At 37.5% G+C, this 1,153,433-nt stretch overlaps 6 protein-coding genes, 2 long non-coding RNA genes, 5 other non-coding genes and 2 pseudogenes across 27 annotated transcripts; 5 read left to right on the top strand and 10 right to left on the bottom strand.

Moving 5' to 3' along the window:
- The first annotated feature begins 97,663 nt into the window (after positions 1 to 97,663).
- Positions 97,664 to 110,024, top strand: ASB17 (ankyrin repeat and SOCS box containing 17). The gene is made up of 3 exons (XM_007978254.3): positions 97,664 to 98,177; positions 107,420 to 107,699; positions 109,739 to 110,024. Exons 1-3 carry the CDS (start codon positions 97,777 to 97,779, stop codon positions 109,943 to 109,945), a joined length of 888 nt encoding a protein of 295 aa, XP_007976445.1. The 5' UTR covers positions 97,664 to 97,776; the 3' UTR covers positions 109,946 to 110,024.
- Positions 110,025 to 115,960: 5,936 nt separating this feature from the next.
- MSH4 (mutS homolog 4) lies at positions 115,961 to 232,039 on the bottom strand. Its single transcript, XM_007978253.3, has 20 exons — positions 230,030 to 232,039; positions 223,272 to 223,454; positions 217,061 to 217,221; positions 213,372 to 213,482; positions 208,844 to 208,959; positions 207,456 to 207,629; positions 203,007 to 203,179; positions 179,439 to 179,506; positions 159,978 to 160,052; positions 150,517 to 150,581; positions 149,199 to 149,368; positions 148,379 to 148,515; positions 147,344 to 147,447; positions 146,136 to 146,260; positions 143,383 to 143,583; positions 139,744 to 139,862; positions 138,301 to 138,429; positions 131,089 to 131,263; positions 129,460 to 129,548; positions 115,961 to 116,504 (listed from the first exon to the last, which is right to left on the bottom strand). Exons 1-20 carry the CDS (start codon positions 230,268 to 230,270, stop codon positions 116,313 to 116,315), a joined length of 2,808 nt encoding a protein of 935 aa, XP_007976444.3. The 5' UTR covers positions 230,271 to 232,039; the 3' UTR covers positions 115,961 to 116,312.
- Positions 232,040 to 232,140: 101 nt separating this feature from the next.
- RABGGTB (Rab geranylgeranyltransferase subunit beta) lies at positions 232,141 to 241,244 on the bottom strand. 2 transcript variants are annotated; one of them, XM_007978256.3, is made up of 9 exons: positions 241,156 to 241,240; positions 239,821 to 239,928; positions 238,036 to 238,233; positions 237,355 to 237,460; positions 235,940 to 235,992; positions 235,673 to 235,783; positions 234,950 to 235,075; positions 232,997 to 233,146; positions 232,141 to 232,721 (listed from the first exon to the last, which is right to left on the bottom strand). In XM_007978256.3, exons 1-9 carry the CDS (start codon positions 241,156 to 241,158, stop codon positions 232,581 to 232,583), a joined length of 996 nt encoding a protein of 331 aa, XP_007976447.1. In that variant the 5' UTR covers positions 241,159 to 241,240; the 3' UTR covers positions 232,141 to 232,580. The 2 variants fall into 2 exon arrangements, with proteins under 2 accessions (XP_007976447.1, XP_007976448.1); XM_007978257.3 differs by lacking the exon at positions 232,997 to 233,146 and having other exon boundaries at positions 241,156 to 241,244.
- On the bottom strand, positions 237,849 to 237,921 carry LOC119626452 (small nucleolar RNA SNORD45). The gene has a single exon (XR_005242619.1). It is a non-coding gene; the product is annotated as a small nucleolar RNA SNORD45 (small nucleolar RNA).
- On the bottom strand, positions 239,449 to 239,532 carry LOC119626450 (small nucleolar RNA SNORD45). The gene has a single exon (XR_005242615.2). It is a non-coding gene; the product is annotated as a small nucleolar RNA SNORD45 (small nucleolar RNA).
- LOC119626451 (small nucleolar RNA SNORD45) lies at positions 240,264 to 240,342 on the bottom strand. Its single transcript, XR_005242617.1, has one exon. It is a non-coding gene; the product is annotated as a small nucleolar RNA SNORD45 (small nucleolar RNA).
- A 21,121-nt stretch (positions 241,245 to 262,365) lies between the features above and the next one.
- Positions 262,366 to 303,790, bottom strand: ACADM (acyl-CoA dehydrogenase medium chain). 2 transcript variants are annotated; one of them, XM_007978258.3, is made up of 12 exons: positions 303,382 to 303,790; positions 299,703 to 299,790; positions 295,694 to 295,791; positions 295,507 to 295,576; positions 294,799 to 294,899; positions 288,580 to 288,660; positions 282,944 to 283,074; positions 279,774 to 279,882; positions 276,094 to 276,234; positions 275,132 to 275,227; positions 264,494 to 264,742; positions 262,366 to 263,176 (listed from the first exon to the last, which is right to left on the bottom strand). In XM_007978258.3, the coding sequence occupies exons 1-12, from the start codon at positions 303,409 to 303,411 to the stop codon at positions 263,105 to 263,107; spliced, it is 1,266 nt and encodes a 421-aa protein (XP_007976449.1). In that variant the 5' UTR covers positions 303,412 to 303,790; the 3' UTR covers positions 262,366 to 263,104. The 2 variants fall into 2 exon arrangements, with proteins under 2 accessions (XP_007976449.1, XP_037857788.1); XM_038001860.2 differs by having other exon boundaries at positions 303,359 to 303,504.
- On the top strand, positions 303,547 to 854,403 carry SLC44A5 (solute carrier family 44 member 5). Of its 12 annotated transcripts, none has more exons than XM_038001850.2 (24): positions 303,547 to 303,589; positions 386,262 to 386,359; positions 656,861 to 656,899; positions 707,842 to 707,890; positions 756,901 to 756,974; positions 781,165 to 781,249; positions 799,730 to 799,814; positions 810,016 to 810,141; positions 810,955 to 811,015; positions 814,405 to 814,528; positions 816,008 to 816,091; positions 819,030 to 819,142; positions 825,192 to 825,323; positions 830,585 to 830,684; positions 833,123 to 833,215; positions 833,679 to 833,766; positions 834,269 to 834,531; positions 835,057 to 835,151; positions 837,191 to 837,294; positions 838,364 to 838,437; positions 839,057 to 839,127; positions 839,252 to 839,340; positions 844,929 to 845,013; positions 849,789 to 852,790. In XM_038001850.2, the coding sequence occupies exons 5-24, from the start codon at positions 756,926 to 756,928 to the stop codon at positions 849,899 to 849,901; spliced, it is 2,034 nt and encodes a 677-aa protein (XP_037857778.2). In that variant the 5' UTR covers positions 303,547 to 303,589; positions 386,262 to 386,359; positions 656,861 to 656,899; positions 707,842 to 707,890; positions 756,901 to 756,925; the 3' UTR covers positions 849,902 to 852,790. The 12 variants fall into 12 exon arrangements, with proteins under 12 accessions (XP_037857778.2, XP_072863302.1, XP_037857783.2 ...); XM_038001855.2 differs by lacking the exon at positions 303,547 to 303,589 and adding an exon at positions 357,172 to 357,432; XM_073007203.1 differs by lacking the exon at positions 303,547 to 303,589 and adding an exon at positions 359,217 to 359,305.
- Positions 357,586 to 358,741, bottom strand: LOC103225908 (eukaryotic translation initiation factor 2 subunit 2 pseudogene; annotated as a pseudogene).
- On the bottom strand, positions 473,246 to 477,345 carry LOC140709366 (large ribosomal subunit protein eL29 pseudogene; annotated as a pseudogene).
- On the top strand, positions 512,634 to 512,737 carry LOC119626328 (U6 spliceosomal RNA). The gene has a single exon (XR_005242511.1). It is a non-coding gene; the product is annotated as a U6 spliceosomal RNA (small nuclear RNA).
- Positions 854,404 to 873,480: 19,077 nt separating the features above from the next.
- LOC119626558 (U6 spliceosomal RNA) lies at positions 873,481 to 873,587 on the bottom strand. The gene has a single exon (XR_005242715.2). It is a non-coding gene; the product is annotated as a U6 spliceosomal RNA (small nuclear RNA).
- An 18,846-nt stretch (positions 873,588 to 892,433) lies between these two features.
- On the bottom strand, positions 892,434 to 925,303 carry LHX8 (LIM homeobox 8). 2 transcript variants are annotated; one of them, XM_073008117.1, is made up of 10 exons: positions 925,129 to 925,303; positions 922,946 to 923,450; positions 917,040 to 917,126; positions 916,468 to 916,629; positions 912,619 to 912,740; positions 910,366 to 910,586; positions 909,757 to 909,860; positions 904,974 to 905,069; positions 896,894 to 897,077; positions 892,434 to 893,148 (listed from the first exon to the last, which is right to left on the bottom strand). In XM_073008117.1, the coding sequence occupies exons 2-10, from the start codon at positions 922,961 to 922,963 to the stop codon at positions 893,072 to 893,074; spliced, it is 1,071 nt and encodes a 356-aa protein (XP_072864218.1). In that variant the 5' UTR covers positions 922,964 to 923,450; positions 925,129 to 925,303; the 3' UTR covers positions 892,434 to 893,071. The 2 variants fall into 2 exon arrangements, with proteins under 2 accessions (XP_072864218.1, XP_007976461.1); XM_007978270.3 differs by lacking the exons at positions 922,946 to 923,450; positions 925,129 to 925,303 and adding an exon at positions 918,776 to 919,403.
- Positions 920,597 to 925,906, top strand: LOC140709367 (uncharacterized). The gene is made up of 3 exons (XR_012089877.1): positions 920,597 to 921,330; positions 921,730 to 923,761; positions 923,813 to 925,906. It is a non-coding gene; the product is annotated as an uncharacterized lncRNA (long non-coding RNA).
- A 2,583-nt stretch (positions 925,907 to 928,489) lies between these two features.
- LOC140709368 (uncharacterized) lies at positions 928,490 to 1,002,807 on the top strand. The gene is made up of 4 exons (XR_012089878.1): positions 928,490 to 928,965; positions 987,243 to 987,344; positions 989,032 to 989,110; positions 1,002,416 to 1,002,807. It is a non-coding gene; the product is annotated as an uncharacterized lncRNA (long non-coding RNA).
- The last annotated feature ends 150,626 nt before the right edge of the window (positions 1,002,808 to 1,153,433 follow it).

Genomic DNA, 1,153,433 nt, shown 5'->3' on the forward strand with positions numbered 1-1,153,433 from the left:
CCAGTGATACTAAAGAAAACATTTGAATAGGATAGGTTATGGAAAGTTTACAAAAGAATAAGTTATAATCTTGTGTTCTAAGTTGGCAGTCATGACCACCACTGTATTTCCAGCCCTATCTCTCTTACAGCTGTTAACATTTGCAGGTGTCACCTGAAGCTTGTGTGTGCAAATTTAAGCATAAATACCTTATCTAAGAAGTGTCAGATCTATTAGAGTCATATTTCTTTACATTATTACAGAGGGATGCTTCAAGGGATAATCCCAGTTATATTTATACTCACTGCTATCCATTCACAGGGGCTGCTATCATATGCACCATGTGGATACAGGGCACATCATGCAGACCCTATGCAGAAGTAAAAAAGCAAAGTATCCAAGACTTTAAAAACAACAGACAGGCATCTGAATTTTAAAAAGGCATTTCAACTCTCTTCATTTTGTAATAATTAAAATATTTTGACTGTGCAAATATATGAAGTCCTTTATCTGTTGAGCCAGAGTTGAATCTTCTGGATGAACATTAAAAACATACAAAGGCAGTCTTCAGTGAATAATCAGTTCCAGACAGCTCTATGCACAGAATATTTTTAATACAAGTCAAAAACACAACAAAACAAAACACTCAGCGTTCCCTCCCAGGAGAAAATTCTTTTAGGGGGCTATATGACATGAATTCTGCTTCTGGTGAGATTTTGTACATTCGCATGAATGCACTTCAGACAAAAGAAAGACCAATGTATAGAAGAGTTCATGACTTTACTACAAATGTTATTTCAACATGGGTGTTTTATAAGCAAGCTGAAGGTGATCTTTTGCCATTTTGGTGGAAGAGACAGCAAGGGCTTCAGCAAGGTTATATCCCCATCTTGATTACACTACCATACTGAAAATCCAAGGAAGGCTTGAGACTTGACAGCCTTGAAAATAATCCATCTCATCATGGTTCCCCAAAACATTGGAAGACTGGCTGGCACTGCATCTCTCCTTCTGGAACGCTCTTTAGTTCAAAGATGACATACCCTAACTCTTCTCCTTTCCCCAAACCGTTTTTCATCTGTTAACATAAGCTTCAAGGTAAAACAATGTACTTAATATGAGCTGATTTCTTTAAGAAAAGGAAAGATTGGCACAAACAGCCTTAAGGACATATATAATAAAATGTAATTTAAAAGTTGCTTAAAGGAAGTTGTACATTTTGATATAAATATACCAATATTTCTTATAGATGTGGCCCTGGCGAAAATCTTCTAGAGATCCCTGCCTCCATGCCCCCAAAATGGGAATTTCAAAGACCAGTAAGTACATTACCATCTGTGCTAAAGCCACGATAAGTCAAATTCACTGACTATAAGATCCTAACTGATAATTAATAAAAGTGAATTTACAGAGGTCCCTGAATATACAGTTCCCTTTGTTCCAATCAGAGACATAGTTTTGAAAGTAACCAATAACAGAAAATTAATAAAATCAGTCTAGTGAGTGCGTCAGGTCAAGTTACATTAATAGAGATATAAACGATTACATTGTTACATAAATAGGACAAACAGGAGGGTAGAGTGGTCCTCCCATTTTTCTTCGTTCAACTTTAAATCCAATTCCTAACGCCTAAGCAGATGCAGACCACACTTGCTGTCTTGCATTGTTTTACCTCTCTCTCAGTATCTCTCAATTCCTCTGTCTCTGTGTCTCTTGCTCTCTCTGCGTATGTGTCTCTGTTGTTCACTCCCTCTCTCCATTCTCAATCTCTCTCCCTGTTTTCAGAAATACAGTCTGAATTAGACAGAATTAACTTGTCCAGCATCCTTGGAAAGCAGTTATCAGATACAGATTTCAGTAAGGAAATCAGCTGTAAATCCAAGATTCAAGCAGAGGGGATTCAACATTATCAGGACCACTAATTCTGAGGCAGTATGATTTTTCAAGTGGAGAGCACCTAGGGATTCCCCTATGAGAAGTTAAAGTTTTGTATCAAATTTCCCACTCCCTTATATATAGCCCTTCCTCCAACTAAAATAAGGAATTGGTTTCTTGCCAAGTCATAGCCTGGTGTGGTATGTGAATATAAGAAGTGCGATCATAAAATATCAGAATGAACTTTTTATCAAAAACATTAGTCTTGTGTATGCTAGATAGTTTCCAGAGAGTATTTCTTCCCAATCACGTTAGGAGGCTGTGCAATTGTGCCACTGCTCTGGACATTTTAAAACCTCTATTACAATTATCTTTTGTGATTGCAGCATATCAATATATTTTATTTTTATTGCTTAAAGACAGGATCTCATTCCATCACCCAGGCTGGAGTGAAGTGGTATGATCATAGCTTATGCAACCTTGAACTCCTGAGCTAAAGTAATCCTCCTGCCTCAGCCTCCCAAAATGCTGGAATTACAGGAATGAGCCACCATGCCTGGCCCAATATCTTTAGTTTGAATTGCATCTTCAAACATTGAGGGCATATTTTATAAACTTTTTCAAAGTAATTTAAAGTTAAATCTAGTGATTGAAATCAGGTAAACATTATTTGAGGTCAAAACAAAATATAATTATAAAGTTCAAGCTACAGTATGTAACTCATCTTTTACCCCATCCATGTCTTTCATTTTACCTAGCACATACTCAAAAAATGCTAATAGAAATGGATAACAGATTTTCATTGCATGGTTCATAAACTAGTTTTAAAGACCATTCTGAGAGTTTTAAAATAACCATTGAATTTCTCTAGGTGTCTACTTTGGGTAGAATAGCACGAATTTTATAATTTTAATTTTATATGTGGAAATCTAGTGTTTTCAAAAATCTTGTTACTTAATAGCCACATTTCTATTATGCATCTATTGATTGGATCTGGCCATTTACAGCAAGCTGATTTACTCAGCCTGACTTAATGTTCAGGTATCTTGACACTCTTATTGATGATTGAAACAGACTAACCTATAATTTCCATTTTGCTCTCGAGTAAGGGTCTGTGAACTTTCTCTGTAAAGGGCTAGGCAGTAAATATTTTACGCTTTTCAGCCCAAGTGGCAATGTTGATGACATTATGTAACTACTTATGTAACAAGAGGTAAAATAAATTTCCACAAATGTATTATTGGCAAAATTCAAATAATAATAATAATAATAATTGAGTATAATTTCTTATAATATAAGTCTACTAATGACAAGATTAAATACTTTTAGAAGGCATAACATTTCTCTTAATCGGAGTCATAGTTAATGCTCCCTATTATCAAATTAATTGCAAATGTTCATCTGTGAAAACCATTCTTAACTTCTGCAGTGTATAAAAACAGGTGTTGGGGCAGATTTGGCCCAAGGACCATAGTTGGCCAACCCTTGTTCTAGTGGCTGCAGTGAGTCATCATTGACTACAGGGGTTCATTTAGCTCTCTAAGGAGAAGTGGAAGGAAGCAGTCTGTATTTACTCTCAGTAAGAACAAGAACCATTCTCCTGGAAGTCCTGTAAACTTGGTTGTTTTCAAGCCATCTCTTAGGTGCTCCAGGGTAGAGATAGGTTGAGGGGGAGGCTAAGTGACAACTAGAAGGCAACTGACTGAATACTTTCCTTAGAGTTACTGTATTTATTAATACAAAGACAGAAAGTTTTTTCCCCATTTAAATATCTCTGAAATCAGATTGGGCCTTACAATCAACGATTCAATTTACTTGGCAGGACTATTTTCTTCCTTACCGCAAATGAAACAGCAGGGAGACTTAAAATCAATGACATTTTAGCATTTATGAAGTATGGTAATATTTCTCATTCCAGGCTGCAATTCAGTTCCCCCTGGAGTCTCTTTATCCCTGTCTGAGTAACTACCTTTCTTATTAGAGCTTATGTTCTGCCTCCTTTCTCTGTTGCTACGAAAATGGAAAAGTCATTCTCAGGGAAGGCTTTGCATGAGCATTAAGAAACTATCAATTTTGGATTATTTCGTAGCAGGGTGTGGTAGAGCTTTGTTTAGAGGTGGACTTTCTTGTAAAAATTTGAGTTTGACTTATTTTCTAAAAATTAACAATTTCTTTCCTTTCTAAATGACGAGAGAGAGAAGAGACTTCTTGAAGGTTAGTGTGTCCAGCATGCAATCTTTCCCTCCTGGATGAGCATCCCTGGAGTAGGAGAGCCAGCCTGCCTCCTGCGCTGGCACAGAGCCCGGTTCCCTAGACAACTGCCTCTCCAAATCTGATGTCCAGCGCCACCTGGTGTCCACATCAAGCAGACACAACTAATAGTCAACCTGCTAAGGAAAACTGTGAGGGAAAAAAAGAAAGAGAATTTATGAAGGGAAAAGAAAGTTTAGAGGATATGCCATGATTGGAATGTAATGAGTAGAACCAGGAAGGCAATCTCTAACCAATAAGGTGTTACAACACATGTATCTGCTTTGCCACGTGGGATATGAAGGCAATATATGAGTAAGCATTATGTAACATAACATAAAAAAAAAAAAAAAAAAAAAAAGGTAATGTAAAAGGGGGTACCAGAATAGAAGTCAGGCATTCTGGGTATTATTTCTGGTTTTCCAACTAATAGGCAAATTGTCTGTTATGCAGCAGGCCGTTTAGTAGGTATTTGAGCCAAGCAAACATGGGAGGAGCTGCGGAAGTGCCAAATGCTCTACATAGATTATTTCATCCACATCTCAACTAGCCTATCAGGGAGACAATAAAATTCCAGGGAGCATGAAGGCAGAAGACAGAGAACAGTGAGCACTGGAAAGCCTCATCAAAGGCCTCATCAAAGCTAACAATGTTGTGATTGATAGTGAAAGTGTTTACTCATAGCTAAGGCTATCCCAAAGTTGTTATAAAAGTTTGCTATCAATCTTCTTTTCTGTGATGTCCTGGCCTCACCTAAAATCAGGTTATTTCAGTAAAAGTCAGGGTTCCCAGAGCTACTTCCACCACCCTGTGACTGTCTGAACACTTCATATTTGTGCAAATGCCAAGAATTGCATCACATCACTGCAGTAACCGTCCACACCATTTCTGCAGACCTCCCGGCCATCAATCCCCCGGCACCACACATCTCTTGAGCCACAGATGAATCACAAACATAAGGAAAGAAAAATGTACAAACATATGGAGGAAATAAAACTCTCCAGTAAACTCATAGAATTTATTTTCATCTCCAGGAGCTGTCCTCCAGACTTGCAAACCTCTACCTTCTTGCAAAAGCATCTGGAAGTTCAGAATTGCTTTCCTTTGGCGAATGCATGAACTGTGACTCCTATATTTTGTATCTATTATCTCACTTAAGACTTGAGGGCACTACAGGAAGAGCATTTCTCTCTTCTTTTACCATCTTCACTCTTGAGAGGCTTAGGGTTTTTTCAAGGAGACTCATAAAGAAAAAATAATAATAATAATTTGAATCTCAGAAAAGCTTTGGAATAAATGAGATCATGTCTATGAAAGTTATATCTGAGCTGGAAAGTACTGTGAGTGTGTCAGGGTTCAGTTAGGAAAGCAGAGCCATGTATTAGGGGATTAAAGGATTTAGTACGGGAATTAGACTTTACAGCAAACATGGGAGGATCTGGAGAAGTGAATGTCTAGAAAAGGAAATAAGAGAATCAGAGACAGGGTCATTAACAAATGCCCCTGAAGTTCTGCACAGATGGGTTAGTTTTTCTACTTCTCCAAGCATCAGTTTCCTCCCACATAATGGTAAGGTATGGAGATTCTAGAACTTTACTACTTGCATTCAAATCCTGGATCTGCAACTTCCTGGCTGTATAGTCCTGTGAAAGCTACTTCACCTCTCTATATCTCATCTCCTCCTTTGAAAACTAAGGATAATAACAGCACCTGTCTGTGGAGTTGTTGTGAGAATTAAGTGAAATAATACCTAGAACAGTGCCTGGAGCATGTAAGCACGCAGTCGATGCAGCAATCTTTACCATCACAGGACCATGGTGATCACTGAAAAGGATATAGGTTAGGCAGCTGGCTCACTACCTGGAGTATCATCCGTGCTCAATAAACACTAGCTATGAGCTATGATAGCTTAAGATTTTGAGTCAGAGACATTGTAAGGTCAATGTAGGAGAAGTTTACATGATGAAAATGCTAGGACATATTGAGGAACAACCACTTGTATGGCTGGAAAATAGGTTCTGAAGGAGACTGATGGAAACTGTGATTGGAGATACATGTGAAGCAGGAAGCACTTAATTATTACATAAACAACTAAGAGCCACAGCATGCTCTTGAAACTGACATGATGAAAGAGACACTTTTTAAAGATTACCTGGCAGAATCTGTAGATTAGAATGGGAGAATGGGGGTAAGAATCAAATCTGCAGTGAGAAAGACTAGTTAGATAGTTCTTGTAATAATCTAGGGAAATAGTCATGAGGACTTGGATTATGATAGTAAGGATGGAAATGAAAAGAGAGAAAGTAAAGATATGTCACATAGCAGAACTAACAGACCATGGAAATTAATCAGATATGAAATATAGCAAAGAGGAGAGATCAAAGGTAATTTTTAGGTTAAAATAATTCAGAGAAAAGAGCAGCCATTGGTGGAAGACAATTTTTTGAGCATGTGCAAATGAAGTACTGAGGTAAAAACGTGTGACCCAGAGCTCAGGAGAAATGTCAGGCTGGAGATAATGAGCTGAGATTCATCTGATGAGAACTATGGGAGTGGAAGACAAAATGCCTTAACTACCAGTCTCAATTTGGAATATGGAAAAAAGAAAAAGAAAGACAGAGAGATAGATCGAGAAAACCCTAAATATAACACAGTATATCCTCACTAAATGTTGTCAGTAGGTTCTTTGAAACTGCAACTTTAAGTAATGGTTCCAGTCTGAGTGAATGTGAAGGTGTGTGTGAGGGCACCTTGTGATGGAAGGTTGTCTTGTCCAAGACTGATTTTATTTATAATGAAAACAATTTATAATTGCTTTCATTATAATGAACAATTGTTTCAATAATTGTTTTCATTATTATCTTATTTCATTCACTTTTTTCTTAGGCTAACTGGTATAAACAAGAGAGTTCCTATGGCATATTTCTGGTAACAAAAACTTACCAGACTTCTAAATAAAGACCCAAAACACTTCTAATATTAAACAATGAAATAAAAGGGAGCTATATTTACAATTAAGAAAGATAAATAAAAAACAAGTAAGATCACTATTTACCCAAATTTGGTGAATCAGTGAGTGTTAGCAGTTCTCATGGTGATGGGTTAAGTCAAGGATAAAAGTTTGCAAAGCAAAAATTGTAAGGAGCACCTCCTATTACCATGCAGTTTAAAAAATATGGCAAATAGGGCAGGCTTGCTGAGTGTTTTTATACCACATTGCTTATTGTCATTTATCTATATGATTTTGGTCTGATTTATGAATTTTTATTTGACAATAGATTATATTTATTTATTCATTTATTTTCCCACCTGCTTATTCCAGTTCAGCATCATGGGTAGCTGAATCCTCTTCTGGGAACCAGTCCTGGACAAGACAACCTTCCATCACAAGGTGCCCTCACACACACCTCCACATTCATTCAGACTGGAACCATTCAGACACGTCAATTCATTTAGGGCACCTACAAAATCTGTGCACAGCTTTGGGATGTAGGAGAAAATCTGTACAGGCATGGGGAGAACACGAAAACTCCACATAGAGAGTGGCTCCAGCCAGACAACTTTTTTGTCTTCTCATCAATGTTATAAAGAAATGACACTGAACGAAACAACATTATTTGAGGACCTACTGTATAAGCAAATCTTATTTAATAATGTATCTGTGTGTATGAAAAGATAAATAAATAGGCTATTGTGATCAATTAAGATTTATGCCCTGAGTTCAAGAATGGCTTAACAATAAAAAAAAAGTCTATTCATGATTTTACCAATTAAAATGATTTTTTAAAATAACCATCTCAATGGATGCAGAAGAAAACATTTGAAAGAATTCAACATTCATTAGTTACATTTTAAAAAACTTAGCAAACTAGGAATAGAAGAAAGATTTCTTAAAACAATAAGGAAAGTATACCAAAATCTATGGCAAGCTTTATACTCACTGATATACATTATACATTAGGAGTCTTTCCTTTAAAATCAGGAACTAGAAAAAAAAATCCTCTATCATATTTCTATTCAACTTTGCAATGGATGTTCAAACCAATACAGGAAGACAAAGAGAAATAAAAGGATAGTAAGATTTTAAAATCAGATACATTATTATCAGATGATGTGGTCTAAAGAGAAATTACTTAAAATTAATAAATTACTCAGTTAATAAATCATTAATAATTTATAATAATTTCCCCTGAAAATTTGGTGAATAGAAGATGAATATATAAAACTTAACTGCATTTCTAAACCTCAACAGAAAAATGTATTTTTAAAAGATACCAGTTATAATAGTAGCAAATATATATATATAAGGTAACCAGAAATAAATTAAACCAAAGACACAGAAGACCTTTATGGAGAAAACTTTGTAAATATTAAAAGATACTATAGATATCTCAAACAAATGGAAAGATACACAATGTTTATGAATAAAAAGACTCAATATCATAAAAAATGTCAATTTTTCTAAAATTCATTCATTAATCCAATGTAATTTCAACTGAGAATCCAGAAGTTTTCATGGATTTAATAATATGATTTTTGGCCAGGCATGGTGGCTCAAGCCTGTAATCCCAGCACTTTGGGAGGCCGAGGGGGGAGGTCAGGAGATCAAGACCATCCTGGCTAACACGGTGAAACTCCGTCTCTACTAAAAATACAAAAAATTAGCCAGGCATGGTGGTGGGTGCCTGTAGTCCCAGCTACTTGGGAGGCTGAGACAGGAGAATGGTGTGAACCCAGGAGGCGGAGCTTGCAATGAGCAGAGATCACACCACTGCACTCTAGCCTGGGTGACACAGCAAGACTCTGTCTCAAAAAATATCTATATATATATATGATTTTTAAATGTATATGGGAGAACAAAAGACCAATAACAAATATTAAAATTTTAAAGGAGGAAAACTATTAATAAACCCAAGGTATTAACATTTGCACTTTCAGTTCATTACATATCATAAGGATTGAGGGATTTGTCCTACTTAACATCAGTATTATTTTCCTATTTGTCCTATTTAACATAAGTATTATTTTCTGTCTGTAGTAATTAAGACAGTGTGAGATTGGCCAGAGGTAGACAAAAGACCAGTGGAACAATAGGGATCCCAGAAACTGACCCATGCATATCTAGAATCCTAATACAGGACACATGCAGCATCAAAGGTCATTGGGTAGAGGATAAAGTATTCAAAAAATCATTCTAATTCCATCACAACTTGGTGAAATGAAAAAAAAAATCATACTAAAATAATTAATTTTTTCAATGTGGAAAAAATAAAAATATACTCCTATTTCACACTATAAACAAAATAAATCCCAGGTGATTAAAAACTTAAATGTAAACACCCAAGATTTTAAAAATTGGAGTATATTGACCACAGGTATTTGTGATTCTCACACAAAACACAAAAATCAAAAACCATGAGGAAAAATATTAATAAATCCAAGGTATTAAAATTTGCACTTTCAGTTTATTACATACCATAAAAATGAAAAGATAAACTGGACAAATGTTTTGCTCATATATATCTACAAAACTGTAGTGCCCATAATATCATGACATTAAAAGACTCGAACAAATTGATAAAGAAAAAGATAAACAACTCAAATGAAAACTAAGCAAACAATACTAACAGACAATACTAGAAAAGAACACCCAATAACCAATAACAGTAGCTCACATAACAGATATTGAGCAACTGGACCGCGAATGCACCGTGAGTGGGTCTGTAAGTCAGCAGGGTCACTTGGAGAGTCACTGCTATTTCTAACAAAGTTGAAAGTGAGCTCATGCTTCAACCCATCAATTTCACATCTAGGTATGGACCTCAGAGGGCACAGTATTGTCCCGTAGGGGATTGTGGAAATTTGTCAGCCCTCACCTGATTCCAAATTGCAAAGTATACTTCCACTCAAAAAGATACTAGAATGTTAGCAATTTTATCTTGAAAACATGAATGTAATGGGTTGTATCTATTTAGCTTTATAAAAGGGTGAGATTCCTTTCTGTCTTTGCAAGCTCTTAGTGGATTGCTTGTGATATGCATCCCATTCTGGTTTAATATTTATTTAATAATAAAACTGTTTTCTTTCTCAAAAAAAAAAAAAAAAAAAGAAAGAAAGAAAAAAAGGAAGTTTGGCCTAGCACCAATACTTGCTTCTAGCCCCAGGTGGCTCCAGAGGAAAAAGTGAGTTAAACAGGTATGGAGTGGCCCAGTCTTGCTATAGACCTCCAGAATCTTAGCTTCAGGAGACTCCACCACTCCCATGGACATTTGAGATGTCAAGGAGTGCTGCTTGGAGATTTATCAGGGACGTAACTGCAGCTAGTGTGAAGCCCAGAGGGTTTTGCATGGGAACGGCTACAGTGGAGCACAGTCAAGGACACTTATCCCCAAGGGTTTCCACACTCCTCTAGATGGCTCTGGCCTTCTTTGACTGTTGGACTTGGACAGAAAAGAGTTATCTTGCTCTTGGGATGCGGTCAGTCTGATCTGAGCATCCTCCTGTCTGCCAGCATTTCCCTGGGTCCCTGCCTGGCCATACCTGCTTACAACACAGTCTCAAATGTCCAACCAGGACACTTCCCAGCAGCCACTAACGTAACTTCTTCACTGGTAGACTTCACAAACCATCAGAGAGCTCCTGCAGACAGTGCCCCCCCAACCCCTGGAATGCACCTATTTGCAACCTCCCCGCATTGCCTTAGCAGTGCATGCACATGAGCAGACCTTGCCATCCCAATCAAGTGCTTTGCCAGCACACCCCCGCTCCCACCCATTGGACTGTTGTTGGCAGTGAACCAGGAATATCTCAGCCCCTCAGGCCGAGCAGGTGCTTAACTTCAAGTGGCCAGAGAACAAAGCCATGGGCCTGGTCTCAACTTCCCAAAGTTAGAGCATGCAGCACAGGAGTGCTGAGCTGAGTCTTGGCCTCCTGAAAATGTCCAGAAATAAAGCCAGTCAACTGAATCCAACTTATACCATAGTCAAATCCTCAAGAGCACCAGAGAATACAAAGAATTCTGGTGACTCTAAAAGCCAGAATGTCTTCTTACCTCCAAATGACCATGCTAGCTCCCCAGGAATGGCTCTTAACCAGGTTGAAATGGCTGAAATGACAGACATAGAATTCCAGATAGAATGACAGTGAAGATCATGAGATTCAGGAGAAAGGTGAAAACCAATCCAAGAAATCTAAGGAATCTAGTAAAACATTACAAGAGCTAAAAGATGAAAGAGCCATTTTAAAGAAAGTACCAAAATGATATGATAGAACTGAAAAAAATTACTATAAGAATTTCATAATACAATCAGAAGTATTAATGGCAGAATAAACCAAGCTGAAGAAAGAATTTGAGAGCTCGAAGATCAGTTTTCACATCAACTCAGTCAGACAAAAGTAAAGAAAAAAGAATAATGAATAAACAAAACCTCTGAGAAATATGGGATTATTTAAAGAGAACAAATCTACAAATTGGTATCCTTAAAAGAGAGGAAGAGTGAACAAGCAACTTGGAAAGTGTATTTGAAGATATTGTCCATGAAAATTTCCCCAACCTCACTAGAGAGATTGACATGCAAATCTAAGAAACTCAGAGAATCCATGTGACATACTAAACAAGATGTCCATTCACAAGACACATAGTCATCAGAGTCTCCCAGGTGGAAATGAAAGAAAAAAATGTTAAAGGCACCTAAAGAGAAGGAGCAGGTCACCTGCTCCATCAGGCTGACAGCTGACTATTCAGAATAAACTCCACAAGCCAGAAGAGATTGGAAGCCTATATTCAGCATCTTTCTCTTTTTTTTTTTTTTTTTTTTTGAGACAGAGTCTCAGTTTGTCACCCAGGCTGGAGTGCAGTGGCGTGATCTTAGCTCACTGCAAGCTTTGCCTCCTGGGTTCATGCCATTCTCCTGCCTCAGCCTCCTGAGTAGCTGGGACTACAGGTGCCTGCCACCATGTCTGGCTAATTTTTTGTATTTTTAGTAGTGACAGGGTTTCACCATGTTAGCCAGGATGGTCTTGATCTCCTGACCTCATGATCTGCCTGCGTCGGCCTCCCAAAGTGTTGGGATTATGGCATGAGCCACCATGCCTGGCCTATATTCAGCATCTTTAAAGAAAATAAATTCCAACCAAGAATTTCATATCCAGCCAAATTAAACTTCATAAGTGAAGGAGAAATAAAATCCTTTTAAGGAAAAGAAATGCTAAGGAAATTCATTACCACCACACCCGCCTGACAAGAGGTCCTTAAGGGAGTGCTAAATAAGGAAATGAAAGACTATTTATTATCAACCACCACAAAAACACACTTAAGTACATAGGCCATTGTCACTGTAAAGCAACTACACAATCAAGTCTACATAACAACCACATATCATATCAATATTAACCTTGAATGTAAATGGGCTAAATGCCCCACTTAAAAGGCTCAGAGTGGCAAGTTGTATAAAGAAGCAAGACCCAATTGTATGGGTCTTGCTAAACAAAACAACTAAGGACCCTCACAGAGTCCACTTCACTCCCCTGCTGCCTCTACCAGAGCAGGTGCTGGTATCCACAGCTAAGAGACCTGGAGATAGATCACATCACATGGCTGTTTGCAGATACTCCCCATTACCAGCCTGGATCCCAGTAGCTCTGCTGGGTGGAAGACCAATAGACCCAGAAGAGCAATAATAATCACTGCAGTCCAGCTCTCAGGAATCTTCATCATCTGGGGTAAGGGGGAGAGTACCACATCTTTTGACCCTGTGGGACAAAAGAATTGAAACAGTAGCCCTTGAGCCCCAGATTTTTCCTCTGACATAGTCTAACCAAATGAGAAGAAATCAGAAAAAAAATTCTGGTAATATGACAAAGCAACATTGTTTAACACCGGCAAAAGACCACACTAGCTCACCAGCAATGGACCCAAACCAAGAAGAAATCTCTGAATTGCCAGGAAAATAATTCAGAAGGTCGATTATTAAGCTACTCAAGGAGGCATCAGAGAAAGATGAAAAACAACTTTAGAAAATTTAAAAAATAATACAGAATATGGACCAAAAAATCTCCAGAGAAATAGACAGTATAAATAAAATAGTCACAACTTCTGGAAATGAAAGACACAAAATACTCTGGAAAGTTACAACAGTAGAATCAAACAAGTAGAAAAAAGAACTCCAGACCTCAAAAACAAGGCCTTTGAATTAACCCAATCTGGCAAAGACAATGAAAAAATAATTTAAAATATGAGCAAAACCTCCAAAAAGTTTGAGATTATGTTAAATGACCAAACCTAAGAATAATTTATGTTCCTGGGGAAGAAGAGAAATCTATATGTTTGGAAAACTTATTTGGGGGAATAGTCAATGAAAACTTCCCTGGTCCTGCTAGAGATCTAGACATCCAAACACAAGAAGCTCAAAGAACACCTGGTAAATTCATCATAAAAAGATCATCACCGACTAGGTGCGGTGGCTCACGCCTGTAATCTCAGCACTTTGGGAAGCCAAGGAGGATGGATCACGAGGTCAGGAGAGTGAGACCATCCTGGCTAACACAGTAAAACTCCATCCCTAATAAAAATACAAAAAACAAATTAGCTTGGCATACTAGCACACACCTGTAGTCCCAACTACTTGGGAGACTGAGGCAGGAAAATTGCTTGAACCCGTGAGGCAGAGGTTGCAGTGAGCCAGCATCATACCACTGCACTCCAGTCGCAGTGACAGAGCGAGATTCGATCTCAAAATATATATATATATATATATAATTTTAAAAAATAAAAAAAATCACCAAGGCATATAGTCATGAGGTTATCTAAAGTCAAGATGAAGAAAAGAAGCTTAAGAGCTGTGAAGAAATTTTTAAAAAGGAGTTTTAAATAGGATATAATGTTCAATAACACTGCAAGGAAGCTAAGAATAAGAACTGATTTGTGGATTTGCCAATTAGATCAACTGAAAGATCAAAGAGCAGTTTCGCCAGATCAGTGAGAGTGAAATCATAATGCAAGAGACTGAGAAGGGAGTAGGAAGTAATGAATTGGAAACCATGCATGTCGATGCCACTATCTGGATATTCAGCAGTATAAGAAAGGAGGTGGAACAGGAGCTGCAGCTGCAAAAAATGTCATGATTGAAGTTAAGTGTCTTTTCTTTGGCTTGTTTTGTTCTTATGAAGGAAGGACTTCTAAGCTGATGGTAGGATGGGAAATAATAAATATTGGAAATAAATATAATTTTCTTGTCATTCTTTGAAAATAATTACCCTCTTTTCTCATGTACATCCTGAGAAGAAGGTATAGTCAGTGCAAATGATTTGAAGTTTCCTTAGTGACATTAGCAAGAAACAGAATAGGAGGTCTTAGACTCCATTGCTTCCCCACCCAATGTTTAACTAGCAACTACCCACAGACCAGAATACTTTTTTGAAAGCCCCAATACTTGAATACAAGCCTCAGATTCCCGCATGTTTCACATAACTGCATGAAAACTGAAATCGAAGTTTAAAAAGAATGGCCTCAAATTGAGCATAATATCCCTTTCCCTCCTCCAACACAACACCAGACTAAGAGGATGACCTGGGCCCACAATGTATACAGGGAGAAAAGAGGACTAGAGGCAGTCATCCAGCTTTCCTAACATTCTGAGATGCATTCCAGGAAATCCATTCTGGTCTCACCTTATGGGATACACTGTTGGTAGCAATAATGGCTAGACCACCCAGGATCAAGTAGAAACAAAGAAAGGGAGTAGAGGTCATAGTGACTAGCATGCAGATCTTGGTAATACCTCTGTGTTCCTTCCAACTGGGGTGCCCAATCAGAGATATCAATCAACTTCATAGCCTATCTGCAAGCTGAATTGGTCACCTTCAGAAGCATAACAAGAAGTTAATCTAGCTTGAGTGACAGCTAGTCTCCATACCCAGCCTCAGAGACCTCCCCAGTGAACCTGCCCAGGCACAATGATACTCACTTCTGTCCATTTTGGAGAAGTGTAGTGACAAGGCCTACTTGACCATGGAAGTAAGCAGTGACTCCATTCATCCAAAAAGCCTGCCCAATGTTCTTGCCCAAGCAGGGAGATTCTCATTGTATTAGTCAGGGTTCTCCAGAGGGGCAAAACTAATAAAATATATGTATATGTGAAAAGGAGTTTATTAGAGAGAATTAGCTCACATAATCACAAGGTGAAGTCCCACAATAGGCTATCTGCAAGCTGGGGAAGAGAAGCCAGTAGTGGCTCAGTCCAAGTCAGAAAACCTCAAAACTAGGGAAGTTGATAGTGCAGCCTTCACTGCATGGCCAGAGGCCCAAGAGCCCCCAGCAAGCCACTGGTGCAAGTCCCAGAGTCGAAAGGCTGAAGAATGTGGAGTCTGAGGTCCAAGGGGAAGAGGAGTTGGGGGAAGCATCTAGCATGGGGAAAAGAAGGAAAACTATAACATCCAGCAAGGAAGCTTATCCCACCTTCTTCTGCCTGCTTTGCTGTAGCTGCACTGGCAGCCAATTGGATGGTCCCCACTCATACGAAGGTTGGGTCTTTCTCTCCGAGTTCACCAACTCAAATGTCAATCTCCTCTGGCAACACCCTCACAGACACACCCAGAAACAATACTTTACCAGCCACCTAGGCATCCTTCAATCTAATCAAGTTGACACCTAATATTAATTATCATATTCATCTTCATACATTTTGAAAAAGCATAGAGGCCATACCTGCTTAGCCCAGGAAGTCAAACTGCTGCTCAACTCAGTCAAAAGCCCATCCCACAAGTCCACCCTGACAAGGAGGCAATCCTCAACCAGGCATTTTTTTTTTTTTTTTTTTAGGTGGCATCTCGCTCTGTCACCCAGGTTGGAGTGCAGTGGCATGATCTCAGCTCACTGCAACCTCTGCCTCCCAGTCAACCAGGGATTTCTAAAGAGCATAACCTCTGGTCCCACCTGTTCCAAGCAGCAACTCTGCCTAATATCAGAACCCTGACTGCAGCACTGCTCAACTGCATATTCCAAATATTAGAGTTGCCCAGCCAGGAATACATCTGGTGACCAACTTGGCCAGAAGCCACCCAAGTATCCAGCCAGCAGCTCCACCTGATAACAGAGCCCAGTCAGTGATCTTGCCAGACAGCAGAATCCAGCCAGCAGCCCCACCCAACATCAGAGTAAAGGTAGCAACCCAGCTGAGAACCTGCAAGAAACTGAGTTGTTGAGAAGTTACAACAAGCTCTGCCTGCTTGGAATTATTACCACTTGTCCTTTTCAGAATCACAGGCTAGAATGAATAGTGAAGGTCTATTCCTGCCAAAGAACACCTTTAAAGGCCATAAGAAAGGCTATCTCCTCAAATGCACAGACAACAATGTAAGGATGCAACGATTATGAAGAATCAAAAAATAATGATACCTCTAAAATAAACTAATAAAGCTCTACAAAATGACTGACAAATAATTCTGAATAATCTTCTTAAAGAATTTCAGTGAACTACAAGAATATGGATAGAAAATTAAACACAATTTGAAAAATAACACATGAACAAAGTGAAAAGTTTGACAAAAAACAGAATCAATAAAAAAGAACCATATAGAAATCCCAGAGATAAAGAATATAACCAATGAATTGAAAAATTCAACAGAAAGCTTCAATAGCAGATGAAGCAGAAGAAATAATCAGTGAGCTAAAAGAGAACACTTGAAATCATTCCTCTTAGAGGAACAAAAAGACAAAAATATGAAAAAGAATAAAGAAAGTCAATGGGAATCATAAGACACCACTAAGAGACCAACCTTTCCCATAATAAGAGTTGCAGATGAAGAAAGAGAAGAAGGGTCAGAAAGCACATTTAAAGAAATAATGGCACAAAATGTACCTAATATGGGGATAGATGCCAAGATCTAGGTTAGGAAACACAAAGGTATCTAACTGAATTCAACCCAAAGTATAATTTATTGAGACAGATAATAATCAAGATATCAAAACAAAGAGAAAGAAAGAATTCTTAGTGCAGCAAGAGATAAGAAATACATCAATTACAAAGGAGTGCCAAATGACCATCAGTGGATTTCTTAGAAGAAACCCAGCAAGAAAAAGTGGAATGATACATTCAAAGCGCTAAAGGAGAAAAAAAACTGTCAACTCAGGATATTTTACCCAGCAAAACTGTCTTTCAGAAAAGGAAAAATAAAAACTTTCCCAAGCAAACAAAACCTAAGGAAGTTCATTACCACTGAACACGCCTTATAGGAATTACTTAAGGGAGTGCTTTAAGCTAAAGCAAAAAGCTACTAATTAATAACATGAAATACATGAAAACACAAAGCGTAATGATATAAGTAAAACAGAGCCATATTCAGTGTACCCTAGAACTGTAATGGTGGTGAGTAAAGCAATTTTAACCTTAGCAGGAAGATTAAAAGACAAAGCTATTAATAACAACTACAGCTGAAACCAATTGTCAAGGAATGCTCCTACAAGATAATGTAAATTCTGATATCAAAAACACAAAATGTGGGGAAAGGGGAACAAAAGTATAGAGTTATTGTATTCAGTCAAATGTAAGTTGTTATCAGCTTGAAATAGGATATTTTAAGTATACGATGTTCTATAGAAGCCTCACCCACAAAGCTAACATCTTTAGTAGAAGAACAAAATAAAAATAGAAAGGATTCAAAGCATACCACTGTAGAAAACCATTAAACCACAGAGGAAGACAGCGAGAGAGGAAAAAAGAAACAAAGTAGCTACAAAATAACCAGCAAACAATGAACAAGATGGCAATCATATGTCCTTACCTATTGATAATTATCTTGAATATACATGAATTACATTCTCCAGTAAAAAGATATAGAGTGACTGAATGGACCAAAAGAAGAAGGAGAAGAAGGAGAAGGAGAAGGAGAAGGAGAAGGAGAAGGAGAAGGAGAAGGAGAAGGAGAAGGAGAAGGAGAAGGAGAAGGAGAAGGAGAAGGAGAAGGAGAAGGAGAAGGAGAAGGAGAAGGAGAAGAAGAAGAAGAAGAAGAAGAAGAAGAAGAAGAAGAAGAAGAAGAAGAAGAAGAAGAAGAAGCAGCAGCAGCAGCAGCAGCAGCAGGAGGAGGAGGAGGAGAAGCAAGAGAAGGAGGGGGAGAAGGAGGGAGACAGGAGGGGGGAAGGATGGGGAAGGGAAGGGGGAAGGGGAGAGGGAATGGAGGAGGGGAGAATGGTGAGGGGAGGGGGAAGGGGAGGAGGAGGAGGAGGAGGCACACCTATATGCTGCCTACAAGAGACTCCTCATTTTTAGGGAAACACGTAAACGGAAAGTGACTGGGTAAAAAATATTTGACACAAATGGAAACAAAAAGAGAGCAGGGATATCTATATTTATATCAGACAAAGTAAACACGAAGTACTTTAAGTCAAAAACTGTAAAAGGAGGCAGATAAGGATGACAAAGGGCTCAATTATTCAAGAGAATATAACACCTTTAAATATATAACATCAAAGCACTTAAATGTATAAAACAAATATTAAGGAATATGAGGGAGAGATAGATTGTAATCTAATAATAATAGGAGGACTTCTATACTTCACTTTCAATAATGGACAGATCATCCAAACAGGAAATCAACAATAAAACATTAAATATGAACAGTTTAGGTTAAATGAACCTAACAGACATATACAGAACGTTCCATCCAAAAGCAACAGAATACACATTTTTCTCAAGCATACATGGAACATTCTCCAGGATAGATCCTATGTTAGGGCACAAAGCAAGACTTAGCAAATTTAAGAAGATTGAAATTATATCAATGATTTTTTCCCAACTATAATGCTATGAAAATAGAAATTAGTAACAGGAGAAATTTTGGAAAATATACAAATACAAGGAAACTAAGCCACAAGATCTTGAACAACTAATGGGTCAATGAAGAAATCAAAAGGAAAAAATTTAAATACCTTGAGACAAACAAAAATGGAAAGACAACATACCCAAACTTATGGGAAACTACAAAAGCAGTTTTATGAGGAAAATTTACAGCAATAAATGCGTATATTGAAAAGGAAGATCTCAAATAAACAGTTTAACATTACTCCTCAAGAAACTAGGAAAAGAAGAACAAACTAAGCCTGAAGTTAGCAGAAGGAAATAAATAATAAGATCAGAGTAGAAATAAATAAAATAGAAACTAGAGAAACAATACAAAAGATCAACAAAACTAACAGTAAGTGTTTTGAAAAAATAAAATTAAAAAATATTTAGCTAGACAAAATAATAGAGAAGCCTCAGATAAATAAAATCAAAAATGAAAAAGGAGACTACAGTTTATATCACAGAACTAAAATGGATCATAAGATAACATGATGAACTACCTGATTTCAAATTATTACTACTAAGCTATAGTAATTAAAACAGCATGGTCCTGGCGAAAAAAAAAAAAAAAAAAAAAAGACACATTGACCAATGGAAACGAATAGAGAGCCCAGAAATGCACTTACATGTACAGTCATTTGATTTTCAACAAAGGTACCAAAAATACTGATATGGTTAGTCTTTGCATCCCCTCCCAAATCTCATCTTGAATTGTAATCCCCAAAAACCCCATAATCCCTACAACCACCACGTGTCAAGGGAGAGACCAGTTGGAGGTAATTGAATCATGGGGGCAGTTTCCCCCATGCTAAGTCTCATGATAGTGAGTTCTTACTAGATCTGATGATTTTATAAGGGGTTCTTCTCCCTTCACTCAGCACTTCTCCTTCTTGTCACCTTGTGAAGAAGGAGGTGCCTTGCTTCCCTTTTGCCTTCTGCCACGATTGTAAATTTCCTGAGGCTTCTCCAGCTAAGCTTAACTGTGAGTCAATTAAACCTCTTTCTGTTATAAATTACCCAGTCTCAGGCAATTCTTTTAGTAGTGTGAAAACCAACTAATATAGTAAATTGATACCAAAGCAGTGAGACATTGCTGTAAGATACCTTAGAATGTGGAAGGAACTTTGGAGTTGGGTAATGGGCAGAGGCTGGAACAGTTTGGAAGGTTCAGAAGACAGGAAAATATGGAAAAGCTTGGAATTCCTAAAGACTCGTTGAATGGCTTTGACCAAAATGCTAATAATGATATGGACAATATCAGGCTGAGGTGGTCTCAGATGGAGATGAGGAACTTTGGGAACTGGAATAAAGGTGACACTTGCTATGTTTTAGCAAAGAAACTGTCAGCATTTGCCCCTTCCTTAGAGATCTGTGGAATTTTGAACTTGAGAAAGATGATTAAGGATATCTGGCAGAAGAAATTTCTAAGCAGCAAAGTGTTCAACAACTGACTTGAGCGCTCTTGAAAGCATTTGGTTTTATGCATTCACAAAGAGATGGTTTGGAATGGAACTTGTGTTTAAAAAGGAAGTGGAACATAAAAGTTTGGAAAATTTTCAACCTGAGGATGTGATGGAAAAGAAAAACTGATTTTCTGAGGAGAAATTCAAGTTGACTGCAGAAAATTGCATAAGTAATGAGGAGCCAGATGTTAATCCCAAGAAATGGGAAAAATGTCTCCAGGGCATGTCAGAGGTCTTCACGGCAGCCCCTCCCATCACAGGACTGGAGGCCTAGGAGTAAAAGATGGCTTCCTGGGCCAGGGCCAGGGCTTTGCTGCTTTGTGCAGTTTTGGGACTTGGTGCCCTGCATCCCAACCATGGCTAAAAGGGGCCAATGTAAAGCTTAGGCCATTGTTTCAGAGGGTGCCAGCTCCAAACCTTGGCAGCTTGCACATAGTGTAGGGCCTGTAGGTGCACAGATGTCAAGAATTGAGGCTTGGGAACCTCTGCCTAGATTTCAGAGCATGTATGGAAATGCCTAGATGTCTAGGCTGAAATTTGCTGCTGGAGGGGGAGGTGGGGCCCAGGGGGAGGGGGTCTCATCGAGAACCTCTGCTAAGGCAGTGTGAAAGGAAAATATCGGGTCAGTGTCCCCACACAGAATCCCTACTGGGGCACTGCCTAGTGGAACTGTGAGAAGAGGGCCACCATCCCCCAGACCCTAGAATGGTAGCTCCACTGACAGCTTGCACCATGTGCCTGGAAAAGCCACAGACTCTCAAAGCCAGCCCATGAAAGCAGCTGGGAGGGGTACTGTACCCTGCAAAGTCACAGGGGCAGAGCAGCCCAAGGCTGTGGGAGCCCACCTCTTACATCAGCATGACCTGGATGTGAGACATGGAGTCAAAGGAGAGCATTTCAGAGCTTTAAGATTTTATGGCTCTGCTGGATTTTGGACTTGTATGGGGCCTGTTGCCCTTTCATTTTGGCCAATTTCTCCCATTTAGAATGGGTGCATTTACCCAATGCCTGTACCCCCATTGTATCTATGAAGTAACTAACTTGCTTTTGATATTACAGGCTCATAGGTGGAAGGGACTTGCCTTGTCTTAGATAAGATTTTGGAATTGAACTTTTGGGTTAATGTTGGAATGAGTTAAGACTTTGGGGGACTGTTGGGAAGGCATGATTGGTTTTTAAATGTGAACGGGATATGAAATTTGGGAAGGGCCAGAGTGGAATGATATAGTTTGGCTGTGTCCCCACCCAAATCTCATCTTAAACTGTAATCGCCATAATGCCCACGTGGTCAAGGGAGAGACCAGGTGAAGGTAATTGAATCATGGGGTGGTTCCTCCATGCTATTCTCACGATAGTGGGTTCCCACAAGATCTGATGGTTTTATAAAAGGCTCTTCCCCCTTTGCTCAGCACTTCTACATCCTGTAGCCTTGTAAAGAAAGTGCCTTGCTTCCCCTTCACCTTCACCTTACATATGGTAAGTTTCCAAGGGCCTCTCCAGCCATGCTGAACTGTGAGTCAATTAAACCTGTTTCCCTCATAAATTACCCAGTCTCAGGCAGTTCTTTATAGCAGTGTGAAAATGGACTAACACAAAACACACAATGCAAAAAATAACCTCACCAATAAATAGTGTTGGGAAAACTGGATATCCACATGCAAAAAAAAAGAAAAAAGAAAAAAAAAGAAATTAGATTCTTATCTCACATCATATACAAAAAACCTCAAAATTGATTAAATACTCAAATGTAAGATAAGAAATTATAAACTTACAAGAAGAAAACACAGAGGAAACACTATACAGCATTGGCCTAGACAATGAGTTTTTGGATTTGACCCCAAAAGTGCAGACAACAAAAGCAAAAATAGACAAATGAATTTATATCAAACTAAAAAGCTTTTGCACAGCAAATAAAACAATTAACAAGGTGAAGCAACAACCTACAGATTAGGAGAAATACATGCAAGAAATAAATATTTACATTCAGTAAAGGGTTAATATTCAAACTATATAGAGAGAAACACCTCAATAGCAATAAAACAAAAAAAACTAATTAATTAAAAATGGGCAAGAGACATGAATAGAAATTTATAAAAATAAGACATATAAATAGACAATAGATATATTTAAAAATACTCAACATTGTTAATCATTAGGGAAATGCAAATTAAAACCACAATAAGATATCATCTCACACCTCTCAGAATGGCTATAATCAAAAGACAAAAAATAACAAGTGCTGGCAAGGATGTGGAGAAAAGAAAACTCTTTTACATTGTTGGTGGGAATATAAAGTAGTAAAGTCTATGAAAAATTGTGTGAAAATTCCTTAAAAAACTAAAAACAGAGTCATCATGTAAACCAGCAATCCTGAAATGAATTCATTGAAGAAATGTCTGCACTTCCATGTTTATCATTGCACTATTTGTCATAGACAAGTTATGGAATCAACCTAAGTGTCCATCAACAGATAAATGGATAAAGAATATGTGGTATGTACACACAGTGGAATTCTATTCAGCCTTAAAAAAGGAGAAAATTCTGTCATTTGCAACAACATAGATGGAGTTATAGGACATTGTGCTAAATGAAATAAGCCAGGCATAGAAATGTGAAAAACGAATTTTAAAACCATCTGCAATTCTAGTGCTTGAGTAAAAGTGGGATAAAGCGGTAGAGACAAGTAGATTGAAATTTTGGGGATGAATATTTTGAAGGGGCCTCAAGTTGTCCTTTGAGGTTGTTAAGTAGGATGGTCACTGACCCTTTTGATCAAGACCAGTCCTGAGATAAAATCTGGATATATTTGGGTAGCCCTCCAAGTTTATGTTTGTCCACACTGATTTCTGTAGAGACTGAGAGTCTTTGTGAAAAATGCTTGAACCTTGTTCACAGCATGGCAAATATAGCATGCACATGACTGGGGCAGAGGAGGTGGGGGGAAGTGCAAGGACCCTCAGTGGGAATTTCTCCTATGGTGAGGAATTTGGCTTGGCCTGAAATGAAGCAATAAGAGGGTCTTAAAGCAGCATAGCCCTGGCAGGCCCACTTCCCAGGTGGAGAATTTGCTGGAGCATAAGCTGAAAGAGTACTTTCACAAAATCTTGTAACATTCTTGGATCCAAACAACTCTGCTTTGTGAGTGCCCCAACACACACACGAACACACAATATCAATCACATCACAGAGGATAGGAGTTGTTTCCCCCCTTACCTCACTGAAGATGGAACATAAGCAGCACCAAGATAAAACACCTGGATCTACCCACCATGTCAACGCTGACCCAGCTCCAAGAGAGATAGTGGCTCACAAATACATCACTTATAAGTGGGCAGTTACACTCAGTGGCAACCTGTAAGTGGCTAAGTTGTCAAGGCCAACAGTTAGTAGCTGCCTTGGTCCTGGTTCCATGTAAGACATGAGGACACCCTTATATGTCTGGGGGACACGAGAGGTGGAGAGAGATGATCATGCACAGTGGGGGCAAGTGTGGAACCAGTGAGATTTGGGAATCAATATTAATACAACCTCATTCAACACACAGGCAGCTAAGGCTTGAGCTTATTTGAGCCACACGTTTGCACTTGGAACATTTACAGCTTCTCTTTAATTTCTGTGAATAAGGAGCTGTTCCTATCAACTGTTATTAAGGTCACTTCTAGTTCACAACTGGAAGGAACATGTGAGCAGCTTCTGCTCAGATGGCCACAAAATATGTTCAAAGTAAAATTCCTTTCTCTTTCTGTATAGATTCTTGCTATAGTAACTTCACAGTTCTTCCCAGTCTTTCTCAAGCTATTTTTGTCTCGTTTGTTTATTCTTAAACAAACTATGTGTCTCATTGGCCCAGCTGGGTGGAATAATTCTCAGACACCTACACTCTGGTCTCTTACTGACTCCATGGCTTCACCTGTTGACAGGGCATTGGGGCTGATTCATACATAAGAATGATGAGCCAAAATGACTCAAAACATAACTAATTTGGTAGCTGTACCTAATTCTCCAAACTTCCAGCCAAAGGCCACCAAAACCGTAGGAAAGAGGGAGATCCTTATCCCCAACAAAAGACAAAGGAAGAGGTAAGCTGTCCTCAGGCTGAAGTGAGAGCTCTAACCTCTATAGCTCCAACTCCTTGGAGACTTAAGGGTCTGCTTTTCTCATCAAAGAAATAAAAACAGAGAGAGACACACACAGGATGTGAAGGAACTCTAAAGTTCAGCAAGCAAATAGAAACTAGTTATCTGTCAATCAGAGAAACAGGAAAACAACAAGAAGAGAAATGCAAGAAAAGTAAGAGAGGCAGACAAGGTGGATGTTGGCAGAAGGAGAAAGCAGGGCAGGCAAGTGAAAGAGATCAAGAGGGAAGGGAAGAAGAGACGGAGAAGGAGACTGAGATTGATCATTGTGACCATTGTTATACAAGGAGCATTCAAAAATCTCATACAAAAGACAAGATATGTGAGTCATGTACCTAAAAAGTGACTTAAAACTCCTCCTGCTTGTGAAAGGTATGGAGCTGTGCAGAAGGAGAAAAAGAGCAGCAAGTTTCCTGGGGAGTCCAATAACGCTATGCAATATCTATTGGGAGAGGGCTGATTTGATCCATTATCTTACCTGGAGCTGGTCTACAGCGGTGACCCAACAACATATATTACCTGATTTTAAATTTTAATTTTTCCTGTGCTTATACTGTTTACATAAATAATACATTACTTTGGTCATTAACAGTCGGTATATTAGTATTTTGGACTGGAATGGAACAGAATACTACCTGAAACAAATATATTTGTTTTCAGTCAAGTGTTTTTCTGTTTATCAGCTGTATGAGTCCCTCAAGGTGCAAGAGTCTGAGTCCATGTACCCTTAGAAACCACAGGTAGAGTCTGATACACAAAGGAGGCAAGACCAATGTCGGGGAACCCTTGGCCACCATAGGCAAGTGGGTATCTTTCCAGTTTCACTCCTTCCTCTTATTCTAGGTTCCTGGAACCCATTTTTTGACTCATCCCCTGAACTCTCTGACCCATATTTTTCAGTAGCTGCATGTTATTAACCTATTTCTGACTATGGGTCTTTACTGCTAAGTTTCATTGGAGGGTTCCCCTACCTCACCATTTCCACAGCCATTCCTCATCAGCAGCTGCTGCTTGGCTTTCTTCTCTGCTGGATACCACCTATAGGCTCCCATGACCTTGGCCACACTTCAAGCCTGATGAATCAAAGTCATACCAATCGATTACAATACCTATTTTGTCCCCAAAACTAATGTTCATCATTTTCTATAATGCCTATTAGAAGTCTCACGAGGCCTCCCCAAACTTATACAAACCAAACATCAAACTCTTATAGGGTTCAGCAAATAACATAAATGATTGAAGCAATTGGGTAGGGAGAGACTAGGACATGGTGGAGACTGAGACAAACCCGAGTCCAAATCCCATCTCAAGAAGGTGTACTCAGCTGGGCACGGTGGCTCACACCTGTAATCCTAGCACTTTGGGAGGCCAAGGCAGGTGGATCACCTGAGGTCAGGAGTTCGAGACCAGCCTGGTCAACATGGTGAAACCCCATTTCTATTAAAAATGCAAAAATTAGCCAGGCATGATGGCACACGCCTGTAATCCCAGCTACACGGGAGACTGAGGCAGGAGAATTGCTTGAACCCAGGAGGAGGAGGTTGTGGTGAGCTGAGATCATGCTACTGCATTCCAGCTTGGGCAACAGAGCAAGATTCCCTCTAAAACTCTAAAAAAAAAAAAAAAAGAAGGTCAAATCACAGCCTAGCCTTTCCAGATCGTTTGAGTGTTTCATAAATCTCTCAATTTCTTTTTAAGTTGGAAACTAACATTTAAAAAATATATACTGTATGAACTAACACTATGAGGGCTCATATGCTTAGGATATTTGTTTCCTCCAAATCTCATGTTGAAATGTAATCTCCAGTGTTGGAGGTGGGGCCTGGTAGGAGATGTTTGGATCATGGGAGTGGATCCTTCATGAATGACTAGTGTCAACCCCATGGTGATGGGTGAGTTCATGCAAGATCTGATTTTTTTTTCTTTTGTATTATACTTTAAGTTCTAGGGTACATGTGCACAACGTGCAGGTTTGTTACATATGTATACTTGTACCATGTAAGATCTGATTGTTTAAAAGTATGTAGTGCCTCTCTTCTCCCTTGCTTCCAGTCTTGTCATGTGACATGCTTGATCCCATTTCACTATCTGCCATGATTGTAAGGTTCCTGAGGCCCTCACTTGAAGCCAAGCAGATGTTGGCACCATGCTTATATAGCCTGCAGAACTACAAGCCAGTTAAGCCTGTTTTCTTTATAAATTACCCAGCCACAAGTATTTCTTTATAGCAACACAAAATTGGCCTAATACAAGGGCCAAACAAAACACATTTTCAACCCTAGGCTGTAATGTGTGACATGTTACTTAATAACAGAATTGTCAACAGGGCATTGGCTTGCATATGTGTGATGGACAACAGCAGTCAGACAGAGACCACAAGCCATAGCACATAGCACATAGCACAGCTCTCCACTGTTCATCATTTTGTAATGAGCAGCACAGATGGAAAAAAAAGAGAAAAGAAATCAATAATGTATTTTAGGGGCACCTCAATTAGGCTACATAATAACGAACTGAATTCTGGGTTCCAAAGTAATTGGCAGCCCCAGAGAAACTAAATCCATGTCTCTGGACCTAGGGAGGTTTCATGGGTCTCAAACCTTTTGTTAGGGTGAAGAGATTCAAAGTGAAGACATCATCAGTCGGAGCCTAGCCTTTGATTTTGTAAAAATTAAGGTACTCAAAGAGTGAACCTTACTCAAATGTGACAGGAGGAATTATGTTTACTTATTATACACTAGTGACCACACGCCTTTCCCAAAAGATTCCTATCATCTTTGCACACACCAAAACCTGTCCTTAAGACCTTAATTCACCACCTCCCAAGCAGTGTGCATAGGCTCAGGTTATTTAAATGAGTTTGCTGAAACCTTGATCCCCTCAGTCCTCAGGGCTGTCTGGTTGCCATGTGGCAGGCAGCTGAAGTCTCTGAGCCTGTTGCCTCTGAACACAAGCAGCCTAATTTTTTTAACCCAGTGTACCATATACATATTATTATTTTTGATATGCCACAATGAGGATAAGATTAGGAAGCACTGCTAACCCATCTGTCTGCAGGGTTCTTTGTGGATGGGTTTGCCCTGGAGGTGGACTTCACCTTTGTATAGTTGCTCTGCTCAGCTCTTTCCCTCCAAGGTTGCAGCACTTGTTTCCCAGCTGCTGGGTGTGTTGGCAGCTGGCAGCTCTCAGCTGAGTCCCTCAATGGGATGTGCCTTCCTCTGAAGTGAGCCACTTCATTCAAGGTCACTCTCCTCAAGGACACCCTACATGCACTAACAGTTCAGTGATGACAGATGAGAATAAAAGCCTGGCCCCCTCTTTCCAATTCTGGCTAGGTCTGAAGAGCCACCAACTTCAGAGCTCCTATAAGTTCAGGTGAGGCCTCTTTCAATACATCACAGTTTAATTTCCCCTTCTGCCCAATCCTGCTTTCCTTGCTTCCTACAGTTGTTGAACCTAGTAGCACATTCAACAATCCTCCTGCATGCAAATCCCTGTCTCAGAGTTGGCCTCCTGGAGCTGACCTATGACAGCCTCCTAATTGAATCTCTCTTTCCTATCAAACTCATGCCCTCTGGAAACACGTAGAAACATAACTAAGCATGGCCTTGCCATCTCAGATGAATCTCATTTCAACCCCCATTTCCATGGAGATTATTAGGGTCTTAATTTCTTAAAGTCTTTTTTTCTCACATAGGTCATGAGGTCTGTCCTGTTTTCACTATCCTAGACTTCTTCAGTGAGGTTTAGAGAACAAGTTTTACACAGAAGTAAAGTAAAACTTCCAGTTCTAACACCCTCCCTCCATTTCAGGGCAGCCTCGGTTAGCAGATGTTGCTGTCCAGGAGTAGATTCAGAATTGGATTGTCCGTGCTATTATCCTCACTTAGACAATAATTACAACAGTAACTATTACCACCATCAATTTTATACTTTCTGTGTCATAAGCTCCACATGAAAAGGGTTTTTCCAGAATCTTATCTTTAACTTTTCCAACAATCCCAATGAGGAAAGTATTATTAACCTTTCTGTAGAGAAATAGTCTAAGAGTCAAATTGCCCAAGGCCATGACATTCTGGAACTGGGATTAAATGCAGAATCTTTTTGTCCTAAAAGCCTGATCATGGTCCTCTGCACCACTCTTTCCCTGTCCTCTGTTATTCCTACTCCTCAGTTCAAAGTTCACTTTGGAGGGAAAGATTTCTAAGGGCAGGAAGTTTTGTCTGTTTTCTTCTCCCTTGTGTCCAAGTGCCCACAACAGTGGCTGGCATGCGGCAGATGTTCAAGTAGTTGTTTGCCAAATGAATGAATGAGCTTTGGTGACACGATCCTGTCAGAATGGACTCAAACACCAAAAAATGCTGACGAATGTCTGAGCTCATTATTTTTGAGCAGGAGTCAGGGTGCTGCTACTCCATACACTGCTCTGTGCAAATTAGAAAAGGAGTCCCCTCCTTGAGACACCTGTGAGCACATTGTTCTAGCATATGGATTTATTATTAGAGCAAGACACTTTACTGCCATCTGCCCCCAAATAATAAATGCACAGATCTGCAATGGTGGATAACATTCCCTTCAGTGGAGTGCTGCTGTGCACCTGACAACCTGCACAGCGCTGTGTGGCTGCTCTGCCTAGGCTAGCCGGGCTAGTTTATGCATTTGTCTAACTAGATACTGGTGTCAGATTTGTCTTACTTTTTGACAGCTGGACTCTAGCCCACATTTGTGTTTAATTCCTTATTTAACAATCTTTTCTCAATTTTGAGATAATGACCAAACTCTCAGAAAGTTTGTTAGATGACCGTCTAGGTATTACCTAGGCTCCCCACTCCATAAGGTTCATGCTTTCAGAAAGCTCTCTCATCACTCTTTGATGGAGAGCTATTTCCAAGAGCTACACAATTTCCTGACATTCTTCTTTACTTGTTGAAGATAGTTTCTCTTGAGAGAGTACAGTATCTTAAGTACTTCAAAAACACTGTGAATGCCACTACTGCCCTTCTGAATCAAGCTTTCTTTCTCATCGGCAATCTTCCCCTCTGACCTGCTTTTACTGACTGTTTTACTCCCTTTGTCCCAGGCAGATAAAATACTGGTGTGGAAAAGGTCAAATTCAGCATGCCAAAATAATATATATTTCCACATTTCCAATGAAAAGAAAGGCAAATTGATAGATCATATTCACCAATCTATCTCTGAGTTTCCTGAGGAAGAGATACTAGAAAGGTGAAGTTATGAATTTCGATTAGGGATGGCCAGATGCCAATGTGTCAATCAATGGAGTGTTTTATTTTATATACAGTTCTTTACAAACAAGGCCAGGAGAAAAATAAACAAACAAAATGAGTGTAACAGGTTATCCGGCTGTTATAAAATGTAATAAGGTCAAGGGAGATCTCATAGGATCCAAAACTCTGGTTTATTATCCCAAGATAATAAAGTGAACATGATTTAGTGGTCTAGATATGTCACAGTACAAAATTACCAACTGCATTTTGATGATCAATTCAGCCCACATGCCATGGCAACTAAACTAAATCTTAACACTGCAGGTAGACCTAAGTTAGGTAGACCTCAGTTGTTTTTTGTTTGAGAATCCATTTCATGTTGTTTAATCTTCGGTTGGAGTATTTAACACATTGTATGGAATTTTCAGCTCACCTATCCATATTCTTCCCACTGGATTGGAAATTCCTTGAGGGCAAGAAGCAATCTCCCATATTTTCATCTTCCAGGTGATAATTATAATTCCCGATACATCATGAGTTTCCAAAATGCTTTGTGGGAGTCAGCTGGGCATTTTTCCATTGGTGCAGAGGAATTAGACAACATCCTTTATGAATCTTGCTTCAAGATGGTGAAAAAAAGAGATGTCATTAGCAGTACCCAGAAGGCTCAAAGGACATGTTCTTAAGAGAGTACTTTTTAACCTCACAGTATTATCATTCATTGATTTCCTGTAATTTATCCTGAATTTGCTGAAATTCAGCTTTTTCTCAGAAATCTTTGTATATTGTCCTATTGTGTTCAATGACTCCAGCAATGAAACAGATGGTCTTAGAGGGAGTCTTTGGCCCTCCCCATGCTGGGCATGAAGTGAATAAATAAAATTTCCCTAACTACTGTGCCAGAAAGATGATTAACGATGCTGTGCAGCAAGTGTCATGGTGCTACAAAAATGGGGGCTCTCAGAAAGAAGCCCTGCCCAACAAAAGACTCATAAAATCCCTCTTCAACATGCCTGTAATCCCAGCACTTTGGGAGGTTGAGGCTGGCAGATCAATTGAGGTTAGGAGCTCGAGACCAGCCTGAACAACATGGTGAAACCCCATCTCTACTAAAAATACAAAAATTAGCTGGGTGTAGTGTTGGGCACCTGTAATCCCAGCTTCTCGGGAAGCTGAGGCAGGAGAATTGCTTGAACCAACGAGGTGGAGGTTGTACTGAGCCCAGATCATGCCACTGCACTTCAGCCTGGTCTACAAAGTGAGACTCTGTCTTAGAAAAACAAATAAACAAACAATAACAACAACAAAAATCCCTCTTCATTATTCCATTGCATTCAACAATAATCCAGTGGGAGCAGGGGGTGGATTATAAACCCCACAGCTGAGAAGACCTATTCTGTGAAAATAATGTAGTCTCCAGAATTTTCCAGCACAGAATGCTGTGATCAGGAGGATAGTAAACACCAGAGCTAACATTTGAGTGAATTTACTTTACCACACACTTTGCTGCTATATACTTGACATGCATTTATCCTTGGAGCTACCCATAGAGGAAGGTACTCTTAATAATCTCTGTTTTATAGATAAGGAAACTGAGGTTTATTTAACAGGTTAGTAATTTATTTAAATTCTCAGGGAAAGTAAATAGCAAAGCCAGCCCTGAGCCCTAGTCTGTCTGCTGGAACTCTGCTCTTTAAGCAAGTAAGCTCATAAATAGAAACTAAGTGTGGTAAACAATACCAAGGCTTACCACTGTATTTGAGTTCTTCTCTCCTGAGCACATGGGAAGATTACATGACCCTATCCATTTCAGTTAGTTTTCATCTGTTTTGGCCAACAAAATGACACAATGCACTTCATTGCAGAAGCATTTAAAATTCGGAGTATGATTCTTCACTTCTGACACAGCTAAGCCTGAAGACCCATGTTGAGATGGCAGCATCACCCAATGCACACTTCATGGCCAAGAATGATAATAGAGAAGAAAGTACCTCCTAGAAGGCCAAGCCAAGGGCTGTAGGGATTAACGGACTGGGAGACTCTCCTAGAGATCTGAATGGAGTTAAATCAAGGAATGTTCTCTACCTCCAATGTAGGAAATCAACACATGCCTAGTGAGTTTTCAGAATTGCTCCAGACCAGTTACTATTATATGTCTACCATTCTTCCTCTCACAGAATGTGAACGTTTATTGACATTATCCTGTCCTATTCTATAGGAAAGGTAGGGAGGGAGGGAGGGGTCCCTCTTTTTAGTTCATAGTGTTTCATGGGGATTTGGAGTTCTCTCTCTTGCAGGGAGCAAGGGTAAGGAGTGTATTCTGGATGTGGGGGAAAGGTGAATAATCTAGTATTTAGTTATTAGATTATAGTAGGAATTACAAATATTCCCCAATATTTCTCTTCTCTCCTTTTGGGAATACTGAAGATTATACCTCTCTGTTCTCTTGGAGTTAGGCGTAGCCAGTGGCTTGCTTTGGCCAATGGAATGAGAACAGAAATGATGTGCCACTACTGAACAGGTGCGTTTAAGATCTAGTACATTATCCTCCACGCTTATTTTCACTGTCACAGCAAACCTGAACCCTCGTGTTGAAATAGAAATGTTGTAAAATTATAATTATTCCATCATCCTGGGTGCCTGAATGAGCATTAGTGGGCACTGTCCCTGCCACCACAAGTTAAGCATGTAGTATTAGAAAAAAATAAACTTTCATCCTTCAAACTCAGAGAATTTGGGGTTGCTTGCTAACACAGTGTAACCTAGCCTATCCTGATGCTACCCTAAAACTTAGCCTTAAGAGAGCACCCAAATTTGAAGCTAATATCCCAGCTCAGAGTGGACTGCATGGGCCAAGAGCAGTGAAAGACACTAAAAGACATTGTAGAATTAAGCTCAACTCTTAGTCAAACTGATCACCACTTGCTCCTTAGTGAAAAAGAGGTAAAATAGACCCAGTAGAGTTTTTGTAAATGCACACAGATGGTAAAATATTTAAAATTTATGGCATCACAAAAATGCTTTAGTTCTCTGAAAAATTACCAGAGTTAAAGATTCCTTTGGGTATCCCCAGAGAAGACAACTAAGTAAGGAACACCTGATAGCACTGTTTCTCATGGTGTTTTGTTAACATCTTACATATGAAGGGTCATTGTTAAAGATACAAATTCCTAGGCCCTACCATTGAAACCCACTGCTGTAGCAAATCTGTTTTAAGTGGCCTCTGTCTGTCTGTGTATACTAGATAATGTCTTGAATTTTCCTAGAGTTACTTAACTCCCAACTCAGTAATGCCACAATCCCTTTAAATCAATAAATGTTTAAGACCATTAACAATTTTTTAAGAGCTTATGCCCAAGCTAATATTTAAAAGGGACTTGTAATTACCTGGCCTTTAAGTAGGTATTCTTGGTAGACTGGCATAAGGAAGAACCTGTAATGGCCAATGAAATCAGTATTTGAAATATCCCTTGGTATTATTGTCAAGAATATTAAGCACCAACCGTGTGCTTATATTAACCATAATGCTAGTGTTAGGTATACAAAGGTGATGGTTTCATTTCTCAAGGAATTTTATAGGTACATAAATATATGAATATAGTTGTTTCTCATTATTCATGAGAATCATATTCTATAAAGTCATTCCAAATGCTAAATTATCAAATATTGAACCATTACTCCAAGGGGAAACATGGGGTTAAGTTCCTGTGAACCTCTGGTCACAAAATTTTTTTTGTCCACTCATCAATATGTAACCTTGTTTTATGCGGCATTCTGTTTAAAGATACCTTCTTTAATAAATATTGTTGATTCATTGGCATTGAATACAATGCTAGCCGACAGCATTATACTTCATGCCTAAGTGAAGCCTACCTAACACACGTATTTTCTTTTTAAGACACATCAGAGACTTCTTGTGGTTAGGCACACTAGCCAGTCCTTCAGCACTATCTTTGGGGGCCATTCTAGATGGGGAAATCACCAATGAAAAGCACAAAAATGAGACAACATGGCACCAAACAGACTGCAAAATGGATGCATGTTCACAGTATGAGAGGTAAAGGAAGAAAGCAGAGTGTCCTTTAACTTGGTCTCAGATGGAAATGTGTGTCAGGTGACACAATATTTTTGCCATTATGCATGCATGTGTCCACAATGACTAGGAAAGTGATGCAAATATCGATTTAGGGGTTACAAATAAATTTTAGCATTAGGAAAATTCACAAATATGGAATCTGTGAAAAATGAAGATGAACTGTATGTGCATTCATAATGTACTGTAATGGAAGCATAACAGGGTACAATAGAAATGCAGGGAAAAAGAACTTAATGTAGTGGGTGGGGAAGCACAGAAGATGGAAAAACTGTCAGAGAGGAAGTCATGCTTAAGCAAAAACTTGAGAAGTAAACAGGAATTTGACCAATAGGCAAACAAGAAAAGGATAGTCCAGGAAGGGGGAAACATGTGAGGGAAGAATACAAGGCAGAACAGCCTGGTGAAGACCCTGAAAGGCTTCGTATGCCATGCTAAGGAGGTTAGATTTTATTTTCTGTAAGTAGCAGAGGATGATATCCTGCTTAATTGAGTAGACTCTCTCAATTTGCATTTCTCTTCTATTCGCCACATTGCTTCTCCAACACCAAGTCGTAGGAGAGTATAAATGATTATTTTCAGAACTGTAATTGTTTGCCCTATCCCTTTTGTAATTTCTCCTACTTAAATTTCATTTCCTAAATATGGCTTGCCTGAAAGCTTCCCGTTATGATTTATTCACAGAGTAATTTCACATTTAGGAGATGATGTTTTTGCAATGTTTTGATTAGATGAGAATCTAATACATGAAACATGACATGAATCAGTATCTAATTCTCAGACAACTACAACTCTTATCACATAAAACCAGTCAGAGTGGCTGTGATGTCTACTACGTGTCAGTTGCATGCTTTTGACTAAGTAGGCAAAAACTATCATCAAGGGAGAAGTTTCTGTGTATCTGGAGAAGATAAACTATAAACCAATTCAAAGATTTGGCAAATTAACTGGGCAGCCAGCTGAGTGAAATTTACATTACTGGGGGCTCTATGGTTGTTGTTGGGGTAGTTTAGGAACCTGGAGTCCTTTCTTCACATTGCTAGCTTTAGACAGTGCTCAGGCAGTTCTGCCTTTTGTTCACCAAATGAAATTGCCACAGATACTTGGGTGATGAGATGTAGTCACCAGGCATCAGTACAGGCCACTGTCATCCATCACCTCTTTTATTACTATAATCTCCTATCTGCCCTCCCTTACTCTAGTCTCACTTCATCTCCCATTCATTCCAAACTCATGCCAGAGTAGCCTTCTTCAGGTAGTGCTATAACACTGGATTTTGATCCCTACAATTCATTTTGTTAAAGCCCTAACCCCCAATGTGACTGTATTTAGAATAGGGCCTTCATGATTAAATGAGAACATAACGTTAAATGAGAACATAAGGCTGGATCCATAAACAGATAAGACTGGGGTTCTTATAAGAAAAGGAAGAGCTCTCAAAGATCTCTCTTTTTGTGCACACACACAGAAAAAAGATCATGTGAGGATAGTGAGACAGTGGCAATATACATGCTAGGAAGAGATGCAACACCAGATCCCAACCCTGCTGGCACTTTGATCTTAGATTTCTAGCCTCCAGAACTGTAAGAAAATAAACTTCTGTTGTTTAAGTCACTCAGCCTATGGTATTTTGTCATGGTAGCCTGAACAGACTAATACAAGTTAGTATAGCCAACACATTATTCTCCACCTAGGAGATTTGCAAGGGCTTTCCTTAACATCGTCTCAAGGCCCAGCTTGCTCAGCTTTCCCTTGACTGTCTTATGACTCTCATCCCCACTTAGTATTTGAGTCATGCTGGCCTATTAAGCACTTCCCTTCCAAAGCAAGATTTGTCCTGCCTCAGGGCCTTTGCACATGCTGCTCAATCAGCCCAGAATATTCTTCTCTGTTTCATACGACAAATTCTTATTTACTGTCTCATCTTAAACATCACCTCTTCCAGAAAGCTTTTGCTGACCACTCCATCATTCCCTCTGCGCCACTGTGTTAGGTGCCTCTCTACGGCTCCTGTTATTCCCTGTAGTTTACCTAACAAAGCATGGACATTTCTGTGTTATCACTTCCTGTTTACCTGACTGTCTTCCCCCATTTGACTACAAGCTTCATCAAAGCAGGGATTGTGTCCTATTGTTTCCTGTGTTTTAAGAGCCAACTCAGTGCCAACACTGTTTTTGTTACATTTGTTAAACATTTGAGTAAATAAACAGTGAATGAATCAATACTGCTGCTTCTAAGGAGGAGACAAGATATAGGACTTAGAATGTGAAAAAAAATGGGCATGAGTTCTACTTCCACCAGTTATTGGTGTATGACTTGGGCAAGTCACTTATTCTTCCTGTAACCCAACTCTTATTTGCAAAATAGGGAGGACAGTAATTCCAACTTCACATAATTGGCACGAGGGTTGATTAAAATATGCATTGAGAGGCATTGCAAACTATAATTTGTTAATTACATGTTAGTTATATATATATATATATAAAATATACATGTTTATTATTCACAGGGTTAATTTTTTTAACCACTGATTTAATTTAAAAAGTTTAATTTGATGCTGTGGGTGCCATTTTATCCTATAAATGAAAATCATTGTAGTGTGACTAGGATATTAGAACTCTCATGAAATGCAGCAAGAAATTGGAAATGTTAAAAAAAAAAAAAAAAAAGAAAGAAAGGCTAAACAGAGGGAGGCTGTTGCAATTCTAAGCTTCCAGCACTCACTGGAAAAAAAAAAAAAACTAAGAAACACACTATGAAAAGATCTTTTCAAAAGTGAAACTCTATCCGGTATAAAAGGAAATACGACCCATGATAACTTTATTTGCTGACACTAAGACAATAATTTATAAGCAACCCATTTTCTGTGTGGCCAACTGGAAACCCAGACGTTGCAGATGATCCTGGAACACGTAGCCAACGGGCATTCTGCTCTTCAGTTCATTCAACCATATAGAGCTTTCAGTTCACTTCGCCATAGACACTGCACAGGAAGTTTCATAGGCAATAGCTCAGCTTCCCTAAATGACCAGAGAGCTCATGGACAGTCACGCTTATCTGAAAGCTGACACAGAGTATTTTTCACCAATGACTTTCAGAGCATTTCCAAATCTACTTCTTTTCTAATCTAGATCAGCAATCATTTTTAAAGTCTGGAAAATGGTTTATCAGCATATGACCTACCAGTGAACTCCAATATGAAATAACCAAGTTGTTCAAATAAAACAGAAACCTATTCAAACCAGTTCTTGCTTCCCGACTTCAACTGTGAATGAAAGTCATGTCAGGAAGTAGATTTTTCAGTTGTTGTTTTATTAAACTGCTAAGAAGAAGTCTGACATTCTAAAAATATTTCTTCAACTGTTTACTCTGCACCCCGATAATGAGGTAGGCAGTCCACAGCTCCCTATCTTTTTAAACAAGAGTAATTTATTAAAAGGGATAGATAACTTTCACCCAAATTTAACAGGGATGGCGGGAAAAGGGCAACACAAAATACTGACGGGAATATAAGTTGGCACAACCTTTAAGGTGGGCACTTAGGCAACCATGAGCATGCACACAAGGTAGCTGTTTAAATACAGTGGCATTTCTAAAGAATGTCCCTTGGGTTCAGAAAAGTTATTTGAATGCAGTTGACATTTTCCTGTTTACCTATAGCTTGCTTAAGAGATGATGTGGCAAACTGCTAGCCCACTGGTTTCTAATTCCTAGTTCATCCACTTACTTCTTTAATTCCTACCTAGCTCAGACTATGCCAACTGGGCAAATACAAGTTAAAAGAGGCTTAACTCTCCCTATTGAAAATAAGAGACTCCCCTCCTCAAGACATGATACAATGTACATAAAAAATAAAAATACAAGCTAACAAGCTGAATAATAAGTACTGTTTTTCAGAAAACATACGTAAAATCCGTGTATCTCTTTGAGTGTATAAGTTCATATGTGAACAGACATTGGTGAGGAAAAAGACAAACCAGGAGGTTAATAAGTGACCTCAGAGGGGTGTGGGTAACAGGGAAGATGACTAGATTTGTCTTTATGTACATTTGGATTGTGTTGTTTCAACTGATGAAATAAAATCATTATTTTAATTTTTAAATATCAAATAAAAAAGGATTGTAAAAATATCATTCAGTCTCCAATGTGGAGAACAGATCATTAGTTGCTGAGGTTGGAAAGGAAAAGACTAGGTAGGATATTTCGGCAACAAGGCAAGAGTTGATGGTTGCTTGGACGGGGGTTGGAAATAGTGGTGATGGAGGGCAGTGGGTAGGTTTGGGTTAGATTTTGGAGGTGGAACTAATGCAATGAAGGTAAGGGGGTGGGGGGGAGTAGTGAAGACAAGAGTGGAATAAAAAACTATTCCAAGGTTTTTGGTTTGAGCATTTGGCCAGGCGATGGTATTGTATGAGAGCTGAGACTGGAGAAGAAATAGGTTTGGACAGGGGTGCCAATAGAGCAAGTGCTCTATTTTATAAATGTCAGGTTTGAAATGCCTTTTTGACATCCATGTGGAGATGGATTGCCCTCTGGACTATGCTATTTAGGATGTGAGTTGGGAGGTAACCTTTTTATGAGCATTGGCATGTTAAAGGAACAACATGGAAGGAAACATGGAAGGAAAGCCATTCTTCAACACTGCCTACTTTAATGTACTTCTTTTCTGCAGACAGGGAGTTGCTTTTGTCCCAGGAAACATGGAACAGAGGTAGCTAGTTTTGGATCTCAATATCTGATCTCTCCCACTTCCTATGTCACAGAAGCTCTGATTTGTAATGGTGCCTATGGCCAAGGTGATTAAAAAAAAACAAACGAACACACACTCCCAGCATTCTTTGCAACTAAATGTGGCAAATAGACTAAATTCTTACCAGCAAGCTACAAACAGCAGTGCTGACTGGCAATTTCAGGTAACCCACATTAAAATATAATTAGTATATGCCTTTTGTAACTTTTTCCTGTATCCCTTTCTCTATCCTGCTGTTACAGATGTGTGTGAGTGTTGGAGCTCTGGCAGCCACCTTGGACTAGGGGAGTGAAGTCTAGCGATGACAAAAGACAATGCCTGGGTTCCTGATAACTTTGAAGAGTCAGTATGTCAGTCATGGACAACTTGGCTCTTGACTTTTTTTATGAATTGGAAAGTTAAATTTGTCACATTTAAGCCACTGTAATTTTGGCTATTCTGTCATATATCAATATCAAATCTAGTTCTGATTGATGAAGGGCAGAAAGAAACTATTTTCAGGATTCGATACTCTCAAAGTTCCTTATCCTTCTCTTCCTGACCCTCATATTGGCAACCTCTATATTCATAATTGGAGTTGGCTATAATTTCCTTTTTTCACTATTTGTCAACCTTCCATATTAATGCTGAACTCATAAAATGAATTGGGTTTATAAAATGAATCTTGTTACTTCTCATCTTTTTCTATATATGAAATAGTTTTAAAAAACACGAGAATTAACTGTTCTTTTAAAAGTTAGATAGCATTCAGCTGAGAAACTTTCTGATTCTGCTGTCTTTCTTAAATAGTGATCTTTTTTATACTTTCAATGTCTTCTACATGAATTGGCCTATCAAGTTTTCTATTTCTTCTTATGCCAAATTTCATCATTTGCATTTTACTAGGAAAACATCTATTTCCTCTAGGTCTTCAAATTTATTGTTAAAAAGTTACACTTAGTATTCTCTATATTGTATCTATGGCTTCTTTTATATCTTCAGTTAAGCCTCCTTTCTTATTTCTAAACATGTTTTCCTCTCTTCTTCATCTTCCCTTACATTTAAGTCTCTGTTCCAACTTCTTTGTTTGGTGTCCTTTCTCATGTATTTTCCTTAGGTAGAGCACAGAGCCCAAAACATCTTTCCTTTTGCATGACCTATGAATTACATATTGCCTCTGTATTGGATCATTCGGTTTTAGTCCTTTTCTCTAAGTCATCTGTGGATGTTATTCTACCACTTCAAGTATTGCTGAAATTCAAAGACAGTCTGATTGTTTTGTCTAATTAACCACTTTTTCTTTCTGCCTGGAATTTTGTGAGGTTTTCTCTTTATACTGGAATTTAGGAATTTTACCAGGATATGCCTAGTTAAGTCTTTTCCTTTCAGTCTTTCCTAAAATGTGGTATGCACTTTCAAACAGTAGTCAGGTCTTTTTTTAGCTCTCTCATCCATCTATTGCTTTTTTTTACATTGGAATTTCTATTTTTTCCATTTTAGGCTCCATAGATCTTTTCTCTAAGTCTGTTCTCTTTTCCATCATGATTTCATTTTTTGAATGTAAATATTTGCTCTGTGTCTTCAGAAATCTGATGTCTCAAATCAGCACATAGCTCTAGACAGGAACTATGTTCTTCTTTCTTCATCTACTAATGTTTCATTTGTAAATTATGTTTTCAATTCTGGACAATCTATTTTGTGCTTTCCTTGTATATCCTTAAGTCTGCCTTTTGTTTTTTTAATCCAGGTTATCCTTTGCCTTCTCTAAGCAGCTGCATTTCAATAAGAGTCCATTCCAAGAGGCATGCTCCTTTCTTTAGTCTCTACCTGGACCCATGATGTGCTTGTTATTTTCCTTTGTCTGCTTATTGGAGTTCGGATGCAGCTTCTAGGGCAGCTTGAATGACCAAAGGCAAGTGGAAGAAGGCACACCTGGTCTCTGTTTTTTGGGGAAGAAGCACTATAGTAGCAATGAGGCTGTTGGGCCCCATCCATCACCTCTGTACCCAATTTCATGCCATTTGCTCATTCTCTGGGTAAGAAAGGACTCAGCCTGCCTGTTAAGCTACTCCAAAGCTCCTTGAAGTTCAGGGAAACCATGCATTCTGATATCAACTCTCTCCCGGAGTGACCCAGAAAAAAGTTGTTCCTGTACCCACTCCCTCGAACAACCTCATTCCCACCCTTAAAGACTTCTTCTGGAAGCCCCATCTGCTCTTAGAATCAGAAATGGATAAGGTGGAGTGGGGGATGAAGAAAAGTAAGGCCATGTTTAAGTCTCTATCTTCCCAAAATCCCCTCTATGTGAGTGGGTGAACTTATGCTTTGGTTTTTTTATGTGGTGAAACAAGTGAATGTGTTTTAACTAATAGTTATTCCATGACTATTAGATGTACTGAGCTGAATAGTGTCCCTCAAAATTCATGTTCACTTGGAACCTGTGAATGTGACTTCTTTTGGAAATAAGGTCTTTGCAGTTGTAATTAATTAAATTAAGATGAGACCATACTGGATAGAAGTGGGCCCTAAATCCAAAGGCTGGTGACTTTAAAAAAGACCCCATGAAGTCACTGACAGACACAAGGAAAGCCACATAATGGCAGAGACAGAAGTTGGAGAGATGTGTCCACAAATGTAGGAATGCCAAGGATTGCCAGCAACCACCAGATGCTGACAGAGTCAAGGAAAGACTCTTCACTACAGCCTTCAGAGGAAGCATGGCCCTGCTGACACACTGATTTCTGAATTCTAGCCTCTAGAACTGTGAAACAATGAATTTCTGTTTATTATTATTATTATTATTATTTATTTGAGATGGATTCTTTTTAAATTTTTTTATTTTTAACTTATAAACAACAGGAATTTATTGCTTATAGTTCTGGAGGCTGGGAAGTCTAAGATCAAGGTGCCAGCAGATAGTGGCTGTTGAGGGCCCATCTTCACAGATGGCCACTTCTTGTTGGGTCCTCACATGGTAGAAGGGGCGAACATGTTCCCTCCAGCCTCTTTTTTTTCATACATTTGTTATATCATTTAATTTATTTATTTTATTATACTTTAAGTTCTAGGGTACACGTGCACAACATGCAGGTTTGTTACATATATATACATGTGCCATGTCTGTGTGCTGCACCAATTAACACAACATTTACATTAGGTATATCTCCTAATGCTATCCCTCCCCGCTCCCCCCACCCCACGACAGGCCCCGGTGTGTCATGTTCCCCTTCCTGTGTCCAAGTGTTCTAATTGTTCAATTCCCACCTACGAGTGAGAACATGAGGTGTTTGGTTTTTTGTCCTTGTGATAGTTTGCTGAGAATGATGGTTTCCAGCTGCATCCATGTCCCCCCAAAGGACATGAACTCATCCTTTTTAATGGCTGCATAGTATTTCATGGTGTCTATGTGCTACATTTTCTTAATCCAGTCTATCATTGATGAACATTTGGGTTGGTTCCAAGTCTTTGCTATTGTGAATAGTGACACAATAAACATACGTGTGCATGTGTCTTTATAGCAGCATGATTTATAATCCTTTGGGTATATTGCCAGTAGTGGGATGGCTGGGTCAAATGGTATTTCTAGTTCTAGATCTTTGAGGAATCGCCACACTGTCTTCCACAGTGCTTGAACTAGTTTACAGTCCCACCAACAGTGTAAAAGTGTTCCTATTTCTCCACATCCTCTCCAGCACCTGTTGTCTCCTGACTTTTTAATGATCACCATTCTAACTGGTGTGAGATGGTATCTCATTGTGGTTTTGATTTGTATTTCTCTGATGCCCAGCGATGATGAGCATTTTTTTCAGTGTCTGTTGGCTGCATAAATATCTCTTTTGAGAAGTGTCTGTTCATATCCTTTGCCCACTTTTGGATGGGTTTTTTTTTCCCTTGTAAATTTAAGTTCTTTGTAGATTCTAGATATTAGCCCTTTGTCAGATGAGTAGATTGCAAAAATTTTCTCCCATTCTGTAGGTTGCCTGTTCACTCTGATGGTAGTTTCTTTTGCTGTGCAGAAGTTCTTTAGTTTAATTAGATCCCATTTGCCAATTTTGGTTTTTGTTGCCATTGCTTTTGGTGTTTTAGACATGAAGTCTTTGCCTATACCTATGTCCTGAAAGGTATTGCCTAAGTTTTCTTCTAGTGTTTTTATGGTTTTAAGTCTAACATTTAAGTCTTTAATCCATCTTGAATTAATTGTTGTATAAGATGTAAGGAAGGGATCCAGTTTCAGCTTACTACATATGGCTAACCAGTTTTCCCAGCACCATTTATTAAATAGGGAATCCTTTTCCCATTTCTTGTTTTTGTCAGGTTTATCAAAGATTGTATGGTTGTAGATGTGTGGTATTATTTCTGAGGGCTCTGTTCTGTTCCATTGGTCTATATCTCTGTTTTGGTACCAGTATCATGCTGTTTTGGTTACTGTAGCCTTGTAGTATAGTTTGAAATCAGGTAGCAAGATGCCTCCAACTTTGTTCTTTTGGCTTAGGATTGTCTTGGCAATGTGGGCTCTTTTTTGGTTCCATATGAACTTTAAAGCAGTTTTTTCCAATTCTTTGAAGAAAGTCGTTGGTAGCTTAATGGGGATGACATTGAATCTATAAATTACCTTGGACAGTATGACCATTTTCACGATATTGATTCTTCCTATCCTGAGCATGGAATGTTCTTCCATTTGTTTGTGTCCTCTTTTATTTCACTGAGCAGTGATTTGTAGTTCTCCTTGAAGAGGTCCTTCACGTCCCTTGTAAGTTGGATTCCTAGGCATTTTATTCTCTTTGAAGCAATTGTGAATGGGAGTTTGCTCATGATTTGGCTGTTTGTCTGTTATTGGTGTATAAGAATGCTAGTGACTTTTGCACATTGATTTTGTATCCTGAGACTTTGCTGAAGTTGTTTATCAGCTTAAGGAGATTTTGGGCTGGGACGATGGGGTTTTCTAAATATACAATCATGTCATCTGTAAACAAGGACAATTTGACTTTCTCTTTTCCTAATTCAATAGCCTTTATTTCTTTCTCCTGCCTGATTGCCCTGGCCAGAATTTCCAACACTATGTTGAATAGGAGTGGTGAGAGACGGAGATGGAGTCTTTTCTGTCACCCAGGCTGGAGTGCAGTGGTGTAATCTCAGCTCACTGTAACCTCTGCTTCTTGGGTTCAAGCGATCCTCTCTCCTCAGCCTCCCAAGTAGCTGGGATTACATATGTGCACCATCACACCTGGCTAATTTTTGTACTCTTAGTAGAGACAGGGTTCTACCATGTTGGCCAGGCTGTTCTAGAATTCCTGACCTCAAGTAATCCACCCACATTGGCCTCCCAAAGTGCTGGGATTATAGGCATGAGTCACCATGCCCAGCAAATTTCTGTTGTTTTAAACTACTTAGTTGTGCTGATTTTATACAGCAGGCTTAGGAAACTAATATGCTAAGTCAGGTGCAGTGTGAAGAACTTTATCTCATTTCCTTCTCATATCAATCCTATGAGGTAGTACTATTACTCCATTTTATAGATAAGAAAATCAAGCCATGAAGAGTTTAATCCTCTTTCCCATGTCAAATTGTTGGTAAGTGATAAACTCAAATCTATGCAGGCCAATTTTTTTTTTTTTTTTTTTTTTTTTTTTTTTTTTTTTGTGGAGTCTCATTCTTATTGCTCAGGCTGGAGTGCAATGGCACAATCTCGGCTCACTGCAACCTCTGCCTCCCAGTTCAAGCGATTCTCCTGCCTCAGCCTCCTGAGTGGCTGGGATTACGGGCATGAACCACCACACCTGGCTAATTTTGTATTTTTATTAGAAATGGCATTTCTCCATGTTGGTCAGGCTGGGATTACAGACGTGAGCCACTGTGCTGGTAAGCAAGCCAATCATTGCTCTCTATAATCTCCTAGTGCCTTAGAAATGGAAGAATCAATATTGTGAAAATGGCCATACTGCCCAAGGTAATCTATAGAATCAATGTCATCCCCATTAAGCTACCAATGACTTTCTTCACAAAATTGGAAAAAACTGCTTTAAAGTTCATATGGAACCAAAAAAGAGTCCGCATTTCCAAAACAATCCTAAGTCAAAAGAAAAAAGCTGGAGGCATCACGCTACCTGACTTCAAACTGTACTACAAGGCTACAGTAACCAAAACAACATGGTACTGGTACCAAAACAGAGATATAGACCAATGGAACAGAACAGAGCCCTCAGAAATAATATCACACATCTACAGCCATCTGATCTTTGACAAACCTGACAAAAACAAGAAATGGGGAAAGGATTCCCTATTTAATAAATGGTGCTGGGAAAATTGGCTAGCCATAAGTAGAAAGCTGAAACTGGATCCTTTCCTTACTCCTTATATGAAAATTAATTCAAGATGGATTAGAGACTTAAATGTTAGACCTAATACCATAAAAACCCTAGAAGAAAACCTGGGTAATACCATTCAGGACATAGGCATGGGTAGGGACTTCATGTCTAAAACACCAAAAGCAACGGCAACAAAAGCCATAATTGACAATTGGGATCTAATTAAACTAAAGAGCTTCTGCACAGCAAAAGAAACTACTATCAGAGTGAACAAGCAACCTACAGAATGGGAAAAAATTTTTGCAATCTACTCATCTGACAAAGGGCTAATATCCAGAATCTACAAAGAACCCAAACAAATTTACAAGAAAAAAGCAAACCACCCCATCAAAAAGTGGGCAAAGGATATGAGCAGACACTTCTCAAAAGAAGACATTTATACAGCCAACAGACACACGAAAAAATGCTCATCATCACTCACCATCAGAGAAATGCAAATCAAAACCACAGTGAAATACCATCTCACAGCAGTTAGAATGGCAATCATTAAAAAGTCAGGAAACAACAGGTGCTGGAGAGGATGTGGAGAAATAGGAACACTTTTACACTGTTGGTGGGACTGTAAACCAGTTCAACCAGTGTGGAAAACAGTGTGGCAATTCCTCAAGGATCTAGAACTAGAAATACCATTTGACTCAGCCATCCCATTACTGGGTATATACCCAAAGGATTATAAATCATGCTGCTATAAAGACACATGCACACGTATGTTTATTGTGGCACAATTCACAATGGCAAAGACTTGGAATCAACCCAAATATCCATCAGTGACAGACTGGATTAAGAAAATGTGGCACACGTACACCATGGAATACTATGCAGCCATAAAAAAGGATGAGTTTGTGTCCTTTGTAGGGACATGGATGCAGCTGGAAACCATCATTTTCAGCAAACTACCGCAAGAACAGTAAGAAAAGTACCACATTTTCTCACTCACAGGCGGGAATTGAACAATGAGATCACTTGGACTCTGGAAGGGGAACATCACACACCAGGGCCTATTATGGGGAGGGGGGAGGGAGGAGGGGGGAGGGATTACATTGGGAGTTATGCCTGATGTAAAGGATGAGTTGATGGGTGCTGACGAGTTGATGGGTGCAGCACACCAACATGGCACAAATATACATAAGTAACAAACCTGCACATTGTGCACATGTACCCTAGAACTTAAAGTATAATAAAAAAAAAAAAAGGAAAAAAAAAAAGAAATTTAAATACCTTTCATCTGGCTGTTTCTGCAGGCAACCGCATGTCAAACACTGCTTGTTGGTATGGCTGTGAGGACTTCACTTCAGTGAGCACCTTTCCACACCAGGGAGAGGGAAACTGGGTTGCATATGAACCAGCAGTCTCTTTGTGGTTAAGCGTGAGATGCTGAGAGTAAGAGATAACAAGATCTAATGGAGCTCATGGATCTCACTACTACTGCCTTTGCAGGAAAGATTGTTTATGATATATATTTTAATTGGTCCTATTAGAATAAAATAATATATTTTATAGCTATAATGCATTGGCTACTTAGCAAAGTTAGAGAAACAAGATGATGCAGTTTCTAAGGGCTAGCCAACCAACAACAATGCACCCTTACACATGGGTATCCCTCCTCTATGTTCCTATTATACCCTGGGCCATTTGCTCCTGTTGAATCCTCCTCATTATGTTATTTTTTCTGTATATCTCTCTGTGTCCCTTACAAGAAGATAAGCTCGTTAGGGGTTGGGACAATGAATCTATCACCAGCCCATGCACAAATGGCTACTGTTGTATTTATTACATTATACTCTGATATAGTTGTTTCTTTGGAGGATGGTTCATTTCTCGATTAAACTGTTTGTGCTAGAGAGAGGAGAATTTGGATTAAGTTGTACTCAGATGAAGTAAGGGGCATGGATTGCCCAAGAGAGGAGTGGAAGACATTTTGAGTGAAGACAATAGTGAAGACAATAGTATTGATTCTTTGCTTCTTCAGTACTAGTGGTTTCTAGATAAAGAAAGCCCTAATATAAATCAGGTAAGGGTGATTAGTACTGTGATCCACGTGGCTGAATGGAGAGACTGTGTTAGATAGAAAATGAGAAACAAGCAGGCTGGCCTTAATGTCTAGGAAAAGCAGAGAATTAGCCTGTTTTCTATACGTTGTGATTTCAGCAACTCAAGGAAGTTTTCTCTAATTTAGCAAATGCCTCCTCAATCCCATTGATGCCTAAAATTAAGGCTTTTTAAATTACAAAGTTGTTCAATTATAAAGGAGATATGTAGAAAGAGTACAAAAATTCTTATGTCATGGTATCTCAAAGGTGATACCACATCCTTTGCTGAGAACACAAAATGTGAAGATGAAAGAACATGAAGATTTTGGTCCCTGAGGGTGACGGAATATAGGAGACTCAATAGCAGAGGAAGAATACACACACACACACACACACACACACACACACACAACTAATTTTACAATTTTGCCTGAAGTATTGCTCTAAAAAGGAGGCTGAAGGTCTGAAAACACCATTTATTCCCTAAAAGTCTGTATTTTATTTACGCAGTAGAATGAACACATGACTTATTAATTTATCAGAACTTCCTTTACCAACATTCTTTTACTCTTTAGGAAAAAAGAATGCAAATATCCCAGTGCCCAGGTCATTGACAGTGAATAAGTATTTTATTTCTATCACATAGAATAGAGTAAGGAAGTGTACATAAGTGATTTTTACTTTTTCCCAACTGCTTTTGATCTTACAATAGATTTCCTAGGAGGCCTTTAGAAAAAGACACTTCAAGGACAAACAAGTTCAAATCTGATTATTATTTCTTTTGACAATACTTATTAAAAACTGGAAAGAGAGGAATGCTGTCAATTTCTCATTTTGGTTGACCTTGTCATTTTCTAATGACATCAGCAAGAATGAGGTATATCTCTGCCAAAGGTAATATTATCTTTACAAGAAGATATGTTGGAGGAATTAATTGTCTGGTGACTCACAATTTTTTATCTCTATATCACAAAAGCAAGAAAAGGAATAGAGATTGATAATGATCAAACAAAATATTGGTCACATATATTTTCATTTAACGTCCATTTTGGCATTCTCACTATCAACTATTCTAAGGATAGAAAGGTTTATATAATATTAACAAATTAATAATAATGCTTTTAATGCTAATAATAATATTAGCTATAATGAGCTTGTGTGCCAATCACAGTGATACATTCTTTTGTGGTTCATTTTTTAAAAAATGTAATTCTCACAAAAACCCCAGTTCTGTCTAAATTCCAAATGCTGATCTCTTTTTAAACACTGTGCTTTGGTCAGTCAGACCTGGGTTGGAGCAAAGTTTCTGCCATTTACCAGTTGTATGTGACAAGCAATTATAGCACCTCTCACTGTTTCTCCTTTAAAAAGCAGGGATAGTATAGTCGTGGAACTTATACTAAGGTGTGATGATGATTGATTTTATATGGTAACTTGACTGGGCCTTGGGTGCCCAGATATTTAGTCAAACATTATTCTGGGTGTTTCTTGGAGGATGTATTTGGATGAAATTAAAATTGGTAGACTGAGTAAAGGAGATTTCCCACCCTAATGTGGGTGGACCTCATTCAATCAGTTGAAGGTCTGAATAGAACAAAAAGGATGACCATTCCCCAAGTAAGACAGAATTTCTCTTGCCTGACTGCCTTTGACATGCACATTGGCTTTTTCCCTGCTTTGGACTTGAACTGAAACATTAGTATTCCTGGGTCTCAAGCTGGTCAGCCTTTAGACTGGAACTATACCATTGGTTGTCTTGAGTCTATGGCCTACTGACCACCTGCATACTTGAGACTTGCCAGCCTCCATAATCATATAGATCAGTTCCTTTTAGTAAATCTCTTCATATATGTGTATATGCGTGTGTATGTATATGTATGTATGTATAATAAGATATGTAGATAGATAAATCTTATTGCTCCCTTTTCCCTGGAGAAGGCTGATTCATACAATAGTGTAGTAAGGTCTAAATGAAGTAATAAAATATTTACCAAGTATAGCACCTAGCACACAGTAGCACAAACTACTATGCAATTGCTTTTCTCATAATAGTCAAAATACATAAATTGTTTTGGCCTCTTTATAGAATGAAACTATCCCAGCATTATTCTCTTGGACTCAAGACATGGAATAAATATCATAGTATTGATGATCCTTGCTTATCATTCATTTCACGTGTCTTTGTTGGCTGAATTATTTGCTTTAAAGAAACTATAGATTGAGTGATTTCAAGATCTATGTTGGGTTAGTTATTAAATCAATGTTATTAAAGTTGGCTTATTACAGTGTCAGGGATTTAGAGGCCAAGTATATCTTTTCTTTTTTCTTATATATAGATATTCCAGGTCCTTTATCTGTCAAAGCTGTATTTTTCTAAAAGAAAAAGAGTCTATGAGAAAAACAGCAGCTCAATAAATAAGCTATTCATTCAATACAATGATATTAACCTACATCTTAAGAGTGACAGAAGTACTGTCTACAAAATATTCTTACAAAAGGCATGCAATCAGAGAATGCAGAGAAAACATAATGTAAGTTGTTTTCAATGACCTGTTCCCAAAATGCATCTTCCAAGTAAAAATAGAAGAGTAGATATAGAGATCCTTACAGAGTGATGAACAAATTGGATACAGGAAATTCCATTCAGAACCTCAATTCAGATCACTTTGTATTGCACACTTATTTTTGCCAGGCACTGTGCTTGGTACTAGACACAGAAAGGTCAGTGAGACTCAGAGGTACTCTGTGCTCTCAATGAGATCACAATCTAGGTACTGTTCAATGTGGAGTCCAGAATTTAATGAGGATGCGAGGAAGAAGTGGTCTGCTCAATCTGGAAGTTAAGGATGGAGTAAACAACAACCATGATCATTATGATGGGGAAAAAGAGAGGGAAGGAAGAGCAATCCTAGGGAGCAGGAAAGCATATAAAAACAAACCAGAGCATAGAAACAACAGTAGGTGTGGGGAAAAGACAGTGGTTTCCCATGACCCAAGCAGTGGACAGGTCAGGGGAGCAACACAGAAGTGGTAGATGGGGCTTGTATTAAAGAGGACCTTCAGTGACATGAACAGGAATCTAGATGGGTCACATAAATCATTTGTATTAATCCAACAGGATTGTGTCAATACTATGATAACGCTTCATTGCTAAGAACAAGGTATTTCCTTCACCTCTCAGAGTTAATGAGTCTATCAGTGCTAGATTCTCCACCACATGCTTTGCTACATTGTGGTCTTCCAGCAGAATCTGTTTGATAACAACCCTTCCTTTACCTGTTTAGAATGAGCTAGAAAAGAAAAGAAGTAAAAAAAGAGGGTTAGTGAAGGAGAGACAGTTTGACACTTCGTCTTTTATCCAATTTTACCAATTTCCTGATGGTGGAAGACAGTGTAGGAAAGGCGTGATTTTCCACCTGCCTCCCTCTGTCACCCTAGAAAGAGCTGGAAGTCCTAGGAGAACCATCACTCAGAGTTTGAGAATCACTCTGGAATGTGGGAATAGTAATTGATTACGAGAAGAGATTTCTAAAATTTAATATGGTGACAAAAAATTTGGAGCCTTTTTATGATATGTAACTGTGTTTTGGGCTTTGCTTTAGAATCACATTCACTTTAATTACCCCGTTTTATTGGCCAATGCAGTTGAACATCATTTAGGTGGCAGGAATTAAAAAAAGGCTTCCTTGAAGAATGAAGTGAGCATAGTGCAAATGGTGATCATGGGATAAACTTGGTCTCCAGGCTTAATCTATTCCAGAAACTTCTAGAGGCAACATCAAGGGACATACATAAAGGGACTCAAGGCCTGGACTGCCCATATATTAGGTCTCAATTGCTGTAGTAGGAAAGATTTCTGAAGGAGTCCCACATGTGGAATCAATGGGACTTATTCAATGTGCTGCTGATATTTTCCCCACAAGAGCCACAATCACACTTAGATTGACCATTATTTTTATGGTTAAGCCAACTAGATTAACAGGATAAAAATGAAAAACTGGGGAAATTTGAATCCTAGTCCCCAGGTTATTGTGCTTTGAAATAGGAGATGTCTGCTGCTATGAACTGGTAAGTTTTCAGGACATGATACTGACCACTATGCTACTGAGTAGAGTCTCTTTTTTAATCAAACATTACAGAATGCATATGTTGGGCCACTCCTCTTCTCTTTTCATTCATAGGCCTGGAATGGTAAGAACACTACAGCTGCCCTAAGAAAATTCCATCATCTATGTTACCCCTTTTCCAGACTTTTTTTTCCCCAACACAAAAGAAGCCCTGGAGTTACTACCCTATTTGGAGAAACCTGAGGCAAGAAACTCTAGGCATTAAAGAAAATGTGCTCTGCATGTCTGCTTTCTTGGCTTTCCTACCTTCTCTCACAGGTGCTCCTTCTACTTTTCCCTTCCTGGCATGGTTAGCTTTGGAGGAGAAGAACACATAAGAGCCTTTTGGACTGCTTTTATGTTGTTCACACCCATCTAGCTTCAGTAAAAAAATTCTCTGTAGACCTGGAATTATATATGTTGCTGGAGTTTGGGGTCAAATTGCAGCTTTGCCTTGCTTCCTCGTGTGTGTGTGTGTGTGTGTGTGTGTGTGTGTGTGTTTATGCACATTCTCTTCGAGATCTTTTTGGAGGGATTACTGGATAAGAGCAGGATCTAGATTGTGTGGTTTTAAAATGTGTCTGGAAATTCTCTGACACTTCTTATTTCAAAAGGAGAAGCCAATTTCCCCTCCCTTTGATTGTGCATTCGACTTAATTATTTTCTTTTTTTTTATTATTATACTTTAAGTTCTAGGGTACATGTGCACAATGTACAGATTTGTTACATATGTATACATGTGCCACGTTGGTGTGCTGCACCCATTAACACAACATTTACATTAGGTATATCTCTTAATGCTATCCCTCCCCACTCCCCCCACCCCACGACAGGCCCCGGTGTGTCATGTTCCCCTTCCTGTGTCCAAGTGTTCTAATTGTTCAATTCCCACCTGCGAGTGAGAACATGCAGTGTTTGGTTTTCTGTTCTTGTGATAGTTTGCTGAGAATAATGGTTTCCAGCTGCATCCATGTCCCCCCAAAGGACATGAACTCATCTTTTTAATGGCTGCATAGTATTCCACGGTGTCTATGTGCTACATTTTCTTAATCCAGTCTATCACTGATGGACATTTGGGTTGATTCCAAGTCTTTGCTATTGTGAATAGTGTCACAATAAATATACATGTACATGTGTCTTCATAGCAGCATGATTCATAATCCTTTGGGTATATACCCAGTAATGGGATGGCTGGGTCAAATAGTATTTCTAGTTCTAGATCCCTGAGGACTCACCACACTGTCTTCCACAATGGTTGAACTAGTTTACAGTCCCACCAACAGTGTAAAAGTGTTCCTATTTCTCCACATCCTCTCTAGCACCTGTTGTATCCTGACTTTTTAATGATCGCCATTCTAACTGGTGTGAGATGGTATCTCATTGTGGTTTTGTTATGCATTTCTCTGATGACCAGTGATCATGAGCATTTTTTCATGTGTCTGTTGGCTGCATAAATGTCTTCTTTTGAGAAGTGTCTGTTTATATCCTTTGCCCACTTTTTGATGGGGTTGTTTGCTTTTTTCTTGTAAATTTGTTTGAGTTCTTTGTAGGTTCTGGATATTAGCCCTTTGTCAGATGAGTAGCTTGCAAAAATTTTCACCCATTCTGTAGGTTGCCTGTTCACTCTGATCGTAGTTTCTTTTGCTGTGCAGAAGCTCTTTAGTTTAATTAGATCCCATTTGTCAATTTTGGCTTTTGTTGCCATTGTTTTTGGTGTTTTAGACATGAAGTCCATTCAACAGCTTTTGATACTAAAAACTCTCAATAAATTCGGTATTGATGGAACGTATCTCAAAATAATAAAAGCTATTTATGACAAACCCACAGCCAATATCATATTGAATGGGCAAAAACTGGAAGCAGTCCCTTTGAAAACTGGCACAAGGCAGGGATGCCCTCTCTCACCACTCCTATTCAACATAGTGTTGGAAGTTCTGGCCAGGGCAATCAGGCAGGAGAAAGAAATAAAGGGTACTCAATTAGGAAAAGAGGAAGTCAAATTGACCCTGTTTGCAGATGACATGATTGTATATTTTAAAAACCCCATCGTCTCAGCCCAAAATCTCCTTAAGCTGATAAGCAACTTCAGCAAAGTCTCAGGATACAAAATCAATGTGCAAAAATCACAAGCATTCTTATACACCAATAACAGATAAACAGAGAGTCAAATCATGAGTGAACTCCCATTCACAATTACTTCAAATAGAATAAAATACCTACGAATCGAACTTACAAGGGATGCAAAGGACCTCTTCAAGTAGAACTACAAACCACCACTCAACAAAATAAAAGAGGACACAAACAAATGGAAGAACATTCCATGCTCATGGATAGGAAGAATCGATATGAAAATGGCCATACTGTCCAAGGTAATTTATAGATTCAATGCCATCCCCATTAAGCTAGCAATGACTTTCTTCACAGAATTGGAAAAAACTACTTTAAAGTTCATATGGAACCAAAAAGAGCCCACATTGCCAAGACAATCCTAAGCCAAAAGAACAAAGTTGGAGGCATCATGCTACCTGACTTCAAACTACACTACAATGCTACAGTAACCAAAACAGCATGGTACTGGTACCAAAACAGATATATAGACCAATGGAACATAATAGAACCCTCAGAAATAATACCTCACATCTGCAACCATCTGATCTTTGACAAACCTGACAGAAACAAGAAATGGGAAAAGGATTCCCTATTTAATAAATGATGCTGGGAAAACTGGCTAGCCATATGTAGAAAGCTGAAACTGGATCCCTTCCTTACACTTTATACAAAAATGAATTCAAGATGGATTAGAGACTTAAATGTTAGACTTAAAACCATAAAACCCTAGAAGAAAACCTAGGTAATACCATTCAGGATGTAGGACTTAATTACTTTCTCCTAATGAATAGAATATGGCAGAAGTGATGGTTTGTAACTTCTAATACTAGGTCATAAAAGACATTGTCACTTCCACCTTGCTTTCTTGGATTGGCTGCTCTAGAGGAGATCAGCCATAATGTTATGAGGACATTCAAGTAGCCACATTGGAAGAAACTGAAGCCTCCCACCAATACTCAGCAGCCCTGAGAGTGAGAAACCTTGGAAACAGATTATCCCACCTCCATCAAGCCTTCATATGAGTGTAAGTTTGGCCAACATCTTCACTGCAACCTCAAGAGGGAGGCTGAGGCAGAAATGCCTAGCTAAGCCACTCTTGCATTCCTAACCCACAGAAATTGTGAAGATAAAAAATGTTTGTTATTGTTTTAACCTACTACATTTTGGGCAATTTGTTTTACAGCAGTAGATAATCAATGAAGATTTTAGCACAGAAAATGGTACTATGCTGTAATAAAAACCTAAAGTGTGGGAGAAGTTTCAGAACCAAGAACTGAGAGGAAGCTGAAAGGACTTTGAGGAGAATGTAAACAGAATCCTAATGGCCTTTGGGGAGGCTACTGGTGAGGACTTAAAGAAAAATAAGAAAAACATTATTGGAAACTGGAGGAGAGGGGCTCCTCATTATGTTGAGGCAGAAAGCTTAGTGACAATGTTGCATGGAAAGTATAAAATGTACTAATGAACTGGATCATTTAATTCTCTTTTCTTTGTATATGGGCTGAACTTAGTGACTTCTAATCAATAAAATGTGGTAGGAGAGAGAGAGTGTGACCTCTACTACATATTAAGGTAATTTGTTACACACCAATAGATCATGAATCCCTTTCCAAATAGTCTCACAATACGATTCCTAAATATTCTCTAAATAAAAATCAGCACGTGGTATAATTGAAAGTTACCACATTTTACAATGAATAGGTTCTCCATTTGGAACAACTTATAAATGATTTGTTCTCTATAAATTTTTCTTTATTTCTCATTTCCATACCAATAACTTTATTGTTAAGATCTTTCTATGTTTGTCTGTCAGACTCACATGAAGTCTTCTTGAGAATAGAAGCTGTTTTTATATAACCACGAATATAGTAGGTGATCAGTGTAGTTTATTATCCAAATAAATGGAATCTAGGAAAGGTATTATGAATTTTTAAATTTTTCCATTAATAAGAGAATGACTTTTTTATGATAAGTAGGCCATAAATATTGATCACGTAATTAACTGATTGAACATGATTTACAGCAAAAATGTCAGAAAAAAAGGATGCGAAGGGTAGAGAAGTTTGTTCAACAGGGTAAAGCTAGCCCTAAAACTAGGAGGTGGATCAGTATTTTTAAAAAATTAGCAAGATGTTATTGTACAACTTTCAAAACCAAAACAAAACAGAAAACAAAACAAAAACACACAATGTTATAATGTAGAAGGAATAAAGATAGCAGAGAAAATGAGTGACATATATGGCAAAAGGGAATTCAGATAAAAATGAATTACCTTCTTCCTCTTTATTTTCAACCATATTGCTTTTTTAAAATCCCAATTAAATCTATCTTTCCCATTTTACAAAAATAAATATTTTATTATTTTGAACTAGAAATTTTTCCCAAAAAGAAGCTATTAATCTCCTTATTGAGTTGAAAAACACAAATAATCACCCTGTGTATTTTGATGGCACTTTATAAATCACATGGGATTTTTCACAATACCTAATTTGTGTTTTGCAACAACATAATGAAGTAGTCATGGTAAGATATTATTTTTTGTTTTGCAGTGAGGCAAATAAAATTCATAGGTTAAAGAATTTTCTCAAGGTCACACATAAGGTAAATAGCAGAGACTGTACTTAAACCCCTGTCCTGACTCCAAATCCAGTTTTCTCTCACTACATCACACTGAAAAACTGACTTAAGTACATGGGAAAGTCAATTCAGTTTATCAGTGAATGAATGATCTGCAAGCCCAGCAGTATTTCCTAGCAAACCATAGTCATAAAAGTTCCATCTGGAACAAACTGCCCAATTCCAGAAATATAGGCCACATAAAAATCACACCTAACCTGAAATTAGAAAGGAAAATTCACAACACTGCTGAATAATAGCCTAGTCTCACAAGGTGGCTTCCTTGACTTTATAAAGAACAGTATTTTCATTCATCATCATTATGCTGACTCATATTCTTATGTAAGAGATGGTGGCTATGGATATAAAAACAAAAAAGTTATTCTTTAAACAGTTTTATCACATGTTTTAATCTTATTTCAACTTTTTCAATTACTGTAGCTTTGAATAAATGTAATCCTTATATTGAAAACTTATTATTTCCAGTTGAAAGAAACACTGTATTGAAAATTATAAAAGTATATGCCATAAATTGAATATGTGACCACTGGGAAAAGCTGAATATTGAGAATGATTTTAGTGGGATAAATCATAAAGGAGGTGATAAACAAGCCAGGGCAGTCACAGGGGGGATTACAGAGGGAGCAATCAGATATTGAAGGCAGAGGTGAGAATGAAAAGACCATGTGTAGAAGATAAAAAGCAAATTAATTTAGCTGGAATAGAAAGGGGCTTGGTAAGAGACCACAAAATATAAGGTGTTGTGGGACTACCACAACCGGGTAAGGATTTTAGATACTAATAGGCAACTGGGAATACCTGCTCCAAGGAGATAATGAAAATGATTAGAAGACTTAGCCGGCAGCTATTGATAGGATGAATGTATGTTTAGGAAATCCAAGAGTATAGTAATAAAATGTCCTGAAATGACATTGAAAATCAAGGAAGTATAAAATATATGAATTGGATGGAAAAAAAAATGGAGTGATCTGGTAGTCACCACCTTAATCAAGGATCAAACTTTGTTTCACTAATGCTGGGACAGTATGATGTCATGTAACTTCTGGTATGATGCAAAATATACTTCAATATAACCTATGAAGTAATCTTGTAAAAAATGCTACACTGAATTTAATGAAGTTAGATTACAAAAAATATAACAGGCATGGTGGCACACGCCTACAATCCCAGCACTTTGGGAGGCCAAGGTGGGCAGATCACTTCACGCCAGAAGTTGAAGACCAGCCTGGCCAACATGGTGAAACCCCATCTCTACTAAAAATACAAACATCAGCCAGGAGTGGTGGCATGTGCCTGTAGTCCCAGCTACTTGGGAGGCTGAGGAGGGAGTGTGGCAGGCCAGTTCTCATTAATTCAGGCCTCCATTACAACTGTCCCAGCACTGACTGAGTAGCTAGGTTAAACATTAAAAGGTGATTGAGCCAGTGCCCTTATACAAAGGCTGGAATGTAACAAAGAGCCCACCAAGAGTTTTGCCTAGGTTTTTCCTGGGCGTTGAAGCATGCCAAGATAACAGAAGAATTCTTAACAGAACCCTTTTAGGATTAAACAAGTTTTATTGGGAGTCTGAAGAAACTCCCCAGGCCTCCACAGGGTCTAAAGGAATGTCCCAAACCTTTATGATTTAGCAGGCGACAAGATAAAGGTAATCACCCCAGCACCTAGACCCATTTAGATTAAGTAAACTTATTGAGGCTCCAGAAGAAGGTCTTCAGGACTCAGACCTTAGTTATAGGTTAAAAGAAGTTAACCACTTATGTCTTTAGATTTAATGCACACTTACATGTAGACATATAGCTTATAAGGTATATAAGTTCTGGAAAACTTTGTAATTTTGAGTTGGTCTGGTGATAATTTCCAGGCCTTCTCCCTGTAGCCGGTTACAGAAATAAAAACTTTCTTCCTCCCCAGTTCATCTGCATCTTGTTTCTGGGCCATAAGAAATAGCAGCCCGACCCTCAGTTTGGTCCGTGAGCAGGAGGATCACTTGAACCTGAGAGGTAGAGGTTGTAGTGAGCCGTAATTGCTGCCACTGCACTACAGCCTGGGTGACAGCAGCCTGGGCGACAGAGTGAGACTCCGTCTCAAAAAAACAAAATAAAAAAAGAAAAAAGAAAGAAAATATAGCAGATAAAGGAAGAAGTTAAATCTCAGTATGAGGAAACAATCAAATTCAGAATGTAGGATATTCCATAATCATCACCGAGTCAATATTATGAGAGGAGTTTGAAAACAGTTTCAAACTCCAAAAAGACAAAAAATTGAATGCAATTTGTGAATTTCTAATGGTTTTATATTTTTACAAAAACTCTAAAAACACATCTTAGGACATTTGGGGAAAGTTGAATCTGGACTACATATTAGATAATTTAGTGAAGAGCTGGAGAATTTAGAAATTATGTGCTAAAATATATTCACTTTACAAAAGAGAAAACTGAAGACCCACAGAGTTTAAATGTGGAATTTTGGATACAATTATGCATTTAATTAACAGTAGTGTCATGTTTAAATCCAGTTCTTCTCATTCTCTATGCAATGCTCATTTCACTATTAGAGACAAGTGCTATTTACATAAATCATGCCCATTATATAGGAAAATAAAAATAACTAACCATATAGTAAAGAAGGAAAGAAATGTCACTTTTCATTTATCTTTTACCAGTGGAGTTCATTAACTTGCTTACTGGGTGTGTGAAGGCTGACTAGTTTTCCTAAGAGCTCCAGCCTCTATCTTCTGCATACATATATTGCTCAAGTCTTCTTAATCCTTTAGAATTAAAGCCATCTATTTCCCTGCTGGTGCAACAATTAAAACCACAACTGAGCAACCACAGCAGAAGGCACAAAAGATTCTATCTTGTTCCTCTTGATTATAAAATTGTATGCCACTTCCCAGAGAAATACAAATGTAATGAAATTCTGGAACAAGAAAAAAGATGTACAGTATTTACAAACTTAAAACTTTCATGGCTTGGGTCCATTGTTGTCTTTCTATCTCCCTCCACAGCTGATATTCAGTCCTTTTAATTATCAAGAGAATGATCATTTGTCCATGAATACATACCCATAGTATGATTACATACCCATAGTATGACTTACCCAAACATAAGTAGACAAAACAAAACAAAACAAACAAACATAAACAAATCTCTCACTACTTTTCATCTTATCAGGAAGCTAACGGGAGTTGCAGATATGCATGTCTGTTAGTTATTGGCTTGTGGTTTTGTTTGCTTACTCGCTGTTTTGCAAGAGAGAGTAAGCTTTTGTTCCTCCATTTGTTTACAAGAAAATTGTTAGAAATTCACATACATGATCAATACCCATTTAAGCACTGAAATGACAACTGACAAAATTCAGTGATATCCCACAACAAAATAATCTTTTCATTTGACAAAATACTTTATTTTTAAACTAAAATTAGCTTTAAGAAAGTATACCACACATTGATTTCACTTTATGTCTTCTGCAAGACACTGCCTAGATAGTCAATAAATATTGGTATGGCAGGCCTTTGAATAATGGTTCATTCAACATCATTTTGTTATAACATTGATGAGAAAAAAAATCAATTCCAAGCTGGGGCCACTGTCTGTGTGAAGTTTGCACATTCTCCCCATGTTTGCATAGGTTTTCTTTGGGTACTCTAGTTTCCTCCCATATCCGAAAGCTGTGCATGTGTGTGGAATTTGTGCATTTAAATGGTGTCAGTCTGAATGAGCATGGGGGTAAGTGCGCCCTGTGATGGAGAGACATCCTGTCAGGATTGGCTCCCACCTTGTGCCCTGAGCTGCCAGGATAGGCTCTGGCCACCCAAGACCCTGAACTCTAATAAGCAAGTTGAAAAATGAATGAATGAATACAAATTATTGTCAAATAAAAATTCATAAAGTAGGTGGTAATCATACAGACACATGACAATAAATGATGAGCTACGAAAGTGCACAGAGCACCCACCCTGTTTGTCAGTTAGTTTTTGAACTGCATAATAATAGGAGATGTTCCTTGATTTAACAACCATGACTGCCATCACTTACTGATTCACCAAAATTGGGCAAATAATTATCGTGCTTATATTTATTAATCCTAAATGTATGAATAGTTCACATGTATTTCAATGCTTAATATTAAAAGTGTTTTATGTCCTTATTTAAAAGTTTAGTGGCTCGATATGCTGGCTCATGCCTGTAATCCCAGGACTTTGGGAGGCCAGGAGTTTGAGATTAGCCTGGAAAACATAGAGAGACCCCATCTCTACAAAAGATAAAAAATAAAATAAAAATTAGCTGGGCGTGGTGGTGCACAATTGTAATCTTAGTTACTTAGGAGGCTGAGTTGGGAGGATCACTTGAGCTCAGGAGATCAAAATGACAGTGAGCTATGATCACACCACTGCACTCTGGCCCTGACAACTGAGGAAGCCCCTGTCTCAAAAATAAAAATTAAAAATTAAAAAATTTAAAGTTTAGTGATGTTTTTGTGATCAGAAATACGTCTTAGAAACTTAACTCTTTATCTATATATATATCTCTATATCTATCTATCATCTATCTATCTATCTATCTATCTATCTATCTATCTATCTATCTATCTATATGTCTATGGTAACATTAGTTTTGTTATAAGTAGTTTCTTCTAAAGTTGCATAGGTTTCCAAGAGCCTTATCAAGGACATGAAATGAAGACTTACCGTATTTGGTTTCCAGCATCTATTCACATAGTTATGCTAGCCAACAGAGTGATGCACAAGACCAAATGATCAAGAATCACTTCTTTTTCCTCATGGCCTGAAAAACAGGAAGGGGTTGTTCATAATGTGATTTGGGCATCATGTAACTGGTATTCTCAGATACTGAGAGTGATTAAAAATTCTGTTCCAGTGAATAGTTTAATCTCCCCAATGAATTCTTACTGATTTCCATTGCAAAGCATTTTGTCCAATGGCTTTCATTACCTCTGTCTAGATGATCAGATTTTCCAAAATAACAGTTCACATTAATAATGTTTTACTCTAGTCCTTCACCAATATCTTTTAGTCAGTTGCTCCTTTTTCCCTTAAATGATTTGTAATGCAAATGAAAGAATCTGAGAAGTCACAAGTTGGATTCTGACCTCTTAAATTAACTTCATTAAAATAGCTCTAACTACAGAAAAGAGCAGACCTTCTTGCTTTTGGGGTGAAAAGAATCACAATCTGAAATGTCAGTTGCCTCAGGCAGGCACATCACATTGAGTTGCATTTAAAGATAGCTTCAAGCTAGCTTCACACTGAATTATAAAAGAAAAGTCACTGAAGTCATCTCTTTTCATCTAAAAGAAAGTAATTTGAGTATTATTTAACATTGAGAATAATGGCTCATGGATACATAACAGCCTACTAATTTTACCCTTATGTAACACCAACTTTTCTCTGAAAAATTAAAAACGTATAAAGCTACCTAATAAGTGATATAATTTGATATAATATCAATGTATATTGAATTGATGTGATAAAAATGTAGAGACAATTCAGTAATTGTTTTAGTTGGCAACAATGAAAATTTGTAGTTAATGATTATCTGATGAGGACAAGAAAACAGTTTTTTAAAGTCTAGAAGTATAAAACTGTAAAAACAAGTAACGCCATCTCATAAAAAAAGTTTTAAAAGAAGGAGTTCTCTGATAAAAGGAATTTGAGGAGATTAAGTGTTTTAAATGCTTGTTCCCTGGTGCCATAAAGAAATAGCACTTGAACATAAACTTAATTTACTCAGCAAGGCCATTTTCACTTCCTGCAGAAAGGGTATACTCCCCAGCAGTTTTGCCAAGAGAGTACATCGAACAAAGGAGACAGGGTCACTTACAACCTGATGTGTCCAATCTACTGCTGTGTCCAGTTTCCATTGGCTGGAAATGGACCTCACATTCTGTACCTGTCCCAATTGGCTAGCAACTTAGAACTTTTTAAAAGAGGCAAAGGTAGAGGAGAACAAAGGAAGGAGGAAGTAACTTGTGGAATGCTGAAAAAGGTAAAAACACCTTCAAATAAGGAAGAAGAACAGGCTATGACCTAATGTTTGCTTGGACCATAAAAAGCAAGCCAGGGCAAATATTTAGGCTAAATTGTGGGAGCTAAGAACATAAAGTACATCAATTTATTTATCATGGCTAGCAGATATTTAAGAATGTTAGCACAAGTCTTTGAATAAACTTTGCTTCTAAGAGAAGTTACTATTTATTCCTAATTAACTGGGGAGGAAAGTCTTTGCAGAGGAACCTCTATTTTACTTTTTACATTAAGAAAAACATATATTGGGTTGAAGTTAAAGATCCACTATTACTGGTTAGGCCAGTAATACCTTTTTACCATAAATTTTTCTAGCACTGATAGTGTTCCCAAAATATAACACTTAGGCATTTGAGAAAACAGCAGAAGCAGGAAGACTACTCTCAACTTTCCCATTCCCTTCTTCCCTGAAACAGGCCATGAAAGCTGGGAGGGTCACTCTCTGGCCTTCTCCTTCCCTTCTCCCATGAATATCATTATGTGATCAGTGTCTCGTCCTATACCCAGAGGGAAGGAATGTCACAGGGACACCAAGAAGAATCTGAACAAACAGCCTTGCCAAGTTCGTCCTAATTTATCACCATTATAACATAACTTTTTGTCCTTCAATCATACTTCTACATTACTGCCCATAAAAATACAGATTTTCTTGTTCCTTTAGGTCTTTCTTTTTCAAAAGATTTCTTAAATTGATACATAAAATTTTACATATATATGGGGTACATGTGAATATCTGTTACATGCATGGAATGTGAAATGATCAAGTAAATGTATTTGGGGTATCCATCACCTTGAGTATTTATCATGTCTATGTGCTGAGAACATTTCAAATCCTCTTTTCTAACTGTTGATACATTGTTGCTAACTATAGTCACCCTACTCTGCAATTGAACATTAGAATTTATATCTTCTATTAACTGTGTTTGTACTGACTGAACCTCTCTTCGTCTCCTCTCCACTCCACCCCTACACCCTTCCCACCTTTGGTATCCATCATTCTATTCTCTGCCTCTATAAGATGAACTTTTTTAGCTTCTATATATGATGGATAACATATGATATTTGTCTTTTTGTGTCTGGCTAATTTCACTTGACCTAATGACCTTGAGTTCCATATAAATTGCTGCAAATGATATAATTTCATTATTTTTTATGGTCAAATAGTATTCAAGTATGTATATATGCCACATTTTCTTTAACCATTCATCCTTTGGTGGACACTTAGTCTGATTAAATCTTTCCTATTATGAATAGTGCTGCAATAAACATGGGAGTGCAGGTATCACTTTGACATACTGATTTATTTTCCTTTGGATAAATATCCAATAGTGGGATTGCTAATCCATGGGGGTTTTATTTTTAGACTTTTTAAAAAAATTTCCATAATGTTTTTCATAGTGGCTGTACCAATTTACATACCACCAACAGTATGTGAGAGTTCCCTTTTCTCTCCATCTTTGCCAGTATCTGCTATGTTTTATCTTTTTAATAGTAGCCATTCTATAACTAGAATAACATGTGGTTTTGATTTGCATTTCCCTGATGGTTAGTGATGGTAAAAATTTCCACATACAACTGTTGGCCATTTGTATATCTTCTTTTGGGAAATGTCTATTTGCATCCTTTTCCCACTTTTTAATTGAATTCATTTTTTTAATTGCTGCTTTGAGTTTCTTGTGTATTCGGATACAATTTCATTGTCAAATGAATGGTTTAAAAATGTTTTCTCCCATTCAACAGGTTATCCCTTTACTCTGTTTATTGTCTTTGCTGTGCAGAAGATTTTTAGCTTAATATCTTAATACAGTTCTATCAGTTTTTCTTGTTTTGGTTTTTGTTTGTTTGTTTCATCTGTGCTTTTGATATTTTAGCCATGAGATCTTTGCCTATACTAATGTTCTGAAGTGATTATGCTATGTTTTCTTCTAGTAGTTTTGTAGCTTCAGGTCTTATGTTTCAGTCTTTCATCTATCTTGAGTTTATTTTTGTATACAACAGAAGATAGGAGTACAGTTTCATTTTTCTGCATATGGATATCCAATTTCCCCAGCATCATTTATTGAAGAAGGAGTCCTTTCCCTGTTGTATGTTCTTACAGCTTTAATTTAAAATCAGTTGATTGGGAGGCCAAGACAGGCAGATCACTTGAGGCTTGAAGTTCAAGACCAGCCTGGCCAACATGGCAAAACCCCATCTCTACTAAAAATACTAAAACATTAGCCAGCCATGGTGGCTCACGCCTGTAATTCCAGCTACTTGGGAGGCTAAGCTGGGAGAATCACTTGAACCCAGGAGGCAGAAGTTGCAGTGAGCCAAGATCACACCACTGCACTGCAGCCTGGGTGACAGAGTAAGACCCTGTGGAAGGAAGGAAGGAAGGAAGGAAGGAAGGAAGGAAGGAAGGAAGGAAGGGAGGGAGGGAGGGAGGGAGGGAGGGAGGGAGGGAGGGAGGGAGGGAGGGAGGGAAGGAAGGAAGGAAGGATGGAAGGAAGGAAGGAAGGGAGGGAAGGAAGGAAGGAAAAGAAATCAATCAGCTGGATGGCCAGGAGCAGTGGCTCATGCCTGTAATCTCAGCACTTTGGGAGGCTGAGGCGGGCAGATCAAGAGGTCAAGAGATCGAGACCATTCTGGGCAACATGGTGAAACCCCGTCTCTACTAGAAAAGTACAAAAATAGCTGGATGTGGTGGCACTCACTCGTAGTCCCACCTACTTGAGAGGCTGAGGCAGGAGAATTGCTTGAACCTGGGAGGAGAGTTGCAGTGAGCTGAGATCACGCCACTGCACTCAGCCTGGCAACAGAGCAAGACTGCATTAAAAAAAAAAGAAATCAGCTGGGTATAAATATGTGGATGTATTTCTAGATTATTCTGTTCCATTAGTCTATGTGTCTGTTTTTATACCAGTACCATGCTGTTTTGGTTACTGTACCCTTATAATATATTTTGAAGTCAGATATTATGATGCCTCCAGCTTTGTTCTTTTTACTCAGAATTGCTTTGGCTTTTTGGGCTTTTTTGTTGTTGTTCCATATACATTTTAAGATTTTTTTTTAATTCTGTGAAAATGAAATTGGTGTTTTGATAGGGATTGCATTGAATTTTTAGATTGTTTTGAGTAGTATGGTCATTTTAATGATATTAGTTCTTTTGATCCATGAGCATGGGATGTCTTTCCATTTGGGGATACCAGGTGGGCCAGTCTTCAGGTCCCAGTGATGGCAGCAGTGGGTTGAGCATGTCTGCCTTTGGTGCCCCAGTGTGGTGTATACTGGCACCAGTAATAGCAGGTCCAGCCAGGCTGATTCTTAGGCCTATAGCCATCTTGCTCAGATACCAGTGGCGGCAGCAGTGAGCCAAACAAATGGATAGGTTCTCAGGCCTCTGGGTAGCAGGCATGGCATGAGCAATGGTGGCAGCGGTGGCAGGAAAATCCTCTGCATCCCAAGTGATACTGGTCTTAATGGTGACTGCAATGAGCGGGGCAGGCTAGTTTCCAGGTCCGCAAATGACACATGAAGATAAGTTCCAGCTGTGATGGTAGCAGCAGGGTGGGTGGGTCCAACCTCAACAGCTCTAGAGAAGTACTCAGGTACCAACAGTGGTGACCCCGGCTGTATAATTCCCCAGGTCTCAGGACTGTGTGCTCTAGCACTGAGGGGTGGGGTATGAAGCTATGCAAGGCAGACTTGTCTTCAGGCCTCTCAATGGTGTGTACAGACACTGACTGTGGTGGGCAGGGGCAGGGTGATTCCCCAGGCCCCTGGCAGAGTACTCAGGGATGCACTACAGCCTTGAAACTGAGGCGGCCAGGGTTGCTTTCAGTGGCATCAGCTGTACACAGGGGAGTGAGAAACGTGCTTCACTCACACTTCAGCCCTAACAGCATCAGCCCGTGCTTGGCTTGCACTTTATCTCCAGTAGTGGCAGCTTGTGTTCCACACAAGCTTTAATCCACACGCAGCAGTCCACAGCAGTAACAGCCATGGGCAGGAAACTATCTAGGCATGTGCAAGTGCACAGTGGCTTCACTGCTGAAGGCAGTTGCAGCCTGTGGCTTGCACTTTGGCCCTAGCATCAGAGCTAGCTCCAGCAGTGGTTGCATGCAAAGGAGGTCAGTGAGGCTCCAGGGATATGTAAATGCAGGTGCTGCTGAGCCCCAGGGTGACGTGCAGTCTCTTTGCATTGGGCTCTCATAATGGCACCTTGCTGTAGCTGCTTAGGTCTCTGAGAGTGTGTGGGACCCAGGAGCAGTGCCATTGTGTGGTCTCCAGGCAGCTCTCTATGTTAGTTTCAAGTCCTGTAAGAGTTGAGGCCCTCTCCCATGGCTAAGATTGCAGGACTACATGGTGGAAATCGGGCCCACTGGGGGTCTCTCACCTTTCCTTGCATTGGGGAGTCTCTCCTGGCTCCCAGCTGATCCTGGTCAAGCAGGTTGCCTCTCTTTCTTATTCTTCCTTGCTTTAGGTGTTTCCTGTCACTTCTCCATTGAATTCCAGTGCTCTCTCCTGGATGATCTATTCAAAGTGTGATTATCTACTCACTATTTAGGTTCTCCTTTGTGGAGGAGGTGAGTAGGAGATGTCTCTGGTCAGTTGTCTTGAAGCCCCTCAGCAGCTGAGTTCAATAGTTGCTCTAAATAGAGGTAGGCATCAGTGGCCTTTTACATGTAAAGATTATTTATTTAGCCATTTTTAAAAAGTCTTGAACTCCAAAGGTTTAAGACCACTTCCAATCTAGGTATCTAAAGAAAAAACAAGTCAAGACAGAAGGCAAATAAGAAAGGAAAATAATCCCAACTGCTAGGTGATACTATTGTTCTGAAAGTATTTGAGTTATTTTTTAGCATTAACAGCAGCCTAAGTCATCTCTGAATCTTTATTTCTGAAGGCTGTCATGTCACATAAAACTTACATTAAATAACCAGAATCTACAAGGAACTTAAACAAATTTACAAGAAAAAAGCAAACAACCCCTTTAAAAAGTGGGCAAAGGACATAAACAGACACTTCTCAAAAGTAGACATACATGCGACCAACAAACATGAGAAAAGTTCAACATCACAGATCATTAGAGAAATGCAAATCAAAACCACGATGAGATATCACCTCACGCCAATCAGAATGGCAATTATTAAAAAGTCAAAAAGCAAAAGATGCTGGCAAGGTTGTGGAGAAAAAAGACACTTTTACACTGTTGGTAGGAGTGTAAATTAGTTCAACCATTGTGGAAGACAGTGTGGCGATTCCTCAGAGACCCAGAGGCGGAAATACCATTTGACCCAGAAATCTCGTTACTGGGTATATACCCAAAGGAATATAAATCATTCTATTATAAAGATACATGCACGTGTATGTTCATTGCAGCACTATTCACTATAGCAAAGTCATGGAATCAACCTAAATGCCCATCAATGATAGGCTGGATAAAGAAAATGTGGTACATAAACACCATGGAATACTACACAGCCATAAAAAGGAACAAGATCCTGTCCTTTGTAGGGACATGGATGGAGTTGGAAGCCATCATCCTCAGCAAACTAACACAGGAACAGAAAACCAAAACCATATGTTCTCACTTATAAGCGGGAGCTGAATGATATCACATGAACACATGATGGGGAACAACACATGCTGGGCACCTGTCAGGGTGGAGGGAGGAGGAAGAGCATCAAGAAGAATAGCTAATGGATGCTGGGCTTAATACCTGGGTGATGGGATGATCTGTGCAGTAATCCATCATGGCACATGTTTACCTATGTAACAAACCTGCACATCCTGCACCTGTACCCCTGAACTTAAAAGTTGGAAAAAATAATAATAATAACATTAAGTAAATTTCTATGCTTTTCTCTTGTTAATCTCTCTCTCTCTCTTTTTTTTTTTTGTTCTGAGACAGAGTCTCGCTCTGTCGCCCAGGCTAGAGTGCAGTGGCGCGATCTTGGCTCACTGCAAGCTCCGCCTCCCAGATTCACGCCATTCTCCTGCCTCAGCCTCCCTAGTAGCTGGGACTACAGGCACCTGCCACCACGTCCAGCTAGTTTTTTGTATTTTTAGTGAAAATGGGGTTTCACTGTTTTAGCCAGGATGGCCTCTGTCTCCTCACCTCGTGATCCACCCTCCTCAGCTTCCCAAAGTGCTGGGATTACAGGCGTGGGCCACCACGCCCAGTCGCTAAGCTCATACTTAACAGTAAAACAGAGCAAGAGAAGACGGCATAGAAGCCCCTCTATGCATGCCGTTTTCAGCTGGCTGATAGTGGGTACCCAAAGTACTCTGTGAAGAATTCTTAAGCTTACTGTATGCTCAGCAGGAAATAGTGCCTCACAATCAACATCTGTCATGGAAAAGGAAGATCCTTTGGTACACTGCAGACATTTCCTTCAAAGGCAATAGCAAGGCAAAGAAGCCCCCTGGCAACAATTATTTAACACCAACTTGAAATTTTTAGACAATATAATAAGGCAGGAAACAAAATGTGAACTGTAACTATTGTACACAGCGTCAAAATTATTTGTATTTTTAGATGATACTCCTTACTAACTAAAAATGAAATAGAAAAAAATGAAATTAAAAAGATTAATAAGAGAGCCCAGTAAGATTTCTGATAACAAAATAAGTATTCAAAATTCAAGAGTTTTCCTATATTTCTGTAATAACCAGTTAGAAAACATAATGGAAAAATCCCACTCAGAATACAAACAAAAAATACAAAATACATAGGAATAAGTGTATTATGAAATGTATTGAGGTCCTATATGAAGAAAACAATGAAACTTTGAGTGACCTAAAAAGGGACTTAAATAAATGAATGACCATCTCAAGTTTCTAGATGAAAAGCTTCAATATTAAAAAGAATTTATTCTCCTCATATTAATTCATAAAACAAGTACAGTTCCTATCAAATATAGGAGAACTCAACCATAATATAAACACAACTTAAAAATCTAAATCATCGAGGAGGATAAACTTGAACTGGCAATTATTAAAAGATAACAGAAAACTAGAAAATTGTTTTGTGAAGTATTGACCCAAAAAGACATAAATAGATAAATGTAATGATTAGAAAGCCCAGAAACATTCATTTTTGAGATTGATATATATGGTATATACTAAAGGAAGTGTTTTTGTGATCAAAGGATGACACAGGTTATTTTGTTGGATATAAAGTTGGATCTCTTCTTCATGGAAAACCAAAAATTAATTGCAAAATCATTGAAAATAACTAAATATGTAAAATGAAAAAATATCAAATCTAGGTATTAATATAGATTAATTTTATACAATCTTGAGAGATGGTGAGAATTGATTTTCTAAGCATTAAAAAAATGACAATGAGAAACAACAATGGACTAAACTTCAGAACACTTTAACAAGTATATAAACACACATATGTATCTCTTTTTTCTTTCTTTCTTTTTTTGAGATGGAGTCTTGTTCTGTCACCCAGGCTGGAGTGCAGTGGTGCAATCTCAACTCACTGCAACCTCCACCTCCCAGTTTCAAGTGATTCTCCTGCCTCAGCCTCCCGAGTCGCTGGGACTACAGGCACCTGCCACCATGCCCGACTAATAGTTTTTGTATTTTTCATAGAAATGGGGTTTTACCATGTTGGCTGGCTGGTCTTGAACTCTTGGGCTCAGATGATTCACTCGCCTCAGCCTCCCAAAGTGCTGGGATTACAGACATGAGTCACCTTGCCCAGTCCACATATATATCTCAAAATAATTTTTTAAATTAAACTAAATTTTACAATACATGTGACTAACAAAGAATGGACATCCTGACAAATTGATTTAAAAAATGATAAGACAAATACTTTAATAAAAAAAGAAAGAGTAATAGTAGGTGTTACTTATTCACAAAACAATAAATTTATATTTCTTTATTTTTATTTTTATTTCAATAAGTTTTGAGGGAACAGGTGGTGTTTGGTTACATAAATAAGTTCTTTAGTGGTAATTTCTGAGATTTTGGTGCACTCATCACCCAAGCAGTGTACACTGTACCCAAGGTGTAGTCTTTTATCCCTCACCCCCCTCCCACACTTTCCCCTGAGTCCCCAAAGTCCATTGTACCATTCTTATGTCTTTGAATCCTCATAGCAGAGGTCCCATACAATGAGAACATACAATGTTTAGTTTTCCATTCCTAAGCTACTCCACTTAGAATAACGGTCTCCAGTTCCATCTAGGTTGCTGTGAATGCCACTATTTCATTCCTTTTTATGGCTGAGTAGTATTCCATGGTATATATACCAAAATTTCTTTATCCACTAGTTGATTGATGGGCTTTTGGACTGATTACATATCTTTGCAATTGTGAATTATGCTGCTATAAACATGTGTGTGGAAGTATCTTTTTTGTATAATGACTTCTTTTCCTCTGGGTAGATACCTAGTAATGGGATTGCTGGATCAAATGGTAGTTCTACTTTTAGTTCTTTAAGGAATCTCCACACTATTTTCATAGTGGTTGTGCTAGTTTACATTCCCACCATCGAGTGTAAAAGTGTTCCCTTTTTACCACATGCACACCAACATCTATTAATTTTTATTTTTTGATTATGGCCATTCTTGCAGGAGAAAGGTGGTGTCTCATTGTGGTTTTGATTTGCAACAAAACAATACATTTAAATTGTCAACAAACATATGAACAATATTGCTTCACTAGTACTCAAATTAACACTGAAGGAAATTCACCATTTTCCCTATCACATTAGTTAAGTTTTAAGAAAATTTTACTGCCCAGAGTTGGTTAGGTTTTAGCATAAAGATACCCTCATAAATTGCTAATAGGATTATATATGGGTAAAAATCTTTTTGGATGGTTCACTAGACAGGATAATGTTTCTCCAAAATATCCACATCTTAATCTCCAGACCCTATGAATATATTGATCACTTGACAAACGGGATTTTGCTGATGTGATTAAGACTCGTGAGATGGGGGGATTATCCTGGATTAGCCATATCGATGCGGGCTCAATGTAATCACAAGGATCTTTACAAAGGAAAGATGGAGGCAGGAAAGTAAGAGTTAGACAGGGAGATGAAATGATGGAGGAAGCAGAGGTGAGAAAGAGAGAAAGGAAAGAGATTTGAAGATGCTACACGATTGTCTTTAAAGATGGAGGAAGGGACTATAAACCAAGAAACGCAGGCCGCCACTAGAACCTAAAAACCAAAAGGAGAATAATGATGCAAGAATGAAAATGTATTCCACAGGCCTTTTATCAACCATTTATCCCCTAGGGCCTCCAGTAGTAATGCAGCCCTGCTAATCTACAGAACTGTTAATAACGTAAATTTCTCTGCCCAGCCCTACCTCTGTCTGGGAAGTGAGGAGCGGCTCTGCCCGGCCGCCCCACCATCTGGGAAGTGAGGAGCGCCTCTGCCCTGCACCCGGCCACCTACCTTCTGGGAAGTGAGGAGCACCTCTGCTCGGCCGCTGTGCAACCAACCCTCCACGTGTGAAGTGGCAGCCTTGTGCGTGATCTTTCTGCCCTCCCCAAGTTTGCATTTTTGACATTAAAGTTTACTTTTAAATTAAAAGCTTTAAATTGCAGAATATAAAAAAGAACATAAATTTATATTGTTTAAAATCACTAAGTTTGTGGTAATTTTTGTTTTGTTTGAGACAGTGCCTCACTCTGTCGCCTAGGCTGAGTGCAATGGCGCAATCTTGGCTCACTGCAACCTCCACCTCCCCTGTTGAAGCGATTCTGATGCCTCTGCCTCCAGAGTAGCTGAAATTACAGGCCTGGCCCACCACACCCGCCTAATTGTTGTATTCTTAGTAGAGACAGGGTTTCTCCATGTTGGACAGGTTAGCCTTAAACTCCCGGCCTCAAGTGATCCACCTGCCTCAGCCTCACGAAGTGCTGGGATTACAGGCGTGAGCAATTTGTTATAGCAGCAATAGAAAACTCACACAGAAAGCAATTAGGCAATTTTCAGATTATACCTGTTCTATGATGCAGCAACTTTATTTCTAGGAATCGATCTTCAAGATGTTATCAGAGAGAATACAAATAGCTAAGTAAAAGTAGGTTCACTGCAACATTGTATAGTACTTAACAATTTAAAGTTACCTAAATTTGAAATAGGGGATTTACTAAAAAAATTTGTTGGATATATAAAATATATTTATTAAATACATTATAAAAATACAACAGCAGTAAAAAAGCTGCCCGAAAATATTTAGAGAAATGGGGAAATGGCCATGACAAGCTTTCTTTTTAAAGGTAGTTTACAAAACAGTACTATATGTAGTATAATACCAGTTTTTAAAAAGATATATATCTGACCATATTCAAAATGTTTACAGTAATCTGTATGTAGTGAGATTATTTGTAGGTGATTTTTCTTTATACCTTAGTGAAGACTAATTTTACAATCAACAAGAGTTATAAATGTATAAAATAATTATATACATACTTGCTAAAAAGAGCCTATGTAGTATAAATGTTTATAAATAGCAATATCAGTTATTACAGGTGCAAAATAGCCTCAGAATATAATTGTATTTTCTGCCACAATAAATAATCCTAGATTCTCTAATATTTGGAGATTTGTTTACATCAGCTCTACCTGTGTAAGCAGAACCTTCCAGTGGTGCTTGCCTGGTCTCACCTACTATCCTTTAAATCAAATTCCAATTTTGGGAACCCTGTCAATCATGAAAGTTATACCTGTTCTATGATGAAAATAACAAATGACTAAGTTTGTCAAGTCACTAGCCTGAACATTGTGTACCACATTAAGATATCTGACTTTCTACTATTTTAAAGTACATTGGCTTTGCAAATTGTTGAGTTGGTTCTTTGTTTGTTTGCTTTTGTTTTTGATACTTAAAGACCATTTTAATTTTATATTTGGGCCTGGTGCAGTGGCTCACACCTGTAAACCTCGTACTTTGGGAGGCCAAGGCAAGAGAATAGCCTGAGCCCAAGAGTTCAAGGCCAGCCTGTGCAACATAGTGAGACTCTGTCTCTAAAAAGAAAAAAAAAGTTTATATTTGTGTTCCGGATAAATCAGAATACCACCAGTTAAAAGAAAATTGTTACACACAGACACACACACACACACACACAGTCATGCACTGAACAACAATGTTTTAGTCAAAAGTAGACTATATATATGATGGTAGTCACGTAAGATAATAATAGGGCTTAAAACTTCCTATTGTGACATTGTAGCCATCATAACATCACAGTGCGATGCATTACTCACATGTTTGTGGTGATGTTGGTGTAAACAAACCTACTATGTTGCCAGTCTTATAAAAGTGTAGTTCATACAATTCTGTACAGTATATAATAGTTGATAATGATAATAAATGACTACATTACCAGTTTAGGTATTTACTATACTATACTTTTTATCATTTAGAGTGTACTCCTTCTACTTTTCTTAAAAAGGCAACTGTAAGCAGTCTCAAGCAGGTCCTTCAGAAGGTATTCTAGAAGAAGGTACTGTTATCATAGATCATGGCTTCATTTGTTACTACTCCTGAATACTCTCTGATAGGACAAGATATGGAGGTATAGATTGTCCTACCCAATATGAGTGGGTGTCATCCAATCCTCTGGAGCCCTAAATAGAACAAAAAGAAGAAGTAAGGGAGAATATGCTTTCTCTGCTTGTTTTTGAGCTGGAATGTCAGTCTTCTGCATTCAGTCTGGAACTATACCACCAGCCACTCTTCTGGGTCTCCAGTTTGCCGACAGAAGATCATGGGATTTCTCAGTCTTCAAATCGCATGAGCTGATGTCTTGTAAATCTCTTTTTGTGTGTGTGTATATATATATACACATACATATATGTATATGTGTATGTACATCCTATTGATCCTGTTTCTTGGGAGAATCCTAACACAATATCTAAGAAATGATGTATCATACATATAAAATTGAAAACAATAGGCAGAAAATACAATATTAAAATGCCATATTTTAGATGTCTGGAGGTTAATTTTATTTCATTTGGTGACTTGAAATGTAGTCTTATATGGTTGTTCCTTTCTCAACAAAGCCTTAACTGACATCTTTCCCCTAGGGTGAATGGGAAGACTACACTTTTGCAATTCCACTATATCTTACATTGACTTAAAATATATGATTGCACTTAATAGCCTTGAATTGAAATGAACTAGTAAGACATTACTTCCTATCTTTGATAGAATCAATGTCCTTGAAGGCAGGGATCATATCATACTTATCTATGTACCCAAGGGCCTAGCACAATGCTTGCAAACAGTCAGTAAAATGCTTAGTGAATGCTAAACTTCATGGGAAAGTCTAGAGGTCGATACAGTCATCTGTCTTTCAACTCTTTCATTAAAGCTGTGGTTCTCAAAGTGCAGGGCTGGGGCAAGCTTGTGCCCCCTAGAAGACATTTGGCTATGTCAGGAGACATTTTTGTATGTCACAACTGAAGAGGGTCCTAAAACCATCTAGTGAATGAAGGTCAGGTATGCCGCTAAACATTCTACAATGCCCAGGACACCCACCGACAACAAAATGTCCAGCCCAAAATGTCAAAAGTGCCTGGGTTGGGAAACTCAGCATTAGAGGAATGCAACTGAGCTAATTAAGCAAGGGTCCTAACCCTTCTCCCATCACCCTCCTAAACAAAAGTTTGGCCTTAAGCAAAAGAAAGAATATCAATAGCAGCAACTTTAAATGTGTATAACAATTTTAGAGAGCATTTTGCAACCTGAGGGCTCAAGGTCGAAAGGGCTCAAATTAGTGGCAAATTAGGAGGAAAAATTTATTTTTATTCTGAGCCAAACACTCCTGAACACTTTCTTTTTTTCTTTTTTGATTATACCTTAAGTTCCAGGGTACATGTGCAGAATGTGCAGGTTTGTTACATAGGTGTACATATGCCATGTTGGTTTGCTGCACCCATCAACTTGTCGTTGACATTAGGTATTTCTCCTAATGCTATCCCTCCCCCAGTCCCCTACCCCATGACAGGCCCAGTGTGTGAGGTTCCCCGCCCTGTGTCCAGGTGTTCTCATTGTTCAATTCCCACCTATGAGTGAGAACTTGCGGCGTTTGGTTTTCTGTCCTTGTGATAGTTTGACGAGAATGATGGTTTCCAGTTTAATCTGTGTACTTGCAAAGGACATGAACTCATCCTTTTTTATGGCTGCATAGTATTCCATGGTGTATATGTTCCACCTTTTCTTAATCCAGTCTATCATTGATGGGCATTTGGGTTGGTTCCAAGTCCTTGCAATTGTGAATAGTGCCACAGTAAACATATATGTGCATGTGTCCTTATAGTAGCATGATTTATAATCCTTTGGGTATATACCCAGGAATGGGATGGTTGGGTCAAATGGTATTTCTAGTTCTAGATCCTTGAGGAATCACCACACTGTCTTCCACAATGGTTGAACTAATTTACACTCCCACTACCAGTGTAAAAGTGTTCCTGTTTCTCCACATCCTCTCCAGCATCTGTTGTTTCTTGACTTTTTAATGATTGTCATTTTAACTGGTGTGGGATGCTATCTCATTGTGGTTTTGATTTGCATTTCTCTGATGACCAGTGATGATGAGCATTTTGTCATGTGTCTGTTGGCTGCATAAGTGTCTTCTTTTGAGAAGTGTCTGTTCATATTCTTTGCCCACTTTTTGATGGGGTTTTTTGTTTTTTTTTTCTTGTAAATTTGTTTAAGTTCTTTGTAGATTCTGGATATTAGCCCTTTGTCAGATGAGTAGATTGCAAAAATTTTCTCCCATTCTGTAGGCTGCCTGTTCACTTTGATGGTAGTTTCTTTTGCTGTGCAGAAGCTCTTTAGTTTAATTAGATCCTATTTGTCAATTTTGGTTTTTGTTGTCATTGCTTTTGGTGTTTTAGCCATGAAGTCCTTGCCCATGCCTATGTCCTGAATGGTATTACCTCGGTTTACTTCTAGGGTTTTTATGGTGTTAGGTCTAACATTTAAGTCTTTAATCCATCTTGAATTAATTTTTGTATAAAGTGTAAGGAAGGGATCCAGTTTCAGCTTTCTACATATGACTAGCCAGTTTTCCCAGCACCATTTATTAAATAGGCAATCCTTTCCCCATTTCACGTTTTACTCAGGTTTATCAAAGATCAGATGGTTGTAGATGTGTGGTGTTATTTCCAAGGTCTCTGTTCTGATTCATTGGTCTATATCTCTGTTTTGGTACCAGTACCATGCTGTTTTGGTTACTGTAGCCTTGTAGTATAGGTTGAAGTCAGGTAGCGTGATGCCTCCAGCTTTGTTCTTTTGGTTTAGGATTGTCTTGGCGATGCAGGCTCTTTTTTGGTTCCATATGAACTGTAAAGTAGTTTTTTCCAATTCTGTGAAGAAAGTCATTGGTAGCTTGATGGGAATGGCATTGAATCTATAGATTACCTTGGACATTATGGCCATTTTCATGGTATTGATTATTCCTGTCCATGAACATGGTATGTTCTTCCATTTGTTTGTGTCCTCTTTTATTTTCTTGAGCAGTGGTTTGTAGTTCTCCTTGAAGAGGTTCTTCACAACATTTGTAAGTTGGATTCCTAGGTATTTTATTCTCTTTGTACCAGTTGTGAATAGGAGTTCACTCGTGATTTGACTCTCTGTATGTCTGTTATTGGTGTATAGGAATGCTTGTGATTTTTGCACAATGACTTTGTATCCTGAGACTTTGTTGAAATTGCTTATCAGCTTAAGGAGATTTGGGGCTGAGATGATGGGGTTTTCTAAATATACAATCATGTCATCTGCAAACAGAGATAATGTGACTTCTTCTTTTCCAAATTGAATACCCTTTATTTCTTTCTCTTGCCTGATTGCCGTGGCCAGAACTTCCAACACTATATTGAATAGGACACTCCTGAACACCTTCTTCTGAACTCCTGGCCAGTTCATTCATCGTTTACTTTGAACCTCATCAGTAGCTGCCTCATCACTGCTTTCTCATTTTACCTCAATTTCTGAACCTAGACAAGATCATCTGTGTCAAGAGATCCCTTTCTTCCAGTTATTGTTTTGGTAATAATTTTATTTTTATGATTTTCTTTTCTTTAATTTAGTTCAAGAATGCAGTTTAGCTCAGCTCTTCTTTTTCACATTAGACCTCTTAAAAATATTAATTCTAATATTGGCTAAAAACATTTTACAATAAAGCCTGATTGAAAAATAATGAAATGGCAACCTTAACAATCAAGAGCAAGAAAAACAAACAGCTGTGGCCTTCCCCTTTTCCTTCTCAGTTGGGCCTTAAATGGCATTCCAAAGATGCTGCTTCTGGAACAACCTTCTGCAATCAATACAACCTCTTGGAGTTTTTACTGTCTCTGACACTGGCAGGTTCCCCTGTTCTCACTCTCTCTCTCTTACTGTTACCTTGCTATAGAATGCCTATTGACCACCAGGTATATGGCAGAATAACTGGATTTCTGCGAGCCAGTGGGGAAGACTAGAAGGCAAACCTGGTTAAAACGGAGTGTAGAAAAACAGAGGCTGTCCTAGAGGCAAGCTGAGGCTGAAGGTAATTTACTGAGTAGAGCACCTTTGCTGTAAGAAAAAGTCAGCTTTGACTATGCTGCATTTCTTTCATTTCCAAAAAAGCAGAGGTAGGAGACAGAAAGAAGGAAGGAAGGAAGGAAGGAAGGAAGGAAGGAAGGAAGGAAGGAAGGAAGGAAGGAAGGAAGGAAGGAAGGAAGGAAAGAAGGAAGGAAGGAAGGAAGGAAAGAAGGAAGGAAAGAAGGAAGGAAAGAAGGAAGGAAGGAAAGAAAAGAAATCAGGAGAAAGGAAGGAATGGAGTTAAGGAGAAGAGGGAAATGGAATGAGCATTTATTGAATACCTGCTACATACAACATACTATACTTTTCTATTTGTTGTGTCATTTAATCCTCACCAATAGTCCTGTAAGGTAGATAATATTGTCTCCATTTTTCAAATAAGAAGAGTGAAGTTCACAGAGGTTAAGTAACTTGCCCAAAATCACATAGTTGGGATTTGAACACATAACTGTCTGATCCCAAAGTCTGAAAAAAAAAAAATAATAAAGTAAGGGGTAGGCTCCGGAAAGATGTTTGTTAAAATGTATTAAGAAAAATCATTTTAGGAACATGGTACCAGGCCTAATGGGAAGCTGAAGTGAGATATGGGATTGTTCTTGCTGAAATAAGATATCTGGTCCCCATACCTATTCCATAATGCTTTATTTTAAAAACAGATAATATTTATTCATTTATTTCCTGCATAAATAATTGTAGAACACTAAGTGAAAGGCACTGTGCTAGTTGCCAATGAAGGTACAAGTGTGAACAAGGCATGAAATTTAGCCTAGCAGAGAAAGAAAGTAAACATGAAATTACAAGGCAGTTTGATAAATATTATAACAAGTGATACCCCAATGATGTACGGGAGCAAGTGATTATTGACAAAGAGAAATGTCAGTTTCAGGTTGAGGCTTAAGGCATGAGTAAGCAAAACTGAAAAATCTTTCTTCCACAAAAGTCGACATTAAGTTTGAAGGAACTGCACACACATACACAGAAACAATACTCTCATTCCAAATGATAAAAGAAAGACCTCTGTCACTTCATCTGCCATGTCATTTATCACAACAGAGCTAATTTCAGAGCATATGGTGAAAAGCAGCATTGGACTAAAAGCCAGATCTGAATTTTCATCTAGGCTTGCCTGAGTGCTGGCTATGTGACTATGGGAAAGTAATTTTACCTTCTCCGAGCCTAAGTTTTTTCATCTGCTAAGGGAGTTAAGCTAAAGCATTTCTAAAGTCTCTCCCACTTTTAACACTCTCTGTAGTTCTAACTCTAATGACTGCTCAACTACATATCATAACTTGCTAATCAGAAATTTGATTGGTAACTGTCTTAGAATATTAGACTTTTGAATATTTATGGAGAAGTGGAGTCAGGTGGAGGAATAGAAAGTTCTACCCATTGTTCCCCCCAGCAAGGACACCAAGTTAACAACTAACTACTCAGAAAAAAAAATCACCTTCATAATAACCAAAAATCAGGTGAGATTTTAACTTCATATTACTGAAAGAGGCACTGAAGAGACAGAATAAACAATCCTGAATCACCAGTGCCACCCCTCTGCCTCCCTGGGTAGCAGTAATGTGATGCTGATAGCATCTCTGGGAACTAAGGGAGAGAGAACACAGCAATTGTGAGACATTGAAGTCAGTGCTATTCTGTTAAAGAAGAAAGACCAAACTCAACTGATACCTGCCCACAAAGAGAGCATTTAAACCAGCCCTAGCCAGAGGGAAAGCACCTATCTCAGAGGTCCAAATTTGAGTGCCTACGAAGCTCACCACCAGGGCTATAGCACTCTGTCTGTAAGTAAACTTGAAAGGCAATCTGGGACGTAAAAACTGCAACTCTGTAGGCAAGTCCTAGTGCTGAATTAGGGCAAGAGACAACAGACTGGGTAGTCACATGGCATACCGAGACACCAGCTTGGGCAGCAAGGGAGTGACAGCATCACTCTTCCCCTAACCCAAGGCTACACAGCTCTCGGCTCCAGAAGAGACCTCTTCCTTCTGCTTGAGGAGAGGAGAGGAGAGGGAAGAGTGAGGAAGACTGTATTACACCTAAGACACTAGCCCAGCCACAGCAGGATAGGGCACCAGTCAGAGTTATGAGGCCCCTGTTCCAGGTCCTTGCTCCCAGACAACATTGCTACACACACCCTGGGCAGGAAGGAAACCCACTGCTTTAAAGGACCCAGTCCTACCAGCATTCATTACCTGCTAACTGAAGAGCCCCTGAGCCTTGAATAACTAGCAGCAATACCCAGGTACTACATTGAGGGTCTTGGGTGAGCCTCTGAGACTTGCTGGCTTCAGGTGAGACTCAGTACATAACCAGCTATGGTGGCTATGGGGCAAAACTCCTTTTGCTTGAGAAAAGCAGAGGAAAAGGTAAAGGAGACTTTGTCTTCCACCTTAGACGCCAGTACAGTCACAGGGGAGTAGAGCACCAAGTGGGTTATTGGGATTCCCGACTCCAGAACTTTACTCTTGGATGGCATTTCTGGACTTGCCCTGGGCCAGAGGGGAACTTACATCACTAAGGATGAGTCCCAGGCCAGGGAGCATTCACACAGCTGACTTAAGATACCTTGAGCCTTAGGGAACATCAGTGGTAGTCTGGTAGTATTCCTCAAGGCCTGTGGTAGCAGTGTCTATAGCGTGAGGCTCCTCTCCCTTTGGAAAGGGTAAGGAAGAGTGGGAAGGACAGTGTCATGTGGGTTGAGTGCCAGCTCAGCCACAATATAATAGAATACCAGGTAGACTTCTAAGGTTTTTGACTCTAGTCCCTGACTCTCGGACAACACTTCTGAACCCACCTGGGGCTTGGGGAACCTCACTACCCTAAAGGGAAGGACATAGGATTGCCTGGCTTTTTTACCTGCTGATTGTAGAGCCCCAGGGCCTTGAGTGAACATAGGCAATAGACAGGGAAGGCCCTGGACAAGAACTAGCTCTGTGCTAGCTTCAGGTCTTCCCCAGTGCAATCACAGAGGTAGTGACAGCAGGGTGTTTATGCCATTCCATCCCTAGCTTTAGGTGGCTCAGAACAGAGAGAGAAAGAGACTGTATGTTGGAGAGAAAGTAAACGAAGGGAAGAAGAGTATCTGCCTGGTAATCCAGAGAATTATCCTAGATATTGCCCAAGACCATCAAGGCAGTAACTTTATGGGGAAAAGTTGAAAGCCTTTCCTCTAAGATCTCGAACATGACAGGAATGCCCACTGTCACCACTGTTACTTAACATAGTACTGGAAGTCCTAGTTAGAGCAATCAGACAAGAGAAAAATATAAAGGGCATCCAAATTGGATAGGAAGAAGTCAAATTATCCTTGTTTGCTGATGATATAATCTTATATTTAGAAAACTCTACACTCCACAGGAAAATTACTAGAATTGATAAATACAAAATCCACATAAAAAAATCAGTAGCATTTCTATATGCCAACAGCAAAGAATATGGAAAAGTAATTTGAAAAGTAATCCCATTTGCAATAACCACACATAAAATTTAAAACCTAGGAATTACCTTGACCAAAGAAAAGACCTCTATAATGAGAACTATAAAACATTGATGAAGGAAATTGAAGGGGACATCAAAAATGAAAAAAAAAAAAAAACAAAAACAAAAAACTATTCCATGTTCATGGATTGGAAGAATCAATATTGTTAAAATGTCTTAACTGCCCAAAGCAATCTACAGATTCAGTGCAATCTCTAACAAAATACCAGTGACATTCTTCAGAGATATAAAAAGCAATCCTAAAATTTATATGGAAACACAAAATACCCACAATAGCCAAAGCTATCTTAAGCAAAAAGAACAAAACTGGAGGAATCACATTGCCTGACTTCAAATTATACTACAGAGCTATAGTAACCAAAACAGCATGGTACTGGCAAAAACTAAAACAAAAAACAGACACATAGGCCAATAGAACAGAATAGAGAACCCAGAAACAAACCCAGAAAAAATTATGGAAATTCTCCAGGATATTGATCTGGGCAACCAAAGCAAACAGGAACAAATGATATCACATCAAGTGAAAAAGCTTCTGCACAGCAAAGGATACAACCAACAAAGTGAAGAGACCATTCACAGAATGGGAGAAAATATTTGCAAACTACCCCTCTGACAAGGGATTAATAACAAGAATATATCAGGAGCTCAAACAACTCTAGAGAAAAAAAATCTAATAATCCAATCAAAACATGGGCAAAAGATTTGAATAGACATTTCTCAAAAGAAGACATACAAAAGGCAAACAGGCAAATGAAAACATGTGCAACATCACTGACCATCACAGAAACGCAAATCAAAACTACAGTGAGATATCATCTCACCCCTATTAAAATGGCTTGTATCCAAAAGACAGGCAATAACAAATGCTGGCCAAGGATGTGGAGAAAGGGCAACCCTTTTACACTGTGGTGGGAATGTAAATTAGTACAACCACTATGGAGAACAGATTGGAGATTCTTCAAAAAACTAAAAGTTGAGCTACTATATGTTCCAGCAATCCTACTGCTGGGTATATACCCAAAAGAAAGGAAATCAGGGCCGGGCGCAGTGGCTCAAGCCTGTAATCCCAGCACTTTGGGAGGCCGAGATGGGCAGATCACGAGGTCAGGAGATCAAGACCATCCTGGCTAATACGGTGAAACCCCATCTCTACTAAAAAAATACAAAAAACTAGCCAGGCGAGGTGGCGGGCACCTGTAGTCCCAGCTACTCGGGAGGCTGAGGCAGGAGAATGGTGTAAACTCGGAGGCGGAGCTTGCAGTGAGCTGAGATCTGGCCACTGTACTCCAGCCTGGGTGACAAAGCGAGACTCCGTCTCAAAAAAAAAAAAAAAAAGAAAGGAAATCAGTATACTGAAGAGATATCTGCACTCCCAGGTTTATTGCACCACTGTTTACAATAGCTAAGATTTCGAAGCGCCTAAGTGTCCATTAACAGGTGAATGGATAAAGAAAATGTTGTACATATACACAATGGAGTACTATTCAGCCATAAAATAAATGAGATCCAGTCATTTGTAACACGTATGGAACTGGAGATCATGTTATATGAAATAAACTAGGCAAAGAAAGACAAACATCACATGTTCTCACTTACTTGTGGAAACTAAAAAATCAAATGAATTGAACTCATGGACACAGAGAGTAGAAGGATGGTTACCAGAAGCTGGGAATAGCAGTGGGGTGGTTGGTGGGGAGGTGGGTATGGTTAATGGGTACAAAAACATAGAAAGAATTAATAAGATCTACTATTTGATAGCACAATAAAGTGACTATAGTCAATAATAATTGTATATTTTAAAATAACTTTAAAATGTAGTTGGATTGTTTGTAACTCAAAAGATTAATGCTTGAGGAAATGAATACTCCATGATGTGTTTATTTCACATGGGGCATCATTTTCTATGATGTGCTTATTTCACACTGCATGCCTGTATCAAAACATATTATGTACCCCACAAATATGTACACCTACTGTGTATCCACAAATTTTTTTATCTTTTAAAGTTATATTAAGATGAATTTATTATTGAAGAAGAGAAAATTTTAAATAAATTTAGTGTAGTTGATTTGTACAGTGTTTATAAAGTCTACAATAGTGTACAATTTTGTCCTAGGCCTTCATACTCACTCACAACTCACTGATTGACCCCCTCAAAGCAATTTTCAGTCCTGCAAGCTCCATTGATGGTAAGTGCCTTAACAGGTATACCGTTTTTTAAAAATCTTTTATTTTTTATTTCTTTATTTTTTTTTGAGACAGAGTCTCTCTCTGTGGCACAGGCTGGAGTACAGTGGCACTATCTTGGCTCACTGCAGCCTCTGCCTCCCGGGTTCATGCCATTCTCCTGCCTCAGCGTCCTGAGTAGCTGGGACTACAGGTGCCCAACACCACACCTGGAAAATTTTTTGTATTTTTAGTAGAGACAGGGTTTCACTGTGTTAGTCAGAATGGTCTTGATCTCATGACCTCGTGATCCAACCACCTTGGCCTCCCAAAGTGCTGGGATTACAGATGTGAGCCACTGCCCCCAGCCCTTTTATACTGTTTTTACTGTGTCTTTTCTATGTTTAGATACAAAAACATTTACCTTTGTGTTACACTTGCCCGCACTATTTAGCATGCTGCACAGGTTTGTAGCCTTGGATCAATAAGCTATACCATATAGCTTAGGTGTATAGTAGGCTAAACCATTGAGGTGTTTTTTGGGTTTGTTTTGTTTTGTTTGTTTTTGTTTTTCCTCTTTTTAAAATTATACTTTAAATTCTAGGGTACATGTGCAAAACGTGCAGGTTTGTTACATATGTATACATGTGCCATGTTGGTGTGCATTAGGTCATTTGCATTAGGTTTATCTGCTAATGCTATCCTCCCCTCCCCACAATAGGCCCCGGTGTGTGATGTTGTCCTTCCTGTGTCCAAGTGTTCTCACTGTTCAATTCCCACCTATGAGTGAGAACATGCGGTGTTTGGTTTTCTGTTCTTGCAATAGTTTGCTGAGAATGATGGTTTCCAGCTGCATCCTTGTCCCTACAAAGGACACGAACTCATCATTTTTTATGGCTGCATAGTATTCCATGGTGTATATATGCCACATTTTCTTAATCCAGTCTGTCACTGATGGACATCTGGGTTGATTCCAAGTCTTTGCCATTGTGAATTGTGCCGCAATAAACATACGTGTGCATGTGTCTTTATAGCAGCATGATTTATAATCCTTTGGGTATAGACCCAGTAATGGGATGGCTGAGTCAAATGGTATTTCTAGTTCTAGATCCTTGAGGAATTGCCACACTGTTTTCCACACTGGTTGAACTAGTTTACAGTCCCACCAACAGTGTAAAAGTGTTCCTATTCCTTCACATCCTCTCCAGCACCTGTTGTTTCCTGACTTTTGAATGATTGCCATTCTAACTGCTGTGAGATGGTATCTCCTTGTGGTTTTGATTTGCATTTATCTGATGGCGAGTGATGATGAGCATTTTTTCGTGTGTCTGTTGGCTGTATAAATGTCTTCTTTTGAGAAGTGTCTGCTCATATCCTTTGCCCACTTTTTGATGGGGTTCTTTGTTTTTTTTTTTTTTGTTTGTTTGTTTGTTTTTTTTTGTAAATTTGTTTGAGTTCTTTGTAGGTTCTGGATATTAGCCCTTTGTCAGATGAGTAGATTGCAAAAATTTTCTCCCAATCTGTAGGTTTCCTGATCACTCTGATGGTAGTTTATTTTGCTGTGCAGAAGTTCTTTAGTCTAATTAGATCCCATTTGTCAATTTTGCCTTTGTTTTCATTGCTTTTGGTGTTTTAGCCATGAAGTCCTTGCCCATGCCTATGTCCTAAATGGTATTACCTAGGTTTTCTTCTAGGGTTTTTATGGTTTTAGGTCTAACGTTTAAGTCTCTAATCCATCTTAAATTAATTTTTGTATAAGGAGTAAGGAAAGGATCCAGTTTCAGCTTTCTACTTATGGCTAGCCAATTTTCCCAGCACCATTTATTAAATAGGGAATCCTTTCCCTATTTCTTGTTTTTCTCAGGTTTGTCAAAGATCAGATGACTGTAGATGTGTGGTATTATTTCTGAGGGCTCTGTTCTGTTCCATTGGTCTATATCTCTGTTTTGGTACCAGTACTATGCTCTTTTGGTTACTGTAGCCTTGTAGTATAGTTTGAAGTCAGGTAGCGTGATGCCTCCAGCTTTGTTCTTTTGGCTTAGGATTGTCTTGGCGATGCAGGCTCTTTTTTGGTTCCATATGAGCTTTAAAGTAGTTTTTTTTCCCAATTCTTTGAAGAAAGTCATTGTTAGCTTAATGGGAATGGCATTGAATCTATAGATTACCTTGGGCAGTATGGCCATTTTCAAGACATTGATTCTTCCTATCCATGAGCATGGTATGTTCTTCCATTTGTTTGTGTCTTCTTTTATTTCACTGAGCAGTGATTTGTAGTTCTCCTTGAAGAGGTTCTTCACATCTTTTATAACTTGGATTCCTAGGTATTTTATTCTCTCTGAAGCAATTGTGAATGGCAGTTCATTCATGATTTGGCTCTCTGTTTGTCTGTTATTGGTGTATAAGAATGCTTGTGATTTTTGCACATTGATTTTGTATCCTGAGACTTTGCTGAAGTTGCTTATCAGCTTTAGGAGATTTTGGTCTGAGATGATGGGGTTTTCTAAATATACAATCATGTCATATGCAAACAGGGAAAATTTGACTTCTTCTTTTCCTAATTGAATACCCTTTATTTCTTTCTCTTGCCTGATTGCCCTGGCCAGAACTTCCAACACTGTGTTGAATAGGAGTGGTGAGAGAGGGCATCCCTATCTCATGACAGTTTTCAAAGGGAATGCTTCCAGTTTTTGCCCATTCATTATGATATTGGCTGTGGGTTTGTCATAAATAGTTCTTATTATTTTGAGATATGTTCCATCAATACCGAACTTATTGAGAGTTTTTAGCATGAAGGGCTGTTGAATTTTGTCAAAGGACTTTTTTGCATCTAATTAGATAATCATGTGGTTTTTGTCTTTGGTTCTGTTTATATGCTGGATTACGTTTATTGATTTGTATATGTTGAACCAGCCTTGCATCCCAGGGATGAAGCCCACTTGATCATGGTGGATAAGCTGCTGGATTTGGTTTGCCAGTATTTTATTGAGGATTTTTGCATTGATGTTCATCAGGGATATTGTTCTAAAATTCTCTTTTTGTTGTGTCTCTGCCAGGCTTTGGTATCAGGATGATGTTGGCCTCCTAAAATGAGTTAGGAAGGACTCCCTCTTTTTCTATTGATTGGAATAGTTTCAGAAGAAATGGTACCAGCTCCTCCTTGTACCTCTGGTAGAATTTGACAGTGAATCTGTCTGGTCCTGGACTTTTTTTGGTTGGTAGACTATTAATTATTGCCTCAATTTCAGAGCCTGCTATTGGTCTATTCAGGGATTCAACTCCTTCCTGGTTGAATCTTGGGAGAGTGTATGTGTCCAGGAATTTGTCCATTTCTTCTAGGTTTTCTAATTTATTTGCGTAGAGGTGTTTATAGTATTCTCTGATGGTAGTTTGTATTTCTGTGGGGTCAGTGGTGCTACCCCCTTTATCATTTTTTATTGCATCTATTTGATTCTTCTCTCTTTTCTTCTTTATTAGTCTTGCTAGCAGTCTGTCAATTTTGTTGCTCTTTTCAAAAAACCAGGTCCTGGATTCATTGATTTTTTGAAGGTTTTCTTTTTTTTTTTTTTTTAAGTTTTTTTTTTTTTAAATTTATTTATTATTATTATTATACTTTAAGTTGTAGGGTACATGTGCACAACGTGCAGGTTTGTTACATATGTATACTTGTGCCATGTTGGTGTGCTGCACCCATCAACTCGTCATTTACATCAGGTATAACTCCCAATGCAATCCCTCCCCATGATAGGCCCCAGTGTGTGATGTTCCCCTTCCCGAGTCCAAGTGATCTCATTGTTCAGTTCCCACCTATGAGTGAGAACATGCGGTGTTTGGTTTTCTGTTCTTGTGATAGTTTGCTAAGAATGATGGTTTCCAGCTGCATCCATGTCCCTACAAAGGACACAAACTCATCCTTTTTTATGGCTGCATAGTATTCCATGGTGTATATGTTTTTTTGTGTTTCTATCTCCTTCAGTTCTGCTCTGATCTTAGTTACTTCTTGCCTTCTGCTAGCATTTGAATGTGTTTGCTCTTGCTTCTCTAGTTCTTTTAATTGTGATGTTAGGGTGTCAATTTTAGATCTTCCCTGCTTTCTCTTGTGGGCATTTAGTGCTATAAATTTCCCTCTACACACTGCTTTAAACGTGTCCCAGAGATTCTGGTATGTTGTATCTTTGTTCTCACTGGTTTCAAAGAACATCTTTTTTTCTGCCTTCATTTTGTTATGTACCCAGTAGTCATTTAGGAGCACGTTGTTCAGTTTCCATGTAGTTGAGCGGTTTTGATTGAGTTTCTTAGTCCTGAGTTCTAGTTTGATTGTACTGTTTTCTGAGAGACTGTTTGTTATAGTATCTGTTCTTTTACCTTTGCTGAGGAGTGCTTTACTTCCAACTATGTAGTCAATTTTCGAATAAGTGTGATGTGGTGCTGAGAAGAATGTATATTCTGTTGATTTGGGGTGGAGAGTTCTGTAGATGTCTATTAGGTCCGTTTGGTGCAGAGTTGAGTTCAATTCCTGGATATCCTTGTTAACTTTCTGTCTTGTTGATCTGTCTAATGTTGACATTGGGGTGTTGAAGTCTCCCATTATTATTGTATGGGAGTCTAAGTCTCTTTGTAAGTCTCTAAGGACTTGCTTTATGAATCTGGGTGCTCCTGTATTGGGTGCACATATATTTAGGATAGTTAGCTCTTCTTGTTGAATTGATCCCTTTACCATTATGTAATGGCCTTCTGTGTCTGTTTTGATCTTTGTTGGTTTAAAGTCTGTTTTATCAGAGACTAGGATTGCAACCCTTGCCTTTTTTGTTCTCCATTTGCTTGGTAGATCTTCCTCCATCCCTTTATTTTCAGCCTATGTATGTCTCTGCTTGTGAGATGGGTCTCCTGAATACAGCAAACTGATGGGTCTTGACTCTTTATCCAATTTGCCAGTCTGTGTCTTTTAATTGGACCATTGAGTCCATTTACATTTAAGGTTAATATTGTTATGCGTGAACTTGATCCTGTCTTTATGATATTAGCTGGTTATTTTGCTCGTTAGTTGATGCAGTTTCTTCCTAGCATCGATGGTCTTTACGTTTTGGCATGTTTTTGTAATGGCTGGTACCCGTTGTTCCTTTCCATGTTGAGTTCTTCCTTCAGGATCTCTTGTAGGGCAGACCTGGTGTTGATAAAATCTCTAAGCATTTGTTTCTCTGTAAAGGATTTTATGTCTCCTTCACTTATGAAACTTAGTTTGGCTGGATATGAAATTCTGGGTTGAAAATTCTTTTCTTTAAGAATGTTGAATATTGGTCCCCACTTTCTTCTGCTTTGTAGAGTTTCTGCTGAGAGATCTGCTGTTAGTCTGATGGGCTTCCCTTTGTGGGTAACCCGACCTTTCTCTCTGGTTGCCCTTAACATTTTTTCCTTCATTACAACTTTGGTGAATCTGACTATTATGTGTCTTGGAGTTGCTCCTCTTGAGGCGTATCTTTGTGGCATTCTCTGTATTTCCTGAATTTGAATGTTGGCCTGCCTTGCTAGGTTGGTGAAGTTCTCCTGTAAAATATCCTGCAGAGTGCTTTCCAACTTGGTTCCATTCTCCCCATCACTTTCTGGGACACCAGTCAACATAGATTTGGTCTTTTCACATAATCCCATATTTCTTGGAGGCTTTATTAATTTCTTTTTACTCTTTTTTCTCTACACTTCTCTTCTCGCTTCATTTCATTCATTTGATCTTCAATCACTGATACTCTTTCTTCCAGTTGATTGAGTCAGTTACTGAAGCTTGTGCATTTGTCACGTAGTTCTCATGTCATGGCTTTCATCTCTATCAGTTCGTTTATGGACTTCTCTGCGTTGATTATTCTAGTTATCCATTCTTCCATTCTTTTTTCAAGGTTTTTAGTTTCTTTGTGCCGGGTACATAGTTCCTCCTTTAGCTCTGAGAAGCTTGATTGACTGAAACCTTCCTCTCTCAACTTGTCAAAGTCATGCTCCATCCAGCTTTGTTCTGTTGCTGGTGATGAGCTGCATTCCTTTGGAGGGGGAGATCTGCTCTGATTTTTTGAATTTCCAGCTTTTCTGCACTGCTTTTTCCCTATCTTTGTGGTTTTATCTACCTTTGGTCTTTGATGATGGTGCTGTGCTGATGGGGTTTTGGTGTGGCTGTCCTTTCTGTTTGTTAGTTTTCCTTCTAACAGCTGCAGGTCTGTTGGAGTTTGCTTGAGGTCCACTCCAGACCGTGTTTGCCTGGGTATCAGCAGCAGAGGCTACAGAAGATAAAATATTGCTGAACAATAAGTGTTGCTGTCTGATTCTTGCTTTGGAAGCTTCGTCTCAGAGATGTACCCAGCTGTGTGAGGTGTGAGGAATCAGTCTGCACCTACTTAAGCCTCAGCAATGGCGGGTGCCCTTTCCCCAGCCTCGCTGATGCCCTGCAGTTAGATCTCAGACTGCTGTGCTAGCAATGAGGGAGGCTCCATGGGCGTGGGACTCTCCAGACCAGGTGTGGGATATAATCTTCTGGTGTGCCGTTTGCTAAGACCCTTGGTGAAGCATAGTATTAGGGTGGGAGTTACCCAATTTTCCAGGTGTTGTGTGTCTCAGTTTCCCTTGGCTAGGAAAAGGAATTCCCTTCCCCCTTGCGCTTCCCAGGTGAGGCGATGCCTTGCCCTGCTTCAGCTCTCGCTGGTCGGGCTGCAGCAGCTGACCAGCACCGATTGTCCGGCACTCCCTTGTGAGATGAATCCAGTACCTCTGTTGAAAATGCAGAAATCACCCGTCTTCTGTGTCGCTTGTGCTGGGAGCTGAAGACTGGAGCTGTACCTATTCGGCCATCTTGGGCATGCCCCCCACCCCCATTGAGGTTTTTGCAAGTACACTGTATGATAGTCATACAACAATGAAATAGCCTAACAATGCATTTCTCAGAATCTGTCCCCATTGTTAAGTGATGCATGACTGTATATCTATACACACACACGTATATGTAAACTGATTGTAAAACAAATTTACAAAGTTTAAAACCTAAAGGAGAATGATGATGGATGAAATAAATAAAATTTATATCACAAACTTCCTTTGACTGAATAGATTCTAAATCTCTACCTATATGATGCAGTGCTCAAACTGAAGATTCATATATTAAAATAGAACACGATGGTAAAATGATTATTCAAATAAAGGAGGAATTTTAACACTTAAAATCAATTGTGTTATTGACACAGGAGCATAGAGGCTATAAAAAATGTTCTGAGTCCCAAAGTAATTCTTGACAACTGCCAATATTTTCAAGTTACTCAGTTTTATTGCAAAAATATGTACTTGGGTAATGTTGTCTAAGCTTATTACAGAAATGCCTTCATTGAATTATTAATAAATATCAAACCCTTTTTTTCTAGGAGATGGAAGGGAATCAAATTATAGAAGACACGTTAATTTAAAAGTCTGGAGAATTTGGGCTGGACGCGATGGCTCACACTTGTAATCTCAGCCGAGGTAGGTGGATCACCTGAGGTCAGGAGTTGGAGACCAGTCTGGCCAACATGGTGCAAAAATTCACTGGGCATGGTGGCACACACCTGTAGTCTCAGCTACTTGGGAGGCTGAGACAGGAGAATCTCTTGAACCCGGGAGGTGAAGGTTGCAGTGAGCCAAGGTCATGCCACTGCACTCCAGTCTGGGTGACAGAGCGAGACTGTATCTCAAAAGAAAACAAAAAAATTTGGAGCTTTTTAAATAAAACTCTGGTTAAAAACTTTGCTCATTACACTTTAAAAGAGTGAATTTTATAGCATGTAAATTATATCTCATTTAAAAATTGATTATACTAGGTAGTGTCCATTATTAAAAGGAGCCACACGACAGTGGCTTAACAAAATATCTGGAAACTAATTTGTGATAATCTAAGAGTGCAGAAATGTTAGGATAAGCTATAGAATGCGTAATTATTTTGTCCCTTAGATTTTTCTGTCTCTCAAATGTCAGCTGTCAATTGACCACTGGTTGAGTGCTAGATTCTAATAATTTTATGCTTGAATTCCCTAAAATGCTGTTTACTATGTTATGTGCTTCATCTTTGTTAGATATCCAGAAACCAGTTAAGAGGCTCAAAACCACAATGAGCTATCACCTCATACCTGTTATGATGGGCCATTATTTAAAAAAAAACAAAACAAAACACAAAAAACAAACAGAACAACAAACATTGCTGAGGATGTAAAGAAACTGGAGCCTTTGTGCACTATTGGTAGAAATATAAAATTGTGCAGCCATCATAGAAAACAGTAAGGAGGGCTGGGGGAGATGACTGATGAAAGAATTAAAATTTATATCACAAGCTTCCTTTGACTGAATATATTCTAAATCTCTCTCTATATGATGCAATGCTCAAACTGAAGATTCACATATTAAAATAGAACAGGATGGTAAAATGATTATTCATCTAGAGGGGTAATTTTAACACTTAAAATCATTGATTGATTTTAAATGATTGATTCAAAAAATTAAAAAGAGTAGTACCATATGATCCAGCAGCAGTTCCACTTCTGGATATTTATATAAAAGAATTGAAAAGAGGTTCTCAATGAGATATTTCCACTCCCATGTTTGTGGCAGCATTATCTACAATAGTCAAGAGGTAGAAACAGCCTAAATATCCACCTACAGATGAATGGATAAAGAAAATGTGCCACATATATACAACAGAATATTACTCAGCTTTAAAAAAGAAGTAAATCCTGCCATATGCCACAACATAAATGAACCTTAAGGACATTATGCTAAGTGATATAAGCCAGAGAAGAAGAAATACTGCATGATTCCACTTATGGGAGGTAGCTAAAGTAGTCAAACTCAACAAAGCAGAAAGTAAAATGATGATTTCCAGGGGCTGGGGAGGGAGGAATGGGAAGTTTCTAATCAATGAGCATACAGTTTTTGTCATGCAAAATGAAAAAGTCCTAGATATTTGCTTACACTTAAAAGTTTGGAAGAGGGGAGATCTTATGTTATTTGTTTCTTTGACCACAATGCAAGATAAGGGGAAAAATGACACCTAAGTGGCAGAGGTGACATTCTCCTGAGGAAGAGAGAAGGTAAGAACCTTCCATTCTTACTTGGGTAAAATACCACATGATTTCCACACATAAAGTGAAGTCTGGATTTTAATGTATTTCTGATGGTATTTTCTACCTTAAATGTGTTTATCTCAAAGAAATTTGCATAGCTCAATAGAAGAGTGACAAACAATAAAAGAATCTGTTAATAGCTTTTAGAAATTCATAATCCTAGGATATCTAGCATGGTGAGACTTTTAAGTATAAATTAAAAAGATTAGACCTTTGATTTTGTTTTTAAAGGGTCAAAATTTCACATATGTTCTTATGATTTTCTGCAAGTAATCATATTTCCAATATGCTCAATATGAGTCACCTGTGTGTTTATTTTTAAAATTTAACTGTAATACTAGATATTTTGTGGTTTCTGCCTTTTTTAGCCACAACTGACTAACCTGAGGGGTAGACATAGTCCCAAGGAAAACTCACATAAAAGTTGGCCAAGGCTATGTCTTAAAACACCCTAACTCAAAAATTGAGTTAAAATTAAGTTTAAAGATTGTGTTACAAATTTGAGTAGATACTGTGAGGTGGAGACAAGTCTACCCATTGTAGCTCTGTGCAAGCCAAAGTTCTGAGGGAACCAAAATTATGAGTCTAAGTGTTTCCTGAGGGTTGTCTCAATTCATGAATAGAACAGTAAAAATCCAGGTTGCCATGTATCTTAATTTATTTTGTAAAGCTGACATTGAGGTATTAAAATATATTCAAGGCATCATATAATATGTACATGGACATGGATACTCTGCCTTTGGAAATTCACACTGATCTTACCCATACTTCAAAAATCAGGAAATTCCTCTTCTCTCAAATATATTTTTGCTTTGTATTTTCTTTTAAATACATGAATCAATACTAGACATGAATGGTATTGAGAATGGCCAAGCCTGGTAAAAGGGCTAATACAAGCTGAGTATCCCAATCCAAAATGCTTGTGATCAGAGTGTTTCAGATTTTGAATTTGTTTCAAATTTTGGAATTTTTACATACATATACATAATGAGATATCTTGGGAATGAGATCCAAGTTTAAACATGAAAATCATTTATGTTCCATATACATTTTATATATATAGCCTAAGTTAAATTTATACAATATTAAAATAATTTTATGCATGAAACGAAGTTTGTGTACATTGAATCATCAGAAAGCAAACATGTCAGGTGTGGAATTTTCCACTTTTGATGTCATATCAGAGCCACAAAAGTTTCAAATCTTGGAGCATTTTGGATTTTGGATTTTCAGATTAGGGATGCTCAATCTGTGTAAACTTTATAGAGTAGATAGAATAGAACTTCTACAAGCTTAATTTTATATAATTATGTAACAACTGTACTACCGAATCCATCAAAGTCATTCTTAACTGACATTTGTTTTGTAGTTTGCTGAGACTATACAAACCTGTCACTCATCTATGACTTACCTATAAATCCCATTTCTGGAGAAAGTGCTTAACTGGTCAACTTTGTCCTTGGCATCTCTCCTTAGGTAGGTGACTACTTCAGTTGTCTAGTGCTGTTGTGCTACACCTTTTATGCTTTCCTAATTTGTAAATCAATGCACTCAGATTTTCCTGATATGCTTCCCTCTTATTAACAAAATGTAGCTGCACCGAGCCAGGGTATAGGCTTAGGAATACAATCAAAACAAATTACTTCAAGCATTAGTAATAATGATTTCAAGTATAACAACTAGGTCTGAAATGCCCTAACATAAAAGAATAAGTGAATAGAAATTTCAGGCAGCATTTGGGACCTATATAGCTTTTGGCCTACTTACAACACATAAAGGCCAACATTCCATCTATGTTTAGGTTATGCAATCTTAAGTACTGAAAAGCCCAGGTAAGATATTTAGTTGAAACTCATTCTTTCTCAATCATTAGCATATAATGTATGAAATATGTATGTAACATTTTTCTTTCTTTAAGTCAGGACATTTATTAAAGCATGGAATATATTTCAGTGCCATTAGACTTCTAATTATTTTACTGAGGGCTTTCTACAAATATGAAATGTATAAGATATACTCTAGTATAGATGTTATAGCTATACCAAAGTTTGAAGGCAGCTGAACGCAAAGAACATGAACTGTGGATACAACTTTGGTTCACATCACTGCCACTCACTAGCGGCATGACCTTGGGCAAGTGGCTTAACCAATCTAAACTTCAGATTCCTCAACCATAAAATGGGTAAAATAAAACAAATTATGATGATTAAATGAGAAAAAAGCATATAAAGCACCCACGTAGTACAATGTAAGTACTCAAGAACTCAGTACATGTTAGCTAGTGTTATTAATTAGTAGGTTGTCTACTGCATATATTTTTGATGTTTATATTAGCAGTGAAAATAACTTTAAAAATACATATTTTTTTTGAGGCAGAGTCTCACTCACTCTGTCACCTGGGCTGGCATGCAATGGCACGATCTTGGCTCACTGCAACCTCCGCATCCCAGGTTCAAGTCATTCTCCTGCCTCAGCCTCCCAAGTAGCTGGGATTACAGGTGCACACCACCACAGCCAGCTAATTTGTGTGTGTGTGTGTGTTTTTTTTTTTTTTTTTTTTTTTGAGACAGAGTCTTGCTCTGTAGCCCGGGCTGGACTGCAGTGGCCGGATCTCAGCTCACTGCAAGCTCCGCCTCCCGGGTTTACACCATTCTCCTGCCTCAGCCTCCCAAGTAGCTGGGACTACAGGCGCCCACCACCTCGCCCGGCTAGTTTTTTGTATTTTTAGTAGAGACGGGGTTTCACCGTGTTAGCCAGGATGGTCTCGATCTCCTGACCTCGTGATCCGCCCGTCTCGGCCTCCCAAAGTGCTGGGATTAGAGACAGGGTTTCATCATGTTAGCCAGCCTGTTCTCAAACTCTTGACCTCAAGTGATCTGCCTGTCTTGGCCTCCCAAAATGCTAGGATTGCAGGTGTGAGCCACTGTGCCCGGCCAACTTTTTAAGAATTTAAAAGAACTAATGCAGTAACAGCTTTGACTTACTATGTTATAGTTATTATTTTCAAAGTGAGCATGACTTGTTTCTTGTAATTAAAAAAAACACACTGATATTCAAATTATCAAGAAAGTATAAAGAAAAAACAGAAAAAAAATCACTCAAGTTTTCATATCCACAGATTTACATTAATATTACTTTAATGTATATTCTGAATACTTTTTTTCCAAAAGCAGGATTAACCTACTATCTATCTTCTGCTTTTTGACATACAATTGTAGAGCTCTTGTTTCATGACTGCACTTCATAAACTAGCCATAAAAATGGAAAGTAGCTCACTTTGGAGAACCAGGGGAGAGTAGAGAGAAAGTCTCTAGCCCTATTTTCTTTGGGTTCAAATTCCAGCTTTATCACTTACTAGACAAATGATCTTGGGAAAGACACTTAAGCTGTATATCTCAGCTTCCTTATCTGTGAAGTAAAAATTAAAGGAGTTAATATATAAAGCACTTAAAACAGTACCTGATATGTAACAAGTAGGACACAGAGTTAGCATGTATGACCATATATGGTCATAGAAAGGTAATAATACTACATTGTTATAGAAATAAAAAGTAACTCATAGAGCAAGACATGTGTAATGTTATCCTATTTGTATAAGAATGACAAATTTTTTTCAGATTAGGTATCTGTATTCTTTTTTTAAAAAAGACAAAATTTTATACACACATAAGCAAAAACATTTGAAAGGCTATACACAAAACTGCTAGCATGATTATCTCGGGGAGGAATTGTTGCTGGCTCTATAATGTTTCAACTTTTTATAAGTTTTATGTATCATATTAAAAATCAGTAAAACAGTTTAATTAAAAAAAAAAAAACAGAAAAAGTGAAAGAAAACAATGAAACTTGGTTTTTAGAAAGATGACAATATGTAGTTAGTTTAATTAGGTTGTCCAGCTGGGAAAAGACAGTTTAGAGTTTACAAAATAAAATGCAATATTAGTAGACGCATATTATAGTAAATCTAAAGGCATAATATTTTCTTACTAAAGAGACATTATTCACTATTTAAAGAAAAACATGCAAAAGGAAAAAGAATATATTTAATTACCTTTAAAAACGCTAATACATACACCCAAGGTTAAGACTGATCACTCTGTGAATGGTATAAAAAGGTGGCTGAAACATTAACTACAAAATAACGATAAAAACAACCAGAACATCTTTCCCCTTTATTGTAGTGGGGCAAGGACACCACATCAAACTTGAGGTACCTTTAATGCCTAAATTGTATACATTCTGCCTGGTTTATAGGGAACAATTTCTGTAAAATTTAAAATTCTAAAAGAAGACCTGATGCAGTGGCTCACGTCTGTAAAAGCAACACTTTGAGAGGCCAAGGCAGGCGGATCACGAGGTCAGGAGTTCGAGGCCAGCCTGGCCAACATGGTGAATCCCCGTCTCTACTAAAATACAAAAATCATCTGGGTGTGGTGGTGCGCACCTGTAATCCAAGCTGCTCAGGAGGCTGAGGCAGGAGAATTGCTTGAACCCAAGAGACAAAGGTTGTAGTAAGCCGAGATCACACCATTGCACTCCAGCTGAGGCAATAGAGTGAGACACTGTCTCAACAACAACAATAAAAATCTAAAACAAAGTCTTTAAATTTTGGTTAATATTGCATGACATTCTTTCTCTTTGGGAATGAATATATTGGCAAGTTACTTAACCTACGTAAGCCTTAGTTAGGCACAGTGCCTCAAGTCTGTAATCCTAGCACTTTGGGAGGCTGAGGCAGGGGGATAACTTAGGCTCGGGAATTCAAGACCAGCCTGGCCAACATGGCATAACTCTGTTTCTACAAAAAATACAAAAATTAGCTGGGCATGGCGGTGCATGCCTGTAGTCCCAGTTGTTTGGGAAGCTGAGGTGAGAGAAAGCTTGAGCCCAGGAGGTCAAGGCCGCAGTGAACCATGATCATACCACTGCACTCCAGCCTGGGTGACAGGGTGAGACCCTGTCTCAAAAAACAAAAAACAACAAAAAAATTATCTGTGTAAGCCTCAATTTCCTCAACTATAAGATAGGGGAAATAACTGGTGAGGATTAAGTGAGAGCATACAGTATTCACACAGAACATGAGAACAACACTTGAATTTATTCACTCTAGCAATCATTGTCTGCTTACATAATAGCCTACAAAGGATAATCAATCTGTTTATTACTATTATGTAGTCTACTGAAGAAACATGCAGAACTTGAGAAACAATGCAGACTACCCTGAACTGAATTCTTAGAAAATTAAATATATTGTATCTTAGCTTTCAAGTTTGCCATTTCTGTCCAATATGTCTCTTTCAAATGTTACCAGTTACATATAATATCCCCTCTGACTTATGCTGGTGACCTCTACCTATTGTGGAGGAATCTCCACCTATTGTGATGTCATCCAGTACTTTGTGGTAATATTTATTTTTTCTGGTTACAGTTTAAAGGGCACTTCTGTTTGTGGAGTCAAGCCTACCACATTATCAAAATATGTAACTGGAGGATTACAGTATGCTTACCTCTGATTTTATTTCTATACTGCTGCTATAAGTAACAATGAGTAAATCTACTAAATTATGTCGTAAGACTTCTTGTCCAAGGAGCAATATATTCTGCAATCTCCTTGACAAAATTGTTAAAAGACCCTCCCTACAGTTTTTGGGTCAGTGGGGATATCACTGTTATGAACCAAGGATTTACAGATCACTGGCCAAAATTCTGAGATATGTGGATTTGGATGGTTTTGACGCACTACTCACAGATTACATTGTATTTGTGGAAAAATCAGGATACCGTTTTGAAGTAAGTTTTAACCTCGACTTTACTGAAATATGTGTGAATACAATTCTGTACTGGGTTTTTGCCAGAAAAGGTAATCCTGACTTTGTGGAATTGCTTCTCAAGAAGACAAAAGACTATGTTCAAGACAGAAGTTGTAACCTGGCACTGATATGGAGGTAATAATCTCATACGTTTTCACTATAGAACAAGAAAATTTATCTTTAGGAGAGTAGAATGTTTCTTTTTTCTAAAATTAATATGTATAGTGGCTATATGTGAAGTAAGGAATTCTCACCTAATTGCTTGACTAGTTGTTCACTCCTTCACTCTTTCATTATGTATTGCATTTTAATTTATATGTAAATTATTATGTACCAATAAATCATTAGTGAGTCTGCTCTACACAGCTTACATGTTAGTGCTAAACAACATGTTTCTCTAACTAAACAGAGACACTATATTGTGTAATACTATGATCTCCTATTTCTGAGAATCCTGAGGTTTTATATTTGTATATGTTTATAAGCTGACTTTCAAAGTACAATTGGCAATATGCACAAATATTCACATAGTAATACTTATTAAACACAATAGTTCCCTATTTGTGTGTTAAACATTGATAAATTGGACTCCAAATTCTCCAAATTTGAGCACAATGAAGGTCAAGTACCTGATGCTATCGATAATAGAACCAAATTTTTATTGTCTTCACATGTCAATCTACCTAATGCATACTACTGAGGATCTTATGAAAATAAAATCTCCAGTGTATCCTCTTTGTAGTGCCTGTAATATCGATTTTAAAGTTACCTAGTTTGCACTAACTTTAATTTATTCTTTGGTTTTAGATATTCATCTGAATAAAACATTCATGTGTTCATTCATTCAGCAAAATATTTATTAATCATATTATGTATGCAGCTCTGTACTAGGTGCAATGATAAATGCATGTATGCAATGAAAAACAAAATTGACAAGATCAGTTAAAGACTAAACCAATTTAGGTTCTGCCTAAAGCAGAGTTTTTCCTTGATTGTGTATCCTATGGTACTGGAGAACCACTAGATTTCATTACTTAATGATTACTAAAGTACATGAACTGATAGCTGTGGTTTGGAAACAACAATAAACAAAACTACCACATAGTACTTTGTGTTTTAAGTAACCATTATATTTGTAATTACAGTAGAAATCAGCAAATCTTCTAAAGCTAACTGTCACTAGCTGGGCTAAAAAGTGCCTGTCTATAGCCCTGGAAGGCCCATGGGAAAGAAAAATTGAGTCAAACAGGGAGAGAGAATAAATTTTTTAAAATTAAAAATGGAAGCAGAGAGGAGAAAGCTGTAAGGAAAATGAAACAGAGAAACACAGTGGAACATGATAGAGTGCTATTAACAACTGTCTTAAGACAGGTTTAAAATTAATAAATTTCAACTTAGATGCATCCATTGTATCTATGTAAAACCCATTACAGGTCAATTCTATGAATCGCAACATCATTTGCATAAATGTAAAATCCATTACAGGCCAATTCTATGGATTGCAACATCATTTGAACTTTTCAGAATCATAGAATTTTAAATTTGGATACAGCCTAAGAATTCATTAGCAGACCTTTACCCTGGACAGCAACCCTCTGTAGGGCATCACTGGTTGATGCTCACTGGTCTCTTCTTAAACAATTCTAGTAGTAGTGAGTTAACTATTTCCTAAGGTAAACCATTCCTTTGCCTTGGGGTCCTTGTTTTTCCTAGTGTTATATATATAGTTATATATATAGTTATACATACATATATATACATGTTATACATAGTTATATATGTTTTATATATATAACTAAAACTAATATAAATATAACTAGTCATAATAGTTATATAACTATATAAGTAGTTGTATATACAACTGTTTGAATATATATATTATAGTCACATGACTTTAAATATGATGTATATGCCAATGACTCTCAAATCTTTATTCCCAGTGTTGACTTTGCCTCTGATCTCTGAACTCCTTCTATATTTATTAATTGACATTGCCACATGGCATCTCAAACTGAATAGAAACGAAGCAGAATACTGATCTAATGCACCCCCCTTTCTGCCAACCTTTTCCTTCCCCAGAATTCCCCCCCAACCCCCGATTAACAGCACCTGTTTCTCTACCTCGTGGCTCAAGGCAGAAATCTAGGATTCATTCTTGATTCTTTCCTTTGTTTCAACACATCAGTAAGTCCTTTTATCTCCAAAACATATCCCAATCATTTCTATTTCTTTTCGTCTCCTTTCATCTCTTCCATTTCCTTTCATCTCTTCTATTTCAAATCTAGGTGAACCCACCATCACCTCTTGCATAGAAAACTGGAATAGACTTTTAAAGAGTCATCCAGCTTCCACTCTTCCCTGTCAACTCCTGTAATCTGTTATTGACTCAGAAGCCTGAGTGACCTTTTAAAAACACAAAATGGCTCATATCAACCATAGTTAAAATCCTCCAGTTTTTCCACTACAATGATTTTATACAAGGGGTATAGAATTCAAACAATATCCCCTTTTAAAAAAACCCTATATGAAAGATCACTCTGTATTTCTCCGAAACCCAATCTCATATTACTCCCCCTTTTGAACACTATATTCCAGCCACACAAACCTTTCTGTTTCTTGAACATCTTCAAGTTCATTCCTGCCATAAGGCCTCATAATACTGTTCCCTCTGTCCGAAAATCTATTCACTTGGGTCTTCCTCCTCATCAGCTAGGTCACAGTATAAATATCATCTTCTCAAAGAGGCCTTTTCTACTCACACAATCTAAAGAAGCCACTCAGTCATTATATTATTTTACTTTAATGTTCTGCACCTGCTGATCACTGACCTGTTTATCTACTGTTGTTCCTTTTTTCATTGGTTTGCTCATGATCTATCCTCATGGATAGAGTGTTTAGAACTATGTCAGATACATAGCAACTGCTCAATCAGGATTTTGTTGAGTGAATAAGTGAATTTTGAAACAGTTTTATTTGATTCTTCTTTCCTGTACTGCACTGAAGTCTTGCATTTCTCCATCCCTGCCCCTGTAGCTATAAAGATCAGTCTGCTAACTCTTTTCTACACGAAAACTTCTCAAATATTTGAACACACCTATTATGTCCTCATAATGAATACCCCATATTTCCTATTATCTGTTGTTCTTTACTTCGACAACATCATTCTTTGGTCATTCTCCCTTGTTTACACTCTAATTTGATAATTTCCCTATTATATCTCCCTGGAGGAGAGGAGATAGAATTAACAAGGGAAAGAAACTTAAGTTTGTTGATTTTCACCACAAACCTGCAAAAATCATCTAAATGCCACAGTGTGACAGATTGTAGGTGGCTAAAGGGAGAAGATATCATTCCATTCAAATAACAATAATAAATATTAAGCATTTTCTAAGTGCCAGACACTATGTTATTTATTAGGGATACAAAAACAAAGTAGACATATTTCCTGATTTTAGAGAGCTCATATACTAGTAAGTGAGGCATAAATGTAAACAGCAATTATAAACACACTCTAGGTACAAAAATAGAAGCATGTACAGGTAGAGAGAGCAGAGAAGGAAATTGTTAACACCATTAGGGAGGAGTAGGTATCTGAGAAGGCTCAATAGAATAGATGATGTCTTAAACTGATTTTTAAAAGATAGCAAAGAGTTTTTTCTTTCTTTCTCTTCAAGACACATAGTCTATATAGAAGGAGGATGACTGAAACTAAGGGAGATACAAACAATATTGTTGTATCCTATGACTAAAAGCAGTTTAGTAATAGCTAGAGAGTGAGATAGGAATCAGGTAGTAAGAGAAATGAAGACTGGAATTGAAAGAAGAAAGGATTTTGTAGGCCAGAAAGAAGAACATGAAATTTACACCATGAATAATGCCTGGCCAGTGAAAGTCAACTTGTGGAATTAAAAAGATTCATCAGCCCCATTTGAAGACTGGATTTTGGGAAAATAGGCTGCAGCTATGGCCGGGAAACCAGTTAGTAGACTACTCAAGCACTCCAAGTATAATGTTCTTTGCAGGAAGAGTTGGGGGAAAGTGATCTAATTTTTTTAAAAGGAAGTGGTTAGAGAAGATCCCTGAGGCTGAATTTGCATAACATGCAAAGTGTATGTACTTAGTTTGCATGTGTATTTATAATAGTTTTGAGGGGAGAACTAATTCTGCTCGGCCAACATCCCTCCCAACTTCTGGTCGCCCTTTGATACTACAACTGTTCAGGTAAATTATAATGAGAACTTAAACTAAAACAGTAGCAGTGGGAGAAAGGAGAGAGATTTTTAGGTAGAATAACAAGACACGGTAAGTGATCAGAATTGGAAGATCTAAGAGAAGAAAGAGTTAAACTTCAAATTTCTAAATTTTGAGAGTGGTTGAAAGTTGTATTAGTTTCCTGTTGCTGCTGCAACAAATTGCCACAAACTTAGTGTCTTAAAACAACACAAATTTATAGTTTAGTTCTTATAGTTCCAGAGTTCAAAAGTCCAAAATAAGTCTTATAGAGCTAAATCAAATTGTTAGTAGGCCCAGTCCCTTATGGAGGTTTTAGGGAAGAATCTGTTTCCTTGCCTTTGCCAGCTTTCAGAGGCCATCTACATTCCTTGACTGATGGCCTCTTCATCTTCAAAGCTAACACTGTAATGTCATAATATCTTATTCATTGACTCTGCTTCCAGCATTCTCTGTACTTATAAGGACTCTTGCAATTACATTGGGCACACCTAGTTAATTTCCCACCTCAAGATCTTCATCATATCTGCAAAATCCTATTTGCCATACTGAGAGGACATTATTCAGCCCACCAAAATGGTCATACCACAAACTTATCAAGGTAAAATATTTTTTAAAAACCTATAAAATCAGCTTTGGACACATGAGTTTGCACTGCCTAATGGATATCGAGGTAGAGATGTGCAGTACATGGCTAGATATACAGTGCCATCCTTAATCTTCTCTTACATCTCACATCTATGTTAGGATATCTGTTGATTCTACCTGCAAATAATATACAGCATCTGGCTGTCTCCACTACTATGTTCCAAGCTAAGTGATTCCCTTCCTTCTTTAACAAATTATCAACAAAGGGCAGATCACATTACCCTTCTATTCAAAACCTCCAATGACTTGTCATTTTGGTTTAGAGTAAAAGGTGAGGTTCTTACAGTGATCCTTAAGGCTCTAAATAATGTGGCATCCCATTACCTCTGTCCTCTTTCAGCCACACTGGTTCCCTTATTCTTTCTTCATCATTCCAGGCACACTCTCCTGCCATAGGGCCCTGAAATATCCAAATGCTTAACTTCCTCACCTCCTTCTGGTCTTTGTTCAAATGCCACTTTTCAATGATGTACTCTTCCATCATCTTATTTAATATTTAAAGATGCCCTGACTGTACCCGCCCACAGCATATCCACATTTCTTATTCTGCTCGACTTATTCTTTTTTCCAAGCACTCATCACCTTCTAACATAAAATGTGCTTGTTTACTATGTTCATGCTATATTGTTGTTAATCATCACTGTAACATAAGCAAGAGAGTAGGGATCTTCATTTTGTTTCCTGATATATCCCAAGCACCTAAAACAGTTCCTGGCATATAGTATGCATTCAATATTTGTTGAAATAAATAAATGGACAGGGACTAAAGTTATGATCATAAATAAAATTGCCTGGGAATAGTCAAATAAAATTGGTCTAAAGGCCATGCATATTTACTTAGATGTCGAGGGCAGAGGAAGAGGAGCCAGCGAAAGATAGTTGAGGAGAAATAGCCAAAGAGATAAATGGGTAACTTGGAGAGACTAGCTCAACTGAGTAAAAGGAAAACATAGTTTTAAGAAAGACAACTGTGTGAAATATCATACACAAAAAATTATTCTGGAGAAGCACCTATCAAATTTTTCAGTTAGAAACTGAAGGAGAATGAGAAGGGAAAAAATTAGAAATAATTATAGCTAAAAACTGAATCATTCTCTGCATGTCTATATGGAAATATTATGTCCCATTTCATAAGCATTATGACAGGTTTTCAGATACCAAAGGTTCAGTTCATTAACCTCACATTTAAAAACTAATTCTTGCTTTGCTTGCTGCACTTCATCCATATAAGTACTGCTATAATTAACTGTCAGTACAGATTAAGCAAATTCTGGTTTACAGTAATATACTCTTTAAACATGAGGATTAATCATATGTCATTTGGGTACAGATTAGACTTTTAAATCTCATTTTAAACCTATTTGAGTTTTAGTCATGTTTTCAACATTTTTCAGTATTCATTCAGTATCTTCTAAAGGTAATGCCAATCTTAATATCTTAGAATCAACTAATATCTCAAAATCTTAATAATGACCACTTATGGTATATTTTGCCTCTGAGTCTCCAGAATTCCCATACTTATAAGGTTCTTAAGTCAAATATTTTCTTAAGAACAAGCAAGATGAATACATTAAATTGCCTTTGAAAAGTTTAAGTGATTACACATCAACAAAAATCTTGTTAGGCCTGAAAGCTACAGGATAAATTCAAGGAATTTTTTACTATCACATATATAGTCAAAATTTTCAGTAAAAAAAGTTCAATGAACAAATATCTGAGTGCCTAATATGGGCCAAGCATTGTTCTAGGCACTTAAATATGTAGTAGTCAACTAAGATGAAATTATTGTCTTTTAGGAGCTTACAATTTTGTAAATTGTTCTGCTTATCCATTTATTTTGAAGATGAGAAAATGAAAGTTTAGAGGTGTTAAATAAGTTTTCCAAAAGATCAAATTTAATGTAGGTAGGTACAAAGTGCCCTGCGGAGTGTGAGATATATCTGGGTAATCAAAGAAGACTTCACGAAAGAGTTTATTAGACAAGGTCTCATAAAGATGAGTTAGACTTATCGCAGAATTGGAGGAAAAAAAAAAAAAAAAAAAAGGCGGGAGAGAAGAACATATACAAAGCAAAGAAATGGGAAAGACCTGGATGCAGTGGCAGTTTGGGAAACTGCTTACCAATGATAGGTAATATAGAAAGATACGTAGTTTAGAAGTTCTCCATGTGTTGGAAGTATTTGTAAAAAAGATGAGATGCCCAGGACATTATTGGTCTGGAGATGATTCCACGAGAGAGAGAGGAAATAATACATATCCACATTCATACATATGTACATACATAAATATCCTCTCTCTCTTTCTATATGTGTGTGCATATGTGTGTATATATATGTATATGTATGTATAGTGCCAGTGACAGAGTTATGACAAAAACCTGCATCTTGATTTCTAAAATGCTACTTTGCACTACACTTCACTATTTTTTAAATTACAAAATCCTGGCATTTCAGAGTTTGGTGAAGCTTTGGAGATAAACTAGTTGGTCCAGTGACTTTCCAACTACACTTTTGGGAGACCTGAATGAAGAACTAGTAGGGGTAAGGGCTCTAGGACTTACACCAGAAAAACTCTTTTTTCTTAGTTTTGTCAGATTCTTCAAAAACAACTTGAAAAAAGCTCATCTATTACAAAACATTTATCTTCTATAGCTAGTTCTGGTATAGCAATCCTCCAATGCTGGTTTATGTTTGTGCCTAAAACATTCCTTTGAATCTTTTTATTGGAAAACACCTACTAATCTTTCAAATCTTAGTTTCTGGATAACCTATAGGAAATGACTATTTCAGATAGAGTTAAGTACCCCTCCTCAGTGCTTCTATAGTACCCTGAGCATGCTTCTATCATTGTGATTATCACCTTGTATTGTATTAATACAATTTCTTGTGTTTTCCTTACTAGATGGTAATAGTCAAGAACTATATCTCATCTCTGTGTATCTACTCCTTAGTATACTCTAGGCAAGCAAGTGTTAAATAAATTAGGTAATGAAGGAATGAGCAAATGAGTACATAAATGCTTGTGGAAATGGATGTAAAGAGGCCAACTTGCCCAACAATCACACAGCCAATTCAGAGTCAAACTTTGGAACCTAGAACACTTGTCTCTACTGTTTATACCATTATACCATGCTGCCTCCCATTTTACCTAAGTACTATATATGTAGTCTTAAAGTTCCCCTTTTTGCATAAGACTTTCCTTGCTCTGAGTAGTTGCCTAAAACCAGTATTTATGCTTCATGTACTGCCCTGCAGTATTTTATTAGGCCAGTCAAGAGAATTCTACAGACAAAAATCATTAATAAAATTTCCCTTTCATTAGCCTAAAAACCATATTACTTGGCAAAATTATGGCTTGCTAAGATAAAATCCCCTGTGGTCAACGACACCACAATAATATTTACTCTGACCAAAATAACAGCATAAAAGTCTATTAAATCAAACAACTGCAAGAAGTATATACCATTTTAAAAAATGAAGTTTTCATTTCCATCATAAGGGAAGAGAAATTTTTAAGTCTAGCCATCATGTGACACTCTAGGGAAAACAAGATTTCAGAGCAGACTCAAAATTTTACTCAAGAAGAAAAATTCTGCCCTTGAGGGACCTGATATGGTTTTCATTATCATTTACATTTCCTAAGCCCAGCCAACTCTAATTTTATTAGAATGAAAAATATAGAATTAAGATAGTTGTATTTATTCCTTTCCTAATCTCCAAACTCAATTCAAGCTCATGTCTGGTACATGATCAAGAAGAACAAAAACAAAAAGATATGCAAATGATCACATAATTCTTTCTATTAATAAAGTTAAATCAAAAAGTTCTGTCCTTCTTTTCCATTTTATTTTTTCCAGAGCTACATCAGTTTTGTAATACTGTCTTAAGCTGTATAGATTTCTCAACTAGAATTGCTATGACTAAAAGTAAACACTTTACATATATTATAAATTGATTTTGTTTATTTTTACAGCATAAATGGGGTTTAAGTGTTTGGTAGGAGTTTTCTTTTAACCTTCAGTTTGGTCTAGATTCATAGAGTGGAAAACTCCTTTTAAGAAATATATAGGCTGGGGACAGAGGCTCACGCCTGTAATCCCAACACTTTGGGAGGCTGAGGCAGGCAGATCACCTGAGGTTGGGAGTTTGAGACCAGACTGACCGACATGGAGAAACACTGTCTCTACGAAAAATACAAAATGAGCTGGGCATGGTTGCATATGCCTGTAATCCCAGCTACTCAAGAGGCTGAGGCAGGAGAATCGCTTGAACCCAGGAGGCAGAGGTTGAGATGAGCGGAGATCATGCCATTGCACTCCAGCCTGAGCAACAAGAGGGAAACTCTATCTCGAAAAAAAAAAAAAAGAAACATATAAAGTTACATTTAAGACATTTAACACTTAAGATAATACTATTATTTTCCCATTACTAGCAAGATAAAGTGTTTGTCACATTTCTTAATTCTATATCCAATGAGTTTTTGTTTTGTTTAATTCACAGAACTTTCACACCAGTATACTGTCCAAGTCCATTAAGTGGCATCACACCTCTCTTTTATGTAGCTCAGACAAGACAGTCTAATATCTTCAAAATACTACTGCAATATGGAATCTTAGAAAGAGAAAAAAACCCTATCAACATTGTCTTAACGATAGTACTCTACCCTTCAAGAGTAAGAGTAATGGTTGATCGTGAATTGGCTGACATCCATGAAGATGCCAAAACATGTTTGGTACTATGTTCCAGAGTGCTTTCTGTCATTTCAGTCAAGGAAATAAAGGTAAGAAAACTACTTTAAAAAAAAAAAAAAGGGCTCAAATATTAGTGAATCTTAAGATTAAACTGTAAAGGAAAGAATACAGTTAATTTTTAATTTACAGAATATGTCCAGTGACAGATCATTGAGTATATATTAATAAAAATAATAGGGAAAATCTCAGTCTTTTACTTCTTACGTTTTTAGAAATATGAAAGAAAATTAAGTTGTATGTATAGTTCATTTTAGTATTAAGTAGATATATATTATATCCTAATTATATTTTTAAAACTGTTTAAGATGTCTCTGTCCTTTAAAAACTAAATAAAAAAATTTAACAGACCTCCCTTCCAACAGAATATTTCAAAATAAGGGTTACATTTCTCCCCACAAGTACAATCATATGTAAAAAAACAGATTTCTTCCATTCAAGTTCTCAAAGCAACATCAAGTATTATAAAAATATAAATAAAGGTTTAAAATATTTGTTCAAGTGAAAATATCTATCCCTCAGAAATGTGGAGACCTTCTTAATAATAAGGTTTCTGGAATAAATCAAATTTAGAGAAAACAATTAACAGCATATAGGGTACCCTGTCAAAATGAACTGCAAGCGTCAGCATCAAATTGAATTATGCCCATTAGTAGCAAGAAATAAGTCTGTTTAATAGAGAGAAAGCTACCCCTATAAATTTAAACCAATAAAATCAACAAGGAATCCAGTAGTTCCCCTAATCTTTAATGGTGTGACATCAGAAATAAACTCGTAAGAGATATAACTCTACTATTTTTTTTCTTTAATGCCTCAGCAGTGAATATGAATGCCTGAGCCAACTGTAAGCAAAGCAAATTTATCAAATTATTTTGGCAGCCCATTTTTAAAACAAATTTTTTTTTTTTTGCATTTTCAGAAACTTGCTTGTCCTTGGTCCAGTATTAATTCTGCATAATTGTTACAGAACATATCAATTCTCAACCAGTTCCATGAATGCTATTCCTGAGATACAACCCTAGTAGAAAAGCACTAGGATAGAGTGAGTTTACCAAAATCATCTGCCTAAGTGGTGAAAAATTTATAGCTGGGTTCCAATCAATTGCAGTTTAATAAAGTAGCATTGAGCAAGAAGATAAAGAATAGCATTAAAACTGCTTAAAGAACACTTTAAATGCCTCTGTTCTGCATTTCCACACTTCTCAGTAGTTTTTCCTATCATAGCACATATATTTTATTGTAAATATATGTTTAGATATTTTTACCTCTACACCAGGAGTCTTGTAAGCACAGAGGCTGTGTCTGTTTTACCTACATTAGCAATTATCCCAAGCACCTATCACAATGCTAAGCATATATTCTTTAATAGTTAAATAATTGAATAATGGATACATTATATATGTAATAGATAAACAATAGTATCATGTAGCCTGTGGAGTATATGTTCTAGTGGAGAATATTTCTGTAATACAGCAATGTTTTTTCCTCCTAAGTCAATCTATTAACATTTGACCCCTAATATTAAATATTGTAAAAGACGCCTTTCTAAACCTTTAAAAGACATCTTTTCATTTGGCAGGCCTCCTGTCAGACTTTCTTGTGTAGGAAGCATTACTCTACAATAGTTGATATCACCTTGGAAACTTTTAGGACTTCATTGTCTGTGTCCAACCCCAGACTAGTTGAATCAGAATTTGTGGAGTAGGACCTGAGCACTGGTATTTTTTACAGTCTCCCAGATAATTCTATATAGCAAAGTTGACCATAACCACTCTTCAGGAATAAGTTGATAAAATATAAGTACAATCCAACTAAAATTAAAAACTTGATCGGATTCATAGTTGTAAAAAAAATTTGCCTTGTGTCCTTAGACATATAGATTATTTAAAGTTTATCCTTGTGAAAAAAATGGGAATAAAATACTTGCCTCAAGTAAAAATTCTTTGGAAAAAAGTTATAAGGGTTTTATAAGTTTATGGTCTATTTTCTAAATTTAAAAACAAGTGTTAATAATTTGGACCAATCCAAATTACAAAACATTACAAAAGTAAAATATTTTGCTTTTCTTCAGACACAGCTGAGTTTAGGAAGACGTCCAATTATTTCAAATTGGTTTGATTACATTCCTTCAACAAGATACAAAGATCCATGTGAACTATTACATCTTTGCAGACTAACCATCAGGAATCAACTATTAACCAACAATATGCTCCCAGATGGAATATTTTCACTTCTAATTCCTGCTCGTCTACAAAACTATCTGAATTTAGAAATCTAACATACGTCAATGTCCTAAGTTCCTTAACAATGCTTACCAATGTATGGCTTAGAAGTTAATAAAAATTAACTTCATGTAAGTTTTTATTGCATTGAACATTCATTTAGAAAATATATTTTCACACAACATCTTAACTGGATCACTTTTTACTCATTATGTGACTCTGCCCATTACCGTCTATAAATGTGATAAATTATATGCATTTTACACAAAGAAAAATGAACTATTTTGATCCAAATTACACAAAAATGAAAATATCAGTTCAATCTGTATGTTCTTTCATCACGAAGAAACTTATCTAAAAAAAATAGAGTTTCCTCAGACAATTTTTTGGCTACTTTCTAAGTATTAGATTTTTTTCTCTACAACTATGTGCAAACATGAAACTTGGAAGACAGTTCTCTATGGATCTCTCTCATGTTTTTCCTGTCAGGAGAAGAAGCACTAATTTCCATTATGGGCTAGCTTTTCAAGAATGTTTGTATAGTAAGCAGTTTGGGAGATAGAGATAGCGTCTTCCTCTGGAGCAGAGAGCAGGTTTGTTTATTGTCTACTATACAAAAGTAATGTCTTCCTCTGAGGCAAAGGTTGAACAAGTTTGCTTGAAATTCATTATAAAAGATTGGAATTTCCCAAGCTCAGAGCTCCTCTGCTGTGACACAAATTTACTGTGTCCACATCTACTTGGCCCACTCCGTATCTTGGAGGGTGGATCTAAGTGAAATCGACACAAGCATGAATCTTATGCTACTTGCTAATGCCATTAGTAATAAAGTCCTTTGTTTCTAACCCAAGAATCTCTTGTCTTCTGACAGCAAGCATGAAGCTATGGCAGGCTAAACTGCTTGTTTGCAATTAGGGTAAAAATGTCAGACTCTTCACAGTTCTTGACAATAAGCATCTGTTCCCACCTTATTACTATATATTTTAGGACCTGTCTTAGTAAATTATGGCGGACAGTAGCAGATTCCACTGTCCACTCATAGTCTGGGTACTATCAAAGTGTGACAATTCACAGAAAGAGTGTTCACTCTGGTCCTGTACTAACATAAACTGTGTAAATATTATTATTACAGTGTCTAAAGAACAGAATATAAATAGTGAAGTAGCAAAGACATGGAGCAATATAACCAGATTACTTGCTTTTTCTTTCCCTCTACTTCCATTTAGCTGAAGTAAAAATACATTATAGGATTGAATTACAGAAATGCTTACTTATATACTTTATTAAAATGTTTATAACAGCATATTTTAAGCTCATAAATATAGAAGTACATATTATAGACAGGCTATTCACATGAATATTTCCTTTACTAGGAACATGTAAAATAGTTATATATTTTGGTAATAAGTTAATATAAAGAAAGCCTAAAAGCTACCTTTAGTCTAGCACATAAAGAAACACTAGATTGGTGATCCAGATGAAGCAATTTATCTGGCCAAATACCTCAGCAAATCTTTTGACATTTATTCTCTAATTTTCATCCTTTTCTTCCATCCTTCTCTTCGTATGTCTTCAACTCTAAGAAAGATTAATAAATTTGGTCTAGTCTTCACTTTTATTGACTATGTCTCATGCGTATTCTAAAGGGTGGGCAATAAGCAGCAACTAAGTTTCAGGAACTTCTTCCTACTGGAATTCTGATTACTTCCATATTTCTCAACATGATAAATCCAACACCACCCAGAATCTTACTGAACTCTTCCCTTCTGTAATAGTTTCCTAGAGTTGCCGTAACAAAGTGCCACACACTGGGTACTTTATTTCTCATCTCACAGTTGTGAATCCTACAAGTCCAAAATCAAGGTCACCAGGGCCCTCGTCCCTCTAAAGCTTTTACAAGAATTCTTCCTTACCTCATTCTAGCTTCTGGTGGTTTCCCTTCCTTGGCTTGTAGCTGCATCACTTCAATCCTTTGTCTTCATATGGTGTTCCCCTCTGTCTTCATGTGGTCTTATAAGGACAGCTGTCATGTCTTATCTGATCACATTCACAATAATCCCATTTCCAAACATCACATTCTGAGGTATTGAGGGTTAGCACTCGAACCTATCTTTTTTATTGTTTTCACATTTAAAACATTTTTGTCTTTTTTTTTTAAGTTCAGGGGTACATGTGCAGGATGTGCAGGTTTGTTACACAGGTAAATGTGTGCCATGGTGGTTTGCTGCACAGGTCATCCCATCACCTAGGTATTAAGACCAGCATCCATTAGCTGTTCTTCCTGATGCCCTCCCTCTTCCGTCTCCACCCTCTGCCAGGCCCTGGTGTGTGTTGTTCCCCTCCATGTGTCCATGTGCTGTCATCATTTAGATCCCACTTATAAGTGAGAACATGCGGTGTTTGGTTTTCTGTTCCTGCATTAATTTGCTGAGGATAATGACCTCCAGCTCCAACCATATTCCCTCAAAAGACATGATATCTTTCAAATCAATGTCTTCTCTCCCTCATCAGCCACGCTGCCCACTCAACTCTTCTCTCCTCCCACACGCATCTGTCCCATTCCCATCATTTCTACCTTTAACCCTCATCAACTCTACTAAAACAGTCTCTTAAACTGTTTGGTCTCCTTGACTCTGGTTTCAACTGCCCATTTCAAAATCATTCATGCTAACACCCAGATGATCTTATTAAGATGGAAATCTAATCATGTTATACTACCATCACTACTACCACCATCCCTTGCCAATCCCCCAAGGGCAAACATGCCTTAAAACTCTACAGTGGTTTATAGGAGAAACTGATAGAAAGCACCTAGCTTCACTCTCTCACATATGCACTGTATCCTCTAGCTAAACTAAGCTGCTTACTGCTTCACATATCTTTACTTACACATATGCTGATCTATCTAAAATGCCTTTTCCTTCCTAAAAACCCAATATATTTTATCCTTTAAATTCCCTTTGACCAACAAACATTACATACTCTTGGTTCCAGTACTTTAACCATTCCTCTATTATGGCACTTATCACATGGTGCTCCAATCCTAATATATGTGTTTTTTTCTCTTTATTACACCCAAGGTTCTCAAAGTGAAACACCCTATCTCTTGTACCTCTAACACCTAATATGTTGCCTGGTTCATAGAAAATATTTATTGAATTAGATTTGTTTTATAGATTTCTAAAAGTAATACTCTAAAACTTTTGCTTGAAGGAACAGATCTTAAAATGTGCTTTCAGAGAGGCTAAAAGTAGTTAAAAAACAGAAAAAAGAGAAATAAAACATCACTGCTGGCTAAAAAAATTCTCAGAATAGCTTTAAAAATTTTTTGAAAAGCATTACTCACTGCACACCTATTAAAATGGCTCAATTAAAAAAATAAAAGAAAACTGACAATACCAAGTACTAGTCAACATAAGGAGCAACTGGAACTCACACATACCTGATGAGAATGAAAAGTGGTATAGTCACTCTGGAAAAGACTGGCAGCTTCTTATGAAATAAAACAAACACTTAACATATGACACAGCTATTTTACTCCTATTTAATCTAGATAAATGAAAACTTATGCTCCCAAAAAAACCCTGTATAGGAAGGTTTATGGTAGCTTTATTCATAATTACTGAGAACTAAAAACCCAAATGTCCCTCAATGAATGAAAGAATGACAAACTCTGGCACATATAAACAATGAAATACTTGTCAGCAATAAAAAGGCACAGCAACACATATACATTTCAAATGCATTATGCAAAATAAGCCAGTCTCAAAAGGTTACATGCTATGTGGATTTCATTTGTTGGACATTCTGGGAAAAAAAAAAAAACTACAGGGAAAGAAAACAGGCCTGTGATTGCTGGGTTAAAGTTAAGGGTCAGGGAAAGATTTAACTACAAAGGAACAGCACCAAGGAAGTCTTTTGGGGTGATGGAACTGTTCTGGTGGTTTTTGCTGGTGGTTACGTGAATCCATAAATGTACTAAAATTCATAGGACCATACACCAAAAAATTTAATTTTATTGAATGTAAATGTAAAAATAAATGCATTACTTCCTAGGCATGAGAATAAGCTATGTTTCCTCTCCACCCCCCACATATTTTACCCCTAAACTTGAAAAAGACTATCTTATGTAGGATTTTATCCTGTGAGGAGAAAAGTGGAACAGGCTAAAATAATGGCTTTACGGTGGAAATTAAAGGAGTTTGCTAACACATTATGGGCATTTACCTTGAAAGACTGGATTATGAGATAATGATCTACAATATTAGAAAAAGGCAAAGGCAAAGAGGAATGAAAGAGTAGAACAAATCGATCTTAAAATTAAGAAATGGATTGTCTCCCTAGTATTCACCTTCATTTTATAGTATCATGACATAATAATTATATCTTTATTTGATTTGGTTTTCTGTATGTTTCTGCTACACACAAAATGGTTTAAGAAGAAGTAATTTAATTTTAAGAAGATATAAACCTGTTTTTATTTCAGTTATCTCAATTCTAGAATAAAAGACATTAATCATTTGGCTGCAGTTTTTGCATCAAAAGCTTTAATTGATGAAAAATGTCTTAAAACTTTGGTGGAATTTCACATTGAGGTTAAATCTAAAAAGAAGCGAATGTATTTGAGGAAATGATATTCAGCATATTTGATGTTGCACTCGTCTCTGCTTGCCTGTTTTTTTTCCTCACTGCCTACTCCCTTTCCACCTTTTATTGCTTTCCTCTCTTTCTTTCCTGCCACCCCAATCTGCCATGACTTTTCCTCCTCAGTGTCTTCTTGAAATTTGCCACAAACCTGAATTACCTAACTGCCTTTAGAAATGACCACATAGGCCTGGCACTGTGGCTCAAGCTGTAATCCCAGTACTCTGGGAGGCCGAGACGGGCGGATCACGAGGTCAGGAGATCAAGACCATCCTGGTTAACACGGTGAAACCCCGTCTCTACTAAAAAAATACAAAAAAACTAGCCGGGCGAGGTGGCGGGCGCCTGTAGTCCCAGCTATTCGGGAGGCTGAGGCAGGAGAACGGCGTGAACCCGGCAGGTGGAGCTTGCAGTGAGCCAAGATCCGGCCGCTGCACTCCAGCCTGGGCGACAGAGCAAGACTCCGTCTCAAAAAAAAAAAAAAAAAAAAAAAGAAATGAACACATAAGGCCAGGCGCAGTGGCTCACATCTGTAATCCCAGTACTTTAGGAGGCCGAGGCAGGTGGATCACCTGAGGTCAGGAGTTCGAGACTAGCCTGGCCAACATTATGAAACCTCGTATCTACCAAAAAATACAAAAATAAGCCAGTCATGGTGGTCAGTGCCTGTAGTCCCAGCTACTCAGGAGACTAATGCAATAGAATTGCTTGAAGCAGGGAAGTGGAGGTTGCAGTGAGTTGAGATTGCACCATTGCACTCCAGTCTGGGGGACAAGAGTGAGACTCTGTCTCAAAAAGAAAAAAATAAAAATAAACAAAAAGAAATGACCAAACAAAATAGAATTCATTTCAGAGGCTGTGAATTAAAACATAGCTAATAGTCAAATATATTGTGATAGTTTTTCTAAAACATGACAATAGGGAATATAAGTAATCTAACAAGACATTTAATATATATTGAATTGAATGTAAAACAAACAATAATTTACATTTACTTTTCCAAAATAATATGTGTATCATTTAAATTATAACTTTTTTGATATACTTGACTACTAATAGTTACTTAGAATGCTGAGAGTTTAATAAAGTCAACAAACATTAATATTAATTGTTATAGAATAAAATATGGCCCTAAGTGGTCTGTGAATAATATTGGGGGGTCAAATTACTATGAATACTGTAGCTTACTAAATAAATAATTCAAATGTATACCTTGAATTCCAGACACTTAGTTGCCCAAGAAAAGAATAACTTGTCTATGTTAGGCCTTTATGCTGAGATTACTCACTCAGCAGAGTGATTCCAAAATTACTCTGATGAACTTCAGAACCCTCCAGTGTTGGAATGTGGGGGTACTAATTAATAAACTGTTGAGTTATAGGGCATTATTACTTCAGAATAGAATGTAAAAGAAAAGCTCAAAAAAGTTTCCAGACCTAAAAAGAAAGGTGTTTATTAAACTAGGGTATTTACAATAATATTTTAAATTATAACTTTTAAGTATAAATAAACTTAGGTCTTAATAATGTGAATTTTTGTGAGAAAAAAGTGGTATATTGTATTTTTTCCTAACATAAAAACCATTCCTTTAAGTAGTTCTCATGTAAGTTACAATAAATATTTTTCATGTAGAATATATAGATGACAATTGTGCTGTTAATAAAATGTCATTTTCAGTTAAAATATGAAATCTGGAAAATATTATTTTCCTTATATCTGAGAAGAAAAATAAATTCTAGGTTCCTTGAATTAAGATATATTATTACATTAGAATTGTTATTATTCTTCAGTCTTTCCTGGAACTTGTTCAGTCTTGGGAAAATCTTCCTTGTACTTCTTCTTGAGGTTACTTAAATATATTCGTAAACTGTCTGGATCCAATTGAGAGTTTCGAGCAGTTTGAACAAGCCTAGTGGCTAGATGGTACACAGCTCTCTGTCTTTCCATCTCAGGGGTGCTCCTTTGGTTTTGCTGTCATTGGGGAAAAAAAAAAAAAATATATATATATATATATATATATATATATATATATATATGCGTGTGTGTGTGTGTGTATATATATATATATGAATACCATAATTTTTATTTAAACCGCATGTTGGCAATATTCTATCTCCTTCCATAGACATATGGAACTCAAGGGTTAACTAATTCCTTTGAATAAATCAGTTTCCTCCAACAAGGAAAGAATATACAAGAAGTAATAAAAGAAATACTGTATTTGAAAGAATATAATTTCTTCTGAGTATCTGCTACTTTATCACAGATCTTATGTTCTTGAAAATTACTTGTCAATGAAAAAAGTTCTGCTAAATAGGTCAGATTTCTCAACATAATACCAAAAAGTAACAGAAAATCCACCAGAGATAGGTTCTACAAACACTTTCTCATTAAAAAGGTGTGGGAGAACAGCATTGCTCATTGCTACTTTTAAATGATGCCAAAGAGTACCATTCTGAGATCTCCTTACTTTAATTCCCCAACAGATAAACTGGCACACAGAATGAGTCATCAGAAAATTGCTTGCCCCTAAAGAGAGTACATATATAGAAACTGCTGGAGCCTAAGAGAAAATACTGCCTGAGGGGTAAATTACATTTTAAAAATAAATAATATGAATAGCTATTTAAAATTATGCCTTAATTTTTAATAAACTAAACTTCAGGATACCCAAGAAATAATATTTAAAACAGGATGTAGAAGTTCTTTAGATACTTGGTCTTAAATTGAACTTCAGGACTGCAAATATACCTAGAAAATTCTCATTTCACCTCTTTGCCTGAACTAGATAGAGGAATCAGCATTTTTAAACTTAACTTTTTAATCTTAACTCTTAGCGAGTTTCCCTGAAATATAATCCCTTCAACTCATAATAGCAAGCAACTCCAGATTTTTTTTTACTTTTCATTATAGGAAAAATGAGTAAGATTTTATGAGGTAGAATAAGATTATCATATATTCACCCATCTATCTATTTGGTACACTGATCAGCCACCAATTAGTCTATTATTTTAAAAAAGTTATTGAATATCTACTATCATCTACGTTCCAGGCCTCTAAGCTTATGTTTATATATCTATGGGGGATACAAAAATGTAAACCTTACATGACAACAGAACTCAAGGAGCTTACAGTCTTAATGGTTAAAAAAAAAATGGCTTGTTTATAAGTAACTGATTATGGTAATTATAAAAAGTCCCATAAAACAGCCACAAAATACTCAGAGGAAGGGAAACTCACTTCCAGCTCAGGCCAAGAAAAGCTTGAATAGGTGGAGTATTGGAATGAATCCTGATAGATAAAAGAGCTTAGATGAGAGGTTATTCCACAGAGGAAACAGTTAGAGCAGGTACATTGGAAAGCATGGTGCACAATCAGGTCAATATGATGAAATGGCAAGTAATTCAATGTAGTAATGACAAGTAATTTAATTTACAAGATTGAAATTGCAGAAATGTAGATTATGTGAAACTGAGTGATATAAATGTAAGCTTGGCATAGAAAAAAAAGGAAAATTATAAAGCAGAAGCCAACAAGGTTTACAATCACATAAAGACTGGTTAAGAAGGCAAATCCCTGAGCCACAGGAGATCCTTGACAATCTAGTATGGTACCCCGTATCTCAGGCAATTCTAATGCAGGTAATTCTAAAATATATTTTGAGAATTACAGAGGACTTTTTACACTAGACAAAGGAGTTCAACTTTACTTCGTAAGAAATCATTAAAAGTTTCTGAGTAGGCAAACTACATAATAAAAACCATGCATTAGGAGACAATCTGGTAGAAGTGTAAAAAATAGATTGAAAGAGAGAGAGAACTTACTGCATAGTCCTAAGGACAGGTGATTAAGAGGAAGGATCCATATATGACTTTGGTGGGTCACTGAGAGACTTAAAGGTGAAGAGATAAGAGAATTTTTTTTAGGAGATGATAAATTTAACTTTGGCTTTTAAACATAGATTAAGATATGAAGGGGAAATACGGAGAAAAATGTATAGATTCAGAGTTGAACAGAAATGATGATGGACGCTGTGAGAAAAGATGAGATCACCAAGTGCAGATTTTAAAAAGAAAGGAAACAAGGACAAAAATCTTAGAAACTTTTAAGTGGAATAAAAACTTGTAAGTTTTAAGTGGAATAAAAACTTTTAAGTGGAATAGAAACTTGTAAGTGGAATAAGAAAAAGTAATGATGATGAATAAGAAAAAGTAATGATGATAGCTGGGTGCAGTGGTTCATGCCTGTAATCCCAGCACTTTGGGAGGAAGAGGTGGGCGGAATGCTTGAGCCCAGAAGTTTGTTCAAAACCAGCCTGGACAATATAGTGAGACCTTGTTTCAAAAAAAAAAAAAAGAAAAAGTACTAGTGAAGAAGGAACAGAAGAAGTAATCAAACAGGTAGAAGAATGAAAACATCCAGGAGAGAATAATTCCACATAGCCAAGAGAGGGCAGAATTAAGAAAAGAGAAAACAAGGGTTGTGTCAAGTGCCATAGAGAGATCATGGAAGATCAGAAGTGAAACGAAGGACAAAGGATTTTATAATAAATTGGTATTTAAGAGAAAACTTGAGGTAGAGTGATGACAATAAGACTCAGTGTAAACATGAGAAATGAAAGAAGTAAACTTTTGATAAATTTGCAGTAAAAAGAAAATGAAATAATAGTTTCAAAAGTAAACAGGCAGAATTTTAGGGAGAAATCTAAGCATACTCATAGAGAAAGGAAGAGCCTGTGACTAAAATATTAAAGATGTAAAAGAGAATAAAGGAAACTGAGAAGTAATACCTTAGTGGAGATTTTTTTTAAAATGGTAGAAAAGTTAACCTTTTGTCTGAAAGTCAGTCTCTTCCTCTGAGATAAGATGGAAGAGAGATGGTAGAGAAACAGAAATATTCAAAACAAAATTTTGAAGGAGGGAAGGTTCAAGAACTCATCAAGATGACCTCAAATTTGTTAAAAAGTAGGAGGCATATTATCTGTAGAGAGTGAGGTGATTGAGAGTTCTGGAAGAGTGAAACTGTTTCAAAAGAGTTATTGCAAAAGAAGCTAAATAATAAATAAAAAGAAGAAAAAAAATACAATTCTCATCACATACCATGGCCTGTTGGGGGATGGGGGGTAAAGGAAGGGATAGCATTAGGACAAATATCTAACGCATGCAGGGCTTAAAACCTAGATGATGGGTTGATGGGTGCAGCAAACCACCATGGCACATGTATACCTATGTAGCAAACCTGCATGTTCTGCACGTGTATCCCAGAACTTGAAGTATATAATTAAACAAAAGAAAAAAATACAGTTCTGGATATTAACAAAATGGCAGAGTAAAAGCAATCTGCCTTTGCTCTCCCCACAGAGAATCAAAAGCAAATATCTGGAGCACAGATTAACACCAGCAACATCTGAGAAGCCAAATCTGAGGCTGAAATGATAACTGGGACACAGAGAAGTGAGAAATTCCGAGCAGACAATAACAAGAAAGAAAGCTCTCTATCTGCAATGCCCCTGCCCCAATCTGCCAGGCATCATGCACAGAAAATTCCTCCCAGTCTCATTTGTTCTACTCTGGCAAAAGTGAGATTGAGGTGAATAGCCAGCTTCTCCACCATCTTGGGTTCCTTTGCAGAAAAATCATTCCTGCCTAAACCCACAGGAAGCACCACTAGTGAAAACCGCCTAAGGGCAGCTAGAGACAAAGAGGGGAGTGGAATTAGAAACTCCAGCCTGTAAAACTACTCTTCATTTCAGTCAAAGGAGACACCAAATCAGTGTGGCTGTTCAGCAGGAGACACCAAATCAGTGTGGCTGTTCAGCAGCACCATGCTAGAGGAAGCAGATGCCACAGGTCATCTGGGTATAAACTCCTAGCCAGCCTTTCCACACAACTGAGGTATCCCCTCTAAGAACGCTACCATATGAGATGGGCAGTACTGCAGACATTTGCCAGAGCTGAGGAAATTCTGGGCTTAAGGTGCCATCTAGTGCTGAAAAGGAGGCAACAATCTAAGATTAAGTGGAATCACAGACAATTGCAAAGAACTTCCAAGCAAACATACAACCTAGAAAGTCCAACAAGTGAGATAATGAAGATAAACTAATCCTTCATTGCAAAAACATAGATATGTGTCCGCAAGGAACAACAGCAATCAGGAAACTACGACCTACCCAAATGAACAAAGCAAGGAGCTGGTGATCAATATCGTGATGAGATGGTGATACGTGAGCTCTCAGATCAAGAATTCAAAATAGCAGTTTTAAGGAAATTAATGAACTACAAAACAGCACAGAAAAAACAATTGATAAATTTACCAGAGAAATTTAATAAAGAGATTAAAGTTTGGCCAGGCACATTGGCTCACACCTGTAATCCCAATACTTTGGAAGGCCAAGGTGGGCAGATCATTTGAGGTCAGGAGTTTGAGACCAGCCTGGCCAACACGGTGAAACCCCATCTCTACTAAAAATAGAAAAATTAGCCAGGCATGGTGGTGTGCGCCTGTTATCCCAGCTACACAGGAGGCTGAGGCAGGAGAATTGCTTGAACCCAGGAGGCGGAGGTTGCAGTGAGCTGAGATAGCACCACTGCACTCCAGCCTGGGAGACATAACCAGACTCTATCTGAAAACAACAACAACAACAAAAAGAAAAACAGATGAAAGTTTAAAAAAATCAAATGGCAAACAGATTTGAAACCCTGGAACTGAGAAATACATTTGTTGAACTGAAAAAAAGTACAGAGGCTCTCCAAAAAAGAAATGGATCACGCAGAAGAAAGAATCAGTGACATGAGCCAGGCATGGTGGCTCATGACTATAATACCAGCACTTTGGGAGACTGAGGTAGTCAGATCACTTGAGCCTAGGAGTTAGAGACCAGCCTGGCCAACATGGTGAAACCCTCTCTCACTAAAAAATTAGCCAGGCATGGCGGCACATGGCTGTAATTCCAGCTACTTGAGTAGCTGAGGCACAAGAAATAATTGAATCCAAGAAGTGGAGGTTGCAGTAAGCCAAGATATAGTCAGAGGGGGAAAAAAAACAAACAAAAACAAAAAACAGAATGAAAGGAATAAAGAGAGCCTGAAAGAGATACACACACACACACACACACACACACACATATACCTTGAACAAACAAATCTAAAATTCACTGGTGTTCAAGAGAGAATTGAGAAAGAGCAAAGAGTAGAATGCCTATTTAAAGAAATAATAATGATGGAAAACCTATTAAACCTAGAGAAAATGTTAATATCCAGGTACAAGAGGTCACAGAACACCAAATATATTCATCCCAAATAAGACAACCCAAATGATAAAATAATCAAACTCTCAAAAGTCAAGGACAAAGAGAATCCTAAAAGCAGCAAGAGAAAAGAAGCAAATAACATATAAAGCAGGTCCAATTCATCTGGCAACAGACCTCTCAATAAAAACCATATAGATCAGGAGGGAGTGGAACAACAGATTCAAAGTGTTGAGGGGAAAAAAGCTGCAAACTGAGAATACTATACCTAGCAAAACTTTCCCTCAAACGTGAAGGAGAGAAAAAGTCTTTTGCAGACAAACAAAAGCTGAGGAAATGCATCATTACTAGACCCATATAATAAGAAATGTTAAAAGGGAGCTCTTAAATCTGAAAGGAGAGAATGCTAACATGCAAAAGACAAACAAACAAACAAACTTGAAGGCATGAAACTCACTGGTAAATGTAAGTACTTAAATTCAGAATACTCTAATACTATAAACGTGATGTGTAATCTACTCATATCTCTAACATAAAGACTATAAGACACATTTATTAGCCTGGTGTGGTGGCAGGCACCTGAAGTCCCAGCTACTCAGGAGGCTGAGGCAGGAAAATGGTGTTAACCTGGGAGGCGGAGCTTGCAGTGAGCCAAGAAGGAGCCACTGCACTCCAGCCTGGACGACAGAGTGAGACTCCATCTCAAAAAAAAAAAAAAAAAAAGAAAAAGAAAAAGATACATTTATAAAAATGGTAACTACAGAAACCTTTAAAGAAATAGACAACATAAGAAGGTGTAAACAGAGACAAGAAAAAATCAAAATGTCACGGGAATGAAGTTAAAGTATAGAGTGTTTTAGTTTTTCCATTGTTTGTTACTTTTCTTCTCTCTATGGTCAAAACTAAGTAGTTATCTGTTTAAAATAATGTGTTATAGCTATAAGATATTTTATAAGCCTCATGATAATCATAAATTAAAAACCTATAATATATATATTAAAAATATAAAGCAATGAATTAGAATATACTACCAGAAAAAATTAATCGAAAAGGAAGAAAGAGAGAGAGCACTTACTAAACAACCAGATAACAAGTAACAAAATGGTAGTAGTAAGTCTTTATCAGTAATAGTATTGAATGTAAATGTCCCAAATTCTCCAATTAAAACACACAAATGGATTTAAAAAACAAGACCTACAGGAGTTCAAGAACAGTGTGGAAAACATGGTGAAACCCTGACTCTACTAGAAATACAAAAATTAGCCGGGTGTACAGGCAGGTGCCTGTAATTCCCAGCTACTTGGGAGGCTGAGGCAGAAGAACCGCTTGAACCTGGGAGGTGGAGGTTGCAGTGAACTGAGATCAAGCCACTGTACTCCAGCCTGGGTGACAGAGCAAAACTCTGCCTGAAAAAAAAATAAAAATAATAAAAAAAGACCTAACTATATGCTGCTAACTAGAAACTCACTTCACCTATAAAGTCATACTAGATTAAAAGTAAAGGGATGGAAGAAGATATTCCAGATAAATAAAAACCAAAAAGGAGCAGGAGTAGCTATGTTTATATCAGATAAGACAGATTTCAAGTCAAAGATTATAAAAAGAGACAAAAAATGTTATTCTATAATAATAAAGGGGTCAATTCAGCAAGAAGACATAACAATTATAAATATATATTCACCCAACACTGGACCATCCAAATATACAAAGCAAAAATTCATAGATATACAGAGAGATATAGACTGCAATACAATACTAGTACGAGTCTTCAACATTCCATTCTCAGTAATGGCCAGATCATCCAAACAGAAAATCAACAATTAAGCACTGAAGTTAAACTACACTCTAGACTGCTTGGACCTCATTGACATTTGCAGAACATTCCATCCAACTGCTGCAGAATACAAATTCTTATCATCATCACATGAAACATTCTCCAGGATAAACAATACATTAGGCCACAAAGCAAGTGGCAATAAATTCATAAATGTTGAAATCATATGAAGTATATTTTATTCCACAATGGAATAAAACTAGAAATCAATAACAGAACGAACTTTTGGAAACTATATAAACACATGGAAAATAAATAACATGCCTCTGAACAATCAATGGGTCAATAAAGATATTAAAAAGAAAAATTTTAAACTTCTTAAAAAAAACATGACATACTAAAATCTATGACATACAGCAACATATTGCTAAGAGAAATGTTTATAGCAATAAACACCTACAACAAAAATGTAGAAACATTTCCAAAAAAAAAAAAAAGAAAATGCCTAATGAGGTACTTCTCGAAGCTGGGAAAGCAAAAACAAGCCAAACCTAAAATTGGTAGAAGAAAAGAAATAATAGAGATCAAAGCAGAAATAAATGAAGTTGAAACTAAAATAAATACAAAAGACAAACAAATCTTTAGGTAGACCAACTAAAAAGAGAGAAGACCCAAATAAAATCAGAAATGTAAAAGGAGACATAACAATTGATACCACAGAAGTACAAAGGATCATTAGAGACTATTATAAACAACTATATGCCAACAAATTGGAAAACCTAAAAGAAAGAAAGAAATTCCTGGAGACATACAACTTACCAGGATTGAAGCATGAAGAAATAGAAAACAATAATAGACCTATAATGAATAATGCCATTGAAGTAATAATAAAAAATCTCCCATCAAAGAAAACCCCACAATATAAGGAGACCCCCATCTCTGCAAAAAAAAAAAAAAAAAAAAATTAAAAATTAGCCAGATGTGGTGGTGTGTACCTGTGGTCTCAGCTATTTGGAAGGCTGAGGTAAGAGGATTGCTTGAGCCAGGAGGTCAAGTAAGCAGTGGGCTGGGATTGCACCACTACACTCCAGTCTAGGCAACAGAGCAAGATCCTGTAAAAAAAAAAAAAAAAAAAGAAAAGAAAAGAAAAAAGGAAAGAAGAAAAGAAAAAGAAAGAGAAGAAAAAGAGAAGAAAAGCCAGTACCTGATGATTTCACTGCTGAATTATACCAGATATTTTTAAAGAGGAATGAATACCAAGTCTACTCAAATTATTTCAATTAACTACAGAGGAGGGAATACTTCCAAACTCATTCTATGAGGTTAGTATTACCCTGATATCAAAATCAGACTATGAAACAACAAAAAAAGAAAACTACATGCCAATATTCCTACTAAACATAAATGAAGAGCTCAACAAAATACTAGCAAACCAAATACAACAACATATTGAAAAGATCATTCACCATGATTACATGGAATTCATCCCAGGGATGCCAGAATGATATAACATATGCAAATCAATAAATATGGTATGTCATATTAACAGAATCAAGGACAAAAACCATATGATCAATTCAATAGATGCTGAAAAAGCATTTGACAAAATTCAACATTCCTTTATGACAAAAACTCTCAACAAACTGGGTGTAGAAGTAACACACCTCAAAATAATAAGGGACATACATTACAAACCCACAACAAAATCATACTATGGGAGTAAAAATTGAAAGTCTTTCCTCTAACTTCTGAAACAAAACAAGGACACCCACTTTCACCACTTTTATTCAACATAGTACTGGATGTCCTAGCGAGAGCAATTAAGCAAGAAAAAGAAACAAAGGGCATCCAAACTGGAAAGGAAGAAGTCAAAATATCCTTTTTGCAGATGACATATTATACTTAGAAAACCCTAAAGACTCCACCAAAAACATAAAAATCAGTGACATTTGTATATGTCAATAATGAACAAACTGAAAAAATACAAAAAGAAATCCCATTCATGGATTGGAAGAATAAATATTGCTAAAATGTGTTCACAGATTGGAAGAATAAATACTGCTAAAATGCCAACACTATTCAAAGTAATCTATAGATTCAATACAATCCCTATCAAAGTAACACAGACATTCTTCACAGAAGTGGAAAAAAAATCCTAAAATTTATATGGAACCACAAAATACTTCAAATAGTCAAAGCAACCCTGAACCAAAAGAAAGACCTGGAAACATCATACTATCTGACTTCAAAATATACTATAAAGCCATAGTAACCAAAACAGCAGAGTCCTGGCATAAAAACAGACACATTGAAAAATGGAACATACTAGAGAACCCAGAAATAAGTCCAAGCATTTACAGTCAACTCATTTTCAACAAGACACCAAGAAGACAGTCTCTTCAATAAATAGTGCTAGGAAAAATAGGTAACTATATACAGAAGAATGAAGGCAGACTCATATTTCTTACCAAATATAAAAATCTAATCTAAAAGAATTAAAGACTTAAATGTAAGACCTGAAACTAGGAAACTACTTGAAGAAAACATTGGGAAATGCTTTAGGATATTAATGTGGGCAAAGACATTTTGGGTAAAACCTCAAAAGTGCAGGCAACAAAAGCAAAAATAGACATAAAATTACATTATGTTAAAAAGCTTCTGCATAGCAAAAAAACTTGACAAAGTGAAGAGACAGCCTACAGAAGGGGAGGAAATATTTTCAAGCTCTCCTTCCAACAACCAAATAAGCAAAATAATAACAAACAAATAATAACCAAAACATCTAAGGAACTCAACTCAATAGCAAAAAATCCCACCAAATAAACCCAATTTAAAAATTGGCAAAACATCTGAATAGACATTTCTCAAAAGAAGACATACAAATAACCAACAGGTGGTGGGAATGCAAATTAGTTCAACCTTATGGAGATTTCTCAAAGAACTAAAAGAACTATATAAATATACACATATATAACACCTGTACCTAGTTCATCACAGCACTATTCAGAATAGCAAAGTTATGAAACCAACTTAAACACCATCAATAGTTGACTGCATAAAGAAAACCACGGAACACTATATAGCCATAAACAGGAATGAAATCATGTCCTTCACAGCAACATAGATGGAGTTGGAGGCCATTATCCTAAATGAACTAACTCAGAAACAGAAAACCAAATACTGCATGTTCTCACTTGTAAGTGAGAGCTAAACAGTGGGTACACAGATGGAAATAACTGTCACTGGGGACAAAAAGGGGAAAGGTGGGAGGTGGCAAGGGTTAAAAACTACCTATTGGGTACAATGCTAACTATTTGGCTATTGGGTACACTAGGAGCCCAACCCCCATCAGTATGCAATATACCTATGTAACAAGCAAGCACATGTACCCCCTCAATCTAAAATAAAGTAAAATAAAAATAAACAAAAAATAGGCAATGTGGGTATATTATTGCAACTACATCATAGTTGTTGTGAAAAGGGGCCCTTAAGAAGAAGAAATGAGTTCATTGCTTCACTGGAAAAAAACCTAGGGAAGTTTCTTGGGGGAAGTTCACATCTGAGCTAGGTAAAAATGTTAAATAAAAATTATATGGATAAGGTAGATGGAGGAAGAGGAATGAAATTCTTAGCAGAAGGAACAACATAAGTGAAATAAAAGAGGTTAAAAAACAAAACAAACATATAGCCAACAGGTATATGAAAAAATGTTCAACATCATCAGTCATTAAAGAAATACATATTAAAACCACAATGAGATATCATCTCACCTAGTTAAAATGGCTTTTATCCAAAAGGCAGACAATTAACAAATGCTGGTGAGGATAAAGGAGAATGTGCATACACTGTTGATGGGAATGTAAATTAGTATTGCCACTATGAAAAATAGTATGGAGGGTCCTCAAAAAACTAAAAATAGCACTATCATATGATCCAGCAGTCCTATTGCTGGGCATCTATCCAAAAGAAAGAAAATAAGTATATCAAAGAGATGTTTATATTCCCACATTTGCTGCAGCACTATTCACAATAGCCAAGATATGGATCAAGCTAAGTGTCATCAACAGATGAATGGATAAAGAAAATGTGGTACATATACACAATGGAATATTATTCAGCCAAAAAAGAAATGAAATCCTTGCAACTGTAGCAACATGGATAAAGAATCACTATGCTAAATGAAATAAACCAGGCACAGAAAGACAAATACCACATGTTCTCACTTATATGCCTGAGCTAAAAGAGTTGATCTCATGGAGGTGAAGAGCTCATTGATGGTTACTAGAGGTTAGGAAAGGTTTGGAGGAGGAAAGAGATGAATAGAGGTCAGTTAATGAGTACAAAAATACAGTTAGATTGAAGAAATAAAGTCTACTGTACGATAGTTCAGTACGGTGACTATAGTTAATATCTGTTGTATAGTTCAAAATAGCTAGAAGGTAAGAATTGGGATGTTTCCAACATGAACTAAAGATAAATGTTTGGGGTGACAGCTACCTCAACTACCCTGATTTGATCATTACACATTGCATGCAAGTATCAAAATATCACATGTACCCCCAAAATATGTACAACTATTAAGTATCAATTAAAAAAAGAAAAAAAATCACAATTAGCCTGTAAAATATTCAACTAAAACCAGAATATATTAATTTGCAGTGGATAAAATTAGCTTGTTTTGAATACTTTTCAAACTTCATTAGAAGAATCAAAGCCTACTAGAAGGCTAGTGGAGAGGTGGCCCATAAATGAAATGTGGTAAGAAGAACTCTAAAGAGTTAGGTAATAAGAGCTTCTTCAGAGTACAGCACAGTTAAAATTTCTGACGAAGAGATTCAAATAGATAATTAGGCAAGTGAAGTCATAGACAGCAGAGGAACTTAAAGGAGAGAGGAATTAAAAATGGAAGACAGGTTAAGAAAGAGTGATGGACACAGAAAATTGTTATTAAGGAAATATCACACTGCACCTAGGTCAGTTTACTGAACACATTGCATTTTCAAAACACTATAAAGCAGCTGGGTGTGGTTGCTCACACCTGTAATCCCAGCACTTTGGGAGGCCGAGGTTGGTGGATCACCTGAGGTTAGGAGTTTGAGACCAACCTGGCCAACATGGCGAAATCCCCCATTTCTATGAAAAATACAAAAAAAAATTAGCTGGATGTGATGGTGGGCACTTGTAATCCCACCTACTCAGGAGACTGAGACAGGAGAATCGCTTAAACCCAGGAGGCGGAGGTTGCAGTGAGCTGAGATCGTGCCATTGCACTCCAGCCTGGGTGACAAGAGCAAAACTCCATCTCAAACAAACAAACAAAACCCAAAAACCAAAAAACACTTATATAAAGCAACCAACTACAATTTTCCAAATTTCGAGTCAACAGATGTGAGTTTAGTGTTGAACCTACTGCTTCCTAACAAATCACTTAACCTCTGTGAACCTGTAAAATTAAGAGTAGAAGTAATCCATTTTTAATCTTTTACTATAAAGACCTGACTACTTCATGAAGAGTTATGAGGCTTACATTTGAGTAGAAAAGCTTTGAAAACTATAAAAAATATATAATTATACAAATATTGTGCAGAGTGATTTTCGTTTTCAATGTCCACTTAAAATAGATTTATTTTCTCATCATAAAGTTAGTATAGCAACAATTATTTTAGAAACTGGACTGTTTAACTTTTATCTCCTAGCTTGTTAGCTGATTTGCTGTGAGGATTATAATAGACCAAACCAAAAGAGTTTTAAGAAGTAACAATAATTTTCTTTGTTTAGAAATTAAGTTTTAATTTTTAATATTTAAATTATTATATTATTATATATTTAGATCAAAGGTCATAATAAAAATCTACACTAAAAGTATTTTTTTAATTTGAAGAACAAATAAGAACAAAGTTTCTTACCAAAATTTGCCTCGTAATTTGAGTTGTGATTTCCTTGGCATCCAAGACAATTGATGGTGGAAGTGATGACACCTCTGCAGCTTTTAATCCTAGAATTGTTTGTTTTAAATTGACTTCGATATTATTACTGCTGGCATTTTTATGCTTGTTTTAACTAGTATTAATCTTTTATTCACAGATTCAAACTTCTCTTCTAGAGGCATTTCCGAACTACTCAATAATTCTCAGAATTAAGCTTTCTAAAATTCTGGATGACAACTTACCAATTATTAGATTTAATTACTTATCCAAGACACATAAGGCAAATTAGAACATCAGTTACCTCTCAATATAGCTCAGATATCAGGAACAAAAGAAATAGTTAGAAAATAATAATATCGAAATTCCAATTGCAAATATAGTTGGTTAACAGAATTTCAAAAGGCATATGAGTTTTCCAGGGGAAGATAATAGCTAGTCACAGAGATAACACTACAGCTAAACATTCACCCACCTAAATCAATGAGACAGGAATTTCTCAGAAGATATAACAGTAGGTGAGTAATTTATATGCAAATTCAAACTATTAATTATAATTCTCATGTTTTCAGAGCTTAATTTTATTGTATAAATGCCATACAGGCTTTCTACTGTATGCCAGTAGCTTACTGTATTTAACGCTTTAGAGATAGAAGCAACATCAAACTTTATGGAGACATTAGTAATTGCTAAACACTGTGCCACACAGCTCATATTTGATAATTCATTGAATCTTTGCAACTCTACATATATTAAAAATTATTCCCATCACAGATTATGAAATTGAGACTTATAAATTTTAAACATCTGATACAAATAAGTTATCCAGTTGATTTCCCATTTCAAATAGCAAAACAAAGATGATTTTTTTCCCTCAAAGGGTCATATCCATAGCTAAAATAATTTTTCAAACTTATATGTACAGACCAATTGAACATTCTCTGAATCTGTGAGAGTTAATGATTCAAATAGAAAGTATCTAACCAGGTTTAAGAATATCTAGCTGGGCATGGTGGTGCATGCCTGTAGTCCCAGCTACTCAGGAGGCTGAGGCAGAAGAATCACTTGAGCCCAGTGGGTGGAGGTTGCAGCAAGCAGAGATAGCACCACTGCATTCCAGCCTGGGCGACAGAATGAGACTCTGTCTCAAAAAACAAACAAACAAACAAAAAAAAAACCATATGGTTTAGTAATACATACCCTTTTAAGATTTTAGATTTAATTTTCAAGTACCCAGAACCTGAAGAAAACAGAGGAAGGACCCTGCTACTGAAAGATTGTGTAGAAAATATATAATTTTCAATTCATTATATAACTTGCAAATATAAGCTAAATTACATTTTCTAAGGAAACTAATACTTCTAGGGTTTTCAGTTGTCACTGTATTTTTACATAGTTACTGGCTCATAAAAATTTAAAAAGATTTATATATCTATATCTAGATATAGATATAATGAATTTGACATAGAAAATATAATCTAAGAGAATATAAGCACTCAAAAGAATGAGAAAATTTGCTTAGATTGACAGCCAAGTAAAGAAGAGATGAAAGTTTGTCTTAGGAGAATATATAGTATTTGAATTTATAGGTATAATTTCTATATGCAGTACCATAATTTTTCTCTTCTGTGAGTCCCTTAGAAAGTTTGTAGGTATACAAAATTGCTTCTTTATTTCTTGAGGTATTCTTTACATGTTGAACTTCAAAATGCATGTTTTCTACATTAAGATAGAGGGCATCAATATGGCACAGTTCCAGGAAATGTGTAGCAAACAATGTAAATGCCTGGAATATATAACAGATGGTGAATATTAGTACTTTAAAAATTAACTGGAAAATTCTATTTTAACTATGTGAACATAAAATTTTAGTTTAATTTTCTAAGTAGCTTGGCAGAGATGTAGGAATAAAACTAATAATTTGGAGGCTAATATCATCAATCTATTTTAAAATGTTTTGAGAGTTTATATTAAATGAAGAAGATATGTTTATTATGTTTGTACACAGACGTGTGCCACATTATGGGAAAGAGAACAAAACTGAAAATAAAATCCTAAGAAATACATCTGAAGATATTGAAAAGATGAAGTTTACCAGAAACAAAGCTATGAATTGAGGTAATCATTTATTAGGAAGGTAACTCACATGCAAAAAAATAATATTTTCCTCAATTTTTAAAAAACTTCACTATAAAAGTTGCCTCCCTAGTTGTAAGTAGGTTTTGGCAGTGGAATCAAGAGATTGTTTTAGGTATGTGAAATTCCAAAAGTTTCTAGTTTTTAGATTTCATTGTGTTTAGTAATGGTAGAGGAAAAAGAAAGATTGGGGGCACCGATTAAGATAACGGCTCTCAAACATTAGTAATCCCTTAGAGAGCCTGTTAAAGATGCAAATTCTTGGTACATATCCCCTGAAAAATTCTCAATCAATAGTTCTAATGTGGGACCCCAGGAAATGACATTTTCCATAAGTACTTTAGGTTATTTTGATGAAAGTGGTTCAAGTGATTTACAGCTAGCACAAGATTTCCAGCCCAGAATTTACTAAGGCAGATAGAGATCTGAATAACTGGTTATGTTTTAAGACATTATCAGTGACCAATTAGGTAGGTAGTCAGTGGAAATTTAAATATTAAGACAGTAAAAATAATTGATTGGCAAAATGGCTATCAACTATGGAAGGTAAAAAGCAAGGGAAGGAATAATTTTGTATATGACATAAAAATGAAAATTCTTAAATATCTACTCAACAAATCAAAAGGAGTATAAAACAATACCAAATTTATAAAGCTACAGGAAAATAGAACATAGCAAGCTATTTAAAAGGTAGAGACTATATTCAATAACAATAATGTCCTTAAAAGTTATGTGCCAAACCAATCTATTAGAGTAACTTTTTAAACTCTATTTCAGGGTAATTCAATTTAGCAAATAATTATTCAGACCCTATATATTGCAAGGATTGTGCTAGGCACTAAGGATACTGTGTTAGAAAATAATAATTAAATTTAAAAGTAAGTAGCAATATTATATTTTTATTAAATTATTTACATTAGAAAATAATATTGTAAAGTAATACTAAAAGCACTATTTTAAACTATTGTAGAATACTTTGAAAACAGATACTGTATGCTTGAACATGGGAGGCGGAAGCTACAGTGAGCTGAGATCACGCCACTGCACTCCAGCCTGGGCAACAAGAGTAAAACTCCATCTCAAAAAAAAAAAAAAAGAAAACAGATACTGTATTAGATGGGGTTCTCCAGAGAAAGAGACCAATAGGATATGTGTGTGTGTGTGTGTGTGTGTGTGTGTGTGTGGTATGTGTGTAAAGAGATTTATTATAAGGAACTGGCTCATGCAATTATGGAGGCTGGCAAGATCAAAAATCTGCAGTCAGCAAGCTGGAGACCCAAGAGAGTTGATGGTATAACTCCAGTCCAAATGCCCGCAAGCTCTTCATTCAGAAAGAGCCAATGTTTCAGTTTGAGTCTGAAGGCAGGAAAGAACCAGTATTTCAGACTGAAGGCAGTCAGTTCTCTCTTATTCTTAGAAGGATCAGTCATTTTCTTCCATTCAGGCTTTCAATTTATTGGATGGGACCCATCCACCCTAGGGAAGGCAATATGCTTAATTCAGTCTACCAATCTCATCCAGAAACACCCTTACAGATAAACCCAGAATGTTTGACCAAATGTCTGGGCACCCCATGACCTTGCCAAGTTGACACATAAAACTATCCATCACAAATCCACCCTTTGAAAACTTGGCATCCATAGGTATCTCCTTATACCACACTTAATCTACAAATGAAGACAATAATTAGATCATACTTCCCTCTAATATGATACAACTGTCTTCAGTACAACTGAGAAAGCCCTAACCCCTTTTCCAGAAAAGGAGGTAACGTCCTTGAGTGATGTTCAGTCTTCTTGATATCTCATAACTTAAATACTATAATGTGAAATTGGCAATACTTAAATAATATGATGTGAAGTTAATGCATCTTATGTTACATTATAAGAGAATAAGAGAAGAAAGAAAATATTTGTTCAATATATGTGTATATATACACCAAAACATCACATAAAATAAGGTGGAAATAATCATGACAATTACAGACAGTCCTTATTTCTGTAACTGGTAAGAGAGTTGAAGTTGGTAACTACAACTACCTTTTCCTTTTACTACCTCTTCTGTATTTTCTTTGCCTTCAGCAAGCCCTAGCTAGTCGGAGCTCTTTAACTAGTGGGGTAAATCAAATCTTCATTCCTGAAAGGTCTTGGCCATTCATAGTCCTGCCTGGATTGGGTTGTAGTTTTCCACTGACCTTTAACACAGAGCGTGACAGAACTGAGATACCCTAAGGAATCTTCTGTATTCCAGACATATTCTTTCTTTATTGCATTGTGGAGTAGTAGTCCAATTTCCCTTTGCTAATCAGGATCAATCACTTCAGCCAGCACAATAACTCCCTTCTTTGCCAGCTGATTTAGAGGCATAAGACAGTCAAAGTGGCTGGGCAGGAGTCTTAACTTCCAGGTCAAAAAGTTATTGCTCTGTCTCTTGGTGGAAGCATACTCCTTTTGGAATTAAGACCTCTATGTTATCAGAGCAAGGTTATAGAAACTGGAAGCAGATATTTTGCCCTTGAGTTACTAGGGGTAATGGTGAGTGATGCTACTTCCATTTCCAATTCTTGATTCCTGGACCCATGAATCCTGGCAATGGGAGAAACAGCATCATATATTGGAAACTGATTCAAAGCATATACAGCCTTCTGGAAAACCTTTCCCTAGTCCTGAAAGGTACTGCCACTTAGTTGGTGTTGTAATTGAGTCCTTAAAAGACTAGTCCACCAGTCTATCAAACCAGCTACTTCAAGATGGTTGTTGAACACAGTCAAAACAGTGAATTCCATGAGCACAGGCCCTTTGCAGCACTGCATTTGCTGTGAAGTAAGCTCCTTGGTCAGAAGAAATGCTGTGTGGAATACCATAATGGCAGATAAGATATTCTTTAAGTCCATGGATGTTAGTTTTGGCAGAAGCATTACACATACAGAAGACAAACTGATGTCCAGAATAAGTGGCTATTCCAATATGAATATAATGGAGGTGGTCTAGTGTAATCAACCTGCTACCAGGGAATGGTGCCATAATGGGGACTCAACGTTGGTTTCTGCTGCCAGCAGACTGGGCATGCAGTAATGGCTACATCCAGGTCAGTCTTGGTGACTGCAGGCTCCTGTTGCTGATCTCATACATGAAACCTCAACCTAGAACTTTTAAGCTTATTGAGATCAAGTCAGAATTCAGTAGCACTCCTATCCAATGCCATAGGTCTGTGTAAGTCAGATTATTCTGATTGCTGCTGTAACTCTGCTTCCCATTACAGTAACTTATCCACCTTGTCTTTGGTGGCTGAGTGTCACAACTTGGCCCCTACCACCCTGGGATCCAATTATTCCTGTTGCATTTGGGTTTTCCAATTAAGTGCCTGCAGTGAAGGCCTTACGGTGGGCCGTAAGGTCTGTCCTACATAGAAGAGTGATAACAGAGTTATTCAAGGCTGCCAGGGCTCCTCTCACAAACTTATTTCTCATACTCATGGTAAAGGGTATGTCATCTGGACTCTCCCAGGATGGGTAAGTGATCTTAAATGACAAACCCACTCTAACATTCCAACCTCCCTAAGCTTTGAATCCTTTCCTCTACATTAAACCAAGGCAACTCATTCATGGTGGGTCACCTTTTGGTCTGTTTTGCAGTCAATCAATCAAACTGTTAGATCCCTTTCCAACTCTTTGAGTTGCAACATTAAATGCATACCTGGCTTAGTAAGCCCATATCAATAACTTCGGCCTAATCCAACCCTTATCCCAGAGCCTTAGAATATATTCCCATGCATGTTTCCTGGATTTCTGTCTGTATAAAGTAGAAAATTCAAGTAGTTCTTTCAGAGTGTAATGTACTTCTGTATAGTCACATTTTTATCCCACCTTTAGAGATCTAGTTATAGGTCTAGAAGCAAAGAAATGTGGTGGAAGTGGGTCTTGAGGAGACTCAGCATTGCTTGGGATGCCACTACAGTTTCCTCAGGTAATGCTAGGTTAATCCCCTCAGATGGGGTGAAGTGGTTTCTTCTACTGGCAAAGATGATTCATCAGAATTTAGGGCCTAAATGTCCCCAGCTTCATCAGTGTCTCCCTACACATTCCTATTCCAACTGGTAGTCTCCCATTCCTTCCCAACTAATGCCCTCACTTTAACAGTAGATATCCTACAAAGTTGGGAATTCAACCTGTGTTGTAATTCTGGGACAGGATGAGATTCTGAGTTTGATTTTCAGCAATCTCAACCCGGTGACTATAGGAGATAAAAATTTCCTTCAGGGCACATTTAGGTGCTTTTAAGTCATTTATGCAGCAATGAGCTGGCAATTTGGTGCTTTTTTGTTATTTAAAATTTTTTAGTTAAAAAGATAAGTAACACACATGCTTCTAAGTTAACACATTAAATAATGCATTAAATAGCAGCAAGGCTAATTAAGTCCTGCTTTTGGAAGCAGTGAGGAGGTGATGCACATTTCCTGGTGTCTACAGCCACTGTCACAGAACTAGTTAGGGAAAGCACAGTTCCTGCTAACCCTGGTGTGCTTCCTTGCCTGCATTCACCTGGGAGAAAAGACTCAATTTTGAGTAGAGGTTAGTGACCATAAAGAGGCTTTTTTTCCCATCTAAGTTGAGGCTCCTGAACTCAAGTTTTCAGATTCATGCAGCCCTGGGGATACATGGATCCCAGGTTAAGAAACCCTGCCCTTCTTACAGCCCCCCTGCTGTGATCTAGGGACACATGTGATGCCTGGTTCTTCCAGGTAGTGACAGGCAGGCCCTCACCAGGTATGTGATGGGCAGTGCCTGGAAGTCCCTCAGGTGGGAGCCTGAGCTGGCAATTTGAATCCTTGAGTTCATCCTTTGCTTTCCCAATTTTGTCTAATGACACTAGGAGCAACCAGCCAATTTCATTATATTCATTAGTTTGCCAAAAATGTTTAGAAGTATCATATATACAATCACCTGGATCTCTGCTGCTTACAAGCAGTTGATTAAGAGTATATGATAGTGATATTTTACTTACTACTATTGTCAGATCACATCAGAACCAAGATTTGTATTAAGGTTCTCCAGAGAAAGAGAACCAACAGAGAGGGGGGCAGGGCAGGCGAGAGAGAGGGGGAGAGAGAGAGGGGGAGAGAGAGAGAGAGAGAGAGAGAGAGAGAGAGAGAGAGATAGAGAGAGAGAGAGAGAGAGAAACGGGCTCACGTGATTTATGAAGGCTAACAAGTACCAAGGTCTAAAATGGACTAGCTATAGGTCCAGGAGAGCCAATGGTACAACTCCAGTCCCAAGCTGGCAGGTTCGAGACCCAGAAAAAGCCAATGTTTCAGTTTGAGTCTGAAGGTAGTAAAGAAGGCTGCCTTCCATATTGTAGGCAGCCAGGAAGGAGGAGTTTCCTCTTACTCTTTGGAAAGCTTTTTGTTCTATTCAGGCTTGCATTTATTGAGTGGAACCCACCCACATTAGGGAGGGCAATCTGCTTTACTCAGTCTACCAATTCTAATCTCATCCAGAAACACCCTCACAGACTCAGCCAGAACAATGTTTGACCAAATGTCTGGGCACTCTGTGGCCCAGTCAAACTGACATGTAAAATTAACCATCAGAGGCACTAATTAGCTTTTAATTTTAAGTAAGACATGCACCTTATTTATATGAGAAATTGTAACTGACACATTCAAAATTACAAAGACTAATGTTATTTATTAACATTACTTTTGATTTATCACATACCCTTAAGTATAAAATAGATTTTTCTCATTCTATATAATAAATCATTATGAGCCAGGCATGATGGCTCAGCCTGCAATCACAGCACTTTGAGAGGCTGAAGTGAGTGGATTACTTGAGTCCAGGAATTCAAGACCAGCCTGGGTAACATGGTGAAACCCCGTCACTGCTAAAATACAAAAATTAGCTAAGCGTGGTGGTGCATGGCTATAGTCTCAGCTACTCAGGAGGCTGAGGCAGGAGGATCGCTTGAGCCTGAAAGGTGGAAGTTGCAGTGAGTCAAGATTGTGCCACTGCACTCCAGCATGGGCAACAAAGTGAGACCCTATCTCAAAAAATAAATAAATAAAATAAAAATAAATAAATCATCATGGACTTTCATTTAAGGTAAATAACTTCATCTTAGGGACATTTTAAGGTATCTTAAATAAGAAAAAGTATTTTTATTTAAGTTTTGTTCATATCTGTATATATTGTGAGCGATCATTTAAAAAGATATTTTGTAAATTAATTTAATAGAGTAAAAATCCATGTTTTACATAGTTGATACGTGAAAAACTACTTTCTTTAAAGGAATAAAATTTTAGGTAGGTAAAATAGATTTTCTGTAAAGTTACCTGAGTTGCCTAGTGCTTTCCTTCCTGTTGTAACATCATAGTCAACATTATTGCACAGGGAGACAATTACTGAAAGACCTTCATATTTTGCTACTTAACTTGATGAAATTAAAGCCAACTGACTAATTTCACATTATTTGAATTTCTCAATTTCATCTTTTCCTTATCCATATCATGGCTATCAAACTAATGATTCCCACTTTCATTGGAAATGAAGGAACAAAAATATAAATGCTATGATATCTGTTTACTATCTAAATTGTTTTAAAAGCTATTTGTGGGTGTCCGTAAAATTCAATAATAATAAAAGGATACATAAAAGGACTCAAAATTAATATACTTAAAATAAAAGAATACCTTTAAGCTCAGTAGATATTCACAAACAGCATAACAAATGCCAATACCTTCTTCTGTATTAGTACCTCTGCCAAGTTCATCAATTAATATGAGCGATTTGTCATTAGCATTATGTAGAATATATGCTATCTGAAATATACAATTTTAATATTTATTCATTGTAACCAAACAGCTGTCAATATCACAGGAAAAAATGAGGAGAAACGCAGTCTCTTTATAAGTTCATCTGAAATGTATCTTTATAGAGACGTCCTGCTGAGCAGAAAATAATACATTGTTTTCCTTTCTAAAAATCTCATGACTAATAATTCCAGAATAGCTGATGTATACATACACATATGCATATGTATATGAGACAACATAGAGTAAATAGTGATTATCTAAAATATTGATGCTTTAGATACAGTGAAAAAAAGCAATAAATTAAATGTTTAAGCACAAAGGTCATTTTCTTCTCCACAAATGACTAATCAATTACTGCTATAAAATATCCAAAACCATCTCTCAAATTTATTTAAGTATTACTCTATATCCTGTAAAGATGAAGTAAAGAAAAATTTAAGAAAAAACACCTAAGTCTTGATTCTTGGTTTAACAAGTTTAAATCCATGACCAATGGAGACCAAGACTTAAATTGACAGAAGTGCTCTTTTCCACTGAAGATTATTAACCTCTTTCTCAAAAATAGAATTTTACATTTATTATATTATGACACAATAGTAACTTTGATGGACATTTTACCTTTCTATGACACTAAGTTTTTTGAGGGCTAGGACGATTTAAAAATATACCTTAAGTGCCTGATATATTGCTACCATCTGTTATAGATATTCAATAAACAATAAATAATTACATAAATTGTGGGACAAATGATAACTTTAGTCACCACCTATCTACTTGAAGAAAATTATCCAACTAAACAGTGATCCTAAATTCTTAATACAGATATCCCAAGAGTTACACTTAATTCCTTTAGTTCTAAAGGCTACTTGATGTTTGCTCAATCAGAAATAGGTGATACTTTGGTACAGGAAGTGAAATTTCTATAAGGACAAAAAAGAAGATGATTTTTGGAAGCCTTCTAATACAGTAATCTTTTGTTTTAAAATCGAGCCTATGAAGAACAATAAATACTATGCAAAATGGTACTGAACCAGTTATCATTTCCTGAAGCCTTTTACTTATTCCCTATAAAAACATTTAGGCACGCTTTTATTACTTAATAACACTAGCTCTTTCTTTTAAAATTGTATTTTCAATAAAACATTATCTTCCATTTCCACTTAAATTGGAAATTAGGAGGCTGTCTCTGACTGCCCTCTGGCTCTTAGAAAAGGGTATAAGCACATTTGCATATTTTAGTATAAAAATATTTTATGTAATAACTGACCATTAGTGAGATAATTTAATGTTTTTAACATAAGAAAAGTTTTGTTTGGGTACCTCTTTCATTTCTTTCATAAATGTTGATGAATTTGTTTCGATATCATCATCAGTACTGAGTCTTGTAAAAATTTGTTTAGCAATTCTAAAGGAAGAATATTCTGCTGGAACATATGATCCTGTAAAATATAAGGTCAAGATAAATTGAAATGTGTTTATAAAATATAAGTACTAATTACATTTTGCACTTCTCAGATTATTTACAAGGATTATATGGTAGAAAGAACACTAGATATGGCCTTAGAAGACATGACCCCAGCCCTATCCCTTATTATACAAGCTTAAACAGCACTTAAACTTTCCCAGTTCTAGCCGGGAGTGGTGGCGGGAAACTGTGGTCCCAGCTACTCCGTAGGCTGAGGCAGGAGAATGGCGTGAACCGGGAGGCGGAGCTTGCAGTGAGCCGAGATCGCACCACTGCACTCCAGCCTGAGCGACAGAGAGAGACTATGTCTCAAAAAACAAAACAAAACAAAACAAAAAACAGTTGCCCTACCTACTGTACAAAGTTATCTGGAAGTTCAAATAAGACAGTAAATATTCAAGTACATAACAAAGAGACTGTTATAAACTCAATAAAATTTTTAAATAACTTACTTGAATGATAAAGAACATTTAAAATATTAAAATGTGAAGGGAATGCTTATAAAGCTTATGAATATGCCAGTTATACTGATCTATTCATTGTACATGGTATGCATTGAAACATCACTATGTATCTCTTAAATGTGTGCAATTATTATTTCAAAAATAAAATAAATTTAAAAAAGAAATATGAAAATCTGAAGCAAATACCTATAAAGCTGAAGTTAATAAAATCATTATAAAAAGATATAAAGAAATATCTGTGATTACAAACATGCAGAAACATTCAGAAGCAAATAAAAGCAAAACATTTAATAAAAAGAAAAAGAAAGTGAATTTTCACCCACAAGACTGTTTCTGCCCAAGAAGTTATTGAGCTAACTCATCTAAAATATTCGTTTCTTAAAAACAAATAATCTGATTAATGCACCCATCTCAATACAGAATAAAATCTAAAAGGCATTCTAACATTATAAGAAGATAAAATATACAAGTAGTTGAATGGGAAACGTACCACATATACAGAATTCTGTATAGATAAAATTGTGAAATAGTAGGTGCAAAAAAAACAAAGCCAGATTACTCCAAGACTGAAAACAAAAATAAGGATAAAGAATAGGGCTTAACTCTGAGGAATAAGGAGTAGCAAGAAAAGAGACCAAAAGTCAGGCTAATATTAATGAAAATAAAAGTAATAATCATAACAGTAGTAATTATAATAACTGCACCTATACCATTCGACATACTAGGTCTTTTATATCCACTCTTCCTAATTTTCAAAATAACCCAATAAATTGTGTATTATTTTTCTCATTTTACAAATGAAAAGTGGAGGCTCAGGACCCAGTGTGAGTGTATATATATACTGGGTAGTATATATAAGGTATTTTATATATATAATATATATAAGGTATTTTATATATATTTATATTACATATGGAAGGTATTTTATATATATACCTTATATATATATACAGACATAGCATATATTATTAAGCGGTATGTTTGTATTTTCTCTGCTCTCTTAACCTCCATCAAAAAGTTTCTCAACCTTTCTTATCTAGATTATTACAGAAGCCTCCTGGCTGGTATTTTTGCTTCTAGTCTAGCTCTCATCTATGCACCAGCTAGAATGATCTATCTAAAAGTTAAATCTGATCATACTATTCTCTTACTAAATGTCTTCAATAGCTCCCTACAGATTACTGGATAAAGCTCAATCTTCTCAGGTAAATACCTAAAACCCTCCATGACCTAATTACTGCCCATCTCTCCAACTTTATACCTTGCTACTCCTTACAGTTACTCTTTGCTCTATGAAGCAAAGGAAGTACAAAGCCTCTGGACTACTTTTTTGTAGTTCCTTGGGCACATCATAGCATTTTTTTTTTTTTCTTCTGAGTTTTAGAACATGCTCTTACCTCTGCCTGGGAAGTCTCCTTTTTCATACTTTCCCCTCAAATCCATAGCATTTTATTTTTATTACTTCAGTCCTTATAAAAATTATTAGAAGTAGGTGTTACCATAGTTTTTATTTGCAGATAGGAAAACCAAGGCTTAATGAGGTTAAGCAATTTGCCTAAGATTACACAGCTAGTAACTTGACAAGCTAGATCTGCCTTCCAAGTCTATGGTCCTAACTTCCATGCCTTTCAAGTCCCACTCGTGTCTTACGGTCAGACTATATGAGATATTATATATGTTTCAGGTGTTTCAGAGGTTTAAGATGGCCAGTGACAAGAGAAGTATCATTATCTTTAAGTATTTGAAGAGCTAATATTGGGAATAAATACTAGATTATTCTGTAGTATATAGAAGAATAAGGATAAATGAGTTGAAATTATAGAAATTGAGTTTCAGTTCAGTGTAATGAATACTCTAATTAAATTAGGGCTGTCCAGCAATTGGACAGCCTGCTTTTTTATGGAACAGAGTTCCTCATAGCTATTCAAATAGAAGTATTATGTCTTACATGAAGCAGTCAGTATTCTTATAAGGGGAGGGAAATTAGCTAAAATGTCCTTTTATTTCCAATAAACCTACAAAATCAATAAAATATTTACTCTTCATTAACTCATGCATCTCTGATTGTCCCAGTACTAAGGGTGAATTTATACTGTATCACCAATACTATTATTGCTTTGTTCTCCTTACAAATCATTACATTAGACCAAAGTTTCTTACCCATGACACTACTAGTAACTTGGGCTCCATAAATCTTTCGTGTGTGTGTGTGTATGGTGGGGTGAGGAAGGCTGGGGAGTGTGGAGAGGGAGAGCTGTTCTGTGCATTGTAGGATGTTTAACAGTATTCCTGGACTCTACACTCCCTTCAGTTGTGACAACCAAAAATGTTTCCAGATATTGCCAAATGCTGGGAGTTGGGAGGTAAGGGATCAAAACCACCCCTGCTTGAGAACCAGTTCATTTTGGCCAAGTATCTCATCTCTGATTCATACAGTTCTCAAGGAAATCCAGTTTTCAGAGATAGGAGTTAAGCTGTGCATCCATATTAAGAAATAGGTGACAATATTGGCTCAGTGACAGCCATTTAGATAAATATATGCACATGTGTATGTATAATATATCAACTGCTATAGCCAAGTTATTGGTACCCCTCAAGTTAAGGGAAATGTTTCTCTGCTCAATATTATATTTAATAATTTTGGAAAAAACTCACATGGGTTATTAAAGGCAACAGCTTAACCTACTCATTTCACTTTTTCTCACAAGGTTTGTTTTTGAACCAGAAATAATTGCATGATTCAGTTTAGTAATAATTGATGAAACTTTAATAGTTATAGTAAGAATGGTCCCACTTTTGTAGTATCCCAAAAACATTTTAGTGTAATGCAATTGAAATTGGATGAAGTTTAATGAATATTGAATAGTAAAGTTATATTCTACACAATAGACACACTGTAATATTTTTAGGTAACAGAATCTGCTCCAAACTGTTCTCGGGTTAATTAGGCACATGGACCCAAAAAAATTAGGCACAAAGCATTCTGAAAAGAGTGTCAAACTGGTCATTATAAATAAAGCTATAACTTACCAATCTGGGCCATAATCTGACAAAGAGCAATCTGTTTTAAATATGTGGATTTTCCACTCATGTTTGGTCCAGTTATGATCAAAAAATTACTCCCTTCTGTAATATAGGTATTGTTGGCAATAGGTTTTTCCGCAGATATTTTTTCAAGAATAGGATGCCATCCCTGTTTGATTGCTAAAGTATCAGTAAATTCAGGTCGAACTTAAGAAAAAAAAAAATAGAATGGTTTTTAAAGATTAATATATTTGTGTCCAAAGATTTCGTAGTGTGTATGTACTCTCTATATCTTAGTGATTTTCACACTGGTCAATTTGGAATAATAACATTAAGGTATTATATTATCCCAAATCCCCACCCAAATTCTTCTAAATTATAATAGACACACTCTAATCACTATCACAACTTTTATTCACTTTCTAGAGAACTCTAGAATTTAGTTCTTTACCATTGTTGAGCTCCAAAATAGTTTATAAAATTTTCAGCTTTGTGTAAATTAAAAAGAACCAAGTAGACCAGGCATGGTGGCTCATGCTGGTAATCCCAGCACTTTGGGAGGTCGAGGAGGGCAGACTGCTCGATTGCTTGAGCTCAGGAGTTCAAGACCAGCCTAGGCAACATGGTCAAACCCTATCTCTACAAAATATATATATTAGCCAGGCGTGATGGCTCATGCCTGTAGTCCCAGCTACTTGTGGGGCTGAGATAGGAGGATCTCTTGAGCCTGGGAGGTGAAGACTGCAGTGAGCTGAGACTGTGTCACTGCACTCCAGCCTGGGTGACAAAGTGAGTCCCTGTCTCAAAAAAATAAAAATAAAAATAAAAAAGAACCAAGTACTCATTGATTGTAACTTTAAAAATCATAATGTGTGGCCGGGCGCGGTGGCTCAAGCCTGTAATCCCAGCACTTTGGGAGGCCGAGACGGGCGGATCACGAGGTCAGGAGATTGAGACCATCCTGGCTGACACGGTGAAACCCCGTCTCTACTAAAAAATACAAAAAACTAGCCGGCGAGGTGGCGGGCGCCTGTAGTCCCAGCTACTCGGGAGGCTGAGGCAGGAGAATGGTGTAAACCCGGGAGGCGGAGCTTGCAGTGAGCTGAGATCCAGCCACTGCACTCCAGCCTGGGCGGCAGAGCGAGACTCCGTCTCAAAAAAAAAAAAAAAAAAAAAAAAAAAAAATCATAGTTTGTTACTGGTACTAGAGAGTTGCACATTTACTTACTCTACCTTAAACACTACTTCCCTACTTTAAATATTATTTCAAATTTGGCACACTTAGCATTTATTTATGTATTTATTAGAGACAGGGTCTTGGTCTGTTACCCAGGCTGGAAAGCGGTGGCAAAATCATAGTTTATTGCAGCCTCAAACTCCTGGGTTCAAGCCATCCTCCTGCCTCAGCCTCCCAAGTAGCTGGGAGTAGAGGCACCTGCCACAACTTCTCACCACTTTTTTTTTAAGAGATGAAGTCTTGCTATGTTGCCCAGACTGGTTTCAAATACCTAGCTTATAAATTGAGGTAAGATTATAGAATAAAATCAAATATAAAAATAATTATTTATAAGCCTATGTAGAAATGTTGTATAAAAGGAAATTTCAGAGAATAGAGAAGATCAACACAAATAATTTGTTAATTTATAGAAACAAATAAGGATCAGGTCTCTATGGATACCACCTGAGGTGAGGCGAGGAGGAAGAGGGTGAAAGGATATGTGAAAACCAAAATGTTACATACCTTTATCTAAAAGGCATAGATAAACTTGAAAACATTCATCATAAAAGTGAAGTTAGAAAAAAAATTTTAAGTATTTTCAAAAATTCATTCTTTATAGATATGGAGTTTCAGAATGATCCTTCTCAAACTAAAATGAAGCAATACTAAATCTCTTAATAGTTTTAAAAAAAAAACTACCATTGGAATATCTGACCCCTAAAGTACAGTTTTCACCCAAAGGAGATATAAAAGTTTGAAAAGTTTTGGCCTATAAAATACCAATAGAAAAAGTTAATATTTCCATAAGAAATATGAAAAAATCTTTAGATACTTCCCATAAAACTAAATTAACATAACATTTTATGAATTTTACTGCTGATTTACATTAGAAATTTCAATGTTTTTAATGTAATGAAGTCTACAATTATTCAACCATAATTATCACATACTAGTCCAGTAAATTTGCATACTGGAGTATGATAATAACTGGTAAGTTAGATAAGAAATGTCAAAGCACTAACTCGAAGTATTCATTTAACATGAGAAAATTACTTAACATTTATATTCATGGCCTTTGTATAGATTTGGGACATAAAAATAAATTACATAATTCCTAATTGTGGTATGTTCACATCTAAGGAGCTAGTGGATTAAAATGCTCACTCTGGAGATGCATTTCTCTCTATTAATATTTATCACACTGCTTCTAATAAGTATTCAGATTTGAACTTTATAAATTTAGATCATAGTCATTTTTACCAAGGAGACAGCTCTTGCAGTCTTTCTTATTCGGGGAATCTTTAGTTTCTTGCAATTTTTTCTTTTTGGTTTGCCAATTTTTGAGAGAAAAATTTTTTACTTCAAAAAAAAATTTTAAGGGTAATCTCACTTTCTTTATTTTGTGTCTTTGTCTAGGACCAGAGGCAAGAGACTCTATTTCAAGTTAAAAATTTTAAATGGCATAACTATTATATCAAATTGTTTGAAAGGAATACAAACTTAAGTATGCAATATGTTTATTCCAAAGAAAGCAACTTACCATAGTCAGAAAGAGTGCAGGCATGAGCAAATGACAGTAGCATATCCAGCATTGACACAGTGTCAGATAGTTTATATAAGCAATGAATATGTTCATAAATCTCACTAAGCAGTTTGCACACTATCCTGAAAACACATGTTTGGTAAGACATGTAATAATGTTTTTTCAAAAGGGACATACATTGTAAGTGTAAAATAATATTAAATTCACTGCCTGAAGTAAAATAATATTCACACCTGAGTTATACACTATACATAAAGCCTATTGTTCGACTGTCTCATTTTAGAGATGAGGAAATTGAAGTTTTTACTCAAGATCACAGATACTTAGTGGCAAAGAATCTATCTTCTGGTGTATTAACATCACATTTTTGAAATAACTGCTTTTATGTGATATGAATAAAATAAGTTTTTATTATTAAAATATTTGATATAGGTCAAATCAAGCCCTCATTATACTTGGAAACATCCCATTTGCTAATCACTTTATGAATTTGCAAATGTTAAGTTCAACACAAAAGCTATATGCATTTTCTCTCTCACCCATTTTTTCTTTGTTTCGCACTTGTTCTCTCATCACACACGTGCACACAGACACACTATCTGAATAATATAATTATTTTTTTATAAGGCAGAGTTATACTGTGATATAGTACAAAAAGTTTTTCTCTTGTAAAGATAAATATGTACCCAAAACTTACTATATATTAAAATGTTTGTGGTACATGCCTTGAAATTGTCTTGAAAGCCCAACTTTTCTCTTTATTACTTCAGCCTAATAAGTGTTCTAAATCTTCTACTTCTTCTTTCTGGCTGTATTGCTATTTCATGACCAGCAAAAGAACTGACACTATTGTGATATTGCTATTCAATTATTACTATCAAGGTATAAGAAGCTGAGGACTTACAGACCATAGAAAAAGAATAAACTGAATGAAGCCCAGGTAAGCCAATGATGTGCCAAGTTCTACATCATGGTAGAATGCATATTACAGAAATATCAATTATAATAGTATTTGTTTGCAATTAGATCTTCCCCGAAGCTTCTGTGAGGCTCAGTGATTCTAATCACAAAGACAGACTTCCTTTGCGAACATACTTAATTCTACAATTGTCTGTAATTAGATAACAATTAAACTAATACAATTGTAACAGTTTCTCAAATTAAACCAATTTAATTCAATATTCAAATATTTCAAATGCTCTTACATATAAGTCATGTGATAGATTTCTCTCAAAGATTCTTGGCATCTTTCATTCATTTTAATTAAATCTGCTGATGTAAAGCTATAAGAATTTTTCACTTTAGAAATCTGCTGGGAGATTAAAAAACAAATGTCAAGATAAGTGCACACTACTATGAAATATAACATAAGATTTTAAAGAACAGAAATATGGATATTTAAGTTAATCATTTTAATCTTTGAGATACGGTATCACAAAGAAAGTTCTAAATAACATTTGTGAAACATAAAAGGAAGATCACTTCAAAGGATAAAGCCAAATTTTTTTAACCCATACATTCATTTTTTTAAAGCAGGATATTTTGACCTAGTTCATCTGGGATGACTATTCTGATAGTTCTTAAAATGTTAAAAACACTACATCTTATTACCAAGTAACATGCATGATGGACATCAGAGATCCTCACTCCATCTCCAACCCCTGTTGCAGCTCTTGTCCTATATCTGAACCTCAACTCAAATCTCTAATCTTACTCAAGCTCTAAAAGCCTGAAAGCTAAATGGTTTGTTCTTATCAAAAAGTACCCCCAGGAAGCAGACAGAACAAAGGTTAGAGTGGGTTAGACTTTCCCAAACTGGTATATTGTAAAGGAGCTATATAGGAAAATATATTCCTGTGGTACAAAGGTTTGGAAATATTAGATTTTTTTAAAGTTAAGTAGATTTCTTTACTTCAGGACTTTTTAAACCTTTAACAGGCAAATGGTGTGGTATTTTCCTAATTTCTTTTTTCATAAACAGCTTTTGGATGTTCTTTCTTCATTTTCCTTTTTTTCTTACACCAGGCTCCCAGAACTGTGGAAAACACTGAGTTTGATATTTCTGCAAAAGCTTATAAATCACTCTTAGACTAGTATATTAATTAGGTAGGTGGGTAGGAATAGGAGAAGATATCGAACATTCAGAAATTTGGCTTGTAAAACTCAAGAAGTCCCAAAAATACGTAGATGTAATTCTATAAAATCAGCAACAATAATTTCCTAACCACTCTAAAATGAACCTTAATAAATTCTGAAGGAAGTTGATCATTAGGTAGGGCTAAACAGTCTGTAGTCATCTGGATGAAAAATCCTCGAGCAGAGCTAAAACTTGTCCTTAAAGGAAGACTATATTTTTCTCCAAGTTGTGATATCATTCCTGGTGACCAGAAACAAGAAAAACAAAAACAAAACAAAATAAATAAATTTTAATGAGAAAACCACTCTGTTTTAAAGTCATATGGTTTTTAAATTCTTATTGTTTTATACATAAATAAGAGGTCTTGTCGCTCTTTCAAACTCTAATAATTTTTTTTTTTTTTTTTTTTTTTTGAGACAGGATCTCACTCTGTCGCCCAGCCTGAGCACAGTGGCACAATCATAACTTACTGCAATCTCAACCTCCTGGGCTCAAGTGATCCTCCTACCTCAACCTCCTGAGTAGCTAGGATGACAGGCATACATCACCATGACTGGCAAATTTTTTCAGTTTTTGTAGAGACAACGTTTTGTCTCTACAAAAGACTAGCTGTATTGCTAAGGCTAGTTTCAAACTCCTGGACTCAAGCTATCAGCCGCCCTCCTTGGCCTCCCAAAGTGCTGGGATTACAGGCTTGAGCTACTACACCTGGCAATGGAAGGTTTTCAAAAGGAGTTTAGTATGAAGGCTGCCACATATGCTGTTTCCTTAAATGGCACTACATGCTAAATTTATGTTTTGGTAACAAAAAATAAATGTAAAATATGTATGGCTAGTCATCAGCAGCAAAAAAGGACAGCATGTCCTGAAAAGGCTGTTTCATCCCTACAAAACAGAAAAACATTATCAAAAAAATAAACTACCTGCTATGTCATCTACAATCTCTGTGTATGTTCTTCTTGCTATGTCAAGAAATTCATTTATGTTAGACCTCACTGCATAGCACTTCTGAGTCCTCATGTTCAGGCATCCTTTCATGTATCTTGCATCATCATTAATTACTGTTTTAATCTTTTCAAGTATGATTCCAAACCTAATATTAAGGCCAAAAGAAGAACATTATAGACAATAAGTCAGAGTTATCTTAATTTATAATTTGAATCACAGTTGATGATAGCAAATTTTTGTTCAAAGTTATTTTGAAATAACGAATTAAGCAACAAATATTTAAATTTACTTAAGTTAGAGCTGTGACTATTTCATATTTAAACTGTTTCATCAGTCAGGACTAGTCTAAAACAGCATCAGGACCCCAAGAACAATTCTACATCTGCTAATAGAACTCACAAATTATATATACTGATGTGCCTGTGGGTACAAAATATATCTCTAAAGAACTGTTATAAAAATTCTAGCTTCATGCTCATTCATTCAATAAACATTAACTTACACCATGTATCAAGCACTTCGCTAGGTGAAGAGATTCAGAGAAGAATAACATATGATCCCTGCCTTCAGTAGAGGCAACGGTCACTAAACACATATGTAGACAGCGTAACAGGAACCTCACAATTATCAGTGGTAAAGTGCAGTGATTATGCAAACCAGAAATCTGGTAACATATATTTTCCTCAACTTTTCCTTCATTCCATTCTATATTTTATTTGTAATTAAGCCAGTTTTATTATTAACTTCAATGTGTGACCTCACACAGGGTATATTTCTTCAATTAATAGGAGAATAGTTCTTAGGTATCACAAATCTTTTAAGTTCAGAACCAAGGTCTGGACTGAGCCAGTAGTTCTTCAGTCCACAACTACTGCTAATAATTTAATAGTGTTAAAATTAAACAGTATTTAGATTGTATTCAGTATTTATATCTATTATTTTTTGTTACATTAGACCCTTCCTGATTTAACAAAATGAAGAAATATATTTTTATTATTTGCAAGTCTTTCCATGGAGAATGGCTTTAAAAAGAAATATTAAAATTGTGCATGGATTTCAAGTTCTCATGCTATTCTAATTGTCTTTTAACACAAATAATCAATGTGTTGTTACCCTATTTATTGTACTTATAACATGAAATGTACAATTAGAATTTTGATGAATAGGTTAAAGATTCTGTTAACCAAAACTCAAGTAATTGTTCCATAGAATACAACTAGAGTATTTAAAATCAGTTATGATCAGGAAGAGGAGAATAATCTTATTTTTTAATAACAGTTGAGTGACAAAGACCTCTTGTCTTCCAAGGAACCATAGTAAGCTCTTAATAAAGGTGTGTTACAGTTCTTCATAGCAATCTAGTAAAGAATAAAATAAAAAAGTTAAGGATAATCAATTACAAGATCATTCAAACATATTATTTTACATTTGTTTAATACTTTATAGTTTACCAAGTGCTTTCTTCATTTCCTCATTTATATCCTCATAAAATATATTTTTAGCTATATAGCTGAGGATAGACAGTATCTTTCCCTTTTTCCAGATAAAGAGTACATGACTAATAAGTGCCATTCACTGCTTATTATAATTTTTATTTTTCTTGCCTCCCTACTAATTGTTAACACCCAACTACTTATAGATATAGGTACTTAAACAACTACTGTTGTACATTTAGAGTACTCTACATATAATTCCAAAATTTAGGTTAGATATACATTAAACAAAAAAATGCTTTGTATATTCATAAATAGAGTAATTTCTCAATTCTTGTATAGCAAAAATAGGAATTTTATTTTGCTTAATGAAAACTATGAGGGATCACTAACTAAATAAACAGAAAAGAAGAGGGGAAAGTATATTTAGCTTGACCATTACCTCCGTTTTTAGTTTGATATGAAGCAATGGTAATAACTTTTTTTGCTTATGAACAGAAAATAATATGCACAGACAGATAACTAAAAAATTCACCAAAACTGAAAGAAAAAAATTAAATCTATCGTTCCAAAGACAAACATTCTAAATATTACAGTATATTTCCTGCCAGTATCTAAAATAAATAATTTTATATCATTGTATGCTCCTTCCCCAACCCCTGACTTAATCCAGGTTGAGTATTTCTTACCCAAAATGCTTGGGATCAGAAGTTTCAGATTCTGGATTTTTTTCAGATTTTGGAATATTTGCATATGTACACAATGAGGTATCTTGGAGATTAAACCTGAGTCTAAACATGAAAATCATTTATGTTTCATACACACCTTATACACATAGCCTGAGGTAATTTTATATAGCACTTTAAATAATTTTGTGCATAAAAGTCTGTGTACATGGAACCACCAGAAAGCAAATGTGTCACTATTTCAGTCACTTATTTGTGATTGTTTGGCATCACTATCATTCCCAACTCTGAATTTATATGCTACCAATAAGCAATCATTTTTTAACATTTATTTACCCATAAGTACTTAACAGTAAAAAAAAAAAAAAAAAAAAAAGACATACCATTAATACAGTGAAAACATGTGTTCAGGGTAACAGGATGGTAGCACCCCCAGAGTACCTGCATTAGCTCTTAAACAACAGCAAGAACTAACAATTTTCAGTATCCACCTATGATGCTATATTTTGATTAAGAGGTTACAGTAAGCTGTACTTTATTTTTCTAAGTGAGATTAAACATCAGAAACAGTTAAGGGACCAGGAAGTGGGTATGCTAAGGATACGGAGGCATTTTGCTGGCCAGCTTTTTAAAATGTTTCCTCTAGAGTCATCTGCTTCATTAATAATGGTTTTTGTCATAGAAATTTCTCTTTAATTTTATAACTGACATGATTTCTTGCTCTGTTATGAATGTGTGCTGCTCCATTCTTATATGGTAAAAATAGGAATTTTATTTTGCTTAATAAGAACTGTAGATTTTCAACAAGCCCATCACACATTTTTACCATATATATAGGCGTTTTTTCTGCAGTGTTACAACAACATCTTCATCGTCATTACTGTCATGATCACCTTGAATCAGAACCATTTTGTCTATTTCATCATCTGTTGATTAATGAACAGCTGGAGCCTCATATTGATGTTAAAAATGTCAATTGGCCGGGCGCCATGGCTCACACCTGTAATCCCACCACTTTGGGGGCCAAGGTGGACAAATTGCTTGAGCTCAGGAGTTCAATATCAGCCTGGTCCACATGGCAAAACCCCATCTTTACCCAAAATACAAACAATTAGCTGGGCATGGTGGTGCATGCCTGTGGTCCCAGCCACTCAGGAGGCTGAGGTGGCAGGATGGCTTGAGTCTGGGAGGCAAACGTTGCAGTGAGCTGAGATTGCACCACTGCTCTCCAGCCTGGGTGACAGAGTGAGACCCATCTCAAATAATAAATGAATGAATGAATAAATAAATAAATAAATAAATAAATACAAACTTCAACACCCACTTCTTCCAGCTTACTGACAGACTCTGGAAGTACACATTTTGCATATTTTGGGAGGTCAGACATAATTTTTTCTCACTTGACATATGGAATCCTACAAAGTCACCACCTTGTTTTATCATCATCATTGAATAGCATCACAGGCCAGAGGTTGTGCCAGGCATGTACAACCATGTCTTTAGTAACTATGTTGCAAGCACTGGCAACAGCATATACGGCATTCTTCATGCTAAACTCCTTTTGAAAACCTTCCATCTGTAATCCCAGTGACTCAGAAGGATGACGCAGGTGGATTGCTCGAGGCCAGGAGTTCAAGACCAGCCTAGGCAACATAGCGAGACCCCTGTCTATAAGAAAAAATTTTTTAATTAGGTGGGTATAGTGACATATGCCTGTACTCCCAGCTACTCAGGAAAAGTGGGAGGATTACTTGAGCCTAGAAGTTCAAGGGTGCAGTGTGCCATGATTGTGCCACTGTACTCCATCCTAGGCACAGAGCAAGACTGCAACTGTAAAAAAAAATTCCACGTCTATGTTTCTGTTCACTGCTGCTAGCACGCTGTTCAAGAAAGTGTTTTTAAATTTACAAGAATAAAACAAACAAACAACTTCATTAAAAAGTAAGCAAGGACATGAACAGACACTTTTCTAAAGACATACATGTGGACAACAAACATGAAAATAAAGCTCAGTATCACTGATCATTAGAGAAATGTGAATCAAAACCACAATGAGATACCATATCACACCAGTCAGAATGGCTATTATTAAAAAGTCAAAAAACAACAGATGCTGGTGAGCTTGTAGAGAAAGAAGAACATTTATACACTGTTGGTGTATGAATGTAAATTAGCTCAACCATTGTGGAAAGCAGTGTGGCAATTCCTCAAAGAACTGAAAACAGAGATACCATTCGACCCAGCAATCCCATTACTGGGTATATATGCAGAGGAATATAAATCGTTTTACCATAAAGACAAATGCACATGAATGTTCAGTGCAGCACTGTTCACAATACAGCAAAGACATGGAATCAACCAAATAACCCATGAGTGACAGATTGGATAAAGAAAATGTGGTATATATACATCATGGAATACTATGCAGCTATATATATATATATATATACACACACACATACACATACATCTTTTGCAGGGACATGATGGAGCTGGAGGCCATTATCCTTAGCTAATTGACACACGAACGGAAAATCAAATACTGCATGTTTTCACTTAGAAGTGGGAGTTAAATGATGAGAACTCATGGACACAAAGATAGGAACAACAGATAATGGCGTTTGCTCGAGGGTGAAGGGTGAGAGGAGGAAGAGGAGCAGAAAAAATAACTATTGGGTACTAGGCTTAGTACCTTGGTGGTGAAATAATCTGTACAACAAACCCCCAAGACACAAGTTTACCCACATAACAAACATGCACATGTACCCCCAAAAGTAAAATAAAAATTAAAAATATTTTAAAAAGTGTTTTTATATTTACTCTTCATTGATCTAAGGATACTCTCATCGCAGTCACATGGCTGAATTAATGAAGTCACATTTAGGGGAAATTATATGGCATAAACATTATTTTTGACGCAAATTGCAGCTGGAGGATTAACAGAAGAGTTGTCAAGGAATAACAGGATATTTCAATCATCATCCAATCCGGATTCCCTGCAGTGAGCACGAGCTGCTGATGTAAAATGTTTGTGAGACCAATTGGGAAAAAAAAAGATGTCCCTGGTGATTCAGGCCTCTTTGTTAGCATAATAATGAACTGGTAAGAAATTCACTCCTTGAAAACTGAGGACATAAGGTTTTACCTATGACAGCACATTTACACTTACATGCGCCTGCTGCACTAGCACAGCCCAGCATAGTTGTTTTCTGTCCTTGGCATCCTTAATTCCCACAGGGGCTGCTTCATCACCTGTAGTCAGTGTCTTTCTGAGGCAATAATGCCAAAACAATGATGTTTAATCAGCATTATCGATTTGTTCTGGCATCAGATTTTCATCAGCAATGACCTTGGCAAACTCATCAATAAATTTCTCCAATGCTTCATGATCAGCAGATGCTCAATTACTATAAATCTTAAAAAATTTAATGTCATTTTCTTCTTAAATTTCTGCAACCAGCCTGTTAAATATTGACAGTTCCTTTCAATTTTCATTTCATTGTGATACATCTTCACTTGTTTCCTGATCAGTATACCGTTAAGTGACATGTGTTCACTGCAAAGCAGATGGACCCATTCTTTCTTTGTTTTTTTTTAAAATGTTATGCAGTGTTTTTCTATTTTTCATTAGCTTCTATTCATCATGTCAGCATAGAACTCAAACAGTTAATCTGTTTGTTTCTTTAGGTCATATCTGGCAGTCATTCTAACAGCATACACTTCTTTAAGACCTTTCACACTTATACCATTATCCAGTTTCTCCAACAGCTTGACTTTCTGTGTTATATATAAACGTTTAAGTGATTCCTCTTTTTCTTATCACTGTTACTGCAGGCCTTTATGACATTTTCTTTTTTTTGTTTTTTGTTTTTTTTATCTTAACCATTAGACCAAGCAGGCAATAAGCAAAAAACAGTAATGCACATCAGTCTTGGCCCTATGTGGGACATCATGGAAACTTGCCATTGGCACATCTGACCTGCCACTGTGTCATTGTATTACCCTTTGTGGGCATGTTTGCAGAGAACAATCTGGGAGTGCACAGAAAAGATATATTACAGATGAAGGGAGCTGGGAGGGTCTTTTTTCCCTTGAGGATGCTGAATAAACTGTGTTGAGTACCTGCATTTTGCCTGCAACCCATTATGTAAGATCAAGATGTAAAATTTTCCACTTGTGACATCACACTGGTACTCAAAATGTTTCTGAATCTGGAGCATTTAAAATTTTTAACTTTTCGGTTAGGGATGCTCAACTTACACTATATCATACATATAAAAAACTTTTCAAGGCAAAAATGTTTAATAATTCATCATATTCCAGTCTATGGAAAAAAAATAGTCTCTTCCTGTAATTACTGCAGTTCTACTCTACTTACAATTTCTCACTGACATAAATAAATAATACTGTAACAATTATAAATAAACAATACCATTGTTGGACATAAATACTGGCCAACATTTCTGAAAAGTTCTTTCAGACAAATCTCTAGAAGTAGTATTACGGGATCAAAAGATATATGTCATAAACATTTCCAGTACAATTTCCTGTAAAGTACGTGAAATTTGTATTTTTATCAGCTATTTAATAAGTTGTCTATCTCATAGATCTCTAATTAGAAATGAGTTACATTCATTAAGATAAATGAAAATGTCTGCTTCTTTGACAGATAAGAACTATGGTTTTAATTGGTATTGCTTCGATTAATAATGAGGTTAATATTTTTGGTACTATTTATTAATTACCTTGATTTCTTTCTTCAGGTCATTTTCCATATTTCCATTGGCTTTTCAATATTTTCTTATGAAATTACATGAGTTTTATGATGACAGAAATTTGTATTTTGTCTGTCTGATATGGTTAGGCTTTGTCTCCCCACCCAAGTCTCATCATAAATTATAATCCTTGTAATTCCCACAATCCCTGCTTTTCCAGGGAGAGACCAGATGGAGGTAATCGAATCATGTGGGCAGTTTCCCTCATGCTATTCTCATGATGGTGAGTGAGTTCTCACAAGATCTGATTGTTTTATAAGTGTATGGTAGTTCCTCCTGCATTCCCTCTCTTTCCTGCTGCCTTGTAACAAAGTTTCCTTGTTTCCCCTTCTCCTTTTGCCATGATTGTACCTTTCCTGAAGCTTACCCAGCCATACTGAACTGTGAGTAAATTAAATCTCTTTCCTTTATGAATCACCCAGTCTTGGGTAGTTCTTTATAGCAGTATGAAAACAGACTAATACACTGTCATTTGTTATAAATTTTTCCTATCTTTGTCTTTACTTTGCTTTTGACATACCAAAGTTTAAAATTTGTGTTTCATGAAATCTCTCAATATTTTTCTTGTGATTTATTCCATTTATTTCATTACAAGAAAGGTGATAACATTCTTGAAGTCTTTTGCCACATTACTTTAACTATATATATTTGTATTAGTCCATTCTCATGCTACTAAGAAAGACATACCCAAGACTGGGTAATTTATAAAGGAAAAAGGTTTAATTGACTCACAATACCACATGACTGGGGAGGCCTTACAGTCATGGCAGAAGGTGAATGTGGAGCAAAGTCATGTCTTACATGGCAGCAGGCAAGAAGAACATGTGCAGGGGAACTCCCCATTCAAACAACCATCAGATCATGTGAGACTTATTCACTACCAGGAGAAAAGGGTGGGGGAAACTGCTCTATGATTCAATGATCTCCACCTGGCCCTGTCCTTGACATGTGGGGATTATTATAACTCAAGGCGAAATTTGGGTGGGGACACAGCCCAATCATATTATTCTGCCCCTGGCCCCTACCAAATCTCATGTCTTCACATTTCAAAACCAATCATTCCTTCCAAAGAGTCTCCCAAAGTCTTAACTCATTTCAGCATTAACTCAAAAGTCCACAGTCCAAAGTCTCATCTGAGACAAGGCAGGTCCCTTCCGCCTATGAGCCTGTAAAACTGAAAAGCAAGTTAGTTACTTTCTAGATACAATTGGGGTACAGGCATTGGGTAAATATACCCATTTCAAATAGGAGAAAATGGCCAAAATGAAGGGGCTACAGGCGCCATGTAAGTCCAAAATCCAGTGGGACAGTCAAACTTTAAAGCTCCAAAATGATCTCCTTGACTCCATGTCTCACATACAAGTCACACTGATGCAAGAAGTGGGCTCCCACAGCCTTGAGCAGCTCCACCCTTGTGCCTTTGCAGGGTACAGCCCCGTGAACCCTACAGTTGCTTTTAAGGCTGGTGTTGAGTGTCTGTGGCTTTTCCAGGTGCATGGTGCAATCTGTCAGTGGATCTACCATTCTGGAGTCTGGAGGATAGTGGCCCTCTTCTCACAGATCCACTAGGCAATGCCCAAGTAGGACTCTGTATGGGGGCTTTTGCCCCACATTTTCCTTCTGTGCTGTCCTGAAAGAAGCTCTCCATGAGGTCCCGTACCCGAAGCAAACTTCTGCCTGGACATCCAGGCGTTTCCATACATCCTCTGAAATCTAGGTGGAGGTTCCTAAACCTCAATTCTTGACTTCTGTATACCTGCAGGCTCAGCACCACATGGAGGCTGCCAAGGCTTGAGGCTTGCATTCTCTGAAGCCATGGCCCAAGCTGTATGTTGGCCACTTTTAGCCATAGCTGGAGCAGAGCACCAAGTCCCTAGGCTGCACAGAGCAAGGGGGCCCAGAAAACCATTTTTTCTTCCTAGGCCTCTGGACCTGTAACGGAAGGGGCTGCCACAAAGGTCTCTGATATGACCTGGAGACATTTTCCCCATTGTCTTGGTGATTATTAACTTTTGCCTCCTTGTTACTTATGCGAATTTCTTCAGCTGGTTTGAACTTCTCCCCAGAAAATGGGATTTTCTTTTCTATTGTATCCTCAGGCTGCAAATTTTCCAAACTTTTAAGCTCTGCTTCCTCTTGAATGCTTCACTGCTTAGGAATTCCTTCTCCCCAGATACCCTCTCTCTCAAGTTCAAAGTTCCACAGATCTCCAGGGCAGGGGAAAATGCTGCCAGTCTCTTTGCATAGCAAGAGTGACCTTTATTCCAGTTCCCAAAAAGTTCCTCATCTCCATCTGAGACCACCTCAGCCTGGACCTTGTTGTCCCTCTCACTATCAGCATTTTGGTCAAAGCCATTCAGCAAGTCTCTAGGAAGTTTCAAACTTTCCTACAACTTTCTGTCTTCTGAGCCCTCCAAACTGTTCCAGTCTCTGCCTGTTACCCAATTCCAAAGTTACTTCCATATTTTCAGGTACCTTTACAGCAGCACCCCACTCTACTGGTAAAATTTACTATGTCAGTCTGTTCTCAGCTGCTAATAAAGACATACACATGACTGGGTAATTTATAAAGGAAAAAGGTTTAATTGACTCACAGTTCCACATAGCTGGGGAGGCCTCACAATCATGGCAGAAAGCAAATGAGGAGCAAAGTAATATCTTACATGGCAGTAGGCAAGAAGAACATGTGCAGGGCAACTCTGCTTTATAAAATCATCAGAACTTGTGAGACTTATTCACTACCAAAAGAACAGTATGGGAGAAACCACTCACACAATTCAATCATCTCCACTAGGCCCTGCCCTTGAAATGTGGGGATTCTTACACACAGGTGAGATTTGGGTGAAGACACAGCCAAACCATGTTAATATTTATTAGAATAATTTCTATAATAAAATTATTCCATATTTTTCATTATTTCTCTTTCAAAATCAGTTCCTTTTATCACTTTAACAAAAACAAGTTTTACACAGTGTAGTATTTAAAAGTTAATGAGAAAATAATCATCTTGTAACCATCAGAGTAATAATTACTTCAGGTAAGAGTCATCAATTTATTCTACAATCAATTAGTGGAAGTTTGATGAGGATGGAGTTATTTACACATTCTCAATATAACTCTCCATAGATTAATAACTTATTAATCACAAAAGAAAATCTGAATTTATGGTGAAAAAATTGATCAGTTAACATCACCAAGATATTGGTGATATCCTCTTGATGTGCCTCTTGATGTGATGTACTAAAAAGGATACATCAGAGGGTATTAATGCCAAATATGCATAGATGAATTTAATCAGGAGAAAGCAATCACATAAATTGAGGAAATGAAATTCTACTTAAAAAATTGACCCTTATGCTTCAAAATGTCAGTATCATGAACAAAGGTTGAGAAAGTTTTCCACTTCAAAGGAGTTTTAAAAAACAAGGCATTAAATATAAGATATGATCCTGAATTTGACCCTATATCAGGAAAAAATGCTATAAAGAACATTATTAGAACAATTTTAAAAATTTGAGTAAGGGATACATATTATAAAATAGTATTACATCATATTAATTATTCTGAATTTGATAATAATAATATGATAACATAAGAGAACATCTTTTTTTAGGAGACTTTAGTCTCCTAAGTACTTACTACTTTAGTACTTAGGTACTGCAATTTATTCTCAAATGGTTCAGTAAGTGTAATAAGGCTAATAATGTGTATGTGTGTGTAAAGTATGTACAAGGAGAAAAAGTATGGGGAATTCACCATGTTATTCTTGCAATTTTCCCTGAGTTTGAAATTTTTTCTGAACAAAAAGTTAAAAAATAATGCTGGACATGTTTTGTATGATACACACACATATAAATTACCTTTAAAGGATCCACAAGTTCCAAGGTATGTTTCAAGTATATTAAATTTGTTATCTTTGATTCAGCAGCATTGACCTGTTAAGATAAAAACCCAAATTTGGATGGACACCATAAGTAAGTATTTAATAGAATAATGGGTTTTCCTCTTGAACATTCTTACTCTTCCCATATTCCATATATTTTTATATATCAGCCTAGCCACAATGCAAGCCCAAAGAATGATAAAAAATTATTGACCCACCATAATTAACCTAGTGCACTATTTTCCCAAAAGTCTGAAAATGAGAAGAGTTCATCTCATTGTATCCAATTTTCATTTCTATTTCAATCTCTTGGGTTCAATTTAAACTGAATAGCAAAAGGAGATGCAGTCCAATCCTGAGCAGCACCAAGAGAGTAATATTAACTGAAAAAGGCACAAAGAGTATTTGTAGATAGATGATATTTTAAAAGGCTGAATCCAAACCTTGCAGATAGTTAATAGAACAACATGGATTTCCCTCATTGGTTCCTGTTTATTCAAGTAAAACTATTTTCATAAATCTGCTAGGAATTATAGTTTGCAAAAATAAAGCTACATCGACATTCCAAATTTTATTAATAAATTTTATATAAATTAAATTGCACTCTAGAGCTGAGCAGTGTTACCCAACCTGGAGGAATGAGGAATGATCCTGTGCCTGGACTAATTTACTAATACTGACAGATGAAGTAGAGTTTTAGGATACTACAATTATGACATAATGTACTTGATATGAAGATGTTTCTTTTTTTCTTTTTTAATAGAGACGGGGTTTCACCATGTTGGCTAGGCTGGTCTCAAACTCCTGACTTCAGGTGATCCACCCATCTCTGCCTCCCAAAGTACTGAGATTACAAGCATGAGCCACCACGCCTAGCCAGATGTTTCTTTTTGAAGTATCCTGGTTTGTAGCCCCACTGCACAATACTGGGACTTTTCTGTGACCATATGTATCAATTTATAAAAAATGCCATAATAAATGTTCCTAGCCCCAAATGGGTTATGTCATGTTCTCTTACAATGGATCTCTGAAACTAACTGGAAGGTTAAAAATAAATAAAATTCACTAAACAGAAAACAACTATCATCACTATCACTAAAGGAGAATAATTCATGCTAGGAGTAATGGCTCATGTCTGTAATCCCAGCATTTTGGGAGTCTGAGGTAGGAGGATCACTTGAGCTCAAGAGTTTGAGACCAGCCTGTGCAACATGGCAAAACTCTGCCTCTACAAAAAAAAAAAAAAAAAATAGAAATTAGCTGGGTGTGGTGGCACATGCCTGTGGTCCAGCTACACAAAGGGTGAGGTGGGAGGACCACCTGAGCCCAGGAGGTTGAGCCTGCAGTAAGCAGTGATCACACCACTGCACTCCAGCCTGGGTGACGAAGTGAAACCCTGTCTCAAAAAAGGGCGGGGGGATAATTCCAAAAATAGCTAACACACCATTGAAGAAGAACAAGGTGGAAAGACTAACTGTAATGAATGTTAACTTCTAATAAAATTACAGTAATTAAGAAATGATGGTATTGACATAAAAACAGAGAGTCCAGTGGAACAGAATAAAGAGTCTAGAAACAGAGCTAAGCATATATATGGGCACTCGATTTATGGCAAAGGTTGACTGCAGAACAGTGGGGAAAGGAGGGTCTTTTCCATAAACAGTACCAGTAGAATTATGAATTCATATGGGAAAAAAGGAAACATGGCCCTTCCCTCAACCTACACACAAAAATTAATTCCAGAAGGATTGTAGAACTAAGTGTAAAAGGTAAAACAATAAAATATCTGGAATTAACAAAGAAGAATATCTTCATGGCCTTGTGTGTTCTAATTAACTTTTATAGATTTTGTAATTGATGATTTGGCATCCATTAATCACATGATGAAACTAATAGCTAAAGTTGTTTACATCTCCCTTGCAGTCTGGCTTTTGCAGGCATGTGAAAATCATATTACGAAACCCCCAATCACAAACTTCAACATCTGTGTTTTACTTCCTGCCCAATAGGCGACTTCTCTACCTAGCAACTTCCTGGTACTGTAGTAATAAGGGGTTTTGCCCATGTTTCTTCTTGCTCCTTCTGCCTCTCGATCAACCCTAGTACATCCCCAGGTGGTCCTGCCTGACATGCCCTCTCCTCTTGGGAACTTTAAGTAATAAACAATGGCATTAGTGTCTCCATGTTACATTCAATCACCTTCATAGATCAAAATTCCATGGGTACAATCAAGATATTAGAGTAGGTAAAGACTTCTTATGCAGGACATAGCAAACACTAACTATGAAGGGAAAAAAATTGATAAACTAGATCCATTTAAATTACAAATTTCTATTTATCAAAAGATATTACTAAGTCAAGATAGGTTCTCCAAAAGTCAACTCTGAGAAACTAGAATTTGAGAGCAAATAATTTATTTTAAAAAGTAATTCCAGCAAAAACAGGCAAGGGGGTGGGGAAGTAAGACAGAGAAGGAAAGAATACCAGTACAGGAGACATTAATGATCAAGTTACCAATTTGTCTCCATCTCTCAGATGTAATGGAGACATCTGAGAGATGGCATAGAGTAAGTTTCAGAAGTTATCTCCAGAGGTAAGGAAAATGGGGTATTTATTCATCAACTCCTATCCAGTGTTGGTTAAGAGCTGCTGCCAGGGCATCAATTCCCTAATACCCTCCAGCCTCTCTTATGGCCAGAGAATGTCTTCTGAAAGCAGAGTCTCAGCTGCTTCAAGCAAGAAGTCTTCCTGCACAAAAGTGAATACCAAGGCAACGTGGGTAGCATAGCAACAGCATCTATCCCACGATACTCAGTGCAAATTAAACTACAAAGTGGGAAGAAATATTTGCAACACACATAACCAAAAAAGGGCTTATAACTAATATGTGAAAAGAAGCTCCACAAATCACAAAAGCAGATACACCCAATAGAAAAATGAGTAAGAATCCCGAGCAATATTTTGACAAAAGAAGATATTCAATGGTCAATATACATGTGAAAGGATGCTCAACCTCATTAATAGGAAAATGCAAATTAAAACCACTGTTTATCAAAACGCTATGGCTAAAATTTTAAAACCAGTAATATCTGGTTTGGGGAAGACAAATTGGAGTTCTCATACACCGATGGGAGTATAAATTGATAAATCATTTTGAAAAACATTTTGACGTTATCTACCAAAGTTGAATATATGCATACGCCATGACCCAGAAATTCCACTCCTAATTATATACAAAATAAAAACATATGTACAATTACATTAAGAGATGGGTACAAGGTTGCTTAGCAGTATTATTTTTTATTGCAAAGCTGTCAGCAACTCAAAAGTTGCGTTGAAATGGATAAATGAATAATAAATGGATAAATGGATAATGAAATGGATAAATAATGGCATATTCATATACAGTGGAATATCATATAGCAGTGAAAATAAATGAGCTAAAGCTACCTGAAACAACATGGTTAAATCTCACAAATATAATGTTGACTCAAAGAAGTCAGGCATAAAAAATACGCATTGAATAATTCCTTTATATATAAAGTTTTTAATAGATCAGGTCAAACTAAATTATAAAGCAAAAGAAATGATTACTAAAAGTGGTTTCCTTTTGGAGACAGGTAGAAAATAACGGATGGCAAGGAGAAGAAGGGGAATTTTTGAGGTATTGGTGATAACTATTTCTTTACGTGAGTGGTTGTTACATGAATGTTCACTTCGTGATAAATCAACGTAGCACTACATTTTTATTTTGTACAGTTTTCTGTACTATATATTATTTCTTGTTACTTTTAAAAAGGCTAAAAATAATAATAAACAGGAAGGTAGAAAGAAAAGAGTACTTTATGGAAGGCAAAAGAAGAAAATGGGAAATGAGTGCATTCATCTGAGTCAAATTTTGCTGCTAGGTCAAGCATGATGACCGCTGCCATTAACCACTGGATTCAGCAATATGGAAATCATGGGTGGCTTTGAGAAAAGGAGCATAATTAGATACACCAATTACGGATAATCCTTCCAGTGGACTGGTGAGGCGAAGATTTGTTTGGAATAGGTTTGGAGAGAAAATAAGCATAATTAGATATATCAGTTATAGATAATCCTTAGATAATCCTTCCAAAAAAATATTGCTTTACAGAGAAACAGAAGAAAAGTAGAGGGGGAAGTAAAAACAAACAAAAAAAGCCATTTTGTATTTTTTTAAGAAGTGATAACAGCATGTTTGAATTTCTCTTTGACTTAAGCATCTTGTGCCTTCTGTCAGCATCTAAGAAACTATGGCAGGCCAACTAGTTAGTTTGCAAGTAGGGTAGAATCTCAGATCCCTTGCAGTTCTAGATAATACTATGCTGTAATTGCTTATTTTATTTTTACCCAAATATAACATCAGAGTATAAATTTTTCTGGATCAGAGCTATAATTCTTACTGTATTTTAGCACTTATAACAATACTTACTAAAATGAATCATAGAATAAATCAAAGGAGTCATATACTTCAGATACTCTATATATGGCAGTCTGAAATCATTTGAAAAAAAGTTACTCAAAATGATGCAAAAACTCACGATAAAACTTAGAAAAATATGTTTAATATAAATTTTTCAAATGTTGGGGAAAGTATTTTAAGCATTTATAGTGGGAAACACAAATATTCTTAATGCAATACATTAAGTGCTATGCTTACAGATACTGTATAGAAAGAAAATTGTGTTAAGATAAGAAATTTAAGCTTTATTTTTAGTCAACATTTATGATCAGAAACATGCATTTTCTAGAAATCAATATTCTTAAAAAGAAAGAATAAGAACTTATCTCAGGCAAACAATTTCTTACTGAAAATTATCTGAAAGCATTTAGTTCATTCACAAGTTTTAGCAAATCATTCAGTTTAACCAGCACAAGTCTGAACTCAGTAAATACTATATTTAATTAAGAGGTTTGTGCTTATATTAAATAAGAAAAGAGCCTTTTAAAACATATTTTCAGATGGTTAAAAAAATGATAACTGAGAAACATTGTAAGAAATAATGAAAGCCATGAATCATGTATAAAGCTAAATATATTGCTCAAGTTTTCCTAAAGGTTACTAAATCTGATCTGTAAAGTCTAACAAAAAGCCTCTACAAAGGACAGAAATACAATGGTGAGAAAAACATTTACAATTCTGACCGATTCTCCCAAAACTAAAGTTTTCCTTAGTTTAAAGGATGGTAAGTGGACCACACTTCCAAGACAGCCAAATAGGAACAGCTCTGGTCTACAGTTTCCAGCGAGATTGATGCAGAAGACAGGTGATTTCTGCATTTCCAACTGAGGTATCTGGTAGATCTCACCGGGACTGCTTGGACAGTGGGTGCAGCCCATGGAGGGCAAGACAAAACAGGGTGGGGCATCACCTCACCTGGGACGCACAAGGGGTCAGGGTATTTCTCTTTCCTAGCCAAGGGAAGCTGTGAGTGACTGTACCTGGAGGAGCACTCCTGCCCAAATACTGTGCTTTTCCCATGGTCTTCACAACTGGCAGACCAGGAGATCCCCTTCTATGCCTGACTCAGCAGGTCCCACGCCCACAGAGACTTGCTCCTTGGTAGCCCAGCAGTCTGAGATCAACTTGGGACATGGGAGCTCGGCAGGCGGAGGGGCGTCTGCCATTGCTGAGGCTTCAGTAGGCAATTCTACCCTCACAGTGTAAACAAAGCAGCAGGGAAGCTCCAGCTGGGTGGAGCCCACTGCAGCTCAGCAAGGCCTACTGCCTCTCTAGATTCCACCTCTGGGGTCAGGGCACATCTGAAAAAAAGACAGCAGACAGCTTCTCCAGACTTAAACATCCCTGCCTGACAGCTCTGAAGAGAACAGTGATTCTCCCAGCATGGCATTCAAGCTCCAATAACAGACAGACTGCCTCCTCAAGTGGGTCCCTGATCCCCATATAGCCTAACTGGGAGACACCTCCCAGTAGGGGCCAACAGACACCTCATACAGGCAGGTGTCCCTCTGGGACAAAGCTTCCAGAGGAAGGATCAAGCAGCAATATTTGCTGTTCTGCAGCCTCCACTAGTGATACCCAGGCAAATGGGGTCTGGAGTAGACTTCCAGCAAACTCCAACAGACTTGCAGCTGAGGGGCCTGTCTGTTAGAAAGAAAACTAACAAAGAAAGGTGTGGCATCAAAATCAACAAAAAGGACATCTACACCAAAATCCCATCCATAGATCACCAACACCAAAGAACAAAGGCAGATAAAACCACGAAGATGGGGAGAAGCCAGAGCAGAAAGGCTGAACATTCCAAAAACCAGAACACTTCTTCTCCTCCAAAGGAACACAACTCCTCACCAACAAGAGAACAAAACTGGATGGAGAATGAGTTTGACAAGTTGACAGAAGTAGGCTTCAGAAGGTCAGTAATAACAAACTTCTCCAAGCTAAAGGAGCATGTTCCAACCCATCGAAAGGAAGCTAAAAACCTTGAAAAAAGGTTAGACGAATGGCTAACTTGAATAATCATGTAGAGAAGAGCTTAAATGTACTGATGGAGCTGAAAACCATAGTACAAGAACTTCATGAAGCATACACAAGTTTCAATAGCTGATTCGATCAAGCAAAGAAAGGGTATCAATGAATGGAGATCAGATGAATGAAATAAAAAGAGAAGACAAGTTAGCAAAAAAAGAGTGGAAAGAAACAAACAAAACCTCCAAAAAATATGGGACTATGTGAAAAGACCAAATCTATATTTGATTGATGTACCTGAAAGTGATGGGGAGAATGGCCCAAGTTAGAAAACACTCTTCAGGATATTATCCAAGAGAACTTCCCCAATCTAGCAAGATAGACCAACATTCAAATTCAAGAAATACAGAGAACACCACAAAGATACTCCTCAAGAAGAGCAACTCCAAGACACATAATTGTCAGATTCACCAAGGTTGAAATGAAGGAAAAAATGTTAAGGGCAGCCAGAGAGAAAGGTCAGGTTACCTACAAAGGGAAGCCCATTAGACTAACAGCAGATCTCTCAGCAGAAACCCTACAAGCCAGAAGAGAGTGGGGGCCAATATTCAACATTCTTAAAGAATTTTCAACCCAGAATTTCATATCCAGCCAAACTAAGATTCACAAGTGAAGGAGAAATAAAATCCTTTACTGACAAGCAGACGCTGAGAGATTTTTGTCACCACCAGGCCTGCCTTATAAGAGTTCCTGCATGAAGCGCTAAACATGGAGAGGAATAAGGGGTACCAACCACTGCAAAAACATGCCAAATTGTAAAGATCATCAATGCTATGAAGAAACTGCATCAATTAATGGGTGAAATAATCAGCTAGCATCATAATGACAGGATCAAATTCAGATATAACAATGTTAACCTTAAATGTAAATGGGCTAAATGCCCCAATTAAAAGACACAGACTGGCAAGTTGGATAAACAGTCAAGACCCATTGGTGTGCTGTATTCAGGAGACCCATCTCACATGCAAAGACACACAGAGGCTCAAAATAAAGGGATGGAGGAAGATCTACCAAGCAAATGGAAAGCAAAATAAAGCAGGTGTTGCAGTCCTGGTCTCTGATAAAACAGACTTGAAACCAACAAAGATCAAAAGAGACAAAGAAGGCCATTACATATTGGTAAAGGGATCAATTCAACAAGAAGAGCTAACTATCCTAAATATATATGCACCCAATACAGGAGCACCTGGATTCATAAAGCAAGTCCTTAGAGACCTAAAAAGAGACTTGGACTCCTGCACAATAATAAAGGGAAACTTTAACACCCCACTGTCAATATTAGACAGATCAACGAGACAGAAAATTAACAAGGATATCCAGGACTTGAACTCAGCTCTGAACGAAGCAGAACTAATACACATCTACAGAACTCTCCACCCCAAATCAACAGAATATACATTCTTCTCAGCATCATATCACACCAATTCTAAAATCAACCACATAATTGGAAGTAAAACACTCCTCAGCAAATGTATAAGAATAGAAATCACAACAAACTGCCTCTCAGACAACAGTGCAATAAATTAGAAGTCAGGATTAAGAGACTCACTCAAAACTGCACAACTCCATGGAAACTAAACAACCTGCACCTGAATGACTACTGAGAAAATAACAAAATGAAGACAGAAATAAAGATGTTCTTCAAAACCAATGAGAACAAAGATACAACGTACCAGAATCTCTGGTTTTGGACACATTTAAAGCAGTGTGTAGAGGGAAATTTATAGCACTAAATGACCACAAGAGAAAGCAGGAAAGATCTAAAATTGACACCCTAACATCACAATTAAAAGAATTAGAGAAGTAAGAGCAAACAAATTCAAAAGCTGGTAGAAGATAAGAAATAACTAAAATCAGAGCAGAACTGAAACACATAGAGACACAAAAAATCCTTTGAAAAATCAATGAATCCAGGAGCTGGTTTTTTGAAAAGATCAACAAAAGAGATAGCCCAATAGCAAGACTAATAAAGAATAAAAGAGAGAAGAATCAAATAGATGCAATAAAAAATGATAAAGTGGATATCACCATTGATCCCACAGAAATACAAACTACCATCAGAGAATACTATAAACACCTCTATGCAAATAAACTAGAAAATCTAGAAGAAATTCTAGAAAAAAATCTAGAAGGATAAATTCCTGGACACCTACACCCTCCTAAGACTAAACCAGGAAGAAGTTGAAACTGTGAATAGACCAATAGCAGGTTCTGAAATTGAGGCAATAATTAACAGCCTACCAACCAAAAAAAGTCCAGGACCAGACAGATTCATAGCTGAATTCTACCAGAGGTACAAAGAGGCGCTAGGACCATTCCTTCTGAAACTATTCCAATCAGTAGAAAAAGAGGGAATCCTCCTTAGCTCATTTTATGAGGTCAACATCATCCTGATACCAAAGCCTGGCAAAGACACAACAAAAAAAAGAGAATTTCAGGCTAATATCCCTGATCAACATCAATGCAAAAATCCTCAATTAAATACTGGCAAACCGAATCCAACAGCACATCAAAAAGCTTATCCACCATGATCAAGTCGGCTTCATCCCTGGGATGGAAGGCTGGTTCAACATACACAAATCAATAAACGTAATCCATCACAAAAACGGAACCAACGACAAAAACCACATGATTATCTGAATAGATACAGAAAAGGCCCTCAGCAAAAATCAACAGCATTTCATGCTAAGAGTTCTCAATAAAGTGGGTATCAATGGAATGTATTTCAACATAATAAGAGCTATTTATGACAAACCCACAGCTGATATCATACTGAATGGGCAAAAACTGAAAGCATTCCCTTTGAAAACTGGCACAAGATAAGGATGCCCTCTCTCACCACTCCTATTCAACATAGTATTGGAAGTTCTGGCCAGGGCAATCAGGCAAGAGAAAGCAATAAAGCGTATTCAAATAGGAAGAGAGGAACTCCCATTTACAATTACTACTAAGAGAATAAAATACCTAGGAATCCAGCTTACAAGGGATATGAAGGACCTCTTCAAAGAGAACTACAAACCACTGCTCAAGGAAATAAGAGAGGACACAAACAAATGGAGAAACATTCCATGCTCATGGATAGGAAGAATCAATATCACGAAAATAGCCATACTGCCCAAAGTAATTTATAGATTCCATGCTATCTCTATCAAGCTACCACTGACTTTCTGTACAGAATTGGAAAAAACTACTTCAAAGTTCATATTGAACCTCATAGCCAAGACAATGCTGGGCAAGAAAAACAAAGCTGGAGGCGTCACAGTGCCTGACTTCAAACTTTACTACAAGGATACAGTAACCAAAACAGCATGGTACTGGTACCAAAACAGATATATAGACCAATGGAACAGAATGGAGGCCTCAGAAATAACACCACACATGTACGACTATCTGATCTTTGACAACCTGACACATGCAAGCAATGGGGAAAAGATTCCTTATTTAATAAGTGGTGTTGGGAAAACTGGCTAGCCATATGCAGAAAACTGAAACTAGGCCCCTTCCTTACACCTTATATAAAAATAAACTCAAGATGGATCAAAGACTTAAACATAAGACCTAGGACCATGAAAATCCTAGAAGAAAACCTGGGCAATACCATTCAGGACATAGGCATGGCCTAAGACTTCACATCTAAAACACTGAAAGCAATGGCAACAAAAGCCAAAATTGACAAGTGAGATCTAATTAAACTAAACAGATTCTGTGCAGCAAAAGAAACTATCATCAGAGTGAATAGGCAACCTACAGAACGGGAGAAAATTTTTGCAATCTATCCATCTGACAAAGGGCTAATATCCAGAATCTACAAATAACTTAAACAAATTTACAAGAAAAAAGCAAACAACCCCATCAAAAGTGGGCAAAGGATATGAACATACACTTCTCAAAAGAAGACATTTCTGCAGCCAACAGACACGTGACAAAATGCTCATCGTCACTGGCTATCAGAGAAATGCACATCAAAATGACAATGAGATACCATCTCACACCAGTTAGAATGGCAATCATTCAAAAGTCAGGAAACAACAGGTGCTGGAAAGGATGTGGAGAAATAGGAACACTTTTACACTTTTGGTGGGAATGTAAATGAGTTCAACCATCGTGGAAGACAGTGTGGCGATTCCCCAAGGATCTAGAACTAGAAATACCATTTGACCCAGCCATCCCATTACTGGGCATATACCCAAAGAATTATAAACCATGCTGCTATAAAGACACATGCACACGTATGTTTATTGTGGCACTATTCACAATAGCAAAGACTTGGAACCAACCCAAATGTCCATCAACCCAAATGTCCACATTAAGAAAATGTGGCACATGTACACTATGGAATACTATGCAGCCATAAAAAAGGATGAGTTCATGTCCTTTGTAGGGACACAGATGAAGCTCGAAACCATTATTCTCAGCAAACTATCACAAGATTAGAAAACCAAACATCGCATGTTCTCACTCATAAGTGGAAGTTGAACAAAGAAGACATGGACACAGGGAGGGGAACATCACACACCGGGGCCCATGTGGGGTGGGGGGCTAGGGGAGGGATAACATTAGGAAAAATACCTAATGTAGGTGATGGGTTGATAGGTGCAGCAAACCACCATGGCATGTGTATACCTATGTAACAAAACTGCACATTCTGCACATGTAACCCAGAACCTAAAGTATATATTAAAAAAAAAAAAAAAAAAAAAAAAAAGGATGTGAAGTAACATTGACCCTTAAAAGCCTTATGGCACCAATTATAATTTTTTTTTTCTTTTTCTGAACAGAAAAAAAGGTTCCAGATTCTTAGTTTGCTGAATTGCCTTAAACCTAGACCAGAGAACTTTTCTAAAATCTGATAGTCAAACTGAGTATAGAAGCAGGCAAGCTATTCACAGATATTTCTCAGAAAACTAGTTGGTCAAAGTGATATTTTTTCCTAATTTAACCAGAAATGGTCTAGTGCAAAAAGATGTATATTACTAATTCCTGTAACTAGTGACACTGTATGAAACTGTGTGACTGTATAATACTATAAATTATATAAATTGACAATAAAGAGATTGCTGTCAGGTATAATCTGACAGTAATCAGATTAATTCTTTCTTATAGTAAAAGAGAAACACAGCCTTTGCTTATACACTGTTAAAGGTTGAGGCCGGGCGCGGTGGCTCAAGCCTGTAATCCCAGCACTTTGGGAGGCCGAGGCGGGCGGATCACGAGGTCAGGAGATCGAGACCATCCTGGCTAATACGGTGAAACCCCATCTCTGGTGAAACCTCGTCTCTACTAAAAAATACAAAAAAACTAGCCGGGCGTGGTGGCGGGCGCCTGTAGTCCCAGCTGCTCGGGAGGCTGAGGCAGGAGAATGGCGTGAACCCAGGAGGCGGAGCTTGCAGTGAGCTGAGAAATTATGTTCCCTCCAAAAAAATTCTGTTGAAGTTCTAACCCTCAGTACCTCAAAATGTGGTCTTATTTGGAAATAGGGTCATTCCAGAAGTTGGTAATTGTTACAACGATGTAATACTGGAGTGGGGTAGGCCCCTAATCCAGTAATACTGATGTCATACAAAGACAGCCATGTGAACATGCGGACACACAGGGAGACCACCCTTTGATGAGGAAACACAGATTGCAGTTAAGAAGATTCGAGCCAAGAAATGGCAATAATTTTAAACAAATCACCAAAAGCTAGGGAGAGGCAAGAAAGGATTCCCCTACAGGTTTCTCAGAGACAGCATGGCCCTAAAACACCTTGATTTCAGATTATCAGCCTCTAAATCTGTAAGACAATAAATTTCTATTATTTTAAGATGTGCAGTTCATAGTGTTTTGTTACACAGCCTTGGAAAACTAATACAGGTCAGGCACAGTGACTCACACCCATAAACTCAGCACTTTGGGAGGCCAAGATGGGAGGATTGCTAGAGCCCAGGAGTTCAAGACAAGCCTTGGCAAAAAGGCAATACACCATCTCTACAAAGAACTTAAAAATTAGCTGGGTGTGGTAGCACATGCCTGTGGTCTTGGCTACTCAGGAGGCTGAGGTAAGAAGATCGCATAAGCCAGGGAGGTCAAGGCTAAAGTAAACTATGATCACACCACTGCACTCCAGCTTGGACAACAGAGTGAGACTCTGTCTCAAAAAAGAAAGAAAAAAAGAACTAAACTAATACAAATACTAATTATCTATGTAAAGTAGCCATTTCTTGCTCTATTAAACTGCATTGCATTTTTCTATGTAAAATATGCTATTCATAAGTAAAAACTGTTCTTTAAGTATTTAAGATATTTTTCATTCAAAACTATCATCCAAAGCAGTGACATCTGGCAAAAGATCATAAACATTAACTGTGGTACTTTGTTTATATTTATATTGATTATTCATGTTTAAGTGTCTGAAAATCCTAAAATATTTACTGATTCCAACAATACTGTTAAACAAATGCAAAGAATAAAAAGGTTAGGCTAGCAACATCTTCAAAAATAAAGTGAAGAACCCTCCATATATACTGAAAAATCATTTTATTTTAATACGAACAATGTGATGTAGTATTAGTTGTTAGGGCCCAAATAGGAAGAAGAGAGCATCGTTGGTGTGGGGGAGGTAAAGCCAGAGCAGAGAAAGGACGGAGGGGTGGTACAGCACAGGAGGCCAGGAAGGCATCTAAACTGAAGGTCTACCTAGCAAGGGTATATGAGCCTGAATATGAACATCAGGCGGTTATTCATGCAAGGGAAGAGGGAAACCCTGACACAAGTTCTGGATTCCAAGTAGGCTGCATAGAAGGGCAGCTTGAGCCGGAGAGAGGTAAGAAGGATTTCTGCATAGGAAGACCGTTCAGCAGGGAGTACTAGAGCACAGGCAGAGTGAAGATGGTATCTGCATGGGGGAGGGAGTGGCAGAAGTAGGAGATTGGTATTTCTCCTGAATATATCAAATATATTAATATATTAAGAATAATGAGGACTGCTCATTGGATAATAGGACTTCTCATCAGGTTTTTCATTGACAGAGAAGAGAGTTACTAATACGGAAAGAGAGAAAACTAGTATGAACCCTGTGGTGGTAAATTGAAATTGGAAGTATTGGTACAAACACATAATTTTATTTTGTATAGATAAATACAGAAATAAATATAGAGGTCAATATCTATATTTATGCACACACACACACACACACACACACACACACACACACTTATTCCCTAGCCATGAGGGGTTTTAGAACGGTGATACCCCAATAGCAATAAGTATACCTGGTGCTCATATCTTGATTTCTAATACCATTCCTCACTAAAATGAACCAGGACTCCTGGAAGAAATAGTTGATTCAAAGGCTACCAAGGAAAGTACAAGATAAGCCTGGCTTATTTTCTTGAGGCAGAAAATGATAAAGTTCTCAAAGAACTGTGGATGCATTTCCAAAGAGCATAGAAGCAAATTAGAAGAGGTTTGCACAGGTCAAATCTGAGACAATGTGAGAATCAAAATCAATATTGACAGTAATAGACTATAACCAATTGAATATAAAATCATCAGTCCATATGGATTAAATACATATACACATAAATCGAAAGTTGGATAAATTGAAAGAAAAGCAAAATAGTTACATGGTTTCAAGCTACCTCCCCACAAAGTACTTATTAATGAAATGGGGGAAATCATAATTGTACAGCAATTTTACACCATCTCAACCAAGTATACAAATTTATCATCATAATGAGACAAATCAAAATTATGTGCCATATAAGAAGATGCAATGAGAAGAACACATCATCACTTCTGTGATATTTCTGCCAATATTGTGTAACTTGAATCTAACAATTAAAAAATTCAGGCCAGGTAGGTGTGGTGGCTCATGCCTGTTACCCCAGCACTTTGGGAGGCCGAGGTAGGAAGATCACATGAGGTCAGGAGTTTGAGACCATCCTGACCAACATGGTGAAACCCATCTCTACTAAAAATATAAAAATTAGCCGGGCATGGTGGGGGTGCCTGTAACCCCAGCTACTTGGGAAGCTGAGGTAGGAGAATCACTTGAACCCGGGAGGCAGAGGTTGCAGTGAGCCGAGATTACGTCACTGCATTCCAGCCTGAGTGACAGAGTGAAACTCCATCTCAAACAAAACAAAACAAAACAAAACAAAAAAGGAAAAGAAAAGTAGTTACTAATTTCTGGGGAAAAGCCCACAAAAAGTCATGCAGGCTCAGCTCTGTATAACATACTAATTTTCATAATAATTTTGATCTAACTAAAACTGTTATAATAATACTGGGTGATGAAAAGTAGGGATGTAAGTATCTGTGTTTATGGGAGATAAGGAAGAAAAAAGAGTTAAGTATTCATTTTTCTGGTAGGGGATTAACATGAATATAATCAAGAAAGTGAAAAGACAACCCACAGAATGGGAGAAAATATCTGCAAATCATATATACAATAAAGGATTGGTATCCAAAACACATAAATAACTCTTACAACTCAGAAATAAAAATACAAACAACCCAAGTTAAAATGGGCAAATAATATGAATAAATATTTCTCCAAGAAGGTACAAATGGCCAATAAGCATATAAAAAGATACTCGACATTGTCAGTCATCATGGAAATGCATACCAAAACCACGAGACACCCAATAGGCTCACCAGAATCAAAAACTAAGATAATAACAAATCTTGGCAAAGATGTGGAGAAATCAGAACCCTCAAACACTGCTGGTGGGTACCTAAAATGATAAAATCACTTTGCAAAACAATCTGGCAGTTCCTCAAATTATTAAACAGAGTTATCACATGACCCAGCAATTCCATTCTTAGGTATATATCAAGACAAATGAAAATGTATGTACCTAGAAAAACTTGCACACAAATATTCATAGCATTATTCATAATAGTCAAAAGTGAAAAAAACCTAAATATCCATCAACTGATAAATCAATAAACTAAATGTGTTATATCCATACAATGTAATATTATTTGTCAATAAAGAGAATAAAGTATTGATAAATGCTACAACATGAAACTTGAAAATGTTATGCTAAGTTAAAAAATCCAGTCACAAAAGAATACCTGTACATATTAAAATGTTCCATTTATATAAAATGTACAGGATAGGTAAATCTGTAGAGACAGACAATAGATTAGTGGTCATCTAAGGCTGGGGAAAGGGGTTAGAAGGAATGGAAAGTTATTGCTAGTAGGTGCAGGATTGCTTCTGGGGATGATTAAAATGTTCTAAAATTGACTGGTGATGGTTGTACAACTCTGTGAATGCACTAAAGACAATTAAATTGTAGGCTTTGAATGCATGAATTGTAATCTATGTAATCCCATCTCAATAAAGCTGTCTTATTTTTAAAAATGAATTGTGAAATATATGTAGAAGCTAAACCTATTACAATAATAGCATAATTGTAGGGAAGAGGGAAATGATGGTATACTAGTGCAAGGCTCTTATATCATATGTAAAGTATTATAATATTATTTAAAAGTGGACTGAGGCTGTGTCTGATGGTTCACACCTATAATCCCAACATTTTGGAAGGCCTAGGCAGGTGGATTGCTTGGGGTCAGGAGTTTGAGACCAGCCTGGCCAACATGGTGGAACCCCATCTCTACTAAAAATACAAAAGTTAGCATGGCATGGTGACATGCCTGTAGTCCCAGCTACTAGGGAGGCTGAGGCACAAGAATCACTTGAAGCTGGGAGACAGAGGTGGCAGTGAGCTGAGGTGGCGCCACTGCACTCTAGCCTGGGTGACAGAGCAAGACTCTGTCTTAAAAAAAAAATAAAAAATAAACAAAAATGGACTGAATTCACCTAAAGATGTATTCTATAAACCCTAAATCAATAATTAAGCTAATAAAGGCAATGAGTTATATCTAATAAGCCAACAAAGGAAATGAGATGGAATCATAAAAAATAATACAAAAGAAGGCAGAAAAAAAAAAAGGGAGCAAACAGATGAGAAAAAAATGGCATATTTAAATAAAACATATCAATAATCTTATTAAGCAATAAATAAAAGTAATAAATAAATGTAATAAATACCTCAATTAAAAGTAAGGTATTCTCCGATTGCATGCAAAAAGTTAAGATCTAACTACATCTCACCTACAAAAAACCTTCTTTAAATGTAAAGACAAAAATAAGTTAAAAGCAAAAGGATGGTAAAGATATGCCATGCCAACACTAACCAAAAGAAAGCCAGAGTGGCTGTATTAATATTAGACACAGTAGATTTCATAGTAAAAATATTACTAGGGATAAAAAGGGTCATTTCATAATGATAACAGTCTCAATTTATAGAGGACATAGCAATCTTAAATGTGTATGAACCTAATAACAAAGATTCAAAATGCATTAGATAAAAACTGATAAAACTGCAAGGAAAAATAGACAAATCCACAATTACATTTAGAGATTTTGACACTCCTTTCTTAATAACTGATAGAACAAAAAGAATAACAACAACAACAACAAAAAATGTAAAACACCTTAGGGATATAGGAGATTTGAAGAACACTACCACACAACTTGAACAAACTGACATTTATGGAATGCTCCAACAAACAACAGTAAAATACACATGGTTTTCAAGTTCACATGGAACATTTACTAAGATTAACTCTATTTTGGGCCATAAAAACAATGTCAATAAAGCTAAAAGGATCTAATACATGTTCTGTGACCACTGGGGAATTAAGTTAGAAACCAGTAACAAAAAGATATTTGGAAAGTCCCCAAATACTGTAAATAAAATAACATACCTCTAAAAACCCGTACATCAAAGAATTTTTAAAAATAAATTAGAACGTGTTTTGACCTTTTTGAATGAAAAATAATTCACAACATATCTAACATTGTGGAATACAGCTAAAGCATTGCTCAGAGAGAAATTTATAGTACTAAAATATTTATATTAGAAGGAAAACAGGTCTCAAATCAATGATTTCAGCTTCCTCCTTTACAACCTCAAAAAAGAACAGTAGGCACAGAGTAAGCAGAAAAAAGAGTGATAAAACCAGAAATCAGTGAAATAGAGAACAGGAGAAAAAAGGGAAACCAATGAAATAGAAAGTTGGTTCCTTGAGAATACCAATAAAATTGATAACGTCGAGCCAGGCTGATTAAGAAAAACAGAACATATTAAAGTTATCAACATCAGGAATGAGAGAGTATATCACTGCCAATTTTACAGATATAAGAAGGGTATTATGAGACAGTTTATGCTGATAAATTGAAAAGTTGGGTGAAATGAAAAATTCTTTGAAAGACACAAGCTACCAAAGCTCGTTCAAGAAGAAACTGATAACCTGAAGAGCACTATGCCTATTTAATAAGTGGAATTTATAGTTAAAAACTTTCCTACCAAAAAAATTTCAGGCTTTAATGGCTTCATTTGTGAATTCCACCAAATATGTAAGGAAGAAATAATACCAGTTCTATGTAAACTCTACCAGAAAATTAAAGAGCAAAGGATACTTCCAAACTTATTTTATGAGGGCTGCTAATTTAATTCCAAACATCAGTTGTTTTAGGTTACTTTCCATTTGTAAATACTGAAGTATAAGCAGCTTCAATTATTTAAGGAAACTCAGTTCTGTGCCTGCCCAACAGCTAAAGCTTTTCAGTCTAGTGATGCTTTTATTATAAATGAACTGTAAGAGTATTTTCTTTATAATACAAAAAGGCTTCCCAAACATAGATTAGCTTTCAATGGATTTACAAATGTCATCAAATTATAAATTAAATTTTATTGATGTGCAAGACTTCTTTTCTTTTTACGCATATGGGCAAAAATATACCTGTATTTCATTATAGTAAATATTCTTCAGTTCATCATAAACGGAAGAATGAAAGCTATTACTTTCTTTACAGAATGTACCCGTAAGCACTATTTAAATTCGAAAAATATCCAGTAAAGGTGTTGTTTCATTCTTAAAGGTTAAGAATATTTGAAGACTTGGTCAAGCGTGGTGGCTCACACCTGTAATCCCAGCACTTTGGGAGGCCGAGGTGGGCAGATCACTTGAAGTCAGGAGTTCAACATCAGCCTGACCAACATGGTGAAACTCCATCTCTACTAAAAATACAAAAATTAGCCAGGCATGGTGGTGGGTGCCTGTAATCCCAGCTACTTGGGAGGCTGAGGCAAAAGAATTGTTTGAACCTGAGAGACAGAGGTTGAAGTGAGCCAAAATCACACCACTGCACTCCAGCGTTGGTGACAGAGAGAAACTCCATCTCAAAAATAATAATAATAATAATAGTATTTGAAGACTAATCAAACTTCACATAGTGATCACTTTTAAGAAGAATCTAAACTCTTTAGCTTTAATATATTTTAGTTATTTATTAGGCAAATATTATTATAGTCTAAGACTTTTGAAAATGATATATAACTCCTTAATATTTGATCAGTAAAAATAGGCCAATTCCTTAACTATCTAAAAAACAATTCTTTTTTTTTTGAGACAAGGCCTCACTATGTTGCCCAGGCTGGAGTGCAGTGATGCGAACACAGCTCATTGCAGCCTTGACCTCCCAAGGCTCAAGTTATCCTGCCACCTCAGCCTCCCCAGTAGCTGGGACTACAGGCATGCAACATCATGCCCAGCCAATTTTTTTATTTTTTGTAGAGATGGGGTCTCATTTTCTTGCCCAGGCTTGTCTTGAACTTCCTTGACCTCCCAAAGTGTTGGGATTATAGGCATGAGCCACCATGCCTGACTGAAATTTTAAATTTCACTATAACATACAGGAAAATACATTAGGAAAAAAGTTTCCTCTACAATGGCATAAAATACTCCAGATATCAATAATGAAGGACTTTCCCAAAACATTTTGATATTTTCCAATTGTTACATTACATTAAGACAAGTTCCATCATATAATGTATAATAATATAATACAAAATGTATACAAAAACATACCGTGTCTTGCTTTGGAATTTGGACTAAAACAGAAAGAAGCTGCTCTGTATCAAGAAATCTTGATATAACTGAAACAAACAAACAAATGTGAGTATTTAAACTTTATGGTACAGTTGAAAATATTGACTATGTAAAATACTATCCTCAAAGAATAAAATAGAACAGTTTTACCTGCAAATATTACCTGTTTTGTCTTCTTTATCTTACGCGTAAAATGAATATAACTACATTCTAATGTCCTTTTGTTATCTTTGAGTACTCAATCTCACTTCAAAATTTAATGCTGCTAACCATCCCTTCTGCTGTGGTTTGCCTGTCCTCACCAAAACTCATGTTGAAACTTTAATTCCTAGTGTGGCAATATTGGGAGATAAAACATTTAATAGGTGGGGTCTAGTGGAAAAACATTTGGGTCACAGAGGCTCCACTCTCACAGGCAGCTTAGTGCCATTCCTACTGAGATGAGTGAGTTAACCCCTTAATAAAACTGGATTAGTTTACACAGAAAGGGACTAGTTCCCACACAAGAACAGGTTGTTATAAAGTGAGGATGCCCCTCATTTTGCTCTCTGCACATGTCTATTTCCTCCTTGACTGTCCTCCATGTTATGATGCATGATGAAAGCCCTGACCAGAGGCCGAGTAGATGCCAATGTCATACTCTTAGACTTTCCAGTCACTGGAATTGTGACCCAAATAAACTTGTTTCTTTGTAAATTACCCAGCCTCAGGTATTCCATTACAGCAACACGACTTACCTTCCTTCTTGAAACTCTACTTCTCTGGTTTTGATATTGTCTATCATAATTTTCTTCTCACCTTTTTGATATCTACTTTTCTTCATGATACTTAAAGGATGCTTGGTTTAAAAGTATAGTTCAACCACTAACCACATAACCTTTCCAAGAGTTACCTAACTTCTGTAAACAATAGCTGTTCTCATCTTTTAAATGCTGATAACATCTACCTCCCAGGGTGTGTTGTGAGAATTAAGTGAGGCAATACCTGTGCTATGGTTTGAATATGCCCCCCAAAGTTCATGTGTTGGAAACTTGATCCCCAATACCAACAGTCTTGAGAGGTGGGATCTTTAAGAGATGGTTAAGTCACGAGGGCTCTGCCTCTGTGAGTGAATTAATGCTATTATCATGAGAGTGGGTTCCTGATAGAAGGATGATTTCAGCTCCCTTCCTCTCATATGCATGCATGCTCTCTTGCCCTTCCACCATGTTATGACACAGCAGGAAGGTCCTCGCCAGATGTGAGCCACTTGACTTTGATCTTCCCCACCTGCAGAACTGTAAGAAATAAATCTCTGTCCTTTATAAATTACTCAGTCTCAGATATTCTGTTATAGCAGCACAAAACAAACTAAGATAGAAAATTGGTACCAAGACTGGGGTTGTTGCCAAAACAAATACCTGAAATTGTGGAAGCAGCTTAGGAATTGAGTAATGGGAATGGGTAGAGGTTGGAAGGATGTGGAGGAGCAGGTTAGAAAAAAACCCAGATTGCCATGAACAGAACATTAAGGGCAATTCTAGTGATGGCTCAGAAAAAGGAAAGAAATGTAAGAAAAGTCTGGAATGCTGTAAAGACTACTTAAGGGGTCATGATCAGAACATTGGTAGAAATATGGACAGTAAAGGCCATTCTGATGAGGACTCAGGTGGAACTGAAAAACAAAATCTTGGAAACTGGAGTAAAGGCCATCCTTGTTACACAGTTGCAAATAACTTGGCAGAACTGTATCCATGTCCTAGGATATTGTGGAAGGCAGAACTTAAGAGGAATGAACTAGGATATCTGGCAGAAGAGCTACCTAGGCAGCAAAGAATTCAAGATGTTGCATAACTTCTTTCAGTGACTCACAGTAAAATGAGAGAAGAGAGAAATACTTTAAAGATGACATTTATAATTTTAAAAGAAGCAGAATAAAAAAATAGGAAAACTCTCAGCCTGGCCACATAAATATATGTTCAGGAGAGAATAGTAAGGGTGTGGTTAAGTTATTGCTAAAAATATTAGCATAGAAAGAAGCCAGGTTCTATTCATGAAAACAATGAAAATCACTCCAAAAACATTTCAGAGATCTAGGGAAGCTAGGACCTTGAGGGCAAGGTTTCCAGCGAGGTGCTTGTGAGACCTCAGCATTTGCTGCCCTGCAGCACCTTGGAACTCTGCTCCCTCAATTCTGGCACAGCACTGCTCAGCCACCACAGCTGTAGCTCAAGTGAGCCCAGCTGCAGCTCAACCCACTGCTCCAGAAGGTATAAGCTGTATATCTTGGCAGTGTCCACGTGGTGCTAATTCTGCAAGCACACAGAATGCAAGAGGTATGAAGCAATGGTGGCTTCTGCCTAAATTTCAAAGGATGTTGAGGATAGCCTGGGGCCCTGGCAGAGACTTATCATGGGGCAGAGCCACCACACACAGCCTACCACAGAGAGCCCCTACTATGCCTAGTGCAGCCATAGGACAGAGGCCATCATTCACAGAGTCCCCACTAGGGCAATGCCTAGTAAAGCCATGGGAGTGGGGTAATCACCCCCCACCTCCCTACCCTGAGACCACAGAACTATAGGGGGCACCTGCATGTAATTCCAGTCTGAGAAAGCCATAGGCATGAGACTGCAAACCATGAGAGCTGCTGAGTGGACTAAGCCCTGAGGCTGCCTGAGGCCTTGAGAGCCCAACTTCTACCCCACTGTGCCCCTGATGCAAGATATGGAGTCAAAAAAAGATTATTCTTCAGCTTTAAGACTTACTGTTATTTTCCTTGTGAGGTTTGAACTGATTTCCTTGGGCCTGTTACTCCTTTCTTATTGCCTATTTCTCCCTTTTGTAATGGGAATGTTTATCCTATGCCTGTCCCAACATTTTGGAAGTAGATAACTTGTTTAATTTCTTAGGCTCATAGCTGGTGGGGAATTTGCCTCAGGATGAATCATGCCTTGAGTCTCACATATCTGATTCAGATGAGATTCTAGACTTTTGAGTAAGTGTTGAAATGAGTTAAGACTTTAGGCCTATTTTGCATGTGAGAATGACATGAATTTGAGGGAGCCAAGAGCAGAATGCTATGGTTTGAATGTGTCCCCAAAGTTCACGCATTAGAAACTTAATCTCAATGCAACCTTGTTGAGAGGTAGGACCTTTAAAGGGTGATTAGGTGAAGAGGGCTCTGCCCTTATGAATGGATTAATGCTATTATCACAGAAGTGGGTTCTGGAAGTAAATTCCAGATAAAAGGATGAGTTTGCTCCCCTTCCTCTCTCTCTTGTATGTGTGCTCTCTTGTCCTTCTGCCTTTTGGCATGGGGTGATGCATCAAGAAGGCCCTCACCGGACACAGGTCCCTTAACCTTGCAGATTCCAGCCTTCAGAACTGTAAGAAATAAATCACTGTTCTTTATAAATTACCCAGTCTCAGGTATTTTATTACAGCAACACAAATAGACTATGACAATGTGTAAAGTGTCTTGCATTTACCACCACTCAAAAACTTATTTTATTCTTCTCAATTTATTTTCCAGCTTATAGTGTGCTACAAAAATAAACTTATAGAAAACTGTAATCCATCTCTTTTAAATATCCCCAGGTATTTTTTAAAAAAACTTTTAACCATTTCAGCCCAGGTGTGGTGGCTCATGCCTATAATCCCAGTACTTTGGGAGGCTAAGACAGGAGATCACTTGAGCTCAGGAGTTTGAGACCAGCCTTGGCAACACAGTGAGACCCTGTCTCTCCAAAAAATATGAAAATTAGCCATGTGTGATGGTGCCTACCTGTAGTCCCAGCTACTCAGGAGGCTGAGGTGGGAGGATGGCTTGAGCCAGGTAGGTAGAAGTTGCAGTGAGCCAAGATTGTGCCACTGCACTCCAGCCTGGGCAACAGAGCCAGACTCTGTCTCAAAAAAATTAATAAAAATAAATATAAATAAGTAATAAACTGTAACCATTTAACATAGAGACTGTTTAAAAATTCCCCATACTTATTTCCCCATACTTGAAATACAGTAAACAATGATAACTGTTTCTTAAGGACTCATGGTTATTATCACTGTAATATATAACCTTAAAAGTTTTTGTGTAGAGTTACTAACACTTTCTCGAAGTGGTGTCATGCTGTTATCCCTCAAAATACAAAATAAGAGCTGGGTGTGGTGGCTTATGCCTATAATCCCAGCACTTTGGGAGGCTGAGGTAGGAGAATCGCTTGAATCCAGGAGGTGGAGGTTGCAGTGAGCCAAGATCGCACCATTGCACTCTGGCCTGGGCAGCAAGGGTGAAACTCTGTCTCCCCCCAAAAAAAGATACCCACAAAATAAGAAAATGTTTATTTAATCTGCTACCTGTTCAAACTGTCAGGTGTCTTTTGAAAGTTTTCAGTTTGCCTACCTCTAGAACTGTCCCCTTTCTAATTTTCCATTTCTATGGTAATTCATTATGTTAAAACTGTGTTTTGAGGACTAAGCTCTGATTTTCTATCTGGCCCAAATTCCTACCTAAGGGGTCTGGGGAGGTATGCCCTACAAACCATAGATTCTCATCAGCTGGGTTTTATTTGGCCCTGTATATTGCGACTTGCTTTTCAATCTGACTCTGGCATAACATTATGAAACAAGGAATACAATATTTAACCCCAAAATATACTTCCTTGCCATGCCTTGAAATTGCCCTGCAAAGTCTCTTGTGGGAAAAATTCACATTCTATAGAGAATCCCCTTACCCCTTCATTTTCCTTCCTTTCTTTGCAGATCCAGAAGATAATCAACTAAGAGCCAGGCATCCTTTCAGGTCCAGTAAGAAACATTTTACAACCTGCTCTCTCTCTGAAGCCTGCTATCTGAGAGATTCCTCTGCACAATAAAACTTGGTCCCCATAATCCTTTATCTTAACCTGAACATCCCTTCCATTAATCCCAAGTCTTCAGATAAACTCAACCAACTGTCAACTAGAAAATGTTTAAATCTATCTATAGTCTGGAAGTTCCACCACCTGCTTTGAGTTGTCCTGCCTTTCTGAACCAAACCATTGTACTTCTTAAATGTATTTGATTGATGTCTCATGCCTCCCTAAAATATATAAAACCAAGCTGTACTCCGACTCTCATGGGTACATGTTCTCAGGACCTCCTGAGGGCTGTTTTCATGGGCCATGGTCACTCATATTTGGCTCAGAATAAATCTCTTCAAATATTTTACAGAGTTTGATTCTTTTTGTCAGAAGTTTAAAAAATTAGAATAGGCTGAATAGATTGTGGTTATAATATTCATTATATTCAGTATGGCACAATACTATTATGACATTTTACGTGTGATTCTACTAGTCAGACTCTCTTAAACCCTCATTTATGTTGCTTTTTCTCTTTCCAGACTCCTCTTTCTTCCTTTCCCCAAATCTATCATTACAACCAGAATGTTTCTAAAACAGGATTTGATCAGTACCCTCTAGGTTCAGAATGGTCAGCTCCATATTGCCTGAGGAAAAAAATTAAACTTCTTAGCATTATAAAACGGCCCTTCATAGTCTAGTCTCAATCCTCATTTCCTGCCATTCCCCAAGGCTTTAAGTCATAAATAACTACTGGTCAATCCTTAAATACAGCTAGCTCTTTTATATCAACCTAAGTACAGCCAGGCATGGTAACTTGTGCCTGCAATCCTAGCACTTTGGGAGGTTGAGATGACAGGATTGCTGGAAGTCAGGAGTTCAAGTTCAGCCTGGGCAACAGAGCAAGACCCTGGCTCTACAAAAAGTGTAAAAATTAGCCAGCCATGGTGGTGCAGGCCTATAGACATAGCTTCTCAAGAGGCTGCAGCAAAAGGATCACTTGAACCCAGAGGTTTATTATAGTAAGCTATGATAGTGCCACTGCACTATAGTCTGGGTGACAGAGTGATACCCTGTGAAAGAAAGAGAGAACAAAAAAAAAAAAAAAAAAAAAAAGAGAGGGGGGGAGGGGGGGAAGGAGGGAGGGAGGGAGTGAGGAAGTGAGGGAGGGAAGGAAATGACTGGTCAAGATCATAGCCAATGGCATGCATGCCAGATCTTTATCCTAACCACTATATCCAAAAAACATCTGCATTACTCCTATGGACATCAACATACGTTGCACAGGCATGTTCCCTTCATCTCGAATATCACTGCTAGGATTCTCCTGTTGCTAAAATCCTACTCCTTCTTTTAAGATAAAGACAAAGCTGAATATTATTCCTGCAAATCCTATCTGGATCCTGTCTTTATCCCAACTCCCTTCTCTGTGTTCCCATGAACTACTCAATTGTTATTGCATTTATCACATTGTATCAAAATTATTTAATTAGAGTTCTGTTGCCCTAACATGGATATGAGGTCCTTGAGGACAGATATAGCTTAATGTTCCTCATCTTTTTATCCCTAACACCTATAGAATGTCTATAATAAAGGAGGTACTGGGTTTGTTTTTTTTTTAAAAGGTTTAGATTCTCATATTTTAATAAACTGTAAAAATTACCCTCCCACTCTGCCCTATGCCCTGCTCCGCTACTTTATTGTGTGTTAAGATAAATTACAAACCATTAAGACATAGAAAACATGGCTCACACCTGTAATCCCAACACTTTGGAAGGTCAAGGCAGGTGGATCACTTGAGGTCAGGAGTTTGAGACCAGCCTGGCCAACATGGTGAAACCCCATCTCTACTAAAAACACAAAAATTAGCCAGGTGTGGGGGTTGGTGCCTGTAATCCTAGCTACTTAGGAGGCTGAGGCTGGAAAATCACTTGAACCCAGGAAGCAGGGTTGCAGTGAGCTGAGATTGCACCATGGCACTCCAGCCTGGGCGACAGAGTGAAACTCTGTCTCAAAAAAAAAAAAAAAAAAAGAAAAGAAAAAAGGAAAAGGACAGAAAAAGATATAGAAAACAGAGAAACATTTATTTATAGATATCAATTTGAAATTTTCAGTCACAAGGAATTTAAAAACTTAAAATATATGAAAATTAAAGTTTAAAAAAATCCAAGTTTATCATCAAAATTTTATAATACAAACAGTATTGTCTTGGGAATAACAGAACACAATTTCAACAGATTCAACAACAAATCAATAGTTTAACAAATATGTTAAACTGTTATGTCCTAGCCTTATATGAGAATTATCCAACAAAATATGCATTTACAATACAGTAAAATAAGTTTCATAACAAGATACTACAGGAAACATGTACTAAAGATGCCTAACACTGACTTGGGGTATCAGAAAGGCCTGTAGCAGAAGTCACATCTAAACTGGAATGGTAAAAGATGAACTGCAGTAACTACAGAAGCCTGGGAGAAGGAGTTGCAGGGAAGGAGGAGGAGGTATTCTAGGCAAAAATTATAGAGTTCCAAGGCCAGAAAATGACAGCAGATATGTTCAAGTAACTTATAGAAGTTCATTTAGACTAGAAGACAGAATGGAGAGTGAGGAGTAGCAAGAGATGCTGTGGGAGATTACAGGAAAACAGCTATATGGAAGAGTTTGCATTTTAATCTAAAAGTTGTGAGAAGAGAATCTAAAGAGAAAAGATTGAAGGATTTTATGCAGATGAGTATAGTAACCAACACCCTTCCCCAGTTCCCCCCCAGAGATCTGCTTCCTAATCCCTGGAATTTGTGAATATGTTAACTGATAAAAGGAAGCTTCTAGTTGGGATTAAATTAAGGGTCTTGAGACAGAGAGATTATCCTGGATTGTCTCTTGGCCCCAGTGTAATCGTAAGAGTTCTTACAAGAGGGTGGCAGGAGGATCAGAGTCAGAGAGAGAAGATGTAAGTACAAAAGCAGAAGTCAGAGGAAGGGAAAATGTTCTACTTCTGGCTTTAAAGATAGAGGAAGGGCTAAGAGCCAAGAACTGTAGGCAGCCTCTAGAAAGTGGAAAGAGCAAGGAAATGTACTCCCTCTCCAGAGCCTCCAGAAAAATGTAGACCTACTGACACACTGATTTTAGCCCAGTGAAACTGATTTCAGACCTCCAGAACTGTGAGATAATATATTAGTATTGTTTTAAGCCCCTAAATTTGTGGTGATGTTTTATATTCACATTAAGAAATGAATCTCAGATGTATGTTTTCAAAAGATCACTCAGGCAACAATGTAAAGAAGAGGCTAGAAACAGCAAGGTTGAAGAAGGGTGACCAAATAGGAGGCTCTTATAAGAAATGAGATGAGAGAATTAAGGTATCCTGGGTTGCAGTGGCAGCCATGGGGATAGAAGAAGTAGATACATCCAAGAGATCTATAGCAAGGAGACGTGGCAGATTTGATGACTGAATGGAAGGAAGGTAAGAGTTAAGAATGACTTTCATGTATCTAGCTTGCATAAAGAGGTTGGATGTGGAGCTACTCACTGAAACCAGGAAGAACTGATTTAGAAAAGAAGATGGTGGCCGGGCGCAGTGGTTCATGCCTGTAATCCCAGCACTTTGGGAGGCCGAGGTGGGTGGATCACCTGAGGTCAGGAGTTCGAGACCAGCCTGGGCAACACGCAGAAAATCCCCTCTCTACTAAAAATACAAAAATTAGTCGGGTGTGGTGGCAGCTGCCTGTACTCTTAGCTACTCAGGAAGCTGAGACAAGAGAATCACTTGAACCCTGGAGGCAGAGGTTGCAGTGAGCTGAGATTGCACCATTGCACTCCAGCATAGGTGACACCAAGACTCTGTCTCAAAAAAAAAAAAAAAAAAAGATGGCACAGTTTGGGCACATTAAGTTTCAGGTGATTTAGTAACACCTAATAAATGCTCTGATTCCATTCAAGCTGCTATAAAATATTACCACAAGCTGAGTGGCTTATAAACAAGAGAAATTTATTTTTCATAGTTCTGGAGGCTGGGAAGTTCTCACCTCAAGGTGCTGGGCAGATTCAGTGTCTGGTAAGAGCCCACTTTCTGGCTCATAGATGGCACCTTCTCGCTGTATCTTCACATGGTAGAAGGGGCAAGGAGTCTCTCTTCAACTTCTTTTATAAGGGCACTGATCCCATTCATAAGGTCTCTGCTGCCCTGATGTAATCACCTCCCAAAGGCCCCACCTCCTAATACTATCACCTTGAAGGTGAGGACTCCAACATATGAATTTTGGAGAAGCACAACATGCAGATCACAGCAAATGCTCAGAAGGCGATAAGATACTTGAGTCCAAAGGTCTGGAGAGATATTTGGGCATCAGATGTAAATTTGGAAGTCATGACTATGTGAATAATAATCATAAAACCATGAAACTGGGTAAGTCATATAATAAGGACATTCAGGATAAAAGGACAACCCAGAACATATCTTTGAAGAGCCATAGCATTTAGGAAATAACCAAAGGAAGATAAGTATATTAAAAAGACTCAGAAGGAAACCACAAAGACATAGGAAGAAAATCAGGAGATTGTGTAATCACAGAAGCAAAGAAAGGCAGTAATTCAATAATTACAGATATTCAGCAGTCTCAAATAAATTGTGGATATTTCTCTTATTCAAATAAGAGAACTAATGTGTCCATTACATTTAATAATTTGCCTGTTGTTGACTGTGTTAGGTTGGGTTCTCCAGAAACAGACACTGAGGCAAGGACTTATGTGCCAGTAACTTATTAAGAATGTGCTTCCAAGCGTGGGCAACACAGTGAAACCCCGTGTCTACCAAAAACATAAAAATTAGCTAAGTGTGGTGGCACATGCCTGTAGTACCAGCTACTTGGGAGGCTGAGGTGCGAGGCTTGCTTGCACCCAGGAGGTAGAGGTTGCAGTGAGCTGAAATCGCACTACCATACTCCAGCCTAGGCAACAGAGTGAGACCTTCCCCCCCAACAAAAAAAAAAGAAAGAAAGAAAGAAAAAAAGAAAAAAGAAAAAGAAAGAAAGAGAAAAAGACTCTGCTTCCAGAAGAAACCAGTAGAGCAGTGAAAAAGGACAGAGAAGGGAAACTAAGCCAACCAACAGTGTGATTTCAGGCGAAGTTATGTGGAAGGTAACTTCAACTAATCTTGCAAAGGAATTCTGGAGTTTAAGTTATATTCCAGTTTTTGCCAAATCAATGTGAAAGAGCTGGATTTTCATACCTTCACACCATACAGTCATTTAAGGGCTACCAGGCATTTTGGGTACTCTGTGATTAAGAACAAAGGGCTCTAACAGTCTGAAGGTAGGCCTAGGAAAAGAGTCCAGGTGTGGGCCATTAGGCGCACAGAACAGCAAAAGGTGCACACTGAAAGGTAAAAGGGATCCAAGATGATCTGTACAGAGAAGCAACAAGATCTGCTCCAGTGACCTTGACAAGAGCAGTCTCAGCGCAGTACTGGGCACAGAAATGACTGCAGCACATTGAGATGTGCTGATGAAGAGAAGATAGTGAGCATAGGAAATTTGTTTTTCAACAGGTTTGGCTATGAATAGAGAAGTGATATAGTGGTAGCTGGAGAAGATGAAGTCCAGGGATTTTTTTTACAAAGATGGGAGAGACATGAGGAAGTTTAAATCCTCTTAGAAGAAGGCCATATTGAGAAAAATAATGAAGATACAGGAGATAAGTGCAAGTATGGGATCCAGGGCACAGATGGAGGAATTAGCTAGAGAATACCACTTCTGGCTTAAACAAAGGGAGTGAAAAGTAGATAAGTAAAAATGCATATTTGGTAGCAGAAAGTTTAAAAAGATAACAATGGTTTGCAGCTTGACCAATGTAACATGATTAAATGACTTTTCATATTCTTGGCACTTATGTATTACACTAAATGGCAGGTACAGGTAGACCAACAAGATGTTGCTGTTAACAAGAAAAGAAAGGATAGTTAAAAATGGTCTCTTTCTGCCTTTCCCAATACTAAATACACAGGAATATATATATATTTTAAAAAGAACATACGGAACAACATTAGACAGGCAGAGTCACAGTCAATATAATACCAGAATTTTGAAGGAATTACACTAATAAAAGGTATTTGGAATTGGACTGAAGAAAACCTACTCAGGTAGCAAATGCCTTCTAGATTTGAATGCACCACTTTCATTTAGACTACCAGAACACAAGCTGGGGTAGACAGGCAACTGGAGGTATGGAAGACAAACCAAGCTGCAAGCAACCAAAACCTGAATAAAGAGTAGTACATATAAACTGTCCTTCCACCTACAGATTTCAGAAGAAAACTGCACCACCATGACAGTGGACAAACAGCCAGGCTGCAAAGGCAACCTTCTTTACCTTTTTTTCATTTTTTAAAATTATTATTATACTTTAAGTTCTAGGGTACATGTGAACAACATGCAGGTTTGTTACATATGTATACATGTGCCATGTTGGTGTCCTGAACCCGTTAACTTGTCATTTACATTAGGTATATCTCCTAATGCTATCCCTCCCTTCTCCCTTCTCCCCCTACCCCATGACAGCCCCTGGTGTGTGATGTTCCTCACCCTGTGTCCAAGTGTTCTCATTGTTCAATTCCCACCTATAAGTGAAAACATGTGGTGTTTGGTTCTCTGTCCTTCTGATAGTTTGCTCAGAATGATGGTTTCTAGCTTCATCCATGTCCCTACAAAGGACATGAACTCATCCTTTTTTATGGCTGCGTAGTATTCCATGGTGTATATGTGCCACATTTTCTTAATCTAGTCTATCACTGATGGACATTTGGGTTGGTTCCAAGTCTTATCTATTGTGAATAGTGCCACAATAAACATACGTGTGCATGTGTCTTTATAGCAGCATGGTTTATAATTCTTTGGGTATATGCCCAGTAATGGGATGGCTGGGTCAAATGGCATTTCTAGTTCTAGATCCTTGGGGAATCGCCACACTGTCTTCCACAATGGTTGAACTCATTTACATTCCCACCAAAAGTGTAAAAGTGTTCCTATTTCTCCACATCCTTTCCAGCACCTGTTGTTTCCTGACTTTTGAATGATTGCCATTCTAACTGGTGTGAGATGGTATCTCATTGTCATTTTGATGTGCATTTCTCTGATAGCCAGTGACGATGAGCATTTTGTCACGTGTCTGTTGGCTGCAGAAATGTCTTCTTTTGAGAAGTGTATGTTCATATCCTTTGCCCACTTTTGATGGGGTTGTTTGCTTTTTTCTTGTAAATTTGTTTAAGTTATTTGTAGATTCTGGATATTAGCCCTTTGTCAGATGGATAGATTGTAAAAATTTTCTCCCATTCTGTAGGTTGCCTGTTCACTCTGATGGTAGTTTCTTTTGCTGTGCAGAAGCTCTTTAGTTTAATTAGATCCTATTTGACAATTTTGGCTTTTGTTGCCATTGCTTTTGGTGTTTTAGACATGAAGTCCGTGCCCATGCCTATGGCCTGAATGGTATGGCCTAGGTTTTCTTCTAGTGTTTTTATGGGTTTAGGTCTAACATTTAAGTCTTTAATCCATCTTGAATTAATTTTTGTATAAGGTGTAAGGAAGGGATCCAGTTTCAGCTTTCTACATATGGCTAACCAGTTTTCCCAGCACCATTTATTAAATAGGGAATCCTTTCCCCATTTCTCGTTTTTCTCAGGTTTGTCGAATATCAGATGGTTGTAGATGTGTGATATTATTTCTGAGGGTTCTATTCTGTTCCATTGGTCTATATCTCTGTTTTGGTACCAGTAACATGCTGTTTTGGTTACTGTAACCTTGTAGTATAGTTTGAAGTCAGGTAGTGTGATGCCTCCAGCTTTGTTCTTTTGGCTTAGGATTGCCTTGACAATGCAGGTGCTTTTTTGGGTTCCATATGGACTTTAAAGTAGTTTTTTCCAATTCTGCAAAGAAAGTCATTGTTAGCTTGAAGGGGATGGCATTGAATCTATAAATTATCTTTGGCGGTATGGCCATTTTCACAATATTGATTCTTCCTATCTCTATCCATGAGCATGGAATGTTCTTCCATTTGTTTGTGTTCTCTTTTATTTTGTTGAGCAGTGCTTTGTAGTTCTCATTGAAGAGGTCCTTCACATCCCTTATAAGTTGGATTCCTAGGTATTTTATTCTCTTTGAAGCAATTGTGAATGGGAGTTACTCATGATTTGGCTCTCTGTTTGTCTGTTATTGGTGTATAGGAATGTTTGTGACTACTGCACATTCATTTTGTGTCCTGAGACTTTGCTGAAGTTGCTTATCAGCTTAAGGAGATTTTGGGCTGAGATGATGGGGTTTTCTAAATAAACAATCATGACATCTGCAAACAGGGGCAATTTGACTTCCTCTTTTCCTATTTGAATACCCTTTATTTCTTTCTCTTGCCTGATTACCCTGGCCAGAACTTCCAACACTATGTTGAATAGGAGTGGTGACAGATGGCAACCCTGTCTTGTGCCAGTTTTCAAAGGGAATGCTTCCAGTTTTTACCCATTCAGTATGATATTGGCTGTGGGTTTGTCATAAATAGCTCTTACTATTTTGAGATACATCCCATCAATACCTAGTTTATTGAGAGTTTTTAGTATGAAGGGCTGTTGAATTTTGTCGAAGGCCTTTTCTGCATCTATTGAGATAATCATGTGGTTTTTGTCTTTGTTTATGTTTATATGATGGATGACATTCATTGATTTGCACATGTTGGACCAGCCTTGCAACCCAGGGATAAAGCCAACTTGAGTGTGGTGGATAAGCTATTTGATGTGTTGCTGGATTCAGTTTGCCAGTATTTTATTGAGGATTTTTGCATCGATGTTCATCAGGAATATTGGTCTAAAATTCTCTTTTTTTATTGTGTCTCTGCCAGGCTTTGGTATCAGGATGATGCTGGCCTCATAAAATGAATTAGGGAGGGTTCTGTCTTTTTCTATCGATTGCAATAGTTTCAGAAGGAATGGTCCCAGTGCCTCTTTGTACCTCTGGTAGAATTCAGCTGTGAATCTGTCTGGTCCTGGACTTTTTTTGGTTGGTAGGCTCTTAGTTATTGCCTCAATTTCAGAGCCTGTTATTGGTCTATTCAGGGATTCACCTTCTTTCTGGTTTAGTCTTGGGAGGGTGTATGTGTCCAGGAGTTTATCCATTTCTTCTAGATTTTCTACTTTACTTGCATAGAGGTGTCTATAGTATTCTCTGATGGTAGTTTGTATTTCTGTGGGATCAGTGGTGATATCCCCTTTATCAGTTTTTATTGCATCTTTTTTATTCTTCTCTCTTTTCGTCTTTATTTGTCTTGCTAGCAGTCTATCAATTTTGTTGATCTTTCCAAAAAACCAGGTCCTGGATTCATTGATTTTTTGAAAGGTTTTCTGTGTCTCTCCTTCCATTCTGCTCTGATCTTAGTTATTTCTTGCCTCCTGCTAGCTTTTGAAGGTGTTTGCTCTTGCTTCTCTAGTTCTTTTAATTGAGATGTTAGCGTGTCAATTTTAGATCTTTCCTGCCTTTGCTTCTGGGCATTTAGTGCTATATATTTCCCTCTACACACTGCTTTAAATGTGTCCCAGAGATTCTGGTATGTTATGTCTTTGTTCTCATTGATTTCAAAGAACATCTTCATTTCTGCCTTCATTTCATTATGTACCCAATAGTCATTCAGGAGCAGGTTGTTCAGTTTCCATGTAGTTGAGTGGTTTTGAGTGTGTTTCTTAATCCTCAGTTCTAGTTTCATTGCACTGTGGTCTGAGTGTTAGTTTGTTATAATTTCTGTTGTTTTACATTTGCTGAGGATTGCTTTACTTCTAACTATGTGGTCAATTTTGGAGTAAGTGTGATGTGGTGCTGAGAAGAATGTATTTTCTATTGATCTGGCGAGGCAAGTTCTGTAGATATCTATTAGGTCCACTTGGTTCAGAGCTGAGTTCAAGTCCTGGATATCCTTGTTAACTTTCTGTCTCGTGGATCTGTCTAAGGTTGACAGTAGGGTGTTAAAGTCTCCCATTATTATTGTGACTCTAAGTCTCTTTGTAGGTCTCTAAGGACTTGCTTTATGAATCTGGGTGCTCCTGTATTGGGTGCATATATATTTAGGATAGTTAGTTCTTCTTGTTGAATTGATCTCTTTACCACTATGTAATGGCATTCTTTGTCTCTTTTGATCTTTGTTGGTTTAAAGCCTGTTTTATCAGAGACTAGGACTGCAACCCCAGCTTTTTTTGTTTGTTTTCCATTTACTTGGTAGATCTTCCTCCATCTGTTTATTTTGAGCCTATGTGTGTCTCTGCATGTGAGATGGGTCTCCTGAATACAGCACACTGATGGGTCTTGACTCTTTATCCAATTTGCCAGTCTGCGTTTTAGTTGGAGCATTTAGCCCATTTACATTTAAGGTTAATATTGTTATGTGTTAATTTGATCCTGTCATTATGATGTCAGCTGGTTATTTTGCTTGTTAGTTGGTTCAGTTTCTTCCTAGCATCGATGGTCCTTAAAATTTGGCAAGGTTTTGCAGTGGCTGCTACTGGTTGTTCCTTTCCATGTTTAGTGCTTCTTTCAGGAGCTCTTGTAAGGCAGGCCTCATGGTGACAAAATCTCTCAGCATTTGCTTTTCTGTAAAGGATTTTATTTCTCCTTCCCTTATGAAGCTTGGTTTGACTGGATATGAAATTCTGGGTTGAAAATTATTTTCTTTAAGAATGTTGAATATTGACTCCCACTCTCTTCTGGCTTGTAAAGTTTCTGCTGAGAGATCTACTGTTAGTCTGATGGGCTTCCCTTTGTGGGTAACCCAACCTTTCTCTCTGGCTGCCCTTAACATTTTCCCTCATTTCAACTTTGGTGAATCTGACAATTATATCTTGGAGTTGCTCTTCTCGAGGAGTATCTTTGTGGCATTCTCTGTATTTCCTGAATTTGAATGTTGGCCTGCCTTGCTAGGTTGGGGAAGTTCTCCTGGATAATATCCTGAAGAGTGTTTTCCAACTTGGTTCCATTCTCGCTGTCAGTTTCAGGGACACCAATCAGACGTAGATTTGGTCTTTTCACACAGTCCTATATTTCTTGGAGGCTTTGTTCATTTCTTTCTACTTTTTTCTCTACACTTCTCTTCTCACTTCATTTCATTCATTTGATCTTCAATCACTGATACCCTTTCTTCCACTTGATCGAATCGGCTACTGAAGCTTGTGCATGCGTCACGTAGTTCTCGTGCCATGGTTTTCAGCTCCATCTGGTCATTTAAGGACTTCTCTACACTGTTTATTCTAGTTAGCCATTGGTCTCATCTTTTTTTCAAGGTTTTTAGCTTCTTCATGATGGGTTTGAACATCCTTCCTTAGCTCAGAGAAGTCTGTTATTACTAATCTTCTGCAGCCTTCTCTCAACTCGTCAAAATCATTCTCTGTCCAGCTTTGTTCTGTTGTTGGTGAAGAGCTGTGTTACTTTGGAGGAGAAGAGGCGCTCTGATTTTCAAAATTTTCAGCTTTTCTGCTCTGGTTTCTCCCCATCTTTGTGGTTTTATCTACCTTTGGTCTTTGATGATGATGACATAGAGATGGGGTTTTGGTGTGGATGTCCTTTCTGTTTTAGTTTTCCTTCTATCAGTCAGGACCCTCAGTTGCAGGTGTGTTGGAGTTTGCTAAAGGTCCTGTTTGCCTAGGTATCACCAGCAGAGGCTGCAGAACAGCAAATATTGCAGAACCGCAGATGTTACTGCCTGATCCTTCTTTTGGAAGCTTCATCTCAGAGGGGCACCCAGCTATATGAGGTGTCAGTTGGCCCCTACTGGGAGATGTCTCCCAATTAGGCTACTCAGGGGTCAGGGACCCACTTGAGGAGCCAGTCTGTCCATTCTCAGATCTCAAACTCCATGCTGGGAGAACCAGTACTGTCTTCAAAGCTGTCAGACAGTGACGTTTAAGTCTGCAGAAGTTTCTGCTGCTTTTTGTTCAGCTATGGCCTGCCCCCAGAAGTGGAGTCTTCAGAGGCAGGTAGGCCTCCTTGAGCTGCGGTGGGCTCCACCCAGTTGGAGCTTCTGGGCTGCTTTGTTTACCTACTCAAGCCTCAGCCATGGCAGATGCCCCTCCCCCAGGCTCACTGCTGCCTTGCAGTTCAATCTCAGACTGCTGTGCTAGCATCGAGCAAGGCTCCGTGGGTGTGGGACCCTCCAAGCCAGGCACAGGATATAATATCCTGGTGTGCCATTTGCTAAGACCAGTGGAAAAGTGCAGTATTAGGAGTGTCCCGATTTTCCAGGTACTGTCTGTCACGGCTTCCCTTGGCTAGGAAAAGGAATTCCTGACCCCTTGCACTTCCCGGTTGAGGTGATGCCCCACCCTGCTCCATGGGCTGCACCCACTGTCTGACAAGCCCCAGTGAGATGAACCCAGCACCTCAGTTGGAAATGCAGAAATCACCCGTCTTCTGTGTCACTCATGCTGGGAGCTGCCGACTGGAGCTGTTCTTATTTGGCCATCTTGGAACCTCCCCTCTTTTCCTTTTTTTGAAAAAATTTATTTTGGATTTATGGGGTACATGTGCAGGTTTGTTGCATAGATACATTGTGTGATGCTGAGTTTGGGCTTTGACTGAATCCAGCACTCAGATAGTAAACATAGTACCCAATATTTTTGAACCCTTGCCCCACTCCTCTCCCCTTTTGAAGTCCCCAACATCTATTGTTCCCAACTTTATATCCCCATGTGTACCCAATGTTTAGCTCCCACATATAAGTGAGAACATACAATATTTGGTTTTCTGTTTCTGCATTCATTCACTTAGAATAATGGCCTCCAGCTACATCCATGCTGCCAAAAAGAACATGTTTTCATTCTTTTTATGACAGCATAGTATTCCAAGGTGTATATGTACCAAATTTTCCTCACCCAGTCCACTGTTGATAGGCACCTGGGTTCATTCCATGTCTTTGATACCACAAATAATGTTGCAATAAATATACGAGTGCAGGTGTCTTTTTGGGAGAACAATTTATTTACCTTTGGGTATATATCCAGTAATGGGATTGCTGGGTTGAATGGTAATTCTATTTTTAGTTCTCTGAGAAATCTCCAAACTGCTTTCCACAGAGGCCGAACTAATTTACAATCCTAACAACAATGTATAAGCATTTCCTTCTCTCTGCAGACTTGCCAACATCTGTTATTTTTTGACTTTTTAATAGTAGCTATTCCAACTGGTGTGAGATGGTATCTTACTGTGGTTTTGATTTGTACTTTTCTGAAGATTAGTGACATTGAGCATTTTTTCATATGTTTATTGGTCGGTTGTATGTCTTCCTTTTGAGAAGCTTCTGTTGATGTATTTTGCCCAGGGCAATTTTCTTATTCAAATAAGGGAACTAAGGTGTCCATTAAATTTAACAATATGGACAGTGGATATTAAAGTCTTCCACTATTATTGTGTGGTAGTCTAAGTCTCTTTGTAGGTCTCCAAGGACTTGCTTTATGGATCTGGGTGCTCCTGCATTGGGTGCATGTATATTTAGGATAGTTAGCTCTTCTTGTTGTATTGATCCCTTGACCATTATGGTCTTCTTTGTCTCTTTTGATCTTTGTCAGTTTGAAGTCCATTTTATCAGAGACTAGGATTGCAACCCCTGTATATTTTTTTTTTTTTTTGCTTTCCATTTTCTTGGCAAATATTCCTCCATCCCTTTATTTTGAGCCTATGTGTGTCTTTGCATGTGAGATGGGTCTCCTGAATACAGCACACCAATGGGTCTTGACTCATCCAATTTGCCAGTCTGTGTCTTTTAACTGGGGCATTTAACCCATTTACATTTAAGTTTAATATTGTTATGTGTGAATTTGATCCTATCATCATGATGCTAGCTGGTTATTTTGCACCTTAGTTGCAGTTTCTTCATAGTACTGTTGGTCTTTATATTATGGTGTGTTTTTACAGTGGCTGGTACTGGTTTTTCCTTTCCATATTTAATGCTTCCTTCAGGAGTTCTTGTAAGGTAGGCCTGGTGGTGACAAAATCCCTCAGCATTTGCTTGTCTGTAGAGGATTTTGTTTCTCCTTTACTTATGAAGTTAAGTTAGGCTGGATGAAATTGTGGGTTGAAAATTCTTTTCTTTAAGAATACTGAATATTGGCCCCCACTCTCTTCTTGCTTGTAGGGTTTCTGCAGAGAGATCTGCTGTTAGCCTCATGGGCTTCCCTTTGTAAATAACCTGACCTTTCTCACTGGCTGTCCTTAACATTTTTTTTCTTTCATTTCAACCTTGGTGAATCTGATGACAATGAGACAGAAAACTAACAAGGTTATTCAGGACTTGAACTCAGCTCTGGACCAAGCGGACCTGATAGACATCTACAGAACTCTCCACCCCAAATAAACAGGATATACATTCTTCTCAGCACCACATAGCACTTATTCTAAAATCTAACCACATAATTGGAAGCAAAACACTCTTCAGCAAATGGAACAGAATAGAAATCAAACAGTCTCTCAGACCACAGTGTAATCACATTAGAACTCAGGATTAAGAAACTCACTCAAAACTGCACAACTACCTGGAAACTGAACAACCTGCTCCTGAATGACTACTGGGTAAATAACAAAATTAAGGCAGAAATAAAGAAGTACTTTGAAACCAATGAAAACAAAGAGACAATGTACCAGAATCTCTGGGACACAGCTAAACCAGCGTTAAGAGGGAAATTTATAGCACTAAATGCCCACATCAGAGAGGGGGAAAGATCTAAAATCGACACCCTGACATCACTATTAAAAGAACAAGAGAAGCAAGAGCAAACAAATTCAAAAGCTAGCAGAAGGCAAGAAATAACGACGATCAGAGTAGAACTGAAGGATACAGAGACATAAAAAACCCTTCAAAAACTCCATGAACCTGGGAGCTGGTTTTTTGAAAAGATTAACAAAGTAGACCACTATTCAGACTAACAAAAAAGAAAAGGGAGAAGAATCAAATAGACACAATAAAAAATGATAAAGGGGATATCACCACTGACCCCACAGAAATACAAACTAACATCAGAGAATACTATAAATACCTCTACACAAATAAACTAGAAAAATATAGAAGAAATGGGTAAATTCCTGGACACATACACCCTCCCAAGACTAAACCAGGAAGAAATTGAATCTGTGAATAGATCAATAACAAGTTCTGAAATTGAGGGACTAATTAATAGTCCACCAACCAAAAAAAGCCCAGGACCAGATGGATGTACAGCCAAATACTACAAGAGGTACAAAGAGGAGCTGGTAGCATTCCTTTTGAAACTATTCCAAACAATAGAATAAGAGGGACTCCTCCCTAACTCATTTTATGAGGCCAGTATTATCCTCATTCCAAAACCTGGCAGAGACACAACAAAAAAAGAAAATTTCAGGCCAATATCCCTGATGAACATCGATGTGAAAATCCTCAGTAAAATACTGGCAAACTGAATCCAGCAGCATATCAAAAAGCTTATCCATCACAATCAAGTTGGCTTTATCCCTGGGATGGAAGGCTAGTTTAACATATGCAAATCAATAAACGTAATCTGACACATAAACAGAACCAATGACAAAAACCACATGATTATCTCAATAGATGCAGAAAAGGCCTTCAATAAAATTCAACACCCCTTCATGTTAAAAAACTGTCAATAAACTAGGTATTGATGGGACTTATCTCAAAATAATAAGAGCTATTTATGAAAAACCCACAGCCCATATCACACCGAATGGGCAAAAGCTTGGAAGCATTCCCTTTGAAAACCAGCACAAGACAAGGATGTCCTTTCTCACCACTCCTATTCAACATAGTATTGGAAGTTCTAGCCAGGGAAATCAGGCAAAAGAAAGAAATAAAGGGTATTCAAATAGGAAGAGAGGAAGTCAAATTGTCTCTGTCTGCAGATGACATGATTATATATTTAGAAAACCCCATAGTCTCAGCCAAAAAACTCCTTAAGCTGATAAGCAACTTCAGTAAAGTCTCAGGACACAAAATGAATGTGCAAAAATCACAAGTATTCCTATACACCAATAATAGACAAGCAGAGAGCCAAATCATGAGTGAACTCCCATTCACAACTGCTATGAAGAAAATAAAATACCTAGAAACACAACTTACAAGGGAACTGAAGGACCTCTTCAATGAAAACTACAAAAAGAACTCAAGGAAATAAGAGAGGACACAAACAAATGGAAAGACATTCCATGCTCATGGATAGGAAGAATCAATATTGTGAAAATGGCCATACTGCACAAAGTAATTTATAGATTCAACATTATTCCCATCAAACTACCAGTGACTTTCTTCACAGAACTACAAAAAACTACTTTAAATTTCATATGGAACCAAAAAAGAGATCATATAGCCAAAACAATCCAAAGCAAAGAAAACAAAGTTGAAGGTATTATGCTACCTGACTTCAAACTACTACAAGTCTACAGTAACCAAAACAGCATGGTACTGGTACCAAAACAGATATATAGATCAATGGAACAGAATAGAGGCCTCAGAAATAACACCACATATCTAGAACCATCTGATGTTCGACAAACCTGACAAAAACAAGCAATGGGGAAAAGATTCCCTGTTTAATAAATGGTGCTGGGAAAACTGGCTAGACATATGCAGAAAGCTGAAACTGGATCCCTTCCTTACACCTTATACAAAAATTAACTCAAGATGGATTAAAGACTTAAATGAAAGACCTAAAACCATAAAAACCCTAGAAGAAAACCTAGGCAATATCATTCAGGACATAGGCATAGGCAAAAACTTCATGATTAAAACACCAAAAGCAATGGCAAGAGAAGCCAAAATTGAGAATTAGGATCTAATTAAACTAAAGTGCTTCTGCTCAGCAAAAGAAACTATCATCAGAGTGAACAGGCAACCTACAGAATGGGAGAAAATTTTTGCAATCTACCCATCTGACAAAGCTCTAAAACCCAGAATCCACAAGGAACTTAAACAAAGTTACAAGAAGAAAACAACCCCATCAAAACGTGGCCAAAGGATATGAACAGACACTTCTCAAAAGAGGATATTTGTGTGGCCAACAAACATGAAAAAAAGCTCATCATCACTGATCATTAGAGAAATGCAAATCAAAACCACAATGAGACACCAGCTCACGCCAATTAGAATGTCGATCATTAAAAAGTAAGAAAACAACAGTTTCTGGAGAGGATGTGGAGAAATAGGAACACTTCTACACTGTTGGTGGGAGTGTAAATTAGTTTAACCATTGTGGAAGACAATGTGGTGATTCCTCAAGGATCTAGAACCAGAAATATCATTTGATCCAGCAATCCCATCACTGGGTATATACCTCAAAATTTATAAATCATTCTACTATAAAGACACACACACGTATGTTTACTGCAGCACTATTTACAATAGCAAAGGCTGGGAACCAACCCAAATGCCCATCAGTGATAGACTGGATGAAGAAAATGTGGCACATATACACCATGGAACACTATGCAGCCATAAAAAAGAATGAGTTCATGACCTTTGCAGGGACATGGATGAAGCTGGAAACCATCATCCTCAGCAAACTAACACAGGAATAGAAAACTAAACACTGCATGTTTTCACTCAGAAGTGGGAGTTGAACGATGAGAACACATGGACACAGGGAGGGGAACATCACACACTGGGGCCTGTCAGTGAGTGGAGGGAAAGGGGAGGGAGAGCATTAGGACAAATCCCTAATGCATGCAAGGGTTAAAACCTAGATGATGGGTTGATAGGTGCAGCAAACTACCATGGCACATGTATAACTATGTAACAAACCTGTATGTTCAGAACATTTCAGCACATGTATTCCAGAACTTAAAGTGAAGGAAAAAAAATTAGCAATATGCTTGTTGGTGACTGTGTTAGGTTGAGTTCTCCAGAAACAGACCCTGAGGCAAGGGCAGTTTTCTTATCCCATGTTATAGCTTGAATTGTGACCCCCAAATGACATTGTGAAGTCCTAACTCCGGGTATCTGTAAGTGTGACCTTATTTGGAAATTGCGTCTTTGCGAATGTAATCAAGTTAATGTGAGGTTATTAAGGTAGGTCTTAATATAACATGACTAGTGTCTTTATAAGAAGACAATGTGAAGACACACAGGGAGAAAACCACATGACAACAGAAGCAGAGATTGCAATGACAAGCCTGTGAGCCAAGGCCCATCGTGGACTGACAGCGACCATCAAAAGCTAGAAAGGGGCAAAGGATTCTCCCCTATAGGTTTCAGAAGGAGCATGGCTTTTCTGACACCTTATTTTCAGCTTCTAGCTTCCAGAACTATAAGACAAAAACTTTCTGTTGTTTTAAACCATGGAGTATGTACTAGTTTTTAGAGCAGCCTAGGAAACTACTACATCCCATCTGTTGATAATTACCTAGTCTGGACAAATCTTCCCGTCTTTGAGGATTACCATGGAGAAAAAGAATATAAGGTATCTATGAACAACAACAACAACAACAACAACAACAACAACAACAAAAACAGAAAAAAATGGAAAAGAAAAGCATACAGGAAATCAAAATATATTACATAATGTACCTCTGAAATTATTTACTACAGGATTCAGTGGAAAATCTCAGGAAAATAGCTTTCATAAAAGAATACAAGAATTTACACCACTACTTGTCTTTCAGAAACATGGAAAAATAACTAAGTCAATTGCATTTTTAATAATTTGTATTTATAACATTAAATAATATTGATTTACCTGATTGAAGTCCAAAAAATAGTTCCTCATCTTGAAGTAGTTCTTGAACACAATCTAATCTCATGTTAATGGTTTCAACATCAACTAGAGGTTCTAATATATTAGAACGAAGTCGTCTACTCCCTCCAGGAGTCTTAGTATAATTTAGAACACCAAAGAGAGTGTGATTATTCCTTTCAAAACACAAGAAATGTCATTAAGAATACAAAGAAGAATGCAAGAAAATTTCATTTCACTTTGTAATTAAACAATCCTATAATCTACAGCAATGGTTCTTAAACTTTACTGTGCATACGATTACATGAGTTTCTAATTCAGTAGGTCTAAGAAAAAGCATGAGGATCTACATTTTGGGCCAGGCATGGTGGCTCACACCCATAATCTCAACACTCTGGCAGGCCAAGACAGGAGGAATGCTTGAACCCAGGAGTTTAAGACCAGCATGGACAACATAGTGAGAACCTGTGTCTACAAAAAACTAAAAATTAACTGGACATGGTGGCACAGGCCTTTAGTCCCAGTTACTCAGGAGGCTGAGATGGGAGGATTGTTTGAGCCCAGGAGGTCGATGCTGCAATGAACCATACTTGCACCACTGTACTCCAGTGTGGTAACAGAGTGAGATCTTGTCTCAAAAAAATGTTTTTAGATATATTTTGAACAAGCTCCCAAATAAGCTATTGGTCAATGAACTACACTTTAACAAGGATGAATAGAATCTCCTTGTACTTTATACTTCTTTTATAGATCAGTTACAATATTCAGACTAATATAAAGTTTTCTAGTCTATTTATTCCATCCATAATAGCAAGATATCAATAATATATCCTTAACGGTGGAGGGATTTTATATTGTTAAAATAAGTATTTACTATAATCATGTAGTTCTAATGACAAGTACAAGAGAATTTCATAATTTCTAGGTGATTTATAAAGAAATGAGCTATTCTAAAGAATGCTGGCCAGGCATGGTGGCTCATGCTTGTAATGCCAGCACTTTGGGAGGCAGAGGCAGGTGGATTACTTGAGGTTAGGAGTTCAAGACCAGCCTGGTCAACATGGTGAAATCCCATCTTTACTAAAAAAAAAAAAAAAAAATACAAAAATTAGCCACGTATAGTGGCAGGCACCTGTAATCCCAGTTTCTCAGGAGGCTGAGCCATGAGAATCACTTGAACCTGGGAGGCAGAGGTTACAGTGAGCCGAGATTGTGCCACTGCATTCCAGCCTGGCCTGCAAAGTGAGACTCTGTCTAAAACAAATAAAAACAAAGAAACAAACAAAAAAAATGCATTTAGTTGAACTATTTATTCGACAACTTCATATAATATATATAAAAAACCTGATTCATTTTAATACTCAACAAATATTTTTTGAGCCCTTATGGTATTTAAAACTCTATGCTAAACACTGGGCATACAAGATGGACATGATATCTATCTTCATGGACCTTACAGCCGAATGGCGATTGCCAATAACTTTTTTCTTTTTTTTTGAGACAGAGTTTTGCCCTGTTGTCCAGGCTGGAGTACAGTAGCACTATCTAGGCTCACTGCTACCTCTGCCTCCAGGGTTCAAGTGATTCTGTTGCCTCAGCCTCCTGACTAGCTGGGATTACAGGTGTGCCACTATGACGGCTAAATTTTGTATTTTTGGTAAAGACAGGGTTTCACCATGGCGATCAGGCTGATATCGAACTCCTGACCTCAAGTGATCCACCCACGTTGGCCTCCCCAGGGAGCAGGGATTATAGGCATGAGCCACGGCACCCAGCCATTGCCAATAACTTTTGTCAGTTTACTGACCATGACTGAAGACAAGACAAAGAGGAAGGGGAAATAAACAATAAAAACAATAAACACATAATCATATCAAGAAAATAATTTCAGGTACAGAAACTGTTAAAAAAAACAAAAACAACAACAGGCCAGGCGTGGTGGCTCACGCCTGTAATCCTAGAACTTTGGGAGGCCGAGGCAGGTGGATCACAAGGTCAGGAGATCGAGACCATCCTGGCTAACACAGTTAAACCCCGTCTCTACTAAAAATACAAAAAATAATTAGCTGGATCTGGGTGGCAGACGCCTGTAGTCTCAGCTACTTGTGAGGCTGAGGCAGGAGAGTGGCGTGAACCTGGGAGGCGGAACTTGCAGTGAGCCGAGATTGCACCACTGCACTCCAGCCTGGGGTACAGAGTGAGACTCTGTCTCAAAAAATTTTTAAAAATTTAAAAAAACAGGAATATACAGAGAAGGACCAGGATGGTTGTTTTAGTTAGGTTGATTAAGAAAGACTTCCCTATGAATTTGACAGTAGAGTTGAGAACTGAATGATTAAAAAAGAAGGCAGCAAAGATGATGATGATGGGATGGGAATCATGACAACAATAATGAGGATAGCTAACATAAAATGAAACTTAGTATGTACCCAGAATTGTTCTAAGCATTTTAAATGTATTAACTTGTTTATTCTAATAACCATGTTATGAGAGAGACACTATTATTGGCCACATCATTTTACAACAGAAGGAACGTAAGTACAAGGAAATTAGGTAACTTGTCTAAGATTTCCAAGTAAATAGCATGGCAGTAATTTAAGCCCAGGAAGTCTGGCTCCAGAACAAAAAAGAAGATCAAGGTTAGTGGAGCTTTGCAAGTGGGGGTAAGAATAGAGGGAGATGAATGAAGAAGTTGATAGAAGCCAGGACATAGAAGTCCTTGTAGGCCAAATAGTCTGGATTCTATTGTAAATGTAAGGAGAGCCACTGGAAAGTTTTCAGCAGAAGAGTTACAAGATCTGATTTCTGGATTAAAAGGATATCACAGTCTGACTACTATTAATATGTTGAGAATAAACTATAGGAAGGTAAGAAGAGGGCAGAAAGAAAAGTTAGGAGGCTATTACAGTAGTTTATGCTAAAGATGATAGAGGTTTGGGTTAGGGTGGTAGCCTTGGAAATGGTGAGAAGTGATCCAGCACTGGTATATACTCTGAAGGCTAGATCAAAAGGATTTTCTGATGGATCAAATCTGAGGTGTGAAAGGAGAGGAAACAAGAATGACTTTTAAGATTTAGTCATCATTCTACCAGATTTTAGTCATACCAATTTAAACACATTTGTAGGAAACTACTCATATCAACTGGCTAGGGGGGGGTCTCCCATCACATGTACAATTTTTTTTTTTTTTTTGAAAACTTATTTCTGCGGGAACAAAGGAAGTAAGGGGCACACATGAACCTCCCATTTGTTATATAAATCAATGGATGTAAGACTGCACTGAACAGGCTGTAAGCCTATGGAAGCATTGCAGCTATTCAGATAGTTCAGTAGGTAGAATATCCATCTTTTAACCTGAGGATTCTTTCATTTAAGTCTGTGAAAAGACTTCTCAATTGTTCCTTTCAACTATAATACTAACTCCTGGAGATCAGACATTCAATTATTTAAGTATCTGTATCCCTAATACATAGCAGAAAGTCAAACAATGTTTGACAATGATAATGACAAATAATGATAAAGTATGAAACATGACAAGGTAAAACTGAATATAAAACACTTTGTAATAACTACCAGGCTTGGTCATTGATTTTCTATGCTATGATAACATAGGATATCATAGAAAGTCAAAGACAGAGTAATTTTAACCTATAACCTAATGGATGTGAAGTTGTATCTAACTGTGGTTTTGATTTGTAGATCCTTAATGACTAGTAAAGTTGAGCATATTTTCAGGTACTTACTGGCCATTTATTTATCTTCTTTGTAAAAGTGTCTATTAAGTTCCTTTACCCAGTTCTGAATGGGGTTGCTTTTTGTTATTTAGTACAAACATCTTTTTAAAACTTGATTTTGGTGAAACACCTGACCAGTTCAGCAATAACAGTACAATGATTTAAAATATGCTTATTCAATATTTCTCCACCATTAGCTGGGCATGGCAGTTTGTGCCCATAATTTCAGCTACTTGGGAGGCTGAGGCAGGAGAATCATTTGAGCCCAGGAGTTTGAGACCAGCCTGGACAAAATAGCAAGACCCTACCTCTTAAATACAATTCTCCATCAAATAATTTAAAGAAGTTTAGGCTGAGAGCAGCAGCTCATGGCTGTAATCCCAGCACTTTGGGAGGCCGAGGCAGGTGGATAATTTGAGATCCAGAATTCGAGACCAGCCCGGCCAATATGGTGAAACCCTATCTCTACTAAAAATACAAAAATTAGCTAGACATGGTGGCACATGCCTGTAGTCCCAAGAATTTCTTGAACCTGGGAGGCAGAGGTTGCAGTGAACCAACATCGCACCACTGCACTCTAGCCTGGGCAACAAGAGTGAAACTCCATCTCAAAATTAAAAACAAAAACAAAAACAAAAAAACAACTTTAAAGTAACTATTTATAGAAAAAAATAAAATATACCTATATATTTTATAAGAAAAAAATGGATGATCTTACCTACAGTCTTGATTATTAATTAACAATTCAAGGTTTTGGGCTGATGATGAATCTATCATGGCTGTCTGTTCACTACCCTGGAAACAAATCTTCAGCGATTTTGGTGCATATACTGAATTTTGAATAAATTCAACATATTTTAACAAAGCTGCAACAGCTGCAAGGCAGTAATACCTAAAAGATGACCAATAATACATCACTATAAGTCATTAATATTAAAAAATTATCTATTTCCCCTTAATTTAAGAAAAATTATAAATATTTGCATAGCATTGCTTAAACTCAAAAGGAAAAGGTACACCAGGTATTTCATATTTTTGAAAACTAGGTAAATAACCTCTAAATCATAAAAATTAATGAAAATAAATAATTTGCTCAAGTCTGACACTTAAGGGACTTTAAATTCTGACAAATCCTGTTTTAGGAGATAACATTCAATCAAAGGTAATTTGCATCAATTTTTGATGTACTATTCTAAGTATTCAGATAATGTTGGGAATGTCTGATACTTTATTTATTTATTTTGAGACAGGGTCTGGTTCTGTCAACCAGGCTGGGGTGCAGTGGCATGATCTCGGCTCACTGCAACCTCCATCTCCCAGGCTCAAGCAATCCTCCTGCCTCAGCCTCCCAAGTAGCTGGGATGACAGTCATGTACCACCACACCCAGGTAATTTTTGTATTTTTGGTAGAGATGGGGTTTTGCCATGTTGCTGAGGCTGGTCTCAAACTCCTTGACCTCCCGAAGTGCTGGAATTTCAGGCATGAGTCACTGTGCCCAGCCTTGAAAAATCTGGTACTTTAATGGTAGAATCAAGTCTCAATGTATAGAGAAGTATGTTATGATCTCAGTGAGAATGATTGTTATTAACTAAGTAAACAGGTAATCTAATCTGGCTCAAAGAAAGTATCTATTTCGTATGTTCTAGGAAATATGTGTTCCAAAAATATCATTCTCTGTCTCATGCTGAATCTTTTAGGAGTAAAGAAAGAAAGAAACAGGAACACAGCTTCACCTGTGTTTCATTTCTATGCCCTCACATTTCCAGTTTACTATAGCTACTTGAGCTTTTCACTCCAAAGTGAGCAGTAACAATTAGGCCAATAGATTATGACTAATTTGGAGAAATTCTATATAAATTAAGTTAGCAATATATGCCTTGTGTATAAATTTTAGTTAACTATTTCACTATTTCAATAATTACTGTCTATTATGAACCAGGAAATTTTCCAGGTGGTAGGAATGCAGCAAAGAACAAAACAGACAAAAGTCCCTGCCCTTGTGGAACTCACACTGGAGATTTATTTGCTTTCCTTAAGTTATAACTTACTTGATATGATATTGGTAGCTGTAGGCTAGTAAAAAAATAAATAAATATATAACTTACTTGGACTGAACCTCCATTAGAACAGTGCTGAATTCTGCTATGCATAACTGTTCAATGTACTCTAATCCTTTTGTTTCATTGAAGTATTTCCTTTGGATAGTAGTGAAATTAACATTCTGAAAAGAAGTTTTAACTTCAAAATAAAGTTTGAAGTACCATGCGCTTGCCCAAAACTGCTTTCTTAAACACATGTTCGTAACTAGGTAAGTGACTTAAATATTGTATAAAAATTTCAACATTTACATAAGAACTTTTCTTATTTATATAAAAATGATTATCCTCGTTAAGTGAATTATAGTACAGTTTGTATCTCTTATTAGACCTTACTCTTATGAGATTTAATGGAATATGTTAGATACAATAATAAAAATAAACATGACAGTCTATACCTTTTAGTAATTTTTTGTATAGAAATAACTTTTCACGGTTTTATATTCATCTTTCCATAGTCTATCATAATTAAGAGAGGGTAGATTCTTATAATGTCCTAGGTGAAAAGATGAAAACACCAATTCTACCTATTTATGATATACTATTTACATAAATTTACATGAATTTATTTAGAACAAAGAGAAAATTATAATCTTTTTGAGACAGGGTCTCACTCTGTCGCCTAGGCTGGAGTACAGCAGCATGATCATAGCTAACTACAAATTTGAACTCCAGGATACAAGCAATCTGCTTGCTTCATCCTCCTGAGTAGCTGGGACTACAGGCACACACCATTACATCTGGCTAATTTTTTTTTTTTTTTTTTTAAGCAGAGACAAGTTCTCCCTATGTTGCCCAGGCTAGTCTCAAACTCCTGGGCTCAAGTGATTCTCTCACATTGGCCTCCCAAAGTGCTGGAATTACCAGTGTGAGACATCAGCACCCAGTTGATAATGGAACTTTTAAAAAGCGTCAAGTTGTTAAGTAAAAAGTTTGCCTCCTTTGAATAAAACTAATGGTTAAGAAAAGGTAATATTATATCAATGGATTACATAAGAGCTGTTAAGAATGAAAAAAATACCATGACCAAGTAGGGACATATCTTATTAACTCTGGTTTTCATATAAATAAAATTCTGAAAAGTCAAGTAACCTTTCTGATATTATACAGTTGATCTGTGCCAAAGCTGAGATGCAAATTTAGATTTCTTTGAAGTCCATTTTCCTTTTACTTCATATTGCTTTTGATTTAATGCAGGTCCTTTTTTTTCTTAAGAGTGGGGTCTCACTATGTTGCCCAGGCTAGATTTGAACTACTGGGCTCAAGTGATCCTCTCACCCTGGCCTCCCAAGTACCTGGGACTATAGGCACATGCCACTGCACCTGGTTAATGAAGGTCTTCTTACGGTAAGTGTAGTCATAATAGTAATAATGATAATAATAATACTGAATTTTCCCTCTGCTTAGAATACTTTTACAAATACCTCCATGGCTTGCTCCCTCACTCCATTCAGAACTTTGCCCAAATGTAACCTTATCAACGAGGCCATCTCTGATTACCCTATATAAAATATCAATTCTCTAGGAGGTTGGTACCTCCTATTGTTCCTAATTTACTGATGGAAAAACTGAAGCTCAAAGAAGCTAAGTGTCTTGTACTAGGTCCCTTAGAGTCAAGATTTGAAACTGGGACAATCTGACTTCTCTATTCTTAAGCACTATGCTGTACTGCCTTACTATTCAAATGTACTGAAATTATGTTGTTTTTGCCTTTGGAGGACTTATCCCCCATTCCATGTGATTCTGGAAGGCCTAGCTATCATAGTATTCTACATCCCACAGCAAAAGGATTAGTCAATCATAGTGTATCTACCCCAAGAAATAGTGATTACTCTAACGTGTGAGAAAATGAACAAAGCAGGATCAGTCAGCATCCTTCCCTGGAATTCATACGTGGACACTGGAATAAAGAAATTATTTTCCCTTTGGGTTAGCTAAGCTGAGACGACATCAACCTTGAGCCATTAGCAATCATCTTCTTAAATCTCATAGAAGTAAACTATCTGCAGTAGAAAAAGGATGATATGGGGAATGAGAGTAGTGATAAAGATTCTCTCTTTGACCAAACTCTACTTGGGCTACTATGAGCCTTCTTCTCAACTAACCCTCCATCCAGCCTATAAAGACGTGAATGAAACACTAACAGTGTTTCTAACTGTTCAAAGTCACATCCCTAGGATGACCTTAACCTCTTGTAAAATGCGAGCCTAAGAAAACTCAGGCTGCCAAAAAAAAAGGAACTGTGTATTCCACTTAACACCTAAAGATAGGGTCCCTGTCTCCTATTCTCTGTGGGAGAGTAGGAGCCTAACTTCGGTAAGTGCCAGTCAGCAAACCCAGATTTTTTGTTGTTGTTCTTTTGAGATGGAGTCTTGCTCGTTGCCCAGGCTGAAGTGCAATGGCACGATCTTGCCTCATTGCAACCTCCGCCTCCCAGGTTCAAGTGATTCTCCTGCCTCAGCTTCCCAAGTAGCTGGGACTACAGGCGCGTGCCACCAGGCCTGGCTAAATTTTTTGTATTTTTAGTAGAGATAGGGTTTCACCATGTTAGCCAGGATGGTCTCGATCTCCTGACTTCGTGATCCACCCGCCTTGGCCTCCAAAAGTGCTGGGATTACAGGCAAGAGCCACCGCAACCGGTCTTACTTTTTGTTGTAATAATTTTTTACTTCCCTGACTCTAATGAGCTTGTGCTTACTCCTCCTTATTCCCTTATTCTCCCATTAAAATGCCCAGTATAAACTGAAGTTCAATTCAGTCCACACTGGACTCTTTTCTCTGTTGCAACAGCATATTACTGATTAAAATATTTAGCTAGTTTTATTACTGATTAAAATATTTAGCTAGTTGGCTTTGTTTACCTTTGACAGTAGGAACAGGATCTATTCAACCATTGACTTCCCAGTTACATAAGCCAATACATTTCCTTTTTTGCATAAGGTAGTTTACATTAGATTTCTGTTACTTACAACCAAAAGAATTATGAGACCTAATCACAACAACAGCAACAACAACAAAACATGAAAGTTGGAAAGGTATGGATAAATAGGCATAATGAAAAGAAGTGTAAAGTTATAAATGAAAAAGAACAGATAAAGTGATTTGTCTAATAGAGACAATAGATTTAGAATAGGGACTATCTCTGGCAATGAGTCAAAGGCAGCTCATCTATACAGGATCTCTAAGAGCACTATGACAAATCTTATATGACTGCAGATGCTGAATATATTAGGAACGGGAAAGGAACTCATTAGACTCCAAACCTCAGCTTGGTTCCAAATATGTTAAAGTAAAAGATAAGTCTACAAACATAACAAAATATAGTATATTCTTTGGGAGGCCGAGACGGGCGGATCATGAGGTCAGGAGATCGAGACCATCCTGGCTAACCCGGTGAAACCCCGTCTCTACTAAAAAATACAAAAACTAGCTGGGCGAGGTGGCAGGCGCCTGTAGTCCCAACTACTCAGGAGGCTGAGACAAGAGAATGGCGTAAACCCAGGAGGCGGAGCTTGTAGTGAGCTGAGATCCAGCCATTGCACTCCAGCCCGGGTGACAGAGTGAGACTCCGTCTCAAAAAAAATATATATATATATAGTATATTCTGAAAATAATTTGTACTCCTAAGGAATTATTCCAACTGCAATGCTGTCTACTTGGTTTGGAGCCACAGTCCACATTCTTGTTGGATAAGGCTCCACAGTGGTTATCCACCACAGTCCTACAGATGGACACTAGAGTAGCAGGCTAATCGTAAGGCAGCACATGTTACCAGGGGAAGCTGAAACAATTCTGTAATACAAATTAAATTCCCTAAAGAAAAAGGTACTTGCTGATAGGTGCTATCTCCTAAGAATTTCAATTTCAACCAGTCTGACAGCACAATAAGTAGTTTCCAGGAAAATACGTGTAAGGGAAACCTATGCTTTCTCTATGGGTCTGCCTCTTGTATACTGGGAGAAACTTCCTTATTACCTAAAACATTTTTTCTTTTGTTTAAAGTAGATCAAGCATGCCAAATCAAATAAGTAAATTCCTTATCATTTTTATTATCTGTATTAATAGTCCCTTAGATTAGGATTTGTATTTAGTGACTACTTTAGGACGCTAAATATAAAGTTACTAAAATTATTATTCTTTATAATGATATTATTAAATAAATTTTAAATAAAGTGATTAGGGCTGGGCACAGTGGCTCATGACTGTAATCCCAGCACTTTGGGAGGCCGAGGTGGGCAGCTCTCATGAGGTCAGGAGTTTGAGACTAGCCTGGTCAACATGGTGAAATCCCATTTCTACTAAAAATTCTAAAATTAGCCGGGTGTGGTGACACACACCTGTAGTCCCAGCTACTCGGGAGGCTGAGGCAGGAGAATCGCTCGAACTCGGGAGCTGGAGGTTGCAGTGAGATGAGATCACGCCATTGCACTCCAGCCTGGGTGACAGAGTGAAACTCCATCTCAAAAAAATAAATAAATAATAAATAAATAAATAAGTGGTTAGATCTTGAATGTTACAAACAGTAAACATCACTTACCTTGAAATTTTCTGTGATCAGAGTGAACAACTTGGTGGAATTCCCCACAGCACAAGCAGTATTTGACATTATTATTTCCAAAGGTGACAAAATTTTAAGTTTAGTGATCACCTGAAATCATTTGAATAATTTCTTAAATAAAGCTTAGGAAACAAAAAAAAGTTCATATTTTTCTGAGATAAGTATTTAAAATTAATTCATAGATACACAAAATTATAATTGTCCTAATGATATATTTCAATTAAAATATGTTTCTAGCCGAGTGGGTTCACACCTGTAATCCCAGCACTTTGGGAGGCTGAGGTGGACAGATCACTTGAGGCCAGGAGTTCGAGACTCACTTGGCCAACAGGGTGAAACCCTGTCTCTACTAAAAAAAAAAAAAAAAAAAAAAAAAAAAAAAAAAAACATATATATATATATATATATATATATATATATACACACACACACACAAATATTACCCAGGCATGGTGGTGCATGCCTGTAATCCCAGCTACTCAGGAGGCTGAGGCATGAGAATTGTTTGAGCCCAGCAAGCAAAGGTTGCAGTGAGCTGAGATTGCACCAGGCACCATTGCATTCCAGCCTAGGCAGCAGAGGGAAAATCTGTCTCAAAAACAAACAGACAAACACCACCACCACCAACAACAACAACAAAATATATATGTATATATTTCTAATGGTAGTATATTAAACATATATCTCCTATATAACTGCTAATATAAAATACTGTCATAAAATAGGCTATATTTTACTCATAATAGTTTCTAACAGCCTTAAGTTCAAAAATTAATTTGAACTTATCAAATATGTATTACCAAAATAAAATTTTTTTAAATAAATACTTATACTTAGTATTTTATCCATCTCCATGAAAAATATACATACATCCAATAAGGGTAACTATGGGCCGGGCAAGGTGGCTCGCGCCTGTAATCCTAGCACTTTGGGAGGCCAAGGTGAGTGGATCACTAGAGGTCAGGAGTTCACAACCAGCTTGGCCAACATGGTGAAACTCTGTCTCTACTAAAAATACAAAAATTAGCCAGGCATGGTGGTGTGCACCTGTAATCCCAGCTACTTGGGAGGCTGAGGCAGGAGAATTGCTTGAACCCAGGAGGCAGAGGTTGCAGTGAGTCAAGACTGTGCCACTGCACTTCAACCTGGGCGACAAAGTGAGACATTGTCTCAAAAAAAAAAGGGTAACTATGGCAATACAATCAGTATGGCCACACTGGTACAGATTAAGTGTTGAAAAGTACATAAACACAGATGAGAAACATCTGCCTTATGCCTTAGCTTTTCATAAAATAAGGTGTATTTCTTAGAACTATTCTAAACACAGAAATTCTCAATTTGTCTAACATTCCTGTTTTTTAAAAACTTTTTTCCTACTCTTTTGAAATTGCATAAAAGTATAAAACACCTACAGATGAAGTTAGTATGCAATACTAATATCATTAAGGTTGTTAAGTATAATAAAAAATTAATTATTAGGAAAGGGAAGTCTACTACTGGAGGACCATAAAGAGGAACTAAGGGAAGAGAATCAAAAAATAATGAAACACTAGAAATGAAACACTAGATCACATCTTCAAAATAATAATTAACTAGGCTCAATGGCTCATGCCTATAATTCTAGCACTTTGGGAACCCAAGGAGCAATTCAGCTTCTGAGGGGGCAGGATCACTTGAGTCTAGGAGTTTGAGACTAGCTTGGGTAACAGAGCAAGACCTCATCTATACAAAAAAGAAATTTAAAAATCAGCTGTATGTGGTGGTGTATGCCTGTGGTCCCTGCTACTCAAGAGGCTGATGTGGGAGGCTGCAGTGAGTCATGATCATGCCACTGCACTTCAGCCTAGGCAAAAGAGCAAGACCTTTTCAAAATAAAATAAAATAATAATTGGATTAAATAACATAGAAATTAGGAGTAAACTATCTCTACCTGATAGATCACGCAAATTCCCATGAGAATAGGCAAGTGGACCAAATGAATGATGAGTGATATAAAATGAAGGCAAAATAAGAAGTGAAGGCAAGAAGTTAAGAGGCTAAATTATGACTGATCTAAGATACTAGCTTTCGTTGCCTCTGAAAAAATATAGTTCAAATACAGTTTAGTGGGAATAACCCTCTGGAGTTAGCATTATGACGGGTTTGGGCCATAATCCTGAAAGACACAATCTCAAAAGGCATAATCCTGAATGTCGAAATCCCAAAAGAGCAAAATCCTTGAAGTCTAAAAATCGCCAAAATCCCAATACCAAAAGACAGAAATCCCAAAAACACAGTTCTGGAAGAAATAACTTCAAAAACAATTTTAAAGACATTGCGTTGCATTTTTAAAAGGGGATTTATTTAAGAAACAAAAACACAACAGAACAATTCATAGACCACTTTACACAATAAAATAGGCAATAATAACATATATTTTTGAAAGCATAAACACTTAAGTGTACTAATGACAGTCACATAGGTATAATAACAGTTATGAGCAGACAAACTGTATTCACAAAATCATTAGTCAAAACATAGAAATTAGTCAAAAAGCAAAATGTATAAATGCATATCACTGTGGTTAGTAATTGTCTGCAACAAGCTTCATAAATACAATCATCTGAAATACCACCACGGACAATCTAAGTCTTTTGATGAGCTAGATCAAAAACTTCTATGGGTCACCACATACACAGTTGCCTGAAGAGCTGAGATTTCAAGAAATTAATTTTATCTTTCACAAATAAATGATGTACAAAAAGGACATGTCTTCATTTATCAAACAAATTTCAACATTTTTATGTATACACACAATGCTTATACACAGTCAATGCTATGATAATGAACTTCTGTAGAGTCAAATTTCTGATGTACAAGACAGCAGCAGAAGCGTCTGTCCCAGCTCTCAGAGAGAGACCAATTCAATTTCTGTATTTGCTCTCTCTGGGCCCTGGCCAGTTGCAAAGTGGTCACCAATACTGAGGGCAGATTTTCACCACCTAGTCCGCTCAGACTCACACACTAATCTCTGGAAACAACCTCACAGACATAGCCCAAATAATGCTTTACTAGATATTTTTTACTAAAGTCAAGTTGTCACCTATACTTAAATCCACAAGTCCATCTCTTGCCAATTTGGCACCCCTATGCATCTCCTTAAACCATACCTAATTTCCAAATAAAGAAAATAACAAGGTAGTAGTTCTGCCTAATATGATGCATCTAACATGATGCAACTATCTTGTGTACAACCAAAAACACATTAATCCCTTCCCTAGAATTAAGCTTTCAGGATTTCAGCATTAAGGATTTTGATCTTTCAAGATTTGAACATTGGGATCATGGCATTTGGGATTGTGTCTTTAAGGATTATGATGAATACCACATTATCACATGTATTACCTTTGGAATAAATCCACAAATTATTAATTTGAAGATGTTAATTTTAGAAACTAATACTAACAATAGCTTATTCAAGTAACAGTAAAGCACATTCTTTTTGGACAAAATATATTTAAAAAATAAAAATCAGATACAAGACAATTTTATTTTAATTCCGAGTATTTACATTGACATAATGAATAACCTTTATTCTACCAAAAAGTAAACAAATTGGGAAGGCACTGACTTTAAAATCTAGATATTGCCTAACAGAGCAGCCATTTTCTAGGATTATTAATACTTACCTTTGCATATGTTGTGTTGTCTGCAAACTGGGATAGTATAATTTGGGGGTTTTTTAAATCAATACTTGCCATTCCTATTTCACCTCTGGCAAGTCCTCTCCCTTCTACAACAGCTACAATAACTGATGGGCAGTGTGCAGAAATCGCAGATGAGGATGAAGCTGTAAATTTTTAAATAAAGATATAAACATTGATAATAATCATTTCTATTTTTTAATTTTTTTTTTTTTTTTTTTTTTTTTTTTTTTTTTTGAGACGGAGTTTTTCTCTTGTTGCCTAGGCTGGAGTGCAATGGCGTGATCTCGACTCACCACAACCTACACCTCCTGGATTCAAGTGATTCTCCTGCCTCAGCCTTCCAAGTGTCTGGGATTACAGGCATGCAACACCATGCCCGGCTAATTTTTGTATTTTCAGTAGAGACAGGGTTTCGCCATGTTAGTCAGGCTGGTCTCAAACTTCTGACCTCAGGTAATCCACTCGCCTCGGCTTCCCAAAGTGCTGGGATTACAGGCATGAGCCACCACACCCAACCTGATAATAATCATTTCTCATTCTTTCACATAAGATCTTAAAGCATATCTAGTCTAGGACATGGCTACTGTTATTAACAGACAAGGAAATAACCATTTTTTTCTCATCAAAAAATAACTTTTCATTACTAGACCAAATAAAAATGTTAATTCTCAGAGCATTTTGCCAAAAAGTGACTTCACAATTAGAAATAACAAATTTTAAATTGTCTTATTTTCTACTTTATTGGAATGGAGTCATAAAAGGACTTGGGTCAGAAAACAGATTATTTACCTTATTCTGTCATTTAAAAGCTATTTGGAGACTGGGTGTGGTGGCTCAACCCTGTAATCCCAGTACTTTGGGAAGCCGAGGTGGGTGGATCACCTGAGGTAAGGAGTTTGAGATCAGCCTGCCCAACATGGCAAAACCCCATCTCTACTAAAAATACAAAAATTAGCCAGGTGTGGTGGTGTGTGCCTGTAATCCCAGCTACTGGGGAGGATGAGGCAAGAGAATTGCTTGAAACTGGGAGGTGGAGTTTGCAGTGAGCTGAGATTGTGCCACTGCACTCCAGCCTGGGTGACAGAGTGAGACTCCATCTCAAAAAATAAAAAAATAAAATAAAAGCTATTTGGGACTGGGCATGGCAGCTCACCTGTAATCCTGGCACTCTGGAAGGCCAAGGTGGGAGGATTACTTGAGCCCAGGAGTTTGAGACCAACCTGGACAACATAACAAGATGTTAGCTCTAATAAAAACCCTGAAAAATAGTTAAGTGCAGTGGCATGTATCTCCATGGTCCCAGTTACTGAGGAGGCTGAGATGGGAGGCTTGCTTGAGCCCAGGAGGTTGAGACTGCAGTGAGCTGTGTTCATGCCACTGCACTCCAGCCTGGGTGACAGAGCAAGAACTTCTCAAAAAAAAAAACAAAAAAATTAAGCATTATATAACTATGAATTCCAATTATGAGATACCTGTGTAATGTGGAAATTAAAATTATAATAACATATCCAACATTTATTAAGTGCTTACTAAGTGTCAAGAATGTTCTAAGTTCTTTAATTAGTTTAACTCACATAATTATTACAACAATCCTATTAAATAGACACCATCATTTTCTCCACCTAGCTATAAGGAGACTGAGGCATCAATGTAACTGGTAGAGACAGCATTTGCACCCAGGCAGTCTAGTTCCACAGCTGGTGCTATGAACCATTACATACATTACTGATTTTGAGATCTGTGCCTTACAAACTATGAATGCTCAGGTAAATTTTTTAAACTTTTAAAACTACCATTTCTTCATCTATAAACTAGAAATACCAAACTTTTTCACAAGATTATTATAAGAATTAATGTAATCATATAGAAGTGTTCTATAAAGTATATGAAATTACTCAAATATAGGGCATTATTAGCATATGAAAAAGGTCAGACTAAAAATTTATTTTTTCTTTGTTTTTTTTTCCACACCAAAAATTTCTAAAATTCTATTTTCAAAGATGCAAACTAGTCTTTTGTTCCCTTGTCAACCTTTTAATTAACTCCTTTTCCTCCCTCTTTTCCCTCCCTGACCTGGATTCATTTCTTCTTCCATTCTTCTATTACAATGCCCACAAAAAACTTAAGTATTTATGCTATCTGAGTCAACAGTAAACTTAGGGATTCACTTAAAAATCTATGTGTTCAGGTCTCAGAAACCTTTTCCCCATGAATGTTATGTTATAAATGGTGATTAAGTTTATATTAAACCTACAGAAGTCAGTTTAAGCTCTGTAATAGAGTATGACCTTCCTATTTTTAATTAGAAAATAAATACCAAGTACCAGTTGAAATTCAGTACACATAGAAGACATTTCCTAGAAGGTTTTAAAAGTACATTTATGCTGTTATCTCTCTGTTGTAAATAATATAATAATGAGCATCCTAATGCATAAAGCTTTTTTCTGGTTTTCTTATTATTTCCTTAAAATGCACCCTTAGAACTCAAATTACTGAAACAAAGCATATTTTTAAGGATCTCAGATATATTGCCAAATTTCTTTTGAGAACTGGACTAATTTTTAATTCCATCAATAGTGTATGAGGAAAGCCAATCTTACTGTATCCTCGTCATTACTAACTTCTAGAATTCATTATGACTATGATTATTGGCTAATTTAATGGACTGCCACTTAAATCTGTGTTTTTAAAAGTACTACTGAAACTGAACATAATTTAATATATCCATCGTTATCTATATTGTTTCCTTTTTAGAGACGTTTACATCATTTTATACAATGTTTACTAGGTCTTAAGGTTTTCTAGTATATTTTTATGAGAAATGTGTAAATCAATGACAGTAATTTACAGTTGCTACTAATCTTGATACTTCCGTTATCTCAAAAATTTCTATTTTTGCATAGACAATCTTTCTCTGTATAATTTCTTCCACTGCTTTTCTGCTAAGAAACTCCTCCTTTCTTGCTTGAGATATTCTATATTCATTACTATTTTCTTATACTTTTTGACTTTTTTTTTTTTTTTAAACAGTCTGGCTCTGTCACCCAGGCTGGAGTGCAATGGCATGAAATCATGGCACACTGCAGCCTCAAACTCCTGAGGTCAAGTGGTCTTCCCATCTTAGCCTTCTGAGTAGCTAGAATGACAGTCATGCCACCACACCTGGCAAATTTTAATTTTTTTTTGTAGAGACGAGGTCTCACTTGTTGACCATGCTGGACTGCCTTCAAGCAGTTCTCCCATCTTAGTTCCCCAGTGTTGGGATTATAGGCATGAGCCACCAAGTCCGGCCTGTTCATTTTGATCTCTCATCTGGGCAGAATTTTCAGCAGTACATTTGGTTGTTTACCATGTCTGGAATGAGAGATGGCCAGAAGTACAGATTTAGATTCATTTATAAGCAGTTGATAATGGTTTACCTAGATGGCTGGGACTTGGAAGAAATATGATTGACAGATTGGTGACAAGATCATTTGAGCATATAAATGGATCTCTAAGATTTAAAACATAAATCTTAAATTTAAAATTTAAAATATTTGTATCCCATGTGAATGTCTACCATCTATGTAGAGGAAATTCTTAATCAAGAGGACAAAATAATGCAATCTATAGATACCAGTTAGCCTCTTATTTCAATTCACCCTAAAGGATCTGTTGGTTCAGTATAACTATAATTTCAATCAAAACCTCAATGTGTTTTTTGGTGGAGCTTGAAAGCTTGGCCCAAAATTGATATGGAAAAGCAAAGGGCCAAGAAGAACCAAGGCTACTCTAAAGAAAAATAAGGTAGCCTGTGGAGAGTAATGGTGGTAGGGCTGTCCTACAATATATTAAGACTTATAATAAAGCTAAAGATGGTGTGATATTGGCACACAGCTAGACATAATGACCCATCGGAGTTAAAAAAGAACTGGAAACATAACAGAAAAGGCTAGGCGCTGTGGCTCATGTTTGTAATCCCAGCACTTTGGAAGGCTGAGGTGGGCGGATCACAAGGCCAGGAAATCGAGACCATCCTTGCTAACACGGTGAAACCCCATCTCTATTAAAAATACAAAAAATTAGCCGGGCATGGTGGCGGGTGCCTGTAGTCCCAGCGACTTGGGAAACAGAGCCAGGAAAATGGTGTGAACCTGGGAGGCGGAGCTTGCAGTGAGCCAAGATCGCACCACTGCACTCCAGCCTGGGTGACAGAGCGAGACTCCTTCTCAAAAAAAAAAAAAAAAAAAAAAAAAAATTAGTATTCAGAATATATAGCGTATTGCTACAAATCCAGAAAAATAAGCCTAAAGAAAAATGAGTAAAAGACATGAACATTAATTTAACAGAATATTATTAAAGATATATAGCCCAAAGTACAGAAAAAGATAATCTCACTAGTAATTAGGAAAATGCAAACTCAGACTATAGGTAGTATTTAACTGTTAGGTTGAAAAATACTGAGTCTGACAATATCAAATGTTGAAGTGGACTTTTACACATTATTAATAGAGCATACTATAATAACCAATAAATTAACCAATAAAATTATGATTATGATTATTGGCTAATAATAATCTTATGATGATGATGATCATTAAATTGGCCAATAATCATAATAAATTTTAGAAGTTAGTAATGATGAGGATAGAGTAAGATTGGCTTTCCTTATACACTATTGATGGAATTAAAAACTGGCCCAGTTCTCGAAAGAAATTTGGCAATATATCCGAGATCCTTAAAACATGGTAATTTTGGCCAGGCGTGGTGGCTCACAACTGTAATCCCAGTACTTTAAGAGGCCGAGGTGGGCAGATCACTTGTGGTCAGAAGCTCAAGATCAGCCTGGCCAACATGGCAAAACTCCATTTCTACTAAAAAACCAAAAATTAGCCGAGCATGGTGATGCACGCCAGTAATCCCAGCTACTTGGGAGGCTGAGGCAGGAGAATCACTTGAACCCAGGACGTGGATGTTGCAGCGAGCCGAGATGGCACCACTGCACTCCAGCCTGGACAAAAGAATGAGACTTCGTCTCAAAAACAAAACAAAAAATGGTAATTAAAAAAAATAATAAAAAAGGTAATTTCCCTAATTTCCCTATGTTTCAGTAATTTGACTTCTAAGGGTGCGCTTTAAGGAAATAATAAGAGACCCAGAAAAAAGCTATATGCATTAGGATGCTCATTATTATGTTATTTACAACAGAGAGATAACAGCATAAACGTATTTTTTGAACCTTAGAGATGTCTTTTGTATGTCTGGTGAATTTCCACTGGAACTTGGTATTTATTTTCTACTTAAAAATAAAAAGGTCAGGGTCAGGAGTGGTGGCTCACACCTGTAATCCCAGCACTTTGGGAGGCCAAGATGGGCGGATCATGAGGTGAGGAGTTCAAGACCAGCCTGACCAATATGATGAAACCCCATCTCTGTTAAAAATACAAAAGTTAGCCGGGCGTGGTGGCAAGCGCCTGTAGTCCCAGCTACTCAGGAGGCTGAGGCAGAAGAATCACTTGAACCTGGGAGGCAGACGTTGCAGTGAGCCGAGATCACACCATTGCACTCCAGCCTGGGTGATACAGTGAGATTCTGTCTCAAAAAATTAAAAAAACAAAAAACAAAAAACAGAAGGTTATATTCTACTACAGTGCTAAAACTGACTTCTGTAGATCTAATATAAACTTAACCACCATTTATACATTGGTAGAACTACTTTAAAAAGTAATTTATCATTATCTTGTAAATATATGCATTTACATAACACACCCTATAACCAAGAAATTCTGTTGTATATACCTTAGAAAACTGTTATACATGGAAACCTATTTTATCTATCTGCTCTTCAAGAAAATCTCACAGATTTAGATAAAAATTAAAATTTAAGTATAAAAAAACCACTCACTAGTAATATCAGGGTCAACTTTTAGATTTAAATGACATCACATATAAAAGGGAGAGGTTTCTCTTTCTTGTGTGTTTTTTGTCAGAATGGTTAAAATAATGTAGACCTGCATTTATTACCAAACAATATCAGAAACTATGTTGCCTTATTAATCTAGACTCAAATTTTTGATAGAGGTAAACTAATGTATTTATTTTTCATTCATATCAGTTATAGATAAATTCAAATAAACTCGATAACCCTAATTTATAATTTACAAAACTTTTAAGTTTCAAAAGATCATCTAGGTTAATCTTCCACTTATTTTACCTGAATATCCCATTTGTGGTGTCCAGCTCTTATAACTTGATCTCTGAGGATTTCCAGTAGACAATGGAGTTTTAAGTGTTTGAGGATAATTAGTATCTCGTGCAGAAGATGAGCTGGCACCAAAAGTAAAGTTTGATGCAACTGTGTTTTCTGCATAAGCTCTTTTGTTTCCAAAGTATGAACCTAAATTTGAAAAATTAACAGTCAATTCTTAAATATTTGAATTATGCAATAATCATTATAATTTCATCATTATAATTTATACCATGTTCACTTTCTTCTTTTTTCCTTTTCTTTTCTTTTTTTTTTTTTTTTTTTTTTGAGACAGAGTCTTGCTCTTGTCGCCCAGGCTGTAGTATAGTGGCATGATCTTGGCTCTCTGCAACCTCCACCTCCTGAGTTCAAACAATCCTCCTGCCTCAGCCTCCCGAGTAGCTGGGATTACAGGCACCCGCCACCATGCCTGGCTAATTTTTGTATTTTTAGTAGAGACGGGGTTTCACCATGTTGGCTGGGCTGGTCTCAAATTCCTGACCTCATGATCCGCCCGCCTCGGCCTCCCAAAGTGCTGGGATTAGAGGCGTGAGCCATCGCGCCCGGCCACTATGTTCACTTTCTATAAAACTTCATGTGAAAATGATTTTTAAAAAAAAGATTATAACAAAATTAATGACATTATTGATAAATATACGAAAATATGCTAATATAGCTTTTGCCTCTACAAGTTCACTGCAACCACTCTGGCTAAAATCATAAATTACCCTTTAATCTTCAAATATACCAGATATGTTGCTAAGGTGTGGATATCTGTCCCCTCCAAAACTCACATTGAAATTTAATTCCCAGTGTGGCAGGAGAGAGGTGGGGCCTTTAAGAGGTGATGGGACATGAGGGCTCTGCCTTCATGAATGAATTAATCCATTCATGAGTTAATAGATTAATGGGTTATCACGAGAGTAGGGCTGGTGGCTTTATAAGAAGAGGAGGAGAGACCTGAGTTACCATGCTCAGCTCCCTCTCCATGTGATGCCCTGTACCACTGCAGGACTCTACAGAGACTCCAACAGCACAAAGGCCCTCACTAAATGTGCCTCCTTTGACCTTGGACTTCCCAGCCTCCAGACTTCCAAGAAATATGTTTTCTTTCTTTATAAATCACCCAGTTTCAAGTATTCTGTTAAAAGCAACAGAAAATAGACTAAGACATATGTTTCATTTGTATAATAATTATTAGACCTCTTTTAACCTTCTCCTGTTAATTTCTTCATTGAAATTCTCTCCCCAATGCAAATGGCATTGTAGAGTTTTAGACTCAACTGGCTTCAGTTCCTTATTTAGGTACTTATCTACTGATGTAAGATATTACCTGTTTTACAGGATTGTCATAAAATTTTTAAATAATGTACATAAACAACCTAGCATAGCCTCTTGGCACACAGAAGTTCTAAAATAAAATTTAAAATGTTTGGGCTCTGTTCTCCTATTCTCTTTGATTTCCACAACTCTCTATCTTGAATTCTCTTTAAACCACTTTTAGTTTCCTTTGCCATCTCCTTTTTCCTCTGCCTCTTAACTGTTGGCCTCCAGGGCTCTATACTTTTAAGCTTTCCCTCACAAATCAACATTATACATCTCCAGACATCTCATCTCTCCTCTTTGTTTCTATTAAAATCTATTTTCTGACAACTCTCAAGCCTTCGTATATAGCTGTAACTACTCTCTTAAATTGTAAACCAGGGGTTGCTGAACTTTTAATTTTTCCTTTTTGTCTCTGTGTGAGATTCTCGTTCTGTAGCTTAGGCTGAAATGCAGTGGTGCAATCTTGGTTAAATGCAGTCTTGAACTACTGGGCTCAAGTAATCCTCCTACCTCACCCTCCCAAGTAGCTGGGACTATAAGCTCATGCCACCATGCCAGGCTAATTTTTTGTATTTTTGTAGAGATGGGGTTTTGGCATGTTTCCCAGGCTGGTCTCAAACTCCTGGGCTCAAGTTATCTTCCCACCTCAGTCTCGCAAAATGCTGGGATTATAATCGGGAGCCACCGTGCCCAGTCTATTTTACTGTCTTATAAAGACAAGGTCTCACTTTGTCGCCCAGACTGGAGTGCAGTAGTGTGATCACAGCTCACTGCAGCCTCAAGCTCATGGGCTCAAGTAACCTCCTGCCTCAGCCTCTTGAGGAACTATGGACTATAGGTGCACCTCACCACACACAGCTAATTTTTTTTTTCTTTTTATAGAGACAGGGTCTTGCTACGTTCCCCAGGCTGATCTCAAACTTCTGGCCTCAAGCAATCCTCCCACTTCAGCCTTCCAAAGCACTGAGATTACAAGCATGAGCCACCATGCCTCAGCATAAACTTTTTTTTTTTTTTTTTTTTTTTTGAGGTGGAGTTTCACTCTTGTTGCCCAGGCTGGAGTGCAATGGCGCAATCTCAGCTCACTGCAGCCTCTGCCTCCCAGATTCAAGCAATTCTCCTGCCTCAGCCTCCCAAGTAGCTGGCATCATAGGTGTGCACAACCACACCTGGCTGGTTTTCTCCTTTTTTTTTTTTTTGTATCTTTAATAGAGGCAGGGTTTTGTCATTTTGGCCAGGCTGGTCTCAAACTCCTGGCCTTAGGTGATCCGCCCACCTTGGCCTCCCAAAGTGCTGGGATTACAGGCATGAGCCACCATGCCCAGCCCATAAATTTTTAAATAAAGGACCAGATGGCAAATATTTTAGGCTTTGTGGGCCATATAATCACTGTAACAATTACTCAGCTCTGACACTATCATAGAAAAGCAGTCATAGATAATATATAAATAAATGAGAATGGCTATGTTTCAATTAAAATGGCTTTATTTCTATATACTGAATTCTAAATTTCATATAATTTTAATATCACAAAATATTCTTTTGATTTTTTAATGCTTCAAAAGTACAAAAACCATTCTCAGCTCTATACCTGCATTGTTCAATAAAGTGGCACATGTGAGTATTTAACTAAATCAAAATTAAATACAATTTAAATTCTGTTCCTCAGTCACACTAGCAACATTTTCAAATGCTCGAAAGCCACATATGGCTACTAGTTACCATATCGGACAGCATCAGTATGAAACGTTTCTATTATTACAGAATATTCTATCAGATGATGTAGCTCTAGAACACTATATCTATCTCTTGGGCATAAACCTTTAGATATCTTCCCAGCATTCTAAATGTCCAGAAGTGAACTCTATCTTTCCCTCAAAATTATTTCTTTATTACCAGTATGGTCAGTTGTACCAGCTTGTCCCTTGTCACTCAAGTCATAAGCTTAGGAGACATTCTCAACTCCTCCTTCATCAACCCTAACATTCAGTGACTGAGTCCTAGAATTCTTTTTTTTAACATCACTAAAATTTAAATCCCTCTCTACTCCTCCCAGCCCATTTTAAGCCTGTATCTTCTTTGGTCCTTGTGTAAGTCTCCTACTTCTTCTCCTTGCTTCCAGTATTACACCTCTCTAATCTATTCTTCAAATCATCACCAGTAATCGTTCTGAAAAACAAATCTGATCAGTATGTCTTTCTTACAATTCCCATGTGTCTCCCCATACTCACCATACGGTAAAATATAACTTCATTATATGGGTTCCAGCAGGAATTAATGATACACTCAAACTGGGATAATTTGACAAAGAGAATATTTGCAAAGGTGTGGACAGGGTGTAGGCGTGTTATCATAAAGAACCAGCATAAAATGTGCTCCATTAGCATTCCTAGGCTTTAGGGAGCTAAGGAAGAGTGGTTGCCAGAAACTGGAGATGGGGAAACTGGAGATGGAGAAGGCTGTTTCTTGTTCTCAGACTACTTTTAGACTATATGCCCTTTCTTGAAACTCATTCACTTGTCTTAATTCTCCTCCTACTTCCTTGATCTCTATTTTGCTATATAATCTTCATATTCCCCACTCTGGTCCCAACATACTGGTAACTTTCAAATCCGTATTTCCCTCAAGTTTCTCTCTTCTTAGCCCTAGTTTCCTATATTCAATTATTTTAATATAAATATATGGATATCCCACAGGCTCTTCACACTCAGCATGTCCATAACAGAACTCATCATCTTCCCTCTAAAAGTTGCTTTGCCTACAAAATTCCCAGTATCAGAAACTACTACTACCATCTATCCAGTCACCAAAACCAGAGACCTCGTGTTGAACATGGGGGTCTCTGGGCAAAATTTGTCTCCCAGATCTAATTCTCACAACTATATCTACATCCAAGTTTATCTACATAGATCACTCTACTGCTCTAGCCAAGCAAAATTATTTGCAGTTTTACATGAATATTCTTTTCCTTTGCATGTGTTTTTCTCAAGAATGCACTCCAGCTTCTCTCCTCTTTCCCTTTGGCTGGCATTCTTCTTTCTACTTATTCTTCAAGACCAGTTCAAGGTGCACTTACTCTGTGAAACGTCTTTTCCCACTTTCGTCCCCATACTTTAATTATAAATACCTCAAAAATTGTAAATACCTCAAATACAGTTATCTCTTAAATGTGTATTTGTTGATTTTTAAGTCTGTCTTCTCTACTGAACCTTAAGTTCCTTGAGAGCGCAAATTATTATCCCCAGCTGCTAACATAATTTGGACCTTTGTTCACCTATTTGGGCCTTGGTTCTATCTGTAAAACAGGAACAAAAAAATCTACTCTGCAGAATTATTGTGAGGATCAAAGATACCACCTGCCTAGTAAGAAGCCAGAACAAAGAAGATACATATAAATTAGTGAATGTTATCATTACTGATAAAATAAGTGGGTGACAAAGCATCTGATGAAGAGAGGGATTAGATTGACAATGTGAACATGCATGTTGCTTTAGAGGAATTGCAAGTAGCTCAGCTTTGTTAGAAAGCAGGATAAATATTAAGAAATGATGGGGGATAAATCTGTAAAGATGAGAAACCGATCCTAATTGCTTTGGCTATCCTTCAAAAGAGTTTGATCTTTTACCTGCAGATACAGGTCTACTGATTCAAGTGGCAAGGGACATGATAAGATCATTTTCAACATAAGTAAGTAGTACAGTAAGTAAGCTAGAAGGATGGAAGAACACTTAGGAGTTTGAGGGCTAGGTGCAGTGGCTCACGCCTGTAATCCCAGCATTTTGGGAGGCTGAGGCAGGAGGATCGCTTGAGCCTAGAAGTTCGAGACCAGTCTGGGCAACGTAGGAAGACACTGTCTCTATAAAAAAAATTTTAAAAATTGCCGTCTGTAGGGGCTTTCCCCTTGGTCCCAGCTACTCGGGAGGCTGAGGTGGGAGGATCGCTTGAGCCCAGGAATTTGAGGCTGCAGTGAGTCATGATCATGCCACTGCACTCCAGCCTGTGCAACAGAGCAAGACTCTGTCTCAAAAAAAAAAAAAAAAAAAAAAAAGAAAGAAAAGAAAAGCAGAGAGGAATTTAATTAATCATATAGTGAGTTTGAGGTATCCATTAGTCCATCAATAAAAACTTCGGAAGACAGTCTGAAATAAGTCTGGAGTGTAGATGAGATCTGAGTTGTGGAGTTATTCACATCTAGGTAGAAGTGGCCTAGGAAGAAAAAAGCTTTAATGACACGCCCATAATTTGGGAACAAAGGTGAGCATAGCAATTCTCTAGGAGGTAGCAGAAAAACAGGGGCAAGTGGAATCAAGGAAGCCAAATTAAGAGAGTTTAAGAGAAGACCAGTCAAGAACATTAAATATAGGCCAGGCAGTGGTGGCTCATGCCTGTAATCCCGATGCTTGGGGAGAGCAAGGCAGGAGGAGCACTCGAGGCCAGGAGTTTGAGACCAGCCTGGGCAACATAGCGAGACTCTGTTTCTAAAACTAAAGAAATTAAGAACATTAAATGCAGCAGAAAGGCCACGAGATGAACTGAAAAATGACCACTGGAGTTGGTATTTGTTACTTTACCATTGTGTTGCAATCGTGTGTGAAAAATGGTGATGCTTTGTCATGAATAGAGACTAGTAAAATAATAAATGATTTGAAGGACATGCATCTTTTTTGTTTTGTTTGTTTTGAGTCAGGGTCTCACCGTGTCACCCAGGCTGAAATGCAGTGGCGCGATCTCAGCTCACGGCAGCCTCGACTTCCTGGACTCGCCATCCTCCCACCTCAGCCTCCTGAGTAGCTAGGACCACAGTCATGTGCCACCACACCCAGATAATTTTTGTATTTTTAGTGGAGATGGGGGATGGGGTTGGAAGGTTCACCATGTTGGCCAGGCTGGTGTAGAAAGAACTCCTGGCCTCAAGTGATCCGTCCACCTCGGCTTCCCAAAGTGTTGGGATTACAGGCGTCAGCCACCGCCCAGCCCACATCTTTTAATACTAAACATATTATTTTCCTGAATTAGATGAAATGTTCAATTTATTCTATTTTATCCCATCCTAGCAGGATTTGGAGAATTAAATTCAGCAGTCAAAGATCAGTTCACCACTTCTATCAGCAAACTAACGCACAAACTGTCATTTGTCAGACACTCTGAGGGACGTTATGTGGGATACTTCAGCCTTCCTCAGAACTGAGCCATCCACAATCAAGCTCTTGCAATAGAACCAATTTGAAAAGTCAAGGCTTCTAATCACCCAGACCAAATTCCCAGGGCACTCTGATCTCACGCCCCAACCAAACCACAACTGAACTTCACTGTGGTAACCACCACGCACGTGTCCCTGAGCCTCCATGAACTGCCGGCCTCTAGCCTCAAGGAGACTCCTCCACCCAACCACTCCTTGCCTTGGGCTGGCCGGGAGCCTGGCGCGGGGCAGGGGAGGCTGCTGCTGCTGCTCCGGTCCCCCGCGGCTCCTGACGTGCCGGGAGGGGTGGATGCAGAGGCCACCTGGCCTGAAGGGCGACTCTGAGGAGTCTCCTGGAGTCTGAAATTGTAGCGGGGACCCTGTGGTGAGCGGGTTTCTCCCGACGACGGGGAAACCGCCGGGGCAGAAGGCGAGGCTGATGAGATCTCAGGCCTCAGCATCCTCCCAAACCTTCCCTGACCCGAGAAGTGTGAGGTTTCTGAGCACCCCCTCGCATAGCCCAACTACGGAAGCTGCGCAGCTGGAAAGGGCGGGAGAACTGCGCGCCGACGCACTAAACTGCACTGCGCAGGCGCATGCAGCCTCGGCTTTCCACATGGATTCACGTGCTTCAGGTCTACGACCCTGCTTCCAGCCATTCCCAAACCCATCACTTTCCACATGAACCTCACTGGAACCTCCTCAGCCTGCAGGTATCAGACTAACCAGAACTCTGCAAGGCCCATCAGTTACCACCCAATTTGTTAGCCCCATTATTCTCACAGCACCCAATCTCCCTTATTGCAAAATGATACATGCATTTCCCACACATCCAAGCACACTAGCTTATCTTGAAATGTAGAAACCACCCAACACAGTACACCCAGTGCCTTTGACACAATGAGAACATGTAATGCTCACACAGTATAACCCACCTAAAGTTTATCTTGTGACCAAATATAGGAAAGATCTGGTTATATTATCACAAGACAGTGTGCACATAGTAGAGTAGGAAACAGGGAAAGACTAACTGGGTAAGATCTCTCAGTTAACAGTTCCCCATCCACCTATTTCTAGTACTGTGGTTTCTAATATATAAATCAGTTAATAGCATACTAGAAGTTCAAACTCCAGCTTTGCGATAGTGACCTTTAGAAAATTCCTTAAATAAGGCCAACTTACCAGATCCGTGAATTAACCATGATGCAATTATCTGGATACTGTCATATAGAAGTTATTAGAAGACATTAATTTACACCACTACTGAAATCCTGTCACTGTTGAGTATTTCAATAAACCAGTTATGCACAGCAGTTTACCCACATGCAATGGCAACAGTCCTTAAGAACGTCTCTGTTCTTGGAATAATTATGGCACAGGGTATTCCAAACATACTTGAGAAAATCTCAATTTCCATTAAAAAACCTTATTTTCAGATTGAGAACGGTGGCTCCTGCCTGTAATCCCAGCACTTTGGGAGACTGAGGCCAGAGGATCACTTCACCTCAGGAGACCAGCCTGGGGAAGACACTGCCTGCCCCCAAAATTAAAATATTAGCTGAACATGGTGGGCATGGTGACAGGTGCCTGTAGTCCCTGGTACTCAAGAGGCTGAGGTGGAAGGACTGCTTGAGCCCAGGAGTTTAAGGTTGCAGTGAGCTGTGACTGTACTACACCCCAGCCTGGGGAACAAAGGAAGACCCTGTCTCTAAAAAATAAAATTTAAAAACAGAGAATACCTCATTTTCATCAAAACTGTAAACCCCTAAAGAGTAATTGTGCCCATTTTAGGCAGGGCGTGGTGGCTCATGCCTGTAATCCCAGCACTTTGGGAGGCCGAAGCGGGCGGATCACAAAGTCAGGAGATTGAGACCAGCCGACCAGCATGGTGAAACCCCGTCTCTACTAAAATAACAAAAAAATTAGCCGGGAATGGTGGTATGAGGCTGTAGTCCCAGCTACTCAGGAGGCTGAGGCAGAATTGCTTGAACCTGGCAGGGAGAGGTTACAGCGAGCCGAGATCATGCTGCTGCACTCCAGCCTGCACAACAGATTGTCTCAAAAAAAAAAAAAAAAAAAAAAACACAGTGAATTGTACCCATTTTAGCTTTTTAAGAAAAAGATAGGTGCAAAAAAATACTGTGGCGACCATCAACTTAACTGTTAAGTGTTTCCTTATTTGAAGATAACCCCTTCCTTGGGTAATTCTGATATATAAAATGCTAAAAAAAAAAATGTACAGTCCGAATCACAACCCCATTTTAAGATGGTAGACTGCCATTTAACCTAAGTCTGTGACTAATTCAGAATAACCATATTCAAACCTATGAATCATTTCCAAATTTCAACAGCCATTTATTTTGTGCATCATTTAATTCATGTATGGGTTCTATCCACTTTCATCAGTTAACATTCTTGTTGACAAACCATTTTACATCAACTTGCTATAGAACACATGAAACGTATACATGGGAGAAAAATCAAGTAGAAACCTAGAGTTCTTCTATGTTAGCTCAGTTATTGAACATAAATAACAGACACAAAAGTATACACAAAAAACTGTAGTCAGAATAACAGGACTTTAGCATAAAAAGCAGAAAATAAAATACAGGTCTTTATTTTACAATATGTATAATTATATAATTTATTAAAATTAATTTAACACAATGTACAAAATATTAACAGTATTCATTTTTAGATTTAATAAGCACTTCAAATACAGAAATGTTAAAATGGCAAAACTATACTATGCAGCTTTCACTTTAATGAATCTAGCTCACTAGCTCAGGCTGAACATTCACTCTCTGAAGCACTTCTTCAGGCATGCAAAAGACAGGATTAACAGGTTTAATCTGTTCTTCTCCCAAAAGTGACAATCCAGCAATTCCAAATAAGGTATGAAAAGGATCCACCTATTTAAAAAAGAATATATATACAGGTTACAAAATGAAAATTTCTTTAACTTCAAATCATTAATACCTGACCTTTACCATATACTAATTTTGTTAGCAACAGGCGACAAGAAATTTCTGTAAGATTGTTCTATATCCTTCATACATTCTACAAGAAATAGAAAAAAATACTGCTTTCAAAGCAACACTCGGAATACCACCCTGGAAATCCATGGAACCATGAAGGAATGCGACACTGAAATAATTTATACAAATATGTCAGAAATATTACTTGCCATATCTCCTGGCCTGTCTGCAAATCCCCCCGTTTCTTCATCTTGACATGCTAAAATGAAATTACGTAGTTTCTCTCTATCAATCCAATGAAGTCTTCCAATTATCTTTAGGGAAGCCAGGACCCACCATGAATAGCATACATCTGGTAACTAGGAGGGAAAAAAGTTGCCACAATTTCATTCTCTTTTATTTCCCTAATTTTGAGAACAATTTAAAAGTGGATTAAGTCTCACTCTCAAGTAATCTGATGTTCTAAGTGTCAAACCATGTGGAGGGACGAAATCCAGGGATATACTGACATGCAGGGTATGAAATACTTGCTTACAATGAAAGATAATCAATTAATGGATAAGAAGAGACCAAACTCCAATTCATAGGTAACCATGCTAAATATCTCAGTACTCACTGATAAGCATGCATCTACCTTGTTTCTATCTGCAACGAACGCCTAACTCAGCCCCTTAACCAAGCTAGTAGTATAATCATGAAATCCATGGGTACAGTTCTGTTTTTCTACCAGCACTGTCCAGGTGGGTACACACCTGCTTAAAATTCAACTAAACCCTAGCTCTTCAAAATATGGTGACATAAGTCTGTAAGGAAGAAAATCCCACCCAAGGCTGCATTTTAATGAGATCCTTGAATAACGCATAGACCCATTAGAAGCTGCCCTAGATTGTGAGCAAATGCAGGCCCCGGCACGGCCACCCATTTTTCTGTTGACAGTTCCTCAGGTTTTTTATTCCACTCTGTTGTAGACAGCAACTGTGGGTGTTTCTCTGCCCATTGTTACTCAGAAAAACTGAGGTTTAAAAATAAAAATACAGGCTGAGCACGGTGGCTCATGCCTGTAATCCCAGCACTTTGGGAGGCTGAGGAGGGTGGATCACCTGAGGTCAGGGGTTTGAGACCAGCCTGACTAACATGGTGAAACCCCATCTCTACTAAAAATACAAAATTAGATGGGCGTGGTGGCGCACGCCTGTAATCCCAGCTACTGTACCACCACGTCCCATTCAGAGGGCAGGGGAACAGCAAGCTACAATCTTTGAGTCAAATCTAGACTATAGTGTAGGAATAGATTGTACATTTGTAAATCATTTAAAAATAGTCCTGGGTCAGGTGCAGTGGCTCACACCTGTAATCCCAGCACTTTGGAAGGCTGAGTCAGGTGGATCACAAAGTCAGGAGTTCGAGACCAGCCTCGCCAATATGGTGAAACCCCATCCTTAATAAAAGTACAAAAATTAGCTGTGCGCCTGTAGTCCCAGCTGCTCGGGAGGCTGAGGCAGGAGAACTGCTTGAACCTGGGAGGCAGAGGTTGCAGTGAACTGAGATGGCGCCACTTCACTCCAGCCTGAGCAACAGAGCAAGATTCCATCTCAAAAAAAAAAAAAAAAAAAAAATCTGACATATGAAATATGAGTATATCTGTCCATAATAATTTTAATTGGAACACAGTCATACCCATTCATTTCTTACCGCTTATGGCTGCACTTGCTCTACAGGAAAATTACATAGTTGCAAATGAGTATTCACTGTTTGTCCCTTACAGACCTGATATAGGGACCTATCATGTGGAGGAAAATTTAATAATATCCTCTCTCCAAACCAAATTATCTGGGTATTCCTTAAATAAGAAGACTGCAAACAAAAATTCTATAGCCTAATTTTTTAAAAATCCAATTTGCCAAAACCAACTGTCTTTAAACATGGAGATTCCTGTACAAGACTGTCTGGAAATGGACATCAGAATCAATGAGTATTTCAACTCACGGGGCTCTACTTTTGCCAAGGGGAGTCTTTTAGTAGGACACATTACTGAAAATTTATAAGAGGGAAAGTAAATAAATAAGCTCATGGCCAATTTACAATATTGAAATAGGCAAGACAAAGCTGCAGCATTCACTCAAGGTTCTAAAGCCAGCAGAACACAGCTTATCAAACAATACCTTCTCTGGCCTTCCATTGAGCCCGCCTGAAGGTAACTGTCGTTCACAAAGCCACCAGCCAAGTAAATCAGAATTTACTTGATGCAACTGACTTGTAATAGCCAGAAATCCTGTGCAACAATAGATCTAAAATTACAGACATAAAGTATATGTGTATAATAATTTCTTGACAGTAAAAGTGATAAAACTACTCAAATTATTAAAACACCACTTTATATTTTAAGGTTTTCTTCTCGATCTGACACTTAAAATTCCAAACATGCATTAATACCACATATCTGAACAAATCCAAGCATAGTATTACTAGTATGCAATTCCGTACTGAAATATTACTGTCAAAATTTCTTCATGGTTAGTAAATCACAGCCATTCACATATTCAGTGTTCTCTGACACAAGAAAGGAGGTTCATCATTTATCTCAGGGCAGAAAGAAAAATGTGGGTTTTTTTATCTGTATGGTTAGTGAAAAATTAGTGGAAAAAAATGTGTTTTGGTGCTTACAAACCTACTTATGTTTGCTTAGGTCAGAGGGATCCACTGACAGAGAAAGGTATATACTATATAAAGCAAAGCAATGAAAGCAACTAAGCAATTCTTAAGATGCCATATTACAGTCATTAACTTTATGTGTTATTTGACAAACACCGAAATAACCCATTTTCCTATTTTACTACACTTGCTTCCAAAATGACAATAAATTTTCATCTGTGTTAATAAATTACCTGCCCAGCATGGGATTCAGAACCTGGTCTACAACCAAATCCACCGTCAAAGTTCATACAGGATAAAACAAATTCAATTGCCTTTTCCACATTAATAGCATCAAGCTTCCCCTACAAACAGGAAAAAAAAAAAAAAAAAAAAAAAAAAAGCCTGTTAAATTCCAGAGTATTCAGCAGATCACACCAAAATAAATAAATAAATAAAAAATAAAAAAATCCAGAGCATTCATGAACTTTAATCATTTCAATCAAATATTCAAAGCTTACCAACAAAGCCAAAGTTGCCACCGCACAAAAAGAGAATCTTGTATCAATTTCTCCTACAATAAAAAGAGATCAAATCAAGGCAGGTGTTACCAAATCATACATGAGTCATCTAAAAACAAACTCTGCACAACTACTACTTTAAATTGAGTTCAAGCTTAACTTTTTTTTACCCTAAAGTAAAAACTTTAGGGTAGTCAGGAGGAAAGCTAAATCTGAAGTGCCTTTCCTTCCCAAGAAAATTCCTTTGTCAAAAATAACAGCAAATTGACCAGGCACAGTAGCTCTTGCCTATAATCCCAACACTTTGGGAGGCTGAGGTGGGAGAATCACTTGAGCCTAGGAGTTTGAGACTAGCCTAGGCAACATAGCAGGACCCCATCTCTACAAAAAACTTTTTTAAAAAATTAGCTGGGGCTGGGCACTGTGGCTCAGGCCTGAAATCCCAGCACTTTCGGTGGCTGAGGCAGGAGGATCACATGAGGCCAGAAGACCCCATCTCTACTAAAAATACAAAAGCCAGCCAGGTGTTGTGGTGCATGTCTCAGCTACTCTGGAGGCTGAGGCAGGAGAACTGCTTGAGCTTGGGAGGTGGAGGTTGCAGTGAGCCAAGATTGCACCACTGCACTCCAGCCTGGGCAACAAAGCTCTGCAACCCCAGCAACTCTGCCTCCTCCCACCAAAAAATAAATAAACAAACAAACAAATAGCTGCCTGTGATGGTATGAGCCTATACAGTCCCAGCTACTCAGGAGGCTGAGGCCTGAGGATCATGAGCGTGAACTGTCAAGGCTGCAGTGGGCAGTAATTGCACCACTGCACTCCAGCTTGGACAGAGCAAGACCCTGCCACAAAAAAGTAACAGCAAATTATCTTAAGCTGCTTAAAGAATGCCCAGAAAGAGAAGAAAACTAATAGAACCAAAAGTATTAGGCGATTTCTAATAATGCAATAAACTTACCCTACCTTATAAAAGTAGATTTTTCACATCCCATGAAGCAGCTGGTCTCTCTGGCCTGCACTGTGTTCATCCCTAAAGCAGAGATTATCTACATTTATCAAATAAAATTCTATTCCCTCCCTCCACTCAAATATTCAGCAAGTTTGTAAAGTTTTTTTTAGAATTTTTTTCTCTTTCCAGCAAGTAGTTTTTAAAAAACTTTACAAAGCCACCAAATATTGGGGAAAAAAAATTCCACCTACCTTATCTTTTAGACTGGCCCCCTCTGTTCCAGTGCTCCTGTATGCTGATATAACTACCACAGTGCATGCTGGAAGTTCCAGCAGACCATTAACTCCAGTTAGACCAGCTGCTTAGTGGGACCTGAAAAGATGAAAAACTTATAAACTTGTTACTAGCAAAACCAGTACATTTTAATATTGGTATTTTGGGTAGAATGGACTAAATCTGACATTACCCCAAATATCTCCAGCAAAAGAACCATCTTCTTTCTGTAGACCTTTAACATATTCCACAACTTTATTTACGTCGATAACATTAATACTGTCATACAGCGTAAGAATCTGCAATAAAGACAAGTATTAGTAAATACCCCTTTCAGGTTTATTCTAATGATCTTATGCTCAACTCTTTAAGTTGCCAAGCGCTCCTTTTGTCTCTGTGTATAGCCTTTTCTCAAATATGCAGACTCTCCTGTTATTCAATAAAATTACAGATATTATCAAAACCCAAATCTTTAAAGTATAATTTTTCTACATATAAACTTGGCATTCCAAGATACTCAAGTGTACTAACTCTCATACACACAAAGTCCTGATCTTCCCATCTCAGCACCCAGCACCAGAAAGACTTTAAACCACCAGGTAGATGTTCACTAATACCAAAATCAAATAGATCCACTTAGCTATGTAACAGTATTTACACATACTGAAGATAAAAATTTTACCCTCCAAGGTCTCAGTGTAATTTTAGAAACTCACATCAACTTTGGATTCAGCTAATACATGCCATTACATCATTGACCTTGTAGGACAGCTTCACTTGTAACAAAACTTTTTGACCAAATCCTGTTTCAATTTTCAACTCTGAAGTAAAAGAACACATTATCAAGATCGTTGCAATTTTAATTAGTATTTACCTGGACAGCACTAAGAGTGTATAAAAGATGAGGATCATGTCCGATACTAGCACTTATTCCACCACATTCATGTTGGCAAGACTTAATAAATGCCAGAATCTCTTCTCTATTCATGCGATGAAGTTGTCCCATGAGATCCATTACTGTCAGACCCCAATAGATGCCACTCATTCTTAAATACTCAGACATACAGTATTCCTAAAATAATACACAATTTCTTAAATGTGTCAGTTTGAACTGAAAACAGGTTATAAAGAGATCAAACACAAAGCTAACTTATTAGCCATGCTGCTATTTTTACCTCTCCTGACCTTAATGGCACTAATCAGTATTGAGTTTAAAATTTGTGCTGCTCAACGTTAGAGGCCATCTTCAGACACAACTATTAATCCGAAAAAAAACAATTATCTGAGAAGCACAGGATTAGTTCATCTATGGCTGACAATACAAACAGGGCTTTAGTTTCTCCCATGAGCCAAAGACAGAAAAGCATCTACTTTTTTCATCAGTGAAGTTCAGGGACAGTATTTCTTTCCAAGTACCTATACCATATTTATCGGACATCTATTTTAATGTGGACTCTGTACAAAACTTATTATCTATTAGGAAATTATATAACTTCATGAAAAATCAAAATGCCCTAAACATTATCTAAAGATTAGACGTCTACGCCCAGATAAAACAGTGGCTAATCAATGATAGATGAAAATTAGTATTAGGATTCCAGAAACAAATTTTTCCCACACTCAATAATGCATTACATTTTAAGAAGTTTTGTGGCTGGGTGGTGGCTCCTGCCTGTAATCCCAGCACTTTGGGAAGCTGGGGCAGACAGATCACTTGAGGTCAGGAGTTTGAGACCACTCTGGTCAACATAGCAAAACTCTGTTTCTACCAAAAATACAAAAACTAGCTGGGCGTGGTAGAATGCGCCTGTAATCCCAGCTATTCAGGTGGCTGACTTAAGCCCAGGAGGTGGAGGTTGTAGTGAACCCAGATTGCACCGCTGTCCTCCAGTCTGGGCAACAAAGTGAGGTTATATCTCCCAAAAGGAAAAAAAAAAGTTTTTTTAACAGGTGGTGCATCTTAATTTGCTACTAACCCAAATTCAGGGCATAGATAGCAGAGAAAGGCAGAAATGAGTCCAGCCCCATCCATATGGCCTTAACTCCATGATTGCTACTAGAGTATTTTCAAGGTTGCTACTAGAGTATTTTCAAGGTTATGGGAACCTAACACTTAAGTAAAAAATTAATACATACATCCCACAAATAGGTAGATAAGCTTAAGACAACTGAGTTTGGATACTACAGGGAAAAACATTTACTCTTAACTAAGTTGTTTACTACTTTTTGCTAAGATTGTCCCAGAGAGTTTTCCTCGAAATTTAAAAATTTAAGGTAAAACCTTTTCAAGGTCTCAGAGTAATTCTAGAGCTAAAGTGTTATTACACATCAGCAATAGATTCAGATAATATATGCCAAAACATCATTGACCTTGAAAGTATTACTTCTAACTACAAAAAGGGAAACCCGTTTTGTACCTCAAACCCTCATCTACTTTGTCTGGCAAGCCCTCTCAGTATAGGTGAATACTGCGATTCTAATAAGCCCACAATCTCAGACGTCCAAAGCACACTTAACTGAAGTTCAAAGGCACAGGAAATCCTCAGTTCTCTGCACGGAGTTGGATGCCATTTTAAGACATAAAATATAAATACTGTATCACTGCTTATGACTGTCACACTTCTTTAAAATAAACTTTCCAACATAAAATCATACATACATAATCATCTTTCTTTGAGCCATAGGATGCGATATAATCTGCATGTTTCTCCAATAATAGGGTGTCTGGTGCATCTGACTTGATAATAACATCCTTCTGTGGAGTGCCCTTTCAAAATAAAAAAGCAGTAATCCATCAATGTTTACCTCTACAATGTTCTTCTGCCCCACAGCATAGATTCAACATACATCTCAATTTTCACTTCGTTTCATCTTGTAATAGGAAAATGTTTCATTTAAAAATTGTAACTAGGGAGGCTGAGGTAGAAGATCGCTTGAGGCCAGGAAATTAAGGCTGCAGTGAACTGAGGTTGTACCACTGCACTCCATCCCGGGCGACAGGAGACCCTGACTCAAAAACAAAACAAACAAACAAAAATTCTATCTAACAAAAAAGAACTTAAGTCATTCGAGCTCCATCTTAGTCACGATTCAGGTAATTTTCAGGTCTCAGAGTAATTCTAGAGCTAAAGTATTAATAATCAACTTTAGATTCAGAATACATGCCAGCTCATCATTGACCCAAAATATTACCACCAGCATTGCTTGTTGTTCACTTTTCATTCAAAAGGTAAGTAAAAAATAAACACCATAGAATATCAAAGCTTATCATTTCAGGACAATTTACCGTTTACATGTGGCAGAGGGCATATATACATATTTTTTTTATCTAACTGGCCCTTAATTTGCAAGCGAATTTTTGCTTATCAAATGCAGGTTTCAAAGCACCTTCTAAATACCCCAAAAGTTGTTCAAATGTATTAAATAAGTAGTTCCTTTAGCTCCATCTTCTCCACCTTTAATCCGAGTCTCTGTATTTGCAGAAGTCCCCATGTGATGTGGCTCTAGTTCTTTTCGTATTTATCTTCCTCATTGAGAGTACACAGTAGTCATTATAATAGGTCATGAAGATTACCGGAAGTGATTAAGTACCGAGTTTTCCTCTGATCCCACTAAAAATCTTAAAGCGAGACCACATCACTAACGATTTTAAAGACATTTTTGACATCCCCCCTCCAAAAAAAAAAAAAAAGGCCACCCATCAGCCCCAGCTTTTTAGAGGGTTTAAGAAATCGGGCTGCTCAACTCTAACAGGCCCTCCCTACAGAAGGCCTGGATAAAATCAGAAGCGGCATTGCCCGCGAGGTCTGCAAAAAATGCTGAGTAATATTTCACACTCAAAAAATCTTCAAGGCCTGTGTCTTAATCATTCTCCAGCACCAGGAAACCAATCCTAGGGTGACCAGTATGCTTAACCCTACTCAACCCTACCCTACCCCACCCTACCCTGTCTGCTACCAACCCATCAGGACAGCAGCGGTTGACTCACACTCACCATGTCTAACAGGGAAAAGAGAGATCAGGGTCAGTTCCTGGGTATACTTAGGAGCCCGGCGCCTGCGCAGATGCGCCACACAAGGCCCCATGGCGCTCCGATATAGCTGACCACACTTTCGCCTGCAAGGCAGAACAGTTCCATGGCTGCCGTAGGACCCCACTGATGGCTCATAGGTGTCTTCACTGCCTGCGTTCAAAGTCCCGCGACCATATTCTTGTCCCAAAGTCCCTCCGATTTGTCCAGAAACAGTTTTAAATAATATTTAAATATTTGAGTTGCTTTTAAGAAATCATTTGTTCTAGTTGGACGTGGTGGCTCACGCCTGTAATCCCAGCACTTTGGGAAGCCGGACGGCAGGATTGCTTGAGCCTAGAAGTGTAACCACCCAATATTGGGGTTCACTCTGCCTGCTGCTGACGGGGAGCCCATTTATCAAGACAGGGGAATTGCAGTGGAGAAAGAGTAATTCGTGCAGAGCCAGCTGTGCAGGAGACTGGAGTTTTATTCTTACTCAGTCTCCCCTACTAGTCATCAGAGTTTTTAAAGATAATTTGGCGAGTAGGGGCTTCGGAAGTAGGGAGTGCTGATGGGTCAGGTTAAAGATGGACTCATAGTGGGTAGAAGTGAGTTTTTCTTGCTGTTTTCTGTTCCTGGGTAGGATGGCAGACTGATTGGGCCAAATTACCAATCTGGGTGGTTTCAGCTGATCCATGGAAAGCAGGGTCTGCAAAATATGTCAAGCACTTATCTTAGATTTTACAATAGTGATGTTATCCCCAGGAGCAATTTGGGGAGATTCAGACACTTGGAGCCAGAGGCTACATGACCTCTAAACTGTAATTTCTAATCTTGTAGCTAATCTGTTAGTCCTGCAAAGGCAGACTGGTCCCCAGGCAAGCAAGCAGTTTTTTTGGGAAAGGGATATTATCAATTTTGTTTCAGAGTCAAACAATAAACTGAATTCCTTCCTAAGTTGGTTCAGCCTAGGCTCAGGAATGAACAAGGACAGCTTAAAAGTTAGAAGCAAAATGGAGTCGGTTAGGTCTGATTTCTTTCACGGCCATAGTTTCCTCGGCTATAATTTTGCAAAGGCAGTTTCAGGAGATCCAGACCAGCCTGGGCAATGTGCAAGACCCCGGTCTCTGCAATTAATAAAAATATGAGCCAGAAGTGGTTGCCCAAGCCTGTGGTTTCAGCTACTGTGGAGGCTGAGGTGAGAGAATTACTTGAACTCTGGAGTGGGGGGTGGAGGTTACAGTGAGCGGTGATCATGCCACTGCACTGCAGGGTGTGAGACAGAACAAGACCCTGTCTCAAAAAAATAAAAATAAATCATTTGTTCTTGAGGCCCTTTACACTCTGAAAATCTGAAATGGCTGTTAATTAGTAGAGTGCCTGTTTGCACATAGTAAGTGTTCAATGAATCTTTTAAAAATGAATATTAATGAAATGTTCACATTTCCTTCCTGTTTGTCTTGTCCATCTCAAGGTCCAGCCCTATACCCGCCTCCCCCACAAACACAGACCACCCTCCCCCCACCACCACGACCACCACAAACACTTCTTCAGAGAGTGCTAATAGTAAAAATATTGGAAGTTACTTTTTTTTTTAAATTGCACTTTAAGTTCTAAGGGTACATGTGCACACCATGAAGGTTTGTTACATGGGGATACATGTGCCAGGTTGGATTGCTGCACTCATTAACTCATCATTTACATTAGGTATTTCTCCTAATGCTATCCCTCCCCCTGCCCCCTACCCCATGACAGGCCCCAGTGTGTGATGTTCCCCGCCCTGTGTCCAAGTGTTCTCATTATTCAATTCCCACCTATGAGTGAGAATATGTGGTGTTTGGTTTTCTATCCTTGTGATATGTTGCTCAGAATGATGGTTTCCAGCTTCATCCATGCCCCTGCAAAGGACATGAACTCATCCTTTTTATGGCTGCATAGTATTCCATGGTGTATATGTGCCACATTTACTTAATCCAGTCTATCTTTGGTGGACATTTGGGTTGGATCCAATTCTTTGCTATTGTGAATAGTGCCACAATAAACATATGTGTGTATGTGTTTTTATAGTAGCTTGATTTATAATCTATTGGGTATATGCCCTGTAATGGGATTACTGCGTCATATGCCATTTCTAGTTCTAGATCCTTGAGGAATTGCCACACTGTCTTCCACAGTGGTTGAACTACTTTGCACTCCCACCAACAGTGTAAAAGTGTTCCCTTTTCTCCACATCCTCTCCAGCATCTGTTGTTTCCTGACTTTTTAATGATTGGCATTCTAACTGGTGTCAGATGGTATCTCATTGTGGTTTTGATGTGCATTTCTCTAATGACCAGTGATGATGAGCATTTTTTCACGTGTCGGTTGGCTGCATAAATGTCGTCTTCTGAGAAGTGTCTGTACATATACTTTGCCCAATTTTTGATGGCATTTTTTTTTTCTTGTAAATTTAAGTTCTTTGTAGATTCTGGATATTAACCCTTTGTCAGATGGGTAGATTGCAAAAATTTTCTCCTATTCCGTAAGTTGCCTGTTCACTCTGATGGTAGTTTGTTTTGCTGTGCAGAAGCTCTTTAGTTTAATTAGATCCCATTTGTCTATTTTGGCTTTTGTTGCCATTGCGTTTGGTGTTTTAGTCATGAAGTCCTTGCCCATGCATATGTCCTGAATGGTATTGCCTAGGTTTTCTTCTAGTGTTTTTATGGGTTTAGGTCTAACATTTAAGTCTTTAATCCATCTTGAATTAATTTTTATATAAGGTATAAGGAAGATACCCAGTTTCAGCTTTCTACATATGGCTAGCCAGTTTTCCCAACACCATTTATTAAATAGGGAATCCTTTCCCCATGTCTTGTTTTTGTCAGGTTTGTCAAAGATCAGATGGTTGTAGATGTGTGGTGTTATTTCTGAAGCCTCTGTTCTGTTCCATTGGTCTGTATCTCTATTTTGGTACTAGTACCATACTGTTTTGGTTACTGTAGCCTTGTAGTATAGTTTGAAGTCAGGTAGTGTGATGCCTCCAGCTTTGTTCTTTTGGCTTTGGATTGTCTTGGCAATTTGGGCTCTTTTTTTAGTTCCATATGAACTTTACAGTATTTTTTTTCCAATTCTGTGAAGAAAATCATTGGTAGCTTGATGGGGATGGCATTGAATCTATAAATTACCTTGGGCAGTATGGCCATTTTCACAATATTGATTCTTCCTATCCATGAGCATGGAATGTTCTTCCATTTGTTTGTGTCCTCTTTTATTTCGTTGAGCAGTCGTTGTAGTTCTCCTTGAAGAAGTCCTTCACTTTCCTTGTAAGTTGGATTCCTAGGTATTTTATTCTCCTTGTAGCAATTGTGAATGGGATTTCACTCATGATTTGGCTCTCTGTATGTCTGTTATTGATGTATAGGAATGCTTGTGATTTTTGCACATTGATTTTGTATCCTGAGACTTTGCTGAAGTTGCTTATCAGTTTAAGGAGATTTTGGGCTGAGATGATGGGGTTTTCTAAATATACACTCATGTCATCTGCAAACAGGGACAATTTGACTTCCTCTTTTCCTAATTGAATACTCTTTATTTCTTTCTCTTGCCTGATGGCCCTGGCCAGAACTTCCAACACCATGTTGAATAGGAGTAGTGAGAAAGGGCATCCCTGTCTTGTGCCAGTTTTCAAAGGCAATGCTTCCAGCTTTTGCCCATTTAGTATGATATTGGCTGTGGGTTGGTCATAAATAGGTCTTATTATTTTGAGATGTGTTCCATCAATACCTAGTTTATTGAGAGTTTTTACCATGAAGGGCTGTTGAATTTTGTCAAAGGCCTTTTCTGCATCTATTGAGATAATCATGTAGTTTTTGTCTTTGGTTCTGTTTATATGCTGGATTACGTTTATTGATTTGCATATGTTGAACTAGCCTTGCATCCCAGGGATGAAGCCCACTTGATCATGGTGGATAAACTTTTTGATGTGCTGCTGGATCTGGTTTGCCAGTATTTTATTGAGGATTTTTGCATCGATGTTCATCAGGGATATTGGTCTAAAATTCTTTTTTGTTGTTGTTGTGTCTCTGCCAGGCTTTGGTATCAGGATGATTCTGGCCTCATAAAATGAGTTAAGGAGGATTACTTCTTTTTGTATTGATTGGAATAGTTTCAGAAGGAATGGTCCCAGCGCTCTTTGTACCTCTGGAAGATGTCTATTAGGTCTGTTTGGTGCAGAGCTGAGTTCAAGTCCTGGATATCCTTGTTAACCTTCTGTCTTGTTGATCTGTCTAAATATTGACAATGGGGTGTTAAAGTCTCCCATTTTTATAGTGTGGGAGTCTAAGTCTCTTTGTAGGTCTCTAAAGACTTGCTTTATGAATCTGGGTGTTCCTGTGTTGAGTGCATATATGTTTAGGATAGTTAACTCTTCTTATTGAATTGATCCCTTTACCATTATGTAATGACCTTCTTTGTCTCTCTTGATCTTTGTTGGTTTAAAGTCTGTTTTATCAGAGACTAGGATTGCAACACCCCCCTCCCTTTTTTTCTTTCCATTTGCTTGGTAGATCTTCCTCCAGCCCTTTATTTTCAGCCTATGTGTGAGATGGATCTCCTGAATACAGCACATTGATGGGTTTTGACTGTATCCAGTTTACCAGTCTGTCTTTTAATTGGGGCATTTAGCCCATTTACATTTAAGGTTAATATTGTTATGTGTGAATTTGATCCTGTCATTATGATGTTAGCTGGTTATTTTGCCCATTAGTTAATGCCATTTCTTCATAGCATTGATGGTCTTTACAATTTGGCATGTTTTTGCAGTGGCTGGTACTGGTTGTTCCTTTCCATGTTTAGTGCTTCCTTCAGGAGCTCTTGTAAGGCAGGACTGGTGGTGACAGAATCTCTCAGGATTTGCTTTTCTGTAAAGGATTCTATTTCTCCTTCACTTATGAAGCTTTTGGCTGGATATGAAATTCTGGGTTGAAAATTATTTCCTTTAAGAATGTCTAATATTGGCTTCACTCTCTTCTGTCTTGTAGTTTCTGCTGAGAGATCCTCTGTTAGTCTGATGGGCTTCCCTTTGTGGGTAACCCAACCTTTCCCTCTGGCTGTGCTTAACATTTTTTCCTTCATTTCAGGTGAATTTGATGATTATGTGTCTTGGGGTTTCTCTTCTTGAGGAATATATTTGTGGTATTCTCTGTATTTTCTGAATTTGAATGTTGGTGTGCCTGCTAGGTTGGGGAAGTTCTCCTGGATAATATCCTGAAGAGTGTTTTCCAACTTGGTTCCCTTCTCCCCATCACTTTCAGGTACACCAATCAGACGTAGATTTGGTCTTTTCACATAGTCCCATATTTCTTGGAGGCTTTGTTCGTTTCTTTTTAATCTTTTTTCTCTAAACTTCTCTTCTCACTTTATTTCATTAATTTGATCTTCAATCACTGATACCCTTTCTTCCACTTGATCGAATAGGCTATTTAGGCTTGTGCATACGTCACGTAGTTCTCATGCCATGGTTTTCAGCTCCATTAGGTCATTTAAGGTCTTCTCTACACTGTTTATTTTGGTTAGTCATTCCTCTAATCTTTTTTCAAGGTTTTTAGCTTCCTTTCGATGGGTTCAAACATCCTTCGTTAGCTCAGAGAAGTATGTTATTCCCGACCTTCTGAAGCCTACTTCTGTCAGCTTGTCAAAGTCATTCTCTGTCCAACTTTGTTCCCTTGCTGGCAAGGAGCTGTGATCCTTTGGAGAAGAGACACTCCAGTTTTTAGAATTTTCAGCTTTTCTGCTCTGGTTTCTCCCCATCTTTGTGGTTTTTATCTACCTTTGGTCTTTGATGTTGGTGACCTACAGATGGGGTTTTGGAATGGATGTCCTTTTTGTTGATGTTGATGCTATTCCTTTATGTTTGTTAGTTTTCCTTCTAACAGGTCCCTTAGCTGCAGAATTGTTGGAGTTTGCTGGAGGTCCACTCCAGACCCTGTTTTCTTGGGTATCACCAGCAGAGGCTGCAGAAGAGCAAACATTGCAGAACAGCAAATATTGCTGCCTGATCCTTCCTGGGGAAACTTCGTCCCAGACGGGTGCCTGCCAGTGTGAGGTGTCAGTTGGCCCCCACTGGGAGGTCTCTCCCAGTTAGGCTACGCGGGGGTCAGGGACCCACTTGAGGAGGCAGTCTGTCCGTTCTCAGAGCTCAAACTCCATGCTGGGAGAACCACTGCTCTCTTCAGAGCTGTCAGACAGGGATGTGTAAGTCTGCAGATGTTTCTGCTGCCTTTTGTTCAGCTATGCCCTGCCTCCAGAGATGGAGTCTACAAAGGCAACAGGTCTTGCTGAGCTGCGGTGGGCTCCACCCAGTTCGAGCTTTGCAGTCCGCTTTGTTTACCTACTCAAGCATCAGCAATGGTGGATGCCCCTCCCCCTGCCAGGCTGCTGCTTTGCAGTTTGATCTCAGGCTGCTGCACTAGCAGTGAGCAAGGCTCCATGGGCATGGGACCTGCCGAGCCAGGTGGAGGGTATAATCTCCTGGTGTGCCATTTGCTAAGACCATTGGAAAAGCACAGTATTTGGGTGGAAGTGTCCCATTTACAGTCTGTCTCAGCTTCCCTTGGCTAGGAAATGGAAATCCCCTGACCCCTTGCACTTCCTTGGTGAGGCGATGCCCCACACTACTTCAGCTCACCCACTGTGGGCTGCACCCACTGTCGAAGCAGTCCTAGTGAGATGAACCAGGTACCTCGGTTGGAAATGCAGAAATCACTTATCTTCTGCATCGATCATGCTGGGAGCTGCACACCGGAGTTATTCCTATTCAGCTATCTTGGAATGGCTGGAAGTTACTTTCAAAAAAGAAAGGCCTGTGTGCCTTTTACTAGCTTTTCACAGAATTAGGATTTGCTGTGTGTATTACAGCTATTTTGGTTTGTGCATTCTCGTCTTTCGCACTGAACAAGCATTTTTGAACACTCATTAGAAAATATTGGCACCTTGTCCTCTTAAAATTGACTGCTTTAAGGATTTGGAGAAGTATTCCTGACATACTGACATGTGTTAGCTATCAATAGTTGAGAGGGAGAAACAGTATTGAATGTACTATGATGATGGATTTCTTCATTTCTTCCTGTAATTCTGTTCATTTTTCCCATTTATAGTTTCAGATACTTTATTAAATGTGTGTAAGGTTGTTTTGCTTGTTTGTTTTTACTTTTTTCTTTTTTAGAGATGGGGTCTTTCTGTGTTGGCCAGGGTGGTCTCCAACACCTGGAGTCAAGCAGTCCTCCTGCCTTGGCCTCCCAAAGTGTTGGGATTACAGGCCATTACCACACTGGCCTGCATGTAAATTTAAAATGATCTAGTTTTGTTGAGTTGAGCATTTTGTTTTGTTATTGTTCATTTGTAGGGAATTAAAAAAAAAATAAAAAGGGAAAGGAAACAGGGTTTGCTCTGTCACTCAGGCTAGCAAGCAGTGGCTGGATCATAGCTCATTGTAACCTGGAACTCCTGGGCTCAAGTGATTCTTCCACGTCAGCCTCCTTAGTAGCTGGGACTATATCATGATGCACCACCATGCCTGGCCAATTTTTTTTTTTTTTTAATAGGGTCTTTCTCTGTCACACAGGCTGGGTCTCCACTCGCTGCAGGCTCAACTGCCTGGGCTCAAGAGATTCTCCCACCTCAGCCTCCAAGTAGCTGTGACCACAGGAGTGCGCCACGACCCCCAGCTAATTTTTAAATTATTTATAGACACAAGGTCTCGCTATGTTGCCCAGGCTTCTCTTGAATTCCTGGGTTCAAGCGATCCTCCAACTTCAGCCTCCCAAAGTGCTGGGATTACAGGCGACAGACAGCTATTGTACAAGGCATACCCTTTTATCATTAAATGATGACCATATCTAGCCCTAATAAGATGTTTTACCTTGAAAAGTCTTTGTTAAATGTTAATTTCCACAGATTTCTTTTAGTTAATAGTTACCTCTAAGAGTTTTTTTTCAACTTTGTATCTTTAACCTTTCTGTGCCCTTATGTTTTAGTGTGTCTTGTAAATGAAATATGGCTGACTTTTTTGTCCATCATCAACCAGTAACCTCAGTTCATTTACATGTAATTATTTGTTTATTGTGGGCTTGTTCCTATTATCCAAATTTTTTCTTCCTGTTTGTTCCACTTTTCCTATGGTTTTGTTTTGGCCTTTCTTGCCTTTAAGAAAAAAGTATCTTAATTTTTTCTTATTCTATTTTTTCTTTTCTTCTGGTTTAGAAGTTATGAATTCTAATAATTTACTGGCTATTTTGAAATTTACCTTGCATAATTAAAAATGTGTATAGTTAATATCCTAACACTGTCTCCCAATAGTACAAGAACCTTAGGACATTTCAAATGTTTCAACCTCCTTGGACTTGTTCTCTAGTATTTTAGTTATGTTTTTTGTTAACTTCATAAATACTATCTTATCATCATCTAATATAGGCAATTTTTGTTTGTTTGTTTTAAGACAGAGACTTACTCTGTCGCCCGGAGCGCAGTGGCATGATCTCGGCTCACTCAGGTGCAAGTTCCACCTCCCAGGTTCATGTCATTCTCCTGTCTCAGCCTCCAGAGTAGCTGGGACTACAGGCACATGCCACTATGCCTGGCTAATTTTTTTTGTATTTTTAGTAGAAACAGGATTTCACCATTTTAGCCAGGATGGTCTTGATCTCCTAACCTCTTAATCCGCCCACCTCAGCCTCCCAAAGTGCTGGGATTACAGGCGTGAGCCACCGCGCACAGCCTAATATAGGCCAATTTTTTACCCACATAGTCACAATTCATTTAACTATTTCCTTTTGCATAGCACACTGTCCTTCTGGAGCGATCTTCTCTTCCTTTAATGATTTCACTTCACTAGATTTTCTGTTGGTAGAAAACTGTCAGTTTGTTTATCTGAAAATGGCTTTATTTAACACAGATGACTCTTCAAAGAATTTTGTGGGTTAAAGATTCTATACTGGGTATGGTGGTTCACACCTGTAATCCCACCACTTTGGGAAGGAGGACGGATCACTTGAGGTTAGGAGTTCAAGACCAGCCTGACCAACATGGTAAAACCCTGTCTCTACTAAAAATACAAAAATTAGCCAGGCATGGTGGTGGGCGCCTATAATCCCAGCTACTGGGGAGGCTGAGGCAGGCGAATCGCTTGAACCCAGGAAGTAGAGGTTGCAGTGATCTGAGCTCACACCACTGCACTCCAGCCTGGGTGACAGAGTGAGACTCTGTCTTAAAACAAAAACAAAAACAAAAACAAAACTTGAGACTGGGCAATTTATAAAAGAAATAAGTTCAATTGACTCACAGTTCTGCATGCCTAGGAGGCCTCAGGAAACTTACAATCATGGCAGAAGATGAAGGGGAAGTAGGCACTTTCTTCACAAGGCAGCAGGAGAGAGAAGAGTGTTGTGCAGGAGGAAATGTCAAACACTTATAAAATCATCAGATATCGTGAGAACTCACTATCAGGAGAACAACATGAAGAAAACCACCCCCTTAATCCAATCAGTTCCTACCAGGTCTCTCCCTGAACACCTGGATATTATAATTCAAGATGAGATTTGGGTGGGGACAGAAAGCCAAACCATTATCACAGCCCCCTTGCCCATAAGGCAGTGCTCATTTGTGTGGTCCCTGGTGCTAACCCAGACTTGGAGGAACTGCTTCTGGAGCAGAGCAGCTCACTTGATGTGATCTACTGAAAGTCAACCCTCCACACATGGGACTGTTAAATATATATATATTTAAAACATACATAAAAAGGAAAAGGAGAAAATATCTGTTGATTTGTCAATCTAACTGTTACTTTGTGGGTAATTCTCTTTTGCTGCTTTTAAGATCTTTTCTCGGTCTTCTGTTTTGTGGAGTTTCATGAAGATGCCTCGAATTGTGGATTTACTTTTACTTCTTTTACCTGGTATTTGATGAACTTCCTGTATTTGAGAATGTATCACTCCTAAAAATTTTCTAACATGATCTGATACAATAACATGATCTGTTAGACACAGGTAAGGTGATTGGTGGCCCATGTTTAGAGGGTGGGTCCTGCTCTGGTCCTCCTACAGCCACATACTTTTACATGCAGCAAGCAGTCCCTGGAATCAAGTGGACATGCCCACCCAGAATCAGCCTCTACACCACTAGATGGTATTTCAGGTCACCCTCCCTGGATTTTTCTACCCAAATGGCCCCACAGACCACTTCCAAATTCAACTTGGGTATCTTCCCTGGGTTCTTGCCTTAAAGGGCAGATCATTTGCTGGCATGTGCACCACATGTCCCAAGGAGTTGCCAAGGCATTGATGTAACCAGGGTATGAAGGGAGCTTAGATGTCTAGGTTAGGATGTCCACGTGCATAGGTACAAAACGCACTGTGATGCAAGACCCTGAAGTGGTATAAGGAAAGGAACAGGCCAAGAGAGATCTTTTCCTAATCTGTAATTTTCTAGCACATGACTCTAAATTCAAGCTGGCTAAATTTGAACCTGGCATTCTGGGTTGTCATCAAGGTATAATTATGAAAGCTGGAGGACAGAAAGATAGAGATAGATAGATAGATAGATAGATAGATAGATAGATAGATAGATAGACAGATAGATAGATAGATTTTTGAGACATGGTCTCACTCTGTCCCAGGCTGAGTACAGTGGCACAATCACCACTCAATGCATCCTGGACCTTTTGGGCTCAAGTGATCCTCCCACCTCAGCCTCCTAAGTAGCTGAGAATACAGGTGCATGCCAGCATGTCCAGCTAATTTTTTATTTTTTGTAGACATGGGTTTTACTATGTTGCTCAGGCTGATCTTGAACTCCTGGATGCAAGCAATCCTCTCTTCCTGGCCTCCCAAAGTGCTGGGATTACCGGCCTGAGTCACTGTGCCTTGCCAGAACATTTTTTTTTTTTTTTTTGAGATGAACTCTTGCTCTTGTCGCCCAGGCGGGAGTGCAATGGCACTATCTCGGCTCACTGCAACTTCCCTCTCCCGGATTCAAGTGATTCTCCTGCCTCAGCCTCCTAAGTAGCTGGGATTACAGGTGCCCGCCACCATGCCTGGCTAATTTTTGTATTTTTAGTAGAGACAGGGTTTCACCATGTTGGCCAAGTTGGTCTCGAACTCGACCTTCTGATTTGCCCACCTCGGCCTCCCAACCTGCTGGGATTACAGGCATGAGCCACCGCACCCAGACCTTTTTTTAAAAAGACAGAGTCTTGCTCTGTTGCCTAAGCTGGAGTGCAGTGGTGTGATCACAGCTCACTGCATCCTCTACCTCACAGGCTCAAGTGATCCTCCCACCTCAGCCTCCCAAGTAGCTAGGACTACAGGTATGTGCCACCATGCCTAGCTAATTTGTGTGTGTGTTTTGTAGAGACAGGAGGTCTCAGTATGTTGCTCAGGCTGTTTTAGAATTCCTGGCCTCAAGCAATCCACCCACCTTGGCCTCCCAAAGTGTTGGGATTACATATGTGAGCCACCATGACCCGCCCAGAGCATATTTTATTTAACTGTGGATTAGGTTGGGTATTAACTTTTAACTGTTAAATGTATCTTATATGGTATGTGGGTGTGCACTTGTGATTTTGCTCCAGGCCCTGCAAATGTAAGGAGTGGACTTTCTCTCTTTTAACATCTCCCTTTCTGGGACTTTAGTTGACATGTTAGACTTCCTTTTTTTTTTTTTTTTTTTTTTTTTTTTTAGATGGAGTCTCTCTGTTGCCCAGGCTGGAATATAGTGGTGTGATCTCAGCTCACTGCAACCTCCACCTCATGGGTTCAAGTGATTCTCCTGCCTCAGTCTCCTGAATAGCTGGGATTACAGGCGTGTGCCACCACGCCTGGCTAATTTTTTGGTATTTTCAGTAGAGACAGGGTTTCACCATGTTGGCCAGGCTGGTCTCAAACTTCTGACCTGAAGTCATCCATCTACCTCAGCCTCCCAAAGTGATGGGATTACAGGAATAAGCCACTGAACTTGGCTGACATGTTACATTTTCTTGTTGCATCCTTCTCATTTCTTAACCTCTTGTATTTTTCACCTTTTTGTCTTTCTGTGATGCATCCTGGGTAATTTATTCCGATCTATATGCTGGTGTTCTTTTCTTACTTAAAGTCCATGGACTAGCAGCATCAAAATCACTCTGAGAGCTATTAGAAAGGCAGAGTCTGAGTCGCATCCTAGACGTACCAAATCGCATTCTGCATTTTGGTAAGCTCCCCAAGGACTCCTATGCATGTTAAAACTTGAGAAATACTATTTCAGATTCCAATTGATTATTTTTCAGATCTGCCTGTTTGTTTCGATAGATTCCTATTGTTTTCCATTGTGTGATTTTTCAAATTTCTTTACATCTTTCACGTTGAGTTATTTTATACAGTTTTCTCTTGTTATCTGCAGGGGTACTGGCACCAGGAACCCCTGGAGATATGAAACTCCAAGGATGCTCAAGTCCTTTCTATAAAACAGCATAGTATTTGCATATAACCTATGCACATCCTCCCATATACTTTAAATCATTTCTAGATTTCTTATAATATCTAGTAAGATGCCTACATATCACTCTATTTGTGTGGATTTAAGGTAGTACTTGCATGTAGCAAATTCAAGTTTTGCTTTTTGGAACTTTGTGGAATTTTTTTTTCCCCTGAGTATTTCTCATCTGAGGTTGGTTGAATCCAGAGATAATGAACTCACAGAAACACAGTACGGCCAACTGTACTGTTTATCTGATCATTCTAATATCTGGAGTCTTGAGGTCTGTGTTAGTCTGTTCTCTCATTGATATAAAGAAATACCTTAGACTGGATAATTGATAAAGAAAATAGGTTTAATTGGCTCATGGTTCGGCAAGCTATATAGGAAGCACAGCTGGAAAGGCCTCAGAAAACTTACAATCATGGCAGAAGGTGAAGGGGAAGCAGGCAAGTCTTACATGGCCAGAGTAGGAGGAAAAGGTGCGGGATAGAGGCATCACACAATTTTAAACAACCAGATCTCATGCGAAAACTCACTCATTATCACAAGGACAGTGTTCAGAGGGATGGTGTTAAACCATTAGAAACCATTCCCATGATCCAGTCACCTCCCACCAGCCACGTCTTCAACATTGGGATTACAGTTGAACATGAGATTTGGGTGGGGACACAGATCCAAACCATATCAAGATCCTAAATGTGTTATTTTTAATTTTCAGTTGACTTTATTTCATGCTGATTGGTTCTTTATTTATTTTGAAGATTTTGAAGATTTTTCATTGTCAGCTCATATTAGGGCCTAATTGGAGGGTGTTTGTTTTTTTTCTGGAGAACATTTGCATTTGCTCTGACAAAAGCCACAGAGTGATAATCATCTAAATTTACATTATGTAAACATAAGCATTAAGTATTAAGCATGTGCTACATAGCTGGCCCTATAAGAAATGCTTCTACCCTGAAGGAGCCTAGTGGGAAAGATAGTTGGTAAATAATCTGTGTCAAATTCTCTGACAAAGGCAAGCTTAGTATGCTATGGAAAATGTGCCTGTAAATCAGATGGGAGAGAGTTGTGGTAGAGGGGAAAACAGAGGGACACAGGGATTGATAAGATATCCTGGGAAAGGCAATGCTTGAAGTAAGAATAATGTAAGCATTAGAGCCAAAAAGTAACATTATTCAGATTGTTAATAACTGCTGAATGAAAAATAAACCTCATTTCCTACTGTATAAATTCATTCAACTAATATGTTTAAATGCCTAGAATATGCCAATATTATTCTAAGTTCTAGGGGTACAGTGGTAAGCAAAATAGAAATATATGTAGGAAGCATACATTCTAACAATTCAGTTTTAAATTTTTTATTATTATTTTTGAGACAGGATCTCACTCTGTTTTTCAGGCTGGAATGCAGTGATGGGATCAGGACTCTCTGCAGACTCATCCTCCCGGGCTCAAGAGATCATCCTCGGTCTCCAGAGAACTGGGACCAAAGGCGTGTATCAACATACTGTGCATTAACAACAGCCCAGCTATTTTTTTTTTTTTTTTTTTTTTTAAAGAAGTAGGGTCTTCCTGTGTTGCCCAGGCTGGTCTTAAACTCCTGGGCCCAAGCAATCCTCCATCCTCCTGCCTCAGCCTCCCAAAGTGCTGGAATTACAAATGTGAGCCACCGCCCCCAGCCCAATTCTTGAACTACATTTGAAAATTCTATTCCTAGGTATTTATCCTATGAATATACCCCCTTGGTTGTGAAGTGACTTATGTGCAAGAATAACCACAGGAGCGGTCTTTGTAATAGTAGAAGATTTTAAAAATTTAATTGGCCGGGCCCAGTGGCTCACACCTGTAATCCCAGCACTTTGGGAGGCTGAGGCAGGCAGATTACCTGAGGTCAGGAGTTTGAGACCAGTCTGGCCAACATGGCGAAACCCGGTCTTCACTAAAAAAAAAACAAAAATTAGCTGGGCGTGGTGGTACACGCCTATAATCCCAGCTACTTGAGAGGCTCAGACAGGAGAATCGCTTGAACCCAGGAGGTAGAGGTTGCAGTGAGCTGAGATCTCAGATCACACCACTGTACTCCAGCCTAGGTGACAGATCAAGACTGCATTTCAAAAATCAAACAAACAAACAAACAAAGTTAATTGACCATCAAAAGGTTAAATAAACTATGGTATATTCATTATACAGCTATTAAAGAGAATGAAGAAACTCTACATATATGGAAAGGTCTTTAAAATATACCAAGTGAAAACAGACATAAAATGAAAGCAACAAACCATACAGTATGCTATTTATGTGGGAAACAAAGGAAAAAATATATATCTGTGAATGCACAGAATTACGAAAAGCAGCTGCCTAACAGGAAAATATTCAGTGAAAAGTAATCCTTTCTTAAATTCTGTCTACCACCCAATCCTTTAAGAAAGGATTACATTACTTTTCACTGAATATTCTATTACATTTATTCAAATAAAAATGATCCCCCTCCAAAGAAATGTAGTAGCTATGCTATAATAAAGAATTGTATTCTTTCTTTCTGATATTGAATAATTAACACTGTATTAGTCCATTTTCACACAGCTATGAAGAAATACCTGCAACTGGGTAATATATAAAGGAAAGAGGCTTAATTGACTCACAGTTCCACGACTGGGGAGTCCTCAGGAGACTTTCAATGATGCTGGAAGATGAAGGGGAAACAAGACCTTCTTCACATGGTGTCAGGAAAGAGGAGAGAGCGAAGGGGTAAGAGCCCCTTATAAAACTGTCAGATCTTGTGAGAACTCACTATCATGAGACTACTATGGGGGAAATCACCCCCAGGATTACAATTCAAGACGAGATTTGGGTGGGGACACAGAGCCAAACCTTATCAAACACCATTTAGCTTTGGCCATGTACACAGAATTTCTGTGCTACTCTGATGCTTGCTCAAGGGCTCTGCTATAAACTAGAAGCCAAATTTGTGTTTTCAAGAAAGGGCAGTCTTAGAGCCTCATGGAAAGAACCAGGTGCTTTGGACTACTGATAAATTCTTCAAAAAATAGATTCATGGGTACAGGCTTCTGAGCAGATATAGCTTAGACAACTTTCAAGCCATAGCAGTGAACTGAGCCTGCATTTCTAGGGCTCTCTTCTGGAAACAGACTGATTCATGAAAGCAGTCCACCAACCCAATTTCCAGCAGAATAATTACACAGGACTGAATGAACTGATGAGAGAAATTTGATCATGGTTATTTATTTATTGGAATATTGTTGATGTAGTGTTCTATTTTTATGGTATATGAGGAAGCCCTTTAAAATTCTTCATAAGCTATTGATTTCAATTTCGTGTACTCTGCTTTTGTAAACTGAAATTTTCTTTCTTTCTTTTTTCTTTTTTTTTGCAACAGGGTCTTGCTCTGTCACCCAGGCTAGGGTGTAGTGGTGTGAACATGGATCATTGCAGCTTCGACCTCCTAGGTCCAAGGGATCTTCCTGACTCAGCCCCCTATGTAGCTGGGACCACAGGTGTGCATCTCCACATCTAGTTAATTTTCTAATTTTTTGTAGAGATGAGGTCTCACCATCTTGCCCAGGCTAGTCTTGAACTCCTAGACTCAAGCAATCCTCCCACCTTAGCCTCCCAAAGTGCTGGGATTACAGGCATAAACCACTGTGCCTAGCCCTGACATTTTTAAATGGCATGTGATTCTAAGGCCTCAGAATTCAGGAATGTGCTGAATCTCCTTTTATTTCATAGCAATATTCAAAAGGAATCTGACCTCCTTTTTACCAGAATAATTGATTAGGTCATGAGGGCCATACCTAGAGTGTCCTTTTTGAAAATAATTCTAATTTAATCAGTTATGATAAGCCTATTATTAGAAAACAAGTTGACTATATGTAGAATCAATGCCTACAAAGCTGTCTCAATAACACTGGCAAAGTGCCTGGCTTAAATGTTTGTCTTGTCAGTGTTAAGGAAGAGCAATGCTCAGCAGGCCAGGAACCCTAGCAAATTTTGAAGATGTTAAGGAGAGAGATTCACCCAAGTTCTTAGGTACTACAGGAGAAATCTAGTGGAGAGTTTCTTGGATTTGGTTCCCCAGCCTTGGGATGTCAAGCTATAGAGGCTTTTAAAAGTTCAATTTGAGGTTTCCGATGAAGAATTTCAGATAGAAGTTAATCCTGTGGCCTTAGTAATTTGTTCAGTACTGTATGGTTCGGGATTTGCAAAGTAAATTTGAGGAGATCTACGTGACTAATGAACACTCTTGCTGTACCTAGGCAAATAATCCAGATAAACCTAATGAAATTTGCTTTTTACTGATCAGGAATACTTGTGGCAAATTCCTTTTGATGAAAAGGAAGAGACTGTTAAGAAACACTGTCAAAGCCTTGAAAAAGGATACAATAAATTATTGGGTATCCCTTTAGTGGTGTGCTAGGTATTATCTAATGGATCCTCTGCATATTATCTGATGGGATATGTACCATTGTCTTTTTATTGGATAGACTGTTATACAATTGTAAATGTAGACGTTAAATTGTAAAAAAAAAATGGAAAGTAATGCAACTGAACCTGAACTACAACTAATTTCTGCTCTGTAAAAAAGATGGTCCCATTAGGTTTTATTGCCCTATACCAGTGGTCCCCAACCTTTTTGGCACCAGAGACTGGTTTTGTGGAAGATAATTTTTCCACAGACTCAGAAGGTGGCGGGCGGGGGGGCGGGGGGAGATGGTTTGGGGATAAAAATGTTCTCAGATCATTAGGCATTAGATTCTCATAGAAGCACGAAACCTAGATCCCTCACGTGTGCAGTTCACAATAGGGTTCGTGCTCCTATGAGAATCTAATGTTGCCACTGATTTGACAGGAGGTGGAGCTCAGGCAGTAATGCTCACTCGCCTAACACTCACCTCCTGCTGTGCAGCACAGTTCCTAATGGCCCAGAGACTGCTACTGGTTTGTGGCCTGGGAGTTGGGGACCCCTGCCCTATAGGATATGGTTAATCTACTAGCAAATTCTTTTTTTTTTTTGATGGAGTTTTGCTCTTGTTGCCCAGGCTGGAGTGCAATGGCACGATCTCAGCTCACCACAACCTCTGCCTCCCAGGTTCAAGTGATTCTCCTGTCTCAGCCTCTCGAGTAGCCGGGATTGCAGGCATGCACCACCATGCCCAGCTAATTTTGTATTTTTAGTAGAGACAGGGTTTCTCCATGTTGGTCAGGCTGGTCTTGAACTCCCCATCTCAGGTGATCCGCCCGCCTCAGCCTCCCAAAGTGCTGGAATTACAGGCATGAGCCACTGCACCCAGCCTAGCAAATTCTTTTAAGCATTTATTACTGCCTATTATCTGCTCTTCAAATTCTCCCTTATACCAGTTTTAACTTCGTACTAGTTCCCTTATCCATTGAGTTAAATATAGTCTTTCACATATTAAGAAAAAACACTGTTGCCAGTGGAATTTAATCTTTAATCTCCAAAGACCCTTTGTACTATTTGATAATGTATTCAAATTAATGGCTGTAATTCTAGAAGTCATATCAATGACGATTTTTTGTTTTTAATCCAGAGGAGTCACTGAATAATTCTTCTCCCTCTATGCAAATTGATGACTCTGGTAGATTCCTTAAACATTCATTAAAATTTGGTAAAACTACCAGATCACATGTAAAACTATGCTTTCTCTAGGAACCATCAATTCACTAATGGAGGCAGCTAACAGTCACGTTTGTAGTCCATGACTGTACCTACCCTCCTTCTTGTAATGGCCCTAGTCTTGTAATGGCTTATAAATGTGGTGGTCAATCCAAAATAGAAATATGCTACAGTGAAGTCTGATTCTATCGTGGGATCAAAGAAGCAGAGACATTTAGGCTATAGAGCAACAATGAATAAAATATGACAGAAGTGGAGAGTTAGCAAAAGACTACATATATTTCATGGATTCCTGAGGACTGACTATTCTGGTTTTAGTCTCTTCCTGAGACTGACTCCATTCCTGCCTTTCAGATCTATGAGTCATTTCCACATACTTAAAATACATATTTGCTTAAAGTAGCTTAAATTCATTTGTTACTTGTGACTAAAAAGGCTTAAATGGTACAAAATTACATAAGTGCTTAATCTTTGTTAGCAAGGATACTGTAATCTCATCATAATGCTTTGGAGTACATTTATATCTTGTGTAGAAACCTTTTCTTTTCTCCTTCCTTCCTTCCTTCCTCCCTCCCTCCCTTCCTCCCTCCCTCCCTTCTTTTGGAGTACATTTATATCTTGTGTAGAAACCTTTTCTTTTTCCTTCCTCCCTCCCTCTCTCCCTTCCTTCCTTCCTTTTTTGATGGAGTTTCACTCTTGTTGCCCAGGCTGGAGTGCAATGGCATGATCTCAGCTCACTGCAACCTCGGCCTCCCAGGTTCAAGTGATTCTTCTGCTTCAGCCTCCTAAGTGCTGGAATTACAGGTGCCCACCACCATGCCCAGCTAATTTTTTGTATTTTTAGTAGAGACGGGGTTTCACTATGTTGGTCAGGCTGGTCTCAAACTCCTGACCTTGTGCTCCGTCCACCTCAGCCTCCCAAAGTGCTGGCATTACAGGCATGAGCCATCGCGTCTGGCCCTTTTTCTTTTTAGACAGGGTCTGACTCTGTCACCCAGGATAAAGTATAAATGGTGCCATCACTGTTCACTGAAGCCTCAAATTCCTGGCCTCAGTGATCCTCCCACCTCAGCCTCCCAAAATGTTGGGATTATAGGCACGAGCCACTACGCCCAGCCCATGTCTAGAAGCTTTATGTTTAGAAATGGTTGTGCCTCTGTATTGCAAATTCAAATTTGCATTTGAAATATATACATTCTATTTAATTTCTCATTTCTACATAATAGCAATTAAGAATTCTCTAAATTTCCTTACCAATCTCAAGTTGTATCATTTAAATAAAATTTCATCATTGAGCATGAAGTAAATGTCATTTAAATATTTTATATTTGTAAAAGATTAGGTTTTTATTTTGGTAATTCAGTGTGGTATAAGAAATTTGTGGCCGGGCGCGGTGGCTCAAGCCTGTAATCCCTGCACTTTGGGAGGCTGAGACGGGAGGATCACGAGATCAGGAGATCGAGACCATCCTGGCTAACATGGTGAAACCCCGTCTCTACTAAAAAATACAAAAAACTAGCCGGGTGCGGTGGCGGGCGCCTGTAGTCCCAGCTACTCGGGAGGCTAAGGCAGGAGCATGGCGACAACCCGGGAGGCGGAGCTTGCAGTGAGCCGAGATCTGGCCACTGCACTCCAGCCTGGGTGAAAGAGCGAGACTCCGTATCAAAAAAAAAAAAAAAAAAAAAAAAAGCAGCAATTTGTTTGGTCTTTGTCCCCAGTTCCTGGCACAGAACTCCTAAAACCCTTGGAATTTCTTGAGTGCTTGGAGTATCTTCTGTTATTCCTTAGAAACCTTTTCAATCATACCTGAATTTGGCATATGAGATGACTTAGGGTGGGGCTGCTAGATAATCTCAGGAAGAATCTGGTCACCAGAAGGACTAAGTCATTAGAGGGTGATGTTATGGACTGAATTGTGTCCCTCCAAAATTTCTGTGTTGAAACTTCACACATTTGTGTGAAGTACAAATGTGATTGTACTTGAAGATAGGATCTTTTAGGGAGTTAATTAAGGTCACGAGCATAGGGCTCTAATCTCACAGGGCTAGTGTCCTTAGAAGAGGAGAAAATGACACAGGAGCTCCCCCTAACCCAACCCTTCATGATGCACAGAGAAGAGGATATGAAAGGACACAGAAGGTGGTAGTCTATAAGACAGGAAGAGAGGCCTCACTAGAAACAACCCAAATGGCACCTTGATCTTGAAATTCTAGCTTCCAGAACTGTGAGAAAATAAATTTATTTAAGACACCAAGTCTCTAGTTTTTTTATGACAGCCCTAGGAGACTAATACAGTTGGGAACTTCCAGCTTTCACCTTGGACCTCTAGGGAGAAGTGAAGGACTGGAGATTGAGCTCGATGGAAACTATTGAATGAGAGTTGGGGAGCTTCCAAGTTGAGGAATACAGAGACATGCAGGGAAGGTAATAAGATGGAAGAAGGCATGGAAGCTCTGCATCTCCCCTCTCCCTCCATACCTTTCCCTATGTACCTCTTCATTAATTGTTCCTAGTTGTACCCTTTATGATATAAACAGGTAAATGTAAGTTCTGTGAGCTATTCTGGCAAATTATCAAACCTGAGGGCAGGGTCATGGGAATACTTGAATTTCCAGCCATGTTGGACAGAGTACGGATAGCTTGGGGACTCAGGACTTGTGACTGGCCTCTGAAGTGAGGGCAGCCTTATGGGATTAAGCCTAATTCAGCTGCATAGTGTCAGAATAGAATTAAAATGTAGGACACGGTTGATGTCAGAGAAATGGAGAATGAGATATGATGACAGAAAGCACTCCATTTAGTATAACTTTAATACCAGTTTAGCGGTATTTGATATTGAGAATTAAAAACAAATATTAAATTCAGAGATTTGAGTTCTTATATTATTTCATATTTATATTTTCTGAGGTCTTTAAAAATATAATTAATAAAAAATGAACAGGTAACTTTATTCAATTCAAAATTAAAACTTGACTTTTTTTCATCATAGTAAATACACAAAATATAGACTATTACATGAAGTAATGAAATTTCCTTGAAAAAATACAGAAAGGTATGATAATAAGCATTGAACAATTTTATTAAGTTCTTTGCCAAAATGCAAACATATGAAATGAGATTGTATACAATAGACCAAAGGCTACCTAGAGACCAACAGCCATATAAAAATAATTTAAGGCAAGCTTCATTGATTTATTTTAAATAAGGTAAGTGAAATATGGGTTCAGAATTAAGATTTTCAAGAAAGTTCTTGTAGCTGTAAATTAGGAGAATATGAATGTCAAAATTTTAACTGTTTCTGTGCCAAACTGAAAGCAAATGCTTTCTAAACTTCAGTAAAAAGAACTTTAATAATATCATTAAGTCTGCAAAGTCACTGACAAGTTGATAGTATTCAAATACTAAAATATTTTCTAAATGTAAATTTTGTAACATCTTGAATACTTTCTAAGCCCACTTTTCTGTCATTACAAAAATAAAATTCCAAGAAATTTCTGCGACATTAATCTTAAGAGATCAAAATAACAAAACATATGTACTTTTCTAAGTTAATGTAATTCAAGTAAAGTAGTACTAAAGAAAACACATCATTTTAATAAAAACCAAACCTGCTTAAGAGACATAACAGAGTTAAGCAAAAGTATAAACTACTAATAATAAGCAGTTGCTTAGATTTAATATAAGAGGATTTATTTTTATTTTCACTGGAAAAAACATTAAAGCCCTTTCTCTTTTCTGGAGCTGAAACAGTGGATTGTGTTCTAGTTATTCAATGTTCCTACAGTAATTTTTTTAATTTTTATACTTGCCAATGTGTTCACGGGCTATAATAAGTCTTTGAATTTGTGAAGTACCTTCATAAATCTGCAAAAAAAAAATAAGTGTAGGTTAAATATCTTTAGTACATAAATACTTTGATTTATTCAACATTTTAGATAGTAGTATAAGCTGCGTTGTAATATAAAACTGAATCAAAGCATATATAGGGTCTGTAGCCTGTAGATTCCAAAACCTGATTTTGGGAAAGTCTGAAAATATGGAATTCTCTAAAGATTGGTTTATTATAAAAAGTCATGTATCAAAATTTTGGAGAAGAGTATTCAAAACATAGAAAAAAGAAAATATATTTACATTTCAGAAAATTTGGGAAAACTGAAGTTCATTATGGCCAAAATATTTGTCCAACTTTTCTGAACTGTACTTAGCTAGCTGTCTCCTTAAGTCCTTTATTCTTAATTTTTTTTTTTTTTTCTCCCACTGCCTATGGAACAGAGTTGCTAAAGAAAAAGATGCTGGGAGGATTTCAAGAGTCAGACCTTATTTCCATTCTAAACTTCTAACTTTAGCCATTCATTAGTTCAGCTTCTGAGATGGCAGAGAAAATCTAAATGGTTGATGATAATAATAGTAATAATTATAATTAAAGGCTCTAGGAGAGGAAGAGTATCAACACATAAACCTGCGACTTTGGATAAGGCACAAATTCTGGACCTCAGTTTTTTCATGTCTACACGGAGAGGCCACACTATGTCTAACATCCCTTCTCACTCTAGCCTTCTGATTCGAACTCAATATTTCAAATGACCGGATGAGTCAAATAATTTGCTAGGTGTAGGGGGAGCAAGGGCAGAGACACCGAAGAGCAAGAATGTGATAATTATTAAGTAATTATTTAAGCCACATGTAGAGAACATGCACATTTATATTTCCTTTTACTAAATTCCTTCTAAGTTTTTTGACTACTAATTTAATTTGGAATTCATCTACATCACTGTCTCCTCATGTTGGTTTTTGACTCCAAGTATAGTTACAATAAATTAAATAGTTGTCAGGCAACATTCAAATCAAAATAATTAATTTTAAATGACATGCATACTTTTTGGAGAGAAAAGTTTGGGATACAATTAGCTAAGATGTTAAAACTCAAAGAAATCTAATCCAAACATAATATACATGTCTGCACCATTTGTTTTTTTAGCCTATTCTCTCTTCAGACTTATACTTAATCACAAATAACATTCTTCTTTCTATTAATTCATTCCAAAAACTGGCTCACAGCCATATATGACAGTCATTTATTGCTACTAGGGACATAAAATTTCTAAATAATCAGAAATCTACTTTGTCATTTATGAATATTCTCTCTCCCTTGCAAACCAAAAAAATCACCTTTAACCTTACCTGATAGATCTTGGCATCCCTCATTAGTTTTTCTACAGGATATTCTGTATTAAATCCATTGCCTCCAAATATCTGCACAGCATCAGTAGCTAACTGATTTGCAATATCTCCAGCAAATGCCTTTGCAATAGAAGCATAATAGGTATTTCGACGACCAGAATCAACCTCCCAAGCTGCTCTCTGGTAACTCATTCTAGCTAGTTCAACTTTCATTGCCATTTCAGCCAGCATAAATGATATCGCTTGGTGCTAGAATTAAAAAGAAAAAAGTTAAAGGATATTTATTGAGAAAAAAGTTTTTTCCTGGGGCTTTTTTATTTTTATAGTGACAAGGTCTTGCTATGTTGCCCAGGCTGGTCTGCAACTCCTAGCCTCAAGCAATCCTCCTACTTAGGCCTCCCAAAGTACTGAGAGTATAGGCATGAGTCACTGCGCCTGACCTTTTTTTTTTTTTTTTTTTTTTAAAAAAAACCTTTTCATTAACTAATTTTAGGTTTATAGAAGTTACACCCAGCTTCCTCTAATGTTAACATATTACCAAACCATAGTGCCATGATTGAGAACAGGACATTAACACTGGTATAGTATTAACTAAACTATAAGCCTTACTCAAATCTGGTCAAGTTTTCTAACGTTCTTTTTCTTTTCACCATTACACATTGAATTTAGTTATTTCTTCTGAAATACTGGTATAGTATTAACAACTAAACTATAAGCCTTACTCAAATCTGGTCAAGTTTTCTACTAATGTTCTTTTTCCACCAGTATACATTGAATTTAGTTATTTCTTCTTATTCTTTCCCAGGCTATTACAATTCCTCAATCCTTTCTTACCTTTTATGTCTTTGCACTTCTGAAGAATGTTGATTGGTTATTTTATGTAAAATGTCCTTCAATTTCAGTTTGCCTATTTTATTTTATTTTTTTTTGAGACAGGGTCTCACTTTGTCATCCAGGCTGGAATGCAATGGCATGATCTAAGATCACTGCAGCCTCAACGACCCTCCCGCCTCAGCCCCCAGAGTAGCTGGGACTTTTTAGCTGGCACTTTTTTTTTTTTTCCCCAAGACTGAGTTTCACTCTGTCGCTCAGGCTGGAGTGAAGTGGTGCGATATCGGCACACTGCAACCTCCGACCCCCAGGTTCAAGCGATTTTCCTGCCTCAGCCTCCCGAGTAGCTGGGCATGTGCCACCACGCCCGGCTAATTTTTTTTTTTTTTTTGTATTTTTAGTAGAGACAGGGTTTCACCATGTTGGCCAGGCTGGTCTCAAACTCCTGATCACAGGTGATCAGCCCGCCTCAGCCTCCCAAAGTGCTAGGATTACAGGCCTGAGCCACCACAACCAGTTTTTTTTTTTTTTTTTTTTTTTTTTTTTTAAATAGAGACCTGGTCTCCCTATGTTGCCCACGCTGTTCTCAAACTCCTGGGCTCAAGGGAACCACCCACTTCGGCCCCCCAAAATACTAGGATTACAGGTGTGAGTCACCATGCCTGGCCTCTGCTAGGACTTTTTAAAAGAAATTTGCTGGCTGGGTGCGGTGGCTCACACCTGTAATCACAGCACTTCGAGAGGCTGAGGTGGGCGGATCACCTGAGGTTGGGAGTTTGAGATCAGCCTGATCAATATGGAGAAACCCCGTCTCTACTAAAAATACAAAATTAGCCAGGCATGGTGGCGCATGCCTGTAATACCAGCTACTCAGGAGGCTGAGGCAGAAGAATTGCTTAAACCTGGGAGGTGGAGGTTGTGGTGAGCCGAGATCACACCATTGCACTCCAGTTTGGGCAACAAAAGCGAAACTCCATCTCAAAAAAAAAAAAAAAAAAAAAAAAAGTTGCTACAGATAGAGAAAAATCATGTGGCATTGTATCAGATACCAAGACAGAGGAAAGGACAACTAAAAGATGCTTCTTAGACTCTACAGACTCAGAATTGAATAGAAGACATAAAATAAATACTTTCAATAAGGGATAGTAAGTGCTCTATGAGTTAGTTATATGGTCAAGATACGTTATAGGATGGAAATATGTTCCCATTTCCTGGCGTACAACTCCTAAATTCCTTGGGATCTCCAAAGTGCTGTCTATTGTCTGATAGGTTCAGTATGGTGCTGGTCACTGCAAAGACAATGGCAGGATTAGAGGGTTAGGACCTTCAACCCCACCACCACAACCTCCAGGGAGGGGAGAGGGGCTAAAGGTCAAGTTAAATCATCAATGACCAATGGTTTAATTGATCATGCCTATGTAATGAAGCCTCCATGAACACCCAAGAATGTGTCCAGAGTTGGTTCCTTCCAGTGGGTTCTTGGTCTCGCTGACTTCAAGAATGAAGCTGCAGATCTTCACGGTGAGTGTTACAGCTCTTAAAGATGGTGTGTCTGGAGTTTGTTCCTTCAGATGTGTCCAGAGTTTCTTTCTTCCAGTGGGTTCGTGGTCTTGCTGACTTCAAGAATGAAGCCGCGGACCTTCGTGGCAAGTGTTACAGCTCTTAAAGGTGGTGCAGACTCAAAGGGTAAGCAGCAGCAAGATTTATTGTGAAGAGTGAAAGAACAAAGCTTCCACAGCGTGGAAGGGGACTGGAGCAGGTTGCCACTGCTGGCTGGGGTGGCCAGCTTTTATTCCCTTATTTGTCCTAGCCGACATCCTGCTGACTGGTCCATTTTATGGAGTGCTGATTGGTCCATTTTACAGAGTGCTGATTGGTTCATTTCATAGAGTGCTGACTGGTGAATTTATAATCCTGTAGCTAGACACACAGCACTGATTGGTGCATTTTTACAGAGTGCTGATTGGTGTGTTTACAATCCTTTAGCTAGACACAGAGTGCTGATTGGGGCATTTACAATCCTTTAGCTAGACACAGAGCACTGATTGGTGCATTTTTACAGAGTGCTGATTGGTGTGTTTACAATCCTTTAGCTAGACACAGAGTGCTGATTGGTGCATTTTTACAGAGTGTTGATTGGTGTGTTTATAATCCTCTAGCTAGACAGAAAAGTCCTCCAAGTCCCCATTGGACCCAGGAAGTCCAGCTGGCTTCACCTCTCAAGAGGACATGGTTTGGAGAACTTCCAGAGGTTCCTATAGGGTGAGATTCCCAGGGAGGGCATGGAAGCCATATGCATCTTCCTTCATCTGTATCCTTCAAAATATCCTTCCTGGCTGAGCGTGGTAGCTCACACCTGTAATCCCAGCACTTTGGGAGGCCAAGGCGGGCAGATCACCTGAGGTCAGGAGTTTGAGACCAGCCTGGCCAACATGGTGAAACCCTGTCTCTACTAAAAATAAAAATAAAAAATTGGCCAGGCATGGTAGAAGGTGCCTGTAATGCCAGCTACTTGGGAGGCTGAGGCAGAAGAATCAATTGAACCCAGGAGGCAGAGACTGCAGTGAGCCGAGATCACGCCACTGCACTCTAGCCTGGGCAACAAGAGTGAGACGCTGTCTGAAAAAAATAATTAAAAATAAAATAAAATAAAAATTAAAAAATTAGATATCCTTCCTAATAAACTGGTAAATGTGTTTCCCTGAGTTCTGTGAGCTGCTTTAGCAAATTACTGGAATTCACAGACGGGGTCATGGGAACCCCAACTTGAAGGCAGTCAGCCAGAAGTTCTGGAGGCCAGGACTTGCAACTGGGGGAAAAGAAGGGGCAGTCTTGTGAGATTAAGCCTGTGGGATCTGATGCTATCTCTGGGTAGGTAGTGTTGGAACTAAGTCAGAGGATACCCAGCTAGTGTCTGTTGCTTGGTGTGTGTGGGATATCCTCCCACATCTTTGGTCATAGAAGTCTTCTTCTGTGTTGATCATTTTTGTGGTGTTGAGAACAGAAGAAAAACATGGTTTGAGAGAATTTTTCCTGATACAAGTGACTACTTTGGTTCAAATCTTAGTTCCATAATTTATTAGATGGGCCTAATCATTTTGCATGTGATAAATGGAAATAACAGTACCTTTTCCAGAGTATTATGAAGATTAGAGTTAATACATGTTAAGCACCCAGAATAGTGCCCGGAACAGGGAAAGCATCTGATTATTAGTATTTAATAGAGTAGGTATTCAATCACTGTTTGTTTTATGAATAAAATAGAAGTTCACAGCACAAGACATCTAAGTGCTAGGAGTAGAAAGGTTTCTAAAAACATAAATTTCCTGCTCATATGGAGCTTACATTCTAGTGAGACTGTGAGGGGAGACAATAAACAAATACTGATATGACAGAATGTTGGGTAGTGATAACAACTTTGAAAAAGAAGGGCAGGATCAGTGTTAGAGGTCTTATTTTACATACCCTCATGTCATCTGAAAACAGGGATAATTTGACTTCCTCTTTTCCTAATTGAATACCCTTTATTTCTTTCTCCTGCCTGACTGCCCTGGCCAGAACTTCCAACACTATGTTGAATAGGAGTGGTGACAGAGGGCATCCCTGTCTTATGCCAGTTTTCAAAGGGAATGCTTCCAGTTTTTGCCCATTCAGTATGATTTTGGCTGTGGGTTTGTCATAAATAGCTCTTATTATTTTGAGATACATCCCATCAATACCTAGTTTATTGAGAGTTTTTAGCATGAAGGGCTGTTGAATTTTGTTGAAGGCCTTTTCTGCATCTATTGAGATAATCATGTGATTTTTGTCTTTGGTTGTGTTTATAGGATGGATTACCTTTATTGATTTGCATATGTTGAACCAGCCTGCATCCCAGGGATGAAGCAAACTTGATCACGGTGTATCAGCTTTTTGATGTGCTGCTGGATTTGGTTTGCCAGTATTTTATTGAGGATTTTTGCATCGATGTTCATCAGGGATATTGGTCTAAAATTCTTTATTTTGTTGTGTCTCCGCCAGACTTTGCTATGAGGATGATGCTGGCTTCATAAAATGAGTGAGGGAGGATTCCCTCTTTTTCTGTTGATTGGAATAGTTTCAGAAGGAATGGTACCAGCTCCTCTTTGTACCTCTGGTAGAATTCGGCTGTGAATCCGTCTGGTCCTGGACTTTTTGTGGTTGGTAGGCTCTCAATTATTGCCTCAATTTCACAGCCGGTTATTTGTCTATTCAGTGATTCAACTTCTTCCTGGTTTAGTTTTGGGAGGGTGTATGTGTCCAGGAATTTATCCATTTCTTGTAGATTTTCTAGTTTATTTGCATAGAGGTGTTTGTGGTGTTCTCTGATGGTAGTTTGTATTTATGTGGGATTGGTGGTGATCTTTATCTTTTTTTTTGTTGATTTTTGATTCTTCTCTATTTGATTCTTCTCTCTTTTCTTCTGTATTAGTCTTGCTAGTGGTCTATCAATTTTGCTGATCTTTAAAAAAACAGCTCTTGGATTCATTGATTTTTTGAAGGGTTTTTTGTGTCTCTATCTCCTTTAGTTCTGCTCTGATCTTAGTTATTTCTTGCCTTCTGCTACTTTTTGAATGTGTCTGCTCTTGCTTCTCTAGTTCTTTTAATTGTGATGTTAGGGTGTCAATTTTAGATCTTTCCTCCTTTCTCTTGTGGGCATTTAGTGCTATATATTTCCCTCTACACACTGCTTTAAATGTGTCCCAGAGATTCTGGTATGTTGTGTCTTTGTTCTCATTGGTTTCAAAGAACATCTTTATTTCTGCCTTCATTTCATTATGTACCCAGCAGTCATTCAGGAGCAGGTTGTTCAGTTTCCTTGTGGTTGAGCGGTTTTGAGTGAGTTTCTTAATTTTGAGTTCTAGTTTGCTTGCGCTGTGGTCTGAGAGACAGTTTGTTATAATTTCTGTTCTTTTACATTTGCTGAGGAGTGCTTTACTTCCAACTACGTGGTCAATTTTGGAATAAGTGTGATGTGGTGCTGAGAAGAATGTATATTCTGTTGATTTGGCATGGAGAGTTCTGTAGATGTCTATATGTCCTCTTGTTGCAGAGCTGAGTTCAATTCCTGGATATCCTTGTTAACTTTCTTTCTTGTTGATCTAATGTTGACAATGGGGTGTTAAAATCTCCCATTATTATAGTGTGGGAGTCTAAGTCTCTTTGTAGGTCTCTAAGGACTTGTTTTATGAATCTGGGTGCTCCTGTATTGGGTGCATATATATTTAGGATAGTTAGCTCTTATTGAATTGATCCCCTTTCCATTATGTAATGGCCTTGCCTCTTTTGATCTTTGTTGGTTTAAAGTCTGTTTTATCAGAGACTAGGATTGCAGCCTCTGCTTTTTTTGTTTGTTTGTTTTCCATTTGATTGGTAGATATTCCTCCATCTGTTTATTTTGAGCCTATGTGTGTCTCTGCATGTGAGATGGGTCTCCTGAATACAGCACACTGATGGGTCTTGACTCTTTATCCAATTTGCCAGTCTGCGTTTTAGTTGGAGCATTTAGCCCATTTACATTTAAGGTTAATATTGTTATGTGTGAATTTGATCCTCTCATTATGATGTTAGTTGGTTATTTTGCCCACTAGTTGATTAAGTTTATTCCTAGCATCGATGGTCTTTAAAATTGGCATGCTTTTGCAATGGCTGGTGCCGTTTGTTCCTTTCCATGTTTAGTTCTTCCTTCAGGAGCTCTTGTAAGGCAGGCCTGGTGGTGACAAAATATCTCAGCATTTGCTTGTCTGTAAAGAATTTTATTTCTCCTTCACTTATGAAGCTTAGTTTGGCTGGCTATGAAATTCTGGGTTGAAAAATTCTTTAAGAATATTGACTACTGGCCCCCACTCTCTTCTAGCTTATAGGGTTTCTGCTGAGAGATCCACTGTTAGTCTGATGGGCTTCCCTTTGTGGGTAACCCGACCTTTCTCTCTGGCTGCACTTAACATTTTTTTCCTTCATTTCAACTTTGGTGAATCTGACAATTATGTGTCTTGGGGCTGCTCTTCTCGAGGAGTATCTTTGTGACATTCTCTGTATTTTCTGAATTTGAATGTTGGCCTGCCTTGCTAGGTTGGGGAAGTTCTCCTGGATAATATCTTGAAGAGTGTTTTCCAACTTGGTTCCATTCTCCCCATCACTTTCAGGTACACCAACCAGACGTAGATTTGGTCTTTTTACATAGTCTTACATTTCTTGGAGGCTTTGTTCATTTCTTTTTACTCTTTTTCTCTAAACTTCTCTTCTCGCTTCATTTCATTCATTTGATCTTCAATCACTGATACCCTTTCTTTCACTTGATCAAATCGGCTACTGAACCTTATGCATGCATCACGTACTTCTCGTGCCATGGTTTTCAGCTCCATCAGATCATTTAAGGTCTTCTCTATGTTGTTTATTCTAGTTAGCCATTCGTCTAATCTTTTTTCAAGGTTTTTAGCTTCTTTGCCATGGGTTCGAACATCCTCCTTTAGCTTGGAGAAGTCTGTTATTACCGATTGTCTGAAGCTTTCTTCTCTCAACTCGTCAAAGTCATTCTCTGTCCAGCTTTGTTCTGTTGCTGGTGAGGAGCTGCGTTCCTTTGGAGAAGAGGTGCTCTGATTTTTAGTTTTCAGCTTTTCTGCTCTGGTTTCTCCCTATCTTTGGGCTTTTATCTAACTTTGGTCTTTGATGATGGTGACATACAGATGGGTTTTGGTGTGGATGTCCTTTTTGTTAGTTTTCCTTCTAACAGTCAGGACCCTCAGTTGCAGGTCTGTTGGAGTTTGCTGGAGGTCCACTCCAGACCCTGTTTGCCTGGGTATCACCAGTGGAGGCTGCAGAACTGCAAATACTGCAGAACGGCAAATGTTGCTGCCTCATCATTCATGTGGAAGCTTCATCTCAGAGGGGCACCCGGCTGTATGAGGTGTCAGTTGGCGGAGGTCTCTCCCAGTTGGGCTACTCGGGGGTCAGGGACCCACTTGAGGAGGCCATTTGTCTGTTCTCAGATCTCAAACTCCATGCTGGGAGGACCACTACTCTCTTCCAAGCTGTCAGACAGGGACATTTAAGTTTGCAGAAGTTTCTGCTGCCTTTTTTTTATCTATGCCCTGCCCCCAGAGGGGAGTCGACAAGAGACAGGCAGGCCTCCCAAAGCTGCAGTGGGCTCAACCCAGTTCACGCTTCTTGGCCACTTTTTTACCTACTCAAGCCTCAGCAATGGCGGATTCCCCTTCCCCAGCCTTGCTGCCACCTTGCAGTTCGATCTCAGACTGCTGGGCTAGCAGTGAGCGAGGCTCTGTGGGTGTGGGACCCTCCAAGCTAGGCGCGGTATATAATCTCCTGGTGTGTTATTTGCTAAGCCTGTTGGTAAAGCACAGTATTAGGGTGGGAGTGTCCCGATTTTCCAGGTCCCGTCTGTTACGGTTTCCTTTAGCTAGGAGAGGGAATTCTCCAACACCTTGTACTTCTCTTGCCCAGGAGGGTTAAAAAAAGAACAAGAAAAAAAAGGTCTTTTGTTACTGTTGTTGTTTTGAGACAGGGTCTCACGCTGTTGCCCAGACTGGAATGTAGGGAGTTTCTTAATGTGTGGGATCAATGTACATGGCCTCTGTGATACAGAAGTCCCCAAGTCGAGAAATGAATGTAAAATAACAGCTCTTAGAATGGTGAAATCTCTGGAGTACCTAATAAAAGTGCCAAAAAAGTACAAAAGCCAGTTTCTAATATGCTTCTATAATGCTCTGACAAATATAGTACTTCCTGCAGATAAGTTGTTTACAAATAAAAAATAAAAGCAAAATAACTGACCATAAAAGAGTTAGGAGACACAATACACCTTGAAAGATTAGCACCCTAAGAATTGAAGATAACAAAAAAATCTGAAATTGATTATAAATGAAGAATTTTTACATGATTAATGACAAAAAAGGAAAAGGTGGTACAATGTTGAAAAGAAGGTATAATGGAACAAAACAAATATAACATCTGGAAATGAAAAGTAGTCATTAATAAAAAAATCAATAGATAGATTAAATAGATTAGGCACGAGATAAGAGAACTAGAGAGCAGATCTGAAAAAATTACCTAGAATATAGTGCAGAAAGATAAATTACAAAATTAAGGTTAAACGACACAGAGCAGTGCTAATACAAGTTTGTCCACAGTGCCGATTCACAAACTGTTACTGGTTGATGGTACAGAAGATGAGAATAAGCATTTACAAACTTTTACAGCAATTTAATATTGTTGTGACATTCTTATATTTTACAAAAATAATGGTCCACATTAACTGGAAATTAAAACAAACTGGTCTTTCATGACAGATAGTTAGAGAACCACTGACAAATGGAGATAGGAATAGGAGGCTCATGAGGGGCCGAGGTGGAAGGATTGCTTGAGCTCAGGTGTTTGAGACCAGCCTGGGCAACACAGTGAGACCCCATCTCTACAAAAATAAAAAGATTAGGCAGGCATGATGGTGTGCCCCTATAGTTCCAGTTATTTAGGAGGCTGAAGTGAGAGGATTGCTTGATCCTGAGAAGCTGCAATGAGCCATGACTGTACCATTGCACTCACATTTGGGCAACCAAGACACTGTCTCAAAAAACAAACAAACAAACAAACAAAAAAACAGAGAAAGAAATAGGAGGTTCACTATACAACTCATAGTGAGTTGCAGGAGAGAATACAGATAATGGGGGGGCATCAATATTTGAAGGGATAAGACTTAAGAATTACCCTGGAAATTCATGGAAGACACAACTCTTTATAGTACTAAAATTATGTGACACTCGAGAAGAGATGGGAAGTAACAGAATTAAGAGTATAACATAGGATAGGTGCAGTGGTTCAGGCCTGTAATCCTAGCACTTTGGGAGGCTGAGGCAGGCAGATCACTTGAGGCCAGGAGTTCAACACCAGCCCGGCCAACATAAGGGAACCCTGTCTCTACTAAAAATACCAAAATTAGCTGGGTGTGGTGGTGTGTGTCTGTAGTCCCAGCGACTCGGGGGTTGAGGCAGGAGAATCACTTGAACATGGGAGGTGGGGGTTTCAGTGAGCCCAGATCATGCCACTGTACTTCAGCCTGGACGACAGAGCAAGAATTTGTCCCCCACCCACCACCGCTAAAAAAAAAAAAAAAGTATAAAATAGAATTCTGGATCTGTGACTTATAAATTGTGTAACCTTGGACAAATCATTTGATACCTCTGAGCTTCAGTTTCTTGATCCTTAAAAGAGATAATACTACTCAAAAAAGTGTTACTGAGAGAATTAGAAAATATATTTAAAATGCATAGCACAAGGCTGGGCCTGGTGGCTCATTCCTGTAATCCCAGCACTTTGGGAGGCTGAGGCGGGTGGATCGAGACCAGCCTGGTCAACATAGTGAAACCCCATCTCTACTAAAAATACAAAAATTAGCCAGGCATAGTGGTGCACACCTGTAGTTCCCGCTACTTGGGAGGCTAAGGCAGGAGAATTGCTTGAACTCGGGAGGTGGAGGTTGTGGTGAACCGATATTGTGCCACTGCACTCCAGCCTGAGCAACAGAGCGAGACTCCATCTCAAAACATACAAACAAACAAAAAAATCGCATAGCACAGTGTCAGATATAGAAGTAACCAATAGTTAGTGGCACAATCTAAAAAGAAATTTGTCTTTGAAACTCATCTTGATAAAACCACATTATCTTCCTGCTATCAAAGTAGAAATTGATTAGTTTGTGGTTTAAAAATCATTTCTAAATATTAAATGATAATGAGTGTCTTTACATTTGAACAAAGCAAGCAGCATTAAAATTACCTCTATAAGTAACTTTCCAAAAGTTTTCCTTTCCAGGGCATACTTGGTAGCTTCATCCAAAGCTCTTTGTGCTAATCCAACAGCACCAGAAGATACCTAGCATTTTAACATATTATAAAGCAAAAGTTCATGTTATCTTTAAAACACATAATATCTACCTAAGTGTCTAAGTTAGGGAGTGTACAAAGAGAAGGTGATGTACAGCAACAAGAAACTGGTGGGGAGTGGGGAATAGGCATGTAAGTTTATATTATTTGTTAATTAAAGGTAGTAAGAGGCATTTGTTAGGCATAGTATCATACTCTAGAAGAAAGTCATTCGTTTTGTTTAACAAGAGAAACGTTACTAGGGGAAATATTCTTAATGAGTGAAAACAGAAAGTGAGTACATATTAACGGGATGATCATATTTAGGGTGGACTGCCTCTCCAAATCTAGCACCAACTACAGTAATTTTGCAGTTGCTAAAATAATTTCTATAATGGATAGTAAGAAAAGTTGAAGAATTATTTAAAAAATTAAGAAAAGTAACAATATGGTCAGGCACAGTGACTCCCACCTGTAATCCCAGCACTTTGGGAGGCCGAGGTCAAGAGATCGAGACCATCCTGGCCAATATGATGAAACCCCATCTCTACTAAAAATACAAAAATTAGCTGGGCAGTGTGGCGGGTGCCTGTAGTCCCAGCTACTCATGAGGCTGAGGCAGGAGAATCTCTTGAACCCAGGACGCAAAGGTTCCAATGAGCTGAGATTGCACCACTGCACTCCAGCCTGGTTACAGAGTGTGACTCTATCTCAAAAAAAAAAAAAAGAAAAGTAACATTATTTCTCCTATACCCTTAATAAAATAAGCAGATATTAAAAAGAGAAACACACTAAACATACAATTTTAAAGTAAAACTACTTATTTAATGTAATAAATAAAAGATCCTATAAGGATTGTCAACTTATATTACTTACTGTAGGTCTGGTTTTATCAAAAGCTCCCATTGCAATTTTGAAACCAGCTCCGTCACCAATTAAAACATTTTCTTTAGGCACTTTCACATCTTCGAAGACAATTCCTCTAGTATCTGAACATCGCTGGCCCATGTTTAATTCCTAATAAGAAAATTGGTATATTTTAAGGAATTTTTTTTGAGCCAGTATCAATTTTTGCTTTAATCACTGTTTCATGACTTTCTGCAATTACCTAAAACAGGGATCAACAAAGTATAGTCTGCAATGCCTGTTTTACAAAGAAAGCCTTATTGGAATACAATCACACCTATTTATTTACATATCATCTACAGTTACTTTCTTGCTACAATGGCAGAACTGAGTAGTTGTGACAGAGATATGGCCTGCAAAGCCTGAAATATTTATAATTTGGATCTTTACAAAAAAATTTGCCAACCATAATCTCGAACAACGTTTCACAAATTTTGAAACCAACACTAGTCTAAAGGTCTACAAGTACATCTTATCAACAAAGACAAATCTCATTATATGTTTGAAAGCTATCTATTTTACCATGTCAGAAAAAACATTTAGTAAACACAATCTGATTTGAGACCTTTAATCTTAATAGAGCTAGTAAAATAATCTACTGAATAAAAATTGTTTTCCTTTGACTCTGTTAAAATTAGGTTTATTGAGGTATAATTTACATGTAGAAAAGTCATCATTTTTATGTATACATTTCTAATAACTCTGACAAATGTATGTGTGTGTAACCATCACCATGCTCAAAATATAGAGTATTTTAGAACCCCAAAAAGTAACCTTGTTCTCCCTTTATAGTCAATTTCCTTATTCTACACCTATCCCCTGGCAACCACTGTGTGATTTCTCTCCCTGTATTTTTTCCTTTTCCAGAACGTCATTTAAGTGAAATAATAAAGTCTGCTTTCTGTGTCTGACTTTTCACTTAGTATAGTGCTTCTGAGATTCACCCATGTTGCTGCACAATCAATAATTCATTTATTTTACTGCTGAGTAGTATCCCACTCTATGGATGTACCATATATCCATTATCTTTTCACTAGTTGATGGATACCCCCCCTCCTCATTTTTAGCAATCATTAATAAAATTGCAATAAACATTTGTATATAGGTCCTTATTTTCATTTCTCTTGGGTATTTATCTAAGAGCACTGGTTATGTGATAAGTGTATGTTTGACTTTATAAGAAACTACTAAACTAGCTACATTCCCTCAACTTTTTGTTTTAAAAATTTTCAAACCAATGGAGGAGTTGTAATAGGCATATAAGTACTTATATACCCTTCACCTGTAATAGATTCACCAGTTGTTAACATTTTGATACATTTGCTCTATTTTTTCTCTTTCTCTTTGTATATAACTGTTAGTGTTATGCTGAATCATGAGAGGAAACTGCAGACATAACTCTTAATAAGGAAAAAAATTTGATCTCATTTTTAATAAGCAGAATGAGAAACAGGAGCATTGGAAACAAAGAGCTATAAACTAATCCTTTAATTTGCTGGTTTTAATAGTCTGCTTCTGAGTTTGAAGAAATGATAACAATAGTTTGACCTAGAAAGAAACCAACATCCCTTTATTTTGTCTTTAAAAGTTGATAAACTAGAATCTTGTACCACCATTCAGATATAATGAGAAAACACCTTACCAGATTCATCCCAAACCCACAACATTTAAAACCAAAATGCTTCCTGGGCTCATCTCAAACCATGTAATTTCTAAAACATAAAACATTTGAAAACATTAGGTCTCACTCTGTCATCCAGGCTGTAGTGCAGCCACACGAGCATGGCTCACTGCAGCCTTGACTTCCTGGGCTTAGGTGATCCTCCCACTTCAGCCTTCCAAATACCTGGGACTACAGGTGTGTGTCACTACAACTGGCTAATTAAATTTTTTTTTTTTTTTTTTTTGGTAGAGGTAAAGTCTCAATATCTCAATATGTTGCCTAGGCTGGTCCTGAACTCCTGGGTTCAAGCAGTTCTCCCAAATCAGCCTCCCAAAGTGCTAGGATTACAATCATGAACCACCAAACCTGGCCTGAAAACATCAAATTTCACAAATTTGTAAATATCCATTTGTTTCAATAAAGATTTAAGGAGGCTTAAATATACACAACATAATTATCTATATCCCTTACTAGAAAGTAATTTACCTAAGGCCAGGGATTTTTGTCTCTTTTGATCCATACTGTATCCCTAATAGCTAGAATACTGTATATAGTATGCACTACATAAATATTTATTGAAGTAGAGATTTTTTTTTTTTTTAAGTGAGAACATTAGGCAAAAAGAAAAAAAAACTAGAAATAGCAAGATAAAATCAGGAGTGAGTTTACTACTAAAAAAAGTATAAGCTGTTAGGTCCTTTATACTTTCTAAAGATGGGCCATACATTTGGCCAAGTTTGCTAGCAACTATTCCTAAGACAGAAACATGATCTGTTACATAAATAAAAAACAATTTCTTGGGAAAAGCACAACAATTTTTAGTTCTTATATTTTGTTACATACAACAGTATCATCAGTTTTGTCAGGTGCATTCTACCTTTAATATCTGATTGAAAATATAGCACAATATAGCATCAAAAACTACACTGAGTAAGGTCCTAGGATACCTTCATATTGATTTCAATTCTGCCTCTCACTTTGTGACCTTGGTTGGGTGCAGTGGCTCATGCCTGTAATCCCAGCACTTTAGGGGGCCAAGGTGGGAGGATCACTTGAGCCCAGGAGTCTGAGACCAGGCTGGGCAACACAGCACAACCCTGTCTCTACAAAAAATACAAAAATTAGCCATGTGTAGTGGTGCATGCCAATAATCCTAGCCACTCAGGAGGCTGAGATGGGACGATTGTCTGAGCCCAGGAGGCAGAGGTTGCAGTGAGCTGAGATCCTGCCACTGCACTCCAGCGTGGGCAACAGAGCGAGATGCTGTCTCAAAAAAAAAAAAAAAAGAAAAGAAAGAAAGAAAATTACTTTATTGACTTCATTTCTTTCCTTCTTTATAAAATTTATAATTTTAAACTCTGAGTTATAAAATTTTAAACTCTTTTCTCTTTAGTCTACTTTAAACGCCAAATTTATCTCCACATATTCAGAATACAAACCTTTTCAAATATGTTAAATTACCTTTTCTTATTTAAATAAGATTTTCTTGCCTTTCCACATTCAAGGCTATTTGCTATTTTCTACACTCTTTTCAGGCATAGACGTTTTTCTTAGTGTTATATGACCTAGTATAATCTCAATTATGTCACATTGTTTTTATCTGTAAAATGGGCATAATGCCACTTATCCTACCAAAAGGTTGCTGTGAGGATCCAATGGGGAAAAGTGTGGGAAAGTCCTTTGAAATATCCAAAATTCTTATTATTGGTCAGGTAATATAAATGGTAGCTTGATTTTACTTCATTATTCCTCACAGCTGTTATTAGCCTTCTCCACAGGTTGGTACTACTCTTTCAAAATGACTTGAAATGACTGCTCACAAAATCTTCAGTAGTATATAGACTATTTGATCTAATATCATCAAAACACAGCTTTATTTTTACTCCAACTTACTATAAACAAATGTTTTCATTAAAGGAAAGTTAAGTAATTTGCAATTTATAATTAAAATAATATTTGGGGCCCTAATCATTGATAAACACTTTACCTTTCTCCCAATCTGAATTCCCGGGGTATCTGCTTCCACAATGAATCCAGTAAAGGCTTTATTAGCAGGAGCTTTAGGATCTGGATCAGAACGTGCCAATAAAAAATACCTAAGAGATACACACAACCGATAATGGTGATAATATCAGCAAATAACACATGGTGACTGCTCTCTCAGTTAATCCTCTTAACAATCCCAATTATTATTACCTACATTTTACAAATGAGGAAATAAATAATCAGGTTTAAAAGAGCTATGGAAGAGATAGTATTTGAGGTCTATGTCTAATAACACAGTAGGCCCTCCCCCATTCCATGGGGTTTCACTTTCTGTGGTTTCAGTTACCCGCAGTACAGTACATATAAGATATTTTGAAAGACAAAGAGGACATTTACATAACTTTTTTTTTTTTTTTTTTTTGGACAAGATCTCACTCTGTTGCCCAGGCTGGAGTACAGTGGCATGATCTTGGCTCACTGCAGCCTCGACCTCCCCAGCTCAGGTGATTCTTCCACCTCTTCTGAGTCACTGGTACTATGGGCACGTACCACCATGCCCAGCTAATTTTATTTTTTGTAGGGATGAAGTCCCATTACCTTGCCAAGGCTGGTCTCAAACTCCTAGACTCAAGGGAACCTCCCACATGGGCCTTCTAAAGTGCTGTGATTACAGGTGTGAGCGACCATGCCTGGCCTAACATTTACATAACTTATTACAATATATTGTTATAGTTCTATTTCATTAGTAGTTGTTGTTAATCTCTTGCCGGGCCCACTTTATCAATTAAACTTTATCATAAGTATATATGTGTAGAAATATAGTATATATAGGCTTTGGTACTTCTGAAGCTTCGGGTATCCACTAGGGCTCCTGGAATGTATCCTGCAAAGATAAGGAGGGACTACAATATGCTATTTAACTTTGTTTTAGTAGTATGAGTTGTAAGTAAAAATCCCTGGTATAATAATAATGTAATATAACAAGACAGTCTGTGCATGTTGAAACTGGCACTTTTTCTCTCCCAAAACTAATTTTATTCTTTAAGGGGCATGCTATCTTGAAAAGGAGGACAAATAGAGCTGCCTGTGAAAAGGAATAATATAAAACAGAGACCCATATGTTCCAACTACTGTTTCTTTATGCAGCAAGTTAGTGTTTTTGTTATAGCTGAGTTATTACGAATATTTGCTGATTTTTTCCTACAGAAGAATTTCTCAGAAAGATTTTGAAGTGAAACATAAGAAAAAAAATGCAAATATCCAAGCATCTAATTCATGTTCCATATACCCTGGTACATGAAAAATTCTTTTAAAAAGGTATATTCTTCCCTTAACAACACAAACTTATTTTCTTTGCTTAAAACCAATACATTACCACTCATTCTATAGTTTTATTTAATATTAATAGTAACAAAATCATAAAAATTGTTATCTGGTTTCATATGTTATCTAATTTGCCTTACTATATGAACAGTGAACAGTTGTAATCAGTTATTTCATTCAATTTTGTAAAGATGGGGTCTCATTATGTTGCCCAAGCTGGTCTTGAACTCCTGGGCTCAAGCAATCTTCCTGCCTCAGCCTCCAAAAGTGCTGGGATTGCAGATGTGAGTCACTGCACCTGACTAATCCGTTTTTAAAATTACAAAAACTTCAAACTGCATGGTTCGATTTCTCTCAACTTGTTAAATTTTAAGTTTCTTCATTCTTTATTAGTTGCTGGTATTACCAGGAATTGCTTAAAGGTAAAGATATAGCACTCCATAATATCGAACATATTTAGGATGCTCATAAGGAATTGATTGATATGTTTAAACTAAATAACTTTTTAGTAGGTTCATTCTGAAAAAATGATGTTTTATTTGCTAGAAAACTGTACTATATGGCACACAAATATATTGAATCAGAATTTTTACAAAAAGAGACAGGCCATTTAGTACATTATTCTAATCAATAAAAAGTTATTATAGAAACTCTCTATATACTTGTAGTGATGGGTAAATATAGTATTTCCCATGACAACTTAACAGCACTGCTGCTGGAAAACTTGTCCTTAGATTAAGCTAAATTCTACATTTTTCTTTTCTTTTTTATTATTATACTTTATGTTCTAGGGTACATGTGCACAACATGCAGGTTTGTGACATATGTATACATGTGCCATGTTTGTGTGCTGCACCCATCAACTCGTCATTTACATTAGGTATATCTCCTAAGGCTATCCCTTCCCCTTCCCAATTCTACATCTTTCTAACTTTCACCCATCAATTCTAAGCTGGTATCCTGAAGTAAACACATAAGCCTGATCATCTTTCTGTGTAATAATATTTGAACAACTTCAAGATTCTTCCAAAATAACCAAGGCTCTGCTTTTCAGAACATGTTTCGTAGGCTTCTCCCAATGTAAGACACTTACCTGCTTCTAGATTTAGTCAATTTTTTCAATATATGTTTAATGTGTTGCCCAGAACTGTCACCATTTTTTTCTCTCCTATTTGATGTTGTACTTCTATTACTTTGGCTTAAAATTACATTAGTTTTTTAAAGGCTCATACTATTGATTCCTATTGAACTTAAGAGTTACTTATTGAATTTTCCTCATCTTTTATCAACAAATAATCAAGTGTTTTTCTTTAATATTTTATATTTATACAAATTATGTTTGATCCTTTGCTGACCTCCATATTATTTTTTGATCATATATTAGAAATTTCCAGATTTTATTAAAGTCAAATTCTGCCTTCTCTAATGGATAACCTGTTTTAAGACTGCTTCTGTTTATTTCTGACAATTGGAGACAGGCACTATACCAAAGGTTTTCCTTTTTCTTAGAGTCTTAGGATTCCAAGGAATGGCTGGTATAGGAGATGAGGAGTGGAGATAATAAGCCAAGTAGATACAGTGCTAGCCTTCCTAATCAGATTCAAACAGAGCATGCATTTGTATTTTATTTTACACATTAAACTTCTGAGAGTTAATTTGAAAAAATAGTGCAGGGGGCTTAAAAATAGTTTTTGAAAATCACCTAACTGTTTATCATCTCCTATAGACCTTCCAGTTCCACAAACATACCTTAACTGTAGTGTTTTAAAAATATACAGAAAGAAGAAAGAGAGATTTGAAGATAAAACAATTAAGAAAAAATATACAAAGATGTTTTGAACAACATACCAACTAGCTTTTCCTCCATTGGTTATCCACATCTTCTGACCATTAATAATATACTCATCTCCTTTCTTTTCTGCTTTGGTCTTTATACCAGCTACATCAGAGCCTGCTCCAGGTTCGGTTACACAGTAAGCCTTGAATATATAAAAACAAGAGAAATGAAATTAAATGTTAGTGATTAAATTTTGAATGTTTGGAAACAGGATTGTTTTATTTTTTTAAGCTGTATTTTACATATTTTTAAATATCTAAACTTAAAATGTTCTTAGAAAATCAAATAAACCACTCAAATGTCAAAACTTTTCTGTTTTGTTTGTAAGAGGCAGGGTCTCGCTCTGTTGCCCAGGCTGGAACACAGAGGCTCAATGCAGTCTCAGCTTTCTGGACTCAGGAAATTCTCCCGCCTCAGCCTCCTGTGTATAATAGCTGGGACTGCAGGCACACACCACCATGCCTGGCTAATTTTAAATTTTTTGTAGAGATATAGTCTCACTATATTGCCTAGGCTGGTCTCAACTTCCTGGGCTCAAGCAATCCTCTGTGTCAGTCTCCCAAAGTGCTGGGACTACAGGCACAAGTCACAGTGCCTGGCCTAAAAACATTTAATATATAATTAAAATTAGGCATAAGTATGTCAACAAATCATATATTTAACAAAAAAGTGAAAATGTTAGATAGCTTCAAACAAGTTCATTAAATTCAATTTCACATGTATTCATTCATGTAAACATTTATTGAGTATCTACTACGTACCACGATATAAACTAGGATATGGGGAAACCAGAGGTAAAGGACATTCAGTCCTAGAGATTTTCACAATGTAACAGTGGAGATAAATAACTATACTGCAACTCTGTGTGTGAAAGTCACAGATAAGGGGCTTGAGAAACTAGCTTCCCAGGGGAGAGGATGTTTAAATTAAGTCTCAAAAAGGAAAATGGCTTCTTTGGGAGGAGGGATAAAGAGGAGGAATATGCATTCCAGGTATAAGTAATGGGATATGCTATGACACGAAGATAAGAAATAGAGTTACCCAGTGTTTGTAATGCTGAAAATACCAGAGCTCCACAGTATGTAAATTCTGTGCATGTAAGGGAATGGTAAGACATGAGTCTGGAAAGAAAGGAATGAAATGGTTGACAAGAATCTTTTATATCACATTAGAAATTTAAAATTTTATCTGAGGGGAACCTCTTAAGGCTCTTAAACAGAGGAATGACAAGACACAAGCAGTAATGGATAAAAGGGGATGGCAGAAGGCAAGTGTTAGTGCAAGTTAATTCAAGAGTGGCAGGTACTGTGGATACTAAAGAAACAAGTTCCTTGCCCTTAAGGTACTTACAGTCCAAAGAAGAAAGAAATTGGGCCGAGCATAGTGGCCCCTTCCTGTAATCCTAGCATTCTGTGAGGCTGAGATGGGAGGATCACTTGAGACCAGGAGTTGAAGACCAGCCTGATCAACATAGCGAGAACCCATGTCGATTTACTTTTTAAAAAAATACAACAAAAAAGAAACTATAAACATTTTATTTTAATTCAAAATAGTACGTGTATATAGGCACATTGTAAATGATTACTTAGGGCCAGGCATGGTGGGTCAGGCTTCAGGCTTGTAATTCCAGCACTTTGGGAGGCCAAGGCAGGTGGATCACTTGAGGTCAGGAGTTCGAGACCAGCCTGGCCAACATGGTAAAACCCTGTCTCTACTAAAAATACAAAACCTTAGCTAGGCGTGGTGGCGGGTGCCTGGCTAATCCCAGCTTCTTGGGAGGCTGAGGAAGAAGAATTACTTGAACCTGGGACGTGAGCCGAGATGGTGCCACTGCACTCCAACCTACAAGACAGAGTGCGACTCCATTTCAGAAAAAATAAATAAATAAATAAATAAATAATAACTACACTCGGCTGGGCTTGGTGGCTCACACTTGTAATCCCAGCACTTTGGGAGGCGAAGGTGGGCAGATCACAAGGTCAGGAGATACAGACCATCCTGGCTAACACAGTGAAATCTCACCTCTACTAAAAATACAAAAAATTAGCCAGGCGTGGTGGCACGCACCTGTAGTCCCAGCTACTTGGGAGGCTGAGGCAGGAGAATCGCTTGAACCCAGGAGGCAGAGGTTGCAGTGAGCCAAGATTGCACCACTGCACTCCAACCTGGGGAACAGAGCAAGACTCCATCTCAAAAAGTAAATAAATAAAAATAACTTACTCAAACATCTGAAAGCCAATATAGCCAAGAGAAAACTACAGTGAAATCACTCTAACATTTATTGAACACCTATTATAGTATGAACTGGTAAAATTATTTAAAAGAATGACAGGTTCTGTGCTTCAGTATCACGTAATCTAAAATATTTGTCTAATGATAACAGATGCTCGCAAATGATGCTGCTTCAGAAGGTGTTGATTCCCAGGCACCTGAGGTATAAAAACATGTCAGCTAGATGGCTTTTGACAGGGATTCTGTAGAAGGGATTCAGGTGTCACTCAAGTTAACTGAACTAGATTACTCCACTACCTGGAGATTTGATGATGTATTCAGCATCATAACAAAATAAGGAGTTGTCCATAAAAGATGCCCCTTTTAAGTACCAAAATTTTGTTTTAAACAACTTTAAGGTATTTTTTCCCCTGAAATATGATATTAGACATCTTTCTGTTTCATAATACAGTGAAGTTTTTAAAGTTTGTGAAGTAAATGGGCCTGTTTTTTTCTATACAAAATGGCTTGTCACTACTGGTTCTTCGGAGTTGTTGTCTTTTCTTTTTCTTTTTTGTTTTATATATATATATTTTTTATATATTGTTATATATAATATATAATTATACATAATATAGTATATTCCATAGTAATAGACATATATAGTATATTATATAGTATATATACTACATACAGTATATATTATACATATAATTTATATAATGTATAAATTATATATTGTGTATATGTATAATACAACATAATTTATATATTTATAATTATATAATTATATATAACTATAATATATAAAATATATAATTATATACTTACATATAATATATAGTTTATTATATATTGTATATATAGTATATGTATATTATATATAGTATATATTATACAATATAAAATATTGTATTTATAACACTATATAATACTATATATTACACATACAATATATAGCATTAATATATAATATATACTAATACTATATATTATAGTATTACTATATAACATATTATACAATATGTTATATATTATACAATATATTATATAATGTATATTTTATATACATATTATATATATACTGGTGGCAGAGTCTGTCAACGTTGTCCAGGCTGGTCTTGAACTCCTGGCCTCAAGCAGTCTTCCTGCCTTGGCTTCCCAAAGTGTTAGGATTACAGACATGAGCCACCATGCCTGGCCTGTTCTTGGCTTCTTATTTGATCATTTTTTTAAAAAATTTTTTTCTGTATTATTTTTTACCATAACATTATTTTCTAAAGTAAAAACCCAAGGAGTTTAAACATTCAACAGTATAGAACAGTGAAATAATTTATAGCATATCCATTAGATAGCAAATTATGCAGTACTGTTACAGCATGTAAAAAGAAGGAAGGCATAAGAAAATGTTCACGTTGTTAAATAAAGAAGTACATAAAACTACATGTATATAATAGGGCGCTAACTGTTACAAACACAATTACATATCTAAAAATATGGTAGGCACTACAATAAGGAAGTAATAATAATTAACTCCATATCTGAAGGATAACAGATATTTTTGTTCTACTTTAAACATTTCTAAATTTCTATACTCAGTATTTTATAATCAGAAAAGTTATAAAATTTTAATTTTTTAAAAGTTTGCCTTTGGCATCCACGAGTTTTGGAATTCAACCAATTGTGGATCAAAACCCACAGATACGAAGGGCTAACTGTACATTTTGTATAAGGGACTTGGCAACCAAAAATATTGATGTGGAGTACAACAGGTCCTAAACTATTCCCTCATGGATATGGAGAGCTGACTATATTCTACAGGAGAACAATCTAGATGTTTCACACAGTTCTTATAGACAATAGTGAGAATGTTTAGCTAAACTCTCAATTGTTTAAAAAAATTGCAAATTTCCTAGCAAATATGTACAAATGCCTTTATTAAACAGTTTGCTTGAAATTTAGGTATCTGAAATAAAAATCATTTATTTTCAAGTATTGTTTTCTGTTAAGATGAATTCTCATTATTTGCTCAAAACTAATAAATCTACTGTATTTCAGTATAACAACCACACCTTAGATTGAAATATGTTTGAGTAAACAAGAAGTAAAAATTCTTAGGTAAACAACAGTTTAAGAATAGAGCCTGTGTGTGTGTGTGCGTGTGTGTGTGTGTAACCTTTTTAAAAAAATCTAATCTAAAAATTTGTTGAGTTGTTTTCAGAGGTTTAAATAAACTCTACACTATTCTTCCCAAGTCATTCAGTCATTCAACAAATACGTTGCTCTTTCTTCAGTTGCAGGTTCACATTAATTTTATTTATTTATTTATTTATTTAGAGACAGAGTCTCACTGTGTTGCCCAGGCTGGTCTTGAACTCCTGGGCTCAAGCAGTTCCGCCTTAGCCTCTCAAAGTGTTGAGATTACAGGTATGAGCCACTATGCCCAGCCCATATTAACTGCTTTTTTTTTTGAGACAAAGTCTCACTCTGTTGCCCAGGCTGGAGTGCAGTGTCGCCATCTTTACTTAGCAACCTCTGCCTCCTGGGTTCAAGAGATTCTCATGCCTCAGCCTCCCGAGTAGCTGACAAGCGCCACCTCATCCAGCTAATTTTTATATTTTTAGTAGAGATGGGGTTTCTCCATTTTGGCTACGCTGGTCTCAAACTCCTGACCTCAGGTGATCCACCTGCCTCCCACTCTCAAAATGTTGGGATTACAGGCGTGAGCCCCCACGACCAACCAACATTAATTTTTTACTAATTCAAAACACTACTAGTTCAAACACACATTGCCCTACATTCAATCTGAACTTCCTGACACAATGACTCAGATCTTGAAGTGTAGAATGCTCCATTAAATAGATCTCTCTCTCCTGAAGTAAGGGATTATTATGATACTTTTTGACATCCGAAAGACATCACAAGTAGATCTCTCTTCTCCTGGAAATAAGCAAGGAAATTATGATGACACTTTTTTTTTTTTTTTTTTTTTTTTGACATAGTCTCACTCACTCTGTCGCCCAGGCAGCAGTGCAGTGGTGTGATCTCTGCTCACTGCAACCTCCATCTTCCAGGTTCAAGTGATTCTCATGCCTCAGCCTCCTGAGTAGCTGGGATTATAGGCAAGCACCGCCACACCTGGTTAATTTTTGTATTTTCAGTAGAGATGGGGTTTCACCATGTTAGCCAGGCTGAACTCCTAGCCTCAAGTAATCTGCCCCCCTCGGCCTCCCAAAGTGCTGGGATTACAGGTATGAGCCACAGCCCTTGGCCTGTTATGACACTTTCTTGGCATCCTCGAAACATCATTGCAATAATACGTCGCTAACATTTGTTTCAATGGTGTATCTCCCAGTATATACATATAGACTGAAAAGGAGAAATAGCACCTTTGTTCCCTTAAGTGTGAAATAAAGTAGCAGCTACACATACTCACACACATCAACGGCTCCTCAGTCATTCTCCCCAAATACTTCTTCTTTTGTTGCTCATTTCCAGCAATAATAATAGGCATTTGCTACCGAAAAAAATTGACATTAAAAAATCAAGTCATTTTTATTGGATATGTAAATTCAGAGACGTTATAATTCAAAACAAAAAAAGAACTATTTTTCACCTAAGAGGTAAGTCCAAAGAACTGGCCTATACCTTGCCTCTAAGTTAGAATGAGGAAATAAATATGCTAATCTAAGTATTTTCATAAAATTAGGTTATATGTAGGACCTGTGGCATTATAATCTGTGAAAATCTACTACACTAAAATGCACAAATAAAAAATTATATTTAGAATATATGACATGGTATATATGATCAGGCCTAAGAACTACTTGTTAGGCTGGATGCAATGGCTCACGCCTGTAATCACAGCACTTTGGGAGGCCAAGGCGGGTGAATTATGAGATCAAGAGATGGAGACCATTCTGACCAACATGGTGACACCCCGTCTCTACTAGAATTCCAAAAAAAAAAAAAAAAAAAAAAAAAAAAATTGCCGGGCATGGTGGTGGGCTCCTGTAGTCCCAGCTACTCAAGAGGCTGAGACAGGAGAATGGCATGAACCCGGGAGGTGGAGCTTCCAGTGAGCCGAGATCACGCCACTGCACTCCAGCCTGGGCAACACAGCGAGACTCTGTCTCAAACAAAACAAAACAAAACAAAACAAAACAAAAAAAACAAAACAAGGGGAGGTTCCAAGATGGCCAAATAGGAACAGCTCCAGTCTATAGCTCCCAGCGTGAGTGATGCAGAAGATGGGTGATTTCTGCATTTCCAACTGAGGTACTGGGTTCATCTCACTGGGGCTTGTCAGACAGTGGGTGTAGCCCATGGACTGTGAGCCAAAGCAGGGTGAGGTATTGCCTCAACCAGGAAGTGCAGAGGGTCAGGGAATTCCCTTTCCTAGCCAAGGGAAGCCGTGACAGACTGAACCTGTAAAATTGGGTCACTCTCACCCTAATACTGTTCTTTCTCAAAGGTCTTAGCTAACAGCATGCCAGGAGATTATATCCCGAACCTGGCTTGGAGGGTCCATGCCCACAGAGCCTTGCTAACTGCTAGCACAGCAGTCTGAGATCAAACCGCAATGTAGCAGCGAGGCTGGGGGAGGGGCGCCCACCATTGCTGAGGCTTGAGTAGGTAAACAAAGAGGCCTGGAAAGGGAAGCTGGATCTCAGTGGAACCCACCGCAGTTCAAGAAGGCCTGCCTGCCTCTGTAGACTCCACCTCTGGGGGCAGGGCATAGCTGAACAAAAGGCAGCAGAAATTTCTGCAGACTTAAACGTCCTTGTCTGACAGCTTTCAACAGAGTAGTAGTCCTACCAGCATGGATTTTGAGATCTGAGAACTGACTGACTGCCTCCTCAAGTGGGTCCCTGACCCCCAAGTAGCCCAACTGGGAGGCACCTCCCAGTAGGGGCCGACTGACACCTCATATGGCTGGGTGCCCCTCTGAGATGAAGCTTCCAGAGGAATGATCAGGCAGCAACATTTACCGTTCTACAATATTTGTGGTTCTTCAGCCTCCGCTGGTGATACTGAGGCAAACAGGGTCTGGAGTGGACTTCCAGCAAATTCCAACAGACCTGCAGCTGACGGTCCAGACCAATAGAAGGAAAGCTAACAAACAGCGAGGACATCCACACCAAAACCCCATCTGTATGTCACCATCATCAAAGACCAAAGTTAGATAAAAGCCCAAAGATGGGTAGAAACCAGAGCAGAAAAGCTGAAAACTCTAAAACTCAGAGTGCCTCTTCTCCTCCAAAGGAACGCAGCTCCTCACCAAAAACGGAACAAAGCTAGATGGAGAATTACTTTGACGAGTTGAGAGAAGAAGGCTTCAGAAGATTGGTAATAACAAACTACTCTGAGCTAAAGAAGGATGTTTGAACCCATCACAAAGAAGCTAAAAACCTTGAAAAAAGATTAGATGAATGGTTAACTAGAATAAACAGCATAGAGAAGACTTTAAATGACCTGATGGAGTTGAAAACCATGATATGAGAAGTACGTGATGCACACACAAGCTTCAGTAGCTGATTTGATCAAGTGGAAGAAAAGGTATCAGTGATTGAAGATCAAATGAATGAAATGAAGTGAGAAGAGAAGTTTAGAGAAAAAGAGTAAAAAGAAACGAGCAAAGCCTCCAAGAAATACAGGACTATGTGAAAAGACCAAATCTACGTCTGATTGGTGTACCTGAAAGTGATGGGGAGAACAGAATGGAACCAAGTTGGAAAATACTCTTCAGGATATTATCCAGGAGAACTTCCCCAACCTAGCAAGGCAGGAAAACATTCAAATTCAGGAAATACACAGAACACCACAAATATATTCCTCAAGATGAGCAACTCTAAGACACATAATTGTCAGATTCACCAAGGTCGAAATGAAGGAAAAAATGTTAAATGCAGCCAGAGAGAAAGGTCGGGTTACCCACAAAGGGAAGCCCATCAGACTAACAGCGGATCTCTCAGCAGAAACCCTACAAGCCAGAAGAGATTGGGGGCCAATATTCAACATTCTTAAAGAAAAGAATTTTCAACCCACAATTTCATATCCAGCCAAACTAAGCTTCATAAGTGAAGGAGAAATAAAATCCTTTACAGACAAGCAAATGCTGAGAGATTCCGTCACCACCAGGCCTGCCTTACAAGAGCTCCTTAAGGAAGCACTAAATACAAACCCTTCAAAAAATCAATGAATACAGGAGCTGATTTTTTTGAAAAGATCAAAATTGATAGACTGCTAGTAAGACTAATAAAGAAGAAAAGAGAGAAGAATCAAATAGATGCAATAAAAAATGATGAAGGGCATATCACCACCGACCCCACAGAGATACAAACTACCATCGGAGAATACTATAAACACCTTTTCCCAAATAAACTAGAAAATCTAGAAGAAATGGATAAATTCCTGAACACATTCACCCTCCCAAAACTAAACCAGGAAGAAGCTGAATCCCTGAATAGACCAACAACAGGCTCTGAAATTGAGGCAATAATTAATAGCCTGCCACCAAAAAAAGTCCAGGACTAGATGGATTCACAGCCAAATTCTACCAGAGGTACAAAGAGGAGCTGGTACTATTCCTTCTGAAACTATTCCAATCAATACAAAAAGAGGAAACCCTCTCTAACTCATTTTATGAGGCCAGTATCATCCTGATAGTAAAGATTGGCAGAGACACAACAAAAAAAACAGAATTTTAGACCAATACCCCTGATGAACATTGATGCAAAAATCCTTAATAAAATACTGGCAAACCGAATCCAGCAGCACATCAAAAAGCTTATCCACCATGATTAAGTCGGCTTCATCCCCGGGATGCAAGGCTGGTTCAACATAAATGAATCAATAAATGTAATCCATCGTATAAACAGAACCAAAGACAAAAACCACATGATTACCTCAATAGATGCAGAAAAGGCCTTCAACAAAATTCAACAGCCCTTCATGCTAAAAACTCTCAATAAATTAGGTATTGATGGAACGTATCTCAAAATAATAAGAGGTATTTATGACAAACCCACAGCCAATATCATACCGAATGGGCAAAAACTGGAAGCATTCCCTTTGAAAACTGGCACAAGACAGGGATGCCCCCTCTCACCACTCCTATTCAACACAGTGTTGGAAGTTCTGGCCAAAGCAATAAGGCAGGAGAAAGAAATAAAGGGTATTCAATTAGGAAAAGAGGAAGTCAAATTGTCCCTGTTTGCAGATGACATGGTTGTATATTTAGAAAACCCCATCATCTCAGCCCCAATCTCCTTAAGCTGATAAGCAACTTCAGCAAAGTCTCAGGATAAAAAATCAATGTGCAAAAGTCACAAGCATTCCTATACACCAATAACAGACAGACAGCCAAATCATTAATGAACTCCCATTCCCAATTCCTACAAAGAGAATAAAATACCTAGGAATCCAACTTACAAGGGATGTGAAGGACCTCTTCAAGGGAAACTAGAAACGACTGCTCAAGGAAATAAAAGAGGACACAAAGAAATGTAAGAACATTCCATGCTTATGGATAGGAAGAATCAATATTGTGAAAATGGCCATACTGCCCAAGGTAATTTATAGATTCAATGCCATCCCCATCAAGCTACCAATGACGTTCTTCACAGAATTGAAGAAACTACTTTAAAGTTCATATGGAACCAAAAAAGAGCCCGCATTGCTAAGACAATCCTAAGCCAAAAGAACAAAACTGCAGGCATCACGCTACCTGACTTCAACCTATACTACAAGGCTACAGTAACCAAAACAGCATGGTACTGGTACCAAAACAGAGATATAGACCAATGGGACAGAATACAGCCCTCGGAAATAATACCACACATCTACAACCATCTGATCTTTGACAAATCTGACATAAACAAGAAATAGGAAACCTGACAAAAGCAAGAAACCTGACAAAAACAGGAAACAACAGGTGCTGGAGAGGATGTGGAGAAATAGTAATACTTTTACACTGTTGGTGGGACTGTAAACAAGAAATGGGGAAAGGATTCCCTATTTAATAAATGATGTTGGGAAAACTGGCTAACCATATGTAGAAAGCTGAAATTGGATCCCTTCCTTACACCTTATACAAAAATTAATTCAAGATGGATTAAAGACTTTAATGTCAGACCTAAAACCATAAAAACCCCAGAAGAAAACCTAGGCGATACCATTCAGGACATAGGCATGGGCAAGGACTTCATGACTAAAACACCAAAAGCAACGGCAACAAAAGCCAGAATTGACAAATGGGATCTAATTAAACGAAAGAGCTTCTGCACAGCAAAAGAAACTGCCATCAGAGTGAACAGGCAACCTACTGAATGGGAGAAAATTTTTCCAATCTACCCATCTGACAAAGGGCTAATATCCCGAATCTACAAAGAAGTTAAACAAATTTACAAGAAAAAAATCAAACAATGCCATCAAAAATTGGGCAAAGTATAAATACAGACACTTCTCAGAAGAAGACATTTATGCAGTCAACAGACACATGAAAAAATGCTCATCATCACTGGTCGTTAGAGAAATGAAAATCAAAACCACAATGAGATATCATCTCACACCAGTTAGAATGGCAATCATCAAAAACTCAGGAAACAACAGGTGCTGGAGAGGATGTGGAGAAATAGGAACACTTTTACACTATTGGTGGGACTGTAAACTAGTTCAACCATTGTGGAAGACAGTGTGGCGATTCTTCAAGGATCTAGAACTAGAAATACCATTTGACCCAGCCATTCCATTTCTGGGTATATACCCAAAAGATTATAAATCATGCTACTATAAAGACACATGCACCCATATGTTTATCACGACACTAATCACAATAGCAAAGACTTGGAACCAACCCAAATGTCCATCAGTGATAGACTGGATTAAGAAAATGTGGCACATATACACCATGGAATACTATGCAGCCATAAAAAAGGATGAGTTCGTGTCCTTTGCAGGGACATGGATGAAGCTGGAAACCATCACTCTGAGCAAACTATCGCAAGGACAGAACACCAAACACTGCATGTTCTCACTTGTAGGTGGGAATTGAACAATGAGAACACTTGGACACAGGGTGGGGAACATCACACACCAGGGCCTGTCGTGGGGTGGTGGTAGGAGGGACGGATAGCATTAGGATATATACCTAACATAAATGACGAGTTAATGGGTGCAGCACACAAACATGGCACATATATACATACATATGTAATAAAACTGTATGTTGTGCACATGTACCCTAGAACTTAAAGTATAATAATAATAATAAAAAAATTGCTTGCTAAATTTCAGTACTGCCAGTAGTGGCAGCAAGCCATCCCAATCCTGTTCCTGAATGCTGAATTTAGCCCTTGGCTTTACCTAAGAATTGCCACTGACGCTGCAGCCAAAGTATACAGTTTCCCCAGAAGGACTGTCAGAAGTCCAAGTACTAGAGACAACAAGCAGAGTGATCAAGCCTTGAAATCAGAACTCCAGGCTTCAATGCTGAATCTTGTGTTCCACTTTAAAGAAAACTGTGTTTACCCACTAACCTTACCTAGTAGTAACTGACTCTGCTTTTTTTCTTCTAAAAATCCAGCTTCTTCAGGAGTAACTATCTCATTAACAAGAGCTCACAGTTAGGTAGTTAATTTTCTAAGTCACTTACCCCCAAAGAATTTCCTTCAATAGCAGTCTGAACCCCTGTACATCCATAAGCCAATTCTTCACTTATTAAACAAGCATCAAAAGTTCCAAGTCCAAGACCTCCTACAGTATCAAAATGTTTTAACACATTATAATATGTAGTACATCACAATAGAAATAAAGGTAAACTATTTTAATTGCTTTCAGTATGACCAAAATTTGTTTTAAAAGGAAATTTGCAATATAATATCTACACGTGTTCTGGCTGGCACAAGAAGAAATTATACTTTTCTAAAGTAAGTTCGAAAATTTTCAAAAAATTATTTTACTATTTGTAATTTGAACCTATATTCCTGTTCTAACTTGGTTGTGTTAAAACTCAATTCAACTCAAACTGGGTCTGAGGAAAAGAATGATAGTTCACAAAAAAGACTCAATAAAATGTAATATAGAAGATAGGAATAAAATGCAACAAATTGACCAACTCTAGAAACAGAAGTTACTGAGGTTTAGGTGCAAATTAAGGTTGGAACCATTTAGAAGAAGGAAAAATGCATCTAAGTATAGAGTACAAGCTTCCAAAAGTGGGCAAACACTGTAGTCTGAGTAGGATGACAAAGCCAGAAGGTCATTTAATGGCAAGAAATATTTGAAAAAAATGACTGAGTAGAGTTCCACAATTTTTCTTACTCATATGCATTCTAGTATTAAAAATATAAAGAAAGCTCACCACAATTCTCTGGAATGTGCGGATTCATTAAACCAAGTTCCCAGGCTCTTCTAATTAGGGGGACCGGATACTAGAAGAAAAAGAAAAGAACTGAATTAAAATATATTTTGATATCCAAACAGTTTTGATTATATAATCTTGTAAAAAATGTAAAAGAGTTTTCCCTCTTTAAAATGTATACACCTACTTCACCAGTTTTATCATATTCTGCAGCCACTGGGATGATTTCCTCTCTGGCAAATTTACGAGCAGTAGCTTGAAATTCTTTCTGCTGTTCAGTGAACTCTAAGGGAAAGTTATTTTGAAAAGGTTAAAACTGGATAACAAGTTAAGGAAAAATGCCCCATGAAGTCAGTATGTAGAAATGTGTATTTACTGTGGGGACTTAAATCCTTGATTAATCAGAAAAGTCAGACTACAGTGCATTTTTTGACTAATCAAGAGTTCACTACACAATATAAATAAACCTATGTCAACACAAATGCTAAAGGAAATAGGTGAGATTTCTAACTTTTACAGATGAGTAACAGATATTAACCTGTAGAGCTCAAGTGAGTTTTTCTTTTCCAATTGGTGATATAAAAAATGTTTAACTTATTATTAGTTCCTAAGCCAATTTATCAAATGTTTACTGACACTGAAGGGAAACTAATATGCAAGACATCTCCCTGATGACAAGAATCAATCTAACGAAATAAATGAAACACATTCAGTGACATAAAGCAATACAACTTATTTCAAAGTGTCATATAAGAATATCATCATCATGATTTTAATTTTACCTTTTTTTTTTTCTTTTTGAGACAGTTTCATTTTGTCACTCAGGCTGGAGTGCAGTGGTACAATTATGACTCACTGTAGCCTCGACCTCCTGGCCTCAAATGATCTTCCCAGCACAGCTTCTCAACTAGCTGGGACCACAGGCACATGCCACCATATCTGGCTAATTTTTGTAATTTTTATAGAGACAGGGTTTTGCCATGTTGTCCAAGCTGGTCTGGAACTCCTAGGCTCAAGTGATTCTCCCATCTCGGCCTCCCAAAGTGCTGGGAGCCACCTCACCCTATCTATTTCATTTTTTCTTTTTATTTTTTTTTTTCATAGAGACGGGGTCTCACTATGATGCCAGGCTGGTCTTGAACTCCTGGTCTCAAGCAATCCTCCTGCCTTGGTCTCCTAAAGTGCTGGGATTACAAGCATGAGACACCAAGCCTAGGCTTACTGCTCCTTTAAACTCAAAGTTTATAAATTAGCACAAAGCAACTGGTAAAAGTGGTAGAAAGGTTTTTCAAAAGATAATGACAAAATCCTGCTGCAATGCTAATAAATGGTGTCCAACAATTTGTTTACATAAAATAAGGGATTATTGTTTTAAAATTAATGAAATTAGTATGGTGGCTTGATTGAGGAGAGTAGCCAATTGCTAACTGCATCTTTTCAAATCCATGGTATCCTTGTGTTTTAATGTGGTTGCATCTAACGTCAAAGATTAGGTAAAATTTAAAAGAGATAACAGGGTATTTCAAGCAAGAAAAATGAGAGCAAATGCAGAAAAGAATGTTTAAGACTATAGTAATCATTGTATGGGGAGTGAGAAATAATACATAAAAATAGAATTTTGGTGCTGAATTGAAGAGCATAAGATCAAATCCTTTTATAGATAAACTAATGCAGAGTAAGGAAATTCTAATATCAGTCTTATAATGAATTAGCGGAAGTATAGAGTTTCAGTCCAGTGTTCTCTATATCACAGCTTTACTTCTAAGATTGGTGCCAGTTGATATCAATCTTGTAGGTAGAGAGAGGGTAGAGAAAGTCTGAGCATGGTGGCTCACACCTATAATCCCAGAATTTTAGGAAGCTGAGGAAGGTGAACCATTTGAGGCCAGGAGTTTGGGGCCAGCCTGGGTGACATAGCAAGATCCTGTCTCTACAAAACATTTAAAAATTTCAAAAATCAGCTGGGTGTGGTGACATGGACCTGTTGTCCTAACTGCTCAGGAGGCTGAGGCCGGAGAATCCATGGAGCCCCAGAAGTCAAGGTTGCAGTGAGCTATATCACTGCACTCCAACTTGGGTGACAGAGTGAAACCCTCTTAAAAAAAAAAAAAAAAAAAAAAAAAAAAAAAAAAAAAAAAAAAAGGTAGAAATGACAAGGATGTATTATGTATTATTTATTGAGAAACTACTTTGATCCAGTCACTATGTGCTAGGGGCTTTAAATACAGCATATAACTTAATCTTCATAGAAATTCTGTGTTATAGATATTTTCATTTTACAGATAAAGAACCAGATGCAACTGGTTCAAGGAATAGACCCGTATTGAACTTCAAAATCTCCCTCCCAAACAATTATATCTATCTCATCCTCTGTCACTCAGTGAACCACCATAGATTTCTCCTGCGAGGCTCTTACTAGTGAGCGTGAAATTGTAAGTGACAAGCAATCATACCAAATTAATGCTAATTATCTCAGTAAGATCTACTGCCCTGGCTGGGCATGGTGGCTCATGCCCATATCCCACTTTGGGAGGCCAAGACGGGTGGATCACTTGAGGCCAGGAGTTCGAGACTAGCATTGCCAACATGGCGAAACATCATCTCTACTAATAACATAAAAATTAGCCAGGCGTGGTGGCCCACACCTGTAATCTCAGCTACTTGGGTGGCTGAGGTAAGAGAATCGCTTGAACCCAGGAGGCAGAGGTTGCAATAAGCCCAGATGGAGCCACTGCAATCCAGCCTGAACGACAGAGGAAGACCATCCCAAACAGCTATCCTCATACTGCTTGAAAACTTTCATTTAGTCTTGGGTTACAGAAAGAGAAAAAAGAAAAAGAAAAAAAAAGAAAATTTTCATTCAGGCTGGGCACAGTGGTTCATGCCTGCAATCCCAGAACTTTGGGAGGCAGAGGAGGGTGGATCACTTGTCATCAGGAGTTGGAGACCAGCCTGGCCAACATGGCAAAACCCCATCCCTACTAAAAATATAGAAATTAACCAGGCAAGGTGACCCACACCTGTAGTCCCAGCTACTCAGGAGGTTAAGGCAGGAGAATCACTTGAACCTGGGAGGCAGAGGTTGCAGTGAGCCACTGCACAGCAGTGTAGGTGACAAAGTGAGACTCTGTCTCAAAAAAAAAAAAAAAAAAAAAGAAAGAAAAGAAAAGAAAATTTTCATTCAGTCTTTGGCTAGAGGTCACAGAAAGAAAAAAACAAAACACAGCAAATTTTCATTTGGTCTGGGTGCAGTGGCTCATGCCTATAATCCCGGCACTTTGGAAGGCTGAAATAAGAGAACTGCTTGAGCCCAGGAGTTCAAGATCGGCCTAGGCAACATAATGAGACAATGAAACCTCATCTTTTCTAAAAGAAAAAGAAAAAGAAAAACTTCATTAAATTCTGGTTAAAAAAACAAAAAAACCTTGATAAAGAAAAGTGAAAAATCTTTAAAAACACAATAATAAAAACAAACAATAACTCTGGAAAGCTTTGAGATTGTCATTTGTACCTAGCTGTGAGTTATCTCAGCTGCCTTTAACTATTTTCTGAGACCAAATGAATTGAGTAAATGGTTTTTCACTAGAGAAAAAATAAAAATTTTGAAGAAGCACTTTAGATGGCCAAGAATGCCAAAGATAGATATTATTATTTCAAATTTTTTGACTGTGGTTTTCATTTTATAGAGGACAGAGGAAGAAAAATCATATTCCTTTTCCCTACAACCACCACATGGCTCCCTGGTGCCAGGAGTGAGAACTTCACCTAATAGTACCAAAATTGCAATTTGGATATATTATAGCAAAAACAAGCTTTAGCTTATTACCAGGCACCTAGCATTGTAATCTAACAAGTGTTTTAAGATGTATTTGTGGCATTCAGATATGTAAGTTGAAGACTATTCATATATATCAGTAAATCTCATTGATTTTGGGCTAAAAACTTAGAAAAAAAGGAAGGAATATAAGTGTATGTATGCTACTAACACAGATTTAATGTATAGTATAGTATACTGAGGAAGACAATGAGATCAGGAAGCATGGGTGTGAGTTACTGTGAACGATCTGTGGACAGTGGACTGGTCCTACTCATTGAAAGACATTATTAAGTTTATTTACAAACATACTCCAAACAAATACATAGACAGAGCTTCATATGTGTAAGTTTAAAGTCAAAAGATAGAACAGAACATATACCAAAACTAAATCCTAATCCTGGTTCACGCTGTCGATCGGCTTTTGTATGCTGTGATCTCCAATGAAAACGAGAAATACTTCTCAGGACCTGTAAAGAACACTTTTATTAAAATAAATGTTAAACATTAATCAGATAAGAGACTACTCATAATTGTAAGTGAGTACAACAACTTGTTTGACCATACTCATAGTTTTTAAAGTCATCACTATTTAAATGCCTTCAATCATAATTTAAATAAGTCAATTACCAGTTATATAAACTCCTATGACAGAGGAGATGTTTTTAAAAAGTAATGAAAATTAAAGTCAGTGGTATTTACACTATTGAAGTGGAGGATTTAGGACAAACAACAGTCAAGGGTACTAGTAGAAGTAGGACCACTATTCTGGGTATCTTATAAGCTCCTAGGACTTTGATGGTTAGAGAGTTGGGGTAGGGAGAACGATAGGTGGAAAGTGAACATACTGTGTTCAAGAGTTGCCTAGTCCATCAACTTTGATACCCTGTCCCTGTGAGCCTCCCATGCATGCCTCGGGGAACCTTCCCCTCAGAGGATCTCACTTTTTAGGATACCCCACTCTAACAAAACAAATTAGCATAAAACCATGTTCTGTATTTTCTGCTGTCTACAGGCATTCTTACAATGTTCTGAGCAAGGAGTCACCAAACTATGGCAGCCACATCATGCTGTCTATTGCTGCTTTCACAGCAGATCTAAGTAGTTACCACAGAGACCATATGGTTCATAAAGCCAAAAACATGTACTATCCGCTCCTTTTCAAAAAACGTTTGCCATCCCTGTTCTAAACTACTAATATATTTCTTGTCTTAGGATGTGAAATATACTCACATTTCTTCAAAGGAACATATAAAGAAACAATCAAATATACATATATTATTGTTTTGCAACCCATTTTTATATTCATGACAGCTTAATGGATACAAAAGTAAAAATTTGCATTTATTAAAGCCGCCAAACTGGGAACCACAATGGTGTTCCTGTATAAAGGTGTCAGGACAGCCAAAATTACACAATTTTCCACTGTAAAAGAGTTTAATTGAACTATCTGGCAATTTTAACAAGTTGAGATACTAAGAGAAAAGAGAAGCTGAAGAATATACTAAAGTTTCTACATTTAAATTCTTAGGTTTTTCAAAATCTGTAAAAAGAAACTGTCTTTGTAGATGACAATTTCAACTTATACAGAGGATTTCCTACATGGAAGGTGACAATATAATTAAGAGTATCAAATATTTGTAACTGAAACAGCGCTTTCAAAATAACATAACTCATACTACAATTAAAAAAACACACACACACACACAGAGTATGAAAACTCGCATTATCTTTGCAACTTCATTCATTTTATTTTGAAAGTGAAACAGTGCCAGGCGGGGTGGCTCATGCGTGTAATCCCAGCACTTTGGGAGGCTGAGGTGGGTGGATCACAAGGTCAGGGGTTTGAGACCAGTCTGACCAACATGGTGAAACCCCATTTCTACTAAAATTCAAAAGTAAGCCAGGTGTGATGGTATGTAGTCCCAGCTACTCAGGAGGCTTAGGCAGGAGAATCACTTGAACCCACGAGGCGGAGGTTGCAGTGAGCCTAAACTGCACCATTGCATTCCAGCCTGGGTGACAGAGCAAGACTCTGTCTCAAAAAAAAAAAAAAAAAAAAAAAAAGTGAAACCGTTTCTCTGGTCCTTATTGTCCAACAGTCACAGACCAAATCTACTCTGATTTACAGTCACATTACACAGGTTAATTCACTGAATCCTAGGTCAAGTCTAGGATTAAGTTATTACTTTTATTCCATTTTCGCATGTGAAGAAACGAAGGCTCAGAAAGTCAACTAAATTAGGCAAAGTCACTCTACTATTAGTGCAACCAGGATTCTAACATTTACTATCAAGAGCCCATGCTATTAAGCACCTTGCTACTATACTCATCTTTCTGTTAGTTTCCTAATTGGTCACTAGGTTCCATAACAAAGGAAAACATTCTGCAAAAATCAGAACAAAAAAACTGACTATTATAAATGCGTTTTTAAATCCCATGCACAAAAGTCAGAACTCAAACCAGGTTAAATGGTCTACTGAGAGACTTTTTTTGACAGAGTCTCCCTCTGTCACTCAGGCTGGAATGCAGTGGGGAGATCTCTGCTTATTGCAAACTCAGTCTCCTGGGATTACAGGCGTATGCTACCATGCCCAGCTAATTTTTCGTACTTTCAGTAAAGACAGGGTTTCCCTACGTTGGCCAGGCTGGTCTTGAACTTCTGGCCTTAAGTGATCCACCCGCCTAGTCCTCCCAAGGTGCTAGGATTACAGGCGTGAGCCACCGCGTCCAGCCAACCGAGAGACTTTAAATAGGGAAAAAGTCACTTCACATGTGACTGTTCAGGAAAATATGTTACATAGAACAAAGTGCAAAGGTTGCTATTACCAGAATACAATGTCCATCAACCTGTTAATCACACAACAAAGTTAGCCAGTTAGAGAGGTGGTTTACAAACAGAAAACAGAAATAGGAAGGGATCTGGAGTTACAATTGCTGAATTTGAATCTAGGTTCCACAACTATATTTATGGCCGTAGACAGGTTACAAACTGCTTATAGCTTCCGTTCAAAACCGAAAAATGGTGCTAATCTCACTGCGTATTTTTGAACGATTAAAGTAAGATAATGTTTTGAAAGCCTAATGCTATATAAATATTGGTTTTATTACCTCGGGCTCTCTGTCTAGAACAATGAAATTCCAAATATCGAAATAGCACCACTAGAATTGAACACTTTTGTGCATTTCTTGGGAATATAAAAGTGTTAGTTTTATGGGTTAAAGAAGAGAAAAAGGGTATACGTTTTCTCAATCAGGTTTTTTTTTAGATCCTTCCTTGGAAGGTTCAGAAATTTGCTTTTCTGGTGTTGGAGTTAAAAATAGCTGAAATCCCACAATTTCTGCCTTCACTGCTCATTAACTTGAATAACAGCAGTAAAATATGGGCAGCAATTCTTTAGGATTATTCTAAAACCTCAGCTTTTTTGGTCAAACACATAACTTTAACTTAATTTTAAGTGACATCTAAATGGCAGTCGTGTGAACATGTCAAGAATATTTAAGATACCAAAGCGCATCTAATGACAAACTTATTTAGAATCTGTTAAGACCCAATACTAGAATATACAGACAAGTTCACATAAAATCCTGCGGTAGGTTTTTTCTTTTACTTTTTTTTCCCCATAAGCAACGTGGAAGCGTCCTCCACCATATTACACAACGAAAAGCTTACTAAACATATTAAGTATCTCAAGGAGTAGCTGCTCCATTTTCCTTTTTCCCGTGGTTCTGACACAGAGATCGGGTCACTTCGGAAAAAGGTGGGATTCCCGGGGTAAATATTTGGAGGGTTTACCAGAGAAAGAAAAACGATATTCTAAAGAGAGGATGCCGGCTATAATGCGGTCGGCTGACGGGAGGATACGGAAAAGGAAACGCCAGGCTACATTCCGTCCGGTGGTAGGAGGCGTGAAAGCAGGTGGGGACCCCTAGGCAGGCAGGCTCCTTCCTCAACCCGACCTCCCACTCCTCCCAGCCGCACCTATTTTTGGCCCAGGGCCCCGTGCTCCCACACAATATCCATGTCCCTGCCCCTACCGCACCGCTGGGCTCTCTCTCACCCTGCAGCATCGCCCGAAACCCGCTGCCATGTTGGCTCCCGTTCGGCCACTAGGACAATATTACACGGGTCACGGCCTTGACAGACTCCCCCAGCGCCGGACTCCTCTGGTCCCGCCCACTGGGTCCCGTGGGCGGGATGGGGCGGGGCGGGGCGAGGCGAGGCGAGGCGGCTGGGCAGCGGAAGGAGGGGGCACTGCGCCAGGCCGGGTGAGAGCCGTCGGGGTGGGAGCGGTCGCCGGCCGGGGTATTCAACGCATGCTCCGTGACCCTTGCCTGCGTCGTGGGTGCGACCTGGGGAGGGGTTGCATCCCCTCTCCCGGCAATCCCTGATAAGCCTGGTCTGGTTCTCTGCCTTCCCACGTCTTGCCTTCTCTGTGGGACGCCGAGGCTGATACTAGCGCGGAGAGAGAGCCAGGGCGGAGGAGAAGGACGGCCGCGGGGCTGGGGGTGCCGGGTGGCTCTGAATGGTGGGGGACGTGCGGCGCGGTGCAGGATGGGAAACTGGGTGAGAGGGCGCGGCTGGGACTTGGAAGGAGAGCGGCCCCATGCTCAGCCTTCACCTTCACCCGCAGAGAAGGGTCAAACCCAGATTGTGTCTGCTTGGCGGATTCAAAGTATTAATACATTTTGCTCTCAAATGCCTTAACTAAAGCAAAGGCATCTTTGTGTTTCCTTAAAATTTAAAAGAGAATTTAATTGCTTACCTAAATTTGACCTTTCCACGTATTTCCAAGGCTATTTATGACTTGTCAGCTGATGTGGATGTGGTGTCCTTGGTATGCGGGTGCAGTAGAGGCTGTCTAAAGCTCGTGGTCAGCCAATGATGGAAGTGAATGTCTCCCTGAGGAATTCTACTTGGAGTCACTTTCTCTTCCAGTGAGACCCTGAGTTTTGAGAGAGTTTTGAGATGGTAGCTGGAATGTTTTAAAATGGGTGTTTGTGAAACTGTCCAGGTTTAGATACCTCGTTGTTAAAGCTAATAAAAGCCCAAATGCAAGCCTTCAGTGTCAGGCCTCTGAACCCAAGCTAAGCCATCATATCCCCAGTGACCTGTATGTATACATCCAGATGGCCTGAAGCAACTGAAGATCCACAGAAGTGAAAATAACTTAATGGATTGTGATTTGTTTCTGCTCACCCTAACTGATCGATGCACTTTGTAATCTACCCAACTCTTAAGAAGTTTCTTTGTAATTCTCCCCACCCTTGAGAATGTACTTGTTGAGCTTCACCCCCTGTCCCCAAAACATTGCTCTTAACTTCACCGCCTGTCCCAAAACCTGTAAGAACCAATGATAATCCCACCACCCTTTGCTGGCTCCTTTTTCGGACTCAGCCTGCCTGCACCCGGGTGACATAAACAGCCATGTTGCTCACACAAAGCCTGTTTGGTGATCTCTTCACACGGACATGTGAAACATGCAGTGTAAATGTTTCCCATGTTACTTGGGACTCTTCCCTTTCATTGCTGCCATCCTAGTTTACACCTTGGTCACTACACCCCTAAATCTTACACTAACAACATTTTCTTTTGCCCAATAAAGGTCACCCATAAATTCATTCTAACTTGGCTGTTAAAATTTTATATCCTGTTATTGTATTCTCCTACTTTGTCTTCTGGGAATTTAGTGTGTTAGTCCTAGGTACAAGGCAGAATGTTAATTAAGCGGTATATTCAGAGTAAAAGTACCAGGAAAATTCAGAAAAGAGATAAAGAACTGAGTTTGTCTTGGTAGAGGCAAGAAAGCCTTCAAAGTGGTGTCATGCATGTCCCTGTGAAGAGACCACCAAACAGGCTTTGTGTGAGCAATAAAGCTTTTTAATCACCTGGGTGCAGGTGGGTGAGTCCGAAAAGAGAGCGAAGTGTGGCCGTTTTATAGGATTTGGGTAGGTAAAGGAAAATTACAGTCAAAGGGGGGTTGTTCTCTGGAGGGCAGGAGTGGGGGGTCACAAGGTGCTCAGTGGTGGAGCTTTTGAGCCAGGATGAGCCAGGAAAAGGAATTTCACAAGGTAATGTCATCACTTAAGGCAAGGACTGGCCATTTTCACTTCTTCTGTGGTGGAATGTCATCAGTTAAGGCGGGCAGGGCATTTTCACTTCTTTTGTGATTCTTTGGTTACTTCAGGCAATCTGGGCATATATGTGCAAGTCTCAGGGAATGCGATGGCTTGGCTTGGGCTCAGAGGCCTGACATTCCTGCCTTCTTATATTAAGAAAAATAAGACAAAATAGTGTTGAAGTGTTGGGGCAGCAAAAGTTTTTGGGGGGTGGTATGGAGAGAGAGAATGGGCGATGGTTCTCAGGGCTGCTTCAAGCAGGATTGGGGTGGCGTGGGAACCTAGAGTGGGAGACATTAAGCTGAAGGGAGATCTTGTGGTAAAAGGTGATATCATGGGGTTGTTAGAAGGAGCATTTGTCACATAGAATGATTGGTGATGGCCTGGATGCGATTTTGTATGAATTGAAAAACTAAACGGAAGACACAAGGTCTGTATAAGAAAAGGAGAAAAAACAGGTATTAAAGGACTAAGAATTGGGAGGACCTAGGACATCTAATTAGAGAGAGCCTAAGGGGGGTCAGCGTAATTACTTGCTTGGTTGGTGAGTTTTTAGGCTCTAAGTTTTTGGGGTGCAGTTCAAGGTGGGCTGGTGTCGGGAATGAGACTGGGACCTAATAAAAAGGAGTGCCTATACAGGTGCTTAAATGGGCAGTCCCCTCTAGCATTCCAAGGACAGGCCTGAATTCTGAGAAGGGAAAGTGGTAGAAGTATTGTCTAGTTCTTTTTACATCGGGGACTGAGCTTGGTGAGGTGTGTTTTTAAAAGACCATTAGTCCATTCTACATTTCCTGAAGATTGAGGATGCTAAAGGATATAAAGGTTTCACTGAATCCCAAGAGCCTGAGAAACTGCTTGGGTGATTTGACTATTAAAGGCTGCTCATTATCAGACTGTATAGAGGTATGAAGGCCAAACCGAGAGAGAAGGAAAGAAATGACCACAGTGGCCTTCTCAGACCCTGTGGGAAAGGCCTCTACCCATCCAGTGAAAGTGTCTACCTGGACTAAGAGATATTTTAGTTTTCTGACTCGGGGCATGTGAGTAAAGTCAATTTGCCAGTCCTGGGCAGGGGTAAATCCCTGAGCTTGATGTGTAGGGAAAGGGAGGGGGCCTGAGAAATTCCTGAGGAGTAGTAGAATAGCAGACGAAACACTGAGAAGTGATTTCTTTGAGAATAGATTTCTAGGATGGAAAGGAAATGAGAGGTTCTAAGAGACAGGCTAGCGGCTTGTAGCCTAGATGGAAGAGGTTATGAAATGACGACAGAATAGAATGGGCCTATGAGGCTGGATGGAGATATTTTCCTTGGTCAAGAACCATTTGCCTTGTGTGGGAAGAGATTGATAGGTGGAAGTTTCAGTGGGGAAGTAGGTGAGAGTGAGAAGGAGGAAGACTGCTGTGAGGGGTAGAAGTTGGAACGCTAGCTGCTTTTTAAGCTAACTTATCAGCGTAAGCATTGTCCTGAGCAATGGAATCTGATGCTTTTTGATGGCTGCTTTTTAGTTACTTTATTAGCATAAGCATTGTCTTGAGTGATGATTGGGGGAAGAAAATAGATTTGGAAGTTATGAGAACTGTAGAGAGTTGAGCATAGTTTGTGATTTTTAAGGCCACTAACAGTATTAAAGTGGTGGCAGCTGCTACACGCAGACATGAGGGCTAGGCTAAAACAGTAAGTTCAAGTTGTTTGGACAGAAAGGCTATAGGACGTGGTACAGTATTAAAGCAGTGGCAGCCGCTGCATGCAGACATGAGGGCTAGGCTAAAACAGTAAGGTCAAGTTGCTTGGACAGAAAGGCTACAGGACACAGTCCCAACTCTTGTGTACAAATTCTGACCGCACTAACCATGCCTAGGAAGGAAAGGAGTTGTTTTGTAGAAGGGATTGGGCTTTGGGAGATTAGCTAGACATGATCAGCAGGGAGAGTGTCAGGCTTCTGAGCCCAAGCCAAGCCATCACATCCCCTGTGACTTGCACGAATACGCCCAGATGGCCTGAAGTAACTGAAGAATCAGAAGAAGTGAAAATGCCCTGCCCCGCCATAACCAATGACATTCTACCACAAAAGAAGTGAAAATGGCCGGTCCTTGCCTTAACTGATGACATTTCACTAAGGGAGGAGACCACCTCTCATATTGTCTTATGCCCAATTTCTGCCTGCAAAGAAAGAAGAAGTAAAAACTAAAAGGCAGAAATGAAATCCACAGGCAGACAGCCAGGCACCGCACCCTGGACCTGGTAGTTAAAGATTGACCCCTGACCTAATTGGTTCTGTTATCTGTAGATTACAGACATTGTATAGAAATGCACTGTGAAAATCCCTATCTTGTTTTGTTCCGATCTAATTACTGGTGCACACAGCCCCCAGTCACATACCCCCTGCATGCTCAATCAATCACGACCATCTCACATGCACCCCCTTAGAGTTGTGAGCCCTTAAAAGGGACAGGAATTGGTTACTCAGGGAGCTGGGCTCTTGAGACTAAAGTCTTGCCGATGCCCCCAGCCGAATAAACCCCTTCCTTCTGTAACTCAGTGTCTGAGGAGTTTTGTCTGCGCTCGTCCTGCTACATTTCTTGGTTCCCTGACCGGGAAGCAAGGTGAATGGTGGATGGTCAAGGCACCTCCTTAGGCGGCTTAAGCCTGCCCTGTGGAACATCCCTTCAGGGGACTCCAACAAGCCCGAGCAACACGGATCCTGAGAGCGCTCCTGGGTAGGCATTTGACCCGGTGGGGCGCTTCGCCAGAGCAGTGTGTGGCAGACCCACGTGGAGGATCAACGCAGTGGCTGAACACCTGGAAGGAACGGGCACTTGGAGTCTGGACATCTAAAACTTGGTAAGACTAGTCTTTGAAACTTGCTCACTCCGTTTGAGTGGAAGCGTGGCCTGAGCACCCATGGTGTGCCTTTATTGGCACTTTGGTTTTGGTTTTAATTTGGTTTGAATTGCTTGACAGGACCAGTCTTGGGAACTTGCCCACTCCGTTTGAGTGGAAGCGTGGCCTGATCACCGACGGTGTGCCTTTATCGGCACTTTGGTTTTGGTTTTGACTTGGTTTGAATTGCTTGACAGGATTGGTCTTGGGAACTTGCCTACTCCATTTGAGTGGAAGCGTGGCCTGATCACTCATGATGTGCCTTTATCAGCACTTTGGTTTTGGTTTTGATTTGGTTTGAATTGCTTGACAGGACCAGTCTTGGGAACTTGCCCACTCCATTTGAGTGGAAGTGTGGCCTGATCACCCACGGTGTGCCTTTATCATCACTTTGTTTTTGGTTTTGGTTTTGACTTGTTTTGAATTGCTTGATAGGATTGGTTTTGGGAACTTGCCTACTGCATTTGAGTGGAAGTGTGGCCTGATCACCCACGGTGTGCCTGTACCGGCACTTTGGTTTTTGTTTTTGACTTGACTTGGATTGCTTGATACTTTGGTTTTGGTTTTGACCTGGCTTGGATTTCTGGATACTCTGATTTTGGTTTTGATTTTGGTTTGGTGTAAACTACAAAAGTGTGTGTGTGCCCTTTTTACCCATTCTTTGTTTTGTGGTGTGCGTGTGGTGTGAGCGTGGTGTTTTGTCTAGAGGAAACATAAGTGAGGCACAAAGTAAGCCCACCGCACTAGGAACTATGTTGAAAAATTTCAAAAAAAGGATTTAAGGGAGACTATGGAGTACTATGACACCAGGAAAACTTAAAACTTTGTGTAAGATAGACTGGCCAGCATTAGAGGTAGGTTGGCCGTTAGAAGGAAGCGTGGACAGATCCCTTGTTTCAAAGGTATGGCACAAGGTAACTTGTAAGCCAGGGAACCCAGACCAGCTTGTTTTAGATCCCCCTCCCCCAACACACAGTGGTTGAGAGAACAGCAGCATAAGCAGCTGGCAGAGGCAAGGAAAGACCAGCAGAGAGAGAGAAAAGAAAGAGACGGAGAGGAAAAGAGGCAAAGAGAGAGAGTGGAAGAGACAGAGAAGAAGAGACAGACAAAGAGGGAGTCAGAGAGAGAGAGAGAGAAAGACAGAGGCGGGGGGAGAGAGAGAGAGAGAAAGACAGAGGCGGAGAGAGAGAGAGAAAGACAGAAGCAGAGAGAGAGGAGGAGACAGAGGCAAATGGAAGTCAAAGAGAGAAAGAAAGAAAGAGAGAAATATATAAGTAGTTAAGAAAAAAAAAAGTGTCCCCTGTTCCTTTAAAAGCCATCATACCAATTCTAATTTGGACAAAACAAGGTCTTATTAATAGCAAAGGATAGTTAAAATCCCAAACTTACAAGGTTTTCAACAAAAGTAAAGTTTGCTAAAAGTTAACAGTGTGACATGTATTATAGTAACTTTTAATCTTGTGGCCTTAGACAGTCTAGTCCACAGACATGAAAAAAAAAGGTTCGCTTTGGAAAAGAATGGTTATCATATTCGGAGAGAAAAAAAAGGAGGCGGGGCGGAATTTATATAAAAAGAGTGTTATATGGTAAATTCTTGTCCTGAAATAAATTAACTGGTTGTTTAAAGAAGGAAATGTTTGTAATAAGACAGAAAGTTAAGGCATGTCAAAAAATTGCCTGTAAAAGTTGTGGGGGAAAAAAAAAAGTTATAAAAAAATGTGTGTTAAAAAAAGAATTTATGGAAAAAATGTTGCGTAATTTAAAAGTAACTAGGCCTCCTGAATGTAAAACTATTGGGGGGGGGAAAAAAAACCGTTTATGTGCAAGGTGTATAAGAAAAGCAAAATATACCTTTGGTAAAAGGATTATAAGGAGGCATAAGAATGTAAATTTTTACCTACATTAAAAAGTTAAAAATTACTGTTTTGAAGGTTTAAGCAAGATTTAAAACGTTAATTGTAAGGAACATTCTGTGTGTAAACATATTAGCTAAAGTTAAAGAAGTATCATCCAGTTTTTCTGTGAACTGGACATTAAAGTAAAAGCATAACACATTTTTCTTAAAGCACCAACCTGCTCTTTAGCAAAAATTATATAAGGTTAAAAAGAATCTATAAAATCTTACCTTATGGCCAAACATTAAAAATTAAATAAATATGTCTACAAGGTTTTATTAAAATTAGGTTTAACATTAATAACACACTAATATAAAGATAAAATTTAGCTTATCAGGTATAAAAATCATACAAGAAGCACTGTTAAATGTAAAATGGTATTTGACTTTCTTTGGCTTAAAAACTAATAAAAATAGGTCCTAAAGGAAATTTCTTGGTAAAAAGGAACTAAGGACTATAAAGTCCACTGCCAAGGTCCCCACATTTAAAACAAAAGGTCAGTTTCTTAAAAATTATATACTTGGTTTATCTTACACTTTCCTTTCTCACAAAATAAATAAATAAATAAATAAAAAATAAAAGTCTTTCAGCACGTGTACTACCCCTAGAATTTCCAGTAAACCAGCGCCAGCCTGAAGATCACATTCTTATCGAAAAGTGGAAAGAAGAAAAATTCGAGCCAGCCTGGAAAGGACCCTACCTTGTGCTGCTAACCACCAAGACTGCTATTCGTACAGCAAAAAAAGGATGGACTCATCACACCTGAGTCAGGAAAGCGCCACCCCCTCCAGAGTCATGGGCCATAGTCCCAGGGGAAAACCCTACCAAACTAAAGCTAAGAAAAATTTAACTCTTTTAATCTATTCTATTACTCTTTCTTCTTTCCTCGTTCTATTGCTGACCATCTGGTTATTAATATAACCAAGTCAATTTCGCCTCAAACTATTGAATTTAATGCTTGCCTTTTTATACCCTGTGAGGACTTGCCAAGTCAAAGACAGCTTTCTACTTCAGAAAAGTACTTGTGTCCCTCTTGACTCTCCTCAAATTAGGCATTAGTAAACTAGGACCATTTAATCCGGGGAGATTTCGATAAAGACCCCAGTGCCAACCAGGAGTGTTGCCCCCCGATGTAGAGCATTCATGCCATAGTTAGTCCAACGTTCTGTGGACCACTAAAGAGAAAGGATGGACTGCCCCAGCTGGTTTTGTAATTTCCCTAAAACCATACATTCATTTTACTAGAGGATCATAGAAGTTAAAGACTTAAAACGAACTTTAGCAATTAAGACAGGACACCAAGATGCAAATGCCTGGTTAAAATGGATCAAATATTCCATCTGCACATTAAACAAAAGCAATTGTTATGCTTGTGCACATGGCAGGCCAGAGGCCCAGATTGTCCCCCTTCCACTAAGGTGGTCCTCCAGTTGACCAGGTGTAGGCTGCATGGTAGCTCTTTTCCAGGATTCTACAGCCTGGAGTAATAAGTCATACTAGGCTCTATCTGCTATATCCCAAAGTCCGTGCGATTCAGCGCCCGAGGGCCATCCAGCTTCTGTCTCCCAACACTAAGTTCACTTCCTGTCTCTCATGGCAGGGAGGAAACTTAGCATTCCTTGGAGACCTGAAAGGATGCAGTGAGCTTAAGAATTTTCAAGAGCTTATCAATCAGTCAGCCCTTGTTCATCCCTGAGTGGATGTGTGGTGGTATTGTGGTGGACCTTTACTGGGCACTCTGCTGAATAACTGGAGTGGCACTTGTACTTTATTCCAATTGGCTGTCCCTTTCACCCTGGCATTTCATCAACCAGAAGGAAAAAATAATAATAAGACATCATAAAACGAGAGAAGCCCCTTATGGGTCTTTCGACTCTCATGTCTATTTAGACGCAATTGGAGTCCCACAAGGAATACCAGATCAATTTAAAGCTTGAAATCAAATAGCTGCAGGATTTGAGTCAATATTTTAGTAGGTGACAGTTAATAAAAATGTATATTAGATAAACTACATCTATTACAACCAACAGCAATGAGCTTTTCATGAGTTAAAAGAAAAACTCATGTCGGCCCCAGCCCTGAGGCTACCTGACCTGACAAAACTCTTTACACTCTATGTGTCAGGAAGAGAAAAAATGGCAATTGGAGTTTTAACCCAGACTGGGGCCTGGCCAAGGCCAGTGGCCTATCTCTCAAAACAGCTAGACAGAGTTTCCAAAGGCTGGCCCCCAGGTCTAAGGGCCCTGGCAGGAATGGCCCTATTAGCACAAGAAGCAGATAAACTAACCCTTAGGCAAAACTTGAATATAAAGGCCCCCCATGCTGTGGTAACTTTAATAAATACCAAAGGACATCATTGGTTAACAAATGCTAGATAAACCAAGTACCAAAGCTTGCTATGTGAAAATCCCCACATAACCATTGAAGCTTGCAAAACCCTAAACCCCACCACCTAGTTCCCAGTATCAGAGAGCCCAGTTGAACATAACTGTGTAGGGGTGTTGGACTCAGTTTATTCTAGCAGGCCCAACCTCTGAGACCATCTTTAAACATTAGTAGACTGTAAGCGGTATGTGAACGGGAGCAGCTTTGCCAACCCCTGCAAAGTGACTCTGAAGAAGACAACAGATCCTGCTCCAGTCACACCCGGAAGCTGACTGGTCCACACATGGCTGAAGCATGAGGAAACTCATCGCGGCACTCATTTTCCTTAAAATTTGGACTTATACTGTAAGGACTTCAACTGCTGACCTTCCTCAGACTGAGGGCTGTTCCCAGTGTATACATCAGGTCACTGAGGTAGGACAAAAGGTTGCTAAGGTCCTATTATTTTACAGTTATTATAGGTGTACTGGAACTCTAAAAAGAACTTGTTTGTACAATGTTATTCTATACAAGGTACATAGCCCAGGAAATGACCAACCTGATGTGTGCTATAACCCATCTGAGCCTCCCATGACCACAGTTTTTTTTTTTTTTTTTTTTTTACTTTTTAAAATCTCTAGTGTTCTTTTTTTTTTTTTTCCTTTTTTTAAAATTTTTATTATTATACTTTGAGTTCTAGGGTACATGTGCATAATGTGCAGGTTTGTTACATATGTATACTTGTGCCATGTTGGTGTGCTGCACCCATCAACTCGTCAGCACCCATCAACTCGCCATTTACATCAGGAATAACTCCCAATGCAATCCCTCCCATCTCCCCCTCCCCGTGATAGGCCCCGGTGTGTGATGTTCCCCTTCCCGAGTCCAAGTGATCTCATTGTTCAGTTCCCACCTACGAGTGAGAACATGCGGTGTTTGGTTTTCTGTTTTTGTGATAGTTTGCTAAGAATGATAGTTTCCAGCTGCATCCATGTCCCTACAAAGGACACAAACTCATCCTTTTTTATGGCAGCATAGTATTCCATGTTGTATATGTGCCACATTTTCTTAATCCAGTCTGTCACTGATGGACATTTGGGTTGATTCCAAGTCTTTGCTATTGTGAATAGTGCCGCAATAAACATACGTGTGCATGTGTCTTTATAGCAGCATGATTTATAATCCTTTGGGTATATACCCAGTAACGGGATGGCTGGGTCATATGGTACATCTAGTTCTAGATCCTTGAGGAATCGCCATACTGTTTTCCATAATGGTTGAACTAGTTTACAATCCCATCAACAGTGTAAAAGTGTTCCTATTTTTCCACATCCTCTCCAGCACCTGTTGTTTCCTGACTTTTGAATGATTGCCATTCTAACTGGTGTGAGATGGTATCTCATTGTGGTTTTGATTTGCATTTCTCTGATGGCCAGTGATGATGAGCATTTTTTCATGTGTCTGTTGGCTGTATGAATGTCTTCTTTTGAGAAGTGTCTGTTCATATCCTTTGCCCACTTTTTGATGGGGTTGTTTGTTTTTTTCTTGTAAATTTGTTTGAGTTCTTTGTAGGTTCTGGATATTAGCTGTTTGTCAGATGAGTAGATTGCAAAAATTTTCTCCCATTTTGTAGATTGTCTGTTCACTCTGATGGTAGTTTCTTTTGCTGTGCAGAAGCTCTTTAGTTTAATGAGATCCCATTTGTCAATTTTGGTTTTTGCTGCCGTTGCTTTTGGTGTTTTAGACATGAAGTCTTTGCCCATGCCTATATCCTGAATGGTACTACCTAGGTTTTCCTCTAGGATTTTTATGGTATTAGGTCTAACATTTAAGTCTCTAATCCCTCTTGAATTAATTTTCGTATAAGGAGTAAGGAAAGGATCCAGTTTCAGCTTTCTACTTACGGCTAGCCAATTTTCCCAGCACCATTTATTAAATAGGGAATCCTTTCCCCATTTCTTGTTTCTCTCAGGTTTGTCAAAGATCAGATGGCTGTAGATGTGTGGTATTATTTCTGAGGACTCTGTTCTGTTCCATTGGTCTACATCTCTGTTTTGGTAACAGTACCATGCTGTTTTGGTTACTGTAGCCTTGTAGTATAGTTTGAAGTCAGGTAGCGTGATGCCTCCAGCTTTGTTCTTTTGACTTAGGATTGTCTTGGAGATGCGGGCTCTTTTTTGGTTCCATATGAACTTTAAAGGAGTTTTTTCCAATTCTGTGAAGAAGCTCATTGGTAGCTTGATGGGGATGGCATTGAATCTATAAATTACCTTGGGCAGTATGGCCATTTTCACAATATTGATTCTTCCTATCCATGAGCATGGTATGTTCTTCCATTTGTTTGTGTCCTCTTTTATTTCACTGAACAGTGGTTTATAGTTCTCCTTAAAGAGGTCCTTTACATCCCTTGTAAGTTGGATTCCTAGGTATTTTATTCTCTTTGAAGCAATTGTGAATGGAAGTTCATTCATGATTTGGCTCTCTGTTTGTCTGTTACTGGTGTATAAGAATGCTTGTGATTTTTGCACATTCATTTTGTATCCTGAGACTTTGCTGAAGTTGCTTATCAGCTTAAGGAGATTTTGGGCTGAGACAATGGGGTTTTCTAAATATACAATCATGTCATCTGCAAACAGGGACAATTTGACTTCTTCTTTTCCTAACGGAATCCCCTTGATTTCTTTCTCTTGCCTGATTGCCCTAGCCAGAACTTCCAACACTATGTTGAATAGGAGTGGTGAGAGAGGGCATCCCTGTCTTGTGCCAGTTTTCAAAGGGAATTTTTCCAGTTTTTGCCCATTCAGTATGATATTGGCTGTGCGTTTGTCATAAATAGCTCTTATTATTTTGAGGTACGTTCCATCCATACCGAATTTATTGAGCGTTTTTAGCATGAAGGGCTGTTGAATTTTGTCAAAAGCCTTTTCTGCATCTATTGAGATAATGATGTGGTTGTTGTCTTTGGTTCTGTTTATATGCTGGATTATGTTTATTGATTTGCGAATGTTGAACCAGCCTTGCATCCCAGGGATGAAGCCCACTTGATCATGGTGGATAAGCTTTTTGATGTGCTGCTGAATCCGGTTTGCCAGTATTTTATTGAGGATTTTTGCATCGATGTTCATCAGGGATATTGGTCTAAAATTCTCTTTTTTTGTTGTGTCTCTGCCAGGCTTTGGTATCAGGATGATGTTGGCCTCATAAAATGAGTTAGGGAGGATTCCCTCTTTTTCTATTGATTGGAATAGTTTCAGAAGGAATGGTACCAGCTCCTCCTTGTACCTCTGGTAGAATTCAGCTGTGAATCCATCTGGTCCTGGACTTTTTTTGGTTGGTAGGCTATTAATTATTGCCTCAATTTCAGAGCCTGCTATTGGTCTATTCAGGGATTCAACTTCTTCCTGGTTTAGTCTTGGGAGAGTGTTAGTGTCCAGGAAATTATCCATTTCTTCTAGGTTTTCTGGTTTATTTGCGTAGAGGTGTTTATAGTATTCTCTGATGGTAGTTTGTATTTCTGTGGGGTCGGTGGTGATATCCCCTTTATCATTTTTAATTGCGTCAATTTGATTCTTCTCTCTTTTCTTCTTTATTAGTCTTGCTAGTGGTCTGTCAATTTTGTTGATCTTTTCAAAAAACCAACTCCTGGATTCATTGATTTTTTGGAGGGTTTTTTGTGTCTCTATCTCCTTCAGTTCTGCTCTGATCTTAGTTATTTCTTGCCTTCTGCTAGCTTTCGAATGTGTTTGCTCTTGCTTCTCTAGTTCTTTTAATTGCGATGTTAGAGTGTCAATTTTAGATCTTTCCTGCTTTCTCTTGTGGTCATTTAGTGCTATAAATTTCCCTCTACACACTGCTTTAAATGTGTCCCAGAGATTCTGGTCTGTTGTATCTTTGTTCTCATTGGTTTCAAAGAACATCTTTATTTCTGCCTTCATTTCGATATGTACCCAGTAGTCATTCAGGAGCAGGTTGTTCAGTTTCCATGTAGTTGAGCAGTTTTGATTGAGTTTCTTAGTCCTGAGTTCTAATTTGATTGCACTGTGGTCTGAGAGACAGTTTGTTATAATTTCTGTTCTTGTACATTTGCTGAGGAGTGCTTTACTTCCAATTATGTGGTCAATTTTGGAGTAAGTACGATGTGGTGCTGAGAAGAATGTATATTCTGTTGATTTGGGGTGGAGAGTTCTATAGATGTCTATTAGGTCTGCTTGCTGCAGAGATGAGTTCAATTCCTGGATATCCTTGTTAACTTTCTGTCTCGTTGATCTGTCTAATGTTGACAGTGGAGTGTTGAAGTCTCCCATTATTATTGTATGGGAGTCTAAGTCTCTTTGTAAGTCTCTAAGGACTTGCTTTATGAATCTGGGTGCTCCTGTATTGGGTGCATATATATTTAGAATAGTTAGCTCTTCCTGTTGAATTGATCCCTTTACCATTATGTAATGGCCTTCTTTGTCTCTTTTGATCTTTGATGGTTTAAAGTCTGTTTTATCAGAGACTAGTATTGCAACCCCCACTTTTTTGTGTTCTCCATTTGCTTGGTAAATCTTCCTCCATCCCTTTATTTTGAGCCTATGTATGTCTCTGCGTGTGAGATGGGTCTCCTGAATACAGCAGACTGATGGGTCTTGACTCTTTATCCAGTTTGCCAGTCTGTGTCTTTTAATTGGAGTATTTAGTCCATTTACATTTAAGGTTAAGATTGTTATGTGTGAACTTGATCCTGCCATTATGATATTAACTGGTTATTTTGCTCGTTAGTTGATGCAGTTTCTTCCTAGCCTTGATGGTCTTTACATTTTGGCATGTTTTTTGCAATGGCTGGTACCGGTTGTTCCTTTCCATGTTTAGTGCTTCCTTCAGGGTCTCTTGTAAGGCAGGCCTAGTGGTGACAAAATCTCTAAGCATTTGCTTCTCTGTAAAGGATTTTATTTCTCCTTCACTTATGAAACTTAGTTTGGCTGGATATAAAATTCTGGGTTTAAAATTCTTTTCTTTAAGAGTGTTGAATATTGGCCCCCACTCTCTTCTGGCTTGAAGAGTTTCTGCCGAGAGATCTGCTGTTAGTCTGATGGGCTTCCCTTTGTGGGTAACCCGACCTTTCTCTCTGGCTGCCCTTAAGATTTTTTCCTTCATTTCAACTTTGGTGAATCTGGCAATTATGTGTCTTGGAGTTGCTCTTCTCGAGGAGTATCTCTGTGGCGTTCTCTGTATTTCCTGGATTTGAATGTTGGCCTGCCCTACTAGGTTGGGGAAGTTCTCCTGGATGATATCCTGAAGAGTGTTTTCCAACTTGGTTCCATTTTCCCCCTCACTTTCAGGTACCCCAATCAGACGTAGATTTGGTCTTTTTACATAATCCCATACTTCTTGCAGGCTTTGTTCATTTCTTTTTCCTCTTTTTTCTTTTGGTTTCTCTTCTCGCTTCATTTCATTCATTTGATCCTCAATCGCTGACATTCTTTCTTCCAGTTGATCGAGTCGGTTACTGAAGCTTGTGCATTTGTCACGTATTTCTCGTGCCATGGTTTTCGTCTCTTTCATTTCGTTTGTGAGCTTCTCTGCATTAATTACTCTAGCCATCAATTCTTCCACTTTTTTTTCAAGATTTTTAGTTTCTTTGCGCTGGGTACGTAATTCCTCCTTTAGCTCTGAGAAATTTGATGGACTGAAGCCTTCTTCTCTCATCTCATCGAAGTCATTCTCCGTCCAGCTCTGATCCGTTGCTGGCGATGAGCTTCGCTCCTTTGCCGGGGGAGATGCGCTCTTATTTTTTGAATTTCCAGCTTTTCTGCCCTGCTTTTTCCCCATCTTTGTGTTTTTATCTGCCTCTGGTCTTTGATGATGGTGATGTACTGATGGGGTTTTGGTGTAGGTGTCCTTCCTGTTTGATAGTTTTCCTTCTAACAGTCAGGATCCTCAGCTGTAGGTTGTAGCTGTAGGAGATTGCTTGAGGTCCACTCCAGACCCTGTTTGCCTGGGTATCAGCAGCAGAGGCTGCAGAATATAGTGTATTTCTGAACCGCGAGTGTACCTGTCTGATTCTTGCTTTGGAATCTTCCTCTCAGGGGTGTACTCCACCCTGTGAGGTGTGGGGTGTCAGACTGCCCCTAGTGGGGGATGTCTCCCAGTTAGGCTACTCAGGGGTCAGGGACCCACTTGAGCAGGGAGTCTGTCCCTTCTCAGATCTCAACCTCTGTGTTGGGAGATCCACTGCTCTCTTCAAAGCTGTCAGACAGAGTCGTTTGCGTCTGCAGAGCTGCTGCGTTTGTTATTGTTTACTGTGCCCTGTCCCCAGAGGTGGAGTCTACAGAGACAGGCAGGTTTCCTTGAGCTGCTGTGAGCTCCACCCAGTTCGAGCTTCCCAGCAGCTTTGTTTACCTACTTAAGCCTCAGCAATGGCGGACGCCCCTCCCCCAGCCTGGCTGCTGCCTTGCCGGTAGATCACAGACTGCTGTGCTAGCAATGAGGGAGGCTCCGTGGGTGTGGGACCCTCCCGGCCAGGTGTGGGATATGATCTCCTTGTTTGCCGGTTTGCTTAAAGCGCAGTATTGGGGTGGGAGTTACCCAATTTTCCAGGTGTTGTGTGTCTCAGTTCCCCTGGCTAGGAAAAGGGATTCCCTTCCCCCTTGCGCTTTCCAGGTGAGGCAATGCCTCGCCCTGCTTCAGCTCTTGCTGGTCGGGCTGCAGCAGCTGACCAGCACCGATCGTCTGGCACTCCCCAGTGAGATGAACCCAGTACCTCAGTTGAAAATGCAGAAATCACCGGTCTTCTGTGTCGCTCGCGCTGGGAGTTGGAGACTGGAGCTGTTCCTATTCGGCCATCTTGCTCCGCCCCTCCGTAGCCCAGTCTCTCAATGTCACTTCATGTTATGTATGTGGGGGAAGTGTAATGGGAGATCAATGGCCATGGGAAGCCCGAGAATTAGTGCCTATAGACCCAGTTCCTGATGAATTTCCAGCTCAAAAGAATCACCCTGATAATCTCTGGGTCCTGAAAGCCTCAATTATTGGACAATATTGCATAACTAGAGAAGGAAAAGAATTTACTCACCCTGTAGGATGACTTAGTTATCTGGGACAGCAACTGTATAATGGTACCACAGTAACAGTCACTTGGTGGAATTCAAATCAAACAGAGAGGAATCCATTTAGCAAATTCCCAAAGTTGCAAACCATGTTGACCCACCCGGAGTCCCACCGGGACTGGACAGCCCCCACTAGATTGTATTGGATATGTGGGCATCGAGCTTATGCCAAATTACCTGACCAGTTGGCAGGTAGTTGTGTTATTGGCATTATTAAACCATCTTTCTTACTACTGCCCAGAAAAATGGGCAAACTCTGGGCTTCCCTGTCTGTGCTTCCCGTGGAAAGAGAAGCATAGCTATAGGAAATTGGAAAGATGATGAATGGCCCCCTGAGAGAATCACACAATATTATGGGCCTGCTACTTGGGCACAAGACAGCTTATGGGATACTGAACCCCCATTTACATGATCAACCGAATCATATGGTTACAAGCTGTCTTAGAAATAATCACTATTAAAACCGGCAGAGCCTTGACTATTCTGGCCTGGCAAGAAACTCTGATGAGAAATGCTATATATCAAAATAGATTAGCTCTCGGCTACCTGCTAGCAGCTGAAGGAGAGATCTGCAGGAAATTTAATCTTAATAATTGCTGCCTACACGTAGATAATCAAGGGCAAGTAGTTGAAGACATAGTTAGAGATATGACAAAACTGGCACATGTGCCCATGCAAGTGTGGCATGGATTTGATCCTGAGGCCATGTTTGGAAAATCGTTCCCAGTGCTAGGAGGATTTAAAACTCTTATAATAGGAGTTATAATATTAATAGGAACCTACCTACTGCTCCCTTGTTTGATACCTGTACTTCAAATGATAAAAAGCTTCATTGCTACCTTAGTTCACAAAAATGCCTCAGCAGAAATGTACTATATAAATCACTATGGATCTGTCTTGCAAGAAGACATGGGTAGTGAAAATGAAAGTGAGAACTCCCACTAATAAAATAAGTAGGAGTCTCAAAAGGGGGGAATAAGGGAGGAGACCACCCCTCATATTGTCTTATGCCCAATTTTTGCCTCCAAAGAAAGAAGAAGTAAAAACTAAAAGGCAGAAATGAAATCCACAGGCAGACAGCCCAGTGCTGCACCCTGGTCCTGGTAGTTAAAGATCGACCCCTGACCTAATTGGTTCTGTTGTCTTTTAGATTACAGACGTTTTATAGAAATGCACTGTGAAATCCCTATCTTGTTTTGTTCCGATCTAATTACTGGTGCACACAGCCCGCACTCACATACCCCCTGCTTGCTCAATCAATCACGACCGTCTCACATGTACCCCCTTAGAGTTGTGAGCCCTTAAAAGGGACAGGAATTCATTACTTGGGGAGCTTGGCTCTTGAGACTAAAGTCTTGCCAATGCTCCCAGCCTAATAAACCCTTTCCTTCTGTAACTCGGTGTCTGAGGAGTTTTGTCTGCCGCTTATCCTGCTACACCACCACAAAAGAAGTGAAAATGGCTGGTCCTTGCCTTAGCTGATGACATTCCACCACAAAAGTGAAAATGGTCAGTCCTTGCCTTAAGTGATGACATTACCTTGTGAAAGTCCTTTTCCTGGCTCAAAAAGCTCCCACACTGAGCACTTTGTGACCCCCACTCCTGCCTGCCAGAGAACCCCCCTTTGACTGTAATTTTCCTTTACCTACCCAAATCCCATAAAATGGCCCCACCTGTAGAGGACTACGTGTTCACAAACAGGGTGTTCCCGATAAGTCCTGCTCTCGCAAACAAAGCAGGGCGTTCCCCATAAGTCCTGCTCTTGCAAACGAAGCAGGGCGTTCCTTCCCTGTTTACAGGGAGGACAAAGGAGCCAGCTGCTAACAGCAGACCCTGGGGGCTTGTTTATGAGTAAACATCTTGAAAATCCAGAAAGTCAGGGAAAAGTCAGAAGAACAACAATGTGTCTTGTAACTTGGCAACATTCCACAAACGACTGTATAAAATAAAGCAGAACGTGCCATTCAAGGCGACCACCATGTTTGTCTTGTGTTGTCTTGTCTTGTGTGTTCATTCCTTTGTTTAGGAAACACGCGGACCCCAACACCCACCCTTATCTCCCTTTTGCTGACTCTCTTTTCGTACTCAGCCCACCTGCTCCCAGGTGATTAAAAAGCTTTATTGCTCACACGAAGTCTGTTTGGTGGTCTCTTCACATGGACACGCATGACAGAGAGCACGTGTGTTTTTATACGAGAATTATGCCGAGATAGGTAACAGATGAGGAAGAAATTTGGGCTTGACTGAAATAATGGGGGCTGTCTGTGAAGCCTTGCGGCAGTAAGCCTAGGTAATTTGCTGAGCCTGATGCGTGTCAGGGTCAGTCCAAGTGAAAGCGAAGAGAGGCTGGGGTGAAGGATGCAAAGGAATATTAAAGAAAGTATGTTTGAGATCCAGAACAGAATAATGGGTTGTGGAGGGAGTTATTGAGGATAGGAGAGTATATGGGTTTGGCACTACAGGATGGAGAGGTAAAACAATTTGGTTGATAAGGCACAGATCCTGAACTAATCTGTAAGACTTGTCCAGTTTCTGGACAGGTAAAATGGGGTAATTGTAAGGAGAGTTTATAGATTTTACAAGGCCCTGCTGTAGCAGGTGAGTGATAACAGGCTTTAATCCTTTTAAAGCATGCTGCAGGATGGGATATTGGTATTGAATGGGGTAAGGGTGGTTAGGTTTTAATGAGATGGTAAGGGGTGCATGATCAGTCACCAAGGAGGGAGTAGAGGTATCCTAAACTTGCGTGTTAAGGTTGGGGGATATGAGAGGAGGATGCAAAAGAGGCTTTGAACTGGGGAAAAGGGTGGCAATGAGGTGTGGCTGTAACCCAGAATAGTCAGGAAAGCAGATAATTTAGCTACAATGTCTCAACCTAATAAGGGAGCTGGGCAGGTGGGGATAACTAAAAAGGAGTGCATAAAAGAATGTTGTCCAAGTTGGCACCAGAGTGGGGAGTTTTAAGATGTTTAGAAGTCTAGCCGACAATACCCAGAATAGTTATGAAGGCAAAGGAAACAGGACCTTGAAAAGAAGGTAATGTAGAGTGGGTAGCCTCCATATTGATTAAGAAGGGGACGGACTTACCCTTCACTGTTAAGAGTTACCCAAAGCGTCTGTAATGGTCCCGGAAGCTTCCAAGGTGATGGGGCAGCGTCAGTCTTCAGCCACCAAGCCAAGAAGGTCTGGGAAGAAGTCAGAGAGCCTTGGGCCAGAGCTCCAGGGGCTCTGGGAGTGGCTGCCACGCGAGTTGGACAGTCCAATTTCCAGTGGGGTCCCGCACAGATGGGACACAGCTTAGGAGGAATCCCGGGCTGCAGGTATTCCTTGGCTCAGTGACCACATTTCTGGCACTTGTAGCAAGCTCCTGCGGGAGGAGGTTCTGGAGGAACCCCCGGCAGCTGTGGTTCAGGCATTTGGAAGTTCTTGTGCACTGGAGATGTGACTGGAGTTTGTCTCACAGTGGAGGCAAGGAATTGCAACTCAGAAATAGGTTGCTACTTGACTGCCTCTACTCTATTATTGTACGCATTGAAGGCAAGGTTCATTAAGTCATGTTGTGGGGTTTGAGGGCTGGAATTTAATTTTTGGAGCTTTATTTAATGTCGGGAGCAGATTGGGTAATAAAATAAAAGGCATATTGAGAGTAAGACAGCCTTCTAACCTTTCAGGTTCTAGGGCTGAAAAGGGTCTCAGAGTTGCTGCTAAACAGGCCATGAACTGGGCTGGGTTTTTCATATTTGATGAAAAAGAGCCTAAACACTAACTGATTTGGGAGAGGTCAGATAAAGAAAAAGGAGCATTAACCTTGACTATACCTTTAGCTCTAGCCACTTTTTAAAGATGAAATTGCTGGGCAGGTTGGGGAGGGCTAGTCGTGAATGAAACTGTGAGCCGGACTGGGTGTGAGGAGGGGAGGTGATAAAAGGATTATAGGTGGGGGTGCGGAGGCTGAGGAAAATTGGGACCTAGCTCAGCCTGGCGAGGAAGGGAGAGGTCAGATGGGTCTGTAGAAAAGAAAGATTAGAAGGACTCAGTAATGCTTGGGGTTGGGACTGAGGGGACAGGCGGGAGGGAAAGAAGGAAGATTTGGGACGAGTTGCATTGGGAACAGAGACTAGGGAGGGACCGATGTGTAAAAGAATGCCTGAACATCAGGCACCTTAGACCATTTGCCTATTTTACGACAAGGATTATTTAGATCTTGTAGGATGGAAAAATTGAAAGTGACGTTTTCTGACTATTTGGAACTACTGTTGAGTTTGTATTGGGATCAAGCACCACTGAAGAAGAAAATACAGCATTTAGGTTTTAGGTCAGGTGTGAGTTGAAGAGGTTTTAAGTTCTTGAGAACACAGGCTGAGGGAGAAGAAGGAGGAATGGAAGGTGGAAGGTTGCCCATAGTGAAGGAGGCAAGCCCAGAGAAAAGACAGAGTAGAGACATGAAGAGAAGGGGTTTGGGAGTTCTTACCCTCCAGAAAAGTGGGAAAGGGGTTGGGGCACGGAGATAAGGGGTTGGGGCGCAGAGATAAGAGGTCGAGGTGTGGATATAAGGGTTGGGTAACAGAGATAAGAGGTTGGGGGCACAGAAATAAGGGGTTGGGGCACAGAGATAAGAGGTTGGGGCACAGAAATAAGGGGTTGGAGTGCAAAGATAAGAGGTTGGAGTTCAGAAATAAGGGGTTGGGAGGGTCTTTCCCCCCAGAAAGGCAGAGAAGAGGTAGAGACAGGGAGAGAAGGGGTCGGGGTTCTTGCCCCTTCCCCAGAAAAGTGGGACTTGCTGCTAAGGGTGAAGGACCAAGGCAGGCGTGCCTGCGTGGTCAGACACCTCTGAAACGTGGGTGAATAATCAGAGAGGCATCCCTGCAATGATTAAGCACCAAGGGAAGGGTGTCTTCCCCGGTTTGTGACTGGCGCCGGAATTTTGGGTACACAGATAAAATGTGTCTCCTTTGTCTCTACCAGAAAATGAAAAGAATTGAAATTAAGAGAAGGGAGAGATTGAAGTGTGACGTCAAGATTGAAAGGAGAAAGAGGTTGAGGGATAGTGAGAGAGTTTGGAGAAGTGAGTAAAAAGAGGCCGCTTACCCAATTTAAAGTTGGTGAGATGTTCCTTAGGCTGGTGGGTCTGAGGACCCGAGGTCATACGTGGATCTTTCTCATGGAGCAAAGAGCAGGAGGACAGGGGATTGATCTCCCAAGGGAGGTCCCCCGATCTGAGTCATGGCACCAAAATGTCATGCACGTCCTTGTGGAGAGACCACCAAACAGGCTTTGTATGAGCAATAAAGCTTTTTGATCACCTGGGTGCAGGTGGGTGGAGTCCAAAAAGAGTCTGTGGGTTTGTCATAAACAGCTCTTATTATTTTGAGATACGTTCCATCAATACTGAATTTCTTGAGAGGTTTTAGCATGAAGGGCTGTTGAATTTTGTCAAAGGTCTTTTCTGCATCTATTGAGATAATCACGTGGTTTTTGTCTTTGGTTCTGTTTATATGCTGGATTACATTTATTGATTTGCATATGTTGAACCAGGCTTGAAAGCTAGCAGAAGGCAAGAAATAACTAAGATCAGAGCAGAACTGAAGGAGATAGGGACACAAAAAACCCTTCAAAAAAATCAATGAATCCAGGAACTGGTTTTTTGAAAAGATCAACAAAATTGATAGACCGCTAGCAAGACTAATAAAGAAGAAAAGAGAGAAGAATCAAATCGATGCAATAAAAAATGATAAAGGGGATATCACCACCGACCCCACAGAAATACAAACTACCATCAGAGAATACTATAAACACCTCTACGCAAATAAACCAGAAAACCTAGAAGAAATGGATAATTTCCTGGACACTTACACTCTCCCAAGACTAAACCAGGAAGAAGTTGAATCCCTGAATAGACCAATAGCAGGCTCTGAAATTGAGGCAATAATTAATAGCCTACCAACCAAAAAAAGTCCAGGACCAGATGGATTCATAGCCGAATTCTACCAGAGGTACAAACAGGAGTTGGTACCATTCCTTCTGAAACTATTCCAATCAATAGAAAAAGAGGGAATCCTCCCTAACTCATTTTATGAGGCCAACATCATCCTGATACCAAAGCCTGGCAGAGACACAACAAAAAAAGAGAATTTTAGACCAATATCCCTGATGAACATCGATGCAAAAATCCTCAATAAAATACTGGCAAACCGAATCCAGCAGCACATCAAAAAGCTTATCCACCATGATCAAGTGGGCTTCATCCCTGGGATGCAAGTAAAAGGACTTTCACAGGGTAATGTCATCACTTAAGACAAGGACCGGCCATTTTCACTTCTTTTGTGGTGGAATATCATCAGTCAAGGTGGGGCAGGGCATTTTCACTTCTTTTGTGATTCTTCAGTTACTTCAGGCCATCTGGGGATATATGTGCAAGTCACAGGGGATGCAATGACTTGGCTTGGGCTCAGAGGCCTGACAGTAAGTAAAACACAAAGCGGACTCTTAAAGATGAATAGGAATTGTATATTCATGTCTTCTTTGTTCCAATTTCTTATTCTGAATATTTTAAACAGAAAAGATGAACAAAAAGCACAAAATCACCCATATGCCTATTGTAACCGCCCATTAGGTTCACCTTGTTTAAAGGTGGAATCAGTCTAATCTTGTGACTAATTTGTTAGTTTTGCAAAGGTAGTCTAGTCCCCAGGCAAGAAGCATGTTTGTTTTGGGAAATGACTGTTGTCTATATTTTAAACTATAAGTTATGTAACTGCCCAAGGGGTTTACCTTGCCTGCTGCCTAGGGAGAGCCTATTTATCAAGACAGGAGTTGCAGTAGAGAAAGAGTAAATCACACAGAGCCAGCTGTGCAGGAGACTGGAGTTTTATTATTACTCAAATCAGTCTCCCCAAAAACTCGGGGTTCAGAGATTTTAAGGATAATTTGGTGGGTAAGGAGCCAGTGAATCAGGAGTGCTGATTGGTTGGCTTAAGGATGAAATCATAGGAAGTTGAAGCTGTTCTCTTTTGCTGAATCACTTCCTGGGTGAGGGCTACAGAATTAGATGGCCCATCCAGGTGGGGCCATCTGGCTGTTAGAATGCAGAAACCTGAAAAGGTATCTCAAAAGGCTTAGTTTCACAGTAATGATGTTACCTTCTAGAGTTATTGGTGAAGTTGCAACTCTTATCACCTCCAGATAATGGCTGGTAATATTTAGAACTCCAGTCCTTCTCATCTTGACTTGGTGATGCTAGCCTTTCATTTGTTTTACAAGACTAGTTTAGCCTTTTGGGAAGGGCTGTTATATAAACTATACAACTAAATTCCTTCCCAAGGGTAGTTCGGCCTATGTCCAGGAATGAACAAGGACAGTTTAGAAGTTAGAAGCAAGATGGTGTCAGTTAGTTCTGATATCTTTAACTGTCGAAATTTTCTCAGTTATGATTTCTGCAAAGGCAGTTCCAGTCCCTCCCAAAGTTAGTTCAGCCTACACTCAGAAATGAACAAGGACAGCTTAAAGTTTAGAAGGAAGATGGAATTGGCTAGATTAGATCTCTTTCAGTGTCTCAGTCATAATTTTGCAAAGGTGGTTTCACTATTGAAGCTGCTACGTTGTCTGTGGAATATACCTGATGTTCATCATTGCGTGCCAGGAAAATGTAGGACACAGACACACATGAGGAGTTTAGGAGTGGAGGTTTAATAGGCAGAAAAGAAGAGAAACAGAAACAGCTCTCCCTATAGAAGAGGGGCTCTGAGTGGAAAGGACCAACAGGTGGTAGATACCCTGAATTTTATGGTCAGGTTTGAGGAGGCAGTGTCTGATTTACATAGGGCTCACAGATTGGTTTGATCAGGTATGATGTTTACACTGTGCATGGGGAAGGCTGGTTGCACCACCCTAATTTTATGCAAATGGACTTTCCAGTTGATAGGTGCCATCTTGTCTGCTTCTTACTGTACATGTGGCTGGCAGAGAAGGGAAGATGGAGCCGCCATCTTGAACATGTCTAGTCCCTAGTTCCTGCCACCATTCACCCGTACAAGCTCCCAGCTTGCTAGTCTATGCCTGCAGCTCGACTTTACAGGCTGCTCTTAGTCAGAATATGATTTGGAGCTGCTTTTCATTAAAAATAAAAGCCTTACTGATGTTGGGAACTGGTGCTCAGTGTTGCAAAAATCAACATTGAGACAAAGGATCTCTTAGCAAGGCTAGTTTACTTTCTGCAGAAAGGGGGCTGCTCGCTAGCAGTCTTGCCACGAGAGCACACACACATAAAGGAGACAGGGTCATTTGTAACCTGACACGTCCACCCTACTGCCATGTCCAGTTTCCATTGGCTGGAACGGGACCTCACATTCTGTACTTGTCCCGATTGGCTAGCAACTTAGAATTTTCCAAAAGAGGTAGAGGCAGAGGAGAACAAAGGAAGGAGGAAACAACTTGTGGAATGCTGAGAAAGGTAAAAACACCTCCAAATAAAGAAGAGGAACAGGCTATGGCCTAATGCTTGCTTGGACCAGTATAAGCATACCAGGGCAAATATCTAGGCTAAAATGTGGCAGCTAAGAAGAAAAAGTACATTGATTTCTTTATTACAGCTAACAGATATCAAAGAATGTTAGTGTGGCCAACTGCCACAGTTACTACTGGAGACCATCGTTACAGTAGTTACTACTGTTACTGCTTCAGACAGTCATTACACCAGTTACTACTGTTACTGCTTGAGACCATCATTATGAGACTAAATAAAGGGATGAACGTAGAAAAGATAACTTAAGACAAAAGGAACTGTTTTAAGGAAAGGGCCAGGGGAAGAAGAAGAGAGCTCCCTGCTTCTAGTGAGCAAAGGCAGCCCCTGAGCTTCCACAGCCTTTCCTGTTTTTGGGGTAACAGGAGCAGGGAGGAGGAGGTAACAACTGGTCAGCTGCTTAATTGATCACAGGTTCATATTGTTACCGACAGGCTTCAATTATGCCTAATCATAAGAAACATTTGTGCCTGGATCGTGACTGCCCTCAGCAGTCCTTCTGGGTGGCATATGCAGTTTGTCAGTTCGCCAACATTCTGCATTCATGAGAAACAGTATGCGGCTTACTCATATAACCTCCAGTGATATACTGAGTTGATGACGACCCTCATTCTTTTGGCCTCCAACATGTTAGCACAGGTCTTTGAATAAATTTTGCTTCTAAGAGAAGTTACCGTTTTTTTTCTAATTAGACGGAGAGGAAAGTACCTTTGAAGAGGAATCTCTACCTCAGTTTTTACACTGAGGACTCCCATACTCATACTATCTGCCTCAGTAATTTCTTCTTAATATCATTATCACCTAGATTCAAATATTTTTCCATATTTATTTATATATTTATATGTATACCTATGTGTGTGTGTTTTGGTGGTTGATTTTATTTTTCTCAGGTCTGTAGGTTGTAGACAAGACACTTCAGTTCTGAATACTTTAGCTGTATGTCTCCTACAAGGACATTTTCCTATATAACCATTTCCTGTAAAACCTTTACCACATCAATGAAAATTAACAATTATTTGCTAGTATTATTTAATGTCCAGACCATATTTACATTTCTCCAGTTGTCCAGTTGTCTCCAAAATACCTTTTGTACATAGTTTGTTTTTGAACCAGGATCCTATGAATGATTGCCCATTGCAGTTGGGCTTTAACTTTCTTTGACTTCTTTTAATCTAAAACTTTTAATCTAATTCATTTTTCCCAATAATAACTGTCTTTTTAAAAAAATTTAAGATACCAAGCAATTATCATGAAGAATGCCATAATGCTGGATTGTCTGATTTTATTTATTTTGTGCTTCTAGATTTTGTATTTCCTATCAGCTGCAAGTTACCAGAGGCTTGAGGAGTTCAGATTAAACATTGGATAAGGATATTTCAAAGGTCATACTGTGTAGTTAATACTGTATCACATTAGGAGGCATTTAATACCAGATTTGTCCCACTATTGGTGATGCTGTAAGCCAGCGGTGTCCAATCTTATGGCTTCCCTGGGCCACACTGAAAGAAAATGAATTGTCTTGGGCTATACATAAAATACACTAACACTAATGATAACAGATACGCTACAAAACAAAACAAAAATGCAAGAAAAGTTCATAATGGTTTAAGAAAGCTTACAAATTTGTGTTGGGCTGCATGCAAAGCTGTCCTGAGCTGCATGTGGCCTGTGGGCAGCAGGTTGGATAAGCTTGCTGTAAACCAAAAATAAAATTCTAAATTCACCCCAACTATCTGAATGGACTTTCTCATAGGCTAGGGCACTCTAAAATTTAAATTTAAACTGAAAGACTACTTCAGGCCATGATGGGAAGTGGGGGTAGGACATGCCTCTTTATGCCTCTGTGATGTTAACATCAACACAGACCTTAAGTCTGATAACAAACATTTACAGTCTCTTCTCTGTGAAGGAGAGAGAAAACAGAATGCTTTTCTGTTCTTACCTGAAGGCTTGCTCTGCACAATAAGGACTTTTGTCTCCACAATCCTTTATCTTAACCCAGACATGTCCTTTATATTGCTTCCAGGTCTTCAGATAAACTCAACCAAGTGTCAACCAGAAAATTTTTAAATCTGCCTATAACCTGGAACTTCCCACACCTACCCCCTGGGCTCCATGGCTGCTTCAAGTTGTCCTGTCTTTCTGAACTGAACCAATGTATTTCTTAAATGTATTTGATTGAAGTCTCATATTTCCCTAAAATATATAAAACCAACCTGCACCCCGACCACCCTGAGCACATGTTCTCAGGATCTCCCAAGGACTGTGTCGTGGGCCATGATCACTCATATTTGGCTCGGAATAAATCTTTTTAAATATTTTACAAAATTTGACTCTTCGTTGACAATGCTATTTGATCATTTAATTATTGACAGACAGTTCTTTCTATGGTAAAGTTATATTTTTCCCTTTGAAATTAGGAAGTAATTTATAAGGTAATATTTGACATCATGCCAAACAATCTTTCACCTACATTTTTGCCAGTGGTAGGAATGGAATCACTCTCTCAATAAATACCTTTTTTAAAAATTAAGTACTGTTTCATATAACTTTTGTACATTTTTAGGTGAAATAATTTGAACATCTCCGTGGTGTTCCTTCTCCCTAACCCATCTATTTCAAGGTAAGCCAGACTATACAGACCTATGCTCCAAAGTCTAAGGAAGCTGAGAGGCTGAACAAAGAGGCTGACACGTTAACATTTCTCAAAAGGAAACTTTTAATGGAGACTTAAAAACAGAAGCCCTGTCTGCATCTCAGGCGGCAATGAGACAAGATGGTGGATCCCGGTGCCATTATCCCTCAGACCCAGGGCTTATATACCATAGGGAAATGGTGACTCAGAAGGGACATGTAGGACAATTGAAATACAGTAACATAAATGTCTTGACTGAAGGACAAGATTTACAGTAAGTACATGCTGTTACACATGAAACAATAGAGAGAGAGGCCGGGCGCGGTGGCTCAAGCCTGTAATCCCAGCACTTTGGGAGGCCGAGACGGGCGGATCACAAGGTCAGCAGATCGAGACCAGCCTGACTAACACGGTGAAACCCCGTCTCTACTAAAAAAAATACAAAAAACTAGCCGGGCGAGGTGGTGGGCGCCTGTAGTCCCAGCTACTCGGGAGGCTGAGGCAGGAGAATGGCGTAGACCCGGGAAGCGGAGCTTGCAGTGAGCTGAGATCTGGCCACTGCACTCCAGCCTGGGTGACAGAGCAAGACTCCGTCTCAAAAAAAAAAAAAAAAAAAAAAAAAAGAAACAATAGAGAGAGGGGAAATCTTAGAAGCCTTCCCAGAATAGGGGAAGTCCACATGGTGGATTAGCATCCTAGGTGGAGTTGCTTTGTCCTTCACATTCCACTAATTCATGTGTAGAATCTCATGCACCCTTCCCTTTTGCAATGATCTCAAATCTCACTGGGCCATATTGGTTTCTCATTGCCAACATACTCCTAGGGATTTCAAACAAGGGAGATTCACAGGCTTTGTTGAATTTCTCTAGTCTTCAGAATACTATGGCTTTGGTTTTCTGGAAGAAGTAAAACAACAAAAGATACATAGCATCAATAATTTGAATAGTAGAAATACAATTCACACAAGGATTACAATCAGAAGAGAATTTGCATGCCAGAACAAAAATGAAAGGAGTAAGGAGCCAACTAAAAGCATCATGAAGAAAATTAAAGCCAAGTTCCTTTTTAAGGACTTCTTGTAGCCAGGAAATAATGCAGGATTTAGTCTAAATTGTAGGCAAATTATAAAAACTCAAAAACAATGGTCAGGGCTAGAATCTAAGATTCTTTTTTCTCCAGTTTTCTTATTTCCAGCAAGGATAAATTATACTAGGACAATTCATTTGCAAAATAAATTTGTCTCATTATATTGGCCTAGTTATTTGAATAAATTGTAGCAGAAGTAGTAATCAGCCATATAGGCTCCTTTTAAGTTGGCTTTGCTAGAACTATCAGAATTTTTTATTCCAGTGTTTTAAAACCTCAATGCCAGAAGCCAAACCAAGGATTCGCCATTAGACTGCATTTATAACACCTGTACAAATTTCTCTCTTCTTGAGGTCTTAAAATATCTTGAGATTCCTGATCCTGTTAGTAAGTGACATTCATTACTTACCATGGGTCAGGAAACTTTTTAGGGAACCAGTCTTTCCATGGGCTTTTTTTTGGCTCTCTACAGTCAACTTCAATTCCCCAAGCAGATTGATCATGTCTGAAAATAGGCCATTCCAGTCAAAGCCTTGGTAAAATAATGTGTCTCCAATTGTGTCCTATTACAAAAGAAAACATTCATATTGAACATACATACATAACTATAGTACCATAAAATAACACTCACAAATAGTTTTCAAATTTGGGAGAACTGAGATAGAAGGGCAAATTTTGCTTAAAAAATAACTTAATTATTGTAAGTTGTGAAGAGCTCAAAAGAAAAAAGTTTTATTGACTCTTCTTCAGTCAGAGAAATGCCTTCCAAACAAGATGTTGCCTGATGACTTTGGAACTGCCATCCACAAGCCAAGCAACTCTTAGGTTAGAGCTGTTTGTCAGGTACTATGGAATCCAGCAGCTCCGCACCAGTTCCAGGGTCAATCCTAGGGGAGAAAGAGGCTCGCTGCTCACGAGTATATCCTCTTTGCACTCCTCAGGTAGCAAGATCCATTACCATTTTATAACTCTTATGGGCACTGCTATCCCCGTTAGAGTGTTTCTCTGACGTCACTCTAGACAGCATGTGTATTTTAGGTGTCAAGATCATTTTATGTCTTCCATTCATAGGGGTAGCTTCTGTTAATGTCCCATTCCAAGGCTGTAAATGCCCTCAAGTAGAAATTCTGTAGTCCACAGTCCCAGCAGTGGTTGTTGGGAGGTGCTCACAGGCCTTTGCCATGATCCCTAGTAAACACTGCATAAAGGGCTATCGAGTGGGGGTTTCATCCCTACCAGCACTCCATCTTCTACTCTACCCTCTGAGGGCTTGAGCAATTTTACTGGCTCCCATTTAGCGTGTCCAGTTAATGTTGCTTACAGGGCAGATTTACATACCTTCTAGTTTGCAGTACTAAGCAGGAGAAATATGCTCTGGTCAGATACAATGTCTGTTTTCATGAAACCTTTAAGTAAAGGTGTCACAACTTTATGTAAAGTTTATTTATAAACTTTTCAACTTTCATAATCCTATCGATCTTTACATTGTTGTGTTCTAGCCCCAGGAACTTTGCTTCTCCACCCAAGATCATTTTGTGAAAAAGCCTCTGGTGAAAAACACTTTGGGTTCCCAGTAGGGAATTGAGTCAAGAAACTTTGTGTATCTTCATTAACCACCTCAACATTACCCCAGGCAATTGTTGGTCAGCTTTCTCTTTTACGATTTCTTCAATCGGGTAAATACAGAAAATTGGCCCTTTAATGTTGAGGGACCAGCAGGGGCTCCCTTTGGTCCACCCAACTTTTGGTAGCGTTGCATTAAGACTTTTGTTTTAACCCCATCAATTTCATTTTATTCATTCCATTTCTAAATGACCATTTGAAGATTCCCACCTTGCTGGGATGAGTCCCATGACTCTTTTATTTTTCTGTAAGTTTCACCTCCATCAATATATATTTTTAAATTCACCTTATTTTTAAAAAAAAAATATTTTAGGTTCAGAGGTACATGCGCATGTTTATTATATAGGTAAACTGCATGTCACGGGTTTGGTGCACAGATTATTATGTCACCCAGATAATAAGCATAGTACCCAATAGGTAGTTTTTTGATCTCCCTGCTCCTACCCTCCACCTTCAAGTATCCCCAGTGTCTGTTGTTTCCTTGTTTGTGTCCATGTGTACTCAATATTCAACTCCTACTTATGAGTGAGAACTTGTGATATTTTTTCTTTCCTTTTCTTTTTTTTTTTTGAGACATGGTCTCACTCTTTCTCCCAGACTGGAGTGCAGTGGCCCGATCTCGGCTCACTGCAACCTCTGTTTCCCAGATTCAAGCGATTCTAGTGCCTCAGCCTACAGAGTAGCTGGGATTACAGGCATGAGCCACAGCACCAGGCTAATATTTTGTTTTCTGTTCCTATGTAAATGCGCTTAGAATAATGACCTCGAGCGCCATCTGTGTTGCTGCAAATGACATGATCTTATTTCTCTTCATGGCTGTAGAGTATTCCATGCTATATATGTACCATATTTTATTATTTTATTTTATTTTATTTTTGGAGATGGAGTCTCGCTCTGTTGCCCAGGCTGGAGTGCAATGGCACGATCTCGACTCACTGCAACTTCGGCCTCCCGGGCTCAAGTGATTCTCCTGCCTCAGCCTCCTGAGTAGCTGGGACTACAGGCACATGCTGCCACGCCCGGCTAATTTTTTTTTTTTTTAAATTTTAATAGAGACGGGGTTTCACCATGTTGCCCAGGCTGGTCTTGAACTCCTGAGCTCAGGCAATCTGCCCACCTTGGCCTCCCAAAGTGCTAAGATTACAGGCGTGAGCCAACTTGCCCAGCCAACATATTTTCTTTACCCAGTCTACTGCTGATGGGCATTTAGGTTGACTCCATGTCTTTTCTGTTGTGAATAATACTGTGATGAACATACATGTGCATGTGTCTTTATGGCAGAATGATGTATATTCTTTTAGGTATATTCCCAGTAATGGGATTTCTGGTAATTCTGTATTGGGTTCTTTGAGAAATTGCCACATTGCTTTCTACAGTGGCTGAACTAATTTACATTCCCATCAGCAGTGCATAAGCATTCCCTTTTCTTTATTTTTTCTTTTTTTGAGACTGAGTGTCACTCTGTCACTCGGGCTGGAGTGCAGCGGCATGATTATGGTTCACTTCATCCTCAACCTCCCCAGCCCAAACCATCTTCCTTCCTCAGGCTCCCAAGTGGCTGGGACTACAGGCACAGGCCAGCGTGCCTGGCTAATTTTTTGTAGAAGTGGGGTCTCTTTATGTTGCCCAGGCTGGTCTCTAACTCTGGGACTCAAGCAATCCTCCACCTCGGTCTCCTAAAGTACTGGGATTACAGGTGTGAACCAATGTGCCAGGCCAGTGTTCCCTTTTCTCCACAACCTCACCAGCATCTGTTATTTTTTGACTTTTTAATGGTAGAGATTCTGACTGGTGTGAGATGGTATCTCATTGTGAGATACCCTTTTGATTTGCATTTCTATATTGATTACTGATGTTGAGCATTTTTTCATATGCTTTTTGGCCACGTGTATCTCTTCTTTTCAACAGTATCTGTTCATGTCTTTTGCTTACTTTTTAACAGAATTGTTTGCTTTTTGCTTGTTAATTAAGTTCCTTATAGATTCTAGATATTAGACCTTTGTTGCAAATATTTTATATTTATATTAGACCTTTGTTTGCAAATATTTTCTACCATTCTGTAGGTTGTCTGCTTACTTTGTTGATAGTTTATTTTTCTATGCAGAAGCTCATTACTTTAATTAGGTCCCATTTGTCAATTTTCATTTTTGTTGCAATTGTTTTGTCATCTTTGTCATGAAATCTTTGCCAGGGCTTGTGTCCAGAATGGTATTTCCTAGGTTATCTTCCAGAGGTTTTATAGTTTTAGCTTTTACATTTATGGCTTTACTCCACCTTGAGTTAATTTTTGTATATGATATAAGGAAGGCATCCAGTTTTAATTTTCTGCATATGGATAACCAGTTACCTCAACACCATTTACATTGCTTGTTTGTGTTGATTTTGTTGAAGATCAGATGATTGCAGGTGTGCGGCTTTACTTCTGGGCTCTCTATTCTGTTCCATTAGTCTTGATGTCTGTTTTTGTACCAGTACTATGCCGTTTGGTTACTGTAGCCTTGTAGTATAGTTCGAATTTGGGTAGCGTGATATCTCTAGCTTTGTTCTTTTTGCTTAGGGTTGCCCTGGCTATTTGGGCTCTTTTTTGGTTCACATACATTTTAAAATAGTGTTTTTTTAAACTCTGTGAAGAATGTCATTGGTAGTTTGACAGGAATAGCATTGAATCTGTAAATAGATTTGGGAAGTATCGTCATTCTAACAATATTGATTCTTCCCATTCATGAGCATGGAATATTTTTCTATTTTTCTGTGTCATGTCTGATTTCTTTGAGCAGTATGTTGTAATTCTCGTAGAGATCTTCCACCTCCCTGGTTAGCTATATTTCTAGGTATTTTTTCTTTTTGTGCCTGTTGTGAATGGGACTGCATTCTTGATTTGGCTCTCAGCTTGAACATTGTTGGTGTATAGAAATGCTACTGATTTTTGTTGGGTGCAGTGGCTCATGCCTGTAATCCCAGCACTTTGGGAGGCTGAGGCGAGTGGCTCACCTGAGGTCAGGAGTTCGAGACCAGCCTGGCCAACATGGTGAAACCTTGTCTCTACTAAAAATACAAAAATTAGCTGGGTGTGGTGGCACATGCCTGTAATCCCAGCTACTCAGGAGGCTGAGGCAGGAGAATTGCTTGAACCTGGGAGGCTGAGGTTGCAGTGAGCTGAGATCATGCCACTGCACTCCAGCCTGGGCAACAGAGTGAGACTCTGTCTTAAAAAAAAAAAAAAAAAACTACTATTTTTGTACATTGAAATTTTGCTGAAGTGGCTGATCAGACTTAGGAGCTTTTGGGCAGAGACTGTGGGGTTTTATAGGTATAGAATTACATTGTCTGCAAATAGAGATGTTGCTGACTTGCAACATTTTGACTTCTTCTCTTTCTATTTGGGTGCCTTTTATTTCTTTCTCTTGCCTGATTGCTCTGGCTACGAATTCCAGTACTGTGTTGAATAGCAGTGGTAAGAGTGGGCATCCTTGACTCTTCATTATGATGTTGGCTGTGGGTTTGTCATAGATGGCTCTTATTGTTTTGAGCCATCACTTCAGTACCTACTTAGTTGAGGGTTTTTAACAGGAAGGAATGTTGATTTTTATCAAGACTTTTCTGCATCTACTGAGATGATCATGTGGTTTTTATCTTTTGTTCTGTTTATGTGATGAATCACATTTACTGATTTGCATATGTTTAACCAACCTTTTGTCCCAGGGATAAAGCCTGCTTGATCCTGGTGGATTAGCTGTTTGATGTGCTGCTGGATTTGGCTTACTAATATTTTGTTGAGGATTTTTGCATATATGTTCATCAAGGTTGAGAACAGTGTCTCACACCTATAGTCTCAGCACTTTGGGAGGCCAAGGCAGGAGACTCAAGCCCAGGAGTTTGAGACCAGCCTGGAGAACATAGTGAGATCCCATCTCTACAAAAACTAAAAAATTTCCTTGGTGTGGTGGCACACACCTGTAGACACAGCTATTTGAGAAGCTGAGGCAGGAAGATTGCTCGAGCCCAGGAGGTTAAGGTTGCATTGAGCTGTGTTTGTGTGACCACACTTCAGCTTGGGCAACAAAGTGTTGGATCTCAGTGCCATTTTCCCCAGACCTAGGGCTTATATACCATAAGGAAAGAGTGACTCAGAGAGACATACAGTACAATTTAAGTATAGTAACATCAAGGTCATTTTGACCTAAGGGCAGGACTTACTTTAAGTATGTATCCTTACAAAAGGGACAATAGATATAATAGAAATCTTAGAGGTGTTCTCAGAAATAGAGTGAGTCAGAAGTCATCATTGCAGAGTAGCACCCAAGATAAAGTTGCTTTGGCCTCCATGACATCTCTTCCTAATCCAAGGGCATATGATACAATTGATAGGCCATGTTTAGTTCTCCAGGTTAGTGGTTCTTAACCTGCAGTTCCTGAATAAACTTCAAATGGATCTGAGAATTCTTTGGAGTTAAATGCAAAATCATATATGTATTCATATATTCCTGAGGATATAAGACCTTCATGCAGAAAGGAAAGTAAGAGTATGTGAGTTTAGATGCTCATAGATTGGTAGACATGATGGAGGAAATAGTTCGAGACTTCCTTCTGATTATTCCTATTTCTCAATGAAATAGGAAATAAGGTCATTAGCAGAGAATGAGGAAGTGTTGGAAGTTTAAGGAAAAAGTGTAAAATTATTATATCAGTATAGACTGTCTCCTATTTCTTTACACTTCAGAAGTAAGGATGTGAGGGGTGAATAAAAATACAGAGGTAATAGGTTCAATACATTGGCATGCCGAGTGAGTTCGAAAAGTTAATGGAACTGGAAGATTGGAGAGAATGAGCTGAAATGATAGAGAGTAGTGGTTAGTTGGAACAGGAGCAGTTAGAGTAAAGACAAGTTCTAGGTTATCATTGTGGAGTGAGCTCTTGAAGTATATAACATGGTTATTGTAGGAAGGGAAGCCAGAGAACTGAGAGGCCATGTTGTTGGAGGGATCATCTTTGTGAATATTGAAATTATTAAGAATTATGACAGTAGTTTGAGGGAAGATAACTTTGAGCCAAGTGCAAAACTCTTGGTAGCATTCATATTTTTTCTCCCTCAGATAAATAGAAAAAAAGATGATGGAATTGTAATTATAAAGCTAATTTTTTTTTAGACAATAGCATTTGTTGGTACCTCATTTTTTTTTCTTTTCCATTTTTTTTCTCTTCCATTTTGTTTTCTCAAATGCTTGTTCTGTCTTTTGTAGCAATAGTAATTAAAAAAAAAGTAATAAAACTGGGCACATTACATTATGTTTTTATGAAAAGTTATTTCATAGGAAAGTAATTTATGATTATATCACTGCCAAGCCTCTGGTGTTACTTAAGGCTTTGTCAGCCTTGCCAATAAAAAGCCAGTTTCATATTCAGTGACACTTCTGTTTGTAGAGCAAAAGTCATACTTAAAAATTGTTGATCCTGCTTCAGGCACTAGCTATTTGGCTTAGATCCCAGGAACTAATCCTTAGTGAGGTTTTCTCTCTTAAAGACTTCTTTCTTTTACATTTGAAAGATTAATGTGTATATTCATTTTTAGGTGGCCCTGATGAGGTATGTCACCTTGGAACCACAGATATACCTTTTTAACTTTGCAGACTCAGAAATATGAAATTATCAGTTTTCCCAAATAAGATCACATAGTAAACTCAGATTCTAATTTGGACCATAATAGGTGAAGGAGCTGAGATTTAACAAAGGGTAAAACCAGTCTTTACTGGTTTTATGTAGTGTACATTCTTCCAGCCAGAAAACAGAGAGAAATAAGTTAGGGGCAAGAGTAGGATTTCCTGGGTCTTGGGAACCAATAGAAGGAAAAAGAGAATGCTTATATGGTCAGATCAGACACACTATGCTTAGTAAATGCTATCTTCACATGCAAAAGTCCTTTGGGAGCCAAAGAATGGAGCATAACCCAGAACTAGAGGGAGAGGACTATACCTGGAGGGATTTGAAAAGAAACTGGAAATATCTGAGACCAAACAGCAATATTAATAGAACTCTTATGCTGGCCAGAGTCAGAGTAATATGGTCATATAAGGAGATGCCTGAGAGATAAAGTAGCAAAGATAAGAAGTCATGGTTGCTCATTTTTGCTTGCCAGCATGATTTCACAAAGTCTCTGATTCTGAGACAGAGGGATGCTTTGAGGACAAACAAGATAGAGCACATCACCATACCCCCACATCACTTGCCTGAGTCACTATATTCCTTGAAAGATAAATGACCCTTGTCCTTGAATTTTCCAGCACATAAGATAACATCTGATGGAAGGAATGACTATGCTTCTGTAATCTAAAACCAGATGTACTACTGTATCTAAACTTTGGTATGATTTTTCACATACTAAACTCCTGCTACCTGCTTATTAGCAGTGGGCTGAAATATTGTGCTGAAGCAGTCTGACAGAACAGCTCCTATGCTCTAGTCTATGGTCTACAGTCCTCAGTAAGATTTCTGAATAAAATTAATTTTTTAAAAGTTTGATTTATTTTTTTCTTCAGTTGATATGACCAACAAGAGGCCCACAGGCTATGTGTAGGTCACTTGATTGATGACCTAATTTCAGCATAAAGTGAGTCTACTAGAGATGTCAAGCACTGGCTGTTGTCTTTATATCTACTTCTATGGTAATTTGCCCTGCGTAGCTCTTGTGCTCCCCAGGCAGCTGTGTTCTGAACTATGAGTGACCTTGCTGCCTCTGGCCTATGGCTATTTGGGTCAAGGGATAGGCAATCTGACCTAACAGAAGTCAATTCATGAGCCAGTCAGGATTTTACCAATAGCCTGGTGAATTTAGCCAATCACATGGGCTGTCTTGGGAATTTAAGTCATAGAAGCAGAGGTGTTGGTTGTGGGCAACTGAAAGTTCACCAATAGAGAGCTCATGATTGTCATGTGCAAGCTAAAATTATAGAGAAACAGAAACTATGAGCACTGGAAGTCAATGGGTAGAGAGAAGAGAACAGAGAAAATGAGTAAAGAAAAATAAAATTACCAGGAGAGACAGGAAAATTAAAACTTCACGTCTTCAAATAGAGATGATTATATTAGTTGTTTCTAAGACCTGCCTTCTGGTTTCAGTTGTCACTAGACCATATTGTACTTTGGCACTTTGTTCTTGGAGTAGAATAAGAGTCCAGCCGTATCTTCATAGTAAAACCTCTTAAAATAGCCTGAACAGATCTTTGTTCCTTGCAACCATAAGAACCAAGGAACCATTTCCCTTTTTCTAGGGAGCTATGCTAATCAAGCTAAATTGTACCTAGTTACAAAGATTCTGTGCTTTGTGTACTCATCTGTCTCTATGCTTTTTAGCTTTTTTTTTTTTTTTCTTTTTTTTTTTTTTTAGATAGGGTCTCTCTCTGTTACCTAGGCTGGAGTGCAGAGGTGGGATCACAGCTCACTTCAACCTTGACCTCCTGGGCTCAAGTGATTCTCTCACTTCAGCCTACCAAGTATCTGGGACTATGGGTGCATGCTACCACTTCTGGCTAATTTTTAAATTTTTAAAGTTTTTGTAGAAATGGAGTTTCACCACATTGCCCAGGCTCATCTTGAATTCCTGGGTTCAAGCAGTCCTCCTGCCTCAGACTCCCAAAGTGCTGGGATTACAGGCATGAGCTACCATACCTGGCCAACAGCTCTCTTAAAGTATAACTGATGTAAAATTAACTCTACATATTTAAATTGTACAACTTGAATGAGTTTTGATATATGTATATACCTGTGAAACCATCACCACAATCAAGATGACAAGCATTTCCATCACCCCAGAATTTGCTCATGCCCCTTTGTTATCCTTCCTTCATTCCTGTTCCCAGGCATCCCCTGATCTGCTTCTGTCACTGTAGATGAATTTGCATTTTCTAGAATTTTATATAAATGGAATCATACAGTATGTACCTTCTTTGGCTTACTTATTTACCATAATTTTAAGATTCATTCATGTTTAGTGTTATCACTAATTGTTCCTTTTCTGCTGAGTAGCATTTTGTTGGATATACCAGAATTCATTGATGGATATTTAGGTTGTTTCTAGTTTATGAGTATTACAAATAAAGCTGCTATAAGCATTTGTGTACAAGAACAGGAATTAGTATAGTAGAAAACAAACAATGGAATCAACAAAATCAAAAACTGATTTTTGGAAAAAAAACTCCTAAAAATAGGCATGCCTCTAGCAAGACTGATAAAGAAAAGATAAAATGTTTAAACAGTTTCAGAATTTATAAGAGGAATAGCTAGAGATTTAGGAGAGATTTTTAAAAATCACAAGCATGCTATGAAAAGTTTTGTTAATAAATTTTGAAACAAACAAAACATACTTTTCCATAACTGTAGAAATTACCAAAATTACATCAAGAAGAAAGAAAAAACCTGAATAAGCCATTACTCATTCTCCCCACTATCCTACTTCAAAGACTTGAACTTCAGATAATTAAAAATTCTTGGTGATGTGAGTATTTTGAAGCAGGATCAATCTGTAATAAGATTTCATAATAATGATTTAATAATATTTCATAATAATAAGGATCAGTATGAAATAATACCTCCTTCCTATAGGTCTAGTTATTGTGTTTTTCTACATGTATACTTTTTAAAAAATTATTCATTAAAATCGATTTCTAAGTATTTGAAACCTCAGCATTTACTCTTAATCTGATGTTGAACTGGAAGAATCAGTTTATACTGAGGGACTTGCATACATTTGTTTACAGAATAAAGGGAGCCATGTATATTTGTTTATAGGTTAAAGAGTCACAGACTCGAACCAGGAAAGTTTCAACCAGGAAATTCAAGTTAAAACTCTGAGATTAAGATCATATGTGGTTGATTTACTGGGAGGTTAAAATCATAGCACAGCAACAACTCATCAGTATCCTAATCCAGGATTAACAAAGATAAGTTTAACATAGCCAAAATAGCTAAGAACAAGGAAGAGAGTGGGACAGGAACAATGACAAAATTGCCTCAACAGGTTTAAACTGACTTATTTTTAAAAGATTCTTAAGATTATAGGTACTGGCTAATTATTTTAAAACCCCACAAATTAAGATAAATACAAAAATAAATGATGTTAATATTTGGTATATAGCTTGTATAACTTAGTGCATAGAATACAGACATATATTTATAATCTTATTTTTACAAAGTTGAGATTTTTTTCTGGAGGAAAGGTTGAGTTTTATTACGTGTATAATTTTGTATTTGCCTTTTGAAAATATAGTAATCATGAACATTTCCCTCATAAAGATATAATTGGCATCGTTTTTAATGTTTTCACAAACTATATACTAAATATCAGAATTTAGTTTTCCAATTTCACATTGTTGAATATATAGGCTAATATTTTTACTTTTTTAAGCAGTGGTGAAATAACCATCATTGAACTTGTATCACTGTGTACTTATCCAGTTATTTCTTTGGTATATAATCCTGAAATTCACATACTTCCTGGGTCAAAGAGAATAAACTTTTCTTTCTTTCTTTCTTTTCTTTTTTTTTTTTAATACGGAGTCTTGCTCTGTCACACAGACTGGAGTGCAGTGGCACCATCTCGGCTCATGGCAACCTCTACCTCCTGGGTTCAAGCGAGTCTCCTGTCTCAGCCTCCTGATTAGCTGGGATAATAGGTGCATGCCACCATGCCCGGCTATTTTTTTTGTATTTTCAGTAGAGATGGGGTTTTCCCATGTTGACCAGGCTGGTCTCAAACTCCTGACCTCAGGTATCTGCCCACCTTCGCCTCCCAAAGTGCTGGGATTATAGGTGAGAGCCACCGCACCCAGCCGAGAATAAACATTTTTAAGGATTTTGATATAATCTCTAGAAATATTTTACCAGTTAACATTCCCACTAGCCTTGTCAAATAAAATTATAATATTGAGAGCAATAATACATTTGGTAATATTTATTAAATAATTACTATGTGCCAACTACATGTCAAATTCAAGTTACCTAATTTAATCAATAGCAGTTTCTTCCCAACTGTGCTTATTTTTTTATCTTTGACAAGTTAATGCGTGAAAACTTGTAACTTATTTTAATTTGCACGTTTTGATTAATAGTCATGTTGGACTTTTTCTGTATTAATCAAATTTATCCAAATTTGACATTTTTCCCCTGGAGTACTATCTTTCTTTTGATTTTTCTGTTTTGTTCTCCAGGTCATATATTTGGAAACCCTTTACAAGGAATACTTCTGAGGTTTCAAAACAATGGCAAGAGGATAGGGTTTTCAGAGAAGTTTTAGAAAATAAGATTATCAAGTAAAGCAGAAGACCTTTTATTTGTGGGGGATCCATCAGAGTAGTGGGAAAAACTATAGGGAAAGGACGCAAAACTTCTGAAAGGTCAGAAGGTTCTGCAGAGTCCTGGGGGAGAATAGCTGAAGGCAGCTGTTCTATAACCCTGAGGAAGAGGGCAAGGAGTAGGTACAAGGGAGTGTGGGGGAATTTGTCTCAAACAGGCTTGTTTACTTATGTTGACTAGGAACTGACCTTTGATCATCTGCACAAGAAGTTCTCAGAAAGGGGAAAAATAAATGTTAATTCCCCACAGGTTGTGTTGACTCCAGGTTTTCGGCATTGTGCCTGCACTGAATAAAAGCAAGCAGCTCCAGCTTCTCGGGGCTGCTCTCTGGCCACTAGAGCCAGGCAGTTACCTAGTTGCTCTTACACTGCATACCTGTGTCTGAGTATGCATTTCATCTGTTGGCCAGGGTCTGTGGGACAGACACAGTATTTATTAATTTGTTGTTAACTAGATTTTAAATAGTTCCATTATTATATACATATTATTCTTTACATATGCATGTTAAAAATGGTCAATTTTCTGTTACCATATCATGTGAAAAAGACTAAACAGATTCTCACCAAAATTTGAAAGTATATCTGGAATGGTCTTCCTCAACATACAAACTAGGTAGCAAGCATGAAATTTCTTTAATGGGTCTCAGAAGGTATCTTAAAGATACAATCAGTCATCCTTCAGTAAAGCTGCAATTGAGAGAGAATGAGAGGCTTATACAATTACCGATCATGAGAAGTATTTCACATGTCTTAGATGCTGTGGATACTACAGTAGCAGTTGGGAAGCAAAAGAAACAGGAAAATGTATCAATCCAAAAGAAAAAAAGGAAAAAAAGAAAAATGAATTGATAAACAGGACACACAGGACAATATGACATAAATCAGATAAACATCACTCATCACAAAATTGCCTTCTAAAAAATGATCAGATATGTTGCTTGCAAGAATCACAAGGCAAAACAATACAGAAATATTGAAAATAAAGAGATGGAAAATGTGTGTTTAATAATAGAAGCGGGGCCCATAAAGAGCAAAAATAACAGATACATTGAAAAAATGACAAATTTACAATCACACTAGGAAATTTTAATGTAATACTCTCAGAAATCAGTACCTCAATAAGAAAACATTAATATAGATTAATAACAAAATTAGCAAGGGTGATAAAATATACATCTGTGCAGACTAGAGAAAATAATTTTTAAATTGAAGTATACATGGAATATTTGCAAAAATTATATTGAGGTCAAAAGAGGAACCTCATCAAATTTTTTTGAACTAATATTATACATGCTGTGTTCTCTCATAACAAGTTTCCATGCATTTGGAAACTTAGAAGTGAACTCCAATGATTTGTAAGTTAAAGAGAAAATCAAGACAAAATATTTTGAACTCTTTAATAGAAAAACACATATTAGAGTTGGTGGACTTAGGGGAAATTTATTACCTTGAACATATACTTTTTTCAACAGTCGTAAATCAGTGAATTACCTAGCTCAGAAAGATTTTTAAAAAGCAACGAACCAACCAGAGTAAACCTGAATAAAGCACAAGGAAGGAACTAAAGAGCAAAAATTAATGTAGTGAAAATAAGTAATGGAATCAACAAAGTCAAAAGCTGATGAGGCTGGGCACAGTGGCTCACACTTGTAATCCTAGCAATTTGGGAGGCCAAGAGGGGAGGATTACTTGAGGCCAGAAGTTTGAGACCAGCCTGGCCATCGTGGCAAAACCCATCTCTACTAATAACACAAAAATTAGTCTGGCGTGGTGGTGCACCTGTAATCCAAGCTACCTGGGAGGCTGAGGCTAGAGAATCACTTGAACCTGGTGTGGGGTGGAGGTTGCAGTGAGCCGAGATTGCACCACTGCACTCCAGTCTGGGCAACAGAGCAAGACTCTGTCTCAAACAAACAAACAAAAACACAGCTGATTATTTAATAAAATAGATACACCTCCAGCGAGACTGAGGAAAAGATGAGAAAATGTATAAACAGTATTATAATAAAAAGGGACAACTATAGATTCAGTGAATATTTAAAAAAATTAGAGAATGCATGAAAAGTTTTGTGAATTTAGAAATAGAGCAGACACTTTTCTAGAAATATGTAAATCACCAAAATTGGATCAAGAATAAAGTGTAAACCTGGATAAACTATCTACCACCCTCCAACCACACTGCCTCAAGACAACAGCTCTGGATGGTTTTATAGATTTGTTCTTTCAAGAAATAGGTGAGTCTTATATATAAACTAAGTCAGACAATAGAAAAAGACAGCTACGCAACTCATTTTTATTAAGATAGTACAAACTTGATACTAAAACTAGAAAAGGGAGCATAAGAAAAAGGTGTTGTGTATTGACCACTCTTATGAATGGACAAGCAAAATAAAGTTAGCATATGAACACATCATGACTAAGTAGGATTTATCTCTAGTGCAAAAATGATCCAACATCCAAAAATCCATTAATGTTATGCTATATATCTCATTTTTATTTACTTACTTTTGTGGTACATAGTAGGTATATTATCTGATTAATGGGGGACATATGATTATCTCAGTTGATGTAGATAAACATGAAAAAACCATATGATTATCCTGTTTATTCATGATACATAATACAAGAATCTTAACAAACTAGGAAAACAAGCTAACTTACCTGTTAAACAGAACCAAAACCTATAGTAACTATCAAACAATGCATTTCCATTTAAGTTAGCAACAAGATGCTGTTAATTCTGTTGTTTAGTGCTGGATATCTCAGACTATGTAATGTAACAAGAAATAGAAATAAGAAATTTGGGAATTAGTAAAAGTAAAGATAACACTCATTATTTGTAGATGATATCATTGTCTGCATATAAATAATATTAAACAATTATTGGTCACTTACCACATGCAAGGTACTACACTATGCTCCAAGATCAACATATAAAAACAGTATTTTTTATACAAACCAATAATAACCACTACAAAATATAATGGAAAAGAAAATATTCATAACAGCATTGAAACCATAACTAAGAGGAAATGTAATGAAATAGGTGCAGATTTTTTAGGGAGAAAATTGCAAATTTTATTGCTTTGAATAAAGAAACCCAAACTAACCAGAACATAAGAATCTTTGTTTGTTTGAGATGAGGTCTCGGTATGTTGCCCAGGCTGTACTTGAACTCTTGGACTCAAGCAGTCCTCCCCCGTCAGCCTCCCAAAGTACTAGGATTACAGGTATGAGCCACCATGCTCTGCTGAGCTTGATTTTCCTGTTGTTAAAGAGAACTTATATTGAATAATCACTGATAATATATGCTTAAATGAATTCTCAGAAGCCTATGGGTATAGCAATTGACTATATTAATATCCTGATTTTTATACCTTATACCTAACAATCCTATGGTTGTATAGGATTTGTTACTGCCCAGAAAGAGTTTTTAGGACTGGGTTTTATTTTGGGATATACTTGGTTTAGACTTTGGTTCAGTATATGCAGGTGTAACACATAGATTCATTTTCTTAGTTTCTGCCTGGTTTTGTCTTCCATTTAAAAATAATTTTTTTTTATGCTTTAAGTTCTAGATTCAATGCCATACTGAATGGGCAAAAACTGGAAGCATTCCCTTTGAAAACTGGCACAAGACAGGGATGCCCTCTCTCACCACTCCTATTCAACATCGTGTTGGAAGTTCTGGCCAGGGCAATCAGGCAGGAGAAAGAAATAAAGGGTATTCAATTAGGAAGAGAGGAAGTCAAATTGTCCCTTTTTGCAGATGATATGATTGTATATTTAGAAAACCCCATCGTCTCAGCCCAAGTTTATTTTTACTTATTAATTGACTAATTAGAGACAGGGTCCCACCATGTTGCCCAGGCTGGCATTGAACTCCTGGTCTCAAGCAGTCTTTCTGCCTCAGCATCTCAAAATGCTGGGAATACAGGCATGAGCCACCATGCTTGACCTGGAGGCTTTTTTTTTTTCTTTGATTCTTTTATTTTGCTATTTTGTTGATTCATGTAAAGACAATACTATGTTATAGCTTGCTATGGGCTTCTCTGCAGACCCACAAAACTTCCTTTGAGTAGACAAGGTCTGATATTGAACAAGTGTGGCACCTGACCTCCAGAGGACATCTGAACGGAGAACGAGCTGTATGCCTTCTGCCACACTCTCTGAGGAGTGCATTTCCAGATTCTTAAGTCCATCTTCATGTTTGAATATATGGGTTACATGGCAGCTCATGTGATTTACCATTTTGATACCATTCAGGTTTCTTTTTGTTTTTGTTTTTTCCAGATGGTCTTTATTATTTTCTGCTTGCTTGAGCTCTCCCTCAACTGCCCTTAAAATATCTGCCATGTTTTGCATTCAGTCTTGGCTAGGGCTTGAATTAGAACAAAGTCTAGGGATGCATTTGGAGTTTTCTCACTTCCTGATAGTAGAGTCTGGAAGTAATCTGCTCCTTGCTTCTTATTTCTGAGTGCCTAGAAGTTAGCATTGAAATATAGTCTCCTAATTGCTTTCATTGGGTATGGGTAGAATTGTTATCAAACATGTATTCCTACATCCCTGGAGCATAATTTCTTACTTTTGCTTAGATCCCCTCACTACTTTATTTCCTTGACAAGACTAGGTGCCAGCCTTCATCTCCAACTAGACGGCTCTGAGCTATGATACCCCTACCTAGTTTCTAATAGTTCCTTCCTCCCAAAGGAAAATGACTTTGCTTTTTTTCCCTTACCTTTTTCTTAAACAGATGTCTTTGGAGGCCTATACCTTCAGAAATACTAAAGATGTTTATCAAATTGATTGACTAAGGGGCCCTAAATCCCCCCATTGGTTCCAAATTTTGGCCATTGACTTCAGCCTAAATAAACCTGAATTTGCCATACTATCTTGAAGCTGGTTTTAGATTGCTGATCTTGTCTTGGAGGTGGGAAGAAGATAGATCCACATTGCATCTCTCATATTGCCTCTTGTTGACTGAGAACAATAAAAATACCATTTGATGTTTTAGAAAAAAAAAATCACCAGACTTCTAAGCAGCAAATTTTTTTTAGTGTTTTAAGATCACCATACCTAGAGCCTCTACATTCAGGCTTAGAATATACCTTCTGATTTTATTAACTTTTAGTTCATGAATTCCTCTGTGGTTGGCCTTTGATGTGGTTCATGAAGTTCTGAAATTATGGACAAATTTATGTGTGTATATGTGCATTTTCTGATGACTTCTCTAGCTTTCAGGAGATTCTCAAAGGGGTCTTTAGGAAGTGCTGCTCTGTTTTACTTGCCTTGTGCATGCAAAAGCATATCAATGCACAAGAAGAAGCACCAAAAGTTAATTTTTTTTTTTTTTTTGCGGTTAGGCTAGATTTATTCCACCAAGCCAACTTCTCAGGTCATAATCTCAAAGTAACTGACATTGCATCCTAGGTCTTCTGACTTTTCTATTTTCTTTTCTTTTTTTTCTGAGACAGGCTCTGGCTCTGTTGCCCAGGTTGGAGTCCAGTGGTATGATCTTGGCTCACTGCAACCTCCACCTCCTGGGCTTAAGTCATCCTCCCACTTCAGCCTCCCAAGCAGCTGGGACTACAGGTGGCACGCCACCATGTCTAGCTAACTTTTGTACTTTTTGTAGAGATAGAGTTTCGCCATGTTGCTCAGGCTGGTCTCAAACTCCTAAGCTCAAGTGATCCACTGGCCCCAGCTTCCTAAAGTGCTGGGATTACAGGCATGGCCACCACACCTGGCCAACTTTTCTGTTTTCTTGCATTAACTTTGTGCATAAGCTTAGGAGTCAATAATACTTGAATTGATATCTTGATTCTTATACCTTCTAATTATATGTTCTTAAACAAATTACTGAACTCTTCTGAGCCATAAATCCTATGAACTTGTCAGATTCTTGTGGGCTTTAATTGAAATATGTATATTTAAATGTCTAGCATGGCCTGTGTCACAAAAACAGATTTTCAACAAATGTTAAGTCTCTTAACTACTTTAAAAACCAATTTTTGTGGAGACAGGGTATTGCTATATTGACTAGGCTGGCTTTGAACTCCTGATCTCAAGCAGTCCTCTTACTCAGGCTCCCAAAGTACTGAGACTACAGGCGTGAGCCACCATGCCTGGCCCTCCTAACTACTTTTTAAATAATCAACTTTATTGAGATATAATTTGTATTCAATAAAGCTCATATTTTGATGAGCTTTGACAAATGCATACATCATCACAATCAAAATAGAGAATATTTACATCACTCTAAAAAGTCCTAACTTCCTTTTCATCCCTCATTTTCAGAACGCTGGCCCACTCCTGATCACATAAAACACAAAACTCCTTGACTCTGATATTCACCTTTCTTTTTTTTTTGAGACAGAGTCTCGCTCTGTCGCCCAGGCTGGATCTCAGCTCACTGCAAGCTCTGCCTCCCGGTTCGAGCCATTCTCCTGCCTCAGCCTCCCAAGTAGCTGGGACTACAGGTGCCCACCACCACACCCGGCTAATTTTTTTTTTTTTTAAATTTTTAGTAGAGATGGGGTTTCACCATGTTAGCCAGGATGGTCTCGGTCTTGTGACCTCATGATCTTCCCGCCTCGGCCTCCCAAAGTGTTGGGATTATAGGCGTGAGCCACAGCGCCTGGCCGATGTTCACCTTTTGAGTCTAAGAGAGTCGACATATTTCCCACCTCTTGACTCACTGGATTGTTGGTACTTGATTTGATGACTCCAACTCTCAATATTTATCTACCTTTTCTCAATTTTAGTCACTGAATCACTAGCAACTTCTTCCAGTTTATGTCTTAATGTAATGCTTCCTCTTCCTATCCTTTATGAATCTCCTTTTTCCTATCATGACAGTCATAAAGTGTTTTTACAAATATTCTAGTTATCTTCCTTTGAACATATGGTAAAATTGTACTTTCTTACTCCTTAGAAGTGTGGTCATGTGACTTGTAAATTGCTTTGACCAATGAAATGTGAGAAGTGACATGTCGTTTTTGGACAGAGGCCTTTAAGACAAATGCACCATAACCCATATGCCACAACAATAAGCAGTGTTCCACCTTGTGGCTATTAGCATAAGTTCTGGAGTAAGAATATGTAAAGCAGGATCCTCACCTAACTCTATCCTGAGTAAGAAATAAACTTTATTATCTAAAGCCATCAACATTTGGAGTTCTTGATTACTGCAGTGTAATCTCTAACATATCCTGACTGATGCAAATGTGGGATATGAGTAACATTTAAGTGGGTACTTCAGCTGTGTTACCATTAAAAAAAAAAAAGGCTAGTTTCCTATTAGTATAGGACTTTCCCAGATTCACTCAGTAGTGTTCCCAGTTCTCTAATGTCAATATCAGGTTTATATATATGTTATGAATACTATTTAATTTATATATATATAAATAATATATATTATTTAATTTATACAGTATACATAGTATCATGAATACTAATACTATTTCATTTATACATAAATTATATATAAATAATATATATTTTACATACATGTATAAATCATATATATTTTTATATACATATATAAATACTATATATTAAATAGTATTCATAATTTTATTTGCTGACAACATACCTTATTTGTTTCTCTATAAATTTAGTAAACTACTAAGTCTTTTTGTTTTCCTTCTTAAGTACTGTGCTAGGAATTGGGGATGTATGCTCCTTAAAGCATTGATAACTGGCTTTCAGTTCTAGCTCATTAATAGATACTAAATTCTTAGGCTATCAGAAATCAAACGTGGTCATTTTGTAAAGTAACTGTTAGGTAACAGTTGGACCTCCAGGGGTTAGTTTGTCTTCTAGTTGGGATGTCACATTAAACAGCTCCAGGAGGCACCATTCACAAATACACCTCTACTTGGAGTTATCTGACATATTTAGTTTTACAGATTTAGAAACCTGATTTTGTAAATTTACCTAGAAGCATATGATTTTAGGGCACTGATATCTGTTAGCCAAAGTCAACAGAAACTAGTTTGTAAATTCCAATGCCAATCATAAATTTCAGTGGGCAGAATGTCTGCTACTGTAACTTCTAATGATCATCTGCACAAGGATGGTGGTTATATCCACTCATGAAATTAAATTTGGTGACATAAATTAAGTGCAAAAAAGAGCTGATCCCAAAAAGTGAGTAGTCTAATCAATTGCCTTTTTCACCCTTGGAATAGTTCTGTCTGATTAATCAGAAGTTCTTCTAGAAACTGGTTAACATTTCTTTTTGGTAAAAATATCGTCATCAAATTATTTGGAATGAAAATAGTTGTTTTGCTCCACTGATATGCCAAGTAATATGCCAAATGCTGAGCGTCCCAGCCAACCTCGCTTTTAACCAACTCCACAAAAACTATTATCACAACCTTCCATTTTGAATGACTTATCATAATAAAAATTCCCATACTATATTTTTCATGTATTCATTTAAATTGGTAGTTTCCCAATGAGACATGATAGATATGTTAAACTTCTTGATACAACTTTAAAGGCAGTGGAATTTCTATCAATTACACATTTACATAGATTTTACTGAGTATTGTTTCTATTAGTAAAGATTTCTACAGTGTTTCTATGTAACATCTAATTTATTTTAATATTAGAGTGACATTTTCTTACCTTATGAGGTAAGGTACCTATGTCCCACATCTTAATCTAATTGGGACATAGCAGCGAAAAAACACAGTATTCTTGCTCAAGAGTTCCCATTCCAATAAGATTTACATGTAACAACAAGGAGAAATAGGCATGTTTTTTACAGTAGTGATAAATGCTAAGAAGAAAATAGATTCTTGATTTAAAAAATGGAAATTAACATGTACCAATGGCTCCCTTCCTCAAGTTGTATAACTCAGGAGATTCTAAAGAAAAGAGAAAAATTGAAGCAGTCAGAATAGAACATTCACAAACTCTCATTACCACCTCTTTCTACCTACTAGTATCTACACCTTTATACTCTGCTTACCTGCTGTTATTTGTAGATAACAGTCCGTTTTTCTGACATAAGACCAAATCCTCCACTTCTATGTCTCGCAGAATCCATTCCTTCTTGCCTACTCAAAGGTATTACTTTAGTAATTCTTATTTTCCTCTTCTACATCAATATTTGCCTTTCTACTTGGTCATTTCCGTCAGTATATACATGTGATATTATCACTCTCATCTTTAAAAAAACTCAACTCTATTTCCTCTTCTAGCTATCATCCCATTTCATTGCTCTCCACAGCAAAACTCAAAAGACTTATACTGTATGGATTTAATGCCTCCGCTTCTCATCCTCCCATTCTCTCTTAACCCTCCCCATTGAGGCTTTTGCTCCACAACCCTATCAAAATTAGTTTTTATCTTGCTAAAACCGATGGTTAGTTCTTATTTTTCATCTTACTAGACCTAGCAGCAAAATTTGACACAGCTGATCACTTCCTTCTTCTAGAGTCACTTTCTTCACTTGATTTTCAGGATATCCCATTTCCTTAGTTTTTCTCCTACCTTATTGGTCTCTATGTCTTTTTCCTTTGCTAGTTTCTCCTCATGTCCTGAACCTGTACACATTGATGGGCTCTGGTATTCAGTTCTCAGAACTCTTCTGTACCATTTTTATTAGGTTTGTGACTTAAAATACAGTACTGCCTTGGGATAAGAAACACTTCAGTAACTTGAATCTAGATATTATCTAATTGACTGTTGGCTCTGGTTTTTGACTCAATACCCATTCTCAAATGTATATGAGCTATCTTCTGTGGGGTAGGGGATACAGAGAAGAAAGTAAGGCCAGGTGAACAAACAGCAGATAACTCTTTGAAAAACAGGGCGGCAGAGGGTTTGTTCCCCCAAATCCTAATCCAAATCCTAAATGGGGCTGCTGAAATGGATACCAAGGTAACTGGGAAATTCCTGGATAACTTCTGCTTTCTAAAAGTCCAAGCAAGTCAGAGGCCAGAATATAACCCAATATTTAGGTCAATATTGAAAACTGCCATCAGATGGCACCAAACTTCCCCAGAAGTGAATGAATTCACAGGGCACAGCCAGAACTCTAGAATTCCTAACTGTCCAGACTCCATTTGATCATTTCGCTGTAATTATCTTTCCAGCTCAGTCTCTGATACCCCAACCTCAGCAATTCTTTGAGACTACTAGATCTCCAATCCATTGCCCTAGTATCTTTACTCTATTTACTCCTTTATGCCCTCACTTCCGCTCCTTGCATGATTTAGATTCCATGTTTCATCACTGTAATCATTCTTTTGCATATACCTTCAACACTCTTGCCCCTTTTTCCTTCACTGTTCTCACTTGCACAATTCCATCACACTTACATCTCACTTGTTGGCTACTCTGCATCTGTTCCCAGCGGAGATGAGGCTAAAGACTGACTGGTCTCATTTCAAACTGACCAAGCCTCATGAGGGTTCTAGAAATCTTACTATATTTACCCACTTCATAAACATTCCTAGAAGAATATTACATACTTTTTCTCTATTCAAACCTACCTACATATTTTTCTCTCCTTTCTCTCGTTTTTCCTGTTCCTTTCCTTTTTAGATATTAAAGTTCTAATACCAATGAGTAAACAGAAGCAATAAGAAGAGGACTGTCACCTGCTTTCATAACCACATCAAACAATTTACCAGCACATGTAGAGATACATTCTGCTTCCTCTCCTATTACATGAAATAAACCATTAATGCTCCTATTTAAGGTCAACCCTTCTACTTCTGCATAGAATCCCATACTTGGGCCAGGTGCAGTGGCTCACACCTGTAATTCCAGCACTTTGGGAGGCCGAGGCGGGTGGATCACAAGGTCAGGAGATTGAGACCATCTTGGCTAACATGGTGAAACCCTGTCTCTATTAAAAATACAAAAAAGTTAGCCAGGCATGTTGGCACACGCCTGAAGTCCCAGCTACTCAGGAGACTGAGGCAGGAGAATCACTTGAACCCAGGAGGTGGAGGTTGCAGTGAGCCAAGATTGTGCCACTGCACTCCAATCTCGGTGAAAGAGCAAGACTCTGTCTCAGAAAAAGAAAATGAATCCCATCCTTTCTCATCTATGCAAACTCTTTATCTTTACTTCTGAATTGTTCTCTCTCTCTGTTTTTTACTTTTGGTTTTCCCAGTCTGCTGGATCATTCCCATTAGCAGGATCAACTTAACTGGCATTCAACCACTGTAGTTGCACACTTAATAATTTTATATTTAGATTTGTGTTTTGTAAATAAAGTATAATGAGACAATGAAGCATGCTATAGACTGATGTGGCCCCCCACTCCAAATTTATATATTGAAACCCTAATCTCCATTGTGATGCTATTTGGAGTTGGGGCCTTTGGGAAATAATTAGATTTAGATAAGATCATCAGAGTGAGGTCCCCATGATGAGATTAGTGTCTTTATAAAGACAGGAAGAAAGACCAGATCTTTCTCTCTCTACCATGTGAGGACATGAAAGAAGGCAGCTATCTGCAAGCCAGGAAAAGGACCCTCACCAGGCATCGAACTGGTTCGCACCTTGATCTTTAATTTCTTAGCCTCCCATCTCCCTCTCCAGGGGTTTAGATCATGGCCATCTTTAGGGATGACAAGAATAAATGTGGAGAATAAATATCCATTGTTTAACCCACTCAATCTATGGTATTTTGTTACAATAGCCTGAACTCACTAATACAGAGCATGTGCTTGGCTCTCACATGATTCTGTCTCTTGCTGCCTCCTCAGGATGGGTTCTTGGCTTCCTATTCTCCTGCCCAGCAACTTCTGCTGCCCTCTAACTCCAGAGTGGGCCTCAGTATAGGCTCCTAAAGGGTTAGAGTGGCATGTGCAATGTGTGTGCCAAGTCAGGGAGCAGACAGTGTACCCAAAGGAGTGTGACCGTAGTAGTTTTCTATTGCTGGTATAGCAAATTATCACAAATTTGGTGGCCTAAACAAAATTTTCTTATCTTAAACTTCTGTAAGTCAGAAGTTCAGCACAGGTCTCATGAGATGAAAATCAAGGTGTCAACAAAATTGAAGTGTCTCATGGCCCCCTTATTGCTACTTCACAGTCATCAGTGTTGCATCTCTTTGACTATCCTTCTGTAGTCCCATCTCCCTCTCCAAGGATTTAGATCATGGACATCTTTGGGGAACCATTATTCTGTTGACCGAGTCAGACCTCAGGCTTTCAAAGACATTCATGCTTTAATCCTTGGAATCTGGGAATATGTCATTTACATGGCAAAAGGGACTTTGCAGATGTGATTAAGATTGAGAACCTTGAGGTGGGGAGATTATTCTAAATTATCCTGGAGGGCTTGATCAAATTACAGGAGTCATTAAAAGCAGAAGAATGGGCAAAAGAGAGGGTCAGAGAGATACAATGTGAAAAGGACTCAAGCCACCATTTCTAGCTTTGAAGATGAAGGGAGAGGACTATAACACAAGGATTGTAGGCAGCTTCCAGAAGCTAGAAAAAGGCAAGGAAGTGGATTCCCTCCTAGTGCCTCCAAAATCACATGTAGCCCTGCCAAACCTTGTCTTAGCCTAGTGAGACCTGTGTTGAACTTCTACAAAACTGGAAGAAAAATTTGGTTTGATGTTTTAAGCACTAAGTTTGCAGTAATTTTTTATAGCGGCAATGGAAAACAAATACAGAAACATGAAGTAATAAAAAAATTAAAAATGCCATGACATTTAGAGCGAAAAAGACCGTAGAAGAAAGGAAAAAGCTTTCCGTTCTTCGAACAAGGGGTCCTGCATTTTCTTTTTGTGAGCCCCATAAATGATTTAGCTAGCCTTTTCCATTAGAATACAATTTTGCCTTAACAACTTCTATGTTAAAACTCTCCTTTGAATTCACATTCCTTTCCAGCTAACATCCTATTTCTTTGCTCTTTTTTAAAGCAAAACTGAATTTTTAATAGTTGCTATCTTCACATTCTCTCCTATTACTCTCTCTTGAATTCATTCCAGTAAAGCTTTTCCTTACCACTGTTCCACTGAAACTCCTCTCCCAAGGCCAACAATTACTTCCATATTGACAAATTTAATACTTATTTCTCATTACTCTCCTTTTAAAACTTCTCAGCAATTTTTTTAAATGTAAACTTTGATTTAACACAACATGCATGAAGAAACAGTGTACTTGGGGTAGGTGTTCAGCTTGATGGAATTTTTTTTGAAAGAATCACTGTTATAATAACTTTAATTTATCTTGCATTTTACAGAAGTCTATGAACGATTTTAAAAAAGCACCTCCTTACCTCATATCATGTTTCTCTGACAGTTGTTAAAGGAGACATCGAATATGTCAACAGCGTGTGCATCAGCGTCTTGCAAGAATTTCAGACCAAGCAACCACTCACCAAGAACCTGCCAGCTTTTTTATCTTGTGTTTTTTGTTTTTGTTTTTTTTTTTTTTTTTTTTTTTTTTTTTGAGGTGGAGTTTTGTTCTTGTTGCCCAGACTGGAGCGCAATGGCACGGTCCCGGCTCACTGCAACCTCTGCCTCCCAGGTTCAAGCAGTTCTCCTGCCTCAGCCTCCCGAGTAGCTGGGATTATAGGTGTGTGCCACCATGTTCAACTAATTTTTTTGTATTTTTAGTAGAAATGGGGTTTCACTATACTGGCCAGGCTGATCTTGAACTCCTGACCTCAGGTCATCTGCCCACCTCCCAGAGTGCTGGGATTACAGGTGTGAGCCACCACACCCAGCCTTATCTTGGTTTTAATACAACAAGATTAAGTGTATCCACTCTGATGGCAAACCTGTTGGGGCACAACTCCACAACATGCTTTGCAAAATCAGTGATTAGCAAATTAGTTAGCTTTGACACGGAACAGTGCTGGCTGCCCGCGACAGCCTAGAAGCCGGTTTTTATACTGGCAACAGAACATTTAAAATGACAAGTTTCACACTGTGGGAAATAGTATCGTGTGTCCTCCTATGGCATTTTGTGATCAGCATGTGTGACAAATGACACATTCCTTGATATATCTCCTCAAGACATTTTCTATCTGTTTCTGTTGGAATCTTCCTTTGATTACAAGTTGGTTATTACCATCTATGCAACCACTTGTACCCAATTCAGCCAACAAAATTGCAAGGAGATGTTTGGGCTGACAATGTAATAGTTTACAGATATCTGTAAAGTTGACAAAAGTTTTCTTGGTTCCAACTTGGACAACCTATGGAGTTTTCATGACAAATTTCCTTTTCTCCCCAGCAACCATGTCTTGATTCTTTTCCCTCGTGATGTTGAGCACTCGATTCAGCAGCTCCTCATGTGTGTAGTCTCTTTCTGAGCCTGCCTAAGCAGGGCCTATCTGATTACTGAATGAGATACCATCATCTTTTTTGCTGTCTTCATCTTCTAAAGCTTCATCTTCCTCTAGTATTTCATCCTCATCTGGGAACTTGACATTCTTTTTCTTCTTTTTATTGCCAAGCATAATGTCAAGGTCATCCTCTGCTTCAGCTAGTTCTTGGAACATTATTTTCAATCTTAGGATCCTTTACACATTCTTCATCTTCATCAATATCAAAGTTTTTTTCTTTTTCTTTTGATTAAAGAAGTTCAAGTCATCTAGATCATCAGAAGCATCTTTTTTCCTGCTGTCCTCTTCATCAGCTTCCAGATCCTTGTCCTTGGTTGCCTCTGGCTCCACTTCTTTTGTTTCCAAAGGCTAAATTTCCTCTGTTTGGGTATCCCCTTCCTCATCTAACATAAAAGGCTGCTTCTTCTTCTTTTTCTTCTTACTCATAGTTGGACAAAAAAACCATCTCATTCCCAGACATGGTTGCGGCTCAAGTGGGCTCGGCTTGGACGGGAAGTCAGACAGGACAGCCCCAGCCCCTGGCGGCAGCACTGCTTCTGCAGATACCTCTCCCACAAGCGCACTAGGCTTTGCGTCAGCGAAAGGGAAGGACATCCGGTCAGCCTCTCCTCCAAGCTTTGGAAATGTGCCTTCGCTGATGAAGTTCTACCAAAAGACCACATCCCTGTGATCAGACTACAGGTCAAGGAATAGAATTATTTCCAACTCCAGAAGTTCTTTCATGTCCCCTTTCAGTCACTACCCCAATCCAAGAGTAAATACTATCTTGACTTTTAACATTACTGATTGGTTTGGCCTGTTTTTGAGTGTTATTTAATTAAATTAATTAATTTAGTTATGAGTGAGTCTTGCTCTGTTGCCTGGGCTGGAGTGCTGTGGTGCAATCACAGCTCACTGCAGCCTCGATTCCCAAACTCAAATGATTCTCCTGCCTCAACCTCCAGAATGGTGTGTACTACAGACATGTGCCACCACACCTGGCTAATTTTTGTATTTTCTTTTTAGGGATGGGATTTTGCCGTGTTGCCCAGGCTGGTCTCAAACTCCTGGATTTCAAGTGATCCACTGCCTTGGCCTCCCAAAGTGCTGGGACTACAGGTGTGAGCCACCATGCCCAGCCCTGTTTCTGAGTTTTATATAAATATAACTCAGTGTATTCCCATCTGTGTTTGTGCTTTTATTCAACAATATGTTGGTGATATTCATGAGGTTTTTATGCATAGTTGTAGTTCATTCATTCTCATAACTGTATAGAATTCCATTGCACACATACACTGCAGTCTATCCATTGTACCGTTGATGGGCTATTTCCAATTTTTAGCTATTAAGGGTAGTTCTGATGTGAATATCCTTGTGCATGTCTTTTGGTGGGTATATAGTGGTATTGCCTTGTGGTTTTCAGTTGCATTTTCCTGAGGAATAATGAAGTCAAACTCCCTATTATATGTCAGTTGGCCATTTGGATGGCTTGTTTTGTGAGGGGTCTTTTTGAATCTTTTGTCATATCTATTGAATTGCCTGTCATTTCGTTACTGACTTGCAGGAACTCTTTACATACTCTTGAAACTTTCTTTTTTTTTGTTAGATATATACAATGAAAACAACTTCTCCTACTCTGTGGCTTACTTTTTTGTTGTCTTAATGATGTCACTTAGTAAACAGAAGTTCTTAATTTTAACAGAGTCCAACTTACCAATTTTTTTTGATGTTAAGAACTATTTGAATCCTATTGAGCTATTTGGTCTACCCAAAAAGCATAAATATTCTCCTTTATTTGAAAACATTTATACTTTTACCTTTCACATTTAGATGTGCAATCCATCTAGAAATAATTTTTGTGGATGGATAGGAGTCATGATTAATTTTTTCCAATTTGCATATCCAATTGGCCTAGCATCATTTATTGAAAACACCATGCTTTTACAAGAGCATTGCAATGTTGCTATTATCATAAATCATATACCCTATATGGGTGGGTCTGTTTCTATATTCTAGATTTTGTTTGTTGGTTAGTTTGCTTATCCATGGGTCAATACCACACTTTCTTAATTACTACAGTTTAGAATACATCATGTTATCTGGTTGGGTAAATCCTTCAAAATGTTCTTTATTATTTTTAGCCCTTTGTGGTTCCATGTATTTTAGAATAAGTTTGTCAATTTACACACACACTCCTGCTGGGATTTTGATTGAGATTGCATTGAATTCATAGATCAATCTGAGGAAAATTGAAATCTTTACAAAATTAAGTTTCTGAACTATGAGCATGATAAGTTCATTTGTTTATTTAGGTCTTCATTAATTTCATTCAATAATGTTTTATAGTGTGCAATGTAAAAAGACTTTCACATTTTTAATTAAATTTATTCCTAGATTGATGTTTTATTTGCATCTTTTCCTTGAAATACTTTTTGCACATGGTTTCTGGGGCATTACTCCCTCTTCCTCTCACTGCTTTTACCTTTGCTGATTCTTCCTCATCATGCAGAATTACAAATTTTTGACTTTGTCCAACATTGATGCTCTAACCAGATCTCTTGAATCAGATGGTTTACTCATCTCCCAGTTGCCATAAGTACCCTAGTTATAGGCTTATCCCTGTGACCTTTGGAGAATTGTTCTTGTCTAATTGGAGCCGCCTCCCAGGAAATGACTGGAAGTGTATTCCCCAGTCCTCCCCACTGTAGCCGATGACTGATTCAAGAGTATGAATGCCCAGCTTCCTTGCTTCAGTGTGGGTCAACTTAGCTCTCAGAGGCTCTAAGCCAACCATGCTCCAAGCAAGGATTAGGAGAAGGCTATATTTTATCTGAGACCATATTGTTACTCAGATTTCCCCCTTTTTCATTTTGTTTCCCTCATGGCCTTACAAGTTTTTCTTGAGGAGAGACTTCTCAGTAAATCAAGTGCCTCTAGTCCTTGTCTCAAGCTCTGCTTCCAGGGAAAATGATTTCACTCTGTAGCTTGTCTTTGCTCTATATTCATTTTCTAGATGATTTTATCTAGTACAGTGGTATTAAACACCATTTTTATGCTAACAACTTCAGAATTTATATTACCAGCCTTGACCCCTCCTCTGAGCTTTAGACTAAAACATCTCATTGCTATCATTTTCCTTTAGATGTCTAAAAGACCTGTCAAATTTTACAAATACGAAACTAAATTTTAAATTTTCCTCTCAGGCTAGGGGACATCCCAAATGCTGGTGGGACCTTGACCCTGCCTGGTGTCCAGGCTCCTGACACTGTCGCAAGAAGGAATTCAAGAACAAGTTGGAAAATAGTGAAAGAATGGAGATTTACTGAAAGCGAAAAGTGCACACTCAAGGAAAGGGGGTGCATGTGTATTCAAGAAAGTCACACCCGACAGGGTTTGGGGCCTCTACCTTTATGGGTTTCGTTTTTGTTGTTTGCTTTCTTCTTTTTTTAAAAAAAAATTATACAAGGTTTCACCATGTTGCCCACGCTGGTCTTAAACTCCTGATCTCAAGTGATCTGCCTGCTGCAGCCTCCCAAAGTGCTGGGATTACCAGCATGAGCCACTGCAACTGGCCTATGGGTTTCTTTAGCCAATGGGTGGAATATGCATGAAAATTCCTGCAAAAAAGTGAAGATTTCTCAGCACTATGGTGCCACATATTTTTACACCAGATATGGGTGTTCCTGAAAGTGTCATGGCCCTGGTGGGTATGTGATTTAGTATGTTAATGAGTGTATAATGAGGTCCTAGGTGAAACCTAGATCAAATGTAGCACTATGTTGAGTCCAGTCAGTCTTACCCAGCTTGGCCAACACTATGGATTTTCAGGGTCTTAACGCCTAGCATATGCAGCTACTTTGACAGCTTCCTTTCACTAGTCATGTGAAACTCCTGCTTGGATTATTCTGTTGTTCTACAGCCACCTTGTATTATTCTTGTCTCATTTTCCCCTCACAGAGATTTCCATCTGATATGGTTTGGCACTGTGTCCCCACCCAAGTCTCATCTCAAATTATAATCTCCGTATGTTAAAGGAGAGACCTGGTGGATCATGGGGGCAGTTTCTCCCATGCTGTTCTTGTGATAGTGAGGGGAGTTCTCATGAGATCTGATGGTTTTACAAGTATTTGGCAGTTCCCTGCCTCTGTCTCTCTTGCCTACCACCATGTAAGACATGCCTTGCTTCGCCTTCACCTTCTGCCGTGATTGTAAGTTTCCTGAGGCCTCACCAGTCATGCAGAACTGTGAGTCAGTTAAACGTCCTTTCTTTATAAATTACCCAGTCTCCAGTAGTATCTTTGTAGCAGTATGAGAAAGGAGTAAAACACCATTCCTTATTCTTAAGTGTTGATGAAGGAGGAGGTTAGTCTTCTATATCTACTTCCTGATGATTAGGGGTGTTGGCCCTGCCTGGAAAGGGAATGGGAGTCTCCAGCTGCCTAGTCTTAGGATTCCAGGGGTGAGTCATCAGGAGAGTCTGAATCTGAGGCAGGAATTGGTTAGAATCCTTGCATAACCAATATTTCGACATGGAACTGTTGCAACCTAAAAGACACAAACTTTACAAAGAGGCTAAACAAGCAAGGACCATAGATTAGTAGTAATAAGGTAGCTATTAAAGGTCCCAGGAAATGTAGGAACCAGATCACACTTGGTAGGTATTCTTTGACAGAGTCTCAGATGGTTTGAGTGGTGGGGTTATTGAAATGATGTAGCCAGGTAGCCTGTTGGTAAATCTTTTAAACTTGCAGTTCAATTAATCCTGAATTATTAATATAAGAACATCAGGTACGGTTTATTTCTGTGCAAACCCCTCTTTCTTCAGCTAGAAGATAAAGCTTCTTGTTATTTCCCTGACCATTTGAGTGGTTCATGGTGTGGCATTGTTAGGGCCTCATATACTGGGGGTTCCAAATCCTGCATAATCCTGCCATACCTAGAAAAGTTCTGAGTTGCTTCTTCATTTGTGGAGGTCACCCCTTTAAGACAGCCTCCTTTCACTCAACAGACAAGATCTGGTTTCCTAGGCTTGGGATGTACCCCAGATATTTTACTTCCAGTTTGGAAATCTGGGCCTTGGATGGAGAAACCCAATACCCTCTTTCTCCCAGGAAATTTAGGACTTGAATGGGATTCTTATCTGAGTCGTCTTTAGTGGGACTTCATACAAGGATGTCATCCCCATATTGGAATATGGCTCCATTTTCTAGCTCCAGGTTCCTTAATATTCATGCCAAGTCATTTTCAAACTAGTAAGGCCTATTCCTAAAGCTCTGAGGCAGTACCGTCCAGGTGTACTTCTGGGTAATACTAGTTTCAGGATTAGTCCACTCAAAAGCAAATACTGAGAGTCAGGGTGCAAAGCAATACAAAAGAAAACATTCTTAAGATCTAATACAGTAAACCAATTGGTGTCTCTCAGTATTTGGATAGGTATGGTATAAGGGTTAGCACCATAGGATGTGAGGGAATTACAGCCTCATTAATGGCTCATAAGTCTTGAACTAGATGAAATTCTTCATTTAATTTGTGAACAGAGAAGACAGGAGTATTACAAGGAGACTGACATAGAACCACGAGGCCATGTTTTATAAACTTCTCAATTAGAGATTGGAGTCCTTGCCTGGCTTCTGGTTTGAGGGGATATTGACACTTGTATGGGAAATTATTTTTGTCTTTTAATGAGGTGATCACTGACTGAGCATGTGTTGCTTTGCCATGGGGTTCTACGGTGCATATTTGTCCTTGTTCAGCTAGAAGATAAAGCCTTTTGTTATTTCCCTGACCATTTGAGTAGACACATACTTGTGGGTCTACTTGAGATCTTATTTTGTGAGAAATCAGTTTTTATTTTTTTAGGCTGGCTTAGAAAAACCAGGCATTGCCAGTAAGAATGGCTCCTCAGGGCCTGATAAATGTAAAGTGGCTTCAAGGATGGCTAGGAAGTCCCATCTCAATATAGGAGTAGGACATTCTCACTTAACTAGAAACTCATGAGTTACCATACAGTTTTCTATCCTGCAGTTCAAGGGTAAAGTACACAGTGGAGCTTCTGGAGGATAGGAGCCTACAGTGACCATTTAGGACAGAGCAACTGGCCCCCATGTCAATTAAGAAATATATTATTATTATTATTTATAGATGGAGTCTTGCCTTGTCACTCAGGCTGGAGTGCAGTGACACAATCTCAGTTCACTGCAACCTCTGCCTCCTGGGTTCAAGTGATTCTCCTGCCTCAGCCTCCCAAGTAGCTGGGATTATAAGTGTGCACCACATGCCCGTTAACTTTTGTATTTTTAGTAGAGATGGGGTTTCACTGTGTTGGCCAGGTTGGTCTCAAACTCCTGACCTCAACTGATCTGCCCACCTCAGCCTCCCAAAGTGCTGGGATTATAGACATGAGCCACTGCCTGGCCAGTAAATTAATATTTATACTTGCCACATCAAGAGTCACCCAGAGCTGCTCAACTGTGATGACCAGGCCTTTTGTGGGAGCTGCCAGGAACCCTGAGCCCTGTCAGTCCTCAGTTATGGTCATTTGGCATTGGGTGTTCTCCTCTCCCTTCGGAGCTGAGGGCAATCCCTTTTCCAATGATCTTCCTACTTGCAGTGAGGACAGGGTCTGGGTAGGGCTCCCCTGGCTGGAACAGTTCTTGCTCCAATGTTTCGGTTTCCCATGCTTGAAACAGCAATCCTTGCCGGCAGGTTTGCTGTTAGGCCCGTTTGGTCCATGGGTGAAGTGCCCCACCGGGTGACCCTGAGGTTGCAGGGTACCACTTACAGCAGCTGCTATCATTTGGGCCTGCTATCTATCCCACTGTCTGTTACCACTAGGTCCTTTCATCCTCTTCAGCCCTGTCCCTATTATTGAATATCCTGAAGGCCACATCAGGTACTTGATTAACATGCGTTGGGAATCCCAAAGCCAATTTCTGCAGTTTTCTCCTGATATCAGGTGCTGACTGGCTAATAAAGTATGTTGCTAGTAAAATTTGGCCAGCATCAGTCCTTGAGTAAATATTAGTATGCTTTCTCAGGACCTCCACGAGGCACCTCTAGAACAAAGCTGAGTTTTCATCCTTTCCTTGTTTCCTTTATTTTATCATAGTTCACAGGTTTAGTGGTATTTTTTTTTTTTTAATTCTCTCCAAAAACAAGTCACCATATGATTTCTTTTTCTTAGACCAGTCTGGCCCTGTTGGTAGTTCCAATTAGGGTCATTGTTAGGCACAGATGTGGTCCCTACAATGTACTGCTGAGTCCCCATACAACAAGATATCAGCATAAGCCTGAGTCTTCACCCTAATATGCTGCTTTTCCTTGAGGGATGTGACACATGGACAAGGTAATATGAATATCTCTCCAAGTTAACTCAAATGAGAGTGAGAGAGCCTGAGATTCCTCCATTAATTTAGTTGAATCCTTTGAAAATTGGCCCAACCTTTGCCTACATTGTGCTAGATCAGACATTGAAAATTGTGCATGCACCCAAATGGTCCCAGCATCTCTGTTGGTCACCTCCCTAAGTGGGAATAACTTAGAATGGTCACGAAGGTAGGAAGTGCCACTGTAGGTAACCCTGGCAGGACTCTGTTCCTTTGGTATGGAAGGGTGTATAGGTTGGTAAGGAGGTAGGCTAGTGGGAGTCTGGGGGCTGGAGATGGTGGAATTAGCAGAAGACAGAGGAGTCGAAGGTGGAGTTGGGTTGAGAGGGAGGTGTTGAGAGTACCAGAGCTGGGTCTGGGTTAGAATACAGAGAAAGGCTCTGGGGAGGTTCATTTCCCAAAAGGATATCCCAAAAGGATAACCATCTAGGATATCTGGTTCCCATTTGATTCCCCCAAAGGAGTATGAGCAAAGGTGCATTCCCATGAAGGACAAGGTTCTGATAAAAAGCCACGAAGGACTGTACATATGCTATTTCAGTCTTTTTCTTCTGGCATTTACAAAAGAGGTCTAATTGCAAGATGTATTAAAATTTAGGATCCTGTTCTCTGGCCATTGCACCACATTTTCTATAAGAGAGTTACCCATACCTTGACCTGCCATTCATATGACATAAAGAGAGTAGAAGAGGGGAAATAACAGTATGGTTCCCTCACAGAGAGACCAGTTCTGGCCTTTACAAAATGCTGGGTATATGAGTATGGCCCTTACAGTTTGCCAGCTCCATGGCCATTCCAGGGAGACAAATGTCCCTGTTTCCTTTGCTGGCTGCCTTGAAATCCAGGTGTTTCCCCAGAGCCCTAGCGTTGCTCAGGTGTTCACGGCCCCTGAGGCTTTGAAAATGGGAGGGCTTTTGAAGTCAAGAAGGATGAGTTGCAGACCTAATTTGAAAGCAGTGAGCATGCAATATCTATCTGAACACTTATTATCAAGTAAAACTTGGGAATAGAGATGATTCAGCACAGCCAATAAACAAGGACCTCGAAAGGACCTCTTAAGAACCACAGGCCTGGATTTAGCATTCCAGAGGGCAATATATAAGAGACCTATCTTGCTGTGTCCAAAAAGTTTACTGAGCTTTTGAGTGAAGTATGAAGAAGGAGCACAGAAGGAAAAATTGCGAAAGCAAGGTTTAAAGAAAGCTGGGAAAGAGAAAATAGTTCCCAGCTGGGGTCAGTGTCTTGCCACAACTGGTTCCTTGGGAAAATGGAAGACTCTTCTTGGGAAAAGTTATAGTGCTCCTAGGAGGCTAGCCAAGCACTGCACAGTACGAGACTTTACCCTACCACCTTCATTAGCCTCCTGTCAGGAAAGACTGTGGCATCTCAGAACTACTTGGTGTAGGTTGAAACCTTTCCACCTCCACTTGTCACTCATCAGGGCAAACAAGGTTTGCTCTCCAACCAGAAAGAGCAGAGGCACTATGACTGAGGGGATTCAAGCTGTAGTCAGTTCTGAGGAACAAGGAAGAAATTAGCAATGACTTCAGGGAATGAGAAGACTTTGACTAAGGTCAAAGTGAGACTTAACTGCTGCTGGTCCTAAAATGGGGGCAACAAGGCTCTTGGCTGGATGACCATAAAGGTGATACTAACAGGCTAGGGGAGGTCCCCAAATGCTCATAGGACCTCGACTCCTGCTGGTGTCCAGGATCTTGACACGACTGCAAGAAGGAATTCAAGGAAGAGTTGGAAAATAGTGAAAGTACAGAGATTTATTCCAAAGCAAAAAGTACACAAGAAAGGGAAGTGAGAGTGTCCTGGAGAGAGATTCACATCCAATGAGATTTGAGGCTTCTACCCTTATGGGTTTCTTTATCTAAGTGGTGAAATATTCATAAAGATTTCTGGAAAAGGCTGGGTGTGGTGGCTCATGCCTGTAATCCCAGCACTTTGGGAGGCTGAGGTGGGCGGATCACCTGAGGTCAGGAGTTTGAATCTAGCCTGGCCAACATGGTAAAACCCTGCCTTTACTAAAAATACAAAAATTAGCCAGGTGTGGTGGCGGGCACCTGTAATCCCAGGTACTTGGGAGGCTGAGGCAGGAGAATTGCTTGAACCCAGGAGGTGGAGGTTGAAGTGAGTGGAGATGGTGCCACTGCACTCCAGCCTAGGTTACAGAGTGAGACTCTATATGAAAAAAAAAAAAAGATTGCTGGAAAAAAGTTGAAGATTTTTCAGCACTATGGAGCCACTCACTTTTACAGGAGATATGGGTATTCCTGGAACTGTCATGGTGCTGGTGGGTGTGTGATTTAGTATGTTAATGAGTGTATAATGAGGTCCTAGGTGAAACCTAGGTCAAATTTAGCACCAGATTGGACCCAATCTGGGTCCAGTCAGTCTTAGGTTGGCACACATCCTGTTTTACAGACCCTAGCTTATGTAGCTCTTTCAAAAGTTTCCTTTTGCTAGTTATGTAAAATTCCTGCCTGGAATTCTCTATTCCTCTGCGACCACTCTGTATTATTACTGTGTCAAAAAGCATTAGTATTTACCACATTGTTCAGGTTAAACAACCTTAGAATCATCCTTGACCCTTCCCTTCCTCTCATATCTCAATCCATACAAAAAGTAAATCCAGTTTACTCTATTGTCCAAATACATCCATGTTCAGCAAATCCTGTTGACTGTACTATCCAAATATATCCTGAATCTGTCCACATGGTAGCTATCCACAGTCCTAGCAATTATCTTCTCTTCCCTTGTAGGGATGTGTTGTAACAGCTTCCAACTTCCTGAGTTCCTACTTCACTAGAGTTATCCTTTTAAAATGCAAATAATACATTTCACTCTTCTGCTGAAAACTCTTGAATTACTTCTCACCTCACTAAAAGCAAAACCAAAGTCCCTTCAATAATCTCTGTGATCCTGCAATATCTGACTCCTTCTTACCTCTTTGACCTCATTCCTTATGCTTCTTCCCATCATTTATGGTCTCCTTGCTGTTTCTCAAAAGGCCAAATACACTTCTGCTTCAGGGCTTCTGTACTTACTGACCTTTGCTAACAGGCTCTACTTCCAGATGTTGCAGTGTTTCATTCTCTTACTTCATCTAGGTCTCTGTGAAAATCTCATATTATTAAAGAGGGCTTCCATGACTATATTTATTTTTCAGCATTCCCCACTTACTCCTAATATTCCACCTTCTCTGCTTGTTTTATTATTCTTTGTGACATTGCTCACCCTCTGAAATATTCTTCATATACACACACGTGTGCAAGTGGCTACAAAAGGCATTATTTTGTTCACCTCTGATATGGTTTGGCTGTGTCCCCACCCAAATCTCACCTTGAATAGTAGTTCCCACAATCCCCACGTGTCATGGGAGGGACCTGGTGGGAGGTAATTGAATTATGGGGGTGGTTACCCTCATGCTGTTTTCATGATAGTGAGTGGGTTCTCATGAGATCTGATGGTTTCTTAAGGGACTTTCTCCCCCCTTCACTCAGCACTTCCCTCTCCTGCTACCATGTGGAAAGAACATGTTTGCTTCCCCTTCCACCATGATTGTACGTCATGGTGAGACTTCCCCAGCCATGTGGAACTGTGAGTCAATTAAACCTCTTTCCTTTGTAAAGTACCCAGTCTCAGGTATGTTTTTATTAGCTGTGTAAGAATGGACTAATAGAGTAAATTGGTATTGCAGAAGAGTGGAGTGCTGCTATAAGGATACCCAAAAATGTGGAAACAACTTTGGAACTGGGTAACAGACAGATGTTGGAACAGTTTGAAGGGCTCAGAAGAAGATACAAAAGTATCGGAAAGTTTGGAACTTCCCAGAGACTTGAAGGACTCAGAAGATTGGAAGATGTGGGAAAGTTTCGAACTTCCTAGAGACTTGTTGAATGTCTTTAACCAAAATGCTGATAGTGACATGGACCATGAAGTCCAGGCTGAGGTGGCCTCAGATGAAGATGAGGAACTTCTTGGGAACTGGAGCAAAGGTGCTCTTAATAGCATTCAGTTTTATATATTCACAAATTTATGGTTTGGAATTGAAACTTATACTTAAAAGGGAAGCAGAGCAGAAAAGTTCAGAAAATTTGCAACGTGATTATTCAATATAAAAGAAAAACCCATTTTCTGAGGAAAAATTCAAGCCAGCTGCAGAAATTTGCATAAGTAATGAGGATCCAAATGTTAATCTTCAAGACAATGGGGAAAATGTTACTAGGGCGTGTCCGAGGTCTTCACAGCAGCCCCTCCTATCACAAGCTGGGAGGCCTAGGAAAAGGAAAATGGTTTTGTGGACTAGGCCCAGTGCTTTGCTGCTTTGTGCAGTCTTGGGACTTGGTGCCCTGCATCCCTGCTGTGGCTAAAAGGGGCCACAGTACAGCTTAGGCCATTGCTTCAGAGAGTACAAGCCCCAAACCTTGGTGGCTTACAGGTGGTATTGGGCCTGCCAGTGCACAGAAGTCAAGAATTGAGGTTTGGGCAGCTCTGCCTAGATTTCAGAGGACGTATGGAAATGCCTGGATGTCTAGGCAGAGGTTTGCTGCAGGGGCGAAGCTCTCATGGAGAACCTCTTCTAGGTCAGTGTGGAAGTGAAATGTGGGGTCAGAGCCCCACACAGAATCCCCACTCGGGCACTGCCTAGTAGAGCTGTGAGAAGAGGACCACCATCCTTCAGACTCCAGAAGGGTAGAACCACCGACAGCTTGCACATGCATCTAGAAAAGCTGCAGACACTCAACACCAGCCTGTGAAAGCAGCCAGGAGTGGGGCAGTACTCTGCAGAGCCACAGAGGTGGAGCTGCCCAAGACCATGGGAACCCACCTCTTAACATCAGTGTGACGTGGATGTGAGACATGGAGTTAAAGGAGATCATTTCGGAACTTTAAGATTTGAATACACTGCTGGATTTCAGACTTGCATGGGGCCTGTAGCTCCTTTATTTTGTCCAATTTCTCCAATTTGAAATGGGTATATTTACCTAATGCTAGCATCCCCATTGTATCTAGGAAGTAACTAACTTGCTTTGATGTCATGGGCTCGTAGGTGGAAGGAACTTACCTTGTTTCAGTTGAGACTTTAGACTTTTGAGTTCATACTGAAATGAGTTAAAACTTTGGGAGACTGTTGGGAGGCATAATTGGCTTTTAAATGTGAGTACATGAGATTTTGGAGGGGCCAAGGATGCAATAATATGGTTTGGCTCCATGTCCCCAACCAGATCTCACTTTGAATTGTAATAATCCCGCGTCAAGAGTGGGGCCAGGTGGAGATAACTGAATCACAGGGCAATTTCCCCCATACTGTTCTCATGGTAATGAATAAGTCTCAGGAGATCTGATGGTTTTATAAATGGGTGTTCCTCTACACTTCTCTCTTGCCTGCCACCATGTAAGATGTACCTTTGCTTTTCCTTTTCCTTCCACCATAATTGTGAGGTCTTCCCAGCCGTGTGGAACTGAGTCTATTAAACCTTTCCTTTATAAATTTCCCAGTCTCACATATGTCTTTATTAGAAGCATAAGAACAAACTAGTACATAAATTTTGTCTTCTATAAGTATGGCTGCTTCTGCTCCTTTTTGTTTCCTGTTTGCATGGAATATCTTTTTCTATCCCTTTATTTTCAATCTATGTGTGTCTTTATAGGTGAAATGTGTTTCTGATAGGTAACAGATGATTGCAGTGAGTCTTTTTTTAATGCATTTAGTCACTCTATGTTTTTTGATTGGAGCATTTGTTCCATTTGCAGTTATTATTGGTAATTAAGGACTTACTCCTGCCATTTTGTTATTAGTTTTCCAGTTGTTTTGTGGTATTCTCTTCTTCCTTTCCTTCTTGTCTTCCTTTCAGTGAAGGTGTTTTTATCTGGTGATATGTTTTAACATATTGCTTTTTAAAATTCTTTGTATATCTGTTTTATGTTTCTTAATTTGAGGTTACCATGAGGCTTGCAAATAATATAAGCCGTCATTTTAAACTGATAACAACTTATCACTGATTGCATAAACAAATTCATAAACAAGCAAAGAGAAAACAAAAACTCAACACATTTTGTTGTTTCCATTTATATCTTATTATACTATCTATGTCTTGAAAAGTTTTTGTAGTTATTATTTTTGATAGGTTAAACTTTTAGCCCTTCTACTCAAGTAGTTTACATATCACAATTAGAGTGTTATAATATTTAGTGTTTTTTTCTTTTCTGTACTTACCATTACCAGTGAGTTTTGTATCTTTAGATGATTTTTTATTGCTCATTAATGTCCTTTTCTTTCAGATTGAAGAACTCTCTTTAGTATTTCTTTCAGGTGTTGATGAAATCCCTCAGCTTATGTTTAGCTGGGAAAGTCCTTAATTCTCCCTCATGTTCACCAGATATAATGTTCTAGGATTAACTTTTTTTTCCCAGCACTTTAAATATGTCATGCTGCTCTCTCCTGGCCTGTAAGGTTTCCACTGAAAAGTCTGCTGCCAGAAATACGGGAACTCCATTGTACATTACTTATTTGTTTTCTCTTGCTTTTAGAGTCCTTTCTTTTTCCTTGACCTTTGGGAGTTTGATTATTAAATGTCTTTAGGTACTCTTCTTTTGGTTGAATCTGCTTGGTATTCTATAACCTTCTTGTACTTGGATATTGATATCTTTCTCTAGGTTTGGGAAGTTCTCTGTTATTATCCCTTTGAATAAAATTTTAAGTTCCAGGGTATATGTGCAGGAAGTGCAGGTTTGTTACATAAGTAAATGTGTGCCATGGTGATTTGCTGCACCTCTCAACCTGTCACCTAGGTATAAAGCCCAGTATGCATTAGACATTTTTCCTGATGCTCCCCCTTCCAATATTTTTTTTCTGACAAGCCCCAGTGTGTGTTATTCTCCATCCTATGTTTCCATGTTTAGCTCCCACTTATAAGTGAGAACATGTGGTGTTTGGTTTTCTGTTCCTGCATTAGTTTGCTGAGAATAATGGCTTCCATCCATGTCACTGCAAAGGACATGATCTTGTTTCTTTTTATGGCTGCATCTGCGTAGTATTTCGTGGTCTATATGTACCACATTTTCTTTATCCAGTCTATCATTGATGGGCATTTGGGTTCATTCTGTGTCTTTGTGATTGTGAATAGTGCTGCAATGAACATATGTGTGCATGTATCTTTATAATAGAAACATTTCTATTCCATTGGGTATATAGCCAGTAATGGGATTGCTGCATCAAATGGTATTTCCAGCTCTAGTTCTTTGAGGAATTACCACACTGTCTTCTAGAATAGTTGAACTAATTTACATTCCCACCAACAATGTAAAAGCATTTCTATTTCTCTGCAGCCTTGCCAACATATGTTGTTTCTTGACTGTTTAATAATTGCCATTCTGACTGGCATGAGATGATATCTCATTGCAGTTTTGAATTGCATTTTTCTAATGATCAGTGATGTTCAGCTTTTTTTCATATATTTGTTAGCCACATGTATGTCTTCTTTTGAAAAGCATCTGTTCATGTTCTTTGCCCACTTTTAATGGAGTTGTTTGTTTTTTCTTGTAAATTTGTTTAAGTTCCTTGTAGATTCTGGATATTAGACCTTTGTTAGATGGATAGATTGCAAAATTTTTCTCTCATTCTATAGGTTGTCTGTTCACTCTGATGATAGTTTCTTTTGCTCTGCAGAATTTCTTTAATTAGATCCCGTTTGTCAATTTTTGCTTTTGTTGCAGTTGCTTTTGATGTTTTTGTATGAAATCTTTGCCGAGGGCTATGTCCTGAATGGTATTGCCTAGATATTCTTCTGGGATTTTAACTATAAGTTTTTGGTTTTACATTTAAGTATTTAATCCATCTTGAGTTAATTTTTGTATAAGGTATAAGGGAGTGGACTTCTCAGTCCAAAAGCTTCTTAAGCTGATAAGCAACTTCAACAAAGTCTCAGCATACAAAATCAATGTGCAAAAAGCACAAGTATTCCTATACCCCAACAACAGATGAACAGAGAGCCAAATCTTGAAAAAAACTCCTATTCACAGTTGCTACAAAGAGAATAAAATACCTAGGAATACAGCTAATGAGGGAAGTAAAGGACCTGTTCGAGAAGAACTGTGAACCACTGCTAAAGGAAATCACAGAAGACACAAACAAATGAAAAAGCATCCCATACTCAGGGATAAGAAGAATCAATATCATGAAAGTGGCCATACTTTCCAAAGTAATTTTTAGATTTAATGCTATTCCTATTAAACCACTGTTGATATTCTTCACAGAATTAGAAAAAAATATTTTAAAATTCATATGAAACCACAAAAGAGCCTGTGTAGCCAAGACAGGATCCCAAGCAAAAAGAACAAAGCTGAAGGCATCATGCTACCTGACTTCAAACTACTACAAGACTACAGTAACCAAAGAGCATGGTACTGGTACAAAAACAGACACATAGATCAATGAAACAGAATAGAGAACTCAGAGATAAGACTGCTTATCTACAACCATCTGATATTCGACAAACCTGACAAAAGCAAGCAATGGGGAATGGATTCTCTATTTAATAAATGGTGCTGGGAGCACTAGCTAGCCATATACAGAAAATTAAAATTGAATAAGCTTTCTACTCCTATCCCTTTCTCTATCTCCTCCTCTTTAAGGCCAGTAACTCTTAGTTTTGCCCTTTTGAACCTATTTTCTAGATCCTGTAGCTGCACTTCATTTTTTAAAATTATTTTTTCTGGCTGGGCGAGGTGACTCATGCCTGTAATCCCAGCACAGGGGGAGGCCGAGGTGGGGGGATCATCTGAGCTCAGGAGTTTGAGACCAGTCTTACCAACATGGTGCAACCCTGTCTCTACTAAAAATACAAAAATTAGCTAGGCATGGTGGCAGGTGCCTGTAATTCCAGCTACTCAGGAGACTGAGGCAGGAGAATCGCTTGAACCCTGGAGGCATAGGTTGCAGTGAGCTGAGATCGTGCCATTGCACTCCAGCCAGGGTGACAAGAGCAAAATTCCATCTCAAAAAAATTCTTTTTTTCTTTTGTCTCCTCTGTGTATTTTCAAATAGCTTATCTTCAAGCTCACTAATTCTTTTTACTGCTTGATCAGGTCTGCTGTTAAGAGACTCTAATTCATTCTTCAGTAGTCAATTGCATTTTTCAGCTGTAGAATTTCTACTTGATTCTTTTAAATTGTTCCAATCTCTTTGTTAAATTTTTCTGATAGGAATCTGAATTCCTTCTCTGTGTTATCTTGAATATCTTTGAGCTTCCTCAAAACAGCTCTTTTGAATTCTCTGTCTGAAAGGTCATATATCTCTGTCTCTCTGGGATTGGTCCCTGGTGTCTTCTTTAGTTTGTTTGGTGAGGTCATGTTTTGCTGGTCTTGATGCTTTTGGATGTTCATTGGTGTCTGGGCATTAAAGAGTTAGGTATTTATTGTAGTCTTTGCAGTCTGTTTGTACCTGTCCTCCTTCAGAAGGCTTTCCAGGTATTCAAAGGAACTTAAGTGTTGTGATAAAAATCTTTGGTGCCGTATCTGTATTAGAAGACCCCAAGCTCAGTAAAACAATGGCTTTTGCAGACTCATAGAGGTACTACCTTGGTGATCTTAGGTAAGATCCAGGAGAATTCCCTGGATTACTAGGCAGACTCTTGTTCTCCTCCTTTATCTTTCCCCAAACAAGCAGAGTCTCTCTGTTCTGAGCTCCTGGGAGCTTGGGGAAGGATGGCGCAAGCACTCTTGTGGTCACCAGCAGTGGGACTGTACTGGGTCAGGCCCAAAGCCAGCACAGCACTGGGTTTTGCCCAAAGCCCACTGTGACCATTCCCTAGCTACCACCTATGTTCACTCAAGGCCTAAGGGCTCTTCAGTTAGCATGTGGAGAATCTAGCCAGGCTTGTGTCTTTCCTTTCAGGGCAGTGAGTTTCCCCCTTCTCCTAGTAGGTCCAGTGATGCTGTCTGGGAGCTAGGGTCTGAAGTCAGGAACCTTTGGAATCTACCTGGTGCTCTGTTCTACTACACTGAGCTGGAACCCAAGCCACAAGAGAAAGTCTTTCCCAGTCTTTCCTCCCCTTTCCTCAAGCAGAGTTTTCCTTGCGGTCACCACTGTCCCAGACCCACAGCTAGTACAACCTAGCAAGTACCAACAGCAAGTACAGCCTGCAAATATTCACTCAAGGCCCAAGACTTCTTCAGTGTCTCCCTTCAGGGCAGTAGGCTCCCCTTTGGTGCAGAGCAGGTTTAGAAAAGCCATCCAGGATCTAAGTCCTGGAATCAGAGACCTCAAGAGCCCATTTGGTGCTCTACCCCACTGTGGCTGAGCTGGTATCCAAGATATAAGACGAAGTCCCATTACTCTTCCTTGTCCTTTCCTTAAGCAGAAATATTTTCGCAAAACCACCGTAGCTAGGAATGTGCTGAGTCACACCTGATGCCAGCAGAGCTCTGAGTCTTACCCAAGGCCCATGGTGAGTACTACTTAGCTATCGCTGACTAGTCAGGGCTCAAGGGTTCTTTAGTCAGCTGGTTATTAATCTTGCCAGGACTGAGGCCTTCCCTTCAAGGCAATGAATTTCCTTCTGGCCCAGGGTATGTCTCTAAATGTCATCCTGGAGCTAGGGCCTAGAATGGGTGCCTCGGGATTCTGCCTGGTGACCTATTCTACTGTGGCTGAGCTGGTATCAAGTTATAAGACAAAGTCCTCTTTACTCTCTCTTCTCTTCTTCTCAAGCAGAGAAAAGGAATCTCTCCCAGAGCTGCAATTGGTGCTGCCTGGATTTGGGGGAGGGGTCATGCAAGCACTCTTTTGGCTGCCCTGCTTGCTGTCTCACTAGGTCGCATGCACTTCAAGTATACTGACTCCAAGACCAGCACAGGACCAGGACGTGCCCAGGAATTGCTGTCTTTGTGGACTAGACTGTTTTTCAAATTTATTTAGGACCCCAGAGCACTTTAGCCCATGGTGGTACGACTCTTTGGATCTCAGGTTCTTACTGTTGGGATGGATAATTCACTTCTGGCTGGGGCTGATTTAAATGCTTTCTCTGTGGGCCCAGGCTGAGTTTTGCCCCTTGTTGCTTTCCACTGTGACAGTGCAGCACTGAATTACAATGCGAAGTCTCACAATCACTGTGCTTTCCCTCCCCCAAGTACACAGAGTTTTCTGTCTGTGACATGTGGCTAACTCCAGGGGATGGGGGAGGGGTGGTATAGACAATTCAAGCCTGTATTTTCTACCTACCTTTTTCAGTGCCTCTTTTCTGACATGTTAAAAGCAGGTACTACTGCAAGTTGTTGGTTTGCATGGCAAACAAACAAAGAAACAAAAAGCAGGTACCATTATATTATTATTATTATTATTATTATTATTATTATTATTATTGCTCACCTGATTTTGGTTCTTATGAAGGTGCTTTTTTGGGTGGATAGTTGGTCAGTTTGGTGTTGCTGTGGTGTAAATGATCACTGGAGGTTTCTAGAAGGCCATGTTGCTCTACATCTTCCAAGTTGGAACTTTCTGTATGATGTAAGGTTATGGTTAGTCTTCCATTAGTGCATATTAGGTATTATTAATAAGAATTATTTTAAGAATCCATGTGAAAATAAAAAGAAATAGTTTCAGTTCCTCTACAGCCACTTCAGAAAACTTCAATGCTGAATCAGAATACAGCTTTGTTTGAGACCAGCTTTTCTTTTCTTTTCTTTTTTTCTTTTTTTTTTTTATTATTATACTTTAAGTTCTAGGGTACATGTGCATAACGTGCAGGTTTGTTACATATGTATACTTGTGCCATGTTGCTGTGCTGCACCCATCAACTCGTCAGCACCCATCAACTCGTATTTTACATCAGGTATAACTCCCAATGCAATCCCTCCCCCCTCCCCACTCCCCATGATAGGCCCCGGTGTGTGATGTTCCCCTTCCCGAGTCCAAGTGATCTCATTGTTCAGTTCCCACCTATGAGTGAGAACATGCGGTGTTTGGTTTTCTGTTCTTGTGATAGTTTGCTAAGAATGATGGTTTCCAGCTGCATCCATGTCCCTACAAAGGACACAAACTCATCTTTTTTTATGGCTGCATAGTATTCCATGGTGTATATGTGCCACATTTTCTTAATCCAGTCTGTCACTGATGGACATTTGGGTTGATTCCAAGTCTTTGCTATTGTGAATAGTGCCACAATAAACATACGTGTGCGTGTGTCTTTATAGCAGCATGATTTATAATCCTTTGGGTATATACCCAGTAATGGGATGGCTGGGTCATATGGTACATCTAGTTCTAGATCCTTGAGGAATCGCCATACTGTTTTCCATAATGGTTGAACTAGTTTACAATCCCACCAACAGTGTAAAAGTGTTCCTATTTCTCCACATCCTCTCCAGCACCTGTTGTTTCCTGACTTTTTAATGATTGCCATTCTAAAGGTGTGAGATGGTATCTCATTGTGGTTTTGATTTGCATTTCTCTGATGGCCAGTGATGATGAGCATTTTTTCATGTGTCTGTTGGCTGTATGAATGTCTTCTTTTGAGAAATGTCTGTTCATATCCTTTGCCCACTTTTTGATGGGGTTGTTTGTTTTTTTCTTGTCAATTTGTTTGAGTTCTTTGTAGGTTCTGGATATTAGCCGTTTGTCAGATGAGTAGATTGCAAAAATTTTCTCCCATTTTGTAGGTTGCCTGTTCACTCTGATGGTAGTTTCTTTTGCTGTGCAGAAGCTCTTTAGTTTAATGAGATCCCATTTGTCAATTTTGGCTTTTGCTGCCATTGCTTTTGGTGTTTTAGACATGAAGTCTTTGCCCATGCCTATGTCCTGAATGGTACTACCTAGGTTTTCCTCTAGGATTTTTATGGTATTAGGTCTAACATTTAAGTCTCTAATCCATCTTGAATTAATTTTCATATAAGGAGTAAGGAAAGGATCCAGTTTCAGCTTTCTGCTTATGGCTAGCCAATTTTCCCAGCACCATTTATTAAATAGGGAATCCTTTCCCCATTTCTTGTTTCTCTCAGGTTTGTCAAAGATCAGATGGCTGTAGATGTGTGGTATTAGTTCTGAGGACTCTGTTCTGTTCCATTGGTCTATATCTCTGTTTTGGTACCAGTACCATGCTGTTTTGGTTACTGTAGCCTTATAGTATAGTTTGAAGTCAGGTAGCGTGATGCCTCCAGCTTTGTTCTTTTGATTTAGGATTGTCTTGGAGATGCGGGCTCTTTTTTGGTTCCATATGAACTTTAAAGCAGTTTTTCCAATTCTGTGAAGAAACTCGTTGGTAGCTTGATGGGGATGGCATTGAATCTATAAATAACCTTGGGCAGTATGGCCATTTTCACAATATTGATTCTTCCTATCCATGAGCATGGTATGTTCTAGCCTACCAACGAAAAAACGTCCAGGACCAGATGGATTCACAGCTGAATTCTACCAGAGGTACAAGGAGGAGCTGGTACCATTCCTTCTGAAACTATTCCAATCAATAGAAAAAGAGGGAATCCTCCCTAACTCATTTTATGAGGCCAACATCATCCTGATACCAAAGCCTGGCAGAGACACAACAAAAAAAGAGAATTTTAGACCAATATCCCTGATGAACATCGATGCAAAAATCCTCAATAAAATACTGGCAAACCGGATTCAGCAACACATCAAAAAGCTTATCCACCATGATCAAGTGGGCTTCATCCCTGGGATGCAAGGCTGGTTCAACATTCGCAAATCAATAAACATAATCCAGCATATAAACAGAACCAAAGACAAGAACCACATGATTATCTCAATAGATGCAGAAAAGGCTTTTGACAAAATTCAACAGCCCTTCATGCTAAAAACGCTCAATAAATTCGGTATTGATGGAACGTGCCTCAAAATAATAAGAGCTATTTATGACAAACCCACAGCCAATATCATACTGAATGGGCAAAAACTGGAAAAATTCCCTTTGAAAACTGGCACAAGACAGGGATGCCCTCTCTCACCACTCCTATTCAACATAGTGTTGGAAGTTCTGGCTAGGGCAATCAGGCAAGAGAAAGAAAAAAAGGGGATTCAGTTAGGAAAAGAAGAAGTCAAATTGTCCCTGTTTGCAGATGACATGATTGTATATTTAGAAAATCCCATTGTCTCAGCCCAAAATCTCCTTAAGCTGATAAGCAACTTCAGCAAAGTCTCAGGATACAAAATTAATGTGCAAAAATCACAAGCATTCTTATACACCAGTAAGAGACAAACAGAGGGCCAAATCATGAATGAACTTCCATTCACAATGGCTTCAAAGAGAATAAAATACCTAGGAATCCAACTTACAAGGGATGTAAAGGCCCTCTTCAAGGAGAACTACAAACCACTGCTCAGTGAAATAAAAGAGGACACAAACAAATGGAAGAACATACCATGCTCATGGAGACCACCTTTTCTTATTGTCCTTTGAGCAGCTAACGTCTGTTTCTGTGCTTGAGAACTTTGCCCCTTCTAAGTGACTCTCAGTCTCTTTCTACTGCACTCATCACTATCAATTCTCTTTGCCCTTGTTTTCTCTAGTATTGTTTGATTTTTAAAGTGAGTGATCCAGTCATTAATTCCATACATTTATTAAAACAATGTCAAAGTTGCTGGATATATTTAACTGTGAATAAGATGGAGGCAATTACTGTTCTCAGAGAACTTATAGTTTTATGATTTTCTGCTTTTTTATGGTTCTATTTCCTCATGGCGTCTATTTATTTATGAATTTTGCTTACTGGTTTCTCTCAGTGAGTTGCTCTGCTTCTGTAACTCCTGGATGCATATATTAGCATTTTTCTATTTTCTGTATTTTATGATGTTTTGACATCTGAGGGTCTTAATAATTTTGAAAAGACTGCTTCTCCTATGGTTAGCTAATTTCTAGAGCTAGCAAATGACTCTCCTGTGATACTGTTTTTATGAGAAAATGAGTAAATCCAGAGTCCACGCACACCAACCGCTTCTTTCATGGAGCTCCCACAGGTTAAGCCCCATCCCCTGCCCTAAGATCACCCCAGGGGCAGGTTCCAGGCAGTGGGGGAATTCCTATACCCCAGAGTCCACTAAGTTATTCAAACTAACCTCTCCTAAATCTGCCTACCTTACCTTACTCAATCCTTCTTGCAAAAACCATAGGAAAGGCTTTGGTCCATGCTTTCCCCTTACGCCTTTGTCTCCTGAGTGACCTTGGTGCTTCCCTATGTGATGTGCAGTTTCTGAGGATGTGTGAGTATAAACTTCTTTCTTCATGACGGTCATTTCTGTTTCTGTGTGTGCATGTCTTACCATACCCAATTAAAACAAATCCCAGATACATTTTAATATAATTCCTCACCATATGTCTGGCATTTAAAACTCCAGTAAGACACAACTGTCCCTACTATTGGGATAATCAGGTCATGAATTTCAAAGTATAGTCACAAGAAGCCTCTCTGAAGAGGGCTGAGGGTATGGTTTGTATCTTACTCTTTGTCAGAAAGAGTATAATGGCAGCTATCTTTTCTGAATTGTTCAGTACACTCTTCTTCCTCCCCATTCTGTATTGTTTTCTCCTATATAGAGATTGGTTTACTCACCTTCTCCAGTGATCTAGAAATTGGGACAGTCTATTTTAAATTCTACTTTAATCCATTAAAATTTTCAAAACATTATTAAGCATATTTATATAGTTATCAAATATAAAAACAAAATAACTTTAGTTTTTTATGGGAGATTTAGACCTAGTTTTAATTATATTGTTTCTAGCATTTAGAATTGCAAAAAAGAAGGCAAATTCCCTTTCATTCTGTTATATGTAATTTCATTTTGTGTTGTCTAGAAGTTTTTAAAGAGTCTTTCTTTACTTTTGAGATTTAAAAGTCATCATAATATATTTATTAATTTTTCCTTACATGTAGGAATATCTCAACTCTGGGATCAAATAACTTCTTAAGTTGGAAAGGTTTTCTTTTAGGTATCATTGATTATTACCTTTGCTTACTTTATTTTCCTTTGTCCTTTAGAGTTTTCTGTTATTTACAGGTTCAAAAGGTTAGAAATATGACTATTTTCTGTATTCATTATCGTATCTTCTATCTTTTTAATCTCTTTATCTTCTTTTTTTGTATTTTAGAAGTCTTGTAATTTGTATCATTAATTCAATTTGCTCAACTCTTGAGCTCCTTCAGGCTGGGGATTATGTCAAATTCTTACTTGTAGAGTAAGTGCTATCCTTCTCTTGTGTTATACATTTTTAAATAAGTTTCATATTGGTTTTTCCCCTAATAATTCAACCCTCAAAACAGAGATATTTCGCTTTTATAATTTACTGAAGTGTTGGCAGAAACCCCTTCATTCATCTATGAAGGTGAAAGATGTATATAGAGAATTTAGTACAGTTCCTGGTATGTTTGAGACTCAATTTCTGTCCTCAAGACTATGAAGAAATTGCTCAAGTATTTTATTTATTTAAAGAAATGGGTTTGTATGTGTCTGGTTTTTTTTTGTGTGTGTGCATGTGTGTTTGTGTGTGTATGTGTGGTGGGGATGGGAGGAACGTTAGGGAGAACTTATAGTGGCATCAGAATTCTGACAAGAGTTAGGGGAATGTTCATTATAGAAAATTATAAGATTTTTAAAGTGTTTGATTCCCAGAGATTAAATAACTCCTTATCTATCTCGGCTACCCACCTCCTAAGTCGGAGCAGCAGTGATGATTTGACATGAGATCTTATTTGTGTCCTCCACTGGGTTAGACTATACACTGGCTAAAGGTAATATACTCTAGGGGCTGTCCCAGGAAGAGCAGGTCTTAGACTAAAGTTTGTTTGAGAGTGTCAAGCCAGAGTGGAGACTAGATGTAGAGGGAGTAGACCATAGGCAGGGAATCAATACAGTGACCTCAGGTATAGGGAATCCACATGTCAGGCTTGGAATTCAAGAAGGGGACTGAGTCAAGCTTAAAGACTAGAACATCAACAGAGATGAGATTTAAGGAAGCATCATTTGATTGGCAGAATTTTTTTTTATCTTCCAGCTACATAACAACTGAAGAAAATGAGCTCATCTGGGTACAAAGAAAAGAAAAAACAACTCAAGAAAAATAGACAAGATGGACAAATGCATAGAAAGTTTAATTGAAAAGATTGTGTCTCAAGACCAGATACCTCTCTATTGATCTTTTCTCCTCCTCCTCCTCCTCCTCTTCCTCCTCCTCCTTCTTCTTCCTTCTCCTCTTTCTCCTTCTCCTTCTTCTTCCTCTTCTTCTTCTTCTTCTTCCTCCTCCTCCTCCTCCTCCTCCTACTCCTTCATCTTCTTCTTCTTTTTCTTTTTGACGGAGTCTTACTCTGTCACCCAGACTGGAGTGCGGTGGTGTGATCTTGGCTTACTCTTGGCTCACTGCAACCTCCACCTTCTGGATTCAAGTAATTCTCCTGCCTCAGCCTCCTGAGTAGCTGGGATTACAGGTGCATGCCACCACGGCCAGCTAATTTTTGTATTTTTAATAGAGATGGGGTTTCACCATGTTGACCAGGCTGGTCTCGAACTCCTGACCTCAGGTGATCTGCCCACTTCAGCCTCCCAAAGTGGTGGGATTGCAGGCATGAGCCACCGTGCCCAGCCAATTGGTCTGTTTTCTTTATACGGTCAAGTGTTCCTTTAACCACACAAAGATAAACAAGAGTTTCAGAAAATACTATTGAAAATCTCCCAGGGTTAGGTGTGGTGGCTCAGGCTTGTAATCCCAGCACTTTGGGAGGCCAAGGCAGGCAGATCACTTGAACCCAGGAGTTCAAGACCAGCCCACCAGCCTGGGGAGCATGGAGAAACTCCTTCTCAAAAAATTAACCAGACATGGTGTCATACACCTATAATCCTAGCTACTTGGAAGGCTGAGGCTGGAGGATTGCTTGAGCCCAGGAGGTCAAGGTTGCAGTGAGCTGTGATTATGCCACTGCACTTCAGCCTGGGTAACAGTGAGATCTTATTTAAAAAAATAAAAAAATTAAAGAAAAAAGCTCCCAGGATCCAGGATATTCTTTTTAAGTAAACCTCCCCAAGGAATATAATTATAACAAGTCAATAGTTATCTATTTTTTATTAGCCCAGTGCCACTTCCACAGTAAAACCTATTATCTTATACCTGGAGTGATAAAAATAACTTGTTTAAAAATTTATAATTTTTAATGGGTAATTCCATTGTTGTCTTAATGAGATAGCAATGTGTTTAGCAGAAAAATGGCAATAGAAACTCTTAGAGGATTTAAAGTTTCACGAATGGCAAATTATTTGGAAGTGAATCAACTAGTTATATAAAATAAGAGACAACCAGAACACTTCCCAGTGAAAATTCAGGCTTTCGAGGAGACCTCAGTCTGGGAGCATGCTTGTTATCTTCTGCTTTGTGAAAACATCTTTGTATGTTTACATGTTCTTCGAATAAAAAGAAATGCTATGTCTTTTGACAGTGACTGTTGGGTTTTTCCATCTGTTTAATCAGTTTTTCTTTGTGACAGTCATACAATAGTATATTCACATGGCAAAAGAATTTGAGCAATACAGCAGAGAAAATAAGTCCTCCTCTTATTTTAGCGCTTACTTCCATTTCCCCAAAGCAACTACCATCACCAGTTTTTTGTGTATTCTTTCAGATATTCTATATATATCTGTGTCTCAGTATCCTGTAAAATAGAGTTAGTACTAGATCCGGTTTTTGTTTTTGGCTACAAGTGAAAGCATACTATACACAGGGTTGTGTTCCTAGCTTTTAAAATTTAACCATATTATTTTGAAGATCATTCCATATCTATTTAAAAACCTCTTCAATCTTTAAAACAGATATATGCCACTAACAATATGAGAGTGCCTTTTATGTCCTTCAGTTACTTTTAATGTTTTCTTTATGGAGATCTCGCACATTTCTTATTAAGTATATTGCTTTTTTATTGTAAAAGAAATCGCTATATGTAATTTTAACCTTGTTCATATAACTTTTGCCTTCTATATATAAGATTTTTGATTTTTATATTGATTTTGAACCTAACCAACTTCTGCTTTATAAAAATAGTTTTACAGTTGGTTCTTTTATTTTTCCACTTATGCAAATACATCATTTGCAGAAAGTGATAATTCTGCCCTTTTATTTTCAATGTCTTTGCTTTCTGTTTCTTTTTTTCTAATTTTTTTGACTAAGACTCTTAGAAGAATATTAAACAATTATGGTAAAAGTTAGTGGGCATACTTATTGATCCTGACTTAAATGGGAATGTTCCTGGTATTTTATTATTAAGCATCAGTTTAATTTATATCATTATATTTATGATTTATCCATTCTTATTGAGTTATTATAATTATTATTTATCAAGATGAAATGTTGAATATTATTAAATGCTGTTGCTGGCAACTCGGAAGATGCTTATATTATGTTTCTTTCTTAATGTAGTGAATTGTATCAGTAGGTTTCTCAATATTGAAACCTATCTTTGTTCTTCATATAAACTCACTTTATACATCAAATAATTCTGCTTTTCTGCTGATAATCCCATTTTCTAATATTTTAGTTAGAATTTTTGCATTGATATTTATAAACACAGTTAGACTATAGCTTTTTGTGTGCTTTTTAATGTTTTTATGTTAATGTTATGCTGGCTTTATGAAAAAAATTTACAAGTTTTCCTTTTTTTTTTTTTCCTATAAGCTCTAGAACAGTTGAAATAACATTGGCACTATCCCTTAGGTATTTAATATAATTTATTTCTGAAATCACATAGGCCCTTTGCTTTTGGGGAATGTAAATTTAAACCATTTACTCATTATCTTCCATTTTTTGGTTTATATGTTTATGTTTTCTAACTTGATGAATATCTGTTGGCCTGAGGACCTTTATTTTCTTGGAAAAGTCATCCTGAAGTGGCCTTGAGCTTGTCTTCCTCACTCAAAACTTTGGCCTCTTACAATCTATTTTTCACAGCATTGCCAGACGTAACTTTTTCAGACGTAGGTTAAAACGTTTTACTCGCTGACTAGAAAGTCTTCAGTGGCTTCCACATGCCAACAAGAATTCCTTAGCTTGGGATTTAAGGCCTTCTATAATACAGCCTAAGCTAACGCCATCAGTCAGGGTCTAGGCAGGAGACAAAAATCACAGTAGTTATATAAATAGTTAAAATCTAATATAAATAATTGTTAACTGGGTAACTAAAAAAGTAAAAACAGAAATATAGAAGTATAGCTGAATGTGGTGGCTCACTCCTATAATCCCAGTACTTTGGGAGACTGAGGTGGGAGGATCACTTGAGCCAAGGAGTTTAAGACCAGCGTGCACAACATAGGGACACCCTGTCTCTGCAAATAATTTAAAAATTAGCAAGGTGTGCTGGTGAACACCTGGAGTCCTAGCTACTCAGGAGGCTGGGGTGGAAGGATTGCTTGAGCCCAGGAAGTTGAGGCTGCAGTGCACTATGATTTCATCACTTCTGTTCAGCCTAGGCAACAGAACCAGACTCTGTCTCAGAAAAAGAAAAAAAAAAGGCAAGAAAGAAATATAGGGGTATACAAGTAACAACTGCAGGAAGCATCTACCACTCTTAGGAAGTAGGGAACAAAGAACACTCTTTGGAATCATTAAATTTTACAACCTTAGATGAGTAAACTTGTGGAGCTGAAACAGATCAGTGAGGAGGACGTGTTACTCAACTGGTCTGGTGTCTTGCAGGAGGAGTGAGGCAGTGGATGAAGCTAGTTCTTCAAGCATTGAGAAAACTACAAACTGGATTCAGCCACAGGAAGGAGCCACTGCTGCTGGGTTGAACGGTGGGTTTCAAGCTAACAGACAGTAACTTTATCATTTGTGCATCATATTCTGGTCTTTTTTTTCCCACTGCTTCTCTCCATTTAACCCATGCTCTAGCTATGGTCATTCTATTGCTCCCCAAAAAGCTGTGTATTTTCATTCATCCATATTTATTCCATTACTTTCTGATTTAGTAATACAAGGATGTTCTTCCATTTCTTTGCACCTATAAAACCTGTCCTCCTGCTCAAAGGATGTGCTCAAATGCCTCCAATATGGAGACTAACTTGTCAAAAATCATTGCTGCTTCTTTTAAATTTCCATGGATTAAACTTTTGTTTGGTCTTGTCTTTCTCCTTTGATTATAAACTACCAAGTGGGACCATATATTACAATGGTGTTGCAACTTACTTAGGAGGTTAAATTCTAAAGTTGGTCAAGAATTTAGTAAAATTAGAGTTAGTCTTAACATTTCTTGTTTATTTAAATTAAATTTAAATGCCTTAAATTAAGGCACATGGTTTTGTATATAATTCTGTACAGTAATTATTATGCCCTCTTAAATTCGATAATGTTGGAGCTCAGAAAATGATACTACAAAGTGAAAGCCTCAGAAGTAGCCTCAGAAGCAAAGTCTTTTTCTGACCTTCTCCTGCCCTCCTGTCCTCACCGCTCATTCTCCCCCAAGCAAGCCATGGAAACCAGAATTTGTCTCCTCCAAAATGGGTCATGGCTTGGGGGCAACCAAAACCCATTTTCCCCAAAGACAGCCATAAAGCCTAAAAATATTACTCTAACCTTTCTGCTGCCTTCCTATATGATAGCTAGTATAAAGAAATTAAGACCCTCCTTCCAGAGGAATTCTGTCCAAACTGCTTTCCACAGTGACTGAACTAATTTATACTCCTATCAACAGTATATAATAATTTCCTTTTCTCTGTAGCCTCACCAGCATCTCTTATTTTTTGACATTTTAATAGTAGCCATTCTGACTGGTATGAGATGGTATCTCATTGTGGTTTTGATTTGCATTTCTGTCATCATTAGTGATGTTGAGCATTTTTTAATGTATCTGTTGGCTGCTCATAAATCCTCTTTTCAGAAATGTCTGTTCATGTCTTTTCCCCATTTCTAAATGGGGTCATTTATTTTTTGCTTGTTGCATTGTTTTAGTTCTTTATAGATTCCGGATATTAGAATGCATAGTTCTAGGATGCATAGTTTGTAGGATGTATAGTTTGCTAATATTTTATCCCATTCTACAGGTTTTCTGTTTACTTTATTAGTTTCTTTTGCTGTGCAGAAGGTCTTTTAATTAGGCCCTGCTTTTCAACTTTTGTTTTTGTTGCAATTGCTTCTGAGAACTTAGTTATATATTCTTTCCCCAGGCTGATGTTCAGAATAGTGTTTCCTAGGTTTTCTTCTAGGATTTTTATAGTTCGAGAACTTACATTTAAATATTTAATCCATCTTGAGTTAATTTTTGCATATGGTGAAATGTAAGAGTCCAGTTTCCTTCTTCTGCATATGATTAGGCAGTTAACCTAGCACCATTTATTGAATAGAGAGTTGTTTCCTTATTGCTTATTTTTGTTGACTTTGTTTAAAATCAGGTGACTATTGGGATGTGGCTTTATTGCTGGCCCTCCATTCTGTTCGATTGGTCTATGTGTCTGTTTTTGTACCATTAACATGCTCTTTTGGTTATTGTAGCCTGATAGTATAGTTTGAAGATAGGTAGTATGGTGCTTCTGACTTTGTTCTTTTTGCTTAGGATTGCTTTGGCTATTTGAGTTCTTTTTTTGGTTGTTCCATATGAATTTTAAAATAGTTCTTTCTAGATCTGTGAAAAATGATGTTGGTAGCTTGATCAAAATAGCATTAAATCTGTAGATTGCTTTGGGCAGTATGGCCATTTTAATGATGTTGATTCTTCCAATCTATAAACATATATTTTTCTATTTGTCCGTGATCTTCTTTGATTTATTTTAATAGTGTTTTGTAGTTATCTTTGTAGAAATATTTCACCTCCTTGGTTATCTGTATTCCTAAATATTTTATTTTATTTTATTTCATTTTTTTGTGGCTATTATAAATGAGATTGCATTCTTGATTTGGCTCTCAACTTGAATGTTATTGAATCCTACTGATTTTTGTACATTGATTTTGTATCCTGAAACTTTACTGAAGTCTTTTATTAGGTCCAGGAGCCTTTTGGTTTAGTCTTTAGGGTTTTCTAGGTGTAGAATTTTATCATTAGTGAAGAAATATAATTTGACTTTTGCTTTTCCTACTTAGATACCTTTTATTTCTTTTTCTTGCCTTATTGCTCTGGCAAAGTATTCTAGTACAACATTGAATAGGAGTAATGTGAGTGGACATCCTTGTCTCATTCCAGTTCTCTTCTCAAGGGGAATGCTCCCAGTTTTTACCTGTTTATTATGATATTGGTGGTGGATTTGTCATAGATGACTCTTATTGAAGTATATTCTTTCAATACCCAGTTTGTTGAGGGTTTTTATCATGAAGGGATGTTGGATTTTATCAAAAGCCTTTTCTGTGTCTATTGAAATAATCTGATTTTTTTTTGTTTTTGATTCCTTTTATGTGGTGAATCACGTGTATTGATTTGTGTATGTTGAACCAACTTGTGTCCCAGGAATGAACCCGACTTGATCATGGTGAATTAAGTTTTTGATATGCCACTGGATTCAGTTTGCTGGTATTTTGTCAAGGGTTTTTGCATCTATGTTCATCAGGGATATCGGTCAGTAGTTTTCTTTTATCATTGGGTCTGTGCCAGACTTTGGTATCAAGGTGATACTGGCTTCATAGAATGAGTTAGGGAAGAGTTGCTCCTCTTCGATTTTTAAGAATAGTTTCAGTAGGATTGGTACCAGCTCTTCTTTGTATGTGTGGTATATTCAGCTGTGAGTCCATCTGGTCTGGGACTATTTTTGGCTGTTAAGTTTTTTATTACTGATTTAATTTTGGAACTTGATATTGGTTTGTTCAGTGTTTCAATTCCTCCCTAATTCTATCCTGGGAGATTGTGTATGTCTAGGAATTTATCTAGGAATTTCCTCTAGATTTTCTAGTTTGTGTGCATATAAGTGTTCATAATGGTTTCTGAGGCAGATCCTTTCTTGAAATGGTGTCTTAGTCTGTTTGGCTGCTATAACGAATTACCACAGTCTGAATGGCTTAAAGAACATGCACTTATTGTTCACAGTTCTGGAGGCTGGAAATGTGAGATCAGAGTGCCAGTATAGTTGGGTTCTGTTAGGGGTCCTGTTCATGTTTCAGGCAGTGACTTATCTTTGTATCCTCACATGATAGAACAAAAGAATGCTGAGGTCCCTTTCATGAGGCCATTAATCCCATTTTTGAAAGCTCCAATCTCATGAGCTAATTACCTTCCAAACGCCCCATCTTCTCACACCATCACATTGAGGGTTAAGATTTCAACATGGATTTTTGAGGGGACACAAGCATTCAATCCATAGTAACTTGTGAGTAGAAGTTGAGAGTAACACTATTATCTAGTTAATAAGTACATGTTAGTCTTTTGGCTTCTAAAGCTTGAGCTATTTTATGTGCCATTGGGTCACAGTCAGGTATAAACTGGGTATGTATTGAATCATGTATTATTTTGGGAACCAATCTTTGTATAAACAGGTGAAATCTTGTGTTCTGGATACATCCTAGTAACTTTCAACTCGGGATCTTAAGTAAATATGAGCAGCTGGAGAGTTTGTTTTGAATACATTGAAAGAAAGGCCAAATGACTATATAAAAGTATGTGAAAATATAACATTTTGATGTGGCAAGCACTGAAGGGCCGTATGATAAGTACACAGAAAGAATAGTCCTGGGGTACATGTTGAGAGAATACAAACACATCATTGTTAACTGGTTATATCAATCACTATCTAAATTTAATTGTTCTGATTGTGAAAGGCAAAAATGCTGGGTGGTGTATTACATAAATAAATCTTATTTTTTAAATTTATACACAAACAATAATTATACATATTTATGGGAACCATGTAATATTTTGATAAATGAATACAATGTGTAATGATAAAATCAGTGTAATTGGGATATCTATCACCTCAAACATTTATAATTTCTTTGTGTTGGGAACATTCCATATCTCCTCTTCTAGCTATTTAAAAATGTACAGTAAATTATCATTAACTGTAGTCATTCTGTCAAGCGATTGAGCTCTAGAACTTATTCTTTTTATCTAACTGTACTTTTGTACCTATTATCCAACCCCTCTTCATACTCCAGCCCCCTCTCCACTATCCTTCTCAGCCTTTCGTAACCACCATTCTATTCACTGCCTCTGTGAGATCAATGCTTTTAGTTCCCAAATATAAGTAAGAACACACAATATTTGTCTTTCAGTGCCTATCTTATTTCACTTAACATAATGTCCTCCACTTCAATTCATTTTGCTGCAAATGGCAGGACTTCATTCTTTTTTATGACTGAATGAGATTGATTCCTTTGTGTATATATACTATATTTTCTTTACCAGTTTATCCATTCCATAACTTAGGTTGATTCCATATCATGGCTATTTGAATAGTGCTGCTATAAATATCAGGGTGCAGATGTCTCTTCAATATATTGATTTCCTTTTTTTTTTTTTTTAGATACATACCCAGCAGTGGGACTGCTGGATTATATGTTTGTTCTATTTTTGTTTCTTTGAGGAATATCCATACTGCTTTCCATAGTGGCTATACTAATTTACATTTCTACCAACCATGTACGAGCATTCCTCTTCCTCTGTAACCTTGCCAGCATCTGTTATTTTTCTGTCCTTTGAATAAAAGCCATTTTAACTGGGATGAGATGATATCTTATCGTGATTTTGATTTGCATTTCCCTGACTATTAGTCATGTTTAGCATTTTAAAATATGCCTGTTGAACATTTGTATGTCTCCTTTTGATAAATGACTATTCAAATATTTTGTTATTTTTTTAATTGGATTTTTTTTTTTTGGTTATTGATTTGTTTGAGTTCCTTATATAGTCTTTTATTAATTCCTTGTCAGATGGATAGCTAGCAAACATTTTCTCCCATTCTGTAGGTTGTCTGTTCACCATGCTGATTTTTTTCTTTGCTGTACAGAAGCTTTTCAGGTGGATGTGACCCCATCTGTCAATTTTTGCTTTTGTTGCCTGTGCTTTTGAAGTCTTACGCCAAAAAATCTTTGCCTGGACCAATGTGTTAAAGCATTTCCCTGTTTTTTTTTGTTTTTGTTTTTGTTTTCAGTAGTTTCATAGTTTTAGGTCATATATTTAAGTCTTTAATCCATTTTGATTTAATTTTTGTATATGATATGAAAAATAGTGTTCTAATTTCATTCTACATGCAAATATCGAGTTTCCCAGCACCTTTAATTGAAGAGACTGTCATTTTCCCAGTGTATATTTTTGGCGCCTTTGCCAAAAATAAGTTAGCTGTAAATGTGTGGATTTATTTCTGGGTTTTCAATTCTGTTCCAATAGTCTGTGTTTCTGTTTGTATGCAAGTACTGAGCTGTTTTGGTTACTATAGCTTTGTAGTATATTTTGAAGTCAGGTAATGTAGTACCTCCAGTTTTGTTCTTTGTGCTCAGAATTGCTTTGGTTATTCAGGATCTTTTGTGATTCCATACACATTCTAGGATTGTTTTTCTATTTCTATGAAGAGTGTAATTGGTACTTTGATAGAGATTACATTAAATCTGCAGAGTTCTTTGGGTCTAAAAAGTATGGACATTTGAACAACAATATGGTCATTTTAACAATAATAATTCATCCAATTCATGAGCATGAGCTATTTTTCCATTTTTTTATATCTTCTTTAATCTCCTTCATCAGTATTTTATAGTTTTCATTGTAGTATTCCTTTGCTTCTTTGCTTAAATTTATTCCTATGTAATCTGTATTTTGTAGCTGTTGTAAATGGGCTTGCTTTCTTGATTACTTTTTCAGATTATTGGCTGGTGGCATATAGAAATGCTACTGATTTTTGTATGTTGTTTTTATATCCTGCAACTTTACTAAATTTGTTTATCAGTTCTACTAGTTTTTGCCAACATCTTTAAGTTTTTCTAAATATAAAAATTATGTCATCTGTAAATGAGAACAATTTGACTTCTTCCTTTCCAATTTGGATGCCCTTTATTCTTTTCTCTTGTCTAACTGCTCTAGCTAGGACTTCTACTACTATGTTTAATGAAAGTGGTGAAAGTGAGCATTCTTGTCTTATTCCAGATATTAGAGGAAGGGCTTTCAATTTTTTCCTGGTCAGTATTATGCTAGTTGTGGGTGTGTCATACATGGTCTTTATTGTTTTGGGATATGTTCCTTCTATATCCAGTTTGTCAAATGTTTTCATCATGAAAAGATATTGAATTTTACATAATTTTTTTTGGAATGTACTGAAATGATCATTTTGTTTTTGTTCTTGATTTTTTTTTTTTTTTTGGACAGAATCTTGCTCTGTCACCCAGGCTAGAGTTCAGTAGTACAATCTCAGCTCACTGAAACCTTTGCCAGCTGGGTTCAAGCAATTCTCATGCCTCAGCCTCCTGAGTAGCTGGGATTACAGGCATGCACAACCACGCCTGGCTAATTTTTGTAATATTAGTACAGACAGGGTTTCGCCGTGTTGCCAAGGCTGGTCTGTTTAACTCCTAGCCTCGAGCAATCTGCCTGCCTTGGCCTCCAAGGTCCTTTGATTCTATTAATCTGATATATCACATTTATTGATTTACATGTATGGAACCATTCTTGCATCATTTGATCAAATGGGATTCATCCCATGATGCAAGAATGGTTCCACACTTGCAAATTTTTATGTATTATTAAATTTGGTTTGCTAGTATTTTGTTGAGGAGTTTTGTATCTATGTTCATCAGAATTATTGGTCTGTAGTTTTCTTTTTTTATTGGAGACAGGGTCTCACTCTGTCACCAGCCTCAACTTCCCAGGCTCAAGCAATCCTCCCACCTCGGCTTCTGAGTAGCTGGGACTATAGATATGTTCTACCAGGCCCAGTTAATTTTTTTTTTGGTAGAGATGGGATCTCGCAATGTTGCCAAGGCTGGTCTCCAACTCCTGGGCTCAAGCAATTCTGCCTTGGCCTCCCAAAGTGCCTGGCCTAGTCCTTCCTTCCTTCTTTCCTTCCTTCTTTCCTTCCTTCTTTCCTTCCTTCCTTCCTTCCTTCCTTCCTTCCTTCCTTCCTTCCTTCCTTCCTTCCCTCCTCTTTCTTTCTTTCTCTCTCTCTCTCTCTCTCTCTCTCTCTCTTTCCTTCCTTCCTTCCTTCCTTCCTTCCTTCCTTCCTTCCTTCCTTCCTTCCTCCTTCCTTCCTTCCTTCCTTCCTTCCTTCCTTCCTTCCTTCCTTCCTTCCTTCCTTCCTTCCTTCCTTCCTTTCTTTCTTTCTTTCTTTCTTTCTTTCTTTCTTTCTTTCTTTCTTTCTTTCTTTCTTTCTTTCTTTCTTTCTTTCTTCTTTCTTTCTTTCTTTCTTTCTTCCTTTCCTTTCCTTTCCTTTCTTTCTTTTTCTTCTTTCTTTCTTTTCTTTTCTTTCCTTTTTTCTTTCTTTTTTTAATCTTTGTTTGATTTTGATATGAGAGTAATGCTGGCTTCATAGAATGAGTTTGAAAGTATTTCTTCCTCTTTTTGAGTAGAATCAATGTTAGTTTTTTCTTTAGTGTGTGGTAAAATTCAGCAGTGAAGCCTTCAGGTACTGGACTTTTCTTTGATGGGAAACTCTTCATTACTGTTCTATCTTGTTACATATTATTGGTCTTTTCAGATCTTTTATATCTTCATGATTTAATCTTGGTAGGTTGTCTGTGCCCAGGAATTTGTCCATTTCTTCTAAGTTTTCCAATTTATTGGCATATAGATGTTTATAATAGTTTCTAATGATCCTTTATATGTCTGTGGTATCAGTTGTCATATTTCCTTTTTCATCTCTGATTTTATTTCTTTGGGTCTTGTCTCTTTAGTTTTTGTTAGTCTAAATAAAGGTTTTAAAATTTTATCTATCTTTTCAAAAAACCAGATTTTCCTTTTCTGATCTTTTGTATTGTTTTTGAGTCTCAATTTAATTTATTTCTGCTCTAATCTTTATTATTTATTTTCTTCTACTAATTTTAGGTTTGTTTGTTCTTGCTTTTCTAGTTCTTGGATGTGCATCATTAGGTTGTTTACTTAACAACTTTCCACTTTTTTGATATAGGTGTTTATTGTTATAAACTTTCCTCTTAAAACTGCTTTTGCTTTATCTCATAGGTTTTGGTATGTTGTGTTTTCCTTTTCATTTGTCTCAAGAAATGTTGTAATTGCTTTCTTAATTTCTTCATTGACCCATTGGTCGTCCAGGAGCACATTGTTTACTTTCCATGTATCTATGCAGTTTCTAAAATTCCTTTTGTTATTGATTTCTAGTTTTATTTAATTGTGGTCAGAAAAGATACTTGATATAATTTTTTTTTTAATTTGTTAAGATGTATTTATAAGGCTGAGTGTAGTAGTTCATGCCTATAATTCCAGCTACTTGGTAGACTGAGGTGGGAGGATTGCTTGAGCCAAGGAGTTCAAGACCAGTGCAGGCAACATGGTGAAACCCCGTCTCTACAAAAAGAAATAGAAAAATTATCCAGGTATAGTGGCATGTGCCTGTAGTCCCAGCTACCTTTGAGGCTAAGGTGGGAGAATCACTTGAGCCCAGAGGTCGAGGCTGCAGTGAGCTGTGTTGGTCTGGGTGACAGAGCAAGACCCTGTCTCAAAATAACAACAACAACAAAAACAAAAACCATAAGATTTGTTTGTGGCCTAGCATGTGGTAATTTTGGAGAATGTTGCATGTCCAATGAGAAAAATGTGTACTATGCAACAGTTTGCATGAAATGTTCTGTAAATGTCAGTTAAGTTCATTTGATCTAGAGTGTAGCTTAATTCTGATATTTCTTTGTTGACTTTCTGTTTCAGTGATCTGTCCATTGCTATTAATAGAGGGATAATAACAGAGAGGTATAATAGAGAGATAGTAAAGTCCTCTACTATTGTTGTATTGCAGTTACCTCTTCCTTTTGATCTATTAATGTTTACTTTATATGTTTCAGTGCTCCAATGTTGGGGGCATATATATTTATAATTTTTATATTTTCTTACTGAATTGACCCCTTAATTATTAGATAGTGGCCTTCTTTGTCTCTCTTTGCAGTTTTTGACTTGAAATCTGTTTTATCTGATGTAAATATAGCTATTCTTGCTTTTTAAAAATTTCCTTTTTTTTTTTTTTTTTTTTGAGACGGAGTCTCGCTCTGTCGCCCAGGCTGGAGTGCAGTGGCCGGATCTCAGCTCACTGCAAGCTCCGCCTCCCAGGTTCATGCCATTCTCCTGCCTCAGACTCCCGAGTAGCTGGGACTATAGGCGCCCGCCACCTCGCCCGGCTAGTTTTTTTGTAGTTTTAGTAGAGACGGGGTTTCACTGTGTTAGCCAGGATGGTCTCGATCTTCTGACCTCGTGATCCGCCCGTCTCGGCCTCCCAAAGTGCTGGGATTACAGGCTTGAGCCACCGCGCCCGGCCAAAAATTTCCATTTTTATGGAATATCCTTTAAACTCATCACTTTTTTTTTTTTCTTTTTTTTTTTTTTTCTTTTTTTTTTTTAGAAAGAGTCTTGCTCAGCCGCTCAGGCTGGAGTGCAATAGTGTGAGTGAGCCCAGCTCACTGCAACCTCCAGCTCCTAGGCTCAGGAGATTCTCCCACCTCAGCCTACTTAGTAGCTGGGACTACAGACGTGTGCCACCACACCTGGCTAATTTTTGTATTTCTTGTAGTGATGAGGTTTCACTATGTTACCCAGATTGGTTTCAAACGCCTGAGCTCAAGTGGTCAACTGACCTTCATCTCTAAAAGTGCTGGTATTACAGGTATGAACCACCTCGTCTGTCCCTTATCACTTTCATTCTCTGTGTCTTTATTTGTGAAGTGAGTTTCTTGTAGGTAGCATATAGTTGAGTCTTTTTCTAAAATTTATTAAGTCATTCTATGTCTTTTATTTTTATTTTTTGAGAAAGAGTCTCACTCTTTCACACAGGCTGGAGTGCAGTGACTTGATCTCAGCTCACTGCAACCTACAACTCCTGGGCACAAGCGATCCTCCCACCTCAGCCTACAGAGTACCTGGGACTACAGGTGTGCACCACCATGCCCAACTAATTTTGTATTTTTAGTAGAGATGGGGTTTCACTATGTTGGCCAGACTGGTCTCGAACTCCTGATCTTAGATGATCTGCCTGTCTTGTCCTCCCAAAGTGCTGGGATTACATGCATGAGCCACCATGCCCAGTCATATATCTTTTAATTGTAGAATTTAGTTCATGTTATTATGGATAGTTAAGGACTTACTACTACCATTTTGTTACTTGTATTTTGGTTGTTTTAGAATTACTCTCCTCCTTTCTTTTTTTCTTACTGTATTCCTTAGTAAATAAGTGATTTTCTCTGGTAGTATGTTTTAATTTCCTGCTTTTTGTTTTTAATGTGTCTATTAAAGGTTTTTGCTTTGTGGTTACCATGGGACTTACAGAAAACGTCTTATAGTTATTGCAAATTATTTTAAACTGATGGCAACTTTAATCACAAAGAAAAGAAACAAGCAAAAAAAAAAAAAACTCTAACACTGTACTTTAACTTCATTCCTCCACTTTTTAACTTTATGTTTTCTCAATTTATGTCTTTATACAGTGTATCTCAACAAATTGTTGTGGTTATTATTTTTGATAGATTTGCTTTTCAGTCTTTATACTAAAAATCTGAGTGCTTTATACACCACAATTACGGTATTGAAGTATTCCGAATTTGTATATGTACTTACTTTTACCAGTGAATTTTATGCCTTCAGATTATTTCTTGATACATGTAAGTGTCTATCTCTACCTTTACCATTTCTTGTAAGACAGGTCTGGTGATGACGAATTCCCCTAGCTTTTGTTTGTCTGAGAAAGTCTTTATTTTTTCTTCATGTTTAAAGAATAACTTTGCTGGATACAGTATACTCAGTTGGAAGTTTTTTCCCTTCAGCACTTCGGAGATGTCATTCTGCTCTCCCCTGGCCTATAAAATTTCCACTGAGAAGTCTGTTACCAGATGTATAGGAACTCCTTTATATGTTATTTGCTTCTTTTCTCTTGCTGCTTTAATGATTTCCCTTTATCTTTGACCTTTGGGACATTGATTATTATATGCCTTCGGGTAGTCTTATTTGGGTTGAATCTTCTTTGTATTCTTTGACCTTCTTATACCTGGATATTTATATCTTTCTCTAGGTTGCAAGTTCTCTGTTATTATTTCTTTGAATAAACTTTCTACTATATATTTTTTCTATCTCTCTTTCCCTTCTGGCCTGGCCTAAAGGGCTGTATGGAGCAGTGGCTCAGAATCAGGGGCTTTGGGATTCTGCCCAATGCTGTGCTTTACTGTGACTGAGCTGGTACCTAGTTGCAAGACAAAATTTCCTATACTCTTCCCCAGTTGGAAGGAATGTCTCTCCATGCTGCATTGCCCAGAGTTGGGAGTGCTGGCAACACAGGCACTCCCATGGCTGCCAAAGCTGGTGTCATGCTGGGTTGCACCCCTAACACACAGATTCTAAGACCAGTGTAGTACGAGAGCTTGCATGAAGATCACAGTTACTGTGGCCTGGATGCAGTTGAAATGTATCTGGGCACCAAGGGCACTTTAGGCAGCTGGTAGTGAAGCCAGTCACGACCCAGTTTCCTCTTGCTAGACATCAGATTCCCCTCTGCCCCAAGGCTAACCTAAATACTCCCTTCCTGGGCACCTGAAGAATTCTTCCTGGTGCTGCATAGCTTTGTTTATTTATTTTTTAACTTTTATTTAGGTCAGGGTACATGTGCAGGGTTATTATACAGGTACATTGTGTGTCATGAGGGATTGGTGAACAGATTATTTTGTCACCCAGGTAATAAGCATAGTACCTGAAGCTATGTAACTTTTGTCATTAGTCATTTAAATCCCCAACTTCTGAGTTTATTTGAGCCTCTATAAGGTAACAGAAGCATTAGTTAATTTTGAGGAGCTTAGACTCCAGTTAAGATCTAGTTTAATCTTTTAATCTGGATTAATCTTTATTAGAGGGATATACAGCCAGATGACGAACCCAAATTTGAAAAGATTGGAGGCATTATAATTATTTGAGAAAGGCAAATTAAGGAGCTCAGAGGGCCTTATAGGAAAGAAGGCAGTTGAAAGAAGGGAACAGAAGAGTAAGGTGACCATTTTTAGCAGTCCAGTAATTTCCAGCAATAGAAAGGAAAGAGTATTGCAAATAGAAAGAGAATGACTATTAATAATAGAATTGTCTTTTATTCTACCCTGATAGGAAAAGTCATTGGGGGAAGCTGCTTATACTGATGTAGTCTTTCTTTTTTTGCCCATGTATTATGGGGAAGCTGTCTGTAGAAGTCATCTCTTTCTGGAGGTCTTTTAATGGGCTTCAGGGTTAGATTTTCAATAGAACTGTAAGTTTAGTTTATGAGATTCTTTGCTCATTTACAACCAAAAGCATGAATCCACAGGCGTATTCCTTTCATTTTAAAGAGCAGTATTTCTGGTTAAAAGCACCTTAATGATCTTTTTATCATGTTTTTAAAGCTAACTTTTTTTTTTTTTGAGACAGAGTCTCACTCTGTCGCCCAGGTTGGAGTGCAGTGGCGCGATCTCGGCTCACTGCAAGCTCTGCCTCCTGGGTTCACGCCGTTCTCCTGCCTCAGCCTCCCAAGTAGCTGGGACTACAGGTGTCTGCCACTACGCCCGGCTAAATTTTTTTTGTATTTTTAGTAGAGACGGAGTTTCACCATGGTCTCGATCTCCTCACCTTGTGATCCGCCTGCCTCGGCCTCCCAAAGTGCTGGGATTACAGGCGTGAGCCACCACGCCCAGCTAAGGCTAACTTTTGTTGATATCTTTCTATTGTACCCAACCTCCAGATTGTGTATCATCCAGGGTTGTGCTTGATCGTGTGCTTAGAATGTGCAACATGCATCCATTGACCATATGATTGTGCCTATGGTATTGATTTTTGACAGCATCTGACAATTTAGAATGTATTTTCTTCTGAAACACTGAACAATTTTAATTTAAAATAATGTTAGTTTATTTTATCTTTCTAGAGCTTTAAGGATTATATAGACGAATAAGTTTCTGTTTTAAAGTGAGAACGTTCTATCATTCCTTAAGTATTTCACCTGTAAGGTGAATTCCTTTGTTACTAGAGGGCGTTGAATGTATTCCTCATGTGGGGCAAGTAAAACCTATAAATATTTTTATTGTAACAATTAAGGGCTTAATCATTTGGCAAAATAAAATATAATTTAACCAGAAAATTATTGGTGAAACATCTAGATTTTCAATTTAGGCACCTGATTGCTATCCTTTTCTAAATGGTTAGCTAGTCCTTGAGTTAGTCAGAGCTTTATCCTACCTTTATAGTCGTATTTTGGGTTACAGTTACAAATAAGGCAAGGCTTTGTTACTAATTGAAACTGCCAGGTAAGAACATCTTCACCAATATTTTTGTAACATTTATTCCAATATGTCCTGCCATTGTGGGTGCTTTCATGTGACATGAGAACAAAAGTTCTGACAATTGACTTAGGCACCATCAAGTTACCTTCTTTGAAATGCTAAAGTCCAGCTTGCTATTCATGAGACAGGTCTGAAATAACCAATGTCTTTTTCTCTTCTGTAGAGATAGAATAATTGTTATATTTGAATTAGTTCTTCTGAATTCTTTATATCAGACGTGAGCAACTATCTTTTAGATGCTTATAGTGGTTAAATCAGGGTGGGCTGTTGATTTTGCAGAGTAATTGCTTAGATTATCTGCTTCGCTTAAGAAATTATATGTGTGTTTCAGTCTTAATGACAGAGATTCCCTTCAGATGTTGGATTGGCTCTTATGAGTCATTATTTTCTTTTTCTTTTTTAGTTTGAGTCTCACTCTGTCACCCAGGCTGGAGTGCTGCGGGGCGATCTTGGCTCACTACAACCTCTGCCTCCTGGGTTCCAGTGATTCTCCTGCCTCAGCCTCCCGAGTAGCTGGAATTACAGGCATGTGCCACCACACCCAGCTAATTTTTGTATTTTTAGTAGTGATGAGGTTTCACCATGTTGGCCAGGCTGGTCTCAAACTCCTGACCTCTGGTGATCCACCCACCTCAGCCTCCCAAACTGCTGGGATTACAGGCATGAGCCAGTGCGCTCGGCCTGTTTTTCATTTTTGAATGAGTTTCTGAGTTTGTTTCAATGTCCTTTCATAATCATAAAAAACTTGAAGGCATGTTTATTTGCATAGATATTAACTATTAAACCTTTAACAAACTGTCATGGTTTGAGCTATTAGCTTAGTCATCTAAGTAGAATGAGCTATGATATGAAGAGGAAGTTTCAATCATAGAATGGTCAGATGGCATAGCATATCCAGTATAACATATACTTTTATAAATTTTAAGTAATGAGCCATAAACAAAAATTTCATACCAGAATTGTCTGGGGGAATATAAAGAGAGTCAGGATATTGCATGCTTAGATTTTTGAATAACTGTTAGCATAGAATTTACTTTTGTCAGGAAGGAAAAATAAGATTGTGGAATTTTTTGTTGTTTTTGAGAGACAGAGTCTCACTGTGTCTGCCAGGTTGGAGTGTAGTGGTGTAATCATAGCTCACTGCAACTTCATACTCCTGGGCACAAGCCATCCTTCTGCCTCAGCCTCTTGAGTAGCCACGATTATAGGTGTGTACCAACATGCTTGGCTAATTTGTAAAATTTTGTAGAGATGGGGTCTTGCTATGCTGCCCAGGCTGGCCTTGAACTCCTGGTCTCAAAAAATCTGCCCACCTTGGCCTCCCAAAGTGTTGGGATTTTCACAGTTGTGAACCACTGTACCTGGCTGGTAGCTGGATTTAGGTTGGAACAGAATTTGATAGTTATGATGTCAGCAGCAGCAAATCCGCACAAGTCTGCAGCAACCTCAAATGTTGCCGTCTCAGAAGAAAGAATTTAACTGGGAGCATAAGACAGAGTGAGAGACTGAGGCAAGTTTTAGAGCAGAAGTGAAAGTTTATGTAAAGTACATTTGGAAGAGGGCCAACCAGGCAACTTGAGAGATTCAAGTGCAGTATAATCTTTGACTTAGGGTTTTACATGTTGGTGTACATCCAGGGTCTTCCGTTCCTTATCCCCTGGCTCTTCCCTTGGGGTGGGCTGTCTACATGTGCAGTGGCCTGCCAGCACTTGGGAGGGGTCGCACACACAGTGTGTTTACTGAAGTTGTGCACATGCTCATTTGAGGCATTTTTCTTTTACCAGTTGAATGTTCTAGAGGAAGGTTATCTACCAGTTAAACTCCACCATTTTGCCTCTTAATGTGCATGCTTGAGCCTCCTTGCCCAACGCCTGAGATCTCAATGGGAAGCTGATAACCAGTTTCAGGTTTTTCTATCTATTGGGAGTCTGCTTTCCCTGGGGCTGGCTGTGACCAATTATTCTTTTAGAGAGATAGTTAACAACTGCCTGACAACAATCTGATGGTTGCCTGATGTTCCAGGTGTGTGTGTGTAGGGGGCCTTTCCTGCCCTGCTCAGGTCTGCCCATCTACTGTAACAAGGAGGGAAGAAGACAATCAAATAATTTTATAATCAGTAATGTGGCTGGCCAAGAAGAGTTGAGTATTGTTTTGGAGTAAAAAGTCTTCTACCACACAATGAACTCGTGAGTGAGAAGTAGACCTAGAACAATGTCTGTAGAGACTTCAACTAAATTAGCTGCCTCTGCTATAGTATATAAACAAGGCAGATAATTCTTAGCTGCAGGGTCAAGAGAAATACCAAGAGAAGCGACGTGCTTGTTATGAGTTCCTCGTTTTTGAATGAGTACCCCTAAAGTACAACCATGCTTTTAGGTGCAGGATTTAGCATAGTTAGGAATACTCAAAGTCAGGGCTTATATGTTTAAGAATGGTGAATGACTTCTTGACATTTGGCTCCCAAGGAAAAGATTCTAGGTCATTCAATTTATTTACTTAGAGCAGTTAAGCCAATTAAATTAAGGTAAATATCAAACATTGATTTATTTCAGCATTCTGTTTTATAAGGTGATGGAACAAATTTTTGTTTTATCAGTGGTCATCTGGGAAGCATCAAAGTCAGTTTGGGTATAAAGGACATCTGAGCAGTTTTATTATTTTGAATGTGTGGCGTGAATTTGGTAAAAGAAATATCTAGGCTGGGTGAAGTGCCTCACACCTGTAATCCCAACGCTTCAGGAGGCTGAAGTGAGAGGAATGCTTGAGCCCAGGAGTTTGAGACCAGTTTCAACAAAAAATAAAAACATTAGTTGGGTGTGGTGGCACATGCCTATGTTCCCAATTACTTGGGAGGCTGAGATGGGAGGCTTGTTTGAGCCCAGGAGATCAAGGCTACAGTGAACTGTGATTGTGTCACTACACCCCAGCCTGAGGATTTGTCTGAGGAGCTATCATTCTAATAAGATTTATATATAGGGCATATATGCCTAAAGGCAAGAAATAATTAAACTTGGTTCAGAGCAGAAATTCTAAACTTTTTTTATCATGGACCCTGTGGCAGATTGATGAAGTCTATACCATTTCTAACAAAAATGTGTTTTAATGCTTAGATAAATGCATAGAATTTCAAAGTAAACTAATTATATTGAAATATCCTTCTGGAATTTGACAATTGTTTTATGTGTCATCTTGTGGCATTCTGTGCCTTCCTGAAATAATGGTTTTCAGTTCTGATATTTACTTTTGCACAAAGTTACTTATAAAATTTGTAGTATTAAGAATAATGACTCATGAACACCATTTGTACAACACATTGCATGTGCATGTTTTTGCTTAATAATACAAATGATGTTTAAAAAAAGGAGAAACTGGGAGGCAGGGAGGAGGGGTGAGGGAGGAGAAATCACCTATGGGTACAATGTACACTAATAGGTGATGGTAAAACTAATAGCTCAGACTTCACCACTATCCAATATATCCATGTAACAAAGCTGTACTCATACCCCCAAGGTATAAAAATAATAAAAGAGAGAGCGAGAGAGAGAATACACAAGGCAATAGAAAAGAAAGAATCTCTGCTGCTGAGCTAACACACAGGGGCGGATTGTTATTATAAATCAGGCTTAAACAAGTAAGAGATATTACCCAGTATCAAGACTTATTAAATACTTTCAAGGCTACAGGCAATCCAGAGGTTCAGAAGAAGCAGAGAGATTCTGAGGCATTGAGAGCAGGTCACTAGGTCCTTCCTTTTCACTACAGGCATACAGCTCTGCTGCAGAATAGGTGAGATTCCTAAGTGAGGTTTGTGGGGTTTCTCAGGGATAGTGTTTTAATCATGAAGCATTCTATTTTATATCTTAGAGAGTTACATAGCTTATGAGACATTCTTCAAGAAGACATAGATCCTGATTCTATTTACTGAAGACCTTAGCCATGACCATTCTGCTAAAGATTTTTCAGAGATAAATTATCCTTCTTCTAGTGAATATTGTTAGTCTATTTACCTGGAAATACAGTTGACAAAGAGGTTAGATCAGGTCTCCTGATTTTTAAATTTTTCCCAAGGATTCCCATTCCCTTTCCATTTCTTGAAGGAAGTGAATGGAAGGCCGACCAAACCTTTTAACACCTTTCTCCTAGCTATTCACAGAACTTCAACACCGTACATGGCTTGTATCACTGTCCAACCTGTTATCTATATTTATTTTAAGTAATTAAATAGAAATAACACTTCAGGAGTGACCTCAACTGTTAAATGTATTTAAACTTGTCTGGTCTATTCAAGTAGCCTGTACACCTATTTGTGTTTCAAAATGCCATGTTGCCTTAGGGATTAAGATAAGATTTCTCATTTGAACTGCCCAGATTTGCAAAATACTAATGGAGAATGAAAATTATGCATCTCCCTTTGTATCATTAATCAACAAGCAATGATAAATGAGGATTTCTGGGTCATCATTGTAAAAACATGCAACATTACCATTTTGCTGCTGAACAAGTACTAGGCACAGAGTTAATTACCCAATAGTTTCTCAGCTACATCACAAGAGCATCTATTGACAAAAAGACTGCAATCACATTTGATATAGCTCGGGATCTAAAAACTATTGTAATTTCAAAATAACATAAATCTAAAATATATTACAATCTCTGCAACAGCTATAATATATTATAAAATATCCATAATTCCCATTTGAGACAAAATCATAGGCAATACTAATATTACAGTGGTATTAATTTATTTGCTCGCCCATGCTCATAATCCAAAGATATGTTAAATTTTAGTCAGGATGTCAAAAAATATGTATATTTTTTTCCCATCAAAATTCAGGATTCCCCGAACTGCACCTTCAGATTTCTTAGAATCCCTGGTTTAGAGTGACAGGGATTGGGAGACACTATCCCAAAATATGGCACCTTGGCATTTGGAAAAAACATCAGAAGTATGAAGGCCACTTACGCCTCTCCCTTCTTTCCTAAAGCAGGCCATACAATCTAGGAAGGTCACTCTATGACCTTACCGTCTTTCTCCCCTGAAGACCATCATGTGCCAAGTGTCTTGCCCTATACCTGAAGGGAAGGAACATTATACAGAAACACTGAGAAGAGTCTGAGTAAACAATCTTGCTAAGTTATTTCCAGTTTATTATCATTAGAGTATATTCTTTGTGTTTTAATCATACTGCGTGACTGTTATATTCATTCATTCTCATGCTGCTATAAAGAACTGTCCAAGACTGGGTAATATATAAGGGAAAAAGTTTTAATTGACTCACAGTTCTGCATGACTGTGGAAGGGGAAACAAACACGTCCTTCTTCACATGGTAGCAGAAAAGAGAAGTGCCAAGCAAAGTGGGAAAAAGCCCCTTAGAAAACCATCAGATCTCATGACAACTCATTCACTATTTAAAGAACAGAATGGGACTGTTCCCATGATCTAATTACTTCCCATGAGATCCCTTTCCCGACAAGTGGGAATTATAATTCGGATTACAATTCAAGATGAGATTTGGGTGGGGAAACAGAGCCAGACCATATCATTCCACCCCTGGCTCATCCCAAATCTTGTCTTTCTCACATTTCCAAACACAATCATGCCTTCCAAAAAGTTACTCAAAGACTTAACTCATTTTAACATGAACCCAAAAGTCCAAGTCCAAAGTCTCACCTGAGACAAGGCAAGTCTCTTCCACTTAGGAGCCTGTAAAATCAAAAGCAAGTTAGTTACTTCCAAGATACAATGGGGGTATGGGCATTGGGTAAATGCTCCCATTTTAAAAGGGAGAAATTAGCCAAAGCAAAGGGGCTATAGGCCTCACATAAGTCTGAAATCCAGTGGGATAGTCAAATCTTAAAGCTCCAAAATCATCTCCTTTGACTCCATGTCTCAAATCCAGGTCATACTGATGCAAGAGGTGGGCTCCCATGGCCTTGAGCAGCTCTGCCCCTGTGGCTTTGCATGGTACAGCCCCCCTCTTGGCTGCTTTCATGGGCTGGCATTGAGTATCTGTGGCTTTTCCAGGTGCATGGTGCAAGCTGTCAGTGGATCTACCATTTTGGGGTCTGGAGGGTGGTGGCCTTCTTCTCACAGCTCCACTAGCCAGTGCCCCCATGAGGACTCTGTGTTGGGGCTGTGACCCCATATTTCCCTTCTGCAGTGCTGTAGCAGAGATTTTCCATGAGGGCTCTGCCCTGCAGCAGACTTCTGCCTGGACATCCAGGCATTTCCATACATGCTGTGAAATTTAGGTGGAGGTTCCCAAACCTCAATTCTTGACTTCTTTGTACCTACAGGCCCAACACCACATTGTAAGTGGCCAAGGCTTGGGGCTTGAACCCTCTGAAGCAATGGCCTGAGCTATACGTTGGCCCCTTTTAGCCATGGCTGAGACGCAGGGCCCCAAGTCCCAAGCCTGCATAAAGCAATAAAACCGTGAACCTGGCCCATGAAATCATCTTTTCTTCCTAGGCCTCCAGGTCTGTGATGGCAGGGGCTACTGTGAAGACCTCTGACATGCCCTGGAGACATTTTCCCCATTGTCTGGGGGATTAACATTTGGCTCTTCATTACTTATGCAAATTTCTGCATCTGGCTTGAATTTCTCATCAGAAAATGGGGTTTTCTTTTCTTTTGCATTGTCAAGCTGCAAATTTTCCAAGTTTTTATGCTCTGTCACCTCTTGAACACTTTGCCACTTCGAAATTTCTTCTGCCAGCTACCCTAAATGATCTCTCTCAAGTTCAAAGTTCCACAGATCTCTAGGGCATGAGCAAAATGCAGCCAGTCTCTTTGCTAAAACATAGCAAGAATGGCCTTTACTCCTTCTTCACATGGTGGCAGGAAGGAGAAGTGCCAAGCAAAAGGGGAAAAACCCCATTATAAAACCATCATATCTCATGAGAACTCTCACTATCATGAGAAGAACATGGGGGGACCACCCCCTTGTTCTAATTACCTCCTATGATGTCCCTCCTGCAACATGTGGGGATTACAATTTGGATTACAATTCAAGATGAGATTTGGGCGGGGACACAGAGCCAGGCCATATCAACTGTTCATAGAAATACATAGGCTTCCGTATTTCTTTGGGCCTTCATTGCTGAAGGTTCTCATGTCATGTTAAGACTTACATTGAATAAATTTGTTAGGCTTTTTTTGTTGTTAGTTTGTATTTTGTTACAGGTGTATCAGCCATGAACCCTGTAATGGGCGAAGAAATAAATCTTTTCTCCACTGTAATAGTAAAAATATTAAAAGCAAATTAGAATAATTGTTAGAAACCTTAGTTTTTTCAGAGGTTAACTTTTGTTAAACGAGTCATTCAAGAGTATGACAAAGGTACTGCAACTATACTCATAGGCCAATTGTTTCTCTGAATAATCCCTTGTTTATTATTTATATCTTTTGTTTGCTAATTTATTACACCTCTGTATGTATATTTTTAAATGTACATAAATGCACATATGGTTAAATGACAAATTTAAAACTCTTGACTGTAGCTTCAAAATACACTTGCCTTATTAATACATAAAACAATGCATATGCTAAATTTATTTTACTATCTTAGTAAAATTTTACCAGTTCCCTTGATAGACAAATGGATAAAATGTGCCCATTATCTTGCATATTTATCACTTTATAATGAATATATCATTATTTTATTTACATCTTTTAACAAAAACAACTAACTAGTGAATGCACACAGTCACAGAACAATTAGGATGTAGATAACTGAGAACTGTCTTCATAGACAAGTGTTTTAGCCCTGAATAAACTCCAGTGAAGGTTACTAATGTTCTGTGAGCACCGTTCTATATCTTTTCTATATTTTATAAAGTAGAAAAAATGACCCATGTATACTAACATGACTGTTTTAGTCTGTTCTTATGCTGCTAATAAAGACATATCTAAGACTGGGTAATTTATAAAGGAAAGAAGTTTAATGGACTCACAGTTCCACATAGCTGGGAAGGCCTCACAGTCATGGTGGAAGGCAAAGGAAAAACAAAAACATGTCTTACATGGCTGCAGGCCAGGGAGCATGTGCAAGGGAACTGCCTTTTTATAAAACTATCGGATCTTGTGAGACTTAGTTACTATCCTGAGAACAGCATGGGAAAAACCTGCCCTCTTGATTCAATTACCTCTCACTGAGCCCCTCCTATGACACGTGGTGATTATGGGAGCTATAATTGAAGATGACATTTGGGTGGGGACACAGCCAAACCAATGACTTAAAGGTATTTACACATCTTTTTTCTATCATGTTAACTAATGGACAATCTAGAATGTAAATGAATAAGATATATACATATATATGATTAAATGATATTTGCTTGTTTTTATATTCTATATTTATGAATTAAGTTCTACTTAGAAAATATCTGGATAACCAAAGACTATTTTAATGAAAATAATTAGTTTAACAATAGTCTAGGGTCTTGAAGTGAGCCAGAGATTTTGGAAATTGTTTGAGACTGACTTTAAAGAGAAGCACAATCCTTATTGATCTTAAAACAGTTCATCAGAGAAATATAATATTTAAATTTTGATGTAGGTAGTATAAGTAGAGTTACTAGGTCTATATGATTGATGGTATTGGCTGAAGCTCACAAGAGCAAATCTTTCAAAAGATGGTTGAACGATAATTTTATAATTTTTAACAGTTAATGGAAGTAAAAATCGGTATAGAAAATCTAGCAAATCAGAATTAATTAGGTTTTTCATGAGAAAATAATATGCTAACATTGTTTACACTGTGATAAAATCAGGGGAAGACATATAGTTATTTTTAAAGCCAAATTACCAAACCAATTTAATTTGTCCAGTGATTCACCTTGATAGAAATATAACCTAAACTTATTGTTTATAATTTTTTTCTGTATTTGCCAAATATTAAAACTTTCCAATTTTTGTTTAAAAGTACTGCTCTCTTAGAATTCTCCCCTACTCCCACTGTTTTCCAAACTGGTAACTACTTATATTTTTCTGCCTCTTATCTTGAGACTTTGGAACCAAGGCCATTAATTTAATTTACAGTAAACTCCTCCTCCTCCTCCTCATACTTCTCCTTCTTCTTTTATTGAGTTATGGCTTCAACAAGCCTCTCAATCTTTTATAAATGGTCAGCACACTTAAAACATTAGGATATAAATTTTTCTCTCTCCTTCCTGAAGATTATTGAATTTCTTATTCGTCTCTATAAGTCAATCAGAATAGGAGTTCCTTTAACCTTAAGATACTATATAGGGGGGGCGGAGCAAGATGGCCGAATAGGAACAGCTCCAGTCTCCGACTCCCAGCGCGAGCGACACAGAAGACCGGCGATTTCTGCATTTTCAACTGAGGTACTGGGTTCATCTCACTGGGGAGTGCCAGACGATCGGTGCTGGTCAGCTGCTGCAGCCCGACCAGCGAGAGCTGAAGCAGGGCGAGGCATTGCCTCACCTGGAAAGCGCAAGGGGGAAGGGAATCCCTTTTCCTAGCCAGGGGAACTGAGACACACAACACCTGGAAAATCGGGTAACTCCCACCCCAATACTGCGCTTTAAGCAGACAGGCACACCAGGAGATCATATCCCACACCTGGCCAGGAGTGTCCCACACCCATGGAGCCTCCCTCATTGCTAGCACAGCAGTCTGTGATCTACCGGCAAGGCAGCAGCGAGGCTGGGGGAGGGGCGCCCGCCATTGCTGAGGCTTAAGTAGGTAAACAAAGCTGCTGGGAAGCTCGAACTGGGTGGAGCTCACAGCAGCTCAAGGAAACCTGCCTGTCTCTGTAGACTCCACCTCTGGGGACAGGGCACAGTAAATAATAACAAACGCAGCAGCTCTGCAGACGCAAACGACTCTGTCTGACAGCTTTGAAGAGAGCAGTGGATCTCCCAACACGGAGGTTGAGATCTGAGAAGGGACAGACTCCCTGCTCAAGTGGGTCCCTGACCCCTGAGTAGCCTAACTGGGAGACATCCCCCACTAGGGGCAGTCTGACACCCCACACCTCACAGGGTGGAGTACACCCCTGAGAGGAAGATTCCAAAGCAAGAATCAGACAGGTACACTCGCTGTTCAGAAATATTCTATCTTCTGCAGCCTCTGCTGCTGATACCCAGGCAAACAGGGTCTGGAGTGGACCTCAAGCAATCTCCTACAGCTACAACCTACAGCTGAGGATCCTGACTGTTAGAAGGAAAGCTATCAAACAGGAAGGACACCTACACCAAAACCCCATCAGTACATCACCATCATCAAAGACCAGAGGCAGATAAAACCACAAAGATGGGGAAAAAGCAGGGCAGAAAAGCTGGAAATTCAAAAAATAAGAGCGCATCTCCCCCGGCAAAGGAGCGCAGCTCATCGCCAGCAACGGATCAAAGCTGGACGGAGAATGACTTCGACGAGATGAGAGAAGAAGGCTTCAGTCCATCAAATTTCTCAGAGCTAAAGGAGGAATTACGTACCCAGCGCAAAGAAACTAAAAATCTTGAAAAAAAAGTGGAAGAATTGATGGCTAGAGTAATTAATGCAGAGAAGCTCACAAACGAAATGAAAGAGACGAAAACCATGGCACGAGATATACGTGACAAATGCACAAGCTTCAGTAACCGTCTCGATCAACTGGAAGAAAGAATGTCAGCGATGGAGGATCAAATGAATGAAATGAAGCGAGAAGAGAAACCAAAAGAAAAAAGAAGAAAAAGAAATGAACAAAGCCTGCAAGAAGTATGGGATTATGTAAAAAGACCAAATCTACGTCTGATTGGGGTGCCTGAAAGTGAGGGGGAAAATGGAACCAAGTTGGAAAACACTCTTCAGGATATCATCCAGGAGAACTTCCCCAACCTAGTAGGGCAGGCCAACATTCAAATCCAGGAAATACAGAGAACGCCACAAAGATACTCCTCGAGAAGAGCAACTCCAAGACACATAATTGCCAGATTCACCAAAGTTGAAATGAAGGAAAAAATCTTAAGGGCAGCCAGAGAGAAAGGTCGGGTTACCCACAAAGGGAAGCCCATCAGACTAACAGCAGATCTCTCAGCAGAAACTCTTCAAGCCAGAAGAAAGTGGGGGCCAATATTCAACATTCTTAAAGAAAAGAATTTTAAACCCAGGATTTTATATCCAGCCAAACTAAGTTTCATAAGTGAAGGAGAAATAAAATCCTTTACAGATAAGCAAATGCTTAGAGATTTTGTCACCACTAGGCCTGCCTTACAAGAGACCCTGAAGGAAGCACTAAACATGGAAAGGAACAACCGGTACCAGCCATTGCAAAAACATGCCAAAATGTAAAGACCATCAAGGCTAGGAAGAAACTGCATCAACTAACGAGCAAAATAACCAGTTAATATCATAATGGCAGGATCAAGTTCACACATAACAATCTTAACCTTAAATGTAAATGGACTAAATGGTCCAATTAAAAGACACAGACTGGCAAACTGGATAAAGAGTCAAGACCCATCAGTCTGCTGTATTCAGGAGACCCATCTCACACGCAGAGACATACATAGGCTCAAAATAAAGGGATGGAGGAAGATTTACCAAGCAAATGGAGAACAAAAAAAAGCGGGGGTTGCAATACTAGTCTCTGATAAAACAGACTTTAAACCATCAAAGATCAAAAGAGACAAAGAAGGCCATTACATAATGGTAAAGGGATCAATTCAACAGGAAGAGCTAACTATCCTAAATATATATGCACCCAATACAGGAGCACCCAGATTCATAAAGCAAGTCCTTAGAGACTTACAAAGAGACTTAGACTCCCATACAATAATAATGGGAGACTTCAACACTCCACTGTCAACATTAGACAGATCAACAAGACAGAAAGTTAACAAGGATATCCAGGAATTGAACTCATCTCTGCAGCAAGCAGACCTAATAGACATCTATAGAACTCTCCACCCCAAATCAACAGAATATACATTCTTCTCAGCACCACATCATACTTACTCCAAAATTGACCACGTAACTGGAAGTAAAGCACTCCTCAGCAAATGTACAAGAACAGAAATTATAACAAACTGTCTCTCAGACCACAGTGCAATCAAATTAGAACTCAGGACTAAGAAACTCAATCAAAACCGCTCAACTACATGGAAACTGAACAACCTGCTCCTGAATGACTACTGGGTACATAACGAAATGAAGGCAGAAATAAAGATGTTCTTTGAAACCAATGAGAACAAAGATACAACATACCAGAATCTCTGGGACACATTTAAAGCAGTGTGTAGAGGGAAATTTATAGCACTAAATGCCCACAAGAGAAAGCAGGAAAGATCTAAAATTGACACTCTAACATCGCAATTAAAAGAACTAGAGAAGCAAGAGCAAACACATTCGAAAGCTAGCAGAAGGCAAGAAATAACTAACATCAGAGCAGAACTGAAGGAGATAGAGACACAAAAAACCCTCCAAAAAATCAATGAATCCAGGAGTTGGTTTTTTGAAAAGATCAACAAAATTGACAGACCACTAGCAAGACTAATAAAGAAGAAAAGAGAGAAGAATCAAATCGACGCAATTAAAAATGATAAAGGGGATATCACCACCGACCCCACAGAAATACAAACTACCATCAGAGAATACTATAAACACCTCTACGCAAATAAACTGGAAAATCTAGAAGAAATGGATAATTTCCTGGACACTTACACTCTTCCAAGACTAAACCAGGAAGAAGTTGAATCCCTGAATAGACCAATAGTAGGCTCTGAAATTGAGGCAATAATTAATAGCCTACCAACCAAAAAAAGTCCAGGACCAGATGGATTCACAGCTGAATTCTACCAGAGGTACAAGGAGGAGCTGGTACCATTCCTTCTGAAACTATTCGAATCAATAGAAAAAGAGGGAATCCTCCCTAACTCATTTTATGAGGCCAACATCATCCTGATACCAAAGCCTGGCAGAGACACAACAAAAAAAGAGAATTTTAGACCAATATCCCTGATGAACATCGATGCAAAAATCCTCAATAAAATACTGGCAAACCGGATTCAGCAGCACATCAAAAACCTTATCCACCATGATCAAGTGGGCTTCATCCCTGGGATGCAAGGCTGGTTCAACATTCGCAAATCAATAAACATAATCCAGCATATAAACAGAACCAAAGACAAGAACCACATGATTATCTCAATAGATGCAGAAAAGGCTTTTGACAAAATTCAACAGCCCTTCATGCTAAAAACGCTCAATAAATTCGGTATTGATGGAACGTACCTCAAAATAATAAGAGCTATTTATGACAAACCCACAGCCAATATCATACTGAATGGGCAAAAACTGGAAAAATTCCCTTTGAAAACTGGCACAAGACAGGGATGCCCTCTCTCACCACTCCTATTCAACATAGCGTTGGAAGTTCTGGCTAGGGCAATCAGGCAAGAGAAAGAAATCAAGGGGATTCAGTTAGGAAAAGAAGAAGTCAAATTGTCCCTGTTTGCAGACGACATGATTGTATATTTAGAAAACCCCATTGTCTCAGCCCAAAATCTCCTTAAGCTGATAAGCAACTTCAGCAAAGTCTCAGGATACAAAATGAATGTGCAAAAATCACAAGCATTCTTATACACCAGTGACAGTCAAACAGAGAGCCAAATCAGGAATGAACTTCCATTCACAATTGCTTCAAAGAGAATAAAATACCTAGGAATCCAACTTACAAGGGATGTAAAGGACCTCTTCAAGGAGAACTACAAACCACTGCTCAGTGAAATCAAAGAGGACACAAACAAATGGAAGAACATACCATGCTCATGGATAGGAAGAATCAATATCGTGAAAATGGCCATACTGCCCAAGGTAATTTATAGATTCAATGCCATCCCCATCAAGCTACCAATGAGCTTCTTCACAGAATTGGAAAAAACTGCTTTAAAGTTCATATGGAACCAAAAAAGAGCCCGCATCTCCAAGACAATCCTAAGTCAAAAGAACAAAGCTGGAGGCATCACGCTACCTGACTTCAAACTATACTACAAGGCTACAGTAACCAAAACAGCATGGTACTGGTACCAAAACAGAGATATAGACCAATGGAACAGAACAGAGTCCTCAGAAATAATACCACACATCTACAGCCATCTGATCTTTGACAAACCTGAGAGAAACAAGAAATGGGGAAAGGATTCCCTATTTAATAAATGGTGCTGGGAAAACTGGCTAGCCATAAGTAGAAAGCTGAAACTGGATCCTTTCCTTACTCCTTATACGAAAATTAATTCAAGATGGATTAGAGACTTAAATGTTAGACCTAATACCATAAAAATCCTAGAGGAAAACCTGGGTAGTACCATTCAGGACATAGGCATGGGCAAAGACTTCATGTCTAAAACACCAAAAGCAACGGCAGCAAAAGCCAAAATTGACAAATGGGATCTCATCAAACTAAAGAGCTTCTGCACCGCAGAAGAAACTACCATCAGAGTGAGCAGGCAACCTACAGAATGGGAGAAAATTTTTGCAATCTATTCATCTGACAAAGGGCTAATATCCAGAACCTACAAAGAACTCAAACAAATTGACAAGAAAAAAACAAACAACCCCATCCAAAAGTGGGCAAAGGATATGAACAGACATTTCTCAAAAGAAGACATTCATACAGCCAACAGACACATGAAAAAATGCTCATCATCACTGGCCATCAGAGAAATGCAAATCAAAACCACAATGAGATACCATCTCACACCAGTTAGAATGGCAATCATTCAAAAGTCAGGAAACAACAGGTGCTGGAGAGGATGTGGAGAAATAGGAACACTTTTACACTGTTGGTGGGATTGTAAACTAGTTCAACCATTATGGAAAACAGTATGGCGATTCCTCAAGGATCTAGAACTAGATGTACCATATGACCCAGCCATCCCATTACTGGGTATATACCCAAAGGATTATAAATTATGCTGCTATAAGGACACATGCACACGTATGTTTATTGCAGCACTATTCACAATAGCAAAGACTTGGAATCAACCCAAATGTCCATCAGTGACAGATTGGATTAAGAAAATGTGGCACATATACACCATGGAATACTATGCAGCCATAAAAAAGGATGAGTTTGTGTCCTTTGTAGGGACATGGATGCAGCTGGAAACCATCATTCTTAGCAAACTATCACAAGAACAGAAAACCAAACACCGCATGTTCTCACTCGTAGGTGGGAACTGAACAATGAGATCACTTGGACTCGGGAAGGGGAACATCACACACCGGGGCCTATCATGGGGAGTGGGGACGGGGGAGGGATTGCATTGGGAGTTATACCTGATGTAAATGACGAGTTGATGGGTGCAGCACACCAACATGGCACAAGTATACATATGTAGCAAACCTGCACATTGTGCACATGTACCCTACAACTTGAAGTTTAATAATAATAAATAAATTAAATAATAATAATAATAATCCAGGTACTGAAAGAAAAGTGCCAAATGATCTCACTTACATATGAAATCTAAAAATGTTAAACTCATAGTAGCAGAGAGCAGAATAATGCTTACCAGAGACTGATGGAGGGGTGCAGGAGGGAATTAGGAATTGTTGATAAAAGGATTCAAAGCTTCAAAAAGAGGCATAAGATTTGAAATCTATTGCATAGCAGTGTAACTACAGTCAATGATAAAGTACTTTAGATTGCCATTAATATAATCTATTTAGAGTTCATTTGTACTATTACACATAGATATACAATATTATGCCATTGTAGTTCCATTTACTTCATTTGCTGTAGTATTGTCATATTTATTACACTTATGTTATTTATAAGTGCCACAATTTGCCGTTATAAAATTTGCTTTAAGCAATTACTACATGTGTGTATTTCAAAATAAGCAAGATCAAATTTCAAATTTCTCCCCATAAAAAAAGATAAGTAATGAAGTAATAGATATATTAGCTCAATTTAATGACTGAACTTTGTATACATATATCAAAACATCACATTGTATCCCATAATGTACATACTTATAATTTAACAATTAAAAATCACAGTAATAAAAAAAAAAAAAGATACTTTATAATTAAATTAAATTTTTTTTCAGACATAGACACAAATCTTGACGAACACTTCACCCCTGCCTCCAGGATGAAAGGGGGAAACCTAGACCTGAATGGGTTTGACCATCTCACAACTGTTTGCGTGACAACCGCATTCGTGGCAGGTAAAAAGATTGCTATATCAACTCAAGAAAGCAATAGCCTCACTGTCGTTGTATTTTGAATTGCAACAACTTTGATATCAACAATGAAACAATGATATCTAAGAACAAAAGAGCATTTGCTAACAGTCATCATAATATCAAGTGATTATATAAGCGGAAACAAGCTGTCACAGACTTGTGTGTCAGCTAATATACGGAGAATGCTTTCTTCTGATGCTATTTATTTAGAGGCAATTTTAATATAAATCATTTCAATTATATCTACATCAAATAAAATAAAAATGAGTGAAGCCCCCAGATTCTTCGTTGGACCAGAAGATACAGAAATAAATCCTGGAAATTATCGACATTTCTTCCACCATGCAGATGAAGACAATGAGGAGGAAGATGATTCTCCACCAGAAAGGCAGACTGTGGTTGGAATATGTTCCATGGCAAAGAAATCCAAATCCAAACCAATGAAGGAAATTCTTGATTGGATCTCCTTATTTAAATGTATCACCGTAGTAGTATTTGAAGAGGAGGTTATTTTGAGTGAACCAGTGGAAAACTGGGCTTTATGTGATTATCTTATTTCTTTCCATTCTAAAGGATTTCCACAGGACAAAGTGGTTGCCTATGCAAACCTCAGGAATCCATTTGTAGTCAATGACTTGAATATGCAGTATCTCATACATGATAGGAGAGGAGTATATAGTATTCTTCAAGCTGAAGGTGTTTTACTTCCTTGTTATGCAATTTTGAACTGTGACCCAAATAATACCAAAGAATGTAAAAGGGGAAGATCATGTAGAAGTAAATACATGTGATGGCTTCCCAATGAAAGTGAATCACACTTCTGTGTCTTCATATGCTTGTGTAGTCCCTGTCACATTTACTCTGGGCTTGACCATTGACTTGCTCCAACCAAGAAGATATCAGCAGATATACAGCAAGCAAAGGCTTGATAAGCATGTGTGCATTGGGGCTTGCTCTCTTGGAGTACTTCTGCCACCACGTGAAGAAGCCAGGATGAAAGACCTCATAGAGAGACACCTAGCTGGCCTAGCTGGTCCAACCATCCAAGCCGAGACCCTAGACATGTAAGAGAAGTTGTATGATAGCTTCCAGCCCCAACTGAATACATAGATGACTGCAAATGCATGAGTTAGGCTTGGCAAGATCAGAAGAAGAAACTCAACAAAAATTTGGTGAAACTGTTGTTGTTTCAAGGCCCTGTGTTTTGGGGTGGTTTGCCACACAGTAACAAATAAATTACATATCTTTATTTTCTAAGGAAACCCCTTTCAGTACGAAGACCTAAAAATAACTGACCAAAGCAATTTATAGACCATAAGACAAACAACATGAAATTTCTTTCAATGGTTGGAAAAGTTAACAAATCAAGCAGATGTGGCAAGGGCAATTCCTCAGCCCCAAGACTGAGGCCAGCCAAATCTAACTACACCCTTATCTCATCATCTGGTTTAAGAGATATCAGGAGATATCAGAATTTCTACGACAGTCAGACAAACAACTCAGACAAAGATAAAGGGCCAGGCAGATTCCCAGTTACCTGTAACTTGTCAGAGACCATAGAAAACAGTTTTCCAACATTACATCAACTGCAGCTGTGAACAAAAGCACAGATGACTAAGAGCCAGGTTCAGCTTGTAAGAGCCCATGAGTTTGATCCCTGTACAATGGCGTGCACTGGGGAAGTGAGCAAAGGCAAGACAGAACATGGTGGGTCTGGATCAAAAGCTTTTTCAGGCTGCATGCTTCTAAGGGCTCAGAGGCTTACTGGAATAACAGTCAAATAATAACTTAAAGGTATTTAGTTTGGCTAGAAATTGAGCTGAGTTTACTCAGATGTGAGAGAGGTAGTATTTTCCCTGTATCAAACATAGGTTGATTATCATGGGACAAAAGTAAGGAAGGCTTTATTAAAACAAGAACTATAAACTGGTAGTAGAACAATAATTTTGTTTTGTTTTGTTTTAAATTGACAGATAAAATTATATGTGTTTATCACATACAGTATGATGTTTTGATGTATACATACACTGTGGATTCACCCAATCGAGCTGATTAACATATGCATTACCTCACATAGCTATCATTTTGTGGTGAGAACACTTAACATCCACTATCTTAGCATTTTTCGAGAATACAGTATATTGTTATTAACTATAACCACATTGTATGATAGATCTCTTAAAGTTATTCCTCTCATCTAACTGAAATTGCATATCCTTTGACCAACATCTTTCCAACTCTCTTCCCCCCATCCACCTCAGCCCTCGGAAATCACTTAACTACTCTCCAGTTATATGAATCAACTTGTTTAGATTCCACATACATGTGAGATTATGGAATAATTGTGCTCCTGTGCCTGGCTTATTTCACTTAACACAATGTCCTCCAGGTTCATTCATATTGTTGCAATTGGCAGAAGGTATCTGCAGTCTGATGTTTATTGCAGCACTATTCACAACAGTCAAGCTATTGGAATGACTCTTAAGTGTCCATCAACGAATGAATGGATACAGAAAATGTGGGAGATATAAATAGTGGAAAGCTATGTATAGTCATAAAAATAATGAGTTTTGTTTTTTTTTGTCTGTGGACAAGTTGATCAGCTGAAAACTACCAAGAAAGAACAGTTTTCCTTGGAGCAGACTGACAAGATTTATCTGAGAAAGCAAATTTAATTATTAATGGGTTGATTGGGAAACTTTATGATTTCAGCTGTGGAGTATATGTGATTGCTGTTTCTGTGTAACAGAGCCTGGGCTCTTTCCTTGGCTTTCCCACCTGAGTTAAACCCACTCTGTACCACTTTCCTCACTATAAATACTCATGGGACAGTGCTGAAGTTTTCCTGATTCCTTGCAGGTTCTATTTCATTTTGTTTTGATATTAAGATCCTACAACTTTAATACATATTAACAACTGTGTTTGTTATTATAAGAATAAATACACATCAGGTTTATAAAATAGCTATTAGAACTAGATTCTACTTGCTATGTTAAATCATATGCTATGTTAAATCAATGCTTCTATGCTTCACTTGTGTGGTTTTGGAGCAGTGATGGCCATCAGAGTCACTATACTTGAAACATGAAACTTACTTTAATCATATTATTAGCTTCTAATATTATAAAAAGACAGTAAATGATATCATATTATTTAAATCTTTTTATTTTGTATCATATTTACTGCATAGGGATGTTGAGAGGATTAAAAGAGTTAATATAATAATTGCTATATAAGTGTTAGCTATTATTACACAATTATAATAAATATTTTAGGAAGGAAGGTCAAGAGAATGTATAATAATTTGGCAAAACTATGTCAACTGCATAGGCAGATTTATACCAGTGAGGTACTAGGTAATAGAGGGAAAGAAATTCACTAGCCTTTTGAATAAAAATTCCAAGCACTATTTTAATATCTTTTTGGGAAAAGCTAATTCAAGGGGATCTCATGGCTACTCCTTTTAAAGGCACGTCTGTGTGTAGTGTGTATTCCCATGTTTCAATTCTTATAAATTTTCCCAATAAAATATTTTTTAATCAGTCTTCTCCACTCCCCCAGTTTGACCCAGTATTGATAAACTTTAAATACAATGAAGATATGTTTATCAGAAAAATATTTTACTTTTCTTAATTTCTTAATGTAATAAAATATATATGACCAAAAATATTGTCATTTTAAACATTTTTCAGTGTGCAATTCAGTGTCATTAACTAAATTCACAGTGTTGTGCAACACACCATTATTTCTGAAAACTCTTCATCACCCAAACAGAAATTCTGTACCCATTAAGCAATAACTCTCCATTCCTCACTTCCACCAGCCCCTGGTAACTTCTACTCTATTTCTTGTCCCTATGACTTTCATTATTCTAGATACTTAATGTAAGTGCAATTTTTGTCCTTTTGGGTCTGGCTTATTTCACTTAGCATAATGATTTTGAGGTTCATCAATGTTGTGGCATATATCGGAATCATTTCTTTTTATGGCTGAATTATATCCCGTAGTATGTATAGACCACATTTTGTTTATCCACTCGTATATTGATGGATGCTTGGGTTGTTTCCACCTTTTGGCTACTGTGAATAATGCTGCAATGAACATTTTTGTGCAAGTATTGGTGTGAATTTTTGTTTTTAATTATTTTGAATATATACCGAGGAGTGGAGTTACTGGCTCATATGAACTGTTTCAGTTTCTAAATCTAAATTAGTTAAAATTATGTTAAATTAAAAATTCAGTCTCTTGGTTATACTAGCCATATTTTGAGAACTCTTTAGTCACATACAGCTAATGACTACCATATTGGACATTGCAGGTCTGGATTAATAATTTGATGAATGACTGTATAAGAAATCTACTGGCCGGGCGCGGTGGCTCAAGCCTGTAATCCCAGCACTTTGGGAGGCCGAGACGGGCGGATCACTAGGTCAGGAGATCGAGACCATCCTGGCTAACACAGTGAAACCCCGTCTCTACTAAAAAATAGAAAAAACTAGCCAGGCGAGGTGGCGGGCGCCTGTAGTCCCAGTTACTCCGGAGGCTGAGGCAGGAGAATGGCGTAAACCCAGGAGGCGGAGCTTGCAGTGAGCTGAGATCCGGCCACTGCACCCCCAGCCTGGGCGACAGAGCCAGACTCCGTCTCAAAAAAAAAAAAAAAAAAAAAAAAAAAAAAAAGAAATCTACTAATTGTGCCCATTTTCTCTACTGCTCAAATAAGCCTTGTTCTTCCTGCTTTTGTGCTTTAGTTTACCTTTCCTGAGGTCATACTTCTTTTTGCCTGGGATATCTACCTATTCTCTATTTTCTTTTATAGAAATGTTACCTGTTTCAGAAAGTATACTTAATTAGTGCAGCTCACACTGATCATTCCTACTCATAAACTGTCAAAGCATTTGTTAACTTTATTATTTCCATGACATTTACTTGCATTATACTATAGTTATTTATTTCTTTGTTTCTTACCAGGATTAAAATTCCTTATTGGCAAAGCTAATAATAAAAACAAGAACTACATCAGCAAAACAAAACTAGTCATTTATTAAATGATTGTGGTTTTTCAGGCACAGTGTTGTTTTATACACTCCATTTTATTTAATCCTTAAAATAGAAAGGAAGTAGTATTATCTGAATTCTAAATCAGGATTTGGGGTTTACAGGCTAAGTATCATGTTTAAATCTCCATATCTAGTAAATGATAGAGTCAGAATTCAAACTAAGGTATGTTATATGCTCTTACAAGTCTGCTTATACTTTATAAATATTACTTTGGGAAATCTTTATAAATAATATTATCTAGCATTTATTTATTGTTTACTCTGTGCCAGATCTTATTGTAAGTGCTTTTCTTGTATATAGTAACTTAATTCTTATAACAGTCTTAGGAAGTGTGAGCTGTAATCACCATCATTTTATGTATATGATAACAGTTCGGAAAAGTTAGGTTTCACAAGCCAGACACAGAAAGTCTAACATTGCATGTTCTCACTCATAAGTAGAAGCTAAAAAATGGGTACACATGGATGTAGAGAGCGAAATAATAGGCAAAGGAGACTCAGGGGTGAAGGGGTGGGTGTGGCAGGGGTTGGATAATGAGGAATTACTTAATAAGTAAAACGTATGTTATTCTGGTGATGGATACCCTAAAGCCTTGACTTTAGAATTACACAATCTATGAATGTAACAAATTTGCACTTGTACTCCATACATTTCTACAAGTTAAAGATAAATACATAAGTTATGCCCCTCAAAGTTAAGTTTCATACCTACTAAATGGCAGAGTCAAGATTTGGATTGAGTGTAAATCAGAGCCTGCATTTTAAATAATCATATTATTTATAAACTTTATTCAACAAACATTTGTTGAGTAATTACTATGCCCAATACTAGGGATTTAAAGATGAATAGACCAGAGTGTGTGTATAGCTTTTCTAGGAGTTTAGCCTACTAAAATGAGCGAAAAAGAAATATTTGTCATTGATATGAAAGTTATTAATCACAACTACTACCACCACCACCAAATAAGAATAATGAAGGCTTGCCATTTTCAGGAACTGTTTTAAGTGTTTTACAGACACTAATTCATTTAACCTCACAGCAACTTTTAAAGATCATCATTATTATTGTTGTTTTTATTTTTTAGATCAGAAACTGATCAGCAGAGATGTTAGGTAACTTGTCTGAGCCAGAAGTGGAAGAACTAACTTATGAACAGAAACAATTTGGCTCTAGAACTCAAGTGCTCAGATATTCCCTATGAGTAACAGAGTCTTAGTTTTTCTGGAGTCTGAACAAGTGCCATTATATAGAACACATTTAAAAGTGACTCTTAAAAAACAATTTCAGGAGCATGGAGAAAACAGGAATGATGGTCATTCTGCAATGAGATTTTAAAAGGCGCAGTTTCTAGAATGGTCAGCAGAGGGTGAAGGGAGGCAGCATTTGTAAGGTGCCACTTCATTACAATGGAGTAAACTGCATGAAACTGATCATCTCTAAAGACCTCTCTTGGTCTAACATTTCAGGATGCTCCTTGTTTGAATTATTTTTAGTTCAATGTTATATAAAACACAAGCAAAAAAAAAAAAAAAAAAGAGTAGCTCCTTCTGAAATGCATATAGCTGAGATGATTTTTTTATCTGACCTAGCACAGTGTTTATTTCAGTATTTATTGAATAGTTAGTAAGAATACCTCTAAAGAAGTAATTATAAGATGATCCATAAAGAGCTCAAGTCTTTACTGAAGAGGCAAGGTAAAGAAAAATTTACATGATGATATAAACATCATTTGGAAAAAGTTTCAGAGTTCAGAGACACGGAGAAAATAATGGAGCTGAAATGGAAGGGAATTCTTTGTGGAAAAGGTAGCCTTATCTAGGACTGAAGGGTAGGTAATATGTGCATAGGAAGAGAAAAGTTGGCTTTTCCTTAAAATTAAATTTCCTGAGTGCTTACGATTTGTCGTCAGTGAGTCCAGGAACTGCAGAGAAAATGAGGATGAGTGATACTGTGGTGGTTCATACTTGTAATCCAGCACTTCGGGAGGCCGAGACGGGCAGATTGTTTGAGCTCAGGAGCTCGAGACCAGCCTGGGCAACATGGCAAAAACTTATCTCTACAAAAAAAACACAAAAATTGGCTGGGCACAGTGGCTCACGCCTATAATCCCAGAGCTTTGGGAGGCTGAGGCGGGTGGATCATCTGAGGTCAGGAGTTCAAGACCAGCCTGGCGAACATGATGAAACCCCATCTCTACTAAAAATACAAAAATTAGCTGGGTGCGGTGGAGTGTGCCTGTAATCCCAGCTACTCGGGAGGTTGAGGCAGGAGAATCGGGAGGCGGAGGTTGCAGTGAGCTGAGATTGCACCATTGCACTCCAGCCTGGGTGACAGAGCAAAACTCCATCTCAAAAAAAAAAAAAAAAAAAAAAAAAAAATTAGCCAGGTGTGGTGGTGCATGCCTATAGTCCCAGCTACTTGGGAGACAGGAGTGGGAGGATGGCTTATTAAGCCCAGGAGGTGGAGGTTGCAGTGAGACGAGATTAGGCTGCTGCACTCCTAAGTAACAGAGCCAGACCCTATCTCAAAATGAAACAAAACAAAAACAAATAAACAAAAAGAGTGATAGTGTCTCTGTCTTAAAGAAGTCACAGATACCTAGCAGTAATAATACAATAAAGGATGTGGTAGACAAATAAAAAGATGCACTGTTGGAAAAGTTAACAACAAAACAATATGTTTCCCATTCTAAAGACAGGAACCAGACCATTCATGTTGAACTTTCAAAGGTCAAGGTTTCTAAACTAGTTCTGCCAGCTGTAGTGATTCATTCCTCTCTAGTCTACATAAGAAGTTGAGGTTGAAGAGAAAGAGATTTATTTGGTGAGAAATTGACAGTGTTTTACATTTCACCCACCTTAAGTACCAGCCGCTGATGGAGAAGAAGATGTATTTTTTGATGGTACAAACCCCCTAAATAGAAACTGCACAGCATGCTCGGAGAAGTGGAAATTGCCTCGGTGCTGGCACAGCAAGAATTTCAGACCCTGAAGAATGTGGCTCCCTGCATAGCCAACTTAATGCCTTCTGTTGGTGTTCTAAGTTGTTTCTGAGGGATTGTCATAGCTGGGGACCCGAAAGACAGTGAGTCCATGTCTTTCTCTGACCTGGAAAATTGGGAGATTGCCAATTCCTCTGAACTTCAGGTGAGCTTCTGTGAAATACACTTAAAGCATGGGGAGTTGCATCCACTGATCTCTTCTGATTTTATTTTTATCAATGACAGTTCATTTACTCTTTGGGAGTAAACAGGTAAAAGCAACCTTCTGTAGAAGCCAAGTTGTCTTTTTACCTGTCATTGAATTTAGACCACTCAGATAGCCTAGTAATAGTAATAGTAATGGTAATGGTAATAGTAATAGTAATAGTAACGGTAATAGTAATAATAATAATAGTGAAAAAAGGCAGAATATGGTAGATGCACAATCCTCTCTCCTCAAGTTAAGGAGAGGCTTTTCTAGAGGACCACTTGGAGAGCTTTTGCATGTCTCCAGAAACTTGAGCATCTTACCAGTGAATATTCTAAAGCTGAGATGCTGTCGCTGGAACTGCCCAGTCTGGTGGCTGAACACACAGGTGGCTGCTTTGTGACTAAGCTGTACTTCCTCATATGGCAGGCTAATAGTAAATGTTTCTGAGACTTGATAAGGACTCTATGGAAATGATTCTAACCAAGAGTACTTGCCTGAAGGACAGGAACAGAGGGGTGGACCCCAGAAATCCAGGAGGCAGACAGAAAAGAGGCAGACAAGCCAATTGCCTGGGATTGATGAGAAACCCACAAAGGCACCCCACAGAGTCAGCAATTGTATTTCTGCCACCCAGAGGGCCTTGTAGGTAGATTGCAGACTGTAACTGTCACAAAAGCTGTGCTGCATTTTCCCAACACTTACCTTCCTACCCACAGATATCAGAAACAATGACTAGCAAATTGGGGGGATGGAGCTAGAAAGAGAAAAGCTAATTTTACCTCCTACTTACATAGGCTGGGGATAGAAGAAATTTAAATTTGAGTTTGGAGTTTGAAATTATATTCAATAGAGATGTATCTTGTGCTTTCTAACTTGCTTTTAATGGTGTTGTGTGGTTCTCAGTTTGTTTTCTTAGCTTTGCATTCTTCCCTTTCATCGTCAATACTGCTTTACACCTTATTTCTTTAAAAATTGATGTTAGGTTCTCGTTAACTTTTATATCATGAAGCACTTGCTGGAAATTATTTCTTTGTGAAGTTCTGCTTACTTCCAGCATGGTTTTTCATCTGTATTCTTCTTTCTCATGTGTTTTTATTTTTGCTGATAATGTGTTTGCAAAGTTATTATGTCCCTTCTTTTTATCTTTTAAAATACAGCAGTTTTGTTTAGGTCTTCTCTTTGCTGTGCTATAATGTGAGTGAATTCCACTTGCTTTTTTATTACCTGAGATTCAAGGAGCTCAACTGTGGCTGTGCACAGGAGGATCCACATTCTACTCTCTTCTGGAATTTTAGTAAATGTTTTCTGTGCTAAAATCTTAATTTATTGCCGTTTATATTCATTACACTGAGAAGTATTCTTGGGCTTTGAATTATTTCTTCTAATCATCATGGAGCCCAGATTCTTTGTTTGCTTTAAAGAAAGTAATCCGGAATTTGATTTTGTTTGTTGAGTTCTCTACTTCAATGTCATTAGCTTTTTAAATGTTTCCCTCTCCATATTTGCCCATTTCTCCCCAGTAGCAATTTCTCTTCCTCCCAAGCTCCTCTCTCTCATCCTCTGGGAAAAAAATAAACAACATAGGGAGTGCATGTAGGTTACTTCCCTTCAGGCACTACACATGCTTCTTCTCTACTTTCTCTCCCTCAGAGACTCTTGTCCTAATTATTTTCTATTTTTTTCTTCCTTTCTGCTATATCACTATTTATTGTTGGAGATAATTAACTATAGGTGTTTATGATTGTTCTGCCATCCTTTCCATTTTCACCCAGCTGGAAGATGCCAAAAGGGAGATTTCCAATAGTTCCCTTTTCTGGTAGACATGCAACTAGTTGAGATGGGACTTTTCCTCCCTTGCAAAATTCTTTGTCTCCTCTAAGGGTTACTCATCTTTCATCTAAAGCTGCCTTTCCCATGTTATAGTGTAGGAGTGGTTGGTTAAACTTTTCAGAATTTTGTTTGCTCACCTTCCCTACAAAATGCTTGTTTGGAGGATGACATTAAGAGGTTTGCCATAGCTTTGTTCTGTAAATTCTTGAAAACTTCTTCGTATCTCTTTGATGACTACAATTTTTTGAATGTTATGACATGACCCTTTCGCTTGTTTGAATGCTATTGACTTTTTTTTTTTTTTTTTTTTTTTTGCTGCTTTTTCCCATTTGCTATTCATATAATTAAGTTATGTGGGAAGGATATTTTTAAATATTTGACTGAAATCCAATATAGAAACCTTAAACTCTTTTATTCCCATTTGTCAGTTGTAGAAATTAAAGGTCGTAATGTGTAAGTGATTTGCCTGAAACATAGCTTATGGAAGAAATAGGCAAGGTAGAGGCATGATTTGAATCTAGGCCTGTCTTTTATCCTGTAATCAATATTCTATTCTGTAATCAATGGAGAGCAGACAGGATTTTTAAATAGGTGACTGATGAAATGAAACATTCATTTTAGGTTAGGGAACTAGCATGTGGTTTGAAACAGATATGTGAAATGAATTTGCAGAGAGGGAACTATGAAAGCAGTGAAACAAATTTGGAAGGTTTTATAAAATCAGATATAAAGTAATGAGAGCCTGAGGTAAAGGGAAATATCTTTCATATCCAAAAGTTTTGACTTTGGTAATTAGAATCTTTTTCTGCATAGGTTTCTAGGGTGCCATCAATCTGCCTATTACCTACTCAAATTTGTAAGAATTTTGTAAAATTAGGAAGCTATGGATTAGAAAGCAAGGCACGGACTAGTTTCTAGTCTTTTGTTTTCACCACGTACTAGCTGTAAGACCTATGTTAAATCATTTCAACTTGCTGGGCCTCAATTTCCTTATGTTTAAACTGAGAAAACTGAATTAAATGGACTATAAATGCTCTTTCAACTCATAGTAGATGCTCAAGAAAAGTTGAATGAATCAATCAATGAATAACATTCCAAAGAATAAAGGAAGAGTTTCCTTTCCTGTGCAAATGGGAACTTAGAATCTGTCAAATGAAGAAAAAAAGAGATTTTGGTTATTAACAGCTCTTCAATTAAAACATATGTATTAAATGTCTATTATATATGAATTTCCTTTCTTCTTTAATTTTTTTAATAGAGATGTGGTCTTGCTCTGTTGGCCAGGCTGAAGTGGGTGGCGTGATCATAACTCACTATAGCCTCGTACTCCTGGTTTCAAGCAATTCTCCTGCATCAGCCTTCTAAGTAGCTGGGACTACAGGTGTGTGCCACCAAGCCTGGATTCTTTTTTTTTTTTTTTTTTTTTGTACAGACGAGGTCTTGCTATGTTGCCTAGACTGGGTCTTGAACTCCTGCCCTCAAGTGATCCTCCCACGTTGGCCTGCTAAAGTTCTGGAATTACAGGTGTGAGCCACCACTCCTAGTCCCTTTCTTCATTATAACTTGACATTCACGGGCTCCCTAATCTGATCCCAAAATACTATTGCAACCCTATCCCCCTGCTGCTCTTGTCAAGGATTACTTACCATTGAACTAGGAACTAAGTTCCTATTATAATGACTAAGACAAAATCTCAACCCAAATGGACCTTCCAGTTTGATACAGAGACAGACATCCACACAGATAATCAAGATATAATGTAAATGAAATAAATCTTAATGATAAAGGTACAACCAACATGTTATGGTAATACACAAAAGGAGCCATTACTTCTCAGCAGAAAATGAGTACCATTTATGACTCAAGGGATGACTAGGACTTTAAAAGATGGAGATGGGAAGTGAAAAAACAATGTGAATGAAAGCAAACCCATATGAACATATGTGGCATATTCAAGGAATTATAAAGAATCCAGTGTGCCTAGAACATAGAATGTTGAGGGCAGAGAGTGGAAGAGAGGAGACTGGGAAGGTGAACTGGTGCCAGGTGGTAGAGAACTTTACATGACATAGGAAGCTCATGCTGTACTACAAAAGCTTTGAGAACAGAAGCATAATATGCTTTGCTCAGAGTAATATGAAGATAACCAAGACATCAATGTGAAGATGGATTAGAGAGGTGAAAGAATGGAGTCAGGGAGATCAATTAAGTTTCAAGGAGAAGAACTTAAAATAATTAAAATTAAAAGTGGTGTTGCTAGTTAGAGAGAAGGGACCAGGCTAATGGAAAATAAGCCCAGGGAAGCAAAAAAGATTTGGCTAGAAAAGGTAGGCTGAGGGGATGTACATGGAAAAGAAAGCAAATAGAATTCATAAAAAACTATATATTTGGCGTACTTTCTTGCAGCCCCCTGTGTGCACGGCTTGAGTATGGAGAACAATGGGAAGAGCAACACAAGAGGAGGCTAGAAAGAGTCATGGGTCAGATCATTCCTGTGTAGGCATCTTAATTATTTAAACTGTTTTTCTATGAGCAATGGAACCCCATTGCAGGTACATTAGCAGGAGAGAGAGATGGTCAGCCTCCTCCCTTCCTCACATCCTGGCTAATTCTGGCTGGATTCCATAACACACTACTTCTTGTTTCTTGTCAATCTCTTAAACTCTGTGCCTCATTCTCCTCTCAAATCCTTGTTACAAAACACACATCTAGATGAATCTGATCACTGACCTTCTCTTGTCCTTTACATTGATGGACCAAGATAAAATGATTTCAGGTTTGATTCTACTCTAAATAAATCCATTGCCTTTAACAGCATCTTGACCCTAACAATGACTAGGATCCTTTCAATGTTTTCTTAGTTATTCCTTTCCCCTGTTCTCCACAGTAGGCATCTAAAATCATTTCTAGTTTTCTTAGATGTTCTTCCCCACAACTTACTTCCTCAAACTCAGCAGATAACTATATGCCCTACTTCAAAGAGAAACTGGAAGCCCACAGAAACTTTCTTAACTTCTTGCCACCATATCTACAAACTGCACCCAGAACTACCTGGTGCACCAGTTAGGAAAGTGACTACAAATATCAGTAAACACAAGAGCAATTTAAACTACAGAAGTTTATGTTTTCTCACATCGGAAGGTTGGAGTCAGAAACTAGAGGGGAATGGTGAAGATTTAGGATAGTAACTGGGGGACTAGAGTACCAGAAATAAATAGACAGGAGTACCAGAAAATAAATAAATAAGATACCCAGCATCACTCATAGTCCAGCTTCACTGGCCCAGAGAGGGGCTCAAAAATTGCTGATACTATTATTTTTTATTATGCAAGTTGTCAAAAGTCATAAAGTGTATCATTTGACAAGTTGCAACCAGATTTCAGATTTTCTGATTCACTATGCTTTGGTAACCCTAATTAAGATAGTATTTCTGGCCTGTGAAACCAATGAATATTTAATTCCTAATAAACCCTTTGCCCTGTGGCTAATTATGGCTTGAATTAGTGGCATTCGTTACTTCTGGAAAGGCATTCGTTACTTCTGGAAAGGCATAATCCACCTAGAGAAAAGGGATCTTTCTTTAGTTTTGAATCTCACGGCCAATTTTCTTGAGCACTTTGTGAGATAATTTTCATGAAATCTAGGATTTTTGAAAGGGGGAAAAAGTTTCTGGTTTTTAAGTTCCAAAAGTAGCCCTTTATAAATCAAAAGGAAAATTTAGCTCTTTGGAAATAGAATATTACAACAAGCCATAATGTTGAAGGCATGGAGGAGATAATACAAGGGAAGTCCCACCGTATGAAAAGTAGAAAGTACTAGGGGAGGAGTTAAGGGGTGTGTGTGGGAGACAAGTAAGCGAGAGATGATGCAGTGCCCTTTACTCACAGTGCAACTCAGTGGGTTCATAGTTTTTGGGGGAACTTTGGAACTGAGAGGTTAGAAGTCTCTAAGAGAAGCCCTGTGTCAACGTGAGGTGACCACAGTAGAATAAAAATGGTGGCCAAACAGTGACTGGTGCATGTTATGGAAGAGATCTAGGGTTCCTTAGTGACACTGAGGAAATATAAAGGGTAATTTAGAAATAAGCATTCATATACTTGCCGTAAGTCACAGCAGAGCTGGTTTCAGTAGAAGTCTTGTTCAAAGGGACATCATAGTGATGGCTGTGAGTGGGCAACTCAAAATTGAAGTTCAGAGAGAAGATATTGCTAAGTCTCAGAGGATCCATAGCATCAGTGATCATCCTCTTCTAGTGGAAGAGGTTTAGCTCTCATTTTCAAGGTCCAGATTCTCAACTGGATCCAGAAGGACTCAGTGGTGGTTTCAGAGGACTTTGGCAAAAGCAGTGCTCCTTTTTGTTCTCCAGATTTCCTCTTCTCTAATGGCCTACTGACCTCCCTTAGAGAGATACCTTTGGGAGAGAAGAGGGTACAGAAGAAAGATTGGAGAAGGGCCCCTCTAGCATAAACTCCATTTGTAATAAAGCCTTAGCACTCTGAAAAAAAATTAGTGACTAACATATGAGGTAATATTTTGAGACCATATGAATATCATGTTCCCAATAACCTCTTATCCAATGATTTTGGCATCCACTGATTTCATAGTTATTACATCGGGCATTGCAAAATGATGACTTTGTAATTCTGTCATTTCTTCTACATTTATTAGCTCATGTTCTTCTAAAAATAGTTAATATTTAGTTAATATTTTCTCTTTTGATTATCACCATGGGCTCATACATTTTATTTTATTCAAAGTATTATAATACATTATCATAGTTAATCTTTTTGGGGCTCAGCTCTTCATATGTTTGATCAGTGGACAACCACTTCAAGCTGGCTCCTTTGTCCTTTTAACATGATCTAATTAGTCTGAGCTCTTTTGTGTTTTCTGACACATCAATATGTTCCAGGTTTACCTGGTACTTTCCCTGCTGCAGACTTGGAGTCATTTTTCTAAGGATCCCTCTTTCTTTTAGTGAATGATGGTATTTAGAAAGCAAGATGTGGGTATCATCTGTATTCGTGGCTGTGGAATACATTGCTTGTAGGTTCTTGAATTACTTTTAAATGGAAAGTTTCAGTATCAGTCCCCAACTCAATGAGGGGCTCCAGAGCACAACTGAGGTGTGGTGTGCAAATTTAACTCTCAACCAATTCTATAACTATATCATTAGTTTATAAGGCTTATTACAATTACCTATACAATAACTAGGCTGGTACTTTTAAATGTAAATTTTATCATATCATTTCTCTGCTTAACATTATCATGTCCTAAGATTCAGCCACATTGGTCCTTCAGTTCCTCTCATTCGGGAGGTTCTGAAGTTGGAAGTGTCCAAGATGGTCCATTTTAAAAAAACCGTATCCTTCGAGACTTTCAAATTTTTGTGTATGTTTTATAATACATATAATATATTAGTACAATAGTATACACAATATAAAAGTAACCAAATACATGTAGTTGAAGAAGTGTGAGAAATTTTTTTAAAAATTGGTGGGCTGCTTGGTCAGTTTGGAATTTAGAAACTACTGCTCTGATCTTGAATTTCCTACCTGGGCCTTTCAGCATATGCTGTTTTCCCTCCCTGGAGCAGTCTTTTCCCTGCTTTTTGCCTTGCTCATTTCTGTCATTCATTTCTCTTTTTAAACATCACATTCTTAGAGGAATCTTCCTTGACATTCTCAATCTAAATTATGCTATATATGTTGCCCCCTCCTATACCACTATGTTTTTTGTTTTTCTTCTCATAGAACTTGTAACAATTTGTAATTATTTGTTTGGTTATTTTTATCTCCCTTGTAAAACTGTAAAATACTATGAATGTATGAACTATGCTGTTTTATTTCTCCATTATATAACCAATCACTTAAAAGAACGACTGGCATATAGCTCTACTCAATGCATATTTGTTGAATAAATGTAGGATAGTTAGTGAATAAAGAGAAATAGATGAGAAGACAAGGAAAAATACAGTTTAGTTCGTTGTCAAAAATGTCTCAGAAGCATTTAGTTAATTGGTATGCCATTCATTTTTTATGCAAATGGTTCACTTAGATATGAAGGAGTGAGTTGGTAAACTGAGCCAAGGACCAATGTTACAAACAAATTAGAATGGGACAACTTGAGAACACTTTGGAGGTAAATTGATTAATTGGAAGCTGGCAGGAGTAAGATAGAAAATTCTGTCCTTGAGCAGGCCAACTGGAGTATTAAAAAAACCAATTCTCATTGTTTATGTACTTTTCAGAAAAACTTGAGAGTTTCACGGTGTACACAGTTATCTCTATGTAATGTCTGACAGTGTCCTTCCATTCATACTCTGCCTCACTCAAGTCAGGTCTGTGCCATTTCTCTCAGTGAAATTTCTGGGTTATATGATTAGATAACTAGCTTTAAGACTTCTTGGCCATCCTAAAGGCTTTTTTTTTTTTTTTTTTTTTTTGGTGTGGGGGAGGTTTCTGTGGAGTTGAATTGCAATCAGCAGACACTTCATTGTGAGTACAAAAAAGTGCCCTATTAATTAACTCCCTCTAGAGGGATGCAGTTCTAGAGGTTGGGTGACAGTTGGTAAATTGAACTTGGCAAAATTAAACAAAATTTTCCTCTGCACAGATTCAGCACAGTGTTTTCAATTTCTAGTAGTAATAGTAGTGTTGTGGGTACTTTGAAAGCAGTAAAGTGTTGGGGTGGAGTGAGGAGGACTCTCTTTGTGAAGATTTTATCTAAGAAACCCAGAATTTGCATTTAAGCCCTTCAGTGATGTTTCTGAATTTCATGTCTTTCTGCCCAGTTCAAACATACATAAATGAAATTGCATGTTTTCTGAGTTAAGGATCATCAGTGTGATAATCAGAATGGAGTAAAGAGATTAAAAATTATACAGGGGCTCACCCTAAGACCTTCTGTTTAATTCAAGTGAAATTTTATTATAGGGAGTATCTGTGTCAGTCACAAGAGAGGGAAGAAGTGTTATTTAAGTCTCATGTGTACATAGTGGTGTGTGGCATGGGGTAGGAAGCCAGCCTCAATTTCTCCCCCTCTTCACATGTTGATTGAGTCTGTAAGTGCCACAATTTTTTTTTTTTTAAATGGACTAGCTGGCTGATCTCATTCTCTTTCAACTGTTATTTGTATTTTAACCTTTGTAGTCACAGAATTGTAGAGTCCCTAAAAACCTCAGCTGAGGTGAATATTAAGATTTTTTTGTGTGTAAAAATTTAAAATACAATGTGGTTTTTCAACAGTGGAGCAAGTTTGGATCATTTGACATCCTTTGATGTTATAACATTATTAAAATCAGTGGGACATTTGTTGTTTCTTTTTATTTTTCTCTAAACTACAGTTGTTAATTTATGCACAGGTATTCGATGTAAAATGTTTCAGCCAAAAATACTCTTCTGTGGGTCATATTTTTCAACCTTTTCACTGCAGTTGCACTAACATACTTTCAGAGCATTCATGCTTTATGTACTATGAATTATATTTTCATTTTAGTCTTTAGTAAAATTTGTATAAGTTTATTTTTCCTGTTGAGCTTACTTAATACTTCCACGTAGGAACATGTATTCCTTTCCCTATTCTATTTCTTACTTTATGTGTAGTCTTGACACGGCTAGAAAAATCTAAGAATAATGATTATACCACATGTAACTAATGTTACCATTTCAGTTATGTGTCTATTTTTTAAAAGGGTTCATTCAGAACTATCCTTTAAGGGAAATAGAGGTGAGGCCAGTTTCATCCTTGTCATCATCTTCATTATCACAATCTTGTCATCACTATCAGGAAAAATGTGTGTCTCTGTGCCCAGAAGAACCACATGTGACTTAGAAATTATTTCATTTGCTGCGATCACTCTCATTTATGGCTTCAAGAATAGCCAGAAATTCTAGCCATATACAGAAAACTGAAACTGGACCCCTTCCTTACACCTTATACAAAAATTAACTCAAGATGAATTAAAGACTTAAATGTCAGACCTAAAACCATAAAAACCCTAGAAGAAAACCTAGGCAATACCATTTAGGACATTGGCATGGGCAAAAACTTCATGACTAAAACACCAAAAGCAATGGCAACAAAAGCCAAAATTGACAAATGGGATCTAATTAAACTAAAGAGCTTCTGCACGGCAAAAGAAACTATCATCAGAGTGAAAAGGCAACCAACAGAATGGGAGAAAATTTTTGCAATTTACACGTCTGACAAAGGGGTAATATCCAGAATCTACAAAGAATTTAAACAAATTTACAAGAATAAAACAAACAACCACATCAAAAAGTGGACAAAGGATACGAACAGACACCTCTCAAAAGAAGACATTTGTGTGGCCAACAAACATATGAAAAATGCTCATCATTACTGGTCATTAGAGAAATGCAAATCAAAACCACAACTAGATACCATCTCACACCAGTTAGAACGGCGATCATTAAAAAGGAAACAACAGATGCTGGAGAGGATGTGGAGAAAGAGGAATGCTTTTATACTATTGGTGGGAGTGTAAATTAGTTCAACCATTGTGGAAGACAATGTGACAATTTCTCAAGGATCTAGAATCAGAAATACCAATTTGACCCAGCAATCCCATTACTGGGTATATACCCAAAGGATTATAAATCATTCTACTATAAAGACACATGCACATGTATGTTTATTGCAGCACGGTTCACAAGAGCAAAGACTTGGAACCAACCCAAAGGCCCAACAGTGATAGATTGGATAAAGAAAATGTGGCACATATACACCATGGAATACTGTGCAGCCATAAAAAAGGGTGAGTTCATGTCCTTTGGAGGGACATGGATGAAGCTGGAAACCATCAAACTAACACAGGAACAGAAAACCAAACACCGCATATTCTCAGTCATAAGTGGGAGTTGAACAATAGGAGCACATGGACACGGGGAGGGGAACATCACACACCGTGGCCTGTCTGTGGGTGGGGAGATAGGGGAGGGATAGGATTATGATAAATACCTAATGTAGATGATGAGTTGATGGGTACATGGCACGTATATACCTATGTAACAAACCTACACATTCTGCACATGTACCTCAGAACTTAAAGTATAATAATAACAATAAAGAATAGCCAGAAATTTAGAAACACCTATCCCACAAATCATTTTTATAAATCATAATTAATTTCACCCAAGGCCTTGGTAATCTCTAATTCTGGGGACATCAGGTGCCATCAGAATTAGAACCATACTCAAGGATTTGGTTCAGCCCTTGCTGTCTGGGGGTAAAAAGCAATTGATGAAATTTAAAACCAGACACACAGACACATAGCTCATAGTCTACATGTTATTGGCAGATGTGTTCTGTTAGGCCTACCCTTTTCTGTGTTTGTGTTTTTGTTTTTTAATGTATTCACCAACATCACAAAGAATATTTTACAAGAAAATTTGGATTTCTGACTCCTGAAAAATCAAAATTCTTACAGCCCCAAGGTTTTCATTCCCACAAGGCATCCTGCAGCTGACTAGTGAGTGGTACACGCTCTAGCAGTTCTCTAAAGTTCCCTTCCCTTGCTCAAGTACAACTATACAGCAACACACTGCATAATAATATTTCAGTCAATAATGGACTGAATATATGACAGTGGTCCCAAAAATTCGTAATACTGCATTTTTACAGCACCCTTTCTTTTCTTTTCATTTTCTTTCTTTCTCTTTCTTTTCTTTCTCTCCCCTTTTCTTTTCTCTCCCTTCCTTCCTTTCCTCTCTCCCTCCCTCCCTCCCTCCCTCCCTCTTTCTTTCTTTCTTTCTTTCTTTCTTTCTTTCTTTCTTTCTTTCTTTCTTTCTTTCTTTCTTTCTCTTTCTTTCTTTCTTTCTTTCTTTCTTTCTTTCTTTCTTTCTTTCTTTCTTTCTTTCTTTCTTTCTTTCTTTTTCTCTTTCTTTCCCTTCATTCCTTCCTTCTTTCTTTTTCTTTCTTTCCTTCTTTCTTTCTTTCCCTCCCTCCTTCCTTCCCTTTCTCCTTTCCTCCCTCCCTCCTTCCTTCTTTCCTCCCTTCCTTCCTTTCTTCCTTTCTTTTCCTTTCTTTCTTTCTCTCTCTCTCTTTCTTTCTTTCCCTCCCTCCCTCCCTGCCTTTCTCCCTCCCTCTTTCCTTCCTTCTTTCTTTTCTTCTTTCTTTCTTCCCCTCCCTCCCTCCCTTTCTCCCTCCTTCCTTCCTTCTTTTCTTTCTTTCTTTCTTTCTTTCTTTCTTTCTTTCTTTCTTTCTTTCTTTCTTTCTTTCTTTCTTTCTCTTTCTTTCTTTCTTTCTTTCTTTCTTTTTCTCTTTCTTTCCCTTCATTCCTTCCTTCTTTCTTTTTCTTTCTTTCCCTCCCTCCTTCCTTCCCTTTCTCCTTTCCTCCCTCCCTCCTTCCTTCTTTCCTCCCTTCCTTCCTTTCTTCCTTTCTTTTCCTTTCTTTCTTTCTCTCTCTCTCTTTCTTTCTTTCCCTCCCTCCCTCCCTGCCTTTCTCCCTCCCTCTTTCCTTCCTTCTTTCTTTTCTTCTTTCTTTCTTCCCCTCCCTCCCTCCCTTTCTCCCTCCTTCCTTCCTTCTTTTCTTTCTTTCTTTCTTTCTTTCTTTCTTTCTTTCTTTCTTTCTTTCTTTCTTTCTTTCTTTCTTTCTTTCTTTCTTTTCTTTCCTTTCCTTTCTTTCCTTCCTTCCTTCCTTCCTTCCTTCCTTCCTTCCTTCCTTCCTTCCCTCCCTTTCTCCTTTCCTCCCTCCCTCCTTCCTTCCTTCCTTTCTTTTTTTTTGAGACAGTTTCACTCTTGTTGCCCAGACTGGAGTGCAATGGTGCAGTCTCTGCCCACTGCAACCTCCACATCCTGGGTTCAAGCAATTCTCCTGTCTCAGCCTCCCAAGTAACTGGGATTACAGGTACCTGCCACCACATCCAGTTAATTTTTGTATTTTTCACAGAGACGGGGTTTCACTGTGTTGGCCAAGCTGGTCGTGAACTCCTGACTACAGGTGATCCACCCATCTCAGCCTCCCAAAGTGCTGGGATTACAGGCTGAGCCACTGTGCCCGGCCTTTTATGGCACCTTTTCTATGTTTGGATATGTTTGGATACACAAATACTTAGCATTGTTTTACAATTGCCTATAATATTCGGCATAGTAGCGTGTTGTACAGGTTTGTAGCCGAGGAACAATGGGTTATAACATATAGCCTAAGTGTGTAGTAGGCTATACCATGTATGTTTGTTTAAGTATACTTTATGGTGTTTGCACAAGGATGAAATCACCTAAAGACACATTTCTCAGAATGTATTTCTGTTGTTAAGCAATGCATGACTATATATTTATACTGATGGTATCATGTATTCTGTCTTACTGTTCCCTGCAGTCATTCTAATTGTAGCCCTTGAACAAAAACACACAGTGTGGGCTACAGGGGAAACACTTGTCCTGGAAATCCAGGGCCTGGTTAGTTGTGGCCTTGATGTCTTTTGGTCTCAGTTTCCTCATCTGTTCAACAGGGCTAAATAAACCTCTTTTGATGATCTTATGTGATTGTCATGACTTTAATTGAGATAATGCATGTAAGGACACTTTAAAGTGCTACTAGTGTAAAAACATATTAGTCATATCCATGTACCAAAAATAGTCCTAACTAGTCAACTAAATTTGAGTCTCCTCTGTTGAGAATAGTACTGACACTGTGGAAGGAATGAATCAGAAAAAGGAAACCATTCCTGGTCTGAAGCAGAAATATTCTATTTCACATAGGCAGCTAGTGTCACGGAGACAGCTGGCTACTGAGTTAAAAGAGTTACACCGAATCTGTGGGCAAGTTATCATACCTCCACGAATCCCATTTCACCGTCCATAAAACCTAGAAGACTGGACCTACTTTTCAACTCATGGGTGATGCAGTCATGATTAAATGAAATAAAGTATGTGAAAGTAATGAATACACAGAAAAACATTATTCTAATATAGGCAATAATTAGTAGTTGGTGATAAAATATGAGCACATAAAATGGACTAAAAATATTTACAAACTCTAATATTTGTACACAGTAAACATTTGAAGATCTGGAAGAGTAGTTTTTAATTAAGAGGCAGTTGTTTGGAAGGGAAAAACTTTGAGTCAGTCTTATTTCTGATCATAAGTCTGAGAATGGGCCTGTTTTGCTTATTAAAATAAACATGTTCTTTGTTTTTTATTTTTGATGCATATCTTCATTGCGAGAGGAATTGGTCATTTCACATGTTTCTAGATTATTTACTTCAATATATTACATTATATGAAGCTATATTTAGAAAGGTTGAAAAAAATAACTTGTGATGATTTTGTGACTAATATCTCAGGAGGTGGAAGAAATTTTTGAGATGATGCTGTATATATCAGAACACAGAAGAGCAGAGAGACTGAGTGAGTTGTTCAAATTCTCAGAGCTACAAAGTTACAGGGCCAGAATTTACAATTAGAGTTTTTGACTTCACCGTTCTTTCTGCTGCACCACATTAGTACTGGGGCAACTTCTGGATGGATATATTGAATTAACTCACTGAATGTTTAGACAATCAGATTGGGTTGGGAACTGTACTAACCTAGGAGGAGGAAAGGAGAAATGTTAAGAAGGTCACTGCGAATTAGGAAGTGCGTTTCGGTGGTAATCTCACTTGCAGCATACAAAAAAAAATTCGATATTGTATCCTCTCCCTACAGTGGTACACCCTGGCAACCCCTCCCTACCCTACTCTTTAAGCCATTCTTTTTAAGGTCCCCTACTCCTTTACATTCTTAAACTTTCGCCTGCCCTTGCAGTCCTGGGACGCCGGCAGGACTTCCTTTCATCCCTTATCAGCACGCGAGGGGAGGACAGCTCCTCCAGGAAAAGGAGAACTTTCCAAAGCAAACCACTAGTCAGAGGGAGAAAGAACCTGGCCACTGGAACAAAGTTTCTGTTGGAGGCCAAGAAATCTCACCTCCAGCTCCCAATTCCTCCAACACCTGAGAGCGTAAACTTTCTTTCCTCTTTTCCCACAGCCCCAAGGGAATTATCCTGGGCCCTCACTATTAAGAGCTTCAGGGCCACAACAAAGCCATCTTGCAGGTGTCTGCCAGTGGGCTACCTCTGGAATTCCATTTCTCTCCCCTCCATCAGCCTCCTGTTTCCCTCTCCCCTCTTTCCTTCTCGGTTCGGGAGGAGCAGAGGCAACCACGCGCTTCGGGGCTCATCACCCGCGTGGAATTCGGGCTCACTATCCTCGAGGAGGCTGCGGAGGAGGTCGGCTCCGCGGCCGGGTCGCGAGGGACAGTGCCGTCCTTCCGCAGGTGGCCGGAGTTCTGGTTGGCCTGTGACGACGGGTTTTTTTCGCGGGCCCAGCGCGTCCTGGCCTTTTGAGAGGGGGCTTGGAAGGCCCAGAGGAAGGCAGGCGGGACGCAGACTCCATCAGACTCTGCCTGGCTTTCTCCTCCCCGGCCCCAGATGGCCGCGGTCTCTCCGCGCCCCCCAGCAGCTCCCCGCCGCCGCCACCGTCGTCTTTCCCAGTAGCTGCTGCTGGATGACGGCGCCGTCTCCGGTTGGATGGGGGCTGGCGGCTCAGACGGGACCCCGGGGGTGGGGGCGTGGGGGAGGGAGGGTGTGGGGAAGGGGGAGGTCAGCGCTGGGCGGGCGCTCCGGGGACCCAGCGCTGCCCCCTCTAGCAGCAGAAGCAGCACAGCAGCCGCCGCCGCCGCAGCCACCGCGTCCACAGCAGCGCGAGCTGGGGGCCAGCGGCGCGGCCGAGAGCAGAGGGGCGGCGGCGCCCGCCCCAGCCGAGCCGAGCCGAGCGCGCAGCCCGGCCGCGCTGCTGCCTCGCAGATGCCATCACAGCAACAAAGAGCTCGCTGAGCTGAGAGCGGTGGCGAGGGCTCGCCTGGGAGCTGCGCGGCAGCCGGAGGAAGCGCGTGGGGGGTCCGGGGGAGGGAAGGGGGCAGAAGATGGCCAAGAAGAGAAAGCCCCCCAGCATCAAGGGTGAGTCCCGCTCCCTCCTCCCCTCGCCGCCTCCCCTCTCTCACCCGTCGCCTGCCCCTCGGGCCGGCCTGTTTACATCCAGGCGCGGCCAAGTGGAAGGCTCCTGCCGGGGAAGAGTTTGCTGTGTCTGCGGGGGGTGAGGGGAGCCGCGGCGCTGCTGCACCTCCCCTGGCCTCCAGGGACACTCTGACAGGAGTTTGTGCCCCTTTTGCTTCCCAGGGAAACCTGGAGACTCCTCTCTCACCCCACCCCTTTGCTACTCCGCGAGCTTGGGTATCTATCTGTTGCACCTCCTCGCCTCTGGGCAGTGGGGAGAGAAGCGACTCGGCTCCTAATGTCTCGTCCTTTCTGGAATCAATATTCTCTCTCTCTCTCTCTCTCTCTCTCTCTCTCTCTCTCTCTCTCTCTCTCTCGTGTGTGTGTGTGTGAGAGAGAGAGAGAGAGTTTTTCATGGTCTCTTCTATTCTCTTCTTCCAATCCCCCCCGCCTCCGCCCCTTCGTCCCTAGGGTGACAAGTTCTGCATCCATTTCCCCAACCTCCATCCTCAGGAGGAGGTTGGAACTGGCTGCCTCTCCTTTTCCCCACGGTCAAGGGGACTTGCTACCGGCCAAGTCCCTGCAGGCTACTTCCTGCTCCCCAACCTGTCGAGGCGGGCAGTGGCTCCAGCTAAGCCATCTCCCTGTTGCTCCTTTGGAACCCGGGGTTCCAAAGTTGGAAAGTTCGCGGGGAGAAGTGATGGCGGGGAGGACAAGGAAGAGCTTGTTGCTGGGGTGACTTGAGGCATTGAGGCGTGGTCCAGGGCGCGACTCGGGAGGGAGCCTACTGGGCGGCGTCCTGCCCAGGGGTCCGCTGGACTCTGAGAACCCGCGCGCGGGGAGCAGGTGCAAGCCGCCCGCGCCTGCAGCGCAGACTCGCAAAGGTAGCAGCTTGCCGGCTCCCAGGCTCTAGCTCAGGGACTCGCAGAGTCCGAGAGGTTGTCTGCAGCACTGCGGAGAGGTGGAAGTAGGCTCGACACCGTGCACGGTGAGGAAGGCTGTGCGCGGGGGAACTGGACCTGGGGATGGTGGCGAGGAAGGGGCGTCGTTCGAAGTTGGATTTCAACACAATGGGCCCAATGACATGAGAGGCAGCGACTTACTGAGACTTTAGGATTATATAAAAAAGGACAGGAACTCAGATGAGAGCTGAGAGGTGAAGGGTATTACTGAATACATTGGCTTGGACTACAGCAGCGCTCTAGGCTTTGGCATGCTTTTTGCTTTTCCTCCCAAGTCTGGCTTGTGGGAGCTTAGCTCCGCTCTAGAGGTCACTAGGGGGACACAACTTTATCTTGGCGCGTCAGCTTGCTTTTTAATTGCTCTGGAGTACTCAAAGCACTTATTGGAAAGCGTTTAAAATCATGATCTTTAATTCTTAAGAAGACGTTACTATGAAAACACCTGGGATATTTTGTTGTTGAAATGATAACCTATGTATGATAATTTTATTGCAATGCCTTTTTTTCAAATATAGCTCCTGTAAAATTAGAGGGGCTTTAAACCTCTGATTCCCTCCCCACCCCCCAGTAAATTAGCGCATGGGTATAGAGATACAGGAGTAAAGAAAGAAGAGAGAATATATTCACCTACAAACAGTTTCCTCTGTTCATCATGATATCAAATAATTAGTCTAAACCCAGATTGACAAGGCGTATGAGCTACACTTTTGGTTCGCTCCTTTTTTATGGAGCCATATGGCACGATAAGTGAAACAGAAGGATTGGTTTTCAGCACTGCTGATGTGGCTATCCATTGGCAGAAATACATCTCATTCCCACCCCAAACCTTGCAGATTGTAAATGGTCCATGAAGAGTGGAAAAAATTTTACAGTTTTACAGTACGTGGTAGCCAGAGAAAATCTCACCCTTGAAATTAATAATCTTCGCAGAAGCACTGAAAGATACGGAGGAGATTAATGAAATGAGCTCACATAAGAGATTTGATGAAAAAGACACCTCCCCTTTATTCCCCCCTCCCCTCAAAATACCAACAAGTTTTTGTTTTGTAGGCCAGTATGAAATTGTTTGTATTTTCTTGAATAAGTTTAATTTGATAGTGAAATAATTGAAGAATAGCAGTTAATGTTAAGCGTTAACAGTTTCTCTGGAACGATTAATAATCAAGCTTTCCTAGGACATGTGGTCTCAATGAATTTTATGTAGTACTTTGAAAATAAGGTTTTCTCATGTTTTTCTTAAAGGAAAAGTTATGTTATTTAGCTCCTATCGACTTGTGTTGAGTTGTTTTTGTTTTTTAAAACAAGTTCATTTAGTATTTCACAGAAAGAAGGACACCTTTAAAAACAAATCCCTGGAGTTTCACTTTAGCGAGGCAGGATGAATTGTGATGTTTGATAGATGACAGAAGCAAACCCAGAATGTTGTAATCTATTGACTTGCCTCAATTTTGCCTTTTAATAGGAGAACTCTACAAAAGCATCTGACTGCAGGCTTGCTGAACTGCTCTCAGATGTCTGCTTCTAAGCTACAACCAACTAAACTGGGACTGCCTGATAGAAAAAATATCTAGGCTTTATTGGCAGGGGCAGGCTACTGGGGGGAACTTTGCTGGATAAAACGCTGTAGGTTTAGCAATATTCCATGCTGTGTTGGTTATTCTCTTACAAGAGCTGCTTTTCTGCTTAGCTACACTGCATGCAGGGAGAGATCATTCGTCGGATCTTGTGACAGGCAAGTTGCTCATTGGCTTCTGAAGTCCTAGCAAGAGAGACTACATATCCATAAGCCTAGAAATTGGCCAAAGAGAAATACAGTTTCTTAACATTAATAGAAGAATAAGATCTGTTGGCAGGATTTCTCAAGGGATGTTAGCATTCGTTTGTGACATCTCATCAAAAGGACAGTTTTTCAGAAAGGCAAATGGAATATTTTACAATCCAATATTGATAATGTTTTTAATGAAAAAATGCTGTAGTTCATAATCAATAAAAGTCTTATAAATGCAAGCTGGTTACACTGGTTATAATGATATTACCACCCCCTCCCCTGCCTTTTCCGATGTTAATACAACAAAGACTTCTTACTCGATTACTTAAGTGTAAAGCTTATGTTTGGGTTAATCTATTCATTTGTTCATTTAGCACATATTTATTGAGCACTGAATATGTACCAGATTCTGGTACATAGTGCAAAACACTAGGGATACAGTGATGAACATGATAGACAATGAAGTAGGAGGAGGCCTGGAAGAGGCAGGTGACAAATACATGAACCAGAAAATTTCACATAGTGATTAATACCAGGGGAAATAAAGTGATGTGTGAGCAAGTGATTTTGAGGTTACTTTAGATTGCCTGGAAAGGTGACATTTGTGTCAGGAAACAAGTGATGAAAAGTAAGTTGCCGCCGGGCGCAGTGGCTCAAGCCTGTAATCCCGGCACATTGGGAGGCCGAGAGGGGTGGATCACGAGGTCAGGAGATCGAGACCATCCTGGCTAACACGGTGAAACCCCGTCTCTACTAAAAAAATACAAAAAACTAGCCGGGCGAGGTGGCGGGCACCTGTAGTCCCAGCTACTCGGGAGGCTGAGGCAGGAGAATGGCGTAAACCCAGGAGGCGGAGCTTGCAGTGAGCTGAGAACTGGCCACTGCACTCCAGCCTGGGCTACAGAGCAAGACTCCTTCTCAAAAAAAAAAAAAAAAAAAAAAAGAAAAAAAAAAAGAAAAGTAAGTTGCATGCCAGGAACTGGAACATAACTCTTCAGGCCTTAAGGCAGAAATGAGGTGGTAGCTTGGCACGTTCACAGACAAAAGGAAGAGGTGTAATGTGTAAGGAAGAGACAGGTAAGGAGAAGCCAGGACTTTTTGGTAATAAAAATGATTATAGAGTTTAAGTGCAATGGGAAGCCATTGGATATTCACTTGCTATTTGGAGATACATTCCTATCCTGGAAGATTATTTCAGGGAGAGGAATGTTCCTACATCAACTCCCTAGGCCAACTAAGGCGACCCAATAGACTTCACTTTTCTAAAAGGTCCAGTTATACTTAGGTTATTTTTTTCTTGCTATTCACCAGAATACTTATGAAATTTCAATCTGAGATGTTGATAGCATCTCTAGGAATCCCTGCTTAGAAAACAATTCTAAACAGAATGAGGATTAATTTAACATTTAGCACAAGATGATAAGATTAGTCGCTTCCCTGGCAAGCCTTTCGATGCAAGTGTCTTAGGAAAAACATACTGTAATGGTAGAGGGGGATTCTGAGGGGTCCAGAACATGACTGTACAGTAGGTGGAATGTGGAAGGCAGCATGAGAGGCTCCTAGGTAACAGAAAGGGGTCCATGGAAGGCGAAGAGTGACGTTTGGAAGGGGACATGAGAAAGCCTCTAAAACAACATCAGCCAGTTCATGATTTTGCCAAGAGGAAGCCTGATATGAGAGTGTTCCAAGAGAAACATTCTCATTCAAACACAGAAAAAGTTTAAACCAGGGTACCTTTATGCTTTTGACTGATCTTTTAATAATGAAGCATTTGTAACAATAAAAACATACAGATGTTTACAAAGTCTCTTCAATTTGACTTAATCATTATTAGATTGTTCTGATGGATTATAGACCTCACAAATGAAAATAGTGTGAACATATTGACGGTAACTGCTGTTTGTCGGAGGTAGTTGCTTGATAGCTAGTTAAGGAAATGATGCTCTTGGGTCCCATTTTACTGTAGAGATGTTGGTAAGAGGGATATGGGTATGTCGGGTGATTTCCTTTACCCTAAGCATTTGTGACAAGAAGGTGCTATGATATTCAGGAAAGATACAAATAATAATAGATTATTTTAAAGATAACCATGGCCTACTTCCACCTCCAAACTTTCTATTTCTTTGCCAAGGATTAATAATGAAAAAATATACTAAGAATTTCTGTAGCTCCAGGACTTTGTTCAGTCTCCTTTCCCTCTTTATACTCCAAGCAACTCCTTTGAGGCTAGCAAGGCTGGTAGGATCTCAGGGGTTACCTAAGAATGGGGTATGGCCCTTAGTGACACTGCAACACAATGTGTTTATGACATCAGCTTTTTTTTTCACAGTAGTGAATCATAGCATGTTAGAGTTAGAAGGTTCAGTGTTGATGGAGCTATTGAAGAAACCATAGAGTAAGAGGTGAGTGACACTGCTAAATGCAAGAAATCTATGTATATAGGAAAATTGGTCAAGTTTATCATTCATAAATACATATTCTATGCAACTCAAGAAATACACACGCACGTGTGTGTGTATATATATACACACATATATATGTATATATATAGTGAAGTCTGAATATAAATTAGGAACTGAGCTCTTCCTCTCTCTACATGTGCATGTATGTGTATATATATACACATACTTATACATATATACTCATAGACATCCTGGGGAATTATTTAAAGAGAGTAGTATTTCTACATCAGTTCCCTAGGCCAACTGAGGTGCCCCAGTGCACTTCACTTTTCTAAAATGTCCAGTTATACTTATGTATCTTCTCTTACTGTTCACCAAAATACCAACAATATTTTGGGCTGAGATGTTGATAACATCTCTAGGAATCGTTACCTACAGGTATTCACACCTGTTCACACTCCTCTCCCAAAATGAATCACAGCTGATCATGTGATCAGTACTGTATAGCAGAAAACTACAACATAAAGACACACACAATGGCTTCTGCCTTGTTCTTTTATGTCCTTTGCTTTCTTATGTTGCTCATTTTGGGGAAACCAGATGCCATGTTGTAAAAATACTCAAGAATTCCTTGGATTGTTTTTTGAAGCAGAGATTCATAGAGATGTTATCAACATTTCAGCCCAAAATATTGTCGGTGTTTTGATGAATAGTAAGAGAAGATACATAAGTATAACTGGACTTTTTAGAAAAGTGAAGTCCGTTGGGTCACCTTACTTGGCCTAGGGAGCTGATGTAGAAATATTACTCTCTCTAAATAATTCTCCAGGATATCTATGTATATATATGTATATGTATGTATATGTATATATGTGTGGAGAGAGAAGAAGAGCTCAGTTCCTAATTTATATTCAGAATTCACTGTGTGTGTGTGTGTGTGTGTGTATTTCTTGACTTGCATAGAATTCTTGAATCTTAGCTCTTTGTGGGAAGAACTGAGGCCTCCTGCTAACAACAAAAACTTGCTAATTATGTGAGTGATATATCTTGGGAACCAAGACCCTGCAACCAAGTCAAGCCTTCAGATGACTTTAGCTTCAGCCAACATCTGACTGAATTTTATGATTGGCCCTGGTCCAGAGCTATCCAATCAAGCTGCTTCTGGATTCCTGAATCACAGAAACCATAAGGGATAATAAATGCTTACTTTTGTCTGAAACCACTAAAATTTGGGGGTAATATGTTACATAACATTAGATAATGAATATACCTATGGTTCATTATTTTTGCACCTCTATCCTGAAATGTAATCTTTTTACCAGTTTCAACACTGATCTTGAATCTTAGCCCTCTTTCCTAATTTAGTGAATTGGGCTGAAACCCTGAAGTTCTCTTTTGTTGTTTCCCTTGAGTTTCTTGTAGCAGCTTATTTTCTCCTCTGCTTTTTTGAGTACTCATTCATGGCTCCTCTAGTTCTCTTAGTTTAGAAGGTACTTTCCAAATTGAAGCACTACCGAACCAAAAATCAGAGTGATAAAGAGAATACAAAAGCCCTAAAATCTCCCAACAGCACAAGATTTCACAGTCCTCCAAACTAAGAAGACACACAGTTTCTTAAAATCTATAATCTTTTATTCTCACCATCAAAAATAAGAGTGTGAGATAATGAATATGTTAAATAGCTTGATTTAGCCATTCCACAATGTGTGTAAATATCAAAACATCAAGTTGTACACCATAAATATATAAATTTTTACTTGTCAATTAAAAAAGAAAAAACCCAAAGAAATGAAACCCTAAAATATTCAAATAAAAATCTCTCCAACTGTATTTATCTATTCCTCCTTACCAAAGAATCCCTTCCTCCTCCCAGCCCAGCTGGTCCTTTGATGTATAAATAGGAGACTGAGAAAGAGGATTTTAAAAAGGCAGGTTGCCATCTCTTCTACTTGAGAGTAGGATATTAATCTATTTTATTCATTCATGTAGTTCTCTATTCATTCAATAAGTGTTAATCAATCACTTACTATGTACTGGGCACTATTCTAAGCATGCTTGGGATAAATCAGGGAGCAAAATGAATTCTTCATGAGGTTTACACTGTAGATAGGGAAGAAAAACAATGAATAATAATCATAAATACATTGTTGATATTAACAATTGAAAAGTGCCATGACAGAAAGAAAAAACAAATAAGCATAGTAAGGGGGATTTGGATTGCTAATCATGGGATGATGGTGGGCCAACTGCAAGTACTGATAGGGTAGGACCAATTGAAGAGGTAATATTGAAGGAGGTGAAACAGTGGAAGGGAAGGAGACTTCCAGAAAGAAGGAAGAGTCAGGGCAAAGACCCTACAGTGAAAATATACCTGGTATGTTTGACTAGCAGAAAGAAGACCAAGTGGAATTAGCAAGGAGGATAGAAATAGAAAAGGAAGTCAGAAAGATGAGGGAAGACCAAATTATATTAAGCTTTTTAGAAAATTTTAAGGACTTTGGTTTTTACCCTGGGGAAATGTGGCACCAGTTCAGATTTTGAACAGAGGAAAAATATGATCTGACTTACATTTTAAAAGAATTGCTATGGCGACTGTGTTGAAAATATCGAGCCAATATGTAGGGGTAATGAGAAGCTGGAAGACAAGTAGGGAACCTTTTGCAATAATTCAGTAAAAATTTTCTACTTTTGGTGGCTGAATAATATTCCATTGTGTACACACACACACATCCCTCACATTTCGTTTATCCATTCATCTGTGTATAGATGGATAGACACTTAGGTTGATTCCATATCTTTTTCTTCGGAAAAATATCTTTTCAGTTCCTTTGCCTATTTTTAAATTGGGTTGTTTGGTGATTTTCTTTTTTTTTTTTTTTTTTTCTGTTGACTTACAACAACATGGGTAAACCTGGAGGATCTTATACTAAGTGAAATCAACCAGGCACAAAAAGAAAAATACTGTATGATCTCACTTATATGTGGAATCTAAAAATGTTAAACTCATAGAAGCAGTGAGTACAATGGTGGTTGCCAAAGGCTAGGGGAGTGGAAGAAGTGAGGAGATACTATTCAAATGGTACAAACTTACAGTTGTAAGACAAGTTCTGGGGACTTAATATACAGCATAGACAGTGATGGATATTGTATTAGTTTTCGTGCTGCTAATAAAGACATACCCAAGATTGGGTAACTTATAAAAGAAAGAGGTTTAATTGACTGACAGTTCCACATGGCTGGGGAGGCCTTACAATCATGGCAGAAGGTGAATGAGGAACAAAGTCACATCTTACACGGCAGCATGCAAGAGAGCATGTGCAGGGGAACTCCCCCTTATAAAACCATCAGATCTTGTGAGACTTATTCACTATCATGAGAACAGCATAGGAAAGACCCACCCTCCTGATTCAATTACCTCCCATTGGGTCCCTCCCATGACATGTGGGAATTATGGGAGTTACAACTCAAAATGAGATTTGGGTGGGGACACAGCCCAAACTATGTCAGATGTGTTATTTAATTTGGTTGTAATTATTATTTATTACACAATGTGTACATATACCAAATCATCATGTTGTGCACTTTGAACACATAGTCTTTATTTGTCAATTAATATTTTAAACTAAAAAGATGCTTATAAAAAAATTCAGTTGAGAGATGATAGTGGCATCTATCAGGCTAGAAGCAGTGGAGAACAGGAGAAATGGAAGGATACTGAATATATTTTTCTGGTAGAACTTATATATATTTAAAACTAACAGGATGCTTCACATGAGAGAAAGAAAGGAATGATGGATTAATGCACAGTTTTTGACCTAAACAACTAAGAGAAGGTGGAATTGGCATCAACTGATACTGGAAGATTGTAGAAGGGGCAACTTTATGGGGAAGGATCAGAAGTTTAGTTTTGGACACATTGGGGTTTGAAATATTTATTTGATATACAAGTGAAGATGACAAGTAGGAAGTTGGATATGTGAGTCGGGAGTCTTGGAGAGAGACTTGGGCTGATCATATGAATTTGGAAGTCATCAGAACATTGGTGGTATTTAAGATTATAGACTGGATGACTCACTGGGAATTGAGTATAGATTGAGAGAAATGATCTGAGCCCAGGTCTACTCCATTATTAAGAGATAAGTGATAAGGGGAGGAGTCAGTAAAGGAGATTGAGAAAGAGCAACTGGTGTCTAAGAAGTGGGTGTGGGGTCCTGGAACCAAGGAAGAAAGTGTATCAAGGAGGAGAATAATAATCAACAGTGTCAAATGCTGCCCATAGGTCAAGTAAGATCAGGGTTGAGAAATGGCTTTTGTATTTATTAATATGAAAGTCATTGAGGACCTTGATAAAGACAGTCCAGGTGAAGTGGTGGCAATGATGCTTTGAATGAAGTAGGTTAAGAGAGAATGGAGAGGAGGAAAATTAAAGACAGCACAGTCAACTGTTTTAAAGGGTTTTGCTGTAAAGGGAGCAAAGAAATGATGACGTGGCTGGGGATGGGAGTTGTGGAGTTGAAAAAAGATTTGCTTTTTTAAGATGGAAGAATAATAGTGGGTTTTATGCCTTGTTGTTTGTTACTATCTGTGTTTTGAGGTGGGTTTTAACCTCTCTTTTACTATTTTCAATTTTGGGTGCTTTTTATAACAGTTTCCTGTGGAGGTAAGATAAATTAATGTAGAATGGTCTTATGCTGCCTAGTTCTAAAGATGTTTCTCTTTTATCATCTTTTATGTCTTTAAATATATTATCTTTAAGAAATATTAAATGGAGTATTAAGAGAGGTATACAAGTGGACTTGCTGACAAAATAATAAAATATGCCATAGTAGGAAAAAGTTTCCAGGAGACAAGAGTTTGCCAGTCATCTTGTTGCTGACTGTGGCAGTCCATTCCCTCACCTGAAAGGATCTTAAAGAACCAAAGAAAAATTTAGAAATATTTTGTGCAGGGATTAGCCTAATGCTTCTCAACCATTGCAATTTTACAATGTCTGGAGATATTTTGATTGTCATGACTGGAATGGTGCTAGTGACATCCAGTGGGTAGAGACCAGGGATGCTGCTAACATTCTGTAACATACCCCCTCACAACAAAAGATTACCTAGTGCAAATTGTCAGTGTTGCCAAGGCTGGGAAACTATGGGCTAGCCCCATCATCTTTCCATTCAGAGAGAAACTAGGAAGCGGTTGCTGAAAAAGGGATCCAGAAGCAGCAGCTTTCCCTATCCCATTGTTCTGTGTTTAGATGAGACACACCTTTTTAATCAATTGTGAGAGTTCAAAATAAAGACATTTCTTTTCTGCCTTTGCTTTCTCTTTACCCCTTTCTGTGGATTCCCATGGTGTAACCGAGTTTTTTTAACATTTGGTAGTTTCCCATTAGGGCCCACGACAGAGGAACATTAAAATCATGGTGAAAACTTCCTAATTCAGTTGAGAAACCACAATTTCACATTGCTGATTTCTATTCTGCATCTGTCTGACAACTTAGTGAAGGAAAGGATGAAGAACAGGGCGATTTGTTAAGCTCTGGCTTTACAAATCACTATAGCTTTTTAATGTGAAAGGAGGGGTGGCCTCTTAGGCATCGTTTTTTGTAGCTTTTTTGGGCTATTAGAATTTTGGATGAGAGCTCCATTCTTTTTATTTTATTTTATTTTTTGGGGGTGAGAGGGGGACGGAGTCTCGCTCTGTCACCCAGATTGGAGTGCAGTGGCGCAATCTCGGCTCACTGCAAGCTCCGCCTCCTGGGTTCATGCCATTCTCCATTCTCCTGCTCAGCCTCCCGGAGTAGCTGGGACTACAAGAGCCCGCCACCACGCCCGGCTAATTTTTTGTATTTTTAGTAGAGACGGGGTTTCACCGTGTTAGCCAGGGTGGTCTCGATTTCCTGACCTCGTGATCCACCCGCCTCGGCCTCCCAAAGTGCTGAGATTACAGGCGTGAACCACTGCGCCCGGCCTCATTCTTTTTATTTTATTTTATGTTATGTTATTTTTTCTCCACCTTCTCATTTTTAATAATTCTACCTTCAAGATGTGCTTTATCTTTTAAGAAAGGCTCTGAAGAAACTCAGAACTGGTCCTAAGTGCTTGTTGAGTGAAAATATTCTTGTAGAATCAAAAATTAAAAATCCAGTTTTAAAAGAAGTAATTTTAAATTAATGCTTTAAAAACTTAAAAGTCAGGTTTTAATGTAAATTTTCTAGTTCATGGGATTGTGTTTCATTGTTCAAAGTCAAAGACAAAAATCAGGCTTTCAAACTGACATTTTAGGAAGCATTCCCCTTGAGAACTGGAACAAGACAAGGATGCCCGCTTTTCCCATTTCTGTTGAACACAGCACAAGAAGTGCAAGCCAGAGCAATCAGGCAAGAGAAAGAAAGAAAAGGCATCCAAATAGGAAAAGAAGAAGTCAAATTATCTCTCCTAGAAATCCGTAAAGACTGCCAAAGAGTTTTGGAACTGAAAAATGACTTCAGTAAAGTGCCAGTATACAAAATCAATATACAAAAATCAGTACCATTTCTTTACATCAATAATGTTCAAACTGAGAGCCAACTGAAGAACACAGCCTAATTTACACACACACACGTACCCCTTGGTTTCTCCTCTAACCAAGGAAGTGAAAGGTCTCTACAAAGAAAACTGCAAAACGCTGCTGAAATAAATCATAGATGACAGAAACAAATGGAAAAACATTCCATGATCACGGATTGGAAGAATATTAAAATGACCAAACTTCCCAAAGCAATCTACAGATTCAATGCTATTTCTATGAAGCTACCAATGACATTTTTCACGGAATTGGAAAAAACTATTCTAAAATTCATATGGAAGTAATAAAGAGTCCAAATAGGCAAAGTAATCCCAAGAAAAAAGAACAAAGCCAGAAGCATCACATTACCCAACTTCAAACTATACTGTAAGGCTACAGTAAGCAAAACAGCATGGAACTGGTACAAAAACAGACACATAGACCAATGGAACAGAGGAAAGAATCCAGAAATAAAGCTGCACTCCTATAGCAAGCTGACCTTCAACAAAGTAAACAAAAATCAGCAATGGGGAAAGGACTCTCTACTCAATAAATGGTACTTGGATAACTGGCTATCTATATGCAGAAAAATGAAACTGGACCCCAACCTTGTATCATATAGAAAATTAACTCAAGATGGATTAAAGAATTAAATGTAAGACTTCAAACTATAAGAATCTTAGAAGAAAAGATAGGAAACACCATTCTGGACTTCGACTTTGGGAAAAATTTATGGCTAAGTCTTCAAAAGCAATGGCAACAAAAACAAAAATTGCAAGCGAGACCTAATTAAACTAAGTCGCTTTTGCACAACAAAAGAAACTATCAACAGAGTAAACAGAAAACCTACAGAGTGGGAGAAAATGTTCACAAACTATGCATCTGACAGTGGTCTAATACCTAGAATCTATAAGGAACTTAAACAATTGAACAAGTAAAACACCAATAACCCCATTAAAAATGGGCAAAAGAAAGACATGAATGGACATTTCTCAAAAGAAGACATACAATTAAAAAAAAAAAAGAAGACATACAAGTGGCAAAAAAAACATGAAAAAATGCTCCACATCACTAATTATCAGAGAAAGGCAAACCAGAAATCACCAATGAGATACCATTTCATGTAAGTCAGAATAGCTATTATTAAAAAGTAAAAGTATTTGGGTGAGGCTGCAGAGAAATGGGAATGCTTATACACTGTTAGAATGTAAATTAGTTCAGCCACCATGGAAAGCAGTTTGGAGGTCTCTCAGACAACTTAAAACAGAACTACCACTTGACCCAGCAATCCCACTACTGGACATATATCCCAAAAAACAAATAATTCTACCAAAAAGACACATGCACCCGCAAGTTAATTGCAGCACTATTCACGATAGCAAAGACATGGAATCAACCTAGGTGCCCATTAACCATGAATTGGATTAAAAAAATATGGTACAAATACACTATGGAATAATATATAGTCATAAAAACAGCAAAATCATTTCCTTTGCAGCAACATGGATGCAGTTAGAAGCCATTATCCTAAATGAATTAATGCAGTGTCAGAAAACCAGATACCACATGTTCTCACTTATAAGTGGGAGCTAAACAATAGGTACTCAGAGACATAAAGATGGCAACAATTGATACTGGGACTACTAGAGTGGGGAGGGAGGTGGGGAGAAAGGGTTGAAAAATGAACTATTGGGTACTATGCTCAGTACCTAGGTGACAGGATCAACTGTATTCCAAACCTTATCATTACACAATATACCCGGGTAACAATGTGTGTATGTACCCCCAAATCTAAAATAAATGTAGAAAAAACTCTCAAACCCAAATTAAATATAAATAAATAAATTTACATTTTATTAAAAATGTATTACTACTCTAGATTTGCCTTACAAAGAAGTCAAAACTTATTTTAAGCTTAGCCTATGATTATATACATTTGTATATACAAGTTTAAAAATATCAAAAGTCATACAATTTACCAAAAATCTAAAAGCTACTTACTGGACATTTATGCTTCACAAACTAGTATTAACAGCACCTTTCACTTTGAAATACTTTTTTTCAAAGTGAAAAACACATTTTTCTTATTTATCTCAGCCTCTTATTCACACTTTTGTTTGGCTGCACAAGAATGTCATCACATTCTTTACCCATGGCAATGACATTGATTCTGCTGATTTAACACCTTTGCTTTAGTGAAAGATTATTGGTGACTAAAGGAGGACCATTATGCTCTTTAAAAAATGTTTAATCATAAATAGATGTGTCCAGGGATATCTTAACTGTATGAGGATGATAGGCTTGAGATTATAAAGAACAGCTTTGGAATATATCTCTCCACAATCCTTAACCACTCAGAAAGTCTTATGTTAATACGTATTATTTTTTGAACTTTAAGAAAACTGCATTGAATAATTATCACACTTCACAAACACCAACTTGTATTTAATAATTTATAGAAACATTACTAAGACAAAAGAAGGACATAGCCTTCACCTGACTAATTCTAAGATCAAGGCTCCTTATGTTTTAACTTCTGTAAACTCTCACTGCCTGAATTAATACCTTAGGTGTAATGAAGAGTAGGCAAATAAGACATTATAAATAAGTTGACAGAGGTCAAGAGAGGCACTTAACCTATTTAACCAATTTGGGAAAACAACCCATTTTCAAATTTTTAATAGCAGTAAATGGTAGAAAAGTATACTAATTAGAAATAATCATTTACTAAAGCAAGTCTTTGAGGGAATCTAATGAGTAGTTTATTTAGCCAATTGCTTATATTAAAGGACTGGAATAACTTTTGAATATTCAGAATTTTCATGAGTTCAGGCTTCCTTCAGTTGGCCCTACTTAATGAGTTTTTATGCTGCATCTTGTATTTCTGAAAATTGAGTTTTTGTTTGTATTGAGGCTGAGAATTTTGAGAACTGTCATTGTCAGACCAATGTCTCAGGAATCATTAGGAAAACAACTTGGGGTGGGAAGGTGGTTAGATGATGTCCTCGAGTGATCTTTATGGAAGGGATATTTGTGAGAGATTTTCTAAGTAAAGATGCAAGCTTTTCATCACTTTAAATATGCTAAAACTTTTTCATGGAATCAGCCAGACCTTGAGATAGCTCTTTACCCAGCTTGTGTTATTTTGGTAGAAGTGCTTTTGCTGATTTGTGCTTACCTGTTACAACATTAGTTGGCATTGAGAAACTTGACATTGTGTTAAGTTCTAGGATGTTATTTCTCTCTCTTTTTTATTATACTTTAAGTTCTGGGGTACATGTGCAGAATGTGCAGGTTTGTTATATAGGTATACACGTGCCATGGTGGTTTACTGCACCCATCAACCCGTCACCTACATTAGCTATTTCTCCTAATGCTATCCCTCTCCTAGTCCCCCAGCCCCTGACAGGCCCCAGTGTGTGGTGTTCCCCTCTCTGTGTCCATATGTTCTCATTGATCAACTCCCACTTATGAGTGAGAACATGCGGTGTTTAGTTTTCTGTTCTTGTGTTAGTTTGCTGAGAATGATGGTTTCCAGCATCACCCATGTCCCTGCAAATGACATGAACTCAAGGGATGTTATTTCTTGTGCTGATCACTGTTTTTAGAATCTGTATTATGAGGATATAATGGATAAATTTCTCTGAAATGTCGCTAGCCAAAATGAACAATGTGACTCATGGAACTCATTGTGTTTTCCACTATAGGTAGACAGGAAGTCTCAGAACTAATGTTGAGCTCACTTCTTGCTCAAGGTTATGTCATCATAAGTCATGCACTTGATTCATTTTGTTTCTCATATTCTTACTCTTTCTTCTCCTTGTCTCTCTTTATACACAGTCATGCATTTGCTTAACTATGGGGCTACATTCTAATAAATGTGTCGTTAGGCAATTTTGTCATGCAAAATTATAGAATGTACTTATAGAAACCTAGATGGTGTAGCCATATCTAGTTATATAGATAAATAGGCTATATGGTAGGGCCTATTGCTCCACTCCTAGGCTATATATCTGCACAGAGCACTACTGTATTAAATACTCTATGCAATGGTAACACAATGATAAATATTTGTATATCTTAACAGAAAAAATGGTACAGTAAAATTACAATATCATCATCTTATGGGACCACTATTCTATGTGTGGTCTGTCATTGACTAAAATGTCATTATGTGGCACATGACTGTACTTTTTTTTGCTGAATTGTATTTATTTTTATAAACTACTTAAAATAGTTTTTGAAACAAGATGAATAAATAAATAAATATTTGGGTGAGACAATTCACAGAGGTTAAATAACCTGCTCAAAACTATAAAACTAATAATTTACAGAGTTAATATTTAAAACTAGACGTAGCTCCAATCAATTTCAGAAACACAATATGACATTGAAAAAGTTTTGGAAAACAAGCGGTCCTACTGTTCTAACTAAACTTATTTTTTCCTTTATTTTTGTAGGTTACCATCTAGTCTTGGTTCATGTATAATTTTCATAGTTGTACTTTTATATAATGACATCTTTATCTGTCTGCTTGCACAAGCTGAGAATCCTCGACTCCATATTCCCCCTCACATCCTCTTTCCAGGCTCTGCTCAACCTGATAAAGTCAGTCACTGCTATTGATCCTAAGTATCTACTTTTCTCTATCTCTGCTGTCACAGATCTGAGTCAGTGTTCATCATTTCTGGTATGGATTAGACCACCTCTGCATGAAGGAGTCTCCTTGCTTTCGACCTAGATTTTCTCCAATTTATTTTTTACTCTACTGCAATTAAGAAACTCATGCACTTATGACACTCCTGAAAGACAAATCTGGTCATTTCATCCCTAAAATCCAATAATGACTTTTCATTGGCTACAAAAGACAAAATCAAAATTATGTAGCAAAGCGTACAAGTCTTGAATCTGACCCATAATTACCCTTCCAGGTTCATTTCCCACCACTTCCCACATTCACCCTAATCTTAATGATCCTACCACACTAAATACTGGGGGCCACACACATTCTTTTATGCTTCTCTGCCTTCATGATGTTATTGTTTTGGATGGTTTGTGTGTGTGTGTGTGTGCACATGTATAATTCTGAAAATTTCTATTTATTTTTCAAGATTAAGCACAAATGTCAACTTCTTTGTAAAATTCCCAATCTTCTCTGACTACCACTTTCAAATTAAGTACTTCCTTCTCATTGCTCCCATAACATCTTTCATATACCTCTGTTAGTGCTCTTATATCAATTTAAATGTAGAGTTTACACATCTATCTCCTTTCTCAGTCTTCATGTGGGTCTTCAGCCCTACCTCTGCACTGAAGCAAAAGGAACCAAAAACCTGACCGCAAATCAGTCAGTGGCTTACCATCCCAGGTTAGAGTGTCACTCTGGTCCACATCTGTCTACAATTGTTCTGATGATGCTATCAGTTGGTTTTAGGCCAGTCAGCCTGCACATTGACATTTAAAAAACCGTGCTGTATTTCCAAGCCAGTTGTCTAGAAACTGTCATCTCTTTCCTAGGATTGCTCCCAATCTTTCTCTCCCTTCCTAGATACCCATTACTAGGCTGTGAGCAATGCAAGCATTTTGATTGTGTGCCATTTATCCTTTAATCCAAAATGTCAAGTGTAATTTTGGACACATCACAGATACTAAATGAGTATTTATTGAATGAATCAAACATATATTTTTATATGTTTTCATAATTTTATTTTAAATGGTTTGGTAATATTCAATTGCATTGATTTAGCGTAACTGGCATAATTAACTGAGTTTTCTGTGGAAATATAACAATGTAAAGAACACTATATATATTTGTTTATGAATAGTCTTTTTTAACTTTTATTTTAAACTTGGGGTACATGTGCAGGTTTGTTACATAGGTGAACTTGTGTCATGGGAGTTTGTTGTAAAGGTCATTTCATCACCCAGGTATTAAGCCTAGTACCCATTAGTTAATTTTCCTGATCCTCTCCCTCCTCCCACCCTCTACCCTTCAATAGGCCCCATTATGTGTTGTTTCCCTCTATGTGTCCATGTGTTCTCATCATTTAGCTCCCACTTATAAGTGAGAACACTTAGTATTTGGTTTTCTGTTCCTGTGTTAGTTTGTTAAGGGTAATGGCCTCCAGCTCCATTCATGTCCCTGCAGAGGACATGATCTTGTTCATTTTCATAGCTGCATAGTATTCCATAGTGTATATGTGCCACATTTTCTTTATTCAGTTTATCATTGATGGCAATTTAGGTTGATTCCATGTCTTTGCTATTGTGAATAGTGCTGCAGTGAACATACGTATACATGTGTCTTTATAATAGAACAATTTATATTCCTTTGGGTATATACCCAGTAATGGGATTGCTGGGTCACATGTTATCTCTCTGTTTAGCTCTTTGAAGAACTGCCACACTGTCATCCACAATGGTGGAACTAATTTACATTCCCACCAATGGTGTATAAGTGTTCCTTTTTCTCCACAACCTTGCCAGCATGTGTTATTTTTTAACTTCTTAGTAATAGCCATTCTGACTGGTGTGAGATTGTAGTTTTGATTTGCATTTCTCTAATGATCAGTGATGCTGATGGTTTTTTCATATGTTTGGTGCATGTATGTCTTCTTTTGAAAAGTGTCTGTTCATGTCATTTGCCTACTTTTTTATGGGGTTGTTTTTTTCTTGTAAATTTGTTTAAGTTCCTTATAGATGCTGGATATTAGACCTTTGTTGGATGCATAGTTGCAAAAATTTCTTCCTATTCTGTAGGTTTTCTTTTTACTCTGTTGATAGTTTCTTTTTCTGTGCAGAAGCTCTTTTGTTTAACTAGATCCCATTTGTCAATTTTTTCTTTTATTGCAATTGCTTTTGGCTACTTCATCATGAAATCTTTGCCCATGCCTATGTTCTGAATGGTAATGCTTACGTCGTCTTTCTGGACTTTATAGTTTTAGATTCTATATTTAAGCCTTTAATCCACTTTGAGTTAATTTTTGTATATGGTGTGAGAAAGAGGTCCAGTTTCAATCTTCTGCATATGGCTAGCCAGTTATCCCAGCACCATTTAGGGAATACTTTCCCCATTGCTTGTTTTTGTAGGTTTGCTGAAGATCAGATAGTTGTAGGTGTGAAGTCTTATTTCTAGGTTCTTTATGCTGTTCCATTGGTCTATGTGTCTGTGTTTGTAATAGTATCATGGTGTTTTAGTTACTATAGCCCTGTAGTATAGTTTGAAGTTGGGTAGCATGGTGCCTCCAGCTTTACTCTTTTTGTGTAGGATTGCCTTGGCTATTCGGGTTCTTTTTTGGTTCTATATGAATTTTGAAATTTTTTTCCTAGTTCAGTGAAGAATATCAATGTTAGTTTAATAGGATTAGCATTGAATTTATAAGTTGCTTTGGGCAGCATGGCCATTTTAACAATATTGATTCTTTCTATCCATGAGCATGGAATATTTTCCTTTTGTTTGTGTCATCTGTGATTTCTTTGAGCAGTGTTTTGTAGTTCTACTTATAGACCTCTTTCACTCCCCATTAGGTTTATTCCTTAGTATTTTATTCTTTTTGTGGCATTTTCTTTGAGACAAAGTCTGGCTCTATTGCCCAGGCCGAAGTGCAGTGGCATGATCTTGGCTCAGTGCAACCTCCACCTCCCAGGCTCAAGCCATCCTCCCATTTCAGCCTCCCAAGTAGCTGGGACTACAGGGAAGTGCCACCATGTCTGGCTATACACACACACACACACACACACACACACACACACACACACACTCTTATATAAAAATAAATTTTATATATATATATATATATATATATATTTTTTTTTTTTTTTTTTGTAGAGATGGGTTTTTGCCATGTTGCCCAGGCTGGTCTTGAATGTCTGTTTCTTTCTCTTGCCTGATTGCCGTGACCAGGACTTCCAATACTGTGTTAAACAGGAGTGGTGAGAGAGGGCATCCTTGTCTTGTGCTGGTTGTGCTGGTTTTCAAAGAGAATGCTTCCAGCTTTTGTCCGTTCAGTATAATGCTCACTGTGGGTTTGTTGTATATGGCTCTTATTATTTTGAGGTAGGGTCCTTCACTACCTAGTTTATTGAGAGTTTTTAACATGAATGGATGTTGAATTTTATCAAAAGCCCTTTCTGCATCTATTGAGATAATCACGTGGTTTTTGTTTTTAGTTCTGTTTATGTGATGAATCACTATTGATTTGCATATGTTGAACCAACCTTGCATCCCAGGGATAAAACCTACTTGATCATGGTGGATAAGCTTTTTGATGTGCTGCTGGATTTGGTTTGACCGTATTTTGCTAAGGATTTTTGCATGGATGTTCATCAAGGATATTGGCCTGAAGTTTTCTTTTTCTGTTTTGCTTCTGCCAGGTTTTGGTATCAGGATGATACTGGCCTCAAAAAATGAGTTAGAGAGGAGTCACTCTCCTTTTCGCAATTTTGTGAAATAGTTTCAGTGGGAATGGTACCAGCTCTTCTTTGTACATCTGGTAGAATTCAGCTGTGAATCTGTCTGGTGCAACTTCAACTTTCTTTTTCGTTGGTAGGCTATTTATGATTGCCTCAATTTCAGAGCTCATTATTGATCTGTTCAGGGATTCAGTTTTCTCCTGTGAACATTATATTGTGTGTGTGCATGTGTGTGTTTCTACTGTGTTGAACTATCACTTTAGTTTGAAGAAATTCAGTATCATCTGAGTCTAAAGGTTAAGTGTGGGCCCATGAAAGAAAAAGAAAAAGTGAATTTGCTATTAATATATTCAGGGACTTGTACCAATTGGTTATTAGAAGATTTGATATTAGCTGTAAATCTTAATAATGTTCTTTTTGAATGATGTTACAAATTCTCAGAAAGCTAGTCAATAGGTCAGATATGTAATATTAGCTTGAGTTCTAAGGGAAAGGTACAAATGAATGTGATGCTAAATTATCTCCCTTTAACAGGAACTTTTAAGGCTTATATTTCAAATATTCATTTTTCTTTCTGTCCTATTCTTCCTTTATTGATGGTACATTTATACATGAATATAAAATTGAGCCATAAACTTCTTGAAAGTAGAGAGTATTAAATCTTTCTATTGGTGCCTAGCACTTAGAAAGTGTTTGATAATTGTTTGTTAAATGAACACATAATGAGTTTTAAGATGCAGTTTTTAAAAAATTATGCAAATGAATGGAAGATTACTGGTGCCAGTCAGTGAGCTGAAATTTACAGACATAGTTCAGAGTAGATATTGCTTCTTTCTGTAGTAGTAAGAGTTTTCAGATCATGCATGAATAATCAATACCATGAGTCTATTTCTGGATAATCAATTAACTCTTATGGTTTTCATTTCTTTCAGATTTCAAATAGGGAACTATCTAATCAAAAGTTTTTTTGTAGTGAAAAAGTTGGTTCTATGATCCACAGGGAATAAATAATTTATGGGTCAGGGCCTTTGAGATGTTTTTGAAATATTGAAATCTGGTATGCTTTGGGAAGGAAAATTTCTGATTTAAAAATATAGAAAAGGGGATGGGATGTGTATGTGTGAATAAAGTCTGAAAAGCTGCCCTTAGGCAAAGTCTTTTCCAGAGAATACATCACTGTCAACCTGGAATTAGTCTCTAGTTAATACTTAATAGATGACTTTTCCACATTTGGAATCTTTAAAACTCATTACTCTAGAATTATTTCTGAAGCATTTGAAGAGGTATCTTTCCTTCCCTTTCTCCCTCCTTACCTCCCTTTCTTTCTTCTTTTGATATATTTTCTTATTTTGGGTTAGTCTTGGTTAACAAAAAGTAATTTATTGAAAATGGTCACACTAAAAACTTCAGAGTTGTAATACCAAATATAATTGTATGGGTTTTAAAATGAATTTATAATTTGTTTTCAGCCTTATATGTTTTACTGAAATCAGGGGCAAAATATACACTGAAATATTGACTTCATCCACCCTCATTAATTGTTTATGAAAACAAATAAATATTGACTTTATTTTCAGGTTGTTACTGGTTAACATCTTTAGTTTAATAATCTTTCTTTTTTACTAACATGATTTACAAAAAGGTACCATCTTCCCTCTGCCTTTTTCTATTACAACATTAGTTTTCTTCCAAGGTATAAAGACTTCATAAATGTTAGCTAATTAATTTTCAAAAGGCAGAGAAAATTTGAAAATGTTAATTTTCCTATTTCTTATGATAAGAAAGCATAGAATTTCTGTTGCTTACTATCAATTTACATATCACTTGATGATTTCATTAAAATTTTGAATGCCATTTTACAGTTGACATACTGATAGTTTAAAAAATGCTGACCAATGAATAAAATAATATTAAGACCAAAATTCAGCTTTTCTAACTTTTTTAGTCTTACTATTTTTCTACTGTATAAGCAGTCAGATAATATAATACAAAATGGGGTAATTCTTTTAACATTTCATTTGGAGACACTACTGACATTTGGATCTGGCTTAGAATACTGTCATGCTATATTTAAACATGTTCTTTTTTTTTCCCTTCAGAACTTCATTTTGGGATTTTTTTTAAAAGCTGATATATCTCCATTTATGATGTCAGTTTTTCTTACCTTCTTTAATATTGGTTGTAAAATTCATGTGACTTGGGCTCAGTATAGTTTTTAAATGATGCAACTTGAAATAGTCTCAATGTAAAGATCTAAAGTGTTTTATTTATTTTTAATTCCTGTGGGTGCACAGTAGATGTATGTATTTATGGGGTATGTGAGATGTCTTAATGTAGGCATGCAATGTGAAATAAGCACATCATGAAGTATAGGGTATTCATCCTCTCAAGCATTTATCCACGGAGTTACAAACAATCCAGTTACATTTTTTTCTTATTTTAAAATGTATAGTCACCCTGTTGTGCTATCAAATAGTATGTCTTATTAATTCTTTTTTTTTTTTTGTACTCATTAACTATCCCCACTTCCTTCCATCTCCCGACTACCCTTCTCAGCCTCTGGTAACTCTTTCTACTCTCTATCTCCATGAGTTCAATTGTTTTGATTTTTAGATCCCATGAATAAGTGAGAACATGTGACGCTCGTCTTTCTGTGCCTGCTTATTTCACTTAGCATAATAATCCCCAGTTCCATCTATGTTGTTGCAAATGACAGGATCTCATCCCTTTTTATGGCTGAATAGTACTCCATTGTGTATATGTTCCACATTTTCTTTATCCATTCATCTGTTGATGGATACTTAGGTTGCTTCCAAATCTTAACTGTTGTTAACAATGCTGCAAAAAACATAAGAGTGCATATATCTCTTTGATATACTAATTTCCTTTCTTCTGGATATATATCTAGCAATGGGATTGCTGGATCATATAGTAACTCAAATTTTAGTTTTTTGAGGAACTTCCAAACTGTTCTTCTTCGTGGTTGTACTAATTCCCACCAAAAGTGTACAAGGGTTCCCTTTTCTCCACATCCAGGCCAACATTTGTTATTGCCTGTCTTTTGGATATAAGTCATTTTAACCAAGGTGAGATGATATCTTATTTTAGTTTTGATTTGTATTTCTCTGATGAGCAATGGTTTTGAACAACTTTTCATATGCCTGTTTGCCATTTCTGTGTCTTCTTTTGAGAAATGTCAGTTCAAATCTTTTGCCCATGTTTTGATTGGATTAATAGACATTTTCCTCTAGAGTTGAGTTCCTTGTGTATTCTGGTTATTAATCCCTTGTCAGAGGGGTAGCTTGCAAATATTTTCTCCCATTCTGTGGGATATCTCTTTAGTTTATTGATTGTATCCTTTGCTATGTAGAAACTTTTAAACTTAATATGATCCCATTTGTACATGTTTACTTTGGTTGCTTGTGCTTGTGGGATATTGCTCAAGAAAGTTTGTCCAGACCAATGTCCTGGAGAGTTTTCCCGATGTTTTCTTGTAGTAGTTTCATGGTTTGAGGTCTTAGATTTCTTTAATCCATTTTGATTTGATTTGTATATATGATGAAAGATAGGGGTCTAGTTTCATTCTTCTGTATATAGATATCCTGTTTTCCCAGCACTATTTGTTGAGGATAATCACTTTCCCCCAGTAGGTATTCTTGGCACCTTTGTTGAAAATGAGTTCACTGCGGGTGTGTAGATTTATTTCTGGGTTCTCTATTCTGTTCTATTCCTCTATGTGTCTACTTTTATGTCAGTACCATGCTGTTTTACTTACTGTAGCTCTGTAGTATAATTTGAAATCAGGTAATGTGATTCCTCCAGTTTTGTTCTTTTTGCTTGGGATAGCTTTGGCTATTCTGGGTCTTCTGTGGTTTCATATACATTTTAGGTTTGTTTTTTCTATTTCTGTGAAGAATGTCATTGTTATTTTTATAGGGATTGCATTGAATCTGTAGATTGCTTTTCATAGTATGGACATTTTAACAATATTCATATATTTCAATTTTTTGGTGTCCTCTTCAATTTCTTTCATCAGTATTTTATAGTTTTCATTTTAGAGGTCTTACATTTCTTTGGTTAATTCCTAAGTATTTAATTTTATGTGTGGCTATTATAATGAGATTACTTTTTAAATTTCTTTTTTGCGTGGTTCACTGTTAGCATATAGAAATGTTACTGATTTTTATGTTAATTTTGTATCCTGAAACTTTATTGAATTTATCAACTCTAATAGTTTTCTAATAGAATCTTTAGGTTTATCTAAATATAAGATCATATCATCTGCAAACAAGGATAATTTGACTTCTTCCTTTCCAGTTTGGTTGCCCTTTATATTTTTCTCTTGTCTGATTGCTCTGGCTAGAACTTCCAGTACTATGTTGAATAACAGTGTTGACAGTGGGCATCCTTGTCATGTCCCATATCTTAGAGGAAAGGCTTTTGGTTTTTCCCCATTCAGTAGATACTAGCTGTGGATCTGTCATATGTGGCTATTATTACGTTGAGTTGTGTTCCTTCTATCCCCAGTTTTTGGAGGATTATTTTTTAATCATGAAAGGATGTTGACTTTTATAAAATGCTTTTTCAGCATCAATTGAAATGATCATATGATTTTTATCCTTCATTCTGTTGATATGATGTATCATAGTGCTTGATTTGCATATTTTGAACTATTCTTGCATCCCAGGGGTAAATCCCACTTGGTCATTATAAATGATCTTTCTAATGTATTGTTAAGTTTGGTTTGTTAGTATTTTGTTGAGTATTTTGCATCAATATTCATCAGAGATATTGCCCTGTAGTTTTCCATTTTTTACTTGTCTTTGTTTTCACCTTGATACCAAAACCAAAAAAAGACATAACAAAAAAAGAAAACTACAGAACAATATCCCTGATGGACATAGATGCAAAAATTATTAACAAAATACTAGGCAATCAAATCCATCAGCATATCAAAAAGATACTCCACCGTGATCAAGTGGATTTAACCGCTTTATGTTTTTTGATTGGAGAGTTTAGTCTATTTACATTTAATGTTATTGTTAAGTAAGAACTTACTCATGCTATTGTTATTTGTTTTCTGATTGTTTTATGTTTCCTTCTTGTCTTCCTTTTAGTGAAGGTGATTTCTCTCACTTTCTCCCACCTTAGGGGGCACCCTAAGCCCAGTAATGCTGTGGTTCTTGCAGACTCATAGAGGTACAATCTTGTTAGTCTTAAATAAGATTCAGGAGAATTCTCTGGATTACCAGGCAGAGACTCTTGTTTATTTGCCTTACTTTCTCCCAAACATACAGTCTCTCTCTGTCTGTTCTGAGCCACCTGAAGCTCCTGTGGCCACCACCAGTATGACTGCTCTGAGTCAGTCCTGAAGCTAGCCCAGCGCTGGGTCTTGCCAAAGTCCTGCTGTAACTACTCCCTGGATACTGCCTAGCTTCACTCAAGGCCCTGGGGCTCTAAAATCAGCAGGTGGCAAAGCCTGCCTCCTTCCCTTCAGGGTACCAAGGTCCCCTAAGCTCCAGGTGGGTTCAGAAGTGCTGTCTGGGAGTCAGGCACTAGAGTCCAAAACCTTATGAGTCTACCTTATTTTCTATTTATTGTTGCTGAGCTGGCACTCAAACTGCAAGATGTAGTCCTTCCCACTCTTCCTTACCCTTTTACAAAGACAGAGGAATCTCACCCCACAGCCACCACCACCCCTGGTCATGAGAAGTACTGCCAGACTATCAGCCATGTTCCCTTAAGGCCCAAGGACTCTTAGGTCAGCTTGTGTGAATACTGTTTAGCCTGAGACTAGACTCCTCTCAGGGCAGTGGGCTCCCCTCTGCCCCAGGGCAGGTTCAGAAATGCTATCCAAGAGTCAAGTCCTGGAATTGGGGACCCCAAGAGCCCACTGGTGCTGTATCCTTCTGTGACAGTGTTGGTAGTTGAAGTCAGCAAGTCTTAGAGGCTTACCAAGGCCGTGATGCAGTGCCTGGGTATCACTGCTGGTTATTTAGGTAGTTAGCAGGTGATGAATGCTGGCAAGACTGGATTTTTTTCCATTAAGGCAGCAGATTCCCTTCTGGCCCAGGGTATGTCTAGAATTGTCATCTGCCAGCTAGGGCCTAGAACAGAGCTTCATGATGCTGACCTATCCTTCTGTGGCTAAACTGGTATCCAAGATGCAAGACAAAATCCTCCTCAGTCTTCCCTCTTCTGTCCTCAAGCGGAAGGAAGGGGTCTCTTTTTGAGCCTGGAGCTGAGCAGTCAGGGGTTAGGGGAAGGGTGATGCCAGCACTCCCTTGGCTACCCCAGCTGGAGCCTCAGTACATCGTGTGCCCCCCAATCCACTGTCTCTGGGCCTATTTCATCCTTAGGACTTGCCTACGAGTTGTGGAGTTGCAGTCCTTATGGCCTAGATTGCCTTTCACATTTATTTAGAGACCAAGAGCACTTTGGCGCTAGGCGGTGAGGTTTGCAGGCACTCAGGTTCAGACTGCCGAGATGGACACTTCCCCTCCGACTAGGGCTAGTTTAAATGCTCCCTCTGCAGGGGGCATCAGCTGAGTTTGATCTGGGTTTTCCTTTCTGCTCTCACAGAACATCGCTGAGTTCAATGACTCCCAGTTGCTGTGTTCTCTCTCCCCTAGCACACAGAGATGCTCTCAGCACCACACAGTTGCTGCCAGAGGTGGGGGCAGGGTGGCATTGATGACTCAGGACTATTTTTTCTATCTCTTTAGTGCTGCTTTCAGTGATATGAAGGTAAAACCAGATACTATGTGTGCTCGCTTGACTTTTGGTTCTTGGTTCTTATGAGGGTGTTGTTTCTGTGTAGATAGTTGTTAATTGGATATTCTTGCTGGCAGGACAATGGGTAGAGCTTTCCATTACACCATCTTGCTCTCTCTCTCCATAAATATTCAAAAGTCTAAAGTTCTAAGAGAGTTTATCAAACAAATTTCTGATTAGCAAGCTACACTATGTCATTGAGCAGTCATTAGAGTTAGAACTACAGAGAGTGTTAAAAGTGGGAGAGACTTAAAAATGGTTTAGCTTAACTCTCTTAGCAGATAAGGAAACTTATCAGGGAAGTTAAACTTAACTTTCCCATAGTCACATAGCCAGCACTCAGGCAAGCCTAGATGAAAATTCAGATCTGGCTTTTAGTCCAATGCTGCTTTTTACCACATGCCATGGAATTAGTTCTGTTTTCATGAATGACATGGCAGATTAAGTGGCAGAGGTCTTTCTTTTATTGTCTGGAATTAGAGTATTGTTTGAGAGAGAGAGAGAGAGAGAAAGAGAGAGAGAGTGTGCGTGCACGTGCATATGCAGTTCCTCCAAACTTAACATTGACTTCTAACTTCTTTTGTGGAAGAAAGGGGTTTTCACTTTGCTTACTCATGTCTTAAGCCTCAACCTGAAACTCTGGCATTACTCTTTGTCAGTATTAACTTGTTCCCATACCTCCTTGAGGTTTCACTTGTTACAATATTTATCAAACTCTATTGTAATTGCATGTTTACTTTTCTTCTCTACTAGACTGTGAATTTCATGTCTTGTTGGCAGTTATACCTTCAGTGGTGACTAGCACAGTGCCTTTCACTTAGTGTTTCCAATTATTTGTGAAAGAAATAAATGTAAAACATATTATCTATTGTTTTAAAAAACCAGTATGAAGTAAATATACCAACCAGATATCTTATTTCAGGAAGAACAATCCCATATCTCAATTCAGTTTTCTATCATGCCAGGTACAATGTTCCCCAAATGATTTTTCTTAATGTTTTAAAAAATTTTTTGAAAAGATCTATCTCTGGGTGTGGGGACAAAAAAAACCCCCACATCTTTCCGGAACCTAACCATTTTCTTTTCTTTTCTTTTCTTTTTTTTTTTTTTTTTGGACTTTTGGATTGGACAGATCCAATCCCAGCTCTGTGATTTTGGGCACATAACTTAACCTCTTTCAACTTCACTCTCCTTATCTGAAAAAAATGGAGACAATATTACCTACCTTACAGGACTATGGTGAGGATTAAATGACATAACAAATAGCAAAGTTATATATAGTGGGTATTCAATAAATGCTCATTCCATTTCCCCTTCTCTTTTACTCCATCCCTTTCTTTCTCCCTGTTGCCTCCCTCCCTCCCTCCCTCCCTCCTTCCCTCCCTTCATCCCTTCTTCTTTCCTTCATCCCTTCTTTCCTTCCTTCTCCTAACTCCACTGTTTTGGATATGAGAGTGCTGCAGCATAGTCAAAGTTTGCTTTGTCTTACAGCAATGGTGCTCTATCGAGTAAATTACCTTCAACCTCAGCTTACCTCCAGGACAGCCTCGCTTTTCTATACTCATTTTTCTTTGTCCTGTGTATATCCACAAATGACTAGATTTGCCTTCCAGTTTCCCACATTGGCTTGCCTGAAATACAATTATTCTGCCATATGCCTGATGGTCAACACGTTTTTCACAGCAAGGAAACACAGAGAGAGAGTGAGAACAAGGGAACCTGCAAGTGCCAGAGACAGTAAAACCTCCAAGAGGTTGTGTTGATTGCAGAAGGCTGTTCCAGGAGCAGGGGCTTTGGAATGCAACGTAGGGCTCAACTGAAAAGGAAAAAGGGAAGGTCACAACTGGTTGTTTGTCCTGCTCTTGACTGTGAAAGATATCATTTCATTATCTTTCAATCGGGCTTTATTGCAAAATGTTTTATATTAGAATTAATATATATTTTAAAAGAGGCCTAATGTGAAAAAGAGCTAAGCCACATAACTGAATTAAAGAAAATCATAAAAATTTATTACCAAAACAACAACTGGAAGAAAGGGATCTCTTGACACAGATGATCTTGTCTAGGCTCAGAAATTGAGGTAACATGACAAAGCAGTGATTAAGCAGCTACTGATGAGGTTCAGATTAAATGATGAATGAACTGGCCAGGAGTTAAGAAGAAAGTGTTTAAGAGTGTTTGGTTCAGGGTAAGAATACATTTTACTCCTAATCTACCACTAACTTGAACCCTTGTGACCTTGAGCCCCAGGTTGCAAAATGTTATCTGTAAAACAAATTGTTATACACGTGTAAGTTGCTGCTATTGATATTCTTTTACTTAAGGCCGAACATTTGTTTAGGAGGGTGATGGGAGAAGGGTTAGGACCCTTGCTTAATTAGCTCAGTTACATTCCTCTAATGCTGAGTTTCCCAACCTAGGCACCTTTGACATTTTGGGCTGAATGTTTTGTTGTCGGTGGCTGTCCTGGGCATTGCAGGATGTTTAGCAGCATCTCTAACTTTCATTCGTTAGATGTTTTTAGGACCCTCTTCAGTTGTGACATACAAAAATGTCTCCTGACATAACCAAACCAGCCTGCCCCAGCTCTGCATTTTGAGAACCACTGCTTTAATAAAAGAACTAAAAGATGACTCTATCTACATCTAGAGTTTCCCATGGAGTTACCATAAGACTTAAAAAAAATCGCAAAACTTACTCTATTCCAAATTGAGTAGAGTAATTTACTCTATTTCATGCATTCATGAAGCATTTTATTGACTGTCTGCAGGCACTGTGCTAGACCCTTGGGGTACATAGATAACTATGATCTGATTTCTGCCTTCAAGGATTTTGCTTTCTATTAAAGATAGGAAGTAATGCCTTATTAGTCCATTTCATTTCAAGGCTGTTAAGTGCTATCATATATCTTAAGTCAATACACGGTATAATGGAACTGAAAAGGTGCAGTCTTCCCATTCACCCTAGGGGAAAGGTGTCAGTTAAGGCCTTGTTGAGATGGGAGTAATCATATGAGACTATATTTCAAGTCACCAAACAAAAAAAAAATTAACCTCCAGACATCTAAAATATCGCATTTTGATATTGTATTTTCTGCCTATCATTTCAAATTTTATATGTACATAATTTCTTAGATATTGTAGTAGAGTTTGCCAGAGAAACAGAATCAGTAGGACACACACACACAGATAGATACACACAAACACACCCACACATATATATATACACATACCGAAAGAGATTTATAAGGCATTGGCTCTTGTGATTTTGGAGACTGAGAAATCCCCTATCTACTGTCTGCAAACTGGAGACCCAGAAGAGTGGTTGGTGGTATAGTTCCAGTCTGGATGCAAAAGACTGACATTCCAGCTCAAAGATTCTCCCCTACTTCTCCTTTTTGTTCTATTCAGGCCTCTAAAGGATTGGATGATGCACACCCATATTAGACAGGACAATCTACTTAACTTTGCCTACAGATTTGAATGTTAATCTCATCCAGAAACACCCTCATAGATACACCCAGAATGATGTTTAACCAAGTATCTGGTCACTCTATGGACCAGTCAAGTTGACCCATAAAATGAGCCATCACAAATATGATTAAAATTTTTGTTAGGTAGTGGTTCTCAAAGTGTCATCCCTGGACCAGCATCACCTGGGAACTTGTTGGAAAGGCAATTCTTGAGCTTCCTCTCAGATCTACTGAGTCAGAAGAAGCTCTGAGGGTGGGGTCTGTCAATTTGTATTTTATGAGTCCCCCATTAGAATCGTGCTAAAGTTTGAGAACCACTGCTTTAATAATTTGCTTATTAATTCTTAAATGTATTATATAATTTACTGAATAAATATGTATAAAGCGTTAAAAAAGAAGGGTATAATCTATATATTTATATGTATTAAGCATGTGCTAATACATGAAATGCCTTCAGACAGTGTCTCATTTAATCCTCACAACAGCCCTCAGAGGGAGCATAGTCGTTCTCAGCCGTGGGTCAGTTTCCAAATACTCATGAAGCTTAAATGCAATTGTCCAGGTCTTGCCTCAGACCTACCGAATCAGAAACTATTTGGTTTTCAATATGTACTGTGATTGAGAATCACTGAGGTGGGTATTCTTTTTGAGTATTTTACATATATGAAAATTGAGGCTTCGAGAGGATGCATAATTTGACTATGGTGTCTGACATAGTATAAAATTGAAAAAGTATTTCATTGATGTATTTATTCATCTAATACTTACTGCATTGGATGATTAAGGAGTCTGTCTGACTTTATGCCCCTAATTATTCAGATAAATATTGTGGCACATGCTACTTGGGAGGCTGAGGCATGAGAATCGCTTGAACTTGCAGTAAGCCGAGATCTCACCACTGCACTCCAGCTTGGGCGACAGAGCGAAACTTAGTCTCAAAAATACTAAACAAACAAACAAAAATCCCAAAACGACCCCCCACAAAACCCCCAAAAGCAAACACAGTATTTATGGTTTGATTTTATGTTCCTAAATCCTAAAGAAAGTGTCAGTGAATCCATCTTCCAAATATAAGGACTCTAGCTTTTCTAATTAGCTAGTAGAAATACTGACAGTGTCCTAATTCATTGTTAATTCGGAATACATTTACCACTTTTACTGTGTAAGGGTTTTTATGTTCTAGTGTGATACACTACCTGGACTAGTTTGCCAGGGTAGTGACTGAAACAGATTAATTCATTCACACCAGGAAGAATGCAGTTAGGATAATGCTGCACTGCTCTTGCTCTCATGAACCTGTTAATTACCTTTGCCTTATGCCCTTTCCACATAGACTAGATCACAGAAGCTCAAAAGGACAGTTTCATTGTAAAGGGACAGAGCCACTTGGAGTGAGGTCCTTAAGCCCTTTATTTTGGATTTCTCCTCCCCAGTTAGTTGAGTGGCAATTCAGAAAGATAAATTTTCATTTAAGATACTTTATTAAAAAGCCACTTTGAATCTATAAGAACATGTGGAATGGGAGATGTCCTCTTGTCTTAGAATTTGAGACCTCAAAGCTTGGGACACTGAGTGACAATCTCCATACTTCAGAGACTGGTGCTGGATCCAATTCCATAGGAATTACTGAAAATTGGCCAGATCACCCACTGGTCTGTGATCTGCCTCTGTTCTATTCAGAGCTCGTTTACAGGGAAGGGAGGCAGATGCTTCCCTCACCACCAAATCACGTGTTGGGAAGCCGCAAGAGTCCTGCGTATAGAGGTTATGGTCATCTACAAAATGGTAGAATGTCATCTCAGTCCCTGACTGGATGTTTGCCAAATTACGAAAACCATTGGGGTTTCCCCTTGCATCTAGCTGAGCAGAAAGTGAGTTTTCTCTTGAGAGAAACTGATATGTGACTCTCCATATTTGAAGCAAAGTGTGATAATAATAGGTCTCTGCTTCTCTTCTGGAAAAGACAAAGGATAGAAATCAAAGTAGAGCTGCCTTTGACTGCAGGGCAAGGAGGAAGGAGTCAGCAGTTTGTCAAGCTGCACGTCCCTTGTACTTCCTGTGAGTCAAGTGGACCCTAAGAGGGCTGCCTACTGGGGCAAAGCTGAGGTGTGTGGGTGATTCTGAGCAGTCGGCTAAAGAGCTCATTGTCTATTGAAGGAAACGTGTGGGGCATAGGAACTTGTTGAGAGTCTCCGAAGAATCTGCAAATGTACTTAATGAGATCCAATATTTGGAAGGATGCTATGATGGAGGGCATCTGATAGTCAAATGAGAATTATAAATTAGCTCCTTTTTTGATCCCTGCCATCTCCCAAGATTCAGAAATGAAAGGGCAAGGTTGAGGGTGGGATAGGGAGAAAAGAAAGGAATATAAAAAACCGGAACAGAGTCCTCCCTTGTGTCTTCTCACAGCTTCTCTTCCCCTCACACTGGAGTCATTCCTCAGCTGACAGGAGGGGACGCTCCAAATCAAGTATTAGATTAATGCTTTGAGTTAGGTAAGACTGAACTTTTTAATACTGGATGACAAAATTGTTATCATGAAAAGAAATCTGAAAGAGACACTGTCAAGGCTAGAGGAGGAGAGACCTGACAGAATGTTTGAATGCAGTGATGGGAGAAAAATGAAGCTGTTTCCTGATTGCTACCGAGTCCAGCTCATGCAATAATGAATAATGAAGAGGCCAGATTCCTTACCAGATAAATTGTAGAGAAAAGGAAATGATGGCAGAGGACTCTGTTTTCTAAATTATAAACTTAGAAAATCACTGTAGTGAAAGGCTTCATTTAAATAAGAGGCTAAATTAGAACATTTCCTTGATACCTTCAGACTTTAAAAATCCGTACTTTTTTTTGGGGGGGGGGGATAGGGGAGGAGTGTTACTTTTTAATACATCGTGGCCAAGAATAATTTGTCAGATCTCAACAGGCAATGTGGCAATACGCTTTTTTTTTTTTTTTTTTTTTTTTTATAACAAATCCTGCCTCAGGTTTATTTGTACAAATAGCACAGGAGGACACCAGCCCTCTGCAGACAGCAGTGCAGGGCGGGTCACACCAGTCCTTCTGTCCTCGTATTGGCAGATGGAGATCTCTACTTTGAACCCTTTGTAGTGGCCTGGGCACCTTTGGGAGCCTGAGCTGGAACTCAAGCTGGAGCTGCAGCCTGGGCCTTGGTTTGATCCTTAGCCTTGGCCATCTCTGGCCAGCACAGCCTGAGCCCTTTGGCAATGTGGGCACGAGCATGCTTCCCAAGCTTGGAGTGGGCAACGTAGGCAAGTTGATGGAGCTTGTGGCTGACACCATTTGGGATCTCGGGCTTAACCTCCTTGGGCTTTACGAGGGCCTTGATAGCCTCGGCATGTGCACTCATGGCCTTGGCATTGTTGGCCTGCATCTTCTTTAGGCCCTTCTTGTTGTGCTTCTTGGCAAAGCGCATGTTCCTCAGGAACTTGGGGTCCACCCCTTAAGAGATTCATATCTTTGTGATTGGAGTTTCTTGAGGCAATTTCTGTGGCATATTCGGGACCAGTTTTGTGTGGTGTGGTTCTTGGACTTGACCATGTCTGTACTGTAATCCGCGGCTCCTGAAGCCTGGAAGAGAATGCTCAGTATCCTTTTGCATATAACTGGATGTCTTGGTCTGTTTGCATTTACTATAAAGGAACACCCGAGGATGGGTAATTTTTAAATTACCACCGCAGGCTATACAAGACGCATTGCATCAGCCTCTATTTCTGGTGAGGGACTCAGACTGCCTCCAGTCACGATGGAAAGAAAAGAGGAGCTGCTGTGTTCAGAAATCACAAGGTGAAATAGGAAGCAAGAGAGAGGAGAGAGGCAGGTACTAGGCTCTTTTAAAAAACAATTTTCACAGGAACTAAGAGTGAAGATTCACTCATTTCTGTGATGACAGCACCAAGTCATTCATGAAGGATCTACAGCCATGACCCAGACACCTCCCATTAGGCCCCACCTCCAACACTGAGGATCAAATTGCAACATGAGATTTGGGGGAACACATATTCAAACAGTACTACCTGGGATCAAATGTTATTTTAGAATACTGTACACCTTTCCCACACCATCTCACTCCATATACATTATTTTTATGCATCATCATAGAAGAGTTTTCATTATATTTCTAAAATTACATTCTCTGTTGCTGACAATGCAGCTTTAACCAACAATTGTTGGTCCTAATAGTGACATTAACTATTTGGCATTTTTATATTTTATGCCAGTGGACCATAATGGCTTAAGCCTTTTGAGTATAAGCCGGTTCATTTAGTTACCTCCACCATTTCTTTCAACCAAGACACACAAGGAGCAATTTTAACAGACTCCATGTTCAATTTTTAGACAGTGAGCTTTGGTTTCTGGAAACAGCTTGATCATATAGTATAATATAAATGCGAGGTCCCCCTCCAGTTTCTTTTTTAAGATTTTGCCTACTAATGTGAATGGTCTTTGATTCTTTTGGTAATGAAAGGATTAAATCATTGATGTCATTATATGTTGAGTTTGGCTATTTTCATCAGCCTTCAGGGTCTGGCTTGCCTGCCTTTTAAATGGACAAAATGGAGTAACATAATTTGTGATTAAAAATTTGATTGCCTTAAAGTATTTCTGACTTTCTGACATGTGTTTATAGCTAGGCTTTATGGTTAGTAGGTATCTGAGAAAGAAAGTATCTTTCCTCCCACAGGTACTAATTCCATCTTGTAGGTTTTGATTTTTAAAAAAAATCTCTGTGCAGTATACTAAACATATGGGCCCTCTTTTCTTTTCTTTTTCTTTTTCTTTTTTTTTTTTTTTTTGAGACAGAGTCTTGCTCTGTTGCTCAGGTTGGAGTGCAGTGGCTCGATCTCAGCTCACTGCAACTTCTGCCTCCCAGGTTCAACTGATTCTTCTGCCTCAGCCTTCTGAGTAGCTGGGACTACAGGTGTGGCCACCATGTCTGGCTAATTTTTGTATTTTTAGCAGAGACAGGGTTTTGCCATGTTGGCCAGGCTGGTCTTGAACTCCTGGTCTCAAGTGATCCACCCTCCTCAACCCCTAAAGTGCTGAGATTACAGGCATGGGCCACTGCGCCGGGCCCTAACTTATTGTTCTGTTTTGTTCCTATGAATTCTTGAGAAGAACTAACTTTGGAGTGTTATGGCCCTTTCTGCTAACAAACTTGTTTATATATGGTACTTAGTTTATTTTTCTACCATGAACAGGCAGCTATGGACCTTGTGGTTGAAACAACATTAAGTAAAGACAAATATTTGCACCTGACTCTCAATCCACACATTTCAGAGCTAGTCATAGGAGACGCTCACCCCGTGGTAACTCATTGTTCAGAATGCTGCATCTTTTACTTCTTGGCTAAGTTTGTAAATCCTACAACTTAAAGTTTTCCTTTTTATTTTTATTTTTTGTTTATTTGTAACTAATATTATATCTGGGAACTAGATTTGTATCTTTTGATGCTAAAAATATAATATTTTAATTATATGCTGTAGGTAGTCTTTTTTTTTATTTTGAGAAGTACTTAAATAAAAGACTCTCTGCTGTTAGTATTTTATCAATAGATGCTTATGGAGTGTGAGTCCTTCCACAGAGACATGCTCACTGGATAGTTAACAATTTTCAACTAGTAAAAATATGCATGCAAAATACTATGCTTGCTCCTTACATGCTGAATTATTAAAAACATCCAAAAATTTGATCTGAGATCTTAAATGCTGACCATTTGTGTTATCTTCCTGAATTACCTTTTAAAAAAATCTCCTGGTTGGCAGGTTCAGATAGGCTGACTACTTTTGTGTGTGTGTGTGTGTGTGTGTGTGTGTGTGTAGATAGTTGAATTTTGTCTTCTTCAAATCCTCTCTTTTTGTTAAAGGAAAATCTATAGAGTCATTTCAGATTTGTTCTTCTATATATTCTGTCTTCTCTAAACCTTATTTATTGAGAAAACTTTTTTCATTATCAATTCAAAAACATTCGTAGATCTTAATATCTTTTATATGACTCCTACAAGAGGTGTAATTAGTAGGAAAGGCATCTTTTAAATGCATTGGGTTCAAGTAAAAAGGCTATCCATTTAGAATTCATACTGAAGAGGAATATATTAGTGTAGGGAAGTGAATGAGAGTCCTCTTGAAATGTTTTGTTTAGGGACCTAGAACTTATTCTAAGCTTCTGACTTACATTTTATTTATTTATTTACTTATTTATTTATTGAGACAAAGTCTTGCTCTGTCCCACAGGCTAGAGTACAGTCGTGTGATCACAGCTCACTGCAGCCTTGAATTCCTCAGCTTAAGCGATCCTGCTGCATCAGTCTCCCAAGTAGCTAGGACTATAGATGTTTGCCTCCATGCCCAGATAACTGATGTAAATTTATGTATTCTGGTCAAGTTCAGCTGATTAGTCAAAGGCATTTCCTTTAATTCTGTAATGCCTTCTGTAGTCATCCAAATGGCACATTTTCCCAGATTATAAATAACTCTTTTTCCTGTTTAATTAATGGTCATAGTTCAGAGTTCATTTCTTGACTGGAACCTCTACTTTCAGCAATTTAAACTGTGGATTTTAATTATTTGGTTAATAATGAGCATTTAAAATTCAAAGATCCCAGCTTTTAATCCATATTACTATTATTGATTTCAATATTTATAATATATGTTCCATTTTAGTACATATGGTAGATTTTGTATGCTAATATTTTCATATTTAAAATGCTGAATTTAGCAATACAGATGATTTTGTAAGTGACACATAAAAATTGTATGTATTTTCAGTGTACAGCATGATATTTTATACATATACCCATTGAAAGTGATTAAATCAAGACTGATTATGTATCTATCACCTCACATATTGTTTGTGGTGAAAGTATTTAAGATCTACTATATCAGCAATTTTCTAGTATCAATACATTATTATTGACTGTGTTTTACTGTGTTGTACAGTAAAGCTCTGGAACTTGTTTATCCTGTCTAACTGAAACTTTGCACCCTTTGACCAACATCTCCCCATCTCTGCACCTGCCTCCACAGCCCCGGGCAACCACCACTCTATGCTCCGTTTCTGCAAGTTTGACTGTTTTAGATTCCACATATAAATGAGGTTACAGTATTTGTCTTTCTATGTTGGGTTTATTTCACTTAGCACACTGTATTTTAGGTTTATTAGGATTTCCTTCTTTTCATAAGACTGAATAGTATTTATTCTATTTTATGTCTATCTGTCTATATATCTATCTGTCTATCTATCATTTATCTATCTCTATCAATCATCTGTTTGTCTATCTTTGGAATTTAAGAAAGTAAAGAGAATAACAAGAGAAAAATATTGGTGTGTTAGTTGTTTTTCTGTGCTATTTCAGTTACTAATCACAGAGCTTGAGTGAAATTATTTTAACTATTTATTTAAACTCATTTAGCTTGAAACTTTTAAGAAATCATAAAAAATGAATATAGAACTATATATAAACTATATATCACTAATTTTTATAATTCTTACTCAAAATTTACTTGGGAAAAATATAGAAACTATTTTTATGGACTGTTTAAGGAGTATAAAATATTTATTTAAAAGCTATTAAAAACTGGTTTTTAGCAGATCATCTTTAGAGAATGTCTTTGGAGCTTTATAGTCATGAGTTTTTAATGTTAGATTAATTTCATATAAAAGACAAAAGTGAAACATTAAGAAACAAACTGTTTTGAAGCTAATGCAATTTATAATCACAGTATATATTGGAAAGACTTAAAAACTAGGAGAAATTACATAAATGAAGATCCCGAGTAAACAATAGCTAACATTTATTGTACACTTAGTATGTGTCACACATTTTTAGGTGTTTTGTACTTATTAACTTGTTGAACTCAGTAATGTCCCAGAGTAGGTACACAATAGGATCAGGGGAATATACAATGAAGAATCAAACAGAGAAGTAGCTCTGCTCTCAGAGAATTTATATTTTAAGGGGAGAAGACACAATTAAAATTAGTAAAGAAAACATATAGTGTGTTATATGGTGGTGAGTTTTATGGGGAGAAATAAAGACATAAACAGAAGAAAAGGAGTATGATGTGTAAATGTGGTGGTCTTTCATTTTAAGAAGTTATTCAGGGAAGGGCTCACTGAGACTGTGATATTTGAGCAAAGACCTGAAATCGGTGGTAAAGACATCTGGATGTCTGGAAGATGAAAGGCCCAGAAAGAGGGAAAAAGTGCAAAGGCTCTGAGGCGGGAGCATGCTTTACATGTTTGTTTCAGAAGCAGAGATACTCATGACCAGGAGCAGAACAACCAGAGATGAGGTCAGAAAGTTAATAAAGGGCCTGATTTTGTAGACTTGGGCTTTTATTCTGAGAAATATGCAAAGTTAATGAATGATTTGAGAAAAGACATTTTAACAGGATTCCTCTAACTACTATGTTGAGAATAGACTGGGGGCAAGAGTTAGAAGAGGAGGTCAAGTATGATGCTGTTGAAATAGCCCAAGCAGGGATGATAGTACTTGGATCAGGGTAGGGGTGGAGTGTGGTGAGAAGTTGTTGAATTCTGGTTATATTTCGAAGATAGAGCCAACAGGATATGGCGTCTGAAAGAGAAGAGTCGGTGAGATGCAAGGCTTTGCCCTGAATCATGGGAAAAGCATTGGGAAGACAGTGGAAGAAACAGGTTCAGGAAAGGAAGATCAAGAATTCAGTTTTGGACATTTTGGATTTGAGATGCCCATTAGACATCCAAGAAGAGGTAAATCTTCACTACACCTCTGTGAGGTAGTTGCCAGTATTGTCCTGATTGTGCAAACAAAGTAACAGTTTAGAAAAGTTGACTTCTCTTTATTCATCAGCAAGTAACAGAGGCAGCATTCAAGCCTGGGCAGCCTGACATCACAGCCCCTGCTTCTAAGCACCATGAGATCTGCATCTAAGGATTTCAGAAATGAGTATAGTCGTGTTGATTCATATAGACTTATAATATGGAAAACTCTACCACCCATCAGATCTAGGGCTTGTGATAGCTTAGATTAAAATGGCTCTTCTTAAAGGAGCATTTAGGTGGGGTGTGGTGGCTCACGCCTGTAATCTCAGCATTTTGGGAGGCCAAGGCAGGTGGATCACAAGGTCAGGAGATCGAGACCATCCTGGCTAACACGGTGAAACCCCATCTCTATTAAAAAAATACAAAAAAATTAGCTGGGTGTGGTGGTGGGCACCTGTAGTCCCAGCTACTTGGGAGGCTGAGGCAGGAGAATGGCGTGAACCCTGGAGGCGGAGCTTGCAGTGAGCCAAGATCACGCCACTGCACTCCAGCCTGGGAGATAGAGCGAGACTCCCTCTCAAAAAGAGAAAAAGAAAAAAAAAAAAAGGAACATTTATCAAACCTTAAGTATTTTGGTTTCTCTCTCTTTCTCTTTGTTTTTATCTCCATCTTCAACTCCATCTCCATCTTCATCTCTCTATCTATCTCTATCTCATCTCTATTTCTTTTATAAAAATATTTTTATTTTACTATAAAAGACATCCCATCCATCTCTATTTCTCTCTCTCTCCCCTCGCCGCCCCCACCTTTACTCTAGAGAACTGTTTTCCACATCTGTCTAGCTAGGGTGGCAGTTTTCTCTACTACATAGCTCTTAATAGCTTGTGACAACAGTTCTCATTTTGGCTACTACATTTCTGGAGCTGTTTGTATTTATGAGTCTTAGTCACAAGCTCTCCAACATTTTAGCTTTCAAAAAGCTCTTGCCATTCCTGGTTACTTTCTGAATGTTGGTTGAACCAACATTCTACTTTCCTAGGAGTCTGTAGTTAATGGCATTGTTCAGGCTTAGTGTATCCTACATTTCCATTTTGTCCAATGTGCTTATGGTTAACTCACCACACAGCAGCTGTTTAGGTGCTCTTTTGTCAATTAATCTAACCACAAAAGGCCAGCTCAGATTTTTTGGGTTGCATTGTGCACTATAGAACTCAGCAAAACAAACTATTACAATAGAAATATATACCCTGCGTATTAAGTAGGATAGCGTTGGTGTGGACTACTCTAAATAACTTGTCCAAACAATTATGGAGTTAAAAAATAACAGTTTTTATAGAATTATGCATTATCTGGGCTAAATTTCCTACCAGCTCCTAGGAAATATGTTATATCTTGGCATGACAGCCTTAGAAATATGTATTTGTAAATGAATGGCTGACATACTATTAACTATTGAGCAATACATTCACCAAATCAATAAAAATGTAGTGCATAGTCAATAATATGATTCATTTGTCACTAGGTGGTTGGTCCCATCAGAATAAGTACATTATAAAATGCTAAATTTTTTCCCTTCTACATTGTACACTGTATTACCCCATGATTAAACTAAAGTGTTAAAGTCTGAAATCATTATATTCATACTTAAAAATAATGATACATGTGTCTGGAAGCATTTGGTGAAACAATATAATCAGCTGAGGGAATTTAATATTAGGCTGCATAGAAAGTATGTGTGACAGAGTTAAGGAGCTTGATTATCTATTAAAAATGTGGAGCATGTAGAAATTAAGTCATTTTAGGGAAAGAAAATGATTTTTGGGTTTTCTGTTTGACTAAACTTTAGTAAGCATTTTGATATGCTATACGTTTCCTCTAGAAAATAGGAGTGATAGTACCCCTCTTCACTGGACTATGATTTCCAGAGTCGCCCTAAGGCTTCTCTCATTCTTTATTGTCCTTGTTTATTTTCCCAGTAGAATGTGTACTGCTGTTATTCCCTTACGGACCCAGCTGACCTGGCCAGCTCTTTCGTGTTTTACTCCTGTTAGTTCTTAAGCGTGTTGCATACATATGTCCATAAATGGATACTCAGTCTTCCTCCTTATGTACCTTTTATTGTTGAAATAATTTTCTTATATTACTTAGATTCCCACAATATGGTCTTAATACTTCTATTGACTGGACCAAGGAGAAGACAGAATCACATATAGGAGAGATGTATTTGGTAAGGTAGAAATAGTACCTGGGTGATATTGTAGAGGGCAGGCCTTGGTCTACAGGGTGCTCGTAGGAGCGGAGCTCCAAAAGAGGTGGGTTGCTGAGGGCTACTTGCTCCACAATTTTGCCTAAGAGCCAGATCTGCTTCTGCTTTTATATCATTAGGCAGTTTGCTTTATCAGCACTGCTGGCTTATAGTTAAGTATCAGAAATATTTATTATTGTCAATATTTTATCAAAATGTATCTGTTTAAAACTGCATGAATTTTAGGTGACACATAACATCCCAAATTTAGTGACAGATAATGATTTCCTATTAGGTCATTCTTGCTTAAGTCAGGTACACCAAAGCCAAATGGCACTGTTTAGATCATTTACTAAATAATATCAATGTGGACTTTGCGTCTAGGCTTTCTTAAAACTATATTACTGCAATGCAGTCTACTTGAAACAGCTTTTGAAAATGCAACTCAGAAAATGAGTGAAGGCTTATTTCTTAATAGGATAAGCCACAGGGGGAACATTATATTTTTGTCCTCTAGTTCCACAATTTGCTTCCAGGTGCAATTCAAGGTCTTGACTTTGATGCATTTTGCTTTCTTCACTTAAAAAAAAAAAAAAAAAAACTTTTTCCAAATGCTACCTCATGAAGGTTATTCAGCTGAGACTACGAGAAGTTGAGACTTTCGCTGACGGTCTTGAGATTTGCCATATTTGCTGATGCATTGAGTGCGTCAGTGCATGGGGTGCATAATTATCTTTACCATAAATATATTCGGGTAGAAGATGCAAGTGCTATTTCTGAACCTCAGTATGGCCAAAACACTGTACGTGTTTCTCAAAACAACAAAAACTCCCATAGGAGAAGGAAAAAATATCTTTTTTTCTGGCTCTCTTATTTGAGTTGTACGCCATATTAAAGAAAATATTCTTGTGACAATTTACCTGACACTTACTGGAGTAGCTTCTATTTTTTTCATAAAATAAATCAGCCTAGTTTGTGGCAATAGAGCTTATTTGGGGTTGGGTTGTGCTCCCTGTGTATAATCATTGTCACTTTTAGTAGTCAGGACGATACCCAGCAACAGTTAAACACATTCATTTTGTATTACTTGTGAGGAAGACACTCTAAGGAATATTTTCATTTTTCTGTGCATTGATAAACATGCAATTTTATTTAAATAACAAATTTATGTTGTTAAAAATGTCAAACAATATGGAAGAATTTATAATAAAAAAACCGCAGTCCTTAGCCACAACCTTCCCTACCCCCAGAGGTGACCAATGTTTAACTGTTTTTGTTTTGATTCTTCCAGTAGTTATATCTATATTTCTTTTTTCTTTTCTTTTCTTTTTCTTTTTTTAGATGGAGTCTCCATCTGTCACCCACTCTGGAGTTCAGTGGCGCAATGTCTGCTCACTGCAACTTCTGCCTCCCAGGTTCAAGCAATTCTCCTGCCCCAGACTCCTGAGTAGCTGACATTGTTATATCTATATTTCTAATCAATTTATATCATTATTTCTTGCTTTAGCACCTTTATATACTATTTCCTTTTTTTTTTTTTTGAGATGAAGTCTTTCTCTGTCACTCAGGCTGGAGTGCGGTGGTGCAATCTCAGCTCACTGCAACCTCTGCCTCCCGGGTTTAAGCAATTCCCTGCCTCAGCCTCCCTAGTAGGGACTACAGGCGCATGCCACCATGCCCAGTTAATTTTTGTATTATTAGTAGAGATGGGATTTTGCCAAGTTGGCCAGGCTGGTCTCAAACTCCTGATCTCAGACGATCTGCCTGCTTTGGCCTCCCAAAGTGCTGGGATTACATGGGTGAGCCACTGCGCCTGACTGTATTTTCTTCTTGATATACTAGGTTAAGACTGAATTTATTTATATTACTCTTTACTTCCCCGTTCCTCTTTTTCTACATATGATCATATCAGTAGTCTGTTTCCCTACAGGTTAACTTTGGTACTTCAAAAATATAATCAAATTTGTATTTCTTATTTCATTGACAATGAACAGTACCTCTGAACTCTCCACTTTGTAAGACAAACACATTATAACTCCCAGTTTTTCTTCCACTTCTTTTTACCTTGGTACTTCTCAATCTTCTAAGCTCATAAACAATATTCCCTCTAAAATGACCAGATAAATATAATATGTCTGCAGAGCTAGGCACAGTGCGTTAGTAATGTATTTCCTTCTCTGTGGGTCTATGGAAGTTACACTTCTTTCTCAATAGGTTTTATATAGGACTTCTCTGCCACTCAGGGGAGAATATTCTAGCTTCAAATCCCAATGAATTATCTGTTTAAACACTTCACTATTAGACTTTATCATTTTCTTACCCTTTTCATAGTTCTCAATCCATTCAGTTCCTTTTTTCCTCTTATGACCTGCCTCCTAGAATGCTGTATCCACTGGATCCAGTCTGCTCTGTTACTCTCTGGGGTCATTCCAAAGCTGTCATTGTGAGACTTACTTTCAATGTTCCCTGGACATCACCCTGTTTCTTGGATCTTATGTTTTCTTTATGGCTTACATCCTTAAGTTAACTTCCTAAAGAAGGGTACACAGGAGATAAAGTGAGTGAGATCTTGCAAACCACAAAGATCTTTATTCTACTTTCATACTTAATTGATCAAATCATTTGGCTGGACATATATTTCTTGGTTGAAGTTTTTTTTTTTTCCAGAACTTTGAAAGCATAAATTCACGTCTTCTAGCACTTAGTGCTACGCATTAATAAATTATGAGATACTATTTCAGAGAAATTGCTCTACCAATAATAAGTAGTCTATATTCTGTTTTTCTCCTTCATTGAATATTGGTGTGGAATAAAGTTAATTCAGAAAACAACCATCTCAGGAATTGAAAAGCTTAAATAATCTCATAACTGGCCTTTGTTCGCCTTCCCAGTGTTATTAAATCATATTTAGAATGATTCTAGCATATTAGTTGCTTTTTCAGACCTTAAATCTTAAGCATTTGCTTTATTTTATACATTCATTAAAGGCCATCTCTCACTGTCTCCTCCGTTAGTGACTCGTAGAAGTGGTATCACACACTTCTAGTTATCTACATTTTTGCCTATTAGTAATTTACCCTGAGTTCCCTTTCCTTTCTTTTGTTATCCTACAATATTGAACCAGGCCATCCTATACGACTTTTGCTTTTTATGGCTTTGGAATTAGCAATTACTCAGAAACTTTCATATACTCTAATCTCATCTTTCTTCTTTCTTTCTCACTGTTCTTTTAACAACGATGTCATTGCTCATAATCTATAGTAATATAATTTGCATATTAATGTTTGGCTACTGTCAGACAGTTCTGCTTAGCAAATTATGCAAAAAATTCTAATGCCAGGACAGAACATCTATCTTCTGGGTGACTTATGAGGTTGTCATCTACGTGGGGAAGCTGTACATAGGAAAGTAGCTCTCTTTTCTGTTTCACATTTAGTTTTGGAAGAAGTGCAAAAAGTTATCCCTGAGGAAACCAGGGACACCCAAACACCTGCAGAAGCAGTATGGCTGTGTCTGAAATGATCCACTTCTAAGATCACATGATCATTAGGCTATGGAGGCTGAAAGAGATCATGTAGATTGAGCACCCACCCTTGTCTCCAGTCAACATTGCTATCCATTACTGGATTAGGAATATATGAAGCAGAGATGGAGTAACGTAATGTAACAGATAAAAGTGTGGGATCCATAGTCAGACAATGAAATCCAGATTTTCCACTTACAATTGTGATCTTGGATAGATTAGCCTCTTTTTGCCTTAGTCGTCTTAACAGTAAAACATATTGAAAATACCTATACTATAGAATTGTTAAGATTAAGTGAGGGGCTTCAAATGTTTTCAATGTTAAGTAAACATAAGGTGTTATTTTTATTACTTTTAAAGCATGTAAAGACCATTTCTTTAAGTTTGTGCTGAAATCTTTTACTGGCTATAGCCAAAGAAATGCATTGTCAGTTCAACTGTTTGCGTGAAGTCTTTTTCTTCCCTGCTCTGCTCTGCATTGTATAAAACCAACTGAGTAACATAATTTACATATCATTCAAATGCATATATATGTTTGAGAGTGATTTTTAAAGAATCTAGCTGCATTTTCACAATGGTTTTAATACAAAGTTGTTAGAGATGATAAAAATATTTACCTTTTAGCAGCATGGTTTATTTTCATACTGGTACTGAAGCTTTGGGCCTGTGCTATTTTTGAAGGACTGCTTGAAATTGCTGTAACAAAAATAACACATTCTGCTTTAACTGCAACTGGACTGACCTTTTATTTGACAGACTCATTCTCATTCTTTTGAAAGATAAGATACTTTTATTAGTATTGATAATTTCATTCTATCAAAATGATTTCTAAATCTCATAGAATTTTAGTTGTTATAAACTGGCTTGAGGTGATGCCACATGTGTATTTTTATCATAAATAGCTAGTACTAGAATAATTCCTCTTCCTTTTAATTTTATATGAGTTGTGCTCTAATCATTGGGCACGAGTCTCAATAACCTCTGGTGCTGTGGCATTCCGTTTCCTCCTGGTTCTCACAACCTCCAACGCTGATTTCAGAACTGCCTCATTACTGCATAATGTTCCCAGTTCATTGTTATAAACAGATAGCCTGAAGTGAAATGTATGCTGTTTAAAGACAGCAGTGTTTTCCTTTTTCAACATTTGAATAATACATCAATGTGAAAAATAACACCTTCAATATTAATAAGTTTTGGATGCCAAATAGGATTTTAAAAATTTGTATTTCAGATGCTACTTCATTACCTACAAAGGTCTATCTATACCAGGTAGAAAATGCATTTTATATTTATTTGGTAGCTTTTCAGTCTCAGACATTTTGCATAAATTGTACTATTTAATTCTCATAATGGTTCCTGGAGGTAGGAATTATTACCCTCATTTTAGAGAGAAGGAAATTGAGGATCAGACGTAAAATGATTTGCAAAATGAGTAAGTGAAAAACTAGGACTTGAACCTAACTGATACCAAACACTGCTCACCTGTTCTACGTTACTACCTGGAGTAAAGGAGAAAGAAATACGTGTGGCGAAAACGGAAATGGCTATGGCCATTTGGAAGAATAGTTCTGCCAAGGACCTCTTTACAGAATTATCTCACTTCTACAAAAGACTCTGATATAGATACATTTTAGTTATAAATTTTGTTCCCATACATGAGGATACAGCACTGGCCATAATTACTGCTGCTGTTGTAACTTTGTGCATTAGTGGCAGTTTTGTGAGGCTAGCTGAATTCTCCTTTTTACCAAGAGCTTGATTGTTCTCTTTAGACTTCTCTTTGTCTCCTGCTGAGATCTTGTTAAACATTTTGAGGATGAACTAATCAGTGTTTTGCATCCTTCCAATAAGGTGAATGCTTTTGTTTTCAGCATAATTTAATGTGAGAATATTCCGATGAAAATAGATTGAAGATTCCTTCAGCAGTTATGGTCGGGAAAAGTAGGCTGGCATAGTGATGGTTTTGGGGCAGTCAACCTCATTAAATTTTAACCTGGGAAAGAGACTTCAGATAAATGTTTGTAATGGTCAACAACTTATAGATTATTTCTAATCATATATTTTCTGATTCTCAGCATTAATGGTTCTAGGTCATTTGCAGATATTAAAATTCTACCATGGCACATGTTTACCTGTGTAACAAACCTGCACATCCTGCACATGTACCCCAAGACTTAAAATAAAAATAAAATTAAAAATAGGCCAGGCGCAGTGGCTCACGCCTGTAATCCTAGCACTTTGGTGGGCCGGGGTGAGTGGATCATGAGGTCAGGAGATCGACACCATCCTGGCTAACACGGTGAAACCCCATCTCTACCAAAAAGACAAAAAATTAGCTGGGTGTCGTGGTGTGTGCCTGTAGTCCCCGCTACTCTGGAGACTTGAGGCAGGAGAATAGTGTGAACCCAGGAGGCGGAGCTTGCAGTGACCCAAGATCTCTCCACTGCACTCCAGCCTGGGCGACAGAGCGAGACTCCGTCTCAAAAATAAATAAATAAATAAATAAATAAATAAATAAATAAATAATAAAATAAAATAAAAAATAAATCAGGGTTGCAGAAGCTGTGGAATTAAGGCTCATGGGTCCTAGCTTCTCAGGTAAAGAGTCAGATTATGCATTCTATTTGGTGATTATGTAAAATTAATTACAAAGCTTTTCTCTGAGTAGAAAAATTAATAAAAACTATTGCAAAAAATCCTTTTGGAGGACTTATGAGAGGAAGGTGATTCATTCACAAAAATCATGATACCCAAATTGATAAACTTTTGATAGTGATGTTAAGGCTTGAAAATCAAATTCGCTCTTTCTTTTCCCCAGTGGGTCACCTCAACATAAATTAAGAATGCTTAATTTGAAATTAATTCTCCCAATGAAGAAACAATTCTGTTTTCCTGTAAACTGCTTCTTTGGGTTTAGCGTAGTAGATTACAGTAGTTTTTGTGCTCACAGGTCAAACTAGTCCATTTGATATTGATCAGCATACTGCAACTTGTAACAAGGAGCCAGTGTGTATTTGTACAGTGGTGAAAATGTGTTTTGATGTCATTGATGGCAAGAATTGTCACCATGTGTAGAGATGGGTAATACACCAGTTTTCTTTTCTTTTTTTCCTACATGCTAGATAGAGGCTATAAATTTTGAATTTCAACAGTATAATTCCGTTTTTACCCTACATTCTTTATTGCTAATATGAATCTTTTCCAATAAAACTCTTTGAAGACAGTTCTTATGATTTGGTTTAAAACAGAGCTGGAAATCATAAGCTTTTTGTGTAATTTTCAGACACCTATATGAAAACTGACAGAGTCAAATGCCTCAATGTATAATGCAATAGAACAACTGTGTTATTTGCACTTATTATGTGGTTTAGGATAATGCGCTCTTGTAAATATAACAATTTATCCTATATTTGATACCAAGACCGTGGTCCTGGCTTGTCTTTTATAGGAGACTTGTAAACTCCTCTAGAACGGTATAGAAAACCAGCTATCTATATAATTTATTTTAAGGTATTCGTTTAGCCATTCTGAAAAATTTTTTACTATCATTTAAAAATAATATGTAAAAATAATTTTTCTAAATGGTATTAATATCTCAATTGGGAAGATACAGTAGAAAATTTCAGTCAAGATTTTGGCATGCAGAGTGGGTAGAGCAGACAAAGCACATCTTTTACAGAACGGTTTCTGAATAAGACCCTTTCTTGTTTAGGTGTGACACGTTTACTCATTTAAAAAAAAACCTCTCTACCCTTATCTTTTCCTCATCTTCTGATACTTTTCTTCAGTGTTAATGAGTTGGTAAGGAAATGGATCCTGAACTGTTAATCTCTGTAACTGCTTCACTTAGTTTTACATTTCCCACAAAAACTACTCTTGAGATTTTACGTGAAACTCGATTTACATCCCAAATTCTTTTATTTTCCTACCAAAGGAGGGATTCTTTTATATCCATACTTTTACAAAGTGTTCTTGTATAAAACTGCACTATGATGATATTAAGATATATGTAATCTATATTTAAAATCCACGGAATCTAATGATTGCCTATCAAAGAGAAAAATTAAGAGAGATTTCAGTAGCTGAAAGAAACACAAACTAATCCCAAACAGACAAAAATTTTTGAAGTGTAATATACTAGTGTTTTTGTAAAAATGTCAGTGTTTTTCCTTGAACTGTTTCTTGAGTTGTTTCACATATTGAGGATTACTATGGTATCATGACAGCTAGAACAAAGTATAGGAGAAAAAATGATAGACCACTAAGAAAGATGAGTGGTCAACCCATTTGAAAGAGAGACTGTGAGAGGATACAGATCCTGAATTGGCATAAGGTAAAGATTAAGGAAAAATTTCACAAGACTTAAGAGACAAAAATTATAATTTTTGTGTGTGACAGAGTCGTCTCACTCTGTTACCCAGGCTGAAGTGTGGTGGAGCCATCACGGCTCACTGCAGCCTCCATTTCCGGGTTTAAGCCCCCTGAGTAGCTAGGAGTACAGGTGCAGGCCACCATACTCAGCTAATTTTGGTAACTTTTATAGAGATAGGGGTTTTCCATGTTGCCCAGGCTGACCTTGAATTCCTGGGCTCAAACAATCTGCCTGCCTCACCCTCCCAAAGCGGTATGATTACAGGTGTAAACCACTGCACCTGGCCTAAAACTTATATTATCTTAGCGATTTCTTTAAAATCTTGATTTATAAAAATAATAAGAAATTAAAATTATAGAAAACATGGTGATATAATTTTGAAGTTTATTTCTAAAAACGAAATGAAAGACATCTAAGAATTAAAAACAGTTTCCGTAGAGGAGTGCTGATGGATCTGGGGTAGAAAAAAATGAGAATAATAAAAAATGTGAGAAATACTAGTATTTCTTATATGACTACCTCCAAGGAGGAGTTCATCAAAATTTTATCAAAATATTCTAAAATTGTGTTTTTTTTAATTTTTTGAATTTATTTTTTAACTTTTATTTTAGGTTTGGAGATACATGCAAAGGTTTATTACATAAGTATACATGTGTCACAGGATTTTTTTTTGTACATATTACTTTATCACCAAAGTATTAAACCCAGAACCCAGTAGTTATCTTTTCTTCTCTTCCTCCCTCCCTCCCTAAATTGTGTTCTTACAACAAAAATATTACATTAATGATGGCTTGATAAGAAGTACAACTGCATCTTCAAATAAAATTTTCTCATTTTGCTTATTCCAATGCAAATCAGATAACTATCACTCTGTGTTAAATTACAAAAATAATACGCAATGAATTTAAAGTAACAGTGAATGATAACCTCAAACATTTTTCATCACCATGTTGAAAATGCCAACTCTTATTCTGCAAACAGTAGAGACAGGGTTATCAGGATATTGGAGAGATTTTGTGAGATAAAACAGTTAAAATGTAAAAGCACTTTATTTTACTTTTAATTTTATTCAGTCAGCAATTGTGGGACTCTTCCAATGCTTCCCAAATGCTAAATTCATTAAATATTTATTGAATACCTTTAATATTGAAATATTGAGCACCTACAGAATTGAATGTCATAGGTGTTGGTGACATAGGAGTGAAAAATACCAAAATTCCTTTCCTCATAGTACTTATACTCGTCTGCGAAGAGACAGACAAGAATAAAAGTAAAATGACATGTATGTAAAGTATGCCCGTGGGTATTAAATACTATATAATAAAAGTCAGGGTAAGAGTAATTTGAAAAAGCAACTGCCTTATCCTAGTTTCTTTGTAATGAAATATTTCTATTCTTGTCCTTCTTTTGTCAAGAAATTTACTAATAATAAGCTCTGAAAGTATACTGGGAGACTCCATGTATAATTACACATAATTGATTTCTCCACTTTTTAACATATTACAAAGGACAGATTATGATTCTAGTAAATTTGGATCATGCAGAGAAAAAATTTCAGATAAAAGTGATCCATGAAAATAGAGACTGACATCTTGTTTCCTCTAAGAAGCCACAACTAAATAGCTGGCAAAGTGTTGAATTACCCTGTGGACACGTAAATGGGAGTCTTTGCGAGAAGTAGTTTTAATCAGAGGTAGTTTTTAACCTTTCTATTAGGGCTTTTACACCACATGTAGCTAAATAGCGTGGGGTACCTAATTTGTTATCAACATAGTTAATGTATTTATTGGTATTTACTGAAAACATACCTTTAAAAGGTAACTAAATTAGAAATCTGAGTAAAATGTTAACCCATTTGCAGATATAATAGGTGATTCATAATAGGTGATTAACAAACATCTTTTTCAGGGACAAGCCTGTTTCAGTTAGTAGAAACTGAGCTTCTTCCATCTCTGGAGGTATTGACTGAGTCTTGGGGCACAGGGAGGCAAAGGACCAAATCTGCTGTAGACAAAACTTTACTGGGACAATTAGAACCCAGGCAATTTTTAAAGTGTACTTTTGTAAAAACTGCTTTATATAATTCACATGTGATACCAGTCAACTATTTAAAGTGTCCAATTTCATTTTTTTATGATATTCACAGAGTTGTGCAACTATCACCAAAATATAATTTTAGAAGATTTTGTCTCCCCTAAAAGAAACCCAAAACTGATTAGCAGTCGCTCTCCATTCCTCCAACCTCCTGCCAATCCTAGACAACCACTTGTTTACTTTCTGTCTCTATAGGTTTGCCTATTTTGGAAACTTTATTCAGACTTCTAGTGGCTAAATATTATTCCATTGTATGAAAATATACCACATTTTGTTTTTCATTCATTACTTGATGGCCATCGGGTTATTTCCACAGTACATCTATTGTTAATGTAGCTATAAACATTTGTACACATTTTTCTTTGGGTATATATTTTCATTTCTCTTGGGTATATACCTAGGAGTGGAATTGTTGTATCATATGGTAGCTCTACCTTTTTGAGAAACTGTCAAACGGCTTTCCAAAATGTCTGAATCATTTTACATTCCTATCAGCAATGTAGGAGGGTTCCAGTTTCTTCACATCCTCACCAACAGTTGTTACTGCCTAAATCTTTTTAATTATAGCCATTCCAGTGGCTATAAAGTGATATCTCAGTGTGGTTTTTGACTTGCATTTCTCCAATGACTAATGGTAAACGTCTTTGCATGTACCATTGGTCATGTGTACATATTCTTTGGATAAATGTCTCTTCAAATCCTTTGCCCATGTTTTATTTGGCTATTTGTCTTTTTTATTGACAAGTTATAAACTTCTTTACATATTCTGGATACAAGTCTCTTAGTAGATATGTGGCTTGCAAATATTTTCTCACGTTCTGTGGATTGTCTTTTCACTTTTCTGATTGTATCATTTGGAGCACAAAATTTAAAAAATTTTGGTAAAGTCCAAATTATAGAGTTTTTCTTTTGTTGCTTATGCTTTTGATGTCATATGATAAGCATTTGAATGTGTATGCAAGAAGCATATACTTTGTACTATGAACAATGCATATAAAAACCTTGAATCAAATGTCATCCCAGTTCAGATACTGCCTGTGCCCATTGCCCACTAGGTGAAATGCAAAGTTCTCAATATACTACTCAGTGCTCCCAAGTGAACTAACCAATATTATCAGATCCAATGTTTGGTGCTAACCGACCATGATAGCCAGAGCTTTCCTTTTTATGTCCCAGCCAATTCCCTCAGTCATTGTGCATTTCCAGATCTGTGCTTTTGCTTGTGCAGTTCCTAGCTTTTAGTCTGTTCTGCTTTCCTCTTATTTGTATTCTGTAAATCATTTAACACCCTATTCCAGTTCTGCTTCTTTTTCTTTTTCTGCTCATCATGATTTCCTATTACGCTTGACTGAGCCAGACAATGAGTACTTATTAGGAATTGTTTATATATATAAAGTACATATATATAAAGTACTTATAAACAATTACATATATATAGTTTCCATATGTGTATAATATATAGATATAAAACTGTAGTTTCTAATAGTTCATACATTTCTGTTTAACACTTTAAGAATATATACTCTTATTGTTTCATGGTTTCATGTTGATAAGACTTTTCTTAGTACATAACAGGCTTCTTGTGAGCGAGTCAATAGCCGCACTTCTACCACAGTGCCTGACATGTGGCAGATGGTCAATAAGCGCTTAGTGTTGGTTACTGTCTTGAGACCTTTTGGAATCTTGTTTGAGTCTCATCAGTGAGCTTATGACTTTTATTTGATAATTATAATAATAAGTTATTTTACCTGTTTTGATTCAGAGGAAAAGAATGTGTGACCAAGATCACTCTGCACTTTCCTTCTCCTGGAATGAGTTTAATTCTACATAAATATGTTTTTCTCAGATCAGAAAGTCTTGTTTTTATAATAATGACTCAATATTGAAGTCTCAGGCCTACATCAAGATTTCACAAAATCGTTGATGATAAAGAAAATGTTGCATCTTCATATCCTGTAGTTCTATATAAAGGTTTGGGGATTTTCTTGAATATGATCTTTAAACTTTTTCTTTTTAAAAAGCAGCTAACCAACCTACAGCCATATTAAGGTAGTGTGAAGTTTTTCCTCTTCTCTGAGTGGAATAGCAAATCAGCGGTGTGTACTTGCTATGCATGTAGATGACAAAAAGCAGTGAACTGTGCTTGAAAACTCACTTCTGTCCGTTTTAGTACAGCGTGATGGCTGTGCTCGTTTCTAGGCTGCAGTTTGAATCTCCAGCAGAAGATTATTGACACGTCTCCATAACCAACACACTTGATCTTTGGCAATGTTTTGCCCTAGCAAGTAATTTGTAAATTTGTTTTACATTTTATCAAATAATAAAAAATTTAGAGAGTATGTTTCTAAATCTCTCAGGTGTAAACTCTACAGTGTTCTTGCTATTACTTTATCATTTTAATCAACTACCTTGCAGTTACATCCAAAGATAAAATAAAAGTAAAAAATGTAGAGGGAAGAGAAATCAGAAGGACATTTGTTGTGCCAATTACATAAATTTACTATAGCAGTTATCAAATTGTCATCATTAGATTATGATTTATTTTTACTACAGTTACTATGCTTTATTTCTGAACCCAGTACAATGTGTGACTGATAATATGTGCTCAATAAATGGCTGTGGATTTATCCATATGTTTTTGGAATGTGCTAATATACAATGAATCTTTAATAATTTAGATTGAAAAAGTGGATTCTTAACCAATATTCAACTCACTGACCAAAAATTATATTCTAATAGAGTCATAAATAGCCATTAGCACTCATATAATATTTTATACTTGACAAAATGCTTTTTTCTATCTACTGGATCATTGAGCAAATAAATTGCATAAATTCTAATTGACCAAAATACTGGACAGACGCTAAGTATACTACAGTGTAAATGTGTATAGGCTTAATCTCATAGGGAAAATGACTTGAATAGCAAGTGCTTTGAAAATATTTATGTCTTCTAAATATGAACCATATAATATTTGTTTTCTGTTTTAAAAACTACCTAGCCTCCTGTTTATACCCAGATAACACTTATAGAATGTGGAAAATTACCCTGACAAAGAACCAGAGAAACTTTCTCGATGAGACATTCAGGAACTGGTGCTGTATCACAAGACCACAGAAGAGACAAAGCTATTAAATAAAAATATGTGAAATTAAGTTATAGGTCACCATTGCCCAACTTTCTTCCCTGTATTCACTCCTTCCTTTCTCTCCCACATTTTCAATTTTGCCTACATTAGATAATAAAATAATGCTACTTTAAAAAGTCATCTACATGCTCCCTGTGCACTTACCCTGTGTCAAATCCGTGTTTCTCAGTATGAAATTTTTTCTTTTTGCTTGGCATATTAAGATGACTTTGGGGAGAATTTATGGATCGCTTTATTCGTATAATATTATAGTTAATAGCACAGGCCTGGGGAATAAGTCTAGACCAAATTCTGACTCCATCTCTTAGTAGCAATGGCAGAAATGACTAATTTGCTACTCTGGCTTCTATCTACAACACCTTCTCCCTAACCATCATCCAGTTAGGGGTGACCATGTGACACAGTTCTGACCAATGACAAATAGGCAAAAGCCTGCTGGGTGAAACCCCCGAGGAAGCTAGGAGATTCAGCCAGTATGACCCTTTTGTCTTCTTTCTCTTCACTTTTTTTGTATATATCGTGTAGTGGTGAAGTCTTGGCTATTAGTATACTCATCACCTATCTCTATTTATTTTACCTGGAGTCCTGTTATTCCAGAAGATATAGCATCTATCATGTAACTATGAGGCAAGTGTTGCACTGTGCATGAGCGTGGGGACAGCAAAAAAACAGCCTACCTGTCCTTGTCCAAATGACTTAGCAGATAAAACAAACCAGAATTGCCTATCTCCAGTCCCCTTTTTTACTTTTTGAAGCATAACAGCCATTATTTGTTTATGTCCCTGAGGTTGGTTTTTCTGTTACTCACAGGTGAACACACTTCTAACTCCATGTCCTCAGTTTCCTCATTCATTATTTGAAAATGTTAATACTACCTACTTCATTGGGTTGGTGCAGGGATGAAAAGATGCAAGTGAGTGACTTAACAAAGTGCCTGGCTCAGAGTAAACACTCAGTCAGGGCTTGCCAGTATCATTATTTCAACTCGAATATTTTCTTTATTATATTTAATGATAGAAATTTAGGTTTTAATGTAGATCATATGCTACTCAGTGCAGCCATAACATGATATATCATCCAAGATTGTTTACAGTGTTTTCAAGATAGTTTTGTTGAGGTATAATTGGCTACAGTAAACTGCACATATTTAGATTAGTTTAATAAGTTTTGACATATATATTACCCATGAAACAAACATAGGACACAGTAGAACAAAATAGAATGTGACTAATTTTGCTTGGAGGAAGAGGAGTGAGAAAAAGTTTCAGATCATGATCACAATCAAAATAATGACTATATACATCACCCCTCATGACTTCCTCATTCTTCTTTGTAATCCTTCCTTCCCATCACTCTCCATACCCTCCTCCTGCTACACCATCACTCATATGCTTTCTATCACTATAGGTGAGTTTTTATTTTCTAGAGTTTTATACAATGGAATTATATAATGTATACTTTTTTGGGGGAAGATAAGTCTGGCTTCTTTCACTCAATATAATTATTTTGAGATTCATCTATGTTGTTACATGTTTAATACTTTGCTTCTTTTAATTGCTGAATAACATTCTACTGCGTGGATATACAAATATTTGTTTTTCATCTAATGATGGAGAATTTTTAATGTTTTATTCATGAAGTATCTCTCTTCCACAGCACTTTGCCCATAACTCTAGTGGAACATTTCCCATAGTGTAGTAAACGAAGTTGTTTTCATATATTCTGCATTAGACTTTGTGACTGCCCTTCAAATTGGTGAACTGTGTCTTATTTGTCCTTGATCTTCCAGCCCGTAGCATAATGGATTCGCTTTGAACTGGCACTCCATGTAAACAACCTATAATGTGAGGCCAAAACATTCTGTTTCTCCTCTACTTTAACCATCATCACTACTTGTTCATTCAAGTAAGGAACTTGAGAGATGTTTGTTTGTTCTTTTTTTCTAGTCAATTTTGTTTAGGTATAAATTATAGATAGCAAAACCTACATATTCTAAGTGTACAGGCCAATGACTTCGAGAAACATATACATTTGTATAGCCACCAAACCAATTAAGATATAGAACATTTTTATCTTCCTAAAATATTCATTCTTGGAAGTCAATATCTTGCACTAATGAGTTTTTCAGGCAACCACTGATCTGATTTCTATCAGTATAAAGTGGTTTTGTCTGATTCAAACTTTTATTTAAATTAACATTATTTAGCATGTACTTGTTTGTGTCCAATTTCTTTCATGTGGTGCAATATCTGTGAAGTTCAACCATGTTGCACTTATTTGACTATTAATTGGAGTGTCTAGTCCATTTACATTTAGTATAATTGTTGAAATGTTGGCGTTAAGTGTACTTCTTTATTTGTTTTCATTCTGTCTTTCTATTTTTTTCTTTTTTCTGTCTTCTTATGAGCTGGTTGAATTTGTGTGTGTGTGTTCCATTTTATTTTCTCTATTAGCTTCTTAGATATACCTTTTATTATTGTGTTTTGGTGTTTACTCTAGAGCTTATAATATGTATCCTTAACATAGCTGAATCTATTTAAAGGCAATGTCTTATTTTTTCATATTTCCTACTTCTATAATAATATTTATTAGTATAATTCTATTTACACCTTACCCTAATTTTATATTTTTGTTTAAAACCACTCAAATGACTGTCTATTTTTTCTGGTACTAAATTTAAACTCCTAACATGGCTTATCAAATCCATTATGTTTTGAGCTCTGTTTACGTCTCTAACAACATCTACTGTCTCTTCAACTCCAGGAATACAGGTACTAATTTTCTTTCATTTCTTCAAATATATCTTGTTGTTTCAAACCTCTGTGTCATATGTATTATTCCTTCTGTCTGGGCTACCAATCCCCTTTTGCCATCTGACACTTCAATTATATATATATATTTTTTTGACAGAGTCACACTCTGTTGCCCAGACTGGAATGCAATGAATGATGTGATCTCGGCTCACTGAAACCTCTATTTCCTGGGTTCAAGCAATTCTCATGCTTCAGTCTCCTGAGTAGCTGGGACTACAGGCACACATCACCATGCCTGGCTAATTTTTGTAGAGATAGGGTTTTACCATGTTGGCCAGACTGGTCTCGAACTCCTGACCTCAAGTGATTCACCTGCCTTGTCCTCTCAAAGTACTGGGATTACAGGCATGAGCCACTGCACCCGGCCTGATACTTCAATTACTTTTAATCATTTTTCTGAGGAATTGTTTGTGAAGTTTCTGATCCCTTTATCTCCAGACAGAATTAATCATTCTCTATTCATTTCTACTTCTGTGCCTTACGTGCACTTTTATCAAATGCTTCTTACACACGGCTTCAAATTTTGTTGGTTTCATCTCTTATCCCAGCTGTGGCTGTGGTGACCATTTCTATGAAAATGCTTCCCAGTTTCATGGGGGAGCAACGTGACAGTTCCCTGCTTCAGGCTGGTGCAATTTACCGCTTGCTCCTCCTCCTTCTGCCACTCCACAAGGATTCCTTACTGTTGGTGAAGCAGTAAAAACATCCCAGAGATTTTGCTCAGTATTCATGCAAGTGCAACCTAGAAATGATGGGGAGTTGATTTATTGGGGGACCACCCTTGATCAATAGGAGGCAACAGTAATGAATAAATACTTCATACTATCTTTCCCTAAGAGGTTATTAAGGTGTCCTGTAAGACTGAATATCCAGCCATCTGTATGGGTGACCAGTCAACTCAACATGGAATCTTTTATCGACATACCTTTCTTTCCTCCTTTCTCCCCCATTCCCTAGCTCTGGACCTTAAGTTACATTTTTGTGTCTTAGGCTTTGTATTCTGGGGAACACAGGCTAAGACAATACTTTTATTATTACCTGAATGATGATGCACTGTAATTATTTAAATTTTTCTAGCTTCCCTCAGACCAGTAATTTTTCAAAAATGTTAAAGCAGTAATATGTTAAACCTCAAAATATAAAACTGTAAAAGTAAAATTATTTGATTAAAATGGTTGTGGCAACTGAGATATTGAAAAAACAATTAAAAAATTTAGTAATATGTGAACTTCATGAGAGTTAGAAAATATATCTTATTACTCTTGTACTCCTTAGAACCTAGCATAGTGGCTGGCTTCCAACAGGTAGTCAGTAATACTTGTGAAACTGAACTAATTGAACTGAGGGAAACTGTAGTATAGAAAATATACATAATTTTATTTATGCTGTAGTCATTATGAGCAAATGAAGAACAAAATAAGAAATCATAAATATAGTCTACTTCTTTTTTGGAAAACGTGAGGTTTGTTAGAAAAGACAACACAACTTTTTCTGCAAGCTCAAGTTTTCCATTCTTGACTTGATATGTAATTTTTGAACTGGTGTCCTGATTTCTGTTAAATGCCAGCAATGGTAGATTAAAATGGAATTTAAACATATCTCCCTTATTCTTTAAACTGTTTATTAACAAAGGTGAAAAGCATGGAAAAATTATCATTTATAATTGTTTTGTAGTCACAAATGTAAATTAGGTGAGCTAAAAAGCCAAAGATAATTTCTAGAAAGTAAATATGCCACCAAAAAATAAAAGAACTTCTCTTAGGTACTGTGATCCTAATCAGTGTTGAAGGGTGTCATCATTTCTTCAAAGCAACAGAAACTCCAAAAGGATAGATTTGTTAAATTAGTTATTGTGAACATTGCTCTCTGGATATTCAGAGGTGGGAAAAAAGGCCCAAATAAAAAAAAAAAGCCATACAATTTATGCTTTAAAAAATTCAACAAGTTTTGATCAATCAACAGATACATTAATTCATTCGTCCTTTATAATGATGTTGAGGTTGGCATATAGAATGCTTATACGAGAGTCTGTTTTCAACTTTAGCTAATATTTTTTTGCCAGTTATATTTTTTAAGGTTTAGAACTTTTAAAATTTTGTGTAAAAGAAGTTAGTGACTGATTTCCATTTTCTTTATTGTGAAAATTGGGCTTATTTATGAGATTTGTGAACCAAATATAGGCCTAAAATACATACATTCAATCGTTCAACATATATGTCAATAGCACCTATGGATGCTAAGTGCTGAGGATTTAGTAGTGAATATAGTTTATAGATACTAGAGATGGAAGGGACACTAAGAGACAGTATAGGATGGGCTGGTGAGGCATGTTTGCTGACTAATGAGACATAGACATGTAGAAAGGTTAAGTGGCTTGCCCAAGAGCACAGAGTTTGTGAGCTAATTATTCCTCAGAATATATATGATTATTCTCAGATAGACCTTTGATTTGTACTAATACTTTCTTTAAGCATTATTGAGTGATGAACTATGGAGACAGCCAATTGCAAAAGGCAGCTGCCCAAATGAGAAAACACTAAAAAGGAAACTCATCGGAGAAAGGAAATTTAGGGGTTGACTGAGATGGAGCACAAAAAAAGTAGGATCATTTCAGTTAATCTGAAATCTTTCAAACTTGGATTATTTTCCCTTGTGAGTTGCATATGATTTAAAAAATAAAAAATGAACTAATGTTGACTGAGAGTCTAACATGTGTCAGGCACTTTAATATACATTACCTCCTTAATATTCACAATTCTGTACAATATTGTATTGTGAAGTCTGAGTGGCTGCTTCTAGGCTGGTGTTTCAGCGTATGTGTCACTTCTTAGTGGGTTTTCATTGCCCAGGTTCTGATATGCAGCTTTCAGGTTCAGAAACTGGGTTATTATGTGGACACCCAGAGGTTAACAGACCCAGGCAAATTGATCCCTTCTGACCAAACTTACAAGAGTCTGATTATAAACCAGAGCATCAATTTACAAATCTCTATGAGGAAATTAACTGCCAAGTAGACTGAATACTACTGTTCGCTTGTGAGCACATTTTATTCCCTGTGGGAGAAAAAGTTTGGGGAAATAAAATTAAGGATAGGAAGATCCCAAGAAAATTAGAAGTGAGTTGGATGCTTTTATTTTATTTTATTTTATTTTTTTTGAAACGGAGTCTCGCTCTGTCGCCCAGGCTGGAGTGCAGTGGCTGGATCTCCGCTCACTGCAAGCTCCGCCTCCCGGGTTCGCGCAATTCTCCTGCCTCAGCATCCCGAGCAGCTGGGACTACAGGCGCCCACCACCTCGCCCGGCTTATTTTTTTGTATTTTTAGTAGAGACGGGGTTTCACCGTGTTAGCCAGGATGGTCTTGATCCCCTGACCTCGTGATCCGCCAGTCTCGGCCTCCCAAAGTGCCGGGATTACAGGCTTGAGCCACCGCGCCCGGCCCCGAGTTGGATGCTTTTAAAAGTAAAATTATCATGCAGTTATTGGAGCTCAATGTGCCTTCTCCACCATAGGAATATACTTGTCTGGCTAAGGAATCTGAATGTTATTTTCAGCCAGAAAGGTCCCTTTCTGTCTATATATCAGAGATTATGACTGGTTATGGACTCATTAGCTGCTGTAACATGGAGCAAATTGGGAGGGCTTGAAACTTCATTCAAAACCAGCCCTCTTGGGTGGGCTAAGCATCTGCAGAAACTGGAAGGAGGAACAGAGAATCAGCATCTGGAATAAGTGTAGTAATTAAAACAAAGATTATAACAACAATAATCTCTAATCGTGATTGAGGGTCTACTGTGTGTTAAGAACTGTGCTAAGAACTTTACATCAATTACCTAACTTGTTTCTAACAATAACTATCTTACCATTAATATTTCTATTTTCTAGATGAGAAAAGTGAAGTTTAGAAGAGTTAAAGTAATATGCTAAAATGTGGAAGTGTCTTGGCATAGGGTACCCTAGGCTGGATCATGGGCTTCTCAAGGTTAATGAGTCCAAAGCTGAGCCCTTCATTTCCTCTTGAAACATGTTCTTCTTTCAGTCAGAAGCTTCTGAGTAATTCTGGATGTCTTCCTTCCTCTCTGCTTCCTTCTCCCTGACTCAGTTACTGACATCATCAAATCTTGTGAAATTTACGGTGGATCTTCCCCATTCCTTGGTCCCTGCTGTCACTGCTCTTGTCCACGTATGGAGATTACTCCGTTGGCACCTAGCCCCTCTCTCTTGCAAAGTAGTCTATTATTCAAATAATAATCTTTTTTTTTTAAATCAAGATAAATTTTTCATAATGTAAAATTTATCATGTTTACCATTTTAGAAGTGTAGAATGAAGTGGCTTTCAGTACATTCACAATGTTTTGCAAGCATCACTGGTATCTAACTGCAGGACATTTTCATCACCCCCCAAAGAAACCCTCATCCATTGAGCAGTCACACCCCATGCCCATCCCCCAGCCCCTGGAAGCCACTAATCTATTTCTGTCTCTATGAATTCGCCTATTCTGGACATTTCATTTAAATGGAATCATGTATTCCTGGCCTTTTGTGTCTGGCTTCTTTCACTTAGCCTGTTTTCAAGGTTAACCCATGATGTAGCATGTACTTCATTCCTTTTTATGGCCAAATAATTTTTCATTACATGGTTATTAAGCATTTTGTTTATCCATTCATCAGTTGACAGACATTTGGGTTGTTTTCACTTTTTGGTTATTATGAAAAATGTTGCTATGAACATTTGTGTACATGTCTTTGTTTGAATGCCTGTTTTCAACTCAGCAGAATAATCTTTTAAAAATGAAAAGTATGTTTTTTCTTCACTTAAAAACATGACTTCTCATTACAATTATATTGTAATTAAAATGCTTTCCCGTGGCCCACAAGTGTTTGTATAATCTGCCTCTCTTTTCTCATTTAATCAGCTTTCCTCTCCTGTCAATATATTCCAGCCATACTGGTCTCTATTTAGTTTCCCCAATTTCCCAAGCCTTTATAGGGTGTTCACAGCTGCTAGTTCCTGGTCTGAAATACTTTTTCCAGTGCTTTGCAAGTTAGTTCATTTTTATCCTTCAAATCTCCAGACAAAATGTTACTTTTCCAGAAAACTTTTCCCTGACTAAACTGGGTAATTGTATGTTTCCTTCCTAATGCTTTTCTCACCTTGTAAGTACATGTTTTTTTGTGTGTGAACCATTTACAATCTGTTGCCGTCACAAGACTGTAAATCCCTTAAGGTCAGGAATTAAAGTGTAACTTTTTCTCATCGCTACCATCTGCACCTCTGCTTAGCACAATACTTGACATACAAGAGACACTCCACAAATATTTGTTGAATAAATGAATAAAATGAGAAAGGTCACAGGTATTGGAAATGAGATAGAGTAATCCAATACATAGTGATAGAGGTGTACTAAGAAGAAGGAAGAGTGGGGCGGTGGAGAATTTTTAGTTTCATGAATATTTAAAGATCTAGGCAACTGCATCATTAAATGATGGAGCAGTCCAATTGATCTGGGAATTGTGGTTAACTTTTATCTCTGTAGGAAGAAGCAGAGCTTGGCGATAACAATGTACATACAGTCCTAGTCTTAGTATTTTACTAGGCACATATTCAAGACTGGAACTCAAGAACAGAGAACAATGCCAGTCTCAGGGTCTAGTTACCCAAACTGTATTCAAGAAGGGAATTTGGTCAAGGAGTCAAAGCAAAACCTCTGGAAAGAAAATCAGAGCTTAGGGAAAAAAAAGAACACGTTTAATTTGATATCAGTTCTGGAGATGTTGACTAGATTTCTTTAAATCTCATCTGTCTACAATGAGAATTGTTTCCAGAAACCTGGCTGGGACTGAGATTATAGCCATAGCTTTTGGGATAGGAAGGATGGAAGGGATGGGAAACTAAACTGGACTTGACAAACCCTAAATTGTGTTATAGAAACACTAATGAACTTAGGCTCTTCAGATGATCAACCTCCTGTTTGTCTCAATTAATATTTTATCCTTATTTACTTTGACATTAATTGACTGTGGTCAAATTATGTCATGTCTCTTTGTCTCAATATCTTTATCTACAAAGTGGGAGCTTTGGGCTGAATATGACCACCAAGATCCTTTCCAGCTATGAAAATCTATGAGCCTCTATGCCACAGTTTCCGAGTTGCAAATTTTCACTCTAAACAATTGATGTTGGCTGTTCCTTGATGATCTCATTAGTAAACAGTCTTCACAGACACGAGATGTGTTATGTGTAGTCTTTGAGTCCTTTTTAGCCCCTTTTAGACAGAATGGCATTTATTGACATGGTTATTTGACTTGGGAAAACCACGTATTTGGGACCAATACCTCTTAATCTGCTGTCTAGAGACAGAGATTCAGAAATAAAAAAAAAATTAGTAATATTTAGTAGCAAAATGGCCTAAATTATTATTTAGCATAGTGGTTGCTTAATGGTAAACACATGTTTAAAGATCATTAAATTTTATAAGTTAAAAGATCATTAAATTTCATAACGTTAACATCTAAAGTATTTTTTCACTGAAACTATTAGATCAATCCATTTTCTGAGGATTTTATTTTGATTCTTGTCTAAACACAGAATTGAACTAGTTGAATAGAAGGAAATGGTCTCTAAATTAAAAGATTAGACTAAGTCCTCCTTAATCTCCACTGTGTAATGCAACATAATAAAAATGAGACTTGGTCTGTCTAAAACTAGAGATGTGAGGAGACTTCGAAAAGTTCATGGAAAAATATTGTGCAGAATCTGGATTTTATGAAAATAAATTTTTATTTGGAGAATGGAAATAAAATATTAAAAAGTATAAAGTCAATTTTTAAACATAAGCTCCATCAAATTCAAGACACTTGTGATGATACCAGCCACGTAGCCTATCCCTAAAAAACTGAGGGTTCTGGGAATTTAATTCAGTCAACACAGTCTTTAGACTATTAACTGAAGAAAAATGGGTTTCTTTTATACATTTTTTAAGACTAAGAAACAAAAAGAAGTTAGAAGGCACCAAATCAGGACTGTAAGGTGGATGTCTAATGACTTCCCATTGAAACTCTTGCAAAATTGCCCTTGTTTCTTAAGAGGAATGAGCAGGTGCATTTTTATAGTGGAGAAAGACTGATGAAGCTTACCCGGGTGTTTTTTTGTTTGTTTGTTTTTGCTAAAGCTTTGGCTTGCTTTCTCAAAAACATTCTCATAATAAGTATATGTTATTGTTCTTTGGTCCAACAGAGAGTCAACAAGCAAAATGCCTTGAGCATCCCTAAAAACCATTGCCATGACCTTTTGTCTTGACCAGTACACTTTTGCTTTGACTGGACCACTTCCACCTCTTGGTAGCCATTACTTTAATTGTGGTTTGTCTTTAGAATCATAACTAAGTTTCATCTCCTGTTACAATTCTTTGAAGAAATGCTTCAGGATCTCAGTCCCACTTATTTAAAATTTCCATTGAGAGATCTGCTCTTTTCTCTGGCTAATCTGGGTGCAATGGTTTTGGCATCCATTGAGTGGAAAGTTTGCTCAGAGGTTTCAGTGAACCATGCTTGCGCTACTGCAATCCAGCAGCCTGGGTGACACAACAAGACCCTATCTCGAAAAAAAAAAAAAAGAAAAGAAAAGAAAAAAGAATGGTTGATTAATCAATAAATATAGAAGAAATAGTAAAGGTAGAAAATCACCATTTTGCAATCATTACAAAGTGATTTATTCAGAAGAATAATTAATAAGCTAAAGGTTTGAAGAGGAACAGGATTTTCACATATCATCAAAGTATCTCCCCGGAGGTTACTTACTAATTACAAAATGAAAAGTGGAAAAGCCTGACCAATGCCACCTTATTGAGTAGTCAAAGTTAACATCACCAATGATGAAATAAATTGAGATATGATTCCTGAAATGTTATACTGAGAGATGTACAACATTGTTTATGCAGTATTTCTGCTGAAAAAGCATAATCTGAATCTAACCAAGTGGAAACATCAGACAGAACCAAAGGGACATTCTTTTAAATAATCCCTTGGTTATCTAGAGCTAGAAATACCATTTGACCCAGCAATCCCATGACTGGGTGTACACACAAAGGTTTATAAGTCATTCTACTATAAAGACACATGAACATGTATGTTTATTGAGGCACTATTCACAATAGCAAAGACTTGGAACCAACCCAAATGTCCATCAATGATAGACTGGATAAAGGAAATGTGTCACATATACACCATGGAATACTATGCAGCCATAAAAAAAGGATGAGTTCATGTCCTTTGCAGGGACATAGATGAAACTGGAAACCATCATTCTCAGCAAACTATCACAAGAACAGAAAACCAAACACTGAATGTTCTCACTCATAAGTGGGAGTTGAACAATGAGAACACATGGACACAGGGAGTGGAACATCATATACCAGGGCCTGTTAGGGAGTCGGGGGCTAGAGGAGGGATAGCATTAGGAGAAATAGCTAATGTAGATGACAGGTTGATGGGTGCAGCAAACCACCGTGGCACGTGTGTACCTATGTAACAAAACTGCACATGTATCCCAGAACTTAAAGTATAAAAAAAAAACCCATGGTACTTCTGAATAATTTCAATGTCATGAAAAACAAAATGTGAAGTGTACCAGATGAAGGAGACTAACAGACATGCCAACTACATGTAATGTGTGATCTTGAATCTGGATCAGAGAAAAAAATTCTGTAAAGGACATTATTGGGACAATTAGAGGAAAATAAATATAGGCTATATATTAGATAAGAGTATTGCATAAATGTTAAATTCCTGGATTTGATAAATGTACTGTGGTTATTTATGAGAACATTTTTTCCCAGGAAATGAACACTGAAGTATTTAGGGATAAAGGTACGTAATTCTGCAAGTAACTCTTAAATGGTTCAGCAAAAGTATTTTGTTGTGTGCGTGTATGCACACACACACAGAAAGAGAAATCAAAAGTGGCAAAATGTTAACAACTGAGGAATATGGTTAAGTATACAGCAGTTCTTTGTTTTATTCTTCTGTCAGTCTGTTTTGTGCTGCTGTAACAGAATACCACAGATTGGATAATTTACAATAAACAGAAACATAGTGGCTCATAGTTGTAAAGGCTGGGAAGTCTAAGATTGAGAGGCTGCATTTGGTGAGGACCTTCCTGCTGCATCATAATGGCAGAAGGCATCACATGGTGGAAGGGCAAAGAGAGGGGGAGAAAGTAAGCAACAAATAGGGCCAAACTTATCCTTTTATAAGCAAGTGACTCCCTTGATAACAGCATTAATTCATTCATAAGGTCAGAGCCCTCATGGCCTAATCACCTCTTAAAGATCTCACTTCTTAATATTGTTACAATGGCAATTAAATTTCACCCTAAGTTTGAGAGAGGAAAACTTTCAAACCATAGCATTTTCCAACTCTTCTGTATGTTTGAAATTATTTTAATATAAAAAGTCTTTAAAAAGAGTGATTATTAATCAGCTCCCTGAGCAAAGATATTATCTTTGGCTTCAGTCACTCATCACAGAATAGAAAGCATTTGACATTGCCAGAATGAAGCATGGATCCCATGAAACAACTGACTGCAGAGCTGGAAGATGAACTTGCAGTATTATTTGTCAGTATAATTTAGAAAACAAGGTTGCGCTTCTTAGAACTCTCCCAGATGATTGCTACCATATATGGATAATTCATTTTATAAACATTAATGAAGTTCCAATTATATATATGTAATATATATGTATTTATATATATATATTTTATATGTACATATATATATATAGAGAGAGAAAGGAACTTTTCTAGCCCCACTGGAATTAGAGTGATGGGAATTTAATACAGAGAACAGTCTCTGACAGTTGTGAGGGGCAACAGCTACATAACAAAATACCAGGATGATGCAGCAGTGAAAGTAAACATGTAGAAAAAAAATTAGCAGAGAATACAACAATTCAGACAATTTTGCAGGATGGTTTGGTGGAGAGGAATGACAATGAAGCACACAAGTTTTCCACTTGATTGGAGTGGAGGAATGGAGTGAAAGAGTATTCCAGGCAAAGGGAGCAGAGGCAGTTGACATAAGAGTTGAAAATGGCAGTTGACATACAGGTTTTTGATGTTCAATTTGTAACAACACAAAAGAAATTAGTTGTCAGTTAAGTTGTGAATATTTACAAGACATTAAAATAGTATAAAATAATAAACACTGGAAAACATGCAATACTAACTGATCCTTTGATAAACTGTTTTTATTGTGTATGTATGGCATCTTATTAAACATGGAATTCCTCCTTTGACCTTTTTACCTTTTGCAGTAATTTTCAAACATGAATAATGTATAGACTCTTTTTAAAGGAAAGAAATTCCCATAATTCCCAGGAGTCACATGTTCAGCTAACTAGTGGTCGACAGGTCTTAGTTTGAGAAATACTGAGTTGAAGAATGGAAGAAAGTTTTACTTTATAAAAATGTTATTTAATTACACATTACAACTATAAAAAAGATATGTTGTTTTCAGTCAGCAAAATTATTTTGGATTATTGAAATAAAAACAAAATAATCAAAAGGCGAATACAAAACAATAAAATACTTTGTAATCTTTGAGTCAAAAGCTTAATCTTAAATATGTAAGTTTTGCATAAATTTGTAAGTAATACATCCAAACACCAATCAGTACATGGAAACGGGCTTGAATAAACAGTTTACAAAAGATGAAAAAAAACCATAAGCATTTAAAATGTTCACCTTCAGTAATAACTACAAAAAAGAAATTTAAAATAAAAGACTACCTTTTGACCCATAAAATTAGTAGATACTTAAAAAAATGTTAACATGTTGAGAGTTTTTAATAATAGAAAAAAATCACAAACAATCTCAATATCCAACAGTATGGAAATAATTAAAATATGCATTTATGTAGTATGACATTACTTGGACATTAAAATATTTTTGAAGAACTTAATATGAATGCTTATGCTATCATATTATATGCAAAAAAAAAGCAATGAACAAAAAATATAAATTCAACCTTGTCCAAATATACATAGAAGATCTAGATAACTCTACTATGGTTACGGAAGTCATTAACATTTTAATAGTAGAAGCTGGGTGAAGGGCAACTCTCTGTCCTATTTCTGCAGCTTTTCTGTAAGTCTGAAATTATTTCAAAGTGAAAAGTTAAAAAACATACATAGAAAAAATACTGCAAGGAAAAATACCAAAATTTTAGCAGTGGTTTCTATGTGGTAAAATTGAGTAACTTTTCCTCTTAATTTGGAAAAATGATTTTCTTTAACTTAAATTTTTATAGAGTGATATGCCATGTAATTTAAAATGCCATATAATGCCATTTCATCCCCCCCCCCCCAATTAAAACAGAAAGAAAATGCTAAACTCAAAACAAAAATATCATCCACCACCATTTGGTAATCAATGTGGCAGCAAAACATAAAACATAAATGTAAATGATAAATATAAGGACTGAAATAGAATTAGGGAGTTGTGGCACTAAGAATTTCATTTCAGTAAAAAGGGGAGAAAGGCTGCTTCTCCAAAGAGTGAAAATATCTGCAGTATTTTATGTGTAGGAGAGAATTAGGTGAATTCTGTGAGTTTTGGGGGAGGGTATGTTATGAGAGCATTCCCAAAAGGTTAGTTGTTAATGAGTAAAAATAATTTGCTTTAGATAACTATCTTCATACTTGTTTTTATCACAGACTATTTTCTAAGCAACTCAAGTTTGCAGTGATTCAGGCCTACTTCTGAAGAAACAGCCTTTTATCTCAATGAATGACACAGGTAAACACCTACTTGAATTAAGTTCCTCTTGATCCAGACTTTTGTGCCAAATATTTTTCTTTGTTTAATATTAAATAAGGACGAATAGAAAAATGAATATATACTATGTTGTCATTGGAGGCTGCACCTGAAAAACTACAGCATGTTAGACCTTGTGGTTCTCAGTCTTTGCCTGTCTCAAGATTCTGAGGTGCATGACATCTTCCTTTCTATACCTGGACTCCCTATAGGAGTGATTCTTGGGAACATGGCAAGCTGTTGGTATGTGGTTTGTAAAGGAACATCCTCAGGCACCCTCATGTCAATGCTGAAACTGTTCCCTTTCTCCTGCATTGCCCCATCTCCCTAAGAGTTATTGGTAGAACCAGAATCTTTGAGTTTTCACAGTTTATCCTAGATGATTATTGTTTAGCCTCCTTTCTCATATTGAGACAAAGTTAGAACTTGCTCCGTAGAGAAACAACACTGTGTCAGAAATTGTTCTTTGGAGAGGGAGTGTGAGGCTTTACTTCAAACTTAGCCCTGATTCAATTTCTGTCCCCACAGTTAGATTTTAAGCCCCTTACAGGCACAGGTTAGGTCTTATCCATCTTTTTACCTTCTTCAGACTTAGTGTTTGACTTTTGAAAAAGTAGTTACTTACCAAATGTTTACTGAAAATGAATACCATTTCCTTAAGGGCAAATTGTATTCCTTTGTGAAGGTAAATCTCTCTCTTGTGATGAAAAAAAAGTAAAATGTGGCATAAGTACAAATTAAAGTGGAAAATACAGAATATACAGCTTCAAATGAAGCAGCAGCTTCGATCTTGGGTTGAGTATATAAAAAAGATTGAGTTATTAAAAACAAGATCTAAAGGTCTGTCTAACAAGATTCTTAAAAGAGGAACCAGGAATATGTTTGAATCTACACATGTTCCTCAAGGCTGCAAATACATTGTACTATATGGACAGTCACTGACAGGGACATTTATCTGATCCTGTGAACACGTTACAGGGAATTCTGTGTCCAGAGCCTCTGCCCTTTGACCGTGGATTGCTTCTTGTTTCTTAAGTATGAAAACTGGAGAATGACAGACTTAGAGAACATTTTCTCTTACGCATACATACAGCATTATTAACATACTCACGCCTATAGCAGATTGTTTTAGAATTTTAGATTTGTTTGCTCATCCATAAAAGAGAATAATAATAATTATCTCACAGACTGAGGTAAGGATTAAATTGGCACAGTGCCTGAGAAGTAGTACATATATGCTCAATAAATGGTGTTTTTTTCCATTATTATTCACAGATAGAAATTTAGAAGCGTGTTACAAAGGGTTAGGTGAATTTAATATAGAATTACCAAGGCAATGTTATACTTCAGCTACATTATAGTTTAGATTGGTTTATGTGAGCTTAAAGCAAAGTATTGCTACCACGTCTAACAATACTGTAAGGGAAAATAATTTCCTAAAACTGTGCAACTGGCATGCTCTTGGAGTTTTGGAGCTGCTCATAAGTTAAGTGTTTCCTAGCCCTTTTCCGTGTTGCTCATTTATTTATCTCTTTTTTTTCTGAATATTGACTATTGTTAATAAATAACTTAGAAGAGATATCACGCTTTTCATCATCAGAAATAAGCCATTGCTTTCGCAGTGACGTCTACTTTTTAAACATTTCCACTAATCAATGTTTCTGTTGACCTCCATTTATCGTCAAGTAGCTTGCATGTCTTTGATCTTAAGTTAATGAATGACTTTCTCTATAGCATTTATGAGTCAGACTTCTTGGACTTGAGCCATTACTCAGTTTACTGTGTAAGGACATTTACTTTTCATTTTTAAATTCAATTTTTTTGCAGTTTTTATATATGCAAGGAATGAAACACTATGTTGGCTAGAAATTTGTAATAAAAATCATAGAAATAACATAGACTTGGCAAAACTTCATTCACTCATAGGACAACACTTGGATACTTGTTGGAGTGGAACAGAAAAGCTGGCAACACTACCAGCACCACCACTATCAATAGAAAACATTCCTTAAAAATAAAGTTGCCTGTGAAGCTGTGCTAGATATTATTAAAAGAGAAACACATTGAGAACAGTGACCTCAAATTACTTATATGGAGTTGACACGTGGAAAATAAAAACATTAGGCTATATCCACAGGCATTGTTGTCTTCATTACATGTAGGTAAGGTACAAATGAAATTTCGATATGTGAAAAAGGTCAATTATCTGACTCAAGTAGAGATTAGAGGTAAAGTTTAGGACTTTTTATGTCTTGCACAATTGATGGATAATAATAACAATGTGACTATATTCTCTTGAATTCGTCAGGGGATAGACCATTTAAGTTTTGGTGTACACCAGGACACAGACATGCAAAGTGACAGCTGTTACTCTTTGGAGTGAGTTCTTCAAAGCAGACTTAGACCCTGGCTAAGCCTGGTGCTTAAAACCCTGGTGCTCCTGGGGCAAGCAAATGCCTTGGACTACCTTTCAGAATGTGCCATTGGCTCCTGTGACTGGGGCATGGAGGGGAAACACCAATATTATTATGCAAATAGCTCCAGGCCAATGCATGGTTTCAGGAACAGCACAGAGGAATGTCTGGGATACCTAAGATGAGACTTGGATATATTAGCACCAAAAATTGCCTCAAAGAGGAACAATACATTTTATCGGAAACTGATGTGAATTTTGTTTCCAAATTTGTGTGCTAGTAACAAAGCCAATAGACATTTAAATAGGATTTGCAAGCTGACAGTTTACCCAGACTTTCTACTTTAGCTTAAATTGGAGTGCCTCATTTCGTTCCTTCTTCATTTCTGTAATTGAAAAGAAGCCTTTATAGTATGTCTAAAAGCACACTAAGGATGTATTTGTATTAACATCTTAATTTTGCTAAATGCCAATAAATGCTATGCCTTATCTTCACTTTTCCATTAGGAAATTGCCTAAAAGACAATGCTTTATTGTAAAATTTAAAAATTATATTGTAAGTAGTATTTCTAGAGACAAGAAGCTATCTAAATCTATTTCAAAATCTGCATCTATATCTACATTTATGTCATATTTGTATGTTTTCCAGTGGTCACACCCTCAAGCATACTGATATAGAATACAGAGGTTGAGATGTTTAGATGCTATTACTAAGGTTAAAAATTATATCATAAACATACACACACATAAAAAAGACTGCAATAAATGAATATAAAAACAATAAACACTTTTTTTTCTCCTACCCTAAGACAAACATAACTAATCAAGATCCATCTGTTTATTCTTGTATTTTCTGTTCTACTTCCATGGTTGGTCTCACTCCTGTAGCAGTGTTGGTATCAACACTGGAATATTACAGAGAAGATTAGCATAGCCTTTTGCAAAGATGCCTCACAAATTTGTAAACTTGCCGTGTTTTTGCATAGTTAATTACTTCTTTCTTTGTGTTCCAATAGCATGTTGTATGTATATTAGCTGTCATCTACTGTATTATAATTATTTGTTTACTTCTCTGTCCCCCTCATAAAACAGAATCCCTAAAGAAAGAAATTATTTTTTATATTCAGAGTGGCCAGCACAGTGCCTAGATTCTATAAAGCATCCAGAAAATGTTTAATAAATGAAAACAAAATGAAAAAAGTTTTATAGTTTTTGTGTAAGAAACAAGCAACAACTCTTTATTTACATCATGCCAAAGCAGAAATGCATTCTGAAACAATTTCTTGCCTCCTCACCTTGTAGTCCCAATGGCAGAAATTCTATTTTAGTGTGATGCCCACTGGCCACCCCCTGCTGATAACTAGTGGACACAGTTCAGTTTGATTATGGGCAGATGGACAAGCCCGCTGTTGTCCTTGGCCATAGACTGTTTCTGCCTATTCTCTTAGGTGCATCAAACATGCATTTCTTTCTGTCCTCCTTTTTCAGAATTGTACATACTTGCTTCTAAAACTGAATAGAATGATATATTTGCAATATTAGATGCCATAAGCAGGCTCTGGAAGAAAGAGAAGCAAAAATACTTTGAGAGATACATGTTATCTAACAAAAGAAGTGGACTCAGTGGAAAAGAGGCCATGACACATTGCTGTTATTCAACTGATGAGGGATAGATTTTCCCTCTTTCTCTTCCACCATAATGAGATTGATTAGAAGAGAAATAAAGTTGCAATATATTTCTGGAAAAGGAGATCCAGATTATGGTACCAATTTGAATTGTTCAACTAGATGATTGCCCAGGGTTGTAATTCATTCACATTTCACATATAATTGCATACATAAGTAGTAGTTCCTTCAAATTAGCAATGCAAACAATGGTTGCATAGAAAAGACACTGGCATGTTACTTAAGTTTTTAAGCTATATACAATATTCAAAATCATTTGGCATAGATATTTTCTTTACTAGTAAAAAGAAAATGGGAGAAGAAAATAATTATTATTCATTTAGTTTTTTTTTTTATCATAGGCCAGGCATTTTTTTTGTTTTGTTTTGTTTTTGTTTTTGTTTTTTGTTTTTTTTTTTTTTTTGAGACGGAGTCTTGCTCTGTCGCCCAGGGTGGAGTGCAGTGGCCGGATCTCAGCTCACTGCAAGCTCCGCCTCCCGGGTTTACGCCATTCTCCTGCCTCAGCCTCCCGAGTAGCTGGGACTACAGGCGCCGCCATCTCGCCCGGCTAGTTTTTTTGTATTTTTTTTAGTAGAGACGGGGTTTCACCGTGTTAGCCAGGATGGTCTCGATCTCCTGACCTCGTGATCCGCCCGTCTCGGCCTCCCAAAGTGCTGGCCAGGCATTTTTATGAAGACACTTTTTCTATGCTTTTTATGTAATCCTCAGGACTCCACTGTGAAATTAGTTTTATTATGATTATTTTTAAAAAGAGAAAAGTTAGACTGAGAGATACGAAGTAATTCACTCAAGGTTACAGAGCTGGGAAGTGACCAAGCTGTAATTCCCAATCCAGTCCTTTCTACTCTTAAACTCATTTTCTACCTACTGTATCAGATTTAGCAAGCACATGGTTATTTCTCAAGGTTTTTTTGTTCTTGTTTTTGTTTTTTTTGTTTTTCTTTTGTTTGTTTTTTTTAAGAGACGAGGTCTTGCTTTGTTGCCCAGGCTGCTCACAAATTCCTGGGCTCAAGCAATCCTCCCACCTCTGCCTCCCAAAGTGTTGGATTACAGGTGTGGACCACCGCTCCTGGCCTTGGGTATTTATTATGAAAGTGGTAGTGTTTTAAAGGATTTCCAGTAATTGTGAATAGTGTCTTAGATGCCAACTACCACAAATGTTTCTGGTGAGTGAGTTGGGGTACTTGTACTCTTTTCCAGATGATTAAATCTATTGCCTGAAAAACTCATTCAGTAATGTGACACAGGGGAAGCCATCTCTGATTTTTTGTAATGACTAGGCTAGAAAGCAGAGTTCTCCAATGTTTCCTTTACCTTCTTTAGGAAATACTAGTCTACTTTCTAGAAGTCAAAATTTGTCTTGGCTACCCTGTTTGTCTAATGGTACCATGCCCAGCTAGCATGGTGGGATATGGCTGGAACTCTTGGTGACATTCTTGCTTTGACCCCAATTCATGGTACACCAATAATCTTTGGGCTAACTTAGGGGGCTAAGGTGAGAATCATTCCAGCTTTGTGGCTGGATTTTTCTGAGGGCCATTGACATTGTTTCTGTGCATACCCATACAATGGAAGAACCCCATAACTGACTGCCCTTTTGCGTGGAGGAGGGGCAGCACAGACCCTGAACTTCAGCTGTGGATTCAACATTTCTCTCAGGGTGGTGGCAGGGTGCGTGCTGAGGAGAAGTGATTCTGTGTACTTGCTGCTTTCCTCCTTCTTCCCTCAAATATGCATCAGGCTCACCTTCTCAGGGTGAAAGGACAAACTATAGGACCAACTGCTGGTACCTTGTAACTAAGTAACATACTTGCTAAAATGGATTAACTCTGTGAAGCAACAGAACTGTCAGTTTTCCTGGTTTCCTTGGGTAAGCAGACAGTGCCAGAGCCAATTTCTAACTGTGTTAGATGATGATTTTTCTTAAAAAAAAAAAAAAAAAAAAAAAGCAGCTTCAATTATAGTATGCCTAAAAATGAGAGTTAATCAAGACAGAATTATCCATTGACTAGGTACAATTTGACAAGTCAGTTTTTATTCCAACTGCGTTATAGAGGTGATTTTAATATTTGGAAACTGTGATTCAGAGAGAGGCTCCAGAAAAATTATAATGTGGGCATAATTTCCATAGTGCAGAAATGGTCATTATATTAAAGTAGATGTTTATCTCTCTCTCACCTCTTTTTCATATTTTTCCAATTCTGTATGTCTGCCTATAATTTAAACTGAGTAATTAAAGCTATGCTTAAAATGCTTTGCCATTAATAAAGGAAAAGTCACCTTTAAAAAGTTGATTCAGTAATGGAAGTTATTTCAGGACTGGATTTGAGCCCAGTTCCTATTAATGAGGACTATTTTCCTTTTCTTTTTCTAGGACAGCAGAATTAGAATAATCTGTTTTGTCTGTTTCCAGTCATGACACATTCTAGGTTTAGGTAAATAAGCTGAACTAAAAAATAACAGGCTAACCAACCCTGTCACTTGACTTGAAGCTGTCATTTTTCATTTCAGCATTATGTTAATGAGCATTAATATGAAAACTCTCTGTCAAAGGTTTGCTTCTTATGTTTTGATTGCTTTAGAATGAAAATGTAGGTACTGAATTTCAGAAATGGAGTAGGAGGGGGCAGAGAGCCCTGGACAGAATCAGGAGGCTGACTCAGGTCTTGGTTCTGTCACCATGTATGACCATGTATGTACCTGGACAAATAGAGCCCGGCTCTATTTTTTTTTTCTTTTTTACATAAGTGACTCCATTTTGATTCCGACGACTTTAACAAGTGCTTTGTAGAAGGTAATCACTTTAAAATTATAAATATCTGTTTCCTTTACCTTTAGAAGCAGAATGGTTAGAGTAAGTTAGGATGACAAATAGGTGTCCCCTTTTCTGCCAGCTGTGATCAATTGATAATGCCTGTCTCGAGTGCTGCATGGGGATGATGGTGAAGCCTTTTGCAGATCCAGTTGGCAGGAGGACTCAGGGCAAAAGAGCCAATTATTTTTCATCCTTGAACTTGACAACTTCTTGGGTAATTATCTGCTTCTTTTATGACTTTTGCAATTTATTCTTATGTTTTACAGTTCAAGAAATGGTCTCTTCATAGTTTACCTAAAGACATTTTGAAAATTTGAGACCAAGGATGTGTAGTCTTTGAGATCATCTAATCAAAACGAGGATATGTTAAACAGTGTGTCAACCTAAGTAACAGAGAGGCTCTCTAAAAGAAAATATTCAAGAATAGGGCATTGCAATGGGGAAGTGTGCATAGTAAACTATGTGTGTATTCAGAGAGTTTACCTGACATAAGGAAGACAAAGAGTTTTACGGAAAAAATGAGGAGTATTACATAATTTTATTGAAATGATTATCCTTGGCTACAAAGACAAATAACATGGATAACATCAGTCTGAGGTTAGACACAAGGGTGCAGTAATCTTCCTGCAAGGTTTTGCTTTTTGCAGTCTTTTGTGATAGGTTTTGTAATCAGGTATACAAGTGTGAGAGCCTTTCTTTTAATGCCTTCTCTGGCTCTATTTGACAGATTTTTTTTTTTTAAAACATAAGGGACCCCATTTTGATTCCAACAGCCTTAATGGGTTATTTGTAAAATGTAAAGTGCTATTTTTGTTATTTGAGGACAATATGGATAATTAATGACAAGGTTTTCTATTGTTTCCTTTGGGGCCTCGTTCCTCCAATTTTTCATGGAATATTTATTGCGTGAATGACACAGACTCTTTCAGTAAATTCCTTAAAAGTTACTCATTCTACTGACACTAGATTAAGATAATTAAGTGCTTAATTGTATGGCACAGACAGTAAACAGTAGACATTCAGAGAGCTAGAGAGCCAGAATCATCAGAGTCATTCAGTCATCAGAGAACATTAAAAGAAAAGGCAGAACTTGAGCAGGGTCTAAATGGGCTGAATTTAGGCAGAAGGGCATCTTAGAAATGGGGTATAATTTGAGTAGCGTATGGAATGAGACATAAGTGCAATTTGTGGCAATGAACAAGAAGTAGAAACTGTTTCAATAAGGAAAGTTTAGATTGCTAATTATTAGTAATAAGATTAATATCAGTAACAGTTAACATTTATTCACTTATTCATCCAACCAATATATAATAATTTTTTTGTATTTTTGGTAGAGATGGGGTTTCGCCATGTTGCCCAAGCTGGTCTCAAACTCTTGAGCTCAGGCTATCTGCCTGCCTTGGCCTCCCAAAGTGCTGGGATTACAGGTGTGAGCCACCACACCCAGCCCCAACCAATATTTTTTGAGTGCATATAATGTGCCAAATTCTATACTGAACACTGGGGATACAGCTCATAGCAAAACTGACAAAAATCTTTGGCAGCTTTATAGCTCCTACATTCTAGTGGAAAATGATAGTAAACAAAGCAACTATTTAAATATGTAGTATGTTAGAGAATAATAACTGCAAAGGAGAAAAATAAATCAGGGAAGGGGACAAGGGAATGGTAGGGGTGGGTTGCAATTTTGGATAAAGTGGCCAAGGAAGGCCTTATTAAGAGGGTAATGATTGTGTTATGACCTGAAGCACCACATGCCAGGCATCTTGCCCAGTGAGCTACTTATATTATTATAGTTTATTTAATTTTCAGAACAATCATATGAAAATAGGTACTAGTATTGCCCTGATTTTATAGATGATAATCTGAAGCATAGACAACTGAAGTAACGTGCAAGTATAAACAGCAATTAAGTGTAAGAGCTGGATTTTAAATCTGGGAAGTTAATTCCCGAGAGTATGCTTTTAGTTTATAAAAGTCTGGATAACAAAAATCATTGAAAGAGCTATCAACAGTCAAAATGATAGAATTTTAGAGCTGGAGAGAAACTTACTGATTGTCTAATCCAGTGGTTTTCAACCACCTGGAGAGCTTGTTAAAACTCAGATTTCTAGACCCCACTTCTGAAGTTTTTGATTAAGTAGGTCTAGGGTGAGCCCTGAGAATTTGCATTCTAACAAGTTTCCAGATGATGCTGATGGTTTCCTTTGATGGTTTAGGCAACACACTTTGGGAATCGTTGGTCTAGTCATGTAGCACATTCAAATTACTGAAATTAGCTACTCTCTATTGTTTTGGCTCCCGGCATTCTGTGCCTTGTTTCTTGCCCACCTCTTTCTTGAGTATAAAGGGACAGAGGCTTTCTTAATCTATTTACCACACAATAAAGGTTTAATACATGTCTATCATTGAATGACTAATGTGGAAGAGAAGAGGGAAGCACTGAAAGTTTTGACCAGCAAAGTGACATAATGAAAGCAGTATTTTAGGAAGATTTGTTATTAGGAATGGTAAGATAAAGAGATTGGAGATATGAAGATTTTACCATCGCCAGGTCCGTGTAGAGCTTTGCCACTCAAAGTGTGACACAGACCAGCAGCATTGGCATCACCTGGAGGCTTGTTAGAAACCCCCAGTCTCAGACCCCACTTTAGACCTACTGAATCAGAATCTATGTTTTTACAAGATCCCCAGTGACTCATATGCATGTGGAAGTTTAAGAAACACAACTTTAGGACATCAAGTGGATGATGCCTGACCTTACAGGGTAGCCCTAGATGATCAAGAAGCAGCAGCATATATGAATGGCTGAGCAGGTCAACTTTTTCTCAAGCATATTTCTTGGGATGCCAGTTCTCTGAGATCTTAATTGGTATTCAGTGGTCAAAAACGTTTGGCAACATATTTTACAAGATAAATGTATACAAATTAAAAATAATTTTTAAAAATGTTTGGCAAATACCAGGTTAAATATCAGATTAAACAGAGATAAATAGGTCTATTTATGGACAGGCTTAAAAAAATCTTTTAATATGCTAATACACTTTCTGAATCTCTAAGAGAAAAGCTGTGTTGTATAGCTGCTTCTACATTTATTGCTCATGAAAGGCAATCTGGAGGGCATCTTCCCATGTTATTGTTCTGTGGAGCGCATGTTCATAAAGCTGCAATAGGCCATTTGTGGTTATTAGGGTTCTAGACTTGTCAGGTTTTCTAGTCTCTGGGCAGGAAAGCACCTTACACTTTCTAACTTTAATATCCATTAAACTTCTTCACTTTAATACTCATTAATTTTCTGTTCAAATGCCCCACCTTTCCATCGCTGGTCCAGGTATGTGACCTTACTTCTGACTCATTTTAATGGCTGAACTGTATATATTTGGACAGTCATAGGATGGGATTGTAGGAAATCCCATGTATTTTTTCCATACCTGACAGTATGGAAATAATTAGTTGCTGGTTTTGCCATCTGAGGAAATAAGGAGCTACTAGAAAATGTCAGGGTCACTCGTAAAGTACCCAACTTTAGTTTTTGGTAAGAGTAAAGTCGGGAGGTACTACTGAGAGCAATTACTGGGTAAGCAAAGAAGAAATATCAAAATTTGACTATTAAGAGATACAATATCTGTCAGCAAATTTGTAGTCAGGCATAAAAAGAAGCACATGAACAGACGTATTTAGGAACTAGGGCTATTTTAGATTTAGGACAGTCCAAATAGCTTTTCTACAGTTTATTTCTACTGATGTCCTTTTTGAAAATCCGTGGCCCATTTGAACCCTGAAAGGTTGATTATTCCACATTCTATAACTCAAAAAGCATTTGATTTAAAATTACACTTACTAATAAATTACCATTAGTTTGGGTAGCATTTTGCTTTACCTCCATTCTCCTGGACATGAAGCTTCACTTTTTTTTTTGGTAGCAGAATTCTTATACTCTTGGTAGTAAAAGGAGTGAAAATACTTTCTCAGTGGTACTCTTAGTTTGGGCAGTAAGCCAGATAATTTTTGTGTTTTTCCCTTTTCTGTTAATAATAATAAAAAACAATGAAAAGTATTTTTTATTTGAATTTGTTCCTTCAAATGCTCAAAGGCTTATTTCTTATTACCTTTTCCTGAAATTAAATAAATGTTATTTCTTACAAAATCAAGATAGTACTGAATGACATTCACGTAATTTTAAAGGAAGTTTTCTCCTGAGTCACTAAATTTGATACTTTAGAGCGTAAACTTCAGTATTTAAATATTCCAAATCTGATTCAATACAGCATCCCTTTACTGTACCCTCCATTGGTTGAATTTCCTGCCCTCGCAGGAGAAATTTTGAAAAGGAGGGAATGAAGTTTTAAAAATCAAGCAGAATATATTGAATTAAGTAGTTTTTGATTTCAGAGACTTCTAGAGGGGATTAGTACAGCTTTGAGCCACTTTTCTCTATCTCTAAATCTAAAGTTCCCAGGATACTATTTCCAAGATGAGGACTCTGAGAACCTATAAGCTCCTTAATCATTCCAAAGAGATGCAATTTTTCTTATTGTACTATATTTACTAAGACAGAAAAATAGACTGATTCATTACACAATAGAAAGAGGCTGACAGCTTTTGGAAGGAGTGTTTTTTCCTTCTAAAATGCTTAATCCATCCTATTGTCAGGCTAAAAATTGTGGTGGATGGCATTTCCTGGGCCACCCTGATTCTTCTGTAGAGTAGAACCTGGGAGGTTGTAGTGGCTACATGAGTACCTCTAAACAGGTGAAGATGGACTGTGTGGGTGCTAAGAGAACCCCAGTTGCTGAATTTTGAACATGATGGGTATCTTTTATCACTACAAGCCGTTATGGTTAGTAGGAAAGAGATAATAGAGGCATCAACTGTCCCATATTCCAAAGGTATCCTGCTAATGAGCCATTTTTAATGCACATGCTAAGGGTTGCCAGTTCTTATTTTGGAGAGATTTTCAACAAGAATTGCAACCAGAGGTTAAAATTAGACGTTGGGTTACTAAATATTTGTACAACATCCATCCAACAAAGCATTTATCAGTCTTCATCAGGTGCTACGTACAGTGCTGGGTGCTGGGATATTGGCAAAAACGATAAATATTGTCATTACCATCCTATTGCTTGCTGAATAAAGTGGGTTGCAGGTAAGTAAACAAGATAATGTAACAGTGAGTTATGTGTTATGATAGGGGAAATACAATGAACTATAATAATATACAGAAGCGGGATGCTTAATTTTTACTTGAGTCAGGTAAGAAGAGGCATCTACATGAAAGATGAATAAGCAATAGACAGACCAAGAGGAGTTGGGGCAGGAAAGAGCATTCTGAGAAACCAGTGTATACAAAGGTCCAGAGGAAAACCATAAGAACATTTTGTTTGGAACATACAGCTTTTAGGAAGAAAGGGAAGTGGCTAGAAATGAAGAAAGAAAAGTAAATAGGGTCCAGATACATAGGGTTTTGTAGGCATTTGGGCTTTGTTCTAGAATGGAGAGTCATTAAAAGCTTTTCCAGCAGAGAAATGATTAAAGATGCATTTTATGGTAAGGACTCTGGCTGCATTCTGGAGAAGGGTTAGAGGGAGATAATACTGGGTAGAGTGGGACACATGAGGAGACTGTTGTACATGTTTTCATAGAACAAGATGTCTGCCTGCATTTGACAAATGATACCATACTTCACAGCTAGGGGTTTTGTGTTTGGTAGATGTTAAAATGGTTTACTCTTACTTTTGTAAAGTCCATGTTTTTATACTGTGCTTTAACTCACTGTTTCCCATATTATATTTCTTTAAGAAACCATCCTTTTTTCTCCTTCTCACACTTTTATAAAATATATTTTTTTTGCTTCCTGAATATTCTGAAATGTCTTGTCTGTTCTTGACACATATATCTTTTCTACATTTTGTCACTTTGGTTTCTTTTCAAATATGCATATAGAGAGTTCATGTTGAAAGAGAAGTAATTGTGTTTCTAGTGAAGAGATCTTGGCATCACAACTGTGGATAGTCTGAGATTTCCTGGAAAGAGCAGTAAAAAGAAATTCAGTGGTTTTCAGCATTGGAAAAAAACTAGCTTAAAGATAAATAGTGTTCCCAGAGGGAAGGAGGCTTGCTGTATAGCAATCAATATAGTAGGATTAGAAAAGACCAACACAGTTGAACCCCAAACTACAAAATGTAATTAAGGGCACAAACGACACATAATACATGTCAAGTTTAAAAGAGAAGCTGAGCAATTACAGAGTGAAGTTCAGAACTTAAAAGTGACAGAAAGAGCAAAGGGCGAAAAGGACAAAAACATTTTGTGTAAGACTAAAAGTGCTGCAATTGTATATGAGATACAGAAGGTCAGTGAACAGCCTAGAAAGGTGTCCAATGGATAGCAAGGGTAATCCATTGACTGAAAGGGTCTTGTAGACATTGATTTTAAAAAATAAAATTAAATGATTTTTTTTGCCTCAGTGCTCTCAAAAAGCACAGTCTTGCTAGAAAGATAAATCAATTTAAAATGAAATATGTAAAATTGTTCCTTGGGAAATGTTGCCAATCAATAGGTGGTAAAGAAATCAAGAAATTTGAATTCTCATATACAGCCAGCCAGATATGTTTTCTTCCAGGATTAATGCTGTCATTGTTCAAGGCAATAATTCATTTTTAGGCTTAAAAATCCTTTCTAAGAAAATATTATGTTTTTATGTTTTTGTTCCCAAGTTACCAAATTGTAGCCCATTTTAATGCTTTTTTGGCTTTCTATGTTTCCAGGTGTGACACATCTGACCCATACAGGAGGATGTGTAGAAGTCCTGGCAAAAGAACTTCCCAACCTATTAAGCAATCTCTTCTCCCTCCCTCCCTCTCTTCCTCCCTCACTCCCTCTCTTCCTCCCTTCCTTTCTCCCCCCCTTCCTTTCTTCTTCTCTTTCTTTCTCCCTTTCTCTCTTTCTTTCTTCTCTCTCCTTATCTCTCCTTTTTTTCTCTCTCTCCGTCTTCCTCCCTCCTTCACTCCCTTCCTTCCTTCTCTTTTTTTCTTTCCTTTTCTTTTTTGTTTTTCTTTTCTTTTTTTTTTTTTTTTTTTTTGAGACAGAGTCTTGCTCTGCCACCCAGGCTGGAGTGCAGTGGTGCAATCTCGACTCACTGCAGCCTCTGCCTCCCAGGTTCAAGAGATTCTCCTGCCTCAGCCTCCTGAGTAGCTGGGATTACAGGTGCATGACACCATGCCTGGCTAATTTTCTGTATTTTTAGTAGAGGCAGAGTTTCACCATGTTGCCCAGGCTGGCCTCGAACTCCTGACCTCAGATGATCCACCCACCTTCGCCTCCCAAAATGCTGGGATTACAGGCGTGAGCCACCATACCCCGCCTTTTTTCTTTTCTTTTTGAGGGAATGGTCAAATATGTTTGTTGCTATGTTAAGTAGAGATTTGGAAGAATGCACATTGTTTACTCTGAAAATTGTGCGAGATATAAATTTCCTAAGGGAACACCAATTGTTTTTTCTTAATGGCATATTGAAGGCAATATTCAAAGAAAGGGTAAACTGGATGCAATAGTAGGGAGGTTTCCTGTTAGCGTCTCAGAAAGATTTAGAAACTAAGAAATTCTGACTAACTGTTGTAACAGACAAACCCTGAAATCTCAGCGGCTTTAGCACAACAGACATGTATTTGTTGTTCATATCACAGTCTAATGCGAATGGGGGATCTTCCTTCATTTTGCAGCCACACTACGGGCCTCTGTGATAAGGGAAGACAAGGGTGGAAGTGGCTGCATAGCTCATAGCTATCTTGGCCTAGAACTGGCCTTTTCCCTCTGAGCCAGTTACATGACCCCAACCTAACTGTGAGGTAGCCTGGGGAAAGTAGGGGAGTACCTGGGAGTAACTGATTTGACACTAACTGTTTTTGCCACTAGAAGGAAGTTAGTTACTGATTGATCTGAGCTCTATTTCCATTGTTCTTGGGGAGATAAGGACCCTCAAAGATGGAGGAGGTAGAAGAAGGTGGTACTGTTTGTGGTGGAGAGGACGGAAACTGAAATGTATCACAGGAAGAGTGATGAGACCCATGGAAGTGAAACTGGAAAAGCTGGCCTGAAGTGGTGTGCAGGATAAGGGAATGGCTGTAGGTTCACCAATTCCACGTAACCTATACATCCAGACCTGCAAAGACAAAGGTTAACTCTGGGACTACTAATTATGCTGCTTTAAATGTAATCACACTGCTTCAAATATATTATGTTAAACGTACCTTTTTGGATATTTTTCCATTAACTTTAAACATTTTCTAAATGTACAGAAAGATTGAAAGAATAGTACAATATGAACACTTGTATACTCATTACCTTCGTTCAGCAGTTATTCATGTTTTGCCATATTTACTTTGTATAGCTATTTGTAAGTATATGTACTTTGTTCTGAACACCTTGAAAATATGTTGCAGACATAATACTTACCATATTATTTCATGTAACTGCAATGCCATCATCATATCTAAGATAATTTTATATTCTTATTGTACCCACACACACCATAATATAACCAATTTATATTCAATTTATATTCAAATTTCCCCAATTATCTAAAGATGACATTTATCTCTCTCATTCTCTCTCTTTTTTTCAAACGAAGTTCACAGATTGTATTCATGTTACATTTCTCTAGTGTCTTTTGATCTTAAAAATCCCTTTATTTCTTTTTTAGAACATTTACTTTTTGAAGACATTGTAGGACAGTTGTATTGTCCCACATTCTGAATTTGTCTGATTTCTTCTGCATGCTGTGGTTCTCCTAGTTCTTATATTCTTTGGATTTCTTATAAACTAAAATGGGTCTAATGGCTTAATTAGATTTAAATTAAACATTTTTAGCCAGGATATTCCATAAGTGATGTTCTTATTTCATGTTACATCACAACAGAAGGCATATAATGCCAGGTTTTTCACTCAAATGGTGTTAAATTTGATCACTTTGTTAATAAGGTCATCACCAAGTCTCTTCATAGTGAAGGTTTATTTTTCAATTTGCAATTAGCAACTAACTCATGGGTTAATACATTAGCACTTTGTGAATATCTCAACAATCTTTCAACTAAATATTTTAAAATGCATTGATGATCTTTGCCTGAAATAATTATTTCACTGGGAGGTGTAAAAAGTGTGGTTTTTCTAATTTGTATCATTTTTTCTATATTTATTAGTTGGCATTGTTCTGTGAAGAACAACTTTCCCTCATCAACTGGGACTGAATTAAATTTCTTCCTAAAGAAGCAGGATATATTTATAATTTTAAAAAATTATAGGCAATTTTGAATATAGAGCAAAACCATAAACATCAGCTGTAATTTCAACAGCCAGTGAATCAATATGTTTTTTTTTATTATTTTATTTTATTTTATTTTTTTATTATACTTTAAGTTCTAGGGTACATGTGCATAACGTGCAGGTTTGTTACATGTGTATACTTGTGCCATGTTGGTGTGCTGCACCCATCAACTCGTCAGCACCCATCAACTCGTCATTTACATCAGGTATAACTCCAAATGCAATGCCTCCCCCTTCCCCCCTCCCCGTGATAGGCCCCGGTGTGTGATGTTCCCCTTCCCGAGTCCAAGTGATCTCATTGTTCAGTTCCCACCTATGAGTGAGAACATGCGGTGTTTGGTTTTCTGTTCTTGCGATAGTTTGCTGAGAATGATGGTTTCCAGCTGCATCCGTGTCCCTACAAAGGACTCAAACTCATCCTTTTTTATGGCTGTGTAGTATTCCATGGTGTATATGTGCCACATTTTCTTAATCCAGTCTGTCACTGATGGACATTTGGGTTGATTCCAAGTCTTTGCTATTGTGAATAGTGCCACAATAAACATACGTGTGCTTGTGTCTTTATAGCAGCATGATTTATAATCCTTTGGGTATATACCCAGTAATGGGATGGCTGGGTCATATGGTACTTCTAGTTCTAGATCCTTGAGGAACCGCCATACTGTTTTCCATAATGGTTGAACTAGTTTACAATCCCACCAACAGTGTAAAAGTCTTCCTATTTCTCCACATCCTCTCCAGCACCTGTTGTTTCCTGACTTTTTAATGATCACCATTCTAACTGGAGTGAGATGGTATCTCATTGTGGTTTTGATTTGCATTTCTCTGATGGCCAGTGATGATGAGCATTTTTTCATGTGTCTGTTGGCTGTATGAATGTCTTCTTTTGAGAAATGTGTCTTCATATCCTTTGCCCACTTTTTGATGGGGTTGTTTGTTTTTTTCTTGTAAATTTGTTTGAGTTCTTTGTAGGTTCTGGATATTAGCCCTTTGTCTGATGGGTAGATTGCAAAATTTTTCTCCCATTCTGTAGGTTGCCTGTTCACTCTGATGGTAGTTTCTTTTGCTGTGCAGAAGCTCTTTAGTTTAATTAGATCCCATTTGTCAATTTTGGCTTTTGTTGTCTTTGCTTTTGGTGTTTTAGACATGAAGTCCTTGCCCATGCCTATGTCCTGAATGGTATTACCTAGGTTTTCTTCTAGGGTTTTTATGGTATTAGGTCTAACATTTAAGTCTTTAATCCATCTTGAATTAATTTTTGTATAAGGAGTAAGGAAAGAATCCAGTTTCAGCTTTCTACTTATGGCTAGCCAATTTTCCAAACACCATTTATTAAATAGGGAATCCTTTCCCCATTTCTTGTTTCTCTCAGGTTTATCAAAGATCAGCTGGCTGTAAATGTGTGGTATTATTCCTGAGGACTCTGTTCTGTTCCATTGGTCTATATCTCTGTTTTGGTACCAGTACCATGCTGTTTTGGTTACTGTAGCCTTGTAGTATAGTTTGAAGTCAGGTAGCGTGATGCCTCCAGCTTTGTTCTTTTGACTTAGGATTGTTTTGGAGACACGGGCTCTTTTTTGGTTCTATATGAACTTTAAAGCAGTTTTTTCCAATTCTGTGAAGAGAGTCATTGGTAGTTTGATGGGGATGGTATTGAATCTATAAATTACCTTGGGCAGTATGGCCATTTTCACGATATTGATTCTTCCTATCCATGAGCATGGTATGTTCTTCCATTTGTTTGTGTCCTCTTTTATTTCACTGAGCAGTGATTTGTAGTTCTCCTTGAAGAGGTCCTTTACATCCCTTGTACGTTGGATTCCTAGGTATTTTATTCTCTTTGAAGCCATTGTGAATGGAAGTTCATTCATGATTTGGCTCTCTGTTTGTCTGTTACTGGTGTGTAAGAATGCTTGTGATTTTTGCACATTAATTTTATATCCTGAGACTTTGCTGAAGTTTCTTATCAGCTTAAGGAGATTTTGGGCTGAGACAATGGGGTTTTTTAAATATACAATCATGTCATCTGCAAACAGGGACAATTTGATTTCTTCTTTTCCTAACTGAATACCCTTTATTTCTTTCTCTTGCATGATTGCCTAGCCAGAACTTCCAACACTATGTTGAATAGGAGTGGTGAGAGAGGGCATCCCTGTCTTGTGCCAGTTTTCAAAGGGAATTTTTCCAGTTTTTGCCCATTCAGTATGATATTGGCTGTGGGTTTGTCATAAATAGCTCTTATGATTTTGAGATACATTCCATCAATACCGAATTTATTGAGAGTTTTTAGCATGAAGGGCTAAAAACCCTTTTCTGCCTTTTGTAAAAGGCCTTTTCTGCATCTATTGAGATAATCATGTGGTTGTTGTCTTTGGTTCTGTTTATATGCTGGATTATGTTTATTGATTTACATATGTTAAACCAGCCTTGCATCCCAGGGATGAAGCCAACTTGATCATGGTGGAAAGCTTTTTGATGTGCTGCTGGATCCGGTTTGCTAGTATTTTATTGAGGATTTTTGCATTGATGTTCATCAGGGATATTGGTCTAAAATTCTCTTTTTTGTTGTTGTGTCTCTGCCAGGCTGTGGTATCAGGATGATGTTGGCCTCATAAAATGAGTTAGGGAGGATTCCCTCTTTTTCTATTGATTGGAATAGTTTCAGAAGGAATGGTACCAGCTCCTCCTTGTACCTCTGGTAGAATTCAGCTGTGAATCCATCTGGTCCTGAACTTTTTTTGGTTGGTAGGCTATTAATTATTGCCTCAATTTCAGAGCCTGCTATTGGTCTATTCAGGGATTCAGCTTCTTCCTGGTTTAGTCTTGGAAGAGTAAGTGTCCAGGAAATTATCCATTTCTTCTAGATTTTCTAGTTTATTTGCATAGAGGTGTTTATAGTATTCTCTGATGGTAGTTTGTATTTCTGTGGGGTCGGTGGTGATATCCCCTTTATCATTTTTTATTGCGTCTATTTGATTCTTCTCTCTTTTCTTCTTTATTAGTCTTGCTAGCGGTCTATCAATTTTGTTGATCTTTTCAATAAACCAACTCCTGGATTCATTGATTTTTTGGAGGGTTTTTTGTGTCTCTATCTCCTTCAGTTCTGCTCTGATCTTAGTTATTTCTTGCCTTCTGCTAGCTTTTGAATGTGTTTGCTCTTGCTTCTTTAGTTCTTTTAATTGTGATGTTAGAGTGTCAATTTTAGATCTTTCCAGCTTTCTCTTGTGGGCATTTAGTGCTATAAATTTCCCTCTACACACTGCTTTAAATGTGTCCCAGAGATTCTGGTATGTTGTATCTTTGTTCTCATTGGTTTCAAAGAACATCTTTATTTCTGCCTTCATTTTGTTATGTACCCAGTAGTCATTCAGGAGCAGGTTGTTCAGTTTCCATGTAGTTGAGCAGTTTTGATTGAGTTTCTTAGTCCTGAGTTCTAGTTTGATTTCACTGTGGTCTTTCCTTTCCATGTTTAGTGCTTCCTTCAGGGTCTCTTGTAAGGCAGGCCTGGTGGTGACAAAATCTCTAAGCATTTGCTTATCTGTAAAGGATTTTATTTCTCCTTCACTTCTGAAACTTAGTTTGGCTGGATATGAAATTCTGGGTTTAGAATTCTTTTCTTTAAGAATGTTGAATATTGGCCCCCACTCTCTTCTGGCTTGTAGAGTTTCTGCCGAGAGATCTGCTGTTAGTCTGATGGACTTTCCTTTGTGGGTAACCCGATCTTTCTCTCTGGCTGTCCTTAACATTTTTTCCTTCATTTCAACTTTGGTGAATCTGGCAATTATGTGTCTTGGAGTTGCTCTTCTCAAGGAATATCTTTGTGGCGTTCTCTGTATTTCCTGAATTTGAATGTTGACTTGCCCTACTAGGTTGGGGAAGTTTTCCTGGATGATATCCTGAAGAGTGTTTTCCAACTTGGTTCCATTTTCCCCCTCACTTTCAGGCACCCCAGTCAGACGTAGATTTGGTCTTTTTACATAATCCCATACTTCTTGCAGGCTTTGTTCATTTCTTTTTCATCTTTTTTCTTTAGATTTCTCTTCTCGCTTCATTTCATTCATTTGATCCTCAATCACTGATACTCTTTCTTCCAGTTGATCGAGTCGGTTACTGAAGCTTGTGCATTTGTCACGTATTTCTTGTGTCATGGTTTTCATCTCTATCCATTCATTTATGGCCTTCTCTGCATTAATTATTCTGGTTATCAATTCTTCCACTCTTTTTTCAAGATTTTTAGTTTCTTTGCACTGGGTACATAATTCCTCCTTTAGCTCTGAGAAGTTTGAGGGACTGAAGCCTTCTTCTCACATCTCGTCAAAGTCATTCTCCGTCCAGCTTTGATCCGTTGCTGGCGATGAGCCGCGTTCCTTTGGAGGGGGAGATGCGCTCTTATTTTTTGAATTTCCAGCTTTTCTGCCCTGCTTTTTCCCCATCTTTTTGGTTTTATCTGCCTCAGGTCTTTGATGATGGTGATGTACTGATGGGGTTTTGGTGTGGGTGTCCTTCCTGTTTGTTAGTTTTCCTTCTTACAGTCAGGACCCTCAGCTGTAGGTCTGTTGGAGATTGCTTGAGGTCCACTCCAGACCCTGTCTGCCTGGGTGTCAGCAGCAGAGGCTGCAGAAGATAGAATACTGCTGAACAGCGAGTGTACCTGTCTGATTCTTGCTTTGGAGTCTTCCTCTCAGGGGTGTACTCCACCGTGTGAGGTGTGGGGTGTCGGTCTGTCCCTAGTGGAGGATGTCTCCCAGTTAGGCTACTCAGGGATCAGGGACCCACTTGAGCAGGCAGTCTGTCCGTTCTCAGATCTCAACCTCCGTGTTGGGAGATCCACCGCTCTCTTCAAAGCTGTCAGACAGAGTTGCTTGCGTCTGCAGAGGTTTCTGCTTTTTGTTGTTGTTGTTGTTGTTGTTGTTTAGCTGTGCCCAGTCCCCAGAGGAGGAGTCTACAGAGACTGGCAGGCCTCCTTGAGCTGCTGTGAGCTCCACCCAGTTCGATCTTCCCAGGGCTTTGTTTACCTACTTAAGCCTCAGCAATGGCGGGCGCCCCTCCCCTAGCCTCACTGCTGCCTTGCGGTTAGATCGCAGACTGCTGTGCTAGCAATGAGGAAGGCTCCGTGGGCGTGGGACCCTCTCTGCCAGGTGTGGGATATAATCTCCTGGTGTGCCCATTTGCTTAAAGCGCAGTATTGGGGTGGGAGTTACCTGATTTTCCAGGTGTTGTGTGTCTCTGTTCCCCTGGCTAGGAAAGGGGATTCCCTTCCCCCTTGCGCTTCCCAGGTGAGGAGATGCCTCGCCCTGCTTCAGCTCTGGCTGGTCGGGCTGCAGCAGCTGACCAGCACTGATTGTCTGGCACTCCCCAGTGAGATGAACCCAGTACCTCAGTTGAAAATGCAGTAATCACCTGTCTTCTGTGTCGCTGGCGCTGGGAGCTGGAGACTGGATCTGTTCCTATTCGGGCATCTTGCTCCGCCCCCTCGAATCAATGTTAAAAATGCTATGTACTGTATCTTTCCATTATTTTATCAACACAGATAAGGATATATATTATAAAATTTGATTCATAAGTATTATATCCAGCCTTGTAAAGGGCTGGATATATAACATACATTATTATCACTTTACAATGTTGTTAAATATCCTTTAAAATATTTTTGCTGACTACATATCATTCCCATGACAACAATATGACATACTTTATTTTCTCTTTCCCTTATGACCAGGGAACAATATAACCTTGTTTGCCCAGAGAAATCCTGATATATGACCATTATCCTGAAAAAATAATAAAATACCCTCCTTTACTCCTCATATCATACAAGTTTGGGAAACAAATTGTATGGTTACCTTTCCTGTAATCACTTAATCTATAGCTGACAAGTAGCTATTTTGAATTTCCAATCTATTCGCTCTTATGAAAATTTTTGGGTGCATTCTTGAGGGTGAATTCTTAAAAGTGAAGTGACTAGATCACAGTACATGAATATTTTTAGGGATCTGTCTACATATTCTCTTGCTTGTTGTATTAGTTCATTCTCACACTGCTATACAGAACTACTTACGACTGGGTAATTTGTAAAGAAAAGAGGTTTAATTGTCTTATAGTTCCATAGGCTCTACAGGAGACATGGCTGGGGAGGCCTCAGGGAACTTACAATCATGGTGTAAGGGTGAAGGGGAAGCAAACACATCTTCACATGGCAGCAGAAGAGAGAGAGCTAAGGGGGAAGTGCCACACACTTTTAAACAACCAGGTCTTGTAAGAACTCAGTCACTATCATGAGAACAGCAAAGAAGAGATCCGTTCCCAGGATCCAATCACCTCCCATCTGGTCCTTTCTCCAACACTGAAGATTATAATTCAACCTGAGATTTGGGTGTAAACATTGAGCCAAACCATATCACTTGTATTTCTGTTAAATAAGTAGAATGTCATCAATTGGTCTTAACATATTTATCTGATTTCAACTTTGCCTACTTTATTCCCTTGGAGAAGGGTTTCTCAACACTGGCACTATTAATATTTTGGCCCAGAAAATTCTTTGTTTTAAGAGGGCTGTCTGCATTGTAGTATGATTTAGCAGCAACCTTGGCCTCTGTCTCTTAGATGCCAGTAGCATTGCCAATCTCAGTTGTAGCAATCAACAATATCTCCAGATATTGTCAAATGTCCCCTGTGGGGCAAAATTGTCTCAAGTGTGAACCACTGATTAAGAAAAATGTACAGGAATAATAGCAGCAACATCCTTTACATCTAGCTTATTTGTCTTAAGTTGTGTTTTGGTTATAAGAATTGTTTAGGCTGGGCATGGTGGCTCATGCCTGTAATCCCAGCACTTTGGGAGGCTGAGGTGGGCAGATCACCTGAGGTGAGCAGTTCAATACTGGCCTGGCCAACATGGCAAAATCCTGTCTTGATTAAAAATACAAAAAAAAAAAAAAAATAGCTGGGTGTGGTAGCAGGTGCCTGTAATCCCAGCTACTCGGGAGGCTGAGGCGGGAGAATGGCTTGAACCTGGGAAGTGGAGGTTGCAGTGGGCTGAGATCATACCACTGCACTCTAGCCTGAGGGATCTAACATAATAGATATGGTAGAAATTCCTTGCTCAAGATTATATGAACAAAAGTGACCCAATAGGAATTTAAACCTAGGCTTGTCTGTCCCCAAAGTCATATCCACATGCTACCTGAAGGGCACAGGTAAGTACTGCTCTCATGCACTAGTCATTGCTAACCAGGCAAGCAGTAGGAAAAGAAGCATTTTCTCTTCAGTGAATTCTTGGCAATCATTTGGGAACTACTGTGGTAGTTCTTATCTTTTGTCATTTGTAAATGGGGTATGGTTGTGTGGAATCAATGAATAGAAACATGCAGCTTAGGTCCTGGCACATAGTAAGTGCTCAATATGTATTCATTTCTAGTTGCATTTGTACTAGGGTTATCTTAGCCATTTGCTAATGAGTCTTTGCAGAACTCTGAGAATCAAATGAAGTGAGACAGAATATCTTTCCTTCTTTCTACCTCCAAGAGCTGCCCTCTCTGCTTTCCCTTATGTTGAGAACTCACACTTACAAGAAAAGAACAGGAGGTGAACAGACTGCAAGGCATCCCAAAATGAAGCAAGTACAATTTAAGTCAAGGGAAGAAATGTTGGTCCCTCTCATTTCCTTCTGTTTCAAAAGCTGTTCATTAAGAAAGTCCTTCAAATTCCAGAAGTAAAGCACTGCATATCTAGTTTAGTTCCAGGTTGTTTGGGGACAGGTTCTAAGCCATTATGCATATAACTAAAGAGTCAGGAGAGGACCAGACTGGGAAGAGCAACTTTCACACATTCTTGTGCTGGAGTTAATCCACCAGCACTGCCAATTGATGCCTAAGAGATGAGGGGGTGGTAAAAGGAATCTGGCAGGTCAGGCTCTTGAAAGGAAAAGCAGAGAGATAAGATGTCTGAATCACTTTTCCCCTAGAAAACATTACACCGGGAAAGAAAAAAGTGACTTGGATCCCAAATATAGGGATTTCTCAATTATTCTTAACTTATTCTTTTTTTAAAAAAAAAAAGTCCTGATTGTTTTCATGAATATATTATGATACATATTTACAAAATTTACACAGTTTATGTCATACCATAACACACTGGTGCATTATACACATAGAACACTCTAGCAGTTTGCTCAAAATGTTAAGAAACCGGATTCTGTTACATGTCGTTTGTACTAAAGTCACAGCATCCTCCTCCTCTTTGGTCATTTTATCCAAATTAAAAGACCTTGCAAACCATTCACCTGCTATAGACTCCTCAGGCAGTTTCTCTTGCAGGGGAAATATGTGAGCTCTTTTAATTAACTTCTTCACCATCACCACTTTCCTGGGCACTGTGAGTGTTGTCCTTCCTCTCTGCCTGCTCCTTCTCTTCCTGTTTTGGGATTTCTTCAGGGTATGTCCTTTTTCTCTATTATTTTGTGAAACTCAAAGACCAGAAAAGGATACTGCTGGCTAAACAAGGGCCCCTATGACTTGTACGCTACATGCATTGTTTTTTTCTAGTTCTTCTAGATTAAGCCTCATGTGATGTCTCTGTCCCAATACTCTCATTAGAATGTGGAGGAGTCCAGGATGTAGGGCAGTGATATTTGTAGCTTAAAGGGCACCTGTTCACTCAGACCACAGCAGTATGGGAGCACCTCCTATATTTGAGCTTCTACCTTTTTGGTGTATTCTTCTTCTCTGACCAAGCAAAGCAAAAGACTCCAGAGAATTATTGTAGTCTGGGGCAGCAAATTTCAGTTCTACCTGTCAAGCATCAGCCTGGGACCGCATGGCACTGGGAGCCTCCATTGTCTTAACCTGTTTTTAAATTCAAATTCTCCTTTATGTTTTGTAGTACTCTATGGTTTTTAATCTGCTTTCACAAATATTAGCTCTTTAATCACTATAAAATGATCTCAAAAGGCAAGTCAGACAGATATTCACATTTCAGAAGAGAAAATGAAACCTGGAGAAGTAGTGATTTTTTTTTTAATAGAATTAGGAATGACAGAAGATCCTTGACGCCTACCTCTGTGCTGTCTGCACTTCATCCCAATGCTTATGTCGTCCCAGACGTTACACTATTTCCATACTGCTTTTAGACTTTTTCTTGTTTTGACTGCATTTTAAACTAGTCCATCTGTGAACAGTATTTAAACGAATGATCATGTGGTTGACTTCCCTCAACTTCAATGTGATATTTCAGTGGGCCCACTATGCTGTTTGGAATTTGAATGCTACCCCTATTTTTGTTTTCCACTTTTGTGTCCTTGTGTAAGGTTGAACAAAGTTTATTGCTGTATGTACATCCCATTTTGAGCTTATGAGAGCTTTTCTGTTAATGAGCTAAATGTTACTGTGTTTCAACCCCTGCTACCCTATGTCAGGACAACTCAGCTCAGGAATATATTGCTGAGTCATATTTTTAAAAACCCTCGACCTTTCTCCCTATCAAAGCAAACTTGAACATATGACAGTGTTGTCTAAAATAGGACAGAGTTGGAATTTATTTTTCAGTAAATGACAGATAATTGAAAAATAGTGCATTGTTAAAATAGTACAATCTCCCCCTGCCCATCGCCCCACTGAACTCTATTTTCTTACGAGCATACTATAAAGTGGTGGAAATGATTTTCTTTAGCTATCATGATGGTATTTTAACTTATGCCTCTTAATTCTACTTCATTTTGTGAGTCTTTTAGACCAAAATTATTTTTTCTTCTAAACTGACTTCTTGTAGTTTATCATTGTCAGTTGAAATTCTCATTGTCTCCCTCCTTTCTTCCCTTCTTACCCATCTTTTCCCTCCTCTTTTTCATTCTTTCTTTCAATTACCCCTGCCTATTCTTTCCTCTATATCTACTGTCTGTCCATCCTTCTGCCCATTCCCCCATTCATCCATTTATTAGACTTTAGGTAATAGGGAAGCCCATTATTAGCATGCATCATAGTCAAAGAACAATTTCAAAATTTGAAGTTTAAAAGTCTTCTTAAATTGAGTATGTTTAAGTGAGTTTGGGATTGGCCTGCTCATCCCAATTTAAAAACAGTTTTTAGAGACATGTTTTTAAATTTTAACTATGTTGCCCAGGCTGGTCTTGAACTCCTGGGCTCAAGCAATCCTCCCACCTCAGCCTCTCAAGTAGCTGGATCGCACCACCACTCTGGGCATGCCACTCCAATTTCAAGAGTGTTTCATTATAACAATATTATATTATTATCCCTTAAGTTTAATCATTTAACCTAGTGGTTACAATTTATAGGATATTGTGTGATGACAGAAACAAAGAGAGCCTTTGCTTAAGAGAGTGAAACTTAAAATCAGTTCAGAGTGTGATAAAAACAGGTTTCTGTCTCCATCTTGGTATGTTTTAAAAAGATGACCTTTATGATTTTAGTGACAATGCCATTTCAGTCCCGACCCCCACTTTTCTCCATGATTGAGCTGGTCCTACTCAGCTATCTCAACATTATTCCAAACTGTAGACTCTAAAGGGAAATAACCATTGGCCAAGGAGCTTTCTCTCAGCAATCCAAAGAGATGTCTTACTTTCTAAGAGACAACCTTACCTTTCTAAGAGACAACCCTACCTCCCTCTTACAAAACACATCATGAGGAATTTAGGTGACTCAGAGGGGAGTTGTTAGAGAGTCGTTGTTAAATGATACGATATATTATGTAGGAGATGATAGAGATGTTCACTAAAGGAAGAAAGAAGTAGTAATGGCTTTAGTCTTGCTGAGCTATTGTTTGTGGAATATTGCATATTTTTCAAACATAATTGGTTTCCTGTGTTTTGTTGTTGAGAATTGTGTGCATATGTGTGTGCATGATGAAAATAATAATTTTTGTGTGTGTGTGTGTGTGTGTGTGTGTGTGTGTGTGTGTGTGTGTTTTGAGATGAAATCTTGCTCTGTCACCCAGGCTGGAGTGCAGTGGCATGATCTTGGCTCACTGCAACCTCCACCTCCCGGGTTCAAGCAATTCTCCTGCCTCAGCCTCCCAAGTAGCTGGGATTACAGGCATGTGCCACCATGTCTGGCTAATTTTCCCATTTTTAGTAGAGATGAGGTTTTGCAATGTTGGCCAGGGTGGTCTCGAATCCCTGACCTCAAGTTATTTTCCCTCCTCAGCCTCTCAAAGTGTTGGAATTACAGGCGTGAGCCACAACACCTCGCCAGTAATGTTTTAAGCCCAGAAATTTTCTCTTAAGGTAACCTAGCTTATCAACTAAGAAATATCTCTCCTGAAAGTGCTCACACTTTGTGCTAAACTTGTCTATTGCCCTTTGTTGAGAAATTATGATAAAAAGGTTAATTTTTAGGGAGATATTCAGAATTATAACCACAAAGGCCTCTTTGTGGGTTCAAATGAAAAAAGAAGAGCTAGTAATGATTTCTTTTAGTAATAACTTTAAAATATTCTAAACCGCTTTATTGAGATATAATTTACATTTCACAAAATTCTCCCATTTAAAGTATGCAGTTCAGTGCTTTTTAGTGTATACACAGAGTTGTGAAACCATCACCAGCATTTAATTTTAGAACATTTTTGTCATGCCAACAAGAAATCTCATTAGCATTCACTCCCTATCCCTGTCACACCCAGCCCCCAGCCCTAGGCAGCTACTAATCTGTCTCTCTCTATTGATTTTTCCTAGTCTGTACATCTCACATAGATGGAATTATACAATATGTGCTCTTTGGGATTGGCTTCTTTCACTAATAACTTTTTGTGACTATGGAAGTTATTCTAACTTTAAAAGTTTTTAACATATAGAATATTTAAAGAACAAAATTAAAACGACTTCTAATGACATTACTCCAAAGAAAACAAATTTAATTATATCGTATGTTGCTTTTCAGTCTTTGTCTATGTATTTGTTTATTTCCCTCATTAATTTGCTTAGCAACATCTATTGAGTACTTAGTATGGATCAACTACAGTGCTGGGCACTGGGCATGCTAGATACAAAAGACAAACAGCTTAAGGGTTATTGAGGAAATAGTGATAATCATCACAGTGAGTGCTACAAATAATAACTACAGACTGCTTGTAGTATAAATGGGGACTTAATTTAATTTTCGCTAAAGAAGTTATTCAATATATGCCTATTTATATGTATTATAAATAATTGGAACTGTATTCTTTTTTTTTTCTTTTTTTTTTTTTTTAGCCAGACGGAGTCTGGCTCTGTTGCCCAGGCAGGAGTGCAGTGGTGCGATCTTGGCTCACTGCAACCTCCTCCTCCCGAGTTCACGCCATTCTCCTGCCTCAGCCTCCCGAGTAGCTGGGACTACAGGTGCCGCCACCATGCCCGGTCAACTTTTTTGTATTTTCTTTTAGTAGAGACGAGGTTTCACTGTGTTAGCCAGGATGGTCTTGATCTCTTGACCTCGTGATCCGCCCGCCTCGGCCTCCCAAAGTGCTGGGATTACAGGCATGATGGAACTGTATTCTTAAAACTATACAATGAATATTCTCCCATTTCTTAGTTCTTTGAGAATGCTATTTTTAATGACTTCATAATTTTCTGCTGGATGGATATACCAAGTTTATTGGAAATATGAATATTTCCTCGAATTTAAACTGCTCATAAATGACATTCATCCTGAGGTTTAAAGTGGAAAACTTACCTATGGAAGCAAATGAATTTATGGCCAATATCTGCCAATTAATTCCTTCGAATATATATGAAGCTTTAAGATCCCTCTAGAATCAGGACCTAAGATTTATGATTTCTGAAGATAAGGGTGTTCACAGCATTCCTTGTTTAATATCTACTTTCACTGCCATTGACTTAAGACATTTGGGAAATCTCAGAGAAATCCAGTAGAAAGGATGGCCAAAAAGAGCTCTGAGGGGATTTCTTGGTCCTCTCTGGCCTCCAAAGCTCTTTCTAACTTCTCACAGAGGAGCTTGGAGAGACTGTGAGGAAGACAGCGACAGGAGAGTTACTGTTGAAAACTCTTAGAGATTCTGACGATACAATTGTTGATGTTCAAGAAATATTTTTTCTTTGATGTTTATGAGTTTATTTGCTTTTTACTTTTCTTTTTCAAGCTTTATGCTTCTCCTGCTTTTTGCATGATGTGTCCTCTATTTATGTGAAATCCTTCCTGTTGCATGCAGTCAGACCTTATTGTCAGCTGTCTCCCCAGTCATCCAAATATAAATAAATCCTTTCTTGTCAGCCTCTTGCTTTTCTCCTACCCTTTGTGTTTTGCCATTTTCTTCCCGCCTTTTGCTTTCCTGCTTTTGTTTTTGGGGGCTGTTTGATCCACTTCCACTCCTTTTTTTAGGTCATAAAGTCTTTTTTTTCTCACTGACTTTTTTGGGTCACAAGGTCTTTTTTTAAATTCAGTGGTATAGCTGTCCCCCTTTTCAATCTATTGTGCCTTGGTATTCTCTGCTGCCTCTCTTTCTCTCTCTCTCCCTCCCTCTCTCTGTGTGTTTATTTAATATGTGTTTCACCCTAGCTCTCCTCATTCGTGGTCCTGAATTGGTGCAGGAGCGTCTCACACATTCTATGTAGTCTCACAAAGGGCAGAGAAATTAAAAGAAAAAGATTGAGACTGAAAGAAAACATTGAAATGAGCAGAGCAGCTATTGATCCTTGATGAGCACAACAGCTCCAAATGTAGACTCACTTTAAAGAAGGACAAGCTGAAGAAGGAAATTTCTCTAACATATTGCTCCTATTAAGAAGTTCCCTACCTTAAGTCCAGAGATTCATCATTGTTTTGAAGTAAGACCTCTAAAAATAAGCTAGTTCTACAAATATGATTATTTAGAGAGCCACATGCAATTCTTCCCGTGAACAGAACTGATAATTTTAGAGACTTATAGTGGGGGAGACACTCTAGGATGCAGCAGCTAACAGCCACTTTGAAATAGATTTTAAGTGATCGATTTTAAAATTTAAATACACCATATGACAAAAATCGTTATTTAAGTTTTTACCCCCGCTTGCAAGAAGAGATGGTCAAAGAGCTTATTTGACAAAACTTGTTGTGGGGAGACTGTGTGCCATACATTGTGCTGAAAGCTGGGAACCTGTAGGTGAATCAGCATGCACGGTGCCTATGTTGGTCATAATCTAACCTATGTTAGATTATCTAACTTAGATTTATCCTCCTAGCAGTTCATTTATTCCGTTAACATAAATGAACAAAGTCTTAAACCTTGGCCTCATGTAATCCACAGTCTAGTGCTGACCTTTTTTTTTTTTTTTTTTTTTTAGCCAGATGGAGTCTCGCTCTGTTGCCCAGGCTGGAGTGCAGAGGCGCGATCTCGGCTCACTGCAAGCTCCGCCTTCAGGGTTCACGCCATTCTCCTGCCTCAGCCTCCCGAGTAGCTGGGACTACAGGCACCCGCCACCACCACGCTAATTTTTTGTTTTTTTTGTAGAGACGGGTTTTCACTGTGTTAGCCAGGATGGTCTTGATCTCCTGACCTCGTGATCCACCCGCCTTGGCCTCCCAAAGTGCTGGGATAACAGGCGTGAGCCACCGCGACCGGCCTGTGTTGCTTATTATCTAGGGAACTCAGGCTTTAGATAAGGAATTTGGAAACTCATATCTTAAATCTAGAAAGAATGGTATTTTTGCAAAGATAGATGATTTCAGATTGATACACGATTTTTGAAATAACCAAGAATTTTTTATAATGGCTCTATTATAATTGGAAAACTGAACTGAATAATTTCTTAAGCCCCTTTCCATTATTTAAGAAGTTTTTTTTTAATACTCGACATTGCTAATCATTAGAGAAAAGCAAATTAAAACCACAGTGATATATTATCTCTCACCTGTCAGAAAATTATCAAAAACACAAAAGATAACAGTGTTGGCAAGGATGGGGAAAAAAGAAAACCCTTGTACACTGTGATGGGCATGAAAAGTCATTATATAAAACTCTATAGAGGTTCTTCATCAAACTAAAAATAGAACTACCATATGATCCAGCAATCCTATCTCTGGGTATTAACCCCCAATATTTGAAATCAGTTTGTTGAAGAGATGTCTGCACTCCCATGTTCATCGCAGAATTACTCACAATGACCAGTTATGGAATCAGACTAAATGTCCATCAACAGATGAATGGATTAAACAAATGAAATAACTGTTCAGCCTTAAAGAAGATAGAAATTCTGTCATCTGCAACAACATTGATGGAATTGGAGAACATTTTGCTGAGTGAAATAAGTCACACACAGAAAGAAAAATATCTCACGTTCTTACCTATATGTGGAATCTAAAACAGTTGAACTAATAGAAGCAGAAGGTAGAATGGTGGTTTCAGAGGCTGAGGTGTGAGGGGAATGGGAAGATAATGGTTAAAGGTACAAAATCTCAGACAAGAGAAATTTGCTTGCTTTTTTTTTTTTTTTTTTTTTTTTTTTGAGACCTATCATGCAGCATGGTGAATATAGTTGATAATAGAATATTGTATATTTCAAAATTGCTAAGAGTAAAGTTCAAATGTTCTTACCACAAAAACATTAAGTATTTGAGGTGATGAATACGTTAACTAGCTTGATTTAATTATTCCACATGACATTCATAAATAGTAACATCATTTGTACCCCATAAATTTATACAATTATAAGTTGTCAATTTACAATAAAATAAACGTTTACAGTAACCAAAAACAAAGAAAAAAGTGAAACAACACACAAAAAGTGAAGAGTAAGAGAATGATAAGCTGAACTGCATTAATATTGTGGCATTCAAGTTAAGCTGCAATTAATACTGCCGAGATGTGCATACAATCTAGCTATGAGATCCTAATATAGTTCAATAAAATTACTTAAATTAAAAAGGTTTCTGATTTTATTTATGTCTATTTTATCAGTTGATATCCATCCATAGGGTCCATGTACCTGAAAGACAGATACTCAGAGAAGATAAAATTACAGTTTCTGTAGCAAAACATCATATTTTCTTTTCAGTCTTAACAGATATCCCAAAATTGTACTGGAAATAGGATCTGGATTTGTACTTGTAGATCAATGTAGTTCTTTTGACTCTAACGATTCATTTTTATTCATAATTTAATATTTAAATCAAAGGTCTGTTGTTTCTTTTGCATAGTCTAAAAGGAACTGCTTAGCTGGTACAACCCATATATTATCCTATGATATATGTTTAAAGATACTAATTATCTAATGAGGTACCAAATAATGTGTTCCAAATAAAATTTATTTTGGTAAAAGAGAGATTAAAATGATTATCTCAGATTAGAGGGAAGGAGTCCAAAAAGGAATGAATCATGCCCATTCAGTGTCCGTTATGCCTCTGTTTTATGCTTGGACGCCATGTTAGCATTTCCTTTGCGGCCTGTAGAGTATCTGAGTATTTCACATGATGACTGCACTGACTCATCTGGAAATGTAACACATTTTTACAAATTGTTGTCACTCTCAGAATTTTGGTGTGATGGACAAATGTTGGCTGAAAGGCAAGTATATAAGAATATAGATCAGCTTTGGGAGGCTCAGAGGGTGGATTTAAAGTATACAGCTATGAAGTCTTAGCTAGTAATTTTTGGTTCAAACAAATGTAAAGAAGAGACATTAAACAAGAACCAACCAGTACAGAATTCTTTTTTATATTAATAGTGACAGGGGGACTGGGTGCTCATAGCCAACTCTAGTAACACCAGTGCTTTGGGAGGCTGAAGAGGGCGAATTGCTTGAGGCCAAGAGTTCAAGACAAGCCTGGGCGCTATAGAGAGACTCCATCTCTACAAAAAAAAAAAAAAAAAAAAAAAAAAAAAAAAAAAAAAAAAATTAAAAATTAAAAATTAGCCAGCTGTGGTAGCCAGGTGTGATGTCTGTACTACTAGCTACTTGGGAGGCTGAGGCAGGAGGACTGCTTGAGCCCAGTAGTTCAAGGCTGCAGTGAACTATGGTTGTGCCACTGCACTCCAGGCTGTGCAACAGAGCTGTGATTCGAATAGACAATGATAATATGGCAGTCCTTTATATAGTATTGATTTAAAATTAGAATAAGGTTCAATATACTCATCATACAATAAAGGGAAGAGCCAATAGGAAAAGTACAATGTTCTCTTCTAAGGCTCCCTTTTGTATGTTGGATTGGAACTCCTTGTCTACCTCTAGCTGTGTACCAATCAAGATTGGTGAATAGCATTCATTTCCAAGGGAATGGTTGGCAAGCTTTAACTAGGAATTTAAATCTAGCTAGAATTGTTTTAGATGTAAAAAAGAAAAACATATTTTTGTTTGTATCTTCCATTTGAGATAAGCTTCAAATTTAGTATTAGCACTCTGATATATTCTACTAATCAAGCTGGTTTTGTTCTTAAGCTTTTGTGTTATAGGGCAGTTTATTCCATCCAATTATCTAGTACCAATTGACAAAGCTATGGACAAAGCTGCACTTTACAAATGCTTAGATTTTGAACTCTATGAATAAAATATCGAACTATGAATTTGGGAAGCCAAGTGATTGCATTGTAATAAACATGATTCCTCCATTAAAATAGTATATACCGGCAAGTGGATTTGTGGAATGTGTTATGCCAGTTCGTTTAATTCCAAATGAGTTTTGCCTCAATTATAAATGTTGGCTGTCTGTATAAGCCACTATAGGACTTCTCCCTTCTGTTTCACCTTGTCTGTATAGTTGAGATTCAAGTCTCTCTTCAGTTGCACTGGACAGAAGATTTGACTTCCAATTCTGGATTTGCTATTTACTAATCATATGACATTGAGCAAGTCTTTTATCTCAGGCTCAAGGTTCTCATATGTGAAATGAACGTAGCAGTATCATCCTACTTAACTGATACAGTCATTGTGAGAATCAAATAGAATTAAGATAATGGATGAGAAAGTCCCAAATACTATGATCACCCCAAGTAAATTAGTAATAATAATGAAGTAGGCATGGTTAGCAAATACACAACAAAGTGAAACTTATGGCGTAAAATATCTGTGGGAAATGTAAATATGGGATATGATTCCATAGCTATTTCTTCCCCATCCGTGTTTGCCTAGATAGCTCTGCATCAGCCTTCCTCAGGAGAATCTTACCCAACTGCCTTCTCCTCTACTTCTACCCCATTACAATGGGTACTATGTGTATTACCTCGAATATACTCTTATGATCACTAGGCTTCATAGTACCACACCCAATATCTACTTGTGTGCATATTATATTGTCTCTCTCATTAGCTTCATGAGAATAGGAACTTGTTTGTTTTGCTCAAATACTTTAACACCAGTATACTGTGTGTGGCACCAAATCATTGTTGAATGATTGTTGGATAAAAGTTTCAGCTAGTAATATGCTTATCTAAATCAACTTCAGACACTAACCAAAAATTGGATTCAGAAAATTCTTAAAAAGCTGAAGAAAGTAATCTACAGAGGTGAAGGCATAGTCACTCTAGTTAAAATGGAATTAATTACGTTTAGTCTAAACCCAGATGCAGACTGTCATCTTTTGGGCCCTCGGCTCAGAGTAAACTTGATTCTTTTAATATTACATGAAAGGGCTTTCTGGTTTTAGTAGTCTTTATTGAACTGCAGTCAGTCATCTTAGATGTTGAAAATCTGCTTGTAAATAAATTTTGAGTCCATTTTTATTTTTCATTTATAAAATAATTCCTTAAAGTAGATTATATATTCAGGGAGAAATCCGTATCTTAACACTTTTATTGTTTACTTGGGCTGTGCTTATTTACGTGAGCACATTTTCATTTATTGAGGCCAAGCTATAGCACATCAACTTGATTACTCTGTGGACTTAGCACAGGACCCAGAAGCTTATGAGTTCCTGTCACAGCCCTGCACATAACTTCTTGTGGCCTTTTGCCAGTCAGTAAGCCCTTCTGGACTTACGTCCCAGTCATGTAGTTGGGATTATAATATGAGTTTCTTTAATGCCTCACTTGAATGGGAAGAGGATTAATGAATAGTCTGACTTGACCCTAATGGCGAGAAAGAAATAAATCATTTGCTTTCTAAGGGGTTCACTAACTCTTTGAAGCTAGTAGCTATTTAGTGCCTGGAAAGATAATTTACTAAATGACCCCAGACTAGCCTTAAAGATGTAATGCATATCCCCAAACTGAGCAATTGTCCACTTCTTACTGGCAAAAGCAGGCATCTCATCTTTTAAGTGTGATTTTCATAATGTGCCTTCATTATATCAATTTGTCAATCCCTTGTAAAAATAATGCTGATGATATTGTACTGGGAATATATTAAAATAAATTTAATAGATAATATTTTTTAAATAAGAAATACTCTGCTAGGCTGATTTTGTATTATTCTGCATTTGTAGTGTTTTTGGATAAAAATTTCAAGCAAATTCTAAAAATCACATGTGCTTTTATCACAGCAATGTTTATTCAATCCCCCTGCCCATCCATAGCCTTTATGTATATTTTTAATTAACTGATATAATTACCATGTAAAAGTCTATGAAACATGTTTGACATTAAAAAGAAGTCCCTATACTTGAAAAGTTTAGAAAGTGATGTCCAATTACAAGTCTAACTATATTTAGAATACAAGTCTGGCTACATTTAGCATTTCTGTTCCTGCCTATAGCAAGATCTAAAGCAACATCTTGAATTTTTCCCAAGGTTTCTAACATTTTTTGTTTTTGTTTTTGTTTTCTTTCTTTCTTTCCTTCCTTCCTTCCTTCCTTCCTTCCTTCCTTTTTTTTTTTTTTTTTTTTTTTTTTTGAGACTTTCTCTCCCAGACTAGAGTGCAGTGGCGCGATCTCGGCTCACTTCAAGCTCCACCTTCTGGGTTCACGCCATTCACCTGCCTCAGCCTCCCGAGTAGCTGGGACTACAGGCGTCGGCCACCACGCCCAGCTAATTTTTTTGTACTTTTAGTAGAGACGGGGTTTCACCGTGTTACCCAGGATGGTCTCCATCTCCTAACCTCATGATCCACCTGCCTCGGCCTCCCAAAGTGCTGGGATTACAGGTGTGAGCCACTGCGACCGGCCTACCATTTTTCTTTAACTATTTTTGTTGTTGTTATTGTTGATCAGAGATCAGATGTCTTTATTTTTCTTCTAACTTCTCAAACAGGGACTTTTATCAAGGCACGTTAAGAATTTATGAGATGCACTGAATTTAGCAAATAGACTTCCACAGAATGCCTGGCTATTTAAGGTTTCCCATAATTACGATATCTTGAGGCAGTATATGTGAATTTGTTTAGCATAGTCTTGTAACTCCATAGTGGATGTTCAGTACATTTGAATTTTCATTTCCTATTTACCTTTAAAATGTATCAGGAATGTGATATTCATATTCCACATCTGGCCAAATGTCCTATAGTACATGACCTGAATAGTCTCATGTCTCTGTTTTGTTTTGTCTTTTTCAATTTTTGTACCCATATCACTGCTCTGTGTTTAATCTTGATTTCTCTTCACTGGGATATACATTTTTATCTCTTAAATCTAGTTGCAAATTTATCTTATCAAATTTGAGAAATACAGTATTTTTCTTATTTTCTTAGAATATCCTTGGACTTTCTGCTGCATTTTAGGACTCTGTTCGAGGTCTACTTACTTTTATTTTTTTCATGACTGTCTAGTGTTCGTTAGATGTCCCTCATCTCTGATTTTATAGTGTTATTGTTTGGCTGTGTCCCCACCCAAAACTCACCTTGAATTGTAGCTCCCATAATTCTCATGTCTCATGGGAGGAACCCAGTGGGATGTAATTGAATCATGAGGGTGTGTCCTTCCCATGCTGTTCTCATGATCCTGAATAAGTCTCATAAGATCTGACGGTTTTATAAAGGGGAGTTTCCCTGCACACGCTCTTTCCTGCCACCACGTAAGATGTGTCTTGCTTCTCCTTTGTCTCATCATGATTGTGAGACCTCCTCAGCCATGTGGAACTGTGAGTCAGTTAAAACTCTTTCCTTTATAAATTACCCAGTCTCAGGTATGTTTTTATTAGCATCATGAAAACAGACTAATACACATAGAAATCCAAATAAATCTTTACCAGTATTTAAAATACTATACTTTAATTGTAAGCTCTGTAATCTGCCTTATTCACTAGACTGTGGGTCTTAGGGACTGAGGTTCTCAGGCACTGCATTTTATCTCTGTGACACAAGGCTTAGCACATAGTCAGCATTCAATAAATGAAATTCCGTTTACTTCCTTGTGTTAGTTCTTAAATTTATGACCCATTGTGCTTTGGAGGATAGATACCTAGATCATAACTCTTATATCTGCCTCCCCTTTACAAATAGGTTTCTCCTGTAAATTATTGGGCATTATTTTCCATTGTGAGTCTTCTTCCAGTATCTCACGTCCTCTCCAAAGTAACTTCTGTTTTCATTGTTTTAACCAAACATTTTTATTTTACCACTTTCATTTCCCATTTAAAGCCTTTCTGATCAAAGTCGTGAATTTGTGGGATTCACAGATTCTTTAGTCTTCTAGTTCTCAAAAGATGAGTATTCGTCCGAACTAAAAAATTTATCTTTTTGATGTCAAACAATTTCAGAAATACAAATCACACTGCATAATCTCATAACCATTAATTTATCTTACTCTTTTCTCATCCCAAACTCAAGCTTTCAGTTTGAATTAAAAATGAAACCTTAGTTTCCCAAGTCTTGAATTTTCTATTAGCAAATATATTTATAGATATTCCTTCATAGTGGTTTTTATCTTAGTGTGAAGTATGAGGTATGGGGCATGGTCTGTGGGTATGCCTGAGAAAAATCAACTACTTCTAAAGGCCCATGCCAGTCTGTCCAAGTCATTTCCATTCCTCCAACCCAAATCCAATTCCATGTACTTTCACTGGTTCCCAGATTTGTCATTGTCATCATGATATGTATTTCCTTTTAATTCTAAAAAAATAATTTACTTAGGCTTCTTCAGAAGGTCTAGAAAAACCCACTGTGGGTCAACATCTCAAAGGTGTGGCATAGGTCAAATCATGTAGCATTTTTTCACTCTCTTCCCTAGTTCTCTCTTTAAATTATTCTCTCATATTAATATACTAAGAATATTTCATTTCTTTCCATTCTATTTGTAACCTTTTCTTTATATAAAGAAGGAAGTCTCCATTTCATCTAGATTTTTAGTTTGTTTGCATACAGATGTTCATAATAGTCTCTGAGAACCTTTTGTATTTCTGTGGGATTGGTTGTAATGTCGTCTTTTTCATTTCTGATTGTGCTTATTTGGATCCCCTCTTTTTTTCTTTGTTATTCTAGTTACCAGTCTATCGAACACGTTTATCCTTTCAAATAACCAATTTTTGATTTTATTAATTGTATGGATTTTTGTGTCTCAATATTGTTCAGTTCTACTTTGATTTTAGTTACTTATTTTCTTCTGCTAGCATTGGGGTTAGTTTGTCCTTGTTGTTCTGGTTCCTCTAGGTATGATGTTAGAATGTTAATTTGATATTTTTCTGACTTTTTGATGTAGGGGTTTAATGCAATAAGCTTTCCTCTTAACATTGCTTTTGCTACATCCCAGAAATTTTGGGATGACATGTCTCTATTTTCATTTATTTCAAAGAATTTTTGTTATTTCTGCCTTAATTTCACTGTTTCCCCAAAAGAATTCAGGAGCAAGTTGTTTAATTTCCATGTAATAGTGTGGTATTTTGGTATTGATTTCTATTTTTATTCTACTATCGTCCAAGAGTATGATTGGTATTATTTTTAAAAATTTATTGAGACTTGCTTTATGGCTGAGTATGTGGTCAATCTTAGGGTATGTTGCATGTGTAGATGAGAAGAACGTATATTCTGTGGTTGATGGATGGAATATTCTGTAGATGTCCAATTGGTCCAGTGTTAAATTTAAGTCCAGAATTTTCTTGTTAGCTTTCTGTCTTGATGGTCTATCTAACACTGTCAGTGGGATGTTGAAGTCTCCCACTATTAATGTGTGACATCTAAGTCTTTTTGTAGGCCTAGAAGTACTTGTTTTATGAATCTGGGTGTTCCAATGTTGAGTGGGTGCTCTATTCACACAAACTAAAAAGCATATAGAAAATGGTTAAATTCTTAGAAACACACAACTTCTCAAGATCGAATCAAGACAAATGTGATACCTTGAACAAACCAATATTGAGTTCTGAAATGGAATCAGTCATAAAAAACCTACCAATCCCCCAAAAGTCCCGGACCAGACAGATTCACAGCTGAATTCTACCATATGTGCAGGGAAGAGCTGGTACCAATTCTACTGAAACCATTTAAAAATCAAGGAGGAGGGACTTCTCCCTAAATGATTCTATAAAACCAGCCTCACTGTAGTACCAAAACCTGGCAAAGGCACAATGAAGAAGTAAAACCACAGGCCAGTATCCCTAATAAACAGACACAAAAAAACTCTCAACAAAATACTAGCAAACCAAATCCAGTAGCACATCAAAAAGTTAATTTGTCATGATCAAGTAGGCTTCATTTCTGAGATGCAACGTTGGTTCAACATATGCAAATCAATGAATGTGATTAACCACACAAATGGAATAAAACAAAAACTATATGATTATCTCAATAGATGCAGAGAAAGCTTTCAATAAAATCTAACACCCTTTCATGATAAAAACTCCCAACAAACTAGGCATTGAAAGAATGTATCTCAAAGTAATTAGCACCATCTATGATAAACCCATTGCCAACATCATACAGAATGGGCAAAAGTTGGAAACATCGTGTTTAAGAATAGGAACTGTCAGACTTAGTGACATGGTAAAACTCCATCTCTACAAAAAATACAAAAATTAGCCGGGCATTGTGTGTGTGGCTCCATGCTACTTGGGAGGCTGAGGTGGGATGATCGCTTGGCCTGGGAGGCGAGATTACAGTGAGGTAAGATTGAGTAACTGCATTCCAGCCTGGGCAGTGAGACACAGTCTCAAAAAAAAAAATAAATAAATAAATAAAAAATAAAAAGAAGAAAAAGGAAAAAAAAGGAAAAGAAATAGGAACTAGACAAGGATTCCTACTCCTCTTCAACATAGTACAGAAAGTCCTAGATGAGCAATCATGTAAGAGAAATAAATTAAAAGGATCCAAATAGGAAAAGAAGTCAAATTATCTCTCTTTACTGACAATACAATTATATATCTAGAAAACTCAAAAGACTCCACCAAAAGGCTCCTAGACCTGATAAATAACTTCAGTAAAGTGTCAGCATACAAAATCAATGTGCATATCCTTTGCCCACTTTTTGATGGGGTTGTTTGTTTTTTTCTTGTAAATTTGTTTGAGTTCTTTGTAGGTTCTGGATATTAGCCCTTTGTCAGATGAGTAGATTGCAAAAATTTTCTCCCATTCTGTAGGCTGCCTGTTCACTCTGATGGTAGTTTCTTTTGCTGTGCAGAAGCTCTTTAGTTTAATGAGATCCCATTTGTCAATTTTGGCTTTTGCTGCCGTTGCTTTTGGTGTTTTAGACATGAAGTCTTTGCCCATGCCTATGTCCTGAATGGTACTACCTAGGTTTTCCTCTAGGATTTTTATGGTATTAGGTCTAATATTTAAGTCTCTAATCCATCTTGAATTAATTTTCGTATAAGGAGTAAGGAAAGGATATGAACAGACATTTCTCAAAAGAAGACATTCGTACAGCCAACAGACACATGAAAAAATGCTCATCATCACTGGCCATCAGAGAAATGCAAATCAAAACCACAATGAGATACCATCTCACACCAGTTAGAATGGCGATCATTAAAAAGTCAGGAAACAACAGGTGCTGGAGAGGATGTGGAGAAATAGGAACACTTTTACACTGTTGGTGGGATTGTAAACTAGTTCAACCATTATGGAAAACAGTATGGCGATTCCTCAAGGATCTAGAACTAGATGTACCATATGACCCAGCCATCCCATTACTAGGTATACACCCAAAGGATTATAAAGTATGCTGCTATAAAGACACATGCACACGTATGTTTATTGCAGCACTATTCACAATAGCAAAGACTTGGAATCAACCCAAATGTCCATCAGTGACAGATTGGATTAAGAAAATGTGGCACATATACACCATGGAATACTATGCAGCCATAAAAAAGGATGAGTTTGTGCCCTTTGTAGGGACATGGATGCAGCTGGAAACCATCATTCTCAGCAAACTATCGCAAGAACAGAAAACCAAACACCGCATGTTCTCACTCATAGGTGGGAACTGAACAATGAGATCACTTGGACTCGGGAAGGGGAACATCACACACCGGGGCCTATCATGGGGAGGGGGGAGGGGGGAGGGATTGCATTGGGAGTTATACCTGATGTAAATGACGAGTTGATGGGTGCAGCACACCAACATGGCACAAGTATACATATGTAGCAAACCTGCACGTTGTGCACATGTACCCTACAACTTGAAGTTTAATAATAATAAATAAATTAAAAAAAAATCAATGTGCAAAAACCAGTAGGTTTTCTACACCAATAACATTCAAGCTGAGAGTAAAACCAAGAATATAATCCCATTTACAAAAGCCACAAAAATACGTAAAATACCTAGGAATACATCCAATTATGGGGGTGAAAGACCCCTACAAGAACTACAAAACATCGCTGAATGAAGTAATAGATGACACAAATGGAAAAACATTCCATGCTCATGAATTGGAAAAATTAATATCATTAAAATAGCAATATTGCCCAAAGCAATCTACAGATTCAAACCTCTTCTTATCAAACTATCAACATCATTTTTCATAGAATTAGAAACAAACTCTTCTAAAGTTCACATAGAACCAAAAAGGAACCTGAATAGCCAAAGTCAAATAGCTTGAGTCATCACATGACCCAACTTCAAATGATATTATAAATCTCCAGTTACTGAAACAACATCGTACTGGTACAAAAACAGACATATAGACCAATGGAACAGAATAGAGAACCCAGAAATAAACCCACACACCTACAACTGTCTGATCTTCAATAAAGTCAACAAAAATAAGCAATGGGGAAAGGACTTCCTATTCAATAAATGGTACTGGGATAGCTTGCTGGCCATATGCAGAAGAATGAAACTAGACCCCTACTTTGAACCATATACAAAAATTAATGTGAGATGGATTAAATATTTAGATGTAAACCTCAAACTATAAAAATCCTGGAAAAAGTCTAGGAAATGCCATTTTGGGCACTAGTCTTGGCAAATAATTTATGAGTAAGTCTTTCCTCAAAAGTAATTTCAATAAAACAAAAAACAAGTGAGACCTAACTAAGCTAAATAGTTTTTGCACAACAAAAGAAACTCTCAACAAATTAAACAACAACACACAGAATAGGAGAAAATATTTGCAACTATGCATCCAACAAAGATCCAATATCTAAAATCCAAAAGTATCTTATAGAACTCAACAAGCAAAACCCAGATAACCCTATTAAAAAGTAGGCAAAGGACATGAGCAGGCACTTCTCAAAAGAAGACATACAAGCAGCCAAAAAAAGTATGAATAAATTCTCCATACTGTTAATCATCAGAGACATGAAAATCAAAACCATAATGAAATACCATCTCATACTAGTCAGAATGACTATTATTGAAAAGACAAAAAATAACAGATGATGGTGAGGCTGCAGGGAAAAGGGAAGACTTATATACTGTTGGTGGAAAAGTAAATTAGTTCAGCCAGTGTGGAAAGCAGTTTGGAGACTTCTCAAAGAACTTAAAACAGAACTACAAGTTATTCCAGCTATCCCATTAGTTTCCCAAAGAAAAACAAATCATTCTACCAAAAGGACACATGCACTCATTTGTTCATGACAGCACTATTCACAGTAGCAAAGACATGGAATCAAACTAGGTGCCCATTATCAGTGGATTGAACACAGAAAATGTGGATAAATAAAATATTTTCCATATACTGTGAAATACCATAGAATACTATGCAACCATAAATGAGCAACATGGATGTAGCTGGAGGTCATCATCCTAAATGAAATGACAAAGGAACAAAAACCAAAATACTGCATATTCTCAGCGACAGCTAAACATTGGGTACCTATGGACATTAAGATGGGAAAAATAGACACTGAAGACTACTAGAGAGGGGAGGGGGGAAAAGGAAAGAGCTGAAAAACCACCTATTCGGTACTGTGCTCCCTATTTGGATGATGAGATCATTCATACCACAGACATCAGTATCGTTCAATATACCCTTGTAACAAACCTATGTATGTATCCCTTGAATCTAAAATAAAAGTTGAAATTATAAAAGAAAGGAAATAATTATTTTCTCTGACAAACTGGGGGATAGAGGGGTATTTCCCTGGTTACAGAAAACTTTCATTTACTGAGGCAAAGATAATGATTTTGCCCTAATTTAGAACTTTTATGACAGTCTTCCACAATGATTTTACATTTGCAGATTTCAAATTAGTTTCCAGTATTGACATCCTTTACTTGGTCCTTTATATAAAAGATTTATATTTTTTAGTAAAAACAAAAAGAAAAGAAAAGGTATATTTCTGTGGTTGTGTCTACATTTTATCTGTAAAACTGAAAATTTCATAAATATGGGGTTGGCGTAGTGATTGAGGTATAAATTTTCAATATTCCTATGTTCTGTGCAATTTTTAATGTTTTTATTGACATATATATAAAGAAAAATATACACATCATTACATAATAGCAGCTTGATGAACTATTACAAAATAAACAGATCCATGTAGCTACCACAAACATTAATAAATACATATTATTGGTCCCCCAGAATCCCTTTAATGCCCCTTCCCAATTACTACCACTTCGCCTAAAGGTAACTATTATTTTAACAGCAGTGCTTGCTTTTCCCTATTTTTTAATGACCCAAAAGTAAAATTACAGATGTGAGAAATTCTCATTTGTGGAATAAGGAAAACCTTGGGGAAAATGGAAGTACTGTATATTAATTATTTTAATATAATTTTATGACACACAAGCATGTATCAAGTTACTTTGCCAATTTAGAGTTATAAAAATACTTGTGTATTATAAAAATACTTGTGTATTTTTATAATACTTGTTGATTATCTCATAAAAGTTATAAAAATGAATCTTTAAAAGTGGAAAAATGATAAGGATTAGTAAAAAAAAAAAAAAAGAATCTCCTCACTGTTGAGGGGTAAAATACAAAACATAACTGAACAGCAAAATGTAGACAAAAAAAAAATCTCTCTTAGAAATATCCTACAGTTCCTCAGGCCTTTGCCTCTTCAGCCTACACATATGGTGGCAGGATACGCTACAGACCTGGTTTTCCAGCTTTCACTTTTGGTGACTCAGAGCATAGTCCATGTTGGATTAGCCTGACTGAGTATCATTGTCAGAGTAGTTCCATGGCCGTTTATGTAGACACAGTCTTTTTCTCTCATTGCAACCTAAGTATTATGACAGGCCAATAATTCTCTCAGCATGTGTATGAACTTGATTTATCCATGGACAATTTGAATACAGCACATATTACTTGAGAGGTGTATAAGAGTGTGTTAGTCTTTTCTCACACTACTATAAAGAACTCCCTGGGCAATTTATAAAGAAAAGAGGTTTAATTGACACATAGTTCCACAGGCTGTACAGGAGGCATGACTGGGGAGGCCTCAGGAAACTTAAAATCATGGCAGAAGGGTGAAGAGGAAGCAAGCATGTTTTCCCGTGGCTGCAGGAGAGAGAGAGCAAAGGGGGAAGTGTTACACACTTTTAAATAACCAGATCTCCTGAGAACTCACTGACTATTGCAAGAACAGAAAGGGGGAAATGGGACTGCATGATCCAGTCACCTCCCACCATGACTTTTGGTTGGGGACACAGAGCCAAACCAGAGTTAGTGCATTTTTTGAAGAGAATTTGATTCAAGTACTGAGATACTGACTCCACAACTATAAATTATTGATGTATATTAACATTATCCAGGAGAAGCGTTAATTGGCCTGACTTGAGAGGAGATTTGAGAGTTGAGGTAAAGTGAAACTATCCAGGAACATCCATGTATTTTTGTAAAATCCATGTATTTTGTATTTCTGTGGCTGTAATACTTCAAATAAAGCATAATGACAATAATACCTTTTGTTCATGTAACACTTCTAATTGTCACAGAGTATGTTTATCTTATTTAATTCTCAGAATAACTCTGTGATGTAAGCAAGGAAAATATGAGTCAGATAAGGAAATTAAGGCTCATGAGAGGTTGAGTGGTTTGAGGCACAGCAGAGCAAATTGCTAGCTCAGCAAGGCCGGAGCCCCTACTCTTGAGTTCTCAGTGCGAGGCCTGTTACATTACAATACTGACACTTATTCAAAAAATATGCTAAAACCTTATTTGAGTCATTTTTGTAATATTAATTTTTCTAAGTCCATTTATAGGTGAAAAGAATAGAAATTTTTATTTTAAGAAAGTAGAGATCTTGAAATATATCCTTACTTTCTTCATGTATGAAAATTAATTGAGGGTCCATAGTGTGGTTGGCACTGTAAATGACTAATTTCTTGTGAGTTCAGACTTCCCATGAGGCCATGTTAAGGTAAAATGCTGCTGGCTAAAAACATGCTGTCAGATATACAGGCAAAAATGTTTTTCTGTCCTTTGATCAGTGTTGTTTAGTCTCATTCATTCAAACTTGTGCCCTCCTCTGTAGGAAAACAAGGTCTATTAGGCCCAGAACTGTCACTGATTTTGAAACAGGTAGCTCTGTACTCAGAGAAGCTTCATGCATGTGTGTATGTGCATGTTGTACGTGCATGTGAGCATGCATGTGTCTGTAGTACAGAATTTGACCATTTACTCGGTGCATCAAAATTGCTGCCTTTCTTCTGTTGCTTTTGTTAACAAAACTATTGTTGGGACATCACTGGGTACCATGTGCTGACTTTTACATTTGCTTTTAGGGCTTGAATCTATCTTATGCATTGTTTCGTCACAAAGAACTTCAGCAATTTTATTCTCATTGTATTTGAATTATCAAGTTCGTATGTGTGACTAGAGCTTGTTAGATTCATTTTTAGCACATGTGTGCCTAAAGAGAAAGCAGGTTTTATAAAAGAACAACGGAAGTTAATTATTTTGCTGTATAATGCTGTTTTATTAAACATTTGGCTTTGGCATTATTCATTGGCATCTGTCATTTCTCTATGCCTGAGGCTTTTGATTCAGGTAACAATTCATCAGATAAGCACAATTATTCAGCAAGAAGCCTCTGTGTAAGAACCTGGAGTGTAAACTATTTCAGATGTCCTTTGGGGTGATATGGGACTTTACCGGAGACTAACAAAACCAACATAAACTCTCCTTGGCCCATGAAATTCATGACTGCAAGGTTTACTTGATCATGTTTATTTCAAAATAATGAGAAAGTGGATTTGAAAGTGCTTTGAACTTCATAGAATGCTTAGCAAACATAAAAGTATCGCTATCATTATCAATTATGCTTACTGGAATGTTCCCCTTAATAATGTGAGATTACCTTGAAAAAGTAGCAAGATCTGCTATCTTTAGTTTTGTGCAAGTTATGGGAATGTAGTAACAAATAATCTCCATTGACAAAGAAATATCTGACTTATTATCTATTTTGTCACTGTCTTTTAGGCTTTCAGCACTTGGCAAAGGAGAATGAGATTGAGGAGGTATAGAGGAATCAAGAGATAGGAGGGAAATAATTCCTGGAGAGACTTTCACTGAAATGTGCTGGGAAGACTGGCTCTTTGTCTCTCCCTGACCCTATTAATCTGTCCTTGTATTATGTTCTTTTTTTTTTTTTAATGTTCATTGAAGTTGATGGAGTCTTTTACTAAATTAAATCTTCTCTTCTAAAGTTACCTTATATATCAATACAAGCTACTAGTTTTCTAAGGTTCATTTAGTACTCTGAAAACAGAATGAGGAAAGAATCAACTGAGCACTTTTTTAAATGCCTGACTTTGCCTTAAGCATATTGTGTATATTGTAATATTGTTATGGCAACCCTACAAATTAGGGAAAGCTATCCTCGATTTATACATGAGAACAAAGAGGTTTCAAGATGATACATCGATTTGTTCAAGGCTATACAACTAGAAAATGAGAGAGCTGGCATTCAAGACTATACTCCTTGGAACCCTTTACTCATGCTTTTGATCCTTACCCGCAATACTGACTTTGAAGTGAAATGTTCATTGATTTGAAGTTTTCAAGGTTCTTTCACCAAAGTAATTTTCTCTGATGTTACCAATAATTGTACTGAAGAGCAGAAATGATTTGCTTCAGTTTTACAAAGGAACGTCAGAGTGTTTGTATCAGTCAAAATATCCACTGTAACCAAAAAACTTAAAATGTGTAATGGATCTAATATTGTAAAGTTTGTTTATTTCCCTTTCATATAAAGTCAAAAAATATCTTGTATATAATTGATGGGGTTGGCTGTCCTCCAAGCAGTGATTCAGGCATCTATGTTCCTTCAATTTTGTGGAGCCTCCATTTTAAACATATGGCTTCCAAGGGTGTACTTGCAGAAGGTAGATAAAGTGATGGTAAATATTACTTTTGTTTATCTTCCAGTTTTTGCAGGCAATAGTTTTTCCAAATGCTTTGCCACTGCATACTAAGAATCTCCATCTTTCGAGCCTCAGATATTAATTTCTTATTATTTACTGCCTGGCCTCAAGTGACATATAATTTAGATTTTTCTCATAGCAATAGTCCATTTTGATGCATGACTTTCTGTATTGATTATGATAGAATAGTTGCTCTTATTAAATAAACCTTAGAATTGCCATAGTTTAACACAGTAGTTTATTTCCAGCTCACAAAATAGCAATATTGGGTTCACAATGGTATACTTGTGTGTTAGGGATGGTAGAAATCAGGTTTAGGAGGACTGTGCTCCACATGGCGATTTGGACATCTTGGCATTCATTCATATGCCATCTTTAGCAGGTGGCTTTCAACATCATGTGGACATTGACAGCCAGATATTGGATGGGAGGGGTTTGTGGGCAGAGTCTATTAAAGATGCCTGTCACTTCTGTCCATATTTCATTACCTAGAACTAAGCATACCCACACCTAACTACAAAGGAGGCTAGAAAGTGCAGTAGAGCTGTGTGCCCAGGAGAAGGGGTAATGAGTTGTCAGATAGCTATTTTCTGCCATAGTGGGTAATGAGCATATTTACACTAGCTGCATCTGTACATTTGACAAAGAACTGAGTGTGTTCACATGAACTGATAAGAGTATTGAAAAATATTCCTGCCATGATATAAGAAGAGAAAGAGATAGGGTAGTCAAAGAGCTAACTAGCTCCAGTTAAAAGCTCCTGTGTCTTATCTGAGTATACAAAATATATTTATAAATACAGTTATGCATTGCTTAGCGATGGAGATATGTTCTGAGAAAGGCATTGTTTGCTAGGCAACTTCATAATTGTGTGAACACCTTAGAGCAGGGGTCCCCAACCCCCGAACCATGGACAGTACTAGTATGTGGCCTGTTAGAAACTGGGCCACACAGCAGGAGGTGAGTGGCAGGCAAGCAGGCATTACTGCCTGAGCTCCGCCTCCTGTCAAGATCAGGGGTGGCATTAGATTCTCATAGGAGCACAAACCCTCCTGTGAACTGCACACATGAGGGATCTATGTTATGTGCTTTTTATGAAAATCTAATGCCTGATGATCTGAGGTGGCACAGTTTCATCCTGAAACTACCAAACCACTCCCTCCCAGCCCCCATTCATAGAAAAATTGTCTTCCACAAAATCAGGTCCCTGGTGCCAAAAAGGTTGGGGACCACTGCCTTAAAGAGTATTTCTACACAAACCTAGATGGTATAACCTACTTCACACCTAAGCTATATGGTATCGCTTATTGCTCCTGTGCTACCAACCTATACAACGTGCTACTGTTTTGAATACTGCAGCTAACTAGGACACTGTGGTAATTATTCATTTAGCTAAACATAGAAAAGGTATAGTAAAATTATGATATTAGAATCTTACGGGACCTCCTTCATATATGTGGTTTGTTGTTGGCCAAAACATCCTTATGTGGCATATGACTATAGACAAAACACTAGGCAAACCTGTTTTGAGTATATTTGCTGATAGTAAAAACTTGACTTTCAATGTACTGCATGCAATTCTATCATTTGAGAGAAGAAGTGTGCTTATGGCCTATGAATGAGTTCTCTCATCTTGAAAAAATCCATATTTGCAACTGGATTAAATTCATTTTATGAACATTTTACATGCCTGCTGTTTTAAGAAAAACATGATTTTGATAATAATGTGTACTTTTCTTTCACTAAGTATGTCTGACTTTAGTGAGAAAGAGAAAGGCTAATTGCATAGCTTTCATTGTATTATTAAATAGAAAATATTTTTGAGGACTAAAGTAAAAAAAGTGGATTAGCATGCAAATGTTATAATCAAATCTAAAAATTTCTATTATGTTAAGGAAAATAAATTAAGACAGTAGAATGGGTAACATATTTTCCTATGCATTTTAAAGAATGCAACATAAGGTTAGAATTTGTAAAATGGAAATTATGATTAAATGGACTGAAATAACATCACATTTTAGGAAGGTTGTGCTGCTACTTCAGTAGTTTTATTATGAAGGTTTATTGTTGGTTCCTTCGCTTGGATATATTTAAGATTAGATGTGTGGAAAAGGGAAAGTTCACACTGAGCAGGTGCAGTGTACATGCACCATTACAGCTGACCTATTGGGAAACATGGGCCTAAAACCAGGTTTTAAGAAATACTGAATGAATGAATGAATGGCAAATTTCAGGTTATTTAGTGCAACATACTGTCATAAATAGAAGTCTTACTGTATATGTAATCATAATTTTGAAAATGTCTTAATGTATACATAACGATTATTTTTTCTAACCATTTTCAAGTTGTATTCTTATCCTCCTCCTGAACATGATAAAAACCTTGGCATGCTTTAAATATCCACTGATTAGCATCCTCCTTCTTATCTTGTTGTGTAGAAATTCGGTTTTGCATTTTTAAACACATGAAATATGTTACTAATTTTGTAGTCATTAGCAATTAAATCTAGCAGTACTCAAAAAATCAATTTCTGTGGTATTGTTTCTTGTGAACCACACCTGACCTCTGGGTTTATTTTCTTTCTAGATGAAGTATATTCTTAAGTAATTATTTTTCCTGTGGAATTAAACATTTTTAAAATTGAAATGTATATATTTAAGACATACAATGTATTGTTTTGATATACATATACAAAAGAAACTGATTACTACAAACTGAATATAGAATTAACATACCCATCTCTTCACAGACTTACCATTTTGTGTGTGTGTGGTAAGAACACCTAAGATGTAATCTCTTAGGAAATTTCACATGTGTATTACAGTACTATTAACTATAGTACTCATGCTGTACATTAGATCTCTACAACTTATTTATTCTACATAATGAAACTTTGTTCCATTTGCCCAATATCTCCACCTACCACTCCCCCCACACTCCAGGAAATCACCATTGTACCCTCTTCTTCTATGAATTTGACTTTTTTAGATTCCAGAAATAAGTGATATTATGCAGTAACTTTCTTTATGTGTCTGATTTATTTCACTTAACATGATGTCCTCCAACTTCATTTACATTGTAACAAATGGCAGGATTTCCTTTTTTATAAAAGTCAGAATAAAATACACACACACAGACACACAGAGCAATTTTTTTCCCATTCAGCTCTCTCTAGACACTTAGATTGTTTCCATATTTTGGATATTGTGAATAATGCTGCAATGAACACGGGAGCACAGATATATCATTGACATATTGATATCATTTCCTTTGAATATGTATTCGGAAGTGGGATTGCTGGATCATATATATAGCAGTCCTTCCTTTAATTTTTTGAAGAGCTTCCATACTGTTTTCCATAATGACTATACCAAATTACATTCTTATTGATAGTGTGCAAGAGTTCCCTTTTCCTCACATTCTCATAAACACTTATTTTTTGTCTTTTTGATAACAACCATTCTAATGGGTGTGAAGTGACATCTCATTGTGGTTTTGATGTGCATTTCCCCAATGATTAGTGATATTAACCATCTTTTTACATACTAAGTGGCGATCTTTATGTCTTCTTTGGAAAAATTTTTATTTAAGTCCTTCGTCCATATTTTCAATTGGGCTATTTATATTTTTGCTATTGAGTTCTATGAGTTTCTTATATATTTTGGATATTAACTCCTTATTAGAAATATGGTTTGGAAATATTTTCTTTCATTTTGTAGGTTGCCTTTTCATCTTATTGTTCCCTTCGCTTTGCAGAAGTTTGTTTTTAGCGTGATGTAGTCCCACTTTTTTTGTTGTTTTTTGTTGTTGTTGTTGTTTATTTGCTTGTGTGTTTTTGGTGTTATATGCAAAAAAAAAAAAAAAAAATTCTTCATCAAGACCGACATCATAGAGCTTGTTCCCTATGTTTTTTCTTAGGAGTTTTACAGTTTCAAGTCTCATGTTAAAAGTCTTTAATCCATTTTGAGTTGCTTTTTGTGTGTATTGTAAGATAAAGGTCCAATTCCATTTTTCTTTTTTTTTGCATGTGGATATTCAGTTTTTCCAACACCATTTATTGAAGAGACTGTCCTTTCCCCATTGTCTATTCTTGGTACTCTTGTCAATTATTATTTGACAATTTATTTGTGGGTTTCTCTCTAGGCTCTCTATTCTGTTCCACTGGTCTGTGTGTCTGATTTTATACTAGTATCATCTTGTTTTGATTAGGACAACTTTGTAGTGTAATTTGAAATCAGAACCTGTGACATTGTCAACTTTGTTCTTCTTTCTCAAGATTGTGCTATTTGGGGTGGTTTGTGGTTCTGTCCAAATTTTAGGATTCCATTTCTGTAAAAATTGCTTTTAAAAATTTGATAGGGATTACCAACAAAAAAAGGATGAATGAGATCTAGTATTTGATCATACAACAGAGTGACTATAGTTAATAATGAGTAATTGTATATTTAAAAATAACTAAAAGAGTGTAATTTGATTGTTTGTGGCACAAAAGATAAATACTTGAGGGAATGGAGACTCCATTCTCCATGATGTGATTATTTCACACTGCATACCTGTATCAGAACATCTTATGTACCCCTGAGGTATATACACATACTATATACACACAAAAATTGAAAATTTAAAAAAATTAAATTTTTTGTAGAGATTGCATTTTTATAGATACTGCATTTGATGGTGTTTTACAATTTCCTTAAGCTGTTTTCACTCTTTTTCACTTTTTTTCTTTTTGCTTCTTTGACTGAAGGATTTCCGATACCTGTCTTTGAGTTTGCTGATCCTTTCTTCTCTTTATCTAGTCTGCTGTTGAGCCCCTGTATTGAAATTTTTCAGTTATTGTATTATTCAGCTCTATGATACCTGGTGCTTTCCTGTGTTTTCTGTTTCTTTGCTGGAATTCTCACTTTGTTCATACATTATCGTCCTTATCTCAGTGAACATCTTTATGACTGTTTTTGGTTTTTGGTTTTTTTTTTTGAGACGGAGTCTCGCTGTGTCACCCAGGCTGGAGTCCAGTGGCGCGATCTCGATTCACTGCAAACTCCGCCTCCTGGGTTCACGCCATTCTCCTGCCTCAGCCTCCCAAGTAGCTAGGAATACAAGGTCCTGTCACCATCCGGCTAAGTTTTTGTATTTTCAGTAGAGACAGGGTTTCACTGTGTTAGCCAGGATGGTCTCTATCTCCTGACCTCATGATCCACCCACCTCGGCCTCCCAAAGTGCTGGGATGACAGGCCTGAGCCACCGTGCCCGCCCTATGACTGCTATTTTTAACTCCTTCAGGTAAATTACATATCTCAATTTCATTAGGGCCAGTATCTTGTTCTTCTGTTTGGCACATATTTCCGTTTCCTTGTTTTCCTAGTTAGTTTCTGTGCCTTAGGTAAGACAGCCATCTCTCCCGGTCTTAAGAGATTCTGGGTGCCTCTCAAATTTTGTGCTGCAAAGAGCCGTGTTTTTTCTCAGTGGTCTCAGAAGACTGAAATTTACCAAGTTTCATCAGTGCTCTGAGGCAGTGAGATAGGATCCATTTCCTAGAGTAGCAGCTAGAAAAGTTGGAGTGCTAGATGTAAGATCCAATTCCTTTTCTCTTCATGGAGAAGCCAGAAGCTGGGGTTTATTCCCCTCTCACTCTTCACTGAGACAGAGAGACCTGTGGAAAATTTCTACGTGCTCATTCAGACTGAATGCTCTTTCAAATCGCTTCTTTGCTCTTTGTCACTTTCAGAATCTAGTGAATGCCAGGCCCTATCAGCTCTCAGATAAAGGTGGCTTGAGACCAGCTTCTCAGATAGCAACCAGAAAAGCTGGGATACTAGATGGGCAGGCCAACTCCTAGGGAGAAGTTGGAGGCTTAGTTTTATTGCTAAAATGAGCCAGGAGAAGGAGCTCTGGGAGTGCCACATGCCTGTTTAAATTCCCAGGGCATTAGTGATTGCCTGCCTCATCAGCTCCAGGAGCCAGTGACTTTGATGCTAGATTCTCAACTTCCAGGGATATGCAAGTTTGGAGTTAATTCCTTGGGTACTAGCTTTAAGAGTTGCGTGCTAAATGTGTGGTCCAGGTTCTGCCAGGGAGAAGTTGGAGGTTTGATTTTATCATTGGAGAAGGCTGGGGGTAATGTCTGGGTCCATTGTGTGTTGCTATAACAGAATAGCTGAGACTGGGTAATCTACAATGATCAGAAATTTATTTTCTTACAGTTCTGGAGGCTGGGAAGTTCAAGATAAAGGCACCAGCATCTGGCAAGGGCATTCCTGCTGTGTCATCACATGGTAGAAAACAGAAAGGCAAAAAGACAAAATGGGGCCACACTCACCCTTTGATAATGGCGTTGCCCGGATGACCTAATCACCTCTCAAAGGTTCTACTTGTTAATTTCAATGTGAGTTTTGGAGAGGACAAACATTCAAACCATAGCAGGGAGAGAAACCATAGGAATTGCCACATTTCCCTTTATGCTTCCAGAGGACTAGAGATTGCTTACCTCATCAGCTTCCAGTACAAGCTAGCTAAAAGCCAGACCCTCAGGCAGATGCTTTGAAGTGAGAATTTTCTCAGTCACTTTGTGTACAGGAGTCTATAAACTAGCTTCTGGATTTTTCTCAGATGAAACTGATCCACGCGTAGTTGTTTATTTGGTGTGTCTGTGGGTGGAGGGAGAATCCTGTGCCTCCTATTCTGTTATTTTGCTAACTTCCTTATTGAGATGGTTTGTTTTATATTCTGTAAGTCATTATATGTCTGAAAATATATCTTTATTCATGATGACAGTTTAGCTAGGTATAGATTTTTTTATTAAAAGCTATTTTTTCCCTCAGGATTTTGAAGATATTATTATATTGTGTTTTCAGTCTCTACTGTGGCTGATAATTCCATTGTAAAATCTAATTAGTGTTCTCCCATGGCTAATCTCTGTTTCTTCTCTAATAGATTTTCTGCTTGTTGCTGATTTATCTATTTCTTCTTGCAATTCTGTTGGTTCTTGCATATTGTGTTTTTAGGCTATATTGTTAGATTACACATATATTGATGATACACATGTATTCACTGGTATCTAATTGTACATTTGTATTGTTTGATATCTGGCTTGGATATATAAAGGCTGAACACCATCTACTTTTATTTGTGGAGAAAAAATCATCAGATTCAGCCAAAGGCTTGAAATCCTCTGGCATTCTTTATGTATATCATTGTTCTTTTAGTTTCAGGGGTCAAAAATCTGCAAAGAAGCTTAAACAAATAAGGGACTTTATTAACTCAACTAATTGTAAAGGGCAAAGATGACGCTGAATGTGTCTGGAATCAGGGAACTAAATGATTCCATAATACTTCTTTCATTCACTTCTCTGCATTTTGTCTTTTCTTCTAATACATTCAGGACTCTTCACATGATGAGGTCATGGTCTTTGTCACTTCTAGGATTTTATATGAAGGGCTTTGTTGGTTAACTGAAGAAAGGATACTACCTTCTCACCTTCAGGTAGAAAATTCCCAAGTTCCTATTCCTCCCAACTCTGGATATTTGCCCATTCCTTGCCCAATCTCCCTGCCCAAATAGGTAAGTACCATCATTGACCTAGTTTGTTTAATATGGTAACACTGTGGTCAGGAAGTCAAGGGTTAGAATTTGTTACCAAAGGAAGGGAGAAGACGTGCTGAGTAGATAAGAGCAATAATCATAATACCTTTTTCCTATTTTGCCAGAGATTAAGAACATGACCCTTCCTTAATTCTAAGCTTGTTCTAGCAATATATCTTTATCTTTGCCTTTATGGAGCTTCCTTAGTCTTATCTATGTGTATTTAATAACTTTTTATGTGCTTTCTTAGCATGTTGTGTTTTATAGAATTTATTACCTTGCCTCACAGTTATAGCAGTGTATATCTTCCTTATTAGACTATAATCTCTGTGGTAAAGGACTGTGTCCTTTTCATTTTTTTATCTTTATTTATTCATTAATTCAATCATAAATTCATTCTACTAATATTTATTGAGTGCTTCCTTTTTGCCAGATACTGTCATAGCCACTGGGCAAATAGTGAATGTTCAATAAATAAATGTCTTCTTGAATAAAACTTCCTTGATATTCTCAGAAAATGTTTCTGTTATGCTACTAAGGTTTTGACAGGCTAGTTGCTTTCATTTCATTTTCCTGTTATTGTAATTTAAAAGCACAAAGTCTAGAGAATGACCTTTGAAATGTTACACATGATGTGCATTTCAAAAGAAAAAATTTGGATTGGCATACCAACTTCCTCATCATGTTTTGAAATGTGATACTTCAGGGATAAGGCAAAAGAGCAAAGCAGGCCAAAATCCTCTCCACAGAGAGATGAACTGCAGGGCCCGGCACATCCCTGTTTTCATTAAAACAGGTAACATACCCATTGTGTTCAGTCAGCCACAGGCTATTTCAGGATACTTTTTAACACCTTGAAGTCACTAAAATAAATTCCACTGCTTCTCAGGGTATCACCAAATAGAACAAAAGGTAAAATAAAAAATGGAAGAAATGAAAACCCCATATTCTATCCACTTGTTGTGATAATAAAAAATGTATTAAAATCAAGTCCCTCTTTCTAAGACAAAATAACATTTCTTTAGAAACAAGCAACTGATGTTCCCACACAGCTTGATATTTTCCTGCAGATCCTGTGATGCTACCAAAAACCTGCATAATACTGTGTGTGTGTGTGTGTGTGTGCGCTTCTGTGTGTATGTATGCACAAGTGTATGAGTTTGTCAAACTCTGTGAGACTACCTACACATTTTCCTAGGACAGCTATATATGGTTTTGGGAAAAATAAAGCATCATGAGCCAGGAAACTCCTTAGAAAATCAAAATCAAAAGTGCACTCATTCATTTATTTTTATCTAACATTTTATCTCACCTTTATGATTTTATGCATACTATTTCTTAAACCTATACTACTTCCCTTCTTCCGTGTATTCAATTAATTTCAATCCTTTAGCTATAAGTAACAGGAAATCTTCAACTCACGTAACTTAAACAATAAGGAAATGTATTATGAAGCCTAGAGTTTCCTGGATTGGTTAATTCACATCTCAGTGACATCACTGAAATCCTAGATTCTTGCTATCTCAAAATTCTTTGATCCTCAGCATATCAACTTTGACCTCAAGCTATTTATATGATGGTGGCAAGATGGTATCACAACCAGTCACAGCAATTTCCTGCTGAAAAGCATCTATCTTTTCCATGTATGTCTTTTTCAGAGTAGAGAAACTATACCCAGAAACCCCAGGAGACTTCCCCTCATAGCTCATTTGCCAGGGTTAGGTCACAAGCCCTGACTAAGACAATCCCTGGAGAGGGGAATGGGGTTACTATGATGGCTTTGAATTAAAAGTATTTACTTTGGAGTGGTAAAACAGAAGGGTAGATACTGGACAAAATCAAGGCTCTACCAGCAAGGAAGAAAAGGAAATCTGATATGAGGCAAGTGTTAAGAACAAATAACTTAGATCTCCAACTTTTTTTTTTTTTAACAGTGGATTTGCTTGCCTTTAATAATAAGCAGAATAAGTAAGTTGTACCTACTAAATTAGGAATATCAATTCTTTACTCAGCTTCTTTATGCACTAACCCATATAACGAGTTACACTGACCTTGAATGTGTCTCTCCCTGACCACTGGAGATAGAATTAATCTTTCTATTCTGTGCTCTCCATTCATACAAACTTGAATGAGCATGTGGAGACACATATTTTAGTTTTTGGAGAGAACAAAACTCTAACAAAATTTCAAAGCATCTTTTACAAACTTTTCTCTTTTCGATGAACAATAGTGGTAAGATTAGATAGATAAAGACAATGAGAATGTAGAAAGTTTTGAGTAACTGTCTCAATAATTATTCTTCAGATATTGATCTATAATGTGTCATAAAATAGTGTAAAGAAAAATGCTCTTTTCACAAATTGTAAATATTTCTTCTATAGAGGACCAGCCTTATTAATTAAAAAAGCTATTATCCCAATGTGTTTTTATGGAAAGCCCAGAAAAAAGAAGCCATTTGTAGGTGAACAGAAAGAAAATCACTTAATTCACAAAGATATCCCAAATGCCTTTGTTAAAGACGTAAGCAATTTTAAATGAACTAATCCATTAATATCTACCAGTGGTTAAATGTAGCATTCTGTTTATTTAAGTCAGTAATTGCTATAAATGATAATGATTCTTCATATCGCTAGATATCCAATGGATTATTCATTCCCCCTTAGGTTGAGATATGAGAACATCAGAGCTATTATAGGTTTTATGTATGATTTATAGCAAGAATAGATTATTTATTAAAATAATAGACAAATATTAAAGGGGCATTGTTGACTCACTATTTTTCCTGATGCTTTATTAATTTTATTATTATTATGTTTTAATTTTACAATTTAACATCTTCATGTGGAGCTGAAATTCTAATTAGTGTGAATTTTAGTGTCCTTATTGGAGATCAAGCACCTAAGGGTATTAAACATATAATAATGTCACCTCTTGTTTTTGGTTAACTCTTTATATGGGTTAGTGTGTAATGAAGCTGAGTAAAGGATTAATATTCCAAATTTAGTAGGTACAAATTATTTATTTTGCTATTAAAAGTGAGTAAATCTACTGTTAAAATAACTGGAGACCTAAGTTGTTATTGGTTGTAAATATCCTTCCTTAAGTGTTAAAATCTACTTATTTTTTGTCAGTATCTTTGGCAAACTTTTTTAAGTTGTCTTTTGTTTTCTTGACTTGCCAGTGTACTCCATCTGTCCTTTCATTCATGCCATCACATAAGATGTGATGGAGACTCACTGTGCTAACAAAGGCAGGCCATTCCATCTAAAGCTTCTACCTGCTAAAACATAGATAACTTTTTAATGCTGTTTCTGATTTTTTAAGGGCTTAAGCTTGAAAATTTCCTGTCTTAAAAACAACCAACCAACCAAACAAATGAAAAACCTAGTTATTGACCTTGCATCCTGTATTTCATGGTTACAGGGTGAGCATAAATGATGATAGAATATTTGAGAGCTGGCTCTATGTTTTTCTTTTTCATCTAACTATTTTGTTTCTAGACACACTTTTGTTAGTGAAGCAAGAGCTATGGAGCAAAAATTCTGAATATTTTTATTTTCAGGTCATTAAAGCTTTCTCACTCCTCCTCTCCTTACACACATGAATTTTTTTTTTTAAATAATTACTCTAAATTCATGTATAAATTCTGGGCTTTTTTTTTTTTAGTAAGGAAAGGCTACTTTTATTTTGAATTGGAGAAGAACTGTCAGTATTAAAATTGACTTCAGGCCGGGCACAGTGGCTCACGCCTGTAATCCCAACACTTTGGGAGGCTGAGGAAGACAGATCAACTGAGATTGGGAGTTAGAGACCAGCCTGACCAACATGGAGAAACCCTATCTCTACTAAAAATACAAAATTAGCCAGGCATGGTGGTGCATGCCTGTAATCCCAGCTACTTGGGAGGCTGAGGCAGGAGAATTGCTTGAACCCGGGAGGCAGAGGTTGCAGTGAGCCAAGATCACACCGTTGCACTCCAGCTTGGGCAACAAGAATGAAACTCAGTCTCAAAAAAAAAATTATTTCAATCGGCTATCTTAGAAATTTGACTTGTACACATTTTTAGCAAGTTGTTTATATGTCATCAGGTTATTTAACCACGGAACATATAAATTAGTGCTATAACTACAGAAAAAATGTCACATACATCTCATTATCACATGACAGATTTCATCTTAGATAAATAAATAATTTTATTAAAAATAATTAAAGTTCAAGTATTTCTAGTTATTGCCAACACATTAATGCACAACTGAATGGTTCTGGAAGACTAAATATGAATGATGGCAGTTGATTTTTTGAAAATGCAGATTATTTGGACAGTCGTTTTAAAATTCAGACACAAATTAACTCAGTACTTTGTTAATTTTACAATCATGCACTGCATGATGACATTTTGGTCAAATGTCGACCACGTATACAATGGTGATCCCCTAATATTATACTACGTTGTTTTCACTTTACATTCTCTATGTTTAGGTACACAAATACTTAGCATTGTGTCCAATTACCTACAGTGTTCTGTACAGCAATATGTTGTACTGGTTCACCTAGAAGCAATGAGCTATACCAGTGGTCCCCAACCTTTTTGGTACCAGAGACTGGTTTCGTGGGAGACAATTTTTCCACGGACTGTGGGTGGGGAATGGTTTTGGGATGATTCAAGCATATTATATTCATTTTGCCTTTCATTTCTATTATTACATTGTAATATATAATGAAATAATTATACAACTCATCCTCATGTAGAATCAATGGGAGCCCTGAGCTTATTTTCCTGCAACCAGACGGTCCCATCTAGGGGTGAGGGGAGATAGTGACATATCATCAGGCATTAGATTCACATAAGAAGCATACAACCTAGATCCCCTGCATGTGCAGTTCACAATAGGGTTTACACTCCTATGAGAATCTAATGCTACTGCCAATCTGACAGGAGGCAGAGCTCAGGTGGTGATATAAGAAATGAGGAACAGCCATAAATACATATGAAGCTTCACTGGCTAACCTGCTGCTCTCTCCCCGCTGTGCAGCTCAGTTCCTAACAGGCCACAGACTGGTACCATCTGTGACCTGGGGGTTGGGGACCCCCAGGCTATACCATGTATTCTAGGTGGGTAGTAGGCGATCTCATATAGGTTTTTGTAAGTATACCCTATGACATTCACACAATGATGGAATCCCCCAATGACATATTTCTCAGAAGTGATTCATGATGTTAAGTGACAGATGACCATATTTTAGACTTGGTCAAAAATCATCTCAACATAGGGTACCTTGCCCTCAGAGGGTTCATAGAAATGATCACAGTCCATTGAGCTCTGAGTCAATTCTGTAGTAGCTCCTATAGATTATTTCTTTAGACCCCGAACAATTGATTGGTTTTAGATAAGACATTTTCTATGCAGTATGTGTGATGCACACTTTTCTGTAATTATTTGAAAGTGCCAAACTCTATCTTGTCTCAGACCTACTATAGATGTGGTTTCCTCTGCCTGGAGCTATTTTTGCCCTATTTGCAAGGCTAGTTTCATGTTATATATCAGGTTTCAGCCTGATACTTCTGAGTTGCCACTTTTCACTACTCTATAAGAGTTCCTCTTCCTGTTATTCTCTTTCTTTATGCATTGTTATTTACTTCCCTTTACCTGTTGCAATTTATAATTATGTATTTATTTATTGTCTGTTGTCCCTTCATTGCTATCTCTCAGAGACTGAAAACTCCATAGTAGCAAGGACGCATAATAGATAATATTAATAGACATTTATTAAATATTTGATGACCGAATGAATGATCCTGGTGTCAAGGCCAGAACCTAATCCTAGGTCTCCAGAATCCCTATTATTGTACATTAGCCACTGCACACTTACAATAAAATATCAATCAAATTATTTCCTATCTTCTACGCATGTAGAAAATAAGCCTTCCCATGACCTGAATTCAACCACTGTCTAATTTCCATGATATATTGGGAAGCATAACAGAACTAAGTAATTAAGGCCTCTCTAGGAATGTTATTGAAATAATACAATACCAAGAATAGTAAGATTCAGAACAGAAAGAAAATGACAGTTTCTTTCAACAGTTAAAAAGCTTCTGCTTTTCAAAAAGAATGATCTACTCTAAACCAATCAAAACTTTTGACTTCAAGTCAATAGTTACCTTCTTTAAACATAAATCATTTCTTTTATTTGTGCTTCTTTTCTCTGAATTTTGTAAAATTAATGGAAAAAGAGTAAAACTCCACTTGACACCTATTGAATCCAGCATAATCAAGATCTATTTATTTTCATTTAAAAACAAAACAAAAATTAATTATTCAATATCACTCCCTTTACACACTCACATATACCCATCCTGCATTTTTTTCAAGCACAAATTATCTTGGAGACTTACTTGATTAACTTAGATGTGAAATAATTTTCTTGTCTGTATCAAGGACAGAATGACAAATATTCTCAGATTCTCTTATCAACAGGCATTTGATTTGCTGTCTTGAATAGAGCCTTGTAAAGTTTCCTTTGCAGGAGAACTACCATATTTGAAAATGTTGCCTTATTGTTGTTTTAAAATTTTCATATTATTATTTTATTACTAAATAAATAAATGGATGCAACTTTAGAAATAGAAAGTGGTGTGGTTTGGCTCTGTGTTCCCACCCAAATCTCAGGTTGAATTGTAATCTCCACATATTGGAGGAGAGGCCTGGTGGGAGATGATTGAATCACAGAGTGGATTTCTCCCTTGCTATTCTCATGATAGTAAATGAGTTCTCATAAGAACTGATGGTTTTAAAGTGTGATACTTCCCCACAACCTCGACCCTCTCTCCTGCCACTATGTAAGATGTGCCTTGCTTCCCCTTCACCTTCCACCATGATTGTAAGTTTCCTGAGGCCTCCCCAGCCATGTGGAACTATGAGGCAATTAAACCTATTTTCTTTTTAAATTACCCATTCTCAGGTAGTTCTTTGTCACAGTGTGAAAAAGGACGAATACAGAAAAATTGGTACTGGGAGTTTGGGGCACTGCTAAAAAGATACCTGAAAATGTGGAAGTGACTTTGGAACTGGGAAGAAGGCAAAGGTTGGAACGGTTTGGAGGGCTCTGAAGAAGACAGGAAGATGTGGGGAAGTTTGGAACTTCCTAGAAACTAGTTGAATGATTGTGACCAAAATGCTGACAGTGATATGAACAATGAAGCCCAGGCTGGAGTTGTCTCAGATGAAGATGAGAAACTTACCAGGAACTGGAGCAAAGGTCACTCTTGCTATACTTTAGCAAAGAGATTAGCAGCATTTTGCCCCTTCCCTAGAGAACTTAGACATGGAAATTTGAATTGAAATAGATGATTTAGGGTATCTGGCAGAAGAAATTTCTAAGCAGCAAAACATTCAAGCTTTTTCTAAAAGCGTACAATCACATGCGTTCACAAAGAGATTGTCTGAAATTAGAGCTTATGTTTAAAAGGGAAGTAGAGCGTAAAAGTTTGGAAAATGTGCAGCCTGATTGTGTGATGATAAAAAAGAAAAACCCATTTTATGAGAAGAAATTTAAGCTGCTTGCTTTTGGAATTTGCATAAGTAAAGAGAAGCCAAATATTAATAGCCAAGACAATGGGGGAAATGTCTCCAGGGCATTTCAGAGATCTACATGGCATACCCTCGTATCACAGGCCTGCAGGCCTAGGAGGAAAAAGTGGTTTTGTGGGCCAGGCCCAGGGCCTCGCTGCTCTGCGAAACCTCTGGACTTGTTGCCTGTGTCCTGGCTCGTCCAGCTCCAGTTGTGGCTAAAAGGGGTCAAGGTACAGCTTGGGCTGTTGCTTCAGAAGGTGCAAGCCTCAAGCCTGGGCAGCTTTCACATGGTGTTGGTCTTACAGTTGTGCAGAAGGCAAGAGTTGCGCTTTGGGAGCCTCCACCTAGATTTCAAATGATGTATGGAAACACCTAGATGTCCAGGCAGAAGTCTGCTGCTGGGGTGGAACCCTTGTGGAGAATCTTTATTAGGGCAATGCAGAGGGGAGGGCAATGCAGAGGGCAGTGCTGCCTAGGGGAGCTGTGAGAAGAGGGCCACCATCCCCCAGACCCTAGAGTGGTAGATCCACCAACAGCTTGCACCATGCACCTGGAAAAACCACACTCAATGCCAGCTAGTGAAAGCAGCCACAGGGGCTGTACACTGCAGAGTCACAGAAGTGGAGCTGTATGAGGCTGTAGGAACCCACCTCTTGCATCAGTGTGTGCTGGATGTGAGGCATGGAGTCAAAGAAGATCATTTTAGAGCTTTAAGATTTAATGACTCTCCACTGGGTTTCAGACTGGCATGGGGCCTGTGGTCTCTTTGTTTTGGCCAATTTATCCCATTTGGAATGGAAACATTTACCCAATGCCTATACCCTCAATGTATCTTGGACGTAACTAACTTGTTTTTGATTTTACAGGCTCCTAAGTGGAAGGGACTTGCCTTGTCTCAGAACTTGGACTTTTGAGTTAATGCTGCAATGAGTTAAGACTTTGGGGGACTGTTGGGAAGGCATGATTGGTTTTGAAATGTAAAAAGGACATGAGATTTTGGAGGGACCAGGGACAGAATGATATGGTTTGGCTCTGTGTCCCCACCCAAATCTCATTTTGAATTGTAATTCCTACATGTTGGAGGAGGGACCTGGTGGGAGATAATTGGATCATGGGGGTGGATTTCTCCCTTGCTGTTCTCATGATAGTGAGTGAGTTCTCATGAGAGCTGATGGTTTTAAAGTGTGGCACTTCCCACCTCATTCTCTCTTTGTCTTTCCTGCCACCATATAAGATGTGCCTTGCTTCCCCTTCACCTTCTGCCATGATTGTAATTTTCCTGAGGCCTCCCCAGCCATGTGGAACTGCGAAGCAATTAATCGCCTTTTCCTTATAAATTACCCAGGCTTAGGTAGCTTTTCATTGAAGTATGAAAATGGACTAACACAGAAAATTTCTTAGAGATTGTCTAGTGCAATACCTTCATTTAAAATTTATTTTTTAAAGTAACATAATTAACTTGTATTTACATAACACATTTTTTGAAATGTAGTTGAAATTAACAAATCATAAACAAATCTTTAAATAAAGAATAATTTCTTATTTTCTTATCTCATTAAAAAGAAGGGTAAATCTAATTCTCTAAATGTTTCAGCAACTCTTTCATTCTGGGGTCTCATTTTTGCCCCATTTGGATTTTCCTTAACATATTTTCTAAATTCTAGCTACAGTACATCTCTGTTTTACCTTGTTTCAAATAATGAGGCCTTTTTAATAGCTAAATTATCCTATGTTCTATGTATAAGACTATTTGTGGTTTTAGGGAACTAGATGTCTTTAAACTTTTTTTGTGGTTTAGAACTTTGATTTTAATAACAATAGTAATAAAAATGATATCTGGATTTTTAAAACAAAGCTTTGCTCACCTCTTTACCACATCTAAGGATCTTTTTCTCTTAATTTCAGATTGGTTAATCTCCTTCTGAGGTAGCACTTCTGTTTCCCTCAGGCCAGTTTTGGCCAATGCAGTTTTCCCTTTGTCCTGAGGTGGCAAGTCATTTCCCGTCTCCTTTCCTCTTTAAATGTTTACACTAAAGCCTTTTCTAATTTATTGTTATGCTCAGCAAATAGAAGAAGCTCAGTAAATGAATGTGAATGAAAGTGTAATTTATTGTATTTTCACCATAAATGTTATTTATTCAATTTTCAAATTTAGTTGGTAAATTTAACGTATCATGTGACTTTATTTTATTTCATAGTTTATCATAATGTTTATCCTATAAGTAAATTCCTTAGTGTTTTATATTTTCCTGAAAACCTTATCAAGTAATACAGGAAGAAAATGATATATACCTGAGGGAAAAAACTGAAAGTTATCTTTAATTGTTAAAACAAAATATTTTAAGAATCTTAAGGACAGAGGCTTTGCTATTTATTTGTTTTATGATCTTCCATTTCATCTGCTATACAAGTTAAATAATAGATTGCTATTAAAGTCTTAGAGTTCAAAAACTAGAAGATTTGTATTCAACTCATGTTCCTCATATTTCAGGGCAAGAAGGAATTTTAGTGATAGTCCAATCTAATCTTCTCATTTTTCAGAGAAGAAAACCGAAACATCAGAGACTGTTGCAGCTAGTATAGTGTGTACTGTATACACATGCACACACACACACACACACACACAAATACAAATAGCCAATGTGTATTCAATATTTTGGTTAATAGGTAGAATTCTAAATGCTTTACCTTGTTAATCTTGATAACCACATATATATATATATATATGTTTTTGGAGACAGAGTCTCATTCTGTCTCCCAGGCTGGAGTGCAGTGGCATGATCTCAGCTCACTGTAACCTCCACATCCTGGGTTCGAGCGATTCTCCTGCCTCAGCCTCCTGAGTAGCTGGGATTACAGGTGCGCGCCACCACTCCTAGCTAATTTTTGTATTTTTAATAGAGACAAGGTTTCACCATACTGGTCAGGCTGGTCTATAGCTCCTGACCTCATGATCCACCCACTTTGGCCTCCCAAACTGCTGGGATTAGAGGCCTGAACCACTGCGTCTGGCCACTGAGATATATGTTGTTTTTATCTCCATTTTACAGATGAAAAAGTGACTCAGGGAAGTTAAATAAGTTCATCACCATCACATCATTAGTAAGTGTTAAAGCTGGGAGTAGGATCTGTTTATTTAATCTCTTTGAGCCCTCACTCTTAAACACATATACTCTATTGCTTCTCTGATTAGAGCTGAGATATTCTGAGTCCTAATTCCTAATCCTGTAATATTTCCATTATGGGCATTCTCTGAAAGGTTTGGAGATGGCTGAGGGTTCTAAGTGAGACATACATATTAGAGTGGCAGTGAAAATAGTGGGAAATGGGAATGAAAGTAAGCTGGTGAAACTGGCAGAATGAAAAGAGGAGCAAGGAGATATTTTAGAGGGAATGTTGGTTTGGAATTCTGGCTAGACAAGTAATAATAAAATATCAGAAGAAAATAGATCTTTCTGAGTAATCAGAGAAATAATATTTATTCAGAGGAGTTTAAACTCAATTGCTACTTGAGGATTGGTTCTTCCCAAGAGGAGTAGCAAAACAAGAGATAATATCAAAGCTCATCTACTGAAATTTCTATTAAATACCTTCCTCATCATGCCTTTCCTTCTTTCAAAATAAATTTTCCATCATGATTGTTATTTGTCTTTTAAAAGGTTTCCTCAAATGATATTGGAAGGACATCTAGACAGAGGACATAAAGGCCACTCTTTTTATTTGGCTTTTGCTGAGCTGTGAATATTTAAGAGATGAAGCGTAAGATCATCATTATTGATGTTATTTTTCCTTATGAAGGATTCCTTCATAAGAGGGCAAGTGGGAAAGGACACGGAATTCAGGCTCCTCACTTCACTTCCTGCTGATGTGTGAATAACTCAGGGGCAACACACAACGATTTTACTTTATGCCACTTGGCATTTCATTCAGACAGTTGAATTGTTGGTACTCTCTTACCAGAGGTCTTAGTAGGGCCATTTTAGTAGATCTGTGCTTTGGAAAAAGTCAGAATTATTTGAAAATTCCAGTTACTACGGTATGCTTTATGAACCAAATTATATGAAAAGAGCCATTATATTGTTTATTATAAAGTTAGTCTAAGTAGAATTTTCTGGATTGTTTTTAAAGGAAGCCAACTCACATCATAATTAAATATGTATTAAATAAGAGAAATATAGGGTATAAAATTTTACTAATTATTACTCTCCCTTATGTTGTCATTTTGAAAATGTGTTTGAGCCACATAATTCTATGCCCCACAAAGCAAACTTCCAATTAGCTTGGACTACTAATTGGGAATAGCAAAACAAAACATCCTTGTGTAACGTTACACATAAATGTCTTACTATCAAGATTAGCCAGTGACTTATATCTTGATTTTATGAATGACAGTAACTCCAATATACTGATTATCAATCCAGAAAATGTTAAAGTCAGAGGAGAATATTGGCATTTAGGCATGAATTTGAAAGCATTAGTATTATAAGATTGAAAGTAGTGTTCTAGTGAATGAAAGTAGGTATATAGAGATAATTATCCCGAGAACATGTTTAATTTAGCTTTAGTATGCAGTGTTAAATGACTTTAATAATAAAACAGAATGAATCTAGTAAGTTCAGAATGGACACATTTACTATCAACAGTAAGTGCCTAGGAATTGGTAGAAGGTGCAGATTGTATGACAATGAAATCTAAATACTCTTAGAAGTTCCTTCTTTTTTTATTTTTCAGATTGTTGCCATTCCCCGTCTCCTGCCTTGAATCTTAGAATGAAATCTGTTATTGACAGTGAACTAATTTAATGAAGGAGTGTTAAATATTCAACGAAGCAGCAAATCTGCTCACATTTTAATTAACATATATTTTTGAAGAAACAAAGCAGGCCTACAGGCATAAAGCAATGTTATGTCTATATGTCATATATGTACAGGTATTGAATCAGGACTAAAACATTTGGCCTCTCTGATATTCTATGACACCACCACACTACAGAGCTACAGAGTTCATATTTAGAGGATTCATTATATTACTTAGTACTAAATATACCGCCACCAGCTAGGCTGGACAAATTTGCTATTGGACAAAGTTGGAAAAGGTCACAACAGAGGAAAAAATTATTTTCTTATTTATAAAGAAAGGGAATTTATAAAATTATGGAAAGAACATAGGAAAAAACAAGGCAGGAGTCAAGAAGAAGCACTTGTAAAATAAAATGCTGATTATAGTGCTAGAATTAGAGAAGCTGATACAATAGGGAGAGTCATCTGTAAAATTATTATCTCTTGAAATTAAACATAGAAATGTGAATAAGAAAACATCTATGCGTGAATGGATTTTGATTGGGGCAGATAAGCATTTTTAGCAAAGAACAGCACAAATCAAGTACCCCCAAATTCTGCAATAAACAAACAAAACTCCATCACCTACCTCACCAAAAATTATCTGACACAATTGGGCTAAATCCATGTTATCAACTTAGAAATTTTGCCTTGGAAATCAGCCAGTGAAATTGAGTCATATTTTCAGAGGCTTCCTCTTCCTCTTTGGAAAATCATCAACACATTTTCATTTTGTAAGCTATGTTTTTTTTTTTTTTTTTTTTAAACCAGCATTGATTTTAAAAGCTTTATCCAATTCTTGGTTCTTGAATGTCCCTGAAGATATTTTAGAAGCATTATGCAAAGTGTTGCTCCCTCTGGAACTCCCATGTAGGCGCTGGAGATGCTGGGAAATGCTTGTGAGAAATTTTCATGCATAAAAAAGGACACTCAGCTGAATGCTAGATTGTAATTCAATCAGGAAGTTCTGATGACATTCTAAAACTGTAAAGTACAGTCTGAATGCTTTAGGAATAATACCACATTACCAACACTGAATTACAGCTAGTATTTTTACACGAGGACTAGGAATACTAGGAACATAAAACAATTTCATAGCCAGTTACCTTTGAGGTTGAGGGAGATGACAATTCATCACACAGAGATCCTTAGTGCATTCCACAAAGAAAAATTATAATATATGTAAGAGTGAAGGCTTGCCACTTGTCAGTCTGTGAGAAGGATTTGAGTATAGAGGACACAGTGGTCTGTAAAACATTATAGGACTTGTGAAATGAGGACAGGATCGCAATGCTTTTGAGGACACTCGGGTTGCCAGGAACACAAATCCTAGTCCTCATAAATACCACATTTATACTTTAATCAGAAAAATTCTATTGAGACTAACCTTTCAGTGAGGGAATATTATCTAAACCGAACACATTCATTTCAGCTGCTAAATGAAAAACTTGTATTTTATAAGCCTAGAAAAAAGTGAGTTGAATGTTATCATAAGATAACACATGGTCTTGAGGCACCCTGAGGCGCTGATATCTCACATCACAGCACAAGCTCAAAGAACTCCTAGCTTGCTTAATAATTGTCAAAGTTATTTTAATTTGAGCTATAACCAATTATTTATGTAAAAATATACTGTAAGAATGATAGCAGGAGAGCAAGAACATGAAAATGTATTTTTTCAGGCTTGTTGAGATTAATGAACCCTCAAAAATGTTATTAACTTTGCAGAATGGGTACCACATCTAAACAGCTCTGCATTTCAAAATACCTTGGCTTTCTTCTCAAAAGAAAGAATTAAGTTGATACTCATGACTGAATCAGAAAGGTACTACTGACAGGTGCTCGGCACACTTTCCCCTGCATGACTCACCCTAAAGATACCCTATTTTTTCCTTGAAGCTTTTTTATTCTGGTATTTTTCTTTGGTCTTGTTTGAAAGCTCTATTCACAGTGGCTTGAAAGAAGAATAAACACCCAGGCCCCAGTAGTGTTTTTTGTTGTTGTTGTTGTTGTTGTTGTTGTTGTTGTTTAACCCAGGGAGATATGCTCTGCCTATTGTCCTGAACACTAGCCAAAATCCTACTAAAATACATTATCTAGTATTGCCAAATCCTGCTTAGCAAGACATGAAAACCCTGAGAGGTCCTTCAAGAGCTTGCCACAAAACAGATTATGGATCTGGAAAATGAAAATAATCAGGAAGTGGCATTATAAATATAGATCAGAGAAAAAAAATGCTTAGTGATTCCTTGTTAATGGTACTTAAGAATGTGCAGAAGTTTTGGACAGAGGACTCCAACTAACTTGTTTGATCTTCTCTAGGGATAGCTAGAATAGGAGTAAATGCCCGTAAGCAACTACACGAAGGGTTTACAGACTGAGCTAAGAAAAAGTCGCTAGTCTAGAGTCAGTAGAAGAAAATTAAGAAATAGAGGGCAGTAGAATGCCAGAGAGAGGAAATATTTTGAACACATTAGCAAAGGAAAAATAGAAAAAAAATCATATTTGGAGAAGAGACATGAGCTCTGCCTGCATTCTCTTGAGATCTTTTGCTTGATTGAGGGCATGGACTTTCCGTCTGCCCTGATTGAGATAAAAGGCTATGATCAGGTAGCGGCAGTGCTTTGGAAGCTGTCTATGCCATTCCTCCCTCCCTTTCTTTTGTCTTGGGTCTGATTTAGTTCATGGGTGTGTGTGTGTGTGTGTGTGTGTGTGTGTGTGTTCATGCACACAAGCTTATGTATTAGATGGAGAGGGTTTTGAAATTTTTCCTTGTTGAAAGGAAGGCTTCAAATGGAACAGCAATCCATCTCGCAGGAAAATTCCCATCCTGGGGATTCCCTTGAAGGCAGAAATTCAAGCAATGATGAGAAAGGTGCCCTTAGACTTGCCCAGTAATGAGATGTTACAAGCCATTAATTTTATGAAACTCCAAAGAAACACAGCCAGGCCATAAAAAAGGTTAAAAAACTAGATCTATGAATCACTGAGAAAATACTAACTTTCCAAGTCCAGTGAATAAATTTGTATGAGCCCTCTATTTTTTCCTCTCTGTATTGTATTTGAAGCTAGTTGTGTTTTGTTAGCTTTTTAATACACCCCAAAACACTTGCAAAATGCTTTAGTTTTAGAATTTTCGTGTAATTGAGGAGCTAGAAACCCCAGGGAGTCAAAGCAGAAACAGTTACTTAGACGCCTCTGAGCTATCCATTGCTCTAGAGATCAAGTTCATATTCGTTAAGGTAACTTAAAAGGGACGGCAGCTTTGGGAGGCCGAGGCGGGCGGATCAGGAGGTCAGGAGATCGAGACCATCTTGGCTAACACGGTGAAACCCCGTCTCTACCAAAAATACAAAAAATTAGCCAGGCATGGTGGCGGGCGCCTGTAGTCCCAGCTTTTGGCTTGGCTGAGGCAGGAGAATGGCGTGAACCCCGGAGGCGGAGCTTGCAGTGAGCCGAGATCAGGCCACTGCACTCCAGCCTGGGTGACAGAGCAAGACTCCGTCTCAAAAAATAAATAAAATAAAATAAAATAAAATAAAATAAAATAAAATAAAAAAGGGATGGCAGGATGACACTCTCATTTAACTCCCTACCCACATCTCTCCACCTGGACAGCCCCTCCCAACCCTCCCACCATACTTATCTCAGTTTTTTGATATGCCATGCCAGGCCATGCTTCTTTCTGGTCTTGGACATTCCATTTCCTCTGCTTCAAATTCCTGTCACTAGGCTAACACCTACTTGTGGTGTAGGTTTAGCTTAGACTTCATTTTCTTTTCAGGAAGCCAACTCCGGTAACATTCCCTCCCTCTCACATCTGGGTTATGGCCCCTCCTGCGTGCTTCCATTATACCTTCCCTATCTTTGTAGTCTTCACACTATATAATAATTTAGATGCCTATTTGCTTGCCTGTAGTAGTCCTCACTAGACTATAAATTCTACCGTTATGTTACAGAAGAGCTCATATAACATAAACTACCTTTTGTGGAAGGATTATTTCAAACTTGGGGGCCTAATTTTAGCTGTGGCAGTATGTGAGAACATTTATAAGGTGGGGCACAACTATACATTCACTTGGTTTCCCTTGAGTGCGCATTCTTTTCTATCTTTGAGTATGTTTTTTACTGCTGTTTTAAAGTATAGCCATAGGGTTCTTGAAAACCAAAGCTTTTAGCTTCACATGTAGAGCTCATTCAATTTTTTTTTAAAGTATTGTCTTGAGGATTGATTGGTTTGAAAGCTTAGTTGTTATTAAAAGCCCTTATCTTTCCAGGGTTATTCCTTAGTTGCTCTTACAGAAACACCTAAACTGTAGGAATATCTTTAATATGCTGTCAAATAGAAAGGTTGGTGATAAATACTTGCCTCTAAAGAATGTTTTTGGAGCTTAGGAAATATGCAAGTCATCTGTGAAGCCCTCCCCCCTTTGAACTGCAATTTTTATTGTGAGAGTCAGGATACTTTGACTCTACCTTTTTTTTTTCTTCACAAGATCTCTCTCTGTCGCCCAGGCTGGAGTGCAGTGGTGTGATTATAGCTCACTGTAACCTCGAATTCCTGGGCTCAAATGATCCTCCCACCTCAGCTTCCTGAGTAGCTAGTACTAGAGGCATACACCACCATGCCCAGATAATTTTTAATTATCGTTCAGACAGCGTCTTGCTATGTCGCCCAGGCTGGTCTCAAGCAATCCTTCTGCCTCACTTCCCAGAAGGCTGGAATTACAGGCATAAGCCACTGTGCTCAGCCTGACTCTACTTTTTGTCTCAAAGCCAGGACACCTTATCCCAATGGCATAATATTTTTCTTCCATTATACTCTGTACCATTTTAGTGTTTTTAGTTTTTTCGCTAAGTTATACACATACTGGTTTCAGAATGATATTACCAAAAGGAAAGAAAAAGAAATTCACTACCCTTTTTTTTTTTTTTCCTGGGAATGCTAGCAAAGTCTACATCTAAATTACATAAATGGTATTATTGTCTTCTTAAGTGACACATGGTGTTACAGCTCACTGCTTATTATGTCATAATTTACCTTTCATAAGTATTTTCAACATTCTTTTATCAATCAGTCTTCAACTGTGCTGTCCAAGATGGTAGCTCTTTTCATATGAAGCTATTGAGCACCTGAAATGTGGCTAGTCTGAATTGAGATGAGCTGTAAATAAAAAATACAGACCAGACTTCAAAGACTTGGTTAAAACCAAAAGGATTCAAAATATCTCATTTTTATTTCAAATAAATGGATTTCTATTGATTACATGTTGAAATGATAATCTGAATATATTAGGTTAAGTAAAAGCCATTATTAAAATTAATTTCATCTGTTTCTTTTTACCTTTTTAATGCAGCTACTAAAAAATTAAAACTTGCATACATGACATGCTATATATTTTTAATTTTTCATTTTAATTTTTGTGGGCACATAGCAGGTGTATATATTTATGAGGTACATGAGATGTTTTGATGCAGGTATTCAATGTATAGCAATCACATCATGTAAAATGGGTATATCCATCCCCTCAAACATTTATTTCTTGGGTCACAATCAATCAAATTATACTCTTCTTATTATTTTTAAATGTACAGTTAAATTATCATTGACTATAGTCACCCTGTTTTGCTATCAAATACTAGGTCTAATTCATTCTTTCTATTTTTTTGTACCCATTAACCATCCCCACCTCCCCCAAACCCTACTGCTAGCCTGTGGTAACCATCCTTTCCCAGCCTGTGGTAACCATCCTTCTCCTCTCTCATGAGGAATTGAACTCTCATGAGTTCACTTATTTTGATTTTTAGTTTCCACAAATAAGTGAGAACATGGAACGTTTGTCTTTCTGTGCCTGGCTTATTTCAGTTAGCATAATGACCTCCAGTTTCATCCATGTTGTTGCATATGACAGGTTCTAGTTCTTTTCTATGGCTGAATAGTACGACCTTGTGATGAGTATGATGTTTTCTTTATCTACTCATTTGTTGATGAACACTTAGGTTGCTTCCAAATTTTGGCTATTGTGAAGAGTGCTACTACAAACATGGGAATGCAGATATCTCTTTGATATACTGATCTTTTTTCTTTGGATATATACCCAGTGGTAGGATTCCTGGATCATATAGTATCTCTATTTTTAATTTGTTGAGGAATCTCCAAACTGTTCTCCATAGTAGTTGAACTAATTTACATTCCCACAAACATTGTATGAAAGTTCCCCTTTCTCTTCTCCTTTCCAGCATTTGTTTTTGCCTGTCTTTTGGACATAAGCTATTTTAACCGGGGTGAGATGATATCTTATTATAGTTTGACTTGCTTTCCTCTGATGATCAATGGTATTGAAAATCTTATTATATGCCTTTGTATGACTTTTTTTGAGAAATGTCTATTCAAATCTTTTTCCATCTTTTGATTGGATTATTAGATTTTTTTTTTCCTATACAGTTGAGTTCCTTGTGTTTTCTGATTATGACTCGCTTGTCCTATGGGTTGTTTGCAAATATTTTCTCCCATTTTGTGTGTTGTCTCTTCACTTTGTTGATTGTTTCTTTGTTGTGCAAAACTTTTTAACTTAATGTTATCACCTTTGTCCATTTTTACTTTGATTGCCTGTACTTGTGGGGTATTACTTAAGAAATTCTTGCCCAGAACAATGTCCTGGAGAGTTTCCCTGATGTTTTCTTTTAGTAATTTCATAGATTGAAGTCTTAGATTTACACCTTTAATCCATGTTGATTGAGTTTTTGTATATGGCAAGAGATAGGCATCTAGTTTCATTCTCTGCATGTAGCTAACCTGTTTTTCCCAGCATCATTTATTGAAGAGACTGTCTTTTCCTCAGTGTATGTTCTTGGCACCTTGTTGAAAATGAGTTCACCGTAGGTGTATAGATTTATTTCTGTGTTCTGTATTCTGTTCCATTGGTCTATGTGTCTGTTTTTACATCAGTATCAAGCTGTTTTTTGGTTTCTATAGCTCCACAGTATAATTTGAAATTAGGTAATCTGATTTCTTCAATTTTGTTCTTTTTGCTTAGGATAGCTTTGGTTATTCTGGGTCCTCTGTGGTTCCATATAAATTTTGGGATTGTTTTTTCTATTTCTGTGGAGAATATCATTGGTATTTTGATAGTGATTGAATTGAATCTGTAGATTGCTTTGGGTAGTATGGACATTTTAACAACACTGATTCTTTCAATATATGAACATGGAATATCTATCTATTTCTTGGTGTCCTCTTTAATTTCTTTCATCAGTGTTTCATAGTTTTCATTATAGAGGTATTTCAGTTCTTTAGTTAATTCCTAGGTATTTAGTTTAATTTGTGGCTATTGTACTTGGGATTACTTTTTAAATTTCTTTTTTCAGATTGCTTATTGTTGGCATACAAAAATGTTTCTGATTTTCATATGTTGATTTTGTATCTTGCAACTTTACTGAATTTGTTGATCAATTCTAATAGTTTTTTGTAGATTGTAGGTTTTTCCAAATACAAAATCATATCATCTGCAAATAGGACAATTTGACTTCTTCCTTTCCAGTTTGGATGCTCTTTATTTCTTTGTCTCATTGCTCTACCTAGGAATTTCAATACTGTGTTGAATAACAGTGGTGAAAGTGGGTATCCTTGGCATGTCCCAGATCTTAGAGGAAAGGCTTTCAGTTTTTCCCCATTCAGTATGATAATAGCTATGAATCTGTTATATATAGCTTTTGTTCTATTGAGTTGTGTTTCTTCTTCTTTTTTTTTTTTTTGAGATGGAGTCTTGCACTGTCATCCAGGTTGAAGTGCAGTAGCACAATCTCGGCTCACTGCAACCTCCGCCTCCCAGGTTCAAGCAATTCTCCTGCTTTGGCTTCCCGAGTAGCTGGGATTACAGGCACCTGCCACCACGCCCAGCTAAGTTTTTGTATTTTTAGTAGCGACGGGGTTTCACTATGCTGGCCAGGCTGGTCTTGAACTCCTGACCTCGTGATCTGCCGCCTTCAGCCTCCCGAAGTGCTGGAAATACAGATGTGAGCCACTACACCCAGCTGGTGTGTTCTTTCTATTTCTAGTTGTTTGAGGATTTTTATCATGAAAGATGTTGAAATTTATCAAATGTTTTTTCAGCATCAATTGAAATGATCATATGGGTTTTGTCCTTCATTCTGTTAATATGATATATCACATGGATTGACTTACATATGTTGTAACATCCTTGCATCCCAGGAATAAATCCCATCTGGTCATGATAAATGGCCTTTTAAACGTATTGTTGAATTTGGTTTGCTAGTATTTTGCTGAGGATTTTTGCAGCAATATTCATCAGAGATATTGGCATGTAGTTTCCTTTTTTTGATGTGTCTTTTTCTGGTTTGGGTATAAGAGTAATACTGGCCTCGTAGAATGAGTTTGGAAGTATGCTCCCATCCTCTAATTTTGGAATAGTTTGAGGAAAATCAATATTAGTTTTTCTTTAAATGTTTGTAGAATTCAGCCTTGAAGCCATTGGGTGCTGGTCTTTTCTGTACTGGGAGACTTTATGACAGCTTCAGTCTTGTTACTTGTTATTGCCCTACTCAGGTTTTGGATTTTTCCTGGTTCAACCTTGGTAGTTTGCATGTGTCTAGGAGTTTGTCCATTTCTTCTAGATTTTTAAATTTACTGGCATATAGTTGCTTGTAATAGCCATTAAGGATCTTTTGAATTTCTTCAGTATCAGTTGTAATATCTCCTTTTTCATTTCTGATTTTATTTATTTGGGTCTTCTCTCTTTTTTTTTCTTAGTTAGTCTGGCTAAAGGTTTGTCTGTTTTGTTTATGTTTTTTAAAACGAACTTTTTGTTTTATTGATCTTTCGTATTGTTTTCTTCATTTCAATTTCATTTATTTCTGCTCTGATCTTTATTATTTCTTTTATTCTACTAATTTTGGTTTTGGTTTGCTCTTGCTTTTCTAGTTCTTTAAGATGCATTGTTAGGTTGTTTGAAGTTTTTCTTCTTTTCTTGGATAGGTATACATGAGTACTGCTTTGCTATATCCCATAGGTTTTGGCATGTTGTTTCCATTATCATTTGTTTCAAGAAATTTTTCATAAACAAGCAAAAAGAAAACAAATAAAGACTCTATGCCTTAGCTTTGTCCCCCTGCTTTTTACCTTTTTCTTCTTTCTTACTTTTTTGTTTTGAGACTGAGACTCGCTCTGTCGCCCAGGCTGGGGTGATAAAATGCTCATCATCACCAGCCATCAGATGACCTTTTAAGGTTTTTGACTCAGTCCTTGGTTCCGAAACAACACCTATGGACCCTCCCAGGGCCTGGGGAAAATCACCACCCAGCAGGGAAGGACACAGGCCTGACGGACTTTGCCACCTGCTGACTGTAGAGCCCAATGGCACTGAGCAAACATAGGCCATAGATAGGGAGTATACATATGTAACAAACCCACACGTTGTGCACATGTACCCTAGAACTTAAAGTATAATAAAAAAAAAAATTAAATTTAAAAAAAGGCCATCTGGTGTTCTATTGTACTTTCCATTCTTCCCTCCCCTTTTCAAAGGCAAAGGAGTCTCATCCCATACCCACCACTCCAGGCCATAAGGAGTACTGGCAGATTACTACTAATGTTCCCTTAAAGCCCAAGGGCTTTTTAGTCAGCATGTTGTGAATGCTGCCTGGCCTTAGACTGACTCTTTAGGGTAGTAGGCACTCCTATGGCCCAGAGAAAGTTGAGAAATGCTATGCAAAGACTTGCTTTGTATTTTTATTGGACAGTGCTGGCCTAGACAGTTACTCAATAATGAGAAGTTTATGTTTTCTTTTGCTAGGAAAGAATTATTTAGTCACCATGGCTAGCAAAATTTGGTGACTTGGTTCACTTGGACAATTGGGATCCTGAAAACACAAATATACCTAATGTCCTGAGACCCACTCATAATAATATTAATAATTACTCCAGTGTAATGTTGGTCATTTATATGAGTCTTTATGCAGCTGTAGGACACTCTCAGAGGCTTTTTGACTAGATAAAATTATTCGATGAGACTAAAACTCTACATTCAAGATTCACTTACCATCAGATGGCCTTTTAAGGTTTTTGACTCTAGTCCTTGGCTCCCAAACAACACTTATGGACCCTCCCGGGGCCTGGGGAATATCACCACCCGGCAGGGAAGGACACAGACTTGGCTGACTTTGCCACCTGCTGACTGTAGATCTCGATGGCGCTGAGTAAACATAGACCATAGACAGGGAGTAGTTAAGCAGGCTTATCATCACTAGCCACCAAAGAAACTGCAAATCAAAACCATAATGAGATACCATCTCACACCAGTTAGAATGGTGATCATTAAAAAGTCAGGAAACAACAGGTGCTGGAGAGGATGTGGAGAAATAGAAACACTTTCACACTGTTGGTGGGACCGTAAACTAGTTCAACCATTGTGGAAGACAGTGTGGTGATTCCTCAGGGATCTAGAACTAGAAAGACCATTTGACCCAGCCATCCCATTACTGGGTATATACCCAAAGGATTATAAATCATGCTGCTATAAAGACACATGCACACGTATGTTTATTGTGGCACTATTCACAATAGCAAAGACTTGGAACCAACCAACCCAAATTTTCACCAGATATATACTATTCTAGGGTAAAAATTTTTCCTTTATTGCTTTGAATATATCATGCCACTCTCTCCTGGCCTGTAAGATTTCCACTGAAAAGTCTGCTGCCAGACATATTGGAGCTCCATTGTATGTTATTTGTTTCTTTTCTGTTGTTGCTTTTAGGATCTTTTATTAATACTTGATCTTTGGGAATTTGATTGTTAAATGCCTTGAGACAGACTTCTTTGGATTAAATCTGCTTGATGTTCTATAACCTTCTTGTACTTGAATATTGATATCTTTCTCTAGGTTTGGGAAGTTTTCTGTCATTATCCGTTTGAATAAACTTTCTCCTCCTATTCCTTTCTCTACCTTCTCTTTAAGGCCAATAACTATTAGATTTGCCCTCTATTGTAGGTGCGCTTCATTTTTTCAAAAAATTCTGTTTTCTTTTGTCTCTTCTGTGTATTTTCAAATAGCCTGTCTTCAAACCCACTAATTCTTTCTTCTGCTTGACCAATTATGTTACTAAAAGACTGTGATGCATCCTTCAGTATGTCAGTTGCACTTTTCAGCTCCAGAGTTTCTGCTTGATTCTTTTTAATCATTTCAATCTCTTTGTTAGATTTTTTTCTGATAGCAATTTGAATTTCTTCTCTGCGTTATCTTGAATTTCATTGCATTTCCTCAAAACACCTTTTGAATTCTTTGTCTGAAACGTCGCTTATCTGTTTCTGCAGGACTGGTTCCTGATGCCTTATTTAGTTCATTTGGTGATGTTGTGTTTTCATGGATTGTCTTGATTCTTGCAGATGTTCATCTGTGTCTGGGCATTGAAGAGTCAAGTGTTTATTGTAGTCTTCTCAGTCCAGGCTTTCTTGTACCAGTCTTTCTTGGGAAGGCTTTCCAGATATTCTAAAAGACTTGAGTGTTGTGATCTAAGTTGTATTTGTTTTAGGGGGCACCCAAAGTCCAGTAACACTGTGGTTCTTGCAGACTCATGGAGGTACCACCTTGATGGTCTTGGACAAGTACTGGGAGAATTCTCCGGATTACCAGGCAGAGACTCTTGTTCTCTTCCCTCACTTTCTTCCAGACAAATAGAGTTTATATCTTTGTTCTGAGTCAACTGGAGATGGGGGCGGAGTGACACAAGCACCCTTTGGCTACTACCACTGGGACTGTCCTGGGTCAGACCTGAAGCCAGCGCAGCACTGGGTCTTGCCCAAGGCCTGCTTAACTACTCCCTGTATACGTGTGCCATGTTGGTGTCCTGCACCCATTAACTTGTCATTTACATTAGGTATATCTCCTAATGCTATCCCTACCCCCTACCCCACCCCACAACAGGCCCCGGTGTGTGATGTTCCCCTTCCTGTGTCCAAGTGTTCTCATTGTTCAGTTTCCACCTATGAGTGAGAACATGTGGTGTTTGGTTTTCTGTTCTTGCAATAGTTTGCTGAGAATGATGGTTTCCAGCTGCATCCATGTCCCTACAAAGGACATGAACTCATCCATTTTTATGGCTGCATAGTATTCCATGGTATATATGTGCCACATTTTCTTAATCCAGTCTGTCATTGATGGACAGTAGGTTTGGCAATACACCATTTTTGTTTGTAAATGGGCTTATACCTTCCAGTGTCATAAAAATTTTTTGGGCGAAAGGTTTCACTTTGTCCATGACTGTGCATTTGTAAAAATTTTATTTTTAGAGCAGATGTTTAAAGCCCCAAAAGTTGAGTTTACATTTTGTGAAATATTTGTTGTCTTAATCACATAGTTTTTATACTGGTAGTAGATTAGAAATTGCAACTAATTCCAAATAAAGTTGGGCAGAAGTAGGAAGGCAATGCCAAATTAAAGCAGAGTACTTTAATAATGATTACTTTTAAAATAGGGCTTCTCATTATCATAACATTATAAACTCCATTTGTCCTCAGAGTTCCAGAGTTCAAGAGCTCCTACAGCAGAGCTCATTCATATGGAGAGAACAGTGCAAAGAATGTATATATAGTGAGGCAGATTTGTATAGTTTATATTCTATGTGTATATAGCCATTAATTTTAATATAGTCGCCCTTACTCTCAGGAACACCTGCTACCTGAACAATTCAGTTTTAAAACCAACTCTCCAAGAATTATTTCCTACTTCTACTTCCTGGTTTTCAGGGCATTGCTTAAGCACTGCCTTGTATAAGATTCACGTACCTCCTGTAGTTCCAACTGCGGCAGGAGGATTTCTTGAGCCCATGAGTTTAAGGCCAGCCTGGGCAACATAGTGAGGCCCTATCTAAACAATAATAATAATGCATTTTTAAGTTACAATTACCAATATATTGGTTGAACATTTGGAAGTTTCTAGATGCCTTACAGACTATGACTGTTGGCCTGCATTACATGCCATGAATTGTAATAATTGTGTGCTGATAAGATGACATTCTGGGTTTCAAAGGAAAGATATTCCACTTAGAATTAGAACCCCAGGGCTCAGGTGCTGACTGTGTAACTTGGGCAAGTCACATAACTGTGAAAGCTACTGTATTTCCTTCTTGGGAAAGGGAGGGTGATAATAATTACCATACCCTTCTTGCACCTCACCAGATGAACAAACATCTGCGAGTGGTTGTCAGGTGCTGGGAATAGAAGGGGATCCTCGAAAAAGGATCATATAAAAAGTTTTGGAATGATGAAAATGCTTTTCATGTTGATTATGTTGGTGGCTACATAGCTTTGTCAAGGCTCAGAACTGAACATCCAAAAAATGGATAAATTTTACTGTATGTAAATTATACTTGAAAAAGGAACTTTATAAATGCTAAATACTAAATAAATAAAGGCTATTATATTTTCTTTCCATGGGATGTCAATTTCATAAGACAGGCAATAGCTTTATAGTGACTGTTAGAGGAGAAATGATTCTTCCTTGTTCTTGGATTAGAGCAGACATCCTCGTGGCTCTTGAATCTTCATCTGGATAAATTATCTTTCTCTATCCTCGGGCCAAACAAAATGAAACTTTGATTAAAGTGATATCTCCAGGGCCCTATCCCTCACCAATATCTTTTTTTCACTCTCTGAGCTCATCCATTCTTCTGGCTTTAATTATTCTGATGGCCTTCAATTCTCTGTGTCTTACTTGGACCTCTTTCTTGAACTCTAGACTTGTACTATTTTTGTATGGAGATTCCACAGGAATCTTCAAAATTGTTATATTCAAAAACAAACTCATCATTTCCACCAGTTTCTGTTTTTTTCTCATTAATTCTTCATATATTTATTAAGTGTACACTTTGTGAAGGCATTGGGTTAGGCACCGAAAAAACAAATAGCATAGTTCCTTCTTTACGATTACAGACTAATATTAATAAATATATTATAAATTAAGCAATGTATAAGAGCTATTCCCTTCCTTAGTTTTTGCCAAAGGTAGATAGTATCCTTGATTCCTTTTCCCTTCATTTTTTACGTATTCCCAATGAATAAATTCTTCTGATTTTGTCCCTCTAATTTTTTTCTCAAGTTTATCTCCATCACTATATCCTTCTGTAATGTAACAACCTTAGATCAAATTATCAGAGTCTCTTTCTTGGGCTGTTGTAATAGCATTCTGATTGTCCTTCAATCCTCCAGGACTGTTTCTCTCAAACCTATCATGAGTGATCAGCCTAAACTGTATGTTTTTCAATAACTGAAACTCTTCCGTAATTCTATATTATCTGTAGGATACAGCTCAAGATTCTTAGTAGGACATTAATTCTGCTTTAATAATCAGGTCATTCCTTTCACTTTAGTCTCATGACCAATTCATTTTTTCATGCTTTATGCCCCCAGAAACATTGAACTACTTATGTTTGGGTGAGATCTCACACAACATGCCATTTATCACCTCCAAACCTGCACTTTAAAAAAAATTTACTGGAAATACTTTTTCTAACTTCTGTTTCACCATCCTCTGGTTATCTTGTTCTCATTCTTTAAGACTCAGCTAAGATTAATCTTTCCTGACTTCTGGGGTAAGTTAGTGTCATTCACTATGACTTAGCTCATCATACAATATTGAAATTCTGTATTTATGTGCTGGGCTCATTTATAAGATTGTAAGCTTACTGAGGATAAGGACTGTGTCTTAGTCTTTGTATCCTCAGTGTTTGACACGTCCTACAAGGAATGTGGTCCTGGTTTTTCTCCAACCACATTTACTTCCACTTGTTTCTCCCTCCGTTGTTCCACCTCAGTGAACCATTTTTTTTTTGTTTTTGTTTTTGTTTTTTTAAGATGGAGTCTCACTTGGTCGCCCAGGCTGGAGTGCAGTGGTGCAATCTCGCAATCTCGGCATCTTGCAACCTCTGCCTCCCAGGTTCAAGCTATTTTCCTGCTTCAGTGTCCCTAGTAGCTGGATTACAGGCATGTGCCTCCACACCCAGCTAATTTTTGTATTTTGAGTATAGATTTTGAGTAGAGATGGGGTTTCATCATGTTGGCCAGGCTGTTCTCAAACTCCTGACCTCAAGTGATCCACCCACCTCAGCCTCCCAAAGTGCTGAGATTACAAGAGTGAGCCACTGCGCCTGGCCTCAGTGAATGTTTTATAGTTCTCTGAATATTGCACAACCTAGCCTCTAGAGAGCTTATAGGATGATGTTCTTCCATAGCCTGGAATACTTTTTCCCGGTTTCTCTGTGGGGTTAGTTATTATTGTTCTTTAAGACTGCAGCCTGACTTAAGCATGTCTTCTTTGGAGGGCTCTATTTTTCTTCCCCATCATGTTAGGATAGATTAGAAGCTTCATTTTTTTTTTTTTTTTTTTAAAGCATCCCCTGTGATTGCAGTACTATTTGTGCTAATTGTCTTTTTGGGTTTACTTGTCTTTCTCCTCCACTTGGGACTTCTGGTGTCTATCGCTGTCCCTAACGTATGGTAGGCACTTGATAAAGCTTTCTTTTTCTTCAAAAGAAAAGAAACATTTTTATTTCTGCATTAACAGGTGAAAGAAAGAATTAAGTTTTTGAGAACCTTGTGTGTGCCTATCACTATGTGCTATATGCTTACCTACATAGTATTTGCATAAAAGCAGTCACAGGCAAGAGGCTCAGCAAACAGAAAACCTTTGCAGTTGTATAATCTTAGATCAGTGCTTCCTCATGGGCTTGGGGAATCTATATTATTTTCCTGCTGTGTGCTATAACAGGCTGTTTCTCCCATTAGAAAATGTGTGGACCTATTAGGGATGTCCATAGATAGTTTTTGTTTTTGTTTTTGTAATATTCTCTGCTTTATTTGGAGAAAATGTTATTTAAATTGATGATAAGGTGCTTCTTACAACTGTGGCAAGCATTCTCTTGGGAGTGTGAAGCTACAGAACAAGCAGACACAACTTCCTGATATGTTAACATTTACTCATAGCTACAGATAGTTCTAGTTAAAGATGGTGGAATAAAGTCATTTTAATGCTACTTTCCTTTTAGAAATTCTTAAAAACAATAAAACAAGCAAAAACCCCTCATTCTCTCACAAATCCCAAAGAAATAAAAAATTAAGGAAGAAAACTCCATTCAAGTGAAAACAGAACAGAAACACAATTATTAAGACTATCAGCCAAATGTAGTGAAATTTGGATCAAATATGTAAGACTAATTGGGAACCAAGATAACTTATTTTTTCAACTTTTATTTTTGATTCAGGGGCTACAAGTGCAGGCTGGTTACCTGGGTATTTTGTGTGATGCTAAGGTTTGGAGTACAAATGTTATCCTGTCACCCAGGTACTGAGCATAATGCAACTCTTACTTCTCTTCTTTCTCCCCACTTTAGTAGTCCCCGGTGTCGATAGTTGCAATCTTTATGTCCATGAGTACCTAATGTTTAGCTCCCACTTGTGAGAACATGCAGTGTTTGGTTTTCTGTTCCTGTGTTAATTCATTTAGGATAACGGCCTCCAGCTGTTCCCATGTTGCTGCAAAGGATGTGATTTCGTTCTTTTTATGACCGTGTAGTATTCCACAGCATATATATACCCATTTTCCTTGTCCAATCCATTGTTGATGGGTATCTGGATTGATTTCATATCTTTGTTGTTATAAATATGCCGCAGTGAACAAGCAAGTACATGTATCTTCTTGGTGGAATGATTTCTTTTCTTTTGAATAAGTACTCAGATAATGGGACTGCTGGATCAAAGGATAGTTCTGTTTTAAGTTATTGGAGAAATCTCCAAACTACTTTCCACAGTGGCTGGGCTAATTTACATTCCTACCAAGAGTGTTTAAATATTTCCTTTCTCTGTGGTCTCTCCAACATCTACTGTTTTTTTTTTTTGTTTTTTTTTTGTTTTTTTTTTTTGGTTTTTTTTTTTGACTTTGTAATAGTAGCCATTCTGACTGATATGGGATAGTATCTCATTATGGTTTTGATTTGGATTTCTCTGATGCTTAGCGATGTTGATAATCTTTTCATATGTTTGTTGGCCTCTTTTATGTCTTATTTTGAGAAGTGTTTGTTCATGTCTTTTGCCTACTTTTCAATGGGGTTATTCGTTTTTTGCTTGTTAAGTTAGTTATTGATTCTGAATATTAGAATTTTGTTGGATGTATAGTTTGCAAATATTTTCTCTGATTCTGTAGGCTGTCCTGTTTTACCTTGTTGATAGTATCTTTTGCTGTGCAGAAGTGCTTTTATGTTTAATTAGTTCCAACTTGTTCATTTTTGCTTTTGTTGCAATTGCTTTTGAGGATTTAGTCATAAATTTTATCTCAAGGCCAATGTCCAGAATGGTTTTGTCTGAGTTTTCTTCTAGGATTCTTATAGTTTGAGGTATTATATTAAAATCTTTAATCCATTTTGAGTTATTTTGTCTATGGTGGTATGTAGGAGTCCAGTTTCATTCTTCTGCATATGGCTAGCCAGCTATCTCAGCACCATATATTGAATAGAGAGTCCTTTCCCCATTGTTAATTTTTGTTGACTTGCTGAAGATCATGTGGCTTTAGGCATGTGGCTTTATTTTTGGCTTCTTTATTCTGTTCTATTGATCCATGCATCTGTTTTTGTACCATGCAGTTTTGGTTACTGCAATCTTATAGTATAGTTTGAAGTTTGGTAATGTGGTGCTTCTGACTTTGTTCTTTTTGTTTAGAATTGTCTGGGCTCTTTGGGTTCTTATTTTGTTCCATATGAATTTTAGAATAGTTTTTTTTCTATTTCTGTGAAAATGGTAGTGTAATAGAAATAGCATTGGCTCTGTAGATTGCTTTGGGCAGTATGTTCATTTTAATGATATTTATTCTTTCAATCCATGAGCATGGAATATTTTTGCATTCTTTTGTGTCATCTATGATTTCTTTTAGCAGTGTTTTGTAGTTCTCCTTGTAGAGATCTTTAACCACCATGACTGGGTGTATTTCTAAATACTTTTTGTGCTATTATTGTAATTGAAATTGTGTTCCTGATTTGGCTCTCAGCTTGAACTTTTTTGCTGTATAGAAATGGTACTGATTTTTGTACATTTATTTTGCATCCTGAAATTTTACTGAAGTTGTTTATCAGGTCTAGGAGCCTTTTGGAGGATTCTTTAGGGTTTTCTAGATACAGAATTATATTATCTGTGGAGAGAGATAGTTTGACTTCTACTGTTTGGATACTTTTAATTTATTTCTCTTCTCTGATTGTTCTGACTACACTTCTAGTACTATTTTGACTACGAGTGGTAAAAGTGGGCATCGTTGCCTCTTTCAGTTTTCAATGGGAATGTTTCCAGCTTTTGTCTATTCAATATAATGGTGACTGTGGGTTTTCATAGATGGTTCTTATTATTTTGAGATATGTTCCTTGTATGCCTTGTTTCTTAACGGTTTTAATCATAAAGTGAAGTTGGATTTCAGCAATGCTTTTTCTGCATATATTGAGATGATTTTTTTTATTTTTAATTCTGTTTATAAAATGAATCACATGTATCGATTTGTGCATGTTGAACCAACTTGCATACCAAAAATGAAGTCCACTTGATCATGGCAAATTACCTTTTTAATGTGATGCTGGATTTGTGTCACTAGTGTTTTGTTGAGGATTTTTATGTCTACGTTAATCAGGAATATTGGCCTGTAGTTTTCTTTTTTCGTTGTGTCCTCACACACATTGGGATCAGGGTGAGGCTGGCTTCATTGAATGAGTTAGGGAGGAGTCCCTCTCCCTCATTTTTTTGGGATAGTTTCAGTAGAATTGGTAGCAGCTCCTCTTTGTATGTCTGATAGAATTTGGCTGTGAGTTCATCTTGCCTAGAGTTTCTTTTCGTTGGTAGCTATTTCATTACTGATTCAATTTAAGTACTTGATATTGGTCTGTTCAGAGTTTCAATTTTTTCCTAATTCAATCTTGGGAGAATGTGTGTTTCAAGGCATTTACACATTTCCTCTAGATTTTCTAGTTTCTGTGCATAAAGGCATTCAGAATAGTCTCTGAGAATCTTTTTGGCTGTAATGTCATCATTGTCGTTGGTGATTGTGCTCATTTGTTTCCTCACTCTTTTTTTCCTTGTTCATCTACCTAGTGGTCTGTTGATCTTGTGTATCCTTTCAAATAAACAACTTTTGGTTTCATTGATCCTTTGTATGGATTTTTGGGTCTCAATTTCAATTAGTTATTTTCTGATTTTAGTTATTTCTTTTCTTCTGTTAGGTTTGGGATTAATTTGTTCTTGTTTATCTAGTTCCTCTAGATGTGATTTTTAGATTATTAATTTGAGATCTTTCTAACTTTTTGATGTAGGTGTTTAGAACTGTAAACTTTCCTCTTGACACTACTTTTGTTGCATCCGAGACATTTGGTTATGTTGTGTCTCTGTTTTCATTTTATTTCAAAGAATTTATTGATTTCTCCATTACTTTCATTGCTTACCTAGAAGTTATTGAACAACAAGTTGTTTAATTTCTATGTAATTGTGTGGTTTTGAGAGATCTTCTTGGTATTCATTTATATTTTTATTCCACTGTGGTCTGAGATAATGTATGATTTCAGTTTTTAAACATTTATTGAGACTGCTTTATGGTCAAGAATGTGGTCGGTCTTGGAATATTTTCTGTGTGCCAATGAGAAGAATGTGTATTCTGTGATTAATAGGTGGAGTATTCTGTAGATGTCTGTTAGGTCTAATTGGTGAAGTGTTGAAGTTTTAGTCTAGAATTTCTTTGTTACTTTTCTGCCTTGATGGTCTGAATAGTGTTTTGGGTGGGAACTTGAAGTCCCTCACTATTACTGTGTGGCTGTTTATGTCTTTTCATAGGTTTGGAAGTACTTGTTTTATGATTCTGTGTGCTCCAATCTTGGGTGCATATAGATTTAGGATAGTTATGTCTTTTTGTTGAATTGAATCCCTTATAATTGTGTAATGCCCCCCTTTGTCCTTTTTTGTTGTTAAAGTCTGTTTTATCTGATGTAAGTATAGTGAACCTTGCTCATTTTTCATTTGGATGGTAGATCTTTCTCTAACACTTTACTTAGAGCCTATGGGTGTCATTACATGTGAGATAGGTCTCTTGAAGGTAATAGACAGATGTGTCTTGTTTACTTATTCAACTTGCAGCTCTTTGCCTTTTAACTGAGGCATTTGAACTATTTACATTTAAGATTAATATTGATATGTGAGGTTTTGATCTTATCATGAAGTTGTTATCTGGTTGCTTTTTACTTTCTATTGTGTGGGGGCTTTATAGGGTCTGTGGGCTCTGTACTTAAGTGTGTGTTTGTGGTAGCAAGTATCATTCTTTTATTTCCATGTTTAGAGCTCCCTTAAGGATCTCTTGTAAGCCTGATCTAATGATAGCTTAGTGCTCGCTTGTCTGGAAAAGATTTTATTTCTCCTTTGCTTATTAAGCTTAGTTTGGCAGGATATGAAATTCTTGGTCTGAATTTCTTATCTTTAAGAAAACTGAAAATAGGCCCTCAATCTCTCCTGGCTTGTAACGTTTCTGCTGAAAAGTCCACTGTTAGACTGATGGAGTTACCTTTGTATGTGATCTGACCTTTTTCTCTAGCTGCTTTTAAGATTTTTTTCTTTAGCATTGACCTTTGACAGTCTGGTGACTATATACCTTTGTGAGGTTTGGTTTGTGTAGTATCTTATTGGTGTTCTCTGGATTTCTTGTATCTGGATGTCTACCTCTCTAGCAGAGTAGGGAAATTTTTATAAATTATTTTCTCAAATATGTTTTCCAGATTGTTTACTTTTTCTCCTTTTTTCTGGATTGCCAGTTATTCATAGGTTTGGTTGCTTTAAATAATCTCATATTTTTGAAGACTTTCTTTACTTTTTAAAACTTAAAAAAATTTTTTTTTGACTGATTTAGTTTGAAAGGTCAGTCTTCAAGTTCTGAAATAATTATTTCTTCTTTTTGGTCTAGTCTATCAATATAGTTTTCACTTGTATTTTGAAATTCCTTAAGTGAGTTTTTCAATTTCAGAAGAGAGAATGCAATCTTTTAATGGTGACATTACCTTCAGATTTTTCATGGTGCCAGAATTCTTGAGCTGGTTCCTTCTCATCTGGAGATGCTGTTAGTTTTCATTTTTGTCATTATTTTCATGCTGGCAGGATTTTTTATTTTTTTCTTTTTGTATAATATTATTATTATTATTTTTTGTTCATTTTCCTATCCCTTCCCTTCTTAGGGGGTATGATGGTAGAGAATGCTGGGTAGGGTTCTTTGGCTTTGCTTCTATAGCCTTATGCACATATTTTAGGCTGGTTTTATATTGCGCTGTGCAGTTCAACCTACAAGCCCATAGATGGTGCTTCTAGGTAAGAACTGGCTGCAGCTAACACGTCTGGGTACATACTTGATCCTTATTTACTAGCAGAAGCTCTTTGTTGACTCAGATAATGGGCCAATTCGTGGAATGCATAGTGGTCTTAGCTCCCTGCTCAGCTTGGTGGGCAGTGGAGGCCATGATGGGCAAGACCAATATGGTCCACATAGAAGTTGCCTGCTGGCAGGCACGAACACCAGTCCCAAGGGAGAATCCAGTGGGTAGCTACCAAGTACTTAGAGGTGTGCCTAAGTATGCAGCTGGGAAACCTCCTTGGCTCCAACTTCCTTGCCTGGGGATGTGGGGTGAGCTGAACTGCTAATCTAAGACATTGGGTGCTCCAGATGCCTAAAGATCTGCTTGGGTGTGGAACCGAAAGGGCCTTGCTGCAACACTATGTCAGTAATCACATTTGCCTTCTGTTTCTCAACCACAGCATGCTCTCTCCCACCACTAAGATTCTGAATGTGATCATCCCTCTGACAAGAATATTCTCTTCCATTTGCCTCACTGACTTATACATCAGTTCTTCACTCAAACTGGTTTCTCAGAGAAAGCGTCCCTGAGCCAGACAACGTCAAATTCCCTGTAACACAGTGTCATAGCTCCCTGCAATTTTGTCACTGTTGGTAATGATACATTTATTTTTGTGATTATTTGAGCTGGGGAAGTTTGCAGCTTTAATTTTGGCTTGTTGCTTCCAATAATGTCTTGCCACATCGGTTGTGTTCTCTTCTCTGGGTGCTTGTCTCCTTGCAGGAGACAATTGTTTTGGGAGCAAAGGCTAGTGTAAATGTAGGGAGACTAGTCAGGAGGCTATTGTAGCAAAACAGGTGAGAGGTGATCATATCTCAGACAAGGGCTGTGGCTGTGGAAATGGAGGAAAATGGGTGCCTTTGTGAAATGTATAGGAGGCAAATAGATTTACCTCAGTGATGGATTAGATTTGTAATGTGTGTAGCAGAAACCATTAAATACCCCAGTATCTATTATTCCTTTCTTCCATTTAGAGATAGTGCCACCTACATCACCGTGAGTTTGAGCTGCACAGGTGACCACCTAGCTAACATCTACTTTGTCAAGTGGTCTTTCAGTTAGATATGATCATGGACTAAATTTGGGCCAACATTCAGTCCCCCTCCTAAAATACAAAGTTGCTTGCCCTGGACTCTAAGAGCCTTCCCATAAGCTGGAACATGGACACGTTGCTGATGATCACGTTTCCATCTATGCAGACTTGAAAATTAGGACAAGATAGACAAAGCCTAGATTCTTGAATAGTCTTGTGGAGCAGAGCCTCCCCAATGCCTCGGTTCTTCTCATTTTGCATTTTTTATTTGTGATCGAGTATTGCCTTTCTTGGTTAAGCCACTATATTTTTGGATTCCTTTGCTACAGCAACTTTGCCAAATTGTTTCAGATGGTGGAGAGGACTGAACTGGATAAACAGTGTTGCCATTCACTGAGATGGAAAACATTCATAATCTTTTTCAGCTTTTGGTCTTTTATATATTTAATTGAATATAATTTTATATTAATTTGAATAGTTAATAAAAATGTTTTAAAACTTTTTCATTTTTGGGTTGTCACAGACTCATTTATTTTTATAAAATTAAGCTTTGGAAATTATAATTTTATCTAATTGTGCTATCATTTGCTTATATTTACTAAACCGTTAAGGTATAATGAAAAACAAAACTGACTTACTGAAACCTAGATATATTTATTTCTATAACTTTGAACTAGCCTGTCAATCTAGTTCAACAAACAAGGTGCAAATAAGGCAAAAAAAAAATTAATATAGAGGAGGAGAGAAAAAAGAAAAAATTAGGTTATTTTTGTTTGAGTTTAGTTTTTAGTTCACCTATGAGAGTCTCTAGAAATAATCACTTTCAATTTTAAGAAGGGTTTACATGCTCTACACTTAATACAGTTGATTTTATTTGAAATAGAAGCCAGACTCTGTATTCAGAATAAACCCTCTTTCCTTTCAAAAATCAGAACAACCATCACATGCAGATATTTAGCGACTCTTGATTTCCATGGTATCTCAAAGATTATTTTTAAATATTTCTATCAAAACACTTTCTATATTATTTATCCAGAGACTTAATCATTACCAAAGTATTAGAAGCTAGAAGTAGGTAAAACAAGTGATTATTTTAATAAAAATTATGCTTACTTTACAAAATCCATATTAACCTCACTTGAAATTTTATGAGCTTTTCCTATAAGTTTAATGAGATAGAAATCAGTGAAAGACCTCAATAATTCCTGCAACGATCTTAATAGGAAATAATATTCTATACCTTCTCTTGCAACACTTCTACTCCTTTATACTTATTCATAGAGAATTCTTTGAAAGCATATTAGGGCAGCCATTTCTGTTTAACACATGAAGTTGTGGAATCATTGATTAACAGAAGCTTTCATAGGTTTCTATATATACTAATCAGAGACTAAGTAAGGCATCCACTCTGAGTGTTCTGGCATCAGTCCAGGGTACCTTCCATAGGTCTAAGCTTTCTTATGGCAAATGGAAGTATATGATCAAATTAAAGAATAATGCAATGTATTTGAAATGATACTGATGAATGAGCTAATTGCTTCTAAATAGTGATCTCTGTAGGTACTTAGTTACCAAAATTTTCAGTGTTAGTTTAAAGATGGGAAAGTCAGTTTAAGAAATAATTATTATTCTACTAGGAAGCAAGCAGATTTTAGAAGGTACGGGGATCCATAAATTAATAAACATGATGCAAACAAAATTACTTAAAAGAGAGATTTACCAAATAGAGAGAGAGAATTTAGTCATGATTTCCAAAGCCATTTGAAATGGGCTTGAATACATTTGACCATTGTGTGTGTGTGTGTGTGTGTGTGTGTGTATAGCCAGGCACTGTTCGCAGTTCACAATGGTGACAAGGCAATCTCTGCCTTTATAGGACCTTCTTTCTAATGGAGGAGATGTACAAAATATCTAAAACAAAATATCATTCATGCAATCAAGGAAAATAAAGCATAGTAAAGAGGGAGAGATAAAGAAGGTGGGTTTTCTTTTTTGGATAAAAATGTCAGCTTGAAGAGGTGATATTTAGGCAGAGACTCAAAAGAGTGAGTAATCTCAACATTTCTGGGGTACCATTCAAAACAGATACAAAGACTCCGAAGTAGGATGAGCTTGACATCTGCTAGAAACAGTAAAAATACTGGTATGGCTGAAGCAGATTGAGTGAGGGGGAAATATGATTAGAGAGGCAGCCAAGGCCAGATCATGTAGGGCCAGGTAGATCGGAGTGAAGACTGGACTTTGTGCAAAATACCATAGAAAATATGGAAAGTTTTGAGCAGGAGAGTATGTAACTTGATCTGTTTTTAAAAGATCCCTCTACTGCATGTAGAGAATAAACCAGGACTAGGAGTAGAATTGATGGGGGATCAGAGAAACTACTGCAGTGATGTTGAGAAGAGATGCTGGTAGCTTAGAGTGGTAGCGGTGGAGGTGGTGAGAGGAATTCAATTTGGGGTTTGTTTTGAAGGTAGAGCTCATATGAGTTGCCGATGGATTGGATGTCAGGTACAAGCAAAACAGAAATCAAGGGGAAAGCTAAGTTTCTTCCCTGAGCAAGTTGATGAATGGTAGTAGTGTCATTTACTGAACTGTCGAAGACTGAATGGAAAGAGGTTGGAGAGAAAAATAAAAAGTTTGTTTTGGATGTGTTGAACTTGAGATGCTTTTTAGACATCCAAGCGTAGATGCCACATGGGCAGTTGGATAGAAATGTCTGGAGCTCCTGGCAGGGGAACAAGATGCAGATACCAATTTATGAGTCCTTACCATGTTGATAGTATTTAAAGCTCTGGGAGTAGGTGAGCTCACACAGAAACATAATGAAGAGAAGATATCTGAGGACTGAGTTCAGGCACTCCAATATTTAGAGGTCAGGAAGAGGAGAAAAATCCAGGAAAGGATTATATATATAATTTATACATATATATTTATATATTACATAATATATAAATATATATTATATATTATATTGTATATAACATTATATTAATATATTTTATATAATAAGGACTGGAGAGTGAGCATATTAGTCCGTTTGTGTTACCATAAAGAAATACCTGATGCTGGGTAATTTAAAAGGAGGTTTTTTTGGCTCATGGTTCTACAGGCTGTACAAGGATGGCACCAGCATCTGCTTGGCTTCTGGTGAGGCCTAAGGATGCCTTTACTCATGGCAGAAGACACAAGGGGAGCAGCCGTGTCACATGGCAAGAGAAGGAACAAGAGAGATACCAGGCATGTTAAACAACCAGCTCTCATGTGAATTAATAGAGTGGTAACTCACTCATTACCAGGGAGAGGTCACCAACACCACCCACTAGGCCCACCTCCAACTTTGAGGATCACATTTCAGCATGAGATTTGGAGGGGACAAATATCCAAACCATATCAGTGAAGTGGGGAAATATCAAGATAATTTACATCAAGAGAGAGGATGTCTCATTATATTTTCTTGTTCAACATACTCTCCTATTCTCAAGGTTAATAATTTCCCACCTTCTTCTTTCTCCTCAATCTCCATCATTCTCTTCTCTACCCAATCCAATCTCACCATTAGCTTTTGACACTGCTTTGTACTTCACAGAGAAAACAGAGCGGCTCAGAAGAGAACTTCATGATCTTCCCATCACAAGTATATCATCTGTGTCTAATCTGCCTTCCCATTTGCTAAAACAAGTGGCCTGCCTCTGCTCCACTGTAGGATGGAAACTTCCCCTTATGCACGGGATCTGATTTCCTCTTTCTGGTACAAGGACTCTGTTCTTGTAATCATCCTGCTATCTCTTGCTGCATCTATCACTCCCATGTTGCTTGTATCATCCCTATTAGCATACAAATATGCGGTATTATCTCCCATCTTTAAAAAAAAAAGCAAAAATAGCAATAAAATTTTTCCTTATTCCCACGTCTTCTTCCATCTTCAGCACTCTTTCTTTCTTTCCTTCTTTTCTTTCTTTTTCCCTTTCTTTCTTTCTTTCTTTCTTTCTTTCTTTCTTTCTTTCTTTCTTTCTTTCTTTCTTTCTTTCTTTCTTTCTTTCCTTCCTTCCTTCCTTCCTTCCTTCCTTCCTTCCTTCCTTCCTTCCTTCCTTCCTTTCTTTTTCTTTCTTTCTTTCTTTCTTTCTTTCTTTCTTTCTTTCTTTCTTTCTCTCTCTCTCTTTCTTTCTTTCTTTCTTTCTTCTTTTTTTCTTCTTTCTCTCCTTCCTTCCTTCTTTCTTTGCTTCTTTTTTTTTTTTCTTTTTTGACAGAGTTTTGTTTTGTCACTCATGCTGGAGTGCAGTGGAGGGCTCTTGACTCACTGCAACCTCTGCCTTTCAGGTTCAAGTGATTCTCCTGCCTCAGCCTCTCAAGTACCTGGGATTACAGCTATGCATCACCATGCCCAGCTAATTTTTGGATTTTTAGTAGAGATAAGATTTCATCACGTTGGCCAGACTGATCTCAAACTTCTGAACTCAGGTTATCCACCTCAGCCTCCCAAAGAGCTGGGATTACAGTCATGAGCCACCACGCCTGGCTATCAGCACCATTTATTTTCTCCTCTTTATAGTAAAACTCTGGGTGAAATGTTGCCATATGTATAATTGTTCTTTGACAATACCCATTCAGATGATATGGTTTTTAAAAATCATTTACTGTGAAAATAACATTTGTAAATTTTTCTATTTTTAAATTGTCTTTTCATTTCTGACCACATTTTTTCTGTATTGTTAGATTTTCTTAAAAAAATTAATTTGGAATTTTTGTATCTATGTTTATGATTGGGAAAGGCTGAAGTTTTACTATGATAAACAATAAATTTGTTTGCTTTTGGGATTAAGATTATACTAGATAATAAAATGGGAGTTTGGGAGTATTTTCTCATATTTTGTTCTCTGGAACATTTTGAATATTGAGATATGTTCCTCACAACTTTGGTAGACCTTGCCTATAAAATAATGTAGGTCTTTTTAAAAAAAATATGGATTTTGCATAGTCATTTAAATGCTTCAGTAGTTACAATTCAGGCTTCCTATTGAGTGAGGTTTGGTCAGTTACATTTTCTATGAATTTATACGTTTTTATAAGTTTATAAATATTGGCATAAAGTTGTTCATGTTTTTATCTTTAAACATTCCTATATCTGTAGTTATATATACTTTCATATTTAATATCTATTTATTTTTTTATGTATCAATCAATGAGTCTTCTCAAAGCTTTTAGTCTTTCTGAGGCAGGAATTTTTCTGCTTTGTTTATTTTTAATTTTATATTTATTTACTTTTTTCTACTTTCTTTGAGTTTATTCTATTGTTTTCCAACTTCTTAAGTTCAAGGCTGTACTCATTAATTTTCAGCTTTTCTTATATTCTAATATAAGCATGTAAGGCTACAGGTTTAGCTTAAACTATAGGAAATTGCTGGTATTCGGCTGCTATTGAATTACCAAAAATGGTAATTTTTTGTGATTAACGTAATGTTTCCCTCAAAGTATTGCTTTCACAGCTTCCCACAAGTTTCATTTTGCAATATTTTGTAAATCAATTCCAAGATTTTTGAAAAGTTTTTGTTATGATTTCTTCTTTGGCCCATGAGTTATTTAAAAGTATGTGGAAGTATGCATGTTTGCATTAAATATCCAACTTAAGGAGTTTAAAATTATCCTTTTCTGTTATTCTTGTTATTGACTTCTAAATGAACAGCATTGCATCAAGAGCATGTGGACTGTGATGAAAATTATTTAGGCACTTGTTAAGGATGGTCAAGAAGACTTTATTCAAGAAGGGGATTATTGCAATAAGGTTTTTCAGTAGGGGGAGGCGATGGCTGCAGAGGGGTTTTGCAGTAAGTGAAAGAGTCTTGGCTGAACTCTGAATACAAGAAGGAAAAGTGGGATTTGATAGCCAAGGATCATGGTAGGAGTCAGTGGAAAGAAAATTACTAAGAGGAAAACATCAAGGCAAGGGAAATTTTGTAATGGGTGACTTGAAAGTATTCTTCTTGAAGAAGATATCCCCGGTGGAGAATGAGGAATCTGATTAGATTTGAGGGAGGGGAATTCTTACTAAAGTAACCCAATAAGATAGTTGCTAAAACTGGAATAAGCAGACAAAGGGCAGAACCTAAGATCAGGGCCTGGTCAAGAAGAGTCTCAGAGGAACCTGAATCAAGGTTAAGAGGACACTTTTTGTCAGGGAGTTGAGTTCAATCTCTTTTGTCTACTGAAAAGTCCAATTGCAGTAGTCTCTTGAATAGTCTTCCTTTACCATCTTTAACAAGGTTCATGATTTTTTTTTTCTTTAACAGCTATAAATTTGTTAAATTTGTGAAAATTTCTAAGTATTATGTTCTGAAAATGTTCCTTCAGAAAATGTTTTATATTGGTTAAACACATGGGCACTAGAGCCAAATTACAAAGGGTCAGGTTTAAACTTTGTCATTACGAACCTATCTCTTGGCAGTTTTATGAGAATTAAATGAATTAGTTAATGCTTTTCAACTGTCTGTGATATTCTTTGGCACATAATCACTCAATCAAGAAATTAGTTAAATGATCATTGTTGTAAAAAAAGAATATGTGTTCACCCATTGTTAGGTATAGAAATATATGTAGATATATGTAGGAATATATGGACACACATATCTTCAAACTTGCTAATTGAGTTGTTCAAATCACTTATACCTTACTTGTGGTCTTGTGTCCTTGACCTGGCAATAATTAAAGCATGTCAAAATCTCCTAATATATACTATCTAATAGTATATACATCTTGTAATAGATCTAATAATATAATTTAACTTTCTTTTGGCTAATATTTAAAAATACTTGAATGTTATTAACATTTAAAAAATGTTAAAATTCAGCAGTGCAGAAGACCGTGCTGTATTCTAATGCTTAAAAAAATCTTTCTGAGTTTTTGAGTTTTAGAAGTGTTACTTGTACACAATGTAATTATGTAATTGGGTAATATATATTTTTTTAAATTCAACTAATACTCTGGCAAATTTAGTTCAATTACGTTTATTATGATTAGTTATATACTGTTTTTTCACCTTTGACCTCTCTATTTGCTCTTTTTTCTTGACTTTTAAAAAATCTTGCTTTTTATTTTGAGTGTGGCTAAACTTTTAAATTAATTTGTTTGTTTTCTCTGTGAACTTCAGTGGTTCTCACATAAAGGTGATACAGTACTCTCCCTGCAAACATTTGGAAATCTATGGTGTTTTTAGATTGTCACAATTACTGAAGTGGGTGCTACTTGCATTTGGAGGGCAGAGTTCAGGAATGCTGAATATCTTGCATAAATGGCAGGATAGTTTTGTCTAATGAATAATTGTCCTGCACAAATTGTCATTTACACTCCCCTTGAGAAACATTGTTCTACTGGTTTGAAAGTCATACATTATTTCTATTGTTCTAGTTATCCTTGTAAGCTGACCACAGATGCTTAATTTAAAATAATTTAAAATCTTAACCCTCCTCTTTAACAGTTCAAGGATTCCAGAACATTTGTGCTGTAATTAGCCTCCTTGTGTTATGTATGCTATTGTGCAGAATTTTAATTCTACCATTTTTTATCTGGAACCCCAAAAATTATGCAGTATTGTCATATCATTATTTAATTTATTATATTATTAACATTATATAATATTATTTAATATGAATATGTGTATTATAACCTCCCAATATCATTGCCTGCCATACTTTCTTAAATTTCAGAGTTTTCTTCAGAGATTGCTTCTTTGCTTCCTGAAATTTCTTCAGTGAAGTACTATTGCTGGTAAATTGAGTTATCACTTATGTGAAAATGTTTTTTTCTTGCCCCCATTCTTGAAAGAGTTTTCCTTAAAGCACTTTTATTATTTGCTTCCAAGAAATCATATTCTCCTGATTTTCCTCCTGCCTCACCACTTGCTCTTCCAGTCTCCAGTACTTGTTCTTCCTGATTTCTCTAAACGCTTAATGATGGTGTGCTCCAGGGCTCAGTTTTTGGAATCTCACTCAGTTTCATGACTTTCTATATACTATTTACTGCTGACTCCAAAATTTATGTGTTCAGTGCAGACCTCACAAATAAGCTCCAAACTCTTGTATCCATTCTGACATTTCAATGTAAGTAATATACATTTCAAAAATAACATATTCAAACTGAGCTCCTGATCTTTCCTTCAAGCCTAGTCTGCTCTGAAGAGCTTTCCTTTTCAGAGTGAAAGTGAATTGCATCCATCCAGTTATCTATCTAAAAGCTTTCTCTTTTATAAAACACTTCAAAACCGAACCAAACCTTTTTGGCTCTATTTCAGATATGACTACTTCTGACGATCTGCATCACTACCACCCTTGTACACGGCACCATAATCTAGATTACTGCAATAGTTTCCCAGCTGGTTTCCGTGCTTATCTTTCCATCTTATAATCTCATTCAAGTCATTCTTTACAAATGTAAAACAGATCACGAGATGGCTCTGATCAAAACCCTTTAATAGCTTTCCATTTCACTCAGAGTAAAATGGAAAAATCTTTGGAGTCACCTGGAAGGTCCCAGTGGTATCCTTGACTCTAGCTTTGTTATCTCTCCAACCTTGTTTCCTGCCGCTCTCACTGTCACTCCCACTGCTATGGCCAAACTGGCATCCTTGCTCTTCCTCAGCCATGCCCTGGAGCTACCACATGGCCTTTGAATTTGCCATCTCTTCCTTAATGCCTTCTTCATAACTATCCATTTAACTTTCTTTCCAACTTCCCTCAGGTCTTTGTCCAAATGTCACTTGATGTGTGAGAACTCAGACTACAGTAATTTTAAAAATCGCAAATTCTCCCTTTCCTTGGCACTACTATTCCCTTTTCTATTCTATTTTTCACCATTGCATCTGACATATTTAATTACAGTTTCATTATCTGTTCCCACCACTACAATGTAAGTTCTATGAAGGCATTTTTTTTTTCTGTTTCTGACACATAGTGGCATCTAAATGTATGTGAATGAATAAAGAGATGCACAATTTTATGTCACTTTTTTTTTCAGAACTTCTTAATGTTATTTTCCTCCTGTCTTCTTGGCTTCCATTTTTTTTCTGTTCAAAAGCATGCTTTCAGTCTTTAGATAATATTAGCTTCCTTTCTGACTGGCTTAAGATTTTCTCATTATGTATACTTCTTCAGTTTTTATTATAGTGTATCTTAGAATGGATATATTTTTTGTCCTGTTGGTAGATACTGTGTCTCTTGTGTCTTTGGATTCATGTCTTTTATCAATTTGAGATTCTCTGCCATTACCTTTTCCAGTATTGTCTTTTGTCCATTTTCTCTTTCTGGACTTCGGATAGAGGATTGTTAGGTCTTTTAAATCTACTCTTCATTTCTTTTATATCTCTTTAATATTACATATTGTGTTTTTCTAAGCTGCATTGTGGATTATCTATTTATTTCCGTCTTCTAGTCACTGATTCTACCTTCAGCTTTGCTAAAATGTTGTTATTCCAACCACTGACATTTTTTTCCCCTTAGAGACAGGGTCTCACTATGTTGCCCCAGTTGGTCTTGAACTCCTGGACTCAAGTGATCCTCCTGCCTTAGCCTCCCAAGTAGCTGGGATTACAGGCATGCACCATTGTGCCTAGATCCATTGAGTTTTTAATATCAACAATAATGTTTTTAATTTATAAAAGTTTTGTTAGTTACTTTTCAAATATCCTTGGTTATTTTTTTTTTTTTACCACATATTATCACAGACTAGTCAACTTATGTAAACAGAAATTTACTGGCTCATGGCTGCAAAGGTGGAGAAACCTAAGATTGAGGGGCTGGCATCTGGCAAGTGCCTTCTTGCTGTGTCATCCCATGGCAGATAAGCAAAGAGAGGGCGAGAGAGAGTAAGGGGGTCTAAACTCATTCTTTTATATGGAATCCACTCCCACAATAACAAACCTGCCCCCAAGATCATGGAATTAATTCATTAGTGAAGGCTGTGACTCCAGGATCCAAACACCTCCCATTAGGCCCCACCTTCCAGTGCTGAAGCATTGGGGATCATCAAGTTGTCAATACATGAACTTTGGGAGAACATTCAAACCATAGTGTATTGTTTGCTTATTTTGTGCTTTCATGTATTATTTCTTTGGTATTTTAATAGATAGTCTTTATCCTAAAAGACTTTGACTTTATTTTTTTGCTGTTAATTTCAATATCTGAAGTCTTTGAAGAGATCTAAATCTATCATTTGTTTTGGTTTGTTTTTGCTCATGGTGTGTTAGGTGATTTTTTTAATTGAAAGTTTATATTTGTTATGCCTTAATTATTGAGAGTGCTATGGGCCTAAATTGGGATGCCTTTCTTCAGAAAGGATCCTAGGCTTTTTTGCTCAGAGCCTGGTATCCTATCAACCTGGACCACTGTAGCCTCTTTGAGGTATTTGGACTAATTTGAGAATCTGAGGTTCAGCTTCCCTGTCTTACAGCTGCCTAAAGCTTAGTCTTAGTTAGTTGTGATGAGGTCAGCAATTGTTTGCCTTGCACATACCCCACTTCATCTTCTCATTTAGTACTGCACAGTGTTTCCTACTTAGGTTTCAGCTCTTGGATTTGTTCTATGTTGTGCTGTGTTTTGGTGGTGGTTATAGAGATGCTTGGATATTGTTCTTAGTTTCTGCAAACCCAGCAGTTCTTTAAAACAGAATGTTTTATTTATGATCTACTTGGTTTATAGCAGAAGGGTCTCTTTCAGAGACTCTGGTTTGCCATTTCTGGAAACCGTCATTCTGTCTGAAAGCCACTCCAATCAGGCTTTCTTCCCCATGGTTTCAGGTCATAAAACTACACTTGTCAAGGTCATCAATAACTTCCACATGGCTGAATCCAATGACTAGCCTTCATTTCTCTTAATCTCTTAGCATGATTTCTCCCCATCTCTTGAATGAAAACTTTAACATTCTTTCACATAACTTGTTGAGTAGCTGGGCTTTGAATTTCTTGATTTTCTGAGATGTTTCTTTTTTATTAGAGTGAATAAGAAGATGGCTAAGTAGTTCTTAACAGTGGCTCACTCTGGGGGCTAATCCTACTCAAAATCACTGCATCACACAGTTCAGGAATCCAAGAGAACAAATACAGTACTAACAATAGATCAAAAGAAATATGCATTATTGGAAACCCACTGTACTCACACACAATTTATCTCTCCCCTTAGCTAACTCAGTCTTTCAACAGGGAAGCTAATGCTCTTTTAGCAATCTCTCCTCAGAAGTAAAGGGGTCAGAGAAAAATTATTGCTTTCTTGCTGGCTCTAGTAAATTTTCAGAAACTTACAAAACTATTGCCCACCTATCAATACCAGTGAGTGTTGGAGATGATGATAATCATTCTGGTGTTTTCGTATCGTCCTGCTTTATCATTGCTGTGATGCCCCATAGGCCCTTCTTCACTTTGGACAATTCTATTATTTCATTAACAATAACTGAAGCCCCCCCTTAATGAAATTCTACAGTTCCCACAAAGACAAGTTCTTCCAGTAAATACTGTTAAAGACTAAATGCAGACATCAGAATTCAGGATAAAATTTTGTTTGTCTTATAAGTCCTTTAAGTCAGGATAGAGGCAAATGATGTCACTAGCTCTTTCTTTATATGAAAGGTGAGGAGCTGCATGTACAGTCATGTGCTGCATAATGATGTTTCAGTTAATGAAAGACTGCATATACAGTGATACTCCCATAATTTTACAAAAGAACTGAAAAATTCCCATCACCTAGTGATATCGTAGCCATTGTAATATTGTGGTGCAATATATTAATCACTTGAGTTGATGCTGTTGTAAACAAAACTATTGCCCTGCCGGCTGTATAAAAATATAGCACATACAACTATGGACAGTACAGAATACTTGATAATGGTAATAAATGACTGTATAACTGATTTATGTATTTACATATTTCCTGTACTATACTTTTCATTGTTATTTTAGAGTGTGCTTATTCTACTTATTTTTTAAAAAGTAAACTGTAAAACAGCCTCAGGCAGGTACTTTAGGAGGTATTCCAGAAGATGGCCTTGTTATCAGAGGAGATGACAGCTCCATGTGTGTTATTGCCCCTATAGACCTTCCAGTGGGGTAAGACCGTGGTACAAGACAGTGATACTGATGATCCTAACATCCTGTTAGCCTAGGCTAATATGTGTGTTTGTGTCTTAGCTTTTAACAAAAATGTTTTAAAAGTTTTAAAAAAGCAATACAAAATTTAAAAATAGAAGAGAGCTATAGACTAAGGACAAAAAGAAAACAGACATTTTTGTACAACTGTACATTGGCTTTTGTTTTAAGCTAAATGTTACTACAAAATAGTCAAAAAGTTTAAAATATTAAAAAAGCTTATAAGGTAAAGAAATTAGTAAGCTAAGGTTAATTTATCATTGAAGGAAGAAAAATATTTGTGTATAAATTTAGTGTAGCCAAAACTTTGCATGTTTATATGGTCTACAATAGTGTACAGTAATGTCCTAGGCCTTCACATTTACTCAGCACTCACTCACTGGCTCACCCGAAGCGTCTTCCATACCTGCACACTCCATTCGTGGTGAGTGCCCTATACAGGTATACCAGTTTTAACCTTTTATACTGTATTTTTACTGCACCATTTTTATGTTTAGATATTTTTACATACATGAATATTTACTATTGTGTAACCAATTGTAAGATTCTTTAGAAAGAAATAGAACTTTAAATAATCAGTGCTAGAAATAGAGTATTATAATTGTGACATGTATAGAATTGTGAAACCTAAAAAAAAAAAAAAAAAATGTATAATACAGAAGGAAGCCACATTTACCCTATTACTTAAATTCATTGTGTTAATTTTGAACATTAGCTGCTACTCCCTGTGAACTAACCAAACTGAGGGTTTTACACACATACATAGTTTAGATGATTCTTTATGGTAAAGATAAAGATGTTTACATCTTAAAAACTAATTTACTATTTTATCATAATAGCTAGATACTTTATAGTCAGGAAATAAAATATAAATTTGTTAAAACTCAGTGCCATGTACAAATATAGTTTTGTAAACTAGTGTGTCTTCATTTATGTTTTTAAATTTATTTTAAATGGCTACTCTTATTTATGATTATCATTTCTAATATAGTCTCCCTGAAGTTAACAGGTGAAATGTTTTTTAGATCAGGTTGTGTAGTTTTGTGAGCATATGTATGTGTGTGTATACGTGTGCATATGTGTGTGTGGTGGTGGTGATGGTGCAAAAGGTGGAGAGCAAAATACAAAGACATGGGTTTTAAAGATGTCTTTGAAGGAATGCTGATAACATTACTGATGATCTTTTTATATTTTATGAGGTAAGCAGTAGAGAATTCAGTTGTTACAATCTTAAGTTTGAGTCTTAGGTTCTCATAAACCAATAAAAGGACATCATGTGTGAATTTGCTTCTATGGGAATGAGCCACCTTTACCTGACCAAGAGGACTGAAGTAGGTCTTTGTCTCCACAGCTCCACAGTGGAGTCTGTCTTTCCACAGTTGTGTGGGAAGAAGTGAAGTCATTATATGAGGTGTGGAGAACAGTCACTCTTGGAGTACCCTTTTGGTGTATAAAAATCTGGACTCAGAGATCATGGAAGCACCCTTGGAATGAACAACCTTAGAAAAGAAGGTCCCCTTTTTCCCCCAAGGGCCAAAAATGATGCTGCTGTAAAAGACTAATAATTTAAAAAGTAAGATTTATTGACAGAATTCTTAATTTCCATGTTAAAACCACACAGAATAACATTTATCTTACATGTAGGTTTTAGTCAATAGGTATTAACATATTTCAGTTAATTGACATATATATTTCAGTTAATTGAAACTCTAGTACCTTGTACAAAGAGTGCTTTTAGGGATGGAGGTAGCCTGGGAGAACAGAATACATCTAAATATTTTGGACCAAATATGGCAGTAACAGAGAGGAAAGTACTAAAATTACTAAAGTGGGCTCTTGTAAAATGAGATGAAAGAAGAGTTATTAAGTCACTTTAGTAATCCTTTATTGAATCTTTCTATTGTGAGGCACTGGCCTAAGCATAGTGGGGGATTTAAGATGTCCTTACGGAGTGTGTGTGAGACTGGTTAAGGAAACACGTATTCATACCTAACTGTAATATGGGGTATAGCACAGTGTGTGCCATGTGGAAATACAAAGTGCCAGAGTACACGAGAGGGAAGCAATCATTCCTTACAGGAAGACTTGGAGAAAACTTTATGGAAAAGGTGAAATTGTAGTTTGACCTTAAAAGTTGAGTAGCATTTCAATAGGCAGGGATGCAAAATAGGCACTCCAAACCATGGATGGAATAAAACAGAGTGGATTCTAGAAATAAGTGGAAAGGCTAAATAGTAGCTGGAGTGGCAGATAGGTGGGAGGCATGAGGTGGGAGGGAGATCAGGCAAAACAGTAGGTTAGGACCTGGCCACAGCAGACTGAATATCCCACGAAGGACTTTTCCCTTTATTCTGCAGCAAGAGTCATTGAAGATTTGGAGGCAGTGAATTTATAGGAACATATTTGTATTTTAGGAAGATAATTGCTGGCAGTGGGAGTTCATTTCCACAAATACATATTGAGTAGTTGTGCAGAGGAATACGAAGGTGACTAAGATATTTCTACTCTCAGAGAACTTAGTCTACTAATATGAAAAAAACGGGTTGGGGACGGATGAGATTGGAGGCAGAGAGATCAGTTAATAGCTTCTGTAATTGTCTCACTGAGAAATTCTAAAAAATTAAGCTAGGATAATAGCAAGGAAAATGGAAAAGTATGAGGTAAACTCAAGAGACATTTCAAAAAAGTATCAAGAGGAGTTGACACTGAGTGGAAGTTACAGGTAAGGGAAATGGGAACCTCCTTAAAAATCACTCAAGTTTCTAACTATGTAACCAGGAGGATGGTGCTACTATTCGGCTAAGGTGAGAACACAGAGGAAAGGAGGGCTTAGAGACGAGAAGGTTATGGTTTGGCTGTGTCTCCATCCAAATTTCATATTGAATTGTGTAGCTCCCATAATTCCCATGTGTTGTAGGAGAGGCCCAGTGGGAGATAATTTAATCATGGGCGTGTTTTTTTCCCATACTATTCTCGTGTTAGTAAGTCTCATGAGTTTTATAAGGGGCTTCCCCTTTCCCTTTGTTCTCATTCTGTCTTGCCTGCTGCCGTGTAAGACTTCTCTTACTCTTCTGCCATGACTGTGAGGCCTCCTCAGTCATGTGGAATTGTGAATCAATTAAACCTCTTTCCTTTATAAATGACCCAGTCTTGGGTACGTCTTTATCAGCAGTGTGAAAACGGACTAATACAGAGGAAGAGCAGATTGAATTCTGTTTCAGATCTGTTTAGTTTGAGGTGCCAACAAGATTTTCTATCAGGAGAGGTACAAAAGGAATTTAGAAAGACAGATCTAAGAGGTGAAAAAGAAAAAAAAAATGAGAGAGAACTAAGATTATAAATTTGGAAGAGTCTGCCAGAGAAGGTAGTAGAAATTGCGTCTGTGGGGGAGATCTCCTGTTGGAATAGTGTAGAGCAAAAAGGAGGAGAGGGTTAGAAAAACACATGCCATCAGTGAGTTTTCAAAGAACTGGTGATATAATTGACTTAGGATATTATAAGGAAATTTAAGAAAGAGAGAATATTCATAATGAGGGCTGCTTAGCAATATCAACTGCTGTGTAGAGGTCAAATAGAATGAAGGGTAAAGAGCTCATGGAACTTTTTAATGAGAAAGTTATTGGCCACCTCTGGAGACCAGCTGTGGTAGAGGAATGGGCTCAGTAGTTTCTATCTATTGAAGTGGAATGAGGAGTAAATGTGAGATGAAGCAATAGGGAAATAGATTTCTCTTTACCCATTTAATCCATAAATATTTATTGAGCATTTGCTTCTCATTTGTGAAGTGAGGAGAAGGGGGAGACATGAGATAGTTATATAAAGGAGAAATCAGGGTCAAAGAAACATTATTTTTGATGGGAAAGATAAAACTCTAGCAGAAGAAAAACAGGCAGTGCAGAGGGAGAGACTGAGGCTACAAAAATGAAAAAGAAATAATAGAACTAAGTTCCCAACAGGTAAGAAGGGATAAACTCCAAGCACAGGTAGAGAGATTTGCCTTGGTCTAGAAGATGTTAGGGTGGGTGGGGAAAAGGGTGTGGTTGATTTGGGACTGTATATTCAGAACTCTCAGTTTAAATCCACACTAACAAGTGACTTTCTTTGTGGCTTGTTATTGTCTGTGATAATTATTTATGACACAGCATAATAATAGAATTTTTCTTTGGAATGGACCCTCACATTTTTTTTTTCAGGTGAACAGAGATCTCTAGACATCATTTGAAATGTATTTTGAGCTGCAGTACTAAGACTCCGCCTGGCCATTTAAGACAGTATTACAAAATGGAGCTGGGTATAACTTTCAATAGTGTAGTCACACAGCAGAAATGTCTCTCAAGCAATAATTTACTTGCTATGTAGACAATTATGACCATTCTCTGGAAATGATTCCTATTGGCATCAATTGGTGATGATGTAAAATAATAGCAGTGTCAGCCTCTGAATGTATAATGATACACATAATATTTAAACATTTTTGATAGTTGAAGAAACTATTATGCTTTTATTCATAAAAAGAATGACAGTGTTTAGAGCATGTGCTAGTCTTGCAGAGGAAACCCTTTGTTTACTTTTTGATGTAAAGATGACTGTGTCCCCCTGTGTGAGCTGTGGAAAATGTTTGCAGGGGCTAGTTGAAGCAGTCTCATAGTGGGATAAAAGAAGTTTGGTTTATTGTGAAGAATATTCATACTTTGGTTCAATTTGTGTAGAAACTCCTTTGGCTGCAAAGGTATTGTTTAGTAAAGATTCATTTTAGGAAGTTTCACCAGGCAGCCTGGGAAATGGATTTTTTAGAGGATTTAGAGCAATTGAGGAGAGATCAAAGTTGACAAGATAACTTAACTTTGATTTAATGCAAATTGCTCCAAAAATGAAGGGGGAGGAGTCAAGAGGGAATCTTCTTTTCATTATTGACATTAACTGGGTTGGCATTCACATATTCTAAGTGGAGACTGTCTACACATAGGCAAGAATAAAATGAACTGAAGAATGCGCTAAAATTCGACACTGTGGAATAATACCCCTCCCCTCCCTTGGCAAAGGAATGAACTTTGATATGGAGACACTTCTTTCTGGCTATTAGGAAATACGCAAACTATGCTTTTGAGCATTTACTTGAATTACCTGTTTTCATCTAAAGGACTGACCTATTCCTCCCCTTCTCTTCAGGTGGTTGTTTTTATTGCTTAGTTTTTGCTATGTCGTCAAAAATCTTGTATATTTCTCATTGGACATGAATTAATAATGCTTTACCTGCAACACAAAGAACTATTAAAGCGATAAAAATACAATGAGTGTATTTCAGCTCTCCAAAACAAAAACAAAAACCTACTCCTCCTCCTCCCCACTAGACTATTAAATGCTGAAGAAATCCACAGGCTTTCTGCAAAGAAGGTCACATATGGGTCTATTAAACAAATAAGTTAATTAAACCTTGACATTCTAAAACAATTCTGAAAAGTTCTAATTAATTTTTAAACAATATTGAAATAATGATTTCATATCTCACACTCATTTAAAGTAGTGTAACCCAATCAATCCCACACACAGTATACCACAATAAGCTGCTGATTTTCTAATGGTTAGAAACACAGTTCATTGGCCTGAATAGTAATCATGATAGCTTGCGGGGAGGGGGACCACTGAGGGTTTATAGAAGTGACCAGAATCTTTAATGACTTTATTGACTCTCTAAGTATTTGCTTTGTTTCTTCCTTGATAGTATGTTGAGGCCCAGAAGCTAATATATTCAACTGCAATATTTTTTAAAGTCAGTGTTTACTTCAAGTATTGGATTGGCTCTTTTGACTGGAGAGATTTTTCCAGTTCAATAAAAAGGTTTGGAATTTTTTTCCCCATGGAATTCTCCAATTATGTCTCAATCCTCCCCTCACATAACTGTACAGGTGTGTGATAAAACCAGTTCTTAATCACTGGTAAAGATTCATTGCTTTATTGTAGTGTCCATTGCTGCTGCTATTTATTCTGTTGTTGGTATGTTTAAATGCTGGATGTTTAAATGAAATTGTGTGCTTGGGCAAAGTTACAAGAGAGGTGGTGGGGAATAGTAGAGAGTGAGCTGACTCTGGCTGGAACCTAGAGGCCTGACCTCAAGGCCGGTGATCTTTCTAAAATGTGTTGCTGCCCTTGAGACTATCTTGCTTATCTACAGCAGAGTTTCTAACCACCTGGGTGAGATTTCTTGCTGTGCTGGTTAAAAAGGCAGACCCAAGGAGCTTCATTCCAATCTACTGAATCAGATTATCTGGGGATGGTGTTCACATACTTGCATTTTAAACAAGATTCAGGACTTCATATTAAAGTCTGAGGACCTGACCTATATAATAGAGTCTAAGTTTCGTGGCACATCAATGACAGCACTTCCAGAGGTGTCATCTCTTATCTCTTACCATTCCCACTAACAGTGATCATTGAGGAAACATGCATTTTTCTCCACATCATGCTGTTTCAGGATCAGTAAATGCTACTGTACATGATTGTCTTAGTCCATTTGTGTTTCTGTAACAAAATACCACAGACTGGGTAGTTTACAAACAATAGAAATTTATTTTTCACAGCTCTGGAGGCTGGGAGTTCAAGATCAAGGAATGAGCAGTTTCCTTATCTAGTGAGGGAATGGTCTCTGCTTCCAAGATGGCACCTTGTTGTTACATCTTCCAGAGGGGAGGAATGCTGTGTCCTCATGTGGTGAAAGGGATGGGAAAGGAAGAAAAGGGACCAAGCTCACTTCATCAAGCCCTTTTATAATGGTATTAATCCATTCATAAAGGCAGAGCCCTCATGGCCTAAACACTTCCCAGAAGGCCCCATCTCCCAACACTGCTGCACTGAGGACTGAGTTTCCAATATATAAATGTTGGGGGACACATTCAGACCACAGCAATGACTTTGCCCCAAACTGCTCACCTGACTATTCCTATGGGTCCGTTTATATTAGAGAGCTCTGTGTGACAGTAAGCTCCATGAGGGCCATGACTTTGTCTATTTTGGAAGTTGTATCCTTCGTTCCCAGCACAATAGATGTTGATGCGGTTTGGATGTTTGTCCCTTCAAATCTCAAGTTGAAATGTAATCCCCAGTGTTAGTGGTGGGGCCTGATGGGAGGCATTTGGAGCTCCCTCATGAATAGCGTGGTGCCATCCTCACAGTAATGAGTGAGTTCTCACTCTGAGTTCACATGAGATCTGGCATGTGTGGCACACCCCCACCCCTTGCTCGATCTCTCACTCTCTCTTGCCATGTGACACACGTTCCCCTTCATCTTCCACCATGACTGGAAATTTCCCGAGGCTCTCGCCAGAAGCAGATGCTGGCACCATGCTTCTTATACAGCCTGCAGAGCTGTGAGCCAAGATAAACTTCCTTTTCTTTATAAATTACTCAGTCTTGGGTGGGTATTCCTTTATAGCAACGCAAATGGACCAACACTTACGCTCACAAATATTTTTTGAATGGATCAGTGCTTAGACATCATAGCCCTCACTTGCCCAAGAAAGATGGCTTTCTACTCTTAGTTTTGTACATAGTCTTAACATGAAGCTAGTTCATGACAGTCAGGATCCAGATATACTGACCCTGGAACCTGTTTCTTGGTTTGTTAGAATATATTCCTCCAACAAGAACTTGTATCTTAAGTTGAACAACTTAGAATGTGGCACACATTCATTCAGTACAGCTACATAGATTAATGTGGCTTTAGGCTGATGATGATTCCTGTTTTCCTGATCTCTCCTAACACAAAAACATCCCAGGTGTTCTTTTAGGAAGTAGTTAGTTGTTTAAATAATAGAAATGGTTATTGCTGAAATTGGCAGTGAGTCCAACTGTTGCCAAGCACCAGTTCCATAATCAGAATCCCAAAAGATGGAGCTCAGGCACATGTCCTCTTTAAAAGCTATAGGGAGGATGCTGATTTTAACCAGTGTTAAAACACTGCTTATAACTGCATGCAAAATAATGTATTTAGTGACCATCTATGTGGTGTATGCTCTTTAAACTATTTGGTATTGTGGAAAGACAAAAAAACTAAGACTCTTACTTCTGGCACTAACTAGCTTTGTGCCTGACACCAGTTATTATATTTTTTGCTCCTGGGCCTCAATTCTGTTATATTTAACATGGGGTATTGCGTAGACAATCTCTCACATTCTTGACAACTCTACTCTGCCATACTCTTATGAATATAAGCCAAAGTAAAATCAGACACTGGAATGGCAGAATTAAGCAGGTGGTATATGTACCCTGTGGCAGCTGTCATTTATTGTTTCCTAAATAAATCTTTCTAAATTGGTGCTTGTACTGGGAATGCCTGTCAGGTTTAGTTTATTATGCTAAATAGTGCCCTCTTGGATGAAGCTAATTTAGCTTCCAAAGTCATGGATTAGCAACTTCCACAATGAGAACATCTGATCGGATCACATTTGCACTCTACAGCTTCATTTGAGTTAGCAGACATTTCCTGAGTTCCAACTGGTATATTAAGCACTGTGCTCAATTCTGAGATTCAAAGATTAGTAGGACATACCCCCCGTCCTTGAGCTGCTACCAAGGATGATAGATGGACAAATAGAGAGGGGGTAAGCAGGATGATTGCCTATAATGGAAAAATAATTTTATTATTCACTGGTATTATCCCACTCTAGGTATTTCTGAGGATACTGTGTCACTTGAATAGGAAATAATATTTAATTGAAATATCCAGCTAATTGCCATGCATTCTGCATTAGTCAAGATAACACTACATTATGCTTTAGTAACAAGCACTCCCCCAAAATGTCAGTTGCTTAAAACAACAGAGGTTTATTTCTTGCTTATGTAATATACCCATCTCAGGGCAGCAAATGAACTCTACTAATTTTAATCACTCCAGCCTTCCAGTCTCCACCATATTAAACATTCCTCCTTGCCATATTAGAGGGAAGTGAGCACCCTGGAGAATCTCACACTGCCAGTTAAATACTCTAATGCATGTGACTGGTTCATTGGCAAGAGATAGAAACATGGCTCCATCCAACCACAGGGAAGATAAGGAGCACAATGTGCTATAGGGAAAGATAATTTTATTTTACTAATCATACACACGACTGTCATGAATTCTAATAATTTCCCTGAGTAGGCACAATTCGAGAATATAATAAAAACAAACATTTTAATGGCTTTTTAATAAGGATTAGGTACTGTCTTAATCATTTTATGTGTAAAATATCTAATCTTCACAATGGCATTTTTATTATTCTCATTTTAAAGATAAGAAATAGAGGCACAAAAGATTAAGTAACTCCAATATCCCATCACAGCCTGGGATTTAATCCCAGGCAGTCTGGCTGCAGAGTCCATGCTCTTAACCACTAAACCGTATTGTTGTATCTGTATCAGTCGTAAAGTGATTTCCTTGAGACATGATTAATTAATGGCACATTTTCTAGGAAAATTCTGAGTGTACAGGCATATCAGAGGTGTGAAATATAATTATGGCTAGTATTTTGTAGGTCTACAAAAATAGAAGTGGCCCAATCCTGAGGGCATTTATTATAGCAGGCATTTTTCTATTTTGGTATGCTTTGGAATTTCAATGCACGACTGGTATCCCTATGGCAAGCTCTAATTTAGACTGATTTGTTTGGAGAAATAGAGGATAGCTTATTTATAGAAATCAAAATGCAATCTGACTTTAAAACATATTTGCCTAAAAATTAATGAAGGTGGCATGTAGGGCTGTTAACTTTTAATGATGAGAAATAATGAGGAGGCAAAACCAAGCTGAGAGAATCTTGCTGTGGTGTGGAGGGGTCCCCTGAACAATTCTGCAAGCCTCATGCATCAAGTCAAGGTGATGGGGGACAAGCAGCAGGATCTGACCCTGGTTGTCTTAAGCAGCAAATGGATTTATTCAATGGAACCTGAGTAGCCGGCAGAGCTGCTGGGGATGCTGGAAAATGAGTCCCAGAAAAGAGGCAGAACCAAGTGGTGCTGGGATCCTAGAAACACAGCCAATATCATGAGCACCCATCTGGTGAGGTGCCGCTGTACCAGCGCTGAAGGATGGACGCTGCAGCTTGTCCCGCTGGCATGGATGCTGCCACTGCACCTGGAAGCTCCATACCGCTGCTGCTATCAGTGCCGCCAGAATAGATTCTCTTTTCTCCCTGCTTCTTTGTGCCCTGGATCCACATTCAAAGTCGTGAGTGGCTTCAGCTGTTTGGCCAGACCTAGGGCAGGTGCCCATGCTCTAGTTACCAGAAAGCTTAGGAAAGTGAGTCAGCCTCCTTTTTAAGTTTTACAGTGGGAGGCAGACTCTTCCTTCTTCACATATGGAGAATTATCCAAATGTAGAAAGGGCATTCAGATTCTGAACAGCCGAAATAAAATTTTTAAAAAGACAAATGTTGACTGTAACTGGTTGGACGTGTCTTTTTGCAGTATTGTTTTGTGTGATTAGTCGGGAAACCGTATCCTTGTTTCCTTGTCTATTGTGTTGCTTTCTTTCGTATAACTTTGCATCCGAAATACTTAATTTGCTCACTCACTTTTAAGCTAAAAATAATTATTGATCGTATAATATGTGAAGCCTTATTCTAGGCACTGAGAGTTACAGAAACAAAAAAGACATGGTCTCTGTCTCTCCAGCGGCACAGGTTGTGTTGGAGAGGGGTAAGGAAATGTGGTATATAAATTCAGAGAATGGAGAGATAGTTCAGGGAAGCAAACAAGGAAAGGCTTCAAGGGAAAAGGGCATTTGAGATGAAAATTAGACATTCAGAGATGGAAAGAAAAATATTTCACATAGGGAAACACGTAAGAAAGGAGAGAATGTGGTTTTATTTAGGGAACAACAAGCTGTGTAACTGATAGCCTTTGAGATAAGGCAGACGATTTAAATTAGGCCTAGGGCATGCAGGTTCTTGAATTACTGACTGGGGAGTTTGGGTTTTGTTCATGGGAATTAGAGAGCTATTGAATGTTTTCTGAGCAGGGGGAGTGATAAAATCCAACTGTGATTAAGGAAAATCAATCAAATAGTAATATATGGAATGGATAGACAGAAAAGGAAACTGAAGTCAAAGAAATAGTTTAAGAGATCTTATTATCCAAGGCAAAGGTACTAAGGCCCTAAAATAAGTTGGTAAAGCTTATTTTAAAATAAATTTTGAGCTAAAATAAGCATTAGATTAAAGAGAAAGGATGAATGTTGGAAATACATATTGTATTTAAGGAAAGGATGTATTGTATATGGTGACAATAATGAGAAAAGTGCTCCTGATGAAGAGGCAACCACAGCTAGCCCTGGAGAGAGCGTGACTAACAAAATCATAGCAGCCCTTTCCTAAGCATCCCACTAGGATGCTGCCATCACCTTTCTGGGCCATGATGATGCCCCTTCCTCTCCTGACCTAGCTCTAAAAACAGACCTTCTCCACTAGTTCTTATGAAACAAAATTGGGATTTTGTTTAAATAGTGATAATTGCTAACATTTATTGACTGCCTAATATATACAAAGCATTTTGCATGCCTTTCCAGTCTTCACCACAACCTGAAGAGGCAAGTATTAGTTATCACATTATGAATGAAGGTACAGGATTAGAGAAGTAGGCAGAGCTCACATTCAAACTTGAGTCTTTTTATCCATAGCCTGTAACTTTGGTCTTTAAGCTACCTTTCAATGAACATTAACAAAAAATAAGCAAAATAAAAAATGTAATAAGTGTCATAAAAGAAAGCAAAATGACAATATCCACACGTGGATGACTTTCAGAATCATATTTTCCCACCCTAAATTAACCAAGTCCTGCTACGGTTTGGCTTGGCTTCTAAATTTTATAAGAACCTATCTAGTTCCTCTCCTCCCCTGTGTAACCCTATCTTAATCAACTACTTTTCATTGTTCATTTTTCAGTGTTTCTTTTGTTGGCAGAAATGTAGTCAGTAGGTTTTAGTGTATTGGACATCCTTGGGTAAAACCCTTAACACCTCTGACACTTTCATCACTTCCTGTGAACCCTCAGGCATCATTCTCTAGAGACAAATAAAACCAGATGGAGGTGAAAGCATAAGAAAACTCACCTGAAGAAAAAGAGGTTTAAAATGTTATCTTTCTCACCTGAGAAAAAGGGCACTGAAAGGGAGGAAGGGAGGGCTGGCTTGTCTGAGAGTGCTGACTACGAGACCTGTCCTGGAGTAGCCTCTCTCTGGTATTTTCTGTGAAGGGTGCTTCTGATGTTCTGCAGCGTTGGTAGAACCGTGAGTTCTGTGGCTAAGAAGGGCCCATAGCATGGCATGTTCAATGGGGACCTAACTTGCCCTCTCCAAATAATTCAGAATACAGCATTGTTATTACTGGAGGAATCCATGTAGCGGTTGCCACTACCTATGGTCTTTACTCTCTAGTAGATTGACTGGGACACATTTTGTACATCTAAAATAAGTTTCTTAATTAAGTTGGCCTGTCTATTTGACAGACTTTGGGTTCCCAAGAAGATAATCGTCTGTGCAGCCTCTTTCTTTTCCACGAGGCCATGGTCCCTTGATTGCTGACAGTGTTCCTCTAAAATGCAATGCTTCTGCAAGTTTACAGACTTCAGGACTTCACAGCTTTATCGACCATCTGCCACTTTCACACAATTAGTTTTGCCCTTTCTCTCTGATTTTAATTGTTCCATTTTACTAAGCTCTTTACTATTCATAAGTCTTTTATCACTCACTTAATCAACCACCAAATGCTTAATTAAGTTCCTAACGTGCCTAACATAGTGCTGAGTACCTGTAGGGAACATGCAAAGACCGTGGCTTCATTATTCCCAACATTGGGCTGCACTTGCACAATACTTGGCTCCTTTTACTGTACCTCTTGTTTCACCTTCTAATGTACCTGGCTAGTACATTAAATTTCCTGTTTAGTGTTAACTTTTGAACAACTTGTGCTTAAAGAACTACAATAAATAAAGATAACATTTTAACAACCTGGAAAAAGAAGGTGAAATATTTATTTTGTAAATGAACCTAATGGAGCAGTGCTATTATCTTAAATGCTTCCTACCACCAAAGTGTTCCTATTGTTGGGAAATGTATTTAGTATTTTTTTGAATTGTTTGAACTTTTCAAATGAATTGTTTCTATATGTTTTTGTTGTCTGCTGAGTTGGGGAATACAGTTGGCTCACTAAATTCTTCACTTTTCATGTTCTTTATAAGAAGAAATGATATTGAGATACTGTAACATAAATCCTGTTCCTTGCCATTTGATTGCAGAGAATGCATTGTTTGAAAAAAAAAAAAACAAAAAACTCTTGACATTTTGACATTTCATCTTTCATCTTCTTAGGTGTCCAATCCCAAAGCAAACCTCACAAAATCAGACATCCTTTTTTTGGCTGACTTGTCATTTCACTATTATCAGAACTCTTGTTCTTACAAGGGACTTTACAATTAGAAGTTATGATAATATATCAGGTATTTAAAACTGCCTTAGAGAGGCCAAGGCGGACAGATCACTTGAGGTCAGGAGTTCAAGACCAGCCTGGTCAACATGGTGAAACCCGGCTCTACTAAAAATACAAAAGTTAGCCGGGCACAGTGGCATGTGCCTGTAGTCCCAGCTACTTGGGAGGTTGAGGCTGGAGAATTGCTTGAACCAGGGAGGTGGAGGTTGCAGTGAGCTGAGATCATGCCACTGCACTACAGCCTGGGCAACAGAGCGAGACTCCATCTCAAAAAACAAAAAACAAACAAACAAAAACAAACAAAACTACCTTAGAGAAAACTTTAAAAACTTGGAGAGGAAGCTCAAGGGGGTGGGGTGTGTAGGCAGATCTTTGTTAGTCTATTAACATATAGCTTTAGACTGAGTGTCATCGGTTCTTTATGGTTACAATTATATTATACAGTACTCTTTAGAAACAAAAACCTCGGCAGGCTGAGCACAAATTAATTATCCACAATCTTTAAGCAATGAGCTGTATTAAAATCCTGTATTCTGTGAGATAGTCCTAAATATTTGGAATGCATGATTAATTCCAGAGGTGGAAAGAAAGTGATACATACTAATGCCAAATTCAGATTCTCCAGAGGCATGCAGGCGTCCAGCAAAGCAACACCTTTTCTAACCACTTGATGGTGTTGTTTCTGCTTATACCCTGAGCAACAAACCATAGGAAACTAATGGTGTTTTAAATGGAAAACAGCAGTTGATTAGGATTGGTTAATAGGTTCTTGGCAACATTTCAACTTAATGGGTATGCAAGTGTATCTGTGTGTGCTCAGCAAGGCCTGTCCCAAGCTTTCTAATGGTGTCACTCAGTACTATAAATTTACTTTGACAGCTAGTAAACAGATAAGTGCATCCTGGGAGCAAGGAGTATGGAGCTGGTTGCAATTTCCAAAAGAGGCAAGACAAATAGAGCCTGGCACATATTAACACAGCAAACATTTAACTTTTCTGCTTTTCCAATCTTTAATAGAATGATAGTAAAATAGCAAAATATGACGCAAAAGCTTCATTTCTTAAATTCCTTACCTTATAGACCCTAGTTAGGAAGTTAAGGTGAAAATAAAAATACATTCATAAAAATATATACTTTAGGGGAAATAACCAAGAGTCAAGCAATAGTTTAAAGATATCAGCTTTCTTGTTCTGTGTTAGATCAATATTTCTGTTGGCTACAGCTGAGTTGATAGAAGATTCATATAACAAGCAGACAATCATCTAATTTAATTTCACCAGCCGTAGGAAACTGCAGTATGATATGTTTATATTTCATTGTTTGCTGAGGAAGCTTGACCTTACTAAGCAGGTTGCTCAGTGTTGTTTCACGGTGTATGTATGAAATTGCCATATGCGTGAGAAATTGCTATAGGTGTGCATTCCATAGAGAGTACTATAGCTTTCTGTTCTTTTACAGGCAGCCAAAATAACACTGCCCACCTCAGAGAATGCTTTTCTTCCAATCCTTGCAACAAAGGCATTTGAGAGATGAATCAGGATTTAATGTCAATGAATGGAACTAGCTTAAGCCTTGAGAATTTTGAGAACAGAGAAAATGGAAGACTATACTATTTCATTTTTTGTTTGTTTCAAATTAGCACATAACGACAACAGGAGGGGAAGAGGACTGGCTTCTGTTAAGTCTGAGTCTCTACTATTAGCGCCAACCTAATAGAAAGCCGCTGTGGGTAGTGGAAAGTGCAACAGACCTAGAGTCAGAATCTAGGCCCAAGTTCCAGTTTGGCCATTTAATCATTGCACTTCCTGGAAAGATTCACATGACCCCCCCAGTTTTCTTGACAGCAAATGGAACAGATAAGGGTTCCTTCATGCAATCAAGGTTTTGTGCAACTGCCAAGTGTTCTAGGAGCTTCTTAATGTGTAAAACTTGCTCCACATTCCAAATTCCTATTTCTGACCTTCCCATTTCTGTTAGTAATATAAATATTTCCCCCAGTCAAAACATCTGTCATCACTACTGTTGTATATGGTATCAGTTGGTGCAGGATACCAATTATTTACCTAAACTAAATAAACTAAGTTTTCTTTATAAGTTTTTATCTACACAGATATTTTGAGGTGAAACAAAACTAGCTCGTCATAAGGCAATTATGTGTTCATTTATTTGTCGCACAGTTATTCACTAAGGACTTGTAAGTCCCAGACACTGTGCTGTGCACTCTGGGAAACTAGATAAGGCTGTGAATCAGAGTCCCTTCTGGCCTCCCATGATCTTGCAGCCTAGTGAAAGGTCCAGATGTGTGCATAACTAGCCTGATACAAATCATATCTCTGAGAAGAACTGCTAGGTCATTCTAACCTGGAGGCTTCAATGCTCATTAGTATTCGCTCCAGAAAGGGCGTTTGCTTTTCTATGCATGCCTTTTTCAGAGGGCATTTCATGTCCAAATTTTACATCACATCAATCTGGGTAAAAAAGCACAGCCTTTTAAGCATATGGTGCGCGCGCACACACACACATCCCCCAGTGATTTTAACAAGTATTTCTTGAGTTCAGTAATTTTACTGAATATGTGAGAGGGTTCACAAGTATGACCACATTATACAATCACAGCCCACTCCTAAAATCCCTCTCCTTGTCACATGAATAGCAGTCCCAGGACAATTCTTGATATATGTGCCACACTTCAAACACTTCACCGAAGTACTTTTTTTTTTTTTTTTTTCAAAAAAGTAACAGATGTCTTCTAAAGATTTCTGGTGAATAAAATTTTCACCTTATTCCATAAGCTTTTATGAATTGTAAGTTTGTATTATATAACAAAAGCTTTTTTCCACCTACGTGTTTCTCCTTCCTCTATTATGTGTTTTTCCCCTTAGCAGTGCAGCAATGAGCTAGTGACATATACAAAATGAATAGCCAGCAATTAGCTCTTTGAGAGCTGTATGCAAAATGGTGATCTTAATGAAAGAAGAGGAAAGCCTTAGCAAATTTCTCAGACCATTAGGGCACCATTGAGGACCATTCTGAAATAGTGTCTCTGTGCATTCAGCAAAATGAGCCATAGCACACCACAGTGCAGTGGGTCATTGACAATCCCTTCATGTTGAAAGAAAAATTAAAATAAGAAGATTAACTGAGCTGCCATTTATTCATTTTTTTTGTTTTGTTTTGCACATATGGCTTATGGCCTACATAGAAATCTCTAACTAGTCGGTATCTTTTTCTATATAGAAAAAGCAACAACTCCTTTTATTCCTCCTCAAGTTTGCAGTCTTCAGGCCAAACAGGGTATCTTTAAAATAATGGTGGCTTTTTAGCACCTGCAGGGTTACTAGTCCTAGATTGACTGTAGATGTCACATTCTATCTATGTTAATTAAAATAATATAACATGATTTTAGGTATAGTTTTATACATACTAACAGTATATGGTTCCCATTTTTCAAGCTATTTTTATGGTAAATAATTGTTGTGTTTTGAAAGGGCAATATTTGAAGTGGACCATATTATAATATATTTGAAAACAGTCCTGTGAGAAAAACACGACTATTTACACCTCTGAAACAGTAGTTATATTATATTCCAAAGAGATCATTTCCTAGATGTCTAAATGCTTGTTATTTTCATTTTTGTGAAATCTATGTTCTAATGGCTGTTTATCCTATAGCCATTATCAAGTATGGAAGTATCAGGAAAGAATTGAAACCCCGTCTCTACTAAAAAAATAGAAAAAAATTAGCCGGGCGCTGTGGCGGGCGCCTGTAGTCCCAGCTACTCGGGAGGCTGAGCCAGGAGAATGGCGTGAACCCGGAAGGCGGAGCTTGCAGTGAGCCCAGATTGCGCCACTGCACTCCAGCCTGGGCGACAGAGCGAGACTCCGTCTCAAAAAAAAAAAAAAAAAAAAAAAAAGAAAAGAAAAAAGAAAAAAGAAACTTCTAAGGCCTTGCTATTTTGAGAGATACTCTAACTGTGGAACATAAACCTTTTCACTTGACAGAGAGTAATAGTTGAGAGTAAAGTATGAGAATAGTAATTTTGGCCTTTGGTATGCAAAATTTTTTATAAGCTTGTCTCTACAATTATTGAGTTACAGTTCTTATTAAGAAAATAATGTGGTCAATGTATCAACAAAAAAGTATTTCTCTTATTGAGTGAAGAAAACTATGCATTCCACAATAATCTGTAAACATATAGGCTCTACTCAAAGCACTCAAAACCTAAGAAATTGAGGAATTTATATTGATAATTAGTCAGTCCCAGAATTTGTGTTTCTATGAACAGCAGATAATTGGGTCTTGCTTTTTCAAAATTTATCTAAATTTACAAGCTCTGCCTTTTAATTAGTATTTAGACAATTTACTTTTAATCTAATTATCAACGGAGTTGGGTTTCAAACCCAGCATCTTGCTGTTCATTTGTTAGTTTGTTCTATCTGTTCTGCATTCCTTTGTTCCTCTTTTCTTTCCATCTTTTTGAACGAGCATTTTTTATTATTGTACTTTATTTACACCAATAATTTAATAGCTCTACTTTGTTTTATTTTTTACTGGTTGTCTTAGTCCACTTGGACTGCTGTTACAAACTACCATAGACTAGGTGGCTTATAAATGACAGAAATTTAGTTCTCACAGTTCTGGAGGCTGAGAAGTCTAAGACTAAGGCACCAGCAGATTTGGTGTCTGGTGAGGGCCTGCTTCCTGGTTTGTAGATACGTCTTCTCACTATGTTTTCATAGGGTAGAAGGGATGAACCATTTCTCCTGGACTTCTCTTAGGAGGACACTAATTTCATTCATGAAGGCTGTGTCCCCATGAACTAATCACCTCCCAAAGGCCTTATCTCCTAATTCCATCATCTTGGAAGTTAAGATTTTAAATTACGAATTTTAGCAGTACACAAAATTCACAGCATAGCAATGGTTGCTCTAAGGTTCACAGTAGACATGTCTTTAACTTACCAGTTTACCTTCAAGTAATACTGTACCACTCCATGTGTAGTATAAGAATCTCCTGTCCTGGGTCTAATTATTGTTGCACATTTGAATTAAACATGTGTTATAAACTCCACAATACATTGATATTGTTTTTGCTTTAAATAGCCTGTTAGGATTTGAAGAGATTAAAACTGAGAAAATTGTATTTATATTTACCTATGTATTTACCATTTCTGATGCTCTTAATTCCTTTGTGGAGATTCAGCTTTCTATCTGGTATAATTCTCTTTCTGACAGAAACTTACTTTAACATTACCATATAGATCTGATAATGAATTCTCTCACCTTTTGCTGTTCTGAAATAAGTCTTTATTTCATCTTCATTTTTGAAAGATTTTTTTTTCCTGGTACAGAATTTCACATGAACAGTGCTTTTTTCTCTCTCTCTCTTTAGCATTTTAAAGATGTCATTCATTGTCTTTGTTTTCTGATGAGAGGTCTACCGTCATTCGTTCTTATCTTTCTTTCTCTGTATATGTGTCTTTCTCTGGTTACTTTTAAGATTTCACTTTCTGTGTTGCTGTTTTTCATCAATTTGATTATATTGTATCTTGGTGTGGTTTACTTCATGTTTATCCTGCCTAGGATTTGATGTGATTCTTGGCTCTGTGTGTTTATAGTTTTATTCAAATTTTTAAAATATTTATCCATTATTTTTTCAAATATTTTTCTGCCTCTCTCCTGCTTTTGGGATTATTCTTGTATGTATTTGATCACTTAATAGCATGAGATTCTTGATATTTTGCCCATAAACTTTAGGCTTCTACCTATTCAAACTCTGATGTCTGTCTCCTCAACCTGATGAAACCATTGTGCTCTATTTTAGTTTCCTTCTCTGAGCCTTGGCCTGGACACTACTTCCAGGCAATAATCTGGGACTACTGGAAGGTGAACCTAGCTTGCTCCGCTTCCCTTAGACATTACAGTTCTTTGCTTTGGAAACTGTGTGTTTTGTTTGTTTGTTTGTTTGTTTGTTTTTCTGGTTTTCTGGTGATTTATAGTAGGGCAGCAATTAATTCTTCATAGTCAGAAACAGAAGTTTCTCTTACTTTAATCTATTCAAAAATTTAAAAAATAACTGATCTTTTCAAAATACGAATATGCATACATGATCTTATGAGCAAATCTATTGCATTTAGGATAACATCCCAAATCCTTTTCAAGGCACAGAGGCCTTGCATTATCTCGTCCTGCCTTTCCTGTGTAACTGCATCTTTTACTACTCTTTCCTCCATTCAAACCCTCCAATGATACTGGCTAAATCCTTTTATTCCTCAGATCTACCATGCATGCTTTTGCTTCTGCCTGGAATGCTTCCCCCATTTTCTCTTAGGGACCTGTTACTCATCTTTTAGACATAGGCTTGAATGCCACTTACACAGAGTGGTTTTTTCCCCCCTGAACACTTCCCATGTAAAAAAAATAGATTTCCCTCTGAATAACGTGCTCCTGAATGACTACTGGGTACATAACGAAATGAAGGCAGAAATAAAGATTTTTTTGAAAACAATGAGAACAAAGACACAACATACCAGAATCTCTGGTACACATTTAAAGCAGTGTGTAGAGGGAAATTTATAGCACTAAATGTCCACAGGAGAAAGCAGGAAAGATCTAAATATGACACCTTAACATCACAATTAAAAGAACTAGAGAAGCAAGAGAAAACACATTCAAAAGCTAGCAGAGGGCAAGAAATAACTCAGATCAAAGCAGAACTGAAGGAGACAGAGACACAAAAAACTCTTTAAAAAATCGATGAACCCAGGAGCTGGTTTTTTGAAAAGATCAACAAAATTGATACACTGCTAGCAAGATTAATAAAGAAGAAAAGAGAGAAGAATCAAATAGGTACAATAAAAATGATAAAGGGGATATCACCACTGATCCCACAGAGATACAAACTACCATCAGAGAATGCTATAAACACCTCTACACAAATAAACTAGAAAATCTAAAGAAATGGATAAATTCCTGGACACATACACCCTCCCAAGTCTAAGCCAGGAAGAAGTTGAATTCCTACATAGACCAATAACAGGCTCTGAAATTGAGGCAAATATTAAGAGCCTACAACCAAAAAATGTCCGGGACCAGATGGATTCTACCAGAGGTACAAAGAGGAGCTGGTACCATTCCTTCTGAAATTATTGCAATCAACAGAAAAAGAGGGAATCCTCCCTAACTCATTTTATGAGGCCAGAATCATCCTGATACCAAACTTTGGCAGAGACACAACAAAAAAAGAGAATTTTAAACCAATATCCCTGATGAACATCGATGCAAAAATCCTCAATAAAATACTGGAAAACTGAATCCAGCAGCACATGAAAAAGCTTATCCATCATGATGCAAGGCTTGTTCAACATATGCAAATCAATAAACATAATCCATCATATAAACAGAACCAAAGACAAAAACCACATGGTTATCTCAATAGATGCAGAAAAGGCCTTCAACAAAACTCAACAGCCCTTCATGCTAAAAACTCCCAATAAATTCGGTATTGATGGAACGTATCTCAAAATAATAAGAGCTATTTATGACAAACCCACAGCCAATACCATACTGAATGGGCAAAAACTGGAAGCATTCCCTTTCAAAACTGGCACAAGACAGGGATGCTCTCTCTCACCACTCCTATTCAACATAGTGTTGGAATTTCTGGCCAGGGAAATCAGGCAGGAGAAAGCAATAAAGGATATTCAATTAGGAAAAGAGGAAGTCAAATTGTCCCTGTTTGCAGATGACACGAGTGTATATTTAGAAAACCCCATCATCTCAGCCCAAGCATGTTACATATGTATACATGTGCCATGTTGGTGTGCTGCACCCATTAACTCGTCATTTACATTAGGTATATCTCCTAATGCTATCCCTCCCCCCTCCCCCCACCCCATGACAGGCCCCTGTGTGTGATGTTCCCCTTCCTGTGTCCAGCTGTTCTCATTGTTCAATTCCCACCTATGAATGAGAACATGCAGTGTTTGGTTTTCTATCCTTGCGATAGTTTGCTCAGAATGATGGTTTCCAGCTTTATCCATGTCCATACAAAGGACATGAACTTATCCTTTTTTATGGCTGCATAGTATTCCATGGTATATATGTGCCACGTTTTCTTAATCAGTCTACCATTGATGGACATTTGGGAAGCATGAAGCTGATAAGCAACTTCAGCAAAGTCTCAGGATACAAAATCAATGTGCAGAAATCACAAGCATTACTATACACCAATAACAGACAAACAGAGAGCCAAATCATGAGTGAACTCCTATTCACACTTGCTTCAAAGATAATAAAATACCTAGGAATCCAGCTTACAAGCAATGGGAAGGAACTCTTCAAGGAGAATTACAAACCACTGTTTAACAAAATAAAAGAGGACACAAACAAATGGAAGAACATTCCATGCTCATGGATAGGAAGAATCAATATCACGAAAATGGCCATACCACCCAAGGTAATTTATAGATTCAATGCCATCCCCTTCAAGCTACCATTGACTTTCTTCACAGGATTGGAAAAAAGTATTTTAAAGTTCATATGGAACCAAAAAAGAGCCCACATTGCCAAGACAATCCTAAGCCAAAAGAACAAAGCTGGAGGCATCACGCTACCTGACTTCAAACTATACTACAAGGCTACAGTAACCAAAACAGCATGATACTGGTACCAAAACAGAGATATAGACCAATGGAACAGAACAGAGCCCTCAGAAATAATACCACACATCTACAACCATCTGATCTTTGACAGTCCTGACAAAAACAAGAAATGGGGAAAGGATTCCCACTTTAATAAATGGCATTGAGAAAACTGGCTAGCCATATGTAGAAAGCTGAAACTGGATTCCTTCCTCACACCTTATACAAAAGTTAATTCAAGATCGATTAAAGATTTAAATGTCAGACCTGAAACCATAAAAACCCTAGAAGAAAACCTAGGCAATACCATTCAGGACATAGGCATAGGCAAGGACTTCATATCTAAAACACCAAAAGCAATGACAGCAAACGTCAAAATTGACAAATGGGATCTAATTAAACTAAAGAGCCCTGCACAGCAAAAGAAACTACCATCAGAGTGAACAGGCAACCTACAGAATGGGAGAACATTTTTGCAATCTACCCGTCTGACAAAGGGCTAATATCCAGAATCTACAAAGAACTTAAACAAATTTACAAGAAAAAAATCAAACAACCCCATCAAAAAGTGGGCAAAGGATATGAACAGACACTTCTCAAATGAAGACATTTATGCAGCCAACAGACATATGAAAGCATGCTCACCATCACTGACCATCAGAGAAGTACACATTGAAACCACAGTGAGATACCATCTCATACCAGTTAGAATGGTGATCATTAAAAAGTCAGGAAGCAACAGGTGCTGGAGAGGATGTGGAGAAATAGGAACACTTTTACACTGTTGGTGGCACTGTAAACTAGTTCAACCATTGTGGAAGATAATGTGGCGATTCCTCAAGGTTCTAGAACTAGAAATACCATTTGACCCAGCCATCCCATTAATGAATATATACCCAAAGGATTGTAAATCATGCTGCTATAAAGACCCATGCACACATATGTTTATTGCAGCACTATTCACAATAGCAAAGACTTGGAACCAACCCAAATGTCCATCAATGGTAGACTGATTAAGAAAATGTGGCACATATATACCGTGGAATACTATGCAGCCATAAAAAAGGATGAGTTCATGTCCTTTGTATGGACATGGATAAAGCTGGAAACCATCATTCTGAGCAAACTATTACAAGAACAGAAAACCGGCCGGGCGCGGTGGCTCAAGCCTGTAATCCCAGCACTTTGGGAGGCCGAGACGGGCGGATCACGAGGTCAGGAGATCGAGACCATCCTGGCTAACACGGTGAAACCCCGTCTCTACTAAAACAATACAAAAAACTAGCCGGGCGAGGTGGTGAGCACCTGTAGTCCCAGCTACTCGGGAGGCTGAGGCAGGAGAATGGCGTAAACCCAGGAGGCGGAGCTTGCAGTGAGCAGAGATCCGGCCACCGCACTCCAGCCTGGGTGACAGAGCAAGACTCCGTCTCAAAAAAAAAAAAAAAAAGAACAGAAAACCAAACACTGCATGTTCTCATTCATAGGTGGGAATTGAACAATGAGAACAGTTGGACACAGGGAGGGGACTATCAGACACCGGAGCCTGTCATGGGGTGGGGGGAGGGAGGAGGGATAGCATTAGGAGATATACCTAATGTAAATGATGAGTTAATGGGTTCAGCACACCAACATGGCACATGTATACATATGTAACAAACCTGCACGTTATGCACATGTACCCTAGAACTTAAAGTGTAATAATAATAATAATAAGAAGAAGAATAGTAATAATAAAATAGGTTTTCCTGTTACATTCTGTCATAGCATCCTGTAGATTTCATTTACAAGTACTGAACCTAATTACTTATTATGTTTTCTTTGTATGCTTATTTTTAATTGTTCATCTGCCTGGTAGATGATAAGCTTCAGAATTGTATCTATTTTGTACATTCTTGTATTCCTAAGCTCTGGAAGATAGTAGACACTCAACAAATGTCTGTTGGCTGGTTGTTGTGTAAACTAGATAATGGAGCACTGCATTGTTGCTTGCATACCATGCATCATTACACAGTGCAGGGCACAGAATGCAAGCAAAAAGCATCATTATAAGAAAACATACAATTATAAGAAGATATCTAAATGTCACAGCTGCTTTATTTCTGTATTTTTAGTGCCACAAGAAGTTTGGTGTGAGGGGTAAAAGCCAAGGGCAATGTGGTTTCCTGAGTGTTTTTGTGCTTGTGACTATTAGTTGCTATATTCTTTTAAAACACATAGCACAGAAGATCTTTCATTTTCCTACTTTAAAAATAATGGCTATTGCCTTTTAGTTATTACAAAACATTCTGATTGCAGATTTTGAAAAATGCACAACAGTTTTCCACATGTCTCTTAGTCTCCTTTGTTAGTTCATAACCTTCCTCCCACCCTTTTCAGTATGGATTTAAGATTTTAGCCTTGGCTCTTTGGCTCTCTGCCCTTCTTGTTAGAACTCTTTCTTTAGCCATTATTACCCTTGCCCATAGATTGTCTTTTAAATGTATGTTTTTAATCCTGATGTTTCCTCTAGATTACAGACCCATGTATCCACCGTCAACATGACACATAACACTTTCATCTGGAGGTCTCACCTATGTCTAGAAATAAATTAATCATCAGTCTTCCAAACTCATTCCATGACTTCCGTTTCTTATGCCAGTGGCTGGCACAGCCATTTGATTAGACATAGTTATTTAGTCCATAAGCATAAACATCATCATGATCTTCTCTTTCCCCTCCCCATAACTTTGGTTAAATTCTGTATTAATCTGTTTTCACACTGCTGATAAAGACATATCCAAGACTGAGTAATTTACAAAAGAAAGAAGTTTAATTGGACTTACAGTTCCATGTGTCTGTGGAAGCCTCACGATCATGGCAGAAGGCAAGGAGGAGCAAGGCACATCTTACGTGGATGGCGGTAGGCAAAGAGAGCTTGTGCAGAGAGACTCCCATTTTTAAAACCATCAGATCTCGTGAGTCCCATTTACTATTACAAAAACAGCACAGTAAAAACCTGCCCCCATGATTCTATTGTCTCCCACCAGGTTCCTCCCATAACACATGGGAATTATAGGAGCTACAAGATGAGATTGTGGTGGGGACATAGAGCCAAATCATGTCATTTTAGCCCTTCCCAAATCTCATAGCTTCACATTTCAAAACCAATCATGCCCTTCTAATAGTTCCCCAAGGTCTCAACTCATTTCCGCATTAACTCAAAAGCCCCACAGTCCAAAGTCTCATCTGAGACAAGGCAAATCTCTTCTACCTATGAGCCTGTAAAATCAAAAGCGAGTTAGTTACTTCCTAGATATAATGGAGGTACAGACACTGTATAAATACAGCCATTCCAAATGGGAGAAATTGGCCAAAACAAAGGGACTACAGGCCCCATGCAAGTCCAAAATCCAACAAGGTAGTCAAATTTTAAAGCTCCAAAATGATCTCCTTTGACTCCTTGTCTCACATCCAGGTCATGCTAATGCAAGAGGTGGGCTCCCATGGTCTTAGGCAGCTCTGCCCCTGTTGCTTTTCAGGATACAGCCTTCTTCCTGGCTGCTTTCACGGGCTGGTGTTGAGTGTCTGCAGCTTTTTCAGGCACACAGTGCAAGCTGTTGGTGGATCTATCATTCTGGGGTCTGGAGGATGGTGGCCCTCTTCTCACAGCTCCACTAGGTGGTGCCCCAGTAGGGACTCTGTGTGGGGGCTCCAATCCTACATTTCTCTTTCACACTGCTCTAGCAGAGGTTCTCCATGAGGGCCCTACCCCTGCAGCAAACCTCTGCCTGGGCATCCAGGCATTTCCATACATCTTTGAAATCTAGATGGAGATTCTCAAGCCCCAGTTCTTGACTTCTGTGCACTGGTAGGCTCAACACCATGTGTATGCCTCAGAGGCTTGGGGCTTACATCCTCTGAAGCCACAGTCTGCACTCTACATTGGCCCCTTTCAGCCATGGCAAAAGCAGCTGGGACACAGAGCAACAAGTCCCTAGGCTGCATACAGCAGGGAGACCCTGGGCCTGGCCCATGAAACAACTTTTTCATACTAGCCCTCTGGGCCTGTGATAAGAGGGGCTGCTGTGAAGACTTCTGACATGCTCTGACAACATTTTTCCCATTGTCTTGGGGATTAACATTCAGCTCCTCGTTACTTATGCTAATTTCTGCAGCTGGTTTGGATTCTACTCAGAAAATGGAATTTTCTTTTCTATTGCATTGTCAGGCTGCAAATTTTCTGAACTTTTATGCTCTGCTTTCCTTATGAAACTGAATGCCTTTAACAGCACCCAAGTCACCTCTTGAATACTTCCCTGCTTATAAATTTCTTCCGCCAGATACCCTAAATCATCACTCTCAAGTTCAAAGTTTCATAAATCTCTAGGCCAGGGACAAAATGCCACCAGTCTCTTTGCTAAAACATAGCAAGGGTCACCTTTACTCCAGTTCCCAACAAGTTCTTTATTTCCATCTGAGACCACTTCAGCCTGGATGTTGTTGTCCACATCACTATCAGCATTTTGGTCAGAGCCATTCAACAAATCTCTAGGAAGTTCCAAACTGTTCCACATTTTGCTGCTTCTTCTGAGCCCTCCAAACTGTTTCAGCCTCTGCCTGTTACTCAATTCCAAAGTTGCATTCACATTTTTGGGTATCTTTTCAGCAGTGTCCCACTCTACTGGTATCTGATAAAGATATACCTGAGACTGGGCAATTTACAAAAGACAGAGGTTTAATTGGACTTAACAGTTCCACATGGCTGGGAAAGCCTCACAATCATAGCAGAAGATAAGGAAGAGCAAGTCACATCCTACATGGATGGCAGTAGGCAAAGAGAATGTGTGCAGAGAAACTGCCATTTTTAAAACTATCAGATCTCATCAGTCCCATTCACTATCATGAGAACAGCATGGGAAAGATCTGTCCCCCTGATTCAATCATCTCCCACCAGGTCCCTCCCACAACATGTGGGAATTATGGGAGGTGCAAGGTGAGATTTGGGTGGGAACACAGAGCCAAACTGTATCAAATTATGTCACTTGCACCTATCAAACATCATTTGTGTTCATGTATTTCTCCCCATCTCTATTGGCATTTCCTTATCCAAGATATAATCATCTCTCACTTAGAATACTGCTCCACTCCCCTGACTGGTCTCTTTGCATCATCCTTATTTCCTTCCCATCATTCTCCACACTGCAGCCAGTCTAGTCTTTGAAAAAAATACATTTTTTTTCATGCTTAGAACTCTTCAGTGGCTTCCCACTGATGTCACAGTAAAGATAAAAATTCTAGCCTACAAGGCCCCACATGAAGTCTTCTTACTATTGTTCCTCCCTTTTCTATTCCACTCTCATTTTGGTTCTTTTTGTTCTTTTCAATTATGCTAGACTTTTATCAGATCCTTTAATATGCATACTTTCTCCTTCCTCGTAGGCTTCACATGTGCTGTTCCCTCTGCCTTGAACACTCATCCTTCTAACCTTTTGCCTGTTTAACTCCTGCCTGTCTTTCCACACTTACTGCAAGCATTCCTTTACTCAAAAAGTCAAGTTTTCTTGCTTTACGCATTTATAGCACTTAAAGCCTCTTTTTAAATTACACCTCAACACAACTTTAATTCAACAATTTACTGTGTAAATAGTTGGTTATGTCCTTCTCTTAAGCTCCATGAGAGCAGAGCCTGTCTCTCTCTTATTTCTTACTAACTCTGGTGACTAGCACAGTGTTTTTAAGAATGTAGGTACTCTGTAAATATTTTTGGATTAAAAGAATCTTTGAAAGGTTTACTGGTGCATCTCTGCCTTCAAAAGAGGAATATATATGTATTATATATATGTGTGTGTATGTGGATAGGTATGTATGTATATATGTGTATATATAAAGCTCAAGGTGTTATAACAATTCAAATTTGATCTTGACCAAGTCAATGGTCAGCAAGAATATGATTTAAGAAGGAGTAGTTGAGATCAAGGACAATTAGGTAAAACGTGGACATTTTGAGCACAGGATGTTTTTGGCAACTTTATGAGTTTAGGTTAAATGCAAGCAGGGTGAGAGAGTAATGACTCAAGATCTAGCTCTGGAAGAAAATAAACTGATAGAAAAATGGTGAAAAAATTAGGGTTCCCTTTCGATTACTGGGCTCCATTGTCCATATACAAAATGGGTAGTATTAGAGATTGAACATAAGGAATACAGTAAGACAACAGACAAGGGAAGAAAAGCAAGACTAGCCATATATGGTGGAAAGCTAGGGAGAATATAGCTTTCACTTCATGTGGACTGCCTGGGACTCTATCCCTAGCCATATGGTTGTTTGGCATAGAGGAACAGAGTATTCTCAGAATTATCAGTGATTTCTTAAAACTGTGCCATTGGACCTAAGTAACATTAGCCCGAAGACTTGGCTAGAGTGAGATTTGTGGATAACAGATCTATTGTGGGCTATTCTGTGGAGGTCAAGACATACAGAAAGTGTCTATAGTAGAGAAAAAGGAAGTTGTACAACCTGAAAATTGTATAATCCCGTTAGTCAGCAAATATTTATTGAGTACCTCATATGTGCAGAGTACTAGTGATTCAGTAAAATTCTAGACAGTCATAAATAAATATATGAGATCCCAGATAATAGAAAAACTGATATCAAATCTTGTAAATAATATAATACTGCAAATTTACAAATTAATTTTATTTATAACAAGGATACTAGCAAAAACTTTCTTATGCTGGCCCTGTGGTTGGCCCAAGAATTATAGATGTAGATGGTGATTTGTAAGAGAGGAAGAAGAAGACAGAATAGCAAACTCTAAAATATGCTTGTTTATGCATATGTTAAGTATTTGCATTATTAATATAGAAGGGTCCTTTATCTTTAAGGGATATATTCCAAGACTCCAAGTGGATGCCTGAAATCATAGCAAGTACCAAAACCTATATATACTCTATTTTTTCTATATACACCTATGATAAAGTTTAATTCATAAATCAGGCACAGTAAGAGATTAACAATAACTAATAATTAAATAGGACAATTATAATAACATAGCATAATAAAAATTATGTGAATATGGCCTCTCTTCCTCAAAATACCATATTGTACTATACTCACCCTTCTTCTTGTGATGATGTGAGATAATAAAATGGTTACATGATCACATAAAATGAGGCAAAGGATGTTGGTATTGTGATATAGCAGCAGGCTACTATTGACCTTCTGATAGTATGTCAGAGGGAAGATCATCTGCTTTGGGTGATCCTGGATCATTGAGCCATGGCAGTGTCAATGACTGGATGTCAGGAGCACATGATGATGATGACTAATGAATGGGTTGTGTAGATAGCATGGAGATGCTGGACAAAGGGATGATTCACGTTCTGGGCAGGAAAGAGCAGGGCAGCATGAGGTTACACGCTACTCAGAACAGCATACAATTTAAAACAGATGACTTGTTTATTTCTGAAATTTTCTATTTAATATTTTTTAAACTTAACTGATGATATGTAACTGAAACTACAGAAAGCAAAACTGTGCATGAGAGGGGACTGCTATATGCATGTTGCTACCAGAGAAGAAATTTTGGAAAGACACCTCCTATTCATGGTCTGCCTGATGGAGTCCTCTGTTGTAGTTATAGGGAAGAAATTTTACTCCAAATGCAAATTTTATTTCATAAAGTGTAGCTGCTTGGTCTACTGTATTGAGAAGGATTATGAGGTTGGATCTAGGCTCAATGCATAGAGTGATATGATTAAAATGTTTGAAATGGGCCCAGGATGTAGTTATGGAAGCACTTGGTCACAAATTGTTCCTCCTTGTTCTATATTGTGATGGAACTTATCTCCCCCGACAAAATCATTGAAATGCATTCTTTTATTTATTCAACAACAACATTTATTGAATACTTAGATGTGCCTGGGACTGTGTTATACACTGGAGATACAAAGATTAAAAAAAAGAAATAGTCCTTGCACTTAAAGACGATTAGAAATAACAATGTTATTATATTTCAGAAAATAATACTATGTCTCTGCATGAATGGTATTGTGAAGTGCTATATTTTCTTCCTGTTTTTTCCTCATCAAATTCTTCTAAGTAAAATCTGCTTGGTTTAATTAGATACTAAAGGTAGGCTGAAAACTGTCATTCTCAACTCATTTGGAGTTCAAGATGAAAAGTCTTACAAAATTTATAAATCACAGTGAATTGTCATTCAACAGAGAACATTGTTATCTATGGATATGGGCTACACTGAACTAACAGTTGTATTTTGGCACATATTTTAAACCTCCATGGCAAAACAACAACAACAAAATATCATTGTGCTGTGACAGCTGTTAAGAATAAAGATGGAAAAATGATTCCAGAAAACAGAAGTTCTTTTAAAAGTGTATCTGTACATATAGAAAAATCTGTCTCTATATATATATTTTCCTCTCCTTCTATTACCATTATCCCCAACCCCTGATCCAGGCATATTAGAGTTTATTTTTCATTGAGGATCATGGTTTTGTTCTCTCTGTACGTGGTGGTTTGGCTCTGTTATGGGTCGATGATTGTGAAATAAAGAATCCCTCAATTTCCCCTTTTGTGGCTATTTATTCCTTTCCCTATCTCCAATATATCAGATAGTTGGTACTTCATGGTCTTTCAATGTGCACACTATTTCTTCTCTTTATATACTATCTGGACTGAAGTATTGATATTGTTTTGCTTCTGACCTTTAGAGGGGGGAAACATAATTATGCATTCTCCAAAGGCAGGTGAAAATATGTGAAGGTTACGTAACCTTCAGATGTCTCTTGAAGGTTGGAGAATTGATTAGTACATTGACAATAGACAAATTTGCATAACCTACTTCATGGGGCATACTTAGCTTTTCCTGCCTCATTGGACTTGGGATCACTCTCTTCCTTCTCAACTCTCTGAATATGCTCAAATTGATACATTGAAATGAATAGGGAAGGCTGAATACCATTTTTTATCTAATCTGCTCTCCAGTCCCATGGACCTAGATAAAACTCTGACATTGACTATGCTTCTAGCATTGAAAAATGCACTACATCATTATGCCAGTAGTCCAGTTTGAATCCCCAAAGCTGCTAACTTCCACACTATACTTCGATCATCACATCTTTATTTTCCCCATGTCTTACTATGATTACACCCCATGCACTATCACCACCTCAAGAAATATGACAAAATTCTCATTCTCACTGGACTGCAAACTATTCAAGGGCAGAAACAGGGTCTCACTATTTCTTTGTGGCCCTAGTGTCACACTGTTAGCACAGAGCAGCTGCTCAAGAAATTTTGGGTGAATGAATGAAAACAATACAAATCTATTTTCGTTTAAAATGTAAATACATGTTATAAGCACTATTTCTACAGACTCCTTCCCCCAAAACAAAGCAAAAAATCAGTGATACCAGTTTCTCACCAACTATTGAGAACAGTTTTGAAGCTTGTGACTCTATATGTGGCCATTAGATTCTATCTTCCACCCAATTTCTACCTTTCCTTTTCTCAGCTCACCTGCCACATGCCATTATGGCATATTATAGAAGCTGATAAGGAAAGAGGCTGCACCTTTCTTTATTCAAAAGGCAGTTCTAATTCTGGACAAAGGATATGATCTCCTAGAAACATGAATGTATTTAAGATGACTTCATTTGAGTTGATACCACATGAGTCTTCTTCATTCAATAAACCCTTAGTCTTTTCTTGGGCATAGAAATTGGCTTTTATTTTTCTTAAATCACAAACGAAAAGATGTGATAGTATATGTTGGAATCCATGACTTGCCTTATAAAAAGGCATGGCAGGTAATTAATTGCATGAAGAATTCAGAGGTGGCATAATTATGGCCAAGTCTATATTTTTCTTTACCTCCCTTGCCTGCCACCCATCATGTGATGCCACAATTTCTATAAGAAATTTGTGCTTTATGTTTCTCTCCTTTGGGACGTCTTTTACAATGTAGTTAGTACAAATATGGGCAATTTCACTCTGAAATGTGTAACATATGTAACATATACTGTTTCTACAATTCACATGATAGTATTAAAGGCATCTGGTAAGAGGATTTAAAAGTAAGACACATTATATCTGAATTATTGGAATAAGAACAGGCTAATTTTGAGAGCATTTGGACGGAGGAACAGGTGAAAAATGTGAGCTGAGGAATGCTGGAAAATGTATGCTTGTGTGTATTGTAAGTGTATATGTATATATGTATGTCATGTATGATGTTAATTGAAGTGGCAAAAACTACTAGACAATCAAGAGAATAAGCTCCGAAACAAGCTTGGGCCAAAGTTGCCTGGGGCATGATTCTTAAAGAGGCACTGGGAGACTCCTGCCCTAATAATTATCAATGACCATCTATAGTAGCATTGTGTTTTGGGAAGTGATTCCATTGGGTATATTTTGAGGTGCACATGTTTGCTTCATAGTTCAGGCTATTTCCTGAATATCAATAATTTGAAAAATAGTTATTCTAAATTACTTTAAGTAATAAACAATCAAGCTATATTTGTATTATTTTCATTTATTCAGCCTAAACTCTAAATATTATTCTCTTTACCAACTATCTGGACTGAAGTATTGTAGGGCCATTTTCTGGCCCTTTCTCTGTTGCCTTTCTCTCTTTTTGAACACTCACTGTTATAACAGGGTGGCACTAGAAACTACAAGACCCTGTCTCTTCTGAATCAATCACCTTTCTTTTAAAAAAAATTTAGATTCAAGGAGTACATGTGCAGGTTTGTTACATGGATATATTGACTAATTCTGGGGTTCGGGCCTCTATTGAACTCATTGCCCAATACATTCTGGGGGTATAGTCACCCAGAAAACATGTACCCAGTTATATATTCTGGGTACTAAAAAATGGGCTATGTGAGAAGGACTCATGGACTTCCTGTAGTGAACATACGACCCAATAGGTTATTTATCAAACCTTGCCCCATCTTTTAGAGTCTCCGGTGTCTATTGTTCTCATCTTTATGTCCATGTGGACTCACTGTTAAGCGTTCATTTATAAGTGAAGACATATGGTATTTTCTGCGTTAATTCACTTAGGATAATGGCCTTCAGCTGCATCCATGTTGCTGCAAAGGACGTGATTTCATTCTTTCTTACGGATGCGTAGTTGAATCAATCACCTTTTATTTTCATCCACCTATTTTATTTTCATATAGCACCATCTTTCAGAGTTTCTCTGGTCTGTAAGGAAAGGCATTAACATTCACCAAGTACCTTTTAAGTGACAGTACATATGTAGTGAACATCATTTTTATTATTATACTTTAAGTTCTGGGATATATGTGCAAAACGTGCAGGTTTGTTACATAGGTATACATATGCCATGGTGGTTTGCTGCACCCATCAACCCTTCATCTATATTAGGTATTTCTCCTAATACTATCCCTCCCGTAGCCCCACAGTCCCTGACAGGCCCCAGTGTGTGATGTTCCCCTCCCTGTGTCCATGTGTTCTCATGGTTCAACTCCCACTTATGAGTGAGAACATGTGGTGTTTGGTTTTCTGTTCCTGTGTTAGTTTGCTGAGAATGATGGTTCCCAGCTTCATCCATGTCCCTGCAAAAGACATGAACTCATCCTTTTTTGTGACTGCATAGTATTCTGTGGTATATATGTGCCACATTTTCTTTATCTAGTCTATCATTGATGGGCATTTGGTTGGTTCCAAGTCTTTGCTGTTGTGAATAGTGCTGCAATAAACATATGTATGCATGTGTCTTTATAGTAGAATGATTTATAATCCTTTGGGTATATACCCAGTAATGGAATTGCCGGGTCAAATGTTATTTCTACTTCCAGATCATTGAGGAATCGCCACACTGTCTTCCACAATGGTTGAACTAATTTACACTCCCACCAACAGTGAAAAAACATTCCTATTTCTCCATATCCTCTCCAGCATCTGTTGTTTCCTGACTTTTTAATGATCGCCTTTCTAACTGGTGTGAAATGGTATCTCATTGTGGTTTTAATTTATATTTCTCTAATGACCAGTGATGATGAGCTTTTTTTCATATGTTTGCAGGCTGCATAAATGTCTTCTTTTGAGAAGTATCTGTTCATATCCTTCACCCACTTTTTGATGTGGTTATTTGTTGTTTTTCTTGTAAATTTATTTAAGTTCTTTGTAGATTCTGGATATTAGCCCTTTGTCAGATGGATAGATTGCAAAAATTTCCTCCCATTCTGTAGGTTGCATGTTCACTCTGATGATAGTTTCTTTTGCTGTGCAGAAACTCTTTAGTTTAATTAGATCCCATTTGTCAATTTTGGCTTTTGTTGGCATTAATTTTGGTGTTTTAGTCATGAAGCCTTTACCCATGCCTATGTCCTGAATGGTATTGCCTAGGTCTTCGTCTAGGATTTTTATGGTCTTAGGTATTACGTTTAAGACTTTAATCCATCTTGAGTTAATTTTTGTATAAGGTATAAGGAGGGAGTCAAATTTCACTTTTCTGCATATGGCTAGCCAGTTTTCTCAACACAATTTATTAAATAGGCAATCCTTTCCCCATTTCTTGTTTTTGTCAGGTTTGTCAAAGATCAGATGGTTGTAGATGTGTTTCATTATTTCTGAGAACTCTGTTCTATTCCATTGGTCTATATCTCTGTTTTAGTACCAGTACCATGCTGTTTCGGTTATTGTAGCCTTGTAGCATAGTTTGAAGTCAGGTAGCATGATGCCTCTAGCTTTGTTCTTTTTGCTTAGGATTATCTTGGCTCTATGGGCTCTTTTTTGGTTCCATATGAAATTTAAGTTAGTTTTTCCTAATTCTGTGAAGAAAGTCAGTGGTAGCTTGATGGGGATGACATTGAATTTATAAATTACTTTGGGCAGTATGGCCATTTTCATGATATTGATTCTTCCTATCCATGAGCATGGAATGTTTTTCCATTTGTTTGTGTCCTCTCTTATTTCCTTGAGCAGTGGTTTGTAGTTCTCTTTGAAGAGGTCCTTCACATCCTTTATAAGTTGGATTCCTAATTATTTTATTCTCTTAGTAACAATTGTGAATTGGAGTTCACTCACGATTGGGCTTTCTGTTTGTCTATTATTGGTGTATTGGAATGCTTGTGATTTTTGCACATTGATTTTGTATCCTGAGATTTTGCTGAAGTTGCTTATCAGCTGAAGGAGATTTTGGGCTGAGGCAATAGGGTTTTCTAAATATGCAATCATGTCATCTGCAAACAGGGACAATTTGACTTCTTCTCTTCCTATTTGAATACCCTTTATTTCTTTCTCTTGCCTGATTGCCCTGGCCAGAACTTCCAACACTATGTTGAATAGGAGAGAGGGCATCCTTGTCTTGTGCCGGTTTTCAAAGGGAATGCTTCCAGCTTTTGCCCATTCAGTATGATGTTGCCTGTGGGTTTTCATAAATAGCTCTTATTTTGAGATATGTTCCATCAATACCTAGTTTATTGAGAGTTTTTAGCATGAAGGGCTGTTGAATTTTGTTGAAAGCCTTTTCTGCATCTATTGAGATAATCATGTGGTTTTTGTCTTTGGTTCTATTTATGTGATGGATTATGTTTATTGATTTGCATATGTTGAACCAGCCTTGCATCCCAGGGATAAAGCTGACTTGATCATGCTGGATAAGCTTTTTGATGTGCTGCTAGATTTGGTTTGCCAGTATTTTATTGAGGATTTTCATATCAATGCTCATCAGGGATACTGGCCTCAAATTTTCATTTTTTATTGTGTCACTGTCAGGTTTTGGTATCAGGATGATGCTGGTCTCATAAAATAAGTTACAGAGGATTCCCTCTATTTCTATCATTTGGAATAGTTTCAGAAGGAATGGTACCAGCTCCTCTTTGTACCTCTGGTAGAATTTGGCTGTGAATCTATCTGGTATTTGGGCTTTTTTTGGTTGGTAGGCTATTAATTATTGCCTAAACTTAAGAACTTGTTATTGGTCTATACAGGGACTTAACTTCTTCCTGGTTTAGTCTTGGGAGGGTGTATGTGTTCAGGAATTTATCCATTTCTTCTAGATTTTCTAGTTTATTTGTGTGGAGGTGTTTACAGTATTCTCTAATGATAGTTTGTATTTCTGTGGAATTGGTGGTGATATCCCCTCTATCATTTTTTATTGCTTCTATTTAATTGTTCTTTCTTTTTTTCTTTATTAGTCTAGCTAGCAGTCTATCTATTTTGCTGATCTTTTCAAAAAAGCAGCTCCTGGATGCACTGATCTTTTAAACTTTTTTTTTTCTTTTTTTTGTCTCTGTCACCTTCGGTTCTGCTCTGATCTTAGTTATTTCTTGCCTTCTGCTAGCTTTTGAATTTGTTTGCCCTTGCTTCTCTAGTTCTTTTAATGGTGATGTTAGGATGTTGATTTTAGATCTTTCCTGCTTTCTCCTGTGGGCATTTGGTGCAATAATTTTCCTCTAAACACAGCTTTACCAGTGTGCCACAGATTTTGGTACATTTTGTCTTTGTTCTTATTGGTTTCAAAAAACTTTATTATTTCTGCCTTAATTTTGCTATTTACCCAGTAGTCATTCAGGATCAAGTTGTTCAGTTTTTATGTAGTTGTGTGGTTTTGAGTGAGTTTCTTAATCCTGAGTTCTATTTTGATTGCACTGTGGTCTGAGAGACTGTTTGTTATGATTTCCATTCTTTTGCGTTTGCTGAGGAGTGATTTACTTTCAATTATGTGGTCAATTTAGAATAAGTGCAATGTAGTGCTTAGAAGAATGTATATTCTGTTGATTTTGGGTGGAGAGTTCTGCAGACATCTTTTAGGTCCATTTGGTGCAGAGCTGAGTTCAAGTCCTGAATATCATTGTTAATTTTCTGTCTTGTTGATCTGTTTAATATTGACAGTGGGGTGTTAAAGTCTCCCACTATTATTGTGTGGGGGTCTAAGTCTCTTTGTAAGTCTCTAAGAGCTTGCTTTATGAATCTGGGTGCTCCTGTATTGGGTGCATATGTATTTAGGATAGTTAGCTCTTCTTGTTGCATTGATCCCTTTACCAGTATGTAATGCCCGTCTTTGTCTCTTTTATTCTTTGTTGATTGAAAGTCTGTTTTATCAGAGACTAGGATTGCAACCCTTGCTTCTTTTTGCTTTCCATTTGCTTGGTAAATCTTCCTCCATCCCTTTATTTTGAGCCTATGTGTGCCTTTGCATGTGAGATGGTTCTCCTGAATACAGCACACTGATGGGTCTTGACTCTTTATCCAATTTGCCAGCCTGTGTCTTTAAATTGGGTCATTTAACCCACTTACATTTAAGGTTAATACTGTTATGTGTGAATTTGATGCTGTCATTTTGATGCTAGCTGGTTATTTTGCCCGTTAGTTGATGTAGTTTCTTCATAGTGTCAGTGGTCTTTACAATTTGGTATGTTTTTGCAGTGGCTGGTACTGGTTTTTCCTTTCCATATTTAGTGCTTCCTTCAGGAGCTCTTGTAAGGCAGTCCTGGTGGTGACAAAATTTCTCAGCATTTGCTTGTCTGTATAGGATTTTATTTCTCCTTTTCTTATGAAGCTTTGTTTGGCTGGATATGAAATTCTGGGTTGAAAATTATTTAAGAACATTGAATATTGGCTCCCACTCTCTTCTTGCTGTAGGGTTTCTGCAGAGACATCTGCTGTTAAGTCTGCTGGGCTTCCCTTTGTGGTAACCTGACCTTTTGCTCTAGCTGCCCTTAACATTTTTTCCTTCATTTTAACCTTGGTGAATCTGACGATTATGTGTCTTTGGGTTGCTGTCCTCAAGGAGTATCTTTGTGGTGTTCTCTGTATTTCCTGAATTTGAATGTTGACCTTTCTTGCTAGGTTGGGGATGTTCTCCTGGACAATATCCTGAAAAGTGTTTTCCAGCTTGGTTCCATTCTCCTGGTCACCTTCAGATACAACAATCAAGCATAGGTTTGGTCTTTTCACATAGTCCCATATTTCTTGGAGACTTTGTTCATTCCTTTTCATTCTTTTTTCTCTAATCTTGTCTTCATGCTTTATTTCATTAAGTTGATCTTCAATCTCTGATATCCTTTCTTCTGCTTGATCAATTCAGCTATTGAGACTTGTGTATGCTTCACGAAGTTCTCGTGCTGTGTTTTTTAGCTCCGTCATGTAATTTATATTCTTCTCTAAACTTGTTATTCTATTTAGCAATTCCTCTTACTTTTTTGCAAGATTCTTAGTTCCCTTGCATTGGGTTAGAACATGCTGCTTTAGCTCGGAGGAGTTTGTTATTACCCACCTTCTGAAGCCTACTTCTGTCAATTTGTTAAACTCATTCTCTCTTCAGTTTTGTTCCCTTGTTGGTGAGGAGTTGTGATCCTGTGGAGCAGAAGAGGCGTTGTGGCATTTGTAATTTTCAGCCTTTCTGTACTGTTTTTTTCTCATCTTTGTGGATTTATGTATCTTTGGTCTTTGATGTTGGCAACCTTTGGATGGGTTTTTTGTGTGGGCATCCTTTTGGATGATGTTAATTCTATTCTTTTCTGTTTGTTAGTTTTCCTTCTAACAGTCAAGACCCTCTGCTGCAGGTCTGCTGGAGTTTTCTGGAGGTCCACTCCAGACCCTGTGTGCCTGGGTATCACCAGCAGAGGCTGCAGAACAGCAAAGATTGCTGCCTGTTTCTTCCTCTGGAAGCGTCGTCCCAGAGGGGCACCCGCCAGATGCCAGCCGGAACTCTTCTCTATTAGGTGTCTGTTGACCCCTGCTGGGAGATATCTCCCAGTCAGGAGGCACGGGGGTCGGGGGCCCACTTGAGCAGGCAGTCTGTCCCTTAGCAGAGATTGAGTGCTATGCTGGGAGATTTGCTGCTCTCTTCAGAGCCAGCAGGCAGGAACGTTTAAGTCTGTTGAAGCTTCGCCCGCAGCTGCCTCTTCTCCCGGGTGCTCTGTCCCAGGGAGATGGGCATTTTATCTCTCAGCCCCTGACTGGGGCTGCTGCCTTTCTTTCAGAGATGCTCTGCCCAAAGAGTTGGAATCTAGAGAGGCAGCCTGGCTACAGTGGCTTTGCAGTGCTGTGGTGGGCTCCGCCCTGTTCAAACTTCTCTATAGCTTTGTTTACACTGTAAGGGGAAAACCGCCTTCTGAACCCTCAGTAATGATGGACGTCCTTCCCTCCATCAAGTTCGAGTGTCCCAGGTTGACATCAGACTGCTGTGCTGTCAGCGAGAATTTCAAGCTAGTGGATCTTAGTTTGCTGGGCTCTATGTGTGTGGGATCCACTGAGCTAGACAACTTGGCTCCCTGGCTTTAGCCCCCTTTCCAGGGGAGTGAATGGTTCTGTCCTACACTGGCATTCCAGGTGCCACTGGGGTATGAAAAAAACTCCTGCAAGTAAGCTGGGTGTCTGCCCCAACAGCTGCCTAGTTTTCTGCTTGAAACCCAGGGCCCTGGTGGTGTAGGCACCTGAGGGAATCTCCTAATCTGTGGGTTGTGAAGACCACGGGAAAAGTGTACTATTTGGGCTAGAATGCACCATTCCTCATGGCACAGTCCCTCATGGCTTCTCTCCGGTAGGGGATGGAGTTCCCCAACCTCTTGTGCTTCCCGGGTGAGGTGACGCCCCACCCTGCGTCAGCTCATCCTCCGTGGGCTACACCCACTGTCTAACCAGTCTCATTGAGATGAACAGGGTACCTCAGTTTGAAATGCAGAAATCACCTGCCTTCTGCGTTGATCTTGCTGGGAGCCGCAGACCAGAGTTGTTTCTGTTGGGCCATCTTGCCAGCCACCTCTTGTGGTGAACATTTCAAATGTTATCTATTTCTTAAAACAACCATGTGAAAAAGCTCCATCCCATTTTACAGAGGAGGAGACAAACTCAGGATCCTTCTTTGCCCCAAAACCATAGTGAGTGAGAGGCAATATTGGGCCAGTCCTCTTGGACTCCCCTGTGACTGTACAGAAAACAGAACATTATCTCATCTGCCAAAATGTATTTTTTTCAGGCTATGAGTTTTCGAACCTCATACATTTCAAAACACACACACACTATTTCTAACTACCAAAATGTTGTGTTCAACTTCCTCTCCCATGTAACCATTCTATAGCTTTATGATTTTGTAGATTTTGGTCATCTTAACTATCAACTTTCTTCTCTCTTGGTGAGGTGCTTCATGTGTGGGTCACACTTTTTAGCCCTTTCTCGGATGCCCTTCTCTGGGCTGTCTCTAACTCCACTACATTTTGCTTGCAATTTTGTCTGCTAGAATTGTAAAACAGATTACTGATGCAAAGGATAATGAGTTTTGTTTTGTTTCTAGTGCCCAACCATGATGCCCAGAATACTGTTATTTTTTGGACTCAGCAGCAAGTTTTTTTTTTTTTAGAACACAGAAGGTTACAGGTGATACTCAGCAACCTCAGATCCATCTCAAACCTCAGTGCTACAGTATATATGTTTACAAGGGCATCTAGGTGGGGAGCAGCTGGGGTCTTCTATATGACAGTCAAATGTGTTTATCCTCCTTCCCATCCCACTTCTCTAGCCCCAGGTCATACCACAGCCCCTTACCCAGTGTCCTCCAGCCACATGTTGGCCTTGTTTCAGTTCCTCATAGCTGTCAAGCTCCTTACCATCATGGGATCTCTGCCCATGCTTGCCCTTTGCTGAGGCTGCCAACCATCATACAAACTCTTACTCATTCTTTAAATTCCAGATTAAATGTTGTCTTCACACCTTGTATTTATTCTTCATAGCACCTATTATGTCATATTTGCAAGCAAATAATGATTGGTATGCTGATTTGTTTAAGGTCCATCATCCTGATGCATTATGAAAAACTCCATGAGGACAGAGATTCTCTTGTTCACCTATGTAGTTCCAGTGCCCAACATAGTATTTGATATCCAGTTAGAGGTCAGTGAATGTTTGCTAAGTGAGTGAATAAATTAAAGGAAGGAAATAATAAGCTTCTGGACATGGTTGTCCTCTTACCCTGGTTCCATTTCTTGCCCTAAGTAGTGAGTTTATAACCAGCCTCTTTCTCAAATGATGCAGACTTGGCATCAGCTCTGTCTTGGCCTTCCAGGCTTTAGGGCTCTATAGCAAAAGCCAGTGAGTAGAATGAGGATGGAAGCCAGGACAGAGTAGGAAATGAAGCCAGCTTCAGAGGCTCACCTTATGAGAGCAGTTGTCTTGTCCATTGCAGTATAATAGGCATGCCAAGATCAGGCATAGTTTGGACAGACAACAGCGATCAAAAAGAATCCAATTTGGCAGGCAGGGCACAGCACTGGCAGTCCTTGCCATGAGAAGATGCTGGAAATTCAGATAAATGGCAGCATCATGGCTCTGAGACTTCTCTCTACTCACAGACATAGTCAAGTCAGAGAGCTGGAGTTCTAAGAGTGGGATTCAGTCTTCGGGGTTGGCAGAAGCGAGGTAGGACCTCAGGCCAAAGCCAAGCAGGTGGGCTCAGGAAAGGGGAATGGAGCCCTGGGCAAAGCAACTAAAGCAGAAGCCCAGACTTTCACATTGATGAACCTAACACAGGGGGTGAGGGAAAGCTGCTGACAGTGACAAGAATGCTAGAGCAACTCAAATGTTAAATGAGCGCAGGGACTCATCCCTGACACCTGAAGCTCAATGAACGAATAGAAGTAAAGGTCATACTTAAAAATGCGTAACCTTCGGGTTTAATTCCTGAAGATTCTACCTACATCAGTTATGTATTCTGAGTACCAAAAATTAGACTCTGTGAGAGGGACCCATGCACTTCCATTTCAAAATAATTATTTTTAATTAAAATAATTTTTATTACTCTAAGAGCAGGTTTTATAAAATTACAGATCCAGGGGTACATGTGCAGGTTTGTTATGTGAGTATATTGCATAATGCATAATGCTGGGGTTTGGACTTTTATGGAACCCATCACCCAAATATAGTGAACAAAGTACCTAGTATGTTGTTTTTCAACTCTTGTATCCCCATCCTTTCCTCAATTATTTTACAATAATGAGATTTTGCTTTTACATGCTTTTTGCTACCTGCTTTTTTTCTGTTAAGAGTTTCCATCTTTCCAGTACAACAAATGTTAAATTTAGCTAATATTCATTCCATATTCAGATTGCCCTAATTGTCCCCCAACACTGTATTTACCACATTCTGTCCAAATCAGGGTCTAATCCAAGGCCAGACCTTGCATCTGGTGGCTATGTCCCTGAAGTCTCTTCTGATTAGCACACTCCCTTTGCCTCTGACACTGACCTATTGCCCTGGAGAATATCTCACTTTCTGGATTTGTTTAGTTCCTTTCCAGTGATTTCGTTTAGTTTTTTTAATCTTCTTTATTTCCTATGTGTAGGTTAGATCAAATCTAAATCATTGGTGGTGGCTCCTGTTGGACATTTTGAGGCGGAATCCATGCTAGCTAGGTATGCTGTACAAACTCTATTGCCTCACATCAGGAGAAAGAACATCTGGTTGACCCATCATTAGTGATGCTGTGCTTGATTATGGGTCTAGGGTCTTGCTTCTTTTTAATAAGGTCTCAAGATGACACAACAGGAGCATGACTCACATCAATGAGTTCCACTCATTGCTACCCCCTCCTCCACCTCCATCTCCTACCAGTTCTCATTCCCCTGAACAGACCTTTCAAGCAAGAAAGACAAAAGGGAATAAAGTATGGTAAAAGGCCAAGCAATAAAACTGGAAAGTATGACTCTTTTGGCTCCTAGTCTGAAACTTCATTCTAAATTTACCATACTGGATATAAGCAGGCAGGGTGCATGTCCAAGAACTTCTCTCACACTAGATTCCAGTCTTCCCAGCTGTTGCCAAGGTCAAAATAGAATGGCTTTGGTATCTTATGCAGACACCAGAAGGCAGCCTACATAAGATATGAATGTTCTCCTAAACAACTTTTGAAAAAGACATAAGCTGATACAGAAAGCAGGCTCAACCATCTTGTAAACTGATCACGTCAAAATATGAACTTTGTTTTTTTTTTTTTTTTGATTCATTATGCAAAATTGAGAAAGAGGAGTCAAAACTATACTGTATAGAATTTAGCCTGGGAGATGGAGACCATCTAGATCCTGCTTTCTTTCTTTGCTTTGTTTGTTCCTTAACCAATGACAAGGTATAACATTGGTCAAATATTTTCACCATCCTAGTTTCAGTTTTCTCATCTGTAAAATGGGGTATATGACACAGTATATGGTTGTCAAGAGGATTTAACTACATCTGTGAAACACCTACATTATAGTAACTACCAGTTCCCTTTTCCTCTCATCACCAGGGACTGAGATTACTGACATGCATCCTGCCATACCCAACACTGATTCCAAGTGGGACTGGGTCTGCAGGTGGAATTTACTAGTTTATATAGCTGAAGGGGCTGGAGAAAATTGGAATAGAGGGCTGGAGGCAGAGGCTGACCACTGTTATTATATAAGCTAAAATGTGATTAGAAGTGTATGATACAAAAAGCTATGATATGTAACCATTTAAGATAACCATGAACCTAGAATTTTGTTGTTTTTTAAAAATGTATTTGGGACATTAAAGGCAAAGTCAGTCAGTTAGGGCCCAGGAACAGGAAAAAGGTAGTCTGTATTAGATCTTGACATTTTATTTATTTTATTCTACCTCTCAGGCGCCAATCCTTGCACGTACATACTATTTTAATAAAATCAGCAATAGATGGACATTTTATGATATTTTGGGCACTTCATTTAGCTTTTTAAATGGTAAGTCTGAAACCTGTATGTCCCTAATAATGCTTACCATCCTAATGAATGTGGGTCAGCATTGCTAGTTTCAAAGGTATGTTTGTGGTGGTGGGCAACATCCTGAAAACATTATGAGTAATCTTTATTTTTCTCATACATTTGATATTACTGGAGGCTAGTAGTTGTATTGATTACAAATGGACTCTGGGGCACACAGACCTAAGTGTGAATTCCAGGTTCCCCACTTACTAGCAGTGTGACTTTAAACAAAGACTAGACCCAAAAGTTCACGTTGCCTCTGGGAACCTCGGATTCTCATTTTTAGAAGTGAACTGATTATTGTAACTACTGCAAGGCTGGTTTTGAATATTAAATGAGATAGCATAAATGAAACATGGCACCTGGTGCATAGTGAGTGTTCAAAATTGGTTGCTATTTTAATTATCGTTATTATTATTTTTCCCAAGGGAACACAATTTACAAATGTTCGCTTTCCCTGGAATCTTTACCCCAACTCTGACTCTCAATGATTTGCTACTGTTAGTCCGATTGATGAAAAATCAGTGGGGAGACCAAGCATTGTAATTTCTGCCCATGAAGTCTATAGAGGGAATTCTATTCAATAGCTCTAATTAATGAGTTGGCAAGTCTGATAAAGCACCAGAGAATGGGGTGTTCGTAGAAAGCATTAGTGTTTTTGTTTAACATATGTGACACTTGAAGCATTAGGATGCTGTTATTGTTCATTATGGCACGTGCCACCTCCCCATTCCCCAAAATTACCATAATTTGTACCTTCCAAATTGAATAGAGTCATTCATAGTTATCACATGGGAGTTTCTGTTAAAGCTGAAGGCCACACGTAGTGTGATTAAAGTGGGACTGCTGAATTCAAAATATATCTCTTTTCCCTAGTCTACACTGGCTATTCTGCATGTAATAAAAGGTATTTAGTGCATATTAAGTGTTTCACAACTAATGTGTCTTCTGAAGTTTAAAGCAGGAACAGAAAATGAGAGTAAACAAAATGCCTCATTTCTTGGTAATGAATTTTTCAAGTCTCTACATATCACCTACATTGTACAAATCATAGATGCAAATGGAAGAATTAACAGCTTTATTTCATCATCCCCACACCTCTTACCTCCAGCACCTTCATGAAGTATTTTTTTTTTTTGGTAACTTCTTAAGAATAAATGCTTATTATTGGTGGCTTTGTGTATAAATAATTAGTTCAACCAGTCCAACTGCCTTATGTTATTCTGTGTATTAGTCTAAAAACTAAGATTTTTTAGGATAGGGAGAGATGTGTATAGAGCCTCAGAGTCATCAACCCCTACAAATATATATATATATATATTTTTGCCTTTTGTGCTTTTTCCTAGAAAAACCAGCAGATACTCCCTCTGAGGAAGAGGACTTTGGTAAGTCACAGTCTGCGTATTAAGTGCTAAGAATCTTTCATGACAGTCTATCCATTGAGAAATATGTGATTCTTTTAAAATCTAGGAATAGCTAAATATTTGGTTGGTAAAGAATAATTGCTGACTGAAGCTTATTTTGGATTCTTCTTTCAACTGTCTGGTTTCTCCTTCCTGAAAGGGTTCCCTCTTTTTGGAGCTGTAAATGAATTTCCCAGGAAACACACCATGCAGCTACTGATGCTTTATCACCCCAGCTCACCTGAGACATCTTGTTTTCTTTCCCTCCTTTCAACTCAGTTTGTGACTTTGACATGTGAGTCTTGTTCACATCTCTCTTTCCAATAAAGACCTTCACTCTCCAGCTTTCATGACACTCTGAGTATATTATTCAGTCTTCTTTATCTGACAGCCAGCTCTCTCCTTAGTCAGCCTCATAGACTTGAACCTTGCTACTCAAAGTGTGGTCTGTAGACCAGCAGCATGAGTAGGACCTGGGAGTTCAAAATTCACCATCTCAAGTCCCATCCCAGACTTATTGAATCAGAATCTGCACCTTCAGAAGATTCTCAGGTGATTCATGCGCAAATAAAAATTTCAGCAGCACTGGCTTCAAGAATTTCTCTTCCTTTGTGCAATCTCATTGCCCTTGAGATACACAAATAAGTACTTTTATGCTTTGACTTCCAACATTACTTGGATTCCCAATCTTCAAATAAAAGATTATTATATATGTGGTGAGAATGTTAGAAGTCCATTCTATTAGCAATTTTAAAATATGCAATACATTATTATTAACTGTGATCACCACAACAAGGTGATGGATATGTTAATTAGTTTAACTTCATCTTTCTACGATGTATACATAGAGCAAAATATCACATTGCACCCTATAAATATACACAATTATTGTGTATATTTAATTAAGTAATTTGTCAATTAAATAAATAAATGCATAAGAAAATATGATCATACATGTACTTTCTTGCCTCTGTTCTCAAAACCCATTTATTGACTCTCATGTACTTTAATTCTACCTACTTAGATGCTGCTGTTTGTTCTCACACTTAGATAGCATTTTACAGTTTCAAAATTCCTTCATATAGATTTTGTTACTTAATCATATATGATCATAAAAGGTAGAAAGGTAGGTTATATAGTCTTTTGTAGAGCCTATTTTGTAAATTTCCATTTGTAATTTTTTAATCTTAGGGTTGAAATAAAAAGGTAAAAAATGTATCAGCAGATTTTTTTTCCTATCTTAAAACAAAGTAGAGGTCAAGTTTTTTTTGTGCCATCAGAAGTCTGAATTATTCTGCCTCAAAATGTATCATGATTCAAAATAATGTTTTTTTGCTCAGTATGATCTGAGTTATGTTTTTATTCATAGACCTTGTCTTCTCACTTAGAATAAAGTAATTAGGCCTAAAATAAACCCTCATCTTTCTGACAAGGTTTTTGAAATAAATGAGCCAATGAGGAAAAAAACATTCCACTTCTGATATAAAGTAGCCTAAGGAGAGAAGTACCCCTGAGTGCTGCTTCTGCTTGAATGGACAAAAGTGAAAGAAAGAGGAAAAGTTCAACATAGGATATTGTACTGTGCCACTTCCATTCTCCCAGAGAAAGTACTAATGGGATAACTCTGCTGAGTCATGGCCCAGGAGGAACTGTTGGTTTTGCATCTACTAAAAGTGCATCTCAGCAGAGGGAAACACTCCCAGATCCTAAGATCTTGGGTGCACTCAGTAGTCAGGAGTGAGTGGATAAACAGGCCTTGCATTTCGATTGGGTGGATGATGCCATTTTTGTCTTTTCTTTTTGGTTCATTCATTCCATATTTATACTTCTTTTTAAGAGCCTGGTATTAAAGAAAGCTTAACTGTGCTAACAACGTGGGTAAGCTTGGGAGAATTAGAGTATTATTGAGTTTAACCCATGGGACACATTTTTCAACAGCCTTCTGTTCCAAAGAAGCTGAAGCCTACCAAAGTCAGTGGCTTGTTCCCATGTGCTCCACTTCCTCTTCTGTTACAGGGAAGGGTTGTTCTCATCCTTTCCAAGGTTCATAGTACCTCTATCAGCACTGCCTCTTCAAAGACTTTGCTATTGCAATTATCCCCTCTTTCTCTTGCCTACATGTAAATATACCTTAATATAGCTGCCTGAAATTTATTTTTAAAAAATGTTCAATTAACCCTTTCATCATGCTAAAACTCAAAAGAATTGTTTATAGGCACTGACTCCACTTTTCTCCTATTCTCTCATTAAATCACTCCAACTGGAATTGTATCTGCATTACTTCATGAAACAGTTTTTTATCATTTCCACAGACCTATATCTTGCTCTTCCATTCCAGAATTCTTTTCCTCACCTTACTCTCTCTCAGCAGCATTCACCATGGTCAGAGCTACTGCACTTTTTTAAACACTTTCTTCTTCTGCTTCCATTATACCACACTCTCCTGGGTTTCCTCCTGACTCTGTGATTTCTCCTTCTCTGCCTAGTCGTTCACACTTAAAGTCTAGGTGTTGGAGAGCCCCCAGAATGCATTTTCTCTGACTTTTCTAGGTAATTGTATCTGATCCCATAGCTTTAAAAACTATGAATGTGGTGTTAAGTCCTAGATTTACATCTCTAGCCCTGACTGCTCTTTCTTGCCCTGGACTTATTTATTTTACTTTATGCCCCACCAAATCTGCTCTTGTGTCTACCTTCCTTTTTTTAATAAGGGCATCACCACTCACCATCTCCACTAAATCGCTTCATTCAAACCACTGTTACTTCTCAGTTAGATACCTACCATAACCTCCTAAGTCATTTTTATCGGCAGCTATTACCCTACTCTGGTCTATTTTCCACAAAATAATCAGATGAATCTGTTTATAATTACAGTTCCTATTTTCAAAATCAAGTTGTGAAGTGAGCAAATAAATAACCAACTGCTATTTAAAATGTTCAAAGCTCAATTCTAATGACTTAATATTACTTTTTTCATTTATCACATTTTATCTAATTTGTAGTACATAAATATCAAACCACAAAAGCAAATATATTAGTCTAACATACAGTATGCCATTTTGAATATTGGCTATTTTCATACCAATTTGATTCTGACATGTCAACCTTTTTATTTATAAGTAAACATAAAAGTGTATTACTTTAAAGTACACAAGATAAAGAAGAGACAGTTTTTAACCCTTTGTAATAACATAAAACATGATTACATTGTTGTATGTGTATTATATGTATTTATGGGCATATGTTTATGTATACAGAGAGTCTTTTTAAATGAGGTATTAATACTTGTTTCATAATAATCCTTCAAATAACACTTCCTTAGCCAAATCAAAGAGTTAAGATGGCTTTGCAGCTTTTTTAGGCAAAGATTTACATGACATACGAGACAATGAAAACAGTGTTTAGATATTTTTCTATCTTATTCTTTTAAATTTCAAATTTTATTTTAGATTCAGAGGGTACATGTGAGGGCTTGTTACAAGAGTATATTGTGTGATGTGAGGGTTTGGGATAGAACCATTGAGGTAGAACCTGTCACCCAAATAGTGAGCAGAGTACCCAAGAGGTTGATTTTCAACCCTTGTCCCCATCCTCACTCCCCTCTTTTAGTCCCCAGTGTCTATTGTTCCCATCTTTATGTCTGTATGTACCCAATGTTTAACTCCCACTTATAAAAATATGCAGTGTTTTGCTTTCTATTTCTGTATCAATTAACTTAGGATGATGGCCTCCACCTACATCCATGTTGCTTCAAAGGACATGATTTCTCTCTTTTTGTGGCTGCATAGTATTCCCTGGTGTATATGTGTCACAGTTTCTTTATCCAGTCCACTGTTGATGGGCACCTAGGTTGATTCCATATCTTTGCTATTGTGAATCCTGATGGAATAAACATACAAGTGCAGGTGTCTTTTCAGTAGAACAATTTCTTTTCCTTTGGATATATACCAAGCAATGTGATTGCTAGGTTGAGTGGTTCTTTGAGAAATCTCCAAACTGCTTTCCACAGTGACTGAACTCATTTACATTCCTACCAATAGCATAAAGAGTTCCTTTTTCTCTGTGTACTCACCAACATCTGTTATTTTTTGACTTTTTAATAATTACCACTCTCACTGGTGTGAGATGGTATTGCTTTGGGATTTTGATTTGCATTTCTCTGATGATGCACGATGTGAAGCATTTTTTTTTTCATTTGTTTCTTGGCCACTTGTATATCTTCTTTTTGAAGTATCTTGCCCACCTTTTAATGGAGTTATGTGTTTTTTACTTGTTTGGTTAAGTTCCTTATATATTCTGGATATTAGACCTTTGTTGGGTGCATTGTTTGCTACTAATGTTTTATACCATTCTGTCAGTTGTCTGTTTACCCTGTTGATAGTGTCTCTTGCTGGGCAGAAGCTCTTTAGTTTAATTAGCTCCCACTTGTCAATTTTTTTTTTGAGACAGAGTCCCATTCTGTCACTCAGTCTGAAGTGCAGTGGCGTGATCATGGCTCACTGCAGCTTAGACCTTCCTAGGCCCAGGTAATCCTTCCATCTCGGCCTTCTGAGTAGTTGGGAATATGCACCATGATGCCTGGCTAATTTCTATGTTTTTTAGAGATGGGGGTCTCACCGTGTTGCCCAGACTGGTCTCAAATTTCCAGACTCAAGCAATCTACCCATCTTGGCCACCCAAAGTGCTGGGATTACAACTGTGAGCCACTGTACCTGGCTTAATTTTTGTTGTTGTTGTTGTTACAATTGCTTTTGTGGACTTAGTTCTAAGTTCTTTGCCAAGACCAATGTCTATAAGGTTATTTCCTAGGTGGTGTTCTAGTATTTTTATAGTTTGAGGTCTTACATTTAAGTATTTAATCCATTACGAGTTAAGTTTTGTATATGGTGATAGGTAGGAGGTCTAGTTTCTTTCTGTTGCATATGGATAGCCAGCTACCCCAGCACCATTTATTAAACAGGAAGTCCTTTCCTTATTGCTTATTATTGTTGGCTTTGGTGAAAGTCAGTTGGTTGTAGGAGTGCAGCTTTATTTCTGAGTTCTCTATTCTCTTCCATTGGTGTATGTCTGTTTTTATACCAGTACCATGCTGTTTTGATTACTGTAGCCTTATAGTATAGTTTGAAATTGGGTAATGTGGTATATCTGAAGTTGGGTAATGTGATGCCAACTTTGTTCTTTTTGCTTAGGATGCTTTGGCTATTTGGGCTCTTTTTTGGTTTTATATTAATTTTAGATTAGTTTTTTCTAATTCTGTAAAAAATGGTGTTGGTGGTTTGATAGGCATAATGTTGAATCTGTATATTGCTTTGGGCAGTATGGCCATTTAAATTTTTATTTAAACAATATTGATTCTTCCAATCTATGTGCAAGGAAATTTTTTTCATTTGATTGTGTCATTTATGATTTCTTTCAGCAGTGTGTGGTTGTTCTCCTTGTAGTTCTCTATTTTACATAATTGGTTACATGTATTCCTAGGTATTTTATTTTATTTATGTCTATTGTAAATGGGATTATATCCTTGATTTGGCTATCAGCTTGAATGTTACTAGTGTACAGAAATGCTACTAGATTTTGTACATTGATTTGTATCCTAAAACTTTACCGAAGTCATTTATTATGTTTAGGAATCTTTCAACAGAGTCTTTAGAATTTTCTATGTATTGAGTTCTATCTTAAGTGGAGAGAGATAATTTTACATATTCTTTTCCTATTTAGATCCGTTTTGTTTTTTTCTCTCACCTGATTGCTCTAGCTAGGACTTCCAGTACTATGCTGAATAGGAGTGGTGAGAGTGAGGATCCTTGTCTTGTTCCAGTTCCGCAAGGGAAATTCTTCCAGTTTTTGCTCTTTTAGTATGATGTTGGCTACAGGTTTTTCATAAATTGCTCATTATTTTGAGGAGTGTTCCTTTAATGACTGCTTTTGTTAGGCATTTGAAGATTTTTTAAAAACTGAGAGTTTTTATTATGAAGGGATGTTGAATTTTATCAGAAGCTTTTTTTTTTTTTTTTTTTTTTTTTTTTTTTGCATCTATTGAGATGATCATATGGTCTTTGTTTTTAATTCTGTTGATGTGGTGAGTCACATTTATTGATTCATGTGTGTTGAACCAACCCCAACCTTGCATCCCAGGAATAAATCCTAATTAACTTATCGATGTGCTGCTGGATTCCATTTGTTCTTTTTTGTTGTTGTTGTTGTTGTTAAGGATATTTGGGTCTAAGTTCATCAAGGATATTGGCCTGGAGTTTTCTTTGTTTGTTGTGTCTTTGCAAGATTTTGGTATCAGAATGATGCTGGTTTTGTAGAATGAGTTAGGCAGGAGTCTCCTCTCCTTGATTTTTTTGGAATAGTTTCAGTAAGATTGTTACCAGCTCTTCCTTATACATCTGGTAAAATTTGGCTGTGAATTTGTCTGCTACAGGGCTTTTTTTGGTTGGTACATTTTTTGTTACTGGCTCTATTTCAGAATTCATTATTGGCCTGTTCAGGGTTTCAATTTCTTCCTGATGAAATCTTGGGAGACTGTGAATTTACCCATTTCCTCTAGATTTTTTAGTTTGTATAGATAGATGTATTCATAGTTTTCTCTGAGGATCTTTTGTATTTCTGTGGGATTGGTTGTAATGTCACCACTGTTGTTGGTGTTGTGTTCATTTGGATTGTCTCACTTTTTTTCTTTGTTAATCCAGCTAGCAGTCTATTGGCATTATTTGTTTCTCCTTTCAAATAACCAATTTTTTGTTTTGTTGATCCTTTTTTGTGAATTTTGGCATCTCAGTGTCAATTAGTTCTCTTCTAATTTTAGTAATTTATTTTCTTCTGCCAGCTTTGGGATTAGTTTGTTCTTGTGTTTCTAGTTCCTCTAAGTGTGATATTAGATTGTTAATCTGAGATTTTTCTAACTTCTCGATACAGGTATTTAGTGCCATAAACTTTCCTCTTAACACTGCTTTTGCTGCATCCCAGAGATTTTGCTATGTTGTGTCTCTCTTTTCATTTATTTCAAAGAAATTTTTATTTCATTAATTTTTTTGGTTACCCAAAAGTCATTCAGAAGCAAATTGCTTAGTTTTCGTATAGTTGTATGGTTTTGAGGAATCCTCTTGGTACTGATACCTATTTTTATTCCACTGTGGTCAGAGAATATGTCTGGTATGATTTTAGTTTTTTTAAATTTATTGAGACTGGCTCTATGGCCAAGAACGTGGTTAATCTTAGACTATATTCCATGTGCACATGAGAAGAATGCATGTTCTGTGGTTGTTGGGTAGTACCTTGTAGATGTCTTTTAGGTCCAGTTGGTCAAGAATTGAATTTTAGTCCAGAATTTCTTTGTTAGTCTTCTGCCTCAATGATCTAACACTTTTAGTAGAGTATTGAGGTTCCCTATTATTATTGGCTGTTTAAGTCTTTCCACAGGTCTAGAAGTACCTGTTTTATGAATCTGAGTGCTCCAATGCTGAGTGCATATGTATTTAGGACAAATATGTCTTCTTTGTTGAAATGAACTCTTTATCATTGTGTAATCCTCTTTTTTGTCTTTTTTTCTGTTGTGAGTTTAAATCCTGTTTTATCTCATACAGTAATAGCCCCTCCTGCTCTTTTTCATTTCCCATTTATTTGATAGATCTTTTTCTATCCCAAAAGTCATTCAGGAGCAAGGAGCCTATAGGTGTTGTTACCCATGATATGTGTCTCTTGAAGACAGAGGAAGGTTGGATCTTTCTTTGTAAATCCAATTTGCTACTCTATGCCTTTTGGTGGGGTGTTTAGGTCTTTTACATTCAAGGTTAATATTGATATGTGAGGTTTTGATCCTGTTGTGATGTTGTTAGTTTGATGCTTTGTAGTCTCAATTGTGTAGTTGTTTTTTATAGGGTCTGTGGACCATGTACTTATGTGTTTTTGTGGTAGCAAGTATTATTCTTTTATTTCCACATTTAGAACTCCTTTAAGTGTCTCTTATAAACTGGTCTAGTGTTAATGAATTTTCTTAGCGATTTCTTGTTTGGAAAAAATTGTCTTTCTCCTGTTATGAAAATTAGTTTGGTGAGATACAAAATACTTGGTTGGAATTTCTTTTATTCAAGAATGCTAAAAATAGGCCTCCAGGTCTATTCTGGCTTGTAACATTTCTGCTGAGAAGTCCGCTGTTCACCTGATGGGGTTCCCTTTGTAAGTGATATGACCCTTTTCTATAGTTGCCTCTAAGATTTCTTTTCATGTTGACTTTGAAAATTCTGTTGATATGTGTCTTGAGGAAGGTCACCTTGTATAATGTCTCACAGAGGTTCTCTGATTTCTTGAACTTACATGTCAACTTCTTTAGCAAAATTGGGAAAATTGTTGTGGATTGTATCCTCAAATATGTTTTCCAAGTTGCTTACTCTCTCTTCTTCTCTCTCAGAAATGCCAGTGAGTCACACGTATAGTCTCTAGAAGCTTTGTCCATTTTAAAATTATCCCTTTTTATTTGTTTTTGTCTGATTGAGCTGATTTGGAAGACTGATCTTCAAGCTCTGAAATTCTTTCCTTAGCTTGGTCTAATCTGTTATTAAGACTTTTAGCTGTATTTTGAAATTTCTATAGTGAAATTTTCAATTCCAGAAGTTGAGTTTGGTTCTTTCTTCGAATGGCTCTGTTGTTTTTCAAGACTTGGATCATTTTTTGAGTTTTCTTGGATCGGGTTTTAATTTTCTCTTGAATATCATTGAGCTTTCTTGGCTATCCATATTCTGAATTCTATGTCAGTTGTTTCAGACATTTCCATCTGGTTAGGATCCATTGCTGGAGAGAGAGTACAATCCTTTAGAGGTAAGGAAACACTCTGACTTTTTGAATTGCTATAGTTCTTGCACTGATTCCTTCTCATACGAGGGGGCCAATATTTCTTTTTGAAATTGCTATCATTTGGATGGGACTTTTTGTTTTTATAATAATTTTTGTGTTTGACTGTGGTATATGTTGTGTATAGTTGATTGGCTTCATTTCTGTGTGCTTTTCGAGGGCCAAGGCTCTGTAGAGCTCCTTACTTGTGGATCCTTTCCTGCATGGGTTTCCATGTATTGAGTGCTGCAGGGGTGTATTTTTGCTTGCTGGTGTGATTCAGGTTGAAATCCAGTAGATAGTGCTTAAGAGTCAGGGCTGGCTGGCGGGTAGGCTCTTAGCCACATGACTCTTGTGTGTTTCAGTGCATGTGCAGCAGTGCTCTGGGGAGGGGAGAAGGGGGCAAAAGATGACTTCCTCACCAAGTTTGTCCACAGGCCTTAGTGGAGTCCCCTGCAATTACTAGCACCACGCCTGCATTTCCTTAGCACCAAGTGGGGCTTTGGTGGGCTACCTTCTCCACACTTTCTTAGGTATGGTTTGTGCCAAGTGTTAGGTCACCAGGAGACCCACAGTTCCCTAGAGACCTACTGGTCCTCTAAGCCTGGCAGAGTCCAAGGAGATTGTGGGGTATGTCTGCAGGTAGTCTGATGATTCAGTGGGTCACGAGTGGAGGATCCTGAGGCAGAGTGGTGGTACCACAGGTGTTCAGCTTGTGTGTTGATGATGGCCAGGGATTTTAGCCCAGAGGATGATTGTGGGGCCTGCCCGGCTTGCACTCCTTGTACTGGGTCTCCCTCTGATGCCTGCCTAAGAACAGGCCCAACCAGCTAGATTTGTCCCAAGCCTTCTGCACTCAGGTCACTTGGCCGTTCCAAAATGTTCTAGGCTGCAGGGCTCCTTGGGGCAGAAGCTGCAGCTAACAGGCTACACCCTTTCTGGACTGGTCTGGTGGATGGAGGGATGACCAGCTCCCATGCCACCACATGAGCACATGCCACACTCCCTCGGTGTTCTGAGAGTGGGGGCTCCTCCCCCACTTGAGCTCAGGCCACAGATCTCAGCTTGATGCCCCTGGGTAGTGTGGTTGAATCCTGGCAGGTAGGGACTGGGCCAGTAGTTTTGTCCTCTGAACCCTCAGGGGTTGAGTGCCTGCTGTGCTGGGGGAGATGAACTGCTCCTAGGCAGCTGGCAAAACACTCAGGTGGGGCAGTGGAGGCTGTGCTGTGGGCAACCTCCTGCAGGAGTAGCCAGGCAGGTTGTCTTAGGAGGGACTGGCAGACAAGGCAGCTTGTGGATCAGATGTGCCCTGCTCCTGCAGGAAAGGCAGCCTTGCTCTCTCCTGGCCCGACAGGCAGCAGGAGCTACAGTCACTCAGAGTAAGATGGAGAGCCTTGAGGGATGAATGCCTGCAGTCATGTTTTGTTGCAGCTACACCACGTGCCACCTTGAAACCTTCAGGGCTCTGTGCAGATTCAATCTCTGCCTCTGTGTGATCTCTGAGAAGTTCCTCCTGCCAATTCAAATGTCTGTGGGGGTCACAGGATTTCTTGTCTCTAGAATCCCAGAGGTTTGTAGTTGGGGTGTGGTGCCTTGGAGTTCCTTTACTCACCCCTTCCTTAGGACCTGTTGAGGGCCAGGAGCTGGTCTTGGTGCTCATGACTCCATGCAGGCTTCCCAGCTTCCTCCTTCTTCAGCCACAGTGTCTGTCACCTCCCTATCGATTTTTAGTGTTTTCTCTCAAAATGTTTTTTTCAAAGTATAATGGTTTACTCTATATTTTGGTTCTGTTAGTGGAGGAGGCCATTCCCATCTGCATCTAATCAGCCATCTTCTAGATCTTTTTCTTGATTCTGACACTTTGACTTAATTTAAATGTTGACCTGAGGATATTTTGACTCTATTTCTAAATACCAATATTCAGATTTATACCATCATCAATGAATTTGGGTCAATAAAGAGTTCTTACATTTTTTTGAAGTAAAATCTATGAGTTTGATTCCTTAATTTTTTGTATAGCAGTATTAAACTATGGTTTTATTCTTTTTTATTCTACTAAACTTCATTGGACTAAATGTTTTCTGTGTCAATTTTAAAATAAAGATTTGATTTAGTGATTATGTTTTATCTACATTGTTTTAACAATCAAAGCTATGTCATTAAATATTTTTGTGGTCATTATTTCTTTCTAATACAATTTTCCAATGTCAAATTTTAAAGGAAGATATAATTCTTTTATCAATTTTTGGTCAGTAAACATTACCATGAAAATTTAGCTAACGTCAATTCTATTTTCTGTTAGTAACTTCTCTAAAGATTTAGTTTCTTCCAAAGTCAATTTTTGCATTTTTCTGGTTTACTAACAATATGTGATTCTTTAACCCATTTTGACCATTGTCCAACTAACTTTTAAAAAGAAAAAAATCAATTCACTATATGTATATGTCTTTAGAATTGCTACTTTTATTTTGTCATGATGATTTCCTCCTAATCTCATTTTGCTTGGGTAAAGTTGTATTTTATGTTGAATATCCTCATTGTCAGAATGCCAGGATTAAAATACTCTCCTATAATCTTAATTAGTCTTTATTTTTTTCTCTCAATCTGCATATAATTGTTAGCCAGAGTTGTTATAATTAAAAATTATTGCTAAAACAGGTTTGACTCAAGTACAGAAGTTCCAGAAAGCCTTAAGGTATCTGGGGAAAAGTAAATGTAAATTTAAGGAAAAGGGTAAATTTGTTATTTAGGTAAAACATTTTATATGCATTTGATCTCTGACTCACAGGGAAAAAGCTCTTTCCTTACCTTGAATTTTTTTTTTTTTTTTTTTGAGACGGAGTCTCACTCTGTCACCCCGGTTAGAATGCTGTGGCATGATCTTGGCTCACTGCAGCTTCTGCCTCCCGGGTTCAAGCGATTCTCCTGCATCAGCTTCCTAAGTAGCTTGAGTTACAGGCATGTGCCACCACACCTGGCTAATGTTTGTATTTTTAGTAGGGACGGGGTTTCACCAATTTGACCAGGCTGGCCTCAAACTCCTGGCCTTAAGTGATCTGCCCGCCTTGGCCTCCCAAAGTGCTGGGATTACACGCATGAGCCACTGTGCCCAGCTACCTTGGAGCTTTTATATACCTTGTCAATCCAATCTGGCTTTTTCTTTCTGGTAGGATAAGCTACCTCTTAGCACAAAGTGTTCCTCACCTGTGTGAAAAAACAGCCTTTACAAGGTTGAACTAAATTTAAAAAAAAATACAATCTCCTCACACTTTTAAATAGTTGGGCCTTCCTTTTAGCTTTTGGTAGGTTAGTCTAAAGTAATAGAAATGAATGTATCTTTTACTGATGAGCTGGAAATAGTTTAGACTCTGTTTATCTCTTTCAAATGATTAAAAACAGATAAAGTGGCTACTCTGGGATGGATCTGATTTTATTTCTCCATTGGTTTTCATTTTTTGATTTTTTAATTTTTCATTTTCTTAATTTTCTTGATCATCAAGAAAGGCTGAATATTATGCTCTGTAGAAAGCTACTTGGGTCTTTGGATATGTTGATGTGACCACAAAAATAACAATAAAAATAGTTAGTTTACAGCATTTACTATGAGTTGGACACTATTCTTACTGCTTTACATATGCTAACTTAATAGACTTAAAACCTCTTTGAGGATGGTTCTATTTTTTTTTAAGAAAATGTATATATTTATGGTATACAATATGTTTCAGTATATGTATACATAGTAGAATGCTATTTCTCCTATTTTATAGATGAGGAAACTGGGGCATAGAGAAGTTAAGTAACTTGTGCAGATAAGCACAGCAACAATTGAACACAAACTGCATAAAGTTTTCTACTTTAAAAATACTTTGTTTTGTTTTTAATTAGAAATAAACTTTTGATTCCCTGCCTTAGCAAATGGGGTGAACATATACTTTCCCATTGACACATCCTTGCTGCACATAGAGATATGGAGAGATGGAGCATGAAGTTTGAAGTCTCCGATAAAACTAGAGTCCAGCTCCTTTATTTGGTTTGTAACTACCAAACCCAATAGGAAAACTGAGGAGTTTTCTCTGTATGAGATGAGAGCATAGTCCCAATCCTTCTCACTACTCTTTCTTAATATGCTTCTTAGTTTATATCTTCTCTGTAGCACATGCACGTTGTTTCATGCAACCAATAAAACTGATCATATTATTAAAGAGTTTGTAGGGAGAAACGAAAATCAGTAGAGATTTACTAAATGCTCAGTTTTACAACTACTTAAACCAGGAAATTATATTTTTCTCCTATTCCTGATTTTCGTCATCTCTCTGACACCCCTGATTCTTCTCATTAGCCTACCATACACCCACTCTGATCCTGCATCAAAGTTACTCACTTTGGTGATAATCAGTTTCCTGTTTGATCCTGCAGGACATCATACACTTGTGAGTTTTTGTTGAATGTTTTCAGTACAACCTGTATATAATACTATCTGCTAGGAATGCTCTGGTTTGTGCTCCAGGAATTTTGTTACTTCCGTCTTTTCTCTACAGCCTTTGAGATTGACTTTGTAGTTCACTGAGAGGTCCAAAATACTTATTCTACATAAATTGCCTGGAAGAGTTCACCTCTAGGTATTTGTGGGGTGACGATCTCCCGCAAGGCAAGGGGCTGCCTCTAGGTATTTGTATACACACACTACTGGACGTCTTTGCAATAGGAAACTGTGGTTGGAAATATTCTGATCAATATGCTACCCAAGTCTGAGTCTGTCTCAGTAGTTAAGGAGATGAAAGAAGTTATAAAGCAGTTTGAAGTGGAAGAAATTATTTTAACTGGAAAAAATTTCAATAAATTATTAAATTGATATTCTTCTTTCTAAAATAGTTATTTTTATATGTAGATAGGTATAAGTTTATGTTACAGCATATGGGAACAAAAACCCCAGAAATTGTGTATTTCCTCCTAGAACTAAAGGATAGTCTAGAATATTAGCTTTAGAAGCTTGACAGTCTTTGCCAGGTTCCAGGCCTGGCTTAAAGCCAGAGGATGGAGGATGAGGAAGATAATTTTCCCAATCATTGAATAAAATTCTTAGTTCAGTCAGAACTACCCTTAGTGGAAAAGTCTAACCTATTCAAATAATTTTATTTTCAAACATCAATAAATAGTATCTTGATGGCATAGAGCCTTCTGAGAAAACTGGATTGCATACATGGTAATCCGTGATTGGGCTAGAGAAGATGAGCTATAAGCAGTAAGTTATAAGGGCAAGCAATGGGAAAACTTCCAACTGGAAACTTGGTAATTGGTTAAACTGTTTCATCTTTGTTTTTTATTCTTTGGGTGAAGTTTTACTTTTTCTTTCCTTATAAACTTAACTACATCTTCAGTTATTAAAAAAGTTTCTATTTTTATATTGAAGAAATGAAAGGACCACATTTAACAGAAAATGTAAAAATAGATTTAATAAATTATGATTTTTATTTTAAATAAACATTTAACTGTGTGTCAAAAAAGTATTGCTATGAAACTAAGAATTAACCTCTGTTTGGAGACATACTTTTTCCCAAATGAAATAATAATATTCTATCAAAATTAAATTTCTATCATGACATTTTTATGGAATGTATGTATCTCTCATGAATTGCTGCTATCACCTCAATTTTGTCATTGCACTGAAAAGAACATGCATTCTTTCTTCTCCTTAGCTCAGGAATTCCTAAAAGTATTAATCATCCTTGAAAATAAAAATGCAATAGATAACATTATTTTTAAATTTCTCTGATATAATATGGAGTAGATTCTTTATTTTGTATGAAAGTATGTAAGTAGTAATAAGAAGCCAGGAGCAGTGGCTCACACCAGTAATCCCAGCAGTTTGGGAGGCTGAGGAAGGAGGATAGCTTGAGGCCACAATTTTGAGACCAACCTGGGCAACAAAACAAAACCCTGCCTCTTCAAAAAAATTTTTTAAAAAATAGCCAAGTGTAGTGGTGTGCACCAGTAGTCATAGCTACTCAGGAGGCTGAGGCAGGAAGATTCCCTGAGCCCAGGAATTGGAGGCTGCAGTGAGTTATGGATTATGGCCCTGTATTTCAGCCTGGGTGACAGAGTGAGAACCTGTCTTAAAAAAAAAAGTAAGAAAGAGAACAAATCACTTTTTGCTTTCTTTGGATGTCTTCCATAAAACCAGAAAAAACCAGAAAAATAAGAGAGATGTATGCCTGCTAGGAAAATTTCTTTTGGACTTTAATGATGTTGATACATTTCAATATGTATTTAATTGGTTAGTACACTTAATGTTTTTATACATAAACTTCCTTCTTGAATAGATCATGACGGAAGTGATAGCAGTAAACATGCAGAACATTCTTATAGTTATGTATGCCTCACGAAAGAGTTGCTCTTGACAATAATAGACATTTCTTAGGATATGTTTCAGACCACCAAGATTTGATTTTGAGCATTCAGAATACCAATTTGAGTATGGGATGTGTGTGTGTGTGTGTGTGTGCATGCACATTTTAAAGAGACAGAGCAAAATCAATTTTATTGTTATGATCTGAAGGTACCTATTAAAGTATACTTTATAAACATACCTTCTAGAACTATTGAGTCAATGCCACCTAAGTCAAAGCCAAAGTGTATTAGGTAAGTATTTACTTAACAAATACAGTCAACCCTTGGTGTTTACGGGTTCTGCACCTGCAGATTTAGCCAACTGTGGATCAAAAATACAGTATTTGTGGGATGTAGAACCCACAGATATAGAGGGCAAACTTTGTGTATTCATGCATTTTGCAGAGTAAACTACAGGACTTAAGCATCTGTGGATTTTGTTATAAGGGAAAGATAGAAACAATCCCCTGTGGACATCCAGGGACAACTGTAATTACTCAATTCTGTGATTATGATAAGAAATTTGTACTGATTGTTCAGATGATCTGGTTAAATGTGATATTTATGAGTGGTTTTTCTTTACTGGTTGCTTTGTCAGATAATTCTGATTAAAGCAAATTTCTCAGTAATATTGATGTTTTTGTCTAATACCTGACCTAGTGATGTGAGGCCAGCCTCAACAAATACTGACAAAAAATCATTAGCTATTTGTTAAATGTTTAGAAACTGTTAAGTGCTATTTTCTAAAAGCAATCAATGTATTCCTTAACCGTAGAGAATATGGTATAAAAATGCAATACAGGGATGACATTAGCAATTCGGTGGAATAGGAGGTCTCCTTTTCATATTCCCGCAACTCCAACAATAATTTGGCAGCCATTTATGGAAAAAAATGCCTTTTTGGGTGCTATGGGATCCAAGTAAGTGATTGTAAGCTCTGGTAGACCCCGAGACTGATGACAGCTGTTTTGAGAAGGCAGGCCTGTGCCCAGGTGGCAGGCTCACTGATGGTGATCTTGGCTACAGACCTGAAAACAGCTCCATCCCCCTATGGACTCTGCTACAGCCCCATTTGGCCTTAGTCCTGCCACCAGCACCATCTACCAAGGGAGCCACGAGGAACCACGTCCGTTCCGGGTTCAGGTAACAGGCCTGCTGACATTGGTCCTGATTGTGGACTCTGAAGCAGTACATGACCCAACTCCAGGTCCTCTCAGTCATGATCCAGGAGCAGTCCTGTCTGATGAATAATGCAACAGGAATGACCCAGCAAGAGCCACACCTGTCCACAAACCTGTTAATAGGCCCACCTTCTGCAGATCCAACTGTGGATCCTGAAGCATATGATCCTTGTCTCAATGCCAGCTTTACTGACCAAGGTATCGGAGACAGTCCCATCTGCTTAGGGACCCCATGGGAGATATGCCTACCTGAGCCCCCTGACAACACACCTACCAATCACAGATCTCATTGTGGACCCAGCAAGAACTATGTGACCCAGCTTCAACCTCACTCAACAGAAATTCCAGAGGCAATCCCACTATCCTGGGGACCTAAGAGGACAAGGTATTTATTTGCTGAAAATAGTTGTAAAGACTGAAAGAGGTCTTTATCTCTTCCAATGCAAGGCTATCTGGATTACAAAGAATCAGGCAAACATGACTCTGCCTAAGGAAACTAACAAAACTCTAGTAACTGACACCAAAGAAATGATGATCTACAAATTATCTGACAGAGAATTCAAAATAATCATCTTAAAGTGGCTCAATGGGATGTAAGATAACATAGATAATTTTTAAAAAATCATAAAAACAGAGCATTAATACAATGAGAAGTTTAATAAGAAACAAACCATAAAAATAACCAAACAGAAATCTAGGAGCTAAAAAATACAATGACAGAACTGAAAAATTCAATAGAGAGCATACACAGCAGACTCAGTCATGCAGAAGAATCAGCAAACTCAGATAGCTCATTTGAAAGTAGCTGGTGAGAGGAACAAAAAGAAAAAAGAATGAAAAAGAGTTAAAAAAAAGTATGCAAAGCCTATGGTACATCATAAAACAAACAAATAAATTAAGAATTTCATAAAAAGAAATGAGAGAAAAGGGAAGAAATCTTGCTTAAATAAATAGTGGCTGAAAACATCCCAAATCTTGACAGCAGTATGGGACTACAAATTCATAAAGCTTAAAAGTTCCCAAGAAAGGTCAACTAAAATAATTTCCTGAATATTCTTGAATATTCTAATCAAATTGTCAAAAGTCAGATGAAAGGCGAATTGTGAAAGCAGCAAGAGAAAAGTGACTCATCACACACAAGAGAACTTCAATGAGGCTGCCAATGGATTTCTTAACAGAAATCTTGCAAGCTAGGAGAGTATGGGATTATATATTCAAAATGCTAAAAAAACAGCTACAAGATTAATACATCTGGAGAAGTTTTCCTTCAGAAAGGGAGAGATGAAGACATTCTCAAATAAAAAAAAAAAAAAACTGAGGGACTTCATCACCACTAGGTCTGCCTTACAAGAAATGTTAAAAGGAATTCTTCAAGTTAAAATGAAATGATATTAAGTAAAAATATGACAACACATGAAACTATAAAACTAACTGGTAAAGGTAAATATATAGTCAAATTCAGAATATTATAATACTTTAATGGTGGTGTGTAAATCACTTTTGACTCTAGTATAAAATATAAAAGACTAAAGTATTAGAAGTAATGATAGCTACAATATTGGTGAATGAATTTTTATATCTTTTATATTGTATATTAATTCACAAAAAATATAAAATGTGGTATCAGTAGTATACAGGTAAGAGTAGTGAAGTAGAAGTATAGAGATTTATATATGATTGAAGTTGCTATCAGCTTAAAATAGACTTTTATAACTATAAGATATACATTTAGCCCCCCTGGTAACCACAGAGGAAAAACCTCTAGTAGATAAATAAAATGGAATGAGAGAAGAACAAAGTATATTGCTACTAAACATTAACAAACTACAAATAAGGAGAACAAGAACTCATTTTTTTTATGCCTGCATAGTATTCCATGGTGTATATGTACCACATTTTCTTTATCCAGTCTATCATTGATGGGCATTTAGGTTGATTCCATGTCTTTGTTATTATGAATAGTGCTACAATGAACATACATATATATGTGTCTTTATAATAGCATGATTTATATTCCTTTGGGTATATACCCAGTAATGGGATTGCTGGGTTGAGTGGCATTTCTGTCTCTAGATCTTTGAGGAAACATGGATGGAGCTGGAGGCCATCATCCTTAGCAAACTAATGCAGGAACAGAAAACCAAATACCACTTGTTCTTATTTATAAGTTGAAACTAAATGACAAGAACACTTGGACACATACAGGGGAACAGTATACACTGGGGCCTATGAGAAGGCAGAGGATTGGAAGAAGGAGAATATCAGGAAAAATAACTAATGGATACTAGGCTTAATAACTGACTGATGAAATAATCTGTACAGCAAACCCCCTTGACACACATTTACCTTTGTAAAAAACCTGCACATCCTGCACATGCACCACTGAAATTAAAATACAAGTTAAAAAATAAAAATAAAAATAAAAGAAACCCTGTGTTATTGAAATGTCAAAAAAAAAAAAAAAAAGATAGCAAGAGAAGAAGGAAACAAAGGACAAAGGAACCACATAACCTTCATAAAACAATGAACAAAATGGCAACAGAAAGTCCTAACTTGTCAACTTCAAATGTAAATAGATTAAATTATCCAACCAAAAGCCACAATTCATGAACAAAATAAGTTTGACAAAAATGGAAATAATTATTAAAAAGAAAAATCCTAGAGATAAAAATACAATAAATGAACTAAAAAAATTAAGTAGCAAACTTCAGTAGCAGGCTTCATAAAGCATAAAAAAGAATCAGTGAGCTCCATGACAGGACATTGGAAATTATCCAGTCAAAGGAGCAAAAAGAGAAAAGAATAAAAATGAATGAAGAAGGCCTATGGGAGTTATGAGAAACCATCAAGAAAACTAAACTTTGCATAGTGGGTGTTTAGAAGGAGAAGAGAGAGAAAAGGCCAACAAAGCATTTTTAAGGAACTATTGAGTGAAAATTTCTCAAATCTTGGGAAAACACCACCATACAGGTATAGGAAGCTGATAAGGTTTGAATCTGTGTTCCCACCAAAATCTTGTGTTTTAATTGTAATCTCCAATGTTGGAGGTGGGGCCTGGTGGGAGATGATTGGATCATGAGGCATATCTCATGAATAGTTTAGCATCATCCCTCTTGTTACTGTCCTCATGATAGTTAGTGATATCTCATGAGATCTTGTCATTTAAAAGTGTGCAGCAACAACCCCTTACTGTCTCTTGCTCTTACTCTGGCCATGTGATGTGCCTGCTGCACCTTCATTTTCCACCATGGTTTTAAGTTTCCTGAGGCCTCCCCAGAAGCTGAGCAGATGCCAGCAGCATGATTCCTGTACAGCCTGCAATAATGACAAATTATTTTCTTTATTAATTACCTAGTTTCAGGTATTTCTTTGTAGCAACGCAAGAATGGTCTACTACAGAAGTTTAGATCTCTGCAATCATATTCAAACCAAAGAGGAACTCACCAAGACACATTATAATAAAATCTTCAAAAATCAAAGACAAGAATTCGGAAAGCAGCAAAAGATAAAAGACATACCACATACAAGTAAGTCCCAATACATCTGTCAGCAGATTTCTTAGCAAAAGCCCTACAGACAAGGAGAGAGTAGGATGAATATTCAAAGTACTGAGGGGAAATAATTGCCAAGTAAGAATACTTTATCTGGTAAAGCTGTTCTTCAGGAATGAGGAACACAAAAACTTTCCCAGGCAAACAAAAGCTAAGAAAATTAATCACCACTAAGCCTTCTTAATAGGAATTTCTAAAGAAAGTTATTTAAGCTAATATGAAAGACTCCTAATTAACAACATAAAACACATGAAAATACAAAAGTCAATCAAATAAGTAATACATAATTATATTCCAAATACTCTGATATTGTAACGGTGGTGTGTAAAACAATTTTATCTCTAATATGAGAGGTAAAACACAAAACTATTAACAACAACTATAGGTACAATAAATTGTTGAGAAATACAAATCACAAAAAGGTGTACATTTTGACATCAATATCATAAAATATAGGGGTGAGGATAAATATAGAATTTTTGTATGCAATTAGAATTAAGGTGTCAGATTAAAACAGCCTAAGCATAAAATATTTTATATAAGTTTCATAGTAAACACAAATCAAAAACCTAAAGTAGTTTCACAAAACAGAAAGAAAAGATTCAAAGCATACCACCACAGAAAACTACCAAACCACAAAAAAGACAAGAAACAAAGAATCTACAAAACAACCAAAAAAAATTTTTTTAAATGGCAATAATAAATCCTTAACTATTAATAATTCCTTGAATGTAAATAGATTAAATTATCCAATCAAAAGACAGAATGACTGATTGGGTTAAAAAAAATAAGACCCAACTATATACTGCCTACAGGAGACTTACTTTACTAGTATAGACATACATAGACTGAAAAGTGAAAAGGTAGAAAAAGATATCCATGCGAATGGAAACCAAATGAGAGCAGGGGTAGCTGTGTTTATATCAGGCAAAATAGGCTTTAAGTTACCAACTTTAAAAAGAGACAAAGATATGATAAAGGGACCAATTTATCAAGAGGATATGCAAACGCACCCAATATTGGAGTGCCTAAATATATGAAGCACTTAAATGAACTGAGGGAAATATAGACTGCAATACAATAATATTATGGAACTTCAATATGCCACTTTCAACAATGGACAAATCATCTAGATAGAACATCAGTAAGAAAACACAAGACTTGCTTTATGCTTTAGATCAAATGGACCTAACAGACACCTAAAGAACATGCAGTCCAACAGGATTAGGATACGCACTCTTCTCAAAGGCACATTAAACACTCTCCAAGACAGATCATATTTTAGGTCATGAAACAGGTCTTACATTTAAGAGGAATGAAATCATAACAAGAATCTTTTCTGTTCACAATCATACAAAACTAGAAATCATAAAAGAATGAATTTCAGAAAATATAAAATATGTGGAAATTAAACAACATGCTCATGAATAGCCAATGGGAAATTGATTATCAATAGTCAAGAAGAAATAAAAAAGGAAGTCAAGAATTGCCATATTACAAACGAAAATGAAAACAATGTATAGAAACTTATGGGATGCCCCAAAAACAGTTCTAAGAGGGAAATTTATAGCAATAAATGCCTACATTAAAAAAAAGAAGAGAGTTCAAATAAACAATTTAACATTTGACTTCATGAAAGTAGGAAAAGAGGCATGCTCAAGAAGGCCGAATAGGAACAGCTCTAGCCTCCAGCTTCCAGTATGAGTGACACAGAAGACAGGTGATTTCTGCATTTTCAACTGAGGTACCGGGTTCATCTCACTGGGGCGTGTCAGACTGTTGGTGCTGTTCTGGAGGTGCAGCCTGAACAGCGAGAGCTGAAGCAGGGCAAGGCGTCTCCTCACCTGGGAAGTGCAAGGGGGAAGGGAATTCCTTTTCCTAGCCAAAGGAAGTTGAGACACACAACACCTGGAAAATCGGGTAACTCCCACTCTAATACTGCACTTTACCAAGGGTCTTAGCAAATGGCACACCAGGAGATTATATCCCACACCTGGCCCAGAGGGTACCATGCCCACGGAGCCTCCCTCATTGCTAACACAGCAGTCTGAGAAATAACTGCAAGGCAGCAGTGAGGCTGGGGGAGGGGCATCCACCATTGCTGAGGCTTAAGTAGGTAAACAAACCCTCCAGGAAACTCGAATTGGGTGGAGCCCACCACAGCTCAAGGAGGCCTGCCTGCCCCTGTAGACTCCACCTCTGGGTACAGGGCATAGCTAAACAAAAAGCAGCAAAAACCTCGCAGAGATAAATATCCCTGTCTGACAGCTTTGAAGAGAGCAGTGGATCTCCCAGCACAGAAGTTGAGATCTGAGAATGGACAGACTGCTTGCTCAAGTGGGTCTCTGACCCCTGAGTAGCCTAACTGGGAGACATCCACCACTAGGTGCAACGTAAAACACACAAATGGGCAAATTGGATAAAGAGTCAAGACTCATCAGTTTTCTGTATTCAGGAGACCCATCTCACATGCAGAGACACACGTAGGTTCAAAATAAAGGGATGGAGGAAGATCTACCATGCAAATGGAAAACAAAAAAAAGCAGGGTTTGCAATCCTAGTCTCTGATAAAATAGACTTTAAACCATGAAAGATCAAAAGAGACAAAGAAGGCCATTACATAATGGTAAAGGGATCAAGTCATCAGGAAGAGCTAACTATCCTAAATATATGTGCACCTAATACAGGAGCACCCAGATTCAAAAAGTATGTCCTTAGAGACTTACAAAGGGATTTAGACTCACCCTTTCTCACCACTCCGATTCAACATAGTGTTGGAAGTTCTGGCTAGGGCAATCAGGCAAGAGAAAGAAAGAAAGGGTATTCAGTTAGGAAAAGAGGAAGTCAAATTGTCCCTGTTTGCAGATGACATGATTGTATATTTAGAAAACTCCATCGTCTCAGCCCAAAATCTCCTTAAGCTGATAAGCAACCTCAGCAAAGTCTCAGGATACAAAATCAATGTGCAAAAATCAGAAGCATTCTTATACACCAGCAACAGACAAACAGAGAGCCAAATCATGAATGAACTCCCATTCACAATAGCTTCAAAGAGAACAAAATACCTAGGAATCCATCTTACAAGGGATGTAAAGGACCTCTTCAAGGAGAACTACAAACCACTGCTCAGTGAAATAAAAGAGGACACAGACAAATGGAAGAACATACCATGCTCATGGATAGGAAGAATCAATATTGTAAAAATGGCCATACTGTCCAAGGTAATTTATAGATTCAATGCCATCCCCGTTAAGCTACCAATGACTTTCTTCACAGAATTGGAAAAAACTGCTTTAAAGTTCATATGGAACCAAAAATAACCCCGCATTACCAAGACGATCCTAAGCCAAAAGAACAAAGCTGGAGGCATCACGCTACCTGACTTCAAACTATACTACAAGGCTACAGTAACCAAAACAGCATGATACTGGTACCAAAACAGAGATATAGACCAATGGAACAGAACAGAGTCCTCAGAAATAATACCACGCATCTACAGCCATCTGATCTTTGACAAACCTGACAAAAACAAGAAATAGGGAAAGGATTCCCTATTTAATAAATGGTGCTGAGAAAATTGGCTAGCCCTAAGTAGAAAGCTGAAACTGGATCCTTTCCTTACTCCTTATACGAAAATTAATTCAAGATGGATTAGAGACTTAAATGTTAGACCTAATACCATAAAAACCCTAGAAGAAAACCTACGTAATACCATTCAGGACAAAGGCATGGGCAAGGACTCCATGTCTAAAACACCAAAAGCAATGGCAACGAAAGTTAAGATTGACAAATGGGATCTAATTAAACTAAAGGGCTTCTGCAGAGCAAAAGAAACTACCGTCAGAGTGAACAGGCAACCTACAGAATGGGAGAAAATGTTTGCAATCTGACAAAGGGCTAATATCCAGAACCTACAAAGAGCTCAATCAAATTTACAAGAAAAAAACAAACAACCCCATCAAAAAGTGGGCAAAGGATATGAAGAGACACTTCTCAAAAGAAGACATTCATACAGCCAACAGACACATGAAAAAATGCTCATCCTCACTCGCCATCAGAGAAATGCAAATCAAAGCCACAATGAGATACCATCTCACCCCAGTTAGAATGGCAGTCATTATAAAATCAGGAAACAACAGGTGCTGGAGAGGATGTGGAGAAATAGGAACACTTTTACACTGTTGGTGGGACCCTAAACTAGTTCAACTATTGTAGAAGACAGTGTGGTGATTCTTCAAGGGTCTAGAACTAGAAATATCATTTGACCCAGCCATTCCATTACTAGGTATATACCCAAAGGATTATAAATCATGCTGCTATAAAGACACATGCACAGTATGTTTATTGTGGCACTATTCACACTAGCAAAGACTTGGAATCAACCCAAATGTCCATCAGTGACAGACTGGATTAAGAAAATGTGGCACATATACACCATGGAATACTACACAGCCATAAAAAAGGATGAGTTTGTGTCCTTTGTAGGGACATGGATGCAGCTGGAAACCATCATTCTCAGCAAACTATCACAAGAACAGAAAACCAAACACCGCATGTTCTCACTCATAGGTGGGAATTGAACAATGAGATCACTCGGCCACGGGAAGGGGAACATCACACACCTGAGCCTATGGTGGGAGGGGGGAGGGGGAAGGGCTAGCATTAGGAGATATACCTAATGTAAATGATGAGTTAATAGGTGCAGTACACCAACATGGCACATGTATATGTATGTACCAAACCTGCATGTTGTGCACATGTACCCTAGATCATAAAGTATAATAAAAAAAAAAAGAAAAGAAAGTGGGAAAAGAAGAACTAAAAAAGCCTGAAGTTAGTAGAAGAAAGAAAATAACAAAGATCAGAGCATAAATAAATGCGAGACCAGATAAATAATAGAAAAAAAATCAATGAAACTAACATTTTTTTAAAAAACATAAGAAGTCAACAAAACCTTAGCTAGACTAAAAAAGAAAGAGAGAAGACTCAAATAAATAAAATCAAACATGAAAAGAGAACGTTATAACAGATAACCATGGTAATACAAAGGATCCTAAGAAACTGCTATGAACAATCATATGTCAAAAAATTGTATAACCTAAAAGAAATAAATTCCTAGACACATAAGATCTACCAAGACTGAATCAAGCATAAATAAAAAATCTGAATGGATGGATAACAAGTAAGGAGATTTAATCAGTAACAAAATGTCTTCCTGTAAGATCAGGGATAAAATGAGAAAAACTAATACTGATTCTTCACAAAGTGCTTCAAAAAACTGAAGTGAATGGAATACCTCCAAAGTCATTTTACAAGGCCAACGTTAACCTGATAAAAAGCCAGCCAAGGACAACTCAGATAAAGAAAATATAGGCCAGTATCTCTCATAAACATAAATGCAAAAATTTTCAACAAAATACTAGCAAAATGAATTCAACAATAAATTAAAACAATTATTCACCATGATCAAGTGGGATTTATCTTTGGGATACCAGGATGATTTAACATATGCAAATAAAACAATTGTGATACCCTACATTAACAGAAGGAAGCGCAAAAACTATATGATTATCTCAATAGATGCACAAAAGCATTTGACAAAATTCAACATCCTATTATGATAAAAAAAACTCTCAACAGATTAGGTATAGAGGAAATGTGCCTCAACGCAATAAAGGCCGTATATGAAATGCCCACAGCTAATATACTCAATAGTGAAAACTTGAAAGCTTTTCCTCCAAGATCAGGGATAAAATAAGAATGCTCACTCTTATGACTTCTTTTCAACATAACACTAGAAGTCCTAGACCAAGCAATTAAGCAACAGAAAGAAACAAAAGACATCCTAATAGGAAAAGAAGTGAAATTGTCTGCTTACTAATGACATGATCTTATATATATAATAGAATCTGTAAAGATTCCACCAAAAAACTATTAAACTGATAAATGAATTCAGAAAAGCTGTAGGATACAAACTCAACATAAAATATCATTAGCACTTCTATACACTAGTAACAAACTATTTCCAAAGAAAATGAAGAAAAAATCTCATTTATACTAGCAACAAAATTAATCATGTAGGGGAAATATTTATATAGCAAAAACTGTAAACACTGATGCAAAAAATTGAAGAAAACACAAATAAATGGAAAGATACCTTGCATTCATGGAATGGAAGAATTAATATTGTTAAAATATTCATATTATGCAAAGTGCTCTACAGATTCAATGCAATCCCTATCAAAATTCCAATGGCATTTTTCACAAATAGAGATAATTGTTAAATTTTATGGAACCACATAAGACCCTGAAGAGCCAAAACAATCTTGAGCAGAAGGAACAAAGCCAAAGACATTACGTCCCCTGATTTCATAATATATTATAAAGCAATTTAATCAAAATAGCATGACACTGGCATTAAAAACACATTTAACAATGGCACAGGACAGAGAGCCTACAAATAAACTCGCACTTTTACATTCAAGTGATTTTCAACAAAGGTGCTAAGAACACTCAATGGGAAAAAAAGATAATCTCTTTGATAAGTAGTGTTGGGAAAACTGGATATCCAAATGTAGAAGAATGAAATTGAATTATTATCTCACATCAGATACAAAAAACAACCAGCCAGGTGCAGTGGCTCATACCTCTAATTCCAGCACTTTGGGAGGCCAAAGTGGGAGAGTCACTTGAAGCCAGGAGTTCAAAACCAGCCTGGACAACAAAGTGAGACTCCTTGTCTATGAAATAAAATAAATAATCAGCTTAAAATGAACAAAAGACTTAAATATACTACCTGAAACTATAAAACTACTAGAACAAAACAGAATAAAATTTCCATGACACTGGTCTGGGCATTGATTTTTTTGATATGACCCCAAAAATATAGCCAACAAAAGCAAAAATGGACAAATGGCATTGCACCAAACTAAGAAGCTTTTGCACAGTAAAGGAAGTAATTAACAAAGTGAGAAGACAGACAATTTGTAGAGTGGGAAAACTTATTTTCAAACCATATATCTGATAAGAAATTTATATCCAAAATATATAAGAGGCTCAAACAAGTCAGTAGCAAGGAAACAAATAACTCAATTAAAACATAGGGAAAGGACCTGAACAGACATTTCTCAAAAATATATATATAAATGGCTGACAGGATATGAATAAATGCTCTATATCACTAATCACTAGGGAAATGCAAAATTAAAATCACAGTGAGGTATCACTTTATGTCTGTTGGCTACTATCGAAAATATGAAAGATAACAAGTATTGGTGAGGATGCAGAGAAAAGCAAACCCTATGCACTGTTGGTGAGAATGTAAATTAGTGCAGTCATTATGAAAAAATGGTATGGAAGTTCCTCAAAAAGACAAAAATAGAATTACCACATGATCCAGCAATCCCATTTCTGAATACACATCCAAAGGAATTGAAATCAACATGTTGAAGAGTTATCAACTGTCCCATATTCACTGCAGTAGTAGTATTCATAACAGCCATGATAAGGAATCAGCCTAAGTGTCCATCAACAGATTAATGGATAAAGAAAATGTATAGCTGGGTGGCTCAGGCCTGTAATCCCAGCACTTTGGGAGGCCAAGGTGGGTGGATTGCTTGAACCCAGGTTTTCCAGACCAGCCTGGGCAACATGGTGAAACCCCGTCTCTAACAAAAAAAAAGAAAAAAATTAGCCAGCGTGGTGGCATGCCTCTGTAGTTCCAGCTACTCGGGAGACTGAGGAGGGAGGATGGCTTGAGATTGGGAGGTGGAGTTTGCGGTGAGCTGAGAACATGCCACTGTACTCCAACGTGAGTGACAGAGTGAGACCCTGTCTCAAGAAAACAAACAAACAAAGAAAAAAAAAAAAAAGAAAATGGTATATAAACATAATAGCATACTATTCCACCTTAAAAAAAGAAAAGAAAAGAAAAGAAAATTCTGTCATTTGCAAAAACATGGAGCAACCTGGAGGGCATTATACGTGAAATACGCCCAGGCACAAAAAGACAAATACTGCAAGGTCTCACTTATATGTGCAATCTCAAAATGTCAAACTCATAAAAGAGAGAGTAGAATGGTGTTACCAGAGGTTGCGGGGATAGTGTAGGGAAGGGAGGGAATGGGAAATTGTTGGTCAGAGGTTATAAAGTTTCACTTAGGAAGAACAGGTTTTTGAGATCTATTGCACGGCAGGGTGATTAAGTCAATAATACATTGTTTATCTCAAAACAGTTTAAATTTCAAATATCTCACCACAGAGTATGATAACAAGCATAATGGATATGTTTATCAGCTTGATTGAATCATTCTACATTGTATACATGTATTGAACCATCACATCATATCCCATTCATGAATGTACACAATTATGATTTGTTGGTTAAAAATAATATTAATAAAATATTATTCAATTACAAAAAATAAATTTGGGGGGTATAAAGTACTGCATGGTGACTACAGTTAATACTACTATACTATATATTTGAAATTTAGTAAAGGAATATATCTTAACTGTTCTCACCACACACACAAAAATGGTAACTATGTGTGATGCTAGTGTTAATTAGTATGATTGTAGTAATTATTTCACAATGTATATCAAATCATCACATTATATACCTTAATTATACATAATGTTTATTTGTCAGTTATACATTGATAAAACTAGAAAAAAGTTTTTAAAAAAATGCAATGCAAAACTAACATACCAAATTGAGTCTTAAATATATAAAGTATAGCACTAGCACAACAATAGCTAAAGGTTATTTTAAATATACCAAATATGGCATGCATACTTATCAAACATCTTTAATTCATAACAGTTTTCCCCTGTGCCTCACATATTCACTGTATCTTGATTTACATTATTTCAAGTATTTTTTTCCTGGGGTATCTACTGGAAAAACCTGGCTGCTCAAACTTACCTATTTTCTGTTCTGTTCTTCTCTTTATATTTTTATTTAGTACTTAAACAATGAATCAGATAGAGTTTCTGGTTGGAAATAAAGTAGCTAATGTAGTAAAAATCTTTCCTAAGCAATAGTATGCAGAACTATGTTGTGTGTATTGTGTGTGTGTGTGTATTGTGTGTGTGTGTGTAAGTGACATTGAAAAAGCACAGGACTAGAAACAGACTAGTGCAAAAACCATGTTAAATTTTAAAGGCAAGTTATTTTCTAACATTTCTAAAGTTCTGGAACAGGTTTTCTGGAAGTGATGTGTGACATGTAACTTGTTTTTTTGTAATGAGATTTGAGAGCAAGGTTGAAGTTAAATTAGTAAAAAAAGAAAACTAGCTGATTTGAGTAAGTCTTTAACTTAAACTATGACCATAATTATCCATTTCTCTCCTCATAGTTCACTATTTCCTTGACACACTGGATTTCTCTATCCCAAGTTTTCCTTCCTCCACCCACTGGGCCCATTTTCGTACCCCTCTTTCAAAGTCTAGCTTGCAGACCACCTCCTTATGTGAGGCTTTTCCTGGTTTCTCAGCTAAACATGAACTGTCTTTCCCTCACATTTTCCAGGGCCTTTGTGTTTTCCTCTTTAAGCACTTGTTGAGTTCTTGTATTACAGTCTTCTTACATTTGTGTATTTCTGCTTCACAAGAGGAGTTGTTTCTGATCCATCTTTGTGTCTCTGATAGGGCCTTACAGAGAAAGCACTGAGTGAAAGATCAATTCTACTGAATGCTCAAAGAAAGCTTTTCAGAGGTTGAAATGAACTTAGACGGAAGTTTTTGGTCAGGACACGTTCACATTTTAAGGGCTCTCTATCAATGAACAGTATCACAGGCTGCCTGAGCCTCCGAGTTCAAGAGCTTTTAGTGATGAGATATAGGAAAGTGCTCTTGGTTGTTTTAGAGGCTGGAAAGACACCAGCAGCTAAGGCCAAGAAAAGGCATAAAGTTAATTCTTTTCTTTCTCTAAATTCCTACAAGTAAGATAACAGAAGATGGAATGGATGGCACGGATGTGGGAATTAAAATTGATTTGAGTTCTTAGGAGAAGAGTTGGGAAATGCAGTGATGTGCCACTTAAGGATGGGAATATGTTCTGAGAAATGCATTGTTAGGCAATTTTGTTGTTGTGCAAACATCACAGCGTGTACTTAGGCAAATCTAGATGGTATAGCCTACTACACACCTAGGCCATGTGGTACAACCTATTGCTCGTAGGCTACAGATCAGTACAGCATGTTATTGTACTGAATACTGTAGGCAGCTGTAACACAATGGCAAGTATTTCTGTACCTAAACATATCTAAATATAGAAAAGGTACACTAAAACTACAGTATAAATGATAAAAAATGGCACACCTGTAAATACGGCACTTACAATGAATTTTCAAGACTTCCTGGAAGTTGCTTTGAGTGAGTCAGTGAGTGAAGGGAGGTTAAGTGAGGTGAAGGCCTAGGACATTACTGTATATTAAGATATTACTGTATATTGCTGTGTATTTAGTTTACACTAAATTTATTAAAAATGTATAATATATAATAAATTAACCTTAACTTTCTGTAACTTTTTTACTTTAAAATTTAAATTGTTTAAACTTTTTGACTCTTGTAATAATAGGTTAAAACATAAACAGTGGTACAAAAAATTTTCTTTCTTTATATACTTATTCTATAAACTTTTTCCTATTTTTACATTTTTTATTTTTTAAACTTTTTGTTAAAAACGGAGACACAAAAATACATGTTAGCCTAGGCCTACATAGGGTCAGGATTATCAATATCACCGTCTTCCACTTCCACATCTTGTCCCACTGGGAGGTCTTCAGAAGCAATAACATGCACAGAGCTGTCACCTCCTATGATAACAAGGCCTTCTTCTAGAATATCTCTTTTTTGTTAGTTTGTTTTTTGTTTTTTGAGACAGAGTCTTGCTTTGTCACCCAGGCTGGAGTGCAGTGGCACTATCTCAGCTCACTGCAACCTGAGCCTCCTGGATTCAAGCCATTCTCATGCCTCAGTCTCCCGACTAGCTGGGGTTACAGGTGCCAGCCACTATGTCCAGCTAATTTTTGTATTTTAAGTAGAGAAGGGGTTTTGCCATGTTGATGAGGCTGGTCTCGAACTCCTGACCTCAGATGATCTGCCCGCCTGGACTTCCCAAAGTGCTGGGATTACAGGCATGTGCCACCGCCTTCAAGAGGCCTAGAATACCTGCCTGAGGCTGTTTTACAATTTACTGGTTGTTTTTTTTAATAAATATAGTATAGTAAATACATAAATAAGTAATATAGTCATTTATTATTATCAAGTATTGTGGCCATAAATAATTGTATGTGTGATACTTTTATACAACTGACAGCATACTATTGTTTACACCAACATCACAATCACGAGTAATGCTTTGTGCTATGAAGTTACAATGACTATTAAAGTCACTAGGCAATAGGAAATTTTCAGCTCCATTATTTTCTTGGAGGACCACCTTCATGTATGTGATTCATCATTGACTGAAGTATCATTATGTGATGCATAACTGTAATTTTTATTGAGGACTTCTTGTCTGTCAGAAATTTCACATGTAATTTAATATGTAACAGTAATAATAATCACAATACTTTCTCACATTCATGGAAATATCATAAATAATTTCACATCATGATCTCATTTGACTTTTCCAGTTGTGATATGTATGGATTATATTCTTCCTTTAACAGAAACTGAGACATAAGAAAGCAAAATGATTTTTTCAAGATTACGTATTGAGTCAAAAACATTGTGTTAGAATATAAACTTTTTGATCTTGATTAGCTCTTTCTACCACATCTTTTGTTCCTAGCACAAAATACAGTTTATAATTTGTATACAGTATCTTTTAAATTACTTAAGAGTGGTTTATGTCTTCATGTGCATCAACCTTGGTTTTATTTCTTTGTGAAGTTTTCATTAATAAGAATGTGTATGGGAAATTTTTGTTGGTTAAACATAGAGAATTCCATACTTTAAAAGTTTTGACTAAATGTATATTACTAAATAAATAAGCACATCTTACCAACCTCTCATTTATGACTGTGACTGATAACACACAGTGGTGGGAAAGTGGACATTGAGAAATAGACATACATTATGACATAATGAAGAAATGTTTCTCAATTTTAATGTTGACCTAAGTAGAAGAAGGTAGTGATCCCTCCTTGGATTGGTGTCATTGTGGCATAGAAAAGAGGCCCAGAGCTCCTTTCTCCTTGAGAACATAGGGCTACCTAAAAGATCTGAGTCAAAAATAGATACCTCAGAAATTCTGGAAAATTCCTGCAAGAGAAAGAAGACCTAGGAAGTTTTACTTAAGAGCTCAAGAGTTGATTGGGCCACTGGATAATCCTTTGATTTTTGTAAGCTTTTCTGTGTTGGAGTGATCAGACCCAACACCAGGTCATGTGGGTGACGAAGTCCGGCGGAGTCAAAGGAATGAGAAAAAGACAGTTTGAGAGAGAAAAAGTGGGACCAGGGGGTCACTGAGAGTGTGGAGGCTGTGAAGGCCCTGAACACGCTATTTATTGGTGCTCAAACAAAGAAACAGGTGGTGAGGATGTGGGGGTTGAAAGGAAACAGCTATCAAGTGAATGAGAAACATATGGCTGCTTGAGATAATGGGAGTGCTAGAAGCTGGGAGCCAGCAAGTCTAGCAGACATGTAAGCCCTGCCTCAGCTTCTCTCCCAACACTCAACTTTTCTCCGAACACTTCCAGATATTTTAATTGAAGTATTCCACCAATCAAGAAGTTTAAGGAATGATTGAAAATGAAATAACCTGAATTATCTTCAGAATGCCTAGAACACCCACCTGCACACGGCTTTAAAGGGTTCAGTCTCAGTCCTCTAAGAGACTTTCCTATAGCACTGGGATGATCAAGGGAATTTATGGTTAGAGAAACAGACATCTATAGTGATTCCACGCATATTACCTATATATGTTCTTTAGAAGTAGAAACTTTGCTCTAACATCCCACTGCTAACTTATATTTGGATTCTAAAATATTCATTTTAAAAATCAGTAGTGAGTGAAAGGTCATGTGTCAATTTCCAGGCCTTCAAATGAATAAAATGTGGAAGAAGAATCCTTGGAAAAGTGTTGAGAATAGGTTCTACCTTATACCATATTACTCTTTTTAATCGAAAACTAGAGTTGCCACCCCTCCTTAGCTGCCTCAGCAGGAGGGAATGACTATTCGCAGAAATATCACTGAAGCAACCAAGTGACTAGAAATTACTTGGAAGTGTACATATTAATCCTGCCTTGTAACTTTGTCATCATTATATCTCTGCAGAAAATAAGTTGGAAATCCGGCTGGCTGTTCAGGTTTTTAAAATGTGAAAGCAGAACACTTCTTAAGTCAGTTTTATGACGCATTCTAGCCAATGGGTGCATGAGCAGCGTTATGAAAAGCCTAACTGGCATCAGCCTGTGTGGAGAGTGAATAAAACGTAGCAGAACAAATAATTTTTTAAAAAGACAGCTCTAAGAGAAATTCCATTATTTGTTCATAGCAAATATTTAATCAGCATCTACTATGATCCAGAACCACTGTTCTGAGTGGTGGGGCATACAGTAATGAACAAAACAGACAAAGTTCCTGCCCTCTTAAAGCTGACCCTCTTAAATTCTAGTAGGGATGGCTGACAATAAACAAAACCTGTATGAGGACTAATAGATAGTCAAAAAATTATTATATCTTGAGTCAGAGAAGTGACTTGCTAAAGTTACACAGATTTCCAGCTGTAATCAAAATGATAGCAGATGCTCAGTTGGCTCATTGAATGGACTGTCTCAGTCTCTGAACTTGGATTACTTGAGTCTTTGAAGTAATATTGATAATATGTTTTGGATTTCTTGTTTGGAAAAATGTAACATTTCATTTTCTTCTGTTTTATGAGTGAGATTGTGGGTATGTCTTAGAAAGAGTGAGAGAGAACATACATATGGCCATATGAATCTAACAAACATAAGGATAAGAGGAAACAAGTATCATCTGATTCCATCGATGTAAAGCCAAAAATAGACAAATTATATTATTTAGGAATGCATAAGAAAAGTAAACTACAAGAAAAGCAAATAAATGATCATCATGAAGTTCAAGACAGTGATTACTTTAGCAAAGAAGTAACTGTTTAGTATCCTATTGTATGACTGTGTCATTATTTATCTTTTCTACTTTTGAAAAACATTGGATTGTTTTAAATTTTTGGCTATTACAAATGATGCGGCCATGAACCTTATTATACATGTGTCTTAATGCACAAACATGTAGTATGGGGTATATATTTAGGACTGAAATTGTTCTTTCATAGGGTCAGATCATGCTAAACTTTTTGAAAACACTTCTACCAATTTTTATTCTCACTAGCAGTATGTAAGACTCCACATCTTTGTCAAGACATCATATTATCAAACTTTTTACTTTTTATTCATCTTTGGGGGATATATAATAATTTATCTTCGTGGTTTTAATGTATATCTTCCTAATTATTAATGAGATTGAATATGATTTCATTATTTATTGACCATTTGGATTTTCTTCTCTGAAGTTCCTATCCAAGTCTTTTGCTCATGTTTTTATAAAGTTTTGTCTTTAAAAAAAACCAGAAGTTCTCTGATGAGAACACATGGACACATCAAGGGGAACAACACACACTGTGGCTTGTTTGGGGACTGGCAGTGGGGGAGAACATCAGGAAAAATAGCTAAGGGATACTGGACTTAATACCCGGGTGATGGGATGAGCTGTGCAGCAAACCACCATGGCACACGTTGACCTGTGTAACAAACCTGCACATCCTGCACATGTACCTTGAAACTTAAGATAAAAGTTGAAGAAAAAAAAAGAGAAAAGACAACATAAAGCACAAAAAGTATCTTGATAAAACACAGAATTTATCTTGGGTATAAGAACCTTCTTAGTCTTTTAATAGTACTTCAAAGAAATCCTGTTTTTCAAAAAGAATAGAAAAGATTCCAGTTTTGCTTCAAGGTTCTTTTGATTTAAAGCTCTTTTTAAAAAAGAGGTTATTTACATATTCTGGGTATTAGTAATTCAATGTTATCCTTCTCTTTATTGAGCCTTTCCATGAATAAAATTTCTTTTCTTTTCTTTCCTTTTTTTTTTTTTTTTTTTTTTTTTTTTTTTGGTAAAGCCTACTATTCATTATGAGGAATGCTTTTGGAGGATAGGTTTGGGGAGTGGGGCGACAGTTAGAATCTCAGAGACTGGAATGGAAGACTCTTAAAGTGACCAGGCTTTCTAAACCACTCTCAGTACAACCACTCTAGTTCCATCCTCAAGAACTGATGTTCTTTGTAGAGTTGGGTACATCAAAGTGCATTATCTTGCCACGTGTGGCAATGCTTTCCCTTACATTAGAACTCATTTATTGATACCAGTGTAACAGAAGGAAGAAAGTCTGATGCTTCCAATAAATGTAAAAATACCTTATATTTGTCTGTCTACAAATCGACTCACTTTGTAACTAGTTCTTTTTGTGCACTGCTTAATAAATCCTCTCTCTGAGGTCATAATGACTTTATAATTTTACCTTTCAGTTCAGGCTTTCTTATCTGAGATTGATTTTTGTATCTGATGTAAGGTAATGTCCAACTTTATTTCTATTTTTCTTTATAGATATCCATTGTCCTACCACCATTCATTGAATAGAGTGTACACTTACTGATGATTTTTGTCTCTTTGATCAAAATATTGGATAAAATACTGAGAAAGTGTGTTACAATCTCTACCATGATTATATCTCTTTCTCCTTGTAGTTCTACACATTCACATTTTGAACTTTGTTAAGTGCATATATTTAAAATTATTACATCTTCCTAGTTAACTGAACCTTTATTATTATGAAATGACCCTCTTTATTGCTATAGATTGGTGCAAAAGTAATTGCGAATTTTGCCATACTTCGAATGGCAAAACACAATTACTTTTGCACCAACCTAATAGTAATATATTTTACTACAATTTCGATTTCCAGAGATCAACTTCAACTCATTCCTTTTGGTTAAAATTCACATGCTTTATCTTTTTCTATCCTTTTGTTTCAACCTTTTTCTTTTTCTTTTTCTTTTCTTTTTTGAGATGGAGTCTCACCCTGTCACACACGCTGAAGTGCAATGGCACAATCTCGGCTCACTGCAACCTCTGCCTCCTGGATTCAAGCGATTCTCCTGCCTCAGCCTTCCAAGTAGCTGGGATTACAGGTGCATGCTACCACGCCCGGCTAATTTTTTGTATCTTTAGTAGAGACAGGGTTTCACCATGTTGGCCAGGCTGGTCTTGAACTCCTGACCTCGTGATCCACCCTCCTTGGCCTCCCAAAGTGCTGGGATTACAGGCGTGAGCCACCATGCCCAGCTTGTTTCAATCTTTTTCTAGCCTTGTTTTTTGTACATACATATAGCATATAGTTGGATTTCGTTTTTTATCTAGTATGACAATTTTATCTTTTACAGGCATATTTTGTCTCTTTGTGTTTAATGTAATTGTAAATAAAGTTGAGCTTGTATATTTCTTAGCCTGCTCGGGCTGCTATAACATAATACTATATAGACTGGGTGGCTGAAACAGTAGACATTTATTTCTCACAGTTCTGGAGATGAAAAGTTCAAGATCAGGGTGTGGGCTGATTTGATTCTGGTTGAGTGCCCTCTTCCTGATATGTAGATGGCTGGTAGACAGCCGTCCCCTTGCAGTGTCCTCACATTGCAAAGAGAGACCACTGTTCTCCTTTCCTCTTCTTATAAGAACTCTAATCTAATCTTGGGAACCCCTCTCTCATGATTTTACCTAACCCTACCACCCTCAAAGGCCCTTACTTCCAAATACCATCATAGTTGGGGGGTGGGGCGGGTGTGGTAGGATTTCAACATATAAACTTTGGGAGGGCATAAACATTCAGTCCATAACAGTATTATATCATCTTATGTTGTGCTTTCTTATTTCCCAGACTGATCTATGCTTATTTTCCTTTTCTTTCTTACCTGATTATGGATGGACTAAATTTCTTTTTCTATTTTCCTTCCTCTACTAGTCTGGAAGTAATGTATGCTGATTCTACTCTTTTAAAATTGCATACTTATAAAAGTTTAAAATGCATTAATATTTTACCCCTTTTTACATAATACCAAAAATTCATAATATTTCAATTCTTGGATTATATTATATTATTGCCATAATTTTCCCTTGTTTTGTTTAACCCCACAAAACTTTATTAATTATTGCTTTAAATAATAAGTGATCATTCTCCTTTCTCCATAGTTCTTCCCTCTGCATTTCTTCTTTCATCAAAATCTTTGATCTGGCTTACTTTTTCTTCTCTCATTACACAGTGTATTTTAGTGAGGGCCTGCTGGGGCACACTCTCTGGTTGTTTTGTCTGAAAGTGTCTTTATTTCACCCTTTCTTTTGAACATATTGTCACCAGATATAGAATTCTATGTTGGTGACTATTTTGTTTCATTGCCTCTTTCCATCATCTCTGTATCTCTATTACCTATTTCTGGAAATCTGATTTGATATCTGTTAGAACTTCCCATTCCATCCTCACATTCCATCCTCAGTGTAATAACTATATTTTTGTTTGTTTGTTTTTGAGATGGAGTCTTGCTCTCTTGCCCAGGCTGGAGTGCAGCGGCACGATCTCAGCTTACTGCAACCCCTGCCTCCCGGGCTCAAGCAATCCTCCTGCCTTGGCCTCCCAAGCATCTGGGAGTACAGGTGCGCACCACCACACTGGCTAATTTTTTGTATGTTTTAAGCAAAGATGAGGTTTCACCATGTCTAGAACTCCTTACCTCTGGTGATCCACCCGCCTCAGTCTCCCAAAGTGCTGGGATTACATATGTGAGCCACTGCGCCTCGCCCAGCAATTATTTTTTAATATTTTTCATCTCTTTATTTCTCTATGCTACATTCTAAATAATTTATGTTGACTTACTTTCTAGTTTGCTAATTGTATTTTCAGCTGTGTCTAATCCAATGTCAAATTTATCTACTGAGTTTTACATTTCATTTGTTGTGGCTTTCTTTTCTAGATTCAGTTTGGTTCATTTTCAAATCTACTAGGTAACTTTTTATAGTTCTTCACATTTATCTCCAAGTTTGTGTTTTATTTCTAAAAAACAGTAAACATAGTTGTTTTATAACCTAGGACTAATAATTTAAATATCTGAAGACTTTGTATATCTATTAATGTTTGCTAATGATCTAGTTCTTTCTTGGTGTCTTGTTTCCTGATGTAGCTTTTTCTGTGTGAGCTACATATTTTCTTTGGAAAACTATTTATGAGAACACATGGAATAAAAGTATATTCCAACAGAGGTCTTTTGTTTTTATCAATCTGTTAGTTTTCTAGGAGCACCTACAGATCGAATAGAGTTTAGATTACTTCACATACACTGCAAATTCAAATGAGGTGTTTTTCCTCATTTTTTTTGCTTAGTGCCACCATTCTTAAGGATATGGTGGATTTAATCTGAGGGGATAGCTCTCTGAAGTTCCAACTGTATGGAGGGACAGTCTATTTGAGCCCTCATCTTGAACAGCCTCTGGATTATGTCTTCTGGCCCCCTTACTCATGGAATTTGCTAAGTTGATAAATATCTTTGAGGTTATAATGGCTTTAGTAGTATCTTTCTTTCTCTGGGTTCTCCATTTTCCTGTATTTTGGCCTGATATTTTTCCACTATTTTGTCAATTTTATAGTGCTTTTAAATATTCTTTAAGCTTTATATCTAAAATTTTTAGTGCTTAGAGAGAGAGAGAAAAAGGGGAGGGAGAGAGAGAGAGAGAGAAATAGAGAGAGAAGGGAGCCTACAATCCTTTTGGAATTGAAGCTAGCAGGTATAGTTTTTCCTTGCAGATTTATCCTCACAGTTTTGTACTACTGGCATCATGGAAGAACATGAGGCAAATCCCTTTTCTTAAATGCTAGGTTTTCTTTTCTAGACTTTCACTCTCTCTTCCAAATCTATGCAGAATATAAGAGAAGTAATCCCAAGGTTTTCTTTTGACAATTAGTTCACAATATGTTCAGCCTCTTTATGAAAAATCCATTTTGTGAGAAAAAAAATTCACTAACATTTCTGCCTCACATATGGTCCACAGAATTTACAAGTATATAAAATCCAGGCTATTGTATCTTTGACTTTAGCCAGGGAGATAGGACTCCAAAAGAGGGTGAGATCAGCCCTAGGCATCTATTTCATATGATAGTCTTAATCTGTAACACACACACACTCACCACCACTCCCTTAGCCCTGGGAAAGAAGATCTCTCTCTCTCTCTCTCTCTCTCTCTCTCTCTCTCTCTCTCTCTCTCTCTCTCCCCCCCTCCCCCAATAACAGCTTATGGTGGGTAATACAATATGTTATATGTGTCCCTGTTGTCTGCTGTTTCTCCTGTTTATCATTCTAAGTGACTAGCCTGACCCATTGGTGAGAGATCATAGTTTTACCACAATTTTTGCTCAATTACCCTGTAAATAGAAGCATCCATGTGATACAGATTATAATAGAATACTCCACCTGTAGTTTTTATTTGGTAGATCATGATGCATTGTGGGTAGAAATTGTACACTAAAGCATGTTTTCTTTCCTACACTTTAGACCCAGGAATAGGGATTTTTTTCCAGTGATTATTAATGTCTATCTTCTTGAGTTATGGCAAAAGTGAGAGTTGATAAGCAGTTTAATTTTATTCTCATCAATAACCTGTGGGCGATATGAGGAAGCAGGAGAGATGTTATCACTAGCTACCAAACTGCTTTATGCATTTGTGATAAACTGACAAACTCTTGATGTTTTTCTTTAGTAGTATTTATTCTTAAGTTTAATAGAAAGTCTTTTACTTAGCTATAACTTTAAAGACAATTTTCCCCTTCTCTACAGAAGAACTTAATTTTTATATTTATTTAATGATGAAAATTATCATTGTCCCCAATCTTTATTCATTTACTGTGCTGCTGCCTGAACTCCGCACTCAGAAAAGCAAGGTGAAGTCACTTATTTTATATTTAGCGCGAATGCACGTGCTGTTCTTTTTCCATCTTTAATTGTGAAGTTGTTATTTTTTTTAGGAGGTAGGGGAAAAGGGCCTGGCATGATAATGAACTACATAACCTTTGAAACTAGAGAAGGAGTTGTTTCAATGTAATTAGAGTATTTCATGGGTCTTTTTTTGAGTGATTCATGTTGAGCAATAAAATACAAATATAGCTAGAAAGAAATGTTAGAAAACCCAAGCTGATAACCTTCAAACTCAATTCATGTTCTTGTTTGCTTCCAGACTTTCTTTTTAAATCAATATTGATTCAGAATTTATTTATTCTGAGATGTGTGATTATCCAATAATTCATGGCTGTTCTATAGCACAAATTCACTGCTTTGTCACACTAATCAAGAAAAATCATTTTTTCAAAAGTACATTTCAAATGCCCCCTAAACATCCATCCTTCAGCACTGCCTATAAAATCAGTCTGTTAAGAGGCAGCCTGAGTGCTTTATATATATTTTTCTTTTTAGGTGCTTCTTTCAGTTATTACCTCCAAGGTTATAACTGAATTGTTTATGATTTGTGTTCATATAGAGCAAATTATTTCAAATGATGATGCAAACTACTTAAAAACCATCCTAGTGATTCAGAAAATGTTTCCTAAAACAGGAGATTTTACATTCTTGGTAGAATATAAGGTGATTTATCATCTCATATGTTTAGGAAGTTACTCAGACTGGGAGAAAAACAACCATCATAGGTCATGATACCACTGTATTGTTTGGTTTGAAATCAGTGATGAAGGAATCTCATTTGCATTTCCATTAATCGTGCCATGTCCAATGTGGGGTCATGTTTCTGCCTGAGATGAGTTTCTGGAATGCTCATCATTTTCTGCATGAGGCATTGTCATCATTAGGTGATGAAGCAGGGTACCATGCCCTTTCTTTCACCCCCAACAAATGTATTCCTCTGTAATGCTTCTTGAATTACCTCATCCTCTCTCACAGCTACAGCTTCAGTCAGGCATCTACCATCTTATGTCTGAAATACAACAGTCATTTCCTCATTGATTCATCTGCCTTAACTTTCTTATTTCCTATATCTAAAATTTTTAGTGCTTAGAGAGAGAGAGAAAAAGGAGGGGGGAGAGAGAGAAAGAGAGAAAGAGAGAGAGAAGGGAGCTTACAATCCTTTTGGAATATATAATATATATATAATTTATATAATATATATTTTATATATAATATATTTTTATATATAATATATATTTTTATATTATATATAATATATTGTATATATAAAAACATAATATATATATTATATATAAACACATAACAATTAGGTCCCTTATTCAGAAGACTTTGGGGACAGTGTAAGTCCTCCTCCAACTCCTGATAATGTGCTTAATTCCTCTAACTGCTGTCATGTCTTGTCCCCCAGGCATAGGTCTTTGTTACAGCTCAGCATGTGCTGTTGTCTAGCTTTCACACATGATACATTCTTTCCTCTAAGTATGGTTAAAATTTCTCTCCTTCTAAAAGTTATTCCATAACTATCACACCCAGCTTAGTCACTGAAATCCTTCTAGAATTATTGGTATTATTTGTAGCCAATGTGTCAATTCAACAAGTTGGTTTGTACTGATTCTACACTGATCACTTTTGTTATGTGGATAATTTACATTTTACTGTTTCCCATGTTAGTTGGTCTCCTCCAAAGACAGAAATTGTTTACAAACTTTTTTCCCTTCCGCTATCTATCATTTTATGGATGACAAAATGGAAGGTTAGAGGAGCAAAAAGTAATTCTCCCACGATCATACTGCTTATAGATGGTAGAAATAACATTTTATACCAGTTAATTTGATACCCAATTTTTATTCACCAGTGTGGGATACTTTCTCCCTTATTTCCTTTGTTAGCTTCTACTTGCCTTAACATTACAATCAGATACTGAATTCATGTTGGTGATAAGGGGAGTAATTTTTCACATCAGTGCACTTCTAGGAATCTATTAACTTCCTTTAATCTAAGTTGAAATTTATCTAAAGTGATTTGCTGGTGACTGACAAGATTGATCCTCTAGTTGTATTTTCATAATCTAAATTAATTATACAGGATATCAAAATTACATTGACATTCTTTTAAAACTTATTTTGTAAATATTGAATGCCTGCAATGTGTACAACAGGCACTAATGTAGGTAACAGGAACAGAGAAATAACCAAGATCTCATTTCTATGTAGTAATCCAGTAGGATAAATAGTCATATGTATTAGCTTCCTATTGCTGTGGTAATGAATTACCACAAACTTGTGGCTTAGAAAAACGCAAATTTATTATCTTACATTTCTAGAGGTTAGAAGTCCAAAATACATATCAATGAGCTAAAATCAAGGCATTAGCAGGATATCCAGGGGAAATCCATTTTCTTACTTTTCCCAGGTTCTAGAAGCTTCTGTATTCCTTGGCTCATGACTCTCTTACATCTTTAAAGCCAGAAATGGCCAGTTGAGTTTTTCTAGCATTGCATCATTCCAACCTTGTTTCTGTTGTCATCCTTCCTTCTTTGACCCATCTGCTTCCCTCTTCCCTATATAAGCACTCTTGTGATCACGCAGGGCTCACCCAGATAATCCAGGCTAATCTCACCATCTCATAGTCCTTAATTTATTCACATCTGCAAACTCCCTTTCCTTATATTAGGTAACGTATTTACAGGGTCCAGGGATTAGAATGTGAACATCTTTGGGAGGTCATTATTCTATCTACCACAACATGTAAACAGATAACCTGTAATACAGTGTCGTAAGCACAAAAATGCAAATGGAATTACTGTGTCTCAGAGATTAACGGAATTAGCTGCTTTGGAATGGAATTCCTTGAAAGTTCTCAGGATTGATCTCCTGTCAAAGTGGGTAGAATTAACTTTGGCCCACTTTGGCACGGTGGCCAGTAGAATTTTTTTTTTTTTTTTTTTTTTTTTATACTTTAAGTTCTAGGGTACATGTGCATAACGTGCAGGTTTGTTACATATGTGTACTTGTGCCATGTTGGTGTGCTGCACCCATCAACTTGTCAGCACCCATCAGCTCGTCATTTACATCAGGTATAACTCCCAATGCAATCATCCCTCCCCACTCCCACCTCCCCGTGATAGGCCCCGGTGTGTGATGTTCCCCTTCCCGAGTCCAAGTGTTCTCATTGTTCAGTTCCCACCTATGAGTGAGAACATGCGGTGTTTGGTTTTCTGTTCTTGCGATAGTTTGCTGAGAATGATGGTTTCCAGCTGCATCCATGTCCCTACAAAGGACACAAACTCATCCTTTTTTATGGCTGCATAGTATTCCATGGTGTAAATGTGCCACATTTTCTAAATCCAGTCTGTCACTGATGGACATTTGGGTTGATTCCAAGTCTTTGCTATTGTGAATAGTGCTGCAATAAACATATGTGTGCATGTGTCTTTATAGCAGCATGATTTATAATCTTTTGGGTATATACCCAGTAATGGAATGGCTGGGTCATATGGTACTTCTAGTTCTAGATCCTTGAGGAATCGCCATACTGTTTTCCATAATGGTTGAACTAGTTTACAGTCCCACCAACAGTGTAAAAGTGTTCCTATTTCTCCACATCCTCTCCAGCACCTGTTGTTTCCTGACTTTTTAATGATCGCCATTCTAACTGGTGTGAGATGGTATCTCATTGTGGTTTTGATTTGCATTTCTCTGATGGCCAGTGATGATGAGCATTTTTTCATGTGTCTGTTGGCTGTATGAATGTCCTCGTTTGAGAAATGTCTGTTCATATCCTTTATCCACTTTTTGATGGTGTTGTTTGTTTTTTTCTTGTAAATTTGTTTGAGTTCTTTATACACCAGTAACAGACAAACAGAGAGCCAAATCATGAATGAAATTCTATTCACAATTGCTTCAAAGAGAATAAAATACCTAGGAATCCATCTTACAAGGGATGTAAAGGACCTCTTCAAGGAGAACTACAAACCACTGCTCAGTGAAATAAAAAAGGACACAAACAAATGGAAGAACATACCATGCTCATGGATAGGAAGAATCAATATTGTGAAAATGGCCATACTGTCCAAGGTAATTTATAGACTCAATGCCATCCCCATCAAGCTACCAATGAGTTTCTTCACAGAATTGGAAAAAACTGCTTTAAAGTTCATATGGAACCAAAAAAGAGCCCACATCTCCAAGACAATCCTAAGTCAAAAGAACAAAGCTGGAGGCATCACGCTACCTGACTTCAAACTATACTACAAGGCTACAGTAACCAAAACAGCATGGTACTGGTACCAAAACAGATATATAGACCAATGGAACAGAACAGAGTCCTCAGAAATAATACCACACATCTACAGCCATCTGATCTTTGACAAATCTTAGAAAAACAAGAAATGGGGAAAGGATTCCCTATTTAATAAATAGTGCTGGGAAAATTGGCTAGCCATAAGTAGAAAGCTGAAACCAGATCCTTTCCTTACTCCTTATATGAAAATTAATTCAAGATGGATTAGAGACTTAAATGTTAGACCTAATACCATAAAAACCCTACAGGAAAACCTAGGTAGTACCATTCAGGACATAGGCATAGGCAAGGACTTCATGTCTAAAACACCAAAAGCAACGACAACAAAAGCCAAAATTGGCAAATGGGATCTAATTAAACTAAAGAACTTCTGCACAGCAAAAGAAACTACCATCAGAGTGAACAGGCAACCTACAGAATGGGAGAAGATTTTTGCAATCTACTCATCAGACAAAGGAATGTTTTTGTTCTTGTCCTTCTTGAGAATCAGTAGCAAGTTGGTGAGGGGAAGTGTAGGCCTCCTTTAGCCATCACCAAGGGAATAAGGAAGAGAAAGTCACATTACTCAGAGGGAACAGAATATGAAAAGGGGGGAACTATAAATAGTACAGAATTGCATAAGATCAAGTTCAAAGAGGGGCATTATAAGAAATAAGGCTGGTGAGATGAGCCATATCATAAAAAGCCATGTGTGTTGGGCTAAGAAGTGGAAATATCATCCTGTAAGAAATGGCAAAGAACATGATTCCTTATTATTTGGTGAGACTTAGAGGAAAACAGAACCCTTTCTTTGAATGAAATGACAGGCCCTCTTTTATAGACATACTATAAAGCATATTTTAAAAATAAAATAAAACATGTACATAAATATTCACAATTCTCTGCTGGCTATTGTTGTATATTAAAGTCTTAATTTTGTACTGCTCTATTTTTCCATGTTCACTGGAAAGTTATCTGACCTGCTTACTCATAGTAGGTCTCTTTTAAATTCTAGAACATGTATTCATCCCACCTTATTACTTTTTTGCTCTCTGAATTAATATTAGGTTCTCAGAAGGAGAATATTCCTGCAGGAATAAAATCAAATGTTTTGGATTTTTACTTTTTAGAGCTTATCAATGGTAGTTATATTGTCATTTTCTTTGAGAAACAGATTACTTTTAAAGAAAAGAGACTTTCTAAGCATGACTGGCTGCTTTATTTTGCCATTTGCTTTCAATGGAGCCATGTGAAATCTGCACCTATGAATTGAATTAATTACCTGAACTATTTTCCTTAATCTTCATGAATTATTTCTGGTTCAGAAATTGCATTGTATGGTTGCAATACCAACTGTTAACCACAACAACAAATGTATAGCTGTCTTTTATAAATGTTTTCCAATGATTCTAAATTTACTGTTGTAAGACAATAAATTTGGTGATCAGAAAGTCAAATGACATAAGAAACTTATAAAATATTACATAATTTTAGGGTTTTTTTTCTTTAAGTGAGAAATATGAATTGCATTCAAGGAGCTAAGCCACATGACAGCGAGCCACTGTGGCTCTTTTCATTTCGCTGGTCCCTCAATCTATTTATTCCAGAAATTCAATTAGAGTACTGAGGGCCCCCATAAAAGCACTGCCCTCTATTGATTTGCAGGATATAAAAAATTTGCATGACAATACAAATTCTTCCGGCACATGGGGGCAGGGTGAAGTAATCACTTTCCAGCTGTCATTACTATACAGAATCAGCTCAATCTTATCATCTGACTGTGGTTTTAGTGTATTTTCAACTGAAATATGAAGCAGCCAGGATTTACGATCAGAAAGTGTCAGCTTTTCTGGCAGATTCGACAATGGCATTTCATTTACACTGCAATCCACTTTCTCTCTTGGTGAGGTACAAATCACAGGAAAATTGGAAGCCAGCCTAAATACTTTTAAGCTGGTTTTGCATACCTTTAATGTAAACAGCAAATAATTACAAAATCAATAGAAGTTATTAACCACTTTAAACCTGTCTTCTCCTTACTCATCTGTGGAATTACTTTAAAATGACCAATGAGCAACTTACTGCTAAATGGTTCAACACAGGCTTTGGAGTTGGACAGTCTGCCTTTCAATGCCACCTCTGCCTCTTGTTAGCTGGGTGAGCTAGGGAAAATTATCTCACCCTTCTGTACCCAAACTTCCTCATTTGTAAAATAGAATAATAATAATAATGGCGTATTTTAGTACATTGAAATGTCATGAATTTTTAGAAACATTAAATGACATAATAAACACACTAGGGCTATTGCATTGCACTGCTCAGAGAAGTACAATTCACATTGTGTTCTATGTGGAATTGTGCAAGATGGCAGACCTCTGTGTAAAGCACTTAGAGTAGTCCCTGGTACAAATAAGAATAAATTTTATAGAATTTATGATCTTTCCTTTTTCTTGAAATTCTTTGACTTTCTTGAATGTCTGTGTCTCTTCTTAAAACTCTTTCACTGGCTCCTCACATCTAATGGTAGTGTTTCCCAAAACTCATACACATCATGATGACCTACTTTTCTCATTTTCTCCATTAGGTTGGTCTGTTAAGTAGAACTAGACATAATGACAGTGTGTAAACAGGGATGTAGTTATTCAATTGAGATGAAAATCAGATAGCTTAATGGTCCCCAAATCTGCCTGTGCATCAGAGTCAGTTAGTGGGTCATTTAAAAATACAGATTCTCAGGCCCATTCCTCAGATCTATGGAATTGGAATATTTGATATGGGGGATTGTTGGAATCTTGTACCCCTAAAAGTTTTTGAGCTATTTCAGCTATTCAGACAGATTTGGTAACTGAAATCTAGAACCAGGAATGATGCAAATATTAATGTTCAAAATCAGAGTGAAAGATTCAAGTCAAAGAGCACAGGGTCAGAGCATGAGCAGAAAATGAAGTCAAAGTTGAGTGTTAGGAGCTTGTGAAACCTGTTCATTCATGACCCGCACTGTGCCCCACAGCATTCTCTATTACAGCTCTCACTGTACAGTGTTGAAATGTTTCCAGCTTATGTTTCTTTTCTTTCCTTCCTTTTCTCCTTCCTTCCTTCCTTCCTTTCTCTCTCGTTCCTTCTTTCTTTTTTTCTTTCTTTTTTCTTCCTTTTTTCTTTTCTCTTTATCTTTCTTTCTCTCTTTCTTTTCTTTCTTTCTCTCTTTCTTTCTTTCTCTCATCTGTCTTGCTCTCTCACCCAAGCTGGGGTACAGTGGCACAATCTCAGCTCACTGCAACGTCCACCTCCTGGGTTCAAGGAATTCTCATGCCTCAACCTTTGGAATAACTAGGACTATAGGTGTGCACCATCACGCCCAGCTAATTTGAGGTTTTGCCATGTTGCCCAGACTGGTCTGGAACTCCTGGCCTCAAGCAGTCCACCAGCCTTGGCTTTTCAAAGTGCTAGGATTATAGGTGTGAGCCACCCATGTCCAGCCCTCTTGAGCTTATATTTCTAATTTATTTATTTATTTATTTATTTATTTATTTATTTATTTATTATTATACTTTAAGTTCTAGAGTACATGTGCATAACGTGCAGGTTTGTTACAGATGTATACTTGTGCCATGTTGGTGTGCTGCACCCATCAACTCGTCAGCACCCATCAACTCGTCATTTACATCAGGTATAACTCCCAATGCAATCCCTCCCCCCTCCCCCTCCCCACGATAGGTCCCGGTGTGTGATGTTCCCCTTCCCGAGTCCAAGTGATCTCATTGTTCAGTTCCCACCTATGAGTGAGAACATGCGGTGTTTAGTTTTCTGTTCTTGTGATAGTTTGCTAAGAATGATGGTTTCCAGCTGCATCCATGTCCCTACAAAGGACACAAACTCATCCTTTTTTATGGCTGCATAGTATTCCATGGTGTATATGTGCCACATTTTCTTAATCCAGTCTGTCACTGATGGACATTTGGGTTGATTCCAAGTCTTTGCTATTGTGAATAGTGCTGCAATAAACATACGTGTGCATGTGTCATCTCCAAGACAATCCTAAGTCAAAAGAACAAAGCTGGAGGCATCACGCTACCTGACTTCAAACTATACTACAAGGCTACAGTAACCCAAACAGCATGGTACTGGTACCAAAACAGAGATATAGACCAATGGAACAGAACAGAGTCCTCAGAAATAATACCACACATCTACAGCCATCTGATCTTTGACAAACCTGAGAGAAACAAGAAATGGGAAAAGGATTCCCTATTTAATAAATGGTGCTGGGAAAATTGGCTAGCCATAAGTAGAAAGCTGAAACCAGATCCTTTCCTTACTCCTTATATGAAAATTAATTCAAGATGGATTAGAGACTTAAATGTTAGACCTAACACCATAAAAACCCTACAGGAAAACCTAGGTAGTACCATTCAGTACATAGGCATGGGCAAAGACTTCATGTCTAAAACACCAAAAGCAATGGCAGCAAAAGCCAAAATTAACAAATGGGATCTAATTAAACTAAAGAACTTCTGCACAGCAAAAGAAACTACCATCAGAGTGAACAGGCAACCTACAGAATGGGAGAACATTTTTGCAATCTACTCCTCTGACAAAGGGCTAATATCCAGAACCTACAAAGAACTCAAACAAATTTACAAGAAAAAAACAAACAACACCATCAAAAAGTGGGCAAAGGATATGAACAGACAGTTCTCAAAAGAAGACATTCATACAGCCAACAGACACATGAAAAAATGCTCATCATCACTGGCCATCAGAGAAATGCAAATCAAAACCACAATGAAATACCATCTCACACCAGTTAGAATGGCGATCATTAAAAAGTCAGGAAACAACAGGTGCTGGAGAGGATGTGGAGAAATAGGAACACTTTTACACTGTTGGTGGGATTGTAAACTAGTTCCACCATTATGGAAAACAGTATGGCGATTCCTCAAGGATCTAGAACTAGATGTACCATATGACCCAGCCATCCCATTACTGGGTATATACCCAAAGGATTATAAATCATGCTGCTATAAAGACATGAGTTTATATTTCTTATTCAAGTATGAGATTCATAAAGGCAGACTTAGTCTGAAAAATTCCTCTTCATATCCTCACACCACGTGTTCATGGCAAGGATCCAAAAAATGTTGTTAAAATGAATTGTTAAAATGTAAGCTGAGAGAGCAAATTGTTAATAGGACTCTTTGGCTCTTTTGTTACATATAAACAATCTGAACTAGTTAAAAGTGAGAAAAGGGAACACAGTTTAAGACTATAAGGTGTCTCATGAAACTCAACTCTGAGCTTCAGGTAAGAACTAGACCACAAGATAAAGGCTGTTAGGACCATCATCTGTTTCTCTTTGAACATTTACTTCAAGAATTTCTTTCTGAAAGTCAGATTTCTCTGCTTCTCTTATTTTCGAGGTTTATATTTTGCAGTTCGTCTTCCACTGAGAATAACTCATTGTCCATTCTAATTCTAAATTCGTGGGACTGAGAATCTGACTGGCCCAGCTTGGATCCAATATCTAAACCAGATCCAGTTGGCCATGGCCAGAAAACAGGCACAAAGAAGAAATGTCACAACTAAAGACCCACTCCTGTGGATTGGGGGACAGAGGGATGGTCAGTGCTCAGATAAAGTAGACTTAAACACTTTTAATACTATCTGTTGCAGTGAAGCAGAGTCAGATAAGCTGTCCAAAGCAGTGAATCAGACAGTGTGCTAGAGAACTTGGTACTGAAGTACATATCAACTGTCTCAAACAGGAAAATTTTATCTTTTATTCAGGACCAGACCTTTTTACAGGGACAAATCCCTAGAGGAACAGGTGGGAGTGCTTAGGTTGTAGGAGAAGAGTCAAGAGTTTGGGGACTGCAAAGTGCACACCTTTGGCCAGGAACGACTTTACATAACTTGTTACTGGGTCTGCCCACACAGTACATGCAGGGAGAAAAAAGCCATTCCATGTGTACTTTTACTGTTTAAAGAAAAGGGTAATATATCACAATCATAATGCAGCAGAGTGACAAGGGCACCTTCCCAGATGGCATGAAGTCTGCCAGTAGATTGAAAAAACTGCAATAAAAATGTTTCTATAACAGAACATTAATTTTTATGTACCATACAGCCAACATGATAGAGACAGACAGTAACTAGTATTTGAACTTCTCAAAGAAAGGCCTAATCTACTGAGAGGAATGAGAGAGCTGGGATAAGGAGGCATCTCATACTGAACTGTGTACCTCACAAGTCCTCAGCAACACTTGGTGATGGAAGATGGTAAAATTGTTTTGCAGACCATAAAGCCTTCAAGTTTTGCTATCCTGGATACAATCTTTAATGTTGGTGCTCAGTATGGTGGGAGGATACATTCTCCAGGTGTATGGAACAGTATGGTGGGAGGATACATTCACCAGGTGTATGGAATATGCTCCTTAACCACTCTTCCCAGTCCTCCTTCTAAGCTGGAGAGAGGAGAAAGAATTGACAACTGTAACCAAGACATACTTATGTTTCATCAAACCAAAGTATGAATTCATCACTGCAGTGAGCAGTGGATTAACCAATATGTAGATATTTGTTTATTAATATTTTATATTAATTTATTTGCTGGCTTATATGCTTAAAAGGTCTTTGTTTTAAATGCAGGTGATCCAAGGACATATGACCCAGATTTCAAGGGGCCTGTTTCCAACAGGTAAGCAATTATTTTGGGGGGAATATGCTTTTTTTAAACATACACAGAAAGCTTTGGGAGATGGGGGAGGTACTATTTTCCAATCAGTGGAGAATTATGTCTACTGTGAGGGGACAATGACTTATTTCTGCCTAAATGTCACCTTATTTACACAGGGAAAGTACAGAGAATAAATCTTTCCATGAGTCATGAGTATCTTCTCCCGTTAGCAAATGAACTGCCTTACATTATTAAACTAAGTGTTTGTACTTTTCAAAAAGAGAAGCGAAAAAAATGCTTTATGAGATTTAACCACTTTGTAGAGAAGCAAACTCATTCAAGCGGTTGTTTTATGCACCTGTTTACTCTGGGACTTACCAATGCAAATGCAGAGTTGCCATGCCATGCAGAGTTCTATGCCAAGTATTTGTGCAGCTCAGCTTCCAAGATCAGGGTGCTTTCTCAGAGGCAGTCATTCACCAGTGCATCGTGTGCATTTTAGGATAGTTTAAAATGCTCTAGGGAAATATGTGCTCATCTCAGCTGGTGCTTCCTCCCCTCTCCAAGGTTCTGTGCCATTTTTAAATTAGCCAGTAATTCATAGTCCTCTTATTATTTATTTTAGCCTCTATTTGCAAGCTTTTTGCTAATCACAAAGGGGATTGTTTGGTAAAATGGCTACATATGGAGGGAAGACTACGCAGTTGGTGGCTGTTTTTTGCTTAACTTTGATTTCTGGCAGTTGTATGTCATAATGAACCGTGATGTGAACTAGCGATCAGCATGCTCATTTGCACGTGTCAACCATCAGTATGTACATTAGCATTTACTGTTATGTCCCTGTAATAGCCCAGCTTTAAAAAGATGTATATTCAGTTTGTTCTAATTTTGTGGGAAAAAAAAAAAAAAAAAAAAAAAAACAAGTCATTTGTTTCAGGTTACTCATTTAAAGGCATACTTAGAATAAGGGTGCCTTCTTTAAAATGAGTCCAAAATCTCTCCATTCTCTCCATGGTAACACCATGAATACATTTTGTTGTCTAGTATACAAACAGCCTCATTCAGTGTGGTGGCTACTTTTACTATCATTACATCCATTTTACAATAACTTATTTGTAAGCATCAAATGTAGCCTATTGACTTCAAGGAAACTTTAGGTATAAATCAGATTCAGCAGTAATAATAATTATAATAAATAGGCTGACACATTTAGAAAGAGGAAATACAGATTACAGGTTTTTAGGCCATAGATAAGAAAGCAGAATTAGGCCTGGCTGGTTTTAGGTGTAGCAAAAGAGGTGAGATCTCCTGTCTTCCATTATGTAGAATTTAATGATGGAACCGGGTAGTTCAGGTAAAGTCTAAATGACTGTGATCATCACTGTGAGGAAAGTAATTTATTTTTACCTGGGGCCTTTTGTGATGCCTCCGGTACCACAAAAACCTTCAAAGGTGAACTGGTCATTCTGTGGGCAGACCTTCCTCTGCCTTCAATCCAAGAACAGAGGAAAGCGTTGTAAAACCACGGGGGCATAACTACAGGAAGACGTAGTTGGCTCATTTGTAACTGTTTCCAGCAGCAGGGTTCTATACTGTCCTTACTGGGGAAATAATCGGGGTGCTTCAGGAGCAAGCAAGAAGCCCCCAGCTCTCCATATTGCCTTTAGCAGCAGGACTGGCTTTAACAACACCTGTGCTTACATCATGCAGCTCTCCTGAAAAATCCAAAATGTTATTGGATAATCAGACAGACTCTTACAGCATTCTCTACTTGTCAGTCTACTATGTTCTGTTTTCTTCTCTCAGTTCACAAGGGCAGTATTTTGTGCCTAGTCACCACACAACTGTATTTGCTTTGAGAAAAGATGAAGGGTTAATGGTCATGCATAGGAGAGGTGAACTCAGTGTCTCATTTGTTCCCATCTACCAAGAACTGGGTGTATGAGAGCTATTGTCCAATAACCAAGGAAAGATGATTTGGGTAGTTTATGGTGTTTCCCCAGGCCCTTTTCACAAAGTAGATATTCAGGCCCCAAGATTTCTCCCTGATATTCAACAGAATCAAAAAATGATTAGTTAAAAAGGTATTCAGAATTACCCTTGGCATTAGACATTGGAAATGAATACGCGTAGAAAACTAAGAAATAAAAGCTTTCTGATAAGATGCTACATGAGAAATTCATCTCATAATGTAGACCTAACTAAATTTTATTTAATGGAGAATTGGTATGCTTTCTTCTGTTAGGTAAGAACCATGTAATCCACTGTTTCTCTTCCTGTACTGCCTGTAGGAAGCCTGCTGATAAGCCCACTTATTTTTGAGGATAAGAACATCCCATCTTTGTGTTATTACTGACTAGTGTAATTCTTCTGATAGAGTTAGGGGTACTATACACATTTATTTAAGGAGTGAAGGAAAGAAAACAAGAATGGGAAGGAAGCAGTGTGACATAGAATCCAGGGATAAATACAAGGATGAACTTCAAAGGAGACTGAGTAACGGCTATAGCATTATCACACTTGAGACAAAATAGTCAGCATGTGTAAGTGAGGCTTCACTTACGGGTTTAAACTTTACGACTTCTAAATCTTTATTTAAAGTTCTTGCTAAGATGCTATCAGAACCCTCTACCATTTTCAGATGCCATTGGTGTGATATTGGGTTCATATTCCTAAACAAGATACTCTGCTAACAGGAAAGTAGTAGCAGAGTTCTCTGAGCTATTTGCATTACTAGGTATCATGGAATACACCTCATATTATTTCTCAAGTCAATTAGTTTGTATAAAGTGTCTACAGGGGGCATGACACTGCATATGATGTGGATCTAAGTACGCTGTGTCAAGGGAGGTCAAAGATTTACAGGTCCCTCATACAAAAAGTTCAGCCTATTCTGTTTATCTCTCTTTTTATGTTAGGGCAAAGTCATTAAACTGTTATGACCATTTACTTGGCCTGTGATCCAAGTCTAGGAAAATAAAGTCCAAATTGCTACAGTTGGCATCCTGTAATAAAGGCCACATATTATCATCTCGGGTTTTAGAGATGGAGTTTGTTTCATTTTATTTTAAATAGAACAACTATCCTGAAAAAAAGGATGCAATTTTAAAGAATGCTGATATTTTCAAGCATAGCTATGAAAGAAATAATCATATGCTGGCCGGGCATGGTGGCTCATGCCTATAATCCCAGCACTTTGGGAGGCCAAGGCTGGCACATCAGTTGAGGCCGGGAGTTTGAAACCAGCCTGGCCAACATGGTGAAACCCCGTCTCCACTAAAAATACCAAAATTAGCTGGGTGTGGTGGTGCGTGCCTGTAATCCCACCTATTCAGGAGACTGAGGCAGGAGAATCTCTTGAACCCAGGAGGCAGAGGTTGCAGTGAGTTGAGATCGTGCCACTGCACTCCAGTCTGGGCAACAGAGAAAGACTCTGTCTCAATAATAATAGTAATAATAATAACCATACCTTTTACAAACAGAATGTCATCCAAGGAATAGGTGCCATAACCAGTGGTATACTAAGAAAAAATGAAAAGCTAGACCTCATTATTAATTACTCACACAAATATTGAATCCACATCTCTGTCCTCCAAGGAAAATTACACACCAGATGACAAGATCCCACATGCATATGATAAGCTAAAGAGCAAGCACAAGTAGCGTGGACTGTGCACCAAATGTGTAGTTCACAGCAACAGGGGAGGAAGGGCACTCAGAGGCTGAGGTCAGAGGCGCTGATTCCTGGGCAGGGTCACAGAGAAAGGAAGACTACTAATTTGTGGAAAGCACTTTTCCAAACTTAGGAATTTGGAAAATAGCACTGCTTTCTAAGGGTTAAACTAGAAATTAACATGTAATTAAAGTAGAGACGTAGATAGTTACCATAATGAGACCTGTAAGGCTTCTAGTCCAGCAAGTCTTGATGATAAATTTATTCAATCTACTATCATATCTAAAGAGAAGTACAAATGATGATCAAACAACTCTGTCCATCCAAGAACTCTCCAGATTAGGGCACCTAAGCCAAATTGATACAAGGATCCTATGTAAGGATCCTGCTCTCTTGACCACAGGCTAGCAGAGATGGATGCCATCAAGCATTCTATTCATGTAATTCCCCTTGTTCTGACTCCACACTCATCAAGCAATCTTTTGATAATTAGGTTTTTCATTTAGTTTGCCTACCGGGAGGAATGAACTGGTCAGGGCAACATGAACATCAGTTCGGCTCAGCAATTAAATTTCTCAATGTAAATTATTTCATTGGCATTCTGATTTTAGACATCAGTCTCTTGTGAGCTTTTTTAGTGCCAGTCATCACCCCTGAGTTGGAGTAATTCTAGGGCATGACAAAATCAATATTCAGACCCTGCAGAAATGTACATAACTGGTTTGGCTCAGCAGAGTTTATTCAAGGGTTTAGAGAACTCAGAGACTGTTTAGGCAGATATGTTAAGACAAAATTATGTAGGGCTTTGAATACCATGCTAAAGCATTTGGAGCTGATTCTTAGGCAGTGGCAACTCATTGGAGAAATTAGTATTGGGGGAGTGGTGTGACATGATCAAAACTGTTAGTCACAGGTCTGCTATGTACAGCTGTTCATAGTGGAGCTCATGGCTTAACTGAAGAGTCAGCCAAGCAAGCAATTAACTACAACACGGTATTATAAGTGCACAGACTACTCTTGGAGCGCCAAGAAAGAGTGTCCACAATTCACTCCAGGGATGATCAGAGGGTATTTTTCAGAAGAGAGAATTTTCCATTAGACTTTAATGTTCTTTCAAGATTTCCCCCTTATACAGGTGTTTTAGTTAAAATAAATATATCAGTATTTCAAAAAGCCTCATAAGTGTATTTATTTTTCTGACTTTCTACTTGATAGTTCTACCTGGATATGCCATAGGTATCCTAAACTCAACATTTTAAAGCCTGAACTCATGAGGTCCTTTGCCCTTTATACCCTTCCTGCTCCTTCTCATGGTGTTTCCTCCCTTGGTGAATGTAACTACAGTCAAACTAGTTGTTAAACACAATAGTGCTAGATTCTTGCTTCTACCCTGAATATAAAATAGTCCTAAAACCTTGCAGATTTTGTCTTCTTTTTACCTCTTAGAACTCTGCTTTCCCTACAACTGCCTGAGTCGAGGCTTTAATAATCTCAACTGAGTTACCGAAATAGTCTTTTAAATGATGTCTTGCTTTCCTTCTAACCAACTCTGTCCTGCCAGAACTGTCTTTTCCAGGATTGAGTCCATCCTTAATTTTGAGGCCAAGATGACAGTTTATTTAGGCATTCAGCAAATATGCATTATATACTAGGGACTTTTCTCAGCCCAGAAGACACACTGATGAACAAAACAGACAAGCTTCTGGCTTCTCATAGACCTGATATTCTAGATAGGACATCAATTATATAAGCAAAGAAATGAACAAAGCTACTTTCAATAGTGATAAATACTGTAACATAAATACAATCAAATGATATGGTTGAGAGTGAATGGGGAACTGGGTTATTGTTAAGGGCTCTTGGGCACATGGCAGATAAGAGTTGGAAGACAAGAGGGGGCCAGCCATGCAAAGATCTGGGGTCAAAGCATTCAGGCAGAAGATAACAAATGCAAAGTCTCTGAGATGCACACAAGTTTAGAATGTTTAAGGAATGGAAACAAGTCAGGTGTGACTACAATGAAAGGGTAAGTGTTCTCAGGCTTTCATACTTTGATGTGTACTATTGGCTATTCTTGGAATGTCTTCAAGTATGAGTGCAAGTGTCACCTTTGCTTTATATTTTTTCTGTATTCTTCTTACTCCTATCAGTACTAGACATGTCCTTTTTCCAGAGCTCTCATCAATAACTATTAATTTCACTGATCACATTAATCTCTTTATTATCTGCCTCTCCTATTGAACTGCAAACTCTGTTGGGGAGGAACTTTCCTTAGTTTATCTTTGTGTTTCTAGCACATAGCACAGCGCCTGGCACAGAGAAAGCATAGTTAATTAATGCTTTTTAAAAAATCTCGATTTAAAGGTGGCTGCAGAGTTTTAGGTTATTTTCATAATTATCAGGAATAACTTGTAGGCAGTGACATTTTAAAGTGCAAAAAACACAGAAAAAAGAGGAAGCTCACATATTGAGGAATTAAAGAGGCCACAGATATTAAAGATGAGTGTTAGCCTGTATCTTTCTGTGGAAAAGAGACATGCTGATAAATATTTAATCACATTAGGCCATTTGCTCCATTCCGAATGAAGAATATAAATGCCAGGTTTAGAGTACATCTTCAATTCACATTTGCATTCTGAACAATTAGCCATTTGGGGCAATTATTTACTTTTATTTCTCTTCATTTCCTTCTACACTTGAGACTTCATAAAAAAAGTTTTCAAAAGAAGTGCTATTGATATATGCTTTTTATTCCAAACTATTTTATAAATCAAAATGGTTCGTAACCTCTGTTTTTGTTTTTTGTTTTGTTTTTTTTTAATATTAAAGACTTTTAAACCACAGTTTAATTGTATTTAGAATTGTCTCTGAAATTACAATGTACTACTCTGGAAAGAGTTCCCAGGCACCAGAGGTATTCAATCTAAGACAGACTGTCCACATGGCAGGGATGGCAAACATAGGATTAAGTCATGAGACCGAGGTTAGACTGGATGTGCTCAAAGGACCATTCAGTGGTTAGATTTCAGCTCACCAATAACAATGACAAAATGATGATAAAGATGCTAATGATGCTGATGACGAAGATTCTGCAGTTGTTCCTCTGCTGTAGCTGATGATAGCTGCAATGATGGCTAACATTTATTGAGCTCTATTCATACTCAATTATAAGCATTTTTATTTATTTATTTATTTATGTTTAATTCATTTTTTATTATACTTTAAGCTCTAGGATACATGTGCACAAAGTGCAGGTTTGTTACATATGTATACATGTGCCATGTTGGTGTGCTGCACCCATTAACTTGTCATTTACATTAGGTATATCTCCTAATGCTATCCCTCCCCGCCGCCCCCACTATAGGCCCTGGTGTGTGATGTTCCCCTTCCTGTGTCCAAGTGATCTCATTGTTCAATTCCCACCTATGAGTGAGAACATGCGGTGTTTGGTTTTCTGTTCTTGTGATAGTTTGCTGAGAATGATGGTTTTCAGCTGCATCCATGTCCCTACAAAGGACACGAACTCATCCTTTTTTTGGCTGCATAGTATTCCATGGTGTAAATGTGCCACATTTTCTTGATCCAGTCTGTCACTGATAGACATTTGGGTTGATTCCAAGTCTTTGCCTCCAGCTTTGTTCGTTTGGCTTGGGATTGTCTTGGCAATGCAGGGTCTGTTTTGGTTCCATATGAACTTTAAAGCAGTTTTTTCCAATTCTGTGAAGAAACTCATTGGTAGCTTAATGGAGATGGCATTGAATCTATAAATTACCTTGGACAGTATGGCCATTTTCACAATATTGATTCTTCCTATCCATGAGCATGGTATGTTCTTCCATTTGTTTGTGTCCTCTTTTATTTCACTGAGCAGTGGTTTGTAGTTCTCCTTGAAGAGGTCCTTTACATCCCTTGTAAGTTGGATTCCTAGGTATTTTATTCTCTCTGAAGCTATTGTGAATGGGCGTTCATTCATGATTTGGCTCTCCGTTTGCCTGTTACTGGTGTATAAGAATGCTTCTGATTTTTGCACATTGATTTTGTATCCTGACACTTTGCTGAAGTTGCCTATCAGCTTAAGGAGATTTTGGGCTGAGACGATGGGGTTTTCTAAATATACAATCATGTCATCTGCAAACAGGGACAATTTGACTTCTTGTTTTCCTAACCGAATACCCTTTATTTCTTTCTCCTGCCTGATTGTCCTAGCCAGAACTTCCAACACTATGTTGAATAGGAGTGGTGAGAGAAGGCATCCCTGTCTTGTGCCAGTTTTCAAAGGGAATGCTTTCAGTTTTTGCCCATTCAGTATGATATTGGCTGTGGATTTGTCATAAATAGCTCTTATTATTTTGAGGTACGTTCCATCAATACCAAATTTATTGAGAGTTTTAGCATGAAGATCTGTTGAATTTTGTCAAAGGCCTTTTCTGCATCTATTGAGATAATCATGTGGTTTTTGTCTTTGGTTCTCTTTATATGCTGGATTATGTTTATTGATTTGCGAATGTTGAACCAGCCTTGCATCCCAGGGATGAAGCCCACTTGATCATGGTGGATAAGCTTTTTGATGTGCTGCTGGATCCGGTTTGCCAGTATTTTATTGGTGATTTTTGCATCGATGTTCATCAAGGATATTGGTGTAAAATTCTCTTTTTTTGTTGTGTCTCTGCCAGGCTTTGGTATCAGGATGATGTTGGCCTCATAAAATGAGTTAGGGAGGCTTCCCTCTTTTTCTACTTATTGCAATAGTTTCAGAAGGAATGGTACCAACTCCTACTTGTACCTCTGGTAGAATTTGGCTGTGAATCCATCTGGTCCTGGACTTTTTTTGGTTGGTAGGCTGTTAATTATTGCCTCAATTTCAGAGCCTGCTATTGGTCTATTCAGGGATTCAACTTCTTCCTGGTTTAGTCTTGGGAGAGTGTAAGTGTCCAGGAAATTATCCATTTCTTCTAGGTTTTCTAGTTTATTTGCACAGAAGTATTTATAGTATTCTCTGATGGTAGTTTGTATTTCTGTGGGGTCAGTGGTGATATCCCCTTTATCATTTTTTATTGCATCTATTTGATTCTTCTCTCTTTTCTTCTTTATTAGTCTTGGTAGCAGTCTATCAATTTTTTTGATCTTTTCAAAAAAACAGCTCCTGGATTCATTGATTTTTTGGAGGTTTTTTTAATGTCTCTATCTCCTTCCATCCTGCTCTGATCTTAGTTACTTCTTGCCTTCTGCTAGCTTTTGAATGTGTTTGCTCTTGATTCTCTAGTTCTTTTAATTGTGATGTTAGGGTGTCAATTTTAGATCTTTCCTGCTTTCTCTTGTGGGCATTTCGTGCTATAAAATTCCCTGTACACACTGCTTTAAATGTGTCCCAGAGATTCTGGTATGTTGTATCTTTGTTCTCATTGGTTTCAAAGAACATCTTTATTTCTGCCTTCATTTAGTTATGTACCTAGTGGTCATCCAGGAGCAGATTGTTCAGTTTCCATGTAGTTGAGTGGTTTTGATTGAGTTTCTTAGTCCTGAGTTCTGGTTTGATTACACTGTGGTCTGAGAGACAGTTTGTTATAATTCTGTTCTTTTACATTTGCTGAGGGGTGCTTTACTTCCAACTATGTGGTCAATTTTGGAATAAGTGCAATGTGGTGCTGAGAAGAATGTATATTCTGTTGATTTGGGGTAGAGAGTTCTGTAGATGTCTATTAGGTCCGCTTGCTGCAGAGTTGAGTTTAATTCCTGGATATCCTTGTTAACTTTCTGTCTCATTGATCTGTCTAATGTTGACAGTGGGGTGTTAAAGTCTCCCATTATTATTGTATGGGAATCTACGTCTCTCTGTAAGTCTCTAAGGACTTGCTTTATGAATATGGGTGCTCCTGTATTGGGTGCATATATATTTAGGATAACTGGCTCTTCCTGATGAATTGATCCCTTTACCATTATGTAATGGCCTTCTTAGTCTCTTTTGATCTTTGATGGTTTAAAGTCTGTTTTATCAGAGACTAGGATTGCAACCCCTGCTTTTTTTGTTTGTTTGTTTTCCATTTGCTTTGTATATCTTCCTCCATCCTTTTATTTTCAGCCTATGTGTGTCTCTGCATGTGAGATGGGTCTCCTGAATACAGCAAACTGATGGGTCTTGACTCTTTATCCATTTTGCCCATCTGTGTCTTTTAATTGGACCATTTCGTCTATTTACATTTAAGGTTGATATTGTCATGTGTGAACTTGATCTTGTCATTATGATATTAGCTGGTTATTTTGCTCATTAGTTGATGCAGTTTCTTCCTAGCTTCCATCGTCTTTACATGTTGGCATGTTTTTGTAATGGCTGGTACCAGTTGTTCCTTTCCATGTTTAGTGCTTCCTTCAGGAGCTCTTGTAGGGCAGGCCTGGTGGTGACAAAATCTCTAAGCATTTGCTTGTCTGTAAAGGATTTTATTTCTCTTTCACTTATGAAACAGTTTGGCTGCATGTGAAATTCTGGGTTGAAAATTCTTTTCTTTAAGAATGTTGAATATTGGCCCCCACTCTCTTCTGGCTTGTTGAGTTTCTGCTGAGAGATCTGCTGTTGGTCTGATGGGCTTCCCTTTGTGGGTAACCCGACCTTTCTCTCTGGCTGTCCTTAACATTTTTTCCTTCATTTCAACTTTGGTGAATCTGACAATTATGCGTCTTGGAGTTGCTCTTCTCGAGGAGTATCTTTGTGGCATTCTCTGTATTTCCTGAATTTGAATGTTGGCCTGCCTTACTAGGTTGGGAAAGCTTGCCTGGATGATATACTGCAGAGTGTTTTCCAACTTGGTTCCATTTTCCCTGTCACTTTCAGGCACGCCAATCAGACGTAGATTTGTTCTTTTCACATAATCCCGTATTTCTTGGAGGCTTTGTTCATTTCTTTTTATTCTTTTTTCTCTACACTTCTCTTCTCACTTCATTTCATTCATTTGATCTTCAATCACTGATACTCCTTCTTCCAGTTGATTGAGTCGGTTACTGAAGCTTGTGCATTTGTCACGTAGTTCTTGTGTCATGGTTTTCATCACTATCAGTTCATTTATGGTCTTCTCAGCATTGATTATTCTAGTTATCCATCCTTCCATTCTTTTTTCAAGGTTTTTAGTTTCTTTGTGCTGGCTACGTAGTTCTTCCTTTATCTCTGAGAAGTTTGATGGACTGAAGCCTTCTTCTCTCAATTCGTCAAAGTCATTCTCCATCCAGCTTTGTTCCATCGCTGGCAATGAGCTGCATTCCTTTTGAGGGGGAGATGTGCTCTGATATTTTTGAATTTCCAGCTTTTCTGCACTGCTTTTTCCCCATCTTTGTGGTTTTATCTGCCTTTGGTCTTTGATGATGGGACGTACTGATGGGGTTTTGGTGTGTTTGTCCTTTCTGTTTGTTAGTTTTCCTTCTAACAGTCAGGACCTTCAGCTGCAGGTCTGTTGGAGTTTGCTTGAGGTCCACTCCAGACCCTGTTTGCCTGGGTATCAGCAGCGGAGGCTGCAGAAGATAGAATATTGCTGAACAGCAAGTGTTGCTGTCTAATTCTTGCTCTGGAAACTTCGTCTCAGAGGTGTACCCAGTTGTGTGAGGTGTGAGGTGTCAGTTTGCACCTAGTGGGGGATGTCTCCCAGTTAGGCTACTCAGGGGTCAGAGACCCACTTGAGCAAGCAGTCTGTCCATTCTCAGATCTCAACCTCTGTGCTGAGAGAACCACTGTTCTCTTCAAAGCTGTCAGACGGGGACATTTACATCTACAGAGGTTTTTGCTGCTTTTTGTTTAGCTATGCCCTGTCACCAGAGGTGGAGTCTACAGAGGCAGGCAGGCCTCCTTGAGCTGTGGTGGGTTCCACCCAATTTGAGCTTCCTGGCATCTTTGTTTACCTACTTAAGTCTCAGCAATGGCGGGTGCCCCTTCCCCAGCCTTGCTGCTGCCTGGTAGTTAGATCTCAGACTGCTGTGCTAGCAATGAGGGAGGCTCTGTGGGCATGGGACCCTCCAGGCCAGGTGTTATAACCTCCTGGTGTGCCGTTTGCTAAGACCCTTGATAAAGTGCAGTATTAGGGTGGGAGTTACCGGATTTTCCAGGTGTTGTGTGTCTTGGTTTCCCTTGGCTAGGAAAAGGGATTCCCTTCCCCCTTGCACTTCCCAGGTGAGGCGATGCCTTGCCCTGCTTCAGCTCTCGCTGGTTGGGCTGCACCCGCTGACCAGCACCAACTGTCCGACACACCCCAGTGAGATGAACCTAGTACCTCAGTTGAAAATGCAGAAATCATCCATCTTCTGTGTCGCTCGTGCTGGGAGCTGGAGGCTGGAGTTTTTCCTATTCAGCCATCTTGGCCGCCTCCCCTCCCCAGAATCTCTTTCAGACATTTTTACAACACAGGACCTACATTTTTTTAAATTTTGTGTTCTTTTTTCTATAGGTTTTTAATCATAATTTTCTATGATAATGAGCCCCACCTTCATATATTTAAATCCCCTCTACAGTTAGAAAAAGCATACCAATTATTTCAACAAGAAGCAAATATGAGAACGGCATACATTTAGGAGACAGCACAATGTTGTCACAATGATTTGAGATGTCTACTTGGTAACCACACTTCAGAATTTATAAGAATGTGTGGTGTGTGTCCACATAGTGCTTTCTGTGCTTATCACTAAGGCCTAAAGCTGAACTTTTTCTTTTGTGCTTTGGCATCAAGAGTTGAATCACAGAGTCAGTGAATCTCAGGACTGGAAAAGACTTTGAGGTCACTTAATCCAACTCCTTTATATGAATGAACCCCTTCTTCAACATCCCTAATAAGTGGCTCTTTGTTCTTTCTTGAATCTTTTCATGATAGTGAACTTACCACCCCTCCAATGCTTCAGGTAAAAATAAATGATTTTACTAAATTTCAGACAGATTTTCCATCTTCTATAATAATACTTATTTTCAGTATTGTGACACCTACCAATTTGTTTAGTATATTCTTTTGTGTATAAAGAAAAAACGGACAACTATGGAACATTCAGGCTTTTCTATTTACTTATATACCTATATGCTGCCTCTTTCTAGAAAGGATCTTAAGTGAAATGACTTAAAACATCTGGATGCAATAGAATTATTAAAATGAAAATAGAAATTCAAAGTCCTAAAAGAAATTCTTGAATCAAGACTAATATAGTAGCTGGAATTGAAATTAAATTGATCAGTGGGATTCCTACATATCAATATAAAAAGAAAAACATAGTGGATTATACAGTTCTTTTTATCAGAAGAAAATATACCAATTATTCAGTATATATTTTTCTTAGTTTTAAATTACAAGAGGCATTTTTCATAGAGCATCTTTTATGTGCATTCATGGGCATCTATTATGTTCCCCATGTCTTGTAGGCACTAGAGATACTGTGATGAGCAAGATAGGTAAAGTGGCTGTCTTCTTGGAAGAGGGAAGAAATAGGGCAGAAAACATCTGAAAAGTGAACATAAGTATGAGGAAGAGAGTAAAACAGAGTGATGTACAGTGCCTATGTAGGGGAAAGGAAGTGTTAATTTAGATTTGGTGATGAAGGAAGATTTCTTTATGGAGGCGACAATTTGAAATGAGACTTGAATGATAAGAGGAATAGGTCATGCAGAGTCTGAGGATATAGCATGTCAAATAGAGAAGGCAAAATGAAGAGTCCCTAAGGCAGGAATACACTTAGTTCAGGGAGCAGAGAGGCCCGTGTGAGTTCAGCATGGTGGATGGGAGTGGAACTTGGGTAGTGGGTGGGTAGGAGATGCTCTGCAAGCTAAGCATGTTTATAGTGAGTGCAGTGGAAAAGCCATGTGAGGGTTTTAGTAGCAGAATGAGCTAATCTGTTTCTAAAACTCATCCTGACTGCTCTGTGGAGAATTTAACTGTCCAAAATCAGGAGCAAGGAGATTCACAGGAAGCTTTTGCAGTTGTCTAAGTGAAGGAGTCAGTCACTTGAAAGAGGGTAGTGGCAGTGGAGATAGAGACTTGTATAGACTCAAGATATGTTTTGGTGGTAGAGGGAGCAGCACTTACTGACGGGATTGGATGTGAAAAGCAAGAGAAAAAATGAGTCAAGAATAACTGTTAGATTTGTGACTTGAACTACCAGGAGGATGATGCTCCCTTATAGTACAAATGAAAAGATTAGAAAGGTTAAGACTTCTGTTTTGGCTATGTTAAGTTTGAGATACTAAATAGATATCAGCATGTGAATGCTATGCGTGAGTCTGGAGCTCAGTGAAGAATAAAATGAGGGCTGGTGATCAAGAACTGGGAGTTGTCTGCCTACAGATAAGATTTAAAGCGGAGCCTCTGGATGACAACACTTAGGAGGGTGGAGGAGAGGCCCAAGAACAACACTCCAGACTCGAAAGCATCTGGAGATCAAGCAGAGGTGGAAGAACCAGTACAGGACATGGAGGAGCACCCAGTGAGTTGGAGAAAAGGCAGGAGAATGAGATGTTGTAGAAGTCAAAAAAAAAAAGGAGAAAGTTTTACAAGAAGAGTTTGGGTTTTTGTTTTGCTTTTATTTTTCTGAAGTGGCCATGTGTGTTGATTACCTTGAGAGGTCAAACAAGATAAAAATTGAGAAATGATTATTGGATTTGGCAAAATAAAAGTCATTAGTGACCTCATCAAGAGCAATCTCAGCAGGAGTGGCCACTAAAGTGTGACTAAGAAGAGTTCATTAGAGATTGTGAGGTGAATCTAGTAGAGATGGCTATAAGAGGCAATAAAGACAACACTTTCAGTGAGTTTTCCTGGTGGATGAGAGGAATCTGGGGTCAAAGAAGAGTTTTCTGAAGATAGGAGACACTAGAACATGGTAGTGTGTGGTCTAGACATTATCTAGAAGGCTACTGATGAGAAAGAAGAAATTATGGAGACAAAGTCCTAAAGATGGAGTCCAGAACACAATTGGATAGTCTGGCCTACAATGGAAGCAGGGACTTTGAACTATAGTTGCAAGACAGTAAGCAAGGAATAGGGTAGAGATGTTGGAGTGTCAATAGTTTTGGTAATGAAAAGAAGAGGTAGTCTTACTGGTTGCTTTTATTTTCTCAATAAATTATGAGGTAAGGCCATGATGGGGGCGGTGGCAGTGGTGATGGTGGGTGGCAATGGTGGTGGCAGAAGGCCCAGCGCTGGAGTGTTGAGTGTTGGAGAGGGCAGAGAAAGTATGAAGTACACATTTTGGGAATGGGGAAGTGAAACCTCATATATTATTAATCTAGAATACATATATACACACACGTATATATGCATATATGTATATGCATGTATGTGTGTATATATGTGTGTGTGTATATATATATATTTCATTTGCCACATAGAATATTATTCTAGCCTAGGAAAGGCTTAAGGGAACATAAAAATTGGTACTTAAAAGTGATGAAGAGCAATGATTTGTGGGCATATATTAGATACCTAAATTACATGAACCAGGAGATCTTGAGGTGACTGAAGCTGGATGACAGCACCCTAGAATGCTTCACGTAGTAGGAGAATCTTCAGCAATATTTTGAAGGAAGGATCATATTGGCAAAGGAGGTAGTTTATCTTGCAATGGCTTAAAAATAGGAGTAGGCATGTACCATACAAAGTAGATTTGCTTGGCTAGACCAAAAAGTGGAGCCTAAATAAAACATATGGCTGAAAAGTGAGGGGGACTGGGCATATGTGTAAAATATCACAGATGAAATATTGGCAGAATTTCATTTCAGTTTTTATGGAAAAGGAAAAAAGAGGTTAAGGTGGATTCCAGATTGTGCATTAGTTTATTCCTTCACTCTAGTGGGGCATACAGAATTGAATAAGACACAGACTATGATCCCAATAAACTTAAAATTTCAGCCACTAATGTTAATATATTTAAAAATGAATGACTTGCTAAATGGAAGTACAAGCATAACTCAGGGAACAGAGTAAAGTGAATAACTATTATTGACTAAAAATAATCAAGAAATGTTTATTGGAGGTATCATTGAGCTAGATCCTGGAAGAGGAGAATGATTTAACAGATACAAGAATGGAAAAGAGAATTGGGTTTATGGAGCTGTGTGTTGCAGATTGGGTTCTTGGGGGCGGATGCTGAGATGTAGTCTGTGGTGCAGGCTCTTTACTAGTGATCAGTGTCTGCGAAAAGAAGGGAAAGGAAGCAAGAGGGAGGGAGTTTTTAAACTTCTAGGTCCAGCAAAGCCTCAGCCACCCAGCAGGGAGGAGTCTGGAGTAACTCTGAAATGGTCACACCTTTATTTACTTATTTTTAACTCTTCCTTTAGGTTCAAGGGTACATGTGAAGGTTGTTATATAGACAAACTGTGTGATACAGGGGTTTGGTGTACAGATTATTTCATCTCCCAGGTAACAAGCATAGTATCCAATAGTGAGTTTTTTGATCCTCTTTTCTCCTCATACCCTCCATCTTCAAGTGGCACTGAGGCTCTGGCAGACATTGCCTGGAGACAAGAGGCTGTCTACATACCACACTCCTCCCTGCTGGGCAGCCAGTCTTTCCTTCAAAGGAAACCAGGGTGGAGCTTTTTCATGTGAATCACAGCACATGAGCATAGCATATCCCATCATACCCCAGAGGGGCTGAACAGAGAGTAGGATGGAAGACGCTTTGGCAACGACGCTGAAGAGATCATGCGGGATTACAGAGAGGCTTGAAAGCCATGATGAGGATTTGAGACTTTTTTCCCAAGGAGCTTTGTTAGGGAATTAAGGAGGGCCATATGATCATCTTTAATAATAATACCCTGCTTTCAGGAGATAATGCCAGATAGTGAACCTGCAGCACCAGAATCTTTTAGAAGTCATAGTTGCCATAGAACACAGCTGCCTAATGAATTGGCAGCTGGGGGCATAGGGGAGGGAGCCCATACATGGTGTCCAGTTTCTTTTTCTATCTCCTATTCTTAGATAACAATATCTTGATATTTCATTCAACCCAAATTCACCTGACGCTTCACCTTTACTGTGATTACAACTAAAATGTTTGTAACTGACCCATATCTCCTCTTTTTAGAGAAACTAATATTATCTGTCTTACCATATTCCTGTGTCAGACCAACATACCTGTGTCAGAAAAATATATTACCTATATTTTTCAAATATTGTTCTGCCCAGGCTGTCTTGCTGATGAATGGATTTGTTTTTATTTGCTCTCGATCAATCTATATATTTAAGTGTACATTCTTTTGGCAAGAGAGTGGGAAAAGAGATTATTTTGCTGTTGAAAAATTAAAGGCAGTTTGTGCTCAGATGGACAGGAGACCAGTGGGTAGGCTTGGTTGGAAGCCAGCAGGGATGGAAAGCAGCTGGTAGTTTCTGAGAACTGGTAGTTTCTGAGGTGGCACCACCTATCATGTAACCAGGCTGGAGACGGTAAACTAGGACCCTAGGGGTGATCCTAGTAGCAGCATCCCATTATGGGATTTCTCAGTCCTTCAGAAACTATCAGTGTGGAGCCAGGTTACCACATCTAAACAGTAGTGCAGAGAGCCTGGGCAAAGAAAGAGCTTATCAGGAGGCACAAAGGCAAAGACTGGAAGAATCCTCTTCATGCACTAACATGCCTTTCTTAATGTAATGATTATGCAGGGTTTTGATGCCAAGGTCATTTTCTAGTTAGACCTGTGAGGAAGAATTAATGGGGAAATATATTAAATTTTATCTGGGTATTGGCATTTAATTTAGATCTTTTCCAACTCATATATTAGTTTGTTTAATGATTATTTTGTTGGGTTGGTTAAATAAGGGATTAGGATATAAATAGTATATGCACTTGTCAGCTAAGGATTACTTGAGATGACTCTGTATTTTGGTAATCGAAGCCATCACTCAAGCATGATTCTTTACTTGGTATGAGCATACCAAAATTTCACATATAGTGTCTAGAAGAAAAGGAATAGCTTTTCACTGCTAGCCTTATAAACCCAAATTGTAAAAGTGAGGACAAACCTCACAGCTGCACATTTTTTAAGTCTAAACATGATAAAATTACACTTAAACTTCCCAACACATGTCATATTGTCATTTAGATTTCAGTTGCTTGTTGAACTGTATTCAGGATATTGTGTTTCATGATTTACCAGCATAGACATCAGTTTACATTCTCTGGACTTTTGAATTCAGATCACACTGTGAGTTTATTTCTAATTGAAGTCTCCTTCTATTTATTTACTGAATGTCTTCAGGAAAAAATTTCTTCATGTTGGCAAAGTTGTGTTCCTCATAGTCGTTACTAATCTTATGTTTTTGGTAATTTGTTGTTTATTCATCATAGGATGCTTACTATCAGACAGTAAAAAAAAAATAAAAATAAAGCTTAGAAACAATGGTGAAAACTCAAGGAAAATGTCATTAACTCAAAGTTTAAAGTAAAAAAGTTCATACCACAGTTAATTTACATGTACCTTATTTCTTAATGTTTTCTTCCTGAGAATGCTCCATTGTAGTATGTATTAGCATTTTATAGTTTCCTTTTCCGTAGATGGGCAAGTTTATCCCCTACAATAAGTGGAGTAAGTTCCGTTCTTCTACAGTTTTGCATTTGATAACACTTATTTTTTCAGACTTGGGAGCTAAAGTTGCAACCACATAAGTCATCTTCTCCATATGGATTATCTGTAATTTAATTTTCTACTGTTCAATAAAAGAGGAAATGAAACTCCATCTCTTTCTTTCTGGAAGAGGTTTGATTTCCTATCCCACTGCCATCAACTTCCTCCCCAAAATGTTTGTACATAATACAATGCTCATACATAATATGAGTGCTGAATTTATGAATTTATTAAGCACTCTTGGTTTTCCTAAACTAGGTTATTATAATGTTGGTGTGCTGTTTATTGATTCTAACTCTGGGTTAGTAGACTATATCTACTTCCTTAATCTTATATACCACCTATATCATTTGCAATACAATTGGGGGGTTAAAACTAGCACATAAAACGTTGGAGAGCTGTTAATTCCTGAACCATGATAGTTATTGGAAGAACAAAATAGGACTTTCAGTTATAGAAGAGATGGCCCAGTTACATTTTAAAGATAAGATTTAATGTAGGAGAAAGCTTTAGAACTGAACCTTGAAAGGTGGGCAAGATGAGTATTTTGCAGGAAAAGGACAAAGTATTCCAAATGAGGAAAAAAAAAGTAAGAAAAAAAGCAAAGTGTCTTAATTCAGAATATGGAATACTTTCCTGAGCAGTGTTTTACCTCTAGCAGGTTTTATATATATACACACATATATGAAATATACAGTATTTTATATGTATAAAATATTATGCATATACATGCATACACACACATCACTATCTGAAAATTTAAAATAAAAAATGCTCCGAAATCTGAAGCTTTTTGAGTACTGACATGACATCACAAGTAGAAAATTTTACTCCTGACCTCATGTGGTAGGTTACATATATTATTTAAAATATTGTATAAAATTATCTTCAGGCTATGCATATAAGGTGTATATGAAACATAAATGAATTTCATGTTGGGACTTTGTTTGCACCCCCAGAATATCTCATTATGTACATTGCAAATATTCCCAAATCTGAAATTTGAAACACTTGTGGTCTCAAGCATTTTGGATAAGGGATGCTCTTTACACACACACACACACACACACACACACAAGACCCCCTGGTGGATGCCTGAAACATATGCTATGCATTTTCCTATACATACATATCTATGATGAAGTTTGATTTATAAATTAAGCAAAAAAGAGGTTAACAACAGTAACTAATAATAAAATACAACAATTGTAACAATGTACTGTAACAAAAGTTATGGGAATGGGGTCTCTCTCTCTCTCTCTCATTGTCTCTCAAAATACCTTATTATACTGTACTTGCCAATTTTCTGACTACAGTTGGCCCAGAGTAACTGAAACCTTGGAAAGTGAAACTGTGGATAAGGGAAGACTACTATCTACTGTATATATGTATATATATAAATCTCCCTTTCTTCATATAAATAACAACATGTTATAATTGTGGTTTTTTTGACCTAACAATATTTCTGGGAAATTAATCCATCAGTACCTATAGGGCAACCATAGGAGTTTAAAGAAAGGTCTTGAGAAAAAAAAGTATCAGATTCTTAACATTTTATTGTTATCTATACGATTTGAAAAATGGTATCCTCAGTGCCCTCTTCTGTCTTTTACTCACATACGAAGGTCAAATCCACATGTTCCCTCTTCAACCCAGCGTCAGTTACTCCCTGGCAGAATCAGCTCCCCTCTTGTCTATGCTCTTTGAGTGCTTTATGCATTATACACTCCACTTATTACCCTGGTCATATTGAGAATTTTTTGTTTGCTTGTTTGTGTGTTTTTATCCATGAGCAGATTGTGAGTTCCTTAAAGCTTTTGTTTCTCTCTAGATCCTCATCCCCTAGTACAGGACCTGGCATATAATAAATGCTCACTAAATATCTGGTTGATTAAAAAATAGTGAGAGCACCTTAACCTTCATTGTTCATTGGGTCTGTATTTCTTTTTCTTGTTATTGTTTTTCTTTGGTATTTGACTAGGTATATTTATCTTCTCAGTGAAAACATTTTTAAAACTATGGAGCAGATAAAAATTATGGGTTAAAAGTAAAACAAATGTCACCTGGAAATATTGACACAATGCACTTTTTATAAGATTCTTTGAGAAAAATAGATGATCCTCTTCATTTAATGTTACAAATTCCTGAGGAAGGGCTGATGTGGCCAAAATAAATTTGCAACCTTCAGACTGGAGCAATTGCCCATAAATGTGTTTGTACATACACTTATTGAACCTACCTCATGATGTATGTATGCACTTGTGTAATACTCACAAAAATGCTTCATGTCATTACTTCAAATATTTTTATGTTTAGCTTAGTCAAGAAAAGATTGCTTTAATAGCATCATGGATTTTGTTGCTATGGTATAAGACCATAGTGCTATATTTTCATTTCTCTATGCTTTGCTCATTTATATCATCCTCCTTTGCTTGCAATATTTAATAGGACTTTCAGTTTAAATGCAAATAGCTGAAAGAATTATTTCTTATTTGTTCCTGTTATGGTGGATCTGGCTTAACCATCCTTACCCAGAGCATGAGCATTTTTCTTCACTTTGCTTTGAAGATCATTTAAGCTCATCTTTAAACTGCCTCATTATGTCTTTCAGAAATACAGTTCTCATATAACAACTAATCAGGAAATTCAAAGTGTTTGAAGTATGTTGGGAAAAACAGATGTTTGCTATTTAAAGTACTGCAGATGATTGTTATTTCTTTTTCTAGTCAAAAGACGTTCATATCCACTAAATAAATGTATTGTCTTTAAGTGTGCATCCTTCTGTGTCACAGTGGTGGGAAATCTTCACTGCTAGAGTTAGAAATGAAAATGTTCTGCTAATGTTCTGCTTAACTATTCATTGTGCACAGTAGGGAAGTTGGGGTTAGAAAAACATCAGTAAATTTCACTCTTCTTAGCCTAACATGAAACATAGGTAATGGAAATGGCAGTTGTTGGTTGCTTTGAAATACTAGCATGCTGAATGAGCTCAATAGCCATTTTTTAACCCAAAATAAGCTTAGCTGATTTTTTTAAAAGACTAAACTTTAGAGATAAACATAGATGTTAACATGTTAAGCAACTGAGCTCTATAGCCAAAATCTAAGGTAGCAGAAGTAGAAATAGGAAGAATTAGTGAAACATATTTAATTATTCATTATATTCAACTATAGAATTTAAAAGAATTAGTATCATTTAATACTTTTGTTGAAATAGAATTATAATAATGATTCATTTACTTTGCAAAGAACATTAGAGTTTATTTGGTTCAATCTCCTATTTTGGGATGAGAAACAGAGTCCTAAAAACATGAAAAAGCTTATTCACAGTTACCTGGTGACTTGGTGGCAAAGACAAGACTGGAATCCAGGTCTAGGTTATGAATGTAGCGTTCTTTCTCCTGTATTTCTCCAAAATTATTTTCAAGTAAATCTGTCCGTGCAGTGTTTTTTGTTTGTTTGTTTTTGTTTTTGCTGAGTGAGGAAGCAAGCTGAGGGTGAAAGGAAATCCGTATCTATCCCATGGGTGGAGGAAAAGGACAAAGGAAGTTGAGACTGGTACTAAATCCAAGATTTGCCTCAAAATTATCTCAAATGTCTAATGTCCTCTGGTTGCTGAGCACTTCTGGAGTCCTAAGAATATTACTGAGTTTTCTCTCAATTACTTTATCTAGAAGAATTAATTAATATTTTGGGGGAAGACACACCAGCATGTAATGATCACCATGCTAATTTGAAATCATTACAGACCATCTGATGAAATGGGATTTTTAAAAAAGAGGGAGCAAATAATAAAGATGTATTTGTTACTCTTGGCTGTAGCAATATTGCATGTTATTGTAAACCGTGCTTTTTTTGAGATGGAGTCTCACTCTGTTGCCCAGACTGTAGTGCAGTGGCACAATCCTGGCTCACTGCAACCTCCACCTACCGGGTTCAAGCCATTCTCCTGCCTCAGCCTCCAGAGTAGCTGGAACTAAAGGCATGTGCCACCACACCAGGCTAATTTTTATATTTTTTGTAGAGACAGGGTTTTGCCATTTTGGCCAGGCTGGTCTCAAACTCCTGACCTCAAGTAATCCTGCCTCAGCCTCCCAAAGTGCTGGGATTCCAGACGTGAGCCACCGCACCTGGCCTTTTAAACAACCCTTTTAAAGATCCATTTTTAAAGCAATGCAAGAAGTAGTTACATTGTGGAGATAACAAATGGGAAGTTTGGAATTAAATTTCCCATGGAAGTATCATCAATGGATTCAAAAAAGTTTGCATGTCAGACAATTTAAAATTGAAAGTGACATACTCTGGACAATTGGACTAATGAACCTAGTGATGACAAAGACATGGATGTTAAAGATGAATCAAATATTTTTTGGTGAAATTTAAAAGGAAGAAGTCACTAGTACTAAATTATCATTTATATAAAGCATGATTTTTAAAATACATGTGGAAATAAACTTATAAATCAGGCACTATGAATGGATTGTTGAATATTTTATCTGGTTCATTATATTTTGATGAATCCCTGCTATAAACTGAATGTTTGTGTCCCCCAAAATATACAAGTTGAAGCCCCAATCCCCAGTGTGTGATGGTGCTTGGAGGTAAGGGCCTTTGGGATGTGATTAAGTCACAATGGTGGAGACCTCAGGAATGGGATTAGTGCCCTTGTAAGAAGAGACATTAGGGATGATCTCTCTCTCTCTCTCTTTCTCTCTCTCCCTCTCTCTCTTTCTCTCGCTCTCTCTCTCCCTCTCTGTCTCTCTCTCTCTCTGCCATATAACAATACAGCAAGAAGGCATTCATCTAGAAATCAGGAAGAGAGCCCTCATAAGGAACCAGATTGGCTGGCACCTTGATCTTTGATTTCTCAGCCTCCAGCACTGTGATAAATAAATTTCTGATGTTTAAACCACTCAGTCTGTGGTGTTTGTTATAGCAGCCTGAGCTGACTAAGAGAAATGAATTGGTACTGAGAAGTGGATTGCTGCTCTGATAAATACCTAAAAATGTGGAAGCAGCTTTGGAACTGACAAAATGCCAATAAATATAGGCAAGTAACCTTTCTCTCATAAAATTAGAGACCTGTAGTTACATGTAGACAAAGATTTCTGAGCAACCAATGCTTTCTCTAATGTCACAAAGTTATAAATAAACATCTTAATATTATGATACTAAACTATTATTTGCATTTTCTCCTATATATTTATGATAAATATATTCATATTGCTCTGGAATTTTTTTTTTTTTTTTTACCTTACTGTAGCAATTCAACAATGATAAATAAGCACACTTTCTTAGAGTCCCGGCATGATTTTCTGAAACAAGGGCATGTATCAGTAGCTTAATTGTGCTGCTTCAACCTTTTACCAGAAGGCTCTTAAGGGATTTGTGAATTAAATCTTTCAGTGCATTTCAAAAGCTTGCTTGGTAATTGGACAGAAGGAGACCCTCAAGTACAATGTTATCTAACCAAAACTATTATTTAAGTCACGTACCTCTTTAATGTTAAGCAGTTACAAGGACACACATATAATTAAATGATCCTTAATATTTGACAAATATATGTCATTCAAAATAATGCTCCTATTAGGGAAAGGTAGCAACCGTTGATATTCAACCCTTTGGACTATAACTTAATGACCAACTTATATCCTTAGGCACATAGAATGAACTTGACCTCCCTTAACTTACAAGGCACAATATGTACATATCTTTGATATTTTTCCTTTGGTTATGCTAAGTCTTTTGGAGTACAATACATGGGAATTTGGGTTTTTTGCAAATAAATGGTATATTGTATTTGAACACCTATCACATAGTTCAAATATTTGCTACAGGGCAAATTAATTATAAAATCACACTTTTAAAGTACTTTCTATTTCTAGGATTTCAATGACTAACTTCCTCATCTTTTGTTGTTCAGTTTTCCTTTCATAAATTTCTTTGATTGCTTTTATGGATTTTCTTTTTTGCCTGGTCAGATATAGTTTGATACTATTTTCTATTATTTTTTCAAAGATCTGGTTTTCTTTGAGGCTGTTGGTAGGTAGCTTTTACTAAATGTAAATGTAAGCTTCTATGTAAACTACATTACACTTTAGGCTTAGATGCCATACATTCTTGACTTCCCAGAATATTTGAATTATGTATAATAAACACATTTTTTATGTTTTTGAGTAATTATCTCTTCTTTAGGCTATGAAGGTCCATAAGATTTGAAAAGGATCAGAGTGAAGATGGTGCAGAGTAGGAGATTGGGGAAGTAGAGAACAGATTTTCCAATTTAGGTGAAAAAGCCAAGCATTTAACAAACTTATTAGGAAGATGAAATAAGAATATTTCACAGCATTTTCAACATTTAAGTATTTTATCCTCTGTTTCCTTTACTTAAGCCTATTTTCTTTCCTCTTCTAGGAAACATTTATATTTTATCTGTTATATTATGAAAGCTTTCTGCTGAGCTACGCATGATGTATAATCATTATACACTCTATTCCCTGTGATCCATGCTAAGACAATCCAAACTATAATCCTTCATTAGTGTTAAACACACATATTTTTGTCTGTTCTCCTCACCAGAATGATGATAGTAGAAAGGCAGAAATGCAGTCATAGACTTGCCTCTTGTGGGGTTTACAGAATATAGTTCAGGAGAAAAAAAGGGCAGAACTTGGGTCTTGTACTTAAGATCTTTTTTCTTTCACTGCCTTTAGAACAACTGATAATGACATAAATAAATCTATAATAAAACCATTTTGATAAAGTTAAGAATTGTTCACCTTTCAGTATCACTTCTGGGAAGAAATAGATTGAGAGCTATCTATTATTGAGTTCCATGCTGCAAATAAAATCAAACTGCAAAAGTTTTATAACAAAATTCAACCTATTATCCTGGGATTATGTTTATAAGTTTTTCTACCATCTGAGTTGATATTGCATCTACAACAAATGCTATTTGCTGTATGCTAGTCATATATTCAGAGAGAATGTTTTTGCCCAGGGATTGAGGGTAGGGAGGGGAAGGAAAGATTGTACATTTCTTTTGTACAAATATTAATGTATCACAAAGCACACAAAAGTCTTTACAGAATCATATGGAGCTAAATAAAAATCAACATAATGCACTGTTTACCAGCTTGTCATCTAAATGTCAGCATAGCTGGATTTTTATTGGGGCCTTATTATTTAATAGTCTTGATGTACTCTGGAGAACTAAGCACATATCTCTGAAGATTTACGTATTTGCAGATCCAGAAAGGTCTTGAAAATATAAGCTGGGGAGATATGTGTTGGCAGGGAGGGCTGGGAGTGATATTTGAACTGTATATTTGAAATGAAGAAAGCTAGATTAACTTTAAATACTGGTGTTGAAGGACAGGAAGCAGGGCTTTGCCCTTCCTTTTATTCTGGTGATCAGTTCTCCACAGAAGACAGCTGCCAAGAGTACCAAAGAGACCATGGAACAAGGGAGCCACAAAGACTTATGCTGGCCAAAAATGAAGCTTAGAGTAGAATGTTCAAGAGTTATTCAAGGGTAATGCTTCCACATTGAAAGCCAGAGGACAATGTGAGTTCACCTGGATTATGGGTCATTCTTTTGCCTCTTTTGAGATTTTGTTTATCCTGATATTCAAGGACATGAATCCTCAAGTTCCTATAGGAAACCCATATATACATGTCATAGAACTGCATTTTTATCTGACTTACTGATCTGTGCTTTTGCATAAAATAAATCTGATCATCTGGCTTAAAATTAAAAATATACTCACAAAAGTAAAATACTTAATATTTCACTTTTATCTATACATCTATACAGCAGAATTTTTTTTTCTTTCTTTCTTTTAAGAGATGGGATTTTGCCCAGGCTGGACTGCAGTGGCATAATCATGACTCACTGTAGCCTCGAACTCTACAACTCAAGCAATCCTCCCACCTCGGTCTCCCAAGTAGCTAGGACTACAGGTGTGCAACACCATGTGTGACTAACGTTTTTATTTGTGTAGAGATGAAGGTCTCACTGTGTTTCCCAGGCTGATTTTGAAAGCCTGGCCTCAAGTGATCCTCCCATCTCAGCCTCCCAAGTTGTTGGAATTACAGGCATGAGCTGCTGAGCACAACCCTATACAGCAGATTTAAATGACCAGCTTCAACTATATCTTTTAAAAGAGGTTTTACTGTATGAAAGAGGGATGGTACACCCAAATGAGTCAGGTTCTAATCTGACTACACTAGGAGAAATGCTATTTCCCTGGTTTTATGGACTGAAGGTTTGTGTCCCCCAGAATTTCTATGTTGGAGCCTAAATCCCCAATATGGTAGTACTTGGAGGTGGGGCCTTTGGAGGTAATTAGGTTTAGAGAAGGTCATAAGGGTAGGTCCTATTGGTGGGATTAGTTCCCTTATAAAGAAGAAACCAGAGAGTTAGTGCTGTTTCTCTGTGATGTGAGGATGGAGCAAGAAGAAGGCAGCAGTTGTAAATCAGAAAGAGGCCCCTCACCAGAACCTGACCATGTGGGCACAATGATCTCAGACTTCACAGCCCCTAGAACTGTCAGAAATAAATGGCTGTTGTTTAAACCACCCAGCCTATGGTATTTTGTTATAGCAGCCTGAGTTAAGACACCTAGGATGTTCACTCTGCCCACCAGGATAGTGCTTTTAAATAGCGTATCTTTCTTAAGAACCTGTCTTTAATTGTGTGTGAAAGGGATTTCATGAAACCACAAAAACATTGAGAATAAGCGACTGAACCCAACTAAGGAATTTGCTACATTTAATTTTCTAACTAATTTTTATCTATTCCAGCAACCAGTAATATGTAGGAATCAGAACACTATGCCTCTGGCATTAATAATTCCTATTTCCTTCTCACTCATGTGTGGGGAAACTGACTGAGGCAGAGTCTCTGTCCTGGTTTAAGTCCTTCTTAAGTCTAAGTCCTGCTGTGGCCCTGATGCTGCATCTTTCACTGACCTGCTATGATCTTGCACCTCTTATGTTAAGGAGTATTTTCCTGGTATCCGAGATGATTGAAAGATTGGAGCACATGTAGTCTCTTGGTTTAAAATCATACATTTATTTATTTATTTATTTATTTATTTATTTATTTATTTATTTATTTTTAAGATTGCCAACAAATACTTTATTTTATTTGACATTCGTATTTTTGGTATATATTTTACATTAAAAATATTTTGAGGTTTATATTTTCTTAAAAATATAAGCTCTCCCCTTTCTAACTCCCTCTACTTTTTTTTTTTTTTTTTTTATTGTTATACTTTAAGTTCTAGGGTACATGTGCATAACGTGCAGGTTTGTTACATATGTATACTTGTGCCGTCTTCGTGTTCTGCACCCATCAACTCGTCAGCACCCATCAACTCGTCATTTACATCCGGTATAACTCCCAGTGCAATCCCTCCCCCCTCCCCTGTCCCCATGATAGGCCCCAGTGTGTGATGTTCCCCTTCCCGAGTCCAAGCGATCTCATTGTTCAGTTCCCACCTATGAGTGAGAACATGCAGTGTTCGGTTTTCTGTTCTTGCGATAGTTTGCTGAGAATGATGGTTTCCAGCTGCATCCATGTCCCTACAAAGGACTCAAACTCATCCTTTTCTATGGCTGCGTAGTATTCCATGGTGTATATGTGCCACATTTTCTTAATCCAGTCTGTCACTGATGGACATTTGGGTTGATTCCAAGTCTTTGCTATTGTGAATAGTGCCGCAATAAACATACGTGTGCATGTTAGCAGCATAAAATCATACTTTTAAAATATGTGATATCCTAAGTGTTAACTTGGAAGGCCTATTCTTCTACAAACTTCATCTCTTCTATTTCTTTGTTTTTGGGATTTTTCTTTTGAAAACAATTTTGGTTTGAACGTTAGCAGAAACAATCTGATATTGCCTAGAAATGATTTGCCCTTTGGTTGCTGCCTACTCTTGCTTGCTGCTTCCTGGGATTTTGCTGGCTGAACATTACACATTTGCATTCATGTGGGTCATATATGTGCATCAAGATTTACTGTGGCCATGTGCCCTGGTAATGAATAAGCATTTCTTTCATAGCCATATTAAATCCATCTGGTAAGAATAAATACATTATCCAGTAAGAAGCAAAGGGAGAAGGTGATATAAAAAGAGAAGAGAAGCATTGTAAAATATATTAAATCAGAATACTAACCCTCCTTCCACTTTTAACCAATAATTTTACCAGCTCCTTTGTATAACAAATTCCAAAGAAGTCTATTCATTTATCTAACAAATATTTATTAACTACTGATTATAGAAGTAAAGATATAGAGTTAATTAAGTCCCAAGTTCTACCCTGAAGTTTCCCATGTTCAAATGATAGAGACAAGTAGATACAAATAATTAGAACACAGTGCTATGCCAGAGGTAAGGGAGCCTCAGAGAGGGAACTGCTCTTTAACCTAGTGTGACAAATGATTGCTTCACAGAGGTGGTAACATTTAAGCTGGGTGTTGATCAAGTTTTGACAAGTTTTAAGGGTGAAAGAGCTTTCAAAGCAGATAGCCATTATTAGTTGAGCCATATGAAATTGCCATTTTTAAATGTCAAAAATAGTTAAACAACATCAAATGTATATGGTTCATCAAGATAAAAAGCCACTAAGATTTTGAGAATGCAAAGGTTATATGTGAGAGTGGACAGAAGATAAAAAGTAATTTTGCAGCTTACCAAGGGTCAGATTGAGAAGTCTGGATTTTATTTTGTAAGCAATTGAAAGTCTCAAAATGTGTTGACCAGTGGATTTATATGTCAAGTTATGTATTGTATAAAATGTGGATGAAGGGTCAAAAAGAACAAGATGCTGTTTGGAGGCTGTGCTCTCAGTCCAGATAAGAGATGATGAGGCTTCAACCTAGAAAGTAGCAGTGAGATTGGAGGGAAAGAAACAGAACACTGTAGGATGGAGAATCAGTAGGGCTTGTCAGACAACTAAATGTGGAGGATAAGAGAGAAGAGTCAAGAATGGCAGAATTTTTACCTTGGATGAAAGAGTGAGTGGTGGACAGAAACAGTTAAGGAGAAGAGAGAAAATTTGGGACCTCAGAGAAGTAATAAGTTCAATTTGGGACATTTGAATTTAAAAATAAGCTGGCACTCAGGAGAAAGGTTAGGGCTATTGTCATGGCTGAAGTCTTGGAAACTATGGTATAGATGAGATTACTTTCGATTAGCAGACAGAGTTGGAAGATCATGAGAAAGCGCTGAGATTTAGGCAAACATTAAGACACAGGTAGAGAAAGAATAGTCCATGAGGAAGATTGAGGAGGAGCAGAACAGATGGAAGACAGTGCAGGTGAGAGAGTTTTTCTAGAAGACCAGAAGGGGATGATTACAAGGATGGAGTGCTAATAACTACGATTTCCTGGCAAATTCATGTTTGGGGAAACACTAAAACTATACCACATATTGTAGTGTTCTGCCTAGTAAAATTAACTAATATTAAATATTATCGGGAGAATTTAGAACTTAGATGTTAGAAAACCAAAGACTTTATAGACTAGTGCAAACTCATCTGTGCCCTAAAGCTTTTTATTTTTGAGCTTTTGTATATAGATGTAAAACTAATGATGGTAATAATTTATAATCCAATTCATGTCAAAGTTTCAGTTTTAAGCTTCCCTTTCTGCTTTTTTTTTTAATATATATATATATACTTTAAGTTCTAGGGTACATGTGCATAACGTGCAGGTTTGTTACATATGTATACTTGTGCCATGTTGGTGTGCTGCACCCATCAACTCGTCAGCACCCATCAACTCGTCCCAATGCAATCCCTCCCCTCTCCCCCCCTCCCCGTGATAGGCCCCGGTGTGTGATATTCCCCTTCCCGAGTCCAAGTGATCTCATTGTTCAGTTCCCACCTATGAGTGAGAACATGCAGTGTTTGGTTTTCTGTTCTTGCGATAGTTTGCTGAGAATGATGGTTTCCAGCTGCATCCATGTCCCTACAAAGGACACAAACTTATCCTTTTTTATGGCTGCATAGTATTCCATGGTGTATATGTGTCACATTTTCTTAATCCAGTCTGTCTCTGATGGACATTTGGGTTGATTCCAAGTCTTTGCTATTGTGAAGAGTGCCGCAATAAACATACATGTGCATGTGTCTTTAATTCAAGATGGATTAGAGACTTAAATGTTAGACCTAATACCACAAAAACCCTAGAAGAAAACCTAGGTAATACCATTCAGGACATAGGCATGGGCAAAGACTTCATGTCTAAAACACCAAAAGCAACGGCAACAAAAGCCAGAATTGACAAATGCGATTTAATTAAACTAAAGAGCTTCTGCACAGCAAAAGAAACTACCATCAGAGTGAACAGGCAACCTACAGAATGGGAGAAAATTTTTGCAATGTACTCATCAGACAAAGGGCTAATATCCAGAACCTACAAAGAACTCAAACAAATTTACAAGAAAAAAATCAAACAACCCCATCAAAAAGTGGGCAAAGGATATGAATAGACATTTCTCAAAAGAGGACATTCATACAGCCAACAGACACATGAAAAAATGCTCATCATCACTGGCCATCAGAGAAATGCAAATCAAAACCACAATGAGATACCATCTCACACCAGTTAGAATTGCAATCATTCAAAAGTCAGGAAACAACAGGTGCTGGAGAGGATGTGGAGAAATAGGAACACTTTTACACTGTTGGTGGGATTGTAAACTGGTTCAACCATTGTGGAAAACAGTATGGCGATTCCCCTTTCTGCTTTTTAAAACACACACATGGACATACACTCCTAACCCAACTTTTTCTATGAGGAGTTCTACGTGCTTTACAGATATTGCATAGATAATCCCGCAAGTCTGTTGTGGATAGAAACAGTTGCTTTGTGCTGGTAAAGGGGAGTTAAAGAGACTTGCCAGGTGTTAATTGTAGACAGAATCTAAATTCCCAGATTGTGATTCTCAAGGCAAATCTTTGCCTTAAGGCTCAAGCCCAGATAAGAGACTGTATTCTAGTATATTCTTCCTTTCTCTTTGTGGCATGATGAGACAGAAAAGAATAACTAAAATCTGCAGCTCAACTGCTTAAAATTAATACTTTATTCTTCTAGGAAAACTCTTCATGAACACTAACCAAAACAAAGCAATCATATTAATTTGCTGCCCAAACTTAAAATCAAATTTGATAGATCTAAATTCTGAAAAGCCATTGAGCTCAATAGAAGTGATGATCAAGAATCAGGGATGGTTCAGAGTTATTTGATGTTGATCTCCTGAGAATAGAGACTAGGAGTCCCAGTTACCATTGCAAATACTTGCATTACTTAAGGTAAATTGAAATTCTTTACGTGCTGGGCATATTTCACTATGGCCTTCTTAAGTCTTTAAGTTATATCTCACCTATTGTTATTGCCACTACTGCAACCCTAGCATCAATGAAAATCTAAAGATAGACTGCTTCTCCACACACTGTGGCACATTTATCCAGTAACTCAAAGATGAAGCAAATGTGAAAGTCTGCAAGTCTTGGAGCTCTTAATAATAAAACATAGAACTCTCATGCTTTTTACATCAAAGTATGAAAGATGATGCTGGCATGTTTTTTTTTTTCTTTTAATTTTTTTTAAAATTTATTTATTATTATTATACTTTAAGTTGTAGGGTACATGTGCATAACGTGCAGGTTTGTTACATATGTATACTTGTGCCATGTTGGTGTGCTGCACCCATCAACTCGTCATTTACATCAGGTATAACTCCCAATGCAATCCCTCCCCGCTCCCCCCTCCCCCTCCCCATGATAGGCCCCGGTGTGTGATGTTCCCCTTCCCGAGTCCAAGTGATCTCATTGTTCAGTTCCCAACCTATGAGTGAGAACATGCGGTGTTTGGTTTTCTGTTCTTGTGATAGTTTGCTAAGAATGATGGTTTCCAGCTGCATCCATGTCCCTACAAAGGACACAAACTCATCCTTTTTTATGGCTGCATAGTATTCCATGGTGTATATATGCCACATTTTCTTAATCCAATCTGTCACTGATGGACATTTGGGTTGATTCCAAGTCTTTGCTATTGTGAATAGTGCTGCAATAAACATACGTGTGCATGTGTCTTTATAGCAGCATAATTTATAATCCTTTGGGTATATACCCAGTAATGGGATGGCTGGGTCATATGGTACATCTAGTTCTAGATCCTCGAGGAATCGCCATACTGTTTTCCATAATGGTTGAACTAGTTTACAATCCCACCAACAGTGTAAAAGTGTTCCTATTTCTCCACATCCTCTCCAGCACCTGTTGTTTCCTGACTTTTGAATGATTGCCATTCTAACTGGTGTGAGATGGTATCTCATTGTGGTTTTGATTTGCATTTCTCTGATGGCCAGTGATGATGAGCATTTTTTCATGTGTCTGTTGGCTGTATGAATGTCTTCTTTTGAGAAATGTCTGTTCATATCCTTTGCCCACTTTTGGATGGGGTTGTTTGTTTTTTTCTTGTAAATTTGTTTGAGTTCTTTGTAGGTTCTGGATATTAGCCCTTTGTCAGATGAGTAGATTGCAAAAATTTTCTCCCATTCTGTAGGTTGCCTGTTCACTCTGATGGTAGTTTCTTTTGCTGTGCAGAAGTTCTTTAGTTTAATGAAATCCCATTTGTCAATTTTGGCTTTTGCTGCTGTTGCTTTTGGTGTTTTAGACATGAAGTCTTTGCCCATGCCTATGTCCTGAATGGTACTACCTAGGTTTTCCTCTAGGATTTTTATGGTATTAGGTCTAACATTTAAGTCTCTAATCCATCTTGAATTAATTTTCGTATAAGGAGTAAGGAAAGGATCCAGTTTCAGCTTTCTACTTATGGCTAGCCAATTTTCCCAGCACCGTTTATTAAATAGGGATTCCTTTCCCCATTTCTTGTTTCTCTCAGGTTTGTCAAAGATCAGATGGCTGTAGATGTGTGGTATTATTTCTGAGGACTCTGTTCTGTTCCATTGGTCTATATCTCTGTTTTGGTACCAGTACCATGCTGTTTTGGTTACTGTAGCCTTGTAGTATAGTTTGAAGTCAGGTAGCGTGATGCCTCCAGCTTTGTTCTTTTGACTTAGGATTGTCTTGGAGATGCGGGCTCTTTTTTGGTTCCATATGAACTTTAAAGCAGTTTTTTCCAATTCTGTGAAGAAACTCATTGGTAGCTTGATGGGGATGGCATTGAATCTATAAATTACCTTGGGCAGTATGGCCATTTTCACGATATTGATTCTTCCTATCCATGAGCATGGTATGTTCTTCCATTTGTTTGTGTCTTCTTTTATTTCACTGAGCAGTGGTTTGTAGTTCTCCTTGAAGAGGTCCTTTACATCCCTTGTAAGTTGGATTCCTAGGTATTTTATTCTCTTTGAAGCAATTGTGAATGGAAGTTCATTCCTGATTTGGCTCTCTGTTTGTCTGTTACTGGTGTATAAGAATGCTTGTGATTTTTGCACATTCATTTTGTATCCTGAGACTTTGCTGAAGTTGCTTATCAGCTTAAGGAGATTTTGGGCTGAGACAATGGGGTTTTCTAAATATACAATCATGTCATCTGCAAACAGGGACAATTTGACTTCTTCTTTTCCTAACTGAATCCCCTTGATTTCTTTCTCTTGCCTGATTGCCCTAGCCAGAACTTCCAACACTATGTTGAATAGGAGTGGTGAGAGAGGGCATCCCTGTCTTGTGCCAGTTTTCAAAGGGAATTTTTCCAGTTTTTGCCCATTCAGTATGATATTGGCTGTGGGTTTGTCATAAATAGCTCTTATTATTTTGAGGTACGTTCCATCAATACCGAATTTATTGAGCATTTTTAGCATGAAGGGCTGTTGAATTTTGTCAAAAGCCTTTTCTGCATCTATTGAGATAATCATGTGGTTCTTGTCTTTGGTTCTGTTTATATGCTGGATTATGTTTATTGATTTGCGAATGTTGAACCAGCCTTGCATCCCAGGGATGAAGCCCACTTGATCATGGTGGATAAGCTTTTTGATGTGTTGCTGAATCCGGTTTGCCAGTATTTTATTGAGGATTTTTGCATCGATGTTCATCAGGGATATTGGTCTAAAATTCTCTTTTTTTGTTGTGTCTCTGCCAGGCTTTGGTATCAGAATGATGTTGGCCTCATAAAATGAGTTAGGGAGGATTCCCTCTTTTTCTATTGATTGGAATAGTTTCAGAAGGAATGGTACCAACTCCTCCTTGTACCTCTGGTAGAATTCAGCTGTGAATCCATCTGGTCCTGGACTTTTTTTGGTTGGTAGGCTATTAATTATTGCCTCAATTTCAGAGCCTGCTATTGGTCTATTCAGGGATTCAACTTCTTCCTGGTTTAGTCTTGGAAGAGTGTAAGTGTCCAGGAAATTATCCATTTCTTCTAGATTTTCCAGTTTATTTGCGTAGAGGTGTTTATAGTATTCTCTGATGGTAGTTTGTATTTCTGTGGGGTCGGTGGTGATATCCCCTTTATCATTTTTAATTGCATCGATTTGATTCTTCTCTCTTTTCTTCTTTATTAGTCTTGCTAGTGGTCTGTCAATTTTGTTGATCTTTTCAAAAAACCAACTCCTGGATTCATTGATTTTTTGGAGGGTTTTTTGTGTCTCTATCTCCTTCAGTTCTGCTCTGATCTTAGTTATTTCTTGCCTTCTGCTAGCTTTCGAATGTGTTTGTTCTTGCTTCTCTAGTTCTTTTAATTGTGATGTTAGAGTGTCAATTTTAGATCTTTCCTGCTTTCTCTTGTGGGCATTTAGTGCTATAAATTTCCCTCTACACACTGCTTTAAATGTGTCCCAGAGATTCTGGTATGTTGTATCTTTGTTCTCATTGGTTTCAAAGAACATCTTTATTTCTGCCTTCATTTCGTTATGTACCCAGTAGTCATTCAGGAGCAGGTTGTTCAGTTTCCATGTAGTTGAGCGGTTTTGATTGAGTTTCTTAGTCCTGAGTTCTAGTTTGATTGCACTGTGGTCTGAGAGACAGTTTGTTATAATTTCTGTTCTTGTACATTTGCTGAGGAGTGCTTTACTGTTTTTTATTATCCATGTAAAAGATTATTGGATTAGAGGTCATTCTGTTACCCTACTGGGACCAGGCTGCACAGACATTGAGTTGAGGTAGATTCTCTAAGTCTAGTAAAGGGAGAGACAAAGAGATGCATGAATCTGTTAAGTGGCTTTTTGGTAGCTGACAAACAGTTGTTCTATTAGAAAGGAATAAAGTGTAAATGTTTAAAGGAGGAGAACAATAAAGACCAATGTCTTTAAACTTTCCTCTAGTGTATCTGACTGTTAGGATTATTTAAATTATAAAGTAAAAATAGAGAAATTAAATACACTTAAGCAAAATTAATATCATCATTCACCTTATTATCTGCTTTCTCATGCACATAATCTACTACTTTTACACTAGGATGTAAAAGTAGTAGTATCTGCTTTTATATTTTCTCCAGAGTCAAACAGATGTTAGTAAGCGTCCTTCATTATACAGTACAATTTTTATTTTCCTTTCCATATAACCACAAATAGTTCTTTTCTGCATTTTTCTTGATCTTGTTTTTCTGATTTATTCTCTTTTGCTTTTTCTTTCTCAATCATTAATAACTTCGGATTTTCATCAGGAGTCCTACTGCTTGCTCTCATTTTCTTTCTTCTTTAAATCCCTTTTCAGCTTATTTCTATCTTGGTTTTGTCCTGCTACTAGATGTCACTTTCTTTCTCTTTCCTTCCTTGCTTTTACTCTGTCTTTGTTCCCTTAAATACAGTTGACAAAATCTAGAAACAACATTGACAACTTACTGACCTGTAAGTTGTCATGCATATTGTTCATAATGGACAGTCCACATCCAGGAGCAGTCAAGGCCAGCTGTTTTTTGATGTGGTCCTCAGGGACTAAAACTAACAATACAGCAACAACCCCTTATGTCCATTATAGAAAAGACAGATGCCGGCTAACCACATTCACAGTAGAAGACTGAAAAATATGATCTTTGATCTCCAAAAGCTTAGAGAAAATATGCTTTTATCAAGTTGATGTAATAAAAAAAAAAGTGAAACAATTTACTTGGAAAAGTGTCAGAGAGACAAATATAGGATCTGGTGCTGAAATGATCCCTCTGTGTTAAAAACCGCTAGAGAGAAATCCATTCATATCCATTTCAACCCACAAGGCATCTTTTTGGAGCTGCAAACTCTCACATGCTCTGACATTTATTTTCACAGTATTCCTGGGACCCAGGAAAACAGACATGTGTGGGAGGCTGATGCTGATGATGAAGCAGAACTGGCCCCGGTTTCATTCTCTGCTCTGTTGCTACCACACAGCATTCACCACACACTTCATCCCAATTCATTCTACATCCTGGCGCAAGATAAATCTAATTGAAATACCACTTTTGTTATATTACTCCCCCTATTCAAGAACTTCCAATAGAAAATGAACTGAAATTGTAGTCAGGCATGACTTAATTTGTAAAGTGATATATTAGTAACAGCTCTCATATCAACTTTACAACTCGTAATCATCCAAATGAGATAGTATATGTCAAGGTGAGTCACAGTCACGTCCCTTGACATGTGAAATGTTGGCCGGGCGCGGTGGCTCAAGCCTGTAATCCCAGCACTTTGGGAGGCAGAGACGGGCGGATCACGAGGTCAGGAGATCGAGACCATCCTGGATAACACGGTGAAACCCCATCTCTACTAAAAAATACAAAAACACTAGCCGGGCGAGGTGGCGGGTGCCTGTAGTCCCAGCTACTCGGGAGGCTGAGGCACAAGAATAGCATAAACCCGGGAGGCGGAGCTTGCAGTGAGCTGAGACTCAAGCCACTGCACTCCAGCCTGGGCGACAGAGCGAGACTCCGTCTCAAAAAAAAAATACGAAATGTTGTGACTGAACTCTCCGACAGAAAAGTCCACACTCCTCCACACTGAGGGCTATTCAGTCATTTAATTGTAACAGCCGCCTGTTGCACTGCTGCCCTAGCATGTTTTGTGCTGCTATATATATAATAATGAATAGATTATATATATATATAAGATTATATAATAGATATTATACTATATTATATATAGTATAGTATGTATTATATATTAGATTATATAATGATAGATAATATATATTCTGTTAATATAATAGAATATATTCTAATATAATATAATATATAAATATAACATATATAATATAATAATATATTATTAATATATAATATTCTATTATGTAGTCTATATATATTCTAATATATATTCTAATATATAATATAATATTCTATTCTAATATGCAATATTCTATTATATATTAATATATTAATTAATATATTAATTAATATATTATTAATTAATTATATATAATTAATTATATATAATTAATAATATATTAATTAATATATAATAGAATAGAAATTTGTTTGGCACATAGTTCTGGAGTATGGGAAATCCAAGATCTAGGGGCTACATCAAAACATGACAGAAGGCATCACATGTGCCACAGAAGAAGAAGAGGAAAGAACCAAACTGTCTTTTATAACACCCCCCCATCCCCACCCCAGATACAGAACTCACTCCTGAGACTCCGTTCCTGAGGGCAGAAACTAATCACCTCTCCGAGATCTCACCTCCCATATTGCACTGGGGATTAAGTTTCCAACACATGAACTTTGGGGGACACATTCAAACCATAGCAGCTGCTCTTTCCCTTTCTCCCCTGTTGTATTCACACTGGCTGTATTATTCTGTTCTCGTGCTGTTAAAGAAGACATACCCTAGACTGGGTAATTATGGAGGAAAGAGGTTTAATGGACTCAGTTCCACATGGCTGGGGAGGCCTCACAATCATGATGGAGGGCAAGGAGGAGCAAGTCACATCTTACATGGTGGCAGGGAAGAGAGAATGAGAGCCAAGTGAAAGGGGTTTCCCCTTATAAAACCATCAGATCTCGTGAGATTTATTCATTACCATGAGAACAGTATGGGGGAGCTGCCCCCATGATTCACCTATCTCCCGCCAGGCCCCTTCAGCAATACATGGGAATTGTGGGAGCTACAATTCAAGATGAGGTTTGGGTTGGGGGCCCAGCCAAACCATATCACTGGCTATCTGTCAGCTCACAGGACATACCCTGGTCTCACCTGCCCTCAGGGCCTTTGCACTTGCTGTTTCTTCTGCCTGAAATACAAGTCCTACAACCACTTTAGAGAGCCCTTCCTTATGAACCCTCTATATGTAGGCCATCTTTAATATTCTCCTCATAGAATCATGTTGTTGTTTTCCCTTAGCAGTCACACAATCTGTCATCATTTTATTGATTGATCTTTACTTGTTTATTATCTGTTCCCCACACTAAACTGGGAACTCCGTGAGAGAAAGCATCTTGTCTGTGTGGTTCACCAATGTTTTCATAGCATCTGCCACAATATCTGGCACAAAATAGGTACCTCATTAATCGTGAAATTAGAGTCTTTGAGGGCCATATTTCTGAATGGAAGACAAGAGGATATTAGTAGGAGCTGGTACCTGTATGTAAGTTGAATTGTAGTGCTTTGTGGTAAGATAACTGAGACCACTCTGGGACAAAATTAAGTATGAGATTGCCTAATGACTCATTCCCAACATTAAGATGCTATTTTGAGGGCCAGGTGCAGTGGCTCATACCTGTAATCCCAGCACTTTGGGAGGCCGAGGCAGGCGGATCACCTGAGGTCAGAGTTCGAGACCATCATGGTCAACATGGTGAAACCCCTTCTCAACTAAAAATACAAAAATTAGCCAGGTGTGATGGTGGGTGCCTGTAATCCCAGCTACTGGGGAGGCTGAGGCAGGAGAATCGCTCGAACCTGGGAGGCGGAGGTTGCAGTGAGCCGAGATCGTGCCACTGCATTCCAGCCTGAGCGACAGAGTGAGACTCCATCTCAAAAAAAAAAAAAAAAGGTATTTTGAGTATCTTATGTTAAAATGAAAGAGACTAGTACAATTTGGGATGCATTTTATGTCTAATGATTTAAATATATATGCATATATATTAACTTAAAAAATTTATATTTTAATACTCAATGTAATGACAACTGTAAATGTATATATTTACTATAGCTAAATTTAATTTTAAAATTCCATTTCATTGAATATGAATGCCAAGAATTATGTACATAATTGAATATAAAATATAAAATTATTTATTGTTAAGCTCTAACAACTTGCTATTTTGCTGTTATTGATATCAGCTCTAGAACATGCTTTGCTGGGAAACAAATCTCAGTTTAACTTACTTGAATTCTGTGAACCTATACAATATTCAGTTTTATATTTCTGTTTAGTAGTTAATAATAGTTGCAAAAAGACCATATTGTTTGCACAATTCATTTGGGTTGACTTGAAATTAATAGAATGGGAAAATCCTATTTTTTGTAATTGTTTAAAATAAATCTCACTAGTAGCTGTGATATATTCTGTAGTTTGTCTCACTCAACATCTATTCCAAATCGTCTTTTCTTTTTTGTCCTCTAGTAGGGAAGCTGAAAAGCCAAACACTTTTTTAAAGCACCTTCTAGTTAGGGATGGTTATGAGACACAGGAATAGCCAATGAGCTAAAGAGAAAGCCTGCCAGGAGGGACTTTCTTTCCTAAATAAAAAAACAAAGACTCTTTGGAGAGATTCAGGTGTCTTGAGTGCAGCAGTCAACTTGTGACATGAGGCATAAGCATGAAGACAAATGTCTACAAGAATGAGAGGGGTGGAAGGATGAAATGAGTCGAGTCCCTAATGGCATTGCTGGATGATGCGCCACCCCAGCCCAGGACTGCCAACACTGCAGCACTTCTTGTTGTATTTAACAAAAAAAAATCCTTGAAATTTAAACATTTTTGGCTTTAAGTTTCTTGGCATTTTCAGCCAAGCAAATTCTTAACAGATACATCACCTAGGTACAAATTTAAACTGTATTACATGGAGATTATATGTAATAATTTCAAATCAATAAACATTTAGGGAATGTTTAGTTTTATCTTAAAACCTCTACAAAATTTGTCTTTTATTTTTGCTAATAATAATGACCCTATCGTTACTAGTAATGCTATGTTGTAGTATAACCAGCCTGTAGATAAAATAGATTGGCAAATATTCACAAAAAAGAATTTACGTACTACGTTGGGCTCTAACCAAATGATTAGCATTTCCATTACAATGGTTGGAGTTTTCCATTTTACTAAACACTTTGAGAACAGGAGATATACAACATTTTATGTGTTTTTTAAAATGTCTACAAGATATTGTCTAATGTTCAGATAATATTTTCATTGATCCATTTGATAGGTATGTACCAAATGCCTGTGTTTCTTTGCTATGGAAACCCAGGGCAATAACTATTCCTTATTATACTATTTCACAAATTTGTTAATTTTCTTTCCCAAATCTGTGCAAACCTCCCATTCATAATAAAGTTTACCAATAGCATACTCGTATAATGTTTACTGTTATTTATCTCAAATATGGCATGTTGTATTTATTGTGTTTCTCTGAGAACTGAAATAATTGCCAAAACCAATAAGTAAAAAATGCTTATAATAGAGAAATCTTGTTTTCCTTTTAATTATTTTTAAAAAGATTTTAGAGGCAAGGGTCTCGCTCTGTTTCCCAGGATGGAGCACAGTGTCACATCCATAGCTCACTCCAACAGTGAACTCCTGAGCTCAAGTTCCCAAGAAGCTGAGACTATAGGCACAAGCCACCACACCCAGCTGATTTTTAAAATGTTTTGTGGAGACCAGATCTCACTATGTTGCCCAGGCTGGTTTCAAACTCCTAGCTTTAAGTAATCCTCCCCACTTAGCTTCCCAAATTATTGGAATTACAGGCATGAGCAGCTGTGCCAGCCCAAAACATTTTTTCATATCATTAAATATTGTTCCAAAAGTTGTTTTCAACTTTTCTTTATTATAAACAGTGCAGTGTTTTAAATCTTTATAAATAAATGTTTACTACATCTATAATTATGCCGATGGTATAAATTACTAAAAAGAAAATTACTGGGTTGACGGGCTTGCAATTTTCTAAGTCCCCCATCATCATCAGGCAATATTTTTATTGACTTATTGAAATTTAAGGTGACAAATAGTAATCTTCTCACTATAATGTGTGTGCTTTTAGTTACTAAAAAGATTATCATATAATTATTAGGAGACATGCGTTTTTGTATTTTAATAGCTGAATGAGAATTTCCAGAAGTTGGAAATTCATTGTTTCAACAAACATTTTTGAGCTCTACTCTATGTCTACATAGATTCTAACTTATTCCAAAAAGATTAAAAAGTGTTCCAAACTGATATGAATTCCCTTTAACCTTTGTTGATGACTTTAGACTAATGTCCCAAAGCTATCTAGAGCTAGGTCTCTTTGCACTCTGCTATGTAATGCCTTTGGTCTACAATGCCCCAGCTGTAATATAAGCAATAACTGTGATCTTGCTCTTACTTTACTAGCATTTGCAGAGTGGTTTCTACCTACTGACAGATTATTGAATATTATACAAGTTTTACACACATAATGAGTAACATCGTAAAACCAATTTTGTCTTATCTTACCCCCTTTCAAACAAAAGACTCTTTTATACGGGCACTACTTAAACTCCTTTTTGTTAAAAAAAAAAAAAAAATCAGGTTTCACTTATCTTTACACATGAAAATATAAATCACAACCAGTTAAACCTATTCTCTCAAGGCAATGGAAACCCAAATGCAAGCAGTTTAGAATAGAAGACTAATCAGAGGATAGAGAAGCTTTTAAGATCAAATTATTCAGAAGAACCAACTAAAGCAGCTATAATACTTAAATGTTATTTTGTATAATCTAATACATTTGAAAGACATTATCAATATTATACTGTTTTTTCATAGGGTATTGAGTTATTTGGTACAGTTGGTTTTTAAACAACAGTTTAAAATGTGTTAAAAATAATAATCCTTGAAAACCAACACTTCTTTCTCAATGATTGGATGCCAGGATTATCTTCAAAGGTAAATGTAAATTTAAAGTCCTCTTTAAAATTGTTAGGACCCTTAAAAAACTTGTATTAATATCAAACACCTGAAAATACAGGTTCATGTAATTAAAAGCTCATTTTTGCCTTCCTATGAGGTTTCTGATTTCAGTAACAGAGCGAAATTCTTCAAGATAATCTTTAACCTCTTACAGAAACAGCCAGTGTAACTTGCCTTCTAATAAAACCTCAGCTCTCACATACACAAAAAGTAGTGCACAGCATAACCTAACGCTGTGGATTGGGGAACAAAACAATAAAGAACTATCAGACAATGTATGTGGGAAGAAGAGAAACTGGAACCAAGGGGGTGGATACAATTGACGCCTTCAAACACAAGCTCTTGGAGGATGTCCCTCTCAGAAATCACCAGATTCTCTATTATTCGTGAGAAGTAGGGGGAAAAAGGGAAAATATTTTTAACTTACATAGATCTCTCCTGCTAAATAGTTCAAAATAGAGTCCAACTGACACTGACTAACGAGTAGCAACTCAGACGATCTGTCTAATTCACAGCACAGTCTGTAGTTTGCCAAACATATCTCAGTAAAACTTGAAAGATGGCCCCAAAGTGCATTATCCTCTAATAAGCCTGTGGGAAGTGGAGCGTTCATTCTGCTTCCTGGGACAGGCTTTTGTGGTAAGAATCAGAGCAGTATCAGATGACTGAATGGCATCATTCAGGTGCCAACAGAACCACAGAGGAGCAATGCTTCTAGACTTTGGGTTATAAATGCAGCCACGTTGTAGGCAGATGTACCCAGGTGACACCAACAACTTTCAAATGAGAGGTGAGCATCTGACTGGAATCACAGGCAGTGGACAGTCCCTAAACTGATTCATTAGACACAAATGGGTGATCTGTCAGAGAATAATGACTTTTAGGACTTCTGTTCTCACTCTAATGCTTGATATTAATGACCTTTCAGGATGGTTGATATCATTGGAATTTCATCTGCCACAAAGAAAGAAAACCAGTGCATGAGTCAGTTTCTGGATGAGAATAGAAAGCTGTCCCTGAAAAGGAAGCAAAATGACAGTTGTTGGAGAATAAGAACTAGTGTGGAACCAAAATATGCACTTACAAAACAAAACTCTCTTATTACCTCTAAATTAAATCTGATGGTTTTTTTTTTTTTTTTTGCATTTGTTTTTTAGTGATTTATTTTACTGGAAACAGCAATGTCCAGATGGCATGTTTAAGCTTGACCCAAAATTTCAATCTCTAAGCAACATATTCACTATAAAAAATAAAAAAGATCTGAAATCTGAAACACAGCACTTTGATTTTTACCAGGCCCTGTTTATGATACATTAGATTGTCAGTGGAGGGTGCATTTCGCTAATCATTCACGGGACATAGATTGCTGTATGTCTGTAGTGTGCAAGACTCTGCTAAATGCTGCAATAGAGGACTTTATGGTCTAGGTCAGAGGATAGTAAACTTTTTCTATAAATATTCAGGTAGTAAATATTTTAGGTTTTTCAGGCCAGATGGTATCTAATGCAAGTACTGAGCCACTGCAGCAAAATAAAGTAGCCTTAGACTATATATATCTCAGTATTGCTGTTTTCCAAAAATCTTTACTTATAAATGCTAAAGTTTGAATTTTATATAATTGTTCTTGGTTACAAAATATTACTCCTTTGTTTTTTTAAAAATTTTTTAGAGATGTAAAAACTATTCTTAGCTCACAGGCTGCACAAAAACAGACAGCAAACCAGATTTGGCCCATAGACTGTAGTTTGCTACCCTCGTTCTATGCTATAATAGATTAAATATAGTTGCCTTAAAGATGCAAACAAAAGTTCTCTAGGTCTACAGGGATTAGAGAGAGTTCTTCTAGTTGAAAACTTCAAGAAGGAGATGACATTTGAGCTGATTTGAGGGATAGGATTTTTGTGTAGGATGTGGCGATCCACATTGGAGCTTTTTTGAGAGTGAATGGAAACATTGTTAACGGTTATTCTAGGAAAGAGGTGTAAACCCTGGCTATCCCATGCAAATTGGGACATATGGTCATCCCAGGAGGGGGAGTCTAGAGGTACCATGAGCAGAGAGCTCTGAGTGTGCCCAAGGGCTGTGTATCATTGTGTGAAAAAGTCCAAATTGGTTAAAACACATTGAGAAGGAATAATGGGAGATACAGCTAGAAAGGTAGCCTGGGGCTTGAATTAGGATTGAGCTTGTAGGTTCTTAAACATGAAGCGAAGATATTTGGAAATTATTCAACAGGTAATGGAGAGGTCCTGCAATTTTTTAAAACAGTAAACTGACATCATCACGTATCAGTAATATCAGTGATGTGCAGACTGAATTGGATCAGGCAGAAACTACTTGCAGAAGCCCAATTAAGAGACCATGGCAATAGTCTGAAGAGAGGATTAAAAACCCTGAACTGAGTCTAGGCAACACGAATAGAAAGAAAGGGGTGGATGAAAGACACATCAGAGAAAAGGAGTCAAGAGAACTTGTCAATTGAATATAAAAGATAAGCTAAGAAAAGGGGAAAGTCAAAGGAAACTCCCAACACTTTAAGTCTGGGTGACTATAGGCATACAATATTTGGGGATTAGAGGTAGGAGGAAAGGGAAGTCTGCACATGCACATGTAATTGGAATCCTATTCTTATTCTTTTAATTTGGAAAATAGATATAAGGTAGCAATAGTAGTTCCATAGCTTAACTTTTGAAAACACTTTTATGCCAGGGAAACACAATCTGAGTAAAGTTTTGAGTGGTTCTCTGATAAATGGGGGTGTGAGCAGCTTGTTTTGAAAAAGTAGGACTTTGATTTGGAGGGAGGGTGAGGGAGAGAGTTGGGCAACTTTCTCTATAACTATTCTTTCTGTCTTCTTTCTGGGACCCAGTGGGATGCAGCCCATTTTTAGCTTAGTACAATGCTTCATAGTGCTTGCTGTGAAAGCAAAAATGAATCCACCTGAGGAAAAGGTCCAGTTATGACAAGCCTCTAGCTAGAACACGATTCAGTTAATTTTTGTCCATGAGCTAAGATCACCCAGTTATCTCAATAGCTCTCTAGAGAATTTTGAGAACTATCCCAATTAAAACCTTATTTTTTTCTTTAAAAAAAGAACTCATTTCCTATAGAATATTTAGAATTGTGACAGATGCTCTGAAATCAAAGGAAAGAAACAGTGATAAGGAACTACAACTTCTAAACATTTGAATTGAGTTTCTGCTACTCTCCTTGACTCACAAAATGGTGCCCAAGCTATATTTTGATTTGTTCACATTCAATTTTCTGGTAACTTTCTAAGCACTAATTATTATTTTAGAGAGAATATATCTGAGGAAAGGGAGAGAAGCAGATAAATTAATAGAAAAAATAGCAGGTAATTATAATTACCTGAAAGTACACACACACACACACACACACACACACCCCTATTTAAAAACTTTTCTAAAACAATAAAGTGAATCAAGTTGCTACTGATACTGGGGAGATTTGAATTCTCAGTTTATAATTTTCAGTTTGTTCAATAACCTTCCGTGGTTAAGTAAGACAAAATTAAGCAGTCTGGCCATAGGGTCTGGTCTGCCATTTTTCTAAAGCAGTGTACCAGAAAAACAAAGCAGATTTTAATATATTGTTTTCCCTGGCCCCAGAATAGAATCTCTAAACAGCTTAAGGTGTGAATTATTGTGAATTATTAAGGTGTCCCATCGTGAAGACAGACGGCTAGGGGAATAGCTGTGTGGGCACAGGGTAGTTCCTGATGCTTTAGTGTTTCCTTGGCACCAAAGAATAAAAAATAAATTATAGTGTAAAACCCTATATAGAACCAAAACACTAACTGATGCTCATTCATTAGTGCAAGTAGTGAAAGAGTGTAGGTTTTACTTTTTTAAAAACTTCCGTTGGTCACGGTGGCTCACGCCTGTAATCCCTGCACTGTGGGAGGCTGAGGTGGGCGGATCATGAGGCCAGGAGTGCGAGAGCAGCCTGGCCAATATGGTGAAACCTCATCTCTACTAAAAATACAAAATTAGCGGGTCATGGTGGCATATGCCTGTAGTTCAAGCTGCTTGGGAGGCTGAGGCAGGAGAATCGCTTGAACCAGGGAGTTGAGGTTGCAGTGAGCCGAGATCGCACTACTGCACTCCAGCCTGGGCAATAGAGTGAGACTCTGGTTCAACAAACAAACGAACAAACAGAAACCTTCCATTTGGGATCTGCTTCTGCTCTGTCCTTGTGCTCTGTTCTTTGAAATTGGTAAGTTTATTTCATTGATCTTTCTAGATGTTTACCTCTACTTGTATTGACTATGTAGCATTATAAATACATAACCTTATGATAGTATGTAACATAAAGTCATTATAAATACAATTATTCTCCCTTATTTGAAGTTTCGCTTTCTGAGGTTTCAGTTATCCGAGGTCATCTGTGGCCATCTGTGATGCACAGAAAATATGAAGTAGGAAATTTTGGAAATAAATAATGTATTTATTAGACATTAAATAATGTCTTAAATTGCCCACTGTTCTGAATAGCATGATAAAATCTCATGCCATCAAACTCTGTCCCACCCAGCATGTGAATCATCTCTTTGTCCAGTGTATCCACGCTATCCAGGCCACCTATCCTGCGTTTCCGTTTGCCACTTGTTAGCCATCTTGCTTGTCAGATCGACTGTCCCAGTATCGTAGTGCTTGTATTCAAGTAACCCTGACTTTACTTCATAATGGCTCCAAAGCACAGGAGTAGTGATGCGGCATATTGTTATAATTATTCTATTTTATTATTAGTTATTGTTAATTTCTTCATTGTGCTTAATTTTTAAAGTAAACTTTTTCATAGGTCTGTATGTATAGGAAGAAACAGAATATAGGGTTTGGGGCCATCCACAGTTTCAGGCATCCACTGGGGGTCTTAACATGTCTCCCTTGCGAATAAGGGGAGACTACTCTATGTGTTATAGTCCATATTATTAGAAACGATACAAACATATAACGTTATAGATATATAAGGATGGGATGGCAGGCCACCCTGGCTGGTGCTTCTGATTACATCCCTCTCTCCAGCTTCCTGGTAGTTATGATTACACACCAGGGCTTTGACAAATGCAAGATTTCTAATTAAAGCACATCTATGCTCTTGTTTTTTCTCTTTGAGTTTCTTAGCTGCATGCATTTTCTATTAGGTGTTGAGGTATGTAACAACTGCTCTGACAGATTGAGAATCTGATATTAAGTAGGGTGTGTAAGAATGCAGGTGAAACACATACCCTGCTCACACCCAAGCACGTTTTTTGCTTTCAATGGTTGTTAACCAGAAAAAAAAAAAAACAAAACTAGAGCACCTGCTTTCTTCTCTTGTTATTATCATTCTCTAATTCTTAAATTCTAATGAAAGTTAAAATTCCTGCGTTGAAACTTGATTTAAACAAATGATAGTTTGTTTCTGGTTTGCCCACATTTAACTTTCTTGATGAAAGATCGTTTCCTATTCCAAGGTAAAGAATTATAGAAATGTGTGTAGTTGATTTTAGATGTAGCTATTTTAAAACTTTGTAGAAAATTATAACCATATTCACATAACTCATAAGTGAAAAAGAGTTGGTGTTGGAGATCTAGATATTTGCCCCCGTCTTTAACAACCTCTTTCGCGTACCTTAAGTAAGCAAACTCGCTTTACTACCCCTAATAGCCTAAAGATATTCTTAGGAATCTCTCAAGGTTATGTTTCTGAAAGCAATACAAGTATGACAGGCTTTATAAATGTGTGTTTGTTACTGTACAATTATTATTCATTACTTACCACTTCAAAAAATAAGTGTGTAACTTCAACCTGCCTGTGCTAAAAGATTAGGGTATATCTGTATGCCCTCAAGATCAAGAACTTTTACCATGAAAATTCTCATGTGCAACTTTTAATCCTGTCAAATGAGCTGATGTTTTTCTTTACTAAAGGAGTCCTCATTAAGTTTCAAATAAAGAATGACAGTATTGCTGCTCACTTTCAAGCCATACCTTTGACTTTCCAAGCCACTTATAAGCTAAACAAGATGTAATATTGCGGATAGAAAATACTTTAGTTGAAAACCTTGAGTATCCCTGCTGGATGCTGGCTTGACTTCTGACCTTTAGCAAATCACAGACTCCCTGTGAGTCAGATTTCCTCTAAACCTACATTGACAATATGTAGCTTACAGAAACAGCTAGAAAACTGATACTTTTGAGATGTTTTATTTTGAATGCTTTATATACATTGTTACTGGAATAGTTATAACTCAACTCCCTATAGAAAGTTAATGTAGTCAATCCTTTATCTAATAATAGTACCCCTATCATGTGTATGTAGGAAGAAAATGGAGAAGAGGAGGAATGGGAAATGGGTATTTTATACCATGTGTGAAGGAGGCATGAAGAGGAAAATCATAAAATCAAATAGCTTATATTACAATTTCAAATTAAAAAAGGCTATCTGATGTTGGCGTATTCTAATCTTTAAAAATATTTTACAAATAAATAAGAGAAAACAAATACTAAGAGTTCTGAGGGACATTCGTTAATCATGGAACTATGACCCCTCCATGGCTGCTAACATCTTTGCAGAAATTCATCTGGTCTACCTTTCAAAATTATTGAATAAATATGCAATTATGAAATAGCATATCACTATTACTATATTTTTCTCTCTTCATTTTGTGCAGTAAACAGGAAGTCATTTGGGACCTCTTTTAATTATTTCTTTCTTTTCTTGTCTTTAGGAGTTGTACAGATGTTCTGTGCTGTATGATCTTCCTACTGTGTATTGTTGGCTACATTGTTTTAGGACTTGTGGGTGAGTAAATACAGGTATAGAAAATATTTCACACTTGCTAATGGAATGACTAAGTCAGCGTCACATATTAAACATTAATGATTGTCTTCCAAAAGCCTTACTATTATTGATTGTTGTCTTTCCTGGAGGAAATGTGCCTCACCAGGATTTATCACGTAGCAGACAATAAAAAATGAATATAAAACAGTTGAGTCAAAGGCAAGCCCAAATTACTTAAGTAAATACAATTATAAAGACGAAAGAGAAAAGTTTATGGTTCCTTTTTAATCATTGTTACTTTTGAAATTCTAATAAGCAACCAATTATGTTCATGTTGCTGTTTGCAAAGAAGAACTAGGGCCTAGATCATTTTAGGTAATACTAATACATAAACTTTTCTTTTTATAAGCAAATTAAAAAGAAGGAACAATTATTAAGAATTTCACCAGATAATTCATTGACATACAAAAAGTTCTAATCTCTTTGCCCAAGAGACATCTAGCAAAGAGATACCTTGTTATTTATTGTTAAGTTAAAAATTTTACTATGAAAGTGAAAATAAGAGAAGAATGGAGATTCTTTATTTGAATTTTGTTTTGTTTTGTTTTGTTTTTTAGAGACACAGTCTCGCTGTGTCCCCAGGCTGGAGTGCAGTAGCACGATCTCGGCTCACTGCAACCTCCAACTCCCTGGTTCAAGTGATTCTCCTGTCTTAGCCTCCCGAGTAGCTGGGATTACAGGCATGCACTACCATGCCCAGCTCATTTTTGTATTTTTTTTTTTTAGTAGAGACAGGGTTTCACCATGTTGGCCAGGATGGTCTTGATCTCCTGACCTCATGATCTGCCCACCTTGGCCCCCCAAAGTGCTGGGATTACAGGCATGAGCCACCATGCCTGGCCTATTTGAATTTTTTTTAAACAACTATCAATGTTACTAGTATGAATATTTTCTGCAAAAAAAGGTTTCACAATTGTATATGAGTGGATCAAACTTTTTTTTCCCCCAGAGACGTAGGTTCTGTCCCTTAAATTCTGACTTAGGAAACTTTAATATGTTATTATTGGGGTGAAAGTTGTGAAAGTCAGATATTAGCTAGTTCCAGTAATGAATGGCATTGGAGTCAATGTGGATGGAATATATTAGCAGAAAGAAAGTTATACCCTAACTGGGGAACAATGAAAAATATTTTTCCGTGCTCTTCAGTTTTTTCTTCCAATAAGATAAATACTTTGAGAACACCAATTGAAAGTCATTTCCAAAAGATAATCTTGATATTGCCATGCAAAAGCTACACAGAATTGGAGAATTCAAAAAATTAAGACAGGAAAATAGGAAGGGAGAGAAAAATAAAGGAGCATAAGTCATAAAGTAAATATATTCTTCCAAGATCTTCAGAACATTCTTTCATTATTTCTTAAAGTGATTTAACTTCTAAACATTAATGAAATTGTAGTACAATATGTAATCTCTAGAGTAAATATTATAATAAAATAAATTTTCTTACACAAAATTTAGAATTTTGGTTTCTCTCACTTTGGGACACATCTTTCTTATCTATGTAATTTTTTTTATTTTTTATTTATTTATTTTTTATTTTTATTTTTTTTTTACTTTTCATCATAGAATTGAAATTTGTTACATAAGTGAAAGATTTGGAATCAGGTACGTCTACAGTTTCATCATTTTTTGAAGGTCTTGGGTTACTTACTCAACCTCAGTTTTCTTACCTGGAAAATATGGAAACATTACCCGCCTTTCAGGGCTGTTGTGAGGAGTAAATGAAATAATACCTAACTATACCAATAATGCTGCATAACAGTTCTGAGTAGTAGTTTGTTTGCTACCATTGTATAACTGAGTTGTCCTGAATTTTAATACATTTCTTTTCAATATAATTTACAATATTATTTCCATGGCAACCCATAATTTGGGCTATTAAAGTTTGACTGCACACAGGAACTTCACAAAGATCTCTTCCTGTGACAAGAATCTTTTCACTAGGAGACCTTATTCCTTCATCAAATAAGTCTCTCCTCTGTATCTCAAAGCCAGTCTAATGTAAGTCCACAGAAAAATGCTTTGTGTCCTTGTATAGAGTGGGAAAACCCACTGCCACTCTCCTGTAAACAAAACAGAGGAGTGTATGCCATTATTTTCTCTGGAGCAAGATAAGAAATTCGCCTTTCTTTTTCCCAGAACTCCAAATTCAGTTTGTAAATGTCTTAATTCACATAAGGAAATTGGCAGATAAATATTACTCAATAAAAAACTATGTTGAGTAGTAAATTAATTCAGTGATGTCTCCAGATTAATCCCAATGCCACTGATTAAAATGAGTGACTCATAAAATTCACTAAATATATATACTTTTTTTCATCCCTGAACTATAGCCTTACTGGCTTCGTTTCAAGATTAACTTAATTCTTTAATTATATCTAATGTTGGACTAAAAGAAGCACAAGGGGAAACTATGGCAGAGGTTACTAGAAGTGTGAAGGATTTTTTAACATGCAAGAATACATACCTTCATTTGAGCAAATATGATGCTAAGTCAGTTTCACTGATGTGTTATAGGTATTTTGGTGTCTTTTGCAACTGTGTTAGTGCCTTTGTAGACTTATCTATCATCCATGATCTTTCCATAAAGAAGTGTTTTCATGAAAGAGACATTTTTTTTTGTTTTGTTTTTACAAAATCTGCTGAGAGAAACTGTTATTTGCCCTTTATGTGGAATATGGCCAGCTAGGGTAATACTTCAATACAACAGAGATACTTAACATTTGATTGATGAACAGCAGAACCTGGTTCAAGTGGATGAAGTGGAGTCTGGGTAGAAGTAATCAAATCTTGAAAGATCCAACTAACCTTTATGATAATAACCCTCCTTTGTCCTACTTTGGTGATGATTACTATTCAATTATTGTACTAATTAGAAAAAATGAATATTTATTATGCAAATTATTCTTTGCTATACTTATTGCTGTCATTAAGTATACAATAATAGCACAATTTTAACATTCAATAAATTTTTATGTCGAGGCGTGGTGGCCATGGCTCATACCTGTAACCCCAGCACTTCAGGAGGCCAAGACTGGCCAATAGCTTGAGCTCATGAGTTTGGGACCAGCCTGAGCAACATGGCGAATTCCTGTCCCTACAAGAAATACAAAAATTAGACAGGTGTTGTGGTGTGCTCCTGTAGTCTCAGCTACTTGGGAGGTTGAGGTGGGAGGATGGCTTGAGCCTGGAAGGCAGATGTTGCAGTGAGCTGAGATCACACCACTGCACTCCAGCCTGGGTGATAGAGCCAGACTTTGTCTCAAAAATAAATAAGTAAGTAAATAATTTTAATTTGTTTTCTTTTTAAATTGATGACTCTTTGGGTGATTTAGTTCATTATTGTATTTACTTAGGAAGTGCTTGAAGTTACGATCCAAAGTTTGTTTTGGTTTTGCTTTTTTTAACCTTTCCCAGGGGTAATTATCTCTAGTAGCTGAGAAAGTAAGAAGTTAACAAGAAAGTTAATGCAAACAAGACCAGAACTCTGTCACCATGCTGTAAGAAACTCAAGCTCTGTGTAGCAGCTATGTGGAGGAGTCCAGGCCAACAGGCTCAGCTGGGCTCCCAGGGATAATTAGTGTCCACTATCAGCCCAGTTGGGTTTTCTGAAGCCCCAGTCAACACCTGACTGTATGAGAGATCCCAAGGGAGAATTAAGCCCTTCCCAAAATTCCTGACACACCAAATCATGAGCAAAATAAAAATTTGTTATATTAAGACAGCAAGTTTGGGGTGCAACAATAGACAGGCAGAACAAAATTTGGTACCTGGAAGTGGGATGCTGGTTTAACAAAACCTACAATACAGGCTTGGTTTTGAGACCAGGTGGTGTTCAGAAATCCAGTGGATTTTGTGCAGGCTGCCGGTGAGTTTGAAAGAAAATGAGAAAGACGTGATTGGAAGCAGCGGGGAAGGGCACCTCGCTATATAGTGGTGAAAAGTCTGGCATCACTGTTGCTGTGGTAATGAGAGATGTAGGAAATGTACCTAATGAATTCAATGATCTAGATAAAGAAATCATCCTTAGGAGAGTAGCTAACTCTGCTGAGCCTTGTCCACACTTGGACCTGACTTAGGTGATGAGATCTAGACCTTAAGCCCGAGCCTGATGAGGTAATTGGATGAAGTTTCTGGGGATTTTGAGAGAAGATAAGTGTGTTTACATTAGAAGGGAACACATTTTTTAAAAAAAGAAAAAAATACTGGGTAGAGGGTGGACTACGGTATCCTTAATACATAGCTGCAAATTATTTGTCATTTTTCCCATTGAGAAGAAGGATCTGCAATCCTTTCCCCTTGAATACAGTCAGGCTTGTGATTGCTTCTTTAATAGAGAAATGAACCAAGCCAAAGCAGAGCAGTAAAGAGCCTTGACATACAGGTAATTTATAGATCAGTAGAAAGGATTAAAGGAATTGCATCATGGCTTGAGTGGAGACAGTGGATCTGAAAATACCAAGTAGAGAAAGAAAGAAATTTACATAATTACATAAGGCTAAATTCTCACATTCAGCCTTAATCCTTCATAGAAAAAGGTAGAGAATAAACAAAATAGTTAATAATAAAGTAGTCAAAATTGACCTCGTCATTTCTGATATTAGATTATATGTTCATTGTTTTGGGGCAATAATACAGTCATATCTATTTTTTCATTTATTACTTAAGGAAATCTAGCGTATCACACTCTTTCCTGACCTAAACTTTCCCAAAACACCAAGGAGGTAGCAACCTGATTTCCAATCTCTAGGTGGAGAGACTTTGTAGTGTTCTGGAGATCTGACATTTTGGTTGTACCATTTAGTATCATTTCATAATCCATTGCTCATCTTAATCTTCCCACTACTGTAGTGGCTTCCCAATCCAAGACTACTGCTTTTTAAATATTTCAGCAATATTCAAACATTGGTTCCCAAAGCATGACAAGGGTCAGAATAGGTGCATTCAAACTGACTTCTTGCTTGATCAGAACCAGCCCTTACTCTTAGGTGCCGCTTTTAAGCCTAGGACCCCAGCCCAGTCTCTTCCTCCATGGTAAGTTCCCTTTGAGGGTATTTTTATCCTTTTTGTCCAGCAAGCCTAGTTCAGGGTCAATCTGATCTCTTCTAAATTAAAGTCTCAGGGATAAAAGTTTGACGTCTTATCTCTTCCTTCTCTTAAAGCGAATTAGTCTTCCTCTATCCCAATAAACATGAGGAAGGAAGAAAGCATATTTTCATAACTAAGAGAAGTCACTCAAGTGACCTTTTGAAGAACAAAGATAATTCCAAGATGACTTTTTCATTCTGCCCATACAAAGAAGCAGTGAACAGTTTCTCTTACTAATAAACACATAAATATATATTTTAAATTTAATTTAATTTTTTAGCTTTACGAGCTATGGTTGACACATTTTAAAAAGTATATATTTAAGATGTACAACCTGGTATTTTAGTATATATATATCTTGTGTAAAGATCTCCACAGTCAGGCTAACATATATGTCACCTGACATAGTTACTTTTGATTGTAAGTGAGTGAGTGGAAAGAACAGTTAAGATATATTCTCTTAGCAAATTTCAAGAATAAAATACATTATTAACTATAGTCAATACTGTAAATCAGATCTCTAGAACTTATTCATCTTATAACTGAAAGTTCATACTCTTTATCCATTATCTCCTAATTTCTCCCACACCCCCAGATCCTGGCAACTACCGTTCTGCTCTCTGCTTCTATGAGTTGGAGTATTTTAGATTTCACATATAAAGGAGATCATGCAATATTTTTCTTCTATGTCTGGTTTATTTCACTTAGCATAATGTCCTCTAGGTTCATTCATGTTGTCACAACTTGGCAGGATTTTCTTCTTTTTTAAGGCTTAAAAATATTCCATTTTGTGTGTATATGTGTGTGTATGTATACACACACACACACACACACACAAGCACACATACACTATAATTTCTTTATCCATTCAACTATTGATCGATACTTAAATTGATTCCAAATCTTGGCTATTGTGAATAATGCTGCAATGGACATGGGAGTACAGATATCTCTTCAACATACTGAGTTCAAATCTTTTGGGTAAATATACAGATGTGGGACTGCTGGATCATATGATAATTCTATTTTTAATTTTTTGAGTGACCTCCATGCTATCATTCATAATAGCTATACTAATTTACATTCCTACTAACAGTGTACAAGAATTCCCTTTTTCTCCATGCCTTCTCAACACTTATCTTTTGTCTTTTTTATAATAACCATCTGTACCTCACTAGGCATCCTGTTGTTCTAATTTGGGAGCTTGGTGATGTGACCACAATATTCATTGCAAGAGGAAACTGGCAGTTGGAAATGAGTATAACTGGAAATTACAGTGTGCTGTTACTCTACTTTGGAACTAAAGTAAACCTATCAGATCACAGCTTGGAAACATTGTTTTAGCCAAGTAAAATCATATCTCACAATTAAAAAGTAAGAATTTTTAGAAATCCTGGTTCTATTGCTTTTTATATTGTTCCAGGGAACTTTTCTTAAATGTTCATTGTATTTATAACCAGAATCAGTATTAAATGTCCTTTTGCATTCTTTACAAATATATAAATATTTACAAAGTAAATTACAAACCTATACTTCTTTTTATTTTGAAAGTCTTCATATTGAAAATAAAGCACTTAGTTTTCACTGTTACTTGAGCAGATATTTTAGTATTGAGTGAGTTTTTTACTGTTTGTTTTATTTTGTTGAGTGCATACATGGTAGATGATTTTAAGTGGAATATTGTTATCATGAGAGGGACTGATTTGTGCTCAAGGACATGACCCTAAACTCACCATTGGGTAGAAGAGGCCACCTGTGAAATGATAAACAGCATTTTTCTTATCTAAGCAACAGTATACAGGGCTGCTTCCAAAAATGTTTCTATAGCAGCGGTGTCATCAACACAGATTTTCAAGTTCGGTATCATGTGTCCTATTATCTGCTTCATTGCATTTGTAAATTGCTTGTGTTAAAAAGCCATAAGCACAATTTGGCAGGCCTGTTCCTCACATATTAAAACAGTTAAAATGTACCTTTAAGGGATACAAAGTAATGATTTGAAAGCCAACATTCCCAACCAGCAAGTGTTTAGGGAATGCCTTCCCTGCCCCAAACAGATTTGCAGTTAATTTTTAAGTGTCAGTGCAAGCAGTTGGTCTAATCACATTTTCTCCTTGACAGAGGGCTTTTAAATGGCTGCAACTCCTGACTCAACCCTAGAGCACAACAAGAACATGCTTTGCAAATGTTTGAAAATGAGAGATAATGTTAGATCATAATGCTCGCTCCTGGTACTTCAGAAACATGCATTTCCTCGATATGAGTGAAAAGATAATTTGCCTGAATAAATTTTTCACCATCTCTTACCAATCTTTGGTTATCTGCTATGAATTTCCCTAATAGAATTCTTTTAAAAATAATTTCTCTTCTCTCTTCTCTTTCTGTTTTATACACACAAGACACACATGTGCACATGCACAAACATGAGTCATCTTCACTTAAAGTGGTGTTTTAAAATTTTTCTAAAACAGTGAGATAATGAAAAAAGATGACTGAACCAGATTTGTATTGGTTTTATTCACCAACATAACCCAAGTAATTTAATTCTAGAGCCTGTGCTCTTGAACACTACACTATACTGTATTTTATTTAATAAAGATAATAAATGATGAATAAATAATGAAGGTTACTGAGAGAAGGGTAGACCAGAACCCCATGATCCTCAGCTAATGCTTTTCTCTTCCTCCTTCCCCTCCCACCTCCTCTAATTCCACACTGAGTTGGGCTTAACACAGCGAGTATCCACGAACAGTTTGGGGCATAAATGAAAGGCAGGTATTCTTCTGCAATCAAAGATCATCAACAATCTATTATCTTCAGTCTTGCCCCTCTGAGACTGATAGGGTCACTTTGCTGCAGTGCCATTGTTAATTTTCAGTATTTAAAAAAAATTAGCCTCTATTATGTACAAACTAAAAAGGGGAGTGTATTCTTTATCATAATCCACACCTAAATAGTTGGTTTCCTTTCCTTTAGTTAATTCTTGTACTATGGAGTAAATAAAATTATTTTAGGCAATGTTTAATTCTTTAACAAGAAAAACCTCAAAGGATTTCATGGGCCTCTCAAAAAAGTGTTATTTACTAGTAGATGTTGATGAGTCTTACACGTAACATTTTCAGATATAATACATTGCATCGATTTTTAGGAACCATGAGAGCTGCTTCATATAAAGCAAGAAGATGTGGCTAATTATAGAACCACAGTTAAGCAAGTAAAGACCAAGACCAGAAACCCTGAATAGGGGGTGGCCTCGACCTCTTCCAAGAAAATTTGAATAGGAAGACAAGGACCTACCTGAACAGAACCTTTACCATGGAATTCACAGCTGACACTAACAACTAAAAAAATCTCCCTGTAGTTCATCATAGAAAATCCTAAGATGCTAACTCTCCATCCGTATCTGAAATTATGCTTTACCCTGCTTTCTGTGTAAGCACCACACTGGTCTCCTGTCTGTCCTCAGTACCCATCACACTCCCACCCCTCACAGGCCCTGTGTCCATGTTGTTCATGTGCTGGAAGACTCTTGGGCCTCTATTCATTTTTGAGGTCTCATCTCCTGAATCACTTCAGAAATATCATCCCTGACTTCCCTCATGTGATCATCTGCCTCTGTGAATCATGCTTTTCATGCCACATATTGCTCCTTTGTAGCACGTGTCAGAATTGGAATTTTACATTTATTTGTGCAGTTAATTCATTAAAATCTATTTCTCCCAACAGACTGTAGGCTTTGGGAGAGCAAGAACCATTATATTCCCAGGGTCTAGCTTGGTGCTGACACAGAGGAAGCACTCAAAAAATATTTGTAGAATGAATGAAGAAATTATTTGTACAATGAATGAAGGAAAAAAAACCCATAAACTCCTGTCCTCATTATTTCAACTACTTCCTTACCTTAAAAATGAAAATAAAAAACCTATCTGCTAATGTGAATGAAAATCTTAAATAAAATCTTGAATAGTGGTGGTCTAACATCGACTTAGAATAATCAGAAAATTAAGTTGTATTAAAGTAATCAGCAAAAAGTCAAATGCAAAAAAAAAAAAAACACACTTGTTATAAAAAACTGACTTTCATTTCTTGGTAATTTGGTTGTTTTTCTGTTTTCTTAAATTCTGTGCCTATTTTTTACAAATCTGTTTTAAGGATATGCTTTGCTTTGTCCCCTCTTTTACATCCTATTCTCACTCCTTCCAATACATAGATCTTGAAATTTAGGTGTATCTTCTTCCTCTTTGCTACTGCTGTTTCATGTAGCAGTAAATTCTGATTAAAGATAGTCTGAAAACCATATATATATATAAAGAAAGTCTGAAAACCATGTGTGTATATATATATAAAGTCTGAAAACCATATATATATACACACACATACACACACACATATATACACACATATACACACACACATATGTAGTTTTTGTTGTTGTTGTTGTTGTTGTTTTTGAGACAGAGTCTCACTCTGTCCCCCAGGCTGGAGTGCAGTGACGCGATCTCCGCTCACTGCAAGCTCCACCTCCCGGGTTCACGCCATTCTCCTGCCTCAGTCTCCCTAGTAGCTGGGACTACAGGCGCCCACCACGACGCCTGGCTAATTTTTTTGTATTTTTAGTAGAGACAGGGTTTCACCGTGTTAGCCAGGATGGTCTCCATCTGCTGACCTCATGATCCACCCACCTCGGCCTCCTAAAGTGCTGGGATTACAGGCTTGAGCCACTGCGACCGGCCTCAACCTTACATATTTTTTAAATGAAGTGCTAAATGTCTTGCTGTATATATCTGAAGTCCCACTCTTTAATGGGCTGGTCACTTGTTCAGAATATGGGCTGGGCATTTTTCATTTTCCCCTTCAAATCTAGTCCTTATTCTCCTCATCCTGCTCTGTCCCTTGGGAATCTGGCATTTATGGGTTACACGAAGTGGCTCTCTTGTCCTCTGGCTTCCAATTTGGTGAGATGGGAAGGTAGGAGCATGAGTCTGTAGATTTCTGCCTTTGAGTCTCTTGCTGATGGGTCACAACACGTTGGCTACACCTCTCTAAGGCTCCTGCTCCCGTCGGTGCTGTCAATGAGCTCTCTCCATTCAGATTGGCCTCCTGGATTTGGGTTACCCCACCTGTGCCTCTTCAGACCTAGGGGTGGAAATGGCTCCCTACTGGTGCCAACCTCTGGGTTCTACATCAGTTCCTGCTTGTTTTCCTTCATGCTGTTCATGCTTTTATGAATATCTCCTTTATTAAACTCTACTCAACTATTCTATATGAGTTTAATACCTGTTTCCTGCTAGGACCCTGCCATACTCTAGAAAACAGCTCCCCAGCCTCGAAAGGCATTGTTTCCTACAGGGGGATATAACTGGCCCGTCAGGGGATTATTCTACCATTCCATTATGCCAGCTACTTCTGGTTGAATGGGGCTCAGTGTTGGTCATCTATGCTGATAAATTTGTTGCATACACATTGTTAGAAGCCAGGTCATCCTTTGTGAGTACAAGTCCATGTTATCAAAACCCACACATAATCTTCATCTCTGTTATCATGGTTACTTTATTACAAAATCATTGAATGAGTGGTTTCCATCTTGATTATTGAAAACTACCTCTACAGAAGGGGCTTCACTAAGCAGCCACATGAGACATAAGTATCTTCATATTCTGGGTCCATTTAGAGGTCAGTCCTTGTAGTTATTTCTCAAACTTCCTGGACATTATCTAATATTTTTCTTTCCTAGTCCATGACATCGTAGCCAAATCATTGGCCTCTATCTATAAATAGATTAAATGATTCAGATCTTCTACTCTTCTGGCCAAAGTAGACAACCAGAATAATTTACCCTAATCAATGCCAACAGATCCTCCACAGCCATCTATAAATCTGGTTTAATTTTTTCCTTCTCAGTCTGCTGATCAAAGGTACCTTTCCATGATTAAATTTCCATGATCAAAGAGACGTTTTCATGTATGTGTTTCTTTAACACATACCTATTGGCATCGGAAGTTAATATATTATTATTGTAAGAATTCTTCTTATGTAACTTTGTTGAGCCTTTATGACCTTCTGACACATTGTAGGAATATGTCATTTCCATTGGGAATGGAGTGCTGCTGGGCACAACCACCTCTAGACTTGATGGACCAAATAGTATCCTTTAAACATCATGATGGGAAGCTCATGTCATTGGGTGTTCATTCAGGGACAAGGGGCTATTTCTCAAAAGAAGAATAGTTATTTTCTGAAAAAAACACATATTTTCTTCAACACCCTGGAGACCTCTACTGTGACTCTCTAATAGGCATTTGCCACAGGTCCCATAAAGTGTCTTGCTTTTGACAGGTATTTTAGACACAGTGGCACACCTGTTTGTACAGTAGCCTGGATTATCTGAAAAGTATGTTATTTCTCTGAGCTCTACTCAAATCTGGCAACTAATAAGTATTGCACCCCTTTTAATAGCAGAAAATGTAAGATGCAGTAACTTATCTTTCACTATGGAGAAGATATAATTACTGGAACCCTCAGGAACTTTACTGAGGTGGAAGACTCCTGTATTGTCATAAAATTTTTCTCCTATCCATTAGCACACAAGTGTCTGTATAAGGCATCAAGATTATATGCTATTCACTATTCCCCAGATCTTATCAGCATGATGCTATGAATATAATGAATCTGTGTGGCAACCTGTGGAGTAAGGATATTTTCAAAACCCTGTAGACTAAATTGTGGCAAAGAGCTAGAAAGTCATATACCATTTAGGGAAGAAAGTGAAGATGTGATACTATCCTTGCCAGATAAAAGCAAATACCCCTAAGGTTATCTACTTATTGGAAAAAGTAGAAAGCATTTGTTTGATCTATTGCTGTATCCAAAGTGACAGAGACTGTTTTGATTAGTTCTAGTACACAGACAATAACTTGAAGAACAGCTGAAATTAAGGCCGTGACTTGGTTGAGCTTAAGAGAATACACTAACAATCTTTAGAACCTGTCTTCCCTCTGCACTGCCAATCAGTATCATACCTATCATAGTTTCCTTAGGAAGAATGTGCTAAGAAATAGTATTATACTAAATATGAGATGTATTCATTTCTATATTTTCACAGTTTATGTGTGCCTATATCATTCATTCATGAATGACCAAATAAAGAGAAATGTGACCATTGACAATTCAGTATGAATGAATGAATGAATGAAAGGGAGTTTGATCGTATTGTAGACTGGAATTTTAAAATAAAGCTTTTCATGTTTACTTTAAGAACTAAGGTAAACAGATGTCAGATACTGTGTAATAGTTTAGGTCTTAAGGAATATTTTAAATCATGTTTAAGGTTCCATGTGTTAAATCATACAGCAAGGACTGAAAAATACTAAAATCCTAGAAAGTGTAGCTATAAGCTTAACACATAATAAATTAAATAGAAAATATGTGTTTCCTAATTATTATGAATATTTAATTTGAAAAAAGAAAGATGGCGAAATTATTTACTTCAAGTATAAAAGTTTTTTAGGGCTCTGTGAGACAGCCAAAAATGTTTGAAGACAAAGGACATAATCTGTTGGAAGCTTCATGGCCCCACCTAGCTCCTGAAAAACCTGAATACTTATCCGCACAACCCTGGGGCAAGCTTGTATCCCTCCTAAACTACTGGAGCTGATGCTATCTTGAAAGCACCACCTCCTGGCTGGAGGCCAACACAAAATAAAGGCAGTAAATAAATCTACAACCAAGTCCTATCTTCAGCCTCCTTAAACAAAACCAGCAAAAATACACTTCATAAATGAAAAAAAAGATACAAGTTTTTTCAGACAAATAAGTGCTGAGAGAATTTGTCACTACCAAGCCATCATGACAAGAACTGCTAAAAGGAACTCTAAATCTTGAATCAAATCCTCAAAATAGCATCTCCTTAAAGCATAAATCTCAATGGACCTCTAAAACAATAACACAATGAAAAAAAGTCAAGGTGTTTAGTCAACAACTAGCATGATGAATAGAACAGTACCTCACCTTTCAATACTAACATTGAATGTAAATGACGTAAATGTTCCACTTAAAAGATTCAGATTGGCAGAATGGACAAGAATTCACCAACTAAGTATCTTCTGTCTTCAAGCGACTCACCTAACACATAAGGACTCACATAAACTTAAAGTAAAGGGGTGGAAAGAGATATTCCATGAAAATGAACACCAAAATCAAGCAGGAGTAGCTATTCTTATATCAAACAAAACTGACTTTAAAGTGACAGCGGTTTAAAAAGACAAAGAGGGACATTATATAATGATGAAAGAACTTGTTCAACAGGAAACATCACAATTCTAAATATATATGCACCTAACTCTAGAGCTCCCAATTTTATAAAACTATTACTACTAGACCTGAGAAATTAGTCACATGTCAACACCATAATAGTGGGAGATTTCAATACTCCACTGACAGCATTAGACAGGTCATCAAGACAAAATGTCAAAAAGTAACAATGGACTTAAACTATAGCCTAGAACAAATGGACTTAACAGCTATTTACAGAAAATTCTACCCAACAACAGCAGAATATACATTCTACTCAGCAGCACATGGAACATTTTCCAAGATAGACCATATGATAGGCCACAAAACAAGTTTCAATACATTTAAGAAAATCAAAATTATATCAAGTACTCTCTCAAACTACAGTAGAATAAAATCAGAAATCAATTTTTAAAGGAACTCTCAAAACCATGCACATACATGGAAATTAAATAACCTGCTCCTGAATTACCATTCCATTAACAATAAAATCAAGATGGAAATTTAAAAATTTATTTGAACTGTATGAAAACAGTAACACAATCTATCAAAACTTCTGGGATACAGCAAAAATGTTGCTAAGAGGACTCTTTGTAGCATTAAATGCTGACATCAAAAAGTCTGAAAGAGCACAAATATACAATCTAAAGTCACACCTCAATGAACTAGAGAAATAAGAACAAACCAAACCCAAACCCAGCAGAAGAAAAGAAATAACATCAGGGAACAACTAAATAAAATTGAAACACACAAAAAAGATAAATGAAACAAAAAGCTGGTTCTTTGAAAAGATAAATAAAATTAATCAACCATTAGTGAGATTAATCAAGAAGAGAGAAGATCCAATTAGAAATAAAATGGGAGAATTACAACCAATACAACAGAAATACAAAAGATTATTTAAGGCTACTATGAACACCTGTATGTACACAAACTAAAAAACCTAGAGGAGATGAATAAATTCCTGGAAATATACAACCCTCCTAGATTAAGTCAGGAAGAAATAGAAACTCTGAACAAACCAACAAAATTGAAATGATAATTTTAAAATTGTCAACAAAAAAAAAATGTCCAGGACCAGACAGATTCACAGATGAATCTATCAGACATTCAAAGAAAAAGCTGTACCTATCCTATAGACACTATTCCAACAGATAAAGAGGGAACCTTCTAAATCATTTTATGAAACCAGTATCACCCTAATGCCAAAACCAGGAAAGAACGTAACACACACACACAAAAAAACTATAGACCAATACTCCTGATGAATGTAGATGCAAAACTCCTCAACAAAACACTGGCTAACTGAATCCAACAGCATGCCAAAAAGATAATACATCATGACCATGTGGATTTCATAACAGAGATTCAGGGATGATTTAACATATGCAAGTCAATAAATGTGATACATCACATAAACAGAATTAAAAACAAAAATTGTATGATCATCTCAATAGACATAGGAAACGTATTTGATAAAATTCAGTGTCCCTTTATTATTAAGGCCCTCGGCAAAACTGGCATAGAAGGGACACACTTTAAGGTAATAAAAGCCATTTATGAAAAACCCACGGTCAACATTATACTAAACAGGGAGAAGTTTAAAGCATTCCCCCTGAGAACTTAAACAAGAAAAGGATGCTTGCTTTCAACACTTCTATTCAATGTAGCACTAGAAGTCCTAGCCAGAGTAACCAGACAACATTAATAAATAAAGGGCATTCAGATCAGTAAAAAGGAAGTCAAACTGTCATTGTTCACCAATGATATGATTTTCTACCTAGAAAACCCTGAAGACTCATCCAAAAAGCTGCCAGAACTGATAAATATATTCAATATAAATAAATAAAGTTTCAGGATACAAAATCAATGTACATAAATTAGTAACTGCTATATACAAAGTGACCAAGCTGAGAATCAAGTCAAGAACTCAATCCCTTTTATAATAACTGCAAAACAAAAACAAAATACTTAGGAATATACCAAATCAAGGAGGTAACACATCACTACACAGAAAACTACAAAACACTGCTGAAAGAAATCATAGATGACAGACACAAATGGAAACACATACCATGCTCATGGATGGGTAGAATCAGTATTGTGAAAATGACCATACTGCTGAAAACAATGTACAGATTCAATGCCATTTCATATCAAAGTACCATTATTATTCACGGAAGTAGTAAAAAACAATCCTAAAATTGATATGGAATCAAAAAGGAGCCTGCATAACCAAAGCAAGAGTAATGAAAAAGAACAAATCTGGAGGGATCACATCACCCATCTTCAAACTGTATTATAAGGCCATAGTCACCAAAACAGCATTGTACTGGTATAAAAATAGGCACATATTCTGCCCAATGAAGCAGAACAGAAAACCCAGAAATAAAGCCAAATACTTACAGCCAACTGATCTTCGACAAAGCAAACAAAAACGAAAAGTGGAGAAAGGACATCCTGTTCAACAAATGATGCTGGGATAACTGGTAAGGCACATGTAGAAGAATAAAACTGGATCCTCATCTCTCACCTTATATAAAAATCAACTGAAGATGAATCAATGATTTAAATCTAAGACCTGAAACCATAAAAATTCTAGAAGATAACATCAGAAAAACTCTTCTGGACATTGGCTTAGATAAAAAGTTCATGACCAAGAACCCACAAGCAAATGTGACAAAAAAACAAAGATAAATTGATGGGACTTAATTAAACTAAAAAGCTTCTGCACAGAAAAAGAAATAATCAGCAGAGTAAACAGACAACACACAGAGTTGGAGAAACTCTTCACAAACTATGTGTCTGACAAAGGACTAATATCCAGAATTCACAAAAAACTCAAACAAATCAGAAAGAAAAACATCAAACAATCCGATCAAAAAGTGGGCAAAGGACATGAATAGACAATTCTCAAAAGAAGATATACAAATGGCCAACAAACACATGAAATAATGCTCAGGATCACTAATTACCAGGGAAATGCAAATCAAAACCACAACACAATACCACCTTACTCCTGCAAGAGTGACCATAATAAAAAATAATAGATGCTGGTGTGGATGTGATGAAAAGGGAACATTTTACACTGCTGGTGGGAATGTAAACTAGTACAGCCACTATGGAAAACAGTGTGGAGATTACTTAGATTTACCATTTGATCCAGCAATCCCTCTACTGGGTATCTACCCAGAGAAAAAGAAGTCATTATATGAAAAAGATACTGGCACGTGCATGTTTACAGTCACCTGATTCACAAATGCAAAAATATAGTGTATTAGCCCATTCTCACACTGCTAATAAAAACATACCCGAGACTGGGTAATTTATAAAGGAAAGAGGTTTAATTGACTCACAGTTCAGCATAGCTGGGGAGACCTCAGGAAACTTGCAATCATGGTGGAAGGGGAAGCAAACACACCCTTCTTCACATGGCAGCAGGAAAACGTGCAGAGTAAAGGCAGGGAAGCCCCTTATAAAACCATTAGATCTTGTAATCTGTATGGTTCATTTGCTGTTCACTATCACAAGAACAGCACGGGGAAACTGCAGCCATGATCTAGTGACCTTCCATGAAGTTCCTCTCCCAACACGTGGGGATTACACTCAGATTATAATTCAAGATGAAATCGTGGTGGGAACACAGAACCAGACCATATTATTCCACCCCTAGCCCCTTCCAAATCTCACATGCTTCTCACGTTTCAAAACACAATTATGCCTTCCCAACAGTTCCTTAAAGTCTTAACTCATTTCACCATTAACCCAAAAGTCCAAGTCCCAAATCTCATCTGAGACAAGGCAAGTTCCTTTTGCCTGTGAACCTGTAAAATCAAAAGCAAGTTAATTACTTCCTAGATATAATAGGGATACATGCATTGGGTAAATACACCCATTCCAAATGGAAGAAAGTGGTCAAAACAAAGGGGCTATAGGCCCCATGCAAGTCTGTAATCCAATAGGGCAGCCATTAAACCTTAAAGTTTTGAAATGATTTTCTTTGATTCTATATCTCACGTCCAGGTCATGCTGGTGCAAGAGATGGGCTCCCATGGTCTTGGGCAGCTCCACCCCTGTGACTTGTCAGGGTACAGCCCCCTTCTCAGCTGTTTTCACTGACTGTCATTGAGTGTCTGCGGCTTTTCCAGGTGCATCATGCAAGCTGTTGGTGGACCTCCCATTCTGGGATCTAGAGGATGGTGGGCCTCTTCTAACAGCTCCACAAGGCAATGCTCCACTGGATGTTCTGACTTTATATTTCCCTTCTGCACTGCCCTAGCAGAGGTTCTTCATGAGGGTTCCACCTCTGAAGCAAACGTCTGCCTGGACATCTAGGCATTTCCATACATCCTCTGAAATCTAGGTGAAGGTTCCCAAACCTCAATTCTTGTCTTCTGTGCACCTAAAGGACCAATACCATATGGAAGCTGCCAAGGCTCAGGACTTTCACCTTATGAAGCAATGGCCTGAGCTATACCCTGGCCCCTTTCAGCCACAGTTGGAGTGGTTGGGATATGGGGCGCCAATTCCCTAGGCTGAACACAGCAGGGGGGCCCTGGCTCCAGCCCAGGAAACCATTTCCCCTGTTAGGTTCTGAGCCTGTGATCAGAGGGGCTGCCTTGCAGGTTTTTGACATGCCCTGGAGACATTTTCCCCTTTATCTTGGTAGTTAACATCTGGCTGCTTGATGCTTAGGCAAATTTCTGCAGCAGGCTTGAATTTCTCCCCAGAAAATGGGTTTTTCTTTTCTATCATATTGCCGGGCTGCAAATTTATGCTGCACATCCTCTTGAATGTTTTGCTGCTTAGAAATTTCTTTCACCAGATACCCTAAATCATCTCTCTCAAATTCAAAGTTCCACAGATCTCCAGGGCAGGGGCAAAATGCTGCCATTCTCCTTGCTAAAGCATAGCAAGAGTCACTTTTGCTCCAGTTCCCAAGAAGTTCCTCATCTCCATCTGAGATCATCTCAGCCTGGACTTAATTAGTCATATCACTATTAGCATTTTGGTCAAAGCTATTCAACAAGTCTCTAAGTTGTTCCAAACTTTCCCACATCTACCTGTCTTCTGAGGCTTCCAAGTCTTTAGGAAGTTCCAAACTGTCTCACATTTTCCTATCTTCTTCTGAGCCCTCCAAACTGTTCCAACCTCTGCCTATTATACAGTTCCAAGGTAACTTCCACATTTTTGGGTATCTTTATAAGCAGCACTACACTCCTGGTACCAATTTATTGTATTATTCTGTTCTCATGCTGCTAATAAAGACACACCCGAGACTGTGTAATTTATTAAGGAAAGAGGTTTAATTGATTCACAGTTCAGCATGACTGGGGAGGTCTCAGGAAATTTACAATCATGGCAGAAGGAGAAGCAAACAAATCTTTCTTCATATGGAGGCAGGAAGGAGACATGCATAGTGAAGGGGGGAAAAGTCCCATATAAAGCCATCAGATCTCATGAGAACTCACAAACTATCATGAGAACAGCATGGTGGAACCACCCTCATGATCTAATCACCTCCCACGAGATCCCTCCTCCAACACATGAGGATTATAATTCGGATTACAATTCAAGATGAGATTTTAGTGGGGACACAAGGCCAGACCATACCATATGGAACTAGCCCAAATGCCCGTCAATCAATGTGTGAATAAAGAAAAGGTGTATATACACACACACACACACACACACACACACACCATGGAATACTACTCAACCATAACAAGAAATGAAATAATGATATTTGCAGCAACCTGTATGAAATTGGAGACCATCATTCAAAGTGAAGTAACTCAGGAATGCAAAACCAAACGTTATATGTTCTCACTTAGAGATGGAAGCTAAGCTATGAAGATGCAAAGGCATACAAATGATACAATGTACTTCGAAGACTCTAGGGAAAAAGTGGAAGGGGTTGAGAAATAAAATACTACACATTGCATAGAATGTATACTGCTCAGGTGCACCAGAATCTCAGAAATCACCACTAAAGGACTTATCCATGTGATAAAACACCACCAGTTCCCCAAAAACCTATTGAAATAAAAATACATACATACATACATACATATATACATACATACAAACATACACTTTGTAAGTTGTATGTAAAGGAAACTGTTTGGGGATACTATACATTAATTCAATATATAAGCCAAAGGGTAAAAAAGTTAGCTATAAGATAAATTCTGAAGAACTAAAAAAAAAGATTTTTAAAAACTATATAATAATCCATTGTCTATTGCTGCATTGTAAATTACCCTCAAACTTGGCAACTTAAAAAACAAATATTTCTTATTTCACAATTTCCATGGTCAGGAATATAGGATCGGCTTGGTTGGGTGGTATTGGCTCCAGGTTCTTTACATTGTGGTCATGATGTAAGCCAAAGCTGCAGTCAACTGAAGCCTTCAGTAAGGTGGAGGATGTGCCTTCAAGGTGGCTTATGCCTACACCTCACTTTCTGCCTGACTTTCCCATGTCCCACTGATGTAGGTGAAAACCTGTTTTCACATATTTGAATTTAGAAATTCTGTTCTAAAATTACAAACGCTTAAAAAAGTGCATCTCTTGGAGGTACAGAGTAGAATGGTAGTTGGCAGGGGCTGGAAAGGGGATGAGGGAGGGAGGGATGAAGAGAAGTTGGTTAATGAATACAAATATACCATTCAAAGGAATAAATTTTAGTATCTGACAGTACAGTGGGGAAACTGTAGTTAACAATAATTTATTGTATATTTCAAAATAGCTTGAAGACAAGAATTGTAGTGTTCCCAACACAAAGAAAAATGTTTGAGGTGATAGATATTCCAATTACCCTGATTTGATCTTTAAACATTGTATACATGTATCAAAATATCACATGTACCCCAAAGATATGTACAACTATATCAATAAAAATATAAAAATAAAGTAACAAAAGTTATTTTGCATGATTTTAATAAGTACCAAGGGAATTTGAAAGAAGATTCTACATTTTTGTTGTTAGAATTTGCTAAAATTTGTTCATTTAGGAAAATAATATAATTAAAAACACCACTTGTATTTGATTTTCCTATCCAATATACGTATTTCCTCCCACACTTAAAGCTGCTACATTCACAGTGATTCCACCTGTACGTGTGAGCACTTGACTTCTCACATCTCTCCTAGTTTGGTCATATTTGAGCATTTGCATATTGATGTGCATACTGTTTAATTATAAATTACTTTCTTTTTATTATTTCTCATTTATATTACATAGGATATTTTATTACTTTTTAAAGGAAATTATGAGTGTGGCTGAAATATGTTATCTGTGACTATTACTTCAAGACTGTACAAGGAGCATTGTAAACTATTATAAAAAGGGATGTGTTGGGTATGATGTACTTGAGAATGACTGTCATACAAACTGGTGATGTTATAGCTCCTCTTAAGGACCTTATATAAGTAGTCCTTGACACTGCTCTTTCCACTAGAACAGATCTGTCCAGGAGAAACATAAAGTGAATTACATTTGTATGGTTAAATTTTATGATAGCTACATTTAAGAGCATAAAAGGAAACAGGTGAAAATAAATTTAATAATAACTTAATAATACATTTTATTTACTTAAATATAACAAAATATTTCAGATGTGACCAATATAAAAATTAAGATATTCTTCTTTGTTGTTGTTTATAATGTCTTTAAAATATGATGTGTATTTTTCATTTACAGTATGTTCCAATTTGGAGAAGCCATTTCAAGTGCTGAATACACACATGGATAGTGGCTACCATATTGGACAGCATAGTTTTGGATATTCCATGAATAAAAAAATTCCAAGAAAGGGATTAAAATGTCAGAAGCTCCTTAATTTATTAACAGGGACAAAATGATAGCTGCTGCCCATCTCCTTTTTTCCTTTTTTGTAGCTTTTAGCTCAAAGTCTTTATGTTCCAATTCAAACACAGACCATCTGCAGCACAACTTCTGCGCCAGAAGCTGTGTGGAGAGATGTAGCAGCAGCTCGGTAAACACAACCACCTGCCACAGTTCAAAACTAGAAAGTCAAGAAGGAGTATTCTTCTCTTGACCCTTCCATCTTCGTCTCCCTCTCCTTTATCCCCAGACACTCAGATCCATCCCAATCAGATATGCCCCCCCTTTCCCCGCCACAAGTATGAAGCTTGTCTCCCCCAATGGCAAAAGCTCCAAAATTGCCTGTCATCTCTTCCTATGTTATGAGCATTTTGCTGATCCTTATTTAGCTAATGTCCTTGTTTTCCCCCTGTTAACAAGCTCATTCCTGCTCTATCCTTTTGCAGAAAGCATTATTCATTTCTAGTTTGAGGGTGAAAACCACAGGCTATAGAAAGCAAGCAACACACCTGAGTTCATACCTTGTTTATCTCACTTAAAGCTGTGTGATTTTGAGTAGTAAATTAAACTCTGAGCTGCAGCTATCTATACCATTCAGGTGAAAGTAACACCTACCTTTTAGGCTTGCTGTGAGACTCGGCTGAGACAATAGGTGTAATCAAGTTAGCACAGCATCTGTCACATTGTGAGCAATTAATAAATGAAAGCTCTTATTGCTATACTATTTCCTCAATCTATAAATCCTTCCCTACTTAGAGCCACATGTCCAAATCCTAATCATTTTTTAAAGTCTTTCTCAAGTCTCACCTGTTCTCTAAACCTTCTACAAACTTTATTCTCCCCTTTTCGTGTATTTCTTGAGAACTCTGCCATAAATTCACATTGGTATGACTTCTAGTATGGGCCACATAGTGATCATTTAGTAAATCCTTTAGTTAATTAATTGATGATGAAAAAGGGAAAGAAAACAATAGCAGACGCTGGGGATACCTGACCCTGCTTCCCCTTGACCCAACTGAGTTTTTTTGCAGCTGTGGTGGGCAGTTTTACAATTTCTACTGACAGACATCTTTCACACTGCTCTGCAGAAGCTTCCCAGTGGGATGGAACCCCAGCTGCCCACAACAGTATTCCACTCATTAACAGGCACTTGATTGGCTTTGCTCCCTTCCGTCTCATCTCCCTCATACCCACTTAAGCTTCCTGGAATCACCTCCTAGATAAACCACCTGCATCAAAGTTCTTGTCTTGGATTTCACTTTTGGGGAAACCCAAATAAGACAAGAACTAATATTACTGAGTCCATATTTTATGCCAAGCACCATGTTAGTCACTCTGCTTTCATTATCTTCTTTTATATTCTCAACATTCTTGTGGGATTGGGTATTATTATACTCATTCTGTAGTAACAAATTAGAAAGTCAAAACTCAAAATAATTAAGTGACTCACTCAGGGAAAATCTAGCAATCCAAATGCTTTGGGTGCTCATTTCTGAATTAATAATTGTATAGAAAAAGAGAAAAATACATTTTAGAATAAAGCTTTAAAAACATATTACTGAAAAAATAGGTAAAATAAATATCTTTCTTAGATTTAGCCAAAACATGACAAACTAAGATATAGAAGCAGAATGTAATAATATATGGTCTGGAGGCATCATACATTGAACAGTTTGTTATTTAAATGCCTTATTTGTAGTCCACTTTCTTTATTCTGGGAAATAGAGACAGGAAGATATGGCAGCTGAGAGCTACCCGAATGAGTCAGATTTAATAAGACGGTATTAGAAGATGAAACCAATTTGGCCTCTATGACATTGGAGAAAGAATTAGACAAAGGGGACTTTTGTGAGTGCTTAGATACTAAAAAGAAAGTCTTAGATTAATGAGAAAAATTATTGAGAAAAATTTTTCTTCCATATTAAAATTCTCATTCAGAATTGATTTTTTAAAATCTTCCCAAGTCACACAGGCCATATACATAAGAGTGATTGAATTATAACGTGAAATGTCAAATCCAATAAATGTGGGGAAGGAGATAGCCGGGCAAATGTTAAAGAAAACAAAGGACAAAGAGGTATGTTTCCATATTCAGAGGCAAGCATTAGATGACCTGAGCACATTTTCTGGATTTTTAGGAACTGTTATCAGTCAAACTGGAGAAGTTAGAAATATTCGACTAAAATTAGAAAGTGTTTCCTAATTGACCGATGTATGTTACTCTCTGTGGTCCTATGGTCTGTCAAATTAATTTTATAATTCTTAAAAAATAAGGGTGATGTGTTTGAGCCCATCGTCTTCATAGAAAATCAAGTCCTTTGTTTTCATGAAGTTTGAGGTCACTTGATACTTCTATTAAGCTCTGAGATTGTCAGACAAAACTTAGGGTAAGTATTACATATTGCCTCCACAGTTGCTATTGTTTGCCTTTATAATGTCACACAAAATCATAAAGAACTAGTAAATTTGAATTGGGCATTATAGTTGTATTCCTTTGAATTTTTTAATGGTTTTCACTTATGTATAACCCAAAAGTATTACATCATATTATTTACTGTAAATGTATTAGGTCTGCTATGAAGTCATTTAGTTTTGAACCCTAGAAAAAGTGACTTCTAGCCAAGTGAGCTTTTATAATGTGCCCTCTAATTCACATTTTAATAAATGTCATTTTCTAAGTGCATTACCTCATGTTTTGGCTACAACCCAGCTGAATCCTGAGAGAATAAGAGAAATGTGCTTTCTGACTGATTCATCCATATTTTATTTTACTTTTCATTAAGAAATTATTCTTTGAAGAAAATCAATAATCTGTGACTGAGGGGAGAGGTTAGTGTGTTGCAGTGGTGCATTCTAATATCTCAAAGCAAACTGCCTTTAGCCGGCTTTTGCTGATAGCATTTTTGTCCTTTCTTGTTCCTGCAGCCTGGGTACATGGGGACCCCAGAAGAGCAGCCTATCCTACAGACAGCCAGGGCCACTTTTGTGGCCAGAAGGGCACCCCCAATGAGTGAGTATGGCCACCTTTGCTTTGTGTGATTTTACTGTCTAAACTGGAACCTAGATATCACTTTTACAGTAATTCTACTAGACTTCTTAAAAAGATTTAAATTCATAAAGGAGGCCTTCCCTCCCGTTTGTCTAACAGATAGCAATAAGCAGTTGGGAAGTTTTATTTTATATGACTTAAGACAAGATGTCAGTGTTATGCAGCATATTATTAGAATGCATGAAGACTCTACTTATAAAAATATAGTTATAATGAATAGATTGGACCAATGATTTTATCAGAAGCTATATTTTAAAATGCCTTATAATTGGGCTATTAGAAGATTGAGGTGTGACCAGTTAGAACAGCAATCATTAAAAAGGAAACAACAGGTGCTGGAGAGGATGTGGAGAAACAGGAACACTTTTACATGGTTGATGGGACTGTAAACTAGTTCAATCATTGTGGAAGACAGTGTGGCGATTCCTCAAGATCTAGAACTAGAAATACCATTTGACCCAGCCATCCCATTACTAAGTATATACCAAAGGATTATAAATCATGCTGCTATAAAGATACATGCCCACCTATGTTTATTGTGGCACTATTTACAATAGCAAAGACTTGGAACCAACCCAAATGTCCATCAATGATAGACTGGATTAAGAAAATGTGGCACATATACACCATGGAATAGTATACAGCCATAAAAAAAGGATGAGTTCATGTCCCTTGTAGCAACATGGATGCAGCTGGAAACCATCATTCTGAGCAAACTATCGCAAGGATAGAAAACCAAACACCGCATATTCTCACTCATAGGTGGGAATTGAACAGTAAGAACACTTCAACACAGGAAGGGGAACATCGCATACTGGGGCCTATCATGGGGTGGGGGGAGAGGGGAGGGATAGCATTAGGAGATATACCTAATGTAAATGATGAGTTAATGGGTGCAGCACACCAACATGCACATGTATACGTATGTAACAAACTTGCACATTGTGCACATGTACCCTAGAACTTAAAGTATAATAAAAAAAATCTATGAAATTAAAAAAAATAAAGAAGAGGATTGAGGTGTGAGTAGCTGCTACAAATCTTGACAGTCCAGTTGTTAGGATTATTTTTGTCACAGTGTCTACTGATAAATCATTCCACCTTTCGAAGTGAGGGGCACACCCAGAAAGTCTTCAATGCTTGGCATCCTTTTCCAGGCAACTTGGCTGCTGCAGGTAATGTCCCTGGGTAGCTGAAACAAACAAGGAAGAATGTTCCATCAAATTTCTTTCTAATAGTAACCATAACAGAAGTTTTCATTTCTGAAAGCACGTTGTCTATTTTTCTAACTTAAGAAAATAAACCACATACACAAGCAACCCTCCATAAATCTCACATTTTTAGAAAAGCTTCCCTCTTCTCTCACTGGTTCATTTCTCTGTGGAAACCTGGAGTGGTTGCTGGGTCTTCTGGTTCTTCAAAACCAATTCAGTTTCTATAAAATCTGGCTTTAGATGGTTAAAAAAAAAAAAAAAACCCTAAGTAGCCACACCCTCACTTCCAACAACAACAACAAAAAAACATAGCTAAGGACACTTCAGTTATGTTGTCTATGTTGCCCACTTGTAACTATGGAGCATATTATTCCAAGAGATATACAGATTTTAAAAATAGATGCTCAGTAATTTTTTAAATTGACAACAAAAAAAGTCTAAAATCAGATGAATTCACACCTGAGTTTTACCAGATATTCAAAGAATTGGTACCGATCCTACTAAAACTATTCCAAAAGACAGAAAAAGAGGGGCTACTCCTAAATCATTCTATGAAGGCAGTATCATCCTAATATGAAAACCAGGAAAGAACATAACAAAAATGAAAACTATACACCAATATCCTTAATGAACATAGATGCAAACATTCTTAACAAAGTACTAGGTAACTGAATCCAACAAGTCATCAATAAGATAATACATCATGATCAAGTGAATTTCATACCAGGGATGTAGGGATGGTTTAACATATGCAAGTAAATAAATGTGATACATCACATAAACAGAATTAAAAACAAAAATCATATTATCATCTCAACAGATGCAGAAAAAGTATTTGATAAAATCTAGCATTGCTTTCTGATGAAAGCCCTCAACAAAAGGGAATAGAAGGGACTTACATCAAAGTAATAAAAGGCATCTGTGACAAACCCACAGCCAACACCATACTAAATAGGGAAAAGTTGAAAGCATTCCCCCCTGAGAACTGGAAAAAGACAAGGATGTCCACATGCAACCCTTCTATTCAACATAGCCCTGGAAGTTCTAGTCAGAGCAATCTGACAAGAAAAGAAATAAAGGGCAAGTTGGAAAAGAGGAAGTCAAACTGTCACTGTTTGCTGATGATACGATCGTGTAGCTAGAATACTCTAAAGACTAATCCAAAAGGCTCCTAGACCTGATAAATGAATTCACTAAAGGCTTGGGTTACAAAATCAATGTACACAAATTAGTAGCATTGCTATCAATCAACAGTGACCAAGCTGAGAATCCAATCAGGAACTGAATCCCTTTTACAACATCTGCAAAAAATAAAATAAAATAAAATTCCTAGGAACACACTTAACCAAAGATGTGAAAGATCTCTACAAGGAAAACTACAAAACACTGCTGAAAGAAATCATAGATGACACAAACAAATGGAAACACATCCTATGCTCATGGATGGGTAGAATTAATATTGTGAAAATGACCATACTGCCAAAAGCAATCTACAAATTCAATGCAATTCATGATTCCTCACAGAACTAGAAAAAACAATCCTAAAATTCATGTGGAATAAAAAAGAACTCACATAGCCAAAGCAAGACTATGCAAGAATAAATCTGGAGACATCTCATTACCTGACTTCAAACTATCCTTTAAGGTCATAGACACCAAAACAGCATGGTACTGGCATAAAAATAGGCACATAGACCAATGGAATAGAATAGAGAACCCAGAAATAAAGCCAAATACTTCACACCCAACTGATCTTTGACAAAGCATACAAAAACATAAATTGGGGAAAGGACATCCTGTTCAATAAATGGTTCTGGGAAAACTGGCAAGCCACATGTAGAAGAATGAAACTGGATCCTCATCTCTCACTTAATACAAAAATCAACTCAAGATGGAGCAAAAACTTAAATCTAAGACCTGAAACCCTAAAAATTCTAGAAGAAAATATTGGAAAAACTCTTCTGGACATTGATTTAGGCAAAGAATTCATGACTAAGACCCAAAAACAAAGCAACAAAAACAAAAATAAAGAAATGGGACCTAAAAAAAACTTCTGCTTAGCAAAATAAATAAGCAGAGTAAATAGACAACCCAAAGAACAGGAGAAAGTATTTGCAAACTATGCATCTGACAAAGGACAAGTGTCCATAATTTACAAGGAACTCAAACAAACCAGGAAGAAAAATACAAACAATCCCATCAGAAGTGGGCTAAGGACATACATAGCCATTTCTCAACAGAAAATATACAAATAGCCAACAAACATATGAAAAAATGCTCAACACACTAATCATCAGAGAAATGCAAATTAAAACCATAATGAGATACCACCTTACTACTACAAGAATGGCCATAATTAAAAAGCCAAAAAACAATAGATGTTGGCATGGATGTGGTGAAAAGGAAACATTTTTACATAGTTGGTGGGAAAGTAAATTAGTACAACCAGTATGGAAAACAGTATGGAATTTCCTTAAAGAACTAAAGGTAGATTTACCATTTGATTCAGCAATCCCATTACTGGATATCTACCCACAGGAAAAGAAGTCATTATGTAAAAAAGACATATGCACACACATGTTTACAGCAGCACAGTTCACAGTTGCAAGGATATGGAACCAAAATAAGTGCCCATAAACCAACAAGTGGATAAAGAAAATCTTGTATATATACACCATGGAATACTACTCAGCCATAAAAAAGAATAAAATAATGCCTTTTGCAGCAACTTGAATGGAGCTGGAAGCCATTTTTCTAAGTGGAGTAACTCAGGAGTAGAAAGCCAAATACTGTATGTTCTTACTTATAACTGAGAGTTAAGCTATAAGGACACACACACACACAAACACACACACACACAAAATGCAGAGTGATATAATGGACTTAGGGGACTCAAGGGTGGGGAGACTATGAGGAGGTGAGAGATAAAACATATTAAGTACAGTGTATACTACTCAAGTGATGGGTGCACTAAAATCTCAGAATTTACCACCAAAGAATTCATCCATGGAACCAAATCCATCTGTACCCAAAAAACTATTGACATTTTAAAAAATAATTTTTAAATGCAAATACAAAATGAAAAAGCAGATCTAGAAAATGGTTAACAAAATTCATGTAATAGAATTATCACAATCAAGAAAACCCAGAAATTTAAGGAGAGGGGCAAATTCCTAATCATGTCAGGGTAAATGTGTAGGGGACTAGTTGACTCCTCATGCCTGTTAGAGACTACTGGGCTAAATTTTGATCCAGGGAGGTAATTCTTATTTTAACTTCAGTAACTCAGAAAATTGTAGACATTGCCCACAAAACCTTTGCAACCTTCACACTATGAAGGACAAAGAGAGCACCAAGTGGTAAAAGAAACCATACAAATCTCTAAATCTCTAGTTCTTTATGACAGTTTATTTTTAAAAGGGCATTTGTAACAATAAGTTTTCCAGACCTAAGCCAATGACCCACTTATGTCAAACGAAAATGTGACAGCACAGATTTCAGTACATAATGATCTTTCAAAGAAAATCTTCGCTCAACACACACATGTTCATTAAAGTATTATTCAAAATAAGAATATATTGGAAACTACACAGATATTCAACAACATGTGAATGATAGTAAATTATGGCCCATCAATTTAATGAAATATAATGGAGTCATTGAAAATCATGTTCAAATGTTCAACAATTGATTCTATTGATTTTCCCTTACAGTTTCTGGGGTCTGAGTTATCATTGCCCTCCTCCCCATGAAAATAGCATTCTCCAATATTTCTCTAGTATTTGGATGACTTCTTTCTTATATTTAAATTTCTAATCTCCTAGAAATTTATTTTTGTATATAGACTGAAGTGGAAATCAAACTTCTGAAATTTCTGAGTTAATTATTTCAGAATAGTTTGTTGAATAATATACCCATTTCCTCTCTGATTTCTTAAAAAAAACCTAAATAATAAATTTGTGTATTTGTTTCTGAATCCTGTAACATGCTCTAATGTACATTTTTAAGTGTCATGATTGTTCTAATTCTTATGATAAATGTGTATTAATTTAAAATTTTAATAAATTGCTCTAAATTATATTTGGACTTTCAGTAGTAATTAAAATATTTACAAAAATGTAAGATTCTAGTCAATATTACAAATTTTTAAGCATAAGTTTTATTGTACAAAATGGTGTATTAGTCCATTTTCACACTGCTGATAAAGGCATACCTGAGACTGGGTAATATATAAAGAAAAGGGGGCTTAATGGACTTACAGTTCCATGTGGTTGGGGAGGCCTCACAATCATGGCAGAAGGCAAAAGACATGTCTTACATGGTGGCAGACAAGAGAGGATGAGAACCAAATGATTCTGCTTATGGAACCATCAGATCTCGTGAGACTTATTCAATAACAGGAGAACTGCATGGGGGAAACCAACCGCATGATTCAACTATCTCCCAACGGTTCCCTCCCACAACATATGGGAATCATGGTAGCTATAATTCAAGTGACATTTAGGTGGGGATACAGCCAAACCATATCAAATGGTATCAAGGGAAAATATTGGAGTAACTACATCATAATAGCAATATTATTATAACTGTGTAACTATCATAAAGCCAGAAAGAAATAAATCCTATTAAAAATACAAATTTTGAATATGATAAAGATGGATTTCAAGTCAGTAGCAGAAAGATGAATTATTAAATAAATGGTATTGAATTAACTGAAATAGTATTCATAAAATAAAATAAAATTGGATATTTATCTCATATCTTATACCAAAATAAATACTAAAGCATTGATGATTTTTGCACATAAAATATAAAAATATAAAAGTAACAGAAGAAAATGCAAGGGTATATTTATAGATTATGGGGTTAAGAAATCTTTTCTAAACATAACACCAAAACCAGAAAACAGAAATTTTGAAGAATTCCAACACATAAATATACCTTAACTCATTGGAAACAAAGTTAAAAGATAAATGGAAATCTAGGAAAAACAAATGTTTTCAACATATGTATCTGACCAAATGTATCAACACCTTTTTTATATGAGCTATTCTTCAAAATCAAAAAGAAAAAAATGATCATCCAATGTGAAAGTAGGTAAAAGTCATAAACAGGAAATCATATAATGGTCAATAATGATAAAAATATAATTCAACTACAGTTAAAAAAAGAGATGCAAATTAATTAAAATATTACTTTTGTCTTATAGCTTGATAAAAAGATTAAAATTTCTGGTTTTGGCCAGAGTGAGAAGAAAAAATCACCTCATTTTCTACTGGCACTATTATGATATTTAACAGATTTTATATAATATTTACTGAACATATATGTTCTTTTTGATTCAGCAGTTTTCATCCTAGAAACTCATCTAGTGGAAATTTGCATAGATTTCCTAATGTTACTGGCACTATGTAATAATAATAAAATGAAACAACCTAAATGTGTCTCAATAGGAGATTGATTAAATGAATTATGGTATAGTCAATTATAAAATACCATGTAATCATTAATTATCGGGTAGAGATATATTTATTGGCAAGGAAATGTGCCCATGGTATATTGTTAACTCAAGAAATCAAGTTATTAAAATGGCATGTGTAGTATAATTTCATTTTGTGGGTATGTTTGTACACTTGTGTACTTTATATTCACATATATGAAAACATATGCAAGAAAAAAGTCTGAGTGGATATACATATGCTTACAGTAATTATTTTCAATTATAAGATTATATTTTTATTTTTATTCTCATATTTCTGAGCCCCTATTATATCCTAGACAGTTTTCTAAAGGCTGAGGTTATAGTAAAAACAATGAACAAGCTACCTGTGCTCATGAAGCCTACATTTAAGTTAAAGGGAGATTCTCAATAAAAATGTAAATAACAAATAGTTTCAAATAGTGATCAATGTTATGAAGAAAAAAAACAAAGCGGATGGCCTAATGGAGAATGATTGGTGTGCAATGGGAGGTAGTTACCTTGTGGTTATGGGGTTAGGGAAGCACTTTCATGAGGAGGTGACTTCTGAACTACGATGTGAAGACCAGGAAGACACTAGTATTTCAAAAACCCTGGGAAGGGCACTCGAAACCAGAGGCAATAAGTGCAAACGTCCTGAGGCATGAGTGACCTTTTGATACTCCAGGACTAGGACTAGAAGGAAGCCAGGAGGCCAAAATATAGCCAATAAAGAGAGTGGTGGAATGAGCAGATGTCTAAGAAACAGGTGGAAGTCATATTTTCTGTGTCCTATGGACTCTGATAAACTATTTGGATTATTTATCAGTGCAGAGAAGGACATAGAAAGGTGTTCAGCAAGAGTGACCCAATCCATTTTACATTTTTAAAAGAACATTCTTGCTGCTTCCTTTCACCTTCTTGGGCTGTTTCAATGGTTCACAATAAGCATGTATGCAGAAAAATATTAAGAGTTTTTTCATTTAAAAATTAGGCCAGCTAGGGTGGCTCATGCCTGTAATCCTAGCACTTTGGGAAGCTGAGGCGAACCAATCACTTGAGCCCAGAAGTTCAAGACCGGCCTGGGAAACATGGTGAAAGCCTGTCTCTACCCAAAAAAAAATTAAAATTAAAATAAAAAAAAATTAGCTGAGGATGATGGAGTGCCTGTAATCCCAGCTACTCGGGAGTCTGAGATGGGAGGATGGCTTGAGCTCAGGAGATGGAGGTTGCAGTCAGCTGAGATTGCACCACTGCACTCCAGCCTGGACAACAGAGCCAGACCTTGTCTGAGTTTGAAAAAATAAAAATAAAAATAATGGCAGATATCATAGAATCATGACAGATAATTATGAGTATTTTTATTTTTTTGTATGTTTATATGCATTGCAAATTTCTACCCAAAATGTGTATTACTTTTGTATTCCTCCAATTTTCCAAAATTAAAGCATTTAAAAGAGAAATAAATATGCTGAGACAATAGATTGTCTTCCTGATTAAAGCCCCTTTAAAATAAAAAAAAAAAAAATGAACATTCTCTCAAAAGAATATGTACCCTGGAGTCAAATTCCGACTTTACCTCCTTATAGCATTGATCTATGGGCATGGAACACAACCTACCTCAGTCTTAATTTCCTGGTAATGAAGCAAAAATTAAATGAGAGAACAGTCATGTAGGAGAAGCATGCATTGACCTTCTATTTATAAAGCATTTTCATATTGTTGAGGTCCTCCAATGGACCAGTCACTATGCAATATACTAGAGCAAATAAGACACAGATTTCTTCTTCAAGAGTCTCTTGGTCTTCAGAGACAAAGTCAAGAAAGCTATGGATTCAATCTATTGTGTTCGGTGCAGTGTGCTATCTTAAGTCTAAAGTATAGTGCTGGCAATCTCATCTGAAGCAGCCACACTTACCTTCACCCTTCCTTTTCCTAGTCTCTGGCACAAGATCTTGATTTACTGTCTTAGATACTTATCACTGCCTGAATTTATCCTTGTTATTAATTGGTTAGCTTTGTTTATCTTCCCGGGCTGGGCCCAAAGTTGTTTGAGATCAGGGCCATTCTCTGCCTTTTTCACTGCAGTATCTTCAGAACCTACAGCATTGTCTGGCATTACAATATGTGCTCAGTAAATTCACTGTTAAATGAATGAGAAAAAAGGGATAACACAGATAAGAATGATTTGCTCCCAAAGTGGAGGTCAGCTTAAAGATCTGATCAGGTCCTCAACACCACTAAGTGAGTCTGACTATTATTACTATCATTTGGAAATTTAGAAAACTAAAATTCAGAAAGGTTAAAATACTTGTTAAGTTTCAACTGTCTATTAAATAGCAAGGGTAGCACATTCTGACCCTAAATCTTGTGCTGTTTAGGCTACACACAGTTGCAGTGAACTTGGCTTTCCATTTTACTTGTTTAACCCAGGCCTAAAAATCTTAAACATAGCATAGCTCATAAAAGTATCATTACATGTTCTAAAACACCACAAATAAATGTGTGTGTGTGTGTGTATTTCTATGCCAAAATGAAATGCATCTATGTTAGGATGTGTAAGAAATTTAGGCAGCTCTAAAATAGGGTAACTTACTTGTTAGACTTTAACAATTGTCATGATGTGTTTAAGCAATCCTTTGATTCCCAACTCTGGAAGACATTCCTTAATAACTGAGCCCAAAGTCCATGTTTAGAGGTGGTGTGATATTTGAGATGTAGCTTTTGGCCTTTTGTGCTTCATCTAACCAAAAAGACTCTAGGAGAAACACCAGGGGTTTTTTAAGTGTCAAAAGAGATGAAACAACGACTTCAAAGGAAAACGGAGTGCTTTGTTGTTGTGTGTAACTTTCTCTGCCTCTTGAGCTCTGGGAAAGTTGTTCATGACACTTAGGTACAGACCTTTTCTTTGAGATTTCCACACAAAAAAAGCAAGAACTTGATTGATTTTTGATGCCACCTACTGGCTACTACAAAAACTTCAGCTTGTAAAGGTTGTGCTAAAATTACTTTGAACATTGATGCAGCCCCATTACCAAGACTGAAATACGTGACCCCATGAGGTTAAGATAAGAAAACAAAAGATTAAGGGGACAATGCTCTTCTATTTAAGATTTTTAAAAATTGATATGTAATATTTGTACCTTTCTATGGGGTTCGTATGATATTTTGTTACATGCATAAAATGTGTAATGTTCAAGTCAGGGTATTTGGTGTATTCGTCACCCAAGTATTTATCATTTCCATGTGTTAAGAACATTTCAAGTCCTGTCTCCTAGCTACTTTGAAATATACAATACATTGTTGCTACCTATAGTCATCTTTCCATGCTATGGAACATTAAAAGGTATTCCTTCTATCTAATTGTATGTTTGTACCCATTAACCATTAACCCATTAATCAGCTTCTCTTCACTCCCTAGCCCCTGCCCCACTCACATAAGCTTTCAGTTTGCTAGTATTCTGTTGAGAATTTTTGCATCTATGTTTATCAGGGATATTGCCCTGTAGTGTGTGTGTGTGTGTTTGTTTTTATGTCCTTGTCTGACTTTGGTATCAGAGTAATGCTGGCCTCATAGAATGACTTAAAAAGAATTCTCTCCTCTCTAGTTTTCTGGAATAGTTTGAAGAGAAGTGGTTTTCATTCTTCTCTGTAAATTTGGTAGAATTCAGCAGTGAAACCATCTGATCCTGAACTTTTCTTTGTTTGGAAAATTTGTATCGTTGATCCAATCTCATTACTTGTTATTGGTCTGTTTGGTTTTTCTATTTCTTGATTCAACCTTGGTAGGTTGTATGTGTCCATGAATTTATCCATTTTTCTAGTTTGTTTGTGTACAGTTTTTTCATAACAGTCTCCGATAGCATTTTTCATTTCTGTGATATCAGTTGTAATGTCTCTTCTTTTATTTCTGATTTTATTTATTTGGATCTTTTCTCTTTTTCTTGGTTAGCCTAGCTAGTAGTTTATCAATTTTATTTTTTTCAATAAAAATTTTGTTTCATTAATTGTTTCCATTGCTTTTTAGTCTCTATTTTGTTCTCCTCTCATTTTTATTTATTTACTTCTACTAATTTTGGGTTGGTTTGTTCTTGCTTTTCTAGTTCCTTGAGGTGCATTGTTAGATTGTTAGATTGTCTTCCTGCTTTTATGATGTAGGTGTTTATTGCCATAAATTTTCCTGTTAGCACTGCTTTTGCTCTATTCCATCAGTTTTGGTACACTGTGTTTTGATTTTCATTTGTTTCAAACATTTTAAAAATTTCCTCCTAATTTCTTTCTTGACCTAACAGTCATTCAGAAGCATGTTATTTAATTTTTATGTATTTATAGTTTCCCAAGTGCTTCTCATTACTGATTTCTAATTGTATGCTGTTGTAGTCTAAGAAGAAACTTGATATGATTTTAATTTTTAATGATCACACAAGTTGGCCTTGGGTGGCAGCTGCAAACAGAATAATCTTTCTCAGGGAACTTGTAGATGTGTGGTGGCCCTGCCACTGGGCGCATTGGGATCTATGCCAATGGCTTGCACTTTGGCCTTGGTGAGAGCAGCCAGCAGCAGCACATGGCTGCAGGTAGGGGATGTCAGTGGGGACTCCAGGTACGTGGAGATACAAGAGTTGTTGAGCCCTAGGACAGGATGCAGTATGGTAGGTTCCAGGCTCTGAAAATGGTGCCTTGCTATTGCTTTTTTTTTTTTTTTTTTTTTCCTTTTTTTTGATACTTTAAGTTCTGGGGTACATGTGCAGAACATGCAGGTTTGTTACTAGGTGTACACGTGCCATGATGGTTTGCTGTGCCCATCAACCTGTCATCTACACTAGGTATTTCTCCTAAGGCTATCCCTCGCCTAACCTCCCACTGCCCAACAGGCCTTGGTGTGTGATGTTCCTCTCCCTGTGTCCATGTGTGCTCATTGTTCAACTTCCCTTTATGAGTGAGAGCACGCAGTGTTTGTTTTTCTGTTCTTGTTGTAGTTTACTGAGAATGATGGTTTCCAGCTTCATCCATGTCCATACAAAGGACATGAACTCATCCTGTTTTATGGCTGCACAGTATTCCATGGTATATATGTGACACATTTTCTTTATCCAGCCTGCCATTGATGGGCATTTGAGTGGGTTCCAAGTCTTTGCTATCGTGAACAGTGCTGCAATAAATATACATATACATGTGTCTTTATAGTAGAATGATTTCTAATCCTTTGGGTATATACCTAGTAATGGGATGGCTGGGTCAAATGGTATTTCTAGTTCTAGATCCTTGAGGAATCACCACACTGCCTTCCACAATGGTTGAACTAATTTACACTCCTACCAACAGTGTAAAAGTGTTCCTATTTCTCCACATCCTCTCCAGCATTTTTTTGCTTCCTGACTTTTTAATGACCATCATTCTAACTGGCGTGAGATGGTATCTCATTGTGGTTTTGATTTGCATTTCTCTAATGACAAGTGATGATGAGCTTTTTTCCATATGTTTGTTGGCTGCATAAATTTCTTCTTTTGAGAAGTGTCTGTTCATATCCTTCGCCCACTTTTTGATAGGGTTGTTTTCTTCTTGTAAATGTATTTAAGTTCTTTGTAGATTCTGGATATTAGCCCTTTGTCAGATGGGTAGATTGCAAAAATGTTCTCCCATTCTGTAGGTTGCCTATTCACTCTGATGATAGCTTCTTTTGCTGTGCAAAAGTTCTTTAGTTTAATTATATCCCATTTGTCAATGCGTCAATCTCGATCTCACTGGGAGCTGCAGACCAGAGCTGTTCCTATTGGGCCATCTTGCCAGCCGCCTTGCTATTTCTTCTTAGACCTCAGAGAGGGGTGCGAGACCCAGTAGAAGTTTCTCTTCGGAGCAATACTATTATGCAGTCTCCAGGCAATTTTCTATGTTAGTCTTAGGGCCTGAGTCGGTCAAGGGGCTCACCCATGGCTAGAATTGCAGGAGTTTGTGTTTGGAGTGTGAACCACTAGGGGTCTCTCACCGTTTTCCTGCATTGGAAAGCCTCTCTAGGTTTCCAGCTGATCCTGGCTGAGCATGCCTTCTCTCTTCACTCTCCTTCTATGCCTTAGATCTTTCCTGTCACTTTACTGTTGAATTCTAGCATTCTCGCTTGGGTGATCTATTCAAAGTGTGATTATATACTTGTTATTTTGGTTCTTCTTTGTAGTGAAGGTGGATGCTATATGCCTCTCGTCAGCCATTTTGAAGTGCCTCCCATTTAAGCCTTGCATTCAATTCAGCAGCCATGTGAAGCAATAGCAACTTAGTTTTCAATCCACTGACCTCTGACAAAATGGCAAGGGCGTCTTACAAATCTCTTTGATTGAACTTGCTGCTAGTGTCCACACACAATTTGGTTTAATGTTTAAAATTTGAATCAAAATAATATATGCATGTGAAAACAAACAAAATAGTAATGAAGAGTTTATAGTAAAAGCAATGCTCTCTCATCCTAGGACTCCTCACCCACACTTTCCTTTTGCTGAGACAATCTCTTCTCTCTCTGGTTTTAGTTCTTCTGGCAGTTTGTTTTTACAGAACTTTAAATAATAAGCTTATTTTATTTCGTGCTTGTTAAGTTTAGATAATATCCACTGACAGACTGCTATGGGAAATGAAGATTTCCAACTCATACACATTATCTTTTTTACTGATCCCTTTCACCCATATTTGGTAGTTAAATTACTACGTTTAGATTTCCTTGTGGTTACTTTTATGACTTTAAATAGTATGCAATACCTCTACTTCTTGTTCTACTAACTTTTGTCAGTGTCTCAGCTCATCTTTATGTAAGAGGATATTATCCCTCCTACCCTTCTGTCCACCTTTTCCCTGTCACCTTTTACTTTCTGGAAATACATTTTCTGCAAATACCATTTTACATGATCAAATTTGTCACCATTTATGTTCAGTTCTGGAACTTCAACAGAATCTGGCATGTTCTATTGGTAGGTTGGTTCCAGAATTTGAAAATGATTTTAAAAACTTTTGCTTTGTCATAACTGTGCAAACCGTTTTCACTGTCAGGCCATTGCTTTCTTATTTGTACTATGTCCTTGATATCAAAGCCAAATCTCACACTTCATTAGCAGCGTAGGATCATCTCACATTTCAGTTTGCTTCAACATAGTGACTTCCTAGCATATTTTTTTCTTTGCCCGCAAGGTTTTTCTTGGATAGTCTTCATCAGGACAATGTGTTTTTCTGCCGTCTCAATCATACTGTTTTTCAGAGGCCCCCCTTTTCTCTGAAGATCTACCTTGCAGAGCTGCTGTCCTTTTCCTTTACTCAGGACCTGGTAAATTGTAGGCCTATTGCATAGCTTTAATTCTGGGGCTTCTCTACCTTGTTAAATTGTCTTTTTCTAGAGTTATCAGCTTTGTGAAACAAAAGTACAGAATGCCCAGTTAACTTAATTTCATACAAATAATAATTTTTAGTATAAGTATGTGAATTTATTGTTTCCTATATCTCAAGGCTGCCTGTCTTTCTGTTGACCCTCCTTTTTTTCATGGAGAATATTCTCAATTACATTCCTAAGAAAAGAAAACATAAGAAATAAACTTGCTGAGTTCCTGAGTCTTTTTTGTCTCTTCGTCTTTTCTTTTCTCTTTTTATATTTGATTGATGGTATAGCTGTAGAAGTGTAGCTTGAAAAACAATTCTCTTCAGAAATGTGAAGACATTGCTCCATTATTTTTGGCATCTAACATGTCTAATGCCAGTATAATTTACATATATCATGATAAGTTTCTTCCTTTTAGAGAGTACTTAAATCATTTCTTTATTCTTAGTGGTCTGAAATCTCACAATTTGATAGAGGCCTTTTTAATTCTTTCTTTGAGTCCTTAGTAAGTCCCTTAATCCTAAAGAACTATGACTCTCATCAGCTCTGGACAATTTTCTTTTGTTATTTCTTTGTGATTTTTATCCCTTCCATTTTTTCAGTTGTCTTTCTGAAACTATTGGTCATACCTTGGATCTCCTGGATTAGTCTCAGTGCCTCTTCTTTTTTTCCTTTTATTTTTTATCTCTGACTTTTTGCTCTGTATTTTAGAATTTCTTAATTTTTTCCAGGTCTTCTTTTGATTTTTTTTTATTTTGGCAATTCTATTTTAATCTTTATAAGCCCTTCTTGTTCTCCAATTATTCTTTTACAATAACATCACAGTTTCATTTTGTGAATAATCTGCTTAAATTTCTCTAAATATATTAGAAGTTTTAAAATTCCCTCCTGTGCCCTTAATTATTTTAATAATTTAATTTTTGTTTGTTTAGTTTTTCTCTTTTATATTTTGATTCCTAATATATGCCTGATGCTACATAATTATCCATTACTAAAGAAAAAAGGACTGGGTGGTTTGGGTGGATTTGCTTTGCTGCTGTGTTAGTCGGTCATCTTACCAAAGAGGACTCTGCACCATGTGGGGTGACAGGGCTGTGTTGACTGTCATATGCCATTACAGCATGAATTGGTAGGAAGCTGGATGTCAGGCACTGGCTTTCAAAATGCCATAAAACAAGCTTGTGCAACCCACGGCTCACAGGCTCCATGTGGCCCAGCATGGCGTTCAGTGCAGCCCAACACAAAAATCATAAACTTTCTTAAAATATTATGAGATTTTTTTTTTTTTTTTCAATTTTAGTTTTAGCTCATCAGCTATTTTCTGGAAACTGGAATTCTAAGCATAGAGGTCTGGGAGAAAGACAGTGGTTCTGATTTGCACTGAAAATCTGTATGGAAACTTTCAATTAATCTCTCTGCTTTGGCTACATTTCTCGCTCTCAACTCAGTCTAGCATGTTTCATGATTTATAACAGGTAAATTCTGTCCCACCCTCCCTGAACCCCTGTATGGTGCATTCATTCAGCACACTTCAGTATTCATCCCATGTTCCAAATATTGCTGAACTCTCCTATACAATTGTGAGCAAATCACATCATCCACATTCTTAGCTTGTATGTTGAGGTTTATTCATGTATTGGTACTTTTACTATTTTATTCCGATGAGTCTCAGGAAAGAAGAGAGATAGGCCTGGTACATCATCTTGAACTAGTGGTTTGCTATTGTTTCTATTTTATTTCTTGGTGGAAATATAATTTAAGTTAAATTATGAGTTACTTCCTCAATTACTTCCACAGAATTGTTCAGCTGCAATCACCATCATCTACTTTGCACCTAAAAAATCTGAGTTCAGGCCGGGCGTGGTGGCGTATGCCTGTAATCCCAGCACTTTGGGAGGCCGAGGCAGGCAGATCACCTGAGGTCAGGAGTTCAAGACCAGCCTGACCAACATGGCAAAACCACATCTCTACTAAAAGGACAAAAATTAGCCAGACATGGTGTTAGGCGCCTGTAATCCCATCTACTCAGGAGGCTGAGGCAGGAGAATTGCTTGAACCCTGGAGGTAGAGGTTGCAGTGAGCCGAGATCATGCCACTGTACTCTAGCCTGGGGGACAAGAGTGAGACACTGTCTCCAAAAAAAAAAAAAAAAAATGTGGTCCACTGAAATTTGAGAATATCAAAGGCTATGGTAAAATGACTGTAGATTTGTGCTGAAATACTAAGGGCAATTCTAAGACTTACTTGAAAACCTTTGAGATAAATATTTTCAAAAACTTATTATGGAATTGATCTCATTCATTCTAAAACATCTGATAAGTGTCTACAGCGGGCCAAGTATGAGGTTAAGTTCTGGCAAGGTAGGGATGTAAAGATGAATAAGGTATAAACCTTACCCTTGAGGATAATATGATCTGGTGAATAACTTGAGTTTATATAGCAGTTTGCAGTTTATAAATCAGTTTTACCAATGGTGAACTCTTGGCACTTACTAATTTATTATTCACAGTTTTAACTACTCCCAAGGGACCCTAGTGATCCATGATATGTATAATTTACTCATTTGCTTAAGTACAAATTTGAATCACATGCACTGTGAGACTGTGTGGATGACGTTGTTGCTTGGGTGGCGAAATAGCCAAGCTAACACTTAGAGATCTCAAAGTAGTAGCCTTGTACATATTGTGTATGAATTTATAACCAGCTTCTTCAGCCATTTGAATTTAGTGGAATACAAACTTAGAATGAGTTTATTTTTCTCATATCATTGCCTTTAACAGTGCTCCTTCAGATCTCCCTTCTCACTTTGATATTTCAGGCAGATTACATAGTTTTCAGACACTTTCTGTTGTTAAAATTTCAGTGTAGTCCAATTTAAGATTTCAATTTCATTTCTTTCAATCCCTAAGCTCAGGTTTGACTCTGCCAAAGAACTTGAAGTGAGAGAGAGGACCTGGCCTGCTATTACCCGTCTCCTCTCTTCCTTTTTGGTTCTAGCTTATTCAATATGCTGTGAGGGGTGGAAGAAGAAAAGGCACGATGTGTTTTACTTTCCTAGCTACTGCCCCTTCTTACTAAAGAAAAAAGAACTGGAATGTTTCTGTGGACTTGCTTTGCTGTTGTTTTTGTCACTGTGGCTAGGACATAACTGACCAGCTGTCAACACTCACTAGGGCAGGCATCCAAGGGCTGGCTCTCTCATGGGGTGCAGGTGGACGTTTTCTGGGGCAGTCCTCACTGAATAGTTCTTTGATGTAAGTGATCAGCTTTGGTTTGCCCTCCTCCAAACCCTTTCAGCTCCATCCCTGGTGATTCACCTCCACAGTCTCCTAATGTCAGGTGAGGTACCACCAGGGAGGCTGAAGCCCATTTATTGATTCCATATCCTACTATGATGGGCTGTTTTACTGCTGCCCTCTTTCTGCCTCATTGACTTTTTTTTCCAATTCTCTTGTGGTCTCTTTGGGTCTCATTTCTCCCTGCTCAAATGGGCATGGAAGACTGACTAGCAGGTCTGCCACATAAGAGGTGTTCCATTAGAAAATGAGATGTTGGTCTACCCCTCTTACTGCACCTTCAGTCTCTATGACAGATTCTCTTAGAACCCTCTATAACCTGGAATTTGGAAGAAACAACTTGTCCTCTCCTCAGAGGGGATGGTAGGGAAAGTTCTATTAACTTGTCTTAAGTCCACTGCATTATCTTAGGCCCTCCCAACACCTCTGTGAAGTAGGTAGGACTAGTATTATCTTCATTTTACTGATGAGAAAATTGAGATTCAAAAGAGAACCATGGCTTGCTAAATGGCAGAATAATACACCACTCAAAACTAATGATAATGAATATCAACCTGCTTCATTACTCTGCCATTGGCTATAATTTTCAGCAGAGAGAAAGTATCACTTAATTCATTTATGTTTTCTCAGATTACTAAAGTAATGTATATTTATTTTGGGAAATCCATAAAAGCATAAAAATTAACTAAGCAATATAATCCCAACATTCAGATGTAATAATTTGTTTCTTCATGTTATACCTGTTTTTATAAATTAAAATCAAATCATATGTTAATATTCTTTAGTAACCTGCTTCCTAAAATTGATGTATTGTAAATTTCACCAACCATTAGATATGTTCTTTAGCATTATTTTCAATGGCAATGTAATATTCTACTTTATGGGTATACAAATCTATTTAACCAATCTCCTGTTGATGGATAGTTTGATTATTTCAACTTTTTACTATTAGAAAAAAAGACATTTTAAAGGTTAGGTACTTAAGGGTGAGGGGGGATATATTTCAGCTGTCTATAGATAATGAAGCCAATTTTTAAAGGTTATTTATCAAAAGTGTTCAGGGTCTGATGATGTGGAACATTTCCATGGTCACTAAAAAGATTGTGTTTTCTTTCTTAACAGGAACAAGACCATTTTGTTTTACTTTAACCTGTTACGCTGTACCAGTCCCTCCGTGTTGCTAAACCTACAGTGCCCTACCACACAGGTAAGGCAAAAGGTGCCTCACTGGTGGTGTCAGCCATTCTGAACATTCTTGGATAAAAGAATTCAGAAATTCCATTTGAGTTATCTGTGTGTGTGCATGGGCGGGGGGTTAATTATGAATTTCTAGAAGATGGGAAGACATAAGTGTGAGCTTATATTTGTTTATATATAATCAAAACTAAGCAGAAATTAATCATTTTAGGATCACTTAGGAAGCTCAATGATTGTCTTGTCCAACCACTTACTTTTATAAACATTTGCAGCCCAAAGAAATGGAGTTTTTATCAAGATCAACATTGTATTAGGAAAAGTAAAGTTAGCTACTATAACTAATGAATCCAAGTTTTTCATTGACTTCACACAATAACATTTTTTTTTGACCATATAACAGTACAAGGCAGGTGTTTGTGGTCAGTAGGTACTCTTCTCTAGGCTCCTTCCATCTTAGGGGTGGTTTAAACACTTAAGGGTGGCTCTGCTATTCCTTAAATCTTCCCCATCATCTGCATCCAGCAATGAAAAGGACACAGTAAGGATGAATAAAACACTCCTGCTCTTAAAAGCCTTGGATAAGAAGTTTCACACATTGCATTTCCACTTATATGCCACAGACACAAACTGGTTATAAGTGGTCACATCCCTCAAAGACCCAAAGACAGAAATACCATTTGACTCAGCAATCCCATTACTGGGTATATACCCAAGGAAATATAAATCATCCTACTAAAAAGATGCATGCACATGTGTGTTCACTGCAGCACTATTCACAATAGCAAAGACATGGAATCAACCTAAATGTCCATCAATGATAGATTGGATAAAGAAAATGTGGTACATATACACCATGAAATATTATGCAGCCATTAAAAAAGAGCAAGGTCACATCCCTTGCAAAGACATGGATGGAGCTGGCGGTCATTATTCTTAGAAAACTAAAACAGGAACAGAAAACCAAATGCCACACATTCTCACTTATAAGTGAGTGCTAAATGATGAGAACATATGGACACAAAGAGGGGAACAACAGACATGGGAGCCTATCAGAAGATGAAGGGTGGGAGGAGAAAGAAGGTCAGGAAAATTAACTAATGGATACTAAGCTTAATACCTGGGTAATAAAATAATCTGTTCAACAAAACTCCATGATACAAGTTTACCTATGTAACAAACCTGCACATGTACCTCTGAACTTAAAATAAAAGTTTTCAAAAAAGAAATTTACATGTTTCTAATCCCATGAAAAAAAAAAATAGGTCACACCCAGATTCAAGGAGGAAGGAATTGAGCAATATAGCTATGAGCTGAGCTGCCTTTTCTATACCATGGAACAAATGGAACAAGAGACACAAACCTCAATGAATACTTAAGTGTGTCTTCTATAGTCTACCTCTCTGGCCTCCAGAACACTCTTCTTCCCAAAGGAGAACCCAGAGTCCCATGTAGCACTGCCTTTAACTCAAAGTCCAGAATCTACAGATGATGTATCGTTCTCTTTATCAAGTCTTGACACTACATGTACAATAAGTAACAAAGACAGAAAAATTAGAATTATAAACTCCCATTTAGAAAAGAAGGAGTGATAAATACACAGCAGTTTCTGGATTGTGGCAATGGAGAACAGTCTTTTTTTCCACCTGGATTGTGTTCTCTGAGAAGAACATTCCCTGTCCATTGCTTCCTATAGCCCTTTGCTTGGCCACCTGGGAGGTGATTTTCTGTCCTCTAGCCTCCAGGCCACACCATTGCTGAGTACTGGGAAGTATACTGTCTTGAGGCCCATATTGCTTTGAAGCTCACTTTCAGGTGTGTTTCATATCACAAATATTATTTTAACAGTGAAAGGCTTCTTAAGGCTACCTCATTTTTTTTTAGCAATACAGTTACTTCTGATTTTTTGCTTTTTCTTGGTTCCATGTGCCGGTAACTATACCCAAAGCTGATCCCTAGGATTAGTTTGTAAATCTGCTTTATTTCTTTGCTTCCTAATCTCCCTCGAAGACTTTTGAAATCTTACTTCTGCTGAGGCTAAAGCCCACTTGGGATGTTGGTATCTTTGTTCTGTGACCACTTCTACCCAGTTCCCCCAGGGCAAACCCTTGACCTTTCCAGTATTAATAATTGCTACCCTTTGTAATCTCAATTTCTCTGATCATCTCAATTCCTCTGATATTGCAACTCCAATAATTCTTTTACCTTACTGGGACCTGCAAACCACTGATCTTAACCCATCCAAAGTATCTCTCAGCTCCCTCATATTTGCATCTCCTACCTTACCTGACTTAGATTCCACAGTCTCTCAGTGAAATCACTCCCGTATACACATTCTTAATTCCATTGTCCCCTTTTACTTAGTTGTAAGTCCCTGGCAAAACCTGACTATAAAGATAGCTTTCAGCCTGCTCCGTGCCTGAATCCAGGCAGCTGTGTGTTCTTGGAGAAAAACATACAACAGTCATTTAAATTCAGGACCTAACTTCAAGTGGGCCATTAATGCTGTCTCAACCATTCTACAGACCCTTGTCCATTCTATAGCTTACTGCCTTAGAAAACAATTTCACACCTTTTCTTCTCACCTGGAACCTCCAAGATCTCTTTCCCAATCTCCATGCCAGCCTCTGACTTTGTTTCCTGTCTCACTGAGCAAGTAGAAGCATTCAGAAGACAACTTTTAAAATCTCCCTCTCTGACATCCATTTGCCCACCTATCTTCATCTATGTCATATACTCATTCTGCCTTCCCTCTAGTTCCCCGTGGGTGAACTGGCTGTGCTTCTAAGACCAGCCCGTCCATTTGTGCATTAAATCTCATCCTCTTGCATAATTAAGCACATCACTTCAGAAATGTTGTTTTTTATTATTTTTTCCTTCTCTACTAATTTGTCTCCATCAATATACAAAGTATATGGCTTGATCATTAATCCTCTTCAAGTATTTCTGCAAATGTTACCTTCTTAGTGAGGCCTCCTCGACTACTTACTCAAAACTATAATCCCACCCAGCCATTCCTCTCTGTCTCTAGTATCCTTTCTATCCTTATTTACTTACCATCTTATACCATCTTATTCATTACCACTTATTACCATCTGACAGCAAACATTTTACTCATTTGTTATTTGTTTCCTGTCTCCCCCTAGTAGAAAACAAATTGCTTAAGGGCAAGGATTTTTATCTGGTTCGTTCACTACGGTTATTTCTTTGATCTTAAAAAATTTTCCCCTTGATCCCACATCCCCCTCCAGCTACTGGTCCATATCTCTGTGCCTCTTTTATTTTTTTTTCAAAACTCCTCAAAAGAATAGTCCACATTTATCTATCTAAATCCTTTCCTCTCACTCTCATTGAAGCTTTTATCCCTACTTCAATTTCCCCTAAACAATACCATCAACCTCAACATTATTAAGCTAATGGTTAGTATTAAATCCACATTTACTTGATCTAACAATAGTATTTAATCAATCCCTCCTCCTTAAAATACATTTTTCACCTGGTTTCCAGGGCACAACATTCTTCTATATTTCTTCCCAACTCTCTGGCTACTCCCTATCAGTCTCCTTTGATGAGTTATATTACTCTTTCCAACATCTTTTAAACACTGCATTTCCCTCCCACAAGAAGCTTAGTCCTTTTCTAAGTCTGTATTTACTTCTTTGATGATCTCACCTAGTCTCATAGGTTTAACACCATCTACTTGCTGACCTCTCAAATTTACATCTCCAAATAAATCTGCTCCCTGAGCTCCAGACCTTTCTATTCAACCACTCGTGCAATATTTCTACATGGATATTTGGTTGACATCTCAAATTTAACATGTCCACAACTGAATTCCTAATCTCTGACTTTATCCCTAAAATTGTTCCCCACCCCAACGTCTTCCCTGTCTCAATTAATGCCAGCTCCAAATACCTTGATTTCTACCTTATCCTTGATTTCCCTCTCTCTCATACCCATGTTTGAGCTCTCCTTAGGTCTCCCTCCAAAATGTACCCTGAGCCAAACTATTTCTCACCACCTCTTCTCTAGTTCAAGGAGCCATCATCTCTTTTTTAGATTAGTTCAAGGATCTCCTGACTGATCTTTCTGTTTCTGTCCTTGCTCCCTTACCCTTTGCAGTCTCTTTTCCACCCAGTAGCCAGTGTGGTCCTATTAAATATAAGTCTGATTATGTCTCTTCTTTGCTTAAATGCCCCAATAGCTTCCCAAGTTACTCATATGAAAAGCCAAAGTCCTAACAATGGCCTGTAAGATCCTTCACTGTCTGATGCACTCTCTGACCACACATCCTATCCTACTCCCTTTGCTCATTGCACTTGGGTCATACTGGCCATTTGTTGTATTAATACTTGAAAGGATTCAGGAACTCTCCTGCCTCAGAGACTTAGACTTTGCTGTTCTTCCTACATAGAGAATTATTTCTCCAGATGACTGTATGTCTTGATCAATCATCCTGTTCAAGAATTTCTGCAAATGTTACCTTCTTAGTGAGGCTTCTTTGACTACCTCTTTAAAATTAGAATCCCACCCAGCCACTCCTTTCTCTCTGGCCTCCTTTACAGCCTTATTTATTTATCATCTTATAGCATCTTACTTACTACTGTTTATTACCATCTTATGACGAACATTTTACTTATTTATTATTTGTTATCTGTCTCCCCCTACTGGAAGACAAATTGCTTGAGAGCAAGGCTTTTTATGTGTTGTTCACTACTACTTCTGTCCTTAGTGCCTGGAATAGGCACAGAATGGGGTATCAGTAAATATTTATTAAATGAATAAACAAATGACTGAACAAATGAAAGAATGAGTATCTTCCTAATTCTAGTTAAGAATTTTTCCACTATAATCTACAAATCTATCATTCCTATGATAAAACAAAATATACTTGCATATTATGCTTTTTTGTTGTTTCATAAATGAGTTACTAGATCATCTTTTCTTCATAACAAATGTAGTGTTTTAACCTTTAATGTAATTCACTCTCCCAGCCACCAAATTCCAATTTGTAATTGAGTGTTAAGCCTATCCAAATTAAAGATAAAAATAGTAATACCGAACTTGATGCGAAGTGCCCTTTGTGGTGCACAGAAAATCAGAACTGAGTCAGAATTAGCTCATTATTAGCTGAGTCATTATTAGCTGCTAATAATACAGACTTGCATTTAGTCTTCCAGACAGTGGTGCATATACTGATCTGAGCCATATTTTTATGCACTATGTTTTTGTTAACTGCCAGCATGGTCCAGACATGTGTCACGAGTACTTAAAGGACAGACTGTGATCAATTAGAACATCCAACCTCAATGTGACCTTCATTTTGACTAATTATATGTTGATTACTACTAATCAGCACCCTATTTGAAGTGAACAGATTGGTCTGATGGAGAAAGTAAACTGCAGTTGTGTTGTTTTTTAACAGCTCATTTGTGTCTAGAATGAGATTTGATGTGATTCTCCTTAACAAACCACGTTTTACCATTTTAATTACTTTCTTTTATGTGTTGAAAACACAGTACTTTTCTATGTGTAGTATACATTGTTTGTGTGTGTGCTTTGTAAATACAGAATCATCATGGTCTCAATTCAGAAGTACCTAGCATCATTTAAAGCCTGTGAAAGCGTTAGTGCTTTCAGTACTCACTTTTATAAATCCATTTAAGCGTATTCAATAGAAGTAGTTCAGTTGTCTTTCAATGTTATATCAGTCAATTGTTGAAGTCTAAATGTCTGTAAAGTATCTCCTAATATGTTAAAGGTTTATTCAGCTTGGCTCCAATCAGAGTGAACTTTTGACATTTGCATTGATAATCATCTTAACCTTCTTCTAAAATATGTGGATGTGTTGCATGCTGTGAATGTCCCTAAATTGTTCTTCAGCTTTCTTAGAAATATACCTATGAAAGGGTATTCAATTAGGAAAAGAGGAAATCAAATTGTCCCTGTTTGCAAATGACATGATTGTATATTTAAAAAACCCCATTGTCTCAGCCCAAAATCTCCTTCAGCTGATAAGCAACTTCAGCAAAATCTCAGGAAACAAATCAATGTGCAAGAATCACAAGCATTCCTATATACCAATAACACACAAACAGAGAGCCAAATCATTAGTGAACTCCCATTTACAATTGCTTCAAAGAGAATAAAATATCTAGGAATCCAACTTACAAGGAATGTGAAGGAACTCTTCAAGGAGAATTACAAACCACTGCTCAACAAGATAAAAGAGGACACAAACAAATGGAAGAACATTCCATGCTCATGGATAGGAAGAATCAATATCGTGAAAATGGCCATACTGCCCAAGGTAATTTATAGATTCAATGCCATCCCCATCAAGCTACCAATTACTTTCTTCACAGAATTGGAAAAAACTACTATGAAGTTCATATGGAACCAAGAAAGAGCCTGCATTGCCAAGACAATCCTAAGGAAAAAGAACAAAACTGGAGGTATCACACTACCTGACTTCAAACTATACTACAAGGCTACAGTAACCAAAACAGCATGGTACTGCTATTAAAACACAGATATAGACCACTGGGACAGAATAGAGCCCTCAGAAATAATACCACACCTCTACAACCATCTGATCTTTGACAAACCTGACAAAAACAAGAAATGGGGAAAAGATTCCCTATTTAATAAATAGTGCTGGGAAAATTGGCTAGTCATATGTAGAAAGCTGAAACTGGATCCCTTCCTTACACATTATACAAAAATTAATTCAAGATGGATTAAAGACTTAAATGTTAGACCTAAAATCATAAAAACCCTAGAAGAAAACCTATGCAATATCATTCAGGACATATGCATGGGCAAGGACTTCATGTCAAAAACACCAAAAGCAACAGCAACAAAAGCCAAAAATGAGAAATGGAATCTAATCAAACTAAAGAGCTTCTGCACAGCAAAAGAAACTACCATCAGAGTGAACAGGCATCCTACAGAAAGGGAGAACATTTTTGCAATCTACCCATCTGACAAAGGGCTAATATCCAGAATCTGCAAAGAACTTAAACAAATTTACAAGAAAAAAATCAAACAACCCCATCAAAAAGTGGGCAAAGGATATGAACAGACACTTCTCAAAAGAAGACATTTATGCAACCAACAGACACATGAGAAAATGCTCATCATCACTGGCCATCAGAGAAATTAAAATCAAAAACCACAATGAGATACCATCTCACACCAGTTAGAATGGCAATCATTAAAAAGTCAGGAAACAACAGGTGATGGAGAGGATGTGGAGAAATAGGAACACTTTTACACTGTTGGTGGGACTCTAAACTAGTTCAACCATTGTAGAAGACAGTGTGGTGAATCCTCAAGGGTCTAGAACTAGTAATACCATTTGACCCAGCCATCCCATTACTGGGTATATACCCAAAAGATTGTAAATCATGCTGCTATAAAGACATATGCACACATATGTTTATTGTGGCACTATTCACAATAGCAAAGACTTGGAACCGACCCAAATGTCCATCGGTGATAGACTGGATTAAGTAAATGTGGCACATATACACTATGGAATACTATACAGCCATAAAAAAAGGATGAGTACATGTCCCTTGTAGCAACATGGATGAAGCTGGAAACCATCATTCTGAGCAAACTATCGCAAGGATAGAAAACCAAACACCACATGTTCTCACTCATAGGTGGGAATTGAACAATGAGAACACCTGGACACAGGGTGGGAAATACCACACACCAGGGCCTGTCATGGGGTCAGAGGAAGGGAGAGGGATAGCATTAGGAGACATACCTAATGTAAATGACGAGTTAATGGGTGCAGCACACCAACATGGCACATGTATACACATGTAACAAACCTGCATGTTGTGCACATGTACCCTAGAACTTAAAGTATATATAAAAAAGAAATATACCTATGAAGTCACTAGTATTTTCTCTAAAGGTACATGAATATGCATATGTCATTGTGTGTGTGCATGCACATGTGTAGATGAGAGATGAAGAAAGAGGAAATACATGTGGAGGTGTGGGTGTGGAGATAAGTTGTTTGCCCTGCCAAAATTTCTAGAAGGAATTGAATTGCTGTTGCTTCAAGAAAATATTAACTGAGATTTGAGGCATATGCATTTCATTATTCTCCTGCTAACTTAGTTGTAGGGTCCACACCAAATGGCTTTGTGTACAGCAGGTACATAACCCAAAAGATGGAAAGGAGATGTCAGCTAAGCAGCATTGTTTTTACCTAACTGCCAGTGGATTGAGCTACAGGTTGGCCTATGAGAATAAATACCAGAGTAGGGAGATGAAGCAAGTCAGGGCTGAGAAAGATTTCAGAAGAAGGAACTGAAGGTGAATGAGAGACTTGAAAGGGTTAGCTGCAGTTCACATGGCTTCATCTGACCTTTGTTTTTTATTGTGTAAAAAAAAAAAAAGCAAAACCAATAGAGTGTATCTCCTCTGATTTCGCCTTCCCTCTGTGGAGTTACTGATTGGATTTCTGCACTCTATGGTGGTTTTGTGAACTAGCACGGTGATCTGGCTTGGCACTGATAGGTCCCCAAAGTTTATTAATGTAAAAAAATTGCAAAGATGACCTCTCTGCCCACATCTAGATGTTATTGGTAAAAGACCATAATGATGATTGATTGTGTCAAATAGCCTTGATTTGTTAGTTGCATATGGTGCTAAAACTCCAGTTACATTTGGAGAATTGTGTTTGAGAATTCACAGACACTAGTAATTATTAGTGGCATAAGTGTTCAATATTCAGAGAATTTTAAATCATCATTTTATTCATATTTAGGAAAGGAAGGAAGATTTTAACCCTGAATATGCATGCACTACACAGACAAGATTAATCTTAAATTACACTTTAAAATCATAAAATATTTTATTAAAAGTCCATCTCTGTCCTGTGGTAGTGGTCACACAACCACATGTCTGATAAAATGGCATAGGACTACATACATACATAGGCACACACAAACAAGTGAATATAAAACTGGTGAACTCTGAGTAAGGTTAGTGGCTTCTAACTGTCTTACTCTGCTTAGTGTTGCTGCAAAAGGAATACCTGAGACTGGGTAATGTGTAAAGAAAAGAGGTTTGTTTGGCTTATGGTTCTGCAGACTGTACAAGAAACATGGAGCCAGCATTTGCCTCTATTGAGGGCTTCAGCTTTCTGCTTTCCACTTGTACTAGAAGGCAAAGAGAAGCTGGCATGTGCAGAAATTACACGGTTAGTGAGGAAGCAAGAGAGAGGATGAGGGAGGTGCCAGGCTCTTTCTAACAACCAGCTCTTGAGGGAATTAATAGATTAAGAAGCTACTCATCATCACAAGAACAGGGAGTATCTGCCCTCATGAACCCCTCATGAACCGGGCAGATCCCTCCCTGAACTATAAGAACAGGGTGCTGCTGCATCTGTGAACTCAGACACCTCCCATTAGGCCCCATCTCCAACACTGGGGATCAAATTTCAACATGAGGTATGTAGGGACAAATATCCAAACTATAGCAGTAGCAATATTAATTTCCTGCTTATGATATTGTGTTATGGTTATGCAAGTTCTTACCACTGAGGGAAACAGAGTGAAAGGTATGTGAAATCCCTATTATTCCTCACAACTACATGTTGATTTACAATTATCTCAAAATCAAAAGTTAAAAATAAGTCTATCACTGTATGGTATCTTGTTTTAACATAACATAACATCAATATCAAAGAGCAAAGAATAGAGATTGGTAACTAGTACATGAAATTTCATTTTTTACAATAAGACTAGAAAATTGATTTAGACCAGGTGCAGTGGCTTACACCTGTAATCCTAGCACTTTGGGAGGCTGAGATGGGTGGATCATTTGAGCTCAGGAGTTTGAGACCAGCCTGGGGAACACGGCAAAACCCCGACTCTACAAAAAATACAAAAATTAGCTGGTTATGGTGGTGTTTGCCTGTAGTCTCAGCTACTCAAAGGACTGAAGTGGGAGGACACTTGAGCCCAGGAAGGTTGAGGCTGCAGTGAGCCATGATCATGCCACTGTCTCTAAAAAAAAATTTTAAAGAGAGAAAAAGAGAGAGAGAGCAAGAAAATTGATTTAGGTTTCTCAGCTGGAAAACAGTGCATTGCTTTTTGTTATGGTGGACAATTTAGAAGTCTAGCTTTATAGGCAGTTCCTGGGTTTGTTCAACTCAGTTCAGTTCTAATCACTTTGTTCATTCACAGATCTGTGTCTCCAAGTGCCCAGAAAAATTTTTAACCTATGTGGAAATGCAACTTTTGTACACAAAAGACAAAAGCCACTGGGAAGACTACCGTCAGTTCTGTAAGACCACTGCTAAGCCTGTGAAGGTACGTGTGTTTAGGCTTAAAGCTAGAGAAGAATTTAACTTTTTTTTTCAATCTCAAGTGTAACGTGAGAATTTGTTACTGAACAGGCTCCCAAATCTTCTAGGAAATGATTAGACACAATTTCATTAAAACACAAATGCATGTGTACTGAGTATGCACACACATTTATAGCACATCATTTTGTAGATTTGGGGTGTCATGAAAGACTGTTATGTCTGGTTAATTAGCTTCTACTATTCCCCGACACCAACACATTCTCTATGTGGGTAGACTTTTACTCTAGAACTAGGAGTTAATGTTTTTTGCAGTCACCATTTCGTTAACGTGGTGATAAAGCCCCATAGCAACTTAGTAACAAGTAGAAATTTATTTCCAAGCCCAGTTTGATAAAAACTCATTTAAAAAACCCCAACCCTTACCTAGGTTTGAGATACGTAAGAGAATTCTAAATCATCACAATGTTAAATAATACGAATGGTTTCTAAATTAGAGAAGATGTTGTTTTTCCAGAGAAAAAAAATTAAGAAATTAGAGACTCAGGATATGGCTAAGACAAAGATACACACCTCCAAAGGTGTGCCTTGTTTTCAGATAATCTGGTTTTATTATTGTTGGTTCAATTGAATTACAGTTAGGACAGTTAAGAATGTCAAGCAAGATTGTGTGTGTGATAATCTTACAATTAATATTATTAGTAGAAGTAATTTGGAATAAGGAGATTATTATGGAGTTTAATTTTTTAAGGGGCATATTTAGATTGAGTATAATCATCATATGGCCTTTGAAATGTTAACATTCTTCCTTCTATTTTAGTCCCTCACACAACTTTTACTGGATGATGACTGTCCAGCAGCGATTTTTCCAAGCAAACCTTGTAAGTGGCAATTATTTTACCTTAGAAACACAGAATCTACCAAAATGCTACTTAATTAAGTTCCCATATTTCACAATTGATGAGATTGAGGCCAAGAATGGTCCTCTGACTGGCCTAAAGTCCCAGAGTTGATTAGCAGGAAAGTCAAAAGTAGAACTCATCTCTTGGCTCCAGCCAAGTACATTTTCACTGGAATTCTGTGATTTCTTGAATTTTCCTTTATAAACATACAAGAAAAAGATTGAAAGTTGCAAGCTCAGTCGGATTGATCATTTGGTGCTTTGGAAGCATGCGTAAACACACACACAGATACGCTCATATACAACCACTCCTGATTTTAGCTGAAAACTTTGTTCAGAAATTGCCTGAGGAGTAGGGGGAGGACATATACATGTTTTTATCACTTGAAACATTTATATATATTTGGAATTAGTCAATATTTTATTTGTTTAAAATTATAAACTGTATTTAAAGTAATACTCTGGACAAAATGAGGCCAGGCATAGGGGCTCATGCCTGTAATCCCAGCACTTTGGGAGGCCACGGTGGGAGGATTGCTTGAGTTTGAGACCAACCTCAGCAACATAGTGAAACCCTGTCTCTACAAAAATTTTAAAAATAAATTAGTGAGACAGGGCAATGTGCACTTGTAGTCCCAGTTACTCGGGAGGTCAAGGCGGGAGAATCACTTGAGCCCAGGAGTTGAAGCCTGTAGTTAGCTATGATTGTACCACTGTACATACCCTTGGCAACAGAGTGAAACGCTGTCTCTAAAAAAATAAAAAGGAAATGAACAAAACGAAATAATCACTGAGTTTTCTTTCTTATGGATATAATCCTAATTACAAAAAAAGCTTTACATTAAATTGTCCATCACATTTAAAGTGTCAAAAAAAAAAAAAAGAAAAAAGAAAGAAATACTCTACTATCCAAGACCAAGAGAATACTTAAATTATAATATATTCACTAAATGAAATATTTTATAATTATTAAATATAACTATTGGAATAACATGCATGTGTATGTTATAATGTTAAATAAAATTCAAACTGTTACAAGCCTTATAATGATAAACATGCATAAATTAAGACAAACAAATAAACAACAACAAAAAAACCTCTTCAAAGAAAAAGATTGGAAAGAAATATACCAAAACATTAAGTAGTCGTTTTGGGACTGGCAAAACCATGGGAAATTTCTCTCTTCTTTTTTTTTCTATTTATTCACTTTCCTACAATGTATATATTTCTCTTAAAATGGAGGAAGGGCATTAGTCATTAGTTTGAGTAGATAGTCAAATACCCACTGAAGTAGCTACCACCAAACATGTCCATCACTTCCATCACTCTTCGCTGGGTCATAAAAGACCTTGAAGCAAAGATGTAGGTCCCATGGCAACAGCACTTACCAGGAAGCTCTCAGCAACAAATGTCCACACCCAAAATCAATGTTGTAAATTTTTATGCAAAAGGATAAAAATAAATCATTAGTAACAAAAGATATAATAGGTATAAAAGTATAAGACATAGTCCCTGCCCTTACAAGTACAGTTTGGCTAAGTCACACAAGATAAAGTGTACACTGGGGATACAAAAATGAATAAGGCATAGTCCCTCATAGTCTAGTGAGAAAGACATTAAATGTTGCAATCAACTTGTGTTCCTCCTAATATAAGATTAAATAGCACTCAATGAAATAGTATGCAGATAATAAAATTTGTTCATTAAAGAGTTCACAAAAGGAAATAAGTAAGATTAAAACAAAGAAACAAAGAAGGGAAAATACTGCATGTCCTGTATGATTTTGACTCTCAAAAAATATTTATTGTAGAAGAAAGACTGGAAAGAAATTCCCCAAAATGTTAATATAGTTCACTGTAGGTGGAAGGACTATGTATAGTTCTATATTTTTAAAATATTTTATCCACTTTCCAAATATGTAATGAACATATTTAGTAAAGAAAACTAACAGATTGGATGAGATTATCCAGAAAAAAATACATGAAACAAGGTTAAGGGAACCTCTAGATAGGAACACTTGTATTTAAGAAGTAGAAAGGGAAAGAGTGCACAGAAATATGGGAGGACAGGAGAGAGAACCTGACCATGTAAGCCAAGAAAAGAGAGTTTCAATATGCCAAGGAGTATCTACCATGTCAAAGGCTTGAAAAAGTTAACTCATTCCTCAGCAAATATTGACTTATTTCTACTGTGTGCCAAGCCCTGTGCTAGGTAACAGGTCTAAGCAGGATGAAGACTAAAACATATCTGGAGGTTTTGACAATTCAGAGGTCACTGGGATCACTGGGAGGATAATTTCCACGAAGTAGTGGGGCCAAAACTATGATTAAACTGAGGGCATAGAAGCAGCTGGTAAAGGCTACTGTGTCAAATTTGCCACAGAAAGGAAGGGAAGAGAAGTAGAAAGGTGGGGCAGGTAAAGGAATCAGCCATGTCCTAAGTGCAGCAGAAGCTAGAGGTGAGCAGACAAGAAAATTCCTTTTAAGCCAGGGAAGTCGGGAAAGGCTTTAAAGAGATCTGTTTCTTCTTTCCCCAGCTCAACTGCTTTAGTATTTTCAGGTTTAAACTACATATGACCTATGCAAATCAGTGATGCTTCTTATAAGAAAAAATATATGAAAATGATCCATTTCTGATTTTCCTTACTTCTTCCTTTAAAATTGGGGTTTTAAAATATTTTTAGAAATAAATTTGTAAAGAGGCAAAGACTCTAATTAAAATAACATAGAAGATTGAACAGTGATTTTACTTTTCTTAGAAATCATACTAGTCTACAAAGTGTAGGCCTCTTTTGATAGCTTCAGAATTTCCATTTTCAGCTCCACTAAAAAACTGTTGTAAATGAAAAAGCTGGGAGACAAATTGTTAAGAATTCACAAACAAAAATTTAGTTATTTTAGTAGCCTAAAGTTTGAGTTGGGTCTTATTTCCCAAGGTATTATTCGCTGATCCCCAATTTTCAAAGTTTTACTCAAGTAGTTCCTAATATATATTTTTAATAATAAAACTAAACTCATCCAGTCATACAAGTTAATGTGGCCTTTCTACTAAAATGTGCTGCCATGAATTATATGCATCATTACTCTTTTAAAATCTTTGATGTGCATTTTATTTATGACTACTTGATGAATATACCATGTGTAAAATAATCAAGTTTAGAGTGTAGTTTCAGAGTGTGATCATATTTGCTTTCTAGTCTTAGGACCATTAGAAAATCGTATCATCAAGTAACAGGCAATGAGCTATCTATATTGAGAAATTTGCATGCCTAGCAAGAATTTGATTATATACAACAGAAAGCTTAAGAAAGGGAGGACATCATGAAAGAAGTAGAAAAATGATTATAATAATTTTAATTTATTTTTACAGTTCTCCAGAGATGCTTCCCTGACTTCTCTACCAAAAATGGCACTTTAACAATAGGAAGTCAGATCGTGTTTCAAGATGGAAATGGAGGGACAAGAAGTGTTATAGAACTCAGGGATGCTGCGAAGTATGTGTGTTTACATTCTAATTTTCAGTTTGATGCATTTTGTTATTGCACTCAAGACTAAAGCTCCTATCAGGTTAAGGGTTATAGTAAAAAGTCACTATATATATATATATATGAAATATCTATATAAATAAATATACATATACATAAATATATGTATATATGAAATATACACGTTACTGTGAATTAAAGAGCTTGATACATATTCATTAAGAAGAGCATGTAAGGGAGAACCCAGAATCATTTAGAAAGAATAATGATGCTTTTTTCTGTCTCCCAGGCTGGAGACCAGTGGGTCCATATCTTGACTCACTGCAACCTCCACCTTCTGGGTTCAAGCAATTCTCCTTCCCCAGTCTCCTGACTAGCTGGGATTTTTTAAAAAAAGAAAAGAAAAGAAAGAAAGAATAATGATGCTTTTCAAAATGGTTAAATCTTTCATTATCAACAGGTATAGAAGTGTGACATAAAGAAATGTATTGGTGGCATATCAAATTTCTATGTACTAAGTATAATGCAGTAAATTCCCCACATCCCTCAGTTGTACACACATGGTGCTCCATGTTACTAGAAAATATATTTCCCTGTGTGCATGAATACACATATGTGCACAAACATAAATGTACACAGTATATCATTGCTTTGCTCAGTTGTTGAATTATAGATAAAAAATAAAGATATTCTAAAAATTTATCTTAAAAGAGTTTAGCAGTATAATTAGTATAGTTAGTTCCTGCAGATTTAGAATACAATAGCAGCATGCACGATTTTCAGAAATATAAATTGGTGTAAAAGAAATCTCAAAATAATAATACAAATATGATTCCATTGATATAAAAGTCAAAAACAAGCAGAGTTAAACTTATCTCCCTGTGATGCATATATAATTAGTAAAATGAAAAAGAAAACTTAGGAAATTATTATCACAAAAGTCAGAATAGTGGTTACTTTGAGGAAGGGAGAAGTGTTGCAACTGGGGCACATGAAGAAGGGCTTGACAATGTTGTAGTTACATAAATATGTTCACTTTGATAATTCATCAAATTGGACACTGATGATTGTGAAATTTCTAGTATGTGTTCCATCATGCCTTACTGTCAGGATTAGGAAGGGGAATTAAGGATGATGTTCATTCTTGACTATGGGTTTTTCAAGTTAAAAGCTAATCTTATCATTTAAGTTCATTTCTTACAGTGAGGTTTCTGCAATATTGAAGGAATGTTGCATACAGTGGAAAAGGATTTGTTCACCATTCTTGAAAACCATGTTCTCTCTGTGTGCAGCTATAGCTACCTTTGCAGGTTTACTGAAGTGACATTTTATGTATTATTGTGGCTAGGAAAAGAGTCACTACTGATAGATGGTTTCTGAAAACATGCTTTGAACAGCACCTTGTAGAATCCCTTTTATCATAAAAAGAACATTTCTGTGTAGTGGTCATCAAAAAATAATTGATTTTTTTTACTTCTTTCAATGCAGTGGTATCAATAAACTTCTTGATGCAAAGTCACTTGGATTGAAAGTGTTTGAAGACTATGCAACAACTTGGTATTGGATTCTCATGTAAGTGAAAACACATAGATGTTTCTTCTGCAGCCCCATTCTGACTTTATCTTTGCAGAACTCTTTCTTCAAATTTTCCATTTTTATTCATGAATAAAATAAATGTATTGATGGCATAACAAATTTCACTCAGATGTCAGTTCCTGCCATTTTATTTTTCAGATGAGGTGAGTCAGGGAAAATATATTTGGAAATATGCCCAGTGTCGGCAGAATGTAAATTTTCATTGTATTCACTAAAGTACTAATAAAAGTACTGATGAACATGTACTTCAAGTCACATGGAGCAATATCTGCAGGACTTCCGTATCTGTAATATTCGTGTGCTTCTCATCACATGCTACTGTGGGTGCAGGATGGTTTCTCAGATTCTTTTTTCTCATTTGTCCCTCCCTTGACTTCAAAAGGGTAGTTCCTATTTTTAACACATCCCTTTCACATAATGATTGGTATTCATCATAACCAGAAGTCATTGTAGTTATGAGAAGCTACATAGCTACATATGTGATCCATAAATATAGATGTACAGACAACGAGGAGGGGGAGATGTAACATTTTCAGGCATAAGAGTTGCATTCCTAGAAAAGTTAAGGAAATGTAGTCACTGCACTGGAATGGGTAAATGTGTGACCCATTTAAGACTGTCATTACTGTCTGGCTCTTTTGTCATCCTCTAGTGCTTAAAAGCTTCCATGGTTCCCTAATGGTCAAAGACTAAAATTAAAACTTTTTCAGTTACTTCTAAGGCCCTTTAAAACCTAGCCCAACTTAGTTTCTCAGATTCATCTCCACCCATGTTTCTTGGTTAACACTATAATCTAAATATATCAAATAACATGCCCCTCCCTAGACTATCAAATCCCGTAAATTTCCACATTCTGTTTCCTTTCCTGGTATTGAGTCCTGGGCAACTGCACCTCATTTTTAAAAATCAGCTTTAGTATCATTTATAACCTTTATTATCTTCCCCAGATGTAATTACTTACTTCTTCCTATGTGTTCCTCATATCCATCGTTGTGTGTACATGTGTGTGTTTACACACCTATAAATACACATACTCATCTTCCATATAGCACCTACCCTTCTGTGTTTTATTTACCTGGCCCTTTCCCTCTGATAAAGTATGAACTTACAATGGTAACTATGTCTAACTCATCTTTGTATTCCTAACTTCTATATGAGTCCTTGAACGTATAGTAGACGCACAAAAAAAATGTGGTTCAGGAAACAGTAATAAAAACACTAGTGGAGCAAGATAGATGCATGTAACTATATGATGCATAATAAAGTCTAAGTTGTATTTTGTGTGAGATACTAGTGTGTGGTGTTTAGAGCTGTAAAATTAGATCGTATTATGAGACTTTACTCATTTTGATGCTTTGTCCTAAACAATTACAGTAATTAATTTTAGTATGCTAGGATCTATATCCAGCAGAGATTGCAGTCTATTCTTGACAGTATTTAAATTGATTCCCCTATTGTCAGACGCAAATGTCACTAGATAATTTACATGCTTCTTCTTCATTTGGCTTTTTCATACCTACCTGAACAAGTGTACATTATGATAGATTATCTTGCCTACCTCACCCCCAAAACACACACTGAAACCCTCTCTACCCAGGCACCACTCATAAGAGTAAAACATGAACATCTCCCTTTATTTTCAATTCTTCTGCTCTTGCTTATTTTTATAAATATAAATATAAATATAAAGTATTGATATACTTGTATCTAGTGTATTTGGTTATAATTTTTATGTACAAATTTAAAACACATAGAATAAACAGCTTTATTTTTTGTTTTGTTTCCTCTGACATTTCTGAATACTGCCTTTAGGCTATGCCATGGAATAATCTTTCAACCATATTGAATGTTTAAGCATTAAAGTATCCATTATTTTAAGAGGGAATGACTTCTAAAGTTAAAAGCATAGGCTTTGCAAGACCTTGATACTTCAATACTGTGTTGCCATCTATCCAGTAACAGTAATTATTGAGATTTTTTATAATAAAAAGATAACACTTGAGACAATAACCTAATAAATATACCATGCTCTGTCTGTTGCTATGTTTGGAAACTTACAGATAGCACCAGACATATCAATTCTTAATAGAAGAGTCAGCCAACTTTCTGATCTTAATGAATTCTCTTTGAGGAAATTACATCAGAAGACTCCAATGTGACCTTAATGTGGGTATATGGGAGGAAAAGAAGCTTCTCTAGTAGTTCAGTCAAGCTCTTAGAAGAAATTAAAACTGACAGAAAATAGTCATGCTGCTAATTGCTTGATAAAGTCACATCTCCCTGGAGACGCAGAAGCCTTATCACAATTCCAAATAAGGGCCCACAGATCACTGGGGACCTGGAATAGATGTCTGCATGATGTAAGGCATCACAAACTCCTAGAGATAATTGGACCATAGTGATAATGACTACAGCATCATGGGCTCCGGGGATGGCCAGTTATTTTTCTTATCTTCCTGCCCCAAAATGATTCTCTTACTTCTAGATAGCCATATTACACCAGTCACTAAGCAAATGGAACAGAACAAATTCATCATGAATATATTTTACAATTTATGACCTAGTAGGTAGGTAGGAAGGGAAAAAATAAGACATGGCAACCATCACTAACAAATCAAAATTGTAGGTTGGAGAAATTGTATTTTTCCTTGAACAATGACTGATACTAGACTTCAGTTTACCCAGGTACAAAAAGATGAGTTCTGTATAAAGTCTCTGATGGTCCTATTCTTTCATATGAAAGTCTTAATGGAAATCATTGTTTATGCTTTTTAATATTATTAATGTTTCTATAGCCAGGTAAAGTAAAAGAATTTGAGAATAATTTTGAATAGAAAAAAAGTTTTGTCTTGATGTTTGTAATATGTTATGTTTAGCACACTTGACCACTGCGTTTGTTGTGGGTTTTTTCTAGTGGCCTGATGATCGCCATGGTCCTTAGTTGGATATTTTTGATACTTCTGAGGTTCATAGCTGGATGCCTCTTCTGGGTCTTCATGATTGGTGTCATTGGAATTATCGGTTATGGTAGGTATCGCGCCTCTTCAAATTGCCAAATATCAGAATAATCCTTTTATTTTCAATTGCTGTTATCAATTACCAGAAAGCATTTGTTTTCAGTGGATCTAATTATTCTTTACCCTCAAGAAAGCTTTAAACTTAGAAAAAAATATTTCATTTTTCATATATTGTCTCTAACTTTTTCTTCCTGTATCTTTGGGGAAAAAAATGCTGTCAGAACATTTTACTCTTTTTCCTACCAGCCTTTAGTCTTCTGCCTCATGGATACTAAGAAGGAGGTAAAAAGAAATCCTTTTAGATTAATGAAAAACATTTCAGACAACTTCTTTTATTTTTTTTAACGTTTCTATCCGATCAAAGGCCAGGTCTGCAAAGTTACAGAAGTGTGATCTATTTTTCTCTTTCAACTTGGTACGTTTAATCCAGGTTATGTCACACCGGTTAATAATTGGTACTCCACAATGAAGCATTGCCCTCTAGAGGCAAGTATTCTGAATTACACTATTGTATGGAGAAGGACAGTACTGTCTGTGGGAGCTAAATGATGTGCAGGAGATAAATAATGAGTACATATGGATGTAGAGTGTGGAGTAATAGACAACGGGAACGTGGAAGGGTTGAGGACTGGAAGGGTGTGGATAATGAAAAATTATTTAATGGATACAATGCATGTCATTCAGGTGATGAATACACTAAAAGCCACTATGCAGCATACCCATATAACACAATTACATGTGTACCTCACAAACTTATACAAATACAATTTTTAAAATCAAAGTTGAAATCTAATCACAAACTTGATCTCCCCAAAACAATACATATCAGGTATAATGTGAGCTCTATATATGAATTAAAGTGTCTCACGTGGAACAGTATACACCACCTGTGGCAGCTTCCTTTCACTCTTCTAAAAAAGGTATGAGCCTATATATTATATGACTGTTTGAGATGTTTCTATTTAAAAGAATGATTTCCCCTATGGCACCATTTGGTCTAATAACAATCTCTTATTTCTGTCATTCAATGAAGAAGAGCTATACATATATAAGAATGCAGTTGAATCTGCAGGTTGTGTAGTTAGCCTGTGTTCTAATCCAGCTCCATAACATACAACTGGGTAACTTGGGAAGTCTGTTGGTGGTTAAAAGACCCTGTATTCTCATCTATAACATCAGCACAATAATGGTATCGTCATCTCAGAGGATCTTAAGGATTAAATGAGACAATGAATATAAAGCTCTCAGAGCAGTACCTGGAACACAGCGGACAATCAGTATGCGTTGGGTTATTGTTATTACCCTCCTCATTATCTCCAATGAGTTTTTAGTAAATCATTTGGTCTTCTCAGGTGTTCCCTATCTGCTCCTGCTGTACGGCTCCTCTTGAATCCCACCTGGGCTTCTTGTTGAACACAGCCAGGTAACAAATAAGAGGCAGATCAGTCTGGTTGAGGAACACAAGAACTTCCATCCTCTAATCAGAAACTGCAAAAAAAAAAAAAAAAAAAAAAAAAAAGTTGTTTAAATGTCTTGTTTTTGTGTTCCTGCTTGGAGCTTAAAACAATCTCTGCCCTTTGCCACTGGAGAGTCTGGGCTTGTGATTCAATCACTCTTGTATTGTCATCAGGAAGGAAAGGGCAGTAAAGTCTGCTATTGACTTAACTGATGTCTTAAGCAGCAAGAAAAATCTGAGATTGGCTGTAGTGCAATTTTGACAATGGCAAAAAGGAGAAAGATGGTCAACATATAAAAAGTGCAGGTAAAACAACCAATTTCTGCTCCCTATTGACTCCCTAGATAGTACTAACCCAAAAATTAATGGTGTGGGAAGTAAGGTTGATGGTATTTATTGAGGGAGGAAATATCCAGTTAGGTTGAGGAGTGTCAGAAAATAAGACTATATGTAACTGACCTCTGCTACTATCCTGGACAATTGACTTTCTACATATCATGAGGAACCAATTTTTTCTACTGAAATTTCCTACTGAGAGCAGCCCATTTACTAGAGCAAATAACAATGTGAATGTGTCATACTGAGCAGAGAAAAAGCCAGACTACTTGTGGGCAGATGTTTATGAACAGCAATGGAACAATTCTCATTGGCCAGAACAGGTTAAGAGGTATACAGGAGAAGACATAAAACACTTTGGTTATGAGCATGTATTTAAGGTATGAAAAAGGCACAATCCCACATTCATCACATATGAACTGTATGATCCTCTGCAAGCATAGTTTCTTTAATTCAAAGGTTTCTCAATCATATAACAGGAATCTGTGGCTACTAAACAAAATAATGCTTATAAAGTACTTAGATTTTCCTAGCATATAGTAAATGTTCAATAAATAGTGTCTATTTTTGTTGTTGCTGATATTGTTGTTATTCAGGAATATTATTGAGGAAAGAGGACTTGAAGACCAGAGATCATAATTTTAAAAAATCTAGGACAAGAGAGAGAAAGCAAAGAAAGAGAAATTGGAAAATATTGTCTAGACTTTCACATAGGAGGAAACTAAATTGTCTGAAGGGCCTTCTTGCCATGAAATCATGACATTAAAAAGAGTATTGCACTGTATTGTTTTATATAATACATTGTTTTGATAAACTTTAGGAAATAAAGGAAATCTCCTCCAAAAGAAAAAAATAACTCATGAGCTAAAATCAAAGTGGGGAACCAAGCAGGAAGCACAGGTGAAACACTGGGTAACCCATAGCAGTGCTGGGATCAGGAGACTTAGACTTGAGTTGGCAGCAGAACAGGGGATCACACCTGAAACTCCTGGAGTAAGCCTGGGATCCTAGAAATGTCTAAAGTGACCCCAGTTTGTAAGTACCCTTTGACTGCCAAAATAAACAAATGTAAATCTCCTCTAGATGAAAGTTTCCTCAATTAACGTCACCAGGTTTTCACAGATTCAGATCAACAAAGTCCGAGACTACCTGACCTGCAAGAAAACAGTTCTGTGTGAAAATCAGTGGATACTGTGAACATGAGATTGAGGTCTCCAAGAATTTAGATATGGGAATTAATAGATATAGAACATGTAGCCAGGTGCGGTGGCTCACTCCTATAATCCCAGCACTGTGGGAGGCCGAGGGGGCCAATCACTTGAGGTGAGGAGTGGGAGACAAGCCTGGCTAACATGGTGAAAACCTGTCTCTACTAAAAGTATAAAAATTAGTCGGGCATGGTGGTGCACACCTGTAGTCCCAGCTACTTGGGAGACTGAGGTGGAAGAATTGCTTGAACCTGGGAGGAGGAGGTTGCAGTGAACCAAGATCATGCCACTGCACTCCAGCCTGGGCAACAGAATAAGACTCTGTCTCAAAAGAAAAAAAGAAAGAAAGAAAGATATAGAACATGAAATAACCATGCATGAAATGTTTAAAGAATTGAAGATAGAATCACAGCCGGACGCAGTGGCTCACACCTGTAATCCCAGCACTTTGGGAAGCTGAGGCAGGTGGATCATGAGGTCAAGAGATCGAGGCCATCCTGGCCAACATGGTGAAACCCCGTCTCTACTTACAAAATACAAAAATTAGCTGGGCATGGTGGCACACACCTGTAGTCCCAGCTACTTGGGAGACTGAGGCACAAGAATCGCTTGAACTCAGGAGGTGGAGGTTGCAGTAAGCTGAGACTGTGCTGCTGCACTCCAGCCTGGGTGACAGAGTGAGACTCTGTCTCAGAAAAAAAAGAAAAAAAAAAGTGAATTCATTCATTCATGGACATGGAGTATCATTTATTCAAAGCTTGGACAACAAAAATAAAAATCAACAAAAATGTCCAGGCATACATGAAGATGAGTCATATAGAACTTTTCAAAATAAAAATGTTAAATTTAAAAACAAATTGATAAGCTAAACAGCAAAATAGAGAATTAATGAACTGAAATATGAATCTGAAGTAATTATCAAAAATATAGCAGAATGTGACAAGGGGACAAAAATATGATTGTGTGGTTCAAAGAAATAGAAAATAGGTTGAGAAGGGCCTAACATATATCAACTATATTTGAAAGCTCTTGGCTGAGAATTTGCCAGAACTGATGAAACCATGGATCCATAGATATAGGAAGCCCTCATTATACTAAGGAGAGTAAAGGAAGATAAATCCATATCTAGTCATACATTATTCTGTTTATTCAACAAATATCAATTGAACAGCTGCTGTGTACAGACACTATTTTAGACTCTTGATGTACAACAGTAAAGGAACAATGGTTCTTACTCTCATGATGCTCATAGCCTAAGTAATATATGTATTAGAAGGTAGTTATTGCTATGGAAAAAAGAAAAGGTAGAGCAGGTAAGGGGAGATTGAGAGTGCCATGGTAGGGCAAGGAGTGAAAACAGCAGTATTAGTAGGAGGGGTTTTTTGGGGAAAATAAGAAAACACTTGGAAGCAATGGAGTTAGACAGTCAAGATGAAGGAAAAGTTCCAGATAGTGGGTGCAACTAGAGCAAAGGCCCTATAAGATAAGAGTGTGTTGAAGAAATGGCTGGGAGCCTGGTGTGGATGGGTATACTGAGTAAAGGAAAAAATAGTGGGAGAAGAGGTCATAAAATTTATGAAGGGGACTAGCCTTACAGATTATTATAAAACCTAGGCTTTTACTCTGAATGAAACAGGGAGGCAATGTAGGGCTTTGGGTAGCAGAGAGGTGAGATCTAGTCCCTGTGTTGAGAATAGACTGTGGTGAGGCAGGAGTAGAAGTAATGAGACCAGTAACGATATGATTGCAGAAATGTATATGCCAAATGAGGGAAACTCTTGAGGGTGGCCATACATGCTTTTATTTGTATAATAGCTGTATTTCCTGATGGTTTGAATGCAGCTATGAGAGAGAGTGAGAAGAAGGAGAATGATTCCACAGAAATATATGAGATGTAAGAAAAGACAGTGAACAAAGAAAATAAATTAGTAAGCATGTAGGTAAAGCTAAAAAACTTTGCCTGCATAAAATAATAATTGCTTTAGACATTGGACACTAGAATTATTATTTTATGCAGGTAAAATTTGTTTAGCTTTACCTACATGCTAACTAATTTATTTAAAATGTACGTAACAAAATTATGGAGAAATAGTCAGAGTGGTTGATTATTGAGTAACTAAGGTCTTGTATTTCCTTGTGTAACATATTGACTCTAGGCTCATTAAAAAAAAAAAAAAAGAAAGAACAGATTTTCAAGGTAACTTATTATAAAAATAGAGTAAATTGCTCAAAACCAGTAGAGAAGAAAAATGGAATATAAGTAAACAAACAAAAAATCATCAATTTTAAAAGACAAGAATTGGAAGAAAAGAAGTATAGACACAAAGTAGAATACAAAAGGCAAAATTAAGAACATAGAAACAAATATAAATATATCACTATATAAAGTATAAATATGTTAAACTCACCAGTTAGAATACAGAGATTGTCAGGTCAGATTAAAATATACACATACAAATTGGAGCTATATATTATTTATAAAAGTTATAAAATATGTAGGGAAGTAAAACATTTGCAAGTGAAGGGATGGAAAGAATATACTAACAATCAATAACAAAAGAAAGTGGAAGAAGAGAATAGTATCAGACAAAATTTTAGAATGACAGTGTTATGAATAAAAATGATTAAGTTCACTAAACTTGTTGTATCTATTAAAATAACCTCAAAAATCATAGAATTGCAAGGATAAATAAATAAGTGGATAATAATAAATTAGTATTGGGTATAAACCTTAAGGGGAGTTTTCGATGCATCTTTCTACTGAACAAATACATCATGATGTCCTACTGATGGACATGAAGGCCATTTCTAGTCAAAAGGACATTTAAAGCCAGATGTTGCCATAATTATCAAGACAAATACTGAAAACATTTATATCAAACATAGTAGCACATTTAGACTGTTGGATTCAAATAAAATATTTGCTGTGTAAATATGTGTCTTGCCTTTGCAGAAATTACATGCTGATCAGTTTCATGTAGATATGTATGATGAGCACATATAGCTCCTATTTCAGAAAATCATATTTTATATTATTCTGTTTTTCTTTCGTTTTCAAGGAATATGGCACTGTTACCAACAGTACACCAATCTTCAGGAACACCCACGTTCTGTATTAACTGTCTATGACATCGGGATTCAGACTAACATAAGCATGTACTTTGAACTGCAACAAACATGGTTCACATTGAGTGAGTATTTTAAAAACTGGTTTCATTAAAATTGTAATAATGACAAAACATCTTTTTGTCTAAAGGAAAACTTGGGTTGGTATAACCTGTTAAATGTATTTATCACTAGTATCATAAAAGGTAATGTGTCTATAATCCTCTAACTATAGTAAGTGAAAAAGTCATTGAGGAAAATTTATTGTATAATCTAAGAAAATACTTCCTTACAAGGACCTCAAGACATTTGCCTTCAAATTAAAATGGTTTAGTTGTAGACATTCAGAGGGATAAACTGGATATCTAAGAAAGATGTTTAAAAAGAAATAAATGTTTGATTTTTCTAACTTATTATGTATGTATTTATTTATTTTATTTTCTGAGATACGATCTTGCTCTATCACCCAGGCTGGAGTGCAGTGGCACAATCATGGCTAACTTCACCCTTGACCTCCCAAACTCAAGCAATTCTACCACCTCAGCCTCCCAGGTAGCTAGGACCACAGACGTGTGCCACCATGCCTAGCTAATTTTTTAATTTTTTGTAGAGATGGGGTCTCCCTAGGTTGCCTAGGCTGGTCTTGAATCTCTGGGCTCAAGTGATCCTCCCACCTCAGCCTTCTAACATGCTGGCATGAGCCACTGTGCCCAGCCTCAAACTTGTTTTTAAAAAAGAAAAAGGAAAAGGAAAAACAAACAACCATTTTTTCGTAACAAAACATTTAAACCATTTACAGGAATTATGAGTAATAAGTATCTGAAAATAAATCTGCATTTTTGAAGTGTTTCTTCAAGGTTTTTAATTTCTTAAGGATAATATTTTTAATATTAACAAATTTATTTATTTAAATGTAACAAATTTTTTTAAGCAGGATGATTTCAGAGATGGTTTTAATCTTATATTCCTAGAATGATGTTATTACAATACTCCTTGTAAGATTCGTGTTCTTTAATCAAGATTTTCAAAATAATCTCTGACTACATGTTATTTAAAAAAAAAAAATCATCTTTATATTCTTGAAGTTAGAGAGCCAGATGAGACACATTCAAGGCAGCCTGGTAAGAAGCCCAGAAAGAACCTCAGAAGGGAGCAATATCTCGGTGGGGCAGCATAATTCCAGGCATGGGTCCCATTCCCACCAATTTGAAAACCTGACTTTGCCATTTCATTTGAGGATCCTCAGGCTTTCAAGGACAAGCTCATGTTAAGTCACCAAAGCACCCTATATTTGTTTACATCATTAGGATAGTCTCCTGATGACCAAAGTGCAGATATTTTCCATATAGGACACTACCTTCCTGGGATCAGAGCACCTGGAAAGCAAGATTACCAATCAGAAGCTATTTTAGCAAAGGGGCTCAGACAGTGGTGGGAGATGCTTTCCTCAGACAATGCCAACCTTGATGACCTAGCTGAGCAGCACAGATGTCCCTCCCAGATTCCTTCTCCAACACATTTAGTTTTTCTCTTAAAAAAAACAAAAGCAAAACAAAAACAAACAAACAAAAAAAAAACACTCGATCAAACTCCAACTTCTTACTGTTTGGCTTCTCATTTCTAGCTCTCATGCAGACTATTATCCTTCACTGACATCTTTTTTCCAAATACGTTATAGAATTGTTTCATTTATAACTTTTTAACTGCAAAAATCAGGCATCCTCATCAGGATCAGGGAATTGCACCCTCATCATTTTTGCTGAATTTAAATGATTCCACATCTCTTCAGCAACCCACTTACTGTTGTCTATTATTTCTAAAGTGACAAATGTCACCCATTATGTATTGAAACTTCTAGTTTTACTCTTGGATGGATCTTAGTTACAGGTTCTGTGCCCACCCCCTGCTGTCTCATAAGACCCTTCCACACAAGCGCCATTGAGGTGATCAGAATCTGCCATTGGAAAAGTAAAGATATGTACCTTTAGGAAAATGCAGAGCTTATTAGAATTTTCAAGTCTAGGGATACTGAAAACTCAAATAAGCCTCCGCTTTCATAACTCACTTTTCAGACTTTAATTGATTACTTGCTCTGTGTTTGGACAAAATTCTAGGCACCAAAAACAAAAGCATATATGTGAAATTACACTCATTAACACAAACACTGAAAGTAAGCAGAGTTATAAATACCAAAATTGTAATTTCATGAGTTCTACTTTGTGTTCAGAGATGGTTCTATTCACATTTCTGCTGTTAACTATGAACTCGTGTATATCTCTTAGCCCCCAGGGGCCAGTCTCACCCTTTGTTAAGTTACAGTTATACTGATGACTCTATAGGGCATCAAATATATTTATATTATTTACTCTGATTCAAACAAAAGGGGAGATATAGGATAGTCATGTGTTGCTTAATGAGAGAAATATGTTCTGAGAAATGTATTTTTAGGCAATTTTTTTCATTGTGTAAACATTATAGAGAATACTTATGCAAACCTAGATGGTATAGCCTACTACACTCTTAGGCTACATGTAATAGCCTATTGCTCCTAGTCTACAAGCCCATACAGCATGTTACTCTGCTGAATACTGTAGGAAATTATAATACAATGGCAAAAGTTTGTATATCTAAACATAGGAAAGATACAGTAAAGATATGGCATAAAAGATTTTTTTAAATGGTACCCATGTAAAGAGTGTTTACCATGAATGGAGCTTGCAGATCTGGAAGGTGTTCTGGGTGTCAGTGAGTGGCGAGTGAATGTGAAGAGCATTACTGTACACTACTGTAGACTTTATAAGCACTGTACATGTAGGCTACAGTACATTTATTAAAAACTTTCTTCAATAATTAACCTTAGCTTACTATAACTTTTTTACTTTATAAATTTTTAATTTTTTTAACTTTTTGACTTTTATAACATTTAGCTTTAATTTTTGACTCTTTTATAATAACACTTATACAAACAGCTGTACAAAAACATTTTCTTTCTTTGCATTCTAAAAGCTTTTTCTATTTTTAAGGTGTGTTTTTTTTTTTTTCACTTTCAATATATTTTGTTAAAAATGGAGGCACAGACCAGGCGTGGTGACTCATGCTTATAATCATAGCACTTTGGGAGGCCAAGGTGGGAGGATCGTTTGAGCCTAGGAGTTCAAGACCAGCCTGGGCAACAGAGTGAGACCCTGTCTCTATTTATTTTATTTAAAAAATTAGAAACAAAAACTAAAAATTTAAATACATAAATATATACATTATCCTAGACCTACACAAGATCAGGATCATCAATATCACTTTCTTCCACCTCCACATCTTGTCCCACTGGAAGGTCTCTGGGGACAATAAAAAACATGGAGCTGTCATCTCCTATGATAACAATGCCTTCTTCTGGAATATTCCTGAAAGACCCACTTGAAGCTAGTTTAAAGATAACTTTTTTATAGCAAGTAGTGGGAGTGCACTCTGAAATAACAAAAAGTATTGTGTAGTAAATACATAAAACAATAACAAACTCATTCCTTGCTATTATCAAGCATTATATGCTATGCATACTTGTATGTGCTGTACTTTTATATGACGGTCAGCACAACAGGTTTGTTTACACCGACATCACTCCAAACACATGAGTAATGCATTGCAGTATGATGCCACTGGGCAATAGGAATTTTTCAGCTCCATTATAATCTTACAGGACTGGCATTGTGTATGCAGTCTATTGTTAACCAAAACATTGTCATGCAGTGCATGACTGTACGTAAGTTCAAAAGACAGTTATATTTCTCTAATGTAATTTTTGAGTGTGCAATTTTATAAAGGTGGAAGTTAAATATACAAGTTTTTAACAGTGCAATGTCATAATATAAAGTGATTCTTATATGTATTATCTTTATAGGTTCATTCAAAGAAGATAACAATTTTAGCATAATATGGTTACACGCCACAATTTTGGGTTCATATTAGTGTTTTAAGAGAATAAAATGTACATGAAAACATAAATACATAGTATAACTAAAGGAAGATTTAGAAGTGAGATGATACACTACTAAGATCTTCGTATACCTCTGGGTGAACTTCTACTTACTTGGATATAGTAACTGATGTGTGATGTATCAGAATTTTAGTAATATAATAATAGAATGAAATAATGAGCTCTCCATCAACAGAACTGTTCAAGCATGAGCTAAATAGCCATCTAGCAAGGAGGTTAGAGACTGGATTCTTTCACAAGTGGGAATTTAAGTTTCCATTAAGTTCCTTTTACAATTTTAGATTCTTTTTCTTGATTTTAAGATCCATACCTTTTACTTTTTAACATTTCTGAAATCAGGATGCATCTTAAAATTATTGAATAAACATTTAATGAAGTGTTTCTTTACTTTTCCTAAAAAGTTATTATTTAATTAAGAATATGCCTTAGAAATGAGGAAATATAATAATTGATGGTATTTGGCGTCAAGTTTAAAAAAACTAATTCAGGCTAGCTGAAGAGAAAAGAAAACTGGAACAGGCTGAGAGCAAAGCAGATGGTATTTACTGTAAGGATATAGAAGTGCCTTGTCAAACTCAAAAAAGCAGAAAGCTAGCTGGACTTCAAAGTTTACTTGGAGTCAGGAAATGAAAGCCCAAAAGAACCCAAGATTTCCTCTCCTTGCTGTCTTGCTTTATACATCTACACTTTATTCTTTCTTTGCAGATTCACTTGTTTCACATAAAGATGGTTTTGACACAGTTTGTATAACCTACAATTCAAGATTTATAAACTTCAAGACTAAATAAATTAAGTTTACTGAACTAGGTTCCCTTAGTTTCAATTCTAATACTTATATTGGCCAAGTTGGGTTAAGTTTATACCCTGATTCCATCAATGGTGGCCATAGTGCGAAGAATCACAATAATGGGACAGCCACGAACCTGCCCTGCCAGCCAGCAAGGACAATTAAGAGGCATTATGAGGAAAGTGAACAGCTCAAAACATGTCTTCTGTATATTGTCTTACTCAGTGAATTAAAGGCGAAAACATCTAAAATAGAACTACCTAAAGCAGCCCTTCCCTTTTTCCATTCCTATTTTCTAAGTTCTACAAATTGTGTGAAATGCTTTTATGGATGAGATGAATCCTTTCCAAAATAGATGTTCAAGCTCTTGGTAAAGGCTTTAATCTAGATTTCATAGGATTTTGTGAAAGTTAATTTCTAAGATTGGCATTTTTGGAGAGATAACACTGCTTAGATTATGAGGTGTCAAAATTGGCAGAAATAATCATAAAGTTCAATCCTAGCATTTGCATAGAAGGTTTGTTTCCGTATCTACTTGTATTACAGACTGATTTTTTTTTTCCTGTTCAAAGTGATAATACTCTGCATCATTGAAGTGATTGTCATCCTCATGCTGATCTTCCTCAGGAATCGAATCCGAGTCGCCATTATCCTGCTGAAGGAAGGAAGCAAGTAAGGCCCTTAATGTAGAAACTCGGCTAAAGTGTATCAGTCAGTAAAATCAGTCACTGTCCCTTCCATAAATATCTCACCTATTTTCCTTTTAAGATCACTTTTGGCTGGGCGCGGTGGCTCACGCCTGTAATCCCAGCACTTTGGGAGGCCGAGGCAGGCGGATCACCTGAGGTCGGGAGTTTGAGACCAGCCTGACCAACATGGAGAAACCCCGTCTCTACTAAAGATACAAAATTAGCCAGGTGTGGTGGCACATGCCTGTAATCCCAGCTACTTGGGAGGCTGAGGCAAGAGAATCACTTGAACCGGGAGGCAGAGGTTGTGGTGAGCTGAGATCGTGACATTGCACTACAGCCTGGGCAACAAGATGTTTAAAAGAAAGCATCTTCCATTCAGGCAAACTTGTTCAAGTTCACACTCTACCACTTATTAGAAAGATCACCACTAACATGTCCTTTAATATCCCCAAGTCTCAATAATCATAGGGCAAAATAAGTGTAAAACCTATTCAGTCTATGTATTAGCAGTTTTTGAACACCAAATATGTGTTAGGAGAATGATACACGTGAAAGTAAGTGACAAAGTGCTATATAAAAGTTAGCTAGATTACATGTTATATTATTTTCATACTGCATCATATGTTCATATTAATGGTTGAGATTATTTGCAAAGCTTTAAATCACCACAGTTCTATAAAGTCAATTATATGCTATTGCCACTTCTGTCTGAGTGAAGTAATTTTCTAATAGACAGGACAACTGATTCTAGGAGCACCAGACTATACATTTCATATCTAAAGCTCACAATTCAGGAACACTTTATACCAAGAGTCATTTTTATTTTTTAAAAGTCACAAAATAAACACTAAATGTTTCATAAAATTCATGCCAAGAGATAATAACGCCTATAGTTTCCACACTATTCCAAAAGGTCATTCAAGAATAATACTGTGAACTTTTTAATAATGCATGGAAGTAACTGGGAAATCATTATTATAAAGCCAACAACCCATGCTCTCCATTGAGTGTGATGGAAACCACATTGTTAATGACCAAGAACCAAATTATTTTTAACAGTCTTTAAGGATTATTTGAACAAAATTACCATATTATTATTTTTATTATAATAGTGCCACCTGAAGTCACTGGTTTAAATAGTTAACAAGCAGTTAGTTAAACTCTCGCTCCTTCCCTCAATAACCTATCATTAACCACTGAAAACTACTGATTTTCTGTGTTTATTTCTTAAGTAGTATGATATTGTACAGTTCACTGTAACTTGCTCTACTTGTTTCACTTCTAAATGTGCATTTGTGTGAGTATATATGTTTGTGTTAAAGAGCCAGTAAAATTGAAACAGGCTGGTAGTTTGCTCAGGGGGAATAAGGACTGAAATAAATAGGTGTGAGAATACAGGGTAAACCTAAGGAGACACAATAATTCATTTAACAGCAGTGTACGAAGAAAAGAGAAAACAGGATAGCTTAAATAGTGAGGGGAGAAAGGTAGCAAATACAAAATAATCTAAGCATCAATGCATTAGGAGTGATAAGATTTTCATCTTATTTCTCAATGACCATATGAAACAGTATTGTGTTTAATCCAGTGTCATATGCTGAAAAGATCATGTAACAGAAGTCATTAGAAGTAATGCAGTCAGATAGCAAACATTTCACAAGCCATGTCCTATTAGAAAATATCAAAGAAATTATTATCCTTGATAATTATATTTTACAAAATTGCATTTTAGAAATCATATTTTCAAATATAATTTGAATTTATAATTTAAAAATACATTTAACTGCAAATAGACATTATATATTCCAAACAAAAAAGAATAAGGAATTACCTGAAGGGTTGCTATGTGGAAAAAATGGTAAAATGGTCATTTCTTCCCCAGAAGTTAGAGGATATAAGTTGCAAACAGGCAGATAAGGAAGAAACTTCTAATACCTTGATAAGAAAATAGAATAAGCCATGTCATGTAAAAGTAAGTACCCATCACTCAATGTGTTCACCAAAGGCTAGTGAACCCATTCTGAAGAAGTATAGGGGATTCCTGAATTAGTGGGGCATTCCCACAGTGTGACACATGATCTTCAAGGTCTTCTTCAATTTTAAAAGTCTAAGAATCTAAACAAAAGGAAGAAATGTCATGATTACAATGTATCAAATCTTTATGGATCAGATGGTAGCAACCAAAGAGAGGAAAATTTGAGGGACTTTAGGCAGCAGTCTAACATGTGCATCGGAAAAACGCCTCAACTTACTTTTAAAAATAAGTAAATAAAAATATAAAACCAACTGAGAATATGCCAGAACGATCACCAAAAAAGAGTCCGTGGTTATTACCAGTTTTCTTAGGATTAATTCAGTGTAAATCTTATTTCTAGTTTTAACAATCATTTTGAATTTCAACTATTTGTTTTATTTCAGAGCCATTGGATACGTTCCTAGTACATTAGTCTATCCAGCTTTAACTTTCATTTTGCTCTCAATCTGTATTTGCTACTGGGTCGTGACAGCAGTGTATCCTTTGGTAACTGGCCTCTTTAAACCTCAGGTTCACATGACTATTCGTGAACCAGGAGTTTGTGTTCAGTGTTTTCTATCCTTGGGAAGATGAGGAATGTACTAAGAAGTAACTGATTTTTTTTTTCCCAAGCTCTAAAAACGTTTCAATCTACTGATTGAATTTCCCCTCAAATAGTTCATATTGTAGATTTGTTTTATTTTGTCTCCACATGAGACTTATTGCTCCTTAGCAATAAGCCAAGAAAGTTCCTATACATTTTACTGTTTTTAAGGGGCCGCTCTGTGCAGCTGGCCCACATTACATTAATCTAGGCCTGAAAAATAGATGAATATTATTAAAATATTAGGCATTTTTGAAGTTAATTTCTCATGCACTTTTGAGTTGTCTGTATTATTTTCTTATCCATTTATTTTCAATCTACCAGCAACTAGCTTATCCTTAATGGAGTCTATTCAGTTTCTTGGCGACATCAGGGGTACCTGTGTACAAAGTCATAGCTCCAGAGGGGCATTGTATACATGAAAATCAAACCTGTGACCCAGAGGTAAGTACAAGAAACTCTGTCATTTACTTACTGCAATATAGACTTCGGCTGTAATTCATTTTGTAGGTGTTGTAGGAATTGTCCCGAAGCAGAGATCCTATGCACTGATGGGGACAACTATGTGCTGAAGGGGAGTGTGCGCCAGGTAAGCAGGAGAGTATTGAAAACAGTGGGCACAATGCAGAGAAAGCACTGTATTTCCTGAGTGTGCCTGTCCTACCATATACCCAAGACCACAGAAAGTAGGTATGGTCAACAACAACACTGATAAATGTGAAAGTATAGTGGGTGCAGATTATGAGCATTTGATGAAAAATGGGATACTTTCCAGAGCTCAGTAGAGAATTATATAAAGTGATATAACAGCAAATAGAGGAGTAAGAGCAGGAGCTAATGGGATAAAAACAGGACACACAATTAAGAGGAAGAGGAAAACACAGGGAGCTGTTATCTTGGAGTGACATTTAATATTATGTCCTTGTGCTCTTTTTTCTGAATGCAGATTTTTAATACAACTGAAATTGCCAAAGCTTGCCCTGGGGCTCTGTGTAACTTTGCTTTCTATGGTGGAAAGAGCTTGTACCATCAATACATCCCTACCTTCCATGTATACAACTTATTTGTCTTTCTCTGGCTTATAAACTTCGTCGTTGCATTGGGTCAGTGTGCCCTTGCTGGTGCATTCGCTACTTATTACTGGGCCATGAAAAAACCTGATGACATCCCACGATATCCACTTTTTACTGCATTTGGGCGAGCCATACGGTAAGTTCCAAGTTGAAACCTACACCTATCTTGTCAGTTACATTTGGCGTGCTTGTAATTCAGTCTTGGCTCATCAATTCAAGTGGCAAGGTACAAATGAAATCAAAGGTACGAATCAAAATTCATGGATGCCCATTTTGTCCGGTTTCATAGCCAGTTTTACAATCCCTACCCAAGCCAATTTCCTTCTAAATGCTATAGGTTATTAGAGAGAGAAAGAGATAGAGGAGGACACCAAAGGAAAGATCAAGGATTAACTTGGCTCTGTGTCTCCATTGAGCAATACAAACATCCTATTTTATGATGATAGACTATTGGTGTCATTTATACTGATGAAGGGTAAGACAGATATATATGGCATAAAATCCTCTATAGAGACCTTTATCCATCTGAATAAGAGAGTGCAAAAGACTCTTTGTTGTTAATCCTTCTGCAGATACCTTTTCCTTGTGAAAATTATTCAATTAGCATCCTTTTAAATAATAGTATTAATTTTTAACTTATTCTCATTTTATCTTTGTGCAGATATCACACAGGATCCCTAGCATTTGGATCTTTAATTATTGCATTGATTCAAATGTTTAAAATTGTCCTAGAATACTTGGACCACCGTCTTAAACGTAAGATTTCAGACGTCCTGACTTTTGTGAAGATAATCAATTGGGTCGGGGGTCGGGGGTCGGAGGAGACCTGATGATTATAACTTGGACTAGGGTAATAAGGATGAAAGGGCATGTTTGGGACCTGTTCTGTTCTGAAGGAAAACCAGAGAGAGCTTGCTGAAGAAGCAGATGTCAAGGGAAGGGAGGGACAGTGGTGAAGGAAAGAGAGAAAAAGTGTGTGATCCTATTCATTAAGCTGTGGAAGCCAGAAGAAACAAATTTCAAAAAGGAGATTAAGAATTCTGTTTTGAGATGTTATTGTTGAGAAGCATGATGGAGATGTCAGGTTGGCAGCTCCAAGTCTGTAGTTCAGGTCAGGTTAGGCTTAAAATATAAATGTGTGTGTCACAGGCATAAATCTTCATACCTGATATATATTGTTTACAAACACATACACTTTGCTTGGAATGCACCTTAAAATATTTTATTATTAATATCAGAAACAGATTTGAAAAGGCACAGAAAAGCTGGAAGACTCACACTTCCTGATTTCAAAACTTATTATAAAGCTACAGCAATCAAAAGAGTGTGGTACTAGCATAAGGACAGACATATAGAGGTAAAATAAAACAGACATCCCAAAACTAACTCTCACATATAAGACCATTCAATGGAAAAAGGTCAGTCTTTTCAACTAATGGTGCTGGGAAAATGGGATATCCACATGCAAAAGAATGAAGTGCAGCCTTATCTTACATTAATATACAAAAATTAACTAAAAATGGATCAAAGAGCTAAACAAAATCACTAAAACTATAAAACTCTTAGAAGAAAACATAAGTTGAAAGCTTCATGACATTGGATTTGGTGATTATTTCTTAGTACACCAGAAGCATAGGCAACAAAAGAAAAATGAATCGAACTTCATCAAATTTAAAAACATTTATTCAACAAAGAACACTACCAAGAGAGTGAAAAGACAGCCCACATGATGGAAGAAAATATTTTCAAATCATATGCCAGATAAGGGATTCATATCCAGAATATATAAGAACTTCTACAACTCAACAGCAAAATAATCAACCCAGTTCAAAAATGGACAAAGAACTTGAATAGACATTTCTCCAAAAACGATATACAAATGGACAATGAGGACATGAAAAGATGCTTAATATCACTAGTCATTAGGGAAATGCAAATCAAAATCACAATGAGATAGCACTCCATACACATTAGAATGGCTATATATATATATATATATATATATAAACAAAGAATAGAAAACAAAATAACAAGTGTCGGTAAGAATGTGGAGAAATTGGAACCCTTGTGTATTGCTGGAGGGAATGTCAAATGATTTAGTCACTGTAGAAAACAGTATAGGAGTTTCTAAAAAAATTTAAAATATAATTTTATATGACCAAGAAACCCCATATCTAGATATATATGAAAAGAATTGAAAGAAGGAACTCAAACAGATACTTGCACATCACTGTTCATAACAGCATTATTCAGAATAGGCAGAAGGTATAAACAACCCAAATTCCAATCAACAAATGAATAAACAAAATGTGTTATATACATACAATGAAATATTATTCAACCTGAAAAAGGAATGAAATGATGAACCTTGACAACATCATGCTAAGTGAAATAAGCAAGATACAAAAGGATAAATATTGTATGATTCCTCTTATTTGAAGCACCTAGAAGAAGCAAATTTATACATAAAAATATAAATTTATATTTATAATAGAGTTTACTAAGGGCTGGGGGATGAGGGGAATGAGAAGTTACTGTTGAAGGGCATAGAATTTCTATTTGAGATTTTAAAGTTCTGGAAATGGATAGCAGTGATGGTTGTACAACATTATGAATGTACTCAATGCCACTGAACTGTAAACTTAAAAATGGTTAAAATGGCAAATTTTATATTATATATATTTTATAACAATACAAAATTTTAAATCTCATTTTAAATGTTGTATGATCATTTATTTTGATTGATAAGGTTCAGCTGCAAAGCATTAATAGATTTAAATATCTCCTTATCATAGGTACCGAGAACACATTGTCTAAATTCCTACAATGCTGCCTGAGATGCTGCTTCTGGTGTTTGGAAAATGCAATAAAGTTTTTAAACAGAAATGCCTATATTATGGTAGGTAGATTATTTTTTATTTACTAAGCTGCTTCTTTGCAATCCCAAACATCATGTCTACATTGCCGTCTCTAAAGCACTTTTACATCATGCAGTTGAATTTATCACTATGCTGATATAAGGCTTGTTAATCTAATGCCTGATTCGGGGATATGCTTCCCTAGTTGAGACAGTATCTGAACTATACTTTATTGTTACTTTCAATATTTTTTTTGAGAGCAAAAATATTACACACTTTGGAAACTTATAAGTGTGCTGGATAAAAAATGGTTTTATGTGTCTTTGGCATAGTTTAGTGGGAAGAAAGAGTATTTAATCTATGTTTCACTCTGAGAAGAAAATACTTTCTAATTCTGGAATTTACATAATTTTAAAGAAGAGTCTTATCCTTTTTATGAATCTTGTGTTAGAATGTGTAGAGATTGACAACGCTTAACTGACTTTTGTTTCCTATGGCACTATGGAAAGTCTTACATAGGCTTTTTAACATAAGGGATCCAGAAATATAATTTTTCTAACATATAGAAAGCTACAGTATAACCTTTTGACATTTGCTTATTATCACAGTAGCACAGGGTCTGGAAAAGTGATAGAAATAGTTATGGAGATTCAAACAGTATTAATTTACCTCCAATGAGAGTATTATGTTGAGCCTATTCATCAATAAATCAGGTTTAGTGAAAGGTATTGGGTTTCCTTAAGAGTAATTTTTTATGTAGAGACTACAATATTTAACCTTTTCAGCAATAAACTCTAGCCCAAACATTTTAAAGGCAGAAGCCATTATCTGGAATTTGAGAAAAAGACCTGCCTCTGTTTAAGGCTGTCTAATCCCCCAGAGTTTGAGGGCATACAGCATCGGAAGCACACCTGACTGTCAATGACCCTGAGAGTTGTGTAGAGCTGAGGACACACAGTGTGTCCCACAAATCCACATGTTAGAAAGAAGAGTGGGGACAGCTCTGCAAATGACAGGAATTAATTTGGTTACCTTCCTGTCATTGGATTGTCTTTTGATCTTGTTAGAGTATGTTACGGGCTCCAGAATAATATCAGCTGTCTTCCTCAGATTGCAATATATGGCAGAAACTTCTGCAGGTCAGCAAAAGATGCTTTCAATCTGCTGATGAGAAATGTTTTAAAGTAAGTAATCAGGCTGAACATTGTAATTTAACAATTTAATGAACCTTGAGCATTACATCCTTCACATGTTGTTATTTAAAGTGTTGGTGGCATTATTAGATATGAATATTATCTTTTAACCCAATGGATTTAAATATTATCTCTTATAGCATTAATTTATTTTCATATCTGAGAATTGTTGCTTCCATCATCCACCTGTGTCTTTAGGTCCATTGGCATTTTTTCATTTTTATTATCCCCTCTGCTCAAGAAATTCCCCCAGATGAACAACATTATCATCTTTCCCCCTCCCAGAATTGGTGGAACCTGAGTGAACAAAATCAGAGAACAATACAGCATCCTGAGGACGCAGGGTGTCTATAGGCTTCAAATCAGAGACAGAGGCTGACACCACCACTGCAGGGCTCCTGACAGCCCTACAATGCCATCTTCTGTTTACATTAAAAATAAGTCAGAACATCATCCATGAGTTCCACCATCATTTCTTCCAAAACAATTGCCAAATACAGTTTCAGCAAAGACACATCAAAATAAACTCATGAATATTTACTGTCATCAATTTCAAGTACCAAGTATATTTTAAACACAAAATTATATTTTCTTTTTTTCTGATATTCAGAGTTGCAGTTACAGATGAAGTTACATACTTTGTATTATTCCTGGGGAAAATTCTAGTTGCTGGAAGTATAGGTAAGTAATCACGATGAAAATAATTTTTTAAAAGTTTAAAAGATGCTTGGAAGAACTGCTTTACTACAAAAAACTATATTCCTTTGCAAATGTATAATATACATGTTCTACCTTTTCAATGTAGGTGTTCTGGCCTTCCTATTCTTCACACAAAGACTGCCAGTGATTGCACAAGGACCAGCATCTTTAAATTACTACTGGGTACCTTTGCTGGTAAGAGTTGGTGTTTGAGTCATTGCAGGCTGCTCTAATAAAAATACTATAGACTGAATGACTTAAACAACAGAAATTTATCCCTCACAGTTCTGAAGGCTGGGAAGTCCAAGATCAAGGTGCCAGCCAACTTGATTTCTGGTGAGGGCCGTCTTCCTGGTGAACAGAGAGACACCCTCCTGTATCTTCACATGGTGGCGAGAGAGAGAGAGATTATCTCTTTCATTTATCTTCTTATAAGGACACTAATCCGATCCTCCTGACCTAATCGCCTCGTAAAGTTCCCACCTTCAAATAACATTGGGGCTTAGGACTTCGGCAAATGAATTGAGGAGGTACACCGTTCACTCCGTAGCAGCTGGGTATTGCTGATTCTGTGATTTATCAGAGATAGCACAATTTTAAAAAAGGAATAGGATAAATAATAATGATAGCTAAAATTATTGGTCTTACTTTATGCCAACCCACATCCTACTTTAGAGACTGGGTTCCTTGGAAATAACCTGAGACAGAACATTGCATGCAGAAGGTATGTCAGGAAGCTGTCTCCTGAGATACATTGGTAAGAAAGTGAGGAGGGCGGGATAGGTAGCAGGAGAAGCTGACCCATGCCGAAGTTACAGCTGAGGCCTCAGAATTGCAGGACATTCTGGCAAAGGGGCTGGACCTTTGTATGCTGCATCAGGCAGTTTTTGATCATGAACTGACCCCTGCATGAGGGTATAACTTTGGGTGAGGCAATTCCCTGCAGGAAGGGCAATTCTTTTTTTTTTTTTTTTTTTTTTTTTTTTTTTTTATTATACTTTAAGTTCTAGGGTACATGTGCATAATGTGCAGGTTTGTTACATATGTATACTTGTGCCATGTTGCTGTGCTGCACCCATCAACTCGTCATTTACATCAGGTATAACTCCCAATGCAATCCCTCCCCCCTCCCCCCTCCCCATGATAGGCCCCGGTGTGTGATGTTCCCCTTCCCGAGTCCAAGTGATCTCATTGTTCAGTTCCCAACCTATGAGTGAGAACATGCGGTGTTTGGTTTTCTGTTCTTGTGATAGTTTACTAAGAATGATGGTTTCCAGCTGCATCCATGTCCCTACAAAGGACACAAACTCATCCTTTTTTATGGCTGCATAGTATTCCATGGTGTATATGTGCCACATTTTCTTAATCCAGTCTGTCACTGATGGACATTTGGGTTGATTCCAAGTCTTTGCTATTGTGAATAGTGCCACAATAAACATACGTGTGCATGTGTCTTTATAGCAGCATGATTTATAATCCTTTGGGTATATACCCAGTAATGGGATGGCTGGGTCATATGGTACATCTAGTTCTAGATCCTTGAGGAATCGCCATACTGTTTTCCATAATGGTTGAACTAGTTTACACTCCCACCAACAGTGTAAAAGTGTTCCTATTTCTCCACATCCTCTCCAGCACCTGTTGTTTCCTGACTTTTGAATGATTGCCATTCTAACTGGTGTGAGATGGTATCTCATTGTGGTTTTGATTTGCATTTCTCTGATGGCCAGTGATGATGAGCATTTTTTCATGTGTCTGTTGGCTATATGAATGTCTTCTTTTGAGAAATGTCTGTTCATATCCTTTGCCCACTTTTTGATGGGGTTGTTTGTTTTTTTCTTGTAAATCTGTTTGAGTTCTTTGTAGGTTCTGGATATTAGCCCTTTGTCAGATGAGTAGATTGCAAAAATTTTCTCCCATTCTGTAGGTTGCCTGTTCACTCTGATGGTAGTTTCTTTTGCTGTGCAGAAGCTCTTTAGTTTAATGAGATCCCATTTGTCAATTTTGGCTTTTGCTGCCGTTGCTTTTGGTGTTTTAGACATGAAGTCTTTGCCCATGCCTATGTCCTGAATGGTACTACCTAGGTTTTCCTCTAGGGTTTTTATGGTATTAGGTCTAACATTTAAGTCTCTAATCCATCTTGAATTAATTTTCGTATAAGGAGTACGGAAAGGATCCAGTTTCAGCTTTCTACTTATGGCTAGCCAATTTTCCCAGCACCATTTATTAAATAGGGAATCCTTTCCCCATTTCTTGTTTCTCTCAGGTTTGTCAAAGATCAGATGGCTGTAGATGTGTGGTATCATTTCTGAGGACTCTGTTCTGTTCCATTGGTCTATATCTCTGTTTTGGTACCAGTACCATGCTGTTTTGGTTACTGTAGTTTTGTAGTATAGTTTGAAGTCAGGTAGCGTGATGCCTCCAGCTTTGTTCTTTTGACTTAGGATTGTCTTGGAGATGCAGGCTCTTTTTTGGTTCCATATGAACTTTAAAGCAGTTTTTTCCAATTCTGTTAAGAAACTTGTTGGTAGCTTGATGGGGATGGCATTGAATCTATAAATAACCTTGGGCAGTATGGCCATTTTCACGATATTGATTCTTCCTATCCATGAGCATGGTATGTTCTTCCATTTGTTTGTGTCCTCTTTGATTTCACTGAGCAGTGGTTTGTAGTTCTCCTTGAAGAGGTCCTTTACATCCCTTGTAAGTTAGATTCTGAGGTATTTTATTCTCTTTGAAGCAATTGTGAATGGAAGTTCATTCATGATTTGGCTCTCTGTTTGTCTGTTACTGGTGTATAAGAATGCTTCTGATTTTTGCACATTAATTTTGTATCCTGAGACTTTGCTGAAGTTGCTTATCAGCTTAAGGAGATTTTGGGCTGAGACAATGGGATTTTCTAAATATACAATCATGTCATCTGCAAAGAGGGACAATTTGACTTCTTCTTTTCCTAACTGAATCCCCTTGATTTCTTTCTCTTGCCTGATTGCCCTAGCCAGAACTTCCAACACTATGTTGAATAGGAGTGGTGAGAGAGGGCATCCCTGTCTTGTGCCAGTTTTCAAAGGGAATTTTTCCAGTTTTTGCCCATTCAGTATGATATTGGCTGTGGGTTTGTCATAAATAGCTCTATTATTTTGAGGTACGTTCCATCAATACCGAATTTACTGAGCGTTTTTAGCATGAAGGGCTGTTGAATTTTGTCAAAAGCCTTTTCTGCATCTATTGAGATAATCATGTGGTTCTTGTCTTTGGTTCTGTTTATATGCTGGATTATGTTTATTGATTTGCGAATGTTGAATTTAAAGCAGTGTGTAGAGGGAAATTTATAGCACTAAATGCCCACAAGGGAAAGCTGGAAAGATCTAAAATTGACACTCTAACATCACAATTAAAAGAACTAGAGAAGCAAGAGCAAATACATTCAAAAGCTAGCAGAAGGCAAGAAATAACTAAGATCAGAGCAGAACTGAAGGAGATAGAGACACAAAAAACCCTCCAAAAAATCAATGAATCCAGGAGTTGGTTTTTTGAAAAGATCAACAAAATTGACAGACCGCTAGCAAGACTAATAAAGAAGAAAAGAGAGAAGAATCAAATAGACGCAATAAAAAATGATAAAGGGGATATCACCACCGACCCCACAGAAATACAAACTACCATCAGAGAATACTATAAACACCTATATGCAAATAAACTAGAAAATCTAGAAGAAATTGATAATTTCCTGGACACTTACACTCTTCCAAGACTAAACCAGGAAGAAGTTGAATCCCTGAATAGACCAACAGCAGGCTCTGAAATTGAGGCAATAATTAATAGCCTACCAACCAAAAAAAGTCCAGGACCAGATAGATGGATTCACAGCTGAATTCTACCAGAGGTACAAGGAGGAGCTGGTACCATTCCTTCTGAAACTATTCCAATCAATAGAAAAAGAGGGAATCCTCCCTAACTCATTTTATGAGGTCAACATCATCCTGATACCAAAGCCCGGCAGAGACACAACAAAAAAAGAGAATTTTAGACCAATACCCTGATGAACATCGATGCAAAAATCCTCAATAAAATACTGGCAAACCGGATCCAGCAGCACATCAAAAAGCTTATCCACCATGATCAAGTGGGCTTCATCCCTGGGATGCAAGGAAGGGCAATTCTTAGTGAGGGAAGCAACTGAGTCATTAACAGCCTAGATTTCCAACAATTGAGGATGGATGAGGCAGTGTAGATCTGGGTGAAGCCCTGCAGTATCTATCATAATATATTAACTCATTTAACCCACATGTCAAAAATACTGTCGTTACTTACATTCTCCCCTCCCCCACTGCCAATTTTATATAGGAGACACAGAGAGGTTAATTCACTTGTTGAGTGCCTGAGCTGTGATTCAAACCCAGGCAGTACATGCTCTTAATGCCTAATGCTTTATTGCCTTGGTGTACAAGATACTAAAACTGAGATATTTTTGCTAGGTACTGGGGGTGGCAGGAAGAAAATGGGCAGGTCATCAATGATAGACTGGATAAAGAAAATGTGTTACATATACACCTTGGAATACTACGCAGTTGTAAGAAAAAATGAGATCATGTTCTTTGCAGCAACATGGATGGAGCTGGAGGCTGTTATCCTAAGCAAACTGGTACAGGAAGAGAAAACCAAATACTGCATGTTCTCATGTATAAGTGGTAGCTAAATATTGAGTACACATAGACACAAAGGGGGAAACAACAGACACTGGGGCCTACTTGAGGGTGGAGGGTAGAAGGAGGGAGAAGATTGAAAAACTACCTATTGGGTACTATGCTTATTACCTGAGTGATGAAATAATCTGTACACCAAACCCCTATGACACACAATTTACTTATATGACAAACCTGTACATGTACACCTTAACCAAAAATAAAAGTTAAAAAAAAATTAAAAAAGAATTCAAAAGAATATTCCAGAAATAAAAACACTGACATCAACTGACTGAAGAGGTACAAAATATCATTGGCAAAATCTCTTTGCTTGATACAAAAATCTGTTGTCTCTTTCTTCTAAAAAGCTGGGCATATGGCCAGAATCCCTGGATCACGGTGTTGAGAAGTCGTTCTGTTATCTGGAACACCTATTATAAACTGTTACCCTAGGGAGAAATAAACCTCTCTTTTTTTAAGAAAAAAGAAAGGAAAGAGAGAAAGAAGGAAAGAAGGAAAGAAGGAAAGAAAGAAAGAAAGAAAGAAAGAAAGAAAGAAAGAAAGAAAGAAAGAAAGAAAGAAAGAAAGAAAGAAAGAAAGAAAGAAAGAAAGAAAGAAAAAGAGAAAGAGAGAGGAAGGAAGGGAGGGAAGGAGAGAGAGAAGGAAGGAAGGGAGGGAGGGAGGGGAGGGAGGGAGGCAGGGAAAGAGGGAGAGAAGGAAGGAAGGAGGGAAGGAAGGAAGGAAAGGAAGGAAGGAAGGAAGGGAGGGGAAGGGAGGGAGGGAGGGAAGGAAGGAAGGAAGGAAGGAAGGAAGGAAGGAAGGAAGGAAGGAAGGAAGGAAGGAGAAATGAAAAGAAAAGGAAATAGTACCCCCCCCCAAAAAAAAATAAAAAGGCAGTTAATGTAATAAAACTTGTTTAAGTCTCAGAACAAAATATGCAGAAGCATTATCATTGAACTTTTTGGTTTCTACATTAAACTCTTTTTCCCATACAGAGTACTTCAAAACTTTCTCATCATGGCTTTCATTTATAGCTGCATTATTCTTCTTCTGGACAAAGTAAATGACATGTTGGTTCTCTTCTTTATCCATTTACAGACGGTCATTTTGGGGTCTTACCTGATTGCACATGGGTTCTTCAGCGTCTATGCAATGTGTGTTGAAACAATTTTCATCTGCTTCTGTGAGTATTTAGTATGTGTGTGTGTTTTCCCCCTTCAGTGGATAACTAAAAGGTGAGATGGTGAAGGCCCAAGTCCTTAGCTGACTTGGGGATCTGCTGTTACCTGGCTGCAACCACAAAACGTGTTTATCTGGAAAGAGGTATTGCTTAGTAGATGTTCTTTAAACCTTAATACCTGAGAAATAAGTCAGATGCAGAGAGACAAATACTTCATGATCTCCCTTACATGTAGAATCTAAAAGAGTCAAACTCATAGAAACAGAGTAGAGGGGTGCTGACCAGAGACTGAAGGGTCAGTAAAATAGAGAGATGTTGGTCAAAGGGTACAAACTTTCAGTTATGCAGGATGAATAAATTATGGCACTCACATGTACAGCATGGTGACTATTGTTAATAATACTGTATTGTTAACTTGAAATTTGCTAAGCTCTTAAGTATTCTCACCACACACGCACACAAAGAAAACTATGGGAGGTTATAGACATGTTCATTAGCTTGACTGTGGCAATCATTTTACAATATATTCATATATCAAAACATTATACACCTTAAATATTTATAATTGTTATTTGTTAATTATATCTCAATAAAGTTGGAGAAAAAAATTACACCTCAACAAAGCTTGGGGAAAAATACACAATTTAAAAAGAAATCTTAACAGCTAAGAGAATGGAGTTTGCAAAGCACAGAAGAGTCAACTACTGAAATGAACCTCAGTCTTCATGGCATACTGTTAGCATGAAATTATTTTGTTCATTTCTTGATTTTTTAAGTAAATAACAATGATTGGCTTCTGCCATGCTTTATTAACAGAACTGAAGACATAACTGGACTCTGGGAACTAGATATGTGGAATTCTTTACGGAGAGGATTTATAAATTCTGATAAAGCCAGGATGACAAAGTGGTTTCAAGGACATATAGGGCCAATTCAAACTGGGCATCACAATGACAAATGGATAGGATGCAGAGAGGAGTGCCTCTAGGAAACAGTTGGATTAATTTTGATACATAGAGTTAAAATACTTCTTTAGAGCTTTCATCACTCACTTATACATGATGCTCCTATAGTTGCATATGCAACTCCCAAACACAAAATAGGGTTTTCTTTTTTTGGCTAGGCACTGTCACTCATACCTGTAATCTTAGTGCCTTGAGAGGCCAAGACGGGGAGAATTGCTTGAGACCAGTCTGGGCAACATAATGAGACCCTATCTCTATAAAACAAACAAACAAACAAACAAACAAATAAATAAATAAATAAGTCAGGCATGGTAGCACATACCTCTAGTCCTAGCTACCCAGGAGGCTAGGTGGGAGGATCACTTGGGCCCAAGAGTTCAAGGCTGCAGTGAGCTATGATTGTGTCACTGTATTCCAGCCTGAGTAACAGCAAGATCCTGGCTCTAAGAAAAAAAAAATGATTTTTTAAATATTAGTACCTCACCTCAAAAGTCCTGGAGAACCTAGTATCTAGCAGAAGCTTAATCTAGCCCTCACCTTCCATGCCATTTCTTTGGCAAACCAACAGAAAGTAGAGTCAGTAAGTAAAAGAGCAGAACTTGTTAGCTGCACAACTACACATCCTGGGAGATTATTTCTTTAGCACATTGCCCTTAAGAGAAACAGAGAACATTTACTCTCTGACAGGCCATTACTGAGCAGTCCACTTGTATAAAACTAACAGTTTGCATTTTAGAGTAACCCACAGCACCAACTTCACGTTGAGATCAAGAGAGAAGATAACTATAGGGAGATATATTCAAAGAAAACCTCCTAGAAAATAGTTTGGCCTTGTTTTTTGTTTGTTTGTTTGTTTCTGAGCCTATTAAAATAAATTCTCAATAACCGGACAAAGAATTCAGGAGAACTTTATGTACTAGTTAGCTCTTCCTCTGGTTGTAATAGGAATTAAAATGTTTAATGTTTTCCTAGTGCTTCAGTGGTTTAAGAAAAGCTATCTATCAACAAAACATCACATGAACAAACAGTTCAGTATGGGATGGAAGAAGGAGCACGAGTAAGGTTATTCGTGCTAAAACACGATGGAGACAGGGCTCTGGAATGCTCAAAAATCTCTCCTTTCATCTCTAACACTAATCATGGGTACAATACCTGGAAATCACTGTGTGGCCTTCCCCATTCTTGTAGCTGAAAATACTTAACAAAATTTGTCTCAGGAAATGTCTAGAACCTACTAGTTTCCAGTCTTTGCAAGTTTTGGCTAATATGTTGATTTTAAGTTTGGCAGTTGATTTTGAATTTGGACAGTAAGAAATGTTTTCCACCATCTTTATTAATCAATTGCCAACTCCTTGAAAGCCAGGTACATCAGCTTGATTCAGTGTATTGCGTGTTGACATGAATCACTTCCTTACAGAGACTCTTGTCTGTGATAACAAAGAACAAGGAAACTTAAATTGTGTTTCTCTTCCTCCCCTAGCTGTTACTATGGGCAACATCATACTTTGTAAAATATTCTTCCTAAATTATGCCCTGAACCAAATTCTGAATGTGTAGATTGATTGATTGATTGATTGATCGATTCCTATTATCTTGGCTGCCAGAAAACCAGTGATTTTTACAATGCCAACCATTTGTAAACACTTCATTTTTAGAAACATGGAATCTTTTCATTATTACAAGGTGCTGAGATTCATGATCCCAGAGTGGGAAAAAAGTAATAGCTGTAGATGATTATTAATATGATCCAGGCCAGACTTCTTACCGGTACCTTAAGAGTAATAACAAGATAGCTATGTTATATATAGCAGTAATCCCTCTTTATCCATGGGGGATACATTCCAAGACCCCCGGACATGCCAGAATTCTCTAATAGTACCAAACTCAATTGCTGTCAATTGGAACATGTTTCCGTGTATGTCTTCCATCCACAAATGTAATGCCTTTTCCATCCTAACTAAGCACTTGTCATACACTGTGGCCATAACTTTTGCAGTTTGAGATAAAACAACAAAAGTAGCTTAAAATTCTTTTTTCTTCTTCACAATTTCACGTATAGAAGATTTGTTCTGCCGGGCATGGTGGCTCATGCCTGGAATCCCAACACTTTGGGAGGCCGAGGCAGACATATCACTTGAGGTCAGGAGTTCGAGACCAGCCTGACCAACATAGCGAAACCCTGTCTCTACAAATAATACAAAAATTAGCCAGGCATGGTGGTGGGCACCTGTAATCCCAGCTACTGGGGAGGCTGAGGCAACAACACGACTTGAACCTGAGAGGCAGAGGCTGCAGTGAACCGAGATCACACCACGGCACTCCAGCCTAGATGACAGAGCGAGACTTTGCCTCAAACAAAAAAAAAAACGAAGAAGATTTGTTCTTACATAGATCTTAGCAACCTCAGCATACGTTTATTATTAACTCGAGAACTTTCACCTTTTCACTTAAAGGAAGTATTTTACAGCTTCTCTTTGGCATATCCAAATTGCCAGCAATGCTAATCTTGGAACTTGAGGCCATTATTAACTAAAATAAGGGTTACTTGAACACAAGCACTGTGATCTTGCAACAGATAACTAAGAAGGCTACTAAGTGACTAAGGGAAGGGCATCCTAGACAGTGAGGTGATGCTGGATAAAGGGAAGATCCCCTGCCAGGGTGGGATAGAGCTTGACGGTTTGAGGTCTCATTATGCTACTCATAATAGTATACACTTTAAAATTAATCAATTATTTATTTCTGGAATTTTGCATTTCATATTTCTGGACCTTGGGTAACTAAAACCACAGAAAGTGAAATTGTAGACAGCAAAACTGTGGATAAGAGGGGACTATTGTATAGAATTAGGATTAAGGACAAAAAAACAAAATGATCAGCGTCTATCATGTTCCCTCCTTTGCTTTTCATTTTGTATGTGAGGAAGGTCACGGTGAGGGCTAGTAGAAATCTACTAAACCAGTGACCCAGCTACTCCCAAGAGTACAGCTACTATCTGCTGTGAACTGTATATATCTGGGGGAGGCTTAATTTCATGCAAATGTATCCTTGTTTCTCAGCATAATTCTGGTGCTTCCCCCCAACTACCCAGCAGGTGGGTGGTCAGTGAATATGTCATCAATTTAATATTAGCCTAAGCAAAGCTGAAAAGTAAATTAATATATTACAAGAGTCAGAATACATTGATATTAGCTTTCAAATATAATCTGAGGAAGACTGCAAAAACTTAGGACAGGGTGCCTTATAGTTAAGTAGAACAAGAACAAAACTAGGTGTCAAGAGGCTGAGTCCCTATCTCATCCTATTTACCTCAGAGCCTTTGACTTCAGCAGAGTTTTTTTATATCCCTGGGCCTCAGGGTCTTCGTCTGTAATATTAGAGTATGGACTACCATTAGAAGTGACTTGAAAGTCTGAAATTCTGTTGTTATTCTACATTTATCACAGAATTAATACATTTTCTATTCAGCCCATCCCGGATGATTTGGCAATTTATATCTTTCTGAAATAAACAGTTACAGGATTTAAAGATGACATTTTTGAAGGGACATAGAATATCTTCTTAGCCTTTAAAGTATCAAAATACATCTCTTTGGGAGTGGGAGGGATTTAGGAAGTTTCAGTGTTTCCTGGCAGAGGTTGAAGCTTCTTGCCTTGCCCAGCATCAGCAAGTAAACTGCACTAATTTGTCTTATATTTGACTTTCTAACACTGATTTTTCTGATTTTTCCCTGTTCGACCCACCAATTTATAAAAATGTGTATAATTGTTCTGCTGCTGCTGCTTTTGTCTGCTTTGGCTGCTGCATATACAGGTGAAGATCTGGAAAGAAATGATGGATCTACAGAAAAACCCTACTTCATAACCCCTAACCTGCACGGAATTCTGATCAAGAAGCAACTAGTTCCCCAGAAGCAGAAAGAGTAGAAAAGCTCCAAACAGTGTCACTCACTTTTAAGTAGAAGTTGTGTAAATTAGGTTGATTGTAATTTGGAAATGTCGCTTTTGAGTAATGTGAAATTTCTGTGCTTAATTCTAAAAAGTCAGCACCTGGTACCACCTGAGGTGTCAGGTATTTGGTGATGTTAGCTGCTGTCTGCTTTATAGACGGTGGTCCCAGCTAAAGATCAAAATGTTAATGTCAAACGTTTTTTAAAATCTGTAGCCGAGAGTGTTTTAATAACTTTTATAACTCAGTGTGCTGTTTCCATTGCAGCACTTTGATAGCCTTTCTTTTTATAAGTGTATATTTGTAAAGGATATTCAGGCAATTTTTGAAAACACTATAAATGTGTAATTAATTAGCCATAAAATATTGATTTATAGTTAACCAGCCTATGGTACTAAATTTGTAAATATGGTGCTATGGTTATATTTATACTGTTCGAGCTGGTGGACAACTCTCTAAACTGTGATTAAACTTGTATTAATGGTTCCCTAGGAAGTATATTTCAGTGAGTCATGTCCATAACAAACATAGATGTTGGTGTTATACAGGTTCTACGGAGAGCATTACTGGGTAAAAAATACTGTGGAACCTTCAGAGCCCATTCTGTTTTAGTGAAATGATGTTTATAGTGAAGTCGAATCTGAGTTCTGGAGTGTCATTTCCAACAACATGAACCTCTGTCCATGATGAAAATATTCTGAACAAAACTGAAATTGTTACATAACTCATGCCTTTTGTCTTTAACCCAAATTTCTTATTCCCGCTATATAGAAAATCAATATGAATTTGTTTCAGAAGAGTGATTATATCTTTTCATGAGCATACCTGTGTTTCTAGATTAAAGAGATTGTGTGGCTTTGTTCTACAAAAGGTTTGATTTTGTCTCACCTTTCAGTGAGGAAAGAGAAAAGTAAGACAATTCAGATTTTACCCTAAGGAAATACACTGTCAGCCCTCCATCATCTAATACCTTCATGAGGGAAATACTGCAGGTTAGGAACTCTCTCCCTGCAGGGCTTAGGAGGAAAGTTGTTGCCACCTGCCACCCTTGGCTGCCTGAAGTTTCTGATAGTCACGCGTAAGTTTTGAATGGCAGAACAAAGCATGAATCAGACACACACCTTGCCAGTCCATCCTCTGTGTGCAAATGTGTATGATGCGGTTAACCGTGTAAAAATGCACCCCAAAAGGAGCATTGAATCAATTTGTATTTTCTTGGCTTTTACCGTAAGCTTTGTGTATAAGGATTATTTATGTATTGACAGAAAGGAACATGTTGATCTAACATGTTGATCTGAATATCACCTATATATCCAAGAAAAGAGTCAGAAATGTATTATTGTGATATAGATTGATCTAAATATGTATTAATTATCTTCAAGTGTAGAAACATAGATTTAAACTGACTCTGTGGCATATTAATTAATAGCAATAGCCAATGAATAGGGAAGATTTTTAATATGTAATGACTACCAGCTTGTTCTTGGCTTACATTCTTGAGATTATTGTATTCAAAAGTGTCGGTTGGCTTCACATTTTGGCAAAGAGCCTTCTGCATTCTTATTCTCCTTGAAGCATAATGCAGATCATAATGACAACTTATCTTTCTCGATTATTATTATTTTATTATTCAACAAGACAAGGGCCACAACAAAGGACCAGTAGAATAGTGACCTCTACCTGAGAATTTGTTGTAACTATAAATGTCTGTGCTCTGCCCAAGAGATTCTGATATACTGTGATTTGATGTAAGCCAAGATGTGAATTATTATAAAGTTCTCTAGTTGATTCTGATACACATAAAAGTTGAAAAATTGGCCAGGTGCGGTGTCTCACGCCTGTAATCCCAGCACTTTGGGAGTCCAAGATGGACAGATCACTTGAGACTAGGAGTTCCAGACCAGCCTAGGCAACATGGTGAACCATCTTTATAAAAAATATAAAAATTAGCCAAGTGTGGTGGCGCACACCTGTAGTCTCAGCTACTTGGGAGGCTGAAATGTGAGGGTGATTTGAGCCCAAGAGGTCGAGGCTGCAGTGAGCCATGATCACACCACTGCACTCCAGCCTGGGTGACAGAGAAAAACCCTGTTTAAAAAAAAAAGTTGAAAAATCACTTGAATAAAATATACATCAACACATAAAACTAGTTGCCAATTTATATTATGAGCTAACATCTAGTCAGAAAAATATTCTCCATTTACTACTTATTTGTGTAATTGAAATGTGTAGAATAAAAATGAGCATTGTTTTTGAGAAGATATTTAGAAGCCATTTTCTTACAAAGCAATTAAACTAAAAACTGTGAAAAACTAGGGCAATGTTCCTCAAAATTTGCAGTGGATGTATTTGAAATCTAAAATTTCACAATTATTAGTTTTCAAGGCTATACTATCTAAATTATTGATGGCAAAACAAAATCAATTTTAAACAAATATAGTAATTTAGAAAGTAAATTGAAAAAAGAAGGTGAAAGTTATTTTCTCAATCTTGCAACTGAGAGACACGCAATATTGTCAGAATCTGACCTGTTACACAGAATGAAATAACATCTACTGACATAATCACAAGGGCTGATTGTTTTCTCATAACTATGTTTACAATAATGTTGATGCCAAACTATGCTGTTTAAAAAACAAAAACAAAAACAAACAAAAAGAGGATTTTGAACTGCTGTAAAGCGAGTATACAGCAGATGGCGATGTTACTTCTCTTACAGTTCTGCTTTGATATTTACTCTGTACCATTCTTCCTCCTAGTGGAAGATTTAGAAAGAAATGATGGTTCTACTGCAAGACCTTATTACGTGAGTCAACCTCTGCTGAAGATTTTCCAGGAGGAAAATCTACAAACTAAGCAGCAGTAGAAGAGCAAACTGGTCGTCCTACAGCTGTGTGTTACCTTTTCTCCATCTGCTGTGTCCGTGCAACATTTGTTTCATAAGTGCTTTGTGTTTAGCAACACTGTATTTACGACCTTGTTGGCTTGCATTTGCATGTTTTATACCAAAGCTTATACTGTAATATGTGAAGCCATCAGAAATCGCAAGGGAATTGTTAATAACATAAAACATTTTTATACTAAGATCATTTGTTTTGTAATTCATTTTTAAAGAGTGGCTTGGATGTTTTGAAAATAATACTGAATATGTTAATATTCTTTTAAATCTTAGATTGAAAAATGATACATTATTTAAATTGATAGCTCCTAATATATTTTTAAAATTAAAACTAAAAGACTTCTTCTGCAGGGAAAATTGGTCAGCAAAGTGAAATTTGAAAGTTTAAAGCTTTTCCCACTCTTGTTGGACAGTAAATCAGTGAAAGGACTGCCCCACTTCAGAGGTTGCTCTCTTTAAGTATAGAATGTTTCCTCTGAAACAAATTGCCAATCATCCAGCCTTTACTACTTCGCCCTCTGACAAAGTGCCTTACTGGCTATTTAATATTACCCAGCTTTTATGGGCAAGTTTACAAACATTGTTTTTAAAAAAATTAAAACCTGCAATGTTTCGTGATTAAAACAAGTCTTCTTGCATTTGTTTCACTCTTAGCTCACTGATGGGAAAACATTTGTCATTTTGCTCTGTTTGATATCCTCACTATTATGGAATACATTGTGCAGCTAAACAACTTCCCTTGCGCCTAGTGGACATTCCTGAATGTGTACTACACGCAAGAAGAAACAAACTCCGAAAGAACACTTGTTGGATTTCCTTCTTTCTTTCTTTTATCTTTTTTTTTTTTTACTAAAAGAGAAGTTTTAAAATGAAATGTTTTCTATAGTAGATCTTTGAAAATACAATAGATATAATATTGCATTTCTCAGTGTTTTACAAAGATCAGAAAGGGAATCTTCTAGGAATTACAAAGGGAAACTTTACGCCTCGAGAGGGTGCTCACAGATGTCATGTACTGAATAGCTCCCTTTTAAATGATCATTTATTTTCATCAAAGCCTATTCTATATATGCCATTTCATTTTCTAACTTTTGGTATGAAAAAATCAGTTTACTTATAATATGTTAGTTGTATTGTGCTAATAGAAACAGGAACATAATTTTCAATTCAGTTTTAAATAATTTTACCAGTACTACTAACTTTTAAGGAAATTAATTCAGTTGGTTACTCCGTGTTACAGAAAGAGTTCATAAAAGTATTCACCCTAAGAGAATGTCAATCATATAATGATAATTTGTGAAAGCTTTGAGAGTCAATCATCAGTAAGTTACTATCAGTTTATAAAATATTATCACATTTGTTTAAATGTGACTTTAGATACTTTTATGCCAAAAATAAACCCACATGAGCACATGACAGTCTGAGCTCTATAATCAGAGTGCTTCTGCTGTGCAGAAATGTTAGAAATGTATTGTCTAAATATCTTTGATAATTAAAATGTTTAATATTTAATGAAATTTGTTGTTACTTATTGTTTTAAAACTATTTGGTTTTTCTTTTAATAAAGATTTAAATAAGAAATATCTGTCTGTCTTTTGATTTAAGCTAGAAAAAGAGAAAAGCTTTTGCTTTCAAAACCCACTATACTGTGACAGTATCTTCTCTGTACCAAATGTCTAGGTGGTTTTTTTATTTTAATCTAGATTTATATTTTTAAAATTTCCACTTTTCTCCAGCTATGCGTTGACAAATCAAGTAACTGAAACTGATAACTTATACAAAGGAAATAAGTCAAAGCTAAATGGATGTGATACAAAAATATTTTTAAAAACTCAAATTTTTTTTTAAAGCCTAAATTAGTCAGTTGTTCTTTGTTTTTATTTGCCAAAGGTTTGCTCAGTCCTTCATTTCATTTTGTCAAAATTTATAGAAGGAAAATGTCATTATTTTCAAGGCAGGTGTAAATTTAGAGGCCCTAAAGGATATGAACACCAATTAACAGTAGTTTCCTAAAGCAAGATTAAACATAACTATCACTGATTTATGTTAAGCTAAATTTTAAAACAAATATATTGGTGTCTTTTCCTAGGTTGAATTATATATTAAATCTTCAAAATTAATTATTATTTAAAATTTAATGGGTTTCTGTTCCTTTTTTTTTTTTTTTTTTTTTTGAGATGGAGTCCTGCTCTGTCTCCCAGGCTGGAGTGCAGTGGCAAAATCTCCTCTCACTGCAACCTCCATCTCCCGCATTCAAGCAATTCTCCTGCCTCAACCTCCCGTGTATCTGGGACTACAGGTGCCCGCCACCATACCTGGCTAATTTTTGTATTTTTAGTAGAGACGGGGTTTTACCATATTGGCGAAGCTGGTCTTGAACTCCTGACCTCAGGTGATCTACCCAACTTGGCCTTCCAAAATGCTGGGATTACAGGCGTGAGCCACTGCGCCCAGTCCTAAAATTTAATGGGTTTCTTTCAACGAAAACATTGAACAATGATCTTGCAGTTTTCAGTGTTCTTTTAAAATAAGAACACATTAATAAGATAATAAGATAATAAAATAAGACATTGTATTAATATAGCTAATTATTCTTTTTTATTTGAAATATAATATGTGGTTTCCAAAAGAAATTCAAATTCTGCTTTACGTCTTAAAAACGCCTACTTTTAGATAAAGCACTTATGTTGGTAAATAAATGATATACAATTGTGCAATGATTAATTTGGTTTTCCTATGTGCCTAAAGAGCTTAAAAAGAGTTAATGTGTCTGTATAGTAAAATCACACTATGAAAAGTTCTATGGCATTGTCAGGGACAATGTAATTCTTACTTAAACTGATATTGGAAAACAGGCTCTGTGTAACAATTTCTCACTTTTCTTTTAGCATACAGCTGACTAGCACTCATTCCAATGTATGTTCTTTCACTTTTACAAGTGGTGCCTCAGGAAATTGTTCTTAAACTCTAACCAGGCATAGTAATTATCTCCCGTATTATCTGGTTCTGGATTGGGGAACATGCTTTATAAATCAGCTTTTGTTGGCAAAAGATATGGGGACAAATTTGAACTAAAATCATTATTGCAGACCATAGTGTATGAAATGACATCTTAACGTTTTTTCCAGTTTCTTGCAAATGTTAACCTTAGATGTGTGCAAATGATTGTTTTATAATAAAATATAGATATAAGAATACAATTCAATAAATCATTAATGAAAAAATCAATATAGCAGATGCATATTCCATAGATATTAACAACTTTGGGTCTTATCTAATTCTCATTATCTAGGTCTAATAAATAAAGTAAGTAAAAAACCAAATATACATATGTGAGATATATACACACACACACACACACACACATAGAGAGAGAGAGAGAGAGAGAAAACAGAAAAAACATTACTTCTTCGCAGTTACTTCCCATAGTAGGGCTAAAAATGGGCATTAAAGACATTTCTCTCCGGACCTAGCTGAGTTACTTCTGATTATTAGTGAATCAATCATCATCCAGAAAACAAAGCCAACCCCCATTAAAACAAATGTGAGGCCGGGCGCAGTGGCTCACGCCTGCAATTCCAACACTTTGGGAGATGGAGGCAGGCAGATCACGAGGTCAGGAGATCGAAACCATCCTGGCTAACATGTTGAAACCCCATCTCTACTAAAAATGCAAAAAATTAGCTGGGCATGGTGGCACGCACCTGTAGTCCCAGCTTCTCAGGAGGCTGAAGCAGGAGAATGTTCAACCTCCGCGAGGCGGAGGTTGCAGTGAGCTGAGAATGTGCCACTATACTCCAGCCTAGGCAACAGAATGAGACTCTGTCTCAAAAACAAACAAACAAAAAAGTGAATTCATTCATTCATGGACATGGATTATCATTTATTCAAGGCTTAGACAATAGAATGATGTTACCATCATGGACCCTATTAAATATATCAGGTCAAACTGAACTGCCCTTTCCCCCATTTACAACTTTGCAATTGCTTGGAAAGAAAGGCAGCCAAAATGTGTAGAATCTGGCAACGTCTTCTTTCACAGTTTCTGCACTGGGGGAAAAGGGACCGTTATGTGACAAATTTAAAAACAAACAATTCAATTTTACTATTTGAAGTCACTAGCTTTATTTTCTTTAAATTTAACTCCTTGGCTTTTTTTTTCTTTTGTATTTACTGTATGAATCAGAATAATTTAAGCAAGTGGGGAAATTGTGAATGCAAGTAAAACACCCTTCTACTACTGGCTCAAAAACATGATACATCTTCACCTTTTGTCCCTTTGCAGTTAAAGAGCACAGTATGTTAACAAGGGTGGGAAAGGCTTATCAAAAGAGAAAGATGTTTTCATTCTACATATAAATTAACATGGAGCCTGAACTTGATCCACTGTTAGAATAACCTTGGAATCTCCACATTCTTCCAGGCAGATGAATGTGCACTGCTGCATGTGTGTCTGCACAGAAAGGAGAAAATGAAGGTAGGATGTTGTGAAAAGCATTGGTATCCAAGGAGAGACTGGAGAACCTAAAACACAAAAATCTCTAGTGGGTCCAAGAGGGCAATGTTACAGGAATTGGGGTGCTTTCTGAATGCAATTCATAAACCTATTGAAAAAGAAACTCAATAGCAAATCATAAGCTAATAATTAAGCAAATGAAAATATTTTTGATCCTCTGATAGCATTGAAGCCAACTGTGTTACAATGAAACTCATCACATACTTATTTGCATTTAGCCCAAACAAATAAAAAGAATGATGTCCCAATATGATTTATGACTAAGGGATTCAAAAACATCTGCCTCTTTTTCACAGTGCTTTTGCATGTTAGCCAAAGCTTTGCTGTCATGATGAGCTTGTGTTTTTCTCTCTTTCCTCTCAACACCAAGAAGAATTCTTTTTCAGATCTTCCCTGTCATTTCCTTTCCTCCAACTCAATCTCTTATCTAATTTTCCCTGGCTTACAAAAATCTGAATTTCTAATAAGGTATTTGGGAGGAAATGGAGGTGGAAGAGGAAAAAAAAATATGAAAACGAAGACTTGAACCAGCAGGTTGGTTTGTGGTATGGACTGGCAGAGTTCTGAATGAGTTCTGAACCATGCTAGGGCATAAGGAAAGGCAAATGACAGAGCCCCGTGATGTCGCATGGAGGCTGTTAGTTCAGGCTTGAGAAATAGGCCAGGGGAACTTTCCAAAGTCACTCTGTTACTCTGCAACCACAGGCAAGGTGTTAAACTGCTCAAAGACTTCCTCAACTGACAAGTGAAGTAAGCCCCCTTCTCACAGTGCTGCTGAAAATATAACATCAGAGTGAGCATCCTATCCATTATTGAGGACTGGTACCTAAAGTTGGGCAATGCCTGTTAGCATTAACAGTGATATTCTCTTGACTGAGGTCTTTCAGCACCTGGACTTTACCACTCCTGTCCTACCCCAGTGGACAGTTTATTTGGGCCTCTCTGAGAAGCTAGTGAAGGGCATCGCAGTACTGGAAGACTCTTCCTACTACCATCCCTGCACCCAGGCCACAGTAAATGAGAAGATATAGGTGACTTTCCCTCCTTCTCTGGAGCTTCATTCCAAATCCCACATGAGACTTTTAACATAGCTTGAATTCTTGGGTCACTGATGACAGACTCTTTCGGAGTACCCAAGAGGAAGTTCACTGAGATTTCAGCTCTCCTGTCTCATGCTTCCTCACCATTACCTTTCTCTTAAATCCTGACTTTAAGCCAGGTTTGTGAAGTTGGCAAATTGAATGGCATTTCTAGAGTTCCTTAACCTTTACTTGTTCTCTAAATAATTCTTGAAGCTGAGTAACAGTTAAATTCAATGTTTCATAACTGGATGATTATAGGCTTCAAAATTAAGTCCATAGATCTGCATTTGGTTAATCTGATAGGGGTTTTTCTCTGAAGCCCCTTTTCCATGAGTTTGTGTAGGTCAGTGGAAAGACTGTTCATTCTGCTTCTCTACATTGGGTTGTAGACAGGAAACCCCTAAAACTGCAGGCTTCAAGTCTGTCTAGAGGACTATTTTCAACCTTATAGGTGAGGCTCCTGTTTTTCTGAGACAGAACAAGATGGCCTTACCACTCTTAAATATAATCGGCAAAGAAAAAACCATGTTTAAAAGTAATATTCCTTTTCTTTTAATGGGTCCTAAATTAGCTTTTGGTGACCACGAGAGAGAGAAAAAAGAAGTGGCTAGAAGTCATTTTATATTATGTTATTTAAACAACTATAGATAGGGAAATCATTTTGCCATCTATAACATGTAACTTGAAATATCACTCTGATTTAGGGAGGTGAGGTCAAGAGAAATCAAATTTAAATGTTTGATTTTAATCAAATCAAATCAAAAGAGCAAAGTAGAGATTTTTGGAACTGTACAACTATGTTTTTAAATATAGTTTCTTGGAGCAGCAGGATATATTTAGAATACTAATTTTAGCATTTTCAATGATAGAAGTAGAGAATATCTGAGCAACAAATATATTTCCCAGTTAATTTAAAAAAGTAAATGTTAACTTAATGGATCAAAAAATTTCTGATACAAAACATGCCAAATCTTAACAAAAAATGTTTCTGTTTTCCTAATTAATACCTTAAAATTAAATTATTTCATAAATTGTTAAATTTACCCTTTTTACAAAATTGTTTAACTTTTGCTACTATTAGAAACTTTTAAAAATAATTTTGGTTTGTTGCTCACGCAACAAAAATTTTTTGTTCTTTGCTGTTGTTTTTTCATATGTTAGTCTTGGGCATATAAATTGCTCTCGAACTGGCTTTATCAAGTGTGAGCCATTATGAAATAGTCACTCTCAAAGGGTCCTTAATGGAACTTAAAAGCACACATAGGGAGGACCCTTGATGTGCCTTGATTGCCTTAGAGGGCTATGCCTGCAGCGTGTGCTGTACATGTGCAAGACGTGCAAGTATATGTGTTAGCAGGGTAATTGGATGTATGTGAGCAGCACACAGCAGAGCACATGAGTAACTCTTGTCTATTGCTGCTATCAAGAAATACAAAAAAAAATCTCTTTCCATCTCTTAATATGAAGCTTAGGCAGAAACAGATACCAAAATTACCTTAATATTGAGAACAGAAATAAGAGCTGATCTAGAATGTTTCCCATTATGCTTTCTTATATATCCCCAAACCACTGAGCCACGCATTAGGTTTATAATATGGTGTTTTGGGAGGAAAGAACTCTAATAATGCAATCTTCAAAGGGCAGATTCACAACTATGGCAGAGCAAACTATCTGGCTGTCATTTGTTTCCCAGCCCGCTTTTAGCTGGATTCACATTAAAGAGTGTCATGTGTATTTCTTTCAAGCTCCAGGGAATTGGAATTCCTGCCAGTACCACCCAGTTGGCCCCCAAAGAAGCAGCTGCTTGATGCTTGACTCCGACTATACTTAATATCCATGCAGAACAGCTCCATGAACTTTTCTCACCTGGAATTGATCACTTGATTATCAGTCACCGCTGAAGTGTCCCGGGCAGCAAAGACCCCAGAATATTGACAATGGTACTCACAGGAACCAGATACAAATGCATGCTAACAGATCCCACCACCAGATCTTCCCTCAGATTTGAGAAAAAAAAAATCCAACTTGATAGTTAGTAAAATCCTTCTGAATGGAAGGCAGTGTGGAAGATTTAAAAATATATTGTCACTGTCTGTTGGTTTCTCTTCAGAGTAGTCATTACAACTGCTCAGTTATTTATAGCTTCCACCAGACTATAAGTCCCATGAAGGTACAGACTGTATCTGCCTTGCTCTCCATCATATAACAGGTGCTTATTAAATGCTTCTTTAATAAGTAAATGAGGTGAGAGAATACTTCATGGGGAATGTAGGATTTGAGTTGTCTTTAGAAGAATACTGAAAGTAGGTATAGGGAATTGAAGAAAGAAAGATATTAAAGGCATCAGGAAGAAAACGAGGCCTCCAAAATGATGGAGGGAGAGAGAAAGGGAGGGAAAGAGGGAGAGAGAGAGAGAAGAGAGAGATATGAGTCTCATGTTTTGACCCTTGAGTTTGTGCACCATTGGGGTGGGGATAGCACGCGATTGTTGATGAGTGACTGAAGCTGGGGAGATAGGTTAGGTCTCAAAGTATAGAATAACAAGTGTTTGAAGCAGGAGGACAATGGAAGCCCCAGGACTGAATACCGTACTACAAAGAGGTTGTGAACCAAGAGGCATGAGGGCTGGGAAGCTTCTTGGTGTGGAGTCCACAATGACTGAGCAATAAGACTCAGAGATGGGAACATATTAAAAGTCAGTAACCCAAAAGGTAGAATAAAGATATCCTCCATTCACCTAAGGATAAGGACTATTTCCTTTTCTCCCTCTTATACCACCAAATAGCAAGACCCCTTGCAGTTGGCCACCAGGTGAAGTCTTTCCCTGAGGAAGGACGCATGGGCATGTTGTATAATCTATACACTTGCTACATACTCTTGGGCAAGTTACGTCACCTTTCAGAGACTCAGATTTCTCATCTATAAAACTGGGACAACATCTGCCTCTGGGAATTGGGGTAATGTGAAAATTTAATGTGGTAAGACATCTAAAGTACTAAAAACATAGTACCTAACACATTGCAGAGGAGAGATAGATAGATATGGAAAGAAGCAGAGGTACAAATTATATAGATAGACATATATAGTTTTCTTTCTCCCACTTAGCCTCTTAGCCTTAGACTCAAAAGACTTATGTTTGAGGCCTTGCTCTTCCACTAAGCAAGTGATCATGGGTCTCTGTTTCCTCACCAAACAAAACATGAGAGAATGAACCAGGCAATCCCTCAACTATCTTCAAGTTGTAAGATTCTCTAATTCTCAGATTATAAAGAGGAATGTTTGGGAATCACATATTTAGTCTTTCTAACCATGTAATTTCTCAGGAGAAGTTTCTTAAGAGAGGCAGATAAACTAATCTTTATCTAATCTCATCAACAAGCATTAAGGATGCCATGTCAACACTTTTTGATCCTAGCGGGAAAGGATCTTCCTCCTCACACAGGCAACGAATGTGTCCAAGATCCTTAATTCTTAAGAGAGTAACTCATGAGTAAATGGGAAGCTTGAGTACACGAGAGAAACTTCCTGTTTTCCTTTGAGACACGGGAAAATTAAGTGTATCAGCCTCAAACAGAGACACTAGAGTGAATAATGAAAGCACAGGTGGTGACTATAAATGCTGGAAAGTGAGGCTATCAAATGCAGGGAATTACAGTAAAAGCACATTTCTAGATAAATCCTCATGGTGTTTGTCTAATAAGTATGTTATCCCCAGAGCCATAAGCTTTCAGAACATAACCATTGTGTCACAGACAAGGCTCATGGCTCCTCTGATTCAGGACCCTGCCTCAAGCAGGAGCCCAGGAGACTGCAGTGGACACCCTCAGTGGCCCTCTCACTATCTCTCCAACCAGATGGCAGGGACCTCCAGGATGCCAGTCTTATTATTTGGGTCCTACCACTGCCCTCATCATGGGGTCTTACACAGAGGTGGCAGTCAATAAATATAGGCTAAAGGAATAAAAAAGTAGCAGGTATGCCCTAAAAGTTGGAGGTAACCTCAATAACAGCTAACAGTTTGATGCTGTATGAAGCTGTCTAAACCATTGTTTCATATTTTCAGCCTATATGAATTTGAATGATTAGCGAAGGATTGCTTATGTTCATTTGTTCTAAACAGTTCTTCCTGCTTTGACGCATCCCCTCAAGCAGCCCTTGGTCTGATGGGAGAGGTGGCAGATGCATAAATATAAAATTCAAAGCAGAATGTGAATCATCAGAAAGTCAGCAAAGCACCATGAGTATTTAAAGGAAAGGATGAGTTTCAGGGAAATAGACATGTTTTGTGGACTAAGTGGTATTTGTGTCAGGTCTTCAGGAGTTATAAAATTTTGAGTAACAGAAATAAAAGGGGGAAGATGGCACTTCAAGCAAAGAATTGAGCCCAACAAGGCATGAAGGCAGAAAGTGAAAAATGCATCCTGAAAGCAACTAGTTAGATAAATGTAGGTTTAGAGATTCTGGGAGTTAAGGCAAAACACAGGTTGGAGTTATATTGTGAAGAGATTTTTTTTTAATACTGAATTATGCAAGCCATATTTTAGCAGGAAAGATGAAAAGCATAGTTTAGAATACAAACCCAAAAATCAGATTAAAAAGGAAACCATCTGGATTTTGGGGCTCTCCTTAGAAGTCTACGTGCCTTGCTCTTCAAAGTGTGATAGGGGACCAGCAGTTTTACATTACCTTGGAGCTTATTAGAAATGTGGAACCTACAGAATCAGAATCTACATTTGAATGGGATCCACAGGTGATTCTGGTGCACATTAAGATTTAAGAAGCGAGGTCAAAGGAGAACTGGGAAGACCCTGAACCTAAGTGGCTGCTCAAAGATGGCAGAGAGGAGACAGGAGAGAGATGTGGAAAGGCAATGTGCTGGGATCATCTGAGGCAGCTGACACTTTACGCTAGGGACCAAAAGAACAGTGGGGTCATTCTCAGGAATCTCAGGAGGGAAACATGTAGGGCTCATGGGATGACAGATGATAATTTCACTTCACATAGAGAGATGAAGAAGCCTGCAGGAAGTATCCAGATACAGATGTCCAAAAGGCAACTGGAAAAGCCTATTAGCTCATAAATAAAATCCTCTTGCACTTTCTCTCTGCAACAGACATTCAAATGAAAAATGTAATAAATCACCTAGCTGGGCATGGTGTCTCATGCCTGTAATCCTAGCATTTTGGAAGGCTGAGCCGGCAGATCACCTGAGGTCAGGAGTTCAAGGCCAGCCTGGTCAACATGGCAAAACCCCATCTCTACTAAAAATACAAAAATTAGCCCGGCATGATGCTGCACATCTGTAATCCCAGCTACTCAGGAGGCTGAGTCAGGAGAATCACTTGAGCCCAGGAGGCGGAGGCTGCAGTGAGCTGAGATCACACCACTGCACTCCAGCCTGGGCAACAGAGCGAGACTCTGTCTCAAAGGAAAAAAAAAAAAAAAAAAAGCATAGCGCCTGGACACAATGTATGAAAAAAGTAAAAAATAAAAAAATATTGCTTAAAATGTTATAAAAGAACAACAAAATATCACAACTAAAAGGAAGAATAGATGTCATCCAGTCCAATCCCCTTCTGTGATGGGAGGAATCACAGGTCCAGGAAGGGGCACTCATTTTGACAGGTGACTCAGAAGAGAAATAACATTAAGTCACCTGACTGCAAACTCAGGGTTTACTGCACTTCACTGTTATTCTGATAAAATAGGCCTTGGGAACTAGAAACATTGGTGTTGGGTTCAAGGAGATATGGCTAGAAATCCAGAAAGAATCAATGGAAGTCTTAGTAAATGGCTCAGTAGGAAAACTTGAGGAATTTTATAACAAGTCTCTGCATCGTGTACAGACCTTGGTCAGGTTTCAGGGCTATTTCAGAATATACTTGGTATTGGCATACCAAAACTAACTCTAATCTGAAATGCTTATTATATGACAACTATATTAATTAACATTTACATACCACTTAGTAGGTGCCACTCACTGTTCCAGATGTCTTACATGTATTTAATAACTTAAAACAACTATATGAAATAGGTACTGATATTCTCCATTTTATAGATGGAGAAATTAAGGCACAAATAACTTATCCAATGTCACAGGGCTCATCAGAGGTGGAGCTAGGATTCAAATATGTAACAATTTATTTTCTTCTTAGAAGACTGGCTATATATTTTTTTTCTCCTTTTCATGTAAAACTATAAAACTTTCTGCAAGAATCAATTCTAACTGTGCAGACTGTTGAGCTAACAGACATGCTTGGTTTGGGGCAGTTTATGGTTATGCTTTGGTCTATATCCTCTTGGGCTAATCCCTGTGCAATTTTGATCTAACACTGGCTTCTGGCCAATGATGACAATCCACTTTCATATCATTTTTAATATTCTTTAGTCCCATTATCTTTAGGTCATTTCTAATGACCATCTTCTTAGTAAACTTCACCTCTAACATGTTTTAGTAACAGGAGACGGGAAAAGACACATAGCTTCTGTTGTTTTGAAGAATAAAGCCTTCTTAACTGTGTTTTCCCTTTTTTGGCTTTGGAGCTGAGATTTCTGTTCAGTGGGGTTTAGTTTCCTTAGATCAGGATCAAGGGCACTGGCTGCGGTTGGCTCCCTCCCTCCATCCTGAGGAAGAGCTTCCAGCATGCCACCTGTGCCTCCTTTGTAGCATCGCATGGTAAAACGTGCTCCAACCGTGTTTCCCTTGGAAGGCGCTGGCACTGCTCCTCTGAAATAAATCCTCTCAGCTGGAGAGAGTGGGGACTGCGGGTGGGGTGCAGAGGCAAGGCCATATTATGGGGACCTTCATTAATGGCATTGTGGGTTGCCTTGATTTTCCACACGTCTGACCAAGTCAATTTCCTGTCTTGGATCCCTTTCCTTCTTGTCAAATTCCAAGTTTTTTGCTCTCCATTCTTGGCCTGGCTGTGTGGGTGATCGATTTTAATTTTTCTGCTTAAAATGTACCAAGTGTTTGCCTTTTGGAAAGGAGTACAGAGAAGTGTCAGGGGAAGGGCTCAAAGTTTAATGTTTTCTAAATGATAAAACCAAAATTCTCTTCTCTTCCCCTCCTCTCTCTCATCTCTTTTCCTTTCTTGTAAATTTTTGAAAATTTTATTTTTTAGGTTGACATACAATACAATCAACCTTTTAAGTGTATATTCTATGAATTTAAACAAACTAGAGTCATGTAACTATCACCATAATCTTTCCTTTGTTTAAACTCAAACTCTTTGAACAAAATATTAAGTAAATATGCTAATGTCTTACATTACATAAAATTATTATTAGCACAAGATGTGGTTATTATCTTCCCCAAAGAGGATTATTTTATTCATTAAGACATTTTTAAACATTGTAACATTTTGTTTATCTCTAAGAAAAAGTTCCAGCTCCAGAATATACAGATATATGTAGACAAGATCAACATTTTCATGGTTTAATACAATTAATTCTACTACATGTACCTTTAAATTTCTTTTTCTCCTTTTCTTTTTCTCCTTTGGTCTGGTATGAATGATGTTTTCATGGTTTGTTTCGAAGAATCTTGCTTTCATTACTTTGAGCAGTTATTTATTTAGGACAAGATAAATGATATCTGGTTGAGAAATGGTATTTACATCTCATAATACAGAAAACAATCTTGTGAAAACAAAATAAGCAGAGGGACACAAATGTCAAGCTTGACTATCACTTCAAATCAATTTCCAAATTTGGGAGGAGTAATCAACACACGAAAATGTAGCCAAGTGGAATGATCTATCTGTTGCTTTTTCTTCAAAAACAAAAATATAGGGCAAAAATTTTGATTATTAAATACTTTGCATGATTCTGAATGGCAATAAAAAGCCCAAAAAAGTCTATTTAAGTAGTCTTGACTTTTAGGTTCTAAAGAAAAAAGTTTTTTCACATTTATTTATTCAGGAGTCCTTCCCCACTCTATCGTTTCCTTGGCCTCTCATTCTTTAAGACCCAGCTAAAAGGAATCGTTCCCTGAAAAGATTTGCTTTTTCCTCAGAGTTAGCCATTATCTCATCTGTGTTCAGCTCAAATATTTCCTGGAGCATTGAACATTTTGTATCACAATAATCTATTTGTAAGTCTGTCTTTCTTCTTTGGCTGTGAGGAACTGGAGGTAGGGGCCATATCTTATTTACCCTTATTTTGACGAGGTCTTTGCAAACAATTCAATTGTTAATGAATAAATAATAAATGAGTAAATAGCACTGAACAGTTGATTAAATGACCAATATTCACGCAGTATTAGTGTTAGGTGATATTCAATATTAGTGTTAGAATTAACAAAACTGCCCTGATCTTTGCCTTCATAGAGATTACAGTATGATGAGGGAGAAGACAATGATAGATATCAATCTTAGAAAGGATGTCTTTTTCCTGATTGATAGACTACATTTTAAATCAAGTCAGTTATTATGCTTTCTATTATTGTTTTTTATGACATCACTAACATTTGATATTACTGTGATGAGATTTTAGTTTCAGTAAAGGGCTATTAGATATTTTCTAATTTCAATCTAAAAATAAAATATTTAACTGTTTTTATTTTGTGACTTTTCTTGTTTCAGTTACTAACAGATGATGCTGAAAATCATCTTTAGACACCATATCCATAAATTAAATTGTACACACCAGCTGCATGTGCTATGTGTGCTAAAATCAATAGAATGGGCTGCTAGTTCCTTTCTCCTCACTAAAAGAATTATTATATAATTAAATTATATTTATGATGATATTTTTATAAATTAATAGTTTGTTTGGCTGGTCTAGTAACCTACATCCAAATTTTGATGGCAAACTTTCTCTTTAGAAAATGACTTGATTAAACACAAGAAAACAAAGGGAAAGTAAGGATCATAATTTTCTGTTTACTCACTGTTATCTTATTTTCCTTTATCCCAAGAAAGAAGCAGCCTGCTTATGTTTTGATAATGCTGTTTATCTGTCACATGATGCAGGAAGAAGCCAGCTGTTTCCTATAAAGATATATTGGAAAATAGCAATATGACTGTCTATAATGGCAAATGCTATCTGATGCCGTCTCTAGGGGGTAGTTCTTGTTGAAATTTTGTGGGAGGGTTTTCTAAACAGCAGGCCAAGATGTCAAAAATGGTTACTTGGTTACTGCTGATACATGCCAAAGTCAATGTAAAATATGTAAAGAGGAAAATAAAATCCTATTTGAGAGAAGAAGGAAAGGTTCAGAAGACAGTTCAGAACAGGCAGCGTCCACAGAGTGTGTTAAGACGGAATTGATTTTAAAAAGTCTGAGAGTGGGGCTGAAAGCTCAAGCTGTGAACACAGTCATTGGTGCCCAGATCTTTTCATAGATGTTTTCATAATGGAAGTCCTCAGGATCTGAATGTGATGACAGAGGGAAGGGAAAACAAAGCTCAGAACACCTCACATGTTTGGAGCTTTGTCATTTCATATAGGTTAATTTTCCAATGGAGAACATTAAAGAATTCTCCTCACAGTCACCAAAGAGGAATAGTGCCTGTACCTGGAGAGCACTGGGCCCAGGAATGGGTTCCATAAGGACAAAAGAAGACATATGGAGGACAGGCAGTTCCAAGGGAGGGAGCCCAAGAGAGAGAGAATTGTGAAGCTGTGGCCCATGAGAAAAGAGCCTGGAGAAAAGTAGTTCAGGAGAAACAGGACGGGCTTCCCTCAAAAGTTCCCAGAGCTGTTGTAGAAAGTCTTGGCCTGTAAGTTCCTAAAGGCTGGACTAGACTCTATAGAAAGAATTTACAAGGTATATATTTCATCTGAACATAAGTAAAATTCATTTGTTGGATGAGCAACATGTATGGGTATAAATACAAACTAAAGTTGACATTTGACTCCCGCTCGCTCTTAAAATCTTCTCATTGAGTGTGGTCTTTCCCTGCCCTGGATAAAAAGCCCTCTAGGTAAATGAAAGTTTTACAGTCACTTAATATGGAGAAAAAAAAAAAGCAAAACAAAACAAAGCAAAAACAAAGCAGCAACAACAACAACAACAACAACAACAAACCCAGTAATTTAAAATGAAAGTGATGTCATGGGAGTATGACATTTCTCTATTTCTCTGCCTCATGCTTTTTCTCCTCCCATAGCCAGCTCACCATGATTTCTGACCCTTCCATGTAGAAGGAAGGGAAGGAAGGACACATGAAGGGGCATGGAAGCCACTGTGACTGTGCTGCTACAATGGTTCACCTTCCCTGGGGCTGGCAGGTGTTTAAGCTGACTCTTTTGTGCTCCTCAGGGATCTTCCTTATTCCTGGTTATCTCATGTCTGCAGTTTCCTTGACCTGGGTGAATGCAGTCTAGTTTAACCGTTTCTCCTTTCCTCTCTGTCCCTAGGAATCTTCCTTCAGCTTCTTTTCTCTTGGGGCTTTGGTATCTTTCAGGTGACCCCACTGAACAAGATCTAAGAAAACTCCCACGCAGTCCTGTTTTCACACACTGACAATCTGTAAGTGCAGGCCCTTACTAACACAACAGCAATTCTTCTCCATTTCACTGGTAAAGTAACTGGCCATGTCTTTCTCTCCTCATGCTCCCTTGCTCCAGTATGCCTGCCAACCAGAAGTAACAAGACTCAAATTCTCCAAATGAACCCACGGGAGCCTCTTTCCCTTGAACTGAGATGATGAGAAGGAGAGGGATCCCCCAATACTTTCCTCACAAGACCCTTTCCAATAGCCAACAACTTGAACCTTCTATACCCTCTATGCTGCAGACAAGTCTTGTAGTAATTTCTCAGCCAAGATAGTCTGTCATTTTGGAATGTGGCATCTGTTGTCAACAGAAACCAAAATAGGAAGAGTTCCATGTTAACACCCTATAACCCAATGCAGGACTGTTTCTGATAAATAGCATACTGTGTATCATGCTGAGTTGGGAGCTGGACTCATTTGGTAGTTTTCAAACTTTACTGGTGCCAAGTTTTGCAATTTTATGGCAGTGCTTTGGCACTATTTATTTGGAAATAAGAAGGAAGCCTCAAGTGGTGCTCTGGTTCTGCCACCTTCATGTCAACTGAAGTAGTTCAGCTTTTGATTTTTGTATGTTGAGTTTTAACATTAAGATTTCACTAGGATAATGTTACACTGCCAAAAAGAGGCTGCTTACTGGGTAGACTCATCTTAACCATTGATTAATTCACTCATCTGTCTATTCTGAGCAAGAGACCAGTCTAGGCAGTTTCACTCTGATCCTGGGAGTTCAGAACTGCTACTGCAGCTAATCAGCAGGGCTTCTAACTATAAGTTAAAACAGCTCTGCACAGGTCAGCCACTTTTTCACTGGACAAGCTTAAAGGAGTTACTGAAACTTTCTGTACTTCAGTTTTCTCACCTGTTAAATACCTGTCTGGTAGTATTGTTTTGAATTGTGTGTGTCAAGTGCCCTGCATGGTATTTCCTGAGTGCTTGTATGTTGGCACTCAGGAAATCACAGCTACATGGCCTTTCAAAGCTGTCCTGGAAGCTAACAAGCAAAGTTCTCAGAAACCATCCTCTCCTGTGTCATTAATTTGAAGGCCCTTGCTCTGGTGACACCTGTGACAAAGGGACATCATGTCCTCTCAAACCATTTCCTTCTCCTATGCCCTAAGTGACAGACTGAAGCAGTTTCCTTGGAGATTTTTATTGTGGGTACAGGGCATAAAGGAAATATCTCCCCAACTTGAATGCAGACCAGGAGCAAGAAATCAGAAGCACCATTTACTGAATAGGGAATCCTTTCCCCATTACTTGTTTTTGACAGCTTTGTCAAAGATCAGATGGTTGAAGGTGTGCAGCCTTATTTCTGGTGTCTCTATTGTTCCGTTGTTCTATGTGTCTGTTGTACCCAGTACCATGCTGTTTTGGTTACAGTGGCCCTGTAGCGTAGCTGAAAGTTGGGTAATGTAAGACCTCCAGCTTTGTTGTTCTTACTTAGGATTGCTTTGGTTATTTGGGCTCTTTTTGGGTTCCATATGAATGTTAAAATAGTTTTTTCTAGACCTATGAAGAATGTCATTGGCAGGCTGATAGGAATAGCATTGGATCTATAAATTGCTTTGGGCAGTACAGCCATTTTAATGATATTGATTCTTCCAATCCATGAGCATTAAATGTTTTTCCACTTGTTTGTGTCATTTCTGATTTCTTTGAGCATTGTTTTGTAATTCTCATTGTAAAGATCTTTTACCTCCCTGGTTAGCTGAATTCCTAGGTATTTTATTCTTTTTGTGGCAATTGTGAATAGGATTGCATTCTTCATTTGGCTCTTGGCTTGGCTATTATTGGTGTATAGGAATGCTAGCAATTTTTGTGCTTTAATTATTTATCCTGAAACTTTGCTGGAGTTGTTTATAGGCTAACAGAGCTTTTGGGTTGAGACTCTGGGGTTTTCTATATATAAGATTATGTCATTTGCAAACAGAAACAATTTGACTTCCTCTCTTCCTATTTGAATGCCCTTTATTTTTTTTCTCTTGCCTGATTTTCCTAGTCAGGACTTCCAATACTATATTGAACAGGAGTGGTGAGAGAGGGCATCCTTGTCTTGCACTGGGTTTCAACAAGAATGCTTCCAGCTTTTACCCATTCAGTATGATGTTGGCTGTGGGTTTGCCATAGATGATGCTTATTATTTTGAGGTATGTTCCCTCAATACCTAGTTTATTGAGGTAATCATACGTGGTTTGCCTTCAGTTCTGCTTATGTGATGAATCATATTTATTGATTTGCATATCTTGAGCCAACCTTGCATCCCAGGGATAAAGCCTACTTGATCTTGGTGGATTAGCTTTTTGATGTGCTGCTAGATTCTGTTTGTCAGTATGTTGTTGAGGATTTCTGCATCAATGTTCATCAAGAATATTAACCTGAAGTCTTCTTTTTCTGCTGTGTCTCTGCCAGGTTTGGGTATCAGGGTGATGTTGGCCTCACATAATGAGATGAGGAGTCCCTCCTCAATTTTTGGAATAGTTTCAGTGGGAATAACACCAGCTCTTCTTCATACATATGGTAGAATTTGGCTTTGAGTCTGTCTGGCCCTGAGCTTTTTTTTTTTTTTTTTCGCTTTGGTTGGTAGGCTATTTATTACTGATTCAGTTTGAAAGCTTGTTATTGGTCTGTTCAGGGAATCAATTTCTTCCTGGTTCAGTCTTGGAAGGGTGTATGTGCCCAAGAATTTAACCATCTCTTCCAGGTTTTCTAATTTGTGTGCATAGTGGTGTTTATAGTACTTTCTGATGGTTATTTTTATTTCTGTGGGGTCAGTGGTAACATCCCCTTTGTCATTTCTAATTGTTTTTATTTGCATCTTCTCTCTCTTCTTATTAATTTAGCTAGTGGCCTATCTTACTAATTTTTCAGAAAAAAAACAGCTGCTGGATTTGTTGATCTTTTGAATGGTCTTCTGTGTCTTGGTCTCCTTCAGTTCAGCTCTGATTTGTGTTATTTCTTGTCTTCTGCTAGGTTTGGGGTTGGTTTGCTCTTGCATCTCTAGTTCTCTTAGTTATGATGTTAAGTTGTGAATCTGAGATCTAACTTTTTGATGTGGACATTTAATGCTATAAATTTCCCTCTTACCACTACCTTAGCTGTGTCCCAGAGGTTCTAGTATATTGTATTTTTGTTCTCCTTAGTTTCAAAGAACTTCTTGATTTCTGTCTTAATTTCATTATTTACCACAAAGTTAATCAGAAGCATGTTGTTTAATTTTCATGTAATTGTGTGGTTTTGAGAAATTTTTTTAGTCTTGATTTCTAATTTTATTGTTTTATGGTTTGAAAGTATATTTGGTATGATTTCAGTTTTTTTCTGTTTGCTAAGGATTCTTTTATGTCTGATTGTTTGTTCTATTTTACAGTATGTGTCATGTGGCAATGAGAAGAATGTACATTCTGTTGTTTTGGGATGGAGAACTCTGTAGAGGTCTATCAGATCCATTTTGTCTAATGTTGAGTTCAGGTCCTGAATATCATTGCTAATTTTCTGCCTTTGCCTAATACTGTCAGTGGATTGTTGATGTCTCCACCATTATTGTGTGGGAGTCTAAGTATCTTTGTGAGTCTCTAAGAACTTGGTTTATGAATCTGGGTGCTTCTGTTTTGGGTGCATATATATTTAGGATAGTTAGGTCTTCTTGTTGAATTGCACTCTTTACCATTATTGTCATGCCCTCTTTTGTCTTTTTTGATCTTTGTGGTTTAAAATCTGTTTTGTCTGAAATTAGGATTGCAACCCTTGCTTTTATCTGATTTCCATTTGCTTGGTAGATTTTCCTCCATGCCTTTATTCTGAGCCTATGGATGTCATTGCATGTGAGATATGTGTTTTGAAAACAGCATCCTGTTGGGTCTTGGTTTTCTATTTACCTTACCACTCTGTGCTTTTTAAGTTGGGGCGGTTAGCCCATTTACATTCAAAGTTAATATGAATATGTGTACATTTGATCCTGCCATTCTGTTGTTAGGTGGTTATTATGCTGGCTTGTTTGTGTGTTTGCTTTATAGTATCACTGCTCTGTTCACTTAAGTGTGTTTTTATATTGGCTGGTAATGGCCTTTCCTTTTCATATTTAGTGCTCCTTTCAAGATCTCTTGTCAGGCGGGTCTAGTGGTAACAAACTCCGTTACCCTTTGCTTATAGGGAAAGGATTTTATTTCTTTTTTGGTAAGAAAGCTTAGTTTGGCTGGATATGTAATTCTTAGTTGAAGATTTTTCCTTCAAGAACATTAGATAGGCTCTCAATCTCTTTTGGCTTTTAAGGTTTCTGCTGAGCAGCTTGCTGTTAGCCTGATGAAGTTCGCTTTGTAGGTGACTTGCCTTTTCTCTCTAACTGCCTTTAACATTCCTTTCTTTTATTTTGACCTTAGAAAATCTGATGATTATGTGTCTTGGGGGTGATCTTCTTCTGTAGAATCTTGCAGAGTTATCTGTATTTCGTGAATTTGACTGTTGATTTCTCTAGAGAGGTTGGGGAAGTTTTCATAAATGAAAATCTGGAACAGTTTTCAGGTTGTTTGTGCCCTCCCCATCTCTTTCAGGGATGCCAATGATTAAAAATATGGAACACTCCACACATTTGCATATCATCCTTGTGTAGGAGTCATGCTAATCTTCTCTGTATCATTCCAATTTTAGTACAGGTGTTGTTAAAGTGAACACATAAGCCAAGTTTTCTAATAACAGCAAGGCAGATGACTGTTCCCCAAGGGCAGCTGGCTCCTAAGAAAGAGGAGTGAACAGCTAACCATTCTCACTAGTCCTCCTAACCTCACTCATCTAATATTTCTGTTTCTGTAGGAAGGAATAAAGGGTGGAGCAATCAGCCAACGTGTTTAGAGAAAATTTCTTGTTATGAAAACAATCCTAAAATTCATATGGAACCAAAAAAGAACCAAAAGGATCTCACATAGCCAAGGCAAGACTAAGCAAAAAGAACAAACCTGGAGGCATCACACTACCAGACTTCAAACTATACTACAAGGCTATAGTTACAAAAGCGGCATGTAAGGGCCAGGCGCAGTGGCTTATGCCTGTAATCCCAGCACTTTGGGAGGCTGAGGTAGGCAGATTACCTGAGGCTAGGAGTTTGAGACCAGCCTCACCAACATGGAGAAACCCCGTTTCTACTAAAAATATGAAATTAACTGGGTGTGGTGGCACATGCCTGTAATCCCAGTAATCCCAACTACTCGAGAGGCTGAGGCAGAAGAATTGCTTGAACCTGGGAGGTGGAAGTTGTAGTGAGCCGAGATTGTGCCATTGCACTTCAGCTTGGGCAACAAGAGTAAAACTTCATCTCAAAAACAAAACAAAACAAACAAACAAAAACAGAAATAGGCATGTAGACTAATGAAACAGAATACAGAACCTAGAAATAAAGTTAAATATTTACAGTCAACTGATCTTTGACCAAGCAAACAAAAACATAAAGTGGGGAAAGGACACTCTCTTCAACAGTGCTAGGATAATTGGCAAGCCACATGTAGAAGAATGAAGCTGGATCCTCATCTCTCACGTTACACAAAAATCAACTGAAGATGGATCAAATACTTAAATCTAAGACCTGAAACCATAAAACTTCAAGAAGATAACATTGGAAAAACTCTTCTCAATGTTAGCTTAGGCAAAGAATTCATGACTAAGAACCCAAACAGAAATGCAACAAAAACAAAGATAAATGGATGGGACCTAATTAAACTAAAAATCTTCTGCACAGCAAAAGAAATAATCAGCAAACAGACAACATACAGAATGGGAGAAAATTTTTGTAATCTATGTACCCAATAAAGGACTAATATACAGAATCTACAAGGAACTCAAAAAATAAATCAAGAAAAAGAACAAAACGGAGGTCTGTTCCAAGATGGCCGAATAGGAACAGCTCTGGTCTTCAGCTCTCAGCATGATTGATGCAGAAGACAGGTGATTTCTGCATTTCCAACTGAGGTACCTGGTTCATCTCACTGGGACTGGTTGGAAAGTGGGTGCAGTCCATGAAGGGTGAGTCAAAGCAGGGCGGGGCATCGCCTCTCCCAGGAAGTGTAAGAGGTTGGGGGATTTTCCTTTCCTAGCCAAGGGAAGCCATGACAAACTGTACCAGGAAAACCGGGACATTGCCACCTAAACACTGTGGTTTTCCAATGGTCTTAGCAAATGGCACACCAGGAGATTATATCCCACACCTGGCTCAGTGGGTCCCATGCCCATGGAGCCTTGCTCACTGCTAGTCCCAGATTGAACTGCGAGATGGCAAGTCTAGCTGGGGGAGGGGTGTCCACCATTGCTGAGGCTTGACTAGGTAAACAAAGCAACCAGGAAGCTTGAACTGGGTGGAGCCCACCACAGTTCAATGAGGCCCACCTGCCTCTGTAGACTCCACCTCTGGGGGTAGGGTATAGCTGAACAAAAGGCAGCAGAAACTTCTGCAGACTTAAACGTCGCTATCTGACAGCCCTGAAGAGAGCAGTGGTTCTCCCAGCACAGTGTTTAAGGTCTGAGAATCAACAGACTGCCTCCTCAAGTGGGTCCCTGATCCCTGTGTAGCCTAACTTGGAGACGCCTCCCAGTAGGGGCCGACTGATACCTGATACAGCCTGGTGCCCCTCTGAGATGAAGCTTCCAAAGGAATGATCAGGCAGCAATATTTTCTGTTCTGCAATATTTGCTGTTCTGCAGCTTCCGCTGGTGATACCCAGGCAAATAGGGTCTGGAGTGGACCTCCAGCAAACTCCAAAAGACCTGTACCTAAGGGACCTGACTGTTAGAAGGAAAATTAGCCACCAGAAAGGAATAGCATCAATATCAACAAAAAAGGACACCCACACCAAAACCCCATCTGTAGGTCACCATCATCAAAGACCAAAGTTAGACAAAACCACAAAGATGGGGAGAAACCAGAGCAGAAAAGGTGAAAATTCTAAAAACCAGAGCTCCCCTTCTCCTCCAAAGGATCGCAGCTCCTCGCCAGCAACAGAACAAAGCAAGACAGAGAATGACTTTGATGAGTTGACAGAAGTAGGCTTCAGAAAGTCAGTAATAACAAATTTCTCCAAGCTAAAGGAGGGTGTTCAAACCCATCACAAGGAAGCTGAAAATCTTGAAAAAAGATTAGATGAATGGTTAACTAGAATAAACAGTGTAGAGAAGACCCTAAATGACCTGATGGAGCTAAAAACCATGGCACAAGAACTATGTGACACATGCACAAGCTTCAGTAACCAATTCAATCAAGTGGAAGAAAGGGTATTAGTGATTGAAGACCAAATTAATGAAATAAAGTGAGAAGAGAAGTCAAGAGAAAAAAGAGTAAAAAGAAACAAACAAAGCCTCCAAGAAATATGGGACTATGTGAAAAGACCAAATCTACGTTTGATTGTTGTACCTGAAAGTGATGGGGAGAATGGAACCAAGCTGGAAAACACTCTTCAGGATATTATTCAGGAGAACTTCCCCAACCTAGCAAGGCAGGTCAACATTCAAATTGAGGAAATAGAGAGGACACCATAAAGATACTCCTTGAGAAGAGCAACACCAAGACACATAATTGTCAGATTCACCAAGGTTGAAAGGAAGGAAAAAAATGCTAAGGGCAGCCATAGAGAAAGGTCGGATGACCCACAAAGGGAAGCCCATCAGACTAACAGTGGATCTCTCAGCAGAAACCGTACAGGCCAGAAGAGAGTTGGGGCCAATATTCAACATTCTTAAAGAAAAGAATTTTCAACCGAGAATTTCATATCCAGCCAAACTAAGCTTCATAACTAAAGAAGAAATAAAATCCTTTATAGACAAGCAAATTCTGAGAGATTTTGTCACCACCAGGCCTGCCTTACAAGAGCTCCTGGAGGAAGCACTAAACACAGGAAGGAACAACTGGTACCAGCCACTGCAAAAACAGGCCAAATCGTAAAGACAATTGAAGCTGGGAAGAAACTGCATCATCTAAAGGGCAAAATAACCAACTAACATCATAATGACAGGATCAAATTCACACACAACAACATTAACCTTAAATGTAAATGGGCTAAATACTCCAATTAAAAGACACAGACTGGCAAATTGGATAAAGAGTCTAGACCCATCAGTGTGCTGTATTCAGGAGACCCATTTCATGTGCAGAGACATACATAGGTTTAAAATAAAGGGATAGAGGAAGATCTACCAAGCATAAGGAAAGCAAAGAAAGGTAGGGGTTTCAATCCTAGTCTCTGATAAAACAGACTTTAAACCAACAAAGATCAAAAGAGACAAAGAAGGCCATTACATAATGGTAAAGGGATCAATTCAACAAGAAGACCTAACAGTTCTAAATATATATGCATCCAATACAGGAGCACCCAGGTTCATAAAGCAAGTCCTGAGAGACCTAAAAAGAGACTTAGACTCCCACAAAATAATAATGGGAGAATTTAACACCCCACTGTTAATAGTAGACAGATCACTGAGACAAAAGGTTAACAAGGATATCCAGGACTTGAACTCAGCTTTTAACCAAGCAGACCTAATAGACATCTACAGAACTCTCCATCACAAATCAACAGAATATACATTCTTCCCCACACCACATAGCACTTATTGCAAAATTGACCATATAGTTGGAAGTAAAGCACCCCTCAGCAAATGTAAAAGAATAGAAATCACAACAACCTATTTTTCAGACCACAGTGCAATCAAATTAGAACTCAGGATTAAAAAACTCACTCAAAACTGCACAACTACATGGAAACTGAACAACCTGCTCCTGAATGACTACTGGGTAAATAACGAAATGAAGGGAGAAACAAAGATGTTCTTTGAAACCAATGAGAACAAAGACACAACATACCAGAATCTCTGGGACACATTTAAAGCAGTGTGTAGAGGGAAACTTATAGCACTAAATGCCCACAAGAGAAAGGAGGAAAGATCTAAAATTTACACCCTAACATCAAAATTAAAAGAACTAGAGAAGCAAGAAAAAAACACATTCAAAAGCAAGCAGAAGGCAAGAGAAAACTAAGATCAGAGCAAAACTGAAAGCGTTAGAGACACAAAAAATCCTTTAAAAAATCAATGAATCCAGGAGCTGGTTTTTTGAAAAGATCAACAAAATTGATAGACTGCTAGCAAGACTAATAAAGAAGAAAAGAGAAAGGAATCAAATAGACACTGCTGGTGGGACTGTAAACTAGTTCAACCATTGTGGAAGACAGTGTGGTGATTCGTCAATGATCTAGAACTAGAAATACCATTTGACCCAGCCCTTCCGTTACTGGGTATATACCCAAAGGATTATAAATCATTCTACTATAAAGACACATGCACATGTATGTTTATTGTGATACTAATCACAATAGCAAAGACTTGGAACCAACCCCAATGTCCATCAATGTTAGACTGGATTAAGAAAATGTGGCACATATACACCATGGAATACTATGCAGCCATAAAAAAGGATGAGTTCATGTCCTTTGTAGTGACATAGATGAAGCTGGAAACCATCTTTCTGAGCAAACTATCACAAGGACAGAAAGACAAACACCACCTGTTGTCACTCGTAAGTGGGAATTGAACAATGAGAACACTTGGACACAGGGTGAGGAACATCACACACCGGGCCTGTCATGGGGTGATGGGATGGGGGAGGGATAACATTTTGAGCAATACCTAATGTAAATGACGAGTTATTCAGTGCAGCAAACCAACACAGCACATGTATACATATGTGACAAACCTGCACGTTTTGCACATGTACCCTAGAACTTAAAGTAAAATAAATAAATAAATAAAAATAATCCCATCAAAAAGTGGACTAAGTACATGAATATACAATTCTCAAAAGCAGAAATACAAATGGTCAACAAACTTTTGAAAAAATGTTCAGTATCACTAATTATCAGAGAACTGCAAATCAAATTCCACAATGAAATAACACCTTACTCCTGCAAAAATGGTCATAATTTAAAAATCAAAAATGAACACATGTTGTCATGGATGTGGTGAAAAGGGAACACTTTCACCTGGATGGTGGGAATATAAACTAGTACAACCACTATGGAAAACAGTATAGAGATTCCTTTAAGAACTAAGAGTACACCTACCATTTGATCCAGCAATTCCATTACTGGGCATCTTCCTAGTGGAAAAGAATTCATTATATTAAAAAGACACTAGCACACACATGTTTATAGCAGCACAATTTTGAATTGCAAACATATGGAACCAGCCTTAATGCCCATCGAACAATGAGTGGATAAAGAAAATATGATCTACATCATGGAATACTAACCAGCCCTAAAAAGGAATAAAATAATGACATTTGCTGCAACCTGGATGGACTTGGAGACCATTATTCTAAATGCAATAACTCAGGAATGCAAAACCAAATATCGCATGTTCTCACTTATAAGCAGGAGCTAAGCTATGAGGATGCAAAAGCATAAGAATAATATAATAGAATTTGGGGACTCCAGGGAAGGGTAGGAGGGGGTGAGGGATAAAAAAAACAAAAACACCACACATTGGGTACAGTGTACACTGCTCCAGTGATGGATGCACCAAAGTATCAGAAATCACCACTTTTTCATGCAACCAAACACCACCTGTTTCCCCAAAACTATTGAAATAAAAATTTAAGAAATAAAAAATAAAAATAAAATGAAAAAAAAGAAAACCAGTTGTGAAGACATATTCTATCTGCTACTATGCATCGTAGCACTTTATCATGTTCTACCTTGTATAATATGTTGCCGGGGTGGCCGGGGGAAGCATTTCTCTAGAGGAAATGTCATTTATTCTGAAACAGGAAATAGGATGGCTTTTGAGGCTGCAATTTCAGTGCTAAAGGGCAGGGTTAGGGGAAGGAGTTGGTTCTAGCCTACACGCCTTGCAGACCTGCCTTGGGGCAAATGGCTGTGGCGTGTGTGTGTGTGTGTGTGTGTGTGTGTATGCATGGTGGCGTGTGTGTGTGTGTATGCATGTGTGTCCACACACACATGTACTCATGTGTAAAATAGAGAAGCTATGGATCCAAGCATAAAAAATTATTGAGAACTGGAATTATAGGTGTAGGGAGGGACTATAGCTGAGTATATCCAGGGTGAGGGTATCAGAAGAGAGACATCCTCTTCTCTATATCTGGAGAGCTTCCAGCTGGCATGAACAGGGACCTGACATCACCAGAGCCCTTCTTCAGCAGACAGGGCATTGTACTAGACTCCAGGATAGCCAGGATAGGGGGCGGGGTAGATGACCAAAATGCTAGGCTGCCAATATTTCAGTAACACCATTCTTTTGGCACAGGAGCCAAATGTATCATGAGTATCTCCAACAGAACTGAAAGTAATTTCTCTTTAGCACCAGAGTAATAAAGACCAACTCCTTGAACTAAGGAAGTATAGGTTGAATATCCCTTATCCAAAATGCTTGGGACCAACAGTGTTTCAGATTTCTGACTTTTTTTTTTTTCTTTTTTTTTGATTTTGGAATATTTGCATTGCCAAATCCAAAATCCAAAATGCTCCAATGAGCATTTCCTTTGGTGCTCAAAAAGTTTCAGAATTTGGAGTATTTTGGATTTTGAATTTTCAGATTTGAGATGCTCAAACTGTATAGCTGGGATCCCAGAAGCTACCATGGTTGGAAAGAAGTACACACTTCCAGTTAGGATGAGGTCTCCGAGTTATTTCATCAGACTATCAAAAAGATTGGTTTCCTTTTTAATTCCCTAACTCATGTAAATTAAGATGGTTTCTTGCTTACACCTTAGATTTTTGGAGATAGGGTAGCATAATGATTAAGAGTATATATCCTGAAGCTAAACCGCCTGGATTCAAATCCTGGCTCTGCCATTTACAAGCTTTGTGACCTGTGCTCAAGTCTCCTCAAATGTGAAATAGCGATGGTAATAACTAACTTGTGGGATGTAGGGAGGATTAAAGAAAGTTAACATGTGTAAGCTCTTGGCACAGTGCCTGGCACATACCAAGTGCTCACTAAATGTCAGGTATTGATATTAATATTCTCTTGTTTCTTTTTCCTAGATATCTTGCCTACTCCATTGGAAATGGAACCTCCCAAAAGGCTCCCAGAACAGGTTGAGCATACTCACAATCAGCACTTAATGACAGAGCCCTTTCTTCAAAAGAAAGAGAGTGAGCTGAAAAGAAACAGAATACCAGAATTCAGAGTTTGACGTGAGGGTTTCCAGCTGAGAGTTATTTTAAGGTACAAGCAGGTAGTGTCATGAAGACTTGGGAGCAGCTCAGTATTCCCACAGAGAGACTCCACTGGCAAGCAAATCATTTAGCAGAGCCCAGGGTGTTCCTAGGAGATTCAGGCAGGGGGCCCAAACACGATTATTTTTGTTTCCATTTCTAAGGAAAAGCTGGAAGGGAGAGGAATTTGGATTGAGAAAGTAAAATAAGGGGATTGGATAAGATGATCTCCAAAGACTGTTCCAGCATTCTGCAAGACACTGAGTCTGTGAGCATGACTAAAAGAATGAAGATTTAAAAATATTCAAGGCAGGAGAATGCAGGCAGATGCTCAGGAAAATATGTCCCAACCAAATTCCTGCTGAACCTCAGAATACCCTGGTAAGAGAAATGATGTGAATTTCATACCCAGAGTTATGGAAAATAAAATGAAACACATAAGGTTGGGGGAAAATTTTACACTGGCAGAGATATAACCTTTTTTATTTAGTCAGTCTTTCCTCATTTCACCAAGGCTAGAAGTTATGTTGTGTCAAAGGAAGCTTCAAAAGAGTTTTGATGGACAAATTCAACAGTGGCTACAATCAAATCTTCCCTATTCTCTTTTGAAATCTTCTATTTGAGCAATAGTTATTAGGCCTAGACTTACAAGGGCAAAATAATTCATAAATTGTATTTAAATGTGACTGTCTAAAGATCTCAGGACTAGTATGGTGGTCTCATATATCTCTAATAAGCAGTTCAAATAGTTGTGATATGAGTAGAGTTTGTGTGTTATAAGGTCATTAAATGAGGCTGTAAAATGCCATTTGATGAATAAGAATATTAAACTGGAATTAAAGTATTGTTGCAAGAGAGGAATTTTTGTGCTTCAAGAGATGAAAGATGGGGGAAGTTTTGGCAAGAACCAGGGATGAGACAAGCAGCTGCTGTGCAAATCTCTTTGCTATTATTCTACCAGCGCATCCCTGAAGTTTCCAGGCCAGGATTTCTCACCCTACACAAACACCAATCATTCTGCCAAGATGTTGGCTAAGCATTCAGTGTAGGAGCTGTGCTACTCTATTCTGTCCGTTAGCAAAGCCACAGACTTACCACGCCCCTTCTTCCTCTGCCATTCAGTCTTTAAAATGGCCGTTGTTACCCTGTTTATCATTCCTTCTTTGGTGGAAAGAAGAGAAACTTTATAAGCCATCATCTGAAATCTGGAACAGCAGTCGTCCTCTGGTGCTACCTTCCTGTTCACCCCAGCCTTCACCATCTTAACAGCATGGCACAATTCAGGAGCATTCTTGTTATGGTTGCAGCTTGGGCAATCTTCTCTCGAGGCACAGAGAACATGCCTATTAGCACTGATTCACTTTATCCTCAGTTGTCAGCTTTTTTGGATAAGTGATTCTCATGAGAACGACCTCCTGCAACACCAAGTATATTGGGCCCTTCCCATTTTGGAAGAAGCATTTGCATCCGTGCAGGTTAGCACGCCAGGTAGAGAAAATATACTAAATAATAATGATAATAAAAAGTTGGCCTCATCTCTTGGTCATTCAGTGACTCAGATTTCCTACCTGAAAACTAGGCTCAAGTCAGTATCTCTGTGACTAGCCAAAATGTCTGCATATTTGAAAAATATGTAGATGTCGGATACCAAGTGTACTCACTCAAATGATTAACTCACATTTTGGCAACTGCATAATGCCAAATAGCATTTTGGTAAAAGATTTCATGGAATTAAAAAAAAAATCAACAAAAGGAATTTTGGTGTAAACAAAATAGATCTAATTATTCTAACTTTTTGACCTGCCAGGGCTGGTTAAGCTCTGAGTGTGCCTTAGTTGGCTTGCTCCCAGGCCACCTGCCTCCCTCATTCTCAGCTTTCATTGTAACATATGGGGTAAAAAAAGAAATTAAAGACCTGAGTTCAAATCCCAGCCCACCAGGCGAGTTATTTGGCCATGCTGAGCCTCAGTTGTATCATCTGTAAAGTGGGAATGATAATAATATACCATGTGGCAATGTTGTAAAGAGTAAATATAGTATACTTTAAGCCCCCAGCTCACAGCAGACCCTAGAAAAATAAACAGTAGATTAATGGGGGCAAATATGGTGTGAATTAGCAACTCCCTCCTACAGTCTCAGGGTTTCTCGAAGTCTGAGCTCTGACCATCTGCTGCAGAATTCTTCCAGGAAGCTTAGGAGAGACAGAGACTTCTGATCCCTACCCCAGTTGTGACAAATCAGAATCGAGACTGACCATTTCTAATACCTCCCCAGTTTCCAGATGACTCTTGAGTATCTTAAAATTTGCGAGCCACTGAATTACAGCATAATTTAAAACTTATTACCCCTTTTAGTCATTGGTTTGTAAAGAAATAGATAGCTCATGTGTTTCAGTGATTTTTAAGCACTCCCTACAGTTCCTGTGTCCCAAGGTCCACAGGTTCTCTTAACAATTAAATAATACGGTCAGTTTGGGAAAGCTTAAAAAGCTGATCAAAGTAGTTTATAGGGAAGCTGGCTTTGTGTTTTTGTTTTTTTGTCTTTTTTGCTTGACTTGCTGGCCAACTGAGCAACTGAGTGATTTTGTGCTATGATTTAGGCCCAATGGGTGGCACTTATCTAACTCCCTGGGTTAAAGAGTTAATATTAAACAGAATTTTGTATCACTTACTAGTTTAGCTTGTTAAAATTTCAATTACCACACAAGGTGACTGGTTTAAAATCCACTGGTTCTTGTACTTGATAGTCCAAAAGAACTCTTAGCCCAGAAGCACTGAAGTCTTGAGCTTTCAGCTGAGCAGAGAAAAATGATTCAGCAGGCATGACAATGTGGATTCATGTTAGCACAGAGGTAAGAATCCAAACAGCACATAGTGACCATTTCTTCGGCAATATAGACCTGGGGTATCTGCTGAAAAGGCAAAAATGGAGCTGGCAGAGCTGGCAGGCTCCTAGAGTGTTCATCCAACAGTGGAACCAGGGTAGCACTATGGAGCTGAAAAGTGAGCCAGTTTCACTAGCAAAGATGAGGAGCTCCCCCTCCACATTTGTGGTGCCTTTATTAAATGGGACCCACAGCTGAGTAGTGATATGGAGAACTTGGAGCAGGGCCACGACAGGCAATCAAGATCAATCAGGCTTCTGGGGCATAAATGCTTCAAGGGCTTGGCCTTCTCTAGACCAAAACAATGGAACTGTGGGCTGGCAGAGTGAGTGTGCAGGGGAAATCAACAGTTCATTGAGATGGCTCAGTGATAGTTTAAATATTTCTACTAAGAATATCAAAAGAAAGGGCTTGAGCAGAAATTGGGCTTGAAATTGGAGTCCTGATTGTGAGGGAAAGGGTTATCCTGTTTTAGGCAAAGCTCTAGAGCCCCTTTTCCACTTCAGAGCACCCAGCCCCTCCACCACCCACTCTCCTCACTCACTCCTCACTCTAGTAGCCACCACTTCTTGACGTAGGGTTGACAACCTGCCAAATACTGTGCTCACTGCATTATATTTAATACCTCATTTAATTCTCAGGGTAACCCTGCAAAGCAGGTAGTGGTGTGCTCATTTACAAAAGAGAAACAGGCTCCGTGAGATTAAGCAACAAGGCCATGTAGCCAGAAAAACGGCACAGTCAAGCTGTCTCATTCCAAATCTCATAAACACTACTTTATCCTGCCCACTTGTGTATAGCTTGGGAGGCCAGTGTGACTGGAAGCAAGAAAGCAAGTGAATGAGTAGGGGGGAGGTTAGGAGATGAAGGCAGAGAGTAACGGGGTGCATGGGGGTGAAGTGACCCCCCCATGAAAAGTGCCCTTCAAGGCCACCAAAGGATGTTGCATTTTCTTCTTAATATGAAGGGAAACCACGGGGGCAGGGGGGGCGGGTTTCAACAGAAAAGTTCTACTTTAGATTTTAAACACATCTTTTTGAACATATTTTAGGGAGAAAGGGGTGGAAGCCAGGAAAAAAGTTGTGTAGCTATTTTAATAGTCCAGGTGGAAGATGATGTTTTGCAGTAGGTAGGAGTGGCAAAGATATGGGGAAGTGGGTACATTCTAGAGACATTTCAAGGGTAAAACAAGCAGCATGTGATGAATTGGTAAGTGATATGCCCACGGTTACATAGGAAGTAAGAGGCTGGACTGCAATTGGAACCAGGCTCTAACTACTTGAAAGCAGACCCTGTGAGCTTTCCACAAACTACAGTGAGCTGTGGTCATCAGTTCTGAGAAAGAGATTTCAGAATTCCTGCACCTGAGGCCAAAACAGGAAAAGCTCCCGGTGCGTGAAATGTATGACTGAATTATGTGTTTCCTCTCTCTAAAAAAAAGAGGGGTTGACAGCAGATTATCCAGGACAAATAGAAAACAATGACAAGGCCGAGTGTGGTGGCTCATGCATATAATCCCAACACTTTCGGAGGCTGAGGCAGGTGGATCATCTATGATCCTCAAGACCAGCTGGGCAAACATGGCAAAACCCCATCTCTACTAAAAATAAAATATAAAAATTAGCCAGGTGTGGAGGTGGGTGTCTGTAATTCCAGCTACTTGGGAGGCTGAGGCAGGAGAATAGTTTGAACCCAGGAGGCAGAGGTTGCAGTGAACCGAGACCACGCCATTGCACTCCAGCCCGGGCAACAAGAGTGAAACTTTGTCTAAAACAAACAAACAGAAAACTATGACTAGACCCCTATCTGACCATGCTGGCCCACTTTGAAGGCTAATGAAACAAGGTGAGCTGATGGCCTAGATAGCTACTGCGGGCAGAAGAAAAAGAAAACTTTACATTTAACCTATATTAGATAGAAAATGGGAGTAGTCACTCAAGAGAAATGAGAAGACTCTGCAGCCACATTTACGCAGTAAAAGCCAAATGGAAGATTGAGCAATTACCCAGTAACTGCAGGCTGGGGAGTCAGCCAATTTGGGTAACTCAGATAAAAACATGTGTTTGGCTGCTTCTCTTGCCTGAATTACTCGATAATGACCCAACCTGTCTGTTTTGCTTAGTTGAAGAGAACAAGAAACAGGTCCATCTGAGGCAGAGAACTTCCATGGGCCATAGCGTAGCCCAGGCTGAGGAGCTGTTGGGGAAAGGCTATTCGCGGGAGCCTGGCATGGAGTAAATTAACCATGGCAAGAGGCTGCTCTGTCAATGCCCTGTGCTAGATCCTAGAGACCCTAAGATGAATAGTCTAGGGTCTCTAGTCTAGTCTTGAGACAAAATTGAGGAAGGAAAATTATAATAAAATGTATTAAAGTATAGAGTTATCCTTTGAGGAAATGATGGCAACACAAAGAACTCACTCACATTGGGGTGGGGTGTGGGGAACAATCAGGGAAGCCTTCCTGGAGGGGATGATATTTGAGCTCGGTCCTGGATGAGGAGGAGTTGTTACCCAGGAAAAGAGAAATGGAGAAAGGAGAGGGAAAGCTAATGAAAGATGATGGCATTCTTTTTCCTCTGGTGGTAAGAGTTAGTTTACCAAAGAATAAGTATAGATAACTTTCAGGGTTTATTGTGCACCAGATACTTTTCTAAGCACTTTATATGTACTATCTTATCACAGGGTGACAATAACCATTTGGGAAAAGTGCTATTATTCCATTTTACGTATGAGAAAACTCTGGCACAGAGCAGTTTAATAACTTGCCCAGAGTTACCACAGTGGGATGTGGCAAAATGAGGACTGTAGACAGCATGACATCAAAGTTTTTGTGATACTTCTCCATGTTGTCTGTAATGTAGCTTCAGCCCTACTGCCATGCCATTCCTGCAGATGTCCATGACAGAGCAGAAAAAACTAATGCTTCACAAAGGCCAGAAGTCTGCTCTCAGATTAGAACACTAGCAGGCAAGTGACACACAGAGGCTGCAACTCTGCCTTTGCCCTGCCTGCTCCTGTGCCAGCTCAGCTCCACTTTGACACCTCATCCCCTGCCCTACGTGATCACCACATGCTCCTCAGAGCCCAAGAATTCACTACAGACTCTCTCGTCTCCCTTCTTCTATCCTAACAGTGGAGGAAGCCCATTATAGGACTGGATCCAAGTCTTTGTTAGAAGTTTCCTGATCCTTCTCCCACCTTTGCAAGTGCTAGGCTCTACTGAGGAGCCTGTGAAGCTAGTTTTGTTCACCAGGACTCCTGAGACATGTTTCTACCATAGTCATAAATGCACCAGGCTGTCTTCTGAAAGACAAATGATGAACTAGGAAAATTGCACATGGTCTCGCTTGGAAGAGTTTCAACCAAAGATGAAATTTGTGGTTCAGAACCATGCTGGCAAAATAACAGACTCATTCCAGTACATCTGAAAGAAATGAGCTAATAACTAGTAGTGGTTCTCTAGAGACATCACCCTGGTTCCAGGAAGTAAATATTTTGAAATTGAATTTGTAACAATGGTTTCCATTTTCAAATATGGCATCATAATTCCTTTGGGTTTAAGAAATTTTTTTTTGAAAACATTCAAATCATTTCTGCAAACTAAATTATACAGAGACTCTCTACATCCAAATCACAGAAGGTCACACCTCTACTTGACTGAATAATTCTTTAAGATCAAGAAGGGAGTTAATGTAGACAGCAAATAGATGTTTTCCATCTGTAGGGAGGTTGGAGTAAGAGCACTTTGCTGGAGAATGTGTAACTCATTAACAGCGTAGATGCTCCACCTCTGACTTTATTTGAAGAAATGCATAAAGTGCTTTGTTCCTGGGGTTGCCTGGGATAGGGCAGTGCTTGCTTACTGGTGCTCCATCAGCTCCAACTGCCCGGTCTCAGAGTGCCTGATCGGCCACTAACCCTGTCCTTCTAAATGAACAGATCATGTTTTTATCATGTCTTTTTTCCATTCATCTCACTTTTGCTTCATAAAAACTTTCCTTTTACTGTTGAGGAAATCAGCATGCAGGGACGCTAAGTGTCCTTGAGATGTAGTTAATTGGTGTCAGAGAAAGTACCAAAATCCAGGTGTCTCACATTCCATGATAAATGGTGTAAAAAGAATATAAATTGCCATGGGTATATAAGATATTTGCTAAAGGAAAGGAAGAATATTTTTCTTGAAGATTTGAGAAGATCTGTTTTGGAATTTGAAGTTATTCTAGGACACTCAAACATAGACTCTTATTCTGATTGTTTTTCTACCACCCTCATTCAATCCCTGAGTGATTACTTGGTGACAGGAACCGTGGAGTGTAATGGAAAGCAAGACAGATGTTGTTTTTACCTCCTCAGGACCCCTTCTATTTTCTTTCTTAACACCTTTTTTCCTTCCATTGATACCCCCATACAAGTGCCCATACACAGTCCATCCCTAAACTCCACTCTCAGTCACCTAGCAAGTTCAGATCTTTGTAGGAAGTACTGTACTTGATGACAATTTAGAAAAGGGGAAGCTGTTCCCTGCAGTGGTTTTCACATCCTCTTAGCCTATGGCAGTCTATTTCTTATGAAATTCAAGGAACTGGGGGAAATTTGTTAATTTATTCTCCTAAGATCTCTATACATTTATAAAAATAATCTGGTGCCCTGGAGAACTCTTGCATATTAAAACCAAAGGCCTAATTATGTTAATTGAAGCCTCCTAAATTTCAATTCCCTCATCTGTTGAATGAGAATATGATGATATACAGAAAAGCATTTAAAAAGTATGAAGGACCATGTAATAAAGTTATCACCATAATCAGCAACAAAGAAAATAGAATATGATAGTGTGTCAGATACTAAAGTAAAACATTTGATATCAAGTGAATGAAACCTCAGTTGAAAAAATCCTAATGAAGGCTCACTTTAGTCATATATGCAGAATAACTAAAGGGAAAAAAAAGTCATAAAAGTTGCAGCTTGTGCTTACATTTAGCCCCTTTATAAGATACTAGTTTTCAGCTGGACATGGTGGCTCATGCCTGTAATCCCAACAGTTTGGGAGGACAGGTGGGAGGATTGCTTGAGCCCAGGAGTTCGAGACCAGCTTGTGCATCATATTATAGCAACACCTCATCTCTACAGAAAAATGGTGCCACGCATCTGTAGTTCCAGCTACTTGGGAAGATCACTTGAGCCCAGTAGTTGGAACACAGGGAGACTCTGCCTGGAAAAAAAATAAATAAATAAAAATACTAGTTCTCTGAAATGCAAACTACAATTTTATATCAAGTAATAAATAAAATATAAAGTTTAAAAAATTTTTTTTGAGTATAAGATTAAAAGAATATTTAACATAACTCCAATTTAGGCAGGATAGACAAGGGTTCCAAAAACACTTCAAACACTGCTGGTGGAGATGTAATTTTGTGCAACATTTAGGGGGCAATCAATGCATTTCAAGAGCCTTATTTTAAACCTATGCATGCATATCCATTCCACTTCCAAGAATTCACACTGGCGAAATAAGAATATAAATTAAAAGGTAGCAGATAGTCACAAAGATGCCATCACAGTGTCATTAAAAATGGTAATAGTATAACATAGTGGTTAAGATTATGGCATCTGGAATCACTGAGGTGCTAAATTCAAATACTGGCTTTGTTACTTGCCACCAAGATAGTAGGCATATCAACTTTTTTAATTTCTACGTTTGTAAAATAAGGGTGATAATAGAATCCATTTCATGAAGTTGCTGTGAATACATTTCAAAATACCCCTGAGGCACTCAAACAGGACATCCTGAAAGTGCTCACAATGTTAGGCTCTATTCATCATAATAAAAAGTTAGATAGAACCTATTTATCTAATAAAATTGTTTCATTCAAGCAATGTAATAATCTATATTTTAGTCTATTTGGGCTGCTACAACAAAGTATCAGACTAGGTAATTTATGAACAACAGAAATGTATTGCTCACAGTTCTGGAGGCAGTGAAGTACAAGATCAAGCTACCAGCAGATTCTGTCTGGTGATGACCCATTCCTCATAGATGGCACCTGCTCTGTGTGCTCACATGGCTGAAGGACAAAGAGGCAAACAAGCCCCTCAGGTGTCCTTTATAAGGGCACTAATCCCATTTTCAAGGGTTATTCCCTCATGACCTGGTTGTCTCTCAGAAGCCCTACCTCTTACTACCACCACAATGGAGACTATGTTTTAATACATGAAATTTGGGGGGACATAGTACTATATATCAATTAAAATGATATTGTAGATAATATTTGACTTGGAAATATATTTACTAAAGGGAAAAAGTAGGGTATAAAATAGTACTTACTATCTGATTGAATCCAAGTAGATGTTTATTAGATGTTATCCAGTGTACCTGAACTTGTTTTGGACTCAGATCCATTTCTCTCTAAATATTTAGTTGTGTTTCAAAAGAGTAAAAATCATATAGTGCTAATATCAGTTTCTCTGCCTCCTCAGGTAGGAGCCATTGAGAATTTTTCCTACACGAATATGCTTTTGGTACTTAGTGTACTGCAACCTAAATGACTTCTGTCCTAAATAATAAAATAGAAACATTACTTTTGCTAACTGATAAAGTCATCCATGCCATAACCAAAGTCCCAAGATGCCACCTAATTTAATAATGCTACTGGAGTAATTATACACATAATGTACCACATCAAGAAATACTACAGCTATCAGCTTTCAGATGACTGTAACGAATTTTAAAAGCTTGAGCTGTGATTCTATCTAACAATGTTTATTATGAGATATTCAAAACAGATGTACTTACAATTTACAATGAGTGATGTGGAATTTTAAGAATGACACTTGTCAAAAGTAAAACTACTACTAAATACTACCTTGTCCAACTAAAAATAACCACTTAAAGAGTATTGACTTAGTGTGACTTCCATTTCAATGTTTGAATAGGATTCTTGATTTGCATTGCAAAAAAAAAAAAGAAAAAAAAAAGGTATCCTATCCTCTCACAGCTCATGAATGTCTTCACACCTAAGAAGTAACTACTTGTTACCCAGGTCTTTGCTACTCCAACAATATAGAGTTTTCTTTCTCTAATCTTCACAAAAGCTGACCATAGTCAATTTCAAGTAAGTATTGTGCTCATATACTTACACTGAATATTACTAGCATGGAAATACTTCAATTCTTCCCTAATTTTAGGTTTTACAAATAAGATCTCTGGCTAGAGATAGCAAAGTCAGATGGTTGTATCACATATCATATTTTTAGTACTTTCATATCTATCTCTTCATGATTAACAATTTTATATGTAGGATATATAAATCTCATCTATTTTGATAGCTTTGAACCTCTTTGTTATGAAGTTTTACTTCAACTATGGGCATTCATCTTTGGGACTAAAAAGGGTGGTGATATGTTTTGTAAAAACTCTCTGTACAGAGTCAGAGGATGGTGAGCACAGGAAAAAGACAGCAAATAATACTCACAATCAGCCACCTCCCAAGGTACGGGATGCCAATTATAGTCAGCTGGGAAATGCTGTAAACTGCTAACAGTGCAGAGCTTGGCTATATTACAAAAGCTTTCCTTGACATCTGGTAAAGGTAAAGCTGACCTCACCACTTCATGCGTGGGACAGGCAGACAAAAACCCTCAGAGATTAGTATCAATCTCAAGATCAGATGGATTGACTTTTGGCTACAAAGTGATTTAAAATAAAGTAGCCAGTTAAAAAAAAATCCCTCTCTCCCATAATGAAGCAGGTTTGTTGCTTCTGGTTTCAGATAGATGTTACTTATATCCACATGATTACTTTCTGGTTGTATTTATGATTACTAGAATAAAATTACAAATACTCTACTATTATTTTCAGTCCTCAGCCTGATGGAAATCTGCTCAGTTAAACAAAGACTTAAATCTAAGTTCTAAAAGTTTTTTCTCATTACCTTTTTTCCCCCCAACTGGCATACAAAAAGACAAAAAGTGAGTACTAAATTCTTTAAATACAAAAATTTGCAAGTCCACTGTCACATAAGATAAAGTCCTGAGTTTTAGATTTCAGCTCTCAGAATCACAGTCCCTAAAGCGTATTCACCAAGAAGAAAATGCAAAGAGTTCTTGCTCTAGAAACTTTTAGTTCTCTTTTTTCACTCCTGAAGAAATATATTACAGCCCATATTTCATTTCTGACTTGTAATACCCTCCGAAGTCCATTCTGAAAAGTGTTCTGCCTTCTCTTTCACATTGATTTTATTAGCTGGCCTAAAAGACAATTTTTGCCAAATTAAATGTTTTAATGTGTTCTTTTTTTTGAATAGTATGTTTCCTACTCAAATGTATTCATACAACACAGCTCAAAACACAATACTTTTTAAAATTATTAGTTGTTAGATTTTAAGAGACTAAAGTCAACTTATTGCTGAAAACACAAAAAGGACAAATTGGTTGAAATTTTCATGAGAATGGAAAATGTTTAATAAACTCAGAATGGCGGGCTTATTAAACTATAGTGTTATTTACAGCCATAATTCATCAACCACAAACACAATAATGTGTTTGCATGGCATGCTACAACAGAAGCTTTATTCAGTTCATTCAGAAAACATTGGCAAAATAAATTTCAGTTGCGAATTCACAGATACAAGCTTCAAAGTATAAAGTTGTATGTAACAAAAAATACAGGTAATATTTATAACAATAACTTACAGGTACAAACTAATGATAAACTACAATTTCACAAAAGACTGTAAACATTTTGCACACTTGTCAGTCCTTTCTTTTAGGCAAAGTGCTCTTTTGATGACAAATAAATTAACAGATACACACTAGAGTTAACTATTTCCAGACAATACAAAAAATGTTTTGATTTGTTTTCTTCTTGTAAACATAAGTTTTACCAAAATTGAAGAATCAATAAAAGTGTCTTGCAGGCCAACTATAGATACATACCTGGGCAGCAAAGTGATGTTGGAAATGCTTTAAGTGTTAAATAAAAAATTAACAGCAATATCTTTTCAATGGTATTTTATACATAATAAATGATGAATTTATATCCTTAATCAAGTCTATCCCTGAAAAAAGAATTAGGTATGACTTATTGGCAGTTGTGTCATTGAATGGGGTAACAAGGGCTGGAGTCCAAGAGCTGTTGGTGAATGAGCTACAAAATAGAAAGAAATTTGTGGATCAGTTTTGTAGGGTGAATAAAACTGATTTATAAACAAACAAAAACAATCCAAGGCAATGTTTTCATCACTCATTATAGCTGAGGGCACCAAGCTACACTCATTCCACTGACCTCAGCAGAAGCATTAACTTATTCAGCATAGTGAGAGTCCAGGAACAGTTTTACCCCCAAATCTTTATTTGGGGCCACAAGATTTTGCCACTTTAATGTCCTCCATCCATACCCCATTCACTGCACTTCACCCTGAAGCTAGAAAGACATGGGTTCCTCTTCAGAGATGCTGCTAGCTTTCTCATGAAGGTGTTTGTATAGGATGATCCTCCCCAAGTTTCTTTCATTAATGTTTAATTACCTCCTCCCTAGGCATACATCAAAGCACACTGGACTCAGGCAACACTACTGTCTTTCATGTGAACACACACAATTTTAATGCTAGTATAAGTAAATGGCAACAACGGTACAGGCTCTGATTTTTTTATTTAACCAAAACTTAAAATGAAATTTCTGCTTTCAGCAAGGGCTATGTTGCTTCAAACCAAATCTTTCTCTGAGACCAACTAGGAAATCTGGACAAAATTTTAAAAATCTGTTTCAAGGCATCTGAAAGACACTTAAGGAGTGAGGACTTACAAAGTTCCAGAGTGGAGGGAAAGAAAATGAGGACGCTTTTCCTCCCACAAGGATAGTGACAATTTAAAACAAAACAAATGTCTGATAGGCCGAGAAGTTTAGCAGAGCATTCAGAAGTTAGACTTTGGCAGAGTGGTAAAAAACAAAAATTAAAGAGCAGGGCCCACTGAAGAGGAGAAGCCCTAGTTAAAAACAACAACAGAAAACAAAATAAAACAAAACAAAACAGGGATACATTTGTGATTCCAAAGAGCTAACTCCAAGGAGTAGTAAAACAAAAATACACCAGCCCTCCTAAGGATTTGTGCCTGATTGGATTAAGTTGATTTCACCCTATCCTGACTACCTGGGGGGTAAAACTAATCTTCTCTAGTGGAAGATATCATCCAAAGCCTCAAATTATCTTTAGTTACTCATACCCAACATCTGAAATGCAATAACAATTAAGAAGACAAATAACTAGACATGACTTGAAAGAAAATAAAGAGGAAAATAAAGAAAACAGAATAGACCCACCAAAGATCCAGATACTGGAGTTATCAGACATGAACTTTAATTTAAATAAGGATAAAGTGACAAAATGGACGACTTCAGCATATAAATGGAAATCTTAAAACTGAAAAACACAATAAATGAAATTAAGAAGTCAGTGGAAGATTTTTTTTTACAGGATATTAGATATAGAGAGTATTAGTGAACTAGAAAAATAGTTCAGAAGAAAACATGAAAATTTTTTCATAGGAGCAAAAACAATATTTGAGGAGACAAAAGCTGAGAATTTTCCATAATGAAAGACATCAAACTACATATTCAAGAAGCACACCTGGGCACAGCATGATAAAACTTTTTCAAGACAAACACAAAGAAAAAAGTTGAGGAAAAAAGACATTTATTTTCAAAAGGAGCAACAGGGAAAACAGCTGACTTTACTAATAAATGGATCCAGGTTAATTAGCTATCCATATGCAAAACAAACAATGAAAATCAGAAGACAAGGTAATCATATTTTCAAAGTGCTGAAAGAAAATACCAACCCAGATTTCTACATACAAAGAAAATATCACTTACAACTGAGTCAAAAGAAATACTTAGAGATAAACTTAACAGAAGACGTGCAAGATTACTAAACAGAAAACTCTAAATCATAAGAGATTACTTAAAGATGATCTAAATAAATGGAAAGACTTATTAAACTTCATGGTATGGAAGGCAATACTGTTAAGATGGCAGTTCCTAAAACTGATCAATATATTTGCTATAATAGATTGTATCAAAATATTAATTGTTTTCCCTTTTGGGGTAGAAATTGACAAGTAGGTAAATTTTATGAAAATATAAAGGGCCAAGAATGGGCAATACAAACTTGAATAACAATGAAATAGAAAGAAACTTATTATCAGATATTAAGAACTATAGACCCAGCATGATTAGAATGATTAGGTAGCAACAAAAAAATAGACTAACAAAACAGAACAAAAAGTACAGAAATTGACACAATATATGGACATTTGATTTATGGCAAATGTGTCTCTACAGAGAAACTGGACATTTTCTATTTTCATCAACATAACAGAAAAGCTTCACTTTCTATCTCACACCACACACAAAATTCAATTCCAAATGAATTTGAATTTACATCAAAGGTAAAACAAAGTTTCTAGATGATATCATAGAAGATATATCTTCATTATCTTTGAGTATAAACAATTTCTTGCACATGTCACCAAGAAAAGCACGGCTCATGCAGGAAAAATGATGAAATAAACTACATTAAAATTAGGAAGTTGTGCTCAATGAAACATTCCATTAAGAGAGTAGAAATAGCCAAGCTACTGAGTAGGAGAAAATATTCTAAGCACATACAGTTATCAAAAAGCTTTATATGCAGATTACACCAAGAACTAAAGCAAATCAATTTAAATAAATAATAAAGACAAGCCAGTAGGCCAACAGACAAAAGACTTGTACAGCTCTTCACAAAAGAGAATATACAAATGCCTGATGAAAAAAAGCTCAGTCATCAGATAAAGGCAAATTAAAATAAGATTGCACTACACAATCATCAAACCTGCTAACATCAGGAAGTTACACCATACCAAGTGTTGGTGAGGATGTGAAGCATCTTGAACCTTGCCACCGGTCAAGGTGTAAACTGGTTCAACCACTATGAAAAACTGTTTGTCAGAATGACTGAAGTTGAGCATATGTGTAGCCCATGACCTTATGTCCCACTCCCAGGTACATATCTAGTAGAAATGTGAATTAATGAGCACAAAAAGCATGTACAATAAAGTCCATAGCAGCATATTCACAAAAGCACAAACTGGAAAAAAAAAAAACAAGCATCTATCAACCAGGAAATGGATAAATTGTGGTATATTCCTACAGTGGATTTCTATAATACAATGAAAACAAATAACTGATTCTCACAATAATATAGGTGAATCTCACAATGTAATTGAAAGAAGTGAGACACATAATACATTCTGTATGGTTCAAAAAGAGCAAAACTAAACGGTGGTTTTAGAAATCAGTGCTATGTTACTTTGGGAGAAAAGGATAATAATTGGACAGAGACATAAGAGAGGCTTTTGAAATGTTAATTATGTCTGCAACTTTGGGCAGTATCTATATGGATACATTCATTTTATTAATTCATCAAGCTGTATAGTTATGTATGCACCCTTCTAAATGTATTATTTGCTTCAATAAAAAACAATTATTTAACAAAACTTATTAAACTCCCATCTAAAGATCTGAGTGTGAACACTTGCTCTGATCACAGGAAATAAAGTACTTAAACATTTACCAGTAAAAACAAACAAAAAAATCTCTAAGTAAAGATCAAACATTGAGTCATTATTAATATTTGCATCTTAGCTGCAAAATGAGTATTAAACTTCTTTCTTAAAATGTAATCACTGAAATAAAAATGTTTGGATAATTTTGTCTCTACTGCACCCCCCACATTATTTTTAGCTACCACTGAGGTAATATTTCAAAATACGAATTGTATCAATTATTTAATATTGGAAGTTACCAGTTGTTGATTGCTTGGGAGACAGCTGTTAAATGTTGGGATACCTACCATCCATATAACTATGCAGCGCAGTTAACATCGTTCCATCTTGGGGCACGTAGGCAGAATAAGCCATTTCTTCTAACATGGGTGGAGACAGCCTGGAGGGTGGGACTGCTGTAACTGGGGTGGAGGAGGAGTGATTAGGACTGACATGTTTCTTGTGGCGTGCTCTACAATTCTGAAACCACACCTGAGCAGGGAGAAAAGCAACAGAAGTAGGTAGGTTACATGCCAGCTTCTGAGCACATTATCAACCGAGTTAAAAAATGAATGCAATCTCAATCACACTACCACACAAGCATAGCATAAATGTAAATCATCTTTTATAAAAGTTCTATAGACAGAAACATTTTAGTCCAAATAACAGTGGTCATTTTTCTTGCTCAGTTGATAGCTCTCTGGTGATTTACCTAAAAGCCAGTTCTATTTAAGTAGGAAAGGGGACCAATTGCTCAAGTGATTTTGGTTTGTTGAATTTGAGTTGGTCAGATGTTAAAGTTACCTCTTGAATGCAATTATTAAACTCTATTAGATTTGGCTGGGTGCTGTGGCTCATGTCTGTAATTCCAGCACTTTGGGAGGCTGAGGCAGGCAGATCACCTGAGGTGAGGGGTTCAGTACCAGCCTGGCCAACATGGTGAAACCCCATCTCTACTAAAAATACAAAAACTAGCTGGCCATGGTGGTTGGCACCTGTAATCCTAGCTACTTGGGAGACTGAGGTAGGAGACTCACTTGAGCCTGAGATGTGGAGGTTGCAGTGAGCCAAGATCGCGCCACTGCACTCCAGACTGGGCGACACAGCGAGATTCTGTCTCAAAAAAAAAAAAAGAAAGAAAAAAAAAAAAAAAAAGAAAAAAAAAGGCAAAACACAAATACCCCCCAAACTCTATTATATTTATTTTTGAAAAAATAAAAATAAAATCCAATTCTATACTAAAATAGCATCTTCCCCAGAAAAGGTGGGGAAGGGCCCTCAAGAATTCCAGAGAAATCTCCTTGGTTTTACTACTGGCATTTAGGACAAAAAGAAAAGCAGAAAAAGCTCTTTTAATCAGAACTTTAAAAAAAGACTACTAAATGTATTCTTAGGCACCTGCTGGACTTATTTCAAACCCTTGTTCAAATGACTAAAATCCCTACTGAGAACTTAAAGCTTTCTACAAACCTCTTGATTCAGTTATTCCAGTCAGATTTTAACCTGCTGAGTTCAATTTCTCTTGGTGAATACATAGGCTATTCCCTAAGAAGCATGTTAAGTCAGGTCTATAATAAGAAAAAACTCATAATATTTAAGTAGAATTAAATACAAACACATCCACTGGTGAGAGTTCACAAAATGTAAAGTGCTAACCACCCTGCTGTCCACTCTACTGCAGAAATAAAAGAAGTAAATTCAGGGCAAGTGGAGCTTTACATCCAGGTCAGGGCAAGTAAGTCTAGGCTGCCCAGAAGGCTTCCAGTAGCTAATATGCCTGTGTTTGAATTCTCTGCCAGGTGATAAAACTTGACCATAGAGAGTGTTACTTCATTAAAATACTGTATCACTTATTTTCCATCACTCCAAACAACTCTGTCATGAGAGGAAACAGAGGTGAAGGGATAAAAACTTAGCATAAGAACATTTTGGGATCAGGGGATATGAGGCCAGGAAAACATCAGGGGCATAAGTCTGTTCAAGGCTGGTGGTAGGGCATTCATGACACAAGGCAATCAGGGCTGATTAATGTGGAATAAAAGGAAGCTGCAAATAATTTATAAGAAAAAGCTGGCCTTACTTCAGAGCTACACCCTGCTCCTGGCATTGAAAAATAGAAGGCTGGCAAAGTATACTCTCAAGAGTAATTAAAACTAAAAGAATAAAAATTAATAATCTAGTGGGGTACATAGCCTTGAGCAGAAGGCTGAAAAGTAGCACCTAAGGAATGTTTCTGGGACAAGACTTAGGCATGTATCAAGGAAGATAAGTGGCAAGTCACAGCCTCCTCCACATCCCTGTTCTCTGAAGTGGTAATGAGACTCAGAGATACCCATAGACCACACCCCAAATCTCTACAGTTCTGCCCACAGGCTCTGGAACAATAGATGTCACTACTAACACTAATCTCACTTAAATAAGATGACATTTCTCAAACATTCTCCAATGTGTAAGGGGGAACCGCTGCCACCTGCCTTTTTCCCTTATGGGACCTCAGAAGACACATATGCCAGACGACTACATATAACCTAAAACATGTTGCATTATGATTCCCAGAGCTTCTTCAAAGTATCTCTTTGTCTCCAATAAATTACATATTGAATGGAACCTACACAGTTGTAAAACAAAAGAAACATCATCTTTTGATTGAAAAAAACCCTCAAACTTTGTAAATAAACATGAAGAAGGTATAACATAAACAGCAGAATAACTATCTTAATACTGATTAAGCAGCTTCTTGGAAAGATCATCCAGAGCTCATCAAGCAGAGGGAGGTTTGCAAACACAGTGTCATGTAACTGGTAGACCAAAATATAGTTTAAGATTCCAGACATCAGAAAATTCCTTCTGGCACGAATGCCACCCAGCTTCAGAATCAAATATACCTCCTTGTGACTCTCCTCACTGACAAAATTTCCTCCTTCTGCTTTGCAAACATCCAACAAGAGTTACAATTTTCTGAGTAACTACTTTAAAATTGTTGAGTTCTAAATCATAAACTAAGCTAAAATCAGGCCATGTAGATATAATGGAAAAGCGAAATACTAATGCATAGAATGAAACCTTTAGAAAGCCCAGACAAAAAGCCAAATATAATAATTTTGTATATGACAAAGATGAGATTTTATCTTATTGGGAAAGCATGGTTCACTGATTTAGGGAAAACTAATAGTTTATCATTTGAAAGAGAGAAAAAAAAAAATAGATAAAACCCTATCTCCCATGGAACCAAGCCAGATAAATGAAAGTTTAGGTGTAAATAATTGAAACAATAGAAGTTTAAGAAAACAAAAAGCAACACCGAAGTACTCTCTAGACAGGGAAGCATAAGAAAGACCAAAACTAGACCAGGAGTGGTGGCTCACACCTGTAGTCCCAGCACTTTGGGAAGCTGAGGTGGTAGATCACGAGTTCAGGAGTTCAAGACCAGAATGGCCAACATGGTGAAACCCCATCTCTACTAAAAATACAAAAATTAGCCAGGCGTGGGGGTGAGCACCTGTAGTCCCAGCTGCTTGGGAGGCCGAGGCAGGAGAATTGCTTGAGTCCAGGAGGCGGAGGTTGTAGTGAGCTGAGACTGCACCATTGCACTCCTGCCTGGGCAACAGAGCAAGATTCCATCTCAAAAAACAAAACAAAAAGGCCAGGAGCGATGGCTCACGCCTGTAATCCCAGCACTTTGGGAAGCTGAGGAGGGTGGATCACGAGGTCAGGCGTGGAGACCAGCCTGGCCAATCTGGTGAAATGCCGTCTCTATTAAAAAATACAAAAATTAGCTGGGTGTGGTAGCACGCGCCTGTAGTCCCAGCTACTCAGGAGGCAGAGGCAGGAGAATTGCTTGAACTTGGGAAGCAGAGGTTGCAGTGAGCCGAGATCCTGCCTGAGTGACAGAGTGAAACTCCATCTCAAAAAAAAAAAAAGAAAGAAAGAAAGGCCAAAACTATCAAAAGACTGGGAGATTTAAACACATAGAAACATAAATGTTCTGTGTGGAAAAAATAAAAAGGAAACTGATGAACCGTGAAAGGTTAACATGACAGATAGGATTAATAAATATCAGTAAGATATAGAGAAAATAACCCAACAGAAAAGTGAGCGAAAAATATATGGTCTTAAAAAATGAAAAAATGTGTTCAAGCTCATTGATAATACAAGAAACAGAAATAAAATCAATGAGATTTTCCTTTCTAATTATTAAATTGTATTAAATTGTAAAGGATGTAAAAGAATAACAGTATTCATTATTCTTGTGAGTTGGGGAAAAGGAACTCTTGTATGTAGCTCCTGGCAGAAAAAAGTTGTATGAACTTCCAGGAAGGCAAAGAAATTTCATGTTTGTATAAAGGCGCTATGCATGTTTTATCTTTGGACTCAACAACCTCACTTCCAGAAATTTATCCTAAGGAAACCATTGAACAAGCATGCAAGGTAGATATACAATGTTACTCATGGCAGCATTTTATAATAGTGAAAAATTGGAAACTAAATAAATTGCACTATGCCCAATATATGTGGCAATAAATATGATGTTAATCTTAATATGGAAGGATCTTCCCAGTACACTGATTGGAAGAAATAGCAATATTTTACTCTGTCTCTACACAACATAAAAGTCATAATTCACTTATCTGAAAGAGTATGTGAACAGTGATTATATCTGGATGCAGTGTGTGGGGGAAAAATACCACTCATCTTTATTTTTTGACTTCAGTATAATAACACTCTGCTTTATTACAAATGTCTTACTAAGCATATTTGTAACTAGGAAATGTGAAACTCTCCATGTACCAGACCACCGTTTCCCCCTAATCTTTGGGCGATCTAGTTTGCATATCAGAATTAGAAGAAGTCTAGTAATAAAAACTCTTTTTTCTTACCTTTCTAAAATATTGTGCCCAATGCTAGGAAGGAGGCTGAGGGAAAGTATGATTACTATTTGAGATCACAGTAATTCTTAAAAAATACTCTGAAGGGCTACAACATATAGTAAGCCTATGTACAGACACAAATAATATACACATATGCATGCTAGTACTCTTTCCTTTGGAATCATATCAAAAATATTTAATGTTCAACCTTAACATATTGAAAGCCAACATTCAAAACATATTCTCCAAATGGTAGGGCATAGGACAATGTTAACTTGCTCATAGTACTAGTAACCTAAATACCTGGAAATTACATGACAGATGTCTGCCTGTGTTCCTTAGTCCTTCAAATATGAAAAGCTCTAAGAAAACTCTCCTTCTTTGCTTCCAACTTCAACATGGTATAAAACATAACAGTCATGCATCTGACTTACCTGAAGTTATCATTGTTATGCATATACAGAGTCTTAAATTAGAAGGAACTTTTAGCCCATGGAGTCTGAACTACCTACCAAAGAAAACTGTACTCCCAGGCACAGGAAACTCACTACCTTCCTTCGTAGTTGGTGCCATTTGTGTAGCCTTGCAATAATGAGAAAGTTCATTGTGAGTGAACACCAGTGCCTTTTTCTACATTCCATTGCAGGCAAGCCTTTCACAAATATTTAAAGACACCTACTCTGGATATTACTCTTTCCCTTACCATCTCCTGGCCTTATTTCCAGATAAATATCCCTGCTGCCTTTAATATTATGGAATGATCTAAATCTTTCACAACCCTGGTAGCCTTTAAGGTGGTATGTTTTTCAGATTGCTTATTAGTCCCTTCTTAAAATTTGGCACTCTGAAATAAGCACAATAATCTGGATATCTGAAAACTGCTGAAGTGGTAGAACTTGTCTCCTAAGACAGCCTCGTCACCCTGCAGTCAATTAAAACACTGGGAACCCTAGCTCTTTAGAGAAGCTGCAGTACCATCAGGTCTTTTCCATCTGCTTCTTTGTACAGATGATTTGTTAATTATGAAACATTTTAGGCTTACGGAAGAATAAGTACCTGTGTATCAACCACCCAAATTAAGAAACAAAATATAATATGTGCAATGAAGACATTCACCTTTCTCCTCCCTGAGTTTCCTCTTGCCTTTTATGGTTACTTGCTTTCATTCCTTAAATTTTTTGAACTTCCAGTGTTATTTAAAATTATTTTCTGGTTGGGCACGGTGACTCATACCTATAATCCCCTCACTTTGGAAGGCTGAGGCAGGAGGATCACAAGGTCAAGAGTTTGAGAACAGCCTGGCCAACACAGTGAAACCCCGTCTCTACTAAAAATACAAAAATTAGGTGGGCATGGTGGCATGCACCTGTAATCCCAGCTACTCAGGCGGCTGAGGCAGGAAAATTGCTTAAACCTGGGAGGCAGAGGTTGCAGTGAGCCGAAATTGTGCCACTGCACTCCAGCCTGGGTGACAGAGACTCTTTATCTTGGAAAAAATAAAATAAAATGAAATAAAATAAAATTATTTTCCATTTCCCTGGTCTCTCTGATAATCTTGACACAGCTGGCCATCTCGTTCTTGAATTCACCCCACTTCTTCAGCCTCCATGCTGTTTCTCCACCTGACTCCTTCCTCAACTCTGGCTGTTACTACATCCCATTTAAACAGCACCTCTTACCCCGCTCTAAAACCCACTCTTTACCTTTTATACCCCATGATCTCTTTCTAAAGGATCTTGTCCAATTTCATGGCATTAGATGTCTTTGCTTGAGTCCTGTTCATTCTTTCAAATACCTGTTTACATACTTAACTGCCACCATCACTGCATAATTAGCACAGCTAAAAGGGTCCAACTTCCAATCCAGCTTTCTTTTGACTTTCACATTCCTGTCAATGGCACCATTCCCAAGATTACTTTGACTTCAAATTTATAAGTCATTGACATTTTTGAGAGAGGATCTTACTCCATCACCAAGGCTGGAGTGCAGTGGTGCTATCATGACTGACTGCAGCTTCAACCTCCTGGACTTATGTGACCCTCCCTCCTCAGCTTCCCGAGTAACTGGGACTGCAGGTACACACCAGTATGCCTGGTTGGGTTTTTTTTTTTTTTTTTTTTCCCCTGTAGAGACAGGGTTTCACCACCTTGCCCAGACTGGTATCAAACTCCTGTACTGAAGTGACATATTTGCCTTGACCTCCCAAAATGCTGGAATTACATGTGTGAGCAACTGAGCCTGGCAGAGTCATTGACTCTTAGACACCTCTCTGCTTCCCCATTACAGTTACCAAATATTTCTTGTCTTTCTAGCATCCATCAACTGCCATCAGTGTTCAGTCAATAAAATGTTTCTCAGCTGGGCATGGTGGCTCATTACCAATAATTCCAGCACTTTGGGAGGCCAAGGGAGGAGGATTGCTTGAGTCTAGGAATTTGAGACCAGCCTGGGCAACATGGTGAGACTCTGTCTCTACAAAAATTTAAAAATTAGCCAGACATGGTGGTGTGCACCTGTGGTCCCAGTTATTTGGGACGCTGAGGTGGGAGGATCACCTGAGCGCAGGAGGTCGCTGCAGTGAGTTGTGATTGCGCCACTGCACTCCAGCCTAGGCCAAGCATGACCCTGTTTCAAAAAGTTTCCGAAATGAATTTTACCCCAGTTAAGTGTCTCTTCAGAAACAAACAAACAAAAAAGCAAATAACAACAAGAAAACCACACTACTTTGCTGGGGATTCCAGCATTCCAACTAAACTGCCTACCTCTATCTAGTCTCTCTGACTAGATAGAACTCCAGTTCTTCCCATGTGCTGTGACTAGCCCTTTCTTCCTAAAATCTCATATCATGGCATTTACCTGCTCAGAAGAGAACTCTGCATTCGCAGGCCTCTCCAACTTGAACTCCAACAATTTCATTTCCCACTATTTCCAAACATAAATTCTATCTTCAAAAAAACTTGCATGAATTCATCACTTTCCAGCTTTATTTACACCAGCTCCTCTCCCTGGATCTTTGACAGAGGCCAGCAGCAGCCATCACACACACAATCATAGAAAAAGTAGGAAAAAACACCGACCTTACAGCAAGATTTATCTTGGAACTTTTTTAGCCTGAGGATCTTAGGGTTGCTGTGAGCACTGAATGAAGTAAGATGCACAAAGACTCATTTGACAAATGGTAGCCTAGCCCAAGCAGGACAATCATTACATTTTAAAAAAATTGATTTAGAATGTGAAGAGACTTAAAATAAGAAAGTAATGTTTTCACACTTCTTCACATACAAAAAAAACCCCAATGCATACTTATAAATACCCAGAATTAGAACTTTTTGTTTCTCTTGATTGACCTTTAAGTTAATCACCTATGGCCAGGTACAGTGGCTCATCCTGTAATCCCATTACTTTGGGAGGCCGAGGTGGAAGAATCACTTAAGCTCAAGAGTTCCAGACCAGTCTGGGCAACATAGGGAGACCCGATATCTATTTTTAAAAACCTTAAAAAAAAAAAAATAGTAATCACCTGTATCACACGTCTGCTCAAGCCTGTCCTTTCTGCCAATTTCTGGAGTGTCTGTGCATCTGGGTTGTTGTCCTGAGCAAACTGTGCTTGCATAACCTGTTGTTTAAAACATGTATGTAGTAAATAGCTAAAAACAAGCAGCTCGGTCTTCTTCCTGCATTTTTATCATAAGAGATAAGACATGCACAAGAACATGGGATACTTTTATTACTTGCAAATCAGTATGGGGAAATACGTGTAAGTGAAAATGAATGCATATTTTGTAAATTTATACACAAGTTGCTATGCTGAGAACTTTAAAAAAATCTATTTCAACATAAAACTCTCTCAACTATGCTGTTAAAAATAAGCTCACCTTTCCTTTTCTTCCAATCTTATAACTCACAAATCAAATAGCAGGAGTTTCATTTATTGTTTTTTCCGTTTTTTAAAAAATTGTCAACATTTGAAAACTTAATACAAAAATTATATCACATTTGTCTCCAACCTTTCCTGAGCTAAAGAGGTTCAGAGCCCCTAATACCTAATAGTATACACATCAACAGAAGGATTCCACTTAATTGTAATGATCGTATCATGGTTTTGAGCACTAGCTCTATGCAAAGAAAAAAAAAATAAATAAAAAAATAAGGTGTCTAAAAAGAGACTCACCAGAGTCCACTGAATACGAATTTACCAGGGTCTAAACATGTATATATTTTAAAAGCTTACTGGTGATTCTGATGTGAGCTTTTGGATTGAAACCACCATGCCAAATGCTAAGAGATAGTGAAACATGAAATAAAACTCGTTGGTTTTAATTTCCTGGCAGAAAGATGCCGACATGCCAATAAATACCTATAATAAAAGATAAACGGAGAAGAGTAGAGTGGGAGAGAGTGCTAGAATAAAAGCACAAGTCAAAAACTTTGAATTCCTTCAGAAAAGAGAATCATTATAAGAATTAAGTGAGATACTTGAATTCTATTATTAAAAGTCAGTCAACTGAGGGAAGCATTACAAAATGTAAGAAATGTATTATTACGAAGAATGAGAGAGAGGAGTTTGGCACCCAGTGTGACTGTGCTTGTCTACAGGCATAGGATGTGGGTAACCAATCTATCTAAAGACCTCAAGCACTGCTGGCTTCTACTCTTTTCAGCAGGCAAAATTAAATGCATTCTCCACTATGCTCCTTGTATAATGCTATCTTCTGCTACTACACTTGTCACAGGGTAGCTAAATAATTTGTTTTCAAGTCTATCTCCATAGTGGAAAGTGAGTTCCTTGAGATCAAGGGGAATGTCGTTTTCTTCATATCCCTAGGAGTTAAACTCCCTTTCTGTCAGGGAGTATGTTAAGAGTTTGTGACAGAGTAAAACTTGACAATGTAAGGAAAATCTGAAGACAGTGTAGAAAAAAAAGACCAATATTGTTCTGGGAAACCTTCTGAGGTTTACAAATGTTGAGGTTTACAAATTTACCCTTCCAGAATTAAGTATTCTTGGCTTCCTATCTAGCTACATTGTATCTACAGACTCACTGTAAACAGAACATGGATTTTTTGCTTTTACAAAAGGACAGAATTGGCTTAAAAGTTTATTCTTGCTCAGTTCACTTTATTCTTTCTTTCCTACTCCAAATGTGTTACTTTGATATCTTCCTGTGAAAATAGACTTGTGTTTCTATGCAGTTGGACATGTAATAACCCCAAATAGAAAGAGAATGAGCAAAATATGTCTTTGTTTTTTAATTTTTCAAATAGAAAAAAGTTGAACAGACTTGGGGATTTGTAAGGTCATTATTAATAATTTACAAAACAGAAACTTCATGCTTTTCATAAATGCATTTTTAAAGTCACAAATTTAACAATGCAACCAAATTATATTTAATGAAGTAATTTCTCATTAAAGAGTAAAGCAAAACAACTCTGATCATTTAGAATTGAAATATCCTAAGGGAAAAGTAAGATGAGTTGATTGTTCTTCCTTTCAATAGTATCAATAATTAGTCTCACATACACAAAAAGAAAAAAGAGATACTTTGAATTTCTACTTAGTTTCACTATTCTCTAGGCACTAATGTTGATGAAAACTACTTCACTCCTTTTCCAAGTTCTTCTAACATGGACAAGGTGTGAACCTCTGTAGACACTCATCACTTTTAGGCCAGGAGATCTACCAGAAAAGTCAGGAGGCTGCATAGCAGCAACTCGATCTGAAAACAGACGAAAGCAGGAGCTAACCTTGGCATGTTTAATATTAATAATCATTAAGTGCTTCTACCTAGAATAAGCAAGCCATAATATTAGCAGGAAATCCTTAAACATCATTTCTACAAATGGGACAGTATTTGAAATCCATTTGCCAATACATCCTCTGAGTCTTAAACTATTTTTTCTCCCCATACATTTCTAAAGAATAATTTTGGGAAATTCTCTTATTTATCCCTTCCATTTTAACTCTCCTCTGTCCAAAGCAGGCACTGACTAGATAGTCTTGACTTACTCACTGGTCATGTGTAATATTTTATTATCTTGCCAAATTCAAGCTCTACTTGAAAATATTCAGCATTCCTAAAGGTAGGACAGTTTGACAATAAGGATACCGATTTATTAGAGGGTCTGACTAAAATAAATGATTCAAGTGTTCTTCATTTAAAATATCTATGATTCAAGGTATTTTAAAATATCTATTACAGATTCCTAAATTACAAAGGACCACTTTAGGACAAAGATTGTATCTCATTTGTTTCACCCACCCCTTCCATAAGATAAATGCTAATAAATATTGAATGAGAATATACTTTGAAAGCATATTACCTATATGCTTTCATAGGTAATCTGAAAATGGTAATATGCTTTCATTTTTTAAAACCTATCATTCTGATACACAATTTTTAAAACTTATGATTCAGATCACATTTACCTACCATAATGCACGGCTTAAATATTTTATGCATGTTTAACCATAAAGCTATCTATAAGATTCAAAATCTCACTCTTTTGCTTTAGCTGCTGCTTCTACTAAGTGGAGTTTTGATAAGACAGACTTCCACTCATGGCCTCCTGGAAGATCAAGCAAAATGAAGAGACCAGAGGTTTGAGGAGAAGGTTCCAAATCTCTTCTCTGCCATTCCCTTGGTGGTTTGCCTTGAGGAGTTCCTGCACTCTTGAATGAGGTTTGTTGTAAAAGTTAAAGTAGATAATGTAGATAAATGCCTGGTATAGGACTTGGCATAAAAGGACCTCCACAAATAATATTCCCATTTTATTTAATTTAATTAGTATTTATAATTATTTTCCCATAGAAAAGTGTCTACCTACAGTGGTTTCAAATTTTCACAATTATAACTTTAATAATAAATTATTGTATCCAATAAAAGTTACCAACCTTGTAATTATTAAAATGATAACCAGTCCTTCATGGGAACAGACCATTGTAAAAACAGAATTATATTAGAGATTCTATTTTAACTAGCCACCTTTAGTGACTGAGTATTTTTCCAGGTCTCTCAGAAGTACTCTCATCTTCTGACTTAGGGCATTGTGTGATCTTCATTATAATCCAGTGACGAACCCAGAAAGCAAGGCTCAAACAGAGATATTTCTTTCAAATTACTTATTGACTATGTACTTTATGCCTAAATTAAGAAATCTAATTTATGCCTAAATTAAGAAATCTAAAACAATCATCCATTTGGAAAATTCTTCTGAATGGATCTAGATTTTAATGCTAGAGTGCTTCCCACTGCCATGTTCCCTTGGAATATGTGTGTCACATCAAGGTTTCTTTCCTAAATCAATCTCAAAATAAAAATTCTCTCTTGAAACACTTGTATCCATCTTAAATACTGGCAGGTCTTAGAATACTAAATATGATTTTTGAAAAAGTTACTTTTATTCATTTGTTAACACTGCATAAATGTCCTTTAAAGTCTGAGCTAAGATGGATACTATGTATAAGGCCCCCAGCAGTGTGGTAGGTGTTCAACAAATGTTACTTTTCCTTAACATGCAACAAACGCCTCAGTCACATACTTTTAGAAAATATGATTTCATTATCTGCAAAAATGCCAGAAGGAATCATTATATAGGTGTATAAAGCAAGGAGTAATTTAATTATTTTGTAATTAGTATAAATCAAATTTATGACAATCATATTTAGGGCAACTAAGCTCAAAAAAATCCCACCCTTTTCAGGGGACACAACAAACCTTTAACATCTAATTATAGAAGTACTCCCTTTACCACCTTTAAAAACATAAAGGAATCCGCTTAACTGTAGTCAACTAGTAGTTTCCTGTTAACTTTAAGGCACATTCAATTATTTCCTATGCAAAAACCATACAATTGTGTTCATTAAATGACTCACTGCAGTTTGTTAAAAAGACTAACACATTAGTGTCCCATAGACTCACATGGGACATGTATATCTCTTCAGAGTCTCAAAATATTTTGTCTTCCATTGCAATTATGTGTAGAAATATAAATATCTGGTTCAGAATGATGTAATCAGGAAGTCAAGACAAAATATTTTGTTTCTACTTTGATGTTGATACCAATAGACCCCAGGGAAACAATGCTTGAATGACTATTTCATATCATATCATGATGCCAGAAATCCCGACAAACACTTTAGGGCAATAAGTATGTTTTCGTATATTCACCAAGTTAGTTTTCATAAAACACATAGGCTAATTTTTTAGAAAATATAAAAATGCTTTTAGGCAGCATAGAGATAGCTTTTTTTTTTTTTTGGTTGGGAGGGGCTTCAAAAATCAAAAATTCATTGTTAATGCTTACCTGAAGCTGATCTGCTGTAAAGCTGGTCCGAGCTCTTTTTGCTGGTTTTGGATGGTTAACATCTTGCTCTGTGAGGAGGGCACCCTCCACACTAATGCCATTACCTGCATTTAAAAAACATACTATATATGTTGGTAATTCAGATGGGTACACCCATCTTGCAATAACAGGTTTCTTATATCTCTTGGCTTTTTGTGTAACTGTATATGTTTTCTAGATGGCAAAATCCCTTAAGTTTTAAAACATACTACAGATATACTGTACAAAAAAACATATTCCATTTAGAGGCTTGTATATTTAGTGAAAAGTTCAAAAAGTTAGAAGTACGTATCTAAGGTCCAGCAAATACAGGACAACAACTATTTACAAACAGAAAAGCAAAATCCTAATTCAAAGCTGCTGCCTGAGGATATGGCACAAAACTAATACATACACCAAGGCTTTCCTTGTAAATAAACAGAGACCATCATGAACAGTAGAGTACTTAATGAGTTTTACCACACTTCTACATTGTACAAAATAATGCATTAAGATTACCTTAGGAAAAGTTATTTTTATTCCTGTATTTACTGTCTCAAAAGACTCAAAAGTATTTAAGTACATATTTACCATTTTCTACTTCTCTTTTTAAATTATCCAGCATGCAGTCATAATGCACTCTGCAGAGGACTTTCTCTTCCACCAAAGCGAACTCCTCTCCTGTGGAAAGTTGCCTTTTGCAGGAAAAGCAGGCAAAGCATGCCAAGTGATAGACATTCCCCTTGGCTCTCCGGACCCAGTCAGTAGAATGGATGTGTCTCCCACATCGAGAGCAGCGAGTTCCATACCTTCTACATTAAATAGAAGTGCAGAAGGTAAATATTTTAATGCCTGGTGAGATATTCATCAGTCAAATATTAAACCAGCACATTATGGTTATGCCACTGAAATAATCTAAGTATTTAAATATTGTGAGAATGAAACAAGAATCAGTTACTCTTCTAAACGTCAGTATAGTAAGCAATCGAGATGAGACAGGGTCACAACTCAAACCTGTTTATAAAAATAAGACCTTTTCTCTGTTCCTCTAAAAGAAGATCGAAGTTTTCTTTTAAAATGATTATTAAAATTCCTTTTGCTGTATCAAATATCAGTACATTTACAAATTTAAAGAATCAAGATAAACACACACACTCTCCAGACTGAAAATCTAAAAGTACAAAAGTATGCTGAAGATATTTATACTGAAAAACTGAAGACATAATGACCTCTTAAAACCGAGTTAAGATGACTAAAAATGATTTAAATATCATTTTTAGGATGTTAAAATATGTAAATATTTAATGTTGGAATTATCAAAGATTGTACATAACAGAAATTCTTCACCCTGGTGGGCGAGAAAGGAAAAGTCAGAAATGTTTCCTTTGGTGAAAAAGCTACTGTATTGCTCTCCATAGGAGGAAGGAAATATTTTCTAAATTTTCAGAGTCCTAACTGGACATTAAATGCAGGTCAATCTTAAAATACCAAAGTTATATGTAAATAGTTCTTTTTTCTTACAGCCTGAATGACTGGAAACTCTTTGTCATGTCTCCTATCACAATCACAGTCGTGGCCCTGCATGTCCAAATCACACTAGATTAGTCAGTATCTATTTATTGATAGATATATCTTTAAAGTTATTACCACTTGTTTTTTTAGTTACTCTGAAAAATAGAATTCTAAAGAAAAATTTCACAATATAATACGACATGAAGCAAGGAGTTTAAAAATCCTAAAGAACTAGATTTTCACTTGTCGAATCTTTCAAACCAAACCTTTCAAAGGGCTTTAAGTTACTATAAAAAATTAAGATTAGCCTATCCCAAATGAATGAGGAAGCAAATTATTACTAATATTAAAGTAATGAAAAGTAAACCTGCTGAGAAATATGCATTTTTGGTAATTATAAAATTCTGTGATTTTATAAAAGACTCTAGGTCTTATAAATTATTTTAAACTACCTAGCAATTTTTATTCAAATTAATCACTAAACTCTTTGAAATCATTTTTTGAAATGGAGTATAAACATAATTAGTATTACAACCTTTATTATATAGTATTAGTTTCCCCATCACAATGAACATTTTTTCATTTAGAAAAGTAAATAAAGAAAATATGTTATAATTTTTAAAAGTCATTCTTGAGAAATATTTTAATTTCTAGACAGTTGTTCATACAGAATTATATCTTGGAAGAAACTTTACATTTAAACTATGGAGAGATCACACAGAGAAAATGTTATCTAATTTCAGATCTCATCTAAAATCTCATCTAATTTCAGAAACTGAAGATTGGACAAAATAAATAGTTTGAGGCAGAATTAGATTTGGTGTATTTATACAAGAATGGTCAATTCTTCTGAATACTATGGTTTATCACGGTGTCCAAACCCTTAGAATTGTATAGGTTTATAAGTAGGGATCATTCTATGGTAAACTGGTAAAAGCATAACAAAATCTTGATTTTTCTCCCCCATAATGATTTTATTTCATCTAACCATTCCCACCAAACAGGGGCTTCGTCATAAGTCATCTTGTTTTTCATACTTTTTGCCTATGCACAGAAAAAAAGTTTCCCTGTTTGTAATGCCTCAAACTTTCACTCCCCAAAGTGAAAGTATTATTTAAAATTAACTTCTGTCTACTGAATTCCTAAAAAGGATAAACATGCTTATTTATACACATTATATCTCAAACATGAAAGCACCCTCATTTTGAAATTTCTTAAATATGAAAAACTGGGCTTCATTAAATAAAACTGAACAAGAAAAAGCCTATTACAAAAGCCTCTTTGCATAATAATTTCTTCCGGTATCTACTAAGAAAAAGCTTCATAGCATACCTGAAATAATCAAGTTTGCAGAAAATGTCTTTGTCTTTAATATAACAGCTGGTATGCCTTCCTAGGGAGGTTCTGCAAACACTGCAGGAGAGACACCGGACATGCCAGCATAGGTCATTCACCTGTGATGGGAAGAGAAGCCACTGTAATATCATATTTAAGAAAAGTATTCATTGGTTTTGTGTATTCGGCAATTTTAAAAACTGGCCCCTTAATATATTAACACATGCTCTGAATGTTTTCATCCAAAAGGTGTCATTTTTATAAACATGTATCTGGACATATTATCTTTTAGACCTCAACCAAAAATTTATACTAATATGTGCCACATTTTGTGTTTATAATATTTTCTGTTACTTTGAAGAAATTCAGGTTGCTTTTCCTTTCTTTCTTAAATGGAATCTTCATGAACACAGGGAATAATCTGGTTACTTTAAAGTCCTACATGCAGGTTTTTTTGTTATATTTTACCAAGTTCTTCCCACCATGAAACCTTGTAGTTAAAGAAGACAAAACACACACTCTCTCAACCTATTTTTTGGCTAAACAATTATAAACTGTATACTCCCTAAACAGAGCAATAAAGAAAGTGAAAACGTGGTTTTGTGAGATAGTTACCCATACAGGACAGAAATTGCTCAGATAAATTTAAATGTTGATGTAGCAGAAACCCGGGCTCTCTTCTAACATTAAACATTGTACAGAAACAATAGAAGTAAGTAGTAAAGTATATTGGTAAAACTGCTTACTGATTTGGCTACAGGAGAAAAAAATAAATTTAATCATACGTGGTTCTAAAAAAGCACCCAATCATTGTTTTCCACTTACACTTCAAGTAGTAAAATATAAGATGGTGTTTAATAAGGTCAGTATTTTATACTTTCTAAATAAGAACCTGAAATACTGTCAATCCAGGGAACAAGTCATAATTACTCTCACTTTATACTGTTGCCATTATATTATAAGAGCTACAACTTTAGCCCTGGATTATGAAGATGTGTATTAGATAGAACTGGCTTGTATCCAATGCAGGTTCCCAAAGTTTGCTCTTGTTAAGTGGACACAAGAACCTGATTTATGCTTAATTGAATTTCATGTAAAAGAACAGTAACATACAAAAACACCAATTACACCCTAAAAATGGATCCAATGACTAAAATAGGAAAATAAATGACTGTGAGATATGGTTTTTGCTCAACTATTCCATAATAAAGACTGTGTCTATCAAATTAGAACTACTGTCCAACATGTTTTTCTCTGATATATAAAAGGTACTTCGAAGCTGAAAGTTTTACAGACTTCTAATTACAGTTATGTGTCTCTTTCCAAAGCATTAATGAGAGTCTCATTTTGATGACATTTGAAAAGTTTTGGTCTTTACAAGAACTTAGAACTTACATGCTCACTATAGACAATATTTAAAATAACAAAGAAAACAGAAATAAATCTGAGGAAACTGGAATAAATAATATTAACAATGTTGAATACTATCTTGGAAATAAAAAAGTGTTTTCCTCTTTTTTTTTCCTAAAATGGAACCAATCAGTATAAACTTTAGAAAAACAGGCTTCCTTTAAAATTCCACTGTTTAGGGCCTTCTGTATTTCAGTCTTACCCAGGATTTTGTTTTGTTTTGTTTTGTTGTGTTTTGTTTTTAAAGCAAGGCTTTATTTAGGGCAAGAGCCATGGCCTCTCTCTTACTCCCTTCTAAAGCCAGACCTGGTTGTCACCTTTTTTCAAAGTTTACTTTCCCCCTAAAATGTCTCTTTATCTTCAATTTATTTGCTAGGGAGTAAAGTAAGGTGAAGAGAGGAGATTCTGGAGACTATAAACCTACTATTGATCTAATCTGTATATGTCTAAACATATAACTTGGACCAAGCCAGAAAAACCTACCCAAAGGACAGAGCACTGAAGTATTAGACAAGGCAATAGATGCTTCTAACTCCTGTCATACTTTTCTGTTCTAACTCCATTTTATTTGCCTCGCAAGATAGTGCTTTTCTGTATTAGTTACACCCTCAAATAATATTTCTATACTAGGTCTAACTTTTTTAAAAAAAAAACAGTGACTCAAACTCAAACTTATCTGCAGGAAGTACTCAAAATGGAAAAAAAATGTTAATACTTCAGTTTTTGTCAATCATATAGTATCAAGCTTTAGAACTTACACACTAAAGAATACAAGAAGTGGTACAATAACACTGCATATGGAAGACTTCATTGGCAGGACTCCTGCCCTATTACAAAGGAAAGCTTTACGTAACTCACTTAACTTAGATTGTTATACAATACAAAGATATGTGTGTGTGTGTGTATATATATATATATACATATATACACACACACATACACACAAGATTAACACTAGAAACTATTATCTATTTCAGAGGGTGTGTTAAACGTCACTTCACAACTCTTCTATATTTTCTCTGCTGTGAAGTGTTAGAGCCTTCATAGGTCTACTCAGAAACATTCTTAAAGATTACGGTAATTATTGAGAGGGCTCATTAAAAATAAGATGCTAGTTTTAACCCAAAAGATGATTTTGCAATATCCAAAAGGCTCAGTTTTAGCAACATGGAAAGTGGGATCTTAAGAATGCAGATTTAAAGAGAAAGCCAATGTTAATTTGCCAACTTTAAGAATCAACCACCAAGTAAGATTAATTTAGTCATTTTTAAATGTTTTTACCAAAACTTCTTTTGGCATTTTGTCTAGGTTTTATCTATAGGGTAGCATTCCCATTTTACAGATGAAGAAGCTTTTTATGTTGAGGTAGAAACTTAAAGAAACCCATTAACACGAATTTTGAATACATACTCTCCATAATTACTCCTTTTGAAAACCTAAGCAGGGTGGGGAGAGAATAGAAAGTGAACTGTTTTGCTACTAATTCAGTGTAGGAGAGACCATTATTTTAAACAGCGGTTTTAAAAAGCTATTTAAGTTGAAACCCCATGATATTCTGATTAAGACACATGGGACCATGATCCTGTCTGCACTGAGGTGGATAACTGTGGCCTGCCAAAATTTCTCATCTAAAATTTCCCAATATTTTAAGAGAAAAGTAAAACAAATTAAGACAATCAACTCTCAAAACACACTTGAAACACTTCTTCCCAGGCTGTGTGTGTCTAACTTTACATCAGTTTCCATTTTCTCCCCAAGCACTCGAGATGACACCATTGAGTGGCCTAGAAGTATTAAACCTTAATAAGAGCAGGAAGGCATTGAAATGGTTTTTATTTAAATGCACCTATAAACTTGAACTTTGCAAAAGCCTCAGATAACTGTAAAAAACATAGGACTGTATTTTTAAAATTTGTCCAGAAAAGATCCTTTAAGCTACTTTACAGTGGCTCTCACCAAAAGAGACACTGCAAAGGGGAATCAGTTAATACATACCGACTTAAAATTCTTCTAAGCAGGCATGGGCGTGGACGTTACTGGGGTGGACAGACCACAGTCCGTTTAGAGGGAACAAAGATGTTTAAGAAAGGAATAATACGGGGCTGGGTAAAAAATAACTAAGCAGGTTTCCGTCTCAGAATGGATAAGGGTTTTTCCACTTCCCTTCCACTACAAGTCGGTGGCTGACTCCAGCGCATCCACACCAGGATGTGTCACATATTAGCTGTTTTGCAACGACGTAGAAGAGTCTGGGATTTCTTCTCACTTTATCTCACCGCATGAGTTGCCCTAAACTGGGCTAATTTTCTGCGAAAACCTACAACCTCCATCCAGAACTTGAACGGAAAGGTTGGTGGGAGGAACATTACTTTTTTCCCAGAGCTCCCACGCTAAGCCCGCGTCCCGTTGGGCCTCGCGCCCGAGGCCCTGTCTTACCTTGAGAAGGTATTTGTCCACGATCTCCAGGCCGCAACTGTTGCATACACACTTGCCAGGGGGGCAGCCGGAGCCCGAGGCCATGGACCGGGGCGAGGACGACGGGGACAGCGGAGCCGAGGAGGAGCACGAGTCCTCGTCCCCCGCTCCCTCGGGGCTCACCTGCAGGAAACCGCGAGGCGCAGGCGGTTCTAGATACCTCCTCCCGTTCGCATCCCACCTACTCACACGGGCGCCCCCACCGCCTCCCCTCCCTTCCCTCTGGCCACCCAACCCCACCCACAGCTTCTCGAGGTTACGATTCTCGCCCTCTTCCCCGAGTGCAAGCTCTGGCCACGCACCCGCCGGGGCTGCCGACCCCTGACCTTTTCGGACCCCAGGAGTCTTGCAGTCCTGCCCTCCTCGCCGGCCAGCTAAGCTTCCCACCCCACCCAGACCCTCCCCGCCCCGTCCTCCGTCCGCTGCAGGAGAGGCCAGCTGGGCCCTGGAAGGAGCGCAGGGACAGCTGCCCTTCGTCCTGCCCCGCCTCCCCACGGCCAGTCTTGCGGGCACCCGAGCCCCTCCGCACTCACCAGTCCCTCTTCCCCGGCGCCTTTCCGAGTCCTCCCGGCCGCCAGGGCTGTAGTCCGCCCGCACTCCTCCGACATGAGCCCCTGGCACTGCTGAGTAGGAGGGGGAGAAAGTATGGAGAAACAGATCAGAAGTTCCGAGCGTTCTGCGCGCCCCAGCCTCGGCGCGGGGAGCGAGCTAATGAAGGCCCTCAGAGCGCGGGGCAGCGCGTGCAGCCGTCACGGCGCCTAAGCCCGGGCGCAGCGGGAGGGCTGGCGCGCAGGCTCCCTTGCTGGCCGCTGGCGGCCGCCACCCGAGCGCCGGTAGCTGGCCCGAAGCACATCGGCGCTCACCGGGCTCCGGGTCCCCGGCGCTCACCCGGGCACTTCGGTTCCCCGCCCCCCCGCCGGGGATAACAAGTTAATAACAATCATCCCCGCACAAAGCGCTTTCTTTCCAGACGTCAATCATAGCTGAGCGGGGAACACCGGGCTAAAGGGGGTGCGGGGCAGGGAGAGGTGGAGTGCGAGAGAAGAAAAGAGGATTGAGAAGGGGTGGGAGAAGAAACTTGATTTCTTTAATAACCTCAATTAAAAGAGCAAGACACATATATTTTTTAAAAGGGGGCTTTTTGAATAGGATAGCCCGAAAGGTGAAGAGGTTTAATAGGATACTTGAAAGCTAATTACAGCGGGATTTAAGAAGCCTGGTGTTTGTTCCGATGACAATTTGAATGAAAATGCTTCAGATTAAACCGAGCCAGCAGCTCTTTCGTAAACTTACAGCAATTAGAGTCGCGAGTGATTTACACTCGTTTCTTTAAGGTGTAAATTGCCACTTATTGCTCAGTAAGTCAACATTTGAGCTACTAAAGGATTATTTTTAACCAGCGCAAAAAGCGGGTAGAATAATGGAAAATATCCAGCTGAATTTAATTTGTGCCATTAAAAGAACTCACGCAACCTCGGACAAAATGTTTTAAAGAAACAACGCGCGTTACCCAAGTGTTTCTAAGTATTTGCAAGAGTTTTGTTCTTAAACGAGAACGCAGCGTCTCTGGGGTTAGACTGCTTTCGTTTCCAAAAACTCTAGCTCGGGGGAGGATGGGTCCCCCGAACTCGAGCCGCTCACATTTCTGCATTTCTGACTGTTCGCCTCCCCTTCTCCCTCCCTCTGGAAGCACCAGGCAAGATACCAACCTAGGGGCCTCCAGGACCCTCGGCCGAGACCCTCCCTTTCTGGGGTGCACTCCCTACGCGGGACCCAGCGTAGCTGCACTGAGGCCGCGTCCTCACACACAAAGGGCGTTTAAGCAGAACAGCTCGGTGTTCGCCTAGTGTCCCCAACCAGCTTCGGAGCAAAGATAGTCAGGGGCGCCTCGCGCGGGTCCTGCTGAGGCACTCAGGCTGCCGATGATTTCAAACTTAAAACACCAAATACCCATAGGTCCTGCCTCCAGAGTGAGGTGAGAGTTTGTCAGGTTCCCCAGTCTACTTAGACAAACCGCGTGACTCGTTTTGTGCCCTGAGGTTTTCTTTTGGCATTTTAGGTAAAATGGCTCTCCCGGCCAACCCTGGGATCCCAGAGGCCTTTCTGGAGCCCCGCAGAGGGAGGTGTGCCTCAGGGCCAGCAAGTGTCTGCAGGCATCCTAGCGAAACGAGCCGGGTCTCCGGTTCCACCGACAACCGCCCAGTCCTCCCGACCCACTCTCCCGGACAGTCACGATCACCACAGCAAACAGAACAAAAGCACGACTCACACGGACCTGAGAGCGCCTTAGGCTCGAGGCTTCATGTCCCAAATTACAGTCTCCATGTCTCAGGTTAAGTGAGCTTTTGGGGAGGGAGTGCAATGATTACTGACTAACGCTACTACGTAATAAAAAAAAAAAATTGCCTGGTCTGAAGATGAGGCCGTTACAGGTAGTTTCTGAACCTCGTTTAGGAGCCCAAACAACTCTAGTTTCAAGGACACTGCGATTCAGCGGGTCTGGCCAGGCGTCGGCTCGCTCACCTTCTCAGGGGGAACTGCCAGCTCCGGCACGTCCTTTTCTTCTAGTTTACACACAAACATCTGATCGCTCTTCCAATACATGGCACTGCTAGGGCTGCTTATCACATACCAACTCCAGAGGGTCACAGGCTGTCCGTGTCTGCCGATCTCCCCCCTCCCCCGCCCCGATCCACTAATAAAAGCTGATGCCGAGAAGGATAATGCTACAAGTGTGTCTTCGTCCAAAGAGGCCGCTGTGGCCTGACCACTTTCTGATGAACCGTAATTCCTTTCCCGACTTCACTGAGCTCTGTCCCTCCAGGAAAAGAAAAAAAAACAGTTTTGTTTTCCAGAGGGTGGAACCTAATATAAAGGGAGGGGGCGTGTGGGGGAAAGTCTTTTCCTGGAGAAATAGCCTCACCTCTTTAAGGAAAACCCGCCTTCTCTACATGTTAAAACCTTTATCAGGACACGCTAACTGACTTCAGGTTTAGTACTAAAAAAAAAAAAAATGGGGGATGTCCCGTTAACTTGACTTTAAAATATCTGCTGTCTGCATTTGCCATAACTTTTAAATTCTCGCTCCCCAACCCAAACCTAAACAAAGATTCAGGTTACATCTCTTTCCGCAGCAAGCAGAAGGGGAAGTGGAGGTCTGGGTGACTTGAAAGTTTTAGTCATTCTCTTGAAACTCACAGCTCTCCGGTCTAGCCGAGAAACGTCACCTCTCCTGACAGTCTGGGGGCTGACTAGCAGTTCGCGCTCCCTTTCCGAAAAGTTTTCTCATTAAGATAAAGAAGGAACATCTGAGCAACACAAACGCTTATGATTTGCGACTAGATTTGAAATCAAGGCCACAAGAAAGACAAAAGTATGTTGCTAATGAGTATTGCTCTTTCATCTCCTAGACAAAATTTAAGTCCTAGCAGCCTTGGTCTACTGCCTCAAGTTCTGACTGCGGGCCGGGGAGCAGCGGAGGGAGGTACTCTGGGTACCGTAATTTTGATTAAGACTGGAGGGTGTGTTTGTTTAAAACAGACTCTTTGTGGTATAAACTTTATTTCATTATTTAGTGCATAAAGACAAATTTGGTTAAAAGATTATTTTTTTTAATGATTTTTGTTTCCATTTAAAAAAACTAAACAAACTTCTGAAACTGAGATCTAGGAGTCTATTTCTTAAAGGCCTTTAACAGAATCATAGGATTTTGCTTTAATTACGTGGAAATATATATGTAAACACACACACACGCACACACATACATGTCTTATCTCCTTGCCTTATTTGTATAGAAGAAAAAGATCTAAAGGATCTTGCCCAGAACCCAGCTCAGTCAGCAGCCGGCTAGCGGAGGAGATAGATAGCCTTTCCTGTGATGAAGTGAGCCTGTGCAAGAGTCTGGGACCGAGTTACCACAACAAATTTAGTTTTTCCTCCATTGCATTTTTCTCCCATAAATACTAGAGTCTTCAGAGCATTTTCCTATCGCCACCGTTTTTCTTTTCGCGCAGCTGCGCACAAGTTAATATTAGCCATCCCCCTGCAGGTCCTCTCTGGGAGATCTTGTTTAAATTTACTGAGCGAAGGGAGGAGACGCTATAATTAATCTGTGCCCTCTTAGAAAATTGAAAGATTAGGGTGGATTGACTTTTCAAAAAGCTAACTTGTGCGTGGGAACCAGAAAGACTTGTGTTTTTCATCAAGTGCAAAAATCGGTATTGGGGGTGGTGGGGAAATTCACATAATGCATTTTCCATGACATAGCATCGTTCTGGAGACCGGTCTTCCGAATGGAAAGTCAGAGTCGTGCAGAACATTGGCGCCATCAGGTCGTGTATAGAGCAGGATTTCGTTGAAAGTGGAATTAAACATAAAGGTCCAGTTTGGATATTTAATTACTCTCTGTGTGTGTGGGGGGGGAGGGGGTTAAAGTGAATCTGGGGTACTGTCTGGCTACTATTGAGGAGAATTTATCGCGCGGGTCATTTGGAGATCCAGAGAGAGCTAGAGCTGTGTTAGGGAAGTAGGGCGGGGGTGCGGGCGTTTATGCGGTCTTTCCACCCACACTTGCCTAATCAGGCGGCTCTCAATCAGGTTTTCAAAATACTAATCTTGATCTAAGAGCGTCTATCTCTGCGTAAGTGGAGAAAATGATTCATTTTTAGAGGTTTCTGGGCTTGGGGAAGAAGAATGGTCGTCAGACAGGAGCAGAAGCCCTGAAAGATTGGTCTGGCCTCGCTTTACTCCAGGCGCCTGTGGGATGCTGACCTGTCCCGTGGTGCAGCTGCGCGCACCCATCCTTGAACTGTAAACCTCTGGGCGGTGAGTCAATTTCTATGTCCTGGGCGGTAAAAACCTTTGGCTGGGGGTCAAGTGTGCAAGAAGAGGGGAATGTGTTTGCTATGAATGCCAGGGCTGATGTCCTGTCGGTCTGGGGTACAACGACCTTCTGACCTTTTGTCACGGGCTGGCGTAGGAAGGTATAGCTTCTTCATAGTGGCCGGGTTCCTTGGAGCTGGCATCACACCTCTTACCTGCGCTCGTCCTCGGCTGGGGCAAAGCAAAAGTACCTTGCTAATTTACAGGGGTACTTGGGCTAAAAATCAAAAGAGTTTTTTGTTTGTTTGGTCTTAGAAATGAGGGTTTTTAGCCCAAACTCCAATTGATTCCAATTTTGAACGAAGACTCTGATCAAGAAAACATTATCTTGTGTGTCTACAGGTGGAAAAGCAATCGCCTGCGTCGTGACAGTTTCTGCCTACTAAATTGAAAATTTGAAAATCAGAGACCACAGGCCCACCCAAGGTGTCTACCAACACCCGTGGATCACCGGGCTTTTTGCAAGCCCATGGGAAAGACAGCCTGAGGGACCCTCCTGTCCCAGGCTGTGCCTTTCCTGCTCCAGGGAAGCCTTGAGTGCATCTCTCTAAAAACCGATGGGGGCAGGGAAGGGGTCTAGATCCCGTGGAGCCAGACCTTGATTGGAGGTCCGGGGCTGGAGAGAGGGAACACCAACCCACCCCGACCCCCACAGCTTCCACTCACCCGAAGAGCTGCCTAATTGGGCTGCGAGCAGCTGCGAAATTTGTAATCGTCTAATAAGCCTTCCGCCTCGGTAATTCTTATCAAAAGGCATAAAACTGATATTTTCACACCCAGCTCGCACTGCAGGCGCCGTTTATAAACATCCTTCATCAGTGGGATGAAATTAAGCCTGCATTGACAGAGGTCTCTGGAACTCGATATTTAAAAGCAATAGATCCGAATTAGAAAATTATAACTTTAAGTAGGGAAAGTCTCCACCAACTTGACTATAGAACCCTTTGCCTCTGAGCTCCTCGGGGTGAGTAACCACACTTTTGAGAGAACTTAACCTGGAGGTTCCGCGGTGCTCAGGCAATCTCCGCAAACTGGATCCCCGAAATACGCCTGCTATGGCTCCTCCCGCCTGCCTTCTAGGAACTCGCCTGGGTCAGAACTGTGGAGACCGGGGCGAGGCACAGCTGGAGGCAGGGAGAAAACGTGGTCAAAGGAGGCGCATCCAGGACTCCCGGGAGGCCTGCAGGCGCAGTACCAGAGCCCTGCTCTTGCGGATCCGAGCTTTACCCGCGGCCCTCACCGCCCACCTCCGAGGCACCAACGCCAAGGGTACAGTGGGCCAGAGGACTGTAGGAGGCGGTGGAGGATGGGGAGACTTTCGCGACCATAAGGAGGTACAGATTCTGGCAGAATTCTGGTGGCGACTCCTTCGATCCCTGAAGGTGAAATCTCAGCTAAAACCATTCTGAAACTGCGGTTGTCACAGTTGGTTCTGGGTTAGGAGACGGTGTCTTTGGATTTTTGCCCTCCCCCCCCCGCCCCAGCGTAACCATTATAAATATTAGTCTGGGAAAAGACTTTAGGAGATTGCTTCTAGAGGTTCTTTCCACAAACTTGCGCTGCTCAGAACCTGCATAACCCCTCAGAGATGGCAGAGCTGTAAACGCGCTCACCTTGGGACTTACTGGTCCCAGACTCCTTTTTAGACCTTGCCACCCACAGTTTCTGAGGGTAAGAGAGGGGCGCGTTTATTCACGCCAGTGGAGGTCGCCAAAAACGGGCGAGGGCCTCCGTCTGGGACCCACAGGTCTCTCCCACTGTGGGCCAAAACTGAGGTTTGATGGGCTTCCCAGCTAGGCAAGCCTGCTCCACGCGGGACACCCGGGAATCCACTGGTGGGCAGACCCGGCCTTCGCCACCCGCCCCGCGGCATTCCTCACTGCAGTCTGATACGCCGGATGGGGTCAGTTGTCTCGAACGGTTCTGGAGAACCAATAACGGAAAGCCAAGTTCTGCGACCAAAAGCCTGTACCAGTGACTCGGTGTTTCTTTTCAGCCAGTGCACGGAGCGCCAGTAACCTTTCCCCGTCCGCTACGGAAGGAATAGGGGAAGCGTTTCCAGTCTAAGGGAGAGGATGGGAGAGAGAAAATTAGGAACCAAACGGAGCCCGAAATTAAGCAGGGCAGCCTGGAAAGCTTCCCGGCTAAATGCTGTGGCGCGAAACGCTAAAGTCCGTTACACCATTTATTCATTGTGACATTTCCAAGCCGACAATCGCGCCTTAAGCACGCCTGTGGTTTGGAGGTGCCGGTTTTATATGCATTTTACCGTTTAGAATGATAAACAAATCAGGACCAATGGAAACCTGATTCTAACCTGTTTCTACAGAACTCTGCCTGGATAATTCTGTAAAAGCCAAAGTCCAAGGTGGGGGTGGGGGGGAGAGAGAGAGAGACAGAGAGAGAGAGAGAGAGAGAGAGAGAGAGAGAGAGAGAGAGAGAATCCAACTCTTTAACCGCCTCCCTTTACCGCGTTTCCCTACAAGTCCCAGGCTAACCGGGCGGATATAGCCTTGAGTTCGCTGATGAAGAAGGAGGATGGAACCGAGACCCTATAGGCTTCTCCTCCTCTTCCACATCCCCGTTTTCCCGCTTCCCCAGGGACGTCTGAAAGCCCAACTGGGCCACTGTGGCAGGAAAACTAAACTTTATCTAAGTGCAAAAAGGCAGGCGCCAGATGGTTTTCTCGGTTTCTGGGGATGGGGTGAGAGGGAGAAGCGGGACTCTGCGAGCCTCCTATTCGCAGAATTGGATGAGATTTTGATAAGGGAAGCCTCAGCTCAGGTTGTTAGCCAGTGTGAATGAGCCCCACACAGGCCTGTGCCATCCGCCCACAACTTTGGTGTCTAAGGTTCTCCCCAGCAACCCTTCCACCTCTGGTGTAACTCATAAAGCCGCACTTTTACAAAAAAAGTTGGCCCAAGAATCTTGAGCCATGCATTTTAAAAACTTAAATAACTTTTATATGCATTTCTGCTACAGGAGAATGGTTCTTGTAATTGTGGCAAGGTTTTCTTCCTTTCCTTTCTCTCCTCCTCCTCTCCCTTCCTCCTTCCCTGCTTGCCTGCCTTCCTTTGTGGGAGTTCAAGGTTTAAGAGGTTGGCAACGTGTTATTATAGTAAGAGCACAGGTTTGAAGTTAGTCACATCGGTAATGGAATTTTGAGCAATTTAAAATTTTAACACTTGAGCTTTCTCATTTGTAAAATGAAGATGGCATCACTTGGAAATTGTCATAAAAATCATAATGTTGAATTAAGTGTTCATACACACAGGAGGTTCTCAGTGAATATAGTCTTTCTCCTACTACATCCTCCTTCACTTCCCTAAAGAGGTCTGGATGTAGAGGAGCCACCAAAGGCCCAATTTCCCCAGTGAAGAGTAGGTCAATGTTCTTCAGCGAGTTGACCATTTCCAGGGGTTCAAACGGTCACAGAGGCTAGACGCACCTCCCTGGGCTGCAGAGGCTCCAGAGATGAGTGCAGCTGCCTGGAGCCACCTCTATCATGGCAACTAGGCCCAAGGATGCACAATGAACACGTTTTTCATCTCCTTGATTGCTGGTTTATATGAGTTAATCTAGCACGTTCAAAAATGCTTGGCACCATTCTGTCAGTCTGCACAACCTTCTGAATACTCTGAAAATGGCAGTAATGATAGCTGTTGATTATTATTTGCCAAACGCCCCCACTGACGTTGTGGCACACAACCCTACTTTAATTTGTCCAAAGCCATATTTTACCAAGCCAGGGCAGAATTCCAACCCAGACATCCGACGCGAATGCCTGACTTTTAACTACTTTGCAGTGTTTGTCCTCTTTACGGTGAGTTCAGAAATTGATACTTTCAGTAAATGGATTCATGATAGTTCTTTACCACTCCAGCACAAGTGGTCCAGCCGCTAGCCTCTTGCCTCTGCCCACTTCCGCTGAGCAGCTGGGGGGTGTCTTGTGTCCTGTGGGGAAGAGCGCCCCCTTCCCACCCCTACTCTTGCTGGGCAGAGGTTAAACAGCATTGAATGAACTGAAGTGCGGAATAAAACAGCCAGGAACAGGAAAAAGGAGAACGCTTAAATCGGCGGTAAAATCTTTCTCTCTCCTTTTCCTTGCAGATTACATAATTCGATGTCTAATCATCAGCTAGTAGATCAAAATCTGGATTGGATAGACGGTGACTCGATCTCCGACAGACTGAAGTCCTAAGGCCTGCGCTCACTTCTGGAACTTTACTTTGGGCCTTGACCGAAACTCCTGTTATTGTGTGCAGTAGCAGAGGCTGCGCTGCCTGGCTCAGTTTGTGCAAAGGCTATTATATTGTTTCTCATTCACTGACCCCTCCAGAGAAGTCTTTAGCAATAGTTTTTTTCCCACACAAACGTGAATAAAGTCGACCCCTGCAGTTCTTCCTGAAGCTCTAAAAGCTTCCTGGATGTAGGAACCGTGTGCTGTTCCAACGATTCTCTGAAACCTAGTTCAGTGCCTGGCACTAGACAATAAAAAATTGCTTTCTGAATGAAAGTATATGCTGGCAGGCGCAGGGGGTTTCATGCCTTTCTCTGCCTTCGTAGTTCTAGCGCTTCCTACCTCTTTGCCCTTCTTGCCCAGTTCCTGCATCTTTCAATCCCTTGAAAAGCTAGGTAAGAAAGGGCATGGAAATTCTGACATAATCATTAGCAAGTGGCTTGTTTTTTGTCAGATGTCCCACTGATGTTGTGGCATACAACCTCACTTTAATTTGGCCAAAGCCGTATTTTACCAAGCCAGGTCAGAATTCAAACCCAGACAACCCACAGGGAGGCCTGACTTTTAATTACTTTGCTATTTTTGTCTTATAACAAAGGCTTATAAGCTTATAACCTCCAAGGGATCCTCAGGCATCATGGTGCATTTGAGTTCTTCCCTCCTAAGAGAACTTCAGACCTCAGTGTTTGCAATTAAATTGGGAAACCTACTCTGGGTGCCTAAGAGACCAACTGGGTCAGGGCCTCTGTTTATACAGGAGGCTCTGGGGAGGCCAGTAGGAACGTGTTGGATAGGAGAAGCCTGGGGCAAGCCCCCATAGACAGACTCTGGATGCTCACTTTGAAATGCTGTGTGTGATGGCCAGACATTGATGTAGATTTTGGCTTGCTACAGGGTAAAAAGGGGACCCAAGGTGGACAGTCAGAATGGAAGCTGAGGTCATTGGGAGCCAGGTGCTGCTGCATGCTGTCCTCTCTGAACTGGAAAGGAGATACACCTTCATTTACAGTCCACAAAAAGGAGGAAGAACAGGGAGGAGACAGGAGGGCAGTAGATGGAGTCTTTGCTCTTGAGTAGGACAGGTTCCACTCTACAGCAGGTCACAGTAGTGTGCCCTGGGTGCCTTGGCGCCTGAGCCTAGTCTCTCCCCAGTCACAGTCCATCCAAGCAGGAATAAGCTCTCATCTAGGACTTGACTGGGATTCCAAGGTCCTGAAAAAGGGCTGGAAGACACCATGCAACCTGGAATGGTTTTACCAGCACTTGCGATATTGAAATTACTCAGTACTAAGGGAGAAAGCACTAGGGCCTTATTCTTAAGACTTGGTGTGTCTTCTTGGCAGACACACTAAGATCAGCTATAACTGCTATAGGCTTAGAAACACAACAAAAATTGTTTTAGAAGTGGTTAATCCCATTTCCCTCAAATACCACCCCCCCCCTTCCTCAGAAGGGCCTCCAACAAGTGTTTATTATTATTACTATTAATTTTAAATGGAGTCTTTAGGTTGTTCCGACTTTCAGTAATAACACCTTGATCTGGCTAAGCTCTTTACAGTTTGCATCATTGTTGGTTTTGCATCTCAAAGTTTTGGAAAGAAATAAATAGGCAGCAGTTTCTTTTGAAGCTTTTAATACATATGATGCCTTTTCAAGGTTTCTTTCCCCTCCTCTCACTCAGAATACTTCTGCCCTGCTTCGCTAATATTTTGGGGTATTGTGTGGGGGGAGGAACCTCTTGCGTTTAAAAAAATAACTTGGATTAATCCATGTAAATCTGTCTTTTAAAGGTCAGGATGCAGAAAAAAAGTAGGCTGTAAACTAAGTCAGAATTCCTGCTTCTTTAAACCACCCTTCCCCCAGACTGAGATAACTTTTTTCCTAAAAAGACTTTGTATTTTTAGAGATGAATTTGCATCCTTTTATAAGAAGTACCATGGATTGTTTAGCTTTGCCTGGCTTTTACATATGTTGTCATATGTAGTCCTCACAATCTTCTGTTAAGTAGAATGTATTATTATGCCTGACTCACAGATGGGGAACCTGAAGCTCGGAGAGGTAGCCCACATTCTCACGACAAACTAGCGACAGAGGATGAACCTAAACTCATTACAAGGTCTTAACCATTGTGCTACATGTAAATAATATTTTGTGGCCTTGCATGTTGGCTGTGTGGCTCCTCTCAGTTTCCTGAAGTATTATAATAGAAGTGAGAATTCTCTTAGAAGACCTTGAGGATGGCGGGACTGGGGGAGTGGGGTAGGAGGGGCGAGTCTTGAGGGACCTGAGCGCTGCGCATGGTTAGGTGGGAATGGAGTTAGACACGTGTGGAGCTTGGGTCTGGGATCTGGGAGCGGGGAGGAGAGGGAGGGGGATGGGCTGCAGGATGGCAATCAGCCAGGGGAGGGAGGTGGATCGCGTGCTGGGCGAACACTTTCTTATCGCCTGCTGGTCATAAATATTGTTGCATTTCCTTGGTAACACCCCAACGCCCGAGGCGAGGCGGAGGCCCGCAGGGCGCGTCCATTGGGAGTTGAGGCCCTTTCTCGCTCCCGGAGGCCTGGGCTGGCGCCTGCCTTCAAAAGCGACCTGGAGAGAAACGCCCTGGAGCCAGGCAGGTCCCCACGGCTTTGAGGTCCCAGTTGTCCAGCCCCAGTGCAGGTTGGGAGCATCCCCACCGCGCGGTGCACTCCGGGAGGCACTGCTTTCAGGGCCCAGTTGTCCAGCCCCAGTGCAGGTTGGGAGCATCCCCACCGCGCGGTGCACTCCGGGAGGCACTGCTTTCAGGGCCCAGTTGTCCAGCCCCAGTGCAGGTTGGGAGCATCCCCACCGCGCGGTGCACTCCGGGAGGCACTGCTTTCAGGCCCCAGTTGTCCAGCCCCAGTGCAGGTTGGGAGCATCCCCACCGCGCGGTGCACTCCGGGAGGCACTGAGGCATTTGGGCGCAGGGCTGGGCGATGAGAGCCGGCGCCCCGGAAACAAGCTCTGTTCAGAAAGCAGGTGGAGGACCCTGTGTGATCCTCTGCCCCGCCCCTCCTCATCACTAATCCAAAGTCGGTGTGGGTGGCCGCGGCTCCCAGCGCCTGGACGCCTACCCGAGCCCAGGCCCTGAGACAGGCTCCTCGCGTCGCCCTGGTGGGTTTGACCGCCGCCCTCCTCGCATCCTTTTCCGTGGGAAACCCCAGGGCGGAGGCTTCGGTTTCACATGGGTAACATTCTTCTCCTGGACTCAGATCGGTCTTCCAGAGGATAAGACCTTTCTTTCCTGAGAAGGAGAGCCTGAAGGAGACTCAAGGCCCAAGCCCTCCTTCCCCTCCGCCGTATCTACTGGTAAATAGGTAGGTAATTCTTGCCCAACACTTCAAAAGCTCCCTCTGTGCACATTCGAGCACCCCACAGAACGCTGTGAAAATAAGAGGAAAAACCACAACCGAAACCAGCAACAAACAACAAGGCCACGGGGGCAAGGCCTAACTAGGCCAGAACAGATAATGTGCCTGGGTTGTCCCGTGAGGTGGATAGGCTCCGGATGCCCCAGTCGGGAAGAAAGGCTGGAGGGAGTGATACGGCCGGGGAAGGCCGCTGTCATTTCGGAGTGGCTTCGCCACTTGCCTTCCCCGGCGCGGCGTCTAGGCGGGCAGGCAGTAGCCCTGAGGGCCAGGCGCTAGGGGCCTTGGGCCTGATCATCACCCGGAGGCCCGCAATTTCAGCCTCTGGGAGGCCTTCCTCGGGAATTCGAGTTTCTTCTACTTGGCTTTACTTCCTCTGCCAGCCAAAGCCCTTGGTCCTTAGAACTTTTAATACTATGGTGTAAAGCTTGGGCAAATACATGTAACTGACCATGCACGAGTATATAGCCCTTTTAAAAGGTAAAGTGTGTGTGTGTGTGTGTGTGTGTGTGTCTACGTCTACCTACGCGCTCGCGCCTGTGAGATTCTTCTGGGCTGAGAATGTTTTCCGTTCCAAATGATAGGCCTTAGACCCTCTGAATTTCTTAGGTTAAATCAAGGACTTAGTTTCTTTTAACATGTATGAATAATTATATCATTAATTTTGGCCACCCTCATAGAAGTTTAATGCCAATATATAAGAGAATGCAAAAGGGAAAATATTTGTATGCCAAGTTTAGTCTGGAAAAATATCAGTAGCATTTTGTATTTGACAAAGACATACATTTACAATTTTTTTTTTCCCAGCTGGCAAGGGTATTGTTTTTAAATGTATATTCCATGATTATTGTTTCTGTTTGGTACTTTGGTCATTTGAAACACATCTGTTTCTGATACCGTTCCTGTGTTAAGCACACACTATTGTGTTAGCAAGATTTTATACCATCTGTTTAAGAAAATTCTTGCCAGTGCTATTTGATGTCCTGTTGAACTTTAGCCAAACTTCATTTTATAATGTTCTCTCAGTCCTGAGCATATATATTTTAATGAAATTACGCTTTTGTATTGACTGACAGACATTAGAAACATATTCATATAGGTCAAAAGCATTTGAACTAAGTATTGGATAGGAAGAACTATTAAAATAGTATAAGAAAAATATTTGGAAACAAAACAAAACTTTAAAATAAAATAACCCAGATAAACAGTTCTCTCTCACGTGCATGCGGTGCACACACACACACACTCACACAGAACTTGGATGTGGCTATTGGGAGTTAATGTATAATTCTGATAATTTGTGTATTTCTTCATTACATTAAACTTGGAATTTGTATTTTTGACATTATTACAAAGGTGTAATAATTGACTTTCAAAATAATAAAATAGAATAACATTGTAATGGGATCATATTAAGTATATATTAAATGTAACACAGACGAGCATTGAGTCTACCCAAAGTGGTATTTTTTTTTTTTTTTTAAATTTTGTGGCTACTCATAAAGGTTTTGCATTACATTATCAAAAGCTAACAAACTTAAGGTCATTTGTGACAATCCAAAAAATATTCAAGCGTCTATACTTGATGGCTAAGCTTATATCTAATAGTGGAATAACTGCAAGGCTGGAACTGGCTAGAAAAAGCAAATATTGGCTGTGTATTTTCAAATATCTTTTCTAGAATGGAACACTTTGGTTGATAGATTGACCTATTTTGTTTACATCCAATATGTGTACCCCAGTATAAAGCTTTAAAAATGGCAACTTCTCGTGATATTTTAGTTATAAGTCTAGAAATATCAACCTTGTCATTTGGTTTAATAAGCTTCTGACACTTATTCCTAGAAATCAGTATTTTTCAGTTAACAAATAAGTTTGCTTTGTGATCTACCAAAACCAAGTTGTCACATTCTTTCAGTTGGTACCTGGACAGATTGCTTTTATTGCTCATTAATCAGATGCTGTGGTTAAGGTGTGTCTATTAAATAACTACTTAGGGATGTATTGTCATTTTATTTGTTTCGGAAAACAACTTTTTGTTTTGGTGTAATTTCTAAATAAAATAGATTCATGGTTATGTGGATAACTGACATTATACATATCATTTGGAATTGAGTACCTTGTTAACTGTGTAATAAGTATGGTTATAAAAAGAGAATATCATAACATTTTTGCCTATATATACTTTTAAATATTTATCAGGATCTACATTTTTCTTAAACTGTTACTTTGGATGTGTTGAAATGTACCCTATACATTTCTTTTTAAATAATGGTTACTGAAAACCTTACGGATCTTCATATGTCTGGTTCCAATTAATTTGCTTAGACTATTTAATGGATAAAATAATAAACTTGATTTAGTCAATCTGGACTTCTACACGAGTTTTCTATGTGCTTCTTTAAGGTCTAATGCCTTCTTCTACACATATTTAGTTCTTGGTTATACTCTTATAAAACCTGAGATTAGAATAATAATTTATTTGATTCATTTTCTTAAAAAAATTTTGCAGTTACATCAGTACAAAAAGGCATCTTCAAATGAGTGTCAATGATTATCAAAAGAAAACTATGTACATCTTTGTGAATTTAATTAAGTATGTATTGAGCACCTACTGCATACCAGTAACTGGGGATACAAAGAATAAGACATGGGTGGTCCTTGTTCTCAGAAAATTCTCAATCTATTAAGGAGACTGACAAAAATACAACTAGCTCATCCCTGTAATTCTTTAATGATTTTTATCTACTCCCTGGGCTTTGAATTAGTAAAGTATCAGATGATCCCAATACTTTGCATATGTTTTAAAAATCTTAAAGGCATTAAAATAGAAAAGTATCAGATGATCACAATACTTTGTATATGAATTAGTAAAGTATATGTATGACAATACTTTGTATTGTCTAACAATACTTTGTATATGAATTAGTAAAGTATCAGATGATCACAATACCTTATGTATGTTATACAAATCTTAAAGTTAAATCTTAAAGTCATTTGTGTGGAACAGAAGCAAATTACCCCAAGGCTATCGGGAATTAATTTATGGCTTTTAAGATAAACTACACCTTCTGTACTTTTTCAGGTATGAGGAGGGGATGGCTTTAACTTGATGTTCCTAAAATATCCATCTGGTGGATTGTTTTGAGTCTTACATCGTAATTATTCCTTTGGTCTGTTGTAGAATCTGTTGAAAGAGTGGTGATTGGGTATAGTATTGGGGCTAGTTTTTTAGTTTGTTGGATTTTAAAACCTGAACAGCTCTTTTCCTCTAACCTTTCCCTGTCACTTTCCTACATAATAATTTTATATTTTTATTATGGAAAACTTTCAGATGATTAGGGGAGGAAGGAGGATTCTACAGATACTATCTTTCAAGGCAATATATTACTGAAGCCAGTATTTGCTGTTTTTCCACCATATATTTGCTAGCTTTGGGATTAATTATCCCCAAACTGCAAAGCTGAGTTTGTTTTTCATACAGACAAATTGGGGATAAACTGTTTAGCAGACTTTCTTGTTAAAAAGTTGAAAGTTTTTGTCTGTAGAAAGTTTTGGGAATTTAGAGTAAAAATTTAGATGTTAAGATGTTTTAGCACTTACAAGAATTGCCGTAAAGTTAAATTTAGTTACTATCTCTAATAATTTTAGAGATCAAAGTATAATTTTCTTCTTTTATACATGCTGGAAAATATCAGGAGAGAAAGGATAAATTATTTGATTGAATTAATTTGATGCTTTTTACCCCTGAGGAAACATTGCAGTTTTAATTGTTTTCTGTTTAATCTTGGGGTTTGGACTAAGTCTGTGTTGTGCTTTTCTTGTAGAGAAGATTGCTCCTCATTTTGCCTCACCATAATCACAGAACTGTTTATATGATCTGTTGATTTCTACTGGCATTTGTCACACATTTTATTTCAATTTCCTCAATTTTTCTCAACTTCTTGTTTCTTAGAAAGGTAGAATGCTGAAGTGAAAGGTCTTAGAGTTGAAATCTACTGACGTGTGTTTTCATTTCAACTCCTTTGGTTTTTAGCTCCGTGACCGTGGGGAAATCACATAACTTTCTGAGCCTCAGTTTCCCATTATGTGTTCTTTTCCTGTACATGCTGATTTGTGAGGCTAGGAGTTTAAAAATGAATACAAAACTAGTACAGTTTTGTTTTTGACAGTTTTGACAGTCTTGAACTGGATTAGGGTTTTTGGTAGAAATTCCAAGATGTCAAATCCAAACTTTTTTTTATGTTGTGGTTGAGCCAGAGCCCCTTTAACGAATCAACAAATAGTTTAAAAATATAGTTCAGTTTTTCTATATTCAGAAGCTTAGTATTAGGTAATATACAGAAAACCTGATGTGTTCCTTTTGGGTACATTTTGGTTATGTGGCTTTTCACATCCACTGAGTTTGATACAATAACACTATATATGCTTAGAATCAGTGGTCCATGTGGTGTTCAAACATTTGAAGTGGCTATAATCTAGCTATAAAATAGAATATAATTTTCTTTGTTGATCAGAAATAAGGCATCTCTCTCATCTACCTTTTTTGTTATATATTGAATAGTTGTTTAAAAATTTTTAAATTTGTGGTAGAATTATAGCCTTAAGCTTTCCTCCAAAACATAGTTACCGGTGTTTAACATGAATCTGTAATGAACTGACACTAAAACTTATCATTCTATATGATAGAATATTAATAAAGACCTGGAATTTAAATTTTGAAAGCTGCACTCTGGAATGGCATTTGAAAATCAAAGTGAGAGAGGTAATGGAGACATACTAGCTTTATAGATTACCTTCCATGATCTGATCCTCACATACTGATTTAAATATTTGACCTTTATGCTTGGCTGGCATTTTGTGTGTTCCTCTATTTGTTACCTTTTTGTCCAGATGGGCTTATGTGATTTCTTTACTAAAAACTTTTTGAGGTCAGTGAGTATGTCTTATGGAACTTGAGATTCATTCCTAGTGCCTCAGATAGTGACTGCAACTGTGTTTGGAGAACAGATGGAAGGATAAATGAATGAATGACTGTTCCATTTGATGGGATCACAGTGCAAACAATTTTAATGATCAGATAGTAATATGAATGTGGGAAGGGTCCAGTAAAATACCGTACAGCATGGGGGCCTATGACGTAGCTTGCTTACGCACATTTAAATTAATTTTGGTTTGTAAAAGAACTGTGTTGAGACACTTAAGAAGGTTACTAGTTTGTGATTCGTACATTAAGTCATCTTTTTAAAAAAATCTCAACTTAGAGATAAAAGACTTAGCTCTGATACTTAGACTTGTGACCTTTCTATGCCTACTTTTTATTTGGAAAATTAGGAAAATAATAACTTTTTTGACTAAGTACTGAGGTCATTGTGATGATCAAAAGAGATACTGTATCAAGATTTTTTAAAAATATAGAGCAATAAGCAAATGTTAAGTGGTGAACCTCTAGAGAATGAATTGTGAAGGACATTCTAAGTTCAAATAAACAAAGTCACAGTGATAAGGGCTCATTGGCGCTTAGGGACCATAATGAGGAAGTCTGGTAGTGGTTTCTATTGTAATTCCTATCTAAATTCAGGGGATTTGATTTTGGTAGATAGTGTGGAACCCAGGGATTAGAACTGTATGGGACTTTCTAAAGACTTTATGAGGTCCCAAAAGACTTCCTACATAAAGAAAACGCATTGAAAATTCCTGGTTGAATGACAAATGGGTCAGAGACTGCCTAACCTAGAAGGTTATGCACCTGCAGAGGTTAATTATGTGTCTCTCAATGAATTCGTGCTGATTCTTGGTCTTCCCTTCACAGCCAAGCCTTCGGGAAAAGGAAGTTTAAAACTCTTCTGTGGGGAAAGATTTTTAGAGCTATGGTACTAAAGCTCTTTTTCCCCAAAGAGGAGGAGTACATAGACAGAACTGCTTTTGTCATTGTTGTTGTTTGTTTTTTTACACGGAGAGAGAGACAGATAACCTGAGTGATAAGCAGAGCAGCAGTAGACCCTTCCTTCTGACAGCAAGAGAATGGAAAAGATGGCCTATGGATATTCATTCAATGCATATTTATTGAACACCTGCTATGTGCCAAGCACTGTGGCAAGCACTTGGGAAACACTCTGATAAACAGAACAGACTAGTCCTGTCCTTCCACATCCCTTGATGCTTACAGGCATATGGCTGACTGTGATAGACATTAAACAACCTACTCTACAACTGGTTTTTCCCACAGACGGGAATAGATGATAATATAAAAATATTTATGAACCAATTATCTGATGTAGAATAATATAATTTTTCATCTTTTCTCTCCAAACTAATTTTATGCATTCTTTAAAAGAATTTTAAAATGCTTCTTTATTTCTATTTTTCAAGGTTACCACTACAGCTGATTATTTAAGAATGTATTATAGAATTTAATTCAACCCTGAAAATAGGGATAGGTAAATTCTTGAATATCTCAAAGTAAAATAATTAAAAAGCAAAAGAAATTAGAACAAAAGATAGATAAATATTTTAACCATGTAACTTTTTAAACTTTTTAACTCAGATACATTTTAGTGATTTCTTATTAGGTGAAACCCTGTTAAAATATATTTCTTCTTATCTCATATTTTTCGTATCTCATTTGTTGTGGGTGCTCAATAAATATTTGTTCATAATTAAATAAATTCATGTCAGATACTGAAGGTAAAAATATAGTGATAGAACAAAGGGATTATACTTTTCTCCTATAGGCTATGACCCGATGGAACTTGTGACTGTAGTTTTAATTGAAAAAAAACAAAACATAAACACCTGATAGTTTACAGAACAGAAAGAATTTAAAACCGAAACACATCAAAGGCAAATAAACACTATTTAGATGTTGCCAGCTTCAGAGTCAGTTGCACATCTCAGAATGCTTAATCTTAAGTATTTATTACCTATTTCACTTTCAGCACAGATATATTACTTACAAAACTGTTTTACAAAGAAGTTTTCACATCTGCCAATTATTTCCAGCTACTAGCTAATCTGGTAGTTTAGATCAGAGAAAAATAAATAAACTTACTTGCTTGTCATGATGTAGTTGAAATTTTCATATATAGAAAAGTATTTTGTATTACTAAGTAACTATCAAATCACTAATTCTACAATTTCATATTCTTTCAAAATATTTTTGGGCAATTGAGCCTTTAATTCAGAATGTCTGATAAAGGGCTTAGACTTTCTTTTTTGCTAAACTTTAAACTGTCTTCTAAATATTTTTGAGAATTTGCTTTCTCAAAAAGGATATTGACTATTTTTCTCTATATTGAGTTACTATTCACTTGTTTTGCTTATAATATTTTCCAGTTTGTGGATTTACATAGGACAAATACTCCTCATAGATTACTTTTCTGTGGCTCTTAAGAAATAAAGTACTTAAAAGTAATGTTGACATATTAATAAATTTTGATATTGTAAAGAGAGAAAAATTATGGAAATTTGAGTTTTAAAGTAAAGCATAGTTATCTTTTATTTCTGTCAAGTTTCTTAAAATGTTCATCTACCCTAGAGAGAACCAACAGGAAACTTAAAACTCCAACGTGAAAACTTTTGAAAATCATGAAATTCAGGGGATAACTATATACTGCTGCTATCTGCCAGCCAGAACTTCAGAACTAGTCATGTTTCAGCCTTGCTGGTTGAGACTTTCTAAGTCTTATATATTCCATTCATCAAAATATTTTTTACTGTTTTAATTTTTGGTGGGAGGTGCATTTAAGAAACTATACAATAAATGTCTTATATCTTCAGGCATTTGCTTCTCTTTGGCTTAGACTCTGGTATTGAAAAGTCTTCAATGGAGAGGTTAGGTGGGAAAGTCTATTTTCCTTTAAAATGAGGAATGAGTTCTCTAGGGCACACAGTTAGGGTAGAGATCTTTCCTGGACTCACATGACACTTTTTTTCTGGGACTCAGTTTCTTTTCACAATTTGCTCGTATAAAGCCTACCAGTTGGTATCCTCTTCTGATTAGGTTCTCTGATGGTCAGTTTTTGTGGCAATAGACTAATCGACCAAAGGCATATGTATTAGTGATTCTAGAGACTTTCCAGACTTTTAGAAATGGAATCTCACTGTGTTGCTCAGGCTGGACTTGAACTCCTGTGCCCAAATGATCCTCCTGAGTGGCTATGACTACATGTGCATGTGTTACCGCACTGGCTTTGGTGGTTTTTAAAGTAAATTGTTACAGGCTAGTACATGCAGTTTTAAACATGTTCACTACTGATCCTTTTAGGGTAGAACTCTAGTATCCTTTTTTCCTTCTAAGTAAGTTTAAAATTTAAGCATAGGAAAATGCTTATTTCAAATCAAGCAATTTACAAGTAAATATTGTATTTGATGTATTTAAAATATTCACAGGTAACTAATTAATATCTTTTTTTTTAATTGAGACGGAGGCTCACTCTGTTGCCAGGCTGGAGTGCAATGGCGCAATCTCGGCTCTCTGCAACCTCCGCCTCCCGGGTTCAAACGATTCCCCCGCCTCAGCCTCCCAAGTAGCCGGGACTACAGGCGTGTGCCACCACACCAGGCTTAATATTTTGTATTTTAGTAGAGATGTGGTTTCACTATGCTGGCCAGGATGGTCTAGATCTCCTGACCTAGTGATCTGCCCGCCTTGGCCTCCCAAAGTGCTAGGATTATCATATCTTTAAAGCTTAACTAAAATGTAATGGGTCGAGCGCAATAAGTGCAATCATTATTTGTCTTTCAGTCAGACAATTAGATCTACTGTTAGATCTACCTGAGATATTATAGTTTAATCAGAATTTTATCTTTGGAAATTATTTCTAGAGATCTCAGGGTAAGGGGAAATAAAGTAAAACACCACACCCTTAGTATTCAATTCTAACTTATTTTGGTCGCTTTGCTATTGTATCCATTGTTAAAGGGGCTTTTTTTTTTTTTTTTTTTTTTTTCCCCTTTTTCTCTCTTTTGAGGACAACAAGCCAAAAGTCTCAGCAAGATTTAAATTACAAGTAAAACATCTTTAATTTTAGGGCATTTTTTTTCCTCCTCTTTTCCTTGGAAAAAAATTTTTAAATAATACTGTTGATACAATATCTTAAATTACCAAAGAGAAATGCTAAGTAGAGATTTATGAATGTCTAAAATTATAGTGAAAATAACCAAAATTTCATTTTTATTACATGAATGAAAGGTTGATAGTCATTCCATTTGGATTTTTAAAAAAAAAAAAAACTGTGTTGTGGAAAATGTTATTATAGTGTTTTGAGAAAATTGGTTAGCAATGTGTCCTGAATTTATGAGTTTATAAAAGTAATTGATGAGGATTAGAGCATAAAGAAGATATATTTTAATAGTTTGTTCCCAGTACATTTTAATTTTTTATTTTTGACAAAAGATTTTTAAAATGAATCTTTACGCAGGGTAAAATACCAAGGGGAGTGAGTGGTTTTGTTTTTTACCAACATCTTAATTATCCATCTCAAACTATTATGATAGAAGAAAATACAGTATTTAGGTGGTGAAAATTTACCTCTGTTACTGAGATAACAAAGTACATATTTTCTGGGGACAACAAAATAACCACTTTCTAAAAGTTGTGATTTTGGGGGAGATATTTTTATTATGAAAATGAAATTTAAAAAATAATTAAAGACATAGAGACTTTGTCAATATTATGAGTTTATTTCTTTCGTGGTAATTACATATAAAACAGTTTTGTATTAAGGAAATCATGTCTTTAAATTTAGGCTTTTAAAAAAGTAATAAACATGGAAATGCTAGTTTATGTTTTAAAAGGCATTAGATTATAGTTTTATTCCTGATAACCAAATATGTATAAATAATCATAATTAAGTTTGATAATGTTATGCAGTTACATATTATATAATATTGTATATAATATTTTACAACATTTAACATGAGATAATTATAAATGTAGTTAGCATTTATAATTGTTTGCTAATTATACTTATGTCTGCCTAATAGGATATAATACTGTAATATTATAATTAGTAAATAGAGAATTTATTAAGATTATGTTATTATAAACACCTGGGCATTAAAATTTAGAATTAGAGCCTAGGCATTAATTTAATATGAATTCCTTTGTGTGAACACAAATAAGAAAATGAACATGTTCCAAAATGTTTAAAGCCAATGTCAAGGCCAAAAAAAAAAAAAAACCTAAAAATCTTGAGAAAGGTATTTTGAAATAGTTGATGTGTTCAATGAAACTAAAAAGACACTACAATGAAGAGCGTAGGCTATTTTGGGTTTTTTGTTTGTTTGTTTGCTTTTGTTTTTTGCACTTTATAAGCGCTAGATATATTTTCATATTTTATAATGTGAAATAATGAGCTGTGTTTATACAAAGTAAAAGTGCATTCAGAGTTGGAAGCTTGACTTTTATTTTCTTAGCTGCATTCCATCTGGTTCATCAAAGACATGGTGCCAGCTGTTTCATGATGTCCAGATCGTTAGGCACAAAGCCCTTCTATGTGAATCAAGGTAGATTTGTTTTATGTTTGACTTACTTCCAATGGAGAAAAAAACCAAGAATGATCATGAGCTACTTAGATGGTGCAGAAATGCTTGAAAAGAAAGCCATACATGGATTGCTAGTTATTACAATTGTTTAAAAAAGTACAATTTTGAGCCAGAAACAGTTGTTATATGTGAACTGTTTGATTTGATTAATTATAATAGTAGATATGATGATTTCAAGGCTTAATTTTTTGGACTATTAACTTTTTTTTTTTTTTTTTACCGTGAAGACAAACTAGAAACATGTTTTGGGGTCAATTAAAAATCATTCCGTGTCATTTGTTCTAACTATAAATATGGCATATGTACTTACTAAAAGTTAAAATATTAAACATACAAACAAAACCCACCCAAAATCTCACATGCAGGATGGGTTACATTTTTAAATGATAAAAGATTGTTTCTTCACTTTGTTGGATCCTGTAAAAAAAAAAATGTAGATTTTAAAAATGCATATTGTTGATTTCTTTGTTAATGAGGCAAATGGCTCTACTTTAAGCCAAGAAAATTTTAATATAGGACATATTTGTGAGGGAACAAATAGAAGTTTCCTAATCTTTTATGAAGAAATTAAGAAAAGCTATATCTGGAAGTTAGTTTACATATGGACTGACTGAACTTTTACACTTTCCCCTCCCCAATTAATTACTAATAGAGAATATCTGGATTGGTTTTAATTTGCATCATATATTTTTCAACCAAAGGGATCTGAATAGTTTGGAATTGCTTTATTTCTGAAAATAATTTGAATTGTTTTGGCAAGGTTTTACCTAATGCATCCTAATACGTACATGTGATTAAACTTCTAAAAGAGTGAAACATTTATTTGTGGTGGTGCTGCTTGTATAGAAATTCTTACTCATTAGACAGCTTAGTTGCTAATAAATTGACATTAATATATTTTACTTATGAAATAAGTGATTCAAACACGTTCCCCAAGTAGATTTCTTTCTTTCCCTCCCTCCCTTCCTTCCTTCCTTTCTTTCCTTCCTTCTTTCCTTTTTTCTTGTTCTTCCTTTTCCCCAAGTAGATTTTCTTTCCTTTCCTTTTTCTGTTTTCCTTTCTTTTCCATCCATTTTTCCTTTCTGCCCTCCCTTCCCCTTCCCTCCCCTCCCCTCTCCTGCCCTCCTCTCCCCTCCCCTCCTCTCCCCTTTCCTTCCCCTCCCCTCTCCTCATCTCCTTTTTCTTTTCTTTGGAAGTTTTTTTTTTTTTCTTTTGAGACAGAATCTTACTCTGTTGCCCAGGCTGGAGTGCAGTGGTGCAATCTTAGCTCACTATAGCCTTCACCTCCCCAGCTTAAGCAATCCTCCCACCTCAGCCTGGAACTACAGGTGTGTGCCACCACACCCAACTAATTTTGTTTATTTTTTGTAGAGATGAGGTCTTACTCTGTTGCCCAGGCTGGTCTCCAACTCCTGGACTCATGTGATCCTCCAGCCTTGGCCTCTCAAAGTGCTGGGATTACAGGCATGAGTCACCATAACCAGCCTGGATTTCTTAAATTAATGTTTTTACTCAGAATTTGTTAACCCCCCAAAGCATCAAAATATAAAGGCATGAATAATAATTTTATTATCTTTTTATAACTTACAAAATAATTTAAAACTATATAATTAAGTATTTAAAAGGCTTTGTGGAGCCAGAAAGACAATTTGTCATTTGAGTTTTGTTTAATCATGATAAATACATATATATACATATCGAGACAGAGTCTCACTGTGTTGCCCAGGATGGAGTGCAGTGATGCAATCTTGGCTCACTGCAACTTCTGATTGTGGGGCTCAAATGATCCTCCCAAGTCAGCCTCAGTCACGCCCCCATCCCTCCAGTAGCTGGGACTACAGGTGCATGCTGCTATGGTGGGCTAATTTTTAAAAGAGATGGGGGTCTCACTTTGTTGCCAGTGCTGGTCTCCAACTCCTGGGCTCAAGCTCTCTGCCTGCTTCAGCCTTCCAAAGTGCTGGGATTACAGTCGTGAGCCACCGCACCAGGCCCTTTTTATCATTTTGAGTGAATTAAAATGAAATAGTATTCTTTATGAAATCTATTTTCTATTATTAATGTAATGAAAGGAAGAGTTTTTGCCATATTGGTCTAATTTTTTCCACTTTAACAAATATGTTCATTATATCATCACTAGTTTGCTTATTGTACTTGTTCCTAACTAATGATGTCATAGGGGACCTGAAGTTGATTGTTTATTAACTTCTGGAAATGTTTGTATACTCAATAGGCTGCAAAACCAGAAATTTCAACAGGAGTGTCTAAATCTGGAAGATCTCTGCATATGCACTTGCTTTCCTATATGAAAACAAAACAAAAAAATGGAAATTGTCACTAGCATTTTATAATCATCTCTAGTCTTTAAAGTGACAAAAGAGAGGTAATGTGCCTAATCTACCTTCAGAGAATCTTCATTAATTCAAACTCTGCTAATTTAGAGTTAGTGATCATATAAATGGAGTCTTCCTTTCTTTAGAGAGAACTCATGAACAATTTATGCAATATTATTTTAGTAACATTCAGAATATTTCAGGGACTTTTTATGTTTGTTTGTTTATTTATTTATTTATTTATTTTCGAGACAGGATCTCACTCTGTTTTCCAGCCTGGAGTGCAGTGTCACAATCAGGGTTCACTGCAGCCTCAACCTCCCAAGCTCAAGCAATCCTCTCCCCTCAGCCTTTGAGTAGCTCAGACTACAGGTGCATGCCATCATGCCTGGCTAATTTTTTTGTATTGTCTGTAGAGACAGGGTTTTGCCATGTCACCCAGGCTGGTCTCAAACATCTGGGCTCAAGGCATCTGCTCACCCCAGCCTCCCAAAGTTTTGGGATTATTACAGGTGTGAGCCACCATGCCCAGCCTCAGGGACTTTTTTGAGATAGCATTTCTGTATAAACTATGATTATGTTAAATAACATATCTTGTATATTTTACAAAATATGGTCTTGTGTATTATTTAAACAATAAATGTTCTAAGGTGTAGTACATTTGCAACAAATGTGACCAAGAATTGATAACCTTGTTGTATAAAGTGTTCATACAAGTCATTAAGCAATAAGTCCCATAGATAAATGGGCAAAAGATATGACCATTCTATAAAAGAAAAATTACAAATGGCTACAAAATAGATATTAAAAAATTAACCTCATTGTATCTGGTAAAATACAAGTAGTAGAGTAATTAAGTTACATTTTTCACAAATCAGATTAGCAAAGCCTAAAAGATAATGCTGGTGTTGGTGAAAATAATTTACATTTTTGCTGGGAGTAAAAACTTGCAAGTATAGCTTATAACAATATAGCAAAAAAAAACCTTTAAGATGTTTATAATGCTGTATTTCCTTTTTAAGAAATATATGCAAAGAAAATAATATAAAATGCTCATTAAGGTTTACACTCAAAGAGATTTGGCACAGCCCTATTTATAACAAGAAAAAATTGTAAACTATCTAAATGCCTAGAGATGTGGTTGGGTAAATTATATTTTACTCAAGTGATGAAGCCTAATGTAGTTATTAATAAGTCACTAAAACAACAATAAATACTATAAATAATTTTAATGTCATGAAAGTGCTTCAGATATGCTAGGCAAGAAAAGCTGGATACAAATTTCTATATGCAAAATAATTTCAAATGTGTTAAAATGAAAGAGAAAAGACTGGAAGGAAATACGACAGAATATAGTTTCACAAGAAGAAAGTCATGGGTATTTTCTTCTCTGCTGCTTTTTGTTCACTACTGCTAACTACAGAGCATTGCTTTATTTTTAAATATGAAAGGAGGGAGCTTTAAAAAAAAGTTTGTGCTAGCTGCCTCTAATTTTGTGCAAAAGGAATACATACAGCTTTTTTTGTTGTCATTAATAGCAAGTTATTTGTAGCAAGCAAGATATTCATATTAGGTACATTATTAAGATATATTTCTAGGATAGAGTATTACATAGTTATTAAAATAATTTTTCTGAAGAATGAGATAATTATGATATAATTAAAAACATGTCACGTAAAGTATGATGTCAACTATATGCAAAATAATATATGGAAAACAAGAATAGAATGAAATGTGTCAAAATGTTGGTGATAAGTGATTTTTATTTTCTTTTTTAAATGTTTTTGCATTTCACATTTTTTTGTAATGCATCCCTAATTACTTTCATAATCAGAAAAACATAAGTGTTGAAATTTTAAATAAGCAAGTTTTCTAAAGATGTCTTCCAGGCAAAATGTATTAGTCCTAAAAGTATAACTTAAATAATAATATAGAATATATATTACTTGTAACTTAAGTAATAATCTGAAATGTAATAACTTAAAAATGATAACAGCTTTTAAGTTTCAAATGAGACTTTTCCTAGTTTTAATTACTCTTTTAGCCTAAATTACAGCAATTTTACTGTAGAAGCATGTAATTTCATTAGTAATAAATAACTAATGGTTATTACAATTTTGATACCTGACTCACACTGTTCAATAGCATATTTAAAGAAAAACAAGAAACCAAATAAGGGTTGGTAAATGTGGCTGTTGATACGGTTTTATGCTTCTCACCAAATCAAAGTTCCAGAATATGATGGACAACTTTTAAAAATAGTCATGACTATCACGTATGAGTCTTATTTTACAGAAAACTACATTGGAAGAAGGTTGCAATCTCATGGAGGGTGTAGAGAGTGAGTGTTTCACTATCGCAGAATGAGATATGGAAGTATCAGTGAGGGTGCTTACTGAGGTGTCAAACTAAATGAGAAAAGGGGTACAGCAAAGCCTATTTTCAAATAATGCAGGATAATGTAGGACCCACCCTGATAAACAGGTAGATAGACCCACTTGACTAGCTACCCTAGTTTGTAGCTAGCTATAGGATCGAAGAGTTATTTTCATCCATATAGCCTGCCAGCGATGGCTGGCAAGATCAACCTTTCACAGCCTGTTCACAGCCTGTTCACAGCCTGTGCACATGCATATGGCTATAAATGACCAGATGTATTATCTTGGAATGTAAAGCACACTTCGTTAATATACACATGTACTTAAGATAAATCAGCCCACTGACTCGGTGGTCATTATAAAGAGCTAAACAGTCACACTTTTTAAGAGGCAATTTAAAGGCAATTTGGACAAATGGAGAAAATAAAATAATTTAAAACACAAAATGAAGTTTATGTCTTCATTAAAAAATCCACTTTAGATAAAAATATAAACATAATATAATAAACACTAGATATCTCACATAAGACAGCCTGAAATTACTAAAATTTCAATTTATTCTTTAGTCCCACTGTTTATACATGAATAAATGTATGCTATAAATATGTTCATACTAAATATATATTCATATAAAATCAATTCAGCTAATCACAAACCATGTATTTCTGTCTCATCTCAGAAACATATAGTAAGATATAGACTATTGTAGTTGCCAAATCAATCTTTTTCTTTTCAAAGAAATAGCTGTGTTCCTCTCGATAAGGCACATGGTTTCTGATTGTAAGGAACCAAGGATATAAGAGTCCATAAATATATAATGGAAACTGTAAAAGGCATATCTCTTACATATCACAATAATTTTTTAAAAATTTAGTTTCATTTTTCTCTCCCTCTACAAAAAAGGTCCGAATCAATTAAAAAATCCCATCCAGAACTATACTCTCCTCCCCAGAACCCCCCCACAAAGCAAAAAACAAAAAACAATTTTGTTCATATATTTCCCTTGAGGTCTTAATCGGTTTAGTCTGTAGAATTTCCTTTTGGGTGACATTATCAGAAGAAATTACCCTGTATCATTACCTATGGTCAATGAACTTTGACAGGCCTTCCTTCTCGCTTGTCTGCATCTGAGTAGAGGTTGTGAGCAATTCTCTGAGACAGGAAGGTGTCGTCTAGACACGACCCTTTGAAGTTTCTTTTACTTCCATCTTCAGCTCACTGAAATTTCATTTTTGGGGGTCATCAGCCTTAAGCACTCAGAGCTCAATGATGCTGCTTTAATTATTATAACCATTTACTGTACTACTCTGTACAAGAGGAAAAAGTCTGACTGGCTATGGAATTTGCCTGGAATTCATTCAGTGTCAGCTTTGAGTGGCCCTTACCCAGGCAGTGGCTTCAGGCCAAGGAGAAAGACAGAGTGAAGCTGGGAAGAGGACTTTGCAAATCGGAAAAGTCCACGTGAAGGGAGTTTATCTCGGTCAGGGGATAGAAATTTCTCGTTTGTTTTTCTGAGGAACAGAACATTTCATTGCAAATTTGCAGTTTAAAATGGGTAATAATCAATAGTGACAGAAAAAAAGGTGCTCCAGATATTTTCTTAACTAATTTTAAAAGCTTGCATTGTTTTAATTTTATTCTTTTTACATTACCCTCATAAAGCAATGTAGTTAATTTTTTTGACACTACATTGGGCAGAGTTTCAAAAGAATGAATATTTGTCCCTTTAAGAAAAATGCTCATTCCCCTCAATGTGCCCTATTTTCTCTAATGGATAGAGTAGATTGGGGATAAAGGTCTGATGTTTTTGTCTTTAAGATAGTCCTTGGCTTATTCGTCTTAAGTGTAATATTAAAGAAGTGATAACTTTAATAGACTCTGAAATTCCTTCAGAGTTTTACATACAACACAAACAAAGAAACAAAAACCACAACAACGTACAGAAGTCAGTCTTACAGCCAGAGTACTCTTTTAGGGGGGAAGGGAAGGAGTAGGGGGTGGGAGTTATTTTATAGTAAATCTATATTTTTTTCTTTTATGAATAAAAGGATAAACTTTCGAGTTTGATTTTACATATCTCCTCCTCCCTTTTTAATGTCAATAACTCCCCTTCATACATTCTTCTTGCTGTAGTAAAAAGGTTTATTCACTTCACATTCACATCTGCTTTGTCTGAATTGATGTTTCAGCAAAAATGTGAAAGTGGTCAGTTTGCAAAAACCTTTTGTAAGCAAAAGTTTACTGTTTGTCTGCCAAGGTCTTAATTCCCATGATGAAATTTACTAATAAGTTAGCTAACATTGTGGGAACTGGGATCTTCGCCCCAAGAAATGCAGTAATATTTCTTATGTAGTGCTCTAGGTCTCTTATAATCACATAATTGAATTAGCTCTAAGATTTAGGAGGCTAATTTTTGTATGTATTCATTTCAAAGGGGGAGTGAAGATGAAAGAGAGGGTGCAGCATAAATATTGCCAGACCAGAGAAGACAGTTTTAAGAATAACATTTTCTTGTCTTATCGAGTACACTACTGTTTAAAAAGGAATTTTACCTATATATAATCTCTCTTTGATTTTGATCCTAAAAGTAATGTTTAAAGAGTGACCATCAAATAGCCATTACCAAATTTTCATTTTTCAAGATATGGAAATGGAGGATTATGTTTAGCAAGATTCTTAACTTTGCATGGTTAGTAAGGGGCAAAGGATTAAAACCTAGGTCTTCTGATTGCAAGATCTTGCTATTATACCAAAATTTAATGAGGATACTGTGGTGGGAGGGAATTATGGAGAAATTTGGCTCCTTGAGCTTTGCTGAAGGCTTAACCTATGTAAACATCATTAAGCTGAGAATAAATCAAATCTGCAAAGTGCAGGGCAAATATGCGTTGCTTTAAACACCCACAAATTGATTTATAACCGTTTTACATTCTTTTACAAAGCATTTTACAGATGTTCAGTTTTAATTTCATAGACCCTGTACGTTTTCTACTTGTGTATATAACCATTGTAAATGTTATAAGCATTGCCCCCAAATAATACCACATATATTTAAGAGGTGATTTTCTAACTGTTTTTCAGAACAAGTTGTATGGTATGTGGGATAAAGTAAGATTTTTAGAAATCTGGTATTTATAACTGAGGACTAAGGAAGGTAGATTCTTAAGACTACTAAGAGGTGAAAAATTCCATGTTGTAAATATTGGAAAGGCTTATTAAGAGAATTTTCTTTGTGATTCCCATACATAGGTTTGTTTTTATTGTTAGTTATAGAACTAAATTTTTTATTTCTGTTTTTTATTCATTCAGGGGTGTCCAATCTTTTGGCTTCCTTGGGCCACATTGGAAGAATAATTGTCTTGGGCCATACAAAATACACTAACACTAATGATAGCTGATATGCTAAAAAAAATTGCAAAAATATTTCATAATGTTTTAAGAAAATTTACAAATTTATGTTGGGCCACATTCAAAGTTGTTCTGGGCTGCATGTGGCCCACAGGCTGTGGGTTGGACAAGCTTGCATTAGATCTTAGAAAAATCATTGTAGATATACTCTTAAAAACCCATCCATAAACCCAAATAATAATAAAGTTTTTAAAAGTAAAGTTTTATTATTTGTTGGTTAGAATGTTATATATGGATACTATATTTCATATTTAAATAAAAAAGTAACAAAACTTTTTAAAGAAGAATATAGTCAAACATTTTAATGGTGAAAATGTGTGATTTTATTCTTTGAAGAGTCTGGTTTCTAATGTTCCAATAAAATATGTGCACATTTTTATAATAAATTTTATATTAAAAAACTTTGGAAAATAATTTAAAAGCAGAGAATTTGTCATGAAATCATTTGCTTAATAACTTTTTTCCCAGTCACCATTGCAATTTTTCCTGGCCCTTGGCAACTTATTTTCTATTTTCTGATTTTGAAAATTTTTAATGAGACTTTTTATTACTGCTGTATCATTTAGCAGAACCTAACAAATTTTCACAAAAAATAGATCTCCCCATGATTCTGAATCACTCCAGTAATTTTATTGGGCCTCAAAGTTTCTGAGCCTGAAGGAAATACTCTATGTAAAACTTGCAGCTTCATCTGGTAGTGATTTGTCATTTACCAGGTTTTGGGCTTGCAGCCAGGTCAGCTGTTGCCAAGAGAAGGCAGACAGGGGAATAAAATTATTATCAAGAAAAGACTTGGAAATGTACAGAATGAAGCAAACTGAGACAAATGCAAACAAAATCTAGGGTGTAATGGACTCCTAGAAATAAAGGGGGCTAGAAAAAGAAGAGTTTCCAATCCCTCTAGGCTAGGCTTTTTTTCTACCCTTGGCATATCAAGTATTAGTCTTTAAATCTGTTTAATTAATTGGACAACTAGAAATATATTTCCTGTAACATTTTAGTCGAACTGATTCTATGACCTGGAAATACACTCATGTAGTTACTGCTTCACTGCTATTTTAGTAGTTATAAATATAATTTCTATCAGGTTTGTCTCATGAATTCAGTATTCCTTACTCAGTCAATAAAATGTGTAAATCTGTAGTATAATTTTTTTTTTTTTTAAAAAGACATCATTTCAATCCAATATGAAACTATCGTGGGCTAAGAATTTCAAGTGTCCTTGGAAGTCAAATATATTTGAGTTCTATAATTTTAATAGATTCTGAATAAAGATAAAAAGATCATCTGTAGATAAATCTCTGCAATATCAACTCAAAAATATTTATAAGAGACTTGAAATTAAGGCTCAAAAATCTTTAGACATGTAGAAAATCCTTTAGGAGTTTACCAAATCTCATTAGTTCTTTTGGTACTTTTAAATTGAGGTAATTATAATAATCACTAATATTTGTTGAGCACCCTAAGTTGACACTGCTTACTAAAAAGCTAAAGATAGAATTTGTGCATTCATTTCATAAATTTCTATTGAATGCTTTTGTCTTATGGGAGCTCTTATTATAAAACATACAATATTGAGGATGACCAAGAAATAGCACACTTCAATAACTTGTTTATGTTGTTAGTTTCTGAAATGTAGAAAACTTCTAAGGATGATGAAACAATTTATATATATGCCCAAGAAACCAATAAAATAGTTTTAACATCAGATTTATTTATATGTCTAAAATCAATGGTAGTTTGTATCAAATTTGTTCCTTTCTGAGAGAATCATTTATTTAAATTTGAGTAAGAGAGTACTATAGATTGTAAATAAAAAGAGCACTGATTTGGCATCAGAGAGACCTAGGCTGGAATCCAAACTCTATGACCTTGAGTGAGTTACTTAAATAGTTTCTTTAGGTATAAAGGGGAGAGGGTTTGTAATAATATCTTCCTCAGAATTCTTATTGATAATGTAGTTATAGTGGCTAGAATGATAAAAAAAACAGATGGAATTGAATGAATGGTGGCCACCATTGTTACTATAACATCATTTCTAATGATCTTACAATTATAACATTTCTAATAATTAAGTCTTTTAACTTTTAATAATTCATACTTTAAAAGTATCAGCTCCTTATGCTTTATTTCTGACATGTAGTTCTAGGCTTGTTTCTTGATCATACTATGTTGACTTCAGTCATCTTGAGATAGGTTGGTGCATGGTTTGGGTAAATGAACAGACTTGAAGCTGGAGGTTGGTGTACTCAAGCTTACCATACTGGCTTTCTGGGCTACTATCCTCCTGAAACCAGATTTATAGCTCAGAACTGCTGTTTCTGGGCCACAAGACAGGCAAAAGTCTGCTAGAAAAGGAAAAGAAGAAAGGGCAGCGTATTAGTTAGAGTTCTCCAAAGGGACACAACTAATAGAATATATGTGTATATGAAAGGGAGTTTATTAAAGAGAATTGACTCACATGATCACAAGGTGAAGTCCTACAATAGGGCATCTACAAGATGAGGAGCAAGATGCCAGTAGTGGCTCAGTCCAAGTCCCAAAACCTCAAAAGTAGGGAAGCCAACAGTGCAGCCTTCAGTCTGTGGCTGAAGGCCTGAGAGCCCCTGGCAAACCACTATTGTAAATCCAAGAATCCAAAGGCTGAAGAACCCAGAATCTGATGTTTAAGGGCAGGAAGCATCCAGCACAGGAGAAAGATGAAAGCTGGAAAACTCAACAAGTCAGCTTATTCCACCTTCTTTTGCCTGCTTTTTCTAGCTGCATTGGCAGCCGATTGGATGATGCCCACCCACATTGAGGGTGGATCTTCCTCTCCCAGTTCACTGACTCAAATGTTACTCTCCTCTTCCAACACCTTCACAGACACAGCCAGAAAGAATACTTTGCATTCTTCAATCCAATCGAATTGACACTTAATATTAGCCATCACAGGCAGCTCAAGATTCCATCCAATATTGCAAGGGTTGGTACCATTATTGTAACCACTACAAACTGGGGCCAGCATCTTTCCTGTTGGCAAGGTCTTTTGTCATAGGTCCAATTAGTTCTATCACTTGAGAAAGAAAAGTAGTTGCTAAGTTTGGTTGTTATATTTGTAATTTTTATATCAACAAAATATTTTACAAAGCTATTTTGGGACAGTCTTTTAAGATTCATATCAGATCTTTATGATTACTGACTTTTTAAATGTTCAGTAGAGTCAAAGATTTGTCTTTTATTGCTTTGCATTCCACATGGTACCCAAGATCGGGTTTTGAATGTAATATGTTTTTAAATAAAAGTTAATTGATTTAAACATTCTTATTGTCCCTGATGACCTATTCATGATTCTTTTGAGAAATATAGCAATATGAATTATCTGCAAGCTTATTGATTTAAACATTCTTATTGTCCCTGATGACCTATTCATGATTTTTTTGAGAAATATAGCAATATGAATTATCCGCAAGCTTTTCTACCCTAACCCCTGTGCTTGTATCTATCCAGAAATATTGCAGACAAAACAGGATACAGAGAATAGTGACTGGATCGAAGATTTCCATGCCTAGAAATTATTAAAATTTTCATAACACTCATTTATTAAACATTAATTTCCTATACGAGCCCTAACTAAGCAGTATGCATCGACCCAAAGAACTCTCTGTTCCCAGATGAGGCAGTAGCGATCAGAGATTTATTTTCCCCAAAACTAGGCTCAGCAGTGACAATGACTGTTTTCCAAGATATTGACTTTATGGTCAGCAAATTTTTAAAATTATTGTTTTATTGAAATCATAAACCATGCATTTTTATTTTAGAATGTTTGGAAAATACAGACATGTGTGTGTTAATTTGTTATAGAATGGTTCTCAATGAGCCATACCTATCAGAATTCATGTCCTTGAGTAGGCCTCTCTCACAGTGAATCTGATTTGCTTTCTATTGGAATGTACTGAAAGTAGAGTTGTGCAATTTCTAGGTCTAGTCTTTAGGCCACTTGCAGCTTTTTCTTTGCCCTGTGTTATGATATAAAGAAGCCTGAGGTACTTTATTTGAGAATGAAGTCTTGTGGAAAGATAGGCCTTGTTGCAGAAGGACTACAAGGAGAGAGAGAGAGAGACTGCTAAATCCCATCCATTCCAGATGTACCAGCCTAGGAACTTGACACTTGGATGAAACCATCTCAGATTCTTCAGTTCCAGTCAAGCCACAAGCTGACTTCAAATTCACAAGTGAGCCCCATTAATACCACATGGGCAGCTTACCATCTGGTATTAGAGGGGTTAGAGTGGGCAGCTTACCGTGTGGTATTAATGGGACTCACTCTTGAATTTGAAGTCAGCTTGTGATAAGCTGCCCAACTCGATGCAGTTCATATTGCAGAACTGTTAGCAAATAAATGATTTTGTTGTTTTAAGCACTGAATTTGGGCATAGTTTGTTATGTGGAAGTAATTAACTGTTTCATTATGCATAGATATAAATTAATCTTTTGGAATAATTCATATTTTGTAAAGAATTTGTAACTTGCTTTTTTCATTAAACTCTAACGAATATTTTCTCATGTAACTGATCTTCAAAAATATTTAGATTTTATTAATAAAAAGACAAAAAATAAAATCAACAACCAAAACAAAAACACTGTACAATAGACTTTAAAAAGTGAGCAATATATGTTTCTCTCTGTAAGTAATGATAGCACAAATATTTGTGAGGTTAGGGATATGCCATATATTAGTTACCTATTGATGTGAAACAGATCTCACCAAAACTTACTTGCTTAAAATAACAATAAACATTTACTATCTTTCATAGTTTCTCTCAGACAAGAATTCATGAGTGACTTACCTTGGTGGTTCTGCCTCAGGCTCTGTCATGAGTTTGTAGTCAAGATGTTGGTTGGACTGTAGTCATTTGAAGGCTTTACTGTGTCTGGCATATTCACTTCTCACAAGAGACTTGCAGGTTAGTCTGTGCTAGTCATGTTATTGGTGGGAGGCCTTGGTTCCTCACATCCTTGGACTCTCCAAAGGGATGACTGAATGTTCTTATGACATAGTTGTCTGGCTTTCCCCAGAGCGAGTGATCCAATAACTCAAGGTAGAAACTGCAATGTCTTTTATGACCTAGACTTAAAAGTTACATATTGTCACTACTGAAACTTCATGTTGATCACCTAGGTCAGCCCTATTTAGTGATATAAGTCACTTTTGTTGAAATATAGAACAACAGAAATGACCATTAGAAATATATTGACAATAATGGAATCTGACAAGATATTGAACCAAAAATTCCATAGAATGAAAGTAGTGTCCCTGAAATATAACTTTACGATTTGAGACATAAAGATGATGTAGCTGTGGAAAACAAGGTTTATACATTCTTTTCAGGATTTTCAGAAATGTATTTGTTACTAAAAAATCATAGATGGTGAAGAATAGGTCAAGAATAAATGAAGAAAATAGATTAAATTGGACTTTAGTTTGTTCATGTAATGGTATGTTAAGAAAAGTTATCTACCCTTGAGTAAAAATTTTGTATTCAAGGTTAATTTATGCAGAAAACATAACCTGAAAAGCAATTTGAAACTATTAAAAATGTTAAGACTGAGTTAATGCACATTGTATGAACCTATACAAAGTAAAGTAAAGATACTTTCTGATAGATGAGAGTAGGTTTGTAATCTAAATAGTCTACCTGGAAACTGCAGATATTACCAAAAAGGTTATTTTTCATAGTAACTGTTTTTGTTTGCTGATTTATCAAAAAAAAAAAAAAAAAAAAGACTAAACCAATTCATAGAATCCTAGCATATTAAAATTATCAACAGAAGACACATTGGCAATCAGCAAGACAGTCTTCCATGCAATACAGTAATTTATTCTGTAGTATTTATGATTGATACTTATTTTGTTCTTGAATATCTCTGATGTTGAGTGATTCTAGTTTTTGCATTTTTAAAAAATTTTAAATCAAAATGTAACGTTTTGTAATCCATATCTTTCTGCCTTTAGAGTAACAAATAATCTACTCCTGCTTCTACCTAACAATCCTTCAAATATCTACCTTCGTTTTGTCTTTTTTATATCATGTATACCAAGATCTAGGCTATTCACAGTATTCACTGTTACTGTCTACTTCTTGTAGACAGTACTGTCACTGTTACTGGCTACGACTTCAATTGGCTTCATTGTCCTAACGTAAAAATGATAGAGGCAGGAGACAGACAAAGGCCTAGGCAGACAGGGAATACCCTCCCTACCCCACCGCCCCTGCTCCCGCCCCCTTGAAACCTCACCCTAAAATAGCCTGAAGTCTGAAAGAAGGGACTGCTTGTCCAGGATGAAACCTGAGACCCAGAGGGAGAGCTTCTGCCCCTGTTTGCCCACCCTTTCCTGATTGATTCTTTCTGAATAATGCCTTTTAACCAATAGAATGTTGCCTTTTCTGATACTACCTATGGTTTGCCTGGGCATGCCCACTTACACACTGGGGGAATAGGGTGGAGCCAGCAGGATTGCTTGCCTTTTGCAATGGAGGAGCCTGGACTCTTCAGCTCAGGTGTGGTGACCCTGGTATTCAATTTGTAAGGTAGAAGTCTGCATGCAGGACCCCTCTGTTTGCTGAGAGCTTTCCTTTCGCTTAATAAATTCTGCCCTCCTCACCCTTCCATGTGTCTGCGTGCCTAATTTTTTCCTGGTCATGAGAAAAGAACCTGGACTTATCTGAACTAAAGAGCAAAAATCCTGGATCAAAAGCACTCTCAGAACATGACTAGGAAATATACATTGATCTGATGGAATCTGAATTTACTACTAGACTGTAAACTTCATGAAGGCAGGGGCTATGTATTTTTTTCTCAGCATTATATTCTTAGTACCTGGCAAAATGCCCAGCACCCTATAAATATTCGTTGAATGAATGAATGATTGTATGAATGAATATGGTTCAACTCAGCATGCATGTCTTTTTGCTAGACACTGGATTTGTTCCTTTCTTAGTGTTTCAAAATTATGATTACCACTGGAAAATAATACCTCGTATTTTTTAAAGTTAATGCCAATATTTCAAAATATTTTGCAAACAATTAGTGAACCAGTCCTAAATCATTAGACAATGTCTGCCTTTTATTGAACTAGCACCACCCTAATGTGCTAAAGGCATTTTTTAAAACCATGTAAAGGAAAAGCATATTACATCCAGTGGAAAAGAAGCAAAAATAATTGTGTGGACTGAGAAAAGACCACACGGTAAGAATAGCCTGCTTATTCTTATAATAGTCAACCACAGGATTTTGTAATTTATTTTGAATAAACAGAGAAAATAAACCAAAATACTTCCTTTTTTTCTTTTCATTTGGTAATCATTGGATCTGTTTCAGGATGAAGACTCCTTACTGCATCATTTCTACACTTTCTGAGATTGACTAAACCTGTTTGTTTCAAGTATAGATTTAGCCTTTTTTTTTTTTTTTAAAAAATTAAGCTTGCAGTAATTGACAGAATCAGTGTCAAAGGTGAAGGATTTACTTTACATTAAAGCTATTTATTGTAGCTTGGGTGATCTTAGCTATCATGTCAATTCTAAATAGTATCTACTCACTTGCTCCAGTCACTCAAGATATATTATTAAAGCTGCCAAAATACTGGCATTAGAAAACCCCAATTCAATTATTTGATTGCAACCAATTAACCACATTATAGTCCGTACATTGGAGCAAAGTGAGGAGTCCCTAAAACTTGGAAGTAAGACTACTTTCTAAATGTAAGGCAAGTAAGAATCATCAGGTTTTAGATGATATTAACCATGTATGGAAACTTAATATTTGTGTGTGAGGTTGTGCATGGCTCATATAAAATACTATTTCAAACTCAATTTGCTTAGATTCCTTGCTAACAATGATACTTTCTGAAAAATAAATTAGCCCTTTGAGCATTTTGATATGAAGAAGGGGATTCCCTGAATAATAGACCTATTCTCATGGTCACTGAAGAAAATCATATTCCTCATTGTAAATGAACATGTTGCTTCATGAATCAGCCTGTGATGAGTTTAGCTAGCCTAAATCAGTCTTCAGGCACTTATTCAATTCTGGGTACACTGAAAACAACAACAAACAGTAACTTCCCTGGGCATAGATATAGCTATGATGTTATTAGCCCTCTTTAAATCTGTGTGAACAGCTAGCACTTCTTTTATCCATAATCTTTCATTGAAATTTATTCTAAACATTTAAAAGCATTACACTATAGTTGTCAATATAGTGAGCTGATGTTAACATTCCCATTATTTGATGAAATTCTAATTTAGGCACATAATTTTGGCAACTTGCAAAGTGCCAATTGCTTCAGCTTATTATATTTCTCTGAGATATAAGCCGAATTTGACAAAGGAGAAAGGACTGACTTGTCAAATATTTTATTTGTCTAGTAATTTGGCACTATCAGTTCAACTACAACTATATAACAAAGCAGTTTATGGAATGTAAAGAAAATATTTCAGAATTGCACAAATTAGTTCAGAACGTTTATAGGAGGTTCATTATATAAAGGTGAAACATGTTCCTTAAGAGTTGTCATTGAATTTGGACTCAGATTTTGAATAAAAATTTCTGGTGTCTTAAGTAAGGAATCTTTTCTGTTTCAAGAGAGTTCCTAAAAGTATTGTAATCTATTTACAGAACCGTGAAATATTCAGATAATAGAATAACAGTAAAATACAATATGTGGGTATAGCAGGCAAAAAAAGGGCACCTCAAAAGATATACTTACTTCCTAATCCCAAGAGCCTGGGAATATTACATAATGGTGCCAAAGGTACAATTACCTTCAAGATCTTGAGAGAAGGAATTTATCCAGAATTGTTTGATGGGTCCTAAATGTAATTATGTATTATTGTAAGGGTGAGACAGAGGGAGATTAGACATGTGGAAGAGAAGATACACTGAAGACAAGGCAATGTAAAGGCAGAGAGAGAGAGATATGGCCAAAAGTCAAGGAAGGCCAACAGCCACCAGAAACTGGAGGAGCCAAGGAAAGGATTCTTTCAAGAGCTGCTGGAGACAGTGTGGTCCTCTGATACCTTGATTTTGGACTTCTGACCTCCAGAACTCGAAGAGAATAAATTTCTATTGTTTTAAGCCATCAAGTTTGTGATAATTTGTTACAGCAGCCACAGGTAACTAATACAGTTGAGTATAGGCTTACAGAAGTTTTATTTCCCTCCTAACTTAAAAATCATGCTACTTCTTTTAATATTGGGTTACAGATAGAATTACACAGTTGTACCTTGATGAAATGCATTGCAAGGTTATATAATATTTTGCCCATCAAAATGTTCTTTATTTTTAATAAAATTCTGATATACTCCTGGCATCAAAAACAATTGGCTAGATTGTTAAGGGGTCAGGATGATTAAAAATTATGTTATAGTTTATGTTTGTCATGGTTTTTAAAAATAAACAAATAAAAACAATAACAACATATAATGCTCATTTCTCGTTTTTCCTCTGACTTTGCAGGTTTAGTTGTGCACATTCTACAGCCAAAGAAAGGAGCACTTCTCTCAGATTCTATGCTTGAGTTTTGCATTTATTGATACTACTTGTGGAGAATTATTTCTTTCCTTTCTGTCCCCTCACCTCTCAAAGGTTTACTTTGTGGCTGTTACGTGTCATGGACTGTTCAAAATGCTGGGAACATATCATAAGGCTGATAGGGTCCTTATCTACAGGGTCACCACTAGCCCATTAGTGCCTTTGCACAAATTAGTAAAGGCACCTCCAATCAGCAGTCATGTCCTAAGGGTATGGGATTTGTCCAACTATGTAAAGCCCAGATTTTAACCACACTTGCTCCCTTGGCTTAGTACTTTTGTGCAGAACACGACCTGCACAGCTATAGGCAGAAGTCCTGCATTGTCTCAAGAAGCTTATTATGTAGCCAAGGCAGATGTTTTTTTTCAGTTAGTATTTCTAGCACCTTTTTCTTTGAAAAGGAGACAAAAATTGTTTCTGGGTTAGATTAGTCTTTCCTTATCTGCTCCGGATATGTTCCAAGACTCCCAGTGGATGCCTGAAACCATCAATAATACTGAACTATTTGTATACAATGATTTTTTTCTTGCACATACTGCTGATAAGGTTTCATTTAAAAATTAGGCACAGTAAGAGATTAACAATACCTAATAATAAAATAGAACAATTATAATAATATACTCTAACAAAAATTATGTGAATAAGATCTCCTTTTTTCTATATCTCTCTCTCTTAAAAGACTGTAAGATTTTTGGATGGCAGTTGACTGCAGGTAACTAAAACCACAGAAAGTGAAATGATAGATAAGAGGGAACTTTTTTTCTGAATAGAGCAGGCTCCATTTCCATTTCCTAGTTGTGTACACCAGGAATAGAGAAGCTGAAAAGGTGAATATTGAAACTTTCCACTGGTGTGTGCTTTCTTCCATAGAAGTTGGTAAATTTTTCTTGACAAATTTTTGTGAACCTCATTCTTGTCCCACAGGCCAGAGAATTTGTTCTGTTCTGTGTTTTTCAGGAGATGGAATACTGAAGAACAAGCCATGTACACATTGGGTATGAAACCAACTACTGTGATACTTGGGAATATTTTGTGGACTGTGGGCTGTGGGCTGCTAAGATTTGTGGAGAGGTGCTAATAGACTGTGAGAAACTATTTGGAAGGATGATATATCAAATGAAAAATAAGAATACATTTATCCAGAGCTGAAACACACATGTGTTTAGTGAAAATGCCATTTTTTTCCTGGGACGACTATGATCACATGACAAGGATGGAGAAAGTTCTTAAATTTTCAGTATATTTTGTTATCTTTTCACCTGCATCAAAAATACATGTAGATAATTTCTTCATCTGTCTTCCCAAAGTGAAGATATATTTGTATTGTTTGAAAAAAGAAATTATTACTCTTTGTAAAGTTGCGAAGGTTGTGGGACTTGGGCTGTGTGTATATATTTGTGCAATAAATAGGCATATTTTACTTTAAAAAAGATAATAAGAGATGAAAATTTCCTCATATTTCCCTATTATAGCATAGGGATTTAGGGACAGAAAAATAACTGATAAGTGATTTTTTTAAATCAACAGAAAAATGCCTGAATCAGTAATCCAGCTTGCCAATGGAGGCTGACATATAAAAAATATTTGCATTTTAGAGGTTGGGGTTGAGTGGGAGTGTAGGAAAAGATGTAAAGGGAGATAAAATAACCAACAAGAGACTACAAATAGTTAGAAGGCAGCCAAGGAAAAAAGACAGAGCCAAGATCTGGAAGATTCATTCCATCCTAAAGTAAGTGTCTCCACTGCTTAGTTAGGTGGAGAGAATGGTTTATGTTAAAACTGCCTATATGTGGGATAGCTCGCTATAATTTTATCTTGAAATGATGGAACCATTCATTCACTCATAATTAGGTTGGTCAAAATAGATGAGATTCTTTTTTGAGTTCTAACAGATTATATGCGTATATTGTGTGGACAATTGAGTTTGATACAAAATAGCACTTGAGCTGAAAGTGAGATATCTTAAAAATGAACCTTATTTTTCACTTTTTTTGCCTACAGTGAACAAAAAGTCCCTGTAAAAAGTCTTTTTTTTTTTTTTAAATTTCTATAACTGCTGACTGTGAAAGGCAGATTTTTTCTTATATATTATCCTCATAGTTTAGATTTTAAAAGGCCAGAAGGTTAAGTGTCTTTAGTTAAACAACTATACTGTCTCTAACTGTTGGCTTGGAAGATGACTATAGAACTCATGTGAGCTCCATTCCAAACAAAACTCTGGCTTTTTCTGTTTTCATATTCAGGACAATGAGTTTGCAAAATAGACCCAGTCTTTTGACTATCACTGAGAGTACATAGGCCTGAAAAGATACACAGGTTGAACCAAATATAGACATAATTGACCAATGGGTCTTCATTTCAGAGCATAACTGAATGTGGCAGTGGTGGCCACATTAGTATATATTGGAAACTGTATCTTCGTTATCACTTGAAATAGTTACATTCCTCTTCCTCCACTTCCCACAAAAACCTGGATCTTACTGAGTCTTGTTGGTCAACCTGCATTTCTGATTCCTCATTCCTGAGTCAAAGTATCCTTGCTCCCAGCCCATATTGTGGCCACTCTTATAAGAAGAAAGATGTGTTAATTCACAAAAGAGGAGTGGAATGACCCAGAAAAACATTGCTGATCTAGAAAGCTCTTTGGAAATTCCTATAGTTTGGCAAGTAAAAACTGTGGGAAACAATTTTCAGATTCCAGAAGACTTTAATATTTACTGGAAGGAAGCATAATGTTGCGACAAAGAATTAAAGTCATATTTCCTGGATTTCCATTCTAGGTTCCATAGGACTTGCTTTGGGCAAGTTAGTCAGCTTATTTCTGTGCCTCAATTTCTTCATTATTAAAGTGGTGATAATAACAGTACCAATCTGAATAGGATTGTCAGAATTAAAAGAGTTAATGTAAGTAAAGTGCTTAGAATAGTGCCTGGCAATCACTAATACATGTTGGTTATTTGCATTTTCAGTTCTAATTCTTTTAAAATACAGTGTACATTACCAGCAAGATACTATTTAAAGAGTGTAAGAGTGAAACCTGAAAGTATTTGCCCTGTAGACTTTGCTAATAACTTATATTTCCTATTAGAAATCACTCAAGAATTCAGAGTAGAATAAAATTAAGGCAGGGGATTTGTCATAGAAGTCCGATAACTGGTTAACCATAAACTGGAAAAGATAACCATATACTAGAAAAAGGCTAGCATTAGGGTAACTTGCTGTGATAAAGAATGTGAGATACAGCATTCTCTATATTTCTCCTGTCTAGAAGCTAATTTTGTCTCAGAATTTGGCTCAAAGCTGAGTTTTCAGATGAGGAGTAAATTGGTTGACCTGGCTTTGGTGATAGCTGTAGCTGCAGTGATAATGAACCAGGTTAGTTAGAGCAAATGATATCATGATGGAAATCTTCAAAGATCTGAAGGGTTGTCACTTGGAAAAAATATTGGACATGTTTTACTTCTAAAAAGTAGAACTAAGGCGAACGAGTGGGGGTTTCATGAAGGTAATTTGGGGTCCATATGAATAAAAGTTTTGAACAAAATCATTTTAAAATAGAAAGTGCTGCCTTAGGAGGTAATACATTTTTTAACATTAAAAATGTTCTGTCAGAAGCTAGCTCAACAGTAGCCAGAAATATACCTGCATATTCATCTGTAGAGTGGAGATAATTATCCACCTGGTTTGTTATGAGGTTTAAATGAGATAACGCGTGTATGGCAGCTAGCATAGTGATTGATACATTGCAAATATGTGCAGTGAATGATGAATGGTAATTGTTGATACTACCACTATCATGACTGCCTCCACTACTACTGCTATCATTATTATTTTTAATGAGGATTTTAGATTTAGCTAAGAAGTGGACTATATGATTTCTCTAGTTTTGATGCAAATAGAATGTTAGCTTATGCCTTTAAAGCTCTCTTTCCATTCAGGAAGTTTAAAATACTTAGAAATGGGAGGCATCTTACATTGTAGGATGTCATGTTACTCTTCACATGTTTATTATGCTAACTCCCTTGACTATTCTATTATTTATTATTCTCTACTTTATTTAGAATGTTTTAACCTGTGTATAGTTCAGCGGTATCCTTTGTTAGTATAGTAATTCTAGATTTTCTTCTGTTTATAAAGATGAAAAGGAGATAGGGTAAAGAGATTTTAAAAAGTTTCAAGTTTAAATAAGGCCTTTATTTCTCAGCTGGTAAACAGGTTGGATGAGAATTATTTTAGAAAAAAAAAAATGGCACCTTGTTTATTTTCTCCTGAAGTATTCATTATGTTTTAAACTCAGACTTTGAAAGTTTTCTTATGTTTTTGGTCACTAAGCCTTTTCTTGCAAAGATAAATTGAGTTAGGAATAAAGTAAAAAATCAGCCTATTTTCTTCCAAGGCAAAATAACAGAACTTGCAGAAGTAAGATAGAAACAAAAATCTGAATGAAGAACATGTCTAAATGAGTGAAAACTATCATTGTTTCCTATTGTTGTAAGTCTATGCTCTTGGCATAAAGTATTTTATATTAATGAGACATCTCTAAATTTTCTCACTATATACATTGATGGATGGGGAAGTAGGGCTCTACAGGACAAATATAATACAGTAGTCTCCCTTTATCCATGGATTCCCTTTCCACGGTTTCCCAAGGTCAACCACAATCTAAAAATATTACATGGAAAATTCCAGAAATAATTCACAAGTTTTAAATTGTGTGTCGTTCTGAGTAGTGTGATAAATCTTGTGCCAACTTGCTCCATCCGGTTCAGGCCCTGTGCCATCCCTTTGTCCAGCGTCTCCATGCTGTCTGACATTATCCACCTATTAGTCCTTGGTTATCAGATCAACTGCTGTAGCATCACAGTGCTTGTGTTCAAATAACCCCTATTTTACTTAATAATGGTCTCAAAGCACAAGAGTAGTGGTGGGTCGCAATTCAATTATGCCAAAGAGAAACCGTAACTTGATTCCTTTAAGTGAAAAGGTAAAAGTTCTTGACTTTGTGCGAAAAGAAAAAAAAAAGTAAGGAAAAAAATTATATGCAGAGGTTGCTAAGATCTGTGGTAAGAATGAATCTTTTATCTGTGAAATTGTGGAGAAGAAAAAATAAATTTATGCTAGTTTGCTGTTGCACATGAAACTGCAAAATATAAGGCTATAGTGCATGATAACTGCTTAGGATGGAAAAAACATTAAATTTGTGGAAGACATGAACAGAAACGTGTTCTGATTGACAACAGTTGGGTTTTTTACTATCTGTGGTTTCAGGCGTCCCCTGAGGTAATTACTTGAATTACCCGACACATGCACTCTAATTACTCCACACATGTACTGTAATTACCCTACACATGCACTGGGGGTCTTGGAACCTATCTCCCTATGATAAGGGGAACTACTGTAATATATATTTAGATTTATCAACATCTAGGAGAAAATAGGAGACAATAAAAATCAACACAAAGTTAAAAGGATTGAGAATCACAAATGATTTTTTCTCTATAGTCTCTTCTCACTTTGATGGTAAATGGAAGCCCTGTTGGAGTTTGGCTTCATTTTTAATTTTTTTTTCTATGTGTGCAGTTTACTTAGACTCCTTTCTCCTTCAGATACATATATTTTTCCTTGCCTGTCGGCCTGCAGAGGCAATCAAGGCTGAACAATAGGTGCCTTCTTATTTCAAGTGGGTAATTTGCATTTCTGAGGATCTCCTGACTGGATTAAACACATTTTACCAAGGCTTCTGCAACTCACAGGAATGTTTCTTCTAGAAATTTCTCATCTTTAGCACCTTTCCTCTCTTTCACACTCCTAAGGAACAGAAGATACCTAAATTTGCACAAACTGATTGTTTTTGTTTCCTCTATGATTCAGTTACTTGTAAATTCAAAACTGCTGAGTTAAAGTTCTTTCCTGATTTTGATGGTTTGTGTGAATCTTTTAAAATGGAGCAGGCAAGCTATGAAATATGAGGAAATTGGAATTTCAAAATCTTGCCCTTTTGTATGCTCTGTGGTTTTGGGTCAATCACCTTGCCATGCTGAGCCTCAGCTTCTTTTTGTAACATGAGGGATTACTAACCTTTAGGGCTCTAAGACCTGAGCATTTCATGCAAAGGGTACCATTGACTAACCCTCCTTTCCTTTCTGCATTAAGGAAAGATAGTGTATTTACCAAGCATCAGCACATGACTGTAGATACAGTGATACTGGATGATACGTGGCCTTTGCCTTTGAAGAGCTCACCATTTACAGGAAGAGGCTGACATGCACATAAGTGCAATACGGTGGGATAATTGTAAATGAGGTACTTCAGGAGCAAGCTTTACTTAGCCGTGGTATTTTGGTTGGATCTTGAAGAATGGAAAGGAATTCACTACTGAGTAGCATGTATAAAGAGGGGGATATTAGCATCTACAGTTTTCGTAGAGGAAGCAGAGCTCTCAATGAAGACTCAGGGATGCTAGAGAGGTAAGAGGAAATGCAAGAGAGACTATGTCCTGGAAGCCAAGGAAGAAGGCATCGAAGAAGTGCTTATCAGTAACGTCAGATATCACTAAAGGTCCACTTAAGACCCAGACCCAGGTCCACTTAAGACCAACAGAGTTAATTGGAGTCTTTGCTGAGGTTGCTTTCTCATGGAGTCAGATGGAGCAATGGGACAGAAAGCATATTACAGTAGGCTTAGTGATAAATATGAAGTAGAGACTGAAATTAGATGATTATTTTCAGGAGCTTGTCTTGGGAGAGAAGGAAAGATACGATCAGTGAGATTTTAGGATCAAAGGAAAATTTTTGTCTTAAAGGAGAGACGACAATGTGTTTATACACTGAAGGAAAAGGGATAGAGAAGGTATACTCAATGCAGGGTGAGAAAGAGATACAAACCACTGACCTGTTGAAAATTTTACACTCTGTTTGGCTTGACACAGTTTTTTGAGGTCCAGCTGTTCTCCACTTCTCTAACTTTATCTCTAATTACCCCACACATGCACTTAAATTAAGCAGCACAACTGAACTAGGGATATTTCCTTGAATGCTGTTGTATATGCTGCCCAGAATGCCTTTTATTTATTTATTTATTTATTTTTCGGTCTGGATAATTTCTACTATACTTAAAGCCTTGTTCAGAACATCTCTTTCTCTGGGAAACCTTTCCTGGCATTCCTTACTCTTATCACCACCAGGGTTAGTCACTTCACTTTGAATTCCTTTAACATTATTTGTAGGTTTTAATGTTATTAATCACATAACATTAAGATTTGATATTTATTTGTATGCCTCCTAATAGGTGGTCAATACATGTTTATTAAGCAGCTTAAGGTAGTAGGAGGCCAAAACCTGGGTATAGTGCCTAAATGAACTTCCACTGTGATTCAGAGATCCTGGTTTGCTTGGGTGTCTCTTTGTTCTCCAGTTTTCCTCTAAAATAACTGCAGCCTTCTGAGTCATTAGCAAGAACTACTGGGATGCAGGCAGTTGGTACTTATGTTTTTACTTCTTCCAAGGCCAGGGCAGACACCACCAATCAATTGTTGTACTTTCTCACAGAACCTGGAAGCTGTCTCTTTACATAGTAGCTATTATTAATGGATCAGGGTTGATGCTTGAGAAAAAAACATTTGCTGTTCTTAAGTATCTTGTATCTTGCTTTTCTTAAAACTTTCCTACAAATATAATAAGAAAGTTCGCTTCTGCTCTGAAACTGTATTTCCTTGGCTTTCCAGGAATGTACCTGGTCTCTTTCTTGTATGTATGATTCTCAAGCAACAAAACATGGATGGACTTTAATTTTTTTGGTAATTTATGATAGAATTATATGTAAACAAATAATACTAAGCCCATGATTCAGATGAGGGGTTTGAGAATCATTAGCTTTTTAAAAAGAATTGCAGCAGTGAGGAATTAGCGGGGAGAAAGATTAAGGGAGAGAAAAATTACCCTGTATGTACACAGAAAGATTGCATTATATAAACACAGAAAAAGATAAGGAGAATTAAGGAATTCAACTTGATCATTACTTTTTTTCATAAGCACTTGTTCTCTCTTCTTCACTCTGTATTATATAATTCAGTTTAATAAAAATTTATTGAGTAGTTGCATGTGCTAAGTACTGTACTGGGAACAGGAGATACAAAAAATGCATGACAGCCTTCAGGAAGTTTACAATCTTATTAGGGAAGGTGAGTGGTTAATAAAGAATGTGAATAGGTATTAAGAACTAAGGCAGAGGGATACATAACATGGTAGTGGAAAACCTACTAATATAACTTGATCTGAATTGTACAGCCGATTTAGCTGTGTTGATAGAATGTATGAAATTACTGCATTTTTTATTATTAATATTGAATCACGTTTGTATATAGGATGATTCCCTGGCACCTTGGGAATCATATGTGGCTAAGAGCTTATAGTCTTTGAATATACTCTTATGGATAAAAACATTTAAACGTATTGCAACATTATAAACAGGATGCATACTTATTTTCTGAGTGAGAAAGACAGAAGTTAGAGTTCAGTAAGATGTAGGGATTAATTGATTTAGAAAATATTACTAATTTTTTACCAATTACAAAGCCTGTATTTCTATAGACTTTGTTGAGTCTGTAGAATTGGTTTGTTATAAAAGGCAAAAGACAAACTTTATTTAGAAAATTAAACAAAAATGACCTCTCTCTACCCTGTTTACTCTTGACTCAAAATCACAGCACAAGCATTAAAGAAAGCCTTGCTAAACTCAGTGTATTCTCCAGTGAACATTAAAATTAACACCAATGTGACTTTTGTAAAAATAGGGAATAGAATGTTCACAATAAACCTAAGGAAGATTCTGATACAGATAAGCCAAATGTTTCAATTTTGTTTTCAAATATAATGCTGCTACAACTTACTTGCAACATTATTCCTTGCATGGCAGGGCCCCCTAATTATTTCATCATGCAGCAGGAAATCCTGGTAGGTCATATATAAACAGCCTGAGGCAGGAACCTCTTCATCTGATAGAGCATGACATCTGACATCTGTGCAGCCTGCTGCTAGTCGGCCACAATTAACCAGGAAGTGCAGACATTAACTAATGCAAAGGCAACTGGGAGCTTGGGATAATGTGGAGTAGCAAAGGTCTTTCCTAATCCAATAAATTCCTATGAAGATGACAAAGTGACAGCAAATGGGTGACAGTTTTCTCGGGAATTGAACCTTTGTGGTCTTTTTCCTGACTTTTTCATGAAATAGCAAGGCATCTTTCTTATTTCTCCTCCCCTTCTACTTCTTGTATATACATAATTTCCCTTAACTTTGAGTGGGACTTAAGTGCACTTAGAGGTTGCTGGATTTAGCACTTTCAATGTCATTAATGCTTACTGCTAGGGTGGGGTGGGGGTGCCCTTTCTGGGCTTCACAAACTAAATGAAACCTAGGATGTAACCTCTATATAGAACATGTTGAGGGAGTGAGCCAGCATCTACTTTATAGGCTGTTTCTATCAATAATTGTTTTTATTCTGTTTGGAGGCAAATACTAAGGACAGTGGTATGATGTGCATTGCTAGGGATTTCATTGTATTGCCTGCTAAGAAAATGTACTTTTCACATTTTATTTTAGTGTTTTAAAGCTGTAGCAATTCATACCTTTATTAAGCAAATATTTACTGACTACCTGCTATGCTTGACCTGAGGCTGAAGGAGATGTCTGCCCATGAATTTGGTCGACTGAAGGAGACTGGTTAGTGACTTACACATTAACTAAGAAGTGATAAGGAGGAATTAGCTCATCTAATAAGAGGAGAGTCAGGAAAGTTAGCATGGAGGGGATGATATTTGATCTGTGTCCTGAGTGATGAGAAAGTTTTTTTTTGCTTGTTCTACAAAGTGAGGATGAGTGTTATAGAGTAAGTAACAAAAACAAAGGCACTGCAGTATAGAAGAATCAGGGATGTTCCAGGGAACTCATGGAGGATGTTTGAGAGAATGTAGGGAGGATTAATATGTGGGCACTTAGAATGTGTGGAGGTGAGTGGAAGGAGATCGGGCAAGAAAGTCCAACACAGCTGAATTGCAAGGGACCCTAGGATCCATGCCAAAGAGTGATTGTACAGGCAGTGGTTAGTTTGATTTTTTTTTTAATTAAAGAAAAATTGTTGCTGGAACTATACTTATAGATTGTCCTGGCAGAAGTGAGTAAAATAGATTGGAGAAGGAAGAAGATTTGTGAGGAAGTCAGTTAGAAAGCTGTTTCAATAAGGACTCTCCACATTTGTTGATTCCTTCAACAAATAAATACCTTAGAAGGATGAAAAAAATGATGGCTTTGAATTTTGATGTCTTGGTATTTTAAATGATACTGGTTTGGCTTCATGCTTGATTTTGCTATCCCTTCTTTATTCTTACTCCCCTACCCATTCCCCATTTTTTGTTCTCCATTTCAGAGCCATCTGAAACCAGAAATCACCGAAATCACACCCCTTTGAGGTTAAAGCTCTTGGCCAGCATTCCAATCATTTCAACACTATCCAAGTTGAGCTCTTTGAAGTCCATGCCTTGCTAATAATGATGTAGCAGATATTTGTCCAAAATAATCACTAGTGGGTTTGTGGAGAAACATGCCTAACAGGCGAAGATTGGGAAATACATATGGTCAATTATAAATTAACTTAAAAAAAAAAAAAGTGCACTGCGGGAACCCAATGAGAAGAAGTCTGTGACATTCAGAACAAACATACTGTATTAATTATTATTATTCATTCTGTATTGCCACAAGTGTACACAATACTACAAAAATGGTTGACAGAGCTGAAGAAAGAATAATATCCTAGCCCTGGAATGCTTATAATTTATGTAAACACATCCTTTTATTTGGTTTTTGCAAGCCATATCTCTCTGAATTGTGATTCTGCTTGTTTTGCTCATATTCATATTTCATCTCTGGTTCTCATATAAACTAAAAAATGAGTTGTCTTAGAAGGCATACATGTTTTTCCAAAATGATGATTCTCTTGCATAGGACTTGAACTGTCTCATTGGGAATTCTGAATACAGAGCCCACTCCTTGGTTGGGGTCCCCCTGGATATCTGAAATGAGAAAAGGGGAGTATATTTAAGGCCCTTTGGAGATGAATGGTGCTAGAAGAGTAAAATATTATTAGGAACTTTTCTTGGTAGACTATCAAAAGTCTTTGTGTTTATAAGTGTTCTTTCTACTATGAAAATACAGAGGAAGCAAAGTTGAAGAGATTAGCACCAACATTTATTATTACCCGAACTGCTTGCTAGTTCTGCCTCCTGATCACATTGTTAATTCATCAGGCTCATTAGTTTCCGACAGTATACGTTCATCTATATTGTTGCTTTATTTTAACTTGCCCATGAAAAATCTTTAAACTGGCCTAATTTAGAAGCAGATTGAGTGATTTATATAGTCTCTCAAGTTTTCGTTAAATAGCAATAAGCATTCCACAGAGAGGCAAATTCAGTATTAATATGAATGTGACACTGGAGAAATTTCTGTTTTTATTGTAACTACAAATATTGCTTGTTTTACTATCTTTTATTTTACCATTTGAAAACATTTGAAAAACACAATTTAAACCTTGATACAACCTGTATTAGTCTTTGAAAAATTTCTCCTTAAAATAAATTTGTGACTAAATTTGGAAATTCTAATTTGAAATCCTGTATAATATGATTGACATTCATATATATTTTCTGATATGAAATACCAACATTTATAAAAATAAAGGGGAGGCCAGGAAGATGAATTTGTTTTAATTTCCCAATATTAATAAGGGCCCCTCTCTGTGTGAGACATTATACTAGGCACTATTGATACCAGGGTGAATAAAACAGACATATTCCCTGAATCTGTGGGTGTGAATAATGTAAACTGACAATCACAATACTTTGTGGAAGTGTTTTAATAAGACAAATACAGAATAGACTGTGAGATCCTTTTTTAGGACTCTGAACTCATACTTAATTATCAGGAACGACTTCCTAGAGAAAATGAGGTCTACGTAGTGATTTGAAAAATTAGAGTTAGGTGAAAGTCAGGGGTAGGAGTTAAAAGCAGATTCTGGGTAGGGGAATAGAAAAGTCTAGAGGCAAGTGAATTTCTAGTAAGAGTCTAGAATTGAAAATAATCCAGTATGGCTTGAGCTTAGATTGCAGAGATGGAGCAGGAGTAGTAAAAAGAACTAAACAGAAGTTAAATTATTCAGCATCATGTAAGTCAAGATAATGTACTTGGACCATATACTACAACTAAAACAGAGGTTCCTAATTTGTGTTCCATGGCTTTGTAGGGAGTCATGAATGAGATTCAGGGAATTGCTTGTGAAAATTTTTTGCATGAATAAATTCTGAAGAGGTCCTGACAAGCCACTCTCCTTGTTAAGAACAAAAATCCCCTCCTTGATGTCTGTCCCCAACCAACACACATAACTATCTGTGCAATGCTGTCAGTTGGACTTTGACAACCTTATTTATCCACACATTCATATGTTCAACACAGTTATGGAATTTTTCATAAACAAGAGAAACAATGGTGAGAGAAAACAGACTCCTAGAAGAGGATGACAAAAAATAAATAACAAATAAATGAGTAAATTTCATAGCAGTAAGCATTATAAAAAAACTAAAATAAAAGACTCTGATAGAGAGGAAAGCTTCCCTGAAGAGGTGACGTTTGAGCTAAAACTTGAATTGGCAAGAAATTGAAATAGCAAGTGCAAAGGCCATGACACTGAATTGGTTTGATGTGTTTTCTGAATAGAAAGAAGGCCAGTGTTGCTGCAGTATAGTTAGTTGTGGGGAGAGTAGTACACAGTAGGACGACTCTGGAGAAATAGGCCAAGAATCAGGTCATGTAGGTCATTATCAGGAATATGAGTTTCATTTTCAGTGCCATAGGAAATCATTGAAATAATTTAGCAGTAGCATTACATGATCTGATTTATGTTAAGGAAAGAAGAAAGAAGTAGGAAAGTTAAGAGTAGAAACAGGGAGACTAGTTAGCAATCTTTTACAGTAGTTTAGATGAGAGATGATGTCTTAAGGGTGACAGTAATGGAAATGAAGATTAGTATATAAACTTGAGATTAATTTTGGCATTGTACACAGCTGTCTGCATATTTGGAGTGATGCCAAATTATAGTGGATGAGATTATTTAAATATAAATGTCTTTAAAAGGAAAATATCAGAGATGCTTCAGCAAAATTACTTTTAAGGTTCTCTGTCTGACAAAATGAAGTTAGGATATATGAGTTCAAATCTTAACCCCATCATTTACGACCTTGGGCCAACCAGTCATTTTGCTCTTTTTGGGTTGATTTTATCATCTGAAAAATGAAGCTAATAAAATGTGAAATCACCTGCTACCAAGTAAATTTTGTTTAGTTTTTTAAAAGAACAGTCAACATTTTCAGCAACTACCGAATCATCATTGACAATGGGTAGCAGAAAAAGGAGATAAGAAGAAGATCTAGAGGACAAAAAAGTCATTTTTTCCAGAAGTGAAATTGCTACCTTTTATAAATCATGTCTGATCCTTTTTGAAAATGTGTTTTCAGGACCCCATTAAGCATGGTTTTAACCATTCCTTTTGTTTCTGTATTCAGGACTGCATACACACAAGCTAGGCAGTGAGATTTTCAATTCCATGTAAACAATGAAGCCTGGCTTCTGAAAATTAATTCTGCATATATTACATGCATTGATATTCAAATATTCACATGAACTTCACAGCAAGCTACAGTGATTATGACCTCCACAATCACCTTAATTGGCCCAACCCTTCTCCAAGACTATGCCCGGGAGTAACTGAGGATGAGCTCTGTCCTTTGTGTATTTACAAATCATTTCCTCTTTTTTCTATTTTCTGTGAAAACTGCAGTTAAAAGTAACTCTAGGAAGCAGGTTTGGGGTCAGGGAGTAGAATAGTCTTGAAAAGCTTTAATTAGATACCTACTTTGTGAAAACAAGGAACTCACATCGTTTGTGGTTTTAATTTAAAAACTGAGCTATCTTTTGCTCTCTTACCTTAAGCAGCTGGGTCAGTGTTAAGTAAAACTGTGGCTTAGTTACTGTTGTTTATAGAAACTGGAGTTCTTTGTCATACTGCCATACTGGTATAAAACCAAACAAAACCATGCTTTTGTTATTCTCTTGGTATCGTAGCAAGGCTCTTGAATTGGATGTGGGGTGACTTGAGCTGGGAGCTGGGGGTGGGGTGCAACATTTGAGGGCATACATAAACTTTCCCAGTTGGAAAGTCCTGTGTTCTCAGTCTGCCTCCAGAATCCTGTGAATGAATTTAACAAAGCTGCATGGTGAAAACTGAGCTGGAAGGAACCTACTAGAAATAAGCCAACTTTTCAGAAATCTTAAAAGAATACAAATTTTTTCAGGGAAATTACTTTTAGGTTGTGTCTGTGAATATTATATGACTAGTATTTGGATAACTTGGGCCAGTGACCCTGTAGAAAAGAGCAAAGTAAAATAAAGATTTTGAGTATCATTTTGATTATTCTCCACATGGCTGCTCAGATGTTGATGTATTTTAAGAAGAAAAACCCTGAATCTGTTCACCTGAGCTTTCTGCACTGCTAGAATATTCCTTTGATACTAGGGCAGGAAATCTTTCTGTAAAGTAAATACTTTCTGTAGTATTTTTACTACAGTAAGCAAAGTGTGCCCTAAAGGAGATACCGCTCCTACTTTTTTGATGTGTCTCCTTTTGTTGTCTTACCCTACAACATTCTAAATTTTTTTAAAAGTAAAATGACCCTCATATAAATATAAAAATGAACACACATTAAAGATTTTATTTAACTCATTCAATGAGGGACCAGACAGATGTCATAACTGGCCAAATGAGAATCTGTAAGACAGGCAGATTTATAGATCAGGAATATTGAAATAAACAAGCAAGTGAGGGTGAAATAGTTTTTTTCCATAGGATGGGAAAGGAAGTCTATTGAATCTGTACCCAAAAGGACATAATTTATATCTTTATCAATTACCTGCATTTTAAAGTTGTCAAATGGCTCAAAGACAATGAAAGATTAAAATCGGACAACCCGGAATAGTGTCTTCCAGACAATGCATAGTTTTCCATTGAAGATCAAAATTTCTTCTGCATTTTTTCTTTCTTTTTTTTCCTTTATGCTGTTTATTCATGGCATAGAGCAAGTATACTTCCTATATATACTTATGAAGTAAGCAGGACAAGTAAGCATTATCTAGAGTGCTATCTTTGATCAATTGACAAATGCTGCCCGGAGCCTTTGGTTTGGCAAGAAAAAGTGCCACATATATTTTCAATATCTGTCATGGGCAATAGAGTAGTGAGTAGTGGCGTTTGTAGCAAGTATTTGCCACTCTGTTATTATAGAGGAATGTTATCTGTAAACTAACTGACCCTAAGATATCTTTGTGTTACTGCTTCTAGGACCATTTACATTGAAAAAGGAGACAGACAATTGGAGGAAAATGTTTGATTTCCTTTTAAAAATTTACATACATGATATTGCATACTCTGGAAAGGTTTAAATGACAAAAAACTTTAAGTATTACAAAATGGTACATAGTGAAAACTGAAGTCTCCCACTGCTGCTTACTTATTCCTGTTTCTTCTAATAATGTAACTACTGGTTAGGTTCCTTTGTTTCTCTTAATAATTATGACTACTGGTTATCAATTTCTTATGTATCCTTGAAGAGATATTACATCCAAAGATTGGACACAAAGTCCATTGCATGTTACTAGAAATTATTTGTTTGGTCCTATCCAGTCTTTGTATAGATTTAAACCCATTTACATGGTCTGCTTGATCACGTTTTCTGTGGATTTAATTGTAAGTAATTCAAGTGATCTATCTCAGTTATTTTTAGGTCTTCAACTGTTAAATGGAGTCCCTACATGTGAGGCTGTGAAATAAATTTCTCATGTGTGCCTTTAATATTTTTCTTAAAGTGTTTTGTCTTACATTATGAAATATTATAAGTATATAGAATTCAGAAAATAACAAAACAGACATCCAGGTAGCCATCACAGATTATAGATTTTAAATTTTAGCAGATCCCTCTTATAAATGAATGAATGAATGAATGAATGAATGAATGAATGAATGTTATGGAGGTAGCTAGAGTTCCACTCTTCTGGCACTTCCTTTTCTGTCTCGCATCATGAGAAACTACAGTAGTATTTTGAGTTTGGGGCATTTTTTTTTTTTTTTGAGACAGAGGCTCGCTCTGTCACCCAGGCTGGAGTGCAGTGGCCGCATCTCAGCTCACTGCAAGCTCCGCCTCCCGGGTTTACGCCATTCTCCTGCCTCAGCCTCCCGAGTAGCTGGGACTACAGCGCCCGCCACCTCGCCCGGCTAGGTTTTTGTATTTTTTTTTTTAGTAGAGGCGGGGTTTCACTGTGTTAGCCAGGATGGTCTCGATCTCCTGACCTCGTGATCTGCCCGTCTCGGCCTCCCAAAGTGCTGGGATTACAGGCTTGAGCCACCGCGCCCAGCCCGAGTTTGGGGCATTTTTCTATACAAATAGTTTTTACAACATATGTATAGGTCCAGAATATATATGCATTTATACACACACACACACACACACACACACACGTTATTGATATGTGCTCAGACTTTTACGTTATCCTACTCTATGTATCATTTTGAAACTTTGTTAACATTTTTTTAAATTTATTAACATTTTTTTGAAATTTATCCATGCTGATACATTAAAAGCAGTTAATTTATTTTGATTGCTATATATTTCAGTGTGTAAATAAACACAGTTTTTTTCCCAAGTGAAGGAATGTTATAATATTAACATTTATCTACCTTTTCTTCTATGGTCTGTGACCTTTCTTGGGGAGGGTATTAAAACGTGTTTTACTAATTGTGGTAGCTTTATAGTATGTCAGTTTGGTTAGGCTAAACTAAATTTCCCGGGATTTACTTTTGTGCATGTTTTCAGTTAGGGTAGGCCATAACAGAGATTCTTGTGTGAGATTTGGAGGGCTGAAGTGAAGCAACAGACATTTTGTAGCCCATATACTTTTATGCTATATTTGCTGGATCACCTCATTAGCATGAAGCAACAGTAAGGCTGTGACTGCTTTACTTTCCCCTGGATCCTCCTTTAGCTTCTCTAGTACCTGGGTGCAGTATGTGTGTTTTAGCTCCATGAAGAAGGGCCCCAGCTTCTATAGGATGCCTATACATCAAGATTTGAGGTAACAAGAACTGTCAGGAATATTAGTCTGTCCTCACTGGCTTCAGCTCATGCTTATGAGATCCAGGTTGTTTTTGCTGTTTCCCACTTCACATTCATCTTTCCTTCCCAACGTTCAGTCCTGAAGACTTGAAGATATCCATTACATGGAAAGACAGTGACACAGGGATAGTTATTTGTCCACCTTTTCCCCACTGATTTATAATGTCACTTTGATCTTTTATGAAATTAATATACACATGGATCTTTTAATTCATTCTATTTTAGTAGTATGCTTACCTGTAGGTCCTATATTGTCAGAATTATTGTCATCTTAGTAAGTTGTGAAACAAGGTCAATAAGTTTATGCCTTCTCTTTAAAACTATCTTTGGTTTTTTTGGTTGTTTTTGGCTTTCTACACTTCTATAGGAATTTTAGTGTAAACTTGTCAAGTTCCATGAAAAAAATTGAATTTTGATTTTAATGAATTTAATGTATAGATCTAAGGGAGGAGACCACCCTTCATATTGTCTTATGCCCAATTTCTGCCTCCAAAGAAAGAAAAAGTAAAAACTAAAAGGCAGAAATGAAATCCACAAGCAGACAGCCCGGCACCACACCTTGGGCCTGGTAGTTAAAGATCGACCATGACCTAATTGGTTGTGTTATCTATAGATTACAGACATTGTATAGAAAAGCACTGTGAAAATCCCTATCTTGTTTTGTTCCAATCTAATTACTGGTGCATGCAACCCCCAGTCATGTACCCGCTGCTTGCTCAATCAATCACAACCCTCTCACGCGCACCCCCACTTAGAGTTGTGAGCCCTTAAAAGGGACAGGAATTGCTCACTCAGGAAGCTTGGCTCTTGAGACAGGAGTCTTGCTGATGCCCCCAGTCAAATAAACCCCTTCCTTCTTTAACTTGGTGTCTGAGGAGTTTTGTCTGCGGCTAGTCCTGCTACAGACCAAATTAGGGAGAATTACTCTGTTTACTCTAAGACCTCCCATTGAAGGGCATGATATATTGCTCTCTTTCTAATCCCCTTTTAATGAATAGAATTTACTTTTTAGAGCAGTTTTAGGTTTATAGAAAAATTGAGCAGAAAGTACAAAGAGTTCCTACAAACTTCTCATACCACATGCCACCCTGCCCACCTCATTTCCCCTATTATTAACATCTTGCTTTATTGTGGTAAATTTGTATTTGTACTAATTTATTGATGTCTATCTGTCTACACAGATAGATGGACATATTATTTTTATCTAAAGGCCATAGTTTACATTAGGGCTTATGCTGCATTGTATATTCTATGGAGTTTCACAACTGTATAATGACATATATTCACCATTATGGTATCATACAAAATAGTTTCACTGCATTAAAGATCCCTTGTGCTATACCTAGTCATCCCTCACTCCCTTGTCCAGGAAGTCTTGCAACTAGTAATCCTTTTACTTTCTCCATAGCTTTGCCTTTTCTAAAACGTCATATATTTGAACTCATAAAATATGTAATCTTTTCATATTGACATCTTTCACTTAGCAATATACATTTCAGGTTCCTCCATGTCTTTTTATGACTTGATACCTTATTCATTTTTATGATTGAACAATATTCTGTTTCATGGATATACCACATTTCATCCATTCACTGTTGAAGAACATCTTGATTGCTTACAGTTTTTGGCAATTATGAATAAAGCTGCTGTAAACATTTGTGTACAGAGTTTTGAATTTTATTTTTAATTGATACATAATTATATATACAATATATTGTACATATTTATGGTGTAAAGCATGATGTTTTGATACATGTGTACATTCAAATCAGAGTAACTGGTATATGCATCACCTCAAACATTTATCCATTCTTTGTGGTGAGAACATCCAAATAATCTTTTCTAGCTATTTTGAAACCTATAATACATTATTGTTAACTACATTGCCCTACTGTGTAATAGCACAATCTGAGCTTTTTCCTTCTATGTAATTGTAAAATAGCACCTATTGACCAACTTCTCCCTATCCTTCCCTCTACTCACCTTACCCAGCCTCTGGTAATCTCTATTCTACTTTCTACTTCTATAAGATCAACTTTTATGGAGTCTACATATGAGTGAGATCATGCAGCATTTGTCCTTATGTGCCTAGCTTATTTCACTTAATATCATGTCCTGTAGGTTTATGCATGTTGTCTCGCATGTTAGGATTTAATTTTAAAAAATGACTGAATAGTATTCTGTTGTGTTTATATAATAAATTTGAAAAATCCATTTATCTTTTATAGTGGTATGTTGGTTTTAGTGTAGACATAAGTTTTCAACTCAATTGGGTAAATACTAAGGAGAACAATTGCTGGATTATATGATAAGAATGTGTTCAGTTTTGTAAGGAATTGGCAAACTGCCTTCCAAAGTGGCTGTACCATTGTGCATTCCTACAAGTAATGAATGAGAGTTCGTGTTGTTCCACAATTTTAGCACTTGGTGTTGTCAGTGTTTTGGACTTTATCCATTCCAATAGTTATGTATGTAATTAGCTGTATTTCTTTGGGTCTATTTCTGGACTCTGTAATTCTGTTTCATTGATCCAGTTTTCTGTTCTTTCACCAGTATCCTATTGTCTTAATTACTGTAACTTAACAGTAAGTCTTGAAGTTAGGTAGTATTAGCCCTCTGACCATGTTCTACCCCTTTTAATATAGTGTTACCTATTTCAGATCTTTTGTCTTTCCATATAAACTCTAGAATTCATTTGTTAATACTTATAAAATAACTTGCCAAGATTTTTACTGGGATTGTGTTGAATCTATAGATCAAGTTGAGAAGAACTGAAATCTTGACAGTATTGAGTCTTTCCATCCATGTACATGGAATGGCTCTCCATTTATTTAGATCTTTTGTTTTTTTCATCAGTAATTTGGAGTTTTCCTCCTATAGATCTTGTACATTTTTCTTAGATTTATACTTAAGTATTTAATTGTTTGATGTTAATATAAATAGTATTGTGTTTTTAATTTCAAATTTGTATTGTTCATTGCTGGTATTTAAGAAAGCGTTTGACTTTTCTTTGTTTTTATTCTTTGAAATTTTAGGGTTTTTTTCCAACATGCCTAACTAGACACATCAGTCACCAGTTCTCCTCAGAAGAACCATAACTTTGGAATACTGAGGGGAGATTTCTGGAGTCAATTGGAGAACCCATGGGTAAAAGCTGGGGCACATAAAAAGAAGGAAACAAGAGTTTGGGAGAGATTGACCCCTGAGGAACATGGAGTCCCATAGAAAGGGTAGCTGGGGGTATTTTTGCTCCCCTCAGCCATGCAGCAGACTGCTAGTTTCTGAACCGTTGGAGAGTCCTGCCCTTTACCCTTCTGAGTTCAAGCACTGGTGTGGGCAGCGATTTTGGAATTTTTTGAAAGCAGAGCAGGAGGCTTCCAGCTCGCACAGGGTCACTTGCCCTTCTCTAAGACCTGAGCTGGAGTAGCAGGTATTATACTGGGTGAGCACCCATTTTGGGATTCTATCCTGCCCATGTAGTCTCAGCACTTTTGTCTCTGCATCACTGGATCCCCTGCAAACCTTCCCCTCCACACACTTGGACTATGGCAACCACAGAGGGCCAGTGGGATTCAGGGGAATGCAGGATTCCCAAAGTTCTAACTCTCAGGGCAAACTGCTCCTAAGGAAAGGGAGAGTACAGTGTTCCAAAGGAGAATCCCTTGGGACAAAGGAAACCAGAGTGCACACACTCTTGTGCCTGAGAGTTTCCTGCTTGTGAACTGAAGGTTACTGTGCTCCTTCCAGCAGACATGTGGACACAGCAGTGAGGTCTGTAGGGGAAGAGTGTGATTCTGGCCCACTAATCAGGCAGCTATGGTGCTCAGGAAGAGACATGAAGATGGGACCTTCTCCTCCTCACCCCTGCCCACTGTGATGGATGCAGCTGTAGCTGCTCCTCCAGGAGGTACACTTGTGGATGGCATAGGTACACTTGTGGATGGCCTTTCCAGTGCTATTAGGGGCTGTTGCATCCCCACTAGTGGTGTGCCCACCAAGCCTGGGTTTTCATGAAGGGTGGCCCCCTCCCACTTTCTCCACTGAAGGGCAGTGTTCTTGCAGTAGACGTCAGGTCAGCTGCAAAGCTGTCTGTTTTGGCTTGAGGAAAAAGGTTCCACCCTGAGGCCATTCTAGCAGAGACCCATGGGACAGGTGTTTTTCATAGCCCTCAGTTACACTGTAGCATGGAAATAAATGACAGTGTCCGTCTGAACTGAAGGTCACAAGACTTGGGTCAGAGGGGTGATAGGGAGGCAGATCACATTCCTGCCTGTCCAGAATATGGAGCTGATGCAACCCTCTCCTCCCTTACCCACTGGATAACTTGGTGAATTTCAACATAAGCTCTCCTTGCCACCCCATCAGGGCTGGTACTGGTGTTCATCATTGGGGTATGTAAAGGAGAACTTGGCAGTCCATCTCTGCTCAGCTTTGTCCCCCAACCTCTGGGGATGAGCAGGGAACTCAGGACACCAGGCATTCCACAGACTAGCCCAACTTCTGAGACAGCAGAGAGACTCTCCAGTAAACAAACATAAAGCACATACCTATTGCTTCTGCCATAGCTGGTGCATACCTGTAAATGTCACATACCAGCCAAGGATAAAGAAAGGATTCAAAAAGCAGCAAGATAAAAGAAACAAATAACATACAATGGAGCTCCATCTAATACGTCTGGTAGCAGACTTTTCAGTGGAAACATTACAGGCCGGGTGAGAGTGCCATGGCATCTTTAAAGTGCTGAAGGAAAAAATCTTTTAACCCTGGAATGGTATATCCAGCAAAAATATCCTCCAAATGCAAAGGAGAAATAAAGACTTCCCAGACCAAAAAAAAAAAAAAAAAAAAAAAAAACCTGAGGGATATTATCAGCACCAGACCTGTCCTATAAGAAATACTAAATGGAATTCTTCAATCTGAAAGAAAAGGATGTTAAGGAATAAGAAATCATCTGAGGGTATACAACTCACTGGTGATAGTAAGTACATAGACCAACAGAATATTCTAACACTGTAATTGTGATATGTAAACTACTCAAATCTTGAGTAGAAAGACTAAATGATAAGCTGATCAAAAAATAAAAAATAAACAACTTCTCAAGACATAAACAGCATAATAAGATGTAAACAGAAACAACAAAATATTAAAAAGCTGGGGGGATGAAGTTAAAGTGTAGAGGTTTTATTTGTTTTCTCTCTGCTTGTTTGTTCATTTGTTTTTGTAATCAGTGTTAAATTGTCATCCATTTAAAATAACGAGTAATAAGATGTTATTTGCAAGCCTCATTGTAACCTCAAATTTAAAAACCTACAACAGATACACAAAAATAAAAATCAAGAAATTAAAACAGATCACTAGAGAAAATCACCTTTTCAAAATGGTAGATGGGAAGAAAGGAAGGATGGATGGAAGGAAGGAAAGAAGGAAGGAAGGAAGGAAGGACGAAAGGAAGGAAGGAAAGAAGGAAAGAAGACTACAAAAGAAGGAGAAAACCATAATAAAATGGCAGGAGTAAGTCCCTACTTATCAGTAATAGCATTGGCTGTAAATGGACTAAACTTTCCAATTGAAAGACATGAGGAAGCTAAATGGGTATTAAACAACAAAAACCAGAGACCCAGTGACCTGTTGCCTGCAAGAAATACACTTCATCAATGAAGAAACATATAAACTGAAAATCAAAGGATGGAAAAATACATTTCATGCAAATGGAAGCCAAAAAAAAAAAAAAAGCAGTAGTTATAGTTATATCAGACAAGATAAGAGTTTGAGACAAAAATGTAAAAAGAGACAAAGAGGGTCATTATATAATGATGAAGGGTCAATTCAGTGAGAAGAAGTAACAATTATAAGTATATATGCACCCAACATTGGATAATCCAGGTATATAAAGCAAATATTATCAGTTAAATATTATCAGTTAAAGACAGAGATTGACCCCAATACAATGCTAGCTGGAGACATTGTCACCCCACTTTCAGCATTGGACAGATCATCTAGACAGAAAATCAACAAAGAAACATCATAATTTATCTCCACTGTAGACAAAATGGACCTAATAGAGATTTACAAAACATTTCATCCAGTTGCTTCAGAATATGTATTCTTCTCAGCACATGGATTATTCTCAAGGATAGATCATATTTTAGGGCAAAAAAGAAGTCTTTTTTTTTGAGACAGTCTTGCTCTGTCACACAGGCAGGAGTGCAGTGGTATGATCTCAGCTCACTGCGGCCTCTGCCTTCCAGGTTCAAGCAATTATCATACCTTACCCTCCCAAATAGCTGAGATTACAGGAGTACACCACCATGCCCAGCTAATTTTTGTAGTTTTAGTAGAGACGAGGTTTTGGTATGTTGGCCAGGCTGGTCTCAGACTCCTGACCTCAGGCGATCTACACTTTTCAGCCTCCCAAAGTGCTGGGATAACAGGCGTGAACCACTGTGCCTGGCCCCACAAAACAAGTCTTAAAATTAAAAAAAAAGATTGAAGTCAAATACAGTATGTTCTCTGACACAAAAAAATAAAACTAGAAATCAGTAATAACTGGAAGATTGGAAACTGTACAAACACATGGCAATTGGCATGGCAAACAATATGCTCCTGAATGACGAGTTGGTCAATGATTAAATTAATAAAGAAATTAAAAAGCTTCTTGAAACAAATGAAAATAGAAACACATCACACAAAAACCTATTCAATACAGCAGAAGCAGTACGCAGAAGAAAGTCAATAGTAATAAGTACCTACATCAAAAAAGTAGAAAAACATCACATAAACAACCTAATGATGCATCTCAAATAATTAGAAAAGCAAAAGCAAACCAAACCCAAAATTAGTGGAAGAAAATAAATAATAGAGATGAGAGCAGAAATAAATGAAATTGAAACAAAAGGATACAAAAGATCAATGAAATGAAAGTGGATTTTTTTTTTTGAAAAACAGATAAACAAAATTGACAAACCTTTACTCAGAGTAGGAAAAAAGAAAGAAAGTCCAAATAAAATCAGAGATGGAAAGGGAGACATACAACTGATACCACAGAAATTCAAAGGATTGTTAAAGGCTACTATGAGCAACTATATGCCAATAAATTGAAAAATCTAAAGTAAACAGGTAAATTCCTAGACACATACAACCTACCAAGATTGAGCCATGAAGAAATCCAAAACCTGAATAGATCAATAGCAAGTAATGAGATTGAAGCCTAATAAAATGTCTCTCAGCAGCAAAAAGCCTGAAACGCAAAGGCTTCACTGCAGAAGTTTACCAAACAATTAAAAAACTAATACCAATTCTACTCAAATTGCTTTAAAAAATACAAGAGAAGTACAAACTTCCAAATTCATTCAAAAAGGCCAGTATCACCCTGTTATTAAAACCAGGAAAAGACACATCAAAGAAAGAATGCTACAGGCCAATATGCCTGATGAACATTGATGCAAAATTCCTCAACAAAATACTCACAGAATGAATTCAACAACACATTTAAAAGATTATTCATCATGACCAACTGGGATTTATTCCTGGGATACAAGGATGGTTCAACATACATAAATAAATCAATATGATAAATAATATTAACAGAATGAAGAACAAAAAACACAGGACCATTTCAATTGATGCTGAAAAAGTGTTTTATAAAACACAACATCCATTCATGATAAAAACCTTCAACAAATTTGGTATACAAGGAACCTATTTCAACACAATAAAAACTTTATATGACAGACCTACAGCTAGTATCATACTGAATAGGGGAAAACTGAAAACCTTTCTTCTAAGATCTGGAACAAGACAAGGATGCCCATTTTCAGTGCTATTATTCAACATAGTACTTGCAGTCCTAGCTAGAGTAGTCAGGCAAGAGAAAGAAATAAAAGACATCTAAGTTGGAAAGAAATAAGTCAAATTATCCTTGTTTGCAGATAATATGATCTTATATTTGAAAAAACCTAAAGACTCCACCAAAAGACAATTAGAACTGATAAATTCAGTAAAGTGGCAGGATACAAAATCAACATGCAAAAATCAGTAGTATTTCTATATGTCGACTGCAAACAATCTGAAAAAGAAATCAAGAATGTATTAGACAGCCAATAACAAATGATGGTGATGATGAGAAAAAAGGGAACCCTCATACACTGTTGGTGGGAATGTACATTAACATAACCACTATGAAGAACACGTTGGAGCTTCCTCAAAAACTAGAAATAGCACTATCATATGATCCAGCAATGCCACCACTGGGTATATACCCAAAATAAATAAAATCAGTATATAGAAGAGATATCTGCACTTCCATGTTTGTTGCTGCACTGTTCACAATAGCCAAGATTTGGAACACACCTAAGTATCCATCAATAGATGAATGGATAAAGAAAATGTTGTACATATACACAATGGAGTACTGTTCAGTCACTAAAAAAGAATGAGATTCTGTTATTTGCAACATGGATGGAACTAAAGATGATCATATTAATTGAAATAAGCCAGGCACAGAAAGACAAAGATCAAATGTTCTCACTTATTTGTGGGATCTAAAAATCAAAAAGATTCAATTCATGGGCATAGAGAGTAGAAGGATGTTTACCAGAGGCTGGGAAGCCTAGTAGGGGGCTGCAGTAGATGTAGGGATGGTTAATGGGTACAGAAAATAATAGTTAGAAAAAATGAATAAGACATACTGTTTGATAACACAACAGGGTGACTATAGTCAATAATAACCTAATTGTACATTTAAAAATAACTGTAAGAGTATAATTGGATTGTTTGTAACACAAAAGATAAATGCTTGAGGGGATGGATACCCCATTCTCCATGATGTGATTAGTTAATGTTGTATGCCTGTATCAAAACATCTGATGTACCCCACAAATATATATGCCTACTATGTACCCACAATAATTTAAAAAGTAAAGAAATAAAAAAGTAATCCCATTCATAATAGCTACAAATATAATAAAATACCTAGGAGCATACTTCAAGAGCATACCAAAGAAGTGAAAGATCTCTATAATAAGAATTATAAAACATTGATGTAAGAAATTGAAGAGGACACAATAAATGGAAAGATATTTCATGTTTATGGATTAGAATGATCAATATTGTTAAAAATGTCTATACTACACAAAGCAGTCTACAGATTCAATGTAATTCCTATCAAAATGCTAATAACATTCTTCACAGAAATAGAAAAAAGAAATAGAAAAAAGCAATCTTAAAGTTTGTATGGAAACACCAAAGACTCAGAATAGGCAAAGTCATTCTAAGCAAAATGAACAAAATTGGAGGAATCACAATGAAGAAAAGTGGAGAAATCGCATTACTTAACTTGAAATTATGCTGCAGAGCTATAGTAAATGAAACAGCATGGTACTGGCATAAAAGCAGACATGTAGATCACTGGAACAGAACAGACAACCCAGAAATAAAGCCAGACATCTAGAGTGAACTCATTTTTGAAAAGGTGCTGAGAACATACATTTGGCAAAGGACAGTCTCTTCAATAAATGGTTCTGGGTAAACTGGATATCCATATGTAGAAGAATGAAACAAGACCCCTATATTTCACCACAGACAAAAATAAAATCCAAATGGATTAAAGGGTTAAATTCAAAACCTCAAACTATGACACACCTATAAGAAAACATCAGGGAAACTATCTAGGACATTGGTTTATGGTAAGATTTCTTGAGTAATACACCACAAGCACAGGCAACCACAGTAAAAATGAACAAATGAGATCACGTCAAGTTAAAAAGCTTTTGCACACAGTAAAGGAAACAATAAACAAAGTGAAGAGACAAACCACAGAATGGGAGAATAAATATGCAAACTACACATCTGACAAAGAATTAATAACCAGAATTTATAAGAAGCTCAAATAACTCTATAGAAAATAATCTAGTAATCCAAATAAAAAAGGGCAAAAGATCTGAATAAACATTTCTTAAAAGAAGATGCAGAAATGGCAAACATGTATGTGAAAAGGTACTCAACATCATTGATCATCAGAGAAATGCAGATCAAAATTAAAATGAGTTATCATCTCACCTCAGATAAAATGACTTTTATCCAAAAGACAGACAATAGCAAATTGTGGCAAAGATATGGAGAAAAGCAAACCCTCATATGCTCTTGGTGGGAATATACATTAGTACAGACACTATGGAGAACAGTATGGATGTTCCTCAAAAACACTACATATAGACCTACCTTATGATCCAGCAATCTCACTGCCAGGTATATACTATAAAGAAAGGAAATCAACATATTAAAGATATATCTGCATGCCTCTGTTTATCATAGCACTATTAACAATAGCCAAGGCTGGATGTGGTGGCTCATACCTGTAATCCCAGCACTTTGGCAGGCCAAGGCAGGCGGATCACTTGAAGTCAGGAGTTCGAGACCAGCCTGGCCAATATACAAAACCCTGTCTCTACTAAAAATACAAAAATTAGCTGGGCGTTATGGCACCTGCCTGTAATCCCAGCTCCTTGGGAGGCTGAGGCAGGATAATTGCTTGAACTCAGGAGGTAAAGGTTGCAATGAGCTGAGATTGCACCACTGCACTCCAGCCAGGGTGACAGAGCGAGATTCCATCTCAAAAACCAAACAAACAAACAAACAAACAAACAACAAACCACAATAGCCAAGATTTGGAAGCAACCTAAGTGTCCATCAACAGTCAAATGGATAAAGAAAATATGTCACATATACACAATGGAGTATGGAGTACTATTCAGTCATAAAATAAAAAAATAAGATCCTGTCATCTGCAACAATATGGATGGAACTGGAGGAAATTATGTTAAAGTAAGCAAGGCACAGAAAGACAAACTTCGCATGTTGTCGCTGATTCCTGGGAGCTAAAAATTAAAGTAATTGAACTCATAGAGCTAGCAGAATGATAATTACTCGAGACTAGGAAGGGTGGTGTAAGGGTGGGAGGGAAGAGAGGATGCTTAATGGTTATAAAAATATAATTAGAATGAATAAGAGCTACTATTTGGTAGCACAACAGGGAGATTACAGTTAACAATAATCTATTGCACATTTTAAAATAACTAAAAGGGTATAATCAGAATGTTTGTAACACACACAAAAATGATAAATGCTTGAGATGATGGATACCTCGTTTACTCTTATGTGACTGTTACACTTGCGTGCCTATATCAAAATATCTCATGTGTCCCATCAATATATAGATCTACTGTGTACCCATAACAATTAAAAATTTAAAAAAATACATGAGATGTTTTGATACAGGCATACCATATGAAATAATGATATCATAGGGAATGGGGTATCCATCATCTAAAGCATTTACCATTTTTTGTGTTACAAACATTCCAGTTATACTTTTAGTTTTTAAAATGCACAATTAAGTTATTATTGTACAAATTGTTATTTTTATCAGTCTCTGGTAACCATCCTTCTACTCTCTATGTCCATGAGTTCAATTGTTTTGATTTTTAGATCTCACAAATAAGTGAGAACACGCAGTTTGTCTTTCTGTGCCTTTCATATTTCAGTTAACACAGTACTCTCCAGTTCCATTCAGGTTGTTACAAATGAAAGGATCTCATTCTTCTTTATGGCCGAATATTACTCCCTTGCTTATATGTGCTATATTTTCTTTATCAGTTTGTCTGTTGATGGACACTTAGGTGGCTTCCAAATCCTTGCTATTGTGAGCAGTGCTGCAACAAACATAGGAGTGCAGATATCTCTTCTATTCACTGATTTTCTTTCTTTTGGGTATATAACCAGTAGTGGCATTGCTAGATCATATAGTAGCTCTAGTGTTCTCCATAGTGATTGTACTAATTTACATTCCCACCAACAGTTTATGAGTGTTCCCTTTTCTCCACATCCTCACCACCATTTGTTATTGTCTGACTTTTGGATATAAGCCATTTTAACTGAGGTCAGATGATATCTCATTGTGGTTTTGATTTGCATTTCTCTGATGATCAGTGATGTTGAGTATCTTTTTATATACATGTTTACATGGTGTCTTCTTTTGAGAGATGTCTGCTTCAACCTTTTGCTCATTTTTAAATCAGATTATTATTATTTTTGCTATAGAGTTTGAGCTCCTTATATAGTCTATTAATTCCTTCTCAGATGGGTAGTTCACAACTATTTTCTCCGATTCTGTGGGTTGTCTATTCACTTTGTTGATTGTTTCCTTTGGTGTCCAGAACTTTAACTTGATGTAATCCCATTTGCCCATTTTTTTTGTGGTTGCCTATGCTTTTGGGATATTACACAATAAATTTTTGCCCAGACCAATATCCTGGAGAGTTTCCCCAATGTTTTCTTGTAGTAGTTTCATGGTTTGAGGTCTTCAATTTAAGTCTTTAATCCATTTTGATTTGATTTTTGTATATGGCTAGAGATAGGGGGCTTGTTTTATTCTTCTGCATATGGATATCCAGTTGTCCCAGGACCATTTATTGAAGAGACTGTCTTTTCCCCAGTGTATGTTTTTGACACCTTTGTCAAAAATGAGTTTAGAGTTGGTGTGTGGATTTTTTTTTTGAGCCAGGATCTCACTCACCCAGGCTGGAATACAGAGATATGATCACGGCATACTGAAACTTTGCTCTCCCAGACTCAAGAGATCCTCCTACCTCAGCCTCCCAAATAGCTGGGACTACAGCTGTGCACAACCTTGCCAGGCTAATTTTTGTGTTTTTTTTGTAGATATGGGGTTTCACCATGTTACCCAGGCTCACCTCAAACTCCTGGGCTGAAGTGATTTGCTCACCTTGGCCTCTCAAAGTGCTGGGATTGCACCGGGCTGAGGTATGTGAATTAATTTCTCAGTTCCCTATTCTGTTCCATTGGTCTATGTGTCTGTTTTTATGGCAGTAGCATGCTGTTTTGTTTACTATAGATCTGGGAGCTCTAAAAATCTTAAAGATCCTCTCCCACAGCATCCTGATGCTTAGCCTATATTGGAGAGGGACTGTCTTAATGATTCTTGGGGCATGCTTTTTGTCAAATAGTATGGATTTATAATTTGATACACAGGAAACCCACAAATTTTTTTTTAAAAGAAATGACATTAACTTGCACTAAAAAGACAGAGACAATCAAAATGAAAACAAGTCTCTTGGCCCTCAACTTCCTGTGAGCAGAAAGCAGGCTTAGATGGCTGCTGACCCATAAAACAGGACATGAATCAGGGATGCAACCAGGAGGCCAGATCCCAGAGTGACAGACTTTAGGAGAACAATTTCCAAGGATTAGATCTGGGTCCTTATCAGTGAACATTCTCTGCCTGTGGAGCTGGGAGAGTTGACAACATGTTTCTGACTTGATTTCTCAGTTGCTGTGGACCAGTGATTGCCTTGTACCTCTCATTTTTGTCTCCCTTTTTGGCTAGCACTATCTATTGTTGTTACCTTATCTCTCCCTCTCCATTGTATGTGGATGTGTGGGGCAAGATAACTTGTCTCTTTAATTCTTCTGTTTTCAGATAGAAAGAATTGTATAGAAGATCCTTATCCACACCTGGACCTGATTTAGGTGATTAGATCCTAGACTTCAAACCAAAGCCTAATTCTAAAATGAGATGAGATTTTGGAGGTATTAGGAGTGAATGAGAATATTTTACTTGTAGGAGGAACATGACTAATTAGGGGACTTAAGGTGAATTAGTAGTCTGCTGTATTGTTGATCCCTAATGGATCATGCCATCTGGTATTTACACTCTTGTGTAGTTCTTTCCCTTGACTATTAACTAGCTGTGTGACTGCTTTGACTACTAGAACATGGGCTCAAGTTTTAGGGCGTTTGACTTCAAGCAATACGAAAGTTTGGGGGTCTTCATTTTTGTGCTTTTGAAGCAATGAGCTGCTACATAAGAACTACAGTTGCCCTGTTGGAGAGGTCACACGAAGAGAAAGAGGCCTTGATACTATATGGAGGAAAATTAAGGAATATAGATTATTTTAAGAACAGGCCGGGCGCGGTGGCTCAAGCCTGTAATCCCAGCACTTTGGGAGGCCGAGGCGGGTGGATCACGAGGTCAGGAGATCGAGACCATCCTGGCTAACATGGTGAAACCCCGTCTCTACTAAAAAATACAAAAAACTAGCCGGGTGAGGTGGCGGGCGCCTGTAGTCCCAGCTACTTGGAGGCTGAGGCCGGAGAATGGCGTAAACCTGGGAGGCGGAGCTTGCAGTGAGCTGAGATCTGGCCACTGCACTCCAGCCTGGGTGACACAGCGAGACTCCGTCTCAAAAAAAAAAAAAAAAAAAAGAACAAAGATGCCAGGCATATGATCCCACTTGGATCATTCTACTGTAACTGTTTGGACCATTTCAGCTGAGACAACAGATACATGAGTGAAAAAGACATCTTGGACATTCTAGCTCCAGCAGACATAAAGTAGAGCAGAAATGAGCCATTCCAGTTGTACCCTATCTGGATTCTTCACTCAGAATCATGAGGAATAATAAAGTATATGTATACCTGTCTTCCACAGATACATCAAATACCATGGATCTGGTGAATCATAAATTTCACATGACCAGGAAGCATGTACTGAGCATGGATCTGTAAAGGTAACTTTTCCACCCTAGGATCCACACAAAATTTGCAACCTTATGGGTTACCTGGAAAGTAGGTTAGAAAATCACAACGAAGTGTGATACATATTACCTCCAAATCCAAGAACATGCCCAAGAGTTTCAGTGTGAAAGCGTTAAGTTCAGAAACTTGTCTTACACATTAGAAAGAATATTCCTAGATGCTACAGAAACTTCACTAATGTGGCATGTCTCTGCATTTTCATAGGGTTTATTTTACACGGTCTGACATTCATGTATCTTTTTAAGGTGTCTGTAGTACTTTCTATTTCTTGCTGACTGGGTCCAAATGACATAATGTCTTAAATGTAATGGACCACTAGCATGGTCTATAGATAGGTGATTTAGTTCTCTTTTGACTATATTATAGTAGGTAAGCAGGTGAGTTGACATCCCTTAAGTGTACAGTTAAGGGGCACTGTTATGACCACCAATTGAAGGTAAACTGATTCCAATTATTTTTAGCAATTGGAATTGAGAAAATAGCATTTGTGAGATCGGTAGCTGCACAGTAAGGGTGGAGGGCTATACCTAGTAAATGTAATACTATTGGAATAGCAATTACAATGGGTTTCACCACCTATTTAAGTTTTCAGTAATTCACTGGCACCAGGCAAAGGGTGAGTCAAATGGACACATAATAAAAACATCACTTCTGCATCTTTCAAAACTTCACTGGTGGCATTAATCCCTGCAAATCATCTCCATGGGGATACAATGTTGCTTTCAATTTGCTATTTTGGGAAGTGGGATAGGAACAGTTCCAGGGGCTTCCAATAGGCTTGCCCTATCACATTAATACTTCATCCAGGGTCAGGGATCTAAAATAGGGATTCTTTGAGTTACTTGGTATATCTATTATAATTATAAGTTTGTGAACCAAGGAAACAGTCACAAGACATATCTGTGGGCCCACTGAATTCACTGCAGGACATACTTGGGGCAAGACTGTATTTACCATCTAAGTCCCTGCTCTGACAGTTGACCACCGTGACATTGAGTCTTCAGAGGTTATCAATTTAGAGCAACTATAAAACCCTCATAAAACCAGAATAATTCTTTTTACCTAATGCATAATCATTTCAGTATATGGTCACAGATCTCTCTGGGGAAGTTTCATAAGAAGATTTATAGTAAACACCTATGGCCATGTTGCAGGATTCTTTCTCAATGTCCTACCCCATAAAATAGGGATTCCAGGTCTGTGAACTGGTTAATGTCTTGGAATTGGGTAAATGGCCACAAATATTTATGGCATAGACTTGATTTGGATTTTTTATTTTTATTTTTTGAGACGGAGTCTTGCCAACACAGTATTTTCTACATATCATACAGAACCTTAAAAAGGTTTCACTTGTCAGTTGAATATGCTTATTCTTACTATGATTATTGATACATTTCATTTAATTTCTGCCATCTTATTTTGTAATCATCACTTCACCGTAATTTTTCCTTGCTTGTTTTATTTTTCCATTTTCCTTCTTCCCCTTATTTTTTCTGTTAATTTGAAAATTATATATTTATATCTATTCTTGTAGTGATTAAATGTTTTTAACACCCTTGCTTAAAAAGTGTAAAGATAATATTTTTATCCTCTTCTTAGTTATTTTTGACACACATCCCTCCTACTTTCCTTAGATGTTATTGTCTAATAGTTGAGTTTTCTTTTTTTTTTTTTGAGACGGAGTCTCGGTCTGCCGCCCAGGCTGGAGTACAGTGGCCGGATCTCAGCTCACTGCAAGCTCCGCCTCCCGGGTTCCCGCCATTCTCCTGTCTCAGCCTCCCGAGTAGCTGGGACTACAGGCGCCCGCCGCCTCGCCCGGCTAGTTTTTTTTTTGTATTTTTAGTAGAGACGGGGTTTCACCGTGTTAGCCAGGATGGCCTCGATCTCCTGACCTCGTGATCCGCCCGTCTCGGCCTCGACCTCCAAAACAAATGTTCTTTTTTTTTTTTCTTGCTTTTTTGGTTATTGTCTTTGTTTTTATATGGTTAAAGCTTCTTTAGATTTGCCCACATGTTTACTAGCACTTTTTTGTTAATTCATTCTTTCTAAGCCTATAGTCTTTCTTCCTAACATACATCCTCAAGTGATTCTTTCAGTGAGGCTCTGTTAAATCTCTTAATATTTTTTTCTGAAATATCTTTATTTTATTCTACTAAAGTGATTTAAAAAATCTAGATGATGAATTCTAGATTGAAAGTTGTTTTTATTCTGCACTTTGCTGTTACTATTTCATTGTCTCCTGACATGTATTGCATGTATTGCTGCTGCTGAGAGGGCTATCAACAGTAAATATTTCCCCTGTATATAATGTTTCTCTACTTTTTAAGATATTATGTTTCTATTTGATGTTCTTTTGATTTATTACAGTATGTGCAGGTGTCTTTTTTATTTCTTTATATCCTACTCAAGACATCTTGAATTTCATGAATCTGAGGATATATGTATTTCATTAATATCATAAAATTCTCTGCTATCATCTTTTAGTGTTACTTTTTCCCTGCTATTTTCCTCTCCTGGAACTTTGATTAGGATTACTTTGAACCTCTCATTCCATCCTTCATATCTCTTAACCACTCTTTGATGTTTTTCAATTTTTAAAAATCTCTGATGCATTATTTTTCTCAGACCTATCTTCAATTTCATGAATTCTCTCTTTAGTTATAACTAATTAAGTTTGAAAAATTTAGTTGACATTTTTCATGTCTTAAAGTTCTGTTTGCCTCTTTTTCTAACATCTATTTTCATAATTTTTTAGTTTTAGGATTTCCGTCCCTTCTTTCATGTTACTTAAAGATGCTTGTTTTGTTGTCTGTTTCACAATCTTGTTTTATTCTTATGGTTTTAATTATACCTTTTTGGTATATCTTGATTCTTGCCTGTTATGGACTGTTTCCTTGTGATTTTGTATTTATTTAATCATGAACTAGTCTTTAGTGACTTTAAAATTTTTTTTAGGGTATCCCATAATGTTTTTGTTTTGGGTGTACCTCCAGATTGGTTTAGTATTTGCTTCTCCCAGATGCATACGTGTCGAGACTCACACATGTTCCCATGGTTTCTGCATATATTTTAGCAAAGCGTTGCAGGTTTTGTGTATGTTAATAATTTCTTCCTAGGTCATGGTATGTTCTTGATCTGTGGGGCATACTAATATTTAACTCTATTTATGGATATAGTGGCAATGGGAACTGGTTGTGGTGGGTCTCAAGGAAAATAAATGTACTCTTTCAAGATATGTTCACCAGGTGACATTATCACAGGATTTTGAAGCAAAGGAAGGCTACATTTTTAGATACTACAGGGCAAGCTACTTCCACTGGTAAGGGAGGATCAGAGTTGTGTGTACTGATGGTGGAATTTTCAAGACTGTCAGTTTCATCCAGGTCCAACTGGATATCTGATCCCAAGTTTCTGAATTCCATTCTTTCTTAATCAGTACTGTCATGTAAGAAACTTGGCAAGACTGTCAATTCAACCATTATAACTCAGCAACTCACACAATTTTATTTTGTGTTTTATTTTCAACAATATCAGCCACATGGCTATGGAAATTAGAGATTCTTTTAGGGCTATCATGAAAGCTTTATGACTCTCAGGCTGTGACTTAAACTGAGAGTTAAAGGATTTGAGTTTGCCGGTATTAAAAAATAGGCACTCAAGTCACACTTATAAGCTTCTATCCCACATCACAGTCCTTAATATTATCATTATGGCTATAATGTTCAAGTGCAGAAGCCACTTGGATTTCAAAGCATTTGCTTTAGTTGGTGTTTCATTACAATAAGCCACAGGTGATAGCTTGATTAATTTTGATGCCACTGCATGTCAGGATTCCTAGCATCCTATTTCCTTTTGGCAAGGAGCTCAGCACTATGCTGAAGCCCAAGTGCATGACCAAACCAATTCTAAAATCCCAACTTCGTCAGTTTATCTCCTGGATCAGCTGTGATTTTAATTTTATATAAGGCAAAGTCCAATCAGGAGACTGAAATCACATGATAATTTGAACATGAAAATTTTAATATAAAGAGTTATTAGCTATAACTGGGGATTGGAATAATGAGGAATTGGCTAGAATGGGATAAAGGGATCTCTAAACAGTACTGGAATAGCAGGCATAGAGAGCAGCCACTACCCCTATGGCTGAGAAAGAGCATCCAAGGAAAAGCCCCTCTATGCCTCTGGGTTGAGATCCAGATCTTGTTGGATAGGGTGCAGTTTACTGAATGGTGGAGGAATTTGCTGAGGTGTTGTGCTAGCAGGACTTGCTGATAATATAGTTTCTGGCTGCTTGAGAAAGCTGTCCATGGAGCGGTGGTATGACTCAGAACCTGCTGCAAAGCTCCCCAAAGGATGCTATAGGAAGGCTTCCAATGGGAGGTGCTATAGTTCATAAATCATTGCAAAGCCATTCATTGCAAAGTCAAATATTGCTGGCCACCAGGCACTGCTGACCCTCAATTGCCTAAGGTGCTGGGGACTGAAGAAGTTACCTTAGAGGGCATTGAGCAAAGTCATTCACAGAGATGTGACATATGCCACTGGCCTTTTGATGCTACAGAAGTTGCTCATAGTGCAGAAGCCTTCTAAGAGGAGTATACTTGAACTAGATTCATAAACTCTTTCTTTCTTCAGTATCCCTCCAGTGACCTCTGCTGACAAAGTTTAGCACTGTGCCAGCTGGCAAAAGAAATATTTACAGGTTTCAGCTTCATTATTGCAGAGCAGGTAATGAAGAATGGATTTGGAGCTTAGAGGCAATAAATTAATAATTGGAGTATTTATTTCTACTAATTCTATATTCAGGAAGTAGCCTAAATTAGAAATTTTGTGGGTATCTTGCTTTACGTCTACATATTAATTGCAATAAATATTTTAATATGATTTTTTATTAATGACTCAGAAACATATCAATCAAATTTATGTATGACTGAAAGCTTGGAGAGCCAGCTAACAGTCCCACAGTGGATAATAAGCACACAGAGGACATTGCAATAAACATTTTTTAGATAAATGATTAAGTTAATGGATAACTATATTATTATTTAACATGATCTCAAAAGACTGAGGCCAACTTTTGACATTTGAATAAGTAATAAGATGGAGGGAGAGATGTAGGAGGTTATATGGCATATCACTTCTTTGAAAAGACACAAGGGTTTTACTGTTTTTAGAATTTGATGAAAGTTATGTACCTTCTCCCAGAAAGATGCACTTGTGCATATGTATGTAAAATTTTGCATGCAGTTGCAAGGGGGTTATGGAATCTAGATTAGGAGTTCTTGGTTGAATGATATGAGAAAATATGCCTGAAATAATAATAACAGGAGCTTCATTTATTGAGCAGTTCTATATGCTAGTGCTCTGCTAGGTAATTATATGTATATATAATTTTATATATATATATATATAAAAAAAAACCTCCTTTCAAATGCCACGACAACTTTGCAAAATGGCTAGTATCACTTCCATTTTGCTATTAAAGTAACTGACAGTGAGAGTCCACAATTTGCTCAAAGTCACATAGTAGCACATTTGCACTTTCAATCCAGGTACCTTCATAAAGAGCTTATTGTTTCTATTTTCTACAAAGGAACCTGTCTTGTATGTAATGTTTAATAAATGTGTGAATGGTAAATAAATGAAAGGCTGGCATGTGGAAGGTGTCTTATTTTGTATTGCTCTGGAAGGAGAAATAAGATGCATTGGTAGAATTAATATATAATGATATTTTATATACGTGTGTGTGTGTGTATATATATGTATATATTTAAAACCCTACATTACTAATTCTTTTGCATTTACCTAACAGTTTTTATCTTGTAAATATCTTGCTTTCACAGATAATCTCACATGACTTTCACCCTTACTCTGTGAGGGAGATAAGACAGATATAATTACCACTGTTTTATAGATAATGAAGCTCAAACAAAAGGAGGTTGTGATTTGCTCAAGGTCAAGACAGCAAGTTATGACTAGAGCTCCAGGCCTCCTTTTAGATAGCTCATGTAATGCTCCTTCAACCACAGTATTTTCTGCTTCATAGACTGTCCCACTGTGAAGTGAGACATAAGACATTCAAAGATGCATGACTGATATATTTAAGACTGCCTATAGTCTACTTTAGCTGAACAGGTAAATGAAAACATCCATTCAGAAATTCTAAATAAAACAAGTACTGTATTAATAATTTGGATTTAGTTCTGCCCGATGCTGAAAAGGAGTTCAGAGATGTACAATTGAACATTCTGACTCTTGGAATTGAAGAATATGATTTTTGAATATGGGGAAAATTTTCACCCCAGAGCCCAGTTGTAAAAAACAACACCAAAAGAGGTTACCTTTGCTTTTTTCCTCTCCCTTCCACTACTCTTTCTTCCAAGATTAGCAAAAATTCCTTGTTCTTCTTCCTTGCATTTATTAAGTGCAGGGATTTTCAGGGCACCTTAGCTATGACCCAATTGTACTGCTCATATTAATTATGCTAAGTGTTTTATGTAGAATTTTATAATTTAGAGTAATTTTACATACATCTATTGATTTGCATGCCACCCCATTTGGTAGACAGACCAAACCTTATTAATTCTTATTTTAGGAATGAATAAATTAAGGTCCAGAGAGGTTGAAAGATTTCCTGTAGTAGTAGAGAGATGATTTCCTCTATGTGGTAGATCCAAGTTTTAAACCCACCAGCTTTTCTGCCTCTCACTAGTAGAAAAAGGTTGAAAATTCAACAGAGTTGAAAGAGGAGATTCTAATAGGTATAAACTGGAATATAGATGCTAATGTGATTGTGGTAGTGTCAGAAGCACTGAAAGCTTTCAGGACAACTTGGATGTATTTTTAGAGCTACCTTCAATCTTGCTTTTTAGTGCAGTCTGTTTACCTATTCTGGTATAGAGCAATCTGGTTTTCTTTACTTGTGTTCAGAACTTATCTTAGGACAAATAAAGGAGATGAATTGTTCTTACAATAGTTCCAAGTTTTTGGATGGATCCAGAAATTGTTTTCTGAATCTATCAAGTGCACCAAATGATTGAGATTTTGGCTGAAAGTGCTTTTGACAGTTCACTCAAGTGAACCCCTGTTTCCTTCTCCCTGCCTACTTGTGACAAGTCAGACCCCAGCTTACATAGATCTCACTGTTTGTTAAAGCCGGCCAAGAGTGGAAACAAAAGGTGGCATTTCTTCACATTGTTAGAGGCAAACCACACCCTATGCACCTTTTACCTTTCCCCACCCAGCTTTATTGAGGCATGATTGACAAACAAAAACTGTATATATTCATAGTATACAACATGATGTTTTGATATATGTATCTATTGTGAATTGATTATCATAATGAAGCTAATTAACATATTCATCCCTTCACATAGTTCTCACCTTTTGTGTGTGTGTGGTGAAAACATTTAAGATACAGTCTCCTAGCAAATTTCAAGTATACAAAACAGTATTATTAACTAGAGTCACCATAGTGTACATTAGATCTCCAGAACTTACTTATCCTGATTAACTGAAACTTTGTGCCATTTCAACATCTCCCCAGCCCTTCCATCTCCCAGCCTCTGGCAAGCACCATCCTGTTCTTTGTATCTATGAATTTGACTCTTTTAGATTATATATAAAAGTGAGATAATGCAGTATTTGTCTTTCTGTGCCTGGCTTATATCCCTTAGCATATTATTCTCTAGATTCATACATGTTGTTATAGATAACAGGATTTTCTTCTTTTTGCAGAATAATATCCCATTGTATATATACACTGCATTTTTTAAATCCACTCATCTGTTGGACACTTAGGTTGATTCTATATCTTGGCTATTGTGAATAATGCTGCAATGAACATGACAGGGCACATATCTCTTAGAGCTATTAATTTGATTTCATTTGGATATATATCCAGAAGTAGGATTAGCGGACCATTTAGTAGTTCTAAAAATAGACTATATAGTTCTATTTTTAATTTTTTTAGGAACATCCATGCTGTTTTCAATAATGGCCATACCAATTTATATGCCCACCAATAGTATATAAGGGTTCTCTTTTCTCCACATCTTGGCTAACACTTATCTTCTGTTTTTTATTATTTTATTTTTAAATTTAAGATTGTTATGGGTACATGGTAGGTGTATATATTTATGAGGTACATGAGATTTTCTAATATAGGCATGCAATGTGAAATAAGCACATCATGAAGAATGGGGTGTCCATCTTTTCAACTATTTATCCATTGATTTGCAAATAATCCAATTACTCTTTAAGTTATTTAAAAATGTGAAGTTATCATTGACTATAGTCACCCTGTTGTGCTATCAAATAGTAGGTCTTATTCATTCTTTCTATTTTTTGGTATCCATTAGCCATCCATACCTACCCCCATAGCTCCCCACTACCCTTCCTGGCCTCTAGTAGTATCCTTCTACTCTCTAAGTCTGTGAGTTCCATCTTTTTGATTTTTTGATCCCACAAATAAATGAGAACATGCTATGTGTGTCTTTCTGAGCCTGGCTTGTTTCACTTACATAATGATCTCCAGTTCCATCCATCTTGTTGTAAATCACTGGATCTCATTATTTTTTATGGCTGACTAGCACACCATTGTGTATATGTAATACCTTTCTTTTTTTATTCATTCATCTGTTGATGGATACTTAAATTGCTTCCAAATCTTAGCTATTGTAAACAGTGCTGCAACAAACAGGAGTGCAAATATCTCCTTAATATACTGATTTTCTTTCTTTTAGCTATATATATAGCAGTGGGATTGTGGAATCACATGGTAGCTCAATTTTTTGTTTTTTTTTGAGGAGGCTCCAAACTGTCTTCCATAGCGGTTGTACCAATTTACATTCCCACCAACAGTGTACAAGGGGTTCCACTTTTCTACACATCCTTGCCTATATTGCTTATTGCCTGTCTTTTGGATATAAGCCATTTTAACTGGGGTCAAATGATATCTCATTGTAATTTTGATTTGCATTTCTCTGATAATCGATGATTTTGGGCACTTTTTCATATACCTGTTTGCCATTTTCTGTTTTTTTTTTTATTGAGAAAAATCTATTCAAATATTTTGCCATATTTTGGTGGAATTATTAGATTTGTTTCCTATAGAGTTGTTTGAGCTTGTCGTATATTCCGGTTATTAATCTCTTGTTGGATGGGTAGTTAACAATCATTTTGTCCCATTCTGTGGGCTTTATGTTCACTTTGTTGATTGTATCTTTTGCTTTGCAGAGGCTTTTTAACTTGATGTGATCCAATTTGTCAATTTTTACTGTGGTTGCGTCTGTTTGTGGGGTATTACTCAATAATTTTTTGCCCAAACCAATGTCCTGGAGAGTTTCTCCAATGTTTTCTTGTAGTAGTTTCATGGTTTGAGGACTTAGATTTGAATCTTCAATCCATTTTGATTTGACTTTTGTATATGATGATAGATAGGGGTCTTGTTTCATTCTTCTGCATATGGATATCCAATTTTTCAGCACCATTTATTGAAGAGATTATCTTTTCTCTACTGTATGTTTTTGGCACCTTGAAAATGAGTTCACTGTAGATGTATGGAATTGTTTCTGGGTTGTCTACTCTGTTCCATTAGTCTATGTGTTTGTTTTTTATGCCAGTACCATGCTGTTTTGGTTACTATAGCTCTATAGCATAATTTGAAATCAGGTAATGTGATTCTTTCAATTTTCTTCATTTTGCTCAGAATGACTTGTCTATTCTGGATCTTTTGATGGTTCCATATAAATTTTAGAATTGTTTTTCAGTTGCTCTGAAGACTGTCATTAGTATTTTGACAGGAATTGCACTGAATCTGTAAATTGCTTTGGGTAGTATGGACATTTTAACAGCATTACTTCCAATCTATGAACATGGACTATTTTTCCATTTTTTGGAAAAAATATCTTCATCAATTTCTTTTATCAGTGTTTTATAGATTTCAGTATAGAGATACTTCACTTCTTTGGTTAATTTCTAGAGAATTACTTTTGTGTGTGATTACTATAAATGGGACTACTTTTAAGATTTCTTTTTCACATTGTTCACTGTTGACATATAAAAATGATAGACTGGATAAGGAAAATGTGGTACTTATACACCATGGAATACTACGCAGCCATAAAAAGGAATGAGATCATGTCCTTTGCAGGAACATGAATGGAGCTGAAAGCCATTATCCTCAGCAAACTAATGCAGGAACAGAAAACCAAATACTACATGTTCTCACTTTTAAGTGGTAGCTGAACAATGAGAACACGTGGACATAGGGAGGAGAACATGCATTGGGACATTTGGAGGGATGGAGTGAGGGGAGGGAGAGCATTAGGAAAAATAGCTAATGTATGTTGGGCTTAATACCTAGGTGATGGGTTGATAGGTGCAGCAAACCACCATGGCACATGTTTACCTATGTAACAAACCTGCACATCCTGTACACATACCCTAGAACTTAAAATAAAAATAAAAAAAAAAGCTACCGATTTTTCTATGTTGATTTTGTACCCTGCAACTTTACTGAATTTGTTTATCAGTTCTAATCATTTTCTTGTGAAGTCTTTAGGCTTTTCCAAATATAAGATCATATCATTTGCAAACAAGGATAATTTGACTTCTTCCTTTCCAATTTGGATGCTTTTTGTATCTTTCTTTTGTCTGATTGCTCTAAATAGGACTTCCAGTACTATGTTGAATAACAGTGATGACAATGGGCATCATTGTGTTGTTCCAGATCTCAGAGGAAAGGCTTTTAGTTTTTCCCCATTCAGTATACTAGCTGTGTGTCTGTTGTATATGGCTTTTATTATTTTGAGGTATGTCTCTTCTATCCCCAGTTTTTTGAGGGTTGTTTTCATTAAGGGATGCTGGATTTTATCAATTGAAGTAATCAAATGGTTTTTGTCTTTCATTCTGTTGAAATGGTGTATTTTGACTGATATGTGTATGTTGACTGATTTGTGTATGTTGACCCATCCTTACATCCCAGAGATAAATCCCACTTGGTCATGATGAATGATCTTTCTAATGTATTGTTGAATTTGGTTTTCAAGCATTTTGTTGAGGATTTTTTTTTTTTTTTTTGCATCAATATTCATCAGAGATCTTGACCTGTAGTTTTCTTTTTTTTTTTTTTTTTTTTTTTTTTTTTGATGTGTCTTTGGTTTTGGTATGAGGGTACTAGCCTCCTAGAATGAATTTAGAAGTATTTTCTACTCCTCTATTTTTTGGAATAGTTTGAGTAGGATTGGTATTAGTTCTTCTTTAAATGTTTGGTAGAATCAACAGTGGAACCATCAGGTCCTGGGTTTTTCTTTACTGGGAGATTTTTATGATGGCTTTGATCTCATTACTTGTTATTAGTCTGTTCAGGTTTTGGATTTCTTCTTGGTTTGGATTCCTTCCTTAGTGGGTTGTATGTATCTGGGAATTTGTCAATTTTGTCTAAGGATGTTCTTTTCTTAATCTGGCTAAAGGTTTGTCAGTTTTTGTCAGTTTTGTTTAACCTTTCAACAAACCAACTTTTTGTTCATTGATCTTTTGTATTTTTTGAATTTTGAATTCATTTATTTTTTTCTTTTTTCTTTCTTTCTTTTTCTTTTTCTTTTTTTTTTTTTGTAAGATGGAGTCTCACTTCTGTCATCCAGGCTGGAGTGCAGTAGTGTGATCATGACTCATTGTAGCCTCAGCCTCCCGGGCTTAGGTGATCCTCTCACCTTAGCCTCTTGAGCAGCTGAGACTACAGGCATGTGCCACGAGGCCCTGGTAATTTTTGATATTTTTAGTAGAGATGGAGTTTCACCATGTTGCCCAGACTGATCTCGAACTCCTGAATTCAAGCGATCTACCTGATTAGGCCTCCCAAAGTGTTTGGATTACAGGTGTGTGCCACTGCGCCCAGCCTCTGCTCTGATCTTTATTATTTGTTTTACTTCTACTAATTTTGGGTTCGGTTTGCTGTTGCTTTCCTAGTTCCTTAAGATGCATCATTACATTGTTTATTTGGAGTTTTTCCTCTTTTTCTTCATGTAGGCACTTGCAGTTATAAACTCCCCTTTTAGTACTGTTTTTGCTGTATTCCACAGTTTTGGTATATTGTATTTTCATTATCATTTGTTTCAAGAAAATTTTCAATTTTCTTCTTAATTTCTTCATTGACCCACTGGTAATTTAGAAGTGTATTGTTTAATTTCCATGTATTTGTATTGTTTCAAAATTCCTCTTTTTATTAATTTCTAGTTTTATTCCATTTTGGTCAGAGAAGATGCTTGATATTATTTCATATTTTTGACTGTTTTCAGACTTACTTTGTAACCTAAAATATGTGGTGTATCCTTGAGTATGATCCATGTGTTGAGGAAAAAATATGTGTATTCTGTAACCCTTGGATGAAATGTTGTGTAAATATCTATTAGATCCATTTGGTCTATAGGGCAGATTAACTCTGATATTTCTTTGTCGATTTTTGTCCTGGAAGATCTCTCCAATGCTGAAAGTGGGGTGTTGAAATTTCCAGTTGTATCAGGGCCTATCTCTTTAGCTCTAATATTTCTTTTATGTACCTGGGTGCTCCAGTGTTGGGCACATATATATTTAAAATTATTATATCCTCTTGCTGAATTGACCTCTTTATCATTATGTAGTGACCTTCTTTGTATTTTCTTATAGTTTTTTTCTTGAAATCTATTTTGTCTGATGTAAGTATAGTGACTCCTGCTCTTTTATTGATTCCACTGGCATGGATTATCTTATCCCATTCCTTTATTTTCAGTCTGTGTGTCTTTAGAGGTGAAGTGTGTTTCTTCAAGGCAACAGATTGCTTCTTTTTTACCCCCATTCATTCAGCCAGTCTGTGTACTTTGACTGGAGAGTTTAGTCCATTTACATTCCATATTATTATTGATAAGTAAGGACTTACTGCTGCCATTTTGTTATTTGTTTTCTGGTTGTTTTGTGTTTTTTCTTCCTTGTTTATTTCCTTCTTGTTTTTCTTTTAGTGAATGTAATTTTCTCTGGTGATATGATTTAATTTCTTGCTTTTTATTTTTTATGTATCCGTTGCATGTTTTTTTGGTGTGAGGTTACCATGAGGCTTTCTAATACTGCCTTATAACCCATTATTTTAATCTTCTATCAACTTAACACTATTTGCACAAACTAATAAGAAGTTACTTTAACTTTATCCCTTCACTTTTTAACTTTTTAAAATTTATATCTTACTGTACTATATCTTGTTGTAATTATTTTTGATTGGTTATTCATTTAATCTTTCTACTTAGGATAAGAGTGTGTCTGGAATTGGTGGGTTCTTGGTCTCACTGACTTCAGGAATGGAGCCATGAACCCTCGCGGTGAGTATTACAGTTCTTAAAGATGGTGGGTCTGGAGTTTGCTCCTTCTGATATTTGGACATGTTCAGAGTTTCTTCCTTCTGGTGGGTTTGTGGTCTCCTTGGCTTCGGGAGTGAAGCTACAGACCTTCGCGGTGAGTGTTACAGCTCTTAAGGCAGTGAGTCTGGAGTTGTTAGTTCTTCCCATCTGGAGTTGTTCATTCCTCCTGGTGGGTTCATAGTCTCACTGGCTTCAGGGGTGAAGCCTCACTGGCTTCAGGGGTGAAGATGCAGACCTTCGCGGTGAGTGTTACAGCTCCTAAAGGCAGTGTGGACCCAGGGAGTGATCAGCTGCAAGATTTATTGTAAAGAGCGAAAGAACAAAGCTTCCACGGTGTGGAAGGGGACCTGAGCAGGTTGCTGCTGGCTAGGGCAGCCTGCTTTTATCCCCTTATGTGGCCCCACCCACATCCTGCTGATTGGTCCATTTTACCGGGAGCCGATTGCTCCATTTTGACAGGGTGCTGATTGGTGCATTTACAATCCTTCAGCTAGACACAGAGTGCTAGACAGAAAAGTTCTCCAAGTCCCCACTAGGTTAGCTAGATACAGAGTACTGATTGGGGTATTTGCAAACCTTGAGCTAGACATAGAGTACTGATTGGTGTATTTACAAACCCTGATGGAGATACAGAGTACCCATAGGTGTATTTACAAACCTTGAGCTAGACACAGGGTGCTGATTGGTGTGTTTACAATCCCTTAGCTAGACATAAAGGTTCTCCAAGTCCCTACTAGACTCAGGAGCCCATCTGGCCCACTAGTGGATCGCACACCGGGGCTGCAGGCAGAACTGCCTGTCAGTCCCACACAGCGCGCCGGCATTCCTCAGCCCTTGGACTGTCGATGGGACGCTGGGCGCTGCGGTGCAGGGGGCAGCACTCATTAGGGAGGCTCTGGCCCTGCAGGAGCCCATGGCGGTTGTGGGGAGGCTCAGGGATGGTGGGCTGCAGGTCCCCAGCCCCGCGCCCAGTGGAACTCACGCTGGCCTGTGAGCAGTACACAGCCCCAGTTCCTGCCTGCACCTCTCCCTCCTCCCCGCAAGCAGAGGGAGCCAGCTGCAGCCTCAGCCAGCCCAGAGGGGCTCCCACAGTGCAGTGACAGGCTGAAGGGCTCCTCAGGTGCTGCCAGAGTGGACGCTGAGGCGGAGGAGGTGCCGAGAGTGGGGGCTGCTTGCGTGTTGTCACCTCTCAAGAGTAGTTTATACACCACAGTTACAGTGTTATAAAATGCCACGTTTTGCTATGTACTTACTATTACCAATGAATTTTGTACTTTAAGTTGATTATTTATTACTCCTTAATGTTCTTTTCTTTCTGATTGAAATACTCCCTTTAGAATTTCTTGTAAGACAGGTACAAAATTGGTTGATTATATTAAATTCCTCAGCTTTTGTTTGCGTGGGGAAGTATTTATTTCTTCTTCATGTTTGAAGGACATTCTTGCCTGATATATTATTCCAGAGTAAATGTTTTTTCTTTAGCACTTAAGTATGTCATGCTACTCTCACCTGGCCTGTAAGGTTTCCACTGAAAAGTCAACTGCAGGATGTATTGGAACTCCATTGTATGTTACTGGTTTATTTTATTTTGCTGCTCTTAGGATCCTTTATCCTTGACCTGTGGGAGTTCGATTATTAAATGCTTTGAGGTAACTTTCCTTGGGTTAAATCTGCTTGGTGTTCTACAACCTTCTTGTACTTGGATATTGATGCCTTTCCGTAGGACTGGGAACTTCTATGTTATTATCCCTTTGAATAAACTTTCTAATCCTGTCTCTTTCTCTACCTCCTTTTAAGGTCAATAACCCTTAGATTTACCTTTTTCAGGATGTTTTCTAGATCTTTAGACATACTCCATTGTTTTTTATTCTTTTTTGTTTTGTCTGCTTTTACTCTGTGTTTTTAAATAGCCTGTATTCAGGCTCACAGATTCTTTCTTCTGCTTTATCTATTCTGTTATTAAAGCACTCTGACACTTTTTTTTTTAATTATTATACTTTAAGTTCTGGGATACATGAGCAGAACTTGCAGGTTTGTTACATAGGTATACATGTGGCATGGTGGTTTGCTGCACCCATAAACCCATCATCCAGGTTTTAAGCCCCACGTGAATTAGGTATTTGTCCTAATGCTCTCCCTCCCCTTGTCCCCCACCCCCTGACAGGTCCCTGTGTGTGATGTTCCCCTCCCCGTGTCCATGTGTTCTCATTGTTCAACTCCCACTTATGAGTGAGAACATACAGTGTTTGGTTTTCTGTTCTTGTGTTAGTTTGCTGAGAGTGGTGGTTTCCAGCTTCATCTGTGTCCCTGCAAAGGACATGAACTCATTCATTTTTATGGCTGCATCATATTCCATGGTGTATATGTGCCACATTTTCTTTATCCACTCTGTCATTGATGAACATTTGGGTTGGTTTCAAGTCTTTGCTATTATGAATAGTGCTGCAATAAACATATGTGTGCATGTGTCTTTATAGTAGAATGATTTATAATCCTTTGGGTATATACCCAGTAATGGAATTGCTGGGTCAAATGGTATTTCTGGTTCTAGATCCAGGAGAAATTGCCACAATGTCTTCCACAATGGATGAACTAATTTACACTCCCACCAACAGTGTAAAAGCATTCATTCCTGTTTCTCCATATCCTCTGCAGCATCTGTTGTTTCTTGACTTTTTAATGATCACAATTCTAACTGGTGTGAGATGGTATCTCATTGTGGTTTTGATTTGCATGTCTCTAATGATCAGTGATGATGAGGTTTTTTCATGTTTGTTGGCGCATAAATGTCTTCTTTTGAGAAGTGTCTGTTCATATTCTTCACTCACTTTTTAATGGGGTTGCTAGTTTTATTTTTGTAAATTTGTTTAAGTTCCTCATAGATTCTGGATATTAGACCTTTGTCAGATCAATGGGTTACAAATTTTTTCTCCCATTCTGTAGGCTGCTAGTTCACTCTAATGATAATTTCTTTTGCTGTGCAGAAGCTCTTTAGTTTAATTAGATTCCATTTGTCAATTGGCTTTTGTTGGCATTGTTTTTGGTGGTTTAGTCATGAAGTCTTTGCCCCTGCCTATGTCCTGAATGGTATTACCTAGGTTTTCTTCTTGAGTTTTTATGATTTTAGGGTTTACGTTTAAGTCTTTAATTCATCTTGAGTTGATTTTTGTATAAGGTATAAGGAAGGGGTCCAGTTTCTATTTTTTGCATATGGCTAGCCAATTTTCCCAGCACCATTTATTAAATAGGGAATTATTTCCACATGCTTGCTTTTTCAGGTTTGTTGAAGATCAGATGGTTGTAGATGTGTGGTGTTATTTCTGAGGCATTTATTCTGTTCCATTGGTCTATATATCTGTTTTGGTAACAGTACCATGCTGTTTTGGTTACTGTAACCATGTAGTATAATTTCAAGTCAGGTAGCGTAATGCCTCCAGCTTTGTTCTTTTTGTTTAAGATTGTCTTGGCTATACAGGTTCTCTTTTGGTTCTATATGAAATTTAAAGTAGTTTTTCTAGTTCTGTGAAGAAAGTGATAGCTTGATGGGAATGCTATTGAATCTACAAATTACTTTGGGCAGTATGGCCATTTTCACGATACTGATTCTTCCTATTTGTGAGCATGGAATATTTCTCCATTTGTTTATGTCCTCTCTTATTTCCTTGAGCAGTAGTTTGTAGTTCTCCTTGAAGATGTCCTTCATGTCCCTGTAAGTTGTATTCCTAGGTATTTTATTTTCTTTGTAGCAATTGTGAATTGGAGTTCACTCATAATTTGGCTTTCTGTTTGTCTATTATGGGTGTATAGGAATGCTTGTGATTTTGCACGTTGATTTTGTATCCTGAGACTTTGCTGAAGTTGTTTATCAGCTTAAGGAATTTTTGGGCTGAGATGATGGATTTTTCTAAATATACAATCATATTGCCTGCAAACAGGACAATTTTACTTCTTTGCTTCCTATTTGAATACTCTTTATTTCTTTCTCTTGCCTGATTGCACTGGCCAGAACTTTCAATACTACGTTGAATAGGAGTGGTGAGAAAGGGCATCCTTGTCTTGTGCAGGTTTTCAGAGGGAATGCTTCCAGCTTTTGCCCTTTCAATATGATATTGGCTATGGGTTTGCCATAAATGACTCTTATTATTTTGAGATATGTTCCATGAATAGCTAGTTTGTTGAGAGTTTTTATCATGAAGGAGTGTTGAATTTTATTGAAGGCCTTTTCTGCATCTATTGAGATAATCATATGGTTTTTGTCATTGGTTCTGTTTATGTGATGGATTACATTGATTGATTGCATATGTTGATCCTGCCTTACGTCCCCGGGGTGAAGCTGACTTGATCGTGGTGGAGAAGCTTTTTGATGTGCTGCTGAATTTGGTTTGCCAGTATTTTATCGAGGATTTTTGCCTCAATGCTCATCAGGGATGTTGGCCTGAATTGTTGTTGTTGTTGTGTCTCTTCCAGGTATCAGGATGATGTTGGCCTCATAAAATGAGTTAGGGAGGAGTCCCTCTTTTTCTATTTGGAGTAGTTTCAGAAGGAATGGTACCAGTTCCTCTTTGTACCTCTGTTAGAATTCAGCTGTGAATCCATCTGGTACTGGGCTTTTTTTGGTTGATAGACTATTAGTTACAGCCTCAATGTCAGACTTTGTTTTTGGTCTATTCAGGGATTCGACTTCTTCCTGGTTTAGTCTTGGAAGGATGTATATGTCCAGGAATTTATCTGTTTCTTCTACATTTTCTAGTTTATTTGGGTAGAGGTGTTTATAGTGTTCTCTGATGGTAGTTTGTATTTCAGTGGGATCAGCGGTGATATCCCCTTTATCAATTTTTATTGCATCTATTTGATTCTTCTCTCTTTTCTTCTTTATTAGTCTGGCTAGCAGTCTATCTGTTTTGTTAATCTTTTCAAAAATACCAGCTCCTGGATTCATTGATTTTTTGCAGGGTTTTTTTTTTTGTGTTTCTGTCTCCTTTAGTTCTGCTCTGATCTCAGTTATTTCTTGTCTTCTGCTAGCTTTTGAATTTGTTTGCTCTTGTTTCTCTAGTTATTTTAATTGTGATGTTAGGGTGTTGATTTCAGATCTTTCCTGCTTTCTGATGTGGGCATTTATTTAGAGCTATAAATTTCCCTCTTAACACTGCTTTATCTGTGTCCTAGAGATTCTGATACATTGTGTCATTGTTCTCATTGGTTTCAAAGAACTTTGTTATTTCTGTCTCAATTTCATTATTTACCCAGTAGTCATTCAGGAGCAGGCTGTTAGGTTTCCATGTAGTTGTGAAGTTTTGAGCGAGTTTCTTAGAGTTCTAATTTGACTGCAATGTAGTCTGAGAGACTGTTTGCTATTTCCATTCTTTTGCATTTGCTGATGAGTGTTTTACTTTCAATTATGTGGTCGATTTTAGAATAAGTGCTATGTGGTACTGAGAAGAATGTTGATTTGGAGTGGAGAGTTCTGTAGATGTCTATTAGGTCTGCTTAGTTCACAGCTGAATTCAAATATCCTTCTTAATTTTCTGTCTTGTTGATCTAATATTGACAGTGGGATGTTAAAGTCTCCCACTATTATTGTGTGGGAGTCTAAGTCTCTTTTTACATCTCTAAGAACTTGGTTTATTAATGTGGGTGCTACTACTGTGTGCATATATAGTTAGGATAGTTACCTCTTCTTGTTGCATTGATCCTTTTACCATTATGTAATGCCCTTCTTTGTCTTTTTTGATCTTTGTTGGTTTAAAGACTGTTTTATCAGAGACTAGGATTGCAATGCCTACTTTTGTTTCCTTTCCATTTGCTTGGTAAATGTTCTTCCATCCCTTTATTTTGAGTCTATGTATGTCTCTGCGTGTGAGATGGGTCTCCTGAATACAGCACACTGATGGGTCTTGACTCTTTATCCAACTTGCCAGTCTGTGTCTTTTAATTGGGGCATTTATCCCATTTACATTTAAGGTTAATATTGTTATATGTGAATTTGATTCTGTCATCCTGATGCTAACTGGTTATTTTGCACATTGGTTAATGCAGTTTCTTCACAGTGTCATTGATCTTTATATTTTGGTATGTTTTTGCAGTGGCTGGTACTGATTTTTCCTTTCCATATTTAGTGCTTCCTTCAGGAGCTCTTGTAAGGCAGGCCTAATGGTGATAAAATCCCCCAGCATTTACTTATCTTTAAAGGATTTTATTTTTCCTTCACTTATGAAGCTTAATTTGGCTGGATATGAAATTCTGGGTTGAAATTCTTTTAAGAATGTTGAATATTGGCCCCTACTCTCTTCTGGCTTATAGTGTTTCTGCAGAAAGATCTGCTATTAGTCTGATTGGCCTCCCTTTGTAGGTAACATGATCTTTCTCTCTGGCTGCCCTAAACATTTTTTCCTTTGTTTCAACCTTGGTGAATCTGATGATTATGTGTCTTGGGATTGATCCTCTCAAGGAGTATATTAGTGGTGTTCTCTTTATTTCCTCAATTTGACTGTTTACTTTTCTTGCTAGGTTGGGGAAGTTCTCCTGGATAATATCCTGAAGAGTGTTTTCCAGTTTGTTCCATTCTCCCCATCACTTTCAGGAACACCAATCAAACATAGGTTTGGTCTTTTCACATAGTCCCATATTTCTTGGAGGCTTTGTTCATTCATTTTCATTCTTTGGTCTCTAATCTTGTCTTCATGCCTTATTTCAGTAAATTGATCTTCAGTCTCTCATATCCTTTCTTCCACTTGATCGATTCAGCTATTGATACTTTTGTATGCTTCATGAAGTTCTTGTTCTGTGTTTTTCAACTCCATCAGGTCATTTATATTCTTCTCTACACTGGTTATTCTAGTTAGCAGTTCCTGTAACCGTTTGTCAAGGTTCTTAGCTTCCTTGCATTGGGTTAGAACATGTTTGTTTAGCTCAGAGGAGTTTTTTATTACCCACGTTCTGAAGCCTACTTCTGTTGATTCATCAGATTCGTTCTCCGTCCAGTTTTGTGCCCTTGCTGGAGAGGAGTTGCGATTATTTGAAGGAGAAGAGGCATTCTGGTTTTTGAAATATTCAGCATTTTTTGTGCTGGTTTTTCATCATCTTTGTGGATTTACTTTGGATAGGGTTTTTGTGTGGTGCTGTTTCCTGTTGCTGTTGATGTTGTTGCTTTCTGTTTGCTAGTTTTTCTTCTTATAGTCAGGCCCCTCTTCTGCAGGTCTGCTGCAGTTTGTTGGAGGTCCACTCCAGACCCTATTTGCCTGGGTATTACCAGTGGAGGCTGCAGAACAGGAAAGATTGCTGCCTGCTCCTTCCTCTGGAAGCTTTGTCCCAGTTGGGCACCAGCCTGATGCCAGCTGGAGCTCTCCTGTATGAGGTGTCTGTCAATACCTGTTGGGAGATCTCTCCCTGTCAGGAGGCATGGGTGTCAGCAATCCACTTGATGAGGCAGTCTGTCCCTTGGCAGAGCTCTAGTGCTGTGCTGTGAGAATCCACCGTGTCAGGATTTGCTTCTCTTTTTAGAGCCAGCAGGCAGGAACATTTAAGCCCACTAGAGCTGTGCCCACAGTCACCCTTTCCCCCAGGTGCTCTGCCCCAGGGAGATGGGAGTTTTATCTATAAGCCCCTGACTGGGGCTGCTGCTTTTCTTTCAGAAATGTCCTGTCCAGTGAAGAGGAATCTAGAGAGGCAGTCTGGCCACAGCCACTTTGCCATGCTGTGTTGAGTTCAGCCCAGTCTGAACTTTCAGGCCTCCTTATCACCATCAGGGAAAAGCTGCCTACTCAAGCCTCACTAATGGTAGACGCTGGTAGATGCCCCTACCCCTAACAAGCTCTATCATCCCAGGTGGATTTCAGACTTCTGTGATGGCAGCGGGAATTTCAAGTCAGTGATTCTTAGCTTTCTGGGATCTGTGGGAGTGGGACCTGCTGAGTGATACCACTTGGCTCCCTGGCTTTAGCCTCCTTTCTAAGGGATGGATAGTTCTGTCTCCAGGCGCCATTGGGTACAACAACAACAACAACAACAACAACAAACTCCTGCAGCTAGCTTGGTGTCTGCCCAAACAGGTAACCAGTTTTGTGCTTGAAACCCAGGGCCTTGGTGGTATAGGCACAGGAGGGAATCTTCTGGTCTGCAGGTTGCAAAATCCTTGGGTAAAGCATAGTATCTGGGCTGTATAGCACAGTCCCTCATGGCATATAGTTCCTCATGGCTTCCCTTGGCTAGGGGAGGGAGTTCCTTGACCCCTTGATTTTCCCAGGTGAGGCGATGGCCCACTCTGCTTCTGCTCACCTTCTGTGGGCTGCACCCACTGTCTAACCAGTCCCAGTGAGATGAACCGGGTACCTCAGTTGGAAATGCAGAAATCACCCTCCTTCTATGGTGGTTTCCCTGGGAGCTGCAGACTGGAGTTGTTCCTATTTGGCCATCTTGCCAGCCTGATACATTCTTTAGTATACCAATTGCATTTTTCAGCTCCTGAATTTCTGATTGATTCTCTTTATTTCAATCTTTTTGTTAAATTTATCTGATACAATTTGAAATTCCTTCTCTGTGTTATCCTGAATTTCTTTGAATTTCCTCAACACGACTATTTTGAATTCCCTGTCCAAAAGATCACATATCTCTGTTTCTCCAGGATTGGTCTCTGGTGCCCTATTTAGTTCACTTGGTGAGGGCATGTTTCCCTTGATGGTGTTGATGCTAGTTCTTTAGTGGTGTGCACTGAAGAGTTAGGTATTTATTGTTGTCTCCAGTGTCTGGGCTTGTTTGTAGCCATCCTTCTTGGGAAGACTTTCCTAATATTTTGAAAGGACTTGGGTGTTGTGATCTAAGCTGTTTCTGATTTAGGGGGCACGACAAGCCCAGTTACACTGCAGTTCTTGCAGACTTATAGAGGTACCATGTTGATTGTCTTGGATAAGATGTGGGAGAATTCTCTGGATTACCAGGCATAGATTCTTGTTATCTTCCCTTACTTTCTCCAAAACATACAGAGTCTCTCTCTCTCTCTCTCTCTGTTTGGAGCCACCTAAAGTGAGGGTGGAGTGACACAGGCACCCCTTGTGGCCACTACCACTATGGTTGCAGTGGGTCACACATGAAGCCAGCACAGTGCTGGGTCTCACCCAATGCCTGCTATAACCACTCCCTGTCTACCACCTATGTTAGTTCAAGGTCCTGGGACTCTACATTCAGCAAGTGGCAAAGCCAGCTAGGCCTGTGTCATTCTCTTCAGGGTGACAAGTCCCCCTAAGCTCCAGGTGAATTCAGATGTGCTGTCCATCTGGGAGTCAGGGACTAGAGTAAAAAATCTTAGAAGTGTACCTGATATCCTATTGTATTGCAGCTGAGCTGGCACTCAAATCACAAGACATAGTCCCTCCCACTCTTCTCTCCCTTTTCCAAAGGCAGAGGAGCCTCACCCTGTGGCCACCACCACCCCTGGCCATGAGGAGTACTGTCAGACCTACCAGTACTACAGCCCTAAGTAGTACAGAGACCTACTTAGGGCTCATAATCTCTTAAGTCAGTTTCTGGTAAATACTGCCTGGCCTGGGACTCACCCTTCAGAACAGTGGGCTCCCTTCTGACCCAGGGCAGGTCCAGAAATGCTATCTAACCATCAAGTCCTGGCATCAGGGACCTCAAGAGCCTGCTTGGTGCTCTACACCCCTGCAGCCATGCTGGTATCTAAGGTGCAAGACAAAGTACCCTTTAGTTTCCCCTCTGCTTTTCTCAAGCAGAAGGAGTGCCCCATAGCCAGTACATCTGGTAATGTTCTGAATCTCACCTGAAGCCAGCAAGTCTCAGAGGCTCACCCAAGGCCCTTGATGTAGTACCTGGGTGTGGTTGCTGGCTATTCAGGGCCCAAGGACTCTTCAGTTAGCAGGTGATGAATGCTGGCAGGAATGGGTTCTTTCCTTCAAGGCAGCAGGTTTCCTTCTAGCCCAGAGTATGTCTAGAAATGTCATTTGGGAGCTAGGGCCTGGAACAGGGGCCTCATGACTCTGACTGGTGCCCTATCCTGCTGTGGCTGCACTGGTATCCAGGTTGCAAGACAAAGTCTTCCCCACTCTTCTCCTCTGTTCAAACAGAAGGAAGGTGTTTCCTTTGGAGCCATAAGCTGTGCAGCCTGGGATTAGGGGAGGGATGATGTCAGCACTCCCTTGGCTGCCCCAGCTGGTGTTCAGTATGTAATGTGCTTTTCCCCCCAACCCCCACCAGCCCCAGTCCATTCTCCCTGGGCCTAGTTCATCCTTATGACTCGCCTCAGAGTTGCAGTCTTTATGACCTATACTGCCTTTCAAGTTTACCTAGAGATCAAAAGGGTTGCAGGCACTCAAGTTCGAATTGCTGGGATTGGTGATTCCTTCCTTGCTCAGGTTGGTTTAAATGCTGTCTCTGTGGGTGGGTGTGATATGGTTTGACTTTGTGTCCCCACCCAAACCTCATGTGGAGTTTTAATCCCCATGTGTCAGGGAAGGGATCTAGTGGGAGGTGATTAGATCATGGATGTGAATTTCCCCCTTAATGTTCTTGTGAAAGTGACTGAGTTCTCATGAGATCTGATGGTTTAAGTGGGGCACTTTCCCCCTTGCTCTCTCTCTCTCTCCTGGCACCATGTTAGACGTGTCTTGCTTTCCCTTCACCTTCCACCATTATTTTAAGTTTTTTGAGGCTTCCTAGTCATGTGGAACTGTGAGTCAATTAAACTCCTTTCCTTTATAAATTACCCAGTCTCAGGTAGTTCTTCATAACAGTGTGAAAATGGACTAATACAAGGTATCAGCTGAGTTTGGTTTGGTTTTCCTTTCTGCTCTAACAACAGCACTAAGTTCAGTGCCTCACAATTGCTGTGTTCTCTCTCTCCGCACATCGCTCAGAGATGCTCTCAGCACCCTGCTGCTGTGGCCAGGCCTGGCAAGGAGGTCACATCGGTGATTCAGTACTGCTTTTTCTATCTCTTCAATGCCTCTTTCAGTGATAAGAAGTTAAAACCAGATACTATGAGTGCTCACCTGATTTTTGCTTCTTATGGTGTTTTTGTTGTTGTTGTTGTTGTTTTCTTCCATGTAAATAGTTGTTAACTTGGTGTCCTTGAAGCGGGGATGATCTGTGGAACTTTCTGTTCTGCCATCTTTGTCTGCCTCTCTCCTCTTTTGATTTTTAATAGTAACAGTTCTGATAGGTGTGAAGTGTGGTATCTCACTGTGGTTTTGATTTGCATGTGTTTGATGATTAGTGATGTTGAGCTTCTTTTCGTATAACTTTTGGCCATTTCTATGTGTCTATTTGAGAAATATTTAATTCCTTTGCTTATGATTTAATCGGGTTATTCGGTTTCTTTCTATTTTATTGTTTAAGTTCTTTATATCTTTTGAATATTATCAAATGTATAGTTTGCAAGTATTTCTCCCATTCTATAGGTTGCCTTTTTGTTTTGTTGCTTGCTTCTTTGCTTTGCAAAACCTTTTTAGTTTGATATAATACCATTTGTTTATTTTTGCCTTTGTTGCTTTTGTTTTTGGAGTGACATCAAAAAATATCATTGCTCAGACAAATGTCAGGAAGCGTTTCTTCTATGTTTTCTTCCAGTAGTTTTACAGTCCCAGGGCTTACATTTAATTCTAATGTATTTTGAATTAATTTTCTTATATGGTGCGAGATAAGAGTACAATATTATTCTTCTGTATGTGGGTATCCTGTATTCCAAACATCTTTTATTGAAGAGATTGTCCTTTTCTTATTGTGTGTTTTTGACTTTACCAAAGATCAATTGATTATAAATGTGTGAATTTATTTCTGGATTCTATTCTGTTCTTTGGTCTGTATATCTGTATATTTTTTTTTCCAGTACCATGCTGTTTTGGTTACTATAATTTTGTAGTATATTTTGAAATCAGATAAAGTGATCCCTCTAGCTTTTGTTCACTTTGCTCAAGATTGCTATGGCTATTTGGGATCTAACATAAATTTTAGGATTTTTTTTTCTATTTATGTGAAAAAGGCCAATGGATTTTTGATCAGAATGGCAGTGAATCTATAGATTGCTTTGGGTGCTATGGACATTTTAACAATATTATTTCTTACAATTCATAAACATGGAATATCTTTTATTTGTGCCTATTGATTTTTTAAATAAATCACTATGACAGCTGCATTTCTTTGTTTTATTATTATTTTTATAATAGCTTTGTTAAGATATAATTTACATAGTACTATATTCGCACCCTTAAAATGTACAGTTCAGTAACTTTTAGTATATTCACTAAACTGGTATTGTGCAACCATTATCCCTATTGAATTTGGGATATTTTCATCATTGCAAAAAGAAACCCAGTGGAATGAAGACACATGGGTATTAGTAGTCACTTCCTATGTCCCTCCCCCAGCCATTGGCAAGTACTAATCTAATTGTTTCTATGGATTATCCTATTCTGATTATTTGATATAAATGGAAGTGTACAAATGTTTTTTTTTTTTTTAATTTTGTGACTGGCTTCACTTTACACGTTTCCAAATTTCATCCATGTTGTAGCATGTGTGTTGCATGCTGTATCATGTTATAACATATAGTTTGTAGCATCTACTATAGCATGTACTCCTTTCATTGTTGAATAATATTCCATTGTTTGGCTATACCACATTGTCTATCCTTTTATTAGTTGATGGACATTTAGGTTGTTTCCATTTTTGGCTATGAACATTTATGTACAGGGTTTTGTGTGGACATGTATTGTCATTTCTTTGGGTATATTACCTAGGAGTGGAATTGCTGGGTCATATAGTAACTGTATGTTTAAAGTTTTAAAGAATTATCAAACTTTTCCAAAGAGGCTGAAGCACTTTACAATTCCATCAGCAATGCATACAGTTACTGTATGTCTTTTTTATTGTAGCCATTCTAGTTGCTGTGAAGTACTATCTCATTGTGATTTTGACTTTTGTTTTTCTAATGACTAATGGTGTACATTTTTTCATGTGCTTTTGATTATTGTTTTGTCTTCTTTGGAAAAATGTCTACTTAAATTATTTGTCCGTTTTTTACTTGGGTTGTTTGTCTTTATGTTGTTGATTTGTAAGGGTTCTTTGTATATTCTTGATACAAGTCTTTACCTAATTTACAATTCGCAAATATTTTCTCTCAGTCTGTGGACTATCTTTTCATTTTTTTGGTAGTGTTCTTCGAAGAAAGTTTAAAAATTTCAATTCATCTAATTTATCTATTATTTCTTGTCTAGGAAACTAATGCCTAATGCAAAGTCCTGAGGATATAGTTTTGTGTTTTCTTCCTACAGTTTTATAGTTTTAGCTCTTACATTTAGGTCTTAAATTTAGTTCTGTCATCCATCTTGAGTTAATTTTCGTATATGATGTGTGGTAGAATGTCAAATTCATTCTTTAGCATATGGATAACCGGTTGCCTCAGCCCTATTTATTGAAGACTATTCTTTCTGGTTGAAAATTAATTGACAATACAGTTTGGACTTATTTCTGGATTCTAAATTCTATTCTATTAATCTATTGTCGATTCTTATGCCAGTGCCATTCTGTCTTGATTTCTGTAGCTTTTTGGTATGTTTTGTAATTAAGATGTATACATTCTGCAACTTGTTTTTTTCCCCAAGTTGTGGTTACTTTGGGTCCCTTGCATTTTCATATAAACTTTAAGATAAGTTTGTTAATTATTTTTTTTTCAAAAAAGCAGCTGAGATTCTGATAGGAATTGTTTTGTATCTGTAGATCATTGTAGTTAGCATCGCCATTCCCAAAAAATGTTAACTATATAGATCCAGGAACATAGAATAGCTGTCCATTTATTTAGATTTTCCTTCAGTTGTGTTTTGTGATTTTCAGTGTTCATCTTGCAATATTTTAGTAAAATCTGTTATTAAGTATTGGATTATTTTTGATGCTATTATTTATAGAATTACTTTCTTAATTTCAGTTTTGAATTCTTCATTGCTAGTGTATAGAAATACAATAGTTTTTCTATATCGATCTTGTATCCTACTATCTTACTGAAATATTTTATTCATTCTAAAAGTTATTGTTGTGTATTCCTGAGAATTTTCTGTGTGACAAAAATCTGCACATAGAGATAGATTCTTCCTTTAGTATATGCATGTCTTTTACTTATTTTTCTTGTCCATTTGCCTTGCCTTAAACCTCCAGTGCAACGTTGAATATAGGTGGCAACAGCAGACATCCTCTTCCTCTTCCCCTTCCTCTTCCCCTTCCCCTTCCCCTTCTCCTTCTCCTTCTCCTTCTCCTTCTCCTTCTCCTTCTCCTTCTTCTCCTTCTCCTTCCTTCTTTCTTCTTCTTCCTTTTTTTTGAGACTTAGTCTCACTCTGTTGCCCAGGCTGGAGTGCAGTGGTGAGATCTCGGCTCACTGCAAGCTCCACCTCCCAGGTTCACGCCATTTTCCTGCCTCAGCCTCCCGAGTAGCTGGGACTACAGGAGACGAGGTTTCACCGTATTAGCCAGGATGGTCTCAATCTCCTGACCTCGTGATCTGCCTGCCTGTGCCTCCCAAAGTGCTGGGATTACAGGCATGAGCCACCGCGCCCAGCTTTTTTATTATTATTTTTAGGAGACAGGGTATCACTCTGTCACCCAGACTAGAGTGCAGCGGCACAGTCATAGCTCACTGTAACCTCAAACTCTGGGCTCAAGCAATCCTTCTGCCTCAGTCTCCAGAGTAGGTGGGATTATAGACACAAGCCCGTAACTTATTTCTGATCTTAATTGGGAAGTACTGTCTTTCACGATTAAGTCTGATGTTAGTTGTGGATTAAAAAAAAAATAGATAGCCTTTATTACATTGTGAACATTTCCATTTATTCTTAGTTTGTTGAGAGTTTTTTTTGTCCCACAAAAGTACATTTTTTTCTGTACATATTGAGATTATAATTTTGTTCCTTTATTCTATTATTATGGTGCATTACCTTGATTGATTTTCAGATACTAAACAAACATGCATTCCTGAAACGAATTCCACTTGATTGTGTTGTGTAATCCTTTCTACATGTTGCTGGATTTTCTTTGCTAGTATTTTGTTTAGATATTCTGCCTCTTTATTCATAAAATATATTGGCTTGTAGTTTTTTTTTTCTAATGATGTCTTTGGTTTTGGTATTAGGTTAATACTAACCTTATAAAATAAGTTGGAAAGTGTTTCTGCTCTTACTCATTTAAATAATCTTTTTTTTTGTTTTGTTTTGTTTTTTGTTTTTTGTTTTTTGTTAGACGAAGTCTCAATCTTGTCCCCTAGGCTGGAGTGCAATGGCATGATCTCGGCTCACTGCAACCTCAGCCTCCTAGGTTCAAGCAATTCTCCTGCCTCAGCCACCCGAGTCTCTGGGATTACAGGTGCCTGCCACCACGCCTGGCTACTTTTTGTATTTTTAGTAGAGACGGGGCTTCACCACGTGGGCCAGGCTGATCAGGAACTCCTGAACTCAGGTGACCCACCCGCCTCGGCCGCCCACAGTGCTGGATTACAGGTGTGAACCAGTGCGCCCGGCCTTTAAATAACTTTTAAAGAATTAACATTAAATTGTCTTGAAAAGTTTAGTAGAATTTGCCAGTGAAGCTATCTAGACCTGAGCTTTATTGTGTAGGAACTTTTACAATTATGAATTTAGTCTCTTAGTATAGGTTTAGTCAGACTTTCTTTCTGAGTCACTTTTACTAGTTTTTCTTTCTAGGACTTTTTTCCATTATATCTAGCTTATCTAATTTGTTGTTATACAGTTGTTTCTAGTATTCCCTTTTAATCCTTTCTATTCTTGTATGGTTGGTAGTCATGTCCCCTTTTTCATGACTGATTTTTCATAATTTTTCTCTTTTCCTTTTTCAGTTTTGAAAGCTTGTCAATATTTTTGAGTTTTCAAAGAATACATTTTTGGTTTTGTTGATTTTCTTTATTGCCTTTTTAGTCAGTATTTCATTTTTTCAGGTATTTATAGTTTTTCACTTTTTTTTTTTTTTTTTTTTTTGAGGCAGAATCTCACTCATTCTCTCACCCAAGCTGGAGTGCAGTGGCATGATCTTGGCTCATGGCAACCTCTGTCTTCTGGCTTCAAGTGATTCTCCTGCCTTAGCCTCCAAAGTAACTGAGATTCCAGGTATGTGCCACCATGCCTGGGCTAATTTTTGTATTTTTGGTAGAGATGGGGTTTCACCATTTTGGCCAGGCTGGTCTTGAACCCCTGACCTCAAGTGATCCATCTGCCTCGGCCTCCCAAAATGCTGGGATTACAGATGTGAGCCACCACACCGGGGCAGTTTTTTTATTTGTTTATAGGTGTTTGCAGTTTTGAATCTCCCTTTATTCACTGTTTTAACTGTATCATCCCATCAGTTTTAGTATATTGGATTTTTGTTTTTATTCATCTCAAAATATTTTCTAATTTCCCGTTTGATTTCTTCTTTTATCCATTGGATATTTAGGATGTGTGTTTACATTTCATGTATTTGTGGTTTTCCCAAATTTCCTTTGGTTACTGCTTTCTAACTTCATTGTATTGTGGTAGAAAATATATTTTGTATGAATTTAATTATTTGAAATTTATTAAAACTTGTTTCATTGCCTAACATATGGTTTCTTCTGGAGACTGTCCCATGTGCACTTGACAAGAATGTAATGTGCATTCTGTTGTTGATTAGTGACATGTTCTACAGATGTCTTACAGGTCTAATAATCTTCAAGTATTTTATTTCCTTGTTGACCTTCTGTCTAGTTGTTCTATACTTATTTTGCAAGTAGTATATTGAAGCCCAATGATTGTTGTTGATGTACCTATTTCTCCTATCAGTTCTGTAACTTTTTCTTTTATATGTTTTGAGATTCTATTGTTAGGTACATATGTGTTTATAATTGTTATGTCTTCCTGGTAGATTGATAATTTTACTATTATAAAATTTTTTTTGTATCTAACACACATTTTTATCTTAAAGTGTATTTTGTCTGCTGTTAGTTTAGTCACCCCAGCTTTCTTTTGTTCATTGTTTACATGGTATAACATTTTCAGTTCTTTTACATACAATTTATTTGTGTCTATGAATTTAAAGTGTGTCAATTCTGCACAGCATTTATTGGGATCCTTTTGAAATAACCATTACACCAGTTTCTGCCTTTTGATTAGGATGTTTAATCAATTTATATTTAATGTAATATATGATAAAGTAAGATTTATGCCTTACAGTGTGTTATTTGTGTTTTATACATCTTATGTTCTTTTTTTAAAATTTTTCCATTTGTGCCTTCTTTTATGTCAAGTAGATATTTTACAGTATGCCAGTATAATTTTCTCATTTCTTCTTTTATTGTATTTTTTTTCTGAGTGATTTTCTTACTTGTTGCCCTAAGGATTACAATTCCCATCTTATCTTAACACAATCTAGTTTGGATTAATACCAACTTAATTTCAACAGTATATAAAAACTTTGCTGTAATATTGCATTATTTCCTGTTATGTAAATTACATTTCATATAATTAAGCTCATTAGCATATAATTATTATTTTATGCACTTGTCTGTTAAATCAGATTAAAGAAAAGAGTTACAAACATTTTTATGGTCTTTTATATTTTTTTACACATACCGTTACCTTTGCTGGTGCTCTTTATTTCTTTGTGTGGATCTGAGTTATTGTGTAGTGACCATTTGTTTTAGCTAAAATGACTTCTTTTAGTATTTCTTATAGCGAAGGTTTATTAGTGATAAATTATCTGTTTTTTGTTTTCATTTTCTGTATTTTTAAAAAAAATATGAGTGTTTTAATTTCTTCTTCATTTCCGAATGATAATTTTGGAATCCTTGGTTGACATTCTTTTTTTTTTTTTTTCCAGCACCTTGAATATATACTACTATTACCTACTTGGTTCCATGATTTCTGATGAGAAATTAGCTGCTAATTTTATTGAGGATCCCTTGTATGTGATAAGCGTTTCCTCTTGTTACATTGAATAGTCTCTCTTTATCTTTGGTTTTCAACATATTGACTATGATGGGTCTAAGTGTTAGTTCTTTTGAGTTTATCTTACTTGGAATTTCTTGAGCTTCTTATTGTATAGATTAATGGTTTTCACCAAATTGGGAAGTTTTGGCTATTTTCCTTCAAATATTCATCCAATCCCTTTATCTCTCTCCTCCCATTATGCATATCTTGGTACACTTGATATTGTCCTCTAGGTCTCTGAGACTCTGTTCATTTTTCTTTTATTTTCGTTCTGATATTCAGACTAAATGATTGCAATTGATGGTGGCCTGTTTTCAAGTTTGCTGATTCATTCTTTTGCTAATCTGCTCATTCTTCTGTTGAGACCTTCTGGCAGGTTAACAAAATTTAGTTATACTTTATAGCTCTAGAATTTCTATTAGCAACTTTTAAATAATTTCTATCTTTTTACTGGTATTTTTTTTTTGGTGAAGCATTATTCTCATATTTCTTTTTACTTCTTTAGACAGTATTCTTTTGGTTCTTTGAACAAATTTATGTTCAAAGTCTTTGTCCAGTATGTCCAACATCTCAATATCTTCAGTCATAGTTTCTATTGATTGCTTTCCCCTGCTGTGTATGGGCCATATTTTCTTTTTCCTTTGCATGTCTCTTAATATTTTTCTCAAAACTAGATATTTAAGACAATATAATGGGACAATTTTTGAAATCATATTCTTCCTTCTCAGGATTTTTTGCTGTTGTTTCTTTTTGTCAAGTGACTTTCCAGTATTAATTCTGTAAAGTCTGTTTTTTGATTGTGTGTGGCCATTTAAATCTCTATTTAGTTGGCTTAGTGGTCAGTGAGAGTCAGTCTTTTTTTTTTTTTTAAATAAACAATTCTTGGATTGTTGCAAGCTTTAAGTTAATTTCCAAAGTTCTGAAAATGGTTGATTTTGGCAATTCTTTACAGTGTTCACGTTGCTTTTTAGGAGGAGTGGGTTTTCTGAGGGCTTTACTTTATCATTATATGATGTTCTTATTTTGCCATCCCGAAAGTGTATCTTCTTGCATTATTCTCTATTTACTTTGGGTGACACTAATGAAAAAAATATATTCCTCCTAAGGATCCCTATTCCTATCCTCCTCACGTTTTTTTTTTTGTTTTTTTTTGTTTTTTTTTTTTTGTTTTTTTTTTTAGCAATGCTGTTGAAGTCTGGAGTTCAACTGCAGATTCTCTTCTTGTGAGAAGATAATTTTATTTTGAATTCATTTCTGTATGGCATTATTCAAGGATATTTAATGTATATCATTAGAAACAGCATTAGACTTGGGGATGGAACTTGTTTCTGCCATCTGTTCTACTGCTCACTAATGTAAATATACCTTCTTCAACTCTCCTGGATTATCTCATAAATATGATAATAAAACCTAAATGTAGTGACTATTTAATACTTGTCAATAATTTTACTAAGAGACTTGAATACATTATCTGACATGATCTTAAAAACTTCATGTAGTAGGTACTTTTATTAGCCAAATTTTACAGCAAAGGAAATTGAAGTTTGAAAGGTCAAGCAACTTGTCCAGGGCTACCTGGCTTGTAAATAGCAAAGCTAATATTCATACCTAGGAAGTCTCACTGGAGAGACAACATGGGCAATATTGCATTCTGCTGATCTCTACATCACAGAGATGTGGAGAAAGAGAAGGTTCTAGAATGTGGAGGCAGACTAAATTAAGATCAAAGGGCTCTCCTGGTAGAGACATTCCTGGTAGGAGAAAATATGTTCTTCTTTACCTCTGCAGATATTTCCCTTAGTGCTGCTGTGAGAAATCTTTGGGGCTGCTTTCTTACTTAGAGAAATCATAGACACTACAGAATCATATCTAAAATATAATAACTAAATTATTCTAGATGTGAAAATAGAAGTAAGGATATTGTAACTTTGTACAACACAGGTTTGAACTGTGTGGGCCCAATTATAAGCAGATTTAAAAAAAAATAAAAGTTACACCAAATTGCGCCTACCTCTCCTGCCTCCTCTTCCACCTCCTCTAATTTTTCTGCCTCTTCCACCCCCTCTACTTTTTCTGCCTGTTCCACCCTTGAGACAGTAAGACCATTCCCTATTTTTTGTCACCCTCCTCAGCCTACTCAATGTGAAGACATGAGGATGAAGTCCTTTATGATGATCTACTTCCTTTCAAGAATAGTAAACATATTTTTTCTAACTTATAATTTTTAAAATAACATTTTATTTTCTCTAACTTACTTTAAGAATATTGCACAGCAAAAGAACCTACCATCAGAGTGAACAGGCAACCTACAGAACGGGAGAAAATTTTTGCAATCTACTCATCTGACAAAGGGCTAATATCCAGAACCTACAAAGAACTCAAACAAATCTATGAGAAAAAAACAAACGACCCCATCAAAAAGTGGGCAAAGAATATGAATAGACATTTCTCAAAAGAAGACATGCATACAGCCAACAGACACATGAAAAAATGCTCGTCATCACTGGCCATCAGAGAAATGCAAATCAAAACCACAATGAGATACCATCTCACACCAGTTAGAATGGCAATCATTCAAAAGTCAGGAAACAACAGGTGCTGGAGAGGATGTGGAGAAATAGGAACACTTTTACACTGTTGGTGGGATTGTAAACTGGTTCAACCATTGTGGAAAACAGTATGGCGATTCCTCAAGGATGTAGAACTAGAAATACCATATGATCCAGCCATCCCATTACTGGGCATATACCCAAAGGCTTATAAATCATGCTGCTATAAAGACACATGCACACCTATGTTTATTGCGGCACTATTCACAATAGCAAAGACTTGGAATCAACCCAAATGTCCATCAGTGACAGACTGGATTAAGAAAATGTGGCACATATACACCATGTAATACTATGCAGCCATAAAAAAGGATGAGTTCGTGTCCTTTGTAGGGACATGGATGTAGCTGGAAACCATCATTCTCAGCAAACTATTGCAAGAACAAAAAACCAAACACCGCATGTTCTCACTCATAGGTGGGTATTGAACAATGAGATCACTTGGACTCTGGAAGGGGAACATCACACACTGGGGTCTATTATGGGGCGGGAGGGGAGAGGGATGGCATTGGGAGTTATACCTGAGGTAAATGACGAGTTGATGGGTGCACCACACCAACATGGCACAAGTATACATATGTAACAAACCTGCATGTTGTGCACATGTACCCTAGAACTTAAAGTACAATAAAAAAAAAAGAAGAAAAAGAATGTTGTATATAGTACATATACAAAATATGGGTTGACTCTTTATGTTATGATAAGGCTTTTGGTCAGTAGTGGGCTATTAGTGGTTAAGTTTTGGGGGGGTCAGAAGTTAGATGTGGATTTCTGAATGCATGGAGTGTTAGTACCTCAAACCCTCATGTTGTTCAAGGGTCAACTGTATTTTTGTTAGGCAGAATTAATTATACTAGTTTTTGGATAAATAGAATTAAAATGCCAATTATATGCCTTTTATATAATAGTTAATATGCTAGATAAATGAGTGAAAAATGTTTTGCAGGGTAGTTATAAGGAATATTTATAGGCAAGTAAAAAAGAGGTAAGTATATTTTTCCTAATTTTGTCATATAGTGGATTAAAAAAGTTGTTTATCTTCCCCAAGAAAATTATGATTTTCTTAGTGGTGTTATAATTACAGATTTCTTAACTTGGAATTATGGTGTTAAATGCAACCATATTTAATTTTTTTGGGTAAAAATGCTGCACTCTAGTAACCATATAAAATATTTGTGTACATATGATATTATTTTCAATAATCTTAAAGAAATAAAACATTTATGTAGAGAAGCCATCAGCCATCAATTGAAATCTATTTGCCAAGCTCAAGAAAGTAAAAGATATGCACATACATTTTATTTCTAATTATGTAATATGCATATATTCATATGGTTTAAACATTAAAACAAACATATTTTCTTCATTAATGTGGGTATTGATGTTATGTAGTAGTATTTAATATTTTAAGCAGTAGCATTCTGAATTGAATTTCTTCCATGTTCTTGATTTTCCTTTCACTTGTGGGAAAAATAACATTAATTCTATAGAGATTAAGGTCACTTTCAGTTTTCCATTAATAATATTTTAAAGAGACATCTGTTATGGTTTAGCCAAGAGGCTCCTAAATAACTAATAGAAAAGGACAAAACTGTGAAATAAAAGTTCTGAAATATTTCTTCTGATTAGGGTTGCTGGACATTCCACCTGTGGTAGCTGGTATATTGCTGGCAGCCATACTCTTCTACATGACCACCACACAGCAGGAAGCAGCAATTTGGGTAGTCTGGCTGTGTGCTGGCACATCTGTTTTGAAAGTCTGGTGGGCATGCACTCTTGCAAGCAACAAACTCCAGCTTTTAAGCCAGTGCTCAAGTTACTTGGGTTACTCCCTTAGTCATATGTCCTCAGCCCGTTGCCCTGGAGGAAGCAGCTAGAAAAGCCTATGAGAACTGCTTCTGACCTTAGAGCATGGTGCAGTTTATGGTGTCCCTCCATAAAAGGGAAAAAATAGAAATCTGGCTATCCAGAAGCAATCTTAAACAACTGCCTCCTATCAGAGTTGCAGTCAACTAATCCTGCTGGAGGATTAACTGCTATAGACAGGCAGGTTATTGGATCAACATTTTCTGACTTGCAGCCCTGTAATCTTCTTCAGGCTTTGCCTCTTTTAGCCAGATTTAACCAGAGACTTTTTCCCTCTGGTGTTCCGCTAGTCTTTGAACCCTGGCGGCATGGACCTTGGAAGAATTCTATCAATTGCAGGGGTTTTTCTGTTGTGCATTTAAAGCCATAATATTTGTTATACAGAGCTGTGAGCCCCAGAAGAGGAGAGTGTGGTAGTATAGTGTGATGGTTAAGATTACTGTACCAGCTTTGGAGGTAGGCCAGTCTGGAATTGGGTTCTGTTTTCAACATCTATAAGCCATGTGACTAGTTTTCTCATCTGTGAAATGGGGAAAATATTGCCTTCCTCACAAGTTGTAAAATGGTTAGCTAGTTAATACACATAAATGGTTTAACATAGTATTTGGCAAACAGTAAAATTTTCTTTATTTTTAAGACTCATGATATTTTGGTGGGCTTACTGAAACACTGAAAAAAAGTTCAATTTAGTTCCAGAAAATTCGAATATGTTCTAATGATTTGATAAATGGTCTTAACTGTATGGGATACACATCACTTAGTATCCGGGTCACTGTTTAATCAGAATAGTTTATTTCAGACTACATTAATCTAATATATAAGTTAGAGTTTTTTAAATCTTACTGATGGTACCTTTAGTCAAACAACAGCCATGTATTAAATTTCTGTATCTTCAGATTAGATATTAGGTGGCACACAAAAGAAGCAGAAAGCTTTGTTCCTATTCTAAAAGCGGTTTAATTAATATCTTTTTAGCTTTGTATGAAAAGCTAGTTAGCTTACTTCTAGCATTCTTTTGGTCTTGGAATTTGGAACAATACTTGATATTACACTGAGGTTGAGGCAGCATACTTCTTTGGAATTTTAATAATATATAGAGGTTCCACTGAACCTCTATTGATAATCTTATACATGGCAAGAACCACAATTACTTTTGCACTCACTTAATTACCTACCTAACTCTTTGGGGATATCACTGTGGTTTATTTTGGAGTGAAAAGCAGTAAAGTATCTTCTGGTATATCAATGTATTTTCTGTTTCTACTAAAACATTCTGGCTAGTGGCAATCTCTTAATTTTCCTTCCTATTGTAGTTCTGAAGCCACAACAGGTGTTTTCTCTGCTGGATAGATTGGATGTTGGAGTATGACCAGATGCAGTTTTTAAATATTTGGGAAGTGTACAATGTTAGGAGCAGGAAGAAGAGGACACAGTGTCTCTAGATGTTTCTCTTGTTCTGAGAAATTACTCAATTTTTATAAACTTTGATTTTCAGGCTTTTTTTGTTACTGTTTTATGACTGCAGTTTAGCTGGAAGATGATAGCCAAACTTTTCAGTAATTAATGAATGAATGAGAACTGCTAGATCAGTGATGGCTGGGTTTCCTAAACCAGTGAGAAACTTGTAGCAATGATAAAGACACTTAAGATTTTAAAGAAGTTTTTAATTGATAGTGAGATTTTCTAGCTTAGTTTGAGTTTGGCTGTGTGGAGATCCCCATGTGGAAATGCTCCACCCTGTTTTGTGCTGTGTAGACTAGTCTCAGGAGAGGCAAAATCCTCAATTATTTACATGATTCCATCCTGTAATCCCAAATTAAGCATATTAATAAATTGCCTATATATGTGTATACAATCAACAGCTGCAACACAAGCCAAGAATCCTTTTCTTAGACTGCCCGGATAGCAACAATGGTAATTATCTGTGTTAATAAGGACCTTCCAAATTTTCCAAATGCCTTCCACCTCCTTAATTTATTTGCAAATTAGTTTTATTTGATAATGAAAAAATACATGGAAAATGGGGGTACAGAGAGGTCGAGACTTGCTTTAGTCCACACAGCACATCAGTGATGAAGGACTCAAACCTAATTATTTTAACTGCAGGTTCAATTCTCTCTGCATTATATAACCCAATCGAGTAAAGTCTGATAGCCAGGTCATGCTCTGTTAAGTTCTATTCAGAATATGCCTGATAAACATATACATTAGTAGTAAACTTTTAAAACTTGAACTATTCTTTCAATTAGTCTTTTGCTTGGCTGATGAAAAATTCACAGTGGAGTCAACTTGTCTTCCATGTGTAATGTAATGATGCCAAATCACATTCCACATGGCTAGACTTTTTATAGTTTACATAAGCTTCATCTGCTGTAGATTTCTTTTTGAGATATGGGACTGTGAAAAATACACTGACAGAACAAAACATGTGTTTTTTGTCCCTAAACAAGTGATGTTTAGCAAGAATTTTAAGATAAGAAATAGCATGCTAGTAACAAGTTACGGAAGCTGCAAAAGAGATAATTATATGAGTTAGCTTCTTAGGGTTGGTTGTTTTGTATACTTAAGCTTCTAGATGACCCTTGCATAAAGTATATCCCAACTTGATCTAATTTGACTGCAGATTTTAATACCATATACAAAGAAAAGTTTAGGCTAAAAATGAATGATTGTAACTTACAAATGGTATAATGGGGAAGCACACAGAGCCAACATACTGAAGTGTTTTCTACTATTTATACTAAACAGTTATAGAAATTATATAGATGTAGGTTATAATGACTGTAAATTATATACCTTCTATAATAGTCTTATTATGTAACCTTTATCCTGCACTACGAATAGTTCCTTTTCCAGAAGTGGGATGAGAGTAGGAAAAAAACTCAAGAAGTTCAAACAGCCCTGAATTACAGTGTCGGGTGTAGCTTACTGTCTATTTTATTTTGAGGAAATATGCATTCTTCTTCCTTTGTACCAATAAAGGATATTTGCATTTCTTACTTTATCTTAGCTGTAGTTCATCAATCTTGATAATGTAGTTTCTATTTTAGGCAAATGAACAGAAGATTGTTTTTTACTCAATTAATTTCTTTTTATGAATAATTAAATAGGGAACTGGTGGAGTGGTTGGTGAAGAGCACCTTTTCATAACTATTGAATACTATTTAACCTATACAATTGTGAAAGAACATTTGCACACATGAAAGAGATGAACAAAAATCTTTTCTTATCTTTTAAATCCCCTTTGAATATACACAAATTTATATTTTCCTTGTTCTAGGGAATTTGTAAATAGTTGTTCTAAAATAACTCTTGAGAGAAGTAAAAAGTAAAAATAGTTTTCAGGCCTCCCTTATATAAAGATGGAATGAGAACTATTAACCAATTTGAACACAAGTTTTTTTCTTTCTTTTTTTCCTAGTCATGAACCTACACTGTCCATAAATTAATGTATCATGCAAAATCAGAAGACTTGTGTGTATGTTTTTAGCCAAGTATTTCTGACTTAGAATGAATTGTAGATTTAGCAAATATCTAGTAAATTTGGGCTTTACAGGAGATGAAAATCAGTGTAGGCCAAGAACATCATCAAACACAAGCAAAAACATTCAGCCATTTAAATAAGCAAAAAAGCACACACTTAATTTAGCTTTAATTAAGTTAAAATTCGAGTTCTTTTACCTGATTTGTTCAGTTCTCTTTGCAGAATCAAAATAAGCATTTTCCTAGTCTCATTAAAGTGTGTGCTTAAGGAAGATGATAAAAGTAATAAGATTTTAAGGAACGTATTTTGCATATTCAAAAAGGAAAGTTTAAAGACAAAATAAAAAATAACATTCTTGGCTCATAATAACTCCCTAACAGTGCCATGGGTAAGTTTTCATTCAACCGATATGATCATCAAAGAATCCTGGATTTTAATGAGATGGGTATCGGAGATCAAACAATGGACAGAAATGTCTCCTTTCATAATGTGTCAGCTTCAAAATCCAAGTGGATTCTGCACTTTTCTGTAGTTTAAAGATGTGTGAACATTCCATGGAAAATGCTTTCATTGTCCATTGCCTGTATGTTAGTTACAGGGCAAGGCATTACTTATGCCACTTGCTAAACTGCCTGGAACATGGTTAGGGTATATAAAAATGTAAAATAATTTGAAGACCATAGTAATCAGTATTAATAAATATTGATAATTTATTATTTCCTATCACTATTATTTAGGCTAATTTTCCAGGAAACTTAGGGACAAGTGACAGAGGAAGCAGAGTTCAAAGTGGATGATAATGTCACTGTGAATGAACTGTAGCGAGATTATTGTAAAAGAAAGGTCTAGCCTACCCTTGATAGAGAAGAGTAGTATTATCTCTAAAGATAATTATCATTCTGGGCCTAAAGCAGTTCTAGAGATCTTTTTGGTGCTTAGTTCTGGCTTTATGGAAAAGGATTAAGAGAGGTTTTAGTTTTGGCCCAGCTGTTCCAGCTGTGTGATCATGGATAAACATATTACTAACACTCTCTGGATTTGATTTTCTCACTCATAAAATTTAGATTGGAATCTCTATGGCCCTTTCCAACTTTAAAATTCTAGGATTCTAGAAGAGAATAAAGAGGGGGAAAGTACTTGGGATAATAATCAAATTTTTAGCAACATTCCCCCCCACCCCCAACCTGTCCACCTGTTCCTAAAATAACCTTTTGGAAATAGTGTTCTTTAGACTTTCAAGGTCCTGTCTATACATATGTGTGGGAGGAGGAGGGAACATCTACTAAGCACTTATGTTAGATGTCACTTTCTCCAATAAGTTTTCCCTTATTGCCTACCTGCTGCATACCTTTTAAAATAGTTATTTATGGGAAGGCCAGTAGTACTTATGTAAAATCAGAATTTGGTTCTTGGCTGGTATTTATGGAGGAAAATTCGGCCAAATTGAATGATATTGAACAATGTACATATTTTATTTCTTTAGTCATGGCTGATAGACCTATTTTCCTTAGGAAAACAAAGTAGGTTTGGATGTTTATTTTGCATGTTTAATGTTTGATTACTATTGATCTTTGCTCTTTCTTTTCCTAACTTTTATTTTAGTTTCTTTGCCCAACTTTTATTTTAGTTTCAGGGTTATATGTGCAGGATGTGCAGATTTGTTACATGGGTAAACATGTGCCATGGTGGTTTGCTGCACAGATCATCCCATCATCTAGGTATTAAGCCTAGCATCAGTTAGTTATTCTTCCTGATATTCTCCCTCCTCCCATCCCAGACCTGTCAGAGGACAGGTCCCAGTGTGTTTAGTTCCCCCTCATGTGTCCATGTGTTTTCATCATTCAGCTCCCACTTAGAATGTGTGGTGCTTAGTTTTCTGTTCCTGTGTTTGCTGTGGATAATGGCTTCTAACTCTATCTATGTCCCAGCAAAGAACATTATCTCATTCCTTTTTATGGCTGCATAGTATTCCATGGTATATATGTATCACGTTTTCTTTATCCAATCTATCATTGATGGACATTTACATTGGTCTCATGCCTTTGCTATTGTGAATAGTACTGCAGTGAACATATGTGTGCATGTATCTTTATAATAGAGTGATTTATATACCTTTGGGTATATATGCAGTAATGAAATTGCTGGTTCAAATGGTATTTCTCCCTGTAGGTCTTTGAGTAATCACCACACTGTCTTCCACACTGGTTGAACTACTTTACACTCTCACTAACAGTGTAAAAGCATTCTTTTTTCTCTGCAACTTCTCCAGCATCTGTTGTTTTTTGATGTTTAATAATAGCCATTCTGACTGGTATGAGATGGTATCTCATTGTGGTTTTGATTTGCATTTCTCTAATGATCAGTGATGTTGAGCTTTTTTCATATGTTTGTTGGCTGCATAAATGTCTTCTTTTGAGAGATGTCATTTCATGTCCTTTGCCCACTTTTTAATGGAGTTGTTCATTTCTTTTCTTGTAAATTTGTTTTTTAAGTTCCTTGTAGATGCTAAATGTCAGACTTTTATCAGATGGATAGATTGCAAATATTTTCTCCCATTATCCAGGCTGTCTGTTCACTCTTATGATAGTTTCTTTTGCTGTACAGAAGTTCTTTAGTTTAATTCAATCCCATTTGTCAATTTTTTCTTTTGTTACAATTGCTTTTAGCATCTTCATCATGAAATCTTTTCCTGTGCCTATGTCCTGAATAGTATTGCCTAGATTTTCTTCTAGGGTTTTTATAATTTTGGGTTTTATATTTAAGTTTTTAATCTATCTGGAGTTGATTTTTGTATATGGTATAGGGAAGGGGTCCAGTTTCAGTTCTCTGTATATGGCTGCCAGTTTCCCCCAACATCATTTATTAAATAGGGAATCCATTCCTCATTGCTTGTTTTTGTCAGGTTTGTCAAAGATCGGATGGTTGCAGATGTGTGGTCTTATTTCTGGTTCTCTGTTCTGTTCCATTGTTCTATGTGTTTGTTTTTGTGCCAGTACCATGCTGTTTTGGCTACTGACTTCTTGTAGTATAGTTTGAAGTCAGGTAGCATGATGCCTCCAGCTTTGTTCTTTTTGCTCAGGATTGTATTTTTTTGTTCCATATGAATTTAAAAATATATTTTTTCTAATTCTATGAAGAATGTAAATGGTAGCTTAATGAGAATAGCATTAACTCTATAAATTGATTTGGGTAGTATGGCCATTGTTATGATATTGATTCTTCATATCCATGAACATGGAATGTTTTTCTAATTGTTTGTGTTATCTCTGATTTCTTTGATCAGTGGTTTGTAGCTCTCCTTGAAGAGATCCTTCACTTCCTTTGTTAGCTGTATTCCTAGGTAGTTTATTCTTTTTTTGGCAATTGTAAATGGTAGTTCATTCATGATTTGACTCTTGGCCTGCCTATTGTTGGCATATAGGAATGTTTGTGATTTTTGCACATTGATTTTGTATCCTGAGACTTTGCTGAAGTTGCTTATCAGCTTCAGAAGCTTTCTCAGCCAATACAAAAGAACTGAAATCATAACAAATGGCCTCTCAGACCACAGCACAATCAAATTAGAACTCAAGAACAAGAAATTCACTCAAAATCACACAACTATTAATACGTGGAAATTGAACAACCTGCTCTTGAATTATTCTTGAGTAAATAATGAAATTAAGGCAGAAAACAAGAAGTTCTTTGAAACTAAAGAGAACAAAAATACAATGTAACAGAGTCTCTGGGACATAGCTAACACAGTGTTCACAGGGAAATTTATAGCACTAAAGAGGGAAATTTATAGCACTAAAGGTCCACATCAAAAAGCTAGAAAGATCTCAGGTTAACAATTTAACATCACAACTAAAAGAACTAGAAAACTAAGAGCAAACGAACTTCAAACCTAGCAGAAGACAAGAAATAGCCAACATCAGAGACCAACTGAAAGAGATAGAGACACAAAAACCCTTCAGAAAATCAGTGAATCCAGGAGTTGTTGTGTTTTGTTTTGTTTTTTTTTTTTTTGGAAAAAAATTAATAAAATATATAGGCCACTAGCTAAACTAATAAAGAAAAGAGAGAAGAATCAAATAAACACAATCAGAAATGATAAGGGGGATATCACTACTGACCACACAGAAATAATAATAATAAAAAATATCAGAGAATACTTTGTAAACACCTATATGCACAGAAACTAGAAAACCCAGAAGAGATGGATAAATTGCTGGACATGTACACCCTCCAAACTGAATCAAGAAGAAATTGAATCCCTGAAGAGACCAATGATGAGTTCTGAAATTGAGGCAGTAATAAATAACCTACCTACCAATCAAAGAAAGCCCAGGACCAGACAGACTCATAGCTGAATTCTACCGGAGGTACAAAGAGGAGCTGGTACCATTCCTTCTGAAACTATTCTAAAAAATTGAAAAGGAGGGACTCCTCCCTAACTCATTCTATGAGGCCAGCATCATCCTGATACCAAAACCTAGCAGAGATACAACAAAATAAGAAACTTCAGGCTAATATCCTTGATAAACATCGATGCAAAAATCCTCAATAAAATATTGGCAAACAGAATTCAGCAACACATCAAAAGCTTATCTACCACGATCAAGTAGGCTTCATCCTGGGGATGCAAGTTTAATTCAACAGATGCAAAGCAACAAATATGATTCATCAGAATAAACAGAACTAAAGACAAAATGTGATTCAGCGGAATAAACAGAAATAAAGACAAAAACCAAATGATTTTCTCTACAGATGCAGAAAAGGCTTTTGGTAAAACTCAACATCCTTCATGTTAAAAACTCTCAATAACCTAGTTATTGAAGGAACATATTTAAAAATAAAAATAAATTATTATTTTTATTATTTAAAAATAATAAAAGCCATATATGACAAACCCATAGCCAATATACTGAATGGGCAAAATCTGGAAGCATGCCCCATGAAAACTTGTGCAAGACAAGAATGCCCTCTCTGCATTCAGTACTATTCAACATAGTATTGAAAGTTCTGGCCAGGGCAATCAGGCAAGAGAAAGAAATAAAGGGTATTTGCATAGGAATAGAGAAAGTCAAACTATCTTTGTTTGCAGATGACATAATCCTAAAAGGGTATTTGCATAGGAATAGAGAAAGTCAAACTATCTTTGTTTGCAGATGACATAATCCTATATCTATATCTTTGCTTTTTTAAAACAATCAATTCAGCAACACTAAGGATTACCAGAGAAAATGGGAAAAGCAGAATCCACTTGCCCCTCTTCTTAGTCTGGACTCCATGACGGATTCAACAACTCTGTATTTTCTTTTTCCCTTGACTACTTGTTTTCACTTCCTGTTTTTCTTATGTTCATAGGCTATCGGTATTCCTGGAGAAAGTCACTATTCCTCTCTCTTCCTTCACCACAAATCCTTGCTTTATTGTCAGCTGGACTTCATTACTGCTTTGGAGCAGCATTCCCCACATAGTTTTGCGCTTTTCTCAAGGGTTCTGTTTTACTGTCATCTTCTGTCATTCTCTTCATCTTCCTCTTCAATTTGTATATAAATTTGAGATATTATACAATGGAAATTTGAACTTTGCTATTCTTTATGTCAGTATTTCTTTCATTCTTCTATTTTCTCCTGCTTTTCAAGGTTGTGTCTTCCACTGTCTTCTCTTGATTTGCTCTCTGCAATCTTGTATTTCCCATGACTTAACATATCACCTCTGTGGATATGACTTTCAAATTCACATATAGCTGTGACTTCTTTTACCAATTCCATTCTTACTTTTAAAATTACTATTTGGAAATCTCCACTTTGCTGTATTTTACTCACTTAAAATGTAGCATCTCGTTATCCTGATCTTAAATCATCTTTTCCTCACTTCCTTGTTTCTGATAATAAATGAGAGTTCTTGCTACATGGTTACTAGACACATCTCCTGGACCATAATTCTAATGATGTTATACTCTTACCGATTTTGTATTTAATCTTCCTAAGCCTCAGTTTCCTCATTTTAGAGTGTTGTAGGTATTTGGATTGTGGGAATTAAAGTATAAACTCATATGTAACAGGACAATCTTTGTGCCTTATATATGGTAGGCATTCATTAGACTTGTGCCTATTTAAGCACTTCCAGTGGCTCTGTATTGTTTATAAAATAAGAGTTAGTTGCTTCCCAGCCTGACATGTGAGTGCTCATCAAATTTTCCCCTAGAAATGCTTCACTTCTTACTTTTGCTCTTTTTCTCTTTATCTCAAAGTCAGTCCTTTATCATTTCCACCAGTTGCAATCCTACCAGTTGAAATCCTAACTACCTTTCATAGCCCAATTTAAGCACGGTTCTCTCCTGTGAAAGGCTCCCTAAAGATCACAATTAGATGAGAATTCTCCCTTTCACTTCTCAATGCTTTCTCCACAATTTACCAAATTCTGTCTTGAATTACAGGTGACATATTTCTGTTAGACCTTTACATTCATTTTGAGGGCTAGCCTTATTCTTAATTATTTTTTATAAATGTCACAGTGCTAATAAGTGCTTCTCCATAATAGACTCTTAAAAATATATGTTGAATAACTTAATAGATAATCAGTGACTTTTTATACATTCAGATGTTCACACACTTCAGAGGGAAACACTGATTGTGAAATATGATAGAGTTATGGGTCATGACATTGTACAAGTATGTTAAAACTACATTTGATTAAATAATATAATTGTCTGCTAGAGAAAGCATATATGGTTTGTTCACTTTATGTGGCCTCAGAAGAATGGGAGCGGGCCTAGACTAAACATTTTATAATCTTTCATTGACCTTCCTGGAGATAAACTGCTGAGTCTTTGCCATCTCTAATTATTGTAATTTTGTACTTAGAACACATGTGTTATATGGAAATCTCCCTTGCCTGCATTACTTCCTCATGCCCTGCCGGCAAGCACTATAGGTAGTTGTTGAGGTTCCATTTTGTAAGGCTGTAGTTAAACTCAAAGCCATTTTGAAAAGAATTCTTGGGTTTCTAGGTTATGGATGGGCTTATCCAATTAAAATGGAGGGGCAATTAAAGCAATTAAAATATCTTATTCATGAAAACAAATTTTAAAAATAGCCAGTATAATCCATAACACCATGATTACAATGGACAAAAAGAGGAGAGTATAGGAGTATGGAGATGAAGCATATGAAGAAGTGAAAAGGTGACCTGAGTACCCTGATTATAATTTCTCAACTCTTAATCTTACTTTCCCTGCAAAGATATGGCCATAAGATTCCTTGTGATATAAGGTTTAATTTAATGACATAATATTTTCCTTATGAAATTCTTATGATAACATAAGACTCCTACACCCCTTTATGAAACATTGGAATGTTCTTGGTTAGGCGGAAAATTTGGTATAATTAAAAGAATGTTGGCTTTAGTATCAGGGGAACTAGATGCAAATTCTGGCTCTTGTGTTACTGTGTGATCTTAGACTAGTCACTTAACATCTCTGATGCCTTTGTTCCTATCTGTAAAATGAAGGTATTAATACCCCCTCATGTGGCTGTTATAATTGAGAATAATCCTGTAAAATACTTTCCAAATTGTAAAGTGTTTTGTCAGTAATTACTCAGTGAAGGGGCTATGATGACTCCTGAAACCAGAAGAATGTATAAATCCTTTAATTCTCACCTCAAGGGCTCTGCGCTTGCTTTTCTCTCTGCCTGGATCTCTCTTCTACTCTTTTTATTCTGTAAGTCCTACCATTAAATGTCCTCACTTTAGAGAGAGGCCTCCCTTGACTCTTGTGTTAGTTTGCTAGGACTGCTATGACAAAGTACTTCAGACTGGGTGACTTAAACAACAGAAATTTATTTTCTCACAGCTGTAGGGCCTAGAAGTCTGAGATCAAGGTGTTGGTAGGCTTGGTTTCTTTTGAAGTCCTCTCTCCTTGGCCTGTAGATAGTCATCTTCTTCAGGTACTTAATATGGTTCTTCCTATGTCTGTATTCTATTCTCCTCTTCTTATAAGGATGTCCGTTATTAGATAAGGGCCCTACTAATATGACCTCAGTTTAGGTAACTCTTTAAAGGCCCTTTTGGCAATACAGTCACATTCTGAGGTACTGGGGATACAATGTAAGGATTTTGAGGGGACACAGTTTAGCTCATAACAACCACCTTACTAAAAGTAGTTTCTCCAGAATTCTTCATCTCATTTTATATGCCTTTTATAGTACTTATTTGAAATTACTTTATTAGTTTACTCTTTTCGCCTGACTTTTCACTTGAGTTTAATCTTCCTGAAGGTGAAGACTAGATCTTGCTGTTTTTATATCCTCGCTCTCTGGAAAAGTGCCTTGTACATGGAAAGTACCTGGTTTTGTCATGTAGTAGGCATGTGATTTTGGGTAAATTATTTAATCTGTCTGCATCTCAGTTTACTTAGTGAACTAGAGACATTAAGAGCATTCTCTTCCTGTGAGTTACTTTTTAGTGCTTAGAATTATGTCTGACACATAGAAAATTTCAATAAACATTAGCCATTCTTCTTACTTCTCCACACACTTGCAGAAAAAAATGAATTAGTGAATCAAGTACTTTTATTTTTAAGACTTAAATATTTCTGCATTGCTCTCATACACTAATCTATCACAAAGTAGTTATTTTATTTTATTTTATTTTATTTTATTTTATTTTATTTTATTTTATTTTTTTGCTTTCAGAATGCCGTATTCTTCAGTGTACATGTGAACAACCAGAAACTCTTTTGGTGCTGAAACTTTTGTGATTCTAACTGCATCTTCACAGTGGCTTCTTTCCAACTTCATTGACTGCATGCATCAGATCTTTTGGGTGGGTGTATCTTCTGTGTACTTGCATTAATGATGGTTTTTGTATGTGCATATCTTTAATTTTTTATTCAGAGTTAACTGGATATAGGAACGCCAACACTGACTACAAAATAGAATAACTGAATTCCAGGGGAACTAAAGGTCAAAAATCTAGCTCTAGCAGAAGGAGATATGAAAGTTGGGATTCAGAGAGGTGTTGAACAAGGAGTCAGAGAAACTGGTTCAGGAGGTTGGACTAGATGGTGCAGAGCCCAAAGAGGGCAAGACAAGAGCTCCCTATACTTTGCATGTTGAGCCTGTTCTAGGGGCATATATAACTCAGAGAGCATACAGGTTTCTCAACAGGATCTGAATCAAGTGCCTGAATATATCTGTGCTAGAACTGAGGTATCCAGACTGAAAAATTTTTAAATGATCTAATCAGTTCAGGGATATCTACTTTAGGACTTGTCTATAATAAATTGTCTATAATAAATTCCTATTTATAGCAGGTCCAATGCCAATTTACATTTTTATGGAAAATAAACTTATTTCATAGATAATTTTCTGAAATATGCTGAAATATGTTATTTTTAAAGCATTCAAGAAGTAATAAATTAGAAATAATGGCTAAATGTATAGAACATTTACAATGTGTCAGGCACTGTAGTAAGCAGTTTAGATGTTTATCACATTTAATTATCACACATCTATGTTGGTAATTGTATTAGTCCTTCCTTGAATCACTATAAAGAAATACCTGAGATTGGGTATTTTATAAAGAAAGGAGGTTTCATTGGCTCACAGTTCTGCAGGCCTCAGGAAAGTTATTACTATGGTGGAGTTGAAGGGGAAGCAGTGCCTTCACATGGCCAGAGCAGGAGGTGCTATACACTTTTAAACACCCAGATCTCATGATAACTATTCACTCACTATCACGAGAACAGCACTGAGTGGATGAGGCTAAACCATTCATGAGAAACTGCTCCCATGATCTAATCACCTCCCACCAGTCCCCACTTCCAACATTGGGGATTACAATTGAACATGAGATTTGGGTGGGGACACAGCTCCAAACCATATCAGTAATATATCTTTTCAATTTAAAGAGAAGGAAACTGAAAAATTAAGTGGCCAAAGTCGCACAGTTTATAAGGGGAAGAGCAGCATGGAAACTAACACTCTACTCCCATTCCACCTAGCACTTACAGGGTGTTTATTTTGCCTTTGCTGTATGTGCTAAATGGTATATGAGGGTTATAGCTTTAAATCCTGACAATATTTTTTGGTGGTTGATCTAATTCTTAATTTTCCAGTGTGGATGCTGAGGCTTATAGAGGTTTGCCTAGGGGCTTAACTTTATGAGATAGAATCATAAACAAGAGTTCTAGGCCTTTGAGTGAAAGCAGTAAAGGCAAGGATTTTGTCTCATTGTTACAACCCTCCTTATAACTAATGTATTTTTATATTTGCTGTCCAGATGTAGTTAAAAAAACACATTTAAGTTACCATAAATAGAAAGAGGAGGGTTTCTGGGTGAAGTAGTTGTAAATATAATACAATTTTATTCAGTGTGAAACACAAAGGCTTCCAAACAGGAATGTTTCCAACACTAATGTAGCATCTGTGCCTCTGAAACTAGTTCTTTCTAACAATGAACAGATTCTTATTTGGTCAGTGCTGGCACTAAACACCATGACAGGAATGACTCTTGGCAACACACCTTTTTGAAAGGAATGATATGGTTAAAAAAAAGTACATATGTATAACAGAGATTTGGCAAATGTACCATCCAATTCTTGACATCCCTGCAAATTTACCCTTATTAAAAATTAAAGTTGGGACATATAGCTTTTGCCTTCATTTTTCCTAGGATAGGATAATCCCTGAATTCCCATGTTGAACAGAAAATGCTAAAATATCAACATCCCTATGAATCACTCCCTTACCCAATAAATCTTGAAATTCAACCCCAAAATTCTGTAGTTACAAGCCCACCGCAAGTGTGTTTCTTTTAACACATGACAATATCCATGCACACTAATGCTGCATATTGGTTCTCTCCAGAGGTTGTAAATAATCTTACACAATGTATGTGGCTTTGTTTTTTATAACTGCAGAAGTAGACGGAAAGCTTTGGAAAAGTGTCTGCTTTTTCCCCGCTTCATGAACTCTAGTCTGATTATTGGACCCTAGATAAGTAAAACCCAAGTGTGTTTGCTCTTAATTAAAGCTCTTTTCATGGTGTACCCAGAGGCACCACTTAAGAGTGTGCAAACCACATGAGATGAATAGTAAGAACTATGGTTTACTCCACCAAGGATTATCTATGCATTTTTGTTGAAGCTAAAAATGTAAGCAGGAATTCTTAACACACAGGAGAAAAGTTAACGTATGTGGGTCATTCTCACGTATTTGTGTTTCCATAGCAGGGACTTTACAAAGAAACTGCCATATGAGGTAGGATTGGGGAAAGGAATAGGAGAATGTTCTCACCTACACAGAAATAAAAGTATGACATTCTTGTCTGAATTTCTTTAGCACTCTCTCAGTTCTTCTTCTTTCTTGCCACCAAAGCTCATGGCTTAGTTCCTAAGTAAATTATAAGTTCCTAGTCATATGTTTGCTGTGTGCATAAATGAAAATAGAAAAGTAAAGTAGTACCCATTCCAGAAAACAGGACACCTACACAGGCAGTCATAAAACTTGGAAACAGGATGCACTCTGCTTTTTAGGTATAGAAACAAATGATGGGAAAAAAAGCTGCTTGTCTTGATGTATCTTTGAGAATAATCAAACACAAGTTTTCCAGCTTTCGAACTCTATATTTCTTATCAAGCTTGATCTCCTGTTTTTATAACCCCTGTCTGACTTTGGGTTGTTTAACCTTTCTGATTCTTAATTTTCTTATCTATATTCATACTCAGATACTTTTAGGTATTATTCAAAGTTTTTCATGCATTAACCCTTTTAATCTTCAAAGTAATGCCATAAAATAAATATTATTTCCTGTTATACAGGTGAGGAAATGGGTTTAGAGAGTGTAAGTAACTTGCCCAACTTACAACCAGTAAAAGTGTTAGCATCAGACTCATGTTATTCTGACACTAATGTCCAAGCACTTAACTCTAGTGGCTGTAAGGATTGACTAAGATAATGATTGTATAGTAGGAGCTTAAGAAATGATTTATTAATTCAATGAATACTTTAGATGCTTATGCTGTGTGCCATCTACTGCTCTGTGCATTTAGGCTACAGCAGTGGATAATAAAAAAAGACAAAATCCACATATTCATGAAATTTATAGTTTAATGAGGAACACAGATAACTTTAAAAATCAATATTCTAGTTAGTGATGACTGTTTGAAGAAAAATGAGGTAGCATAGGGAATAGATACTGATGAAGATGAGATGACTATTTCAAGGTTTCCCTGACAAAGTGACATTTGAACAAACACCTGAATAAAGTAAGGAAGCAAGTTACATAGAAATAAGTAGAAAGAATGCTCCAAGCAGAGAGGGTAAATAAGTGCAAAACCCTGAAGTATTCAAGGAACTTGAAGGATATCTGTCTGGTTAGAGTGGCGTGACCTAACGGGAAGTTCTAGGATTTTATTCTGAATCAGATGGGAAGCTATTATAGGATTTTTAAGCAGAGGCATGACACTATCTGATGTGAATTTTAAAATAAGCAGTACTCTGACTGCTTACTAGATTGTAGGATAAATTCCTAGACTAAAGCCAGATTGAAGTAGAATTAATAGGACTTGCTTGTGGACTCGATGTAGCTGGAATTGGTAGGGGAGACTGTCAAAGAAATTTTTGACCTGAGCAACTGAAAATGGAGTTACCATTTATAGAGTTAAGGAAGAGTGGAGGTGGGGGTGGAAGTAGAAACAGAAAAACGAATGTTCAGGTTGTTACAGCCATGTTATATTTGATATGCTTAGTAGGCATCCAAAAGCAGACATCTAATTGGATAAACAAATCTGGGATTTAAGGGAAAAGTTGGGGTTAGAGATATGTAAAGATCTGTTAGTCTGTATATGCTATGTAAAGTATGGAACTGGATGAGGTCACCTAGAGAGTGCGTTCAGCTAAAGGACAAAGGGATCTGGGCTTGGAGCATTCAAGTAAAAGAGCTCCGGAAGATGAGTAGGAACCAATAGAGAAGACTGAAAAGGACTAAGAGATTGCTGTCATGTTCATAGGGAATTGTTTTCACTCACAAAATTTCTGATACCAAATATGTGGGTGTTTTCTCTCACTAACCAGCTCTCTAATACCTACAGGGTTTTCAACAATTCAGTTTAATTCTGCCACCCCAAAGGTTAAATACTCAGTGTCACAAGACCACCATCCCCACTTCAGATGCTAGTCACAAGTCCCAGGCCTCCTGTACTTCTGACAAACCAGCTATAAATCAGGAGGTCAAAGACCCTCTCCTCAGGTTCAGTAATTTGCTAGAATAGCTCACGGAACTCAAGAACACTCTTTATGTGTGCTTATTGGTTTATTATAAAGATACAGCTCAGAGACAGCTAAGCAGAGGAGATGGATAGGGCAATGAATGGGGAAATTGCCTGGGACTTCTATACTCTCTCCTGGCTCATCATCCTCCCAGCATTCTGAGTCTGTGTTTACAGACCCAGAAGCTTTGTGACTCCCAGCATTTAAGAGTTCTATGGAGGCTTCATTACATAGGCATGAGTGATTTAATCATTGACTATTAGTGACTGACTCAATCTTCAGCCCTTCTTCCTTCCCCTGAGGTTGGAGGGGAGGAAGCAGAAAGGTCCAGCCCTCTAATCATGTCTTGGTCTTTCTGGTGGCTAGCACTCATTCGAAAACTACCTAAAGGCCTATCAAGAGTCACCAGATTGCAGCAAAAGTTGCTTCTATCACTTAGAAAATTCCAGGGAATACAGGAGCTTTGTGTCAGGAACTGGAACAAAGACCAAATATTAGAAAAGAGACTCCTATTACCCTGTCACTCAGAATATCACAAGGGTTTTAGGAAGTTTGTTTCAGGAACCAGGGACAAAGAACAAGCATTTATTTCTTATTATGGCACAGTAAAGGGAAAAGGCTCGGAGAGGTGGTATGTGACTATAGTCCCAGCCACTTGGGAGCCTGAGGCAGGAAGATTGCTTGAGCACAGGAGTTAGAGGCCAGCCTGAAAAAATTAAAAAAAAAAAAAGAAAAGAAAAAAGGAAAAAATAAAAGGGAAAGGGGTGATCAACCATGTCAAATGTTGCTGATAGGACAAGTAAGATGAGGACTGGATTTGGCAATGAGGGAGTCATTGGTGATCTTGGCAAAAGCAGTTTTCAAAGAGGTATTGGAAGGAAAATCTCATCAGTGTGTATCAAGAAAGAATGGGTCATGTCACTGGGGAGTGCCAGACGATCGGTGCTGGTCAGCTGCTGCAGCCCGACCAGCGAGAGCTGAAGCAGGGCGAGGCATTGCCTCACCTGGAAAGCGCAAGGGGGAAGGGAATCCCTTTTCCTAGCCAGGGGAACTGAGACACACAACACCTGGAAAATCGGGTAACTCCCACCCCAATACTGCGCTTTAAGCAAACAGGCACACCAGGAGATCATATCCCACACCTGGCCGGGAGGGTCCCACACCCATGGAGCCTCCCTCATTGCTAGCACAGCAGTCTGTGATCTACCGGCAAGGTAGCAGCGAGGCTGGGGGAGGGGTGCCCGCCATTGCTGAGGCTTAAGTAGGTAAACAAAGCTGCTGGGAAGCTCCAACTGGGTGGAGCTCACAGCAGCTCAAGGAAACCTGCCTGTCTCTGTAGACTCCACCTCTGGGGACAGGGCACAGTAAACAATAACAAACGCAGCAGCTCTGCAGACGCAAACGACTCTGTCTGATAGCTTTGAAGAGAGCAGTGGATCTCCCAACACGGAGGTTGAGATCTGAGAAGGGACAGACTCCCTGCTCAAGTGGGTCCCTGACCCCTGAGTAGCCTAACTGGGAGACATCCCCCACTAGGGGCAGTCTGACACCCCACACCTCACAGGGTGGAGTACACCCCTGAGAGGAAGCTTCCAAAGCAAGAATCAGACAGGTACACTCGCTGTTCAGAAATATTCTATCTTCTGCAGCCTCTGCTGCTGATACCCAGGCAAACAGGGTCTGGAGTGGACCTCAAGCAATCTCCAACAGACCTACAGCTGAGGGTCCTGACTGTTAGAAGGAAAACTATCAAACAGGAAGGACACCTACACCAAAACCCCATCAGTACATCACCATCATCAAAGACCAGAGGCAGATAAAACCACAAAGATGGGGAAAAAGCAGGGCAAAAAAGCTGGAAATTCAAAAAATAAGAGGGCATCTCCCCCGGCAAAGGAGCGCAGCTCATCGCCAGCAACGGATCAAAGCTGGACGGAGAATGACTTTGACGAGATGAGAGAAGAAGGCTTCAGTCCATCAAATTTCTCAGAGCTAAAGGAGGAATTATGTACCCAGTACAAAGAAACTAAAAATCTTGAAAAAAAAGTGGAAGAATTGATGGCTAGAGTAATTAATGCAGAGAAGCTCATAAACGAAATGAAAGAGACGAAAACCATGACACGAGAAATACGTGACAAATGCACAAGCTTCAGTAACCTACTCGATCAACTGGAAGAAAGAATGTCAGCGATTGAGGATCAAATGAATGAAATGAAGCGAGAAGAGAAACCAAAAGAAAAAAGAAGAAAAAGAAATGAACAAAGCCTGCAAGAAGTATGGGATTATGTAAAAAGACCAAATCTACATCTGATTGGGGTGCCTGAAAGTGAGGGGGAAAATGGAACCAAGTTGGAAAACACTCTTCAGGATATCATCCAGGAGAACTTCCCCAACCTAGTAGGGCAGGCCAACATTCAAATCCAGGAAATACAGAGAACGCCACAAAGATACTCCTCGAGAAGAGCAACTCCAAGACACATAATTGCCAGATTCACCAAAGTTGAAATGAAGGAAAAAATCTTAAGGGCAGCCAGAGAGAAAGGTCAGGTTACCCACAAAGGGAAGCCCATCAGACTAACAGCAGATCTCTCGGCAGAAACTCTTCAAGCCAGAAGAGAGTGGGGGCCAATATTCAACATTCTTAAGGAAAAGAATTTTAAACCCAGAATTTTATATCCAGCCAAACTAAGTTTCATAAGTGAAGGAGAAATAAAATCCTTTACAGATAAGCAAATGCTTAGAGATTTTGTCACCACCAGGCCTGCCTTACAAGAGACCCTGAAGGAAGCACTAAACATGGAAAGGAACAACCAGTACCAGCCATTGCAAAAACATGCCAAAATGTAAAGACCATCAAGGCTAGGAAGAAACTGCATCAACTAACGAGCAAAATAACCAGTTAATATCATAATGGCAGGATCAAGTTCACACATAACAATCTTAACCTTAAATGTAAATGAACTAAATGCTCCAATTAAAAGACACAGACTGGCAAACTGGATAAAGAGTCAAGACCCATCAGTCTGCTGTATTCAGGAAACCCATCTCACATGCAGAGATATACATAGGCTCAAAATAAAGGGATGGAGGAAGATTTACCAAGCAAATGGAGAACAAAAAAAAGCGGGGGTTGCAATACTAGTCTCTGATAAAACAGACTTTAAACCATCAAAGATCAAAAGAGACAAAGAAGGCCATTACATAATGGTAAAGGGATCAATTCAACAGGAAGAGCTAACTATCCTAAATATATATGCACCCAATACAGGAGCACCCAGATTCATAAAGCAAGTACTTAGAGACTTACAAAGAGACTTAGACTCCCATACAATAATAATGGGAGACGTCAACACTCCACTGTCAACATTAGACAGATCAATGAGACAGAAAGTTAACAAGGATATCCAGGAATTGAACTCATCTCTGCAGCAAGCAGACCTAATAGACATCTATAGAACTCTCCACCCCAAATCAACACAATGTACATTCTTCTCAGCACCACATCGTACTTACTCCAAAATTGACCACGTAATTGGAAGTAAAGCACTCCTCAGAAATGTACAAGAACAGAAATTATAACAAACTGTCTCTCAGACCACAGTGCAATCAAATTAGAACTCAGGACTAAGAAACTCAATCAAAACCGCTCAACTACATGGAAACTGAACAACCTGCTCCTGAATGACTACTGGGTACATAACGAAATGAAGGCAGAAATAAAGATGTTCTTTGAAACCAATGAGAACAAAGATACAACATACCAGAATCTCTGGGACACATTTAAAGCAGTGTGTAGAGGGAAATTTATAGCACTAAATGCCCACAAGAGAAAGCAGGAAAGATCTAAAATTGACACTCTAACATCGCAATTACAAGAACTAGAGAAGCAAGAGCAAACACATTCGAAAGCTAGCAGAAGGCAAGAAATAACTAAGATCAGAGCAGAACTGAAGGAGATAGAGACACAAAAAACCCTCCAAAAAATCAATGAATCCAGGAGTTGGTTTTTTGAAAAGATCAACAAAATTGACAGACCACTAGCAAGACTAATAAAGAAGAAAAGAGAGAAGAATCAAATCAACACAATTAAAAATGATAAAGGGGATATCACCACCGACCCCACAGAAATACAAACTACCATCAGAGAATACTATAAACACCTCTACGCAAATAAACTGGAAAATCTAGAAGAAATGGATAATTTCCTGGACACTTACACTCTTCCAAGACTAAACCAGGAAGAAGTTGAATCCCTGAATAGACCAATAGCAGGCTCTGAAATTGAGGCAATAATTAATAGCCTACCAACCAAAAAAAGTCCAGGACCAGATGGATTCACAGCTGAATTCTACCAGAGGTACAAGGAGGAGCTAGTACCATTCCTTCTGAAACTATTCCAATCAATAGAAAAAGAGGGAATCCTCCCTAACTCATTTTATGAGGCCAACATCATTCTGATCCCAAAGCCTGGCAGAGACACAACAAAAAAAGAGAATTTTAGACCAATATCCCTGATGAACATCGATGCAAAAATCCTCAATAAAATACTGGCAAACCGGATTCAGCAACACATCAAAAAGCTTATCCACCATGATCAAGTGGGCTTCATCCCTGGGATGCAAGGCTGGTACAACATTCGCAAATCAATAAACATAATCCAGCATATAAACAGAACCAAAGACAAGAACCACATCATTATCTCAATAGATGCAGAAAAGGCTTTTGACAAAATTCAACAGCCCTTCATGCTAAAAAAGCTCAATAAATTCGGTATTGATGGAACGTACCTTAAAATAATAAGAGCTATTTATGACAAACCCACAGCCAATATCATACTGAATGGGCAAAAACTGGAAAAATTCCCTTTGAAAACTGGCACAAGACAGGGATGCCCTCTCTCACCACTCCTATTCAACATAGTGTTGGAAGTTCTGGCTAGGGCAATCAGGCAAGAGAAAGAAATCAAGGGGATTCAGTTAGGAAAAGAAGAAGTCAAATTGTCCCTGTTTGCAGATGACATGATTGTATATTTAGAAAACCCCATTGTCTCAGCCCAAAATCTCCTTAAGCTGATAAGCAACTTCAGCAAAGTCTCAGGATACAAAATGAATGTGCAAAAATCACAAGCATTCTTATACACCAGTAACAGTCAAACAGAGAGCCAAATCAGGAATGAACTTCCATTCACAATTGCTTCAAAGAGAATAAAATACCTAGGAATCCAACTTACAAGGGATGTAAAGGACCTCTTCAAGGAGAACTACAAACCACTGCTCAGTGAAATCAAAGAGGACACAAACAAATGGAAGAACATACCATGCTCATGGATAGGAAGAATCAATATCGTGAAAATGGCCATACTGCCCAAGGTAATTTATAGATTCAATGCCATCCCCATCAAGCTACCAATGAGCTTCTTCACAGAATTGGAAAAAACTGCTTTAAAGTTCATATGGAACCAAAAAAGAGCCCGCATCTCCAAGACAATCCTAAGTCAAAAGAACAAAGCTGGAGGCATCACGCTACCTGACTTCAAACTATACTACAAGGCTACAGTAACCAAAACAGCATGGTACTGGTACCAAAACAGAGATATAGACCAATGGAACAGAACAGAGTCCTCAGAAATAATACCACACATCTACAGCCATCTGATCTTTGACAAACCTGAGAGAAACAAGAAATGGGGAAAGGATTCCCTATTTAATAAATGGTGCTGGGAAAATTGGCTAGCCATAAGTAGAAAGCTGAAACTGGATCCTTTCCTTACTCCTTATACGAAAATTAATTCAAGATGGATTAGAGACTTAAATGTTAGACCTAATACCATAAAAATCCTAGAGGAAAACCTAGGTAGTACCATTCAGGACATAGGCATGGGCAAAGACTTCATGTCTAAAACACCAAAAGCAACGGCAGCAAAAGCCAAAATTGACAAATGGGATCTCATTAAACTAAAGAGCTTCTGCACAGCAAAAGAAACTACCATCAGAGTGAACAGGCAACCTACAGAATGGGAGAAAATTTTTGCAATCTACTCATCTGACAAAGGGCTAATATCCAGAACCTACAAAGAACTCAAACAAATTTACAAGAAAAAAACAAACAACCCCATCAAAAAGTGGGCAAAGGATATGAACAGACATTTCTCAAAAGAAGACATTCATACAGCCAACAGACACATGAAAAAATGCTCATCATCACTGGCCATCAGAGAAATGCAAATCAAAACCACAATGAGATACCATCTCACACCAGTTAGAATGGCGATCATTCAAAAGTCAGGAAACAACAGGTGCTGGAGAGGATGTGGAGAAATAGGAACACTTTTACACTGTTGGTGGGATTGTAAACTAGTTCAACCATTATGGAAAACAGTATGGCGATTCCTCAAGGATCTAGAACTAGATGTACCATATGACCCAGCCATCCCATTACTGGGTATATACCCAAAGGATTATAAATTATGCTGCTATAAAGACACATGCACACGTATGTTTATTGCAGCACTATTCACAATAGCAAAGACTTGGAATCAACCCAAATGTCCATCAGTGACAGATTGGATTAAGAAAATGTGGCACATATACACCATGGAATACTATGCAGCCATAAAAAAGGATGAGTTTGTGTCCTTTGTAGGGACATGGATGCAGCTGGAAACCATCATTCTTAGCAAACTATCACAAGAACAGAAAACCAAACACCGCATGTTCTCACTCATAGGCGGGAACTGAACAATGAGATCACTTGGACTCGGGAAGGGGAACATCACACACCGGGGCCTATCATGGGGAGGGGGGAGGGGAGAGGGATTGCATTGGGAGTTATACCTGATGTAAATGACGAGTTGATGGGTGCAGCACACCAACATGGCACAAGTATACATATGTAGCAAGCCTGCACGTTGTGCACATGTACCCTACAACTTAAAGTTTAATAATAATAAATAAATTTAAAAAAAAGAAAAAAAAGAAGTTTAAATTTTAAAAAAAAAAAAAGAAAGAATGGAGGAGAGGAAGTGGAAATGGTAAGTATAAACAAGATAAACAGATTTTTAAAAATTTTTGTTTTAATGGAAATGATAAATATTGGATGATAGCTAGGGGAAAACATGCACAAGAGGGTTGCTTTTTAAGATGAAGCATATTATAGCTGACTTCATGTTGAAGGGAGCATTCCAGTAGAGAGAACAAGATGATCAGAAAAGAGAGGGAGAACTTTTGTTATTTTATTAATTTATTATTATTGCTACTAATTATAATTGCTAATGTGCAGTGAGAATTGATATTTAAGATTCATATCCAAAAGTCTTACAAATCAATCAATTATACTAATAGCCAATATTTATTGAGCATTTACTATGTGACTGGGACTACTTCAAAAACCTCCAATTGTCATACTATTGTTTTATTCTCTTAATGTTTATTATCACCCCAATTTTACATATGAGACCATATAAACTTAGCAGAATTAAGAATTACCAAGGTCACATAGCCATGATTCAAACCAAAACCCAAGTTTGGCTGCCTTAGAGTAGACTATTAATGTCTGCTAAGTTGCCTCTGGTAAACTGCTTACTATATTTCAGTTATGTAGGGTACTAAACTTTTTGTGGGGATTTCAACAAATATTTTCCCAGTTATTCCAAAATCAACCAAATGTTTTATGCCTTAGTGAAGATGTGGTCTTTACTCAGATGCCTTATTCCATATCACTTACTCTCACATAAACATAATTACAAATCTGGAATATCTGTAAGTGCCACTGGACATGATATAAGTGAAAGGATCATTTTAGGATAGCAAGACAGATGGTTCACCTAGTCTTATGGGTATCTTTGAGACCGTTACCAGAGCAGCCTGATGAAATAGCTGTGAACATTCTTCTTCTTACCATTATTTTTTAGCCATTTGTTTGTAGACACAGCTGTTTAAAGAAACCAGACAGCCAAGGATGGCCCCAGAGCTTCCTGACCCTTGATGAGATATAAGAGGGAGATAAGACCCCCAAACAGGCCCTAACTGGAACAAATGACCCCTAGTTGTCTTTAGATTATTAACATTTTATTATAATGCTACAATTCCCTCTCCAAAAAAAAAAAAAAAAAAAATCTCTGCCATTTTATGTACATTGGCTGCATACAGATGTATGTTTATGAATTGAGCCTGCGTGTCTGGGCTCCCACCTTGCACATGCTAACATTCCTTTCCCTTCCCATATGCAGTCCAAAAAACCTCATGCCTTTTATTGTTCAGGGGTAAGTGGCCTTTAGAGTGTAAGCTCACTCCTTCTTCGTTTCTGGCCAGAAATAAAGTCTGCTTGCCTTTTGTTCTAATTGGGTGTTCTTTTTTTGCAACCACACAAAACAGGGAAAGAATTCAGTCTACCAGTGGCAAGACCACTATATGGGAGCGTCTTAGTCTATTTTGCATTATTATAAAGGAATACCTGAGGCTGGGTAATTTATAAAGAAAAGAAGTTTAATTGCCTCACAGTTCTGCAGGCTGTGCAAGAAGTATGGCACTGGCATCCGCTTCTGGTAAGGAACTCAGGAGGCTTCCAATCACTGTGGAAGGGAAAGGGGAAGCAGATGTGTCACATGGCAAGAGAGGGAATGAGTCAGGGCGGGGAAGAGAGGGAGGCAAAGGAGGAGAGTGAAAGAGGAAGGTGCTAGGATCTTACTAACAGCCAGATGTATTATAATAGGAATTAAGAGTAAGATCTTACTCACTCCCATGAGAATGGCACCAAGAAATTTGTGAGAGTTCCACCCCCATGACCCAAACACCTCCCAGTAAGCCCCACCTTCAACATTGGGGATCAAATTTCAACATGAGATTTGGAGGAGACAAATAAACTATATCGCGGGAAATATTGAAAGATTTCTTAACCAGGTTTGTGGTCTCAGGCAGGTTATTTAATGTGTATTAGTCCAGTTTTTTTATTAGCAAAGTGGAGATACTGCGTACTTTGCAGGACTTTGGCAAGGACGGCATACATATGAGAGATAATGTGTGTAAATTGCTGAGTACGGCGCCTGCCACAGAATAAGCACTTCACAATGGTCACTGTTGTTTTTCTTTTCTCAGTAGCTTGGAAAAGGCAGTTCTTCATTTCCAACTGAATTCCAGTGAGCTTTGTGAAACTTACTGGGCCACAGGGATTGCCTAATTGGAAAGAAATATTTGGGAATTGAATGAGAAACTACATTTAGAATGCTGCATTATAAAGAGACTATTTCATGCTCTGGGTCTATTCAACCCAATTTCAGCTGGGCACCACGTGAAGCAGGTCCTTCCTCTTACAAGGGTAACTCACCTTGACAGCTGGTTCAGTTTCTTATAAAATCAACATCTTCATGAGGCAGACATTTTGAAATTGTGCTATGTTGTCAATGACCTATTCCCAGTGGTTTTCAAATTTTCTTTAGTAGCAGAGTCCCTTTTTATGAATAAAATTTAACATAGAATCTCAAAATATGAAAAACATAGTATAGGCAAACTGCTTTGCTTGAAGCTAGGCTAGGAGTGGGTCCCAACTTAACCTCCTCCTCAGCAGTTCCCCTCCTCACCTCAAGTGGTCCATAAGGCATAACAAGGGAACTTTAGGCCTCTGTGGGATCTAGTTTTTAAAATACTTGCCTAAACTACCTAGGCACTGAGGTTATCAATAAATGAATCTTTCAACAGTATTTATCAAGCATAGACTATATTCCAGACATTATGCTGAGTGGTGTTAGTACACTATCGTGAATAAGTAAGGCCCAGCTTTAAATTATGTCGGCTTTAAACATAGAGAAATTTGTTGTATCGAATGACTGTGAGACCAGAGCTAGAGTGACTATAGTAGGCAATATAATGGCTCTCCAGAGATGTTCATGTCCTACTTCCAGAAACCTATGAACATGTTATGTTGCATGGCAAAGGGGAATTAAGGCTGCAGATGAAATTAGGGTTGCTAATCAGCTGACCCTAACATAGGGAGATAACCTGGATTTTCTGGAAAGAAATGCAGCCCTGCTGACACCTTGATTTTAACTCAGTGAAACCCATTTTGAATCTCTGACCTCCAGAACTGTAAGATAGTAATTGTTTTTGTTTGTTTAAAGCCACCATTTGTAATTTATAGAGAGCAGCAATAAAAAATGCAATTGATCTTAGCCAAAGGGCCCAGAAGTGATAGCAATAGAAAATGAGTATAGTGGACTTCAGGGTTTTGTTAATTCAGCAACTCAAAAGTCATCAAAAGTGTAAAAAAAAGGGAATGAAATTGAGATTCCAGAATTAAACCCACAGATCTATGGCCAATTAATTTTTGTTTTTTTTTGTTTGCTTGTTTTTTGGTTTTTTGAGACAGAGTCTCACTCGGTTGCCTAGTTTGTAGTGCAGTGGCACAATCTTGGCTCACTGCAACCTCCACTTCCTGGGTTCAGGCGGAGATCTTACCACTTTGGCCTCTCTAGTAGCTGGGACTACAGGCATGCACTACAAGCCCAGGGAATTTTTGTATTTTTTGTAGAGATGAGGTTTCACCATATTGCCCAGGCTAGTCTCAAACTGCTGAGTTCGAGCAGACCACCCATGTTGGCCTCCCAAATTGCAGGGATTATAGGCATGACAAGCAGGCCCAGACCTAAATGTGAACTAAAACCATAAAAGTCTTAGAAGAAAATATAGAAGTCCTCTTTATGACCTTGAACTTGGCAACATGTTGTTATATATGACACTGAAACCAAGAGCAAGAACAACAAAAATAGATAAACTAGACCTCATCAAAAACAAAACAAAAAAACCTTTTGTGCATAAAACAAGATTGTCAAGAAAGGGAAAAGACAGCCTACAGAATGAGAGGAAATATTTGTACACCACATCTCTAATAGAAGTTTCTATCCAGACTATATAAAGAATTCCTACAACTCAACAACAAAAAGATGAACAACCCGATTAAAATCGAGGTGAGGATGTGAATAAACATTTCTTCAAAGAGGATATGCTAATAGCCAATAAGCACATTAAAAGATGGAGAACATCATTAGTCATTAAGAAAAGGCCTATTAAAACCATGAGATACCACATTTCATAACTGGCTAGGATGGTTATATATATATGGAAAATAAGTGTTGGCAAGGATGTAGAGAAATTGGAATCCTCATTCATTGCTGATAGGAATGTAAATGGTACAGCTGCTGTGGAAAAACAGTTTGGGCATTCTTTAAAAGGTTAGACATATAAGTCAGTAATTTCACTGCTAGGTATATAACCAAAAAAAAGGGAAAACAAGGACTCAAACAGATATTTGTATCCCAATGTTCATTCCAGCATTATTCACAATAGCTAAAAGGTACAGAAAACTCACATGTTTATCAACAGATGAATGGATAAACAAATGCTGTATAGGCCGGGCGCGGTGGCTCACGCCTGTAATCCCAGCACTTTGGGAGGCCGAGGCGGGCGGATCACAAGGTCAGGAGATCGAGACCATGGTGAAACCCCGTCTCTACTAAAAATAGAAAAAATTAGCTGGGCGCAGTGGCGGGCGCCTGTAGTCCCAGCTACTCGGGAGGCTGAGGCAGGAGAATGGCGTGAACCCGGGAGGCGGAGCTTGCAGTGAGCCGAGATTGCGCCACTGCACTCCAGCCTGGGCGACAGAGCGAGACTCCGTCTCAAAAAAAAAAAAAAAAAAACAAAAAAAAAAACAAAAAAAAAAACAAAAAAAAAACACCAAATGCTGTATATATGCACAGTGGAATTTTTTCAGCCTTAAAAAGAAAGGAATTATTATATGTGCTTAAACATGGATGAACCTTGAAAACATGCTAAATGTAGGTAAAATAGCCAGACACAAAAGAGCAAATATTGTATGATTGCATTTGTATGAAATATTTAGAATAGGCAGATTTATAAAGACAGTAAATTCAAGGTTCCTGGAAGCTGAGGAAAAGGAGGAATGGGAGCTGTTGCTTAGTAGACACAAAGTTTCTCTTTGAAGCAATGAAAGTTTTGAAAATATGTAGTGGTGATGATTGCGTAACATTGTTAATTTAATTAATGCCACTGAACTGAACACTTAAAAATGATTAAAATGGCAAGTTTTATGTTATTATTTTTTTTTACCACTGTAAAAAAATCATCAAGGACTCAGGTTCTTTCCTTCTTTTCTCTTTGCTATCTATTGCCTCGACTTTGTCCACCCTAAGGCTAGTTCATTTCTCATTCTCCTCTTTCAGGCAATAACAAAAACTGTAACTGAATTTTGAGACCACTAGAACCATAGAAGGGCAAGTTGAATAATATCAACATGTAGATAATAGTAATCATGCAGCCCAAAGTAGTGATGTTAAGAAAAGTAAGTGATGTCAATGTGGATTTTGATCTCCAGAGACACATTACCATCAGCCTAGGACCACCTGTCAGGATAGCAGGGCTGAAGTGGCAGGAAGACTTAGGCCTTCCTGGACCTCACCAAAGAGTGCAAGACTGTAGTGACAATATGAATTATATGAATATTCAGTCATCATCTCTAAAAAATATTCTTAGTTAATTTACTAAAAAGTTCTGGAAAATCTTGAAGAGATTCTAAAGGCTGATCCTAGACAAAGTAAGAAATGGTTCTGGGTCTTAAGGAAGAATGTCATAATCTCAGTTAAAAAGGCAGGCACAGAAACCAAATTTGGCATTTAGGGGAGAATATGGAGAGATACTGGGGGTAAGGCAAGACCTGCAGACAGTAAAGAGGAGATTGGGTTTTCTAAGGAGTCATCTAAGGCAGGGAGAATACTCTGCAACAGGGCCGGCCTTAGGAGAAACTGAAGGCTAAAGGATTAATTTACTATCCTGCTCTCAAGTACCTAGAAGCCTAGGCCTGATTTGTCTTGTTGCCCTCCTGAAGTGCCTCTGGAATCCTGGTTATGGCCAAGGCTTCCCTCAATGATAGCTGTTTTGAGAAATAATACAGTATTTTTGGGGCAACTTTCATGGGTGGGACCTGAGTTTTATAAATCTTTGATCTCTACAAATTAGCTTGATGGTCTTTACCAGATTAGATATTTGATGTTATTGTTCTTATTAATAAAGATAATGATATGACAGACTCTTTTGAGCTCACTAGATATTTATAACAGGTATGTAAGGGAAACAATGAAATAATTTAAACAGAAAAACACTTTTGTGAAGTTTAGCATTTTGGAGTCCATAAAATATACCATATTGTCCGCCTCAGCCTCATCACTTGGCCCATATCAGACCTTCTCCTATACAGACCTATATGTTGGGCCTTGGATCAGATTTATCACTAGTGGAAAGGATAGCCAGCTTTGGAGGGGTGTGGGTAGAAAGACTCAGGCTTGAGACTGAAACTAGATCTTGTAAGTCAGTAAGACAACTGATTCCCAGAAAAGATGTGTTCCCAAAGAGTTGATATCTAGTACTACCAACCAAAGACATAAGTGTCCTCAAAGAACATGGAATCAAGCAGGTCTGAGGTATAAATAAAAAGCTGAATTTTGCTTAGTCTCTATCCTCTAGCAGACTTTTGTAGCTCTTGTTTTTTTCATGTATAGTATAGAGGTCTGGCAGTCTCCACTGTAAGCACAAATTCTCATTGTCAGCAGCTGAGTAGGTTCATTTAATAGTTCAGACTCAAAGTCATGATGATTAGAGGGCAGAATGGTATATTCTCAGACTGATGAGAGCCTGTGGGATTTCTGAAATATATAATTCAGAAGTTGGATCTTCTAGGGTTACTTGAGAGCTATGACAGTGTCTGAGTCTTAACCCTTTCAAACAGGACCTATACTACCCATATGGTACCTTTTGTCGATTAGAAAAAGATGCCCTGTCCACTGGGTGATGCAAGCCCTATGACACGGCCTGAAGCTTACCGAGCATACAGCAGGCTGGCTCTAGCCTCCTGTCATCATTCTGGCTAAGCAACTTTATGTAGTGAGACACCTGCACAATCATACAGAACAGCAGCCCAGCCTTCACATGGTACATGAGGATTGACCATGATTAGCATATTTTGGCAAATCTCAATACATGAGAGTGTCAGATACATCTACGGAAAGTGTTTGTTTGACTAATTGATGCAAGTAGAATTAAGAAGTTTTACTTTTTGACAGTCCTAAATGCAACATTACTATGTACTGGGATTCTCATTTTTTTTTCACATTATCATGTAAAATCACTGATTTTAACTTGTTTTATTTCAACTTGTTCAGCTCTCTATATTAAAAGGAGTGTGCAAAAAAGGTTTACTTACATTCTAGCAAACTAACATTTTACTACTTGTTATCAAGGTTAGGTCTTGGTTTTACTTGTGCCTGATAACCTTGATTTATAGTGGGTAGAGTTTATGTATAGGGGTAGGAAGGCAGGGAGAATGTATGATCAGCTTGGAGCAAATATTGATATAGACTCGGTGTTAGAATGGGTGACTGGATGATTTTTCTGAAAATAGGACTCTCCAAAAGAAGCGTCTGAATAGATTATAACATAGAATAAAAGTTTCAGATATCATTAATGTCTTCTGCCACCCTTACCATTAAAAGAGCTCCATATTGATAAGGATGTATGGTTTCTGTTTTTTTGCGGGGGGGAGGGATTTTTGCTTTTTATTCTTATACTTTAAGTTCTAGGGTATGTGTGCACAACATGCAGGTTTGTTATACATGTTTTGTTAGCTCTGCATGGTGTTTTGTTTTATTTTTGTATTGTTTTATTTTGTTTTTCTCTTTTGCTTTATTCAGTTATTCACTGCTTGATCACTGAAATACCAATCTTTGTCCTCTATCACCCCTTAAGTCAAACTTGCTAGAAGCTTAGTTTCTTCATTGGATATCTTCAGGCTGCTACAGCAAAATATCATAAACTGGATATCATATAAACAACAGAAATCTATTTCTCACACGTCTAGAAGCTGGGAAATCCAAGATCAAGCTGTTGGCAAGTTTGGTGACTGATGAAGGCTCTACCTTCTAATAGCATCACATTGGGGATTAGAATTTTAACACAAAAATTTTGGGGAGATACAAATGTTCAGACCATAGCATTGAGTATATTCACATTGTTCAGAGTCAGAATCTGGAGGAACAGTCACAACTCCTGGGATCCAGTATGTTCCCTAACTCTTTTTTTTTTTATTATTTAGATTCAAAATTTGATATGTCAGGAGTATATCTTCCAAGTCACAAATATTAATTAAATATCATTGAACCTGCTGTGGTCCAGGCAGTACACTAAGACCTGGAAGTAAAATGTTGATAAAAAAGATCAAGGCAAGAGAAGAGAGAGGCACAATATGATATTTATAGCCCTTATGATAGGGTACTTGGTAGCACAGGGGTGGAGCCCCAGGTCTACTTTTGGAAATTTGGAAAGCGCTCTTTGAGGAAGTGGAGGAGTGAGACTTAGCCAACTGAAGATATGCAAACCCCACAAGCAAGAGGGAGCATAGCACATTTAGGGAACTACAAGGAATTAGGTAGGTCTAGAGCATAGATTATAAGGAGTGTAGTAGTAAAAAATGGAGACAGAAAGAACAGTTAGGAGGCCACTATAGTAATCCAACTGATAGATGATGATGTCTTGAACTAAGGTAACAACAGTGGGGATGGAAAGAAATGAGAAATTTAAAAGACATTAAAGGGTATAGAAGAAAAGATTAGTGTTTGATTTGGATATGAAGGGTATGGGAGAGGGAAACAATATGTATAGTGCCTATGTTTCTGACTTTGGTAATTGAGTGGGATGTTGTGGCTATAGATAAGAGGGAGAAATGTTTGAAAAAGAGGAGTCTTGGGAAGTCTTTACTTCCCACCTGATAGCCTGCCTATTTACTCTTCCTTGTATCCTAGTCAGGTATCTCAGATGAATAACTTTCCTCCTGAAATCGGCCTACTGCAAGTTTCTGATATCTCATCTGTCTCTTTGCGGGCTAAAACTGTACCCTAGAAACAAGTCCACTGTCACCACCTCCATTGGCTGAAGATATTTTAGACATGGACAGAATTCCTTGGTCACAGTTACAACACACTAGGACATTGTGTATAAATTCCTACCTAGATCCTGCTCTGCAATGTTCAGTATGAGAAACACACCCTGGGTTTTGACAATTGTATTATGCTTTGAGGTCTCTCTGATTTTTGGCACCACTTTAAGCTATGTCTTCACTCAGTCATCTTCTATTATTAGGTCAGCAGCTCCAATAATGATTTTTCTCCTCTGTGGTGACCCAACAATCCTGCAGCCTTGTTCTATACTGGCCTGAATAATAAGACTGTGGGTAATGGGGTATGAAAGTTTAAGCAGCACTCAGAATTCTTCCACTTTGCCAGCCTTAACCCTGCCTTTGACAGATGAAGCAAAATTGAATATTACTGGAGCTGCAGGAAGGGCATAGTGTCTCATTATTTCTCTTCCTCCCTCTCCAAGAGAGCACGTGGTTGAAGGGTGGGCTCTCTGTTAAGTACCAGCCACTTTCACCTTCTAAAGGTTTGATTTAAAGCTAGTTTCTAGTCCTGCAAACTTAAAACAAAGAGCAAACCAACCAAAGAACAACCTGATGATAATTAGATGGCTCTCAAACCATTAAGTTGCCTCTTAAAATTCGTACCTGTGGTGAATACACAACATTCAATACATTCACTCCACATGCAGCCTCTCACTAGGCATTTATAACCAATTACCTTAGGTACAGATTTATTAGAGTGGTTGGGTTAATGTGCCTCATTAAAACCTCATGGAGATAAGTAACTCACAGTTCCCTGCTGGCTAGAACATCTCCTCTGGTCAGGTTTTCACCGCCGACAGGCAATGGAAAGTTGATTTACCAGCAAATTTGACAAGGTTAGATATAACTCAAAAGTTTAAAAACTTCACAGGAACTATGAGACTCATGGGCTGCCTGCCATTCTGGGAAATCAGACCTTTTCCCAAGAAAAAGCACATACGGGAAAGTGTTTACCAGAGGAGGGAGTAGTCAAGGAAAAATGTCCTGTGGTATTTTTTCTGTAGGTAACAGTATGGTTTTGCAAACTCTTCCCAGGCACTCTATTTCCATGTCCCGCTGAGCAATAGTCGGAGGTCATGGGGAGATAGAGGAATGACCCCCAGATAAGAAAGCATGAGTAGTTGGTAGGGAGGGTGATGTCACTGTTTTATTGTATTTTTTCAGAGATAATGAATCTGAACTTTGGAGCTACCCTGAATATACCTGCACTTTGGGCTGCACTAATTCTCAGCTATGCAGAGTGGATGAGCAGAATGAAGAAGCTAAGAGGTATCCAGGAAAAGATCACTTCTTAGAACGCAGTAAACTCCCTGAACTGGTGGTAGAGGAGGCAAGCTAGATTTTAATGGGAAAAAGGAGGCTCTCTTTATATGTCACTTAGTAGGAGATGGGTCATGGCAAGCCACACTGGTTGACACAGGTAGTTTCTGGACTGATACCTGCTGAAGTAGCCTCCATCTTCAAGTTGCCAGCATGGTGTCCTGCAGGATACAGTCCATAAGGTGGATGGTTGTAACTTGTGATGGAAGTGGTTCCAAGCAAGCAATCTTTTCAGGATATGTGGAAACCATTAATTATCTACTCAGTGCCTGGTGAAGAGTTAGGCCTAGGGAGTCTGGAGAGAGAAGAGACGTGCCCATACTAGGAAGAGTTAGAGGAAGTGACACAGTCTGACTCTGAGACGTTGTTGGAAGAAATAATTATTGAGCACATGAATATACACATATTTCTTAAGCAATAGTTGTCTTTCATTGAGCAGTTACTCTCAGCTTATTACATACAACTTCCCATTTTATGTTCATGGTGATCTTATGGGACAAGTATTTTCCAATTATACAAAGGAGATGGATACAAAAAGACTAAACAACTTGCTACACAAAAACATGTTCTCTTAACTTCTTTCTATGCAGTCTCCAAGTACTGTGTAGTTCTACTACTAGCAGCTAAAGACTTCAACTCTTAATGTTAGTTTACTTTGATGAGGAAATTATAATATTTTTGTTAGTTGATTCAGGTTTTTAACTGTAAACAGCTCAAGGTGAAAAGAGTAAGATCGAGTAAACAACAAATATCTTGTCTCCTCTGTGTATAACAGGGACCTAAAGCTATTTTTCAGTGAGATTAAATGAAGAAATAATGAATGCGACAGTGCTAAGCACAGTGATTAGAACATAATATACATTTAAAAAGTTGGTTTATTATTCACCCTAGAATCATGTGAATTCAATCTTTAATTAGATACTCAAAAATAAATTGTATAAGGAGTCTAAATAATATTTCAGATTTTCTTTAACGTAAAGACTTTCTCTTTAAATACAGGTTTCAAAAAGATTTTAACAATTTCTTCTTCTCCCTTTCTTTTAAAATCTCATTTAAATTTAGGTCTAGACATTTTACCTCTAAGCTATTTGTGTGCTTACACTCTTCCTTATATTAAGACCAGAAGCATAGGACAGGGATGAATTAAGGAAGGATGAATCCAGCTGTACTTTTGAGTTCACTGATCATCTCAGATGATTTTTCAAATGTTTTGGGCTCACAGAAATCCAAAACAGGTTTCACCCATGCTTTTACTCTTAAGTTTGGTGCATGTGCAATTTAAGGGAAATTTAATCCATATGTTTCTGATTCGTTTACACTTAAATAGTCAAAATATTGTTTTTAATAGTTATTTGATGCCCAAGTAGCCTTTTGAACCTTTTAAGTAAGCTTTTAGAAGCCTACATTTCTCTTCAAAACAGGAAACCATGTCTTTCCAAGGAGGTAAACTAATTTATACATCTGAAAATTCAGGTTAAGTTGAAAACACCCAAAACCACAGGTTTTTAATGGCCTGTCTGCTTGGCAAATGAGCACTCGGCTTTAGACTTAAATGCTATTTGAATGCATCTACTTTCTGGTGTATCTTTGGACTGGACATCCATTTCAGATGATATTGGGCTGTTCTGAGTGGTAGCTCTGGGGTCCTGAAGTTTTAAATTTACCTGGTTTTAACTTTTAGTATAATTATTTTTATTTTTAATTTATCCTAGATCTCCTAATTGGTAGACTAACATGACTATACTTATTTTTCCATATATCTCATCCACGATGAACTTTCTGTGGGTTTTCTCTTTTCTCCATCAATGACCATGTATTTTCTTTAAATAAATGAAAAGTAACAGATCTCCAGTAAAACTATGCAACACTTCAATAGAGATGTGAACATTATATCTCTCCTACATACCCAGAGAATGAACAAAATCTTAGTAGACCTAAAGAAAATTAAGCAACATGTTTTGTTTTTTTTAAAAAAATTGAGAGTTACAGCAAAAAAAGGCATTTAATTAGTTTTGCTTAGAGATTTACTTTAAAGGGCAGAGACATTTGCTTAGAAAAACTCAGAGTACAGTTGAATGATGCCTTTCTCCTCTTTGCTTACACCATTGCATCTATGTTGTTCCCTCAAACACATCCAGCTTGGTTCCCTGCTGAGAGCCTTTAATATGTTGTGTCTTCTGCCTGGAACATTCTTCTTCCAGGTGTCTACAAGACTCTTCATTTCATTCATCTCTGTGCTCAAAAGATACTTCATCAGAAAGGCCTTCTGTTACCACTCCATAAGAAACAGACCTCCTTCACTTATCCATCTCTAGTTCTTTATATTCTTTACCCTACCTTATTTTTCTTCATAGTACTTAATGAATCTCTCTCTTTCTCTCTCTCTATCATTTCTATATGCCTGTTTATTGTCTGCCTCTACAAACTGGAATGTAATCTTTATGAGATCAGGTACTGTTTTAGCTAATTGTTGTATTCCAAGCACCTAGAAAAGTATCTTAACACTTAATATATCCTCAGTAAATATTTTTAATGAATGAATAAGTATAGTTTTTGGCTTACTTGTATGTATTCTTTTATGGCCATTTCTACTTAAAAACATCTATAAATGTTTATTATTGTTAAACTTGATATTGATTATTGACACATGCTTAGTCACTTACTAGCTGTGTGAACTTGGATATACCACTAAACCTCTATGTGCCTCACTTTCATCATTTATAAAATAGAGATTAATAATAGTACCTAATTCATATAGTTTTTGTGAGTATTGAAAAAAATACATATAAAACCCTTAGTATAGAACCTGGATAATAGTAAGTCCTTAGTAAATGGTGAAAAAATTCATTAAATAAGCTTTGGAGAAGGAATACATACTGTATGTGAGGAACAGAGGAATACAGAATTGTACTTTCTTCCTCCAAGGTGTTCACAGCTTCACAGATATTACTATATAGCTTTTTTTCTCTGACCAGTCCATTGAAATACTAGCTTTAGAAATGCTTTGACAGAAGTTTACCTAGGGTAGTATTTCAATCCAGTTGAAGGGCATTTAGACTTTATAGGTCAAGAGAGGCTTTGAACTGCATCTCTAGGAAAAATAGAACTTACCAGTAAAGAAGAAAAGGTAGAACAAAATGGTATGCCAGTCAGGGGGCAACAGCACATAAAAAGGCATGGAAGCATGAGGTAGTGTGACTGGGGTAGTGTAGTTGTTTTAGTCTTTTCTGGCTGCTGTAACAAAATGTCATAGACCAGGTGGCTTATAAATAAGGGAACTTTATTTCTCACAGTTCTGGAGACTAGGAAGTTCAAGACCAAAGTACCAGTAGATTTGGTGTCTAGTGAGGGCCCACTTCCTGGTTCAGAGAATAGTGTCTTCTCACTGTGTCCTCTCATTGTGGAAGGGGACAACTAGCTCTCTGGGATCTCTTTTATGAGGGCACAAATCTCATTCATGAATGCTCTGTCCTCATGACCTAATCACCTCCCAAAGATCCTACCTCCAAATACTATGACATTGGGATTAAGTCGCAACATGTGAATTCTGGGGGGACACAAACATTCAAACCATAGCGGTGGTCTAGGCTTGCAGGGTGGTTTGCTGCAGCTGAGTCACAGGGTTAGTCTAAGACATTAAACATGTTTCCTGATGGTGACAGAAAATCACTGAACAATTCTAAGTAGACAAATGAAACCAGATTTGGGTTGTAGCTCAGCTATCGGAGAGGTAGGAAGATATCTGAAATTTGAATGAAATTTGCTTGAGGTTCAAACCACAGTAATTGTAGTTCTGTGTCCTTTCTCATCTCTCTAGGAATTTGGTGGAAATGTAGGGAAGAGAAGGGCTGTTGGATTTCCTAGGTCTTTCTGGCTCAAAGTTTCTGCTTGTACTGTATTAATGCAGTTCATGGATCCCCATCTTTTCTTGTACATATCCTTAAACTGCATCTGTGGAACAAGATGTTGAATTTAGTTCTTTTCTTTCTCTTTCTTGTTTCTCTTTCAGGAAATAACCACTTCAAATTTATCCAATTTTACCAGGCAGAATACTTGTTGGAAGAGAAAAGAATACTTTTTGTCTCCTGTCAAACTAAAGTCCATCTGATGGAAGTGTGGGTAAGGAATGAATTGGAGAAGATAAAGATAACAGGCAAACAGACCAGGTAGGAGGTTGTTATCAAAGAGCAAAATACTGAGGGCTTGGAGTAGGGCAGAGGCAGTGGCAGTAGGAATGGTGAGGAAAGAATATATTTGAGGTATATATTTATGAGATTGAATCCATGGGACTGGACCTACTGCCTAAATACATCTGGGGCATTGATAGAGAGGAATGTGATATGGAGAGGTGTGGAAGGAATTGCTAAGAAGTGATATAGGGCTTTGTTTGTAATTTGGAATTTTGTTTGGTACAATTGAACAGGTGGGTTGGCATTCACTGTTGTTTGAGATATAGAAAGTGCATATTTAGAGAAAAAATAAGTTCAGTTTTGGGCAAGATGGGTTTGAAGTACTAAATGCAGATGTTACTAAAGTACTTAGATTTGTGTATCTGGAATTTAGAAGAATGCTCTGGGCTTGAGAAGATAGCTTTGGGATTTTGGAGATATGCTCTCATGTAAGTCCAGAAAACCCAACTACATGTTCTTAACCAAATAGGAAGGTGTTTTTCTGACATAACAGGAAGCCCAGAGTTAGGTAGTCCAGTTATTTGTGTAGTGGTTTCAGGATTTCAGCAGTGTTTCAGCTCTATCAGCTTTAGTGTCTTTTTTAAATCTTTCTGCTTTATCAGCTTTAGTGTCTTTGATTAGCTTTTCTATAAGCAGACTACAAGATAGGAATTTAGGTTATGAAATTCATTAAGAGAGTGTTCTTTAGGAAAAACATATAAAGGAAAGTGTAAGGCAGGAGAGTGGGGGAAGAGAACAGGCAGTCTCTAACCAACTAACTAAATATTTAAAAGAGGGCCATAGATGAACCAATGAGTGTGCCATGAACCAAGGGTTATGAGCAATCCAATTCTGTGAACAAGAAAAATCAAAAGACTAGATGAAAAGATGAAGGAGCCAAGAAATATAAGGATCTTCTTTTAAGCAACTAGACTTTTTTTTTTTTAATTATACTTTAAGTTCTAGGGTACATGTGCATAACGTGCAGGTTTGTTACATATGTATACTTGCGCTATGTTGGTGTGCTGCACCCATCAACTCGTCAGCACCCATCAACTCGTCAGCACCCATCAACTCGTCATTTACATCAGGTATAACTCCAAATGCAATCCCTCCCCCCTCCCCACTCCCCGTGATAGGCCCCGGTGTGTGATGTTCCCCTTACCAAGTGCAAGTGATCTCATTGTTCAGTTCCCACCTATGAGTGAGAACATGCAGTGTTTGGTTTTCTGTTCTTGTGATAGTTTGCTGAGAATGATGGTTTCCAGCTGCATCCATGTCCCTACAAAGGACACGAACTCATCCTTTTTTATGGCTACATAGTATTCCATGGTGTATATGTGCCACATTTTCTTAATCCAGTCTGTCACTGATGGACATTTGGGTTGATTCCAAGTCTTTGCTATTGTGAATAGTGCCGCAATAAACATAGGTGTGCATGTGTCTTTATAGCAGCATGATTTATAATCTTTTGGGTATATACCCAGTAATGGGATGGCTTGGTCATATGGTACTTCTAGTTCTAGATCCTTGAGGAATCGCCATACTGTTTTCCATAATGGTTGAACTAGTTTACAATTCCACCAACAGTGTAAAAGTGTTCCTATTTATCCACATCCTCTCCAGCACCTGTTGTTTCCTGACTTTTGAATGATTGCCATTCTAACTGGTGTGAGATGGTATCTCATTGTGGTTTTGATTTGCATTTCTCTGATGGCCAGTGATGATGAGCATTTTTTCATGTGTCTGTTGCCTGTATGAATGTCCTCTTTTGAGAAATGTCTATTCATATCCTTTGCCCACTTTTTGATGGGGTTGTTGGTTTTTTTCTTGTAAATTAGTTTGAGTTCTTTGTAGGTTCTGGATATTAGCCCTTTGTCTGATGAGTAGACTGCAAAAATTTTCTCCCATTCTGTAGATTGCCTGTTCACTCTGATGGTAGTTTCTTTTGCTGTGCAGAAGCTCTTGAGTTTAATTAGATCCCATTTGTCAATTTTGACTTTTGTTGTCGTTGCTTTTGGTGTTTTAGACATGAAGTCCTTGCCCATGCCTATGTCCTAAATGGTATCACCTAGGTTTTCTTCTAGGGTTTTTATGGTATTAGGTCTAACATTTAAGTCTCTAATCCATCTTGAATTAATTTTCGTATAAGAAGTAAGGAAAGGATCCAGTTTCAGCTTTCTACTTATGGCTAGCCATTTATCCCAGCACCATTTATTAAATAGGGAATCCTTTCCCCATTTCTTGTTTTTCTCAGGTTTATCAAAGATCAGATGGCTGTAGACGTGTGGTATTATTTCTGAGGACTGTTCTGTTCCATTGGCCTATATCTCTGTTTTGGTACCAGTACCATGCTGTTTTGGTTACTGTAGCCTTGTAGTATAGTTTGAAGACAGGTAGCGTGATGCCTCCAGCTTTGTTCTTTTGACTTAGGATTGTCTTGGAGATGTGGGCTCTTTTTTGGTTCCATATGAACTTTAAAGCAGTTTTTTCCAATTCTGTGAAGAAACTCATTGGTAGCTTGATGGGGATGGCATTGAATCTATAAATTACCTTGGGCAGTATGGCCATTTTCACAATATTGATTCTTCCTATCCATGAGCATGGAATGTTCTTCCATTTGTTTATGTCCTCTTTTATTTCACTGAGCAGTGGTTTGTATTTCTCCTTGAAGAGGTCCTTTACATCCCTTGTAAGTTGGATTCCTAGGTATTTGATTCTCTTTGAAGTAATTGTGAATGGATGTTCATTCATGATTTGGCTCTCTGTTTGTCTGTTACTTGTGTATAAGAATGCTTCTGATTTTTACACATTTATTTTGTATCCTGAGACTTTGCTGAAGTTGCTTATCAGCTTAAGGAGATATTGGGCTGAGACGATGGGGTTTTCTAAATATACAATCATGTCATCTGCAAACAGGGACAATTTGACTTCTTCTTTTCCTAATTGAATACCCTTGATTTCTTTCTCTTGCCTGATTGCCCTAGCCAGAACTTCCAACACTATGTTGAATAGGAGTGGTGAGAGAGGGCATCCCTGTTTTGTGCCAGTTTTCAAAGGGAATTTTTCCAGTTTTTGCCCATTCAGTATGATATTGGCTGTGGGTTTGTCATAAATAGCTTTTATGATTTTGAGATACGTTCAATCAATACAGAATTTATTGAGAGTTTTTAGCATGAAGGGCTGTTGAATTTTGTCAAAGGCCTTTTCTGCATCTATTGAGATAATCATGTGGTTTTTGTCTTTGGTTCTGTTTATATGCTGGATTACGTTTATTGATTTGCATATGTTGAACCAGCCTTGCATCTCAGGGATGAAGCCCACCTGATCATGGTGGATAAGCTTTTTGATGTGCTGCTGAATCCGGTTTGCCAGTATTTTATTAGGATTTTTGCATCGATGTTCATCAGTGATATTGGTCTAAAATTCTCTTTTTTTGTTGTGTCTCTGCCAGGCTTTGGTATCAGGATGATGTTGGCCTCATAAAATGAGTTAGGGAGGATTTCCTCTTTTTCTATTGATTGGAATAGTTTCAGAAGGAATGGTACCAGCTCCTCCTTGTACCTCTGGTAGAATTCAGCTGTGAACCCATTTGGTCCTGGACTTGTTTTGGTTGGTAGGCTATTAATTATTGCCTTAATTTCAGAGCCTGCTATTGGTCTATTCAGGGATTCAGCTTCTTCCTGGTTTAGTCTTGGGAGAGTGTAAGTGTCCAGGAAATTATCCATTTCTTCTAGATTTTCCAGTTTATTTGCATAGAGATGTTTATAGTATTCTCTGATGGTAGTCTGTATTTCTGTGAGGTCCATGGTGATATCCCCTTTATCATTTTTTATTGTGTCTATTTGATTCTTCTCTCTTTTCTTCTTTATTAGTCTTGCTAGCGGTCTATCAATTTTGTTGATCTTTTCAAAAAACCAACTCCTGGATTCATTGATTTTTTGGAGGGTTTTTTGTGTCTCTATCTCCTTCAGTTCTGCTCTGATCTTAGTTATTTCTTGCCTTCTGCTAGCTTTTGAATGTGTTTGCTCTTGCTTCTCTAGTTCTTTTAATTGTGATGTTAGAGTGTCAATTTTAGATCTTTCCAGCTTTCTCTTGTGGGCATTTAGTGCTATAAATTTCCCTCTACATACTGCTTTAAATGTGTCCCAGAGATTCTGGTATGTTGTATCTTTGTTCTCATTGGTTTCAAAGAACGTCTTTATTTCTGCCTTCATTTCGTTGTGTACCCAGTAGTCATTCAGGAGCCGGTTATTCAGTTTCCATGTAGTTGAGCGGTTTTGATTGAGTTTCTTAGTCCTGAGTTCTAGTTTGATTGCACTGTGGTCTGAGAGACTGTTTGTTATAATTCAGTTCTTGTACATTTGCTGAGGAGTGCTTTACTTCCAATTATGTGGTCAATTTTGGAATAAGTGTGATGTGGTGCTGAGAAGAATGTATATTCTGTTGATTTGGGGTGGAGAGTTCTGTAGGTGTCTATTAGGTCTGCTTGGTGCAGAGATGAGTTCAATTCCTGGATATCCTGTTTACTTTCTGTCTGTTTGATCTGTCTAATGTTGACAGTGGGGTGTTGAAGTCTCCCATTATTATTGTATGGGATTCTAAGTCTCTTTGTAAGTTTCTAAGGACTTGCTTTATGAATCTGGGTGCTCCTGTATTGGATGCATATATATTTAGGATAGTTAGCTCTTCCTGTTGAATTGATCCCTTTACCATTATGTAATGGCCTTCTTTGTCTCTTTTGGTCTTTGATGTTTTAAAGTCTGTTTTATCAGAGACTAGTATTGCAACCCCTGCTTTTTTTTGTTCTCCATTTGCTTGGTAGATCTGCCTCCATCTCTTTATTTTGAGCCTATGTATGTCTCTGCATGTGAGATGGGTCTCCTGAATACAGCAGACTGATGGGTCTTGACTATCCAGTTTGCCAGTTTGTGTCTTTTAATTGGAGCATTTAGTCCATTTACATTTAAGGTTAATATTGTTGTGTGTGAACTTGATCCTGCCATTATGATATTAACTGGTTATTTTGCTCGTTAGTTGATGCAGTTTCTTCCTAGCCTCGATGGTCTTTACATTTTGGCTTGTTTTTGCAATGGCTGGTACTGGTTGTTCCTTTCCATGTTTAATGCTTCCTTCAGGGTCTCTTGTAAGGCAGGCCTGGTGGTGACAAAATCTCTAAGCATATGCTTATCTCTAAAGGATTTAATTTCTCCTTCACTTATGAAACTTAGTTTGGCTGGATATGAAATTCTGGGTTGAAAATTCTTTTCTTTAAGAATGTTGAATATTGGCCCCCACTCTCTTCTGGCTTGTAGAGTTTCTGCCAAGAGATCTGCTGTTAGTCTGATGGGCTTCCCTTTGTGGGTAACCCGACCTTTCTCTCTGGCTGCCCTTAAGATTTTTTCCTTCATTTCAACTTTGGTGAATCTGGCAATTATGTGTCTTGGAGTTACTCTTCTCGAGGAGTATCTTTGTGGTGTTCTCTGTATTTCCTGAATTTGAATGTTGGCCTGCCCTACTAGGTTGGGGAAGTTCTCCTGAATGATATCCTGAAGAGTGTTTTCCAACTTGGTTCCATTTTCCCCCTCACTTTCAGGCACCCCAATCAGACGTAGATTTGGTCTTTTTACATAATCCCATACTTCTTGCAGGCTTTGTTCATTTCTTTTTCTTCTTTTTTCTTTAGATTTCTCTTCTCACTTCATTTCATTCATTTGATCCTCAATCGCTGATACTCTTTCTTCCAGTTAATCGAGTCGGTTACTGAAGCTTGTGCATTTGTCACTTATTTCTTGTGTCATGGTTTTCATCTCTGTCCGTTCGTTTATGGCCTTCTCTGCATTAATTATTCTGTTTATCAATTCTTCCACTCTTTTTTCAAGATTTTTAGTTTCTTTGCGCTGGGTATGTCATTTCTCCTTTAGCTCTGAGAAGTTTGATGGACTGAAGCCTTCTTCTCTCATCTCGTCAAAGTCATTCTCCATCCAGCTTTGATCCATTGCTGGCGATGAGCTGCATTCCTTTGGAGGGGGAGATGCGCTCTTATTTTTTGAATTTCCAGCTTTTCTACCCTGCTTTCTCCCCATCTTTGTGGTTTTATCTGCGTCTGGTCTTTGATGATGGTATCGTACTGATGGGGTTTTGGTGTGGGTGTCCTTCCTGTTTGTTAGTTTTCCTTCTAACAGTCAGGACTCTCAGCTGTAGGTCTGTTGGAGATTTCTTGAGGTCCACTCCAGACCCTGTTTGCCTGGCAGCAGAGGCTGCAGAAGATAGAATACTGCTGAACAGCAGGTGTACCTGTCTGATTCTTGCTTTGGAAGCTTCCTCTCAGGGGTGTACTCCATCCTGTGAGGTGTGGGGTGTCGGTCTGCCCCTAGTGGAGGATGTCTCCCAGTTAGGCTACTCAGGGATCAGGGACCCACTTGAGCAGGCAGTCTGTCTGTTCTCAGATCTCAACTTCCATGTTGGGAGATCCACCGCTCTCTTCAAAGCTGTCAGACAGAGTTGCTTGCGTCTGCAGAGGTTTCTGCTGCCCTTGTTGTTGTTGTTGTTGTTTAGCTGTGCCCTGTCCCCAGAGGTGGAGTCTACAGAGACTGGCAGGCCTCCTTGAGCTGCTGTGAGCTCCACCCAGTTCGATCTTCCCAGGGCTTTGTTTACCTACTTAAGCCTCAGCAATGGCGAGCGCCCCTCCCCCAGCCTCACTGCTGCCTTGCGGTTAGATGGCAGACTGCTGTGCTAGCAATGAGGAAGGCTCCGTGGGCGTGGGACCCTCCTGGCCAGGTATGGGATATAATCTCCTGCTGTGTCCGTTTGCTTAAAGCACGGTATTGGGGTGGGAGTTACTCGATATTCCAGGTGTTGTGTGTCTCTGTTCCCCTGGCTAGGAAAAGGGATTCCCTTCCCCCTTGCACTTTCCAGGTGAGGGGATGCCTCGCCCTGCTTCAGCTCTGGCTGGTCAGGCTGCAACAGCTGACCAGCACCGATTGTCTGGCACTCCCCAGTGAGATGAACCCAGTACCTCAGTTGATAATGCAGAAATCACCTGTCTTCTGTGTCGCTTGCACTGGGAGCTGGAGACTGGAGCTGTTCCTATTCGGCCATCTTGCTCCATCCTCCCACAACTAGACTTTGAAAGGAAAGAACCAGAGAGATGGAGAAGGATGTCAGGGAGATGGATCAAAAGAGGCTTTTAACTAGTAGAACTCTTTAAGGGAATTTGATAAAAGGAAAGAGGCAGTGGAGAGGGAAGATGGAAAATTTTAAATTGAGAAGAATTAATTAGTTGAGTGATATCATAGACTTGGGAGGGAATCCAGAATATAGATGAAAAGATTAGCTTTCCACATAGGGAAGGACATCTTTTTACTGCTCCAAGAGGAAAAGGCATAAAAATAAGTGGGTTTACATATAAATTTATGATGGTGGCAAGTGAGGAACTTAGAAATTTCTACTTCTTTGCATTTAAATTTATTTTCCTAGTAAAACACAAAAAAGGTCATCTGTTTAGCATGTGTATGTAGAGTAGGAGGTATCAGTGATGGTGGGATGAGGAAGAGATATAGAAAGCTTAAGAGTGGTGAAAATTTGACATAGCTGCTGAAAGAGAAGGAGAGATATCTGATCAGAGCTGCCAAGAAACACTGCCTGGCAGCATCTGAGTCCCAGCTGAGGTTGAAGATCATAAGCTTGTAGAAGTAGCAACCCTGGTTGAATAGCTTTCTCCAGCAATGCTTTACAGTTGGGGATGGCATCTGGTGGATGAGTAGGGCTATTAAATGCAGAGAAATTACACACATTGATTCATATTCTAGTTCAGGTTGCTAAATACCTTTCAGTTGTAGACCACAAAGGAAATAAAGATATACATAAATTTCTGTACCCATATTTATGCAGTTAAAGAGTACATGATGGTTTGGTTTGGGTGTGTTTAGGAATCAGCCAATAGATGTATTATCATTTCCTTTGGTTATTTGGTGTTGAAGCTATTATTAATTATAGTTATTTGGTATTGAAACTATTCTACATTATGACTTAGGGACTAAATGGGTTCACAGAGACGGATGAATCTTTAAGAGTAAGTTCAAAGAACAACAATAGCAACAACAACGAAGCCCTACATTCTTCAAATTCCTTTTAGATATGATGGTGTGTCCTTGATATTGCTATGGCCCAGAGCTTTCTAATTCATTCAGAATTCTGTGACTAGACAAATCTTTCCAAAACACATCACTGTCCAGAAACCTTTAGTGGCTTTCTATTGCCTGTAGTATAAGATCTAAGCGTCTTAGCCTGATGATTTCAAGGCTTTCAATAATTTGGCCTCAACCTACTTTCTTTGTTTTCCCACTGCTTCCTATACTCAGAAAGAATAGGTTAGTGGTTAGAAGCACAGTCTGCATTTGTATTTGAACCCAGCTTTTCAAATTACCAGCTGTGTGATCTTAAGGAATTTGTCTCTCGTAGTTCTAATTTTCTCATTAGTAACATAGGGAAAATAGTACATACCTGATAGTATTATGAAGATTAAATGAAAAAATAAATTGTGCTTTGTACAATGCCTGGAGTAGAGTATATTTACAATATTTTCAGAACTTTTAATTAACTTGTGTTTGATTATTTTCGCATTGCTATAAAGACGCTACCTGAAACCAGGTGATTTATAAAGAAAGGAGATTTAATTGACTCAGTTCTGTGTGACTGGAGAGGCCTCGGGGAACTTACAATCATAGCAAAAGCTGAAGCAAGGCATGTTTTACATGGCTGCAGGAGAGAAGGAGCGAGGAAATGCCACACTTTAAAACCATTAGCTCTTGTGAGAACTCCCTCACTATCATGAAAACAGTGGGGGAAAGTGACCCCATGATCCAATCACCTCCCACCAGGTTCCTCCCTTGAGATGAGATTTGGGTGGGGACACAGAGTCAAACGATATCGTAACTCAACTTACATAGTGTTTGCACACTGTTCTACATACTTTGTAAGCTCATTTAATCCTTATAACAACCCCCTGAAATAGGTAATATTATCCCAGCTTTACAGATGAGAAAACTGAGAAATAAGAAAGTTAGTTTACTATCTTAAAAGATAGTAGGGGACAGAAACATGTTTTAATCCCAAGGAGTCTGTTTTCAGAGGCAATGCTTTTAATCACTAAGCTATTTCCTTTCAATAAACAGCAATTATTATTATTTTTACTCTACTTACTGTCCCTTAAACATGTCATGTGTGTTTATTTCTACCTTTTTGTTACTATTCATATCATCCACTATGCCGTTAAAGCATTAAAGACCTTCCTCACTTTCTACTTAATCTTCTTAATTTCTTTCTTTCTTTTCTTTTTTTTTTTTTTTTTTTTTTGAGACAGTCTTGCTCTGTCTCCCAGACTGTAGGAGTGCAATGATGCAATCTTGGCTCACTGAAACCTCTACCTCCTGGATTCAAGTGATTCTCCTGCCTCAGCCTCCAGAGTAGCTGGGATTACAGGCATGCACCACCATGCCTGGCTAATTTTTTATTTTTTTATTTTTTTGTATTTTTAGAAGAGACAGTGTTTCACCATGTTGACCAGGTTGGTATCGAACTCCTGGCCTCAGGTGATCCACCCGCCTCGGCCTCCCAACATGCTGGGATTACAGGCGTGAGTCACTGCACCCAGCCACAATCTTCTTAATTTCTAAAGACCATCTCAATGTCTGACCCTTTCATACAACTGGCCATGATTCCTCAGTTACCAGTGATCCTTTTCCTCTCTGAATCCTTGACATTTATTGTCTACCTAATTTAACTGATACTGTGTTTTAATAGTATCTATATTGCTTTAGATAGTTATTAATATTTAATCTGTCCTTGGTTTTTAACTAGATGATATTTTTGAAGGTGGGAACAATACGTTATCTTCTTTGCACCTTTAGTACTATTTAATGGGCAATTCTTCCAAATTTATCATGAGAGGACCCAGATTCAAGTCCTAGCTCTGACAGTTAATAAACCTAGTAACTTAAGACTAATTACTTAACCTCTTTGAAACTTAAAGACTATATCTGTAAAATGATGTTAGAAACCTATCTGTCTTAGAGAGTTATTATGGGGATTAAAAGAAAAGTCTAATTGAAAAAATCATGAGGTTCCATGCAAAAGTTAGATGTTTTATGCATAGCATGCTCTTTGTAAATACATGTTAAGAAAATGAATAAATGAATTAGTGGATGTGTGAAGGAAGAAAAGAAGTCAAATAAGCTCTACCACTTTTAATCTGTATTATCTTGAGCTAATCCAAACTTAAACACCTTGAGCATCCTTTTTCACCTGTAAAGGAGAGATAAGAAGTTAAGCATATAGGACACTCTGAAGAAATACAGTCCTTTACAGCTTCAGCTTTGGACTGAAGCATGAGTGTCTCCAGGATAGAGAAGAAAGGGAGCCAGGATATAGATACACAAGGAAATTTGGTAGGTTATAAAGTGCAAACTCTTCAACTTACTTTTTTGCTTAAGCTAAGCTCTGTCTATGCCTTTAGCATATGAAGAATGGGCTAAAATTCCATGGATTCATATTTTTGACAAATACCTCAGTGACTAGTGAATCTGAAGTTCCTTTCTTGGCTCCAGGGTAAAGAATTCAAGCCAATTTTTTTCTCTTGAAAGTTCAGCTTGAACGTAAATTTCCTACCCACAATAAAAGTCTATCCAAGATTTCACATGACTGACATGTAGCATTTTGAGATTTGTCTGACCACATAACCATGGATTTCTAAATAGTATGTGAGAGTTATTGATTCTTAGACTTACTGAAATAAGTCCAGCCACATTTCACATTGTTTTCTCTTCCTGCTAATTCTTCCAAAATAAACCATGAGTTGCTAAATTCTTAGAGCTTATGACATGTGCTTATATCTCAGGTGTCTGTCACCTTCTTGTAGTCCAGGTTTTCATGATCTAATCATCCTGTAGCTACTTGCTATTTCCCTTTCTATCTTTTCTGATGGCTAATTCCTGTTTTACTCTAGGCTCTCTATTCTTCTGCTTAGAGTCTGGCCAGGATTTTTTCTTCCTTTCTCAGCTTTAATACAAATTCTGTAACCTATGTGGAGTGGGAATGATGTGCTTAAATAATGTGGAAAGAGAAAAGACTTCAGCTACCAGTGGAAAAGTCGGGGATGATATGGTTAAAAACACTTTTGAAAATAAGGGACATGAAGCCACCTTGGAAGAAAATAATTTTGAGTAGTGGGAGAGAGTCCTCCACATTGAACTTAGCTCAAAAGAAATGCTTCTTTTATCAGGACCTGCCTTCCCTATTCACATCCATGATCTATAATTATTTGCAGGTTCATCACAGTCCATCACAGTCTTGTACTATTTAGAGTCTCTCTCTCTCCTTCATTATGAATAAGACCTGAAGAGAGACTATTTCAGCCTTTCTGTAGTTGTCTAAAGACCTGGAGAGTGATTAGTGTGTTAGGGGCAACTGTTTTTGCTTCAGTTCCCTACTTAACCTCCACCAGATGTGGCCAGTTAGCTGAATTGACCCTTGTTATGGATCTGGTACTGGGATAGTCCATCCACTTTCCCCTTGCTGCTTCTATGCAAGATGAAGTCTAAACTTGGATCTTAGACAGGAGACTAGAGATCCTGATCTCCTCATTGGGTCTCAGCTGGCAACTTTCTCTAGAACTGAGTTTGATTTCTCCTTAAATAATTCAATCCCCAAATTTAAATCTTAATCACCTACTTGGTATCGGAACTACTACTGCTTAGAACTCTTCACATTAATGGAATGTGGATAGAAGTAATGTACACTGCTTCTGGGCCTGGCCCATAAAACCTTCTGTGCAGGTCTCTGTTCTCTCTCATGTATGAATTTCTCTATTTCTGTGTATTTTTTGGTCCATTTTGCTATATATATTTTGAGGCTATGTTTGCTATATATATTATGAGGCTACATACAAATTTAGAATTTTAACATTCTAAAGGGTAGATTAACCCTTTTATCATTATGAAATATCTTTCCTGAGTTTGTTTTGCTGTAACATCTAATCTTTCTAGTTTTAGTATAGGGAAACCAGCTTTATTTTGATTGGTGTTTGATGGTATATTTCTCCCATTTTTACTTTCAATCTTTCCATATGTGTATATTTAAATTATATTTCTTGTAAGCAGCATTATGTCTCTTCTAAACATTGCATAGTTGTTAGATTTTTTTTTTCATGTCCAATAATCTTTGTTTTTCTGATTGGGGTATTCATTTATATTTAATGTAATTAATGATATATTTGGATTGAAAAGTCTCTATAATCTTATTTTTTCTACTTATTTAACCTCTCCTATGTTCATTTTCCTCTCTTCTCTTGCCTTCTTTTGGATTAATTGGATTGATTCATTCTTATGATTTCATTTTCCACTTTTGTTATATTGTTATTACATTTCTTTCCTTTTTTTTTTTTTAGTGATGTTTCCCCCTCAACACTTTGAAGATATTATTCCATACCTTTCTAGCTGCCATTATTTCTATCAAAAGTTACATTGTGTGCCTTATTGTTGCTCTGTTTTAAAGTAATGAAGTTTTCTCCTGTCTACCTTTAAGATTTTTTTCTTGCCCAGGCCAGGTGGCTCATGCCTATAATCCTAGCACTATGTAATGCTTAGAAGAGACATAATGCTTGTTAGTGAATTGCTTGACTGTATTAACAAAAAATTAACAACTTGTGTCTAAAACTCTAGTATTTAGACACCCTATAAGTGTGTTTCTATTTTTTGCTAATTTGTTCTTCTCATTTGTAGTCAAATCTTGTTTGTTTTATTTTTTTTGGTATGCTTGGTTATTTTTATTTAAGTGCTGAGCATTTATGCTTCAAGTTTAAATGATGTTTTCTTCCTCTAGAGAGGATTTACTTTTACTTTTGGCAAGCAATCAAATTAGGAGATCACCTCATTCCAGTAAAGGTTGAGATGATTCAAAGCTGGGCTTCAGTTCTTTTGAGAGTTCTATTTCTTATGCTTTAGCAAGTAACCCTTCAGATTCCTAATTAAATGCTAGAAGTTTTTAATGGCTCCACTTTCTTGGAACTCCTTGAACTCTTACATTTTGTGCCTCTGAATTATGACTGTTGAAAGCTTTGATTTAGCTTCTCTTTTCTTTTGTTTTTTTTCTGTTTGCTTGTTTTTTTCTTTTTTTTTTTTTGAGACAGAGTCTCGCTCTGTTGCCCAGGCTGGAGTACAGTGGTTCGATCTTGGCTCACTACAAGCTCCGCCTCCTGGGTTCACGCCATTCTCCTGCCTCAGCCTCCTGAGAGGCTGGGACTACAGGCGCCCGCCACCACACCTGGCTAATTTTTTGTAGAGATGGCATTTCACTGTGTTAGCCAGGATGGTCTCGATTTCCTGACCTCGTGATCTGCCTGCCTCGGCCTCCCAAAGTGCTGGGATTACAGGTATGAGCACTGCACCCGGCCAATTAGCTTCTCAGATTCTTAACCTCTCAGATACTGTGTTCTCATTTGGTACCAGTATTTACCTCAAGGCAAAAGTGGCTTCAAATTCTAAATTCTAGGCTCCTTTTTCTTGGTGTCTCCCTCTTAATTTTGGTCCCACAAATTCTCACTGCCTTGGTCTCTAATACTGTCTAATTCATATTTATTTATTTATTTATGTAAGTAAATAAGTCAGGGGTCCAAGGTTGTTTTTTTTTTTTTTTTTTTTTTTTTTTTGAGATAGAGTCTCACTCTGTTACCCAGGCTGGAGTGCAGTGGCGCAATCTCGGCTCACTGCAAGCTCTACCTCCCAGATTCACACTGTTCTCCTGCCTCAGCCTCCCAAATAGCTGGGACTACAGGCTCCCACGACCAAGTCTGGCTAATTTTGTTTTGTATTTTTAGTAGAGATGGGGTTTCAGTGTTAGCCGGGATGGTCTCGATTTCCTGACCTTGTGATCTGCTCACCTTGGCCTCTCAAAGTGCTGGGATTACAGGGGTGAGCTACCACACCCCACCATAAGTCAGGGTCTTGCTCTGTCACCCAGGCTGGAATACAGTGGCGACATCATGGCTTGCTGCAGCCTTATCTCCTGAGGCAATCCTCCCACTTCAGCCTCCAGGGTAGTTGGGACTACAGGAGTGTGCCACTATGCCTGGCCATTTTTTTTTTCCTTCTCTAACAGTGCCTAATTCTTTCCTTTCTTTAGCAACTAGGTTTTTCTCTTACTCATCTTTCACATGGCACAACATGGCTATCCTCACTCTGATCTGATTCAAGTGCTATTACCAATTACTACAGTCTGTATTTCTTTTTGAGTCAAATTATTCATTCATTTATGGCTAACCAAAGACTTGATCTTGGACCTGGTGTCCATCCTTGTTTAATAAGCTGTGGCCATGATGGTAGGGTCATATGGCACATAGGAATGCTTTCTTTAGGCTCTCTGAGAGAGAAATTAAATCCAGGAAAAGGAATTAGGTATGTGGGACAAATTATGTTCAACACATCTAGGCTGAACATTTTTTGGGATTCAGACATATATGGACAGAGTGGAATGTTAAAAAGGATTAAATGAATGACAGATAAATAGCCAGATTCAACAAAGAAAAGGACAAGAATAGTACCATAGTTTCTCCTGACTACTCAACATCACTTATAAATTGCTACATATCTCCATATAATTAAATAGTTATTAAACAGTTAAATCTAAATATAATTAAATAATATTTAAGAGGAGGAAAACATTAAGATGTCTTCTTTGCATATTTATTGATAAAAGGATATTATATGCATATAGAAATACTTTGATAAATGTATTGATAGTAAATGCCTAGTTTTAAAAATAAATCATTCCATATAGTCTTATTTGAATTTAATAGAAGAAAAACTGAAGTGAAACTCCAGGGTCACCACATTTAGTTGTTGAGATTATAACATGAATGGTGCTCCTGGAGTTGGGCCATGAAAAAGCTGCATATTTCAAATTTCAACCATGTGTTGCAGTGCCTTCAACTTCAAATACATATTTCTGCTTGATAAGAAGCATTATTTCGGGAGGTTCCAAGATGGGCGAATAGGAACAGCTCCAGTCTGCAGCTCCCAGCGTGAGTGATGCAGAAGATGGGTGATTTCTGCATTTTCAACTGAGGTACCGGGTTCATCTCACTGCGGCTTGTCAGACAGTGGGTGCAGCCCATGGAGCAGGGCAGGGCATCGCCTCACCTGGGAAGCACAAGGGGTTGGGGAATTCCCTTTCCTAGCAAGGGGAAGCCATGACAGATGGTACCTGGAAAATTGGGGCACTCCCACCCTAATACTGCCCTTTTCCAATGGCCTTAGCAAATGGCACACCAGGAGATTATCTCCCATGCCTGGCTCAAGGGTTCCACGCCCACGGAGCCTTGCTCACTGCTAGCACAGCAGTCTGAGATCAAACTGCAAGGTGGCAGCGAGGCTAGGGGAGGGGGCTCTGCCATTGCTGAGGCTTAAGTAGGTAAACAGCAGCCTGGAAGCTCGAACTGGGTGGAGCCCACCACAGCTCAAGGAGACCTGCCTGCCTCTATAGACTCCACCTCTGGGGGCAGGGCATAGCTGAACAAAAGGCAGCAGAAACTTCTGCAGAATAAAGCATCCCTGTCTGACAGCTTTGAAGGGAGTAGTGGTTCCCCTAGCATGGAGTTGGAGATCTGAGAACGGACAGACAGCCTCCTCAAGTGGGTCACTGACCCCCAAGTAACTTAACCGGGAGACACCTCCCAGTAGGTGCCAACTGACACCTCATACAGCTAGGTGCCCCTTGGAGATGAAGCTTCCAGAGGAAGGATTAGGCAGCAACATCTGCCATTCTGCAATATTTGCTGTTCTGCAGCCACCGCTGGGGATAGATACCCAGGCAAACAGGGTCTGGAGTGGACCTCCAGCAAAATCCAAAAGACTTGCAGCTGAGGGTCCTGACTGTGAAGAGGGAAAACTAACAGAAAGGACATCCACACCAAAACCCCATCTGTACATCACCATCATTGAAGACCAAGGTAGAAAAACCACAAAGATGGGGAGAAACCAGAGCAGAAAAGCTGAAAATTCTAAAAATCAGAGTGCTGCTTCTCCTCCAAAGGAACGCAGCTCCTCACCAGCAACAGAACAAAGCTGGACCGAGAATGACTTTGACGAGTTGAGAGAAGAAGGCTTCAGACGATCAGTAATAACAAGCTTCTCCAAGCTAAAGGAGGATGTTCGAACCCATCGCAAAGAAGCTAAAAACCTTGAAAAAAGATTAGACGAATGGCTAATTAGAATGAACAGTGTAGAGAAGTCCTTAAATGACCTAATGGAGCTGAAAACAATGGTACAAGAACTATGTGATGCATGCACAAGCTTCAGTACCTGATTTAAGCAAGTGGAAGAAAGGGTATCAATGATTAAAGATCAAATGAATGAAATGAAGTGAGAAGAAAGTTTAGAGAAAAAAGAGTAAACAGAAATGAACAAAGCCTCCAAGAAATATGGGGCTATGTGGAAAGACCAAATCTATGTCTGATTGGTGTACCTAAAGTGATGGGGAAGATAGAACCAAGCTGGAAAACACTCTTCAGGATATTATCCAGGAGAACTTTGCCAACCTAGTGAGGTGGGCCAACATTCAAATTCAGGAAATACAGAGAACACCACAAAGATATTCCTTGAGAAGAGCAACTCAAAGACACACAATTGTCAGATTCACCAAAGTTGAAATTAAGGAAAAAATGTTAAGGGCAGCCAGAGAGAAAGGTCGGGTTACCCACAAAGGGAAGCCCATCAGACTAACAGCAGATCTCTCAGCAGAAACTCTACAAGCCAGAAGAGAGTGGGGGCCAATATTCAACATTCTTAAAGAAAAGAATGTTCAACCCAGAATTTCATATCCAGCCAAACTAAGCTTCATAAGTGAAGGAGAAATAAAATGCTTTACAGACAAACAAATGCTTAGAGATTTTGTCACCACCAGGCCTGCCTTACAAGAACTCTGGAAGGAAGCACTAAACATGGAAAGGAACAACCGGTACCAGCCACTGCAAAAATAGGCCAAATTGTAAAGACCATCGAAGCTAGGAAGAAACTGCATCAACTAATGAGTAAAATAACCAGCTAACATCATAATGGCAGGATCAAATTCAGCACCACATTGCACTTATTCCAAAATTGACCACATAATTGGAAGTAAAGCACTCCTCAACAAATGTAAAAGAACAGAAAAGATAACAAAATGCCTCTCAGACCACAGCGCAATCAAACTAGAACTCAGGATTAAGAAACTCACTCAAAACCGCTCAACTACATGGAAACTGAACAACCTGCTTCTGAATGACTACTGGGTACATAACGAAATGAAGGCAGAAATAAAGATGTTCTTTGAAACCAATGAGAAGAAAGACACAACATACCAGAATCTCTGGGACACATTTAAAGCAGTGTGTAGATAGAAATTTATAGCACTAAATGCCCACAAGAGAAAGCAAAAAAGATCTAAAATTGACACCCTACCATCACAATTAAAAGAATTAGAGAGCCAGGTGTGGTGGCTCATGCCTGTAATCCAAGCACTTTGGGAGGCTGAGGTGGGCATATCATCTGAAGTTGGGAGTTCAAGACCAGCCTGACCAACGTGGTGAAACCCTGTCTCTACTAAAAATGCAAAATCAGCTAGGCATGGTGGTGCATGCCTGTAATCCCAGCTACTCAGGAGGCTGAGGCAGGAGAATTGCTTGAACCTGGGAGGCGGAGGTTGCAGTGAGCCGAGATGATGCTATTGCACTCCAGCCTGGGCAACAAGAGTGAAACTCCATCTCAAAAACAAAAAAAACCAAAAACAAACAAAAGAACAAGAGAAGCAAGACCAAACACATTCAAAAGCTAGCAGAAGGCAAGAAATAACTAAGATCAGAGCAGAACTGAAGGAGATAGAGACACAAAAAACTTCAAAAAAATCAATGAATCCAGGAGCTGGTTTTTTGAAAAGATCAACAAAATTGATAGACCACTATCAAGACTAATAAAGAAGAAAAGAGAGAAGAATCAAATAGATGCAATGAAAAATGATTAAGGGGATATCACCACCGATCCCACAGAAATACAAACTACCATCAGAGAATACTATAAACACCTCTATGCAAATAAACTAGAAAATCTAGAAAAAAATGGATAAATTCCTGGACCCATACACCCTTCCAAGACTAAATCAGGAAGAAGTTGAATCCCTAAATAGACCAATAACAGGTTCTGAAATTGAGGCAATAATTAATAGCCTACTAACCAAACAAGTTCAGGACCAGACAGATTCACAGCCGAATTCTACCAGAGGTATAAAGAGGAGCTGCTACCATTCCTTCTGAAACTATTCCAATCACTAGAAAAGAGGGAATCCCCCCTAATTCATTTTTTGAGGCCAACATCATCCTGATACCAAAGCCTGGCAGAGACACAACAAAAAGAATTTTAGACAAATATCCCTGATGAACATGAATGCAAAAATCCTCAATAAAATACTGACAGACCGAATCCAGCAGCACATCAAAAAGCTTATCCGCCAAGATCAAGTTGGCTTCATCCCGGGGATGCAAGGCTGGTTCAACATATGCAAATCAATAAACATAATCCATCATATAAACAAAACCAAAGACAAAAACCACATAATTATCTCAATAGATGCAGAAAAGGCCTTTGACAAAATTCAACAGCCTTTCATGCTAAAAACTCTCAATAAACTATGTATTGATGGGACGTATCTCAAAATAATAAGAGCTATTTATGACAAACTTACAGCCAGTATCATACTGAATGGGCAAAAACTGCAATCATTCCCTTTCAAAACTGGCACAAGACAGGGATGCCCTCTCTCACCACTCCTATTCAACATAGTGTTGGAAGTTCTGGCTAGGGCAATCCGGCAAGAGTAAGAAATAAAGGGTATTCAATTAGGAAAAGAAGAAGTCAAATTGTCCCTGTTTGCAGATGACATGATTGTATATTTAGAAAACCCCATCGTCTCAGCCCAACATCTCCTTAAGCTGATAAGCAACTTCAGCAAAGTCTCAGGATACAAAATGAATGTGCAAAAATCACAAGCATTACTATACACCAATAGCAGACAAACAGGGAGCCAAATCATGAGTGAACTCCCATTCACAATTGCTTCAAAGAGAATAAAATATCTGGGAATCCAACTTACAAGAGATATGAAGGACCTCTTCAAGGAGAACTAGAAACCACTGCTCAATGAAATCAAAGAGGACACAAACAAATGGAAGAACATTCCATGCTCACGGATAGGAAGAATCAATATTGTGAAAATGGCCATACTGCACAAGGTCATTTATAGATTTAATGCCATCCCCATCAAGCTATCAATGACTTTCTTCACAGAATTGGAAAAAACGACTTTAAAGTTCATATGGAACCAAAAAAGAGCCCTCATTGCCAAGACAATCCTAAGCCAAAAGAACAAAGCTGGAGGCATCATGCTACCTGCCTTCAAACTATACTACAAGGCTACAGTAACCAAAACAGCATGGTACTGGTACCAAAACAGAGATATAGACCAATGGAACAGAGTAGAGCTCTTGGAAATATTACCATACTTCTACAACCATCTGATATTTGACAAACCTGAGAGAAACAAGAAATGGGGAAAGGATTCCCTATTTAATAAATGGTGCTGGGAAAACTGGTTAGCCATATGGAGACAGCTGAAACTGGATCCCTTCCTTACACCTTATACAAAAATTAATTCAAGATTGATTAAAGACTTAAATGTTAGACCTGAAACCATGAAAACCCTAGAACAAAACCTAGGCAATACCATTCAGGTCATAGGCATGTGCAAGGACTTCATGACTAAAACACCAAAAGCAAAGGCAACAAAAGCCAAAATTGACAAATGGGATCTAATTAAACTAAAGAGCTCTGCACAGCAAAAGAAACTACCATCAGAGTGAACAGGCAATCTACAGAATGGGAGAAAATTTTTACAATCTACCCATCTGACAAAGGGCTAATATCCAGAATCTACAAAGAACTTAAACAAATTTACAAGAAAAAAATCAAACAACTCCATCAAAAAGTGGGCAAAGGATATGAACAGACACTTCTCAAAAGAAGACATTTATGTAGCCAACAGACATGTGACAAAATGCTCATCATCACTGGCCATTGGAGAAATGCAAATGAAAACCACAATGAGATACCATCTCACACTAGTTTGAATGGCTATCATTAAAAAGTCAGGAAACAAGAGGTGCTGGAGAGGATGTGGAGAAACAGGAACACTTTTACACTGTTAGTGGGACTGTAAACTAGTTCAACCATTTTGGAGGACAGTTTGGCAATTTCTCAAGGATCTAGAACTAGAAATACCATTTGACCCAGCCATCCCATTACTGGGCATATATGCAAAGGATTATAAGTCATGCTGCTGTAAAGACACATGCACACGTATGTTTACTTTGGCACTATTCACAATAGCAAAGACTTGGAACCAACCCAAATGTCCATCAATGATAGAGTGGATTAAGAAAATGTGGCACATATACACCATGGAATACTATGTAGCCATAGAAAAGGATGAGTTAATGTCCTTCATAGAGACATAGATGAAGCTAGAAACCATCATTCTGAGCAAACTATCACAAGGACAGAAAACCAAACACTGCAGGTTCTCACTCATAGGTAGGAATTGATCAATGAGAACACTTGTACACAGGGTGGGGAACATCACACACCGTGGCCTGTTTTGGGATGGGGGAAAGGGGGGAAAAGCATAAGGAGATATACCTAATGTAAATGTTGAGTTAACATGTGCAGCACACCAACATGGTGCGTGTATACATATGTAAGAAACCTGCACGGTGTGCACATGTACCCTAGAATGTAAAGTATAATAATAATAAAAGACTCATGCCTGTAATCCCAGCACTTTGGGAGGCCGAGACGGGTGAATCATGAGGTCAGGAGATCGAGACCATCCTGGCTAACATATTGAAACCCTGTCTCTACTAAAAATACAAAAAATAAAAATTAAAAAAAAATAGCCAGGCCTGGTGGCAGGTGCCTGTAGTCCCAGCTGGCTGAGGCAGGAGAATGGCATGAACCCAGGAGGCGGAGCTTGCAGTGAGCTGAGTTTGCGCCACTGCACTCCAGCCTGGGCAATGAGCGAGACTCTGTCTAAAAAAAAAAAAAAAAAAAAGGAAAAGAAAAAAAGAAAGATGTCAACATGCTAGAAAACTAATTTTGAAAACTAAGTTTATTCCAACACTAAAAGCATACAACAGCATGCCAACAGTAATATATTATTCTCCAAGACTTTACCTACGTGAGTGTTCAAAACTCTGTAGCATTAAACAACATGTATGTAAATTGCTATGGACACATTTCAGAATCTAAGAAATCTGACAAGTGCTTAAAAGGACAATGGTCCAAGGGGTTACATCTGCAGTTTAAAAAGTAAATATATATTCTATCATATTCATAAACAATATCTATCGAATGGGTTACCTCCAAATATGAAAATCTGTAACAACCCATGGTTGAAGGAATGCTCAGTTTCATTTGCCAATAAATTGGTTTCTCATAAAAAAAGGAAGTATTAGTTCACAAAAATTCCTCCAACATTACAAATAAAGATTACGGAAAATGTTTTAAATGAAATGTTTTCATATTCTATATTATGCTTGCTCACACTTTCTCTCTCAACTTTTGTATAATATATTACTATTTGTTCATTGTCAAGCTTAATAGTCATTAAATTAGCCTTCTGTCTTTTACCATGGCTTCTTCATTCCGGAATTCTTGATTGACTTGCCTACTAATAATTTATATACTGACTGGGTCTTTTACAGTAGCTCAAAGCTGCTACATTCCCTGTTTTTTTATTTTTAAATATATGCATTTATTTTAATTCTTGAAAGATATCTTACCTGGATATAGTATTTTTAGGTAATACTTTCTGTCTCTCAAAGCTTTATAGATATTGCTCTAACATTTTTTGGCAACCAATGCTATGGAGATGTCTGAAGCTAATGTGACTTTTTTTTTTTTTTTCCTGCGGGGAATTCCTGAAGAGTTTTTCTTATTTTTGAAATTCAATAACAACTAAAGTATATTTTTTGTTGATCATTGTATTTTTCACCTGAAATAGTATCTTTTAGATACACAGATTTAAGTTTTCCTTAATTTCTCTTATGTTGTCTTGTATTATATCTTTGAATATATTTTGGTTTTTGTTTTGGAGATTATGTAGTTCAGAATGATTTATTATATCTTCATTGTTGTCTTTGCCTGTCCTTCATATCTATAATCTTTTCTTTAACTGCTTTAATGTTTTGGCTTTTTCCTTTGCATTTGCTTGATTACTTCAAGCTTTCCCTCTATTTTAGTAATTCTATTTTTTCTTCCTGTCTCCAATTTATTTCATAGTTCTCTAAAAAGACTGCTTTTTTTCTTATTCTGCAATCTCCCATTTTACTTCATCTTTTAAGTTGATGAAAAACTTATTTTATTCTTATTTTATTATGTTCTTCTATAGTACTCCATGAATTTTTTCCTACCTTCTGAGTTACATTTGTTCCTGAAAAGGCTATTAACCTCCATGTTGCTATTATTACTTCTTTATCCTTATTGTTTTTACTGTTTTACTTCTATAGTACAATATCTATAATTGTTATATCATTTACCAAAAGCATAAAATATTGCTTATGCTTAACAGAGCTATCATTTTTCTAGATATTCTATTTGCTTTTATATGCTATTAATGAATTTTTCTTGATTTTAGTTCGTTTTCCCCTCTGAGCTCAATTTTTGAGCTGGGTAGTTTATGTTCCATCCGCTTCTCTGCAGTTAGAGTGCATCAGAAGATTGCTGGAATTGATTAGAGTTCAGTCAATGTTGTATGAAGTTTTGCTCTTCTGAGATTTTGTAAAATATACTGTATCAAAATTCACTTTACCTTATCACAAATGTATCATATTCTTAAGATGAGGAGATAACCCAGGGCTTTAGTAACACCCCCAATTTAGTAAGAATCCCCACAGCCTTTGTTCCTATTTAGTAGTCCTAAACATTTCTCCAAATTTCCCAGTCTCTAATCCATCCCTCTCTACCTATACCTCCTACCCTCTCTTCCCAGCCAATCATGAGATATAAAAAGAGAGAAAATGATATAAATTCAGTTTACTCATCTCCAGATTTGGGATGGTGAGTGAGAAATCACAGAATTCTTCAAATCATCAGTACTGATTTTGCAGCATTAGGAGCCACCTGGTGCTGGAAAATCACAGTGTGTATAAAAGTTCTATGAAGACCTCCACTAAATAAATCAGCTTGATTTTGCTAAATTCAGCATTTTCCATATTTATTAATTCTTTTATTTAGGAGAACGCCCAATATTAGTTTGGAAAACTTGATTTATGAAGTCTCCTGAGTCCATATACTCTCTTGATACAGGAAAGGGCAGCCTCAGTGTGTGGCATAGAAGACTAGATATATAAAATATATTGATCCTGGAATTACACCAGGATGTTAGGCTTCTACTTGTTGAGGGGGTACATCAAAATATTGCTAGTTTGATCTTAACACAGGGACTTTTGGAGCACTGGTCTATAAACTTGTTTAGTCAAGGTGAGGGGTTCCTAATTTCCTCCTCCAGTCCTTCTACAGTAGGGAGACTAGAAGGCTTGGAAATAAATCATGAAAATATTGAAGATTTTGAACCTGAGTGCTTAGTCTATTTTTTTTCTGACCTGAAGCTGTGTGGGTTGGGGATAAGGGAGAAGCTTACATGGGGTACAGACTAGTGGGATATCATGGATAGTGCCCCATGTCTAGACATCAACTGGCATCATTTTCTGGATATTGACTGAGAGTAAAACAAAGTCAGGGAATCAGTCTAAGCTGTATTCTAGAGAGGATGAGGGTTGAAACTAGAGAAGCCAAATTCCAAAGGCTAAACATTGTTGGGAACAGAAGTTTAAGACAGGATTTAGGAGTTCAACAGATGCTGGAACACAGTAAGGAGTAATAGCAAATATGGGAGGTAAATGTAACTAAGAGTAAAAAAGACAGTTGTTTGGCATTGGGCTGGGGTGCCTGAGACTCATGTCCCTGGGTAGGTCACTCCTGTGCTACGGGGTGTAGGAATACTGGCTGTTAATAAACTATGTTTTAAGTAGTTTCATTATATAAACTCTGCCTGTGTCTGATGGGGATAACTATTTCAGTTAATACTTGGGTAGTCAAACAATAGAAGATTTTGCAGTTACTAGTTTACCCTAGATGTAACTGTCAATTGCATTATTTTTTTTTCAATGGCTTGGCATTAATACAATGAATATATATATGTGTGTGTGTATATATATGTGTGTGTGTATATATATATATATATGAAGCAACTGGCACAGTACTTTGCCAAAAGTAGATTTCTCAGTAAATTTTTGATGGATACATGGTATTTCTGGAAACTGTTGCATATTCAGTTACCACTCAAATTCATATAACAATAGGTTGGGGTGCTAATTCAGTAAATCAATTACTCGTTTATTTCTTATGCCACTCATTGTACCAGGATGTGGACATACGAAGTTGAACAAGATATAGGTTCTGCCCTCATAGAGCTATTTTAGAATCCTAAGAAAGAACATAGTATTGGTTTATCAGTCATTGCCAAATACTCCTTAAGAATACTTGAAAAGTTGTGTTTAACATGACATCTTAGCGCAACAGTTCTGAAGCTTGGTTTCACAATAGAAACACCTGAAGAATTGATACTGGGGCCCTATTTCAGGACAGATAAATCAGAATTCTTGGGTTTGGGCTTATGCATCAGTCAGTATTCTTCAAAAACTTTCCTAGGTTCAGCCCATGTTGAGAACCCATGTATTAGAGGGAAAGTACAAAGGATCACTGAGAAACACTAAAACAGCAAAATGAGTGAACTTGTGTGCTGGATTTTATAATAAAATATTTAAGCATGTCTATACATATGAATACAACAAACTACAAATACAACGCATAGTCATCAATCACCAATATTTCTTGAGTAGGATATTATTGGTAGAAATTCATAGCTAGTTTTGATGGAGACAGTATCTCTGTCCTGGATTTTTTAATACACTTTGTTTCAATACTTTTCTGTCTTCTATTTGTTTTCTATTTCATCTTACCCTTTATCATTTACCTTTGTATGAAATTCTTACTGCAAAGTATTTTCCCTTATTCTGCAACTCTGAAAATTCAGTCACTGAAATATAAACCTAGATTCTTAATTCTGGCTTAATTTTCATCACCTGGAGAGTTTTTAACATATGTTGATAACTGAGCTTCACCCCAGACAATTTAAATCGGTCTAGAGACCATTATTAGTATTTTGTTTCAAAATAGATGATTCTGTGTACTGGTGGTGTTAAAAACCCTAGTGTGGTAGACTGTTAAAACATGGCCTCTCAAGAATTATGCTTCTTGTGTCCATGAACTTAGGCAATGTGACTTCTGCCATCAACAGGTGAAGTATATTTTCTCACCTTGAATATAGACCCCATAGCTGGCCCTCCAGGCGAACGCTGCAGGTTAAGTGCAAAGTGCAGGTGAGGTCAGCAGGGGAGCCACCCAGCCAAACCCTCAGAATAGTGGAAAGCAATAGCTTTTTTTTTTTTTTTTTCTTAAAGCCAGTAGGCTTGGGGGTGGTTTGTTACCCAGTGAAGTCTGACTAAAGCTATTTTTGATTTTTTTACCTCTATTTTCATTGTTATTGCAAGAACCAATCTAACAATTACCTCTGAAGTTCCTTCTATCTTCAGAATTCTCCTTCAGACTCTCTTACTCCTGGAAGAATGAGATTTAGGCAGAAAAAGAAGAGTTTCATGTCATTGTACAAATGCCTTCCTGTTTTCCTCTAGGGTACTTTTTAAGTCTAATTACCAAATGTTTCCTTTACAACTATAAAGATCAAAGGAGCCACCTGCCCCTGGGGCTATGGCCTAGGCAGAGTTTCATGCACACTACATGTGGATTGCATCAACACATCCTAAAATTTGCTGAAACTCAGTTTCACAAGTTCAGGTCCAGAAGTCAAAAAAAAAAAAAAAAAAAAAGAAAAGAAAAAGAAAAAAAAAAAAAAATGGCCATACTTAGGCAGATCCAGAAACAACCTGAAATCTCTAATCAATTTGCTTAGTGTGCCTCATGTAAAAGAGTTGTAGTTTGCACCTTCACTGTGCTATCAGTGATGAAAATTACTATAATTTGCCTTAATACTAAAATCAAGTATTTTAACAATTCTGACTAGAATGTCTTCCTTGTGAAATCAGCAGGTTGTCCATATCATTACCTGGTAGACAAATCTAGGTTGGTAGGGGACAATGTCATGGACGTGGAGTCCAAAGACATGGGTTTGACACTTAGTTCTGCTACTTTCCTGTATGTAACCTTGAGCAAATCACTACATTTCTTTTTATCTTAGATTGCCTCATCTACATTAAGATAAAAATACCTTCAGAATACATATAAAGATCAAAAAAGGTAACATGTATGTTCTTTTGTAGTCTTTAAAGCTTAACTTAAATGTAAGATGTTATTGCTTTTGTTGGTAGAGATAGCACCAGAAAAGAAGAAATATGGAAAAAATTGACAACAGCTGAGAAAGTTTCTCATATTCTCACAGCGTTAGGGAATGTGAATGCTTTATGTGGCTCCACAGTTGCTTTTAATCTTTGAATCTCAAAGCACCTTGCAGAATACTTTTATTAATTTATAAAGCTCTATGAAATACATTTGTTACCCCTTAAATTTCCTTTTACACAGTGAACCTTTTCCTAGACATACAGTAAATTTAAGCCTAACTCATTTAAGAGCCCTCAGAATTGTGAATGAATAAAGAGAGGTTCTGATCCTTTTTTATGTTGTAATTTTCACATCTTATTTAAAATGTGCAAGTCTCTTGATCTTGTCTGTCTTCTCTCAAAGTTTGTCCCTTGATGCTTTGATGTAGTAAACATGCCTATGAAACTCAAATCCTAGACAGGTGGCAGTCTTTTCATTCCTTGCATGTTAGGAGTAGGGATTGGAGATAATTTATTAATCTTTTTCTCTTTAAAATGTCTGAAAGATGCCCATTAAAAATATGTGAATCAGATTCTTACACTACCCAAGTTGAATCCTGGTTGGAATGAGATCCCTTGCAGGTTGCATTTAACTCTTTGGCTCCTTGACTAGCATGTGGGAGTTTTTACTTTTGGTTTACTAAAATGGTTGTCTGGTGATCTGAATGAATTAATGGGACTTTAAACCAGGATTTGTTTAGGCACTAGGAGATGTAGCTATAATTATGAACTCTATTTCTGTGGCTTTTTTCCCAAGGATTTCAGAGAGCTTTGCATACATTAATCTTCTTAAGTAAGGTGAGCTAGATGAATTATGTTATTATTTTAGAAAAATGTACCTTTACTCTAACTTTCTATTGTCATGCATTCTGGAATCTTTACTTATTTAGTTGGTATTTAGTCATCTGATTTTTTCTATGGATATTAAAATTTTTTCTCTTTCTCATATTGAAATAGACTCAATTTCCCTCAAACTATGCTCTTAAAGGAAATAATATATATTTATATGGACAGTGAACATACATCTTAGACCAAAGAAGCACCATTACTGGTGAGTTTCTTAGTTTTAGAGCAGTATGTGCGTAAGAAAGGGTGATATTTGGGACACATGGACTCTATCCCTCAAAAGAAACCACATAGGTAATTGCCTATTTATAGAACAAATATGATTTATAATATCTTCTTTTAGAAAGGAATTGCTTACAAACTCTATTTTAGAGTGAGAAAGACTGAGGTACAGTACAGATTGGTAACAGACCACTTTTTGGTAGGTCATAATTCTGATTATTTATGCTCATGGCCTAATATCTGGTTTTGGCAGAGTTTTACTTATAGAGATTTCCAGCACCAATGCTCAGACTTTGATCAGATCATTAAAGTAACCTGAGGCTGCCAAAAGTTAATCAAAATGACTTTTCTTTATAAATTTTACTGAATAATTTCTTCTTTAACTCAACATGTGTTTATTAAGGGAGTTTTACATAGACCAGTTTAAAATAAGCCATTTCTTTTTCCAGGGATTTTTTTCTTTCCAAGAAAGGCATACACAGACATGCTAGCACTCCTGTGTCACACTAAAGGCTTCTGTCTTTAGTTTTCAATGCTGGTAATTATTCATTCAAGGGTGTGTGCAATATCTATGTGCAGGTGATACGAGTGGTGAAAATACTGATAATCTTTGCTTCACTTACCAGCATAAGATCTTTTCCCTTAAGACTTAAATTCATAATCAATCTAATTACTACAGGATTGTTCAATTTCATATAGGATTACACTTTCATGGACGTCTTCCAGAGCTTATTCACAGGAGACTTAAGCGAAGGTCATGCTGGCTTTTCGAAGTAACTTTCTGGACGAAAAGAACATAATTACCCACTTCCAGGAAACTGGTATTCATCAAGAAAGGTTTGCTTTTTATGTCTTCCTTGGTGGACATCAGTGGATTTACCAAGATGCTGCTCAGGATCTCTCCAATTCTCTTTTCTTTGTATTTTTTTTTCTGCCTGTGATTTTCTTTAAATTGTGTTTTTCCTTCTGATTGATCTAACTAAAGATAAGTCAAGCTAAAACACAAGGAAATAAACATTTGTAATAAAATGACCCCTTTGAACAAAGAGCAATTTCTTAGCATATGATTGTAAAATAAAATATTTAAATAAAAGATATTTTGGTGTTTGGACTCAATTGGCATTTTTCTCCTTTGCTGGAATTATCATAATGAAAACACAAACATGCTAGCTCAGACATATCCCAAGCTTGAGGAGAAGTTTTTCAATCTGACAGACGGATGCTTGGTTTTGTAGCTTGAATATGTTTCCCTCTGCCAATTTGATATAATAGAAAGAGTATAAACATTGCAATCAGAAGGGTCTGGGTTTGAATTTGAACTGTGCCACTTACTGGTTACATAACCTTAGGCAAATTAGTTAATCTCTGTAAGCTTATGTCTCTTTCTTTGTAAAAAGGGGATTAATAATGTTTACTTTATCAGAGTACCCTGAAAAATAAATGAGACAGTGCATATGCAGGCACGTGGCACATGCCAGTCCTAGTGAGTCAATAAATATTAGTTACTTTCCTTCCACTTATATGTTGACCAGAGAGTAACAGTATTTTCGCTTAAAAAGAAAAAGTTCTATATAAAAGTCAGTAATGAGGCCTACAATACAATGAATTTAAGAGTCATTTTGCCTTTGTAGGGTACCTAATGAACTCAAGGAAATGTGTAATTATATCTAAATGATACTATACTCCTGTGAGGTAGAAAAATAATATTAATAAATTTATTAATTTGAACATTTCTGGTCAAATATTTATTAAGTGCTATTATTTGTTAGGCTCTATTCTAGGATGTAGAGTGACAGCAGTGAGGAATATAGACGTAGTTTCTGGAGTTGACCTGCTAGGCTATTTCCAGTTTATAAATAGAAAAGATGGAGAAGGAGCCCACTTAAGGAGCATTGACTTTGACCTCAGTTAATATGTAATTCCTATATATATCACAAATGAGATTTATCATCACCTTGTAGCTAGTTTTTTTTTTCTCTTAGTCCCAGTCAGTAATAAGATTTTTTTTCTCCTTCAGCTGTACCCGCAAGTTCCAGTGATACAAAACTATTTTGAGTTTTCAACCATCATAAGGAACTGTGAATGACGTTTGAGCCAATTATAACTCTGGGACCACTTAACATAATATTAAAAGATAGATTCCATTTTTTCCTGTCTTGAGGAAGCAATATTGATGAAATACAGTTAGTACTACAGGGAGAGACAAAGTTCACCATTTTTGTGCTAAAATGATCTACCTTATCCTTGTCCCTAGGAGAAGGCTTGGCAGGAGGGTGGAATTATGTTTTCCGTGTTTCTGCACTTTTTGGTCCCACTAGTGTGAGCTTGTTGCATCTCCTGGAATGGTGGGAATGAGGTACACATCCAAATTGCTGCTAAATCACTTTGTTTAGTGCCTGTGGGTGATTGTCTGAAGCCAAAAGGTGGTTGAGAATAACCACCAAAGAGATTTTCCTCTATATGTTGTCAACACCTTTCCTTCTCTCTCTTTTCTTTCATTTTCTGTGTTACTTTCATCCTTTTTCTCTCTTTCACATTTACTTTCCCTTCACTTCTGATGTCAAGCCACTTAGTTTGTTGGAGTTTTGCTGTTGTATGAGGTTTAATCATGTCCTCGGGAAGAGGGATAAGTATTAAACTACTGGAAATTTAATGATGGGTATTTATTCCCCAACTTTAGTCATTTTGGTGTCTGAGGTTTGGCATGCCAGTCAGTGGAAAACCAAAGTAGATAAATGTCATCAAAGTGCACGTGATTTTCCAGTGATTTACGTGTGCTTGTTGTAGTCCAGATGGGCAATTACTGATGCCCTGCTTTGCCCTTTATTTGCAAGTTCCTCTTGGTCAAAATGGCAAGTCCAGCTCCCCATGGTGGTGGAAAACAGGTGTCCGTTTACCTCAGTATGAAGTCACCTCTTGTTTACAGTGTATGTTCTTCTCTAACAGTTGTTCTTTGGGGTGCTTTGTTAAGTCACAGGTCCCTGGGCTCTTTTTTTTTAAATTATAAAAGTTAAAGTAAAAAGTTTTCTTTCTCTCTAACTTAAGAACTCCAGTTATTAGAAAAAAGTTGGACTTATTTTTCCCAATGAATTAATGTTATCCTTCTAACATAATACGTATTTGCTTACCTGTTATGTTTATTTTTACGGTCTGTCTGCTACAACTAGGGTTTATGCTGCACAAGGCAGGACCTTGTCCTCTTTGATTCATGAATATATTGTGTTTTAAACAGCGCCTGACACATGTTAGGCACTTTTAATATTTGCTGAATAAATGATACTAAGTCCTCAGTAGAAGATTTGCCTGGAATGACCATTCTTATAAACGAGAAAGACCTGCGTTAAATCTTCCCTTTACCTCTCTAACCTTAGCAAATATTTTAATATTATTTGAAAATATCCATTTCTTTATCAGTATAATGGGGATTTGTTGAAGAATAAGATTAAATGGGATTAATTAAACGAAATAATGCATAGAAAACTATTTGATACAGTACTTGGCATATATGGGCAATGCTCAAGAACTGTAACTGTTAAGAACTTGTCTCCCTTCAGTTAATGTTGTTCATTTGTGAGAAACACAGGACTGTGTTCATAAAGACAATTTTTCTGGTGATCTTTGTTTTGGAATATAAATTCAATGAGGATAAAAACATTTTGTGTTTTTTCTTCCCTGATGTATCTCAACAACTAGAATGATGGTAGGCACATAATAGATACTGAATAAATGCTTGTTGAGTGAATTATTAAATGTTCAAGAGGATGATTAGCTCCAGTAGCCTAGCCTTCAGAGCCCTAGTGGTAATCAGTCAAATTAGTGGCAGAGATTTAATAATCCCAGCCTAAAAGTGCCTCAGATGCTTCATTGTGTGGAATGAAAGAATACAGAGAAAGGTTTTGAGAACTAAAAGTTAAGGGGGAAGGGAATAGAAATTATCTAGAAGTTCAGGCCATGCAGAATTATTTTCAAAAATTCAGAGTCAAATGAACTTTTTATTTTCTTCCTATCTCAATTGTCTAAAATACTTGGATCCATGATAAATAATTTCACTTTATATTCTACAGCTTTTGTTCAAAAACTATATAATTTAATCTCAGCTTTTTCTGGGTAAATGTCTTAGTGGTAGGCATGTAGGTTTTAGGAGAAAAGGTATTATAGCCTCACAGATAAACATACTATTCTGGTCACTGCTGCAAGCCTGGATGCTGAAAATACCACAGTCTAAAAGGGATGTTGAAATGTAGGTCTTCTAAGAATGTAAAACAAAACAAGTAAAATCCTTGATCTGTTTCCCACCCTACTAGCTCAAGTTATTCTTCTAAGAATAACTTCACTGCTCTGACTAATCCTCTACTGTATTTTTAAAATACACTTTAAGGGAGTCTTCAATATTCTGTTTGTAAGCACACATTTACTAGAGATCCTCTATAGCTACTTAAAAAAATGTCTCTTGTTAAAACAACATTTGATAGAGTCAGCAACAAAATTTCTCAAAAGAATCTGCATAAAACAATTCATGGCCATATAATTTTGACATTTTCATATATTTTTAAAGTTCAGTTTTTTAAATTCTAGATAAATACGATTCCTTTTCATTAAATTTTAGCAATCAGAAGTGTAGCTATTGCTATTCTTAATGATGAGCATATTGAATGCAGACTACTATTTGTTTTTATTTTCTGTATATATTATTTTAGAGGGTAAAAAATTTTACATGGTTTTTGAAACTGCTGAGATTAAGGCCTGAAACTTTTTCAAAAATAAAGATTCTGAATAGTTTAGATTAGAAAATATGTTCACAACTGCAATGCAAGACAGTGAAAATGCTTGCAGATAACTTTGAGAGTACTGTGTCCATATCATGTGGGTAAATTTGGAATAAGGTTTCTGTTACCTTAAGATTACCAATATTTCAAGTAAATTTATGAAAATTCATTTTTTATATATGCAGAAAGAACAATTTCATCAAAATCTGTTAATGCAGTTTAAACCAGCTCTCAAAAAAGAAAAAATCAAGCCTCCAACCGTTTTCTTACATTCATATTTTGAGGGTTTTTTTTGAGCCAAATATATTGGCTTTTAATAAGAAAGTAGAGAGTGTCTTCCAGAAATTATTAAGATACAGAACAGGAACTGACACAAAGTGTAGAAATGACAAAATTACACTATGAACACATGACGGTGTATGTAGTTTTGAGGAATCTTAATCCTGGGGGAGTTAGAGGCAATATGAGGGTAGCCTGTGACTCAACCAAATCCCATCATCATTTAATTAAGAAGGGCAGTTGTCTTGAAGTCAGCTTCCTTATCTTCTACATTGACAGAAAAAGTGGACACAGTCTAGTGACAAGGAAAACAGATTAGTACTTACAAAGTTTGAAAGTTGTTTTTCAAGAAGGAGAACATATCAGCTTTTCTCCCCCCTTGATCTATAAATAGCTCCTGGCAGGCAGAAACAACCCTGATTGCAGGAGATGAAGGAGAACAAGCAGCAGGCTGTAGTGCAGAATCAATGGCACGGTGCCAAGAGCTTCATCAAATGAATAATAGCTTCCACTTGACAATCAGTAAAGTGCCTCTTCTCCTACGGATTTAGTTTTTAATGATGATTAGAGAGGATGGGCCCCTAAAATTTCTCTGGTAGAAATGACCTCCTATTAATTTCTATTCCTTGAAATGCTGAATTTCAAAGCTATTTTACAGCTGCAAAACCAAAGGCACTGACATAAAGGAACTATTATCTTTGTAATTGTAGCAACAAGTACTAAATTTGTCATTGATTAGCAGAGACTTTTTAACTTCATGATCCTTTGTTGGTCGAGTCCCTATTTGGAGCTCCGCTGATTTACTTGCTTTGAAAGTCAAATGTTATATTTTAGATCCAACAGCTATCAGAATAGTGTCCTTTGTTTTGATATAATAAATACTTCCTTATAATATCTTACATTGATTACTATGCAATGAAGGGTGAGGGTCAGGTTTGAGTTTCTCATTAATTCTATATAGTGTTTTATTTTCTGCATAGGAAACAACAAATTTCTAGATAGACATGCTTAAAATACATATAGGAATACCACATTTATTAAGCAAAGAGCCTCATCAGAATTTTTTAAATTCCCAGTGCTTTTTATCTGCGTGTATATATGTGTGTGTCTGTGTGGTGTGTGTGTGTATATGTATGTATGTATATATGTGAAGAATACTTTCCAAGATAAATTATATATGTAAGATAGCCCTGTAAAGAGAAGAAGACATTCATCTTGATATCGAGTGATGAGACTAGAGGCTTACTTTGTCAAATTAGGCCATTAGTTACAAAGTAATGTCATAGGTATTAAAAATAATGCATAGTATGTCTCAAACATGTAATATATGGCATTCTTTTTTTTTTAAATAATAAAAGTTTTGGATGCAAAGAGCACAAGACAGAAAAAAACTTCAGGGTGAATTCAAGAGAAGACAGTGGCACTTTACAGTGCTTTCTTTTTTTTTTTTTTTTTTTTTTTTTTTTTTGAGACAGAGTCTCGCTCTGTCGCCCAGGCTGGAGTGCAGTGGCACGATCTCGGCTCACTGCAAGCTCCGCCTCCCGGGCTCCCGCCATTCTCCTGCCTCAGCCTGCCGAGTAGCTGGGACTACAGGCGCCCACAACCGCGCCCGGCTAATTTTTTGTATTTTCAGTAGAGACGGGGTTTCACCGTGGTCTCGATCTCCTGACCTTGTGATCCGCCCGCCTCGGCCTCCCAAAGTGCTGGGATTACAGGCGTGAGCCACCGCGCCCGGCTTACAGTGCTTTCTGTTTACTGTTCTTAATAGTGACAAAAAAATGTATAATGAAATGTTTACTTCAAAGGTTTTTAAATTTAGAATGGCTTTGAAAAAATCAACAGAGTCCATATTGTTGAATCTCATGTATTGTCATATCTAAGAGTTCATAAAAATTACAGAAATACTTAAAGTAGTTGAAAAGTTTGGAGGGAAATATTTATTAAGAATTCAACTGTTTTGCCAACCTCTAATTCAGGAGGTTGCCCAGTGTTAAGTTTAGCCAAAAACTGCCTCCTTACATAGCTTCAGTTCAACCTAAAGGTTTCTTTGTACATAGCGAATTGTAACCTACCTGGATGTGTACAGAGATTGGAAGTGCTCTTGTAACAAGTAGCGGAGTTTTCAACCAATCACAGCTGCTATACTTCAACCACTCACAGGCCGCCAACTGTTCAAATGAACTGTAACCAATTCAGCTATTTCTGTACCTCACTTCCCACAGTTTTCTTTAAGGTCACTTTTCTTTTTCTGTCTAGTTGCTCTGAACCTATTCTGCTTAGGGGGGTGCCTGATTCACAAATTATTCTTCGCTCAATTAAACTGTTAAATTTAGATTGTCTAAAGTTTTTCTTTTAATACCAGTGATGATCTTTGATGTTCATCTTCAGTGTTCCCCAACGAAATGAGAATGGACTGAGTTCATAGCTTCATTTCTTCAGTTAAAGTTCCTCCTTTATTATTCAAATATCCTTTCTTTTATGAAATAATATAATCGTGTCTTACTTTCCACTGTTTTTTACTTGATAAAATAAAACATTGACAATCATTTATCAGTTTCACCTTCACTTTAAAAATGTTTGCCAGTGGCTGGGAATGGTGGCTCACATCTGTAATCCCAGCACTTTGGGAGGCTGAGGTGGAATGATCGCTTGAGCCCAGGAATTTAAGATCAGCCTGGACAATATAGGGAGATCTTGTCATTACATAAAAATTTAAAATTAGCCAGACGTGGTGATGTGCACCTGTATTCCCAACTACTTGGGAGGCTGAAGTAAGAGAATCACTTGAGCCTGGGAGGTCGAGACTGCAGTGAACTGTGATAGCACCACTGCACTCCAGCCTGGATGACAGAGCGAGACCCTGTCTCAAGAAAAAACAGAAAAAAAATTACTATCCCATTAAATCCAAAAGTTATGGATCTACTAGTCTAAGATAATTTATTTATTAGTTGGCAGGGCTTTGCCTTTTATTATACAAGCTGGCACAAAAAGTCTATCATAGCTAACATCAACCAATTGTATGAGTAAGAAATATGAAAACAAATTAGCAAGCTATAACATCCAAAAGAAAGATAAAACCATCAAATACTGCTAGAATTAGGTCATACTTATTAGAAAACTCAATCAAGAATTAAAGTAATACAATAAAACTTTTAGAAACACAGTTCAATGTCAGAGCTTTAAAGAGAAACTTGAACATGTTACTTTCTTTCTATGGCCACTAAAATCTATGTTACTTTTTCAGTGGATCCTGTGACTACATTATTGTTTAACTGTAGAGAATTTGAGATGAAAACAAAAATATTCTAGCATTCCACTACTAGGGAATGATATATCCTTGTTGCTATATCTCGTATGTCCTTATATATGAATGAAATAGTTTTGTACTTTATTGTAATATGGCTATGCTATATGATAGGTCTATAAAGCTACAACCACTTTTTTTTTTTTTTTTTTTTTTTTGAAGGCAGGGTTTCCTTTGAAATATAACTTAATTCCTAGTGTAAGTCACCCTGGTAATAGGTTACTCTGAGAGGAAACTAGAACTCCTTGAAAGAATTAAAAAATATGTAAAGGGAAAGTTCGTGGGGAGGTAAGAGGAGTAGAATGGGCTATTACATGGAATGGTTGAGTCATAGGCTTTTTAAGAATGAGTCTGCTATCCTAGGACCACAACTTTTACTTTGTTAGATGGAACACTTCTATACCTTTTGCATTCTGTGTTTATTATTGTTTTTGTTCTCTTCAACATATAACAAACACTTCTGAAATTTCCGGCTTGGTTCAACTGCATAAAAGATGATAAAGAGGATTTCTGAAATCCACATGGTAGGAGGGAGGAGTGCACCCCAGGGGCCAGTGTGATGTCGGCACTGGGACGCAGAGTAAGAACTTCAAGAAGATCAAACATAAACAGTCATAGATTCACAATGCTTGATAAGCTTCTCCCCAACACCTCAAAAATGTCCCTTCAGTACTGATTCTAATCCTGGAAGGATTTAGGCCAAGTTGGCTATGTAATTTGCAGGCCCAGGGCAAAATGAAACTTTGGAGCCACAGCTAGGGGCAGAGAAGTTAGTTTCCCCTACCCATAGGCATGTTGCCCAATTTACTGCAGATGGGTGTCCAGCGTCAGGCCTTACTTGATACTTGAGTGGAAATGGGTGAGAGACCCCATGGAGTCACACGCTGAATGCACTGCTGCTTTGACACCCAGAGGCACGGTGAGATAAACACCTTAACTGGACCTTTCCTGTACCCAGATCCCTGTGCAGAGGCAGGGAGAAAGGTTGGGGGAGGGAACTATGTATGACCTCTTCCAGTCAATTTGAACTGGTAGCTACCTCAGGAAGAGGATGGGAGCACTGGCAAATCACAGCTGGGAGAGTTTCAAGATGTTCATCCCAGAGCATTAAACCCCAGGTGGGGTCCTTCTGAATATGGAAATCTGTACTGGTTGCACATCCATGAAGCTGGTTGTGGTTATAGAATATATTTTATTAAAAAAGATACTGGGCACTTATAGCCACACTGTAGCCATGATCCTTTTTTCCCTGCTGTGGCCCTAATCCTCTTTGCCCTAGACATTTTTTTTGTTGCTATAGTTGTTTGCTTTTTTATCCATTTGCTCTAGTAGAGTGAATACATTAGTGCTTCTTCACCTAAAGTGAGGATTAATTTTAGATTTCCTTTTTTTCAAGATGAATGATGAACACTTGGCCATTTTCACTGCAGGGAACACATATCCTGGGGAGCTTCTCTATTTTGCAAGGTCTAGAAGGTGTCCTGTTAGCAAGTCAAAGCACAGTTTTTTTTGTTTTGTTTTGTTTTGTTTTTATAGTAAGGAATTGTCAAAGTGAGATGCAAATAACTAGGCCAAATCTACTTTTTAAACTACATATATGAATTAATTCCCATAGGAAATAAGTACAGGCATCCATAGGGCTATTGGACATGGAGGAAGTCAAGCCAAAAGGCTTACAGCATTAAGAACCTTTCAGAGAGCAGAAGAGTTGGCTGACCAAGAAAGAGACAGATCATGAAAGGATTCTGGTAAATGGTTGGTGTTTCACTGATTCAAAACTGAGTTCCACACTCAGTTCTTTTTATTCTTTTAACCCTAAAGACATAGAGTCTACATGGAATAAAAAAGCAAGGCACTTATTTTACTAGCCATCTTTCTTTTTCATTTTTTTCTGGTTCTTCCCCTGTATTGGTCTGTTCTTGCATTGCTATAAAGAAATACTTCACTGCGTAATTTATAAAGAAAAGAGTTTTTATTGGCTTAAAGTTTTTTGGACTGTACAGGAAGCATGATGGCATCTTCTTGGCTTCTGGGGAGACCTCAAGAAACTTACATCATGGCAGAAGGTGAAGGAGAAGCAGGCATGTCACCTGGCCAGAGTAGGAGCAAAAGAAAGAGGGAGGAGGTGCCACACCTTTTAAACAATCAGATCTTGTGAGCTCATCCACTACTTCCAACATTGGGGATTACAATTCAACATGAGATTTGAGTGGAGACACAGATCCAAACCATATCACTTCCCCACTTCCTTTCCTCTTTTTTAGGCTTGCTAATTATTAACAGAGAAAGGTTCACTAGGAGCATAGATTTGTACTTCTGAGCCTAGAGTGGCGAAGGAAGATAATACTAGTATCTAGTATTAAAATAAATCACATATTCAGAGAGGATGTAGATATAGTTTCAAGAAGATAAAATAACATTTAAAGTTCTTACTTCATATCCTTCATAATCCTACCACCTCTACTCTCTGGTTAACTCCCTAGATTACAGACCTGTGAACATTAATTTGAAAATTAATGTGAAATTAATTCTTACAGGATTCACAGGATTGATCATTATATAAGAAAAATACCTCAGAGTATACAAAGAAAACAATAGTATATACACTAAAGAAGGGCAGAGTTAATTTTGTAGCATTTTATTTCTATAAATTTTACTTTGTTTTATGATTATTTTTCTTAGATCTTGAACTTGGAGTACAGAAGGTTGAATTAGTTATACTTAGTATATAGCACACTGTCATCACTAGTCTATGCAATGACCCTTTTTTGTTTTATTTTATTATTACTTTTTATTTCATTATTATTTTCTGAGACAGGGTCTTGCTTTGTTGCCCAGGCTGGAGTGCACTGGTGCAATGACAGCTCACAATAGCCTAGACTTTCTGAGCTCAAGTGATCCTTCCCCCTCAACTTCCTGAGTAGGTGGGACCACAGGCGTGGGCCACCACAACCAGCTAATTTATTTTCATTTTTTGTAGAGACAGGTATCCTTGTGTTGCTCAGGTTGGTCTAGACTTCCTGGGCTCAATGATCCTAGTGCTTCAGTCTCCAAAATGCTGGAATTACGGGTGAGCCACCATACCCGGCCTCTTTGTCATTTTATTTATTTATTTTTCATTTTATCCTTATTCTTCAACCATTCTAATGTAGGGTCTTTTGTGTCTATTTTTGTGAAATAAATATTTATTTATTTATAAAATGTGATTTATATTATTTTTGTAAACATGCATTTTTAATTTACATAATTATCTAGTGCTTTAAATCTCATTCTATTTCTTGTTTTATTCAGCACTATTTTTAATATCTATATATCATATACATTAGATATATTTTGCTTCTAATGGTTGCATTTTATTTACCTGTCCCATCGATGATAGAGACCTACAGTATCTCCATTTCCCTATTACCAGAAACATCCCTGTAATTCAGTCTTTTATGTATCTGCTTTGGGATCTTTGTAAGAATTTTTCTGGGATATCTATTCAGGAGTAGGATTGGTAGGCCAAAGGAAATAGGTATACCTAATTTAATTAGGCTCTGCCAAATTGCTTTCAAAAATGGTTGTGTATACATTCCTACCAAAAGTACAAGAATGTCCCTGTAATGTTACATTACTATCAATTCCTAGCATTACTCAATATTGAACGATTTAATGGGTGTGATATATTATTTTAATTTTGATTTCTCTAATTACTAATAACATTTATCATCTCCTTATATGCTTTTTAGTCTTTTGGATTTCCTCTTATATGAATTGCATGTTAATAGCTTTTGCCTATTTTTTATTTTTCTTGTTTATTTGCTTGCACTGGATTCTTTTTGCATCTTTTAGATTTTTATCTTCTTGATTTTAGACATTGCCAATAAACTCCCAATCTGTGACGGGTCCGTTAACTTTGTCCATGGTGTTTATATTATTTAGGAGGTAACTCTGTTATTTGTAGTAGAACCCTATATTAACAGTGGCTCAACAAGAAAGAGTTTTTCGGCCAGGCGCGGTGGCTCACTCATGTAATACCAGCACTTTGGGAGGCCGAGGCAGGCGGATCATGAGGTCAGAAGGCCTAGACCACTCTGGCTAACATGGTGAAACCCTGACTCTACTAAAAAATACAACAAAAATTAGCCGGGCGTGGTGGTGTGTGACTGTGGTCCTAGTTACTTGGGAGGCTGAGGCAGGAGAATGGCGTGAACCGGGGAGGCAGAGCTTGTAGTGAGCCGGGGTCGCGCCACTGCACTCCAGCCTGGGCGACAGAGCGAGACTCTGTCTCAAAAAAAAAAAAAAAAAAAAAAAAAAAAAAGGAAAGAGTTTTTCCGCTCAAGTGACAATTTAGAAGGAAGTGATCCTTTTGTGTTGTTATTCCACCATTTCTAGAGTATTGGTTTCTCAACATGGTGCAAGGTGGCTCTCATCAGCCATGAGGAAGGGGAAAAGAGGGAGAAGAGAGCACGCTCCTTTATTTTAAGGGCACAACGTAGAAGGTACACACCGTTGTTGGAAATCTGCTTATATTTCATTGGTTAGAAAATAGTTAGAAAATAAGTTAGAAAATAGTTAGAAAATAAGGTCATTTCTGGCTACAAGGGAGGCTGATGAATATAGTCATTTATTCAGGAGGCCATGTTCCCACCTAAAATTAAGAAAATCTGTTAGGGTTAGAGACAGAGGAGAATATATTTGAGGTATTCTATATGGCAGTGTTCTTCACTGAACAGAAGTCCTTAATTTTGAGGTTCTCAAATTAATACCTTTGCCTTATGTGTGCTTTTGTACAGTTTTTAAAAAAATTTTTTTAATTTTTAATTTTTAATTTTTTTTTTATTTTCTATTTTTATTTTTATTTTTTTTGAAACGGAGTCTCACTCAGTCGCCCAGGCTGGAGGCAATGGTGCCATCTCGGCTCACTGCAAGCTCCGCCTCCCGGGTTCACGCCATTCTCCTGCCTCAGCCTCCCGAGTAGTTGGGACTACAGGAGCCCGCCACCTCACCCGGCTAATTTTTTGTGTTTTTAGTACAGACGGGGTTTCACCGTGTTAGCCAGGATGGTCTGGGTCTCTTGACCTCGTGATCAGCCCGCCTCAGCCTCCCAAAGTGTTGGGATTACAGGCGTGAGCCATCGCGCCCGGCTGCTTTTGTAGTTTTATTTAAAGAGTCTTTCACTAGCCCTAGATGACATTATCTTCTTTGAGGTTTTCACTTATATACCTTTCTTATTTAAATATTAATGCATCTGGGATTCACTTACAATTATGATATTAGGTATACAATTATATTTTTCTTTATATGGGAGGCAATTTCCCCAATTACATCTATTCAATAATCTGTCTATTCATCATTTTTAAAATGTTACTTCAAGTTCTCCTAGAAGCAGAGGCCAAAATGGATTTAGATGTGCAAAAGATTAATGGGAGGAAACACTAGTGAAGGATAAAGGGAAGGGGGCCAAAAAGGCTGCTGATAGGAGCTTCTAACACCTATGAAGGAGGATTGGGTAGGAAAAGTCTCAATTTATAGTACTATTCTAAGAAAGTTTTGGACAGGCCGGTAGAGTTATTATATACCAAAGCTGTCTGTCAGAGGAATACCATGTCTTATGGGAATGGACACGAATTGGTGCCTCCATTGTGCTCAGGGCCTGGCTGTGAGCATTCTCTAAGAAGGGTGGGCTTGGCATGAATGTGGTAGTGGATGCACGGGGAGCAGCATCTGGGGCTGTCAACTCCATGTCTTCAATAGGAACTCTGAGCTGCACATTTTCATGACCACCACAATTTCTAATGCCAACTTCATCATATATAATGTTCTCATGCTTGCAAGTCTTTTTGGAACTCCCTACTATATACTGTTTATCTATTTGTCTCATACTGTACCATACTGTCTCTTCATACTTATTATTTTTTTGCTCCTTATTCTTTATTTTTTGTCATTATTTGCTGTTTTTCAAAGTTGACTTAAACCAATCATAGATTTTAATTTCTTGAAACCAATTTTAGAATATGTTTTACCTTAAAAAATCTGCTTGGAATTTTGATCTGAATTGCATTTAATTTATATATTCATATGAAAAACTAGATCTTTAAGCTATTATAATCTTTTCTAAGATGATAAAATATCTCTCTATTCTCTTATAGGCTTTTACTAGAATTTTGAGTTTTTCCTCTATAAATCCTTGAGTACTCTTCAATTCTTAGAAATTTTATAATTTCTGTTACCTTTAAGAATATCATCTTAATTTTATATATTTTCTAGTTTATTATTGCTGATATAGAGAAGTGCTATTGATTTTGTATAGGTTAATTTTGAATCTGTCAACTTTGCTGAACTCTTTTAAGTATTCATATATTTTATATGCTGATTCTGTTGTTTTTTCTGTGCAGAAGATGTTCCCTTTTAATACTTCACTCTATAATATTAATAGCAGAGACAATGAGTATTCTGTTCTTGTTTCTAGAATTAAAGGGAATGTGTTAAAAATTGAAGGGCTTGGACATATAACCTTTATCTAGTTAAAGACGTTTCCATTAATTCCTAGTATTATAAAAGGTTTTATTGTAAGGTATTGGTTGAACTTTATCATTTTCTGTATTTTTTTAAAAAAACATATCACAAGGTCAGGAGATCAACACCATCCTGGCTAACATGGTGAAAACCCATCTCTACTAAATATACAAAAAAATAGTTGGGTGTGGTGACAGGCACCTGCAGGCCCACCTACTCGGGAGGCTGAGGCAGGAGAATGGCGTAAACCCGGGAGGCGGAGCTTGCAGTGAGCTGAGATCCAGCCACTGCACTCCAGCCTGGGCAACAGAGTGAGACTCCGCCTCAAAAAAAAAAAAAAAAAAAAAAAAAAAGATTTTGTTCTGTAGTCTATCAATGTGGTGCATATCACCAATAGTTTTTTCTCAAGTTGAAATGTCATTGCACTCCTGGGATAAACCATATATGATAATGCTGTAATTTTAAAAAATTGGATTCATGCAGCTAAAACTTTATTTTGAACTTTTGCATCTATACTTATAAGTGAAATATATACAATTTCCTTTTAAAATATTATCTTTACTCAGTTTTTGAATAAAGATTACACTTGCCTCATAAAATGAACTGGTCAATCTTCTTTTCCTTTCTCTTTACATGATTAACTAATCTTTGAAAGTTTGGTAGAACTCACCTGTAAAACCATATGGGCCTGAGACATTTTTAGAAATTAAATTTCTTCAATGCCAATTTATCCATTCAACTTTTCTATTTCTTCTTGTATACACTTTTAAATTTTGTATTTTTCCAGATATTTATGCATTTCATTGAAGTTTTCAAATTTACTTGAATATAATTTTTCATAATACTATTTATTATTGTTAAAAATATATTTTGTGCTTATAGTTATTTTTATTTATTTATTTATTTTTGATATGGAGTCTTGCTCTGTTGTCCAGGCTGGAGTGTAGTGGTGCAATCTTGGCTCACTGCAACCTCCGCCTTCCAGGTTCAAAGAATTCTCCTGCCTCAGCCTCCCAAGCAGCTGAGATTACAGGTGCGTGCCACCATGCCCAGCTAATTTTTTTGTGTTTTTAGTAGAGATGGGGTTTCACCATTTTGACCAGGCTGGTCTCAAATTCCTGAATTCAGATGATCCACCCACCTCGGCCTCCCACATTATAGTGTCTCATGCCTGTAATCCCAGCGCTATAGTTATTTTTATACTGTATTTTCCTTATTTGTGTGTCCTTATTTTATTTATTTATTTATTTTTGCATTTGATCCTGCATGAGATTAATTTAACCTATTGACCTTTTCACATAATGAGTTTTTGGTGTTATGATTCTCTATTCTATTTAAATTTTTTATTTAGTTGATTTCCAATCTCAATTTATTATTTCCTTGTTTTTAAAAGATATTTTCTCTCACTTTTTTCACCTTCTTGAATTGAATGCTTAGCTGGGAGTATTTTTCTTTAATCTTTCTTTCTTAGTAAATGTATTCAAAGTTATAAACTTCTCCATAAATATTATTCAGGTGTGACTCACCAATTTTGACATATAGCATGAATTTCATTGTTCAGTTCTGAATACTTTGTTATTTCTCTTATGATTTCCAAAGGTTATTTAATACTTTCAGACATATGGGATTTAAAATTTTATTAACTTTTACTTTTATTGCAACATAATTACCAAGTTAGAAATTATTTTTGTTTTCTTGATCTAACAGTTTCTGAGGGTGTGTTTTAAAGTCTTGAGCTACAATTTTTGTCTATTTTTGTTCACACTGCTACCTATCCACACTGATAGGTGCATTTATGTACACAATGCCTAAATATTCTTGCACTATTGTTTCCTTTATTAAGGGAGCTCTTGATTTTCCTCTTAGTCCTTTCTCTTTGTCCTTTATGATTTTTTTCCCATGGATTTTTATTTTGTCACAGGATAACAGTGCAATTCCAATTTTCACTGGAATTTGGAATAATTGGCAGGTTTTTTCTGTTTTCTGTATCCTATTGTTTGAATGATAGATACATCTTTTAAACAACATGTTATTTAATCTTCTTTAAAAAATTAATATCTAACGTGGGACCTCCATCTTTAAAGTTGTATATTACTATTATGCTATATTTTTACACAATGTTCTGGTTAACTGGCAGTGCATCAGCCATCTCCTTTGTATTCCTGGACAGAGTTAATCCCCTTAGGCTGCAGCCCATCAGCTCAGGGGGTTTAGATAGGGAAGAAGTAAAGGAATGATACATGGCGTGTGGCTAGGTGTTGGAAATATACTTTCACTCCAGCAGGACTTTTATTCTGCCTTTATATTACCCCATGGCAGTGACTTGGAAGGTTGCTGTGGATTTACTGGTGATGAGGCAGACTATGACCATCCTGAAGTAATCTGTGAGGAAGGTTAAGAACAGAATTTTAAAGCTGTCTCTAAACCAGTGCTTAATGCTGTGACACGGGTTGCTGCTCTCCTGTACAATGGCTTTCATAAGTTTCTCCCTAGGCGTTTTCTTATTGCTTTTATATTAGTTGGTTCAGACCTATGTTTCCCTCTCAAGTGTGTGGTTTCTCTAGGGTTCATTTAGGGGAAGGGAAACCACATTCTGTGCTGGTATACTATCTTGTTTTGAAGTCACAGGTAAATTTTATAAATATATTTATAAGGGTGGTTGTACAGAGATATTTTGAAAAAAAAATACCCATTAAAAACCATCATTCTCAGCACATTAACACAGGAACAGAAAACCAAATACCGCATGTTCTCACTCATAAGTGGGAGTTGAACAATGAGAATACATGGACACAGGGAGGGGAACATCACACACCAGGGCCTGTCGGGGGATTGGGGGACAAGGGGAGGGAGAGCATTAGGAGAAATACCTAATGTAGATGACGACGGGTTGATGGGAGCAGCAAACCACCATGGCACATGTATAACCTGTATAATAAACCTGTACGTTCTGCACATGTATCCCAGAATTTAAAGTATAATAAAATAAATAAATAATAAATAAAATGGGGGGGGGGGGGGGAAAACTACTCTGAAACCCCAAACAAAGTGACCTTGGCAAATCATGTAATAGGAATATCAGAAAAGCCAAAATGCTTTATACTGATACCCAACACTTTCCTCAGGACCAAATGAATCATACCATAGCACTGCTAAGACTTGAAAAGTAGCTTGACATGTTAATTTGGTTAGTTTTCCCGTCTTTTCTTTCTCCGAATTTCTCTTCATCCCATTTATAAAATGATAACCTTGTCACTCAGTATTATTATTTTTTGGAAGCTCATCCTTGATATCATGCCAGGCTCTGCACCTAAGCTTCTTAGGTGGTGGGCTGTTTAACAGGGTGAGATTACCTTCTCTTACTATCTGCAGGCAGCAGTGTTAACAGCATTAATCCTCCAACCCTGTTCATTTGCCCTAATAACACCTGCCTGCACTCATGAATTCATGGGTGTTAAATGGGACGACTGTATTAGTCTGTTCTCACTCTGTTAACAAAGACATACTGGAGACTGGGTAATTTATAAAGAAAAGAGGTTTAATGGACTCACAATTTTGCCTGGCTGGGGGTGACCTCACAATCATGGTGGAAGGCAAAGGAGAAGCAAAGGCATGTCTTACATGGTGGCAGGCAAGAGGGAGCTTGCGTAGGAGAACTCCCCTTTATAAAACCATCAGATCATGTGAAACTTACTCATTATCACTGGAACAGTATATGAAAGACCTGGCCCCATGATTCAATTACCTCCCACTAGGTCCCTCCCATGACATGTGGGAATTATGGGAGCTACAATTCTAGGTGAGATTTGGGTGAGGACACAGTCAAACCATGTCATCCCTCCCCTGGCCTGTCCCAAATCTCATGTCCTCACATTTTAGAACCAATCATGCCTTTCTAACAGTCCTCCAAAGTCTTAACTCATTTCAGCATTAACTCAAATGTCCACAGTCCATAGTCTCATCTAAGATAAGGCAAGTCCCTTTTGCCTATGAGCCTGTAAAATCAAAAGCAAGTTGGTCACTTCCTAGATACAATGGGGGTACAGGTATTGGCTAAATACAGCCATTCTGAATGGGAGAAATTGGCCAGAACAAAGGGACTACCAGCCCCATGCAAGTCTGAAATCCAATGGGGTGGTCAAATCTTAAAGCTCTGAAATGAAAATGGGGCCTTTGATTCCATGTCTCACATCCGGGTCATGCTGATGCACAAGGTAGGCTCCCATGGCTTTGGGCAGCTCTGCCCCTGTGGCTTTGCAGGGTATAGTCCGCTTCCTGGCTACTTTAATGGGCTGGGACTGAGTGTCTGAGGCTTTTTCAGGCACACAGTGCAAGCTGTTGGTGGATCTACCATTCTGGGATCTGAAGGATGGTGGCCCTCTTCTCACATCTCCACTAGGCAGTGCCCCATTGGGGACTGTGTGGGTGCTCCCACCTGACATTTCCCTTTTGCACTGCCCTAGCAGAGGTCCTCCATGAGGGCACTGCCCCTGAAGCACATCTCTTCCCGGACATCCAAGCTTTTTCATACATCCTCTGAAATGCAAGCAGAGGTTCACAAACCTCAGTTCTTGACTTTTGTGCACCCGTAAACCCAACACCATCTGGAAGCCACCAAGGCTTGGGGCTTGCACCTTCCAAAGCAATGGCCTGAGTGCTATGTTGGCACCATTTAGCCATGGCTGTGATGTAGGGCACCAAGTCCCTTGACTGTACAAAGCAGCAAGACCCTAGGCCCAGCCTGTGAACCACTTTTTCCTCCTACACCTCCCAGCTTGTGATAGGAGGGACTGCTGTGAAGACATCTGACATGGCCCAGAGACGTTTTCCCCATTGTCTTGGTGATTAACATTTGACTCCTCATTACTTATGCAAATTTCTGCATAAAATTACTTCTTAAATTATTCCTAAGAAAATGTTTTTTTTTCCTATCACATCATCTGGTTGCAAATTTTTTTAAACTTCCCCTTTATTCTACTTTGCTCTACTTCCCCTTTAAACATAAGTTCCAGTTCCAAACCATATCTTTGTGAATACAAAAAACTGAATGCTTTTAACAATGCTCATATCATATCTTGAATGCTTTGCTGCTTAGAAATTTCTCTGGTCAGATGTCCTAAATCATATCTCTCACGTTCAAAGTTCCACAAATCTCTAGGGCAGGGGCAAAATGCTGCCAGTCTCTGCTAAAACAGCAAGAGTCACCTTTGCTCCAGTTCCCAACAAATTCCTCCTCTCCATTTCAGACCATCTCAGTCTAGACTTTATTGTCCATATCACTATCAGCATTTTGGTCAAAGCCATTTGACAAGTCTCTAGGAAGTTCGAAACTTTCCCACATCTTCCTCTATTCTTCTGAGCCCTCCAAACTGTTCCAACCTCTGAGTATTACCCAGTTCCAAAGTTGCTTCCACATTTTCAGCTATCTTTACAGCAGCACCCCATTTCTGGTACCAATTTACTGTATTAGTCCGTTCTCACATTGCTAATAAAGACATACCTGAGACTGGGTAACTTATAAAGAAAAGAGGTTTAATGGACTCACAGTTCCACATGGTTGGGTTGGCCTCACAATCATGGCAGAAGGCAAGGAAAAGCAAAGGCACATCTCACATGGTGGCAGGCAAAAGGTAGCTTTTGTAGGGGAACTTCCCTTTATAAAACCATCAGATTTTGTGAGACTTATTCACTACTATTAGAAAAGCACAGGAAAGACTCACCTCCATGATTCAATTACCTCCCACTGGGTCCCTCCTATGGCATGTGGGAATTATGGGAGCTACAATTCAAGATGAGATTTGGGTGGGTGACACAGCCAAACCATATCAATGATATAAAGTGATGTTTAGGCTATCTCTACTTCCCTCATTAAGTGAACCAATATTTCTTTACTACTTTTCGGGGGAATGGCTCTCACCAGTATTTCTAGAAGAAACTACCGCAGTCCCTCTTCTACTGAGATTAAGGGATGATATTGCCAGGAACAAATGAACAGGCATGCAATTCAATTTGACTAAGTAAATTGTGAGATTTAAAGGTTTTTTTTTTTTTTTTTTTTTTTTTTTTTAAAGGAAGAATTCCCAGAGAAGTGGCTATAATACGTTTTTAGATTGTGTATCAGATCCTAAACTCCCTATCTTATTGTTCATTTAGGTTAAGGGATTAGAGAGTCTATGTCTAAATGATATTTCTTTATAAGGCAGAAATATTAAGCAGCAACATGTCATGGATAAAAACAATGGATTAGGAACTGAGAAACAGACATTAGTTCTGGCTAAATTATTAAGTAGCTGTGTAACCTTAAGGAAATTAGACAATTTCCCTGGGAAATCAGCTTCCTCATTTGTAAAATAATCTTTAAAGTATTATCCCTCAAAAATCCAAGATTCTATGTTTATAATACCCTATGTTTTTTTTTAAGTCAAAATCATTTTTGTTCCCAAACAGAATAATTAACAATTTTTCTTCTAAGATCATAAGAAAACATAGGTTATGTTTGATAAGTAATTGATATAGTTTGGCTCTGTCTCCATCAAAATCTCATCTTGAATTGTAGCTCCCATAATTTCCACATGTTATGGGAGGGACCCAGTGGGAGGTAATTGAATCATGGGGGCAGTTCCCCCATGCTGTTCTTGTGGTAGTAAATAAGTCTCATTTGATCTGATGGTTTTATAAGAGTTTTCCCTTTTTGGTTGGCTGTCATTCTCTCTTGTCTGCCACCATGTAATTTCACCTTCCACCATGATTGTGAGGCCTTCTCAGCCCTGTGGAATTGTGAGTCCATTAAATGTCTTTTTCTTTATAAATTGCCCAGTCTTGGGTGTGTCTTTATCAGCAGTGTGAAAAATTACTAGATGGTAATCATGGAGAATGGATATATCCCAAATTGTAGGTAGTCCTGCTAGGGAGAACAGAGCTGGGCAAGCTGCTACATACTAGAACCTGGACACCTGGGGATCATGGAGATACTAGGGATCAAAAGGGAGTAGATGATTTTAGGAAAGTAAAGCCATTGTAAAGCCACTCTGCCCCTGTTAAAATCATGCCTGGGGCCATCCCTGAGTCCCTGGGAGGGAAGAGGACTTTCTGCCTGCTCTCTATTTGTAAGCAGGGCTTACAAAATTCACTACTACAAACTAATGACAGGAGTATACCTGATCTATGCCAGTTAACTGTAAATCAGTTTCTTTATAGATTGATAGGTTCTTTTTAGAAAGGACTTTTCATGTAGAATGTTCATTTACTACTCCCATCTTTCTCATCTTTCTTTATCCCGTCCCCTTGTAAGACTCACATAGGAGTGAAATAAAGTGGTCTAGACATATTTTGAAGATTGGAACATTTTTTCCAGACTGTGATAGGACAGCTTCAAATGTGATGCAGCTGGATTTTCCCTGGGTGGCCTGTGGTGCCTCAAACTCAACAATGATTCTCTAAGAAACCTAAAATTCATGCTCAGGTCTTTAATTAGGAAGGATAGGGACAATTTTATAACTTTGCTTACATAAACCAGAAGTTGTCTGGCTCTGTGCAGGAATACCAAAGGGTACTTATCTAATGACTTTGGTTTTTCAGGACCCCAAACCAGATTTCTAAGTTCTCTCTTTTCTTTCTTCTCAGAGCTCTGTTAGGGGTAACTAAAAGCAGAATAAGTCAGGTCTCTGCCTTCCTTAGATTGCAGTGATTGTCTGGGTAGAGCTATAAGTGTCACCCTGAAATAAATATATAAAAATGTAAATAGCCAGGTGCAGTGGCTCATGCCTGTAATCCCAGCACTTTGGGAGGTCTAGGCTGGCAGATAACCTGAGGTCAGGAATTTGAGCCCTGCTCGGCCAACATGGGGAAACTCTGTCTCTACTAAAAATACAAAAAAATTAGCTGGGTGTTGTGGCAGGCACCTGTAATCCCAGCTACTTGGGAGGCTGAGACAGGAAAATTGCTTGAACTCAGGTGACGGAGGTTGCAGTGAGCCGGTATCACGCCAGTGCACTCCAGCCTGGGTGACAGAGCAAGACTGTCTCAAAAAAATAAAGTAAACAAAAATATAGCCTATTCATCATACAACAATAATTTATATTAACCAACAATTTAGGAGGGACAAAATAATGTTAGGGAAATATATTAGAGATGCAAAAAAGGGAACGTGCTTTCAAAAATAAGAATCTTTGAAATTTTCTGGCACAGCAGAAAAGTCTTGTCATATTTTAAATGGTAAAGTTAGATTTGCCAGAATTTATATACTACTTTGGGCAACTCAGGGTCAAGAACAATTGTAAACAGGCAAAACCAACAGCTAATGTACTGTAGCTCCTTTTAAATGGAATTTATTTATTTAATTGAGATTCCACTAAGTGAAAAAAATATTTTAAAATTCTAATCAGCCCCTGATGACAGCAGGAGATCTACGGCCTGCTGCCTAATGAAGTAATTAAGCTTAGCTCATCATTATCTAGCAAGACACCACACATATGCCCATTCACACATGCACACACAAACACACACATTCACACATTGCTGTGAATTGTAACCACGTGTGGAAGAAAGACTGAGAGATCAGTAGATGATTGGGTATATGTGGGAGTTAGGAAACAAAAAGTCTTAAGGAATGTTTAGTTTTTATACTACATATGTGTTAATGTGTTTTTATAGTAACTACACCCAGGACAAGGATGTTTTGGTGTGACAGAATTGGAAATCGTCATAAGGGACACAGAATAAAATTAAACACTTGTGGCCAGGCGCAGTGGCTCACGCCTGTAGTCCCAGCACTTTGGAAGGCTGAGGCAGGCAGATCACAAGGTCAGGAGTTCGAGATCAGCCTGGCCAACATGGTGAAATTCCATCTCTACTAAAGACACAAAAAATTAGCCGGGCGTGATGTTGCACACCTGTAGTTCCAGCCACTTGGGAGGCTGAGGTAGGAGAGTCTCTTGAACCCGGGAGGCGGAGGTTGCAGTGAGCCGAGATCACGCCATTGCACTCCAGCCTGGGTGACAGGATGAGACTCCATCTTAAAACACACACACACACACACACACACACACACACACACAAAACAAACAAACAAAAAACCCACTTCTAATCCATTACAAACACACTTAAACAAAAGTCAAGATTTATGTACTTAAAGAACATGTATCGTATTATTTTTCTATTTTTAGTGTTTATCTTATATATTAATGCAGAAAACACTGAGCTTGTTTGAAAAAATAGAGGTTTTAGTTGTATAATAACCATTTTAAAATCATTCTTAGCCATTATGAGGAAGTGTTTCAAATTCTGTCATAGTCTACCTTGTAAAGAATGAATTGTAAAAGATACTGAATACCTGTCCTGTGTGAGCTTTTGCACAAAACTATTGTTTACCAAATGCAATTTATCCCTCCAAGTTGAAGTACAACTATGTACTTCACACATTCTAATACATTATTAGATATAATAAAATAATGTATTATATCTGATATATTATTAGAAATAAATTAGAAATAAATACATTATTTAGAAAATGAGGTTTATACTACATCAAAAACAATGACACCGTGTACCTCTAAATATATGGACAAGAATGAATGCTCAAACACTAGTCAATGTCTCTGCTCCATAGAGTTTAGTTTGGGTTCTTTATTACATTTGAGGTATTGTTATTTTTAAAGCTATAATTACTTGATGGGGATGTTCACGGTTGGTATTATATGCTCAGCAGTTAATTTTTAAGGGAGTGAGATATACGGAAAAAGTGTTTCTTGCCCAGCTATTTGAAAAAATCCTCACCAATATGAATAAAACCCCATTTTGCATTATTGTTTGATAGTTTCATGTCCCAATGAACAAATTTATTCAGAAAACATGAATAAGGTACTTCTAAATCTTTTGCTTTCCCAGACCTCTAAAATTATTTCTCAGCACTCCTGAGACATATTTCTGGCACCAGGGCTACAAGTGAAACTGGGAGTTGGGGAAATCTGATGGCCCTGCCAATGGCAAATAGTAGCTACATAGCAGTAACAAATAGTTGCATCACAGAGTGTATTACATGCTAGCTTGCATAAAGGGTAGACCATAGATTAAACTTCACATTCTCTAGACAGTGGAGGGTAGCAAAGTGATTCAGTAGCTCTTGAGGTAAAAGCTTTAAAGAAAAAGGAATCAAACTAGTAAAACAGGATTTTCTCGTTTATTAGAGAAGCAGAGTCCAAAAAACTAGTCAAGAACTACAGGAACACTTATTATATGTGACCCAGGAAAACAAGATGTGACATGGAATAAAAACCTAGAAAACTGTGAGGTAGGGTGGAGGGCACAGGCCATGCTGACTCCATTCTTCCACTGCTCCATTCATTCTATTGGTAAAGGTTTATTGAGTGACTACTGTCTGCCAGCTATTCTGCTATTAATAAGTACACAACAGGCTGGGCCTGGTGGCTCATACCTGTAATCCTAGCACTTTGAGAGGCCAAAGTGGGATGATCACCTGAGGTCAGAAGTTCAAGATCAGCCTGGTCTATATGGTGAAACCCTGTTTCTACTAAAAATATAAAAATTAGCCAGGCATGGTGGTGTGCACCTGTAATACCAGCTACTCATGAGGCTGAAGCAGGAGAATTGCTTGAACCTGGGAGGCAGAGGTTGCAGTGAGCTAAGATTGTGCCACTGTACTCCAGCCTAGACAACATAAGGAGACTGTGTCTCAACAAAACAACAAACAAACCAAACAAAACAGTATACAATAGTACAGATAGATGATATCACTGCCTTCATGAATCTCTCTCTTAATATATTTTAGAGACAGAGTCTCTCTGTTGCCCAGGCTGGAGTGCAGTGACACCATCATAACTCACTGCAGACTCTGTCTCCTGGGCTCAAGTAATCTTCCTACTTCAGCTTCCCAAATAGCTAAGACTACAGGCATGTCTAACCACACCCAGCTAATTTTAAAATTTTTTGTAGAGACCGAATTTTGCTGTGTTGCCCAGGCTGGCCTGGAATTCCTGGCCTCAAGTGATCCTTCTACCCCAACCCCCAAAAGCACTGGGATTACAGGTGTTATCTACTGCTCATGGATCAATATTATAGTGAATGAGGCAGATGATAAACAAGCAAACACACAAATCTATTGTGATAGGTGCTGAAAGAGAAATATCCCAGGTGTTGTTATAGAAATGCCTTTGTGATAAGGTAGGAAGTAGGCCATTAGGCATAGTAATGAGGGAAGGCCTTTTTGAACAGAGAACATTTGAGATGAGACCTAAGGCCAAGAAACAGGCAGCTCTGCAGAGAACTGGAAAAGAGCACTCCAAGCAGAGGTACAATATGCATAAAGACTTTGAGTGGGTAAGGAGCTGGTGCATTTGAGAACTCAAAAGGAGACATAAGGGTCTGGTGCAGTGGCTCACACCTGTAATCCTGGCCATTCAGAAGGCCGAGGCAAGAGGATGGCTTGAGGCCAGAAGTTCAAAACAAACCTGGGCTACATGGCAGACACTGTCACTATAAAACATTAAAAAATTAGCCAGACATGGTGGCATGTACCCGTAATCCCAGATATGTGAAAGGCAAAGGGTGAAGGATCACTTGAGCCTAGGAGTTCAAGGCTGCAGTGAACTGTGATGATCCCACCACAGCACTCCAGCATGGGTGATAGAGCAAGAACTTGTCCTTTTTTCTTTTTTCTTTGTTTTTTTAAAGAGAGAGAGGGAGAACTAGATAGCCAAAACATAGCATTCCAGAGGGAGAGTGATACCAGAGAGGTTAGGGAGGTAAGCACAAACCAGATCATTCAGGGCCTTTTTCAACATGGCAAGGACTTTAGGTTTTCCTATAAAAGTAATGGAAAGCCTTTGAAGGGATTTAATCAGGGGAGTCACATGATCCAACTTACATTTTAAATATATTACTCTAGTATACTTTCATTTTGATAATAAAGCATTGTTTATGAGAACAGAATCATTTATACCATACACATTATACAGAAATAAGTTCACATTATTGATATCTTCAAGGGTGATTAGAAAGAGAAATTTAAGTGCAGAAAAACAAAGAAATTTACTTGCCACCTGCATATTCTCTGACATGTGGGTTTACTATCAGGAGCTTTTATAACTTTCTTGAAAGAATATTTCAGCCAGAACACAGAAGTATATATTTTAACTCTGTCAGAAAAACTAAAGGAAATTCATGACGTAAGAATATGCCCTGATGATAAACTTACTGGAAGTTTTAAAAATGGCAGCACTATTTTTATTATGTTTCATCAGCAAGGCCTTCTTTGGTCAGGAAAAGTCATCTTTGTTGTAGAATAATATAACCATGGATTGGCCTGATCTAATCTTTCCATTCTCAGAAGGATGAATCTGAGGCCAAATGGAATCTCTTGATCTCCATGGCTAAAGTTACCTGTGTAACATTCCCTACTCTGTGGCCAACTCTGACTGGAAACATTTCTTGACCTCTTGTTCATTAGCATTCATCTGGGCTTACACATTTCTATAACCTGGAAAAGATGTCATTGATTAAAATTTTAAAATCAAAGCAATTATTCAAGAAAAACTTAAAATATATAGTTAAAGCATAAATAAATTTTACTACATTATTCATATAGAAATGTTTACCTAATTACATATATTCCATGTTGGTGGCACTTTTACAGAAGAGCATGGAGAAGGTAAAGAGTTAGACCATAGTACCCAAAGCAATCTACAGATTCAATGCAATCTCTGTAAAAATACGAATGACATTCTTCACAGAAATAGAAAAAAAATTTTTTTTTTAATTTGTATGGAACCACAAAATACCTTAAAAAGCCAAAGCAATCCTGAGTAAATAAAACAAAGCTGGAGATATCACACTAACTGACTTCAAAATATACTACAAAACTATAATAACCAAAACAGCATGGTACTTGCATAAAAGCAGACACATAGACCAATGCAACAGAACAGAGAACCTAGAAATTAATCCACATATCTACAGCCAACTGATTTTTGACAAAGGCACCTAGAGCACTCATTAAGGAAAGGACAGACTCTAATAAATGGTGCTGAGAAAACTGGATATCCATAAGCAGAAGAATGAAACAAGATCCTCACCTTTCACCCTATACAAAGTCAACTCAAAATAGATTAAAGACCTAAAATAAAACCTGAAAGTATAAAACTACTACAAGAAAACATAGGAGAAATGCTTTAGGACTTTGGTCTGAGAAAATATTTTATGAATAAAACCTCAAAACACAGGCAACAAAAGTAAAATTACCAAATGGGATTGTATCAAACTAAAAATCTTCTGGACAGCAAAAGAAACAATCAATAGTGTGAAAAGACAACCTACAGAATGGGAGAAAATATTTGAAAACCACTCATCTGACAGGGAATTAATATCCAGAATATACAAGGAAAGCAAACATCTCAACAGCAAAAAAAAATTTGAATAAAAAATGGGAAAATGATCAAAATAGATATTTCTCAAAAGAAGACATACAAATGGCCAACAAATATATGAAAAACTGCTCAACATCACTAATCAGGGAAATGAGAATTGAAACAACAACAGGGTATTATCTCACCCCAGTTAGGGTGTCTGTTATCCAAATGGCAAAAAAACAAACAAACAAACAAAAATAAATGCTGGTGAGGATGTGGAGAAAAGGGAAATTTTATGCACTGTTGGTGGGAATGTAAACTAGTACAGCCACTCTGGAGAACAGTACAAAAGATCCTCAAAAAACTACACATACAGCTACCATGTGATCCAATGATCTCACTGCTTGGCATTTATCCAAGGGAAAGGAAATCAGTATATTGAAGAGATTGAAGAGAAACCTTTTTTTTTTTTTTTTTTTTTTCGGAGACAGAGTCTCACTCTGTCACTTAGGCTAGAGTACAGTGGCATGACCTCAGCTCACTGCAACCTCCATCTCCCTGGTTCTAGCGAATCTCCTGCCTCAGCTTCCCAAGGAGCTGGGGCTACAGGCGTGCACCACCACGCTCAGCTAATTTTTGTATTTTCAGTAGAGACAGGGTTTCACCATGTTGGCCAGGATAGTCTCAAACTCTTAACCTTGTGGCCTGCCCGCTTCTGTCTCCCAAAATGCTGGGATTATAGGTGTGAGCCACTGCGCCCGGCCATGAAGAGAAATCTTTACCCCCATGTTCATTGCAGCCCTATTCACAATAGCCAAGACATGGAACCCGCCTCGGTGTCCACAAGAGATGAATGGATAAGCAAACTGTGGTATATTTGCACAATGAAATGACTATTCAGCCATCAAATGGAATGGAGTCTCATTTGTGGCAACATGGATGGAACTGGAGGAGATTATGTTAATGAAATAAACCAGGCACAGAAAGTTAAATGCCACTTACTTTCACTCATGAAAAGTTTTCAGAAGTTGATATCAGAAGTAAAAAGTTGAACAAAAGATAATAGAGTCCAGGAGGGAGAGTAGGAAGGGGTGGCATAGGGAGAGATTTGTTAAAGGATACAAAATAACAACTAGATAAGAGGAATAAGTTCTGGTGTTCCACAGTAGGGTAACTGTAGTTAAAAATAATATATAGTTTCAAATCGCTAGAATGAGGTATTGAATATTTCTAACACAAGGAAATAATAAATGTGTGAGATGATGGATATGCTAATTACCATGATCTGATCACTACAATTACATGTATCAAAACATTACTATATAACCCATGAATATGTACAATTATTGTATGTAAATTTAAAAATAAATTATTGAATTTTATAAAAGATACTGACTTGTACTCAAACCCTTGGCTTAGCTGCTTGCTAGCTGTGACATTGCTCATTTCACATCTCTGCCTCCAGGTTTATCTTGTGTAATATGATGATAGTAATATCTGCCATACAGGGTTATTACAAAGTTTAGAGGTAGTGTATACAGTGCTTGGCATGTAATAACTGCTAAACTAACAATATATTTTATTATGTTATTATTATTATATGTGTCAATTTCTCTCCATAGAGTTAAAAATCTCTCTAGTCATTAATGAATAAGTCAGAGTTCCAATCTGTTTTCCTCTTTGATCTATTTATTCTGTTGTTTACTTTGGTCTCCTTCTTGTCTCTGTTTTTCAAAAGATATGTTAGAACTCAGATTCAAAATTTCTCTTGCACTTGGGATCTTGAGTGGGATGCTATAAATGGAGCTTCCATTTTTTGCTGATGCAGGTGGGAAGGGCAGCAGTGGCAATAATTTTCCAGAACTTGCAAGGTTGTGTTTCTGAGACATTGATAGCACTGGTAATATTGGTATTGGTGGTGGTTGTCAATTAGAATCCCTGGTGTTAGTATAGTTTGGTGGGGGAATTAGGGGTGTTTGTTCCTTATCATTGAGAGTTCTTCACCCAATATCCTATATTAATTTTCCCATTCAGCTCTATCTATTCAATGTATTCTATTGAATGCTGGTTCTTGTTTTGTTTCATTTTAATAAGAACTGTGACTCTGCTGCAGACAGGTCAGTTTCTAAGTTTCTATCCCTTTTTGTTTGTTTGTTTTGCTTGAGACAGCTTCCCACTCTGTTGCCCAGACTGGAGTGAAGTGGTGCAAACTCAGCTCACTGCAACCTCTGCCTCCCAGGTTCAAGCGATCCTCCCACCTTGGCTTTCCAAGTAACTGGGACTACAGGCAGGAACCACCACACCCGGATAATTTTCATATTTTTTTGGTAGAGACAGGGTTTCACTATGTTGGCCAGGCTGGTCTCGAACTCCTGACCTCAAATGATCCACCTCAGCCACCCAAAGTGATAGGGTTACAGGCATGAGCCACCATGCCCGGCCTCTATCCTAGTTTTAATCCTCAGTATCTTAATTTTCTGATTCCCTTTAACTCCCATGTTCTTTTATATCACATAAGCATTTATAGATTCCTACACCATCGACTTCATTATAAGCCCTTTCCATTTGGTTGTCACAAAGGCATGTAAACATAGTGTATAGAAAATTAAACTTACTCATTGTCTTTCCTGAAACTTGGTCTTTCTCCAGAATTTCATACCTTGGTGAAAGGTCCCACACACCAATAAGTTTGAACTTTGGAAGTTTTACTTTTTTACATTCCACTTCTAATTACTTGAATCTTATTACTTTTCTGCTTAAAATTTTAGTTTTTCCTTAACACCTAGAGATTAAAATCTAAACTTCTTTGCATGATATTAAAAGCCTTCAAATTGCAGCACATGCTTTTGTATGGGTTTATTATCTACTGCTTCCCTTGGATATCATATTCCAGCCATTATGTACCACTTTAATTTCCCCAAACATTGATTAGTAGACTTTTGTAAGCAAGAATTGTCTTCATTTTTTTAGCCTCATCTATCTAACATCTGGTTGTTGCTCAATACATATTTGTTGAATGACTGAATGCATGAATAAAAGCTTTTCTTCCCACAGAACCAGCACCTCTCTGAATCTCTTCTGTTCCTGCAGCTCTAGTGGTGACTGCTGTTGTTTCTGTCTTGCATGCACTATTTTTTTTTTTTTTAAATCTGTGTTTACACATTTATCATTATGTTTACAGGGCCCTATTTATTCTCTTCCATTTTTAAAACTGTATATTTTAAAATTAATTTAATTGTTTGGAGAGCAAGTAACACTTTCAGTTGACAAGTGAAAATTGTGTATAGTCCTGACATTTGGACAGAGATAGAAAAGATTTGTAAAGGTTCAACCAGCAAGGCTGCTTAGGACAGATGTGAAAGTAGGGGTTGGTTACTGTGACTATTAAGTACGTTAGGATTCAATCCTGGAATTTCTTGAATGTCAGGATGAAATGTTGAACTTGATCTGGAGCCACACTTAGGGATTTTGACAAAAGACTTCGTATGTTTAGAGAATGTTTCAGCAAGATCAATCTCTCATTAAGTGGAATGAATTGTATCAAGTAAACAGCAGACAGTGAGGTCAGATATAAAGTGGCAAGAATACTATATAATGCGAATATAAACATAATAAAGTGGTGGAAATAGGGTTAGAGCATATCAGCAAAACTTGAGAATAATGTAAGTTAATTGTTTATCTTGATGACATAGGGTTTACTCAGGCAAAATTTCCAGCCAAGTCACTCTGTTAATGGATTTAATATAGCATGCTTACTCAGCAAGTAAAGTTTTCAATATTGTAAGTCAACTTATTTTGCCCATTTTACACCTAAGAAAAAAGGAGCTTTTTTTTTTTTTTTAAGCATTTTTCCTAATAGTATGTACTTTACAGGCATTAGGACCCTTGATTCTCCATTTCCCCTGTCAATATACCACACAGCAAAGGTTCTTGTTACATCTTCCCGTTTTTCCTTTTCAATTTCTTTTTATTTCTGCTTTTTTATTTCTTTTTGCATTCCTTTTTTAAAATTTTCTTTCTGTTTCCTGTATTTCATGTATCGTTTTCTATCTTTCCTCATCTTTCTTCTTTTCAAGTGTGTTTCATATTTTTCTACTTGTTTCTCTTCCTCCCTTCTGGGTTATTTGAACTGGTAATGTCCCTTCCCATTTGTAGGGCTATGGTTTTGGAACTCCACCATTCCCATAGGAATCTTCAGGGCAAGAGTGAAAAAGGTTACAAAATTGCAAAAGTTGGGGACAGCTGGAAGCAAAGCTCCACCCAAGGGTCAGTGAGCTGAACTCTGCTCTCCTTTCACCCGCTTTCTTGCCTTTTCCTGTCAGTCTAGCAAGACCAATATGTCAAAATGATCAGAGTCCTTGGCAGAAGGAGTCAGCCTGAGAGCCTGTGCCAGGACAGATTTTACCTCCCCTGCAGTCCCTCAGTGAGACAGCTATTTTTGTCACTTTGCCAAGCCCAGCAGTGGATGTATTTATTGTAAGAGGGAAGGCCACGAGAATCTTGGCATAATATTCCAGCAGCTCTATCTTATTCTTCTGGAACTTGAAACCCAGACCTGTCTAGAATTTTATTTAAAACTAGGTATCAGAATTGGTGTCTTTGGTTCTAAAAATGGAAGAAGAGAAATAAACAACAAAAAAATTTTTTTGATGGAAATTGAACCACTAATTTCAATCCAGAGATGCTGAGTTGGTTGGAATTGTCCAGGTGGTTTTTATTATGTTTCTTTCTGATTACTGGTTGCCTCCTACAGAAAGAAAGGCAGAGAGGTTTCAGTATTATAGACATTGGTTAAGTGCCTATCATGTGTCTTCATTTTACTTAGTACAAAGGAGACATGTAGGAGGGAGATATGAGACTAAAAAACAAACGTTTCTAAAATTATGTATAAAAATAAGTACAATCTATAACAATGACAAAAGAGTAGGAGGCTGAAAGTTACTACATTAAAAAATTTGAGGAACTGCTCTTTCAGGAATTATATTCAGAACTATTTGAACTACAAAACAGCCTGAATACTACCCTTGTTTACTCATTTAACTTGGTACTAGATTTGGTGAGAAATAATTACTGATTGTTTTGCAAAATAAATTTCATCTTCAAAGGAAGAAAATTCATTGTAACAGGTTACAAAGGAGAATGAACTATAAGCTTCATAGTATTTAAAATGGCAGTAGTTTTGAACGGTGCCTGAACACCAAGTGACAACTTGGAAGAGAATAACATTCATTTAAAAGTAAAAATAAAGTTGCTATTTTATGGTTATGCTATGAATGCAAGGTTCCTGCCATAGATTATAATTTTGTGAGACCTATATACATAAGTCTTTTAAAAAATAATGGAAGGGGCCAGGCGCGGCGGCTCATGCCTGTAATCCCAGCACTTTGGGTGCCCAAGGTGGGTGGATCACAAAGTCAGGAGTTTGAGACCAGCCTGACTAATGTGGTGAAACGCTGTCTCTACTGAAAATATAAGAATTAGCTGGGCATGGTGGTGCGTGCCTGTAATCCCAGCTACTCAGGAGGCTGAGGCAGGAGAATCGCTTGAACCGGGGAGGCGGAGGTTGCAGTGAGCTGAGATAACGCCACTGCACTCCAGCCTGGGCAACAGAGTGAAATTCTGTCTAAAATAAAATAAAATAATAATAATAATTGAAGACCAAATTTTTTAAAATTGTCACAATAGTAGTTAAGATCAAGGAAGAGAGATTGTATAGACTAGAGTTCTTGCAAAAGACCATGAAGAAAGTGAGACTTCAGATGAATAAAATTTGGAAAGTTGGAGCATAAAAAATTAGAACATAAAGTTTAAAACACAGGAGCTGCCTAATTAATTATCATATCTAATTTAATCAATTTATGAAATAACAACTATAAGCATGTTATATTGTTTTAAAAGTACTCTACTGGATGCTACAAAAATTACCTACTTATTCTGTATTTGACCTGTAAAATAGTGCTAATTATTGATAGGAGTCTTTTGAAATAATGTTGATCTAGTACATTTAGATGCAGCTTGTTTAGGTTGCCCACATATCTGACTAACCCACAGACTCTATAGATCCTTTACAATGCTGTATTACCAGAATCCCATAGAGTGTAGTGACTAAGAAAGTCTTGCCATCACAGCTAGGAGGCAGGAGCTAGCAATCTGTGATTATACATGGTCATTTGTGCAGAAAGTAAAGATTAATAGACAAATATATAGGGAACATCAGATGTGAAAACATGAGACATTTATTTTCTAGTATCTGAAGCTTGAAAAAAATCTGAATGAACTAAATGAGTTTAGTTTTACTGGATCTTTACCTCGTAATCAAAAGTTCCAAATTTGGTCTTTCCTTCTTCAAGTCATCATGCAGACAGCCTATTCAATATGTTTTATAGGTTTAAGAGAAAAGAAATGTACCTTTAAACTTGTCACTTATTTCCAGTAGTATTACAGATTATGAGATTATTATGAATATGAGAAGATTGTTTCATTCTGAATAAATTCAAATTTAGTGGATGTCTTGGTCCATTTTCTCCTGCTATAACAGAAAACCACAGGCTGGATAATTTACAAAGAAAAAAGAGATTTCTTTGGCTCACAGTTTTGGAGGCTGTAAGTCCCGGAACTTACAGGTTCTGGTATCTAGCTAGGATCATCCCATGGCAGAAGCAGAAGGGCAAGTGAGTGTGATAGACAGAGAGCTAATGGGGGCCAAATGTATCCTTTCATTAGGAGTTCTCTCCTACAGTAATGGCATTAATCCATTTATGAGGGCAGAGTCCTCATGCCCTAATCACTTCTTAAAGGCCACACCTCCCAATACCATTACATTGGCAATTGAATTACAACATGAGTTTTAGAGAAAATGTTTGAGTCATAGCCTGTGCATTTCATACAATAATAATTTATATTTATTAAGTACCTATTAAGTGTACAACATTGTGCAAAATGATCTATAATCATAACAAATCTGTGGGATGAAAACTGTTATAATCCTTATTTTGTAGATTAAAAAAAAAGGAGGCACAGAGCTGCAAATCAAAGTATTAAAAGGCACAAATAAATACTTTATTTTGACTTCAGAGCCCCACTTTAATTTAAAAAGACTTTTAATACAGTAATACATTTGCATAATTTAGAAGTAAAATAACTACTAATCTTATAATTGGGTTGTACATTTAATTTGTCATGCATTTCTGAAAATAAAAGGTAGTCGCTAACTGGATAGAACAGTAGAAAAACAAGCATAAAACTAACATTCCTGAGAAAAGTGGGATATAAGTCTAGCTGGCTTATGATGAAAAAATGGCAGTCTCTGTCTACAGCATCTTTTGCTCACCAATTTTCTATTCCTCGGAGGCAACTATTTTTAACTATTTTTGCTGATTTTTCTTTTTTTTTTTTGAGACGGAGTCTTGCTCTGTCGCCCGGGCTGGAGTGCAGTGGCCGGATCTCAGCTCACTGCAAGCTCCGCCTCCCGGGTTTACGCCATTCTCCTGCCTCAGCCTCCCGAGTAGCTGGGACTACAGGCGCCCGCCACCTCGCCCGGCTAGTTTTTTGTGTTTTTAGTAGAGACGGGGTTTCACCGTGTTAGCCAGGATGGTCTCGATCTCCTGACCTCGTGATCCGCCCGTCTCGGCCTCCCAAAGTGCTGGGATTACAGGCTTGAGCCACCGCGCCCGGCCTTTGCTGATTTTTCTTTTGTATTTTATATTTGGGGAGTTTCTTTTTCAGGAATGACATTAAAAACTATCCAAATGACATGCTACACTGTGAATTCTTGATTTTTCAATTTTAGAAATTATGTATTGATTTTTACTATGGAACACAAGGCTTTAGCTTTCTTATTCTTTCTGTTCAAACTTTTCCTGCCTTCATTCTCCTATGTTTTTGTTTTGTTTTGGTTAAATAATTTAGTGCTCATATTATTCATATTACTAGGATCACACACATTTGACTTTCATTGATCCTGTAACAGTCTGTTACATTATTATTTTTAATCTACTTACTGTTTTTTCTAGATTTAACTATCTTGTGTGTTGACTTTTGCTTAGTTTTCTTTTTTTTCTTTTCTTTTTTTTTTTTGAGACGGAGTCGTCGCTCTGTCGCCCAGGCTGGAGTGCAGTGGCTGGATCTCAGCTCACTGCAAGCTCCGCCTCCCGGGTTTACGACATTCTCCTGCCTCAGCCTCCCGAGTAGCTGGGACTACAGGCGCCTGCCACCTCGCCCGGCTAGTTTTTTGTATTTTTTAGTAGAGACGGGGTTTCACCGTGTTAGCCAGGATGGTCTCAATCTCCTGACCTCGTGATCCGCCCATCTCGGCCTCCCAAAGTGCTGGGATTACAGGCTTGAGCCACCGCGCCCGGACTTTTGCTTAGTTTTCTATGTGCTTGTTTTTTGTTTATTCAGCACCAAGCTTTCCATCTAAATTCTAAAGCTCCTTTTATTACTGTCAATCCTCATAGGTAATTGATAAGTTCTACTTTACTCCCTTAGAAACTTCCTTCATCAATTCACCTTTTTCATGATCCAACATGACAGATTGCTTTCTAAATCTATTATATATAGTAGTTGTCTTGATATCTTTCTTTATCATTATCCTGGATATTCCCTTTCACTTTTGTTTTAGATTTTCTGTATCCTAGATTGCATGTCTTTCTTGTGTCCTCAAGACCAGAGCCTCTGAGTCAATCGCTATCTACAGCAATGTCATGTTTTCTCTTGGCGGGGAGGAGTGTAATTTACTGGCAGTGTAGGTTGTGGAAGGGCATCCAAACTCTAAATGTTTATTTTTTAGACTAAAAAAATCGTTCGTGTTGTACTCACCTTCCCTTACCCCCAGCCTTCAGAGATGCCTGGTACCTTAGATTCCTGAACCTTCCTAGAGTATAGCAGAACAAATTTGTTGTTTTTCATTGGTTTCTCTCTAGGCAGTTGGGTTTCAACTACCTTAAATTCCTGAAACTTTCTACAGTATAGCAGAACAAATTCGTTGTCTTTCATTGATGTTTCTCTCTTTAGGCAGTTAGGTTTCAACTACCTCTGCCTTGATAAGTCAGTTTCCATTCATTTCACTTTTTTTCCCCATCTTTCAAAATTTTGTCTTTTTCTGTTCTGTTTGTCCTCGGGAGTTTGTACCTTTTAAAATACAGACTTTATTTTTTAGAGCAGTTTTAGGTTCACAGCATAATTGAGCAGAAAGTGCAAAGTTCCTATATATCCTCTGCCTCCACACATGCACAGACCCCCCAACAAACAACATCCTACACCAGAGTAATACATTTGTTTCAATTGATAAAACATTATTATACAGAGTCCATAGTTTGCCTCAGGGCACTTTTGGTATTGTACATTCTATGAGCTTGGACAAATGCATAATGACATGTATCCTCCACCAAAGTATCAAAAAAAGTACTTTTATGGCTATAAAAATCCCCCGTGTTCTGCCTCATTCCTTTTCCCTGCTCCCACTCCTCATAACTCCTGGAAACCACTAATCTTTTTATTATAGTCATTGTTTTGCCTTTTCCAGAATGTCATAGAGTTAGAATCATACTGTGTGTGTGACCTTTTCAGATTGGCTTTTTTTTCACTTAGTAATATGCAGTAAGTGTCATCATATCTTTTCATGGACTGGTAACTCATTTATTTTTATCACTGTGCAATATTCTATTGTATGCATGTTTGTTTATATAGTTTGTTACACATTCACCTATTGAAGGACATTTTGTTTGCTTCCAAGTTTTGGCATTTATGAATAAAGCTGCAATAACCATCTGTGTGCAGTTTGGGTGGACATAAATTTTTAACTCATTTGAGTAAATACCAAGAAGTACAATTACTGGACTGTATGGTAAAGTAGTATGTTTTGTAAAAAAACAAAACAAACACAATTTTTAAATCCCAGAAAACAAAATACAACTGTTAAACTGTCTTTCAAATTGGTTGTACCATTTTGCAGTTCTACCAGCAGTGAATGAGCATTTCTGTTGCTCCATATCCTTGACAGCGTTTGGTATTGTTAGGGTTTTGGTAGGCCATTCTTTTTTTTTTTTTTTTGGAAACGGAGTCTTGCTCTGTCGCTAGGCTGGAGTGCAATGGTACGATCTCAGCTGACTGCAACTTCTGCCTCCCAGGATCAAGCATTTCTCCTGCCTCAGTCCCCTAAGTAGCTGGGACTACAGGTGCGCGCCATCACATCCAGCTAATTTTTGTGTTTTTTGTAGAGATGGGGTTTCACCATGTTAGCTAGGGTGGTCTTGATCTCTTGACCTTGTGATCTACCCACCTTGGCCTCCCAAAGTGCTGGGATTATAGGCGTGAGCCACCGCTCCCAGACGGATAGGCCATTCTAGTAAGATTATGGTGGTATGTCATTGTTTTAATTTGCAATTCTGCAACGACATGTGATGTTGAGCATCTCCCATATACTTATTTGCCATCTTTATGTCTTCTTTGGTGAGGTGTCTGTTCAGATCTTTAGTCATTTTTTAACTGAGTTGTTTGTTTTCTTATTGATGAGTTTAATGAATTATTTGTATAGTTTAGATACCAGTCCTTTATCAGATATGTGTTTTCCATATATTTTCTTCCTGTCTGTTGCTTGTATTCTCATTCAGGGTGTCTTCACAGAGGGGAATATTTTAATTTGATGATGTCTAGTATATCAACTATTTCTCTTATGGATTATACGTTTGGTACTGTTTTATAAGTTGTTACCAAACCCAAGGTCATCTAGGTTTTTTCCCAGGTTATCTTCTAGTAGTTTTATAGTTTTGCACTTTACATTTAGATCTGTGAGTTAGTTTTTGTGAAAGGTGTAAGGTCTATCTATGTCTAGATTTTTACATTAGAGGTTAGTATTGTTATTAGTATTGTTATGTGTGGATTTGATTCTGTCATAATGCTAGCAGGTTATTTTGCAGACTTTATGTGGTTGCTTCGTAGTGTTACTTGTCCATTTACTTCAGTGTATTTTTGTAGTGGCTAGTAACAGTTTTGTTTTGTAGTGGCTACTAATAGTGTTTTTCTTTCCATATTTAGTGCTTCCTTCAGGAACTCTTGCAAGGCAGGTTTGGTGGTGATAAATTCTCTCAGCATTGACTTGTCTGAAAAGGGATCTTATTTCTCCTTTGCTTATGAAGCTTAGTTTGGTTAGATATGAAATTCTAGTTTGAAAATTATTTTCTTTAAGAATCTTGAATATTGGTCCCCAATCTCTTCTGGCTTGTAGTGTTTCCACTGAGAGGTTCATTGCGAGTCTGATGAGCTTCCATTTGTAGGTGACCTGGCCTTTCTCTCTGGCTGCCCTTAACATTTTTTCTTTCATTTTACTTTGGAGAATTTGTTGATTATGTGTCTCTGGATTGATATTCTCATGGTGTATCTTGCTGGAGTTCTCTGCATTCCCTGAATTTGAATGTTGGCCTGTCTTGCCAGGTTGGGGAAGTTCTCCAGGATGATATCGTGAAGCATGTTTTCCAACTTGGCTCCATTCTCCCCGTCTCTTTCAGGTACCCCAATCAGTCGTAGGTTTGGTCTCTTTACATAATCCCATATTTCTCAAGAGATTTTTTTCTTTACTTTTCATTCTTTTTTCTCTATTCTTGTCTGCCTATCTTATTTCAGAAAGATGGTCTTCAAGCTCTGAGATTCTTTCCTCCACTTGGTCTATTTAGTAAATTGTAATTGCATTGTGAGGTTCTTGCAGCTTGTTTTTCAGCTCTAACAGGTTGGTTATGTTCCCCTCTAAACTGACTATTTTGGCTGTCACCTCCTGTATTGCTTTATCATGATTCTTAGCTTCTTTGCATTTAGTTACAACATACTACTTTAGCTCAGTGAAATTTGTTATTACCCACTTTCTGAAGCCTACTTTTGTCATTCAGCAATCAGCCTCAGCCCAGTTTGAGCCCTTGCTAAAGAGGTGTTGCAGTCTTTTGGCAGAGAAGGAGCATTCTGGCTTTTTAAGTTTTTGCAAATCAAAACCACAATGAGATACCATCTCACACCAGTTAGAATGGCAATCATTAAAAAGTCAGGAAACAACAGATGCTGAAGAGGATGTGGAGAAATAGGAACATTTTTGCACTGTTGGTGAGAGTGTAAATTAGTTCAGCCATTGTGGAAGACAGTGTGGCGATTCCTCAAGGATCTAGAACTAGAATTACCATTTGATCCAGCCATCCCATTACTGGGTATATTCCCAAAGGATTATAAATCATGCTGTTATAAAGACACATGCACACGTATGTTGATTGTGGCACTATTCACAATAGCAAAGACTTGGAACCAACCCAAATGTCCATCAATGATAGACTGGATTAAGAAAATGTGGCACATATACACCATGGAATACTGTGCAGCCATAAAGAAGGATGAATTCATGTCGTTTGCAGGGACATTGGTGAAGCTGGAAACCATCATTCTTAGCAAACTATCAGAAGGGCAGAAAACCCAACACCACATGTTCTCACTCATACGTGGGAATTGAACAATGGGATCACTTGGACACAGGGCGGGGAACATCACACACTGGGGCCTGTTGTAGGGGTGGGGGGCTAAGGGAGGAATAACATTAGGAGAAATACCTAACGTAAATGACAAGTTGATGGGTGCAGCAAACCAATATGGCACATGTATACCTATGTATCAAACCTGCGTGTTGTGCACATATACTCTAGAACTTAAATTATAATAAAAAAATTTAAAAAGGAGAATAAACAAGCATCTTACAGAATGGGAGAAAATATTTGCAAACTATGCATCTGACAAAGGATTGATATCCAGCATCTATAAGAAACTTAAACAAATTTACAAGAAAAAAGCAAACAACCCCATTAAAAAGTGGGCAAAGGACATCAACAGACATATCTCAAAAGAAAGCATACATGCAGCCAACAAACATGAATAAAAAACCAATATCGCTAATCATTAGAGAAGTGCAAATCAAAACCACAAAGAATACCATTTCACACCAATCAGAATTGCTATCACTAAAAAGTCTAAAAATAGCAGATGCTGGCAAGGTTGCAGAGAAAAGGGAGCACTAATACACTGTTGGTTGGAGTGGAAATTAGTTGAACCATTGTGGAAAGCAGTGTGATGATTCCTCCAAGATCTAAAAAGCAGAACTAGCATTTGACCCCATGATATGGTTTGGCTATATCCCCACCCAAATCTTATTTTGAATTGTGACTCCTACAATTGCCATGTGTTGTGAGATTAACCTGGTAGAGATGATTCAGTTATGGAGGTGGGTCTTTTCTGTGCAGTTCTCGTGATGGTGAATGCATCTCACAAGATCTGATGATTTTAAAAATGGGAGTTTCTGTGTACAAGCTCTCTGTTTGCCTGCTGCCATCCATGTAAGACATGACTTGTTCCTCCTTGCCTTCCGCTGTGATTGTGAGGCCTCCCCAGTCATGTGGAACTGTAAGTCCATTAAACCTCTTTTTCTTCCCAGTCTCAAGTATGTCTTTATCAGCAGTGTGAAAACAGACTAATACAGTAAATTGGTACCAGTAGAGTGGGACATGGCTGAAAAGATACCCAAAAATGTGGAAGCAACTTTGGAACTGGGTAACAGACAGAGGTTGGAACAATTTGGAGGGCTCAGGAGAAGACAGGACAATGTGGGAAAATTTGGAATTTCCTAGAGACTTGTTGAATGGCATTGATCAAAATGCTGATAATGATACGGACTATGAAATCTAGGCTAAGGTGGTGTCAGATAGAGATGAGGAACTTGTTGGGAACTAGAGCAAAGGTGACTCTTGTTATGTTTTAGCAAAGAGACTGATGGCATTTTGCCCCTGCCCTAGGGATCTGTGGAATGTTGAACTTGAGAGAGATGATTTGGGGTATCTGGTGGAAGAAATTTCTAAGCAGCAAAGCATTCAAGAGATGACTTTGATACTGTTAAAAGCATTCAGTTTTAAGAGGGAAACAGAGCATAAAAGTTCAGAAAATTTGTAGCCTGACAATGTAATAGAAAAGAAAAATTTCTGAAGAAAAATTCTGAAGAATTCTGAGGGAAAATTTGAGGAAAACTTCAAGCTGGCTGCAGAAATTTGCACAAGCAATGAGGAGCCAAATGTTAATCCCCAAGACAATGGGGAAAATGTCTCCAGGACATGCCAGAGGTCTTCACAGCAGCCCCTCCAATCACAGGCCTGGAGGTCTGGGAGGAAAAAGTGGTTTCATAGCTGGTCCCAGGTCTCCATGCTGGGTGCAATCTAGGGCCTTGGTGCCCCACATCCCAGCTGCTCCAATCATGACTCAAAAAGGCCAAGTTACAGCTTGGGCTGTGGCTTCAGAAGGTGAAAGTGCCAAAGCTTGGAGGCTTCCATGCAGTGTTTAGCCTGCAGGTGCACAGAAGACAAGAATTGAGTTTGAGAACCTCTGCCTAGATTTCAGAGGATGTATGAAAACACCTGGATGTCTAGGCAGAATTTTGATGCAGTAGTGGGGCTCTCATGGGGAACCTCCGATGGGGCAGTGTAAAAGGAAAATGTGGGGTCAGAGCCCCCACACAGAGTCCCTACTGGGGCAACACCCAGTGGAGCTGTGAGAAGAGGGCCACTGTCCTCCAGACCTCAGAATGGTAGATCCACCAACAGTTTGCACCATGTGCCTAGAAAAGCCACAACACCAGCCTGTGAAAGCAGCCAGGAGGGAGGCTATACCCTGCAAAGCCACAAGTGTGGTGCTGCCCAAGACCATGGGAACCTATCCCTTGCATCAGAGTGACCCACATGTGAGGCATGGGTTCTGAGGAGATCATTTTGGAGCTTTAAGATTTGACTACCCCGCTGGATTTTGAACTTGCATGGGGTCTGTAGCTCTTTTGTTTTGACCAATTTCTCACATTTGAAATGGCTGTATTTACCCAATGCCTATACCCCCGTTGTATCTAGGAAGTAACTAACTTACTTTTGATTTTACAGGCTCATAGGCAGAAGGGACTTGCCTTGTCTCAGATGAGACTATACTGTGGACACTTGAGTTAATGCTGAAATGAGTTAAGACTTTGGGGGACTGTTGGGAAGGCATAATTGCTTTTGAAATACAAGGACATGAGATTTGGGAGGAGTCAGGGGTGGAATGATATGGTTTGGCGGTGTCCCTACCCAAATCTCGACTTGTAAGTCCCACAATTCTCACATGTCATTGGAGGAACCCAGTGGGAGATGATTGAATTATGGGGGCAGGTCTTTCCTGGGCTGTTCTTGTGATAGTTAATGAGTCTCATGAGATCTGATGGTTTTAAAAACCGGAGTTTCCCTGCACAAGCTCACTGTTTGCCTGCCACCATCCATGTAAGATGTGACTTCCTCCTTCTTGCCTTCTGCCATGATTGTGAGGCCTCCCCAGCTCTGTGGAACAGTAAGTCCATTAAACCTCCATTTCTTCCCAGTCTTAGATATGTCTTTATCAGCAACATGAAAATGGACTAATACACCCAGCAACTCATTACTGGGTATATGCCCAAAGGAATATAAATTATTCTACCATAAAGACACATGCACACATATGTTCATTGTAGCACTATTCACAATAGCAAAGACATAGAATTAACCCAAATGCCCATCAATGGCAGACTGAATAAAGACAATATGGTACATATACACCATAGAATACTATGCAAGCCATAAAAATGAGACGCTGTCCTTTGATGGAACATGGATGGAGCTGAAGGCCACCATCTTCAGGAAACTAACAGAGGAACAGAAAACCGAATACCACATGTTCTCACCTATAGGTGGGAGCTAAATACTGAGAACATATGGACACAAAGAGAAGAACAACAGACATTGGGCCACACTTGAGGTTGGAGGGTGGGAGGAAGGAGAGGATTAGAAAAAAATAACTATTGGTTATCAGGCTTAGTACCTGGGTGACAAAAATCTGTACACCAAACCCCCATTACATGAATTTACCTGTGTAACAAACTTGCTCTTGTACCCCTGAGCCTAATATAAAAGTTAAAAAAAAGACTGAATATATGAATTTTTTTCCAAAAATATACTCGATGCCTAGTCCAGTATGAATTACATATTTCCAACCTTTCCATTCCAAAGAATAATAGTGCAACTATTAGTGCAACTATAATGGAAAAAGTATAATTTGCTTTAAATCACTAAGTTTCATTATTCTCTTGACTGTTTATAGTCTTATTTTATGTGTTTACGAGTTAAACAATTTGACTAGGTTTAAGAGTCAAATATATGAGTGAAATATATGCTGAGCTGTGGTCTGCTCTTACATGTGAAAATCATTTATTTCTCCCTCAGCCTCATTGCCTTCTAGATATTTTCTTTTATTTTGTACTCTTTTCTACAATGCATCCTTCTCTTTTCAATATGCTGCATCCTACTATTTCTTTCATTAAATTTAACTCACTTTAGTTTTGTAAATAGAAAAAAATACTCACAAAAATTCCACCTTTTTATCTTTTCTCTGTGTTAATGCCTTGTCTAATTCCATCACACCTGGCTAAAGTGTTAGGAGGTTGTTTATTAGCCTTTGCCATTTCTTTTTTACTATAAACCTCAGATGAATAGTTATTTTTTTTTAGTGAACTTTTGCATGACCCAGTTTTTCTAAATGTGGTATTTAATTAATACTATTTCAATCTTATTCCACATTTTTAGTATAAATAAATGTTCAAGTTACAACCACAACTTACAATTCAGCACTGAGAAAGCTAGGAAACTGTAAAAACTAGAAAACTTTGTGTGCATTTAAGGGGCTGGTACACATCTATAAGATAATGATATTTAATATATCTGTTGCTCATTTAAAATTTTGTCACTACCTACTTTACCTATATGTCCTGTATATCTGCATAAAATCATATTGAGCCTGCATGTAATATCTACCATTGATACTGCCAAAGTCCTGAATTAAATTTTCTCCAGAGACATAAAATTTGAGTTTATTGTTTCAAGTTAATGAGTATGCCTTTAACTCAAGGCAAAGACAAGAGTTGAAAGCGGATTATGTGGCCTTAAACCACACAACAATTTCCCTTTTGCTGTTTGAGTTTAGTTTGTATAAAGTAATCAACACACACTGTACGAATTATAAGCTTCTAAAATGTTTTATCCTCATTGAGCAGTTTAGATGATATATGGCAGTACAGAACTTACAAAATGGTTGACTTAATTTATCGTAAACATTAGAAATCAAAATTAGCATTAAAAATCAACACCTTGCGACTTTCCCCCTATGAACTGGGCTTACATAAAACGATAGAATGCACTATAGGACTCATCAGCTTTTGGTGAACTTTTGGCCGTATAACGGCAGAAAGTAAAAGGTCCAGAAGCAAACTTGGATCACTTCTAGTTAGCATTGAAAGTCATTAAAACAGAGATCTACAGACTTTTATTGACAAACATTTTGATTACAATTTTATTTTAGGGAATAATTCTTAGTTTCCATCTTTGTGCACTTCTTGGCCTCCAGGAAAATCTTATCAGTCACTATTTGTTCAGTTATTCAACACTAAGCATAGATTTTAATGTCCTTTTTTAAGTCTTATGCAGAAATAAGAATGTATTCGGTCATTTCTGATTTAAACTTAATATATAACAAACTTGTATATTGTATGAGCATTTACATATGCTTTGTGTATATATAATTTATTTAACATGAAAGTTAGCATAGGGTAGTGGAAGCTTGCTCAAAAAGTTTTTCGTCTGAAACTTTAGCTCGTTCAGGAGGGTACTACTTCAAAAGCAAAATAAACAAAAAACTGACTTTTTTTGCTACAGTTTTAAAATACATAAAATTCTCTATAGTAAATGGATTATATTTCTTGTTAGTTAATGATAAATCACAATTCTATAACATGACATTAAATAATAATTATATAACATCAGTGGCATGTAATTTCCTACAAATGAAATTAATGCATTTATAAACATTTTAATATTCCTTTTTATACATTACTTTTTCTTCAGAAGAAAGAAAAATGACCAAATTTTCTAAAATAAATACCTCCCTCCAAAAAAAAGGGATTTGGTAACTATAAAGTTGATGATATATAATATGGGATGAAAGTATCTTTACTTCATACTGATTAGTTTTGAGGAAAAGGTGTTACTGGGTGTTTTTGAGGTGACAAATCTGTAATTATTTTAGTAATACTGTAGTCACTTTATGAAATCCATGACCATTTCTGTTTTCCTCTTAGAGCAATTTAGTGAACTGTAATTTACTGCAATTTGTGTGGATAAAGGTTGTAGATTATATTCTGCTGTTAATATTTGCAAATACAAATTTATATCAACAAATTCAGAGGTGACATATGACCAAATTCAATGACTCATGCTTAAGAAAACAATAGTTAATTGCAATTTAAAAATAGGCAGTATATTTTCAGCCATTCAAAAACACAAAACAGCCTTCCAGTAGCGATCTGAGGTTTCTTCTACATGAAGACATCTTGCCAAAATGTCTATGAAACATCTTTGAGGCTTAATGTTCATTAGGATATGTATGTAGAACAATTTACTGTTATGAGGGCTGATTAGGACAGTACAAAACCAAAGCAGTCACCTTGCCCCTAATCCCCCAACCCCAATTCAGACTGTATTTGCTAATAGATTGGGGTATAAATGTTCACTGTGGTAGATACATACATATAATATCAATTGTGCACCTAATTACCATATAGAGTTATATGAGAATAAGAGACACCTGGTTTTGATATGTGTTTTGAAGAATGCAGAAAGATCATCTCAGTCCCCTAATTAACTCCTGTATCAGTTACCTACATCACCTAACATTCCTATCATAAATATTTATCCTATGGGTTAAGACATTATCTCCAGATACAAGACTCCCTTAAAGAGTTTTTGACTGACATGTCAATAAACCCATGTATTTTTCTAGTACTTTGTAAGGTGTGAAATTCTTTATGATAATTCTATAGGCCATTGTTATTCTATTAGCAATGAGGAACTGAGGTTCAAAGAAGTTATATAACCTGCCCAGGTCATACAGTTAGTGGCAAATGGAAGCATCTGACTCCAATTCTAATGCTTTTATTATTATATTACAGCAAGGATATAAGAGACTACTGGATCATTAGTTAATACACAGGGTAGTTTGGCAGATTAGTTGGCATATTCTTGAAGAAGAGGGTCAGAGATGGGAGGGTATTGGAAAGGTGCTTCAGGTCACAGTGAAAAAGGCAGCAGTCCAGGACACTGGGAACCTGGGGTTGGGTGGGGTATGAGGTATGGGGTAAAGGTGGGAGATAGGGCTGATCCAAAGCACTCAAGATGACAAAGACAGAGGTAGAAATTGTATGACTAACCTCCGTCTTTAAGATTGCTCTTGGCTATAAGAACAATAAGTCTTTCTCCTCTTGCCACAGTTCTTGAGAGCCACAGCCTAAGAGACTCCATGATATCTTCTAACCACCCTTCTTCTATGTTGGGAAATAGAGTTTATTGAAAAAGGGAAGTTAGATTTTTGCCTTTTTCAGAAATTCTTTATGGGGATTATTTAGGCTAGAAAATACATGTGACAATCCACAAGTACTCCATGAATAGCTTCAATGATATATAGAAGAAACTCTGCAAACCAGATATTTTTACAGTTGACATTTTTCATTATAGTCATTAACAAATACTCTTTTAGTACTTGAGGATCTGAAGCCAAATTGCCTTGGTTAGACTCTGTTTCTTACAGCTATATGATCCTGAGCAATGTACTCATCCTTTTTGTGCTTCGGTATTCTCATCTGTTAAATAGTCACCTGTTAAACAGTCATAATAATAGTTATCTACCTCATGGATTATTGTAAGAATTACATAATTAAATACACATAAAGATCTTAGAAAAAGGCCTCATTCGAGGTAAGCTTTTGATGAATTTTAGCTCTTATTATAACTTTTAGAAATGTATAATTAGAACATGCTACAAAAAGTGGAATACAATGGAAAGGAATATGAAAAAAGTTTTGAAGTTCTAATTTACAGTGGCTCTTATTTTCTTAGTAAGAACATTGGATTTTTATAGCTAATAATTAATAGAAGTTTGATAAGACTGCTTTTCTAGACTGGGACAAATGATCTAATTTAGTAAAGTTTAATCCATAAATATGTTTCCTAACAAAGTATCAGTTCTTTTTTCCACCTCTTTTTTTGTTATTGTTCTTGAAGAAATCTTTTGCTTTAAAACATACACAATTCCAAGAGAAATATTTATGTGACAAGCAACTGGAAAGAATAGGAACCATGAGATGTAAGAAATAAAATATGAAGATACTGGGAAAGAGTTGTAAGAGCAGAGTTAGGAAAGGGAGGCTTTGGCCTAGACAGAAGGTTCTGGAAAACTCAGATATAAGGAGAAAAAATACTATATTCTTTGGTTTGTTCCAACCAAGTAGTTTATTTCTCAACAATATTATGTGGAGGTGTCAGAAGCTATTCAGGGTCAGCTAAAGGGAACACTAAACTTGTATGGTACTTACTTACCTGAATTCTTATTCCATGTTTTCCTTCATAGTTGTTTCTGTTTCTTAAACATTACATTCTCTTTCTTACCTTTTGAATGGTAGGACTTGCACATGCTATACCAACCTTGCAAAAAAGTCCAAAACAAAATGATCCTTTGCCAGGTTAACTTCTAATCTCTCAAGTCTCTGTTTAAATGTCTCATCCTTGGGATACTTGACTCCTCGATGAAATTAAGTTCCTTGTTAGATGCTGTCATAGAGCTTCAGAACCTCCTTTATAGCTTGTCTTCTCTAGATTATGAACCCCATGACAGTACAGTACTTATCTCTGGGGTGCTAGAAAATATACTCCATCCTGATTTGTATGGTAGTTTACAAATGTAAAAATTAATTGAACTGTAAATCTAAGATAAGTGCACTTTTATTTTATGCATGTCATGATTCAATAAACAAGAAAAAAATGGTCAGGCACTCATCTGGATATTTAGTCTGCACAATACCAAACCTTAAGTTGAAGGAACACTTTGAATTAGAAAAGTTTCTATTAATGCAAATCAAAACCACAATGAGATACCGTATCACACCAGTTAGAATGGCAATCATTTAAAAGTCAGGAAACAACAGTGCTGGAGAGGATGTGGAGAAATAGGAACACTTTTACACTGTTGGTGGGACTGTAAACTAGTTCAATCATTGTGGAAGACAGTGTGGCGATTCCTCAAGGATCTAGAACTAGAATTACCATTTGACCAAGCCATCCCATTACTGGGTGTATTCCCAAAGGATTATAAATCATGCTGCTATAAAGACACATGCACAAGTATGTTGATTGTGGCACTATTCACAATAGCAACGACTTGGAACCAACCCAAATGTCCATCAATGACAGACTGGATTAAGAAAATGTGGCACATATACACTATGGAATACTATGCAGCCATAAAAAAGGATGAGTTCATGTCAACCATCATTCTCAGCAAACTATCACAAGAACAGAAAACCAAACACCGCATGTTCTCACTCATAGGTGGGAATCAAACAATGAGAACAGTTGGACACAGGAACAGGACCATCACACACCAGGGCCTGTTGTTGGGTGGGAGGAGGCGGGGAGGGATAGCATTAGGAGATATACCTAATGTAAATGACGAGTTAATGGGTGAATGGGTGCAGCACACCAACATGGCACATGTATACATATGTAACAAACCTGCACATTGTGCACATGTACCCTAGAACTTAAAGTATAGTAAAAAATAAGTAAATAAATAAATAAATAAAAACAAAAATAATTCAAAAAAAGGAATAATTTCACACCATCTTATTGGCAAAATAAAAAAGTCTGACAATAAAAAAAGTTTCTCTTTACTGAGGCAAAATCTGCATTTCTATAATTTTCATCTGTTGCCCATGTATCTGTTATTTGAGCCAATATTAAATAATTCTATTTATCTATTAACATGATCCTTTTTAAAATATTTGATGAGAGCTTTCATGTTCCAGGTTAATCTCAACCATTCCTCTGATAACAGTTTAAATTTTTTAACCATCTTAATCTTCCTCCTGCTGTTCTTTAGTATATTAATGTGCCTTGAAACATGGTGCCTAGAACTGAACGTAGCATTCTAGTATTATCTGACCAATGCAGAGTACAGCTTGCCATCACTTCCCTTAAAATGGATATTTTGCTACTATTGAACAGGCTAAAACACTTTCATTAATTCTGTTTAATATTATCTCTTCTCATGTTAAGGCTCCTTTTCAACTCTATCTAAAAATTGCCATTAAACTAGATCCCTTTGTTCTGTATTTGTATAATTCATTTTTTAAACCTAATTCAGGCCATTATATGCTGTTGGCTTCAGGGGAATAATAGATTCAAACTTATTCCACCCAAAATGATGTCCTTTCCTTATTTCATAGGTTTGTTGTAAAGATTACATATGATAACATCTATAAAATGGTGCTTCGTAAAGTGCATAGTATATGCAAAGTTAAAGAAAATAATTGTCAAAATTGTGAGAGAACATAACTGAAGAATATAACTGTCAAGATAATTTTGTCGAAATAATATTTTATCCTTCCATGCTGTTTATTAAGAATATTAAATATAAAAAGCATAGGAACAGAGTTTTATAGCATAACTCCCTTTCAAGTTGACATCCATCAACACTTTCTTGGTTAGTCATTATTAATTAACAGAAACATGGCCCAATACCCTATTAAAAAATAAACAAATATTAAGGAACATATAGAAATAAGATAGAATTTGAGTAGTTTGTATTTTTTGCTGACATTTCTTAATATATAATTAACTCCTTAAGCAGTAAACCTACACAGTCTTAATTACTGTAGCTTTATAGTACATTTTCATCCCTGGAGCATTTTCATCTCTGGGAGATCTTGGCTGTTCTTGGCCTTGTGAATTTTCAAGTACTATTGACCATGCTGCGGAAGTCCTGCATACACACACACACACACACACACACACACACACACACATGCACATACATACACTCACAGCATCTGTTTAAGATTTTGTCTGGAATTGCTTTAAGTCTACACATCCATCAGGAGAAAATTGACATTTTAAAAATAGTGATGTTTTTCCAACCTATGCACACAATGTATCTTTCCATTTATTTAGATTATCTTTATTGTCTTTCAGTAAAGTTTATAATTTTTCTTTAAGGGTCTTGCACATCTTCCTATGTATGCCATATTTTTGTACTGTTTTAAATGACATATTTTTGAAAAATGTCATTTTCTAACTTTGTTGGTGGTATATAGAGACCTAATTGGTTTTGTTTATAGATTTTTATATATACAAACCTTAAAGATTCTAACGATTTTTAATATTGTTTTGATTATCGACATACAAGATTATACTCTCTGTGAATAATGATGGTTTTGTTTCTTCTTTTCCAATTCTTTTAACATTCATCTTTCTACTTTCTCTTTCCTCCTACCCCAACACATCTCTGTCCCCATTACCCATCCCCCACCACCACTATCCTGAATCTTGTTTTTCATCACGTTTCTTTAATGTTTTAAAATGCTGTTTTTTCATATATATGTATTCCTTTAAAATAACATTTTGATTGCTTTTAACTTTATCAAAAAGACACCACTAATCTGAGAGTTATAACCATCACTGTATCACTACATATAGCTGCATAAAGAAAATATAGCTAAATATCATTTTGATCTCGGGGTAGAGAATGATCTGCTAACAAGGCTATATAAAATTAATATCTCTATTTATCAAAGAAACTTTAAATAAAGTACAAAATATATGTTACAGAGAGCAGGGACTCAGATATTTATATACCAATGTTCATAGCAGCATTATTAGCAATAGTCCAAAGGTGGAAACAACCCATCCATCAACAGATAAATGGATAACTAAAGTGTAACATATGCATATAATGGAACATTATTGTGCAAGTGAATGAACCTTGAAAACATTATGCAAGTGAAATAAACCAGACACAAGAAAGCAAATATTATGCTGTTCTACTCATATGAGTTACCTAGAATTGTCAAAATCATAAAGACAGAAAGGAGAGCAATGGACACCAGGGGTTGGGAGGAGGGGGAATGGGAACAACAATATGTTATTTAGTGGGTATAAACTTTCACTTTGGAATAATGAAAAAGTTCTGGTGATAGTGGTAATGGTTACACAACGGGTGAATATACTTAATACCAGTGAATTGAATGCTTAAAAATGGTTAAAATAATAAATTTTATGTAATGTATATTTTACCAAAGTATAAAAAATTAAAAACGGGGAGACTTTTATGTTACAAACTGGGAGACAGTATTTATAGCAAATAAAACTTTCAAAGAATTAGAGTCAAGGCTATAAAAAGAACTACAAAAAATGTAAACAACTCAATAGAAAGATAAGAATAACCCATGAATTAGAAAAAATTGTGACTAATCAAGACCTAAAGTGATATTAAACCTCTTCAAGTTGGGAAATACAATTCAAAACCACATTGAGATGACATTTCACATTTGAATTTTACATTCTTTTGATTGGCAAATATTATGAAGAACTGGAGTATCTAAATTACTGCTGCAACATAAATTAGTATAACCATTTTAGAAAGTAGTTTGGCATTATCTTGTAATATCGAATATTCACAAACCCTACACTTCAACACTCCTATTCTTAGATATCTGCCCTAAGAGAAACTCTCAAACTTTTACTGCATGAGTTATGTATTAATATAATAGTCTATGGCAACATTACAATAACAAAAATTTGAAAAATCCCAAATGCTCTCCGAAAAAGAATAAATATATTTTAGTACCTTCAAATAATGTACTACCATATGACCATCAAAATAAAGTACTAATAGAGCCCCCAAATTCAGATGAACCATTCTTCTTGCAATATATATTTATTAACTTATGAATTTTCAGTAATTTAGTTTAATATATGAATTTAAGGCTGTAAATTTGCTTCCACATATAATTTCAGCTGTAGTTCACCCATATTGGTATCCAGTTCTTTTGTTTCTGCTCAATTCAAACATTTTTCAAATGTTAATAAATACCTTTTTATTAATGCATTATTTAGAAGTACAGATCTTAATTTGTTTTAGACTATATCTTGTTTTACTCTATTCATAGTGTTATATTTTTTATTTAAATCTTATCAATTTTGTTTATTCTAACTTAGGACAAATTGTTTTTTTAAATGATCTGTATTTTGTTTCATTAGCATTGCACACTCTAAAAATTCTATTTTAAACCTATATATACTTTTCTGTTCCTTTATTTTCATATTTTTAAATAATTTTCTCATTTGTTTTAGGCATATTGTTTGCAAAAGAGAATGTGCTTCATATTGAGTCAGTGTATTTAATTTACATCTATTGTGATTACTGAAGTTTTCTACTTATCTTTTTATTATCACCTTTTTCTAAATGTTCTCAACTTATAGTCCTTTTTCTTTTTCTGTCTTTTCTTTCCTGCTTTCTGTTTTATTAGTTGCACTTCTTTTGATTACAACTTTTTTCTTTTCCAGTTTGATGGTTACATATTCTATTTCTTTTCTATACTTGGTTAATATTTTAACATTTTTAATTTCATATTTTTCCTAAATGATTAATTTTACCAATTTTTCTTACCATCTCCTCAAAAAGACAAGGACTAGTCTTATTTGGTCACCAGTGCTTTTTCAATCCTACTTCTTTTTTTTAGGTTTCCATTTTCCTTTGGAAAGTATGTTTCGGTACTTTTTGGTGAGAGTTTGTAGGTATTAAATACTCTTTGTCTTTATATCTTATTAATATGTAGTAAATATTTTGCCCTCACTCTTATGTGATAGTTTAGGTATAGAATTCTAGGCTGGTGGTTATCTTTCCTAGTTAGTTTGGAGATATTATTTTACTGTCTTCCTGCACCTACTGTTGCTCATGAAACATTTGCAGCGAATCTTGTAATTTTCTTTTTAGAAAAATTGTCTTTTCTCTCTGGTAGCTTGTAAGAAACCAGAGATTTCATAATGTATTCATGTGTGTGTATATGTGTATATGTTTACTTAATGTGTTTTTACTTTCCTACTGCTAGATTTTTGGACATATAATTGACATAAAAGAAAACTACCTATTTCACTAAAACTGGAAAAAAGGAAACAATCCATATTTCAATTGTATAACTTAGTAAGTTCTGACATGTGTGTCCAACTGTGAAAAATTACCACAATCAAGAAAATCACCTCCAAAAGTTTTCTCCGGTCACTTGTTAACTTTCCCTTCTATCTCTTCATGTATCCTCTTCCAGAAAACCATGGGTCTGCTTTCTGCCATTATATATTAGTCTGCATTTCTGAGTTTTATATAAATGGAATCATACAACATGTACTCTTTGTTTTGGAGAGGAAGACGTTTTGTGTTCTTTCACTAAGCATCATTACGTTGTTGTATGTATTAGTAGTTTGTCTCTTTCATTACTGAGTAGTTTCCCGTTGCAGCAATGTTCCACAATTTGTTTATTAATTCACACATCAATGCATTTGTATTGTTTCCAGTTTTGCCAACTACAAATAAAGCTGCTATTAACATTCATGTACAAGTTTTTGTATGGACATATGCTTTCATTTTGGGGGCACAGATACCTAGAAGTGGAATGACTGGACCACATGGTAATTGCGTTTAACGTTATAGTACTGATAGACTCTCAAAGTGGTGTACAATTTTACATTCCTGAGAGTGCCAGTTGTTCCACAATCTCCATTCTCTTTTTTTATTGAGACGGAGTCTCGCTCTGTCGCCCAGGCTGGAGTGCAGTGGCGCGATCTTGGCTCACTGCAAGCTCCGCCTCCCGGGTTCACACCATTCTCCTGCATCAGTCTCCCGAGTAGCTGGGACTACAGGCGCCCGCCACCATGCCCGGCTAATTTTTTTGTATTTTTAGTAGAGACGGGGTTTCACTGTGTGAGCCGGGATAGTCTCCATCTCCTGACCTCGTGATCCGCCCGCCTCGGCCTGCTTTGGTGCTTGGATTACAGGCGTGAGCCACCACTCCGGGCCTGTTCCACATTCTTATCAACACTTAGTATAATCAGACTTTTTTATTTTATCCATTCAAATGGCCAGGTAGTGGTATCACATTGTGATTTTGATTTGCAATTCCCTAATAACTAATGATGTTGATTTTTTTTAATGTGCTTATTTGTAATCCATGTATCTTGTTTGGTGAAGTATCTTTCACATCTCTGTCCATTAAAAAATTAGATTGTGTTAGTTTCTTACAATTCAATTTTGAAAATTCTTTATATATTCTTAATACAAGTTCTTAATCAAGTATGGGATTTGCAAATATTTTCTGTCTTTTTTTTTCATGAAGTAGAAGTTGTTAATTTTGATAAAGTATAATTTATCATTTTCTTCTTTTATGCATCAGGATTTGCTATTTTACCTACAACATTAATTTTAATGCCAAGTTTATCAATGTCCCTTTTATTGATAAGGTTTTTGTTTTTAGATATAATTCTGACTCTAAGGTCACAAATATTTTATTTATGTTTTCTTTAAAAGTTCTAAAGCTTTTAATGTAATTTTTATTTAGTTAGAATTGATTTTTATGTATGGGATGGGATAAGAATCCCATTTTGTTTTTTCCTATGAATACCCAGTTGACTCAGATTAATTTATTGAACAGTACATTATTTCTCCCATTTATCAGTCAGGATAAGTTTAGTTATGCTCTAGTAACAATTCAAAGATATCTGTGGCATACACAATAATAGTTTATTTCTCAGTTCACACTATATGTGTGAGACAAGTCACCAGGGACTCTTGGTTATCACAGTCACTCAGGCACCTTTGGTAAAGGAGGCTCGGTATTGACATATGCTTCTAGAATTACTTAGGCAAGAGAAGAGAAAGACAAACTGCTAATTGACTTTTGAAGCTTCATCATGCAAGGATGTATTTCTGCTCGTATTTTCTTAACCAAAGTAAGTCACGGTTGTACCTACCTCCTGTTGTGATTTCTATGATTATGGTTTCTTTCTGATTCAGTCTTGAGGTTTCTCTCTTTGTTGAGAGTGGCCATAAGCTAAGATAGCTACTCTTTAGGAGACCCCTGACTGGAGGAGAAAGTTAGGTTCAGGTGTGTGTGTCAGGTGAGACACAATGAGGAAGTAAAACCAAAATGCATAAAATGAAGGAAACCTAGAGAGGTTAGGAGCACCAATGGGAAGTTGAGAGATGACAGGGAGCTCAACCAGCAGGTGGGGAGCAAAAGAAAGAGAAGGAGAGGACCTGTAGGACTATGCCTTTGTTAAGGTCGAGGGGTGCTTTCCCTTAGGCTTTCACAAGTGGGTTATGGATTGGAGTTCAAAGAAAACACTTGCAAAGATAAGAACTTATTTACATGACGTAGGTGTTGAACATTAGGTTTTATCATGCTCAGCAGGCGTGGGATGTGTTGGGTTTTGGGTCAGTGAAATCAGGAACAAGCAGGTTGTATCGTAAAAAACCCTGCAGGGATGGGGAATTTTAACCAGGCCAAAGGTGATGGAGTACAACTAGGATTCAAACAACTCATGTCAGCACTAAAAGTGGATGCCAAGGTGGCAACTAGATGAAACAAATTTGTGATAATCTTACTCCTCTAAGGATGGCAGAATATTTGAGAAAGCCTCTGACATGAGAAAGAGAGAAAAAGGAACTAGAAAATAGTCCGGGCATGGTGGCTCATGCCTGTAATCCCAGCATTTGGGAGGCCGAGGCGGGTGGATCATGAGGTCAGGAGTTCAAGACCAGCCTGACCAATATGGTGAAACTCCATCTTTATTAAAAATACAAAAATTAACTGGGCATGGTGGCTCATGCCTATAATCTTGGCTACTTGGAAGACTGAGGCAGGAGAATTGCTTGAACCCGGGAAACGGGGGTTGCAGTGAGCCGAGTTCGTGCCACTGCACTCCAGCCTGAGCGACAGAGTGAAACTGTGTCTCAAAAAAAAAAAAAAAAAAAAAAAAAGAAAGAAAGAAAAGAAAAAGTAGAAAATGAAAGCAACCTGGAGGAAACAGAAAACATGCACAATAAAACTTTTGCCCAGACTCTAATATCCTTAAAGAGATAAAAATAGATATGACTTCCGTAAATAAGAATGAGATGCTAGATATGAAGAATAACAGAGAAAAAGGAGAATCCCTTAGAAATAAAAAAAAGTCAAAATTTGAAAAAAAATATAAAGTGTTGGAAGTTAAAATCAGTGAAATATTCCAGAAGATAAAATGACCAAGAGGTTGAAAATAAGAAAGAAAAAGTTAGGGGCTTGGAGTATCAATCCATGATTATAACCTCTAATTAACAGTAGTTCCAGAATAAGAGAATAGAGGGAATGGAGGGGAGGAAATTATCAAAAAAAGAAAACCTTCAAGAAAAATTTCTGGAATTAAAGAGTGTTTGCCTAGATTAGTGGCTCTCAAATTTTAGCATACATCATCAGAATTATGTCCAGGACTTGTTCAAACACAGATTTCTGGGCCCCACCTCCAGAGTTTCTGATTCATTAGGCCTAAGATGGCGCTCAAAATCTTTCATCTCTAACAAGTTCCTAGATGATAGAGATGCTGCTGACCTAGGGACTACAGTTTGAAAATAGCTGTCATAGGATAAAAGGGCACACGAAATGCCCACCACAGTAAGTGAGAAACATGCACACTGAAGCATGTAATCATCAAATTCTTAGTATCGTGGATTTAAACAAATCTCCAGATTTCAGAGAGAAGAAAGTCAGTTACATAAAAAAGAACAGTGGCAATTAATAATAAAGAACAATAAAATAGTATTCAGAATTCTGTACCTAAGCCACATATTAGTAAAGTGTGGGCATAGAATAAATAAAATGTTCAGAAATGCAAAGTGGAAATTTATACCTCATGCACAACTTCATAGGAAGCTATGAGATTATGCAGCAAAACAAGGAAAAGGCTAAGTGAAAGAAAGCTGTAGAACCCAAATAATATTTCTCTACTATGAGACAGCTACAAAAGGAAGTACCTGATGACCATGGGGCATCAGGCCTAGAGAGTAGCTAGTCCGTATTGGAGGACCACAAAGACAAAATTATACAAAAGACAATGTGTACCCATTACCCACTGTATACCACTTGACTCTGAAGTGGATATCGTTTACATAGTCAAAATATTGTAAACTGTGATCACTAATTAAAACTTGTAATGTGAATAAACGGGAAGGATATAGAAAGACTAGATTGGGAAGAGGTATTAGTTATCTTCTTTTGCTGAAACAGAAAGCCACTGGAAAAGATCTGAAAATGATATAAATAAATAGTAATATTACTCTGGGATGAATGGAGAGTGAGAGCTTGATTAGATAAGGAGAAATCCTCCCTTTGCTGGTATTTTCCTAACATTTGTGTTACATTTTTACACTCATCAGCTCTTTAATATTCGTGTTGATTCCTTCTTTTCTGTCAGAATAATTTGCTTTCTAGTGTCTTTCCCGGAACATTTGCTATATCCTGTAAGGATGCTTCTATTGACAGGTAACTTAATTTATAGGAACTTGAACACTTCACCCCTCGCACTATAAGATGTATGGAGATAAGCAGCTGCTGACAGTGGTTTAGTGGCTTAGCCATATTAGTGTCACCATCTCTTTGGTGCTCTTGACATCTTTTCATGGTGATAAGACAGCTGCTGAGTTTTAAGTTTCCACCTAGTTCCAAATACTATATCTCCTTTCATGCAGGAAGAAAAGAAAAGGAGTGGTATTCTTTGTTTTAATAGGAAGGAGCTTTCCTAGAATCTATCCCTACTCCTGTAGAGTTCCAGTTGCATCTAAATGGATGGAATTATCCACATGGCTACCCCTAACTGTGAGGGGGAAGTGAACAGCACCTAGAAGGCAGCAAGGACTAGGTGTGGATTTGGGATCAACTACTCTATCTTGGAGTACTTATTTTTCTTGTAAAACAAAAGATAGGGAAATGGGTATGTAGGGATAGTGAAGATAACTGTAAATCAATTTTTAGCATTTCCTCCAGTTGGGAAACTGGTGTGGATGGATTGGTAGTGCATATAACTGACAGTTTTCTCATGCTAAAAGAGATACCTGGCACCATTCTGATATCATTTCTTATTTCAAATGTCACTAGGCCATATAGTGTCCCTTTATCACCCTTATTGGAAGCAATTCCACTTTCCTCTGAATTCTCGTACTTCTTTGTCTGTATCTCTTAGGAAACATACCCCTTTTAATCTCGTATTTTTAATCATATTAATTTATATTCGTCTAAATATAAAATTGATATTTATAGCATTTTTGACATTTTTGAAATTCAGAGTAGAAAGAAAACACCAATAGATAGGATTCTCCAGGTACATGCTGCAGAGCATATTATAAATATCCTTTAAAAAACTTGTCACACTCACTATTACTTAATGTTTTTCTGTTTGTGAAATAAAGGCACCATGAGGACAAGGATTATTACTGTTTTGTTCTTTGCCATACCTCCAGTATACAGCACAGTACCTAACACATACTAGGTGTTAATACTCATTGAATGAAAAAACACAGAAAATAAACATTAATTTTTTTGCTTCTGTTTTACTTTTTAGTTATTTTTATTCATGACTATAAGTTCCTTAATAAAATCTGTGCCTGACTTATCTTTTTACCACCAATCATCTGTATTCCCTCAATCAACAAACAGGACTTGACACATTATGTGCTCAATAATTATGTATTGAAAAAATATGTCAATGATTTGTATTATATCAACCTGTGATATGAACCCATAGTAATAAATCATACTTTGTTCATGGATATTCGTACTTATTATGCTCCTCAATGGCCTTACCTTACCTCAGCGAAGAGGAGGCTGTTTAAGGCTTTAGTAAGAGGGTCTTTGTGACTGTGACTAAGGCTTCAGATAAGAGAGAATATCTCTCCCACTTTTTTTCCCCTATTCAACTTTCATTTTAGGTTTGGGGTACATGTGCAGGTTTGTTACATAGTTGTGTGTCACTAGAATTTGGTGTGCAAATGATTTTGCCACCCCGCTAGTAAGCATAATACCAGATAGTTTTTTGACCCTTATTCTCCTCCCAACATCCACTCTCAAACATGACCCAGTCTATTGTTTCCCTCATTGTGTGCATGTATACTCAACTGTTTAGCTCCCACTTAGTGAGAATGTGTGGTATTCAGTTTTCTTATCCTGTATTAATTTGCATAGGAAAAGGGCCTCCAGCTCCATCCATGTTTCTGCAAAGGATATCGCTTTGTACTTTTTTGTGGCTGCATAGTATTCTATGGTATATATGCACCACATATTATTTATCCAGTCTACCATTGATGGACATCTTGGTTGATTCATGTCTTTGCTATTGTGAATAGTGCTTCAGCGAACATATGAATGCATCTGTCTTCTTGGTAGAACAATTTATAATCCTTTGAGTATATACACAATAATGAGATTGCTGGATCGAATGATAGGTTTGTTTTAATTCCTGTGAACAATTGACATACTGCTTTCCACAGTGGTTGAAATAATTTACATTCCTACCAGCAGTGTATAAGCATTCCCTCTTCTCCACAAAGTCACCAATATTTATTATTTTCTGACTTCTTAATGATAGCCATTCTGACTAGCGGTGAGATGGTATCTCATTGTGGTTTTGATTTGCATGTTTCTAATGATTTGTGATGTTGAACTTTTTTGATATGCTTGTTGGCCACATGTATGTCTTCTTTTGAAAAGTCCATTTATATCCTTCGCCCATTTTTAATGGGGTTGTTTTTTGCTTGTTGATTTTACTTCCTTGCAGATGCTGAATATTAGACCTTTGTCAGATGAATAGTTTGCAAGTATTTTCTCTCATTCTGTAGATTGTCTGTTTATTTTGTTGACAGTTTGTTTTGCTATGAAGAAGCTCTTTAGTTTAATTAGGTCCCACTTGTCTATTTTTGATTTTGTTTAAATTGCTTTGGGATACTTCATCATGAAATCTTTGCAATGGCCTATGTCCACAATGGTATTTCCTAGGTTTTCTTATAAAGTTTTATAGTTTTAGGTCTTACATTTAAGACTTTAAAACATAGTGAGTTTATTTTTGTATATAGTGTAAGGAACAGGTCCAATTTCAATCTTCTGCATATGGCTAGGCAGCTATCCTAGCACCATTTATTAATTAAGGAGTCCTTTCCCCATTGATTATTTTTGTCAACCTTGTCAAAGATCAGATGGTTGCAGGTGTGTGGCTTTATTTCTGGGTTCTCTATTCTGTTCAATTGGTCTATGTGCCTGTTTTTGTACAAGTACCATGCTGTTTAGTTACTATAGGCTTATAATATAGTTTGGAGTCAGGTAGTGTGGTGCCTCCAGCTTTGCTCTTTCTGCTTAAGATTGCTTTGGCTATAAGGGGTCTTTGTTTCGGTTCCATATAAATTTTAGGATTATTTTTCTAATCCTATGAAAAATGGTGTTGGTAGTTTGATAGGAATGGTGTTGAATCTGTAAATTGCTTTGGGTAGTATGACCATATTAATAAAAATATTGATTCTTCCAATCTATGAGCATAAAATAATTTTCCATATGTTTGTGTTATCTCTGATTTCTTTCAACAGTGTTTTATAGTTCTCCTTGTAGAGATGTTTCATCTCCCTCCTTAGTTGTATTTCTGGGTACTTTATTCTTTTTGTGGCTATTGTACATGGGATTGCATTCTTGATTTGGCTCTCAGCTTGGATGTTATTGGTGTATAGGAATGCTACTAATTTTTGTACATTGATATTGTATCCTGAAACTTTATTGAAGTTGTTTATCAGTTATAGGAGCTTTTGGGAAGAGACTATGGGGTTTTCTAGGTAGGAAATCATACCATCTTCAAATAGAGGTAGGCTGACTCCCTGTCTTCCTATATGGATTTCCTTCCTTCCTTCCTTCCTTCCTTCCTTCCTTCCTTCCTTCCTTCCTTCCTTCCTTCCTCCCCTCCTTCCTCTCTTTCTCTCTCTCTCTTTTTTTCTTTCTTTATTTCTTTCTCTTTCTTTTTTTTTGCCAATTACTTTAGCCAGGACTTCTAGTACTATATTGAATAGGAGTGATAAAGGTGGTTATCCTTGTCTTATTTCAGTTCTCAGGGGAAATGCTTCTAGCTTTTGCTTGTTCAGTATGATGTTGGCTATAGGTTTGTCATAGATGGCTCTTCTTATTTTGAAGTATGTTCCCTTAATGCCTAGTTTTTTGAAGGTTCTTTACATGAAAGGATGTTGAATTTTATTGAAGGCCTTTTCTGCATCTATTGAGATAACCATGTGGTTTTTGTTTTCAGTTTTGTTTATGTAATGAATCACATGTATTGTTTTGTATATGTGGCACCAACCTTCCATCCCAGGA

Source organism: Chlorocebus sabaeus, chromosome 20 (genome assembly GCF_047675955.1).
Source record: "Chlorocebus sabaeus isolate Y175 chromosome 20, mChlSab1.0.hap1, whole genome shotgun sequence".
Taxonomy (NCBI): domain Eukaryota; kingdom Metazoa; phylum Chordata; class Mammalia; order Primates; family Cercopithecidae; genus Chlorocebus; species Chlorocebus sabaeus.

What these genes read in the sequence shown, in the direction of transcription:
- ASB17 (XM_007978254.3), top strand. Translation starts at nt 97,777, where the DNA reads ATGAGTAAATCTACTAAATTATGTCGTAAGACTTCTTGTCCAAGGAGC. An exon ending in AACCTGGCACTGATATGGAG is followed by an intron (nt 98,178 to 107,419) that starts GTAATAATCTCA and finishes TTTAATTCACAG; the next exon opens with AACTTTCACACCAGTATACT. An exon ending in TTTCAGTCAAGGAAATAAAG is followed by an intron (nt 107,700 to 109,738) that starts GTAAGAAAACTA and finishes GCTTTTCTTCAG; the next exon opens with ACACAGCTGAGTTTAGGAAG.
- MSH4 (XM_007978253.3), bottom strand. Translation starts at nt 230,270, where the DNA reads ATGCTGAGGCCTGAGATCTCATCAGCCTCGCCTTCTGCCCCGGCGGTT. An exon ending in AGGCTCCCGGCCAGCCCAAG is followed by an intron (nt 223,455 to 230,029) that starts GCAAGGAGTGGT and finishes TTTCAAATTTAG; the next exon opens with GTTCATACTTTGGAAACAAA. An exon ending in AACTTGTGGATCCTTTAAAG is followed by an intron (nt 150,582 to 159,977) that starts GTAATTTATATG and finishes ATTCTTTACTAG; the next exon opens with ATTGCTATGAAGAACTGTAA.
- RABGGTB (XM_007978256.3), bottom strand. An exon ending in ACACTCTTAGTGCTGTCCAG is followed by an intron (nt 237,461 to 238,035) that starts GTAAATACTAAT and finishes TCTTTATTGCAG; the next exon opens with ATTCTTACGCTGTATGACAG. An exon ending in TTTTGCTGGAGATATTTGGG is followed by an intron (nt 235,993 to 237,354) that starts GTAATGTCAGAT and finishes TTTTTATTGTAG; the next exon opens with GAGAAATTGATACAAGATTC.
- ACADM (XM_038001860.2), bottom strand. Translation starts at nt 303,391, where the DNA reads ATGCTGCAGGGTGAGAGAGAGCCCAGCGGTGCG. An exon ending in AGAGAGAGCCCAGCGGTGCG is followed by an intron (nt 299,791 to 303,358) that starts GTAGGGGCAGGG and finishes TGTTCTTTACAG; the next exon opens with GTCCTGAGAAGTATTTCTCG. An exon ending in TTGAAGGAAATTCTTTGGGG is followed by an intron (nt 288,661 to 294,798) that starts GTAAGTGACTTA and finishes TTTTTTCGGTAG; the next exon opens with CAAATGCCTATTATTATTGC.
- SLC44A5 (XM_007978264.3), top strand. Translation starts at nt 440,173, where the DNA reads ATGGCCAAGAAGAGAAAGCCCCCCAGCATCAAGG. An exon ending in CTGCTGAAGGAAGGAAGCAA is followed by an intron (nt 830,685 to 833,122) that starts GTAAGGCCCTTA and finishes GTTTTATTTCAG; the next exon opens with AGCCATTGGATACGTTCCTA. An exon ending in TACTGGGTCGTGACAGCAGT is followed by an intron (nt 833,216 to 833,678) that starts GTATCCTTTGGT and finishes GAGTCTATTCAG; the next exon opens with TTTCTTGGCGACATCAGGGG.
- LHX8 (XM_073008117.1), bottom strand. An exon ending in TGGACAAATACCTTCTCAAG is followed by an intron (nt 912,741 to 916,467) that starts GTAAGACAGGGC and finishes TTCCCATCACAG; the next exon opens with GTGAATGACCTATGCTGGCA. An exon ending in TTACAGCAGATCAGCTTCAG is followed by an intron (nt 905,070 to 909,756) that starts GTAAGCATTAAC and finishes TTTAAACAACAG; the next exon opens with GTTATGCAAGCACAGTTTGC.